We start from the raw sequence: 1153433 nt of genomic DNA, 5'->3' as shown, positions 1-1153433 counted from the left end.
GAGTTGTTCGGCTGTGAGTAGGTGTGAATCTCCGAGCATAGTTTGTAAAAAGGGGGTAAGAATAGGTTCGAATGCCCGAACATACACTATCAAAACAGGGAGCTGAGGTGGCTCAGCTGCAAGGTGTGAATGTCTGACTATAGTTTGTAAATAAGGTGCGAATGCCCAACAATGTATAATCAAAAGAGGGAGCGGAGGTTTTCGGCTACAAGAAGGTTTGAATGTCCGACCATAGTTTGTAAAAAGCGGGTAAGAAAAGGTTCAAGCACCTGACTATACACCATCAAAAGCGGGAGCAGAGGTGTTCCGCTGTAAGACGGTGTGAATGTCCGACCATATTTGGTAAAAAGCGGGTAAGAAAAGGTTAAAATACCCGACTGTACACAATCAATAGCGGGAGAGGAGGTGTTCAGCTGCAAGAAGGTGTGAATGTCCACCCATAATTACTGAAAAATGGGTAAGAAAAGGTGCGAATGCCAAACCATACATTATCAAAAGCAGGTGTGAATGTCAGATCATAATTTGCAAAAAGCTGATGAGAAAGGGTGAGAATGCCCGACTATACACCATCAAATTCGGGAGCGGAGTTGTTCGGCTGTGAGTAAGTGTGAATCTCCGACCATAATTGCTGAAAAATGTGTTAGAAAAGGTCAGAATGCCGGTCCATACATCATCTAAAGCGGGAGAGGTGGTGTTCGGCTGCAAGTAGGTGTGAATGTCCAGCCATAATTACTAACAAACGGGTAAGAAAAGGTAGTATTGCCAGACCATACATGATCAAAACAGGGAGCGGAGGTGGTTCAGCTGCAAGAAGGTGTGAATGTCCGACTAAAGTTCAAATATATTAACAAAAGCGGGAGGAGAGGTCTTCGGATGAGAGTGGTTGAGAATTTCCAACCATAATCTATAAAATGCGGTGAAAAAAAAGGTGTGATAGAACACTAAAAGGTGGAGCGGAAGTGTTCGGCTGCAAGAAGGTGTGAATGTCCGACTATATTTGGTGAAAAGCAGGTGAAGCAAGGTCTGAATGCCCAACCTTACATCATCAAAAGCGAGATCAGAGGTGTTTGGCTGCATGAAGGCCATAGTTTGCCAAAAGCGGGTAAGCTGCGAATGACCAACTAAATATCAACAAAAGTGGGGGCGGAGGTCTTCGGATGCAACTGGGTGTGAACATCCCACCATACAAGTATGGTGGAGAGGAAGCTGTGAACAGCCGACCATAGTTTGCAAAAAGCGGGTGAGACAAGGTGCGAATGTCCAACCATACATGATCACAACAGGGAGCGGAGGTGTTTGGCTGTGACAAGGTGTGAATGTCCACCCAAAATGAATGAAAAGCGGGCAAAAAGTAGGTTTGAATGCCCAAGCATACATCATCAAAAGCAGGAGTGGATGTGTTCGGCTACAAGAAGGTTTGAATGTCGGAGCATAGTTTGTAAAAAGCGGGTAAGAAAAGGTTCGAATGCCCAAACATACACCATCAAAAGAGGGAGCGGAGGTGTTCCGCAGTAAGAAGGTGTGAATGTCCCACCATAGTTGGTAAAAAACGGGTAAGAAAAGGTTAAAATACCCGACTGTACACAATCAATAGCGGGAGCGGATGTGTTTGGCTACAAGAATGTGTGACAGTCCGACCATGGTTTGTAAAAAACGGGTAAGAAAAGGTGCGAATGCCAAACAATGTATGATCAAAAGAGGGAGCGGAGGTTTTCGGCTACAAGAAGGTTTGAATGTCCGACCATAGTTTGTAAAAAGCGGGTAAGAAAACATCTGCTCACATTGCACAGATAACACACCTGATGATTATGCACACGCTTTGTGGTTTTCTGCGCCTGTCCAGAAGTTCTGGCTTGAAGTCTGTGAGGACCTATCAACATGGCTTAAGTGTAGCATCCCTGCATGCGCCACACTGTGCATACTGGGTGACTTAGACAACATCAACATGGAAATTAACTCAGCACACATGGTTGTCACAGTGTTATGTATCGCAAAGAAGACTATTCTCATGAACTGGAAAGCGAAGAACAATCTGTGTATTAACCAGTTTAGAAATTTTATTTTAGATTATATTAGCATGGAAACAATGTCTGCCTCCTCAAAACATCAATTGGCTGAATTTCATTCTCTCTGGTCCCCTCTGATTAGTTTTATCACATAGTGGTGGTGGTGGGTTGCTGGGTGATGGTGGGTCTCAGGCCCGGGCTGCAGACGACTGGTGTGACCGGGTGGTTTGTTTGTTTGTTTTTTGTAGAGGTCCTCCGGGGTGGGGTTGGGTTGAGTGGGGTGGGGCGGGATGGGTACCTTCTGGGGGTACAGTAGCTCCCGGAATATGGTCGCTGCAGGCCCCGAGCCTGGTGGACATCAGGCCCTCCTGCCCATTGTTGGCTCCTAGGTAGCGGGGATGCCTATTGCAGCCAGTCCCTGGCTGCCCTCTCTGGGGGAGAGTAGCTCCCCCGGTATATATCCCCATACCCCTCTCCCTTCTGGCTCCTGTACACAGCACACACTCACACATGAAGGGTTTTGGGGGCGTGTGTGTTCGGTGGGGTGTAGTGGATGGGGCCACGTAGGTGGTCCCCTTTGGTTGCACTCTGCAGTTCCCTGCCCCTGTTTTAATTACACCTTAGACATTAGTACTTATCAAACACACTCACACACACACATTAGGTCTTGGGGGGTGGTTACACTGAGTGGCATCTGGTGGGCGGGGCTCTTTGGGTATGTAGGCTGCCCAGAGTGCCGCGCTCCCAGTTCTACAAGTTTGGCTGCCCCTCAATTTTAATTGCTCACTATTAGAAAATATTGAAGAGCCAGAAGGGTGAGGGGAGGGGTCTTCTTCGCACACCCCTGCTTCCTGGTGTCTGCTCGGGGCAGGAGGGGCCAGGAGGATTAATTAATTGTTCTGCTGGTTCGGGGTCTGTGGTGGCTGGGGGGTTGCTGGCCTCCTGGTGTGCCCGCTGCACTACACCCCAGCAGAGTCGAGGGAGGTAGGATGTGTGGATGTGTGGATGTATGGGACGTGAAAGTGTGTGTGGTAATGATTGGGCCTGGATCTGGGACTTGCTGTCGCCTGGCCTGCCTGTGTTTCTCCCGATGGGGCATCAGCGTTGCCTCTCCCCACTGCTCGCGACTTCACCCACCTGTGGGCACGTCTTGACTCCCAGGGCACTTGGCCAGGGGCGCTGGGGCAGGCGCTGACCCACTTTGTGGCTGTCTGGGGCGCTTGGCCCTCCTGGGTATTGGGTGGGGCCTCTGCCGGGGGGTTTGGGGGCGCTCGGGCTCCTGGGGCCCAGGTCCAGTGCACGGCCCATGTCTGGGCGGCTGGGGCCTGGCGGGGTCGGTGGGCTGTTGCCCCTGGTTCCCGGAGTGACTCTGCCCTATGCTTATGGGGGCTCTTTCCGGGGGCTTCCTCTGCAGTCTTCTGGGTGGATGCGTGGTTGCCCCTGCGGTGGGCTGCCTGGGTTCTGTGCTCTGTGGGGGCTGCTGGTGGCCTGGGTCTTGTGGCCCTCTCTGCCTGCTTCTGATTGCTTGGGGGGGGGCTGTGGATTGTGGCCCTGTACGCTTATACACTCATAACTAAGCACGGTTATCATGTAGGTCCTGTGCCATGGGTGTTGCATGTTCTCACACACACACACACACATTCATTAGTCCAGTAGCATGGTCACTAAGCAGTTGATGTATTATCATGTCGTCTCAGGTCATCTATATCCACAGCTGTGTTGTATGCGATTGCAGCTTCTTGTGCTTGTTTTTGTTTGTTTGTGTGTTTGTTTTTTCTCTGCTTGTCTGCTTTCAGGTGCTCCTGGTGGCGCTAAGGCTGGATTCCCCTCATAGGCCATGGATTGTTGTCTGTTTTGTTTTTTACAGGTGTAGCAGCTGGTTGTCTGGTTTTTGTTTCTATTTTTGTTCTGTTTCCTCTTCTTTCCTCTTCTTCTTTCCTTGTCCCCCGGTCCGGTTCAGTTCAGTTCATGTCATATATTGTAAACAGAAATAAATAAATGGGCATCAAGGGGAGCTTTACATTTATAAAACTTCCATTGGCAAAACAAATCTGTTTGGCATCAAAGGTATTCAGACTACAATTCTTCTGACATAATGCTGAACAGGACAAGGGGAAAAAAAAGTAAAGAAGACAGTTCTGCCGAAAGCCAGGGATAGACCTGTTCTAAGTTCTATACTTTTTAAAAGGGGCGTGTTTATCAACTATGGAATTAGAAGATTTACAAAAATGGTCAAGTGCTAGATCTTCATCTGGGATTTTAACAGTGTCATATAACTATTCAACAGATCAGTTAAAAAAAAGCCTGCTCATGGAGATGTTTCAGGATCTGGATACCAAGCGTGGACCTAATGTTTTCATTTTTGCAATTCTGATACAGGCTATTGAGCAGTGATAACTAACACCAAGTTCAGATACTGCGGATTTTCTACCTTTGATTTGTTAAGATTGAGCCAATCAGGGACAACCTTGAAGGATCTCTTTGGTTTTGTAGGATCAGTAATTACCTGAGAAAGGTTGATATTGGTACACACCTTTTTTAAATGATCAGAGGCAGAGTTCAACTTGTTTAAATTAAAATTGCCACACAGAGATTGGGTTTAGGCCACATGCACACAGAATGACATCAACAAATATAAGAAATATTAAACATTTACACATAGATTTTTGAATATATGTAGAGGAATGATACTTTGAAATGTGCTCATTGCGGAGTTATGATCAGTTGAGTAATGAAGGTTGAACTATTCTGGGAAAGAGGTTCTATTCCCAGCATCATGATGGACACTCCTGATATAGAAGGTTTCGCTAACGCATTGGAATTGTTTTACTATTTTCATATGCATGTGCAATGAAGAATTGCTTGCTGCTGATAAATGCAAAGAAGAACAGCTTACACATAGATGCTCACATATAGGCTGCTGAATGCAATGAAGACCTGCTTATCAAGTAAAGTTCAATGTCAATGTGTAATATTCAATTAGGATTTGCAAAACAGTGAAGTTAAACAATGAATGGGTCCATAGTCGGTATGAGAAGACTACAGGAATATTTACCTGGGTGTACGTTCAAACAGAGATGAGAAAATTGCGATAAATAATTGTTTGTTTGTTTGTTAGTATGTATAGGAATGTTATGTGTATAAACTGTGTTGAGTTATAGTTACTCAGTAGTGTCTCAGTGAAACAACCGACGGGGGAAGCCTTGCGGTGACAACAAAAGCAGTGTTTTACTGATCAGTCAAGTTGCTCCAGTGTACTCCATACAAACTGGTTGGCTACTGAAGGGATAGAAAATGGGGAATACTTGTTTTAAAGCAAACAAGGAATTAGATGGGAAAAATACATGTTTTAACGGGACCCAGACAATATTAAATACTCAGACAGATGGGAGAAGAAGTGTAGTTTTGTAGGAAATCACAAAATTATTACATAGAATTAGTGAAATCAATTGAAGAATACCTTTCTGAAGAGCTGTTTACCACAGATGAGCAGCTTTGCGACCAAGCACATTGTAGATCGCTTTACTGCCAAAATGATCTAATTTAATGGATTGGTTTAGACATGCATAACAGCATTTTAAGAACAAAGAGAGAAACAAAAAGGGACAACGCTTCATGGTGGAAGGTGATGTATAATGATATGATGATATGATGAAGGGGGTGGCAACACCCATTCCGAAATCCCGCCATTCCGACATCCCGCTATTCCGACATCCCACCATTCCGACATACCACCATTCCGACATGCAAACGTCCCACCATTCCGACATCCCACCATTGCGACATCCCGCTATTCTGACGTTCAAATGTCCCACCATTCCGACAAGGCTTTCCGTATAAGGAAATGTGTGTTACTCAACAGGTGAGTCCCTTCTTTCTGTTCATGCAATTTATATGTTTAACACATGTTTATAGACAAGCGTTATTAAAAACACAAAGTCTCGGCAACTGGAGGAGGAGAAGCAGTCCGCGGTGGTTTTCAATCACACACTCCAATGCCACTTGTTTCAACTTCCGAAAATTTAATCCAGGAAAAAAAGGCTTACAAACATGGACCAAAACGGCTCCATAACACGCACAAGAATCCAAAAGAAACGAAAGTTAACTAAAAGAAAGCAAATAAACAGTATGAAGTGGTCAAAATTGGTTTTACGCATGCCTATGTGCGTCTGGCACATGCGTCTTCGGGCTCTCCCACGTTGGTTTGTGGATGAAAGCTATATGTTCAGCTGTAATGTCATGTAAAAACAATCTCTACATGACATTTACTCCCAGGTGTGACCAGTTAGGTCCTTAAGATATCAACAGGCTGTATAAAGCTACAACCGTTGCGGCTGTGTGTTTGTTCCAAATGCGCAAAACCCATCCGCGCTTCCCAAAATTGGAGTGAGTACTCATAAATCACGTGAATAACATGAATAAACGTTTTTACTGCATTTTGTTGTGTTTTATACGTTCTATGCTGTCATTTCTCTCTTCTCCTATTGGCAAGGCAAGGCAGAGTGCTCGCAACTGTGTCCTGTGCAGTAGCCGTGATATCTGTAATTGCAATTATTATATGGCAGCATGTAACCATGATGAAGGAGAGACCATTTGAGCAGCACAGCCATTTCGCAGCACAGGGACAGCAATCCAAGTTACAGGATCTCCCACGTGGTATCACCTGTCACATTGTGTCAAGGCATCAAAAGAAGAAAAAATCACCAAACTCAAGGACAAAAAGACAAAGACTCCGGTGAACGAAGACAGAGGACTGACAAACCAGAAATACAAAAGGATTCTCGATATCAAGATCCAGAAGAAGAGGCTAACAATGCCACGAACACTTACGATGCTGGGAATGATGCCAGCAATGAACAGAGAAGAAGATTCAGTGTCATCAATCTGCATTACGTGCCTCTAATGAGGGGGTGAATATAGAATCCTCAACGATTACAACGTCTCTGGGAACTGTGACAACAACAAGGTTTAAACCATTTTGATATATATTGTAACCTATTGTCTAAGGAATAGTGCTGAAAATGAGGTAAATCTAATCCACCACTGTCCTTGGTCTTCTGTAGGGTTTTTAAACTAATACGTGGTGGTTTGTTTTTCCACAGAAATTTGGAGATGCATGAATCTAGTGACTTAAACCAAGTAGCAGATGGTTTTATGGGGATCATTGAGAACAAATAGTTAACTTTTGGTAGTATCATCATTTTAATGGATGTAACTCTCCCCATAAGTGATATAGGTAAGGACTTCCAATGAGAGATCGTCCTCTACTGTAATAATTGCACATAATTTAGCTTTGTTAGCTCTGAGAGCCTGGACGAAATGTTTATGCCTAAATATCTAATATTTCCTGACTGTAAAGTGATCGCAGGTATATTATGGACCCTACAGTTAATGGGCAGAACTGTGGTCTTAGACCAGTTGATAGAGTAGTCAGAAAGTGCTGAGAATTTATTTATGAGTGTGATCGTGTGACTGAGAGACGTCTGTGAGTTCTGAAGGAAAAGTAATACATCATCAGCATAAAGACTTATTTTATGCTCAATATTTTGGGATTAATTACTCACAAACGGGTAAGAAAAGGTAGTATTGCCAGACCATACATGATCAAAACAGGGAGCGGAGGTGGTTCAGCTGCAAGGTGTGAATGTCTGACTATAATTTGTAAAAAGCGGGTAAGATAAGGTGCGAATGCCCGACAATGTATGATCAAAAGAGGGAGCGGAGGGTTTTGGCCACAAGAAGGTTTGAATGTCCGACCATAGTTTGTAAAAAGCGGGTAAGAAAAGGTTACCATACATCATCAAAAGCAGGAGTGGATGTGTTCGGCTACAAGAAGATTTGAATGTCCATCAATAATTGCTTTAAAACATGAAAGAAAATTTTCGAATATCAAACCGCACATGATCATAAGCGGGAGAGGAGTTGTTCAGCTGCAAGAAGGTGTGAATGTCCACCCATAATTACTGAAAAATGGGTAAGAAAAGGTGAAAATGCCCAACCATACATCATCAAAAGTAGGAGTGGATGTGTTCGGCTACAAGAAAGTTTGAATGTCCGACCATAGTTTGTAAAAAGCGGGTAAGAAAAGGTTCGAATGCCCGAACATAGACCATCAAAAGAGGGAGCGGAGGTGTTCCGCTGTAAGAAGGTGTAAATGTCCGACCATAGTTGGTAAAAAGCGGGTAAGAAAAGGTTAAAATACCCGACTGTACACAATCAATAGCGGGAGCGGAGTTGTTTGGCTACAAGAAGGTGTGAAAGTCCGACCATGGTTTTTAAAAAGCGGGTAAGAAAAGGTTCGAATGCCCAAATATATACCATCAAAAGTGGAAGTGGATGTGTTCAGCTGCAAGAAGGTGTGAACGTCCGACCAAAGTTTGTAAAAAGCAGTTAAGAAAAGGTTCGAATATCCAACCAAACATAATCAAAAGCGGGAGCAGAGCTGTTCGACTGCAAGTAGGTGTGAATGTCAGATCATAATTTGCAAAAAGCTGATGAGAAAGGGTGAGAATGCCCGGCTATACACCATCAAATGTGGGAGCGGAAGTGTTCGGCTGTGAGTAGGTGTGAATGTCCAACCATAATTGCTGAAAAATGTGTTAGAAGAGACTAGAATGCCGGACAAGACATCATCAAATGCGGGAGCGGAGTTTTTCGGCTGTGAGTAGGTGTGAATCTCCGAGCATAGTTTGTAAAAAGGGGGTAAGAATAGGTTCGAAAGCCCGAACATACACTATCAAAACAGGGAGCTGAGGTGGCTCAGCTGCAAGGTGTGAATGTCTGACTATAGTTTGTAAATAAGGTGCGAATGCCCAACAATGTATAATCAAAAGAGGGAGCGGAGGTTTTCGGCTACAAGAAGGTTTGAATGTCCGACCATAGTTTGTAAAAAGCGGGTAAGAAAAGGTTCAAATGCCTGACTATACACCATCAAAAGCGGGAGCAGAGGTGTTCCGCTGTAAGACGGTGTGAATGTCCGACCATATTTGGTAAAAAGCAGTTAAGAAAAGGTTCGAATGCCCGAATATATACCATAAAAAGCGGGAGCAGAGCTGTTCGACTGCAAGTAGGTGTGAATGTCCAGCCATAATTACTCACAAACGGGTAAGAAAAGGTAGTATTGCCAGACCATACATGATCAAAACAGGGAGCTGAGGTGGTTCAGCTGCAAGGTGTGAATGTCTGACTATAGTTTGTAAAAAGCGGGTAAGACAAGGTTCGAATGCCCGACAATGTATGATCAAAAGAGGGAGTGGAGGTCTTCGGCTGCAAGGTCTGAATGTCCAACCATAATTTCTAAAAACCGGGTAAGAAAAGGCTCGAAATTCCGACTATACACAATCAAAAGCGGGAGCGGGAGGTTTTCAGCTGCAAATCCTTCACTCAAACCAAGTTAAAACTGCTTTGTCCTTCATATTTATCAATGTCTAGATCGACTTCAACAAAGAACAACATTGTACTTTGCAGTAAAGAAAGAGCAAATCAATAGTTTTAGGAATCCGAGAATAAGCTTATTTTCATGAGTTCTGCACGATTATTGATTTTACTATAAATGAATGCCTTCACTCAAACCATGTTAAAACTCCTTTGTCCTTCATATTTATCAATGTCTAGATTGACTTCAACAAAGAACAACACTGGATTTTGCAGTAGAAGAAAGAGCAACACTGAAGGATCAGTAATCCGAGAATAAGCTTATTTTCATACGTTCTGCATGATTTGGGATTTTATGTATAAAATGAAATCCTTCACTCAAACCAAGTTAAAACTGCTTTGTCCTTCTTATTTATCAATGTCTAGATCGACTTCAACAAAGAACAACATTGTATTTTGCAGTAGAAGAAAAAGCAAGACTGAAGGATCAGGAATCCGAGAATAAGCTTCTTTTCATACGTTCTGCATGATTTGGGATTTTATGTATAAAATGAATTCCTTTACTCAAACTATGTTAAAACTGCTTTGTCCTTCATATTTATCAATGTCTAGATTGACTTCAACAAAGAACAACATTGTATTTTGCAGTAGAAGAAATAGCAACACTGAAGGATCAGGAATCCGAAAACACGCTTATTTTCATACGTTCTGCTTGATTTGGGATTTTGCTATAAAATTAATTCCTTCACTCAAACAAAGTGGAAACTGCTTTGTCCTTCATATTTATCAATGTCTATATCGATTTCAACAAAGAACAAGGCTGTATTTTGCAGTAGAGGAAAGATCAGTAATCCGAGAATAAGCTTATTTTCATACGTTCTGCATGATTTGGGATTTTATGTATAAAATGAAATCCTTCACTCAAACCAAGTTAAAACTGCTTTGTCCTTCATATTTATCAATGTCTAGATCGACTTCAACAAAGAACAACATTGTATTTTGCAGTAGAAGAAAAAGCAAGACTGAAGGATCAGGAATCCGAGAATAAGCTTCTTTTCATACGTTCTGCATGATTTGGGATTTTATGTATAAAATGAATTCCTTTAATCAAACTATGTTAAAACTGCTTTGTCCTTCATATTTATCAATGTCTAGATTGACTTCAACAAAGAACAACATTGTATTTTGCAGTAGAAGAAATAGCAACACTGAAGGATCAGGAATCCGAAAACACGCTTATTTTCATACGTTCTGCTTGATTTGGGATTTTGCTATAAAATTAATTCCTTCACTCAAACAAAGTGGAAACTGCTTTGTCCTTCATATTTATCAATGTCTATATCGATTTCAACAAAGAACAAGGCTGTATTTTGCAGTAGAGGAAAGATCAGTAATCCGAGAATAAGCTTATTTTCATACGTTCTGCATGATTTGGGATTTTATGTATAAAATGAAATCCTTCACTCAAACCAAGTTAAAACTGCTTTGTCCTTCATATTTATCAATGTCTAGATCGACTTCAACAAAGAACAACATTGTATTTTGCAGTAGAAGAAAAAGCAAGACTGAAGGATCAGGAATCCGAGAATAAGCTTCTTTTCATACGTTCTGCATGATTTGGGATTTTATGTATAAAATGAATTCCTTTACTCAAACTATGTTAAAACTGCTTTGTCCTTCATATTTATCAATGTCTAGATTGACTTCAACAAAGAACAACATTGTATTTTGCAGTAGAAGAAATAGCAACACTGAAGGATCAGGAATCCGAAAACACGCTTATTTTCATACGTTCTGCTTGATTTGGGATTTTGCTATAAAATTAATTCCTTCACTCAAACAAAGTGGAAACTGCTTTGTCCTTCATATTTATCAATGTCTATATCGATTTCAACAAAGAACAAGGCTGTATTTTGCAGTATAGGAAAGAGCAACACTGGGGGATCAGGAATCCGAGAATAAGCTTACTTTCATGAGTCCTGCACGATTTCGGATTTTCCTATAAAATGAATTGCTTTGCTCAAACCAAGTTAAAATTGCTTTGTCCTTCATAGTTATCCATGTCTAAAATGTATCAAGCATAAAGTTCCTCATATTACCCTGAATGAGAAAGAAGCATCCCTTTGGTTGAGCAATACGTTCCTTTTGCGGAGTTATGCATGATTTCGGATTTCGCTATAAAATTCATTCCTTCACACCTTTTTTTTCACCGCATTTTATAGATTATGGTTGGAAATTTCAACCACTCTAATCCGAAGACCTCTCCTCCCGCTTTTGTTAATATATTTGAACTTTAGTTGGACATTCACCCCTTTTTGCAGCTAAACCACCTCCGCTCCCTGTTTTGATCATGTATGGTCTGGCAATACTACATTTTCTTACCCGTTTGTGAGTAATTATGGCTGGATATTCACACCTACTTGCAGATGAACACAATCTCTCTCGCTTTTAATTATGTTTGGATATTCGAACCTTTTCTTTACTGCTTTTTGCCAACTTTGGTCGGACATTCACACCGTCTTACAGCGGAACATCTCCGCTCCCGCTTTTGATGGTGTATAGTCAGACATTTGAACCTTTTCTTACCCGCTTTTTACAAACTATGGTCGGACATTCAAACCTTCTTGTAGCCGAAAACCTCTGCTCCCTCTTTTGATTATACATTGTCGGGCATTCGCACCTTATCGTACCCGCTTTTTACAAACTATAGTCAGACATTCACACCTTGGTGCTGAACCACCTCAGCTCCCTGTTTTGATCATGTATGGTCTGGCAATACTAGCTTTTCTTACCCGTTTGTGAGTAATTATGGCTGGACATTCACACCTACTTGCAGTCGAACAGCTCTGCTCCCGCTTTTGATTATGTTTGGTTGGATATTCGAACCTTTTCTTAACTGCTTTTTACAAACTTTGGTCGGACGTTCACACCTTCTTGCAGCCGAACACCTCCGCTTCCGCTTTTGATGGTATATATTCGGGCATTTGAACCTTTTCTTACCAGCTTTTTACAAACCATGGTTGGACTTTCACACCTTCTTGTAGCCGAACAACTCCGCTCCCCCTATTGATTGTGTACAGTCGGGTATTTTAACCTTTTCTTACCCACTTTTTACCAACTATGGTCGGACATTCACACCTTCTTACAGCGGAACACCTCCGCTCCCTCTTTTGATGGTGTATGTTTGGGCATTCGAACCTTTTCTTACCCGCTTTTTACAAACTATGCTCGGACATTCAAACCTTCTTGTAGCCGAACACACCCACTCCTTCTTTTGATGATGTATGCTTGGGCATTCAAACCTACTTTTTGCCCTCTTTTCATCAATTTTGGGTGGACATTCACACCTTGTCACAGCCAAACACCTCCGCTCCCTGTTTTGATAATGTATGGTTGGACATTCGCACCTTGTCTCACCCGCTTTTTGCAAACTATGGTCGGCTGTTCCCGGCTTCCTCTCCACCATACTTGTATGGTGGGATATTCACACCCACTTGCATCCGAAGACCTTTTGTTGATATTTAGTCGGTCATTTGCAGCTTACCCGCTTTTTACAAACTATAGTCAGACATTCACACCTTGGTGCTGAACCACCTCAGCTCCCTGTTTTGATCATGTATGGTCTGGCAATACTACCTTTTCTTACCCGTTTGTGAGTAATTATGGCTGGACATTCACACCTACTTGCAGTCGAACAGCTCTGCTCCCGCTTTTGATTATGTTTGGTTGGATATTCGAACCTTTTCTTAACTGCTTTTTACAAACTTTGGTTGGACGTTCACACCTTCTTGCAGCCGAACACCTCCGCTTCCGCTTTTGATGGTATATATTCGGGCATTCGAACCTTTTCTTAGCAGCTTTTTACAAACCATGGTTGGACTTTCACACCTTCTTGTAGCCGAACAACTGCGCTCCCGTTATTGATTGTGTACAGTCGGGTATTTTAACCTTTTCTTACCCGCTTTTTACCAACTATGGTCGGACATTCACACCGTCTTACAGCGGAACATCTCCGCTCCCGCTTTTGATGGTGTATAGTCAGGCATTTGAACCTTTTCTTACCCGCTTTTTACAAACTATGGTCGGACATTCAAACCTTCTTGTAGCCGAAAACCTCTGCTCCCTCTTTTGATTATATATTGTCGGGCATTCGCACCTTATCGTACCCGCTTTTTACAAACTATAGTCAGACATTCACACCTTGGTGCTGATCCACCTCAGCTCCCTGTTTTGATCATGTATGGTCTGGCAATACTACCTTTTCTTACCCGTTTGTGAGTAATTATGGCTGGACATTCACACCTACTTGCAGTCGAACAGCTCTGCTCCCGCTTTTGATTATGTTTGGTTGGATATTCGAACCTTTTCTTAACTGCTTTTTACAAACTTTGGTCGGACGTTCACACCTTCTTGCAGCCGAACACCTCCGCTTCCGCTTTTGATGGTATATATTCGGGCATTTGAACCTTTTCTTACCAGCTTTTTACAAACCATGGTTGGACTTTCACACCTTCTTGTAGCCGAACAACTCCGCGCCCCCTATTGATTGTGTACAGTCGGGTATTTTAACCTTTTCTTACCCACTTTTTACCAACTATGGTCGGACATTCACACCTTCTTACAGCGGAACACCTCCGCTCCCTCTTTTGATGGTGTATGTTTGGGCATTCGAACCTTTTCTTACCCGCTTTTTACAAACTATGCTCGGACATTCAAACCTTCTTGTAGCCGAACACATCCACTCCTTCTTTTGATGATGTATGCTTGGGCATTCAAACCTACTTTTTGCCCGCTTTTCATTAATTTTGGGTGGACATTCACACCTTGTCACAGCCAAACACCTCCGCTCCCTGTTTTGATAATGTATGGTTGGACATTCGCACCTTGTCTCACCCGCTTTTTGCAAACTATGGTCGGCTGTTCCCGGCTTCCTCTCCACCATACTTGTATGGTGGGATATTCACACCCACTTGCATCCGAAGACCTTTTGTTGATATTTAGTCGGTCATTTGCAGCTTACCCGCTTTTTACAAACTATAGTCAGACATTCACACCTTGGTGCTGAACCACCTCAGCTCCCTGTTTTGATCATGTATGGTCTGGCAATACTACCTTTTCTTACCCGTTTGTGAGTAATTATGGCTGGACATTCACACCTACTTGCAGTCGAACAGCTCTGCTCCCGCTTTTGATTATGTTTGGTTGGATATTCGAACCTTTTCTTAACTGCTTTTTACAAACTTTGGTCGGACGTTCACACCTTCTTGCAGCCGAACACCTCCGCTTCCGCTTTTGATGGTATATATTCGGGCATTCGAACCTTTTCTTAGCAGCTTTTTACAAACCATGGTTGGACTTTCACACCTTCTTGTAGCCGAACAACTGCGCTCCCGTTATTGATTGTGTACAGTCGGGTATTTTAACCTTTTCTTACCCGCTTTTTACCAACTATGGTCGGACATTCACACCGTCTTACAGCGGAACATCTCCGCTCCCGCTTTTGATGATGTATAGTCAGGCATTTGAACCTTTTCTTACCCGCTTTTTACAAACTATGGTCGGACATTCAAACCTTCTTGTAGCCGAAAACCTCTGCTCCCTCTTTTGATTATATATTGTCGGGCATTCGCACCTTATCGTACCCGCTTTTTACAAACTATAGTCAGACATTCACACCTTGGTGCTGATCCACCTCAGCTCCCTGTTTTGATCATGTATGGTCTGGCAATACTACCTTTTCTTACCCGTTTGTGAGTAATTATGGCTGGACATTCACACCTACTTGCAGTCGAACAGCTCTGCTCCCGCTTTTGATTATGTTTGGTTGGATATTCGAACCTTTTCTTAACTGCTTTTTACAAACTTTGGTCGGACGTTCACACCTTCTTGCAGCCGAACACCTCCGCTTCCGCTTTTGATGGTATATATTCGGGCATTTGAACCTTTTCTTACCAGCTTTTTACAAACCATGGTTGGACTTTCACACCTTCTTGTAGCCGAACAACTCCGCTCCCCCTATTGATTGTGTACAGTCGGGTATTTTAACCTTTTCTTACCCACTTTTTACCAACTATGGTCGGACATTCACACCTTCTTACAGCGGAACACCTCCGCTCCCTCTTTTGATGGTGTATGTTTGGGCATTCGAACCTTTTCATACCCGCTTTTTACAAACTATGCTCGGACATTCAAACCTTCTTGTAGCCGAACACATCCACTCCTTCTTTTGATGATGTATGCTTGGGCATTCAAACCTACTTTTTGCCCGCTTTTCATTAATTTTGGGTGGACATTCACACCTTGTCACAGCCAAACACCTCCGCTCCCTGTTTTGATCATGTATGGTTGGACATTCGCACCTTGTCTCACCCGATTTTTGCAAACTATGGTCGGCTGTTCACAGCTTCCTCTCCACCATACTTGTATGGTGGGATATTCACACCAACTTGCATCCGAAGACCTTTTGTTGATATTTAGTCGGTCATTCGCAGCTTACCCGCTTTTTACAAACTATAGTCAGACATTCACACCTTGGTGCTGAACCACCTCAGCTCCCTGTTTTGATCATGTATGGTCTGGCAATACTACCTTTTCTTACCCGTTTGTGAGTAATTATGGCTGGACATTCACACCTACTTGCAGTCGAACAGCTCTGCTCCCGCTTTTGATTATGTTTGGTTGGATATTCGAACCTCTTCTTAACTGCTTTTTATAAACTTTGGTCGGACGTTCACACCTTCTTGCAGCCGAACACCTCCGCTTCCGCTTTTGATTGTATATATTCGGACATTCGAACCTTTTCTTAGCAGCTTTTTACAAACCATGGTTGGACATTTACACCTTCTTGTAGCCGAACAACTCCGCTCCCGCTATTGATTGTGTACAGTCGGGTATTTTAACCTTTTCTTACCCGCTTTTTACCAACTATGGTCGGACATTCACACCGTCTTACAGCGGAACACCTCCGCTCCCGCTTTTGATGGTGTATTGTCAGGCATTTGAACCTTTTCTTACCCGCTTTTTACAAACTATGGTTGGACATTCAAACCTTCTTGTAGCCAAAAACCTCCGCTCCCTCTTTTGATCATACATTGTCGGGCATTCGCACCTTTTCTTACCCGTTTTTTACAAACCATGGTTGGACTTTCAAACCTTCTTGTAGCCCAACACATCCACTCCTGCTTTTGATTATGTATGTTTGGGCATTCGCACCTTTTCTTACCCATTTTTCAGTAATTTTGGGTGGACATTCACACCTTCTTACAGCTGAACACCTCCTCTCCCGCTTATGATGGTGTATAGTCGGGCTTTCAAGCCTTTTCTTACCCGGTTTTTACAAATTATAGTTGGACATTCAGACCTTCTTACAGCCGAAAACCTCCACTCCCTCTTTTGATCATACATTGTCGGGCATTAGCACCTTTTCTTACCCGCTTTTTACAAACCATGGTCGGACTTTCACATCTTTTAGTAGCCGAACAACGCCGCTCCCGCTATTGATTGTGTACAGTCGGGTATTTTAACCTTTTCTTACCCGCTTTTTACCAACTATGGTCGGACATTCACACCTTCTTACAGCGGAAAACCTCCGCTCCCTCTTTTGATGGTGTATGTTCGGGCAGTCAAACCTTTTCTTACCTGCTTTTTACAAACTATGGTCAGACATTCAACCCTTCTTGGAGCCGAACACATCCACTCCTTCTTTTGATTATGTATAGTTGGGCATTCGCACCTTTTCTTACCCATTTTTCAGTAATTATGGGTGTACATTCACACCTTCTTGCAGCCGAACACCTCCGCTCCCTCTTTTGATCATACATTTTCGGGCATTCGCACCTTTTCTTACCCGCTTTTTACAAACCATGGTCGGACTTTCACACCTTTTAGTAGCCGAACAACTCCGCACCCGCTACTGATTGTGTACAGTCGGGTATTTTAACCTTTTCTTACCCGTTTTTTACCAACTATGGTCGGACATTCACACCTTCTTACAGCGGAACACCTCCGCTCCCTCCTTTGATGGTGTATGTTCGGGCATTCGAACCTTTTCTTACCCGCTTTTTACAAACTATGGTCAGACGTTCAAACCTTCTTGTAGCCGAACATATCCACTCCTGCTTTTGATGATGTATGGTTGGGCATTCGAACCTACTTGTTGCCCGCTTTTCATTAATTATGGGTGGACATTCACACCTTGTCTCAGCCAAACACCTCCGCTCCCTGTTTTGATCATGTATGGTTTGACATTCGCACCTTTGCTTACCTTCTTTTTATACTGATTGCTCAAGATTAAGTTGTTCTTTCTCAAACTACAAAATTTTTTTAATTGTTGAAACTTGATTTGAAGTGGATAAATAAGGAAGACAAACAGTTTTAAGTCAGGCTGATAGCAATTAATTTTATAGCAAAATCTGTATTTCGTCATTTGTCGAGAGATGCTTATTGCTGAAGAAGTTCTTTCTCATTCTACAAAGTACAACGTTGTTTATCATTGAAACTTGATTAGACATGAATAAATATGAAGGACAAAGCAGTCTTAACTTGGTTTGAGTTAAGGAATTCGTTTTATAGGAGAATCCGAATTCGTGCATAACTCGTAAAATAGAGCTTATTTTCGGATTCCAAAAGAATGAGTCTGGTTCTTTCTCATAATACAAAGTTTGTTGTTTATTGTTGAAACTTCATCAGACCGTTAGATATAGTCGGACTCACCTCGACGCACGGCTTGCGATCTGGAACCAGTACTCTTGAGAGGGGTTTGACTCTCTTCCACTCTGGAGTTGCCCGTGGTGAGAGGCGCAGAGCAGGTGTGGGCATACTTATTGCCCCCCGGCTGTGTGCCAGTACATTGGGGTTTACCCCAGTGAACGAGAGGGTAGCCTCCCTCCGCCTTGGGTGGGGGGACGAGTCCTGACTGTTGTTTGTGCCTATGCGCCAAACAGCAGTTCAGAGTACCTACCCTTTTTGGAGTCTCTGGGGGAGGCACTGGAGAATGCTCCTACCGGAGACTCCCTCCGTGCGGCCGTATGTCCTGGACACTCGGGTGAAGAGAGGGGCGGAGCTGTCAACTGATCACCACCTGGTGGTGAGTTGGCTCCGCTGGTGGGGGAGGACTCCGATCAGACCTGGGAGGCCCATACGTATTGTGAGGGTCTGCTGGGAGCGTTTGTCAGAATCCCCCGTCAGAAGGAGCTTTAACTCCCACCTCCGGCAGAGCTTCAACCATATTTGAGGTGGGGGACATTGAATGGGCCATGTTCCGTGACTCCATTGCCGAGGCAGCTGGTCGGAGTTGTGGCCGTAAGGTGGTCGGTGCCTGTCGTGGCGGCAACCCTCCAACCTGCTGGTGGACACCAGTGGTGAGGGAAGCCGTCAAGCTGAAGAAGGAGTCCTATCGGGCCTTTTTGGCCAGTGGGACCCTGGAAGAAGCTGATAGGTACCGACGGGCCAGACGGGCCACGGCTTCGGCGGTTGCTGAGGCAAAAACTCGAGCCTGGGAGGAGTTCGGTGAGACCATGGAGAACGATTTCCGGACGGCCTCGAAAAGATTCTGGTCCACCATCCGGCGTCTCAGGGGGGGGAAGCGGCTCACAGTCAACACTGTTTACAGTGCGGACGGGGCTTTGCTGACCTCAACTAGGGATGTTGTGAGTCGGTGGGGGGAGTACTTCGAGGAACTCCTCAATCCTACCAACACGTGCTCGGAAGAGGCAGAGTCGGAGAGCTCGGAGACGGGGCCTCCCATTTCTGGGGCTGAGGTTGCCGAGGTGGTTAAAAAGTTCCTCGGTGGCAAGGCCCCGGGGGTGGATGAGGTCCGTCCTGAGTTTCTCAAGGCTCTGGATGTTGTAGGGCTGTCTTGGCTGACACGCCTCTGCAGTATCGCGTGGACATCGGGGACAGTGCCTCTGGACTGGCAGATTGGGGTGGTGGTCCCCCTCTTTAAAAAGGGGGACCGGAGGGTGTGTTCCAACTATAGGGGTATCACACTCCTCAGCCTCCCTGGTAAGGTCTATTCGGGGGTATTGGAGAGGAGGATCCGTCGGATAATCGAGCCTCGGATTCAGGAGATGCAGTGTGGCTTTCGTCCTGGCCGTGGAACAGTGGACCAGCTCTATACCCTCGGCAGGATCCTGGAGGGTGCATGGGAGTTCGCCCAACCAGTCTACATGTGTTTTGTGGACTTGGAGAAAGCGTTCGACCGTGTCCCTCGTGGAGTCCTGTGGGGGGTGCTCCGGGAATATGGAGTGCCGGACCCCTTGATAGGGGCCGTTCGGTCTCTGTATGACCGGTGCCAGAGTTTGGTCCGCATTGCCGGCAGTAAGTCGGATACGTTTCCGGTGAGAGTTGGACTCCGTCAGGGCTGCCCTTTGTCACCGATTCTGTTCCTAACTTTTATGGACAGAATTTCTAGGCGGAGCCAGAGGGCGTTGAGGGTGTCCCATTTGGCGACCTCAGAATCGGGTCTCTGCTTTTTGCAGATGATGTGGTTCTGTTAGCGTCGTCAGGCCGCGACCTTCAGCTCTCACTGGAGTGATTCGCAGCCGAGTGTGAAGCGGCTGGGATGAGAATCAGCACCTCCAAATCCGAGACTATGGTTCTCAGCCGGAAAAGGGTGGAATGCTCTCTCCGGGTCGGGAATGAGATCCTTCCCCAAGAGGAGGAGTTCAAGTATCTCGGGGTCTTGTTCACGAGTGACGGACGAATGGAGCGGGAGATTGACGGGCGGATCGGTGCGGCACCTGCAGTGTTGCAGGCTCTGCACCGACCCGTCGTTGTGAAGAGGGAGCTGAGCCAGAAGGCGAAGCTCTCTACTTACTGGTCAATCTACGTTCCCATCCTCACCTATGGTCACGAGTTGTGGGTAGTGACGGAAAGAACAAGATCGCGAATACAAGCGGCCGAAATGGGTTTCCTCCGCAGGGTGTCTGGGCTCTCCCTTAGAGATAGGGTGAGAAGCTCAGTCATCCGGGAGGGGCTCGGAGTAGAACCGCTGCTCCTTCGCATTGAGAGGAGTCAGATGAGGTGGCTCGGGCATCTGGTTAGGATGCCCCCTGGGCGCCTCCCTGGGGAGGTGTTCCGGGCACGTCCCACTGGGAGGAGACCCCGGGGGAGACCCAGGACACGTTGGAGAGACTATGTCTCTCGGCTGGCCTGGGAACGCCTCGGGGTCCCCCTGGAAGAGCTGGAGGAAGTGGCCGGGGACAGAGACGTCTGGGTTTCTCTGCTCAAGCTGCTGCCCCCGCGACCCGACCCCCGGATAAGCGGCAGATGATGGATGGATGGATGGATATATCCTCCACCAACCAGACTTACAACCCCCGACTAGGGTAGCAGAATTTCTAAGCAGCTGTACCCCAAAACTACTATCAAAAATATATAAATTATTGTCTAAGATAGATGACACAATGTCTCTTCCATCCTCAAAATGGGAGGCAGATTTATCCATCAGTTCTGGTCATAGCTTCTAACCACAAATATGTTTGAACACCTTCATAAAGACTCGAAATCCTAATTTACAGCTCATACAATACAAAATCCTTCATAGAACACACTATACAGGACAAAGGATGTTCAGGATGGGTCTAACACACTCAAACATCTGCTCACATTGCACAGATAACACACCTGATGATTATGCACACGCTTTGTGGTTTTCTGCGCCTGTCCAGAGGTTCTGGCTTGAAGTCTGTGAGGACCTATCAACATGGCTTAAGTGTAGCATCCCTGCATGCCCCACACTGTGCATACTGGGTGACTTAGACAACATCAACATGGAAATTAACTCAGCACATATGGTTGTCACAGTGTTATGTATCGCAAAGAAAACTATTCTCATGAACTGGAAAGCGAAGAACAATCTGTGTATTAACCAGTTTAGAAATTTTCTTTTAGATTATATTAGCATGGAAACAATGTCTGCCTCCTCAAAACATCAATTGGCTGAATTTCATTCTCTCTGGTCCCCTCTGATTAGTTTTATCACATAGTGGTGGTGGTGGGTTGCTGGGTGATGGTGGGTCTCAGGCCCGGGCTGCTGCGACTGGTGTGACCGGGTGGTTTGTTTGTTTGTTTTTTGTAGAGGTCCTCCGGGGTGGGGTTGGGTTGAGTGGGGTGGGGTGGGATGGGTACCTTCTGGGGGTACAGTAGCTCCCGGAATATGGTCGCTGCAGGCCCCGAGCCTGGTGGACATCAGGCCCTCCTGCCCATTGTTGGCTCCCAGGTAGCGGGGATGCCTATTGCAGCCAGTCCCTGGCTGCCCTCTCTGGGGGAGAGTAGCTCCCCCGGTATATATCCCCATACCCCTCTCCCTTCTGGCTCCTGTACACAGCACACACTCACACATGAAGGGTTTTGGGGGCGTGTGTGTTCGGTGGGGTGTAGTGGATGGGGCCACGTAGGTGGTCCCCTTTGGTTGCACTCTGCAGTTCCCTGCCCCTGTTTTAATTACACCTTAGACATTACTACTTATCAAATACACTCACACATACACATTAGGTCTTGGGGGGTGGTTACACTGAGTGGCATCTGGTGGGCGGGGCTCTTTGGGTAGGCTGCCCAGAGTGCCGCGCTCCCAGTTCTACAAGTTTGGCTGCCCCTCAATTTTAATTGCTCACTATTAGAAAATATTGAAGAGCCAGAAGGGTGAGGGGAGGGGTCTTCTTCGCACACCCCTGCTTCCTGGTGTCTGCTCGGGGCAGGAGGGGCCAGGAGGATTAATTAATTGTTCTGCTGGTTCGGGGTCTGTGGTGGCTGGGGGGTTGCTGGCCTCCTGGTGTGCCCGCTGCACTACACCCCAGCAGAGTCGAGGGAGGTAGGATGTGTGGATGTGTGGATGTATGGGACGTGAAAGTGTGTGTGGTAATGATTGGGCCTGGATCTGGGACTTGCTGTCGCCTGGCCTGCCTGTGTTTCTCCCGATGGGGCATCAGCGTTGCCTGTCCCCACTGCTCGCGACTTCACCCACCTGTGGGCACGTCTTGACTCCCAGGGCACTTGGCCAGGGGCGCTGGGGCAGGCGCTGACCCACTTTGTGGCTGTCTGGGGCGCTTGGCCCTCCTTGGTATTGGGTGGGGCCTCTGCCGGGGGGTTTGGGGGCGCTCGGGCTCCTGGGGCCCAGGTCCAGTGCACGGCCCATGTCTGGGCGGCTGGGGCCTGGCGGGGTCGGTGGGCTGTTGCCCCTGGTTCCCGGAGTGCCTCTGCCCTATGCTTATGGGGGCTCTTTCCGGGGGCTTCCTCTGCAGTCTTCTGGGTGGATGCGTGGTTGCCCCTGCGGTGGGCTGCCTGGGTTCTGTGCTCTGTGGGGGCTGCTGGTGGCCTGGGTCTTGTGGCCCTCTCTGCCTGCTTCTGATTGCTTGGGGGGGGGCTGTGGATTGTGGCCCTGTACGCTTATACACTCATAACTAAGCACGGTTATCATGTAGGTCCTGTGCCATGGGTGTTGCATGTTCTCACACACACACACACACACATTCATTAGTCCAGTAGCATGGTCACTAAGCAGTTGATGTATTATCATGTCGTCTCAGGTCATCTATATCCACAGCTGTGTTGTATGCGATTGCCGCTTCTTGTGCTTGTTTTTGTTTGTTTGTGTGTTTGTTTTTTCTCTGCTTGTCTGCTTTCAGGTGCTCCTGGTGGCGCTAAGGCTGGATTCCCCTCAGAGGCCATGGATTGTTGTCTGTTTTGTTTTTTACAGGTGTAGCAGCTGGTTGTCTGGTTTTTGTTTCTATTTTTGTTCTGTTTCCTCTTCTTTCCTCTTCTTCTTTCCTTGTCCCCCGGTCCGGTTCAGTTCAGTTCATGTCATATATTGTAAACAGAAATAAATAAATGGGCATCAAGGGGAGCTTTACATTTATAAAACTTCCCTTGGCAAAACAAATCTGTTTGGCATCAAAGGTATTCAGACTACAATTCTTCTGACATAATGCTGAACAGGACAAGGGGAAAAAAAGTAAAGAAGACAGTTCTGCTGAAAGCCAGGGATAGACCTGTTCTAAGTTCTATACTTTTTAAAAGGGGCGTGTTTATCAACTATGGAATTAGAAGATTTACAAAAATGGTCAAGTGCTAGATCTTCATCTGGGATTTTAACAGTGTCATATAACTATTCAACAGATCAGTTAAAAAAAAGCCTGCTCATGGAGATGTTTCAGGATCTGGATACCAAGCGTGGACCTAATGTTTTCATTTTTGCAATTCTGATACAGGCTATTGAGCAGTGATAACTAACACCAAGTTCAGATACTGCGGATTTTCTACCTTTGATTTGTTAAGATTGAGCCAATCAGGGACAACCTTGAAGGATCTCTTTGGTTTTGTAGGATCAGTAATTACCTGAGAAAGGTTGATATTGGTACACACCTTTTTTAAATGATCAGAGGCAGAGTTCAACTTGTTTAAATTAAAATTGCCACACAGAGATTGGGTTTAGGCCACATAAACACAGAATGACATCAACAAATATAAGAAATATTAAACATTTACACATAGATTTTTGAATATATGTAGAGGAATGATACTTTGAAATGTGCTCATTGCGGAGTTATGATCAGTTGAGTAATGAAGGTTGAACTATTCTGGGAAAGAGGTTCTATTCCCAGCATCATGATGGACACTTCTGATATAGAAGGTTTCGCTAACGCATTGGAATTGTTTTACTATTTTCATATGCATGTGCAATGAAGAATTGCTTGCTGCTGATAAATGCAAAGAAGAACAGCTTACACATAGATGCTCACATATAGGCTGCTGATTGCAATGAAGACCTGCTTATCAAGTAAAGTTCAATGTCAATGTGTAATATTCAATTAGGATTTGCAAAACAGTGAAGTTAAACAATGAATGGGTCCATAGTCGGTATGAGAAGACTACAGGAATATTTACCTGGGTGTACGTTCAAACAGAGATGAGAAAATTGCGATAAATAATTGTTTGTTTGTTTGTTAGTATGTATATGAATGTTATGTGTATAAACTGTGTTGAGTTATAGTTACTCAGTAGTGTCTCAGTGAAACAACCGACGGGGGAAGCCTTGCGGTGACAACAAAAGCAGTGTTTTACTGATCAGTCAAGTTGCTCCAGTGTACTCCATACAAACTGGTTGGCTACTGAAGGGATAGAAAATGGGGAATACTTGTTTTAAAGCAAACAAGGAATTAGATGGGAAAAATACATGTTTTAACGGGACCCAGACAATATTAAATACTCAGACAGATGGGAGAAGAAGTGTAGTTTTGTAGGAAATCACAAAATTATTACATAGAATTAGTGAAATCAATTGAAGAATGCCTTTCTGAAGAGCTGTTTACCACAGATGAGCAGCTTTGCGACCAAGCACATTGTAGATCGCTTTACTGCCAAAATGATCTAATTTAATGGATTGGTTTAGACATGCATAACAGCATTTTAAGAACAAAGAGAGAAACAAAAAGGGACAACGCTTCATGGTGGAAGGTGATGTATAAATAACTGTGTATATGATGAAGGGGGTGGCAACACCCATTCCGAAATCCCGCCATTCCGACATCCCGCTATTCCGACATCCCACCATTCCGACATACCACCATTCCGACAAACCACCATTCCGACATGCAAACGTCCCACCATTCCGACATCCCACCATTGCGACATCCCGCTATTCTGACGTTCAAATGTCCCACCATTCCGACAAGGCTTTCCGTATAAGGAAATGTGTGTTACTCAACAGGTGAGTCCCTTCTTTCTGTTCATGCAATTTATATGTTTAACATGTTTATAGACAAGCGTTATTAAAAACACAAAGTCTCGGCAACTGGAGGAGGAGAAGCAGTCCGCGGTGGTTTTCAATCACACACTCCAATGCCACTTGTTTCAACTTCCGAAAATTTAATCCAGGAAAAAAAGGCTTACAAACATGGATCAAAACGGCTCCATAACACGCACAAGAATCCAAAAGAAACGAAAGTTAACTAAAAGAAAGCAAATAAACAGTATGAAGTGGTCAAAATTGGTTTTACGCATGCCTATGTGCGTCTGGCACATGCGTCTTCGTGCTCTCCCACGTTGGTTTGTGGATGAAAGCTATATGTTCAGCTGTAATGTCATGTAAAAACAATCTCTACATGACATTTAGTCCCAGGTGTGACCAGTTAGGTCCTTAAGATATCAAAAGGCTGTATAAAGCTACAACCGTTGCGGCTGTGTGTTTGTGCCAAATACGCAAAACCCATCCGCGCTTCCCAAAATTGGAGTGAGTACTCATAAATCACGTGAATAACATGAATAAACGTTTTTACTGCATTTTGTTGTGTTTTATACGTTCTATGCTGTCATTTCTATCTTCTCCTATTGGCAAGGCAAGGCAGAGTGCTCGCAACTGTGTCCTGTGCAGTAGCCGTGATATCTGTAATTGCAATTATTACTTTTGCATATGATGACAGCGTGCAAAAGACGCATGGGCTCTGTGGAGAGCTCCGCTCCAGCTGGCTGCTGTGACAGCTCACTGACACTGTATTTCTGCTTAATCAGTTTCAGTCTCGCCAGAGTTACATTAATATCTGTATTTTTATATTTGAAATTCAGGGGATTTTGATAATAGATTATTAAAGTTTGTTTGCGAGGCTGTGGCCTCTGCATGTGCAAAGCTTGTGCGCCAAACTTTAGGGCGTATTTGCGCCGGCATATCATTAGTGCAAAATGTTTTGGGTAAAAAATAGGCTATTAAAAGGAACTGTCGGAATGGCGGTATGTTAAAAAAAAACAAAAAACATACCGCCATTCCGACCATAGGAGGAAAAAAGTGTCGGAATGGTAGGACGTTTGATAAAAAATTAAGTGTCGCCATTCCGACAATTGGAGACCCATGTCGGAATGGCGAGATGTCGGAATGGCAGCATGTAACCATGATGAAGGAGAGACCATTTGAGCAGCACAGCCATTTCGCAGCACAGGGACAGCAATCCAAGTTACAGGATCTCCCACGTGGTATCACCTGTCACATTGTGTCAAGGCATCAAAAGAAGAAAAAATCACCAAACTCAAGGACAAAAAGACAAAGACTCCGGTGAACGAAGACAGAGGACTGACAAACCAGAAATACAAAAGGATTCTCGATATCAAGATCCAGAAGAAGAGGCTAACAATGCCACGAACACTTACGATGCTGGGAATGATGCCAGCAATGAACAGAGAAGAAGATTCAGTGTCATCAATCTGCATTACGTGCCTCTAATGAGGGGGTGAATATAGAATCCTCAACGATTACAACGTCTCTGGGAACTGTGACAACAACAAGGTTTAAACCATTTTGATATATATTGTAACCTATTGTCTAAGGCATATGTGTCAAACTCACGGCCCGCGGGCCACATCCGGCCCGCCTTGTAATCATATCTGGCCCGCAAGATCATTTTACATTATCGTTATTCATGGCCCATCGATATGAAGCGCTGATAACACAATACTGCACAGAACTACAGATCCCATAATGCAACGCTTCAGCTGCCTTGCCGCGTACTTCTCGCGTCAATTAAGTCTAGCTATTACAAGATATCACGAAGATAGCCGTTAGCCGAAGATACCCCTCACGATGCCGAAGAGAAAAGTTGATTCTGAAAACAGAGCCTTTAATAACCGATGGGAAGCTGAGTATATGTTTAGTGACATTGCCGGTAAACCCGTGTGTCTCATTTGTGGAGCTAATGTGGCTGTAATTAAAGAATTCAATATAAGACGGCACTTTGAGACAAAACACAAGGATAACCTGAAAGACCTGGATTCAGAGCAGAAGAAACAGAAAACAGAAGAGTTAAAGAAGAATCTGGCATTCCAGACGTTTTTTACCCGTGCAAAATCACAAAGTGAAGCTGCTGTGAAAGCAAGTTTTATCGTGGCAGAGGAGATAGCCAAATCAGCGCGCCCATTTACGGAGGGAGAATTTTTGAAGAGCTGCATGATCAAGGTGTTCGACGTGTTATGTCCAGACAAAAAGCAGATGCTGGCAAATATAAGTCTGAGTAGAAATACGGTTACTGATCGAATTTGTGAGATGACCACTGATCTAAGAGCACAGTTGAGTGAAAGAAGCAAAGACTTTATTGCCTACTCTCTTGCTGTGGATGAACGTACTGATATGACTGATACTGCACAACTGGCTATCTTCATCCGTGGAGTGGACTCCAATTTGCGCGTAACGGAGGAAGTAATGGACATTAAATCGATGCACGGGACAACGACTGGAAAAGACATTTTTGAAAACGTATGTCAAAGTGTAACCGACATGAAACTGCCCTGGGACAAACTTATTGGACTTACAACTGATGGAGCGCCGGCTATGTGCAGTGCAAAAAGTGGACTAGTGGGAAGGATGCGAGTGAAGATGCAGGAGTAGAACTGTACTGGTGAGTTAACAGCATATCACTGCATCATACACCAGGAAGCACTATGTGGCAAAGTCCTGAAGATGGACCATGTGATGAGCACTGTAACGCAAACCGTAAACTTTATCCGAGCTAAAGGGTTAAATCACCGGCAGTTTCGGTCCTTTATGCGGGAGATAGATTCAGAGTTTGCCGACATTCCTTATCATACAGAGGTGCGTTGGCTAAGTCGGGGGAAAGTTCTCAACAGGGTTTTTGAGCTCAGCAACAAAATCTGTCAGTTCATGGACAGTAAAGGAAGACCGTTTTGAGGGATGAAAAATGGAAGTGTGAGTTGGCGTTTGTGGCTGACATAACAGCTCATCTTAACGCCTTAAATCTGCAGCTCCAGGGACGTGACCGCATGATTACTGACATGTATGACGCAGTGAAGGCATTTCAAGTGAAGCTGCTTTTATGGGAGACACAAATGCAACAGTGAAACTGGCCTCACTTTCCCTGTTGCCAAGTAATGTTGAACCAAGTCAGCACAAATGTGTTCCCCAAAACGGACTTTGCCGACAAACTGAGCACACTACGCGCTGAGTTCGCACGGCCTTTTAGTGACTTTGAAGCACAAAAAAAGAGTTTTGAGTTGCTTCGCAACCCATTTGCCGTCGATGTTGAAACTGCACCTGCAGAGATTCAGATGGAACTGATTGAGCTGCAGTGTAATGGGACACTGAAGGCAAAGTACGACACTGCAGGACCCGCACAGTTCATTCACTCCATCCCTACATCAATGCCTCAGCTCCGTCTTCATGCGGCTCGAACCTTGTGCATGTTTGGGAGCACATATCTGTGTGAGAAGCTCTTCTCAGTGATGAAGATTAACAAAACAGCACACAGAAGTCGTCTCACTGGTGAGCACCTGCTGTCCATCCTGAGAATCTCTACAACACAGGAATTTACACCAAACTTAAACGAACTTGTTGCCAAAAAAAGATGCCAGGTATCCGGCTGCGATCAGAGCATATAATCAGATCAGTCATAAGAGCAAAGAAAACTGAATGATTTAAATTGTTATTGCTGAAAAGCACACATTTTATGTATATTTCCAGGTTTTGTAGCATGTTCATATTTCTAACTTGTATAATTTCGACAGGATATATTTTTAAGGAGAGCAAAATCTTTTGGGATATTTAAGTTTATTTTTTTTTATATACATTGACATAGGAGCAAAGGAATTTGAATGTTATATTTAACAAGATATTTTTATGCAGAGCAAAAAATTAAGTAATTTAAGGTTTAAGTTTATTTCAGAATAATATTCCTGTCTGTTTTTATTCATATTTATGTTCTAAAAACATTTAGTTTTGGTGTGTTAAATAAATGTTTATCCTGTTCGGCCCGCGACCTAAAGTGTGTTTTGAATTTTGGCCCCTTGTAGAAATGAGTTTGACATCCCTGGTCTAAGGAATAGTGCTAAATCTAATCCACCACTGTCCTTGGTCTTCTGTAGGGTTTTTAAACTAATACGTGGTGGTTTGTTTTTCCACAGAAATTTGGAGATGCATGAATCTAGTGACTTAAACCAAGTAGCAGATGGTTTTATGGGGATCATTGAGAACAAATAGTTAACTTTTGGTAGTATCATCATTTTAATGGATGTAACTCTCCCCATAAGTGATATAGGTAAGGACTTCCAACGAGAGATCATCCTCTACTGTCTTTAATAATTGCACATAATTTAGCTTTGTTAGCTCTGAGAGCCTGGAGGAAATGTTTATGCCTAAATATCTAATATTTCCTGACTGTAAAGTGATCGCAGGTATATTATGGACCCTACAGTTAATGGGCAGAACTGTGGTCTTAGACCAGTTGATAGAGTAGTCAGAAAGTGCTGAGAATTTATTTATGAGTGTGATCGTGTGACTGAGAGACGTCTGTGAGTTCTGAAGGAAAAGTAATACATCATCAGCATAAAGACTTATTTTATGCTCAATATTTTGGGATTAATTACTCACAAACGGGTAAGAAAAGGTAGTATTGCCAGACCATACATGATCAAAACAGGGAGCGGAGGTGGTTCAGCTGCAAGGTGTGAATGTCTGACTATAGTTTGTAAAAAGCGGGTAAGATAAGGTGCGAATGCCCGACAATGTATGATCAAAAGAGGGAGCGGAGGGTTTTGGCTACAAGAAGGTTTGAATGTCCGACCATAGTTTGTAAAAAGCGGGTAAGAAAAGGTTACCATACATCATCAAAAGCAGGAGTAGATGTGTTCGGCTACAAGAAGATTTGAATGTCCATCAATAATTGCTTTAAAACATGAAAGAAAATTTTCGAATATCAAACCGCACATGATCATAAGCGGGAGAGGAGTTGTTCAGCTGCAAGAAGGTGTGAATGTCCACCCATAATTACTGAAAAATGGGTAAGAAAAGGTGAAAATGCCCAACCATACATCATCAAAAGTAGGAGTGGATGTGTTCGGCGACAAGAAAGTTTGAATGTCCGACCATAGTTTGTAAAAAGCGGGTAAGAAAAGGTTCGAATGCCCGAACATAGACCATCAAAAGAGGGAGCGGAGGTGTTCCGCTGTAAGAAGGTGTAAATGTCCGACCATAGTTGGTAAAAAGCGGGTAAGAAAAGGTTAAAATACCCGACTGTACACAATCAATAGCGGGAGCGGAGTTGTTTGGCTACAAGAAGGTGTGAAAGTCCGACCACGGTTTGTAAAAAGCGGGTAAGAAAAGGTTCGAATGCCCGAATATATACCATCAAAAGCGGGAGCAGAGCTGTTCGACTGCAAGTAGGTGTGAATGTCCAGCCATAATTACTCACAAACGGGTAAGAAAAGGTAGTATTGCCAGACCATACATGATCAAAACAGGGAGCTGAGGTGGTTCAGCTGCAAGGTGTGAATGTCTGACTATAGTTTGTAAAAAGCGGGTAAGACAAGGTGCGAATGCCCGACAATGTATGATCAAAAGAGGGAGTGGAGGTCTTCGGCTGCAAGGTCTGAATGTCTAACCATAATTTCTAAAAACCGGGTAAGAAAAGGTTAAAATACCCGACTGTACACAATCAATAGCGGGAGAGGAGGTGTATGGCTACAAGAATGTGTGACAGTCCGACCATGGTTTGTAACAAACGGGTAAGAAAAGGTGCGAATGCCCGACAATGTATGATCAAAAGAGGGAGCGGAGGTTTTCGGCTACAAGAAGGTTTGAATGTCCGACCAAAGTTTGCAAAAAGCAGTTAAGAAAAGGTTCGAATGCCCGAATATATACCATCAAAAGCGGGAGCAGAGCTTTTTCGACTGCAAGTAGGTGTGAATGTCCAGCCATAATTACTCACAAACGGGTAAGAAAAGGTAGTATTGCCAGACCATACATGATCAAAACAGGGAGCTGAGGTGGTTCAGCTGCAAGGTGTGAATGTCTGACTATAGTTTGTAAAAAGCGGGTAAGACAAGGTGCGAATGCCCGACAATGTATGATGTAAAGAGGGAGTGGAGGTCTTCGGCTGCAAGGTCTGAATGTCCAACCATAATTTCTAAAAACCGGGTAAGAAAAGGCTCGAAATTCCGACTATACACAATCAAAAGCGGGAGCGGGAGGTTTTCAGCTGCAAATCCTTCACTCAAACCAAGTGAAAACTGCTTTGTCCTTCATATTTATCAATGTCTAGATCGACTTCAACAAAGAACAACATTGTACTTTGCAGTAAAGAAAGAGCAAATCAAAAGTTTTAGGAATCCGAGAATAAGCTTATTTTCATGAGTTCTGCACGATTATTGATTTTACTATAAATGAATGCCTTCACTCAAACTATGTTAAAACTGCTTTGTCCTTCATATTTGTCAATGTCTAGATTGACTTCAACAAAGAACAACACTGGATTTTGCAGTAGAAGAAAGAGCAACACTGAAGGATCAGTAATCCGAGAATAAGCTTATTTTCATACGTTCTGCATGATTTGGGATTTTATGTATAAAATGAATTCCTTCACTCAAACCAAGTTAAAACTGCTTTGTCCTTCATATTTATCAATGTCTAGATCGACTTCAACAAAGAACAACATTGTATTTTGCAGTAGAAGAAATAGCAACACTGAAGGATCAGGAATCCGAAAACACGCTTATTTTCATACGTTCTGCTTGATTTGGGATTTTGCTATAAAATTAATTCCTTCACTCAAACAAAGTGGAAACTGCTTTGTCCTTCATATTTATCAATGTCTATATCGATTTCAACAAAGAACAAGGCTGTATTTTGCAGTATAGGAAAGAGCAACACTGGAGGATCAGGAATCCGAGAATAAGCTTACTTTCATGAGTCCTGCACGATTTCGGATTTTCCTATAAAATGAATTGCTTTGCTCAAACCAAGTTAAAATTGCTTTGTCCTTCATAGTTATCCATGTCTAAAATGTATCAAGCATAAAGTTCCTCATATTACCCTGAATGAGAAAGAAGCATCCCTTTGGTTGAGCAATACGTTCCTTTTGCGGAGTTATGCATGATTTCGGATTTTGCTATAAAATTCATTCCATCACACCTTTTTTTTTCACCGCATTATATAGATTATGGTTGGAAATTTCAACCACTCTAATCCGAAGACCTCTCCTCCCGCTTTTGTTAATATATTTGAACTTTAGTTGGACATTCACCCCTTTTTGCAGCTAAACCACCTCCGCTCCCTGTTTTGATCATGTATGGTCTGGCAATACTACCTTTTCTTACCCGTTTGTGAGTAATTATGGCTGGATATTCACACCTACTTGCAGCTGAACACAATCTCTCTCGCTTTTAATTATGTTTGGATATTCGAACCTTTTCTTTACTGCTTTTTGCCAACTTTGGTCGGACGTTCACACCTTCTTGCAGCCGAACACCTCCGCTTCCGCTTTTGATGGTATATATTCGGGCATTCGAACCTTTTCTTACCAGCTTTTTACAAACGATGGTTGGACTTTCACACCTTCTTGTAGCCGAACAACTCCGCTCCCGCTATTGATTGTGTACAGTCGGGTATTTTAACCTTTTCTTACCCGCTTTTTACCAACTATGGTCGGACATTCACACCGTCTTACAGCGGAACATCTCCGCTCCCGCTTTTGATGGTGTATAGTCAGGCATTTGAACCTTATCTTACCCGCTTTTTACAAACTATAGTCAGACATTCACACCTTGGTGCTGAACCACCTCAGCTCCCTGTTTTGATCATGTATGGTCTGGCAATACTACCTTTTCTTACCCGTTTGTGAGTAATTATGGCTGGACATTCACACCTACTTGCAGTCGAACAGCTCTGCTCCCGCTTTTGATGATGTTTGGTTGGATATTCGAACCTTTTCTTAACTGCTTTTTACAAACTTTGGTCGGACGTTCACACCTTCTTGCAGCCGAACACCTCCGCTTCCGCTTTTGATGGTATATATTCGGGCATTCGAACCTTTTCTTACCAGCTTTTTACAAACCATGGTTGGACTTTCACACCGTCTTACAGCGGAACATCTCCGCTCCCGCTTTTGATGGTGTATAGTCAGACATTTGAACCTTTTCTTACCCGCTTTTTACAAACTATGGTCGGACATTAAACCCTTCTTGTAGCCGAAAACCTCTGCTCCCTCTTTTGATTATACATTGTCGGGCATTCGCACCTTATCGTACCCGCTTTTTACAAACTATAGTCAGACATTCACACCTTGGTGCTGAACCACCTCAGCTCCCTGTTTTGATCATGTATGGTCTGGCAATACTACCTTTTCTTACCCGTTTGTGAGTAATTATGGCTGGACATTCACACCTACTTGCAGTCGAACAGCTCTGCTCCCGCTTTTGATTATGTTTGGTTGGATATTCGAACCTTTTCTTAACTGCTTTTTACAAACTTTGGTCGGACGTTCACACCTTCTTGCAGCTGAACACCTCCGCTTCCGCTTTTGATGGTATATATTCGGGCATTTGAACCTTTTCTTACCAGCTTTTTACAAACCATGGTTGGACTTTCACACCTTCTTGTAGCCGAACAACTCCGCTCCCCCTATTGATTGTGTACAGTCGGGTATTTTAACCTTTTCTTACCCACTTTTTACCAACTATGGTCGGACATTCACACCTTCTTACAGCGGAACACCTCCGCTCCCTCTTTTGATGGTGTATGTTTGGGCATTCGAACCTTTTCTTACCCGCTTTTTACAAACTATGCTCGGACATTCAAACCTTCTTGTAGCCGAACACATCCACTCCTTCTTTTGATGATGTATGCTTGGGCATTCAAACCTACTTTTTGCCCGCTTTTCATTAATTTTGGGTGGACATTCACACCTTGTCACAGCCAAACACCTCCGCTCCCTGTTTTGATCATGTATGGTTGGACATTCGCACCTTGTCTCACCCGCTTTTTGCAAACTATGGTCGGCTGTTCACAGCTTCCTCTCCACCATACTTGTATGGTGGGATGTTCACACCCAGTTGCATCCGAAGACCTCCGCCCCCACTTTTGTTGATATTTAGTCGGTCATTCGCAGCTTACCCGCTTTTGGCAAGCTATGGCCTTCTTGCAGCCAAACACCTCTGATCTCGCTTTTGATAATGTAAGGTTGGGCATTCAGACCTTGCTTCACCTGCTTTTCACCAAATATAGTCGGACATTCACACCTTCTTGCAGCCGAACACTTCCGCTCCACCTTTTAGTGTTCTATCAAACCTTTTTTTCACTGAATTTTATAGATTATGGTTTGAAATTCTCAACCACTCTCATCCGAAGACCTCTCCTCCCGCTTTTGTTAATATATTTGAACTTTAGTGAGACATTCACACCTTCTTGCAGCTGAACCACCTCCGCTCCCTGTTTTGATCATGTAATGTCTGGCAATACTACCTTTTCTTACCCGTTTGTGAGTAATTATGGCTGGACATTCACACCTACTTGCAGCCGAACACCACCTCTCTCGCTTTTGATGATGTATGGACCGGCATTCTTACCTTTTCTAACACATTTTTCAGAAATTACGGTCGGAGATTCACACCTACTCACAGCCGAACAACTCCGCTCCCGCATTTGATGGTGTGCAGTCGGACATTCTCACCCTTTCTCATCAGCTTTTTGAGAATTATGATCTGACATTCACACCTACTTGCAGTCGAAAAGCTATGCTCCCGCTTTTGATTATGTTTGGTTGGATATTCAAACCTTTTCTTAACTGCTTTTTACAAACTTTGGTTGGACGTTCACACCTTCTTGTAGCCGAACACATCCACTCCTGCTTTTGATGATGTATGGTTGGGCATTCGCACCTTTTTTTTACCCATTTGTCAGGAATAATGGGTGGACATTCACACCTTCTTGCAGCTGAACACCTCCTCTCCCACTTATGATCATGTGCGGTTTGATTTTCGAAAATTTTCTTTCATGTTTTCTAGCAATTATTGATGGACATTTAGACCTTCTTGCAGCTGAACACCTCCGCTCCTGCTTTTGATCATACCTTGTCAGGCATTCGCACCATGTCTTACCCGCTTTTTACAAACTTTAGTCGAACATTTACACCTTTTTGCAGCCGAACACCACCTCTCTCGCTTTTGATGATGTATGGTCCGGCATTCTTTCCTTTTCTAACACATTTTTCAGCAATTATGGTCGGACATTCACACCTACTCAGAGCCGAACACCTCCGCTCCCGCATTTGATGGTGTATAGTCGGGCATTCTCACCCTTTCTCATCAGCTTTTTGCAAATTATGATCTGACATTCACACCTGCTTTTGATAATGTATGGTTGGGCATTCGCACCTTTTTTTACCCATTTTTCAGGAATTATGGGTGGACATTCACACCTTCTTGAAGCTGAACACCTCCTCTCCTTCTTATGATCAGGTGCGGATGATATTCGAAAATTTTCTTTCATGTTTTAAAGCAATTATTGATGGACATTCAGACCTTCTTGCAGCTGAACCACTCTGCTCCCGCTTTTGATGGTGTATAGTCGGGCTTTCGAGCCTTTCCTTCCCGGTTTTTACAAATTATGGTTGGACATTCAGACCTTCTTGCAGCCGAACACCTCCGCTCCCTCTTTTGATCATACATTGTCGGGCATTAGCACCTTTTCTTACCCGCTTTTTACAAACCATAGTCGGTCTTTCACATCTTTTAGTAGCCGAACAACTCCGCTCTCGCTATTGATTGTGTACAGTCGGGTATTTTAACCTTTTCTTACCCGCTTTTTACCAACTATGGTCGGACATTCACACCTTCTTACAGCGGAACACCTCCGCTCCCTCTTTTGATGGTGTATGTTCGGGCAGTCAAACCTTTTCTTACCTGCTTTTTACAAACTATGGTCAGACATTCAACCCTTCTTGGAGCCGAACACATCCACTCCTGCTTTTGATTATGTATAGTTGGGCATTCGCACCTTTTCTTACCCATTTTTCAGTAATTATGGGTGTACATTCACACCTTCTTGCAGCCAAACACCTCCGCTCCCTCTTTTGATCATACATTTTCGGGCATTCGCACCTTTTCTTATCCACTTTTTACAAACCATGGTCGGACTTTCACACCTTTTAGTAGCCGAACAACTCCGTACCCGCTACTGATTGTGTACAGTCGGGTATTTTAACCTTTTCTTACCCGTTTTTTACCAACTATGGTCGGACATTCACACCTTCTTACAGCGGAACACCTCCGCTCCCTCCTTTGATGGTGTATGTTCGGGCATTCGAACCTTTTCTTACCCGCTTTTTACAAACTATGGTCAGACGTTCAAACCTTCTTGTAGCCGAACATATCCACTCCTGCTTTTGATGATGTATGGTTGGGCATTCGAACCTACTTGTTGCCCGCTTTTCATTAATTATGGGTGGACATTCACACCTTGTCTCAGCCAAACACCTCCGCTCCCTGTTTTGATCATGTATGGTTTGACATTCGCACCTTTGCTTACCCTCTTTTTATACTGATTGCTCAAGATTAAGTTGTTCTTTCTCAAACTACAAAATTTTTTTAGTTGTTGAAACTTGATTTGAAGTGGATAAATAAGGAAGACAAACAGTTTTAAGTCAGGCTGATAGCAATTAATTTTATAGCAAAATCTGTATTTCGTCATTTGTCGAGAGATGCTTATTGCTGAAGAAGTTCTTTCTCATTCTACAAAGTACAACGTTGTTTATCATTGAAACTTGATTAGACATGAATAAATATGAAGGACAAAGCAGTCTTAACTTGGTTTGAGTTAAGGAATTCGTTTTATAGGAGAATCCGAATTCGTGCATAACTCGTAAAATAGAGCTTATTTTCGGATTCCTGAAGAATGAGTCTGGTTCTTTCTCATAATACAAAGTTTGTTGTTTATTGTTGAAACTTCATCAGACCGTTAGATATAGTCGGACTCACCTCGACGCACGGCTTGGGATCTGGAACCAGTACTCTTGAGAGGGGTTGGACTCTCTTCCACTCTGGAGTTGCCCGTGGTGAGAGGCGCAGAGTAGGTGTGGGCATACTTATTGCCCCCCGGCTGTGTTCCAGTACATTGGGGTTTACCCCAGTGAACGAGAGGGTAGCCTCCCTCCGCCTTTGGGTGGGGGGACGAGTCCTGACTGTTGTTTGTGCCTATGCGCCAAACAGCAGTTCAGAGTACCTACCCTTTTTGGAGTCTCTGGGGGAGGCACTGGAGAATGCTCCTACCGGAGACTCCCTCCGTGCGGCCGTATGTCCTGGACACTCGGGTGAAGAGAGGGGCGGAGCTGTCAACTGATCACCACCTGGTGGTGAGTTGGCTCCGCTGGTGGGGGAGGACTCCGATCAGACCTGGGAGGCCCATACGTATTGTGAGGGTCTGCTGGGAGCGTTTGTCAGAATCCCCCGTCAGAAGGAGCTTTAACTCCCACCTCCGGCAGAGCTTCAACCATATTTGAGGTGGGGGACATTGAGTCCGAATCGGCCATGTTCTGTGACTCCATTGCCGAGGCAGCTGGTCGGAGTTGTGGCCGTAAGGTGGTCGATGCCTGTCGTGGCGGCAACCCTCGAACCTGCTGGTGGACACCAGTGGTGAGGGAAGCCGTCAAGCTGAAGAAGGAGTCCTATCGGGCCTTTTTGGCCAGTGGGACCCTGGAAGAAGCTGATAGGTACCGACGGGCCAGACGGGCCACGGCTTCGGCGGTTGTGAGGCAAAAACTCGGGCCTGGGAGGAGTTCGGCGAGACCATGGAGAACGATTTCCGGACGGCCTCGAAAAGATTCTGGTCCACCATCCGGCGTCTCAGGGGGGGGGAAGCGGCTCACAGTCAACACTGTTTACAGTGGGGACGGGGCTTTGCTGACCTCAACTAGGGATGTTGTGAGTCGGTGGGGGGAGTACTTCGAGGAACTCCTCAATCCTACCAACACGTGCTCGGAAGAGGCAGAGTCGGAGAGCTCGGAGACGGGGCCTCCCATTTCTGGGGCTGAGGTTGCCGAGGTGGTTAAAAAGCTCCTCGGTGGCAAGGCCCCGGGGGTGAATGAGGTCCGTCCTGAGTTTCTCAAGGCTCTGGATGTTGTAGGGCTGTCTTGGCTGACACGCCTCTGCAGTATCGCGTGGACATCAGGGACAGTGCCTCTGGACTGGCAGATTGGGGTGGTGGTCCCCCTCTTTAAAAAGGGGGACCGGAGGGTGTGTTCCAACTATAGGGGTATCACACTCCTCAGCCTCCCTGGTAAGATCTATTCGGGGGTATTGGAGAGGAGGATCCGTCGGATAATCGAGCCTCGGATTCAGGAGATGCAGTGTGGCTTTCGTCCTGGCCGTGGAACAGTGGACCAGCTCTATACCCTCGGCAGGATCCTGGAGGGTGCATGGGAGTTCGCCCAACCAGTCTACATGTGTTTTGTGGACTTGGAGAAAGCGTTCGACCGTGTCCCTTGTGGAGTCCTGTGGGGGGTGCTCCGGGAATATGGAGTGCCGGACCCCTTGATAGGGGCCGTTCGGTCTCTGTATGACCGGTGCCAGAGTTTGGTGCGCTTTGCCGGCAGTAAGTCGGATACGTTTCCGGTGAGAGTTGGACTCCGTCAGGGCTGCCCTTTGTCACCGATTCTGTTCCTAACTTTTATGGACAGAATTTCTAGGCGGAGCCAGGGCGTTGAGGGTATCCCATTTGGCGACCTCAGAATCGGGTCTCTGCTTTTTGCAGATGATGTGGTTCTGTTAGCGTCGTCAGGCCGTGACCTTCAGCTCTCACTGGAGTGATTCGCAGCCGAGTGTGAAGCGGCTGGGATGAGAATCAGCACCTCCAAATCCGAGACTATGGTTCTCAGCCGGAAAAGGGTGGAATGCTCTCTCCGGGTCGGGAATGAGATCCTTCCCCAAGAGGAGGAGTTCAAGTATCTCGGGGTCTTGTTCACGAGTGACGGACGAATGGAGCGGGAGATTGACGGGCGGATCGGTGCGGCGCCTGCAGTGTTGCAGGCTCTGCACCGACCCGTCGTTGTGAAGAGGGAGCTGAGCCAGAAGGCGAAGCTCTCTACTTACTGGTCAATCTACGTTGCCATCCTCACCTATGGTCACGAGTTGTGGGTAGTGACCGAAAGAACAAGATCGCGAATACAAGCGGACGAAATGGGTTTCCTCCGCAGGGTGTCTGGGCTCTCTCTTAGAGATAGGGTGAGAAGCTCAGTCATCCGGGAGGGGCTCGGAGTAGAACCGCTGCTCCTCCGCATTGAGAGGAGTCAGATGAGGTGGCTCGGGCATCTGGTTAGGATGCCCCCTGGGCGCCTCCCAGGGGAGGTGTTCCGGGCACGTCCCACTGGGAGGAGACCCCGGGGGAGACCCAGGACACGTTGGAGAGACTATGTCTCTCGGCTGGCCTGGGAACGCCTCGGGGTCCCCCCGGAAGAGCTAGAGGAAGTGGCCGGGGACAGAGACGTCTGGGTTTCTCTGCTCAAGCTGCTGCCCCCGTGACCCGACCCCCGGATAAGCGGCAGATGATGGATGGATGGATGGATATATCCTCCACCAACCAGACTTACAACCCCCGACTAGGGTAGCAGAATTTCTAAGCATCTGTACCCCAAAACTACTATCAAAAATATATAAATTATTGTCTAAGATAGATGACACAATGTCTCTTCCATCCTCAAAATGGGAGGCAGATTTATCCATCAGTTCTGGTCATAGCTTCTAACCACAAATATGTTTGAACACCTTCATAAAGACTCGAAATCCTAATTTACAGCTCATACAATACAAAATCCTTCATAGAACACACTATACAGGACAAAGGATGTTCAGGATGGGTCTAACACACTCAAACATCTGCTCACATTGCACAGATAACACACCTGATGATTATGCACACGCTTTGTGGTTTTTCTGCGCCTGTCCAGAAGTTCTGGCTAGTCTGTGAGGACCTATCAACATTGCTAAAGTGTAGCATCCCTGCATGCCCCACACTGTGCATACTGGGTGACTTAGACAACATCAACATGGAAATTAACTCAGCACACATGGTTGTCACAGTGTTATGTATCGCAAAGAAAACTATTCTCATGAACTGGAAAGCGAAGAACAATCTGTGTAATAACCAGTTTAGAAATTTTCTTTTAGATTATATTAGCATGGAAACAATGTCTGCCTCCTCAAAACATCAATTGGCTGAATTTCATTCTCTCTGGTCCCCTCTGATTAGTTTTATCACATAGTGGTGGTGGTGGGTTGCTGGGTGATGGTGGGTCTCAGGCCCGGGCTGCTGCGACTGGTGTGACCGGGTGGTTTGTTTGTTTGTTTTTTGATGTTGTTTGTTTGTTTTTTGTAGAGGTCCTCCTGGGTGGGGTTGGGTTGAGTGGGGTGGGGCGGGATGGGTACCTTCTGGGGGTACAGTAGCTCCCGGAATATGGTCGCTGCAGGCCCCGAGCCTGGTGGACATCAGGCCCTCCTGCCCATTGTTGGCTCCCAGGTAGCGGGGATGCCTATTGCAGCCAGTCCCTGGCTGCCCTCTCTGGGGGAGAGTAGCTCCCCCGGTAAATATCCCCATACCCCTCTCCCTTCTGGCTCCTGTACACAGCACACACTCACACATGAAGGGTTTTGGGGGCGTGTGTGTTCGGTGGGGTGCAGTGGATGGGGCCACGTAGGTGGTCCCCTTTGGTTGCACTCTGCAGTTCCCTGCCCCTGTTTTAATTACACCTTAGACATTACTACTTATCAAACACACTCACACACACACATTAGGTCTTGGGGGGTGGTTACACTGAGTGGCATCTGGTGGGCGGGGCTCTTTGGGTATGTAGGCTGCCCAGAGTGCCGCGCTCCCAGTTCTACAAGTTTGGCTGCCCCTCAATTTTAATTGCTCACTATTAGAAAATATTGAAGAGCCAGAAGGGTGAGGGGAGGGGTCTTCTTCGCACACCCCTGCTTCCTGGTGTCTGCTCGGGGCAGGAGGGGCCAGGAGGATTAATTAATTGTTCTGCTGGTTCGGGGTCTGTGGTGGCTGGGGGGTTGCTGGCCTCCTGGTGTGCCCGCTGCACTACACCCCAGCAGAGTCGAGGGAGGTAGGATGTGTGGATGTGTGGATGTATGGGACGTGAAAGTGTGTGTGGTAATGATTGGGCCTGGATCTGGGACTTGCTGTCGCCTGGCCTGCTTGTGTTTCTCCCGATGGGGCATCAGCGTTGCCTCTCCCCACTGCTCGCGACTTCACCCACCTGTGGGCACGTCTTGACTCCCAGGGCACTTGGCCAGGGGCGCTGGGGCAGGCGCTGACCCACTTTGTGGCTGTCTGGGGCGCTTGGCCCTCCTGGGTATTGGGTGGGGCCTCTGCCGGGGGGTTTGGGGGTGCTCGGGCTCCTGGGGCCCAGGTCCAGTGCACGGCCCATGTCTGGGCGGCTGGGGCCTGGCGGGGTCGGTGGGCTTTTGCCCCTGGTTCCCGGAGTGCCTCTGCCCTATGCTTATGGGGGCTCTTTCCGGGGGCTTCCTCTGCAGTCTTCTGGGTGGATGCGTGGTTGCCCCTGCGGTGGGCTGCCTGGGTTCTGTGCTCTGTGGGGGCTGCTGGTGGCTTGGGTCTTGTGGCCCTCTCTGCCTGCTTCTGATTGCTTGGGGGGGGGCTGTGGATTGTGGCCCTGTACGCTTATACACTCATAACTAAGCACGGTTATCATGTAGGTCCTGTGCCATGGGTGTTGCATGTTCTCACACACACACACACACATTCATTAGTCCAGTAGCATGGTCACTAAGCAGTTGATGTATTATCATGTCGTCTCAGGTCATCTATATCCACAGCTGTGTTGTATGCGATTGCCGCTTCTTGTGCTTGTTTTTGTTTGTTTGTGTGTTTGTTTTTTCTCTGCTTGTCTGCTTTCAGGTGCTCCTGGTGGCGCTAAGGCTGGATTCCCCTCATAGGCCATGGATTGTTGTCTGTTTTGTTTTTTACAGGTGTAGCAGCTGGTTGTCTGGTTTTTGTTTCTATTTTTGTTCTGTTTCCTCTTCTTTCCTCTTCTTCTTTCCTTGTCCCCCGGTCCGGTTCAGTTCAGTTCATGTCATATATTGTAAACAGAAATAAATAAATGGGCATCAAGGGGAGCTTTACATTTATAAAACTTCCCTTGGCAAAACAAATCTGTTTGGCATCAAAGGTATTCAGACTACAATTCTTCTGACATAATGCTGAACAGGACAAGGGGAAAAAAAAGTAAAGAAGACAGTTCTGCCGAAAGCCAGGGATAGACCTGTTCTAAGTTCTATACTTTTTAAAAGGGGCGTGTTTATCAACTATGGAATTAGAAGATTTACAAAAATGGTCAAGTGCTAGATCTTCATCTGGGATTTTAACAGTGTCATATAACTATTCAACAGATCAGTTAAAAAAAAGCCTGCTCATGGAGATGTTTCAGGATCTGGATACCAAGCGTGGACCTAATGTTTTCATTTTTGCAATTCTGATACAGGCTATTGAGCAGTGATAACTAACACCAAGTTCAGATACTGCGGATTTTCTACCTTTGATTTGTTAAGATTGAGCCAATCAGGGACAACCTTGAAGGATCTCTTTGGTTTTGTAGGATCAGTAATTACCTGAGAAAGGTTGATATTGGTACACACCTTTTTTAAATGATCAGAGGCAGAGTTCAACTTGTTTAAATTAAAATTGCCACACAGAGATTGGGTTTAGGCCACATGCACACAGAATGACATCAACAAATATAAGAAATATTAAACATTTACACATAGATTTTTGAATATATGTAGAGGAATGATACTTTGAAATGTGCTCATTGCGGAGTTATGATCAGTTGAGTAATGAAGGTTGAACTATTCTGGGAAAGAGGTTCTATTCCCAGCATCATGATGGACACTCCTGATATAGAAGGTTTCGCTAACGCATTGGAATTGTTTTACTATTTTCATATGCATGTGCAATGAAGAATTGCTTGCTGCTGATAAATGCAAAGAAGAACAGCTTACACATAGATGCTCACATATAGGCTGCTGAATGCAATGAAGACCTGCTTATCAAGTAAAGTTCAATGTCAATGTGTAATATTCAATTAGGATTTGCAAAACAGTGAAGTTAAACAATGAATGGGTCCATAGTCGGTATGAGAAGACTACAGGAATATTTACTTGGGTGTACGTTCAAACAGAGATGAGAAAATTGTGATAAATAATTGTTTGTTTGTTTGTTAGTATGTATAGGAATGTTATGTGTATAAACTGTGTTGAGTTATAGTTACTCAGTAGTGTCTCAGTGAAATAACCGACGGGGGAAGCCTTGCGGTGACAACAAAAGCAGTGTTTTACTGATCAGTCAAGTTGCTCCAGTGTACTCCATACAAACTGGTTGGCTACTGAAGGGATAGAAAATGGGGAATACTTGTTTTAAAGCAAACAAGGAATTAGATGGGAAAAATACATGTTTTAACGGGACCCAGACAATATTAAATACTCAGACAGATGGGAGAAGAAGTGTAGTTTTGTAGGAAATCACAAAATTATTACATAGAATTAGTGAAATCAATTGAAGAATGCCTTTCTGAAGAGCTGTTTACCACAGATGAGCAGCTTTGCGACCAAGCACATTGTAGATCGCTTTACTGCCAAAATGATCTAATTTAATGGATTGGTTTAGACATGCATAACAGCATTTTAAGAACAAAGAGAGAAACAAAAAGGGACAACGCTTCATGGTGGAAGGTGATGTATAATGATATGATGATATGATGAAGGGGGTGGCAACACCCATTCCGAAATCCCGCCATTCCGACATCCCGCTATTCCGACATCCCACCATTCCGACATACCACCATTCCGACATGCAAACGTCCCACCATTCCGACATCCCACCATTGCGACATCCCGCTATTCTGACGTTCAAATGTCCCACCATTCCGACAAGGCTTTCCGTATAAGGAAATGTGTGTTACTCAACAGGTGAGTCCCTTCTTTCTGTTCATGCAATTTATATGTTTAACACGTTTATAGACAAGCGTTATTAAAAACACAAAGTCTCGGCAACTGGAGGAGGAGAAGCAGTCCGCGGTGGTTTTCAATCACACACTCCAATGCCACTTGTTTCAACTTCCGAAAATTTAATCCAGGAAAAAAAGGCTTACAAACATGGACCAAAACGGCTCCATAACACGCACAAGAATCCAAAAGAAACGAAAGTTAACTAAAAGAAAGCAAATAAACAGTATGAAGTGGTCAAAATTGGTTTTACGCATGCCTATGTGCGTCTGGCACATGCGTCTTCGGGCTCTCCCACGTTGGTTTGTGGATGAAAGCTATATGTTCAGCTGTAATGTCATGTAAAAACAATCTCTACATGACATTTACTCCCAGGTGTGACCAGTTAGGTCCTTAAGATATCAACAGGCTGTATAAAGCTACAACCGTTGCGGCTGTGTGTTTGTTCCAAATGCGCAAAACCCATCCGCGCTTCCCAAAATTGGAGTGAGTACTCATAAATCACGTGAATAACATGAATAAACGTTTTTACTGCATTTTGTTGTGTTTTATATGTTCTATGCTGTCATTTCTCTCTTCTCCTATTGGCAAGGCAAGGCAGAGTGCTCGCAACTGTGTCCTGTGCAGTAGCCGTGATATCTGTAATTGCAATTATTACTTTTGCATATGATGACAGCGTGCAAAAGACGCATGGGCTCTGTGGAGAGCTCCGCTCCAGCTGGCTGCTGTGACAGCTCACTGACACTGTATTTCTGCTTAATCAGTTTCAGTCTCGCCAGAGTTACATTAATATCTGTATTTTTATATTTGAAATTCAGGGGATTTTGATAATAGATTATTAAAGTTTGTTTGCGAGGCTGTGGCCTCTGCATGTGCAAAGCTTGTGCGCCAAACTTTAGGGCGTATTTGCGCCGGCATATCATTAGTGCAAAATGTTTTGGGTAAAAAATAGGCTATTAAAAGGAACTGTCGGAATGGCGGTATGTTAAAAAAAACAAAAAACATACCGCCATTCCGACCATAGGAGGAAAAAAGTGTCGGAATGGTGGGACGTTTGATAAAAAATTAAGTGTCGCCATTCCGACAATTGGAGACCCATGTCGGAATGGCGAGATGTCGGAATGGCAGCATGTAACCATGATGAAGGAGAGACCATTTGAGCAGCACAGCCATTTCGCAGCACAGGGACAGCAATCCAAGTTACAGGATCTCCCACGTGGTATCACCTGTCACATTGTGTCAAGGCATCAAAAGAAGAAAAAATCACCAAACTCAAGGACAAAAAGACAAAGACTCCGGTGAACGAAGACAGAGGACTGACAAACCAGAAATACAAAAGGATTCTCGATATCAAGATCCAGAAGAAGAGGCTAACAATGCCACGAACACTTACGATGCTGGGAATGATGCCAGCAATGAACAGAGAAGAAGATTCAGTGTCATCAATCTGCATTACGTGCCTCTAATGAGGGGGTGAATATAGAATCCTCAACGATTACAACGTCTCTGGGAACTGTGACAACAACAAGGTTTAAACCATTTTGATATATATTGTAACCTATTGTCTAAGGAATAGTGCTGAAAATGAGGTAAATCTAATCCACCACTGTCCTTGGTCTTCTGTAGGGTTTTTAAACTAATACGTGGTGGTTTGTTTTTCCACAGAAATTTGGAGATGCATGAATCTAGTGACTTAAACCAAGTAGCAGATGGTTTTATGGGGATCATTGAGAACAAATAGTTAACTTTTGGTAGTATCATCATTTTAATGGATGTAACTCTCCCCATAAGTGATATAGGTAAGGACTTCCAATGAGAGATCGTCCTCTACTGTCTTTAATAATTGCACATAATTTAGCTTTGTTAGCTCTGAGAGCCTGGACGAAATGTTTATGCCTAAATATCTAATATTTCCTGACTGTAAAGTGATCGCAGGTATATTATGGACCCTACAGTTAATGGGCAGAACTGTGGTCTTAGACCAGTTGATAGAGTAGTCAGAAAGTGCTGAGAATTTATTTATGAGTGTGATCGTGTGACTGAGAGACGTCTGTGAGTTCTGAAGGAAAAGTAATACATCATCAGCATAAAGACTTATTTTATGCTCAATATTTTGGGATTAATTACTCACAAACGGGTAAGAAAAGGTAGTATTGCCAGACCATACATGATCAAAACAGGGAGCGGAGGTGGTTCAGCTGCAAGGTGTGAATGTCTGACTATAGTTTGTAAAAAGCGGGTAAGATAAGGTGCGAATGCCCGACAATGTATGATCAAAAGAGGGAGCGGAGGGTTTTGGCTACAAGAAGGTTTGAATGTCCGACCATAGTTTGTAAAAAGCGGGTAAGAAAAGGTTACCATACATCATCAAAAGCAGGAGTGGATGTGTTCGGCTACAAGAAGATTTGAATGTCCATCAATAATTGCTTTAAAACATGAAAGAAAATTTTCGAATATCAAACCGCACATGATCATAAGCGGGAGAGGAGTTGTTCAGCTGCAAGAAGGTGTGAATGTCCACCCGTAATTACTGAAAAATGGGTAAGAAAAGGTGAAAATGCCCGAACATAGACCATCAAAAGAGGGAGCGGAGGTGTTCCGCTGTAAGAAGGTGTAAATGTCCGACCATAGTTGGTAAAAAGCGGGTAAGAAAAGGTTAAAATACCCGACTGTACACAATCAATAGCGGGAGCGGAGTTGTTTGGCTACAAGAAGGTGTGAAAGTCCGACCATGGTTTGTAAAAAGCGGGTAAGAAAAGGTTCGAATGCCCGAATATATACCATCAAAAGTGGAAGTGGATGTGTTCGGCTGCAAGAAGGTGTGAACGTCCGACCAAAGTTTGTAAAAAGTAGTTAAGAAAAGGTTCGAATATCCAACCAAACATAATCAAAAGCGGGAGCAGAGCTGTTCGACTGCAAGTAGGTGTGAATGTCAGATCATAATTTGCAAAAAGCTGATGAGAAAAGGTGAGAATGCCCGGCTATACACCATCAAATGTGGGAGCGGAAGTGTTCGGCTGTGAGTAGGTGTGAATGTCCAACCATAATTGCTGAAAAATGTGTTAGAAGAGACTAGAATGCCGGACAAGACATCATCAAATGCGGGAGCGGAGTTTTTCGGCTGTGAGTAGGTGTGAATCTCCGAGCATAGTTTGTAAAAAGGGGGTAAGAATAGGTTCGAATGCCCGAACATACACTATCAAAACAGGGAGCTGAGGTGGCTCAGCTGCAAGGTGTGAATGTCTGACTATAGTTTGTAAATAAGGTGCGAATGCCCAACAATGTATAATCAAAAGAGGGAGCGGAGGTTTTCGGCTACAAGAAGGTTTGAATGTCCGACCATAGTTTGTAAAAAGCGGGTAAGAAAAGGTTCAAATGCCTGACTATACACCATCAAAAGCGGGAGCAGAGGTGTTCCGCTGTAAGACGGTGTGAATGTCCGACCATATTTGGTAAAAAGCAGTTAAGAAAAGGTTCGAATGCCCGAATATATACCATCAAAAGCGGGAGCAGAGCTGTTCGACTGCAAGTAGGTGTGAATGGCCAGCCATAATTACTCACAAACGGGTAAGAAAAGGTAGTATTGCCAGACCATACATGATCAAAACAGGGAGCTGAGGTGGTTCAGCTGCAAGGTGTAAATGTCTGACTATAGTTTGTAAAAAGCGGGTAAGACAAGGTGCGAATGCCCGACAATGTATGATCAAAAGAGGGAGTGGAGGTCTTCGGCTGCAAGGTCTGAATGTCCAACCATAATTTCTAAAAACCGGGTAAGAAAAGGCTCGAAATTCCGACTATACACAATCAAAAGCGGGAGCGGGAGGTTTTCAGCTGCAAATCCTTCACTCAAACCAAGTTAAAACTGCTTTGTCCTTCATATTTATCAATGTCTAGATCGACTTCAACAAAGAACAACATTGTACTTTGCAGTAAAGAAAGAGCAAATCAATAGTTTTAGGAATCCGAGAATAAGCTTATTTTCATGAGTTCTGCACGATTATTGATTTTACTATAAATGAATAACTTCACTCAAACTATGTTAAAACTCCTTTGTCCTTCATATTTATCAATGTCTAGATTGACTTCAACAAAGAACAACACTGGATTTTGCAGTAGAAGAAAGAGCAACACTGAAGGATCAGTAATCCGAGAATAAGCTTATTTTCATACGTTCTGCATGATTTGGGATTTTATGTATAAAATGAAATCCTTCACTCAAACCAAGTTAAAACTGCTTTGTCCTTCATATTTATCAATGTCTAGATCGACTTCAACAAAGAACAACATTGTATTTTGCAGTAGAAGAAAAAGCAAGACTGAAGGATCAGGAATCCGAGAATAAGCTTCTTTTCATACGTTCTGCATGATTTGGGATTTTATGTATAAAATGAATTCCTTCACTCAAACCAAGTGAAAACTGCCTTGTCCTTCATATTTATCAATGTCTAGATTGACTTCAACAAAGAACAACATTGTATTTTGCAGTAGAAGAAATAGCAACACTGAAGGATCAGGAATCCGAAAACACGCTTATTTTCATACGTTCTGCTTGATTTGGGATTTTGCTATAAAATTAATTCCTTCACTCAAACAAAGTGGAAACTGCTTTGTCCTTCATATTTATCAATGTCTATATCGATTTCAACAAAGAACAAGGCTGTATTTTGCAGTATAGGAAAGATCAGTAATCCGAGAATAAGCTTATTTTCATACGTTCTGCATGATTTGGGATTTTATGTATAAAATGAAATCCTTCACTCAAACCAAGTTAAAACTGCTTTGTCCTTCATATTTATCAATGTCTAGATCGACTTCAACAAAGAACAACATTGTATTTTGCAGTAGAAGAAAAAGCAAGACTGAAGGATCAGGAATCCGAGAATAAGCTTCTTTTCATACGTTCTGCATGATTTGGGATTTTATGTATAAAATGAATTCCTTTACTCAAACTATGTTAAAACTGCTTTGTCCTTCATATTTATCAATGTCTAGATTGACTTCAACAAAGAACAACATTGTATTTTGCAGTAGAAGAAATAGCAACACTGAAGGATCAGAAATCCGAAAACACGCTTATTTTCATACGTTCTGCTTGATTTGGGATTTTGCTATAAAATTAATTCCTTCACTCAAACAAAGTGGAAACTGCTTTGTCCTTCATATTTATCAATGTCTATATCGATTTCAACAAAGAACAAGGCTGTATTTTGCAGTATAGGAAAGAGCAACACTGGGGGATCAGGAATCAGAGAATAAGCTTACTTTTCATGATTTCGGATTTTCCTATAAAATGAATTGCTTTGCTCAAACCAAGTTAAAATTGCTTTGTCCTTCATAGTTATCCATGTCTAAAATGTATCAAGCATAAAGTTCCTCATATTACCCTGAATGAGAAAGAAGCATCCCTTTGGTTGAGCAATACGTTCCTTTTGCGGAGTTATGCATGATTTCGGATTTTGCTATAAAATTCATTCCTTCACACCTTTTTTTTCACCGCATTTTATAGATTATGGTTGGAAATTTCAACCACTCTAATCCGAAGACCTCTCCTCCCGCTTTTGTTAATATATTTGAACTTTAGTTGGACTTTCACACCTTCTTGTAGCCGAACAACTCCGCTCCCCCTATTGATTGTGTACAGTCGGGTATTTTAACCTTTTCTTACCCACTTTTTACCAACTATGGTCGGACATTCACACCTTCTTACAGCGGAACACCTCCGCTCCCTCTTTTGATGGTGTATGTTTGGGCATTCGAACCTTTTCTTACCCGCTTTTTACAAACTATGCTCGGACATTCAAACCTTCTTGTAGCCGAACACATCCACTCCTTCTTTTGATGATGTATGCTTGGGCATTCAAACCTACTTTTTGCCCGCTTTTCATTAATTTTGGGTGGACATTCACACCTTGTCACAGCCAAACACCTCCGCTCCCTGTTTTGATCATGTATGGTTGGACATTCGCACCTTGTCTCACCCGCTTTTTGCAAACTATGGTCGGCTGTTCCCGGCTTCCTCTCCACCATACTTGTATGGTGGGATATTCACACCCACTTGCATCCGAAGACCTTTTGTTGATATTTAGTCGGTCATTTGCAGCTTACCCGCTTTTTACAAACTATAGTCAGACATTCACACCTTGGTGCTGAACCACCTCAGCTCCCTGTTTTGATCATGTATGGTCTGGCAATACTACATTTTCTTACCCGTTTGTGAGTAATTATGGCTGGATATTCACACCTACTTGCAGATGAACACAATCTCTCTCGCTTTTAATTATTTTTGGATATTCGAACCTTTTCTTTACTGCTTTTTGCCAACTTTGGTCGGACGTTCACACCTTCTTGCAGCCGAACACCTCCGCTTCCGCTTTTGATGGTATATATTCGGGCATTCGAACCTTTTCTTACCAGCTTTTTACAAACGATGGTTGGACTTTCACACCTTCTTGTAGCCGAAAAACTCCGCTCCCGCTATTGATTGTGTAGAGTCGGGTATTTTAACCTTTTCTTACCCGCTTTTTACCAACTATGGTCGGACATTCACACCGTCTTACAGCGGAACATCTCCGCTCCCGCTTTTGATGGTGTATAGTCAGACATTTGAACCTTTTCTTACCCGCTTTTTACAAACTATGGTCGGACATTAAACCCTTCTTGTAGCCGAAAACCTCTGCTCCCTCTTTTGATTATACATTGTCGGGCATTCGCACCTTATCGTACCCGCTTTTTACAAACTATAGTCAGACATTCACACCTTGGTGCTGAACCACCTCAGCTCCCTGTTTTGATCATGTATGGTCTGGCAATACTACCTTTTCTTACCCGTTTGTGAGTAATTATGGCTGGACATTCACACCTACTTGCAGTCGAACAGCTCTGCTCCCGCTTTTGATTATGTTTGGTTGGATATTCGAACCTTTTCTTAACTGCTTTTTACAAACTTTGGTCGGACGTTCACACCTTCTTGCAGCTGAACACCTCCGCTTCCGCTTTTGATGGTATATATTCGGGCATTTGAACCTTTTCTTACCAGCTTTTTACAAACCATGGTTGGACTTTCACACCTTCTTGTAGCCGAACAACTCCGCTCCCCCTATTGATTGTGTACAGTCGGGTATTTTAACCTTTTCTTACCCACTTTTTACCAACTATGGTCGGACATTCACACCTTCTTACAGCGGAACACCTCCGCTCCCTCTTTTGATGGTGTATGTTTGGGCATTCGAACCTTTTCTTACCCGCTTTTTACAAACTATGCTCGGACATTCAAACCTTCTTGTAGCCGAACACATCCACTCCTTCTTTTGATGATGTATGCTTGGGCATTCAAACCTACTTTTTGCCCGCTTTTCATTAATTTTGGGTGGACATTCACACCTTGTCACAGCCAAACACCTCCGCTCCCTGTTTTGATCATGTATGGTTGGACATTCGCACCTTGTCTCACCCGCTTTTTGCAAACTATGGTCGGCTGTTCCCGGCTTCCTCTCCACCATACTTGTATGGTGGGATATTCACACCCACTTGCATCCGAAGACCTTTTGTTGATATTTAGTCGGTCATTTGCAGCTTACCCGCTTTTTACAAACTATAGTCAGACATTCACACCTTGGTGCTGAACCACCTCAGCTCCCTGTTTTGATCATGTATGGTCTGGCAATACTACCTTTTCTTACCCGTTTGTGAGTAATTATGGCTGGACATTCACACCTACTTGCAGTCGAACAGCTCTGCTCCCGCTTTTGATTATGTTTGGTTGGATATTCGAACCTTTTCTTAACTGCTTTTTACAAACTTTGGTTGGACGTTCACACCTTCTTGCAGCCGAACACCTCCGCTTCCGCTTTTGATGGTATATATTAGGGCATTCGAACCTTTTCTTAGCAGCTTTTTACAAACCATGGTTGGACTTTCACACCTTCTTGTAGCCGAACAACTGCGCTCCCGTTATTGATTGTGTACAGTCGGGTATTTTAACCTTTTCTTACCCGCTTTTTACCAACTATGGTCGGACATTCACACCGTCTTACAGCGGAACATCTCCGCTCCCGCTTTTGATGGTGTATAGTCAGGCATTTGAACCTTTTCTTACCCGCTTTTTACAAACTATGGTCGGACATTCAAACCTTCTTGTAGCCGAAAACCTCTGCTCCCTCTTTTGATTATATATTGTCGGGCATTCGCACCTTATCGTACCCGATTTTTACAAACTATAGTCAGACATTTACACCTTGGTGCTGATCCACCTCAGCTCCCTGTTTTGATCATGTATGGTCTGGCAATACTACCTTTTCTTACCCGTTTGTGAGTAATTATGGCTGGACATTCACACCTACTTGCAGTCGAACAGCTCTGCTCCCGCTTTTGATTATGTTTGGTTGGATATTCGAACCTTTTCTTAACTGCTTTTTACAAACTTTGGTCGGACGTTCACACCTTCTTGCAGCCGAACACCTCCGCTTCCGCTTTTGATGGTATATATTCGGGCATTTGAACCTTTTCTTACCAGCTTTTTACAAACCATGGTTGGACTTTCACACCTTCTTGTAGCCGAACAACTCCGCTCCCCCTATTGATTGTGTACAGTCGGGTATTTTAACCTTTTCTTACCCACTTTTTACCAACTATGGTCGGACATTCACACCTTCTTACAGCGGAACACCTCCGCTCCCTCTTTTGATGGTGTATGTTTGGGCATTCGAACCTTTTCTTACCCGCTTTTTACAAACTATGCTCGGACATTCAAACCTTCTTGTAGCCGAACACATCCACTCCTTCTTTTGATGATGTATGCTTGGGCATTCAAACCTACTTTTTGCCCGCTTTTCATTAATTTTGGGTGGACATTCACACCTTGTCACAGCCAAACACCTCCGCTCCCTGTTTTGATCATGTATGGTTGGACATTCGCACCTTGTCTCACCCGCTTTTTGCAAACTATGGTCGGCTGTTCCCGGCTTCCTCTCCACCATACTTGTATGGTGGGATATTCACACCCACTTGCATCCGAAGACCTTTTGTTGATATTTAGTCGGTCATTTGCAGCTTACCCGCTTTTTACAAACTATAGTCAGACATTCACACCTTGGTGCTGAACCACCTCAGCTCCCTGTTTTGATCATGTATGGTCTGGCAATACTACCTTTTCTTACCCGTTTGTGAGTAATTATGGCTGGACATTCACACCTACTTGCAGTCGAACAGCTCTGCTCCCGCTTTTGATTATGTTTGGTTGGATATTCGAACCTTTTCTTAACTGCTTTTTACAAACTTTGGTTGGACGTTCACACCTTCTTGCAGCCGAACACCTCCGCTTCCGCTTTTGATGGTATATATTAGGGCATTCGAACCTTTTCTTAGCAGCTTTTTACAAACCATGGTTGGACTTTCACACCTTCTTGTAGCCGAACAACTGCGCTCCCGTTATTGATTGTGTACAGTCGGGTATTTTAACCTTTTCTTACCCGCTTTTTACCAACTATGGTCGGACATTCACACCGTCTTACAGCGGAACATCTCCGCTCCCGCTTTTGATGGTGTATAGTCAGGCATTTGAACCTTTTCTTACCCGCTTTTTACAAACTATGGTCGGACATTCAAACCTTCTTGTAGCCGAAAACCTCTGCTCCCTCTTTTGATTATATATTGTCGGGCATTCGCACCTTATCGTACCCGATTTTTACAAACTATAGTCAGACATTTACACCTTGGTGCTGATCCACCTCAGCTCCCTGTTTTGATCATGTATGGTCTGGCAATACTACCTTTTCTTACCCGTTTGTGAGTAATTATGGCTGGACATTCACACCTACTTGCAGTCGAACAGCTCTGCTCCCGCTTTTGATTATGTTTGGTTGGATATTCGAACCTTTTCTTAACTGCTTTTTACAAACTTTGGTCGGACGTTCACACCTTCTTGCAGCCGAACACCTCCGCTTCCGCTTTTGATGGTATATATTCGGGCATTTGAACCTTTTCTTACCAGCTTTTTACAAACCATGGTTGGACTTTCACACCTTCTTGTAGCCGAACAACTCCGCTCCCCCTATTGATTGTGTACAGTCGGGTATTTTAACCTTTTCTTACCCACTTTTTACCAACTATGGTCGGACATTCACACCTTCTTACAGCGGAACACCTCCGCTCCCTCTTTTGATGGTGTATGTTTGGGCATTCGAACCTTTTCTTACCCGCTTTTTACAAACTATGCTCGGACATTCAAACCTTCTTGTAGCCGAACACATCCACTCCTTCTTTTGATGATGTATGCTTGGGCATTCAAACCTACTTTTTGCCCGCTTTTCATTAATTTTGGGTGGACATTCACACCTTGTCACAGCCAAACACCTCCGCTCCCTGTTTTGATCATGTATGGTTGGACATTCGCACCTTGTCTCACCCGCTTTTTGCAAACTATGGTCGGCTGTTCCCGGCTTCCTCTCCACCATACTTGTATGGTGGGATATTCACACCCACTTGCATCCGAAGACCTTTTGTTGATATTTAGTCGGTCATTTGCAGCTTACCCGCTTTTTACAAACTATAGTCAGACATTCACACCTTGGTGCTGAACCACCTCAGCTCCCTGTTTTGATCATGTATGGTCTGGCAATACTACATTTTCTTACCCGTTTGTGAGTAATTATGGCTGGATATTCACACCTACTTGCAGATGAACACAATCTCTCTCGCTTTTAATTATTTTTGGATATTCGAACCTTTTCTTTACTGCTTTTTGCCAACTTTGGTCGGACGTTCACACCTTCTTGCAGCCGAACACCTCCGCTTCCGCTTTTGATGGTATATATTCGGGCATTCGAACCTTTTCTTACCAGCTTTTTACAAACGATGGTTGGACTTTCACACCTTCTTGTAGCCGAAAAACTCCGCTCCCGCTATTGATTGTGTAGAGTCGGGTATTTTAACCTTTTCTTACCCGCTTTTTACCAACTATGGTCGGACATTCACACCGTCTTACAGCGGAACATCTCCGCTCCCGCTTTTGATGGTGTATAGTCAGACATTTGAACCTTTTCTTACCCGCTTTTTACAAACTATGGTCGGACATTAAACCCTTCTTGTAGCCGAAAACCTCTGCTCCCTCTTTTGATTATATATTGTCGGGCATTCGCACCTTATCGTACCCGCTTTTTACAAACTATAGTCAGACATTCACACCTTGGTGCTGATCCACCTCAGCTCCCTGTTTTGATCATGTATGGTCTGGCAATACTACCTTTTCTTACCCGTTTGTGAGTAATTATGGCTGGACATTCACACCTACTTGCAGTCGAACAGCTCTGCTCCCGCTTTTGATTATGTTTGGTTGGATATTCGAACCTTTTCTTAACTGCTTTTTACAAACTTTGGTCGGACGTTCACACCTTCTTGCAGCCGAACACCTCCGCTTCCGCTTTTGATGGTATATATTAGGGCATTCGAACCTTTTCTTAGCAGCTTTTTACAAACCATGGTTGGACTTTCACACCTTCTTGTAGCCGAACAACTGCGCTCCCGTTATTGATTGTGTACAGTCGGGTATTTTAACCTTTTCTTACCCGCTTTTTACCAACTATGGTCGGACATTCACACCGTCTTACAGCGGAACATCTCCGCTCCCGCTTTTGATGGTGTATAGTCAGGCATTTGAACCTTTTCTTACCCGCTTTTTACAAACTATGGTCGGACATTCAAACCTTCTTGTAGCCGAAAACCTCTGCTCCCTCTTTTGATTATATATTGTCGGGCATTCGCACCTTATCGTACCCGATTTTTACAAACTATAGTCAGACATTCACACCTTGGTGCTGATCCACCTCAGCTCCCTGTTTTGATCATGTATGGTCTGGCAATACTACCTTTTCTTACCCGTTTGTGAGTAATTATGGCTGGACATTCACACCTACTTGCAGTCGAACAGCTCTGCTCCCGCTTTTGATTATGTTTGGTTGGATATTCGAACCTTTTCTTAACTGCTTTTTACAAACTTTGGTCGGACGTTCACACCTTCTTGCAGCCGAACACCTCCGCTTCCGCTTTTGATGGTATATATTCGGGCATTTGAACCTTTTCTTACCAGCTTTTTACAAACCATGGTTGGACTTTCACACCTTCTTGTAGCCGAACAACTCCGCTCCCCCTATTGATTGTGTACAGTCGGGTATTTTAACCTTTTCTTACCCACTTTTTACCAACTATGGTCGGACATTCACACCTTCTTACAGCGGAACACCTCCGCTCCCTCTTTTGATGGTGTATGTTTGGGCATTCGAACCTTTTCTTACCCGCTTTTTACAAACTATGCTCGGACATTCAAACCTTCTTGTAGCCGAACACATCCACTCCTTCTTTTGATGATGTATGCTTGGGCATTCAAACCTACTTTTTGCCCGCTTTTCATTAATTTTGGGTGGACATTCACACCTTGTCACAGCCAAACACCTCCGCTCCCTGTTTTGATCATGTATGGTTGGACATTCGCACCTTGTCTCACCCGCTTTTTGCAAACTATGGTCGGCTGTTCCCGGCTTCCTCTCCACCATACTTGTATGGTGGGATATTCACACCCACTTGCATCCGAAGACCTTTTGTTGATATTTAGTCGGTCATTTGCAGCTTACCCGCTTTTTACAAACTATAGTCAGACATTCACACCTTGGTGCTGAACCACCTCAGCTCCCTGTTTTGATCATGTATGGTCTGGCAATACTACCTTTTCTTACCCGTTTGTGAGTAATTATGGCTGGACATTCACACCTACTTGCAGTCGAACAGCTCTGCTCCCGCTTTTGATTATGTTTGGTTGGATATTCGAACCTTTTCTTAACTGCTTTTTACAAACTTTGGTTGGACGTTCACACCTTCTTGCAGCCGAACACCTCCGCTTCCGCTTTTGATGGTATATATTAGGGCATTCGAACCTTTTCTTAGCAGCTTTTTACAAACCATGGTTGGACTTTCACACCTTCTTGTAGCCGAACAACTGCGCTCCCGTTATTGATTGTGTACAGTCGGGTATTTTAACCTTTTCTTACCCGCTTTTTACCAACTATGGTCGGACATTCACACCGTCTTACAGCGGAACATCTCCGCTCCCGCTTTTGATGGTGTATAGTCAGGCATTTGAACCTTTTCTTACCCGCTTTTTACAAACTATGGTCGGACATTCAAACCTTCTTGTAGCCGAAAACCTCTGCTCCCTCTTTTGATTATATATTGTCGGGCATTCGCACCTTATCGTACCCGATTTTTACAAACTATAGTCAGACATTCACACCTTGGTGCTGATCCACCTCAGCTCCCTGTTTTGATCATGTATGGTCTGGCAATACTACCTTTTCTTACCCGTTTGTGAGTAATTATGGCTGGACATTCACACCTACTTGCAGTCGAACAGCTCTGCTCCCGCTTTTGATTATGTTTGGTTGGATATTCGAACCTTTTCTTAACTGCTTTTTACAAACTTTGGTCGGACGTTCACACCTTCTTGCAGCCGAACACCTCCGCTTCCGCTTTTGATGGTATATATTCGGGCATTTGAACCTTTTCTTACCAGCTTTTTACAAACCATGGTTGGACTTTCACACCTTCTTGTAGCCGAACAACTCCGCTCCCCCTATTGATTGTGTACAGTCGGGTATTTTAACCTTTTCTTACCCACTTTTTACCAACTATGGTCGGACATTCACACCTTCTTACAGCGGAACACCTCCGCTCCCTCTTTTGATGGTGTATGTTTGGGCATTCGAACCTTTTCTTACCCGCTTTTTACAAACTATGCTCGGACATTCAAACCTTCTTGTAGCCGAACACATCCACTCCTTCTTTTGATGATGTATGCTTGGGCATTCAAACCTACTTTTTGCCCGCTTTTCATTAATTTTGGGTGGACATTCACACCTTGTCACAGCCAAACACCTCCGCTCCCTGTTTTGATCATGTATGGTTGGACATTCGCACCTTGTCTCACCCGATTTTTGCAAACTATGGTCGGCTGTTCACAGCTTCCTCTCCACCATACTTGTATGGTGGGATATTCACACCCACTTGCATCCGAAGACCTTTTGTTGATATTTAGTCGGTCATTTGCAGCTTACCCGCTTTTTACAAACTATAGTCAGACATTCACACCTTGGTGCTGAACCACCTCAGCTCCCTGTTTTGATCATGTATGGTCTGGCAATACTACCTTTTCTTACCCGTTTGTGAGTAATTATGGCTGGACATTCACACCTACTTGCAGTCGAACAGCTCTGCTCCCGCTTTTGATTATGTTTGGTTGGATATTCGAACCTTTTCTTAACTGCTTTTTACAAACTTTGGTTGGACGTTCACACCTTCTTGCAGCCGAACACCTCCGCTTCCGCTTTTGATGGTATATATTAGGGCATTCGAACCTTTTCTTAGCAGCTTTTTACAAACCATGGTTGGACTTTCACACCTTCTTGTAGCCGAACAACTGCGCTCCCGTTATTGATTGTGTACAGTCGGGTATTTTAACCTTTTCTTACCCGCTTTTTAACAACTATGGTCGGACATTCACACCGTCTTACAGCGGAACATCTCCGCTCCCGCTTTTGATGGTGTATAGTCAGGCATTTGAACCTTTTCTTACCCGCTTTTTACAAACTATGGTCGGACATTCAAACCTTCTTGTAGCCGAAAACCTCTGCTCCCTCTTTTGATTATATATTGTCGGGCATTCGCACCTTATCGTACCCGATTTTTACAAACTATAGTCAGACATTCACACCTTGGTGCTGATCCACCTCAGCTCCCTGTTTTGATCATGTATGGTCTGGCAATACTACCTTTTCTTACCCGTTTGTGAGTAATTATGGCTGGACATTCACACCTACTTGCAGTCGAACAGCTCTGCTCCCGCTTTTGATTATGTTTGGTTGGATATTCGAACCTTTTCTTAACTGCTTTTTACAAACTTTGGTCGGACGTTCACACCTTCTTGCAGCCGAACACCTCCGCTTCCGCTTTTGATGGTATATATTCGGGCATTTGAACCTTTTCTTACCAGCTTTTTACAAACCATGGTTGGACTTTCACACCTTCTTGTAGCCGAACAACTCCGCTCCCCCTATTGATTGTGTACAGTCGGGTATTTTAACCTTTTCTTACCCACTTTTTACCAACTATGGTCGGACATTCACACCTTCTTACAGCGGAACACCTCCGCTCCCTCTTTTGATGGTGTATGTTTGGGCATTCGAACCTTTTCTTACCCGCTTTTTACAAACTATGCTCGGACATTCAAACCTTCTTGTAGCCGAACACATCCACTCCTTCTTTTGATGATGTATGCTTGGGCATTCAAACCTACTTTTTGCCCGCTTTTCATTAATTTTGGGTGGACATTCACACCTTGTCACAGCCAAACACCTCCGCTCCCTGTTTTGATCATGTATGGTTGGACATTCGCACCTTGTCTCACCCGATTTTTGCAAACTATGGTCGGCTGTTCACAGCTTCCTCTCCACCATACTTGTATGGTGGGATATTCACACCCACTTGCATCCGAAGACCTTTTGATGATATTTAGTCGGTCATTCGCAGCTTACCCGCTTTTTACAAACTATAGTCAGACATTCACACCTTGGTGCTGAACCACCTCAGCTCCCTGTTTTGATCATGTATGGTCTGGCAATACTACCTTTTCTTACCCGTTTGTGAGTAATTATGGCTGGACATTCACACCTACTTGCAGTCGAACAGCTCTGCTCCCGCTTTTGATTATGTTTGGTTGGATATTCGAACCTTTTCTTAACTGCTTTTTACAAACTTTGGTCGGACGTTCACACCTTCTTGCAGCTGAACACCTCCGCTTCCGCTTTTGATGGTATATATTCGGGCATTTGAACCTTTTCTTACCAGCTTTTTACAAACCATGGTTGGACTTTCACACCTTCTTGTAGCCGAACAACTCCGCTCCCCCTATTGATTGTGTACAGTCGGGTATTTTAACCTTTTCTTACCCACTTTTTACCAACTATGGTCGGACATTCACACCTTCTTACAGCGGAACACCTCCGCTCCCTCTTTTGATGGTGTATGTTTGGGCATTCGAACCTTTTCTTACCCGCTTTTTACAAACTATGCTCGGACATTCAAACCTTCTTGTAGCCGAACACATCCACTCCTTCTTTTGATGATGTATGCTTGGGCATTCAAACCTACTTTTTGCCCGCTTTTCATTAATTTTGGGTGGACATTCACACCTTGTCACAGCCAAACACCTCCGCTCCCTGTTTTGATCATGTATGGTTGGACATTCGCACCTTGTCTCACCCGCTTTTTGCAAACTATGGTCGGCTGTTCCCGGCTTCCTCTCCACCATACTTGTATGGTGGGATATTCACACCCACTTGCATCCGAAGACCTTTTGTTGATATTTAGTCGGTCATTTGCAGCTTACCCGCTTTTTACAAACTATAGTCAGACACTCACACCTTGGTGCTGAACCACCTCAGCTCCCTGTTTTGATCATGTATGGTCTGGCAATACTACCTTTTCTTACCCGTTTGTGAGTAATTATGGCTGGACATTCACACCTACTTGCAGTCGAACAGCTCTGCTCCCGCTTTTGATTATGTTTGGTTGGATATTCGAACCTTTTCTTAACTGCTTTTTACAAACTTTGGTTGGACGTTCACACCTTCTTGCAGCCGAACACCTCCGCTTCCGCTTTTGATGGTATATATTAGGGCATTCGAACCTTTTCTTAGCAGCTTTTTACAAACCATGGTTGGACTTTCACACCTTCTTGTAGCCGAACAACTGCGCTCCCGTTATTGATTGTGTACAGTCGGGTATTTTAACCTTTTCTTACCCGCTTTTTACCAACTATGGTCGGACATTCACACCGTCTTACAGCGGAACATCTCCGCTCCCGCTTTTGATGGTGTATAGTCAGGCATTTGAACCTTTTCTTACCCGCTTTTTACAAACTATGGTCGGACATTCAAACCTTCTTGTAGCCGAAAACCTCTGCTCCCTCTTTTGATTATATATTGTCGGGCATTCGCACCTTATCGTACCCGATTTTTACAAACTATAGTCAGACATTCACACCTTGGTGCTGATCCACCTCAGCTCCCTGTTTTGATCATGTATGGTCTGGCAATACTACCTTTTCTTACCCGTTTGTGAGTAATTATGGCTGGACATTCACACCTACTTGCAGTCGAACAGCTCTGCTCCCGCTTTTGATTATGTTTGGTTGGATATTCGAACCTTTTCTTAACTGCTTTTTACAAACTTTGGTCGGACGTTCACACCTTCTTGCAGCCGAACACCTCCGCTTCCGCTTTTGATGGTATATATTCGGGCATTTGAACCTTTTCTTACCAGCTTTTTACAAACCATGGTTGGACTTTCACACCTTCTTGTAGCCGAACAACTCCGCTCCCCCTATTGATTGTGTACAGTCGGGTATTTTAACCTTTTCTTACCCACTTTTTACCAACTATGGTCGGACATTCACACCTTCTTACAGCGGAACACCTCCGCTCCCTCTTTTGATGGTGTATGTTTGGGCATTCGAACCTTTTCTTACCCGCTTTTTACAAACTATGCTCGGACATTCAAACCTTCTTGTAGCCGAACACATCCACTCCTTCTTTTGATGATGTATGCTTGGGCATTCAAACCTACTTTTTGCCCGCTTTTCATTAATTTTGGGTGGACATTCACACCTTGTCACAGCCAAACACCTCCGCTCCCTGTTTTGATCATGTATGGTTGGACATTCGCACCTTGTCTCACCCGATTTTTGCAAACTATGGTCGGCTGTTCACAGCTTCCTCTCCACCATACTTGTATGGTGGGATATTCACACCCACTTGCATCCGAAGACCTTTTGTTGATATTTAGTCGGTCATTTGCAGCTTACCCGCTTTTTACAAACTATAGTCAGACATTCACACCTTGGTGCTGAACCACCTCAGCTCCCTGTTTTGATCATGTATGGTCTGGCAATACTACCTTTTCTTACCCGTTTGTGAGTAATTATGGCTGGACATTCACACCTACTTGCAGTCGAACAGCTCTGCTCCCGCTTTTGATTATGTTTGGTTGGATATTCGAACCTTTTCTTAACTGCTTTTTACAAACTTTGGTTGGACGTTCACACCTTCTTGCAGCCGAACACCTCCGCTTCCGCTTTTGATGGTATATATTAGGGCATTCGAACCTTTTCTTAGCAGCTTTTTACAAACCATGGTTGGACTTTCACACCTTCTTGTAGCCGAACAACTGCGCTCCCGTTATTGATTGTGTACAGTCGGGTATTTTAACCTTTTCTTACCCGCTTTTTAACAACTATGGTCGGACATTCACACCGTCTTACAGCGGAACATCTCCGCTCCCGCTTTTGATGGTGTATAGTCAGGCATTTGAACCTTTTCTTACCCGCTTTTTACAAACTATGGTCGGACATTCAAACCTTCTTGTAGCCGAAAACCTCTGCTCCCTCTTTTGATTATATATTGTCGGGCATTCGCACCTTATCGTACCCGATTTTTACAAACTATAGTCAGACATTCACACCTTGGTGCTGATCCACCTCAGCTCCCTGTTTTGATCATGTATGGTCTGGCAATACTACCTTTTCTTACCCGTTTGTGAGTAATTATGGCTGGACATTCACACCTACTTGCAGTCGAACAGCTCTGCTCCCGCTTTTGATTATGTTTGGTTGGATATTCGAACCTTTTCTTAACTGCTTTTTACAAACTTTGGTCGGACGTTCACACCTTCTTGCAGCCGAACACCTCCGCTTCCGCTTTTGATGGTATATATTCGGGCATTTGAACCTTTTCTTACCAGCTTTTTACAAACCATGGTTGGACTTTCACACCTTCTTGTAGCCGAACAACTCCGCTCCCCCTATTGATTGTGTACAGTCGGGTATTTTAACCTTTTCTTACCCACTTTTTACCAACTATGGTCGGACATTCACACCTTCTTACAGCGGAACACCTCCGCTCCCTCTTTTGATGGTGTATGTTTGGGCATTCGAACCTTTTCTTACCCGCTTTTTACAAACTATGCTCGGACATTCAAACCTTCTTGTAGCCGAACACATCCACTCCTTCTTTTGATGATGTATGCTTGGGCATTCAAACCTACTTTTTGCCCGCTTTTCATTAATTTTGGGTGGACATTCACACCTTGTCACAGCCAAACACCTCCGCTCCCTGTTTTGATCATGTATGGTTGGACATTCGCACCTTGTCTCACCCGATTTTTGCAAACTATGGTCGGCTGTTCACAGCTTCCTCTCCACCATACTTGTATGGTGGGATATTCACACCCACTTGCATCCGAAGACCTTTTGATGATATTTAGTCGGTCATTCGCAGCTTACCCGCTTTTTACAAACTATAGTCAGACATTCACACCTTGGTGCTGAACCACCTCAGCTCCCTGTTTTGATCATGTATGGTCTGGCAATACTACCTTTTCTTACCCGTTTGTGAGTAATTATGGCTGGACATTCACACCTACTTGCAGTCGAACAGCTCTGCTCCCGCTTTTGATTATGTTTGGTTGGATATTCGAACCTTTTCTTAACTGCTTTTTACAAACTTTGGTCGGACGTTCACACCTTCTTGCAGCTGAACACCTCCGCTTCCGCTTTTGATGGTATATATTCGGGCATTTGAACCTTTTCTTACCAGCTTTTTACAAACCATGGTTGGACTTTCACACCTTCTTGTAGCCGAACAACTCCGCTCCCCCTATTGATTGTGTACAGTCGGGTATTTTAACCTTTTCTTACCCACTTTTTACCAACTATGGTCGGACATTCACACCTTCTTACAGCGGAACACCTCCGCTCCCTCTTTTGATGGTGTATGTTTGGGCATTCGAACCTTTTCTTACCCGCTTTTTACAAACTATGCTCGGACATTCAAACCTTCTTGTAGCCGAACACATCCACTCCTTCTTTTGATGATGTATGCTTGGGCATTCAAACCTACTTTTTGCCCGCTTTTCATTAATTTTGGGTGGACATTCACACCTTGTCACAGCCAAACACCTCCGCTCCCTGTTTTGATCATGTATGGTTGGACATTCGCACCTTGTCTCACCCGCTTTTTGCAAACTATGGTCGGCTGTTCCCGGCTTCCTCTCCACCATACTTGTATGGTGGGATATTCACACCCACTTGCATCCGAAGACCTTTTGTTGATATTTAGTCGGTCATTTGCAGCTTACCCGCTTTTTACAAACTATAGTCAGACATTCACACCTTGGTGCTGAACCACCTCAGCTCCCTGTTTTGATCATGTATGGTCTGGCAATACTACCTTTTCTTACCCGTTTGTGAGTAATTATGGCTGGACATTCACACCTACTTGCAGTCGAACAGCTCTGCTCCCGCTTTTGATTATGTTTGGTTGGATATTCGAACCTTTTCTTAACTGCTTTTTACAAACTTTGGTTGGACGTTCACACCTTCTTGCAGCCGAACACCTCCGCTTCCGCTTTTGATGGTATATATTAGGGCATTCGAACCTTTTCTTAGCAGCTTTTTACAAACCATGGTTGGACTTTCACACCTTCTTGTAGCCGAACAACTGCGCTCCCGTTATTGATTGTGTACAGTCGGGTATTTTAACCTTTTCTTACCCGCTTTTTACCAACTATGGTCGGACATTCACACCGTCTTACAGCGGAACATCTCCGCTCCCGCTTTTGATGGTGTATAGTCAGGCATTTGAACCTTTTCTTACCCGCTTTTTACAAACTATGGTCGGACATTCAAACCTTCTTGTAGCCGAAAACCTCTGCTCCCTCTTTTGATTATATATTGTCGGGCATTCGCACCTTATCGTACCCGATTTTTACAAACTATAGTCAGACATTCACACCTTGGTGCTGATCCACCTCAGCTCCCTGTTTTGATCATGTATGGTCTGGCAATACTACCTTTTCTTACCCGTTTGTGAGTAATTATGGCTGGACATTCACACCTACTTGCAGTCGAACAGCTCTGCTCCCGCTTTTGATTATGTTTGGTTGGATATTCGAACCTTTTCTTAACTGCTTTTTACAAACTTTGGTCGGACGTTCACACCTTCTTGCAGCCGAACACCTCCGCTTCCGCTTTTGATGGTATATATTCGGGCATTTGAACCTTTTCTTACCAGCTTTTTACAAACCATGGTTGGACTTTCACACCTTCTTGTAGCCGAACAACTCCGCTCCCCCTATTGATTGTGTACAGTCGGGTATTTTAACCTTTTCTTACCCACTTTTTACCAACTATGGTCGGACATTCACACCTTCTTACAGCGGAACACCTCCGCTCCCTCTTTTGATGGTGTATGTTTGGGCATTCGAACCTTTTCTTACCCGCTTTTTACAAACTATGCTCGGACATTCAAACCTTCTTGTAGCCGAACACATCCACTCCTTCTTTTGATGATGTATGCTTGGGCATTCAAACCTACTTTTTGCCCGCTTTTCATTAATTTTGGGTGGACATTCACACCTTGTCACAGCCAAACACCTCCGCTCCCTGTTTTGATCATGTATGGTTGGACATTCGCACCTTGTCTCACCCGATTTTTGCAAACTATGGTCGGCTGTTCACAGCTTCCTCTCCACCATACTTGTATGGTGGGATATTCACACCCACTTGCATCCGAAGACCTTTTGTTGATATTTAGTCGGTCATTTGCAGCTTACCCGCTTTTTACAAACTATAGTCAGACATTCACACCTTGGTGCTGAACCACCTCAGCTCCCTGTTTTGATCATGTATGGTCTGGCAATACTACCTTTTCTTACCCGTTTGTGAGTAATTATGGCTGGACATTCACACCTACTTGCAGTCGAACAGCTCTGCTCCCGCTTTTGATTATGTTTGGTTGGATATTCGAACCTTTTCTTAACTGCTTTTTACAAACTTTGGTTGGACGTTCACACCTTCTTGCAGCCGAACACCTCCGCTTCCGCTTTTGATGGTATATATTAGGGCATTCGAACCTTTTCTTAGCAGCTTTTTACAAACCATGGTTGGACTTTCACACCTTCTTGTAGCCGAACAACTGCGCTCCCGTTATTGATTGTGTACAGTCGGGTATTTTAACCTTTTCTTACCCGCTTTTTAACAACTATGGTCGGACATTCACACCGTCTTACAGCGGAACATCTCCGCTCCCGCTTTTGATGGTGTATAGTCAGGCATTTGAACCTTTTCTTACCCGCTTTTTACAAACTATGGTCGGACATTCAAACCTTCTTGTAGCCGAAAACCTCTGCTCCCTCTTTTGATTATATATTGTCGGGCATTCGCACCTTATCGTACCCGATTTTTACAAACTATAGTCAGACATTCACACCTTGGTGCTGATCCACCTCAGCTCCCTGTTTTGATCATGTATGGTCTGGCAATACTACCTTTTCTTACCCGTTTGTGAGTAATTATGGCTGGACATTCACACCTACTTGCAGTCGAACAGCTCTGGTCCCGCTTTTGATTATGTTTGGTTGGATATTCGAACCTTTTCTTAACTGCTTTTTACAAACTTTGGTCGGACGTTCACACCTTCTTGCAGCCGAACACCTCCGCTTCCGCTTTTGATGGTATATATTCGGGCATTTGAACCTTTTCTTACCAGCTTTTTACAAACCATGGTTGGACTTTCACACCTTCTTGTAGCCGAACAACTCCGCTCCCCCTATTGATTGTGTACAGTCGGGTATTTTAACCTTTTCTTACCCACTTTTTACCAACTATGGTCGGACATTCACACCTTCTTACAGCGGAACACCTCCGCTCCCTCTTTTGATGGTGTATGTTTGGGCATTCGAACCTTTTCTTACCCGCTTTTTACAAACTATGCTCGGACATTCAAACCTTCTTGTAGCCGAACACATCCACTCCTTCTTTTGATGATGTATGCTTGGGCATTCAAACCTACTTTTTGCCCGCTTTTCATTAATTTTGGGTGGACATTCACACCTTGTCACAGCCAAACACCTCCGCTCCCTGTTTTGATCATGTATGGTTGGACATTCGCACCTTGTCTCACCCGATTTTTGCAAACTATGGTCGGCTGTTCACAGCTTCCTCTCCACCATACTTGTATGGTGGGATATTCACACCCACTTGCATCCGAAGACCTTTTGATGATATTTAGTCGGTCATTCGCAGCTTACCCGCTTTTTACAAACTATAGTCAGACATTCACACCTTGGTGCTGAACCACCTCAGCTCCCTGTTTTGATCATGTATGGTCTGGCAATACTACCTTTTCTTACCCGTTTGTGAGTAATTATGGCTGGACATTCACACCTACTTGCAGTCGAACAGCTCTGCTCCCGCTTTTGATTATGTTTGGTTGGATATTCGAACCTTTTCTTAACTGCTTTTTACAAACTTTGGTCGGACGTTCACACCTTCTTGCAGCTGAACACCTCCGCTTCCGCTTTTGATGGTATATATTCGGGCATTTGAACCTTTTCTTAGCAGCTTTTTACAAACCATGGTTGGACTTTCACACCTTCTTGTAGCCGAACAACTCCGCTCCCCCTATTGATTGTGTACAGTCGGGTATTTTAACCTTTTCTTACCCACTTTTTACCAACTATGGTCGGACATTCACACCTTCTTACAGCGGAACACCTCCGCTCCCTCTTTTGATGGTGTATGTTTGGGCATTCGAACCTTTTCTTACCCGCTTTTTACAAACTATGCTCGGACATTCAAACCTTCTTGTAGCCGAACACATCCACTCCTTCTTTTGATGATGTATGCTTGGGCATTCAAACCTACTTTTTGCCCGCTTTTCATTAATTTTGGGTGGACATTCACACCTTGTCACAGCCAAACACCTCCGCGCCCTGTTTTGATCATGTATGGTTGGACATTCGCACCTTGTCTCACCCGATTTTTGCAAACTATGGTCGGCTGTTCACAGCTTCCTCTCCACCATACTTGTATGGTGGGATATTCACACCCACTTGCATCCGAAGACCTTTTGATGATATTTAGTCGGTCATTTGCAGCTTACCCGCTTTTTACAAACTATAGTCAGACATTCACACCTTGGTGCTGAACCACCTCAGCTCCCTGTTTTGATCATGTATGGTCTGGCAATACTACCTTTTCTTACCCGTTTGTGAGTAATTATGGCTGGACATTCACACCTACTTGCAGTCGAACAGCTCTGCTCCCGCTTTTGATTATGTTTGGTTGGATATTCGAACCTTTTATTAACTGCTTTTTACAAACTTTGGTTGGACGTTCACACCTTCTTGCAGCCGAACACCTCCGCTTCCGCTTTTGATGGTATATATTAGGGCATTCGAACCTTTTCTTAGCAGCTTTTTACAAACCATGGTTGGACTTTCACACCTTCTTGTAGCCGAACAACTGCGCTCCCGTTATTGATTGTGTACAGTCGGGTATTTTAACCTTTTCTTACCCGCTTTTTAACAACTATGGTCGGACATTCACACCGTCTTACAGCGGAACATCTCCGCTCCCGCTTTTGATGGTGTATAGTCAGGCATTTGAACCTTTTCTTACCCGCTTTTTACAAACTATGGTCGGACATTCAAACCTTCTTGTAGCCGAAAACCTCTGCTCCCTCTTTTGATTATATATTGTCGGGCATTCGCACCTTATCGTACCCGATTTTTACAAACTATAGTCAGACATTCACACCTTGGTGCTGATCCACCTCAGCTCCCTGTTTTGATCATGTATGGTCTGGCAATACTACCTTTTCTTACCCGTTTGTGAGTAATTATGGCTGGACATTCACACCTACTTGCAGTCGAACAGCTCTGCTCCCGCTTTTGATTATGTTTGGTTGGATATTCGAACCTTTTCTTAACTGCTTTTTACAAACTTTGGTCGGACGTTCACACCTTCTTGCAGCCGAACACCTCCGCTTCCGCTTTTGATGGTATATATTCGGGCATTTGAACCTTTTCTTACCAGCTTTTTACAAACCATGGTTGGACTTTTACACCTTCTTGTAGCCAAACAACTCCGCTCCCCCTATTGATTGTGTACAGTCGGGTATTTTAACCTTTTCTTACCCACTTTTTACCAACTATGGTCGGACATTCACACCTTCTTACAGCGGAACACCTCCGCTCCCTCTTTTGATGGTGTATGTTTAGGCATTCGAACCTTTTCTTACCCGCTTTTTACAAACTATGCTCGGACATTCAAACCTTCTTGTAGCCGAACACATCCACTCCTTCTTTTGATGATGTATGCTTGGGCATTCAAACCTACTTTTTGCCCGCTTTTCATTAATTTTGGGTGGACATTCACACCTTGTCACAGCCAAACACCTCCGCTCCCTGTTTTGATCATGTATGGTTGGACATTCGCACCTTGTCTCACCCGATTTTTGCAAACTATGGTCGGCTGTTCACAGCTTCCTCTCCACCATACTTGTATGGTGGGATATTCACACCCACTTGCATCCGAAGACCTTTTGTTGATATTTAGTCGGTCATTCGCAGCTTACCCGCTTTTTACAAACTATAGTCAGACATTCACACCTTGGTGCTGAACCACCTCAGCTCCCTGTTTTGATCATGTATGGTCTGGCAATACTACCTTTTCTTACCCGTTTGTGAGTAATTATGGCTGGACATTCACACCTACTTGCAGTCGAACAGCTCTGCTCCCGCTTTTGATTATGTTTGGTTGGATATTCGAACCTTTTCTTAACTGCTTTTTACAAACTTTGGTCGGACGTTCACACCTTCTTGCAGCTGAACACCTCCGCTTCCGCTTTTGATGGTATATATTCGGGCATTTGAACCTTTTCTTAGCAGCTTTTTACAAACCATGGTTGGACTTTCACACCTTCTTGTAGCCGAACAACTCCGCTCCCCCTATTGATTGTGTACAGTCGGGTATTTTAACCTTTTCTTACCCACTTTTTACCAACTATGGTCGGACATTCACACCTTCTTACAGCGGAACACCTCCGCTCCCTCTTTTGATGGTGTATGTTTGGGCATTCGAACCTTTTCTTACCCGCTTTTTACAAACTATGCTCGGACATTCAAACCTTCTTGTAGCCGAACACATCCACTCCTTCTTTTGATGATGTATGCTTGGGCATTCAAACCTACTTTTTGCCCGCTTTTCATTAATTTTGGGTGGACATTCACACCTTGTCACAGCCAAACACCTCCGCTCCCTGTTTTGATCATGTATGGTTGGACATTCGCACCTTGTCTCACCCGCTTTTTGCAAACTATGGTCGGCTGTTCCCGGCTTCCTCTCCACCATACTTGTATGGTGGGATATTCACACCCACTTGCATCCGAAGACCTTTTGTTGATATTTAGTCGGTCATTTGCAGCTTACCCGCTTTTTACAAACTATAGTCAGACATTCACACCTTGGTGCTGAACCACCTCAGCTCCCTGTTTTGATCATGTATGGTCTGGCAATACTACCTTTTCTTACCCGTTTGTGAGTAATTATGGCTGGACATTCACACCTACTTGCAGTCGAACAGCTCTGCTCCCGCTTTTGATTATGTTTGGTTGGATATTCTAACCTTTTCTTAACTGCTTTTTACAAACTTTGGTTGGACGTTCACACCTTCTTGCAGCCGAACACCTCCGCTTCCGCTTTTGATGGTATATATTAGGGCATTCGAACCTTTTCTTAGCAGCTTTTTACAAACCATGGTTGGACTTTCACACCTTCTTGTAGCCGAACAACTGCGCTCCCGTTATTGATTGTGTACAGTCGGGTATTTTAACCTTTTCTTACTCGCTTTTTACCAACTATGGTCGGACATTCACACCGTCTTACAGCGGAACATCTCCGCTCCCGCTTTTGATGGTGTATAGTCAGGCATTTGAACCTTTTCTTACCCGCTTTTTACAAACTATGGTCGGACATTCAAACCTTCTTGTAGCCGAAAACCTCTGCTCCCTCTTTTGATTATATATTGTCGGGCATTCGCACCTTATCGTACCCGATTTTTACAAACTATAGTCAGACATTCACACCTTGGTGCTGATCCACCTCAGCTCCCTGTTTTGATCATGTATGGTCTGGCAATACTACCTTTTCTTACCCGTTTGTGAGTAATTATGGCTGGACATTCACACCTACTTGCAGTCGAACAGCTCTGCTCCCGCTTTTGATTATGTTTGGTTGGATATTCGAACCTTTTCTTAACTGCTTTTTACAAACTTTGGTCGGACGTTCACACCTTCTTGCAGCCGAACACCTCCGCTTCCGCTTTTGATGGTATATATTCGGGCATTTGAACCTTTTCTTACCAGCTTTTTACAAACCATGGTTGGACTTTCACACCTTCTTGTAGCCGAACAACTCCGCTCCCCCTATTGATTGTGTACAGTCGGGTATTTTAACCTTTTCTTACCCACTTTTTACCAACTATGGTCGGACATTCACACCTTCTTACAGCGGAACACCTCCGCTCCCTCTTTTGATGGTGTATGTTTGGGCATTCGAACCTTTTCTTACCCGCTTTTTACAAACTATGCTCGGACATTCAAACCTTCTTGTAGCCGAACACATCCACTCCTTCTTTTGATGATGTATGCTTGGGCATTCAAACCTACTTTTTGCCCGCTTTTCATTAATTTTGGGTGGACATTCACACCTTGTCACAGCCAAACACCTCCGCTCCCTGTTTTGATCATGTATGGTTGGACATTCGCACCTTGTCTCACCCGATTTTTGCAAACTATGGTCGGCTGTTCACAGCTTCCTCTCCACCATACTTGTATGGTGGGATATTCACACCCACTTGCATCCGAAGACCTTTTGTTGATATTTAGTCGGTCATTTGCAGCTTACCCGCTTTTTACAAACTATAGTCAGACATTCACACCTTGGTGCTGAACCACCTCAGCTCCCTGTTTTGATCATGTATGGTCTGGCAATACTACCTTTTCTTACCCGTTTGTGAGTAATTATGGCTGGACATTCACACCTACTTGCAGTCGAACAGCTCTGCTCCCGCTTTTGATTATGTTTGGTTGGATATTCGAACCTTTTCTTAACTGCTTTTTACAAACTTTGGTTGGACGTTCACACCTTCTTGCAGCCGAACACCTCCGCTTCCGCTTTTGATGGTATATATTAGGGCATTCAAACCTTTTCTTAGCAGCTTTTTACAAACCATGGTTGGACTTTCACACCTTCTTGTAGCCGAACAACTGCGCTCCCGTTATTGATTGTGTACAGTCGGGTATTTTAACCTTTTCTTACCCGCTTTTTAACAACTATGGTCGGACATTCACACCGTCTTACAGCGGAACATCTCCGCTCCCGCTTTTGATGGTGTATAGTCAGGCATTTGAACCTTTTCTTACCCGCTTTTTACAAACTATGGTCGGACATTCAAACCTTCTTGTAGCCGAAAACCTCTGCTCCCTCTTTTGATTATATATTGTCGGGCATTCGCACCTTATCGTACCCGATTTTTACAAACTATAGTCAGACATTCACACCTTGGTGCTGATCCACCTCAGCTCCCTGTTTTGATCATGTATGGTCTGGCAATACTACCTTTTCTTACCCGTTTGTGAGTAATTATGGCTGGACATTCACACCTACTTGCAGTCGAACAGCTCTGCTCCCGCTTTTGATTATGTTTGGTTGGATATTCGAACCTTTTCTTAACTGCTTTTTACAAACTTTGGTCGGACGTTCACACCTTCTTGCAGCCGAACCCCTCCGCTTCCGCTTTTGATGGTATATATTCGGGCATTTGAACCTTTTCTTACCAGCTTTTTACAAACCATGGTTGGACTTTCACACCTTCTTGTAGCCGAACAACTCCGCTCCCCCTATTGATTGTGTACAGTCGGGTATTTTAACCTTTTCTTACCCACTTTTTACCAACTATGGTCGGACATTCACACCTTCTTACAGCGGAACACCTCCGCTCCCTCTTTTGATGGTGTATGTTTGGGCATTCGAACCTTTTCTTACCCGCTTTTTACAAACTATGCTCGGACATTCAAACCTTCTTGTAGCCGAACACATCCACTCCTTCTTTTGATGATGTATGCTTGGGCATTCAAACCTACTTTTTGCCCGCTTTTCATTAATTTTGGGTGGACATTCACACCTTGTCACAGCCAAACACCTCCGCTCCCTGTTTTGATCATGTATGGTTGGACATTCGCACCTTGTCTCACCCGATTTTTGCAAACTATGGTCGGCTGTTCACAGCTTCCTCTCCACCATACTTGTATGGTGGGATATTCACACCCACTTGCATCCGAAGACCTTTTGTTGATATTTGTTCGGTCATTCGCAGCTTACCCGCTTTTTACAAACTATAGTCAGACATTCACACCTTGGTGCTGAACCACCTCAGCTCCCTGTTTTGATCATGTATGGTCTGGCAATACTACCTTTTCTTACCCGTTTGTGAGTAATTATGGCTGGACATTCACACCTACTTGCAGTCGAACAGCTCTGCTCCCGCTTTTGATTATGTTTGGTTGGATATTCGAACCTTTTCTTAACTGCTTTTTATAAACTTTGGTCGGACGTTCACACCTTCTTGCAGCCGAACACCTCCGCTTCCGCTTTTGATTGTATATATTCGGACATTCGAACCTTTTCTTAGCAGCTTTTTACAAACCATGGTTGGACATTTACACCTTCTTGTAGCCAAACAACTCCGCTCCCGCTATTGATTGTGTACAGTCGGGTATTTTAACCTTTTCTTACCCGCTTTTTACCAACTATGGTCGGACATTCACACCGTCTTACAGCGGAACACCTCCGCTCCCGCTTTTGATGGTGTATTGTCAGGCATTTGAACCTTTTCTTACCCGCTTTTTACAAACTATGGTCGGACATTCAAACCTTCTTGTAGCCAAAAACCTCCGCTCCCTCTTTTGATCATACATTGTCGCGCATTCGCACCTTTTCTTACCCGTTTTTTACAAACCATGGTCGGACTTTCAAACCTTCTTGTAGCCCAACACATCCACTCCTGCTTTTGATGATGTATGTTTGGGCATTCGCACCTTTTCTTACCCATTTTTCAGTAATTATGGGTGGACATTCACACCTTCTTACAGCTGAACACCTCCTCTCCCGCTTATGATGGTGTATAGTCGGGCTTTCAAGCCTTTTCTTACCCGGTTTTTACAAATTATAGTTGGACATTCAGACCTTCTTACAGCCGAAAACCTCCACTCCCTCTTTTGATCATACATTGTCGGGCATTAGCACCTTTTCTTACCCGCTTTTTACAAACCATGGTCGGACTTTCACATCTTTTAGTAGCCGAACAACTCCGCTCCCGCTATTGATTGTGTACAGTCGGGTATTTTAACCTTTTCTTACCCGCTTTTTACCAACTATGGTCGGACATTCCCACCTTCTTACAGCGGAAAACCTCCGCTCCCTCTTTTGATGGTGTATGTTCGGGCAGTCAAACCTTTTCTTACCTGCTTTTTACAAACTATGGTCAGACATTCAACCCTTCTTGGAGCCGAACACATCCACTCCTGCTTTTGATTATGTATAGTTGGGCATTCGCACCTTTTCTTACCCATTTTTCAGTAATTATGGGTGTACATTCACACCTTCTTGCAGCCGAACACCTCCGCTCCCTCTTTTGATCATACATTTTCGGGCATTCGCACCTTTTCTTACCTGCTTTTTACAAACCATGGTCGGACTTTCACACCTTTTAGTAGCCGAACAACTCCGCACCCGCTACTGATTGTGTACAGTCGGGTATTTTAACCTTTTCTTACCCGTTTTTTACCAACTATGGTCGGACATTCACACCTTCTTACAGCGGAACACCTCCGCTCCCTCCTTTGATGGTGTATGTTCGGGCATTCGAACCTTTTCTTACCCACATTTTACAAACTATGGTCAGACGTTCAAACCTTCTTGTAGCCGAACATATCCACTCCTGCTTTTGATGATGTATGGTTGGGCATTCGAACCTACTTGTTGCCCGCTTTTCATTAATTATGGGTGGACATTCACACCTTGTCTCAGCCAAACACTTCCGCTCCCTGTTTTGATCATGTATGGTTTGACATTCGCACCTTTGCTTACCTTCTTTTTATACTGATTGCTCAAGATTAAGTTGTTCTTTCTCAAACTACAAAATTTTTTTAATTGTTGAAACTTGATTTGAAGTGGATAAATAAGGAAGACAAACAGTTTTAAGTCAGGCTGATAGCAATTAATTTTATAGCAAAATCTGTATTTCGTCATTTGTCGAGAGATGCTTATTGCTGAAGAAGTTCTTTCTCATTCTACAAAGTACAACGTTGTTTATCATTGAAACTTGATTAGACATGAATAAATATGAAGGACAAAGCAGTCTTAACTTGGTTTGAGTTAAGGAATTCGTTTTATAGGAGAATCCGAATTCGTGCATAACTCGTAAAATAGAGCTTATTTTCGGATTCCTAAAGAATGAGTCTGGTTCTTTCTCATAATACAAAGTTTGTTGTTTATTGTTGAAACTTCATCAGACCGTTAGATATAGTCGGACTCACCTCGACGCACGGCTTGGGATCTGGAACCAGTACTCTTGAGAGGGGTTGGACTCTCTTCCACTCTGGAGTTGCCCGTGGTGAGAGGCGCAGAACAGGTGTGGGCATACTTATTGCCCCCCGGCTGTGTGCCAGTACATTGGGGTTTACCCCAGTGAACGAGAGGGTAGCCTCCCTCCGCCTTGGGTGGGGGGACGAGTCCTGACTGTTGTTTGTGCCTATGCGCCAAACAGCAGTTCAGAGTACCTACCCTTTTTGGAGTCTCTGGGGGAGGCACTGGAGAATGCTCCTACCGGAGACTCCCTCATTCTGCTGGGGGACTTCAATGCTCACGTGGGCAATGACAGTGAGACCTGGAGGGGTGTGATTGGGAGGAACGGCCCCCCCGATCTGAATCAGAGTGGTGTTATGTTGTTGGACTTCTGTGCCAGTCATAGACTGTCCATAACGAACACCATGTTCAGGCATAAGGGTGTCCATATGTGCACTTGGCACCAGGACACCCTTGGCCGCAGTCCGATGATCGACTTTGTGGTTGTATCATCGGACTTGCGGCCGTATGTCCTGGACACTCGGGTGAAGAGAGGGGCGGAGCTGTCAACTGATCACCACCTGGTGGTGAGTTGGCTCCGCTGGTGGGGGAGGATGCCGATCAGACCTGGCAGGCCCAAACGTATTGTGAGGGTCTGCTGGGAGCGTTTGTCAGAATCCCCCGTCAGAAGGAGCTTTAACTCCCACCTCCGGCAGAGCTTCAACCATATTTGAGGTGGGGGACATTGAGTCCGAATCGGCCATGTTCCGTGACTCCATTGCCGAGGCAGCTGGTCGGAGTTGTGGCCGTAAGGTGGTCGGTGCCTGTCGTGGCGGCAACCCTCCAACCTGCTGGTGGACACCAGTGGTGAGGGAAGCCGTCAAGCTGAAGAAGGAGTCCTATCGGGCCTTTTTGGCCAGTGGGACCCTGGAAGAAGCTGATAGGTACCGACGGGCCAGACGGGCCACGGCTTCGGCGGTTGCTGAGGCAAAAACTCGGGCCTGGGAGGAGTTCGGTGAGACCATGGAGAACGATTTCCGGACGGCCTCGAAAAGATTCTGGTCCACCATCCGGCGTCTCAGGGGGGGGAAGCGGCTCACAGTCAACACTGTTTACAGTGCGGACGGGGCTTTGCTGACCTCAACTAGGGATGTTGTGAGTCGGTGGGGGGAGTACTTCGAGGAACTCCTTAATCCTACCAACACGTGCTCGGAAGAGGCAGAGTCGGAGAGCTCGGAGACGGGGCCTCCCATTTCTGGGGCTGAGGTTGCCGAGGTGGTTAAAAAGTTCCTCGGTGGCAAGGCCCCGGGGGTGGATGAGGTCCGTCCTGAGTTTCTCAAGGCTCTGGATGTTGTAGGGCTGTCTTGGCTGACACGCCTCTGCAGTATCGCGTGGACATCGGGGACAGTGCCTCTGGACTGGCAGATTGGGGTGGTGGTCCCCCTCTTTAAAAAGGGGGACCGGAGGGTGTGTTCCAACTATAGGGGTATCACACTCCTCAGCCTCCCTGGTAAGGTCTATTCGGGGGTATTGGAGAGGAGGATCCGTCGGATAATCGAGCCTCGGATTCAGGAGATGCAGTGTGGCTTTCGTCCTGGCCGTGGAACAGTGGACCAGCTCTATACCCTCGGCAGGATCCTGGAGGGTGCATGGGAGTTCGCCCAACCAGTCTACATGTGTTTTGTGGACTTGGAGAAAGCGTTCGACCGTGTCCCTCGTGGAGTCCTGTGGGGGGTGCTCCGGGAATATGGAGTGCCGGACCCCTTGATAGGGGCCGTTCGGTCTCTGTATGACCGGTGCCAGAGTTTGGTCCGCATTGCCGGCAGTAAGTCGGATACGTTTCCGGTGAGAGTTGGACTCCGTCAGGGCTGCCCTTTGTCACCGATTCTGTTCCTAACTTTTATGGACAGAATTTCTAGGCGGAGCCAGAGGGCGTTGAGGGTGTCCCATTTGGCGACCTCAGAATCGGGTCTCTGCTTTTTGCAGATGATGTGGTTCTGTTAGCGTCGTCAGGCCGCGACCTTCAGCTCTCACTGGAGTGATTCGCAGCCGAGTGTGAAGCGGCTGGGATGAGAATCAGCACCTCCAAATCCGAGACTATGGTTCTCAGCCGGAAAAGGGTGGAATGCTCTCTCCGGGTCGGGAATGAGATCCTTCCCCAAGAGGAGGAGTTCAAGTATCTCGGGGTCTTGTTCACGAGTGACGGACGAATGGAGCGGGAGATTGAAGGGCGGATCGGTGCGGCACCTGCAGTGTTGCAGGCTCTGCACCGACTCGTCGTTGTGAAGAGGGAGCTGAGCCAGAAGGCGAAGCTCTCTACTTACTGGTCAATCTACGTTCCCATCCTCACCTATGGTCACGAGTTGTGGGTAGTGACGGAAAGAACAAGATCGCGAATACAAGCGGCCGAAATGGGTTTCCTCCGCAGGGTGTCTGGGCTCTCCCTTAGAGATAGGGTGAGAAGCTCAGTCATCCGTGAGGGGCTCGGAGTAGAACCGCTGCTCCTCCGCATTGAGAGGAGTCAGATGAGGTGGCTCGGGCATCTGGTTAGGATGCCCCCTTGGCGCCTCCCAGGGGAGGTGTTCCGGGCACGTCCCACTGGGAGGAGACCCCGGGGGAGACCCAGGACACGTTGGAGAGACTATGTCTCTCGGCTGGCCTGGGAACGCCTCGGTGTCCCCCCGGAAGAGCTGGAGGAAGTGGCCGGGGACAGAGACGTCTGGGTTTCTCTGCTCAAGCTGCTGCCCCCGCGACCCGACCCCCGAATAAGCGGCAGATGATGGATGGATGGATGGATATATCCTCCACCAACCAGACTTACAACCCCCGACTAGGGTAGCAGAATTTCTAAGCAGCTGTACCCCAAAACTACTATCAAAAATATATAAATTATTGTCTAAGATAGATGACACAATGTCTCTTCCATCCTCAAAATGGGAGGCAGATTTATCCATCAGTTCTGGTCATAGCTTCTAACCACAAATATGTTTGAACACCTTCATAAAGACTCGAAATCCTAATTTACAGCTCATACAATACAAAATCCTTCATAGAACACACTATACAGGACAAAGGATGTTCAGGATGGGTCTAACACACTCAAACATCTGCTCACATTGCACAGATAACACACCTGATGATTATGCACACGCTTTGTGGTTTTCTGCGCCTGTCCAGAAGTTCTGGCTTGAAGTCTGTGAGGACCTATCAACATGGCTTAAGTGTAGCATCCCTGCATGCCCCACACTGTGCATACTGGGTGACTTAGACAACATCAACATGGAAATTAACTCAGCACATATGGTTGTCACAGTGTTATGTATCGCATAGAAAACTATTCTCATGAACTGGAAAGCGAAGAACAATCTGTGTATTAACCAGTTTAGAAATTTTCTTTTAGATTATATTAGCATGGAAACAATGTCTGCCTCCTCAAAACATCAATTGGCTGAATTTCATTCTCTCTGGTCCCCTCTGATTAGTTTTATCACATAGTGGTGGTGGTGGGTTGCTGGGTGATGGTGGGTCTCAGGCCCGGGCTGCTGCGACTGGTGTGACCGGGTGGTTTGTTTGTTTGTTTTTTGTAGAGGTCCTCCGGGGTGGGGTTGGGTTGAGTGGGGTGGGGCGGGATGGGTACCTTCTGGGGGTACAGTAGCTCCCGGAATATGGTCGCTGCAGGCCCCGAGCCTGGTGGACATCAGGCCCTCCTGCCCATTGTTGGCTCCCAGGTAGCGGGGATGCCTATTGCAGCCAGTCCCTGGCTGCCCTCTCTGGGGGAGAGTAGCTCCCCCGGTATATATCCCCATACCCCTCTCCCTTCTGGCTCCTGTACACAGCACACACTCACACATGAAGGGTTTTGGGGGCGTGTGTGTTCGGTGGGGTGTAGTGGATGGGGCCACGTAGGTGGTCCCCTTTGGTTGCACTCTGCAGTTCCCTGCCCCTGTTTTAATTACACCTTAGACATTACTACTTATCAAACACACTCACACACACACATTAGGTCTTGGGGGGTGGTTACACTGAGTGGCATCTGGTGGGCGGGGCTCTTTGGGTATGTAGGCTGCCCAGAGTGCCGCGCTCCCAGTTCTACAAGTTTGGCTGCCCCTCAATTTTAATTGCTCACTATTAGAAAATATTGAAGAGCCAGAAGGGTGAGGGGAGGGGTCTTCTTCGCACACCCCTGCTTCCTGGTGTCTGCTCGGGGCAGGAGGGGCCAGGAGGATTAATTAATTGTTCTGCTGGTTCGGGGTCTGTGGTGGCTGGGGGGTTGCTGGCCTCCTGGTGTGCCCGCTGCACTACACCCCAGCAGAGTCGAGGGAGGTAGGATGTGTGGATGTGTGGATGTATGGGACGTGAAAGTGTGTGTGGTAATGATTGGGCCTGGACTTGGAGAAAGCGTTCGACCGTGTCCCTCGTGGAGTCCTGTGGGGGGTGCTCCGGGAATATGGAGTGCCGGACCCCTTGATAGGGGCCGTTCGGTCTCTGTATGACCGGTGCCAGAGTTTGGTCCGCATTGCCGGCAGTAAGTCGGATACGTTTCCGGTGAGAGTTGGACTCCGTCAGGGCTGCCCTTTGTCACCGATTCTGTTCCTAACTTTTATGGACAGAATTTCTAGGCGGAGCCAGAGGGCGTTGAGGGTGTCCCATTTGGCGACCTCAGAATCGGGTCTCTGCTTTTTGCAGATGATGTGGTTCTGTTAGTGTCGTCAGGCCGCGACCTTCAGCTCTCACTGGAGTGATTCGCAGCCGAGTGTGAAGCGGCTGGGATGAGAATCAGCACCTCCAAATCCGAGACTATGGTTCTCAGCCGGAAAAGGGTGGAATGCTCTCTCCGGGTCGGGAATGAGATCCTTCCCCAAGAGGAGGAGTTCAAGTATCTCGGGGTCTTGTTCACGAGTGACGGACGAATGGAGCGGGATATTGACGGGCGGATCGGTGCGGCACCTGCAGTGTTGCAGGCTCTGCACCGACCCGTCGTTGTGAAGAGGGAGCTGAGCCAGAAGGCGAAGCTCTCTACTTACTGGTCAATCTACGTACCCATCCTCACATATGGTCACGAGTTGTGGGTAGTGACCGAAAGAACAAGATCGCGAATACAAGCGGCCGAAATGGGTTTCCTCCGCAGGGTGTCTGGGCTCTCCCTTAGAGATAGGGTGAGAAGCTCAGTCATCCGGGAGGGGCTCGGAGTAGAACCGCTGCTCCTCCGCATTGAGAGGAGTCAGATGAGGTGGCTCGGGCATCTGGTTAGGATGCCCCCTGGGCGCCTCCCTGGGGAGGTGTTCCGGGCACGTCCCACTGGGAGGAGACCCCGGGGCTGACCCAGGACACGTTGGAGAGACTATGTCTCTCGGCTGGCCTGGGAACGCCTCGGGGTCCCCCCGGAAGAGCTGGAGGAAGTGGCCGGGGACAGAGACGTCTGGGTTTCTCTGCTCAAGCTGCTGCCCCCGCGACCCGACCCCCGGATAAGCGGCAGATGATGGATGGATGGATGGATATATCCTCCACCAACCAGACTTACAACCCCCGACTAGGGTAGCAGAATTTCTAAGCAGCTGTACCCCAAAACTACTATCAAAAATATATAAATTATTGTCTAAGATAGATGACACAATGTCTCTTCCATCCTCAAAATGGGAGGCAGATTTATCCATCAGTTCTGGTCATAGCTTCTAACCACAAATATGTTTGAACACCTTCATAAAGACTCGAAATCCTAATTTACAGCTCATACAATACAAAATCCTTCATAGAACACACTATACAGGACAAAGGATGTTCAGGATGGGTCTAACACACTCAAACATCTGCTCACATTGCACAGATAACACACCTGATGATTATGCACACGCTTTGTGGTTTTCTGCGCCTGTCCAGAAGTTCTGGCTTGAAGTCTGTGAGGACCTATCAACATGGCTTAAGTGTAGCATCCCTGCATGCCCCACACTGTGCATACTGGGTGACTTAGACAACATCAACATGGAAATTAACTCAGCACACATGGTTGTCACAGTGTTATGTATCGCAAAGAAAACTATTCTCATGAACTGGAAAGCGAAGAACAATCTGTGTATTAACCAGTTTAGAAATTTTCTTTTAGATTATATTAGCATGGAAACAATGTCTGCCTCCTCAAAACATCAATTGGCTGAATTTCATTCTCTCTGGTCCCCTCTGATTAGTTTTATCACATAGTGGTGGTGGTGGGTTGCTGGGTGATGGTGGGTCTCAGGCCCGGGCTGCTGCGACTGGTGTGACCGGGTGGTTTGTTTGTTTGTTTTTTGTAGAGGTCCTCCGGGGTGGGGTTGGGTTGAGTGGGGTGGGGCGGGATGGGTACCTTCTGGGGGTACAGTAGCTCCCGGAATATGGTCGCTGCAGGCCCCGAGCCTGGTGGACATCAGGCCCTCCTGCCCATTGTTGGCTCCCAGGTAGCGGGGATGCCTATTGCAGCCAGTCCCTGGCTGCCCTCTCTGGGGGAGAGTAGCTCCCCCGGTATATATCCCCATACCCCTCTCCCTTCTGGCTCCTGTACACAGCACACACTCACACATGAAGGGTTTTGGGGGCGTGTGTGTTCGGTGGGGTGTAGTGGATGGGGCCACGTAGGTGGTCCCCTTTGGTTGCACTCTGCAGTTCCCTGCCCCTGTTTTAATTACACCTTAGACATTACTACTTATCAAACACACTCACACACACACATTAGGTCTTGGGGGGTGGTTACACTGAGTGGCATCTGGTGGGCGGGGCTCTTTGGGTATGTAGGCTGCCCAGAGTGCCGCGCTCCCAGTTCTACAAGTTTGGCTGCCCCTCAATTTTAATTGCTCACTATTAGAAAATATTGAAGAGCCAGAAGGGTGAGGGGAGGGGTCTTCTTCGCACACCCCTGCTTCCTGGTGTCTGCTCGGGGCAGGAGGGGCCAGGAGGATTAATTAATTGTTCTGCTGGTTCGGGGTCTGTGGTGGCTGGGGGGTTGCTGGCCTCCTGGTGTGCCCGCTGCACTACACCCCAGCAGAGTCGAGGGAGGTAGGATGTGTGGATGTGTGGATGTATGGGACGTGAAAGTGTGTGTGGTAATGATTGGGCCTGGATCTGGGACTTGCTGTCGCCTGGCCTGCCTGTGTTTCTCCCGATGGGGCATCAGCGTTGCCTCTCCCCACTGCTCGCGACTTCACCCACCTGTGGGCACGTCTTGACTCCCAGGGCACTTGGCCAGGGGCGCTGACCCACTTTGTGGCTGTCTGGGGCGGTTGGCCCTCCTTGGTATTGGGTGGGGCCTCTGCCGGGGGGTTTGGGGGCGCTCGGGCTCCTGGGGCCCAGGTCCAGTGCACGGCCCATGTCTGGGCGGCTGGGGCCTGGCGGGGTCGGTGGGCTGTTGCCCCTGGTTCCCGGAGTGCCTCTGCCCTATGCTTATGGGGGCTCTTTCCGGGGGCTTCCTCTGCAGTCTTCTGGGTGGATGCGTGGTTGCCCCTGCGGTGGGCTGCCTGGGTTCTGTGCTCTGTGGGGGCTGCTGGTGGCCTGGGTCTTGTGGCCCTCTCTGCCTGCTTCTGATTGCTTGGGGGGGGGGCTGTGGATTGTGGCCCTGTACGCTTATACACTCATAACTAAGCACGGTTATCATGTAGGTCCTGTGCCATGGGTGTTGCATGTTCTCACACACACACACACACATTCATTAGTCCAGTAGCATGGTCACTAAGCAGTTGATGTATTATCATGTCGTCTCAGGTCATCTATATCCACAGCTGTGTTGTATGCGATTGCCGCTTCTTGTGCTTGTTTTTGTTTGTTTGTGTGTTTGTTTTTTCTCTGCTTGTCTGCTTTCAGGTGCTCCTGGTGGCGCTAAGGCTGGATTCCCCTCATAGGCCATGGATTGTTGTATGTTTTGTTTTTTACAGGTGTAGCAGCTGGTTGTCTGGTTTTTGTTTCTATTTTTGTTCTGTTTCCTCTTCTTTCCTCTTCTTCTTTCCTTGTCCCCCGGTCCGGTTCAGTTCAGTTCATGTCATATATTGTAAACAGAAATAAATAAATGGGCATCAAGGGGAGCTTTACATTTATAAAACTTCCCTTGGCAAAACAAATCTGTTTGGCATCAAAGGTATTCAGACTACAATTCTTCTGACATAATGCTGAACAGGACAAGGGGAAAAAAAAGTAAAGAAGACAGTTCTGCTGAAAGCCAGGGATAGACCTGTTCTAAGTTCTATACTTTTTAAAAGGGGCGTGTTTATCAACTATGGAATTAGAAGATTTACAAAAATGGTCAAGTGCTAGATCTTCATCTGGGATTTTAACAGTGTCATATAACTATTCAACAGATCAGTTAAAAAAAAGCCTGCTCATGGAGATGTTTCAGGATCTGGATACCAAGCGTGGACCTAATGTTTTCATTTTTGCAATTCTGATACAGGCTATTGAGCAGTGATAACTAACACCAAGTTCAGATACTGCGGATTTTCTACCTTTGATTTGTTAAGATTGAGCCAATCAGGGACCACCTTGAAGGATCTCTTTGGTTTTGTAGGATCAGTAATTACCTGAGAAAGGTTGATATTGGTACACACCTTTTTTAAATGATCAGAGGCAGAGTTCAACTTGTTTAAATTAAAATTGCCACACAGAGATTGGGTTTAGGCCACATAAACACAGAATGACATCAACAAATATAAGAAAAATTAAACATTTACACATAGATTTTTGAATATATGTAGAGGAATGATACTTTGAAATGTGCTCATTGCGGAGTTATGATCAGTTGAGTAATGAAGGTTGAACTATTCTGGGAAAGAGGTTCTATTCCCAGCATCATGATGGACACTTCTGATATAGAAGGTTTCGCTAACGCATTGGAATTGTTTTACTATTTTCATATGCATGTGCAATGAAGAATTGCTTGCTGCTGATAAATGCAAAGAAGAACAGCTTACACATAGATGCTCACATATAGGCTGCTGATTGCAATGAAGACCTGCTTATCAAGTAAAGTTCAATGTCAATGTGTAATATTCAATTAGGATTTGCAAAACAGTGAAGTTAAACAATGAATGGGTCCATAGTCGGTATGAGAAGACTACAGGAATATTTACCTGGGTGTACGTTCAAACAGAGATGAGAAAATTGCGATAAATAATTGTTTGTTTGTTTGTTAGTATGTATATGAATGTTATGTGTATAAACTGTGTTGAGTTATAGTTACTCAGTAGTGTCTCAGTGAAACAACCGACGGGGGAAGCCTTGCGGTGACAACAAAAGCAGTGTTTTACTGATCAGTCAAGTTGCTCCAGTGTACTCCATACAAACTGGTTGGCTACTGAAGGGATAGAAAATGGGGAATACTTGTTTTAAAGCAAACAAGGAATTAGATGGGAAAAATACATGTTTTAACGGGACCCAGACAATATTAAATACTCAGACAGATGGGAGAAGAAGTGTAGTTTTGTAGGAAATCACAAAATTATTACATAGAATTAGTGAAATCAATTGAAGAATGCCTTTCTGAAGAGCTGTTTACCACAGATGAGCAGCTTTGCGACCAAGCACATTGTAGATCGCTTTACTGCCAAAATGATCTAATTTAATGGATTGGTTTAGACATGCATAACAGCATTTTAAGAACAAAGAGAGAAACAAAAAGGGACAACGCTTCATGGTGGAAGGTGATGTATAAATAACTGTGTATATGATGAAGGGGGTGGCAACACCCATTCCGAAATCCCGCCATTCCGACATCCCGCTATTCCGACATCCCACCATTCCGACATACCACCATTCCGACAAACCCCCATTCCGACATGCAAACGTCCCACCATTCCGACATCCCACCATTGCGACATCCCGCTATTCTGACGTTCAAATGTCCCACCATTCCGACAAGGCTTTCCGTATAAGGAAATGTGTGTTACTCAACAGGTGAGTCCCTTCTTTCTGTTCATGCAATTTATATGTTTAACATGTTTATAGACAAGCGTTATTAAAAACACAAAGTCTCGGCAACTGGAGGAGGAGAAGCAGTCCGCGGTGGTTTTCAATCACACACTCCAATGCCACTTGTTTCAACTTCCGAAAATTTAATCCAGGAAAAAAAGGCTTACAAACATGGACCAAAACGGCTCCATAACACGCACAAGAATCCAAAAGAAACGAAAGTTAACTAAAAGAAAGCAAATAAACAGTATGAAGTGGTCAAAATTGGTTTTACGCATGCCTATGTGCGTCTGGCACATGCGTCTTCGTGCTCTCCCACGTTGGTTTGTGGATGAAAGCTATATGTTCAGCTGTAATGTCATGTAAAAACAATCTCTACATGACATTTAGTCCCAGGTGTGACCAGTTAGGTCCTTAAGATATCAAAAGGCTGTATAAAGCTACAACCGTTGCGGCTGTGTGTTTGTGCCAAATACGCAAAACCCATCCGCGCTTCCCAAAATTGGAGTGAGTACTCATAAATCACGTGAATAACATGAATAAACGTTTTTACTGCATTTTGTTGTGTTTTATACGTTCTATGCTGTCATTTCTATCTTCTCCTATTGGCAAGGCAAGGGAGAGTGCTCGCAACTGTGTCCTGTGCAGTAGCCGTGATATCTGTAATTGCAATTATTACTTTTGCATATGATGACAGCGTGCAAAAGACGCATGGGCTCTGTGGAGAGCTCCGCTCCAGCTGGCTGCTGTGACAGCTCACTGACACTGTATTTCTGCTTAATCAGTTTCAGTCTCGCCAGAGTTACATTAATATCTGTATTTTTATATTTGAAATTCAGGGGATTTTGATAATAGATTATTAAAGTTTGTTTGCGAGGCTGTGGCCTCTGCATGTGCAAAGCTTGTGCGCCAAACTTTAGGGCGTATTTGCGCCGGCATATCATTAGTGCAAAATGTTTTGGGTAAAAAATAGGCTATTAAAAGGAACTGTCGGAATGACGGTATGTTAAAAAAAAACAAAAAACATACCGCCATTCCGACCATAGGAGGAAAAAAGTGTCGGAATGGTAGGACGTTTGATAAAAAATTAAGTGTCGCCATTCCGACAATTGGAGACCCATGTCGGAATGGCGAGATGTCGGAATGGCAGCATGTAACCATGATGAAGGAGAGACCATTTGAGCAGCACAGCCATTTCGCAGCACAGGGACAGCAATCCAAGTTACAGGATCTCCCACGTGGTATCACCTGTCACATTGTGTCAAGGCATCAAAAGAAGAAAAAATCACCAAACTCAAGGACAAAAAGACAAAGACTCCGGTGAACGAAGACAGAGGACTGACAAACCAGAAATACAAAAGGATTCTCGATATCAAGATCCAGAAGAAGAGGCTAACAATGCCACGAACACTTACGATGCTGGGAATGATGCCAGCAATGAACAGAGAAGAAGATTCAGTGTCATCAATCTGCATTACGTGCCTCTAATGAGGGGGTGAATATAGAATCCTCAACGATTACAACGTCTCTGGGAACTGTGACAACAACAAGGTTTAAACCATTTTGATATATATTGTAACCTATTGTCTAAGGAATAGTGCTGAAAATGAGGTAAATCTAATCCACCACTGTCCTTGGTCTTCTGTAGGGTTTTTAAACTAATACGTGGTGGTTTGTTTTTCCACAGAAATTTGGAGATGCATGAATCTAGTGACTTAAACCAAGTAGCAGATGGTTTTATGGGGATCATTGAGAACAAATAGTTAACTTTTGGTAGTATCATCATTTTAATGGATGTAACTCTCCCCATAAGTGATATAGGTAAGGACTTCCAACGAGAGATCATCCTCTACTGTCTTTAATAATTGCACATAATTTAGCTTTGTTAGCTCTGAGAGCCTGGAGGAAATGTTTATGCCTAAATATCTAATATTTCCTGACTGTAAAGTGATCGCAGGTATATTATGGACCCTACAGTTAATGGGCAGAACTGTGGTCTTAGACCAGTTGATAGAGTAGTCAGAAAGTGCTGAGAATTTATTTATGAGTGTGATCGTGTGACTGAGAGACGTCTGTGAGTTCTGAAGGAAAAGTAATACATCATCAGCATAAAGACTTATTTTATGCTCAATATTTTGGGATTAATTACTCACAAACGGGTAAGAAAAGGTAGTATTGCCAGACCATACATGATCAAAACAGGGAGCGGAGGTGGTTCAGCTGCAAGGTGTGAATGTCTGACTATAGTTTGTAAAAAGCGGGTAAGATAAGGTGCGAATGCCCGACAATGTATGATCAAAAGAGGGAGCGGAGGGTTTTGGCTACAAGAAGGTTTGAATGTCCGACCATAGTTTGTAAAAAGCGGGTAAGAAAAGGTTACCATACATCATCAAAAGCAGGAGTAGATGTGTTCGGCTACAAGAAGATTTGAATGTCCATCAATAATTGCTTTAAAACATGAAAGAAAATTTTCGAATATCAAACCGCACATGATCATAAGCGGGAGAGGAGTTGTTCAGCTGCAAGAAGGTGTGAATGTCCACCCATAATTACTGAAAAATGGGTAAGAAAAGGTGAAAATGCCCAACCATACATCATCAAAAGTAGGAGTGGATGTGTTCGGCGACAAGAAAGTTTGAATGTCCGACCATAGTTTGTAAAAAGCGGGTAAGACAAGGTGCGAATGCCCGACAATGTATGATCAAAAGAGGGAGTGGAGGTCTTCGGCTGCAAGGTCTGAATGTCTAACCATAATTTCTAAAAACCGGGTAAGAAAAGGTTAAAATACCCGACTGTACACAATCAATAGCGGGAGAGGAGGTGTATGGCTACAAGAATGTGTGACAGTCCGACCATGGTTTGTAACAAACGGGTAAGAAAAGGTGCGAATGCCCGACAATGTATGATCAAAAGAGGGAGCGGAGGTTTTCGGCTACAAGAAGGTTTGAATGTCCGACCAAAGTTTGCAAAAAGCAGTTAAGAAAAGGTTCGAATGCCCGAATATATACCATCAAAAGCGGGAGCAGAGCTTTTTCGACTGCAAGTAGGTGTGAATGTCCAGCCATAATTACTCACAAACGGGTAAGAAAAGGTAGTATTGCCAGACCATACATGATCAAAACAGGGAGCTGAGGTGGTTCAGCTGCAAGGTGTGAATGTCTGACTATAGTTTGTAAAAAGCGGGTAAGACAAGGTGCGAATGCCCGACAATGTATGATGTAAAGAGGGAGTGGAGGTCTTCGGCTGCAAGGTCTGAATGTCCAACCATAATTTCTAAAAACCGGGTAAGAAAAGGCTCGAAATTCCGACTATACACAATCAAAAGCGGGAGCGGGAGGTTTTCAGCTGCAAATCCTTCACTCAAACCAAGTGAAAACTGCTTTGTCCTTCATATTTATCAATGTCTAGATCGACTTCAACAAAGAACAACATTGTACTTTGCAGTAAAGAAAGAGCAAATCAAAAGTTTTAGGAATCCGAGAATAAGCTTATTTTCATGAGTTCTGCACGATTATTGATTTTACTATAAATGAATGCCTTCACTCAAACTATGTTAAAACTGCTTTGTCCTTCATATTTATCAATGTCTAGATTGACTTCAACAAAGAACAACACTGGATTTTGCAGTAGAAGAAAGAGCAACACTGAAGGATCAGTAATCCGAGAATAAGCTTATTTTCATACGTTCTGCATGATTTGGGATTTTATGTATAAAATGAATTCCTTCACTCAAACCAAGTTAAAACTGCTTTGTCCTTCATATTTATCAATGTCTAGATCGACTTCAACAAAGAACAACATTGTATTTTGCAGTAGAAGAAAAAGCAACACTGAAGGATCAGGAATCCGAGAATAAGCTTCTTTTCATACGTTCTGCATGATTTGGGATTTTATGTATAAAATTAATTCCTTCACTCAAACCAAGTGAAAACTGCCTTGTCCTTCATATTTATCAATGTCTAGATTGACTTCAACAAAGAACAACATTGTATTTTGCAGTAGAAGAAATAGCAACACTGAAGGATCAGGAATCCGAAAACACGCTTATTTTCATACGTTCTGCTTGATTTGGGATTTTGCTATAAAATTAATTCCTTCACTCAAACAAAGTGGAAACTGCTTTGTCCTTCATATTTATCAATGTCTATATCGATTTCAACAAAGAACAAGGCTGTATTTTGCAGTATAGGAAAGAGCAACACTGGAGGATCAGGAATCCGAGAATAAGCTTACTTTCATGAGTCCTGCACGATTTCGGATTTTCCTATAAAATGAATTGCTTTGCTCAAACCAAGTTAAAATTGCTTTGTCCTTCATAGTTATCCATGTCTAAAATGTATCAAGCATAAAGTTCCTCATATTACCCTGAATGAGAAAGAAGCATCCCATTGGTTGAGCAATACGTTCCTTTTGCGGAGTTATGCATGATTTCGGATTTTGCTATAAAATTCATTCCTTCACACCTTTTTTTTTCACCGCATTTTATAGATTATGGTTGGAAATTTCAACCACTCTAATCCGAAGACCTCTCCTCCCGCTTTTGTTAATATATTTGAACTTTAGTTGGACATTCACCCCTTTTTGCAGCTAAACCACCTCCGCTCCCTGTTTTGATCATGTATGGTCTGGCAATACTACCTTTTCTTACCCGTTTGTGAGTAATTATGGCTGGATATTCACACCTACTTGCAGCTGAACACAATCTCTCTCGCTTTTAATTATGTTTGGATATTCGAACCTTTTCTTTACTGCTTTTTGCCAACTTTGGTCGGACGTTCACACCTTCTTGCAGCCGAACACCTCCGCTCCCGCTTTTGATGGTATATATTCGGGCATTCGAACCTTTTCTTACCAGCTTTTTACAAACGATGGTTGGACTTTCACACCTTCTTGTAGCCGAACAACTCCGCTCCCGCTATTGATTGTGTACAGTCGGGTATTTTAACCTTTTCTTACCCGCTTTTTACCAACTATGGTCGGACATTCACACCGTCTTACAGCGGAACATCTCCGCTCCCGCTTTTGATGGTGTATAGTCAGGCATTTGAACCTTATCTTACCCGCTTTTTACAAACTATAGTCAGACATTCACACCTTGGTGCTGAACCACCTCAGCTCCCTGTTTTGATCATGTATGGTCTGGCAATACTACCTTTTCTTACCCGTTTGTGAGTAATTATGGCTGGACATTCACACCTACTTGCAGTCGAACAGCTCTGCTCCCGCTTTTGATGATGTTTGGTTGGATATTCGAACCTTTTCTTAACTGCTTTTTACAAACTTTGGTCGGACGTTCACACCTTCTTGCAGCCGAACACCTCCGCTTCCGCTTTTGATGGTGTATGTTTGGGCATTCGAACCTTTTCTTACCCGCTTTTTACAAACTATGCTCGGACATTCAAACCTTCTTGTAGCCGAACACATCCACTCCTGCTTTTGATGATGTATGCTTGGGCATTCAAACCTACTTTTTGCCCGCTTTTCATTAATTTTGGGTGGACATTCACACCTTGTCACAGCCAAACACCTCCGCTCCCTGTTTTGATCATGTATGGTTGGACATTCGCACCTTGTCTTACCCGCTTTTTACAAACTATGCTCGGACATTCAAACCTTCTTGTAGCCGAACACATCCACTCCTTCTTTTGATGATGTATGCTTGGGCATTCAAACCTACTTTTTTCCCGCTTTTCATTAATTTTGGGTGGACATTCACACCTTGTCACAGCCAAACACCTCCGCTCCCTGTTTTGATCATGTATGGTTGGACATTCGCACCTTGTCTCACCCGCTTTTTGCAAACTATGGTCGGCTGTTCACAGCTTCCTCTCCACCATACTTGTATGGTGGGATGTTCACACCCAGTTGCATCCGAAGACCTCCGCCCCCACTTTTGTTGATATTTAGTCGGTCATTCGCAGCTTACCCGCTTTTGGCAAACTATGGCCTTCTTGCAGCCAAACACCTCTGATCTCGCTTTTGATAATGTAAGGTTGGGCATTCAGACCTTGCTTCACCTGCTTTTCACCAAATATAGTCGGACATTCACACCTTCTTGCAGCCGAACACTTCCGCTCCACCTTTTAGTGTTCTATCAAACCTTTTTTTCACCGAATTTTATAGATTATGGTTTGAAATTCTTAACCACTCTCATCCGAAGACCTCTCCTCCCGCTTTTGTTAATATATTTGAACTTTAGTGAGACATTCACACCTTCTTGCAGCTGAACCACCTCCGCTCCCTGTTTTGATCATGTAATGTCTGGCAATACTACCTTTTCTTACCCGTTTGTGAGTAATTATGGCTGGACATTCACACCTACTTGCAGCCGAACACCACCTCTCTCGCTTTTGATGATGTATGGACCGGCATTCTTACCTTTTCTAACACATTTTTCAGAAATTACGGTCGGAGATTCACACCTACTCACAGCCGAACAACTCCGCTCCCGCATTTGATGGTGTGCAGTCGGACATTCTCACCCTTTCTCATCAGCTTTTTGCAAATTATGATCTGACATTCACACCTACTTGCAGTCGAAAAGCTATGCTCCCGCTTTTGATTATGTTTGGTTGGATATTCAAACCTTTTCTTAACTGCTTTTTACAAACTTTGGTTGGACGTTCACACCTTCTTGTAGCCGAACACATCCACTCCTGCTTTTGATGATGTATGGTTGGGCATTCGCACCTTTTTTTTACCCATTTGTCAGGAATAATGGGTGGACATTCACACCTTCTTGCAGCTGAACACCTCCTCTCCCACTTATGATCATGTGCGGTTTGATTTTCGAAAATTTTCTTTCATGTTTTCTAGCAATTATTGATGGACATTTAGACCTTCTTGCAGCTGAACACCTCCGCTCCTGCTTTTGATCATACCTTGTCAGGCATTCGCACCATGTCTTACCCGCTTTTTACAAACTTTAGTCGAACATTTACACCTTTTTGCAGCCGAACACCACCTCTCTCGCTTTTGATGATGTATGGTCCGGCATTCTTTCCTTTTCTAACACATTTTTCAGCAATTATGGTCGGACATTCACACCTACTCAGAGCCGAACACCTCCGCTCCCGCATTTGATGGTGTATAGTCGGGCATTCTCACCCTTTCTCATCAGCTTTTTGCAAATTATGATCTGACATTCACACCTGCTTTTGATAATGTATGGTTGGGCATTCGCACCTTTTTTTACCCATTTTTCAGGAATTATGGGTGGACATTCACACCTTCTTGAAGCTGAACACCTCCTCTCCTTCTTATGATCAGGTGCGGATGATATTCGAAAATTTTCTTTCATGTTTTAAAGCAATTATTGATGGACATTCAGACCTTCTTGCAGCTGAACCACTCTGCTCCCGCTTTTGATGGTGTATAGTCGGGCTTTCGAGCCTTTCCTTCCCGGTTTTTACAAATTATGGTTGGACATTCAGACCTTCTTGCAGCCGAACACCTCCGCTCCCTCTTTTGATCATACATTGTCGGGCATTAGCACCTTTTCTTACCCGCTTTTTACAAACCATAGTCGGACTTTCACATCTTTTAGTAGCCGAACAACTCCGCTCCCGCTATTGATTGTGTACAGTCGGGTATTTTAACCTTTTCTTACCCGCTTTTTACCAACTATGGTCGGACATTCACACCTTCTTACAGCGGAACACCTCCGCACCCTCTTTTGATGGTGTATGTTCGGGCAGTCAAACCTTTTCTTACCTGCTTTTTACAAACTATGGTCAGACATTCAACCCTTCTTGGAGCCGAACACATCCACTCCTGCTTTTGATTATGTATAGTTGGGCATTCGCACCTTTTCTTACCCATTTTTCAGTAATTATGGGTGTACATTCACACCTTCTTGCAGCCAAACACCTCCGCTCCCTCTTTTGATCATACATTTTCGGGCATTCGCACCTTTTCTTATCCACTTTTTACAAACCATGGTCGGACTTTCACACCTTTTAGTAGCCGAACAACTCCGTACCCGCTACTGATTGTGTACAGTCGGGTATTTTAACCTTTTCTTACCCGTTTTTTACCAACTATGGTCGGACATTCACACCTTCTTACAGCGGAACACCTCCGCTCCCTCCTTTGATGGTGTATGTTCGGGCATTCGAACCTTTTCTTACCCGCTTTTTACAAACTATGGTCAGACGTTCAAACCTTCTTGTAGCCGAACATATCCACTCCTGCTTTTGATGATGTATGGTTGGGCATTCGAACCTACTTGTTGCCCGCTTTTCATTAATTATGGGTGGACATTCACACCTTGTCTCAGCCAAACACCTCCGCTCCCTGTTTTGATCATGTATGGTTGGACATTCGCACCTTTGCTTACCCTCTTTTTATACTGATTGCTCAAGATTAAGTTGTTCTTTCTCAAACTACAAAATTTTTTTAGTTGTTGAAACTTGATTTGAAGTGGATAAATAAGGAAGACAAACAGTTTTAAGTCAGGGTGATAGCAATTAATTTTATAGCAAAATCTGTATTTCGTCATTTGTCGAGAGATGCTTATTGCTGAAGAAGTTCTTTCTCATTCTACAAAGTACAACGTTGTTTATCATTGAAACTTGATTAGACATGAATAAATATGAAGGACAAAGCAGTCTTAACTTGGTTTGAGTTAAGGAATTCGTTTTATAGGAGAATCCGAATTCGTGCATAACTCGTAAAATAGAGCTTATTTTCGGATTCCTGAAGAATGAGTCTGGTTCTTTCTCATAATACAAAGTTTGTTGTTTATTGTTGAAACTTCATCAGACCGTTAGATATAGTCGGACTCACCTCGACGCACGGCTTGGGATCTGGAACCAGTACTCTTGAGAGGGGTTGGACTCTCTTCCACTCTGGAGTTGCCCGTGGTGAGAGGCGCAGAGTAGGTGTGGGCATACTTATTGCCCCCCGGCTGTGTGCCAGTACATTGGGGTTTACCCCAGTGAACGAGAGGGTAGCCTCCCTCCGCCTTTGGGTGGGGGGACGAGTCCTGACTGTTGTTTGTGCCTATGCGCCAAACAGCAGTTCAGAGTACCTACCCTTTTTGGAGTCTCTGGGGGAGGCACTGGAGAATGCTCCTACCGGAGACTCCCTCCGTGCGGCCGTATGTCCTGGACACTCGGGTGAAGAGAGGGGCGGAGCTGTCAACTGATCACCACCTGGTGGTGAGTTGGCTCCGCTGGTGGGGGAGGACTCCGATCAGACCTGGGAGGCCCATACGTATTGTGAGGGTCTGCTGGGAGCGTTTGTCAGAATCCCCCGTCAGAAGGAGCTTTAACTCCCACCTCCGGCAGAGCTTCAACCATATTTGAGGTGGGGGACATTGAGTCCGAATCGGCCATGTTCCGTGACTCCATTGCCGAGGCAGCTGGTCGGAGTTGTGGCCGTAAGGTGGTCGATGCCTGTCGTGGCGGCAACCCTCGAACCTGCTGGTGGACACCAGTGGTGAGGGAAGCCGTCAAGCTGAAGAAGGAGTCCTATCGGGCCTTTTTGGCCAGTGGGACCCTGGAAGAAGCTGATAGGTACCGACGGGCCAGACGGGCCACGGCTTCGGCGGTTGTGAGGCAAAAACTCGGGCCTGGGAGGAGTTCGGCGAGACCATGGAGAACGATTTCCGGACGGCCTCGAAAAGATTCTGGTCCACCATCCGGCGTCTCAGGGGGGGGGGAAGCGGCTCACAGTCAACACTGTTTACAGTGGGGACGGGGCTTTGCTGACCTCAACTAGGGATGTTGTGAGTCGGTGGGGGGAGTACTTCGAGGAACTCCTCAATCCTACCAACACGTGCTCGGAAGAGGCAGAGTCGGAGAGCTCGGAGACAGGGCCTCCCATTTCTGGGGCTGAGGTTGCCGAGGTGGTTAAAAAGCTCCTCGGTGGCAAGGCCCCGGGGGTGAATGAGGTCCGTCCTGAGTTTCTCAAGGCTCTGGATGTTGTAGGGCTGTCTTGGCTGACACGCCTCTGCAGTATCGCGTGGACATCGGGGACAGTGCCTCTGGACTGGCAGATTGGGGTGGTGGTCCCCCTCTTTAAAAAGGGGGACCGGAGGGTGTGTTCCAACTATAGGGGTATCACACTCCTCAGCCTCCCTGGTAAGGTCTATTCGGGGGTATTGGAGAGGAGGATCCGTCGGATAATCGAGCCTCGGATTCAGGAGATGCAGTGTGGCTTTCGTCCTGGCCGTGGAACAGTGGACCAGCTCTATACCCTCGGCAGGATCCTGGAGGGTGCATGGGAGTTCGCCCAACCAGTCTACATGTGTTTTGTGGACTTGGAGAAAGCGTTCGACCGTGTCCCTTGTGGAGTCCTGTGGGGGGTGCTCCGGGAATATGGAGTGCCGGACCCCTTGATAGGGGCCGTTCGGTCTCTGTATGACCGGTGCCAGAGTTTGGTCCGCTTTGCCGGCAGTAAGTCGGATACGTTTCCGGTGAGAGTTGGACTCCGTCAGGGCTGCCCTTTGTCACCGATTCTGTTCCTAACTTTTATGGACAGAATTTCTAGGCGGAGCCAGGGCGTTGAGGGTATCCCATTTGGCGACCTCAGAATCGGGTCTCTGCTTTTTGCAGATGATGTGGTTCTGTTAGCGTCGTCAGGCCGTGACCTTCAGCTCTCACTGGAGTGATTCGCAGCCGAGTGTGAAGCGGCTGGGATGAGAATCAGCACCTCCAAATCCGAGACTCTGGTTCTCAGCCGGAAAAGGGTGGAATGCTCTCTCCGGGTCGGGAATGAGATCCTTCCCCAAGAGGAGGAGTTCAAGTATCTCGGGGTCTTGTTCACGAGTGACGGACGAATGGAGCGGGAGATTGACGGGCGGATCGGTGCGGCGCCTGCAGTGTTGCAGGCTCTGCACCGACCCGTCGTTGTGAAGAGGGAGCTGAGCCAGAAGGCGAAGCTCTCTACTTACTGGTCAATCTACGTTGCCATCCTCACCTATGGTCACGAGTTGTGGGTAGTGACCGAAAGAACAAGATCGCGAATACAAGCGGACGAAATGGGTTTCCTCCGCAGGGTGTCTGGGCTCTCTCTTAGAGATAGGGTGAGAAGCTCAGTCATCCGGGAGGGGCTCGGAGTAGAACCGCTGCTCCTCCGCATTGAGAGGAGTCAGATGAGGTGGCTCGGGCATCTGGTTAGGATGCCCCCTGGGCGCCTCCCAGGGGAGGTGTTCCGGGCACGTCCCACTGGGAGGAGACCCCGGGGGAGACCTAGGACACGTTGGAGAGACTATGTCTCTCGGCTGGCCTGGGAACGCCTCGGGGTCCCCCCGGAAGAGCTGGAGGAAGTGGCCGGGGACAGAGACGTCTGGGTTTCTCTGCTCAAGCTGCTGCCCCCGTGACCCGACCCCCGGATAAGCGGCAGATGATGGATGGATGGATGGATATATCCTCCACCAACCAGACTTACAACCCCCGACTAGGGTAGCAGAATTTCTAAGCATCTGTACCCCAAAACTACTATCAAAAATATATAAATTATTGTCTAAGATAGATGACACAATGTCTCTTCCATCCTCAAAATGGGAGGCAGATTTATCCATCAGTTCTGGTCATAGCTTCTAACCACAAATATGTTTGAACACCTTCATAAAGACTCGAAATCCTAATTTACAGCTCATACAATACAAAATCCTTCATAGAACACACTATACAGGACAAAGGATGTTCAGGATGGGTCTAACACACTCAAACATCTGCTCACATTGCACAGATAACACACCTGATGATTATGCACACGCTTTGTGGTTTTTCTGCGCCTGTCCAGAAGTTCTGGCTAGTCTGTGAGGACCTATCAACATGGCTAAAGTGTAGCATCCCTGCATGCCCCACACTGTGCATACTGGGTGACTTAGACAACATCAACATGGAAATTAACTCAGCACACATGGTTGTCACAGTGTTATGTATCGCAAAGAAAACTATTCTCATGAACTGGAAAGTGAAGAACAATCTGTGTAATAACCAGTTTAGAAATTTTCTTTTAGATTATATTAGCATGGAAACAATGTCTGCCTCCTCAAAACATCAATTGGCTGAATTTCATTCTCTCTGGTCCCCTCTGATTAGTTTTATCACATAGTGGTGGTGGTGGGTTGCTGGGTGATGGTGGGTCTCAGGCCCGGGCTGCTGCGACTGGTGTGACCGGGTGGTTTGTTTGTTTGTTTTTTGATGTTGTTTGTTTGTTTTTTGTAGAGGTCCTCCTGGGTGGGGTTGGGTTGAGTGGGGTGGGGCGGGATGGGTACCTTCTGGGGGTACAGTAGCTCCCGGAATATGGTCGCTGCAGGCCCCGAGCCTGGTGGACATCAGGCCCTCCTGCCCATTGTTGGCTCCCAGGTAGCGGGGATGCCTATTGCAGCCAGTCCCTGGCTGCCCTCTCTGGGGGAGAGTAGCTCCCCCGGTATATATCCCCATACCCCTCTCCCTTCTGGCTCCTGTACACAGCACACACTCACACATGAAGGGTTTTGGGGGCGTGTGTGTTCGGTGGGGTGTAGTGGATGGGGCCACGTAGGTGGTCCCCTTTGGTTGCACTCTGCAGTTCCCTGCCCCTGTTTTAATTACACCTTAGACATTACTACTTATCAAACACACTCACACACACACATTAGGTCTTGGGGGGTGGTTACACTGAGTGGCATCTGGTGGGCGGGGCTCTTTGGGTATGTAGGCTGCCCAGAGTGCCGCGCTCCCAGTTCTACAAGTTTGGCTGCCCCTCAATTTTAATTGCTCACTATTAGAAAATATTGAAGAGCCAGAAGGGTGAGGGGAGGGGTCTTCTTCGCACACCCCTGCTTCCTGGTGTCTGCTCGGGGCAGGAGGGGCCAGGAGGATTAATTAATTGTTCTGCTGGTTCGGGGTCTGTGGTGGCTGGGGGGTTGCTGGCCTCCTGGTGTGCCCGCTGCACTACACCCCAGCAGAGTCGAGGGAGGTAGGATGTGTGGATGTGTGGATGTATGGGACGTGAAAGTGTGTGTGGTAATGATTGGGCCTGGACTTGGAGAAAGCGTTCGACCGTGTCCCTCGTGGAGTCCTGTGAGGGGTGCTCCGGGAATATGGAGTGCCGGACCCCTTGATAGGGGCCGTTCGGTCTCTGTATGACCGGTGCCAGAGTTTGGTCCGCATTGCCGGCAGTAAGTCGGATACGTTTCCGGTGAGAGTTGGACTCCGTCAGGGCTGCCCTTTGTCACCGATTCTGTTCCTAACTTTTATGGACAGAATTTCTAGGCGGAGCCAGAGGGCGTTGAGGGTGTCCCATTTGGCGACCTCAGAATCGGGTCTCTGCTTTTTGCAGATGATGTGGTTCTGTTAGCGTCGTCAGGCCGCGACCTTCAGCTCTCACTGGAGTGATTCGCAGCCGAGTGTGAAGCGGCTGGGATGAGAATCAGCACCTCCAAATCCGAGACTATGGTTCTCAGCAGGAAAAGGGAGGAATGCTCTCTCCGGGTCGGGAATGAGATCCTTCCCCAAGAGGAGGAGTTCAAGTATCTCGGGGTCTTGTTCACGAGTGACGGACGAATGGAGCGGGAGATTGACGGGCGGATCGGTGCGGCACCTGCAGTGTTGCAGGCTCTGCACCGACCCGTCGTTGTGAAGAGGGAGCTGAGCCAGAAGGCGAAGCTCTCTACTTACTGGTCAATCTACGTTCCCATCCTCACATATGGTCACGAGTTGTGGGTAGTGACCGAAAGAACAAGATCGCGAATACAAGCGGCCGAAATGGGTTTCCTCCGCAGGGTGTCTGGGCTCTCCCTTAGAGATAGGGTGAGAAGCTCAGTCATCCGGGAGGGGCTCGGAGTAGAACCGCTGCTCCTCCGCATTGAGAGGAGTCAGATGAGGTGGCTCGGGCATCTGGTTAGGAAGCCCCCTGGGCGCCTCCCTGGGGAGGTGTTCCGGGCACGTCCCACTGGGAGGAGACCCCGGGGGAGACCCAGGACACGTTGGAGAGACTATGTCTCTCGGCTGGCCTGGGAACGCCTCGGGGTCCCCCCGGAAGAGCTGGAGGAAGTGGCCGGGGACAGAGACGTCTGGGTTTCTCTGCTCAAGCTGCTGCCCCCGCGACCCGACCCCCGGATAAGCGGCAGATGATGGATGGATGGATGGATATATCCTCCACCAACCAGACTTACAACCCCCGACTAGGGTAGCAGAATTTCTAAGCAGCTGTACCCCAAAACTACTATCAAAAATATATAAATTATTGTCTAAGATAGATGACACAATGTCTCTTCCATCCTCAAAATGGGAGGCAGATTTATCCATCAGTTCTGGTCATAGCTTCTAACCACAAATATGTTTGAACACCTTCATAAAGACTCGAAATCCTAATTTACAGCTCATACAATACAAAATCCTTCATAGAACACACTATACAGGACAAAGGATGTTCAGGATGGGTCTAACACACTCAAACATCTGCTCACATTGCACAGATAACACACCTGATGATTATGCACACGCTTTGTGGTTTTCTGCGCCTGTCCAGAAGTTCTGGCTTGAAGTCTGTGAGGACCTATCAACATGGCTTAAGTGTAGCATCCCTGCATGCCCCACACTGTGCATACTGGGTGACTTAGACAACATCAACATGGAAATTAACTCAGCACACATGGTTGTCACAGTGTTATGTATCGCAAAGAAAACTATTCTCATGAACTGGAAAGCGAAGAACAATCTGTGTATTAACCAGTTTAGAAATTTTCTTTTAGATTATATTAGCATGGAAACAATGTCTGCCTCCTCAAAACATCAATTGGCTGAATTTCATTCTCTCTGGTCCCCTCTGATTAGTTTTATCACATAGTGGTGGTGGTGGGTTGCTGGGTGATGGTGGGTCTCAGGCCCGGGCTGCTGCGACTGGTGTGACCGGGTGGTTTGTTTGTTTGTTTTTTGTAGAGGTCTTCCGGGGTGGGGTTGGGTTGAGTGGGGTGGGGCGGGATGGGTACCTTCTGGGGGTACAGTAGCTCCCGGAATATGGTCGCTGCAGGCCCCGAGCCTGGTGGACATCAGGCCCTCCTGCCCATTGTTGGCTCCCAGGTAGCGGGGATGCCTATTGCAGCCAGTCCCTGGCTGCCCTCTCTGGGGGAGAGTAGCTCCCCCGGTATATATCCCCATACCCCTCTCCCTTCTGGCTCCTGTACACAGCACACACTCACACATGAAGGGTTTTGGGGGCGTGTGTGTTCGGTGGGGTGTAGTGGATGGGGCCACGTAGGTGGTCCCCTTTGGTTGCACTCTGCAGTTCCCTGCCCCTTTTTTAATTACACCTTAGACATTACTACTTATCAAACACACTCACACACACACATTAGGTCTTGGGGGGTGGTTACACTGAGTGGCATCTGGTGGGCGGGGCTCTTTGGGTATGTAGGCTGCCCAGAGTGCCGCGCTCCCAGTTCTACAAGTTTAGCTGCCCCTCAATTTTAATTGCTCACTATTAGAAAATATTGAAGAGCCAGAAGGGTGAGGGGAGGGGTCTTCTTCGCACACCCCTGCTTCCTGGTGTCTGCTCGGGGCAGGAGGGGCCAGGAGGATTAATTAATTGTTCTGCTGGTTCGGGGTCTGTGGTGGCTGGGGGATTGCTGTCCTCCTGGTGTGCCCGCTGCACTACACCCCAGCAGAGTCGAGGGAGGTAGGATGTGTGGATGTGTGGATGTATGGGACGTGAAAGTGTGTGTGGTAATGATTGGGCCTGGATCTGGGACTTGCTGTCGCCTGGCCTGCCTGTGTTTCTCCCGATGGGGCATCAGCAATGCCTCTCCCCACTGCTCGCGACTTCACCCACCTGTGGGCACGTCTTGACTCCCAGGGCACTTGGCCAGGGGCGCTGGGGCAGGCGCTGACCCACTTTGTGGCTGTCTGGGGCGCTTGGCCCTCCTTGGTATTGGGTGGGGCCTCTGCCGGGGGGTTTGGGGGCGCTCGGGCTCCTGGGGCCCAGGTCCAGTGCACGGCCCATGTCTGGGCAGCTGGGGCCTGGCGGGGTCGGTGGGCTGTTGCCCCTGGTTCCCGGAGTGCCTCTGCCCTATGCTTATGGGGGCTCTTTCCGGGGGCTTCCTCTGCAGTCTTCTGGGTGGATGCGTGGTTGCCCCTGCGGTGGGCTGCCTGGGTTCTGTGCTCTGTGGGGGCTGCTGGTGGCCTGGGTCTTGTGGCCCTCTCTGCCTGCTTCTGATTGCTTGGGGGGGGGGCTGTGGATTGTGGCCCTGTACGCTTATACACTCATAACTAAGCACGGTTATCATGTAGGTCCTGTGCCATGGGTGTTGCATGTTCTCACACACACACACACACATTCATTAGTCCAGTAGCATGGTCACTAAGCAGTTGATGTATTATCATGTCGTCTCAGGTCATCTATATCCACAGCTGTGTTGTATGCGATTGCCGCTTCTTGTGCTTGTTTTTGTTTGTTTGTTTGTGTGTTTGTTTTTTCTCTGCTTGTCTGCTTTCAGGTGCTCCTGGTGACGCTAAGGCTGGATTCCCCTCAGAGGCCATGGATTGTTGTCTGTTTTGTTTTTTACAGGTGTAGCAGCTGGTTGTCTGGTTTTTGTTTCTATTTTTGTTCTGTTTCCTCTTCTTTCCTCTTCTTCTTTCCTTGTCCCCCGGTCCGGTTCAGTTCAGTTCATGTCATATATTGTAAACAGAAATAAATAAATGGGCATCAAGGGGAGCTTTACATTTATAAAACTTCCCTTGGCAAAACAAATCTGTTTGGCATCAAAGGTATTCAGACTACAATTCTTCTGACATAATGCTGAACAGGACAAGGGGAAAAAAAAGTAAAGAAGACAGTTCTGCTGAAAGCCAGGGATAGACCTGTTCTAAGTTCTATACTTTTTAAAAGGGGCGTGTTTATCAACTATGGAATTAGAAGATTTACAAAAATGGTCAAGTGCTAGATCTTCATCTGGGATTTTAACAGTGTCATATAACTATTCAACAGATCAGTTAAAAAAAAGCCTGCTCATGGAGATGTTTCAGGATCTGGATACCAAGCGTGGACCTAATGTTTTCATTTTTGCAATTCTGATACAGGCTATTGAGCAGTGATAACTAACACCAAGTTCAGATACTGCGGATTTTCTACCTTTGATTTGTTAAGATTGAGCCAATCAGGGACAACCTTGAAGGATCTCTTTGGTTTTGTAGGATCAGTAATTACCTGAGAAAGGTTGATATTGGTACACACCTTTTTTAAATGATCAGAGGCAGAGTTCAACTTGTTTAAATTAAAATTGCCACACAGATATTGGGTTTAGGCCACATAAACACAGAATGACATCAACAAATATAAGAAATATTAAACATTTACACATAGATTTTTGAATATATGTAGAGGAATGATACTTTGAAATGTGCTCATTGCGGAGTTATGATCAGTTGAGTAATGAAGGTTGAACTATTCTGGGAAAGAGGTTCTATTCGCAGCATCATGATGGACACTTCTGATATAGAAGGTTTCGCTAACGCATTGGAATTGTTTTACTATTTTCATATGCATGTGCAATGAAGAATTGCTTGCTGCTGATAAATGCAAAGAAGAACAGCTTACACATAGATGCTCACATATAGGCTGCTGATTGCAATGAAGACCTGCTTATCAAGTAAAGTTCAATGTCAATGTGTAATATTCAATTAGGATTTGCAAAACAGTGAAGTTAAACAATGAATGGGTCCATAGTCGGTATGAGAAGACTACAGGAATATTTACCTGGGTGTACGTTCAAACAGAGATGAGAAAATTGCGATAAATAATTGTTTGTTTGTTTGTTAGTATGTATATGAATGTTATGTGTATAAACTGTGTTGAGTTATAGTTACTCAGTAGTGTCTCAGTGAAACAACCGACGGGGGAAGCCTTGCGGTGACAACAAAAGCAGTGTTTTACTGATCAGTCAAGTTGCTCCAGTGTACTCCATACAAACTGGTTGGCTACTGAAGGGATAGAAAATGGGGAATACTTGTTTTAAAGCAAACAAGGAATTAGATGGGAAAAATACATGTTTTAACGGGACCCAGACAATATTAAATACTCAGACAGATGGGAGAAGAAGTGTAGTTTTGTAGGAAATCACAAAATTATTACATAGAATTAGTGAAATCAATTGAAGAATGCCTTTCTGAAGAGCTGTTTACCACAGATGAGCAGCTTTGCGACCAAGCACATTGTAGATCGCTTTACTGCCAAAATGATCTAATTTAATGGATTGGTTTAGACATGCATAACAGCATTTTAAGAACAAAGAGAGAAACAAAAAGGGACAACGCTTCATGGTGGAAGGTGATGTATAAATAACTGTGTATATGATGAAGGGGGTGGCAACACCCATTCCGAAATCCCGCCATTCCGACATCCCGCTATTCCGACATCCCACCATTCCGACATACCACCATTCCGACAAACCACCATTCCGACATGCAAACGTCCCACCATTCCGACATCCCACCATTGCGACATCCCGCTATTCTGACGTTCAAATGTCCCACCATTCCGACAAGGCTTTCCGTATAAGGAAATGTGTGTTACTCAACAGGTGAGTCCCTTCTTTCTGTTCATGCAATTTATATGTTTAACATGTTTATAGACAAGCGTTATTAAAAACACAAAGTCTCGGCAACTGGAGGAGGAGAAGCAGTCCGCGGTGGTTTTCAATCACACACTCCAATGCCACTTGTTTCAACTTCCGAAAATTTAATCCAGGAAAAAAAGGCTTACAAACATGGACCAAAACGGCTCCATAACACGCACAAGAATCCAAAAGAAACGAAAGTTAACTAAAAGAAAGCAAATAAACAGTATGAAGTGGTCAAAATTGGTTTTACGCATGCCTATGTGCGTCTGGCACATGCGTCTTCGTGCTCTCCCACGTTGGTTTGTGGATGAAAGCTATATGTTCAGCTGTAATGTCATGTAAAAACAATCTCTACATGACATTTAGTCCCAGGTGTGACAAGTTAGGTCCTTAAGATATCAACAGGCTGTATAAAGCTACAACCGTTGCGGCTGTGTGTTTGTGCCAAATACGCAAAACCCATCCGCGCTTCCCAAAATTGGAGTGAGTACTCATAAATCACGTGAATAACATGAATAAACGTTTTTACTGCATTTTGTTGTGTTTTATACGTTCTATGCTGTCATTTCTATCTTCTCCTATTGGAAAGGCAAGGCAGAGTGCTCGCAACTGTGTCCTGTGCAGTAGCCGTGATATCTGTAATTGCAATTATTACTTTTGCATATGATGACAGCGTGCAAAAGACGCATGGGCTCTGTGGAGAGCTCCGCTCCAGCTGGCTGCTGTGACAGCTCACTGACACTGTATTTCTGCTTAATCAGTATCTGTATTTTTATATTTGAAATTCAGGGGATTTTGATAATAGATTATTAAAGTTTGTTTGCGAGGCTGTGGCCTCTGCATGTGCAAAGCTTGTGCGCCAAACTTTAGCGCGTATTTGCGCCGGCATATCATTAGTGCAAAATGTTTTGGGTAAAAAATAGGCTATTAAAAGGAACTGTCGGAATGGCGGTATGTTAAAAAAAAACAAAAAACATACCGCCATTCCGACCATAGGAGGAAAAAAGTGTCGGAATGGTAGGACGTTTGATAAAAAATTAAGTGTCGCCATTCCGACAATTGGAGACCCATGTCGGAATGGCGAGATGTCGGAATGGCAGCATGTAACCATGATGAAGGAGAGACCATTTGAGCAGCACAGCCATTTCGCAGCACAGGGACAGCAATCCAAGTTACAGGATCTCCCACGTGGTATCACCTGTCACATTGTGTCAAGGCATCAAAAGAAGAAAAAATCACCAAACTCAAGGACAAAAAGACAAAGACTCCGGTGAACGAAGACAGAGGACTGACAAACCAGAAATACAAAAGGATTCTCGATATCAAGATCCAGAAGAAGAGGCTAACAATGCCACGAACACTTACGATGCTGGGAATGATGCCAGCAATGAACAGAGAAGAAGATTCAGTGTCATCAATCTGCATTACGTGCCTCTAATGAGGGGGTGAATATAGAATCCTCAACGATTACAACGTCTCTGGGAACTGTGACAACAACAAGGTTTAAACCATTTTGATATATATTGTAACCTATTGTCTAAGGAATAGTGCTGAAAATGAGGTAAATCTAATCCACCACTGTCCTTGGTCTTCTGTAGGGTTTTTAAACTAATACGTGGTGGTTTGTTTTTCCACAGAAATTTGGAGATGCATGAATCTAGTGACTTAAACCAAGTAGCAGATGGTTTTATGGGGATCATTGAGAACAAATAGTTAACTTTTGGTAGTATCATCATTTTAATGGATGTAACTCTCCCCATAAGTGATATAGGTAAGGACTTCCAACGAGAGATCATCCTCTACTGTCTTTAATAATTGCACATAATTTAGCTTTGTTAGCTCTGAGAGCCTGGAGGAAATGTTTATGCCTAAATATCTAATATTTCCTGACTGTAAAGTGATCGCAGGTATATTATGGACCCTACAGTTAATGGGCAGAACTGTGGTCTTAGACCAGTTGATAGAGTAGTCAGAAAGTGCTGAGAATTTATTTATGAGTGTGATTGTGTGACTGAGAGACGTCTGTGAGTTCTGAAGGAAAAGTAATACATCATCAGCATAAAGACTTATTTTATGCTCAATATTTTGGGATTAATTACTCACAAACGGGTAAGAAAAGGTAGTATTGCCAGACCATACATGATCAAAACAGGGAGCGGAGGTGGTTCAGCTGCAAGGTGTGAATGTCTGACTATAGTTTGTAAAAAGCGGGTAAGATAAGGTGCGAATGCCCGACAATGTATGATCAAAAGAGGGAGCGGAGGGTTTTGGCTGCAAGGTCTGAATGTCTAACCATAATTTCTAAAAACCGGGTAAGAAAAGGCTCGAAAGCCCGACTATACACAATCAAAAGCGGGAGCGGGAGGTTTTCAGCTGCAAATCCTTCTCTCAAACCAAGTGAAAACTGCTTTGTCCTTCATATTTATCAATGTCTAGATCGACTTCAACAAAGAACAACATTGTACTTTGCAGTAAAGAAAGAGCAAATCAAAAGTTTTAGGAATCCGAGAATAAGCTTATTTTCATGAGTTCTGCACGATTATTGATTTTACTATAAATGAATGCCTTCACTCAAACTATGTTAAAACTGCTTTGTCCTTCATATTTATCAATGTCTAGATTGACTTCAACAAAGAACAACACTGGATTTTGCAGTAGAAGAAAGAGCAACACTGAAGGATCAGTAATCCGAGAATAAGCTTATTTTCATACGTTCTGCATGATTTGGGATTTTATGTATAAAATGAATTCCTTCACTCAAACCAAGTTAAAACTGCTTTGTCCTTCATATTTATCAATGTCTAGATCGACTTCAACAAAGAACAACATTGTATTTTGCAGTAGAAGAAAAAGCAACACTGAAGGATCAGGAATCCGAGAATAAGCTTCTTTTCATACGTTCTGCATGATTTGGGATTTTATGTATAAAATTAATTCCTTCACTCAAACCAAGTGAAAACTGCCTTGTCCTTCATATTTATCAATGTCTAGATTGACTTCAACAAAGAACAACATTGTATTTTGCAGTAGAAGAAATAGCAACACTGAAGGATCAGGAATCCGAAAACACGCTTATTTTCATACGTTCTGCTTGATTTGGGATTTTGCTATAAAATTAATTCCTTCACTCAAACAAAGTGGAAACTGCTTTGTCCTTCATATTTATCAATGTCTATATCGATTTCAACAAAGAACAAGGCTGTATTTTGCAGTATAGGAAAGAGCAACACTGGAGGATCAGGAATCCGAGAATAAGCTTACTTTCATGAGTCCTGCACGATTTCGGATTTTCCTATAAAATGAATTGCTTTGCTCAAACCAAGTTAAAATTGCTTTGTCCTTCATAGTTATCCATGTCTAAAATGTATCAAGCATAAAGTTCCTCATATTACCCTGAATGAGAAAGAAGCATCCCTTTGGTTGAGCAATACGTTCCTTTTGCGGAGTTATGCATGATTTCGGATTTTGCTATAAAATTCATTCCTTCACACCTTTTTTTTTCACCGCATTTTATAGATTATGGTTGGAAATTTCAACCACTCTAATCCGAAGACCTCTCCTCCCGCTTTTGTTAATATATTTGAACTTTAGTTGGACATTCACCCCTTTTTGCAGCTAAACCACCTCCGCTCCCTGTTTTGATCATGTATGGTCTGGCAATACTACCTTTTCTTACCCGTTTGTGAGTAATTATGGCTGGATATTCACACCTACTTGCAGCTGAACACAATCTCTCTCGCTTTTAATTATGTTTGGATATTCGAACCTTTTCTTTACTGCTTTTTGCCAACTTTGGTCGGACGTTCACACCTTCTTGCAGCCGAACACCTCCGCTTCCGCTTTTGATGGTATATATTCGGGCATTCGAACCTTTTCTTACCAGCTTTTTACAAACGATGGTTGGACTTTCACACCTTCTTGTAGCCGAACAACTCCGCTCCCGCTATTGATTGTGTACAGTCGGGTATTTTAACCTTTTCTTACCCGCTTTTTACCAACTATGGTCGGACATTCACACCGTCTTACAGCGGAACATCTCCGCTCCCGCTTTTGATGGTGTATAGTCAGGCATTTGAACCTTGTCTTACCCGCTTTTTACAAACTATAGTCAGACATTCACACCTTGGTGCTGAACCACCTCAGCTCCCTGTTTTGATCATGTATGGTCTGGCAATACTACCTTTTCTTACCCGTTTGTGAGTAATTATGGCTGGACATTCACACCTACTTGCAGTCGAACAGCTCTGCTCCCGCTTTTGATGATGTTTGGTTGGATATTCGAACCTTTTCTTAACTGCTTTTTACAAACTTTGGTCGGACGTTCACACCTTCTTGCAGCCGAACACCTCCGCTTCCGCTTTTGATGGTATATATTCGGGCATTCGAACCTTTTCTTACCAGCTTTTTACAAACCATGGTTGGACTTTCACATCTTCTTGTAGCCGAACAACTCCGCTCCCCCTATTGATTGTGTACAGTCGGGTATTTTAACCTTTTCTTACCCACTTTTTACCAACTATGGTCGGACATTCACACCTTCTTACAGCGGAACACCTCCGCTCCCTCTTTTGATGGTGTATGTTTGGGCATTCGAACCTTTTCTTACCCGCTTTTTACAAACTATGCTCGGACATTCAAACCTTCTTGTAGCCGAACACATCCACTCCTTCTTTTGATGATGTATGCTTGGGCATTCAAACCTACTTTTTGCCCGCTTTTCATTAATTTTGGGTGGACATTCACACCTTGTCACAGCCAAACACCTCCGCTCCCTGTTTTGATCATGTATGGTTGGACATTCGCACCTTGTCTCACCCGCTTTTTGCAAACTATGGTCGGCTGTTCACAGCTTCCTCTCCACCATACTTGTATGGTGGGATGTTCACACCCAGTTGCATCCGAAGACCTCCGCCCCCACTTTTGTTGATATTTAGTCGGTCATTCGCAGCTTACCCGCTTTTGGCAAACTATGGCCTTCTTGCAGCCAAACACCTCTGATCTCGCTTTTGATAATGTAAGGTTGGGCATTCAGACCTTGCTTCACCTGCTTTTCACCAAATATAGTCGGACATTCACACCTTCTTGCAGCCGAACACTTCCGCTCCACCTTTTAGTGTTCTATCAAACCTTTTTTTCACCGAATTTTATAGATTATGGTTTGAAATTCTCAACCACTCTCATCCGAAGACCTCTCCTCCCGCTTTTGTTAATATATTTGAACTTTAGTGAGACATTCACACCTTCTTGCAGCTGAACCACCTCCGCTCCCTGTTTTGATCATGTAATGTCTAGCAATACTACCTTTTCTTACCCGTTTGTGAGTAATTATGGCTGGACATTCACACCTACTTGCAGCCGAACACCACCTCTCTCGCTTTTGATGATGTATGGACCGGCATTCTTACCTTTTCTAACACATTTTTCAGAAATTACGGTCGGAGATTCACACCTACTCACAGCCGAACAACTCCGCTCCCGCATTTGATGGTGTGCAGTCGGACATTCTCACCCTTTCTCATCAGCTTTTTGCAAATTATGATCTGACATTCACACCTACTTGCAGTCGAAAAGCTATGCTCCCGCTTTTGATTATGTTTGGTTGGATATTCAAACCTTTTCTTAACTGCTTTTTACAAACTTTGGTTGGACGTTCACACCTTCTTGTAGCCGAACACATCCACTCCTGCTTTTGATGATGTATGGTTGGGCATTCGCACCTTTTTTTTACCCATTTGTCAGGAATAATGGGTGGACATTCACACCTTCTTGCAGCTGAACACCTCCTCTCCCACTTATGATCATGTGCGGTTTGATTTTCGAAAATTTTCTTTCATGTTTTCTAGCAATTATTGATGGACATTTAGACCTTCTTGCAGCTGAACACCTCCGCTCCTGCTTTTGATCATACCTTGTCAGGCATTCGCACCATGTCTTACCCGCTTTTTACAAACTTTAGTCGAACATTTACACCTTTTTGCAGCCGAACACCACCTCTCTCGCTTTTGATGATATATGGTCCGGCATTCTTTCCTTTTCTAACACATTTTTCAGCAATTATGGTCGGACATTCACACCTACTCAGAGCCGAACACCTCCGCTCCCGCATTTGATGGTGTATAGTCGGGCATTCTCACCCTTTCTCATCAGCTTTTTGCAAATTATGATCTGACATTCACACCTGCTTTTGATAATGTATGGTTGGGCATTCGCACCTTTTTTTACCCATTTTTCAGCAATTATGGGTGGACATTCACACCTTCTTGAAGCTGAACACCTCCTCTCCTTCTTATGATCAGGTGCGGATGATATTCGAAAATTTTCTTTCATGTTTTAAAGCAATTATTGATGGACATTCAGACCTTCTTGCAGCTGAACCACTCTGCTCCCGCTTTTGATGGTGTATAGTCGGGCTTTCGAGCCTTTCCTTCCCGGTTTTTACAAATTATGGTTGGACACTCAGACCTTCTTGCAGCCGAACACCTCCGCTCCCTCTTTTGATCATACATTGTCGGGCATTAGCACCTTTTATTACCCGCTTTTTACAAACCATAGTCGGACTTTCACATCTTTTAGTAGCCGAACAACTCCGCTCCCGCTATTGATTGTGTACAGTCGGGTATTTTAACCTTTTCTTACCCGCTTTTTACCAACTATGGTCGGACATTCACACCTTCTTACAGCGGAACACCTCCGCTCCCTCTTTTGATGGTGTATGTTCGGGCAGTCAAACCTTTTCTTACCTGCTTTTTACAAACTATGGTCAGACATTCAACCCTTCTTGGAGCCGAACACATCCACTCCTGCTTTTGATTATGTATAGTTGGGCATTCGCACCTTTTCTTACCCATTTTTCAGTAATTATGGGTGTACATTCACACCTTCTTGCAGCCAAACACCTCCGCTCCCTCTTTTGATCATACATTTTCGGGCATTCGCACCTTTTCTTATCCACTTTTTACAAACCATGGTCGGACTTTCACACCTTTTAGTAGCCGAACAACTCCGTACCCGCTACTGATTGTGTACAGTCGGGTATTTTAACCTTTTCTTACCCGTTTTTTACCAACTATGGTCGGACATTCACACCTTCTTACAGCGGAACACCTCCGCTCCCTCCTTTGATGGTGTATGTTCGGGCATTCGAACCTTTTCTTACCCGCTTTTTACAAACTATGGTCAGACGTTCAAACCTTCTTGTAGCCGAACATATCCACTCCTGCTTTTGATGATGTATGGTTGGGCATTCGAACCTACTTGTTGCCCGCTTTTCATTAATTATGGGTGGACATTCACACCTTGTCTCAGCCAAACACCTCCGCTCCCTGTTTTGATCATGTATGGTTTGACATTCGCACCTTTGCTTACCCTCTTTTTATACTGATTGCTCAAGATTAAGTTGTTCTTTCTCAAACTACAAAATTTTTTTAGTTGTTGAAACTTGATTTGAAGTGGATAAATAAGGAAGACAAACAGTTTTAAGTCAGGCTGATAGCAATTAATTTTATAGCAAAATCTGTATTTCGTCATTTGTCGAGAGATGCTTATTGCTGAAGAAGTTCTTTCTCATTCTACAAAGTACAACGTTGTTTATCATTGAAACTTGATTAGACATGAATAAATATGAAGGACAAAGCAGTCTTAACATGGTTTGAGTTAAGGAATTCGTTTTATAGGAGAATCCGAATTCGTGCATAACTTGTAAAATAGAGCTTATTTTCGGATTCCTGAAGAATGAGTCTGGTTCTTTCTCATAATACAAAGTTTGTTGTTTATTGTTGAAACTTCATCAGACCGTTAGATATAGTCGGACTCACCTCGACGCACGGCTTGGGATCTGGAACCAGTACTCTTGAGAGGGGTTGGACTCTCTTCCACTCTGGAGTTGCCCGTGGTGAGAGGCGCAGAGCAGGTGTGGGCATACTTATTGCCCCCCGGCTGTGTGCCACTACATTGGGGTTTACCCCAGTGAACGAGAGGGTAGCCTCCCTCCGCCTTTGGGTGGGGGGACGAGTCCTGACTGTTGTTTGTGCCTATGCGCCAAACAGCAGTTCAGAGTACCTACCCTTTTTGGAGTCTCTGGGGGAGGCACTGGAGAATGCTCCTACCGGAGACTCCCTCATTCTGCTGGGGGACTTCAATGCTCACGTGGGCAATGAGAGTGAGACCTGGAGGGGTGTGATTGGGATGAACGGCCCCCCCGATCTGAATCAGAGTGGTGTTATGTTGTTGGACTTCTGTGCCAGTCATAGACTGTCCATAACGAACACCATGTTCAGGCATAAGGGTGTCCATATGTGCACTTGGCACCAGGACACCCTTGGCCGCAGTTCGATGATCGACTTTGTGGTTGTATCATCGGACTTGCGGCCGTATGTCCTGGACACTCGGGTGAAGAGAGGGGCGGAGCTGTCAACTGATCACCACCTGGTGGTGAGTTGGCTCCGCTGGTGGGGGAGGACTCCGATCAGACCTGGGAGGCCCATACGTATTGTGAGGGTCTGCTGGGAGCGTTTGTCAGAATCCCCCGTCAGAAGGAGCTTTAACTCCCACCTCCGGCAGAGCTTCAACCATATTTGAGGTGGGGGACATTGAGTCCGAATCGGCCATGTTCCGTGACTCCATTGCCGAGGCAGCTGGTCGGAGTTGTGGCCGTAAGGTGGTCGATGCCTGTCGTGGCGGCAACCCTCGAACCTGCTGGTGGACACCAGTGGTGAGGGAAGCCGTCAAGCTGAAGAAGGAGTCCTATCGGGCCTTTTTGGCCAGTGGGACCCTGGAAGAAGCTGATAGGTACTGACGGGTCAGACGGGCCACGGCTTTGGCGGTTGTGAGGCAAAAACTCGGGCCTGGGAGGAGTTCGGCGAGACCATGGAGAACGATTTCCGGACGGCCTCGAAAAGATTCTGGTCCACCATCCGGCGTCTCAGGGGGGAGGAAGCGGCTCACAGTCAACACTGTTTACAGTGGGGACGGGGCTTTGCTGACCTCAACTAGGGATGTTGTGAGTCGGTGGGGGGAGTACTTCGAGGAACTCCTCAATCCTACCAACACGTGCTCGGAAGAGGCAGAGTTGGAGAGCTCGGAGACGGGGCCTCCCATTTCTGGGGCTGAGGTTGCCGAGGTGGTTAAAAAGCTCCTCGGTGGCAAGGCCCCGGGGGTGAATGAGGTCCGTCCTGAGTTTCTCAAGGCTCTGGATGTTGTAGGGCTGTCTTGGCTGACACGCCTCTGCAGTATTGCGTGGACATCGGGGACAGTGCCTCTGGACTGGCAGATTGGGGTGGTGGTCCCCCTCTTTAAAAAGGGGGACCGGAGGGTGTGTTCCAACTATAGGGGTATCACACTCCTCAGCCTCCCTGGTAAGGTCTATTCGGGGGTATTGGAGAGGAGGATCCGTCGGATAATCGAGCCTCGGATTCAGGAGATGCAGTGTGGCTTTCGTCCTGGCCGTGGAACAGTGGACCAGCTCTATACCCTCGGCAGGATCCTGGAGGGTGCATGGGAGTTCGCCCAACCAGTCTACATGTGTTTTGTGGACTTGGAGAAAGCGTTCGACCGTGTCCCTTGTGGAGTCCTGTGGGGGGTGCTCCGGGAATATGGAGTGCCGGACCCCTTGATAGGGGCCGTTCGGTCTCTGTATGACCGGTGCCAGAGTTTGGTCCGCTTTGCCGGCAGTAAGTCGGATACGTTTCCGGTGAGAGTTGGACTCCGTCAGGGCTGCCCTTTGTCACCGATTCTGTTCCTAACTTTTATGGACAGAATTTCTAGGCGGAGCCAGGGCGTTGAGGGTGTCCCATTTGGCGACCTCAGAATCGGGTCTCTGCTTTTTGCAGATGATGTGGTTCTGTTAGCGTCGTCAGGCCGTGACCTTCAGCTCTCACTGGAGTGATTCGCAGCCGAGTGTGAAGCGGCTGGGATGAGAATCAGCACCTCCAAATCCGAGACTATGGTTCTCAGCCGGAAAAGGGTGGAATGCTCTCTCCGGGTCGGGAATGAGATCCTTCCCCAAGAGGAGGAGTTCAAGTATCTCGGGGTCTTGTTCACGAGTGACGGACGAATGGAGCGGGAGATTGACGGGCGGATCGGTGCAGAGCCTGCAACACTGCAGGCGCCGCACCGACCCGTCGTTGTGAAGAGGGAGCTGAGCCAGAAGGCGAAGCTCTCTACTTACTGGTCAATCTACGTTGCCATCCTCACCTATGGTCACGAGTTGTGGGTAGTGACCGAAAGAACAAGATCGCGAATACAAGCGGACGAAATGGGTTTCCTCCGCAGGGTGTCTGGGCTCTCTCTTAGAGATAGGGTGAGAAGCTCAGTCATCCGGGAGGGGCTCGGAGTAGAACCGCTGCTCCTCCGCATTGAGAGGAGTCAGATGAGGTGGCTCGGGCATCTGGTTAGGATGCCCCCTGGGCGCCTCCCAGGGGAGGTGTTCCGGGCACGTCCCACTGGGAGGAGACCCCGGGGGAGACCCAGGACACGTTGGAGAGACTATGTCTCTCGGCTGGCCTGGGAACGCCTCGGGGTCCCCCCGGAAGAGCTGGAGGAAGTGGCCGGGGACAGAGACGTCTGGGTTTCTCTGCTCAAGCTGCTGCCCCCGTGACCCGACCCCCGGATAAGCGGCAGATGATGGATGGATGGATGGATATATCCTCCACCAACCAGACTTACAACCCCCGACTAGGGTAGCAGAATTTCTAAGCATCTGTACCCCAAAACTACTATCAAAAATATATAAATTATTGTCTAAGATAGATGACACAATGTCTCTTCCATCCTCAAAATGGGAGGCAGATTTATCCATCAGTTCTGGTCATAGCTTCTAACCACAAATATGTTTGAACACCTTCATAAAGACTCGAAATCCTAATTTACAGCTCATACAATACAAAATCCTTCATAGAACACACTATACAGGACAAAGGATGTTCAGGATGGGTCTAACACACTCAAACATCTGCTCACATTGCACAGATAACACACCTGATGATTATGCACACGCTTTGTGGTTTTTCTGCGCCTGTCCAGAAGTTCTGGCTAGTCTGTGAGGACCTATCAACATGGCTAAAGTGTAGCATCCCTGCATGCCCCACACTGTGCATACTGGGTGACTTAGACAACATCAACATGGAAATTAACTCAGCACACATGGTTGTCACAGTGTTATGTATCGCAAAGAAAACTATTCTCATGAACTGGAAAGCGAAGAACAATCTGTGTAATAACCAGTTTAGAAATTTTCTTTTAGATTATATTAGCATGGAAACAATGTCTGCCTCCTCAAAACATCAATTGGCTGAATTTCATTCTCTCTGGTCCCCTCTGATTAGTTTTATCACATAGTGGTGGTGGTGGGTTGCTGGGTGATGGTGGGTCTCAGGCCCGGGCTGCTGCGACTGGTGTGACAAGGTGGTTTGTTTGTTTGTTTTTTGATGTTGTTTGTTTGTTTTTTGTAGAGGTCCTCCTGGGTGGGGTTGGGTTGAGTGGGGTGGGGCGGGATGGGTACCTTCTGGGGGTACAGTAGCTCCCGGAATATGGTCGCTGCAGGCCCCGAGCCTGGTGGACATCAGGCCCTCCTGCCCATTGTTGGCTCCCAGGTAGCGGGGATGCCTATTGCAGCCAGTCCCTGGCTGCCCTCTCTGGGGGAGAGTAGCTCCCGCGGTAAATATCCCCATACCCCTCTCCCTTCTGGCTCCTGTACACAGCACACACTCACACATGAAGGGTTTTGGGGGCGTGTGTGTTCGGTGGGGTGCAGTGGATGGGGCCACGTAGGTGGTCCCCTTTGGTTGCACTCTGCAGTTCCCTGCCCCTGTTTTAATTACACCTTAGACATTACTACTTATCAAACACACTCACACACACACATTAGGTCTTGGGGGGTGGTTACACTGAGTGGCATCTGGTGGGCGGGGCTCTTTGGGTATGTAGGCTGCCCAGAGTGCCGCGCTCCCAGTTCTACAAGTTTGGCTGCCCCTCAATTTTAATTGCTCACTATTAGAAAATATTGAAGAGCCAGAAGGGTGAGGGGAGGGGTCTTCTTCGCACACCCCTGCTTCCTGGTGTCTGCTCGGGGCAGGAGGGGCCAGGAGGATTAATTAATTGTTCTGCTGGTTCGGGGTCTGTGGTGGCTGGGGGGTTGCTGGCCTCCTGGTGTGCCCGCTGCACTACACCCCAGCAGAGTCAAGGGAGGTAGGATGTGTGGATGTGTGGATGTATGGGACGTGAAAGTGTGTGTGGTAATGATTGGGCCTGGATCTGGGACTTGCTGTCACCTGGCCTGCCTGTGTTTCTCCCGATGGGGCATCAGCGTTGCCTCTCCCCACTGCTCGCGACTTCACCCACCTGTGGGCACGTCTTGACTCCCAGGGCACTTGGCCAGGGGCGCTGGGGCAGGCGCTGACCCACTTTGTGGCTGTCTGGGGCGCTTGGCCCTCCTGGGTATTGGGTGGGGCCTCTGCCGGGGGGTTTGGGGGTGCTCGGGCTCCTGGGGCCCAGGTCCAGTGCACGGCCCATGTCTGGGCGGCTGGGGCCTGGCGGGGTCGGTGGGCTGTTACCCCTGGTTCCCGGAGTGCCTCTGCCCTATGCTTATGGGGGCTCTTTCCGGGGGCTTCCTCTGCAGTCTTCTGGGTGGATGCGTGGTTGCCCCTGCGGTGGGCTGCCTGGGTTCTGTGCTCTGTGGGGGCTGCTGGTGGCCTGGGTCTTGTGGCCCTCTCTGCCTGCTTCTGATTGCTTGGGGGGGGGGGGGGGGGGGGGGCTGTGGATTGTGGCCCTGTACGCTTATACACTCATAACTAAGCACGGTTATCATGTAGGTCCTGTGCCATGGGTGTTGCATGTTCTCACACACACACACACACATTCATTAGTCCAGTAGCATGGTCACTAAGCAGTTGATGTATTATCATGTCGTCTCAGGTCATCTATATCCACAGCTGTGTTGTATGCGATTGCCGCTTCTTGTGCTTGTTTTTGTTTGTTTGTGTGTTTGTTTTTTCTCTGCTTGTCTGCTTTCAGGTGCTCCTGGTGGCGCTAAGGCTGGATTCCCCTCATAGGCCATGGATTGTTGTCTGTTTTGTTTTTTACAGGTGTAGCAGCTGGTTGTCTGGTTTTTGTTTCTATTTTTGTTCTGTTTCCTCTTCTTTCCTCTTCTTCTTTCCTTGTCCCCCGGTCCGGTTCAGTTCAGTTCATGTCATATATTGTAAACAGAAATAAATAAATGGGCATCTAGGGGAACTTTACATTTATAAAACTTCCCTTGGCAAAACAAATCTGTTTGGCATCAAAGGTATTCAGACTACAATTCTTCTGACATAATATTGAACAGGACAAGGGGAAAAAAAAGTAAAGAAGACAGTTCTGCCGAAAGCCAGGGATAGACCTGTTCTAAGTTCTATACTTTTTAAAAGGGGCGTGTTTATCAACTATGGAATTAGAAGATTTACAAAAATGGTCAAGTGCTAGATCTTCATCTGAGATTTTAACAGTGTCATATAACTATTCAACAGATCAGTTAAAAAAAAGCCTGCTCATGGAGATGTTTCAGGATCTGGATACCAAGCGTGGACCTAATGTTTTCATTTTTGCAATTCTGATACAGGCTATTGAGCAGTGATAACTAACACCAAGTTCAGATACTGCGGATTTTCTACCTTTGATTTGTTAAGATTGAGCCAATCAGGGACAACCTTGAAGGATCTCTTTGGTTTTGTAGGATCAGTAATTACCTGAGAAAGGTTGATATTGGTACACACCTTTTTTAAATGATCAGAGGCAGAGTTCAACTTGTTTAAATTAAAATTGCCACACAGAGATTGGGTTTAGGCCACATGCACACAGAATGACATCAACAAATATAAGAAATATTAAACATTTACACATAGATTTTTGAATACATGTAGAGGAATGATACTTTGAAATGTGCTCATTGCGGAGTTATGATCAGTTGAGTAATGAAGGTTGAACTATTCTAGGAAAGAGGTTCTATTCCCAGCATCATGATGGACACTCCTGATATAGAAGGTTTCGCTAACGCATTGGAATTGTTTTACTATTTTCATATGCATGTGCAATGAAGAATTGCTTGCTGCTGATAAATGCAAAGAAGAACAGCTTACACATAGATGCTCACATATAGGCTGCTGAATGCAATGAAGACCTGCTTATCAAGTAAAGTTCAATGTCAATGTGTAATATTCAATTAGGATTTGCAAAACAGTGAAGTTAAACAATGAATGGGTCCATAGTCGGTATGAGAAGACTACAGGAATATTTACCTGGGTGTACGTTCAAACAGAGATGAGAAAATTGCGATAAATAATTGTTTGTTTGTTTGTTAGTATGTATAGGAATGTTATGTGTATAAACTGTGTTGAGTTATAGTTACTCAGTAGTGTCTCAGTGAAACAACCGACGGGGGAAGCCTTGCGGTGACAACAAAAGCAGTGTTTTACTGATCAGTCAAGTTGCTCCAGTGTACTCCATACAAACTGGTTGGCTACTGAAGGGATAGAAAATGGGGAATACTTGTTTTAAAGCAAACAAGGAATTAGATGGGAAAAATACATGTTTTAACGGGACCCAGACAATATTAAATACTCAGACAGATGGGAGAAGAAGTGTAGTTTTGTAGGAAATCACAAAATTATTACATAGAATTAGTGAAATCAATTGAAGAATGCCTTTCTGAAGAGCTGTTTACCACAGATGAGCAGCTTTGCGACCAAGCACATTGTAGATCGCTTTACTGCCAAAATGATCTAATTTAATGGATTGGTTTAGACATGCATAACAGCATTTTAAGAACAAAGAGAGAAACAAAAAGGGACAACGCTTCATGGTGGAAGGTGATGTATAAATAACTGTGTATATGATGAAGGGGGTGGCAACACCCATTCCGAAATCCCGCCATTCCGACATCCCGCTATTCCGACATCCCACCATTCCGACATACCACCATTCCGACAAACCACCATTCCGACATGCAAACGTCCCACCATTCCGACATCCCACCATTGCGACATCCCGCTATTCTGACGTTCAAATGTCCCACCATTCCGACAAGGCTTTCCGTATAAGGAAATGTGTGTTACTCAACAGGTGAGTCCCTTCTTTCTGTTCATGCAATTTATATGTTTAACACATGTTTATAGACAAGCGTTATTAAAAACACAAAGTCTCGGCAACTGGAGGAGGAGAAGCAGTCCGCGGTGGTTTTCAATCACACACTCCAATGCCACTTGTTTCAACTTCCGAAAATTTAATCCAGGAAAAAAAGGCTTACAAACATGGACCAAAACGGCTCCATAACACGCACAAGAATCCAAAAGAAACGAAAGTTAACTAAAAGAAAGCAAATAAACAGTATGAAGTGGTCAAAATTGGTTTTACGCATGCCTATGTGCGTCTGGCACATGCGTCTTCGGGCTCTCCCACGTTGGTTTGTGGATGAAAGCTATATGTTCAGCTGTAATGTCATGTAAAAACAATCTCTACATGACATTTACTCCCAGGTGTGACCAGTTACGTCCTTAAGATATCAACAGGCTACATAAAGCCTTGCGCAACGGCTGTGTGTTTGTGCCAAATGTGCAAAGCCCATCCGCGCTTCCCAAAATTGGAGTGAGTACTCATAAATCACGTGAATAACATGAATAAACGTTTTTACTGAATTTTGTTGTGTTTTATACGTTCTATGCTGTCATTTCTCTCTTCTCCTATTGGCAAGGCAAGGCAGAGTGCTCGCAACTGTGTCCTGTGCAGTAGCCGTGATATCTGTAATTGCAATTATTACTTTTGCATATGATGACATAAGAAGACGCATGGGCTCTGTGGAGAGCTCCGCTCCAGCTGGCTGCTGTGACAGCTCACTGACACTGTATTTCTGCTTAATCAGTTTCAGTCTCGCCAGAGTTACATTAATATCTGTATTTTTATATTTGAAATTCAGGGGATTTTGATAATAGATTATTAAAGTTTGTTTGCGAGGCTGTGGCCTCTGCATGTGCAAAGCTTGTGCGCCAAACTTTAGGGCGTATTTGCGCCGGCATATCATTAGTGCAAAATGTTTTGGGGAAAAAATAGGCTATTAAAAGGAACTGTCGGAATGGCGGTATGTTAAAAAAAACAAAAAACATACCGCCATTCCGACCATAGGAGGAAAAAAGTGTCGGAATGGTGGGACGTTTGATAAAAAATTAAGTGTCGAGGAATGGCGAGATGTCGGAATGGCAGCATGTAACCATGATGAAGGAGAGACCATTTGAGCAGCACAGCCATTTCGCAGCACAGGGACAGCAGTCCAAGTTACAGGATCTCCCACGTGGTATCACCTGTCACATTGTGTCAAGGCATCAAAAGAAGAAAAAATCACCAAACTCAAGGACAAAAAGACAAAGACTCCGGTGAACAAAGACAGAGGACTGACAAACCAGAAATACAAAAGGATTCTCGATATCAAGATCCAGAAGAAGAGGCTAACAATGCCACGAACACTTGCGATGCTGGGAATGATGCCAGCAATGAACAGAGAAGAAGATTCAGTGTCATCAATCTGCATTACGTGCCTCTAATGAGGGGGTGAATATAGAATCCTCAACGATTACAACGTCTCTGGGAACTGTGACAACAACAAGGTTTAAACCATTTTGATATATATTGTAACCTATTGTCTAAGGAATAGTGCTGAAAATGAGGTAAATCTAATCCACCACTGTCCTTGGTCTTCTGTAGGGTTTTTAAACTAATACGTGGTGGTTTGTTTTTCCACAGAAATTTGGAGATGCATGAATCTAGTGACTTAAACCAAGTAGCAGATGGTTTTATGGGGATCATTGAGAACAAATAGTTAACTTTTGGTAGAATCATCATTTTAATGGATGTAACTCTCCCCATAAGTGATATAGGTAAGGACTTCCAACGAGAGATCGTCCTCTACTGTCTTTAATAATTGCACATAATTTAGCTTTGTTAGCTCTGAGAGCCCGGAGGAAATGTTTATGCCTAAATATCTAATATTTCCTGACTGTAAAGTGATCGCAGGTATATTATGGACCCTACAGTTAATGGGCAGAACTGTGGTCTTAGACCAGTTGATAGAGTAGTCAGAAAGTGCTGAGAATTTATTTATGAGTGTGATCGTGTGACTGAGAGACGTCTGTGAGTTCTGAAGGAAAAGTAATACATCATCAGCATAAAGACTTATTTTATGCTCAATATTTTGGGATTAATTACTCACAAACGGGTAAGAAAAGGTAGTATTGCCAGACCATACATGATCAAAACAGGGAGCGGAGGTGGTTCAGCTGCAAGGTGTGAATGTCTGACTATAGTTTGTAAAAAGCGGGTAAGATAAGGTGCGAATGCCCGACAATGTATGATCAAAAGAGGGAGCGGAGGTTTTCGGCTGCAAGAAGGTCTGAATGTCCACCCAAAATTCCTGAAAAATGGGTAAAAAAAGGGTGCGAATGCCAAACCATACATCATCAAAAGCGGGAGAGGAGTTGTTCAGCTGCAAGAAGGTGTGAATGTCCACCCATAATTACTGAAAAATGGGTAAGAAAAGGTGAAAATGCCCAACCATACATCATCAAAAGCAGGAGTGGATGTGTTCGGCTACAAGAAGGTTTGAATGTCCGACCATAGTTTGTAAAAAGCGGGTAAGAAAAGGTTCGAATGCCCGAACATAGACCATCAAAAGAGGGAGCGGAGGTGTTCCGCTGTAAGAAGGTGTAAATGTCCGACCATAGTTGGTAAAAAGCGGGTAAGAAAAGGTTAAAATACCCGACTGTACACAATCAATAGCGGGAGCGGAGTTGTTTGGCTACAAGAAGGTGTGAAAGTCCGACCACGGTTTGTAAAAAGCGGGTAAGAAAAGGTTCGAATGCCCGAATATATACCATCAAAAGTGGAAGTGGATGTGTTCGGCTGCAAGAAGGTGTGAACGTCCGACCAAAGTTTGTAAAAAGCAGTTAAGAAAAGGTTCGAATATCCAACCAATCATAATCAAAAGCGGGAGCAGAGCTGTTCGACTGCAAGTAGGTGTGAATGTCAGATCATAATTTGCAAAAAGCTGATGAGAAAGGGTGAGAATGCCCAGCTATACACCATCAAATGCGGGAGCGGAAGTGTTTGGCTGTGAGTAGGTGTGAATGTCCAACCATAATTGCTGAAAAATGTGTTAGAAGAGACTAGAATGCCGGCCAAGACATCATCAAATGCGGGAGCGGAGTTGTTCGGCTGTGAGTAGGTGTGAATCTCCGAGCATAGTTTGTAAAAAGGGGGTAAGAATAGGTTCGAATGCCCGAACATACACTATCAAAACAGGGAGCTGAGGTGGCTCAGCTGCAAGGTGTGAATGTCTGACTATAGTTTGTAAATAAGGTGCGAATGCCCAACAATGTATAATCAAAAGAGGGAGCGGAGGTTTTCGGCTACAAGAAGGTTTGAATGTCCGACCATAGTTTGTAAAAAGCGGGTAAGAAAAGGTTCAAGCGCCTGACTATACACCATCAAAAGCGGGAGCAGAGGTGTTCCGCTGTAAGACGGTGTGAATGTCCGACCATATTTGGTAAAAAGCGGGTAAGAAAAGGTTAAAATACCCGACTGTACACAATCAATAGCGGGAGAGGAGGTGTTCAGCTGCAAGAAGGTGTGAATGTCCACCCATAATTACTGAAAAATGGGTAAGAAAAGGTGCGAATGCCAAACCATACATTATCAAAAGCAGGTGTGAATGTCAGATCATAATTTGCAAAAAGCTGATGAGAAAGGGTGAGAATGCCCGACTATACACCATCAAATTCGGGAGCGGAGTTGTTCGGCTGTGAGTAAGTGTGAATCTCCGACCATAATTGCTGAAAAATGTGTTAGAAAAGGTCAGAATGCCGGTCCATACATCATCTAAAGCGGGAGAGGTGGTGTTCGGCTGCAAGTAGGTGTGAATGTCCAGCCATAATTACTAACAAACGGGTAAGAAAAGGTAGTATTGCCAGACCATACATGATCAAAACAGGGAGCGGAGGTGGTTCAGCTGCAAGAAGGTGTGAATGTCCGACTAAAGTTCAAATATATTAACAAAAGCGGGAGGAGAGGTCTTCGGATGAGAGTGGTTGAGAATTTCCAACCATAATCTATAAAATGCGGTGAAAAAAAAGGTGTGATAGAACACTAAAAGGTGGAGCGGAAGTGTTCGGCTGCAAGAAGGTGTGAATGTCCGACTATATTTGGTGAAAAGCAGGTGAAGCAAGGTCTGAATGCCCAACCTTACATCATCAAAAGCGAGATCAGAGGTGTTTGGCTGCATGAAGGCCATAGTTTGCCAAAGGCGGGTAAGCTGCGAATGACCAACTAAATATCAACAAAAGTGGGGGCGGAGGTCTTCGGATGCAACTGGGTGTGAACATCCCACCATACAAGTATGGTGGAGAGGAAGCTGTGAACAGCCGACCATAGTTTGCAAAAAGCGGGTGAGACAAGGTGCGAATGTCCAACCATACATGATCACAACAGGGAGCGGAGGTGTTTGGCTGTGACAAGGTGTGAATGTCCACCCAAAATTAATGAAAAGCGGGCAAAAAGTAGGTTTGAATGCCCAAGCATACATCATCAAAAGCAGGAGTGGATGTGTTCGGCTACAAGAAGGTTTGAATGTCGGAGCATAGTTTGTAAAAAGCGGGTAAGAAAAGGTTCGAATGCCCAAACATACACCATCAAAAGAGGGAGCGGAGGTGTTCCGCTGTAAGAAGGTGTGAATGTCCCACCATAGTTGGTAAAAAACGGGTAAGAAAAGGTTAAAATACCCGACTGTACACAATCAATAGCGGGAGCGGATGTGTTTGGCTACAAGAATGTGTGACAGTCCGACCATGGTTTGTAAAAAACGGGTAAGAAAAGGTGCGAATGCCAAACAATGTATGATCAAAAGAGGGAGCGGAGGTTTTCGGCTACAAGAAGGTTTGAATGTCCGACCATAGTTTGTAAAAAGCGGGTAAGAAAACATCTGCTCACATTGCACAGATAACACACCTGATGATTATGCACACGCTTTGTGGTTTTCTGCGCCTGTCCAGAAGTTCTGGCTTGAAGTCTGTGAGGACCTATCAACATGGCTTAAGTGTAGCATCCCTGCATGCGCCACACTGTGCATACTGGGTGACTTAGACAACATCAACATGGAAATTAACTCAGCACACATGGTTGTCACAGTGTTATGTATCGCAAAGAAGACTATTCTCATGAACTGGAAAGCGAAGAACAATCTGTGTATTAACCAGTTTAGAAATTTTATTTTAGATTATATTAGCATGGAAACAATGTCTGCCTCCTCAAAACATCAATTGGCTGAATTTCATTCTCTCTGGTCCCCTCTGATTAGTTTTATCACATAGTGGTGGTGGTGGGTTGCTGGGTGATGGTGGGTCTCAGGCCCGGGCTGCTGCGACTGGTGTGACCGGGTGGTTTGTTTGTTTGTTTTTTGTAGAGGTCCTCCGGGGTGGGGTTGGGTTGAGTGGGGTGGGGCGGGATGGGTACCTTCTGGGGGTACAGTAGCTCCCGGAATATGGTCGCTGCAGGCCCCGAGCCTGGTGGACATCAGGCCCTCCTGCCCATTGTTGGCTCCTAGGTAGCGGGGATGCCTATTGCAGCCAGTCCCTGGCTGCCCTCTCTGGGGGAGAGTAGCTCCCCCGGTATATATCCCCATACCCCTCTCCCTTCTGGCTCCTGTACACAGCACACACTCACACATGAAGGGTTTTGGGGGCGTGTGTGTTCGGTGGGGTGTAGTGGATGGGGCCACGTAGGTGGTCCCCTTTGGTTGCACTCTGCAGTTCCCTGCCCCTGTTTTAATTACACCTTAGACATTAGTACTTATCAAACACACTCACACACACACATTAGGTCTTGGGGGGTGGTTACACTGAGTGGCATCTGGTGGGCGGGGCTCTTTGGGTATGTAGGCTGCCCAGAGTGCCGCGCTCCCAGTTCTACAAGTTTGGCTGCCCCTCAATTTTAATTGCTCACTATTAGAAAATATTGAAGAGCCAGAAGGGTGAGGGGAGGGGTCTTCTTCGCACACCCCTGCTTCCTGGTGTCTGCTCGGGGCAGGAGGGGCCAGGAGGATTAATTAATTGTTCTGCTGGTTCGGGGTCTGTGGTGGCTGGGGGGTTGCTGGCCTCCTGGTGTGCCCGCTGCACTACACCCCAGCAGAGTCGAGGGAGGTAGGATGTGTGGATGTGTGGATGTATGGGACGTGAAAGTGTGTGTGGTAATGATTGGGCCTGGATCTGGGACTTGCTGTCGCCTGGCCTGCCTGTGTTTCTCCCGATGGGGCATCAGCGTTGCCTCTCCCCACTGCTCGCGACTTCACCCACCTGTGGGCACGTCTTGACTCCCAGGGCACTTGGCCAGGGGCGCTGGGGCAGGCGCTGACCCACTTTGTGGCTGTCTGGGGCGCTTGGCCCTCCTGGGTATTGGGTGGGGCCTCTGCCGGGGGGTTTGGGGGCGCTCGGGCTCCTGGGGCCCAGGTCCAGTGCACGGCCCATGTCTGGGCGGCTGGGGCCTGGCGGGGTCGGTGGGCTGTTGCCCCTGGTTCCCGGAGTGCCTCTGCCCTATGCTTATGGGGGCTCTTTCCGGGGGCTTCCTCTGCAGTCTTCTGGGTGGATGCGTGGTTGCCCCTGCGGTGGGCTGCCTGGGTTCTGTGCTCTGTGGGGGCTGCTGGTGGCCTGGGTCTTGTGGCCCTCTCTGCCTGCTTCTGATTGCTTGGGGGGGGGGGCTGTGGATTGTGGCCCTGTACGCTTATACACTCATAACTAAGCACGGTTATCATGTAGGTCCTGTGCCATGGGTGTTGCATGTTCTCACACACACACACACACATTCATTAGTCCAGTAGCATGGTCACTAAGCAGTTGATGTATTATCATGTCGTCTCAGGTCATCTATATCCACAGCTGTGTTGTATGCGATTGCAGCTTCTTGTGCTTGTTTTTGTTTGTTTGTGTGTTTGTTTTTTCTCTGCTTGTCTGCTTTCAGGTGCTCCTGGTGGCGCTAAGGCTGGATTCCCCTCATAGGCCATGGATTGTTGTCTGTTTTGTTTTTTACAGGTGTAGCAGCTGGTTGTCTGGTTTTTGTTTCTATTTTTGTTCTGTTTCCTCTTCTTTCCTCTTCTTCTTTCCTTGTCCCCCGGTCCGGTTCAGTTCAGTTCATGTCATATATTGTAAACAGAAATAAATAAATGGGCATCAAGGGGAGCTTTACATTTATAAAACTTCCCTTGGCAAAACAAATCTGTTTGGCATCAAAGGTATTCAGACTACAATTCTTCTGACATAATACTGAACAGGACAAGGGGAAAAAAAAGTAAAGAAGACAGTTCTGCCGAAAGCCAGGGATAGACCTGTTCTAAGTTCTATACTTTTTAAAAGGGGCGTGTTTATCAACTATGGAATTAGAAGATTTACAAAAATGGTCAAGTGCTAGATCTTCATCTGGGATTTTAACAGTGTCATATAACTATTCAACAGATCAGTTAAAAAAAAGCCTGCTCATGGAGATGTTTCAGGATCTGGATACCAAGCGTGGATCTAATGTTTTCATTTTTGCAATTCTGATACAGGCTATTGAGCAGTGATAACTAACACCAAGTTCAGATACTGCGGATTTTCTACCTTTGATTTGTTAAGATTGAGCCAATCAGGGACAACCTTGAAGGATCTCTTTGGTTTTGTAGGATCAGTAATTACCTGAGAAAGGTTGATATTGGTACACACCTTTTTTAAATGATCAGAGGCAGAGTTCAACTTGTTTAAATTAAAATTGCCACACAGAGATTGGGTTTAGACCACATGCACACAGAATGACATCAACAAATATAAGAAATATTAAACATTTACACATAGATTTTTGAATATATGTAGAGGAATGATACTTTGAAATGTGCTCATTGCGGAGTTATGATCAGTTGAGTAATGAAGGTTGAACTATTCTGGGAAAGAGGTTCTATTCCCAGCATCATGATGGACACTCCTGATATAGAAGGTTTCGCTAACGCATTGGAATTGTTTTACTATTTTCATATGCATGTGCAATGAAGAATTGCTTGCTGCTGATAAATGCAAAGAAGAACAGCTTACACATAGATGCTCACATATAGGCTGCTGAATGCAATGAAGACCTGCTTATCAAGTAAAGTTCAATGTCAATGTGTAATATTCAATTAGGATTTGCAAAACAGTGAAGTTAAACAATGAATGGGTCCATAGTCGGTATGAGAAGACTACAGGAATATTTACCTGGGTGTACGTTCAAACAGAGATGAGAAAATTGCGATAAATAATTGTTTGTTTGTTTGTTAGTATGTATAGGAATGTTATGTGTATAAACTGTGTTGAGTTATAGTTACTCAGTAGTGTCTCAGTGAAACAACCGACGGGGGAAGCCTTGCGGTGACAACAAAAGCAGTGTTTTACTGATCAGTCAAGTTGCTCCAGTGTACTCCATACAAACTGGTTGGCTACTGAAGGGATAGAAAATGGGGAATACTTGTTTTAAAGCAAACAAGGAATTAGATGGGAAAAATACATGTTTTAACGGGACCCAGACAATATTAAATACTCAGACAGATGGGAGAAGAAGTGTAGTTTTGTAGGAAATCACAAAATTATTACATAGAATTAGTGAAATCAATTGAAGAATGCCTTTGAGTGGTCAGCTAGACTAGAAAAGCGCTATACAAGTACAAGTCCATTTACCATTTACCATTTACCTTTCTGAAGAGCTGTTTACCACAGATGAGCAGCTTTGCGACCAAGCACATTGTAGATCGCTTTACTGCCAAAATGATCTAATTTAATGGATTGGTTTAGACATGCATAACAGCATTTTAAGAACAAAGAGAGAAACAAAAAGGGACAACGCTTCATGGTGGAAGGTGATGTATAAATAACTGTGTATATGATGAAGGGGGTGGCAACACCCATTCCGAAATCCCGCCATTCCGACATCCCGCTATTCCGACATCCCACCATTCCGACATCCCACCATTCCGACATGCAAACGTCCCACCATTCCGACATCCCACCATTGCGACATCCCGCTATTCTGACGTTCAAATGTCCCACCATTCCGACAAGGCTTTCCGTATAAGGAAATGTGTGTTACTCAACAGGTGAGTCCCTTCTTTCTGTTCATGCAATTTATATGTTTAACACATGTTTATAGACAAGCGTTATTAAAAACACAAAGTCTCGGCAACTGGAGGAGGAGAAGCAGTCCGCGGTGGTTTTCAATCACACACTCCAATGCCACTTGTTTCAACTTCCGAAAATTTAATCCAGGAAAAAAAGGCTTACAAACATGGACCAAAACGGCTCCATAACACGCACAAGAATCCAAAAGAAACGAAAGTTAACTAAAAGAAAGCAAATAAACAGTATGAAGTGCTCAAAATTGGTTTTACGCATGCCTATGTGCGTCTGGCACATGCGTCTTCGGGCTCTCCCACGTTGGTTTGTGGATGAAAGCTATATGTTCAGCTGTAATGTCATGTAAAAACAATCTCTACATGACATTTACTCCCAGGTGTGACCAGTTAGGTCCTTAAGATATCAACAGGCTGTATAAAGCTACAACCGTTGCGGCTGTGTGTTTGTTCCAAATGCGCAAAACCCATCCGCGCTTCCCAAAATTGGAGTGAGTACTCATAAATCACGTGAATAACATGAATAAACGTTTTTACTGCATTTTGTTGTGTTTTATACGTTCTATGCTGTCATTTCTCTCTTCTCCTATTGGCAAGGCAAGGCAGAGTGCTCGCAACTGTGTCCTGTGCAGTAGCCGTGATATCTGTAATTGCAATTATTACTTTTGCATATGATGACAGCGTGCAAAAGACGCATGGGCTCTGTGGAGAGCTCCGCTCCAGCTGGCTGCTGTGACAGCTCACTGACACTGTATTTCTGCTTAATCAGTTTCAGTCTCGCCAGAGTTACATTAATATCTGTATTTTTATATTTGAAATTCAGGGGATTTTGATAATAGATTATTAAAGTTTGTTTGCGAGGCTGTGGCCTCTGCATGTGCAAAGCTTGTGCGCCAAACTTTAGGGCGTATTTGCGCCGGCATATCATTAGTGCAAAATGTTTTGGGTAAAAAATAGGCTATTAAAAGGAACTGTCGGAATGGCGGTATGTTAAAATAAACAAAAAACATACCGCCATTCCGACCATAGGAGGAAAAAAGTGTCGGAATGGTGGGACGTTTGATGAAAAATTAAGTGTCGCCATTCCGACAATTGGAGACCCATGTCGGAATGGCGAGATGTCGGAATGGCAGCATGTAACCATGATGAAGGAGAGACCATTTGAGCAGCACAGCCATTTCGCAGCACAGGGACAGCAATCCAAGTTACAGGATCTCCCACGTGGTATCACCTGTCACATTGTGTCAAGGCATCAAAAGAAGAAAAAATCACCAAACTCAAGGACAAAAAGACAAAGACTCCGGTGAACGAAGACAGAGGACTGACAAACCAGAAATACAAAAGGATTCTCGATATCAAGATCCAGAAGAAGAGGCTAACAATGCCACGAACACTTACGATGCTGGGAATGATGCCAGCAATGAACAGAGAAGAAGATTCAGTGTCATCAATCTGCATTACGTGCCTCTAATGAGGGGGTGAATATAGAATCCTCAACGATTACAACGTCTCTGGGAACTGTGACAACAACAAGGTTTAAACCATTTTGATATATATTGTAACCTATTGTCTAAGGAATAGTGCTGAAAATGAGGTAAATCTAATCCACCACTGTCCTTGGTCTTCTGTAGGGTTTTTAAACTAATACGTGGTGGTTTGTTTTTCCACAGAAATTTGGAGATGCATGAATCTAGTGACTTAAACCAAGTAGCAGATGGTTTTATGGGGATCATTGAGAACAAATAGTTAACTTTTGGTAGTATCATCATTTTAATGGATGTAACTCTCCCCATAAGTGATATAGGTAAGGACTTCCAATGAGAGATCGTCCTCTACTGTCTTTAATAATTGCACATAATTTAGCTTTGTTAGCTCTGAGAGCCTGGAGGAAATGTTTATGCCTAAATATCTAATATTTCCTGACTGTAAAGTGATCGCAGGTATATTATGGACCCTACAGTTAATGGGCAGAACTGTGGTCTTAGACCAGTTGATAGAGTAGTCAGAAAGTGCTGAGAATTTATTTATGAGTGTGATCGTGTGACTGAGAGATGTCTGTGAGTTCTGAAGGAAAAGTAATACATCATCAGCATAAAGACTTATTTTATGCTCAATATTTTGGGATTAATTACTCACAAACGGGTAAGAAAAGGTAGTATTGCCAGACCATACATGATCAAAACAGGGAGCGGAGGTGGTTCAGCTGCAAGGTGTGAATGTCTGACTATAGTTTGTAAAAAGCGGGTAAGATAAGGTGCGAATGCCCGACAATGTATGATCAAAAGAGGGAGCGGAGGGTTTTGGCTACAAGAAGGTTTGAATGTCCGACCATAGTTTGTAAAAAGCGGGTAAGAAAAGGTTACCATACATCATCAAAAGCAGGAGTGGATGTGTTCGGCTACAAGAAGATTTGAATGTCCATCAATAATTGCTTTAAAACATGAAAGAAAATTTTCGAATATCAAACCGCACATGATCATAAGCGGGAGAGGAGTTGTTCAGCTGCAAGAAGGTGTGAATGTCCACCCATAATTACTGAAAAATGGGTAAGAAAAGGTGAAAATGCCCAACCATACATCATCAAAAGTAGGAGTGGATGTGTTCGGCTACAAGAAAGTTTGAATGTCCGACCACAGTTTGTAAAAAGCGGGTAAGAAAAGGTTCGAATGCCCGAACATAGACCATCAAAAGAGGGAGCGGAGGTGTTCCGCTGTAAGAAGGTGTAAATGTCCGACCATAGTTGGTAAAAAGCGGGTAAGAAAAGGTTAAAATACCCGACTGTACACAATCAATAGCGGGAGCGGAGTTGTTTGGCTACAAGAAGGTGTGAAAGTCCGACCATGATTTGTAAAAAGCGGGTAAGAAAAGGTTCGAATGCCCAAATATATACCATCAAAAGTGGAAGTGGATGTGTTCAGCTGCAAGAAGGTGTGAACGTCCGACCAAAGTTTGTAAAAAGCAGTTAAGAAAAGGTTCGAATATCCAACCAAACATAATCAAAAGCGGGAGCAGAGCTGTTCGACTGCAAGTAGGTGTGAATGTCAGATCATAATTTGCAAAAAGCTGATGAGAAAGGGTGAGAATGCCCGGCTATACACCATCAAATGTGGGAGCGGAAGTGTTCGGCTGTGAGTAGGTGTGAATGTCCAACCATAATTGCTGAAAAATGTGTTAGAAGAGACTAGAATGCCGGACAAGACATCATCAAATGCGGGAGCGGAGTTTTTCGGCTGTGAGTAGGTGTGAATCTCCGAGCATAGTTTGTAAAAAGGGGGTAAGAATAGGTTCGAATGCCCGAACATACACTATCAAAACAGGGAGCTGAGGTGGCTCAGCTGCAAGGTGTGAATGTCTGACTATAGTTTGTAAATAAGGTGCGAATGCCCAACAATGTATAATCAAAAGAGGGAGCGGAGGTTTTCGGCTACAAGAAGGTTTGAATGTCCGACCATAGTTTGTAAAAAGCGGGTAAGAAAAGGTTCAAATGCCTGACTATACACCATCAAAAGCGGGAGCAGAGGTGTTCCGCTGTAAGACGGTGTGAATGTCCGACCATATTTGGTAAAAAGCAGTTAAGAAAAGGTTCGAATGCCCGAATATATACCATCAAAAGCGGGAGCAGAGCTGTTCGACTGCAAGTAGGTGTGAATGTCCAGCCATAATTACTCACAAACGGGTAAGAAAAGGTAGTATTGCCAGACCATACATGATCAAATCAGGGAGCTGAGGTGGTTCAGCTGCAAGGTGTGAATGTCTGACTATAGTTTGTAAAAAGCGGGTAAGACAAGGTTCGAATGCCCGACAATGTATGATCAAAAGAGGGAGTGGAGGTCTTCGGCTGCAAGGTCTGAATGTCCAACCATAATTTCTAAAAACCGGGTAAGAAAAGGCTCGAAATTCCGACTATACACAATCAAAAGCGGGAGCGGGAGGTTTTCAGCTGCAAATCCTTCACTCAAACCAAGTTAAAACTGCTTTGTCCTTCATATTTATCAATGTCTAGATCGACTTCAACAAAGAACAACATTGTACTTTGCAGTAAAGAAAGAGCAAATCAATAGTTTTAGGAATCCGAGAATAAGCTTATTTTCATGAGTTCTGCACGATTATTGATTTTACTATAAATGAATGCCTTCACTCAAACTATGTTAAAACTCCTTTGTCCTTCATATTTATCAATGTCTAGATTGACTTCAACAAAGAACAACACTGGATTTTGCAGTAGAAGAAAGAGCAACACTGAAGGATCAGTAATCCGAGAATAATCTTATTTTCATACGTTCTGCATGATTTGGGATTTTATGTATAAAATGAAATCCTTCACTCAAACCAAGTTAAAACTGCTTTGTCCTTCATATTTATCAATGTCTAGATCGACTTCAACAAAGAACAACATTGTATTTTGCAGTAGAAGAAAAAGCAACACTGAAGGATCAGGAATCCGAGAATAAGCTTCTTTTCATACGTTCTGCATGATTTGGGATTTTATGTATAAAATGAATTCCTTTACTCAAACTATGTTAAAACTGCTTTGTCCTTCATATTTATCAATGTCTAGATTGACTTCAACAAAGAACAACATTGTATTTTGCAGTAGAAGAAATAGCAACACTGAAGGATCAGGAATCCGAAAACACGCTTATTTTCATACGTTCTGCTTGATTTGGGATTTTGCTATAAAATTAATTCCTTCACTCAAACAAAGTGGAAACTGCTTTGTCCTTCATATTTATCAATGTCTATATCGATTTCAACAAAGAACAAGGCTGTATTTTGCAGTATAGGAAAGATCAGTAATCCGAGAATAAGCTTATTTTCATACGTTCTGCATGATTTGGGATTTTATGTATAAAATGAATTCCTTCACTCAAACCAAGTTAAAACTGCTTTGTCCTTCATATTTATCAATGTCTAGATCGACTTCAACAAAGAACAACATTGTATTTTGCAGTAGAAGAAAAAGCAAGACTGAAGGATCAGGAATCCGAGAATAAGCTTCTTTTCATACGTTCTGCATGATTTGGGATTTTATGTATAAAATGAATTCCTTTACTCAAACTATGTTAAAACTGCTTTGTCCTTCATATTTATCAATGTCTAGATTGACTTCAACAAAGAACAACATTGTATTTTGCAGTAGAAGAAATAGCAACACTGAAGGATCAGGAATCCGAAAACACGCTTATTTTCATACGTTCTGCTTGATTTGGGATTATGCTATAAAATTAATTCCTTCACTCAAACAAAGTGGAAACTGCTTTGTCCTTCATATTTATCAATGTCTATATCGATTTCAACAAAGAACAAGGCTGTATTTTGCAGTATAGGAAAGAGCAACACTGGGGGATCAGGAATCGGAGAATAAGCTTACTTTCATGAGTCCTGCACGATTTCGGATTTTCCTATAAAATGAATTGCTTTGCTCAAACCAAGTTAAAATTGCTTTGTCCTTCATAGTTATCCATGTCTAAAATGTATCAAGCATAAAGTTCCTCATATTACCCTGAATGAGAAAGAAGCATCCCTTTGGTTGAGCAATACGTTCCTTTTGCGGAGTTATGCATGATTTCGGATTTCGCTATAAAATTCATTCCTTCACACCTTTTTTTTCACCGCATTTTATAGATTATGGTTGGAAATTTCAACCACTCTAATCCGAAGACCTCTCCTCCCGCTTTTGTTAACATATTTGAACTTTAGTTGGACATTCACCCCTTTTTGCAGCTAAACCACCTCCGCTCCCTGTTTTGATCATGTATGGTCTGGCAATACTACATTTTCTTACCCGTTTGTGAGTAATTATGGCTGGATATTCACACCTACTTGCAGATGAACACAATCTCTCTCGCTTTTAATTATGTTTGGATATTCGAACCTTTTCTTTACTGCTTTTTGCCAACTTTGGTCGGACGTTCACACCTTCTTGCAGCCGAACACCTCCGCTTCCGCTTTTGATGGTATATATTCGGGCATTCGAACCTTTTCTTACCAGCTTTTTACAAACGATGGTTGGACTTTCACACCTTCTTGTAGCCGAACAACTCCGCTCCCGCTATTGATTGTGTACAGTCGGGTATTTTAACCTTTTCTTACCCGCTTTTTACCAACTATGGTCGGACATTCACACCGTCTTACAGCGGAACATCTCCGCTCCCGCTTTTGATGGTGTATAGTCAGACATTTGAACCTTTTCTTACCCGCTTTTTACAAACTATGGTCGGACATTCAAACCTTCTTGTAGCCGAAAACCTCTGCTCCCTCTTTTGATTATACATTGTCGGGCATTCGCACCTTATCGTACCCGCTTTTTACAAACTATAGTCAGACATTCACACCTTGGTGCTGAACCACCTCAGCTCCCTGTTTTGATCATGTATGGTCTGGCAATACTACCTTTTCTTACCCGTTTGTGAGTAATTATGGCTGGACATTCACACCTACTTGCAGTCGAACAGCTCTGCTCCCGCTTTTGATTATGTTTGGTTGGATATTCGAACCTTTTCTTAACTGCTTTTTACAAACTTTGGTCGTACGTTCACACCTTCTTGCAGCCGAACACCTCCGCTTCCGCTTTTGATGGTATATATTCGGGCATTTGAACCTTTTCTTACCAGCTTTTTACAAACCATGGTTGGACTTTCACACCTTCTTGTAGCCGAACAACTCCGCTCCCCCTATTGATTGTGTACAGTCGGGTATTTTAACCTTTTCTTACCCACTTTTTACCAACTATGGTCGGACATTCACACCTTCTTACAGCGGAACACCTCCGCTCCCTCTTTTGATGGTGTATGTTTGGGCATTCGAACCTTTTCTTACCCGCTTTTTACAAACTATGGTCGGACATTCAAACCTTCTTGTAGCCGAACACATCCACTCCTTCTTTTGATGATGTATGCTTGGGCATTCAAACCTACTTTTTGCCCGCTTTTCATTAATTTTGGGTGGACATTCACACCTTGTCACAGCCAAACACCTCCGCTCCCTGTTTTGATAATGTATGGTTGGACATTCGTACCTTGTCTCACCCGCTTTTTGCAAACTATGGTCGGCTGTTCCCGGCTTCCTCTCCACCATACTTGTATGGTGGGATATTCACACCCACTTGCATCCGAAGACCTTTTGTTGATATTTAGTCGGTCATTTGCAGCTTACCCGCTTTTTACAAACTATAGTCAGACATTCACACCTTGGTGCTGAACCACCTCAGCTCCCTGTTTTGATCATGTATGGTCTGGCAATACTACCTTTTCTTACCCGTTTGTGAGTAATTATGGCTGGACATTCACACCTACTTGCAGTCGAACAGCTCTGCTCCCGCTTTTGATTATGTTTGGTTGGATATTCGAACCTTTTCTTAACTGCTTTTTACAAACTTTGGTTGGACGTTCACACCTTCTTGCAGCCGAACACCTCCGCTTCCGCTTTTGATGGTATATATTCGGGCATTCGAACCTTTTCTTAGCAGCTTTTTACAAACCATGGTTGGACTTTCACACCTTCTTGTAGCCGAACAACTGCGCTCCCGTTATTGATTGTGTACAGTCGGGTATTTTAACCTTTTCTTACCCGCTTTTTACCAACTATGGTCGGACATTCACACCGTCTTACAGCGGAACATCTCCGCTCCCGCTTTTGATGGTGTATAGTCAGGCATTTGAACCTTTTCTTACCCGCTTTTTACAAACTATGGTCGGACATTCAAACCTTCTTGTAGCCTAAAACCTCTGCTCCCTCTTTTGATTATATATTGTCGGGCATTCGCACCTTATCGTACCCGCTTTTTACAAACTATAGTCAGACATTCACACCTTGGTGCTGATCCACCTCAGCTCCCTGTTTTGATCATGTATGGTCTGGCAATACTACCTTTTCTTACCCGTTTGTGAGTAATTATGGCTGGACATTCACACCTACTTGCAGTCGAACAGCTCTGCTCCCGCTTTTGATTATGTTTGGTTGGATATTCGAACCTTTTCTTAACTGCTTTTTACAAACTTTGGTCGGACGTTCACACCTTCTTGCAGCCGAACACCTCCGCTTCCGCTTTTGATGGTATATATTCGGGCATTTGAACCTTTTCTTACCAGCTTTTTACAAACCATGGTTGGACTTTCACACCTTCTTGTAGCCGAACAACTCCGCTCCCCCTATTGATTGTGTACAGTCGGGTATTTTAACCTTTTCTTACCCACTTTTTACCAACTATGGTCGGACATTCACACCTTCTTACAGCGGAACACCTCCGCTCCCTCTTTTGATGGTGTATGTTTGGGCATTCGAACCTTTTCTTACCCGCTTTTTACAAACTATGCTCGGACATTCAAACCTTCTTGTAGCCGAACACATCCACTCCTTCTTTTGATGATGTATGCTTGGGCATTCAAACCTACTTTTTGCCCGCTTTTCATTAATTTTGGGTGGACATTCACACCTTGTCACAGCCAAACACCTCCGCTCCCTGTTTTGATCATGTATGGTTGGACATTCGCACCTTGTCTCACCCGATTTTTGCAAACTATGGTCGGCTGTTCACAGCTTCCTCTCCACCATACTTGTATGGTGGGATATTCACACCCACTTGCATCCGAAGACCTTTTGTTGATATTTAGTCGGTCATTCGCAGCTTACCCGCTTTTTACAAACTATAGTCAGACATTCACACCTTGGTGCTGAACCACCTCAGCTCCCTGTTTTGATCATGTATGGTCTGGCAATACTACCTTTTCTTACCCGTTTGTGAGTAATTATGGCTGGACATTCACACCTACTTGCAGTCGAACAGCTCTGCTCCCGCTTTTGATTATGTTTGGTTGGATATTCGAACCTTTTCTTAACTGCTTTTTATAAACTTTGGTCGGACGTTCACACCTTCTTGCAGCCGAACACCTCCGCTTCCGCTTTTGATTGTATATATTCGGACATTCGAACCTTTTCTTAGCAGCTTTTTACAAACCATGGTTGGACATTTACACCTTCTTGTAGCCGAACAACTCCGCTCCCGCTATTGATTGTGTACAGTCGGGTATTTTAACCTTTTCTTACCCGCTTTTTACCAACTATGGTCGGACATTCACACCGTCTTACAGCGGAACACCTCCGCTCCCGCTTTTGATGGTGTATTGTCAGGCATTTGAACCTTTTCTTACCCGCTTTTTACAAACTATGGTCGGACATTCAAACCTTCTTGTAGCCAAAAACCTCCGCTCCCTCTTTTGATCATACATTGTCGGGCATTCGCACCTTTTCTTACCCGTTTTTTACAAACCATGGTCGGACTTTCAAACCTTCTTGTAGCCCAACACATCCACTCCTGCTTTTGATGATGTATGTTTGGGCATTCGCACCTTTTCTTACCCATTTTTCAGTAATTTTGGGTGGACATTCACACCTTCTTACAGCTGAAAACCTCCTCTCCCGCTTATGATGGTGTATAGTCGGGCTTTCAAGCCTTTTCTTACCCGGTTTTTACAAATTATAGTTGGACATTCAGACCTTCTTACAGCCGAAAACCTCCACTCCCTCTTTTGATCATACATTGTCGGGCATTAGCACCTTTTCTTAGCAGCTTTTTACAAACCATGGTTGGACTTTCACACCTTCTTGTAGCCGAACAACTGCGCTCCCGTTATTGATTTTGTACAGTCGGGTATTTTAACCTTTTCTTACCCGCTTTTTACCAACTATGGTCGGACATTCACACCGTCTTACAGCGGAACATCTCCGCTCCCGCTTTTGATGGTGTATAGTCAGGCATTTGAACCTTTTCTTACCCGCTTTTTACAAACTATGGTCGGACATTCAAACCTTCTTGTAGCCTAAAACCTCTGCTCCCTCTTTTGATTATATATTGTCGGGCATTCGCACCTTATCGTACCCGCTTTTTACAAACTATAGTCAGACATTCACACCTTGGTGCTGATCCACCTCAGCTCCCTGTTTTGATCATGTATGGTCTGGCAATACTACCTTTTCTTACCCGTTTGTGAGTAATTATGGCTGGACATTCACACCTACTTGCAGTCGAACAGCTCTGCTCCCGCTTTTGATTATGTTTGGTTGGATATTCGAACCTTTTCTTAACTGCTTTTTACAAACTTTGGTCGGACGTTCACACCTTCTTGCAGCCGAACACCTCCGCTTCCGCTTTTGATGGTATATATTCGGGCATTTGAACCTTTTCTTACCAGCTTTTTACAAACCATGGTTGGACTTTCACACCTTCTTGTAGCCGAACAACTCCGCTCCCCCTATTGATTGTGTACAGTCGGGTATTTTAACCTTTTCTTACCCACTTTTTACCAACTATGGTCGGACATTCACACCTTCTTACAGCGGAACACCTCCGCTCCCTCTTTTGATGGTGTATGTTTGGGCATTCGAACCTTTTCTTACCCGCTTTTTACAAACTATGGTCGGACATTCAAACCTTCTTGTAGCCGAACACATCCACTCCTTCTTTTGATGATGTATGCTTGGGCATTCAAACCTACTTTTTGCCCGCTTTTCATTAATTTTGGGTGGACATTCACACCTTGTCACAGCCAACCACCTCCGCTCCCTGTTTTGATCATGTATGGTTGGACATTCGCACCTTGTCTCACCCGATTTTTGCAAACTATGGTCGGCTGTTCACAGCTTCCTCTCCACCATACTTGTATGGTGGGATATTCACACCCACTTGCATCCGAAGACCTTTTGTTGATATTTAGTCGGTCATTCGCAGCTTACCCGCTTTTTACAAACTATAGTCAGACATTCACACCTTGGTGCTGAACCACCTCAGCTCCCTGTTTTGATCATGTATGGTCTGGCAATACTACCTTTTCTTACCCGTTTGTGAGTAATTATGGCTGGACATTCACACCTACTTGCAGTCGAACAGCTCTGCTCCCGCTTTTGATTATGTTTGGTTGGATATTCGAACCTTTTCTTAACTGCTTTTTATAAACTTTGGTCGGACGTTCACACCTTCTTGCAGCCGAACACCTCCGCTTCCGCTTTTGATTGTATATATTCGGACATTCGAACCTTTTCTTAGCAGCTTTTTACAAACCATGGTTGGACATTTACACCTTCTTGTAGCCGAACAACTCCGCTCCCGCTATTGATTGTGTACAGTCGGGTATTTTAACCTTTTCTTACCCGCTTTTTACCAACTATGGTCGGACATTCACACCGTCTTACAGCGGAACACCTCCGCTCCCGCTTTTGATGGTGTATTGTCAGGCATTTGAACCTTTTCTTACCCGCTTTTTACAAACTATGGTCGGACATTCAAACCTTCTTGTAGCCAAAAACCTCCGCTCCCTCTTTTGATCATACATTGTCGGGCATTCACACCTTTTCTTACCCGTTTTTTACAAACCATGGTCGGACTTTCAAACCTTCTTGTAGCCCAACACATCCACTCCTGCTTTTGATGATGTATGTTTGGGCATTCGCACCTTTTCTTACCCATTTTTCAGTAATTTTGGGTGGACATTCACACCTTCTTACAGCTGAAAACCTCCTCTCCCGCTTATGATGGTGTATAGTCGGGCTTTCAAGCCTTTTCTTACCCGGTTTTTACAAATTATAGTTGGACATTCAGACCTTCTTACAGCCGAAAACCTCCACTCCCTCTTTTGATCATACATTGTCGGGCATTAGCACCTTTTCTTACCCGCTTTTTACAAACCATGGTCGGACTTTCACATCTTTTAGTAGCCGAACAACTCCGCACCCGCTACTGATTGTGTACAGTCGGGTATTTTAACCTTTTCTTACCCGTTTTTTACCAACTATGGTCGGACATTCACACCTTCTTACAGCGGAACACCTCCGCTCCCTCCTTTGATGGTGTATGTTCGGGCATTCGAACCTTTTCTTACCCGCTTTTTACAAACTATGGTCAGACGTTCAAACCTTCTTGTAGCCGAACATATCCACTCCTGCTTTTGATGATGTATGGTTGGGCATTCGAACCTACTTGTTGCCCGCTTTTCATTAATTATGGGTGGACATTCACACCTTGTCTCAGCCAAACACCTCCGCTCCCTGTTTTGATCATGTATGGTTGGACATTCGCACCTTTGCTTACCTTCTTTTTATACTGATTGCTCAAGATTAAGTTGTTCTTTCTCAAACTACAAAATTTTTTTAATTGTTGAAACTTGATTTAAAGTGGATAAATAAGGAAGACAAACAGTTTTAAGTCAGGCTGATAGCAATTAATTTTATAGCAAAATCTGTATTTCGTCATTTGTCGAGAGATGCTTATTGCTGAAGAAGTTCTTTCTCATTCTACAAAGTACAACGTTGTTTATCATTGAAACTTGATTAGACATGAATAAATATGAAGGACAAAGCAGTCTTAACTTGGTTTGAGTTAAGGAATTCGTTTTATAGGAGAATCCGAATTCGTGCATAACTCGTAAAATAGAGCTTATTTTCGGATTCCTAAAGAATGAGTCTGGTTCTTTCTCATAATACAAAGTTTGTTGTTTATTGTTGAAACTTCATCAGACCGTTAGATATAGTCGGACTCACCTCGACGCACGGCTTGCGATCTGGAACCAGTACTCTTGAGAGGGGTTGGACTCTCTTCCACTCTGGAGTTGCCCGTGGTGAGAGGCGCAGAGCAGGTGTGGGCATACTTATTGCCCCCCGGCTGTGTGCCAGTACATTGGGGTTTACCCCAGTGAACGAGAGGGTAGCCTCCCTCCGCCTTGGGTGGGGGGACGAGTCCTGACTGTTGTTTGTGCCTATGCGCCAAACAGCAGTTCAGAGTACCTACCCTTTTTGGAGTCTCTGGGGGAGGCACTGGAGAATGCTCCTACCGGAGACTCCCTCATTCTGCTGGGGGACTTCAATGCTCACGTGGGCATGGACAGTGAGACCTGGAGGGGTGTGATTGGGAGGAACGGCCCCCCCGATCTGAATCAGAGTGGTGTTATGTTGTTGGACTTCTGTGCCAGTCATAGACTGTCCATAACGAACACCATGTTCAGGCATAAGGGTGTCCATATGTGCACTTGGCACCAGGACACCCTTGGCCGCAGTTCGATGATCGACTTTGTGGTTGTATCATCGGACTTGCGGCCGTATGTCCTGGACACTCGGGTGAAGAGAGGGGCGGAGCTGTCAACTGATCACCACCTGGTGGTGAGTTGGCTCCGCTGGTGGGGGAGGATGCCGATCAGACCTGGCAGGCCCAAACGTATTGTGAGGGTCTGCTGGGAGCGTTTGTCAGAATCCCCCGTCAGAAGGAGCTTTAACTCCCACCTCCGGCAGAGCTTCAACCATATTTGAGGTGGGGGACATTGAATGGGCCATGTTCCGTGACTCCATTGCCGAGGCAGCTGGTCGGAGTTGTGGCCGTAAGGTGGTCGGTGCCTGTCGTGGCGGCAACCCTCCAACCTGCTGGTGGACACCAGTGGTGAGGGAAGCCGTCAAGCTGAAGAAGGAGTCCTATCGGGCCTTTTTGGCCAGTGGGACCCTGGAAGAAGCTGATAGGTACCGACGGGCCAGACGGGCCACGGCTTCGGCGGTTGCTGAGGCAAAAACTCGAGCCTGGGAGGAGTTCGGTGAGACCATGGAGAACGATTTCCGGACGGCCTCGAAAAGATTCTGGTCCACCATCCGGCGTCTCAGGGGGGGGAAGCGGCTCACAGTCAACACTGTTTACAGTGCGGACGGGGCTTTGCTGACCTCAACTAGGGATGTTGTGAGTCGGTGGGGGGAGTACTTCGAGGAACTCCTCAATCCTACCAACACGTGCTCGGAAGAGGCAGAGTCGGAGAGCTCGGAGACGGGGCCTCCCATTTCTGGGGCTGAGGTTGCCGAGGTGGTTAAAAAGTTCCTCGGTGGCAAGGCCCCGGGGGTGGATGAGGTCCGTCCTGAGTTTCTCAAGGCTCTGGATGTTGTAGGGCTGTCTTGGCTGACACGCCTCTGCAGTATCGCGTGGACATCGGGGACAGTGCCTCTGGACTGGCAGATTGGGGTGGTGGTCCCCCTCTTTAAAAAGGGGGACCGGAGGGTGTGTTCCAACTATAGGGGTATCACACTCCTCAGCCTCCCTGGTAAGGTCTATTCGGGGGTATTGGAGAGGAGGATCCGTCGGATAATCGAGCCTCGGATTCAGGAGATGCAGTGTGGCTTTCGTCCTGGCCGTGGAACAGTGGACCAGCTCTATACCCTCGGCAGGATCCTGGAGGGTGCATGGGAGTTCGCCCAACCAGTCTACATGTGTTTTGTGGACTTGGAGAAAGCGTTCGACCGTGTCCCTCGTGTAGTCCTGTGGGGGGTGCTCCGGGAATATGGAGTGCCGGACCCCTTGATAGGGGCCGTTCGGTCTCTGTATGACCGGTGCCAAAGTTTGGTCCGCATTGCCGGCAGTAAGTCGGATACGTTTCCGGTGAGAGTTGGACTCCGTCAGGGCTGCCCTTTGTCACCGATTCTGTTCCTAACTTTTATGGACAGAATTTCTAGGCGGAGCCAGAGGGCGTTGAGGGTGTCCCATTTGGCGACCTCAGAATCGGGTCTCTGCTTTTTGCAGATGATGTGGTTCTGTTAGCGTCGTCAGGCCGCGACCTTCAGCTCTCACTGAAGTGATTCGCAGCCGAGTGTGAAGCGGCTGGGATGAGAATCAGCACCTCCAAATCCGAGACTATGGTTCTCAGCCGGAAAAGGGTGGAATGCTCTCTCCGGGTCGGGAATGAGATCCTTCCCCAAGAGGAGGAGTTCAAGTATCTCGGGGTCTTGTTCACGAGTGACGGACGAATGGAGCGGGAGATTGACGGGCGGATCGGTGCGGCGTCTGCAGTGTTGCGGGCTCTGCACCGACCCGTCGTTGTGAAGAGGGAGCTGAGCCAGAAGGCGAAGCTCTCTACTTACTGGTCAATCTACGTTCCCATCCTCACCTATGGTCACGAGTTGTGGGTAGTGACCGAAAGAACCAGATCGCGAATACAAGCGGCCGAAATGGGTTTCCTCCGCAGGGTGTCTGGGCTCTCCCTTAGAGATAGGGTGAGAAGCTCAGTCATCCGGGAGGGGCTCGGAGTAGAACCGCTGCTCCTTCGCATTGAGAGGAGTCAGATGAGGTGGCTCGGGCATCTGGTTAGGATGCCCCCTGGGCGCCTCCCTGGGGAGGTGTTCCGGGCACGTCCCACTGGGAGGAGACCCCGGGGGAGACCCAGGACACGTTGGAGAGACTATGTCTCTCGGCTGGCCTGGGAACGCCTCGGGGTCCCCCCGGAAGAGCTGGAGGAAGTGGCCGGGGACAGAGACGTCTGGGTTTCTCTGCTCAAGCTGCTGCCCCCGCGACCCGACCCCCGGATAAGCGGCAGATGATGGATGGATGGATGGATATATCCTCCACCAACCAGACTTACAACCCCCGACTAGGGTAGCAGAATTTCTAAGCAGCTGTACCCCAAAACTACTATCAAAAATATATAAATTATTGTCTAAGATAGATGACACAATGTCTCTTCCATCCTCAAAATTGGAGGCAGATTTATCCATCAGTTCTGGTCATAGCTTCTAACCACAAATATGTTTGAACACCTTCATAAAGACTCGAAATCCTAATTTACAGCTCATACAATACAAAATCCTTCATAGAACACATTATACAGGACAAAGGATGTTCAGGATGGGTCTAACACACTCAAACATCTGCTCACATTGCACAGATAACACACCTGATGATTATGCACACGCTTTGTGGTTTTCTGCGCCTGTCCAGAAGTTCTGGCTTGAAGTCTGTGAGGACCTATCAACATGGCTTAAGTGTAGCATCCCTGCATGCCCCACACTGTGCATACTGGGTGACTTAGACAACATCAACATGGAAATTAACTCAGCACATATGGTTGTCACAGTGTTATGTATCGCAAAGAAAACTATTCTCATGAACTGGAAAGCGAAGAACAATCTGTGTATTAACCAGTTTAGAAATTTTCTTTTAGATTATATTAGCATGGAAACAATGTCTGCCTCCTCAAAACATCAATTGGCTGAATTTCATTCTCTCTGGTCCCCTCTGATTAGTTTTATCACATAGTGGTGGTGGTGGGTTGCTGGGTGATGGTGGGTCTCAGGCCCGGGCTGCTGCGACTGGTGTGACCGGGTGGTTTGTTTGTTTGTTTTTTGTAGAGGTCCTCCGGGGTGGGGTTGGGTTGAGTGGGGTGGGGCGGGATGGGTACCTTCTGGGGGTACAGTAGCTCCCGGAATATGGTCGCTGCAGGCCCCGAGCCTGGTGGACATCAGGCCCTCCTGCCCATTGTTGGCTCCCAGGTAGCGGGGATGCCTATTGCAGCCAGTCCCTGGCTGCCCTCTCTGGGGGAGAGTAGCTCCCCCGGTATATATCCCCATACCCCTCTCCCTTCTGGCTCCTGTACACAGCACACACTCACACATGAAGGGTTTTGGGGGCGTGTGTGTTCGGTGGGGTGTAGTGGATGGGGCCACGTAGGTGGTCCCCTTTGGTTGCACTCTGCAGTTCCCTGCCCCTGTTTTAATTACACCTTAGACATTACTACTTATCAAATACACTCACACACACACATTAGGTCTTGGGGGGTGGTTACACTGAGTGGCATCTGGTGGGCGGGGCTCTTTGGGTATGTAGGCTGCCCAGAGTGCCGCGCTCCCAGTTCTACAAGTTTGGCTGCCCCTCAATTTTAATTGCTCACTATTAGAAAATATTGAAGAGCCAGAAGGGTGAGGGGAGGGGTCTTCTTCGCACACCCCTGCTTCCTGGTGTCTGCTCGGGGCAGGAGGGGCCAGGAGGATTAATTAATTGTTCTGCTGGTTCGGGGTCTGTGGTGGCTGGGGGGTTGCTGGCCTCCTGGTGTGCCCGCTGCACTACACCCCAGCAGAGTCGAGGGAGGTAGGATGTGTGGATGTGTGGATGTATGGGACGTGAAAGTGTGTGTGGTAATGATTGGGCCTGGATCTGGGACTTGCTGTCGCCTGGCCTGCCTGTGTTTCTCCCGATGGGGCATCAGCGTTGCCTCTCCCCACTGCTCGCGACTTCACCCACCTGTGGGCACGTCTTGACTCCCAGGGCACTTGGCCAGGGGCGCTGGGGCAGGCGCTGACCCACTATGTGGCTGTCTGGGGCGCTTGGCCCTCCTTGGTATTGGGTGGGGCCTCTGCCGGGGGGTTTGGGGGCGCTCGGGCTCCTGGGGCCCAGGTCCAGTGCACGGCCCATGTCTGGGCGGCTGGGGCCTGGCGGGGTCGGTGGGCTGTTGCCCCTGGTTCCCGGAGTGCCTCTGCCCTATGCTTATGGGGGCTCTTTCCGGGGGCTTCCTCTGCAGTCTTCTGGGTGGATGCGTGGTTGCCCCTGCGGTGGGCTGCCTGGGTTCTGTGCTCTGTGGGGGCTGCTGGTGGCCTGGGTCTTGTGGCCCTCTCTGCCTGCTTCTTATTGCTTGGGGGGGGGGGCTGTGGATTGTGGCCCTGTACGCTTATACACTCATAACTAAGCACGGTTATCATGTAGGTCCTGTGCCATGGGTGTTGCATGTTCTCACACACACACACACACATTCATTAGTCCAGTAGCATGGTCACTAAGCAGTTGATGTATTATCATGTCGTCTCAGGTCATCTATATCCACAGCTGTGTTGTATGCGATTGCCGCTTCTTGTGCTTGTTTTTGTTTGTTTGTGTGTTTGTTTTTTCTCTGCTTGTCTGCTTTCAGGTGCTCCTGGTGGCGCTAAGGCTGGATTCCCCTCATAGGCCATGGATTGTTGTCTGTTTTGTTTTTTACAGGTGTAGCAGCTGGTTGTCTGGTTTTTGTTTCTATTTTTGTTCTGTTTCCTCTTCTTTCCTCTTCTTCTTTCCTTGTCCCCCGGTCCGGTTCAGTTCAGTTCATGTCATATATTGTAAACAGAAATAAATAAATGGGCATCAAGGGGAGCTTTACATTTATAAAACTTCCCTTGGCAAAACAAATCTGTTTGGCATCAAAGGTATTCAGACTACAATTCTTCTGACATAATGCTGAACAGGACAAGGGGAAAAAAAAGTAAAGAAGACAGTTCTGCTGAAAGCCAGGGATAGACCTGTTCTAAGTTCTATACTTTTTAAAAGGGGCGTGTTTATCAACTATGGAATTAGAAGATTTACAAAAATGGTCAAGTGCTAGATCTTCATCTGGGATTTTAACAGTGTCATATAACTATTCAACAGATCAGTTAAAAAAAAGCCTGCTCATGGAGATGTTTCAGGATCTGGATACCAAGCGTGGACCTAATGTTTTCATTTTTGCAATTCTGATACAGGCTATTGAGCAGTGATAACTAACACCAAGTTCAGATACTGCGGATTTTCTACCTTTGATTTGTTAAGATTGAGCCAATCAGGGACAACCTTGAAGGATCTCTTTGGTTTTGTAGGATCAGTAATTACCTGAGAAAGGTTGATATTGGTACACACCTTTTTTAAATGATCAGAGGCAGAGTTCAACTTGTTTAAATTAAAATTGCCACACAGAGATTGGGTTTAGGCCACATAAACACAGAATGACATCAACAAATATAAGAAATATTAAACATTTACACATAGATTTTTGAATATATGTAGAGGAATGATACTTTGAAATGTGCTCATTGCGGAGTTATGATCAGTTGAGTAATGAAGGTTGAACTATTCTGGGAAAGAGGTTCTATTCCCAGCATCATGATGGACACTTCTGATATAGAAGGTTTCGCTAACGCATTGGAATTGTTTTACTATTTTCATATGCATGTGCAATGAAGAATTGCTTGCTGCTGATAAATGCAAAGAAGAACAGCTTACACATAGATGCTCACATATAGGCTGCTGATTGCAATGAAGACCTGCTTATCAAGTAAAGTTCAATGTCAATGTGTAATATTCAATTAGGATTTGCAAAACAGTGAAGTTAAACAATGAATGGGTCCATAGTCGGTATGAGAAGACTACAGGAATATTTACCTGGGTGTACGTTCAAACAGAGATGAGAAAATTGCGATAAATAATTGTTTGTTTGTTTGTTAGTATGTATATGAATGTTATGTGTTTAAACTGTGTTGAGTTATAGTTACTCAGTAGTGTCTCAGTGAAACAACCGACGGGGGAAGCCTTGCGGTGACAACAAAAGCAGTGTTTTACTGATCAGTCAAGTTGCTCCAGTGTACTCCATACAAACTGGTTGGCTACTGAAGGGATAGAAAATGGGGAATACTTGTTTTAAAGCAAACAAGGAATTAGATGGGAAAAATACATGTTTTAACGGGACCCAGACAATATTAAATACTCAGACAGATGGGAGAAGAAGTGTAGTTTTGTAGGAAATCACAAAATTATAACATAGAATTAGTGAAATCAATTGAAGAATGCCTTTCTGAAGAGCTGTTTACCACAGATGAGCAGCTTTGCGACCAAGCACATTGTAGATCGCTTTACTGCCAAAATGATCTAATTTAATGGATTGGTTTAGACATGCATAACAGCATTTTAAGAACAAAGAGAGAAACAAAAAGGGACAACGCTTCATGGTGGAAGGTGATGTATAAATAACTGTGTATATGATGAAGGGGGTGGCAACACCCATTCCGAAATCCCGCCATTCCGACATCCCGCTATTCCGACATCCCACCATTCCGACATACCACCATTCCGACAAACCACCATTCCGACATGCAAACGTCCCACCATTCCGACATCCCACCATTGCGACATCCCGCTATTCTGACGTTCAAATGTCCCACCATTCCGACAAGGCTTTCCGTATAAGGAAATGTGTGTTACTCAACAGGTGAGTCCCTTCTTTCTGTTCATGCAATTTATATGTTTAACATGTTTATAGACAAGCGTTATTAAAAACACAAAGTCTCGGCAACTGGAGGAGGAGAAGCAGTCCGCGGTGGTTTTCAATCACACACTCCAATGCCACTTGTTTCAACTTCCGAAAATTTAATCCAGGAAAAAAAGGCTTACAAACATGGACCAAAACGGCTCCATAACACGCACAAGAATCCAAAAGAAACGAAAGTTAACTAAAAGAAAGCAAATAAACAGTATGAAGTGGTCAAAATTGGTTTTACGCATGCCTATGTGCATCTGGCACATGCGTCTTCGTGCTCTCCCACGTTGGTTTGTGGATGAAAGCTATATGTTCAGCTGTAATGTCATGTAAAAACAATCTCTACATGACATTTAGTCCCAGGTGTGACCAGTTAGGTCCTTAAGATATCAAAAGGCTGTATAAAGCTACAACCGTTGCGGCTGTGTGTTTGTGCCAAATACGCAAAACCCATCCGCGCTTCCCAAAATTGGAGTGAGTACTCATAAATCACGTGAATAACATGAATAAACGTTTTTACTGCATTTTGTTGTGTTTTATACGTTCTATGCTGTCATTTCTATCTTCTCCTATTGGCAAGGCAAGGCAGAGTGCTCGCAACTGTGTCCTGTGCAGTAGCCGTGATATCTGTAATTGCAATTATTACTTTTGCATATGATGACAGCGTGCAAAAGACGCATGGGCTCTGTGGAGAGCTCCGCTCCAGCTGGCTGCTGTGACAGCTCACTGACACTGTATTTCTGCTTAATCAGTTTCAGTCTCGCCAGAGTTACATTAATATCTGTATTTTTATATTTGAAATTCAGGGGATTTTGATAATAGATTATTAAAGTTTGTTTGCGAGGCTGTGGCCTCTGCATGTGCAAAGCTTGTGCGCCAAACTTTAGGGCGTATTTGCGCCGGCATATCATTAGTGCAAAATGTTTTGGGTAAAAAATAGGCTATTAAAAGGAACTGTCGGAATGGCGGTATGTTAAAAAAAAAAAAAAAACATACCGCCATTCCGACCATAGGAGGAAAAAAGTGTCGGAATGGTAGGACGTTTGATAAAAAATTAAGTGTCGCCATTCCGACAATTGGAGACCCATGTCGGAATGGCGAGATGTCGGAATGGCAGCATGTAACCATGATGAAGGAGAGACCATTTGAGCAGCACAGCCATTTCGCAGCACAGGGACAGCAATCCAAGTTACAGGATCTCCCACGTGGTATCACCTGTCACATTGTGTCAAGGCATCAAAAGAAGAAAAAATCACCAAACTCAAGGACAAAAAGACAAAGACTCCGGTGAACGAAGACAGAGGACTGACAAACCAGAAATACAAAAGGATTCTCAATATCAAGATCCAGAAGAAGAGGCTAACAATGCCACGAACACTTACGATGCTGGGAATGATGCCAGCAATGAACAGAGAAGAAGATTCAGTGTCATCAATCTGCATTACGTGCCTCTAATGAGGGGGTGAATATAGAATCCTCAACGATTACAACGTCTCTTGGAACTGTGACAACAACAAGGTTTAAACCATTTTGATATATATTGTAACCTATTGTCTAAGGAATAGTGCTGAAAATGAGGTAAATCTAATCCACCACTGTCCTTGGTCTTCTGTAGGGTTTTTAAACTAATACGTGGTGGTTTGTTTTTCCACAGAAATTTGGAGATGCATGAATCTAGTGACTTAAACCAAGTAGCAGATGGTTTTATGGGGATCATTGAGAACAAATAGTTAACTTTTGGTAGTATCATCATTTTAATGGATGTAACTCTCCCCATAAGTGATATAGGTAAGGACTTCCAACGAGAGATCATCCTCTACTGTCTTTAATAATTGCACATAATTTAGCTTTGTTAGCTCTGAGAGCCTGGAGGAAATGTTTATGCCTAAATATCTAATATTTCCTGACTGTAAAGTGATCGCAGGTATATTATGGACCCTACAGTTAATGGGCAGAACTGTGGTCTTAGACCAGTTGATAGAGTAGTCAGAAAGTGCTGAGAATTTATTTATGAGTGTGATCGTGTGACTGAGAGACGTCTGTGAGTTCTGAAGGAAAAGTAATACATCATCAGCATAAAGACTTATTTTATGCTCAATATTTTGGGATTAATTACTCACAAACGGGTAAGAAAAGGTAGTATTGCCAGACCATACATGATCAAAACAGGGAGCGGAGGTGGTTCAGCTGCAAGGTGTGAATGTCTGACTATAGTTTGTAAAAAGCGGGTAAGATAAGGTGCGAATGCCCGACAATGTATGATCAAAAGAGGGAGCGGAGGGTTTTGGCTACAAGAAGGTTTGAATGTCCGACCATAGTTTGTAAAAAGCGGGTAAGAAAAGGTTACCATACATAATCAAAAGCAGGAGTAGATGTGTTCGATTACAAGAAGATTTGAATGTCCATCAATAATTGCTTTAAAACATGAAAGAAAATTTTCGAATATCAAACCGCACATGATCATAAGCGGGAGAGGAGTTGTTCAGCTGCAAGAAGGTGTGAATGTCCACCCATAATTACTGAAAAATGGGTAAGAAAAGGTGAAAATGCCCAACCATACATCATCAAAAGTAGGAGTGGATGTGTTCGGCTACCAGAAAGTTTGAATGTCCGACCATAGTTTGTAAAAAGCGGGTAAGAAAAGGTTCGAATGCCCGAACATAGACCATCAAAAGAGGGAGCGGAGGTGTTCCGCTGTAAGAAGGTGTAAATGTCCGACCATAGTTGGTAAAAAGCGGGTAAGAAAAGGTTGAAATACCCGACTGTACACAATCAATAGCGGGAGCGGAGTTGTTTGGCTACAAGAAGGTGTGAAAGTCCGACCACGGTTTGTAAAAAGCGGGTAAGAAAAGGTTCGAATGCCCGAATATATACCATCAAAAGCGGGAGCAGAGCTGTTCGACTGCAAGTAGGTGTGAATGTCCAGCCATAATTACTCACAAACGGGTAAGAAAAGGTAGTATTGCCAGACCATACATGATCAAAACAGGGAGCTGAGGTGGTTCAGCTGCAAGGTGTGAATGTCTGACTATAGTTTGTAAAAAGCGGGTAAGACAAGGTGCGAATGCCCGACAATGTATGATCAAAAGAGGGAGTGGAGGTCTTCGGCTGCAAGGTCTGAATGTCTAACCATAATTTCTAAAAACCGGGTAAGAAAAGGCTCGAAAGCCCGACTATACACAATGAAAAGCGGGAGCGGGAGGTTTTCAGCTGCAAATCCTTCACTCAAACCAAGTGAAAACTGCTTTGTCCTTCATATTTATCAATGTCTAGATCGACTTCAACAAAGAACAACATTGTACTTTGCAGTAAAGAAAGAGCAAATCAAAAGTTTTAGGAATCCGAGAATAAGCTTATTTTCATGAGTTCTGCACGATTATTGATTTTACTATAAATGAATGCCTTCACTCAAACTATTTTAAAACTGCTTTGTCCTTCATATTTATCAATGTCTAGATTGACTTCAACAAAGAACAACACTGGATTTTGCAGTAGAAGAAAGAGCAACACTGAAGGATCAGTAATCCGAGAATAAGCTTATTTTCATACGTTCTGCATGATTTGGGATTTTATGTATAAAATGAATTCCTTCACTCAAACCAAGTTAAAACTGCTTTGTCCTTCATATTTATCAATGTCTAGATCGACTTCAACAAAGAACAACATTGTATTTTGCAGTAGAAGAAAAAGCAACACTGAAGGATCAGGAATCCGAGAATAAGCTTCTTTTCATACGTTCTGCATGATTTGGGATTTTATGTATAAAATTAATTCCTTCACTCAAACCAAGTGAAAACTGCCTTGTCCTTCATATTTATCAATGTCTAGATTGACTTCAACAAAGAACAACATTGTATTTTGCAGTAGAAGAAATAGCAACACTGAAGGATCAGGAATCCGAAAACACGCTTATTTTCATACGTTCTGCTTGATTTGGGATTTTGCTATAAAATTAATTCCTTCACTCAAACAAAGTGGAAACTGCTTTGTCCTTCATATTTATCAATGTCTATATCGATTTCAACAAAGAACAAGGCTGTATTTTGCAGTATAGGAAAGAGCAACACTGGAGGATCAGGAATCCGAGAATAAGCTTACTTTCATGAGTCCTGCACGATTTCGGATTTTCCTATAAAATGAATTGCTTTGCTCAAACCAAGTTAGATTGCTTTGTCCTTCAGAGTTATCCATGTCTAAAATATATCAAGCATAAAGTTCCTCATATTACCCTGAATGAGAAAGAAGCATCCCTTTGGTTGAGCAATACGTTCCTTTTGCGGAGTTATGCATGATTTCGGATTTTGCTATAAAATTCATTCCTTCACACCTTTTTTATTCACCGCATTTTATAGATTATGGTTGGAAATTTCAACCACTCTAATCCGAAGACCTCTCCTCCCGCTTTTGTTAATATATTTGAACTTTAGTTGGACATTCACCCCTTTTTGCAGCTAAACCGCCTCCGCTCCCTGTTTTGATCATGTATGGTCTGGCAATACTACCTTTTCTTACCCGTTTGTGAGTAATTATGGCTGGATATTCACACCTACTTGCAGCTGAACACAATCTCTCTCGCTTTTAATTATGTTTGGATATTCGAACCTTTTCTTTACTGCTTTTTGCCAACTTTGGTCAGACGTTCACACCTTCTTGCAGCCGAACACCTCCGCTTCCGCTTTTGATGGTATATATTCGGGCATTCGAACCTTTTCTTACCAGCTTTTTACAAACGATGGTTGGACTTTCACACCTTCTTGTAGCCGAACAACTCCGCTCCCGCTATTGATTGTGTACAGTCGGGTATTTTAACCTTTTCTTACCCACTTTTTACCAACTATGGTCGGACATTCACACCGTCTTACAGCGGAACATCTCCGCTCCCGCTTTTGATGGTGTATAGTCAGGCATTTGAACCTTATCTTACCCGCTTTTTACAAACTATAGTCAGACATTCACACCTTGGTGCTGAACCACCTCAGCTCCCTGTTTTGATCATGTATGGTCTGGCAATACTACCTTTTCTTACCCGTTTGTGAGTAATTATGGCTGGACATTCACACCTACTTGCAGTCGAACAGCTCTGCTCCCGCTTTTGATGATGTTTGGTTGGATATTCGAACCTTTTCTTAACTGCTTTTTACAAACTTTGGTCGGACGTTCACACCTTCTTGCAGCCGAACACCTCCGCTTCCGCTTTTGATGGTATATATTCGGGCATTCGAACCTTTTCTTACCAGCTTTTTACAAACCATGGTTGGACTTTCACATCTTCTTGTAGCCGAACAACTCCGCTCCCCCTATTGATTGTGTACAGTCGGGTATTTTAACCTTTTCTTACCCACTTTTTACCAACTATGGTCGGACATTCACACCTTCTTACAGCGGAACACCTCCGCTCCCTCTTTTGATCATACATTTTCGGGCATTCGCACCTTTTCTTATCCGCTTTTTACAAACCATGGTCGGACTTTCACACCTTTTAGTAGCCGAACAACTCCGTACCCGCTACTGATTGTGTACAGTCGGGTATTTTAACCTTTTCTTACCCGTTTTTTACCAACTATGGTCGGACATTCACACCTTCTTACAGCGGAACACCTCCGCTCCCTCCTTTGATGGTGTATGTTCGGGCATTCGAACCTTTTCTTACCCGCTTTTTACAAACTATGCTCGGACATTCAAACCTTCTTGTAGCCGAACACATCCACTCCTTCTTTTGATGATGTATGCTTGGGCATTCAAACCTACTTTTTGCCCGCTTTTCATTAATTTTGGGTGGACATTCACACCTTGTCACAGCCAAACACCTCCGCTCCCTGTTTTGATCATGTATGGTTGGACATTCGCACCTTGTCTCACCCGCTTTTTGCAAACTATGGTCGGCTGTTCACAGCTTCCTCTCCACCATACTTGTATGGTGGGATGTTCACACCCAGTTGCATCCGAAAACCTCCGCCCCCACTTTTGTTGATATTTAGTCGGTCATTCGCAGCTTACCCGCTTTTGGCAAACTATGGCCTTCTTGCAGCCAAACACCTCTGATCTCGCTTTTGATAATGTAAGGTTGGGCATTCAGACCTTGCTTCACCTGCTTTTCACCAAATATAGTCGGACATTCACACCTTCTTGCAGCCGAACACTTCCGCTCCACCTTTTAGTGTTCTATCAAACCTTTTTTTCACCGAATTTTATAGATTATGGTTTGAAATTCTCAACCACTCTCATCCGAAGACCTCTCCTCCCGCTTTTGTTAATATATTTGAACTTTAGTGAGACATTCACACCTTCTTGCAGCTGAACCACCTCCGCTCCCTGTTTTGATCATGTAATGTCTGGCAATACTACCTTTTCTTACCCGTTTGTGAGTAATTATGGCTGGACATTCACACCTACTTGCAGCCGAACACCACCTCTCTCGCTTTTGATGATGTATGGACCGGCATTCTTACCTTTTCTAACACATTTTTCAGAAATTACGGTCGGAGATTCACACCTACTCACAACCGAACAACTCCGCTCCCGCATTTGATGGTGTGCAGTCGGACATTCTCACCCTTTCTCATCAGCTTTTTGCAAATTATGATCTGACATTCACACCTACTTGCAGTCGAAAAGCTATGCTCCCGCTTTTGATTATGTTTGGTTGGATATTCAAACCTTTTCTTAACTGCTTTTTACAAACTTTGGTTGGACGTTCACACCTTCTTGTAGCCGAACACATCCACTCCTGCTTTTGATGATGTATGGTTGGGCATTCGCACCTTTTTTTTACCCATTTGTCAGGAATAATGGGTGGACATTCACACCTTCTTGCAGCTGAACACCTCCTCTCCCACTTATGATCATGTGCGGTTTGATTTTCGAAAATTTTCTTTCATGTTTTCTAGCAATTATTGATGGACATTTAGACCTTCTTGCAGCTGAACACCTCCGCTCCTGCTTTTGATCATACCTTGTCAGGCATTCGCACCATGTCTTACCCGCTTTTTACAAACTTTAGTCGAACATTTACACCTTTTTGCAGCCGAACACCACCTCTCTCGCTTTTGATGATGTATGGTCCGGCATTCTTTCCTTTTCTAACACATTTTTCAGCAATTATGGTCGGACATTCACACCTACTCAGAGCCGAACACCTCCGCTCCCGCATTTGATGGTGTATAGTCGGGCATTCTCACCCTTTCTCATCAGCTTTTTGCAAATTATGATCTGACATTCACACCTGCTTTTGATAATGTATGGTTGGGCATTCGCACCTTTTTTTTACCCATTTTTCAGGAATTATGGGTGGACATTCACACCTTCTTGAAGCTGAACACCTCCTCTCCTTCTTATGTTCAGGTGCGGATGATATTCGAAAATTTTCTTTCATGTTTTAAAGCAATTATTGATGGACATTCAGACCTTCTTGCAGCTGAACCACTCTGCTCCCGCTTTTGATGGTGTATAGTCGGGCTTTCGAGCCTTTCCTTCCCGGTTTTTACAAATTATGGTTGGACATTCAGACCTTCTTGCAGCCGAACACCTCCGCTCCCTCTTTTGATCATACATTGTCGGGCATTAGCACCTTTTCTTACCCGCTTTTTACAAACCATAGTCGGACTTTCACATCTTTTAGTAGCCGAACAACTCCGCTCCCGCTATTGATTGTGTACAGTCGGGTATTTTAACCTTTTCTTACCCGCTTTTTACCAACTATGGTCGGACATTCACACCTTCTTACAGCGGAACACCTCCGCTCCCTCTTTTGATGGTGTATGTTCGGGCAGTCAAACCTTTTCTTACCTGCTTTTTACAAACTATGGTCAGACATTCAACCCTTCTTGGAGCCGAACACATCCACTCCTGCTTTTGATTATGTATAGTTGGGCATTCGCACCTTTTCTTACCCATTTTTCAGTAATTATGGGTGTACATTCACACCTTCTTGCACCCAAACACCTCCGCTCCCTCTTTTGATCATACATTTTCGGGCATTCGCACCTTTTCTTATCCGCTTTTTACAAACCATGGTCGGACTTTCACACCTTTTAGTAGCCGAACAACTCCGTACCCGCTACTGATTGTGTACAGTCGGGTATTTTAACCTTTTCTTACCCGTTTTTTACCAACTATGGTCGGACATTCACACCTTCTTACAGCGGAACACCTCCGCTCCCTCCTTTGATGGTGTATGTTCGGGCATTCGAACCTTTTCTTACCCGCTTTTTACAAACTATGGTCAGACGTTCAAACCTTCTTGTAGCCGAACATATCCACTCCTGCTTTTGATGATGTATGGTTGGGCATTCGAACCTACTTGTTGCCCGCTTTTCATTAATTATGGGTGGACATTCACACCTTGTCTCAGCCAAACACCTCCGCTCCCTGTTTTGATCATGTATGGTTTGACATTCGCACCTTTGCTTACCCTCTTTTTATACTGATTGCTCAAGATTAAGTTGTTCTTTCTCAAACTACAAAATTTTTTTAGTTGTTGAAACTTGATTTGAAGTGGATAAATAAGGAAGACAAACAGTTTTAAGTCAGGCTGATAGCAATTAATTTTATAGCAAAATCTGTATTTCGTCATTTGTCGAGAGATGCTTATTGCTGAAGAAGTTCTTTCTCATTCTACAAAGTACAACGTTGTTTATCATTGAAACTTGATTAGACATGAATAAATATGAAGGACAAAGCAGTCTTAACATGGTTTGAGTTAAGGAATTCGTTTTATAGGAGAATCCGAATTCGTGCATAACTCGTAAAATAGAGCTTATTTTCGGATTCCTGAAGAATGAGTCTGGTTCTTTCTCATAATACAAAGTTTGTTGTTTATTGTTGAAACTTCATCAGACCGTTAGATATAGTCGGACTCACCTCGACGCACGGCTTGGGATCTGGAACCAGTACTCTTGAGAGGGGTTGGACTCTCTTCCACTCTGGAGTTGCCCGTGGTGAGAGGCGCAGAGCAGGTGTGGGCATACTTATTGCCCCCCGGCTGTGTGCCAGTACATTGGGGTTTACCCCAGTGAACGAGAGGGTAGCCTCCCTCCGCCTTTGAGTGGGGGGACGAGTCCTGACTGTTGTTTGTGCCTATGCGCCAAACAGCAGTTCAGAGTACCTACCCTTTTTGGAGTCTCTGGGGGAGGCACTGGAGAATGCTCCTACCGGAGACTCCCTCATTCTGCTGGGGGACTTCAATGCTCACGTGGGCAATGAGAGTGAGACCTGGAGGGGTGTGATTGGGATGAACGGCCCCCCCGATCTCAATCAGAGTGGTGTAATGTTGTTGGACTTCTGTGCCAGTCATAGACTGTCCATAACGAACACCATGTTCAGGCATAAGGGTGTCCATATGTGCACTTGGCACCAGGACACCCTTGGCCGCAGTTCGATGATCGACTTTGTGGTTGTATCATCGGACTTGCGGCCGTATGTCCTGGACACTCGGGTGAAGAGAGGGGCGGAGCTGTCAACTGATCACCACCTGGTGGTGAGTTGGCTCCGCTGGTGGGGGAGGACTCCGATCAGACCTGGGAGGCCCATACGTATTGTGAGGGTCTGCTGGGAGCGTTTGTCAGAATCCCCCGTCAGAAGGAGCTTTAACTCCCACCTCCGGCAGAGCTTCAACCATATTTGAGGTGGGGGACATTGAGTCCGAATCGGCCATGTTCCGTGACTCCATTGCCGAGGCAGCTGGTCGGAGTTGTGGCCGTAAGGTGGTCGATGCCTGTCGTGGCGGCAACCCTCGAACCTGCTGGTGGACACCAGTGGTGAGGGAAGCCGTCAAGCTGAAGAAGGAGTCCTATCGGGCCTTTTTGGCCAGTGGGACCCTGGAAGAAGCTGATAGGTACCGACGGGCCAGACGGGCCACGGCTTCGGCGGTTGTGAGGCAAAAACTCGGGCCTGGGAGGAGTTCGGCGAGACCATGGAGAACGATTTCCGGACGGCCTCGAAAAGATTCTGGTCCACCATCCGGCGTCTCAGGGGGGGGGAAGCGGCTCACAGTCAACACTGTTTACAGTAGGGACGGGGCTTTGCTGACCTCAACTAGGGATGTTGTGAGTCGGTGGGGGGAGTACTTCGAGGAACTCCTCAATCCTACCAACACGTGCTCGGAAGAGGCAGAGTCGGAGAGCTCGGAGACGGGGCCTCCCATTTCTGGGGCTGAGGTTGCCGAGGTGGTTAAAAAGCTCCTCGGTGGCAAGGCCCCGGGGGTGAATGAGGTCCGTCCTGAGTTTCTCAAGGCTCTGGATGTTGTAGGGCTGTCTTGGCTGACACGCCTCTGCAGTATCGCGTGGACATCGGGGACAGTGCCTCTGGACTGGCAGATTGGGGTGGTGGTCCCCCTCTTTAAAAAGGGGGACCGGAGGGTGTGTTCCAACTATAGGGGTATCACACTCCTCAGCCTCCCTGGTAAGGTCTATTCGGGGGTATTGGAGAGGAGGATCCGTCGGATAATCGAGCCTCGGATTCAGGAGATGCAGTGTGGCTTTCGTCCTGGCCGTGGAACAGTGGACCAGCTCTATACCCTCGGCAGGATCCTGGAGGGTGCATGGGAGTTCGCCCAACCAGTCTACATGTGTTTTGTGGACTTGGAGAAAGCGTTCGACCGTGTCCCTTGTGGAGTCCTGTGGGGGGTGCTCCGGGAATATGGAGTGCCGGACCCCTTGATAGGGGCCGTTCGGTCTCTGTATGACCGGTGCCAGAGTTTGGTCCGCTTTGCCGGCAGTAAGTCGGATACGTTTCCGGTGAGAGTTGGACTCCGTCAGGGCTGCCCTTTGTCACCGATTCTGTTCCTAACTTTTATGGACAGAATTTCTAGGCGGAGCCAGGGCGTTGAGGGTGTCCCATTTGGCGACCTCAGAATCGGGTCTCTGCTTTTTGCAGATGATGTGGTTCTGTTAGCGTCGTCAGGCCGTGACCTTCAGCTCTCACTGGAGTGATTCGCAGCCGAGTGTGAAGCGGCTGGGATGAGAATCAGCACCTCCAAATCCGAGACTATGGTTCTCAGCCGGAAAAGGGTGGAATGCTCTCTCCGGGTCGGGAATGAGATCCTTCCCCAAGAGGAGGAGTTCAAGTATCTCGGGGTCTTGTTCACGAGTGACGGACGAATGGAGCGGGAGATTGACGGGCGGATCGGTGCGGCGCCTGCAGTGTTGCAGGCTCTGCACCGACCCGTCGTTGTGAAGAGGGAGCTGAGCCAGAAGGCGAAGCTCTCTACTTACTGGTCAATCTACGTTGCCATCCTCACCTATGGTCACGAGTTGTGGGTAGTGACCGAAAGAACAAGATCGCGAATACAAGCGGACGAAATGGGTTTCCTCCGCAGGGTGTCTGGGCTCTCTCTTAGAGATAGGGTGAGAAGCTCAGTCATCCGGGAGGGGCTCGGAGTAGAACCGCTGCTCCTCCGCATTGAGAGGAGTCAGATGAGGTGGCTCGGGCATCTGGTTAGGATGCCCCCTGGGCGCCTCCCAGGGGAGGTGTTCCGGGCACGTCCCACTGGGAGGAGATCCCGGGGGAGACCCAGGACACGTTGGAGAGACTATGTCTCTCGGCTGGCCTGGGAACGCCTCGGGGTCCCCCCGGAAGAGCTGGAGGAAGTGGCCGGGGACAGAGACGTCTGGGTTTCTCTGCTCAAGCTGCTGCCCCCCGTGACCCGACCCCCGGATAAACGGCAGATGATGGATGGATGGATGGATATATCCTCCACCAACCAGACTTACAACCCCCGACTAGGGTAGCAGAATTTCTAAGCATCTGTACCCCAAAACTACTGTCAAAAATATATAAATTATTGTCTAAGATAGATGACACAATGTCTCTTCCATCCTCAAAATGGGAGGCAGATTTATCGATCAGTTCTGGTCATAGCTTCTAACCACAAATATGTTTGAACACCTTCATAAAGACTCGAAATCCTAATTTACAGCTCATACAATACAAAATCCTTCATAGAACACACTATACAGGACAAAGGATGTTCAGGATGGGTCTAACACACTCAAACATCTGCTCACATTGCACAGATAACACACCTGATGACTATGCACACGCTTTGTGGTTTTTCTGCGCCTGTCCAGAAGTTCTGGCTAGTCTGTGAGGACCTATCAACATGGCTAAAGTGTAGCATCCCTGCATGCCCCACACTGTGCATACTGGGTGACTTAGACAACATCAACATGGAAATTAACTCAGCACACATGGTTGTCACAGTGTTATGTATCGCAAAGAAAACTATTCTCATGAACTGGAAAGCGAAGAACAATCTGTGTAATAACCAGTTTAGAAATTTTCTTTTAGATTATATTAGCATGGAAACAATGTCTGCCTCCTCAAAACATCAATTGGCTGAATTTCATTCTCTCTGGTCCCCTCTGATTAGTTTTATCACATAGTGGTGGTGGTGGGTTGCTGGGTGATGGTGGGTCTCAGGCCCGGGCTGCTGCGACTGGTGTGACCGGGTGGTTTGTTTGTTTGTTTTTTGATGTTGTTTGTTTGTTTTTTGTAGAGGTCCTCCTGGGTGGGGTTGGGTTGAGTGGGGTGGGGCGGGATGGGTACCTTCTGGGGGTACAGTAGCTCCCGGAATATGGTCGCTGCAGGCCCCGAGCCTGGTGGACATCAGGCCCTCCTGCCCATTGTTGGCTCCCAGGTAGCGGGGATGCCAATTGCAGCCAGTCCCTGGCTGCCCTCTCTGGGGGAGAGTAGCTCCCCCGGTAAATATCCCCATACCCCTCTCCCTTCTGGCTCCTGTACACAGCACACACTCACACATGAAGGGTTTTGGGGGCGTGTGTGTTCGGTGGGGTGCAGTGGATGGGGCCACGTAGGTGGTCCCCTTTGGTTGCACTCTGCAGTTCCCTGCCCCTGTTTTAATTACACCTTAGACATTACTACTTATCAAACACACTCACACACACACATTAGGTCTTGGGGGGTGGTTACACTGAGTGGCATCTGGTGGGCGGGGCTCTTTGGGTATGTAGGCTGCCCAGAGTGCCGCGCTCCCAGTTCTACAAGTTTGGCTGCCCCTCAATTTTAATTGCTCACTACCCAGGTCCAGTGCACGGCCCATGTCTGGGCGGCTGGGGCCTGGCGGGGTCGGTGGGCTGTTACCCCTGGTTCCCGGAGTGCCTCTGCCCTATGCTTATGGGGGCTCTTTCCGGGGGCTTCCTCTGCAGTCTTCTGGGTGGATGCGTGGTTGCCCCTGCGGTGGGCTGCCTGGGTTCTGTGCTCTGTGGGGGCTGCTGGTGGCCTGGGTCTTGTGGCCCTCTCTACCTGCTTCTGATTGCTTGGAGGGGGGGGGCTGTGGATTGTGGCCCTGTACGCTTATACACTCATAACTAAGCACGGTTATCATGTAGGTCCTGTGCCATGGGTGTTGCATGTTCTCACACACACATTCATTAGTCCAGTAGCATGGTCACTAAGCAGTTGATGTATTATCATGTCGTCTCAGGTCATCTATATCCACAGCTGTGTTGTATGCGATTGCCGCTTCTTGTGCTTGTTTTTGTTTGTTTGTGTGTTTGTTTTTTCTCTGCTTGTCTGCTTTCAGGTGCTCCTGGTGGCGCTAAGGCTGGATTCCCCTCATAGGCCATGGATTGTTGTCTGTTTTGTTTTTTACAGGTGTAGCAGCTGGTTGTCTGGTTTTTGTTTCTATTTTTGTTCTGTTTCCTCTTCTTTCCTCTTCTTCTTTCCTTGTCCCCCGGTCCGGTTCAGTTCAGTTCATGTCATATATTGTAAACAGAAATAAATAAATGGGCATCAAGGGGAACTTTACATTTATAAAACTTCCCTTGGCAAAACAAATCTGTTTGGCATCAAAGGTATTCAGACTACAATTCTTCTGACATAATATTGAACAGGACAAGGGGAAAAAAAAGTAAAGAAGACAGTTCTGCCGAAAGCCAAGGATAGACCTGTTCTAAGTTCTATACTTTTTAAAAGGGGCGTGTTTATCAACTATGGAATTAGAAGATTTACAAAAATGGTCAAGTGCTAGATCTTCATCTGAGATTTTAACAGTGTCATATAACTATTCAACAGATCAGTTAAAAAAAAGCCTGCTCATGGAGATGTTTCAGGATCTGGATACCAAGCGTGGACCTAATGTTTTCATTTTTGCAATTCTGATACAGGCTATTGAGCAGTGATAACTAACACCAAGTTCAGATACTGCGGATTTTCTACCTTTGATTTGTTAAGATTGAGCCAATCAGGGACAACCTTGAAGGATCTCTTTGGTTTTGTAGGATCAGTAATTACCTGAGAAAGGTTGATATTGGTACACACCTTTTTTAAATGATCAGAGGCAGAGTTCAACTTGTTTAAATTAAAATTGCCACACAGAGATTGGGTTTAGGCCACATGCACACAGAATGACATCAACAAATATAAGAAATATTAAACATTTACACATAGATTTTTGAATACATGTAGAGGAATGATACTTTGAAATGTGCTCATTGCGGAGTTATGATCAGTTGAGTAATGAAGGTTGAACTATTCTAGGAAAGAGGTTCTATTCCCAGCATCATGATGGACACTCCTGATATAGAAGGTTTCGCTAACGCATTGGAATTGTTTTACTATTTTCATATGCATGTGCAATGAAGAATTGCTTGCTGCTGATAAATGCAAAGAAGAACAGCTTACACATAGATGCTCACATATAGGCTGCTGAATGCAATGAAGACCTGCTTATCAAGTAAAGTTCAATGTCAATGTGTAATATTCAATTAGGATTTGCAAAACAGTGAAGTTAAACAATGAATGGGTCCATAGTCGGTATGAGAAGACTACAGGAATATTTACCTGGGTGTACGTTCAAACAGAGATGAGAAAATTGCGATAAATAATTGTTTGTTTGTTTGTTAGTATGTATAGGAATGTTATGTGTATAAACTGTGTTGAGTTATAGTTACTCAGTAGTGTCTCAGTGAAACAACCGACGGGGGAAGCCTTGCGGTGACAACAAAAGCAGTGTTTTACTGATCAGTCAAGTTGCTCCAGTGTACTCCATACAAACTGGTTGGCTACTGAAGGGATAGAAAATGGGGAATACTTGTTTTAAAGCAAACAAGGAATTAGATGGGAAAAATACATGTTTTAACGGGACCCAGACAATATTAAATACTCAGACAGATGGGAGAAGAAGTGTAGTTTTGTAGGAAATCACAAAATTATTACATAGAATTAGTGAAATCAATTGAAGAATGCCTTTCTGAAGAGCTGTTTACCACAGATGAGCAGCTTTGCGACCAAGCACATTGTAGATCGCTTTACTGCCAAAATGATCTAATTTAATGGATTGGTTTAGACATGCATAACAGCATTTTAAGAACAAAGAGAGAAACAAAAAGGGACAACGCTTCATGGTGGAAGGTGATGTATAAATAACTGTGTATATGATGAAGGGGGTGGCAACACCCATTCCGAAATCCCGCCATTCCGACATCCCGCTATTCCGACATCCCACCATTCCGACATACCACCATTCCGACATACCACCATTCCGACATGCAAACGTCCCACCATTCCGACATCCCACCATTGCGACATCCCGCTATTCTGACGTTCAAATGTCCCACCATTCCGACAAGGCTTTCCGTATAAGGAAATGTGTGTTACTCAACAGGTGAGTCCCTTCTTTCTGTTCATGCAATTTATATGTTTAACACATGTTTATAGACAAGCGTTATTAAAAACACAAAGTCTCGGCAACTGGAGGAGGAGAAGCAGTCCGCGGTGGTTTTCAATCACACACTCCAATGCCACTTGTTTCAACTTCCGAAAATTTAATCCAGGAAAAAAAGGCTTACAAACATGGACCAAAACGGCTCCATAACACGCACAAGAATCCAAAAGAAACGAAAGTTAACTAAAAGAAAGCAAATAAACAGTATGAAGTGCTCAAAATTGGTTTTACGCATGCCTATGTGCGTCTGGCACATGCGTCTTCGGGCTCTCCCACGTTGGTTTGTGGATGAAAGCTATATGTTCAGCTGTAATGTCATGTAAAAACAATCTCTACATGACATTTACTCCCAGGTGTGACCAGTTACGTCCTTAAGATATCAACAGGCTGTATAAAGCCTTGTGCAACGGCTGTGTGTTTGTGCCAAATGTGCAAAGCCCATCCGCGCTTCCCAAAATTGGAGTGAGTACTCATAAATCACGTGAATAACATGAATAAACGTTTTTACTGAATTTTGTTGTGTTTTATACGTTCTATGCTGTCATTTCTCTCTTCTCCTATTGGCAAGGCAAGGCAGAGTGCTCGCAACTGTGTCCTGTGCAGTAGCCGTGATATCTGTAATTGCAATTATTACTTTTGCATATGATGACATAAGAAGACGCATGGGCTCTGTGGAGAGCTCCGCTCCAGCTGGCTGCTGTGACAGCTCACTGACACTGTATTTCTGCTTAATCAGTTTCAGTCTCGCCAGAGTTACATTAATATCTGTATTTTTATATTTGAAATTCAGGGGATTTTGATAATAGATTATTAAAGTTTGTTTGCGAGGCTGTGGCCTCTGCATGTGCAAAGCTTGTGCGCCAAACTTTAGGGCGTATTTGCGCCGGCATATCATTAGTGCAAAATGTTTTGGGTAAAAAATAGGCTATTAAAAGGAACTGTCGGAATGGCGGTATGTTAAAAAAAACAAAAAACATACCGCCATTCCGACCATAGGAGGAAAAAAGTGTCGGAATGGTGGGACGTTTGATAAAAATTTAAGTGTCGCCATTCCGACAATTGGAGACCCATGTCGGAATGGCGAGATGTCGGAATGGCAGCATGTAACCATGATGAAGGAGAGACCATTTGAGCAGCACAGCCATTTCGCAGCACAGGGACAGCAGTCCAAGTTACAGGATCTCCCACGTGGTATCACCTGTCACATTGTGTCAAGGCATCAAAAGAAGAAAAAATCACCAAACTCAAGGACAAAAAGACAAAGACTCCGGTGAACAAAGACAGAGGACTGACAAACCAGAAATACAAAAGGATTCTCGATATCAAGATCCAGAAGAAGAGGCTAACAATGCCACGAACACTTGCGATGCTGGGAATGATGCCAGCAATGAACAGAGAAGAAGATTCAGTGTCATCAATCTGCATTACGTGCCTCTAATGAGGGGGTGAATATAGAATCCTCAACGATTACAACGTCTCTGGGAACTGTGACAACAACAAGGTTTAAACCATTTTGATATATATTGTAACCTATTGTCTAAGGAATAGTGCTGAAAATGAGGTAAATCTAATCCACCACTGTCCTTGGTCTTCTGTAGGGTTTTTAAACTAATACGTGGTGGTTTGTTTTTCCACAGAAATTTGGAGATGCATGAATCTAGTGACTTAAACCAAGTAGCAGATGGTTTTATGGGGATCATTGAGAACAAATAGTTAACTTTTGGTAGAATCATCATTTTAATGGATGTAACTCTCCCCATAAGTGATATAGGTAAGGACTTCCAACGAGAGATCGTCCTCTACTGTCTTTAATAATTGCACATAATTTAGCTTTGTTAGCTCTGAGAGCCTGGAGGAAATGTTTATGCCTAAATATCTAATATTTCCTGACTGTAAAGTGATCGCAGGTATATTATGGACCCTACAGTTAATGGGCAGAACTGTGGTCTTAGACCAGTTGATAGAGTAGTCAGAAAGTGCTGAGAATTTATTTATGAGTGTGATCGTGTGACTGAGAGACGTCTGTGAGTTCTGAAGGAAAAGTAATACATCATCAGCATAAAGACTTATTTTATGCTCAATATTTTGGGATTAATTACTCACAAACGGGTAAGAAAAGGTAGTATTGCCAGACCATACATGATCAAAACAGGGAGCGGAGGTGGTTCAGCTGCAAGGTGTGAATGTCTGACTATAGTTTGTAAAAAGCGGGTAAGATAAGGTGCGAATGCCCGACAATGTATGATCAAAAGAGGGAGCGGAGGTTTTCGGCTGCAAGAAGGTCTGAATGTCCACCCAAAATTCCTGAAAACCGGGTAAGAAAAGGCTCGAAAGCCCGACTATACACAATCAAATGCGGGAGCGGGAGGTTTTCAGCTGCAAATCCTTCACTCAAACCAAGTGAAAACTGCTTTGTCCTTCATATTTATCAATGTCTAGATCGACTTCAACAAAGAACAACATTGTACTTTGCAGTAAAGAAAGAGCAAATCAAAAGTTTTAGGAATCCGAGAATAAGCTTATTTTCATGAGTTCTGCACGATTATTGATTTTACTATGAATGAATGCCTTCACTCAAACTATGTTAAAACTGCTTTGTCCTTCATATTTATCAATGTCTAGATTGACTTCAACAAAGAACAACACTGGATTTTGCAGTAGAAGAAAGAGCAACACTGAAGGATCAGTAATCCGAGAAAAAGCTTATTTTCATACGTTCTGCATGATTTGGGATTTTATGTATAAAATGAATTCCTTCACTCAAACCAAGTTAAAACTGCTTTGTCCTTCATATTTATCAATGTCTAGATCGACTTCAACAAAGAACAACATTGTATTTTGCAGTAGAAGAAAAAGCAACACTGAAGGATCAGGAATCCGAGAATAAGCTTCTTTTCATACGTTCTGCATGATTTGGGATTTTATGTATAAAATGAATTCCTTCACTCAAACCAAGTGAAAACTGCTTTGTCCTTCATATTTATCAATGTCTAGATTGACTTCAACAAAGAACAAGGCTGTATTTTGCAGTATAGGAAAGAGCAACACTGGAGGATCAGGAATCCGAGAATAAGCTTACTTTCATGAGTCCTGCACGATTTCGGATTTTCCTATAAAATGAATTGCTTTGCTCAAACCAAGTTAAAATTGCTTTGTCCTTCATAGTTATCCATGTCTAAAATGTATCAAGCATAAAGTTCCTCATATTACCCTGAATGAGAAAGAAGCATCCCTTTGGTTGAGCAATACGTTCCTTTTGCGGAGTTATGCATGATTTCGGATTTTGCTATAAAATTCATTCCTTCACACCTTTTTTTTTCACCGCATTTTATAGATTATGGTTGGAAAATTCTACCACTCTAATCCGAAGACCTCTCCTCCCGCTTTTGTTAATATATTTGAACTTTAGTTGGACATTCACCCCTTTTTGCAGCTAAACCACCTCCGCTCCCTGTTTTGATCATGTATGGTCAAGCAATACTACATTTTCTTACCCGTTTGTGAGTAATTATGGCTGGATATTCACACCTACTTGCAGCTGAACACAATCTCTCTCGCTTTTAATTATGTTTGGATATTCGAACCTTTTCTTTACTGCTTTTTGCCAACTTTGGTCGGACGTTCACACCTTCTTGCAGCCGAACACCTCCGCTTCCGCTTTTGATGGTATATATTCGGGCATTCGAACCTTTTCTTACCAGCTTTTTACAAACGATGGTTGGACTTTCACACCTTCTTGTAGCCGAACAACTCCGCTCCCGCTATTGATTGTGTACAGTCGGGTATTTTAACCTTTTCTTACCCGCTTTTTACCAACTATGGTCGGACATTCGCACCGTCTTACAGCGGAACATCTCCGCTCCCGCTTTTGATGGTGTATAGTCAGGCATTTGAACCTTTTCTTACCCGCTTTTTACAAACTATGGTCGGACATTCAAACCTTCTTGTAGCTGAAAACCTCTGCTCCCTCTTTTGATTATACATTGTCGGGCATTCGCACCTTATCTTACCCGCTTTTTACAAACTATAGTCAGACATTCACACCTTGGTGCTCAACCACCTCAGCTCCCTGTTTTGATCATGTATGGTCTGGCAATACTACCTTTTCTTACCCGTTTGTGAGTAATTATGGCTGGACATTCACACCTACTTGCAGTCGAACAGCTCTGCTCCCGCTTTTGATTATGTTTGGTTGGATATTCGAACCTTTTCTTAACTGCTTTTTACAAACTTTGGTCGGACGTTCACACCTTCTTGCAGCCGAACACCTCCGCTTCCGCTTTTGATGGTATATATTCGGGCATTCGAACCTTTTCTTACCAGCTTTTTACAAACCATGGTTGGACTTTCACACCTTCTTGTAGCCGAACAACTCCGCTCCCCCTATTGATTGTGTAAAGTCGGGTATTTTAACCTTTTCTTACCCACTTTTTACCAACTACATCGCCTGCAGTGTTGCATTCACACCTTCTTACAGCGGAACACCTCCGCTCCCTCTTTTGATGGTGTATGTTTGGGCATTCGAACCTTTTCTTACCCGCTTTTTACAAACTATGGTCGGACATTCAAACCTTCTTGTAGCCGAACACATCCACTCCTTCTTTTGATGATGTATGCTTGGGCATTCAAACCTACTTTTTGCCCACTTTTCATTAATTTTGGGTGGACATTCACACCTTGTCACAGCCAAACACCTCCGCTCCCTGTTTTGATCATGTATGGTTTGACATTCGCACCTTTGCTTACCCTCTTTTTATACTGATTGCTGAAGATTAAGTTGTACTTTCTCAAACTACAACATTTTTTTATTTGTTGAAACTTGATTTGAAGTGGATAAATAAGGAAGACCAACAGTTTTAAGTCAGGCTGATAGCAATTAATTTTATAGCAAAATCTGTATTTCGTCATTTGTCGAGAGATGCTTATTGCTGAAGAAGTTCTTTCTCATTCTACAAAGTACAACGTTGTTTATCATTGAAACTTGATTAGACATGAATAAATATGAAGGACAAAGCAGTCTTAACTTGGTTTGAGTTAAGGAATTCGTTTTATAGGAGAATCCGAATTCGTGCATAACTCGTAAAATAGAGCTTATTTTCGGATTCCTGAAGAATGAGTCTGGTTCTTTCTCATAATACAAAGTTTGTTGTTTATTGTTGAAACTTCATCAGACCGTTAGATATAGTCGGACTCACCTCGACGCACGGCTTGGGATCTGGAACCAGTACTCTTGAGAGGGGTTGGACTCTCTTCCACTCTGGAGTTGCCCGTGGTGAGAGGCGCAGAGCAGGTGTGGGCATACTTATTGCCCCCCGGCTGTGTGCCAGTACATTGGGGTTTACCCCAGTGAACGAGAGGGTAGCCTCCCTCCGCCTTTGGGTGGGGGGACGAGTCCTGACTGTTGTTTGTGCCTATGCGCCAAACAGCAGTTCAGAGTACCTACCCTTTTTGGAGTCTCTGGGGGAGGCACTGGAGAATGCTCCTACCGGAGACTCCCTCATTCTGCTGGGGGACTTCAATGCTCACGTGGGCAATGACAGTGAGACCTGGAGGGGTGTGATTGGGAGGAACGGCCCCCCCGATCTGAACCAGAGTGGTGTTATGTTGTTGGACTTCTGTGCTGGTCATGGACTGTCCATAACGAACACCATGTTCAGACATAAGGGTGTCCATATGTGCACTTGGCACCAGGACACCCTTGGCCGCAGTTCGATGATCGACTTTGTGGTTGTATCATCGGACTTGCGGCCGTATGTCCTGGACACTCGGGTGAAGAGAGGGGCGGAGCTGTCAACTGATCACCACCTGGTGGTGAGTTGGCTCCGCTGGTGGGGGAGGATGCCGATCAGACCTGGCAGGCCCAAACGTATTGTGAGGGTCTGCTGGGAGCGTTTGTCAGAATCCCCCGTCAGAAGGAGCTTTAACTCCCACCTCCGGCAGAGCTTCAACCATATCCCGGGGGAGGTGGGGGACATTGAGTCCGAATGGGCCATGTTCCGTGACTCCATTGCCGAGGCAGCTGATCGGAGTTGTGGCCGTAAGGTGGTCGGTGCCTGTCGTGGCGGCAACCCTCGAACCTGCTGGTGGACACCAGTGGTGAGGGAAGCCGTCAAGCTGAAGAAGGAGTCCTATCGGGCCTTTTTGGCCAGTGGGACCCTGGAAGCAGCTGATAGGTACCGACAGGCCAGACGGGCTGCGGCTTCGGCGGTTGCTGAGGCAAAAACTCGGGCCTGGGAGGAGTTCGGTGAGACCATGGAGAACGATTTCCGGACGGCCTCGAAGAGATTCTGGTCCACCATCCGGCGTCTCAGGGGGGGGAAGCGGCTCACAGTCAACACTGTTTACAGTGGGGACGGGGCTTTGCTGACCTCAACTAGGGATGTTGTGAGCCGGTGGGGGGAGTACTTCGAGGAACTCCTCAATCCTACCAACACGTGCTCGGAAGAGGCAGAGTCGGAGAGCTGGATGGATGGATGGATGGTCGGACATTCACACCGTCTTACAGCGGAACACCTCCGCTCCCGCTTTTGATGGTATATATTCGGGCATTCGAACCTTTTCTTACCAGCTTTTTACAAACCATGGTTGGACTTTCACACCTTCTTGTAGCCGAACAACTCCGCTCCCCCTATTGATTGTGTAAAGTCGGGTATTTTAACCTTTTCTTACCCACTTTTTACCAACTACATCGCCTGCAGTGTTGCATTCACACCTTCTTACAGCGGAACACCTCCGCTCCCTCTTTTGATGGTGTATGTTTGGGCATTCGAACCTTTTCTTACCCGCTTTTTACAAACTATGGTCGGACATTCAAACCTTCTTGTAGCCGAACACATCCACTCCTTCTTTTGATGATGTATGCTTGGGCATTCAAACCTACTTTTTGCCCACTTTTCATTAATTTTGGGTGGACATTCACACCTTGTCACAGCCAAACACCTCCGCTCCCTGTTTTGATCATGTATGGTTTGACATTCGCACCTTTGCTTACCCTCTTTTTATACTGATTGCTGAAGATTAAGTTGTACTTTCTCAAACTACAACATTTTTTTATTTGTTGAAACTTGATTTGAAGTGGATAAATAAGGAAGACCAACAGTTTTAAGTCAGGCTGATAGCAATTAATTTTATAGCAAAATCTGTATTTCGTCATTTGTCGAGAGATGCTTATTGCTGAAGAAGTTCTTTCTCATTCTACAAAGTACAACGTTGTTTATCATTGAAACTTGATTAGACATGAATAAATATGAAGGACAAAGCAGTCTTAACTTGGTTTGAGTTAAGGAATTCGTTTTATAGGAGAATCCGAATTCGTGCATAACTCGTAAAATAGAGCTTATTTTCGGATTCCTGAAGAATGAGTCTGGTTCTTTCTCATAATACAAAGTTTGTTGTTTATTGTTGAAACTTCATCAGACCGTTAGATATAGTCGGACTCACCTCGACGCACGGCTTGGGATCTGGAACCAGTACTCTTGAGAGGGGTTGGACTCTCTTCCACTCTGGAGTTGCCCGTGGTGAGAGGCGCAGAGCAGGTGTGGGCATACTTATTGCCCCCCGGCTGTGTGCCAGTACATTGGGGTTTACCCCAGTGAACGAGAGGGTAGCCTCCCTCCGCCTTTGGGTGGGGGGACGAGTCCTGACTGTTGTTTGTGCCTATGCGCCAAACAGCAGTTCAGAGTACCTACCCTTTTTGGAGTCTCTGGGGGAGGCACTGGAGAATGCTCCTACCGGAGACTCCCTCATTCTGCTGGGGGACTTCAATGCTCACGTGGGCAATGACAGTGAGACCTGGAGGGGTGTGATTGGGAGGAACGGCCCCCCCGATCTGAACCAGAGTGGTGTTATGTTGTTGGACTTCTGTGCTGGTCATGGACTGTCCATAACGAACACCATGTTCAGACATAAGGGTGTCCATATGTGCACTTGGCACCAGGACACCCTTGGCCGCAGTTCGATGATCGACTTTGTGGTTGTATCATCGGACTTGCGGCCGTATGTCCTGGACACTCGGGTGAAGAGAGGGGCGGAGCTGTCAACTGATCACCACCTGGTGGTGAGTTGGCTCCGCTGGTGGGGGAGGATGCCGATCAGACCTGGCAGGCCCAAACGTATTGTGAGGGTCTGCTGGGAGCGTTTGTCAGAATCCCCCGTCAGAAGGAGCTTTAACTCCCACCTCCGGCAGAGCTTCAACCATATCCCGGGGGAGGTGGGGGACATTGAGTCCGAATGGGCCATGTTCCGTGACTCCATTGCCGAGGCAGCTGATCGGAGTTGTGGCCGTAAGGTGGTCGGTGCCTGTCGTGGCGGCAACCCTCGAACCTGCTGGTGGACACCAGTGGTGAGGGAAGCCGTCAAGCTGAAGAAGGAGTCCTATCGGGCCTTTTTGGCCAGTGGGACCCTGGAAGCAGCTGATAGGTACCGACAGGCCAGACGGGCTGCGGCTTCGGCGGTTGCTGAGGCAAAAACTCGGGCCTGGGAGGAGTTCGGTGAGACCATGGAGAACGATTTCCGGACGGCCTCGAAGAGATTCTGGTCCACCATCCGGCGTCTCAGGGGGGGGAAGCGGCTCACAGTCAACACTGTTTACAGTGGGGACGGGGCTTTGCTGACCTCAACTAGGGATGTTGTGAGCCGGTGGGGGGAGTACTTCGAGGAACTCCTCAATCCTACCAACACGTGCTCGGAAGAGGCAGAGTCGGAGAGCTGGATGGATGGATGGATGGTCGGACATTCACACCGTCTTACAGCGGAACACCTCCGCTCCCGCTTTTGATGGTGTATAGTCAGGCATTTGAACCTTTTCTTACCCGCTTTTTACAAACTATGGTCGGACATTCAAACCTTCTTGTAGCCAAAAACCTCCGCTCCCTCTTTTGATCATACATTGTTGGGATTTCGCACCTTTTCTTACCCGTTTTTTACAAACCATGGTCGGACTTTCACACATTCTTGTAGCCAAACACATCCGCTCCCGCTATTGATTGTGTACAGTCGGGTATTTTAACCTTTTCTTACCCACTTTTTACCAACTATGGTCGGACATTCATACCTTCTCACAGCGGAACACCGCTCCCTCTTTTGATGGTGTATGTTTAGGCATTCGAACCTTTTCTTACCCGCTTTTTACAAACTATGCTCGGACATTCAAACCTTCTTCTAGCCGAACACATCCACTCCTTCTTTTGATGATGTATGCTTGGGCATTCAAACCTAATTTTTTGCCCGCTTTTCATTAATTTTGGGTGGATATTCACACCTTGTGACAGCCAAACACCTCCGCTCCCTGTTTTGATCATGTATGGTTGGACATTCGCACCTTTTCTCACCCGCTTTTTGCAAACTATGGTTGGCTGTTCACAGCTTCCTCTCCACCATACTTGTATGGTGGGATGTTCACACCCAGTTGCATCCGAAGACCTCCATCCCCACTTTTGTTGATATTTAGTTGGTCATTCGCAGCTTACCCGCTTTTGGCAAACTATGGCCTTCTTGCAGCCAAACACCTGATGATGTAAGGTTGGGCATTCAGACCTTGCTTCACCTGCTTTTCACCAAATATAGTCGGACATTCACACCTTCTTGCAGCCGAACACTTCCGCTCCACCTTTTAGTGTTCTATCACACCTTTTTTTCACCGAATTTTATAGATTATGGTTGGAAATTCTCAACCACTCTCATCCGAAGACCTCTCCTCCCGCTATTGTTAATATATTTGAACTTTAGTCGGACATTCACACCTTCTTGCAGCTGAACCACCTCCGCTCCCTGTTTTGATCATGTATGGTCTGGCAATACTACCTTTTCTTACCCGTTTGTGAGTAATTATGGCTGGACATTCACACTTACTTGCAGCCGAACACCACCTCTCCCGCTTTTGATGATGTATGGACCGGCATTCTTACCTTTTCTAACACATTTTTCAGAAATTACAGTCGGAGATTCACACCTACTCACAGCCGAACAACTCCGCTCCCGCATTTGATGGTGTGCAGTCGGACATTCTCACCCTTTCTCATCAGCTTTTTGCAAATTATGATCTGACATTCACACGTACTTGCAGTCGAAAAGCTATGCTCCCGCTTTTGATTATGTTTGGTTGGATATTCAAACCTTTTCTTAACTGCTTTTTACAAACTTTGGTTGGACGTTCACACCTTCTTGTAGCCGAACACATCCACTCCTGCTTTTGAGTATGTATGGTTGGGCATTCGCACCTTTTTTTTACCCATTTTTCAGGAATTATGGGTGGACATTCACACCTTCTTGTAGCTGAACACCTCTCCTTCTTATGATCATGTGCGGATGATATTCGAAAATTTTCTTTCATGTTTTAAAGCAATTATTGATGGACATTCAGACCTTCTTGCAGCTGAACCACTCTGCTCCCGCTTTTGATGGTGTATAGTCGGGCTTTCGAGCCTTTCCTTCATGGTTTTTACAAATTATGGTTGGACATTCAGACCTTCTTGCAGCCAAACACCTCCGCTCCCTCTTTTGATCATACATTGTCGGGCATTAGCACCTTTTCTTACCCGCTTTTTACAAACCATAGTCGGACTTTCACATCTTTTAGTAGCCGAACAACTCCGCTCCCGCTATTGATTGTGTACAGTCGGGTATTTTAACCTTTTCTTACCCGCTTTTTACCAACTATGGTCGGACATTCACACCTTCTTACAGCGGAACACCTCCGTTCCCTCTTTTGATGGTGTATGTTCGGGCAGTCAAACCTTTTCTTACCGGCTTTTTACAAACTATGGTCAGACATTCCACCCTTCTTGGAGCCGAACACATCCATTCCTGCTTTTGATTATGTATAGTTGGGCATTCGCACCTTTTCTTACCCATTTTTCAGTAATTATGGTCAGACATTCACACCTTCTTGCAGCCGAACACCTCCGCTCCCTCTTTTGATCATACATTTTCGGGCATTCGCACCTTTTCTTACCCGCTTTTTACAAACCATGGTCGGACTTTCACACCTTTTAGTAGCCGAACAACTCCGCACCCGCTACTGATTGTGTACAGTCGGGTATTTTAACCTTTTCTTACCCGTTTTTTACCAACTATGGTCGGACATTCACACCTTCTTACAGCGGAACACCTCCGCTCCCTCCTTTGATGGTGTATGTTCGGGCATTCGAACCTTTTCTTACCCGCTTTTTACAAACTATGGTCAGACGTTCAAACCTTCTTGTAGCCGAACATATCCACTCCTGCTTTTGATGATGTATGGTTGGGCATTCGAACCTACTCTGCTCCCGCTTTTGATTATGTTTGGTTGGATATTCGAAACTTTTCTTAACTGCTTTTTACAAACTTTGGTAGGACGTTCAAACTTTCAAGCATCCGAACACCTCCGCTTCTGCTTTTGATGTTGTATATTCGGGCATACAAACCTTTTCTTACCCACTTTTTACAAACCATGGTCAGACTTTCACTCTTTGTTGCTGAAATACTCCGCTCCCTCTTTTGATTGTGTACAGTCGGGTATTTTCACCTTTTCTTACCTGCTTTTTACAAACTTTGGTCGGACATTCAAACCTTCTTGTAGCCGAACACATCCACTCCTGCTTTTGATGATGTATGGTTGGGCATTTTCACCTTTTCTTACCCATTTTTCATTAATTATGGGTGGACATTCACACCTTCTTGCAGCTGAACAACTCCTCTCCCGCTTATGATCATGTGCGGTTTGATATTCGAAAATTTTCTTTCATGTTTTAAAGCAATTATTGATGGACATTCAAATCTTCTTGTAGCCAAACACATCCACTCCTGCTTTTGATGATGTATGGTTTGGCATTCGCACCCTTTTTTTACCCATTTTTCAGGAATTTTGGGTGGACATTCAGACCTTCTTGCAGCCGAAAACCTCCGCTCCCTCTTTTGATCATACATTGTCGGGCATTCGCACCTTATCTTACCCGCTTTTTACAAACTATAGTCAGACATTCACACCTTGCAGCTGAACCACCTCCGCTCCCTGTTTTGATCATGTATGGTCTGGCAATACTACCTTTTCTTACCCGTTTGTGAGTAATTAATCCCAAAATATTGAGCATAAAATAAGTCTTTATGCTGATGATGTATTACTTTTCCTTCAGAACTCACAGACGTCTCTCAGTCACACGATCACACTCATAAATAAATTCTCAGCACTTTCTGACTACTCTATCAACTGGTCTAAGACCACAGTTCTGCCCATTAACTGTAGGGTCCATAATATACCTGCGATCACTTTACAGTCAGGAAATATTAGATATTTAGGCATAAATATTTCCTCCAGGCTCTCAGAGCTAACAAAGCTAAATTATGTGCAATTATTAAAGACAGTAGAGGACGATCTCTCGTTGGAAGTCCTTACCTATATCACTTATGGGGAGAGTTACATCCATTAAAATGATGATACTACCAAAAGTTAACTATTTGTTCTCAATGATCCCCATAAAACCATCTGCTACTTGGTTTAAGTCACTAGATTCATGCATCTCCAAATTTCTGTGGAAAAACAAACCACCACGTATTAGTTTAAAAACCCTACAGAAGACCAAGGACAGTGGTGGATTAGATTTACCTCATTTTCAGCACTATTCCTTAGACAATAGGTTACAATATATATCAAAATGGTTTAAACCTTGTTGTTGTCACAGTTCCCAGAGACTTTGTAATCGTTGAGGATTCTATATTCACCCCCTCATTAGAGGCACGTAATGCAGATTGATGACACTGAATCTTCTTCTCTGTTCATTGCTGGCATCATTCCCAGCATCGTAAGTGTTCGTGGCATTGTTAGCCTCTTCTTCTGGATCTTGATATCGAGAATCCTTTTGTATTTCTGGTTTGTCAGTCCTCTGTCTTCGTTCACCGGAGTCTTTGTCTTTTTGTCCTTGAGTTTGGTGATTTTTTCTTCTTTTGATGCCTTGACACAATGTGACAGGTGATACCACGTGGGAGATCCTGTAACTTGGATTGCTGTCCCTGTGCTGCGAAATGGCTGTGCTGCTCAAATGGTCTCTCCTTCATCATGGTTACATGCTGCCATTCCGACATCTCGCCATTCCGACATGGGTCTCCAATTGTCGGAATGGCGACACTTAATTTTTTATCAAACGTCCCACCATTCCGACACTTTTTTCCTCCTATGGTCGGAATGGCGGTATGTTTTTTGTTTTTTTTAACATACCGCCATTCCGACAGTTCCTTTTAATAGCCTATTTTTTACCCAAAACATTTTGCACTAATGATATGCCGGCGCAAATACGCCCTAAAGTTTGGCGCACAAGCTTTGCACATGCAGAGGCCACAGCCTCACAAACAAACTTTAATAATCTATTATCAAAATCCCCTGAATTTCAAATATAAAAATACAGATATTAATGTAACTCTGGCGAGACTGAAACTGATTAAGCAGAAATACAGTGTCAGTGAGCTGTCACAGCAGCCAGCTGGAGCGGAGCTCTCCACAGAGCCCATGCGTCTTTTGCACGCTGTCATCATATGCAAAAGTAATAATTGCAATTACAGATATCACGGCTACTGCACAGGACACAGTTGCGAGCACTCTGCCTTGCCTTGCCAATAGGAGAAGAGAGAAATGACAGCATAGAACGTATAAAACACAACAAAATGCAGTAAAAACGTTTATTCATGTTATTCACGTGATTTATGAGTACTCACTCCAATTTTGGGAAGCGCGGATGGGTTTTGCGCATTTGGCACAAACACACAGCCGCAACGGTTGTAGCTTTATACAGCCTGTTGATATCTTAAGGACCTAACTGGTCACACCTGGGAGTAAATGTCATGTAGAGATTGTTTTTACATGACATTACAGCTGAACATATAGCTTTCATCCACAAACCAACGTGGGAGAGCCCGAAGACGCATGTGCCAGACGCACATAGGCATGCGTAAAACCAATTTTGACCACTTCATACTGTTTATTTGCTTTCTTTTAGTTAACTTTCGTTTCTTTTGGATTCTTGTGCGTGTTATGGAGCCGTTTTGGTCCATGTTTGTAAGCCTTTTTTTCCTGGATTAAATTTTCGGAAGTTGAAACATTGGAGTGTGTGATTGAAAACCACCGCGGACTGCTTCTCCTCCTCCAGTTGCCGAGACTTTGTGTTTTTAATAACGCTTGTCGATAAACATGTGTTAAACATATAAATTGCATGAACAGAAAGAAGGGACTCACCTGTTGAGTAACACATATTTCCTTATACGGAAAGCCTTGTCGGAATGGTGGGACATTTTAACGTCAGAATAGCGGGATGTCGCAATGGTGGTATGTCGGAATGGTGGGATGTCGGAATGGTGGGATGTCGGAATAGCGGGATGTCGGAATGGGTGTTGCCACCCCCTTCATCATATACACAGTTATTTATACATCACCTTCCACCATGAAGCGTTGTCCCTTTTTGTTTCTCTCTTTGTTCTTAAAATGCTGTTATGCATGTCTAAACCAATCCATTAAATTAGATCATTTTGGCAGTAAAGCGATCTACAATGTGCTTGGTCGCAAAGCTGCTCATCTGTGGTAAACAGCTCTTCAGAAAGGCATTCTTCAATTGATTTCACTAATTCTATGTAATAATTTTGTGATTTCCTACAAAACTACACTTCTTCTCCCATCTGTCTGAGTATTTAATATTGTCTGGGTCCCGTTAAAACATGTATTTTTCCCATCTAATTCCTTGTTTGCTTTAAAACAAGTATTCCCCATTTTCTATCCCTTCAGTAGCCAACCAGTTTGTATGGAGTACACTGGAGCAACTTGACTGATCAGTAAAACACTGCTTTTGTTGTCACCGCAAGGCTTCCCCCGTCGGTTGTTTCACTGAGACACTACTGAGTAACTATAACTCAACACAGTTTAAACACATAACATTCATATACATACTAACAAACAAACAAACAATTATTTATCGCAATTTTCTCATCTCTGTTTGAACGTACACCCAGGTAAATATTCCTGTAGTCTTCTCATACCGACTATGGACCCATTCATTGTTTAACTTCACTGTTTTGCAAATCCTAATTGAATATTACACATTGACATTGAACTTTACTTGATAAGCAGGTCTTCATTGCATTCAGCAGCCTATATGTGAGCATCTATGTGTAAGCTGTTCTTCTTTGCATTTATCAGCAGCAAGCAATTCTTCATTGCACATGCATATGAAAATAGTAAAACAATTCCAATGCGTTAGCGAAACCTTCTATATCAGGAGTGTCCATCATGATGCTGGGAATAGAACCTCTTTCCCAGAATAGTTCAACCTTCATTACTCAACTGATCATAACTCCGCAATGAGCACATTTCAAAGTATCATTCCTCTACATATATTCAAAAATCTATGTGTAAATGTTTAATATTTCTTATATTTGTTGATGTCATTCTGTGTGCATGTGGCCTAAACCCAATCTCTGTGTGGCAATTTTAATTTAAACAAGTTGAACTCTGCCTCTGATCATTTAAAAAAGGTGTGTACCAATATCAACCTTTCTCAGGTAATTACTGATCCTACAAAACCAAAGAGATCCTTCAAGGTTGTCCCTGATTGGCTCAATCTTAACAAATCAAAGGTAGAAAATCCGCAGTATCTGAACTTGGTGTTAGTTATCACTGCTCAATAGCCTGTATCAGAATTGCAAAAATGAAAACATTAGGTCCACGCTTGGTATCCAGATCCTGAAACATCTCCATGAGCAGGCTTTTTTTTAACTGATCTGTTGAATAGTTATATGACACTGTTAAAATCTCAGATGAAGATCTAGCACTTGACCATTTTTGTAAATCTTCTAATTCCATAGTTGATAAACACGCCCCTTTTAAAAAGTATAGAACTTAGAACAGGTCTATCCCTGGCTTTCGGCAGAACTGTCTTCTTTACTTTTTTTTCCCCTTGTCCTGTTCAGCATTATGTCAGAAGAATTGTAGTCTGAATACCTTTGATGCCAAACAGATTTGTTTTGCCAAGGGAAGTTTTATAAATGTAAAGCTCCCCTTGATGCCCATTTATTTATTTCTGTTTACAATATATGACATGAACTGAACTGAACCGGACCGGGGGACAAGGAAAGAAGAAGAGGAAAGAAGAGGAAACAGAACAAAAATAGAAACAAAAACCAGACAACCAGCTGCTACACCTGTAAAAAACAAAACAGACAACAATCCATGGCCTATGAGGGGAATCCAGCCTTAGCGCCACCAGGAGCACCTGAAAGCAGACAAGCAGAGAAAAAACAAACACACAAACAAACAAAAACAAGCACAAGAAGCGGCAATCGCATACAACACAGCTGTGGATATAGATGACCTGAGACGACATGATAATACATCAACTGCTTAGTGACCATGCTACTGGACTAATGAATGTGTGTGTGTGTGTGTGAGAACATGCAACACCCATGGCACAGGACCTACATGATAACCGTGCTTAGTTATGAGTGTATAAGCGTACAGGGCCACAATCCACAGCCCCCCCCCAAGCAATCAGAAGCAGGCAGAGAGGGCCACAAGACCCAGGCCACCAGCAGCCCCCACAGAGCACAGAACCCAGGCAGCCCACCGCAGGGGCAACCACGCATCCACCCAGAAGACTGCAGAGGAAGCCCCCGGAAAGAGCCCCCATAAGCATAGGGCAGAGGCACCAGGGGCAAAAGCCCACCGACCCCGCCAGGCCCCAGCCGCCCAGACATGGGCCGTGCACTGGACCTGGGCCCCAGGAGCCCGAGCGCCCCCAAACCCCCCGGCAGAGGCCCCACCCAATACCCAGGAGGGCCAAGCGCCCCAGACAGCCACAAAGTGGGTCAGCGCCTGCCCCAGCGCCCCTGGCCAAGTGCCCTGGGAGTCAAGACGTGCCCACAGGTGGGTGAAGTCGCGAGCAGTGGGGAGAGGCAACGCTGATGCCCCATCGGGAGAAACACAGGCAGGCCAGGCGACAGCAAGTCCCAGATCCAGGCCCAATCATTACCACACACACTTTCACGTCCCATACATCCACACATCCACACATCCTACCTCCCTCGACTCTGCTGGGGTGTAGTGCAGCGGGCACACCAGGAGGCCAGCAACCCCCCAGCCACCACAGACCCCGAACCAGCAGAACAATTAATTAATCCTCCTGGCCCCTCCTGCCCCGAGCAGACACCAGGAAGCAGGGGTGTGCGAAGAAGACCCCTCCCCTCACCCTTCTGACTCTTCAATATTTTCTAATAGTGAGCAATTAAAATTGAGGGGCAGCCAAACTTGTAGAACTGGGAGCGCGGCACTCTGGGCAGCCTACATACCCAAAGAGCCCCGCCCACCAGATGCCACTCAGTGTAACCACCCCCCAAGACCTAATGTGTGTGTGTGAGTGTGTTTGATAAGTAGTAATGTCTAAGGTGTAATTAAAACAGGGGCAGGGAACTGCAGAGTGCAACCAAAGGGGACCACCTACGTGGCCCCATCCACTACACCCCACCGAACACACACGCCCCCAAAACCCTTCATGTGTGAGTGTGTGCTGTGTACAGGAGCCAGAAGGGAGAGGGGTATGGGGATATATACCGGGGGAGCTACTCTCCCCCAGAGAGGGCAGCCAGGGACTGGCTGCAATAGGCATCCCCGCTACCTGGGAGCCAACAATGGGCAGGAGGGCCTGATGTCCACCAGGCTCGGGGCCTGCAGCGACCATATTCCGGGAGCTACTGTACCCCCAGAAGGTACCCATCCCGCCCCACCCCACTCAACCCAACCCCACCCAGGAGGACCTCTACAAAAAACAAACAAACAACATAAAAAAACAAACAAACAAACCATCCGGTCACACCAGTCGCAGCAGCCCGGGCCTGAGACCCACCATCACCCAGCAACCCACCACCACCACTATGTGATAAAACTAATCAGAGGGGACCAGAGAGAATGAAATTCAGCCAATTGATGTTTTGAGGAGGCAGACATTGTTTCCATGCTAATATAATCTAAAAGAAAATTTCTAAACTGGTTAATACACAGATTGTTCTTCGCTTTCCAGTTCATGAGAATAGTTTTCTTTGCGATACATAACACTGTGACAACCATGTGTGCTGAGTTAATTTCCATGTTGATGTTGTCTAAGTCACCCAGTATGCACAGTGTGGGGCATGCAGGGATGCTACACTTTAGCCATGTTGATAGGTCCTCACAGACTTCAAGCCAGAACTTCTGGACAGGCGCAGAAAACCACAAAGCGTGTGCATAATCATCAGGTGTGTTATCTGTGCAATGTGAGCAGATGTTTGAGTGTGTTAGACCCATCCTGAACATCCTTTGTCCTGTATAGTGTGTTCTATGAAGGATTTTGTATTGTATGAGCTGTAAATTAGGATTTCGAGTCTTTATGAAGGTGTTCAAACATATTTGTGGTTAGAAGCTATGACCAGAACTGATGGATAAATCTGCCTCCCATTTTGAGGATGGAAGAGACATTGTGTCATCTATCTTAGACAATAATTTATATATTTTTGATAGTAGTTTTGGGGTACAGATGCTTAGAAATTCTGCTACCCTAGTCGGGGGTTGTAAGTCTGGTTGGTGGAGGATATATCCATCCATCCATCCATCATCTGCCGCTTATCCGGGGGTCGGGTCGCGGGGGCAGCAGCTTGAGCAGAGAAACCCAGACGTCTCTGTCCCCGGCCACTTCCTCCAGCTCTTCCGGGGGGACCCCGAGGCGTTCCCAGGCCAGCCGAGAGACATAGTCTCTCCAACGTGTCCTGGGTCTCCCCCGGGGTCTCCTCCCAGTGGGACGTGCCCGGAACACCTCCCCAGGGAGGCGCCCAGGGGGCATCCTAACCAGATGCCCGAGCCACCTCATCTGACTCCTCTCAATGCGGAGGAGCAGCGGTTCTAGTCCGAGCCCCTCCCGGATGACTGAGCTTCTCACCCTATCTCTAAGGGAGAGCCCAGACACCCTGCGGAGGAAACCCATTTCGGCCGCTTGTATTCGCGATCTTGTTCTTTCGGTCACTACCCACAACTCGTGACCATAGGTGAGGATGGGAACGCAGATTGACCAGTAAGTAGAGAGCTTCGCCTTCTGGCTCAGCTCCCTCTTCACAACGACGGGTCGGTGCAGAGCCTGCAACACTGCAGGCGCCGCACCGATCCGCCCGTCAATCTCCCGCTCCATTCGTCCGTCACTCGTGAACAAGACCCCGAGATACTTGAACTCCTCCTCTTGAGGAAGGATCTCATTACCAACCCGGAGAGAGCATTCCACCCTTTTCCGGCTGAGAACCATAGTCTCGGATTTGGAGGTGCTGATTCTCATCCCAGCTGCTTCACACTCGGCTGTGAATCACTCCAGTGAGAGCTGAAGGTCACGGCCTGACGACGCTAACAGAACCACATCATCTGCAAAAAGCAGAGACCCTATTCTGAGGTCGCCAAATGGGACACCCTCAACGCCCTGGCTCCGCCTAGAAATTCTGTCCATAAAAGTTAGGAACAGAATCGGTGACAAAGGGCAGCCCTGACGGAGTCCAACTCTCACCGGAAACGTATCCGACTTACTGCCGGCAATGCGGACCAAACTCTGGCACCGGTCATACAGAGACCGAACGGCCCCTATCAAGGGGTCCGGCACTCCATATTCCCGGAGCACCCCCCACAGGACTCCACGAGGGACACGGTCGAACGCTTTCTCCAAGTCCACAAAACACATGTAGACTGGTTGGGCGAACTCCCATGCACCCTCCAGGATCCTGCCGAAGGTATAGAGCTGGTCCACTGTTCCACGGCCAGGACGAAAGCCACACTGCATCTCCTGAATCCGAGGCTCGATTATCCAATGGATCCTCCTCTCCAATACCCCCGAATAGACCTTACCAGGGAGGCTGAGGAGTGTGATACCCCTATAGTTGGAACACACCCTCCGGTCCCCCTTTTTAATCCTTATTTATCCACTTCAAATCAAGTTTCAACAATTAAAAAAATTTTGTAGTTTGAGAAAGAACAACTTAATCTTGAGCAATCAGTATAAAAAGAGGGTAAGCAAAGGTGCGAATGTCAAACCATACATGATCAAAACAGGGAGCGGAGGTGTTTGGCTGACACAAGGTGTGAACGTCCACCCATAATTAATGAAAAGCGGGCAACAAGTAGGTTCGAATGCCCAACCATACATCATCAAAAGCAGGAGTGGATATGTTCGGCTACAAGAAGGTTTGAACGTCTGACCATAGTTTGTAAAAAGCGGGTAAGAAAAGGTTCGAATGCCCGAACATACACCATCAAAGGAGGGAGCGGAGGTGTTCCGCTGTAAGAAGGTGTGAATGTCCGACCATAGTTGGTAAAAAATGGGTAAGAAAAGGTTAAAATACCGGACTGTACACAATCAGTAGCGGGTGCGGAGTTGTTCGGCTACTAAAAGGTGTGAAAGTCCAACCATGGTTTGTAAAAAGCGGGTAAGAAAAGGTGCGAATGCCCGAAAATGTATGATCAAAAGAGGGAGCGGAGGTGTTCGGCTGCAAGAAGGTGTGAATGTACACCCATAATTACTGAAAAATGGGTAAGAAAAGGTGCGAATGCCCAACTATACATAATCAAAAGCAGGAGTGGATGTGTTCGGCTCCAAGAAGGGTTGAATGTCTGACCATAGTTTGTAAAAAGCAGGTAAGAAAAGGTTTGACTGCCCGAACATACACCATCAAAAGAGGGAGCGGAGGTGTTCCGCTGTAAGAAGGTGTGAATGTCCGACCATAGTTGGTAAAAAGCGGGTAAGAAAAGGTTAAAATACCCGACTGTACACAATCAATAGCGGGAGCGGAGTTGTTCGGCTACTAAAAGATGTGAAAGTCCGACTATGGTTTGTAAAAAGCGGGTAAGAAAAGGTGCTAATGCCCGACAATGTATGATCAAAAGAGGGAGCGGAGGTTTTCGGCTACAAGAAGGTTTGAATGTCCGACCATAGTTTGTAAAAACCGGGTAAGAAAAGGTTCAAATGCCTGACTATACACCATCAAAAGCGGGAGCGGAGGTGTTCCGCTGTAAGACGGTGTGAATGTCCGACCATAGTTGGTAAAAAGCGGGTAAGAAAAGGTTAAAATACCTGACTGTACGCAATCAATAGCGGGAGCGGAGTTGTTCGGCTACAAGAAGGTGTGAAAGTTCAACCAAGGTTTGTAAAAAGCTGCTAAGAAAAGGTTCGAATGCCCGTATATATACCATCAAAAGCGGAAGCGGAGGTGTTCGGCTGCAAGAAGGTGTGAACGTCCGACCAAAGTTTGCAAAAAGCAGTTAAGAAAAGGTTCGAATGCCCGAATATATACCATCAAAAGCGGGAGCAGAGCTTTTCGACTGCAAGTAGGTGTGAATGTCCAGCCATAATTACTCACAAACGGGTAAGGAAAGGTAGTATTGCCAGACCATACATGATCAAAACAGGGAGCTGAGGTGTTCAGCTGCAAGGTGTGAATGTCTGACTATAGTTTGTAAAAAGCGGGTAGACAAGGTGCGAATGCCCGACAATGTATGATCAAAAGAGGGAGTGGAGGTCTTCGGCTGCAAGGTCTGAATGTACAACCATAATTTCTAAAAACCGGGTAAGAAAAGGCTCGAAAGCCCGACTATACACAATCAAAAGCGGGAGCGGGAGGTTTTCAGCTGCAAATCCTTCACTCAAACCAAGTGAAAACTGCTTTGTCCTTCATATTTATCAATGTCTAGATCGACTTCAACAAAGAACAACATTGTACTTTGCAGTAAAGAAAGAGCAAATCAAAAGTTTTAGGAATCCGAGAATAAGCTTATTTTCATGAGTTCTGCACGATTATTGATTTTACTATAAATGAATGCCTTCACTCAAACTATGTTAAAACTGCTTTGTCCTTCATATTTATCAATGTCTAGATTGACTTCAACAAAGAACAACACTGGATTTTGCAGTAGAAGAAAGAGCAACACTGAAGGATCAGTAATCCGAGAATAAGCTTATTTTCATACGCTCTGCATGATTTGGGATTTTATGTATAAAATGAATTCCTTCACTCAAACCAAGTTAAAACTGCTTTGTCCTTCATATTTATCAATGTCTAGATCGACTTCAACAAAGAACAACATTGTATTTTGCAGTAGAAGAAAAAGCAACACTGAAGGATCAGGAATCCGAGAATAAGCTTATTTTCATACGTTCTGCATGATTTGGGATTTTATGTATAAAATGAATTCCTTCAATCAAACCAAGTGAAAACTGCTTTGTCCTTCATATTTATCAATGTCTAGATTGACTTCAACAAAGAACAACATTGTATTTTGCAGTAGAAGAAAAAGCAACACTGAAGGATCAGGAATTCGAGAATAAGCTTATTTTCATACGTTCTGCATGATTTGGGATTTTATGTATAAAATGAATTCCTTCAATCAAACCAAGTGAAAACTGCTTTGTCCTTCATATTTATCAATGTCTAGATTTACTTCAACAAAGAACAACATTGTATTTTGCAGTAGAAGAAATAGCAACACTGAAGGAGCAGGAATCCGAAAACAAGTTTATTTTCATACGTTCTGCTTGATTTGGGATTTTGCTATAAAATTAATTCCTTCACTCAAACAACGTGGAAACTGCTTTGTCCTTCATATTTATCAATGTCTATATCGATTTCAACAAAGAACAAGGCTGTATTTTGCAGTATAGGAAAGAGCAACACTGGAGGATCAGGAATCCGAGAATAAGCTTACTTTCATGAGTCCTGCACGATTTCGGATTTTCCTATAAAATGAATTGCTTTGCTCAAACCAAGTTAAAATTGCTTTGTCCTTCATAGTTATCCATGTCTAAAATGTATCAAGCATAAAGTTCCTCATATTACCCTGAATGAGAAAGAAGCATCCCTTTGGTTGAGCAATACGTTCCTTTTGCGGAGTTATGCATGATTTCGGATTTTGCTATAAAATTCATTCCTTCACACCTTTTTTTTTCACCGCATTTTATAGATTATGGTTGGAAATTTCAACCACTCTAATCCGAAGACCTCTGCTCCCTCTTTTGATCATACATTTTTAACTTTAACTTTAGTCAGACATTCACACCTTGCAGCTGAACCACCTCCGCTCCCTGTTTTGATCATGTATGGTCTGGCAATGCTACCTTTTCTTACCCATTTGTGAGTAATTATGGCTGGACATTCACACCTACTTGCAGCCGAACACCACCTCTCCCGCTTTTGATGATGTATTGTCCGGCATTCTAGTCTCTTCTAACAAATTTTTCAGCAATTATGGTTGGACATTCACACCTATTCACAGCCGAACACTTCCGCTCCCGCATTTGATGGTGTATAGCCGGGCATTCTCACCCTTTCTCATCAGCTTTTTGCAAATTATGATCTAACATTCACACCTACTTGCAGTCGAACAGCTCTGCTCCCGCTTTTGATTATGTTTGGTTGGATATTCGAACCTTTTCTTAACTGCTTTTTACAAACTTTGGTCGGACGTTCACGCCTTCTTGCAGCCGAACACCTCCACTTCCACTTTTGATGGTATATATTCGGGTATTCGAACCTTTTCTTACCCGCTTTTTACAAACCATGGTCGGACTTTCACACCTCCTTGTAGCCGAACAACTCCGCTCCCGCTATTGATTGTGTACAGTCGGGTATTTTAACCTTTTCTTACCCGCTTTTTACCAACTATGGTCGGACATTTACACCTTCTTACAGCGGAACACCTCTGCTCCGTCTTTTGATGGTCTATGTTCGGGCATTCGAACCTTTTCTTACCCACTTTTTACAAACTATGGTCGGACATTCAAACCTTCTTGTAGCCGAAAACCTCCGCTCCCTCTTTTGATCATACATTGTCGGGCATTCGCACCTTTTCTCACCCGTTTTTTACAAACCATGGTCGGACTGTCACACATTCTTGTAGCCAAACACATCCACTCCTGCTATTGATTGTGTACAGTCGGGTATTTTAACCTTTTCTTACCCGTTTTTTACCAACTATGGTCGGACATTCACACCTTCTTACAGCGGAACACCTCCGCTCCCTCTTTTGATGGTGTATGTTTGGGCATTCGAACCTTTTCTTACCCGCTTTTTACAAACTATGCTCGGACATTAAACCTTCTTGTAGCCGAACACATCCACTCCTGCTTTTGATGATGTTAGGTTGGGCATTCAAACCTACTTGTTGCCCTCTTTTCATTAATTTTGGGTGGACATTCACACCTTGTCACAGCCAAACACCTCCGCTCCCTGTTTTGATCATGTATGGTTGGACATTCGCACCTTTTCTCACCCGCTTTTTGCAAACTATGGTCGGCTATTCACAGCTTCCTCTCCACCATACTTGTATGGTGGGATATTCACACCCACTTGCATCCGAAGACGTCCGCCCCCACTTTTGTTGATATTTAGTCGGTCATTCGCAGCTTACCCGCTTTTGACAAACTATGGTCTTCTTGCAGCCAAACACCTCTGATCTCGCTTTTGATGATGTAAGGTTGGGCATTCAGACCTTGCTTCACCTGCTTTTCACCAAATATAGTCGGACATTCACACCTTCTTGCAGCCGAACACTTCCGCTCCACCTTTTAGTGTTCTATCACACCTTTTTTTTCACCGCATTTTATAGATTATGGTTGGAAATTCTCAACCACTCTCATCCGAAGACCTCTCCTCCCGCTTTTGTTAATATATTTGAACTTTAGTCGGACATTCACACCTTCTTGCAGCTGAACCACCTCCGCTCCCTGTTTTGATCATGTATGGTCTGGCAATACTACCTTTTCTTACCCATTTGTGAGTAATTATGGCTGGACATTCACACCTACTTGCAGCCGAACACCACCTCTCCCGCTTTTGATGATGTATTGTCCGGCATTCTAGTCTCTTCTAACACATTTTTCAGCAATTATGGTTGGACATTCACACCTACTCACAGCCGAACACTTCCGCTCCCGCATTTGATGGTGTATAGCCGGGCATTCTCACCCTTTCTCATCAGCTTTTTGCAAATTATGATCTGACATTCACACCTACTTGCAGTCGAACAGCTCTGCTCCCGCTTTTGATTATGTTTGGTTGGATATTCGAACCTTTTCTTAACTGCTTTTTACAAACTTTGGTCGGACGTTCACACCTTCTTGCAGCCGAACACCTCCACTTCCACTTTTGATGGTATATATTCGGGCATTCGAACCTTTTCTTACCCGCTTTTTACAAACCATGGTCGGACTTTCACACATTCTTGTAGCCGAACAACTCCGCTCCCGCTATTGATTGTGTACAGTCGGGTATTTTAACCTTTTCTTACCCGCTTTTTACAAATTATGATCTGACATTCACACCTACTTGTAGTCGAACACCTTCTCCCAGCTTATGATCATGTGCGGTTTGATATTCGAAAATTTTCTTTCATGTTTTCTTGCAATTATTGATGGACATTCAGACCGTCTTACAGCGGAGCTCCTCCGCTCCCTCTTTTGATGGTGTATGTTCGGGCATTCGAATCTTTCCTTACCCGCTTTTAACAAACTATAGTTGGACATTCAAACCTTTTTGTAGCCGAACACATCCACTCCTGCTTTTGATGATGTATGTTTGGGCATTCGCACCTTTTCTTACCCATTTTTCAGTAATTATTGGTGGACATTCAGACCTTCTTACAGCCGAACACCTCCGCTGCCGCTTTCGATGGTGTATAGTCTGACTTTCGAGCCTTTTCTTCCCCTGTTTTTACAAATTACAGTCAGACATTCACACCTTGCAGCTGAACCACCTCAGCTCCCTGTTTTGATCATGTATGGTCTGGCAATACTACGTTTTCTTACCCGTTTGTGAGTAATTATGGCTGGACATTCACACCTACTAGCAGTCGAACAGCTCTGCTCCCGCTTTTGATTATGTTTGGATATTCGAACCTTTTCTTAACTACTTTTTGCAAACTTTGGTCGGACATTCACACCTTCTTGCAGCCGAACACCTCCGCTTCCGCTTTTGATGGTATATATTCGGGCATTCAAACCTTTTCTTACCAGCTTTTTACAAACCATGGTTGGACTTTCACACCTTCTTGTAGCCGAACAACTCCGCTCCCGCTATTGATTGTGTACAGTCAGGTATTTTAACCTTTTCTTACCCGCTTTTTACCAACTATGGTCGGACATTCACACCGTCTTACAGCGGAACACCTCCGCTCCCGCTTTTGATGGTGTATAGTCAGGCATTTGAACCTTTTCTTACCCGCTTTTTACAAACTATGGTCGGACCTTCAAACCTTCTTGTAGCCGAAAACCTCCGCTCCCTCTTTTGATCATACATTGTCGGGCATTCGCACCTTTTCTTACCCGTTTTTTACAAACCATGGTCGGACTGTCACACATTCTTGTAGCCAAACACATCCGCTCCCGCTATTGATTGTGTACAGTCGGGTATTTTAACCTTTTCTTACCCGTTTTTTACCAACTATGGTCGGACATTCACACCTTCTTACAGCGGAACACCTCCGCTCCCTCTTTTGATGGTGTATGTTTGGGCATTCGAACCTTTTCTTACCCGCTTTTTACAAACTATACTCGGACATTAAACCTTCTTGTAGCCAAACACATCCACTCCTGCTTTTGATGATGTTAGGTTGGGCATTCAAACCTACTTGTTGCCCGCTTTTCATTAATTTTGGGTGGACATTCACACCTTGTCACAGCCAAACACCTCCGCTCCCTGTTTTGATCATGTATGGTTGGACATTCGCACCTTTTCTCACCCGCTTTTTGCAAACTATGGTTGGCTATTCACAGCTTCCTCTCCACCATACTTGTATGGTGGGATATTCACACCCACTTGCATCCGAAGACGTCCGCCCCCACTTTTGTTGATATTTAGTCGGTCATTCGCAGCTTACCCGCTTTTGACAAACTATGGTCTTCTTGCAGCCAAACACCTCTGATCTCGCTTTTGATGATGTAAGAATGGGCATTCAGACCTTTCTTCACCTGCTTTTCACCAAATATAGTCGGACATTCACACCTTCTTGCAGCCGAACACTTCCGCTCCACCTTTTAGTGTTCTATCACACCTTTTTTTTCACCGCATTTTATAGATTATGGTTGGAAATTCTCAACCACTCTCATCCGAAGACCTCTCCTCCCGCTTTTGTTAATATATTTGAACTTTAGTCAGACATTCACACCTTCTTGCAGCTGAACCACCTCCGCTCCCTGTTTTGATCATGTATGGTCTGGCAATACTACCTTTTCTTACCCGTTTGTTAGTAATTATGGCTGGACATTCACACCTACTTGCAGCCGAACACCACCTCTCCCGCTTTTGATGATGTATGGACCGGCATTCTTACCTTTTCTAACACATTTTTAAGCAATTATGGTGTGAGATTCACACTTACTCACAGCCGAACAACTCCGCTCCCGCATTTGATGGTGTATAGTCGGGCATTCTCACCCTTTCTCATCAGTTTTTTGCAAATTATGATCTGACATTCACACCTGCTTTTGATAATGTATGGTTGGGCATTCGCACCTTTTCTTACCCATTTTTCAGTAATTATGGGTGGACATTCACACCTTCTTGCAGCTGAACACCTCCTCTCCCGCTTATGATCATGTGCGGTTTGACATTCGAAAATTTTTTTTCATGTTTTCTAGCAATTATTGATGGACATTCAGACCTTCTTGCAGCTGAACACCTCCGCTCCCGCTTTTGATGGTGTATAGTCGGGCTTTCGAGCCTTTCCTCCACTTTTTTTACAAATTATGGTTGGATATTAACACCTTCTTGCAGCCGAAAACCTCCGCTCCCTCTTTTGATCATACATTGTCGGGCATTCGCACCTTTTCTTACCCGCTTTTTACAAACCATAGTCAGACTTTCACACCTTTTAGTAGCCGAACACCTCCGCTCCCGCTATTGATTGTGTACAGTCGGGTATTTTAACCTTTTCTTACCCGCTTTTTACCAACTATGGTCGGATATTCACACCTTCTTACAGCGGAACACTTCCGCTCCCTCTTTTGATAGTGTATGTTCGGGCATTCGAACCTATTCTTACCCCCTTTTTACAAACTATGCTCGGAGATTCACACCTACTCACAGCCGAACAACTCCGCTCCCGCATTTGATGGTGTATAGTCGGGCATTCTCACCCTTTCTCATCAGTTTTTTGCAAATTATGATCTGACATTCACACCTGCTTTTGATAATGTATGGTTGGGCATTCGCACCTTTTCTTACCCATTTTTCAGTAATTATGGGTGGACATTCACACCTTCTTGCAGCTGAACACCTCCTCTCCCGCTTATGATCATGTGCGGTTTGACATTCGAAAATTTTTTTTCATGTTTTCTAGCAATTATTGATGGACATTCAGACCTTCTTGCAGCTGAACACCTCCGCTCCCGCTTTTGATGGTGTATAGTCGGGCTTTCGAGCCTTTCCTCCACTTTTTTTACAAATTATGGTTGGATATTAACACCTTCTTGCAGCCGAAAACCTCCGCTCCCTCTTTTGATCATACATTGTCGGTCATTCGCACCTTTTCTTACCCGCTTTTTACAAACCATAGTCGGACTTTCACACCTTTTAGTAGCCGAACACCTCCGCTCCCGCTATTGATTGTGTACAGTCGGGTATTTTAACCTTTTCTTACCCGCTTTTTACCAACTATGGTCGGATATTCACACCTTCTTACAGCGGAACACTTCCGCTCCCTCTTTTGATAGTGTATGTTCGGGCATTCGAACCTATTCTTACCCCCTTTTTACAAACTATGCTCGGAGATTCACACCTACTCACAGCCGAACAACTCCGCTCCCGCATTTGATGGTGTATAGTCGGGCATTCTCACCCTTTCTCATCAGCTTTTTGCAAAGTATGATCTGACATTCACACCTACTTGCAGTCGAACAGCTCTGCTCCCGCATTTGATTATGTTTGGTTGGATATTCGAAACTTTTCTTAACTGCATTTTACAAACTTTGGTCGGACGTTAAAACTTTCTTGCAGCCGAACACCTCCGCTTCCTCTTTTGATGGTGTATATTCGGGCATACAAACCTTTTCTTACCCACTTTTTACAAACCATGGTCAGACTTTCACTCTTTGTTGCTGAACAACTCCGCTCCCTCTTTTGATTGTGTACAGTCGGGTATTTTCACCTTTTCTTACCTGCTTTTTACAAACTATGGTCGGACATTCACACCTTCTTGTAGCCGAACACATCCACTCCTGCTTTTGATGATGTATGGTTGGGAATTCTCACCTTTTCTTACCCATTTTTCAGTAAATATTGGTGGAAATTCAGACCTTCTTGCAGCTGAACACCTCTGCTCCCTCTTTTGATCATACATTTTTAACTTTAACTTTAGTCAGACATTCACACCTTGCAGCTGAACCACCTCCGCTCCCTGTTTTGATCATGTATGGTCTGGCAATACTACCTTTTCTTACCCATTTGTGAGTAATTATGGCTGGACATTCACACCTACTTGCAGCCGAACACCACCTCTCCCGCTTTTGATGATGTATTGTCCGGCATTCTAGTCTCTTCTAACACATTTTTCAGCAATTATGGTTGGACATTCACACCTATTCACAGCCGAACACTTCCGCTCCCGCATTTGATGGTGTATAGCCGGGCATTCTCACCCTTTCTCATCAGCTTTTTGCAAATTATGATCTAACATTCACACCTACTTGCAGTCGAACAGCTCTGCTCCCGCTTTTGATTATGTTTGGTTGGATATTCGAACCTTTTCTTAACTGCTTTTTACAAACTTTGGTCGGACGTTCACGCCTTCTTGCAGCCGAACACCTCCACTTCCACTTTTGATGGTATATATTCGGGTATTCGAACCTTTTCTTACCCGCTTTTTACAAACCATGGTCGGACTTTCACACCTCCTTGTAGCCGAACAACTCCGCTCCCGCTATTGATTGTGTACAGTCGGGTATTTTAACCTTTTCTTACCCGCTTTTTACCAACTATGGTCGGACATTTACACCTTCTTACAGCGGAACACCTCCGCTCCCTCTTTTGATGGTCTATGTTCGGGCATTCGAACCTTTTCTTACCCACTTTTTACAAACTATGGTCGGACATTCAAACCTTCTTGTAGCCGAACACATCCACTCCTGCTTTTGATGATGTATGGTTTGGCATTCGCACCCTTTTTTTACCCATTTTTCAGGAATTATGGGTGGACATTCAGACCTTCTTGCAGCCGAAAACCTCCGCTCCCTCTTTTGATCATACATTGTCGGGCATTCGCACCTTGTCTTACCCGCTTTTTATAAACTTTAGTCGGACATTCACACCTTCTTGCAGCTGAACGACCTCCGCTCCCTGTTTTGATTATGTATGGTCTGGCAATACTACCTTTTCTTACCCGTTTGTGAGTAATTAATCCCAAAATATTGAGCATAAAATAAGTCTTTATGCTTATGATGTATTACTTTTCCTTCAGAACTCACAGACGTCTCTCACTCACACGATCACACTCATAAATAAATTCTCAGCACTTTCTGACTACTCTATCAACTGGTCTAAGACCACAGTTCTGCCCATTAACTGTAGGGTCCATAATATACCTGCGATCACTTTACAGTCAGGAAATATTAGATATTTAGGCATAAACATTTCCTCCAGGCTCTCAGAGCTAACAAAGCTAAATTATGTGCAATTATTAAAGAGAGTAGAGGACGATCTCTCTCGTTGGAAGTCCTATATCACTTATGGGGAGAGTTACATCCATTAAAATGATGATACTACCAAAAGTTAACTATTTGTTCTCAATGATCCCCATAAAACCATCTGCTACTTGGTTTAAGTCACTAGATTCATGCATCTCCAAATTTCTGTGGAAAAACAAACCACCACGTATTAGTTTAAAAACCCTACAGAAGACCAAGGACAGTGGTGGATTAGATTGACCTCATTTTCAGCACTATTCCTTAGCCAATAGGTTACAATATATATCAAAATGGTTTAAACCTTGTTGTTGTCACAGTTCCCAGAGACGTTGTAATCGTTGAGGATTCTATATTCACCCCCTCATTAGAGGCACGTGTTGCAGATTGATGACACTGAATCTTCTTCTCTGTTCATTGCTGGCATCATTCCCAGCATCGTAAGTGTTCGTGGCATTGTTAGCCTCTTCTTCTGGATCTTGATATCGAGAATCCTTTTGTATTGCTGGTTTGTCAGTCCTCTCTCTTCGTTCACAGGAGTCTTCGTCTTTTTGTCCTTGAGTTTGGTGATTTTTTCTTCTTTTGATGCCTTGACCCAATGTGACAGGTGATACCACGTGGGAGATCCTTTAACTTGGACTGCTGTCCCTGTGCTGCGAAATGGCTGTGCTGCTCAAATGGTCTCTCCTTCATCATGGTTACATGCTGCCATTCCGACATCTCGCCATTCCGACATGGGTCTCCAATTGTCGGAATGGCGACACTTAATTTTTTATCAAACGTCCCGCCATTCCGACACTTTTTTCCACCTATGGTCGGAATGGCGGTATGTTTTTTTTTTTTTAACATACCGCCATTCCGACAGTTCCTTTTAATAGCCTATTTTTTACCCAAAACATTTTGCACTAATGAATTGCCGGCGCAAATACGCCCTAAAGTTTGGCGCACAAGCTCTGCACATGCAGAGGCCACAGCCTCGCAAACAAACTTTAATAATCTATTATCAAAATCCCCTGAGTTTTCAAATATAAAAATACAGATATTAATGTAACTCTGGCGAGACTGAAACTGATTAAGCAGAAATACAGTGTCAGTGAGCTGTCACAGCAGCCAGTTGGAGCGAAGCTCTCCACAGAGCCCATGCGTCTTTTGCACGTTGTCATCATATGCAAAAGTAATAATTGCAATAACAGATATCACGGCTACTGCACAGGACACAGTTGCGAGCACTCTGCCTTGCCTTGCCAATAGGAGAAGAGAGAAATGACAGCATAGAACGTATAAAACACAGCAAAATGCAGTAAAAACGTTTATTCATGTTATTCACGTGATTTATGAGTACTCGCTCCAACTTTGGGAAGCGCGGATGGGCTTTGCGCATTTGGCACAAACACACAGCCGTTGCGCAAGGCTTTATACAGCCTGTTGATATCTTAAGTACCTAACTGGTCACACCTGGGAGTAAATGTCATGTAGAGATTGTTTTTACATGACATTACAGCTGAACATATAGCTTTCATCCACAAACCAACGTGAGAGAGCCCGAAGACGCATGTGCCAGACGCACATAGGCATGGGTAAAACCAATTTTGACCACTTCATACTGTTTATTTGCTTTCTTTTAGTTAACTTTCGTTTCTTTTGGATTCTTGTGCGTGTTATGGAGCCGTTTTGGTCCATGTTTGTAAGCCTTTTTTTCCTGGATTAAATTTTCGGAAGTTGAAACAAGTGGCATTGGAGTGTGTGATTGAAAACCACCGCGGACTGCTTCTCCTCCTCCAGTTGCCGAGACTTTGTGTTTTTAATAACGCTTGTCTATAAACATGTGTTAAACATATAAATTGCATGAATAGAAAGAAGGGACTCACCTGTTGAGTAACACACATTTCCTTATACGGAAAGCCTTGTCGGAATGGTGGGACATTTGAACGTCGGAATAGCGGGATGTCGGAATGGTGGTATGTCGGAATGGTGGGACGTTTGCATGTCGGAATGGTGGTATGTCGGAATGGTGGGATGTCGGAATGGTGGGATGTCGGAATAGCGGGATGTCGGAATGGCGGGATTTCGGAATGGGTGTTGCCACCCCCTTCATCATATACATAGTTATTTATACATCACCTTCCACCATGAAGCGTTGTCCCTTTTTGTTTCTCTCTTTGTTCTTAAAATGCTGTTATGCATGTCTAAACCAATCCATTAAATTAGATCATTTTGGCAGTAAAGCGATCTACAATGTGCTTGGTTGAAAAGCTGCTCATCTGTGGTAAACAGCTCTTCAGAAAGGCATTCTTCAATTGATTTCACTAATTTTATGTAATAATTTTGTGATTTCCTACAAAACTACACTTCTTCTCCCATCTGTCTGAGTATTTAATATTGTCTGGGTCCCGTTAAAACATGTATTTTTCCCATCTAATTCCTTGTTTGCTTTAAAACAAGTATTCCCCATTTTCTATCCCTTCAGTAGCCAACCAGGTTGTATGGAGTACACTGGAGCAACTTGACTGATCAGTAAAACACTGCTTTTGTTGTCACCGCAAGGCTTCCCCCGTCGGTTGTTTCACTGAGACACTACTGAGTAACTATAACTCAACACAGTTTATACACATAACATTCATATACAAACAAACAAACAATTATTTATCGCAATTTTCTCATCTCTGTTTGAACGTACACCCAGGTAAATATTCCTGTAGTCTTCTCATACCGACTATGGACCCATTCATTGTTTAACTTCACTGTTTTGCAAATCCTAATTGAATATTACACATTGACATTGAACTTTACTGGATAAGCAGGTCTTCATTGCATTCAGCAGCCTATATGTGAGCATCTATGTATAAGCTGTTCTTCTTTGCATTTATCAGCAGCAAGCAATTCTTCATTGCACATGCATATGAAAATAGTAAAACAATTCCAATGCGTTAGCGAAACCTTCTATATCAGGAGTGTCCATCATGATGCTGGGAATAGAACCTCTTTCCCAGAATAGTTCAACCTTCATTACTCAACTGATCATAACTCCGCAATGAGCACATTTCAAAGTATCATTCCTCTACATGTATTCAAAAATCTATGTGTAAATGTTTAATATTTCTTATATTTGTTGATGTCATTCTGTGTGCATGTGGCCTAAACCCAATCTCTGTGTGGCAATTTTAATTTAAACAAGTTGAACTCTGCCTCTGATCATTTAAAAAAGGTGTGTACCAATATCAACCTTTCTCAGGTAATTACTGATCCTACAAAACCAAAGAGATCCTTCAAGGTTGTCCCTGATTGGCTCAATCTTAACAAATCAAAGGTAGAAAATCCGCAGTATCTGAACTTGGTGTTAGTTATCACTGCTCAATAGCCTGTATCAGAATTGCAAAAATGAAAACATTAGGTCCACGCTTGGTATCCAGATCCTGAAACATCTCCATGAGCAGGCTTTTTTTTAACTGATCTGTTGAATAGTTATATGACACTGTTAAAATCCCAGATGAAGATCTAGCACTTGACCATTTTTGTAAATCTTCTAATTCCATAGTTGATAAACACGCCCCTTTTAAAAAGTATAGAACTTAGAACAGGTCTAGTCCCTGGCTTTCGGCAGAACTGTCTTCTTTACAGTTTTTTTTTTTCCCCTTGTCCTGTTCAGCATTATGTCAGAAGAATTGTAGTCTGAATACCTTTGATGCCAAACAGATTTGCTTTGCCAAGGGAAGTTTTATAAATGTAAAGCTCCCCTTGATGCCCATTTATTTATTTCTGTTTACAATATATGACATGAACTGAACTGAACCGGACCGGAGGACAAGGAAAGAAGAAGAGGAAAGAAGAGGGAACAGATCAAAAATAGAAACAAAAACCAGACAACCAGCTGCTACACCTGTAAAAAACAAAACAGACAACAATCCATGGCTTCTGAGGGGAATCCAGCCTTAGCGCCACCAGGAGCACCTGAAAGCAGACAAGCAGAGAAAAAACAAACACACAAACAAACAAAAACAAGCACAAGAAGCGGCAATCGCATGCAACACAGCTGTGGATATAGATGACCTGAGACGACAGGATAATACATCAACTGCTTAGCGACCATGCTACTGGACTAATGAATGTGTGTGTGTGAGAACATGCAAGCCTGCCCCAGCGCCCCTGGCCAAGTGCCCTGGGAGTCAAGACGTGCCCACAGGTGGGTGAAGTCGCGAGCAGTGGGGAGAGGCAACGCTGACGCCCCATCGGGAGAAGCACAGGCAGGCCAGGCGACAGCAAGTCCCAGATCCAGGCCCAATCATTACCACACACACTTTCACGTCCCATACATCCACACATCCACACGTCCTACCTCCCTGGACTCTGCTGGGGTGTAGTGCAGCGGGCACACCAGGGGGCCAGCAACCCCCCAGCCACCACAGACCCCGAACCAGCAGAACAATTAATTAATCCTCCTGGCCCCTCCTGCCCCGAGCAGACACCAGGAAGCAGGGGTGTGCGAAGAAGACCCCTCCCCTCACCCTTCTGGCTCTTCAATATTTTCTAATAGTGAGCAATTAAAATTGAGCGGCAGCCAAACTTGTAGAACTGGGAGCGTGGCACTCTGGGCAGCCTACATACCCAAAGAGCCCCGCCCACCAGATGCCACTCAGTGTAACCACCCCCCAAGACCTAATGTGTTTGTGTGAGTGTGTTTGATAAGTAGTAATGTCTAAGGTGTAATTAAAACAGGGGCAGGGAACTGCAGAGTGCAACCAAAGGGGACCACCTACGTGGCCCCATCCACTACACCCCACCGAACACACACGCCCCCAAAACCCTTCATGTGTGAGTGTGTGCTGTGTACAGGAGCCAGAAGGGAGAGGGGTATGGGGATATATACCGGGGGAGCTACTCTCCCCCAGAGAGGGCAGCCAGGGACTGGCTGCAATAGGCATCCCTGCTACCTGGGAGCCAACAATGGGCAGGAGGGCCTGATGTCCACCAGGCTCGGGGCCTGCAGCGACCATATTCCGGGAGCTACTGTACCCCCAGAAGGTACCCATCCCGCCCCACCCCACTCAACCCAACCCCACCCTGGAGGACCTCTACAAAAAACAAACAAACAACATAAAAAAACAAACAAACAAACCACCCGGTCAAACCAGTCGCAGCAGCCCGGGCCTGAGACCCACCATCACCCAGCAACCCACCACCACCACTATGTGATAAAACTAATCAGAGGGGACCAGAGAGAATGAAATTCAGCCAATGGACGTTTTGAGGATGCAGACATTGTTTCCATGCTAATATAATCGAAAAGAAAATTTCTAAACTGGTTAATACACAGATTGTTCGTCGCTTTCCAGTTCATGAGAATAGTTTTCTTTGCGATACATAACACTGTGAGAACCATGTGTGCTGAGTTAATTTCCATGTTGATGTTGTCTAAGTCACCCAGTATGCACAGTGTGGGGCATGCAGGGATGCTACACTTTAGCCATGTTGATAGGTCCTCACAGACTTCAAGCCAGAACTTCTGGACAGGCGCACTAAACACAAAGCGTGTGCATAATCATCAGGTGTGTTATCTGTGCAATGTGAGCAGATGTTTGAGTGTGTTAGACCCATCCTGAACATCCTTTGTCCTGTATAGTGTGTTCTATGAAGGATTTTGTATTGTATGAGCTATAAATTAGGATTTCGAGTCATTATGAAGGTGTTCAAACATATTTGTGGTTAGAAGCTATGACCAGAACTGATGGATAAATCTGCCTCCCATTTTGAGGATGGAAGAGACATTGTGTCATCTATCTTAGACAATAATTTATATATTTTTGATAGTAGTTTTGGGGTGCAGATGCTTAGAAATTCTGCTACCCTAGTCGGGAGTTGTAAGTCTGGTTGGTGGAGGATATATCCATCCATCCATCCATCATCTGCCGCTTATCCGGGGGTCGGGTCGCGGGGGCAACAGCTTGAGCAGAGAAACCCAGACGTCTCTGTCCCCAGCCACTTCCTCCAGCTCTTCCGGGGGGACCCCGAGGCGTTCCCAGGCCAGCCGAGAGACATAGTCTCTCCAACGTGTCCTGGGTATCCCCCAGGGTCTCCTCCCAGTGGGACGTGCCCGGAACACCTCCCCAGGGAGGCGCCCAGGGGGCATCCTAACCAGATGCCCGAGCCACCTCATCTGACTCCTCTCAATGCGGAGGAGCAGCGGTTCTACTCCGAGCCCCTCCCGGATGACTGAGCTTCTCACCCTATCTCTAAGGGAGAGCCCAGACACCTTGCGGAGGAAACCCATTTCGGCCGCTTGTATTCGCGATCTGGTTCTTTCGGTCACTACCCACAACTCGTGACCATAGGTGAGGATGGGAACGTAGATTGACCAGTAAGTAGAGAGCTTCGCCTTCTGGCTCAGCTCCCTCTTCACAACGACGGGTCGGTGCAGAGCCCGCAACACTGCAGACGCCGCACCGATCCGCCCGTCAATCTCCCGTCATTCGTCCCTCACTCGTGAACAAGACCCCGAGATACTTGAACTCCTCCACTTGGGGAAGGATCTCATTCCCGACCCGGAGAGAGCATTCCACCCTTTTCCGGCTGAGAACCATAGTCTCGGATTTGGAGGTGCTGATTCTCATCCCAGCCGCTTCACACTCGGCTGCGAATCGCTCCAGTGAGAGCTGAAGGTCACGGCCTGACGACGCTAACAGAACCACATCATCTGCAAAAAGCAGAGACCCGATTCTGAGGTCGCCAAATCGGACACCCTCAACGCCCTGGCTCCGCCTAGAAATTCTGTCCATAAAAGTTAGGAACAGAATCGGTGACAAAGGGCAGCCCTGACGGAGTCTAACTCTCACCGGAAACGTATCCGACTTACTGCCGGCAATGCGGACCAAACTCTGGCACCGGTCATACAGAGACCGAACGGCCCCTATCAAGGGGTCCGGCACTCCATATTCCCAGAGCATCCCCCACAGGACTCAACGAGGGACACGGTCGAACGCTTTCTCCAAGTCCACAAAACACATGTAGACTGGTTGGGCGAACTCCCATGCACCCTCCAGGATCCTGCCGAGGGTATAGAGCTGGTCCACTGTTTCACGGCCAGGACGAAAGCCACACTGCATCTCCTGAATCCGAGGCTCGATTATCCGACGGATCCTCCTCTCCAATACCCCCGAATAGACCTTACCAGGGAGGCTGAGGAGTGTGATACCCCTATAGTTGGAACACACCCTCCGGTCCCCCTTTTTAAAGAGGGGGACCACCACCCCAATCTGCCAGTCCAGAGACACTGTCCCCGATGTCCACGCGATACTGCAGAGGCGTGTCAGCCAAGACAGCCCTACAACATCCAGAGCCTTGAGAAACTCAGGACGGACCTCATCCACCCCCGGGAATTTGCCACCGAGGAGCTTTTTAACCACCTCGGCAACCTCAGCCCCAGAAATGGGAGGCCCCGTCTCCGAGCTCTCCGACTCTGCCTCTTCCGAGCACGTGTTGGTAGGATTGAGGAGTTCCTCGAAGTACTCCCCCCACCGACTCATAACATCCCTAGTTGAGGTCAGCAAAGCCCCGTCCCCACTGTAAACAGTGTTGACTGTGTGCCGCTTCCACCCCCCTGAGACGCCGGATGGTGGACGAGAATCTTTTCGAGGCCGTCCGGAAATCGTTCTCCATGATCTCACCGAACTCCTCCCAGGCCCGAGTTTTTGCCTCAACCGCCGAAGCCGCGGCCCGTCTGGCCCGTCGGTACCTATCAGCTGCTTCCAGGGTCCCACTGGCCAAAAAGGCCCGATAGGACTCCTTCTTCAGCTTGACGGCTTCCCTCACCACTGGTGTCCACCAGCAGGTTCGAGGGTTGCCGCCACGACAGGCACCAACCACCTTACGGCCACAACTCCGATCAGCTGCCTCGGCAATGGAGTCACGGAACATGGCCCATTCGGACTCAATGTCCCCCACCTCCCCCGGGATATGGTTGAAGCTCTGCCGGAGGTGGGAGTTAAAGCTCCTTCTGACGGGGAATTCTGACAAACACTCCCAGCAGACCCTCACAATACGTTTGGGCCTGCCAGGTCTGATCGGCATCCTCCCCCACCAGCGGAGCCAACTCACCACCAGGTGGTGATTAGTTGACAGCTCCGCTCCTCTCTTCACCCGAGTGCACTGCTTTGTCCTTCATATTTATTCATGTCTAATCAAGTTTCAATGATAAACAACGTTGTACTTTGTAGAATGAGAAAGAACTTCTTCAGCAATAAGCATCTCTCGACAAATGACGAAATACAGATCTTGCTATAAAATTAATTGCTATCAGCCTGACTTAAAACTGTTTGTCTTCCTTCAAATCAAGTTTCAACAATTAAAAAAATGTTGTAGTTTGAGAAAGAACAACATAGTCTTGAGCAATCAGTATAAAAAGAGGGTAAGCAAAGGTGCGAATGTCAAACCATACATGATCAAAAAAGGGAGCGGAGGTGTTTGGCTGTGACAAGGTGTGAATGTCCACCCATAATTAATGAAAAGCGGGCAACAAGTAGGTTCGAATGCCCAACCATACATCATCAAAAGCAGGAGTGGATATGTTCGGCTACAAGAAGGTTTGAACGTCTGACCATAGTTTGTAAAAAAGCGGGTAAGAAAAGGTTCGAATGCCCGAATATACACCTTTAAAAGTAGGGAGCGGAGGTTTTCCGCTGTAAGGTGTGAATGTCTGACCATAGTTGGTAAAAAGCGGGTAAGAAAAGGTTAAAATACCCGACTGTACACAATCAGTAGCGGGTGCGGAGTTGTTCGGCTACTAAAAGGTGTGAAAGTCCGACCATGGTTTGTAAAAAGCGGGTAAGAAAAGGTGCGAATGCCCGACAATGTATGATCAAAAGAGGGAGCGGAGGTGTTCGGCTGCAAGAAGGTGTGAATGTACACCCATAATTACTGAAAAATGGGTAAGAAAAGGTGCGAATGACGAACCATACATCATCAAAAGCAGGAGTGGATGTGTTCGGCTCCAAGAAGGATTGAATGTCTAACCATAGTTTGTAAAAAGCAGGTAAGAAAAGGTTTGACTGCCCGAACATACACCATCAAAAGAGGGAGCGGAGGTGTTCCGCTGTAAGAAGGTGTGAATGTCCGACCATAGTTGGTAAAAAGCGGGTAAGAAAAGGTTAAAATACCCGACTGTACACAATCAATAGCGGGAGCGGAGTTGTTCGGCTACTAAAAGATGTGAAAGTCCGACTATGGTTTGTAAAAAGCGGGTAAGAAAAGGTGCTAATGCCCGACAATATATGATCAAAAGAGGGAGTGGAGGTTTTCGGCTGCAAGAAGGTCTGAATGTCCAACTATAATTTGTAAAAACCGGGGAAGAAAAGGCTTGAAAGCCCAACTATACACCATCATAAGCGGGAGAGGAGGTGTTCAGCTGGAAGAAGGTGTGAATGTCCACCCATAATTACTGAAAAATGGGTAAGAAAAGGTGCGAATGCCCAAACATATATCATCAAAAGCAGGAGTGGATGTGCTGGGCTACAAGAAGGTTTGAATGTCCGACCATAGTTTGTAAAAAAGCGGGTAAGAAAAGGTTCGAATGCCCGAACATACACCTTTAAAAGAGGGAGCGGAGGTGTTCCGCTGTAAGACAGTGTGAATGTCCTACCATAGTTGGTAAAAATCGGGTAAGAAAAGGTTAAAATACACGACTGTACACAATCAATAGCTGGAGCGGAATTGTTCGGCTACAAGAAGGTGTGAAAGTCCGACCATGGTTTGTAAAAAGTGGGTAAGAAAAGGTTATAATGCCCGAATATATACCATCAAAAGCGGAAGCGGAGGTGTTTGGCTGCAAGAAGGTGTGAACGTCCGACCAAAGTTTTTAAAAAGCAGTTGAGAAAAGTTTCGAATATCCAACCAAACATAATCAAAAGCGGGAACAGAGCTGTTCGACTGCAAGTAGGTTAGAATGTCAGATCATAATTTGCCAAAAGCTGATGAGAAAGGGTGAGAATGCCCGACTATACACCATCAAATGCCGGAGCGGAAGTGTTCGTCTGTGAGTAGGTGTGAATGTCCAACCATAATTGCTGAAAAATGTGTTAGAAAACGTCAGAATGCCGGACCATACATCATCAAAAGCGGGAGAGGTGGTGTTCGGCTGCAAGAAGGTGTGAATGTCCAGCCATAATTACTCACAAACGGGTAAGAAAAGGTAGTATTGCCAGACCATACATGATCAAAACAGGGAGCGGAGGTGGTTCAGCTGCAAGAAGGTGTGAATGTCCGACTAAAGTTTGTAAAAAGCGGGTAAGACAAGGTGCGAATGCCTGACAATGTATGATCAAAAGAGGGAGCGGAGGTTTTCGGCTGCAAGAAGGTCTGAATGTCCAACCATAATTTGTAAAAACAGGGGAAGAAAAGGCTCGAAAGCCAGACTATACACCATCAAAAGCGGCAGCGGAGGTTTTCGGCTGTAAGAAGGTCTGAATGTCCACCAATAATTACTGAAAAATGGGTAAAAAAAGGTGCGAATGCCCAAACATACATCATCAAAAGAAGGAGTGAATGTGTTCGGCTACAAGAAGGTTTGAATGTCCGACTATAGTTTGTTAAAAGCGGGTAAGGAAAGATTCGAATGTCCGAACATACACCATCAAAAGAGGGAGTGGAGGAGCTCCGCTGTAAGACGGTCTGAATGTCCATCAATAATTGCTAGAAAACATGAAAGAAAATTTTTGAATATCAAACCGCACATGATCATAAACTGGGAGAAGGTGTTCGACTACAAGTAGGTGTGAATGTCAGATCATAATTTGTAAAAAGCGGGTAAGAAAAGGTAAGAATGTCCAACCAAAAATTATGAAAAGCGGCAGCAGAGATGTTCGGCTGGTATTTATCAATATTTCTATCGATAGATTTCAACAAAAAACAACGTTGTACTTTGCAGTAAAAGAAAGAGCAAATCTAAAGTTTCAGGAATCCGAGTATAAGCTTGCTTTCATGAGTTCTGCACGATTTCAGATTTTGCTATAAATGAATTCCTTCACTCAAACTATGTTAAAACTGCTTTTAACTTCATGTTTATCAATGTCTAGATCGACTTCAACAAAGAACAACTTTGTATTTTTTAGTAGAAGAAAGAGCAACACTGAAGGATCAGGAATCCGAGAATAAGCTTATTTTCATACGTTCTGCACGATTTGGGATTTTATGTATAAAATGAATTCCTTCACTCAAACCAAGTGAAAACTGATTTGTCCTTCATATTTATCAATGTCTAGATCGACTTCAACAAAGAACAACATTGTACTTTGCAGTAAAGAAAGAGCAAATCAAAAGTTTTAGGAATCCGAGAATAAGCTTATTTTCATGAGTTCTGCACGATTTCGGATTTTACTATAAATGTATTCCTTCACTCAAACTATGTTAAAACTGCTTTGTCCTTCATATTTATCAATGTCTAGATCGAATTCAACAAAGAACAACATTGTATTTTGCAGTAGAAGAAAGAGCAACACTGAAGGAGCTTATTTGTAGGAAAGAGCAACACTGGAGGATCAGGAATCCGAGAAAAAGCTTACTTTCATACGTTCTGCACGATTTCGGATTTTCCTATAAAATGAATTGCTTTGCTCAAACCAAGTTAAAATTGCTTTGTCCTTCATAGTTATCCATGTCTAAAATGTATCAAGCATAAAGTTCCTCATATTACCCTGAATGAGAAAGAAGCATCCCTTTGGTTGAGCAATACGTTCCTTTTGCGGAGTTATGCATGATTTCGGATTTTGCTATAAAATTCATTCCTTCACACCTTTTTTTTCACCGCATTTTATAGATTATGGTTGGAAATTCTCAACCACTCTCATCCGAAGACCTCTCCTCCCGCTTTTGTTAATATATTTGAACTTTAGTCGGACATTCACCCCTTTTTGCAGCTAAACCACCTCCGCTCCCTGTTTTGATCATGTATGGTCTGGCAATACTACCGTTTGTGAGTAATTATGTCTGGATATTCACACCTACTTAAAGCTGAACACAATCTCTCTCGCCTTTGATGATGTATGGACCGGCATTCTTACCTTTTCTAACACATTTTTCAGCAATTATGGTCGGAGATTCACACCTACTCACAGACGAACAGCTCTGCTCCCACTTTTGATTATGTTTGGTTGGATATTAAAACCTTTTCCTAACTGCTTTTTTAAAACTTTGGTTGGACGTTCACACCTTCTCGTAGCCGAACACATCCATTCCTGCTTATGATGATGTATGGGTGGACATTCACACCTTCTTGAAGCTGAACACCCCCTCTCCCACTTATGATCATGTGCGGTTTGATTTTCGGAAATTTTCTTTCATGTTTTCTAGCAATTATTGATGGACATTCAGACCTTCTTGCAGCTGAACAATTCCGTTCCCGCTTTTGATCATACATTGTCGGGCATTCGCACCTTGTCTTACCAGCTTTTTACAAACTTTAGTCGAACATTCACACCTTCTTGCAGCTGAATACCTCCGCTCCCGCTTTTGATTGTGTATAGTAGGGCTTTCGAGCCTTTTCTTACCTGGTTTTTAGAAATTATGGTTGGACATTCAGACCTTGCAGCCGAAGACCTCCGCTCCCTCTTTTGATCATACATCGTCGGGCATTCGCACCTTGTCTTACCCGCTTTTTACAAACTATAGTCAGACATTCACACCTTGCAGCTGAACCACCTCAGCTCCCTGTTTTGATCGTGTATGGTCTGGCAATACTACCTTTTTTTACCCGTTTGTGAGTAATTATGGCTGGACATTCACACCTACTAGCAGTCGAACAGCTCTGCTCCCGCTTTTGATTATGTTTGGTTGGATATTCGAAACTTTTCTTAACTGCTTTTTACAAACTTTGGTCGGACGTTCACACCTTCTTGCAGCCGAACACCTTCGCTTACACTTTTGATGGTATATATTCGGGCATTCGAATCTTTTCTTACCCGTTTTTTACAAACCTTGGTCGGACTTTCAAACATTCTTGTAGCCAAACACATCCGCTCCCGCTATTGATTGTGTACAGTCGGGCATTCAAACCTTTTCTTACCCGCTTTTTACAAACTATGCTCGGACATTCAAACCTTCTTGTAGCCGAACACATCCACTCCTGCTTTTGATGATGTATGGTTGGGCATTCAAACCTACTTCTTGCCCGCTTTTCATTAATTTTGGGTGGACATTCACACCTTGTCACAGCCAAACACCTCCGCTCCCTGTTTTGATCATGTATGGTTGGACATTCGCACCTTTTCTCACCCGCTTTTTGCAAACTATGGTCGGCTATTCACAGCTTCCTCTCCACCATACTTGTATGGTGGGATATTCACACCCACTTGCATCTGAAGACCTCCGCCCCCACTTTTGTTGATATTTAGTCGGTCATTCGCAGCTTACCCGCTTTTGGCAAACTATGGCCTTCTTGCAGCCAAACACCTCTGATCTCGCTTTTAATGATGTAAGGTTGGGCATTCAGACCTTTTTTTCACCTGCTTTTCACCAAATATAGTCGGACATTCACACCTTGCAGCCGAACACTTCCGCTCCACCTTTTAGTGTTCTATCACACCTTTTTTCCACCGCATTTTATAGATTATGGTTGGAAATTCTCAACCACTCTCATCCGAAGACCTCTCCTCCCGCTTTTGTTAATATATTTGAACTTTAGTCGGACATTCACACCTTCTTGCAGCTGAACCACCTCCGCTCCCTGTTTTGATCATGTATGGTCTGGCAATACTACCTTTTCTTACCCGTTTGTTAGTAATTATGGCTGGACATTCACACCTACTTGCAGCCGAACACCACCTCTCCCGCTTTTGATGATGTATGGACCGGCATTCTTACCTTTTCCAACACATTTTTCAGCAATTATGGTCGGAGATTCACACTTACTCACAGCGGAACAACTCCGCTCCCGCATTTGATGGTGTATAGTCGGGCATTCTCACCCTTTCTCATCAGCTTTTTGCAAATTATGATCTGACATTCACACCTGCTTTTGATAATGTATAGTTGGGCATTCGCACCTTTTCTTACCCATTTTTCAGTAATTATGGGTGGACATTAAGACCTTCTTGCAGCTGAACACCTCCTATCCCGCTTTTGATGGTGTATAGTCGGGCTTTCGAGCCTTTCCTTCCCAGTTTTTACAAATTATGGTTGGACATTAAGACCTTCTTGCAGCCGAACACCTCCGCTCCCTCTTTTGATCATACATTGTTGGGCATTCGAACCTTTTCTTACCAGCTTTTTACAAACCATGGTTGGACTTTCACACCTTCTTGTAGCCGAACAACTCCGCTCCCGCTATTGATTGTGTACAGTCAGGTATTTTAACCTTTTCTTACCCGCTTTTTACCAACTATGGTCGGACATTCACACCTTCTTACAGCGGAACACCTCCGCTCCCGCTTTTGATTGTGTACAGTCGGGTATTTTCACCTTTTCTTACCTGCTTTTTACAAACTATGGTCGGACATTCAAACCTTCTTGTAGCCGAACACCACCTCTCCCGCTTTTGATGATGTATTGTCCGGCATTCTAGTCTCTTCTAAAACATTTTTCATTAATTATGGTCGGACATTCACACCTACTCACAGCCGAACACTTCCGCTCCCGCATTTGATGGTGTATACCCGGGCATTCTCACCCTTTCTCATCAGCTTATTGCAAATTATGATCTGACATTCACATCTACTTGCAGTCGAACAGCTCTGCTCCCGCTTTTGATTATGTTTGGCTGGATATTCGAATCTTTTCTTAACTGCTTTTTACAAACTTTGGTCGGACGTTCACACCTTGCAGCCGAACACCTCCACTTCCACTTTTGATGGTATATATTCGGGCATTCGAACCTTTTCTTACCCGCTTTTTACAAACCATGGTCGGACTTTCACACCTTCTTGTAGCCGAACAACTCCGCTCCCGCTATTGATTGTGTACAGTCGGGTATTTTAGCCTTTTCTTACCCGCTTTTTACCAACTATGGTCGGACATTTACACCTTCTTACAGCGGAACACCTCCGCTCCCTCTTTTGATGGTCTATGTTTGGGCATTCGAACCTTTTCTTACCCGCTTTTTACAAACTATGGTCGGACATTCAAACCTTCTTGTAGCCGAACACATCCACTCCTGCTTTTGATGATGTATGGTTGGGCATTCTCACCTTTTCTTACCCATTTTTCAGTAATTATGGGTGGACATTCACACCTTCTTGCAGCTGAACAACTCCTCTCCCGCTTATGATCATGTGCGGTTTGATATTCGAAAATTTTCTTTCATGTTTTAAAGCAATTATTGATGGACATTCAAATCTTCTTGTAGCCGAACACATCCACTCCTGATTTTGATGATGTATGGTTGGGCATTCGCACCCTTTTTTTACCCATTTTTCAGGAATTATGGGTGGACATTCAGACCTTCTTGCAGCCGAAAACCTCCGCTCCCTCTTTTGATCATACATTGTTTGGCATTCGCACCTTGTCTTACCCGCTTTTTATAAACTTTAGTCGGACATTCACACCTTCTTGCAGCTGAACGACCTCCGCTCCCTGTTTTGATCATGTACGGTCTGGCAATACTACCTTTTCTTACCCGTTTGTGAGTAATTAATCCCAAAATATTAAGCATAAAATAAGTCTTTATGCTGATGATGTATTACTTTTCCTTCAGAACTCACAGACGTCTCTCACTCACACGATCACACTCATAAATAAATTCTCAGCACTTTCTGACTACTCTATCAACTGGTCTAAGACCACAGTTCTGCCCATTAACTGTAGGGTCCATAATATACCTGCGATCACTTTACAGTCAGGAAATATTAGATATTTAGGCATAAACATTTCCTCCAGGCTCTCAGAGCTAACAAAGCTAAATTATGTGCAATTATTAAAGACAGTAGAGGACGATCTCTCTCGTTGGAAGTCCTTACCTATATCGCTTATGGGGAGAGTTACATCCATTAAAATGATGATACTACCAAAAGTTAACTATTTGTTCTCAATGATCCCCATAAAACCATCTGCTACTTGGTTTAAGTCACTAGATTCCTGCATCTCCAAATTTCTGTGGAAAAGCAAACCACCACGTATTAGTTTAAAAACCCTACAGAAGACCAAGGACAGTGGTGGATTAGATTTACCTCATTTTCAGCACTACTCCTTAGCCAATAGGTTACAATATATATCAAAATGGTTTAAACCTTGTTGTTGTCACAGTTCCCAGAGACGTTGTAATCGTTGAGGATTCTATATTCACCCCCTCATTAGAGGCACGTGTTGCAGATTGATGACACTGAATCTTCTTCTCTGTTCATTGCTGGTATCATTCCCAGCATCGTAAGTGTTCGTGGCATTGTTAGCCTCTTCTTCTGGATCTTGATATCGAGAATCCTTTTGTATTTCTGGTTTGTCAGTCCTCTCTCTTCGTTCACCGGAGTCTTCGTCTTTTTGTCCTTGAGTTTGGTGATTTTTTCTTCTTTTGATGCCATGACACAATGTGACAGGTGATACCACGTGGGAGATCCTTTAACTTGGACTGCTGTCCCTGTGCTTCGAAATGGCTGTGCTGCTCAAATGGTCTAACCTTCATCATGGTTACATGCTGCCATTCCGACATCTCGCCATTCCGACATGGGTCTCCAATTGTCGGAATGGCGACACTTAATTTTTTATCAAACGTCCCGCCATTCCGACACTTTCTTCCTTCTATGGTCGGAATGGCGGTATGTTTTTTTTTTTTTTTACATATCGCCATTCCGTCAGTTCCTTTTAATAGCCTATTTTTTATCATTGCCTATCATATGCAAAAGTAATAATTGCAATAACAGATATCACGGCTACTGCACAGGACACAGTTGCGAGCACTCTGCCTTGCCTTGCCAATAGGAGAAGAGAGAAATGACAGCATAGAACGTATAAAACACAACAAAATGCAGTAAAAACGTTTATTCATGTTATTCACGTGATTTATGAGTACTCGCTCCAATTTTGGGAAGCGCGGATGGGCTTTGCGCATTTGGCACAAACACACAGCCGTTGCGCAAGGCTTTATACAGCCTGTTGATATCTTAAGGACCTAACTGGTCACACCTGGGAGTAAATGTCATGTAGAGATTATTTTTACATGACATTACAGCTGAACATATAGCTTTCATCCACAAACCAACGTGGGAGAGCCCGAAGACGCATGTGCCAGACGCACATAGGCATGCGTAAAACCAATTTTGACCACTTCATACTGTTTATTTGCTTTCTTTTAGTTAACTTTCGTTTCTTTTGGATTCTTGTGCGTGTTATGGAGCCGTTTTGGTCCATGTTTGTAAGCCTTTTTTTCCTGGATTAAATTTTCGGAAGTTGAAACAAGTGGCATTGGAGTGTGTGATTGAAAACCACCGCGGACTGCTTCTCCTCCTCCAGTTGCCGAGACTTTGTGTTTTTAATAACGCTTGTCTATAAACATGTGTTAAACATATAAATTGCATGAACAGAAAGAAGGGACTCACCTGTTGAGTAACACACATTTCCTTATACGGAAGGCCTTGTCGGAATGGTGGGACATTTGAACGTCGGAATAGCGGGATGTCGGAATGGTGGGATGTCGGAATGGTGGGATGTCGGAATGGTGGGACGTTTGCATGTCGGAATGGTGGTATGTCGGAATGGTGGTATGTCGGAATGGTGGGATATCGGAATAGCGGGATGTCGGAATGGCGGGATTTCGGAATTGGTGTTGCCACCCCCTTCATCATATACACAGTTATTTATACATCACCTTCCACCATGAAGCGTTGTCTCTTTTTGTTTCTCTCTTTGTTCTTAAAATGCTGTTATGCATGTCTAAACCAATCCATTAAATTAGATCATTTTGGCAGTAAAGCGATCTACAATGTGCTTGGTCGCAAAGCTGCTCATCTGTGGTAAACAGCTCTTCAGAAAGGCATTCTTCAATTGATTTCACTAATTTTATGTAATAATTTTGTGATTTCCTACAAAACTACACTTCTTCTCCCATCTGTCTGAGTATTTAATATTGTCTGGGTCCCGTTAAAACATGTATTTTTCCCATCTAATTCCTTGTTTGCTTTAAAACAAGAATTCCCCATTTTCTATCCCTTCAGTAGCCAACCAGTTTGTATGGAGTACACTGGAGCAACTTGACTGATCAGTAAAACACTGCTTTTGTTGTCACCGCAAGGCTTCCCCCGTCAGTTGTTTCACTGAGACACTACTGAGTAACTATAACTCAACACAGTTTATACACATAACATTCATATACAAACAAACAAACAATTATTTATCGCAATTTTCTCATCTCTGTTTGAACGTACACCCAGGTAAATATTCCTGTAGTCTTCTCATACCGACTATGGACCCATTCATTGTTTAACTTCACTGTTTTGCAAATCCTAATTTAATATTACACATTGACATTGAACTTTACTGGATAAGCAGGTCTTCATTGCATTCAGCAGCCTATATGTGAGCATCTATGTGTAAGCTGTTCTTCTTTGCATTTATCAGCAGCAAGCAATTCTTCATTGCACATGCATATGAAAATAGTAAAACAATTCCAATGCGTTAGCGAAACCTTCTATATCAGGAGTGTCCATCATGATGCTGGGAATAGAACCTCTTTCCCAGAATAGTTCAACCTTCATTACTCAACTGATCATAACTCCGCAATGAGCACATTTCAAAGTATCATTCCTCTACATGTATTCAAAAATCTATGTGTAAATGTTTAATATTTCTTATATTTGTTGATGTCATTCTGTGTGCATGTGGCCTAAACCCAATCTCTGTGTGGCAATTTTAATTTAAACAAGTTGAACTCTGCCTCTGATCATTTAAAAAAGGTGTGTACCAATATCAACCTTTCTCAGGTAATTACTGATCCTACAAAACCAAAGAGATCCTTCAAGGTTGTCCCTGATTGGCTCAATCTTAACAAATCAAAGGTAGAAAATCTGCAGTATCTGAACTTGGTGTTAGTTATCACTGCTCAATAGCCTGTATCAGAATTGCAAAAATGAAAACATTAGGTCCACGCTTGGTATCCAGATCCTGAAACATCTCCATGAGCAGGCTTTTTTTTAACTGATCTGTTGAATAGTTATATGACACTGTTAAAATCCAAGATGAAGATCTAGCACTTGACCATTTTTGTAAATCTTCTAATTCCATAGTTGATAAACACGCCCCTTTTAAAAAGTATAGAACTTAGAACAGGTCTAGTCCTTGGCTTTCGGCAGAACTGTCTTCTTCTTCTTTTTTTTTTTCCCCCTTGTCCCGTTCAGCATTATGTCAGAAGAATTGTAGTCTGAATACCTTTGATGCCAAACAGATTTGCTTTGCCAAGGGAAGTTTTATAAATGTAAAGCTCCCCTTGATGCCCATTTATTTATTTCTGTTTACAATATATGACATGAACTGAACTGAACCGGACCGGGGGACAAGGAAAGAAGAAGAGGAAAGAAGAGGAAACAGAACAAAAATAGAAACAAAAACCAGACAACCAGCTGCTACACCTGTAAAAAACAAAACAGACAACAATCCATGGCCTCTGAGGGGAATCCAGCCTTAGCGCCACCAGGAGCACCTGAAAGCAGACAAGCAGAGAAAAAACAAACACACAAACAAACAAAAACCAGCACAAGAAGCGGCAATCGCATACAACACAGCTGTGGATATAGATGACCTGAGACGACATGATAATACATCAACTGCTTAGCGACCATGCTACTGGACTAATGAATGTGTGTGTGTGTGTGTGTGTGAGAACATGCAACACCCATGGCACAGGACCTACATGATAACCGTGCTTAGTTATGAGTGTATAAGCGTACAGGGCCACAATCCACAGCCCCCCCCCAAGCAATCAAAAGCAGGCAGAGAGGGCCACAAGACCCAGGCCACCAGCAGCCCCCACAGAGCACAGAACCCAGGCAGGGGCAACCACGCATCCACCCAGAAGACTGCAGAGGAAGCCCCCGGAAAGAGCCCCCATAAGCATAGGGCAGAGGCCCTCCGGGAGCCTGGGGCAACAGCCCACCAACCCCGCCAGGCCCCAGCCGCCCAGACATGGGCCGTGCACTGGACCCGGGCCCCAGGGGCCCGAGCGTCCCCGAGCACCCCGGCAGAGGCCCCACCCAATACCCAGGAGGGCCAAGCGCCCCAGACAGCCACAAAGTGGGTCAGCGCCTGCCCCAGCGCCCCTGGCCAAGTGCCCTGGGAGTCAAGACATGCCCACAGGTGGGTGAAGTCGCGAGCAGTGGGGAGAGGCAACGCTGATGCCCCATCGGGAGAAACACAGGCAGGCCAGGCGACAGCAAGTCCCAGATCCAGGCCCAATCATTACCACACACACTTTCACGTCCCATACATCCACACGTCCTACCTCCCTCGACTCTGCTGGGGTGTAGTGCAGCGGGCACACGAGGGGGCCAGCAACCCCCCAGCCACCACAGACCCCGAACCAGCAGAACAATTAATTAATCCTCCTGGCCCCTCCTGCCCCGAGCAGACACCAGGAAGCAGGGGTGTGCGAAGAAGACCCCTCCCCTCACCCTTCTGGCTCTTCAATATTTTCTAAAAGTGAGCAATTAAAATTGAGGGGCAGCCAAACTTGTAGAACTGGGAGCGCGGCACTCTGGGCAGCCTACATACCCAAAGAGCCCCGCCCACCAGATGCCACTCAGTATAACCACCCCCCAAGACCTAATGTGTGTGTGTGAGTGTGTTTGATAAGTAGTAATGTCTAAGGTGTAATTAAAACAGGGGCAGGGAACTGCAGAGTGCAACCAAAGGGGACCACCTACGTGGCCCCATCCACTACACCCCACCGAACACACACGCCCCCAAAACCCTCCATGTGTGAGTGTGTGCTGTGTACAGGAGCCAGAAGGGAGAGGGGTATGGGGATATATACCGGGGGAGCTACTCTCCCCCAGAGAGGGCAGCCAGGGACTGGCTGCAATAGGCATCCCTGCTACCTGGGAGCCAACAATGGGCAGGAGGGCTTGATGTCCACCAGGCTCGGGGCCTGCAGCGACCATATTCCGGGAGCTACTGTACCCCCAGAAGGTACCCATCCCGCCCCATCCCACTCAACCCAACCCCACCCCGGAGGACCTCTACAAAAAACAAACAAACAACATAAAAAAACAAACAAAAAAAACACCCGGTCACACCAGTCGCAGCAGCCCGGGCCTGAGACCCACCATCACCCAGCAACCCACCACCACCACTATGTGATAAAACTAATCAGAGGGGACCAGAGAGAATGAAATTCAGCCAATTGATGTTTTGAGGAGGCAGACATTGTTTCCATGCTAATATAATCTAAAAGAAAATTTCTAAACTGGTCAATACAGAGATTGTTCTTCGCTTTCCAGTTCATGAGAATAGTTTTCTTTGCGATACATAACACTGTGAGAACTATGTGTGCTGAGTTAATTTCCATGTTGATGTTGTCTAAGTCACCCAGTATGCACAGTGTGGGGCATGCAGGGATGCTACACTTTAGCCATGTTGATAGGTCCTCACAGACTTCAAGCCAGAACTTCTGGACAGTCGCACAAAACCACAAAGCGTGTGCATAATCATCAGGTGTGTTATCTGTGCAATGTGAGCAGATGTTTGAGTGTGTTAGACCCATCCTGAATATCCTTTGTCCTGTATAGTGTGTTCTATGAAGGATTTTGTATTGTATGAGCTGTAAATTAGGATTTCGAGTCATTATGAAGGTGTTCAAACATATTTGTGGTTAGAAGCTATGACCAGAACTGATGGATAAATCTGCCTCCCATTTTGAGGATGGAAGAGACATTGTGTCATCTATCTTAGACAATAATTTATATATTTTTGATAGTAGTTTTAGGGTGCAGATGCTTAGAAATTCTGCTACCCTAGTCGGGAGTTGTAAGTCTGGTTGGTGGAGGATATATCCATCCATCCATCCATCATCTGCTGCTTATCCGGGGGTCGGGTCGCGGGGGCAGCAGCTTGAGCAGAGAAACCCAGACGTCTCTGTCCCCAGCCACTTCCTCCAGCTCTTCTGGGGGGACCCCGAGGCGTTCCCAGGCCAGCCGAGAGACATAGTCTCTCCAACGTGTCCTGGGTCTCCCCCGGGGTCTCCTCCCAGTGGGACGTGCCCGGAACACCTCCCCAGGGAGGCGCCCAGGGGGCATCCTAACCAGATGCCCGAGCCACCTCATCTGACTCCTCTCAATGCCGAGGAGCAGCGGTTCTACTCCGAGCCCCAGCCGGAAGACTGAGCTTCTCACCCTATCTCTAAGGGAGAGCCCAGACACCCTGTGGAGGAAACCCATTTCGGCCGCTTGTATTCGCGATCTTGTTCTTTCGGTCACTACCCACAACTCGTGACCATAGGTGAGGATGGGAACGTAGATTGACCAGTAAGTAGAGAGCTTCGCCTTCTGGCTCAGCTCCCTCTTCACAACGACGGGTCGGTGCAGAGCCCGCAACACTGCAGACGCCACACCGATCCGCCCGTCAATCTCCCGCTCCATTCGTCCCTCACTCGTGAACAAGACCCCGAGATACTTGAACTCCTCCACTTGGGGAAGGATCTCATTCCCGACCCGGAGAGAGCATTCCACCCTTTTCCGGCTGAGAACCATAGTCTCGGATTTGGAGGTGCTGATTCTCATCCCAGCCGCTTCACACTCGGCTGCGATTCGCTCCAGTGAGAGCTGAAGGTCACGGCCTGACGACGCTAACAGAACCACATCATCTGCAAAAAGCAGAGACCCGATTCTGAGGTCGCCAAATCGGACACCCTCAACGCCCTGGCTCCGCCTAGAAATTCTGTCCATAAAAGTTAGGAACAGAATTGGTGACAAAGGGCAGCCCTGACGGAGTCCAACTCTCACCGGAAACGTATCTCTGGCACCGGTCATACAGAGACCGAACGGCCCCTATCAAGGGGTCCGGCACTCCATATTCCCGGAGCACCCCCCACAGGACTCCACGAGGGACACGGTCGAACGCTTTCTCCAAGTCCACAAAACACATGTAGACTGGTTGGGCGAACTCCCATGCACCCTCCAGGATCCTGCCGAGGGTATAGAGCTGGTCCACTGTTCCACGGCCAGGACGAAAGCCACACTGCATCTCCTGAATCCGAGGCTCGATTATCCGACGGATCCTCCTCTCCAGTACCCCCGAATAGACCTTACCAGGGAGGCTGAGGAGTGTGATACCCCTATAGTTGGAACACACCCTCCGGTCCCCCTTTTTAAAGAGGGGGACCACCACCCCAATCTGCCAGTCCAGAGGCACTGTCCCCGATGTCCACGCGATACTGCAGAGGCGTGTCAGCCAAGACAGCCCTACAACATCCAGAGCCTTGAGAAACTCAGAACGGACCTCATCCACCCCCCGGGGCCTTGCCACCGAGGAGCTTTTTAACCACCTCGGCAACCTCAGCCCCAGAAATGGGAGGCCCCGTCTCCGAGCTCTCCGACTCTGCCTCTTCCGAGCACGTGTTGGTAGGATTGAGGAGTTCCTTGAAGTACTCCCCCCACCAACTCACAACATCCCTAGTTGAGGTCAGCAAAGCCCCGTCCCCACTGACCAGAATCTTTTCGAGGCCGTCCGGAAATTGTTCTCCATGGTCTCACCGAACTCCTCCCAGGCCCGAGTTTTTGCCTCAGCAACCGCCGAAGCCGCGACCCGTCTGGCCCGTCGGTACCTATCAGCTGCTTCCAGGGTCCCACTGACCAAAAAGGCCCGATAGGACTCCTTCTTCAGCTTGACGGCTTCCCTCACCACTGGTGTCCACCAGCAGGTTCGAGGGTTGCCGCCACGACAGGCACCGACCACCTTACGGCCACAACTCCGATCAGCTGCCTCGGTAATGGAGTCACGGAACATGGCCCATTCGGACTCAATGTCCCCCACCTCCCCCGGGATATGGTTGAAGCTCTGCCGGAGGTGGGAGTTAAAGCTCCTTCTGACGGGGGATTCTGACAAACGCTCCCAGCAGACCCTCACAATACGTTTGGGCCTGCCAGGTCTGATCGGCATCCTCCCCCACCAGCGGAGCCAACTCACCACAAGGTGGTGATCATTTCACAGCTCCGCCCCTCTCTTCACCCGAGTGTCCAGGACATACGGCCGCAAGTCCGATGATACAACCACAAAGTCGATCATCGAACTGCGGCCAAGGGTGTCCTGGTGCCAAGTGCACATATGGACACCCTTATGCCTGAACATAGTGTTCGTTATGGACAGTCTATGACTGGCACAGAAGTCCAACAACATAACACCACTCTGATTCAGATCGGGGGGGCCGTTCCTCCCAATCACACCCCTCCAGGTCTCACTGTCATTGCCCACGTGAGCATTGAAGTCCCCCAGCAGAACGAGGGAGTCTCCGGTAGGAGCATTCTCCAGTGCCTCCCCCAGAGACTCCAAAAAGGGTGGGTACTCTGAACTGCTGTTTGGCGCATAGGCACAAACAACAGTCAGGACTCGTCCCCCCACCCGAAGGCGGAGGGAGGCTACCCTCTCGTTCACTGGGGTAAACCCCAATGTACTGGCACACAGCCGGGGGGCAATAAGTATGCCCACACCTGCTCTGCGCCTCTCACCACGGGCAACTCCAGAGTGGAAGAGAGTCCAACCCCTCTCAAGAGTACTGGTTCCAGATCCCAAGCCGTGCGTCGAGGTGAGTCCGACTATATCTAACGGTCTGATGAAGTTTCACCAATAAACAACAAACTTTGTATTATGAGAAAGAACCAGACTCATTCTTCAGGAATCCGAAAATAAGCTCTATTTTACAAGTTATGCACGAATTCGGATTCTCCTATAAAACGAATTCCTTAACTCAAACCAAGTTAAGACTGCTTTGTCCTTCATATTTATTCATGTCTAATCAAGTTTCAATGATAAACAACGTTGTAATTTGTAGAATGAGAAAGAACTTCTTCAGCAATAAGCATCTCTCGACAAATGACGAAATACAGATTTTGCTATAAAATTATTTGCTATCAGCCTGACTTAAAACTGTTTGTCTTCCTTATTTATCCACTTCAAATCAAGTTTCAACAATTAAAAAAAATTTGTAGTTTGAGAAAGAACAACTTAATCTTGAGCAATCAGTATAAAAAGAGGGTAAGCAAAGGTGCGAATGTCAAACCGTACATGATCAAAACAGGGAGCGGAGGTGTTTGGCTGCGACAAGGTGTGAATGTCCACCCATAATTAATGAAAAGCGGGCAACAAGTAGGTTCGAATGCCCAACCATACATAATCAAAAGCAGGAGTGGATATGTTCGGCTACAAGAAGGTTTGAACGTCTGACCATAGTTTGTAAAAAGCGGGTAAGAAAAGGTTCGAATGCCCGAACATACACCATCAAAGGAGGGAGCGGAGGTGTTCCGCTGTAAGAAGGTGTGAATGTCTGACCATAGTTGGTAAAAAGCGGGTAAGAAAAGGTTAAAATACCCGACTGTACACAATCAGTAGCGGGTGCGGAGTTGTTCGGCTACTAAAAGGTGTGAAAGTCCGACCATGGTTTGTAAAAAGCGGGTAAGAAAAGGTGCGAATGCCCGACAATGTATGATCAAAAGAGGGAGCGGAGGTTTTCGGCTGCAAGAAGGTGTGAATGTACACCCATAATTACTGAAAAATGGGTAAGAAAAGGTGCGAATGCCCAACCATACATCATCAAAAGCAGGAGTGGATGTGTTCGGCTCCAAGAAGGTTTGAATGTCTGACCATAGTTTGTAAAAAGCAGGTAAGAAAAGGTTTGACTGCCCGAACATACACCATCAAAAGAGGGAGCGGAGGTGTGCCGCTGTAAGAAGGTGTGAATGTCCGACCATAGTTTGTAAAAAGCGGGTAAGAAAAGGTTAAAATACCCGACTGTACACAATCAATAGCGGGAGCGGAGTTGTTCGGCTACTAAAAGATGTGAAAGGCCGACTATGGTTTGTAAAAAGCGGGTAAGAAAAGGTGCTAATGCCCGACAATGTATGATCAAAAGAGGGAGTGGAGGTTTTCGGCTGCAAGAAGGTCTGAATATCCAACTATAATTTGTAAAAACCGGGGAAGAAAAGGCTTGAAAGCCCGACTATACACCATCATAAGCGGGAGAGGAGGTGTTCAGCTGTAAGAAGGTCTGAATGCCCACCAATAATTACTAAAAAAATGGGTAAGAAAAGGTGCGAATGCCCAAACATACATCATTAAAAGCAGGAGTGGATGTGTTGGGCTACAAGAAGGTTCGAATGTCCGACCATAGTTTGTAAAAAGCGGGTAAGAAAAGGTTCGAATGCCCGAACATACACCATCAAAAGAGGGAGCGGAGGTGTTCCGCTGTAAGACAGTATGAATGTCCTACCATAGTTGGTAAAAATCGGGTAAGAAAAGGTTAAAATACCCGACTGTACACAATCAAAAGAAGGAGCAGAGCTGCTCGACTGCAAGTAGGTGTTAATGTCAGATCATAATTTGCAAAAAGCTGATGAGAAAGGGTGAGAATGCCCGACTATACACCATCAAATGCCGGAGCGGAAGTGTTCGTCTGTGAGTAGGTGTGAATATCCGACCATAATTGCTGAAAAATGTGTTAGAAAACGTCAGAATGCCGGACCATACATCATCAAAAGCGGGAGAGGTGGTGTTCGGCTGCAAGAAGGTGTGAATATCCAGCCATAATTACTCACAAACGGGTAAGAAAAGGTAGTATTGCCAGACCATACATGATCAAAACAGGGAGCGGAGGTGGTTCAGCTTCAAGAAGGTGTGAATGTCCGACTAAAGTTTGTAAAAAGCGAGTAAGACAAGGTGCGAATGCCTGACAATGTATGATCAAAAGAGGGAGCGGAGGTGTTCGGCTGCAAGAAGGTCTGAATGTCCAACCATAATTTGTAAAATGCTGGTAAGAAAAGGTTCAAATGTCTGAATATACACCATCAAAAGCGGCAGCGGAGGTGTTCGGCTGTAAGAAGGTCTGAATGTCCACCAATAATTACTGAAAAATGGGTAAGAAAAGGTGCGAATGCCCAAACATACATCATCAAAAGCAAGAGTGGATATGTTCGGCTACAAGAAGGTTTGAATGTCCGACTATAGTTTGTTAAAAGCGGGTAAGGAAAGATTTGAATGCCCGAACATACACCATCAAAAGCGGGAGCGGAGGAGCTCCGCTGTAAGACGGTCTGAATGTCCATCAATAATTGCTAGAAAACATGAAAGAAAATTTTCGAATATCAAACCGCACATGATCATAAGTTGGGAGAAGGTGTTCGACTACAAGTAGGTGTGAATGTCAGATCATAATTTGTAAAAAGCGGGTAAGAAAAGGTAAGAATGTCCAACCATAAATTATGAAAAGCGGCAGCAGAGATGTTCGGCTGGTATTTATCAATATTTCTATCTATTGATAGATTTCAACAAAAAACAACGTTGTACTTTGCAGTAAAAGAAAGAGCAAATCTAAAGTTTCAGGAATCCGAATATAAGCTTGCTTTCATGAGTTCTGCACGATTTCAGATTTTGCTATAAATGAATTCCTTCACTCAAACCAAGTGAAAACTGCTTTGTCCTTCATATTTATCAATGTCTAGATCGACTTCAACGAGGAACAACTTTGTATTTTTTAATAGAAGAAAGAGCAATACTGCAGGATCAGGAATCCGAGAATAAGCTTATTTTCATACGTTCTGCATGATTTGGGATTTTATGTATAGAATTAATTCCTTCACTCAAACCAAGTGAAAACTGGTTTGTCCTTCATATTTATCAAAGACTAGATCGACTTCAACAAAGAACAACATTGTACTTTGCAGTAAAGAAAGAGCAAATCAAAAGTTTTAGGAATCCGAGAATAAGCTTATTTTCATGAGTTCTGCACGATTTCGGATTTTACTATAAATGAATTCCTTCACTCAAACTATGTTAAAACTGCCTTTAACTTCATATTTATCAATGTTTAGATCAACTTCAACAAAGAACAACATTGGATTTTGCAGTAGAAGAAAGAGCAACACTGAAGGATCAGGAATCCGAGAATAAGCTTATTTTCATACGTTCTGCGTGATTTGGGATTTTATGTATAAAATGAATTCCTTCACTCAAACCAAGTGAAAACTTCTTTGTCCTTCATATTTATCAATGTCTAGATTGAATTCAACAAAGAACAACTTTGTATTTTTTAGTAGAAGAAAGAGCAATACTGAAGGATCAGGAATCCGAGAATAAGCTTATTTTCATACGTTCTGCATGATTTGGGATTTTATGTATAAAATTAATTCCTTCACTCAAACCAAGTGAAAGCTGCTTTGTCCTTCATATTTATCAATGTCTAGATCGACTTCAACAAAGAACAACATTGCACTTTGCAGTAAAGAAAGAGGAAATCAAAACTTTTAGGAATCCGAGAATAAGCTTATTTTCATGAGTTCTGCACGATTTCGGATTTTACTATAAATGAATTCCTTCACTCAAACTATGTTAAAACTGCTTTGTCCTTCATATTTATCAATGTCTAGATCGACTTCTACAAAGAACAACATTGGATTTTGCAGTAGAAGAAAGAGCAACACTGAAGGATCAGGAATCCGAGAATAAGCTTATTTTCATACGTTCTGCATGATTTGGGATTTTATGTATAAAATTAATTCCTTCACTCAAACCAAGTGAAAACTACTTTGTCCTTCATATTTATCAATGTCTAGATCGACTTCAACAAAGAACAACATTGTAGTTTGCAGTAGAAGAAAGAGCAACACTGAAGGATCAGGAATCCGAAAACAAGCTTATTTTCATACGTTCGGCTTGATTTGGGATTTTGCTATAACATTTTTGAGGAGTTATGCATGATTTTGGATTTAGCTATAAAATTAATCCCTTCACTCAAACAAAGTGGAAACTGCTTTGTCCTTCATATTTATCAATGTCTATATCGATTTCAACAAAGAAGAAGGTTGTATTTTGCAGTATAGGAAAGAGCAACACTGGAGGATCAGAAATCCGAGAAAAAGCTTACTTTCATGAGTCCTGTACGATTTCGGATTTTCCTATAAAATGAATTGCTTTGCTCAAACCAAGTTAAAATTGCTTTGTCCTTCATAGTTATCCATGTCTAAAATGTATCAAGCATAAAGTTCCTCATATTACCCTGAATGAGAAAGAAGCATCCCTTTGGTTGAGCAATACGTTCCTTTTGCGGAGTTATGCATGATTTCGGATTTTGCTATAAAATTCATTCCTTCACACCTTTTTTTTTTCACCGCATTTTATAGATTATGGTTGGAAATTCTCAACCACTCTCATCCGAAGACCTCTCCTCCCGCTTTTGTTAATATATTTGAACTTTAGTCGGACATTCACCCCTTTTTGCAGCTAAACCAACTCCGCTCCCTGTTTTGATCATGTATGGTCTGACAATAATACATTTTTTTACCCATTTGTGAGTAATTATGGCTGGATATTCACACCTACTTGCAGCTGAACACAATCTCTCTCGCTTTTGATGATGTATGGACCGGCATTCTTACCTTTTCTAACACATTTTTCAGCAATTATGGTCGGAGATTCACACCTACTCACAGACGAACAACTCCGCTCCCGCATTTGATGGTGTATAGTCGGGCATTCTCACCCTTTCTCATCACCTTTTTGCAAATTATGATCTGATATTCACACCTACGTGCAGTCGAACACCTCTCCTCCCACTTTTGATTATGTTTGGTTGGATATTAAAACCTTTTCCTAACTGCTTTTTAAAAACTTTTTTTAAAACGTTCACACCTTCTCGTAACCGAACACATCCACTCCTGCTTATGATGATGTATGGGTGGACATTCAAACCTTCTTGCAGCTGAACACCCCCTCTCCCACTTATGATCATGTGCGGTTTGATTTTCGGAAATTTTCTTTCATGTTTTCTAGCAATTATTGATGGACATTCAGACCTTCTTGCAGCTGAACACCTCCGCTCACGCTTTTGATCATACATTGTCGGGCATTCGCACCTTGTCTTACCAGCTTTTTACAAACTTTAGTCGAACATTCACACCTTCTTGCAGCTGAACACCTCCGCTCCCGCTTTTGATTGTGTATAGTCGGGCTTTCGAGCCTTTTCTTACCCGGTTTTTAGAAATTATGGTTGGACATTCAGACCTTGAAGCCGAAGACCTCCGCTCCCTCTTTTGATCATACATTGTCGGGCATTCGCACCTTGTCTTACCCGCTTTTTACAAACTATAGTCAGACATTCACACCTTGCAGCTGAACCACCTCAGCTCCCTGTTTTGATCATGTATGGTCTGGCAATACTACCTTTTCTTACCCGTTTCTGAGTAATTATGGCTGGACATTCACACCTACTTGCAGTCGAACAGCTATGCTCCCGCTTTTGATTATGTTTGGTTGGATATTCGAACCTTTTCTTAACTGCTTTTTACAAACCATGGTTGAACTTTCACACATTCTTGTAGCCGAACAACTCCGCTCCCGCTATTGATTGTGTACAGTCGGGTATTTTAACCTTTTCTTACCCGTTTTTTACCAACTATGGTCGGACATTCACACCTTACAGCGGAACACCTCCGCTCCCTCTTTTGATTGTGTATGTTCGGGCATTCGAACCTTTTCTTACCCGCTTTTTACAAACTATGCTTGGACATTCAAACCTTCTTGTAGCCGAACACATCCACTCCTGCTTCTGATGATGTATGGTTGGGCATTCAAACCTACTTCTTGTCCGCTTTTCATTAATTTTGGGTGGACATTCACACCTTGTCACAGCCAAACACCTCCGCTCCCTGTTTTGATCATGTATGGTTGGACATTCGCACCTTTTCTCACCCGCTTTTTGCAAACTATGGTCGGCTGTTCACAGCTTCCTCTCCACCATACTTGTATGGTGGGATATTCACACCCACTTGCATCCGAAGACCTCCGCCCCCACTTTGGTTGATATTTAGTCGGTCATTCGCAGCTTACCCGCTTTTGGCAAACTATGGCCTTCTTGCAGCCAAACACCTCTGATCTCGCTTTTGATGATGTAAGGTTGGGCATTCAGACCTTGCTTCACCTGCTTTTCACCAAATATAGTCGGACATTCACACCTTCTTGCAGCCGAACACTTCCGCTCCACCTTTTAGTGTTCTATCACACCTTTTTTTCACCGCATTTTATAGATTATGGTTGGAAATTCTCAACCACTCTCATCCGAAGACCTCTCCTCCCGCTTTTGTTAATATATTTGAACTTTAGTCGGACATTCACACCTTCTTGCAGCTGAACCACCTCCGCTCCCTGTTTTGATCATGTATGGTCTGGCAATACTACCTTTTCTTACCCTTTTGTTAGTAATTATGGCTGGACATTCACACCTACTTGCAGCCGAACACCACCTCTCCCGCTTTTGATGATGTATGGACCGGCATTCTTACCTTTTCTAACACATTTTTCAGCAATTATGGTTGGAGATTCGCACTTACTCACAGCCGAACAACTCCGCTCCCGCATTTGATGGTGTATAGTCGGGCATTCTCACCCTTTCTCATCAGCTTTTTGCAAATTATGATCTGACATTCACACCTGCTTTTGATAATGTATGGTTGGGCATTCGCACTTTTTCTTACCCATTTTTCAGTAATTATGGGTGGACATTCACACCTTCTTGCAGCTGAACACCTCTCCCGCTTATTATCATGTGCGGTTTGACATTCGAAAATTCTTTATCATGTTTTCTATTAATTATTGATGGACATTCAGACCTTCTTGCAGCCGAAAACCTCCGCTCCCTCTTTTGATAATACATTGTCGGGCATTCGCACCTTTTCTTACCCGCTTTTTACAAACCATAGTCGGACTTTCACACCTTTTAGTAGCCGAACAACTCTGCTCCCGCTATTGATTGTGTACAGTCGGGTATTTTAACCTTTTCTTACCCGCTTTTTACCAACTATGGTCGGACATTCACACCTTCTTACAGCGGAACACCTCCGCTCCCTCATTTGATAGTGTATGTTCGGGCATTCGAACCTATTCTTACCCCCTTTTTACAAACTATGCTCGGAGATTCACACCTACTCACAGCCGAACAACTCCGCTCCCGCATTTGATGGTGTATAGTCGGGCATTCTCACCCTTTCTCATCAGCTTTTTGCAAATTATGATCTCACATTCACACCTACTTGCAGTCGAACAGCTCTGCTCCCGCTTTTGATTCTGTTTGGTTGGATAATCGAACCTTTTCTTAACTGCTTTTTACAACCTTTGGTCGGACGTTCACACCTTCTTGCAGCCGAACACCTCCACTTCCACTTTTGATGGTATATATTCGGGCATTCGATCCTTTTCTTACCAGCTTTTTACAAACCATGGTTGGACTTTCACACCTTCTTGTAGCCGAACAACTCCGCTCCCGCTATTGATTGTGTACAGTTGAGTATTTTAACCTTTTCTTACCCGCTTTTTACCAACTATGGTCGGACATTTACACCTTCTTACAGCGGAAAACCTCCGCTCCCTCTTTTGATGGTCTATGTTCGGGCATTCGAACCTTTTCTTACCCGCTTTTTACAAACTATGGTCGGACATTCAAACCTTCTTGTAGCCGAACACATCCACTCCTGCTTTTGATTATGTATGGTTGGGCATTCTCACCTTTTCTTACCCATTTTTCAGTAATTATGGGTGGACATTCACACCTTCTTGCAGCTGAACAACTCCTCTCCCGCTTATGATCATGTGCGGTTTGATATTCGAAAATTTTCTTTCATGTTTTAAAGCAATTATTGATGGACATTCAAATCTTCTTGTAGCCGAACACATCCACTCCTGCTTTTGATGATGTATGGTTTGGCATTCGCACCCTTTTTTTTACCCATTTTTCAGGAATTATGGGTGGACATTCAGACCTTCTTACAGCCGAAAACCTCCGCTCCCTCTTTTGATCATACATTGTCGGGCATTCGCACCTTTTCTTACCCGCTTTTTACAAACCATGGTCGGACTTTCACACCTTCTTGCAGCTGAACGACCTCCGCTCCCTGTTTTGATCATGTATGGTCTGGCAATACTACCTTTTCTTACCCGTTTGTGAGTAATTAATCCCAAAATATTGAGCATAAAATAAGTCTTTATGCTGATGATGTATTACTTTTCCTTCAGAACTCACAGACGTCTCTCACTCATACGATCACACTCATAAATAAATTGTCAGCACTTTCTGACTATCTGACTATCAACTGGTCTAAGACCACAGTTCTGCCCATTAACTGTAGGGTCCATAATATACCTGCGATCACTTTACAGTCAGGAAATATTAGATATTTAGGCATAAACATTTCCTCCAGGCTCTCAGAGCTAACAAAGCTAAATTATGTGCAATTATTAAAGACAGTAGAGGACGATCTCTCTCGTTGGAAGTCCTTACCTATATCACTTATGGGGAGAGTTACATCCATTAAAATGATGATACTACCAAAAGTTAACTATATGTTCTCAATGATCCCCATAAAACCATCTGCTACTTGGTTTAAGTAACTAGATTCATGCATCTCCAAATTTCTGTGGAAAAACAAACCACCACGTATTAGTTTAAAAACCCTACAGAAGACCAAGGACAGTGGTGGATTAGATTTACCTCATTTTCAGCACTATTCCTTAGCCAATAGGTTACAATATGTATCAAAATGGTTTAAACCTTGTTGTTGTCACAGTTCCCAGAGACGTTGTAATCGTTGAGGATTCTATATTCACCCCCTCATTAGAGGCACGTGTTGCAGATTGATGACACTGAATCTTCTTCTCTGTTCATTGCTGGCATCATTCCCAGCATCGTAAGTGTTCGTGGCATTGTTAGCTTCTTCTTCTGGATCTTGATATCGAGAATCCTTTTGTATTTCTGGTTTGTCAGTCCTCTCTCTTCGTTCACAGGAGTCTTCGTCTTTTTGTCCTTGAGTTTGGTGATTTTTTCTTCTTTTGATGCCTTGACACAATGTGACAGGTGATACCACGTGGGAGATCCTTTAACTTGGACTGCTGTCCCTGTGCTGCGAAATGGCTGTGCTGCTCAAATGGTCTCTCCTTCATCATGGTTACATGCTGCCATTCCGACATCTCGCCATTCTGACATGGGTCTCCAATTGTCGGAATGGCGACACTTAATTTTTTATCAAACGTCCCGCCATTCCGACACTTTTTTCCTCCTATGGTCGGAATGGCGGTATGTTTTTTTTTTTTTTAACATACCGCCATTCCGACAGTTCCTTTTAATAGCCTATTTTTTACCCAAAACATTTTGCACTAATGATATGCCGGCGCAAATACGCCCTAAAGTTTGGCGTACAAGCTCTGCACATGCAGAGGCCACAGCCTCGCAAACAAACTTTAATAATCTATTATCAAAATCCCCTGAATTTCAAATATAAGAATACAGATATTAATGTAACTCTGGCGAGACTGAAACTGATTAAGCAGAAATACAGTGTCAGTGAGCTGTCACAGCAGCCAGCTGTAGCGGAGCTCTCCACAGAGCCCATGCGTCTTTTGCACACTGTCATCATATGCAAAAGTAATAATTGCAATAACAGATATCACGGCTACTGCACAGGACACAGTTGCGAGCACTCTGCCTTGCCTTGCCAATAGGAGAAGAGAGAAATGACAGCATAGAACGTATAAAACACAACAAAATGCAGTAAAAACGTTTATTCATGTTATTCACGTGATTTATGAGTACTCGCTCCAATTTTGGGAAGCGCGGATGGGCTTTGCGCATTTGGCACAAACACACAGCCGTTGCGCAAGGCTTTATACAGCCTGTTGATATCTTAAGGACCTAACTGGTCACACCTGGGAGTAAATGTCATGTAGAGATAGTTTTTACATGACATTACAGCTGAACATATAGCTTTCATCCACAAACCAACGTGGGAGAGCCCGAAGACGCATGTGCCAGACGCACATAGGCATGCGTAAAACCAATTTTGACCACTTCATACTGTTTATCTGCTTTCTTTTAGTTAACTTTTGTTTCTTTTGGATTCTTGTGCGTGTTATGGAGCCGTTTTGGTCCATGTTTGTAAGCCTTTTTTTCCTGGATTAAATTTTCGGAAGTTGAAACAAGTGGCATTGGAGTGTGTGATTGAAAACCACCGCGGACTGCTTCTCCTCCTCCAGTTGCCGAGACTTTGTGTTTTTAATAACGCTTGTCTATAAACAAGTGTTAAACATATAAATTGCATGAACAGAAAGAAGGGACTCACCTGTTGAGTAACACAGATTTCCTTATATGTAAAGCCTTGTCGGAATGGTGGGACATTTGAACGTCGGAATAGCGGGATGTCGGATTGGTGGGATGTCGGAATGGTGGGACGTTTGCATATCGGAATGGTGGTATGTCGGAATGGTGGGATGTCGGAATAGCGGGATGTCGGAATGGCGGGATTTCGGAATGGGTGTTGCCACCCCCTTCATCATATACACAGTTATTTATACATCACCTTCCACCATGAAGCGTTGTCTCTTTTTTTTTCTCTCTTTGTTCTTAAAATGCTGTTATGCATGTCTAAACCAATCCATTAAATTAGATCATTTTGGCAGTAAAGCGATCTAATATTATTTTAATATTTAATATTGTCTGGGTCCCGTTAAAACATGTATTTTTCCCATCTAATTTCTTGTTTGCTTTAAAACAAGTATTCCCCATTTTCTATCCCTTCAGTAGCCAACCAGTTTGTATGGAGTACACTGGAGCAACTTGACTGATCAGTAAAACACTGCTTTTGTTGTCACCGCAAGGCTTCCCCCGTCGGTTGTTTCACTGAGACACTACTGAGTAACTATAACTCAACACAGTTTATACACATAACATTCCTATACATACTAACAAACAAACAAACAATTATTTATCGCAATTTTCTCATCTCTGTTTGAACGTACACCCAGGTAAATATTCCTGTAGTCTTCTCATACCGACTATGGAGATTGTTCATTGTTTAACTTCACTGTTTTGCAAATCCTAATTGAATATTACACATTGACATTGAACTTTACTGGATAAGCAGGTCTTCATTGCATTCAGCAACCTATATGTGAGCATCTATGTGTAAGCTGTTCTTCTTTGCATTTATCAGCATGAAGCAATTCTTCATTGCACATGCATATGAAAATAGTAAAACAATTCCAATGCGTTAGCGAAACCTTCTATATCAGGAGTGTCCATCATGATGCTGGGAATAGAACCTCTTTCCCAGAATAGTTCAACCTTCATTACTCAACTGATCATAACTCCGCAATGAGCACATTTCAAAGTATCATTCCTCTACATGTATTCAAAAATCTATGTGTAAATGTTTAATATTTCTTATATTTGTTGATGTCATTCTGTGTGCATGTGGCCTAAACTCAATCTCTGTGTGGCAATTTTAATTTAAACAAGTTGAACTCTGCCTCTGATCATTTAAAAAAGGTGTGTACCAATATCAACCTTTCTCAGGTAATTACTGATCCTACAAAACCAAAGAGATCCTTCAAGGTTGTCCCTGATTGGCTCAATCTTAACAAATCAAAGGTAGAAAATCCGCAGTATCTGAACTTGGTGTTAGTTATCACTGCTCAATAGCCTGTATCAGAATTGCAAAAATGAAAACATTAGGTCCACGCTTGGTATCCAGATCCTGAAACATCTCCATGAGCAGGCTTTTTTTTAACTGATCTGTTGAATAGTTATATGACACTGTTAAAATCCCAGATGAAGATCTAGCACTTGACCATTTTTGTAAATCTTCTAATTCCATAGTTGATAAACACGCCCCTTTTAAAAAGTATAGAACTTAGAACAGGTCTAGTCCCTGGCTTTTGGCAGAACTGTCTTCTTTACTTTTTTTTTTTTTCCCCTTGTCCTGTTCAGCATTATGTCAGAAGAATTGTAGTCTGAATACTTTTGATGCCAAACAGATTTGCTTTGCCAAGGGAAGTTTTATAAATGTAAAGCTCCCCTTGATGCCCATTTATTTATTTCTGTTTACAATATATGACATGAACTGAACTGAACCGGACCGGGGGACAAGGAAAGAAGAAGAGGAAAGAAGAGGAAACAGAACAAAAATAGAAACAAAAACCAGACAACCAGCTGCTACACCTGTAAAAAACAAAACAGACAACAATCCATGGCCTCTGAGGGGAATCCAGCCTTAGCGCCACCAGGAGCACCTGAAAGCAGACAAGCAGAGAAAAAACAAACACACAAACAAACAAAAACAAGCACAAGAAGCGGCAATCGCATACAACACAGCTGTGGATATAGATGACCTGAGACGACATGATAATACATCAACTGCTTAGCGACCATGCTACTGGACTAATGAATGTGTGTGTGTGTGTGTGTGTGAGAACATGCACCACCCATGGCACAGGACCTACATGATAACCGGGCTTAGTTATGAGTGTATAAGCGTACAGGGCCACAATCCACAGCCCCCCCCCAAGCAATCAGAAGCAGGCAGAGAGGGCCACAAGACCCAGGCCACCAGCAGCCCCCACAGAGCACAGAACCCAGGCAGCCCACCGCAGGGGCAACCACGCATCCACCCAGAAGACTGCAGAGGAAGCCCCCGGAAAGAGCCCCCATAAGCATAGGGCAGAGGCCCTCCGGGAGCCAGGGGCAACAGCCCACCTACCCCGCCAGGCCCCAGCCGCCCAGACATGGGCCGTGCACTGGACCCGGGCCCCAGGGGCCCGAGCGCCCCCAAACCCCCCGGCAGAGGCCCCACCCAATACCAAGGAGGGCAAAGCGCCCCAGACAGCCACAAAGTGGGTCAGCGCCTGCCCCAGCGCCCCTGGCCAAGTGCTCTGGGAGTCAAGACGTGCCCACAGGTGGGTGAAGTCGCGAGCAGTGGGGAGAGGCAACGCTGATGCCCCATCGGGAGAAGCACAGGCAGGCCAGGCGACAGCAAGTCCCAGATCCAGGCCCAATCATTACCACACACACTTTCACGTCCCATAAATCCACACATCCACACGTCCTACCTCCCTCAACTCTGCTGGGGTGTAGTGCAGCGGGCACACCAGGGGGCCAGCAACTCCCCAGCCACCACAGACCCCGAACCAGCAGAACAATTAATTAATCCTCCTGGCCCCTCCTGCCCCGAGCAGACACCAGGAAGCAGGGGTGTGCGAAGAAGTCCCCTCCCCTCACCCTTCTGGCTCTTCAATATTTTCTAAAAGTGAGCAATTAAAATTGAGGGGCAGCCAAACTTGTAGAACTGGGAGCGCGGCACTCTGGGCAGCCTACATACCCAAAGAGGCCCGCCCACCAGATGCCACTCAGTATAACCACCCCCCAAGACCTAATGTGTGTGTGTGAGTGTGTTTGATAAGTAGTAATGTCTAAGGTGTAATTAAAACAGGGGCAGGGAACTGCAGAGTGCAACCAAAGGGGACCACCTACGTGGCCCCATCCACTACACCCCACCGAACACACACGCCCCCAAAACCCTTCATGTGTGAGTATGTGCTGTGTACAGGAGCCAGAAGGGAGAGGGGTATGGGGATATATACCGGGGGAGCTACTCTCCCCCAGAGAGGGCAGCCAGGGACTTGCTGCAATAGGCATCCCTGCTACCTGGGAGCCAACAATGGGCAGGAGGGCCTGATGTCCACCAGGCTCGGGGCCTGCAGCGACTATATTCTGGGAGCTACTGTACCCCCAGAAGGTACCCATCCCGCCCCACCCCACTCAACCCAACCCCACCCTGGAGGACCTCTACAAAAAACAAACAAACAACATAAAAAAACAAACAAACAAACCACCCGGTCACACCAGACGCAGCATTCCGGGCCTGAGACCCACCATCACCCAGCAACCCACCACCACCACTATGTGATAAAACTAATCAGAGGGGACCAGAGAGAATGAAATTCAGTCAATTGATGTTTTGAGGAGGCAGACATTGTTTCCATGGTAATATAATCTAAAAGAAAATTTCTAAACTGGTTAATACACAGATTGTTCTTCGCTTTCCAGTTCATGAGAATAGTTTTCTTTGCGATACATAACACTGTGAGAACTATGTGTGCTGAGTTAATTTCCATGTTGATGTTGTCTAAGTCACCCAGTATGCACAGTGTGGGGCATGCAGGGATGCTACACTTTAGCCATGTTGATAGGTCCTCACAGACTTCAAGCCAGAACTTCTGGACAGGCGCACAAAACCACAAAGCGTGTGCATAATCATCAGGTGTGTTATCTGTGCAATGTGAGCAGATGTTTGAGTGTGTTAGACCCATCCTGAACATCCTTTGTCCTGTATAGTGTGTTCTATGAAGGATTTTGTATTGTATGAGCTGTAAATTAGGATTTCGAGTCATTATGAAGGTGTTCAAACATATTTGTGGTTAGAAGCTATGACCAGAACTGATGGATAAATCTGCCTCCCATTTTGAGGATGGAAGAGACATTGTGTCATCTATCTTAGACAATAATTTATATATTTTTGATAGTAGTTTTGGGGTGCAGATGCTTAGATAATCTGCTACCCTAGTCGGGAGTTGTAAGTCTGGTTGGTGGAGGATATATCCATCCATCCATCCATCATCTGCCGCTTATCCGGGGGTCGGGTCGCGGGGGCAACAGCTTGAGCAGAGAAACCCAGACGTCTCTGTCCCCAGCCACTTCCTCCATCTCTTCCGGGGGGACCCCGAGGCGTTCCCAGGCCAGCCGAGAGACATAGTCTCTCCAACGTGTCCTGGGTCTCCCCCGGGGTCTCCTCCCAGTGGGACGTGCCCGGAACACCTCCCCAGGGAGGCGCCCAGGGGGCATCCTAACCAGATGCCCGAGCCACCTCATTTGACTCCTCTCAATGCGGAGGAGCAGCGGTTCTACTCCGAGCCCCTCCCGGATGACTGAGCTTCTCACCCTATCTCTAAGGGAGAGCCCAGACACCTTGCGGAGGAAACCCATTTCGGCCGCTTGTATTCGCGATCTGGTTCTTTCGGTCACTACCCACAACTCGTGACCATAGGTGAGGATGGGAACGTAGATTGACCAGTAAGTAGAGAGCTTCGCCTTCTGGCTCAGCTCCCTCTTCACAACGACGGGTCGGTGCAGAGCCCGCAACACTGCAGACGCCGCACCGATCCGCCCGTCAATCTCCCGCTCCATTCGTCCCTCACTCGTGAACAAGACCCCGAGATACTTGAACTCCTCCACTTGGGGAAGGATCTCATTCCCGACCCGGAGAGAGCATTCCACCCTTTTCCGGCTGAGAACCATAGTCTCGGATTTGGAGGTGCTGATTCTCATCCCAGCCGCTTCACACTCGGCTGCGAATCGCTCCAGTGAGAGCTGAAGGTCACGGCCTGACGACGCTAACAGAACCACATCATCTGCAAAAAGCAGAGACCCGATTCTGAGGTCGCCAAATCGGACACCCTCAACGCCCTGGCTCCGCCTAGAAATTCTGTCCATAAAAGTTAGGAACAGAATCGGTGACAAAGGGCAGCCCTGACGGAGTCCAACTCTCACTGGAAACGTATCCGACTTACTGCCGGCAATGCGGACCAAACTCTGGCACCGGTCATACAGAGACCGAACGGCCCCTATCAAGGGGTCCGGCACTCCATATTCCCGGAGCACCCCCCACAGGACTCAACGAGGGACACGGTCGAACGCTTTCTCCAAGTCCACAAAACACATGTAGACTGGTTGGGCGAACTCCCATGCACCCTCCAGGATCCTGCCGAGGGTATAGAGCTGGTCCACTGTTTCACGGCCAGGACGAAAGCCACACTGCATCTCCTGAATCCGAGGCTCGATTATCCGACGGATCCTCCTCTCCAATACCCCCGAATAGACCTTACCAGGGAGGCTGAGGAGTGTGATACCCCTATAGTTGGAACACACCCTCCGGTCCCCCTTTTTAAAGAGGGGGACCACCACCCCAATCTGCCAGTCCAGAGGCACTGTCCCCGATGTCCACACGATACTGCAGAGGCGTGTCAGCCAAGACAGCCCTACAACATCCAGAGCCTTGAGAAACTCAGGACGGACCTCATCCACCCCCGGGGCCTTGCCACCGAGGAACTTTTTAACCACCTCGGCAACCTCAGCCCCAGAAATGGGAGGCCCCGTCTCCGAGCTCTCCGACTCTGCCTCTTCCGAGCACGTGTTGGTAGGATTGAGGAGTTCCTCGAAGTACTCCTCCCACCGACTCACAACATCCCTAGTTGAGGTCAGCAAAGCCCCGTCCGCACTGTAAACAGTGTTGACTGTGATTCGCTTCCCCCCCCTGAGACGCCGGATGGTGGACCAGAATCTTTTCGAGGCCGTCCGGAAATCGTTCTCCATGGTCTCACCGAACTCCTCCCAGGCCCGAGTTTTTGCCTCAACCGCCGAAGCCGCGGCCCGTCTGGCCCGTCGGTACCTATCAGCTGCTTCCAGGGTCCCACTGGCCAAAAAGGCCCGATAGGACTCCTTCTTCAGCTTGACGGCTTCCCTCACCACTGGTGTCCACCAGCAGGTTCGAGGGTTGCCGCCACGACAGGCACCAACCACCTTACGGCCACAACTCCGATCAGCTGCCTCGGCAATGGAGTCACGGAACATGGCCCATTCGGACTCAATGTCCCCCACCTCCCCCGGGATATGGTTGAAGCTCTGCCGGAGGTGGGAGTTAAAGCTCCTTCTGACGGGGAATTCTGACAAACACTCCCAGCAGACCCTCACAATACGTTTGGGCCTGCCAGGTCTGATCGGCATCCTCCCCCACCAGCGGAGCCAACTCACCACCAGGTGGTGATTAGTTGACAGCTCCGCTCCTCTCTTCACCCGAGTGTCCAGGACATACGGCCGCAAGTCCGATGATACAACCACAAAGTCGATCATCGAACTGCGGCCAAGGGTGTCCTGGTGCCAAGTGCACATATGGACACCCTTATGCCTGAACATGGTGTTCGTTATGGACAGTCTATGACTGGCACAGAAGTCAAACAACATAACACCACTCTGATTCAGATCGGGGGGGCCGTTCCTCCCAATCACACCCCTCCAGGTCTCACTGTCATTGCCCACGTGAGCATTGAAGTCCCCCAGCAGAACGAGGGAGTCTCCGGTAGGAGCATTCTCCAGTGCCTCCCCCAGAGACTCCAAAAAGGGTGGGTACTCTGAACTGCTGTTTGGCGCATAGGCACAAAAAACAGTCAGGACTCGTCCCCCCACCCGAAGGCGGAGGGAGGCTACCCTCTCGTTCACTGGGGTAAACCCCAATGTACTGGCACACAGCCGGGGGGCAATAAGTATGCCCACACCTGCTCTGCGCCTCTCACCACGGGCAACTCCAGAGTGGAAGAGAGTCCAACCCCTCTCAAGAGTACTGGTTCCAGATCCCAAGCCGTGCGTCGAGGTGAGTCCGACTATATCTAACGGTCTGATGAAGTTTCAACAATAAACAACAAACTTTGTATTATGAGAAAGAACCAGACTCATTCTTCAGGAATCGGAAAATAAGCTCTTTTTTACGAGTTATGCACGAATTCGGATTCTCCTATAAAACCAAGTTGCTCAAACCAAGTTAAAATTGCTTTGTCCTTCATAGTTATCCATGTCTAAAATGTATCAAGCATAAAGTTCCTCATATTACCCTGAATGAGAAAGAAGCATCCCTTTGGTTGAGCAATAAGTTCCTTTTGCGGAGTTATGCATGATTTTGGATTTTGCTATAAAATTCATTCCTTCACACCTTTTTTTTCACCGCATTTTATAGATTATGGTTGGAAATTCTCAACCACTCTCATCCGAAGACCTCTCCTCCCGCATTTGTTAATATATTTGAACTTTAGTCGGACATTCACCCCTTTTTGCAGCTAAACAGCCTCCGCTCCCTGTTTTGATCATGTATGGTCTGGCAATACTACCGTTTGTGAGTAATTATGTCTGGATATTCACACCTACTTAAAGCTGAACACAATCTCTCTCGCCTTTGATGATGTATGGACCGGCATTCTTACCTTTTCTAACACATTTTTCAGCAATTATGGTCGGAGATTCACACTTTCTCACAGCCGAACAACTCCGCTCCCGCATTTGATGATGTTTAGTCGGGCATTGTCACCCTTTCTCATCAGCCTTTTTGCAAATTATGATCTGACATTCACACCTACTTGCAGTCGAAAAGCTCTGCTCCCGCTTTTGATTATGTTTGGTTGGATATTCAAACCTTTTCTTAACTGCTTTTTAAAAACTTTGGTTGGACGTTCACACCTTCTCGTAGCCGAACACATCCACTCCTGCTTATGATGATGTATGGGTGGACATTCACACCTTCTTGAAGCTGAACACCCCCTCTCCCACTTATGATCATGTGCGGTTTGATTTTCGGAAATTTTCTTTAATGTTTTCTAGCAATTATTGATGGACATTCAGACCTTCTTGCAGCTGAACACCTCCGTTCCCGCTTTTGATCATACATTGTCGGGCATTCGCACCTTGTCTTACCAGCTTTTTACAAACTTTAGTCGAACATTCACACCTTCTTGCAGCTGAATACCTCCGCTCCCGCTTTTGATTGTGTATAGTCGGGCTTTCGAGCCTTTTCTTACCTGGTTTTTAGAAATTATGGTTGGACATTCAGACCTTGCAGCCGAAGACCTCCGCTCCCTCTTTTGATCATACATCGTCGGGCATTCGCACCTTGTCTTACCCGCTTTTTACAAACTATAGTCAGACATTCACAACTTGCAGCAGGACCACCTCAGCTCCCTGTTTTGATCGTGTATGGTCTGGCAATACTACCTTTTTTTACCCGTTTGTCAGTAATTATGGCTAGACATTCACACCTACTAGCAGTCGAACAGCTCTGCTCCCGCTTTTGATTATGTTTGGTTGGATATTCGAACCTTTTCTTAACTGCTTTTTACAAACTTTGGTCGGACGTTCACACCTTCTTGCAGCCGAACACCTTCGCTTACGCTTTTGATGGTATATATTCGGGCATTCGAATCTTTTCTTACCAGCTTTTTACAAACCATGGTTGGACTTTCACACCTTCTTGTAGCCGAACAACTCCGCTCCCGCTATTGATTGTGTACAGTCGGGTATTTTAACCTTTTCTTACCCGCTTTTTACCAACTATGGTCGGACATTCAAACATTCTTGTAGCCAAAAACCTCCGCTCCCTCTTTTGATCATACATTGTCGGGCATTCGCACCTTTTCTTACCCGTTTTTTACAACCCATGGTCGGACTTTCACACATTCTTGTAGCCAAACACATCCGCTCCCGCTATTGATTGTGTACAGTCGGGCATTCAAACCTTTTCTCATCAGCTTTTTGCAAATTATGATCTGACATTCACACCTGCTTTTGATAATGTATAGTTGGGCATTCGCACCTTTTCTTACCCATTTTTCAGTAATTATGGGTGGACATTAAGACCTTCTTACAGCGGAACACCTCCGCTCCCTCTTTTGATGGTGTATGTTTGGGCATTCGAACCTTTTCTTACCCGCTTTTTACAAACTATGCTCGGACATTCAAACCTTCTTGTAGCCGAACACATCCACTCCTGCTTTTGATGATGTATGGTTGGGCATTCAAACCTACTTCTTGCCCGCTTTTCATTAATTTTGGGTGGACATTCACACCTTGTCACAGCCAAACACCTCCGCTCCCTGTTTTGATCATGTATGGTTGGACATTCGCACCTTTTCTCACCCGCTTTTTGCAAACTATGGTCGGCTATTCACAGCTTCCTCTCAACCATACTTGTATGGTGGGATATTCACACCCACTTGCATCTGAAGACCTCCGCCCCCACTTCTGTTGATATTTAGTCGGTCATTCGCAGCTTACCCGCTTTTGGCAAACTATGGCCTTCTTGCAGCCAAACACCTCTGATCTCGCTTTTAATGATGTAAGGTTGGGCATTCAGACCTTTTTTTCACCTGCTTTTCACCAAATATAGTTGGACATTCACACCTTGCAGCCGAACACTTCCGCTCCACCTTTTAGTGTTCTATCACACCTTTTTTCCACCGCATTTTATAGATTATGGTTGGAAATTCTCAACCACTCTCATCCGAAGACCTCTCCTCCCGCTTTTGTTAATATATTTGAATTTTAGTCGGACATTCACACCTTCTTGCAGCTGAACCACCTCCGCTCCCTGTTTTGATGATGTATGGACCGGCATTCTTACCTTTTCTAACACATTTTTCAGCAATTATGGTCGGAGATTCACACTTACTCACAGCCGAACAACTCCGCTCCCGCATTTGATGGTGTATAGTCGGGCATTCTCACCCTTTCTCATCAGCTTTTTGCAAATTATGATCTGACATTCACACCTGCTTTTGATAATGTATAGTTGGGCATTCGCACCTTTTCTTACCCATTTTTCAGTAATTATGGGTGGACATTAAGACCTTCTGGCAGCTGAACACCTCCGCTCCCGCTTTTGATGGTGTATAGTCGGGCTTTCGAGCCTTTCCTTCCCAGTTTTTACAAATTATGGTTGGACATTCAGACCTTCTTGCAGCCGAACACCTCCGCTCCCTCTTTTGATCATACATTGTCGGGAATTCGAACCTTTTCTTACCAGCTTTTTACAAACCATGGTTGGACTTTCACACCTTCTTGTAGCCGAACAACTCCGCTCCCGCTATTGATTGTGTACAGTCCGGTATTTTAACCTTTTCTTACCCGCTTTTTACCAACTATGGTCGGACATTCACACCTTCTTACAGCGGAACACCTCCGCTCCCGCTTTTGATTGTGTACAGTCGGGTATTTTCACCTTTTCTTACCTGCTTTTTACAAACTATGGTCGGACATTCAAACCTTCTTGTAGCCGAACACCACCTCTCCCGCTTTTGATGATGTATTGTCCGGCATTCTAGTCTCTTCTAAAACATTTTTCATTAATTATGGTCGGACATTCACACCTACTCACAGCCGAACACTTCCGCTCCCGCATTTGATGGTGTATACCCAGGCATTCTCACCCTTTCTCATCAGCTTATTGCAAATTATGATCTGACATTCACATCTACTTGCAGTCGAACAGCTCTACTCCCGCTTTTGATGGTATATATTCGGGCATTCGAACCTTTTCTTACCCGTTTGTGAGTAATTATGGCTGGACATTCACACGTACTTGCAGTCGAACAGCTCTGCTCCCGCTTTTGATTATGTTTGGCTTGATATTCGAACCTTTTCTCAACTGCTTTTTACAAACTTTGGTCGGACGTTCACACCTTGCAGCCGAACACCTCCACTTCCACTTTTGATGGTATATATTCGGGCATTCGAACCTTTTCTTACCCGCTTTTTACAAACCATGGTCGGACTTTCACACCTTCTTGTAGCCGAACAACTCCGCTCCCGCTATTGATTGTGTACAGTCGGGTATTTTAACCTTTTCTTACCCGCTTTTTACCAACTATGGTCGGACATTTACACTTTCTTACAGCGGAACACCTCCGCTCCCTCTTTTGATGGTCTATGTTTGGGCATTCGAACCTTTTCTTACCCGCTTTTTACAAACTATGGTCGGACATTCAAACCTTCTTGTAGCCGAACACATCCACTCCTGCTTTTGATGATGTATGGTTGGGCATTCTCACCTTTTCTTACCCATTTTTCAGTAATTATGGGTGGACATTCACACCTTCTTGCAGCTGAACAACTCCTCTCCCGCTTATGATCATGTGCGGTTTGATATTCGAAAATTTTCTTTCATGTTTTAAAGCAATTATTGATGGACATTCAAATCTTCTTGTAGCCGAACACATCCACTCCTGATTTTGATGATGTATGGCTGGGCAGTCGCACCCTTTTTTTACCCATTTTTCAGGAATTATGGGTGGACATTCAGACCTTCTTGCAGCCGAAAACCTCCGCTCCCTCTTTTGATCATACATTGTTTGGCATTCGCACCTTGTCTTACCCGCTTTTTATAAACTTTAGTCGGACATTCACACCTTCTTGCAGCTGAACGACCTCCGCTCCCTGTTTTGATCATGTACGGTCTGGCAATACTACCTTTTCTTACCCGTTTGTGAGCAATTAATCCCAAAATATTGAGCATAAAATAAGTCTTTATGCTGATGATGTATTACTTTTCCTTCAGAACTCACAGACGTCTCTCACTCACACGATCACACTCATAAATAAATTCTCAGCACTTTCTGACTACTCTATAAACTGGTCTAAGACCACAGTTCTGCCCATTAACTGTAGGGTCCATAATATACCTGCGATCACTTTACAGTCAGGAAATATTAGATATTTATGCATAAACATTTCCTCCAGGCTCTCAGAGCTAACAAAGCTAAATTATGTGCAATTATTAAAGACAGTAGAGGACGATCTCTCTCGTTGGAAGTCCTTACCTATATCACTTATGGGGAGAGTTACATCCATTAAAATGATGATACTACCAAAAGTTAACTATTTGTTCTCAATGATCCCCATAAAACCATCTGCTACTTGGTTTAAGTCACTAGATTCCTGCATCTCCAAATTTCTGTGGAAAAGCAAACCACCACGTATTAGTTTAAAAACCCTACAGAAGACCAAGGACAGTGGTGGATTAGATTTACCTCATTTTCAGCACTACTCCTTAGCCAATAGGTTACAATATATATCAAAATGGTTTCAACCTTGTTGTTGTCACAGTTCCCAGAGACGTTGTAATCGTTGAGGATTCTATATTCACCCCCTCATTAGAGGCACGTGTTGCAGATTGATGACACTGAATCTTCTTCTCTGTTCATTGCTGGCATCATTCCCAGCATCGTAAGTGTTCGTGGCATTGTTAGCCTCTTCTTCTGGATCTTGATATCGAGAATCCTTTTGTATTTCTGGTTTGTCAGTCCTCTCTCTTCGTTCACCGGAGTCTTCGTCTTTTTGTCCTTGAGTTTGGTGATTTTTTCTTCTTTTGATGCCATGACACAATGTGACAGGTGATACCACGTGGGAGATCCTTTAACTTAGACTGCTGTCCCTGTGCTGCGAAATGGCTGTGCTGCTCAAATGGTCTCTCCTTCATCATGGTTACATGCTGCCATTCCGACATCTCGCAATTCCGACATGGGTCTCCAATTGTCGGAATGGCGACACTTAATTTTTTATCAAACGTCCCGCCATTCCGACACTTTTTTCTTCCTATGGTCGGAATGGCGGTATGTTTTTTTTTTTTTTAACATATCGCCATTCCGTCAGTTCCTTTTAATAGCCTATTTTTTACCCAAAACATTTTGCACTAATGATATGCCGGCGCAAATACACCCTAAAGTTTGGCGCACAAGCTCTGCACATGCAGAGGCCACAGCCTCGCAAACAAACTTTAATAATCTATTATCAAAATCCCCTGAATTTCAAATATAAAAATACAGATATTAATGTAACTCTGGCGAGACTGAAACTGATTAAGCAGAAATACAGTGTCAGTGAGCTGTCACAGCAGCCACCTGGAGCGGAGCTCTCCACAGAGCCCATGCGTCTTTTGCACGCTGTCATCATATGCAAAAGTAATAATTGCAATAACAGATATCACGGCTACTGCACAGGACACAGTTGCGAGCACTCTGCCTTGCCTTGCCAATAGGAGAAGAGAGAAATGACAGCATAGAACGTATAAAACACAACAAAATCTAGTAAAAACGTTTATTCATGTTATTCACGTGATTTATGAGTACTCGCTCCAATTTTGGGAAGCGCGGATGGGCTTTGCGCATTTGGCACAAACACACAGCCGTTGCGCAAGGCTTTATACAGCCTGTTGATATCTTAAGGACCTAACTGGTCACACCTGGGAGTAAATGTCATGTAGAGATTGTTTTTACATGACATTACAGCTGAACATATAGCTTTCATTCACAAACCAACGTGGGAGAGCCCGAAGACGCATGTGCCAGACGCACATAGGCATGCGTAAAACCAATTTTGACCTCTTCATACTGTTTATTTGCTTTCTTTTAGTTAACTTTCGTTTCTTTTGGATTCTTATGCGTGTTATGGAGCCGTTTTGGTCCATGTTTGTAAGCCTTTTTTTCCTGGATTAAATTTTCGGAAGTTGAAACAAGTGGCATTGGAGTGTGTGATTGGAAACCTCCGCGGACTGCTTCTCCTCCTCCAGTTGCCGAGACTTTGTGTTTTTAATAACGCTTGTCTATAAACATGTGTTAAACATATAAATTGCATGAACAGAAAGAAGGGACTCACCTGTTGAGTAACACACATTTCCTTATACGGAAGGCCTTGTCGGAATGGTGGGACATTTGAACGTCGGAATAGCGGGATGTCGGAATGGTGGGATGTCGGAATGGTGGGATGTCGGAATGGTGGGACGTTTGCATGTCGGAATGGTGGTATGTCGGAATGGTGGGATGTCGGAATGGTGGGATATCGGAATAGCGGGATGTCGGAATGGCGGGATTTCGGAATGGGTGTTGCCACCCCCTTCATCATATACACAGTTATTTATACATCACCTTCCACCATGAAGCGTTGTCTCTTTTTGTTTCTCTCTTTGTTCTTAAAATGCTGTTATGCATGTCTAAACCAATCCATTAAATTAGATCATTTTGGCAGTAAAGCGATCTACAATGTGCTTGGTCGCAAAGCTGCTCATCTGTGGTAAACAGCTCTTCAGAAAGGCATTCTTCAATTGATTTCACTAATTTTATGTAATAATTTTGTGATTTCCTACAAAACTACACTTCTTATCCCATCTGTCTGAGTATTTAATATTGTCTGGGTCCCGTTAAAACATGTATTTTTGCCATCTAATTCCTTGTTTGCTTTAAAACAAGTATTCCCCATTTTCTATCCCTTCAGTAGCCAACCAGTTTGTATGGAGTACACTGGAGCAACTTGACTGATCAGTAAAACACTGCTTTTATTGTCACCGCAAGGCTTCCCCCGTCGGTTGTTTCACTGAGACACTACTGAGTAACTATAACTCAACACAGTTTATACACATAACATTCATATACATACTAACAAACAAACAAACAATTATTTATCGCAATTTTCTCATCTCTGTTTGAACGTACACCCAGGTAAATATTCCTGTAGTCTTCTCATACCGACTATGGAGATTGTTCATTGTTTAACTTCACTGTTTTGCAAATCCTAATTGAATATTACACATTGACATTGAACTTTACTGGATAAGCAGGTCTTCATTGCATTCAGCAACCTATATGTGAGCATCTATGTGTAAGCTGTTCTTCTTTGCATTTATCAGCATGAAGCAATTCTTCATTGCACATGCATATGAAAATAGTAAAACAATTCCAATGCGTTAGCGAAACCTTCTATATCAGGAGTGTCCATCATGATGCTGGGAATAGAACCTCTTTCCCAGAATAGTTCAACCTTCATTACTCAACTGATCATAACTCCGCAATGAGCACATTTCAAAGTATCATTCCTCTACATGTATTCAAAAATCTATGTGTAAATGTTTAATATTTCTTATATTTGTTGATGTCATTCTGTGTGCATGTGGCCTAAACTCAATCTCTGTGTGGCAATTTTAATTTAAACAAGTTGAACTCTGCCTCTGATCATTTAAAAAAGGTGTGTACCAATATCAACCTTTCTCAGGTAATTACTGATCCTACAAAACCAAAGAGATCCTTCAAGGTTGTCCCTGATTGGCTCAATCTTAACAAATCAAAGGTAGAAAATCTGCAGTATCTTAACTTGGTGTTAGTTATCACTGCTCAATAGCCTGTATCAGAATTGCAAAAATTAAAACATTAGGTCCACGCTTGGTATCCAGATCCTGAAACATCTCCATGAGCAGGCTTTTTTTTAACTGATCTGTTGCATAGTTATATGACACTGTTAAAATCCCAGATGAAGATCTAGCACTTGACCATTTTTGTAAATCTTCTAATTCCATAGTTGATAAACACGCCCCTTTTAAAAAGTATAGAACTTAGAACAGGTCTAGTCCTTGGCTTTCGGCAGAACTGTCTTCTTTACTTTTTTTTTTTTTTTCCCCCTTGTCCTGTTCAGCATTATGTCAGAAGAATTGTAGTCTGAATACCTTTGATGCCAAACAGATTTGCTTTGCCAAGGGAAGTTTTATAAATGTAAAGCTCCCCTTGATGCCCATTTATTTATTTCTGTTTACAATATATGACATGAACTGAACTGAACCGGACCGGGGGACAAGGAAAGAAGAAGAGGAAAGAAGAGGAAACAGAACAAAAATAGAAACAAAAACCAGACAACCAGCTGCTACACCTGTAAAAAACAAAACAGACAACAATCCATGGCCTCTGAGGGGAATCCAGCCTTAGCGCCACCAGGAGCACCTGAAAGCAGACAAGCAGAGAAAAAACAAACACACAAACAAACAAAAACAAGCACAAGAAGCGGCAATCGCATACAACACAGCTGTGGATATAGATGACCTGAGACGACATGATAATACATCAACTGCTTAGCGACCATGCTACTGGACTAATGAATGTGTGTGTGTGTGTGTGTGTGAGAACATGCAACACCCATGGCACAGGACCTACATGATAACCGTGCTTAGTTATGAGTGTATAAGCGTACAGGGCCACAATCCACAGCCCCCCCCCAAGCAATCAAAAGTAGGCAGAGAGGGCCACAAGACCCAGGCCACCAGCAGCCCCCACAGAGCACAGAACCCAGGCAGGGGCAACTACGCATCCACCCAGAAGACTGCAGAGGAAGCCCCCGGAAAGAGCCCCCATAAGCATAGGGCAGAGGCCCTCCGGGAGCCAGGGGCAACAGCCCACCAACCCCGCCAGGCCCCAGCCGCCCAGACATGGGCCGTGCACTGGACCCGGGCCCCAGGGGCCCGAGCGTCCCCGAACACCCCGGCAGAGGCCCCACCCAATACCCAGGAGGGCCAAGCGCCCCAGACAGCCACAAAGTGGGTCAGCGCCTGCCCCAGCGCCCCTGGCCAAGTGCCCTGGGAGTCAAGACGTGCCCACAGGTGGGTGAAGTCGCGAGCAGTGGGGAGAGGCAACGCTGACGCCCCATCGGGAGAAGCACAGGCAGGCCAGGCGACAGCAAGTCCCAGATCCAGGCCCAATCATTACCACACAAAATTTCACGTCCCATACATCCACACGTCCTACCTCCCTCGACTCTGCTGGGGTGTAGTGCAGCGGGCACACCAGGGGGCCAGCAACCCCCCAGCCACCACAGACCCCGAACCAGCAGAACAATTAATTAATCCTCCTGTCCCCTCCTGCCCCGAGCAGACACCAGGAAGCAGGGGTGTGCGAAGAAGACCCCTCCCCTCACCCTTCTGGCTCTTCAATATTTTCTAAAAGTGAGCAATTAAAATTGAGGGGCAGCCAAACTTGTAGAACTGGGAGCGCGGCACTCTGGGCAGCCTACATACCCAAAGAGCCCCGCCCACCAGATGCCACTCAGTATAACCACCCCCCAAGACCTAATGTGTGTGTGTGAGTGTGTTTGATAAGTAGTAATGTCTAAGGTGTAATTAAAACAGGGGCAGGGAACTGCAGAGTGCAACCAAAGGGGACCACCTACGTGGCCCCATCCACTACACCCCACCGAACACACACGCCCCCAAAACCCTCCATGTGTGAGTGTGTGCTGTGTACAGGAGCCAGAAGGGAGAGGGGTATGGGGATATATACCGGGGGAGCTACTCTCCCCCAGAGAGGGCAGCCAGGGACTGGCTGCAATAGGCATCCCTGCTACCTGGGAGCCAACAAAGGGCAGGAGGGCTTGATGTCCACCAGGCTCGGGGCCTGCAGCGACCATATTCCGGGAGCTACTGTACCCCCAGAAGGTACCCATCCCGCCCCACCCCACTCAACCCAACCCCACCCCGGAGGACCTCTACAAAAAACAAACAAACAACATAAAAAAAACAAACAAAAAAAACACCCGGTCACACCAGTCGCAGCAGCCCGGGCCTGAGACCCACCATCACCCAGCAACCCACCACCACCACTATGTGATAAAACTAATCAGAGGGGACCAGAGAGAATGAAATTCAGCCAATTGATGTTTTGAGGAGGCAGACATTGTTTCCATGCTAATATAATCTAAAAGAAAATTTCTAAACTGGTCAATACAGATATTGTTCTTCGCTTTCCAGTTCATGAGAATAGTTTTCTTTGCGATACATAACACTGTGAGAACTATGTGTGCTGAGTTAATTTCCATGTTGATGTTGTCTAAGTCACCCAGTATGCACAGTGTGGGGCATGCAGGGATGCTACACTTTAGCCATGTTGATAGGTCCTCACAGACTTCAAGCCAGAACTTCTGGACAGGCGCACAAAACCACAAAGCGTGTGCATAATCATCAGGTGTGTTATCTGTGCAATGTGAGCAGATGTTTGAGTGTGTTAGACCCATCCTGAATATCCTTTGTCCTGTATAGTGTGTTCTATGAAGGATTTTGTATTGTATGAGCTGTAAATTAGGATTTCGAGTCATTATGAAGGTGTTCAAACATATTTGTGGTTAGAAGCTATGACCAGAACTGATGGATAAATCTGCCTCCCATTTTGAGGATGGAAGAGACATTGTGTCATCTATCTTAGACAATAATTTATATATTTTTGATAGTAGTTTTAGGGTGCAGATGCTTAGAAATTCTGCTACCCTAGTCGGGAGTTGTAAGTCTGGTTGGTGGAGGATATATCCATCCATCCATCCATCATCTGCTGCTTATCCGGGGGTCGGGTCGCGGGGGCAGCAGCTTGAGCAGAGAAACCCAGACGTCTCTGTCCCCAGCCACTTCCTCCAGCTCTTCTGGGGGGACCCCGAGGCATTCCCAGGCCAGCCGAGAGACATAGTCTCTCCAACGTGTCCTGGGTCTCCCCCGGGGTCTCCTCCCAGTGGGACGTGCCCGGAACACCTCCCCAGGGAGGCGCCCAGGGGGCATCCTAACCAGATGCCCGAGCCACCTCATCTGACTCCTCTCAATGCGGAGGAGCAGCGGTTCTACTCCGAGCCCCAGCCGGAAGACTGAGCTTCTCATCTCTAAGGGAGAGCCCAGACACCCTGCGGAGGAAACCCATTTCGGCCGCTTGTATTTGCGATCTTGTTCTTTCGGTCACTACCCACAACTCGTGACCATAGGTGAGGATGGGAACGTAGATTGACCAGTAAGTAGAGAGCTTCGCCTTCTGGCTCAGCTCCCTCTTCACAACGACGGGTCGGTGCAGAGCCCGCAACACTGCAGACGCCGCACCGATCCGCCCGTCAATCTCCCGCTCCATTCGTCCCTCACTCGTGAACAAGACCCCGAGATACTTGAACTCCTCCACTTGGGGAAGGATCTCATTCCCGACCCGGAGAGAGCATTCCACCCTTTTCCGGCTGAGAACCATAGTCTCGGATTTGGAGGTGCTGATTCTCATCCCAGCCGCTTCACACTCGGCTGCGATTCGCTCCAGTGAGAGCTGAAGGTCACGGCCTGACGACGCTAACAGAACCACATCATCTGCAAAAAGCAGAGACCCGATTCTGAGGTCGCCAAATCGGACACCCTCAACGCCCTGGCTCCGCCTAGAAATTCTGTCCATAAAAGTTAGGAACAGAATTGGTGACAAAGGGCAGCCCTGACGGAGTCCAACTCTCACCGGAAACGTATCTCTGGCACCGGTCATACAGAGACCGAACGGCCCCTATCAAGGGGTCCGGCACTCCATATTCCCGGAGCACCCCCCACAGGACTCCACGAGGGACACGGTCGAACGCTTTCTCCAAGTCCACAAAACACATGTAGACTGGTTGGGCGAACTCCCATGCACCCTCCAGGATCCTGCCGAGGGTATAGAGCTGGTCCACTGTTCCACGGCCAGGACGAAAGCCACACTGCATCTCCTGAATCCGAGGCTCGATTATCCGACGGATCCTCCTCTCCAGTACCCCCGAATAGACCTTACCAGGGAGGCTGAGGAGTGTGATACCCCTATAGTTGGAACACACCCTCCGGTCCCCCTTTTTAAAGAGGGGGACCACCACCCCAATCTGCCAGTCCAGAGGCACTGTCCCCGATGTCCACGCGATACTGCAGAGGCGTGTCAGCCAAGACAGCCCTACAACATCCAGAGCCTTGAGAAACTCAGGACGGACCTCATCCACCCCCGGGGCCTTGCCACCGAGGAGCTTTTTAAACACCTCGGCAACCTCAGCCCCAGAAATGGGAGGCCCCGTCTCCGAGCTCTCCGACTCTGCCTCTTCCGAGCACGTGTTGGTAGGATTGAGGAGTTCCTTGAAGTACTCCCCCCACCGACTCACAACATCCCTAGTTGAGGTCAGCAAAGCCCCGTCCCCACTGTAAACAGTGTTGACTGTGAGCCGCTCCCCCCCCCCGAGACGCCGGATGGTGGACCAGAATCTTTTCGAGGCCGTCCGGAAATTGTTCTCCATGGTCTCACCGAACTCCTCCCAGGCCCGAGTTTTTGCCTCAGCAACCGCCGAAGCCACGGCCCGTCTGGCCCGTCGGTACCTATCAGCTGCTTCCAGGGTCCCACTGACCAAAAAGGCCCGATAGGACTCCTTCTTCAGCTTGACGGCTTCCCTCACCACTGGTGTCCACCAGCAGGTTCGAGGGTTGCCAACACGACAGGCACCGACCACCTTACGGCCACAACTCCGATCAGCTGCCTCGGCAATGGAGTCACGGAACATGGCCCATTCGGACTCAATGTCCCCCACCTCCCCCGGGATATGGTTGAAGCTCTGCCGGAGGTGGGAGTTAAAGCTCCTTCTGACGGGGGATTCTGACAAACGCTCCCAGCAGACCCTCACAATACGTTTGGGCCTGCCAGGTCTGATCGGCATCCTCCCCCACCAGCGGAGCCAACTCACCACAAGGTGGTGATCATTTCACAGCTCCGCCCCTCTCTTCACCCGAGTGTCCAGGACATACGGCCGCAAGTCCGATGATACAACCACAAAGTCGATCATCGAACTGCGGCCAAGGGTGTCCTGGTGCCAAGTGCACATATGGACACCCTTATGCCTGAACATAGTGTTCGTTATAGACAGTCTATGACTGGCACAGAAGTCCAACAACATAACACCACTCTGATTCAGATCGGGGGGGCCGTTCCTCCCAATCACACCCCTCCAGGTCTCACTGTCATTGCCCACGTGAGCATTGAAGTCCCCCAGCAGAACGAGGGAGTCTCCGGTAGGAGCATTCTCCAGTGCCTCCCCCAGAGACTCCAAAAAGGGTGGGTACTCTGAACTGCTGTTTGGCGCATAGGCACAAACAACAGTCAGGACTCGTCCCCCCACCCGAAGGCGGAGGGAGGCTACCCTCTCGTTCACTGGGGTAAACCCCAATGTACTGGCACACAATCGGGGGGCAATAAGTATGCCCACAACTGCTCTGCGCCTCTCACCACGGGCAACTCCAGAGTGGAAGAGAGTCCAACCCCTCTCAAGAGTACTGGTTCCAGATCCCAAGCCGTGCGTCGAGGTGAGTCCGACTATATCTAACGGTCTGATGAAGTTTCACCAATAAACAACAAACTTTGTATTATGAGAAAGAACCAGACTCATTCTTCAGGAATCCGAAAATAAGCTCTATTTTACAAGTTATGCACGAATTCGGATTCTCCTATAAAACGAATTCCTTAACTCAAACCAAGTTAAGACTGCTTTTTCCTTCATATTTATTCATGTCTAATCAAGTTTCAATGATAAACAACGTTGTACTTTGTAGAATGAGAAAGAACTTCTTCAGCAATAAGCATCTCTCGACAAATGACGAAATACAGATTTTGCTATAAAATTATTTGCTATCAGCCTGACTTAAAACTGTTTGTCTTCCTTATTTATCCACTTCAAATCAAGTTTCAACAATTAAAAAAAATTTGTAGTTTGAGAAAGAACAACTTAATCTTGAGCAATCAGTATAAAAAGAGGGTAAGCAAAGGTGCGAATGTCAAACCATACATGATCAAAACAGGGAGCGGAGGTGTTTGGCTGCGACAAGGTGTGAATGTCCACCCATAATTAATGAAAAGCGGGCAACAAGTAGGTTCGAATGCCCAACCATACATAATCAAAAGCAGGAGTGGATATGTTCGGCTACAAGAAGGTTTGAACGTCTGACCATAGTTTGTAAAAATCGGGTAAGAAAAGGTTCGAATGCCCGAACATACACCATCAAAGGAGGGAGCGGAGGTGTTCCGCTGTAAGAAGGTGTGAATGTCTGACCATAGTTGGTAAAAAGCGGGTAAGAAAAGGTTAAAATACCCGACTGTACACAATCAGTAGCGGGTGCGGAGTTGTTCGGCTACTAAAAGGTGTGAAAGTCCGACCATGGTTTGTAAAAAGCGGGTAAGAAAAGGTGCGAATGCCCGACAATGTATGATCAAAAGAGGGAGCGGAGGTTTTCGGCTGCAAGAAGGTGTGAATGTACACCCATAATTACTGAAAAATGGGTAAGAAAAGGTGCGAATGCCCAACCATACATCATCAAAAGCAGGAGTGGATGTGTTCGGCTCCAAGAAGGTTTGAATGTCTGACCATAGTTTGTAAAAAGCAGGTAAGAAAAGGTTTGACTGCCCGAACATACACCATCAAAAGAGGGAGCGGAGGTGTGCCGCTGTAAGAAGGTGTGAATGTCCGACCATAGTTTGTAAAAAGCGGGTAAGAAAAGGTTAAAATACCCGACTGTACACAATCAATAGCGGGAGCGGAGTTGTTCGGCTACTAAAAGATGTGAAAGGCCGACTATGGTTTGTAAAAAGCGGGTAAGAAAAGGTGCTAATGCCCGACAATGTATGATCAAAAGAGGGAGTGGAGGTTTTCGGCTGCAAGAAGGTCTGAATATCCAACTATAATTTGTAAAAACCGGGGAAGAAAAGGCTTGAAAGCCCGACTATACACCATCATAAGCGGGAGAGGAGGTGTTCAGCTGTAAGAAGGTCTGAATGCCCACCAATAATTACTAAAAAAATGGGTAAGAAAAGGTGCGAATGCCCAAACATACATCATTAAAAGCAGGAGTGGATGTGTTGGGCTACAAGAAGGTTCGAATGTCCGACCATAGTTTGTAAAAAGCGGATAAGAAAAGGTTCGAATGCCCGAACATACACCATCAAAAGAGGGAGCGGAGGTGTTCCGCTGTAAGACAGTATGAATGTCCTACCATAGTTGGTAAAAATCGGGTAAGAAAAGGTTAAAATACCCGACTGTACACAATCAAAAGAAGGAGCAGAGCTGCTCGACTGCAAGTAGGTGTTAATGTCAGATCATAATTTGCAAAAAGCTGATGAGAAAGGGTGAGAATGCCCCACTATACACCATCAAATGCCGGAGCGGAAGTGTTCGTCTGTGAGTAGGTGTGAATATTCGACCATAATTGCTGAAAAATGTGTTAGAAAACGTCAGAATGCCGGACCATACATCATCAAAAGCGGGAGAGGTGGTGTTCGGCTGCAAGAAGGTGTGAATATCCAGCCATAATTACTCACAAACGGGTAAGAAAAGGTAGTATTGCCAGACCATACATGATCAAAACAGGGAGCGGAGGTGGTTCAGCTGCAAGAAGGTGTGAATGTCCGACTAAAGTTTGTAAAAAGCGAGTAAGACAAGGTGCGAATGCCTGACAATGTATGATCAAAAGAGGGAGCGGAGATGTTCGGCTGCAAGAAGGTCTGAATGTCCAACCATAATTTTTAAAATGCTGGTAAGAAAAGGTTCAAATGTCTGAATATACACCATCAAAACCGGCAGCGGAGGTGTTCGGCTGTAAGAAGGTCTGAATGTCCACCAATAATTACTGAAAAATGGGTAAGAAAAGGTGCGAATGCCCAAACATACATCATCAAAAGCAAGAATGGATGTGTTCGGCTACAAGAAGGTTTGAATGTCCGACTATAGTTTGTTAAAAGCGGGAAAGGAAAGACTTGAATGCCCGAACATACACCATCAAAAGAGGGAGCGGACGAGCTCCGCTGTAAGACGGTCTGAATGTCCATCAATAATTGCTAGAAAACATGAAAGAAAATTTTCGAATATCAAACCGCACATGATCATAAGCTGGGAGAAGGTGTTCGACTACAAGTAGGTGTGAATGTCAGATCATAATTTGTAAAAAGCGGGTAAGAAAAGGTAAGAATGTCAAACCATAAATTATGAAAAGCGGCAGCAGAGATGTTCGGCTGGTATTTATCAATATTTCTATCTATTGATAGATTTCAACAAAAAACAACGTTGTACTTATACTTATACTTATACACTACTTACTTGTAACGTTGTACTTTGCAGTAAAAGAAAGAGCAAATCTAAAGTTTCAGGAATCCGAATATAAGCTTGCTTTCATGAGTTCTGCACGATTTCAGATTTTGCTATAAATGAATTCCTTCACTCAAACCAAGTGAAAACTGCTTTGTCCTTCATATTTATCAATGTCTAGATCGACTTCAACGAGGAACAACTTTGTATTTTTTAATAGAAGAAAGAGCAATACTGAAGGATCAGGAATCCGAGAATAAGCTTATTTTCATACGTTCTGCATGATTTGGGATTTTATGTATAAAATTAATTCCTTCACTCAAACCAAGTGAAAACTGGTTTGTCCTTCATATTTATCAAAGACTAGATCGACTTCAACAAAGAACAACATTGTACTTTGCAGTAAAGAAAGAGCAAATCAAAAGTTTTAGGAATCCGAGAATAAGCTTATTTTCATGAGTTCTGCACGATTTCGGATTTTACTATAAATGAATTCCTTCACTCAAACTATGTTAAAACTGCTTTGTCCTTCATATTTATCAATGTCTAGATCGACTTCAACAAAGAACAACATTGCACTTTGCAGTAAAGAAAGAGGAAATCAAAAGTTTTAGGAATCCGAGAATAAGCTTATTTTCATGAGTTCTGCACGATTTCGGATTTTACTATAAATGAATTCCTTCACTCAAACTATGTTAAAACTGCTTTGTCCTTCATATTTATCAATGTCTAGATCGACTTCTACAAAGAACAACATTGGATTTTGCAGTAGAAGAAAGAGCAACACTGAAGGATCAGGAAACCGAGAATAAGCTTATTTTCATACGTTCTGCATGATTTGGGATTTTATGTATAAAATTAATTCCTTCACTCAAACCAAGTGAAAACTGCTTTGTCCTTCATATTTATCAATGTCTAGATCGACTTCAACAAAGAACAACATTGTATTTTGCAGTAGAAGAAAGAGCAACACTGAAGGATCAGGAATCCGAAAACAAGCTTATTTTCATACGTTCGGCTTGATTTGGGATTTTGCTATAACATTTTTGAGGAGTTATGCATGATTTTGGATTTAGCTATAAAATTAATCCCTTCACTCAAACAAAGTGGAAACTGCTTTGTCCTTCATATTTATCAATGTCTATATCGATTTCAACAAAGAACAAGTTTGTATTTTGCAGTATAGGAAAGAGCAACACTGGAGGATCAGAAATCCGAGAAAAAGCTTACTTTCATGAGTCCTGTACGATTTCGGATTTTCCTATAAAATGAATTGCTTTGCTCAAACCAAGTTAAAATTGCTTTGTCCTTCATAGTTATCCATGTCTAAAATGTATCAAGCATAAAGTTCCTCATATTACCCTGAATGAGAAAGAAGCATCCCTTTGGTTGAGCAATACGTTCCTTTTGCGGAGTTATGCATGATTTCGGATTTTGCTATAAAATTCATTCCTTCACACCTTTTTTTTTCACCGCATTTTATAGATTATGGTTGGAAATTCTCAACCACTCTCATCCGAAGACCTCTCCTCCCGCTTTTGTTAATATATTTGAACTTTAGTCGGACATTCACCCCTTTTTGCAGCTAAACCAACTCCGCTGCCTGTTTTAATCATGTATGGTCTGACAATAATACAGTTTTTTTACCCATTTGTGAGTAATTATGGCTGGATATTCACACCTACTTGCAGCTGAACACAATCTCTCTCGCTTTTGATGATGTATGGACCGGCATTCTTACCTTTTCTAACACATTTTTCAGCAATTATGGTCGGAGATTCACACCTACTCACAGACGAACAACTCCGCTCCCGCATTTGATGGGGTATAGTCGGGCATTCTCACCCTTTCTCATCACCTTTTTGCAAATTATGATCTGACATTCACACCTACGTGCAGTCGAACAGCTCTGCTCCCACTTTTGATTATGTTTGGTTGGATATTAAAACCTTTTCCTAACTGCTTTTTAAAAACTTTTTTTAAAACGTTCACACCTTCTCGTAACCAAACACATCCACTCCTGCTTATGATGATGTATGGGTGGACATTCAAACCTTCTTGCAGCTGAACACCCCCTCTCCCACTTATGATCATGTGCGGTTTGATTTTCGGAAATTTTCTTTCATGTTTTCTAGCAATTATTGATGGACATTCAGACCTTCTTGCAGCTGAACACCTCCGCTCACGCTTTTGATCATACATTGTCGGGCATTCTCACCTTATCTTACCAGCTTTTTACAAACTTTAGTCGAACATTCAGACCTTCTTGCAGCTGAAAACCTCCGCTCCCGCTTTTGATGGTGTATAGTCGGGCATTCTCACCCTTTCTCATCAGCTTTTTGCAAATTATGATCTCACATTCACACCTACTTGCAGTCGAACAGCTCTGCTCCCGCTTTTGATTATGTTTGGTTGGATAAGAAAGTCGAAACTTTTCTTACCCACTTTTTACAAACCATGGTCCGACTTTCACTCTTTGTTGCTGAACAACTCCGCTCCCTCTTTTGATTGTGTACAGTCGGGTATTTTCACCTTTTCTTACCTGCTTTTTACAAACTATGGTCGGACATTCAAACCTTCTTGTAGCCGAACACATCCACTCCTGCTTTTGATGATGTATGGTTGGGCATTCGCACCTTTTCTTACCCATTTTTCAGTAATTATTGGTGGACATTCAGACCTTCTTGCAGCTGAACACCTCTGCTCCCTCTTTCGATCATACATTGTCGGGCATTCGCACCTTGTCTTACCCGCTTTTTACAAACTTTAGTCAGACATTCACACCTTGCAGCTGAACCACCTCCGCTCCCTGTTTTGATCATGTATGGTCTGGCATTACTACCTTTTCTTACCCATTTGTGAGTAATTATGGCTGGACATTCACACCTACTTGCAGCCAAACACCACCTCTCCCGCTTTTGATGATATATTGTCCGGCATTCTAGTCTCTTCTAACACATTTTTCAGCAATTATGGTCGGACATTCACACCTACTTACAGCCGAACACTTCCGCTCCCGCATTTGATAGTGTATAGCCGGGCATTCTCACCCTTTCTCATCAGCTTTTTGCAAATTATGATCTGACATTCACACCTACTTGCAGTCGAACAGCTCTGCTCCCGCTTTTGATTATGTTTGGTTGGATAATCGAACCTTTTCTTAACTGCTTTTTACAACCTTTGGTCGGACGTTCACACCTTCTTGCAGCCGAACACCTCCACTTCCACTTTTGATGGTATATATTCGGGCATTCGATCCTTTTCTTACCAGCTTTTTACAAACCATGGTTGGACTTTCACACCTTCTTGTAGCCGAACAACTCCGCTCCCGCTATTGATTGTGTACAGTCGGGTATTTTAACCTTTTCTTACCCGCTTTTTACCAACTATGGTCGGACATTTACACCTTCTTACAGCGGAAAACCTCCGCTCCCTCTTTTGATGGTCTATGTTCGGGCATTCGAACCTTTTCTTACCCGCTTTTTACAAACTATGGTCGGACATTCAAACCTTCTTGTAGCCGAACACCTCCACTCCTGCTTTTGATGATGTATGGTTGGGCATTCTCACCTTTTCTTACCCATTTTTCAGTAATTATGGGTGGACATTCACACCTTCTTGCAGCTGAACAACTCCTCTCCCGCTTATGATCATGTGCGGTTTGATATTCGAAAATTTTCTTTCATGTTTTAAAGCAATTATTGATGGACATTCAAATCTTCTTGTAGCCGAACACATCCACTCCTGCTTTTGATGATGTATGGTTTGGCATTCGCACCCTTTTTTTACCCATTTTTCAGGAATTATGGGTGGACATTCAGACCTTCTTACAGCCGAAAACCTCCGCTCCCTCTTTTGATCATACATTGTCGGGCATTCGCACCTTTTCTTACCCGCTTTTTACAAACCATGGTCGGACTTTCACACCTTCTTGCAGCTGAACGACCTCCGCTCCCTGTTTTGATCATGTATGGTCTGGCAATACTACCTTTTCTTACCCGTTTGTGAGTAATTAATCCCAAAATATTGAGCATAAAATAAGTCTTTATGCTGATGATGTATTACTTTTCCTTCAGAACTCACAGACGTCTCTCACTCACACGATCACACTCATAAATAAATTGTCAGCACTTTCTGACTATCTGACTATCAACTGGTCTAAGACCACAGTTCTGCCCATTAACTGTAGGGTCCATAATATACCTGCGATCACTTTACAGTCAGGAAATATTAGATATTTAGGCATAAACATTTCCTCCAGGCTCTCAGAGCTAACAAAGCTAAATTATGTGCAATTATTAAAGACAGTAGAGGACGATCTCTCTCGTTGGAAGTCCTTACCTATATCACTTATGGGGAGAGTTACATCCATTAAAATGATGATACTACCAAAAGTTAACTATATGTTCTCAATGATCCCCATAAAACCATCTGCTACTTGGTTTAAGTAACTAGATTCATGCATCTCCAAATTTCTGTGGAAAAACAAACCACCACGTATTAGTTTAAAAACCCTACAGAAGACCAAGGACAGTGGTGGATTAGATTTACCTCATTTTCAGCACTATTCCTTAGCCAATAGGTTACAATATGTATCAAAATGGTTTAAACCTTGTTGTTGTCACAGTTCCCAGAGACGTTGTAATCGTTGAGGATTCTATATTCACCCCCTCATTAGAGGCACGTGTTGCAGATTGATGACACTGAATCTTCTTCTCTGTTCATTGCTGGCATCATTCCCAGCATCGTAAGTGTTCGTGGCATTGTTAGCCTCTTCTTCTGGATCTTGATATCGAGAATCCTTTTATATTTCTGGTTTGTCAGTCCTCTCTCTTCGTTCACAGGAGTCTTCGTCTTTTTGTCCTTGAGTTTGGTGATTTTTTCTTCTTTTGATGCCTTGACACAATGTGACAGGTGATACCACGTGGGAGATCCTTTAACTTGGACTGCTGTCCCTGTGCTGCGAAATGGCTGTGCTGCTCAAATGGTCTCTCCTTCATCATGGTTACATGCTGCCATTCCGACATCTCGCCATTCTGACATGGGTCTCCAATTGTCGGAAAGGCGACACTTAATTTTTTATCAAACGTCCCGCCATTCCGACACTTTTTTCCTCCTATGGTCGGAATGGCGGTATGTTTTTTTTTTTTTTAACATACCGCCATTCCGACAGTTCCTTTTAATAGCCTATTTTTTACCCAAAACATTTTGCACTAATGATATGCCGGCGCAAATACGCCCTAAAGTTTGGCGTACAAGCTCTGCACATGCAGAGGCCACAGCCTCGCAAACAAACTTTAATAATCTATTATCAAAATCCCCTGAATTTCAAATATAAAAATACAGATATTAATGTAACTCTGGCGAGACTGAAACTGATTAAGCAGAAATACAGTGTCAGTGAGCTGTCACAGCAGCCAGCTGGAGCGGAGCTCTCCACAGAGCCCATGCGTCTTTTGCACACTGTCATCATATGCAAAAGTAATAATTGCAATAACAGATATCACGGCTACTGCACAGGACACAGTTGCGAGCACTCTGCCTTGCCTTGCCAATAGGAGAAGAGAGAAATGACAGCATAGAACGTATAAAACACAACAAAATGCAGTAAAAACGTTTATTCATGTTATTCACGTGATTTATGAGTACTCGCTCCAATTTTGGGAAGCGCGGATGGGCTTTGCGCATTTGGCACAAACACACAGCCGTTGCGCAAGGCTTTATACAGCCTGTTGATATCTTAAGGACCTAACTGGTCACACCTGGGAGTAAATGTCATGTAGAGATAGTTTTTACATGACATTACAGCTGAACATATAGCTTTCATCCACAAACCAACGTGGGAGAGCCCGAAGACGCATGTGCCAGACGCACATAGGCATGCGTAAAACCAATTTTGACCACTTCATACTGTTTATCTGCTTTCTTTTAGTTAACTTTTGTTTCTTTTGGATTCTTGTGCGTGTTATGGAGCCGTTTTGGTCCATGTTTGTAAGCCTTTTTTTCCTGGATTAAATTTTCGGAAGTTGAAACAAGTGGCATTGGAGTGTGTGATTGAAAACCACCGCGGACTGCTTCTCCTCCTCCAGTTGCCGAGACTTTGTGTTTTTAATAACGCTTGTCTATAAACAAGTGTTAAACATATAAATTGCATGGACAGAAAGAAGGGACTCACCTGTTGAGTAACACAGATTTCCTTATATGTAAAGCCTTGTCGGAATGGTGGGACATTTGAACGTCGGAATAGCGGGATGTCGGATTGGTGGGATGTCGGAATGGTGGGACGTTTGCATATCGGAATGGTGGTATGTCGGAATGGTGGTATGTCGGAATGGTGGGATGTCGGAATAGCGGGATGTCGGAATGGCGGGATTTCGGAATGGGTGTTGCCACCCCCTTCATCATATACACAGTTATTTATACATCACCTTCCACCATGAAGCGTTGTCTCTTTTTTTTTCTCTCTTTGTTCTTAAAATGCTGTTATGCATGTCTAAACTAATCCATTAAATTAGATCATTTTGGCAGTAAAGAGATCTACAATGTGCTTGGTCGCAAAGCTGCTCATCTGTGGCAAACAGCTCTTCAGAAAGGCATTCTTCAATTGATTTCACTAATTTTATGTAATAATTTTGTGATTTCCTACAAAACTACACTTCTTCTCCCATCTGTCTGAGTATTTAATATTGTCTGGGTCCCGTTAAAACATGTATTTTTCCCATCTAATTCCTTGTTTGCTTTAAAACAAGAATTCCCCATTTTCTATCCCTTCAGTAGCCAACCAGTTTGTATGGAGTACACTGGAGCAACTTGACTGATCAGTAAAACACTGCTTTTGTTGTCACCGCAAGGCTTCCCCCGTCGGTTGTTTCACTGAGACACTACTGAGTAACTATAACTCAACACAGTTTATACACATAACATTCATATACATACTAACAAACAAACAAACAATTATTTATCGCAATTTTCTCATCTCTGTTTGAACGTACACCCAGGTAAATATTCCTGTAGTCTTCTCATACCGACTATGGAGATTGTTCATTGTTTAACTTCACTGTTTTGCAAATCCTAATTGAATATTACACATTGACATTGAACTTTACTGGATAAGCAGGTCTTCATTACATTCAGCAGCCTATATGTGAGCATCTATGTGTAAGCTGTTCTTCTTTGCATTTATCAGCAGCAAGCAATTCTTCATTGCACATGCATATGAAAATAGTAAAACAATTCCAATGCGTTAGCGAAACCTTCTATATCAGGAGTGTCCATCATGATGCTGGGAATAGAACCTCTTTCCCAGAATAGTTCAACCTTCATTACTCAACTGATCATAACTCCGCAATGAGCACATTTCAAAGTATCATTCCTCTACATGTATTCAAAAATCTATGTGTAAATGTTTAATATTTCTTATATTTGTTGATGTCATTCTGTGTGCATGTGGCCTAAACCCAATCTCTGTGTGGCAATTTTAATTTAAACAAGTTGAACTCTGCCTCTGATCATTTAAAAAAGGTGTGTACCAATATCAACCTTTCTCAGGTAATTACTGATCCTACAAAACCAAAGAGATCCTTCAAGGTTGTCCCTGATTGGCTCAATCTTAACAAATCAAAGGTAGAAAATCCGCAGTATCTGAACTTGGTGTTAGTTATCACTGCTCAATAGCCTGTATCAGAATTGCAAAAATGAAAACATTAGGTCCACGCTTGGTATCCAGATCCTGAAACATCTCCATGAGCAGGCTTTTTTTAACTGATCTGTTGAATAGTTATATGACACTGTTAAAATCCCAGATGAAGATCTAGCACTTGACCATTTTTGTAAATCTTCTAATTCCATAGTTGATAAACACGCCCCTTTTAAAAAGTATAGAACTTAGAACAGGTCTAGTCCTTGGCTTTCGGCAGAACTGTCTTCTTCTTTTTTGAAAAAACAAAACAGACAACAATCCATGGCCTCTGAGGGGAATCCAGCCTTAGCGCCACCAGGAGCACCTGAAAGCAGACAAGCAGAGAAAAAACAAACACACAAACAAACAAAAACAAGCACAAGAAGCGGCAATCGCATACAACACAGCTGTGGATATAGATGACCTGAGACGACATGATAATACATCAACTGCTTAGCGACCATGCTACTGGACTAATGAATGTGTGTGTGTGTGTGTGTGTGTGTGAGAACATGCAACACCCATGGCACAGGACCTACATGATAACCGTGCTTAGTTATGAGTGTATAAGCGTACAGGGCCACAATCCACAGCCCCCCCCCAAGCAATCAGAAGCAGGCAGAGAGGGCCACAAGACCCAGGCCACCAGCAGCCCCCACAGAGCACGGAACCCAGGCAGCCCACCGCAGGGGCAACCACGCATCCACCCAGAAGACTGCAGAGGAAGCCCCCGGAAAGAGCCCCCATAAGCATAGGGCAGAGGCCCTCCGGGAGCCAGGGGCAACAGCCCACCGACCCCGCCAGGCCCCAGCCGCCCAGACATGGGCCGTGCACTGGACCCGGGCCCCAGGGGCCCGAGCGCCCCCAAACCCCCCGGCAGAGGCTCCACCCAATACCCAGGAGGGCAAAGCGCCCCAGACAGCCACAAAGTGGGTCAGCGCCTGCCCCAGCACCCCTGGCCAAGTGCCCTGGGAGTCAAGACGTGCCCACAGGTGGGTGAAGTCGCGAGCAGTGGGGAGAGGCAACGCTGATGCCCCATCGGGAGAAGCACAGGCAGGCCAGGCGACAGCAAGTCCCAGATCCAGGCCCAATCATTACCACACACACTTTCACGTCCCATAAATCCACACATCCACACGTCCTACCTCCCTCAACTCTGCTGGGGTGTAGTGCAGCGGGCACACCAGGGGGCCAGCAACTCCCCAGCCACCCCAGACCCCGAACCAGCAGAACAATTAATTAATCCTCCTGGCCCCTCCTGCCCCGAGCAGACACCAGGAAGCAGGGGTGTGCGAAGAAGTCCCCTCCCCTCACCCTTCTGGCTCTTCAATATTTTCTAAAAGTGAGCAATTAAAATTGAGGGGCAGCCAAACTTGTAGAACTGGGAGCGCGGCACTCTGGGCAGCCTACATACCCAAAGAGGCCCGCCCACCAGATGCCACTCAGTATAACCACCCCCCAAGACCTAATGTGTGTGTGTGAGTGTGTTTGATAAGTAGTAATGTCTAAGGTGTAATTAAAACAGGGGCAGGGAACTGCAGAGTGCAACCAAAGGGGACCACCTACGTGGCCCCATCCACTACACCCCACCGAACACACACGCCCCCAAAACCCTTCATGTGTGAGTGTGTGCTGTGTACAGGAGCCAGAAGGGAGAGGGGTATGGGGATATATACCGGGGGAGCTACTCTCCCCCAGAGAGGGCAGCCAGGGACTTGCTGCAATAGGCATCCCTGCTACCTGGGAGCCAACAATGGGCAGGAGGGCCTGATGTCCACCAGGCTCGGGGCCTGCAGCGACCATATTCCGGGAGCTACTGTACCCCCAGAAGGTACCCATCCCGCCCCACCCCACTCAACCCAACCCCACCCTGGAGGACCTCTACAAAAAACAAACAAACAACATAAAAAAACAAACAAACAAACCACCCGGTCACACCAGTCGCAGCAGCCCGGGCCTGAGACCCACCATCACCCAGCAACCCACCACCACCACTATGTGATAAAACTAATCAGAGGGGACCAGAGAGAATGAAATTCAGCCAATTGATGTTTTGAGGAGGCAGACATTGTTTCCATGCTAATATAATCTAAAAGAAAATTTCTAAACTGGTTAATACACAGATTGTTCTTTGCTTTCCAGTTCATGAGAATAGTTTTCTTTGCGATACATAACACTGTGAGAACCATGTGTGCTGAGTTAATTTCCATGTTGATGTTGTCTAAGTCACCCAGTATGCACAGTGTGGGGCATGCAGGGATGCTACACTTTAGCCATGTTGATAGGTCCTCACAGACTTCAAGCCAGAACTTCTGGACAGGCGCACAAAACCACAAAGTGTGTGCATAATCATCAGGTGTGTTATCTATGCAATGTGAGCAGATGTTTGAGTGTGTTAGACCCATCCTGAACATCCTTTGTCCTGTATAGTGTGTTCTATGAAGGATTTTGTATTGTATGAGCTGTAAATTAGGATTTCGAGTCATTATGAAGGTGTTCAAACATATTTGTGGTTAGAAGCTATGACCAGAACTGATGGATAAATCTGCCTCCCATTTTGAGGATGGAAGAGACATTGTCATCTATCTTAGACAATAATTTATATATTTTTGATTGTAGTTTTGGGGTGCAGATGCTTAGAAATTCTGCTACCCTAGTCGGGAGTTGTAAGTCTGGTTGGTGGAGGATATATCCATCCATCCATCATCTGCCGCTTATCCGGGGGTCGGGTCGCGGGGGCAGCAGCTTGAGCAGAGAAACCCAGACGTCTCTGTCCCCGGCCACTTCCTCCAGCTCTTCCGGGGGGACCCTGAAGCGTTCCCAGGCCAGCCAAGAGACATAGTCTCTCCAACGTGTCCTGGTTATCCCCCGGGGTCTCCTCCCAGTGGGACGTGCCCGGAACACCTCCCCAGGGAGGCGCCCAGGGGGCATCCTAACCAGATGCCACCTCATCTGACTCCTCTCAATGCGGAGGAGCCGTGGATCTACTCCGAGCCCCTCCCGGATGACTGAGCTTCTCACCCTATCTCTAAGGGAGAGCCCAGACACCCTGCGGAGGAAACCCATTTCGGCCGCTTGTATTCGCGATCTTGTTCTTTCGGTCACTACCCACAACTCGTGACCATAGGTGAGGATGGGAACGTAGATTGACCAGTAAGTAGAGAGCTTCGCCTTCTGGCTCAGCTCCCTCTTCACAACGACGGGTCGGTGCAGAGCCCGCAACACTGCAGACGCCGCACCGATCCGCCCGTCAATCTCCCGCTCCATTCGTCCCTCACTCGTGAACAAGACCCCGAGATACTTGAACTCCTCCACTTGGGGAAGGATCTCATTCCCGACCCAGAGAGAGCATTCCACCCTTTTCCGGCTGAGAACCATAGTCTCGGATTTGGAGGTGCTGATTCTCATCCCAGCCGCTTCACACTCGGCTGCGAATCGCTCCAGTGAGAGTTGAAGGTCACGGCCTGACGACGCTAACAGAACCACATCATCTGCAAAAAGCAGAGACCCGATTCTGAGGTCGCCAAATCGGACACCCTCAACACCCTGGCTGCGCCTAGAAATTCTGTCCATAAAAGTTAGGAACAGAATCGGTGACAAAGGGCAGCCCTGACGGAGTCCAACTCTCACCGGAAACATATCCGACTTACTGCCGGCAATGCGGACCAAACTCTGGCACCAGTCATACAGAGACCGAACGGCCCCTATCAAGGGGTCCGGCACTCCATATTCCCGGAGCACCCCCCACAGGACTCCACGAGGGACATGGTCGAACGCTTTCTCCAAGTCCACAAAACACATGTAGACTGGTTGGGCGAACTCCCATGCACCCTCCAGGATCCTGCAGAGGGTATAGAGCTGGTCCACTGTTCCACGGCCAGGACGAAAGCCACACTGCATCTCCTGAATCCGAGGCTCGATTATCCGACGGATCCTCCTCTCCAATACCCCCGAATAGACCTTACCAGGGAGGCTGAGGAGTGTGATACCCCTATAGTTGGAACACACCCTCCGGTCCCCCTTTTTAAAGAGGGGGACCACCACCCCAATCTGCCAGTCCAGAGGCACTGTCCCCGATGTCCACGCGATACTGCAGAGGCGTGTAAGCCAAGACAAACCTACAACATCCAGAGCCTTGAGAAACTCAGGACGGACCTCATCCACCCCCGGGGCCTTGCCACCGAGGAGCTTTTTAACCACCTCGGCAACCTCAGCCCCAGAAATGGGAGGCCCCGTCTCCAAGCTCTCCGACTCTGCCTCTTCCGAGCACGTGTTGGTAGGATTGAGGAGTTCCTCGAAGTACTCCCCCCACCGACTCACAACATCCCTAGTTGAGGTCAGCAAAGCCCCGTCCCCACTGTAAACAGTGTTGACTGTGAGCCGCTCCCCCCCCCTGAGACGCCGGATGGTGGACCAGAATCTTTTCGAGGCCGTCCGGAAATCATTCTCCATGGTCTCACCGAACTCCTCCCAGGCCCGAGTTTTTGCCTCAGCAACTGCCGAAGCCGCGGCCCGTCTGGCCCGTCGGTACCTATCAGCTGCTTCCAGGGTCCCACTGGCAAAAAAGGCCCGATAGGACTCCTTCTTCAGCTTGACGGCTTCCCTCACCACTGGTGTCCACCAGCAGGTTCGAGGGTTGCCGCCACAACAGTCCCCGACCACCTTACGGCCACAACTCCGATCAGCTGCCTCGGCAATGGAGTCACGGAACATGGCCCATTCGGACTCAATGTCCCCCATCTCCCCCGGGATATGGTTGAAGCTCTGCCGGAGTTGGGAGTTAAAGCTCCTTCTGACGGGGGATTCTGACAAACGCTCCCAGCAGACCCTCACAATACGTTTGGGCCTGCCAGGTCTGATCGGCATCCTCCCCCACCAGCGGAGCCAACTCACCACCAGGTGGTGATCAGTTGACAGCTCCGCCCCTCTCTTCACCCGAGTGTCCAGGACATACGGCCGCAAGTCCGATGATACAACCACAAAGTCGATCATCGAACTGCGGCCAAGGGTGTCCTGGTGCCAAGTGCACATATTGACACCCTTATGCCTGAACATGGTGTTCGTTATGGACAGTCTATGACTGGCACAGAAGTCCAACAACATAACACCACTCTGATTCAGATCGGGGGGGCCGTTCCTCCCAATCACACCCCTCCAGGTCTCACTGTCATTGCCCACGTGAGCATTGAAGTCCCCCAGCAGAACGAGGGAGTCTCCGGTAGGAGCATTCTCCAGTGCCTCCCCCAGAGACTCCAAAAAGGGTGGGTACTCAGAACTGCTGTTTGGCGCATAGGGACAAACAACAGTCAGGACTTGTCCCCCCACCCGAAGGCGGAGGGAGGCTACCCTCTCGTTCACTGGGGTAAACCCCAATGTACAGGCACACAGCCGGGGGGCAATAAGTATGCCCACACCTGTTATGCGCCTCTCACCACCAGCAACTCCAGAGTGGAAGAGAGTCCAACCCCTCTCAAGAGTACTGGTTCCAGATCCCAAGCCGTGCGTCGAGGTGAGTCCGACTATATCTAACGGTCTGATGAAGTTTCAACAATAAACAACAAACTTTGTATTATGAGAAAGAACCAGACTCATTCTTCAGGAATCCGAAAATAAGCTCTATTTTACGAGTTATGCACGAATTCGAATTCTCCTATAAAACGAATTCCTTAACTCAAACCAAGTTAAGACTGCTTTGTCCTTCAAATTTATTCATGTCTAATCAAGTTTCAACGATAAACAACGTTGTACTTTGTAGAATGAGAAAGAACTTCTTCAGCAATAAGCATCTCTCGACAAATGACGAAATACAGATTTTGCTATAAAATTAATTCGTTCTATCAGCCTGACTTAAAACTAGTTGTCCTCCTTATTTATCCACTTCAAATCAAGTTTCAACAATTAAAAAAATTTTGTAGTTTGAGAAAGAACAACTTAATCTTGAGCAATCAGTATAAAAAGAGGGTAAGCAAAGGTGCGAATGTCAAACCATACATGATCAAAACAGGGAGCAGAGGTGTTTGGCTGCAACAAGGTGTGAATGTCCACCCATAATTAATGAAAAGCGGGCAACAAGTAGGTTCGAATACCCAACAATACATCATCAAAAGCAGGAGTGGATATGTTCGGCTACAAGGTTTGAATGTCTGACCATAGTTTGTAAAAAGCGGGTAAGAAAAGGTTCAAATGCCCGAACATACACCATCAAAGGAGGGAGCGGAGGTGTTCCGCTGTAAGAAGGTGTGAATGTCCGACCATAGTTGGTAAAAAGCGGGTAAGAAAAGGTTAAAATACCCGACTGTACACAATCAGTAGCGGGAGCGGAGTTGGTCGGCTACTAAAAGGTGTGAAAGTCCAACCATGGTTTGTAAAAAGCGGGTAAGAAAAGGTGCGAATGCCCGACAATATATGATCAAAAGAGGGAGCGGAGGTGTTCGGCTGCAAGAAAGTGTGAATGTACACCCATAATTACTGAAAAATGGGTAAGAAAAGGTGCGAATGCCCAACCATACATCATCAAAAGCAAGAGTGGATGTGTTCGGCTCCAAGAAGGTTTGAATGTCTGACCATAGTTTGTAAAAAGCAGGTAAGAAAAGGTTTGACTGCCCGAACATACACCATCAAAAGAGGGAGCGGAGTTGTTCGGCTACTAAAAGATGTGAAAGTCCGACTATGGTTTGTAAAAAGCGGGTAAGAAAAGGTGCTAATGCCCGACAATGTATGATCAAAAGAGGGAGTGGAGGTTTTCGACTGCAAGAAGGTCTGAATGTCCAACCATAATTTGTAAAAACAGGGGAAGAAAAGGCTCGAAAGCCAGACTATACACCATCAAAAGCGGCAGCGGAGGTGTTCGGCTGTAAGAAGGTCTGAATGTCCACCAATAATTACTGAAAAATGGGTAAGAAAAGGTGCGAATGCCCAAACATACATCATCAAAAGCAGGAGTGGATGTGTTCGGCTACAAGAAGGTTTGAATGTCTGACTATAGTTTGTAAAAAGTGGGTAAGGAAAGGTTCGAATGCCCGAACATACGCCATCAAAAGAGGGAGCGGAGGAGCTCCGCTGTAAGAAGGTGTGAATGTCCATCAATAATTGCTAGAAGACATGAAAGAAAATTTTCGAATATCAAACCGCACATGATCATAAGCTGGGAGAAGATGTTCGACTACAAGTGAATGTCAGATCATAATTTGTAAAAAGGGTAAGAAAAGGTAAGAATGTCCAACCATAAATTATGAAAAGCGGCAGCAGAGATGTTCGGCTGGTATTTATCAATGTTTCTATCTATTGATAGATTTCAACAAAAAACAACGTTGTACTTTGCAGTAGTAGAAAGAGCAAATCTAAAGTTTCAGGAATCCAAGTATAAGCTTGCTTTCATGAGTTCTGCACGATTTCAGATTTTGCTATAAATGAATTCCTTCACTCAAACTATGTTAAAACTGCTTTTAACTTCATATTTATCAATGTCTAGATCGACTTCAACAAAGAACAACATTGGATTTTGCAGTAGAAGAAAGAGCAATACTGAAGGATCAGGAATCCGAGAATAAGCTTCTTTTCATACGTTCTGCATGATTTGGGATTTTATGTATAAAATTAATTCCTTCACTCAAACCAAGTGAAAACTGCTTTGTCCTTCATATTTATCAATGTCTAGATCGACTTCAACAAAGAACAACTTTGTATTTTGCAGTAGAAGAAAGAGCAACACTGAAGGATCAAGAATCCGAGAATAAGCTTATTTTCATACGTTCTGCATGATTTGGGATTTTGCTATAAAATGAATTCCTTCACTCAAACTATCTTAAAACTGCTTTTAACTTCATATTTATCAATGTCTAGATCGACTTCAACAAAGAACAAGATTGTATTTTGCAGTAGAAGAAAGAGCAACACTGAAGGATCAGGAATCCAAGAATAAGCTTATTTTCATACGTTCTGCATGATTTGGGATTTTATGTATAAAATGAATTCCTTCACTCAAACCAAGTTAAAACTGCTTTGTCCTTCATATTTATCAATGTCTAGATCGACTTCAACAAAGAACAACATTGGATTTTGCAGTAGAAGAAAGAGCAACACTGAAGGATCAGGAATCCGAGAATAAGCTTATTTTCATACGTTCTGCATGATTTGGGATTTTGCTATAAAATATTTGAGTAGTTATGCATGATTTTGGATTTAGCTATAAAATTAATTCCTTCACTCAAACAAAGTGGAAACTGCTTTGTCCTTAATATTTATCAATGTCTATATCGATTTCAACAAAGAAGAAGGTTGTATTTTGCAGTATAGGAAAGAGCAACAATGGAGGATAAGGAATCCGAGAAAAAGCTTACTTTCATGAGTCCTGCACGATTTCGGATTTTGCTATAAATGAATTCCTTCACTCAAACTATGTTAAAACTGCTTTTAACTTCATATTTATCAATGTCTAGATCGACTTCAACAAAGAACAACATTGGATTTTGCAGTAGAAGAAAGAGCAATACTGAAGGATCAGGAATCCGAGAATAAGCTTCTTTTCATACGTTCTGCATGATTTGGGATTTTATGTATAAAATTAATTCCTTCACTCAAACCAAGTGAAAACTGCTTTGTCCTTCATATTTATCAATGTCTAGATCGACTTCAACAAAGAACAACTTTGTATTTTGCAGTATAAGAAAGAGCAACACTGAAGGATCAAGAATCCGAGAATAAGCTTATTTTCATACGTTCTGCATGATTTGGGATTTTGCTATAAAATGAATTCCTTCACTCAAACTATCTTAAAACTGCTTTTAACTTCATATTTATCAATGTCTAGATCGACTTCAACAAAGAACAAGATTGTATTTTGCAGTAGAAGAAAGAGCAACACTGAAGGATCAGGAATCCAAGAATAAGCTTATTTTCATACGTTCTGCATGATTTGGGATTTTATGTATAAAATGAATTCCTTCACTCAAACCAAGTTAAAACTGCTTTGTCCTTCATATTTATCAATGTCTAGATCGACTTCAACAAAGAACAACATTGGATTTTGCAGTAGAAGAAAGAGCAACACTGAAGGATCAGGAATCCGAGAATAAGCTTATTTTCATACGTTCTGCATGATTTGGGATTTTATGTATAAAATTAATTCCTTCACACAAACCAAGTGAAAACTGCTTTGTCCTTCATATTTATCAATATCTAGATCGACTTCAACAAAGAACAACATTGTATTTTGCAGTAGAAGAAAGAGCAACACTGAAGGATCAGGAATCCGAGAATAAGCTTCTTTTCATACGTTCTGCTTGATTTGGGATTTTGCTATAAAATATTTGAGGAGTTATGCATGATTTTGGATTTAGCTATAAAATTAATTCCTTCACTCAAACAAAGTGGAAACTGCTTTGTCCTTAATATTTATCAATGTCTATATCGATTTCAACAAAGAAGAAGGTTGTATTTTGCAGTATAGGAAAGAGCAACAATGGAGGATAAGGAATCCGAGAAAAAGCTTACTTTCATGAGTCCTGCACGATTTCGGATTTTCCTATAAGATGAATTGCTTTGCTCAAACCAAGTTAAAATTGCTTTGTAGTTATCCATGTCTAAAATGTATCAAGCATAAAGTTCCTCATATTACCCTGAATGAGAAAGAAGCATCCCTTTGGTTGAGCAATACGTTCCTTTTGAGGAGTTATGAATGATTTCGGATTTTGCTATAAAATTCATTCGTTCACACCTTTTTTTTTCACCGCATTTTTAGATTATGTTTGGAAATTCTCAACCACTCTCATCCGAAGACCTCTCCTCCCGCTTTTGTTAATATATTTGAACTTTAGTCGGACATTCACCCCTTTTTGCAGCTAAACCACCTCCGCTCCCTGTTTTGATCATGTATGGTCTGGCAATACTACATTTTCTTACCCGTTTGTGAGTAATTATGGCTGGATATTCACACCTACTTGCAGCTGAACACAATCTCTCTTTTGATGATGTATGGACCGGCATTCTTACCTTTTCTAACACATTTTTCAGCAATTATGGTCGGAGATTCACACTTTCTCACAGCCGAACAACTCCGCTCCCGCATTTGATGGTGTTTAGTCGGGCATTGTCACCCTTTCTCATCAGCTTTTTGCAAATTATGATCTGACATTCACACCTACTTGCAGTCGAAAAGCTCTGCTCCCGCTTTTGATTATGTTTGGTTGGATATTCAAACCTTTTCTTAACTGCTTTTTAAAAACTTTGGTTGGACGTTCACACCTTCTCGTAGCCGAACACATCCACTCCTGCTTATGATGATGTATGGGTTGAGATTCACACCTTCTTGCAGCTGAACACCCCCTCTCCCACTTATGATCATGTGCGGTTTGATTTTCGGAAATTTTCTTTCATGTTTTCTAGCAATTATTGATGGACATTCAGACCTTCTTGCAGCGGAACACCTCCGCTCCCGCTTTTGATGGTGTATAGTCAGGCATTTCAACCTTTTCTTACCCGCTTTTTACAAACTATGGTCGGACATTGAAACCTTCTTGTAGCCGAAAACCTCTGCTCCCTCTTTTGATTATACATTGTCGGGCATTCGCACCTTATCTTACCCGCTTTTTACAAACTATAGTCAGACATTCACACCTTGCAGCTGAACAACCTCAGCTCCCTGTTTTGATCATGTATGGTCTGGCAATACTACCTTTTCTTACCCGTTTGTGAGTAATTATGGCTGGACATTCACACCTACTAGCAGTCGAACAGCTCTGCTCCCGCTTTTGATTATGTTTGGTTGGATATTCGAACCTTTTCTTAACTGCTTTTTACAAACTTTGGTCGGACGTTCACACCTTCTTGCAGCCGAACACCTCCGCTCCCTCTTTTGATCATACATTGTCGGGCATTCGCACCCTCCGCTTTTGATGGTGTATATTCAGGCATTCGAACCTTTTCTTACCCGCTTTTTACAAACCATGGTCGGACTTTCACACCTTCTTGCAGCCGAACACCACCTCTCCCGCTTTGGATGATGTATGGTCCAGCATTCTTACCTTTTCTAACACATTTTTCAGCAATTATGGTCGGACATTCACACCTACTCACAGCCGAACACTTCCGCTCCCGCATTTGATGGTGTATAGTCGTGCATTCTCACCCTTTCTCATCAGCTTTTTGCATATTATGATCTGACATTCACACCTACTTGCAGTCGAACAGCTCTGCTCCCGCTTTTGATTATGTTTGGTTGGATATTCGAACCTTTTCTTAACTGCTTTTTACAAACCATGGGTGGACTTTCACACCTTCTTGTAGCCGAACAACTCCGCTCCCGCTATTGATTGTGTACAGTCGGATATTTTAACCTTTTCTTACCCGCTTTTTACCAACTATGGTCGGACATTCACACCTTCTTACAGCGGAACACCTCCGCTCCCTCTTTTGATTGTGTATGTTCGGGCATTCGAACCTTTTCTTACCCGCTTTTTACAAACTATGCTCGGACATTCAAACCTTCTTGTAGCCGAACACATCCACTCCTGCTTTTGATGATGTATGGTTGGGCATTCGAACCTACTTGTTGCCCGCTTTTCATTAATTATGGGTGGACATTCACACCTTGTCGCAGCCAAACACCTCCGCTCCCTGTTTTGATCATGTATGGTTGGACATTCGTACCTTTTCTCACCCGCTGTTTTGATCATATATGGTCTGGCAATACTACCTTTTCTTAACCGTTTGTGAGTAATTATGGCTGGACATTCAAAGCTTCTTGCAGCCGAACACCTCTTCTCCCGCTTTTGATGATGAATGGTCCGGCATTCTTACCTTTTCTAACACCTTTTTCAGCAATTATTGTCGGTCATTCACACCCTTTCCCATCAGCTTTTTACAAACCATGGTCGGACTTTCACACCTTCTTGTAGCCGAACACATCCACTCCCGCTATTGATTGTGTACAGTCAAGTATTTTAACCTTTTCTTACCCGCTTTTTACCAACTATGGTCGGACATTCACACCTTCTTACAGCGGAACACCTCCGCTCCCTCTTTTGATGGTGTATGTTCGGGCATTCGAACCTTTTCTTACCCGCTTTTTACAAACTATGGTTGGATATTCAAACCTTCTTGTAGCCGAACACATCCACTCCTGCTTTTTATGATGTATGGTTGGGCATTCAAACCTACTTGTTGCCCGCTTTTCATTAATTATGGGTGGACATTCACACCTTGTCGCAGCCAAACACCTCCGCTCCCTGGTTTGATCATGTATGGTTTGACATTCGCACCTTCTCTCACCCGCTTTTACTACGGTCGGCCATTCACAGCTTCCTCTCCACCATACTTGTATGGTGGGATATTCACACCCACTTGCATCCGAAGACCTCCGCCCCCACTTTTGATATTTAGGCACTTTATTAAATAAAATCCTTCACTCAAACCGATTGAAAAGGGCTTTTACCTTCACATTTATCAATGTCTAGGTCGACTTCAACAAAGAACAACATTGGACTGTGCAGTAGAAGAAAGAGCAACACTGAAGGATCAGGAATCCGAGAATAAGCTTCTTTTCATACGTCCTGCATGATTTCGGATTTTGCTATAAAATGGATTCCTTCACTCAAACCGAGTGAAAACTGCTTTTACCTTCATATTTATCAATGTCTACATAGATTTAAACCAAAAACAACGTTGTACTTTGCAGTAGAAGAAAGAGCAACACTGAAGGATCAGGAATTTGAGAATAAGCTTATTTTCATACATTCTGCTTGATTTGGGATTTTTCTATAAAATTAATTCCTTCACTCAAACCAAGTGGAAACTGCTTTGTCCTTCATATTTATCAACGTCTATATCGACTTCAACAAAGAACAACATTGTATTTTGCAGTAGAAGAACGAGCAACACTGAAGGATCAGGAATCCGAGAATAAGCTTCTTTTCATACGTTCTGCACGATTTGGGATTTTATATATAAAATTAATTCCTTCACTCAAACCAATTGAAAACTGCTTTGTCCTTCATGAAACTCATGAAAGCAATTTTATACTCGGATTCCTGAAACTTTAGATTTCCTCTTTCTTTTACTGCAAAGTACAACATTGTTTTTTTGTTTAAATCTTTCTAGACATGGTAAATATGAAGGACAAAGCAGTTTTAACTTGGTTTGAGTGAAGCAATACATTTTATGGCAATATCTGAAATCTTGATTATCTCCTTAAAATAAAGCGAATTTCGGATTCCAGAAGAACAAGTGTGGTTCTTTGTCATATAAGGTAATAAAAAGAAGTTTATACTTGAAACCAGCTTAGACATGGTAAATATGAAGGACAAAGCAGTTCTGGAATCCAAAATTCGCTTTCTTTTAAGGACATAGTCAAGATTTTAGATATTGCCATAAAACGAATTGCTTCACTCAAACCAAGTTAAAACTGCTTTGTCCTTCAAATCTATCCATTTCTAAGCTGGATTCAAGCATAAACTTCTTTTTACAACCTTGTATGAGAAAGAACCACACTTATGGTTGAGCAATACGCTCTTCATGAGTAGTTATGCACGATTTAGGATTTTGCTATAAAATGAATTCCTTCACTTAAACCAAGTTAAAACTGCTTTGTCCTTCTTATTGTCTAAGCTGGTTTCAAGTATAAACTTCTTTATATTACCTTTTATGAGAAAGAACCACACTTGTTCTTCTGGAATCCAAAATTCGCTTTCTTTTAACGAGATATTCAAGATTTCAGATATTGCCATAAAATGAATTGCTTCACTCAAACCAAGTTAAAACTGCTTTGTACTTCATATTTGTCCATGTTTAAGCTGGTTTCAAACATAAACTTCTTTTTATAACCTTGTATGAGAAACAACAACACATGTTTGAGCAATAAACTCCTTATGAGGAGTTATGCACGATTCAGGATGTTGTTGTAAAATGAATTCCTTCACTTAAACCAAGTTAAAACTGCTTCTTCCTTCTTATTTGTCCATGTTTAAGCTGGTTTCAAACATAAACTTCTTTTTATAACCTTATATGAGAAAGAACCACACTTGTTCTTCTGGAATCCAAAATTCGCTGTCTTTTAAGGATATAGTAAAGATTTCAGATATTGCCATAAAATGAATTGCTTCACTCAAACCAAGTTAAAACTGCTTTGTCCTTCATATTTGTCCATGTTTAAGCTGGTTTCAAACATAAACTTATTTTTATAACCTTCTATGAGAAAGAACAACACTTATGTTTGAGCAATACACTCCTTATGAGGAGTTATGCACGATTCAGGATTTTGCTGTAAAATGAATTCCTTCACTTCACTTCACTTCCTAACCCTTTTTTTCCCTTGTTCTGTTCAGCATTATGGCAGCAGAATTGTGAATACATTTTATGCCAAACAGATTTGCTTTGCCAAGGGAAGTTTTACAAATCTAAAGCTCCCCTTGATGCCCATTTATTTATTTCTGTTTACAATATATAACATGTAATAGAACTGAACCGGACCGGGGGACAAGGAAAGAAGAAGAGGAAAGAAGAGGAAACAGAACAAAAATAGAAACAAAAACCAGACAACCAGCTGCTACACCTGTAAAAAAACAAAACAGACAATAATCCATGGTCTCTGTTGCGAATCCAGCCTTAGTGCCACCAGGAGCACCTGAAAGCAGACAAGCAGAGAACAAACAAACACAAACAAAAAAAAAAACACGAACAAGTAGTGGCAATCGCATACAACACAACTGTGGAAATAGATGACCTGAGGCGACGTGGTAATACATCAACTGCTACTGGACTAATGAATGTGTGTTGTGTGTGTGTATGTGTGAGAACATGCAACACCCATGGCACAGGACCTACATGATAACCGTGCTTAGTTATGAGTGTATAAGTGTACAGGGCCACAATCCACAGCCCCCCCAAGCAATCAGAAGCAGGCAGAGAGGCCCACAAGACCCAGCCACCAGCAGCCCCCACGGAGCACAGAACCCAGGATGCCCACCGCAGGGACAACCACGCATCCACCCAGTAGAGAGCAGAGGAAGCCCCCGGAAAGAGCCCCCATAAGCATAGGGCAGAGGCCCCCCGGGAGTCAGGGGCAACAGCCCCCCGACCCCACCAGGCCCTAGCTGCCCAGACATGGGCCGTGCACCGGACCCGGGCCCCAGGAACCCGAGCGCCCCAAAACCCCCCGCTAGAGGCCCCACCCAATACCCGGGAGGGCCAAGCGCCCCAGACAGCCACAAAGTGGGTCAGCGCCTGCCCCAGCGTTCCTGGCCAAGTGACCTGGGAGTCAAGACGTGCCCACAGGTGGGTGAAGTCGCGAGCAGTGGGGAGAGGCAACGCCGCCCCCCCCATTGGGAGAAGCACAGACAGGTCAGGCGACAGCAAGTCCCAGACCCAAGCCCAATCATCACCACACACACTTTCACGTCCCATACATCCACACATCCACACGTTCTCCCTCCCTTGACTCCGCTGGGGTGTAGCGCAGCGCGCACACCAGGGGGCCAGCAGCCCCCCAGCCACCACAGACCCCGAACCAGCAGAACAATTAATTAATCCAATTGGTCCAACACTCGGGCATTGCGCCATTCACCCATTCTGATTAACACGTGAAATACCTGAATATGTCACAAACCTTTGTTGATAAGTGGAAAACATGTAAACCCGGCTCATTGGGGTCGGTATTATTTGACACGTTGACGAGATGACAGAAAAAAGTTCCAAGAGAAGACGAAAAAAGAGAGACAGATAGATTTGTAAATTGGACGAGAGAAATGCAAGGGAAAGGAATGTTTGGAGGGTGTGAAAGTGCGCCACCGCAACTGAGTGATTTCTCTATGTTTTCAAAACAAGCAACAGGCAGTAGGAATCAAGCAACAGCAAAGCTAAAGGAGGCAGGTTTATTGCAGAGAGCAAGGGCAGAAAAAGACGAAAAAAAAGCAGTAACATTTCTTGCAGACTGTCAGTATTTTTTTTGGAGAAGTTAAATTCTCTATTCAGACGCAGTCCTCTGCACCACTACCACAGCACGTGCCAGACCCAACGTCATCTTTTCCAGGGACACATCCTACTACACTAGCAGATAAGACACATCTTCCTAACATCACACTCAATAACAGAAGCATGCCATTTAGCAAAATAAAAAAACTGACCATTTATACAGATTCAGCATAAACAGCTTAGGTTGTACATGTGGACATGTGTAATTGGAAAAGAAAAGATTAGATATCCTTAGCTTTGTCATAAATGCTCTAACCCTAAGATTATCTCATTCCAACCCTGCTTCCTTCTTCCCCCATTCAGCCCTGAGAGTGAGGACAGATTCTGATTGATCATTGGCCTGTACTTAAAGAGTACCAGAGTTACATATAGTTATTTAGTCGAAAAATGTACAATGATAATGGAAGTTTTTACTAGAGCATTTATCATCAATTCAATAATTTATTTATTTTTAAATAAATTTGAATGGGAGAAATACCACATTGAATGGACAATCTGAAAAACTGCTTTTCAATGCAAGTATCACAGTGAAGAGATAAGAAGCAATACAATGTCCAAAATAAATCCAGGAAGAACAGACTGTTTAAAGCTAAACATTAGAACCAGTTTGTTGTTGAATTAAGATTTAATAGCTCTCTTAAAAAGTCAGACAAACAAACATAGCATTTAAATCTTTGATCCTTCAATTGAAAAACTGCCTGAACAAAAGATGTTCTACAAATTGAGACTTTATGATTTCCACCTGAAGCAGGTCTGAGACCGGACAGTCAGACCATATTACATATTAGAAAATATCAGGATTTAACAGCAAGGTCAGGCAGATAGGTGTCAGACAGTTTCTTACCATCTTAAAGCATTAAAGGTTAGCCTTTATTGTGTTAGAGATCACAGTAACATGACTTAAAATTTAGCTGATCTAAGTACTTCCCCTCTGCTTATTTTCACCAATTCTGAGTTAATATTTATCATCAGTATTTATAATTGATCTCATTAAACCATTTAACTATTTAACTGTAGCAGATCTATGAATCAATGGATCTGTTATCTTAACAGAGCAGCAAAGTGCTTTATATAAAGGTTTAAAGTGAGTTAGATTATTAGGAAATTAACAAAAACACAGCAATAAAAGGCAAAACGAGAGTCAGATATCACCAATGAGTTTCTTGAAGAAGAAAACTCTAAAAGAAATTTAAAGACAGCTGCAGTAAGTCTGAGTCATAACAAGTCAAGTCAAGGTTTGTTTTCATGGCACATTTAAAAACAGCCACAGCAACCAGAGAGCTGTACAACTGAACACTATATTAATACTATTAGCAAATTCTAACCCTGCAGATAAATATTAATTAATCTAACAATAAACAATGAATAAATTAGTGAAATAAAAACAGTGTTTACAGTTAAAGACATGCCTCTAAACCAGACATGTGTCACTGGAAAAGGAAAGGCTTTGTGACCTCAGCAGGCACCCCGGTTACACACTTGAATCAATTACTCGAACTATATTATGCCATACTTGAACCAAAACAAGTTGCTATTGTCGAGTGCAGAGGACATCAAAAGGGAGATGGGAGAGTAGCGAGAGAAAACAATGCGGCAGATAAGGCAGCAAAAACAAAAGCAGGGTATACTGCATTTAACCAGATGTCTCAGAAAACATTGGAGGAAAAATCACAACGAGAATTATGTTTAGAAAACATTAAAGAACTTCACGAAGCAGCGGCACCCTCTGAAAAGCAAGCATGGAACGAAAAAAAAAGATTCCACAGGACGATGCTGGAATCATGAAGGCAAAATAGTAGCTCCAACTGGACTACTAAATTTGCTATGTCAAGAAGCACACAGTAGAGCTCACTGTGCTAGCTCAAAAGTAACAGCGCTCATTTCACAACACTGGTGGCACCCCCACCTAAAAGACACAATAAAATATTTTGTGCAATCTTGTGAAATTTGCAAGCTGTTCAATCTCAAAGCAGGACTAGGTAGTTTCCCAGTACCTGATGCCCCTTGGAAACAGATAGTAATTGAGTTTACTGACATGGGAGCAGCGAACAGGACTGAAGGTAAACTATTTCTTCTAGTGTGTGTAGCTCCCTTTTCTAGATGGGTAGAAGCCACACCTACTAAAACCGAAAAAGGAAAAGAAGTCATTAAATGGCTTACAAGAGAAATTATTCCAAGATTTGGGGTACCAGAAGTGATAAGATCAGATAATGGTACTCACTTCTCCAATGAAGAACTAGGAGAAGTGGAAAAATTGTTTGTAATTATACATAAGCTTGGTGCAGTCTCTCACCCAGCTTTACAAGGACTAGTGAAAAGAGCAAATAGAACCATCAAAAAGGCCGAACAGAAGTCTGTGCAGACACACAGTTAGCCTGGGCTGAAGCTCTACGTATTGTGTTAGCCTAAGATTTACTCCAAATGCCACCATGAATGTTGTCATGTTGTCCCACATGAGGTCATGACAGGGAGGAAACACCCTGTCCATTTACAACTGCACCAACAGGCTCACCCCTTGTTGTACTACAGTATGGAAACTTGTGTGAATGTGAAACAACTGAATAACACGGTGATGAGTATATCTCAGCAGGTTACAGAAATACTCACCAAGGAAGAGGACCAGGAAAGTGAACAAACTTAACTGGTCCTCTCCTATATGGACAGGACGCAGAAGCTACAACACATTGTGTAAAGGTATGGTTGACTGAGAATAGACTGAGTAACTGGATCCACAAGGATCACTGTACTCAGGCTCAAGATCCTACCGAAAGAACATTAACTGAGGTCCGGACTCAAAGGAAACCAAAGGAAAACACCACTGTGGAGACTAGACTGTAGAACCACAGTAGCAGAAACAATAAAGGTTACAATAACTAATTTTCACACCTCTCCTGTGTGAAAGTCAGACATTAAAAGCTCAAGTTACAAAGAACTACAACAGTAATCTGGACACACCCTCTCTTCCCACCACTCCACACCAGGTGACTAAAAGATCTCTGGAAAATGGCAACAACCCACTTCAATTACAATTTATTGAGAAACAAGATACAAGGTACAATCCGATCTGTGCTCAGTCATGACATGTTGGTCGAACAAAATATATGAATGGGATTAATAAAATGTTCTGTGAGAACAGTTTTAATCATGTGTTCTGGTTTATTCGAGAAATTACATGGGAGATGACCCAAGTTGTTTAATCTGGTGCAATCAATCAATGAATCAATCAATCAAACTTTATTTTCATAACACTTTTCACACAAAAAAATGATAGAAGAAAATAAAACAAAGCAGTGAAACCCAAGGCCACATACAGACACACATACACACACACACACGCACATCTATACGTGCACATACACCCACATAAAAGAAATAAAAGGATACCTTCGATCAAACTCATTTTGACAGGTGACCTCTGACCTCTTATCGATCAATCAAATTAATATGACAGGTGACCTTTGTTTGACATCCGTTTGCTGACATCTGGGGATATGACTTTTGACCTCTTATCGATCGATCAAGCTATTTTGACGTGTGACCTTTGTTTGACATAGATTAGCCATCTGTTGAAGAGATCTTTGACATCTAAGGAAGGGGGTGTTTATGGCTAGGGTTAAGAATAATTACAGCTAAGGTCAGGAGGTTGTCAGAAATATATTAGTTGAATGTTTAAATAAGAGAAAGGGTTAATAGAAAAGGTTAAGTTGTAGAAGCGGTCAGCATTTTAACAGCTTCAAAGACCGGTCCCTGTAAGGTAAAGATGGGAAAATAATTAGATGTGTGGGGGGGTCGCAAGAATGCAGCACTGCCAGGATTTGGGTGTGGGTGGAGGGTAACAGACATTTGGCTCTGACTGATCAACTCATACTATGAGAGTCAACTGCATGCATGCTGTGACACTGGGCAGTAGGAACAAATGGCCAGGGGTTCATAAAAATGCAAAGTACAGTGTGGTAAACAGTCTGTGTCATTGTCTTAGTTCGCAAGTAAACAAATGAACATATATGATGTTCACTAGAATGCACCATGCTGTGTGGGAAAGAGACAACATTTTAAGTCTCGTACGAGCAAGGCTCAGGGTGCCGGAAAGTCCTCCTTTTACCAGGTGTTGCTAGCACTGCATGGATTTGGGTGGGGTGGGGGTGTTAACAGACATCTGGCTCTCTCTGGCTGCACCATACTGTGACACTGAACGGAGGATGGGGTGTTTATAGCAAATAGAGGTAGGTTTAAATTACATAAAAAGTTTTCCCTCTTAGTTTGCACACATGGTGTATATGGTATCATGGGTTAATCTACAGAGAATTCACTAATAGACCAGGTTGCCCATAAAGTTTACATCTAGTTCTCTCTCTGACTGATCAACTCATGCCATGAGACTCAACTGCATGCATGCTGTGACACTGGGCAGTAGGAACAAATGGCCAGGGGTTCATAAAAATGCAAAGTACAGTGTGGTAAACAGTATGTGTCGTTGTCTTAGTTCGCAAGTAAACAAATGAACATATATGATGTTCACTAGAATGCATCATGCTGTGTGGGAAAGAGACAACGTCTTACTTCACAAGTAAACAGAATCAATCTGTTACTAACCGTAGGGTGGATGTAGACCAGGTGTGAAGAGCAAATGGGTTGAAATTAGCACTTCAAGAAATTTTTAAAACACTCCCTTATTTCTATGGAGGGGGACGTAAGACTATATAAAATGGTTCAGGCATTTATGTCAGGGGCTCAACCGCGGCAGGACAGGAACCATGGACACAGGTACGCTAAAAAAGTCTCCTTAAAACTTTAGATCTCTTAGGTCAGTACTAAAAAAAAACAAAAAAAAACAACAACAAACAACTTTTTTAGGACGGAAAACAAGAGCTGACATCCATACACAGCCAACCGGAGGTTCTTTGGCACTCTTAGGAGTATTCAACGGTGAGTAAAAAAGATCTGATGATAAACATATGAATGTGTGTATAATTATATTACCACACCATGACAGAGTGCTAATTTCCAGAGTTGGACGCGGAGGATTTGGATGACTTCATATTGACGCAAGCCGATTATGGTAGTGTTTCTTTAACTTTAATAACCTTTAACAAGTGAAATGTTTCAATGAAATAACATCAGATGTAACTGTTTACAGATTTATTAAACAGTGTGGAGCAAGGGCTTCCCCGAAAGAAGAACCCAGCCGTGTTCGAGGGTGAATTGACTTTAATCGCACCGGGAGGGGGAAACGGACTTTCCCTGAATAAATCCCGGCTACGACGAAGACTGCTCCCTGTACAGCACAATCAGTTTTCAACTGAGTGTCCGAATGTTAGTACAGAGGACGGACGGCAGGAAACATTGGTTCTACACACACCACCGAGTATACCTTTCTCCCCACGAATAACACCGCGACCCGAGTCGCCTGTGAGCGGCCTCAATACCGATACGGTTGAGGGCGAGGGGGCACGGGCTGTCGGTTTACTAGGCTGTATATCGGCGCAGCTATTAGAGGCGCCGGGCATTGTTCGCGGGGAGGAAGGACCCCTCGCTAAACAGCCTGATCAGCGGGGTAAGTTTAAAAAAAAACAAAACTCATCACTCATTGTTTTTGTTTTCTCACGTGAGCGCGTAAGCGTCATACGTCATCAACACGGATGTGACGCATAGGGAGAGAGTGAGGGTGAGAGGGGTTAAAAGAGCGCAACTTTTTTCAGTAGAACTCATGTGAAGTGCCTGTAAAACAAGCCAGTTGATATATTATTACTGCTCTGTCCACTTATCCGTGCTGCATTCAACGGGAGCATTACATGGTAACATCTATGCAAATTTCACATAGTGTATACTTAAGCAAGGTTTTCTTTAATTTATCTATTTTTATGCTATTAAACTGTGTTTCAATTTGACAGAATCTGATGTTATAGTTCCCGTGAGGTCCGTGGTGAAGAATCGACGGTGCAATAGAGTGCACAACAGGCTGTCGCTTGTCCAAGGGCTAATGAAAGGTACAACCTATTCCCCTTAATTTTTTTCTCTTTTCTAATTTATTATTATTATTATTATTATTATTATTATTATTATTATTATTATTATTATTATTATTATTATTATTATTATTATTATTATTTTAAATTATTATTATTTAAAAAATTTTTTAATTATTATTTATTTATTTAAAAAAATTCACAATCACTGAACCAGGTATATTCAAAATACTTTTATGGTTATTTCTCCTTCATCCACAGAGGCCGATCTGTCGATAGAACGGATAAATCCTCCAATTCGACCCGACCCTCGTCTGTGGAGGAAATGAAACGCTACCATCCGATGTGAAAGATCAAGAGCTCGGGCATTCATGAGAAGTAGCGAGATTCTTATACAGAGAATTAACCGTGACTTGAACGTGATTTCGAAGTAAAGTAAATGTGTGTATATATATAAGTAGATATCTTAACCCCTCTTAGCCATTCTCAATTCTGTGTAAAGATGGATAATCAAGCAGGCAGAGCTGTGCCGGCTGTAATATCCGAGGCTGTGGGAAATTTGGAAAACATACCCATACCGGTTCATGTGTGGGATTACTTTACACCACTGGAGTATGCGCTCCTTAATGTCGATTATCAATCATCTCCTATGAATATTGAAGAAGATGAAAATGATGAAATTGATGTTGGAAAATTCGAAAAAATCCTAAACGGAAAAATTGTGGTGTTTCACAGAACCATGGGTGATCGAGCTCTGTGTAAATTTGAGACTGATTTCAGAGATCGATCAAGCCCTCTCTTTCTGTTATTACTCCAAAACCATTACTATGGAATAAAAAACCTCAAAGGATTTTTAGGGTCGAGGTACATTTGCGTGCACTGCTACACCAGTTACAATGAGCCACACTCACACTACTGTCCTGGTTACTGTCCTGTGTGTTGCGACTCGTCATGTACAAATCAAGAGCTCAGTCCTGTATTTTGTGGCGATTGCAACAGAAGCTGTCGTAACTCGTCGTGCTTCAACAGACACAAAGAACCTCGTGAGAGACCCCGAGCCAGAATGCAATTGAGTGATTGTGATCTGGTTAAAAGGTGTCCGACGTGTAAGAGATTTTATCGCGTTGCGATGACTAAGGTAAAAACCCCCCACATGTGTGAAGGTTTAAAATGTACAATCTGTGGTGAGAAACTGACCCTCGTTTCTACAGCAACTCTCGGTGGACATCAGTGTTACATTCAGCCTAGCAGCGCCGACGAACGGCTTGACGAAAAACTGATCTTTTATGATTTTGAATCCTTAGTCGGTCAGAACGATGTGCATGTCCCCTTTCTGGTCTGTGCAAAAACGCTGAAAGGTGTCGAGTGGTCTGCCTACGGATTGGATTGTGTCAAGAAATTCCTCCTCCATTTCAGGAGACCACGCTACCGTGGATACACGTTTATTGCTCACAACGGACGAGGTTATGATAGTTATCTAATCCTTAACGTCATGGTGCAACTAGGTATGAAGCCCTCTCTCATCACACAGGGGAGTAAAATTCTCTGTTTTACAGACTGTGATTATGGTTTGAGATTCATCGATAGTCTGTCCTTCCTGGCTATGAAACTGAGTATGATGCCAAAAGCATTAGGTTTCAGTGATCATACCAAAGGTTTCTTTCCCCACAGATTCTCTTCAGAACAGAATTTGAAATATGTGGGGCCTTTTCCTTCACCGAGTTTCTACTCTGTAGAACTCATGAGCCCCAGTGAGCAGGGAGAGTTCTACAGATGGTACGATGGAGTTTGTAAAGGCACCTTTAACTTTCGTGAACAGAGCATGCTTTACTGCAAAAATGATGTAGTTATACTGTTCAAGGGGTGTGTCAAATTCCGCGAGCAATTCTTTAACGAGACGCGCGTGGACCCCCTGAAATGCATCACGATCGCGTCGGCCTGTATGAAGGTTTTTACCGCCAACTTTCTGCAGCCTAAAACCCTGGCCATACCTTCACCCGTTGATTACAGTCAGCAGAGTAAGACCTTCTCAAACGCATCCATCCAGTGGCTGGAGTGGTTAGCGTTTAGCAGAGGGATTGAGATTAGCCACGCGTTAAACACGGGGGAAAAAGGAATCGGTTCTTATCACGTAGATGGGTATGCGGAAATTGACGGTGTGAGGGTAGCTTTTGAGTTTTACGGCTGTTCCTTTCACAGCTGCCCCATCTGCTATCTGCCTCAGGACACCTGTCCGCGGAGGAAGGAGCCGTTTGAAAAGTTCTATGCAGAGACCCATGAGAGAGAGAGAGTGTTTCAGTCAGTGTATGGTCTTCGTCTGCATATCATGTGGGAGCACGAGTGGACTCAGATGAAAAAGTCCCATCCGGAGGTGATTGAATTTCTCAAGAGCTTTAACGCCCCTGAACCTCTCTCCCAGACAGGCACTGTACGGTGGTCGGACCTGCGCACTCAGGTTGAGGTACAGTGTTGTGGTAGATGAAACTGTGCACTACGCTGACTTTACATCTCTTTACCCCTATGTAAATTGCAGCTTTCCTTACCCCCTCGGCCATCCCAGAATCATCTGCAAAGATTTTGATGACCCTGACAGCTACTTTGGTTTCATAAGAGCTGTTGTTTATCCTCCGCGCGGGCTGTTTTTCCCAGTGTTACCTTACAAGTCATCTCACGGAAAACTTGTATTCACTCTCTGTCGCACCTGTGCTGAAATGAATAACCAGGCAGGTGCATGCAACCACAGCGACGAGGAGAGAGCACTAACAGGTGTGTGGGTGAGTGTGGAGTTTAGCAAGGCGTTAAAGCTTGGTTATCGTCTTGCTAAAATCACTGAGGTATGGCACTTTGACAGGACCAGTAGCTCAATTTTTGTAGACTACATACACACATTTCTTAAGGGTAAACAAGAGGCTTCAGGATATCCCGCAGACGCACTTGATGAGGAGAGTAAGCTGAGGTATGTCAGAGATTACAAACTCCGTTAAGGTATTCAGTTGGATACCAGCAAAATAGAGGTGAACCCTGCTAAAAGACAGGTGGCTAAACTGTGTCTGAACAGTTTCTGGGGGAAATTTGCACAGAGGAACGACCTCCATCAGACCACCATCGTCACAGACCCGAATGAATTTTTTAATTTCATGTTCTCGGGTAAATACAAGATAGCCTACTTCCACTTTCTAAACCCTGACATGTGCATGTTGCAGTGGGCTTACAACAAACGGTGCATCGCTCCTCCCAACAAGGTAAACAATGTATTCATTGCAGCATTTACCACCGCATATGCACGTTTAAAACTGTACAGCTGTCTGGAAGTAATGCAGGACAAAATTCTCTACATAGACACAGACAGTCTGATCTATGTTGTGAAAAAAGGTGAGACTCCTCTGAAACTGGGAAACTATCTGGGGGATTTGACCGACGAGCTGGGGGGTGACACAATTCAGGAATTTGTTGCAGCAGGACCCAAGAGTTATGCCTACCAGACCAGAAATCAGAAAAAAATATCGATGCACGTTAAAGGCATCACTCAGACGCATGAATGCAGCGAGAAGGTCAACTTTGACAGCGTCAAAGAGTTAGTGGAGGGATACTTAGCTGACTCCAGAGAAACGGTGATCGAGACCCCTCAGCGTACCATCAGAAGAGATAAAAAGGGGTTTCTGTTAAAAAATGTGACATTCCAGAAAAGGTTCCGGGTGGTGTATGACAAGAGACGCCTTTTTCCTGACGGTACAACTCTGCCTTTCGGTTATTAAGGTATTAAGGTGGTTAAGAGGGGAAAAAAAAATAATAATAAAAAAAAAAATTTTGCAATTTTCTGATATGAAGGAGATTGATTTTGACCCCAGACTAAAGACTCCTTTTTCATGTCTGGTTGTGGGGCCCAGCGGATGTGGAAAATCATTTTTTGTTAAAAGTGTTTTAAAAAAGTGTAACGATGTGATGGATGTTGTACCAGATAATATTGTTTGGATTTATACCTCTTTCCAACCATTGTATGCTGAACTGCAGCGGTTGAATAAAAACATCAAATTTGTGGAAGGATTGCCTCATTCTTTTGAAGATGAAAATCTGTTCCCTCCTGATCGTAAGCACTTGGTTATTCTGGACGATGTCATTTTTCAGGCTTCAGACCATCCTGAAGTGGTAAAAATTTCACACAGTACAGACATCAGAGAAATATGAGTGTCATGATGTTGACTCAAAATGTATTTCATCAAGGGATATACAGTCGCACCATCAGCCTCAACAATAACTACCTGGTGCTGTTTAAGAATCCCAGAGAAAAATTGCAGGTGAATATACTAGCCCGTCAAATCTTCCCCTCAGAGAAAGCTATTTTCCTGGAGAGCTTTGAGGACGCCACCAGAGAGCCGCACGGGTATTTAATCGTCGACCTGACCCACTCATGCCCAGAACAATACAGACTGAGAACGGGTTTACTTCCTAGTCAGTGGCCAGCTGTCTATGTTCCGAAAGCATAGTAATTTATCATGTCAGCCCGTATAAATAGGAATGCTCCGTTACTCAGAGCTCTGTGCCACACCTCAGAAACATAAGGACATTCTCGGCCATTGTTCACCCGACTTTCTTAAAGCTTTGTGTGAGATTGCTCTGAATATTTTAAAGGGTAACATTAAGCTATCCCCTCCCCAGTATCGGAGTTTGAAAAAGCAAAAGAAAGTTATCAGACTGCTGGCTGATAAGTGAACCGGTTTAAAACGTAAGCAGCTGGCTCTCAAAAGTCAAGGAGGTGGGTTTATTCTCCCCATCCTAACGGCTCTTGCACCCGTAATTGGGGATCTAGTGGCCGGAATCGTTAGAAGATAAGATGTCGCTCAGGAAGGCAAAAAAGATGTTTCTCATCTCACCTCATCAGTTCAAACACTTGAGTCAGTCAGAGACTTCTATCAGACAGATGGCGGAGGAGGATTTGGATAATAAAATGAGAGCGATACTCGACGAGTCAGGAATGACCTCTTATGAAAAAATTAAGAAATACGACGCCCTGCTACAAAGATACCTCACCCTAATCAAGCAAGGTCAGATGGAGGAGCCGCGGATGACTGTGACTCTTCAGCGAAACAGTCTTAATGATCCAATACCTGAATCAGATTCCCGTGAGACGGATCGTGTTCACGAGCCCAATCAGCTAGAATTGGATGCAACGGCGAGTGAGGTATTAAAAATCCTTCCAAAGCGCGATCGCAGAAATGGTGAATACATCTTGAGGAAATTATCTGAGAGAAATGGCTGGACCACCAGAGGAGAATTTGTTTATCAGGGGCAGGTTGTGAGAGGATCACATTTGGTTGATTTACTTAAAATCCTTCTGCTCCCTTTTAAAAGAAAAGCCCAAACCATGCAACCAGCAGGCTGGACAAGTTTTCTCAATGTTCTGAATGAACTGAACATACCTTTATCCTCTGTGAATAATCCGCAAGCCCGTGAACAATATCGTCGTCTCAAAACAGAGCCGAGCGGAATGGAGAAAATACCATCTGTAAAACCGAAGAAGAAGATAACCCTCTCCCCACATTTTTTAAGATCTGGACATGCTGAGCCAGACGAGGCTGCAGATGAACATAGTCTGCATAAAAAGATAAAACCTCCGCGCTGGGTTACCTTTTCACCATAAATTTCTGTAAGAAATTAATAAAATGATACCGTCATTTGTTCTCAATAAAAAATTTTATTGATTCCAATTTTCAGAGTCTACAGAGTCATCACTTTCATGCATTCACAATTTATAGCACTCTTTGAACATCTGTAAAGAACAGGCTCCGTGATGAAATGAGGTAGCACTGTGCTTTCTGATGCATCTCTGATATTTTTTCACAAAGTTAGATACCATCACATCATTTTTAAGAACATCCTCACTGTAGGAGGATAATACTTGTTGCAGAGACATTCCGCACGCCTGGTGGCAGAGGTAATAAACGCACTGCTGACCGCACACGGTGGTCGAGGTGTTCTGAAGTTGGCGATTATGGTACGTTATCTTCAGGGATCGGTCTTTCAGAAATGACACAATGTCTGAGGGGTAGTGAGAAAAATCTGGCGGTAGCCCGTAAGAGTCGAAAAAGGTGGCTTGACCGTTCTCCTCCAGAGTCAGAGCTAGCTAGTGCTCCCCAGGCATGTGAGAAGGATGTGTGTTCACAATGAAGTAAGCCGGCTTTGTAAACAATTGTGTGAGCAATGGGAGTTGGTCACTAGCCCACACGCCACAAAATAGGTCTCCCAGTAGATGGTGCAACAGGCTCTCCAGTTGGTGGTTATTCATGCTTACTCTTTTAATAATAGTCCACCAGCACCTGTCTTCTTGAGTTGATCTCCAAAATGGAATCGTAACATGCGTAGACAATGAGGGTTGTGGTGTGAGGTAGCGGAACTCTAAACCTCGCCTCCAGTCTTAAATTCCCATTAGAAACAGATGACAAGGCGTCGCTATCCTCACCAGGATTGAGATTAAAGATAAACAGTGAGTAACCGTTGTTAAATTCTTCACGTGTGATACTCAGAGGGAGATCTTTTAAATGACGACCTGTCGCTGTGAACAAATTGTAAAATTCCCGGACTGAAATGCCTTGGTTGAACTGAGGCTGGAACGCCTTGGCGGGAACTTGTTTACCATCCTGACAAAGAGCTAGATACTCTATATCCATATGTTTAAAGTTGAAGAGTGACAAGTCCCTTCTTCCCGTGAATGCCTCGTGGTGCACCATACCTAAAACAATATATTTAGGCATCGCTCCCAAAAAGAGATTCTCCTGATTGCATATCCTCGAATTTTCAGGGATGGAGTATGTTTTTACATTCACTTGTGACAGTGGGTAGAGAGCGTTTCCTCTCATTAAGGCCGATGTGTGGCCTAAACGAACAGCGGGGGAGACGGAAACTTTTTTGATAAAAAGAGAGGCTCCTAATATCATTAATCGGTAAGTCGAGTCTCTGGTTCCCATGAGATAGAAGGCCTCACTGGCTCTGGTTAGTTTAACTCTCATATCCACAGAGTTCAGCAGGAGCCTTTCGCAGAAAAAAATATCCCCATGGAGGGGGCCCAATAGGTGTACTTCTCTGGAATTAGCTGTACAGAGAGCCCTCTGGTTTAGCCCTCTGTTTGGCCCATTATTGGTTACTATAGAGTCTATGGCGCCGGCTGTGTCTTTACAATAAAGACCAGCGCTGAACTGACTCTTTAACGTGTCTTCAGAAAAGTTTAGCAGAGTCTCGATCATAGCTCTATATGGGTGGGTGGCACTAGACTGTGAAATTAATCTATCACCCAGAGTAACATCGCATTGACTGAATAGTGTATTGAGAGGATAATTGATGAGACCCACAGGTGCGTCGTTCGCCAAGTTTGTGCCGTCTGCATTGGTGATCTTCACGCGTAGATGTAACAAGGTATCGTTGAGATCCAGATACTTTTCACCATCTCCCGGTATAAAAAACTCAATCGGACCATTCTCAGTAATAGCGGATAGAGGCATAATTTCCGTGTAGATCTTATCCTCGATAGAAAGCTGGGTCATAGGGACTGAAAATAACTCCAGTTCTGCCAGGGTGCACTCAGGGGATTTGTGATGCAAAAGAGCCATGTTTCACTCTCTTTCTCTCTCTATTTATGATTCAGTGAAATATATCCCTGCTCCGTGCAGACTTCCTCCCTTTAGGCTTGATCCTTCCAACTGACTTCTTTCTTTTGAGCGGCCTCACTATTTGTGACCTCCTCACACGTTCACCCGGCGGCCGCTTTCTTGGTCTTCGTGACAGAACCATGATACCCGATCCTTCTTGTCCTCCCGTCTCTGCAGGACCAGAGATCCTTCTCATGGTTTTGCCTATGACATCTGAGGCAATGTTTGTAGCTGCTGTTTTCAGATGAGGCTTAGCTATAGCAAAACCTTTTTTAACAAGGGGGGCTACGAAGCGAAATAATTTTGAAAATATAGAACCTATTCCACGACCATACATTACAGGTGCTCCATAAAAACCAGGCAGGGTACCTCCGACCTGGTTCTAGTAATAGTTTACGAAGCGGTGAGGATCATCCCTCATGTTTATCTGAACCATGTTGCTTTGTTTTGTTGTTCTCCTCCTGACACAGACACAGACACTGAGGTGACCTCTGACTGAACGTTTGCTTGATAGTGACTAATGAGTCTGTGATCAACCCGTTTTTATATATATATTCCCTCTTACTCTCTCTGTGATATCAGAGTGAATGACCATCATTTCATTACGCGTTGTGATATCACAGGTCGGAAGTGTAGTCTCACAACGGTTTTCCCATAAGTAAAATTTACCGGAGTGTTTTGATCCGTTTTAATCTCTATGTGGATGTTTTCAATATGCCTCTTTGCTACAGGTAGATAGTTGACCGGGTTAAAAGTATGCGTAATTATATCGCCAAACTTACCCTCTACTCTAACTGTTAACGACTATCTGAGGAGCAACCACATCGCTGTAACAGTAAAGCTGGTAGAAACCTGCTTTTAAATCCATCGGGTAAGGGGCACTCCTTTTATCAAATACGATCCATTTGCCAGGCTCCACACCGAGCATAAATGGATAAAAACGCAGGTGGTACTGGGCACCTGCCTGATACACGAGTCTATTTTCCACCGTGTTCACGACTAAATAAATATCAGAACCTATTTTTCTAAGGTGACCCTCAATCTCGGCTTTGAGCTGATTCAAATCCTTGAAATGTCCCCATCCTATATTCTGGCGGTAGAAATTTTCCAGCCCCGCTTTCCTCCATTCAAAAAAAGCCTGGTCCCTGGGGGCGTTATGCCATGTGTACGGATAAGAAATCTCCGTCAAGGCAACCTGCCACGAACCTTCCAAATCGATATGCTGGGCTAAATCCACGCGGAAACTGGAACTGGTATTATTCTTAAAGACGTTGAGACTAGCGTTGGAGGGCAGGGTGATATAAAACCCCTCATCCTCTACCGTTCGGTTCATGGTGTAATGTAGTGGGCTAGGAGTAGCGATGGCCCCCTTTATACCTCGTGAAGGTCACTGGCTCTGACCCAGCTGTTGAATTTCTCAGGCCAGTTTTTCCAACGGACAAAAACCTGTTTTACACCCCTGATGTTGCGTCGTTTTAATATCTTCTCCACTTGATACATCTTGTCTTTATTCAGTTCTCCTCCGCGTAAAATGAACCTTCAATAGCTTCTCCATCAAAATCTTTGAGTTTGTACACAGGGGGAGATTGTGCAAGCTGCTCGGTCACTGTAAACACTTCATCTGTAAAACTTTGTTCATATTTTTTGTCAAACACGCCCCGCAGTTTAGATATTCTTTCAAGATCTCCTTTTTTAAACTTTATCCTTGAGTCCTTGCAGCGTCGATCCCGTGCAGAGCCGTACAGGCTCTGAAAAACTTTAAAGGTGTTTTCTAGAGTCACCTCTACAGGCTTCATTTTGATGCTCGTGTGGTAACTGTGGTTGTAACTTTCCACGAGATCCTGCAGGACGTCGAGGTATCGACGTGTGTTATTAGCAGTAAAATATCTCCACATCCTGGTTTTTAATGTGCGGTTAAACCTCTCAATCACAGATGTCTTTACCTCGCTCGGAGTAGTAAAATGCACAACTCTGTGGTTCTCTAATAATGCCTTAAATTTTTTGTTAAAAAATTCTTTCCCCGCATCAGTTTGAAGTTTTTTAGGGGTCTCGCTTTCTCTAAAAACGGATTCAAAAGCCTTTACCACCTCTGCGGCTGTTTTTCTCTTCATAGTGCAAACGTAAGCCTTTTTTGAAAACACGTCAATGACGGTTAATAGATAATTATACCCGTCATTGTACTCAGCCAAGGCCTGCATGTCGCAGAGATCTGCTTGGAATTGTTTTAAGGGGCTGGTGACAAAAACTCTGTTTCTCGGAAAATGTATTCTTGCAGGTTTATGTAGAGTATATGCATCTTGCTCTGATAAGAAGTCTTGCACTTTTTCGCACGCGACTTTCTTACCCGTTTCGTCCTGTACAGCTTTACGCAACCTCTCTACTCCCCCAAAACTACCAGGGTGGATAGGATCGTAGAAAACCTTTTTCATTAACCTCGTTTCAGCCATCTCACCTTATACAAACTCTGGCTTGTAATGACAGAAAACACAGAACGCAAGTATATTTCAACCTTTTATTTTTTCTCTAATGTGTGATAATACACAAGCACACACATATATAAATGATCACAAAAAGCAGGAATGCTAGTAATATAGGATTTAAGAAAAGTTAAATGTTATAACAACATCACATGATTACAATATTAGTCTAAACGCATCCGGCTGATGGAAAGAAGGAATGTAACACCCCTCTTTTAACCCTCCCAGAACTTTGTCATGGTTTGAAGCTGCTGCAATTTCTTTACATCTTCTCCAATCAACTGCTCGTACATATCGTGTATAGAAGTGTTGATTTGTTTCACCAGAGTTAGTTCGTACAAGTAAGCTTCTGCCACAGCCCTGACTCTGGCATCATCTTCACAAATGTTACGCGCAGTTAGAAGATGTTGAATGGAAGCAATGAATCGTTGATTATAAAGTCTCCGCATCAGAGTGTAGTAATGGTCATGAAAAAAGTCGTCCTCGAGGACATCCTTGCACTGATGTTGGCGTAAACTAGGGTGATCGACACTACACCCGTAGCATGACTTAATCATAAATTTTTATGGTCTCGTTCAAGAGGTGTATCACTGCAGTTTTCACAACTTTGATAAAACCTGAGGGGACCCATCCATCAAACTCGTCCTCACCCTCTCCTCCGGCATCCTGAGTGTCTGCAGGGGACCCCTGGCCTGGTGGAAGCTGAGAGTCCTCCATATCGTCAGATTTAGCTTCCTCCGTCCTCCGGATCCTATCGGGTAGAGCGTTAAGCAGCGGTCATCAGGCGCCGAATTTGAGAACTCGATCTCGAGAGAAGAGGAGGAGTTGGAGGAGAAGAAAGACTCAGACGAAGTCGCTGATGAAGGAGGGTGATACGGTTCCAGGTAGTATCTGTCGCTGTCTGGTGATCCAAACTGATGTTTGCAGAAGGGGTCCCTGTATGCATCAATAGCGACAGAGAAGCATTCTCCAGATCGCGGTCAGTGATCTCCTCGCACAATGTCTTCTGGACGCTAGTTCTCATCCTGTTCCTCGTGTTGATCGGTGTATGACCTGTGCTGGAGTGTGTCCTTATAACCCTGAAGGGGGTGTGGTTATTGAGGTTCAGGAGGAGGGTTCTCAGCGGAGGGAGGTCTATACAGCCAGGGTTTTATTGACTGCTAGAATCTCACCCCAGTTCTGGCAACTGCGGAACAGCGTGGAAACTCGATCCGCTATATCATTCATCTTCTCCACCCAGGCTGCATGAGGTATTGCTAACAGCGTCCTAAACACACCACAGTCAGAGTTATAGCACTCAAGAACAAAAAGATCCCCCTCTTCATTCTCATTAGATTTCCGGTGGCTTGCACGGAAGAACCATCGGTCTGTAACACCTGTTTTCGATTGCCACACAGCAGTGAAAACCATCCTTGTTTTGGCCAGCTCAGCATCATCCAGAGGATTCTTCAGTCTCGGACTCTCCAGTCTCGGCCGTTTGGCTGCAGACGTTGCTGGGATTTCTTCGGGTTCTTCTTTCACTGTTAACACCTCCTCAGCCGAGCCCTTGCCTCCTTCTCTATGACGCAGTTTCAACACTCCCCAGTCGTTGGAAGTTAGCATACCCACAGCGGTCAGAGGTCCGGGCTTCTCACCACCCTTGTCAAGCTGATACAGACAGAGGTCACCTGTTTCATACATGAACACATAGCCCCATCTTCCCCGCAGTCCATAAGGCTCCAGTGACCATTCTTCCCGTAGAGACACGGGCGGCGGTTGCTGCGTTCTGCACAGAAACACCATCCTTTTCTTGGGAGCATTTGGTACCAAGGGCTGATCTTCAAATATCGTTACCGGAGTCTCACAAATGAGAGACCGCAGAGCACACGTCCTCTCCGGGGCCTGCGTAGATTTATCCTCTACACTCACTCTGCTTCTTGTCCTTGGCATCTTGAATCAGCTATTTTTCACCCCAAAGTCGTTCTCTACACACTGACTGTCTCAGGGTTTTTATCCTTTACTCGAAACCCCTCCCCTGTCCACCCATTGGCCCTCAAACCTGGGGTCGAACAATACCCACCCCACACATCTAATTATTTTCCCATCTTTACCTTACAGGGACCGGTCTTTGAAGCTGTTAAAATGCTGACCGCTTCTACAACTTAACCTTTTCTATTAACCCTTTCTCTTATTTAAACATTCAACTAATATATTTCTCACAACCTCCTGACCTTAGCTGTAATTATTCTTAACCCTAGCCATAAACACCCCCTTCCTTAGATGTAAAAGATCTCTTCAACAGATGGCTAATCTATGTCAAACAAAGGTCACACGTCAAAATAGCTTGATCGATCGATAAGAGGTCAAAAGTCATATCCCCAGATGTCAGCAAACGGATGTCAAACAAAGGTCACCTGTCATATTAATTTGATTGATCGATAAGAGGTCAGAGGTCACCTCTCAAAATGAGTTTGATCGAAGGTATCCTTTTATTTCTCTCACATACATCCACACATACTGGAAGGAAGAAGTAAAGATTAAGTAAAACATAATAAACTGAGGCAGAGCTGCTCGAAGTAAGGTAAAGCACAGAGCTTTGAACTGCACGATTAAAGGTCTAATTCATGTCAAGAAAAAACAAGAAGGATCCTGAACAATTTAGCTAACATTCCAAAACTGCTACGAGGAAAAAAAAAATAAATAAAAAAAAAACATTACAAAATAATATCAAGAATCTGGGCCCTTAGGTCAAAGCATGCATGCAAGGTAACAGTGATCAATAACCAACCAAAGATCTGATGTCTGACAACACAAGCACGATGCTGTGGCACTGCTAAGGAAAAAGTTAGCAGCACAAGGCCACATGGGTCATCTAAAAAATAAATAAATGAGGAATTAAGACAAATAGAAAAATAGAATAAACCTTTGTCTTTGATTCTAATTTGTATGGAAATATGTTATTGTATCATGTGATGTTATAAGAAACTCTGATGTCACACTGTTGGTACCACATGAAGTGTTTCTAATTCAAATTGAGCAGAAAAAACGTAATGCTGATCCTGAACTGTCTGTGGATGGCTCAGCATCACGAAACACAGCCACTGGTAAGAATTAAATAGAATTTAGTATAAAGTAACAAGTGAGAATTAAGCAGATCATGCTGAAATTTTATCAAAAGCACTCTGAGCTGAATTAAGAGGACAGACAATATTTATCCCAAAAAGGTTAATCAGTTACTCATTGAGAAGAAATGGCTGCTTTCTTGATGCTGTGCTGCTCCCAAAATGAACTCTAACCACAACCATTTCTGTCCTGCAGCAGCAACACAGGAGCAGAAACTGCAGAAGAAGAGTTCAGCAGAACTAACATACGGATGAGACTAAGTCTCATCGGGGGGGGTGGAGATACAACAATTAATCATAGTTTACTAACACTTCTCAAGTTTTTCCCAAAATTCTGTGAGTCTTTGTCTTCCTTTTGTCTTTTGTTCTATGTTGTCTTGTGTTTTGTCTTTGTCTTGCTGTGTTCTCTAAATGGTTTGAAGTTTTTTCCACAGAAAAAGTTGATGGTACTGGATTTCACATTAATGCTGTACATCAGGTTGGTGAGTCTAAAGGTACTGTCCTAAAACATGGTTTCTATCAACTGGCCAGTTGTTTTGTTTTTCATTTAATTTATTTTTATTTTTATTTTTTCGGTTTATTTATTTGTTTTTGTTTGGGGTTCATATGAAAACTTAATTTGTCGACCAATGAATACTGGGATTGAACCTGTTAAAAGGCAATTCCTGAATATAAAACATTGTGAAAATGACATGTTGTGCTGCTCGGTTCTCTCTCCTGCTAACATTCATCCACAGCTTAAATTAACTGCATCGGCAGCAGAACCTCTACAGGACTCACAGCCAAGTGACTGACAAGACGTCAGTCTGAAATTCTGGGAGGCACGATCATCATGCCAAGATAATGGTTGAACAACCACACAACATTCAACCACTGTCAACAAAATAATCTGAATTATCTCCTGAATTGTCCCAAAAAAAAAGATTAGTTAGGGAAAACGGGTGGTAAAGACCCCTTTGTGGAAGTGAAGTGCTGGTAACCTCCCCTTCCTAGTTAGCTCAGACTGCTGAACTGAGGTTCAGCCAGAAGGACAACCAAACACCAAGCAGTGACAGGATTGGACCACAAGAGACTGAGCTGCACTACACCACTCTGCACAATGTTATCATAAAATTTACACTCAAAAGAAATTGTCAGTTTTTACACTACGTCTATCATTACTCATCTGTTCTCAACAGGGTCATATCTTCATATTCACATCATGTTTAAATGTCTGTACTGTATTGTTTTGTGTTTTGTGATGTTCCTCTTTAGTTTAATGATTTTAAGTAGACCAATTACTAATCATAGGAATTCATACATATGTCCATTGCCATTGGTGTGAATCGGCTGTTCGGATCGGGACCTTAGGCACTGAAAGTTAATTAAGTGGTCGGTCGCCAAGGGGGAATGGGGCCATAGGAGAATTTTCCCGGATATCAGCTGTCGGGTTCTTTGCTCCTATTCGCTGCGAACAGTGGACGATCCTGATGGTAATGTTAATTGCCTTAAGCACTTTTTGAGTTTCAATATTTTATGAATTGTTGTAGCTTAGTTAATTATTGTTATGTGTTGTAATGGTACTTATGTGTGAGCAGGGTCTTGCCACTGCTTAAACCACATATAGTTTTGGGCCAAAATGAACTAAGATTCTACACAGAGATTGGGTTGGGGGCCACATACACACACTCATTTTAAGACATATTGAAACAGTTATTAATTCATTCCTTGCATACACATACAGGCGTGACATAGCTTTTAAGAAATGTGCTCATTGCAGAGTTATGATCAGTTGAGTAATGAAGGTTGAACTATTCTGGGAAAGAGGTTCTGTTCCCAGCATCATGATAAACACTCCTGATACAGAAAGGTTTAGCTAACGCATTACAATTATTTTACACATGCATATGCAATGAAAACTTGCTTGCTGCTGATAATTGCAAATAAGAACAGCTTACACATAACAGCTCACATAATGAAGTTATATCAAAAGGGGGATAACAAGAATCTCCTGTCTGGTTGTGCTGCACCTCAAGGTAGTTGGCCACTTGCAGTTTTGGGACCTGCTAAGTTGGCTGCCGCTAACAGGTGTGACACAATACAGAATATAACATTCCTACCTCATTTAGTTGACATGATTAAATCATGTCAAAAGGGGGAGTTGCTATAATTGGCTTTGTTCTTAGACATTATAAATCCATATTCTGTATTTTACTAAATAACCTATGTTCCTAGCTGGTACTTTTCCACTCTGCTCATACTGCACAACAGATGACCTTAAATGGTCCAAGACCTTAGAATGACATAAACAACTGGGTCAGACAAAACATCTCTATTAGGGCAGATAGGTCTGGTACATTAGACACCTAATACAGCACTCACACATACACACACATTGTTTATCACATCCAAAGAACACAACAAGGACAGCTGTTGCCTGATCATGCCACTCAAAACTGGCCAATTATACTCTGACAAGTGTGAACACAACTTCTGTGAGATAAAGCTGAATATAAATATGACATGTAAACGATTTCTCCAGCTTATTCTTGGGCTTCCAATGAAAGAATCGGGCTAACAATACCTCAAAAGGAGAGTAATATAAATAAGTTTATGCTTGAAACCAGCTTAGACATGGATAAATATGAAGAACAGAGCAGTTTTGACTTGATTTGAGTGAAGGAATTCATTTTAGAGCAAAATCCAAAAATAACCATAACTCCTGAAAAGGAGCGTATTGCTCAGTCACAAGTGTGGAACTTTCTCATAGAGAGTAATATAAAGAAGTTTATGCTTGAAACCACTTTAGACATGGATAAATATGAAGAACAGAGCAGTTTTGACTTGATTTGAGTGAAGGAATTGATTTTAAAGCAAAATCCGAAATTGACCATAACTCCTCAAAAGGAGCGTATTGCTCAATCACAAGTGTGGATCTTTCTCATAGAGAGTAATGTAAAGAAGTTTTTGCTTGAAACCAGCTTTGACATGGATACATATGAAAGACCAAGCAGTTTTGACTTGATTTGAGTGAAGGGATTGATTTAAAAGCAAAATCCAAAATTGACCATAACTCCTCAAAAGGAGCGTATTGCTCAATCACAAGTGTGGAGCTTTCTCATTGAGAGTAATATAAAGAAGTTTATGCTTGAAACCAGCTTAGGCGTGGATAAATATGAAAGACAAGCAGTTTTAACTTGGTTTGAGTGAAGGATTTGATTTTAGAGCAAAATCCGAAATTGAGCATAATTCATGAAAAGGAGCGTATTGCTCAATCACAAATGTGGATCTTTCTCAAACAGGTTATTTGTCACGGTTTATTTTCTGTTCCATGTCTTGTCTCATCATTTCCTGTTTTATTTTGAAAAAGCACTAACCTTCTCCTCTCGTTTCAGGTAACTTGCCATTCCTCCCGTGTCAAGCGTCTGATTGTCTTACCGGATTCCAAGTGTTTTCACCTGTTCCTCTTGGTCCCTCGTGTGTTCAAATAGTCTACGTTTCCCTTGTCTTGTGCCAGTATGTTGTCTCACTTTGAGCTTCGTTACCAGCCATCTTGCTTTGTAATTTATCGTACATCCATAGCCTTAGTTCATCCTTGAGCCATAGTTTCCAGGAGCCTGCAGTGAGCGATCCTCCTGTAGTGCTATCTTCTTTTATAGATTATTCTGGTCCATAGCTTAGTTTATTTATTCTAACACGGTAAGTTTCATAGCTTTGTTTTTCCTCCGTTTTCAAGGAGTGATTTTTGTTGTAACTTTTTATTGTCGCCTCCGTTAGTAGAGCCTTTAGTTGTTGTTAAAGTTCATAGAGCCTCAGTTTTGTTTAGAGTGCGTCTTTTGTTTTATTCCGCCTCGTTTGGAGAGCGTGTCTTTGTTTTGTTAAGCGTTCATAGTTTTTTGTTTTCCTCCCAGTTGGAGAGTTTTATGTTTGTAACTTTCATAGCTGCGCTCTTCTTCCGCTTAGTTACTTAGGAGAGCGCTTAGGCCCATATGACCCTGCATCTGTCTCCTGAGTCCCCTGGTATACTGTCAATACAAGGATAAATATGAAGGACAAATATGTTTTAATTTAGTTTGAGTGAAGGAATTTATTTTAGAGCAAAATCTGGAATCGTGCATAACACCTCAAAAGGAGCGTATTGCTCAATCACAAGTGTAATTCTTTCTAATTTCTCAAGCAGTTTTAACTTGGTTTGAATGAAGGAATTCATTTTAGAGCAAAATCTGGAATCGTGCGTAACTCCTCAAATGGAGCTTATTGCTCAATCACATCTGTGGTTCTTTCTCATACAGAATAATATAAAGAAGTTTATGTTTTAAACCTTTTCAGACATGGATAAATATGAAGGAAAAACCAGTTTTAACTAATTTGAATGAAGGAATTCATTTTAGAGCAAAATCTGAAATCGAGCAGAACTCGTTAAAAGAAGCTTATTCTCGGATTCTCGGTTTCGTGTTGTTCATTCCTATACTGCAAAGTACAACGTTGTTTTTTGTAGAAACCTATTTAGACATGGATAAATATGAAGGAAAAAGCAGTTTTAACTTGGTTTGAGTGAAGGAATTAATTTTAGAGTAAAATCCGAAATCGTGCTTAATTCCTGAAAAGGAGCATATTGCTCAATCACAACTGTGGTTCTTTCTCATACAGGGTAATATGAAGAAGTTTGTTTGAAAGCTATTTAGACATGGATAATAATGAAGGTTTATCATAGGTGCTCTCCTTGTGGCTATAGGAGAGCTAACGGAGGGATAGATGCCGACCTTGGCCAAATTGTTTTCGGTGAGTAGATAAACGTATTTCATGCCAGAAATAAGGTCTAGGTTTTAAAATACTGGAGTTCCCCTTTAAGAGGCGTATCCCTTTAAAAGGATACGCTACCTCACCATACAGTCATGAGACAACATCAGACATCAGTTTCAGAGGTGAACATATCTCAAAGATTCATTAGAAAGTGCAATAGCTAATCAGACAGTCAGATCTGTAACCAATAAATCCCTTATCACATGCAAAAACACATCTGAGCAGCTGTCTGCAGATGAATGCCAATTTTCCAAATTGTCCAACTGTCTTGACAGTAATGAACAGGAACCAAAAAGTAATTAAAGTCAAAAATATAAATCCACACAAAGAGGAACGACAGACAAGGAAAGAATACAAAAACCGAAAACTCATTGAAATGTGGCAGCATTGTATTTTTCTCAAGACGGGATGGCTGAATGTGTCAAACAAAAAATAAAGCAATCTCATTACAAACCTGAAAGAATGTTTTATTTTTAACATGTGAGATGGTCAAAACTGAGTTGCAGAAAGACAGTAATGTATGTGACATATTACTCTAAGTGGATGAGAATCAATTACATTTTTAAAAGAACAGCTATAAAATTGAAGTATGTGGATTTTCCAATGTGCAGTGTTAGTGTCATTTGTGGTAAAATGAACTGGAAATTATGTCCTTTTATGATAATAATGATAAAAAAATAACCCAGGCACTCAAAGTTAGCATCAGTTTGTCATGTGTTTTTCATCTAAGTGAAAAAAAGAAAAGAAAGTAGAATTCTACCATTGTTTATTCTTTTTAAATATTTTAATTTTGCTTTGTTTTAGAATTTTATAACACTGTTAACATTGATAAGAGATACCCTCTCTGTCATATTTCAGCTACTTGGCACTAAGTTCCTCATAAAAGAATCTGTTTAATTGTACAAGAAATTGTTAAAAACACATACACAGTTTCTTCACAGGTAAATTAAGTGATTTTTCAATATATGTAATTCTTAAACACTAGTATTTGACAGCAGCTGTAATAAAGTTTTTTAAGTTTTCAAAACCACCAGCAAAATGTCCATTTTTCGACATAAAACACAGAAAACTCATTGAAACAGCTAGGACAAGCTGTTTGGTTTTAGTTACATGTGGGTGTATTTCCTGGTTTTTTCTGAGTTTTATCCTCCCCCACCCACCACCAATCTTCCCCTTTTCTCTTTTGTAAATAGGGCCAAGATATGTATTCGTCTATTGTCTTTGTTTTTAAAACATCATAGGTAGAAAATCCTAAGAGGAGCGTGGAAACAAAATGCTCCTGAAATGATTTACTAAATTCAATATTCAACCACAATCTACTGATCAGCTGTCATACTAAGTGACCAAAAGCATACAGCCCTTTTATTTATAGCTATTTTTCTTTTCAATTTTTCTTTGTAGTCTCAGTAACAAGACACTGATTCTTCTGAATGCACAGGTACTACAGATTGTTTTTCCTGATGTGAAGTGAGGACTAGAGGTCTGGGACGCTTTAAGACTACAAATATTCCTCCACTGGCCCTCCATATCATCCCTCTGTGGGCTTGATCGTCTGTAGAAAAAACTAAACGAAACAAAGCAAAACCAAAACACAAAAAACTGCTCAACACAAAACTAAATTTTAAATTAAAAAAGATGATCAATAAAATAAAACACATCAAACTTACATAATCAACATGCAGTTCATACACCTATAAAAATAGATTTATAGTGACAAATAGTTTTTCTTTAGAAACTTTTATATTTTTTTTTAGAACATGTTTTTAAAAGAATGTTGAGATGATTATTATTTTTTATTTTTTTGTCTACTTTGAGACACTTGTTAAACATTTTTGTCCCATGAAAAAAATTTGTGTAGGAAGTCAACAAGTTTTGGTGGGAACCATTGAAATACACCCAATGCACACAGAAACCCCAAGGAATTTTGGGAAAATGTTTCACAACTGAAGCTTGCTTTTTTTCCCAGGATATAAGAGTATATTTGAAATGCCTTTTTAGGCTCTTTATGTCATACTTGATATGCAAAAGCCGAAAACTTTGAGTCCCAGAATTCCTTAGTGGCAAAAAGATGGCTCCATAAGCTTTGAGCTAGTTAAATAATCTTTCCATTGCTGAACAAAAAGACAACACGAAAAAGAGGTTAGAATACGACTACACAACAGCTAAAAGCAATAGCGGAGAGTGAAAGAGAGAAATTAGAAAATAATGAAGTGGTTTTATAAAGACATAAAGGAAGTTGCAAAAAAAAAAAGCAGTGGACTCTACAAATTATTTCATGTTTTTTTTAAAGGCCACTAAACACGGAATTCCACAACCTCCACTGGTTTCACTAAGACTGCAGAAAGAGAGCAACAGAGAAGGAGAAGGACACAGAGAGAAGGAGAAAAAGATTTTTCTCAATTATTGGGATATCAATAATCCACTAGACTCCACCCCTTTTCTCTAACCCCTGCTTCCTCTCCTTTGCCACACTAAAGATAGAGCACAGAGAAGACAAAGGACAAGAACAGCTACAGTAGCTCAGTATATACTTCACATAGTTAACACACACACAGAAGTTGCCATGAAAGACTTTTTGACAGCCAGTGACAATAAACACATAGGTAATACGTTTTTACGGTTTAATCACACTAGGTAATAAAGATGATGTGATGGCAAAGATGTGGCTGGCAACTTTTAAAAGTTAGATGCTGTGATGGTTAAATGCAATTTTAATCATTACTTACTTTTTTTGCAAAAAAGTGGAGGAGAAGACTTACAAATGAACGAGAATCACAGTGCTCTTTAGACACCAAATTTGTGAAATCTATTTTTTTTTTGGCAATAGAGGTTGGGGAGTGGGAAAACCCCAATGACAAAGACAAAGCTGTATTAAATAATGGGATATTTATAGTTTTTTATAAAAAAAAAATCATACACTGTCGATTGTAGTAATTTGTTTGATTGTTTGATAATTAATTGAAAATGCATGTTTTTAATATTATTCACATATTATTTCCTTGTTGATATGTGGTTTTTATAACAAGGTTTGGTGATGAGATGAAAGAGGGTGGATTGTTAAGGAAAGTCTTGTGGATGTAATTCTTTTTGAAAGAAGTAGAAGAGAAGGAACAGGGCAGTAGTCTGATAAAACCAAAAAACAGTAATCAAACAGGAGCCAGGTGAAGTTTTCATCTTTCATTTTTCAAGTTGCCAACACTAGTTATTAAGCCTCAGGCTTACTGAGGTTCAAATTAAGTTAGGAAATACATTTGAAAAAATCCCAACAACATCAGAATACATCCTTAAAAGAACAAAAAAAAACTTATCAACTCCGTTGCTATGCGGATTTAGGCTGAAACATGGGAGATGACATTACTGATTTAGAGACCCCCCACTTTTCACCCCACCAACATCAAAAAAGAAAACTGATAATTCTATCACGAACATTAGGGTTCAGTTTAGAGCACCCACATCAGCCAGCTGAATCAGGGTTACTTGACAGTCCTTAGCACCAAGAACCTGTAGAATTTATGGAAATCTGGACTGTAAGATTTCATGTCAGGTAAACATGGTGAAAGACAACAGAAATTGATGACTGAGATGGGAAAAGATGTGGAGGAAGTTGTGTTTAATGTGAGACCTATTAAACTCCTCGAATACAAGAGTAGACGTAGTAACATTCAATTAATCACCCAGCTGACAGTGTTGGTTTCTTTTTTTTTTTTCCTGCTTACTGCTTGATTTGTAAGATAAATCTGAGTTAGAATGTTTTATTCAAAATAAATAAATAAGGGGAAAAAAAACATTAACTGACTATACTTTTCCTTCAATCAAGAAACATTCTTAAAAGCCTTTTTCGAGAAATCTCTGGGATCTTGAGCGACATATGTGTGGCCCCTCTCCCTATCCTCCTTATTGAAAAACTTTCTTATAAAGCCTTGATCACATCAACATACATGTGGAGGAGCAGCAAATAGTGTTTTCTGGTTGTCAAAAACCTCCTTGTAATATACATAATCGGCATCTTTACAAAGATGTCACAGAAACAAACAAATCATCCATAAAAAAACAAAAATCAATTGGAACAGGAAGGGATATAAATTATCTGCAGGCCCAAGATATTCTTTACAACAGTGTTTCTCAATTCCAGTCCTCATGACCCACTGCCCTGCATGTTTTCGATGTTTCCCTCCTTCACCACACCTGATTTAAATGATCAGCTCGTCATCAAGCTCTGCAGTGGGCTGATAAGGAGTCATTCATTTGAATCAGGTGTGGTGGAGGAGGGAAACATCGAAAACATACAGGGCAATGGATCATGAGGACTGGAATTGAGAAACACTGCTTTACAATAAAAAAAAGTTAGGTGTTTTCATAATCTGTTTACGAAGAAAAAATGTTGGTGTTTACAAGAAACGAAAGCAAAGGAAAGAAAAAGAATCATGTTTGATAATCATTCAAGTCTATTACACAAGCTGAGTTGCTCAAAGTGCTAGTACATCTGTAATCATGTCCTGTTCTTTCTTCCTTTTTGTAATAACAGTGCTACACTGTGTTGATAAAAGATAACAAAGTTTATAATCAGTTATCTTTATTAATGAGTAGTCTTCAACTGACACAGTAATGCGGTCTTGGATGTTTTTTGTTAATCTTCCTTCCTCTCCAGGGTAGTATGTGTGGTGTGGATCCCATTGCTGTACACTGGGAATGGTAGTGTTGAGAGAAGTCCCTCCGCTGTGGTGAAAACATTGGCTGTACTTGGTATCTGGCCTCCCAAACTACCAGCACTGGCTGTGGATGTTGGAGATCCTACAAATGGACCACCAGTTGCAGCCGCCGACATGTTGAGCCTGTGGACATGATGATAGAGCATCTCCATGGGTGTCTTAGGGTCCAGACCAAAGCCAGAGCCATCAATAAAGTTCATGGCAGCATTGGGGAGAAGATTGCCTTGTGCCATGGCCAAAGTGACATCTGCTGGAGCGTACCTGATGGTGCCAGTGGTGTAGACACGTGGTGCCGTCGTGTTGGAAGAGGCCAAAGTCCCTGTGACACGGTGAACAAGCGGGAGGACCACATTTCCAGCTTGCAAACGCTGCAGTGCTTCAAGGTCACTGGAATATAACAGTGAAGAGGAAGAGCTTGTTGAGGATAATGAAGAAGAAGAAGAGGATGTGGTGGGAGTGCCTTGTTGCTTGTCCCGTGGGGATGCAGAGAGAGGAGGAGACAGGGGGTCAGCAGAGGAGATGTTGGAAGGAGGAGCTAAACTGGAACCGTTGGAAGATGAGCATGGGACGGAGCTTCCGTTGCATGGAGGCTTTCTCCCTCCTCCGACTCCTCCCTCATTTCCAGGAGGGGTGAGAACAGAGTCAGGAATGACCACCTGTTGAGAGCCTCCCTGCGGTGAAGGGAAAGTATCATGATTCCCTGGAGCAGCTGGCTTGGAGGTCATGCTGTACAGAGTCTCGTTTCTGGAAATCTCTCTATTGGGAGGGTAGTTCCAAATGCTACTATCATTGTCAAAATTGATTGGTTCTGCCATCTCTGTTTTGATCTTAAGAATTGAAGATGTTGCACCTTTGCTGTTTGGGGAGCAAGAGGAGGTTAAGAGCTGAGGGGGGTTGTCGACGTGTTGGGGTTTATCACTTGTTACTTCAGGGCTGCGTGGAGTTGTAGAGAGACAGGGCCTCCTCCTTCGTGCTTCGTCCCATTTTTGCACTTTCCTCCTCTTTCGCCTTTTCTGGAGGTTGCTGCCATCACTATAACCATTACAGTCTTGCACTTCTCTATCCTCATCATCATCATCCTCCTCTTCGTCCTCCTCTTCTGATGAGGAAGTTTGTGAATTGTGCAGTTGTTCTCCTTCTCCGCAGTGCTCTACTTTAATATGAAGCCCACCCAAATTACCCAGCTCACTGATGGCACTCAGTTCCTCTAATCCTCTCATTCCAACTAATCTTTCAGACCGGCCACCACATCGTCGTCTTCTTCTCCTGGCCTCCTGCTCATGTTCTTGCTCATCATCTGAGGGATCTAGACTGTCATCACTGTCCTGGCTCTCTTGGTCACTAGAACTATGTTCTTCCTCCTGGCGCTTCATTTCCTGTTTTGAGGAGCAATGTGATTGCCCAGGTTGGTTGTTATGTTTGTTGCCTGTCTCTGGGTCCTTACTGTGTTCTGCCAGGTGTCCAGACTTCCCCTCAGACATTGCGTTTTCATTGTCTGTAAGAAAAAAGGGTTATGTTGGTTAAAAACAAAGACAAGTTAAACAAGAATCAAAATGTAGATTATTGTGTGACTGATTGAAGTAACTATTTTATTTTTTCATTTATTTATCAATCTACTGATTTATTTAGACACTAACCCTGACTATGAACCTACCTCCAGTGATGTTAATAGTTCATGCCAATATACTGAATAATTGACTAACTGACATGAAATTTTTTTTTGTACAAACTACAAAAATAAAGTGTTATCTTCAGTTTGCTCTTAATTCTTTCAGTTTGAAGATTTTGTACACATTTTAAACAACCTCTGCGATGTTGTGCAAGTGAGAATTTTCAGGAGTTTGCCATTTCAATACATGTGAAATACAAGATTTTTGCGGACAGATTTTCCATGTTTTGTGTTGTCTTGTGGAACCATTGATGTATGGTCATTATCTGTAGCTATTGCTTCTCAGGCATGTTGGCTGTTTCCAGACAACACACAACACTTAAACTTAAGGTGCGGCCATTACATACAGACAATCACCAACTGCCCAGTTGTTAGTGCCAAAACTCCTAAATGGAAAATCAACATTAAAAACTAAAAAAACTAAACTTTTACAATTTCTGAAGACCAAGAAAGGCTTGTTTTGTTAATACTGACTCATGACAAGAGGGAGAGTCTACAAAGCAAATAGAATTTGGAGTTTAAAAGCAAGAAGACTTGAGATTCTGACAGCATGATAACCTTCATCAGTTTTACTCTGTTGTGGTATTGCGATTACAATTTTTTTTCATAATTTTGTGGTGTCTGGATGAAACAAAAACAAAACAACAACAAAGGTTTATTTAATCTTTAAACATCAAAAACTGTTTTCTAAATATAGAATATTCAGAACATTAGTAAATACAATATATATGTATCTAATTTGACTAGCCATACTTTAAAACATGATCTAATAGATTTTATGTAAAACTAAAAATGTTACTTAATGCTATAATTAGACCCAAGCATTGAAGACAGAGTGAAGTATCTGATCTGCAATGTTTTTTTAAATTATTTTTTCCTGGCAAATGTATTGCCTTTTGAGGGGCATGAACATATCTAAAAAGTCACAAACTTTTGTAAAATACAAACATGGTGAAAATGGTATTTTGATGTACTCAGAAATGGGTGATGTAAAATGGCTTCACAGCATCCCCAAAACTTCAGCCCCTCTGGCTACTTTCATTGACATGCATGAAAATTGCCATTGTATGTTAAATATAAGATTTTTATATATAGATTATGCCAGGGTGAAAAAAGTTCTTGGGGGTATAGCCTTAACCAAACGAGACATACAGAAAAGCCCCCTGGAACCACATTCTAAATCACACAGAAAGTTGGCCATTGAACTCGAGTATTAGATGCAATTTTGGCCTTTTTTAAGGCCTTAAATTTTAACAAACACAGACACACTTTATCATATGTGATATTTGGTAAGTGTATGAACCCCTTTATTAAAAACACATTGAACACATTTACCTGTCAATACTCATTGCAACAGCCCCACACACTGGAGACAGGACTTCCCAGTGAAACAGGAAGTGGTTAGATCTCACATACAGTATACCAATTCCAGCCTGCACCAAACTTCACTTGTTAACAAATAACAGTCAATTCCTAAAGAGATGTACAATTCAATATTCTGTCATTGCCATTTCTCCGCTCACTTACAAAAGGACTTTGCCACAAAACAGAAATTATTAATACCTCACACATGCAAAGTCTAATCACCCCATTTCACACAGATTTGTTAATCAATATTCTGTCATTGCCAGTGCTTTGCTTTTTATCACGTGTTACTGCCATGCAATTAGCATTATTAAAAGCTGACCAAATATCACAAGGAAAATATGCACTAAATATCAGAAGCACTATAACAGTCTCAAGCAGAACAATGTCAATATTGTTTCAACGCCATACAACTGGAACTGGAAACAAGAAATCACATGTTTCACACTTTTATATAAAGTAAAAATCCAGTCCACCACATAAAATTCAAGCAATTTTTAATGTTTCAAATTTGGCTCAGTCTACACATTAACATAAGTGGCATGAATTTTTGATTGTTCGCTATTGTCTTCCACAACTCAAATTTTGCAGGATCGATAACAGTCCCAGCTTGGTCACATTGGTCACAGCACAACTCAAGGCTGCTTGTAGTTGCATCCTTTGCAAAATTCAAGCACCCAGTCCTACAAGCCTGGGCCCGAACACCTTGATGCAGCAGCCGCTGGGCCCCCTCTGTTGCATTAAGGACCGAAGTGCTACCAAGGTGGGCCAGGGCAATAATTGCACTTAGATAATATTGTGTTTTGCTCTTCAGGGCAAAACACAATAGAAAAAGAGAAAAACAACAGCCAAAGAGAAACGACAACGACAAATAAAAAAACACAACCGCAAAAGAGAAAACACAATGGCAAAAAAGAAAAGACAACGTCAAAAGAGAAACGACAAAGACAAATAAAAAAACAGAACAGCAAAAGAGAAAACACAACAATATTAACCAAAATGTAAAAGGAAGGTACCCTCGGGCGACATGAATCGGCGCTGATTGGACTGGTGGTGGTCTGTCTTTTAAACCGGAAGGGCTATGTTTTAAAAATATGAGTGTTGCTAGTGTCAACGTATGCGCTGCTATTAAAGAATATTTTGGTGCGAATATCCCATCTTACATGCTGCTTTATCTCTCGATGTTAACAAAAAGGTCTCAAAAGATATTGACAATATGTTATTAAACTTTATATGGAAGAACAAAAACCATTATATAAAAAAAAATCTGTAATAATGAACAGTAATTATAATCAGTAATTTAGAACCTGATTTGTATTTAGATGGTTTCTTTCCAGTGGAGCTCTCTGAGCCAACAACGGCAATAGTCTCTTCTGAACCATCAACTTGTATTTTAGACCCAATGCCAACCAGACTGTTCAAGGAGGTTTTCCCTTAATCGACACTTTCATATTGGATTTGATCAATGTGTCTTTGTTGACAGGATGTGTACCTCAGACTTTTAAGGTTGCTGTAAATAAACTTTTACTTAAAAAAAAAACTACTCTTGATTCAGAAGTGTTGGCTAATTATCGACTTTTATCCAATCTCCCTTTTTTGTTTAAAGTTCTTGAAAAAATAGTCGCAGTTCAACTTTGTGATCATTTACATAGAAATAATCTGTTTGAAGAGTTTCAGTCAGGATTCGGAGTGCATCATAGCACAGAAACAGCACTGGTGAAAGTTACCAATGATCTCCTCTTAGCCTCTGATAGTGGACTTGTATCTGTGCTTGTCCTATTGGATCTCAGTGCTGCAGTTGATACGATTGATCACAGCATTCTGTTACAGAGACTTGAACATGTTATTTGGAATAATGGAACTGCATTAGGCTGGTTTAATTCATATTTATCTGATAGATTCCAGTTTGTTCTTGTAAATGAAGAATCTTCATTTGATTGAAGAATTAATTAACAAATGAATGGCTTCTAGTTCTACAGTGACGAACCTTGGAGATATTTTTTACCAGAATTTATCATTTGACGCACATATAAAACTGGTTTCTAGGACTGCCTTCTTTCACCTTTGTAATATTGCTAAAATCAGGCACATCCTGTCTCAGGGTGATGCAGAGAAACTAATAATTGAGACTAATTGAGACTCTTCTAAATTAGAGGAACGCCACTGTCTCTCCAGCTTTCTTGCAGTCTGCTTTAACGCACGCAGCTGTGAATTATACCAAGGAACCAACCTCTTCTGACTGATTACCTTCCTTTTCAGAGGGGCAACATTGTCCAGTGTTGTACGCACTGAAACTATAGTGCTGTCAACAATAGAGTCAAGTTCTACTGGAGTAAAATTTAGGTAGCCGTCCTCTGTCATATCTGCACATGGCAGTGAGGAAAAGGATGATGAAATCAACTCTTTAAAACTGGTTATAGCATTCTCTGATAGACACCCTCTATATGTAAAATTGTTTTTAGAAGCCGTATAGTCAAGTAATGTAAATTGAAAAGTTATTAAAAAATGGTCAGAAAAGACAGGGTTATGAGGGAACACTGTTAACTGTTCACTCTCAATGCCATAAGTCAGCACAAGGTCAAGGGTATGATTAAGACAGTGAGTAGGTCTGTGAACACTTTGTGAAAATCCAATAGAATCTAATATAGAATTGAAGTTATCATTTTCTGTCATTTTCAACATCTACATGAATATTAAAGTCACCCACTGCAATGACTTTATCTGTACTCAGCAGTAACTGGGATAAAAACTCAGACAGAAACAGAATTCAGACAGAAACTTAGAATAAGGGCCAGGTGGACGATACACAACAACAAACACAAGAGGTTTTTGTGATTTCCACTTTGGGTGGGAAAAACTCAGAATCTGCCTGTGCTTCGAGAAACGTGAACATTTAAATAGTCAGAGGGAGTTGATTAATTAATGCTAACATGGATCCTCCTGCTGCAACCAGGTTTCTGTAAGACAAAATATATCAATATGATGATCACAGATCAAATCATTCACTAACAGAGACTTCGAAAGGAGAGATCTAATATTCAGCAAACCACATTTAATAGTTTGATGTTTTTGTTCAGTTAAAGTTTTTGTTTAATTTTTTTTTTTTTTGCACAAGAGGATTTGCTCCTTTTGTGTTTTTTGATTGGGGGGGGCAGCATCAGGTGGGAAGCCACAGAGACGTGTGTAAGACTACAACTGTGCATCATGGTCTCAACCCTGGGTTGTCATGTTTTTGGATGACAAATAAATTTGTCCATATTTCTAGAAATATATCCGGGAAGCAGACACCCCCTCCACTTTTAAGATTCGGCTTAAAACTTTCCTTTTTGATAAAGCTTATAGTTAGGGATGGCTCAGTTGATCCTGAAACATCCCATAGTTAAGCTGCTATAGGCTTAGACTGCTGGGGGACCTCATCTGTCACACCTTTCCTCACTTTGCTCTCTTTTTCCCCCTGTTTAAATTCTCAAATGATATTATGTACATGTGACATTATTGTGGTTATTAACTTGTGTTTCCCTGCTCCAACAGGTATCCTTTGAATAGTGTTATGGTGTTTTTCCCCCCTCTTTTCCCTCTTTTCTGTCTTCTCAAACCCCAGCTGGTCGAGGCGGATGGCCACCCTTCCTGAGTCTGGTTCTGCCAGAGGTTTCTTCCTGTTAAAAGGGAGTCGTTCCTTTCCACAGTCGCCTCAGGCACGCTCAGGATGGGAGATTGGACTGAAGACAAGTTTCGGTGCAATCTGTTGGTTTCCTTAGCTAGGTTATTATTTTTTTAATTGGTTCTATATGAATGAATTGGATTATGATTACAATGAATTGAATTCCAATTGGCTTGAATTGGACTATATTATTTAAGTGCCTTGAGATGACAATTGTTGTAATTTGGCGCTATATAAATAAAATTGAATTGAATTGCATTGAATTGAATTGAATTGAATTGAATTGAATTGAATTGAATTGAATTGAAGTGAATTGAATTGAATTGAATTGAATTGAATTGAATTGAATTGAATTGAATTGAAATGAGAGCTGCTCCTTCCAAAGTGGGATGGATGCCGTCTCTCCTCATCAGACCAGGTTTTCTCCAGACAGATTGCCAATTATTTATGTAGCCCACGTTGTTTGCTGGACACCATCTAGACAACCAGCAATTGAATGAGGACATACGGCTAAACATGTCATCACTGGTCAGATTTGGCAGGGGTCCAGAGAAAACTACGGAGTCCGACATTGTCTTGGCAAAATTACACACCGATGCAACATTCATTTTAGTGACCTCTGATTGGTGTAACTAGGTGTCATTACCGCCGACGTGAATAACTATTTTACCGTTTTTACGCTTAACCTTAGCCAGCAGTTTTAAATAGGATTCTATGTCGTCCGCTCTGGCCCCTGGAATGCATTTGACTGTGGTCGCTGGTGTCACTAATGCCACGTTTTTGACTATAGAGTAAGTGGGGAAAATCTATTTGAAATGTGGACAGGTTGATGGTGAATCATGGGCTTGACTTTAGGACTATGACTCCTCTTCCTGAGAGTCACCCAGCCACTCTTAAGTCCTGGCTGCTCGAGATCTGCTAGGGGACGACTAATAGAGCTAACTAGGCTAGTTGGCTCCGCACTGGCTAAAGGGGCCTGGCTCACTATCGGGTGGTTTTCAACAGTGCAGAGCCGAGCTTCCAATTCAGATAACCTCGCCTCCAAAACTACAAAAAACTAAGTTTGTTTCATGTACCATTATCACTAAAGGAGGCAGAGGAGTAACTAAACATCTGACACACGGAGAAGGTGAAAGCAGGAGATGGAGGAAGAGAACTGGTAGCCATGCTAAGCTAGAGAACCCGACACACCGCTAAAAACTGAAAAATAAAGAATAAAGATCTGTAAGAGTGAGCGTTGAGAATATAACAGGTATGCGAGTTAACTATGCAAGATGTGTAAATTATAGGGAGAAATAAGGTGATTATTAGTAGTTCAAGAGGAGCAGGAAATGTCACGGGCAACAGGAAGTGATGCAATATGTCTTTATCGCAAAGCAAAGCCGCAAAGTTAGACCTATTCTGTTTTGGAGAACAATAAACATCCTCTACACAATTTTCTGGCAGGACAGAGGAGCAGCTGCAGTGAGAGGCTCGTCTTTCTGCGCTGCAGGACTGGGAGGTTTAGGAGGTCCTTTGTCCCCATAGCCATAAGGGATTTTAACAGTGATTGCTGACTTTGAAGTTTTTCTCAGTTATTTATTCATGTGTAGCGGGAAGACTGGGGTGATGGGTAGCACTAACTTCCTGACTTTGAGGCAAGAGAATGCTCGTTCAAATTCCAACCGTCAACTATTTCCATTTTTGCAGTTATCTACTTTTCTACTTTGCAACCACTAATTCATGGTAACATTTAGGGGAATAAAAATAGTCAAGCACCATTAAGTTTTATACCCACTGGTCACAGCTTCTGTCATTTAACATGATGCTTCTTGGCTCAAAACAATTGTCTGAAAAATAATTTGTCATCTCACAATTTTGAAGCATGGATTGTGAAACTAATACACATTAGACATGTGGACAAATATTCATATTATAAAATTGATGGTGACACTGGGATCACTATGCTGTAAAGTTGCTTTACTGGTGGCATCTGTCTACTGCTTGTGCTGCTGACATAATCAAGTGAGAGCAAATTTTTTTGTATATAGTATTTACTTGTGTGTGTGTGATTTGACCTGGGTCAAAGCTTAAATATAGTGCAGCTTTCTTGTTTGGGTAAGATCAGTAAATTAATAAATGAGATTGTATTATCTGCTGTTATCTGCTTTGGTAGAAGATTTATAGTTGGCTAGTTATTTCACCATTGCCAGACTTGTTCACTCTCTTAGCTGATGTAAACATTTATATCAATTAAGTGTAGCAAACTCAAGTGTGGATTTAATATGAAACCTAATCTTTGGGAAGCCCCAGCAACATTCTAATGTTCGTAATGTTGTTTCAAAAACACAGATGTGGGATTTACACACTGATAAGAGGCAGACATAACCTTATTTACCACAACCTTTGTCCTTTGGATATGATTTGGTGGACTCTCTGCCACCAGACGTGTCCCATAACATTAACTCCTTAATGCCAACTAGCGAAGCTTTCCCTGAACAAACAAAGGAACCCCTTTATTCGAGAGACAGGGGAGAAACCAGACCAAATATTTCTTCCTCCTTATCTGGACGTGTAAGTCAAAGGTGACACCTATCTGCTTTTATCGAGCAAGACAAGAAACAGACCTCTCATACCTCTACCAACTATTTTCTTCAGATTCACTTTCAGTTGGATTTTTAAAAGAGTGTTAAATGTGTTGTATACCTTTGTACAGGTTCTTTAAGGTTTTCAGTGATGTTACAAGTTGCATTTTGATACTTTTTTCACAATATTACTTGGTATAATAAGGAAGAAATCATTATTTAGGAAAATTACTAACTTTTCTATGGAGCCACATTGCCACCTTGTGGTCTGTCTTTACGTAGTTAAAGCTAAATTAATTCAGTAACCAGACATTTATATGAAGTAATTCAGTTAACCGATGTTCCCTGTTGTTTCTTTTTGTACTCCATCGTTTACACTGGAAGATAACATTGTTCGTTTCTTTTACATTCTTTTAAGTTATGACATGTGAATAACATGTCATAACTTTACAGATATCCATCTGAATTTGAGAGGTATTCAAGATCCAGACCCATTATCCTTGTTATTTTAGTCAGTGTATGTTGTTTATTTTATGTCTTCTTATTTTACATGTTTACTTCATGTGTTTACCTTTATATCTTAACAAGGTGTGGTGTTTTCAGAATACTCTGAACAAATGTAAGTTGAGTCAAAAGAATGGAGAAATGGAGTTTTCTTTGTTTTATCAAACTCTTAACACTAGATTTAAAACGTGTACTTTACACGCCCAGGAAAACGCCATTACGGTTTGAGGTCTGGGTTTCCTTTGTGCGGTAATTACCAGACTTTGACCGGTAAAATCTGCCGAAGTCCGGTGTTTTCTAACCCTGCCGGTCAAAATGTCATGTGAAAATATTCCCTCCGAGTCTGTGCCAAAGCAAAATTTTATCTTATTTTTTTTATAAATATACAATATACAAGTGAGGACGAGTTGGCTGCAGCTACAACCCTGCTCATCGATGCCACAAGTGTGCAGCGAGACGCCATTGCTGTAATGAGAGCGCTCCGCGGTTACGGAGGCTTAAACTTCTCAACAGCCTGCAAAGTTCTCAGAGATGACATCTACCCCGAGTGGGCTAAACTGGTCAAGATAGCCTATGTGGTCCCCGCCTCCAGCGTGCCGCGCATCAAAACAGCACAGCAAAGTCGCCTGGGGGAGAGCAAAATCACACGACTGATGCGCATTTTAAGCTGCGCGGAGACACTGCACACTTTTGATTTTAAAACAGCTGCAGCACATTTCACACACGCGAAAATTAGTTTTTTTCAGTTTGTTTGTAGAGTTCTTATTGCAAAGCAGCGGACTTTTTATTATTATTATTTTATTATCAAGCGTTATAATGAAATTAGCCAGTTCAGATGTGTTTTATGTTTGCAAATGGTTGGATCTGAGAATAGGCCTTCAGTTTCTTTATGTTCTTTATGTAGGCTATAAGCGCAGGATTGTGCAATATTTATTATAGAATTGATGTGGTCAATTGACGGCACTTATTTAATTTGATACAGCCTATACTTTCAATAAAAAGGATTATTAATTGACATGCTTTGATATCATTATTTTATAAGCTACATATCAATTATCATTTTAAGCTCAATAAATTCAGATATTTGACCAGAATTTCAAACGTTTGTCTGGTAAATTGAAAACCTGTCGGTCACGTGACCGGTGCCATTTTTTTCTTGCGGAAACGCTGTTTCAGACATATTATTGACTGAAAGTTGAGAGGAAAGAGAAGCCCCCAGTGGAGAGGAGAGACATATCACAACTTGCCAAGCAACTTGAAAGTCCTGGTAAAGTCATCCACAACCAGCTGACTACTGAGAAAGGCCCAGAGACAGCAGACCGAGAGAGAGACCCACTTTGATACCGCAGGTCATCGACCTGGTATGTTCAGAGCTGACTAACTGGGCTAAGTGCCAACCAAAGTAAGGTGTACTATCTTCTTCTCCTTTTCAGACAGTACGGTGGTGTCGAGAGAATTCACTGTTAAAAATAATAAATTGTTCCAAAATTGTTAGCCTTTAACTGTAAATAGCGACCTAAATTAAGGCCCAATTTTAGCAATTCCAGTACATTTTTCCATTCTCTTGCCCCTTTTCCAAACCATAAAGTGTTCTCTATACTTGTTCTTGACTTGTCTATATTTGTCCTTTAAGGTTCATGTTTTTGTTTACATCTTTCAATAAATACGTAGTTAACATATATTTAACAAGTCGATGTTGAATGTTCCTTCATATAATTTCGGCCAATTCAAACGAGAACTCATGAAGTAGAATTTTGAGACTGATAATTTAATCAGTTTTAATATCAATTCAATTAAATTCATTCTTATAGTGCCAAATTAGTCAGGGGGCCAATTCTGAAAAGTGCTTCCGTTAAGACTTTTGCAGACACGTCGGGGTACAAAATGACAACCCATTTTTTTTAGTTAGAAGGGAGCTATTCTAGGGTGGTTGTCAACCTGAAAAAGTATTTTTGTGGGTTTTGGAAGCAATTTTAGGCAAGTTTTCAGGTTTCCCGCTCAACACGAGCTGCCCACAATAAATGTCAAATATCTCCACAACTATAAGGACCACATACACAAACATGGTATCAAATGAAAGATTACACTCAGGAGATGTCTGTAGTAGAGAATAAAAATCTATGTAACAGTGTAAGAGCAAATAGAGCTAGAACATGTAAAAATCAATCTCCATCTAAAGATAACTAGTTTTAAAGTGAAAATCAGCTTGGAAACACAAGAGAGCAGCCCTAAATCTGTATCAATCATTACCCCAATCTAGGGGCATGAGTCATGCCAAGTTTAAATTTTGTAGTTTGAGACAGTGCAACACTGCACAAATTTTAGTACTTAAATGTCCAGGCGGAAATCTAGAATATTTATTTGACATTTCACTATAAATTCCTTCTAAATTCAACAGCTGTCTGACTTCCTCTAGAGTAAGTAACTATTAATGGTTTGTAGTAATAACTGTGCAACTTAGGGATCATTTTGACAAATAACAATATTTGACAAATAACAATAACAATAATAATATAACAATAATAATCACTTTATAACAACAGATTCTTCATTCACTTTGACAATCTCGTGATTTCCAATAAAGCCTGGTGGTAGAACTATTATTTTTTCCCATCCAAACTGTAATCCTCCAAAAATAGCGGACAGCTGTTGCACCTAGGGGCCATGCCCTGTCTCAGAGTTCTGGTCAGAGACATAAGAGAAGAGTTTATAGTTTTTATTTTGAGGATGCTTCCTTTCACAATACAATATATGCATCACATCAGAGGGCATAACATAAGCCTAATCTATAAGACAAAAAAACTATATATCAGTGATGATTATGTTGGTACCTGAGTATTCTTGCACTAAGCTGCGCAGGCACACCAACATGCCCCAAAGACTTCCACTTTCCTTCCACAGGTTTCAGCTCCAAACATCTGGACTGTAATGGCTCTTTAGTTAAAAGCTGGGGAACCAGTACACCATCCTTCATGTGCCAGCCACAACTACCGTATTTTCACGACCATAAGGCGCACATAAAAGTTTTAGATTTTCTTCAAAATGTGCAGCGCGCCTTATAGTGCAGTGCGCCCTGTGTGTTGTTGTAAGGCGGACGTAGTAGAGAACACCATGAGAACGTTAAAGGGTGAAGTGGGAGCGTTGATTGTACCGGTATATAAAAGAACAGGTGTGTGCGTTATGCAGAACATCTCTGTTTTAACAACCCTGAATATGGCAAAGAGGCACGCTTATGAAGCACAGTTTAAACTGAAGGCCATCAGCTACGCGGAGGAACATGGGAATCGAGCAGCCGCGAGAGAATTTAAGATCAACGAATCGATGGTTCGCAAGTGAAGGAAGCTGGAAAACGAGCTCCGACAGGTGAAGAAGACGCAGCTGAGTTTCCGCGGAAATAAGGCGAGGTGGCCCGAGTTGGAGGAAAGACTCGAGCAGTGGATAATCGAGCAAAGAACGAGTGGGAGAAGCGTTTCGACGGTCACCATTCGACTTAAAGCGGCAACGCTAGCAGAAGAAATGAAAATTGAACATTTCCAAGGAGGTCCGTCTTGGTGCTTTCGTTTCATGAAACGGTGCCATTTTTCCATCCGGACCAGTACTACAGTAGCGCAGCAACTTCCAGCAGATTATAATGAAAAGCTGGCCAGCTTCCGCTCCTACTGCTTTAAACATATCACCGATAAAAACATCCAGCCCAGCCACATCACTAATATGGATGAGGTGCCGCTCACTTTCGACATCCCGGTGAGTCACACTGTGGAGAAGACGGGGACCAGCACGGTAGCGATACGCACAACGGGGTACGAGAAGTCTTCTTTTACTGTTGTGCTAGGCTGCCATGCTAATGGACAGAAACTGCCGCCTATGGGGATTTTTAAGAGACAGACTTTGCCTAAAGAGAAGTTTCCAGCTGGAGTTATCAATAAGGCAAATGAAAAGGGCTGGATGGATGAGGAAATGATGAAAGAGTGGCTGCGGGAGGTGGAAGACCAGGTGGTTTTTTCCACGCATTGCCATCGCTGTTGATCTGTGACTCTATGCGTGCCCATCTCACAGCCGATGTGAAAACACAAGTTAAGCAAACGAACTCTGAGCTTGCTATCATTCCGGGAGGCCTGACAAAGGAACTCCAACCGCTGGACATCAGTGTGAATCGGCCGTTCAAAGTCAGACTGCGAGCGGCGTGGGAGCGATGGATGACTGATGGAGACCATAGTTTCACTAAGGGTGGAAGGCAACGCTGGGCAAGTTATGCCACAGTTTGTGAGTGGATTGTAGATGCTTGGGCTAACGTGTCTGCTAGCACTGTTGTTCGAGCTTTCGCAAAAGCCGGCATCATTTCCGAGGAGCCACACGGCTTTTGCAGTGAAGACAGTGAACCTGTTTGATGGAGATTTAGCACAGCTGTTCAATGCAGAAACAGAAGATGAAGACTTCGATGGGTTTGAGTTATGACGCACACTTGCTTGTTCAACCGTGTGTTTTAAATAAAGCACAGACAAACTCAGTTTTGCTCCCGATCTATTTTTAAATACAAAAACTTGTATGCTTGTGTGGATTGTATATAAAACTTGCGCCCTATAATTAGGTGCGCCTTATGTGTGTTAAAAACACAGTAACGGCACACATAACTGAGACTGCGCCTTTTAGTACGGTGCGCCGTATGGTTGTGAAAATACGGTAGTTGGTGAGGGCAACTTTGGATGAGTCACTAGTGACTGTTTCTAAACCTTTGTTTGAAAACAGATGCAGAGTCAAGGCATCCCTTGTTGGTGGTAAAATACTCACATTGGCTTTCACTTTCCGAAACAGGGCACAGCGAACTTCATGGATTGAGTCACTGGTTGATTTCAGGTCATACAGTTTGCATACAAACTGTTCTGCCAAACACAGAGTAGCTGGAATTGGTAATTCATCTTCACCAAAGTTGTGGAGAAGATGTGGGCACTGCTGGAACACTTTCCATACAGTCTTTTTTCCTATTCCAGTGAATTGGCTAGTTGTATCACATCCAGTGATGGAGTGAAATGCCAACAAACCATTGATGATCTCATTTGGCAGTTTAATATCATGAACTTTGATGTAGTGTGGTTTCTTGGCTGTTCTTGCTTTCATCCAAACTTCTGGGCTCAGTTGGTGTGCAAACACAAGAAGCAACAACAATACTTTTGTGTCTCTGTACTGAATGATGAGCCTCTGATAGCCTTTGGCTGTTTGGCGTCACCTGCATGTAGCAATATGCGGGTGTCTTCTTCTTCCTGCTAGCCCGAAGGTGGGAAACCAATCAATTCCTGCTGGTGATGCAACTTTGTCAGGGTTGTCAAAATCTCCACTTATTGCAATTTCCTGACCATAATGGTGTCAGGAGTGGTGTAGAGGGAGGACCCAGATGCAGAACTTCAAAAGCAAAAGCTTGATTTATGTAAACAGAGGCAAGAAAAAAAAGCACGGCTGAGCCGGATATTAATAACACTAAACTGTGGAACAAAACAAAACAAGACTATGGCTATGGAAACTAAGGCAAAACCTGACCTGACCAAACCTGAGGACTGCCAACTCTTTGCATAAAGTGAGGTGAGGATTTTGTAATGAACTGAGGGAAACCTGGAAACTAAATACTGTGGGGAGGTGATGGGGCGATGTGGGACCCAGGAATGGAGTCAACCTGGCGGCCGACCAGACGACCAGTGACGAGGGAACCGGTCCGGCAGATGGCCAGACATCCGGCCATGTGGGAGCCGTTTATTTGACAGGACCCTCTCCAGAGCAGCAGCAGGGAGAGGCAAAGGCAGAAGCGAGCCTGCCCGGGCTCCCACTGGCGAAGGCAGAAGCGAGCCCGACTGGGCCCCCTCTGGCGAAGACGTGGAGAGAGGCGAGCCCGCCCGGGCCCCCTCTGGCGACAGCCACAGCCCCCTCCCCCCCTCTTGGGATGGCTCCAAGACATCCCCAAGCCAGGGTGGGAGGGAGGGGCACTGAAGGCTGGCCCAGGAGGTGGGGACGACGACACTGGAGAGTGTGGGAACGACGAAAAAGGGAGACTATGGGGACGATGACACTGGAGACTGTGGGGACGGCGGCAATCGTCTCCACAGACTATTCACCATAGTCATTTTGACAGAAAATATTTTTGCCAATTTACATCACTTGCTTTTTGCCTTGTTTTGGATTCTAGGCTTACAGCTCTCCCTGGCTCCATATTAGCTTATCTGAAATGTAAAAAAATATCTCCTTGCATCTTGAGGAGAAAATAAAAACATGGATCACCGCACTTTGGCGGAAAAAAAATTTGATTTTACCACTTTTAGAAAACAGTCATGAAATGAACAAAACAATTTTTCCTGGCTTGTACCCTGAGGTGTCCACATAAATTACAACATCAGTTTTGGCCCCCTGACTAAATTACAACAAATTTAATCTCAAGGCACTTCAATAAAATAGTTCAATTCAAGCCAATTGGAGTTAAATTCATTGTAATCATAATCCACTCAAATCCAATTAATTCAACTCAAAACTAATCCAATTCATTCATACAGAACCAATTCAAAAACTATTTCCTAGCTAAGGAAACCAACAGATTGCATTAATGATATTTGATGGAATGATATTCTTTCCTTCTGAGCATGGTGCCCCCTATTGAGGATTATTTATGTTAAATGTGAGAACACTATTTGTAAACTGTTTACATTCTTCTGGTACTACTGTGTCAGGTTTTTGCTACATAACATAAGCGTGGTGTTCCCATGAATGCATGGACGTTAAATCGCATGCGAAGTATTGCCTTGTTTGGGATGAGGTCTTACATGTTAGATTGTTGTTTTTTTTTATCCCTGAAAAATCACTAACAGCCAAGTTCATTTCTAACAAGGAAAATGTTCAGCCTTTTCAACTCCTTTTGCCATTTTATGCAGGTGACCGACTGCTGACGAACTGGTGGGAGAGTCTTACTCTGCACTACAAATAACCTGTTATTTCCATCTCTGATGTGTCAAACAGCTCATACCTATGGAATAGTATTTAAAAAAATAAAGATTTTGCATCTCTGAAATTCTAAAATATGGTATACTTTGCAATCAGAAACTGGCTGATGCTTACTTCAAAATTTTTTTTTTTAACCATTCTTAGGGCCCGAGCTGCAAGCAGCAAAGGCCGTATTGTATCTGAAGGCGTTATTCTTTTTCTTATTATTTATTATTATAAATTTCATAAGCTTGCCCGGGGCTCTGCCCTGACTGCGTACATATGCACATACTAACACTCACCTACAGCGCCACCTGCTGGTGGTTGGAAACGTCACTTTGTTTCCACACTTTACATATGATCGAACTCCTCCTACAGATGTAATGGTAACGGCTTCAAACTTGGTCAGTTTACTCTTCAGCCATGGGGGATTAAAGATTGTGAGCATCTTTTCCAAAGTCTGGAGGTCGTGGCCGTGGAGGGGCGGCGATGGTCATGTTATGGCATTTGTGGGTTGAAAGCCATATCATCATGGCAAGGTCATGACACTTGGCACCCACGTCCACGCTGACGACGTTGTACGTATGTCACTTTGTTTCCACACCTCGCATGTGATCAAACTACTCCTACAGATGTAATGTTAACGTATTCAAACTTGTCCAGGACGTGCGTACGTGCTCGGGCCCGATCATCACTGCTTGCAGCTTTAATTTTAATTTGACTTTCAAAGGTCCCTTAGCATTATGTGATTGCCCAGAACTGGTATTTATGTCCTTCCAGCCTGGTGCAGATTGCAAACTGGCACTAACTCAACAAAAATCTCAAGCTTTTCCTTTTAGTCTGTCTTTCTTACTTCTATTTATTTTAGTAATAAAATTAAAGCAGAAACTTGCCAGTATTTCTTCATGTTTTCATATTGCAAACTACATAAAACAATGGATTATATATTTCTACTTTCTTCTATTACCCACAAAACAGTGTAACTCACTATTTTATACATCTTGTTTTGCAGTGATTTTCATCCAGCTGCTTTTCTATTCGTCTTTCCTTACATACCTGAGTTTTCTTTAGCCTCAGACTCAGAGTCCGAGGTTTCAGAGGACTCAGAAGTTTTCTCTGGCAGGTTTGGCAGCTGGGCAATGTCCATTGGTATGTCTTTATACTCTGGATTACTGTGAAGAAACATTGAAAAGTTGTTGACAGAAGGAACATTTGTTGAAATATTTCCTTTTTAATTTTTACTATAGGTGAAAATTTAGAGAGAAACCCAAATTATGGATACAGATGTAATTGAGGCTTTGGGTGTGCACAAATATTGCAGTGGCATAGGGTAACGTTTTGTGGTCATACGTCATAATCGGGCATAATCATCAGGCTTTGGTCTCTAGCATGTGAATGGCAATATCAGAAGCTAAATTGATTAGAATTTATCTCTGACCTGAGGACATAGTTGACCCAGATGATGTTCTTCTCACTGGAATTCTTGGCGTTGATGGCAATGGTGGCACTGGACTGGATCCAGATGTAACCACCATTCTTCTGGACCCACCGGTAATACTTAGTTACACACTGGCCTTTATTCATCACTAAGATAAATAGAGATAAAGAAACACCAAGGGTAAGACCAAGGGATTTGTTATTTCATGTTTTCATTTTTTATTATGTTTTCGAATTCTCATACTTCAACAGCTGTTTCAATGAGAAACTAAAGAGAAAACCTGAATGTAGAGAGGGAGAGTTAGATGAGTTGTATGAAAAAAAACAATTCTCTCATGCACACAAAAAAGCCTCTTGATGTCATCGTGCCAGGTCCACAGGACGTTGGCCATTTTGAGTTTAACATGCAAATTGGTGCTGTTTTGCCTTTTTCCACACCTCACATATGATCTAACTCCTCCTACAGATTCAATGCTAACAGCTTCAAACTTGGTGGAGCTACTCTTGAGCCATGTGGGATTAAAAGTTGTAGTCAACTTCTCCAAAGGATGAAGGTTGTGGCCATGGCGGGGTGGCGAAGATCGTGTTATGGCATTTGTGTGTTAAAAGCGATATCATCATCGTAAGGTCATGAAACTTGGCATACATGTCCACGTTGACGTATGTAAAAAATATTCTGTGTGACCGGAGGAAAATGGCTCTGTAGTGCCCCCCTACCAACTTTCTAAATACCCCTGCCATTGGGCTTAGTTTTGCGTAGGCTGGCGAAATTCGGTACACTCCTTCATCATGCCCAAGCCCACAAAAAAGCCTCTTGACATCATGGCGCCGGGTCCACAGGAAGCCGGCCATTTTGAGTTGAACATGCAAATTGGTGTTTTTCTTTTTTTCACACCATGTTCGATCATATGATCGAACTCCTCCTACAGATTTAATGTTAACGGCTATAAACTTGGTGTGGTTACTCTTCAGCCATGGGGGATTAAAAGTTGTGATCAATTTTTCCAAAGTCTGAAGGGCGTGGCCGTGGAAGACCCTCAAACTTTGAGGACTTGCTACTGCTCGACACAAAACACAAAGTCACTCATAACTTGTGCATACATTGTCCGATCTTCACCAAACTTCATAGGCTTGCCCGGGAGTCTGCCTTCCTCTTACATATTTCATGTTTACGGTTTAAAAGGTGTCTGATTACTTTTCAGCCATGGGATTAAAAGTTATGATAAAATTTTCCAAAGTCTAAATGGTGTGGCCAGGCGCCAAAGATCGTGTGATGGTGTTTGTGAGTTGAAAGCCATATCATCATCGCAAGGTCATGAAAACCTCATACGTATGTAAAAAATATTGTGTGTGGCCGGAGCTAAATGGCTCAGTGGCGCCCCCTACAAATTTTCAAAAACCCTGCTGATGATGTCTTCATATACATGGGATTCTCACAGCCTGCTCCACACTTGACGGACGGCTGTGCTGTGCAATGCGCGTCGGCTGGCTTAAAACGCCTACCCCGACGTGCACATGTGCTCAGGCCCGATCAACGCTGCTTGCAGCTTTAATATTATTATTAGTCTTGTTGTTAGTGTTGCTCTGCTCAGACTCATGGGAGACGTGCTTGTTTCCTGGCATTTCAATAGCGATAGCGGCGCGCCAGTGAAATTTATATCATACTTTTTTTTTTTTTTCAGCGTGAGAAATACCACGTGTCGAGTGTGAGAACTTTTTGAAATGTGTGTCTCACGCTCATTGCATGAGACTTCAGAGCCCTGGATATACTTTTGTGTTTAATTGCCTTCTTGTGCTGACTTTTGAATCTCTGATCTTAGTGGAAATCACAAAAACCTCTTGTGTTTGTTGTGTAATGTCCACCTGGCCCTTATTCTGAGTTTCTGTCTGAATTCAGAGAGTTTTTGTCACGGCCTCCGGACACAGATGCAGGGTCAGTTCAGAGTCAAGAATGTTTATTTATATAATAAACAGCAGGTTGGTTGAGGATCTCCACACAGAGCAAAAGAAGAGGCTGTGAACACCTGAGCGCTCTCCTCAGTAAATATGTCTGACGACGGTGCGGCTATGAAAAATTATCAAACAAAACCTCTCCACTTTAGGCAGAAAACAAAAGGCTATAAAACTCACGCTCTCCTACTGAGGCAGACTTAAACAAAACCGAGACACTATGAAACCTTAACAATTATCAATAACACGTTACGGCGGCACAGAGATCTCTAAAACAAAACACAAAACCACTCCAAATAAACGGAGGAAGAGAAACCGGCTATGAAACTTACCGTTATAATAAACTATGGCTATGGAAAAACTGGAAAAAAAGATCTCTCTGAAGGAGGAACGCTCGACTTCAAAGGACAAGGAAATCACGACTTGGGATACTTGGAATATAGACGCGAGGGTGAGGCTCATGGAAGAAACACACTGGCACAAGACAAGGGAGACTATTTGAACACGAGGAACCAAGGGGAACAGATGGAAACGCTTTGGGAATCAGGGAAGACAATCAGACACTTGACATAGGAGGAAGGGCAAGGTACCTGAAACAAGAGGGAAGTTGGTGTTTTCAAAATAAAACAGGAAATGACAAGACAAGACATGAATCAAAGCATAAATCGTGACAGTTTTTATCCCAGTTAGTGCTGAGTACAGATAAAGTTATTGTAGTGGGTGACTTTAATATTCATGTAGATGTCGAAAATGACTGCCAAAAAATATTAACTTCAATTCTATATTAGACTCTATTGGATTTTCTCAGTGTTCACACACCTACTCACTGTCTTAATTATACCCTTGATCTTGTGATGACTTATGGCACTGAGAGTAAACAGTTATCAGTGTTCCCTCATAATCCTGCCTTGTCTGACCATTTTTTGACAACTTTTAAATTTACATTCAAATCAAATCAAAATTTATTTATATGACACCTTTCATACTTTAAAAGCAACACAAAGTGCCTCACAGAGTCTAAAAACAACAATGATAGAACAAACAGACACACGCACACACACACATGCACGCACACACAAACACACAAGCTCAGACCCACTGCACCTATCAGACAGAGACATGGCCGGGCACGGGACACTAAGGCAAGGAAAAAGCAACGTTGGGGGGGTGACCACACTGAGAGGGCTCCTGGCCCACGACCACAGGGAGCGCCACAGAGACAGTCCCGATCCGGGCAGACAAGAGGCCCCACACCAAGGTGCAGAGTCCTCCAGCCACCCGGGCCAGAGCAGTCCACAGAACAGCACCCCCGTCAGTGAACCAAAAGCAGCTCCCAGTGTGGTAGGCCCCCATGAGGAAACACTGGAGCTAAAAACTGAAAGACTAAAACAGTAAAATAAGATAAAAAGGTATAAAATTAACAAAATAGATAAGCTTTTCAGCTCATATAGTTAAATCATCTAACTAAAACATGGAGTTAAAACATATAACTACAGCATGAAGTTAAATTGTCTAACTAAAACATGGAGTTAAAATATATAACTTCAACATGAAGTTTAAAAATTATAACTAAAATAATATAGAACAAAAATTAATAATGATAAAAAGTTTGATTAAAAGGAATAAATAAAATCAAATAAAAGTCTGATTAAAAAGGTGAGTCTTGAGCCTCTTTTTAAAAACATCAACACTCTGCAGCCCTAAGGCAGGCTGTTCCACAATTGGGGACCATAATAACTAAAAGCCACCTCCCCGTGTGTTTTAGATCTAACACGTGGTATGGTTAAAAGGCCAGTGCCGGAAGACCTCAGGGTCCGTGAGGGTTCATATGATAAAAGTAAGTCCGGTAAATAAGAAGGCCCAAGACCGTTAAGACATCTAAAAACGAGTAAAAGAACTTTGCAATTCATCCTGAAACGTACGGGGAGCCAATGGAGCGATTTTAAAACTGGTGTAATGTGCTCCTGCCCTCTGGTCCTTGTCAGCACTCGTGTGGCTAAATTCTGGAGTAGCTGAAGATTAAAAATACTCTTTTTTGGAAGGCCAGAGAGCAGGAAGACCAGAGAGGAAGACCAGAGACCAGAGAGCAGGACATTACAGTAATCTAAATGACAAGAGATAAAAGCATGCATCCTTTGTGCTGGCCTGAGAGAGAAACGGGCAGACTCTGGCTATATTCTTAAGATTGTAAAAACCTATCTTTGTTATGTTTTTGATATGTGGAATAAAACTAAGCTCAGAGTCAAAAATCACACCCAGATTTTTTACAGTTCTTGATGGTTTAAGATTTTGTAATTTTGATAAAAGTTTCTCTCTCTGGCCTTCAGGACCAATGACTAAAACCTCAGTTTTGTCCTGGTTGAGTTGTAGGAAGTTCGCTGCCATCCATGACTTGATATCTAAAATACAGTTAAAAAGGGCATCAAGTGGCCCTGTGTCATCAGGAGACACGGCAATGTACAGTTGCGTATCGTCAGCAGAACTATGAAAGCTGATACCATGCCTCCTGATGACATCCCCGAGGGGAAACATGTACAGATTAAAAAGAATTGGACCTAAAATTTACCCCTGGGAAACCCCACACTTGATCTCATGGGTTCCTGAGGAAAATGTATCCAGACTTACAAAGAAGTATCGATCTGTGAGGTAGGAAGCAAATCAGTTAAAAACAGTACCAGAGAGGCCGACCGGATTCCTCAGTCTGTTTAATAAAATGTGATGGTCTACTGTATCGAAGGCGGCGGTATCGAAGGCGGCCGTAAGATCCAGTAGTACCAGGACTGTGAGTTTATGATTATCTAAGTTGCAACTGGTATCATTCAAAATCTTTAAGAGGGCTGTCTCAGTACTGTGGTTCCTCCTAAAACCAGACTGATACTCAAAAATGTTGTTCATGTTTAAAAAATCATTTACTTGGTTAAAAATCAGTTTTTCTAATATTTTACTCAAAAATGGTAGGTTGGATACAGGCCGGTAATTATTGAGAATGTTTGAGTCTAAATTGCTCTTCTTCAGAAGGGACTTCACCACCGCTGTTCTAAAAGAGGTGGGGAAGACAGCCGTCTGGAGAGAGCAATTCACAATGTTTAAAAGGTGTTCCTCAAAGAATCCATAAAATGTTTTAAAAAACGGTGTGGGAATTGGGTCTAAAAGGCAAGTTGTAGGGTTTACCTGGGAGAAGACTCGACCAATTATCCTCGCATCAACCAGGACCAAACTCTCCAGTGTTTCCTCAGATAAAAACAGTGATCCAGGTGTGGTGAAGGCTGAAAACTGTTGAGATAAAAGACTAGATCTGATGTCATCAATTTTACTTCTGAAGTGGTCTGCAAAGTCCTCACAGAGAGTATCTGATGTTGTTTTGTGGGATCTGCTTAAATTACTGTTTGTTAAAAGATCAATGGTGGAGAAGAGAAATTTGGTATTGTTTTTATTGTCAGAGATTATATTTTTGAAATGGGAAATTCTTGCCTGTTTGATTGCATTATTGTAGGTTTTGAGTTGTTGCCGTAAAATTTGATAATGAATTGTTAGTTTTGATTTTCTCCATCTCCTTTCAGCACTCCTGCAGTTTCTTTTCAGTTTCTCTGTTTCCTCATTTCGCGGTGTAGGTTTTGTCGTAATTGTTTTTGTTAAAAGAGGAGCCACTGAGTCCAGTGTTGACTTAAGATTGCTGTTAAAATTGTCAACGATAAAATCACAAGGTGGTGGTAAAATCTCTGCAGGAGAGCTCTGTAAAATCTGGATAAAATTTGCAACCACTTCAGGAGTTAGGTAGCCTTTCCTCACCGTTCTCACAGGGGCCTCCCGCTGATTAAAACTGGTGATGTTAAAAAACACACAGTAGTGGTCAGACACAGCCAGGTCCACAACAGAGGACACATCCACGGACAGGCCATAGGTTATGACCAGGTCCAGGGTGTGTCCTCTGCTGTGGGTTGGCTGTGCTACATGTCGTTTAAAATCCAAGCAGTTTAAGAGTTTTAAAAATTCTCTGGATACTGGGTCCAAGGTGTTGTCAACATGTAGATTAAAATCACCAGTTATTAAAATCCTGTTGTAGGTGGTGTGAATGATTGATAGGAAATCAGAGAATTCACTGATAAAAGAAGTGGAATACTGGGGTGGTCTGTAAACCGTTATGCAAAGAATAGGAGGGCTGCTAAAAACATGATGGCATGATGCTCAAATGATGAGTAACTGTTAAAAGGAACTTTGTTTGAGGACATTGTGGTTCATGTTATTGATGCAGTTCCTCCTCCTTTTTTGCCTCCCCTAGTAGAAAATAGAATGTTAAAATTTGGTGGGGAAGCCTCAGAGAGAACAACAGGTGCATCGGTGCCAAGCCATGTCTCTGTAAGGAGAATACTATCTAGGTTTTTATCTAAAATTAAATCATTTATGATAAAAGATTTGTTTCAAAGAGAGCGCACGTTCAGCAAGGCCATTTTGATGTCAGTGCTGAACGTGCGCTCACCGTGGCATTTTAAGAGAATATTAAAAACACTTTTGAGTCTAAAAACATTTCTGGGTTTCAACTGTCTATGTGAAGTGATAGTTTTGACAGTGTGAATGTCTTGAGATTCTGGTTGCGGAGAAGGGTCTACTGATTGAAAGGAGTGTATGGTGAGGATGAAACGTGAAGTGGGGGAGGGTGGGGGTGAGTGAGGGGGTCTATGTGCATGTGACTTAGCGGGTAAGTCAGGGGGGCTGTGGTACAGGACCGGACAGTCAGGTTGAAGTTAACTGATAAAAACCGTGAACCCTCCTAATTTGGGTGGAGGCCGTCCTGTTTAAAAAGGTATGGCCTGTTTAAAAAAGCTGCAAAGTTGTCAACAACTTGACTATACATTCAACTTGACTATACAGCTTCTGAGAAGAATTTTACATATTGAAGGTGTCTATCAGAGAATGCTGTAATCAGATTTAAAGAGTTAATTCCATCATTAGTTTTTTTCACTGCCATGTGCAAATATGACAGAGGAAAGCTTCCAAAATTTTACTCCAGCAATACTTGACTCTCCTGTTGACAGCACCATAGTTTCAACACGTACAACACTGGACGATGTTGATTTGAAAAAATTGATGGATTTGCCTTTTACATTACTTGGTAGACTCAATGTCATAAAGATGAATATCCTGCCTTGGTTCCTGTATATGTTTCAGTCACTTCCAATTCATGTCCCAATAGTATTCTTTTCCTCCCTTAAAAAATTAATCAGACAGTTTATTTGGCATGGTAAGACTCCAAGACTCAGCATGGATAAATTAACACTGGATTATGAGGATGGAGGTCTGAAACTCCCCAATTTTCAGTTGTATTATTATGCTGCTCAATCCAGATTCCTGGCACAGATGTTTGACACAGGTCCTTCTCCTTCATGGCTCAATATTGAAAGGATAGAGAGGAGACACCAACAAATTTATTTTACAAATGGGATAAAAAGCAATCAAAACTGCAACTGATAATCCTTTAATCATCCATTCAATTCAAGTTTGGTATAAACTTTGGTATAAAGGATTTCTTTCTCCTAAAACTTCATTATGGGGAAATGGATTGTTACCAATGATCCTTCAGAGTGGTAACTTTAGATTTTGGCAGGAGAAAAGGCATTTGCCACGTAGAACACTGCTATAATGATGGAGTTTTTATGTCTCTGAACAGTTTAAAGAAAAGTACAGATTGACAAATAAAGATTTCCTTAGTTATCTAAAGTTACGTGATTTTATTAGAGCCAATCAAAAAGGAAATTGGGATTTACCCCCTACGTTTCCAGTTGAGGATCTGTGTCATGCTGGCCAACCATTATTTAGAACTATCTCAAGGGTGTATACAGTTCTTTTGTCAACTTTATCAATACCAGATAGACACAGGTCAAGTGTTAAATGGGAGAAGGACCTCGGAATAACTATCGAGGAGCAGTTATGGAGGAACTTGTGGAGAGATGAGGTCACCTCTACTTTAAATGCTAGGTACAGGTTGATGCAATTCAACTTTCTGCATCAGCTGTATATTACCCGACACAAATTACACAAATACAACTCCAATATTTCACCTCTCTGTTTTAGATGTGGCACGGAGGAAGGAACATTCCTTCATTCTACCTGGCAGTGCTCTAAACTGCAGGGGTTCTGGAAGGGGGTATGTGAAACTTTATCAAACATCCACGGGGTTACGCTTCCACTGAACCCTGAAATGTGTCTACTAGGGAACTTTACTAACTCTAACCTTGAGACAAATTATGTGAAGAAACTCACAGAAATCCTTTTGTCAATTGCTAAGAAATGTATTGCGATAAAGTGGAAATCAGGTGCCCCTCTTCCAATTAAAATGTGGCTTTGTGGAATCAATAGCTGTGTACCCCTAGAGAAAATTACCTATTGGAAGCAGAAAAGATAAAATATAAATATATATAAATATAAAATATGCAACCATTTATAATTTATATGGAAAATCTACCAGCACACCAAGTTGACTAATTTCCCTGTGTTCAAGCTTGGCTTGGCATGATCTATGAGCAGTGAGTGAGGCTACCTTTTGTCTCTCTTAGTATTATTGATTATTCCATAATGTATTTTATTTATTAAGTTATTACTATTATTTTGATCAATACTGTTATTTTTTTCCCCATTGTCCATTGTCTGGTCATTGTGAGCTTATTTTAATTTTATAATTCCACCTTGTGGACATTTATTTTTTTATCCTGATTTGATTGTTTTGTCCTGTCAGTTTGTAACCATAACTTTGTTCTTGTTCTTGTTGAAATATTCTAAAACAGAAAAATTCAAGATACTGATGTTAGCCAACAAAGTACGAAATGGAACAGCTCCCATCTACTTGAATGCTCTTGCAAAGGCTTATGTCACAACTCGATCACTCCGGTCGTCAAAGGATTGTCGTCTACCACTGCCTACACCACACTCAAGACAATCCAGACTCTTTTCATGTGTCGTTCCAGGATGGTGGAACGAATTATAGAAGACAACAGTTCAGATGAAGGGAGCATGGTAATTCACAAGGAGACAGTGAGAGAAGAATTTAAAATAATTAAGAAATTTAGAGAAGAAGACAAGAACATACAGCTAAGTGTGATCTGAGCTAAGCTTTTATCTAGAGAATTGAAAAAGAAGAAGGTGATATTCAACTTGCAAAAAACTCCTAAGAGATGGGAGTTTGTTGATAGTTGGCAAGACAGAAGAACAAAAAGCACAGTATTAAATTTTTTTACAGATGCAACAGATGCATAGAGCATCTGTAAAAAAAAACAGAGAGTGAAGGATTATAGGAGAGAATAAAGTAACAAGAGGAGTAACAACAGGAATTCCAGAGGACATAGTGTTGAGGTGAGTTGTATAAAAAGACTTTTGAAAACAATTAATAGTGAAAGAGTTGACAGCCTGTCTATTATGTTGGAATTTCAAGAAATTGTACTTACAGACAAAGTAAAAATAGGATGCATGGGTTTTTCATGTTGGCCCTATACCTCAGTAATGCTGATTGGGAAACATTTAGGCTTATTAGTGATCACGAATTAGGAAAAATTTATTTGAATGTGGAAGCTGATGATTTCAATTTCTATATTTGTTGTACTATTTTAGAGGCAACAAACTGATCTATAAAGAAGAAAGGTAAGAACAACTATAAAAAGCTGTTCCTGCGAAACAGCAGTGAGAAAGCTGATGAAGTTGAATGAGGATAGCTGACCATGCTAAAAAAGCGGAAAAACTTTCAATTTTAGGAGAAAACCAGTTGCTGAAGTTTTGTTTGAAGGAATTTGAAGTTGAAATGAGAATAGTGGAATGATTTCAAGCTATTGGAATAACTGACAAATTGATCAAAGGGCTGAAAAAATGCAAAAGAGAAGAAGAAAAGAAGGGAAAAGCAAATTTAGCAGAAAGTCAGTTTCTGAAGTTTCAAAAGGTCTGACAGGCATTTTTGAAAGGAGCTGGAGCTAGATGGAGGCAGAAAACTACAGAAAAGAGACAATGGGCTGAAATCTTTTCAAAAGTATAAAAGTTAGAAATACCAAAAGTTAAGCGGGACTCTCCTGAAAGAGCTGAACCTTTTCAGACCAAAATTGTTGAAATCGGTGACAGTATGCAGGAGTAGTTCAGAGCCGGAAAACGGCAGAATAATAAAGAGAAACAGCAAGGTATGGATAATAAAAATAAAGAACAATTGGGATAAAGAGAGTATGGCTATCCAATCGTAAATTATGGATAAATCCATTTATTGTGTGTAGGGGTGAGTCCATTTCAATAAAATAAGTTTCCTTGCCAGTAGGGTGGTGAATGCTATGACTTGTTGTGAGGATTTAGGCAAACTGAGTGCAGGGGTGATTCCAAAAAGAGCAACCAGGGGATTTGGGCCCACAGCAAATCCAGAGACCTTGCTTAATGTATTGAAAATATTATTCCAGAATTTAGAGAGTTGGGGACAACGAGTGTATGTAGTCTGCCGGTGAGAGTTTGCATCTATTGCAAACGTCTGTTCTGTCTGGATATATTTGAGCTAATCTGGCATTGGTGAGGTGACTCCGTTGTAAAATCTTGCATTGTATAAGTTTATGTCTTGCACAGATAGAGGAGGTGTGAACGCATCAAAGTATTGGTCATCTGTAATTGTGATCTCAAGATCTTGATTCCACATCGTCCGCAGGGTATCAAGGGATTGGATTTAACTTGAAGATTTTATTGTATAAAATTGAGATGAGACCTTTTTGATTAATGTTAACAAGGAGGAGGGAGTCCATCGGGGATTTTTCCAACCGGCCGTCGGACCGACCGGCCATTTTGGATGTCTGGAAGCCATCCTTGAAGGAGGTGCTCTGTCACATTTTGAGTTTTGTTTTGTTATGTTTTCAGGTTCTTGGTTTATTTTGTTGTCATGTTTTTTCCCCCATCACTTAGTTTCACTCAAGTCACCGGTTTCTGTTCCACAGCTGCACCTCGTCACCAATCACCTCCCCACAGTATTTAGTTTCCAGGTTTACTCAGTCATTGCGAAATCCTCACCTTTCCTTCATGTTCACGCCACGTTTGTTCAAGTCTTTTCAGGTTAGGTTTTTACCCCACGTTATTTATTCAAAGCCATAGTCTTGTTTATTTATTCCATATCAGGTCTTGTTGTTTTGTTAAGTATTTTGATATACGGCTCAGCTGCATCCTTGGTTCTTGCCTTGTGCCTTTTTTTGTTTGTAAATAAAAAAATTTTTAAGTCCGCATCTGGGTCATCCCTTCTTGCACCACGCACTGTGACAGTACCAGGCATTGAGACTTTGTACAGGTGTAATTAAAACAACCCCAACAGTGTTGGTGCATCATTGCAGCATCCAAGAATACAATCAATCAAACTGGGGTAGCTTTCATTTTACCAGAGTTTCACATCAAATTAGGAAAAAAGATGAGGGACTTTCAGTATACACAGGAGAAATGATTGCAATACTTTTAGCTCTTCAGTGGGTCATTCGTGATTCCCGTTAGGACTATACAGTGCTAACCGTGGATCGCCAGTTCCATCAAAGACCTCCTGAACCAGAAGAAGAGGGCGTTCCAGGGCGGGGATAATGAAAAGCGGAGTGTTCAACAGGAGCTCAAAAAGATATTACTTCGAGCTAAGTTGGAGTACAATAAAAAGATAGAGAGACAGCTGGAGAACAATAACACCAGGGAGGTGTGGAGGAGGATGAAGACCATCACGGAGTACAAACTGAAAAACTATCAGTCTGTGGAAGGTGATGTGGACATAGCCAATACCTTCAACCAATATTACAACAGGTTTGATAGTGAGGCTTCTTCCACCTCTGCTGCTGCTCCCTCCACTTCCACCAATCCAGCTGCTACCTCCAATACTGCCTCCTCTGCCTAGCTGCAACTCCCCCTCTGCAGTGGCTCCCATTGTCAGCCCTCCTCTGCCCAGCTGCAGCTCCAGCTCTACCGTAGCTCTCACCATCAGGCCTCCTCTGCCCAGCCGTACCTCCACCTCTCCATCAGCTTCTAGTGGCTGGCCTCCTCTGCCCAGCCACACCTCCATCTCTGCGACTGCTTCTTCGAAAATATAATTTCACAATAACTACATCCCTACCCTCATCTCTGCGCCTGTCACCAGCAACACTTCTGCCACCATCCCTCCAGTACAACCTTGGCAGCTCCCCCTGTCTCTAACTATAGAGGAGGTGGGAGCTGAGCTCAAGAGAGCAGGACCATGCAGCGCTTAATGCTTGAAAGTACTGACATTACTTTGAGTTTGACTCAGTAAAAAGTGACAAAAACATTGGCCGCTTCACACTTTGCGTGGGAACAAAAATTTTATTTACAGCGAAAAATTCCACCTCAAAGCTTAGCAAACACCTAGCAAGTCGGCACAGAAATGTGAAACTCGTTGAGAAAGCCCCGGATCCCACTACTGACATGACCGCTGCCACTACCACATCCAATTCCACCGGGCAAACCTCCAACGGCCCCTCTTCTGCTAAACAGGTGAAAATAGACTTAAGAGCGACAGGTGTTTTGAAAAAAGAGACTGTTTCATTTGATTCAATTTTAAATGATGGAATATGCAGAAAGAATAGAATTAGGGTGAAAGGTAGCGGATGAAGAGGAAGTTCTAGGCCGTTTCTCAACATGCGTACTTGTCTGTACTTGTGGTCTTGTGTACTTCTGAAACGTCATCACTTAAGGACCAAGTACTGTTCCAATTTAAAGAACACATCCCTGGATGTATACTTGCTCTGCCCATTTTATTGAGGATGCTTCTGTGGTGACTTGTGGCAGCGTGTTATCCCAGAAAACAGTGCAGCATAAACGAAGATAGCGGAAGAGAAAGCACATAACTGTAAATTCTGTTTGGAAATGTTACGTAAAGCATACCAACAGCAACTGCAAGCACAGCTTTTGACACTGCTCAAACCAGTGACACGGCTCTAACACTGCTTTGACACTGCTCAAACCAGATGTTGTTTAAGATCAGAATGAAGCCTGTCTAGACAATGACGAAGATGTAGTAGCATTCTCAGACAGCAGGTGCCGAATAGAGATTGGGTTTGGGCCACATACACACAGAATGATATCGAAAGACATAAGAAGATCTCACAAACTGAGGTCATTGGGATTTCCGTGCATGCTGCAATATACATGTCTCTATGACGCTCTGTTCAATAAATTCCCCATAAGAGGCTGACCAAGACGAGCCAAACTTCTCTTTTCTCCATAACAAACAATAAACACCCTCTCCACAGCATCCTGGCAGGACAGAGAAGCAGCTGCAATGAGAGGCTCATCTCACTGTGCTGCAGGACTGAGAGTTTCAAGAGGTCCTTTGTTCCCATAGCCATAAGGCTTTTTAACAATGACTGCTTCTCACATTTATTTATTTTTGTTCTAACTAACAATTAATAATAATGTTCTAATTATTCATTGTAAATATTTTAATTGAGCTACATGACAATCTGAATTTTCCCCAAGGGGGATGATTTGAAGTATTTTTTCAATTTCTATTCTATTTCTGAAGCATGAACTCAAAAGGTATAAGAAGATTGCTTCTTCCTCTTGAGTGACACCTATTCCAGGCTTCTCTTCACGAAGAGGACAGCAATGGCCTGCTAACATCAACTCTTTTTGCCCAAAGGATCAGCACGGTATGTCAGTGACCCTGCATTGGACTGTATGCAGGAGCAACACAAAGCCTGTATGTCTAACAGCAAACCGTAGGATTGAATCAAAGGACAAATTCTCACCCCTCTGCATCAGCAAAGATTTGAAACAAAACATCTTTTCTTGTTCTTTCTCTCAAAATCTCACTTCTTCTAAATAAACACTTCTGCATAATTGGATATGCCACTGACAGCTGTTGTATTTCTTTCACTTCACATTTTGAATAGAAAGTACAAATTTGGGGAAACTATCAAAGTAACCGAGTGGTGTCAATTCAATTCAGTTTATTCATATAGCACCAAATTACAACAAATGTCATCTCAAGGCACTCAAATAATTTTGTCCAATTCAAGCCAATTGGAGTTCAATTCATTGTAATCATAATCCATTTAAATCCCATTAATTAATTTTAAAATAATCCAATTCATTCATATAGAGCCAATTCAAAAACAATTTCCTAACTAAGGAAACCAACAGATTGCACCAAAACTTCTTTTCAGTCCAGTCTCCCGTCAGTGGTGTGAGGTAGTGAGTAGAAACTAGATTTGTTGTGCTACTTGGGCTTTCAGCCTGTTTTACTCAGTATGGTAGCTTGTTGCAATTCTACAACAGTGGCAGTTAAATGGGTAAAGACTTTTGAAGAGGGTGTTTTTTCAGTTTGGTGTCCTGTTTTCCAGGAAATCTGATTGTGGAGGGGGCGTGGTGCATCAGCTGCAGGAGAGAGCTCTGGGGAGCAGGACTAGGTGAGTGATTAGTACACCGGCAGTCACTTGTCTAATCACTCTCCTCTTTTAAAAACTCAGTCGCGTGCTGGAGCTGGAAGGAGGATTGAAGTGGAGTCGGCAGCACGAACCGGGAGGGAAGGCCTGCGAACGACTCCACATTCGTGAAAAATAGTTAAATAAACTATACGTTGAACCGTCCGCTGTCTCTGAGTCTCTCTGAGAGAACCCGCAGTGGCAACAGGCCGCCACACTGATGATTCTCTTTACCCTACATACAAATGATTGCACCTGGGTAACATGATTTATGAATTCTCATTTGCCATTGCCATACTGCCTGCAACATCAGGACATATTTCACTGAGGTACAGAATTTTGGTCAGTGGTGAAATGAACATTACATTGTCATCAATGAAAAAAAATATATGAGCACATGGTGCTGGACCCACAGGCAATGAGAAATCATACACTATGATCTAATGATATCTAAGTGTCTATCAACAATGAAGAAATCAATCAGGGGCCTATACTGCGAAGCAGGTTCAACATATCCAGGTCATCTTTAGCTGATCTCGCTCAACCCAAACAGTGGAGATCTTGCTAAGATGTACTATGGTGCTGGTTATATGAACTCAAGTGGTGTTAGTACTCACAGTCTAGGTGATTTTGCCTGATCCCTTCTACGTCTTCAGCATGAATGAACTGGTAGCACCTCTTCCCCACAATGTCCACTGCAGTCAGGTCCATGTAGTCACTGATCCTAAAATACAGTGAATACATTATAAGATGACAACTTTTACAGACTAAAAAAAATATATATACACTTGAAACCCCTTTTCAACCAAAGACTTTCCAGTACTGGTTCAGCGTAGGTAATAGAACCCTTTCAAAGTTGGTTCGAGCTGAGAATTGGTTTGATTTTCCACAGCCAGAGCACCACAAAAGAACCACAACGTTACATTACATTATGTTTAAACATCTCCTCCAATATATGTTTGAGCTTCCCTCTTGTATTTTCTGAATTTCTGCTGAGGACCACTGTGCAGGCAAGAAGATAAGTCTATCTTCACAAAATAAAATAAAAATGACACAATTATGTCAACTTATTAAATAGTTGGTGTCTGTGAATGCGCTTTTTAGCATTTAGTGGTATTTATGAACAGTAATAAATCAGGATTTATACTTGCCGTTTTAAGCAGAACAGATTCTATGAACACCAGATCACAATACAAAACGCCTGACAAAGTTAATATACATAAATGTATATAAATAAAGCTCCAAAAGGTAATTGTGAAATCCGCTCTATGTAATGTATTGAGCAGTTTTGACAGATGTTATTACATGTTATTAACAGCAGTACAAATAATAACAACACTTAAGTCATGTTCTTCTATTATGACTTAACTCTGGAATGTGCTGCGTCAAGCTGGCTGGAAGCTGCAGTAGCTCTGCTAGTTTTGTGAGAAGGGACACAACAGACTGTACTTCTTAAGGAAGCTGAGGCCTTTCACTGTCTGTTGCATATCCTCTACAAGTCTGATGTGGAGAGTACAATCTGCTATGCAGCCATCTGTTGAACAACACTGACCGTCTTCTTCATAACATCATGTTGAAACAACAGAGTGTAATCAGTTTGAGGTTTCTTCAGCTATGATGCAAAAAAAATAAAGCTACAGAAGGTCTTCATAGTGTTTATAATAAAAGCTTATAGTGACTCCAATAAAATAAAACAAATAAATAAAATCTGCAACAACATAATTTCCCTTTGGGATAAATTAAGTATTTGTCATTTATTTTATTTTATTTCATTCAACTTCATAGCCATGTTACAGCTCAGTTTCTTATATATTTTATTTAATACATTTTATAAGCAGACTAAATGTTCTCCAAATGATAGTATAATAAAATAATAGTATTGCTGAGTATGATCTGCATATCAATGGAAATTTATGCTGCATTGTCTGATTTTAGTCTTAATATTTGCGACACCACAATCTGTAGTCCTTCATTTGTGGGTTAAACTGGACTTATACTCTGAAAGTCAGTTTAGTGAAGTAGCTTCACTTTCAAGTATCAACACCCTCACCTCAACACATAAAACTCAGAAGGACTGCCTATACTCCCTCTCTTTCCTGCCACACCTGCCAGAAGGGAGGTTCACACAAACTCTCACTGCAGCCTCTCCAGGGGTCGGCAAGTCCCCCTTCTCTATGCTTCTCCTCAGTAGCAGAAAGGACAAGGCCTGCAAAACTCAACAAGCTCTTGGAATCAGTGCACCCTGCCACTAGCCACCAATCCCTCTCTCTGCCTCTCTTTTGCAGCAGCAACACAAAGCCTGCACGGTCTCCCTCATCAGCCATTAAAACCATGGCGAGCAAATCACTGACTCTTTGGAGATATGCCACAGAGTTAGTACGAATGCTTACTTCACCTGAACAAGACGTGACAAGCATCCTTCTTCTGGAGAACAAACTAGGATTTGCAGCGAATACTGCACTTTAACTAGACACCAGACCATCTTCAGCTCTTTCTTGAAGGACTGAGCTGCTTCTCAGGGACTGTGATAACAAACACAATGAGCCTTATTATAGTGTTAGCATAAGGCATTCTTTATACCTGAGATGCACTGTCATGACTTGCTTGCTTTTAACAGTGTTTAAATTGTAAGGTTAAGTTGAGTCGAGTCAGTGTTAGTTGTGACCTTGCATGCAAATTAACCATCCTCCTTTGTTTTACCTGGCACCTTAAACATAAGTCACACACAAATATTTGAAGTGCTGTGTTAACAGAACTGGATCCACAGACAGGGATTTATACATCCTGCTCTTCTTGTCATGTTGTATCGTGTGCTGAAGTTGACATATGCTAGCTGGCACGCATACACAGACAAAAAGCCATCAATCACAATATAAGTCACACTGTGGACCACATGTGTCCACCATTTTTGTAGTTTCCTTCAGCCAACACATGGTCATAACTACCATCTTTTGACTTCACTGCTCACATGGTAAAAGGCACCAATTTATTTGTTTGTTATATTGATTAAATCCAACATATAATAGTTCCAACTATTATAATAGTTCCGACATATAATGTCATTACACAAAGATGGGAAATCTCAGTAGTGCAAACTGCTTGCAGTGTCATAGGCAGCATACATGCAATCAGCTTGTGGTGAAAACATTTTGAACTATGATTTTATGGATTGTTTAAGGGGAACTCCGGTATTTTTAAACCTAGACCTTATTTCTGGCATGAAATACGTTCACTACTCTACTGAGAGCAGTTTGGTGAAAGTTGGCGTCCATCTTTTGCTTATCTCTTCTCAAAATTGCTCCTGTTTTTCACTTCATGCACTTTAAGCAATTGCCAACCTCTGATTTGAACTAAAGCCTTAGCGTGTGCTTTACATCATTGCATCCAACACTTTGCATAGCCACTGGACTCTAGAGCAGTGGAGACGCGTTCTCTGGAGTGACAAATCACGTTTCTCCATCTGGCAATCTGATGGATGAGTCTGGGTTTGGCGGTTGCCACGAGAACAGTACTTGTCTGACTGTATTGTGCCAAGTGTACAGATTGGTGTAGTTGTTATAGTGGGGGGTTGTTTTTCAGGAGCTGGGCTAGGCCCTTTAGTTCCAATGAAAGGAATTCTGAATGCTTCAGCATACTAAGAGATTTTGGACAATTTCATGCTTCCAACTTTGTGGAAACAGTTTGGGGATGGCCCCTTCCAACATGACTGCACCAGTGCACACAGCAAGGTCCATAAAGACATGGATGAGCAAGTTTGGTGTGGAAGAACTTGACTGGCTTTTACAGAGTCCTGACCTCAACCCGACAGAACACCTTTGGGGTGAATTAGAGACTGCGTACCAGGCCTTCTCCTCCAACATTAGTGTCTGACCTCACAAATGTGCTTCTGGAAGAATGGTCAAAAATACCCAAATACTTTTGACAATATATTGTATCGATGTATGGTTGAACAGACATCCCACGTAGAGAGTAGGTTTGTGAACAATAAACCAATGTGATCAGATATTCGCTTTAACAAGTGAGAGATACAGCTGCGTCTGTAGCAGCCTCCTCAATCAAAACAAATTAGCTATGCATTCCTTGATTAATTGTTTGTACGGTCATGGATCGGGTATCGCAAGACTTGGAATCAGTTGGCGGCTTCACATAATTACAGTTTGCATCAGTGTCTCTAAAACAACGCAAGAGCTGAAGCTGCCCATGAAATGATTCTCGTGCAAACTATGTCGTTGCCTAGTGACAACAAAGAAAATGGAGGAAGTTAACGTTAGCCTGACCGGTGCTTTATAACATGCACATGGTTCGAAGAATGTGAACATCTAAATAGTCAGAGTGAGTCCATTCATTAACGCTAACATGATCCTCCTGTTGCAGCCAGGTTTCTGTAAGACAAAATATATCAATATGATGATCACAAATCAAGTCATTCACTAATAGAGACTTCGAAAGGATATCTAATATTCAGAAAACCACATTTAATAGTTTGATGTTTTTGTTCAGTTAAATTTATTTATTTATTTTTTTTTAAAGAGGATTTGCTCCTTTTGTGTTAGCATGTGCACAATTCAGCACGTGCTAAGGAAATCATGGCATCAATAATGCATTTTATCGCAATGAGATTATGTCCTTAAAATATAGTTGAGTGGGAAGGATTTCAGGATTTGATTCATACGTTAGAGCCCAGGTATAAGATACCATCCTAACATCATATCACCAACACATGCATACCAGCGTTGTTGGGCGCGTTGTATGCAGAGCCAAGTTGAAAAAGACCTTGCAAATACAGAGTGAGTGGCAATAACAACTGATACTTGGACGTCATGTGCAACGGAGTCTTATATGACGATCACAGCCCACCACATCACTCCGGATTGGAAGTTAAATGCTCGGTCTTACAGACCAGGGCAATCAAAGGATCCCACACTGGGAAGAATATAGGTGCTCTACTGGACTGGAAACTTCTTGATAAAGAGTAAGTCCTGGCACAAACATGGTGAGCCCTCACCTCATGTGCTTTTTACACACTATAAATCTGGCCACAAAGCCTTCAAAGTGGACAAAGCAGCAAGGTTGCTAGGAAGGGTGAGGAAATGGTAAATGGACTTGTACAGCGCTTTTCTAGTCTAGCTGACCACTCAAAGCGCTTCACTACATGCCACTCACACACATTCATACAGCACGTCTTAAGATATAACTACGTGCTTTCTAAGCATTCACACACATTGATACACTGGGGGAGCAACGTGGGGTTCAGTGTCTTGCCCAAGGACGCTTCGACATGTATCCTGGGGAAGCCAGAGTTTAACCACCGACCTTCCAATTGGTGGGTGACTGCTCTTCCTCCTGAGCTTCACCGCAGTGTCAGGGCAGCAGGAATTCTACCAGACAAAGAGAAACAACTGGCCTTACCTTACCTATCCACAAACTCATCCAATATGTGTCCACCTGTTGGAACAGTTCCCAAGATACGCTTGAACGCTTACTGGAACAAAAGCCTGACATTTGTGCTGCACTCATGTCCAGGGGTCTCAGAAGAGGAAAAGAGGTTAACACTCTTAAGGACAAAGGCTTCTGCGATATTGTAGACATTTTCAAGCTGATGGCGCCAGTCAAACTTGTGACCACCGGTATGTGTGAAGACAAGCAGCCTGCACTCTCAATGATTTCCCCTGTCTTAAAAAGAACTTTGAAGCATCAGGTGAAGACTCAGTGGTAATCAGAGAAATGAAACAAGCATTCAAAAATGACTTGGAGAAGCACTACACCGGCCCAGATGATCTCTTTTACACTGCAGCAGCTCTGGACCCCCACTTCAAGACTCTGCCCTTCCTGACTGACCATGATGCTGAGCGGACATTCACAAGCATAACAGCATAAGCAGCATACATATTACAGTGCATTCTTTTAGTTACCAACAGTCTACTTTGCTCTGCTGCTGTCATTAGATTTATTCTGACTGCTGATACTGTCTGTTTGATTGAGTGTATACTACACACTAACTGTCTTTTATATTTTATTTCTAGGCAACAGGGGATCCAGGTCAGACAGGCCCACTGCAGACAAATCCATGTCAGCCTGAAACTGCCTTTGGAGATCTGGACATCAGCACTGATTCACCCCAGACCCAAGATGAGCCTGAAGGTTTGTGTATTTTAGAACTTGTCATCAAGAAAGAGTTGACTTTGGCTTTAACTCATACTGCATCCATAAAATATTTGCATACAACAACACATTCAATATAATGAGAGAATCGGCATGCAAAGAAAAATTGTTTAATAATGATGATAATACAACTTTTACATATGTGAACAAGAGTGCTGATAAAAATTCATTCTGAACATCTGGGCACCGTTTCACAAAGCAGGTTCAGAGTATAATCCTGAACTCTGAGATAGAAAACTCTGAGTTTCTGATTCCAGAAATGCTGATTTGAGTTACTTTAGTCAACTCTGAGTAGTTTCACCTGGAGTTAAGCACCTGCACCACAACTATAAAAAGCCAGCATCAATGGAGCCCCGATTCGACAAGTCACCATGGCAACAGGGAAGAGGAGGGCTATGTTTTTCACCAACCTTGAATTGGAAATCTTAATGCGCTCATACGGTGAATTTCAACACGTTTTTAGAAAGAAGTACAACACCGCTGCAGCAACAAAAGAGAGGGAGATGGCCTGGGAGAACGTTGCTGCTTGGGTCAGTGCATAAGTTTAAATGTAGTCCTTTGCCATCACAATAACATTAGGGGAGAAAACTGCTTAAATGGTAGCCTATTAATTTATTTAATTTAGGAGCAATCCCGCGGGGGAGAAGTGCACTTGGCAGCGGGTTAAGATGAAATATAAAAACATTGTTCAAACAGGTAAGACCTCGACATGGAGGTACCTCATTTTGATCATGTTTTACACTGTAAAGTAAATATTAAGTGGCTATTTGACTGTGTAGTTGTTTTATCCCCAACATAATGCTGTTTTCACACACATAAAAGTCTTCTCATCTATATCATGTTCTGTTAAATAATTAAGCCTATTTAAACTAACACAGACTTCTACTCAGCCAACAGAAAGAAGGCAGATGCCCGTAAAACGGGTGGTGGCCCAGCACCGCCACTTCTAACGGAGACAGAGGAGCTGGGCCTAAGCCATAATATTGGAAGGCTGAGGGAATCCCTGGAGGGAGCTCATCCTCTGAGTCCATCCCCCAAGACATCTTTTATCATTTTAGTTTTAATAATATTTAGATATCTTTTTTAAGCTTATTCAAACTCAGAGTTTCCCTCATTTCAGCATTAATAAACTCAACTCAACCTGCTTTGTGAAACGGACCCCAGATGAAGATTCATACATAAAATGGTAAAGTCAGGTATAAAAAAAAGCACCACTGAGTCATGGCAAACAAAGCCAGTAATATACGGTAATTGTTTTCTATTTCAGATGATGACCCTCCTCTCAAAAAGAAGAAAATGTCCGCATTGGACCAGCTGTTTGGAAAGGACTTTGGAGTGAGGATGGCAGCTTGATCTGTAAGAGACAAGGCCAGTGAGAATGTCAAGAGGCCGAGAGACTGATCCGTTGCCCTTGCAAAAAAAAAAAACATCCAAAGAGCAACAGGACTTGCCAACAGGTGGAAAGAGCAACAGGACTTGCCACTACTGTCATTATATCTCTGCATCCCAGCCACCAGTGTGGCATATGAACGGGTGCTCAGTACTGGTGAACGGGTGTTCAGTACTGCGGAAGACTTTGTTCACACAAAACGCAGTCTACTCAAACATGAGCATGTGGATCAGTTGAGTTTCCTTAAGAAAAATCTGCCCCCACAAAAAACAAGGACAGTGGTGATGAATAAAAAAACAATGCACAAGCATGAGTAAACTACTTTACTGTGTGAGGTAAAAGCAATAATGACTTTTCAGTCAGACTTAACTGCCATATGAGAATATAGAAATGTAGGGCAGCACTTTTGTTCAGATAAGCTTTCTCAGGTGAAAAAGCAACACTTTTATTTATTTTATCCATATATGTATTTATTTTCTCTTTGCATTGTTGAGGTAAGAATGTGGTTGCTGCTTTGTTCTTTTTTTGGTCCATGTCTAAATAAATACATTGACATGTGATTTTGTTGTTGTTATTTTTTTTATTTAATTTTTGCCAGTGCCATAAAGCAACAATGCTTGGGGATATATAATATTTTTACAGTTTAGTCATCCAGCCATCAGTAATTTGATCCTGCCTCTGCCCCACTCAGCCTGTCAGCTACACCCACCTTGTCAATTCACTCCACTCACCTATGCACACAGCTGCCTCTCATCACATGCAATCAGCCCAGCATATAGTCACCAGCTACATACTCACTCCTTTGCTAGATTGTTCTTTGCGATGCAAGTCTTTCCAGCGGTCTCCAGTCTGTCTTCCTGGTACCGACCTCGCCTGTCCCTGATTCCCTAATTCGTCTGCCTCCTGGTAATTCAACCTTGCCTTCCGTCCCTGACTAAGAACTTCGCCTCTCCTCTCCTGATTCCTGTTTGCCGGTTTCTACACCGTTTGCCTGTCTGCCGGAGTCTAAGTAAAATGTTGAACTTTTTACTACGGACTTCTGAGTCCTTTGTACTACAATTGGGTCCATACACCATCCGTTACATTTAACATATTTGAAAAGAAAATATTGAACTGTACTGTAAGATAGTCACTTTCATAGAATTGACGTCTTTATTTTATAAAATATCTACAACAAATATTAACCGTAGAATCAAATCAAATAGTTCCTACACTGTATCGATTCGTATCGAATCGGTCTGTAATAAAAGGATATAGTTTTTTAATCGTATCATAACCTGTGTATCTAGATGCATATGGAATAGTTTATCACAGAGAGATGTGCAACCCTCGTACAGAGGCTGTACATTGGACAGTCTCGGTTCGAGTCTCGGTCTGGGGGCCTTTGCTGCATCTTTTCACTCTCTCTGCCCCTTTCTTGTCTGTCCCCTGTCAAATAAAAGCCTGTATTTCCCAAAAGCCTTTTAAAAAGCTACTAAATTACCTAATTTTAACCCTAACTATAAAACTAAGCTTTGTCCGTGGAATATCCCTGTAAAGATTTTGGGCCCGACATTTGGAACCCACAAAACATGCTGTTTCTCACGAGAATAGTGCACTGCTCATTTTTGGATCTTAAATATTGAAAGCTATAAAAAGCGCACATACCCACCCACACACACATCCACAAAACAATGCATACACACAAATTGATATGAAATTAAATTGATACTTCACAATTGTGTTCTGGTCATGGCCTTCAGCAGCACAATGAACAGGGTTGCAGATATTGGTATAACAGTTCCATGAGACCAAATATAATGATCAGAGTCTTCCAGTAATCCAGTTTTAATTACAGGTCATCAACATGAGGGATCAAACAGACGCAATCTAAATAATTTGGAGGAAGACTCAACTGGTTGTAGATATTTTTACTGATTCAAAGTACTTTAAAATTGATAACTGAGCCCAGCTCTCTTACATTTCATTTATTTGTTTACAAGCAGATGGAGCAGGCATGACAGTATGCAATTTCCTCATTAAGTACCAACATTCAGGACAGATAATAGGAATAAGTTCTAGGAAAAAAACAAAAACAACAAAACATTCCTTTGCTGAGGGATGTAGATAAGATGGTAGCAAACCAAGGCTCACCTCATTATTATGCCAATGGTTAAGCTGGTAGACATAGCAGAGCATCCAATTCTACCATAGGGAAAAAGGGTGATTGAGCAATGCAGACCTAAGGCTTCATTTCAAATACCCCTCTGAAACCTGAAGGTTTCTGGAAAACTGAAAAATGATGACCAAAACCTTTTTTCTCAAATTAGTATGCTATGATGTACTTCAAGTAAGTGAAGTCAATGTAGTCATTGATACAACTTAAGTATTATTTACTGTAAAAATAATTGCTAATAGCAGAGTTGTTTTAAACTATGGAATATTTACCATTAGACTGTGTGTCAGCTGGATCAAGGAGTATCGCAACTTTCTATTTAAATGGTTCTGGTTTTTACCATAGGGGGTGTTGCTGTGCATTATAGCCACTCCTCCACTTTGGTCTTCTCTGTTCCAAGGACAATGTTCTTGTTTATTGTGGTTTGTTAAGAAGCTATTTTGCAAACCTAAACTGTGCTGCCATATTATTTTTGGAAAAAAGGTTTGATTCTGGTAACCCTCACAAACAAGCCATACTTGTCCCGTCTTATTCTAATGGGGCTGTCCAGAACTTTAATGGTCTTAGATGGCGCTTTTGCATTTTTTGCTTTTTACTGAATTATTTTTGTTTTTCTCAGTTTATTTGTTCATAAATCATCTGACCTTGGGGTGAACTTACTGGGACATTCCCTCTTGGGGAGAAAACTACCAAAATACCTTTTTATCCTTTCATATATTTGTGTTAACTCACACCTGTATATTCTAGACATGCAAACTGTCAAAACCTCTGCTTTAATAAATGTGGTCCCATTAGCTAATGACCAGCTGAATGCATTTGATTAGCAGCACCTGCCTGATACTTATCAAACGAAAGGAGTGCCACAAAACAGAAAAAACAGTATGAAAAATTAAAAGGAAAGATAAATGAGGAACTATAAAGAAGAATTATTGTACATTAAATATGTACAGAAATAACATAATAAGGAAATATAAATTAAATAGATAAAAATGTGCTATTGTTTTTATTTTGACTTCTTATATAATCAAGTTAACTAATCAAGTTCAAGCTGAGCTCCAGATAAGCCACGGGTTCTCATCCAAGCTTCTCACTGTATTTCTAAAGCTGAGTCCAGACAACCTCCAAAGGAAACAAATTTCAGCCATTTGAATCTGTGATTTAATTATTTTTTCTGTACTTTACCTGTTTTCACAGTAGGCAATCTTGAGGTCCATGTTGACTCTGGTGACAAACATTTGACAGTCGATGCGAACCTCGTTAATTGTGGGTGGTGGGAGGGCATGAGCAACCACCACCATTCCCATGATCTGATTAGGGACTGAGCGGCTGTGGGTCAGAGCCATTCTGATCCGGAGACGCCCTGTGACGTGGATCACCTGAAGGTAAATACACAATAGATCAAGGTCAGAACGTATGGTAGTGGGTCTGGAGCATGAGGTACTGAATTGGAATTACATATATTCCTTGCAAAAACAAGAGAAATCAATAGCTAATTTTCCAGAATGCACAGTACCGAAATGGCAGAAAGTTGTGGTAGCTCCGATCATATTGTGTGTATTTCTTTTTATATTCTATATTAAGAAGCTATTTTTTCTGCAGTACAGTGTTTGAGAGATTTTTTTCAGGACATGATTTTGTTAGAGTGGATTTTTGTTTTTCTTACATTTTTTCATTCTCTTTTGAAAGGTTTTTTGGGTGCTGGTGGCCTTTATTTGACAGTGGGTAGACAGGAAAGGAAGCAGAGAGTGGGGTAAGACATGCACCAAATGGCCCCAGGCTGGGACTCAAATCTGGGCTGGCTGCGCCAAGGAACTACAGCGTGGGATGCTTGCGCAACCAGTTGAGCTAAACAGCACTCCCATTGAGGTCATTCCTTCCCACAGCAATAACACGCAATTACTGTTTCGCAATTAGTAATTCTTAATAACTACTGCTGATTCTGTATGTTACAATGGCCCTCAGTCTGGTTCTATTAGGTGTTTGTAAAATCCAAAGAATTTAGAATGAGCTGGGTTTTCTGTTTTGTTCTTAAAAAATAAATGTGTTCCAACAACTTTGTTGTGGTAGTATTGAAGCACAACATGTGGTTTTACTTTGGCAGCCGTGTCTCAAGGGTTAAAGTGGGTCGTCCAATAACCAGATGGTTGGCAATTCAAATTCCCACTCTCGCCATTCAAAAGATTGGTGAACTGACGGCTAGAGGGGTGGGGGCGGCATATAATATAATAATTCTGATATTCCACTATTCCGAAATCCCACCATTCCCACATGCAAACGTCCCATCTTTCTGACAAGCCTTTCCATATAAGGAAATGTGCGTTACTCAGTGGGTAAGTCCCTTCTTTCTGTTCATACATTTTACATGTTTTAAGACATCTTTAAAGATGTGATACAGTCTTTAAAAGCGTAATTAAATTTCATATAACTGAGATATAACGCACTCCAAAAGCAAATGAATGATATTCAAGTTGTAATATTCAATATGCATTATAACAACCTACTAACTGTGAAACATGAAAAAAGGACAGCCCAAGCTTAATTTTAAGACTTTCCATGTCACTGTACGTAAAACACCAGGAAAGTAATTATTTCCACTTTAATGGATATGATTTAAACTCACCATTGTGTTTTCTTATTTGAACGCTGTCAACTGATTCCTATTTACCTTGCTAATGTTTCATGCCTGTGTAATAAGTATGGTATAAATGTATTCTTTGAATGTGCTTTGGGATGCAGGGATAAGAGGGATTAACTTTTCTTTTATAGAAGTTCATTTAAGAATGAAGCCCCTCTGTTACACACAAAGACAAATCAGACATCTCACTGGTTGAAAGCTAGAAACGAAACTCCACCCTCGCCAATGAAAACAGAGCGCGCAGATATTCAAACTCAGTTTTTACTCGACATTTTTACTTCTTACCTTTTTAGACTTTACTACACCTTTTCCATTTTTCCTTTCCAATTGCATTTATAATATTATGCTCTTTTTGGCTCTCTGCCCTATTATTCTCCCATCCTTAGACGTGTTTTTTTTTCTTCTCCCTGACTCCTCTTATTTCATTTTTTAAAATTTTGGATGCTCATTTCCCAAAGAAAATCCACGAGGCAGACTCAATCAATAATTCCCCTTTGCCAAAGTTTATTTAAACCCTATTCTTGGTTATTTTGACTCGACACCGTTCCAAAACCACAGACCCGTGTCTTCAACCAAAAGGGAGACGGGACTGCCCGCATCAAATGCCTTCAAACCGAGCCAGAACCAGAGACTGGACCACGCGCTCCGAGTGTCCTCTGAGGGGATCCACAAGTATCAGCTTGGGCATTGATTCGTTTGTCAACGGCCTGAGGAAAACTGGAAGACATGGGGATGTGGGCGAATACCTCTGTGAACCTCTGTGAAGATCGATATACCCCTGGCTTAATGATACTCTCCGAGCGTTGCACACCAATCTCAGAGCTGCCGAAAGGAAATGGCAAAAGTCAAAAGATCCTGCAGATCTAGCTAAACTCCAGGCGCTAATGTCATCATTCGCATCCAGTGTTACTGATGCAAAAAAGTCTTTCGACATCAACAAGATTCATAGTATTACTGACACCCGGAAACTTTTTTCCACCTTCAAAACTTCCACCTTCTACTTAATCCTCCGCCTCCGCCACCTGCTACCAATCTAACAGCAGACACCTTTGCCTAATTTTTTACTGACAAAGTTGCAGCTATAAGCAAACAGTTTACCGAACCTTGTACCACAAAATATGCATGCAGAAGTCTTACTGCATCATTTTCCTCATTTAGCCCTCTCGCTCAGAGCAGTGTGTCTAAACTTCTCACATATAGCCATCCTACCACATGCTTGCTCCTACTGTAACTGCAGCAGTCACGCATGTGATTAATGCTTCACTGACATCGGGCACATTTCCCACCACATTCAAGCAAGCTCAGGTTACACTGTTGCTCAAGAGACCTTCCCTGCCTCCAACTCATGTGGAGAATTATCGGCCGGTCTCTCTCCTCCCGTTTCTGTCTAAAATCATTAAAAGGGCAGTCTTTAAGCAGGTCACCGATTACCTCTCACATAACAACCCAAACCAATCTGGGTTTAAAAGTGGACACTCCACCGACACGGCTCTGTTTGCTGTGACAGAAGCCTTAAAAGAAGCCAGAGCGACAGCTAAGTCCTCTGTACTTATCCTACTCAACTTATCAGCTGCATTTGACACTGTCAATCACAGTATCCTTTTGTCCATACTCTCTAGCATGGGCATCACAGGGAGAGCACACTCCTGGTTTGAATCATACCTCACTGGTCGGTCTTTCAAAGTATCCTGGCTTGGTCACACTTCTGCAGCGCACCACCTCGCCACAGGGGTCCCCCAAGGTTAAGTACTGGGACCTCTGAACTGTATAGTGTAGTGGTAAGATTGCCACCTTTCATGTGGGTGACCTGGGTTCAGATCCTCTGCATGAAAGGTACTACTACCTCCTTAGGCAATGCCCCCTTACCCTATCTACCTACCTGTAAGTCGCTTTGGATAAAAGCGTCTGCTAAATGCATAAACATAAACCTCTTCTCTTTGCCATATACACCAATTAACTGGGACAGATAATCCGATCACATGGCTTTTCATACCAATGTTATGCTGATGATACCCAGCTCTATCTGTCATTCCCACCTGACAACCACACAGTCTCAGCACGAATCTCAGACTGTCTCTCTGACATGTCAACATGGATGAAAGCCCATCACCTCCAACTTATCCTCCCAAAACTGAACTGCTTGTCTTCCCAGCCAAACCAACCATACACCACAGCATCTGCATACAAACTGAATCTCTATCTCTTGCTCCATCAAAGGTTGCTAGAAACTTGGGTGTCATGATTGATGACCAACTAACCTTCAAAGATCACGTTACCTCGGTTGCTCGTTCATGCCGCTTTGCATTACTAGACATAAGAAAGATCAGACCATACCTAACCCAACATGCCACCCAACTCCTGGTGCAGGCCATGGTCATCTCCCGCCTTGACTACTGCAAAGCTCTCCTAACTGGTCTCCCAGCCTGTACTATGAAACCTCTGCAGATGGTCCAGAACGCGGCTGCGTGTCTGGTCTTCGATCAGCCTAAAAGAACACACATCACCCCTCTGTTCATTGAACTCCACTGGCTACCCATAGCCGCCCGCATCAAATTCAAGTCACTGATGTTAGCCTACAAAGTGCTTAATGGAACGGCTCCCATCTACTTGAATGCTCTTGCAAAGGCTTATGTCACAACTCGGTCCCTCCGTTCGTCCAAGGATTGTCGTCTAGCAGTGCCTACACCACGCCTAAGAAAATCCAAACTCTTTTCATGTGTGGTCCCACGATGGTGGAATGACCTACCGAGCCCTACCAGAACAGGGGCATCCCTGTCTATCTTCAAGAAACTCTTGAAAACCCAGCTCTTCAGAGAGCATCTCCTATCCTAGCACTTATCTTGTACTTACCTACCCCCTCTATCTTTGCACTTTATCTTTCTGCACTTCCTTCTATGCCTGCACCCTATCTCTACTCTGTCACCTCTGACAGAGTCGGACTAGTGGCTTCCTTCTATGTAGTTTATTGTTAGCTTTTTATATAGCTTGTTATATCTTCATTTGTAAGTTGCTTTGGATAAAAGTGTCTGCTAAATACATAAACATAAACATGTCAACTCCCTAAGGCTGTGGTTTGGTAATAAACAGGGCTGAGTTAAAATAACCAAGTTTCATACATGCAACAAGCTATCCCTGTTTTTAGCCAGAGTCTGCTATAGGATTAATAAGTCCCATATCTCTCTTATCCCTTGGCTATTTAAAGGAAACTGTGGTGTTATTATTACCATATGTCCTGAGCAAACCTTACGATTGCTGTTTTCATCAATGTTAAATAAATTACCATAAATAATCACAATCCGTGTTTCATTTTTCTTAAGTAATTCCGGTCAATTTAGAGAAAACTCTATCCTTCAGTAACGACCCTTAGTTGAGAAATATCGATACGTTCCAAGATAAGTTCTAATCAATCTGCAAATGTTTGAATTTCACTTAGCTTGCATTACTGTAATTTCCCCTTGGGATGAATTAAGTATTTTCAATAGAATTTTGATTTAATTCAGTTTTATTTCTGACAGTATTTACAGTTAAAAGTTAAAATTAAAATGTGTTATAAAGCAAATGTTGTACCTAGGCAGACAATAAAGTACACATAATTGTTTGTGTATAATCATCCTTAGAAGAAGCCTAGTTCCAGGGCTGCTTAAGGTAAAAAACATCATTCAGTAGGACTACCGTCGTTGTCCAGGAAGATATTCAGCCCCGCTGCACAAGCCTCTGTATAATCTGTTCTCACTGCACATAGCAAACTTAGTAACACCCTGGTAACCAGGAATACTGAAGGTAAACATGTCTGTGTATCCCGAGTTGTTATAACTCAAACGTACGTGATTCGAATGGGGCTGGTCATCATGATGCTGTTCTAACCTAAATGGTTTACATGCCTATATTCAATCTTAAGACGTGCTGTATGAATGTGTGTGAGTGGGGTGAATGCGGCATGTAGTGAAGCGCTTTGAGTGGTCAGTTAGCCTAGAAAAGCGCTATACTAGTACAAGTCCATTTACCATTTATACTTTTGATCAGAGCAAATAATATTTCATATATTTTATTATTCATATAGATTTTTTTGAGAAATAATTTGATATGCACTCAAACTGGTGCATCTTGTTCAACAAAATTAAGTATCAGTTTAATTTTCAAAAGAAATGTAGACTATTGTGGTGAGACGGTGTGTGATGTTGTTTTCTCTGAGGTATAATTCTCACTTTATATCCGGAGGACTTGATGTGTACCCCTCTTTTTGTAAGTGTAGACTTCATCCGAATGAAGAATGATCGTTCCAGAGAGTTATCAGGTGCCAGAAGACTGGGACATATGGACTCCACTGTTAAATAGAACAGACAAAAACAAAGACACAAAATTATTTATTCATTACGTTTTGGGTGTTTTATGTCCTAAGAAATTAGATTTAATTTCGCAGTTTGTAAATGAAAACAGCACATTTCTGTATAATATACAATGTATAACAACAGTGAGTACACCTTTGTTGACTATCACTCCAATATTAAAGGAAAAAGTTACCATCCATCCATGTTCTATACCAACCCAATCCAAATTAGGGTTGCAGGGTTGGAGCCTCTCCCAGCTGCCATTGGGCAAAAGACAGGGTGCGCACTGGACAGTGTGCCAGTCCATCACAGGGCAAATAAAAGTTGTAATACTGTTAATAGGATTACTACTAAATTGAGCAGTGGGTTATTTGCTCTTATGTAAAATTAAGAAGTGTCAGTTTAGTTTTATCATGTTCAAAATACCGACCTCACATAAGTAATTAAATAGAATAAAAGTGCACCTTTGATAACTGAAAAATAAATACATATTTTATTTTTATCTTTGTCTCTGTATTTTTGACTTCTGCTCCCTAACAGTTCTTCTGCCTGTTCACTGTGGATTTGACTGCCTGGTTGGCATTCTGACTTTTACCCCTGCTCACTCCCTAAACAGAACTGCTGACTGAATTAAGACTGAACTTGGAGTCTGTTCCAATCAATTCTACTGAGAACTGAGCCAGATTAAAATCATGCAAATTAGGCCTGTTCAATTAATCAGCTTTAAATCGTAATCGCAATTATTTAGTTAGGACAATGTTAAAAATGTGAAAATCGTAAAAAAGATTTTTCATTTTAACTAGGGTAATTACGGTACAGCCCCCGATCATGTATCTGGGCTGTGCTGTGTTGCCTTAGTGACTTCCACCTCCGTCCTCCACACATTGTGAAAGCACATGTCAGCGTTGGATTTCGTTGCCAAGAGGAAGAGCAAGTCTGTTGTTAGGAAGTGGTACGGCTTTGACTTTTTGAAAGAAGAACAAAATACCACGTACTAGAATGGCAGCAGTGTGTTGCAGAGTGGACCACACAAGAGAACGTGGCTGTAGCTACACCACCACCAACTCTGAAGCAAGTAACTCTGCCGGTTTCGTTTTCACGTGGTATACCATATGACAAGACCGAAAGGAGGTCTTTTATTACGGAAACTTCCAGTTACGGAAAAATATTACACAGTCGCGTTTTCACATCGCAGTATATTGGGATTTTTTGTTTAATAAAGTGCTGTTTGTACTCTCATTCCAATGGGGAAATTATCTGCAAAATCTTCAATAAAAAAAATTGCATATTTGAAATAATTTATTTTCCTTTGGTCATTTCACAAAAAAAATTGGAATCGGAAATTGGGTTTTGAGAGAAGAAATCGGTCCGCAGAGTGGACCACACAAGAGAACATGGCTGTAGCTACACCACCACCAACTTTGAAGCAAGTAACTCTGCCGGTTTCGTTTTCACGTGGTATACCATATGACAAGACCGAAAGGAGGTCTTTTTTTGTTCAATAATGTTCAATAAAAAAAGTTGCATATTTGAAATAATTTCCTTTTGTCATTTCACAAAATAAATTGGAATAGGAAATTGGGTTTTGAGAGAAGAAAATTGGGATTTTATTTTTGGGCAAAATCGAACAGCCCTAATGCAAATCATGGATTATCCATTACAAACATTATGAACCAATACCTAGGTTCATAAGAGTACCTGGTACCAGGCCACCTTAGGCCAAAGTCAGACATGTTCACAAGTAATTTTTTCCAAATCCAAGTCAAGTCTTAAGTCTTTGAGGATCAATAACAAGTCAATTGTCAAGTATTTTGACCAAAGTCCAAGTCAAGTCTCAAGTCTCAAATGACTGAAATGAACACATGCCATTTGGTCCAGATAAGACTGAATTGACGTATGTTATGGACTGAAAGCATGTACTGTATTATCAATATATGTAATATCAATATACGCTGCAGGACCAAAATTGATCATAGCATGGTCACTTAAGAGGGATATTTCAATCCAATGTGAAGAAACGCCATGAAAGCTTATTTGAAGTATATAAATGTATTGTGAAATTTGTGTGCTTGCTCTGCACCACAGGATACATTAACATATATTAATAACTGGCTGTGTAGCCTGTACATCTCATGCATAACATTTTTTCAGCGCAATTTCAGTGCATTTTTCAGTTTTTTGACAGTTTCAACCTGGAATTTTATCAGGTGACACTGAAATTGTAAAAGTAGGCTAGCAATTAATGTAAAAGTAGTATAGCAATTAGACTAACGTTAAGCTACATCCATGTAAGCTTTACTTAGCAATTAATTTGGTAACTGTTAACCTAGGCTACTTGCAATGCAAACAATGAAGCTATAATCTGCATATAGTTTACAACACTGTTTACTTTGATTAGTTTGCTAGCGGTACCTGTCGATACGCGCTAAGTTTCCTTTTCCCATTACAAAGAGACTGATCTATCCTTGTGCATTTTCAGGTGACTGATGAAGTTGGATATAGTTGAGCTGGCATCATTTATCCTCATACCACACACTTTGCATGTGGCCATTCGCTTGTTTGCGGTCTGCGTGAACGCTTTATAACCAAATGTGACATCATATGAATCAGTACCAGATGAGCTTGACGTTGCCATGGTTAGAGTAGTTTTGATATCAGTAGCTATACGCATGCGTGAGGCTATGTTGCGCTCAGCTTGCCATCAGCCTTGTCATACATCGGAATTAATTAAATAAAGATCAAAAACAATAATTTCATGAAATGAAGATGGATTGAGAGTCCCAAACCTCGAGTCCAAGTCAAGTCACAAGTCTTTTGAGGGCAAGTCTGAAGTCAAGCCTCGAGTTTTTGTTTGTGCGACTTAAGTGCGAGTCAAGTCGCATGACTTGAGTCCCCATCTCTGGCTCCGGAAACCTTGTGAAAAGCTTGCTCAGAAGAGTTGATGCTGTTATAGCTGCAAAGGGTGGTCATATTTAACCCTATGGATTAATCATGGGATGTCACTTAAGTTCATATGCGTGTAAAGGCAGTTGAGTGAATACCGTTGGCAATGTAGTGTATGATTCTTTAATGTCTCTTGGAGGTCTGGGACAATGCTTGTGGAGAGGCAGACCAGGTTGGCTCCCAATTTTAAGAAGGACCAGAATTGTAAGATTCTGTCTTTTCCTTCTTTGAAGCTGGTGACCATACACAAGGTTAAATGAGGTTTATTTAAATAGTGAGAACTTCTGATAAATCCTTGTGTTTTATCACACTACGCTACACCTGTTAGATCACCAATCTTTGAGTGGCGAGAGTGGGACTTGAACCGCGAACCCTCTGTTTGTTGTATGACCCACAGTAACCACTGATCTACCCCACATTTGTCCAACGTTTACAGGAAGACAGCTACCGTGAAAGGCAGAGAATTCACAAGACTTGTGAACTACTAAACAAATATTTCAATGTCGGTATAATTCCGCTAACTTATTTCAAATTGTTTAAAAGTTGGCTATTTATTTATTTACTCGAATTGTATATTGCTCGCTTACTCCGTCGGTCGGGTTGCAAGGGGGCTGAAGCCTATCCCAGCGGCCATCGGGCGAGCGGTGGGGTACACCCTGGACAGGTTGCCAGTCCATCACAGGGCCACACAGAGACAAACAAGACAAACAACCACACAAACGCTCACACTCACTCCTAAGGACAATTTTTAGAGACCAATGAGAACTCACTGGAGCTATTTCTCCCCAGGAGAAGGACGAAGCGGATATTCTCGTGTCCATCGAGAACTGATCATCCAAAGTGCTGGCTACTGAGAATGCTTCCCTCAAGGAGTCTGTGAAATCCCTTACAGAGGGAATGACCCGACTCCGAGAGGAAAACAAACACATCAAAGAGAGAGTGATTGATCCCCAGGCCCGCAGCATGAAGGACACTCCTCAGCAGGGTGAGGAAGATCCAAAAAGCGACCATTAAAAACTTTGTCCAGACTCACCTTAAACTTCCAGGGGACACCGTCAAAAACATAATTTTCACCGAGTTCACCACCTGGGAGGGAAGAGACCCGGAAGGCTGCCGTCCAAGACCAATTGTGGCCAAATTTGAATATCTTAAACATGAGGAGCAAATAAAAGGCCGCAGCAGAGAACTGAGGAAAACTGATTTTACCACCAACAACCAACTCCCGACAGAGATCCTGGAGCGACACAAGGTTCTGCTCCTGATCCGAAGGAAGTTCATTGGAGGGAGGCTTGTGTGCGGTCATCTCAGTGGACCAGCTCTATGTCAATGGCAGCTCTACCGTGATCTCAACACCATTCCATGGCTCTTATAAATTTGTGTGATACTGTAAAGTAGTTCTGTTTTCTCACTGTTGGTGATGAATGTCATGCCATGTTTTGAGTTCTGTCATGTTTTGAGTTTTGTATTGTTTTCAGGTTTTAGGTTTATTTCTTGCCACATTAGGTTCACTCAAGTCACCTGTCTTTGTTTCACATCTGCACCCCATCACCAATCACCTCCCTACAGTATTTCGTTTCCAGATTTCCCTCTGTTCATTGAAAAATCCTCACCTCACTTCATGTAACAAGTTCACGGTTTTTCAGGTTTGGTCAGGTCAGGTTTTGCCTCTCTTTTCAATAGCCATAGTCTTGTTTTGTTTTATTCCACAGTTTAAAATGTATTGATAACCAGCTCAGCCGTGCTTTTTGTCCTTGCCTCTGTTTAAATAAATCAAGTTTTGCTTTTTGAAATTCTGCATCTGGGTCCTTCTACTCCACGCTCCCTGACAATGAATAAATGCACTTAATTCACTAACATAATTGTTAAGCAAGAATAGTAACTCCCTGCCTGTCTATAGTAAACTCATATAAAGCAAGCTGAATATGTATTTTAATGGGTTAATATGTCCTCTTTTGTTTTGTTTATTCTTTGCCCTTTTTTTCTTTCCTTTCACTTCACCCTAACTAGCTGCACCTTTGCTTCCTTTCATGATATTAATATAAACATACACAGCACTTGTAAATACTTTTTGTTACATGGAATGTGTGTGGAGCTGGTTCCAGGGAGAAGAGATGAAAAATTTTCACTCGATTGAAAGAACTACAAGCAGACATCATCTTATTACAAGAGACTCATTTACCACTGGCAGCTACAGATGCACTCGCTACAGCACATTTTTGAGAACGAAGATGGCGCCATTGTTTGTGGCTGACCGTGCTACCTTTTCTGTGTATTGTCCTTTTTTTTATCGCTTTCATCTCGTTGAGTGGTGTATGATCACCTGAGGCTCTTGGAGATCTGCGATTTTGTGGACAAATTGCCGATCCAGGACTTTGGCGATCGGGCAAGACCACCGCCTCCTGTTCTGGCATCTGTACCCTCTCACCTATGGCGTCTACCTTGTTGGTTACCATGCAACAGCCGTCGCAGAAGACGAGGAAAGAGAGGTGGAGTAATATGCCGACTGCAAGCTCAATTGGCTCTTTCCTCCACGTATTGACTGTCGTCCACATTACAATAGTCTAACCTTGAACTTATTAGGGTATGGATGACATTCTCAAGGTCGTGACAGCTTAAAAACATTTTAACTTTGGCCAGGAGACACAACTGGAAAAAACTAGTCCTGACACCATTGTTAATTTGTTTGTCAAACCTCAGATAACTGTCAAAGGTCAGTCCCAGATTTCTGACGTTTGAACTGAGCTTTAAAGACAAGGTGCCAAAGTCAGCCGTCACAGTATCCCCAAACATGATACATTCAGATTTATCCTAATTTAAATTAAGAAAATGTTGGGCCAACCACTGCTTAATGTCAGCAATACAGTCAAACAGAGAACATTGTGCACTTACTATTTGGCTTCACTGGTAGATAGATTTGTAAATCGTCTGCATAACAGTGAAAAGAAAGGTTGTGCCTGGCTATAATTGATCCAAGTGGTAACATGTATAATGAGAAGAAGATACAAAAAATGACAGACTGACTGACAAAGAGTCTGTGTTCTGTTGAGCCATGTACTGCTTTAACTCTCAGAAATGATGATTTCAAGAGCTTCTTTACCAATAAAATAGTTTCTATTAGAGAGATGATTCATGGAATCCTTCCCACCATTATCACTAATGTATCATCAAGTACAGCAACTTTAGAAGTATCTTTGGAACCTGATTTGTTTTCAGACATTTTTTGTCCAGTCCAACTCTCTGAGCTAACAACAGCAATAGTCTCTTCTAAACCATGAACTTGTATTTTAGACCCAATCCCGACCACACTTTTCAACAAGGTTTTCCCATTAATCACTTCCACATTGGATTTGATCAACCTGTCTTTGTTGACAGGATATGAACCTCAGACTTTTAAGGTTAATTAAACTTTTAAGGTTGTAATTAAAACTTGACTCAAAAAACCTACTGTAAATTTAGAAATTTTGCTAATTATTGACCAATATCCAATCTCTCTTTTTTGTCAAAAGGTCTTGAAAAAATAGTTGCAGCTCAACATTTTGGTAATTTACACAGAAATAATCTGTTTAAACAGTTTCAGTCAGGATTTAGAGCACATCATAACACAGAAACAACATGATCAATGACAGCATTGCATTATAGAGACTTCAATATGTTATTGGAACATTAGGATGGTTTGAGTCATATTTATTTGATAGATTCTAGTTTGTTCTTGTAAACAAAGAATCTTCCTCACACACTAGAGTATGTCAGGGAGTTCCACAGGGTGCTTGGACCGATTATTTTCACTTGCTATGTTGATGATACTCAGTTATCTATAAAACCAGATGAAACCAGTGGGTTGGTCAGACTACAAGCATGTCTTAAAGATATAAAGACCGGGATAACTTTCTGCTTCTAAATTCAGACAAAACTGACGTCACTGTCTTTGGACCTGAGTCCTTCAAGGAGAAACTATCTAGCTATATAGTTACTCTAGATAGTATTTTCTTGGCTTCTACTAGTACAGTGAAGGACCTCTGAGTTATTTTTTTTACCAGAATTCATCATTTTATGCACAGATAAAACAGGCTTCTAGGACTTCCTTCTTTCATCGTCATAATATTGCCAAAATTAGGAACATCCTGTCTCAGAGTGATGCAGAAAAACTTGTCCATATACATGTTACTTCAAGATTGGACGATTGTAATTCTGTATTAATGGGCTGTACCACAAATTCTCTGAAAATTTCTCTGCTGATCCAAAATGCGAAAGCCAAAGTTTTGTTTTGGCTCCTTTTTTTTCACCCTGTACACATTGGACTTCAGGTACAACTCGGAGTCCTGCCACCGATACAGAAGTATTCTGATAATCCGGCTGTTGTGGCATGTGTGCGCAGTGGACAGGAAAAGGAGTACAGGGACCTTGTGGAGTACTTCAATGGCCGGACCAAAAATAACTGTTTGCTCCTGAACACCACTTAGACCAAATAGTTGGTGGTGGACTTCAGGAGATCTAAAACTCCATGCCAGTCAGTCTGCATAGATGAAGGGAAGATAGAGACTGTTCAGACCTGCAAATACCTGGGGGTGTTGCTGGTTAATAAACTGGAGTGGTCTGCCCACATGGAAGCAGTGTACAGGAAGGGTCAGAGTTGTCTCTTCTTCCTGAGACGGCTCAGGTCCTTCAATGTCTGCAGTGACATGATGTGCATGTTACACTGTTCTATGCTGTTGTCTGCTGGGGGAGTTGCACTACAGACAAAAACTGTAGGCGCCTGGACAAACTAGTGAAAAAGGTCAGTTTTGTAGCAGCCAGAAGGCTAGACCCTCTCAGTGCTGTGGTGGAGCAACAGACGAGGAAGAAATTATATTCTGTTTTGGAGAACAATAAACATCCCCTCCACAGCATCCTGGCAGGACAACGGAGCAGTTGCAGTAAGAGGCTCATCTCACTGCGCTGCAGGACTGAGAGGTTCAGGAGGTCCTTTGTCCCCACAGCCATAAGGCCTTTTAACAGTGACTGCTGACATGTTTTTCTCAAATTTATTTATTATCAATATTATTATTATTATTATAATAAACAATCATTGTAAATATTTGTAATTTTTTTAGCAACTTGACTAATTTGAATTTCCCCCATTGGGGAATGAATAAAGTATTTTTCTATTCCAACGTAACAAATTCTATTCCAACGTAACGCTGATCTAACAAATTTTTCTGTGGTGTTCTGTGGTGTGGCGAGCATGTGCTAAGCGCTCGGGTAGAGGATGGGGTCCAAGTCATACTGTTTGTGAGGAAGTGAGTCCTCGACACAGTTGCATTTATATTTCTGTTGATGTTGTCACACCAGTATGTCAAGTTAAGTTTTTGTCCTGTCTCCACGTTTGTTTTGTGACTTCTTGTTTTATTTTGGCTCCTGGTTTTCTATTTTTGTTATTTTCTGATTTCCTCTCTAAGGGAGATTTTTGGTTGGCCTTTTGCCATTTTGTATTTCCATAGCTCCTTTAGAATAGTTAGAGCCTTTTCCGATCATCCCTTTTTTTAGATGCTTTCTGTTCCCTGGGATTCCCTGTTTTAGTTGAAGAATAAAAGTTTGCCAACTGACACCTGTACTCTCTGTCCGAGTTTTCTCCGTGAGCCAAGGCAAGGCAAGGCAAGGCAAGCTTATTTGTAGAGCACAATTCATACACAAGGCAATTCAAAGTGCTTTACAGCTACATAAAATCAGAAGAAGGCAAATAAATAATAATAAAAATTCCATAAATATAAAAAATAATCATTAATTCATTCATTTAAAAGTGAAGAGTGCAGATGAAATACTTTCAGTTGTCATATACACAGCTAAATAGAACTGTTTTCAGCCTGGATTTAAACATTGTCAGAGTTAAGGCCTGTCTCACATCTTCTGGAAGACTGTTCCAGATTTTAGGAGCATAAAACTGAAACGCAGCCTCATCTTGCAGGAGACCCCTCAGGTTCTCAGAGTCCAAGTTGGTTCATATGGCTCTAACATGTCAGAGATGTACTTTGGCGCTAGACCATGAAGAGACTTGTGCATGAGCAGAACTGTTTTAAAGTCTATTTTCTGAGCGACAGGAAGCCACTGCAGAGACCTAAGCACTGGACTAATATGGTCATATTTCCTGGTTCTAGTCAGGACTCAAGCAGGAGCATTTTGGATGTACTGCAGCTGTCTTACAGTCCGTTTAGAGAGCCCAGTGAAGCAGGCCGTTACAGTAGTCTAACCTGCTCGAGACAAACACATGAATTACTCTTTCTAAGTCTGGTTTAGGCACTAACTATGCCTTTGATTCTGGCAATGTTTTTTAGATGGCAAAAAGCTGCTGATGTTATTGATTTAATCTGGCTGTTAAAGTTCAGGTCTGAGTTCAATATTACCCCTTGGTTTCTAACTTGATTATTAGGTTTTAGAGAGAGAGAGTCTCAAGGTGACTGAAAACACTTTCTCTTTGTTTCTGTGGGCCACAGATAATGATTTCAGTTTTGTCTGATTTTAGCTGGAGAAAATTGTTTTGCATCTATACACTGATCTGTTCGATGCAGCGACACAATGTATCTCCAGGCCCGTGTTCTCCTGCCATTAATGGCACATAGATCTGAGTGTCATCTGTATAGTTGTAGTAGGACACATTATAGCTGCGTATTAGCTGGCCTAATGGGAGCATGTACGGATTGAACAATAGGGGTCCCAGAATAGACCTCTGGGGAACCCCACAGGTCATAGCTATTTGGTCTGAGACACAGTTACCAATTAAAAAAAAATACTGTCCTCGAGATAGGATTTGAACCAGTTTAAAGCACTACCAGAGATTTCCACCAGTCTTCTAACCTCTGTAATAAGATTGCATGGTCAACTGTGTCAAAGGCAGCACTCAGGTCCAGCAGAACTAAGACTGAGACTTTGCCTGCGTCTGTGTCACCTTGATGAGTCTCAGTCTCAGTGCTGTGGGTGAGCAACTTAAAAGACAAGATAATACGTATATGGATACAAACATATACATTAAAAAAAGAAAAAAAAGGGCAAACAAAAAACAAACAAACAGGAATAACAAATAAATATAATAAAAATAAAAATAAATAAAATTCCTTTCCTTCTATTGAGGGTTAAGAGCACCTCTAAAACTTGCCATCAGACTACATGTTGGGGTTAAAATAACCAATAAACGGCTGCCAATGTCTCATAACGTCTGTCATAAGATTTGAATAAGTTGGGGCTGTCTTTTCTTTCCAATTAAGTAGTATCAATCTCCGTGCAAATAGACTGACAAACGAGACCATACTACGTTCCATATTGCTTTCCGCCATACTTGAATCAATAATTCCTAGAACCGCCACCAATGGGTCTTTATTAACAGGTCTATGTAAAATATTTGATTGAGTCTTAAAAATAATGTCCCAGTATTGTGATAGTTTGGGCAACTCCAGAACATATGACCTAGTGTTGCAGGTCCGCGTCCACATCGGTCACAGGAAGGATCCACTAATGAAGCTTTTGTTTTGTAAATGGTGCATTATTTTAAATTGCAGGAGACAATGTCTTGCACATATTGAAGACCTATGAGACTGTGCTAAAGCTGCCTGCCATTGTTCTTCCGTGATCCCCCTGCCTAGGTCGTCCTGCCAGGCTAACCTCAGATGATCCATATCTGACAGGTTTGACAGATTTTCGTATATTTTTGATATTCCTCCCTTTTTATCATGATCCTGCATAAGTTTCAAATCCATTGTGGATTGGTTGGGAGAATTTGGGTATGATGGATTAATCTGAATAACAAAACTCCTTATCTGTAAATATTTATAAAACTGTGACCTCGGAATATTGTAATTGTTCTGTAACTGTTCAAATGTTGGGAAGACTTTTTCGAACCAATCCTTAAATACTGCATTAGTAAATGAAGGTGCGAAGGCGTGGTTTTCTATAAGAGGGCTGTGAAGCGAACAAGACTGCCAACTATAACATCTTCGAATTTGGGATAAAATCTTGAGTGAATGGGAGACCTTAGTGACCTCTTAGTGAGTCAGAATCTACAGTGGGCAAAACTGAGAGCAACATGGCCGGAAGAGAAGAGGTATAACAACAGGCATTTTCTATGCTTAACCATAGTGGAGGCTTTTTTTGCAGCCAGTAGGTCATCATTTTAATGTTACTCGCCCAATAATAAAGTTTAAAGTTTGGTAACCCCATACCTCCTACTGATTTTGGTCTCTGTAGGAAGATCATCCTTAATCTAGGTTTTTTTCCTGTTCCAAATGAATTCAGTGATTATTCTATCTATGTTCTGAAAAGAACCCTTTTTGATATAAACTGGAATGCACTAATATATATATATATAAAAATAAATTTGGGGAGGATGGTCATTTTAATTATGTTGATCCTGCCTGCTAATGTAATGGGAATATGGGACCATTTTTGCAGGTCTTCCGTTATAATGTCTAGCAATTTTTTAAAATTCTCCTTGTATAGATCTACGAAAGTTTTGGTAATGTTAACACTTAAATATTTAAACTGAGTTGAGATCCTAAAAGGGAATTTGTCTAAGAGTTGTTGGTCGTTTATGGCCTTTATTGGAAATAATATACTTTTGCTCATATTTATTTTATATCCTGATATTTGTCCAGATTTGTTCAAAATTGTGATAATTGCGGGGATTGATTTAGAAGAGTCCGAAATGTATATTAACAAGTCATCCGTGAACAGTGAAACCTTGTGCTCCCTCTATGGATCCCCCTGTATTCTTTTGAAGCCCGTAAAGAGACCGCATTCTATTGCCAGTGCAAAAAGCAGTGGGGATAATGGACATCCCTGCCTAGTGGAACGTGTTAACCTGAATTACTCAAATTTAATCTTATTTGTTTGTACTGACGCCACTGGAGATGCATACAGGAGCTTGATCCATGAAATATACTTTGAGCCAAAACCAAACCTTGACAGGACCGAGAAGAGGTAATCCCACTTGATCCTGTCAAAGGCCTTTTCCGCGTCCAGTGATTATAATATTTCAGAGAGTGAGTTGGAGTTGGATGTATAAATTATATTAAGTAATTTGCGGATGTTATGGGTCATTTGTTTATTGTTGATAAAACCTGTTTGATCTACATGAATTATTGTTGGGAGTACATTTTCTAGTCTTTAGCTAGAATTTTGGTGTCTATATTCAATAAAGTCACTGGTCTGTAAGATGGTGCTTCCAGTGGGTCTTTTCCCTTTTTATGTATTAGATAGATTGATGCCTGATAAAATGTTGTTGGAAGAAACCCTGTTTCAGATGACTCATTAAAAACTTTCAAAAGAAGAGGTGCTACCTCTGTAGCAAAAGTTCAGGTGAATACCCATCCAGGCCTGCTGCTTTCGAGCCCTGCAAATTGCGAATTGCTAAGGTAACCTCCTCTGGAGTTATAGGCTCCTCTAACAAATCCCTATCCTCCTGACATATGGAAGGAATCTCAGAGTCATCAAAGAACTCTTGTATAATTCCAGAATTAGCTGCTGTTTCTGTTGTATATAGTTTAGAATAAAATTGTTTGAATTCCTGATTTATTTCTGATTGGTCTTTCCAGAACCGGTGCGAATTTGATTTATAAACCTGGATACCTCAGATATCCTTATCTGATGAGCCAGTTGCCTTCCTATCTTCTCCCCATGCTCATAGTATTTATGCCTGGAAAGATTTATTAATTTGGTTGTCTCAGATGGGGATAGGAGATTTAACTCAGTTTGCAAACTTGTCCTCTTATCAAGCAGGTCATGAGTAGGAGACACTACATATTGTTTATTCACTTCGACAATTTGTTCTGTTATATTTTTTCTTCTCTGATTTTGTGTTTTAACTAACTGAGCGGACTAGGAAATAATCTGTCCTCGAATATATGCCTTTAGGGCCTCCCATAAAATACTCTTAGAGACCTCTGGAGTCTCGCTGGTTTGCATATATAGGGCTATCTGGGACCTGATAAACTCCACATGGGTTTTGTTAGTTAGTAAACCATTATCTATACGCCATGTTTTGGTTGAGTGTCTACAGGGAAATTTAAGTTGCAATCTTAGTGCGGCATGGTCTGATAAAACGATGGCTTCATAGTCTATATATTTTACTGCTGAAAGTAGTTTTGAGTCTATGAAGAAGTAATCAATCCTGGAGAAGGATTTATGTGGCTGAGAGAAAAAATAATATTTTTGTTGGTTCTGGTTCATATATCTCCATATATCTACTACATTAACTGACTTTAGAAAATTTTGTAAGAGTTTAGCTGATTTAGACGAGGAGTGTTGCTTGTTCGATGATCCATCACAAAGTTAAAATCACCAGCTAGAATCAGGTTGTGGGTGTGAAGATTAGGTAAGGAAGCTAGTACTGAACCTATAAACCTTTCATCATCAAAATTGGGGGCGTAGACGTCAGCCAGAATTATTGGAGTGTTATAAATTTCCCCAGTCACTATTACATATCTGCCATTTGCGTCTGAGATTATATCTGATGTAGTAAAGGGAATATTTTTATTGATTATAATAGCAGTCCCTCGTGATTTGGAATTAAAGCTAGAATGTGTTTCACATGTCCCACCCAATTCTTATGCAATTGTTTATGTGTGTGATTTTTGAGAAGTGTTTCTTGTAAGAAGGCTACGCCGGACCCCAGTCTCTGCAGATGAGCTAGTACATTACCACGCTTCACAGCTCCATTCAACCCTTTGCAGTTCCAAGTAATAAATTTCACCACACCATCCTCATCGTTCATGAAGGATCTCTTTGGGTTCCTATCCATGGTCTACTCTGGAAAAGATTATGATAGCAATGTGGATGGCCCTGCATCCATACAGAGGAAAGAAAAAAAACAGAAAAGGACAAAAGCAGACAAACAAAAAACCACAAGACGTGTATGTTTAATAACTTCTAACACTTTGAACATTACATCTACCCAACATAGTTTCACCAAGTGCAACTGCCATCTCTTTATTTTCGTTAGCTACCTCAGTCCTTGACGAGCGGAGTCTTGCTAACTCACTGGAGAGTTAGTCTCTTATAGCTTATGTCAGCTTTTCTCACTTCGTGGAGAGCAACAATGTCTGCCTTAATTTCTTTAAACGATGTCGCGATCTCAGCTTTTATCTGAGCCAACACCACTTCTCTAGATGTCTGTAGCTCATCTCGAAGCAGGAAAAATGTAGTCTCGGGCGTGGTATCAAGTGTTTTCACAGGTGTATTCATCATTAATAAGTGTTAATATGTCGGAGCTCCTCTCGTCTGCTGCCTACTCCATCAAGCCTACCAGAGGTCTCCTCGAACCAACAGACTTTTATTTTTATTTTAACTCTTTACATGCATGATGTAAGCATAAGCTTTTAATAAACTTCTTTTTCCACAAATTGAAACTAAAACTAAAATGTATGAAAGATCAAATAAAATATTTTTCTTTTTTTCAAGTGAAAATAGTATTATGTGTAAAACCAAATCAAAGTTCTATTCTGTCAATACAGAGTGCAAATAGTACAAACAGAGCCTGACCAAGTATGTCTCTGATAACCTATCAGTCACTCTACTGCAGAGTTGTTTTTGAAAACCATCTTAGATTTAGTCTTAGTTGTAGTCTTTTGAACTAAAATGCTTATTAGTTTTAGTCAAATTTTAGTAACTTCTATATGTAATAGTTTTAGTTTTAGTCCACTCTTGGATTTCTGGCCACGGGAACTTTTCAGAAGGACATTGGAGACAGATCGGGTGTGTCCCAGTCCTCTGTGAGTCGTGCACTCCCCTTGGTCATCAAAGCTCTCATCAGTTTATCACCCAGGTTCATCAAATCCCCATACATCGCTGTCGAACAAATACAAATTAAGAGGGACTTCCATGCCATGGCTGAACTGCCAAACTTAATTGGAGCAATAGAATGCACACACGCATCAAATCTGATTCATATTGTTTACCTAAAATTCACTATTTTCTCCAGGCTATGCCAGGCTATGCTTTAGCCCCCTGGCTATTGACACCCTTAGTCAGCCTTATAATGAGACAGTAACGCTCATACAAGGAGGGTCATACGAGCACCTGTGGCGTTGTGGAGCGCACTATTGGTGTGCTGGAGGCCAGGTGGATGTATCTAGATACAGCGGGGGTCAAACTGCTCTATAACCCAGAGAAGGGATGCCAGATTATTCTGGCACGCAGCTTTTTGCATAATATTGCCATGAACGGTCTCCCACAACCTGAACCAGCCCAGGCAGACAACATGCCAGAAGACCCCCCTCATGTACCGCCCCATCAAAGTGCCATTATGATGAGGGTACAACTGCTTGCACAGCTTCAGGGCAGGCTATTGTGCTGTAATTAGAGAGAGAATCTTCTTTATTGACATTATACATGAGTACAATGAAATTAGCCCGCCAGCTTGCAAACACATGTGCCAACTTTGAAGAGTTACAAAGAGTGAGGAGAGAGGGGAGAAAGGGGATGAAAACAAGGGAGAGGGGATAGGAAAAAAACACAGCGTCCAGACTATGCTCCTTAAAGGAGAACAACGTGGAGCCAGGAAAAAAACCTCAGCAACATCAAGAACAGCAAACTTCAGCTCACCATCCAACATAGAACTCAAAACATAAGCTAACATTTGCTCGCTAAAAACGCAAAACAACTTGAAGGCGTGGGATGGGGGTAGCCCGGAGAGTTGCTATGTCTGGCTCTCAGCCAGTGTTTCAGTTCACAGGATGTCATCGTGATACCACAGCAGGTTGCCATGAAGAAGTCCTTGATTGGGTACCAGTCAGAGTCAACAATCACCAGGTGTCCGTGGAGAAAGGGAGGGGTGAAAGTATTTCAGAGCGTCACACAGCAGCGATCTCAGGGAGAGTTGTTTCAGCAGCGGCCTTGGGGGCTTGGGGGCTTTTGAGCTTAAGGCCTTTGACCGCTGTCTCCGACTTCCGAATTTTGCGATACACCAGGGCAATGCCTAATCCAATCAACAGATACCCGTTATCATGGTTCCAAATATGTATAGATCCTCAATGTCCTCAATGGAAAGAACGGCCAGGCACATGATCCCTCCACTGCTCCCAGGAGTCCCTCATGTAGCCAGCGGCGAACGTTCCATCAGGACAAGTGGGTTCCCCTGGGCCCGAGCTTTTCGTAGAAAAGATTCTGACAATTGTGTTGAGAGACCAGTTGACCAATTCCATGATTTTAGTTTTGAGAGCAATGCGAAGAGAGGTACAAAAACTTTGAGAAAGGACAGGACAAGACAAAGAAGAGAAGCAGGGAAGATAAGGGAGAGGGAAGATACAGGAGAGCAGAGAAATGCGACCGCCTTTGTTGAGAGCCGGGTTGAAAATAGTTAGACATATTCTCCAGACATTTTAAAATCTGCTCTTGATTTTTCAGTACTGCATCGGATATCACTTGTGTGCTGGAGCATTAGATGGCCCCGGCTGTGGCGCTGCGTCTAATTGGTCTTCCCCTTCATAAAATGATTGAACATGATTGTTTGACTATTCCTTTCACATTTACAACATTTGAACAAAGGGAAAATGAGTAGAATCAGAGGAGGGTAAATCTTATTTCAATCTTTTTTTCAAAGGTAGGTTTGCCTTTGACCTCCTCCAGTTGCAGTCATCGAACGCCTGGCCCCAGTGAGATGTTTATTTTTAAGCCATTTTCATGTCAAACCACTTTTTCTTTGTTTCTGTGACAGTACGCACCACAGGTGACACGGAATTAACAACACTCGTTATTTTGTCCTATTCCTTCACTTTAGCAGGCCCCGTAATTTCACTGCTGATACTGCTAAAAATGACAGCTTTTCGTTTCTGGATCTCTGAAAGCAGAACTTCAATCTCAGAGCCCGTAAAGTTGTTCTTTTTGCGCCTTGGTGCCATTCTCATGAATTAACGCTTCCTGGCACAGGAGAGAGGAAGCCTTGCCTTATATGGTATTATTTAGGGTGTGGAGTATGCAAATTTACTATCCTCGCGCATGTACACTTTAAATACGCACAGGTGTTTACGCATGTCGTTTACACACTTTTCCAAAGTTAAGAGGATTTGTTGAATCTGACCTCTGTTCATACGAGACCGTCATGTGAAAAAAGTGAGAGAAATTTAGAATAAGAATACGAAAATGTTCTTGCATGAGGCCCATTGTTCCCACTGAAGTACGGGTCAGTAAAAGAATGCCAGCAGCATACAGAAACTGAGACTGTCCAAAATCTCTGAAAAAAGTAAGATGTTAAGTCCAGATAAACATGTTTAAAATGTTTGAAGAGATGTTAGTGATTTTAATAAAACTTTTAAAGAAAGTGGGAACAGATGTTTAGATATTTAAGACCTGAACATGTTGAATGTTTAAAAAGATAAAAATATATTAAATGTCTAAAATTATAAGATGGTAAGCATAGATGGAGAGCAAAGATAAAGTTTTTTTTTAAAGATTTCAACAGACAGATTAATAAAAGATTTCTGTTATTTGTTTTATCATGAGAGATGTTTGCTCATCTATTGTTTAAATCTGTTGTCATGCTTGAGTGAAAGGGGGCACAGTCTCAGACTTTGAAAACCCATGCCTTATAGGAAAGGGTTTTTTTTTTCAGATTACAACAGATCCTTACTGGATCTATTGATTTATTACATTTATTCATTCAAAGTATTTTGCTATGTGTTTTCTGTCCTGATGCCTTGACATTTGACAAGTGCTGTGAATTTTAACAGGGAAATGTTGCATTATATCTCTTCAGTATTCTGACTAAGGTATACATACAAACACAGCGTATAAGGGCCTTGATGGGGCTGGGGCCTATTCCAGTTACCATTAGGCAAACGACAGGATACACCCTTGATAGGTCACCAGTCCATCACAAACACAGAGACAAACAAGACAAAGCACCATGGACACTCCTAGGGACAATTTAGAATTGCCTGTTAACCAAACATGCATAATTTAAGACCAGGAGGCCAGGACCTTTATAGAATCCATGCATGCACATGCAAATCATGAAAACTCCCCACAGAAGGTCCCAAGACAAGAGTCAAGTCAAGAACCTTCGGGCTATGAGGTGAAAGTGATAACAATCACACTATGTGCAGCCCTTGACCATGGCATGTCAGAGACGTTTCATTAATACTTAAAGTAAATCGACTAAACTTTTTTGGTTAGTCTTCCTATTCCTCTCTTCCTCTATTTAGCAGTATATTCAGTCACTGTTATTTAATCTCTCAGTTCAATGATTGCACAAAATAATAACCAGACGTTATCTTTTTAAAGTCAGACTTTATCTAAGTCATATAAAGTCAGACTTTATCTAAGTCAGACTTTATCTTTTTATGCTTTCCTCCTGCAATTCCAACCTGGTTCAGGGGTCTCAGAATGTGATGACGATGAAGCAGATGATGCCCCGTCTTCAGTGATGGTTCCCTGAGACAGAGATATTCCTCTGCCTGGAGGAAGCTTCATGCCGAGCTGCTCTGCCATCTCCACATGATCACCGGGATGTATATAGTCAAACACACTGCTGCCAGTCAGCTCCACCTGTAGAAATAATGACAAAAATTATGTTATTCATCCACTCAGCCTTGGTACTTCTTTCCATTTCCCCAACCTTTACATGTACTTACTCGTTCCTATCTTTACCCATTTCTCATCCTCTTTTTCTACGTTATGTTCTCTAAATAATGGAGATGACTTTTTTTTTTGCTGAAATTGTTTTGAAAGCAAAATATAGAAGTGGATGTAATAGCCTCTTTTTGAGTATTTCGTACAACACAAGCACTTAAAGACAGTCTGCACTTTTCATATACTCTTACAGAGTGCATATGCAGAAACCAGTAAAATTTATTTAAAAAAAAAAACTCAAAACCAAAGCTGCAAGCAGCGATTAAGTCCCTCGCACGGAGGCAGCGCTTCAGCGAGTGATGCAACTAAGGGACCCGGCGACCACACCATCGATGCTTTCAGGCCCCGGTTTGTCAGACATGGCGGATGAAGGATGCAAAGATTCCATCATTCCAATCAGCAAGGGAGAATGTGAACATGATTCAATACTGACATGCAAACAATCAGGTTGGCACTGTCAGCAATCATGCAAAATATGACTTGTGTAAAACAGTGCACTTCTTAGTAACATCAAATTTCTGCATCATGATAAAGTACTGTCATTTAAAAGGAAGAATCCTAAAGAAATAAATAGTAAATGATATTATGCAGACTGACGCATATTGAAAAGAAAAAGAAACTTACTAACCAAAGTTTTAAATGGATGTTTTGGAGTGGCTTTGTGGTTTATATAATAGTTAAAATCATGTGAGAATCAGTGCCTCCAAATCCGAGACTATGGGTCTCAGCGGTGGAAGAGGGTGGAATGCTCTCTCCGGGTCGGGAATGAGATCCTTCCCCAAGTGGAGGAGTTCAAGTATCTCGGGGTCTTGTTCACGAGTGAGGGACGAATGGAACGTGAGATTGACGGGTGGATCGGTGCAGCGTCTGCAGTGTTGCGGGCTCTGCACCGACCCGTCGTTGTGAAGAAGGAGCTGAGCCAGAAGGCGAAGCTCTCTATTTACTGGTCAATCTACGTTCCCATCCTCACCTATGGTCACGGGTTGTGGGTAGTGACCGAAAGTGGCCGAAATGGGTTTCCTCCGCAGGGTGTCTGGGCTCTCCCTTAGAGATAGGGTGAGAAGCTCAGTCATCCGGGAGGGGCTAGGAGTAGATCCGCTGCTCCTCCGCATTGAGAGGAGTCAGATGAGGTGGTTCGGGCATCTGGTTAGGATGCCCCCTGGACGCCTCCTTGGTGAGGTGTTATCGGGCACGTCCCACTGGGAGGAGACCCCGGGGAAGACCCAGGACACATTGGAGTAACTATGTATCTCGGCTGGCCTGGGAACGCCTCGGGGTCCCCCCAGAAGAGCTGAAGGAAGTGGCCGGGGACAGGGACGTCTGGGTTTCTCTATTAAAGCTGCTGCCCCCGCGACCCGACCCTCGGATAAGCGGCAGATGATGGATGGATGGATGGAAGTGAATTCCTCTTTCGACAGGGCAGGGCTTTGGCGATTAAACAATTTGACATGTGGTTGCGTTAACTATGGGACTTTGATCATCAGTTATGGCTAGTAGTGATATTGACTGGATGGGTTGACATACAAATTATGAAATCCAGCTGATTACATTTCAACCACAAGATACAAGATATTGTTTATCAAAAATATATGTACCATTTTACCACAAATATATTTTTCAAAAAATGACCTGATAACAAAAAACACTTGAACACACGTAGCCTACAAAGGAGGCCAGGACCGTAGCTGGCTAGCAGAAAAAGTAAAGTTCTCTATTTCATTGCTCATCAGAGGTATTAGGAAGGAAGCAATAAAAACTTCCACAACAAATCTTAGAATGTGGCTTCAGGAGGCTTATTTGCACATCTTGAGTTGGGAACAAGTTTCATTTATGAATCAAATGTCTTCCAGATCAGTGACCTGAATGTTCGGGGCTGAATTTGGAAAATGTTTAAGAGGGCATTGGAGAGGTGCTTTATGACACCACCACTATATTTTCATATTTTTGTGCTCAGTGGGGGTCTGTCTTCAAATAAGTAAAGTCTGGTGTCAACTGGATATACATCGATACAGAGCACCCAAATATTTGGACTTTACCAGCTTTAGAAGAGATAAAAGTCACATCACTTCACTTCTCAGACTCCTTCTTTCTCTGAGATTATTTAAATGCTTCTACATACATCAGACACCACCTCAAAATAACATTTGTCCTTTGGAGATAATTTGAAGGTGCTATCCCCACCAGACCTTTCTCCTATTTGCCATAATTTGTCTGGAGGACACCTCCTGTTCTTTATCTCTGGAAAGAGATATCAGGTTGATTTTAAGCTGGATTACTGAAACTGTGTATGTGTCTTTTATCTTTGTACATGTCCTTTACACTTTCCATTCTTGTTAAGAGCTGAATCTTGATACCCCTTTCAAGATTGTACTAAATATAATGAGAAAAGAAAATCATTAATTAGAAAAATTAGCAATTTTTCCATGGAGCTACATTGTCACCCAGTGGTCAGTGGTACAGAGCAGGTAAGTCTAAAATAATTTCTTAATCATACATCTTTCATGAATTAACGCCAATGTTAGCTCATGTTTCCCTTTTGTTATGTGAGCTCCATTGTGTTAACACAGGATGAGATAACATTGTTTAGTTCTTTATTCATGTGTGTAACCTTACAGACACCCATCTGGATTTAGTATTCAAAGGTTTTCAAGATTCCCATCAGTAACCCATGTTATTTATTTGATTCCTTTATATTTTATTTGTTTATTTCATATTTTTATATTATACTGTTATTTTACACCTTGATTTGGAGTTTACCTATAAACGTAACTGTTCATACCTTGAAGTAATCATGATGTCTATTGTTTGTTTTATATCATAACCATTGTTGATCATATTTTGTTTTCAGAACATCACGAACAAACGTGTTCAGGCACAAGCATGGAGAAATTGAGTTTTCACTGTTTTATCTAAATTCCCAACATTAGAATTAAAACAACTACATGAGGTAATTGTTTCAATAAAAAAGAATTACCTATTGTTAATAAAAATTAAAATAACAGTTTCCTAATTTAACCCTATTACTCATAGGGTAATGTTGGGCCAATGTTGATTTATATTAATCAACATTGAATTTGTATCACCTCTGTTATTTGGAAACATAGTAAGAATTTAATTGATCTAAAATTGTTCTTCTTCATAATCAGATGACCTTAACAGTGAGGCACTAAGGCTTAATAAAACAACAACCCAAGAGGTTAGTTGTTCCCGTTTGTTTTTACCTGAATGTTTTATTCCCCTTTCCCATAGAACAGAATAGAAAAATACTATCAAATTAGTCAAGTAGCTAAAAAAATTTTAAATTGATTGAAATGGAAAATTATGAAGTTATTCTATTAGAAAAGCTTCAAGAATAAAACTTTGTGTGATGGGGGGAGGCTTTCTCTTACCTTGTATTTCTCATAACATTGTGTTGCTAGTGAGACTGTTTTTGTCTATCTGAACTCAATGTCTCATAACATTACTGTCTGGACTCATTTTCCCATAACATTGAATGGCTGGTAATGTTAGTTTCCCATAACACTGTGTGGCCAGTAAAGATAAATAATATAAATAGCAATAGCATCAATTTGTGAGTCAAGATAACTCTGAGCCAACTTCCTGAAAGGTTTTGTCTCTTTCTTGCAAGAAATAAATGTTTTGTGTTAATCGTATCCAGCGACTCTGAGAATTTTTCTGACACTGGCACTCTCAATGATAGTATGATAAAACATTCACATCATGTCACAACAGACATTGAAGGACCTGAGCCGAGGAAGAAGAGATGGCTCTGGCAACTCCTGTACACTGCTTCTATGTTGGCAGACCACTCCAGTTTATTATCCAGCACCACCCACAGATATTTGAAGGTCTGAACAGTCTCTATCTCCCCACCATCAATGCAGACTGACTGGTATGGCGTTTTAGATCTCCTGAAGTCCACCACCAGCTCTTTGGTCTTGGTTGCGTTATGGAGCAAACAGTCCTTTTTGGTACAAAGACTCTACAAGGTCTGTGTACTCCTTGTCCTGTCCACCGCTCACACATGCCTCAAGAGGCGTATCATCAGAATACTTCTGTATGTGGCAGGACTCTAAGTTGTACCTGAAGTTTGATGTGTACAGGGTGAAAAAAAAGGAGCCAAAACAGTACCCTGCGGAGCCCCAATATTGAATTCCAGTGTTCTAGAAACACATCTCTACATCCTGACATACTGTGGTCTGGCAGCCAGATAGACTATAATCCACAATGTCAGGGAGGGGCCACATCCATACCTAGAACCTTGTCTTTCAGTATGTAGTATCTCTCTGCTTGATTCAATATGTAAAGAACCGCATCTTCCACTCCTATGTCTTTCTGGTAGGCAAACTGGAGGGGGTCAAGATCCTCAGCAACCTACAATCTCATGCGACGAACAAGTGTCTCCAAGGTCTTCATGATATGAGATGTCAAAAATGATTGGTCTGTAGTCATTCAGCTGAGTATGAGACAAGAAGTTTTCCACAGCACCGGGACTTTTTCCATCTGAAGGTTCATATTGAAAAGCCTCTGAAGAGGGACTGCTAGTTTACAAGCACAGTCCCTCAGAAGGCTTGGGCAGACACCATCTGGGCCTACAGCCCTCCCTGACGGAAGTCGCCAGAGCTCAGCTCCAACCTCCTATAGTTAGAGACAGAGATTGTAGTGGAGGGATGGCAAAAGGAGTGATGTTGCTATCAATCATAGAGATGGGGGTGCAGCTGAACAGAGGTGGGTTTGTGGTGGAAGTTGCTGCAGAGGTGGAGGTGCAGCTGGACTGAGGAGGCCAGGCATTGGGATCAGCCACAGATGTGAAGGTTCAGTTGGCTCAGGAGGCCTGGTGGAGGAAGCTGCTGCAGAGGTGGATGTGCAGCTGGGCTCAGGAGGCCTGGCGGTGAAATCTGCTGCAGAGGTGAAGGTGTGGCTGGGTTCAGGAGGCCTGACGGTGGAAGCTGCCACAGAGGTAAATGTGCAGCTGGGCTCAGGAGGCCTAGTGGTGGAAGCTGCCGCAGAAGTGGAAGTGTGGTTGGGTTCAGGAGGCCTGGCGGTGGAAGCTGCCGTAGAGCCGTACAGCTGGACAGCAGAAGTCTGTTGGTGAGAGTTGCTGCAGGGGTGGAGGTGCAGTCAGGTGGAGGAGGAGGCTTGGCAAATTGCCATTGAGGTGGAAGTACAGCTGAACAGTGGAAGCAGTATAGAGGAAGCAGCTGAAATATACCTAGGTGTTCAAAACGCAAAGATCAGTCCATCATTATCTGGAATCACAGTCCAATTTATCTTGTTTGGGGGGGTACTAAATCAGAAGCAAATCAGTGATGAGCTACTGTCAGCAGCCTCCACCTCCACAGTTCTTTTCGTTCTGAGTATCACCTGCTACTACTGTTATGTCGCATTTATTAAGGTTTACATAAACTAGCTTCAGAGCTGAGTTTTATTCAGGACTGTCACAGTACCAGGCACCTTGCACATTGTTGTCTGCACATGGTCCACTGACTATGCTGACACACAAATACCAGGTTCTCAATCGATACCGTAGCTATCAGTAGAATTCCTCACCAATGTTTTTCCTTTTATGACAGATCCTCTTACCTAGGTTGTTTCCATTTGAAAATATTTAGGCTTAGCAACCTATAGCTATGAATTATCTTAAGTAGAGGTTATCTTAACCGGCTCAGCCGCGTCCAAGGAGCTGATTTGGCTGACATTTTTTCAGCTGGGTCAAGCTTAGCAACCATGCTGGGACCTACGCTGGGACCTACTGAATGTCCAGATGAAATGGAGAACTGTAGTGAACTCAAGTGTGGATTAATGTGGAACTTAATCTTTGAGAGGCCCATTAACATTCTTGTGTCTAGGTTGTTCACTCAAACCCCCCAGTTTAAAACAGATGTTGGGTCTTCTGACAGCCTGCCACATGAGAACAGCACTATGGCACCTCATCAGTAACAATACCAAGAACACAGAACGTTCAGATTAAGTCTGTTTTACAAAGTCATAAGGCTTTAGCTTTATTTCTATTTAAGATTGAGAACGTGAACATACAGTAGACACTAATTTAATTAATTAAGCAAATTGATTTTGTACTTGTTTTTCTTTTCAGTCCTCTTAAATATGACATTATGTAGATATGGTTTGAGTCAGTATTATTTGCTGTTTTTGTATTTTTTCATGTATTTTCAAATTTTCGTAAGAATGGTTGTTAAATATCAAAATTACTTTGTACTGCATAAACTCCTAGAATTCTTTTTATTTTATTTTTACTGAGCAATGTAGAAAGGTACAAGTTAGTGTTACAAACATAAATAATAAGATATATATTCATATATACTCATATCTATAAATGTATATAGATAAATGAAAGTAAACAAACTAAAATAATTAAATGCATATATAGGAATTATTATTAAAATAATAATAAAAATAAATAAAAACAAATATACAATTTTCCCATCCATATGGATTTTGGCAATGGCCAGCCAACCCGTATTGTCTGCCCTTTCATATGATATTTCAGTTTTCGTTTACACAGTACCATTACTCCTTGACATTTAGTAGGTGCAGAAGAAGTTGCAATGGAGTGATAAAACTTATTGGCTAATCGGCCCGCATCTTTGGATAATAAATGTGATTCCTGAATCATAGCAAAATCTGTTTTTCTTACGGAGGAAATATAGTACAGTGGTTCTTTCATGTGGAATGTTAGGAGCCCTGGCATTGACTGAAATGAGATTGAGAGCTGTCATATGCTGAAAAATGTTGTAAAACGAAAAATGAAGTTGCCTCCACAGCAGTAAGAGAGAAGTCTGGATCCACAAAAGAAAAACACCCCAAAACAAGAAAATACAAAAAACATGAAAAACACCAAAAAGAACAAAGGAAGGTGAAGAAGAAAAATACTTTCAAGCCTTGATGGTACATCCACAACCGGACAACTAACTCAAGGAACTATGAGTTTCTGGCCACCCAAGTAAGGCAGCAACACCACCAATTATCAAATATAAAAAATGGCAGCAGTGCAAACATTTTTTTTCTCGTCTTCAACAATAAAACATCTGCCTTGTAACAATTATGTGACACCGTTAGCAGTCTATGACATCTTTGGTCAATCTTCCCACCCCACATACACACCCCGTAGATTCACATAATTTGTAGCCTAGGCACCGATATGAATGCACACCTGTTAATAATGCACGTATGGCCTGTAGATTATAGGAAAAAGTGTATGCCTATAAAAACAACGGTGATGGCAATAACAAACATAAGGATAAATTGGTAGACCTATACTATGAGGTCCGTTGCAGGTGATGGCGCGTGACATGGATGAAAAAACAAAACATTTCCCATCTTCAATGTTATGAAACGAAAATGTTCATCTAAATGTGTATCAGGCTGAAGACATGAAGATAAACATAAATCCCGTTGTCTTACCCAGGTCACTTTGGGGGGGGGGGGGGTCAATTAAAGTCTCTGTCATTTACAGGTTTTTTATGCATTTCAGAGCCTTCTTAGGGTCATCAAAACGACACTTTATTCAGTTTGCTGTTGTGAATGAAAGCACAGCAGGATAGCCGATGCCAAACGGGATTTTAGCTGAATGAAACAGACATTTACACTCCAGGAAGGCGTGTCGTCGCTCCTGCGTGGCCTTGGAGAAATCTTGATAGAAGCTTATTTTGTGATTCTGCCAATGGATGTCTCTGATTTCTCTCGCCAGTTGTCTCACCCGCTCCTTCTGTTGAAACCTCAACAACGAAACGATAAAAGGCCTTAGGGGTCTCAGGCCTGAGCTGCTGCGACTGGTGTGACTGCATGGTTTGTTTGTTTGTTTCTTTTCCTTTTCTTTATTTGTAGGGGCCCTCTGGGGTGGCCCTCTTTTCTCTGAAAAGCCTCCAGCTGATCCAAAATGCTGCAGCCAGAGTTCTGATGAGAACTAACAGGAAAGATCATGTTTCTCCAGTTTTAGCTTCTCTTCATTGGCTCCCTGTTAATTTCAGAATAGAATTTAAGATTCTTCTCCTCACATATAAAGCTCTTAATGACCGAGCTCCATCATATCTTAAAAATCTCATTGTAAGGTATTTTCCTAACAGAGCACTTCGCTCCCAAACTGCAGGTTTACTTGTTGTTCCCAGAGTTTCTAAAAGTAGAATGGGAAGCAGAGCCTTCAGTTATCAGGCCCCTCTCTTGTGGAATAAGCTGCCAGTAAATGTCCAAGTATTTGAAGGTCTGAACAGTCTCTATCTCCCCTCCATCAATGCAGGCTAACTTGTATGAAGTTTTAGATCTCCTGAAGTCCACCACCAGCTCTTTGGTTTTGGTAGTGTTCAGGAGCAAAACGTTATTTTTGGTCCAGCCATAGAAGGACTCCACAAGGTAAAACAGATCTAATGTCTTTTCTCCACGTGTTGGACAGTCCACATACAGTACAAAGCCAGTCAGGCAGGAGGATAAAGAGATGTGGTTGAAATCCCCTGTGATTGCAATGAATGCCTCAGGATGCTGAGTTTGTATTCCAGCAACGGCGTCATGGATGGCGTCATGGATGACGTCACACGCCGTTTTCGGTAATGCCCTCGGTGGAATGTAAACAGCGATGACGACTGTATATGGGAACTCTTTGGGCGTATGGAACGCACGGAAACCAACTGACAGCAGTTCAATGTCTGGACAACATATCTTCTCTTTAATGATCACATTGCGGGGGTTAACCCATCTTTGATTAAAAAACAGGATAATACCCGTGCCTTTCTGCTTACCGCTCGTACTCCGGTCATGATCCGCTCATATGGCTGTGAAGCCGGGTATATCCACACATGAGTCAGGTGTGTTGTCCTTTAGCCAGGACTCAGACCGACAGATCAAACTGCTCTCCTTATACAGCCATTGGTTCCACACAAGTGCCTCTAGCTCATCACACTTGTTTGGTAGCAAGTTAACGTTTCCCATAATCACAGAGGGCAGAAAAGGCTTGTACCTCCACCTCCTGTTGTCCCTCTTTGCCTTTCGTTTAGCTCCAGCTCTGCATCCACGGTACAGCTTTTTTAGCTCAGTCGGAATTGGATGTTTAATTCCGCGTCCAATCCTTGATAGTGACAACAGTTCTTCTCTTTTGTACACTGCTCTAGTACTGGCAGCAGTGCACATTGTCACTAAATAAATAAAAATAAAACGAAATGTTTGTTAAAAGCAGATCACTAAAAATCACTAAAAAGTTTAGATAAAAACTAAAAATTACATATAAGTACATAAACACCGAACAAAATTGAGAGCTACACAGACTTGTTGCCGATAAGGCCGGTGCATAGTAACCGAAATTGGAAGGTGAAGAGAAGAAAAGGCTTAGATGGAAAGAGCTGTGGAGTATGGAGGAAAGGGGTATTAGATTTTTGATAGGGACAACATATGATGTAATATCAACTCCCCAGAACTCTGGGTAAATGGAGACCCGCTATGTTCATTATGTTTAGGTACTGCAACTCTAATGCATATTTTGTCAGGTTAGTCTGTCACAAGGCCGGTATATGTGGGGACATAACCAAGTATTAAGAAACTTTGCTGCAGGTATTGAAAATAAACGATGGCAGGTGAATTTAGGAGGGTCTAAGGTGAAGAAAGTGGCAATTCAGTTTTTTCAAGAGGGATAGAAAGTTTATAAGACAATAAGGAGGCAAGGCAGCTTTGAGGGTGCTTGTGATTGGGAGATGCAGGTAGATTTAGGAGGAAAGCTTGTTGTTCCCCAGCCTCTACAAATCTAAGGCCTGATATAGTCTTGTGGTCTAGGAGTAGAATGAGAATGTCTATTTCATAGAGATGACTGTTCCTTGGGAGGAATTAGTAGCAGAAGCATATGAAAGGAAAAAGCTTAGGTATGTGGAGTTGGGGGCAGAAGCAGAGCAGCGATATGGAAAGTTAGGATATGTCCAGTGGAAGTAGGACGGAGAGGATTTGTTGCAAAATCTGTTGTCTCGTTGTTGAGGGAGTTGGGTGTAAGTGGACAGAGTGTGAAGAAAATAGTAAAGGAAGTGTCACATGAGGCAGTAAAGTCCAGTGGATTTGGATCAGAAGAAGCAATAGTAGCTGGGGCCCCAGTAGGGGGACAACTTAGGGTAAAAATACTCTTGGAAGAAGCAAGGAAGAAATCCAGGATATATTTAAGTGGAGGGTGTGGCCCATGTGAGCCTTTTGAAACCAGGCAGCTATTCTAGGTGAGTTGGCCTGTATGGCCTTGTTTTTGCTGGCATTTTTAGTGATTGTAGGAAAGTTTAGGTGAGTTTGTCTGCTGAATCTGCCAGTGTGTCTTCTCCTGCCTCCACCTCTGACACCCTCTTTACTTTCATTACCCCCTACCCGAACCAGGGTTTGAATCCTATTACTACTTATCTTTACTTCTTCTATTTCTACACCTACCCAAACTAGGGTTTGTGTCCCCACCCTGCTATGACTGGTGTGCAGTTTGTGAGAGGCTGGGGTAGATTGTGGATGGAAAAAAAAGGTGGTTGTTGTGGTGTGAGGAGCAGGGATGGCAAGCATTAGGGGAGTGACTCTGGGACACCAGTGATCACTGTCGTGCGCCCAACTAGACGAAACACCAATAAAAGGAGGTTCCCACCTGATGACCCCAATGACATGTTGGTCAGCACTGCTCACTGGTATAGGGATATAGGGAATTATTCACTAAGTCTGGTCCATTTTTTTTATTTAGCACAAGTTTCTTGTGTTTACCTTGAATGAAGCCCCTAAAAAGTTCTGGTGCAAATAATTACCTTCATAAAGTCACATAATTAGTAAAATGAAGTCCACCTGTGTGCAATCTAAGTGTCACATGATCTGTCAGTATAAACACACCTTTTCTGAAAGGCCCCAGAGGCTGCAACCCCACTAAGCAAGAGGCATCACACCATGAAGACCAAGGAGCTTTCCAAAGAAATTGTTGAGAAGTGCAAGTCAGGGCTGGGTTATAAAAAAATATCCAAATCTTTGATGATCCTCCGGAGCAAATCCATGATTTACAAATGGAAGGAACATGTTACCACAACAAACCTGCCAAGAGAGGGCTGCCCACCAAAACTCACAGACCGGGCAAGGAGGGCATTAATAAGAGAGGCAGCAAACAGATCAAAGGTAACCCTGAAGGAGTTCCAGAGTTCCACAGCAGAACTGTCCATAGGACCATAATCAGTTGTACACTCCATCAAGCTGGGCTTTATGGAAGAGTGGCCAGAAAAAATATATTACTTAATGTTAAAAATAAAAAGGTACGTTTTGAAAGGTGCCAAAAGGCATATGGGGGCGACTCCCCAAATGTATGGAGGAAGGTGCTCTGGTCAGATGAGACTAAAATTCTACTTTTTGGCAACCAAGGAAAATGCTATGTCAGGCACAAACCCAACACATCCCATCACCCCAAGAAGACCATCCCCACAGTGAAACATGGTGGTGGTAGCATTATATTGTGGGGATGTTTTGCAGCAGCAGGAACTGAGAATCTGGTCAGACTTGAGCCAAAGATGGATGGTGCTAAATACAGGGATATTCTTGAGCAAAACCTATGTCAGTCTGCCTGTGATTTGAGACTGGGACGGAGGTTCACCATCCAGTAGGACAATGACCCAAAGCATACTGATAAAGCAACACTCGAGTGGTTTAAGGGGAAACATTTAAATGTGTTGGAATGGCCTAATCAAAGTACAGACCTCCATCCAATTGAAAATCGGTGGTTAGACTTGAAGGTTGGTGTTCACAAGCGAAAACCATCCAACATGAAGGAACTGGAGCAGTTTTGCCCTGATGAATGGGCAAAAATCCCAGTGGCAAGATGTGGCAAGGTCATAGAGACTTATCCAAAGCGAGTTGCAGCTGCAATTGCTGCAAAAGGTGGCTCTACAAAGCACTGACGTTAGGGGGGTGAAGTTTTATGTTATTTTGTCCTATTTGTTGTTTGCTTAACAGTAAAAGAAACAATATATCTTCAAAGTTGTAGGCATGTTCAATGCCTACAACAGGCAATTAAATGGTGCAAACTCTCAAACAATCCCTTGTAATTCCAAGTTGTGAGGCAACAAAACATGAAAAATGCCAAGGGGGGGTGGGGTGAATACTTTTGCAGGCCACTGTACATACACACACACAAACATACAGAAATGAGCAAATCATTTTACATGACATCATTCTATATGTAATTTAAGGTGTATGACTTATTTCCATAAACTAATCTTATTATGTCTGAATTTGTGTCTCAAGTTTTTGGGGATCCCCTGGGATGGTGGCGATAACTTAGGTGTCATCCCTTTATCAATAAACCATTTTAATTTAATTTAGTTCCTTTATAAAGTCTCATAGAGAGCAGAGTGGTAATGGAGAGATGATGCAAACCACAATCACATACACATGTGACCATGACCCATTAGATCATTTTACAAATGGTGGTAACTGGATCTACACTGTTCTTCATTGCAATAACATTGTGACTTTTAATCAATTAAAACTACCAAAACTGTTTTACATTAAGTAAATGAAGCCAACTACCCAGATGGAACAATAAATAAGCGTTTCATATTGTTTTCAGTAACGCTGAAATGATGTAATTACAAGTGACAAATAAAAGTCAAATTGCCTATGAAAAAGATAATTACTTCTACAGTTGTTTTTTTCAAATTCTTTTAAATCAGTTGGAGAAATTCTCATTTCAAGGGCTGAACTATTCAATAAACTGAGATTATTTAAACTGTTCATATATAACCTTAAAATCCTAAATTCAAAGACATTACATCTTGAAACTGAAATAGTCAGAAATTGTTGATATGATAAGGAGGAAAAGGGACTGAAAGAAACTCAAGAGTTAACCTTACATGTGCTAAGCGATATTGATGTTTGCTGTTAATACCTTTGTGCAATATCAGCTGTATTTTTGTTGCAGTTAAGTAACAGTTTAAATAGATAAAGTCAGAAAAATGTATGTTCAAATGACCATCAAAAGCAAGCTTTAACATTGGCAAAGTGAAGAAGCTGACAAAACAGATGTCAGATTATTTCTAACAGTTTACCTTTTTGGAACATCAGCAATGTTAAAACACATTGCAACTTAAAATGTAGACTTTATTGAAGACTGAATTATTTAATTTTAGTCTGTGTACACAGCTGAATAAGCAGATAGCTAATAATGTAAGCCCACAATAATTCACCCGTCATATTTAGGCTTCAAAACATTAGTCAGTATGTTCCTGCATCAGTAGTTCCACAACAGAGAGCAATATGTCTACCTAGCAGACAAAGTGACTATTAAAGGTGATTGAACAAACACAGTTTGTGCCCGTTTTTGTATCTCAGCAAAACATGTTGAAGATCTTTCGCTTCCTGAGTTTTTTAAACAGCCCAAAACCTTAGCATTCAAAGTCATCATAAATCATCTCCTTCCAGATTTTTACATAGCTGTTTTAATATTAACATAATATAATATAAATATAGCTGCAAGCATCAATGGGGGGGCCTAGCAGCATAGCAGGCAAGCCTATGGCTGCTCAGAAAGGCGTCATGAGCCCATACACCAAGTTCGGCATAAATACATCAATGCATCACAGAGATATGGCCTCACTTCCTGTTTGGCACGTCGGCACCGAGTTTGATTGACTGCTACGGGCAAACGGAAGCTGAAATAAAAAATCCACATGGTAACTTTTGTGCGACTTTGTCTGAAGATTCTATGTGTCAAGTCCTGTGGAAATCAGACAATCTGTGTTACGTGAAATGCTTTTTGAAGGTTTTTGATAAAATTCTAAATGGCGGAAAATCCAATGTGGCACAAATGACGTCATAGGAAGCCATGACCTCGTCTTGATCTAGGGATTCCAACGGTGCCTCGTTTGTCAAGTTTGGACCAACGGGTCCAAAGATATGAGCAAAAATGCATTTTTCACTTTCATTTTATTCTTTTTTTTTATCTTTATGGGATATGTCTTTAAAAAAAGTAGGATTCTCATAAGATTCACAAGAGAGTCCATTGTTCTAGGCTCCAACCTATGTTTTTATGGCTGAAAAAGAAGTTTAAATCATTCAGTGCCCAATATTGATGGGTTTGTTAAGTTCACTGGCTTATTTTAGTTCCACTTAGATCATAAAAAAAAAAATGATGCTGCTCATTTTTGCTCATTTGAGAGGCAGATGTTTCATTCAATAACCTGTTACCAATACTCAAATAATTATTTGCACTTTTACCCAAACATTTTCATTGCAAACTTTCCAGACTTTTATATGAAAAAAAACGGGGTGTCACAAAAACACAAATGTCAGTGCTGGATCATCACTTGCCATTTATTTGGCGTCGAGCTTACTGTGAGCAGTCTCCAGATTTGACAACGTGATTGTGGTCAACAGGATCCTTGCAAGCTCACATTCTCTGAGCTATTAAGAAAAAATTCAGTTTGGTCCTGGTTTTGGAACAATGGAACAATTTTTGCAAGATTGCTGAAGAATGCATGAGATTTTATCCAACCGATCTGAATAGTTTTTTTTTACTCTGAGAAGGCTATGTCACTCTGTAGATGCCTTGGTTGTAGGGGACATCAAGTCCCTGTATGATATGAGAGAGAGCTTGGTTTGCATTGGCAGCATTATGTCAGATTAATTTCCAGAGCATATTGGACTCACCCAGACCTGTCCTCTGTGACTAACTATGAACAGAGTTAGTCACAAAGTGTAGCTCCACATGGTATGGGCAGAATTTCTACTGTGCAATCAAGGCACAGACAGGATTGCATCTTTGCTTCTTGCATATTATGTGGACCTGTTGGATTCATCAAGTATAGACCTCCAGCAGACAATGGGGCATTTTGCAGTTGAATGTGAAACAGCAAGGAGATGAAGGAGTCTTAAAAAAGTACCCAGTTGCAGTACAGACTCTGGAATGAGTTAGTTCTTCAAAAGGAGAATATTAGGTTTTGTTTGAGTCCTCTTCATGGGTGAGTGGGGGAAAGGGAATGGAACGAGAGATTGACAGCCAGATTAATGCCTGTCTTTCAGTGTGAAAGGAGAGTCAGAAGATGTAGTTAAGGATTTACCAGTTGATATTTTTTCCAAATGGAATAAATTGATTAAAGCCTATGGCTATGAGCTATAGCTAGTAACTGAATGAATGAGATTGAGAATACATGTGGTGAAGATAAACTTCCACTAAAGGGTGGCTGAGCTCACCCTTAGGGATGGAGTGAGGAGCTTGATCCCATAGGTGGGGTTGCTGGAGTGGCACTCCTCCTCATCAAAAGGAACCAGTTAATGTTGTTCAGGCAACTAATCAAAATTGCTTCATAATGCCTCCCATGGGAAGTGTTTTTGACACGTTCTAATGGGCCTTGTGGTAGATCCAGGACTCATTCAAGAATATTTATCAGTTGTCTGACTTGGGAACACCTCAGTGTCAAACTGTAAAAAAAACAACAACAAAAAAACAACTGGAGGTGACAGTGGAGACCATATTCACCCACTCACACACATATGCACCATTTCATAGTCTATATAGTCTTAAGGGGATTTCACATAAAACAAGTCTAAGCTGGGTGCAACTCAATGTCAGGCATGCTGTTCATGTGCTCTATATCAAAGTTAGGATAATTTCAGTTTGGGTGGAGCACTCAGTGATAACATGTTGAAACATGTATCAGAGGGAATCTGGCAGATCTCAACAAATGACCAACCTTAGATAAATTGCCATACATTGTTCAGGATTATGGCTGCCTAAAGCTGGTTCTCATTTTTGTGAATCTACATGTGACAACAACAGGCTGTCAAACGATTCCATCCATATTCTGATGTATACTTCAATGTGGTGCAGCTTCTGGATAAGCCTAAATTCCTGTTCAGGATAATATGAACGCACACCCTCTATTTTGTGTTAAAGGCAAAGTAGAGTTTAGTGCCACAATTTGGCATGTTGGCTGGAAAAGGTGGTAATATAAAAAAGTAATTTCAATTCCTGTACATAACTGTATACTTGTCAGCCACACAAAATTAGGCTCAGCTCAGAAAATATTTATAAAATATTTTATTGTGAGAAGTACAGTAATGCCCTGAAATAGAAGACATGAAAGCTGGAGCATGGAATTCCGATTAATCATATTCTTACGTAATTTTATATATCTTAATTGATATGGAGTCATTTTAAAACTCCATGCAGGTACACGCTTAAGGATACACAAACAAACACATACCTCATAAAATAACAAATCTTTTTGACTCAGTAGGGTTCTAATCAAATAAACTGATGTTGGCTTGCAGGGTTTAGTGGAGTAAGATTTCAAGTCTTATAGTACATGAAAAGAGTGAGGAAAATCAATAAACATGAGCTTAAGTGTAAAAAAAAAAAAAACTTGAAAGACAAACTAGAAAAAAATAAATATATCACAAAGTCATAAGATGGACAAAAAAATAAATAAAATAATGAAATACAAAAACTTGCACTTGTAGGGAAGGGATCAGACATAAGACTCGGGAATTACATGTTATCTGTGCAATTTTATGATTTTCCTGATTTGTTTTCTAAAAACCCCATGGTAAATACTACTTTATTTTTTATGTACAGTAAATAAAGAGTAATGCATTTTTTTTTGTGGATTTTTTTTTGTCACAAGAATCTATTTGTATAATTTACCCTTGTAGAAGAGATATGAAATAATCCACTAAATCTAGTAGGTAGTCTCTGTAAAACCCCAACACCTACCCCACCCAATATCCAATATACTTTCCCTGTCAACAGGTCAGAGGATGACAAATGAACAGTTCATTCTAGACTGTTTGCCAGTGTATGTGTCTGTGTGTTTGGGGGCATGTGTGTATGTGTGTGTGTCCAGGCTTTGTGTGTTTCAGACTTTTAATTGGGCAAAAAGAAAACATAGAGCAATCACATCACTGTGTTGAGACAGCGAAAGGGAGAGAGAGAGTGTATGATTATAAAAATGGATGAACTAGACATTGACAACCACCCACCCCATCCTTCCTTACTCCTCTATCCTCCAAGGAGTCAACTTGTCGAGCAATGAATGTATACATTTTAGATAATTTTCCCAGATCAGAGGCATTTGTTTTTGAACACCTGATCAAGTTAACACCACAAAGCTATTTCTAGCTTGCCTGGTATTCTGACATAGCCAGAGGAGGTGCTAATGAGTGAGGAGCTATATTCAGTTCGAGTGTACAGGACTTGGTCCTTCAACATGTGGAGGGGCTAAGGCTTGAATTCAGAGCTTCAGAGCTTCAGAGCTGTTGACGACCATCTACCATGTCATAAAGGGATCCAGTAAGAAAACTAAGCCTAAACTAAACTGACCCAACAAAACTAAGAAATATAACACTGAAAAAAATGTCTTTAATCTGTATCTACGCTGTACCTAACAGGATTTATGGGCATGAAATGGTTCCCATGTAAATTTGATGGATTGACACGTTCAAAAAATCCATGATAGTAACACATGATGATATAAAAAAACTTCCAAACAGAGAGAAAGACAAATTTTGTTTTTGTTATTGATTTCAGTAGAATCAATATCAATTCAACATCATGCATGCTTGCAGAAAAAGAAAAAGTACAAGACTAATATTTCTCCCAATGAAGCAGACAAATTATGTGTGGATGCATCGGTAGGCAATGTTGGGTTCAGTGTCTTGCCCAAGGAGGCTTCAACACGTGGCTTGGGGAAGCTGGAGTTGAAGCTCCGCTCTTCCTCCTGAGCTACAGCCACCCCAATCAGATCTGTATCTTCTATATCTTTTTTTTTAAATTTACTATCCATGAATATGTGCATGTTTTAGTCAACTACAGTGTTGATACTGTTTTCTGTGGAAAACAACACATGCTCAGACACAAAGCGGTGTTCCCTCAGGATCTCCACATTCTGTTGCTGTGACCTTGACAAGAACAAAACGAGCTTCTCTTTTTTTGTCTCTCTCTCTGTCTGTTTTAATTTCCATTAGTATTTTCCTAAAGCCAAAGGTGAATTAAGATCATACTTGGACTCTGGACTATCACAGTTGAGACAGTGTGAAAATGTAGCAGTTCATCTTCCAAGCCATTTCCTCCATGTATGCAAGTGAAGGAGTGTGCATGGAGGAGTTACTCATTCTTTTTTTATACTTTGCTGACTCGTATTTGTTTTTAACTTTGCTATGATGTATACATTCACTTGCATTAATTCAATTTCCATACTGCTATCTGGTAAGCGACAGGGTAACAGACAACCTTACATACTCACAGTTACTACTTGGGTCAACTTAGTTTCCACCCTATTTTCACATCAGGGTTCCATTACTCGTTGTCTCACCTGCTATTCATTTTAAATATACTCCATTATTCGCTTATTTCACTTAGACAGATGATCCTAGTCCTGTGCCTGTTCTTGAGGGGGTCCTAGAGAGGGACCCTCCTCCTCCTCCAGTTCAAGTTCCAGAGGGGGCCAAGGTGGGCTTGCCCCCGGCTGTTCCTGCTCCAGATGGGCCCAGGTGGTGTCGCCTCTGTTGATTCTTCATATACATCTCTCATATAGTTCTGCATTTGGGTCCACTCCTTCAACAACTCCTGTCAGAAAAGCCCCAGCTGAGATTCAAACACCACTGTGCAGCCCACATTTAGTGACATGAACTCATCCCACTAATTGGTGTGGACTACACACCTGAAATAAAGGGTTCACAAATCACAAAATGGGTTAGTTATGAAAGAGTATTTTCCTGGTCTGAGCTGATCTAGATGCTAAAAGAAAATCAGTTAAATGTTCCTTTTCTTTAATTTCAACAGGCTGAAAGTTACAGCTTCAGCTTCATCCTGAGCAGAATTTCTACGGGTTGAAGCAGGTGATTCCTCAGATTCATCTTAGGGACGTCTCTTTTGGTTCTGACGTATATAATAACACAATTATTATATACGTAATAAGGAGCTGACGGCTTTGCTTTGCGGTAAGACGTATTGCATCACTTCCTGTTGCTTTGTGTGTGCACTGTGACAGTTCTCGCTCTTCTTGAACTACTAATAATCACCTTATTTCTCCCTATAATTTACACATCTTGCATAGTTAACTCTATCCCACACTTGTTATATTCTAACGCTCACTCTTATAGATCTTTAGTTTTTATTTTTCACTTTTTAGCGGTGTATCTGGTTCTCTAGCTTAGCAAGGCTACCAGTTCTCTTCCTCTATCTCCTGCTTTCACCTGCTCCGTGTGTCAGATGTTTAGTTACTCCTCTGCCTCCTTTAGTGGTAATGGTACATGTAACAAATGTAGTCTTTTTGTAGTTTTGGAGGCAAGGTTATCTGAATTGGAAGCTCGGCTCTGCACTGTTGAAAACCACCCGATAGCGAGCCAGGCCCCTTTAGTCAGTGCGGAGCCACCTAGCGTAGCTAGCTCTGTTAGTCGTCCCCGAGCAGATCCCGAGCAGCCGGGACTTAAGAGTGGCTGGGTGACTGTCAGGAAGAGGAGTCATAGTCCTAAAGTCAAGCCCGTGGTTCACCATCAACCTGTCCACGTTACAAATAGATTTTCTCCACTCAGCGACACACCCGCTGAGGACAAAACCCTGGTAATTGGCAGCTCTATAGTCAGAAACGTGGCATTAGAGACACCAGTGACCATAGTCAAATGCATTCCAGGGGCCAGAGCGGGCGACATAGAATCCTATTTAAAACTGCTGGCTAAGGTTAAGCGTAAATACGGTAAAATAGTTATTCACGTCGGCGGTAATGACACCCGGTTACGCCAATCGGAGGTCACTAAAATTAATGTTGCATCGGTGTGTAATTTTGCCAAAACAATGTCGGACTCCGTTGTTTTCTCTGGACCCCTGCCAAATCTGACCAGTGATGACATGTTTAGCCGCATGTGCTCATTCAATCGCTGGTTGTCTAGATGGTGTCCAGCAAACAACGTGAGCTACATAGATAATTGGCAATCTTTCTGGAGAAAACCTGGTCTGATGAGGAGAGACGGCATCCATCCCACTTTGGAAGGAGCTCTTCTAATTTCTACAAATATGGACGAATTTATTAGTCATCCAAAAACATGACATCCCAGGGTTGAGACCAGGATGCAGAGTTGTAGTCTTTCACACTTCTCTGTGGCTTCCCACCTGATGCTGCCCCCCCCCCCTCAATCAAAAAACACAAAAGGAGCAAATCCTCTTGTGCAAAAAAAATTTAAAACAAAAACTTTAACTGAACAAAAACATCAAACTATTAAATGTGGTTTGCTGAATATTAGATATCTCCCTTTGAAGTCTCTGTTAGTGAATGATTTGATTTGTGATCATCATATTGATATATTTTGGTTTACAGAAACCTGGCTGCAGCAGGAGGATCATGTTAGCATTAATGAATCAACTCCCTCTGACTATTTAAATGTTCATGTTCCTAGAACCACAGGCAGAGGAGGAGGAGTGGCAGCTATCTTCAGATCAGGGTTACTAATCAGTCCTAGACCCAAGATTAGTTTTAGCTCTTTTGAATCTCTGATTCTCAGTTTTTCCCACCCAAAGTGGAAATCACAAAAACCTCTTGTGTTTGTTGTTGTGTATCGTCCACCTGGCCCTTATTCTGAGTTTCTATCTGAATTCTCAGAGTTTTTATCCCAGTTAGTGCTGAGTACAGATAAAGTCATTGTAGTGGGTGACTTTAATATTCATGTAGATGTTGAAAATGACAGCCTAAATATTAACTTTAATTCTATATTAGACTCTATTGGATTTTCTCAAAGTGTTCACAGACCTACTCACTGCCTTAATCATACCCTTGACCTTGTGCTGACTTATGGCATTGAGAGTGAACAGTTAACAGTGTTCCCTCATAACCCTGTCTTGTCTGACCATTTTTTAATAACTTTTGAATTTACATTACTTGACTACACGGTTTCTGAGAAGAATTCTACATATAGAAGGTGTCTGTCAGAGAATGCTGTAACCAGATTTAAAGAGTTGATTTCATCATCTTTTCTTCACTGCCATGTGCAAATATGACAGAGGACGGCTACCTAAATTTTACTCCAGTAGAACTTGACTCTCTTGTTGACAGCACTACAGCTTCAATGCGTACAACACTGGACAATGTTGCCCCTCTGAAAAGGAAGGTAATCAGTCAGAAGAGGTTGGCTCCTTGGTATAATTCACAGCTGCGTGCGTTAAAGCAGACTGCAAGAAAGCTGGAGAGACAGTGGCGTTCCTCTAATTTAGAAGAGTCTCAATTAGTCTGGAAAGATGGTTTTACAACGTATAAGAAAGCACTTCGTAAAGCTAGAACTGCTTATTATTCATTATTGATAGAAGAGAATAAGAATAATCCCAGGTTTCTTTTCAGCACTGTTGCCAGGCTGACAAAGAGTCCGAGCTCTGTTGAGCCATGTATTCCTTTAACTCTCAGCAGTGATGATTTCATGAGATTCTTCATCAATAAAATTGTTTCTATCAGAGAGAAGATTAATGGAATCCTTCCCATTATTATCACTGATGTATCATCAAGTAGAGCAGCTTTAGAAGTATCTTTCGAACCTCAATTGTATTTAGACAGCTTCTGTCCAGTTTATCTTTCTGAGCTAACAACAGCAATAGTCTCTTCTAAACCATCAACTTGTATGTTAGACCCAATCCCAACCAGACTGTTCAAGGAGGTTTTCCCCTTAATTGACACTTCCATATTGGATTTGATCAATCGGTCTTTGTTGATAGGATATGTACCTCAGACTTTTAAGGTTGCTGTAATTAAACGTTTACTTAAAAAACCTACTCTTGATTCAGAAGTGTTGGCTAATTATCGACCTATATCCAATCTCCCTTTTTTGTCCAAAGTTCTTGAAAAAATAGTTGCAGTTCAACTTTGTGATCATTTACATAGAAATAATCTATTTGAAGAGTTTCAGTCAGGATTCAGAGTGCATCATAGCACAGAAACGGCACTGTTGAAAGTTACCAATGATCTCCTGTTAGCTTCTGATAGCGGACTTGTTTCTGTGCTTGTCCTGTTGGATCTCAGTGCTGCATTTGATACGATCGATCACAGCATTCTGTTACAGAGACTTGAACATGTTATTGGGATTAAAGGAACTGCATTAGGCTGGTTTAAGTCATATTTATCTGATAGATTCCAGTTTGTTCTTGTAAATGAAGAATCTTCCTCACACGTTGGAGTAAGTCATGGAGTTCCTCAGGGTTCTGTGCTTTAACCGATTCTTTTTACTTTATACATGCTTCCATTAGGTAACATTATCAGACAGCATGGCATAAATTTCCATTGTTATGCTGATGATACTCAGCTGTACTTATCTATGAAACCAGATGAAACCTACAGGTTGGTCAGACTACAAGCCTGTCTTAAAGACATAAAGACCTGGATGACTCAGAACTGTCTGCTTTTAAATTCAGACAAAACTGAAGTTGTTCTCTTTGGACCTGAGCGCTTCAGGGAGAAATTGTCTAGTTATATAGTTACTCTAGATGGTATTTCCTTGGCTTCTAGTTCTACAGTGAGGATCCTTGGAGTTATTTTTGACCAGAATTTATCATTTGACGCACATATAAAACTGGTTTCTAGGACTGCCTTCTTTCACCTTCGTAATATTGCTAAAATCAGGAACATCCTGTCTCAGGGTGATGCAGAGAAACTAGTCCATGCATTTGTTACTTCAAGATTGGACTACTGTAATTCCTTATTATTGGGCTGTCCCACATATTCTCTGAAAAGCCTCCAGCTGATCCAAAATGCTGCAGCCAGAGTTCTGATGAGAACTAACAGGAGAGATCATGTTTCTCCAGTTTTAGCTTCTCTTCATTGGCTCCCTGTTAAATTCAGAATAGAATTTAAGATTCTTCTTCTCACATATAAAGTTCTTAATGACCGAGCTCCATCATATCTTAAAGATTTAATTGTAAGATATTTTCCTAACAGAGCACTTCGCTCCCAAACTGCAGGTTTACTTGTTGTTCCCAGAGTTTCTAAAAGTAGAATGGGAGGTAGAGCCTTCAGTTATCAGACCCCTCTCTTGTCGAATAAGCTGCCAGTAAATGTCCGGGAAGCAGACACCCATTCCACTTTTAAGATTAGGGTTAAAACTTTTCTTTTCGATAAAGCTTATAGTTAGGGATGGCTCAGGTAATCCTGAAACATCCCATAGTTAAGCTGCTATAGGCTTAGACTGCTGGGGGACCTCATCTGTCACACCTTTCCTCACTTTGCTCTCTTTTTCCCCCTGTTTAATTTCAAAATTGATTTTATGTACATGTGACATTATTGTGATTATTAACCTATGTTTCCCTGTTCCAACAGATATCCTTTGAATGGCGTTATGGTGTTTTTCCCCCCTCTTTTCCCTCTTTTCTGTCTTCTCAAACCCCAGCTGGTCGAGGCGGATGGCCACCCTTCCTGAGTCTGGTTCTGCCAGAGGTTTCTTCCTGTTAAAAGGGAGTCGTTCCTTTCCACAGTCGCCACAGGCACGCTCAGGACGGGAGATTGGACTGAAGACACGTTTCGGTGCAATCTGTTGGTTTCCTTAGCTAGGATATTAATTTTTTGAATTGGCTCTATATGAATTAATTGGATTATGATTACAATGAATTGAATTCCAATTGGCTTGAATTGGACTATATTATTTAAGTGCCTTGAGATGACAATTGTTGTAATCTGGCGCTATATAAATAAAATTGAATTGAATTGAATTGAACAATTTAACCCTGAAGAAATGTGTCACAGCTGGTGAGTTTACAACATGGAACCTAATTTAGATTTTCAGACAGGATTTAATAACTTTCATGAGGCTGGTAGTGCAGATAAATAAAAACAATGAAAGCGTGCATTAATTGGCCACCTATGTCCACATTTATGGGTCAATTTGTCCAATTCATTGTTCATTCCATTCTATCTTTTGTATTCCACAGCCTGCCAGTGCATCTCAGCTGTTCACAATATTTTGAAAGCTAAGGTCACTTTCATAAAGATTATATGACATATCTCTCTATTCTCAGTATCTTGTGCACTCGCAATCATTTGAGATAATCACAATCATGAATGCATGATCACCTTGTCCTAAATATCTTCATTCTTGTTGTTATAAGCTGCTTGGATCCCTGTGCTGCCATAATCACGTCTACCTTGTGTATTTTGTTTTGAAAGACTAAAAGGCAATCAATTTTATATGCTCTGCATTAATTTTCAATAACTGGTTGTATTTCATTATTAAGATTACACAAAATTGATTTAATTTACCTTTTAAATGGTGTCACAGAGAACATCAAATATAAAGAACCATCTTCAATCATAACTGACAGCTTTAGTCTTGTGTGAAGTCCATACTCTTAAAGGAGCAGTGTGTACCATAATAATTATGGTAATTTATTAACAGAAATGGAACATATTACATATAACTATGTTGTTAGTGCTATATATTCAACCTATGAAAGGAGTCGTTATATTTTCACAACTTTAAATTTCGCCTTTTTTATTTACATATACCGCGGTCCACTCTACACAAAGGCTTACCCGGTAGGACCATAGACATTATCAAGAGTAGATGCCGCGTTGACCGCTGGGGCGCGAGAAATACAGATGCCATCTTGGACCGGTCATCCTACCCATACACAGCAGAGTATTCAAGATGCCAGAGCACTGTATTCCAGTGCAAATCGGCGGACGACTGCGAACAGGGGTCGGGGGATTACTTTTCATGAGTAAGATTCAACATTATTGGTTGTATTTTGTGAATAGAATATTATTGTACCGTATTTATGTCCAACACTGAAATCGTAGACAGCAAATGTTAAGCTAGGCTATGTTTATAGCCGATGTTCACCTGGCTATTAGGCCAACTGAGACTTTAGAAATCATATATTCCATAACACAGGCTTAGATTACAACTGACACAAGAATGCTATTATGGAAATAATGCAAATATTGCTGATATATCATTGACCAGCAAATTTTACGCAGGTGACACAGGCGTATTATTCACATGTAATTTTTTCATCCTAACAAAAGTAATATACCTCTCATGTCTCATGCCCCCCGCACTTACTTAAAAGTACAGACAACAGAACATCTGACTGTAGAATAGTTTGCAAGCAAGCTTACTTACAATCTCAGCAGCTTGGGTTTATTATCAACAGATATGCGTCAAAATGGGAGTTTGGTTGACCTAAACCCTCTTAAGAAATTTGAAGGAAGAAAATAGGAAGAAGAAGGAAGAAAATAAGCTTGACCTCCTTTTTAAAAATGTTTTTGTGTTGACTTTCCCGAATCTCCAAGACAAAGATATGAGGAAGAAGTGGGAAGTTGCTTTGAGGAGGGAAGGATTCACTGCAAGTGAGTCATAAGGCTACACCACATTGCCAAACTCACCTCTTTTGACCTGCAGAAAGGGAGCATGAGAAAGAAGCTCTGCAAAATAGTCCTTTTTCAGGGCTTTTACCTCATTTAAACTTTCATGAGCAACTTTGTGTGAATATGGTTTTGGGCGGGGTGGTGTCATGTTCTTGTGTTTGAATAAAATTTACATTTTTACAGGATTTCTCCATCATCTATCTGTCTGTCTTAATTTCTTCTTAATATATATAGATTTTCATTTATTTCAGAGACAGATCTATAAGAGAGAGAGAGAGAGATAGATCTAGAGAGAGAGAAAGTAATTAAATAATAATTAATGTAAATAATTCATTGTTATTGTATTATAATTGAATTGTATATCGGTATGTTTTGCTTTCGGCAATAATGGTTGAAACCATTCATGCTAATTTGAATCAATCTTGATACAGATTTAAATTTTTTCTGAGATATATGTAGATATAGATATTCATTTTTTTTCTAACATACAACTTCTGTCTATTGTGTTTTATTTTATATGTGGATGTATAATGTATTATTGTTTCTTCATTTTTCAACTTATTAAAATAGCTGAGTAGTACACAATCTGCTTCTCTATCATATATTAGTGTTTATACGTGTAATGGTATGATTGCCACCTTCCATGTGGGAGACCTGAGTTCAAATCCCCCGCATGAAAGGTATCACCTCCAGTAGGGGTCCTTAGGCAAGACCCCCTTACCTTACATGCCTACCTGTAAGTTGCTTTGGATAAAAGCGTCTGCTAAATGCATAAACAAACGTGTGTCTATTATATTATATATCGTGTGTCTTTTGCAAAAAGCAAAATACATAGCTTATCACATACCAGAATATTCTATTATTGTTAAGCCAAATATGAATATCAAAATATGCCGAACCATGTGTCTGGTATCATTCTTACATGTATGACGTTTGCAGAAAAAAAACTTGATTTAATGCGCTGACACTTAATTGCGCCTGCCAGACAGATTACACTGAATGGAGCAGGTGACCGGTCCAAGATGGTGGCCACACAGCTTTTTCTTTAAATGTTTGTGTCTGAAATCACTCACTCATTCCATACTCCCTACTACCAACATTGGGAAATAAATGTAGCGGACTATATAGTGAGCTCTACTCTTGGTACCGGTAATTACGTCATCACTGTCGCACAATTAAAATGTACCACATTAATGTCGTCTCAAAATACTTGTCCGTTTACTACTGTATTCTTGTTAAATTAGAGGCTTTTAATTAACGTCCTGTAATTTTTTATTTCGTATTTTGTTTAGTATTTAAGCATATTGTCATATTTTATTGTCTTGGCTTTTTAGTAAAAGTTACAGTGTAACCTACTGGAATGTTTAATTTTATGCTGTTTGTTTTACAGTTTTTTTTTTTCAATAAATGTTGGAAGCCATTTAAATTGGCTTGTTTTGAAATGTGTAATAAAATAAACAATGGAATAAACTGGCTTCATGACTGTTGTACTGCTCCACAACTCATGAATTTGTTTTTTACATTCAGTGCGCTATATAGTGAACATTGATAATCACTAAACATTTGGACACCACTACAAAATGGCGTTGTCACTATATAGTGCACTGTATAGTGGTTAGGGAGTGATTTCGGACACAGCCTATATCTATGGGAGGGACACCACTTGGGTCGCCATATTGATTACAGTGGCCTTGAAGGGACAAAGGGTGGCGCAAGCGCCGCTAGTTTGCAGACGATCAGCTGATCTGATTAAACAAACGTAACGTTTTCTTCGTGTCCCTGTTGAAAACTGTTGATTCACGTGAGTTTATGCGCCAAAACTACTAAGTACCTTTGTTAGCTGGACAGAAATTACTCAGTGTCAGGTTACGTAGATCAGCTGATTTCAATCAAAGTGTATTGTGATACTAAGAGGCTTTAAAGATAATGTCAGCCAGATATGTGATGCCTGTTAATGCTATCCCTCTATCAGACTAAATACAAACAGCCTTTAGCCTTACGTATCTAATATTAGCTTTTATTACCACACAGTTGGTAATAACAGGTGTTTTGTGGGGTCCACAAAACACTAATATAATGCAGAACAACTAACAGTAGTAGTACACTGTAAGTTATCTTTTCACAGAATATCTAACCAAATGTAACATCTATTTATAGTTTATATCTCTAAAAGTAACCTCAGAACTTCCTCAGAAGGTTCTCCATGGAGAAGACATCTTGACACAGTGGAGTGATGGATGTGTTGGGTAGTGTGTGCTGCACGCAGTGTCAGACCACTGTAGTTTGTCTGAAGCATGGAGTGTTGCGTTCAATGCGCGATCCAAAATTACAGAATCTAGCAAATACCGTTCAAACGCACTCAGAAATGACAGAATCTGTCGAACAGCGGAACTTCCACACTGCTCCTTTAAGTATTTGAAACGGCTTTCTCTGCAGAACAATAACAATTGGTTGCCAAATTGAAATACTCTCAATTCAAGTTACACTGTCTTAGCAGAGATAAATCAGACTTTTACATTTGAGTTCAAGGTTCAACAAGAGTAGAGTACTCATGTAGGACTTGATCTTCAGTAAACTTGAACACAATACTTCATTCTGTGCACAAAACGGTAAAGTATTTCAAAACAGGTTTTGATTGTCAAATCTGTTTGATATAGTATTTTTTCAAAATATTAAAATATAGCAAATCTTACCTCTTGGTACATGGCACTAATCGGTTCAGCACAACACAATTTATTAAATGCACTGGTCACTCTTTAGGTGGTTGTTCGTTCACCCATGCAGCATGCCTCTGTGCTTCAAAAGATTACCCAAAACATATTTAGGCAGGGTTCAACACCATCCAGACCCTGACTGTAATCATCCTGTGGATCAAGCTTTTTCATCCTATATCGTGTTCATTATTTTAATTATCACTATTGGCATAAAAGTATTCTCTATGTCAAATGCATTGTCATCGTGGTCTTGATTACATTTAGTGAGAGCCAAAAGCTTTGCATTGGTGCATCAGGTTGGTTATTGCTATGTCATTCCATATTATATTGGCAGCCTTCATTTTGTGTTAGCTGTCCTCTGAAAATCTTTTGGAATTCTTGCTTTTAGTTCGTCCTATTTTCTCTTTCATTTAATTTGTTACATAAATTATTCTGTAGGCTCCATACGTTTCCAATCTTGACTCAGGGATTCAAGTAGATGCTAGTTTAATTCTAACCTTATAACACTCTAACAGTTTTTAAAGAGTCACAAGCAGTATTTACATGTACAGTTTTAATTTCTTTTGTCAGTACAAGAAATTATATTCCTCTTTATGAACTAACCATTTACTCCCAATTCTACAGTTGATTTCTAATTCAGTTCATAAACTAAACCAAACTTGATTTAATGATTTTCATCGTTTTAGTCAAGAGCTGGTCAAATTCTATTTGATCTCATTATTTAGTTCACTCATTTAGGTAAAGTGTTGCTGTGACAGTAGCCGTGTAGGGTATTTTCATCTAATTTCATAAGCAGGGATGCTGACAGATCACCCACAGGTAAAAGGTATTTATCCCTCGGAATTCACAAACTCAGTGAGACACTAGGAGAGGGGTACTTGAGACTGGGGAAGTAACTGAGAACAGACTCCCTATTTTGGACCCCTTGTCCCTCCTTTATGATGGAGTGATAAGCAAAGTTTTCCAGAACCTTGTAAATATATAGCCTTTGTTCCTATATTATTTTATTTATGTTTTTAAAACTCGTGCAAATATAAGCAAAGGTTCCCATCTGGGTGTTTATAACTAGACACTTCTGCTTCTAAACACTGTATTGGCTGCTGTGCTATCATTTGACTGTTGCCCTCATTCCTGATGCACCTTAAGATAAGCTACTGACTGTAAGACATTGTGATGCTCCTACCTCATGTGATTCCTTCTTTTTTTTTTTTAATTTATTTTCTAACTTTTCTGCATGATCCTTACTTATTGTGACCAAGATGAGTGCAGTCCCTAAAGATGCTCGTCACCTTACTGATTAGGTATTCCTGGGCCAGTTCCTCTCTAAGGAGTAGTGTGATCCAACTGAGCCTATCTGCAGTCCTCAGCACTCTGTTCTTTGTCAGCTATGGTAGCGTTTTCATACCTAAGAATGATGCTGCAGGTCAAAACCTTCTATGGTAAAAGGGGGTAAGGATGATGAGGTTAGCCCTCCTCAGCTTCTGTAGGAAGTGCAAATGTTGGTGGGCAATTTTACGAGAGAAGAGGTTTTGGACAACGAAAAAGAAAAAAAATAACAAGACTGGACAATCTGTCTAATAAATCAACCCCCAGTGTGCTAAATATTCTTCACACACCTGCTGTTCCAGGTTTCTACATATACTCCACTTAAATGTTGCAGACATAACTGAAGTATCTCAAATGAGTCACATTGTATCACTGTATGATATCTGAGACACATGCACAAGCACAACAACCTTTCTACCAACATCAGCTGTAAGGATGTAAGCACACAAAAACAAACATTGGCAGGAAAAATCCTATTCCTCCAACTTTAACTTCCCCTCATTGGATCGCTGTAAAATTCAGAATAAAGTTTTTAAAAAATTAAAAAAATTACTAAAATTCTTCTCACAAATAAAGCTATTAATGACCAAGCTCCATCAAATCTTAAAGATCACATAGTAAAAAAATTTCCCAACAGGGCACTTAAGCCTTAGACTGCAGACTTACTTGAGGTTCCTTGAGTTTCTAAAAGTAGAATGGGAGACAGAGCCTTCAGTTATCAGGCCCTTCCCTTGTGGAACTAACTCCCAGTTTGGTTTTAGGTTTCAGCAGATACCCTCTCTACTTTTAAGATGAGGCTCAAAGCTTTCCTGTTAAAGCTTACAGTTAACAATGACTCAAGAGTCCTTTGCTTTGCGGCTTTGCGGCAGTTCTCTTCCTTCCAAGCCTGTGGTTCACCATATACCTGTCCATGTTTTAAAAAGTAGATTTTCCCCACTCAGTGAAACACCCACTGAGGACAAATCCCTGGTAATTGGCAGCTCTATAGTCAGAAACATGGCATTAGCAACACCATAGATAGAAGAGTATAAGAATAATCCCAGGTTTCTTTTCAGCACTGTAGCCAGGCTGACAAAGAGTTCGAGCTCTGTTGAGCTATGTATTCCTTTAAACTTAGTAGTGATTATTTCATGAGATTCTTTATCAATAAAATTGTTTCTATCAGACAGAGGATTAATGGAATCCTTCCCACTATTATCACTGATGTATCATCAAGTGCAGAAGCTTTAGAAGAATCTTTAGAACCTGATTTGTTTTTTGATGGCTTCTGCCCAGTTGATCTCTCTGAGCTAACAACAACAATAGTCTCTTCTAAACCATCAACTTGTATTTTAGTCCCAATCCAAACTAGACTGTTCAAGGAGGTTTTCCCCTTAATTCAGGTCAGATAAGTATGATGCAACAATACACCCCCACTCAGACCATGACACACCAGAAACTTTGCCAGCAACACAAACACATCTGAAAAGCCCGAACACATCTAAACAGTTTAAATTACTGTACATTGATGGGGAGGAGACGTGGGTCATGGTTCCAGAGGAGGGGACGACCAAACCACTTCCTCTGGACACCACTACGAAGGTGCAATCTGGTGAGACCATGTTGTCCTCAAGTCAGAGAGGGTTTGATCAGAATTGATGTAAACAGGGAAAGATTTGTCAACATAGTCAAGGGGGACATGATACCATTATCACTACAGGACGGAGCAGTTGCGTTAATCCAAGAACATATGGAGCTTACATGCACATGTATAGACAGAGAGACAGTGTAACTATGGAAGAAGGGTTATGGAAGAAGGCAGCACAGAATATGTGGTATATATGGGCATGGTACACTACAAGAGAACTGACATCGACATTGAGTGTCTCATATGTGCAGACGCTCCAGGAGCGTTGCTTGTTGTTGTTCCAGAACAACACACTTTCAGGGACTGTGCAGCGGTCCAACAACAAGAATGCCGAGAGGGTAGGTTCACATCGAGCCAAGATAATGGGTCAGTGTCTGAGCTTCCTATGTGTGGTATTAAGTGCAGATTGATGTTTGGGGTAAATAAATTACATATTTTTTTTGAGAAAGGGGAGGGGGCGACAGATTGGAGTCTTCCTGTGCTGAATTAAATCTTAGTACAACACAGGATGGGCCTCCTACTGATTATAGTGTAGATTACAATGGTGAGTTTGAATGATTTACAAGTGGTGGATTTACTAATGACAGTGGAACTCACGTAGGTAATACGACTGTTAAGTGCAATGTCACATGGGTTTTGTCATGGTTTCCACATGCGAATATGAAGCCTATATTCATCAGGACACCTGTGTGGTTTGAAAATCCGGTTCCTCTGGATCAAAAATGTGAAAATATAAGTATGACGATTCCAACTCTATTTCTTTTTGGGGATCAGACACACCCAATAACTGATAGTTATGATGTGTGGAGATGATGTTTTGTTGAACGTGTTGCCCAATAGGTAGATAGGTATGACAGAGTAAATGAGATGCTAGGATTGGATGTTGAGAAAGGGAGCGTTAAAAGATCTAGTGATAATTACATCATCGATAAGTGCGTTTACGTGGCTGCAATAGGGCAGCTGAGAGGGATTCCTTTTGAGTTCAAAGTGAGGTGGCGGAAGGATTTGAGTCTATTTTGCCATGGATCACAATTAACAAAAATGTGGATTGGATTAACTACATATACTACAACCAACAGAGAATTCTTAACTACACAAGTGAAGGGCTTGTAGCCTTTGAAGAACAACTACATGAGACAAATAGGATGACTTGGCAGAACAGACAAGCTTTAGATTGGCTTTTAACAGAGAAAGGTGGTGTTTGCCACATGATTGGAGAAAAAGTTTGGACATTTATACCCGGAAACACTGCATCTGATGGGACTTTTACAACTGCTATAAATAAAATCAAAGATTTGAAAGAGGAGCTGAAGGAAAATGCTGGTGGGAGTGACTGGTGGTGGAATGATCTGGATGGTATTTTGGGAACTTAGGGAGTGAGGGCATTTGAGATGGGAATGACTGTATTGGTAATACTGATAATGATCTCCCTATTGGTGTGTTGCATTATACCCATTCTGAGGAGGTGGCTGCTGCAATTGATGTTCAGACAGAGTGGAAGCAGACAACAGCTGACCTTGCGAGGCGTGGTTTGAGGTTGTGTGTTGATTGTCTGTTCAATAAATTCCCCATAAGAGGCTGATTACAACGAGTCCGACCACTCTTTTCTCCACAACACATACCCACACTCTTGCAAGGAGGGAAGGCTCCATATGGACAGGATTTTAACAAACATCCTTTTTCTCTGTGGTATAATTACTCTAGTGGTTAACTTCATTCAATATATTTTGGAAGGGAAAAAGCTAAAACATAAATGATAAGGTAATGGCAAAAGTTACTGAGGGAAAAGCAAAAGCAGAGCCAATATAAAATGGCAAATTCTGTCAAATAAAAGCAAAAGCATTGGCAAAAGCTATCAAAAAATAAAGCTATTATTGAAGAAAAAGCAGTTGAGAAAAAGAAATTACAACAGAGAATTGTTACAGCAAAATTGATATGTTCGTATTTATTTATTCTTTTATATATTTTCATTTGTATTTCCTTATTTTCTTATCTCAACATATATTATTCAATTAACTCCTCTTTATATTTAATTTTCTAATTCTTTCGTAGATTTTCTTTCACATTCCTATCATTCAATAGATCAGAAGATTCTGACAGAATATGGTATTAAAGAAGCCTAAATGAATAACAGCACTGTCCAAACTTTCCCTCATCATGGTTTTACCCAAAAAAAACCCAGCAGCAGTCTTTTATTTCTCATCATCTGTCTGAGCTGAGGCATGGAACTAAACCTTCTACTAGCTGTCTGACCTTATACTAATATCTTTAATTGCTTCTACTTTTGTGTTTTTTATTCATTTTGTTATTATGAAACTCTGAAAAAACTTAGAGTTTTGTGTGTTGGTCTATCTTCCTTGTCACTAAAGTCAGATGAGAATCTGACTGCAGAGACAATCTCTTCAGATGAACTAAATGGCATTCCCAGGTGAAATATACGTAACAGCTACACTTTTACTAAAATTGAATCCTTATAGGTATTTCACATGTAGAAAAAATGTTTTTTCAGCTGCTTCCATCCACTCTTGCCAATTACTACACGCTTGGCCTTATGACCTTATGAAAAATGATAACTATAAAATTATAATGTTATACTTTACTTTATTACTATCCAGTTTGATATGAATGGCAAATATTAAGTGTATGCACTTATTGTGTGTATTTTTGATGGTCCCTGATAAATGCAAGGTATTTCATTCTTCTCATCACTATTCATTTGCTTCACATTATATCACACACACACACACACACACACACACAAGACATATGACTCAGTGTCATTATTTAATAATATTATTAATTTTAATAAGAATTTGGTTGATGATTAGCAGCAACTGGCTTCTAGTAAACACTCTCGATCAAGTGATCATCAGCAAATGTAACTACCTGTATAAAAGCAGAGGTTTTGGTAATTTTCTGGTCTGGAACATTCAAGTAGGCCTATGTTAAATAAATGCCAAGGAGTTAAGATATAAACTATAAACTGAGAGAAGCAATTGTTGCTTCCCATCAGTCCAGGAGGGGTTATAAGGTAATTTGCAGAACTGGGAACCTATCATTATACAAGAAGAAAGATTCCTCAGAAGTGGAACACATTCAACATTCAACAGTTGTCAATAATTCAAGGAGTGGACGTCCCAGGAAATTCACCCCGAGTTCACACCATGTTACACTCAAAAAAAACTTTGCAAAAAACTCTCCAGTCCTCAGCATATTAATTGTTAAACTTTATGATGGTACAATTAACAAAAAAGACGGAACAGGTCTGACAAGAGAAGCGTCTTCTCTCTAAACATTGTAGAATGGCTTATGATTGCAAAATTCCATTAAAATTTCATGGCCTCAAATGTGGAGGCCATCTATCTAACAGCTAAAGCTTGACCCAAACTGGATCATGTTAGAGGAAAATAATATGAAGTGCATCAACAAATCATTAGGAAATAAAAGAATTGAGGTGTTGCAATGTCCAAGTCAAAGTCCAGACTACAACTTAGCAGAAATATTGTGGTGGGCCCTTAAGAGAGCTATGCATAAACAAATGCACAAACAAAACTTTGATGACCTGAAGCAAAGCTATAAAGAAGAATTGACCAAAATTCCCCCACAGCAATTTGGGAGACTGCTCAACCTTACAAAAAACAATTAATTTAAGTATTGCTGCTAAAGATGGTTCTGCAAGTTATTTAATTATGAGTTGTACTTATTCTTTCACAAAACTGCTTATGGTTTATTCCGTCATATTTTACTGTTCTTGTGTACCTGATTTTCAAGTCTAGTTAGAACCAGGCAATTCTTTATGTCTTGATCTGTAAAACCTGAGAAATATACAAGAGTATATGTTCTTTTTCACGTGACTGTGAAATTGTAATTTATGGACTATGTAATATAGCTGTTGGTAGTTTTGAGGTTTTTAATATTTTTTTGGCCTTGTGTTTTCGCTTACCTCTTCACAAAGTTCACAATTTTGTGAGATGTCATCACCACAGGCGTTAATGGAGCACAGCATTTCTGCACTCCCATTTAGAGTCACTATTGGAACTGCCACTGCCTCAATCACTGCCTAAGCCTGCCTCCCAAAAAAGATTAATCTTGGTTTATAAATATCCCAGACTGGTCAGTATTTGTTTGTGTCTCCATGGATTAATTGGATTTTTGTACCTGGACTTACCTCTGCATTTCCCTAAAGACTTTGTTTCTGCATTCTGAGTCACCTTTTGGGCTTCAATGCTTTTTGTTATCTTTTGTAATAAACTTCTTACCCTTACCTGCTTGCCTTTGCTCATCTCTGGGTTGGACCAGCAAAACCTTGTATAAATCTATAACATCTATTTTGTCATGTAAAAAAAAAAAAAAATAATTGTGTCAACAAAATTACCTTACCTTATATTGCAAAATCTAAGGATTGCCATTCTAAATTCTCAAAATCCATCTCCAAAGTGAAATAATTACAAAAAAAGTTCTGACAATTCAAACATACAAGATTTCCTCATCTAAGCTCCTCACAGGCTCTGGTGGTAGCTCTACTCAAATTTGTGACCATAATACACTGATAACCAAATAAAACTATACAAAGAATCAAGAAATTCAATACTATATCCAACTTTTACCACATCCAGACTTTGCATATGCTCAATTCCCAAAACACAAAATTACATATTACACTACATTACAAACTGTTCAGCAATACTTTTTCTGTTTACCCTGTCCAGTTTGTCTTTATGGACATGGCACACAGCAACACTGTTGACACGGGTTTGGGTCACGGTGCTGCATAGCCATGTTTTCAGTCTCCAGAGGCTGCTGAAACTCCTTTCTGACTGTGCTGATGACACAGGTACAACTAGGAGAAGTCAGTCAACTTTCAACTTGGTCAATGCTTTCAACTTGGTCAAAGAGACCACAGACGTCTGGGGTCATCCCTAGCATTAAGATACAGTGTCTGGTAATGAACACCCGGTTGCTTGTTCAACAGCTGATGCTCTGCAATATTTCATTGTCAAAGCTTCCATTTGCCTCCCTCACTCTTTTCCTCTCTTGTGATAAATTCTCCCTGTACATTTCCTATCTTGCTTCTCTCCTTAACTCTCTCCTTCTCTCTCCCCTCAATTCAGTTTCTTTCTCATTATGGATCCATCTATCCATCCATTTTATCTCTTATGCATTTTTTCCACTATGTGTCTTCCTCTCTCCTGTTGCTGTCTTGATCTCACATTTCCCTACACCATCTCTCTAGAACTGCAGGTCTAACCATCATGTACCTGGTTCTAATCCTCCTCAATGTAATGTTGGATAAAGACACTATGTCAGCATATGGTCGAGTGATAATGGTGCATAACACTTAAATCCACTAATTTAAGTCCAAATCAATGTAATTTTGGAGCTGCCAAGCTAATAACTGGATCTGACCACTTCTGGTTTAAATTGTTTTGTGAGTGCGTGTGTGTGTGTGTGCGCGCGCGCGCATGTATGTGTTAACATAGATGCTGAGTCACATTCAGTTGATTGTGACAAAAGTACCTGCTCCTTAAACGGCAGAGACTGTACATCTTGATAATACTCAAGTGGAATAACATCGCACAAAGACTACTGGTGTCCTTTTACCGTGCCTCCATTGAGAACATACTACCATCCTGCATGTGCGTATGGTACACCAGCTGCACAATGGCTAAGAGGAAAATGCTCCAGGGGGTTATCAACACTGCCCAAAAGATTGTCCGCTCCCCTCTCCCCACACTGGAAGAACTACACAGTTCCCGTTGTCTCAAAAAGCCCGGAATGTTATAATCACTCTCTGTTTGATCTGTTGCCTTCAGGCAGCAATACAGATCACTTAACACAAGGACAAATAGACTGAAACACAGTTTTTATCCAACTGCAATAACCACCCGCAATGCTAAAAAAAATAGTAATGTGCAATATGGAATCTGAATGTAACAGAAAGTATGCATGTCTGTAGATTGTAGATTTTTATGCAATGACTGTGTTTATGTATGCTGCCAATATTGTTTTATGTTTCTATCAATTCTTTATTCATTGTTTATTTTATATTATTATGCAGACACAATGAATGATGACTGGAGAGGACATTTAATTTAATTGTACCTGTGACAATGACAATAAAGACCTTTTCAACTATATTCTAAATGCAGAAACAGATCAATTGAGAGCAGATCATCAGGAGGAATTTAGCATGTGATTTAGCACATGTGGATGAAGTTGACTATGTATATACAGTTAGGTCCATATATATTTGGACAGAGACAACTTTTTTCTAATTTTGTTTTTTGTACATTACCATAGTGAATTTTAAATGAAAATTCAGACTTTTGGCTTTAATTTAGTGGGTTGAACAAAAAGATTAGATAAAATGTGAGGAACTAAAGCATTTTTTTTAACACAATACCTTCAGGATGGGGAGTTGTGTTTCTGGAACACTGGAATGCAATATTTGAGTAACAGGGTACTATTTTGGCTCCTTTTCTTTTCACCCTGTATACATCGGACTTCAGGTAAAACTCGGAGTCCTGCCACATACAGAAGTATTCTGATGGTACGGCTGTTTTCCCTTGTGTGCGCGGTGGACAGGAGGAGTACAGGGACCTTGTGGAGTCCTTCAATGGCTGGACCAAAAATAACTGTCTGCTCCTGAACACTACCAAGACCAAAGAGCTGGTGGTGGACTTCAGGAGATCTAAAACTCCATGCCAGTCAGTCTGCATTGATGGAGGGGAGATAGAAACTGTTCGGACCTGCAAATACCTGGGGGTGTTGCTAGATAATGAACTAGAGTGGTCTGCCCACATGGAAGCAGTGTAGAGGAAGGGCCAGAGACTGCTCAGGTCCTTCAATGTCTGCAGTGACATGATGTGCATGTTTTATCACACTGTCATTGAGAGTACACTGTTCTATGCCATTGTCTGCTGGGGAAGTTGCACTACAGTAAAAAAAACTGTAGGTGCCTGGACAAACTGGTGAAAAAGGCCAGTTCTGTGGTAGGCAGAGGGCTAGACCCTCTCTGTGCTGTAGGGGAGCAATGGATGAGGAGGAAATTATACTCTGTTTTAGAGAACAAAAAACATCCCCTCCACAGCATCCTGGACAGATGAGCAGTTGCAGTGAGAGGCTCATTTCACTGACTGAAATGACTGGTTTAGGAGGTCCTTTGTCCCCACAAACACAAGGTTTTTTAACAGTGACTGCTGACATGTTTTTCTCAAATATATTTATTTATTATTAGTAGTATTGTTGTTGTTGTAATACACAATGACTGTAAATATCATGGACATCACCAGATATTGGGTTTCCCTCTTTGTAATGCTCTGCCAGGCCTTTACTGCTGCGGCTTTCAGTAGCTGTTTGTTTGTGGGCCTTTCTGTCTGAAGTTTAGTTTTCAACAAGTGAAATGCATACTCAATTGGGTTATAATCAGGTGACTGATTTGGCCATTCAAGAATATTCTACTTCTTTGCTTTGACAAACTTCTGGGTTACTTTGGCTGTATTTTGTTTGGGTAATTATCCATCTGTATTATGAAACGCCGTCCAATCAATCACTGCATTTAGCTGGATTTGAGCAGACAGTCTCTGAACACCTCAGAATTAATTTGGCTGCTACTGTCCAGTGTCATCAATAAACCCTAGTGTCCTAGTGCCACTGACAGCCATGAAAGCCCAAGCCATCACACTGCCTCTGCTGTGTTTTACAGATTATGTGATATGCTTTGGATCATGAGCTGTTCCACGCCTTCTCCATACTTTTTTATTGACCATCATTCTGATAGGCAAGGTTGGTCTTGGTTTCATCTGTCCAAAGAATGTTTTCCATAACTGTGCTGGCTTTTTTAGATGTTTCTTTAGTAAAGTCCAATCTAGCTTTTCTATTCTTGAGGCTTATGAGTGGTCTGGACATTGCAGTGAACACTCTGTATTTACTTTCATGCAGTGTTCTCTTTATGGTAGACTTGGATATTGATACGCCTACCTCTTGGAGAGTGTTGTTCACTTGGTTGGCTGTTGTGAAGGGGTTTGTCTTCACCATGGAAATGCTACTTTCTTTCTTTCTCAGGATGTACCGAACTGTAGATTTTGCCAGTCCTAATATTGTAGCAATTTCTCGGATGGGTGTTTTCTGTTTTTGCAGCTTAAGGACAGCTTGTTTCACCTGCATGGAGAGCTCCATGTTGTCTGTTCACAGCAAAATCTTCCAAATGCAAGCACCACAACTCAAATCAACTCCAGGCCTTTTATTTGCTTAATTGATAGTGACATAATTAAGGAATTGCCCACACCTGCCCATGAAATAACCCTTGAGTCAATTGTCCAATTACTTTATTACTAATTACTAATTAGTGCCTTTAAAAAGAGGGTGGCACATGTTAAAAAAAAAAAATGTTAGAAAAAAAAACAAAAACTTGTGTGATACTAAACAAACAGCTTCCTGGGTTACTTTTATTTCAATAAACGATTTATACTTAAGACAATGCTCTGGAATGTTTACAGAGATTATCAGTGTAAACTTTGCTCGAGTCCTGAAAATTCGCCTATCATCCAATTTGAATGTGGATAAAATGAAAGCTGAGAGTCTACACGTTATGTCAATGTTAATTATATAACTATTATTGGAATATGTTTCAGTAAACAAGTAAAAAAAATCAACAAAAAAAACTAGTGTCAGTGTCCAAATATATATGGACCTAACTAAATATATATATATATATATATATATATATATATATATATATTATGGCATGCCGTTAAGGAAATTAATCTATGAATATATGGAATGAACCTTGAATATATTGAATGAAACATTTAATATATTGAATGAAACTTGACTGACGGGAGTGCCTGCGGCCATCTTGTCTAAGGTGTGGATACGGTGGCGAAAAGCAAATGACAATGAGTCAGTCCGCTCGGAATATTAAAGAATGAAGATATCATTAACACACAGGCGAATGCATGTATGGTCCAAAATCCTCCCGATACCCCTGCCCAATAACGTTCTTCTGACGTAGAAGTTCGCTCCCTTTTTCATCGTGGCAGACTTACTACAACAGGCCAAGCAGCTCTTTATCAGGCCAACCTCAGCATGCCTTCAACCTCTCAGGGGTGCCCCAAAACAGCAATGCAGGCTGAATATTTAGTTAAGTAACGAACGTGTTTGATGATCCGCGACACAATGTCAGCTTTGGGTACGATGCATTTCTCTGTCCGCAATCTGCTGTGTGGGTAACGTGAACAAAGCTGTGTCGTGGATCATCAAATACGTTCAATACTAAACTAAATATTCAGCCTACATTGGTCTATGAAAGTGGGTGATTCTTATTGTATCTAAAGAGTTGAGGTTGAAGGTTGAGGTTGTAAGTCTGCCACGATTCAAAAGGGAGCAAACTTCTACGTCAGAAGAATGGGCAGTGTTATCGGGAGGATTTTGGCCTGTACAGTGTGTTAATGATATCCTCATTCTTTAATATTCCTCAGTCAGATTCCGAGCAGACTGACTCATTGTCATTTTCACTGCAGTATCCACACGTTAGATAAGATGGCCGCAGTCAGTCAAGTCAAGTTTCATTCAATATATTCAAGGTTTCATTCAATATTTTCAGAGTTTCATTCCATATATTCAATGTTCATTCAATATATTCAAAGTTTCATTCCATATAGTCAAGGTTCATTCCATTTAGTCAAGGTTTCATTCCATATATTCTAGGTTTCATTCAATATATTCAAGGTTCATTCAATATATTCAAAGTTTCATACCATATATTCAAAAATTAATTTCCTGAACGGCACGCCATAATATATATGTATTCCTTTTTTTTTTTTTTTTAGAGGGAGATAAAAGTATTCAGAAGCAATTTCAACAACTGAACATGAGAATATCTGAAGAAAGTACAGAGAATTAGGTACTATCTACTAGAGAACAGACTATCTCTGCTGTCACAGTTCAAACATGCACTTCACAGTGGGAGACTCTCTGCAGGAGATGCTTTCTTACAACTGAAAATACCACAGAGTGGGCTTGGGATGAGGACACAGGAAACAAGGTATGATGTGTTTTGTTCATAGTGTTTTGTTGAGTATATCAACAATGTCTTCTGTGCCTTCCTATTGCTTGTAATGTTAACTGCTTATTATAAGTCATCACTGCCACTTTTTTTCTGACAATATTAGTCTGTAGCTTGTGGGGTTGTAACTGCTTCAAGTAGTCTAGAGCAAATCCTCTGCACATTTGCTTTTTACATGCCCCTTTTGAACATGTCTAGTTGACTTCAGAACTGCAATTTAAGTGTGAAAATGGCAATCTATATAAATATTGCACCTTCACTCTGTCATCCCCTACCTCAACATTTTTTCCAATTCATTTTCTTGTCCATCCATCCATTTTCTATACCCACTTAATTCGTCAGTCGGGTCGTGGGGGACTTGTTCAGAATTAGACATTAAGATTAATGCTAACAATCTCCTCCATTCCCCTCTTGATTCTTCTCCATTTCATTCTTCTTTTGCCTTCATTGTAATTTCTTATTAGCACCTGATATGGAAATATTATTGTAATATTTATTGATCTGCTGTGTCATTCAACTTAAAACTTTCAACCTGGTAAAAATCTCATGGTTAAAGCAACATCACATTAAGATAAAAAAGTAGTAGACTATTGCGTTCTATTTTTTAATTAAGGTGTTTTTTAATGTAATTTTCTTTTCAGTTTCTACTCTATCCAATTGCATGGATTACTCTACTAATCATAAACATAAAGTCCTATCAAGCAAAAAAATAAATAAAATCAAGGGGTAAATCAATTTACTACTATCATTTGTAAGTCCCCACTTAAGCACAAAACACATTCTAAAATAATCAGAAGTAGTAAAATGCAATTAACCATCAAAGCAGAAGGAAGAAATCTTAATTTGATTTTATTAATCAAATTTGCATGTAATGAGCAGCAAACACTCCTCTTTCATTAAATTTTAACTTTTAAACACACTTCCTTCCTATCACTACATTTTGTACCTTTAATAAAAAAAGAGTATTAAGGCTATGTTTTAGGTTTACCATATAAATTACACACTTCTAAATGGTAAAACCCCATCATATATAACAAAAAAAAGAAGAGAATATAAAAGGCCAGGGCTTGGTAAAGGAGAGAAGTAAGTTTAGAATTTCAATCTTTAGAATTTGTTATGACTGTGAAAATTCTCACATGTATGGAAGTGCAACAGTTTGTTTGCCAGTAGATGTGCCATCAGACGGACTTAATCTTAATTCATGCTGAAAAAAAGTCACAACCTGACCAGAACATACACATGTCCACACATTTTTATCATGCTTCATGCACACATGCCATCTAAAGAGTTTACCATGCACTTTTGGACACATACAATTGTTGCTTTAAACCTCAAATAAGCAAGCATCGGTTTTGGTTACTGATCTTTGTACGGCTTCCATGGCACAGACATAACTGTAAATATGAGCCCAAGAAAGAAAAAGAGAAGAGAAGAGGAAGAGAGAGAGCTATAAAAACAAGACAAAGGGTTGTTGAAAGTAGTAGATGAGAAAGGAGGGAAAAAATGAGTAAAAAGTGGTGAAGAAGCAATAAGGAGACAGGGTCCCAAGAAGTATTTTGCTATTTTAAATATAACCTTTAATTTTCAAAAGATCACTTTTCAGTGATTGACGAGCACAATAAAAAGTTATTATCAATTTACTTACCTTTGACCAGAAGAAGAAAACAAAAGACAGACACACTGTAGCCTCTATCCTTCCTTGTCCACCTGTCCACCGGTCTTAGAAAATTAAGGTCTTGTCACTATCTACAGCCACGGACAAAATTGAGGTTTCAAGAGAGCACTGAGATGTGGACTAAGACATTTTTGGTATTTTTTTTCATTTGACAAATTGAGAAATTAAACAGGGGGAAAAAGAGGAAAGTTTGCTAATTGAATGACCAGACATGTACATCCCGTGACTTTCTCTAATTATATTGTGTATATGTGACATTATTGTGGTTATTAACTTGTGTTTCCCTATTCCAACAGGTATCCTTTGAATGGTGTTATGGTGTTTTTTCCCCCCCTCTTTTCTGTCTTCTCAAACCCCAGCTGGTCGAGGCGGATGGCCACCCATCCTGAGTCTGGTTCTGCCAGAGGTTTCTTCCTGTTAAAAGGGAGTCGTTCCTTTCCACAGTCGAAACAGGCACACTCAGGATGGGAGATTGGACTGAAGACAAGTTTCGGTGCAGTCTGTTGGTTTCCTTTGCTAGGATATTGTTTTTTTAATTGGCTCTATATGAATGAATTGGATTATTTTTAAATGAATCAATTGGATTTCATTGGATTATGATTACAATGGATTGAATTCCGATTGGCTTGAATTGGACTATATTGTTAAAGTGCCTTGAGATGACAATTGTTGTAATTTGGCGCTATATAAATAAAACTGAAAACTGAATTAAGTACCATAATCTTAATTACATACTATCAGATTCTAATGACAATAAAATAATAACTGACATCACAAAGCCACCATTAGTGAAGTAAGTGAAAACTGACATTTTAGTGGAGTGTGTTAAGCCAAATAACCTGTGTGTGTGTGTGTGTGGGTGTGTGTGTGTGTGTGAGTGTGTGAGTGAGTGAGTGAGTGAGTGAGTGAGTGAGGGAGTGAGTGAGTGAGTGATGGTGTCTGTCTAATGTATAAAAGTGGCTTATCTTACTGAATATCTTTGATGTGCAGGTGAAGAACACCTCCAACTTAACATCACAGCTTTGTGTGTAGTTTCATCTATGTCAGTAGCAGCCATCTCTGAAGCCCTGTGTCTAGAGACCTCATGAACATACACATTGCATTAATAGGAATCGTCACACAAATCAGGAATGTGTGCTACTACCATGTAGATAATGTGTCTACAGTAGCGGAGTTTTAAACATACACACAACACACTCATAGACACACACATTATGTGACTATTACATGGCCATAAAAGATCAAATGGGTGATAGAAATTATTTGTATGCGGTCTACATTAAAAGAAAAAGAAATCCCCATAAGCCCCTTCGAGGGCAGTTACCTCTAAAGGAGGCTTGGGAGTTTGGGGGCTCTGCACAATATCTTAGTTATTATTAGGACTGAGCTCTTCTAGATAGAAATCTCAAGATATATTGGAGCCACTCCAAGACTGGGGGTAGCGGCCCCAAATGCTCCGATTACCACTGGCACCACTACCACCATTTTATTACCAAATAGATGTTGCTGTAGCATATGCTAGTTGTGCTCTGCAAAAGTCAGAAAGACCTTACAATATTTCATAGAAGAAATGTCTGGCTGTTAAATAGGCGTTGGAGCAATTCAGTCCATATCTTGAACTTCTTCACTTGACGTTCTACATTGGCCATGCAATCTCAAGTGGCTGATGTCACGTCCTAACCCTTCTGGCAGACTGGCTTAGTGGTCACTTTGCCTCCAGGACTCTGACTTCAGCATTGTTCACATGCTAGGTGAGCATAGCATTGTCGTTTCTTGCAACCCTCCTCCTGCAGTCGACATGGCCATTAAATTATTGCCTACATATGTTCTGATTGGGAGCATTGGGGTCCGTGCTCTGCCCTCTGTGATATTAACACAGTCCACAGATCTGTCAAATGCAGCTCGAGGACCTAATGTCTGGTATTATGCTTCATCAGTTGGAAAGTAAACAACAAAATGTGAATGAGAACCCTGACCTCCAGTGGTACACGGTTCAGGATGGTCTCGTCTATTGTGTGGTCTATACCCATTAAAACAGATTAAAAGTTTTGCCCCTACGACAATCCATGATTCTCTGTTAAAATATCACCATGATCATCCTACACCTACACACCTGGGCCTTTCAAAAACACTAACACACCTATGACTCTGGTTCTTTTGGCCAAACATGACTTGATGTGAAAAAATATGTGGTCAAACTACCAAGCCTATCAGAGGACAGACAGCTGGTCTTGTGGTCCCAATTCAGCCCCAGAGACCATGGGTATACACAGATGAAGACTATAAATGACCACTCCCTCGCATTCACTCGCAAGTGAAAATGCCAACATACTTGCTTTTGTGGATTACTTTGTAAGTGGATTGAAGTGAGTGCAATAAGAGAAGCTACGACACAAGTTTCTGCTAACAAGTTCATAAGTGACATCTGAATGATCCTGCTTCAGCTGTCACAGTATTATACAACCTCAGACCAAGATGAAACTCCAGTCAGCTCTGTTTGGTCAGACAATAAATGAACCAACCGACATGTAATGACATGACTGTAGTTTCAGTTCCCCACGTAGTTCGTGTTACATTTTCATGTGTGAGCTTAATATTGTTTTGTTTCTTTTCTTCCTGAATGTCATTTAGGAATTTCACAATGTCATGTTGTGTGCCAGTTGTTTCAATATTAAACTGTAATTTACCTTCGTTGGTTGAAACATCTTACGCTGCTTTAACATGTCTGGAAATAGTCTTAGGTATAGTCTGTTCCTCAGAAATGTATGACTGGGGACAGCCTTGTAATAAAACAGCACCCAAGCAATTAGGAAGAGCACTCATGGATGATGGATGGATGTTTTTAGAGCTTGTCCGGTGTAAATATTCCCAAGTCAAAAATAATGCTGCAAATTGTGTAGCTTCTGTTTTGTTCATGTAAGGAATGTTAGGAAAAATACGATGAGAAGAGACATTTCATATTGTGCTCATCTTGCAGAGCTTAATATTGTTTTGTTTCTTTTCTTCTTGCATGTCATTTAGGAATTTCACAATGTCATGTGCTCCAAACTTTTTGAAATCGGAGGGGCGGAGATAAGACAGCAGCAGTCCAACCTGACTTTGTAAAGGTAATGTATTTGTCTGTAATAAAGCAAGAAACACTTTGGAAACCCCAATACTAGTGTAACCGGGAGTTTTTGTTTATCACACTAGAGAGAAAATAGGCTCCCTTCGATCAAACTCTTTTTGACAGGTGACCCTTGACCTCTTATCGATCAATCAAATTAATATGACAGGTGACCTTTGTTTGACATCCGTTTGCTGACATCTGGGCATATGACTTTTGACCTTTTATCGATCGATCAAGCTATTTTGACGTGTGACCTTTGTTTGACATAGATCAGCCATCTGTTCAGGAGGCCTTTGACATCTAAGGAAGGGGGAGTTTATGGCTAGGGTTAAGAATGATTACAGCTAAGGTCAGGAGGTTGTGAGAAATATATTAGTTGAATGTTTAAATAAGAGAAAGGGTTAGGGTTAATAGGAAAGGTTAAGTTGTAGAAGCGGTCAACATTTTAAGTCTCGTCCCTGTAAGGTAAAGATGAGAAAATAATTAGATGTGTGGGGGGTCGCAAGAATGCAGCACTGCAAGGATTTGGGTGTGGGTAGGGGTAACAGACATTTGGCTCTCTCTGACTGACCAACTCATACCATGAGACTGAACTGCAGGGGGTCACAAGAATGCACCATACTGTGACACTGAACGGAGGATGGGGTATTTATAGCAAATAGGGGTAGGTTTAAATTACACAAAAAGGTTTCCCTCTTAGTTTGCACTCATGGTGCATATGGTATCAAGGGTTGATCTACAGAGAATTCACTAATAGACCAGGTTGTCCATAACGTTTACATCTGGTTCTCTCTGACTGACCAACTCATACCATGAGACTGAACTGCAGGGGGTCACAAGAATGCACCATACTGGGTGAGAAACAGCCTATGTCTTACTTCACAAGTAAATAGAATCAATACATCTGTTACTAACCGTAGGATGGATGTAGAGTAAGTGTGAAGAACAAGTGGTCAGGGGTCATTAGAATGCATCGTACTGTGCGGGAAACAGTCTGTGTCTTAGTTCGCAAGTAAACAGATGAACATATATGATGTTCACAAGAATGCATCAAACTGTGGCACTGAACAGTAGGAACAAATGGCCAGGGGTCATAAGAATGCAGCGTACAGTGTGGGAAACAATCAAGTGTCGCTGTCTCAGTCCACAAGTAAACAGAATCAATACATCTGTTACTAACCGTAGGATGGGTGTAGACTAAGTGTGAAGAACAAATGAGTTGAAATTACCACTTCAAGAAATTTTTAAAACACTCCCTTATTTCTATGGAGGGGGATGTAAGACTATATAAAATGGTTCAGGCATTTACCTCGGGGACTCAACCACGTCAGGACTGGAATCATGGACTCTGGTACACAAAAGTCTCCTCTAAATCTTTTAAATATTTAAATCTCTTAGGTCAGTACTTGTAATAGTAAAAAACAACTTTTTTAGGATGGAAAACAAGAGTTGACATCCATACACAACCACCCGGCGGTTCTTTGGGCCTCTTTGGACTATTCAACAGTGAGTAAAAAGATCTGATGATAAACATATGAATGCGTTTATAATTATATTACCACATCATGACAGAGTGTTAATTTCCAGAGCCAGACGCGGAAGATTTGGATAACTTCATATTGACACAAGCCGATTATGGTAATGTTTCTTTAACTTTAATAACCTTTAACAAATCAAATGTTTCAATGAAATAACATCAGATGTAACTGTTTACAGATTTATTAAACAGTGCGGAGCAAGGGCTTCCCCGAAAGAAGAACCCAGCCGTGTTTGAGGGAGAGCTGACTTCCATCGCATCAAGCGGGGAAAACGGACTTTCCCTGAATAAATCTCGGTTACGACGAAGACTGCTCCCTGTTCGGAACAATCAGTTTTCAACGGAGTGTCCGAGTGTTACTACAGAGGACGGGCAGTTGGAATCATCGGTGTTACACACACCACCGAGCATACGTTTCTCCCCTCGAATACCGCGGCCCGAGTTGCCTGCGATCGGCTTCGGCCCTGAGACAGTCGCCGGTGAAGGAACACAAGCTGTCGGTGTACTAGGCTGCATATCGGCGCAGCTATTCGAGGCGCCGGGCCTTGTTCGCGGAGAGGGAGGGGATCAAGTATTTGAAATAAAATTGGACAGCCCCGAAAAAAAAAAACTCATCATTCTTTGTTTTTGTTTTCTCACGTGTGCGCGTAAGCGTCATACATCATTAACACGGATGTGACGCATAGGGCGAGAGTGAGGGTGGGTGGGGTAGTGGCTAAAAGTGCGCAGCCTTTTCAGTAGAAGTCATGTGTGTGTAACCCTCTGTAAAATAAGCCAGTTGATATATTATTACTGCTCTGTCCACTTTTCCGTGCTGCTTTCAACGAGAGCATTACATGGTAACATCTATGCAAATTTCACATAGTGTATACTTAAGCGAGGTTTTTCATTTATTTATCTATTTTTATGCTATTAAACTGTGTTTCAATTTGACAGAATCTGATGTTGTAGTTCCTGTGAGGTCCGTGGTAAACAATCAACGGAGCATTAGAGTGCACTCAAGGCTGTCGCTTGTCCGAGGGTTAATCAGAGGTGCAGTTTCTTTCTCTACTTTTTAAAAAAAAATGTATTATTATTATTTATTTATTTTCTTTTCTTTTAAACATTCACAATCACAGAACCAGGTATATTTAAAATACTTTTATGGTTATTTCTCCTTCATCCACAGAGGCCGACCTGTCAATAGAACGGATAAGTCCTACAATCCGGCCAGACCCTCGTCTGTGGAGGAAAAGAAATGCCACCATCCGACGTGAAAAATCATGAGCTCGGGCATTCATGAGAAGTAGCATGATTCTTATACAGAAAATTAACCGTGACTTGAAGGTGATTTCGAAGTAAAGTAAATGTGTATATATATATGAGTAAATATCTTATCCCCTCTTAGCCATTCTCAATTCTGTGTAAAGATGGATAATCAAGCAGGCAGAGCTGTGCCGGCTGAAATATCCGAGGCTGTGTAAAATTTGGAAAACATTCCCATACCGGTCGGTTCATGTGTGGAATTACTTTACACCGCTGGAGTATGCGCTCCTTAATGTCGATTATCAGTCATCTCCTACAAATATTGAAGAAGATGAATATGATGAAATTGGCGTGTTATACGAATTAGAATCATCAATCCTGAATTTAAACGGGCCTCTGTCACCCGCCCTGAGTTTGCAAAATGAGTCACTGAATATTGTCTCACCAAATCCAGCTCCTTGTGCCACATCACTAGATACAGCATCAGCGAATAGTGCTTCTCAAGTTTCAGCATCAGATACTGTCTCACCAAATCTTATTTCTTTACCTTCTCCAGCTGCAGCAGAACAAACTCGGCAGCATGGTAGGGGCTTGAATCAGGAAAATGTAGCCGTCCCTGAACAGAATCAGAGAGATACACCTCCACCGATTGAGCGTGAACGTTTCAATTGTCTTGAAATAAGATGCCCCGTCACAATACCGCGTCCGTGCCCTGATATATTGCCCAACATCGCTGAGTTCACTTCAGCTGTTATGAGCAATCTTATTGAAGTGGCAGAAACAGCGCAATCACTCACTCGCCAGATGTAATGATGTAGTCCAGCTAGAATTAGTAGGTGAGAGTATTTCTCAACACATTACCGTTTCTGTTACAGACGAGTCTGATGTAATCCTGAAAGCCTTTCTGGACCTTTTAGATGAGTTAACTCAATCGAACGCAGAGATTGCCTCTGATACTAACCTGGAGTTAATCCTCCAGGTAGTAAGAAACCCTACAGGGGGCGCCAAACGGAAGGCTTCAAAAACCTTAGAATGCGAATTAATCCATAAGAAAAAACGTCACATGTACATTACAGATAATTGTGACAATCAGCTCTGCTTCGCCATCAGTCTCGCGCACGTCTCCGGCTCTAAATTTACCGATAGTCAGGCTTTGGTCCAGGCGAGCGAGTGGCAGCTGCTGGCAGGCCTGACTGATCAGATGCCTGTATCTTTCAGTGATGTTGGAAAATTTGAAAAAATCCTAAACAGAAAAATTGTGGTGTTTCACAGAACCAAGGATGATCGAGCTCTGTGTAAATTTGAGACTGATTTCAGAGATCGATCAAGCCCTCTCATTCTGATATTACTCCAAAACCATTACTATGGACTAAAAAACCTCAAAGGATTTATAGGGTCGAGGTACATTTGCGAGCACTGCTACATCAGTTACAATGAGCCACACTCACAATACTGTCCTGGTTACTGTCCTGTGTGCTACGACTCGTCATGTACAAATCAAGAGTTCAGCCCTGTATTTTGAGTTGATTGCAACAGAATCTGTTGTAACTCGGCGTGCTTCAACAGACACAAAGAACCTCGTGAGAGACCCCGAGCCAGAATGCAAGTGAGTGATTGTGATCTGATTAAAAGGTGTCCGACGTGTAAGAGATTTTATCGCGTTGTGATGACTAAGGTAAAAAAACCCACGTGTGTGAAGGTTTAAAATATACAATCTGTGGTGAGAAACTGACCCCCGATTCTACAGCAACTCTCAGTGGACACCAGTGCTACATTCAGCCTAGCAGCGCCGACCAACGGCTTGACGAAAAACTGATCTTTTATGATTTTGAATCCTTAGTCGGTCAGAACGATGTGCATGTCCCCTTTCTGGTCTGTGCAAAAACGCTGAAAGGTGTCGAGTGGTCTGCCTACGGATTGGATTGTGTCAAGAAATTCCTCCTCCATTTCAGGAGACCACGCTACCGAGAATACACATTTATTGCTCACAACGGACGAGGATATGATAGCTATCTTATCCTTAACGTCATGGTGCAACTAGGTATGAAGCCCTTTCTCATCACACAGGGGAGTAAAATTATCTGTTTTACAGACTGTGACTGTTTTACAGACCCGTGAGAGAGAGAGAGAGAGAGTGCTTCAGTATGTGGTCTTCGTCTGCATATCATGTGGGAGCACGAGTGGACTGAGATGAAAAAGTCCCATCCGGAGGTGATTGAATTTCTCAAGAGCTTTAACTCCCCTGAACCTCTCTCTCCCAGACAAGCACTGTACGGTGGTCGGACCTGCGCACTCAGGTTGAGGTACAGTGCGGTGGTAGATGAAACTTTGCACTACGCTGACTTTACATCTCTTTACCCCTATGTAAATTGCAGCTTTCCTTACCCTCTCGGCCATCCCAGAATTATTTGCAAAGATTTTGATGACCCTGACAGCTACTTTGGTTTCATAAGAGCTGTTGTTTACCCTCCGCGCGGGCTGTTTTTCCCAGTTTTACCTTACAAGTCATCTCACAAAACTTGTACTCACTCTCTGTCGCACCTGTACTGAAATGAATAACCAGGCAGGTGCATGCAACCACAGCGATGAGGAGAGAGCACTAACAGGTGTGTGGGTGAGTGTGGAGTTTAGCAAGGCGTTAAAGCTTGGTTATCGTCTTGCTAAAATCACTGAGGTGTGGCACTTTGACAGGACCAGTAGCTCAATCTTTGTAGACTACATACACACATTTCTTAAGGGTAAACAAGAGGCTTCAGGATATCCCGCAGATGCACTTGATGAGGAGAGTAAGTTGAGGTACGTCAGAGATTACAAGCTCCATCAAGGTATTCAGCTGGATACCAGCAAAATAGAGGTGAACCCTGCTAAAAGACAGGTGGCTAAACTGTGTCTGAACAGTTTCTGGGGGAAATTTGCGCAGAGGAACGACCTCCATCAGACCACCATCATCACAGACCCGAATGAATTTTTTAATTTCATGTTCTCGGGTAAATACAAGATAGCCTACTTCCACTTTCTAAACCGTGACATGTGCATGGTGCAGTGGACTTATAACAAACGGTGCATCGCTCCTCCCAACAAGGTAAACAATGTATTCATTGCAGCATTTACCACCACATATGCACGTTTAAAGCTGTACAGCTGTCTGGAAGTAATGCAGGACAAAATTCTCTACATAGACACAGACAGTCTGATCTATGTGGTGAAAAAAGGTGAGACTCCTCTGAAACTGGGAAACTATCTGGGGGATTTGACCGATGAGCTGGGGGGTGACACAATTCAGGAATTTGTTGCAGCAGGACCCAAGAGTTACGCCTACCAGACCAGAAATCAGAAAAAAGTATCGATGCGCGTTAAAGGCATCACTCAGGCGCATGAATGCAGCGAGAAGGTCAACTTTGACAATTTTCTGATATGAAGGAGATTGATTTTGACCCCAGACTAGAGACTCCTTTTTCATGTCTGGTTGTGGGGCCCAGCGGATGTGGGAAATCGTTTTTTAAAAAAGTGTTTTAAAAAAGTGTAACCATGTGATGGATGAAGTACCTGATAATATTGTTTGGATTTATACCTCTTTCCAACCATTGTACGCTGAACTGCAGCGGCTGAATAAAAACAAATTTGTGGAAGGATTGCCTCATTCTTTTGAAGATGAAAATCTGTTCCCTCCTGATCGTAAGCACTTGGTTATTCTGGACGACGTTATTATTCAGGCTTCAGACCATCCTGAAGTGGTAAAAATTTTCACACAGTACAGACATCACAGAAATATGAGTGTCATGATGTTGACTCAAAATGTATTTCATCAAGGGAAATACAGTCGCACCATCAGCCTCAACAATAACTACCTGGTGCTGTTTAAGAATCCCAGAGACAGATTGCAGGTGAATATACTAGCCCGTCAAATCTTCCCCTCAGAGAAAGCTATCTTCCTGGAGAGCTTGGAGGACGCCACCACGGGTATTTAATCGTCGACCTGACCCACTCATGCCCAGAACAATACAGACTGAGAACGGGTTTACTTCCTAGTCAGTGGCCAGTTGTCTATGTTCCGAAAGCATAGTAATTTATCATGTCAGCCCGTATAAAAAGGAATGCTCCTTTACTCAGAGCTCTGTACCACGCCACACCTCAGAAACGTAAGGACATTCTCGGCCATTGTTCACCCGACTTTCTTAAAGCTTTGTGTGGGATTGCTCTGAATATTTTAAAGGGTAACATTAAGCTATCCGCTCCCCAGTATCGGAGTTTGAAAAAGCAAAAGAAAGTTATCAGACTGCTGGCTGATAAGAGAACCGGTTTAAAACGTAAGCAGTTGGCTCTCAAAAGTCAAGGAGGTGGGTTTATTCTCCCCATCCTAACGGCTCTTGCAACCTTAATTGGGGATCTAGTGGCTGGAATCGTTAGAAGATAGAACCATGTCGCTCAGGACAGCACAAAAGATGTTTCTCATCTCACCTCATCAGTTCAAACACTTTAGTCAGTCAGAGACTTCTATCAGACAGACGGCGGAGGATGATTTGGATAATAAAATGAGAGCGATACTCGATGAGTCAGGAATGACCTCTTATGAAAATATTAAGAAATACGACGCCCTGCTGCAAAGATACCTCACCCTAATCAAGCATGGTCAGATGGAGGAGCCACGGATGACTGTGACTCTTCAGTGTCTTAATGATACAATACCTGAATCAGATTCCCGTGAGACAGACCGTGTTCACGAGCCCGATCAATTAGAATTGGATGCAACGGCGAGTGAGGTATTAAAAATCCTTCCAAAGCGCGATCGCAGAAATGGTGAATACATCTTGAGGAAATTATCTGAGAGAAATGGCTGGACCACCAGAGGAGAATTTGTTTATCAGGGGCAGGTTGTGAGAGGATCACATTTAGTTGATTTACTTAAAAACCTTCTGCTCCCTTTTAAAAGAAAAGCCCAAACCATGCAACCAACAGGCTGGACAAGTTTTCTCAATGTCCTGAATGAACTGAACATACCTTTATCCTCTGTAAATAATCCGCAAGCCCGTGAACAATATCGTCGTCTCAAAACAGAGCCGAGCGGAATGGAGAAAATACCATCTGTTAAACCGAAGAAGAAGATAACCCTCTCCCCACATTTTTTAAGATCTGGACATGGTGAGCGAGACGAGGCTGCAGATGAACATAGTTTGCATAAAAAGATAAAACCTCCACGCTGGGTTACCTTTTCACCATAAATTTCTGTAAGAAATTAATAAAATGATACTGTCATTTGTTCTCAATAAAAAATTTTATTGATTCCAATTTTCAGAGTCTACAGAGTCATCACTTTCATGCATTCACAATTTATAGCACTCTTTGAAGATCTGTAAAGAACAGGCTCCGTGATGAAATGAGGTAGCACTGTGCTTTCTGATGCATCTCTGATATTTTTTCACAAAGTTAGATACCATCACATCATTTTTAAGAACATCGTCACTGTAGGAGGATAATACTTGTTGCAGAGACATTCCGCACGCCCGGTGGCAGAGGTAATAAACGCACTGCTGATCGCACACGGTGGACAAGGTGTTCTGAAGTTGGCGATTATGGTACGTTATCTTCAGGGATCGGTCTTTCAGAAATGACACAATGTCTGAGGGGTAGTGAGAAAAATCTGGCGGTAGCCCGTAAGAGTCGAAAAAGGTGGCTTGACCGTTCTCCTCCAGAGTCAGAGCTAGCCAGTGCTCCCCAGGCATGTGAGAAGGATGCGTGTTCACAATAAAGTAAGCCGGCTTTGTAAACGTTTGTGTGAGCAAGGGGAGTTGGTCACTAGCCCACACGCCACAAAATAGGTCTCCCAGTAGATGGTGCAACAGGCTCTCCAGTTGGTGGTTATTCATGCTTACTCTTTTAGTAATAGTCCACCAGCACCTGTCTTCTCGAGTTGATCTCCAAAATGGAATCGTAACATGCATAGACAATGAGGGTAGTGGTGTGAGGTAGCTGTACTCTAAACCTCATCTCCAATCTTAAATTCCCATTAGAAACAGGTGACAAGGCGTCGCTATCCTCACCAGGATTGAGATTAAAGATAAACAGCGAGTAACCGTTGTTAAATTCTTCACGTGTGATACTCAGAGGGAGATCTTTTAAATGACGACTGGTAGCTGTGAACAAATTGTAAAATTCCCGGACTGAAATGCCTTGGTTGAACTGAGGCTGGAACGCCTTGGCGGGAACTTGTTTACCATCCTGACAAAGAGCTAGATACTCTATATCCATATGTTTAAAGTTGAAGGGTGACAAGTCCCTTCTTCCTGTGAATGCCTCATGGTGCACCATACCTAAAACAATATATTTAGGCATCGCTCCCAAAAAGAGATTTTCCTGATTACATATCCTCGAATTTTCAGGGATGGAGTATGTTTCTACATTCACACGTGACAGTCGGTAGAGAGCGTTTCCTCTCATTAAGGCCGATGTGTGGCCTAAATGAACAGCGGGGGAGACGGAAACTTTTTTGATAAAAAGAGAGGCTCCTAATATCATTAATCGGTAAGTCGAGTCTCTGGTTCCCATGAGATAGAAGGCCTCACTGGCTCTGGTTAGTTTAACTCTCATATCCACAGAGTTCAGCAGGAGCCTTTCGCAGAAAAAAATATCCCCATGGAGGGGGCCCAATAGGTGTACTTCTCTGGAATTAGCTGTACAGAGAGCCCTCTGGTTTAGCCCTCTGTTTGGCCCATTATTGGTTACTATAGAGTCTATGGCGCCGGCTGTATCTTTATAATAAAGACCAGCGCTGAACTGACTCTTTAACGCGTCTTCAGAAAAGTTTAGCAGAGTCTCGATCATAGCTCTATATGGGTGGGTGGCACTAGACTGTGAAATTAATCTATCACCCAGAGTAACATCGCATTGACTGAATAGTGTATTGAGAGGATAATTGAGGAGACCCACAGGTGCGTCGTTCGCCAAGTTTGTGCCATCTGCATTGGTGATCTTCACGCATAGATGTAACAAGGTATCGTTGAGATCCAGATACTTTTCACCATCTCCCGGTATAAAAAACTCAATCGGACCATTCTCAGTAATAGCGGATAGAGGCATAATTTCCGTGTAGATCTTATCCTCGATAGAAAGCTGGGTCATAGGGACTGAAAATAAGTCCAGTTCTGCCAGGGTGCACTCAGGGGATTTGTGATGCAAAAGAGTCATGTTTTACTCTCTTTCTCTCTCTATTTATGATTCAGTGAAATATATCCCTGCTCCGTGCAGACTTCCTCCCTTTAGGCTTGATCCTTCCAACTGACTTCTTTCTTTTGAGCGGCCTCACTATTTGTGACCCCCTCACACGTTCACCAGGCGGCCGCTTTCTTGGTCTTCGTGACAGAACCATAATACGCAATCCTTATTGTCCTCCCGTCTCTGCAGGACCAGAGATCCTTCTCATGGTTCTGCCTATGACATCTGAGGCAATGTTTGTAGCTGCTATTTTCAGATGAGGCTTAGCTATAGCAAAACCTTTTTTAACTAGGGGGGCTACGAAGCGAAATAATTTTAAAATATAGAGCCTATTCCGCGACCGTACATTACAGGTGCTCCATAAAACCCAGGCAGGGTACCTCCGACCTGGTTTTGGTAATAGTTTACGAAGCGATGAGGGTCATCCCTCATGTTTATCTGAACCATGTAGCTTTGTTTTGTTATCCTCCTCCTGACACAGACACAGACACTGAGGTGACCTATGACTCAACGTTTGCTTGATAGTGACTAATGAGCCTGTGATCAACCTGTTTATATATATATCTTCTGATCAGAGCTTATCGGGAGAGATAGAATCACAATTCCCTTTTACACTCTCTGTGATATCAGAGTGAATGACCATCATTTCATTACGCGTTGTGATATCACAGGTCGGAAGTGTAGTCTCACAACGGTTTTGATCCGTTTTAATCTCTATGTGGATGTTTTCAATATGCCTCTTTGCTACAGGTAGATAGTTGACTGGGTTAAAAGTATGCGTAATTATATCGCCAAACTTACCCTCTACTCTAACTGTTCGCAAGAGCGGGGCATAAGCATCGCCGACTATCTGAGGAGCAACCACATCGCTGTAACAGTAAAGCTGGTAGAAACCTGCTTTTAAATCCATCGGGTAAGGGGCACTCCTTTTATCAAATACGATCCATTTGCCAGGCTCCACACCTAGCATGTAGCTCAGTGGTGGATAAAAACGCAGGTGGTACTGGGCACCTGCCTGAAACATGAGTCTATTTTCCACCGTGTCCACGACTAAATAAATATCAGAACCTATTTTGATAAGGTGACCCTCAATGTCGGCTTGGAGCTGATTCAAATTCTTGAAATGTCCACATCCTATATTCTGGCGGTAGAACTTTTCCAGCCCCGCTTTCCTCCATTCAAAAAAAGCCTGGTCCCTGGGGGCATTATGCCATGTGTACGGATAAGAAATCTCCGTCAAGGCAACCTGCCACGAACCTTCCAAATCGATATGCTGGGCTAAATCCACACGGAAACTGGAACTGGTATTATTCTTAAAGACGTTGAGACTAGCGTTGGAGGGCAGGGTGATATAAAACCCCTCATCCTCTACCGTTCGGTTCATGATGTAATGATGTAGCGGGCTAGGAGTAGCGATGGCTCCTTTATACCCCGTGAAGGTCACTGGCTCTGACCCAGCTGTTCAATTTCTCAGGCCAGTTTTTCCAACGGACAAAAACCTGTTTTACACCCCTGATGCTGCGTCGTTTTAATATCTTCTCCACTTGATACATCTTGTCTTTATTCAGTTTAACTTTTTGAAGCTCCTGCGCGTAAAAGGAACCTTCAATAGCTTCTCCATCAAAATCTTTGAGTTTGTACACAGGGGGAGATCGTGCAAGCTGCTCGGTCACTGTAAATACTTCATCTGTAAAACTTTGTTCATATTTCTTGTCAAACACGCCTCGCAGTTTAGATATTCTTACAAGATCTCCTTTTTTAAAATTTATCCTTGAGTCCTTGCAGCGTCGATCGCGTGCAGAGCCGTACAGGTTCTGAAAAACTTTAAAGGTGTTTTCTAGAGACACCTCTACATGCTTCATTTTGATGCTCGTGTGGTAACTGTGGTTGTAACTTTCCACGAGATCCTGCAGGACGTCGAGGTATCGACGTGTGTTATTAGCAGTAAAATATCTCCACATTCTGGTTTTTAACGTGCGGTTAAACCTCTCAATCACAGACACCTTTACCTCGCTTGGCGTAGCAAAATGCACAACTCCGTGGTTCTCTAATAATGCCTTAAATTTTTTGTTTTCCCCGCATCAGTTTGAAGTTTTTTAGGGGTCTCGCTTTCTCTAAAAACGGATTCAAAAGCCTTTACCACCTCTGCGGCTGTTTTTCTCTTCATAGTGCGAATGTAAGCCTTTTTTGAAAACGTCAAACGGTTAATAGATAATTATACCCGTCATTGTACTCAGCCAAGGCCTGCATGTCGCAGAGATCTGCTTGGAATTGGGGCTGGTGACAAAAACTCTGTTTCTCGGAAAATGTATTCTTACAGGTTTATGTAGAGTATATGCATCTTGCTCTGATAAGAAGTCTTGCACTTTTTCGCACGCAACTTTCTTACCCGTTTCGTCCTGTACAGCTTTACGCAACCTCTCTACTCCCCCAAAACTACCTGGGTGGATAGGATCGTAGAAAACCTTTTTCATTAATCTCGTTTCAGCCATCTCACCTTATACAAACTCCGGTTTGTAATGACAGAATACACAAAACGCAAGTATATTTCAACCTTTTATTTTTTCTTTAATGTGTGATAATACACACACACATACACATGATCACGAAAAGCAGGAATGCTAGTAATATAGGATTTAAGAAAACTTAAATGTTATAACAACATCACATGATTACAATATTAGTCTAAACACATCCAGCTGATGGAAAGAAGGAATGTTACACCCTTCTTTTAACCCTCCCAGAACTTTGTCATGGTTTGAAGCTGCTGCAATTTCTTTACATCTTCTCCAATCAACTGCTCGTACATATCGTGTATAGAAGTGTTGATTTGTTTCACCAGAGTTAGTTCGTACAAGTAAGCTTATGCCACAGCCCTGACTCTGGCATCATCTTCACAAATGTTACGCGCAGTTAGAAGATGTTGAATGGAAGCAATGAATCGTTGATTATAAAATTTCCGCATCAGAGTGTAGTAGTGGTCGTGAAAAAAGTCATCCTCGAGCACATCCATGCACTGATGCTGTCGTAAACTGGGGTGTTCTACACTACACCCGTAGCAGGATTCAATCATAAATTTTTTGATGGTCTCATTCAAGAGGTGTATCACTGCAGTTTTCACAACTTTGATAAAACCTGAGGGGACCCATCCATCAAATTCGTCCTCGCCCTCTCCTCCCCCATCCTGAGTGTCTGCAGGGGGCCCCTGGCCTGGTGGAAGCTGAGAGTCCTCCATTTCGTTAGATTCAGCTTCCTCCGTTGTTACGGCCACGGTGGATCCTATCGGGTAGAGCGTTAAGCAGCGGTCATCAGGCGCCGAATTTGAGAACTCGATCTCGAGAGAAGAGGAGGAGTTGGAGGAGAAGAAAGACTCAGACGAAGTCGCTGGTGAAGGAGGGTGATACAGCTCCTGGCTGTATCTGTCGCTGTCTGGTGAGCCAAACTGCAGTGATGTGGATGTTGCAGAAGGGCTCCCTGTATGCATCAATAGCGATGGAGAAGCATTCTCCAGATCGCAGTCAGTGATCTCCTCGCACAATGTCTTCTGGACGCTAGTTCTCATCCTGTTCCTCGTGTTGATCGGTGTATGACCTGTGCTAGAGTGTTTCCTTATAAACCTGAAGGGGGTGTGGTTATTGAGGTTGAGGAGGAGGGTGCTCAGTGGAGGGAGGTCTACACAGCCAGGGTTTTCTTGACTGCTAGAATCTCACCCCAGTTCTGGCAACTGCGGAACAGCATGGAAACTCGATCCGCTATATCATTCATCTTCTCCACCCAGGCTGAATGAGGTATTGCTAACAGCGTCCTAAACACACCGCAGTCAGAGTTATAACACTCAAGAACAAAAAGATCCCCCTCTTCATTCTCATTAGATTTCCGGTGGCTTGCACGGAAGAACCAACGGCCTGTAACGCCTGTTTTCGATTGCCACACAGCAGTGAAAACCATCCTTGTTTTGGCCAGCTCAGCATCATCCAGAGGACTCTTCAGTCTCGAACTCTCCAGTCTCGGACGTTTGTCTGCAGACGCTGCTGGGATTTCTTCGGGTTCTTCTTTCACTGTTAACACCTCCTCAGCCGAGCCCTTGCCTCCTTCTCTATGACGCGGTATCGCTAGTTTCAACACTCCCCAGTCGTTGGAAGTTAGCATACCCACAGTGGTCAGAGGTCCCGGCTTCTCACCATCCTCTTCAAGCTGATACAGACAGAGGTCACCTGTTTCATACATGAACACATAGCCCCATCTTCCCCGCAGTCCATAAGGCTCCAGTGACCATTCTTCCTGTAGAGACACGGGCGGCGGTTGCTGTGTTCTGCACAGAAACACCATCCTTTTCTTGGGAGCATTTGGTATCAAGGGCTGATATTCATATATCGTTACCAGAGGCTCACAAATGAGAGACCGCAGAGCACACGTTCTCTCCGGTGCCTGCGTAGATTTCTCCTCTACACTCACTCTGCTTCTTGTCCTGGGCATCTTGAATCAGCTATCTTTCACCCCAAAGTCATTCTCTACACATTGACTGTCTCAGGGTTTTTATCCTTTACTCGAAACCCTTCCCCTGTCCACCCATTGGCCCTCAAACCTGGGGTCGAACAATACCCCCCTCACATCTAATTATTTTCTCATCTTTACCTTACAGGGACCGGTCTTTGAAGCTGTTAAAATGTTGACAGCTTCTACAACTTAACTTTTTCTATTAACCCTAACCATTTCTCTTATTTAAACATTCAACTAATATATTTCTCACAACCTCCTGACCTTAGCTGTAATCATTCTTAACCCTAGCCATAAACTCCCCCTTCCTTAGATGTCAAAGGCCTCCTGAACAGATGGCTGATCTATGTCAAACAAAGGTCACACGTCAAAATAGCTTGAACGATCGATAAGAGGTCAAAAGTCATAAAGGGTGCTCAAACATTTCTCAAATGAATAACTTTACACTTGCTACTAATAATAACAAACTTAAATTAATTAAATAAAATTAAAATCACAGTCCAGTTCAAATAAGACATCTTCTCTGTTAAATGAACTTTTTAGCCTGATAAGTTCTGATTAGTCTTTTGAACAAAATCATCCTTTTGGATTGACTGTCATTGAACAATTTATATTTCTCTCTGGTTTACCAAAGAACATGCCAATGAAAATGCATAAATCATCTTTTCAAAAAGAGGACAACTTGGTTGCTTGTTCATGCCGCTTTGCATTACTAAACATAAGAAAGATCAGACCATACCTAACCCAACATGCCACCCAACTCCTGGTGCAGGCTATGGTCATCTCCCGCCTTGACTACTGCAATGCTCTCCTAACTGGTCTCCCAGCCTGTACTATGAAACCTCTGCAGATGGTCCAGAACGTGGCGGTGCGTCTGGTCTGATCAGCCTAAAAGAACATACGTCACCCCTCTGTTCATTGAACTCCACTGGCTACCCTTAGCCGCCCGCATCAAATTCAAGTTACTGATGTTAGCCTACAAAGTGCTTAATGGAACGGCTCACATCTACTTGAATGCTCTTGCAAAGACTTGTCACAACTCTGTCCCTCCGTTTGTCCCAGGATTGTTGTCTAGCAGTGCCTACACCACGCCTAAGACAATCCAAACTCTTTTCATGTGTGGTCCCACGGTGGTGGAATGACCTACCGAGCACTACCAGAACAGGGGCGTCCCTGTCTATCTTCAAGAAACTCTTGAAAACCCAGCTCTTCAGAGAGCATCTCCTATCCTAGCACTTACCTTGTACTTACCTACCCCCTCTATCTCTGCACTTTATCTTTCTGCACTTCCTTCTATGCCTGCATCCTATCTCTACTCTGTCACTTCTGACAGAGTCGAACTAGTGGGTTCCTTCTATGTAGTTTATTGTTAGCTTTTTATATAGCTCGTTATATATTCATTTGTAAGTCGCTTTGGATGAAAGTGTCTGCTAAATACATAAACATAAACAACTGTACGTGTGCAACATAATTTTCACATAGATTAACTAACGATAAAGACAAAAAGTCTAGTGTAGTCTAGTGCTATTTGTCTATTACCATTGTTACTACCATTTCTATTAGCAAGGTGATGATCAGGAAGATTGGGAACCTCTCCGTTATAGAAATATGGCAGAATTTATCAGTCATCAGAAACTATGACAACCAAGGGTTTAGAGCAGGATGAAGAGTTGCAGTGTAGATATTCTTCTCTATATCTTCCTATCTTACTAATCAGTCCAAGACCCAACATTAGTTGAATTAGTTTTGAATACCTGACTCTCAGTTTTACTCAAAATAAAAAACGGGAAAAAAAACTTGTTATTGTGTATCGTCCACCTGACCTTTATTCAGAAACTAAATATTGCTCTTATTTTATTTTAATTTGCCTTTATCACCCACTCACTCACATGGGGCCCCCACCCTGACGAGCTGACATGCAGGCTTCATTCTAACGATGACACCGACTTTCCAACATTTCAACATTATCACTGAATCATTCACCAGCAGGCGATGTGTGCAGAAGAGACCAAGCTTTTATCATGTGATAACTGCCTTCATGAAAATTATAAACAGCATTCACTACAAAGCGAAACAACAATGGATATTCAAGGGGCTATTGGAGGAGCAAGGAAAGCGCAACTTAACCTTGGATGCTGTTCTCACCAAACGTTTGGTGTCGTGTGCACACAGAAAAATATATAAATATATAAATAAAACTAAATTGAGTTCTCAATCTCATAATTTCTTCATCTTCTTTCCCTTTTTCATCCCCCTTTCTTTATTTTACATCAGTTATGCTTTTCTCCTACTCTCCTATATTTTTATTATTTCCTAAATTCTCCTCTTCATTCGTCAGTTTTATTCTTCAGTCTTGACATTCTCTCTCTGCCTATCCTTAAAACAAAAACATTTTGACTCTGAAAAACCCTTTTAAACATTATTTGGTCCCCACAAACCATGTTGGATCCCACAAGTATAGTGGGCTCCATATTTTGGATCCCTATGAATATAGAAAAACAAGTACACATACATGCTCACAATTCCGTTCATGATTAATAATGCTTACTTCAGAACTCTTGTGCAGTTTAGAGTTAGGGTAAGGGGCTTAGGGTACCTCATTATCTCTGACCTTCCACCTGTTCACACCTCCTCTATTTCCTCATCAACATATCCACCTTCTCTTCTCCATTCTACATGTCCCTGTCTCTCTTTGTCATTACATATTCAAAAGTTAGGTGTTTTTGTCTGTCATTTTCAATGCATTTTCTGTACCGGCTTAATCCCATTCAGACTCAGGGGGAAGCTGGAGCCTATCTGAGCTGCCATTGGGGGAGAGGCGGAGTACAACCTGGACAGGTCACCAGCCAGGGCACTTTCAGAAACGTCAACCATAAATAAATGAATAAAAAGAAATTACACCATTCGTTTGGCTTTATATGTATTGTCAAATAGTTTCAGGAAGTTTGATCAATCATTTGACTAATTAGAAAATGCTATGCATACAGTAATCACAGTCAAACAATGAAAGAGGAGCATTTTTTCATACATTTTTATCACAATACAATTTGAAACATACTATATCTAGCATCCTAACTGTATCGATTTTTGTTAATGAAGTTCGTTTAAAAGCCACTGTCAAATTCATTACAGGTCAATATTTAGAGCACTATCATTAAGATTAAGATAAAGATTTTAAAAATTCTTAAAATGCCTAAAGCTTTTAACGTTTTTTATTTCAAATGTTTCACATACGTATGCAGATTCAGAATTTTCCACTGCTTGTTAATGTTATATTTCCACTACCAGTATTATCAAAATGTCATATCCACGCAACTGATTTATGTCCATATTTTAGAACATTTTTAGAAAATTGAATCTTTAATATATTCAGTTAACTTGAATTGAATTCAGTTTTATTTATATAGTGCCAAATCACAACAAATGTCATCTTAAGTCACATCAAAGATATAGTCCAATTCAAGACAATTTCAGAGACACAAATTAAACTAACATGCATGTATTTGCATGAGAATCAGCACCTCCAAATCGAGACTATGGTTCTCAGCTAGAAAAGGGTGGAATGCTCTATCCGGGTCGGGAATGAGATCCTTCCCCAAGTGGAGGAGTTCAAGTATCTCGAGGTCTTGTTCACGAGTGAGGGACGAATGGAGCGTGAGATTGACGGGCGGATCGGTGCAGCGTCTGCAGTGTTGCGGGCTCTTCACCGACCCGTCGTTGTGAAGAAGGAGCTGAGCCAGAAGGCGAAGCGCTCTATTTACTGGGCAATCTACGTTCCCATCCTCACGAGTTGTGGGTAGTGACCGAAAGAACGAGATCGCGATTACAAGCGGCTGAAATGGGTTTCCTCCGCAGGGTGTCTGGGCTCTCCCTTAGAGATAGGGTGAGAAGCTCAGTCATCCGGGAGGGGCTCGGAGTCGAACCGCTGCTCCTCCGCATTGAGAGGAGTCAGATGAGGACCGGATGTGGCTCGGGCATCTTGTTAGGATGCCCCCTGGACGCCTCCCTGGTGAGGTGTTCCGGACATGTCCCACTGGGAGGAGACCCCGGGGAAGACCCAGGACATGTTGGAGAGACTGTGTCTCTCGGCTGGCCTGGGAACGCCTCGGGGTCCCCCCGGAAGAGTTGGGGGAAGTGGCCGGGGACAGGGACGTCTGAGTTTCTCTGTTAAAGCTGCTGCCCCCGCGACCCGACCCCCGGATAAGCGGTAGATGATGGATGGATGGATGCATGCATTTGGATAGCGGGAGGAAGCCAGAGTACCCGGAGAGAGCCAGAATACCCGGACAGAACCCACACATAGAAAATGCAAACACCCACACAGAAAGGCCCCAGTCGGGAGTTGAACCTGGAACCTTTTTACTGGGAGGTGATGGTGCTAACCACCACACCACCGTGCAGCTTTGTAATACAATCATAACCCAATCAAATAAATGAATTAAGAATTAGTCCACTAGTTCACTTCACTTCAGACAATCCAATTAAAAACAGTTATCTCGCTTACAAAACCAACAAATTGCATAAAAACTTCTCTTTGATTCAATTCGATGCCCTAAGCATACACAAGCTGACGCTAGAAAGAAAATACACATTTTCATGTTGATATTGGACAAAGAAAGGCAGAATTGTTTTTGTGATTTGTGGACACCAGTGGGCACTGAGAGCTCAGTGGTAGGGGGCAGACAACAGTATGTCTATTTGAGCTGCTTAATGTTTATCCTTTCATCTTCCCCTGCAGACCAGACAACTGTGTGTGTGTGTGTGTATGTGTATTATTTCCAGCTTTAAGGAAATAAGGAAGACAGCAAAAGAGAGCAAGGATCAAAAGGTGCCTTTTTCTAACAATTCTGCTTTGTGAGTGTCCAGTGAGCACAATAACCCTCATGTGCATTAGTGCGTGTGAGTGAAATGATCTTGTGTGTGTATGTCAGTGTATGAGTGTGGTGGCAAGTCAGAAGTATGCAGACACTCTTAAAATGATAAAGGCATAAACAAATCGCTTCATATACCTGTGACATGCTAACCCCTGAGCATACACAAAAGTACTGACTAAAGCAGGCCATCTCAATCCACTGAATGAGAGAATTAATAAAAATAAACAAGAGAAAGAATCTGGTTCAGACCATAAAAAACTCTTCTCTTTTTTTGCTATTCACACATGGACACGTAAATCTGAGTAGCTGATCCTTCCCTTGTTTAAGGTTTACCATGGTTCCTTTGGAGATAGCTGCCTTTACTGAGAAGATACTCTGTGAATACATCGGGATGAATAAAGCTCGTGTCATCACAAGTCTGACTTAGAATGTGAAACCTGTACTCAGGGGAAATTCACTCAGAAGAGAAACAGGGAACCTGACACCAGAGCAAAGAGTTGGTAAAGAGTTGGTACATGCTGTCTAGCTGGCCCTATAGAGCCAGAAGCTAAAGATGGATTTCGGTACACTCTGGCATTTACTGATGACTATTCAGGTGTGCTATTTGTCTATTTTCTTATGGGAGGATAAAGATCAGAAAACATCAGAACAGATAACGGTACTGAGTTCGCAGCACAAGTTCCAGTCACTATTGAGTAAGAATACAATTAGACATGACACATCAGCACCTTATTCACTCCACCAAAACGGTACAACAGAAAGAAGCTAGGCAACAATCTTTGAAATGGTAAGATGTATGCTGATAGAGAGCAACCTACCCAAAATGTTGTGGATATATACAGTAATGACTGCTGCAGCAATCCACAATAGGTGTTGCAACAGACATGTAGGACAGACTCCATACTACACGCTAACAGGAAAGAAGCCAGATCTGTTAAACATGAGAAAGTTTGGATCAATGTGTTATGCATATAGGCAGGACAAGAAAAGGCTAGACCCAAGATGTGACTTTGTTGGTTACGTTAAGAACAGCATATTATATCTAGTCTACTACCAAGACACAAGAAAGGTCCTGAGACACAGACTAGTCAGGTTTATTGCCAAAAGTCATGTTGAACGTCAGGCTCAGACAAAGAAAGAGGTTATTGATGATGAACCTGTCAGGAAATTAAGTGAGTCAGTCAGGCAAGAACCAGACATTGCTGAGAACCAGACATTGCTGACCAGAACCAATTCTGGCACAAGTTGTCCAAACTGAATTCATAGTGAGTGACAAAAACACAGAAACAGAAAAAGGGGAAAGTCAGGGTGTGCATTCCTTTAAAAGAGAGAGAAAAATACCTTCATATTTAAAGGACTATGAGTGTAAAGTAGAAAGTGATGATTATGTGACAATGTAGATTATAGTTACATCATTCAAAGAGGCCACAACTTCATTCGAGTCAGAGAAATGAACAAAGACCCTGAATTAAGAAATCAACTCTTTAAGAGAAAGTGATAGATTCACACTTACCAAACTTCTTGAAGGTAAAACTGCAGTGGGGGTGAGTGGGTTGTCACTGTAAAAGACCATTCTAATGACAGTAAGACATGTTGCAAAAGGCTATAGCCAAGTTGCTGGGATTGACTATAATGGGATATTCTCTCCAACTGCTAGTAGGACATCTGTATGGAGTCTAATGCAAGTTGCAGTTCAGTATGATTTAGAGTTACACCAGATGGATATAAAACAGTTTATTTACATGCTCCAATCGATTGTGAGGTCCATATTGAACAGCCTGAAGGATAAGAAGAGAAGTCAGACAAGTGAAAAACCAGTCTGCAGACTGAACAAGTCACTGTATGGTCTAAAGCAGTCAGGATACAACTGGAATAAAATACAGCATGATCACCTTAGTGAAAAGAGCTTTGTTCAGAATTCAGCAGATCACTGTGTATATAGCAAGCAAACTGAAAGTGAGAAGACAATCCTGATTATTTGGGTTGATGACCTCACTATTGCAGCTAATGACGAGAGCTCACTTTACAAGGTGAAAGAAATTCTGAAAGAAAATTTTAAGATAAAGGCCTTTGGAAGACTTTAACATTTCTTAGGAATTGACTTTAAACAGACTGATGAAAAAGTCAGAATGGACTAAAAGAGATGCATAATAAGGATACTGGAAAGGTTTGGTATGTCAGATTGTAAGGCAAGGTTCACACCATCAGAAAAGATATTGAACGTTGAGTGTGATGCTGAGTTAACAAATGCCAGAGTATACCGCAAGCTTGTTGGCAGTCTGTTCTAGTTAAAGACATGTACAGGACCTGATCTTAGTTGGATTGTAAGTAAAGTATCACAATATTTGTCTGAACCAAGGGAATGTCACATGACAGCTACCAAACATGTGTTAGGATATTTAAGAGGTACGCTCGACAAAGAGCTGTGTTATAAGAAAGGTGAAGAAATACTTCAACTTGTAGCATATTGTGATGCAGATTGGGTGGCAGATCAAGATGACAGGCAAAGCACAACAGGTTATTGTTTTACCTTTAAAAAAAGTGTCCAAGAAATCCAAGAAACAACACCTGCGAAGCAGAGTATGTGGCACAGCAGCAGCAACACAGGAGAGCTTGTATCTCATACAGTTGCTAACTGGAATGGACAGGGAATCTGAGTATTTACCTGCAAGGATACTAGAGTACACCCGGGTTTTTAGACTCTTTTTGTCTCTTTGTCACTTTTTGTATCGCCAGAGATGCAAACACATTCATATAAAGTATAATTTTGTACGTGCTTCACTGAGTGATGTCATTATAGCTATTGAATATTGCCCAACTGCAGATATGGCTGCAGATGTTCTTACTAAGCCAGCAACAAAGGCAAATATAGCAAGGTTCATGGGTTATATGTTTCGAGCCTGAAGTCTAAAGTTATCTGAACATAAGTTAATGTTGGTGTATTGAATATGACAATTACAGTATGTAATTAAGTGCATGTGGAGGTGTAGAACTGTGAGAAAGATTTCTGTTTATATGCCTTTATACTGACGTAATTGTAATTTGCCTGTGTCACCTGTGCATTGTGTTAATGAAGCTGGAAGTACGGACTGTCCTGCTCTTCCGGTTCAAGAAACTGATGGACACCTGTGTGAAGGTTTTTCCTCCGTAAATGTATATTTTATTCTGGCTATCCCGCCCTAAAGATGAATACACACACACCCAACCCCTACCTTCTTTTTCTTTTGTTTATAATGGTGAGTATTTTCAACAACAACATCTTTAGGCGCATTTGGACAGAGAGTTCTAAGAAAGCAGTTCTAAGAACTGTCCACCTCGAATTTAGTTATAAGAACTGCCTTCCCCAGGGGAACTGTTTAATTTTGCATTCGCACATAAGTCGGGGACCTTGGTTGGGACTGATGTGATGCAACCGTCTGCGACAGTGATGTGTTACTATAGCGCCACACTCAACAACAAAACCCGCGAAAAGCAAGGACAGAAGAAAACAAAAACACACCACCAAGAAGCTAACATGGAGAGCGAGGAGGCCACCGTGTTTATGGTCTGCATGACGGCAGCATTAATCATGGACAATCACATCAGGCATCTAAGATCGAGGCTGGAAGAGCACACAGCGAGATTCAGGAGACGAATAATCGAGCAGCAGGCGATACTTCTTCGTTTCATGAAGGAAAGAAGGAGAGCAGAGCGCCGCAGACAAAGGAGACACGTAAGTTTAACTTATTAAACATGCACCGGTTGTAGCCATAATAAGTAAATATTTCAGACAAGGGGTGTAGCTACCAACCACCAAACACCTAGTCATATGTTTTCCTATGGAACCTAGAAAAGACCCTGCCTCGGAGAAGAAGCTAAAATGGTTATAGGAACTGAGGGCCGTGGTCCCGAGTTCCTGTGTGTCCAAATGCGAAATAGCAGCCTGGTTCCTAAAAAGGTTATAGGAACTGCAAAAGGTTCCTACAGTGGGAATGTGCCTTTTCATAAGGTTTTCACACTGTGTCAATACAAATAACGTCAGTAGATGGTGCTCTTGTGCTGCTGTGGGTCTAGCAGAGAGTCTTAGCACATGCACAGCCAGGAAATAAACATGCTCTGGCCTTAGCAAGATGCCAACGTTGGTCTTCTCTCTATTGATCCACAAACACTGTAAAAGCTTTATAAGTTGAAACAGTTTGTACAAGTAATGTTAACCCAGTATTAATTGTTTGGTAGTGTTTTAGGAAAGTTATGAAACATGAGATTTATACTGTGAGTTTGTTTTGTAATGAACCGTAACCATGTACATTGTCAAGCTTGATAGTGTGTTAGCTGCATATAAGTTTTTGTTAACTAACACAAGATATAAAACGGAACAGTGTTCCAAATGTTTTTGATATGTTAACTGGTCAGTAGTATATCAGTGTAGATGAAAGAAGTCTCATGTTTTAAACTACATTCATATATCTCACTGATCTTTGACATGTTGTCACTGCCACCATTATGTGCAAGTTTAAGTGCATAATTACATGGTGTGTAAGACTGTACAGTTACAGTTAGCTGTTACAGTTACAGACTGTAACAGCTATGAAGTAGTTGCCTTCATTTGAATGAGTTACATTAAGCCATGATTATCATTTGATGTCTGTAAGTTTTTTGAGGAAACAAATGTTTATTTTTGTCTTTTTAGTTCCATTGAATTGTTTTCAATAATAGGTACTTATTTGTTTGTGATTTTTTAATGAAATTTGTTACACTTTCTGGTTACACAATTTTTTAATCTGTAAAATGTTTAGTTAGACTTTCTTTGGTAAGACACAATCAGAAACCACAGAATAGAAAGATCATGTTATGTGTATGCTTTGTGTTAAGGACATCGTGCAGTGCAGTAATAAACATGCTCTGGCTTCTGATAAGAGGCTATTACTGTTCTTCTCCCTATTGGTCCATAGTTTTAATTTAGTGTACTGGCTACACAGTCAATGGGTCTACATGAAAAATATTTTTATTTCCGTCCACTCAAGTGGACATCGTGCATGAAAGGGTTAAACCTTTGTTCTCTTAGTAAAAGCCATTTAAGTCTTTCATACTACCTGTGTATCACACAGGTAATATAAAAGACTGCATCAGGTAGAGGACATGCAGCCATCTGTTGCACACGCTTATACAAGCAAACACATCTCAATTAGATCACGAAGAGGGCGCCTGCAAGTGTTGCCTACTCTCACAAATATGCTCACAGAAATACAAAAAGCAATTTTTTATTCATGGGTATTCACATACCATGCTGGAACTAAAGAGAGTTACTGAGAGACAAATTCTAGGGCTGTCGGCCTATATGAAGAACGATAATAGCAGAACACGTTAAAAGATTAAAAAAACTCGGAAGGATGCAAAAGCTGTAATAGTTTGAACTTGTATCTCTCTGCTTGGAACACGACAGCTCACCAGTTATATGGAAAAATAAAACTGAGGGGGTTGCGGAGCTGGCTTCATGCTACATAGCAGTCCTGTTTAATAGCAGCCTTACTATTTCCTAATATAAATATTAATTGTTTGATTGACCAGCCACATCCACTTTGTGCAAGACAACAATTAAATGAGTTCAACCAGCAATCCCCTCAGCACTCACATTTGTGTGTCAAGAGAAAAATCCACTTCACACACACATTTGGGTGGCTGTGGCTGTCGCCTACCAATCAGAAGGTCGGCGGTTCGACTCCCGGCTTTCCCGGGGTGGATGTTGAAACATCCTTAGGCAAGGCACTAAGCCCCACATTGCCTACCGATGCATCCACTGGCGAATTAATGTGTATGAATGCATTTCTACGCATTCTTTATTGCTTTATTCTTAATTTACACGCTCTTACATGCTGTATGAGCGTGTAAGTAAATGGGTGACTGTGGTATGTAGTGTTAAAGCGCTTTGAGTGATTAACTAGACTATTAAAGTGCAATACAAGTGCAGTCCATTTACATTATGTATGTAAAGTCAGAAAATTCTTTAAAAAAGTAAATTTGTGAAAAAAGGCTTTAATAAATCCCCCACTTACCCCTTTATAACACAATTTTTTACTTAGCACAATCTCATTGAAGTTGAAAAATAATTGATAAGAAGTTTTCTTTCAACAAGGTTAAAAAAATAGGATAGTGATTGACGAGGATAGTGATTGACGAATTTAGTGTGTATATGTTGGACAACAGAGAACAATGTGTAAATAGCCAAAACAAGCCTGATAAGTCTGTCTCTTTGACTTTCACTTTTTTAATTGGTGTGCCATTAAGGAGCTACTAAAAGTTAAGAGAACAAGATAACCAGTTCAGCAGAGATGGCAGAAAAGCTTAGGGAGCCTGATTTGACAATTGATCAATTATTTGATATGAATCATCATTTGATATTCATCGAAGTTTATCAATCGTGGAGGAGAGTAGAAAGATGGAGAGACACAGTGTGGGGGATGTTGGGGAAGGGGGTGTACCTAGCTTTTTAATTTGGTAAACTGATTGACCCTATTTCCATATTCCCATACGTGAGAGCTGACTAATTTACAAAGACAGACTTCAATCATAGATAGAGAGTGTATCACGCTTAAGTGTGTGATGAAAAATGTTTGTCCTTTTCAAAGAAACTCGTACAGGTCAAATAATGTAGTCTTGGAGACCACTTGTGTCTATCATTATGCATCAAAATGGTTAAAAAAAAACAAAAAACAGTAACCATCAGTAACACTTTGAATGGTACACTGAAATATAGTCACAGAATGCTCTACAAATAAAGAGACATAAAAACTATTTAATTCAATCCATATTTAAAGACAGTTCCAGCTGCTACAGCAATTTCCACAGACAGAAAAGGTTTATAGAAGTTGCACACTGTGTATGAACTGGACTTTGATTTGGGGCAGTCAGACACTTCCACCCAAATGTATGGGATAAAGCCAAATATAAGGTGAAAGCCTCCGTACTCACGATAAGTTTTCATATTCAAAGCTAGACATATTGCTTAAAATATGACTACCTCCAATAAAGACAATGCATGACTTTCCTTGCTTTAATGAAGAAGCAGCATTTTTGTAAAACTGTAAAGAACAAAAAACATTGCAGTGTATTAGAATTTAGCACGCTTACATTTTAACTGTCCACATGAGTCAGCAAGCAATTAGACGTGCTGAATGTTGAATTTATTCCAGGGGCTAGTGCGGGTGACAATGAATCCTATTTGTCACTAAAATTAATGCATCGGTGTGTAATTTCGCCAAAACTATGTCAGACTCCATAGTTTTCTCTGACCAGTGATGACATGTTTAGCCGCATGTCATCCTGGTTGTCTGGTTGTCTCGATGGTGTCCAGCAAACAAAATGGGCTACATAGATAATTAGAAATCTTTTTGGGGAAAGCCTGATCTGATTAGAAGAGACAGTGTCCATCCCACGTTAGAAAAATGGCCGATGCATCCAAAAACATGACAACCCAGGGCTGAGACCAGGATGCAGAGTTGTAATCTCTGAAACCCCCCCTCAAATTAAACAAATCAATAAACACAAGTGGAGCAGATCCAGAAAACCTCAATAAATTTAACTGAACAAAAACATAAAACTATTTAATGTGGTTTACTGAATATTAGCTCTCTCCTTCCCATTCTGTTAGTGAATGGCTTGATTTGACATCATCTAGTTTATTTATTTTGTCTTACAGAAACCTGGCTGCAGCAGGAGGCTCATTATAGCATTAATGAATAAGCTCTCCCTGGCTATTAAAATTTTCACATTCCTTGAACCACAAGCAGAGTGACAGCTATCTACCCAAGACAAGTTTCAGATCTTTTGAATCTCTAATTCTCAGTTTTTCTAACCCAATGTGGAAATCACAAATACCTATTCTGTTTGCTGTTGTGTACTGTCCACATGGACCTTATTTTGAGTTTCTGTCTCAATTCTCAGATTTATTATCCCAGTTAGTGCTGAGTACAGATAAATTCATTGTAGTGGGTGACTTCGATATTCATGTAGATGTTGGAAATGACATAAACTTTTTAAATTCTATATTAGATTCAATTGGATTTTCTCATACCCTTGATCTTGTGCTGACTTACAGCATTGAGAGTGACCTTTGAGTTTATATTACTTAATTATATAGCCTGTGAGAAGAAATTTACATATAGAAGGTGTCTATAATGCTGTAATCAGATTTAAAGAATAAATTCAATTAAATTCAATTCAGTTTTATTTATATAATGCCAAATTACGACAAATGTCATCTCAAGGCACGTCAATAATATAGTCCAATTCAAGCCAAATGGAGTTCAGTTAATTGTAATCATTATCCAATTAAATCCAATTATTCAATTTCAAAATTAATCCAATTCATTCACACAGAGCCAATTTGAAATTTACTAGCTAAGGAAACCAACAGATTGCAATGAAACTTCTATTTAGTCCAATCTCCAGTCCTGAGTATGCATGATGTGACTGTGGAGAGGAACAACTCCCTTTTAAAGCCTATTTATGCTTCTGTGTCACGTCGACGACGAAGGACGTGACGCATACATTGAGCATTCAAAGTCCTGCGTCAAGTCCTGCTCTGCAATTCACCGCCATGCTGCTATGGTGGTGTGGCTGCGTGTTTGTGTGGTTTCAGGTGTTATAGCCGAATATATATATATATATATATTGCAATTGTTGAGGTGCAGGAGACAGAGAAGACGTTTGTGGAGGTGGTCTGTACAACCACTAAACCGGTCGAGGCTGGGAACGGGTGAATTTACAACACTGGTTCACCCACTGAGGGACCTGGATGAACAAATGCACTTGAGATAATTTTGAATGTCAGCCGGACGATTTGACGAGCTTCTTCGCCGTATACAGCAACTGCCAGAAATTACATTCTGAGCGGACCAATCACAGCCCTTGCAGTCCGCATCAACGCGACGCATAGTTAGGATTTTTTGGAGGTGGATGTCGGCAACACCGTTAATGTGACGCAGAAGTATAAACTAGGCTTAACAGGAAGAAACCTCTGGCAGAACCAGACTCAGAAAGGGTAGCCATTTGCCTCAACCAGCTGGGGTTTGAGAAGACAGAAAAGAGGGGACAACAAACACCATAACACCATTCACGGGATACCTTCTGAGACAGGGAAACACAAGTTAATAACAACAGTAATGCCAAATGTACCTAATATCATTTGAGAAATTAAATGGAGAAAAAAGAGAGCATAGTGAGGAAAGGTGTGGCATAAGAGGCCCGCCAGCAGGCTAGGCCTATAGCAGCTTAACTATGGGATGTTTCAGGATCAACTGAGCCATCCCTAACTATAAGCTTTATCAAAACGGAAAGTTTTAATCCTCGTCTTAAAGGTAGAGAGGGTGTCAATTTCCCGGACATTTACTGGCAGCTTGTTCCACAAGAGAGGGACCTGATAACTGAAGGCTCTGCCTCCCATTCTACTTTTAGAAACTCTGGAAACCAAGTAAACTTGCAGTCTGAGAGCGAAGTGCTCCGTTGGGAAAATATATAACAATGAGATCTTTAAGATATGATGAACCTTGGTCATTAAGAGCTTCATATGTGAGGAGAAGAATTTTTTATTCTATTCAGAATTTCACAGGGAGCCAATAAAGAGAAGCTAAAAGTGTAGAAATACGATCTCTCCTCTTTGTTCTCATCATAACTCTGGCTGCAGCAATTTAGATCAGCTGGAAGCTTTCCAGATAATTTGTTGGACAGCCCAATAACAAAGAATTTCAGTAGTCCAATCTAGAAGTAACAAATGCCAGTTTTCTGCTTAACTCTGAGAGAGGATGTTCCTAATTTCCTCTGGTAAAAAAAAAATAAGCCAAGGAAATACTACCTAGAACATGAGTCTCAAACTAGCGGTCCGCTGGCTAATATTTTGTGACTCACTACTTGACATCGAAGTTTAGTGTTAGTGCAGCCCGCACGTTTTTCTCACTTGTTGCGCGAGTCGTCGCCCTGGGCTTTTCATATTTTTTTATCATTTACAGGTTACCATAGCTCAGGCTCGTGACAGCTTCCAGTGATGTTTGTTCACAAGTCAGCCAACACAAATTAGCAACGTTAGCTACGGTTAAAACGCGATTTCGGAGTAACAACAAGTGGAGAAACAATACATGCTGTCACCCAGTGCAATGTACAGAGGACTTAGGAAGTGGGCGGACTCAACAAGAGTAATTAGTAGTATAATAAAGATAGCAGAGTGTTGCAATAGGTAAAGGAAAATAATTACATGGATATCAAATACACATATTTGATAAAGGATATATGAAAAACGAAGTGCTCAAAAAAGCAACGAACAATGATAAAGTTTTCAAATCCCTCTCAGAATATATAGAAAGGGTATACTACAATAAAAAGAAAAATTAGCTGCAAGCAGCAATGGGGGGCCTAGCAGCAGCCTAGCAGCATAGCAGACTATAGCTGCTCAGGAAGGCATCATGAGTCCATACATTATATCTATGCAGTAAATGCCTGAAGTTTGACAATGTAATGTTTGACATTGTGAAACGCATCAACCACATCAGAGGTGGGGCTTAAAGCACTGGAAGTTCCTCCTGCTGGGCTTAAAGAACCAGCAGTTCCATCAGCATAAGGATGAAAGAGCCGCATGCGGCTCCAGAGCCGCGGGTTGCCGACCTCTGAGCTAGACAATTACATCATCATTTTCATCACTGCCATGAGGACAGCTATATAAACTTTACTCCAGCAAAACTTGACTCTCTTGTTGACAGTACTACAATTTCAATGCATACAACACTGGCCAATATTGCTCCAATGGAAAGGAAGGTAAAAAGTCAGAAAAGGTTGGCTTCTTGGTATAATTAACAGCTGCGCACTTTAAAGCAGACTGCAAGAAAGCTGCAGAGACAATGGTGTTCTTCTAATTCAGAAAAGTCTCATTAAGTCTGGAAATATAACATATAAGAAGGCCCTTCATAAAGCTAGCACTGCTTATAATTTATCTTTGATAGAAGAGAATAAGAATAATCCCTGGTTTCTTTTCAGCACCGTAGTCAGACTGACTAAGAGTCTGAGCTCTGTTGACAAGTCTCAGCAGTGATAATTTTATGAGCTTCTTCACCAGTAAAATTGTTTCTAATTATCGACCTAAATCCAATCTCCCTTTTTTTGTCTAAAGTTCTTGAAAAAATTGCTGCAGCTCAACTTTATGATAATTTATACATAAATAATCTGTTTGAAGAATTTCAGTCAGGATTTAGAGCACATCATAGCACCGAAACAGCACTGGTGAAAGTTATCAATGATCTCCTCTTCGCCTCTGATAGTGGATTTATGTCTATGCTTGTCTTGTTGGATCTCAGTACTGCATTTGAAACAATCGATCACATTCTTATATTACAGAGACTTCAACGTGTTATTGGGATTAAATGAACTGCACTAGGATGGTTTAAATCATATTTATCTGATAGATTCCAGTTTGTCCATATAAATGAAGAATCTTCCAACTCCATCAAGGGGAAATACGTGGAGTTCCACAGGGTTCCCTGCTTGGACCCATTCTTTTCACTCTATATATGCTTCCATTACGAAATCCTATTCAACAGCATGGCATACAAAGACCTGTATGACTCAGTAAAATTGTTGCCTTTGGACCCAGGGACTCAGGGAAAAACTATCTAGCTATATAGTTACTCGAGATGGCATATACCTTGGTTTCTACTCCTACAGTGAGGAACCATGAACTTATTTTTGTACCAGGACCTGTTCTATGACACACTTATAAAACAGGTTTCTCAATTATTGATCTCCAGGCTCGCAGTATGAGGGACAACCTGGTGTTTTCTGGAATCCCAGAGCAAGCAGACGAGGATCCTGAACTCACATTAAAAAAAACTTTATCCAAACACTTCTGAAACTTCTGGGAGATGCAGTGAAGAACATCACTTTTCACCAAGTCCACCGCCTCGCAAGGAAGAGACCTGATGCCCGCCGACCAAGACCGATTATGGCTAAGTTTGAACACTACCAACAGAAAGTTCAGATGAGGGGCCACGGCAGGCAGCTGAGAGGAACGGACTTCAGCGTCAACGACCAGTTTCCCAAAGAGATCCTGGAAAGACGCAGGGTCCTATTCCCATCCGGAGAAAGTTCAAGGAGGGAGGCTCCTGAGTTGTCATCGCGGTGGATAAATTATTCATCAATGGGCAGCGACCAGGAAACCACTCCTTGGCTCTTCTAAACCCCAGGTGATCTGAATTTGTTAACTTGTATAAATCACATCGATGTCGATGGAAATATATAACTCTGTAATAGTCTACCCAATTCACAGTTATCTGTCAAGACAAAATACATAACTTACTGCCAGTCTCACTAGCATAGAATGTTATGCAGGTCACATTTGTTTATTTGGGTTTGTTTTGGGCTTTTTTTTCTATCTCACACTTCCATTCTTTCGCACTGTTTTTCTCTTCTGTCTTTCTTCCCCAACCTGCTGCGTTTCCTCCTTTATACGTAATGCTAACATGCACGGCGCACATACAGATTTGAGGAGCAAACGCAATAAAATACCACACTTACACAGCATTGACAGCACACGTACACATTGTAGCAAGCGGCACCCACACTCACGAACAGAAACACAATCCGAAGTTCATGCAAGCATATATGCACATGCACGCACGGGATGCTTTTAGTAAGCATCCAGCACTCACTCACTCAAAATAATTTGTAAAGCCCTCGACAAAAGACTAGAAAAATAACTCCACTTATAATACATCCTGACCAGACAGAATTTATAAAGGGTAGACACTCCTCCACTAACACTCGCAAGCTAATTAATCTCATAGACTATTCTACCATCAACAACTTGGAAACCACAATCGTCTCTCTAGATGCAGAAAAAGCATTTGATCGAAATTTTTATTTGCAGCATTAAAAAAATTCGGGTCTGGGTCATTCTTCATCAACTGTATAAGGATATTATATAGCTCCCCAAATGCATGTGTCAGGACAAATGCTCAAAGTTCTCCAAGCTTCAGTCTGTAGAGAGGTACAAGACAGGGTTGCCCACTTTCCCCCTCACTTTTTTTATATTTTCATCGAAAATTGCCTATCAGGCAAGATAGGAATATTAAAGGCATCCAACCCAAAAATACTGAGCATAAAATAAGTCTTTATGCTGATGATGTATTACTTTTCCTTCAGAACTCACAGACATCTTTCACTCACACAATCACACTCATAAATAAATTGTCAGCACTTTCTGACTACTCTATCAACTGGTCTAAGACCACAGTTCTGCCCATTAAACTGTAGGTTCCAGAATATACCGGTGATCACTTTACAGTCAGGAAATGTTAGATATTTAGGCATTTACATTTCCGCCAGGCTCTCAGAGCTAACAAATCTTATTTTGTGCAACTATTAAAGACCGTAGAGGACAATCGCACTTGTTGGAAGTCAATACCCATATCACTTATGGGGAGAGTTGCAACCATTAAAATGATGATTCTACCAAAAGTTAACTACTTATTCTCAATGATCCCCATAAAACCATCCTCTACTTGGTTTAAGTCACTAGATTCATGTATCTCCAAATTTCTGTGGAAAAACAAACCACTACGTATTAGTTTAAAAACCCTACAGAACACCAGGGACAGTGGTGGATTAGATTTACCTAATTTTCAGCACAATTTTGTAGCCCATAGGCATCCTACAAAACAAAAAAATGCTAAACTTTACTCTATGGAAGAACAAAGGAACTAAGAAAACTAAGAAATATATCCTCCACTAACTAGACTTACAACTCCCCATTAGGGTAACAGAATTTTCAAGCATCTGCACCCCAAAACTGCTATCAAAAATATATAAATTACTGTCTAAGATAGATGACACAATGTCTCCATCCTCAAAATGGGAGGAAGATCTATCCATCAGTTCTAATCATAACTTCTGGCCACAAATATGTTTGAACACCTTCAGAATGACTCAAAATCATAATTTACAGCTCATACAATACAAAACCTTCACAGAACACATTATACAGGACAAAGAATGTTCAGGATGGATCTGACACACTCAAACATCTGCTCACATTGCACAGATAACACACCTGATGATTATGCACACACTTTGTGGTTTTGTGCGCCTGTCCAGAGGTTCTGGCTTAAGGTCTGTGAGGACCTATCAACATGGCTTAAGTGTAGCATTCTTGCATGCCCAACACTGGGCATATTGGGTGACTCAGACAACATCAACATGGAAATTAACTCAGCACACATAGTTCTCACAGTGTTATGTATGATATGTAGGTTTGGGGGCGCTAGGGCTCCTGGGGCCCGGTGCACGGCCCATGTCTGGGTGGCTGGGGCCTGGCGGGGTCGGTGGGCTGTTGCCACTGGTTCCCAGGGGGCCTCTGTCCTATGCTTATGGGGGCTCTGTCCAGGGGCTTCCTCTGCAGTCTTCTCGATGGATGCGTGGTTGTGCCTGCGGTGGGCTTCCCGGGTTCTGTGCTCCGTTGGGGCTGCTGGTGGTCTGGGTCTTGTGGTCCTCTCTGCCTGCTTCTGATTGCTGGGGGGCGGCTGTGGATTGTGGCTCTGTACACTTATACACTCATAACTAAGCACAGTTATCATGTAGGAGCTGTGCCATGTGCCATGTGTATTGCACACACACACACAAGCATTCATTAGCCCAGTAGCAGTTGATGTGTTATCCTGTGGTTTGAGGTCATCTATATGCACAGTAGTGTTGCATGCGATTGCCGCTACTTGTGCTTGTTTTTGTTTGTTTGTGTGTTTGTTTTTTCTCTGCTTGTCTGCTTTCAGGTGCTCCCGGTGGTGCTGAGGCTGGATTCCCCACAGAGGCTGTGGATTGTCATCTGCTTTGTTTTTACAGGTGTATCAGCTGGTTTTCTGGTTTTTCATTGTTTGTCTCTTTCCATTTCAGTTCCGTTTCTTTTCTTTTTCTCTTTCTCTTCCTCTTTCCCTGTCCCCCGGTCCGGCTTGGCACTATTAGATGTTAAATATTGTAACAAAAATAAATAAATAAGCAGTTGATGGGCATCAAGGGGAGCTATACATTCATAAAGCTTCCCTTGGCAAAGCAAATCTGTTTGGCATAAAAGGTATTCAGATTACAATTCTGCTGCCATAATGCTGGACAGGACAAGGGAAAAAAAACAGGTTTCTCGGACTGCCTTCTTTCACCTTCACCATATTGTCATAATTAGGAACATCCTTTCTGAGGTAAGTAGAAAAACTGGTCCATGCATTTGTTACTTCTAGATTGGACTACTGAAATTCTTACCAGCTGATCTAAAATGCTGCAGCCAGAGTTGTGATGAGAACAAAGAGGAGAGATTGTATTTCTACACTTTTAGCTTCTCTTTATTGGCTCCCTGTTAAATTTAGAATAGAATTTAAAATTCTTCTCCTCACATATAAAGCTCTTAATGACCAAGGTCCGTCATATCTTAAAGATCTCATTGTTATATATTTCCCCAACAGAGCACTTCGCTCTCAGACTGCAAGTTTACTTATGGTTCCCAGAGTTTCTAAAAGGGATGGCTCAGGTGATCCTGAAACATCCCATAGTTAAGCTGCTATAGGCCTAGACTGCTGGGGGGCCTATGACACACCTTTCCTCACTCTCTTTTTTCCACCATTTATTTCCTCATATGACATTGTGTACATTTGGCATTATTATTGTCATTAACTTGTGTTTCTGTGTCTCAGCATGTATATTTGAATGGTGTTATGGTGTCCAATCTGGTCGAGGCGGATGGCCACCCTCCCCGTGTCTGGTTCTGCCAGAGGTTTCTTCCTGTTAAAAAGGAGTCTATTTCTCACCACTGTCATCTCAAGCATACTCAGGAAGGGGGATTGGACCGAAGAAAAGCTTTCAGTGCAATCTGTTGGTTTCCTTACTACGGAAATTGCTTTTGAATTGGCTTTGTATGTATGAATTTGACTCAGTTTGAATTGAATTAATTCGATTTGATTGGATCATGATTACCATGAATTGGACTCTAATTGGCTTGAATTGGACTGTATCATTGAAGTGCCTTGAGATGACATCTGTTGTGATTTGGCATTATATAAATACATTTAATCTATTTTTTTTTTTTATATAATTAAACAAAAAACACTAATTTTCAAGGCGTCAATGCAGAATATTAATCCACTGTAAAATTCCAGCCGCATACTGTACTTGACTCTTCTCAGAAGGGAATTTCCCAGATCACTATCTATTATACAATAAGGCCAGAAGGGGGCACCAGAATACACAGCATTAATATTTGCCTGCTTTTAGACCCAGAGCAGAGCAGTAATAATACTGTAGCTCGTTACAGTAGGAGTTCCCTTTCTCTGGGGCCACAAACCAGCACCAGGCACCAAAGCATTTGATTTGTTGCTGAGAATATGGAAGTATAGCAAGAAAAAAAACTTTAAACTATCATATAAAACCAAACATTTATTTTGTTAATGAAAATTTATACAGAATGGTGTGTGTAGCTGCATTTTTTTCAATGGTACTGTCTGAAGAGCAAGTAGATTTAGTTGCTTTAGTATCTTTAATTGTCAACAAAAATTGCTGCCAGGGCAGGATAGCAAACCTGAACAGAACAGTTACTAAACCAACAAACAGAACTAAGGGAAAAAATGAAAGACGGTTGATGAATGGATGATGAACTGGCAAAGAACAATGGAAAGCCTTGATATTATATACTGAACAACCAATTACACAAATGAACAAAAGATAAGAACGATACCTGAAAACCACTTGTGGAATGAGAGGTATACTAATTGGCAATGCTTCCAAATAAAACAAGATACAGGAAACTAAAGAGCAAGGAGCAAACTGATGACAAAAGGAAACCCAGAACATATGAAAAGTAAGAAACCAAAAGACAGAGTAAAAACCAAAACATAAAGAAGCATTTGCTTCTATTTGTTCATTTCTAATGTATCTTGTACATGGTATTGTGTTAACACACACCTGATTGCTCAAAATGATCAAACTGCCAAAACCTTTGCTTTTATAGAGGTGGTCATATAGGGTAATGATCAGTTGTTCAATGAGCTGATGAGATCTTAAATGGGTTGTCACCTTTTGAGAAGTGTCTATGGTAATGATAGGAGAGAAAAAAGGAATAGAGGAACAAAAGAGACAAAATAGAGGTTACAGTTTTTTTTTTTAAATCAGAGAAAAAAAGCAATAGAAAGAGGAAAGAAAGACCATTGTGTTGGAAGATCTTCAAGAGTTATTAAATAAATCCTCATACTTTGTGCAAAGTTTAGTCTTTTTCTAGTGATAAATATAGATGACATACCAAAAACACTGACTTACCTGTGACAGTCCCAGGTAGATGGAAACAGTCTCAGAGATGTAGAGGAAACGTCCCTCATTGTTTAGTGCAAATACAAACCCGTCCAGAGACTGAAACACAAAGATCAGGGAGAAGGAAGTTCAATTCACAGCAAATAATGTGGACACTCCACCTACTGCAGTTTCTAATTGTTTTTATTTTATGAAAAAAATGTTTTTTGAGAATTGCTTATTGCCATAGTAAAACCCTGTCTTAAAGTATCAGACGCAAGAAAAGGTAAGGCTGTGCAAACATACTTCCTCCTATAGAAACATTTCCTCACAGAATGTGTCTTATGATGTATTTATGTGACAATCACAGCACAATATCCAACATAAGCAGCTCATCACACACATACTCACTCACACAAATGCCTCTATATAATTACCTGCCTGACCATAGATGTATGGTCAGGCAGGTAATTATATACATGTTCTTCAATACAGCTGCTTGCTTAAATGTTGTATTTAAAATTATACTTGTATAGCAGTTAACTTGAGCAGAATCTTTGGGTATTTGAACCTTTATTTTCTTATACTCTGTTTGTCAGTCATAGAGTATTGTTCGATGTTGACCTTAAGCTATTTAGATCTGGATAGTCTTTTAAATAATAAAAAGGAGATGTGTGTGTGTATATCACAGCCCCTCCTTGTGTCCATTTTAATTAGATGTTACTTGTCAGTAAGCCTCATGTGTCCATCCATGCTGGCTTACTCAGTAACACACATCGGAACTTTCTCTGAGTGTATGTATATCTTAAATTGGCCGCTGACAGTTGGATAATAAACCAATATTATTTATTAATTACTATCTATTGTTTATAGAACTATTTTAAAAGTGTATTTATTTTTTTCCATAGTTTGTGGAACAGGGTTTGCATGATCTAGGAAACCTATTAAACTATTCTAAAATCTTAGTACTTTTGCTGTATTCAAGACTCCGCAAAGGTTTCTTACAATCTAAGATACAGCTGCCATGTCATGATCATGCCTTGCTGTGGTGTTTGTTTTGGTTTCTGGGCCTTAGGTGGGGCTGAGCAGGTTCCAGGAAGTTCAGACTCAGAACCTCTGCACCACAGCCATCAATTCCCCCTTCTGCTGCAGAACTCTCCTGGACTCTGTAAGAACTAACAGATCAGTTACCTAGATTTATCTCACACTCAAACCTTATCTAATCATCTCTCTGTCCTCTCAGAGACTCACGTTCACCTGGGTAACTCCTCTGACTCTCCACACCATCTCTTATTAACTAAACCTGGTCTTAAATCAACCTCTGTTGTTTCAGTGTCTGCTCTTGGGTCCTTTTGTGAGTTGGCTAGGCACTAGATGTGACAAACCAAGTCCCTAAAAGTCCCAGGTAACACGACAGAAGAGTGGAAAAGGCTCAGATAGAGAGATAATCAAAACCTGTGCTTTACTTTGAAGACTTGGCTAGCATACAACATGTCTTGGATCAATCAAAGGAAACTGCATTGGAGCTAATTGTATTAATTTCAGCATGTTAACTAGGTTGCTGATGCTACTCTTGATGTTTACGTGTGTGGTGTATGTATTAATGTGTCTTGAGACAGCAGAGGTGGTGTTAGGAGTGGGGGAACAGAGAAAGGGGTAAAGAGAAATCTGGAGTTCAGAGATTTGTTTACCCGTCATAAATTTCACAGGTAAATTTTGATTGTATAATTAATTGTATATATTTATTTATTTCAGTTAAACGTGCCTCTGAACACTGATAGAAACTTGCATTTTTATAGAAATAGAACAGAAAAATACTTTATTCATCCCCATTGGGGACGATTCAAATTTGTCAAGTAGCTCAAAAAAAATATGAAGAAATATATAAATATTTACAATGATGATAATAATAATAATGATGATAATAATAATAATAATACAAATATGACTACTACTAATAATAATAATCAATGACTAAATAAATAAATAAATTTGAGAGGAATATGTCTTTGAGAGGAAAAGCCTTATGGCAGTGAGGACAAAGGACCTCCTGAACCTCTCAGTTTGCTGGACCAAAAATAACTGTCTGCTCCTGAACACGAGCAAGACCAAAGAGCTGGTGGTGGACTTCAGGAAATCTAAAACTCCATGCCAGTCAGTCTGCATTGATGCAGGGGAGACAGAGACTGTTCAGACCTGCGAATAACTGGGGGTGTTGCTGGATAATAAACTGGAGTGGTCTGTCACCATAGAAGCAGTGTAGAGGAAGGGCCAGAGCCGTCTCTTCTTCCTGGGACGGCTCAGGTCCTTCAATGTCTGCAGTGACGTGATGTGGATGTTTTATCACACTGTCATTGAGAGCGCACTGTTCTATGCTGTTGTCTGCTGGGGGAGTTGCACTACGGACAAAAACTGTAGGCGCCTGGACAAACTGGTGAAAAAGGCCAGTTCTATAGTAGGCAGAAGGCTAGACCCTCTCAGTGCTGTGGTGGAGCAACGGATGAGGAGGAAATTATATTCCACAGTATCCTGGTAGGACAGAGGAGTAGCTGCAGTCAGTGAGGTTACATGGCACTGTAAAGAATCAGATTCATGGCTAAATTACAATAAAACTTCATGTACATGTATGATCATGTATACACCTTAGTCTGACTAAAAATTGGACAGGATCGGGTTACTCAGTCGGATTAAGACCCCGAGATAACTCGGTTGATAGTCACACTAAATATGCTTGTAGACGGTGAAGCACATGGTGAATTGGACTTTGCGTTCTGCACATGCTCGAGATTTTTTCCAGGGCTCGTGACCCGGACGTCTAAGGAGACGATACTACTGTTGTTGTTGCTGCTGTTGGAAAGAAAAACAACGCGATGGAGAATACGCCGTTGTGCATCGCGTTTGCGCAATAACCATGCTCATCACAAACGAAATGTAGAGGGACGTAGCTTCATCTTGCTCTTCGTTTGCCATCTTTCTCGAATGCCTGAGTTTGTTGCTGTTGTTGGTGAAGAAGTCAACCGGAAGTAGCTCTATTACCACCAGTTGAAATGGGTACAGCGCCACCTATCGTACCGGGGTATGACATGCTTTGTGCCAATGATTCCACATATTCACCGCCATGTATATTTGGATAATTACCCTTGCCCAAATAAGGAGCATAATCCAACTATATCTATAAACGAATTAATTTCATCATGTAGACCCACTCAGTGAGAGGCTCATGTCACTGTGCGGCAGGACTGAGAGGTTCAGGAGATCTTTGCGCCCACAGCCATTAGGCTTTTTAACAGTGACTGCTGACATGTTTTTGTCAAATTTGTTAATTAATTTTTATTATTATCATTATCATTATTATTATTATTTTTGTTTTTGTTGTTCTAATATACAATCATTGTAAATATTTAAAAATGAGGTGGTGTGGGGATGAATAAAGTATTTTTCTATTCTACTCTATTCTAAACCCTAAGCAAAATTTTTCGCTCCTCTTGGATTATTAAATATCACTGAATTTCTTCTTACAGTGACATAGTTTACATTGTGAAACCTATTACACACTCTGTTCTGTTCTAGCACCAATTGCTATAGATCCTTGGTGTTTCAACATGTTTTACTCTTCTATTGGTTTCTCTAAACTTCTCTTGTTAAACATGGCTACCATGCTAAAAACTAACATCTCTCCCTTCAGCTCCTGCTTTCACTTGTTCTGTATGTCAGATGTTTAGCTACTTCCCTGCCTTCTTTCACGAAAAAGGGTACTTGTAACAAATAAAGGTTTTATGTAGTTTTGGAGGCGAGGTTGTCTGAATTGGAAGCCCAGCTCTGCACTGTTGAAAACCACCCAATAGCTTTAGCCGGTGTGGACCCCCCCAAGTGCACCTAGTGGAGCTAATCCCGTTAGCTGTCCACCAGCAAATTCTGAGTGGGTGAAGGTCAGGAAGAAGAGGCATAGCCCTAAGTTAAGCCCATGGTTTACCGTCAACCTGTTCATGTGTCTAACAAATTTTCCCCACTAAGTGACACATCTGCGAGAGAAAATAAATGTGGCAATGGGCTGCTCCATAGTCAGAAACGTAGCATTAGAGACACCAATGACCATAGTCGAATGTATACCAGGGGCCAGAGTGGGTGACATAGAATCCTATTTGAAACTGCTGGCTAAGGATAAACGTAAATATAGTAAGATTGTTATTCATGTTGGCAGTAATGACACAGTTACGCCAATTGGAGTTCACTAAAATTAATGTTGCATCAGTGTGTAATTTTAACAAAACAATGTTGGATGAGTAGTTCATCTGTAGCTTTCTTTGGACCCCTGCCAAATCTGACCAGTGATGACATGTTTAGCTGCATGTCATCCTTCAGTCGCTGGCTGTCAAGGTGGTGTCTAGCAAACAACGTGGGTACCCCCCACCCCCAATCACCATTTCCTGAAACAACAAGTTTTAACTGTTTTCATCTACAGTACACAATCTTTTCATCCAATCAAATAGCAGGACATAAATACGACCAAGAAGAAAATAAACGTTCCAAAGAAGCTGTGCGCCAGTGGTAAAAAAAAATTATACCAAAGGTCATCTCGATCACTTACAAGAATTACGACGTTGTCAATAAAAAACGCATTACAGTGTGTGCAACATGCGGGTCAAAAATCACAGACGGAGATCGGCATTTGAAGCTGCACAAAGAACGGTAAGCCAGTCATATTATCAAAGGTTGCAAGCTAATGCTAGCTTAATGAGGGACTTCTGCAATGGTGCACACCGCAATCTATCGAGCCCACCACATAGCACACATTGATTTTCTAAGTTGCACAGACTCCGTTTCAGCCAATACACAGAAACATGCGACATATGTGACAAGTATGCAGCCTGCAAAAGGTACAGCAAGGACATAAGAACCCAATCCTAAAGTCACTCGGCCCTCTAAAAGTTTCCCTCGTACTGCCGCTAATAAGATCTCCATCGTGTTTTAATACTGATTACCAGACACAGTCAGTGAATCTAAGATAAGCATGGAGCTGGCTTGGCAAAAGTTTACAGGAGGAATTATTTTATTCTATATACTAATCAGAAATGTCCAGCTGTTAGCTTTCCACTTGTCACTTGATGGTTAACACGGTCACTGCTGACAGTAACTTAACGTTACAAATATTTTGCACTCCAAAGACATGCACGTTAGGTTGATATGTGATTTAAATTGCTGCAGGCCGAGTGCTAATAGTTGTTTGGCTCTGTGTGCAGATCAAGAGTGTAACCCACCTCAAAGCCAATGCTAGCAATGCTACTAGTAATCTTGATAAAAAATTTATCTTTTGATTGCTTATTTGTACAAATCTGAACTCTTTTAGGTATGATTTGTATAAGTTTTTGGCCATTAAATTAGTAACAAAACATCAGTTAATTGTTAATTGGTGAAATACTCTGCTTGAATAAATGGTAATAAACTTAATATTTAAATATTAATTAAAAAAAACTGTATTTGATGAAGAGCTCGTGATGACTTTGCTGTGACTTGAAACTCAGTGTTGAGGACTTGTACTTGACTTGGACTTCTCAGTCTTGACTTGTGACTTGACTCAGGACTTGCTAATACTGACTTGGTACTTGAATCTAGACTTGAGTTGAGAGACTTGAGACTTACTTGTGACTTGCAAAATAATGACTTGGTCCCACCTCTGCCTGCTACTACCCCTAACTAATGACAGTGTCTGCCCACCCAAATTTAATAAACCCATGAGGAGCAAAAATCTGAAAATCTCGAAAAAATTAAGACAAAAACTTTAACTGAACAAAAACATAAAACTATTACATGTGGTTTGCCGAATATTAGATCTCTCCTGTCCAAGTCACAGCTAGTAGCGATGTACGATACCATTGATTTTTATTTCAATCTGATTCCAAGTAAAACCAAAGGTGATTTTGTTGATACGGATACCGTAAAGCTTGTGTTAAAAGAAGGAACTTTTACAAATTTAGTGTTTAAAACTATAACCACCCAGTGACATAAAAACTCACATTATCTTTCTTATTATGTATTTTCAGTTGTAATAAGAAAACAAATGATGACAGGAGAGATTAAAACAAAAGGATCTGCTGAGAACTTGCATACTAATTTTAAATTAGCCTACTTGTAGAACAAGCAAGTCAAGATGTACCATTGCATGTAGCATGGTTTTTAAGTCCAGATGTAAGAAAGCTCCACAAAAGAAAGAAAGCTATGGTTGCTTAGCCATTCCATAGGTCCTGTAAATGGCGAAACAACTATGTACTGCTTTGAAAAAGTACCTGTTAACAGAACATTAGTGCAGATTTACGAAAGTATCAATACTTTTTATAAAGTATCGATCCTTAAATGGACCCATTTGGGATTTCAAATATCAATACATAAGTATCAATCGATATAACACTAACTGTTAGTATATGACCTGACTGGTGATTATAATACTGATATCTGATTTAAAACCTGGCTACAGCTGGAGGATCATGATAGCAGTAATGAATCAACTCCCTCTCGCTATTTAAATTTTCACATTCCTCGAACCACTGGCAGAAGAGGCGGAGTGGCAGCTATCTTCAAATCAGGGTTACAAACCAGTCCTGTCACGATTTACGTTCTGTTTCATGTCTTGTCTCGTCATTTCCGGTTTTATTTTGAAAAATCACTCACCTTCTCCTCTCGTTTCAGGTATCTTGCCCTTCCTCCCGTGTCAAGCGTCTCATTGTCTTCCCTGATTCCCAAGTGTTTCCACCTGTTCCCCTTGGTCCCTCGCGTTCAAATAGTCTGCGTTTCCCTTGTCTTGTGCCAGTATGTTGTCTCCGTTTGAGCGACATTACCAGTCTTACTTTGAACCACAGTTCCACAGTCATAGTTCCACGAGCCTGCAGTGAGCGATACTCCTGCAGTGCTATCTTGTTTTGTAATTTATTCTTATTCCTAGTCATAGTTTATTTATTAATCCGGTAAGTTTTCATAGCCTTGTTTCTTCCTCCACTTTCAAGGAGTGATTTTTTTTTTTGTTGCAACCTTTCATAGTCGCCTCCGTTAAAGTAGAGCTTTAAGTTAATCGTTAAAGTTTCATAGTGCCTCTGTTTTTCGAGTGCATCCTTTGTTTAAATCTGCCTCGTTAGGAGAACGTGTCTTTGTTTTGTTAAAGTGTTCTTGTCCTTGTAGTTACTGCGGAGGTTTTCATAGTTATTTTGCTCTGCCTGGAGACCGCCCTGCCTTGCTGCACTCTGTGTGCTTTGTTAAATAATAAACACCTCTGTGAATCCGAAAAGACCCTGCACCTGTGTCCTGATTGTTGTTGTTGTGTATCATCCACCTGGCCTTTCTGATTTTTCATCTCACTTAGGGCTGAGTACAGATAAAGTCATTGAAGTGGTCACATAGGGTTAGTAATCTAAATATTGACTTGAACTCTGTTAGATTAAATAGGATTTTCTCAGAGTACAAAGACCAACTCAGTGGGTCGCCCAATTGTTGAAAAACGCATGCTAAAGTGCCCCCTTGGGAGCCAAAACGTGTGCTAAAGTGCCCTCTACAGTGGTAGCCCCCTCCCTTCAAAAAGTAATTTACATACAACCCCGTCTTATCTATACATATACTACAAAACATCTGCGAAGAAATGTTTTTATGTAGGTAATTATCAGAGAACACTGTAACATGACTCTCTTGTTTTGACTCAGGAATGGCATTGATATCATCTCACAGAGATCATTCCAGTCTACAGTTCATCTACTGTGGAGGGTTAAGGGTGACAAAATTAAATAAAAACATCAAGAAATACATAAATTTATCATGAAATACATACCTGTAAATCTCCCATTAATTAATTAAATGTATCATAAATTTCGTAAAAACATCATGAAATAATTATTTTTATCATTACATACATCAATAAATAATTAAATATATCATGGAATTCTGAAATATGCAATTAAAAAATCAAATGTACCATGAAATAATTAAATATACCTTTTTAAATAATGAAATTAGATATTAAAATGTCCTTTTAAAGAAACATTTTATTTACAAATATATTTAATTATTTCACTGTATTTATTTATTTCATGCCTCCTGTTCCAGGACTATTGTCATGAAATAATTTAAACTGTCAAATCCAGCCATCACGTTGTTCAATTGAGCTGTCCTGGGGACAGATCATCTCCTTCACAGTGATATATCCAGGATTACACCATATGTTGTTAACAAGCACTGTGATATCTCTACCTTTTCTTTAGCCACTGCTCATAATGTTTCTGTTGGTTCATATTACCTTGAAGCTGGGTAAAGAGGCATTTGAGACAAGTATATGCTCCTGTAGCTATGTTTCAGTGAAACACATAATACTGAATCCTCAATATTCTTTTTGTTACCTCCTGAGCACTACAAACATTTACATTTTATTTGCTAGTGATCTAAAATTCCCCATCAATATCCAGTGGAGACCTGGCCTAAATTTCCTCCACCTGTTTCTCTATCTTCTGCCTGACATCCACAGCATTCCCTCTTTTAATCGTCTGAGATTAGAGGTCTTTCAGAAGTCTCAGCTGCTCCCATTTGTAAGTAATTATTGCACTGACCTGGTAATTCATCATAACAGATATTGAAAAATGTCAGAAATATGAGGATGATGCACTCAGGCAGCACATCTTTCCACAATAAAATCTCTCAAAATTTAGTTTTACAGAAAAGAGAAAAAGACTATTCACTTGCCTAACCCTAACCTTCTAAAAACAAAGTCTACTTGGCCTGGACAACAACTCAACAACACAGTGCAAAACATGACTGAGAGGCAGATTCAACAAGGTCAGAGAGGACAACAAATGACCAATCTTGAGAGGGAAGTTTCTTGCAATTTTTGGTTGAAGAGGTCATTTTGAAGCGGTAGGTAAAAACTTAATTTACAAACAATATCACCTAATTTTTAAAAGAAGGGGCTTGTAGAACTATATTGTAGGATGTGATGAACCTCTGTGCTCCTTCCCTCAGCTTTGGGTTGATGATGAATCTGATAAGTCGTGGTTCCTAATGAAGTTTGCTACCTGGGACAAAAATATACAGACTTTCTTTCATGAGGTAGTGGGTGGGTACATCATTTAAATAATCTGACTGGGGCATAGCTGGAATGGCTGATTAATTGAAAAAAGCAGCAGTTACTAATAGAGGAGACTGTGACAATGGCAGTAAGTCAAAAGTGAAACGAAAACGAGTGATCCAGTCAGTAGATGGTGTCAGTCAAGCCTGAAGATGATACATTCATCCTGGCATCGGGACTGGAGGCCAAAAGACCACAAGAAAAGACAGAAGACAAATGTTTGAAAGTTGAACCACTCTGTGTGAGTGTCTTGGCGTTTGATCAAAGGCACTCTGCTCTACTGTAAGAACAACTGAGATAAAGCTTTCAGATTTGAATTATATCATTGCCGTTGGACTGTCATACACAATCCACATCCATCCACTTAATCTGAGTATATGTTTAGCTCTATATCCATATGTATTATAAAATAATGATTAGCAAAATGGGCTGAAAAAGACTTAAAACAGAACACTCACTAATGATTAAATCTTAAAAGATGTACTTTTGTAAATATTTATGAAATTAAATCTAAGAAAAGAATTAAAAATATTTGGACATCCTACAGACATAGAGACGTCCACAGATGAAAAAAAACAAATTGCATATATACATCAAATAAGTAAATGTAAATAGACTTGTCTGTACCCTGCCAAGGAAAAGTGGTATTCAAAGTAAACACAAGAAACTTGTGCTAAAAATAAATGGACCAAACTCATTGAATAATTCCCTATAATCTAGAATCATATAAATTCACACGTACAGGTAAATCTGTAGTTTACAGAGAACTAGAGGTATACTGTTGTCCACAACAACTCTCCCAATTTAAGGCATTGGAAGTTTATTTGCCAACTTTTTTCAATTACTTCAATTTATTTCTTTATTTCTTTATTTCTAATCTATTTATTTGTACAAACAACCATGATGATTTCATTGCTGAAAGGGGGAAACAAATTCCAGGCTTGGATATCAAAACAAAGCTGACTTTTATGTGAACTGGGAATGTGGCAAGACCACTCATGAATAATGTACCAGAAAGACAGAGAATCAAATTCTAAAAAATTGAACAAGTTTTCTAAATCAAGACTAAATATCATCCCACAGGAACAAAACACTGAATTTCAGCATTGTCACATTTATAGCTGAGATCTAGTTATGCCATGGTTCTCTTAGAAGAACTGTTTACTTCCCAGCAAATGTTCTGACATGTAGCATATAAGGCCAGGTTGACATTCTGCCAAAAAAGGTCAACAGGCACAACACACACAATCAAATGGATACACGTTCTTACAGGGGTAAACACACTTGAATTACACACACATCTTACCATCATTGCCAAGCGCAAAATGTCAACATCCTGCTGATTGGTAAAAGAAGTATAAAATTAACCAATTAATAGCCAGGAGAAAGAGGAGGAAGTGGAAGACAAGAAGAAGAAGGAGAGGGGTTCCAAACACAGAGAAAGAGAGTGATCTGAGATACTACTGCACTGAGAAAGACTAAAAAGACAGGAGAAGAATTTTGTCCAGGTAAGAAAAAGGGGGACAGGGAGAGAGAGAGACAGGAGAAGGAAAGTCCAGAAAAGGTAAACATGTTGATATATAACAATAGTGGAACAAGAGTAAGAGAGGGAGAGAGGACGAAGAGTGGATGGATGACGGTTCAGAAAGGTCCAGATTTGCCAGTGCTGGAAATGGAGAGGTGACAGTACAGCGGGAAAAATAATGATATGTACAGTCATCATTTTAAGGATATCTATGTGAGTCAAATAACTTAAAAAGCTAACATATGCTGACTTACCAAAAAAGTCTAACTCTTTGATCTTCTTTTTCATATCTTCTAAACTTTTTCTGACTTAGAGCTGTATTTCAGGCTCTTCTCCTCTCCAGTCCTTGCCCATGTGCTGAGCAGCCTTCTCTCTGAACAGAATATATGCATTTACATCTATTCAGGTTGTGACACTGATCCTTCAAGTGGAGTCTGGGGAGGATGAGGTGATGTATGTATATTTAACAACAACAGTGTCATGGTGCAACATTGAAATTCGCTACAACGCCACTGACACGAAGTTCAAAACAAACAAAAAATGCTTTGCACCTTTAAAAAAGGCTTTCTAAAGATAACACAGAGGAATCATCATGTAGTATGAGTAAAGCTAGATTTATACTCTTGCAGAATGTCAACGATATCAATGTGACGTCGTAATTGAGCATTCGAAGCTCTGCGTTGAGGGAACACGTTGCTCTGCAATTCACCATGCCAGTAGGGAGGTGTGGCTCTATGTTTGTGTGATTTCAGGGGTTATAGCCGAAACCTTGCTTTTTCTTCCGGTCACTGTTAACAACCGTAAACAATGGCAACCGAGGTGGAGCAGCTGTATTTGCAGCTGGAGCTTATCAATATTGAAGAACAAATGCTTAAATTGCAAATGTTGAAGCGCAGGCAACAGGGAAGATGTTGACGGGGGCGGTCTGTACGACCGGCCGAGGCTGGGAACGGGTGAATTTACAACACTGGTTGAGAATTCACTGGTGTGAATTTACAACCTGGATGAACAAATGCACTTTAGATAATTTCAAATGTCAACCAGCTTCTTCGCCGTATACAGCCATTAAGACCGGAAAAGGCAACTGCCGGAAATTACGTTCTGAGCGGACCAATCACAGCCCTTACGGCCCGCGTCTACGCGACGTGTAATTACAATTTTTTGGAGGTGCACGTCAGGCTACGGCAGAGGGGTCCACGTTGACGTCGTAGCTACGTCGTCAAAATTATGTTGAAGCATAAACTACAACTTAGGCTGTAGGAGCAGGAAAAAATATATAACTTGCGCATGTTGCGCACTATAAGGCTCACCTGATTATGAAGCGGACCCTCAAATATGGGGTCCATTTCTATACTTAACCCATACATAAGGTGCACTTGATTATAAGGCGTACGTATTAGGTAATGTTCTCTGATTGGTTTATCGCTGCCAGTACACGTAGTGTATGTATTACGTCCCTGTGTCAGCGGTAAATGTTCAGACGGTCAAAGACAACATCGTCGGCCGTTTTTAAACTTATAAACTGCACATCGGTCTGCATCACCCATCTCAGACTGAAGAACAGACACTCACTGGGACATGGGCAAAAGCATTAATGATGACACGATTCAATTGCAAAGTACGAGCTCGATACAATCTTCGCCCCATTCAGAGTGGCTGGGATCCGCCTAACCCCGGATTCACACCGAATGCAAAGCGAGCGACAGAAGTGGCCAGTTACCATTCATTTCCAATGTATGAAAGTGAAAAGGCGCGGCATAAGTGAACGTGGTGGTGAGCGGAGCGAAGGGAGATTGGTGAGTGATGCGAAGTGGGCTTAATGCCTTGATGAATGCTCAGCGCTCCCTGCGGTAAATTCAAAATGGCGGTATCCGTGACAGATTTTGGAATCCAGTGCACATAAAGCGCACCGGATTATATGGCGCAAAGCCGATTTTTGTGAAAATTTAAGGCTTTTAGGTGTGCCTTATGGTGGGGAAAATACGGTAAATAAAAAATTATATAAAACCATATATCATACTTTAAGGTTAAAAAACTGGACTGGGTTGTTCAATTGAAATTCGCTAGGAAGTGCTACCAAATAATTTTTTGGAATTTGATGCTGAAGTATCAGATGTCTATGTTTGAGGAGACTCAGGTCAAGCTTTTAGGAGTAACAAATAATTTTTTCATCCAGAAAAATGGGGTAGGGTTTGTGTGTGTATCAAATAACGAAGAAGAAATGCTAATACTAGAGCAAGAAAAGTCAGTCTAATACTACATACACTGAATGAAACATGACATTCAATTGTAAGTTTGTCTTTTTCATTCATGTTTCGATTATTTTTTCTGCAAGTTGTAGTTGTTTCACATACAATTACATACACACAGTTTAGTTCATTGTGTGCAGCAACTTAATTTTTAATAAAAGGCAAATTGGTAAATGGTCCAAATTTATATTCCAAATTTTTTAACCTCATCTTATACAGGCGGCTTTACAATGTATTTCTCAATAACCCACTCATTTGTACAGCTCTTCTTTCTATTTAAGCATTGCTTATTCTCTATCATGCACACTTTTACACATCATCGTGCACATTTAGAGAAGTGTGGGATTCAGTGTCTTGCCCAAGGACAGTTGGACACGCACACTGGTAGACACACACTAGATCGATCCACCAACCGTCTGATGCTGCCACCTCTCACAGCTAAGCATCCTTCCACCATGACACCATAGTGTGTAGTCAAAGAGGCTTGGGTCCTCTAAATAACATGAAAATTTACAAAAGCCTTACAATGGTAAAGAGACAAAAAGGGAAGCTTTTTATTAGGCTACTCTTTATGGCTGCTTTTTCAAATGATTTATGAAACTGTCATGAATAGCAAAACAGGATTTTCGAGGGAGCTCATGTCAGATGACAGCCACACCTATTTGCGCTCAAATTATAATGAAGATGAAAACTACAAGATTCGAATAATACAAGAAAAAGAAAAAAGTATACAAAATACTTAAAATAAGTGAATAGAATATGTAAACAAAATCTTGTGAAGCATGGTGTGTAAGTAAGGATGGATGGCAGTGCTTGAAATAAACAATGATTTTTATTCCTTTTAAGGCCACCAAGGGGTTCTGGATAAATAGATGTCTATTGCTTTTTAAAGAAAATATTTATCCTGGATGATAGGAGTCTTTAGTAAGGCAGACAGGAAGAGACAGTGAGTAAGCAGGGTGGAGAACAAAGGGGTAACACGAGGGCGCGAGAGCATGGAGAAAAAGAGCAAAGCAATTCAACAACATTTGTCTTCATTTAGTGTGACAGCCCTCGTGCATTATTGTTAGCGGCTTTCAAAGAGAGAGAGAGACAGAAGGATGAAGAAATTTTAATGAATAGGTTGTAGGAAAAAAGAAAGGAACATGGAAAACTTAGTTCTTTGACAATTTGGCGGCAAGATTATTCAGCCACTGGAATACATACGCAGAGGGACAGTGCAGTGCATGATGTCTATTTCAAATATTTGTTCTGCTCACAGAGAATTGAACAAAGTTCAATGGACTTCACAAACACAAAGGTGCGTCAGCTGTTACTGGCCGGTTTAATAGTCATAATGTAGTCATTAGCCACATGCCATAACTCTCGAGTCTCCTGTGGAGGGGCCTTGCTTCGTACTTAGTTGTAAGAAGCCCAACGTATGCCCCTTGAGTAAATAACCAACTGACCAATTAACAAACCTTGTCCACACTAACATGGATATTTTGCAAAAGAAAGTTTTTTATCTGCTTGTGCACATTTAATTCACATCCAAAGAACATTCTTTAAAAAAAAAACAGATTAAAAAAAAAACTTTTCGCAGTAACAATTTTTAAAAGCTTTATCCAAGTGTACAGGAGTAATGGAGGTTTAGGATGTCTCAGTCTACTTTTTTAAGGCCAAGTTTGCTTTGTGTAATAACTATGCACTTAAACCATAACAACAATGGGCTTCCATCACCTTGTGTTCTAACGTCAAGTTGAAAAAAAACGCTGAGGTTTTTGTCAAAGCAGAGTCAGCTCACTAGGCTTGCTCAGAATGTTTTTCACCTACTAGCCTGGAGTGATTTCAGTGTTTGTGTAAATTTCTGCATTCTAGTCTTGAGAGATATTTTTCAAATAGATAGAAAAATACCCATTTACTGGTCGTGTATGTGATGCTTGAGAATTGTTGCTATTTTTAAAATCTCACGAAATTATCATTACATACCTCCAACCAAGAAACAGCCTTCAAATTATTACACAATGATCCAGGTGTTAACTTGAATGGATTAATTGCTCAAGTGCTTTCTTTTAATTTATCAAATTAGGCAGACCACATTGTGATTCCAGCTCTGCACCAAATGCAAAGAAATACTGATGAACTGACAGACAACTAATGTCCATTTAAAAAAAACAAAAAACATACACAATGACATAGCTAAACTACGACAGAGTATTGGGGCCACATTTAAAAAAAAAAGAAAAGGAATTAATTACGAGATTAAAGTCGTTATTAAATATGGCGGGAATAAATTACGAGAATAAATCTTAAATATTCTATCAGTGAGCAGAACCATGAAATTAACATTTAACGTGTAGCCTATTACATTAACCTTATATGCTAACTGCTGCACTCTCGCCATTTCCGTTTTAAGTAGAACAATTACAACTCTATTCTCGTCATATGTAATAACGACTTTAATCTCATGATTAATTCCAAATAACGACTTTAATCTGTTGCCTCTGTTGGGGAAGGAGCCGGAGCTGGTGTGCGAGGCTGAGCGGTTCCGGCTAGATATAGTCGGACTCACCTCGACGCACGGCTTGGGCTCTGGAACCAGTCCTCTTGAGAGGGGTTGGACTCTCTTCCACTCTGGAGTTGCCCGTGGTGAGAGGCGCAGAGCAGGTGTGGGCATACTTATTGCCCCCCGGCTGTGTGCCAGTACATTGGGGTTTACCCCAGTGAACGAGAGGGTAGCCTCCCTCCGCCTTCGGGTGGGGGGACGAGTCCTGACTGTTGTTTGTGCCTATGCGCCAAACAGCAGTTCAGAGTACGCACCCTTTTTGGAGTCTCTGGGGGAGGCACTGGAGAATGCTCCTACCGGAGACTCCCTCATTCTGCTGGGGGACTTCAATGCTCACGTGGGCAATGACAGTGAGACCTGGAGGGGTGTGATTGGGAGGAACGGCCCCCCCGATCTGAACCAGAGTGGTGTTATGTTGTTGGACTTCTGTGCCAGTCATGGACTGTCCATAACGAACACCATGTTCAGGCATAAGGGTGTCCATATGTGCACTTGGCACCAGGACACCCTTGGCCGCAGTTCGATGATCGACTTTGTGGTTGTATCATCGGACTTGCGGCCGTATGTCCTGGACACTCGGGTGAAGAGAGGGGCGGAGCTGTCAACTGATCACCACCTGGTGGTGAGTTGGCTCCGCTGGAGGGGGAGGATGCTGATCAGACCTGGCAGGCCCAAATGTATTGTGAGGGTCTGCTGGGAGCGTTTGTCAGAATCCCCCGTCAGAAGGAGCTTTAACTCCCACCTCCGGCAGAGCTTCAACCATATCCCGGAGGTGGGGGACATTGAGTCTGAATGGGCCATGTTCCGTGACTCCATTGCGGAGGCAGCTGATCGGAGTTGTGGCCGTAAGGTGGTCGGTGCCTGTCGTGGCGGCAACCCTCGAACCTGCTGGTGGACACCAGTGGTGAGGGAAGCCGTCAAGCTGAAGAAGGAGTCCTATCGGGCCTTTTTGGCCAGTGGGACCCTGGAAGCAGCTGATAGGTACCGACAGGCCAGACGGGCCGCGGCTTCGGCGGTTGCTGAGGCAAAAACTCGGGCCTGGGAGGAGTTCGGTGAGACCATGGAGAACGATTTCCGGACGGCCTCGAAGAGATTCTGGTCCACCATCCGGCGTCTCAGGGGGGGGAAGCGGCTCACAGTCAACACTGTTTACAGTGGGGACGGAGCTTTGCTGACCTCAACTAGGGATGTTGTGAGTCGGTGGGGGGAGTACTTCGAGGAACTCCTCAATCCTACCAACACGTGCTCGGAAGAGGCAGAGTCGGAGAGCTCGGAGACGGGGCCTCCCATTTCTGGGGCTGAGGTTGCCGAGGTGGTCAAAAAGCTCCTCGGTGGTGAGGCCCCGGGGGTGGATGAGGTCCGTCCTGAGTTTCTCAAGGCTCTGGATGTTGTAGGGCTGTCTTGGCTGACACGCCTCTGCAGCATCGCGTGGACATCGGGGACAGTGCCTCTGGACTGGCAGATTGGGATGGTGGTCCCCCTCTTTAAAAAGGGGGACCGGAGGGTGTGTTCCAACTATAGGGGTATCACACTCCTCAGCCTCCCTGGTAAGGTCTATTCGGGGGTATTGGAGAGGAGGATCCGTCGGATAATCGAGCCTCGGATTCAGGAGATGCAGTGTGGCTTTCGTCCTGGCCGTGGAACAGTGGACCAGCTCTATACCCTCGGCAGGATCTTGGAGGGTGCATAGGAGTTCGCCCAACCAGTCTACATGTGTTTTGTGGACTTGGAGAAAGCGTTCGACCGTGTCCCTCGTGGAGTCCTGTGGGGGGTGCTCCGGGAATATGGAGTGCCGGACCCCTTTATAGGGGCCGTTCAGTCTCTGTATGACCGGTGCCAGAGTTTGGTCCGCATTGCCGGCAGTAAGTCGGATACGTTTCCGGTGAGAGTTGGACTCCGTCAGGGCTGTCCTTTGTCACCGATTCTTTTCCTAACTTTTATGGACAGAATTTCTAGGCGGAGCCAGGGCGTTGAGGGTGTCCGATTTGGCGACCTCAGAATCGGGTCTCTGCTTTTTGCAGACGATGTGGTTCTGTTAGCATCGTCAGGCCGTGACCTTCAGCTCTCACTGGAGCGATTCGCAGCCGAGTGTGAAGCGGCTGGGATGAGAATCAGCTCCTCCAAATCCGAGACCATGGTTCTCAGCCGGAAAAGGGTGGAATGCTCTCTCCGGGTCGGGAATGAGATCCTTCCCCAAGTGGAGGAGTTCAAGTATCTCGGGGTCTTGTTCACGAGTGAGGGACGAATGGAGCGGGAGATTGACGGGCGGATCGGTGCGGCGTCTGCAGTATTGCGGGCTCTGCACCGACCCGTCGTTGTGAAGAGGGAGCTGAGCCAGAAGGCAAAGCTCTCTATTTACTGGTCAATCTACGTTCCCATCCTCACCTATGGTCACGAGTTGTGGGTAGTGACCGAAAGAACGAGATCGCGAATACAAGTGGCCGAAATGGGTTTCCTCCGCAGGGTGTCTGGGCTCTCCCTTAGAGATAGGGTGAGAAGCTCAGTCATCCGGGAGGGGCTCGGAGTAGAACCGCTGCTCCTCCGCATTGAGAGGAGTCAGATGAGGTGGCTCGGGCATCTGGTTAGGATGCCTCCTGGACGCCTCCCTGGGGACGTGTTCCGGGCACGTCCCACTGGGAGGAGACCCCGGGGGAGACCCAGGACACGTTGGAGAGACTATGTCTCTCGGCTGGCCTGGGAACGCCTCGGGGTCCCCCCGGAAGAGCTGGAGGAAGTGGCCGGGGACAGAGACGTCTGGGTTTCTCTGCTCAAGCTGCTGCCCCCGCGACCCGACCCCCGGATAAGCGGCAGATGATGGATGGATGGATGGATGGATGGACTTTAATCTCGTAATTAATTCCAAAACAAAAATAAGAAATTTAATTGTGGCCCTAATACTCCGTCGTAGAAAACATATTAACATTCTGAAGACAGTGGTTACATCAGTACATATCACCAATATTTAAGAAATGAAAAATAAAAGGGAAACTAGATAACCTGAAAATATTCTATTAGAAAAAGGTCTTTTTAAAGAGCCAAATTTAAGGTTTAGGTGACGAGAGGATGATGATAACAGAAACTATCAGATCAGAGCAAAACTAGCAGGACTCTTCCAATTTTTGTTCTCTCACTGAGAAAGTAAAAATTCTGTACATCTTTCAAGGTTGTTAATTCCCTCTTTCTTTGTTTTAGCATTCCATCAGCTAAAGAGGAGGTCAAAGGTTATGGAAATCCGTCAGCCTCCACAGCCCTCCCAACAGATTAGGACTAACCTCCCCTGTCCTACGTACTTACCCTTGTCCTCATTCCCCCTTCACATGCCAAAACAAAGTGAAAACAAAGTTGTGTGTGTGAAACTACTTTCTCTGTCTCTTATAATTATCAAAATAATATTTGAGTCCCTCTCCCCACCCTAAAAAAAATCCCACCAGATGCAGCCACAAGGACAGTGCCATGTTGTAACTAGCACAAGAGTGTATTTGTTTTAAGAGCCTTTCCGCCTATAAAATCAAACAGAGATGCAGACAAGCCTTGGCCTACTGAATGCATAAATAAGAAGACCCTGTACTAGGCCTGTTCGATTAATCGGTTTTAAATCGTAATTGCAATTATTTAGTTTGGATGATGTTAAAAACGTGGAAATTTGCTTTGAAATTTAATTTTAACTAGGGTCATTCCGGTACAGCCCCCGTTCATGTATCTGTGTTTTCATAGTGACTTCCGCCTCTATCCTCCACACATTGTAAACAAACATGTCAGCGTTGGATTTCGTTGCCAAGAGAAAGCGCAAGTTTGTTGTGTGAAAGTGGTACAGCTTAGATGCTTCGGATGAAGAGCAAATTACCACGTACCGGAATGGCAGCAGTGTGTTCAAGAGAGGACCGCACAAGAGAACGTGGATGCAGCTACACCACCACCAACTCCGAAGCAAGTAAACTCTGCCTGTTTCGTTTTCACGTGGTGCACCATATGACAAGATCGAAAGGAGGTGGAAAAATATCACGGATGCAGTCGCGTTTCACATTGCAGTAGACTTTTTTTGTTTAATAAAGAGCAATGATTGTACTCTATACTGCAAATAATAGGTAAATTATTTGCAAAATGTTCAATAAAAAAATGGATATTTGAAACAAATTCTTTGCTTTTTGTCATTTCACAAAAAAAAAAAATTGTAATCGGAAATCAGGTTTTGGAAGAAGAAAATCGCGATTTTATTTTTGTTATTTTTATTTTCTACCCTGTACTAATTTTTTCTCCTTCTTTCTCTCAGGACACTTTGTTTATTGGTTCAGATCTTCATTCTCTCTCTCTCTCTCTCTTTATGCCTCTCAATCCGTTTCACAGGAAGACAATAAGAGGGAATTGTGAGTAATCAGGATGCTTAAGTTAACACTTACCACTATGATACCTGGTCAAACCACCTCGGGTCACACCCTTTGGTGTTAATGTGTACATGTTTTAAATATGCAGGTCTTAAAAAACTCTCACAAGCCCTGAAGTTGTTAAATATATTTGAAAAGCTTTGTCTGATACATGCACAATGCATTTTCTTTGTCATCTGTATCATTTGCTGCACAAATTGATTTGTATTTGTTTTTGTTATTAGTTACCCCATAAATTAATTATTATTAATACCCCATCCCTCCATTACAATGACAACACACTGGTTGGTTGAATACTGTTGGTGAAGGTGATTGAAACAGATCACTCTCCCTGGCTTTTTATGCGTATTGCATATTATTGATCAACAGTAATCCTGAAAATATTTCTTATTTTATTTGCGCATGTATGTGTATTATTTTGGTTATAAATGCATAGTCATGGTCAACAAAAAAATAGATTAAACTGTTGAAGAGAAAGAACACATTCGTTAAAAAAAAAATTTTTTTAATTATTGGGTCTAGATATCAACCAAATGAGAAGCTGTCTTTATTGATAATATTGCAATAATGCTACAGTATAGCAAAATATACAGTTAATTGAGAAATAGAATCAATAAAATCATCCTTTTCATTCATTTGCAGAGCCATGTTTAACCTAGGCAGATATTACTACACACAAGACAATGAAGCAGAAGATTTAACTTTATCTTAATATTTGTTTGGATCAATGAAAATGCATAAAAGCTACACCTGCAGTTTTAAAGAGTTAATGATAATAGAAGATTTTTCAATTATTTTATTTTTGCTGTCATTTGATGTTTATTGAAAGAAAGCGAATGGAAAGGTTTGGTTTAATATATCAAGCACTTGTTCCCCGCCTCTTGCCCGATCACCACTGGGATAGGCTCCAGCCCCCTGCCTTTTGTTAGTCATTAGCTGACTCCGAATACATTTTCTTTTGGTTCCTTGTGCAGTGCCAGATACTTGTCTTCATCATCTTACTTTGATATGAGGCAGTACTTTATTTTAGTTTTATTTTAGTACTGGGCGGCTGTAGTTCAGGAGGAAGAGCAGTCGAGCAATCGGAAGGTTGACCCCGGCTACATGTTGAAGCGTCCTTGGGCAAGACACTGAACCCCACGTTGCCTTCCAGTGTATCATTGGGACATCATTGGGGTGTGTATGAATGATTAGAAAAGCACGTAGTTAAGTATCTTAAGACGTGCTGTATGAGTGTGTGTGAGTGGGGTGAATGCGGCATGTAGTTAAGCGGTCAGTTAGACTAGAAAAGCGCTATACAAGTACAAGTCCATTTACCATTTACTTTGTATATTGTTAGTTTGTGTGAGTGTGAGTGATGCTGTGTTGGGTTTTTATTTTAGATGAAAGCATTATTCCCCAGGGTCCCTGCTTGGCATGTACATTGTCATAAAATAATCTGCAATATTGAATGTGATTTTACAATTACTCTTCACAGATTTAAAAATCATGACAGTTTTACTTTAGTTCTACTTTGAACTGCAGGAGAATAATTTGTAAGAAGTGGTGCATTATCCAATTCTTAATAAATGCAATTGCAGTATGATGCAATTTTCAAATGTTTTTTTCTTTAAAATCTTTAACATAAGTAAAATAGTCAATTTCTGTAATTTTCACATCTTTTAAACACCAGGGCACATACTGAAGTTAGTTGATGCCACACCAAATTAAAGGGGAACTCTGGTATTTTTAAACCTGGACCTTATTTCTGGCATAAAATACGTTAATCTACTCACCGAGAACAGTTTGGTGAAAGTCGGCGTCCTTCAGAAGATATTTAGATTCCTCGAGATCCATATAACAGAGGGAACGGGGCTTCGACAATGCAGCCTCTAAATAAGGCATTATCTGTCTTTGTTTCACCAGTACTTTAAGACGAATGAATGAATGAACGCGTACTATTGCACTGTTAGCTCATAGCTGCAATGTTGTTGTTATTGGCGGCTATCATGGAGGCTTATAGAGGGCTTTCTACACACTCGTCTACTCTGATGACATCATCGACGCACGCTGCTGCAGCACAGTTTATTTACTCCGTGCTCTGTGACAGTCGGCTATCTTCACACGTAGTTTGCTACTGACAGTTTTGTGCAACATGGCAGGATATTTATCAGATTTTGATGACGTGGACGTCAACTTTGAGTACGATGAATGTCCAGAGTTACCAGAGTGAATGAGCTGTGCTGCAGCAGCGGGCGTCGATGACGTCATCGCAGTAGACGACTTTCACCAAACTGCTCTCAGTGAGTAGATGAACGTATTTCATGCCAGAAATAAGGACTAGGTTTAAAAAACTCCTTTAAGATATTCTACTTGTCCTCCAACATGCCTTCGTTCTACTGTTTTGACACACTATATCCTAGGGCTGTAAAGTCCAAGGCGACTGGTCGACTTAATGGCCGATATGTTCTGGATCGACCAAAATTCTGATCGGTCGATTTTTTTTGCCGTCTTAATTTCATATAGATGTAGATTCCTAAACAATGAAGCCATGAGCTTGACGCTCTCACCCTCGTTATCCACCTCTGACTCAAAGGAAAGACTCCACAGGATCCTCTTGTTAGATTCCATAATTTACTTCGAAAAATAAAACAAGATACAACAGTCCAGCATGACGATACACAAAAATGAGCGAGAGAAATAAAAATAAAAAGAGAGAGCGAGTGAGGTAAAAAAACTACATGGCTCCGCTCCACTCCATGATGCCTGATGTGACTACCTGCTCAGGTTAACTACGCACACAGATCAATGCGCAATAAAAGTTCTACAGGCAATTTTTAAACCTGCAAATATCCATACACATTTTTAAATCAAAGTAACTTATCAGTATGAATTATCTAACTGTAAATAATGTAAATAGGTAGATTTTTTACAATCAACACAAATATATTTGTATTAATACATAAACTTAAATTATTATTCAAACATTAACAAACTCATAGGACCGAGGCTCCTACATAGATTATGGTTAATTTCATCAGGAGAAAATACCAAGTGCTAATGGATGTGTTTTCAGAGTACCCCTGTTTCACAGGTAACAGCTTTTTCAGAGAACACCCCCCTTGTTTTCACTATTTTGGATTAGCCAAACCCACTAGAGAAAGGTAGATTGAAGAACGTCCATGTTATTCAACGTCCAGTGGTTTGCTGAATATTCATTTTTATTTTGAACGTTTCATTTACAGTGAGTCCTCCTCTACAATCCATGTCAAAGACATCGGCAGTGTGGCAGAATTTTACCAAAATAGATGGCGGGAAAAAAGTCAAATGCAAAATTTGCAAACAGCAGTTTGCATATCACAGCTTGACTACAAAACATGGCGTATCATGTGGTGTTATGGTGTTTTTTCCCCCTCTTTTCTGTCTTCTCAAACCCCAGCTGGTTGAGGCGGATGGCCACCCTTCCTGAGTCTGGTTCTGTCAGAGGTTTCTTCTTGTTAAAAGGGAGTCGTTCCTTCGCCTCAGGCATGCTCAGGATGGTAGACTGGACTGAAGACAAGTTTTGGTGCAATCTGTTGGTTTCTTTAGCTAGGATATTGTTATTGAATGGGCTCTATATAATTGAATTAGATTATTTTGAAATGAATTAATTGGATTTCATTGTATTATGATTACATATTATGAAATTAATTGAATTCCAATTGGCTTGAATTGGACTATATCATTTAAGTGCCTTGAGATGACATTTGTTGTAATTTGGCGCTATATCAATAAAACTGCATTGAACTGAATTTAAAAACTAATATTTCAATATTATAGGCTTTAAATATCATATTAAACATATTTCAATATTTTAGTTTAACAATCAATTATTCGTTTTATAACTGCAGGCGCACCAGCCCGCAACAACGGCAGCATCCCTCAGATACACCCAGACCACGCTGGATGTTAAGCCTCCTCCATCATCCAAACTCAAACATGATATCACAGAAGAAATTGTCAATTTTGTTTATTATTTTTATAAAAATAATTTTCCCTGAATTTCCTTTTGTGTTTAACTGCCTTCTTGTGCTAATATCAGTATATTTTCGGTAATCATGGCCATGGCCGCAGGAAATGGGGGTGCCAGGGGTGCTCCCTTCCCCTGTAGGGAACAATTCCATAACTGACACACACGGTGACGGACTAACTATCATTTTGATTTTAATTCAATTAATTTGAGTTATGTATCTGTACGAGCCATAGACATATATACGGAGACGCCTCAATGAGCAGGTTGGTCCGTTGCTGCGATATGTCAGCGCGTCCGCCATATTGGATGTGGCAGATCTGCCCCATAAACTAATAAAAGGAAATGGACTGAACTTCATACAGCGCCTTTCTACAAAGTACTTTAAGTTAAAGCCTCCTATTTACCCATTCACACAGACACACTAATATATTTGGGAAACAAATAGGTACCAAATACAATGTATGCAACTTTTAAAGTGATGATTATAAATGTTTACTCCTTATTTTAGGATATAGGTAAGCACCAAACCAACATATGTATTTTTCATATTATTTACATATGTACAACATATGTATTTTGTTTTTATGTGTGTTTACAGCTACATACATGAACATACATACACAGGGGGCATTGACGAACATATATCATCTTAATATGGCTAAGCTTATGTTTCACTGTCAGATGATTGCCTGGAAGGGGAGCGATTCTAAAGCCTGGAATATATAAAACTGTATGATTTTGCGAACATTCCTGTTTAATGCCCGAGGATTGGGCCGTACAGTGTGAGCACAGAAAACATGAGCTTGTGCCTCAAATCGTGAACGATTTATTGGTACAGTGGGAGTTGGAAGCCCATCCGCCAAAGTAATGTTCTGTTTGAGGTCGAGTTTGATTTGCTTAGTTGCCCTTTAGGTTAGCTTGAGAAGATCCACTCTGCTTGTACACCTGTTGCTCCAGGTCTGAAGATCCACCGCATTTCCTCATCGACCGCACCATTGCTTTCTCTCAGCTCTTTATCTTTGGGAAACCAACATAGTCTGAGAAAAGTTAGCAAAGCAACTAACAATCAGAGTAGTTACTTCGGGCCAATTTAGTTAAATAAAAAATACTTCTTGGTTGTTTGGAGGCTTATTTTTTTGCTAAGCCCCTCCCACAAACAGCTTCTGTCCAATCCTACATTAGCAACCGTAACTATGCACAAGAGGACAGTCTAGCTTTTGGCAGAAAGCAATATTGCTGAAGCGGTTTGCATATGGGACTTGAGAGTCCGACAGCCGATATCCAAGAAGTTTGCAGGGTGGTGTTGAATTCTTTGCCTTCCCCAAGCCTTAAACGCAACAAGAAAGATGCCGGGTGTGGATAAAGCAGTGTGGAAGACAACAGCCGAATCCCTCCAAAATCAATAAGAGCACCAATGTTTGTTCTCAGGTAAAGTGCTCGCTAACGTTAACTAACCATAGCTTTGTGTGGTAACGTTAACAAAGATGTCTCTTGAGCTACTGTGTAATATTTTAGCAAAATAATTACTAACAAAATAATTACTAACAGATAGAGACAAGTTCTGACCTACAGATATCTATATCAGCCCCACTATATGTGAGCAATATCCTGGCGCACTGTAAACAAATGCAAGATAGGTTATTTCAGCAATAAATTGGCAAACAGGACGATAGCGAAAGCTAACATAACATTTAATTTAAATTTAAAAAATATATATCGAGTTACCCCGCTGTACAAGAACATTGTGCTGGTTTTTTATTCAAAGTGTCAACAAATGTGGTGCCAGGCGCTTATATTGAGAACAGTGTACTTTTCCCTCTATTTTGAGTTCCTCTTCATTTGAACTTCGCCAACATTTAATCTGGTGAACGTATATTGGAGACCTGTTTGTCTGCTTCTCTGTGACACCTCTGAAGAATTTTGTCAGAAACTTTCAGATAATTCTTGAGGAATATGACTTAACAGTACCGGTAAAAACACCATGTTTCTCGCTCTAGGGAGGAAAGCTTGTCTGGCGTAGCAACAGTAACCAAGGGGAGCGGGGCTTAGCAAAGTGTAATTTTCCATAACGATCGGCTCAATTTTTTCCAGGACCCCCTGCTCAAAATGACTTAAAGCGACCCTGATCATGGGCTTTTATATTGCCCAGATGCACGTGATGCAAAATGCTGTCAGAGCTCACTCACAGTGCCTCACTTTGGTAAATTATTCATTGGTTTAATCACTGTATTTATCTTTATGGTTAATTAACATAGCACTCTTTACTAATGCATTTTGTTATTGTATTTCATAGATTTGACAAAAGTGTGAAGCAGAAACCAGTGTTTTAATTGTTCCTCCTTTGAAGTGTACAGTTTATGTTGCAGTAGTTGTGCATGCTTTTCAAGTTTATTCTTTAACCAGAAAATGACGGCATGTGACCGTATTTTAATCGGCACTGCATTGTAATGCATAATTGGGCTTGTTTCAGTTAACGTCACGTTAGTGGTGTTCATTGAGGTTTTAGCTTAATTTAATTCAACAACGCTGTACATGTTGTGCACATTTTAAGGTCAGTTTAATTAGCTTGTAACGTTAGTCTGTTTGAATGAACTCCGCCACAGTTACGGCCAAGTACCGTTGACTTGGGTCTGTTCGCAGCAACTTCATCTGACTTCCAGAGAGAAGAAGTCTTTCCAAAAATATTCTAACAAGTGATGTGAAAAAAAAAATAGCTACATGTGGACTGTTGCTCCTCACCATTTAACATTTCGGCATGCAACTATGTACAAAGAAATAGAAAATCACTAGCTTTATTTTTGCAACTGTATCCTTCACCAAAATAAGGGTGTTCTAAGGTTTTGTGTATTACGATCTGAACATACCCTTCTTAGTCACTTAAAAACACATTTAAAACAACATGAAAAAATGAGATGGTAGATTGATAGTAAAATTATCGTTACTGTACTAATGTGTATTCCTCCTTCAATGCTCATTAAAGTAGTAATCATGTAAACTGTGAAGTTGCAGATTTTAAGACTGAGGTCGTCTTGACAGACTGACAAGAACCTTCCCCTGATTGGACAATTAATGCAGTGCCAAGAGGTCGTCAGCAGTGATTCCCCCTGTAGATGAGATCCTGGACTGCTGGCTTGCACTCAAAATGGAGTCACAGGTAAAATAATAAAAATTATTTTCTTGAGCAGATCTATTTAGCATAATTCTTTTGTGCAACTTTGTCTGTGAGACATTGGATGGTTCTACTCAAATGTAGATTAAACTACTATAAATAGGTTGTGGTAAGCTTACAAGTGTTCATAGTCTGGTGTTTTTCATTGCCATTTGTCTGATTTTTTGACACACACACTACAGTCTAACAAAGTAATTAAATTTTTTGATGATCTGTGCAGAGTTCCACAGACTCTCAAACATCAACCCCAAGAACTGTTTCTATGCTGAGTTGGATCGACATGGCCCTAATATTCAGAGCTTGTTTATTTGTTTAGCTTGTTTATTTTTGGTCAGAGTTAATTTTTTTGTTTATCTAATCCACTAAATAGGTTACTTAGGTTGAATATTACTATTAAAAATGTAGCCATTGTATGGCAGAATGGATGGAAATAAGCACATTTTGAATATCCTGTTCACTTATGGATGTATTTAAAATTAACCTACTATAAAAGGATTTTTTAAGACCTTCATTTTTACTTTCTCATGTTCCCTATTTGATACAGAATCAACATGTTTTCAATGTTGATCTTTTGCCTCAAGAAATTCATGTGATGGTTCCCATGGCCAGAAATAGTTGTTATATGGTATACGCCTTAACCATTGGGCGGTTACATGCTGCCATTCCGACATCTCGCCATTCCGACATGGGTCTCCAATTGTCGGAATGGCGACACTTAATATTTTATCAAACGTCCCGCCATTCCGACACTTTTTTCCTCCTATGGTCGGAATGGCGGTATTTTTATTTTTTTTAACATACCGCCATTCCGACAGTTCCTTTTAATAGCCTATTTTTTACCCAAAACATTTTGCACTAATGATATGCCGGCGCAAATACGCCCTAAAGTTTGCCGCACAAACTCTGCACATGCAGAGGCCACAGAGGCCTCGCAAACAAACTTTAATAATCTATTATCAAAATCCCCTGAATTTCAAATATAAATATACATATATTAATGTAACTCTGGCGAGACTGAAACTGATTAAGCAGAATTACAGTGTCAGTGAGCTGCTACAGCAGCCAGCTGGAGCGGAGCTCTCCACAGAGCCCATGCGTCTTTTGCACGCTGTCATCATATGCAAAAGTAATAATTGCAATTACAGATATCACGGCTACTGCACAGGACACAGTTGCGAGCACTCTGCCTTGCCTTACCAATAGCAGAAAAGAGAAATGACAACATTGAACGTATAAAACACAACAAAATGCAGTAAAAACGTTTATTCATGTTATTCACGTGATTTATGAGTACTCGCTCCAATTTTTGGAAGCGCGGATGGGCTTTGCGCATTTGGCACAAACACACAGCCGTTGCGCAAGGCTTTATACAGCCTGTTGATATCTTAAGGACCTAACTGGTCACACCTGGGAGTAGATGTCATGTAGAGATTGTTTTTACGTGACATTACAGCTGAACATATAGCTTTCATCCACAAACCAACGTGGGAGAGCCCGAAGACGCATGTGCCAGACGCACATAGGCATGCGTAAAACCAATTTTGACCACTTCATGCTGTTTATTTGCTTTCTTTTAGTTAACTTTCGTTTCTTTTGGATTCTTGTGCGTGTTATGGAGCCGTCCATGTTTGTAAGCCTTTTTTTCCTGGATTAAATTTTCGGAAGTTGAAACAAGTGGCATTGGAGTGTGTGATTGAAAACCACCGTGGACTGCTTCTCCTCCTCCAGTTGCCGAGACTTTGTGTTTTTAATAACGCTTGTCTGTAAACATGTGTTAAACATATAAATTGCATGAACAGACAGAAGGGACTCACCTGTTGAGTAACGCACATTTCCTTATACGGAAAGCCTTGTCGGAATGGTGGGACATTTGAACGTCGGAATAGCGGGATGTCGGAATGGTGGGACGTTTGCATGTCGGAATGGTGGGATGTCGGAATAGCGGGATGTCGGAATGGCGGGATTTCGGAATGGGTGTTGCCACCGCTATTGGGCCACCAGGGCACCTGACTACATTGTTTTAACTATAAAAAGGAATATAAAGGGATCAGAGAGTGACCACACGTGATCGCATTACACATTCCAAGATGGGGCAGGGATAAAAAATAAATTAACATGTAAGAAATCCCAGAAATACTAGCAGAAAACATTGCAGCAGAACTGTTATTTCATAGTAGAAAAGTAGAAAATCTCAAGTTGCATCTGTCAAAGCTACTGCAGCAGGTTGCCACTGGTGCAGCACCATTCTAGAACTGAAGTAAACTACTTAACTGTAAACTACTTAACTGTGAAGTCATATTTTGTTCACCTTTCAGCCTTATAGTAAGTTACCAAGATTGTTACAGTGGGCAACTTTTTTCTCATATTCTTATGGCTAGTAAGTTTTCTTGAGGATTTAGGTCAAATATTGGCTCAATGTGAGTACACTAGAAAAGGTAAAAAGTGAGGGAGGTGTTGGTTATGATTTTTAACTCTATCTTTGAGGCTTTGCATAAAATCAATCCATCTAAAACTTCGGTTTTGGAGCTGTTTTGGTCAAAAAGGGGAATAAGTGACCCCTTTTTGACCAAAACAGCTCCATTATTGTGTCAGGGCTGGTGCTGGAGCCAGTTTTAACTTGATCCTTGCAAAGAACTGATCTGATTATCCTCAGCCAGAAAGTTAGAACAGGGTCATTGTGATAGAAAATTATTAATTCTTCTTTAGCATGTGTTGAGTGTTGTTTTCTAGTTCACAGAGAATCTGTGTGTTATTCTGTGTTTTTCCATATGATAAATACTTGTTTATCTATAGGAAAGGTTCCTTGGTTATGTCAGTTGTTTGCAACTGAGGTGGCTTTAGAGGTTAAGTTAGCAACTGAAAAACGCATCTGTCCCATGCAGGTTGTCCACTTTTGTGTAACACCCTGTCTTTGTATCTATAAGTAAGTCATGAAATTTGACCCTGCTTCAGACCTACAGCAAACGCTGTTACTCTCCTTCATGAAGTACAAATTAAATTTTACATAAGATATAATCTTATGTATAGATAAAGTACATTATGAATTAATATTTTACTTTACTTTAGTTTTAAAGTAAAATCCACATAGCTTTATACATCTATACTAGTTCAGATTTTACATGTAAAAGTGAGCTTAAGCAAAAACTGATAAAAATCAACACAGACATCACTTGTGAAATGTTTTGCCTGATACATATGAATAGCAAGTTTTTCCACAAATATATATACATATATATATATATATGTTCAGGCACAAATCTCGATAACAAATTACGTTCATACAAATAGACACAACAGTAGGCCAGACTTCACGGTAGAATATGAGGCTATACATGTGCAGTTTAATGATGGCTCTAGCTCACTCTCTCTCTCTTTCTCTTCATTAAGCATTATCAAGCACTCAGGCCTAATCTCTCGTTTTTGCTATATCAATCATGCTGTGCCCTGTCCACCAGGGTTTTTTAAAATGTCATCCTTAAACTTCTCACAATCAATTAAGCTGGAAATTAATGAGGCCAATTTGTCGCCAACATGTTGGCTTTCTTTCTCAGCTGAAAAGGCTGCGCGCACACAAATTAGCACGCTTTCAATGACGCACTAACACATTTGAGACAGAAAAGACAGTGACACAACCAAGGGCCCCGGTGAGCACCACATCAAGGATTTCGGGCACTGGCTCACTGGCTGGCATGGTGCTTGAAGGATGGCTTCATCTGATCAGCCATTCCATGACAACGAGGACACGTGTCAATATTGATATACAAACATGATGAGGCCAGCACTATTAGCATTCATGCAAATTAGGAGTTGTGTAGGACAGTGCACTTCTGAGTAACTTAATTTTTCTGTGTCATGGTGAAGGACTGTCATTTAACAGGAATAATTATAAAGTGAGTAGTCATGATAACATTTAGACTGGGACATATTGAAACAAATAAGGAACAACTGAGCAAAGTTTGAAATGTATGTTTTGGAGTGGCTTTATAGTCTATTAAATAGTTCATATCATGTGTATTCCTGCTTTGCTGATATTTGCTGATATTCCTGTTTTGGCAGGGTGGCCTTTGGTGATAAAACAATTTAGCATGTGTTTGTGTTCAGTATGGGACTGTGATCAACAGTGACGGCTGGTGGTGATACTGACTGGATGGGTTATGATACACATTATGAAAATCAACTTATTACATTTCAACAACAGGCGTACCACAACATACAACAACACTATCTACTATTTTACCACAACAAAATAATTCCCAAAATGACTTCATGGCAAAAACTCTTGCACACACATAGCCTACAATGTCAGACAAGGTTTAACCCTTTAGGCGCCAGAGGTTTTTTTTAGAAAATCCTTGATTTTGACAAATAAATTTCAAAAGGCTATATCTTAAAACTGATAGGAGATAGACTTTCTGTAAATTAGAGAAATGTTAAGGATGACCCAAAGTTTATATAGGAAGCAAATTGGCACACCTAATTTGCATATTATGACGTCATGGGGTGGCGGCCATCTTGGATTATAGAATTTTTATGAAATTTTCATGTTTCAATGATGAAATGCAGCCTCCATCCATCCATCCATCCATCATCTGCCGCTTATCCGGGGGTCGGGTCGCGGAGGCAGCAGCTTGAGCAAAGAAACCCAGACGTCCCTGTCCCCGGCCACTTCCTCCAGCTCTTCCGGGGGGACCCCGAGGCGTTCCCAGGTCAGCCGAGAGACATAGAAATACTCCCCCCTGAGCTGTCACCTTATCGTGGTGGGGGAGTTTGCGTGCCCCAATGAGTCTGGGAGCTATGTTGCCCGGGGCTTCAAGCCCCTGGTAGGGTCACCCAAGGCAAACAGATCCTAGATGAGGGACCAGACAAAGAACAGCTCAAAAGACTCATTATGATGAAAAAGAAATTTGGACCTCGTCATCCCTTGCCCGGATATGGGACACCGGGGCCTCCTCCCGGAGCCAGGCCCGGGGGTGGGGCCCGGCAGCGAGCGCCTGGTGGCCGGGCCTGTGCCCATTGGGCTCGGTCGGGCATAGCCCGAAACCATGACGTGGGTCCCCCTTCCGACGGGCTCACCATCCGTGGGAGGGGCCAAGGGGGTCGGGTGCCATGTGAGCTGGGTAGCAGCCGAAGGCGGAGGCCTTGGCGGTCTGAAATGCAGCCTTTTTCCCCAAATATGCCCCAATGAATGTCTGTGCTATATTCAATATTCTATATTCAATGCGCTAGACAATGCAAAATAGCAAAGAGTAAACCAACACTGTAAATTATTTCTAGTAAATGGCCGAAAAAATGCACATGAGCGATAACCTCACGTTTGCCCACAGAGGTCAAAATAGGCCTATGCCTATCCATCCAGGTGACACTGTTTGTAGTTTTTTATGGTGTGATACCTCTCATTGCATGGTACCACACAAAGACCCACCCCACACTGCCTACACCTGTATTTTGTCTGACGGCGGCCTTTAGGCCGGGTTCGATCAGAACATACGACACAATCTGGGTGGTCACCAGCCTTATACAGAAAGTGACGTTCAGTGAGTCTCTGTGGCATTTCTCCCGATGACTTCTTCCTCCCTTTATGGCTCTCTTTCCTGTAGTAGCCTTCCAGTAAACCAGTTACCACGTCTTACACAAAGACCTTCAGAGACTTGTGAGGAGCTGGAGTAGCTTCAGTAAATTATGTGAGCATTCACCATACTTATGCTAAGAATAGCATTGAAAATTCTGTTATATCACTTTCTTGATCTGTGGGGAAAGAGTTAGGTCTTCATTTTTTTTATCTGCAGTGTAAACGCACCCCATGAATGAATTATAATCATCAACACACACAGGTGTATTCATTCATCTGTACCCACTGGTAGTGTGTTTTGTCCTGATGCGTTTTTTCAATTTCACTGACAGTTACATCAGAACACTGGTGAAATCTTGAATGTGGCTTGATTTCATGGGAGGCTAAAAACTGATGGGCATAACGATTTGTTTCTACAGTCAATAAATTCCAGAAATCATCATTGAGAAAAAGTGACAAAAAATCTAGGGCCGAATCAGCATCGGATAGTTCTCTGTCCCCCTGATATCCAACTGTTTCATCAAATGGCTTTATCTAATTTTTGTACCCCACCTGATCAGTCAAATACTCAAAGCCTGCATGTCCATAACCTGGTTTAGTGAGACGCATGTTGGCTGACTTGGCTCTGCGCTGTGTGACTGCGCGTCTGCCTCTAAATGCGCTCCTGTCATGGCTCCACCAAGTGCGCCAACACGCGCTCCGGTCAGTGAACAGACACAGCATGGCTGCGTCTGCATGAACTGCGGCGCTACGTTTTCCCCCAGCTCTCCCACTGAAACTTTGACCACGTCTGACATGTCCATCAGATTTGTCAAGCTACTGGCTGGGCGATCGCGAACACTTTGTGAAGGCACCGTGTCAGAAAGCACAGCGTTCACTTGGCGAGCTCGATAAAAAGACAGAACACCCACATTACTCCCAGCCTTGTTCCCTCCAGTACTACCATCCCTGCTAACTCCTCGATGCAAACTTCGACCCCGTAAAACAATTTCCTCACCACCAACATTGCTGGGCAAAGGATCTGAAGTTGGTGTTCGGTATAGGGAAACACTTTGTCCAACTGCTGGTGAGGCAGGGACGCGGCGTGGGAACGTGTCGCCACCAGCGCCGGGACTAGCTAACAGCTGACTGTCATCTTCTGAAGGTAGATTTTCCCCTTCAAAATAAGGATTAGCGAATAGAAGACCCAGCGCTTTTGGTAAACTTTTTAGTGAACATTGTGCGATTATTGGAAAAAAATACTCGCTAATGCTGACTATATCGCTCTGCTGCTGTAGCTCAATGACGTACTCGCTCGGTGAGGAACTTGTACTGATTCAACTTGCTGTAGCTCAAAAAAATGACATTGAAGGATGACGTTTTTTGCGTCAAAGGTGAAGTGTGACATGTCTGCCAACTAGAAGTGGAGAGTAGGAACAAAATATGACGTTATTTTTGCCACAATGGGCCGTTTTATTCAAGGCGCCATCTTGTCGACTTAAGTCGACCATGGCGCTTAGAGGTTTAATAGGGTTGCACTATAGAACAAGTTCAAAATGCAATATTCGCAACCGATTTTCATCACAACTGCTTTGTTGTGCCAAACATCTTTTTACATCACTATATGCCGGATATGCCGGTCTACGTGGCAGCAAGTCTGAGTAGCTCTGAGATTTTTATTGATTTTTTTTAACTGACTTCTTGTCACAGTCTGCTATAGAAGTTTATGTTATGTCACAGTTTGTTTAATCATGGTTTCAGTTATGTTCTAGTCCTGTTTTTCCCCTGCCATCTCAGTTCACTCAAGTCACCTGGTTAATTGTTCACAGCTGCACCTCATTCACTGATCACTCCCTCCACAGTATTTAGTCTTCTGGTTTCCTTTCAGTCACTGCAGAATCCTTACCTCACTATCCCTTCATGCTTCCACGAAAAAGATAAGTTTGATTGCCAGCCTCATAGCCGTTTAAGATAGCCATAGTCAGTGTTTTTTCATAGCCTGGTTTTGTTAGTGTCTTTTTTTTATGTTGACGAAGTATTTTTGATAATCCGGCTCTGCCGCGCCTTTTGTTCCTGCTCCCCGTTTTGGAAATAAACCTTTTGATTTTTGGAAAAGAACTGCATCTGGGTCCCTTCTCGCACCACGCACCGTGACACTTCTATTGAGTTTGTAGTTTTTTTTTATCTGGTTTTTGCTTTTATTTATCTATTTATTGGACAATGTGCACTGCTACAAGTAGACTGTTGGCCCTGTCAAGAACTGGACACGGAAAAAACATATTCCGACTGAGCTGAGGAAGCTGGACCGAATGCAGAGCTAGGGCTAAGTTAAAGGCAAAGAGGCACAACAGAAAGTGGAGGTACAAGCCTTTTCTGCCCTCGGTGCTGATGGGAAATGCTAACTCGCTGCAAAAACAAGTGTGACGAGCTGGAGACGCTTGTTTGGAACCAGCGGCTGTACAGGGAGAGCAGTTTGATCTGTCTGTCTGAGTCCTGGCTGAACAACACCACACCATAACATCTGTATCATCAGAATATTTCTGTATGTGGCAGGACTCTGAGTTGTATCTAAAGTCCGATGTGTAGAGGGTGAAAAGAAAAGGACCTAAAACAGTACACCGTGGAGCCCCAGTACTGCATTCTAGCGTTCCAGAAACACATTTCCCCATCCTGACATACTGTGGTCTAGCAGTCAGATAGTCTATAATCCATGATATCAGGGATGGGCCACACCCATACCTAGAAGCTTGTCTCTCAGTATGGGAGGCTGTTTGGTGTTGAAGGCACTGGAGAAGTCAAAGAACATGACTCTTTTGTGGAAATGCACAATTTTGATAAGATTACATCATGAAAGGATTTGACATATTTTGACAAACTTTTGATTGTCAGGAGTAAACTGTTCAAACGTTGTATGTCAAAATATAAAAGATATCACTTCCTGTTATAAGTGGGCATGGCTGTGGCGTTGGTGAGACATATGCATATAAATCTGTTCAAAGCGTAAGAGTGATTACACCCAGTAAAATCAGTCTCCATTCAAATTAAATATGTATGATTAATAATGACTTTTGTTGTCATGGCTTTATATTGAAATTCACCATGGCCCCACAGATACAGTCTTCAGCGAAAACTCACAATTTTCTGAAGAAAGTGTCATCAACTTGTTATGAAGAAAGTCTGGTGAATATTCACAGTGTAATAACTACAAGATGTGACTTTCTGTTGCCAATGTATGGCACTGTGGCGATGAAAAAAAATTGACATTGACAAATATGATGACATATGTGACATTTGGTACAGGTTGAATTTAAAATGTGGTAGATATATTAACTTCATGTTTCATGGAGAAACATCAAAGTTTGAAGGTCTGCCACACCCACACCCATTGCCAAAAACTTTTGAAAATTTGAAATAACACATATCTAAAGAGCATCTGGGGAAATTTCCTAGGAGGGGTTAGTTACAATTGAATGTCTTTTAATCAAAGTAGCCAACTTCCTGTTAGGTTTGGGATAATGCTTTTTTTTGGTCTTGATGTGTTCTATGAGATTGCCAAGTTTTATGAAATTCTAGGAGTTGCAGTTACGGGACTACCAAAAAAGGTGTTGCAGTGGAGTCATTTTCCCCCCAAAATTAACAAGATCCCAAAAAGCATAATTTTACGCATTCACTTGGGGGCATATGCAAAATTTTTGAGCTTGTTCAGGACCCCAAAAACAAATTAATTTAGGAACAGAAGAAGAAGACAGAAAATTAAAGCTGCAAGCAGCCATAAATGGGCCCGAGCACATGCGCACGTCGGGGTATGCGCTGGACTCTGTCCGATGCGCACCGCACAGCACAGCTGTCCATCAAGTGTAGAGCAGGATGTGAGAATCCCAGTCAGGTGTAGTACTGCCGGACGTGAAAAGTGACGTTTTTGGCCACTAGTAGGTGGTGCTATAAGCATGTGTAAGTTTGGTCATATGTATGCCTTCTGGGTGGAGCCCAAATGCAGCCTATGAAGTTTGGTGAACATCGGACATTATTATAAGAATTATAAGTGACTTATTTGGAGCCCAAATGCAGCCTATGAAGTTTGGTGAACATCGGACATTATTATAAGAATTATAAGTGACTTATTTGGCCACCAGTAGGTGGCGCTATAAGCATGTGTAAATTTGGTCATATGTATGCGTTCTGGTTGGAGCCCAAGTGAAACATATGAAGTCTGGGGTAGATTGGTTAATTTATGTGGGAGTTATAAGCCTCTTTGTTTTTCATGGCGAGCAATGGCCAGTCGTCGAACTTTGAAGTTTTGCCGCGGCCACACCCTTTAAGGTTTGAGAAAGATTTCCATAACTTTTAATCCCCTATGGCTTAAGAGTAACATGTCCAAGTTCGAAGCCTGTAGCATGAAATATGTAGGAGGAGTTCAATCAAATGCGAGGTGTCGAAACGGGCATAAATGGCGCCAAAACGCATGTTCCACTCAAAATGACCGACTTCCTGTGGACCTGGCGCCATGGTGTCCATAGGCATTTCTGTGCGTCTGGGCATGACGAATGTGTGTATTTCGTCAGGGTACGGCAAAATGTCCCCATTTGTTAGGTGTAATTGCAATGCTGTAGGTGGAGCTACAGAGCCATTTTGCAGCGCCAATGTTCGTGAACGCCAAATTGCGCCGTTCCCCCCCCCACAACTGGCTTCCTTGCCAAAATTGCAGTGGTTTGGAGGAGGTTTCGTAAAGAAATAATAATAATAATAATAAATAATAAAATAATATAATAATAATAAAAATTGGTGTGGTTTGGAGCAAGTTTCGCAAACAATAATAATAATAATGCCTTCAGGAACAATAGGGCCTTCGCAGTTCACTGCTTGGGCCCTAATAACAATAATAACGCCTTCAGGAAGAATAGGGCCTTCGCAGTTCACTGCCCGGGCCCTAATATAAAACACTAATAAGACACAATAGGCCTTCACATCAGCGCTGCAATAAAACATTGGACATGCACTTTATATATAACTAAGTTATTTGAAAAATATATATATATATTCTGTATATATATTTTCAATTCTGTTTTATTTATATAGTACAAAATTATAACAAATGTCATTCTCGCGGCACTTAAGATGCCTTTAGAATTGAGCCAATTGGCTCCAATTCAAGACAATTGGAGTTCAGTTCAGTGTAATCATAATCCAATCAAATCCAATTAATTAATGAGTCCAATTCATTTATACAGAGCCAATTCAAAAACAATTTCCTAGCTAAGGAAACCAACAGATTGCACACAAACTTCTCTTCAGTCCAATCTCCGGTATATTCAAATAAATGCACATATTATGTATTATCATGATCAATTGTTTTGTCACAAACTCATTTTCAAATATAAATTTTGGTGCAAATTAATAAAAGGAATACCACAAAATGAAAACGTAAAAAACAAAGATCTTCTGATGCACAATTTCATACAGACTAGAAGTAGGTAGTCTTTAAAGACAATTCTGAAAATGAAGGGTATATTTTCAGAAAAAAAAAATCTCCCAGCAAAACTTCTCATGGACTTAATTTCCCTTATCCCCTACTTGCAGGAGAGGGGAGCTCCATCATTGTCACTACTTACCTACCATCTGAAACAATCTGCCACAAGATTTTGTTCACATGGTTATCACAGCAATTCTCCAAGAATTATAAGACCGAGAGGGTGCTGGCCTGCTTTTGTTGGTTGTCTGGGATGGCCTCGTCCTCTCTGGAGTTTGGCGGGGCCTTTGCCAGAGGGTTTGTTGGTTCTCTGACTCATGGGGCCCAGGGTCCTGCACTACACTCCTGCTTGGGTATCCAGTGCCTGGCACGCAGTCGCTCCTGGTTCCCTGGGTCCCCTGCTGCATCACTGTGGGGGCTCTGTCGAGGGCCTTCCTTTGCTGTCTTTTGAGTGGGGGCGTGGTTATTCCTATGGTCGGCTGCCTGGGTTCCGTGCTCCATGGGGCTGCTGGTTGTCTGAGTCTTGGGGCCCTCTTCGCCTGCTTCACATCCCTCAGGGAAGGTGCAGTGTGGCCCGCTACTCCCATTATTTGAACACAGTTCATGGCATACCTATGCCAAATAGTGTTTGCACGAACATGCACACGTACACATGCACTCATTCACTTATGTTCAATTATTACCATCCACAGTTTCCATAATCTTGCTGCTGGTTTTGTTGTTGTTGTTTGTTGTAAAACCAGGTGGAGAACCATAAGAAGCACCAGTAGAAGGACAAATTGAGAAAAGCACCGCAAAAAAAGGCAGCGCAGAGCTTTCCATTAAATCTCTACAGATGTAGCAGTTGGTTTTCGGGTTTTGTCTTGATTTTGTTGATGGTTTCTTCTTTTACATAATTGTCTCCATTCTCTTGTCTTTTCTTTGTCCGTTCTGTATGGTTTGGCTTTAATATATCATTTCAACAAGAATAAATAGATAAATAAATATTTTAGGCTTATGCATCAGGGGCAGCTTTATATCTATGTAGCTTCTGTTGGCAAAGCAAATGTGTTTGGGGCACGGCATTCAGACCATAATTCTGTTTACCACGATGTTGGACGGGACATATTTTGCATGCTTGACAATGGTCCCAACCTGCACATGTTCGCACATGTTTGGATAACAGTGGTTGTCTCATTGTAATAGCACCATGTGATGACTGCTCGCACGCTCCAGTGGTAGCTTGTTACAGCAGCTCCAACTCACTACTGAGCTTTTTTCTGTCTCCCTTTATTACTTTTAACTATTTATGCGTTTTTGCTTTTACTTACTTATCACTGCACTATAGAGACCAAAGATGCTGTGCTTGTTCTGGTCTATTTCCTATTCCTTTCACTGTTTACGACCGTGTCCGGAGATCCCGTACGCAGCCATGGTACTATTGTTAACAGTAGGAACCAGCTTTTGGCGCTCCGTGGCTCAGTAGTGCAATCCCATGAGAGACCCAACATTCCCTGCGAGCTGAAGAAGAGAAGACGGGAAAGCCGTGCCGGAGTTGTTCGCCACACCAGGAGGAGGAGATACAGACCTGTCCTCCCATCCATTGTCACTGGGGAACGTAAGATCTTTTCCCAATAAAATGGACGAGTTAGCGGCACCAGAGGGAATACCGGGCCTGCAGTATAATGATGTTTACTGAAACATGGCTGACTGCGCTCACTCCGGACATGGCCGTGGAGCTGGATGGCTTCAAGCTCCTGCGTGCGGACATGACAAAGGAAAGTGGTAAGAGGTAAGGAGGAGGGCTGGCAGTGTTTGTGAATGATCTATGGGGTAACTCTGGGCACATCGCTATTAAAGAACAGCTCTGCTGCTGGGACATTGAACTGCTAGCTGTTAGCATGAGGCCATATTACCTTCAGAGGGAATTCTCACATATTATTGCGATAGCTGTGTATATTCCCACAGAGAACCAGCTGTGTTACTCTTTTGACAACTGTGTGGAAGGAATTTTGTGATTCTCACGGGGAGACATTGATTGTCTAACAAACTGACTACATTAACTTCTGTGTGGAAAACACTGTACCCACCAGGACAGTACAATGTGTTTCTGACAACAAACCTTGGCCTAACCCTAACATAAAGGCTATACTAAAGGAAAAGAAGAGGGCCTTTAAGTAAGGAAATAAGGATGAGCTGAAGGCTGTGCAGAGACTGCTGAAAAGGAAGATTATTGCCTTATTCTCCTGATAAGTATAAGGCAAGAAAAGTCAAAGGTCCAGACGGCATCAATTCCAGGACCCTCAAGTCTGGATATACACACATATATATATATATATATATATATATATATATATATATATATATATATATATCTATTATACATAGATATATATCTTGTGTTCTACATCGTTAATTGTTTATAGTGTTTACAACGTTATTTGAACTTTCTTTTTACTCTTTTTTTATGTCTTGCTGCTACTGCTGTAACATAAACATTTCCCCACTGTGGGAGGAATAAATATATTCTTATTTATTTGAGTATACCTTGAATACCTCTATACCTTGTTTGAGTGTCGTGTCCAATGATGTGGTGCTGAATGCTTTGTTGTAGTGCCTGAACGGTTTGATGCGGCGGTCACAGAGGCCCTCCATTGCGCCACTTTATCGTCGTTTGTAGCTTTAATTTATTTTGCAATTTTCATCACTATGAATATTATGTACGTTCGCGCTGCCCAAACCCAAGTCTTTCAGAACACAGTTTAACTAAGCTGATGGAGCTAGGCTTCACTGACACTGCGGCATTAACAAATGCGACCATGCATAGTGCTCAATTTAGAAATAAGGATTAATAACCAGGAGATTTGATGGATTTTCAGATAGATGTAGACGGCAAAATTGTAGTAGACACAGAATTACATGAATTTATCAATTCAGTCCATGCAGTCAATTCTATGTTTATATGAACCATCAAAAAACATGTTCAGTTATTTTTTAGAAAACCTTGGTATGCATTTCTATACACCAAACCCCTGTAGTTTTAAAGCTTCAAGTTATACTTTAAATGTTTGTCATTCATCATGTGTAATTAAGACAAAAAAGAAAAAGCCCATTTCTTGCACATGTAAAAGCAGTAGAGACATTTCTGTTATGAAAAGCTATGTGGGACACAACAAACTCTACAGTTGTGAGAAGCATCTAATTATTCTGTTATGCCATGTACAACCAACTTGGTCAGTATTAACAATAATGAGCCGCATCAAAGGATGCAAAAGTACACATTAATAATGCAATTCTTTTGACTTTAGTTCAGTTTCCACCTCAACTGGCCTGATTTTGGTAGCAAATTCAAGTTTAACACTTGGAAACGATTTGCTGAATTGTTGAAGAGTGTGTAGTCTACAAGCAGTGCAACTAGGTGGTGATCACTCTTCCAAAATCTGTCCTGCACCTGAGCCACCACAGCATCACAAGCTTTCTTTTTTCCCCTTCCATTTCATTGACATTTTCTATCTCTTTCTTGTGTTATGTTATACTCTGTCTCTCTTAGGGCAGTAGGACTTCTGCATGTGGAGTTTGTTGTGCCCTGAGCCGAAGGGAGACCAAGAGGGGGATGTAGGACTACTATATGTTGGTAACTCGGTAAGGCCCTTGACCAGAAGGGACAGGTTGTGCCAGAACAGTTCAGTGAATTGACTGCTGGTGGCTGCAACTTTGTCGGTTAAGAATGAGGCAAATTTGTCAACTGTGAGATTGGTAGCTGGGGGAGAAGCTGGAGGTAAGAGTAAACTTTTGAAGGTAAAGAATAGCACTGTGAATCTTGTAATTGTAAAAAAAATAAATCACTGCATGAGAAGGAAACTAGGGACCGGAGGTTTGATAGGTCAGAATGAGTTTTGATCTCCTTTCAGCGGTTCTTAGGTCAATGAACATCTTACAGTGAGTATCATTGAACCATGGGTGAAACCATTGAACCCTTGGGAGCATCGAGAGGGTTTGGTGGATAGACAACACAGGCTATCCAGACAAGAACACAGTGTGGAACAGGGAGACTGTGGCACCATTAAGCTCCAAAGAGGAAGATGTGCTGGAGGGTGGAAGAGCAGAGGTAGCGAGAGCGGAGAAGTGGTTGGGAGCCAAATTGCAGAAGCTGTGGTGAAAGGTGACCTTGGGAGGAGGAGAAGTGATGGAGTAGTGATCCAGTTCTCAGTGAGAGCAAGGATGTCCAGAGACAGGAACGTAAGCAACAATAAAATCTGCAATGAAATCTGCTGTTCACTGCAGATTGGCAGTTCCACAGCCTGACCAAGGGGGAGGCTCCTGTGACTGTGGTTTGTTGTATTTGGCAGAGGTTAACCAGGTTACAACGCCTTTTAGGAGTGCAATGCCATCTATACGAACCGGAAATAATAGGAAATGGATTGTGGCACATTGCTTTGGCAAAAGGCCAGCTTTGCCTTGATCATTAGCCTTGCTCAATGGACTTGTCTTCACACAAGAAAGGGCCAAACATGAGGGCTGACGCTTTTGTTGACGCTTTGGCAGTCGCTTTAAGTGTTATAGATTACTTTATTATATGCAACTGTTCTCGTATTTCATTGATTGCGCCCAGCTGAGATCCCCCACTGAGACGCAGACAAAGGTATCACCCAGTAAAGTGAGTGACTTGGCACTTCATAGCCCTGATTGTTTTTAGATGGTCCCCATACTAATTATAGGTGATAAGTGCTCCCAATAATGGGTTTCAGTTTAATTCAAAGCAGGTGATTTGATTAAAGGACAAGCCAGACATTCGGTGGGTCTACATGATGAGATTAATTCGATTATAGCCATAGTTGGATTATGCTCGTTATTGGAGCAAGGGTAATTATCAAAAGCTATATAGCATTGAATAAATTGAATCACTGACACAAAGCATGTCATACCCAGGTACGATAGGTGACGCTGTACCCATTTCAGCTAGTGGTAATAGAGCCACTTCCGGTTTACCTCTTCACCACCACCAACAACAAACTCAGGCATTCGAGAAAGATGGCAAACGAAGAACAAGATGAAGCGACATCCCTCTACATTTTGTTTGTAATGAGCCTGGTTATTGCACCCGATGCACAACAGCACATTCTCCATCGCGTTGTTTATTTCTTTTCGACAGCGGCGACAACAACAGTAATATCGTCTCCTTAGACGTCCGGGTCACGAAAAAATCTCGAGCATGCGCAGAATGCAAAGTCCAGTTCACCACATGCTTCACAAGCACGTTTAGTGTGACTATCAACCGAGTTATTCAAGGGGTCTTAATCCGACTGCGAGTAACCCGATCTGGTCCAATTTTTTGTCAGACTTCGGTGTACACATGAACTTAAGTCTTCTTGTAATTTAGCCATTAATCGGATTTTTAGAGTGCCATGTAACCATGCCATGTTCAATTGCACACAAAGTAAAGCTTGAAAAAATTTACACTGGCAGATTCTCCGTAAAGCCACTTGTGTGTCGCCATTTCTAAACAGCATTTATAACATAATTACATATTCCATTACAATATTTTAATTGGAAGGTTTCAGCTTGGGGCTGTTGTGTTTGTGCACAACAACTAACTGGGCATGGGGAGGAATATAAATTTTTTTTTGGAATATAAATGACAGCATTACCGCAGTCACATGTATATGTGTTTACCTTCTTTGTGGTACTGCAAATACCTTTAATAAGGGTATGGTAATGGTTCAGTATGGTGATATGGTTAAATTCCATTTAATAATTCAGCTTTACTGCAGCAGCAGCAACTGGATGTTGAGGCATAATTAAAGTTGTATGTGATGAAAAATCTGAGCATGAATTAGAGGTGGCCTTCTATTTTCGAAAAAACGTAATTTTTCCTCTGAAAAGCCAAAAGGAAATAAGACTAGAAATAATTAAAATTTAAAAAGAAATTGTAAAATCATCATTCATCAAAGGAAAACAAAAAGTGTTTAAGAATTTGGCAATGAGTATATAAAAATGTCTTTGCAGTTAAGGCTGAGCGATTTTATCGACACCGTGATATATATCGATATTTTGTTTCCCAATAAAGTATCGATTTTTTAGCAAACTTTACTGAAAAGTCAGACGTTAAACATAGAACTGGTGAAATTGGTGAAAACACAGAACATTAACATAATACAAAACAATGCCAGGGGGTCACATTATACAAAACAGTGATAAATCAATTCATAAAAAGTTTATATAAGGTGCATAACTCAGTGGTTTTGATGGCTTTTCTGTTTATAGAATGTAGGATTGTTGTAATGTATTGTTTGAGCTCCTTCTCAAAAATTACAAAAGATGGTTTCATTAGAGAATTTGGATATATGTATATGGTATTTAGCAAGTAAAACAAGCAGGTTGATGTTGTAATATTCACAACATAAACATGAGTCTGCGTACGCTGAAGACACGGTTGTGACATGTTTGTTTGTATCCGTTTGTCTGGCGGTGCTGTCCTTCCGGTTCAAAGGACGGACCACCAGTCCAATCAGTGATGATTCATGTCATGTCAAATCTTACCACTACTGGATAGTGTGGTGGTAAGATTGCCACCTTCCGTGTGTGAGACCTGGGTGCAAACCCCCTGCATGACCCCCTTACCCTACCCACCTACCTCTAAGTCGCTTTTAAGCGCCTGCTAAATGCATAAACATTGAATCGAATCGTATAAAATCGTATCGCTGAATGCCATGTATTGTATCGTATCGTGAGATTAGTGTATCACTACAGCCCTATTTGCAGTTGAGTCAAAGTCACACTCTGATAGAAATTATAAAGTCAATTTGCTACTTTAACTCCATCCATCCATTTTCTATACCGTCAATCCGTTAATCGGGTAGCGGGTGGGCTGGAGCCTATCCCAGCAGTCATCAGGCGAAAGGCGGGGTACACCCTGGACAGGTCGCCAGTCCATCACAGGGCTACTTTAACTCCAGTGGGGCAAAAAAAAAAACTAATATACACACATATATGTATGAGACAAACCAACTTGGAAAATGCTATGTCTGAAACACCTCTTAAGACCCCAAGAAAACCAACCCCACAGTGACTCATCGTGGTTGCAACATGATGCTGTGGGGATATTTTTCATCAGCAGGGACTGGGAAAGTGGTCAGAAAGTTGGGAATTATGGATTTGCTAAACATAGGGAAATTTTTAAGGAAAACCTGTTTTAGTCCAGAATTTTTGAGACCTTCCAGGACAATAACCCTAAGCATAATACTACAACAACTCTTGAGCTGCTTAAATGGAAATGTTTAAAATGTTAAATTTTTTTTGTTGAATCAAGTTTGTCAGCTGAACCTCGAGAGTTCCCTTCTTGACAAAAGGTGGCTTGACAAAGTACTAATTTAGAGACCAAAATCTTATACATACTATTTTTTGCTGATTTTTCACATTATTTATGACTAGTTCTAATGAATAAAATAGGAAAAACACAATTATTTTCTTCCAGTGGTTAAAAAAAGTAGTTTATATCTGTGATTCTCGGTCAGCTGAACAAAAAAACAGCTGAATAAAAATCTTCAGGAGTAGCGATTTTATACTCTTTGCCAGGGGTGTATGGACCAAGTTCTCAAAGGAACCTAACAGGAGCCAAACAGTCTAACAGGTTTTCAATAATGTAGCTAGCTAGTCACAAACTTGACAAAAAAAAGGTTATTCTTAAATGTATGTTTGCAAAGTGACAAATTTATATGAACAACATGAGCGAGATTTGCATGTGAGTGTGTGTATTATTTTTTCCTTGCTTGGGTTGTAAATGCAGTCAAGGTGTGTTTGTATACAATATGTGTATGCTGATTCTGCATTAAGTCGAGAGATATAACAATATGATATAAACTAAAAATGATTAATCAGAAAAAGAAGTCACAAAAAAATTTACTGAGAAACATGTATGCAGCTTTGAACTAGTAAATTTATCTGAAGGCCTTCATACGAAGTGTAGTGTGAAACACTAATTGAAATTAAGTCAAACAATTTCAGAGACTCAGAACCATTCCTACCTGTAAAATGTGGCTACCGAGATGAGGTTCGAAGATCTCAGAGGCAACAGCACTGGGACTCCTCCTCCGTTGTGTACCGATAGCTAAACACACAAATGTACATACAAGAAGAGAGAAAGCACAGGACAGGACAGAAGAAGACTGGTGAGACTAAGACACATTTATACGAGCAAAGCTACAGTCACACACAAATATGTATCCTCTTGCGAGCAAACACACACACATACACAGACACACACATACACGTTTATACGGCCTAGCATGACAAACACACATGGCACAAGACAAGAGGAACCAGTGAGGTCAGCTCCGATGGTCTGGATTAGTGCAACAGGTTAGCATTGTTAGCTGCACTCATTACAACTAGCTGCATTCTTTTTTGTAAACCTAATCATGCTAACAGGTTTCATCCAGTGTGGTCAAACGAAGATATAACATGACGAAAAATATTAATCCATAAGAATAGAAAAATATGTTAGATTGCACGTGAATAACATTGTAATGCAAAAAATATTGGAATTAATAAACATAACATAAGATATGTTTAATTTACACTTCAGAATTATGATTACCCTTAAATTATGATTATATTCAAATATTTACCAAGGGGATTAGCAGATGAATAAACATCTCTCCTGTATCAAACCAAGTCACTTATGGCATTTGGAACTTTTTCTTGGACATAAATATTTCATGCTTAAAAAAAAAAAATGCAGACGATATAGCCCCACTTCCACCTACAATAGGTCTTGCTAAATATACATAACTATCCACTACACTATCAATACTGTATAGTGTACAGTAAAAAAATATAAGAAAAATCTAACACAAATAAAATATACTTCAAATGAATACTACTAATATTTTCCCAAGTCACATGGAGCCGCATCATAAGGATGTAAGAGCCAGATCTGCCATAGATTATCTTGAGAAAGAGGGTGCATGTGCAACACAACACTGAATATGTTTTCCAGATCTTGCAAAACATCCATTCAATATGCTTGAAATTTAGGACAAGACCAGATACAATGAATATAGGTGTCCACTGAGATTTTGTGTTTTAAACATGCAGATGAGAGTTCATTTTATGTCTTTTGTTAGGACAGATTTGTAAATGGTGCACAATTTTAAATTGCAGCAATATGGAAAGGTTACATAGATATTTTCTTTGTTTGAGTCCATATCTTTGTCCATTAGTGTCAAAGAAATGTTTCCTGGAGAACAGATTAAAAAAACGTTTTGAGAAAGGACACACTGTTGCTCCCAGAATGGCTAAACATGCGTTTACAAGGGTTATTCTCCCATTCAGTACTACATACCTGTCTGAGACTGCCTTCAGCGCCCTTGTGACAATAAAAACAAAAGCACGCAACAGACTTTAGGCTGGCTGTCACAAATATCACCCCTGACACTGCATCCCTGGTCAGAGGTATGCAATCCTAAGGTGGCCATTAGTTAATAACCAGAATGGCAGTAAAAAAATAAATTAAAAAATAAATTAAAAAAAAACGTGAGGAATAACCACAATATTGCCTATTTAGGGCCCGAGCAGTGAACTGCGAAGGCCCTATTGTTCCTGAAGGCGTTATTATTAGGGCCCGAGCAGTGAGCTGCGAAGGCCCTATTGTTCCTGAAGGCGTTATTATTATCATTATCATTATTATTAGGGCCCAAGTTTTGGTTGCTGTTCTAATTATTTTTTCTTTTTCAAGGCTGAATAGACTATCATTAAACCCCTGATATATGCTTTGGCAGTTTCTCACAGTAAGGAGTAGATTGTACTAGTAGATACAAGAAATAATACAAGAATTCAGCTGTATTGAAATTTTCGACAACTGACGTTCTAGCAAGCAAGTTGTTCGACACACGTTTGAAGCCTTCGGTGAATTAACCGAGTTCAGCCACAAAACGGTACAAAACGGTAATTTAGCTAGCAGTATATCACTTAAGTGAGTACACCCCTCACATTTACAAATATTTTATTATATCTTTTCATGGAGACAACACTATAGAAATGAAAATTTGATATAACTCAAAGTAGTCTATATATCTGCCAGATATATATCCGTATATCAAAGTTTCATATCTATTGTACTGTAGTTATTAAAAAAAAAAACACTCTTAGCTAAGGTATGTGTTCTGCATCCCTGGTCAGAGGTATGCAATCCTAAGGTGGCCATTAGTTAATAACCAGAATGGCAGTAAAAAAATAAATTTAAAAATAAATTTAAAAAAAACGTGAGGAATAACCACAATATTGCCTATTTAGGGCCCGAGCAGTGAACTGCGAAGGCCCTATTGTTCCTGAAGGCGTTATTATTAGGGCCCGAGCAGTGAGCTGCGAAGGCCCTATTGTTCCTGAAGACGTTATTATTATTATTATCATTATTATTAGGGCCCGAGCAGTGAACTACGAAGTCCCTATTGTTCCTGAAGGCGTTATTAGGGCCCGAGCAGTGATCTACGAAGTCCCTATTGTTCCTGAAGGCGTTATTAGGGCCCGAGCAGTGAACTGCGAAGGCCCTATTGTTCCTGAAGGCGTTATTATTAGGGCCCGAGCAGTGAGCTGCGAAGGCCCTATTGTTCCTGAAGGCGTTATTATTATTATTATCATTATTATTAGGGCCCGAGCAGTGAACTACGAAGTCCCTATTGTTCCTGAAGGCGTTATTAGGGCCCGAGCAGTGATCTACGAAGTCCCTATTGTTCCTGAAGGCGTTATTAGGGCCCGAGCAGTGAACTGCGAAGGCCCTATTGTTCCTGAAGGCATTATTATTATTATTAGGGCCCAAGCAGTGAACTGCAAAGGCCCTATTGTTCCTGAAGGCATTATTATTATTATTGTTTGCGAAACTTGCTCCAAACCACACCAATTTTTGCAGGGACGCCAGCGGCGTTTGCGAACATTGCATATGATCAAACTCCTCCTACACATTTCATGCCACAGGCTTCAAACTAGGCCATGTTACTCTTAAGCTATGGGGGACTAAAAGTTATGGAAATCTTTTTCAAACCTTAAAGGGTGTGTCCGTGACGAAAACTCAAAGTTCGACGACTGGCCATTGTTCGCCATGAAAAACTTATAACTCCCACATAAATTAACCAACCTTCACCAAACTTCAAAGGCTGCACTTGGGCTCCACCTAGAACACATACATATGACCAAACGTACACATGCTTATAGCGCCACCTACTGGTTGTCAAATAAGTCACTTATAACTTCTCCATACATTGTCCGATCTTCATCAAACTTCATAGTTTATGTGGTCAAGTGCTAGCCTGGGCTTTCTCCTGTTCCAAATGAAGTCACTCAGTCAGCCATTAAGCAGCTTCAGTACCTTGCCTGACAAGAGTAGTGGGATCATCTGTAGGGGGTATAATAATATTGGCAAAATATTCATTTTAATGATATCAACTCTACCAAGCAATGACAAGGGGTGTGGCCATCTGTCTAGGTCCTTCCTTAAAGGCAAAGTGCCCTTTTAGTATCTGCCAGTTCTTTTTTTAGTTTTGGTTGCTGTTCTAATTATTTTTTCTTTTTCAAGGCTGAATAGACTATCATTAAACCCCTGATATATGCTTTGGCAGTTTCTCACAGTAAGGAGTAGATTGTACTAGTAGATACAAGAAATAATACAAGAATTCAGCTGTATTGAAATTTTCGACAACTGACGTTCTAGCAAGCAAGCTGTTCGACACACGTTTGAAGCCTTCGGTGAATTAACCGAGTTCAGCCACAAAACGGTACAAAACGGTAATTTAGCTAGCAGTATATCACTTAAGTGAGTACACCCCTCACATTTACAAATATTTTAATATATCTTTTCATGGAGACAACACTATAGAAATGAAAATTTGATATAACTCAAAGTAGTCTATATATCTGCCAGATATATATCCGTATATCAAAGTTTCATGTCTATTGTACTGTAGTTATTAAAAAAAAACACTCTTAGCTAAGGTATGTGTTCACTGGTAACGTTAGCTAGTGCCAGGAACGGAAACTGTATGTTACTCCCGGACAGCGAATGCAAGTTGAGCTGAGCCGGACACCTGAAGCGGCTACCTATCGTTAGCTCAACCACGGACCAGCCAACGTCCCGGTAAGTTGGCCTTGTTGCCTTGTTAAAGTGGATTCTACTGTGTGACACCGAGTACGAGTACACGGAGTGGCACCCGTCTGCTTTGGGTCCACTTCGAGTCGCGGTGTCTGGGTAGCTATGTGTATACTCGGTCACACAATAGACTGCTCGGCAGGCAATCTTCACGTCTACATGCTTTTAATGTGACACTGAGCTGATATGTCCGCTCGACTCTGAAACTATTTTACTCTGTTGTTTCCAGACAGCTAAAGATGAGCTGAGACGTTAAAGCAGCTAGCCACAGATCTGCAAACATCCTGGTAAGTTGCTGCACACTAGCTCACATTATTAGTTAGCTGATTAGCTTTAATTTCTTGATTTATTTTGATTTATTCTTTGTTAGTTGGCTATTTGTCCCACTCTTCTTGCCTCTTCAAGGTTTTGTTATTTAGCTAATGTTGGCTTGTTGGCAATTGTGTTCAAGACAATTTCAAATAGTTCTTTTCAGAAGCTTTACACTGTTAGCTAATGGTAATTTTTTCCTTAGTTCGTGTAACTTTAGCTAGCTGAAGATGGAGTAGATGTGCAAATATTGTGGTTTAATTAGTGGGAAGAGGGCACAGCTATTTAAACACTACCAGTTAAAACATGTAAATTACTCAAGGACAGTATCATTTCCTTGTTTGCACCGGGACTGTTTGTGCACATTCAAGTCCTTAAACAGCAGTAAAGCACACATATATCGCGTTCACTCTAAAACTCATGAGGAACAACAAGGAGAACATGAAGCTGTCAAATTCTGCTGTCAGTTGTGTGAATTCATTGAGCTCTGCTCTGAATTTTTCACCTACCTCCGAAGCCAGCACTTGGAAGTTAACCAAAAGGTTCAGTGTCCATAATGCAGGCTGTAGATTCGAGAGCAGTGTGTATTCAACTTTCAATGCACATAAAAGTAAAGCACATAGAGAAGACAACTGGAAGATGTTCAAGAAAGAAATAGTTAATGTTGACATAAGTGATGAAAATAAATAAAGTGATGAGCAAATGCCAACTGAAGACACAGGGGAGATAGATTATGTCAGTGAAGAAGCTTGTGAGATAGATCTTCATGATTTGGAAAAGCAGTTAGAGCACAACTAGGCTGCACTTTTTTTTAAAATGCAAACTATCCTCCACATACCTGAGCACTCTGCACAGGAAGTTACCAAACAGCTTTGTGATTTACAGTATTTGTCATAGCCACTTAGGTTAAGATGATTCTTAAGGAGTATGTTTCTGAGTTAGATGAGTCCATTGTGAAATAGGTGAGCAGTGCTGTTTCAGAGACCAACGTAATGACAACATTTTGTGCCAAAATTGGTTCCTTAGCAACCACAAAAAAAGAGAGTATTGTATGTGTCTGAAAAATTTCCGCTGGTTATGTCTGTAGAGTATGTAGTTGATAAAGATAAGAGATCGGTTGTACATGTTACCATACAGCAAATACTGCAGAAGCTGCTGAGCAATTTTTGAAGAAATACATGTTTCAAATGAATACAAAACTCATGGAGATGGTGTATACTTCAGAGAAAGTGACTTTCTTACTAATGATGAGTTCACAGCCATCGGGCTGTACATCGATGACTTTGAAGTCGCAAGAAGAAGAAGAAGCATAAGATGTGTGCTGTGTACAGGGTAATTGCCAATGTGCCAGAAAAATGTAGAGCATCACTCAACTCTATCCAACTTGCTCTTATATACAACACAACCACTGTAAAAGAATGTGGTCAAGTGCTAGACCCACTTATACATGATCTGATGTCACTAGAAAAAGATAGAGTTTACGTAGAGGCCTTAGGTGCCTAAGTATCTAAGAAACTGTTTTGTATGTAGCTGCTGACGACCTAGGTGCTCATGCACTGGCAGAATTCTACGAGAGCTTCTTGGTTGATAAGTTCAGCAGATTCTGCTTGACAAGTAGAAAGTGACACTCAAAAACAAGAGGTGCGCTCTGGTGCCTTTGAACTCAGAGACAAAGACTGGCATGACAGACAAGTGCAGGAAGTGATGGAAGACCCAGAATTGGGTAGAACATATGGTGTGAAAAACGAGTGCCCTTTCACTGCAAAACTGGAGCACTTTCATGTTGTTAAAGGTTACCCTCCTGACCTCATGCATGATCTTCTAGAGGGCATAATCCCGGTACAGTTGTCTTTGTGCCTTTCAGATCTGATTTCCAAGGGATATTTTAATGTAGAAACACTGAATCAGGCTATCAGGTCCTTTAAATAAACCTTTACTGACAAAACTGACCAGTCACAGCCTATTACAAAAGGCTTCTCCACAAAAGGCACAATCAGGGGAAATGTGCATGAGAACTGGTGCCTAATTAGGCTCTTTCCATTTTCTTGTTGGCATGTTCAGAATGTTCCTCTGGGGGAAAAAGCATGGGAAGTTCTCATGCTTGTCAAAGACATTGTGGAGTTAGTAGTTGCCCCCAGGTTTACTGAAGAGACACTATACTTCCTGGAGTGCGTTAGCAGAACACAGAACTACTGCAGTCTACATTCCCAGAGTTATCATTACAACCAAAACAGCATTACTTTACCCTAAACCTATTAAGGTATTTGGTCCACTGTGTGATGTCTGGACTATGCGTTTTTAGGGCAAGCACAAATTTTTCAAAAAGGTTATCCGTGTCGCTCAGAACTACAGGAATGTAGCTCTTAAACTTGCTGTGAAACACCAGAAAGCAGTCAGCCATCATTTGGAATGGAGCTCATTTTTCAAATCTTCAGTTGAGATGGAGAAGGTCACTACAGTCTCGGTATTATCTTTCCCTGATAACATCCAGAGCGTACTCAGTCAGAAAACCCACAAGCCAGCAGCAGTTTTTGTAGCATCATCCATATGTCTAGATGGAGTTACATACAAGGCAGATCTCTCTGATCTCCAATTTCAGCATACAGAATAGGTGGGAAACTAATGGTGACTCTCAAACATTATAGTCTGTGCTGAACAATCTCTCTCTTTCTCCCCAGATGGCAGTGCAGCAGAGAATGCCTGTGAGAGTTATCTTCACTGAAGCAGACATAAGGAAGCTGGAACTGAAGACAAAGCCTGATACAGTTGACCTTTGAATTGGCTCCCTTAAAGATGTTCTTCAGATAAACAATGACATCAGCTTTAAGGATCCCAACTTTGACAACGAACTGTGCAATCTAACAGAGATATCAGAGCTGCCTGAGCTACCTACCCTTAAAATTATTCCAGTGCTTTCTCTTGTGGAGGTGCCTGTCCCACGGTCAACAACAAGTGAAGAACTAAGTGACATACCCAGCCAGGCAGACACAGACATTGTCTTCAACTCTAAGGAAAGACAATGCCAGTGTCCAGAGATATTTGATATGTATATTCCAAAATTCTCTGTCGATGTGGACTATAGACTGCGTCAGTCGAACCTGCTCCATCTCAGGGATGGAACAAACCTCATTCCGTCAAAGGAGCTCCGACACAACATCCTCGAGTAGGGCTGAGCAATTTTATCAATACCATGATATATATCGATAATTTAAATAACACAGAACATTAACATAATACAAAACAATGCCAGGGGGTCACATTATACAAAACAGTGATAAATTAGTTCATAAAAAGTTTATATAAAGTGCATAGCGCAGTGGTTTTGATGGCTTTTCTGTTTATAGAATGTAGGATTGTTGTAATGTATTGTTTGAGCTTCTTCTCAAAAATTTAAAAAGATGGTTTGTGATTAGAGAATTTGGATTTGTGTAAATTATATTTAGCAAGTAAAACAAGCAGGTTGATGATGTAATATTCACAACATAAACATGAGTCTGCGTACGCTGACATATTTTTTTGACATATTTGTTTGTTGTCCTTCCGGTTCAAAGGACAGACCACCAGTCCAATCAGCGACGATTAATGTCAAATCCCACTGTCCCTTTAAAATCTTTCAGAAAATGATGTGTATTAAATTGTATTGAATCGAATCGTATAAAATCGCATCGTATCGTAGAATGTCATGTGTCGCATCGTATTGTGAGATTAGTGTGTCGCTACAGCCCTATCCTCAAGAGGCTGGCCCGAGACCATATGCCTTGAAAGCATATCCAACAAATGCAGAATTTGAAGCTGTTGAAAAAAATAAAAAAAGTAAGTTGGGTCAGTTAGAATATACCATTGAGTTGAATTGGTAATGGAGTAATGCTTACTTAACAAACTGAGTTAAATAAATGGGTGGGGAATGATTGTTTAAACTGAGTATCTTCAGTTACTGTAACTCTGTTTTTAGTACATTCAATTTAAATATTCTATTCCATTCCATTCCATTATGGGCTCAAGAGAATTGAACATAGTCCACTTCACTTATTCAACTAATGCTTCATTACTTAAAAATTTTAAGGCAACAAGTTACCTCATTTTTTTAAAAGTAGATTCTCCTTATCCAGGTTTACAGTGTAGATTCAGGAGACGTGAGGACAGGACATCAGAATTTATGTTTTCGATGTTGTGGAAATTAATTTGACGTTCTGGGTTGGAGATGGGGGGGGGTAGAAATGGAACCTCAAAGGAGATCACTTTATGGTCTGAGATACCAAAGTCATACACTTGAAGGTTTCTTATGGAGGCTGAATGTGAAATAACCACGTCAAGGATGTGTCCCTACGTGTGGGTAGGGGTGTTTACATTCCAATTTAGATTTAGACAGTCCAGTACTCTGACCCAGAGCCCTGTTGCAATGCATCGTCATTGAGCTCGATCAGCATCATGGAAAGCTCTCCAAACAACCCGGACCTCAGCGCATCATTTGCGCACAACTTGCACCAAAATTAATAACACAGGGGTGGGCAATATTTTATTTAAAATCAGCCAAACAGCAGTCTGCTATCAGCCACAGGTACTGAAGAAACATACTGTATTATGATTTAAATGTAGACTCAAGACGGCTTGTTTTCTATTACTATAACTTATTGATCATTAAGAACCCAAATTACTGCATCAATGAATGAGGAAATAATATTAACAGACCCTACTTTTAAACAAAAACATGATCATAGTAATGAATATTACAATTAACCACTCAGATAACCCAAATTTTTATTTTCCTTCTAGTTTTTCTTCAGGGTACACCAGAATGCTCCATTTAAGCGTTACTGTAAAAATCACAACATTTTTCAGGGGGAGTGCCCCCAGACCTGTTGTTTCTAATGGTGTGTGTTATAGATAGATATGGATAGATGGATAGATACTTTATTGTTCCCGAAGGAAAATATGGACTCAACATCATCACTCATCAATAAAACAAACATAGAAAAAGTTGTGTTGATTATCATATACACTGCTCAGTCTTTCTTGTATTATAAAGTACATTTCTTTGTTTCACATAATAGAACGTCTGAAGATAATTCAGACGAGGGGGTTCCACGTGCTAGTCGAACATGGGGAGGGGGGATTCGTGTTTTTCCAACTCTTCTTTTCGGTACATAGGGCGAGTTGACGTATCAGATGGCTTGAAAAGATACGACAAGGTCTTGCATAAAACACGATAGTAGACTTTCTTCAGCCACTTCATGGACATTGATTTTGTGAATACATCTTGTACTTCTGTTTATGAAGTACCGCAGTGGACAGGTCATGGTAGAAGGATATTTTCCTTCCCTCCAGAGTAACATCCCCGTCTGCTGCTTTTTGCTTTACTGCTGCCATCACTCTCTGCTTGTCCGGGAATGCGTGGAACCGGATGATGACAGGGTGCGGTCGCTGGTCAGTCCCTGGGCATTACAGAGCGGTGAGCCCGTTGACTCGTTGACCCCTAGCTTGACTCGGTCTCTGTTAGCATCCATGCCAAAAAAATCCAGTAGCTAGTGTTCAAAGAAGTCCCAAGCATTTCTCCCCTGCGGACATTTTTCCCCCGCCCTCTGTTTTCCAGTTCGTCTCTATGGTCATGGAGGGATTCAATTTTTCTTTCCAAGGCTACTATTGGATTAGCTTGCGGCTCGTTAACGGTCTCAGGCTGTAGCATCCTAGCCTCCAAGCGATCATTAGCCCTCCTCAGCTCGGCAGTATGAGAGAGGACTGTTTTAGCCAAAGGCTCGAGTTTGTTGTTAATAGCCATCATTAGTTTATTAGTCATCAAATCCAGCACTTTAGTGAGTCCGGGTTCTAGTTCTGCTTCCTCACCGTCTTCATCTTGCTTGCCGCCATGTTGAGCTAGCTCCATAGCCATGTTGATCTAGCAACATAGCCATGTTGTCAGTTGGCTGTCGTGATTTAGTCTTTCCCTTTTGCCATGTTTGATATTGTTTTGTCCAGAATTGTTCAAGAGTCATACTACTGAACTGGCATTATAAAAAGATAATGTGGTTTGAGAGAGAATGCAAAATATATGAAGGGTGTTGGCGGAGCTCCTGCAAAACCAACCGTCTCCTAGGCCGTCATCGCGTGACCCCCCCCCCCCCCATCTAAACTTTATGCATTTATCTGAAGATAAATGCACTACTCTTTGGTAATGTAAAGACAGTAAAAGTGTTTTGTGTATTGCTTGTAAAGTTTTGGTCTTCTTTCTGTCTGTTTTATTATTAGGGTTGGGCACCGAGATCTGGTTTCTTTTTGTTCCTAACGTCCGGTTCGGTCCTCTCCCGTGCTCCGTTTGTTTACGGGGTTTGTATTACTCCGCCTGGCGTGCTCTGCTAAACATCACTTGTCTTAACATGGGCCACAAACACCGCTCGAAAGTCTGGCTTCATTTTAATTTAAAAAAGGTCGGATTTGCACAGTGCAACACCTGTGATAAAAGTATTACTGCCAAAGGAGGATGCACAACAAACATGACAAAACACCTTCGCCTGCAGCATGGAATAAAAATTAACGAGTGTACTGTGTTTGACACGTTGCATCACTCTCCTGCTCCCGTCGCTTTCTGCACTTCGGACAGTCAGCCATCATCCAGCAACTCCTCGTTAGAAATGGAATCAGGTACCCCATTCACCATGGCAGCAAGGGGAAATCTGTCAGTGGAGCAAATTGCTGAGTAGCACATAAAAGTAACGGTGCGTGTGGTAAAGACGCTGCATCCCCTTAGCGATGTCGAGTCACCCACATTTAAGTAAGTAAGTAAGAATAATGTTAAGCTAACTAACTTAGCTGGTAGTTACTTTATCTACCCCTGACCTAAGTTACAGCAACAGTTCAGGTTTAACTTAATTGATAGATTTGTCTTTGGCACAGTGCTCATTTCATTTAAAAATATCACAACATATGGACATGTGCTGAAGTGTTTGTGTGTATTTATTGCATATTGTTTTATGCTCTGTTAAAAAATGGCATGTGTAAAGGCTTATTTAAATGAAAAAAATTCTCTTTTTTTTCTCCTCTCTCCTGCACCCCAAAGAACCGAACCTAACCCTATTTACTTTTCTCACCTTTCTCTTTCTCTCATCATAATTCATCAGTGGAGAGAGAAAGAAATGGTATGGCGAAAATATGACAAATTTCTTTAAAAATGTCTCCCTCAGGGCAAATCTCTACAGAGATAAACAGAAAGTTCAACAGCAAGAGAGAGAGAGAGAAAAAGAGGTGGCAGAGAATGGCTATGAAAAACCTGACCTCTCGTTAAACTGTCTTTCATACTCTCATTTCCAAAAGATGACATAGACTAAACAAAAGAGCACAAGAGACAACATAAGTCACACATCTTACTGAGAAAAATTTAATGTCAATTTATTTTTCTAAATGAGAACAAGCTGTATAAACTATGTATATATACATAATATAACTATGCATACTATGTATCCCTGTATTTTCTAATAAATTCAGAGACAGACAAACAGTCAGCATAAAGCTAACTGCAGGTATTTTTCCCTTTCCATCCTATTGTCTACAGACAATAGGATGGAAAGGTCCTTGTGAAAGGTCCTTGTGAAAGAAAGAAATATTAAAAAAGAAGGGACAAAAACGATTAAGTTAATGAAGGAAGGACTAGAGAAATAAGTTTTTCAAAGATCTTGGAACTGTGTAGACCATTTTATAACTTTATAAATGATATATATATTTGTATGTGTATTTCTAAGAGAGGAGTGTGAAAGTCAGCTCAACAATTCAGTTTTTATATATATGAACACTGGAAAGCAGTCATTTTCCTAAGGTATCTGTTAGATGTTTGAGACCAAAAAAGGGAATACAGAAGTGAGGGATGTTAAAAAGTAAATAAAGAAATAAAGAAAGTAATAAATGATTAGCTCTCTTATTGTGTCGTATTTGCTTTGTTTAGCTCCGTCTGTGAAGTTGCTGATGTACAATTTTGTCAGCCTCTAAAGCATTCCTGTACAAGCTTTGCATGTATAGAGTTCAGACAGAGGTTTGTTTTCACGACAGTGGTGTTTTCATCAAACAGTGGTTCATATTATCAAACAGCTGTATGGGGAGCCAAAGACCAAAAAACGGCCGAAACCTCTAGTGATGCTTTAAATGTTTAAAACAGTGTAACTCAACAAGCCTTGCTTCTTTGCATATTAATTTGGCATAACTGTGCGTATTGAATCAGAATCAAGTTTATTGCCAAGTAGGTTTGCACTTACCGTATTTTGCGCACTATAAGGCTCACCTGATTATAAAGCGCATTCTCAATTATGGGGTCCATTTCTGTACTTAAGTATGGGTTAACCCATACATAAGGCGCACCTGATTATAAGGCGTACATATTACGTAATGTTCTCTGATTGGTTTATCGCTGCCAGCACACGTAGTGTATGATTTACGTCCCTGTGTCAACGGGAAATGGTCCGACGGTCAAGAACAACATCATCGGTCTTTTTTACACTTATAAAGTGCACATTGGTCTGCATCACCCATCTCAGACTGAAGAACAGGCACTCACTGGGACATGGGCAAAAGCATTAATGATGACACGATTCAGTCGCTAAGTACGAACTTGATACAATCTTCGCCCCATTCAGAGTGAATGGCTGGGATCCGCCTGACCCTGGATTCACACCGAACGCAAAGCAAGCGACAGAAGTGGCCAGTTGACATTGTTTTCCAATGTAGGAGAGCGAAGAGACGCGGCAAAAGTGAATGTGGCAGTGAGCGATGCGGAGGGGGATTAATGCCCCGATGAATGCTCGGTGCTCCCTGCGGTAAATTCAAAGTGGCGTATCCGTGACAGATTTTGGAATCCAGTGCACACATAAAGCGCACCGGATTATATGGCGCACGACCATTTTTTGTGAAAATTTAAGGCTTTTAGGTGCGGAAAATACGGTACAAGGAATTTGACTTGGTTTAGTTGGTGCAGGCAACATAGATATATACAGTGGGGAAAATAAGTATTTGATACACTGCCGATTTTCCACGTTTTCCCACTTACAAAGAATGGAGAGGTCTGTAATTTTCATCGTAGGTACACTTCAACTGTGAGAGACAGAATCTAAAAAAATAAATAAATATAGAAAATCGCATTGTATGATTATTGAATAATAAGCAGCCATGTGTGTCGATGAAGTCGTCCCAGTAGAGGTGTGTGTAGAATTCCCTCTGTTAGATCTCCTATACCTGTAAGTAGCTACATAACAGTAGCTATGTGCCAACAGAGCAATAGTATGCGTTCGTTTATTCATTTGTCTTAAAGTATTGGTGAAATAAAGACAGATAATGCCTTATTTAGAGGCTGCAACGTCATTGCCCTGTTTACTCCGTTATATGGATATATGCCAATCGCAAGTTATCTAAATAGCTTCCGAAGGACGCAGACTTTCGCTAAACTGTTCTCGGTGAGTAGATGCCAGAAATAAGGTCTAGGTTTAAAAATACTGGAGTTCCCCTTTAAAAGAACCGAAGTTCGGTACCCAGTCCTAATCATAAATCAAGAAGAATAGCAAATTACCCCCAAACTTTAACTGTGCTAACATTACCCTTCTACTGAAACTAGGAAAAGATGCCACAATTCCATCCAGCTATTGCCCAATATTATGAGTAGGCATCAAAATAATTTGTAAAGCTCTTGCCAGAAGACTAAACAGGTTGTGTAAAAGGGAGACATTCTTCTACTAACACACGCAGACTAATTAAATCTCATAGATTAGTCTACCATTAACAATTTGGAAACCGCAATCATCTCGTTAGATGCAAAAAAAAAACATTTGATCGGGTTAACTGGAAATGTTTGTTTGCAACTTTAAACAAATTCGGGTTTGGGACATCCTTCATTGCCTCCATAAAAATATTCTATTGCTCCACAAATATATGTGTCAAATAATCAAACCGCTCCATGCTTCAGTCTGCAATTGGGCACCAGACAAGGTTGCCCACTTTCTCTCTCACTTTCTGCCATTTTTATTGAACCTCTCGCAGCTGGGATCAGACAAAATAAAGATATTAAATGCATCCATTCCAAAAATGTTAAACATAAGATAAGCCTTTATGCTAATGATGTATTATTTTTCCTCCAGAACTCACAGATATGTCTCTCACACACAATTGCACTCATAAATACTCATCAATTCCTGAGTCCTCCATTAATTGGTCTCCCTATTAACTGTAGTTTCCAGAATATACCCATGACCACATTACAGTCAGGAAATATTAGATATTTAGGTATAAACATTTCCCCCAGTCTTTCACGTCTAACTAAACTAAATTTACTTGTAAAGATAGTAGAGGATGATCTCACATGGTAGAAGTCCTCACCCATATCATGGGGAGTTGCCACCATAAAAATAATGGTCCTGGCTAGGGCTGGGTATCAATCAAAATTTTTCGATACCGGTACCAATACCGATACCTTCACTTCGATACTGGTTCCTGAACAATACTTTTTTCGATACCTATTTTATAATATCAATTCTAACAAAAAGGAAATTACATTACACATAACGGTACAAATCTTCAGTTTTATTTTTCAGCTCAGTATTTAAATTTCCCGGAAGGAACCTCCCAAAGGGATTAATAAAGTTGTCCATCTATTTTTCCAATCCAAGCAGTTTTCTTACAGAAAAAATGAATAACAAATAATTTCCAGTGCAAAACAGTTGCAAACAGGTGACAGGTTGGTGTCTAATACTATCCTACATACTGAGGATACTTTTCACTGAGCAGTTTTTCTTCAGAAAAGTCAACATGTATGCTTTCTGCATGTATTAAGTTGCAGTAACATTGAGATTACTGCCAGATTTCGCTGAATGTTAATTTACCTGTTAAAATGCCACACACTGCGCCGTCCTCAGTACTCTTTGATGAAGTGGAGTCCAGTGGTCGAGATTTTGAATTATGCCGCTCGGGCTCTGTGGCATCCACAGGCTGACTTGAATGCTGAGAGGAGGATGGTTGCGGTCCGACCTTATTGCAGTAATACACGGAGCAACTTTCTGCTCTTAAATTGATTTGTCAAATAATTCATTAAATTTGTCGTGTTGCTGGCCTTAGTAGCAATTACTTTTTGGCATATATTGCATCGCACACTATTGGCATCAATCTTGGTGAAATGGAGCCACGCTTTAGACCTCGGTGGCATTGTTTAACCGGTTCAACAACACGCACACAACTACAGTTCCTAATGCAGATACACGTGAACCTCGTCTGTGGGTGTAACCACATTTTCCTGCATGTGGCAAAGTGTAATGTTAATACAGCCAATCAAGGGAAGCATGATCAGTTCTTGATCAAGTGATTAATCTCTGGGTACCGAAACTTGGCACTGAAAGACGAGGCATGTTTTGATACTGAGTATCAAAACCTTGATACTCAGTATCAAAACCGCAGTATTTTTCCCAAGTCACTAAAGACGGCTGCCATTAAGCCACTCCTAAAGAAGAGAACTCTAGACACCTCTATGATGAACAATTACAGACCTGTCTCTAACCTCTCTTTTATATCCAAGATTATTGAGAAAGTTGTATTTAACCAGCTCAATGACTTTCTGAATGAAAGTGGAAGTCTGGATAATTTTCAATCAGGCTGCCGACGTCATCACTGCACTGAAACAGCACTGGTCAAAGTATTAAAAGCCATCAGGTTGAATACTTTCTCTGGTTATGTTACGGTCCTGGTTCTGTTGGATCTCAGTGCTGCCTTTGATACTGTAGATCCCAGAATGCTGTTCCCAGAATCCTGTAGACATTTTTAAATCCAGGTTAAAAACATTTATTTTCTCATGTGTCTATGCATGAAATCTTATCTAGACTTTTGCTTGTTTTGATTCATTTTAATTATTTTATTTCTTTCTATTTATATTCTTTTACATATTTTGGGAGTTCTTCTGATGGGCTCACCACCCGTGGGAGGGGCCAAGGGGGTTGGGTGCAATGTGAGCTGGGTAGCAGCAGAAGGCGGAGGCCTTGGCGGTCTGATCCTCGGCTACTGAAGCTAGCTCTCGGGACTTGGAATGTCACCTCTCTGTTGGGGAAGGAGCCAGAGCTGGTGCGCGAGGCTGAGCAGTTCTGGCTAGATATAGTCGGACTCACCTTGACGCATGGCTTAGGCTCTGGAACCAGTCCTCTTGAGAGGGGTTGGACTCTCTTTCACTCTGGAGTTGCCCGTGGTGAGAGGCGCAGAGCAGGTGTGGGCATACTTACTGCCCCTGGCTGTGTGCCTGTACATTGGGATTTACCCCAGTGGACAAGAGGGTAGCCTCCCTCAGCCTTCGGGTGGGGGGACAGGTCCTGACTGTTGTAGTGCTTATGCGCCAAACAGCAGTTCAGAGTACCCACCCTTTTTGGAGTCCCTGGGGGAGGCACTGGAGAATGCTCCTACTGGAGACTCCCTCGTTCTGCTGGGTGACTTCAATGCTCACGTGGGAAATGACAGTGAGACCTGGAAGGGTATGATTGGGAGGTCCATATGTGCACTTGGCACCAGGACACCCTTGGCCGCAGTTCAATGATCGACTTTGTGGTTGTACCGTCGGACTTGCGGCCATATGTCCTGGACACTCGGGTGAATAGAGGGGCGGAGCTGTCACCAACAGATCACCACCAGGTGGTCTCCCGCTGGTGGGAGAGGATGCCGATCAGACCTGGCAGGCCCAAACGTATTGTGAGGGTCTGCTGGGAACGTTTGTCAGAATCCCCCATCAGGAGGAGCTTTAACTCTCACGTCCGGCAGAGCTTCAACCATATCCCGGGAGAGGTGGGGGACATTGAGTCTGAATGGGCCATGTTCTGTGCCTCTATTGTCGAGACGGCTGACCGGAGCTGCGGCCGTAAGGTGTCAACACTGTTTATGGTGGGGACGGAGCTTTGCTGACCTCAACTAGGGACATTGTGAGTCGGTGGGGGAAATACTTTGAGGACATCCTCACTCAGAGGAGGCAGAGCCGAAGAGCTCGGCGACAGGGACAGGGTTGTCTTGGCTCTACAGGTGACGGACCCCTTGATAGGGGCCGTTCGGTCTCTGTATGACCGGTGTCAGAGTTTGGTCTGCCTTGCCGGCAGTAAGTCGGATACGTTTCCGGTGAGGGTTGGACTCCGTCAGGGCTGTCCTTTGTCACCGATTCTGTTCATAACTTTTATGGACAGAATTTCTAGGCGCAGCCAGGGCGTTGAGGGTGTCCGATTTGGCGACCTCAGAATCTGGTTTCTGCTTTTTGCGGATGATGTGGTTCTGTTAGCTTCGTCGGGCCGTGACCTTCAGCTCTCACTGGAGCGATTCGCAGCCGAGTATGAAGTGGCTGGGAAGAGAATCAGCACCTCCAAATCCGAGACTATGGTTCTCTGTCGGAAAAAGGTGGAATGCTCTCTCCGGGTCGGGAATGAGACCCAAGTGGAGGAGTTCAAGTATCTCTGGGTCTTGTTCACAAGTGAGGGACGAATGGAGCATGAGATTGACGGGCAGATCGGTGCAGTGTCTGCAGTGTTGTGGGCTCTGCACCGACCCGTCGTTGTGAAGAAGGAACTGAGCCAGAAGGCGAAGCTCTCTATTTACTGGTCAAGCTACGTTCCCATCCTCACCTATGGTCACGAGTTGTGGGTAGTGACCGAAAGAACGAGATCGTGAATACAAGCGGCCGAAATGGGTTTCCTCCGCAGGGTGTCTGGGCTCTTCCTTAGAGATAGGGTGAGAAGCTCAGTCATCCGGGAGGGGCTCGGAGTAGAACCGCTGCTCCTCCGCATTGAGAAGAGTCAGATGAGGACCGGATGTGGCTCGGCCATCTTGTTAGGATGCCCCCTGGACGCCTCCCTGGTGAGGTCTTCCGGGCACGTACCACTGGGAGGAGACCCCGGGGAAGACCCAGGACACGTTGGAGAGACTATGTCTCTTGGCTGGCCTGGGATCGTCTCAGGGTTCCCCCCGGAAGAGTTTGAGGAAGTGGCCAGGGACAGGGACGTCTGGGTTTCTCTGTTTAAGCTGCTGCCCCCGCAACCCGACCCCCAGATAAGTGGTAGATGATGGATGGACGGATGGATATATACTTTTAGTGCTTTTTCTGCTCTCCACTGCAATGCTATTATTTTATGCAAAGCACTTTGAATTGTTTTGTACATGAAATGTGCTATACAAATAAATTTGACTTTGACAAGGTGGAATGGACACAAGGAAAGGCGGTGGTGGCTTCAACAGTCCACGACATCATGTAATCGGTAGCTTTTCTAAAATTCCTATAAATGTCACGGCCTGATTCGTTCTCTGCCTAACGTGATCCTAATTATGCCCACCTCTGCCTTGCAATCACTCTCATGCTACTCACCTGCCTTTTTCTGTATTTAAACCTCCTCTTGTCATTCCTCCAGTGCCAGATTGTCTGTTGCTGTTAGATCAGCGATCCAGCAGTTTCCATTGCCATTGTACCATAGTGTTTTAAACTTGTTTTGTACCTCAGCCTAACCCCTTGGATCTCTGTCTTCACGTTGACGACCCTTGCTTGTCCTGGAGTTAATATATATATCAAATTCCATCATTCATCCTGTCGCTTAGTTGTGATGTTAACCTCCTCTCTGTTTACCTTCAATGAAAGCAATCTACCATTAGCCTGTCCTAACTCATGTACTTCTCATCTCAAACCCATCTCTTCCTCTGCTGGACAACTCCTCTGAAAATCATTACCTCTGAAGTCACACTCACAGCTGTGGTTATACCGCAGCGCCAGAAGACAGGAATAAGGAAACCAGTCTGCATTTTAGTGCTTGTTGTAAATAAACTGTTAAGACTTTTCATTCTGCGTGTGGTGATTTACAGCGAATCCGAGGATTCTGGTCATTCCAATAAAAAAATATATTGATTACTGTCCAAAATGGATGGCTAATCAGCCACAAAATGGGAGACAGACTAATCCTTACACAGACTTAGGTGACATACTTATGTTGTCCGTGTTTAGGAGGGGTCGCTCCCCCTTACTCCTCCTCCACTGCTCGCTGCTCCACAACCCCGGTAAAATGCCACGCCCATCTACTTTGTCTTGGAGACATTCAGGTCCAGGTTGTTGTCTTTGTTGATGACATTGCTTGTTGTTGATGTTTTTCTCAAATGCATTTATTTATGTATTCATTTATTTTTTATTATCATTGTTTTTAAATCGCTTTACGCATGCGTCATAACAACAAAGGCGGATTACAGGCTTGTGCTCGTACGACAGAAACAACTCAGTCTATTACGGCTGCAACAACAAAACCTTCTGCTTCTATATTACTGATCGTCCTCTTCTCGCATTATGGGGCTTGTTTGTAAACAGCGTGTGAGTTTTATACGCATGCTCAATGGCTTCTCTTACAGTTTTAATGTATTAATGTGGCGGCGTCACAGCACCACATACAGACCTGGCACATATACTACAGCGTTTTGGGTTGTTTCCAGTGAATCCGCGTGGACGCAGATATTTCTGGAAACGACGCCGTGTTTACGGAGATTGTTTGCAAAACGACAGCGTATTGGGTCAGGCTGCATACTCGTGTGGACGGGCCATAATTTTGAATTTCCCCCACTGGGGGTCAAATAAAGTATTTTTCTATTCTATATATGTTGTGACTGTTTCAGATTAATTATAATATATATAGTATGCTACATACATTTTTTAACTGTTTTTCTGTTCTGTTTTTCTTGTTCCGTTTCATTCTTATCATTATTATGTGCGTTTTTGCTCGTGGGGCTAAGGGAACGACAAAGAAAGAAGTTCATTGTAATGAAAAAAAAAAGTGTTTCTATTTGCAAATGACAATAAATCTTTTGACTCTCCTGAATCAAAAATTCACAAGAACTGCAAGGCAAAATAGGAATTTTGAATTATTTTTTTTTTGTCATATAAAAATTTAATTAAATTTTTGTCATCTATGTTTTACATGGTCTGACCCCTATCAGTGTTTCTTGAATATTAGTGACCCATACAGGTTCTTTGAATCTTGAATAACTGGATCATCCAAGCTGTATTCAGTCTTGGTAGCAAAGGAGAGCCAGGTAATATCGGATTATTAATTTTAAGTATTCCAATTTATCTCTCCTATGAAGTTAAATGTCAGAGAGAAAATCATTACCATAGAACACAGTTCCCTTTTACATCTATAAATGCAGGTTATAACTCTAACATGTAAATAACACTATTGATAAGTCAGACTTGCTCCAGCATTTATACAAATTGAGTTCTGCAGTTGCTTTGCTTTGGTGTACTCGACAGGAGTAATGAAACAAAGACGGTGCCCTGGTGATACTTCCAGACTTCTGCACACACACGCATTCACCACTCTTGTACAAGGGTAAATTTATTTAGGCTGCCTCTAAACTTGGCAGAGTGCCTGCTGGTATGTCTTGGGGTCAAGGACAAGTGAGAACTGAGACGGAGAGAGGGCAAAGGGGTAGAGTGACAACAAGAAGAAAGAAGACACAAGAAAAGAACATAATGGATAAGGGGATGGATAATAAAAAATATAATAGGTGGAAAATTGAAGAACACATTGATTAAGATCATTAGCAGAATGTAGTAAAGTGTATTTCATCAAGCAGTGTACAATTGTAAAGATCTTTGTAACACGCTCAAGTATGTATTTACTTTTACACTTCTACCCTATCAAAAATGAATGGGAACTAGAAAAAGCTGTTCCTGTGAAACAGCAGTGAGAATGCTGATGAAGTTGAATAGGGATAGTTGACAATGCTAAAAAAAAGTGGAAAATTATTCAATTACTGAAAAAACAGTTGCTGAGTCTTGGTTGAATGAATTTGAAGTTGAAACTAGAAAAAAGCTGTTCCTGCGAAACAGCAGTGAGAATGCTCATGAGCTGAATGTGATTAGTTGGCCATGTTCAAAAAGCTGAAACTAGTAAAAATTTAGCAGAAATCAAGTGAGTAATAGTTAAAATGGCTTCAGTGTAATATGCAGCAAGGGAGTGGAAGATAGGAATGTTTGTAAGCAGCTGCTGCTTAACGAGCTCCCTCCCTGTATAACCTACAGAAAAGGCTTTTTTGGATACTATGACCTCCTGTGAGAAAACTGGAAGAGCGAGGAAAATAATTTGAAGACTGTAAAAACCAGAAGGGATAGAGGAATGCGACAATGTAGTTTTTATTTCAATGGAGTGAAAAATATTTAAATGGCAGCAAGTTGAACACAGTTGAACCTGTCTCTGGTGTCAGACCAAACTTTCCATTGGAGTTAGTGAGAGAAATTGAAAGGTTTCTCTCGCTTCAAGGCTCATAGCTGAAATTCTGTAAATGCAAGCTCTTTAGTAGTCATATCAGCTGAAAGAGGACAACTGTTCCTACATTTTAAGGTATAATTTGTTTGTCTGAGTTAAACAGTATGAAAGTTAGAGGAATTTGTTTGAATATCAGAAAAAGTTAAAATGATCAGCGTGCCCCTCTGCTGTCTGCTCATTCATAAAAATCAAGAAGGAGCAAAAATGTTCATGTTTTTTAAACTGTCATATTTCAAAATTGGCTTAATATTTTAAAAAGCTGAGTCATTTGGAAATAGCTGAATGTCTTGTGACCCGTTTAAAGTTTGAATGGTGTCTCTAGCTGAAAGTATGTTGAAGTAGTTAGGTTGGAAAGAGAAGGAAGAGTTGAAAGCATTTCCCATACACTTGAAAGATGGGAAAATTTTAATAAAAGTTAAATATTCTATATAAAAGTTATAAACACCAAAAGTCATAGCACATCTCCTGATTGAGCTGAATGTTTTGATACCAACACTTTTGGAGTTATCGCAAGTCCCTGGCCTCTCACCTTCCACTGAGTGTACTTTCAGGATGCTGGACTTGGTGAAATCCTCCATGCATTATGAGGAGCGTTTTTGTGTTTATATCATTGGCATACAGTTTGTAGAGGAGGTGGCTGATATTTGCTTCACTTTGGAACAGGTTTCCATAGCCACTCTTGGTGATAATATGGCTGAGGTGTTCAAGTCAATGCAAAACAACAACAGAGACAGCAGACTTCCATGATATATACTATACTTGATAGTAAGTATGCATTGTTCTGCGTTGTGTTGTTTACTATTTTTAACTTGTTTGACCACAATTTAACTTGCTGTAGTTTGTATTCAAGTGTATCATGAAAAACAAACGTAAATAGCTACCTTTGTGTAATAAAATATGAAATATTGTGTAAACATTTGTAACATGGAGAGAGAGAAAACCAGACTGCAGAATATAGTGTGTGTTTGTATACTGTCAATCTGAAACCTCATGAGACATGATGCTTCTCCTGTGTCAGAGGACATAACTTGCTTCTCCTTCTTTTTTTCTTTGCACACACATCCACACATACACAGTGACCGAGTTCAGTGAGGCAGGGAGGTATTCATACTGAGGGAATACAAGGACCTGACAATAATTAGGAACTAGCCTACTGTGCCAAAGGTGCGCATACACACACACTGTAATTAGGTAGGGGCCATAATGCCCTAGTGGTGAACTGAACATGCCACTGAATACCAGTACTGGGAACGTCTGAAGAACATAATATTTGGAAAAGGGGCGTGAACATACACACACACACAAATACAAGTTAAGTTTCAGCCTTCATTGAGTGAAGAAGTGAAGGGAACAAGACAGTAGATGGTCTCAGTGGGAATGTACGTATTAATGTACTACTTATAGTGGCAGTAATGATTAACACAAATCCACCTGCCAGTTCAGAACACCACCTTAATTCTAGGTGATTTGAATGTGCTCACTTCTATAAATAGAAATGAGCACATGGTGGTACATACAAAAACAACATTTTTGTATGTACCACTATAGTTGGTACAAAAATCTGAAATATTGTACTAAGGTCACACCTTACTGTTAAGGCAAAGTAGAAAATCAGCAGTGAGATGAAAATGCCAGTCTCCAAGCACAGATTGTTAGTGTGGTGGTGATATTGGTTTATTTGGGTTTTCTCTCCCATTTCTACTTTTTTGCTGTGCTTTTCTCCTCTGTCTCTATTCCCCAAATTACTACATTTTGATCTTAGTACATTATATCAATGTTGACATGCATGGTACAGTTAGAGATTTGCACAGCACACACAACCAAATACAACACTTACACAGCATGACAGTGCATGTACATATAGTAGCACACTCCCAAACGACACACACACACTGGCAAATGTCCACGCTCCAAATAAACTCACTTAATGCATGAACATTTGCAAACAAAATCACACACACAAAGGGTTAATATACACACATGGACAAAATTGTTGGTATCCCTCAGTTAAAGAAGGAAAAAACTTACAAAAGTAACAATAAATGAAAATTTATTGAAAATTGAATAATGAAAATCAGCCATTACTTTTGAATTGTTGATTAACATAATTATTTAAAAAAAACTAAATAAATGAAATAGGGCTGGACAAAAATGAAGGTACCCATAACTTAATATTTTGTTGCACAACCTTTTGAGGCAATCACTGCAATTAAACGATTTCTGTATTTGTCAATGAGCGTTCTGTAACTGTCAACAGGTATTTTGGCCCACTCCTCATGAGCAAACTGCTCCAGTTGTCTCAGGTTTGATGGGTGTCTTCTCCAAATGGCATGTTTCAGCTCCTTCCACAGATGTTCAATGGGATTCAGATCTGGGCTCATGGAAGGCCACTTTAGAATAGTCCAACGCTTTTCTCTCAGCCATTCTTGGGTGTTTTTGGCTGTGTGTTTTGGATCGTTGTCCGGTTGGAAGACCCATGACCTGCGACTGAGACCAAGCTTTCTGACACTAGGCAGCACATTTCTCTCCAGAATGCCTTGATAGTTGTCAGATTTCATTTTACCTTGCACACATTCAAGACACCCTGTGCCAGATGCAGCAAAGCAGCCCCAAAACATTGCTGAGCCTCCTCCATGTTTCACCGTAGGGACAGTGTTCTTTTCTTCGTATGCTTGGTTTTTGAATCTATGAACATAGAGTTGATGTGCCTTACCAAAAAGCACTAGCTTGGTCTCATCTGTCCAAAGGACATTCTCCCAGAAGCTTTGTGGCTTGTCAACATGCATTTTTGAAAATTCCAGTCTCGCTTTTTTATGATTTTTTTTCAGCAGTGGTGTCCTCCTTGGTCGTCTCCCATGAAGTCCACTTTGGTTCAAACAACGACGAATGGTGCGATCTGACACTGATGTACCTTGGCCTTGGAGTTCACCTTTAATTTCTTTGGAGGTTGTCCTGGGCTCTTTGGATACAATTCGAACGATCTGTCTCTTCAATCTGGCATCAATTTTCCTCTTGCGGCCACGTCCAGGGAGGTTGGCTACTGTCCCGTGGGTCTTATCTTCTGAATAATATGAGCCACTGTTGTCACAGGAACTTCAAGCTGTTTAGAGATGGTCTTATAGCCTGCACCTTTAAGATGTTTGTCTATAATTTTTTTCGGATGTCCTGGGACAATTCTCTCCTCCACTTTCTGTTGTCCATGTTCACCTTTTCACCAAACAGCAGTGACTACTTGTCTCCCTTTAAATAGGCAGACTGACTGATTATGAGTTTGGAAACACCTGTGATGTCAATTAAAGGACACACCTGAGTTAATCATGTCACTCAGGTCAAATAGTTTTCAATCTTTTATAGAGGTACCATCATTTTTGTCCAGCCCTATCTCATTAGTTTTTTTTTTTAAATAATTATGTTAATCAACATTTCAAAAGTAATGGCTGATTTTGATTATGTAATTTTCAATGAATTTTTATTTATTGTTACTTCTGTAGGTTTCAAGTGCTTTCAGTGAGAATTGTGGGTTTTTCCTTCTTTAACTGAGGGTTACCAACAATTTTGTCCACGTGTGTACAAGTAACTGACACACACCAACATGCTCGCATATGCAATTGCTCACAGGCTTACACATTTTTTTTAGCATACATCCAACACTTCCTGGGTTAGTCTGAGCATGTCCATGCTAAACTTTATGTCATGAAATGTGGGTGGAGCTGGGTCCAGGGAGAAGAGATTAAAAATCTCTAATAGATTAAAGGATCTAGGCATACATTCTTTTACTACAGGAGATTAATTTATTAAAGACCGCAGCTGATGTTCTCACCATAGCACAGTTTCTTCATGTGTACTCTAGAATTGCACGATACCCACGGTACCCCGTGGTGCCAAATCGTTACGATTCCTACTATACTACAAATTCTACACAACGGTAGTACTGTGGATTACTATACTAACGGTGCCAATTTCCGCCACACAGCGGCCGCCTCGACTATCCTCCCGGCTTCTCACCGCTTGCTACTCCCTTGTAAACAAACCCACACGGCAACCACTGCAACCGAACTACACAGCTGCTGAATAATTGGCTGTTTGCCTTTTACTGGTGGCCTCCGGGATATGATATGCTGTTTCCGCACGCTGGATCCTCCATCTGTTAGCTGATTGGCTGGTCGTGTATTTCTGACGGCTAGAACGAACTCCATGTAGACAGCTCCGCTTCGATAGAATTTTTTTCTTAAACTAAAGTTCTGTCTCGCCCAGACACGCACATAGTGGTCACAAAGACGGGAAAACACACACACACTCACTCACCATGGCAGAAGCACCGGGCCCGAGCGGCGAGTCTGCTGCAGCGTGCTAGTGCCACAACTGATCAAAAAACAAACTACAAAAGCCACATTTAGAACTATTTTGGGTTTAAACAAAGCACAGACGGTAAAGCAATAGACGATGGCCGTCCACTGTGCAGGCGCTGCCACCAAGCTATACGAGCCAAAGGAGGGAACATACAACCTAATAAAACACCGGCATTGTCGTCACCTAGATTTATATGTCAAATACCAGGTTAATATTTCCTGTTTATTTTCAAATTGGCTAATATTAGGCTATATGCTCCATGTACAGGCTGAAGAATGAAGAGTTAAAAAATGTTAAAGCACCTAGAAAATACATAAAAATATAGTTTTTACAAGGAGTCAGTTCCTGTTTATTGTATTTTGTGCTCTATGTTTTATGTTGGAGAAGAAGCATTATTGCCAAATAGATTTTTTTAAAAGACAGTGGATTTGTTATCCTAAGTCGATTATTTATATTAGTATTATGTTTATCATGCACATAACAACATACGTAATTAATAAGTATTTACAACTTGTACAAATACATTGCAGTTCATGAAAATAATAATAATAAAAAAAAGGCTGCAGTGTCGCAATAATACCCGGAACAGTGATACTTTTTCTGGTATAGTATCGTGGTTACTTATTTCGGTAACTACTTCCTGCTTCTAAAGAGTGCAGACGCGTCTCCGCTTCCTCCTGCTGCTTACTGCTTAATTTGCTTTTAAATCATTCTATTTCTTTCCACAAGTCTTGGATATAATTCTATTATTTTTCTTTTAAGTGAACCAAGACTTTTTAAAGCCCGATTTACAGTGTCCGGGCACCTAGCACTCAGCTAAAGCTAAATAGCCTGGAAAGGTGCTAACCGTTAGGCTAACTAGCAACAAGATGCCTCCCTTCTCCACAGATGACTACTACAGCGTCCTGCAGAAGATTGCAGTACTGGAGACGAAAATTCATCGCTTAGAAGTAAATGTGGAGGTAAATGGACTATGTGGAAATGAAACAACCTTGCCATTGATTCAAAACAGCGGAGATGAGCAAGCTAACACACAGCTAAGGAGCACAGATAACACAACCAAGAAAGTAGACTCTGTGCATTATAATAAATCAGCTAATAATAATCCTCCCTGGAACTGTCTCGGTGCAAAACCAAAGAGTAAATCATGTCTCCTGAAAGTGGGAGGACGAGAAACCGACTGGCCTTCACTCCCTACGAGGCAGAGGAGCTCTTCTACCCCTGTGCATGGGAGGAAACAGGACTGGAAATCTGTGAATGGGAAGGTTAACAACAATCCTCCAAAACAACCGAGTGTGAAACTGCAGAACAGATTTGCTCCACTATCGAAGGACTCTGGATCTCTATTGGATGACCAGCAAGCAGCAAGGCAAGGACTGAAAACCAGTTGGAAAGTAAAAGGCCACAGGGAAAGCTAAAGGCTGGGCCTCAAACTCTGATTGTGGGTGACTCTGCCGTAAATGATGTTCAAAGGATGTGCAGTAAGAACACTAAAGTCCTCTGCTTTCCTCGGGATATGGTTAACGATCTAAAGGAGAGAATTCTTGGAATTGCACATGAATATCCAACTGTGACAAACATTGTTCTACATACAGGGTCAAACGATGTGTCCAAGCAACAATCCGAGGTTCTGAAACGGGACTTCATTGGATTATTAAACACAGTGAGCTCGCTGAATGCAGCTGTATTCATCAGTGGACCTGTACCACCAGTCCGAGGAGGAGAGGAAAGATTCAGCAGGTTGCTGGCACTGAATAAATGGCTTTTATTGGCATGTGCTGACCACTCAGTGCATTTTATTAATAATTTTAAAATTTTTTGGGAACGCAGGCATCTTTTTAAGGCAAATGGATTTAATTTTAACAAGTCAGGGGTGAAACTGTTCACCTCCAACATATTTCATTTCCTACGTCATCCATCTGTGCTCGGGGCCAAGGCTGAGATAAACAAGGAGTTATCTCATAGAGAGGAACAAACAAATCCCAGCAGAAACCTTGAGGAGGAACTCCATCTGCCCCCACCCAAGAGAAACTTTGGAAAGGAGAGACATCAGAGGCAAGAAGAGGGGTCTTTATTTGCCCCCAACCCTCTCAACAGCACTAATGACCAGGACCAGGGACCAGGACCTTCCCCAGCCCCCCAAACCCCTGACAGGTCATTGTGCTCCTCACCCTCCCTTTCTCCCTCCTCCTCCCCTCACCTGAAATTCACTGAGGAGATGATGGAACGGGTCAATGCTGGGCTTAGATCTACCCCCCAGCCCAATCCCTTTGTATCCCCCATAAACCCCCCACCAAAGCGGCCAAAGGTTCCCCACCGAGCCCCACCCCTACTAGAGCAGCCAAAGCGACGGAGCCCAGCCCCACCCCACCCCCTTCTGTCCCTTCACGCTGCCACCATGTACTGTCTCTGCAGTCTGATGTATGATGTGTGGAGGGTCCAGGCTGTGTGGATTCTGACAGTCGTGACTTCTCCCAGGACAAGCTGGGGCCCTGTTCATTAGAAGATTTAAAAATTTCTGTACTTTTAGGTGACAGAAGGAGAAATGTGACCCAGTCAAAACACAGAGTTGCACTCAAAAAGATCTTTAAATAAAGTAAACATACCTTGTGTGCCACAGACTGCTCCCAAACACGAGGGGGCAAATAATACCTCTAAAACACTTAAGTTGGCTTTGTTAAATGTTAGGTCTTTAGCTGGGAAAACATTCTTAATCAATGATTTTATCCCTGAGCACACCCTGGATTTTATGTTTTTAACTGAAACTGGGTTGGAACAAAATAACAGTGCTGCTGTTCTTATTGAGTCAACCCCTCCTGGTTACAGTTTTATCAGCGAGGCCAGAGTGAGCAGGAGAGGAGGAGGGGTCGCAGTCTTATTCAATGAATCATTTCAATGTAAGCAGTTATCTCCTGGAAGTTTTCAGTCCTCACCCAGAGTCCTGTTTCTGAATGTTTACAGGCCCCCTAAATACTGTGCAGATTTTTCTGAAGACCTCAGTGAACGGCTGTCTATGATCTGTGTTGATTTTGACTGTATAATTATTGTTGGTGATTTTAACATCCATATGGATAACCCTCAGGACCTGGAGGACATCTTACGTCACCTGAAGTCCCCCTCTTGCTGTTTAGACATCCTGCCAACAGGTTTTTTCAAAGGGGTCTCAAAGATTTTGGAGTCAGACCTGTTACTGATTGTGAACTTGTCCTTAACGTCAGGTGTGTTTCCAGAGCCACTAAAAACAGCTGTAATTAAACCTCTGCTGAAAAAGGACAATCTTGACAAGACGCAAATGAACAACTACAGGCCCATCTCAAATCTCCCATTTTTAAGTAAGATCATTGAAAAAGCGTTTTTTTAACAGCTTAATTACTTTTTAACACAAAATAACTGCTATGCTACCTTCCAGTCAGGCTTTAGACAGCACCACAGCACTGAGACTGCTCTGACCAAAGTGTTTAATGACATATGTCTGAATACAGACAGTGGAAAAATGTCAGTCTTAGTTTTACTGGATCTCAGTGCTGCCTTTGATACAGTTGACCACAATATATTACTCAAACGACTGGAGAACTGGGCTGGTCTTTCCGGAACTGTACTAAACTGGTTTAAAACATACTTAGAGAACAGGAAGTACTTTGTGTCAATAGGTAACTTTACATCTGAGCAGACAAGAATCACATGTGGAGTTCCCCAAGGTTCCATCCTGGGACCTCTTCTGTTTAACATCTACATGCTCCAACTGGCACAGATTATAAAAAACAACCAAATAAACTACCGTAGCTATGCAGATGACACACAGATGTATATAACAATGTCACCAGGAGACCGAGGGCCTGTACAGGCCCTTGGAAAATGCATTGAGGAGATTAATGACTGGATGTGCCACAACTTCCTCCAGCTAAACAAAAACAAAACCGAGGTAATTGTCTTTGGAGCCAAAAATAAACGATTGAAAGTCACCACAGAGCTTCAATCTATAAATCTAAAAACTACCAACCAGGCCAGAAATCTGGGTGTAGTGATGGACTCAGACCTAAATTTGGACAAACACATTAAGGCAATAACAAAGTCAGCCTACTATCACCTTAAGAATATATCAAGGCTAAAAGATCTGATGTCTCAGCAGGACCTTGAAAAACTAGTCCATGCATTCATCTTTAGTAGGCTTGATTATTGTAACAGCATCTTTACAGGTCTGCCTAAAAAGTCAGTTAGACAACTGCAGCTCATCCAGAACTCAGCTGCTCGGGTCCTCACTAAGACCAAAAAAGTGGAGCACATCAGTCCAGCTCTGAAGTCTTTACACTGGCTGCCTGTCCATCAGAGGATAGACTTTAAAGTTCTGATGCTGGTCTATAAAGCTCTGAATGGTCAAGGACCAAAATACATCAGTGACCTCCTGACCCACTATGAACCTTCCAGACCCCTCAGGTCATCTGGATCCGGTTTTTTATCAGTTCCCAGTGTCAAAACCAGACATGGAGAAGCTGCATTCAGCTTCTATGCTCCACATGTCTGGAACAAACTCCCAGAAAGCCTCAGATCAGCTGAAACACTCAGTGTATTTAAGTCCAGGTTGAAGACACATCTATTTTCAGCTGCATTTGAATAAGCTTGAGTTTCAAAACAGAATCATATTTTAACTATTGATTTTATCTTTCATATATATATATTTTCTGATTTTATCTATTGTTCTTTTTCTTTCTTTTGTTTAAATTTTAAATCATGCTTTTTATTTCTTCTGTTTTAATGTCTCTGTAAAGCACTTTGAATCACCTTGTTGTTGAATTGTGCTATACACATAAACTTGCCTTGCCTTGCCTATTGTGACAACTCTAGTGTACTCAGCCTGTAAGAACTCCAGACAAAGAGGTGTAGCCATTCTGATAAGCAGAAAAGAAAATGTCATTGTAAACACCACAGTTATAGATCCAGAAGATGGATTTATAATGGTTAACCAAGATATGAATTTATGCATTGCTAATATATATGGCCCAAATATTGATGCTTATTTTTCTCCTTTTTCACTTGACACTCACACTCATCACAGGAGGGGACTTCAACATGGTATTTGACACTGATTTTTTTTTTTTTTTTTTTTTTTTTTTTTTTTTTTTATAATGGGAAGGTCTATATATCTAGAAAATAAAAACCTTCCAGGAACGTCGGCATGGGTTCTCCGGGAAGCAAGAAAAGCAGTAATGTGAGGCAAAATAACCTCTTTTTCATCAAATTAGAAAAACAAGGAGAGTTCAAGAATATTCGAATAAGAACTCAGGATCAAATCATTAGAAAGATGCCTATGGTGCTTCCCAAGAGGAACACATACTGAATAAAGTAAGGAAAGCTAAATTTGAGTTAAATGAGATTATTGACAAAAAGACAGTTCCTGATAAAAACTCTTCACTTGTACAACTTTGAACATGACAATAAATCTGGAAGATTCCTACCCAATCAATTAAAGAAAAACAAAGAGAAAACAACAATCACTTCTGTTAAGGACTCAGAAAGAAATATCACCCATGACCCAGACGTAATCAATAACACTTTTAGGGACCTCTATACAACCATATATTCGTCACAAAATTATCCACCAAACGGTAACATTGATCAGTTTCTTAGTAACATCAACCTTCAAAGATTACAACTTGAACAGGCTGTGGATTTGGATTCAACGCTCTCAATAGGAAAAACCATGAAACCCTTAAACATATGCCAAGAAATAAAGTCCCAGGACAAAATAGTTTCTCAGCAGAGTTCTACAAAGTATTTTGGACTATTAGGGCACCTACATTTCACAAAATAGAGGGGGTGTGGACTCGAGTTAAATGACTTAGACTCTAGCAAGATTCGAGTCATTAATTTAATGACTTCAGACTTAACTTGACAAAATGATAAAAGACACTTTGACTTTCACTGAAATGACTCGCAACTTGACTTTGACTTCAGCCTACTTGACTTGGAAGTACGTGATACCACTCCTTAACCCCCCACCCCCACCCTTATTTTTCTAAAGAGGATACAGGGGAAACAGAAAAGTGCATTGGCTGCTCCACAACCCGCCAGCCACATCATACAGTTGAACCAGCTCCGACAAAAACTCAGTTTATAACACTTATCTTTCACCTTGATTTGCTGGGAAATGTTGATTTCAGGCTTGTCGGGCCCAGCTCCTTAACAAGAAGTTTTTCCTCCGTCTCGCAGAAGGGTACATTAATAATGATTTCACCGAAATTAGTGGAAGTTGCTGTTGAAACGCAGTTGTCACCGCCATCATGTCTCTTCGTCACACGTATTTTTTTAGAGTAGCGTAGGACTGAGTCTGGAAGTCGCACTATGAAAAAAGCTATCCCTAGCTCCTCATGCAGCTTTAGCAATCCTAAACCTTGGGGCTAAATCTCCAGCGACCCACCGGCATTAAATTTGGCGACGTTGATAGGCCAATTACTCATAATTTCCCCCTGGCAACCATAATCGGATTGGCTGTTTAGCTGCAGGTCAGGGTCACTTTAACGATAGCCCCATGAGAGAATGACACACTGTCTGTCAGTGGAAATTAACTGTTTAATGAGTGTCAGTTGGTGGAAATGTTGTTTAAATTAATTAAATTGCATGTAAACACACATATTACTAAGTAAAACTGACTTTTTAAAATATGTATATATACATATTTTTTTTCCCCCTTCAACAGTTTGTGTTAATGTATGACAGGATTGTGTATCGGAAACAGCTCTATTTTTCCCCAATATTGCATTTATTCACTCTTGAATTTGCAAAAGTGTTGTATTACCAAGTACAAATTTCAGAAAAAAATATTATTTGTGGAAACTTAATATTTCTGTATCCATTAAAAAAAGTGGGAGTGGGGTCTCCTAAAATCCACTAACATCTCCACAGTCTTGAGTGTGTTCACCTCCAGATTGTTCTGACTGCACCAGAGCACCAGCTAATCCACTTGCTGTGATATCCTGACTCGTCTCCGTCACAGACAAGACCAGTGTCATCAGCAAACTTAAGCTGCTTCACAAAGGGGCAAACTTAAGCTGCTTCACAAAGGGGTCCGTGGAGGTGCAGTCATCGCTGTAGACGGAGAACAGGAGTGGAGAGAGGACACATCCCTGGGGGGCGCCGATGCCGATAGTCTTGGTGTCCGAGGTGAACTGTCCCAGTCTTACCTGCTGGCTCCTTCAAGGTTCAAGGTTCAAGGTTTTTATTTGCCATTTGTGCATTAATCACAGTTCACACACATAGGAAATTTTGTGCAGGGCACCCTGAGTTAGTTAAAAAGAACAATTACAACAATATAAAACAATACAAAAATATAAATAAACAAATATGCAAAGTTATGAAAAGGGGGTACTGTACATGTGCGAGTTCAATATAAAAGAAGACGAGGGGGTTTATTAAATTATGTAAATAAGTTAGTCCTGATTGAGGGGGGAGGGAATGGATATTGCACGTAACAGGGTTGGGGTATTGCACTTACAGACAAAGGGGATGGAGTTTAGTCGGTTTGTTTTGCCATCAGTCTGACTGTGGCAGGGAAGAAGCTGTTGGTAAACCGTGTTGTGTGTGTGATAATGCTATTGGCTCTGTGTCTCAGATTGAATCTGCACTGTTTGTGTCTGAGCAGAGAGTGAGCAGGGTGGAGTGGGTCTCTAATGATTCCCTCTGCTCTTTTCGTGCAGCGCTGGTTGTACATGTGGTCCATGGAAGGAAGTGTTGTCCCTATGATCCTCTCCGCAGTCCTTATGACTCAATGCAGAGCCTTCCTCTTTGCCTATGTGGTGTTGCCATACCAGACAGTGATGCCTGCGGTGAGGATGCTCTCTATCAGTCCTCTGTAGGCCTGGGCGAGAGGGTGACAGCTCAGACCTGCTTTTCTGAGCAGCCTGATGAAGTAGAGCCTTTGCTGGGCTTTCTTCACCGTGGCTGTGGTGTTACTGGTCCAGCTCAAGTCAGATGTGATGTACATTCCCAGGAATCTGCAGCTGTCTGCCCTCTCCACCTCAGACCCTTTGATGATCAGAGGCTGGAGAGGGGGAAGATTCTTCCTGAAGTCCAGGATCAGTTCCCACACAAGAATATTATTAACCAGGGTCCTATACCCTGACTCGTCCCCCCCCTTAATGAGCCCCAGTATGGTGGTGTCGTCCACGTAATTGAGGAGGATGGAGTTATTCTGGGTGGAGACACAGTCATGGGTGTACAGGGTGAAGAGTTTTGGGCTGAGGCAGCAGCCTTGTGGGGATCCTGTGCTTTCTGTGAGCTTGGTAGACACCCTACCTCCCATTCTCACCACCTGTGGTCTTTCTGTGAGAAAGTCCAGAATCCAGTTGCAGGTGTGAGCTGGGATGCTGAGGTCTGTCAGCTTCTCAGTCAGTTTGCCTGGACAGATGGTGTTAAAGGCAGAGCTGTAATCCAGGAAAAGCATCCGAGCATACGTGCTGCGGCCTTCCAGGTGTTGCAGAGTGTGGTGTAGAACTATTGCTACCGCATCATCCACTGATCGGTTGGGGCGGTAGGAAAACTGGAGGGGGTCAACAGTGTCCGGGACCGTGTGGTTGATGTGTTTCAGGACCAGTTTTTCGAGGCACTTCATGGCGACTGATGTGAGTGCTACTGGCCTGAAGTAATTTAAGATGGGTGTGTCTGGTCTTTTGGGGACTGGTATGATGATGGAGGATTTAAAGATACGGGGGACTACGGCCTAGGATAGTGACAGGTTGAAGATGTCAGTATACACACCGGCTAGTTGTTCCCCACAGGCCTTCAGGACTCTGGGAGAAACTCCATCGGATCCCACAGCCTTATATGGTTCACCTTCTTCAAGGCCTTCAGGACCTGTGTGTGTGTTACTTGAAAGGCAGTGTCCATGGGGTCGCAGGTGGTTTTTGAGGCTGTGTCTGTGTTCAGCCTGTCAAATCTGGCGTAGAAATTATTGAGACTGTTTGGGAGCGTGGCATCTCGGGGGTCTGTTGTAGTTGTGGTTCTTCTGCAGTTTGTGATGGACTGGATTCCTTGCCACATACTGCGTGTGTTGTGGTTGAGGTAGTGACCTTCAAGTTTTTGGGAGTGGGCCCTTTTTGCTGATCTGATGGACTTCTGCAGCTCGTACCGGGCTCTCTTATACTCCGCTTGTGCATCATCAGCCCAGGTGTTAAGGGTTCTGACCACGACTGGTTCTGTCTTAAGCCTTTTTCTGTATATTGGTTTGAGCCGAATTGCCAGGTGGTCAGACTTTCCAAAGTGGGGTTTTAGTTCAGCAAAGAAGGTGTTTCTGATGTTGCTGTAGCATTGATCCAGCGTTTTATTTCCCCTGGTAGGGAAGATAATAAACTGATACAGTTTGGGCATGTTTTTACGGAGATTGCAGTGATTAAAGTCTCCCACGATAATAATAGCAGCGTCAGGGTATGTGTTTTCATGCTCATTGATCATGTGATGTAGCTCCTTGAGTGCAGCCTCCTCGTTGGCGGAGGGGAGGATATACACAACACTCACAATGATGCCTTGCAGTTCTCTGTGCAGATAAAAAGGTCTTAGCTTCACACTTAGATATTCCACTTGTTCAGAGCAAGATTTTGAGATGATCTTAGAGTCGGTACACTGTGGGTGTACAGGGTGTACAGGGTGAAGAGTACACTCCCCGTCTTCCGCACCTTTGCTTTGGCCTTTTGTTGTCAGGTGAGCTCCCTAACGGGGGCCGGCGTACCTTCGAGCCAGCATAGCATGTTAGCTATGGGTAGTGTTCCAGCGTGTTCGGGATGAAGAGTCCCAAGTAACTGCACTCTCTCAGCTGTAGTAAGATCACCTGATCATAAATAATCTTAGCACGGTTTGTCTTAACTCATCATAAAAAAGTAAGGAGAAGGAAAAGCAAAATAAATAACTTGACTTGGAGAGCTCCGCAACGTCGCCCTCTGGGGAGCGCCATCACTCTCAACCACTCTGTTCACTCACTGAAGTCCTGTCGGTCAGGGAGCTGTAGATCCACTTACAGAGGAAAGGTGGAACAGAGAACTGGGACAGTTTTGTGCAGAGGGACTCAGGGATGATGGAGTTGAAACTGCAGGGGTCCAGAAGGTCACTTGTAAAGGACTTCAGGTGGGCCAACACCAGGTGTTCAAAAGACTTCATAACTACCGATGTCAGAGTGACAGGTCTATTGTCATTCAGTTCTGTGAAGGAGGATTTTTTGGGAACTGGAATGATGGTGGAGCATTTGAGGCAGGAAGGGACTTCGGACAACTCCAGAGATTTATTGTAGAGCTGTGAAGACAGGGGCCAGCTGATCAGCACAGGTCTGGAGACTGGAGGGAGACACTCCTTTTGGGCCTGGAGCTTTCTTTGTCTTCAGTTTCTGAAACAGCTGGCGCACTTCCTCCTCATTGACTTGGAGTGTCTGTGCGTTGGGGGGGCTAGAGGGGGGAAGGTGTGAAGTGGGTGCAGGGGACTGTGTAAGGATGGGTGGTGGGGGAGGGAGGGAGGACAGGAAGAGAAGCTTCAGAGAAGAGAGGGACAGGTGTGAAGTGGCCCTTCTGAAACCTGCTGTAAAAAGTGTTGAGGTCGTCAGCCAGGGCTTTGTTGGCTTCAGTAGTGGGGGCATTGCGTTGTCTGCAGTTGATGATACCCTGCAGGCCTCTCTACACCGAAGATGGGTTGTTAGCAGAGAGGTTATTGTGGGAGAGCAGAGCCTTGACACGGCTCCACATATTGTACCTTGACGCTCGAGCCACATATTATGTCTTGACACTGCTCGACAACATGTTGAGGTCAGAATGAACCCTGTCTAGATAATGACGAGGATGCAGTAGCGTCCTCAGACAGTAGGCGCCAAATAGAGATTGGATTTGGGCCACGTACACACAGCTTTTCAGAGTACACTCTCTTGGCCACTCTGATCTCCCTCATCAGCGTGTTCCTGGCTAGTTTGTACAGGGCCCTGTGCCCACTCTTGTAGGCGTCCTCCTTGGCTCGACAAAGGTGTCTTGTTTGGGGCTGAACCAGGGTTTGTTGTTACTGTATGTGTGAAATGTTTTGGTTGATACACATATATCCTTACAAAAGCTGATGTACGATGTCACAGTGTCTGTTAGTTCATAGAGGTTGGTGACCGCAGCTTCAAAAACACTCCTGTCAGTGGAGTTAAAACAGTCTTGTAGTTCCTGTTTAGCCTCCCTTGTTCAATTCTTCACTGTTTTCACTACAGGCTTAGCAGATTTTAGTTTCTGCCTGTAGGTTGGAATAAGGTGAACGAGACAGTGATCAGAGTGTCCAAAAGCTGCACGGGGAACAGAGCGATAAGAGAGTTTTGTTCTGTTAAAGTCCCCAAGAATAATAAGCAGAGAGTGTGTGTTGCTGTTCTTGCTGTTCTAAACATGTGATCTGATCAGCCAGCCGCTGTTCAGCCTCCTTGACGTTGGCCTGAGGAGGGATGTAAACACAAACGAAAATGAACGAGGAAAACTCCTGCGGTGAGCAAAAAGGCTTGCAGTTCAGAACCAGGAACTCTGGATTCGTGTCGCAATGTCTATGGAGATCTGTGACATCTGTACACCAATCTTCGTTAATGTAGAAGCATATTCAGCTGCCTTTAGATTATCCCCAAACATGAACTCTGCTAACATTACATTACCACAGAAACCAGGAAAAGACCAGGTATTTCCACCCAGCTACTGACCAATATCACAAATAAATGTAAACCTCAAAATAATTTGTAAAGCCCTTGCCAAATAACTAGAAAAAATAATTCCCCTCATAATACATCCTGACCAGACAGATTTTATAAATGGTAGACACTCATCTACTAACATACTAGATGCAGAATAAGCATCTGATTGAGTTAACTGGAAATTCTTATTTGTAACCTTAAACAAATTTGTGTAAGGGTAATAGGCCTGTAATCAACCAAAGAAATTCTTAGTCAACTGAAAACCTGAAATTTCTACTAAAAATAAATTAATAGGGAGGCGGAAGGCAAAATTGAGTCTGACGGCTCTGACAGCATTTTGCATCACGTGCATCTGCGCAATATAATAGCCCATGATTATTGAAAATACACTAATATCAGCACAAGAAGGCAGTTAAACACAAAAGGCAAGTCAGGGAAAATGATCAAACATCCCAGATCAAGACGTGGGCAAACGTAATAAAGCTGTGCATTACTGCATTACGTTTGGATGATAGAGGAGGCTTAACATCCAGCGTGGTCTGGGTGTATCTGAGGGATGCTGCCGTTGTTGCAGGCGGGTGCGCCTGCAGTTATAAAACAAATAAATGATTATTAGACCAAAATATTGAATTATGTTTAACATGATGTTAATAGCCTATAATATTGAAATATTACCGTTTTTAGATGATACACCATGTTTGTAGTCAAGCTATGATATGCAAGATGCTGTTTGCAAATTTTGCATTCGACTTTTTTCCCTCCATCTATTTTGGTAAAATTCTGCCACACTGTCAATGTCTTTGACAGGGATAGTAGAGGAGGACTCACTGCAAATAAAACGCTCAAAATAAAAATAAATATTCAGCAAACCACTGGACGTTGAATAACATGTACATTCTTCATATCTACCTGTGTCTAGTGGGTTGGGCTAAACCAAAATAGTGAAAACAAGGGGGGGTGTTCTCTGAAGACTGGCTGTTACCTGTGAAACAGGGGTACTCTGAAAACACCCCATTAGCACGTCCTGATGAAATTAACCATAGACTATATGAAAATAACATGGTAAAAAAAAAAAATCAACCAATCAGAATTTTGGTAGACCCAGAACATATTGACCAATTAGTCGACCAGTTGACTAGGACGTTACAGCCCTAATGAGTCATACTTCATCAACTGTATAAGAATACTATATAGTTCTCCAAATGCATGTGTCAGGTATATTTATCAAACTTTTCCAAGTTTCAGTCTGCAGAGAGGTGCCAGACAGGGTTACCTACTTCCCTCAATTTTTGCTATTTTTATTGAACCTCTAGCAGCTGCTATCAGAAAATATATAGATATTAAAGGCATCCAGCTCAAAAATGTTGAACACAAGATAAGCCTTTATGCTGATGATGTATTACTTTTCCACCAGAACTCACAGACATCTCTCACTCACACGACTACACTCACTTCTCCAAGCTTCAGTCTGCAGAGAGGTGCCAGACAGGGTTTACCTACTTCCTCCCTCAATTTTTGCTATTTTCATTGAACCTCTAGCAGCTGCTATCAGAAAAATTATAGATATTAAAGGCATCAAACCCAAAAATGTTGAACACAAGGTGTCTGAAAAGTTTGCTTATTAGCAGTATATAAATGTCACAGCCAGAGAGGCCATTATATATTAAAACTTCCCAAAGAGAAGAGGAAAGACAATGAAAGCTGTGTTTTAACAAGGAATGTTGTCTCCACTCTGATGTTATCTTTACGCTGCCCAAATAAGGTGATGACTCCAAACTCAGGAGATATACCAGGTCTCGGTACATGAAAGAAAGTAGAAGATTGTATGTTTGTGTTTGTGTCACCAAATAAAAGGAAAGGGGGAGGCAACCACTCGTTGGAGAATTCTTGCGAATCTGCAGGGAGAAGGTTTGTGTGTTGCTCTACCCTTGCAAGTAAAATACTAAGGCCTCTGAGGGATTTCTTGGTTTCATGCCATTGTCTGTGAGTGAATTTTTCTAACATGAGGAAAGCCAGATATGAGGATAGGAGGAATAGGAAGATGTGAGAAGAAAAGAGAATATAAGAGGACAGAAGACAATATTGACAAAGGAGAATTGGGTCAAAAAGAGAAAGATAGAATGATGTTAGGGTCAAATATAGGTAGATAATGGAGAAGAGGAAAGAAAACTAAGGAGGAAAAGATGAGTCAAATAAAGTTAAAGCATCGGGTCACTGTCGTTGGCTTTTCAAGAAAAGAAACCCTCACTTCAAATTCATAATCAGAAAGAAAAAATAGATTACAGTATATGCAATTGAATTATGATGTTGTATCTAACTAATGAACTAACAAATGGATCAAGTAATTGATCTTGTCCTTTTATTTTGTTGGAATACACAACTTAGTTAGTGTTATTATCAGTCATTATGTCAAAGTCCAAGTTCCTCGGATCAAAACATCCAGTGCCTTATGTTGGCAGGATTTGAGTGTGATATCTCAAGTATTCAATGTCCCTTCTTTATTCCTTCTTTTTGCCACACTCTGATGTGGTTTCAAAAATGCAAACATTCAGTAATCCATCTTATTAGCCACTCTTTTAACATTAACATTTTTTCTGCTGATGATAAGTTTTTGTTTCTTTTCAAATTTAAGGGCCCTCTAAGGGCTGTAACAATTACAACAGGAGCAAAGACACAAGTATGGTGAGGTTATAAGAGCCATAAGGTGTGTGCATGAGGTGAATAGGGATAGATAATTATGGCAGGCCCCTTGTCTGTTTCTCACATAATCACAGTAGTTTTCTATCCATTGTAGCCATTATCTAAATTCCTGATATAGAATAGAATCGGATAGATTCTAATAGAATTTCACCAGATCATTACAAAATGGCCTGCACGTGGCATACTTAAATGCCTTGAAAAACAGGGCAAGAACAAACAACAAACTGTTTACTTTTTAGCATTAAAAATCCTCCTGGTTAATGCAATAGTCACTTAAAATTGAATGAATTTCTGCCGTTATTATTCTTTATTAATTATGTAATTTTTTTTATTTCCCCCACTGGGGCATGAATAAAGTATTTTTCTATTCTTCTATTCTAATTGTTACTTTACTGGTTTATTCAATACCACAGCCATACATTCCATTTCCCTATAAAAACAACATCAAATTAAATAGTAATTGGAATATGTCAACTTGGATATAAATCTGCCCTGTAGAAAAGACCTTTTAAATAATTTTCTTTGTTGTTAGTTGAAAAATAGCTGAGAACTAAATCTGTAAACACAAACAAACATTTTCGTAAGCAATACAAGTCGTCATCCCCAAAGTTATAGAAATTATTTCATTCCAGAGACAAACACTCTCCACTGCATCATAAAATAACCTCAGATCAATTGCTTATTGCTTTTTAAATATACACATTCATTTCCCATACCCACTTCATCCTATTTGAATTGTGAGGGGTAAAAGGCAGGGTCCACCACAGGGCCAATACAAAAATAAATTAGACGCAGAACTATGTACGCTCACCGCTATGGTCAATGTAGAATCACCTACACAGGCATGGTGAAAACATGCTAAATTCACATAAGAAGGCCCTGGCTGGGATTCAAACCCACTTTAAAAAGTACAATATAACAACAATAAACAATATAAATACTGGTTAAACAATTTTCTGAAAAACATGTCATCATGTTTTAAAAATGACCTCACCTACCCTAATATATCAGGGTTAGTTCTGATAGCCTCCGCCAAGGGTTCAATGAACAATACAAACAACAAAAGCGATAGGGGGTATCCTTGTCTGCATCCCCAGCACACCAGAAAACCTTCAAATATCAGGTCATTAGTATTAACTGTGGGGACTGGGTCAGAATAAAATAATTTAATCATATTGATGAAATTAGGGCCCAGACCAAATTTTTCTAAAACCACAAACAAAAAAGACCATTTAACTCGATCAAAGGCCTTTTCAGCATCGAGAGAGACTATCATTGCTGGAGTGTTCAAGTACTGAACAACATTAAGTGCATGGTGTACATTGACTGTACCATATTTTGATTTCAGAAACCCTGCCTGGTCTGGTTTATGATATTTGAGAGGATTCTTTCTCTCAAAGTGTTCACGCCAGTACCTTTGCAACAATTTTGTAATCAACATTAAGGAGACTAATAGACCTGAAGGACAAATAGTCCAAAGGGTTTTTGTCCTTTTTCAAGAGTAGACTGATGGGAGCATGTCTCCAGGAGGGGGACGCCTACGCTCAAACTGTTGTTAATAGCAGGCATAAGGATTGGTTGGATCTCTGGCCAGAACTTTTTTTAAAATTCGAGTGGGAACCCATTCGAGGGCACTTCTTGTTAGGCATGGATTGGATTGCAGCCCAGACCTCTTCTGGTGTGAAGGCAGCATCTAGACTGGAACAATCCTCCTCTGCAATGGCTGGTAAAGAAATGTTCTTTAAGTAGGAAGCAGCTGGGATGTCGTTCATCTCTGTGCTGTACAGAGATTTATAAAATACCCGAAATGTGTCTGTTGAAAACCACCCGATAGCGAGCCAGGCCCCTTTAGTCAGTGCAGAGCCACCTAGCGCAGCTCTCTCTGTTAGTTGTCCCCAAGCAGATCCCGAGCAGCCGGGACTTAAGAGTGGCTGGGTGACTGTCAGGAAGAGGAGTCATAGTCCTAAAGTCAAGCCCGGTTCACCATCAACCTGTCCACGTTTCAAATAGATTTTCCCCACTCAGCGACACACCCACTGAGGACAAAACCCTGGTAATTGGCAGCTCTATAGTCAGAAACGTGGCATTAGCGACACCAGCGACCATAGTCAAATGCATTCCAGGGGCCAGAGTGGGCGACATAGAATCCTATTTAAAACTGCTGGCTAAGGATAAACGTAAATACGGTAAAATAGTTATTCACGTCGGCGGTAATGACACCCGGTTACGCCAATCGGAGGTCACTAAAATTAATGTTGCATCGGTGTGTAACTTTGCCAAAACCATGTCGGACTCCGTAGTTTTCTCTGGAGCCCTGCCAAATCTGACCAGTGATGACATGTTTAGTCGCATGTCCTCATTCAATCGCTGGTTGTCTAGATGGTGTCCAGCAAACAACTTGGGCTACATAGATAATTGGTAATCTTCCTGGAGAAAACCTGGTCTGATGAGGAGAGACGGCATCCATCCCACTTTGGAAGGAGTGGCTCTCATTTCTAGAAATATGGACAAATTTATTAGTCATCCAAAAACATGACAACCCAGGGTTGAGACCAGGATGCAGAGTTGTAGTCTTACACACTTCTCTGCGGCTTCCCACCTGATGCTGCCCCCCCCCCTCAATCAAAAAACACAAAAGGAGCAAATCCTCTTGTGCAAAAAAAAATTAAAACAAAAACTTTAACTGAACAAAAACATCAAACTATTAAATGTGGTTTGCTGAATATTAAAACTCTCCCTTCGAAGTCTCTGTTAGTGAATGATTTGATCTGTGATCATCATATTGATATATTTTGTCTTACAGAAACCTGGCTGCAGCAGGAGCATCATGTTAGCATTAATTAACCAACTCCCTCTGACTATTTAAATGTTCACGTTCCTCGAACCACAAGCAGATGAGGAGGAGTGGCAGCTATCTTCAGATCAGGGTTACTAATCAGTCCTAGACCCAAGATTAGTTTTAGCTCTTTTGAATCTCTGATTCTCAGTTTTTCCCACCCAAAGTGGAAATCACAAAAACCTCTTGTGTTTGTTGTTGTGTATCGTCCACCTGGCCCTTATTCTGAGTTTCTGTCTGAATTCTCAGAGTTTTTATTCCAGTTAGTGCTGAGTACAGATAAAGTCATTGTAGTGGGTGACTTTAATATTCATGTAGATGTTGAAAATGACAGCCTAAATATTAACTTTAATTCTTAGAATATTAACTTATATTAGACTCTATTGGATTTTCTCAAAGTGTTCACAGACCTACTCACTGTCTTAACCATACCCTTGACCTTGTGCTGTCTTATGGCATTGAGAGTGAACAGTTAACAGTGTTCCCTTATAACCCTGTCTTGTCTGACCATTTTTTAATAACTTTTGAATTTACATTACATGACTTTACGGCTTCTGAGAAGAATTCTACATATAGAAGGTGTCTGTCAGAGAATGCTGTAACCAGATTTAAAGAGTTGATTTCATCATCCTTCTCTTCACTGCCATGTGCAGATATGACAGAGGACGATTACCTAAATTTTACTCCAGTAGAACTCGACTCTCTTATTGACAGCACTATAGCTTCAATGCGTACAACACTGGACAATGTTGCCCCTCTGAAATGGAAGGTAATCAGTCAGAAGAGGTTGGCTCCTTGGTATAATTCACAGCTGCGTGCGTTAAAGCAGACTGCAAGAGAGCTGGAGAGACAGTGGCGTTCCTCTGATTTAGAAGAGTCTCAATTAGTCTGGAAAGATAGTTTAATAACGTATAAGAAAGCCCTTCGTAAAGCTAGAACTGCTTATTATTCATTATTGATAGAAGAGAATAAGAATAATCCCAGGTTTCTTTTCAACACTGTAGCCAGGCTGACAAAGAGTCCGAGCTCTGTTGAGCCATGCATTCCTTTAACTCTCAGCAGTGATGATTTCATGAGATTCTTCATCAATAAAATTGTTTCTATCAGAGAGAAGATTAATGGAATCCTTCCCACTATTATCACTGATGTATCATCAAGTAGAGCAGCTTTAGAAGTATCTTTCTAACCTGATTTGTATTTAGACAGCTTCTGCCCAGTTGATCTTTCTGAGCTAACAACAGCAATAGTCTCTTCTAAACCATCAACTTGTATTTTAGACCCAATCCCAACCAGACTGTTTTCCCCTTAATTGACACTTCCATTTTGGATTTGATCAATCGGTCTTTGTTGACAGGATATGTACCTCAGACTTTTAAGGTTGCTGTAATTAAACCTTTACTTAAAAAACCTACTCTTGATTCAGAAGTGTTGGTTAATTATCGACCTATATCCAATCTCCCTTTTTTGTCTAAAGTTCTTGAAAAAATAATTGCAGTTAAACTTTGTGATCATTTACATATAAATAATCTGTTTGAAGAGTTTCAGTCAGGATTCAGAGTGCGTCATAGCACAGAAACAGCACTGGTGAAAATTACCAATGATCTCCTCTTAGCCTCTGAGAGCTTCTGTGCTTGTCCTTTTGGATCTCAGTGCTGCATTTGATACGATCGATCACAGCATTCTGTTACAGAGACTTGAACATGTTATTGGGATTAAAGGAACTGATAGGCTGGTTTAAGTCATATTTATCTGATAGATTCCAGTTTGTTCTTGTAAATGAAGAATCTTCCTCACACATTGGAGTAAGTCATGGAGTTCCTCAGGGTTCTGTGCTTGGACCGATTCGTTTTACTTTATACATGCTTCCATTAGGTAACATTATCAGACAGCAGGGCATAAATTTCCATTGTTATGCTGATGATACTCAGCTGTACTTATCTATGAAACCAGATGAAACCAATAGGTTGGTCAGACTACAAGCCTGTCTTAAAGACATAAAGACCTGGATGACTCAGAACTGTCTGCTTTTAAATTCAGGCAAAACTGAAGTTGTTCTCTTTGGACCTGAGCGCTTCCCCCTGTTTAATTTCTCAATTGATTTTATGTACATGTGACATTATTATGGTTATTAACTTGTGTTTCCCTGTTCCAACAGATAGCCTTTGAATGGCGTTATGGTGTTTTCCCCCCTCTTTTCCCTCTTTTCTGTCTTCTCAAACCCCAGCTGGTCGAGGCGGATGGCCACCCTTCCTGAGTCTGGTTCTGCCAGAGGTTTCTTCCTGTTAAAAGGGAGTTGTTCCTTTCCACAGTGGCCACAGGCACGCTCAGGACGGGAGATTGGACTGAAGACAAGTTTCGGTGCAATCTGTTGGTTTCCTTAGCTAGGATATTATTTTTTGAATTGGCTCTATATGATTGGATTATGATTACAATGAATTGAATTCCAATTGGCTTGAATTGGACTATATTACTTAAGTGCCTTGAGATGACAATTGTTGTAATCTGGTGCTATATAAATAAAATTGAATTGAATTGAATTGAATTGTCATTAATAGCCACTGGATCAAAAGTGATATCGCCAGTCTGCGTTCTTATCACGTTAAAAGAGCAAATGTTAATTTGATTCTTCAATTGATGAGTGACTAAGCGACTAGATTTATTATCAAATTCATAATAGTTCTCTTTGGTATAAAGTAATAGCTTCTGAACATGATGAGGATGATCTACATTAAGCTTAATCTTAGCAGCCACTAGCAACTTTAAGTTTGCTGGTGTGGGTGATTATGTATTTTTTTCCACCTAGTCAATTCCTTTTCTAGTTTTACCCTGTTTTCTGCTAAGATTTTTTCTGATAGGAAGTATAGGGAATGAGGTGTCCACAAAGATGCAAAAAGAGTCACTGTTCAAGAAAGATGTGTTGAACCTCCATATATGAGTTCTAGGAACGCTAAATGTTGGGTTAAGATGCGGATGAACTGGGGTATGGTCCGATAAAACAATAGAGTCTATAGAACAGGACTGAACAGAATGTAAGTTTTTAGGAATAAAGAAATAGTCTAGTCGAGAGTATGAATTGTGAGGATGTGAATAAAATGTGTTGTCTCTTACTCTAGGATTCAGCTGTCTATACACAAATTATTGAGGATACAAGATGATTTAGGATTAGATATGTTTGCAGAGGAAGATTTAAGCTAAAATCACCAGCTAAAAAACCCAGGCCATTGCAGTAGTAAACATCCTTCTCGACATAAAATCGAGTGAATCATAGTTAGGAGCATAGATATTGAGAATAGTTACATGTTGTCCAAATATCGAGCCCTTAATTAGAATACATCTTCCTTCTGAATCCTTTTCTTCGTGTTCCAAACTACTTCCTTTCATTTGCTTGCTGAACAGATTTCTTCTTAACAGCGGAACGGGTCGAAGAAAAAATAGAAAAGTCTTTGTCACGCTGGGGTTTAGGCATCGCTAGATTACAATGAAACTAGTAGTTCTGATGTTAGATTGTTAGATGGAGAAAGACATTAAATAATTAAAAGCATGGAGCAGAGCAAAGTCTCAAGCGTCCATCTTGATCCGGATCACGTGCATGTCCCTCGACAGATCATTTTACAACACCCTGCAGTGAAGTATTCTGTATAGAAGTAGCCTATATAGAGACAGGGTGAACAGTGGGACAATTCCTTAGCATTGTCATCAGCTGAGTGTGCATCAAGTGATGGTTCGCGGTGTCGTGCCAGCTAAATATAGTGGCATGAGTCGATGCACCAATAGTTGCAATCTTCTCCATCACAGACGTGTCGCTGCTACGTGAAGGTTACTGCTAACTACTCTACAATGACGAAAGTGGAGAAGAAGAAGTTGCAGAAGTTGAAATTTCAATAGGCATGATGATGCCCATCTCACCTCCAAATTCCTGAGCATTCTCACCTCTACTCACATAATAGCTGATGAGCCTGCAGAAGTTGAAATTTCAATAGATGTGTTATCACCATTATAGTCTGATATAGTACTGTTGGAAAAATTATATAGTTATACTATGACAGAAGAGTCCCTCCATCTTTTCCTCTTCTATGATTCAAGCAAAAGTGTTTTGACTCTGGTACTAGTCTTTCCCATAATATTAACTGGTGAGAAGCACCTTTTATGTTCCTTCCCATAACAAGGAATGGGGAGAGAAGCACCTTTTCCCATAACATTGAATGTTCCTTCCCATAATAATGAATGGTGAGAAAAGCGCCTTTTCTCATAACATTGTGTGATCAGCAAGCATAAACAACATAAATAGCTGGAGCACCATTTTGTTGGGAGACAACTCTGAGCGATCTTCCCGACAGGTTGTGTGGATTTGTGTGGACTTGTCTCTTTCTTGCAAGAAATAAATGTTTTGTGTTAATCGTATCCAGCGACTCTGAGCCTAATTTTGAGAGAATTTTTCTAACATAATGGTCCTTCGAGCCGGATTCTAAGTCCTTTCCACCTTCCAGAATCGGAGCTGAAACCGTGCACGGGGGATTCCTAACTGAAGTCCTCTCAGCACAGTTTCTGATAGAGGCCTGCTGCCACTGGCTGGAGGAAAGGTGACAGGATCTATTTTTGAATCAGTGGACAGACGCGCTGGATTCTTCGTTGTTTAACTTACCAGTGGATTTATGGTAAGGAACCCTTTGTGTTACTATTGTTGGTTAGAAATAGTGTGATTATTAGGGAAAATTTTGATTAATTAACTAGCAATTGATGGAAACTGGAGGCCTTTAAATAGATTGAGGCGTTGCTATTTTCCTAAGAAAATTACTATTTCGAATGCAACCTAGTAAAGAAGCCTTTTAACTGGTAACTGTGTAAAAGTTATGTTGGATCACTCACAAATGAAGCAGTCAGAAAAAGTAAGCCTTTTAACTGGTAACCGTGTGTAGGTTGTGTTGGATTAACCCATAAAAGAAGCAGTCAGAAAAGGTCAGCCTTTTAACTGGTAACTGTGTATAGGATTAACCCATAAAAACCTAATAGCGGTCAGAAAAGGTCATCTTTTTAACTGGTAACTGTGTGTAAATTGTGCTGGATTAACCCATAAAAGAAGCAGTCAGAAAAGGTCAGCTTTTTAACTGGTAACTGTGTATAGGATTAACCCATAAAAACCTAATAGCAGTCAGAAAAGGTCAGCCTTTTAACTGGTAACTGTGTGTAGGTTGTGTTGGATTAGCCCATAAAAGAAGCAGTCAGAAAAGGTCAGCTTTTTAACTGGTAACTGTGTATAGGATTAACCCATAAAAACATAATAGCAGTCAGAAAAGGTGAGGCAAAGGAAAGAAGCCTTTTAACTGGTAACTGTATGTTGTGTTGGATTAACCCACAAATGAAACGGTCAGAAAAGGTCAGCCTTTTAACTGGTAACCGTGTGTAGTGGTGGGATTAACCAAGGACAACAAAAATGCAGTCAGAAAAGGTTAGTCCATAGTCTGTGTGAGAAGACTACAGGAATAAATAACTCTGCGCCGCGCGTTAGAAACAGAATCTTTCTTAAGAGAGTTTGCGATGAAAGATCGCAAGTTTTAAATCCATGTTAGTTTTTGTTAGTGTTATACGTCTAATAGTTTGTTTGTTAAATGGCCTGATTGTTGAATCGTTTGTTTGTGAAATTAATTTGTTTGTTTATTAAAGGTGCTGGTTGTTGAATTGTTAGAATTAGAATATTGTTATTGAACTTTTAATTGTATTGTGTTATCTTTTCTTTGTTTGTTTGTTATGAAATAGTGTGCTTCAATGGACATAGTTGGGAATTATCGTTGCCTTCAGGCTTTCACGTATCTGTTTCATAGCTTCTTCCACGCACTCTAACAGAACTATCTCTCTTTCTCCAAAGTTCTGCCAATTTCCGTCCACAAGTTATGGGAGTTTGACGTGGTCACTATGTTGTTTCAGTGCAGTGTTGTAGAAGTCCTGTACAGACGCACTTCCTCGCTGAGTCTGTTTTCAAATTGGTCCATTGGACATTCTCCGCGTGCGCCAAGTTAAAAATTTTGACTGGTGCATGACTATGTGCCATCTTGCCATGATGCTCGCCAAGCGGAAATATGTCATTTTGACATTAAGCGCCATGCGTGCCGTGAGCGACGCATCAACTATAAAACAAGTTTTAAACAGTTTTGCAGTCAATGAAAAAATTAGTACAGACACAAAGATAAGCAGAGTGTGAGACAGATATGATGAAATAATTCAAGTAAATGTCATAGAGATGTGTAAAGGAAGAGAGTGAGGTGATTTTACGGATAGTCCCTCTCTCTTTTAGGTAAGAGAAACATTAAAGGTGTTGCTTCATTTAATCATCACTTAACCCAAACAACATCATAGGTGAACTCCAGCACTGAAACATTTTTGCCATATTTCTGAAGAGACCTGTTTTTCACGCATTTGGCTTTGTTGCACCAGAACCACTGGAAAGAAAAATCATAATAATTGACTGAAAAAAATCAATATTGAAAATTATAAAAAAAAAGAAAAGAAAAAACAAAACACTTGTCAGTAGGAAGTTTTCAGAAAAAAACACGAACCAAAGAAATACACAATGAACAGTGAAAATATAATGTCCCTATTTGAGGCCTACGGTCTTTGTGTGATTCAAAGTTATATGTTACACACAACATTTTTGGTGTTGCTCTCCCTCTATGGGCAATCTGAATAGTTTATATTGGAGGACTTGCTCATACTGTGTACCAGGGAAGAGAGGTCTAATGAATAGTGTCATGGAAAGTTGGGTTATGGAAATTGTAATCTAATGCTTTTTGGAGCCTAAGCCATGTCAAGGACAAAAATTCAAGCCTGGATTAGTAAGTAGCTAAACTGGGCAACTTCTCCAGATTTACATTGTGTTGTCTGATTTGTGCTGGGAAACTGAAATTGTCTTTTGGAATATGCAACATTAATGCTGGATAACTGGTCCCTCCATCAGGCCCTTCTTATCCTTTCATATTGTAGTAAAAGGATAATATATATTTATAACTATCTATATGTACGTAGACATAGTCTAGATTTTAGTCTAGTCTCTGCACATGTGTGTATGTGTGTCATCTTTTGAGCAGATAACAATGTGTGGTGACGTTGACTAATGCGATACTGGTTAAGATATGTTGCTGTTAATCAATTAGCCGTGCAGCTCAACAGGATAAGTGTGCACACATGCACACACACTCCCCTACTGCTGCCATGAAATCAAGTGATGAGGAGAGCTAAATACTTTTTAATTACAAAGTAAAAAACTATATATAAAAAAAATACATTGTATAGAATGTAGAAAACAGATTTGGACTGTGCATATGTTTTTCTGTAAATGGAGCAGATATCGGCACAGGGTTTAATCTTGGTATCTCACCAAGAAACACCTTAACCCTCTGAGGTCTATGATCATGCCAGCATTATCAAATTGCATGATGTCATTACAGCTCAGACCACAGAGGGTTAAGTAAATGATGCACAAAACAATTTTTTAGCATAATGGCACCTGGCTTTAATATTATCAGTGAAAACGAAAATGTCTGATACATCAATACTGAGCATAGGAACATAATACATTGACTTACGACTTAGTATGATCACAGCACTGTAATATAATGTATGTAATATATTCATTAAGAGCATTTAACTTACTTACACTGCTTTTATATAATGCCTTTTATCTTAAGTCTTCCCCTGTTAATGCAGTTAACAGGGCTCCTTCCTGGGAAATAGAAATCCCATATCACCCATCAACTAGATGTGGGTGCTACAGCAAAAGTCAGTGGTTTAAAAAAAATTCTCAGCAAATTTCAAGTTGGTAGATACCCTTACTCTGGGCTAAAGAAAGATTTAAATGTTCCTATATGCAGCTACTCACACAGGGGACATACAAAATCATACATTTAAATGGTTCAAACATTTCTAGCTTCAGTGTTACATTGCACCACTCTTATTATTTAAGATGATTTTTTTTGTTCATGGTAAAAAAAAAAAACTTGTTTTGTTATCACAAAACATCAAAGGTCACAAGGAAAGATAAGATTATTGGCAAGAGTAGCTCCCCAGAAGTCACTAACTGTTCTTCCAGTTGCAGATCTTTTTGGTTTTTCCCCAAGAAGCTGTTTGTGATGATGGCTGACCTTAGAAAAGGTGAATTTGTTATTTTGACGAGTGGTAATCACTGCATTGTAACAGCTTAAATCTTTCTCATTTCAGGCTGATATGGAAGCAGCCGACTGTCTCCCAAGGGACTCAGGACACAGATGCAGGGTCGTTTGGATTCCAAGAAGGTTTTTATTATTATCACAGCACACAGAGCACAGCAAGGCAGGGCAATCTCCCGGCAGAGCAAAAGAACGGGCTATGGAAAACCTAAGCGCTCTCCTCAGTAACTATGGAGGATGAGCGCAGCTATGAAAGTTAACAAAAATAAAACTCTCCAAACTGGGAGGAAAACAGAAAAGCTATGAACACTAAACAAAACAAAGACACGCTCTCCTAACGAGGCGACTATGAATGGTTACAACAAAAATCACTCCAGGAAAACAGAGGGAAAAAAACAAAGCTATAAAACTCACCGTGTAGAATAAATAAACTAAAGCTATGAGTAAGAATAAATTACAAAACAAGATAGCACTGCAGGAGGATCGCTCACTGCAGGCTCGTGGAACTATGGTTCAAGGTTCTAGACAAAAGGCTGGTAATGATGCTCATGGGGAGAGACAACATACTGGCACAAGGCAAGGGAAACGCAGACTATTTGAACACATGAGGGACCAAGGGGAACAGGTGGAAACACTTGGGAATCAGGGAAGACAATGAGACGCTTGACACGGGAGGAAGGGAAAGATACCTGAAACGAGAGGAGAAGGTCAGTGCTTTCAAAATAAAACAGGAAATGACGAGACAAGACATGGAACAGAACATAAACCATGGCACTGACCAGTGTGCAGAGATTTCACTGTTGATGTTAAACAATTAAACTTCATTGAGTGTAAATACTTCATAAATTGCTCAAGGAAGTGAGTGTATAATATCAGTAAAAAACAAAGATTCAATGCCTTTGAGGTGCAAGCTTTGTGATGCTGTCTTTGATAAAAAGACACATGTGCTTGAGCATTGTTGTTTACATCATAGCAATGTTTCATCAGTCAGTCTGTTGCCAAGTCTGTATAACTGTGTCTGTATATTTCAGTCAGTCAGTGCTTTAAAAATTAACTTAACAGGGAGACAGCTAAACAAAGGAGGAATCAGGAGGAATACGTATCATTCATTATGTCCTCTGTGTCGATTCAAACAGCTATTTAATGATAAAAGGACACTTTAAACAACACGAGATGGTGGATTGTCCACTCAGAAATTGTCACCATCATACAAATATGTATTCTTGTTCAATACTCACGAAACCAGAAATCCTCCTGATGGTGACATCTTAGTTTTTAACAGTGCATCAAAATTGTATAATTATCGGGCCCACAATTCAGAGTCAAGTTGAAAATGATGTGGCTTTCACAGTTCACCTGAGCTGAATACTCCTGAATGTGAACCTGTTTACTCTGGATATGACACTGGGGAATTGCGTGCTCAGTTGAGAAGCAACTTGGTTTCTTTGTTCTTGAAAATACAGTGTTCTCCGTGTTTTAGAGATGGCAATAAAGGACATGGTTGACAGTTTAGTGCAAATTTTCTCACTGTCAAGATCTCTTGGGAGAGACTCAATTATCAGTGTTCTAAGAGAGCACTGTCAGTCTATCAGTGATGTTCTGCTTAATGAATTAGTAGAAGCTATCATGAAGAGTAATGTATTAGTTAGTGCTACTACAAAAAGTGATGAGCTGTCCACTGCTAAGCGAAGAAAAACATTTGTAAGAAGGAACTCTCCTAATGCCAGTACATTCCAGTGAACACAATGTAGTTTATGTTTCAATACAACAGATGCTTCAGGCAATGTTCATAAATAGTGATCTTCTTGATAATATTCAAGAAGCCAAACCATCACCACTTGGAATGCACATCTCATGAAGATGGGACATATTCAAAGAAAATCAATTTCTGTCAGGAGAGAGTGCAGCTGGAGGGCTTCAGCTGTCACTGATTTTGTAGATAGATGACACTGGTCTTGCAAATCCTTTAGGCACAGCTATAAAGATCCACAAGCTTTGTGATGTGTACTGGTTTCTTGCCAATATACCATATGTCATATGTCAGTATAGGTCCAGCCTTCATGTCATACAGCTTGCTCTGCTATTGCACACTCTAGGGCAGGAAGGCATTTTCATGGAAACTCTTGTTGAGTGTGTCAGGGGCATTGTGATGTATGTGGCAGCTGATAATTTGGCTGCTCATGGTCTTGCTTTCTGATTAGAAACCTGGATGATTCATATTTATTTAAATATGGAGACATACTGTCTCTTTGAACAGTGTGGTCAAAATTGTTATTCATAAAAATGAACAAAAGTACATTTTCTCTTTTCTCTATTATATCAGGGAAAATGGCTGGCAGGTCTTGCATAGGCACAGCAAAGACAATCTGACACAGAACGAATGAACTGGGGAAGCTGATATGCTGTTTGCTTGGAGAGTGGAAGACTAATGGTGCAAGTGAGTTGGCTGAAGATGTAGGCGTGGTTTACAGGCAGAGTGGAAAAGTATTGAGAGATGAGTAGAACTGTGACAGTGTTCTTCAGTATCTTCAGTGTTCCCCACAGCCGTAGAGGAACAAACAGCCAAGCTTTCTTTAGCGGGTGTGGAGGTCCTGGAAGGCTGCTCTGGATGAGAACGGTGGAAATCACAAAATAGACCGTCATCTAAGATGTGTCGAGCTGGAACCCAGGACCTTTTCTCAGGACCGTACCCCTCCAGTCAACAAGGTAATGCAGACCTCTCCCACAACGGCAGGAGAGTATTAGCCAATGGACAGAGTAGGCCAACCCTCTATCGATCAACCCAGGTAGAGGTGCAGGTGGATTAGCTGGTACCATTGGACTGTCCCTGACTGGCTTTTGATGCTCGAGACATGGAACGTCGGGTGTATCCGCATGGATCGAGGGAGTTTGAGTCTAACAGCCGCAGGGTTTATGACCTTCAGAATCTCGAATGGGCTGATGAATCTTGGTGCCAACTTCTTGGACTCCACCCGCAGAGGGAGATCTCGAGTGGACAGCCACACCATTTGATCCACTTGGTTAGAGTGGTTGTACAATGTTGGTTGGCAGCTCCGGCATAACGGTCAGCTGAGCTGAGTAGTACTGCTCTGGCTTGGACCCAGGTTCGGCGACTGCAGCATCTAGTAATAGATTCAATGCAGTTTCAAGTGGCATCAACATCAAGTAGAAGAAACATGAGATGCTTGAAAAATACCAAGGGCTGAAGAAGGAAATTGAAATACTGTCGAAACTCAAAGTAAAATTGGTGCCAGTGGTAATCGCAGTACTAAGGGCTGTGGCCCCCAAACTGGGAGTGGCTAAAACAGCTTCCAGGAACAACATCAGAGATCTCTGTCCAGAAGAGCCAGTTCTAGAAAACAGCTAAGTGTGTATAACCCAAGTTGCCAGGTCTCAGGTAGAGGACCAGAGCTTGATAGGGCGACTGTCTACAAAAACGGCAAGGGTAGAGTTTACACAAACACACACATATATACAAATATATATATATATATATATATATATATATATATATAAAATCTCTTTTTATGAAACCTTATCATTCAAATAGGGTGTACTTTCTTTTTCAAATTAATGTATAGCTTAAATTTGTCTGAACATCAAATTTGAAAGATGGAGATGACATTAAACAAGTTGAGAAGAAAAGAATGAAGGTCTAGGAGATTTGTAGAGAGAGAGGGACCGAGTTGAAGAGTGTTTCAAGAGCAGTTATGAGTGTTAAGTTAAGGTTGGACTGCCAAAGGAGTATTCAGATTAAACTCTCTCCTGTCCTGCAGTTTATCTAATTCTTTGTCTCCCTCTCTGTCACTCGTTCATAATTCTCCAACTCACCCTTTTTACATCTTAAATCGTAAAAATCCATTACCCATTGGTTTGGATCAGAGAGTGCACCACTTCCTGTGTGTACTCAGATCATGGGTCTAGTATGTATTCTTTTCTAGGTATGACTCCACTTCTTGATGTATTGTGTTACAAATTGTGTCAGTGTGCTTGTGTGTGACTGACAGGCTTTAAACTAGGTAACTAGCACAGTGAAACATCTTCTAGCCAGACATAACACATACTTTCAAGTAAATATATATAATAGAGTGTACTGAACATGCAGGATATTTGTTGTTTAACATTAACCGGCAAATTACATCAGGTATTTAACATTGAAAGGCTGCTGTAATTTCCATTTTAATTTTTTATTTCAATTAAAATACCAAAGCCAATTGGTAGTCTTTGTATTTTTTACTGTTTTTGGGCTCTTAGAATCAAGACTGTCAATTTTGTCTGAAGAAACAGATGTTGTCCAATCAACTGTAGTAACAGATTCAGAAGGAAGTTGGGATTTTCTTTTAACACAGTTATAAAAACATTTAAAAGACAAGTATTTAATGGATTTCTGACATTCTTGTAAGCCATTTAGCATCTCACAATTATAGTCCATGAAACTGCAAGTTTTTGTATTTGATGAAACAAAAACACCTGTAGCAATGCATCTTTTGGTCTTCAGATGATGGTTAGATGACAACCTTAAAGAAACAGGTCTATTCAAGTGAAACTTCTACAGAAAATTACGTAATATTTATGATTTGAGCAAAATATGTTCAAATTAAGTTTACTATTGATGTTTTGAGGAATGGTTATATAGGATGCATAACCTGTCTTTGTAATTCTGATCCCAATAATTCAAAAGTCAAATGTTTTCCTAGTGTTATTATAGATTAAGATAGTAATGGAGAAATGTTATTAGAGACCCCAATAGAATAGAAAAAAGTGTACCCCAAAAACTTTTCACTTTTCCACGACACGACTGTGCCTACATCCCACCGTAGATTCTGTACCATAAATTCATTCATGCTTACAGTTTTCATTGTAAAGGTTGAAAAAGTTATTACAAACCTGTCTGTATACAACCAGAATGTCAAAGATCTCAGAGACCAATAGCCTTTAATTATAGATGACATTAATTTAAAATAGTTCTGTGGGAGCATTCAGGGAAGTCAGTTAACTTAAAAAATGTCAATCAACAAATACAAAGAGTAAATTAACTAAATGAAAGCGGGGATACAGTTTTGTAAATGAGTCCATCACATAATACCAAATGATTCTGGGGACAAATATCTAAAGATCTTTAACTGTCATGGTATTCCCCCTGTAATACATAACATTTTAGATAATTATAATTGCTCATAATATTGTACAATTAATCTATATGAGATACATTTGATTTGCAACACATGCTTTTGTTAATTTCCTCTTCAACATATTCTGAACCATTCATTCTTCCACATAGTATACAGTAAATCCCACTGCATTTACAGGTGTGTGCCAAACAGCAGTTTCCTTTTTCTTTTTTTTTTCAATTTTCCTCCTCAACTCATGGTCCATTAAACTCCTTTAGCTCAAGCTGTCGATTTCTAGCCTTTGGGGTATGTTTCTAGTTAGTAATGGGTTTACTATAGACGGGTTATATTGAAATGTATACAGTTTCTATGGTAACTATATTTCACTATTTATTAGTAGGTATACCCCAGGAACCATGAGAAACTGATGGGAAAAAAACCCACATCCTTGCACACTCCTTCAAGTCCCGTTGAGTATAATTATATTTACTGGCACTCAGTACTGTAGCTCTTTAAAAAGTTCCTTATATCCCTATTTATTCAGACATTTTGATTCACAATCAGCTATGGGAAGAGGGAAACAAATAATGAAATTATGAAAAATGTTGTAAAAAAAGCCTTAGTGACAAACTCAGACTGCTTAACTAATTACTAACATATATCACCCGAGTCTGACAGGTCAATTACACTTGACTTGTACACTTGGATTGGAGATACTTTAATTTCTTCAACACATGCTTTTCATGTTGGTTTTAATTCAGTGCCAAAGCTTGCCTCTGTGAATATTATACCAGATGATTGACTGCTGAGGGCCTCACAGTGTGCAGTACATAGGCCAGTAATGTCCATTTTGTCTAGTATGTAGGGAAAGGTATAAAAAGATTAGAAAAGGACATATGTTTAATAGGGTTAGTAAAGACATCAGCTCTAATGGGTAAACATTCTTCACAAGAATCTCAATATGATTTATACAGAGAGATACCAATGACTGCAGGACTACTCGGAAACAAACAAAATCCTGGCAAGCATGATGAAACAGAAGTTTACTTTCATGAAATAAGCAAAGACACTAGCAAAATATATATATTGTATATAGTACATATGTGCCACTCAAAAAGGATCTACAAGACACTTAAACTGAGCAATTGAACACCTAATAGACACAGACACAACACCCCTGACAGACCCATGAAACTAATCTTTTTTATTCTTTAACTCCTTCAAGAACACATCAAAACTCAATAAAATAAAATAAATTAAATCTAAATTTAACTTAAACAAAAAAAACCATACTGAAAATACCAAAACCAAAAAACAATTAAACAATTTTAGCTGATTGAATACAGGGAAAAAAATAAGTCTTAGACATTCAAAGTGCATATCATATAGTTTTTTCAGCTAAGAATCAGCATTAAACCCCCAGTTGGTACTCCTTTTATTCACTGTAGTTTGTTAATAAAATAAAATTTTAAAAAGCATAACAAACTTACATGTTTTTACTTTGATTTTGTTTTTGATGCTGTCTTTGCATGCTTGCATGTTACTTGTTTTATAGCATAATGTCTGTTTTGCTTCAGCTCTAAGAAAAAGCCTTAACACCATACAAGGCTGAAACATTTAATCAGTTCTTGGCACTACAGCCATAGAAAATCATATCAATGAATTTGGGAGAGGGCTGCATAGTAAGGTGGAGGTTAACACAGTGAAATTCATGAATGAATTTTGAGATGTTGCTTCTGAAGAGGTAGTGAATGGAGATATGTATTTTTGTCTATTGAATAAATAAAAAGTATTTCTCCATGGGGTCTTCCACTTTTCTAATCTTAAACTACTTCCTCTAAATCAAATAAGAAAAGTTTGTAGGCCTCTAAAAATACCATGAAATATTCTGTACTATTTTAAGACTTATCATAAAATCCTCAGCACTGTCAAAAAAGTGCCCTTACTGATTGATTATTCATTGCATCACCTGCATCACTGTTGAACTCAAAGCAGATCCTTCCCTATATATTCTTTTAGCTGAGCAGCTCACACTGCCCTAGACTGACAATTGTCCTGGTTATCTATTACTGATGCAGTCATATGCCAATTAGAAGGTATGCAGTTTGATTCTTGGCTTCCTGAGACCACATGGCAAGACACTGAACAACACGGTGCCTCCAATATGTCCATCGTTGTGTGAATGTGTATGACAAAAAAAAGCACTATGCAGCCTGTAACACTGTATAGACCAATACATGATGTACATCTATGGGGGTGTTTCTACAATGTATAGAAAACATGGTCTTCAGAAGGTTAGCATTTATTGGAGGCCCCAAGAAGGTTACAAATACGAGAAGGCGCGTGCATGTGTGTGAATGGATAAATAAGGCTTGTAGTATAAAAGCTCTCTGAATTTGTCAATGAGGAAAAAAGCGTTGCTAAATGCAATCTATTAACCATTAACAAATTTCAACAGGACAGTTGTCATGAATACAGTCAGGCTGAACAGATATGTTCATGTTGTGATCACTTCATAAAGAAATCAGGCATTGAAACTGAGCTAAGTACAAGTCTATGCAAACACTTAGCACCATAAAAACCTATTTATATTTATTTAGACCTACATATTCATATTTAGACCTACAGACAGCACAGCCTGACTTGTTAAGTAACTTACTCACAATCTCTTCCGGCATTCTACAGAATTGCTGTCTTTGAGGGTATAAACAGAAACAAGAAACTATACTTTCTGTCATTACTATGCAACTACACAAAGTCATGTTCTGAAGCTGTTTTTTTTTTGCCAAAAAAATAAAGAAGACAGATGGGGAAAGATGTTTATGTAATTGTCTCCACAGCTATTTATTTTTTCTTCTTTGTGCAAATGTGTGACAAGAGCCACGTCAGCAGCCGAAAGCAATTTCCTAGTCTAAATGTAGTTATGCAAAGCCTATGTGCATCATCAGCATCTGGTAATTACTTTTGTAATTACTGCTGTTTCCCGCTCTATTTTTCTTTACACGGTGACTGGGGAATCAAAACATCTCACACGTGCAGCTGGTCAAATCACTCTCTGTTTATCAAATGTTAGTATGCAAGGCGAGTGATTTTAGCCAGAGCAAAAAGTGAAGTCTATGCTGCAGAGCAAATTGGTGCTTGGCTCGGTGCCAACAGCAACACGAGGGGTTTCTACAGAGCTGAAGGAAAGTTTTGTTATGTATAAAAATATCAGCTGTCTGCCTTTTTTTTAGGCTAAAGTGGACATATCATGGAAAATAACTTTCTTCTGTTCTTGAGAGCATATACTTGGGTGTCAGAAATCACCAGGAAGTGTAGAACTGCCCAAAAACACAACCCTGGATGACCCAGAATGCTGTATTCTGATTTTCACCAAAACCTGGCTTTCTGACGATGTCCCGGAATGCACCGTTCAGTTAAACACGCTGTACACCGAGGAGACCAGACTGCAGCCTCTGGTAAGAGCAAAGGTGGAAGCATGTGTGTGTTTCTGAACGATTTGTGGTGTGGAGATATACGGACTGTTCACCTGATGTGGAGTTTTTACTGCTGCAATGCCGACCCTATTTACCAAGGGAATTTACTGCTGTGTTTTTGGCCGTTGTTTACACCCCCCACGCACTAACTCCACGGCAGAGCTCGGCAAGCTCCATGACATCATCAACGCACTAGAGACGGCTCATCAAGACACGTTTTTATTGTTGCAGGTGACTTCAACCACTGCAACTTAAATACTGCACAGCATGCGGATATTCCCACCTGTAACAAGAACACGCTGGATCATGTATACAGCAACATGGGTGCTGCATACAGGGCTGCACTTGGACTCTAAGACCACATCTCTCTGTTCCTGTACCCAGTCTAAAGAGACTCAAACAGACAAACCCTGACACGAAACAGGTTAAACATTGGACACCTGAGACTGAGAGCACCCTGCAGGACTGCTTTGCCCAGACAGACTGTGATGTGTTCAAAGCTGCAACCATACTGGAAGACTCTTCTTTCAGCATACAGAACTATGCAGAGTATGTCACTAGGTACATCAGCACTTGTTGACAACATCATGCCCACCATACAAGTAAAGACGTTCCCCAACCAAAAGCCCTGGATCAACAGTCAGGTAAGGTGCATGCTGCGTGCTCGCTCCACTGGATTTAAATCTGGCAATGAGACGCAGTACAAAGCTGTGAAGTACGGATTGAGGAGAACCATGACAGTGGCCAAGAGACAGTACAGAGAGAAGCTGGACGGCTTCTACTCTTCTGCCTTCAGCGGATCACAGAATACAGGAGCACCACCAGCATCATCAGCTTCTCAAACAGCCTGCCTGAAGATCTCATCAGCTTCTACACCCACTTTGAGACTGCCAGCGACATCACAGGGCGATGTCACAAAACCTGGCCCACCCAACCCCCTGCCTCTCTTCCACCAACAGTATCCTCAGTCCAGGTTCTCAAAACCCTGAAGAGGATCAACCCCCGCAAGGCAGCAGGGCTGGACAACATCCCTTGGCAGGTCCTCAGAACATGTGCCAATGAACTGGCATGAACAGAGCACCATCCCTTCCTGCTTCAAGACCACAACCATCGTTCCCCTCCCCAAGAAGAGCCCACCCACCTGCCTGAATGACTACAGACCAGTAGCACTCACTCCAATCATTATGAAGTGTTGAGAGAGTGATGCTGGCCTACTTTCAGAGCACCATGCCGGACACTCTGGACCCCCTACAGTATGCCTACCGGTCCAACAGATCCACCTCAGACGCCGTTGCTGCTGCTCTCCTCTACTCCCTCTCCTACCTAGAAAACAAAAAATCCAACATCAGGATGCTCCTTGTTGATTATAGCTATGCCTTCAACACAGTTATCCCCCACAAGCTCACCCATAAACTCTCTGCTCTTAGCCTGAACTAACTGGCAGACCAAGATTTCAGCCAATATCATCACAAACGTGGGCACCCCACCAGGATGCATCCTCAGCCCTACCCTCTATACCCTCTTCACCCAGGACTGTTGGTGCGTGGACAACAACCTCACCCTCAACACGGACAAGACGAAGGAGATGATGGTGGATATGAGGAAGGAGAGAGACCTCATCAGCCACTATTCATCTGAGAGCTTGCAGTGGAGAAGGTGAGCGCTTTCAAATACCTGGGGGTGCATATCAGCGAGGACCTCACCTGGACAACGAACACCACACAGCTGGTGAAGAAGGCTTAGCAACCGCTATATTTTCTGAGGAGGCTCAGGAAGTTTGGCATGTCGGCTGAGATCTTCAGGAATTTCTAGAATTCTAGAAGAACAGGGCCCTCCTAAGACACTTTTCACAGACAGCTGTGAAATCAGGGTTGAGAGAAGGGCCACTGTGCTTAAACCAACAGGTATTTTAACCAAAGCCTGTCATCCAATAGGAACTGAGAAAACTGTCAAATTGTTTACAAAAGGGAATACAAGAGCATAATATGTCTCCTTTAAGATGAGATCCATCCCTAAAAAAAGCTGAACAAATTACAACTGGATTGGGGCCATTTAAGAAGGAAGAATAACTATCACAGAATGTGCAGCTGGTATAACCCAAATAGCAAAAGCTCTATGTTTCACAAGCTTTAGTTACCCCTCCCTAACTAAGCTGCATTGAACAACTGGAACTGGAGTTTTTAAGCTTACGGACAAAAGCAATAGGTTGTCAGACAGAGACAAAAATAAATATTCTACTCTGCCACCACAACTTTTTCACAACTTGCTTTTTTAAATGCATATACCATTACCCTCAAAAGTCACAGTTTGTAAATTGCCACAAACCCTTTTGGCTTGGAATGACTTGAGTATCCCAAACTCACTATAATATTATGATAACAAAATACTGGGCATTTTTTGTTATTCTTTTTTTTACTTTTCCAGTACTACTGCATATCACAGTGGTTATATTGTGCAATATTTATTTTATGAGATATTATATATCATTTGATCGTTCATTATTGTTTGTTTTACATACATACACTATTGGGGCAAAAATAATCACACAATATCTTGTTGGACAAATTGTAGCTTTGATTAAAGTGTACATTTACTGAAGCATCATTTGGACAAGCTTATACACAATAACAATATTCCTGTCTGTTTAACGTGACTTTTTTTTTTCTGAAGCTCTTGTATTGACGATGAGAGTTGAACATGAATAAAATGTCTGGAATCTCTGGTGGCCAATCAGCGTGTGAAAACAATGTCTAATGTACCCTGAACCACTCTTTCACAATGAAATCTGATGAATTGCATGTCTATGCCAAGGGGAAAGGGAAAAGGATCAAGAAAAACTATAGACGCAAAGACATTCATTCAGTATATTCTACTAGTAAGCTGACCTCTGGACATACCATTGATGAATCTATAGCTAACCAACTGCAACAACCCCAAATCTATAGCTTAGCTCAAACCAGTTGGTTGCAACCCTTGGAACAGAAGATCAGTGGTTCACATTTTCCAGTCAGAGCATGCCTCCAGAAACTAAGAAACTAACCTGAGCAAGAGGAACAGGATTGAAGGCTGGCTGGCTAATCACCTGGATTAACTAGGTCTGCGTTAATGTTTGTGTCATGATCTTTGTATTTTGTGTTTTCTGACTAGTTTCAGTTTTGCCATTTCCTCACCTTTTCCTCAGTTCCTTCCTGCCTGGTCATCAGCTCCACTCCCTTCATCCGTGTTCAGTTATCCTCCGCTGCTATCATTCACTAATCATTCGCTCCACAGCATTTAAACTCCCTGTTGTCTTCATTCTTTGTCAGATCCTCGTCGTTGTTCCCATGGTTTTCCCCATCAGTCTTGTTTCTACTCTTGCGTAATGTACAGTCTGGCTTTGTTTCTTCTTAGGTGTTTTTTTTTTTTTTCAAGTTTAGCTTTTATGGTATTCCATATTATATTCCGATTTTCGTTTCTATTTCTAATAAACTGAGTTTAAGTTACCTCCTGGCTCCTGCTCCGTGTCTGCACCTGACACGGGGACAGTTTGGGGATGTACTAATGAGAAGTTGGCTACTTGAACAAGACATTCATGGACTGGAGAAGAGAACATCACATAATTGAAATGTTTCTAAACCAGCCAACTCAGTGAGAAGGGGTATTTAGTGAGAATGTGGGACCAATGAATACTTTGAAACAATATTTAAACTAACAAGAAACAACTAAGCCAGTGTTCTTATGCTTGAAAGCTGAATCTCCTATCAGACTATCACTGGAGATCCATAAGGTACAATAACTATGCTACAGCAAAAAGGCACCAGGATGACAGGTCACAGAGGCTACATCATCATTCTCACCATCCAAGAATGGGTAGAAAACCCTGATAGTCTCAACCCAAGGGCAGCTAGATATTGTAGGTCATGCATAAACTGGATATTTCAAGTCTATGTGGCTCTTTTTCCAAGGCTAGAGGCAAAATACCTTCAGAAAGTCTGCTAGAAAATATGAAAGCAGCGCTCCATGCAATATCTTCTGGGATCATCACAGACACCAATAAGCTAATGTCCACTACACCCGCAGTTATCCCAGAGATGCTTGGCTGAAAGTTGAAAAATACAGGAAGCAGTTAATGGCAACATTCCCCATAGACAAGATGGTTGGAGACCAAGATCAGGAGAAGAATTAAGCCAGCTATCAGAGTAGCAAAAAGGTGCAATAAAGAAAGAGCTTCTAAGAAATACAACAAACCGTCCATGCCTGTTGTACTGAAAACTGTCAAACAAAGACTATTTTTTTCTCCACTGAACCATCCAAAAAAACTCAGTGGCAAGGTAATAAGATGAGAAAAGACCCACCAAGAGCAGGAACTGAACAATGCTGGAAGAACATGTGGAAAAAAGAAGCATCATATAACACTAGGGTTGTCGCAGTAACAGCAAAAATTAAATATTGTGATATAAAGAGGCCCACCGCGAGCTGTCCAGGGCCACCGCATCACCGCACTTGACCTGATCTCACCACAACACACGTTGAGAGGGAGACAATGGCAGTTGTACTGGTATCAAAACCAAATATTACTTCGGTCTTTTTGGAACATTTCGGCTTTCAGCCAAATGAAAAGGGGGAACCAGCCATTTTTAAAGAGACAATCTGTAAAATCTGCTGCAAAACAAACGCAACGAATTTAAGGGCTCACCTAGCAAGCTGCCATCCGGTTATTGAAACGCGGCTGCTGCTGCCTCCTGCCGCACAGAATCGCAGAGCAGCGATGCCAGCCGACAGCGTGGAGTCGGCAAGTACAGCCGAGACAGTGACAGACATGAACAGTAAAATAAAAGGTGTTATAAAAGTGTCTTTTTTTTATGACCTTTTTTTTAAAATGTGTAAGCGCCATGTTTCAGAGGAAATATTGCAATGAGTTTTGTAATTTAGTAATTAACAAACGAATAAGACTGATAGATAGATTTTAAAAAAAGAAAAAGAAAGAAAAAAAGATGGTGCAATAATATCGCATATTGGGATATTGAGCCGCCCAGACTCGCCACAGGGGGGAATTCTTCAACCGCGACAGCCCTATATAACACCATTCCTAGTGGATATGGGAGTTGGCTAGAGCATTCTCCAACAATGAGAACAATTTTCCATAAGAGTGGCAGAAGAGTGTTTTAAGTTTAACATGTTGAACTCCACCAGGCCCTGACATGATATACATCTACTGGCTAAAGAAGCTAACTGCACTACAGAGTACCTTGCAGTACAAATGAACAAGCTGTGTTTGACATTACTGTGCTAATGGATGGTTCCCACCCAGACTGATTAACCCAAGACTGGACAGCCCTGATCAGGAACAATCCTTACAAAGGGTAATTTCATCCAACTACCAGCCAGTAACCTCCCTCTGTATTACATGGAAGCTCTTGTCAGGAATCATAGCAGATGATAAGTAGAAGCAAGGCTCAATACATGAGCAGGACCCAGAGTGGGATTGGGACAAGGATTACGACAAAACCAATGATTCAATGTACAGGACTGCTTGGATCTGTACAGCATAAAGAAGACAATTAGGGTCTTCATCAAGAACTCAATGTGACTGTGGAAGATAACTGCAGAGGCCAATTAAAAGCCATTACACAAGTTACCATCAAATGTCAAATCTACCAAGGAGATGCGAAGTTCCAGCTGCTGGACGTGAACCCCCTCAGTCAGAGGGGGTTTATCACCAAGAGTGGTTATGGTCTGGTTCCATAGTGGAACAATCATCAGCCACCTACTCTACATGGATGAAATCAAGCTGTGCAGCAAGATTAATCGAGACATCAACTCACTGACCACCTTCCCCAGATACATTGCAAGAAAATCAGTTGAAATAGATAATGTGGTTAAATAGTATCAACACGCAAGATGATCACAAGTGAAGAGGTTGAACTAGTAGAAGGTAACATGGTAGATGTTCATGACAACTACAAATATCTTGTGGTCCCACAGGCAAATTGCCACCAAGGAAGCCAGCCATAACCAAGTAGCTACAAAGAGTAAGGCAGGTCCTTATAAATCAGCACATAAGTCACAATGTCAGAAACATCAAAATGTTTGTCTAGACAGTTGTCAGATACCTCGCTGGTATGATAACCTGGCCAAAGGAGGACATAGAAGCCATTGATATCAGGACAAGGGGTAAGTGGTGAGATGTAGTTTATTCTTTCATGAATAGGATAATTAATGATATCAATGGCTCTGAATTCCCATAATCTGAAAACTAGTTTTCCTTCAAGTGCAGTGAACAATTTGTGTCTTATATAAAAAAATCAACTTTACAATGTATGTGAAATAGGTTCAGAAAGGGGTAAGGAGTGTGGTTGGTTTAGTTCTGTTTTGCATTCTTGGCGTGTGTTTAGGCAACCAAGACAACAGGTATTGGTTTGCTTTTCTAAGTCTTTCAGAATTTACAAAGTCTTTAATCCATGTTTCATCATTTACCATATCTCTATCTCAATTTGAAAAGAGCCCAGTACTGCTCTCTGTGACAGCACTGAATCACTGTCAGATTGCAGCATGCAGGCTTGGTTGGGGAAGTGGGCGGAATCTGATATGAAAGCAGAGTTTATCTAAGTGTGGGGTCACTATGTTCACTGAGTAAAATGGAAGAAGACATTAGCCAAGCCAGCAGGCTACATCATAAAAATGTCAGCTGGTACAAAGAGATGAGATGGATCATAACAAGACAAGTCTCCTGCTGCTTTCTCTCTCAGACTCTCTGCCTCTGTCTCTCAGCATCACTGATGGCATCTGTCTTCTTAATTGACTGCCATCTTTATTTTTCTATCATTCTCTTTTGTCTTGTCTTTATCCCTCTCATTTTTCTATGCAGCCCTTCTTCTGATGCTTTTTTAAAATCCCCTTTCTCAGCACTAACAGCCTCGGTAAGCAGGAGGTCAATTTTGTATTGTATTTTTGTTCAGTATAGTTGTATGTGGATAGTATAAGTGGATATAAAACACAATAAGTGGCTAGTAAACACAACCAAAACACACTTTTAAAATCAATAGATATCAACTAACATTTAAAAGCATAGACAATACTTTGAAACATCTCTCAAAGAGGTGTCTCAATCAATTTTGGTCAATTTTTACGATCATTTTAGCTTTAGACTAGTTCTGTGTGTGATTGTCAACATGACAAAGATTAGGATATAATTTGACTTTACACTCGTACGTTCTCAACCTGGACAGGACAGAATGACTGCCCACTGACCACTACAATGGTGTACATTTTTGCAGGGGTCTGTTGGGGCAGCAGCATAGTAAGATTGTACAAATTAAAATGCTCTTACCAAAAGCAGTATTTTGGTGTCTGCTACATCTGCATGCATAATGAATAGCCAGATGTCTTAGGGGCTTACACACATGCACATACACTAATGTGCGCTAAAACCTTATCACACACACTTTTGGACAAACTAGATAGTTAGTTAGGTAGGTAGGTAGGTAGGTAGACAGACAGACAGATAGATACTTTATTGATCACAAAGGAATTCTGTATACATACGTGCAACCAAAAACATAGCCATAAATTCACACAAAACACACACAAATACAGTCACAGTTTCAAATGATGATTGGTCACTAGTATTGATAGTCAAACAAACGTACTTATACAAACATTCACACACACAAATCCTGGGTGTCAGGATGTTTCAAAGGTCATGGTTGTTTATGTGAAGTCCTGTAGCAGATGTGGAGATTCTCTGACAGGTTGTCAAAAACAGCTAAACTAAACTGTAGAAGAGCAACTGATGGGTCAATTACTCCAAAGGTCAATATGGATTGTTGGTGGGGGGATAAGTTTAATAATAAGATAATAATAAGAGAAAGCGGGGGAGTGGGACAAGAGAATAAAGACCTTTAAACAGAGGAGGTGGCCTCAGATATCATCTACCTGAGACTTAGAATGCAGCCATAACTCTCCTCCCCAAGGGGTTTCACATCCATTCTCTACTTAAATCTTGTGACCAACAGGTTGGAAAACCACTCACAATAACCTTAACGGCCCACAATATGGGCAGTGGGTCATTTAGGTCACCTAAATAGGACTTTTCACACATGCCTTTCAACCCAGGACCTATGAGTCTTCGTTTCGTCCAATCTCAGCCAATTTGTGCTCGTGTTCTTGAAGGGGCCTCATCCCTGTTGACCTTGGTTACTGCGTTCTCAGGTGCTTCAGAGGGGTGGCCTGGCAGGCTCTTGGTGGGGGCCCTTGTCTTACTGTCCCCAAAGTTCGACCCGAGGAGGGGTCCCCTTTTCCTTCTTGGACTTTATGGACTTTGCCTGTTTGCCCCCCTTTGTTTATGCTTTCTTGGACCTGTCATGGCCGTATTTCAGTTTGGGACTTTTCTGCAGACTGTTGGTTTTCGTTTGTTTTTAGACTATCTACATCTCTCTGTACAGGAACTATCTACTCAGCTTTAAGACGATAGGGCAGATAAAGACTGCAGACAAAGAGGTTCTATTGAAAGAGAAGGAAAGTATTTAGTGGCAGGTGGTGTGTTCATGGAAAAACTTAACTAATGAAAATATCAGTGTTTCGTGTGCAGGGCCTCTCCACCAGCTAGTTAGAATTGAATGAGCTTTTTGGATGAGAGGATAAACATCTTCAAGGACCAAGAATGTTTCCTTTAGTCAAGCTCTTACCATTACCATGACCTGGATGATTTAGAATCTACACCAACATAACAAAATAAAATTAAGAGTAGAACAGGAACGGATTGACAGAACAATGAAAGGAGAAGAGAGATGATCAAAGTAAGGAGCAGAAAACAGAGGGAATCTGAAAGGACTGCATGAAAAAACAAACAAATGTGACTTTAGCTTAGAGAGGAAGGACAAGACAGAGAATAGGAAGAAAAGAGACAATAAAAGAGATAATACAAGCAAAAAATTAATGATGGAAGAGGTGTTTGAAGAGGAAAGAGCCAACAACTGAAAATATTTTCAGTGACTCAAACAAGAAGTAAAAATTTATCAGAAGCAGTACAAAACACACACCATTTTCATTATCTAAACCAATGCAGAGCACCAACAATGAGGCCAAAACCGATAACTGTTTGCTGTACAGAACAATATGAAGCACATTTGCAGGCATGCAGAGACACAAACAAAACAGTTACAAAGTAAAAGTCACATAGACATTGAGACACACACAGACAGTCTTCTTAGGAAGGATTTTTATTAATTGGTGTCAGATAAATTGAAGAAGACAAATTGGAAACACACTGCCTTTAAGAGAGTGTGTATATATATTTTGTACTTTAAGGATACTGTTTACATAGGCACAGTGAAATAGATAAGCTACATAAACAACTGTGTGTGCGTGCTTCTTATCGATACACAAGATGAAAGCCTCATATAGTTCTGTATGTGTCTGTCTGTCTTCTGTCTAAGTCTGTAATTTCACACTGAGAATTTTTTTCAACTTTTTTGTATGTATTTACCACTGAGTCATGATTAGTCACATGTGCAATGTGCAGAACATATTAGGTATGACCTTTTCACAAGAGCTCTTCTGATTAAGACTTGAACTGAACACATCTATTAGATGTACTCAAACTTTTTTCTTGATTTAAAGATTGCTTTTTATATATTCTTTTTAAACATTTTTAGTCTGTTGTGATGACAGTGGTCTGTCGTTGCACGATTAAAGGTTTTGATATCTAAAAAGTTAAGGAGTCTGGGATTAAGCCTACTCTGAATACCTCTACTTTCTAATCTAGTGGATGTCACATCACTTGCACCTACCTGTTCAACAAACAGCTTTGTTGAAGATATTATTCAGTGGGTTTTCAAGTTACTCACCTCATCAATTGTTGTAAATGACCAGATGGGATTTTTAAGTCATTTGAGGAGGCAGGAGTGAATGAGTGACAGAGGTGGCCAGTGGCCAGAGAGGGGCTGAACTGAGGGGCTGCGTGAACAGCCAGTATATGACAAAAATTATTCAATTATCAAAAAAAAAAAAAAAATGAAGCACAACTAAGCCAGAAGATATTGCAAATATATATTTGGAAATATTTATTCGATAGTTCAAGGCCAGTTACATTTATGTAATGTGTTTTAACTTTCACACTGAGATTATTTTTTTCAACTTTTTTGTATGTACTTACCACTGAGTCATGATTAGTCACATGTGCAATGTGCAGAACATATTTGGTATGACCTTTTCACAAGAGCTCTTCTGACAGCTTTTTTTAGCTTATCTATACACAAGATGAAAGCCTCACATAGTTATCTATGTGTCTGTCTGTCTTTTGTGTCTGTCTGTCTATATCTTTCAAAGCTTACATATTTGAAAGATATAGCAGATCTGGTCATTCAGGAATAGAGCCAGTTACATTCTGATAAAGGCTGTGCTGTTAGTTTGCACATAAACCCATACAATTTGCAATGTTGAATCCAATAACAATATAACAAGTTTCCCAAGAACAAACATCAACCAAATGTTTTATGTACTGACTGGTTTAAATACCAATGCTAAAAATGCCACAAGTTCCACAGTTTCCTAACAGCCAATAAGCACTGCTTTACAGACACAAGATCAGAGTATCTAATTTTAACATAGTCAACTTAGTCTACCTCAATCATGCATCCATACAAATGTGTTGGAGAAAATTTATAACATACAAGAATCCAACACGCACACACAAACTCAAATATCAAATATTACATGTATATGCTTTTCTGTTCCATTCATTAAAATGGATGTGTTTCTTCAAAGTACTGATGACAATGATACCATCTGGTCCGAAGGGGGAAAGTATGGGCCCACACGCATTAGATGTGCACATGTCTAGAAATGCCCATACATATGTTTACCACACACGCACACACACACACACACACACACACACACACATATATACATATATATATATATATATATATATATATATTAGGGCCGGGACGCGATTAGAGGCTTTGTAATTAATTAGATTCTAAATAAATCGCATTTTGACTGCACGGTGGTTTGGTGGTTACCCTCACAGCGAGAGGGTTCCAGGCTCAATCCCCGCCTGGGGCCTTTCTGTGTGGAGTTTGCATGTTCTCCCCGTGTATGCGTGGGTTCTCTCCGGGTACTCCAGCTTCCTCCCACCGTCCAAAAACATGCATGTTTGGTTAATTGGTGACTCTAAATTGTCCTTAGGAGTGAGTGTGAGCGTGTGTGGTTGTTTGTCTCTATGTGGCCCTGTGATGGACTGGCGATCTGTCCAGGGTGTACCCTGCCTTTCGCCCGATGACTGCTGGGATAGGCTCCAGCCCCAGCCCCCCTGCGACCCGACCGGCGGATCCATAGAAAATGGATGGATGGAATCGCATTTTTTTAATCGTATATAAATATTTGGCCTGAAAACAATTTTTTTCACATGGATTTTAGTATACCATTGAATATTGTCTGAAAACATAAGCTTAAGCAGCAAAACATTGTTTATTTTTTTTCAAGGTGGTACTTAACCAACCGGGCTCTTATAGACACTTCCATCCATCCGTACTTACTCACTTAGGGCTAGATGCTCTTGTTTAATTCAAATGTTGTTTGATAGCAGTTTAAAGGACCACAGAGTGACAGTATTGTGCAGGAATTCTGTATTGTCTCTGTTTGCATGTTTAGATTAATTGGAAAGAAAATGTTTGTTTAAAAACATGAGCACAAGCTTTTATGGAAATAAAATGAGAGCCTGAGTTGGTCGGTTGGTTAGGTTTACAGTAACAGTAACCTGGCTTGAAATGACATTTGTTGTGATTTGGCGCTATATACTGAGTTTAATTGAATTGGTTGAAAAATAATTAAATCTGGTAATCTGGGTTGGAAATTATGAAAACAGTAATCTGCTGATACAAAAAATTCTATTAAGTAAGTACTATTATGTTTTTTTCACTGAAAAAAAACCACTCATTATTTAACTTTGGCTAATACTTTTTACATTATTTTGCTTCCCTGGAAATAAACAGATAAAGTACTTTTCACATCCATCCTACCTTTGACTGAGGTGTTGGGTGGAGGTCCCTCAATGCGCAAGTTCCAAGGTGGGTCTCCCTGGTTTGCAAAGTCCCTCATCTTCAAGTAGCTGATGGTAAGTCGAATAATAGAAGCTTTGTCCAACTGACTCGTGATGGCACCTGGCAGTGGCAGCATCTTGGCTAGTTCATAAAATTCAAAGTTCTCTTTCCCCCGCCGTGACCTTGCTGCATCCCGCGACTTCTCCTTCCTCAGAGCCTGCAGCCTGAATGTACAGTAAAGCCCAAAGAGATGTTAGAGAGATGTTATGAAAGTGATGTGCCAAATAAGATTCACTGTTGATGTCTGTGGAGCATGAAACTAAATAACAAAATAAGGAAAAAGCACAAACAGTCTTGGAGCACTACAATAAGGATTTATGTGTCCCCAAAAATATTCCAGAAGAATATTACAACTACCGTGATATACAATCTTGTTCTTATCTAGTTTTCTATTTTCATTTATTATTTTATTTACTATAGTTATTATGTTTATATTTTCATCTATACATTTATTAAGTGAGAACCAAGCAATTAATAAAGTATGTCTAAATCTTTATTTGAATCTGAAAATAGGAAAATATATATACAAACAGACATACATTAACCTAAGATACACAATAAAATCCATCCATTAACCAGTCTAAGTTTCTGAACTTACTAGCTCACCCTATTTCACATGAAGGCTTACTTTCTCTGCTATATACAGCAATTAGTTAAACTATAGACACAGTGAAACCAAAAGATCCTGAAACATGGTTAAAAAACATTCTTCTGGTTATGAATTTGAATTTAACATATTAAAAAGGTTAAAAAAATAATTTTAAATGTCTGAGGCAGTGCAGATGAGAAAGAGCTGAGAAAAAAACTAGTTCTACACGTCATCTAACTTCAATGACTACATAGGTTGCTTTTCCTTACTTTTAGAAACAATCCGCTGGAGATATGCTACCAATAAACCGTTATGAATCACTGCAGATTTGTATTGTGACACAATGATACACCAAAGGTATGGTTATATACCTTTGTTGGTTATATATGGTTATAGTTTACCTCTCACATAACAACCTCCTTGACCCAAACCAATCTGGGTTTAAAAGTGGACACTCCACCGAAACGGCTCTGTTAGCTGTGACAGAAACCTTAAAAGAAGCCAGAGCGACAGCTAAGTCCTCTGTACTTATCCTGCTCGACTTATCAGCTGCGTTTGACACTGTCAACCACAGTATCCTTTTGTCCATACTCTCTAGCATGGGCATCACAGGGAGAGCACACTCCTGGTTTGAATCATACCTCACTGGTAGGTCCTTCAAAGTATCCTGGCTTGGTCACACTTCTGTAGCGCACCATCTTGCCACAGGGGTCCCCCAAGGCTCAGTACTGGGACCTCTTCTCATCGCCATATACACCAACTCGCTGGGACAGATCATCCGATCACATGGATTCTCATACCAATGTTATGCTGATGATACCCAGCTCTATCTGACATTCCCACCTGATGACCACACGGTCTCAGCACAAATCTCAGACTGTCTCTCTGACATATCAACATGGATGAAAGCCCATCACCTCCAACTTAACCTCCCAAAAACTGAACTGCTTGTCTTCCCAGCCAAACCAACCATACAACACAGCATCTGCATCTTTCTATGCCTGCACCCTATCCCTCCTCTGTCACCTCTGACAGAGTCAGACTAGTGGGTTCCTTCTATGTAGTTTATTGTTAGCTTTTATATAGCTTGTTATATCTTCATTTGTAAGTCGCTTTGGATAAAAGCGTCTGCTAAATACATAAACATAAACATAAACGATATATACAAAAACAACTCAGTTGTGATTTCAGTTCAACAGATAGTGTGTTCTGGTTTTACAAGAAATGTATTTATTCATTTCTGTTAAAATAAAAACCATGCAGTTATGGTGTTGAAATTAAATCAGTTCAACACTGATGTCATGATAATCTGTTGTATCATCAAATCCCCAGAAAATACATTTAGTTTGGAACTGGAAACCAATAGTGATGTCCTGTGTTCATTTTCAATACTGTATTGATTGTTTAAATTATAATAACTGTGGGCAGTTATTTGACTATGAACATATGTATTTTCTGGGGATTTGACGATACCATAGATTATGTCTCAAACAAACAGGAGAAATCACTTTAAAATTAAATTATGGAAGACAGTCATCACCCTTCATACCAATCATATGGATCTTGTTCTGCCATGTTTAGGGGAAATTTATATTTACATATTACATCTGTTTGCAGATTTTACCATTTTCTCCCCATTACCATATCAGGTGAACAAATATGGTGACCCAATAAAAATTGCAGAAATTGTCTGATGACTTACAGAGATTAACCATCTTAACTGTTGTTAGAAAAATGATATAGTTATACTATGAGAAAAGCTGCAAGAATAAGAGTTTCTGTGATGTGGGGAGGCCTCCTCCTGTCTTTTGGTTCTCATAATACTATGTAGCAAGCAAAAGTGTTTTGACTGGCTGAACTCGTCTTCCTATAACATTAAATGGCTAGTAATGTATTTTCCCATAACATTGAATGTCCCTTTCCCATAACATTGTGTGGCCAGCAAGCATAAACAATATAAATAGCAAGAGCACCATTTTGTTGGCAGACAACTCTGAGCCAGCTTCCTGACAGGTTGTGCGGACTCGTCTCTTTCTTGCAAGAAATAAATGTTTTGTGTTAATCGTATCCAGCAACTCTGAGCCTAATTTTGAGAATTTTTCTAACATATTGGTCCTTCGAACCGGATCCTAAGTCCTTTCCACCTTCCAGGATCGGAGCTGAAACCGTGCACGGGGGAGTCCAGGACTCCTAACTGAAGTCCTCTCAGCAGAGTTTCTGATAGAGGCCGGCTGCCACTGGCTGGAGGAAAGGTGACAGAATCTATTTTTAAATCAGTGGACAGACTCGCTGGATTCTTCGTTGTTGAACTTACCAGTGGATTTATGGTAAGGAACCCTTTGTGTTACTATTGTTGGCGAGAAATAGTGTGATTATTGGATAAATTGGGATTATTTAACTAACAATTGTTAGAAACAATAGGCCTTTAACTAAATATGGCCATTGTTAATTTCCAATAAGAAAAGTTACTATTTCGAGTGCAACTTAGTAACAGGAAAGCCTTTAGCTGGTACTGTAAGTAGCCTTTTAGCTGGTACTGTAAAAGCAGTCAGGAAAGGTGAAAGGTCTATGCGAAGACTATCAGGTAATAGCCTTTTAGCTGGTACTGTAAAAGCAGTCAGGAAAGGTAAAGGCCTATAGTTATAGTGTGTTTAATTAAACCAAGATAACATAGCAGAAGCAGTCAGCAAAGGTGGATCAAAGGAAAAGCCTTTAGCTGGTACTGTAAGTAGCCTTTTAGCTGGTACTGTAAAAGCAGTCAGGAAAGGTAAAAGGTCTATGTGTGTTTAATTAAACCAGGATAGCATAGCAGAAGCAGTCAGTGAAGGTGGATCAAAGGGGAAAGCCTTTAGCTGGTACTGTAAAAGCAGTCAGGGAAGGTGAAAGGTCTATGTGAAGAATATCACATAGCAGAAGCAGTCAGCAAAGGTCAGTCCATAGTCTGTGTGAGAAGACTACAGGAATAAATAACTCTGCGCCGCGCGTTAGAAATGGAATCTTTTTAAAGAGAGTTTGCAATGGGAGAACGCAAGAATTAAATCCATCTATGTTTGTTTGTTAAATTGTTTGTCAAATTGTTTGTTAAAGTCTTTGCTGCAGTGTTGTTTTATTGGCTATGTATGTATGAGAGTAAAACAGCTGTGTGTGGGATGTCGCTGATGGTGACAACAGAAATAATGTATTTACTAATGGAGTTGAAGTGAACATTTGAATCTGGTTGTTGCTCGTGACATAAGGACAGAAGTAGTGTTTCATTCAGTAGTACACACAATAGCTCCACTAACAATTGATTAGCTGCAAGAGGACAGTATGGGAAATACTTGTGTTAAAGCTAACCGGGAGTTAAGTGGGAGTGCTAAAATCATGTTTCAGAAAAAACCCAGATAATATTAAATACCTAGACAGATGAGAAAATAAATTTGGGTTTGAGGGAGAATTGAACATGGTAAAATTGCCCAATCCTAGAGAAGGGGAAGACAAAAAGTAATGTACAAAGTAAATCTAGTTTAAAAAAAACAAAACAAAAAAATGAACAACAAGGGTTAAAGCTAGACATTTGTACAAGTTTGTGTATTAAGATTTAACAGCTCTCTTAAAGAGTTATAAAGTTCAGAAGATCTCAGACAAACAAACAGAGCATTTCAAATCTTTACTCTTTGCACAGGAAAAACTGTCTGAGCAAAAGATGTTTTACAACCCAATATTTTTATCATTTCCATGTCAAACCTGCCATTCTTAGGCAAAGTCCTAGAAAAAGTTGTATACCAACAGCTTTCTGACTTTTTCCTGTCTAACAATGCTTTTGATACTTTCCTCTCACAGTCTTGATTTTATGTATTTAACTGAGAGATGAAACGACAAGACCGAGAGTCTTTGTGCCATATTCAGGGACAATATACCCACTCACAAGATAAAACATTTAGTTTTTTCTTTAATTCGAGCATGTGTCATTTAAAATGGAGATAAAACGATCTTAAATACTTTGTATCACCGCAGAATTATTTTATTGATGATTTTACTGAATTTCTTTAAATTGTGTGCACTGCTGTTGACTGTTTAGTCATAACAGGGGACTTGAAGGTGCACATAGATGTAGCCCATAATAAGCAAGCTAAAGAACTCACTGCTTTCCTTGAAATGTTTGGTCTAACTCAGCGTGTGACTGAACCACCCCCCCCCCCCCCCCGCAAATGATAAGTTTTGAAAATACTCTGTGTTCTAATGATGATGATCTGTGGAGCTCTTACACATCAAGTCTTTTAAATGCTTTGGATACCATTGCTCCTTTCAAGGTTAGAATGGTTAAAAAATGGGCAAAGGGCGCCATTGAGAAAAGAAGAGTTGGTCAGGGCACAGAAAAGGAAGTGCCAGAGAGCCGAACGAAAATGGTGCAAGTCAATGCTCCAGGTTCATGATGAGATTTACAGAGAAAAGCTATGTGTGTTCAACCAGACTTTGCATGGAACAAGGGAGAGTTATTTTTCTAAAATCATAAAAAAAACTGCCTGACAGGACTGTTGCAGTAACAACTCTCATGTTTTGCTTGCTACAGTAAACATATTAACAAACCCTCCAGTTTGCATTTAGAACTAATTTCTACATATAAGGGTAATGAAGTTGGAATATTCATTAATGACAAAGTTCAAGGCATTAAAAATGGAATAATTTCCACCTGAAGCAGGCCTGAGACCAGACAGTCAAACCTTTCAGGTGCAGATGGTTTTCAGGCCAAACTGAAACATTTTCTAAATTTGAGATTAGCTCTTCTACAACAATATCATAAGTGTGTCAGAAACATAAGCCAGAAATAGAGAATTTAACATATTAATGTTAAGTTAAGTAATGCTTGATTACTTCTGATTGACTAACTTCCCTAAAACTTATGAACTGACATCGTATTCATCAGAGATTAAAGTATTTATCTCACAGAATGGGTTAAAGTGAGTATTAGTATATATATATATTTTATATATAAAATATATTAAAAAAAACAAAAAACACAGCAATGAAATATGCTATGTGAGTCAGATATCAAACAATAGCTTTCTTAAAGAGAAATTTAAAGACAGCTGCAATAAATGGAGTGATATATTTATACTATTAGCAGTTTCTAAGCCTGCAGATACATATTAATTAAATTAAACAGAAAGGTTGTGCATGTGTGTTCAACAGGTGCCAAACTAGATGGGTCAAATGCAGAGAGTAATTTTGTGTGACTTGTAACAGTTTTAACATGACAATAAACAGTAATCTTAATGTGTTTGCACAGCAATGGGATAAAGAGGGCATGCAGAGGAGCACTCTAACAACAAAAAGAAAAGCAAGAAAGGACTAAACTTTTTGTTGGAAGGGAGAGAAGCAACTATTTAGGTGATGAGAGAAAGCAAGAACACAGATCACAACAGGAGCAGTGACGGAAAAGGAGAGACAGAGCAGGAGGCTGTGTGGAAGGAGGGGGCATTGGGCGAGGGACTGCAGGAGCAAGAGTAAGATAGAGGAAGAGTTTGGGAGTCAGTTATGACTAGATAAGGAAAAAAAACAGGAGCTGTAACCAGGATAGAAGCAGAAAAGTCAGAAAAAGTGTTAAACTTAGAGGGAATTGAACTTATCTTACAGTATGACATCAAACCTGACATTACATTGAATGTTTCCGGGACGGAGGTAACTTTTCTATGCGACACAGGTGCAACACGAACTGTAATCCATCCTGATGACATTCCGGGAGTTGAGGAATCCAAAGAAATTATTTCGGTCAAATCAACAAATGGTAAGAGCCATCCTGAGCGTTTATCAAAACTCTTGACAGTAACAGATACACGGAGTGGGGTAAGTGCTGATTGTCAAGTTGTTTTGTTCACTCTGTGTCCCTGTAACTTACTGGGAAGAGATTTACTCCATTTATCGAAGCTACGAATAGATGCAGAAGAAAAAAAGTTAACTGTAGTTCGAATAAAGTCCGCTCAAACAGTGATTCAGTATGACGCGAGACCACCTTCATACTGGTATAGTTTGGATCTTGTATCTACAGGCCCCAGCTCTATCACGCTTCCTCTCCGTAAGAAGGCAAAATAACACGTCTCAGGAGAGCTCACCCTCAGGTCACCACATGAATTACACTGCACTATGTCTTACAAATATACTCAAGGGGAGTACATATTATTATTTTTTTTTTTTTTTAAACAAATGAGAAACGTTTTTTTCAAAGAAAAACAGACCATGCTAAAGTTAAAACACTTATACTGGAATAAAGAGTGTTGTTGTGCTTTCAGCTGCTCACTCTCCCACAGCATGAGAAAGTTTTTAAGATCATGTTATGCACCTCATGTGTCACTCTCCAAACCCACAGATGACCACTGGAGGCGTTTAGGGTTGTTTGTGACTGCATGTGAAGAAGCCTCAGATTGGGAGAAGGTGGAGCCAGGAATAGAGTATTCTGAGAAACTGTATGCATATACTTACTTGCATATACAAGGACAAATGTGGAAGAATAAAGGTGCCATTTACTATGAACTGTAGAACTTACACTGCCAAAGAGTTTGTTTAAATATGCTGCAGTATTGAGCCATGGACCACGTCATGTCTCTACAGCAGGGATGGTAGCAACAATGAACAAGGTTTTTGCAGTGTATGGTTTTATTTATAATAAATGATAATATCATAATATGATAATAAAGATTTTTTTTGTCTAACATGTCAAATATCTGCAAAATATGATCCATACATATGGCCTAGGACCGGGGCGAGGGCAGTTCCCGAAGCCGGAGGACCCTTTTCAACACGTTTGTATGGATTTCATTGAATTAAATAAAGGTGTCTCCCTGGTGATAATTGATGTTTTACCAAATGAGTTGAAGTATTTCCATATGCACATCTCAACACTGGTGAATTAAATGTTACCTAGATTTGGAATTCCTGAAAAAAATCTACAGTGATAACGGGACGCACTTTGTAAACAATATTATCTTCCTGATGGCAAAGAACTTAAGAATAGATCTCAGAAACCACCGTGCATATCATCCACAATCAACAGGTTTGCTGGAGAGACACAATTGAATAATTAGGTCAAGACTGAAGAAACTGGGAAGAATTGGGTTTACTGTTTACCACTAGTAGTCCTAAACATGCATATTACTCTAACTAGCACAGGATTAACTGTATAATGTATAATGTATGACCATTTTTACTACCACAGAACTATTCACCGGACATGATGAAGAAAGAGAAGAAACCTTAGCAGGATACATGGTTAAAATGTTAACAAGTAGAGAGATCTCTTCTGTCTAGTCTGTTCCAGGTGAACCTGTGGAGGAATCTCTAAGACCTGGAGACTGGATCCTCATCAAAGTGATAAAGAAAGAGAACTGGTCCAGCCCAAGGTGGGAAGGTTCATAGCAGGTACTGCTTACAGCACCCACAGCAGCTAAACTAATATATCCTGGATTCACTTATCACACTGTAAACTAGTAAGGCCACGACCTGCAGAAGTAGGGAAAGATTAGTTACCCACCACCGTTCTCTGAGGCATAAGTCTGACTACAAAGGGGAATTCTCTCAACAGGAGGGGGTTCGTCTCAACCTCAGTGAAGAAAACAATGGCTAAAACGAGAACATAGGGTGTGGCTAAAATAAGACAGGGACAGACAGACAGCAGCCGTGGCATCCATTTAAATTACCAGGATTTTGTAGGTTAAAAGGAACCAGCTGTGTATTGTTAATCATTATTCTTATTATTGTATTCTTAATTCTATGGGATTAAGCACAGATTAATAAAAACCTAAAAGATAATGCATTACAATGAACCACCCTCAGACCCATGACACAGACTGACAGGAGGTCTCACAGACAACTTGTCAACCTATTTTTAGTTACAGGAATAGATGGGGTGGCTGACATTGACTTATGCTCAATTATTTTATGTGAAGGCAGCCAAAAATCCCATGTGTATTCTGAAAAGTACATATGTGAAATGTATGTTAATACAAGATTTCTGAAGAATCACCGGTGTATCTGTTGGAATTTTGTTATAACGAATAGTAGTCCACAACAGGTTATAGTGATCAGAATAAATGGCTGGAATGTATACAGAATGACAAAATAACCAATCTAATTGTATTGAATGTGCTAAAGCCAGAATAAATCTAGAAATTAAGCAATCACTCTGACCCAACTGGTTTCCAATGTGCATTACAATTGTATAATGAATCTTTTGTACCTAAGACAGAGCAATGTAAAACTCTCTCTCTTTGTTGTTCCCAGCAGTTAAGAAAAGAGATGTACTGCCCTCAGCGTTGGCTTATAAGGGTAATTTTATATATATATATATATATATGTTTCATCCACAGGGGTACAGGTAAGAATGTGGGTACACTCATGTCAGATAATTGTCAAGAATCCATCAATATCACTCAGGACGCAGGTAACTACTCAGCATCTTGGTTTCGGAACCAGACTTCCATGAGAGCAGACCTCTGGTGGCTGTGTGGGGAGATGAAACTGAGGTCCGTCCTTCTGCCTAACTGGAGGGCAGCTGCGCAACAGCCCAACTACTGATGCCTTTCCGTCTGTTCGCTATGGGGGACTTTAAGGCCTGGGGTGAGAAGCTGCAACGTCTCAAGCGTTCAACTGTGTCTGGAGGTTCATTTGACAACAGAGTGTACCTGAATAGCGTTGGAGTTCTGAGTCCCAGATGAATTTAACGCTAGAAATCAAGTAACTTCAGTTTGAATCTTTTCTTTTCTGGTGGGCAACAATAAATAAAAATGTTATTGAATAAATTTCATATGCAAGGCATTGCTGAACAATTAAAATGTTTGGAACTTTTTCCTGTTCCTTTATTCCTAACAATACTTTCGCAGATGGCAGCATAATCAAGAGGACTCGCATCACTCTCTGCAGAGCTGATAGAAAACTCAGGGATCAACGACCCCTTCACTGACATGATGGAGAAGTGGTTTGGTCTCTGTCTATTGTAAGAGCCATAGTAGTCACCTGTGCTTGATGTTATATCACATGCTTGAGAGGACTGTCCCAAAGACTGATTGAGACCACCCTTACTGCATAATGTATCAACAGGTAGAGATGATGACAACAAGCTACACGTGGACGATGGAGACGATGATACAGATAACGTTTAAAGTTCAAAGTACTTTGAATGACCGAGTGAATTCTCAATGAATTGTTAATGATTGTTTTTGCGTTCATATGAAAGACCAATGAACATGGGAATTAGACCTATTAAAAAGCAATTCCTGAATGTAGAACATTGTAAAGATGATATGTTGCTTTTTCCTGCTAACATTTGTCCACAGGTTAAATTAACTGCATCAGCAGCAGAACCACTATAGGACTAGAAGTCAGGTAACTGACCAGGTGTCTGGAATTCTGGAGGGGGCCCATCATGCCAAGATGATGGTGGAACAATCACAAATTTTTATCCACATGTGTACAAAAGGGTGGACGGCGAAGCTCAGCGCTCCACCCCAACAGAATGAAAAGCTGATTTGAACAGTTAATTCCACCAAGTAACGTCTGACCTTCACTTAACAATCTACAGCCTCCAACCACCGTATGGCTGAATTATATCCTGAAATGTCCTGAAAAAGGATTAGTTAGCGAATAAGAGGTGGTAAAGACCTGTTCCTGGAAGTGAAGTGCTAGTAACCTCTCCTTCCAAGATAACTTAGCAGTTCCAGACCCAGCCGGATTGATGTTCGGCCAGATCGCAGTGTTGGTGACGGGACTGGACTGAATAAACTGCATTGCATTATTATCATTATTGTTTGACTATTTTTGATTTTCATTTGTTATTATTTTTCATTTTATTAATTTTTTCCATTGAATGTCTATTTCATATTATTCATTGATTGCATTTAATCATATTTTCATTTATTTTATTATTTATTATTCATTATTCTTATTTTCATTTAATTAATTTTTATTTTATTTTTTAATCGCCATTCATTGGAATCAACTGTTCGGAGTGCGACCTTTGATATTGAGTGAGTGATTAAGCGGTCGGTCGCCAGGGGGAGAATGGGGCCATAGGAGAATTTTCCCGTAAATACAGCAAATGGGTTTTTCGCTTCTATGCACTGCGAACAGTGGAAAATTTTCAATGTTAATGATTCAAAATGATTCGATGTTAATTGTACAAGATGCAGGGTTTTTCCCTTTTTCTTCATAGTATAAACAGGAGGGAATGTTAGAAAAATTATATAGTTATACTATGAGAAAAGCTGCAAGAATAAGAGTTTCTGTGATGTGGGGAGGCCTCCTCCTGTCTTTTGGTTCTCATAATACTAGGTAGCAAGCAAAAGTGTTTTGACTGTCTGCACTCGTCTTCCCATAACATTAAATGGCTAGTAATGTCTTTTCCCATAACATTGAATGTCCCTTTCCCATAACATTATGTGGCCAGCAAGCATAAACAATATAAATAGCAAGAGCACCATTTTGTTGGCAGACAACTCTGAGCCAGCTTCCTGACAGGTTGTGCGGACTTGTCTCTTTCTTGCAAGAAATAAATGTTTTGTGTTAATCGTATCCAGCGACTCTGAGCCTAATTTTGAGAGAATTTTTCTAACAACTGTATTTTCCTCTATCAAATCAATATAATGGAGAAAAAAAACTAATACATTTCCACACTCACACTTTATGTCAAGGAGCTTCTCTATATATTCTTTCTCTCATCCATGAACAACAGTGATGAACACTTTTTCCGGTGGACTTTCATCGTCATCAGCTGCAGGTATAATGATGACCCACTAAAAACCTCTGCCTTTCCTATTATATTTTCACATTCTGTAGCTCCATAGGCTCATCTTTAGGTAGAAGCAGAGAGCTTTGCTGTTTTTGTAGGTATGGGAACTGAAAACAAACAAACAAAAAACTTCATATCATCAACCTAACATATGTAAAATGTAAAAACCAGGACAGGTGAACCCTGAAAACAAGACTCAATCTTAAAATTTATCTTAAGCCTTCCCATAAAAATGTAAAGTAGACCAACACAAATGATGTGCAATTCCTCCTACAACAGGTCAAAAAGAGACAATGCGTTGTATAGAAAAGCTGGAAGATGTCATTCATAAGCCAGTGTGGAAGACCAGTAAATGGTTGGTATCTCAACAGGCGATAGTCAGCCACTTATCAGTACAGTGCCCTCAGCCAAACAAGAGAGGAAAATGTAACAATGCCCAGAGGTTGTATTTTTTTGCAAGTCCATAAATTGAACCTCTTCTGATTCATGTTGAAGGAAAATTAGTCAACAAGTAGTAAATGCTATCATGGCTCAATTTCTGGGCAGTGACAGAGACTGAACCATCATCATCAAGGGGAAAGATGTAAAATTCAGGACGTGCATAACCAGCTGGAATAACAGTAAAGAAGATGGTGTATTGCAATGTCAAATTTGGGGTGCCTCAATGTTTGTTAAGAACTACCACCATAAACTTAGCTTTAAGGTTTGTTTTTAGCTTGGCATTCATCCACTTCCCCACACACTGCTTATGATGTTTGCTTCTCCAATCACTTGTATCATGTGACATTGAAGAATGGAGACAAATCAATACTGGATGCTTGTGATCTTATGGGTCTTAGCCATAACTACAATAAAATCACAAGCACAGACTCAAGAAAACTTTCATATATAATTGTCTGTGAACACACTTCATCTTATCTTCCACAAACGCAGCTCTTTCACACAAAGGTAAAGCCAGATGTAAAAACATGAACCAGAAATGCTGCTGTCTTTTCTGTAACAGAGCTAAAAAATTAATAAATAAAATGGAAAAAATCAGGAATGTTGCGTCCCAAAGTGTGCATTAGTGCCTATGGAATATTCATCTTCCACACCTGTAAAAGCAGCATCCATGCTGAAAGGTATATACAGATTTTAGAATAACATATGCTCCCATCCAGATGACTATGGCACAGTATAAGGGGCCAAAATTAAGACTATTGAGTACCTGGCGATAGCTACATTCTGAAGCCAGCTACTGATCTTATTCTTATTAATCAGACAGCATGGCATAAATTTCCATTGTTATGCTGATGATACTCAGCTGTACTTATCTATGAAACCAGATGAAACCTACAGGTTGGTCAGGCTACAAGCCTGTCTTAAAGACATAAAGACCTGGATGACTCAGAACTGTCTGCTTTTAAATTCAGACAAAACTGAAGTTGTTCTCTTTGGACCTGAGCGCTTCAGGGAGAAATTGTCTAGTTATATAGTTACTCTAGATGGTATTTCCTTGGCTTCTAGTTCTACAGTGAGGAACCTTGGAGTTATTTTTGACCAGAATTTATCATTTGACGCACATATAAAACTGGTTTCTAGGACTGCCTTCTTTCACCTTCGTAATATTGCTAAAATCAGGAACATCCTGTCTCAGGGTGATGCAGAGAAACTAGTTCATGCATTTGTTACTTCAAGATTGGACTACTGTAATTCCTTATTATTGGGCTGTCCCACATATTCTCTGAAAAGCCTCCAGCTGATCCAAAATGCTGCAGCCAGAGTTCTGATGAGAACTAACAGGAGAGATCATGTTTCTCCAGTTTTAGCTTCTCTTCATTGGCTCCCTGTTAAATTCAGAATAGAATTTAAGATTCTTCTTCTGACATATAAAGTTCTTAATGACCGAGCTCCATCATATCTTAAAGATTTAATTGTAAGATATTTTCCTAACAGAGCACTTCGCTCCCAAACTGCAGGTTTACTTGTTGTTCCCAGAGTTTCTAAAAGTAGAATGGGAGGTAGAGCCTTCAGTTATCAGGCCCCTCTCTTGTGGAATAAGCTGCCAGTAAATGTCCGGGAAGCAGACACCCTTTCCACTTTTAAGATTAGGCTTAAAACTTTTCTTTTCGATAAAGCTTACAGTTAGGGATGGCTCAGGTAATCCTGAAACATCCCATAGTTAAGCTGCTATAGGCTTAGACTGCTGGGGGACCTCATCTGTCACACCTTTCCTCACTTTGCTCTCTTTTTCCCCCTGTTTAATTTCAAAATTGATTTTATGTACATGTGACATTATTGTGGTTATTAACCTATGTTTCCCTGTTCCAACAGATATCCTTTGAATGGCGTTATGGTGTTTTTCCCCCCTCTTTTCCCTCTTTTCTGTCTTCTCAAACCCCAGCTGGTCGAGGCGGATGGCCACCCTTCCTGAGTCTGGTTCTGCCAGAGGTTTCTTCCTGTTAAAAGGGAGTCGTTCCTTTCCACAGTTGCCACAGGCACGCTCAGGACGGGAGATTGGACTGAAGACACATTTCGGTGCAATCTGTTGGTTTCCTTAGCTAGGATATTAATTTTTTGAATTAGCTCTATATGAATTAATTGGATTATGATTACAATGAATTGAATTCCAATTGGCTTGAATTGGACTATATTACTTAAGTGCCTTGAGATGACAATTGTTGTAATCTGGCGCTATATAAATAAAATTGAATTGAATTGAATTGAATTGATCTGATCAATGATAAGCCGGCACGATTAATTGAGCTGCCAGCAATGGCAAATGAGAAGGTGATTACTCCTTCTACCTGGGCAGTATTTCCAGTGTTGAACGCAGCAATTCATTGTCCCGGATGTACATTAGCATTGAAGGGGCTAACAACTGGCTTCTCTTGACTAGTGACACAGTGCATTGCATAATCCCTCAGCTCTTTATTAGCATGGATATGCTGACATTAACATTGGAGAGGATTACAACTAGCATGCCTAAATTGGTGACCTACTTGATTAGACACTGCCTTGGTTGGCTATAAGTTTGGATAGGATGGGCATTTGCGTTGAGAGGCTGGCAACCAAAGCTGACAGCCTACTGAAATATCTATTGCTCTGGTTACCATGCCTAATTGAATTAGCTGCTGCATTAGCAAGTACTGGACACTTGTGCGGTACAATACTGTCACCTATTGTTGTTTTGGTTGTTACTGTATTATCTGGCTCCCGCTGTAAACTGCAAATCAGCTGCTTCAGTCTCTCTTGCAATAGTCCCATTTGACCTCAGTGGGACTTATTGATAAGAATAATCAAAATTAATAACACTTAATTATTAATATTTTTGTATTTTTTGTTTATTATAATTGCCAAAAGCAGGAAAACCATATCTTAAACGTGGCCTACTTTGCTTCTAACGTTCTGGCAGGGTAGTCAATAAGTGTCCTTAATATTGAATTATATTGATTTGTAGGCTACTTTACATTTCATTCAAGAAAGCAATCAAGAAAATGTCAAGATTAATAGTTAAAATAAATAATCTCCCTTTGGGGATCAATAAAGTATTTTTATCGTATTCAATCAATTTAATTTAACATTAATTAGTTTTCTCTTAAGCAGCTGTTACTGTTACGTTGCTCAATAGTCTTAATTTTGGCCCTTAACAACACCATATACGACATCCTGTTCAGCAAAGGCTTTGCATATTTCAGCAAGATAACGCTAAACTGTACACTGCATCTATATCAACAGCACGATTTTGTAGTAAGAGTACACATTTTGTTTTGAAAAACCATCAAGTTCATGCAAGGAAGCAAGGTCAACATGAGGTTACCTGACTGCAATTCTCACAATAAGTTAAAATTAAATTTATATATCATAAGAAAATAATATTCAAATTGTTTGGCAGTGGAATAGAGGACTTTGCAAGGGATGTTCAGGTAATATAAAGTATGAAACACTGCAAATTAGGCCTTTACTCTCAAAAACAGGATTAGGGTGCCCCTGGTGTGCAGGACCTCTTGGAGGAGACTTTTTGGGAAGTAAAGTGACAGATGCAATTTATTAATTTCACAGACTTGGATCGTCTAATTTTGATATATAAATGATATAATCTGACAAAAGTCTTTGTAGAAATGTTCACATGTGAGCATGTGTGGAAGTAGACGAGGAGATGTGTTGGACCTTGATTCAAAAAGACACATCTATCATGTACCGGCTGAGTGGATAAATCCAACACTCGCTGACATTGACATTGAGTTTAATACATGAGATGAAACCATGTTGTAAAGTTCAGCCGGATGATATAATGGAGTTTTGAAGAGCTTGTCATGACAGGCTGAATGTGCACCTGCCAAGTCATAAAGTTTAGTGAGGTAGGTTGATGCTTTTCTAAGTTGTCAGCCAAAGGAGGAGATGTCTATTTGTGAGTATGTGTATGACTCCCTCCTGAGCATGTGTTGTTTTTTTTTTTTTAGTCATTTGTCAAATATTTTTGTTTTTTATCATCTTAATTGCTTTTTAAAAATTTTGTTTTAGAATCTTCAAAAAATATGCCTACATTTTTCTTTGCCATTTTTTATGTACCGTACTTTGGTCATCATAAGAGCTTGAATAGGGACACCTGGATCTCCTCTTGGATCAGGATAACATTTCATCTCTAATCCGAAAGCTCTGTTCAGTTCTAAACTAGATGTTGGGGAATCCAGATAATCAGAGAGCATCGTTAAACTCTGTTACTGAACCCCATGATCAATGTGCATGTCGTGTGAGTCATTATCACTTATCACCTACCTACCTGAAAAGGTAAGTTTTGGTCACAAGATTAAAGGTGTGAATGACTGTGAAACTGCGTAGGGAGGAGAGGCAATGCCGCATTGTAGGTGCTGGGAAGATGATATCTAACACCACCTCCTCTGGACAAAGATGTTTTTTGACATGAAGAGTTGGCTCTCTTATGTTCTCTTAAGTGGTGCCATGCACTTGTGGAGCTGTTGTTTGGTCTCTCCTCCAGAGAGGTCCGCACACTCTTCGCTGCACTACACTGCATCACAACGCAACTCGTTGATTTGACAAAAGACCAGATTGGATATCCACAGATTTTAAAAGCTTTCTTGGACTGCTGATGTTTCTTGTAAACCTCGTTGTTAAGACTTCCGTCCTCTTCAGTGTACACAGCACAATCCAAATAAGGCAGCTTGTGGTCTTTTGCATCCTCCCTCGTGAACTTGATGTTGCTGTCCACTATGTTGATGTGCCTCAAGCCTCCACTGCTCTAGTTTTATATCTTGACCCAGGTGTCATCCACATATCTGAACCAGTGGCTTAATGCTGTTCCTTTGTATGAGCTCAGTGCTTTGTTTTCCATTTCCTCCAGATAAAGGTTAGCCACAATGGTGGACACAGGAGATTTAGTCTGTAGAAACAATTGGTCAGTGCGGTTACATGCGGGCCATCGGATCAGATTGAGTTATTCAGTTCATGGAGACACCTTAATCTGACAAGAAATAGAATCGGATCGGGTTACTTGCGATCGAATTAAGACTCAATCCAAATGCTCACTGAAAGTGCATGTAGATGAGTGGATCGGATCGAGCGTTCTGCGCATGCTCGAGATTTTTTCCCACGATCATCAGCCAGAAGTCGAAGGAGACGATATTACAGTTTTTGTCGCCGCCGTCAGAAAAAAATAAACAACGTGATGGAGAATGCGCCGTTGTGCATCACGTTTGTGCCATAACCATGCTCATCCCAAGTAAATACATACATACAAACTTAAAATCATATGATAATATTTCACCATAATGCGTGTTGACTAAAATGAATCATAAAATCTGAGGGCACAACTAAACATGCAAACATGCGATGACGCAACATGACTGTTATTTTCAATTAGTCGATGACTGATGCCAGAGGGAGCGGCATAAGATGCAGCAAGAGCAACATCTTGAGGAATAACTGCACTGCAATGTCAGCATGAAACGAACGGTTGGAGAACGGGATGTCAGAGACTTTTGAAAAGAAGAAAATTACAGGTGAGCTATAAATCAAGACTCAGGAATGTCATTACTTTTTATTAATCTACAAAAGTCGGCAGACTCGCCACAAGTTGCATGCTCAATAACAACACAGCTAGTTTTCCAAATTAGCCGTGTAGCCTCCAAGCTAGCTTAGATTAACTCACGTCACTCTTGGCTCATCAGGCAACAAAAACAAGATGATGAAGATGTTAGCTAAAATTCTGACATGCAAGGTAGGTGACATTAAAGAGTATCGCCAACAGCAACCCCCCCCTGTAATTTAATGTTAGTTTTTGTGCTTTCAATCATTTAATCATATTAGCATGACATGTCTGCTCATTTTATCAAACCCTATAATGTTTTTTCTTCACATAGAGGAAGGAGGATCAAGAGGAGAAGGAACAGGAGGAGAAAGAACAGGTTTCCACTCAAAATGTTCAAACCAGATGTCTATGTCAAGTCTTGGCTTCAAAGTCATTGCTGAGCTAACAATCAGAAAGCAAGAACCCGAAAAATCGTTGACAAAAAACAGAAGAACAGAAGACAATGCCCATCAGTGATGTTATGTGTAACGTTAGCAACAGGTGAGCAATTAAATGGCACTGGGAGTAGAGTCAGGAGCAGACGCCACAAGAAAGTTCACCAAACATTTCACGGCGACAGCGTTTAGTGAAATGTTTCGCAAAGGAGAGAGACATCTGCAAAGACTCGAAAGGCAGCCAGTAGAAGAAGACAGTTCATGCCATTACTAAGAAAGATCGGTGTGATTTGTGGTTGCGATTAATTATTTAATTAGTGTAATGCTGTGACTGTGATCCCAACTTTCTATTACTCTGTATGCTGGACGAGTGAAACTCCTTTTGTTTTGGATGAATGTAATTGTTTGAATGACCTGTTTAACCCTTAGATGCATAAGTCGGGTCAAAAATTACCCAGAGGGTTGATATTCTTCAAAATCTCTGAAATTAAAAGTTTTTACACTTCCATATTTCAGGTGTTCCTCATGAAACATGTTTGTGACTTGAGGCCATTTGAATTTTTTAAAAAATATTTTTGTATATTTTAAGAAATTGCAGTTTTTGTGTCACTACCCCAGTTTTTCATAAGCAGGGTCAAAAATGACCCCAAGCATTTCCTACAGAATCTCAAGGGGAGCAGTGGTCGTAAACCCCCGTTCCATGAATGAAGAGCGGACGTAATCGCCAGCCCGGTTTCTTAATGTCTGAGGGATTAAGGGTGCGTCAACCCGGTTGGGACGTAGAAGGGAGTGCTGTTGATCATTTAGTTTGGGAGTCGCTGATCTATGTTATAAAAGTTATTTTTAGTGACAGTCAACAATGATCAGGTTATAACTTTGGCACAAAGCATCAAATGGCAACAATTAAGTTTAGTTGTGAACACGGTCCCTTTACAAATAATAGTAATAAGGAGTCTGTTACATCAATCCGTTGCTTTGCATCCTCCGACGGATTGTCTGGTGACATATGCCGAACATCTCTGCTATTTCCTTTATTTTTAAACCATTTAATAAATAGCTTTCAATGGACTCGAACGGATGTTGATGGTTGGTCGTCCTCGTCCTATCTGAGGCTCCACAGCATCCAGCCGTTCCAGGACTGAACAGAGGTTTACTATGGCAACCTCATTAATGTGTAAATCTGTGACGGCAGAGTATGCAGCCAAGCTCTCTGACTTGTTCTACTCGGCCATGGGCATCAGACCCAGATATATTATTATTAGATTCTACTGGCTCAGCTAATGCTAACAGTGTTTGCACAATATGAGGGAGCGCCATGATCTGTGATGCGTCCTCTAAAGACTCGGCAATTCAATCAATTTCCTGGCACATGTGGGATGTAATGCAATGCAGATGTGCACACCACCCCCTACCGAACAAGATGGGTAGCTCAGTCAGCAGGGAGCTGAAGAAAAAGTGACATCACTCTGCTGCGCTGCTCAGATTGCTTTTTCGTTTTCGAATCATGGGCAGTACTTTGGGGGCAGACCATGGCCGTTTCTCAATACCAAGTACGTACTCGTGTACTTGCTAGTATGGACTTGTCGGAAGTACGGACTTCTGAGGACGCTAGTATGCAAGTATGCTCATTGTAAATTTGGAACGGAAGTCAACGCTGCCTTTAAAAATATAAAAAAACGATCGTTTTTTAATTTTCTGTTCATCGCAGCCTCTCTACTGGATGCCCGTGTGTGCAACAGCAATGTAAAATCAAAATCATTGCATTGGCAGTTGGAATGCTTTATTTTCAAGCTGAAGAGAAAGTGGTGAGGCTAAGGAGGGAGATACGGGAGCGAAGAGCCAGGATGCAGAGAACTTACAGTTATGTGCTTTCTCCTCTGTCTTGCAGCGTGTCAATCCTCTTCTCGAGCTGTGTTATTCTCACAGAGAGTTGCTTACACTCTGTGCAGCTCACTGATACTGCAGGGTTAAGAGACATTGTTCTGTCTGATTTTCTTTGCAAACAGAAACTCTTTGGGTGTTAAAGGTTGCCAACCCCTGCACCTCTTCTGCCTCCCTCCAGTCTGTATGTCTTCAGCAGTCAGGAGAAAAAGCAGGAAAGAATGAACCAGAACAAGGTTGTATGTCCAAATGGCGTCAGCCCCAGGGTCCTGAAGATCTGTATGAAATGTCTATGTGACACTTCTTTAACCTTACTCTGAGGTGAAAGTTTCAATGCTGTGGAAGATATCTTTCTGTATTCCAGTATTTAAAAAAATCTCACCTAAATGCTATCAAAGGCTATAACCCAGTGCTGGATCGACTGTTATTGCCTTTCCTAAGTAAGCAATTGAACACTTTTTAAGATCCACCACAGCCCCTTTATCATCTTAAAGTTGGAGTTGAACTTGTAATCATGTATTGCTTCAGGGAAGTCATTCTCATCTGAACAACGCAAGCAGCACTGTTAGGATCATGTTCTTTGAGTTCTCTCATGTCTTTAATACATATCTCAGTATGTAATGTTATGTGCTCCAGGATAGATTGATTGACTTCCTAAGAAACATACGACAATTTGTGAGACTGAAAGGTTGTGTGTCTGAGCAGGTGTCCAGCAGCACAGTGGCAGCACAAGAGCACCATAGGAGACTTGAATCTCACTTTTGTCTTCACTCAGTACAGCTCAGACTTCAAGTTCAGCTCAGAGTCCTTTCATTTGCAGAAATACTCAGATTATTCTGCAGTTGTGGTTTATGGCTGAGTAGCGTGAAGTCGTCAGCCATGTTGGGGTATCGTATGAGAACAATAATTTAATAATCTTTTTTTTAGTAAACAAGAAATAGGAGTTGCATGTGGATTTTAGTAGGACCAGGAATGAAATAATATTCAAATCAAGGGAGAGGAGGTGGAGAACTACAGATACCTCTGTCCACTTGGATAACAGACTGAAGTGGAAATGCAACACTGAGGCAGTCTACAAGATTGGATAGAGTAGCCTCTTCTTCTCAAGGAAGCTTAGGGCCTTTAATGTTTCTAGCAAGATTACTGGGTAACAGGATGAAAATACAGTACTTTCCAAGACAGTGATATGTTTGTATCAGTAAAATCAATGGACAAAATATCAAACAATATCAAGCAATATACATTGCCTGATTGTTTTAGATATCATTTACCCCTGTAAATTATTTTTAGGTATTGTTTATAAAGATAAACATTTTTTTATTTAACCCTGAAAAATCTTAAAACTAATGTATGATAAATGTATCATTTTTCCTAACGTGCTCTTATTTTACATGAATATTCAGATTCAGATTCACATATATCGCTTACACTGTCAATGAAAATAATAATTATATGAACATTGATATTTCTGTACATTTAAGTAGTTTTTCTTTTTTTCTAAAATCATTAAATCATTACCTGAGCCAAAGTTTAGAATTACAAGGTGACAATTTCCAAAGGTCTTACTAAAATGTATGTGAGTATGAGACAGGTTTTGGTCAAAATATCTGTTGGCTTAAGCACAGTGCTCCCTCTCTCACCCCTATTGTAACACCTCTACTAAGACCAGTGTCTTTTGACACCCTTGAGATGTACATACACAACACAACATAGTAATGCGTGTGTAAAATGTTTTATATATATTAATGTCATTAAATCATTGTAGTTGGAGACCTACATCTTTATTAGAAACATGCAAATAATGCATTGTTAACATACCGAGAGAGTGGTACACAGTGTTCAATGTAGGAATGAGGGTAAGGAGAGGACCAGTGTTGTGCCAAAAACACATCTTATCCACAGAGGTTCGGGTTGTTTGAATTACAGAATGTAGCAGTTCAACTTGGAAAAAAAAATCCATGAACAAAGTAATGGCCAAACATAATGTTAATCTTTCAGAGGTGGAAGCTTTACAGTAGATGGGGTGAACTTGACAAATTACATAAACTTACCCTGAAAATAAGAATGGCTAGTGTCAAGGTTGTGTTGTTACTGATTTTTTTGAGCTGGTAAAAAATTCCCAAAGACACCGAAATATATGGTCCCATGCACAACAAAAAGGTTTTTGTTTATATATATAATGTCCCCATTAAAGATAATCTGTCTTCATGAATATTATTGTGAAATAATTTCTGGAAGTCTTAAGTTTGAAAAGTATCAAAATCATTAAAATGTTGTATGAAAATAGAAATTTAAAAGAAAATATGGTTTATTTAACTTAAAGCAACAGTAGATATGTCTCTATTAATCTTGTTCAGGGTCACAGAGTAAGAGGCAGGGTACAGAATGGACAAATCACCATCCATCAATGAGCTAACATACAGAAAGAAACAATTATGTACCCTTACAGTCACACCTACAGTCAATTTACAACATCCTAATAACCAAACATTTAAGTCTGTTGGAGGAAGCCACACTTCAAGAAATGTCTAATTAAGACCATATGAAATTTTAGGCCAGTCATATTTGGCCTCAAATCAAATGGATGGCCAACAGAAGACAACAAGAAATTACACATGTATGCTAGTAAATTGTTTTATCCTGCTATGTTGTGGTATCGAAGCACTGGAATGGACCATGGAAGTGGTCAACGTTGACAATGGGTTTTATAAGAGAAGAAATTGGCACAACTTAGTAGCAGATGAACATCCTTCTCTGCTTTTAGACTGCTCTTAGTCATCTGTTTCACCCTCGTTTTCCTGATCATTTTCATATGTTCTGATTACATTCCTCTTTAAACTCCTGTTTTACTCTTCTGCCTTGGTTTCTTCCCCACCGTAGTTGTATGCACTTTTTCGGTTTCTTCTTCTGTACTTTACTCTCCCCATACATTCTCTCCTATACTTATCCACTCCTTCCCCATCTTCCAAGATTTAGTGGTGTGGAACAGTTCAGTATTAGCTTGAAATTAGTTGCAGCCCTCATTAAAGACTTGGCAGGAGAAAGAACACACTCACACACACTCAAGTATGAATGGTATTTCCCATTTGAGGCTCCACAGCATTCAGCCATTCCAGGACTGAACAGAGGTTTACTAAAGATGTTGGCTTTAGTCCCTTTGTAGCTTCTTGTCTTTGTCAGTTATCCTCCTTTTATTTCCTTCAATGCAACTTCTCCTCGCTCACACTGCGTCATCACATCTTTCCTTCTATCTCTCTGTCTTTCATCTCTATCACTTCCTCTCTTGCTTTTTCTTCTCTGGTTGTCCATTGGTAACCTTCAATTACTCTATTGTCTCCTCTTCTGTGGCCAGGAGATTTGAATTACTCTCTTTCCTGAAAACCTAAATACTTTATTATATTTTTTATATATCTTTTATTTCTTTGATCATTCGCTTCCTTTTTCTTCACCTTGAATTTTTTTGTCAAGTTTACCAATTTTTCTGCCCCTCCCAACCTCAACTTTTTTTCCATTGTTTCAGATGTACAACATACTTTTGCTTTACTTATCCATAGCGTTGTTTATTTCATTCCCACTCTTCTCTGTCTTCCTTGTTACCAGTTGTTTTCTACCTGTACTGTCAATTTTTTGTATATAGTGTATACAACTGGCAAGCAGTCTGTATTCAATGCTGTGTTTTTGTGAAACAAATACAATGCTCTCAATCAAACATTTTCGAAACTCAAAATTGCATGTTTAACAAAATACAGGATAGTTTAGCCTATCCCTTCCGAATATGGAAGTATGCACAGTTATTACAATGCAAGTATTAGTTTGAAGAAGTCTTGGATAGCTAATTCACCAGGATAATTTTTTCCCATTTCATTTGTAGTTTAGAGGACATATAGTTATCAAAATTATATAACATTTTAGCCTGACAAAGATTCAATGATCAATACAACATTCTTCAGGTGAATGACTGCAAATCTCTGGAGTCAATAAGATTTTTGGTATGTTGGCTATCAGCTGTCATTAAAGTAGCAACCACAGCCTTCCAAATGTTGTTCAAAGTCCCGTAAGACATTTTCAGGATTTACAGTTGCTGCCAAAATTATTTAACCACACTGCATGGGGGTTCCAAATCAGTTGTGGTAAAATCATTATACTGCTGATTTAAGCTGGGTAAGGAATGGGGTCACGCCATGATTAAGTAATCTTTGACACCTTTTCTGTCCAGTCAAGCAGTGACACTTGAATTTATTGGATGGAACATTGTCTTGCATACATTTTAATATTATGCACTTCTTCCTTGTACCACTTGTTGAGGAAAGCATCCTCAAAAGGACCTATACTCATGCCTTTCCTCGACCTTAATTATATATCCATCCACTCCTCTATCAAGTCATTTTCAGTAAAACAATCTAAAAAAACATAGAAATCTTTTTTTCTTTTTCTTGACACCTTGCACTTTTTTGGCTATTTGCAATTTTTGGCCGAGTTATCTTCACACTGTTTATGCACAGCTGCCTTAAGGTTCCACCGCATCATTGTTATGGGCTATGATCTGGACTTTTACTGGACCACTGCAACATCTTGACTCCTCTCTTTTTCAGCCATTCTGTTGTGTACTCGGTCCCGTTCCATGACACTGTCTCAGCCAAGCTTTAGCTGTCAGACAGATGACCTTACAAAATTACTTTAGTATACAAAGGAGTTCTTGGTTGAGTCCACAATTACAACGTTAACAAGTCTGTAACTGCAAAACTAATCCCAAATCAAGCTTCTTACAGCTTCTAGCAGATAATGTCACATCACCCTAGTACTGGCTGCCCCACACTGGCTCCCTGTATGTTTTGCAATTGATTTTAAGAGTTTACTGATCACTTTTAAAGCTTGGATGGGTCTGGACCCTAGCTATATATAAAAAATGTTGACCCCATATGAGCCACCCTGCAGCTTTAGATCCTCAGGCGGGGCCTTCCTGGCAGTTCCAAGGTTAAGGCTCAAGTCTAGAGGTTACTTTGCTTTAAGGGCAACTCACTTTTGGAAGGAGCCTACCCAAGGAAAAAAGGCTTGCAAAATCAGTGACTTCTTTTAACTTCTTAAAACCTTCACTTTTTTTTGGACTTATTCTGACCTTGCCCTTTATTTAATTTATTTTATCTATTATTACTCCCCCCTGAGCTGTCACCTTATCGTGGTGGGGGAGTTTGCGTGCCCCAATGAGTCTGGGAGCTATGTTGCCCGGGGCTTTAAGCCCCTGGTAGGGTCACCCAAGGCAAACAGATCCTAGATGAGGGACCAGACAAAGAACAGCTCAAAAGACTCCTTATGATGAACAAAAAATTTGGACCTCGTGATCCCTTGCCCGGATATGGGACACCGGGGCCTCCCCTCGGAGCCAGGCCCGGGGGTGGGGCCCGGCAGCGGGCGCCTGGTGGCCGGGTCTGTGCCCATGGGGCTCGGTCGGGCATAGCCCGAAATGATTACGTGGGTCCCCCTTCCGACGGGCTCACCACCCGTGGGAGGGGCCAAGGGGGTCGGGTGCGAGCTGCTCAAGCTGCTGCCCCCGCGACCCGACCCCCGGATAAGCGGCAGATGATGGATGGATGGATGGATGGATATTATTACTATCATTAGTATCATCATCATTACTATTATGTTGGGTTGGCATTAAATGTGTCTCTTTTTGTCATTGCCAAACAAGTCTCCAAGTTTGTCTCATCTGCTCAAAGGACTCCAGAAGTCTTCTAATTTGTTCAGTTGCAGCTTTGTAAACCTAAACTGTGGTGCCATATTTTCTCATAAATATGGGGCTTTATCTCTCCCTTCAAAACAAGCCATAGTTGTTGCTGATCTGATATTGTATTTATTCAAGTTTAAGGTTGTACATTATTTTTCATATGACTGTATAAGGAATATGTCAGTTACTGTGGATACAGTTGCTGTCTCATCCTCCATGTCTACTGCCTTTGCTACTACTTATTTTAGACTCATATCTTGAAAGTGGACTTTTCTAATATGACATTTCTCTTGAAAGAGCAATAGTACTTGTCAAAGCCCTAAAAAGTTTCACATCTAAGTTGATCTTCACATGTATTTTGTGAAATATGTAAAGTGAAGTCATTACTACTAAGGACAGGTTCACAACCTGAGCACAACCTGAGGAACCTGCTCAGGGGACAGCAAGGCCTCGACCTGGGGACAGCAAGGGCCAACCTGTCACGTGGCATCAGAGTGGCTAAGAGGCAGTACTCCAGGAGGATAGCCCATCTGACCAGTGACAGCAGAGACTCATGCAGCATGTGGCAAGGACTACAGTCAATCACAGACTACAAGCCCCCACCACAGACCTGTGACAGCTCCACCTCCCTGCTGAACGAGCTGAACAGGTTCTGCGCTCGCTTTGAGGCACAGAACACCACGCCTGCACAGAAATCCCCCCCTCCTCCAGGCAACCAGGTGATTACATTGTCTACAGGCCACAAAGTCCTGATAAGGAGGAAGAAGAGGGGGTGGATGGAGCAGTCAAGTGCTGGGCTCACACCTATGGGACTTTGTGTGACATGAGATCAAGATCAACCTATGTGTCTTCAACAACACAAGATTTTACCAAAACACTGTTCCCACTTCCATATTGGGTTTAAGCAATAAAATTACTTGGTTAGGATTATAAAATTATCTCAGCTGAGTCTAAAATATGCTGTTTTTACAACATGGCCATCACCCTCATAGTAAGAAAATAACATAAATTGGACAGAGTTATAAATAAGAAAAATATTTGGATGGCATTTTTATGGCTAAAAACATTTCTTTTTAATGTTCAATTAAACTTTTATCCTCGTGCACTTGTTCTCATGACCATTAGAGGTTTCACATTCACAGTCTAATTTTTCTGTGGAATAGCAAAAGTGAGCACCTCATTCAATTTGACTTTTAATGTGGTCCTTTCTGTGCTCTGATCTGTTTTCATACATCTATCTTCCTAGATCTTAAAACAAAACTATGTGACAACAACACATCTCAACCACATTCTGAAGTAATTTACTGACTGATGACAGACACACAAAGATCTGATGGTGCCATGCTGTCAGCTTCTCTAGCTGTGATGCATCAAAAACAGGTTGCAGAAACAGAGCTGAAGCTAAGTGCCAAACAGTGCACAATTCCCTTAAACACAGACATACTGGGTTTTTGTATAAATTGACTAGTTTATCATTGATTAATTAACCATCAAGAAGAAATGTGTCTCTCTTATTTACTAATTTATCTATTTGTTCTTTTTCATTATTTTCTATAAGTGGTATGGAAGCCAGGATCGGCTATGCTTAAAACTTTTTTTAATATACTTTTTTTTTCAGGAAAACAAGCCATTTTTCTTAATTTCTCAAGATAATAGGGATGTTTTTGTTGTATAAGGGATATATTTACTATTTGTTCATTTTTTATTGTTAAAGTTGGCACAATGATTAAATCAACGATACTTTCCTTAATAAACACTATTGTCTACTAAGCTAATCCTACGTACAAAATAAATAAGCAATGGGAAAATGATCATTTGTCTGCATGTGCGTGTGTGTGGAAGTATGCGTGGATGTGTGTATTGGAGGAGTGGGGAGGACACTGAAACAAAATGGGAGATGTGATCATGTGATGTTGAGGGCACAAGATGGTGGCTGTGACCATGCGCTCAGTAAATCATGTGTTAACCAGTGAAGCTACAAATATGGGGATGTGTAGCACATATGTTAACTGAATATTTCTGGTCTCCTTGTCTCTGTAAGCACTTTTACCAGCATCTGAAAGCGAACGGCAAAAATTATACCACGACAGAAGGATCACGCAGGAGAGGATGTTTAAATCCCTGTCTAGGTGTCCAGCTCTGATTAACAAAGACTTCCAATGTTAATGTGACATATGTTAAGGTGCCAGGTTAAACAAATGGAGGATAGTTAGTGTGCATGCAGGATCACAACTAACATTAACTCGACTCAAATTAGTCTAATTTCCTAAACATTATAACAACAAACCCTTAGAAAAGACAGGAGGTGCAAGCTGTCTCAGTGATTTTACTGAGTGGATCAGGGGATGTTGCTACCTGGAAAGGAAGCCATGGACTTTCAGAGTAAAGTCCAGTTTCCTCCACAGATTAATCCCTTCAGTTGGGGGTGTCCCCAACATGTGACAGCAGTATTGAATGATGGAATTAGGTGTCATCACTTCATTAGCTTCTTCCCCAATAAGACTGAGATTTTCCCCAATAAGACAATTCATGGACTGCTTCCTACTATTGTCACAACTGTATCATCAAGTACAGAAGCTATAGAGGCGTCCGTAGAATCTGATTTGTGTTTAGACTGTTCCTCTCACATTAAGGTCTCTGAACTAACAATAACTATAGCTTAATCTAAACCATTAAAGAGTATTGCAGGCCCAATCCCAACCAGACTGTTCAGGGAGGTTTTTCCCTTAATCAACACTTGCTTAATGGTTTTGATCCATTAATCTTTATGACAGGCTCTGTACTACAGACTTGTAAAGTTGCTGAAATGAATCTGTAGCTAAAAAAAACAAACTACTCTCAATCTAGGACTGCTAGCTATTTATAGACCTATATCCAGTGTCCACTTTGTGTTTAAAAATCTCGAAAATAATAATGATGAATAATGGATAATGATTGAAACAGATTGTGGATTAGTCTAAGTCTAGTTACCTTCTTTTGAATACAGATAAAAACCAAATAAGTTTATATTTGATTTCAGGAATATGACTAACACCCATCAGCAGATGACTATTGATGGGGAGGAGATGTAAGTGGTGGGAGAGTATAAATACTTGACGAAGATTATAGATGCTAAACTATCAGGGAATCACAATACTGATGCTACCAACAAAAATGGTCTGCAGCTGTTGTATTTCATGTGGAAAATGAGGCAGTTTAGAGAAGACAGAGACGTGGCTCTTTTCTGTCACTTTTTGGTTGATACAATTTTAACTTTTTGTTACATTGCCTGATATTTTACAGTCAGGTATGTCAATAGTGAAAAAAACTAATTACACGAGATAGTTCATATGGCCGGCAAGATTGCCGAACAACAGTAAAAGTCCATGTCCATGACCATGAGGAAAGAACAAGTGGCGACATGTAGCACCACCTATTCTGGGAGTACCAGCTGCTGTCATTTGGCAGAAGGTATAGGGTGTCATCCTTCCACACTAACCAACCTTGCAAATCATTCACTCTTACCAGTATTACACTGACGAATAAGCTTGAGGTGTGAAACAAAAGAATCTCAATGTGAGATAAAATGGTGCTTTATTAAATGCCACTGATGATATTGCACTTCAGTCGTGATACCCTGGGTTGTGTATGCATTCTGTGTGGGTGTTATGTTCACAGATTGTTGTTTCCTTTTGTGTGTCTATCGGAATAGCTGTATGGTGCAAGAAGCATTTCCATATGGACCAATGAATATCTATCATCATAGCACAGAAAATGCATTTGTGAAGGTTACCAATGATCTCCTCTTGGCCTCTGATGTTGGTCTTGGGCCTGTGCTTGTTCTGTTGGCTCTCAGTGCTGCATTTGATTAAACTGATCACAACATTTTATTACAGAGGTTTGAACTTATCTTATAGATTACAGTTTGTTCATGTCATAAATTTCCATTGCTACGCTCATGATAGTCAGATATACAGTTATCTCAGCAATACAATTATCTTCAATTTTCTAGGAAATCAGACAAATTTAATCCTTTGGTTAGAATAGAAGCTGTACGAAAGACCTGGATGACTGAAACTTCTGCTTCTAGATTCAGACAAAACTGAAGTTGTTGTATTTGGATTTGAGTGTTTCAGGAAAACACTGCCTCACTATGCAATTACTATAAATTACATTACCTTGGCTTCAAGAGAGCAGAGGCACCGTGGAGTTACTTTTGACCAGGATTACTTTGACTCACATATAAAACAGGTTTTTTAGGATTGCCCTCTTTCACATTCATATTATTGCCAAAATTAGGAACATCATCTCAGAGTGGTCATCATCTCATAAAAAAAATGGTCCATGTCAGTGCACAAATTTGTATGTCCACAGTCTTGAGTGACAGTTCTGTCAATCAGTAACTTGTGTTCAGTTCTGCGGGTGTTACTCCCAATTACCCTCTGGGACCCGCTCATGTATTGAGCCATGTGTCAACTCATGCTACTTACCCACTATGATGCCTGACAGGAGTTTCCATGTTATACAGTGGCAGGTTATTGGCTGGTAGTTGGATTAAACCACCCCTTTCTGGGGATCATTTAGCAGCTTTCATGGAGTGCTTTTAGTCTCCAGTGCCTCAGGCATGAAGAGTTTGTTGTATTTCTTAGGGAGTTTCCTCTTCATTGCACCTTTCTAAAGCTCTGATAGCTGGCTATCCTCCCTCCGTGCTACCTTGATCTTGGCCTCCAATCTTTGTCTCCACGAGGGGTTCTGCCCCTTACTGCTCCTTGTGTTGTTTATCTCATAGCCAAGCATCTCTAGGATCACTACAGCTCTGGTGTACATCAGCTTCTTGGTCTGTGTGAGGGTCAGAGTAGGTATAGCAGGTAGTCCATTTACATTTTTTAGAAGACTTTCAGAAGGTACTTTGTCTCTTAGCCTTGGCAAAGGGCCATGCAGGCTCCGAGTATCCAGGTTATTCATTATCTTCCATCTCAGGTCAACGGCCCTAGTGTTAAGGCTATCAGGGCTTCCTAATGGGAATTGGTACCCATTCATGGGTATATATATATATATACATATGTGTGTGTGTGCATGGCCTGGTGTTATGGTGCTTGTTGATTCTGCTTTCCTGTCCTCTCAACCAGTTGACGTAAATGGCCACCTGTCCTGAGTCTGATTCTACTAGAGAGTTTTTTACTTTCGTCTCGTGCATGCTCAGGATGTTGGATTGATTCAAAGACAAGCTTTGATGCAATCTATTGGTTTCCATAACTAGGCAACTTCTTTATGAATTGGTCTTGTATGAATTGGATTAATATGGACTTCAATTTATTTGATTTGATTGGATTATGATTGTTTTACAATTATAATTTGTGGGGCAGCTCTAACTCAAGAGGAAGAGCAGGCTTCCCCAGGCCACACCAAAGTGTCCTTGGGTAAGACACTGAACCCCATGTTGCCTACTGATGTGTCCATCTATTTTTGAATTTCTGTGAATGTAGAAGAAAGCACTGTGGTGTTGTTGACTAAGATGTGCTGTATGAGTGTTTGAGTGCATTGGTGAATGTGGCATGTAGTGTTAAAGCGCTTGAGTGGTCAGCTAGACTTGAAAAGCGCAATACATGTACAGTACATTTACCATTTCACAATTACTTGGATTATATTTGCTTGAATTTAACTTAATTTTTTAAGTGCTTTGAGATGACATTTGTTGTGATTTGGCAATGTATAAATAAAACTGAACAGAACTGAAAAATTATTTGAAAAAAAATGTTCAAACTCTCCATTATTACAATGTTATTGTTCAGAGACCAAAGCTAATTTTATTATAACATATTGTAATTTCATGAAATTTCATGTTCTTTTTCACAAACTCATTCTTTGTGCATCTTTATCCTCTCTGCCACAGATCTTATTTGTAAAAAGCAACAGAAAGTTGCATCTCTCACATCAGTCATCATACACCTCTCTCTCTTTCTCTCTCTCTCTCTCGCCAAATCTATCACCATTTTTTGTATGTGAGATTTTAATTGCTGATAAAAGCATATCCCAATGAGAGAATGTAATTTCTCAAGCCATCTTAACATTAGTATTTCCCTATAACTAACTCTCTAACTTGCAGTCATACACAAACACAGACCCATTCATAATTATTAGGGCGGTTGATTTCCTCTCTCACCGCTCACAGATTGGTGAACTGACAGCTGGAGGGGTGGCAGTCCACCTCCTTGCCACGGACGAGGTGCCCTTGAGTAAGGCATCGTACCCCCATGATCCCCGGGCGCTGTGACTGGCTGCCCACGGCTCCAGTGTATATGGCATCTGTCTCCATGAGTGTGTGCCCCTGTGCATGTGTGTGTTCAACAGGTGCCAACCTGGATGGGTTAAATAAAGAGAAGTAATTTTGTGTATTTACATGACAATAAAGTCTTAATCTTAATGACTGCTTTGTGGTTCTGTTGCAGCACCCTGTAAAATTGTATCACCATTGATTCAAGACAAGCTGAAGAACAGTAAACTGTTATATAACTGACTGATTGTCTGGACTGGAAGACTGATATGAAAACTGAGTGACAAATAGACAAATAATTCACTGACATACTCATTGGAAAATTTAACATTAATATTGAGGCATTTCTTACTCAATATACATACCTATTCAGCAAAGAGAATACCTTTGGTGCAACAAAGGTGGATTAGTCTCACCTTAAACAGGCATTGTGAATAAGGCTAATGACTTAATTGCTATATTGACATGATGGCTTAATGGTTAATTGCACAACTAACTTTCATTGATTAACAAAACAACCAGCCAGTTGACTCACTTAGAAACTGGCTCGCAAATCTAATATATTACAAACTGACTGAGCATCTGACTGATGTAATAACTAACCAACGAGATCGACAAATGAGTAGATGATTGTATTTTTAAATCAACAAACATCATGCCTGGCAAAATAAATTACTGACCAAAAAATTGACCACCTATCTAGTGCATACAAAACAGTTGTGTTACCTTAAGAAAACCACTTATCACTGAGGTTAATCGGAGAAAAAGGCTTCAATTTGCTAGGGAGCATAAAGATTGGACTGTTGTGCAATGGAAGAAAGTCATATGGTCTAATGAGTCCAGAACGCGTTTCAGAGTGATGGTTGCATCAATGATGTAAGAAGTAAGAAATGATGCACCCATCATTACCAGTGCCTACTGTACAAGACTGTGGGGGCAGTGTTATAGTCTGGGGTTGCTGCAGTTGGTCAGGTCTAGGTTCAGCAATGTTGTGTGCCCAGAGAATGAGGTCCACTACTTGAATATTGTTGGTGGGGCTTCCTCCTACCTTTTGGTTCTCGTAACATTGTGTGGCAAGTAAACAAAAATAACATAAATAGCAATAGTATCATTTTGTGAGTCAGACAACTCTGAGTCAGCTTCCTGATAGGCTGTGCGGACTTGTCTCTTTCTTGCAAGAAATAAATGTTTTGTGTTAATTGTATCCAGCGACTCTGAGCCTAAGTTTGAAAGAATTTTTCTGACAAATATACTGAATAACCAGGGGCCTCATGTACAAAGACTTGCGTGGATTTCCAACTGAAACATGGCGTACGCTCAAACCAAAATGCTCTCCAACGTATAAATATATATGTATCAATGTGTGCGCACGTATGAATCCAAGTACATTTCTTTTGTACATCCCAATCAACGTGGAATTGAGTGCACATGTCGGAGAACCCGACTCCTCCCTGTCCACGCCCCTACTTGAATATGCAAATCATATTTAAATTAGCCCTGGGATTCCTCTCTCTGCAGGATCAGAAAATAAAGAAAAAAGAATGAGTAAGACGGAAAAAGAATAACTTAATGGAAAGCGAGATGGAGATGATACTTTCTGAAGTGGAACCCCGCAAAAATGTCCTCTTTGGCACGTTGTCCTACGATATAAGCAGCAAACGTAAAAGGAGTGGGTGGGAGAGCGTGAGCGAGGCCTTGAGACTGGCTGCCCACTGCCGAACTGTGGCCAAAACAGGTGGGGGAGGCTGTTTGAACAGAGAGTCGGCACAGCTATAGGTGACACTGCTCTCTCAGAGGTGGTAGGTGTGGGAGTGTGGGTGACTCTGATTAAAGGTAAATACCTGTATTTGTGTAACTCACAACAAACATGTTCATACAGTAACCTAGTGCAGAAGTGCGCTGGGGAAAACAATTTTGTTACTGAATGTATGAATCGTGCATTGAAACAGGCCACCCCCACAAAGCATTTGCGCATCACATACGATCTGTACATTGATGGAATGAAAATGTTTCCTGTTGATATACAAATTCATCATGTGATGGGCTTTTATAGCACTGTGTGTGCAGTCGATAGCTCCGATTACATTAGGAAAACCGGCTCTCGCTTCAAATTGCACTTCAGTGTTGGCCTGTTCAACTGCATTGTGGGAATTTGATATACCTGCTGAGATGCAGATAATTCCGTCCCACTCGGCTGGCATGGCTCGGCTCAGGGTCGATTGGCACACTCCCAATCGGTTGGCCAGCTACCTCTGGAATGCCCCAGTTGCTTAAATCCCAGTGTGCACGTCACCTGTGGCACGAGCAGCGCATGGCCCCTCACTGTGTTGCGCTCCAGCGCCGGCCGCAGCTCTGCGTACAGTTCCAGGAGGATTGCCCTCAAAACGGCTGATGAGCCAGTTGTCATCATGTGCCAGCAAATCCTCTGTCTCTTAAAACACGCTTTCTTCCAATTGCACCATTTACGATGTCTTTCAATACCACTAAAGCAGCTATTGTTTTTTAATAGTATGCACTGCACCACTTTGCACATGCTTTTATATCCACTCGTGTAATTGCAAACACATGGGTGTGTTAATTGTTCATCAGTGTTAATTGTCCATGTGTCTCAAATGTCCACATCACTCATTCTGAGGACAAATTGTGTTGACATTTATTTATTATAACAGTTTCCCAACATTACCTCCAAGAGTCGCCAAAGAATCAACAGCTGTAGAAAAGTGCGTACGACAGCCCTGAAGTTTGCGTGAGGCACCGCACATTTCCACGGTCATTTCGCTCTTGACACATCTGATCGTTGATGTGAAAAAGTCTGTACGCCACTTTTTTGTGAGTTTTTTGTACATGAGGCCCTAGGTTATTCCATCAATGGATTTTTTCTTCCCTGATGGCAAGGACATACTCCAAGGCGACAACCAGGATTCATCAGACTCAAATTGTAACAGAGTAGTTCAGGGAGAATGAGACATCATTTTCACACATTGATTGGCAACTACATCTTGGCGAAAAAGAAGGCTGAGTGTGGATTTTTTATTTTTTCAAATATACAAGAATATATATCATTCTCACTAACTCCCAGGCTGTGTATTTGTGATTGAGATTTCATGGTCTCAATCACAACGACCACGAAGAGCGGGGGAGCTCGTGGTGTCCCGGTGCCCTGCAAGTATCTGAGATCAGCCGCAGACTAGGACAAGCAGCAGCAGTTAGGGTGCAATCAATTAACTAAACGCGCTTGCTAGAATGGGTAAATATCATGGTTAAGCAAGATGTACCAATTTATTCGTGAAGATAGGGTGTGTTCCTTTACCTCCTGCTCGTTAATTAGCCAGGCAGCATTAAACTGGTATCGCTAATGCATAGCTAGTCAGGCAGCATTAAGATTGCATCGCTAATGCATAACGCAATACAAAATATGCATCAAGGAACTCCAACCAACATGGTAAACTGACTGGAGGTACAGTAAATAATATCATACACTGTAGTAAATTATACGTGTTTTGATTGTTTCAGGACCATCGATGGTGCAAGCCTCATTTCACTTCCATTTGCTGGCATAATATTGTATTTGATGTTTTTCACTGGAGACTGGTCAAGTAGTCAGGGGACACATTTACTTGTTCAATTGCTAATTTTTATCTATTTTTGTTATTGTTATTTATTCCCACACTATTCATTTGGTATGTAGAAATTAACAAGTCATACTTAATTAATACAAAAAATGTGCAAAATAGTGTAATCTATTTTTGCCTCAAAATTACAACATATCAAAACTTCCTAAGCTAAAACTATGAATTAAGCGCAAATTACTAACTTTGCTTTGTGTGGTCTTTTCATGGTATAAGCCTAGAATACATGGGACAGTGACATGGCACCCTTTTATTATAGGTGGGAGGGGAGCTGTGAAGATCACTGTTTGAGAAGCTGTGAATCATGTTGTCCAGTTTCAAAAAGTCAGTGGCCCTAACATTGATTGAAGTGAAGTGGCATGTCAAAGCCAAGTTGTGCACATTGGTATCATTTGATTTTCCCTTGCAACCTTCAAGAGACAACAAGCTCAGTCAGGGAAGGCACCCCTTTTGTGTTTGGTTTTCGTCAGCCATATTGAATGAGCTTTTACCTGTTCTGGAGCTTAAATAAACAGCACAGTCAAGCATGTGCATTCTGCGGAAAATTGTACCTTTCTGGTCTTTTCAATTTCCCACACTGGTGACCCCGACGTTAGTCTGCTGGACGGATCAAGTAACACTACAATGACCGCAAACGCTGTTACCCTCAAGCTCCGCAAATTCTGGGAATCATCAGCGTCAGCATGGTTTGCCCAGACCGAAGCACAGTTGAGAGACACCTGAGAGACATCACCACGCATACAACGAAATACTATTATGTCGTGTCGGCCCTGGGTAGCTCGACGGAATCCAGAGTGGTGAGCCTCCTGAAGGATCCTCCAGCTACGGAGAACCACCCTCAAAAGTCACTTTCCGACACTGAGAGCAGCAAGACTCAGCCGCCAACAACGGGGACGCTCCACTGGGTTTGCCTGCTCCCCCCACTCCCTGCTCTTCCGGGGCACCCCCACATGAGCTTGAATGAGCTTTTACCTGCTCTGGAGGTTAAATAAACAGTAGTCAAGCGTTTTTTGTGGAGAAATTGGGAGTGATAGAACCTGTTGAGATTGTCCTAGGCGTACAGTATGATGCAAGAAGAAATCAAACCTCTTGTCTATATGAGCAGGTTCCAGTAAAAGACAAGTTTGCGTACATTCCCATATTGGAGACTTTGAAATAATTTTTTTCCGATAAAGAGATGCAATATATTGCCAAAAGTATTCACTCACCCAGCCAAATAATTAAATTCAGGCATTCCAATCACTTCCATGGCCACAGGAGTATAAATTCAAGCACCCAGGCATACAGACTGCTTCTCCAAACATTTATGAAAGAATGGGTCGGTCAACTGTCAGTGATATCATAACAAAGAGAAAGCGATTGGGAACAACAGCAACTCAGCCATGAAGTGGTAGGCCACGTAAAATGACAGAGGGGGTCAGCGGCTGCTGAGGTGCATAGTGTGCAGAGGTCGGCAACTTTCTGCAGAATCAATCACTACAGACCACCAAACTTCACGTGGCTTTCAGATTAGCTCAAGAACAGTGCGTAGAGAGTTTGGAATGCGTTTCCATGACCGAGCAGCTGCATCCAAGCCATACATCACCAAGTGCAATTTAAAGTGTGGGATGCAGTAGTGTAAAGCACGTTCTCTGGAGTGACGAGTCACGCTTCTCCATCTGGCAATCTGATGGATCAGGCTGGGGTTTGGTGGTTGCCAGGAGAATGGTACTTATTCGACTGCATTGTTCCAAGTGTAACATTTGGTGGAGAGGGGATTATGGTGTGGGGTTGTTTTTCAGGAGCTTGGCTTGGCCCCTTAGTTCCATTGAAAAGAATTCTGACTGTTTCAGCATATCAAAATATTTTGGACAATTTAATGCTCCCAACTTTGTGGAAACAGTTTGGGGATGGCCCCTTCCTGTTCCAACGTGACTGTGCACCAGTGCTTCCCTTCCTTCAAAGCAAATTTCATAAAGAGAAGGATGAGTGAGTTTGGTGTGGAAGAATTTGACTGGCCTGCACAGAGTCCTGACCTATCAATCTTGTGTTTTCACCAGTCATTACAGATGATATGACCATTTGTCTGAAGCATCTCATTACTGATCATCATCGACTTTTCAAAGAGCTGTACCCACAACACAACTTGGTATCAAAACACCACTTCATGATTCATCATTGTATACTTGGAACATTTTGTCTGCATGTTATAATGCTGTTTGAACACTTTTAGTGTTACCTGGGAAGTTTTAAACTAAGATCTAAGGGGAGATGGGGGGGCTGAGAGCCTCCAGGGGACGATGAGTGGATATGTGAGCTGTGCGAGTATGCGTGTTTTTCGTTTCTCTGATTTGTGTGGAAGTGTGGCTGTACTTAGTTGTCTGTGAATGGGGCTGGGTCTGGGACTTGTCCTCTGGCCTGCCCACTGCACTCATGACAATTCATGCAAAACCTGTACCATATATTGCATATTCATGGACACACACACACGCATTCATTTACTCTGTTCTGTGGTTTCAAACCATCCGTATCCACAGTTATGTTATATGTTCTCGCTGGTGCTGCTGTTTGTTTTTTTCCTCTCTTTTTGTCTATCTGCAGGTGCTCCTGTTGGTTCTCCGTCTGGTTTCCTGACAGAGGCCATAGGATGTTCTTAGTTAGTTTGTTTTTCTTCGCTCTCCCTCTTTCCCAGTCCCCCCATAATTTTTGGCATTATGTATAAAGTAAAAAAATAAATAAATAAGCAATACCTGGGAATAAGGGGGGGGGGGGGGGGGGGGGGGGGGGTGTTACATTCACAGGGCAGGGGGGGTGTTCTTTGAGTGTAGAGTCAGTCAATACTAGAAGTGTTATCATTCATCTGGACAGATTAATGTGATATCTGCAAAAGAGTTAATTTAAACTCTCAAAGTGTTCGGAATTTTACACTATTCTGGTGTAACTTATTTAACTTCAGTGTCCAGAGTTGTTTTAACACTGGGAATTTGGACCCAAATGATCACAGAATCCGGTGTAAACTTTTATCCTATGGTGTATGTGTGTAACTTCTAAAGGCCTTCCTTTTTGCTATTTTTTTAAAGACTTAAATATTTTGGATTACAAAAATGAGGAGAATGGACATGAAGATAACAAGGAATCTCATTAAAATAGATGAGGGGTACAAGACAGGATGAAGGCACAAATGTTAGATAAAGAATATGAAAACAGACAACAGAAAGTAAGAAGAAAGAAAAATCTGTAACAATAGAGAGAAAACAAAAGTTTGACAAGGAATAATAAAGAAAGATGCAGAGTGGATTAGAGGGAATTAAGAAAAATTTTATTAAATAAATTAATCAGAAGAGAAGAAAAGTAAAACTATTAAATTTGAAAGGACAGCATGAGTGGTAAGTTAACTTCTTAATCATTACAGGACGTGGCAGATACTGAAGTTATCAACAAATCCAGCCATCTGACCTACAGACACATTACTACCACTCCTGGACAGATGGGTCTGTCTGTGTGTCTGTGTTTGTGTCTGATACTCGTCCTTGAATGAAGCTGTGATGGTCAAACAGCGTGTGTCTCTACTTGTGATTGCGCAAATGAGAGAAAATGTGTGTTTATGGTAATTAACTGGACATCCCATCAGCAGAGCATCTGTGATCTCAGTTCCCTAGAGGGAACTCCTTGTCAGCTGGTCAGGTCTTTATGCCCAACAGCAGAACAATGAGAGTGTACAATAGACCAAGAGAAAGAGCAGGAACAGACACAGGAACAGGTACAGCACTGATAGGAAATTTAGATCAGACTGTGAGAATGTGCGTGTTGGTTTTAGCTACAGGTACATTTTCAGCATAAATGTTACAGTGTGTATAAACAAGTTTTTTTTTTTGTTATGCCTGTGTGTTTTCCTGAAATAAGGTCACATAGGCTTTGCCCCTGATTGAATGGACTGTTCCATGGAAGTGCATTGAGATGACTCTTATTGTGATATGGCGCTATATAAATAACCATGTATTGAACATTCCTTGTCTACGAAATATGCCTGAAAGTGAAACATTAGCTCCTAGGAAATAAAAAAGGTCTTTAGGTTAACAGTCATCAATAGTGGATGTTGAGTTTACTATGACCAAGTATAATCTGAAAAGCATTCCAGCAGGTTAGTAAATTTGATTTGTTCTGATTGATCAGAAAGCTTTCAATAAACAACCACTACAAGTCTGTTTGTAAAGGCATCTGCTTCCAAATAGACTCCAGTGAAACAAACAGTTAAATGAAGTTGTCCTAATATGGGCTACATGGTGGTGTTGTGGTAAGCACCGTTGGCTCACAGCAAGAGGGGTCCTGGTCCAAATTCCAGTTTGGGCTTTTCTGTGTGGAGTTTGCATGTTCTCCCGGTGCAGGCATGGGTTCTCTCTGGGTACTCCAGCTTCATCCCACTGCCCAAAAACATGCATATTAGGTTGATTGGTGTCTCTAAATTTACCCTAGGAGTGAACGTGAGCATGGTTGTATGTCTCATCTGTCTCTCTGTGGCCTATTATGGACTGGCAACCCATCCAGGCTTTGTGCCAAATGATAGCTGGGATAGGCTCCAGCCCCGCAACCTTGAGCTGGATGAAGCAGGTATAGAAAATGGATGGATGGATGATATTCCTAGTATGTATTAGTCCATAACACAATGCCAAAACAGCTTTAATGTCCCTCGGCATTAATCCTAAAAGTCCTCTGAAATCTACTGGAGGAATTAAAATACCAGTCTACAAAAAGATATCTCCTATGATGTTTTGAAGGTACTGGTGGAGATTTTATCAATATTTAGTTCATCATTTTTTTGTATTCGTCAGACCAACTTCTTGTTACCCTATGAATGGCGGAATTATTATAAACAGACAGCTGACATCAGGCATACAAATTGTTTATCACAGCATAAAGTTGTAGAGTGCAGAACACTTTTATAGTGACTTTTTGTACTTAAGTGTGGATGGATGTGGAACTTAATTTTTGGGAGGCCCCATTCCTGAGTGGGACTATTGACTCAAAGACAGATGTGGAGCTTCCATGCAAGGAAGAGACAGAAATGACCTTTAAATACAATAACTTTTGTCATTTGGAGGTGATTTGAGGGACTCTCTCCTATCAGAACAGTGCCATGACTTATCTGCAGGACATTAACACCCTGATACCAACTAGCTAAGCAAATAAGTGAATAAATAAGTGAATAAACAAAAGAACCCTTTGATGTGAAAGTAGAGAAAGGAGCCTCATTCAGAAAAAAATGCCCCCCCCCCCCCCCCACACCTGGACATGTACATCAAATAATGCCTTGACATGTCTCTCCCTTTTATCTAACTAGACAAGAAACAGACCTCTCACACCTCTACTTGCTATTTTTCTTCAGATTTATTCTCAGTTGGATTATTGAAATTGTGTTAAATGTGTTTCATACAATTATACAGGTTCTTTAAGGTTTTCAGTCAGTGGGGTTACATGCGTGCCATCGGATCGGATTAATGGCTAAATTACAATAAGATTGAGTTATTCAGTTCATGTAGACACCTTAACCTGACAAAAAAAATCAGATCGGATTGGGTTACTCACGATCGGATTAAGACCCCAAGATAACTCGATCCAAAGGTACACTAAACGTGCATGTAGATGGCAGAAGCACGTAGTGGACTGGATTAAGCGTTCTGTGCATGCTCGAGTTTTTTTCCCGGGATCGTCACCCGGAAGTCGAAGAAGACAATATTACTGTTGTTGTTGGAAAGAAACAAACAACGCGATGGAGAATGCGCCGTTGTGCATCGCGTTTGTGCCATAACCATGCTACTCACAAATGAAATGTAGAGGGACGTAGCTTCATCTTGCTCTTCGTTTGCCATCTTTCTCGAATACCTGAGTTTGTTGTTGTTGTTGTTGGTGGTGAAGAGGTCAACCGGAAGTGGCTCTATTAGCGATAGTTGAAATGGGTACAGCACCTATTGTACCGCGGTATGACAGGCCAGTGATTCAATTCAATCACCAAAGTATAATTACCCTCGCTCAAATAAGGAGCATAACCCAACTATCGAGTAAATCTCATCAAGGGATATCTTAAGATTCAAGATTCAAGATTCAAGAGGCTTTATTTATCCCGAGGGAAATTGCTGTGCAACAGTTATGGAACAAAGGGAAAAGTACTAAATAAAATAAAATAAAATAGACAAATAAGATAAAATAAAGCTAACAGAAAATAACATAAGTTATTTATCTCAGCCGGAAAAGGGTGGAATGCTCTCTCCGGGTCGGGAATGAGATCCTTCCCCAAGTGGAGGAGTTCAAGTATCTCGGGGTCTTGTTCACGAGTGAGGGACGAATGGAGCGGGAGATTGACGGGCGGATCGGTGCGGCGTCTGCAGTGTTGCGGGCTCTGCACCGACCCGTCGTTGTGAAGAGGGATGTAACACCAAGTCAATCACACTACTGTGAAATCAACATGTCCAGTTAGGGAGCAACACTGATTGTGAATCAATTTCACCTACTGTTGTGCAAATGGTTTAGACAGCAGATGGAAATGAGAGGCAATTAGGAATACAACCCCTATAAAGGAGTGGTTCTGCAGGTGGTGACCACAGACCATTTCTCTGTTCTCATCCTTTCTGGCTGATGTTTTGGTCACTTTTGCGGTTTGTCAGTGCTCTCACCCCTAGAGGTAGCATGAGGCAGTGTCTACAACGCACAGCAGTTGCTCACATAGTGCAGCTCATCCAGGATGGCACATCAATGCGAGCTGTGCAAAGAAGATTTGCTGTGTCTCTCAGCACCGTGTCCAGAGCATGAAGGAGATACCAGGAGACAGGCCAGTACACCAGGAGACGTGGTGGGGGCCGTAGGAGGACAACAATCCAGCAGCAGGACAGCTACCTCCTCCTTTGTGCAAGTAGGAACAGGAGGAGCACTGCCAGAGCCCTGCAAAATGACCTCCAGCAGGCCATGAATATGCATGTTTCTGCTCAAACTGTCAGAAACAGACTCCATGAGGGTGGTATGAGGGCCCGACAACCACAAGGGGGCTTGTGCTGAAAGCCCAACAGGGCGATTGGCATTTTCCAGAGAACACCAACATTGGCAAATTCACACTGAGCACATGTGACAGACGTGACAGAGTCTGGAGACGCCGTGGAGAACGTTCTGCTGCCGGCAACATCCTCCAGCATGAGCAGTTTGGCGGTAGGTCATTAATGGTGTGGGCAGGCATTTCTTTGGAGGGCCGCACAGCCCTCCATGTGCAAGCCAGAGGTACCCTGACTGCCATTAGGTACCGGGATGAGATCCTCAGACCCATTGTGATACCATATGCTGGTGCAGTGGGCCCTGGGTTCCTTCTGATAAATTACAATGGCAAGGCAAGGCAAGGCAAGTTTATTTGTAGAGCACAATTCGTACACAAGGCAATTCAGCTACATAAAATCAGAAGAAGGCAAATAAAATCATTCCATAAATATAAAAAATGCTAGGCCTCATATCGCTGAAGTGTGTCAGCATTTCCTGCATGATGAAGGCATTGATGCTATGGACTGGCCTGCCCGTTCCCCAGACCTGAATCCATTCGACCACATCTGGGAAATCATGTCTCGTTCCATCCACCATGCCACGTTGCACCACAGACTGTCCAGAAGTTGACTGATGCTAAATCCAACAAAGGAATTGTTCAACTGAATGAAAAGAACAAAGTGCTTCAGTGAACAGTTGCTTCAAACTGCCAAAAGGAGTTGATTTCAATACAAGTTCAACTGGAGAAGGTGGACCAAACACAAAAAGAGTCCCAGCAATCTCTCCAGGAGGCCCGGCAGAAAGTGCAGGGATTAAAAGTTGAAATTTCAGCTTATGATAAGCATCTTGATGCTAAGCAGAAACAAATGCATCTGTTAAAAGAACAGTTAGCCAAAGCTAAGGATGAAATACAGCTCATCAACAACTGGAACACCAATCAGACAAATTAGAGGGTGTTAAGAAAGCCCTACGTCAGTCCTTGGAGACTGAATATAAGCAAGAAGCACATGGCTTCCCCCTAGAAGACAGAGTGGACTTCTCTGACAAGACAGAGGCCTATAGGAGCACAACCTCAACAACACCAAATAATTTCCGATCTGAAAATACATTTCTTGATCCAGGTAAAATGGATCGATCATTTCCTATTTTGGGGCCCCACATTCCACAAGGTCCCTCTGACAGAGTGCTTGACAAAACACGTGTCAAGATTTGAACCCACTCCTGGGGTACCACAACACACACGTTCTTACCTAAACGACATTGACTTTTATTTGTGAAAGTTCCCAAATGCCTCCGTCAGTGATAAAATATATCTGATTAAACTAACATCAAATCATGAAGCAAACAGATTCATTGAATGACAACCTGATTACATCAAGAATGACTACAAACTCCTATGCCAAGCATGGGAAAGAGTTTCAGAGGATGTTTCTCAGTCTGGTTTGACTGCTGCCATGAAGGTTGGATGAAAGCAAGGATGAAATGAGTCGCCCCAGCAGTCCTACTACTGCCTCCTCAAGGTCTATTTTGGTTCTCGCAATGAACCAGGGATGGAGGAAGACCTTAATTTCAAATCAATCTTTATCCAAAATCTCCATCCCGTGATTCATCATCCCTTAGGAGTTATTGCTAAGCCTTTCACTGTCATGATTCAGCAATTGCGTGAATGGATCGCATTTGCAATTCAGAAGCAGAGGCAGAAAAGACAGGCAGAACCCAGTGTTGTACTGGCCCTGAACACTAGGGATGGGAATTGTTAAGAATTTAGCAATTATAGTTCCATCATCAATATCGCTTATCGATTCGGTTCCTTATCGGTTCTCTTATCAATTCTCATCCAGTTATATATCATACAAATGGCTTTGGTTGCAGAAACACTTTAATTTCAAGTATGCACCAATATTTTATCTATTTTCGCTTCTGTTAATTTACTTTTTCCTACCTTGACGAAAGGGGTAGCTACAGGTATGCGGGAGCCTGCCTTTACCTCACTCTTGCAGTCCTCGTAAACTAAACATTAATATCAGATGTAAATCATTCATACAGTATGTCGCTGATGTTATTACAATCAACAGGACCTGGAAGTTTTACGTTACAGGGCTCTCAAGTTTTGAATGCAGGCAAGACTGACATCCCCCTTGGGTGGGCTGGTTGGACGGGTCACAGGAATGGGGGTCTTTCATTTATAATATTATCATTAGTGTTGTTGTTAGTAATAACTGCTCTGTTCATGGAAGATGTGCTTGTTTCCTGCTGTTTCCATAGCGATAGCGACGCGCCAGATAAATTCATAGTATTTTTTTTCAGTGTGAGAAATACAGTGTGAGAAATACAGTGTGTGGCGGGAGTGCGTAACAAAAGACAGTCACAAAAAAACGTGACTGTCACGCTCAATGTATGAGACTTGAGAGCCCTGTTTACCTGGAACTTTTGAGACGGAAGACGCTGTGTCACTAGCTCCCCCGCAGGAGTTGCCGCCATCGCTTAGCAGCGTGTCAAAGACTTTACATTAGTGCAAAGTAATTGCATGCTGTGTGGTCAAATGTTTCAGCATGTTGGAGGTTATTTCCCCCCTTTGATGTGATCAAATCTCTGCATGTGTTGCAACTGGCCCTAGTATTGTCCTTTTTGTTGAAATATAACCAGACTTTGGAGCGCTTCTGCCTCGATGCCATGTTGGAAACATTCTGAGCCAAAATATGAACCATGCACATGACGTCATCGTGCAAATGTGTCAGACATTAGCAGAACCTATAAATGGGCTCGTTCGGTAGGCAGATTATCGATTACACGGAATCGAACTACTGGGAGCCGGTTCTCGAAGAGAAGGCTTTCAGAAGATCTTCACTGGCACCCTCTGTGAGTTAATAGACAGTATTATTTCAGCTGCATTCTTCATTCCTGTTTTCTCCCACCTTTCTCTCACTTCTGGAGGAATAAGCCACCAATACTTTGGGATTCACTAAAGTCAGTGATCAGAGGCAAAAAATAGCCATTTCATCCTATGAAAAGAAAATTTGTTTTAAAGGTAAAACTAAAGAACCTTCAGAAGGAACATCTGAAAACCTCAAATGAAGAACATAAGTCTACAATTATAAACTGAAGAATAAATGGATTAAATAAACACATGTGAATACAAAAAAGGCTTCTTTTTACAAATCAGCAGAAAGAAGATCAGTTGACTTTTTAAATTGTACAAGTTACAAAAACAACAAGCAGATATATGTATACAAAAAATATCTCACAGCAAATTAAATAGAAGTGTCAGGAATTTTTTTTATCTATGCTTCAAAAACTGGGGGGGGGCTATCCCAGCTGTCATCGGCTAAGAGGCAGGGTACACCCTGGACAGGTCAATAAAATATAGCACAATTAGAATTTCTCACAACTACAAATAGACTTAATTTTGGTTAGTTAGACATATCAATTCACAAAACATATATGTCTTTATACTGTGAATGTAGTTTGAAAAAGCAGGCAAAGAAAATAGAAACTCCATACAGAAAGATGCCAAACATCCACTAGGTGGGACCATTGAACCTTTCTGCAATGTGGCAACAACACTAACTACCACACCACTGTGATTGTCATGGTAAAAGTATAATAAAGTTAGCTTTTTGTGGGAAAAATTAAAACAATCTTCTCCAATTACTCATGTCTTTTTGAAAGTATGAACAGAAGGTATATTGATATTGTAATGTATACAGATATTTTTTCTAACTAAAGATAAAAAATAGACATATCTATAAAGATGTGGCATTGTGTGCATTTCTCATCACTTCCAACTCAGCCAATCTTTGTCTTTTCAACCGTGTTTGTAAGCGACACTGGGCTGAAGACTGTTAAGGACTCACTCTAATTTCTGCTTATTGTTGTACTTAATTAAGTATTTTTCTATTCTATTCTATTCGATTCTATTCTCTATTCATAAAAACAGCAACCATTGTGACAGGCTGGACAAATTGTCACTATTCCACTTTCAAGACAGTCATTGAACTACAGTTTGATCCCTCAACTCTGCTGAGAAGCTGCGAGCCTGACTGTGACTGTAAGCTGCATGTATATGAAAATAACTGACATATCGTAAACATAATGGACAGCAAAGCATACCCCCTTCACAACATTGTGATTAAACAATCAGGATGTTAAACTCCCAGCTTCACTGGACCACGCATTGAAGTGTCCTTGGGCAAGATACGGAACCCCCTCCAAAGTGCCTATGTGTGTGAATGTATTTGATGGAGAAAAAAAGTACTGTGTAGATTATACTAAGATGTACTGTATGAGCACTTTGAGTGGTCAACTAGATGAGAAAAGTTCTATATAAAGTCCTATATAAGTATAGTCCATTTACTGTTCATTTTAGGCCATAAACTACTTAAAAAACACTTCACCCAGCTACTGAATGCACTAAACAGATATCAAGATGTATCAATCAGTGGGACGATTGCTTGTTTTCACAGAGTACAAGAAGCCTTCAGTCGACTCCTATCTTTCAACACATGGCTGGCATCTGCCTGTTTTGCACACAAACAGAGATTTATTAATAATTTAAATGTCTTTTGGAACTGTGCAGACCGTTTTCAACCAGATGGACTCCACCCAAACTGTAGAGAGTCTAGACTACTGACAATAAACATCAGGCACGCGCTTCTGATCACCTCAAACAGCCAGAATAAGTTGACTGACACATCCCAAACCTCCTCCTGCAAGGACGCAGGCCCTGCACAGTCCCTCCCCCCGCAGTAAATTCCCAGTGATAGAACTGCTGAATGCAAGCCACCAGGAACTCAGGGTTATGGACTTTCACCCCGAAATAAAGCAATGTTAGGACAGCCACAATGCTATTTTAGTAAACATACCGGTCATCATAAATAGCAAGTGGCATGGTAAAATGTGTGGTTAATCGGAAAAACTACGAAAACTATCCATGTTACAAATGTATCTCCTCCTGTTTTATTTGTTAACACTCCAGAGATGAAACTGGCCCTTCTAAATGTCAGATCACAAATCTAAATTTGTCAGATCAAATAATGAAACCTTTGAAGTTAACAATCTGGTCAAAGAAAACAACTTAGATTGTTTCTGTCTAACAGAAACTTGGCTAAACAATGACACGGTAACAGTAACACTGATAGAAGCGTGTCTGCCTGATTACAGCTTCCACCAAGTTTCTAGGAAATCAAAAAGAGGTGGAGTCATTGCAGCTATTTTCTCATCTAAACTGTTGTTTAAAATCACAGAGCTAGGGGAATTTACATCAATTGAATATTGTGCTATAGAGCTCCAAACTGAATCAATACTGCTTGTTATTAAATATCGGCCACCAAAGCACTCGCCAGTATTCATACAAGAATTCTCTGAACTATTATCTATGTGTCACCAGAAATGATAAAGACTATCAAATCAGAAAGAACAAAATAACTTTGATCAGTGCTAGTATCACTACTAGTGGAGGTGAAACGGACATCAGTAGATCTTGCAACTTAACCATGAGCACTTTTGCATGTACCACACAAAGTGAACTTTCCAAAATTGTCAGCAATTGTAAGTCGACAATCTCAGATATTGATCCTATACCCACAAAATTCTTTAAACAAGTCTTTGATAGTCTCAGGTCCAGTCCTAGACATTACAAACATCCCTTAGAATTGGCGTTTTCCCAGATGCCTTTAAAATAGCTGTTGTAAAGCTCCTTTTAAAGAACACGGTTTTATGGTTTCATAGATGTTGATTGAGGATGTGTTGTGAACATATGACCCTCTAGATGACATGGTTGAGTAGCGACATGCAACATACATAGCCTACAATTAACTTGTTACCTGTCACATTTTTTGTTGTGATTATCATGTTTTCAGGTTTTTGTCATGTTTCGAGGTTCATTACTTGTCATATTTTTTCCCCTGTCACTTAGCTTTACTCAAGTCATCTGTTTTCTGTGTCACAGCTACACCTTGTCACCAATCACCAATTCCAGGTTCACTCTCAGTGTTCTGCCTCTCAGGCATTTAGGCTGAATTTCATTCAATTAATAGTGTATACTTTCTATTTTATGCAGACTCTTATTTCGACGTTTCACGCAGACTCTTATTTTGAAGTTGTGTTCTGAGCTAAAACCGGAAGTTGGAAAAAGATCGCTAAAACATGCTAACGATGTTAAAAAAAAAGACAGCAAGCTGGTGATCGATGCAGTCCATTACACCAGAGGAAATGTATCTCACCTGTTGATTCATCAGCAGAGGCATCGCTTTTTCATTCTCTCTTAGCTCATCCCTTTTGTATGGATTCAGTGCAATGTGAAGATTGAAAATAAATCTGCAAACGAAACTACGGCATTCATGTTCATGAATATAGAGAGTTTAGCTCACTGTCTAGTTGGAGTTATCACACCTCAGCGAGGACAGAACACTCAGTCATCGCAAAATCCTCACTTAACTTGTTCATCCCACAGTTTCGTCCGGTTTTGCCTCATAGTCTTGTCTTGTTTGTATTTCATAGTCTTTCATAGTATTGTTTTTGTCTTTTCATAGATAAGTATTCTTGATAAGTGGCTCAGCCTAGTGTTGGGAACTTTGACTCTTTTGGCTGAATCGGATCATTTACTTTCGAACAGTAAATTGAACGAATCTTTGAACGAATCATTCATTCATTTTTCCAGCAGGTGGCGCTGTAACCCTACTGTGGGCGTTGCACAAAATGGCCACAGTTCTAAACACTTAACACTGAAGGAAACATAGTTTGCTTCAGCTGAGCTAACAAAATACAATACACAAAATGCCACAAACAATTCAAACCATGTGAAAACTCTACCATAAAATAATAATAATAATAAAACACAATAAATGCACTATTTAACATTTTGGGGTACTTATTGTTACTTTTTTTCTCACTTAATTGTGTTACTAACTCGTGACTCGTGTCTGTATCCTCCCTGCCATTGTTGTTTAAAGCCCGACACTGACTCAGTAGCTGTCACGCAGCTGGTAGAGAATAAGTGAATGTAAAACTCAGATTGATTTTGACAATTAGTAACACAATTAAGTGAGAAAAAAGTAATAATAAGTTCCCTAAAATGTTAAATAGTGCATTTATTGTGTCTTATTATTATTATTATTATTATTATTATTATTATTATTATTATTATGTTATTTTATGGTAGAGTATAACACAAAATCAATATGTTGATATAATTTTCAAAAGTATCTATTCACATTATTACATTATCATTCATCTATTTACACACTTCAGGCATTATATACACAACAACACTATACATATCTACAAGAACCGAAGACCACTAATTAATTATGATTTCATGACAAATGAATGAACATCACAAATCAGACATCATTCATTTCCTCCTTCGTTTCTCTGTCTACAGTAGAGTCCTGTGCGGGACTGTTTTCTTCACCCCGCTCCCGCTGAATTTCTGACCATTACCGCCCGCAACATGTCTGTTACATTCCTGCCCGCAGCCGCAAAACTTTGAGAATTTATGCCCGCACAATAAAAGAAATGCATTGATTTAGTGTCTTCTCCCGTCCCGCAGGAGAAAACACGTAATTTTATAGGCTATTTATAAAGAGATTCATGGACAATTGAGAAACTTCTCCAAATATCACACTTGCCTTGCTTTGTCTTTGTGCTGTAAAGACCTTCTTTGAGCTTCCTTTCCACATCATTTATTGACATCCTGTCGCTAGGCTACATCCCGATCTCAGTGTTTTTACCCGCCAGCCGCCAGCAGTTGAGTTGTGAACGAATCAAAACTGTTTCCTGTGCGAGGAGCCATAACCCGAGGAGTTGACTCGTGAACGAATCAAAACTGTTTCCTGTCCTGCTGACTGAGCTTATGCAGCTGCCGCCTGCCATGTGGCGACATAGGGTACTGCATGGAAATGAATTAATCATTTCTGTTTCCTGTCGTGCTGACTGAGTTTATGCAGCAGTCGCCTGTCATATGGGGAGGAAGGGTACTGCGTGAAAACGAACGAATCACTCACTGAAACTACTCGTTACTCCCGAGTCATATAAACGATTAGTTAATAATGAACGAATCGTTCGCGAACGACACATCACTAGCTCAGCCACGTTCTCTGTTTTTGCCTTGTGCCTTTTGTAATGAACCTCAGTTACCTTTTAAAGTCTGCATCTGGATCCTCCTTTCCTCGCACAATCGCTTCCTGACACTGGCAGTTTATAAGTTCGACATGTGCTATTAAGATGCACCTTCAGTATTAGAGCTCTCAAGTCTCACGCAATGAGCGTGATACACATGTATTTCAACAAGTTCACATGCCACACATGGCATTTCTCAGTCTTAAAAAAAAAAAGATAAATTTCTCTGGCGCGCCGCTATCGCTATGGAAACGTCAGGAAACAAGCGCGTCTACCATGAGTCTGAGCGGAGCAGTTATTAATAACAACAACAACTCGCTAGCTAGCTAGCTAGCTCGGGGAAAACATTAAGGTGCGCGTCAGGCTTTTTCTTTTTTTCTTTTTTTTTCTTTACATGGTAGTTGTATTACTCAAGTGGTCAAGATGTTGTTGAAGGTACAACATGGAAGGACAAAGAAATATGTGAAACTGGAAGAGGTCAGCTTCTCAGATTTGATCAATGCAGGTAGGTGAGGTCTGATGCCATTAAAAGGGAAATAATAATTTAATGTGTTGAATGTTGTGCTGATGATGGTAAGGGGATTGAACATTTCTGGGGTTGTCTTTAAAAGTCTAGAAAGCTTTTACAAATTTGTGATAATGTTTGTCACACTATCTCAGCAGCTTGCAGATTGATATCCTGGGCAATCAAAAATGTATTTTGACTCTCCTCTATCATGTGCATTTCAGTCATCCCACTTGCAGAGTCATCCAAGAACATTGCTGACTGCTCAGACCCAACAGAATTTGCAGACTGCTCCAACCTGACAGAACTTGTGACACTTGGTAGGTGGGCCTATAGTGTTTATTATGAAATCCAAAATGGCCCTCTCATCTAATCGGGCATGTTGGGAAATAAGTAAACCAAACCTTGGGGTTAAGTGATCTTTTTGAATGAAAATGTGCTAGTCCTTGATCCTACATGGCACCCTACTGTACTGTATATGGCAGTTTTGTGTTTGTTAATTTTTGATTGTATGTGCCCTGTAACCTAATGTCATTTGTGGACCTCAGATTTTACACTACTGCAGCAAGATGGCAAAGTTGTTTTTGTTTAGGTTGAGCATAAAACTTGTTTCCATGATCCTTTTCATGCTTTCCAAATAAGTGAAAACATCCCTAGAAAGATACTGTTTCTGGAAATGGATAGAGTAAGATATTTCAAATCTTTTGATGCTAAAATGTCCTATGGGTGTGATTCACATTTGGATGTTTTGTCAGAGGGTTGTATTATTTAATGTATCAACATTGCTGGCTTGATATAAGCTATATAGAATTCACTCTTGTTTTTATGTACATGTTTATGTACTGAAATTGCAGGTTTAAAGTCTACCTCATGTTAATACTTTCTTGCATTCCAGAAATCTTGTCAGACATTTGTGCATTGCTTTTATACAATGTTTGCACTTTCTTCTTGGTTTGTTCTAACATGTTTACACATTTTGTGATTAAAAATGTCACATGTATTTAAAATAAAAATGTGTGGCAATCAATGTTTTTCATAGTCGGTTTTGTAGTAGTTTTTAACATATATTTAAGTTTTGACTGTTAACACCATAAAATAGTTCACATTAAAATTAACTTCAGGTGAGAGTTGCATTTTACACCACATGGGATTAGTATTTTAACTCTCACGAGTGTTCAGGTTTAACTCCAGAAAAGAGTTACTTTAACTTTTCCCTAGAGTAAATTTGATGGTCTCACATGTACTCTCAAATGTAGTTGATTTAAACTCTGAGAGTTTATTCCAAATGCCAGAATTTGCTGTGTGCTGAGATTGAGAATGGTATGACTGGGACTGTTTTTAATTTTTTTTTGTAATTGTGCCAGTTTAATGTACATGTGTCATTTATATTTTATATATCTTACATTTTTATATATTACAGTGTCTATTTGATGTTTGATTATTTCTGTAAATAGGCTCAATAAGACATTTTGCTGTGCGTTGTACTATGTATAAATATGTATCTTATATTGCCTTATTGGGTGAGCATTAAAGTACATTGTTACTGTCACCTTGTTTAAATGTGTTTATTCCATTTGATAGGTTAGATCACACCTTGATGTAAAAAAATAACACTATTTTAAACCTCAGTGTTAAACATTTTTACACATTGCATTGTTAATTTTGACACTAAAGTAGTAAAACTAACTCTGAAAAGTTGACACCGGCCATATAGTTAATTTAACTCTAATTTTGAGTGAGACCAAATATTATCTGAAAAAGAGTTAGTTTCAACTCTCAGAGTTGAACTGACACTGTTTTTTACTGTGTAAATTGAAAAGTATCCAGTTGAAGTGTATTATAGTTGTCATTTCCGTTTTTTTAATTGTAGGTCTAAATTGGAAGATTATTGTGATCTTGAATATTAAAATAAAATTATATTTTATTATTTGTCGTCGCTCAAAATATGCGTCACACTCGCCGAAAGCCCGCCAAAACGCTGTGCATTTATCTAGACTTTCAACGCCAGGTAAGCCAATTATGGAGAAATGTAAGAAAAGAAAAATATTTTCATCCACATACACATGCGAGCAGCTATTTTCCACCATGAACTATGGTAAAAACAAACACAGATCACGCCTGACAGACTACAGCTTACAGTCCTGCGTTAAGATGAAAATTACTTCCAGCACTGATTTGCAGACGCTGTCCGCAGAGGATCAGGAGCAGAAGTCCCATTAACCACCTAAAATAAATATTTATGCAGATATTTTGCAAATATTTATTTTTCATTGTTCAGTGAAATGGTGCTCTTTTTTCCTATTTATTTTTTAAATTCAGGTCAAGGCTCCTCTACATGCTCCGAAAGTCCAAAGGCGATAAAAGGACGACAGCTCATGGTATTTTTTGTTTGTTACATGAATAATTTAAGTTCAGCTTTTTGACTAATTTGAAAGAGACGTTCAACTCGGCCTATTTTTATTATTATTATTATTATTATTATTATTATTATTATAATTTTAAGAGTTCAAAAATGTGTTCATTACATAAATAAAATTTTATTTTCTCTGTAGCACTACAAGGTATCGTTAACAGATTAGATAAGATTCACCCAGCAAGTTCACCGTTTTCGATTCCTTCTTTTACTAACTAATACAGGAATCCTACTGGGTCCCAGCTTGTTCTTAGAACAGCTGTCAGTAGTAGGACTACTATAGCAGGGACCCTGAATGCATCATGGCATGTTATCTTTGTTTTGAACCCTGCTGCTGTTCTTTGAACATCCTGCACATCCCCCTGTGCCCTGCTCTGCCAGGACAGATGATGTAAGAGGAGGAGGTGCCCTGCGTTTCTTGGTAGATGGTGGTCGCTGGAGTCCTGGCTGGGATAGAGACATCCTTTTGGAGACCTTGGGTGATGTGGAGTAAAGGTCTGGTGAGGGGGGAGAGCTGGGGGTTGTTTGCCTCGCTGCTGTGTCCTTCACTCTTATCTGTACAGTCATGTTTGGGTTTGCCATCCCAAATGGTAAATGGTAAATGGACTTGTACTTGTATAGCGCTTTTCTAGTCTAACTGACCACTCAAAGCGCTTCACTACATGCCGCATTCACCCCATTCACACACACTCATACAGCACGTCTTAAGATACACATAACTACGTGCTTTCTAAGCATTCACACACATTCATACCCCCAATGATACACTGGGGGAGCAATGATACACTGGGACCTTCCGATTGGTGGGCGACTGCTCTTCCTCCTGAGCTACAGCCGCCCCAACAGCATGACGTAAATGTGCACCTAGTAATCTTCATCCAGTTCGATTCGGGTGCACGCCATCAGGTCTGAAACGCTCCTTACAGTTCCAAAAGATATTAAAGTCATAAATGAACTTAATCCCATGTACGATGCATGCATTTGACAACCAAGTGTTCAGGCCAAGAAGTCTGCTGAAAAGTTCAATTCCTTTACCCACAGTAGGAATGGGGCCTGAAATCAACACACGGTGTGCTCCATAGTGACACAGTCTCTCCAACAGCAGAGAAAAGTCTTTCTTCAGGATCTCAGAGCCAGTCTTCCTTCTCAGAATATCAAAAGATCACATGTGGACAATGATCGTCATGCCATCTGGATGTGTAGACAGAATTGTCGGCAAGATATCTATCCATGACTGATGTATCAAAACAAGTTATATTTTCCGTCTTTGCCATTCTGACATGCTGTGTTATAGAGTCCCCAATTAGAATGGTATCTATTCCATTTTGTGTGGAGGTGTTGATTGCTTCTGCAGTCCTTACTGTGGTTGTGGGATTTGGGCTTCTCCTAATAATCTGGTTAGCCCTTGGCTGAGTTTTGGGGCCATTTCTCTTGTTTTTATTGATTTTTGCATTACATTCATCATCACACATTTTATTTGGAGTCAAAGGATTGTATTTATTATGCAATGGAACTTCACGTGGTAGAGTGAGTGCTGGAGGTTTAGGTTTTGTGCTGGGTTTACCTCTGCCATGGACAACATGAGACCAGGTCCTGGCTGGGGTTGATGACTTTGGTTTGGCACCAACACTGTTCCAGTAGGAGATGTCAGTAGAACCGTCTGGTTTGGGAGCTTCACCGAATGTCTTGCAGTGTTTCAGTCCTCTTCTCGAGCTGTGTTATTCTCACAGAGAGTCTTTCACGCTCACTGATACTGTAGGGTTAGGAGGCATTGTTCTGTCCGATTCGCTTTGCAAACAGGAGGGCTAATACCGTTTACAAATATACACTTAATAGAAAAAGAATAAAACTATGTCCAAGACTTGTGGAAAGAAGTAGAATGATTTAAAAGCGAATAAAGAAGTAAGAAGCAGAAGAAAGCAGAGACACGTCTGCACTCTTCAGAAGCAGGAAGCACTGATTTGCAGATGCTGTGCACAGAGATTCAGGAGCAGAAGTCCCATTAACCAGGTAAAATAAATATTTATGCAAATAATTATTTTTCATTGTTCAGTGAAATAGTGCTCTTTTTTCCAATTTATCTTTTAAATTCAGGTCAAGGCCCTGCTACACGCTTTGAAAGTCAAAAGGCGATATAAGGATGACGGCTCACAGCATTTTTTGTTTGCTACAAGGACAATTTAAGTTTTTAAGAGTTCAAAATGTGTTCATTACATAAATAAACTTAAAGTTTCTCTGTAGCACTTCATGGATTTCATAAGCAACACACTATAGTTGTTTATACAAAGCGTAAAGGTAAAAAAACACTATCTTCATTTTAGATGTCAAAAAGTTATTTTTTTTCCGTGGAAACCGGGTTCAAATGGGTCTTTGAGTGTTAAAGGTTGCCCACCCCTGCTAGACACTTTCAAAAGGCTCAGAGCTGCCAAAGCGTGACGCTTTGAGTGTGACAATCACGCAATTTGACCCATAAGCCGTTTCGCAAATACTGCCTTATTGGACGTCGCACAATGCATTGTGGGTATGCATCGAAGCACTGAAAGCTTCCAAATACTATCTTCGTACCTTGCTCCGCAGCTCTGACAGACATCCCCAATGGACACAGAAGATCAGTTTAGCAATATGACGGTTAGTCAATTAAAACATTATTTACCTGTCCAACATGGCGGTATTTGCGAAACGGCTTATTCCCACCATAGACATTATAAAGAGTAGACACCGCAAGACCACTGGGGTGCTAGAAATACGGCCACCATCTTGGACCGGTCATCCTACCCATAGACAGCAGAGTATTCAAGATGCCAGAGCACTGTATTCTTGTGCAAATCGGCGGACAATTGCGAACAGGGATTGGGATTACTTTTCACAAGTAAAATTCAACATTATTATTCTTTGTATTTTGTGAATAGAATATTATTGTACTGTATTTATGTCCACCACCAAAATCGTAGCCAGCAAATGTTAAGCTCACCTGGCTATTAGGTCAACTGAGACTTTATAAATCATATATTCCATAACACAGGCTTAGATTACAACTGACACAAGAATGCTAGAAATAATGCAAATATTGCTGATATAACATTGACCAGCAAATTTTACACAGGTGACACAGGCTGCATTATTCACATGTAATTCTTTCATACTAACAAAAGTAAGATACCTCTCATGTCTCATACCCACCCCACTTATTTAATAATACAGACAGCAGAACATCTAGAGAGAGAGAGAGTAATTAAATAATAATTCATGTAAATTATTCAACGTAACTGTATTATAATGTAATTGTATTTTGGTATGTTTTGCTTTCGGGAACAATGGTTGATACCATTCATGCCAATAAAGCCAATTTGAACCAATCTTGATACAGATATAGATATTCATCTTTTCTGATATATAATTTTTGTCTACTGTGTTTTATCTTTTATATGGATGTATAATGTATTATTTCTTCATTTTTCAACTTATTAAAATAGCTGAGTAATATACAATCTGCTTCTGCTTCTCTATCATATATTAGTGTTTTTATATGTATGTGTGTGTGTATTATTTGATATATTGTGTCTTTTGCAAAATAGCCTACCTATCATACATAATATATCCATCCATCCATCCATCCATCCATCCATCCATCCATCCATCATCTACCGCTTATCCGGGGGTCGGGTCGCGGGGGCAGCAGCTTGAGCAGAGAAACCCAGACGTCCCTGTCCCCGGCCACTTCCTCCAGCTCTTCCGGGGGGACCCCAAGGCGTTCCCAGGCCCGCCGAGAGACATAGTCTCTCCAACGTGTCCTGGGTCTTCCTCGGGGTCTCCTCCCAGTGGGACGTGCCCGGAACACCTCCCCAGGGAGGCGTCCAGGGGGCATCCTAACCAGATGCTCGAGCCACTCATCTGACTCCTCTCAATGCGGAGGAGCAGCGGTTCTACTCCGAGCCCCTCCCGGATGACTGAGCTTCTCACCCTATCTCTAAGGGAGAGCCCAGACACCCTGCGGAGGAAACCCATTTTGGCCGCTTGTATTCGCGATCTTGTTCTTTCGGTCACTACCCACAACTCGTGACCATAGGTGAGGATGGGAACATAGATTGACCAGTAAATAGAGAGATTCGCCTTCTGGCTCAGCTCCTTCTTCACAACGACGGGTCGGTGCAGAGCCCGCAAAACTGCAGACGCCGCACCGATCCGCCCGTCAATCTCACGCTCCATTCGTCCCTCACTCGTGAACAAGACCCCAAGATACTTGAACTCCTCCACTTGGGGAAGGATCTCATTCCCGACCCGGAGAGAGCTTTAAGCTTTACATAATATATCACATACCAGAATATTCTATTACTGTTACGCCTACTATGAATACCAAAATACGCCGATTCATGTGTCTAGTATCATGCCTACATGTATGACGTTTTCAGAAAAAATAAATGGTGAAAATCAGTTTTGTATTCAGCGAGTTATGACTGATTAAATGCGCTGACACTTCACTGCGCCTGCCAGACAGATCACACAGTGGAGTGGGTGACTGGTTCAAGATGGCGCCCCCACGGCTTGTCAGCGCCAATAGGCAGTAGCGGTTGATGCGGCGTCTATTCTTTATATGTCTATGATTCTCACACCACACGCCACACTTGATATTTCTCACACTTCTTTCCCCATTCAATACTCTGATTGACTGACCGAGATAACCAATCCCAGACCAATCTATCAGTCAGTTTGTGACTGAATCTAACCAACCACGGATGGCACCATGCAATATAAACCAATCAGAATCCAGTCTTGGCATCTCTAACTATCTTTCACACACAACAGTGCCGACATTTAACACCCACTGGACGTTCTCCTGCTTGCTAGAAGATGGATGGTACGTAACTACTCAATTTTATTCACTGTTGATTCGCTGTTTCTCCTTGAGTTTCCAAGTTAATATGTACTATTTTAAGGCTACTACAAGTCTATCATTGTCCTGTATTTGTTGCAGAGCTGTGAAACATTTATTTGCTTCTTCTCTTGCCCAGTTCACACTTGAAAAAGAGACTCTAATGTTAGTGTCAATGTGTGTGTGTGTGTGTGTGTCAGAGTTACAGACTTGTAAATATGAATTTAGACCCCTCTAAAGCAGCGTTTCTCAAAATTCTAAATTTCAAGGTCTATCCTTAACTCTGACAGTGTACAAATGGAACCAAATGGACCCATTGCTGTCTGGCAGTGCCAGTGACAGTCCCCCTGAAAATGAGAGTGCAGAGGGCACAGAGAGACAGAAGATTAAGAGGGATCAGAAGAGATTGAGGACAGTGAGGACACTAAAACAGTGGAAATGAGAGTAGACACAGGGAATAAGCAGAAGGCCAAGGGTGGAGCAGCCATCCACAGGTGCACTTTTAAAAGGGAGTGGACAGCAGAATGGCCCTTCATCATTGTAGGCACAACCACCTACAGTGCTCTATGTGCAGACACGGGAACAGCTGTGCCCATCAAGGAAAAGCAGATGTCACAAGGCATATAAAAAGCAAAGCGCATCGTACCAAAGAACAGGCAGTACAGTCAACAGACAACATTGCACCATATAATGGCCCAGCCACTGTTGGTGGCATGACAGCTCAGGAGGTCAAGCACTACAAGTGCAATTCAGCTAAGACCTAGGTGTTTAAGACCTACCGTATCCGTTATGCCTAATGTCAAGTCAAACAGGTTGTTATGGTGAGCGGTGTCATGAACCAATGTCAACAATGGCTTGTCACTATAAATAATCATGTATTGCCGATGTGTGAATTTGATCCAGAGGATCTCGCTGTGGATGTCGGATAGTAGTTTAAAGGAAGCACCAATCGTAAAGGTTACCTGACAGGTATGTATGTGCAGTCCCAAGGTAGTACAAATTAAATCCAGAAGAGTTTGATCAAATTGGCATTAAGATGTTCCATCCTTGTCATAGAATTCTATGAGCTCCATGGAAGTGAGTATATGGAAATGCACATGCACGTTTCCGTTAGATGGTTGAGCCTGGAGAAGTGTTTGACTCATATCCTGCAGCAGTATGAGCCACTGGCCAGCGACTTGAAGTCATTAAGTAGGCATCACATTTTAATGATCCAAATGCATGGTTATTAGAACAGACTGAAAAGTAAATGTATTATGTAGTATGCACAACCATTTTTTTCTCTCTCTTTTTCCCACAGATGACAAACAGCAAAGGTTCAGGAGGCTTGTGATGGCATTCTCTGACCCAGTCACAGAGGTGTACCTGCTCTTCTATCAAGCAACATTTCCAGGTTTCTCCACCTTCAACCTCCTCCTCCAGAGAAAGAAGTTATCCATCTTCCTTCTACATGATGAGGTATATTGAGAAGGTTGGGATACAGTTTGCTAGTATGATGTACTATCTTTGTTCCTTTTTTATTAGCACAAAATAAATGTAAATTTGTAAATCTTTTCTGCAATTTTTAGATGAGGGGTTTCATTCCCAAGCTGCTCTCAAAGTTTCTGAAGCCTGTTGCACTGAGGCACCGTGAACTGCATGAAATCCGCTTTAAGAAGCCATCCAACCAACTGCCAGGTAATTAGTAATTGTCTCAAGTTTTATATCAGAATATGCACATGCTCTATCCACTCACTGATCTCAGTCAACACACTTTTTGTTAGAATGCTGCCGTCATCTCATGTTGGTCCATACAGCATCGCTAGTTTTTTTTTTTGTTATCAACTTTTTATTTTATTTTTATTGAGAAATATAGAAGGGTACAAATCAATGTTACAACCATAAATGATAAGATATGTATTCACATATACCCATACCTATAAATGTATGTAGATGCATAAATGTAAACAATAAAACTAAAATAATGAATGTATTTATAGAATAGTAAAATAATAATAAAAATAAATAAAAACAAATATACAATAGGTTAAATAATGATAAATTATATGTGCATGTCATACGATCAAAGAAAATAAATGAATGAATGAATAAATAAATAAATAAAAATTACTATTAACACAAACCACCCACCCTCTGGATCCAGATTCCAAAATCTTAATCACATACTACAGTTGAAACGCACGGAGGACAGTTAGGAGCGAGTTCGAAGCCTTTATTGCGGATTCTTTGGCTCCATTTACTCGAGCTGTCGACAGCTCTAAAGAGACAGTGTCCATGTATGTTAAAATCCATGCTTGGAAGGAAAGTGAGTGTGGAGGTTTCCAGCGAGTGGCAACTAGTTTTTTGCAGCTGTGATTCCCGCCAGCAATGCTCTCCTCTCGTCCAGTGTCAAACCCAGCCATGACAAATCGTTTAAAATTAGTGTGGCAGGCAGACAAGGCAACCTGTTCTTAAACAACTTGAATAGATTCAAGGCAACCATTTTCCAAAATTCCGCCACTGGTGTACACTCCCAGAACACATGAAAGTAACTGCCGATCGCTTTGGAAGAACATAACATACATGTAGGATCATTTATAGCTTTCATCAAATGCAGTTTCCAAGGAGTAAAGTATTCTCTATGTTTATAATGATAGTGTATTTGTTGATGGTCAGGATTTCTGGATGCTAAACATACATTAACCCATACTCTATCCCAATCAAATGTAGCTTTCAGATATGGGATATCTTTCCTGCATGTTTTATCTAACGTCAGAGGTCTGTAAGGGTGTCGCAATACGAACCATTAAAGTCTTGAAACAAAACCACTTGTGCTTCTAGCAGAGTCAAACAATTTGTGGATTGGGTGTGTTATAAGAGGGCTCTGCATTGAAATCCCATTGTTTGTTAAGATAGATCTCAGTTGCAAATGAAAGAAAAAGGAGGTACGCATTATACTATATATAATACAAATGTTCTGAAAAGTAAATAACCCCTTTTCCTCAAAGATATCGTTAAGTGTGCAAATGTTTTTTCTTTTCCAGTCAGGAAAACAAATGTATTGACCTCCAATAAACAATCTATCATTGTTAAATATTGGAGAATGTGGGCCCCACCCTTAAGAGCAACCAGCTAACTTCGCCACCCTCCTCCATACAAGTAACAAATATGAAATCATAGGACCAAATCTTAAACGACATTGGTGGACTGAAATGTTAGAATGCAAAAAGTTAGTAAACCAATTTGGGGTTAATATCTGCTCCTCTAGAACACACCATGATACCTGAGCGTCAGGTTGAAACCAAATTAACAATGGTCGAAGTGTAAAGGCCCACTTATAAAATTTAAAGTTCGGGAGAGACAAACCATCTTGTCTTTCTCGCTGCATTGTGGTGAGATTAATGCAAGGTCGTTTACCATGCCAAATAAATTTTGTTATACCTAATTGTAATTTGCACCAATATTGAGGGGGTCGGAGGAAGGGGGAGCATCGAACTCACAAAATTGACTCTGGGCAAAATATTCATTTTAATTATAACTACCCTGCCACGGAGTGAATTTGGCAGACTAGACCACCTGTCCAGATCTGCAACAATTTTATTAAGCTTATTACCAAAATTGTTTTTAGTTATTGTCTGTACAGAAGAGTAGATATCTGTGCCCAGATAAATAAAGTTTTTAGAAACCGGAATGGATGCAGGGATAGGAACATTACAGATGGCCTGATTCAAAGGGATCAAAGATGATTTCTGCCAATTTAATTTAAAACCGGAAAGCTTGCATCTTTAAAGGTTGACAAAACATGTGGGATGCATTTCACTGGGTTGTTTTAATACAATGAAACATCATTAGCATGAAGCGAAATATGATGGTGTGTTCCTCTAATGGTAATTGGAGAGATTGTGGGAGACCTACGGATGACCTGTGCCAGTGGTTCAAGAGAAAGGGCGAATAAAAAAAAGGGCTGCCCTGCCTTGATCCTCTCGATATAGCTAAGGGAGGATAGCTAATTTTGCTTGTAAGCACCACAGCTGTTTTTGCACCTTAATCATAGAAATGAACGGCATGCCGAACCTCATAAACTCAAGCACTGTCCATAGAAAGGGCCACTCAAGACATTCAAAGGCCTTCATCGCATCAAGTCAAAGGACAGCAGCAGGGGAGCTCAAGCTTTGAGCACCATCTATAACATGCTAACGCTTCTAACGTTATCCATTGCCAATCTAGACTTTATAAACCCTGATTGGTCACTGTGAACCAACTCTGTCATATGGCCATGAAGCCGCTGGGAAAGTAATTCGGCATAAATCTTTAAATCTACATTTAAAAGTGAAAGAGGCCTATAACTGGAGCACTCGACCGGATTCCTTTCCTTTTTTTTTAAGGAGTGAGATTAAAGCCGAATTAGCATCCCTCAAAAATTAACCAGCTTCGATTGAATATTGGATCATGTCCAATATTCTAACTAAACAGCTCCTGATAAAAGAAGACAAGAGAAGCATTTATTTTTGTGGGTCAGATTGTATAATGCCATCTTTATCTTATAATAAAATATTATCTTATAATTAAATGAATAATAATATTATCTTGTAATAGAATAAAAATATCAGCAAAATGCTCATCTGTTCGAAGCTTCATTGCTAATAGATGACTGGGTTTAGATGAGTTAAAATAGTAAGTTTGCCTCGTTTTCTGAGCGACGTTTCAGAAGAGAGGTAATCTCTGTCACGTCTTTGGGTTTTGTTGTGTTTTTGTGTCTTGCTTTTTCTGTCATGATTATAGTTTTTGTTTTCATGTTTTAAGTTTATATTTAGTCAATACTTTTTTTGCCATGTTTCCCCTCAGTCACTCTTGATCATCAGTTCACTCAAGACACCTTTGCTTTCCCCCTCAGCTGCACTCCATCACCAATCACCTCCCTTCAGTAATTAGTTTCCCCTTGCACTTTGCCAGATCCCCACCATCATTCATGTGTTCAGGTTGGTCATGTTAAGTTTGTTCCAATGTCATGTTTCATAGTTCAAGCCATGTTTTGTTTTCATGTTCAAGTTTTTTTGTTTGTTTGTTTTTTTTGTGATCCGCCTTTTGTTTTGTATCTGAATAAATCAAGTTTTTCTTTTCTATATATCCAGGTCCTACATTCTTGCCAAGTCACACCACAACCATCCCATTGTGATGATCTCTTTTTTTTTTTTTTTAAATTGGTTCCTTCGGCAGCGCTGTGTGGTCGTTAAAATTATGTCGCAAGGTGGCATCAAGTGATGCATATTTTAATTCTAAAGCCTCCAATTTGGCTGTGTTCCTTATTTCGTGTTGAGACATAAGGTGTGTCACAACAGTTTCAGGCATACCATTGGCTGAAAGTGTAGCGTAGGCCTACGTCATGCCCCACCTCCGCGAATCAAACTCCGGAAACCGCGAGGAAAAGTCGTAGGATATTGACGGAATATTGTAAGAGAATATTGAAGGTCCAGATCAGTAGAGAAGATGAAGAGTCCATTACTCCTACTGTCCAATCCATTACTCCTACTGTAACTGCAGCAGTCACGCATGTGATTAATGCTTCACTGACATCGGGCACATTTCCTACCACATTCAAGCAAGCTCAAGTTACACCACTGCTCAAGAAACCTTCAACTCCCTCCAACTCCCGTTTCTGTCTAAAATCATTGAAAGGGCGGTCTTCAAGCAGGTCACCGATTACCTCTCACATAACAACCTCCTTGACCCAAACCAATCTGGGTTTAAAAGTGGACACTCCAACGAAACGGCTCTGTTAGCTGTGACAGAAGCCTTAAAAGAAGCCAGAGCGACAGCTAAGTCCTCTGTACTTATCCTGCTCGACTTATCAGCTGCATTTGACACTGTCAACCATAGTATCCTTTTGTCCATACTCTCTAGCATGGGCATCACAGGGAGAGCACACTCCTGGTTTGAATCATACCTCACTGGTCGGTCCTTCAAAGTATCCTGGCTTGGTCACACTTCTGCAGCGCACCACCTTGCCACAGGGGTCCCCCAAGGCTCAGTACTGGGACCTCTTCTCATTGCCATATACACCAACTCACTGGGACAGATCATCCGATCACATGGTTTCTCATACCAATGTTATGCTGATGATACCCAGCTCTATCCGTCATCCCCATCTGATGACCACACGGTCTCAGCACGAATCTCAGACTGTCTCTCTGACATATCAACATGGATGAAAGCCCATCACCTCCAACTTAACCTCCCAAAAACTGAACTGCTTGTTTTACCAGCCAAACCAACCATACAACACAGCATCTGCATCCAAACCGAATCCCTATCTCTTGCTCCATCAAAAGTTGCTAGAAACTTGGGTGTCATGATTGATGACCAACTAACCTTCAAAGATCACGTTACCTCGGTTGCTCATTCATGCCGCTTTGCATTACTAACCATAAGAAAGATCAGACCATACCTAACCCAACATGCCACCCAACGCCTGGTTCAGACCATGGTCATCTCCTGCCTTGACTACTGCAATGCTCTCCTAACTGATCTCCCAGCCTGTGCTGTGAAACCTCTGCAGATGGTCCAGAACGCGGCGGCGCGTCTGGTCTTCGATCAGCCTAAAAGAGCACACGTCACCCCTCTGTTCATTGAACTCTACTGGCTACCCTTAGCCGCCCGCATCAAATTCAAGTCACTGATGTTAGCCTACAAAGTGCTTAATGACCGGCTCCCATCTACTTGAATGCTCTTGCAAAGGCTTATGTCACAACTCGGTCCCTCCGTTCGGATTGTCGTCTAGCAGTGCCTACATCACGCCTAAGACAATCCAAACTCTTTTCATGTGTCGTCCCACGATGGTGGAATGACCTACCGAGCGCTACCAGGACAGGGACTGCCTGTCTATCTTCAAGAAACTCTTGAAAACCCAGCTCTTCAGAGAGCACCTCCTATCCTAGCACTTACCTTGTACTTACCTACCCCCTCTATCGTTGCACTTTATCTTTCTGCACTTCCTTCTATGCCTGCACCCAATCTCTACTCGGTCATCTCTGACATAGTCAGACTAGTGGGTTCCTTCTATGTAGTTTATTGTTAGCTTTTTATATAGCTTGTTATATCTTCATTTGGAAGTCGCTTTGGATAAAAGCGTCTGCTAAATACATAAACATAAACATAAGAGTAGAGAGTTCTAATTGATGGAATGAGAGTCTGGCGGAGAGTCTTTGGAAATGGCAGAAGAAGAAGAAGAGATGGAAGAAGAAGGTCCGAACAAAGACAGAAAGGGAAGAATGTAGTAGAAAGATACATTTTGCGTTTTTGTTCGTCTCCTTTCTATAGCACGTTTTAAACTCCACTGCTGCAGCATCCTCACCTATTTTTGAGCACCAAAATGAGCCAGCGTTAAGCTTGTCAACCTTTTGTCAATCTTTGGTGAATTTAGGTTCACCTCATCAGAGTTGGTCAGCAACCAAAACCAACTCGACCCTTGGACAGTTTTATCATTATTTGCGGTGAATTCCGACACACCACCCCGTTCGTCTTATGAGCTACCAGAAGGAAGCCATTCTCCGGCGCAGGAAAGCGACCAGTCCAGTCCCTGAAAGTCAACAACAACGAAGGCCGCGAGACGCGGAACCGAGAGAGGCTCAGTTGGACCCGCTGGCGATTACCTGTGGTTCGGAGTTGACCTAACCATAAGATCTGCCCTATTCTTACATTTTAGACAGTATGCGGTGGGTGTCGAGAGAATTCGCTGTTAAAATTATAAATTAACCCAAGTTAGCTTTTAAATTCAAATGGTAACAAAACGCAACTATTTGAATGATTCTGGTATCCATCCATCCCCTCCCCTTAGTTCTTTTCAATTCACTAAGTGTTTCTTATATAATCATCCATATTCAAAGCATTTCTCCTGTTGTCTTAAAGTTCATGTCTTTGGTCATATCATTTTAATAAATGGTTCATATATATACATATATAAAATAAACCGGTTTTTGTATATGTGTTCTTCACGTACGTGTGAATCCAACAAAACGAGAATTCACGAGTAGCGACTATATAAGACTGGAATTTATTAGTTATCAATTAATTATTGATTATTAATTTAACATACCAGAATCGTAACATTCTGTCTTTTTCCTTCGATTGAAGGTGGTGCCCTAAAACGAGGTTAAATAAGGCTTATTTAGATAGTGAGAACTTTCGGATAAATCCTTATATCTTATCACATCACGCTACATGTGTCCGCTATAAATATATATTGTTGGTGCCTTGTGTGCCGGCGATATATAATTTGGCTACAGCCGATATATTCTCACAAAATGGAAGCGGGTGGTGCCGCAGCCCTCAGCCTAGGTAACCATCTTACTCGGTGTCATCACGTGACCCCTGACATCTGAAGTTGTTGATTTGTGTCTCTTGTAGCAGAAAAGTTGGTGATTGGCTTCACTACTTGAGGTACACTCAACAGGCTACTTGAAGCAGGAGACATTACACCGCAGCAAGTGCAGAGGTTCCAGCAGAAAAACAACCCCTGTTTCAGTTACACTACTTTACCAGAGCAGTGCACATTGTGTTCTTTTTAGGTTTCCTAAACTTCTCCCATACAATGGACATGAGGAGTGTGACAAACTGAGTGAGGAGTGTCTGGACTACCAGTCCATGGATATTGCCATGCCCGAAGACCCAGCAATGTTTGACTTTGAGAGCTTTTGGGGGAAGATGGCATCAATGAAGAATAAGGTAAGAATTACTCTGTACTCATGGGACTACCCATTGACATAATCAACTTAATACTACACAAAAATACTTGAGAGTAATTAGGCTTCCTATGTACATTTGTCAAAGGTGACCGGTATGAGCAGATTTGGCAGGCTGTCTCATATTGCCAAATTGATCTTGGTACTTCCTCATTCAAAAGCTGATGCAGAACGACATTTCTCTGTGGTTGGACTGAACAAAACCAAAATCTGAAACAGTTTGGTTCTTGAGAGAACTCTATCATCCATCATGATTTAAGTGGGAGCCCCCTGCTTCTGTCATCAAGGCATCAAAATCTGCGACAAACACCTACAACAGGAGACATTTCCCCAGCTAAATGATGGAGAGTTGGTTGAAATGAAATATTGACAAATGCAAGTATTTTGTCAAAATTCTTGTTACAATTTTAATTTCCAGTTTCTGTTTTATTAGGACTAGCATTAGGAGGACACAGTGCAGGGAGAGCTGCTGGCATGGAGGTGAGGACATCAGTCTTACGGTATAAGTCAACGTTAAAACAGGCCAAATTGATGTTTAAAAAAAGACAAAAAAAATTTCGCCCCCGACCCCTTGTCACCAAAGCATTTCATTTATTTCATCTTGCCTGTTCAGATAGCACCACGGACAAATAGGAGATTGGTTTATTATCTTCTTTTTACTTGTTTTATCTTTTTTATCATTTTATTTACTTTATGCACTAGTTTTCCTTATCTTGCACTATTTAAGAGGAAAATTGATGAACTTTGGTGTTTTTCTCAAATTAATTAAATATTTATGTATTAATTTATTATTATTGTTATTCATGTTGTTATTGTTCTAATATACAATCATAGTAAATATTTCTTTTTAAAAAGCTGCGAAGGCACCCATTGTGTTAGTAGCTTTTCCTATTATTATTGATCTACTTTCTTCTGCAATTGAAGTTAATGGCAGCCCCTAGAACGCTATGGTAAAAAGTTTTGAAAATTGGCACACGTATTCAGGACAGTGCCAAAGTCAATGTCAAGAATTTTCATGTCCGAATAGTGAACTCTCCAGCGCCACCAACATGTCAAAGTTTGACGTACATTCAGCTGTATAACTCTGGACTCGTTGGTCCACAAATTTCACAAATGAAATCCTTGGATCTTGACGAGTCCAATGACTGTCAATTTTCGCCTAATTAGATTTTCCACCATTTTGATTTTTTATGGATTCATGGATTTTTTAACTTCGCCGTTTGCCTGTAACAGCCAATCAAACTTGGCAGCGACGACGCCAAACAAGAAGTGAGGCTATATCTCGGCAACTATTTAATGTTTTGATGTCAAACTTCTAAGACAGACTCATGACCACTTCTTCGGGAGGCCCAAGAATTTTAGTGACCTTTGACCTTTAGGGGGCGCTATAAGTAGCAAAAATGCATTTTGCTTATATCTTTGGACCTATTGGTCCAAATTTAAAAAATGAGGTACCGTTGAAATACCTGGATGTAGACGAGGTCATCGCACCCTATGACATCATTTGCGCCATTTTGAATTTTATCAAAAACCTTCAAAAAGCATTTCAGGTCACGCAGATTGTTTGATTTCCATGGGACTTGACACATTAAATCTTCAGACCAAGCCTTACAAAAGTTATTGTGTGGATTTTTAAATTTCGCTTCCGTTTGCCTGTAGTAGCCAATCAAACTTGTCCATATCTTTGCAATGCATTGACGCATCGATGCCAAACTTGGTGTATGGACTCATGAAGCCTTCCTGAGCAGCCATAGGCTTACCTGCTATGCTGTTATGCCCCCCATTGCTGCTTCCAGCTATGTTTTGGATTTTAGAGAGAATCTCTCAACCTATTAAAAGGCACCTGCAGTTTGTCTTTCTTCCATTTGCACTAATTTAAGTTTGGAGTATTTACTTTTTACAGGGGCTATGAAGTCAAGAATATTTGTGAATATTGTGAGAATGTGACTATATTAGCTACTCTGTGATGAGTATCATCCCCTTGAGGACAGTGATGTGCTTCCCCAGTAACAAGCCCTGGATCATTAGTGACCTGAAAAAGCTGTTGAACAGGAAAAAGAAAGCCCTAATTGGATAGCGACAGGGGGAAATTGCTGGGAGTTATGTCCCAACTGCTAAAAAAATTAATATAAAGTGTACAGAAAAAAAAAATCAGAAAAACAAGTTTCAGCACAACAGTGTGTCAGATGTGTGGTCAGGTATAAAAACAGACCACAGGCTTCAGGGTGAAGGAGCTATGGGTCTGAAGTAAGGCTGGAAGAAACCAAAGAATTAAGTTGTTCAGCACATGTTTCTTAATAGGCTCAGTTCAGAACATAGCTCAGCATTCTCCACACCTGCCTTCTGTCACACAAACCTCATATTCTCCCTGGACCTGGAGGTTCCCTGTCACTCCACACCTCAGACATGAATCTTAACACAGCCCACCCACATCAAGACATATTGAGAACTCCTCTGTCTCCATCTCAAGCCTGTCTATTTCTAGCTGTCAGGTACATATGTAGCAGTAGGGACTGAAGTGGAACAACGCTGCAGGTTCAGATGGGTACAAGTCCAGAGTTATTAAGGCCTGAACAGAACAACTATGAAAGATAACACCTCTTCAACCTTAGGCTGAGTCAGAGGAGAGTTTCAGTGTAGTGGAAGAAATCCTTCCTTATTCAAACACATAACAAATCCCATCTATCAGCCCTCAATGACTGAAGATCATACATAATGATAGTCCTGGAGTTTAGCTAAAAAAGTAATCAAATTAATCCCTTTCAGGATCCTAGGGGTGTAATTGAAGATTCCATCAAATACTTGATTCATCAAGCCTACTCTCATCTTGACAAAGCAGGGGTCATGTTCTTTGTTTTTTTTCCAGGGCTGTTGACATTTTTGCTCAGATCAAAAATGGAAAAAATGATCAATGACCATTTAGATTCTACTTATTTTACTTTTTTCTTATCTGATACAACTGACATGAACATAAAGCTAACTCTGCTCCATGGCTACGTGTCAAGAGCTGTGTTGAACTAATTTGATTATCATGATGAATATATTTACAGTGCAGGCAGACTGATAGCACCCAGACTCTTCTTCTACAAAGCCATGGTGTTGTAACAAGCGCTTTATATGGTTCAACACTGTCTTCCTGAATTGTGAAAAGCCTTCCATGAAAAAGATGTCATCTTGGATGGGAGCATATGTTGTTCTAAAACCTGTATTTACCTTTCAGCATTGATGACGCATTTCTCTATCTATTTCTGTGCAATTTTCTTACTTCCATATACCATTGCATCCCTATGTCAGAAATGCAGGCCTTTAGGTTTACAATTATGTCACAGACAATTATTTCTTTTCCAGAGCCTATGAAAGTTCCACATCAAAATCATTCCAGTTATTTAAGCAGTGCAGCCTTTTGGGCCAGAGATCACAGGCATCTAATATTGATTTAAAGTATTGTCCCTTGAGGAAAGAGATGTCTCCAGATCCGTAGAATATTTTGATGATATTATGTCCCGTAGATGATAATAAGTCTTCACAATTTTACTACAGTGACATTCTGAAATCGATTATTCCATTAATCAATTCATCTCCATTCATTTTATATACCTGCTTCATCCTATTTGGGGTCATGGAGAAACCAGGGCTTTTCCCAGCTACCATTAAACGAGGCATGATACACCCAGGACAGGACAACATGAAATTGAATTGGACTTAAATTGCTCCACAATTTGTCGGTCTAGTTTTTTTGCACTGGAACCTGTGCCCTTCTTCACGTCGGAGAATCTCTACCTCTTGAAGGTGCTCTTTTTTTAGATCCAATCATGTTACTGACCTGTTAATCAAATTAGTTTAAACAGGTTGCTCCAGTGTCTTTTTAATACCACATATTTTTCCAGATTTTTGTTGCCACTCAACTTTTTAAAGACATGTTGCTGCCATCAAATTGAAGATTAACTATTTTTTATGAAATGGTAAAATGTCTAACTTTTTTCATGTTTTTTTCTGTTCTGTTATGAATTTAGAGATACTTAAAAATACCTGCATTCTTTTTTTATACACATCCAAACAGTTTTAGAATTCGAGATCTTAGTTTAGTTAATACTTACACCAAGATGAAATCTATTTATATCTACTCACTTTTTTGTTAAAGTGCTAAGCAGCAGATCTTGCACAATATCTTTGAGAAATTTTAAGTGGCCATTGCAGCTTAGGATAGATAAAAATTATTCTTCCTTATCCCATACATGTGCCCTAAATATTTGTACCTAGATTTATGATAATTGGACTAAATATTCTTTGGGTTCATATTTAGTGTTGATACAAGACTAAATAATGTATTTAACGATATGCAAATTAGCTTAAAGTCCAAAGGCAAACTTAGGGACCCGCAGAGAATTTGTGTACAGCATATTGAGCTGGACCTGTTTCAAATTCCAAGTCATTCTGACTTACAGTGAGCTTGGCATGGCCTTTCAAAAGTTGCTTTTTGAATATTGTTGATATTTCTTGAGAAACGTACACAGGCACTTTTAAATTTGGAGGTAGTTTGAGCCAAGTATGATGCTTCTAGCTTATTTCAACTCATGACAGTTTGAGTCACAGCACAAGAATGGCATAAAAAATGTAACAAATAAAATAAACACAGAGATAGAAGGGGTTGACTCATCTGGGGTTCAAACCGTAATAAACCAAAATATTATAGTTCTACTCCTTTGGGATTAGAGCCCCTAATATGCAAATACAATAGGGTTTTACTCCCTAAAAATTTACGATGTAAATGATCATAACTGGAGGAGCAAAGAGAGATTTAAAAAAAAAAAACTATTGACTAGTGTAGCAACATCAATTTCAACTAGTAGTATAACAATGATCACCAATAAATAATTTCATTTTGAGATATCACCAAAACTGAAAAGTATGATCAAATCTTCCCATCCCAAAAATGGAAAATGGAATGGAAATTGAAATGAAAATGGAAAACAACAAAACATCAAAATGGACACCAGGCTTGTTTTCTGTGTACTTTGTTAGATTAAAGTGAAAAACAGCAGTACCTGCTCATGTTTGCAAATGATAAACAAGTAGGCTAAAGCTTACATTTGTTTTCAGAATTATTTTAATTTATTTCAGTCCAAGAGGTTTCATTCTGATTCAGCTTTCTGACCTACTGTGGAATTTCAAACTAATTTATAACTAGGGTGGCCAGAATCCAATTCACCTGATGTGGGACAATGTGGGATACCAATGCATCGAGGTAGTCTAAAATAACTTTAAAAAAAACAAACATCTCTATAGCTTGTAACATTACTATGCTTTGTCATCTGGTTGATTCAGTAGCACATAACAGACTGCAAATAAAAACTTAACAAATATATCTTATTTGAATGCAACTTTCTCAAGTTACCTCACGTAAGAAAACATAGTAAGCATGGAGCGTCCACACAATTTCACTGTGCCTCTCAAGTTAACACCCCTGACTGTGTACAAGTAAACCGAATAGACAGTCAGGACTACAATTGTTCTTTCGATTATAGTGCTTTAATAAGGATATGGCTTTCCTGTATTTTGGGGGTGTTTTTGCCATATTCAGGGACAATATACCAACCCAGTTGCCATTTGGGTTTTTTCATCATTTGTGTATGTGTCATGCAAAATGGAGATAAAACAATCTTCCATACTTTATATCACCATTTACAAACCACCACAGAATTGTTTTATTGATGATTTTACTGAATTACTTTCAATTGTGTGCACTGCTTTTGACTGTTTAGTCATAACAGAGGACTTGAATGTGCACGTGGATGTAGCCCATAACAAGCAAGCTAAAGAACTCACTACTGTCATTGAAATGTTTGATCTAACTCAGCATGTGACTGAGCCCACCCACAGCAGAGGGCACACTCTAGATGTGCTAATTTCAAAGGCTGTTGTTATCTCAAATGTGGATGTCGTCGATGTTGCTTTATCTGATCATTTTTGTGTTTTCTTTGACCTGTTTGTTACACCCAAACCAGCAGGTGGGTCTGCAGTTGTTCAGGGAAGACTCATAAATGTCCCAGTTCTGGGACACAGTTTATGCAAATGATTAGATTTGAGAACACCCTGTGTTCTAATGTTGATGATCTGTTGAACTCTTACACATCAAGTCTTTTAAATGTTTTGGATACCATTGCTCCTGTAAAGGTTAGAATGGTTAAAAGTAGGCAAAGGGCGCCATGGAGAAAGAAGAGTCGGTCAGGGCACAGAAAAAGGGAGTGCCGGAGAGCCGAATGGAAATGGTGCAAGTCAAAGTTCCAAATTCATTATGAGATTTAAAAAGTAAAGCTATGAGTTTTCAACCAGACTTTGCATAGAACAAGGGAGAGTTAGTTTTCTGAAATCATCAAAAACTGCAGTAACAACTCTCGTGTCAATTAACAAACCCTCCAGTTTCACTGCCTTTAGAACTAATTTCCACATCTAAGTGTAATGAGTCTGCAATATTCTTTAATGACAAAGTTCAAAGCATTAAAAAAGCTTTTTTACAACACAAATAACTACTGTGCAACAGCTAGACACCTAGAGCTGACAAAACAGTCGAAGAGATCATCTGCAGTCTGAGTTCATCAACGTGCTGCCTTGATGAGTTGCCCACTAGATTTCTAAAGTCTGTGCGCTGAGCAGTTTGTTACCACAACTCGCTCATCTAGTTATCATCTCACTCCAGACTGGAACATTTCCAAAGGCCTTAAAAACTGCTGTCTTCTTCTAAAGAAGAGCAATCTTAATGCCAGAGTAGTGAACAACTACTGGCCCATATCAAACCTGCCATTCTTAGGCAAAGTCCTAGAAAAAGTTGTATACCAACAGCTTACTGACTTTCTCCTGTCTAACAATGCTTTTGATACTTTCTAATCAGGCTTTAAGTCCCACCACAGCACTGAGACAGCTATGACCAAGGTGATATCCGCCTGAACACAGACGCAGGCAAAGTCTCAGTATTAGTTCTGCTGGACCCAGTTGACCATGCAATCTTATTACAGAGGATAGAAGACTGGGTGGGAATCTCTGGTAGTGCTTTAAACTGGTTTTAGTCCTATCTCAAGGACAGGAAATATAATGTATCATCTGTCAGATAAATTGCTTGTCAGTTACAGAGTGCTTAATGTGAAGGCTGTGTGAGAGGAGTGGCGGATTTATAGGGCTGAGGAATGACATTCACAAACAACCCCTTGTGTATCCTGGAAGTTAAATATAAAAAAGGAGTTCAATTGTTCAGGTGATAACCTGTGGCGTTACTTTATATATGCAGTGTTGTAAACAATGGCTTTGTGAAAGCTAGAAATTGATAGATAGAATGGATTATACAGCTTTTTTAAGAAAATAACTGAAATTTATTGTATGTGAACAATTGTCCATGTCTGGATGAAAACTTCTTGCCATGTAGGAAACATTGACATAGTTGGGGAAACCCATCGGTGGGAGATGGATTAAGCCCTTCAATGGACACTTTTCAGAATTTTGGGAAAACAGATTGATGCATTGACAGAATTTAAATAATTACATTAAATTAAGCACATCCCCTGCATGAAAGGTACTACCTGCAGTAGGGTCCTTAGGCAAGACCCCCTTACCCTATCTGCCTACCTGTAAGTCGCTTTGGATAAAAGCGTCTGCCAAATGCATAAACGTAACAACATAACATCACTATAAAACTTCAAAACAGAGTTATCAGTGCTATAATCATGCTTCCTTCTCCATCCATCCATCCATCCATTTTCTATACCGTCAATCCGTCAGTCGGGCCGTGGGGGGGCTGGAGCCTATCCCAGCAGCCATCGGGCGAAAGGCGGGGTACACCCTGGACAGGTTGCCAGTCCATCACAGGGCCACATAGAGACAAACGAGACAAACAACCACACACGCTCACACTCACTCCTAAGGACAATTTAGAGTTACCAATTAACCTAACATGCATGTTTTTGGACGGTGGGAAGAAGCTGGAGTACCCGGAGAGCACCCACGCATACACGGGGAGAACATGCAAACTCCACACAGAAAGTCCCCAGACGGGGATCAAACCGGGGACCCTCTCACTGTGAGGCGACGGTGCTAACATGCTTCCTTCTATTCCACTATTTTCCAGATAAGAACACTGTAGCTTTTACCTTAATTTATTTGACAGCTTTAGTTAATTGTTTTTTGTTTGAGTTATTCTTTTTAAACCGTATGTTGACATCTGAGATGGATGGAGCTTATGCAATTGCTTTAAAAATTAAACCTAATATTCATTCTATATTGTGTATATGCTGTAAAGATATTACATATAATGTTGTTCATATAAATCTTTCAGGGGATAGTTAAAATATGCCATATATCCCTGTATTTTTCTGTCCTGTGATTGGTTACGATAGCATCAGTCTGTGTTTCATGCAAGGACCTGCATAATAGATTCTTGACATGAAAGCAGTGCTTCAAAATATGATATAAAGTAAGTTGATTACAAAAACATCCCTTGAATTAAAATATATGAGCCAGGAAGCTGAAGAAACGAGCACATTTTAGCCAGTTTGCCAGTTAAGCCATCTCACTTTTAGCCAGTGGGTGACACTGTTTGAACAACTTACTACCATTTCATCTGCTAAATATGCAGTAGCCATAAATGTAAGAAACATACACTGTTTAAATGCATGTGTGTCGTTTTTCATTCGTTTTTTGCTGAGGTCCATATTTTTCCCATAATACACCCTTGATCAACCACAAAACTTTACAAATTGGTAAACATTGTTCAACTGAAAAAAAAAGTAAAACTTAGGGCTGTTAGTTAATTGAAATAGTTAATAGTGATTAATCGAATGAGTTTCCATAGTTATCGCCTGATTATTTGCAAAAAAAATCTGTTTTATATATGTTCTAAATGCACCATAAACTTTAATACTCATCAACATAGGACCAAAAAAATATGATTTGAAAACATGTTGCAAACTGCTCATTGTGGTCTGCCTTTGACCACTGGGTTACAGGGAGTGGGGATCTCTGCATCAGCCGTGTGTTTTGCTATAAAGTGTCACAGTTTAGTTTAACCTGAGAGAAGTGGAAAGCAGGGTGAATATTAATGGTGCAATGGAGTTTCAATCGCACTACAGTGGGGTTGTTGATTCTTTCTTGAAGGCCCCAATGAAACAAGGTGACAGCGTCTTAGACTCATCGCGGAGATGGATGTTAGTGGGAAACCTTTTTTTCAATAGCGTAAGTGGGTTCCTGAGATATGTGCCAATCGGCATGCCTGTTGGACTCCACTGTTCCAAGGAGGGCAGCACGAGTCTCCGTCCAAATCCTCATGCAGAGCGCCAGATGGAATTGGGCAGAGGGAACAACTAGGTCGTGTTCCTGAGAGGGGAACAGGGGAGCCTGGTGCATTCAAATAGTGATTTTCCTGTTGCAGAAAAAAATAGAGAATTATGTGCATATTCAATCCATGGCACATCATAATCTCTTGGCTTGGAGGGTTAGCGAGAGAAATACCCACATGGGTGCAGCTTCTGGTCATCCTCGGACAGTGGCAAAAAGATTGCCCCCACACCAATATCTGAAGCACCTACCTCCACAATGAATTGCCTGGAGGCATCAGGCTATGTCAGAATAACGAGATTTTAGCTGCTCAAAAGCCTGATCAGCCTCTTCTGTAATTGTTTTCTGTTAGAAGGGACCGGCCACTGCCTGCACCTAGCTGGGAACCGCCTTTAGGGTCCCTCCCTGAATAATGAAGCCCAAAAAGTTCACTGTATTCACACGAAACTAGCATTTCTCTGCTTTCACAAAAAAAGTGAGTTCGCCAACATTATTTGAAGTACTTTGTGTACATGGCTCTAATGTTCCTTGGGGTCTTGAGAAAAAATGAGAATGTCACCCAATTATACAAAAACAAAATAGTTTAGGAAATCTCTTAAGACATCATTATTGTGGCTCTGGAAAACAGCGGGCGCATTGGTCAGACCGAAAGGCATAACTAAGTACTCACAATGCCCAAAGTGAGTGTTGAACGCTGTCTTCCATTTGTCTCCCTTGCATACACAAACTAGATGATAGGCATTGCGAAGATGTAACTTAGTGCAAACTTGAGCACCATTCAAAACTTCGAAGCAGAGCTCAGTAAGGGGAAAGGATATTCATTCTTCACCGGTATATTATCTAAACATCTAAAGTCAATGCAGGGACGAAGTGAACCGTCTTTCATATCAACAAAAAAAATCCAGCCCCAACAAGTGAGGCTGATGGTCCATTGATACTTGCTGCCAAGGAGTCATTACTATATTTTTCCATGGCTGTGCAGGCCAGGAGAGTTTGTAGAATTTACTAGTAGGGAGAGGCACACTAGGAAGAAGATCTATAGCACAATCATATGGTCTACGAGGTGAGAGTGAAGGAGCTTTATCCTTACTGAACACCTCAGCCAGGTTGTGATATATACGGTGGGCACCAGAGAAAGATCAGGAGGTTCACTGTGGGTCCCACAGGGCATGTGTGAGGAGCTGCAAAACTAAGACACGAAGAATGGCATGAAAGACTCCAGAACACCACTCTCCTAGCGAGCTAGTCTATCTGTGGGTTGTGAGCAGTTAGCCAAGGAAAACCTAGAACCTTGGGCAAAGAGGGAGACTGAATGAGCAAGAGTAATATTCTCAGTATGATTTCCTGACAAGCTTAAACTCAGTGGAGTGTGTGACTTTGTCTAGTGTTTTACCGTCTACAGTTTTTCCCAACTTCATAGAGGGAATGCCCGATTTGTACACAAAATCCTGGTCAATAAAAATAACTTCATCACCAGAGTAAATAGAAGCAGATGCAGCAAAAGAAGACAGTGTGTTTGAGAGTAGCAGGGAGAGCAGGTTGCATAGGTGGGGAGTCCATAGAGGAGGTGCGACTCACCAGTACCCTCAACTTTACTGGTGAGTCAGCTCTTTTGGCACCGGACGTAGTCTTTGGCATGGTCTGGCTGGCCACAAAAAAAAGCTCATCGTTGTTTCTCCTCCGCAGTTAAACAAGTTCATCCTAGTTGCATTGCGGTCTCCTCACTGGAGACTCTTCACTGGAAGATGCTCGGTGGAACAAAGTAGCTGGCAGGAGAGAAATGGGGGCGAGATAAACGAGCGAGGAGCCCTGTCTTGTCTTCATGCTCTCATGCGGTTATCTACCCTGATGGCCAGAGAAATCAAAGCATTTAAGATAGAGGGTGCATCATGCTCATCTTCAACAGAGCCTGAAAGAGCCTTAAAAATACCCCCAATACAGCCTCATCATTCCAGCTGAAATACCATACTACACTGGAGAAAAAATCCACAACTTTAGCTCCAGGTCCCCAAAAAAAGGCTCCGGATCAGTCATATATGTCTCACATGGAGGAGCAGGAGCCCTGGGGGGTAAGCAGGAGAAATTAGACCTGCAGACAGAGATAATAGATCCACAGAAAGTTTAGCCACTTCTTGGAGCAGTGACTGATTAGATCAGATGATTGATTGAGTCCTTAAGGTCCTGCTCATGGTAAATGGTAAATGGACTTGTACTTGTATAGAGCTTTTCTAGTCTAGCTGACCACTCAAAGCGCTTCACTACATGCCGCATTCACCACACTCACACACATTCATACAGCACGTCTTAAGATTCATAACTACGTGCTTTTCTAATCATTCATACACACATTCATACCCCCAATGATACACTGGGGGGGCAACGTGGGGTTCAGTGTCTTGCCCAAGGACGCTTCGACATGTATTCTGGGGAAGCCAGAGTCGAACCACCGACCTTCCGATTGGTGGGTGACTGGTGGGTGACTGCTCTTCCTGCTCTTCCTCCTGAGCTACAGCCGCCCAAGTAATTGACTGTGTTTGGTTAATGCCAGCTGCTAGGTATTGGACATCTCACTCATAGCTGAGTCTATATTACTATTGGGCCAGATCAGTCTGTCATCACTTCAGCGGTCCAGCACATATTATAACCTGAAAGGATTGTGGTGAATCATGATATGTGAGGAATAAATGTGGTTGGAGGAAAATCATGAATGATTGAGAGGAGAGATCTCATAAACATTTAATGAAATAAAAGCAAAGAAAATACCAAAGAATACAAGGCCCAAGGATAAAAAAAAACAATGTGGCTTTAAGAAAACCACATATCATAAAATGGGTTCAGTTTGCGGGAACATCGAAAAAAAAAAGCCATGTGGTCAGTATAGATTTACCCATTTCCAGAGTTATGGGCACATCTGGATAAGAGGAGTACCAGATAAAGTGCTGTATTAATCACGACTAGTGCCTCCTATACAAGTCTGAGGGGGACAGAGCTGTGACAGGAGGTTACTTCAGTTGGTCAGGTCAAGTTATGTGCCCAAATAATGAGGTCAAGTGAATGACTGGGTTTTTCCTTCAGTACATTAATTTCTCTTCCCTGATGGCATAGGCATATCCCAGGATAATAATGCCAGATTAGGCACAAATAATTAAAGGGTGCATGAAAACACTTTTAATTTTTCATATATGTAATGGCCACTAGGTATTCCAAACCTTAACTTTGCAGAGATTCTTTGGGAGAAGGAAGATCAACGCAAGATCTTGGTAAAAAAAATGTATGCCGTTCGAATGTTGTGACATTACATTATTGAGGCGGCACCATAGCAGATGTGTGCTGTTATCAGAGATTTGTTTTTATTGATTTATTTGGGGTGATGTGTTTCTTACGGAACATTTAAATTTGGAGGAAGGCAGAATGGCACATTTTTGTGTCCTTCATGATTCTTGTATGTTCCTAGACTTATAGGAATGACAGTTTTAAAAGGAGGGATAAAGCATTAGACAAAAAATTAATAATCTTTATTTTTAAAATGTTATATTCAAAGTGTATAGATCTTACAGAACTGAATTACTTCCATCAAATAAATACAAGTATGTTCATAGGCTCATATAACATGGAATACATGGAATATTGGATTAAACACTAAATCCAAATAGACAACTAACTGCAATTTTAAACTATGTTTAAATTTGACAGGCATTGCCAGGCTTGAAAGTTTGAGTTGCTTCAAATGTTTCTTTCTTACAGTGATATACACGATACATTATTTTAAAGAAACATAAAATCTATCAGTGTTTTAACAGCTGTAACTCTCAATCAGCATTCATAACCATTGACTTTTTACAGTACTTTAACCAATAATTTAAATCTGCAAAGTCTAACTGGTTTGAAAAATACAGAAAGCATAAATAGAAGAGGATTTAAGACACATTGAAACACCTAATAACTGAAGAATATTCAGACTAATAACTGATAGAATGCAAAGAAAATGGAGGTTGACCCCAGGACTCAGTAACTACTGAGAGCCAAAGTTTCTGAATGTGAGTTGTCATTGTTTGGGTTCTTGAGGCTTTAGGTGATTTGGCTAAAAGTCATGCTGCTGAATTATTTCTTACAAGATGTGTTGTTATTTTCAATGGCAATGAGAAAGATTAATTTTAATATCAATGTTGCTAGACTACAAACACATTTCACATTATAACTTCAAAGGACACCCGGTTCTCATGTTCACACATCCATACACACATTTCCCCTGTCTAAATCTATACAATCTATTATTAATATGTTTCCTTCTCGACAAAGACACAGGTAGGTGATAGAATAATGAAAAAATAAAAGAAATGGTTAAATTATTGAACTGGGTATGTTCTCTTCAAAATAAAAAAGACAGATTGCAAAAAAGGAAATCTATTGGTTTCTGGGAGTGAAAAAATATTGAAGAAGCAAGTAGGTTTGAAAAGAATGGTTGGGGTGGGGTGAAAGGGAGAGAGGTCTGGCATCAAAGAAAGAAAGTTTAACAGAGTCAGCGACACAACAAGAGTTGACTCGTGACATGATGAAAGAGAAGATGGGACTTGCATCAGAGTATATCACAATCGTCCACCAATTTTCAAAGAGGCAAAGAGAGACAGAAAGAGGAAACAAGTACAAAAGGTAGGCTGATGGAGGTGAGGAGGGAATAAAGGAAAATAAATAGAAGGTAGTAAATTAAATTTTGAAGAAATCTAAAAGAGGAAAATGTATCTGTTTGCATTGCTCTGAAGGACAGACCAGTGGCTACACCTTTTAAGCCAACTGTATATAATTCTTTACTATGCGTGTTTGCCATCCCTTTTGTTCTTGTGTGAATTAAATTCCTTTTTGCCTTGTCTTTTCAATATTCTTTCACCAAATATATCAGTTGTTTAAAACGATGAGATCAGTCATTTTTTCCATAAACAGTTAAAAAACAAAAGAAAAGGTTTTAAAAAGCATCCTGGTTCCCATTATCAAGCGATCACTGCGCTTTTATTTTCATACTGGTCTGGTGTTATTTCTTCATTAACTTTTACAGGCAGGTTCAGAACTAACATGTTCATTATGGTTTCATTCAGTTACTGTAGCCAGGCACTCTAACTGTTTTCTTCACTTCCTCACCATTCATTGCATTATACCCTTTGTGTTAATCAGTCTGCAAGTGCATTTCAACTGTTTGCGGCTTATTTTTTTTAAACGTAAAGTCAAATTCACTAAGTCTATATGCCTCTCTATACTCAATATCTAGTGCATCATTTTACATAAGAATGATTAGAAATACATGATCAAGGTGATTATGCATTTATGATCAGTTATTCTCCTTATATCAGATGCTTGAATTCCTGCCCTGTGCTATAATCATATCTACCTCGTGGGAAGTGTTTAGGGTTACGCTTATAATTTGTGGGCTTTTACATAGGGTCAAGAAGAAAATCAAATGTAAATCAGTCATCAACTTCGATCCCAGCTGACAGCATTAGTCTTGGGTGAAGCCCGGAATCTTAACTTATTGCAAATGGGCTTCGCAGAATCCCAGCAGAACAATATAAATTTGTTACCAAATTGGATTACTCTTAAATTCAATCTACAATGTCTAAGCAAAGAGATCTGATTTTTAGATTTAAGTTTCTATATGAATATAATGCTACTTCCCTCTATCTGCCTACCTCACGAAACTAAATCAAAACAAGTTTGGAGAGTCTTGTGTTATATTTGCCATTTCTACAAAATATTCATGAAAGCAAAACCAAATTCCTCAGGGCCCCACTCGGATCAGCTCAATACAATCATATTATAGATTGCACTGGTCACTCCTTAGGTGGCTACTCTTTAAACCACGTGGTACCTAAAATACCACCCAAAACACTTAAGGTTGAGTTCATCAAAATACAAATCTTAACCGTAATATTGTATTTATCTTGCTCATCGCTGTAATTCTCAGTGTGAGCTTAAAAGTACTCTCCCTGTCAAATGCTTTAAACAGCGTTGCATTGCAACTCATAATGTCAATATTGAGAGATTGAGTCTGTTGAACCATTTTAGATATAACTTTTACAAACTTCTTTATATCCCATACACCTTCAATTGGTTCAATTGGTCTTTATCATTGCATCTTATTCAATGATGGTCTGTCACCTGTTGGATATGGTTGAAAGCTTTAGGCGGTCACCTTATTACATTTTCACATGTTAGCTGTGTTCTAGACAGTTTTCCATAGGTCATGATTATCCTTTAAAACTATTTGGTATGTCAGGTTGTCTATTGCAATGTTATTGTCCTCAACTCATTATGGAGGTATTAGTATCAGTTTTTCCACAAGCTGGCCATCTCAACTTTGCTCAATCTCCACATCTTTTCTTTTCTTAGTTCTTTGTGAACTAATCATTTGTTATTATACAGCTAATTAATTATTTAAATCGTAAAATTCGCCAAACCGGATTTAATATTTTTCAGCATTGTCGTCAAGAGGTTGCTGTTTGTCTTGAACACTGTTCTGCAACAATCAAACTAATTATTTCTATCGTCTCTGCCCAAACCTTTCAGTCCTTAAATCCCAGTGGTAAAAGTCAACATAGAGCTGGTAGTGGTTATCTCGTCGAAGCCTGACCACATTCATCTTCTCCTCTTCGAAGCCTAAACGTAGGCAAGTTCTCTCTTCCTACAAGCCTGAATGGAGGCACGTTTTCTCCTTTAGGCCTGAAGACAGGCATGTTCTTTCTTCCAAACCTAAACACGGGTGCAATGATGCAGAGAATCTAATCACCAAACTTGATTCCAATTGTTCGTACACCAAGCTTTTTCTAATCATGGTACACCAATAAAGTTGGGTCAACTTTTTATTTGATCTCTCCTTATTGAACATATCCCTTCCACCAGTCAGAAAATCATTTGAAAGATTAACAGACTGATGACACCGATAGGGCTCTCAACTGCTCTGTAACATACTGACCTTTCATTACATTTTATTAACAATTCCAACATTTGCTGGGACCACTGAACAAATTGAGAACAAAAGTCCTCACCTAAAACTCCCTACGTCATTAATTTGCTCACTCTGCAAAGGAAAACACAAAAGCAGACTGACAACAGGAGTTGTCTCAAATCTTTGAAAGGAATGGGCGTCTAGAAATCAGCCTGTAATTTGACTAGACTATGGGGTTAAAACTGGATTTTTTTGATCAATGGTTGTACAACAGCATGCTTAAAAGCCACAAGAACGACACTGGAGGTAAGACTGCTATTAACAATATCACTAATGATACATAACACACTACATTAAGGAGAACGTCTTTAAGAAGATATGGTGGTAAAGCAAGGTTCTGGGAGAAACTGAAAGTTTCATGTGACCAGTAATATCAACTGAAAATGAAAATGACACAGGTTCAAAATGATTAAACACAGCAGACATTGATAGAGGAGTCATATGAAAAAGGTAGGATAAGTGTTTGAGTGAACTTGACTTTATCAACAAAAAGTGAAGAAAATTCTCACTGATTGCAGGAGAGGCTTCCAAACTGTTAGACTGGGGAACAGTAAAACAGAGATAAAAGTCTTAAAAAGAACACAGGGTTTATGACAGCTAGTGGTGCCTGATTTTTAGTGGGGCCAACACATCCAAAGCAGGTATAATAAAAATGCAATGCTAATTTCAGTATTAACTTATTAACTCTGTGTCGGCGTTGATGTTATCATTAAAAGCAGTTGTAAACTGAGCAGCGGTGGAAGGGTTAAACATACGCAGCACCTTGCAGCACAAGGTTTAGAATTACCAGAAAAAGGGATATTGAGTAAAACAGGATTGTGATAAGTATTAGCAATTTCCAAATTAAAAAGTGACAGACCACAACATAAAACCAAGTCAAGAGTGTGCCTGTGTTGATGTGTAAGACCACTAACACACAATACTAGTTCAAAAGAGTGGATAAGAATTAAGAAATCTTTGACCAGCAGCTTATCAGAACAACAGACATACAATAGATGTTGAAATCCCCAACAATGAGGATTTATTGAGGGGAAATAGGTTGTTGGTAGGTCACTGCAAACAGGGTGGGCACGGCCCATTTTGAACACAATCAGGTCAAAACTTAAGAAGGAAGATGATATCATCAGGTAAGTTTGCATCTAAACTTCTTCGTAAAAACAAGTCACTATTCCTAGCAGCTGTACTTGAGTGACTGCAGATCACAGCCTCCATCAGGAGGAGCAAAGCAAAGGATGCCTGCATATGTGAAATATGACTGTGCAAGAGCCACCAACTTAAAGCTGTCCAGGAATTTATCTTTGTCTCTGAAAATAGCTAAAATATATCTCAGATTTCTAGTATGTTATGAATTTTAAAGATATCTCAGGATGTCTGCCCCATGCTCTAGAACTAAATATGGAGAAGCTTCTTTCAGTTTTTAAGCACCATTTATGTTAAACAAATATCCAGAAAACTAGCATAAATGTTTGCCTCTTTCAAATCAAACCTAAAGCCTTTTTGTTCACCACTGCAGTTATTCAAATGATTTAATTGATTAAAAAAAAAATTGAAGGACTGAAACGATTCTTAACTTTCACTGCACAGCTCCGTGTTTTACTTATCTTTTATATTTAAAATGTGAATCTTATTTTAATGTTTTTATGTTCTATGTAAAACACTTGCTTAATCACCTACTTGAATTCTACAATAGAAATAAATTTGCCTTGCCTGCCCTCTCTTTTTTTCTTCTAATCTTCTTTTTGTTCCTCAGTTTTGCTTAACTTCTACATAACTTGAAAACACATTACTCTTTGAGTTTAGTTCCAAACATACAAAAATACAAAGACTTTAAACATTAAAACACACACAATAGCAACTTATGCAAACATAACCTCATCTCTAAGCCACCTCAGGTAGAGATGTGTAATGGAAAATTAATTCTTATATGCATTGTATTGAGTGTTACTGTGTATAACCTGTAATGGCCTCCTGCAAGGAACCAACCTGTTTTTCTCTTTCCTCCTGAGGGCAACGTGTGCTCATTATATGATAAAACTGCATTTTAAGGAAGATAGCTGGGGAAGATGGTACTTGGAGCTATGTCAGTATAACCTTGGCTGTAACTAGAAAGGAAAGGTGGATAAGAATGCTCAACTATACCCAAGGAGCGATGATGCAACAATTTGTATTATAACTGAATTGTTTTTGCCTCAGTGGTCAGAGCAGCTCCATACTTCGTACTGTGTTGTTCTCTCTTGCAAGATATTATCAAAAGCATCTTATCTAATCAGTGTCAGGATCGATGGGAAGGTAGGACCCAGATACAGCTCTCGTAGTTAAAAAAAAAAAAGGTTTATTTACAAAAAACAGGGAGCACAGCAGGAACTAGTGATGGGACGAACGACACTGGTGCGTCAGCTCTGTGTCGAGAGCCCAAGAGTGAAACCCCGTATTGGTGCGTGTATCACTTTAAGACAAAAATCACGTGACCGATACAGGAACGGTATCGCTTAAATGTGACGGCGCCAAATTGTGTTTATAAGAAAGCAAACTGTGTCAACATGTTGTGGGTTTGTTGGATGGAGTTTTGTTGTTGGAGTTTGTTGTTATCCAAACCTTCATCAACTTGCACTGAAAATGTTGTGTTCACCCTCTTCATCTGTACCCTGTGAAAGAGTTTCTTCCAAGGCAGGGGAACTGGTGTGTAAGAGGAGAAATCGCCTTGGAGCAAACACCCTACAAAAACGGTTGTTCCTCAATAAAAATGCATAAGAATCTATATGTAATTTGTTTTATTTTTTTATGCTTTAACACTTACGTTAACAAACTTCCACACATAGGATAAAAAGTTGAACTCTGAATTTTAATACAAATTTGCTATATTTTACAAACCAACTCAGTTTAGCATTTACATCAACAAGGTTTGAAGCCTATTTTGAACTCTTCTCATGGACAACTTGACTCACAAAGCGAATGAAGTTATACAATAATGAGATTATATCTTAAATAAAGGACTGGTGATTAAATGTTTCGCAGGCTCATGTTTGATTTGCCGCATTTTACCTGGTCCATCTTCTTATTTCATTTACCTGCAATGATTTCAGAACACCTGAAGGGGTCACTATTGAGTGACCAACACAGTTTCAATACAGTGCCGACACAGTTTGTGTAGTGTGTCAATACACTCCTTGAGGTAGCATCATCCCATCACTAGCAGGAACGAAAGGCGTGGCGGAGCCGGATCAAAAATACTTAACTGTGAGCAAAAAAATCAAGACTATGATATTCAAAAGACTATGGTAACAAAACTATGACAAAACAAGACTATGGCATGGAATACTATTAAAAACAAGGCAAGACTATGAGGCAGGAAAACCAGACTTATCTTCGTGCGAAGCATGGAGGGATAGTGAGGATTCTGCAGTGACTGAAAGTAAACCAGGAAGCTAAATACTGTGAGGGGAGTGATCAGTGACATGAGGTGCAGCTGTGAACAATTAACCAGGTGACTTGAGTGAACTGAACGTGACAGGGGAAAAACATGACTTGAACAAAACATGATTAAACAAACTGTGACATGACATAAAGTGTTACAGAGCAGACTGTGACAATCAGAAAATAACTGACTCTGTGCCTTACTAAAATTTCCACCACAAGATGCAAGTGTAGATTTACTTTTATACACACACACACACAATATACACATGTTAGGAGACAGGTGGAGTTCATGTCTCTCCCCAACATTTATCTCAATTTCACTTCTAGACACACTCACACATACACTGAGCACAAAGAGAGAGATAAACATTGCACCTGCAAAGAAACACAAACACAGCACACACATTCAAATGCAATTCTGTATTCATTCAGAAAGGCTCATCACTTGGTTTAAGAAGATCCTCTAAAACATTCTTTACACTGCTGCACTATATCCCCAGATGACGTCAGCATCACTTTAATACTGTAAACTGTGCTAGTGAAGGAACACCTCTCTCACCTGAAAGTTTGCTGTAGTCTCTTTAAGGCTGATCAAAAGTCATAATCAATGGTCTCTCAAAACTCCTAACACCCAAGTTTTTGGATCTGCAATTGCCCTAGCTGCTCTCCACTCACATTTCACTGTCGGTCCCTGTCAGCTGTCTCCAGCGTCCAGCAAGCTAACCAAGCTCTGTAGAAGTCCTTCAGGCTGATAGTTCACTTCACCTCAGTTGTCCACCACCGGCACCAACCACCCTAAGACCACAGCTCTGTGCAGCCACCTCAGCAATGGATTCCCAAAACACAGCTCAACTGGATTCAATTTACCCAACCTCCGTCAGAATGTCAGAGAAGTTCTATGGAAGACGGATTTGAAGACCTCCCAGACCAGGACGTCCACCCAACACCCCAAGCATCCCTTAACTATTCATCTGGGTGCACTGTGCCTGTACAGCATCTTCTCCCGCCACCTGTTCCAACTCATCAGCTTACAGTTCTATAATTCTCTACGCTGAGTGTCCAAAACATAAAGTCCCATATCCAATGATTTGATTAGAAAATCAATCATGGATGCAACCTAGGGAGTTCTGTTGCCAGGTACACTCCTGTGTTTAAACATAGTACATGTTATGGACAAACTGTGACTAGCACAGAGATCGATAAACAAAATACCACTTGGTTTCAGCTTGAGCAGAATCACACCCTTTCAAATTTCACTTTCATCATCCATATCAGCATTGAATTACCCCTGCAGCCAGTGCACCTACTAGCACCCCACCCAGAAACTCCAAGAAAGCTGGATAATCTGAACTGTGGTTGGGCACATGAGCACAGGTAACAATCAGAGCTCTTGACCTGAAGGTGCAGGGAGGTCAACCTCTGGTGCACAAAGTTAAAACTCCAATATTTGAGTACTGAGGCAGGGGGCTTTGGGTAAACCCATTCGCACTAGCTGCCTCTCACCCAAGGCGACTTCAGAGTGGAATGAAATACAGCCCGTCTCAAGGAGATGCTGTATTAAACACTGTATTCAAACTTTGCTCATTCTACTCTGTATGCTAGTTTGAGCTCTCTATGTGGTCTCCATTGGGTTTCAACATGGATAATGGGTTATGAAGTTAAATCTATTTTATCTATTTCAAATTTGCATTTGCATAGTAGCACAAAGTAATTTCACCAATCTCAAAAAAAGACACACCCTGCAAAACAAGAGATAAGGTGGAATGCCGTAACCAACTGCTATGAACAGGGAAGCTAAGACATGGTTGAGAAGGGAACTGTGTGTCATACTTTGACTGAAGCATGTTACAAACATTTCAATGAGACTTCAGGAGATTGTGTCAACTTGTAAAGAAAAGGGCATAATGTGACTCTTTTCAATAGGTGACATAAATCTTTTTCAAATTTCTATCACAAACAGAAAATGGAGGTTTGACACAGGTTTATAAGAAAAAACTCCATCAAAATATCTAAAACTCTAAAGTGATCCAACCAATAAAGTAACCATCTAATATCAACAGTTGTTTTAAACTAACAAAATTAAAGATTTAGGAATCAATTTGTACTGCTCCTATGCAATAACACACAATACTTCTACAATAAGATCTACAGTTACTACTGCTGCGACTAGGAGCTCACACAAACTTTACCATGGTGAGGATGTATGCTGCTGGCCGGCCAGGTGAAGAGTCTTGGGCCGGGTGGCAGAGCAGCTGCCTGCATTTGACGGCCGCTCCCAGTAGGGATCACTGTGAAACACATACATAAAAAAAAAAAAAAAAAGAAACATGGAGAAGGGAGAAAAAGGTAGAGAAGATGAAAATGAACAATAGAGACATGAGACAGATAAAAATTAACTATAATAATAAAATAAAATGTAACAAATATAATCATACACAGCAAAATGTCATGGACTGCTACACATTTATCTGCAACATAAGATTTGGCAAGCTGTAAATGATAGTTTGGCAATTTCTTCGTGTATAAAATTTTGGAACAGCTGGCATTTCTTGCTCAGTGGGCTCAAAAAGAAGAAGAAATAGAAAAGGAAAACTCATAATATTAGTTTAGGTATATTAACTGTGACAACACAAAAGCTGTATCAGTGTGATCGTTGATTTAACAACCCAGACAGTCCAACGGCCACTCATTACAAACTTGCGCTGCAAAATATTTCAAACTCAAAAAAATAGTTTAAATTCTAGAGAAGATCCCAGTTTCTATGTCATGTTAATTAAAGGGTAAACAAAACAGTAAAACTAAATGATCATGGCTAGAAATGCACAAACCCCTCAATAAATTCAAGCAAAGACAGAGCATTTTAAATCTAACTCAAGTCTGAAGCTTAACTTTCAAGGAAACACCAGCAATCCATTAGTTTTGTTTCATGAATATTTGCTCAAAATAATATTCTTTGTTGGCAGGTAAAAACATATGGTGAATTTTAGGACACACCTACTGGTTGACAAAACAGCTCCTGCCTTCTGAAATATTCTGTAAAATAAATAAAGCTTTTTCATTACTATCGTCTTAAAAGCTAAACACTGCCAAATGGAATTTGACAGGAAGGAAAAATGACATGGAGTTAAGCAGAAAATATAAAGCAGCCCCAAAGTGACTGTCTGTGCTGAGAAAATTGTTTAAATTCCACATACCCAGCAAAGACTAGCTGTCAAAACCTATGTCTGAATGGATTTTTCATACAGAGAGATGAAGCAGGAGAGGCAAAGAGAAAGCAAGAGAGAATAGTAAAAATAGGAGTCAGAAGAAGGGTGAGAGACAGAAAAAAGAGTGGAAAAATAAGAGGGAGAATCAGTGAAGTGATGCTGACTTTCAGGAGAACATTAGCTGTACTGTATAGTGTACCATAAAACCATTAGCATTGCCAGTCTTGCTTTGTGGACAAGCATTACTATAAAACACAGTTTTCTGAAGCCAGCCCACTGCTATTGTTGTTGTCAGAGGGCAACGCCAGAACAACTTATTTTAGTTTATAGCAAAAGGAGAAGGCAGAGCTGGATTTCAAATTAAACAACCAAGAAGTCCAAAGATTATATTACTTTGATCTCTATCTCTCAAAACATGTCTTAAAAACATATCTTATGAGGAGGAAAACAAAGAATAGATAAAAGGATAAAAGGTTTGAGTGCTTTACTGCAAAAAGCTCAAAGTGGGTTTCAAGACAGTGACACAAGACAGATATAATCAAATTGAGTTTCAATCACAGAAACCGATTGTTACTGTCTCACAGTATTTTTAGAACACAGACACGTTTGTCTCTGTGATTCTGAGTCCATCAATTATCAGCTCATCCATTTATTTAGATGAGCCATCTGGCTTTGAATACAATGAACAGAGAATAGTTGTATTTAAAAAAAATACACATTCAATGCAGCTTAATATGAGCATAATAATATGAGTAAAAGACACATAATTGAAATCCCTCCAGCTTGTATAACACCAGGATTACAAAGATTAGGTGTTGAGGGATCAGGACATACTGATGGCAAGTGGTCTACTGGACCAAAACATTCATGAACTCGAGTGAAAACTCTCACTTAGCTGGAATGATATTTTCACAGCAATCCCAGTGAGAAGGGATATGTGAAGAGGATGTGGGACCAATGGATATTGAGAAACCCAACATCTAAATGATAAGAACTTGTGTTCTAATATTCAGAAACGGAATCTACTATCACAACTAGAGATTGATGAAAGAGAACAAAGATGCTGCAGCAAGGTCCCAAGCCCCATAAGACAGCTCTGGTTACATGCTGCCATTCCGACATCTCGCCATTCCGACATTGGCCTCCAATTGTCTTTTAATAGCCTTTTAATGACCTATTTTTTACCCAAAACATTTTGCACTAATGATATGCCGGCGCAAATACGCCCTAAAGTTTGGCGCACAAACTCTGCACATGCAGAGGCCACATCCTCGCAAACAAACTTTAATAATATATTATCAAAATCCCCTGAATTTCAAATATAAAAGTACAGATATTAATGTAACTCTGGCGAGACTGAAACTGATTAAGCAGAAATACAGTGTCAGTGAGCTGTCACAGCAGCCAGCTGGAGTGGAGCTCTCCACAGAGCCCATGCGTCTTTTGCACGCTGTCATCATATGCAAAAGTAATAATTGCAATTACAGATATCACGGCTACTGCACAGGACACAGTTGCGAGCACTCTGCCTTGCCTTGCCAATAGGAGAAGAGAGAAATGACAGCATAGAACGTATAAAACACAACAAAATGCAGTAAAAATGTTTATTCATGTTATTCACGTGATTTATGAGTACTCGCTCCAATTTTTGGAAGCGCGGAGGGGCTTTGCGCATTTAGCACAAACACACAGCCGTTGCGCAAGGCTTTATACAGCCTGTTGATATCTTAAGGACCTAACTGGTCACACCTGGGAGTAAATGTCATGTAGAGATTGTTTTTACATGACATTACAGCTGAACATATAGCTTTCATCCACAAACCAACGTGGGAGAGCCCGAAGACGCATGTGCCAGACGCACATAGGCATGCGTAAAACCAATTTTGACCACTTCATGTTGTTTATTTGCTTTCTTTTAGTTAACTTTAGTTTCTTTTGGATTCTTGTGCGTGTTATGGAGTCGTTTCGTTTTTGTTTTTTTTCCTGGATCAAATTTTCCAAGTTGAAACAAGTGGTATTGGAGTGTGTGATTGAAAACCACCGCGGTCTGCTTCTCCTCCTCCAGTTGCTGAGACTTTGTGTTTTTAATAACGCTTATCTGTAAACATGTGTTAAACATATAAATTGCATGAACAGAAAGAAGGGACTCACCTGTTGAGTAACGCACATTTCCTTATACGGAAAGCCTTGTCGGAATGGTGGGACATTTGAATGTCGGAAAAGCGGGATGTCGGAATGGTGGGATGTCGGAATGGTGGGACGTTTGCATGTCGGAATGGTGGGATGTCGGAATAGCGGGATGTCGGAATGGCGGGATTTCGGAATGGGTGTTGCCACCCGAGACCAAGAAGCTGATATGCACTACATCTGCTGCCATCTGCATCCCCCAGATGCTTGGTTACAAGATAAACAACATAAGGATCAGTCAGGGGCAGTATCCCTCCATAGAGATACTGCCCCTGACCAATAACAAAGAAAAAAATTTCTATGTTGTTGATCTCATCAAATCAGTCAACTTCTAACATACCAAACCGAGTCTAACTTTCTGCCCTCCATGATGCTGATTTCCCGCTATTTCTCCCTCTGCCGCTCGCGCCATTTATCTCATCCCTCTTCGCCAGTGCTGTTTGCTACTTTTGATCCAGACCCACTGACTGATTTCCTAACTAATGACGTGAGGTTACCGTGGCTTGTGTGTCAAAGACACCAATTCAGCAGACACCAACTCAGCAGTTTTCGGGAGTTTCCGAGTCGGGAATTAAAACGCAGGGACTGTCTATTTCTACCGATCCACCCATGTGGAATGGCTACTCCTCGGCCACCGGCGTTGGTCGTTTTCCACAGGGTGCACCGCGCACGCTTCGGTTTCAGAGTTTCAGTAACGTAGGCGGCTACGCTGCATCATTAACACCGCGCATTCAGAGTCCGGGCAGACACACAGCACAATCACCTGTTACCGGGCGCTCACACCCAAAGTGTCTTGAGCGGCCGAGGCGACCAGCTGTCATTAATTTTCAATGTAAGCTGGCGTTGTGAGCTTCATGAGCGTTGTGAGCTTCGAAAGTTGAGAGAGGCTCAACTTTATGCAAATGAACAGCGACGCCACACAGCCGCTCTGGATTCCTAAGGCGGAAAAGGGCAGAGCGAGAGTAAAAACCATGGAGGAGAAACTTGGAGAAAGCAGAGGCGGCGGGTTGTGAGCGCCCTGTACCAACGAGCTGACGTGGCTTTAAAATCTATATTTGCCTCTCCTGATTTAAATAAACACTTTTGTGATGTAACTCCAACTTGAAAAGACTTAATTATTCAATTCAAGATCAAGACAAAACTGGTGCAATATAAATAATCAACATCTCTCTAAAATATTTTTTTCTAGGACAAGAACCAATCTAAAGTTTTGTCTCTCCTGGCAAGTGAGTGTGATGAATGGGGACAAATCTACCCCTTGCTGAGCCACTTGGCAGCAGTTGCGCTGGTCATCCCAGTTTCCAGCGTAAACTGTGAGAGAAACTTCTCCACATTGAATCGAGTAAGGCAAAATGGCATCACTGGAGTTGCTGAGTGGTGTGCTTAATATTTAATCCATTTACAGGGAACTGTATACATTACCAGACTAGGGTACAAAATGTGTGTTCCAAAGGCACCTCCTGCTTTAATTACTTTTGATTAATTGCAGTTATCTTAATTTTTAGGTGAAATTTTTTATTTTTTATATTTTTTTATATTTGTTTTAAAAATACAGACTGGAGTATTTTTGGATCTCAGGACATGGAAGAGTACACTACATCTGTACTCTCCTACATCAAGCACTGAACAGACACCGTCACCACTGACAAACGCATCTGGGTGAATGCCAGCCAAAAAACCCTGCATGACAAGAGAGGTTAGGACCCTGCTTAGGAACCGAAACGCCGCCTTCAAGTCTCATGACAGTGCAGCCAGGGCAAATCTGTAAAGGAGTATCAGACAGGCCAAGTTAGATTATTAAAAAAAATTGAGGATCACGTCCACAGCAGCAACTTGAGGTAGGTATGGCTGAGGTTCCAAAACCTCACCACAAACCCAGACAAAACACCATGTTTTGGCGATGTTGTGCTGGCGGAGGAGTTGCACTGCTTCTTTGCCAGCTTTGATAAAAAAATTCCGGAAAGGGCTACATCACATCAACCAGCTAATACCAGCAACATCTTCACGGTGGGGTGACATAGTAGTGGTAGAACTAGAAAATTTCTGAAGAAATTTTGATGGGTGTCAAGCTGCTGCCCGTGTTCTGCCTGTCCACACAGACACACAGGGAGGCTATGGTGAAGCTCAAGCATTAGATACTTCAAATCCAGTCTGAAATATGAGATTCTGGCTTGGTCTGGTGAAATCTGCCTGCTTTAGACACATAAGGCCCGGTTGATCTCTTCAGAATAATGGAAACATATGAGTTAATGCGCGCTATCGCGCGCATTTGTCTCGTCAGCAGCTGGCATGAACCTGTTAATCTGTTCAGATTAATGGAAAATATATGAGTGAATGCGCGCTATCACGCGCATTTGTCTCGTCAGCAGCTGGCATGAACCTGTTAATCTGTTCAGATTAATGGAAATTTATGAGTGAGTGCGCGCTATCGCGCACATTTGTCTCATGAGCAGCTGGCATGAAGCTGTTATAACAGTTTAACCATGTTTGCTGCCTTGCTGCTGCCCTGCTTCTATGTTTACTCTGCCCTCATCAGCCATCTTGGCTCTGCCCTCATCAGCTAACTTGGCTCTGGCTTCATCAGCTGTGATAGAACAGGCAGCCATCTTGGGTGTGGTCAGCATTAGTTGCTATGGGCAACAGCTGTGACTGCCAACTGTCAAATCTACACCTCACTTTGTCCCCTTAAAATCCTGCTGCTGCCCTGCTGCTGCCCTCCTGCTGCCCTGCTCCTGCCCTTCTGCTGCCCTGCTGCTGCACTGCTCCTGCCCAGCTGCTGCCCTTCTGCTGCCCTGCTTCTGCTGCCCTGTTCCTGCCCTTCTGCTGCCCTGCTGTTGCCCTGTTCCTGCCCTTCTGCTGCCCTGCTCCTGCCCTTGTGCTGCCCTTCTGCTGCCCTTCTTCTGCCCTGCTGCTGCCCTTCTGCTGCCCTGCTGCTACCCTGTCCCTGCCCTGCTGCTGCCCTGCTGCTGCCCTTCTGCTGCTATGTTTACTCTGCCCTCATCAGCCATCTTGGCTCTGCCCTCATCAGCCATCTTGGCTCTGCCCTCATCCGCCATCTTGGCTCTGGCTTCATCAGCTGTGATAGAACAGGGCGGCCATCTTGGGTGTGGTCAGCATTAGTTGCTATGGGCAACAGCTGTGACTGCCAACTGTCAACTGTCAAATCTGCACCTCACTTTGTCCCCTTAAAATCATGGGGTTTTCATATTGAGGCACAAGTCTGGAACAAACGGTCGCTGTTCGAAAAGTAGAAGTCGGATCCGAATAATTCTTTCACCGTGAGCGCCAGAAGGGACGGGGGAAGCCAGAGGTGTAATTTTTATTCTTCTACCCCCCGTGGCTCCTTTATTATGGCAGTTTTAAAATGAGTTTTCCGACTGATTTCAGGGCTCGGCCGTTTTATAATGGGATGGAATGTTCCCTCTCTGCACTCAGAGGTGATTTGTGAGAAATCTGTGAGGCCACGCTCAATGACAGTCACATTGGGTGAAAGACAACTAAAATACCTACGTTTTGATGTATAAGTTATCCAGATCAGGCAGATATATTGGACGTGAGAGGCATTTGTTCGAAAAGATTTTTAGAGTGACAGTTAGTGTACGCACCATGACACGACCTCCTCTGGCCACCTAAAACGTAAATTGCCGTTGTGTCAAAGCCGTATAAGCTATTAACAAGTCCTTTACCACAATTAAAGCTGAGTCTTTCCTGTCACACACCAACTTTGAATGATGTGTGTGTGACCTTGTATGGCTGAGTTCAGAGGCCTCCAAGGGGAGGCAGTTTTGGGCTCGAAGAGCCTTCTCCATTCATTTTCCCATTGACAATTTGCCCGCTTTTCCCCATTTATCCACTATTCCTTTTGAGTAATGAGAGAGATAAATACAAGCACACTTCTGCCCATCGGCGCGCACGCAGCGATGTGTTTTTTATTTTAGTCGGAGCTTCGCTGCGGGAGGAGTAGCGCGCCGAAAAACGTGACGGAAGCGGGAGAATAATAAGTATGCACAATAGTAATATGTGTGCCCTGCCTTTGGCATTAGCACCCATAATTATGGTATGCTAGTTTCAGGACAATATTTGCACTGGATTTTATATACATATATTTATATGTATAGTCCTTCATCCACCCATCCATTCATCCACCTATCTACTATTTGCAACTCTATTCTATACCTACTTCTTTTGTTCTCTGTCCTTTTTATTTTTAATTTTTACACTTGAACTCCCTTCTCCCTTCTTACATCCTAAAATTCTTCCCTTTTTTCTTTTTCTTAGTTCCATCTAATTGTTAGTCCATGCTTCTCTCATTTGCATTACCGATACTTTAATCCATTCATTACTCATTGTTTTGTTCAAATGTCCTGCTATCCTTCGAAAAGTGAGAGACTGCCATTCCTTACAAAATGTCCCCCTTCTGGTGTCCATGAATGTGACAATATAGTTAAAAACAAAGTATTTTCCCCAACCATACGTTTTTTTTTTTTTTTATCTAAGTAAGTGATTTTGTGCACTAACCCCTACCAAGAAATATTCTTGTTTACACTAAGTTCAGACCGTTTTAATAAAGTGCTGTTGTAGTTGTCTTATGGTTAAAAGTGCTTTGTGTAAGTGTGCTATCCACCCTCTCTCCTTGCCCCTTTTTGAGGACTTTGTAGCTTGTTAAATGTAAGACATAGAAATTATGCTTGTGGAAATGCTCTTATCATTTGTATTTTCCTTTGGGCTCTTGTAGGGGCAGTACAGGACTTCAAATGGGTCAAGTTTAAAGTTATAACCATACAGCCTATGCTCTATTTGATTGGAAGACTTGTTGGAAAGTGGACATGTACTTACACTGCATCAAACACGTACACAGAAAATCACCTATATGCACGACGAATAAACAGTAAAACTTGAAGCATACATTAAAAATATATTAACATACACATACTTACACTCAGACTACACTCATACGTACGTACACAGAATTTACACGAGAGTAAATGCACACAGAGATGCACATGGTAAACAAGTAAACAAACACACGGTGAATGCAAATACAAAAAATTGCAGTGGTGTGAGGTAATACAATGGGTATTGCCGGGCGCCAGCACAGCTAAATTGCAGCCAGCGAAAGGGAGATCTGGGTCATTTTTCAAGACTGACTATAGATTACAAACTGGCTACCAGGTTATTGTCTGAGAATACTTAAACATACACACAATTCTGTGTGCACAACCACATACACACACTCACTCACTCATTCACAAAGTGAAGAAAGTAATCCTGGCTTGTCCTGTTGTAGCCCATGGAATCACAGAAATGTGCTCTTTCTCCATTTTCTAAACAATTTCCCCTGAATAAAATATGTGACTGAAAATGTGTTTAGCAACCAGTCATGATGCCACACCAATGTGCACAAAAATACACTTGAAAAAAATTTGTTCCTGGGCAGTAAGAATGATATAGTTCAGGTTTAGATGTCCAGGTCCAGTGCTGCAGTAAAACCAAACAAGGGTTTAACTCCAAAACTAAATTGCATCAGAGTCTCAACATGGTTTCAGACTGATTTATAAAATATGTCTTTAACATCTATCATTTTTAGAAACAGAGAAAGAAAGGATACTACAAGACATAATTGAGAAATCATTTAATTTAAAAAGTAAACTGCAAAGATTTTAAAGAGGATTTATTTTAATGATTGTAAGTATTTCTGGAAAATTGTGACAATTTCAGAGAATAGATAATTTGCTGGAAAAATAATTAATTTGGAAGACTGAAGCATTTACCATATTTTTGGCTGTGACAGCCAAGTATTGAACAAAGATAAAGATCTAATTTTCTGAAAGGAATTAACTAACAGTTACTAACATAAGCAGACATATGCTGCTGACCAAGCTGCTTCCTCTATGTGAAGGTTCAAATGCTGGATGAAAGAGTCTGCAGCAGGTGAAAGAACACACACACATACACATGTACAGACACACATAATGTCACACATTGTTTTAATCCACACATAGCCCTATTAAAATGACCTCACTCTCAAACTTGAAAAACAATTGTTTCTCACAAAAACACAAGTGCAATAGCACACACTGACACAGAGTTGGGCAATGTGTCAATTAAACCCCAGGGGCCAAATGCACCTTTCTGACATTTATAAAGAAAGACCATGTAGTTAGAATGTGCACCCCTCACATATTCCTCAGATCAGAAGTACCCAGATTTTTAGACCACAATATCAGCTCGAAAAAAAAGTCAACATAATCTTATATAAAACAAAACTTCAAATTTCACAGAGCTTGATCGGTCACGATTGTCATTCTTTTTCTTTATTAAATTTACTGTCAAGAACTTTAATAATGTACTCTAATTTAATTGAAGAGGCTGTAAATAACAGCAGCCATGCATTATGGTCTTGCATAAGGTTATGGAAGACGTTGCTGATAAGGCTTAAACAGTACTTAGTTCTTAGAGATTGCTCTGATTTATTGGCAGAAGATTGGCTCATAGTAGACTTTCAAGGTCTGTTTAAGAAAACATTACACATACCATGTTCCATCTGTACATTTCTGTCTCCCTCCAGATCATCTACACACAACACTATTAATTGTTTAACAAACCATTAATAAGTTGAGTTGTTGGCCCCTCGTCCTGCTGTCTGTTTTATGCATCTCACCCATGGTGACACACATAACACATGGTGACACACGCACCTGCAATCACACACACATGCTCCATCAGTCCTTTCTGACTTGTCAGCCTCTCACCATGAGAGAACTGAACAGGTTCGCAAATGTTGCTCATAACCATTACCACTCAAATTACAAATTCATTCTAAACTAAAGTAATGACATACTGCATTGATGAGCAAAAAACAACCTAAGCAATTTCATCATGAAAAAAAGTATTTTCACATTCATAAACCAACATCAGGGTGTTATGTAATTGCAGGATGTTCAGTTAAGCAGCTTAATACTGTTTTTGGTGTTGAAATAAATATGTTTAGCTGAACAATGTTTTAAAAAGATTTTAAAATGTTTTCATGTCAAAGTGACATCTAAAATACCAACGTGTTTCAGCTTACTAGCCTTCTTCAGGGAGTCAGACTGGTTTTATTGAGTCCAAGGTTGGATGTAGGATGTAGAAGATTTGTTGCAAAGTCTGTTGTCTCATAGTTGAGGGAGTTGGGTGTAAGTGGACAGAGTGTGAGGAAAATAGTGAAGGAAGTGCCAGATGAGGCAGTAAAGTCCAGTCAGTGGATTTGGATTAGAAGAAGCAACAGTAGCTGGGGGCCTAGCAGGGGGAACACTTAGGACAAACAGACTCTTAGAAGAAGCAAGGAAGAAATCCAGGATATATTTAAGTGGAGGGTGTGGCCCATGTGAGCCTTTTGAAACCAGGTGGCCATTTTAGGTGAGTTGGCCTGTATGGCCTTGTTTTTGCTAGCATTTTTAGATTGTAGGACTGTTTAGGTGAGTTTGTCTGCTGAATCTGCTAGTTTGTCTTGTCCTGCCTCCACCTCTGGCACCCTCTATACTTTAATTACCCCCTAACCCAATGTTTCTCAGTTCCGGTTTTCAATGTTTCCCTCCCCCACCACACCAGATTCAAATGATCAGCTCGTCATTAAGCTCTGCAGTGGCCTGATAAGGAGCCATTCATTTGAATCAGGTGTGTTGGAGGAGGGAAACATCGAAAACATGCAGGGCAGTGGGTCATGAGGACCGGAATTGAGAAACACTGCCCTAACCCGAACAATGGGTTGAATCCCATTCCTACTTATCTTTACCTCTTCTATTTCTACCCCCTACCTGAACCAGGGTTTGTATCCCGACCCCGCAAGGACTAGAGTGCAGTTGGTGAGAGGCTGAGGTGGCTTGTGGTTGTGGAAAAAAAGATGGTTGTTGTGGTGTGAGGACCAGTGATAGCTGGCATTATTGGAGTGACTCTGGGATGCCAGTGATCACTACCGAGCTTCCTGGAGGTGTCGTGGGCCCAACTGACCCCAATGACATGTTGGTCAGCACTGCTCACTGGTCTATATAGGGATTATAGAGAATTATTCACTGTGAGTCTGGTCCATTTTTTTCTTCAGCACAAGTTTCTTGTGTTTACCTTGAATTATAAAAAGCAGTAAACTCCTCATTCAACCCTGGATATTTTGCGACCTGTAATTTAAATAACTAATCATTCAAATATACCTTTGTTTTATTTTCTTTTGTCTATCACCTTTTCTAATTTAAAATGGATTATGATCAATTCCAAAATCTTGCAATATAGATGGATGAAAGTATTCCATAGAGATAGCCATCGACTGAAAGGCAGGATTGTCTTTTAATAATTTAACTCATTTACTGCACTGTATCACAAATTTAGACAAATTTAATTTTTTTTTTATATATAAAAGCTTTCCACTTGATTACCTTATCAAATGGTGCATCAAAGCAACATCACTTTCACAACAACAAAAGTTAAAAAAATAAAAAATAAAAAAAATAATAAAAAAGCTACTTTTGAGACTATAGGGATACCATGACATGCTGAGCATTTCACCTTGTGTTGTGTTTTCATTTATCTAATGACTATTAAGGAGGTAAAAGGTAGCCTTCTTTTATCCCAGTAATCATTTGAACTTCAAGCGTTGGCATAACCCACAACAGCAGCAGCTTTAGTGAAAACACTGATATAGTTTGACATAGGTGTGCTTGTTGCACAAATGAATAATCATACCAGGGTTCATTCAGAATTTATTTGTATGATTTTTTTTTCTTTACTTTTTTACATTAACTTTACCCTCTCAAGCTAAACATACATTAAAAAAATGCAACTCTGTTCAGTTTGCACACATGATCAGCAAATAACTGGAATAAATCCAGTGCTTGCAACACTTGCACTGCAGAGCGGTGCATGCAGCTATAATGGATTCTGTCATTTGAAATGGATGAAGGTCCATTAGACAGCAGCACGATCGCAGGGCTAAGTGTGATGAAGGGCACAGCCCCAGCATATCTTTTTATTTTAACAATGACAAAAGATGGAGATATCCTGGCTCCTGGTTCAAGTTGAATCCAACAGTCCAAAGATGGAAAAAAGGACAAATGCAAAGCAGGAAAATAATCTTTTCACCTTGTTAGAATTGGATAGATGTAAATTAATGAAGGAAATGGTCAAATTTAAAATAGAAGGGAAAATGTCCATAATAATAATGTCCATAATAATGTCCATAATAACACAGGGTGTTTCTTTTCACTGTAAATCAACAGTACTTTCTCCTTTTTACTTTTTCTGTCCATTTCTCTATCCATTGTCATCATGTCCTCATCCTTCCCTCACTCACACCCTTTTTGTCTTAAAGCAAATAAGGTTTATGGGAAGTGACAGACGCACACCAAGCACAGACCTCTTTATCAATCACCTCTTTAGCTGAGCTACAGGTCTGATTTACTGCTGATTTCTTAGCTGTCAAAGCTGACGACAGCTGCCTGACATTCACCATTCTGTAGTATGACTTTCTCACATAAGCACAAAGTGGCACTGTCACGTAGAATACACAGCAAACAGACATAAAAGCACAAGCTCAATTGGCCCTGCACTTGTGCAATCATGCATGCACATTCAACCATAATAAATCTGTTCATGACGGCAAAAACAACTATACCTGCTCCATCACACAAAATATACATACACTGGCTCTCATATTTCCCTATAAATTTCTTACACCACTCTACCACATTTCTGTTGGAGTTTTCATTTTTCAACTTTTGGCTCTGCCATTTCTTCTATCTATAAATGCACACACCTAAACACAACCTTTACAAAAATCACTTCCAAACAACTGTCCATAATTTTGTTTGTAAATTAGACCATGACAATCCAACTGTTGCCATAGCAGCATTAAATTACTATCTACTAATCCAACATAAATAGACTTCTGTTGAAGTCACAACACTCTAAGGACTAATGAACACTTTCTTTTTGGTCCATTTCACACGCAAGGCTCCTTGTCAAGTTCTCAGAGTATGATGACAAAGGACTGACTTTGGTCAAAAATATATCAGAGACAATGACATAGATGAAAGCCATGATGATGATAGGAAAAAATACTAAACAATTTAAAAGAACATTTAATTTTTAATTGAACTTTTTAAATAGAATATTCTCACGTTTTACCATTCTTTTGCAGACATATTACAATACTAACAAAAGTTGAAAGCAAGGTGAAATTAGTTTTAATTTAAGGTCCTGTTTTGACACACAACCTCCCAATTTGTAAGATTTCTATATATCAACCAAAATACCTCTTGTTCATAGATTTTCTAGTTTGTTTTGTACATCATTAACAATGTAAGTGCTGTTGTCTATCTTTAACCAATTATGAGTTTTGATTAATCTAGAAGCAATACATAAATAATTAAATAAATACTAACAACTGAGACAAACCACAAAAATACAGCCAGCAACAGTCATTTAACTGAGGGAGGTCAGGTGATTTTGTAATGTCCCCTTGTACTTGAGCTGAGAAACATTTTATTAGTATGAATCATACAGAAGTACTTTAATAATGTTGGAATGCAAGGAATTTGTACGATTTGTCTAAAAAGGATTTAAGGTATGTCAATTTACCTAATAAAACAGATCCACAGAGTGAGTGCTCAGCTGCAGATTATCTTCAAAGGTCTTCATGTTTAATTTGGTTAGTGCTGAGAGACCAGCAAAGATATTTCGAGTTTTTGTCCAACATACGATTCTATGTGAAGAATTTAAAAGAAAGGTTTTAGTAAGTAGCTCTGTGTTTGAGATGCCTGCAAGGCTTCTGATGGGGTGTCTTGTTACGCTCTTAAACAGCCCACTGAGTGGGCATGTCACCAGCAAGATAAGAGAAATCAAGCACTTCTCATGTCTGAGCAAAAGGTTATTTTGACATTCGGTAGAAGAGGAAACAAAGCGAGAGAGAGGAGAGAGAGTAGAAGACAGAAGCGGAAAGGTTAAAAGGGGCTGAGGAAAAAGGGGGTGTTTGATGAAAATTGTGAGAATGAGAAGGAAAAATGGAAAATAAAATAGTTAAAAACACTCACTTTATAAGCTAAAGGTTGCTGATTTAAATACCTAAAACAGATAACAATAAACTTAAAGTTACACCACACCCAAATTAAAAAGAAAAAAAGGTATAAAATCAAAAACATGAAAATCTAATTAAAAGACAGATCTTGCACATAAAATAAGAGCACAAATGAAAGGTGTGGAAGAGTCCCTACTAACACTAGAATGAACAGTACAACTTTTTTTCTTTTAACCTTGTCCTGTCCAGCTTCATGGCAAGCAGAATGGTGATTCCCGTTTTGTGCCAAACACAGTTGCTTTGCCAAGGGAAGCTTTGTGGATATACAGCTCCTCTTGATGCTTAAGTACTATTTATTTATTTATTTTTCTTGAGGTACTTTATGCCTATTAATGCCAAACCTGACAGGGGGAACAAGGAAAGGGAGAAGCAAAAAAAGAGAACAGAGACAAAGGAATAATAAGAGAAAACGATAGTATGAGAGAAAAAAATGGACAACTTGTTACTAATAGTACAACTTAAAGGGGATGTTTGTTTCTTTTAAACCTGATTTCATTTCTGGCATAAAATACATTCATCTACTCATCGATAACATTTTGGTGAAGGCCGGTGTTCTTCGGACGCTATTTAGATCACTCGAGATCCACGTATATCCATATAACTGGAGTGAACGGGGCATAGACAACACAGTCTCTAAATAAGACATTATCTATCTTTAATTCACCAATACTTTAAGACGAATGAATGAATGATATATAGTAGTTATATAATAATTCAGAGCTGCCGTGTTGTTGTTCAAAATCCTGTCTTGTCTGACCAATTTTTAATAACTTTTGAATTTACATTGACTATACAGCTTCTGAGAAGAATTTTACATATAGGTGTCTATCAGAGAATGCTGTAACCAGATTTAAAGAGTTAATTTCATCATCATTTTCACTGCCGTGACAGAGGACTGCTACCTAAATTTTACTCCAGCAACACTTGACTCTCTTGTTGAGAGTACTATAGTTTCAATGTGTACAACACATTGTGACAATGTTTCCCCTCTGAAAAGGAAGGTAATCAGTCAGAGGTTGGCTCTTGGTATAATTCACAGCTGCATGCTTTAAAACAAACAAAGCTGGAGAGACAGTGGTGTTCCTCTAATTTAGAAGAGTCTCAATTAATCTGGAAAGATAGTTTAATTGCGTATAAGAAAGCCCTTCGTAAAACTAGAATGGATTATTATTCATCACTGATAGAAGAGAATAAGAATAATCCCAGGTTTCTTTTCAGCACTGTAGCCAGAATGACAAAGAGTCAGAGCTCTGTTGAGCTATGTATTCCTTTAACTTTCAGCAGTGAAGATTTCCTGAGATTCTTATTATCACTGATGTATCATCAAGTGCAGCAGCTTTAGAAGGATCTTTAGAACCTGATTTGTATTTAGACGGCTTCTGCTCAGTTGATCGCTCTCTGAGCTAACAACAGCAATTGTCTCTTCTAAACCATCAACTTGTATTTTACTGTACTAAACTGTTCAAGGAGGTTTTCCCCTTAATTGACACTTCCATATTGGACTTGATCAATCTGTCTTTGTTGACAGGATATGTACCTCAGACTTCTAGGGTTGCTGTAATTAAACCTTTACTTAAAAAAAAACCTACTCTTGATTCAGAAGTTTTGGCTAATTATTGACCTATATCCAATCTCCCCTTTTTGTCTAAAGTTCTTGAAAAATGGTTGCAGCTCAATTTTGTGATCATTTACACAGAACTAATCTGTTTGAAGAGTTTCAGTCAGGATTCAGAGTGCATCATAGCACAGAAACAGCACTGGTGAAAGTTACCAATGATCTCCTCTTGTGCTTGGGCTTGTGTCTGTGCTTGTCCTGTTGGATCTCAGTGCTGCATTTGATACGATCAATCACAGCATTCTGTTACAGAGACTTGAACATGTTATTGGGATTAAAGGAACTGCATTAGGCTGGTTTAAGTCATATGTATCTGATAGATTCCAGTTTGTTCTTGTAAATGAAGAATCTTCCTCACACATTGGAGTAAGTCATGGAGTTCCTCAGGGTTCTGTGCTTGGACCGATTCTTTTTACTTTATACATGCTTCCATTAGGTAACATTATCAGACAGCATGGTATAAAGTTCCATTGCTATGCTGATGATGCTGATGATACTCAGCTGTACTTATCTATGAAACAAATAGGTTGGTCAGACTACAAGCATGTCTTAAAGTCTGTCTGCTTCTAAATTCAAACATAACTGAAGTCGTTATCTTTGGACCTGAGTGCTTCAGGGACAAATTATTTAGTTATATAGTTACTCTAGATAGTATTTCCTTGGCTTCTAGTTCTACAGTGAGGAACCTTGGAGTTATTTTTGACCAGAATTTATCATTTGACTCGCATATAAAACTGGTTTCTAGGACTGCCTTCTTTCACCTTCGTAATATTGCCAAAATCAGGAACATCCTGTCTCAGGGTGATGCAGAGAGACTAGTTCATGCATTTGTTACTTCAAGATTGGACTATTGTAATTCTTTATTATTGGGCTGCCCAACATATTCTCTGAAAAGCCTCCAGCTGATCCAAAATGCTGCAGCCAGAGTTCTGATGAGAACTAACAGGAGAGATCATCTTTCTCCAGTTTTAGCTTCTCTTCATTGGTTCCCTGTTAAATAGAATTTAAGATTCTTCTCCTCACATATAAAGCTCTTAATGACGGAGCTCCATCATGTCTTAAAGATATCATTGTAAGATATTTTCCTAACAGAGCACTTTGCTCCCAAACTGCAGGTTTACTTGTGGTTCCCAGAGTTTTTAAAAGTAGAATGGGAGGCAGAGCCCTCAGTTATCAGGCCCCTCTCTTGAGGAATAAGCTGCTAGTGAATGTCTGGGAAGCAGACTAGAATAGGCTTAAAACTTTCCTTTTTGATAAAGCTTATAGTTAGGGATGGCTCAGGTGATCCTGAAACATCCCATAGTTAAGCTGCTACAGGCTGAGGCTGCTAGGGGACCTCATCTGTCACACCTTTCCTCACTTTTCTCTCTTTTTTTCCCCTGTTTAATTTCTCAAATGATATTATGTACATGTGACATTATTATGGTTATTAACTTGTGTTTCCCTGTTCCAACAGGTATCCTTTGAATGGTGTTATGTTGTTTCCCCCCCTCTTTTCTGTCTTCTCAAACCCCAGCTGGTTGAGGATGGCCACCCTTCCCGAGTCTGGTTCTGCCAGAGGTTTCTTCCTGGTTCTGGTTCTGCCAGAGGTTTCATCCTGTTAAAAGAGAGTCAGTCCTTTCCACAGTAAGGACATGCTCAGGACGGGAGATTGGACTGAAGACAAGTTTCGGTGCAATCTGTTGGTTTCCTTAGCTAGGATATTGTTTTTGAATTGGCTCTATATGAACTAATTGGATTATTTTGAAATTAATTGATTGGATTTCATTGGATTATGTTTACAATGAATTGAACTCCAATTGGCTTGAATTGGACTATATTATTTAAGTGCCTTGAGATGACATTTGTTGTAATTTGGCGCTTTATAAATAAAGCTGAATTGAATAAATAAACTGAGTTGTTTAATGGGGGTTTTCTAAAAGTCACTGACGTGCGTTGCTGCAGCACAGCTTATTTACTCCGGTGCTCTGTGACGGTCAGCTATCTTCACACAGAGTTTGCTACTGCTAGTTTGGTGAAACATGGCAGAATATTTATCAGATTTTGACGATGTGGATGACGACTCATTCATTCATTCTGTTTGTTTTTTTCTTTATTAGCAACTTTCCTATAAATTGCTCATATCGCCATGATTTAAAAGTTTCAAATTAATTTTGATCGTGTCGACTTTATAAACTGATTTGCCAGTTTGTATGATTTAATAAGATGTTTCTTTGGGGAAATTACAGGAAAAAAAGAGGAAAAAAATAAAACAGACCGGGAGAGAGAAAGAAGCAGGAGGCAAAAGAAAACAATGAACAATGTAAGAATCTTTTTTACTTTCTCCTCTGCAAAATATTCCAGCACAATAAAGTAAACGAGTGAAAGAAAAGTGAGTGTGTAACACACTCACACCCAAGCAACACATTGAACCTAACAGTATGCAGTAGCAGTGAATGTTTTACAGCCTGTAATATGTGGTTTAATCAGTCACTCTGTTGGTATGAAACAAAACCATGAAATAGTTTATGTATCATATCAAATTTATAGATTAATACTTCTTCAGGGAAAACCTGCAAATAAGACTAGTTAGAATTGAATGTTTACATTTTCTTTGGTCGTAATATAGTGATTTAAATAACTATTCATCTTATTAGGAATTAACTAGTAAAACAATTTTCTGCTACTTCCATCCACGTTTCAGCTACTTCTAAGACAATTTTAGACAACCATTGCACAATTTTCCCACATAACATGAATTGTAATGGCAATATGACATGACGTAAGGAATCTCTAAAACTAGGACTTTAGAGATATATCTCAACAATATCACGCAAGCTGTAAATTATGTGTGCACTCTGGCTCTTCCTCTCACTGAGTGAGCTGAAGAAGCCATTAGTCTCACACATCTTATTTCTGAAAAAAAACTCTGAAATGGCAGTATTTCACACCATAGAATTAGAATTAGTTTAATTTAAAAGAAAAAAGGTTTTGATGGCCACAAGCCAAATCAACATTTCACCACTACGGTACCTTAAAATAGTGTGATGGTGATTTGCCTCTTAAGATGATGAAAGTAAGACTGAATCTGCTGGACTGATAATGTAAACATTTTTTAAAATCTTGGTTTCGATGTGAAGCTGTGATATCTGAATAAGAATTTTACACATACACTATCTATGTTAATGGTTTTTATCAGGCAAAGGACAAAGGGACTGAGATACAGAATGAATGACAAAAGAGACACAGACAGACAGAGAGGTGTTTAGTGTCTGTCAGATCCAGTAAACCCAACGGACTCAGACAGTTCTTAGCACTTTCTGTCAACCTCAGCCTACTACTGTCTCTTTTCCCTCTTTTGTTTTCTCTCTCTCTCTTACAGATTCTCACTCTACCTTTTGTCTGGTTTCTCTCTGAGGTCCAAATCTCTCCCTCACTGTCTCTGCCACACATCACTGTTCACACAGATCCTCTGAAAGTTCACTATATACTCCCTCACGCACTAAGACACACAGACACACTAAAGTACACACTACTTCTTGGACAAATAAACACTCTCACAATCCCTTTTCTTACACATTTAGTCCTTGACTAACAGATCTGGCTTCATGCAACTTGTTCACATTCAGTATGTGTTTGTGTGAGGATTAGGGGCTTCATCCAGAGAGTTGAACTACAGTCACTATTTGCATACGCTTTCAAAACACAGACTCTTATACAACTATCCATTTAATGAAGATACTACATCATAATCACTGCAATCTACATCGATCAGCCATTAAAACCACTGACACTCAAATATAAAGTGAGCAACATTTTTTTGCAAAGGGACGGCACTAAACCTGGCAAAAACAGTTTAGAAGGACTAAAAAGTATAGCAAAGAGCCTGGTGTATTCGACCTCTAAACGCTCCAGATACCAATCTGACAGCATATGTGGGGAAGGAAGCCCAATACATAAAAACCCTCCCCACAACCCACGGGGACCAAATGATCCTTAGCTAAGGTACTGGTGCAGTACACCTTCAGATGTTCTTCAACCATGCCTTGACTGGTCAGAGCTCTTTTGGAAAAATGAGGAGAGCACACTCTATATTAGGCAGGTGGTCATAATGTCATGGCTGATTGATGGATATTTGCATTTAAGTTGCTGTTTGCCAAATGTATTACATTACACTTGGAGAGTATTGTGTATTGGCCACACATCAAGGCTTCTGCAGAAAAATTTAATAAAGAACTGCTTGTAACAAAGAAATTTTCAACACTGAATGCCACTAAAAATATTCTAAAATTAAGTATCAAAATTACTCAAATTGTAAAAGCCAAAGTAGAATTTATAATAGGTATAGACTGTCAATCATCCAGGTCATGATAATCCTAAGAGCTTGAATAAGGGCAACTGGACTTCTTGAATCTTGATGACAATTCCCCTCTCATCCAAAATCCTTCTTCAGTTCTAAACTAAACGGTGGGCAGAATCAGCTTACAAGCAGAGAGGGGTCATTCATACTTAGTTAGTCATTACAGCCACATGCCACTAAACCCCCTGACCAATGTGCATGTTGTTTTAAGTCATTCTCACCTATAAATTGTTTACTTGTCTGAAAGAGCAAGTTTTGGTCACATGACACAAGGTGTGAATGGTTGTGAAACCTCTTCTGTTCAAAGATGTTTTTCCAGTTTAACATAGATCGCTTCCTTCCCTTTTTCTAAAACCATCTGTCTTCTCTGTCCAGAACGTGTATATTACTGTCCACAAAAGAGTGTCTCCTTTCCTTAAGATGTAGGTGAACTACTGAGTCTTGACCTGAAGAGGTGGCTTTGCTATGTTGTGCCACGCGCTTGTGAAGCAATTGTTTGGTCTCTCCTATATAGAGGTCCGTACACTCCTCGCTGCACTGCATATACGACGCCACTCAGTTTGTGTTTGGGTGTTATGTCCATTTGGGTGAACCAGTCTCTGTCTGAGGGTGTTCTTGGGTTTGAAGTGCACTTAAATGTCATGTTTGGAGAAGATCCCTCCAAGTTTCTCTGAGATTCCTGCCACGCAATTACAAAATGTCTGTTGGTTAATATTGGCTGTTCCCATTAGCTTCTGTAACAGTGTTGTTTGGTCAAGATGTCTTTGCTGATTTGACAAACCCACTTTGGATATCCACAGGTTTAAAGAGCTTTCTTGGAGTGCTGATCTTTCTTTTGTTTTCCCTCAGCCTTAGAAGGAACACTGTCAGCCTAATAATGTGATGTTCTGATGATAGCCAGTTTGTGTTCTAGTGGATGATGTGAGTCAAAAAGCAGATACTGATCTGTATGTGTGCATTTACTGTAAACCTCAGTTTTGAGACTATCCTTTTCAATGTACACAGCAAAGTCCAAAAAAGCAGCTTTTGTTATTTCAACGTTTATTTCTCACAACGGCAAGACAGACATGAATATGATAACTTTGAAGACTGGCATGCAGTAGAAGAAGAAGAAGAGAGAAGAGAATATGAAACGAAAAAGGAGAAACGACAGGAGGAGGTGACACCGGCGAAATTGAACAAATTAGAGGATGACAAGGACAAAACAAACACAAAGAAAACCACGACATGGGCAGTTAAAACACTAAGAGACCTCCTGGTTGAAGACATGGACATCAACTTTGAAAGCTACACTGCCCCTGCTCTCAATGACATTTTGCGACTGTTTTATGCGTCTGTCCGGTCGACCAACTAAGGGGGAAATACAGCGTTGCCAGTTTGAGGAGTCTGAGGGCCGGTATTTAATGCCATTTAAGTGACGTCAGCATTATTAGTGACACTGTGTTCAAGACCTGTAATGCAGTTTTTAAGGCGATACTGAAGCGTTACAGAAAGAGTGGGAAAGACACCAGCTTCCACCATCCTCGCATCCCTGAGTCGGATTTTCAAATAATCAAATGTTCATTTGCACTGTCTCCCGATACGTCCCTCGGACTTGTCAGAAAGGTGTGGCTTGACATCCAGCTGTGTCTTAGTCAGCGTGGCAGGGAGGGGAGCCGTGAGCTGACCATGACATCTTTCATCATCCAAATAAACGAGGATGGCGTTGAATATGTCAGCCTATAGCGAATAATCCTCAGACAAAAAATCATAACGATCCGAACACAAGGAAAACCTAAGAGGTTTCATGTTCGCCAGGCCCGGGGATCCTCTGTGTCCAGTAAAAAGTTTTAAAAAGTACATCTCCAAGTGTCCACCAAATGCAAAATCGTTTTATCTCCACCCGAAGCGCTCCATCACCGTAATATCTGATGTGTGGTACTCCAGGGAGCCGATGGGTAACCACTAGCTGGGGAAAATGCTGAAAAAAAATCAGCAAAGAGGTCTGTACAATAGCTACATTCTAATAATAATGTACAACCCCTCTTCTGTCCTCATTAATATAGCCTAAGTGTGTTTATTATTGTTTCTTTCAGGTGGGTCTGTCGCGGGTTTACACCAACCACAGTCTCTGAAGCACAGCTGTCGGTCGTTTCTCTGATGCTGGGCTGGAACCTCGCCAGATCATGTAGGTGACGGGGCATCGTTGAGAGCAGCCTGCAGGCTTACTGGACTCAGTACAGGAAAGACAAGAATGGAGCAACATTTTGTCATCTCCCAATGTCCAAAGCAGTGATCGAGCCACAAACTTTAAATCTCCATCCATCAAATGCCACGATGGACATGCCAATATCGCTTTCAAATTGTACAGTTAATGAAAATGTAGCATTTAATTTTAAATAGTGCGTTAAGTCTTTCTGTCTTGCATACTTAGGCTACTTGCTTGCTTTCATTTCTACACATTTAATGATCAGAGTGAATGGTTGATAATATTTGCTGTAATAAAAACTATCTAGGAAACTATCTTTGATTCTTTGAAACAAAATTTTGCATCATCCTCTGGACACACACAAGCGGTAAGTAGTGCACTGGCCTTCTGAAATGATACTTTGTATCATGTAACATAATGTTAGGCCATCATCTCATTTCCCTTCACTGATCAACTGCTGCGGTCGAGTCGCTCTGGCCACGTTGCTTGGCAACGTCTGCTTAGGGAGATATTAGGGTTAGGGTCCGCTCAGCTGCGTTATATATTTATATATTGATCAGAAATTAATAGACTTCGCGGAAGCAACCACTCGAGGCAAAATAAAAGTTATAAATTGATTTAAATAAATAAAACAGAACACTGAAACTGGACTGGACTCAATGGTCAGATCAATTGATTTTACTTGGCTTTCTGAAAAAGAGTTTGATTTGAGAATTTTTGCTACCCAAGTCGCAGTGAGTAATCCACTTCTGGTCATTTTCACAAAAATAAAACACGTTTTATTTTATCATAAAGAAAACCATGAGGATAGAATTTGCGCTTTTATTTTATAAACAATAAGTGAACCTCCCCTCGCTATAGCTCACTTGAAACCGCCGTAAATCTGTTTTAAATTAAGCTATAGCATCAAGTTTTAAAGCTTTTTCGTGTGAGAAAGAAGCCGTTTAGTTCCCCGTTGTGCCGTCAGTTTATCCAAATAATGCTTGTTTGCACATTTGCTCCGACGTGGTGGGAGAAGTCCAGACCAGGCGCACCTGTAGCGGAGCGGCGGAGCAGTCCAGCCCAGGTCTGCTGTGGTGATCTGCGGTCAAAACTTCACCGTCATACCGGTAGAAGAACACGAGCCGATTAATTTACCTGCAGCTTTTTGGAGATTAAACGTGGGCTGGATAGCTTCATTTTGGAAGATAAATGGAGGTCTCACAGATGAAAATAAACATATGTGGCAGCTACGTTAGCTTATTTGAATGAAAAGGGTAAAACGTAAATAGCATCTGAAATGTATGCATCTGAAATGTATGCAGAGAAATAGACAACAAGCTCCCTAGATTTTCCCGTTTTTCCAAGGGGGACGGGGACCCGCAATAGTTATAGTGCAGTCTCTCATATAACCTGTGTGATTCCACTGTGATTTTTTATGTACTTGTTGAGAAGTATTACCAAACAAAAAAAATTAAACTAAAAAATGGAAGCTGTACTTTCTGATAACTGTTCCATATATTTTGTCAATATCGGGACCGTTATCCGATCCAAATATCGGATCGGTGCATCCCTACTTTTCAAAAATGCAAGATGATTAGAACTATAGGGTTAAAGATTGGTCAAGGAAAGTTACAAATAAAAATAAGGGAAAGGGAGAGTATGGCCCCTTTTGGGAATAAAGGCAAATTCCCAAGAGAGTTAGTCAGTCAGTCCTGGAGTTGTCTCACTGCATATTTGAGCTGTACTTCTGATATTAGCTAAATAAATGCAATCTGCTTACACCTTACTGTCTTCAGATGATAAAACCGCTGTTACAGCTAAACAGTGATATTTTTGAGTATTTTTTAACCTTGATTGTTCCTGTGATCTAGTCAGATCTGAATATCAATATTAACGTCATAGCCCTGCCCGCTGGGAACAGGACATTACATTTTTCTATACTTTGGACATAATACTTTTAAACAATTACCCCCTACACTTGAAGGTTTAGCTGAAAATGCCTTACCTGATGCTACTATCCACAGGTTTTTCAGTTTGCTCACTATACATATCAATGGGGAATTTTGATGCTTTGCCATGAGAGAGTAAGTCCTTATTGCTGGAACATTAGACATCCAATCTTCACCAAACTTGATATGTTAAATGAAAGCCCCACCCTTAATATACATACAACTCAATATTCTCTCACCGTCATAGTCATTCCATTACAACGCATCCCAGGATACCGCCGAAGTGCGAGGGCTATTCATTGCTGCTTGTAGGTCCGAGCAGCGGTGAGAAGGCCTATTGTGTCTGTAGTGTTTATAATTTTTCTTCTACTTCTTCTTCCATTCCTAAATTGATTAATTTTTTACTAATTGAATAATTTTATACATTATCATGTTTTTTTGGGATCTTGTGAATTTTCGGGGGGAAAATTACTCCACAGCACCACCTTTTGTGGTAGCCCCGCCCCTTACTTTAACCCACAGGTATGAATTTGCATATACATGTAATTCGCCAAGGTGTATAAAAAACCTTCCTGGACACAATGGCTAAATCAAACAGGAAGTCTGCCATTTTGATTTTAAGCCTGCAGCATGATTGAGCCCCTAGTATTCTACTCTCAACACAAGTCTGAAGAAGTTCTAAACCCCTGTACACCATTATAGAAAATCAAATATCACAAAAGGACAAACACCAAAGTCGTAGCGTTAATGGACTTTATATGGAACAGAACAAACTGAACATCTTGCTGTCTTGCATCTAGCTATGTACTGAGGAGAACTTCATCCAAAAAATATCTAACTGCAAGGAAAGTGGGATGAACCTGTTTACCTCACAGAAAAGACCAAAACACTGGTGCAAACCTCTCTTCAAGTAAGTTAGGCCGAAGTCTGTGCACCTCTCAAAAAACATCACACACTTTCCTTGGTCTTCACTATTTTACCTGTCCACCTCTCAAAACATTAGTTAATCTTACTGTGGTTACTTTTGTTTGAATTAAGACAAACTGTATATGTTTGGCAAAACAAAGAAATCACAATGAATAATCTGTTGCGTTTATTACAGTTAGAAAACATTCAATAGCATGACCCTGTTGAACCTCATCTGACATTGTAGACTTCCATGTATGTGCTACAGTTTTTCGCCATCAGGCCATTTTTATGAATAATATTGTTGTGGTAAAATGGTACATAATGGTGCTACTAAAGCTTGTATCTTGTGGTACTTCTATTGTTGAAATGTAATCAGTTGATTTTCATCCTGTGTATTTTAGTCCCTCCAAGTAGTACTTGATTCAGATCAATGCATCATTAGCAGGCTTGTGCAGAACTTAACAATCTTTTGAAGAGATCCATTTAATCTGAATCAGGTGTGTTGAAGCAGGGAAGCATCTAAAACCTTGTAGGATAGCGGCCCTCGAGGACTGGAGTTTGACATCCCCGCTTTACCCGCTTTCGGTACAAAATTTTAAATGGATGATCATCTGGTATGGCTAGTATGATAGACTACCAGGATTAAGCCTTTACTTACTTTTTAAAAAAAGTGTTTTTCAAACAGCCCAAATAAAGTAGCATATATATGTATATGTATATATCTCATATATCTTCGTTTTGCCAAGTCAGTGGCAGGGTTAAGGCACATCCACTTCATTTGCTGCTCTGTTGGGCTAAATTTATTCAGCTCAAAGGCCACAGATTTTGGCCAATGATGCGATGTAAAGTGAGCCACTATCTATACCAGTATATGTGGAGGAAGGAGCAATACAATGGCAGGTGTTAGCTTGAATGAAGTAGACTATTTTTTTCTCATCTATTTTTTTCAGTGTCTTTGGAGGGAAAACTTGAAATGAAGAGAAGGGGGACATATCAACCTAAAGATTCAAATAACACAAAAGGACATATACCAAACTCTTAGCTTTAATGGATTTTATTTAGGACAGGACCAAGTGAATGTCTCTATCGAGCAGGACTTTATCCAAAAATACTTCAATGAAATTGTGACGACCTCTCCCCAAGTAAGTCAGGCCCAAGCTTGTGTGCTTTACAAAAAACATCATACACATTTCCTTGATCTTTACTATTATAACTGTCTGTCTAAACATCAGCTAATAGCTATTGGCTATTTATTGTTTTGATTGGGACATACTGTATGTTTGGTGCAACAAAAACAGTTGTGATTAAAAATCAGTTGCGGTTATTACAGTTAGAACACATTCTAAGGTGTACCCCTGTTGAACCTTGTTTAACATTGCAGGCTACGTGTGTGCGCAAGAGTTTTTTGCCATCAGGCCACTTTAGCGAATCATATTGTTGTGATAAAATAGTACATAATGTTGTTGCTAAAGTTTGTATCTTTTGCTACTTCTGCTGTAGAAATATACTCAGTACTCAGTTCCTGTTAAATGACAGACCTTCACCAGGACACAGACATTTTACTTTGAAATAGCTACAAATTCCTTGACTTGCTAAATTTCCTTGAGAGTCATGAGTTGAAGTGGCTGAAGTTGTTTCAACATGCAATGTGGAACTCGCATTGTCATTCCTCCATCATGTCTATCAACTATAAACTTCCAAGTTGCTCTATTTCCAAGTTTTATTATGGCTGACATTAAGAACTTTAGCCCCATTTTGGCAACATTTCAATTGCTACACTGATGGTGGATTCATTGACAAATGGTAAATAGGAATTTCCAAAGTCAATTAAAAGCCAGAGGATATCAGGACCAGGACCTTTAAACGAAGTATTGGCAGAGCATTGTCAGCTGATTATTTTTTATATTAAATTACCTTAAAATACTTAAAATAATCTAAATGAGTCCCTTTAATCCTTGTAAAATTATGATAGCTTTTTATTTTGTGTTTATTTTGTGTGCTGAATCACTTTCAGAGACACAGGCAAAACACCCTAAGTCTCAATTAAATATTTTCCTGTTATATCTGATTTGCAGTAAGGGAGAAGAAACTTTTGGAGCTTGAAAGGTTTTACAAAGAAAAATGGAGGAAACTGCCCAAAAATAGGTGTGCCGAACTTGTAGCATCACACTCAAAAATACTTGAGTGTGATACAAAAAAGGCTGCAATTGCTGCCAAAGGTGCTTGAACAAAGTATTGAGCAAATGACTTGAATACTTATGTAAATGTTTTTATTTTAAATCAATTTGCAAACCTACTTGTTTCACTTTGTCATTACAGGATATTGTGTGTAGAATTTCTGAGGTAAAATATTGATCTAATCTATTTGGTAATAAGGTTGTACCATAGGAAATAGTGGAGCGATGTGAATACTTTCTAGATGCGCTGTAAGATCACAAAAGACAAACAGCGAAAGACAAACAGCGAATCATGAGTTTAGCGTTCTAATAACTTCATTTTGATTATGTATTCATGTTCAAATGTAGCTATGCTCTTCCCTAATGATGTGTGTGTGGTTTTAATGTAATATTTAATTTTTTTAAATATTTCATTGTTCAACACCTTTTTATTTCAATAGTGTCACAGAACTTTCTTGTGAATTTTCCTCTCATTTTCACCTTATGCTGTTTCTAATTATTTCCTCCCCATTCCTTTCATGTTCTATGTTTCTATTCTCTTCCTCCTCACTATCGTTGTTCTTCATCATCTGTATAACTCACTCATACCTTCCTTTCAGTCGTCTTTTTTCCTTTCTTCTTTCTACATTTGCCCTTTATCGCCCTCCTTTTCTCTTCTTTTCTTTGCTTCTGTCCCTTTGCTTCTTTCCTTTCCCCCTCACTCTCATTTCTTTTGCTCATCTTTGCTCCATTCAATTTATAAGCCATCCTGAATTTCCACTCTGCTTCCCTAACTCATCATATCATCCTCTCCTCTCGGTTATCATACTCTTCCCACTCTTTTCCCATCCATCTTCTGTTGCTGTTTTCAACACCTCATACAACTCCTTCCCTAATCTTTATCCTTTACTTTTCTTCTTTGATCATCCCTTCTTATCCTTTCACTTCCATAGTAACAGAGAATCAATGAAAAAGACATTCAGAAACCAAGGAGACACAACACATTCTGTGTGTGTGTATATTTGTGTGCATTTTAACTCCGTGGAAAACATGAATGGTTGGCAAGAGAAACATGAGTATTATTGGACATGAAATGTTTTTTCCATTTCTCCCCTCTAAAAAAACCCCTCTCAAGTTAAACCCAAGCACAAAACAGCATAATTATATTCTATTTCATTTAAAGAATTCTTATTTTGATATTACATATTCTTATCCAGTAGCTGAGTCTGCAATAATATCTGTAAAAAAAACTACAAATTACATACTGACATGGGACATTTCTAATTCTAATTCTCCATTCCAGCACCATATGTAGTTCCCTCTGATATCTCTTACTGGTGCCTTTTCACTTTCTTGGCTGTGCTCAAGTTTCTTTTTTCTTTTTGCACTTGTGGATTGAATGGTGTTTGCTTTGGCTACCCTGAGCAGGTCTGCCTGCTTGATGGTATTCACTGTAATAAGTGTGCTCTCTAGTCATAAGTTTGCCATCACAATGAGCATAGCTGAGGCACCCTCATTAAAAGAGGAGATAGGCATGTTTGCCGCTGCCTCGACCCTGTTCTTGCCTACAAAAACAGTTTTGGAGCAGCGGGCCCATATTACAGAATTGAGGCCCTCATTTGCATTTTGTGTGCCACCGTGCTGCATTCCTTGCAGCAAGCTGTTGCTTGACATGCGGTGATAGATTGGGAGAAGTTTCTGGCCCACCTTGCTGGCTAAGTAATTTGCAGCATGTCCTGTGTGGCTTTCGGGGGGCTCACCGTTCTCTTCTGCCCTCCGATACAAACACCAAGATGGATTGCACCGAGTATGCAATGGTGTTTCATCTGTTGACATGCAGTGGAGAAGGCCTGCCCATATCTCTGCTTTCATTGAATCCAGTGACCCTTTGTTGTTTAAAACTGCCCCCCTGTAAAAATTTGCAGTGCTTTACATTAGTTTACGGTCAGTTTCCCCAAACTCTTCCCACCCAAATTGCGCTCTGCACTAAATTTTCTGAGCATTGTGCCCATTCGCTTGTGAGCATGATTTATACATTCCAGCTTTACAATGTCATGCCCAGGGTATGGATTCAGTGACAGCACTTCCTTAAAAGCAGAGCTATCCCCATCTGAGAGCATCTCTGTGTACCGCAGCTGGTGGCGACTGACTGATCTGGCCCACATTCTTTTTGCGGCCTCCTGCTCCATTGCTTTACTAGACCCTGTGAAATTCTTTACAGTCAGTGTGCGTCTCCCTCCAGCTATCAAATTCCTCAACAGTAATTTTACCCTCATTCTTGGCACCTTGCTTTAGGACACAAGCATGGCAGTATGAGGATAAGACCCCAAAGTCAATGAACAGTCCTGTGAAAATGTCTATACAAATACCAATCCCATAATGGGAAGTGAACCCTCTCTTTTGCCAGGTTGCCATCAAAAGAGACACCGATGTTAACTACAGAATCAGCATCCTCCTTCAACAACTCTGCCAACTCTGGATCAACATCTGTGTATGCAAGCCTGCTCTGCTCCCTGGCCTTGTGTAGTGACTCCAATCATCTCTCAGTTTCTGCCACTAAAACAAAACTGCATAAAAACAAAAGAAAAATACGAAAAATTTTCAGGTGAAGGGAAGGGATCCCCAAAACCTTGTTGACCTTCCTCAGTGCAGCATATCCCGTCCCTAATTCATAGGCCAAAAGAACCATGCGGACATTAACGTCAACTGCGACATCACCTCTCGTATCGCTTTTCCGCGTGGATGTATAAACGCTTCGTCTATACCGACTCTCCTCTTTTGCAATTACTGCACTGACTGCTACAAAAGCCATGGTAAACTGCATCAATGTTAATAAATAGATCCGATACAGCACAATTAGGGCACTAGAGATCGCGTTTCAACTCATTGAGACGTGCGACATGTTTGATAAGCCACTGCTGTGTCGCACAGTCAGTGGCACTGTCATTAACTCCCCCTTGGTTTCCTAACGACAGTTTACGGTCAGATGTGCTGCTACCCGATGGCTTATCAGCTACTTTAATGGATTTCCTTGTATTGCATCTTGCAAAGCGCAATTGTTGCTTTCTTTTCTTTGAAAGGGGCATTTTCGGAGATACCGCGAAAAGCTAAACACGGAAGTGTCAGAGTCCACCACATAATCTGTCTAAGTGAATCATGTTAGCAGAAACAAACAGTAGCCAATGAGATTTCACCATTAGCTATAAATCCGCCTTTAGACATTCCCGATTGGTTATTGATAGTATTGATAATATTGATTGAAAGGAAGTGCAATTATTTGGGTTACATATCATTGTGCAGGAGACTCAGAGCTTTACGATAATGGTCATGACAGACTTCAGTAAATAGACGAAGCTCGGCCTGTCGGGTTGGAATGCTAACTTCTTGGTAAATTCAGGAGAAACATACTGTCGCAAATAAACAAAGTGTAATAAAATAAACATTTTAATGTATTTTTTCAATATTTTATTTATAGCAGGTTGAAAGAACACATATTGAAGGAGTAGACTAGCCCAAAATCTCAAAATTGACCACTGCATGAAAAATCACTGTTTTTGCCTGCCGTGTCTCGCCTTAAGAGAATCATCGTGCTTGGGAAACTTTTGTTATATATATATAGCCACGTGGCTGGAATAGAGCCATGCCAGCAGCTAATCGTGGCGTGTTTGTTTGTGCTGCTGCAGCCGTATATAAAAATAGAAAATGAGTGCTCCCTCGGAAGAAACGACGGAACACAGCCCAATGCGCAAGGGATGACATTGTTGATGACACTGTTGATAAGACGGTTCGGTGGTGTGTTTTGGTTTTTTTTTTAAGTCCGAAACAGAGTAGTGTGCACTGCAGTGGCGTATCCAGGACATTTTTACTGGGGTGGCCAAGATGGGACACAAAGTTGGTGTGGGGTGGCCATGGCGTAGCAAAGTTTAATGCCATATACACAGCCGATTGCGGTTTGAATCACGGCTGGAGGCCCTTTGCTGCATGTCACATCAGACAGTCACATTTCCTGTCTTGTAATTGTCAAATAAAAGGTGTTTATGCTGGTAAAAAAAAAAAAAATTAAAAAACAGTAATTTTTTAATTCCATTTTTAAATCACAGATTAGGTGGCTCAGGCATCTGGTTAGGATTCCTCCTGGATACCTCCCTGGTGAGGTGTTCTCAGTGCGTCCCACTGAGAGGAGACCCCAGGGAAGACCCAGGACACGTTGGAGAGACTATGTCTCCTGGCTGGCCTGGGAACGCCTCTGGGTCCCCCTGGAAGAGCTGGAGGAAGTGGCCGGGGACAGGGACGTCTGGGTTTCTCTGCTCAAGCTGCTGCCCCCGTGACCCGATCCCAGAGAAGCGGTAGATGATGGATGGATGGATGAATATTTTTAATCAGTAATTATGTTCAGGATAGGGTACACATTTTTTAAGAGCCTTGTAGTGGATTAAAGTTCTCATCTCATAACAAGTTAGATCACTGAAGCAAAATTCAACTGCTGTTAACATTCATCAGTAATCAGCTCATCATCTGTGTCACCTGTGTGTTACCTGTGTTTTCTTTACTAATTGAGGCCCCATCTTGTGGTCAAATAAAAACACAGCAATCCAGGCAACAGAACAAATCCAAAAATTCAAATCAAAGATTAATACTTAGTCTTAGATTCTAATCTAGGCCTATAATCTAGATAGGCCTTATTAAAAAGTTTATCTGTAAGCAAAAGATAAACTATGGGTACTGGATAGTTTAGTGGTATGATTCCCACCTTTCATGATCTTAGATATAATTTGTTGGAGATACTGGAATTAGATTTTTTGGGTTTGTTATTTGCCAAGTGTGTGACCTACCATGCTGTGCAGGGAGAGCTGACTGCTGTTCATCTCTAATATTGCTGAACCTAGACTGCTAACTTGTCTGGGCCTCAATGCTGGTAGTATTTCTGCTTCTCTTCATATTCCCTTAATATCCCTGGGGGAAATGTAATTCAATCACTCAATCGATCAATCTATCAATCAATCAACCAGTCAGTCAATTCACTTTGAAGTAATAGCCTAAATTATGTCTATTTATAGTATCTACAAATCACTTTTAATAACAATTAACACATATTGCATCTCAAACATTTGTGGCTTTTGAATGCAATTTACTGTCTCTGCCTATTTAATTGTCTACAAATATGTGAACTGTGAAGATTAGCTAATTGATACAAACAAAAAGTTCTTTATCTCCAAGAGAACAGCCCCGAAGTCACAAAGCAAATAAAGCTTGTTCTTGTGTTATAGCTACTTAAATGTAGACTGTCACACTATATTTCACACACTGGTTGGTCAAAAATATAACAATAGCTATTATAAACACACACATCTGCAAAATCACCTTCAGTCCAGAAAAAGTTTCATATTTCATGGCGGTATCCAAATAACAAAAAAAAAAAATGAAAAAGAGGGAGATTTTCTGGGGTAGCGGTTGGAATACATCCTCCCCTCCCCTCCCCACCCCCCACAGTGTCAGTACTTTCAGAAAAGCACTATTTGTTGTTTGTAGGAACAATGCTTTTATAGAATTGAAGTGGAGCAGAGGAAACTTATAGACAAAGTGAATATGTCACTTTGTTTGGTTCCATTAGTTATGACTTAAATTCCATTTTATTCCCACTGCACAGCAACAGTGCACATTAACTGTACACAAATGAAGAGACAGACAAAGACAGCTGCAAGCCTTAGCTGTCAATCAGAGTAAGTGTAAAGTCAATAATAATAATAATAATAATGATAACAATAATAATACACATTTAGGTTATTCTGACGGACAGATGATCTATATATAAAAATACGTTGAAAAGTGAAGGCATTTTCTCTCACTTATACACACACTCACACACAAATATGCAGACACAGATTAACACTCAGGAACTTTGCACACCCACAAAAATGATATACAGCTTAAACAGCGAGCTAATTCATATTTATGGCTTTCAATATATGTGTTTGTGTACATGAACTGTCAGTGTTCTAGGGTTCTTCTGTGTATAAAGGTAAGTAGAGACAACTGCAGGGCATGAATTGTCAAGGTGTAGGTAAGTTGTCCATCAGTTTTAGAAGAACAGCTCACTGTATCAGTTCTATGTGTTATCTTTCTCCATCTCTCTTCCCATCATTTCACTTCCACTTTGTCTCTTTTTCACTTTACAAATACATTTTGTTTCCCCTCTTTTCTAAATTCGCTGTCTTTATCTTTTCAGGAAATTCAGTGCAAGCTAGCTGTCAGCTTCTTACAGTGGTATATGAAGTTTTCACTGCTATTTAGTTCGAGTGACATTTATTTATTTATTCATTTATCTATTTATTAATTTACTTAAATTATCAAACTGCTGTATCTAGCTATGTTATCCTGTAGATCCCATTTATTTTGCCATGTTTCCTTCACTTTCAGTGATGGCAGGATATGCTTAGTTGAATGGAGATGTGTATACACCTACATAATCTCAGCTGTTAGGAGGGTCAAAAAAACACGTGTCCCACTCAAAGCTGATTCTGGAGATCATAAGGAGATGATGAGAAGGTAGAACCAGAGCCAACGTTGAGCCAACAAGGAGATAAAATTCTTGGTCCTGTCCATCCATATGGGGAACATGATGCCTTGAAAAATTATTTAGACAATTTTAGGGGACCAACTAAAAGCTCACAAGTTTGAGCTAATAATGCCACAAACACAAAAGACTTAGACTTTTCTACATTGGCCTAGAGTTTAACCAGCCCCTTTACTGCATGTCATCTCCTCCCCCTCTCCGCCTTTCCTGTCTTCTGACCATCACTATCTAATCAAGGCTCAACTTCACAAAGAAATATTTTCAAGTAAAAAAAAAAAAAGAATCAAAGAGACTGCTTTCAAAGCAGTGTTTTGTATTTTTTATCGACTGTACATCCATACCTTCAAGGCTGTAAGAGTAAACAGACATCATGTAAAAAAAAAAAAGGAAAAAAAGTGGAGGCACTGCACCCCTGTGGCCTCTCTACCTTGGAAAACTCTGTACTCCATGAGATACCATTATAAGTCCACATTACAGAAAACTCTGTACAATTTAATAGTGACTGTGGTTGTTGCAAAGACAGAACGCATATGAACTGTGAGAAATTATTTTCATTGGTCTGAATAAGACCAATTTCTGGATATTGTGGACAAAATAGTATTCATCTCAAGTACTGGGGTAACTGTAATTGGATAATAATGATCCTCAGTTGATGTTGGCTTTCTTTTTAGAGACATAGCACATGGTAACTGAGTGTTAACATTATTTGGAAACCTTTGGAAAGACAGGACTTTGTAACTGGCGCTGGGAACTGAAAGGATCCCAAGAGTTTGTGCGATAGTTCACATATTATTGCCACATGTTAATATCATATATTCCAAAGTGTGTGTGGATCCTGGTGTATGTTGTTTTTGACATGTGCATGGTCGCAATCTCACATTGTTATTGCAGATGTAAGGTTACCTGTTGCCACAAAGTGTGTGAAGAATAGGAGTCGGGGAGTCAGAACCTCCTAATTTGTTTCTTGTATACACATACACACAATCACACGCACACAAAGACATATCTGTGCAGGAAGATGCCGATGTGGTTGTGCATGATGGAAGTGTAGCTGATCAGCATTAATATTTATGGACTGCTTTGCAAAAAGAGAAACATAGATAAGCTGTAGTTTTGAATATTAACACTGATTTTATGCAATAGAAATGCATTAAAGCAAAATGTTCTGGTCAAATCAAAGAGAGGTGTGAAGCACCATGGTGAGTCATTTGAAAGCGCCTCATAGACTGGAAGAGAGACAGGAAGTTTACTGAAGGATCAGAAACTAGGAAAATGTTATTTCCAAACAATAGTTTATTTTATAGTCTTCTTTATTGGTTGTGGTTGGGGGGGTGGGGGGCATGGCTATCACTGTTAGACACGGGAGGTGATAAGTCTGGTTTAAGATAAGTTTCCTGCTTCTACGCTACTTACAAGAAGTACACCCTGCAACTCAGACCTTATTCAATTACTGAAAATCATTTATATTTTCTGTTTAGTTCATTTGTAAAAAGAAAAAAAAGAACAAGTTATTTGACTGGCATTATATGACTAACAGCTTTTGTTTTCCCAAAACATTTTATGAATATCGCAATCATATTTTCATTAATTATTTTAGCCACAATAATCTTGCAGTGCAAATTGGATATGATGACAGACTTACAGCGCAAACCATTTTTTTAGGGAATGTCTTGGACTACGTTGGTCTAGATTGTAAAGCATAGATAAAAACAGTGTCATATACACAAACAAAATTAAGGAATGCACAACAGCATTACACATATCTTCTTCTTTATGACAATACATATCCATCTTTCCCACACACTCACACATTCTGAATGGCTTGATACGTTGATGGACCTAGACAAAGGAGGAATCACACTTACACAAGTTTTGCTTCATACCTTTATGATACTGCTGGAAGTTAAACATTGGCAGAAATATTTAGTAAGAAAAAACAGAAGGATGAGAAGGTAGGAGTGAGGTGGATGAGAGAGTCAATCCCTGATAATGACAGAAGGGGAAAAAAGAAATGGAAGAAATGGCAAAATGGAAATATGAGACTATGGGTCTGATACCAGCCAGGTACAATAACATACCAGGTCATGTAGCATATTATCAATGACAAAAAAAGAGACCAGATGGAGGAAGAGATGGAAGGGGAGATATAGGAAAAAGGGGGAATTCTTAAAATAATAAAATTGAGATCACAACAGAGTAAATTAAGAAAATATATATTGACGAATTCAATGGTTTAGTGAAAATGTCATCAGACTAGCAATGACAAGCTTGGACTCCTCACTATCTCATTTACATTCACAACATTTGTACAGTTTATATTCAGAATGAAAAGTGAATGTTTCACATTTCTTTACTTTCTTACTCTCTAAATGCTCAAGAGCAAGACATTTTTTTATTCCCTTATAAAAATACATCCCCCAAAGTGAAAACACAGTTTTACTCCTTCCACAGTCACCACCCCCACTTCTTCTCTCACCAGCCAATTTACAGCACTCACTTGTTCAAAGACAATGGCTGTTGTGTGGTGAACAAGTCACTGCTCTATCAGCAGCCCCTGTTGTCCAGAGTGCTATGCTGATTTTCATTAGTGATAGTGCCAAACACAAATCAGGAAGTCGAGGTGCTTGGGCACCACGCCAGGCTCCTTTAATTTCCTGTTGTTGGGAGACTGAAGGATTGTGGGGCTGTGGTGAAAAACAGGAAGCTAGATAAAGCCACCGTGTGGCTGTCTTTGGTGGTGGAAAATAGTGTCTGAGTGTGAGCAAGTGGGTGTCTGGATGATTTCGCTGGTAGAATGTGTATTTATAAAGTGAATTAGCAATGTGTGTGTCAATGTTTGAGATAGTGATTCAGTGATATCAGAGGTTGCACTCATCATCCATTTACAGAAGCTCTTTTCATCCTTGAATGCTTGTCTGCAGTCATGATGGTCCTCTGACCCAGTCCTATATGGCGCAGTTACCTCTGTAGGTAACCAGGTCCCCATGCTGCTCACAACATAATATTGCAATGGAAACCATGCAAGAAGAAGGCTAGTTCGGGTTAATATATTGATAAAAGGGAAACTGTATTTATCTTCTAGGAGAAAGTCTCTGTTTTTAACCTTATATTTTAATTAAAATTCAAAATATAAATATTGCGCAAATCCCGTGTAGCTCCACACAATAGCACATAAGTTAAAAAAGCTTGAACTTTGCATAAGCAAAACATCCAATAGAAAATAATAAACTAGCCAAATTAGCAAAAATTGTGATGTAACAGCCTGGAGACAAACCCATCATATGGTCTAACTGCTATCACTCTGGGTCTTGCACTTCATGGGACCTCACGGGTTGGCCAGATCCATCTCTTAATCTTAGGATATAGACACAGTGGAGATCTTTCACCATTTGAGGAACGTGTAAAGTCAAGACAGTTGCACTCTGTTATACTGGGATGTGCCATTAAAGAAAATAAAAGTAGATTAAATTGTTTTTGTTTATAGCATTTTCTTATTGAGACCCAATATAATTAAACTTCTTCTCAAATGTAAAGGGTTATCAAAATTGGTCTGATAAAACACGGTTGTAAGAAAATACTTCTAATTACTCAATTTCAATGCCATAAGTCTGAACAAGATTACATTTTGAAAAAAGCAAATTGAGTCTAAATTCCAGCTGTCACTAACAACATCTACAAAAATGTTGAAATAAGCTACAACAATGACTTTACCTGTACTCAAAATCTGGTAGCGGATGGCGCCTTTTGACTCCTGTAAATTAATTATGCAAATCAAACACTCATCACAACTCTTGTAGACAAGTACAATATAATCTCTACCTGAGAAGAAGAAGAATGAGGAAGGAATGAACAAGGAGCACCCACACACAGGTGAGTAAATAGACAAAACAATACAAAAGGCATGACAGGGAACAAAGCTTGAGGGCTAAGCTGAAAGCTAACCCAATCTGTCTGCCTTTTCGGACTGTGTTTTGTGCTAATGCCTGATCCCTTGAGAATAAACTAGACCACGACAGACACAGGCTTTCTGAAACATAGTTTATGCTTCTCTGTCATTTCGACGACGCCATGACATCGACGTGGACCCTTACGCCGTAGCCTGACGTGCACCTCCAAAAAATTTTAACTACACGTCGCGTAGACGCGGGCCGTGATTGGTCCGCTCCGAACATAATTTCCGGCAGTTGCTTTTTTCGGTCTTAATGGCTGTATATGGTGAAGAAGCTTGTTGACATTCAAAATTAACGAAAGTGCATTTGTTCATCAAGGTTGTAAATTCACACCAGTAAATTCACAACCAGTGTTGTAAATTCACCCATTCCCAGCCTCGGCCGGTTGTACAGACCACCTCTGCAAACGTCTTCTCTGTTGCCTGTGCTTCAACATTTGCAATATGAACATTTGTTCTTCAATATTAATGTGCTCCAACTGCAAATATAGCTGCTCCACTTGGTTGCCATTGTTTACTGTTGCTAGCTCTGACCGGAAGAAAAAGCATAGATTCAGCTATAACCCCTGAAACCACACAGCCACACCTATGGAAGCGAATCTTGACCATGATTCAAATTAAAATGCATTTGCAGAAATGCTTTTTCATTTTAAGAATGTGGCGACATTATTTGACTCATAAATTAAATTAGTAATCAATCATTCTATTTGCATTTTAATTTTCTTCTTCAAGAGTGCTCAATTTTTCACTTAATTAAAATGAAAAAGAAATAGACATTTCAGATTTAATTTTCAAAATATGCCCCAGCAAATACATACCAAAATTAAATTTGAAATGTCAAATTTGAAAATTAAAATGCATTTGCAGAAATGCTTTTTCATTTTAAGAATGTGGCTGCAATATTGTGCAATATATATACTGCAATATAAATAAAATTAGTATCAATCCTTCCATTTGCATTTGCATTTTCTTCTTCAAGACTTTCATTTTCATGGTCTGCCCCCAAAGTACTGCCCATGATTCGAAAACAAAAAAGCATTCTGAGCGGCACAGCAGAGTGATGTCAGTTCTTCTTCAGCTCCCTGCTGACTGAGCTACCCATCTTGTTCGGTAGGGAGCGGTGTGCACATCTGCATTGCATTACATTGCCAATGTGCCGGGAAATTGATTGAATTGCCGGGTCTTTAGAGGACGCATCACAGATCAAGGTGCTCTCTCAAATTGTGCAAACACTGTTAGAATTAGCTGAGCTGGTAGAATCTAATAATATATCTGGGTCTGATGCCTGTGGACAAGTAGAACAAGTCACAGAGAGCTTGGCTGCATACTCTGCCGTCACAGATTTACACATTAATGAGGTTGCCATAGTAAATCTCTGTTCAGTCCTGGAATGGCTGGATGCTGTGGAGCCTCAAATGGGACGAGGACGACCAACCATCAACATCTGTTCAAGTTCATTGAAAGCTATTTATTAAATGGTTTAAAAATAAAGGAAATAGCGGAGCTGTTCGGCGTAGGCCACCAATCCGTCGGAGGATGCAAAGCAACGGATTGATGTAACAGACTCCTTATTACTATTATTTGTAAAGGGACCGTGTCCACAACTAAACTTAATTGTTGCCATTTGATGCTTTGTGCCAAAGTTATAACCTGATCATTGTTGATGTGACTGTCACTAAAAATAACTTTTATATCGTAGATCAGCGGCCCCCAAACTTAACGATCAGCGGCACTCCCTTCTATGTCCCAACCGGGTTGATGCTAGACATTAAGAAACCAGGCGGGCGGTTACATCCGCTCTTCATTCATGGAACGGGGGTTTACGTCCACTGCTATGTCAGACCTCACAAACAAGATGGGTAGCTCGGTCAGCAGGGAGGTGAAGAAGACCTGCCGTCACACTGCTCCGCCGCTCAGAATGCTTTTTCGTTTTCGAATCATGGGCAGTACTTTGCGGGCAGACTATGAAAACGAAAAAGCAATAATGTGCAGTCTTGAAGAAGAAAATGCAAATGCAAATGGAAGGATTGATTACTAATTTTATTTATGAGTCAAATAATGCAGCCACATTCTTAAAATGAAAAAGCATTTCTGCAAATGCATTTTAATTTGAATTATGGTCAAGATTCGCTTCCATGCACACCTCCCTACCGGCATGGTGAATTGCAGAGCAACGTGTTCCTTTGACGCAGAACTTCAAATGCTCAATGACGACATCACGTCAACGTTGTCAACGTTATGGAGGAGTATAAACTAAGCTTTAGCCTACAGTAACATCTTTGACATCTTCCTCTCCCTCAGCCAAATACTGGACACTATGAACCACTTTGTGACTTAAACAAAAAAATCTTACAACTGTACCTTATCTTGTACGTACTGTAAATTTTGCTTTCTTCTGTACCTCTTTTATTTCATCTTTCTAGTATATCTTCTTTTTTGTCAGAATACAAGTTTTTCGTTTTGCTGTACATGACGTATCCAAGTATAATGACAATAAAGTTCCATTTACTTGAATCTGTCCTCTCTTTTGTCACCATTTTATTTCTGTTTCCAAAATCTATCTTCTTGCGATATCTGTCAACTTCTCTTTCCCTTCTTCTCAAACCATGACTTAATCTTCCTTTTCAATTGTCTACCTCATGGAAAGTCTACAGTGTTGGCCATTTGCCACTTTTAAAAACAATTTAAAAAAAAACAATCAGACACCTTTTTGCTTTTTTTTTATCATTTTCCTCCTGCCTCTCCTCATTTTTTCTTTACTATTCTCATTTCAGTCCTCTTCACATTCTTCTTTCTATGCTTTAGAAACGCTCCTTCTCTTTCTCTCTATTTTTTTCTTCTCAATACATCTCATTTCATCTTCCATTTTTCCTTAATCCCTCCCTTTCTCTTCCATTGTGTAACTAACACACACAAAATTTTCTGTAATATGTAGTAAAGCAAGTCAAAGAAATTACAAAAAGCGACTGAGGGGGCTGAGGGGAGAGGTGCATCCAAACATGTCAGCTATACATGTTTGTGTGTGGGGTGGTGTTGGTGAAGGAAACACGAAAGGTAAAGAGGGAGGAGATGAGGTGGAGGAAGGTATGCTGGGAGGCAGTGTAGTAAATTGTTCCATTTTTGCAGGTAATCTAAATGCTAACTAGAGACAACTTATCACCAGAATGGATTTCCGACCATCTGTTCAAATAACAGGGGATTTGTCTGATGGCAAGCACAAGAATGGGATGATGGCGGGAAGATTAGGCGATGGTGACTGTGATGCTGTGCGTTACATCTCTACAGCCATGGCTTCTGAGAGAAAAAAATTAAAAAGAAAAGAAAGAAGGGAAAAAAAATGTATTTTGTGCAAACAAGAACAGATGAGGCCCTTACAATTACACCTGTCAGGAGCTCGGCAAAGCAATCGATCTCTGAGGCAGACGAGCGACGCTCTCTCACTCTCTGCTACTTCATAGCAAAATTTTCTCTTTTCCCCTACTTTACCCTCCCTCTATTTCTGAGAAATGTTTTTTTCCTATTTTTATATATATACACACGTGGACAAAATTGTTGGTACCCCTCAGTTAAAGAAGGAAAAACCCACAATTCTCACTGAAAGCACTTGAAACCTACAAAAGTAACAATAAATAAAAATTCATTGAAAATTAAATAATCAAAATCAGCCATTACTTTTGAAATGTTGATTAACATAATTATTAAAAAAAATAATAATAATGAAATAGGGCTGGACAAAAAATGATGGTACCTCTATAAAAGATTGAAAACTATTTGACCAGAGTGACATGATTAATTCAGGTGTGTCCTTTAATTGACATCACAGGTGTTTCCAAACTCATAATCAGTCAGTCTGCCTATTTAAAGGGAGACAAGTAGTCACTCTGCTGTTTGGTGAAAAGGTGTGTACCATACTGAACATGGACAACAGAAAGCGTAGGAGAGAATTGTCCCAGGACATCCGAAAAAAAATTATAGACAAACATCTTAAAGGTGCAGGCTATAAGACCATCTCTAAACAGCTTGAAGTTCCTGTGACAACAGTGGCTCATATTATTCAGAAATTCAAGACCCACGGGACAGTAGCCAACCTCCTTGGACGTGGCCGCAAGAGGAAAATTGATGACAGATTGAAGAGACAGATCGTTTGAACTGTATCTAAAGAGCCCAGGACAACCTCCAAAGAAATTAAAGGTGAACTCCAAGGCCAAGGTACATCAGTGTCAGATCGCACCATTCGTCGTTGTTTGAGCCAAAGTGGACTTCATGGGAGACAACCAAGGAGGACACCACTGCTGAAAAAAAATCATAAAAAAGCGAGACTGGAATTTGCAAAAATGCATGTTGACAAGCCACAAAGCTTCTGGGAGAATGTCCTTTGGACAGATGAGACCAAACTGGAGCTTTTTGGTAAGGCATATCAACTCTATGTTCATAGACTCAAAAACCAAGCATACGAAGAAAAGAACACTGTCCCTACGGTGAAACATGGAGGAGGCTCAGCAATGTTTTGGGGCTGCTTTGCTGCATCTGGCACAGGGTGTCTTGAATGTGTGCAAGGTAAAATGAAATCTGACGACTATCAAGGCATTCTGGAGAGAAATGTGCTGCCTAGTGTCAGAAAGCTTGGTCTCAGTCGCAGGTCATGGGTCTTCCAACAGGACAACGATCCAAAACACACAGCCAAAAACACCCAAGAATGGCTGAGAGAAAAGCATTGGACTATTCTAAAGTGGCCTTCCATGAGCCCAGATCTGAATCCCATTGAACATCTGTGGAAGGAGCTGAAACATGCCATTTGGAGAAGACACCCATCAAACCTGAGACAACTGGAGCAGTTTGCTCATGAGGAGTGGTCCAAAATATCTGTTGACAGCTGCAGAACGCTCATTGACAAAAACAGAAATCGTTTAATTGCAGTGATTGTCTCAAAAGGTTGTTCAACAAAATATTAAGTTATGGGTACTATCATTTTTGTCCAGCCCTATTTCATTAGTTTTTTTTTTTCAATAATTATGTTAATCAACATTTCAAAAGTAATGGCTGATTTTGATTATTTAATTTTCAATGAATTTTTATTTATTGTTACTTTTGTAGGTTTCAAGTGCTTTCAGTGAGAATTGTGGGTTTTTCCTTCTTTAACTGAGGGGTATCAACAATTTTGTCCACGTGTGTATATAGCTTATGTTTAACTTGATGCAAAAGGAAATGATACAGGGTAGGAGAAAAGGTTAAAAGGAAACTAGAGGAGACAAGTGGGCAGGAGATAAAAGTGCGAGAAAACAAGGAGCCAAGGGACAGAACATAATAGAAAACAACAACATAATAATTACAATACTAGAAAATTTCTGAAGAAATTTTGATGGGTGCCCAGCTGCTGCCCGTCTTCTGCCCGTCCACACACACACACAGAGAGACAGAGAAGCTGGTAGTTGCCAGTCAAGCATTATATGATCATAATCCAGTCTTAAATATGAGATTCAGGCTTGTTCTGGTGAAATCTGCCTGCTTTAGACACATAAGGCCCGGTTGATCTGTTCAGAATAATGGAGAACATATGAGTGAATGCGCGCTATCGCGCGCATTTGTGTCGTCAGGGGCTGCCATGAAGCTGTTAATCTGTTCAGATTAATGGAAATTTATGAGTTAGTGCGCGCTATCGCGCGCATTTGTCTCATCACGGGCTGGCATGAACCTGTTACTATGTTCTGAATAATGGAAAACATGAGTGAACACAGGCTGGCATAAAGCTTTTACAATAGGGCCGCCATGTTGTTTCAAAAGGCCTGAAATGTCTTTTTGAAAGGAGCTGGAGCTTTAAGAAAGAAAAGTAGCTGAATGGGATTAGTTGAACATGCTCAAAAAGCTGAATCTAGTGGAAATTTATCAGAAATCAAGTGATTAATAGTTAAAATGGCTTCAGTGTAATATACAGCAGGGAGTGGAAGAGTGATGTCATCAGTGATAGCAATGTTTGTCAACAGCTGCAGCTCTCTCCCTGTATAACCTGCAGAAATATCATTTTGGATACTATTACCTCCTGTGAGAAAACTGGAAGAGCGAGGAAAATAATTTGAAGACCGTAAGAAGCAGAAGGCTTGGAGGAACGCGGCAATGTAGTTTTTATTTCAATGGAGTGAAAAAAATTTAAACGGCAGCGAGTTGAACACAGTTGAACCTGTCTCTGGCGTTCCACCAAATTTCCATAGGAGTTAGTGAGAGAAATTGAAAGGTTTCTCTCGCTTCAAGGCTCATAGCTGAAATCCTGTAAATGTGAGCTATTTAGTAGTTACATCAGCTGAAAGAGGACATGTGTACCTACATTTTAAGGTATGATTTGTTTGTCTGAGTTAAACAGCATGAAAGTTAGAGGCATTTGTTTGAATATCAGAAAAAGTTAAAATGATCAGTCTGCCACTCTAATCTTCTCATTCATAAAAATCAAGAAGGAGCAAAAATGTTCATGTTTTTTTAAACTGTCATATTTCAGAATTGGCTTAATATTTGAAAAAGCTGTATAATCACATAATAGCTGAATGTCTTGTGAACATCTTAAAGTTTGAATGATGTCTCTGTGATACCGTATGGCTGAGTTACTGCCCTCTAAAATAGGACAGTTTGGGGCTCGTTGAGTCTGGCCTCCTAATTAGTTGCTGTGGGCAACAGCTGCACGTGCCCACTGACAAATCTGCACCTCACTTTGTCCCCTTAAAATCATGGGGTTTTCATTTTGAGGAAGAAATCTGGAACAAACGGTCGCTGTTCGAAAAGTAGAAGTCGTATCCGAATAATTCTTTCACCGTGAGCGCCAGAAGGGACGGGGGAAGCCAGCGGTGTCATTTTTATTCTTCTAACCCCCGTGGCTCCTTTATTATGGCAGTTTTAAAATTATTTTTCCGACTGATTTCAGGCCTCGCCCGTTTTATAATGGGATTTAATGTTCTCTCTCTGCGCTCAGAGGGGATTTGTGAGAAATCTGTGAGGCCCAGCTCAATGACAGTCACATTGGGTGAAAGACAACTAAAATACCTACGTTTTGATGTATAATTTATCCAGATCAGGCAGATATTTTGGACGTGAGAGGCATTTGTTTGAAAAATCATTTTTTAAAGATTTTTAGAGTGAGGATTAGAGTGGTGAGCCAGAAAATTAGCTCCTCTGGACACCTAAAACGTAAACTGCCGTTGTGTCAAAGCCGTATAAGCTATTAACAAGTCATTTACACCAGTTAAAGCTGAGTCTTCCCTGTCACACACAAACTTTGAATGATGTGTGTGTGACCTTGTATGGCTGAGTTCAGAGGCCTCCAAGGGGAGGCACTTTTGGGCTCTTCGAGCCCAAAACTGCCTCGTTAAGGCCTTCTCCATTCATTTTCCCATTGACAATTTGCCCGCTTTTTCCCATTTATCCGCTATTCCGGTCGAGTAATGAGAGAGAAAAATACACGTTTTTTCGGCGAGCTACTCGTCCCGCAGGGCACACATATTACTATTGCTCATACTTATTATTCTCCCGCTTCCGTCACGTTTTTCGGCGCGCTACTCGTCCCACAGCGAAGGTCCGACTAAAATAAAAAATACATGGCTGCGTGCGCGCCGATCGGGAGAGGTGTGCTTGTATTTTTCTCTCTCATTACTCGACCGGAATAGCGGATAAATGGGAAAAAGCGGGCAAATTGTCAATGGGAAAATGAATGGAGAAGGCCTTAACAAGGCAGTTTTGGGCTCGAAGAGCCCAAAAGTGCCTCCCCTTGGAGGCCTCTGAACTCAGCCATACAAGGTCACACACACATCATTCAAAGTTGGTGTGTGACAGGAAAGACTCAGCTTTAACTGTGGTAAAGGGCTTGTTAATAGCTTATACGGCTTTGACACAACGGCAGTTTACGTTTTAGGTGTCCAGAGGAGGTCGTCTCATGTCAGTTACACTGTAACTGTCACTCTAAAAATCTTTTAAAACAGATTTCTCGAACAAATTTCTCTCACGTCCAAAATATCTGCCTGATCTGGATAAATTATACATCAAAACGTAGGTATTTTAGTTGTCTTTCACCCGATGTGACTGTCATTGAGCTTGGCCTCACAGATTTCTCACAAATCCCCTCTGAGCGAAGAGAGGGAACATTCCATCCCATTATAAAACGGCCGAGCCCTGAAATCAGTCGGAAAAATCATTTTAAAACTGCCATAATAAAGGAGCCACGGGGGGTAGAAGAATAAAAATGACACCGCTGGCTTCCCCCGTCCCTTCTGGCGCTCACGGTGAAAGAATTATTCGGATACGACTTCTACTTTTCGAACAGCGAGCATTTTGTTCCAGATTTCTGCCTCAATATGAAAACCCCATGATTTTAAGGGGACAAAGTGAGGTGCAGATTTGGCAGTTGGCAGTTGGCAGGCACAGCTGTTGCCCATAGCAACTAATGCTGACCACACCCAAGAAGGCTGCCCTGTTCTATCACAGCTGATGAGGGCAGAGCCAAGATGGCTGATGAGGGCAGAGTAAACATAGCAGCAGGAGGGCAGGAGGGCAAGAGGGCAGGAGGGCAATAGAGGGCAAGAGCAGGGCAGGAGGAGGGCAATAGAGGGCAAGAGGGCAATAGAGGGCAAGAGCAGGGAAGGAGGAGGGCAAGAGCAGGGCAGGAGGAGGGCAACATGAGGGCAAGAGGGCAATAGAGGGCAAGAGCAGGGCAGGAGGAGGGCAATAGAGGGCAAGAGGGCAAGAGCAGGGCAGGAGGAGGGCAACATTAGGGCAGCAGGGCAAGAGGGCAAGAGGGCAGGAGGGCAAGAGGGCAAGAGGGCAGGAGGGCAAGAGGGCAAGAGCAGGGCAAGAGGGCAAGAGCAGGGCAGGAGGAGGGCAGGAGCAGGGCAGGAGGGCAAGAGGGCAGGAGGGCAAGAGCAGGGCAGGAGGAGGGCAGCAGGAGGGCAGGATCAGGGCAGGAGGGCAGGAGGGCAAGAGGGCAAGAGCAGGGCAGGAGGAGGGCAGCATTAGGGCAGCAGGAGGGCAGGAGCAGGGCAGGAGGGCAAGAGTTCAGGAGGGCAAGAGCAGGGCAGGAGGAGGGCAGCATTAGGGCAGCAGGAGGGCAGGAGCAGGGCAGCAGGAGGGCAGGAGCAAGGCAGGAGGGCAGCATTAGGGCAGGAGCAGGGCAGCCAACATGGTTAAACAGCTTCATGCCAGCTGCTCATGAGACAAATGCGCGCGATAGCGCGCACTAACTCATAAATTTTCATTAATCTGAACAGATTAACAGGTTCATAACAGCCCCTGATGAGACAAATGCGCGCAATAGCGCGCATTCACTCATATGTTCTCCATTATTCTGAACAGATCAACCGGGCCTTATGTGTCTAAAGCAGGCAGATTTCACCAGAACAAGCCTGAATCTCATATTTAAGACTGGATTATGATCATATAATGCTTGACTGGCAACTACCAGCTTCTCTGTCTCTCTGTGTGTGTGTGTGGACGGGCAGAAGACGGGCAGCAGCTGGGCACCCATCAAAATTTCTTCAGAAATTTTCTAGTTATCATTGTTATTATTATAATAAGCTAAGAAGAAATGGAAGAAACTGAAAACAGCAAGAAATTAAAGTTGAGAAATGGGAAGGTGAGCAGTATGATATATATATGACAAAAATAAGGTCGACAACAATAAAAAAGGATAACAATTTGATGAAAGGGTGTTAGATTAATTAATAGAAGAGAGGATGAGTAAAATTGAGGGAGAGATTACAGTGACAAATAGGGTGACAGAATATGCAGTTTATTGGCCCAGGAAGTGTTCTCAGGCTACGAGCCAAACAACTCAGCTCATTCCCCCGTGTGTCTAACAGCCCATTGGCAAGTAAAAGACATACTTTATTTGCTCTTTCAATCAAAGCCGTGCACCATCAAAGAAGAGGCGTTCATCTTACCCTTCAATTCACACAAACATAACTTCTCTTCTCAATCTCTCATGCTTTAAAGCCAACACTTCTGCTCTCTTATCCTCCAACTACATCCTAAATGAGTCTCTCTATTCAAAAAGGCCTTTGTACAACAACATGTCTCAAGATTTAGCTAATAATTCAACTAAAACAAAGTTACTGTAAACACTTTCTTAAAACAATGGTTGATACCACCCTTTAAGGCTAGTTTCTACTTTGATAAGGGTCCCCCAGATGCATTTCTCCTTAAATATACAAACAAATCTCCTCTTTATTGTCTGAGTAACAAAGGTCTTGACCATTCAAACTAGAAACATTACACCTATACACTGATCAGCTATAACATTATGACCACTTGCCTAATATAGAGTGTGCTCTCCTCATCCTGCCAAAAGTGCTCTGACCAGTCAAGGCGGGGTCAAAGAACATCTTTAGGGGTCCTGGAGTTTCTTTTACCATGACCTTAGCAAAGGCTCCTTTGGGCCCTGTGGGCTGTGGGGAGGGTCTTCGTGTATTGGGCTTGCTTGCCACGAATGCTATCAGATCCCATCAGATTAGTATCTGGAGAGTTTAGAGGTCAGGGGAACACCTCAGGCTCTTTGACATTCTTTTTCGCCCCTCCGAAGCTGTTTTTGCAAGGCTCAGTTTTGTCCATCTGCAGAAAACTGATCATTAGAGGAGTGATTTTGCAGTACTGTATGGCTGTGGAGGGTCATTTTGGTAAATATTCTTAAAGGGGGACTCCGGTATTTTTAAACCTAGACCTTATTTCTGGCATGAAATCCGTTCATCTACTCACCGAGAGCAGTTTGGTGAAAGTGGGCATCCTTCGGAAGATATTTAGATTCCTCAAGACCCATATAATGGAGTGAACGGGTCATCGTCGATGCAGCCTCTAAATAAGGTATTTCACCAATACTTTAAGACGAATGAATGAATGAATGTGTACTATTGCACTGTTAGTTCATAGCTGCAATGTCATCGATGCCCGCCGCTGCAGCACAGCTCATTGACTCTGGTAAGGACAGCCATCGTACTCAAAGTTGTCATCCACGTTGTCAAAATCTGATAAATATCCTGCCATGTTGCACAAAACTATCAGTAGCAAACTACGTGTGAAGTTAGCAGACTGTCACAGACCACGGAGTAAATAAGCTGTGCTGCTGCAGTGTGTGTCGATTACGCCATCCCAGAGTGTGTAGAAAGCCCTCTATAAGCCCCCAAATAGCTGCCAATAACAACAACACAGCAGCTATGAGCTAACAGTGCAATAGTACGCGTTCATTAATTCATTTGTCTTAAAGTATTGGTGAAATAAAGACAGATAATGCCTTATTTAGAGGCTGTATTGTCAACGCCCCCGTTCTCTCCCGTTATATGGATATACGCGGATCTCGAGTAATCTAAATATCTTCCGAAGGACGCCGACTTTCACCAAACTGTTCTCGGTGAGTAGATAAATGTATTTCATGCCAGAAATGAGGTCTAGGTTTAAAAATACTGGAGTTCCCCTTTAAGATTACATTGCCATTTACGGGAAAAGAAAAAAAAGGATCTTGAAAAATTCTTGATTAATTTAGCATCGAGGGATCAAACAGACAATTTTCAAATTTGTGGAAGACCCATCTATTTAGCCATATTTACATATAAATGGCTGGAGTATGGGATGGCAGTTAACCCCATAACTCTTCTTCTTCTTGATGTCTGTGATTACTCAGAGCAGCACTCACTGGAAGACGTGCATCCTCCAAGTTCACCTGTTTACCCACAACACTAAGCTTCTTTATAACTTGCAGCGTACACTCATGAATGAAACTTCCTCAATTTCTCCTACAACTTCTTGTACTTCCATTCATCTCATGTTGCAGGATGTATTTGGATGCTTAAATCCCAATTGATGACATATTGTCTCCATTGTGTGTAATTTTACATATTGAAGAATATATTTCCATCAACTGGTATTTCTTAATTTATTTCAGCAAAATTTTGATAAAAAGGTACATGATTTGATTAATAGGTGATGACTGGCTTAATATTTAACCAATACCTAAATAATGAATGGCTAATTCTAAAAAAGAATGACTTAATCATTTTATAATGCTAGGCTCACTCATCACTTTTGATCTACTTCCACTGTACCAGCTTTAACAGTATTATTGCGACAGTTGTAAAAGTCTGGTCTTTGACATTAATACCGTCCCACAGGTTAGAGTTAGAGGTATAATTGTGAATCAAGTATTATGAATGAAAATAAGTGGAAAGACTGAAGGAAAGAAGAAAAAAAAAATCATGAGAGAAGCTAATTTTGTGTGTGTGTGTGTGTGTGCCTGAATCTAATTTTATGCAGAGGAAACAGAGCTGGACATCCTTGACATACACTGACTCAATCCAAGACCTAACACTTTATCATCTGCAGTACCTGGATTTGCTGTCTGTGACTCTGTGAGTGTGTGTTTGTGTGTCCCTGGGCACAGTACGTATGGGCAGTACTTATTAACTTGCTGCCCAATTTCTGTCATAGCTGCTTTGTGGCAGTGAGCAAAGAAGTTGAGCATATCTGTGTGTGTCCACTGTGGATGAACACTTCCTTAATGGAGTTATTACCAAAGCGCAACATGCTGAATGAATGCTCCTAAAATAAATTACTTATCCATTTTCACACATGCACCGGGGTCCTAAAATGTTACAGAAATGTGTGAACGCAAATGTCCACAGTATTTGCTCTAGACTTCTTGCAGAGATTTTGCACTCAGCCCCGTAGCTATCTTCAGAAGATCAGTGAGTGAAACAATGTAGTACACAGAGGCAAATCTTCTTGAGCATTTATTGTCAGTACTATAACATCTGTGTGCTGTACACATATAGTCACTCATACATTCTCTGTCTGTAGTTGTTCACTCGCTCCTTCACATTGTGGCTGTCATGGTACTTGGTTATGTTGTGTTGGTTTCCTGTCTTCTGGTTTCTTAGTTTTGGCTCTGGTTTACTTATTTCTTAGTGCTCTTGTTTGGTATTTTGTTTGACCTTTATTCCTTGAATTCTGTTTTAGTATTCAGTCCTTTGTGTTAGATTCTGTTGTATTTCTGTTCCTTGTAATTTACCCAAGATGTCCTCAGTTATCTTTGTTTTGTTCCTTGGTCTCATTTACACATTTGCTGTTAATCACTGATATTGCTTTGGTTGTTGTTGTCATCTTCCTTGTGGTTTCTCGGTTTGGAAGTTTGTCAGTTCGTCATTCCTTGATTCTGTTTGACTTTTTTGTTGTCTGTTATTCTTGCCTCAGCACCACCATTGTTTTGTCAAGAACATGGCAATTGCCTTTTTTTTTTTATATTATGCTTAATGTGTGCACCAGACAGACTAGTCCACACAGGAGCTGAAGGATACATTGTGTAGCCACCCAACACACGCAACATTCTTCAATTAAAAAATTAAACAAAGGTCTGATGCTAAAGTAATGCAGTGTAAAAGTCACTATGTATAAATATTGCTCAAACTGCTTTGTTTTTTAATCTGGGTTTTAGTTGGTTTGATGGCAATAATGTGCTCTTCTGTGGACCCATTGTGAATAACTCTTAACTTACCTCCACCGTCCTCTCTGTTCCAGCAACTAAGAGAGCAGTGACCACTATAAACTACAGGTAATATACCCACTGCTCGTGCGTACTTTAAACAACTCCACCTCATAAAAGCTGAAATATCAATTTTAACTAAAGAATGTAATATTAACACTGATGTGAAGCTACTTGGCTGGCACAGATAACTGATTAATAGCTGTTTGTGAGAGATTGCTAAAAATGTAAGCATACATGATAACACATAATGCTGTCTCTTTCATTAACATAACTCAGTAAAGTAGCTCATTAGTTCTTCAGGATACATTACAACCTTAATATTCCAGTTAAAGTGATTCGGGCATTCATCCAATCAGAACTTATTTGCAACTATAAGAAACCAGGCTAAGAAGCACTGTTTGTGACATTATAATGTGATAATTCCCTTTTGAATATTCTGCCAAACTCCAGGGGTAAAATACTTTTTGAAATTTCACTTTAAAACCTGGGAGGATGAAAATAAAGAAGAGAGATAAGTTTTTACTGACGTGTATGATTCTGTACCTCTAAAATATAAATTAACTCAACCTGTAAAAATATTATTACCATCTTCAGATTACTTTAAATGCCTTCCTGTTTATGTAAAAGGAAACAATATCAACTCTGATCTAATCTACTGTTGTCAGTAAAAGATATTATAAGTTGAAATTCAGTTAGTTGAAACATATTTCAGTAAGATCCTTCACCAGTTCTTACAGTGTGATGTCAGTTTATCTGTTTATCATGTTGGTTTGACTGAGTCAGTTTTGTCATCAGTATTCCAGGTTTCTTTATCACTTAACTTCTTGTCAGGATTCTACAGCATCTCCAGAGAAAAGCAGTTATAGAAAACAGCAAAAACAACATTCTAAAATTATTATTGGTTAATTACAGTGTTGACCCATTACGTGACAGATCACAAAGTTAATTTCTAAACATTTTTCTAAAGAAACAAACACTGTAAAATTCAGTTAACTTTGAAAAGCCATGATGGCATGAGGCAGCACAATACATACTTGAGAAGTTCAATGTATCAAATAGTTACTGCAGGAATGCAATATGACACTGTAACATTCAAAACTGCATATAGAGTAACAACACAGAGATCTCATACTCAGTTTCTCATCTCATACTCACAGTCTAAAAATGTACTGACCACATGCAGCTTAAAGTCACTGGCAACAGGAGCCCTATATGCAAATATCACCCTTTTTAGATTTATCTATATATCAAATATTCTCCAGGCTTCTAAAACTCTCACATATTCTATGCTGATCAAGGGCTTGGGTGTATGTGTGTGCCTACATTGCTTCAGTGTGTGCAATGGTGTCTGTGTGTTTGATACTCAGTCAGACAGCAGTGTGTCTGAGCTCTAATGTTTATCAAAGAGAAGCAGTTATATCTGAGAGCTCTGAATGGCCTTGTGCTGTCAAAGCTAATCACGGTGATGTGTGTGTGTGTGTGTTTGAAGAGATGTGAGGTGGTATAGAAAGCACTAGGGACAACAAGCCTTAAGTGTTTGCAAGTCTGTCTGTATTTGTATGTTTAAGATTGTGTCTAGCTTCTGTCATGCTTGACATGACATGAGGAAGTCAAATGAGAGTAGATGTTTGGATATGAACAAGCCTTTTTACAATAAGTTAATGTGAGGCAACAACATGTACACTGAAATGCAGCAACAAGTAACTAGTAACCACTGTCAGTCAATGCTCATATCTGCTCAAATATCTAGTCACCAAAGTAGTTTAAAGTCTGTATGCAACCCAAGTAGGCACAAATGGAAAAAAAAAAAAAATCCTCATTAAAAACTCTACATCCATGTTTCTGTCTCCTAAAAATGGGTTACTCGAAGAGAATCCAGTTGATTTTGTTATACAGTTGAACCCACAAAGGTGGTGTTGGGAGAAGTGGGATGGAAGTGTTAATGAATCAGTCAATATTGTTTCTGTAAACCATGACCGTAGCTGCTTATTTATATCAAGACAAAAGTCCTTTTATTCTATTACAAGCCATGATTGTAGTACTATCTCAGAAAATTTTGCTTGAATATTTTTTAATAAATTTACATAGACAATATTGTAACAAGAAAAACTTGCATAGGTCAATCTGACTCATCTTTTACAGTGACTCTTTAGATAAAAATGCAGTGGCACAAAATACACAATAATTTTGTTGGTTAATCAATTCTTTAATTAATTTTCCATATCAGCTTTATCTTGTTCAGAGAGTGGTGAAGCCAGTGGTGGCAGGTGCTTAAAGCAGTCTATGAATGTCTTTTTTGTACTTGTGTGAAAAGGGTGAAAAACTGCATGTTCATTGTATATCTAATTTTACATATGGATGTGCGATCAAACACGATCAACCAAGTTTTGGCCCGATAATATGCACACAAGTTATTTAAATGTACAAATATGTTTATTTAGAACACACAATGTGTTCTGGTAGTCATCATCATGACTACCAGAACACTTAGTTTAGCCGCAAAAGAAGCTGATTTTCAAAATGTTTGGAATCAGTACAAGCCTGTTTTGGAGTGAAGATCCGTCCTGTTGTACTAACAGGGTGCAACCCTTTCACAACAAATCCAATGAATTTGTCAGTACTTGACTGGTATACTCTAGGAGTCTCCCACAACTTGATTTGCTTGGATTGGGTTGCAGTGCCTTCATCTGGAATGCCTCTGAGCAGATGAAGTTAACTGTTGATATCTCACGAGGAGTTTGAGGTATTTCTTCTGTGAATGAAAGCACAGGTATAGATGAGAATCATGCACCTCAGTCACTAACAAAAGCATGCACACATAAGCTACAATATTTATTCGCCATAATCCTTGTTACAACCATATTAACCTTGTGGGGTCTCAGCCGTAATGATGTCATGCGATCTGATCACGCCGGCGTGATCATAGACCTCAGAGGGTTAACATAGAATGTGATATGTGACTAACTTTTACAGCTGTCAAGAGATGAAATCATTATATTTCATAACTGGTGTGTGTTCAATTCACTGTTTCCAACACCCACACAACCGTAAAAGTTCAGGACTTAGTTTTTTAATGCCTAAATTATACAGAGTTTAGAATGACTGCAAAGAGGATTTTAGTCCCGAAAATATGCTTTTCTGTTTTTCCTATGAAACTCTTAATATGTCTCATCTGTTTATATCACTGGTATTAATTTCAAACATGTGTGACAGGCAATCTCCATCTAAGCCCTAACAAAGGTAAACAAATTGGGTTCATACACATAAGTAAGTAACAGGTTTCATGTGGTATTACATCATATTTTATGAAGAAGAAAACAAAAATCATATTGTAAGAAGGTGTCAAATGTTTTAATACATTTTACAAGACACTACACTGTCCATTTCAGAGTTTTAATCAATAAAAAAATTATTTGACCCTATACTGTATGGAACCTGTGACTTGTTTTATAATGTGAAACAACATTAACCTAGCTGGAGAAATACTTATCTCACAATGTTTATGTAAATGTCAGTCATATAAACTGACAGGACACACAATACCAGGCAGTAATTACGTAAAAAAGAAAAAGACAGGACAAAAAAGCAAACAATAATCCTATTTGAGCAATAATTTGGATCTCTGTATGTGGGCTCACACCATCTTCTCCAGAACCACAGGCTAACCCAGGCTTGTTGCTACCTAGATTCTAGAAACTGCTAGCAAGCTATGTGGCCAGCTGAATTCACGTGGTGTTGGGCTAATTGTCTGAATTGATTCAATAGCATCATGGCCATAGAAATATCATCAGATGCGCTGCTGAACACGAGGAGTAATAAAAAGATATTGAGTAATCTTTCACTGAATTCCAACAGTTTTTCTAATTCATTAACAAAATCATTAACAAAGCTGACACTGGAAATGCCTTGAGCTATAGATCTACCAGGCACCACTGAATACAGTAGAAAATGTTGCAAATGTATTTAATACAGGCAATTGTATACTTTGTTATAGACTACTAGGAAAACATAAAGCTTACCTGTATGTGTTTTTTCAAATTGGACGGTGAGTTTTTGAATGCCATGAGCTCATGCCGCTTCGGTGCGCAAGATTTGCAGTGCATTCGATATGAGTTGTCTTTAGTTCCAGCGATTTTAAACAACTCTTGCAGCTAGGGCCAGGGATGTTGAATGACTTGAAGGTTCTCTTGGCCAACAGCCTTGCTTGTACCTTCAGACATTTTGCTGGACTGGGAACTGCTAGAACAACAGCTTGAATCACTGGTACAGCTTTTCTTCGATGCCAACATACTGCCTGTGGAATCCCTTCAACAGTCAAGCGCAAAGGAAGAATGGCTCTTTATCGTTGGTTACATCAGAATCAATGAGATCTCTGAATTGCATAGTTTATTGCTTGAATCTAAACAAAGACAGTCCATTGGATGTTGCATGTGGGAAGAGACAGCGATCCCATTAAAAGAAGAAAAAAGAGAGAAAGAAAGAAAAATAACGATCCGTTTTTTTTAAATGTAAGGAGTAGAAAGTACAGATAATTGTGTTAAAAAATAAGGAGAAATAAAAAGTTGTGAGAAAAATAAATAATCAAGTAAAGTACAGATACCAGAAAATTCTACTCAAGTACAGTAACGAAGTATTTGTATTTTGTTACTTGACACCTCTGGACGTTAATGAAGAACATTGTAACACCTTAATATCCGTGTATTTTTATCTGTGTAGCTAACCCTTCTTCTTACTTTGAATACTTAGCCTTAATCAAGTAGTTTGTTCTGTGTAAGACAGCGACTAAAAAGCGAGTGGATGTAATCAGTGAAACAATGCAAAAACATTTCCAAGTTAGTTGAAAGCGGGTTCTAGTAATGGCGGCTTGGTGAGAAGCCAAGCACGAACTTGGCTCACTGAGATTTCTGAAAGAATTTTATTAAGACGATCGAAACAACTATTGGGCCTATATTGCTTCGGACACTTTGAGAGAAGTTGAAAAGAGATTATGTGTTACCTTCTTAACACCCTGCCTCCGAACCGTAGTAAGGAGCTGGTCTTTATTTTCTGGCTCGTTACTGGCAATCGTAGGGTCCGGCCCAAAGTGTGGGGCGGAATGAGAACGGAGTCAAGCCTTTTTGTGCGGAACGCAGGTTTTATTCGTTTTCTTCCATCAATGTTTTTATTGACTCTCTTCCTGCACACGTACGTCACATACACGACACACACACAGACACCGTCTTAAAGGGGCAGGGCTGGACGGTGACACTACGCCCACTCTGGATGATGATTAAAACTTTAACATCACTCCAGCATGTTACACTTAGAGAAACCAAACATGAGACATAAATTCAAACAATTGCCACAGCAACCTTTGTTTCCCCACAGTCTTTAAATGAGCTTTCCTCTTGTGGTAAAACCGTTTCAAGTAAAGAACAAAGTGAATATAATGTCCATGAAAGCATGCCACATATCCTTCTCATAGGGATGTAACCCGACAGCAAACAACCTTCAAACTCCCCACACACTAGAATCGAATTGAATCTTCTGTGACGTAACTCTTCAGGTACAATAGGAGTAAATTAGAGTAACACCTTCATTTCTTTTACAAACAAATCAAATCCTCTTTTGATCTGTGTATATCTCTACTGTGTTCTTAAGTTAACTTAAAGCACAGGATGTTACAACATATGGAACTAGACAGTGTCCAGATAACTCAACTTAGTTAACTAACTAAATAGGCCTATAAGAGTATGAAAAAATTTACAAACTTTACAGAACATTTACAGCTTCAAACATTACTGGAACTCTTTTTTTTTCTCTCTCTAAGGAGGGCAGCGATCCGCCTACACCCCTCCTCAGGTCAGGGAAGTTTGTCTTTTTCCCTTAAACTGAGTTCAGTGACTAACCCAGTCACCAAACATATCTGGTGGTCGGTGACCCCTCTGGGGTCTCTGACTAGGCATGAAGTCCATCAGAGAGCGAGGACCCTGTCCCCCGGCAGGAGACTGGGTCCCAACCCCATCCAGTCGAGGCTGAGCAGACAAAACAGGAAGCTGACTGCTGTTAGGCTGGTCTGGAGATGAGGAGTAGAGACCCAGAAGGCCCTCCAGGGCTGCATCCTCGGTGTCTGATGGCGTGCTGACCAGGTTTTGGTTGTCGACTTCTGGAGTGAGGGAGCTGGAGTCTGGTGAAGGTGGCAACACCTCCACTGGCACCCAGGTGTCAGCATATTGGAGGACCCAGCTAGTGTCCAGCGGGGCCCTGGAATGGTAGGGCTTGAGTCTGTCATGGTGGACTACTTTGGTCTTTGCTCTCAGGCTCTTTTTGATCCGGTAGACCAAGTCATCCAGCAGTCCTACAACGAAGTAGGGGCCCTCATAAGAAGGTAAAAACTTCCGTACCTTGTTTTTCACCCTCTTGTTGCCTTTTATCAGGTACCAAACTGCATCACCAACTTTGTGTTGGACCTGACAGATGTTTTTGTCGTACTGTCGTTTGGATTTTCCTAGCACTTCCCGTGCCAGCTGGTGTGAGAGCTCTAGCCGTTCTCTGAGCCGCTAGACATACTGTGGAGGTGTGGGGCAGACCTGCAACCAGGTCGATTGGCTCAGTTGTCTCTCTTCCAAAGAGCATCATGTTAGGTGTCAAGCCTGTGGAGCTGTGTTTAGTTGCCCGATAGGCCATCACTGCGTATGGAATCATGACATCCCTATCCCAATGGCAACACTGCAGTAGTGGCCAATATTTTCTGCAGGGTGGCATTAAAGCGCTCCACTTGGCCGTCGGACTGCGGGTGAAAGGGTGTTGTTCGTGTCTTGTTAATCCCCAGCAGGGCGCACATCTCCTGGAACACTGCTGATTGAAAGTTGGTGCCCTGGTCGCTGTGCAGGCACTGTGGGGCTCCGTATCTGCATACCCACTCTGAGGCAATTTTCTCTGCCACTGTCACTGCTTGCTCATTGGGAACAGGGTAGGCCTCCACTCATTTGCTGAAATAGTCTTGTACGACCAGTATGTAGCTGTTTCGCCTCTCCGTTTCATTCAGAGGTCCCATCAAATCAACCGCTATCCTCTCCATAGGAGCACCAACCCGCACTGTGCCCATGGCAGCCTGAGGAGTTTTCTTCGGACGAGCCTTTGCAGCGCAGCTGGTGCAGGTGCGGCACCAGAGTGTGACATCGTCCTTCATATTATACCAGAAGTACCTGGTCTTAAGGCGAGCAAGCGTCCTCTCCACCCAAAAGTGACCACCCACTGGGCCATCATGCATCTGTTGCATCACAGAGGTACGGTACTGGTGAGGCAGCAGGATCTGGGGATAGAACACGTGACCTTCTGCACAGTAGAATTTTCTCAGCAAGACTCCATTCCTCTGATGTGTACTATGCTTTAGTAGCTGGGCTGCAGGGTGCTACGTCAGTCCACGATGGTCGGTCTCCTGCGTCCATCCACTTCCTCACTGGTGACATATCTGGATCAGTTAGTTGTGCATTGTTCAACTGTTCTAGCCGCAAAACAGGTTAGTGTGAAGTGGCTCACTCACCCTGTGGATGCTTGGACAGGTGGGGGCATAGCCACAGCTGTCGTTGCCGGAGGTGTCCTCTACCCCCACCGGAGGTTGCTCTGTAGATGTTTCCACAGCAACCACTTCAGCTGGAAAGTCATCTAAGCTGTACTGCACTGCCTTATGCTGACGCTGGACACTTAGATTAGGCTCTGGCACCGTACATGGGCATGACTCCCGGCACGCCCTCCTGGAAAGTGCGTCTGCATTTTGGTGGTGTCTCCCAGGGCGATGGATCACCTGGAAATCATACTCTGCCAGTTTCTCTAACCAGCGGACGAGCTGGCCCTCTGGCTCTCTCAGTCTAATTAACCAGCGCAGGCTGCTGTGGTCGGTGCAGAGGGTAAACGGCCTTCCTAGCAGGTATTGCCTGAAGTGGGAGGTTAACTCCACCCCTGCCAGGAGCTCACGTCTGGTGGTGCAGTAATTTTGCTCTGTAGCTGACAGCCGCCTGCTCCCATAGGCTAGAACCCTCTCCTCACCCCCTTGTGTTTGGGAGAGGACTGCTCCGATTCCCCAATCACTGGCGTCGGTGTCGAGAAACAATTCGCCATTGTCGAGGGGGTAGCCTAGCACAGGCGCATATGTCAGCCGGCTTTTCAGTGTCTCGAATGCCTCTTGACATTCAGCTGTCCAGTCGAAGCGTGCATACTTTTTGGTGAGTTCATGAAGCGGCTTAGCAAGTGTGGCGAAATCCTGCACGAAACGTCTGTAATAGGACGCCAAGCCGACGAATTGCCGTACCTCTGAGATGTTTCTGGGTGTTGGCCACTCAACCACTTTCTGGATCTTTTGGGGGTCGGTGGCGACACCTCTGGCAGAGACGATGTGCCCCAGATAGGCCACTTGCTCCCGCAAAAGGCAGCACTTGGAAGGCTTCAGCTTGAGGTTGGCTTCACGTAATCTGGTGAACACTTGGCTGAGTCGCTCCAGCATTTCAGTAGCATCCCACCCCAGGACTATAATATCGTCAAGATACACCAAACACGTCTCCCACTGCAGCCCAGCCAGGACACGATCCATAAGTCGCTGGAACGTGGCCGGCGCATTGCAAAGCCCAAACGGCATCACATTCCACTCAAAGAGCCCTTTCCGTGTGCAGAAAGCAGCAGCTTTACGGGCCCTTGGTGTCATCTCCACCTGCCAGTAGCCTGATGTTAAGTCCAATGTGCTGAAGTACTTGGCAGTGGAGAGTGTGTCTAGAGTGTCCTGGATGCGTGGTAAGGGATAAGCGTCCTTGATAGTCCGTTCATTTAAAGGTCTGTAATCCACACATAACCGTGGGCTCTGATCTTTCTTTCTTACCATGACGATCGGTGCGGCCTAACTGCTGTGGCTGGGTTGGGCTACACCATTCTCAAGGCTTTGCTGCACCTGTTGGTCTGCTGCAAGCTGTTTGTCACTGGCCATCCTGCGTGGCGGCTGTTTTATAGGTGGCCCAGGGGTGGTCAGGATATCGTGCTGCACAAGGCTAGTGCGGCCGAGATCGGTGGGCCCCATGGAGAACACGTTGCTGTATGATTGCAGCAGGCTGGCCACCCTTCTATGGTCATCCTCTGACAGGCTGGCACAGCTCTCAGTGTACAGGGACTGCAGGTGACTGGGGACAGAAACAGAGTCAGAATTAACAGGCTCGGACACTGTTAAGGCCTCCCTTTGCTGAAGCTCTACCTCTCCCATAACCTTTGCTGGCTCAAGGAGGCCGGCCACGGCCCCTCTCCTTAGCGTGACAGGTGCAGTGCCAGGATTGAAGACTCTGATGGGGATGTTGGTTGATTGCCGCGTCCGAACAACAATGTGGGCCACTAACACATGGTGCTTTTCGATGAAGCTTTTGGTGGGGCTCAACATCATGTCTCCACTAGCTGCATGGTGAAGGCGGGCCGTGCCGGGCACTACATATTCACAACCCGACGCTAACACAGTTGTGCGGGCCACTCTGACAATATGCACCTGAAGCTGGATTAAAACGGGGGACCTTTTCACAGAAGAGGGTTATCTCTCTGTGACCATAGTCCAGGTGGGCACGTGCCTGCCGCAGAAAAGGGTGCCCCAGGATAACCTCGGTGCCCTCAGCCATGTCAGCTATGATGAAATTCACATTGGTAATCCTGCTTGCCACGAGCACTGGCAGACTGACTTCCCCCATGACTGTCAAGCCCTTGGGCCCGATGCCCTGTAAGACCTGTGCAGTGGATGGCTGAATCTGGGGTCTGGACTCGACAGGAATAGAGTCAAAGTGGTGGAGAGGCAGCACATTTCTCTGAGCAGCAGAGTCTAGCAGAGCACACATTTCCAGTCCATGTACTAGTATTTTAACACTCATCTCACCTTCCAGGCCGCTGGTGCAGGTAACCACGGTGCCGGGACGGAGAACTGGGGTCAGGTCGACACTCGGGGTGTACGGTTTGGGTCGACGAGGAGAAGGGCAGTTCCTCTGTATATGTCCTACACCCGAACAGTTGTGACAGATGATCTCGGCTGAGGTCATCTCAACATTTCTGTTTTTCTTTGGCAGCCACTGCTGGCGAAATCTCGGTTTCCTGTTTGTTGGGTTGGTGGACCTCTTAATTTCCCCTCCTAGTTCATCACACCTGTATCTTTGCGTACCGTTGCTGCCCTGGCTCTCCGCTCTGATGACCTGGCTGCATCAGCTGGGTGACCGCTCTGGCAGCCCTTCTGGTCGTCTCGTACCAGTGTGCTACTTTGTATGCTCTGGCCAGGGTGCGTGGCTGCTCCTCCAGTAGTCTTTGAACCACTTCAGCATCAGCCAAGGCGTTAGTGAAGATCTCCATACTGATGGCGTCCTGTTCCCGCTCTGCATACACAATGGAAACTTTCTCGTAGATATCATCCCTCAGACTGTGCAGAGCCTCACTCGTCCCTCTCACTCTCTGCCTCAATTCAATGCCTATGGCTGCTGTATGCTCCGAACATGGCCCATAGGCGGCATCCACTTCATCCACAATACGCTGGTAACTCCACCGAGTAGATCTGGGGTTTTTGTGGACAATAGCACCAGCAGCACCAGTCAGGCTAAATCTGAGCTGCACGGCCATGGTCTTCTCTGACCAGTGGTTGGCCTGAGCACAGCTCTCAAACAGGTAGAGAAAGTCTTTCCATGACCCCGACCCATCAAAACGACCTGGCTGTAAGGTGGGGATTCTCTCTCTCTGCCCATACTGTTCATCATCGCTACTGTCCATAAAATCGCCGCCACACATCATGTGAGAGGAAGGACGTTGTGGGGCAGGCTCGGCCCTTCTCCAGCTAGGCTGTGAATATCCTCTGGAGTCATGCTCTTTACCCCGGTGAAATGGTGCATCACTGGGAGGGGCAGAGTAATAACCATGAGCCCGTTCTGCATAAACGTGTCTCACAGACTGGGACATACAAGGTGTGAAGGGGGGCACAGAAGACTGGGAGACTGGTGTATGGGCCAGAGTGGCTGGGTTCATGCTGGCATGCACATTGTTTGCAGGGGAAAAGGGGTTCGCTGGCCGTCCATCAAAAGTCTGTTTAAAGTCATTGTTCATGCAGTAATGTACGGCTACAGCTGGGGTAGAAACCATATTTCCAGGGCCATCACAACAGTATTGAGGGGGAACCATAGACTCATCGGCCGCTGCGCCGTCCTGCTTTGCTGGCGTGTGGAAGGGATTAGTCAGTGCTGAGGGCGGTGGGGTCGGTAGCCATGTCCCGCTGAGCAGCGCTGTCTTTGGGAGGGCTGCCGCTTCACCTGTGGCTAGCTCCGTTGCTCCGGCGGTTAGCTCCATGCTAACTAGAAACGGGTTATAACTCTCCCCGCCGGCGACACATCTGCTGCCAGTTGAATCAACAGAGTCCATTATGTCCGTTAAAAACGGATTGGTGCTCACGTTTGGGCTAATGAGCTCCCCGTGTCTTTCAAAAACATTGTCGCGTGTTGCCATGCTCTCTCGTGTTCACAGCTCTTCTTCTCACTTCTAGCCAACTTTTAAATCCCGGACGAGCCCCCAGTGTTACCTTCTTAACACCCTGCCTCCGTACCGTAGTAAGGAGCTGGTCTTTATTTTCTGGCTCGTTACCGGTAACTGGCAATCGTAGGGTCCGGGCCAAAGTGTGGGGCGAAATGAGAACGGAGTCAAGCCTTTTTGTGCGGAACGCAGGTTTTATTCGTTTTCTTCCATCAATGTTTTTATCGACTCTCTCCCTGCACACGTACGTCACACACATGTCACACACACACAGACACCGTCTTAAAGGGGCAGGGCTGGACGGTGACATATGGCACCTAAAAATCAGAAACTTGGACTGCTGTCACTCAAAACGACGGGGCAAACCAACATGGCTAACACAGCAGCTAACAACACAACCAACGCTGCTGCTAATAATGATACTACTCTAGACAGACATAAAAGCAACTCCTGTGCAGCACCTACCAACAGCGAAATAATTTCGGTATAATAACAATTACTCAGTCGCTTAAAGAAGATTTCATGAAAAGACTCACCGATATGCTGGAAGCTCCTAACACATTCACAGAGCGTTGTGGAGGCCAAAGAGAGAATCTCACAGACTTGAAGAAGATGTTGTTGCTCTCCAAGGTAAAGTTAAACAACTAGAGCATACCGTGGAAACCCTGAGGGATAAAATCCAGGACTAAGAGGAATGAAGTAGACGATCTACTCTGAGACTAGTTGGCCTCCCTAAGAAGACCGAGAGCCCTGATCTCTGCACTTTTGTAGAGAACTGGATTCCAAAGAAATTGAGCGACACGTTTAGCACGGCTCCAGTCATCGAGCGGGCACATAGGAAAGGTCCGGTTAACCCGAACCTGTCTATCCGGCCAAGGACGGTTATCATGAAGTTCCAAAACCACTAAGACTGAGAGAAGACACTAAAGGCGGTCGGCAAAATGAAAGAGGTATGGTACGGAAACCGACGCGTTTAGCTGTTTCTTCTTATTATTATTATTATATCATATTATTTTATGGTATGGTATGGAGTATAACACAAAATCAATATGTTGATATAATTTTCAAAAGTATCTATTCACATTATTACATTATCATTTATCTATTTACACACTTCAGGCATTATATACACAACAACACTATACATATCTACAAGAACCGAAGACCACTAATTAATTATGATTTCATGACAAATGAATGAACATCACAAATCAGACATCATTCATTTCCTCCTTAGTTTCTCAGTCCACAGTAGAGCCCTGTGCGGGACTGTTTTCTTCACCCCGCTCCCGCTGAATTTCTGATCATTACCACCGCAACGTGTGTGTTACACTCCCGGCCGCAGCCGCAAAACTTTGAGAATTTATGCCTGCACAATAATAGAAATGCATTGATTTTGTGTCTTCTCCCATCTCGCAGGAGAAAACACGTCATTTTATAGGCTATTAATAAAGAGATTCACGGACAATTGAGAAACTTCTTCAAATATCACACTTGCCTTGCTTTGTCTTTGTGCTATAAAGACCTTCTTTGAGCTTCCTTTCCACATCATTTATTGACATCCTGTCGCTAGGCTACATCCCGATCTCACAGTGTTTTTAGCCGCCAGCCGCCAGCAGTTGAGTCGTGAATGAATCAATACTGTTTCCTGTGCGAGGAGCCATAACCCGAGGAGTTGACTCGTGAACGAATCAAAACTGTTTCCTGTGCGAGGAGCCGTAACCCAAGGAGTTGAGTCGTGAACGAATCAAAACTGTTTCCTGTGCGAGGAACCGTAACCCGAGGAGTTGACTCGTGAACGAATCAAAACTGTTTCCTGTGCGAGGAGCCGTAACCCGAGGAGTTGACTCGTGAACGAATCAAAACTGTTTCCTGTGCGAGGAGCCGTAACCCGAGGAGTTGACTCGTGAACGAATCAAAACTGTTTCCTGTGCGAGAAGCCGTAACCCGAGGAGTTGACTCGTGAACGAATCAAAACTGTTTCCTGTACGAGGAGCCGTAACCCGAGGAGTTGAGTCGTGAACGAATCAAAACTGTTTCCTGTGCGAGGAGCCGTAACCCGAGGAGTTGACTCGTGAACGAATCAAAACTGTTTTCTGTGCGAGGAACGAATCAAAACTGTTTCCTGTCCTGCTGACTGAGCTTATGCAGCTGCCGCCTTCCGTGTAGAGAGGATACTTCATGGAAATTAATTAATCATTTCTGTTTGTTTATGCAGTAGCCTCCTGTCATATGGGGAGGAAGGGTACTGCGTGAAAACGAACGAATCACTCACTGAGACTACTCGTTACTCCCGAGTCATATAAAAGATTAGTTCATGTCGAACGAATCGTTCGCGAACGACACATCACTAGTATCAAAACCCTTCATGCTGATCTATAGCTTTGTACGTGTGTATCAGGCGATTCGTGCGTGCGTATTTAAATGATTTGTGTGTGTAGGAGACTTTTTGAATTCCTAATTATCGTTTTGTCCGTAACTTTGAGCAAGTTACACATGCACAAATCAAGTAGTGCGCACACACAAGTCAAGTGCTACGCACGCTCAGATGTTTTGAGTCGATTTTCTCTCCATAAGGCTCAGCTTGCTGCTGCCTCACTGTGCGTCTCTTGACCGTATTTGAACAGAAATGTGAATATTCAGCGATTTTTTTTTATTAAAAAAACAATCAAATTTGTTAAAGTTAAATGGAAAATCAAGTTACAGTTCAAACCATTTGATAACTATAAACATTTAATTGATTTGTTTATTATATATGTTTTCAATGATGACAGATGAGGCTCTGCCTCCCCTGCCTCTCCTGACCTCACGTCACTGCTACAAACATGTAAGAAAAACCCTTGTAAAGCTAAAACGGCTTACAATTTATCATTGATAGAAGAGAATAAGAATAATCCCAGGTTTCTTTTCAGTACGGTAGCCAGACTGACGAAGTGTCCAAGCTCTGTTGAGCCATGTATTCCTTTAACTCTCAGCAGAGATAATTTCATGAACTTCTTTGCCAATAGAATTGTTTCTATTTGAGAGAAGATTAATGGAATCCTTCCCACTATATCACCGATGTAACATCAAGGACAGCAACTTTAGAAGTATCTTTAGAAACCGATTTGTATTGAGACTGTTTCTGGCCAGTCGATCTCTCTGAGCTAACAAAAACATTTGTCTCTTCTAAAACATCAACTTTTATTTTAGACCCAATCCCAACCAGACTGGTCAAGGAGGTTTTCCCCTTAATCAACACTTCCATATTGGATTTGATCAATCTGTCTGACAGGCTATGCATCTCAGAATTTTAAGGTTGCCGTTATTAATCCTTTACTTAAAAAACCTACTCTTGATTCAGAAGTGTTAGCTAATTAGCGACATATATCCAATCTCCCTTTTCTGTCTAAAGTTCTTGAAAAAAAATTGCTGCTGCTCAACTTTGTGATCATTTACACAGAAATAATCTGTTTGAACAGTTTCAGTCAATATTCAGAGTGCATCATAGCACAGAAACAGCTGTGGTGAAAGTTATCAATGATCTCCTCTTAGCCTCTGATAATGGGCTTGTGTCTGTGCTTGTCCTGTTGGATCTAATAAATTAGCTAAAGTTACCATTCATTCAGATGTCTGATGAACTCATTATTTGAGGCTTAAATACTCTAATTAGATGGCAATGTGAATTGCATAAATTTCAATTCTTTCAGACAAAATATCTGAAAAGAATAACAACTATGAATATTCAGTAAACAGAACATAAGAAATCTAACGTACCTCATTGGCAAACATAAAGCTTAAGAAAACAACATCATGTACATGTTGTGCACATTCCTGCAGTTATTGCAGCATCTTTTCTAATTATAATGAAAGGATCTATCAAATTAGAAAGCTCTCTGTTAAGAGAGCTTCCTGCTGGACAAGTTTCTCACCTGCGCATGCACACATACAGTATGCGCACATACAGTATGCGCACACACTCAGGATCACAAAAATGCACACTGAACTGGCAGTTTTTCCCATGACAGCATGGGAATTCTTCTGTTCAAGAGTCACTATTGAATGGGATACATAAAAAGAGAAAAAGTGTTTGTGTAAAACTAGCCAGTTAGGAGGGTTGGGTTAGAATTTGGGTTTGCGGTAGTTGGCTGGACCTAAAGTGGCATATTCTCCAGAGAGAATATTGCTTTGTTAATCTACACAGAGAGACATTAGAGGTTTGCTTGGGTGAATATGCTGATACTTATCATCACTCTGCACTAACTGGCCTTCAGGATCATTCACTCTCTGAAAAGTTTTTCTTTTACTATTAGGCTAGAGGGGTCTTTAGAGTCTTTGTCTTAGGCAACATTTCTTACGTGGAGAAGGATTAACTCTCCTGGTTTAATTGTCAATGCAAAATGTCAACAACTTTGCTAGAAAGACAAAATGTTGACACAAAAAGTTGAAGACTGCTCTAATTGAGAATGATTTCTCATATTTTTAATTCATAGTTCCTAGATGAAAACAGAAATTAGATAACAAAATCTCTAGGTTGGAGAGATTCTGAGTCATCTGAATTCAAAATCAATATAAAAAGGTCAGTATTTTGGTGCCCTGGTTGCAACATTTTGGAAATGCGTGTGTAGAAAATTAGCAGAAAATTAGAACACAAACTTAAAAGGTAGAATTAATTTTAAATTGCTGTTCAACACTCCTCCCTTTTCTTCCTACATGTGTCTCTGCTACACACACATGCACACACACACATACACACAAATATCAGACTCCATTGACAGATTAAATACTTTTACAAAGATTACAGTAATGCTTCACCTTCTCTCAGGGTTGTGTAGAAGTGTTAACATGTTTGTAGGTACTTCAGAATGTAATCACTGTTTTAACACTCACTTAACAAGGTTTTATTTCTCAAATGTATTGCTTTGTTCTGTGACTTTTGTGACTGTGTATGATCTTTTACCTTGTGAATCTTCTCAACCTTAATCAAAATCATCTTTCCCTACAGCTGACTCCTTCTTTTTATAGCATTCATGTTGCAGATTTGGTGAAACACAGGTTTCATTTCCCATAAGCAGCACATGAACACAACAAATAACTTTGTTTCCCTCTGTAAATTTTCTTAGTAGGCACAAATGGCTACAGAACAATTCTTTTGTCTCACATTGGTGGTAACTTGATCGAGGTCCAAGCCAAAATTACAACAGCATATTTCATGAGCAGGGGATACTATTTCCCTGTTTCAATTTGTTTTGATTTGTATTAATTAAATTGTTTTCAAACAAAAAGTACACGTGCAGTTATAAACATCTATGCTACAGCTAATTGTAAATATGTTTAATTAGCATTTTATTTCAGCAATTTTTGACTAGTCAGAGCTGAACCAGCAGCACTCCATCCTATCCACTGTACTTCTACAGCAAGTTATTCATTATTTATAGTGAAAAGTAGGTGAGCCAGTTAATAACAACCCAGACTGGTTCTTCTGGGCTGCTTCAGAAACTTGTTGATGGACACAAGGTGTATGCCCAGTTTTGGCTCTCCTGCCAACAGCTAGCATGCAGGTATACAATGCGCACGCACGCACGCGCGCACACACACACACATAGTGTCCATCTTGAGCCAGAACCTCTGTCTGAAGGAAATGCCAGAGGCACTGAAAGATGGAAAGTCTCATCTTCATTTCAGTGGCAGAAAAATATCTGTTTTGCTGTAACTGGGAGAGAAAGCTTCTGATCTTTGCCACTACTGTAATTGTTTGCATCTACACTCACCTGATCAGAACATTGTAAGGGATTGTAACCTTTCAATCCCAAATACAGCAGAAGAGTAATTGCAATTCAAACAGTAAACCAGGATTTTGTGTGTACCAGATACTGAAGGTTTCACTCAGTGGATGGTGCAACAGATATCTCAACTTAAAACAAAAAATATTGTTATTAAGTTTCAGCCTCTGAAGCCACATTTGCATCCTCTTTCCATGTGAACTATAAAAGCACTTTCACTGGAGAAATCAGGATCTATGTAAAAGAAAGCATGAAATTCATTGCAGGATTGTTAGTACTGCCCATCATGTCACAAAATCCCACAAATGTAATTTTATTGCTGGAATTCCTTGTGCTGTCATTTAAAAAGATTTACCCAACACAGGTAGCAGTGTAGAACACAACAAAAATGCACATAAACATAACAAGATGCACATTACTAGATCTGTCTTTGAGAACATACTTTGCGCATTAATTATCTCGCTATGTGTCAAGGCTAACAGCTTCTGCTGCTGTTGCAGCATATCCTAGAAATATATACAGACAAATTCTGTGTGAATATGAATTTTATATGAATCTAAAAGAACATGCCCGTTAGCGCTGGATTCCCAGGGCTGCAGCCCCATATTAAGTAATGATAGCAGCACATCTCAACACAACCTGGCACACTTTGTGCCAAAATAGAAAAAAATTATCTAAAACAAAGACTATTTTACAAAGCAGTTGTGATCAAATAAGTGGTTCAGTCTTTACATAAACTGGAAAAAAGTTTTTACAAATCATCAGGATCAGAGACTTAAGAAGAATTTGGTTTGTATGTGATGACATCATTCTTATGAAAAGGAACCAAGAGAATAGTGCGGACCATGAGAATAGAACTGAAGATGATGAGGGTGATAGATGAGAGACTATTGTTGAAGAGTAGGAGGAAGATGAAAGTATCACAGACAAAAAGGTATAACATCTGGTCATAGTAGTGTTAGCAACATACAGTCTAGCATTTGACTTCATCAATGGAAAATCTAGGAGTCACTCCTACAAGCTTCCATTCATTTTGGTGTTGATATCAGTGCAAGATGTAGAACGTGAAATGTTGAATTAATTCTATTTGAACAGACAAGTTTAGAATTCAAATAAAAGATAAAAAATTTATATTTTTGGTTGGTTTCTGTCTCTAATGTTAATCAGACAAAGGTGTAAATATGCTAGGAGTACACCTGCCAATCCACTTGTCCTGCGTAATGCGCCTCCTATTCTGGTAAATTACTATCTGGCTTTGTGTTTTAGAGATGCTGACATGTTTTTGTTATGGTGGGTCTCATGTGATAGAAGTTTTGCTCTCGAATACTTTATCGGTAACCCCCAAAAGATATAAACATTGTTTCCAGGGAAAGATAAACATCTACAGACTGCAGATTTATTTTTTAAAAAGCAAGATCCTGTAACCATGGAAACTGCAGCATGTACCTACATTGTGCTCAATTCCCATTATGACCTGAATTAAGCGTCACTATCCCCAATTTTTTTAAGAATAATTTGCATCTTGCATTTTTGAAAAGTTAACTAAACAAAGTAATATTTGTTAAATACAATACAATAGCACAGAAAATAATTTAAAAAATGCTCAAGAAAAAGTGTATAAAGTTAACCCTGCTATTGACCTATATCCAATTAAATTTCACACCATAGGAACCACACCTTTTGGCAGTTCCAAAAGGTGTGGTTATGATTGGCAAAATCATAACATTGTTTCAATCATGTATAAAATGTATATCTGGTATACAACGCTGTCTTGAGGCCTTGTTTGAGGCTATACCCTGGGTGGATGGCGTAAAGTCCTCTTTCCTACTCTTCTTCATAGACTCAGTTCCTCATGGAGAGGAGAGATGTATGTTATTCATAAATAAATTTAAACCGTAACAAAACAAATTGGGGTGGTTTTTTGGGGGACATGTAATGGATTCATGGCATTTCCATTTATTTCAATGGTGAATATTGATTAGATATATGAGCTATTTGACTTATGAGATCTGTCGCAGAACAAATTAAACTTGTAACTCAACTGTATTGGGATAATGTGGGGGGAAACCATATCATTGTTGGTTTTCAGTAAGTATATAATCAACAAAGTTTTTAAGGATTTCATACTAGACTGTAAAGTTAAATGAAACTGTAACAAATGCCCAAAGATTCTATCAATGTATCAAGCTTGTTTGTTATTATAAAGGTCTTAAAGTATAGCCAGGCTACTTCACCTGACTAACCTACATGATATAGTTTCATTTTATAGTTGCCCAGCTGGTGAATGGAGACAAATAGTTTAAGATTAACAAAATATTGAGGTTTAACCAGGCTGTCTTATTTTGTGTAGGGACAGATAACAATGAAAAGAAAGGGAAATATTGCAGACTTCTTTGTAAAGAAGCACAAGTCAGATCCAGATCAGGCCCAGACGGACCCCAGCCATGAAACCAGCAGCCCTGGCAGCTCCCAACCTGAAGCTAGCCAAGGCAAGTCAGTGTGGGCAGATACAAGGACCCAGTCTCCCACCACCAGGTCAGAGTATTCAAAAGCAGTTAAATGCATCTCAATTTTATAGAAGTGTAGCCTGACTTTGCCCAGATTGTTAATGTATAGAGGGGGACGCATATGTCTTGCTGATAAATATTGTGATCACAATAGTGTGTGTGTGTGAGAGTGAGAGTGTGAGAGAGAGAGAGAGAGAGAGAGAGAGAGAGAGAGAGAGAGAGAGAGAGAGAGAGAGAGAGATAAGCGTACATAATGTTTGTTTTTCCGTAGACATTAGTAGTGACTGGCCAGACCTGTGGACTGCCAAACAAAAAGAAGAATTTAAATCCAAGTTTTGTTAAATGATTTAAAATAACATGTTCAAAACAAAGCATTCATCCAAAAAAAATTATATTCAATATTTGTAGTGATATTTACAGTATATACTGTATATCTAACAAATTATGCTAGGTTCAGCTATTGAAAAGTAAATAGTTAGTTTCAATGTTACAACAGTGCACTTTTGAGTTGATCTGATTGGTTTTGATGTTTGGAAGGGAATGGTTTTTGTATTTCATTTAAGGTGAAATAGGAACAAGGATGCATTGTCAACTTCAGATTTTAGTATTTTATTTAAATAAATGTTCAAAATGACCAGTAACACCATGTTTGCCTCATGTTGAATATATTTTACATTCACGCAGGTTGCTTGTGTGACCAGTAATAACTTCAAAAGGTTGCGAGAGCCTTGCAATGTCTGGGAATCGAACCATTGATCTTCTGTACCATGGGCAGTACAGAGGATCATATAGTCTGTTTATGGCAGACACTTTGCGGTAAGACATATTGCATCACCACCTATCACCTTGATTGTTTTCTGTGGAATTTATTGCACCTCTTGGACGATTAAAAATCACTAAATTTCTTCTTATAAGTTACACATTTTTGCTTAGTTAACTCTTTTGCATACTTGTTCTATTCTAACACTCACTCCTACAGATCGTTGGTGTTTATTTGAACTTTTTAGCGGTCTGTCTGGTTCTCTAGTTTAGCATGTCTACCAGTTCTCTTCCTCCATCTACTGCTTTCACTTGCTCCATGATGTTTAGTTACTCCTTCACTACCTTTAGCGATAATGGTACATGTAACTTATGTAGCCTTTTTATAGTTTTAGAGGCGAGGTTATCTGAATTGGAAGCTCGGTTCTGCACCATTAAAAACCACCCGATAGCTAGCCAGGTCCCTTTAGTCAGTGCGGAGCCACCTAGTATAGCTACCATTGATAATCTCGTTAGCTGCCCCTTAGCAAAACCCAAGCATCCGGGATCCCAGACTGGCTGGGTGATGGTCAGGGAGAGGAAGTATAGCCCTAAAGTCAAGTCCGTGGTTCACCATCAACCTGTCCACGTCTCAAACAGATTTTCCCTATTCAGCGACAAACCTGCAGAGGATAAAACCCTGGTAACTGGCAGCTTTATAGTCATAAATGTGGCATTAGAGACACCAGCGACCATAGTAAAATGTATTCCAGGGGCCAGAGTGGGCAACGTAGAGTCCTATTTAAAATTGCTGGCGAAGGATAAGCGTAAATACGGTAAAATATTTATTCACATCAGAGGTAATGACACCCGCTTATGCCAGTCGGAGGTCACTAAAATGAATGTTGCATCAATGTGTAAATTTGCCAAAACAATGTACGACTCTCTCTGGACCCCTGCCAAATCTGACCAGTGATGACATGTTTAGCCGCATGTTATCCTTCAACCCCTAGTTGTCTAGATGGTATCCAGCAAACAACATGGTCTACAAAGATAATTGCCAATCTTTCTGGAGAAAAGCTGTTCTGATTAGGAGAGACTGCATCCATCCCACTTTGGAAAAGGGCAGCTCTCATTTCTAGAAATATGGCCAAATTTATTAGTCATCCAAAAACATGACAACCCAGGATTGAGACAAGGATGCAGAGTTGTAGTCTTATACATTTCTTGCAGCTTCCCACCTTCTTTCACCTTCGTAAAATTGCCAAAATCTGGAATATCCTATCTCAAATAACTAGTCTATGCATTGGTTACTTCAATACTGGACTACTGTAGTTTTTTATTTTTGGGCTGTCCCACAAATTCTCTGAAAAGCCCTTCTGAGTTCTGATGAGTTCTGAGTTAATAGGAGAGATCATGTTTCTCCAGTTTTAGCTTCTCTTGATTGGCTCCCTGTTAAATTCAGAATAGAATTTAAGTTTCTTCTCCTCACATATAAATATATCTTAAAGATTTCATTGTTAGATATCTTCCAAAACAGAGCACTTCACTCTCAAACTGCAGGTTTACTTGTGGTTCCCAGAGTTTCTAAAAGTAGAATGGGAGGCAGAGCTTTCAATTAGCAGACACCCTCTCTAACTTTAAGATTAGGCTTAAAACTTTCCTTTTTGATAATGCTTATAGTTTGAGATGGCTCAAGTGACCCTAAAACATCCCATACTTAAGCTGCTACAGGCCTCGACTGCTGGTGGGCCACTTATGTCACACCTTTGCTCACTTGGCTCTCTTTTTTCCCCAGTTTAATATCTCATATGGCATTATGTATATTTGTCATTATTGTTGTCAACAGGTATACTTTGAATGGTGTTATGGTGTTTGTTATCCACTCTTTTCTGTCTTCTCAAACCCCAGCTGGTCGAGGCGGATGGCTCGATTGGATTATGATTACAATGAATTGGACTCTAATTGGCTTGAATTGGACCATAATATTGAAGTGCCTTGAGATAACATTTGTTGTGATTTGGCGCTATATTAATAAAAGTGAATTGAATGTAATTTAATATACAGTGAGGCAAAAAAGTATTTAGTCAGCCACCAATTGTGCAAGTTTGTCGGTGACCAAATACTTATTTTACAGAGGAATTTACCAATTAATTCATTAAAAATCCTACAATGTGATTTTCTGGATTTTATTTCCTCATTTTGTCTCTCATAGTTGAGGTATACCTATGATGAAAATTACAGGCCTCTCTCATCGTTTTAAGTGGGAGAACTTTCACAATTGGTGGCTGACTAAATCATGTTTTGCCCCACTGTATATATACATACTGGAGTTTTTTTTTCTCACAGCTGTAACTGTGTGCCAGTGACTTTAAACCTTCATCACGACCAGATTTGATTTCTCCAGTATTATCAGTAAGGTTCAGATTTTTTGCTGAGATCTGATTTTTTCTACTAGACTACAGTGTGTACAGTTTATGGTCCTACAGTGACCTACATGTGCAGAAGAAGACGTGATGTAAACGCTGCGCTTATGGAAGTAAATATGGATGCTACACATGCCAGCACGTGTGTATCAAATCTGAACTTGTTGTGCAATCGGAGTCAACTAGATTATGAGGATTTTGATAAAGTTCAAACCCTCACTTTCTTTCCACTGACTAGCTCCATCAAGCGTATCTGTCATGCTTATTTCATCTGTTGTTTATATTTGATCTTGCCAAGTCCAGCCTCCTCCGGTTTCAGAATTGTGATCTCTGTCTCAATTCAGTGACATAAAAGTTGGATGAAATATGACATGACCGTTCAGACTGAGGTGGCTTTGAAAAACATCAGATATGTATCAGATTTAGAATCACGTATGAAATCTGATATGGGTCACAAATGGGCAAAAAAGTCAGATTTGGGCCACTTTTGTGTGGCAGCAATGAGAGACCATCATTCCATTCAGCCTGGAGTACTGTGATTTCTGATGGGAGACGGACAGTGAGAGACAGACAGGGACAACGAACAAGGTTAGGGCTCGACAAAGAAATGAAAAAGGGAGAGAGAAAGAGAGAGTTTATGGATTAGGGCCAGAGATGGAGAGAGGGTTAGTTTCTTATCTCTTCATTTGACATCTGAAAGCCTCTCTCTTGCTATCTTTCTGTCTACCTTATCTTACCACTCATTTCTCTCCTTCCATCTCACTTTTAGTAATGTCTCTTTTTACTTTTTTTTTTCTTGGTCAATTTATGCCTTTATTTTCCAACTTTTCAGGCCAGTCATGCTTGCATTTTTTTGTCTTATTGTCTTAAAAGCCAACAAATACTGGCTTGCAGATACTGATTATATTGTCAAATGAAAAAAATATCTTCTATGACCAAGCTGACTTGATCTGTTTCTTATTTAAGTTTTTGCTTGATTTTTAAACAGTTTATTGCAGTCATTTCTATGGTCAACACACCATAGATCATCACCTTATTATGACACTATGCAGCTTTATTCACTCTAAACTAGTTCTGGAAACAATCCTAATTTGCATTTTCCAACAAGGAAGTGATTATTGAAAGAAACTGAAGCAGACCAAAGAAAATCACAGTAAGGATGAAAGAGCATATGTGAGGACATGCTTAAAAAGTATCCAAAAACAATCATACACAAAACACGTTAAATCCCACTCATTCACAAAACTGGCCCTAACACACATGCCCAAACACAGACAAATATATGTTTAAGCATGCTCATACAACACAGGACAAATGCAGTCAAGTAAAACAAACATAATGACAGGGTACACGTGTGCAAGTGTGTGTGTGCATGTGTTTGACAGGTGCCGTGGGCTACAACTGCTATATTGAAGCAAAGACGATTACCACGTGTCATTTGTCATCTGGATGGTGGCAACATATAGCCTTACATTTAATTTACCATGTTGTCATCACCCACAGGGGGGTGGATAGTGGTTTTGTGTGAGGGTGTGTGTTCCATTAACTCATTTGTACAAAGCCCTGGAGGAAGAAGCTAGAGAAAAGAAAAAGGTAAGGAGAGAGTAACTCTAAGAGAATGAAAACAGGGAAAAAACAGTGTGTGTATGTGTGTGCAGAGAGAATGAAATGCCTCTGTACACAATGTGATAGAGGTCAATAGAGACGCATACACACATACACCCTGACACAGACATATAGCTGTGTTTGTGGCTATCCTTATTAAGACTTTGCAATGTCCTCTATTAGATAAAGACAGCCAAACCCAAATCCGAAACAACCCATGCCCTATCTCATCCTTAACCTAACTACAACCAATATGTTGGATCAGCTCAAAATCAGGACCACAGAAATTATATTTTTACTTATTAGAGCTAGCTTTTGTTCCTCCCAGCAACTACTGGTCCCAATATGAACTGTGTATTTCTTGAGAAGATCACAATGAAATACAAAAATAAATACACACGTGCGTTCAACCAATGGACAAAATACCCAAAAACAAACTGAGAGGTGTCATCTTATGCAGTGCATTGCAGTGAGGAGTGTGTGGACCTCCATATAGGGGAGACCAAATAACAGCTCCACAAGCGCATGGCACAACAGAGAGAGACAGCTCTTCAGGTTAAGACTCAGCAGTGCACCCACATCTCAAGGAAAAGTAACACTCTTTTCGAGGGCGGTAATGTACACATTCTGGACAGAGAAGACAGATAGTTTGAGAGAGGAGTTAAGAAAGCCATCTATGTTAAACTGGAAAAAACATCTTTGAACAGAAGAGGTGGTCTCAGGTATCGCCTTCCCAGCACCTACAATGCAGCATTGCCCCTCATCCCCAGGTAGTTTCACAACCAAAGGATCCTGTGACCAAAACTTGCCCTTTCAGGCAGGTAGACAATTCAGAGGTGATAATGACTCAAATGACACACATATTGATCAGGGGGTTCATTGAGACATGTGACTGTAACCCTGCTTGTAAGATGATACTCTCCACTGTCTAGTTTAGAACAGAAGAAGACTTTTGGATGAGAGGTGAATCATCTTTAAGATACAAGAAATCCAGATGCCCCTATTTAAGGCTCTTATGAAGCAAATGCATGGAAATATTCACTTTCAAACTGATAATCCAGTGATGCAAAGCTTCAAATCTTATTTCATAGTATCAATTTCCTTTTCTAAATGTATTCACTATTTAACTTTAGTATATTTTTACAAATATCTTTAAGTTGGTTTGTATAAATGTATATATTCTATATATATATATATTCTATTATTTATATATATATATATATAGCAGCATCTACATATTGAAAACTCTTTCTCCATAATTTCTTCTGCTAACTAAAATAATTCACAGTGAAATAGAAATATACATCTATATCTAAACACATTTTTATCAAGTTGATTTATTCATCACAATCGGTGTAACTACAGCTACATTTATAAAATCAACAACAGCAATATTTTTCAGGATAAGGTGAAGCAAAACTGACATTTCTCCTAATTTCTCAATATCTATATATCGACATAATACAAGACTTAATGCATATCAGGCAAGCTGAAAAAGACCTTTCATATAAGACAAAAAGTCTATCTGAAACTTAAAAAAAACACACAGGCACCCGCAAAAACAGCAGCAGTATTGATCGCAGGTAACACAACAGGCTCTTTCAATAAGTTATCAAGAATTAAAAATTGACAAGACAAGATGATCACATATCTCACACTCTCCTCGCTGATTTTATATTCCTGCAGCTCCATGCAACTGTCTCATTTGTCTTTTTTGCCTTTCTTCTGCTCCTTTCTTCTTTTTGTGTCTCTCACTTAGTGATGTGCATCAAATTAGGTCCAACAGATCATTGATGCATATGTGTTGTATCTATGTGTACAATCATCTTCCATCTCTTCCCCATAGTGCCTCCTAAAATTTACAGGAGTGCACTAGAAAAAGCAATATGTAATATTTCAGAATGAAGTACTGTCAGGAATGAAACAGAATATAAAGAAAGTGTTAGGAAATTAGAGTAAAAACAACAGTTTCTGTTGAAAAAGATGCTCGAATTGCATGTGTTTAATCACCACAAGGGATAAATATCAGTTTCATACATAAGATATTAAGATCCAGATTAGCAATAGAATTGTTTTTAATAAAAAATAAGGATAGATAAAAAATAGTCAAACTCAAAACTGGTTGGCCTGCTTATGCCACTAAAAACTGGTCAATTATACTCTGTCAAGTGTGAGTACAACGTCTGTGAGATAAAGCTGAATATAAATATGAAATGTTTCGGGCTCGGCCTGACGGATTTCCTGTGAGAGCTCTGTCACTCTGAGTCCAGTGCTGCCATACACTTTACATGTGACCACTAATAAATGCTTTGTTTAACTTAAGATTTCTCCAGCTTGTTCTTGGGTTTCCAATGAAAGAATCGGGCTAACAATTTGGTGCCATGACCCGGATTGGCTGACTCTGAGACCGTGTCCGATGCAGGACTGCTGGAGCTGATTGGAGGAAACCCTTTTTCAGACAATTCAAGGCGCCTAAAACACAAGGTGAGCACAAAACCTCTTGTATAAGCATATGTGAAATTTCTGCACATTGGTCATGCTAAATTAAATTTTCAGAATAAAGATGTCCTCTTCTGTTTGACTGAATCCATGATAGCGATGCGACAACAGGTGTGAATTTGTACATAATCCACGATAGCAATGCCACCACAGGTGTCAATTTGTAAATATCCCGCAATCGGCGGTGAGTGTGTAATTTGTCCGTAATCGGCGGTTAGACTGTAAAGACAGGCAATGAATTAAGTGTTTATGTCTGTATGTTATTTTTCATGAAAATGTGGGGTGGTTTGATACGTGGTTGATATTTTATTGTGTTGATGGAAGTGTATCGAGCAGTCGAGACTGATTGAGAATTCCTACACTGACACAGATCTCAAGTGGTTCTGTAAAAGGGGGGGCATTGGAATAGAAAAAGGGGAAGGTTAGTTCGGGTGTTAGAGAGATTGGTGAATTAAAATGAGTGGAAAGACAGGGAGAATCCCCAGCGATCAAGCACAGAGTAAAAGATTCTGTGTAGAAGCTTCTTGGTCGGGACCCCCACTCGGGCATTGCTCTATTCACCCATTCTGACTAACATGTGTAAAACATCTAAATATGTCACAAAAAATTGTTGATGAGTGGAAAACACGTAAACCTGGCTCATTGGGGTCGGTATTATTTGACACCTTGATTAGATGGCAGAAACAAGTCCCAAGGGAAGACGAAAAAAGAGGAACAGATAGATTTGTAAATTGGATGAGAGAAATGTAAGGGAAAGGAATGTTTGAAGGGTGTGAAAGCACTCCACCGAAACTGATAGTCAGTGCGGTTACATGCGGGCAATCGGATTGGATTAATGGCTAAATTACAATAACACTGAGTTATTCACCTCATGATAGCGTAGCTAGCTCTGTTAGTCGTCCCCGAGCAGATCCCGAGCAGCCGGGACTTAAAGAGTGGCTGGGTGACTGTCAGGAAGAGGAGTCATAGTCCTAAAGTTAAGCCCGTGGTTCACCATCAACCTGTCCACGTTTCTAATAGATTTTCCCCACTCAGCGACACACCCGCTGAGGACAAAACCCTGGTAATTGGCAGCTCTATAGTCAGAAACGTGGCATTAGCGACACCAGCGACCATAGTCAAATGCATTCCAGGGGCCAGAGCGGGCGACATAGAATCCTATTTAAAACTGCTGGCTAAAGATAAGCGTAAATACGGTAAAATAGTTATTCACGTCGGCGGTAATGACACCCGGTTACGCCAATCGGAGGTCACTAAAATTAATGTTGCATCGGTGTGTAATTTTGCCAAAACAATGTCGGACTCCGTAGTTTTCTCTGGACCCCTGCCAAATCTGACCAGTGATGACATGTTTAGCCGCATGTCCTCATTCAATCGCTGGTTGTCTAGATGGTGTCCAGCAAACAACGTGGGCTACATAGATAATTGGCAATCTTTCTGGAGAAAACCTGGTCTGATGAGGAGAGACGGCATCCATCCCACTTTGGAAGGAGCTCTTCTCATTTCTAGAAATATGGACGAATTTATTAGTCATCCAAAAACATGACATCCCAGGGTTGAGACCAGGATGCAGAGTTGTAGTCTTACACACTTCTCTGCGGCTTCCCACCTGATGCTGCCCCCCCCCTCAATCAAAAAACACAAAAGGAGCAAATCCTCTTGTGCAAAAAAAATTTAAAACAAAAACCTTAACTGAACAAAAACATCAAACTATTAAATGTGGTTTGCTGAATATTAGATCTCTCCCTTTGAAGTCTCTGTTAGTGAATGATTTGATTAGTGATCATCATATTGATATATTTTGTCCTACAGAAACCTGGCTGCAGCAGGAGGATCATGTTAGCATTAATGAATCAACTCCCTCTGACTATTTAAATGTTCATGTTCCTAGAACCACAGGCAGAGGAGGAGGAGTGGCAGCTATCTTCAGATCAGGGTTACTAATCAGTCCTAGACCCAAGATTAGTTTTAGCTCTTTTGAATCTCTGATTCTCAGTTTTTCCCACCCAAAGTGGAAATCACAAAAACCTCTTGTGTTTGTTGTTGTGTATCGTCCACCTGGCCCTTATTCTGAGTTTCTATCTGAATTCTCAGAGTTTTTATCCCAGTTAGTGCTGAGTACAGATAAAGTCATTGTAGTGGGTGACTTTAATATTCATGTAGATGTTGAAAATGACAGCCTAAATATTAACTTTAATTCTATATTAGACTCTATTGGATTTTCTCAAAGTGTTCACAGACCTACTCACTGCCTTAATCATACCCTTGACCTTGTGCTGACTTATGGCATTGAGAGTGAACAGTTAACAGTGTTCCCTCATAATCCTGTCTTGTCTGACCATTTTTTAATAACTTTTGAATTTACATTAATTGATTATACAGCTTCTGAGAAGAATTCTACATATAGAAGGTGTCTGTCAGAGAATGCTGTAACCAGATTTAAAGAGTTGATTTCATCATCCTTTTCTTCACTGCCATGTGCAGATATGACAGAGGACGGCTACCTAAATTTTACTCCAGTAGAACTTGACTCTCTTGTTGACAGCACTACAGCTTCTATGCGTACAACACTAGACAATGTTGCCCCTCTGAAAAGGAAGGTAATCAGTCAGAAGAGGTTGGCTCCTTGGTATAATTCACAGCTGCGTGCGTTAAAGCAGACGACAAGAAAGCTAGAGAGACAGTGGCGTTCCTCTAATTTAGAAGAGTCTCAATTAGTCTGGAAAGATAGTTTAATAACGTATAAGAAAGCACTTCGTAAAGCTAGAACTGCTTATTACTCATTATTGATAGAAGAGAATAAGAATAATCCCAGGTTTCTTTTCAGCACTGTTGCCAGGCTGACAAAGAGTCCGAGCTCTGTTGAGCCATGTATTCCTTTAACTCTCAGCAGTGATGATTTCATGAGATTCTTCATCAATAAAATTGTTTCTATCAGAGAGAAGATTAATGGAATCCTTCCCATTATTATCACTGATGTATCATCAAGTAGAGCAGCTTTAGAAGTATCTTTGGAACCTGAATTGTATTTTGACAGCTTCTGTCCAGTTGATCTTTCTAAGCTAACAACAGCAATAGTCTCTTCTAAACCATCAAATTGTATGTTAGACCCAATCCCAACCAGACTGTTCAAGGAGGTTTTCCCCTTAATTGACACTTCCATTTTGGATTTGATCAATCGGTCTTTGTTGATAGGATATGTACCTCAGACTTTTAAGGTTGCTGTAATTAAACCTTTACTTAAAAAACCTACTCTTGATTCAGAAGTGTTGGCTAATTATCGACCTATATCCAATCTCCCTTTTTTGTCCAAAGTTCTTGAAAAAATAGTTGCAGCTCAACTTTGTGATCATTTACATAGAAATAATCTGTTTGAAGAGTTTCAGTCAGGATTCAGAGTGCATCATAGCACAGAAACGGCACTGGTGAAAGTTACCAATGATCTCCTGTTAGCTTCTGATAGCGGACTTGTTTCTGTGCTTGTCCTGTTGGATCTCAGTGCTGCATTTGATACGATCGATCACAGCATTCTGTTACAGAGACTTGAACATGTTATTGGGATTAAAGGAACTGCATTAGGCTGGTTTAAGTCATATTTATCTGATAGATTCCAGTTTGTTCTTGTAAATGAAGAATCTTCCTCACACGTTGGAGTAAGTCATGGAGTTCCTCAGGGTTCTGTGCTTGGACCGATTCTTTTTACTTTATACATGCTTCCATTAGGTAACATTATCAGACAGCATGGCATAAATTTCCATTGTTATGCTGATGATACTCAGCTGTACTTATCTATGAAACCAGATGAAACCTACAGGTTGGTCAGACTACAAGCCTGTCTTAAAGACATAAAGACCTGGATGACTCAGAACTGTCTGCTTTTAAATTCAGACAAAACTGAAGTTGTTCTCTTTGGACCTGAGCGCTTCAGGGAGAAATTGTCTAGTTATATAATTACTCTAGATGGTATTTCCTTGGCTTCTAGTTCTACAGTGAGGAACCTTGGAGTTTTTTTTGACCAGAATTTATCATTTGACGCACATATAAAACAGGTTTCTAGGACTGCCTTCTTTCACCTTCGTAATATTGCTAAAATCAGGAACATCCTGTCTCAGGGTGATGCAGAGAAACTAGTCCATGCATTTGTTACTTCAAGATTGGACTACTGTAATTCCTTATTATTGGGCTGTCCCACATATTCTCTGAAAAGCCTCCAGCTGATCCAAAATGCTGCAGCCAGAGTTCTGATGAGAACTAACAGGAGAGATCATGTTTCTCCAGTTTTAGCTTCTCTTCATTGGCTCCCTGTTAAATTCAGAATAGAATTTAAGATTCTTCTTCTCACTTATAAAGTTCTTAATGACCGAGCTCCATCATATCTTAAAGATTTAATTGTAAGATATTTTCCTAACAGAGCACTTCGCTCCCAAACTGCAGGTTTACTTGTTGTTCCCAGAGTTTCTAAAAGTAGAATGGGAGGTAGAGCCTTCAGTTATCAGGCCCCTCTCTTGTGGAATAAGCTGCCAGTAAATGTCCGGGAAGCAGACACCCTTTCCACTTTTAAGATTAGGCTTAAAACTTTTCTTTTCGATAAAGCTTATAGTTAGGGATGGCTCAGGTAATCCTGAAACATCCCATAGTTAAGCTGCTATAGGCTTAGACTGCTGGGGGACCTCATCTGTCACACCTTTCCTCACTTTGCTCTCTTTTTCCCCCTGATTAATTTCACAATTGATTTTATGTACATGTGACATTATTGTGATTATTAACCTATGTTTCCCTGTTCCAACAGATATCCTTTGAATGGCGTTATGGTGTTTTTCCCCCCTCTTTTCCCTCTTTTCTGTCTTCTCAAACCCCAGCTGGTCGAGGCGGATGGCCACCCTTCCTGAGTCTGGTTCTGCCAGAGGTTTCTTCCTGTTAAAAGGGAGTCGTTCCTTTCCACAGTTGCCACAGGCACGCTCAGGACGGGAGATTGGACTGAAGACACGTTTCGGTGCAATCTGTTGGTTTCCTTAGCTAGGATATAAATTTTTTGAATTGGCTCTATAAGAATTAATTGGATCATGATTACAATGAATTGAATTCCAATTGGCTTGAATTGGACTATATTACTTAAGTGCCTTGAGATGACAATTGTTGTAATCTGGCGCTATATAAATAAAATTGAATTGAATTGAATTGTATTGAATGTAACAAGCTTAATCCGACAAGAAATTGAATCGGATCGGGTTACTTGCGATCGAATTAAGACCTCGGGATAACTCGATCCGACTGCCCACTTAACATGCCTGGAGACGACAATGGATAGGATCGAGCGTTCTGCGCATGCTGGAGATTTTTTCCCGCGATCATCAAGTTGAAGGAGACAATATTACTGTTGTTGTCACCGCCATCAGAAACAAACAAACAACGCGATGGAGAATGCGCCGTTGTGCATCGCGTTTGTGCCATAACCATGCTCATCACAGATGTAGAGGGATGTAGCTTCATCTTGCTCTTCGTTCACCATCTTTCTCGAATGCCTTAGTTTTGTTGTTGTTGTGGTGAAGACGTCAACAGGAAGTGGCTCTATTAGCGATAGTTGAAATGGGTACAGCGCTACCTATCGTACTGCGGTATTGCATGCTTTGTACCAGTGATTCGATTCATTCACCGCCATGTAACAAATGATAATTACCCTTACACAGTTAAGGAGCATAACCCATCTATAGCTATAATTGAGTTAATCTCATCATGTAAACCCACTGAGTGATTTCACTATGTTCTCAAAACAGGCAACAGGCAGTAAGAATCAAGCAACAGCAAAGCTACAGTTGGCAGACTTATTGCAGAAAGCAAGGGTAGAAAAAGAAGAGAAAAAAGCAGTAACATTTCTGGTAGACTGTCAGTGTTTTTTAGGAGAAGTTAAATTTTCTATTCAGACACAGTCCTCTGCACAATTACCACAGCAAGTATCAGACAAGACATCATCTTCTCCAGGGACACATCCTACTACACTAGAAGATAAGACACCTCTGCCCAACATAACTGCAACCAAGGAGAAACAGACAACACTGCCTTAGTCCTAGTTTATACTCCTCCATAATGTAGGCGGCATTGACGTGACGTCGTCATTGAGCATTCCAAGTTGTGCGTCAAGGGAGCACGTTGTTCTGCAATTCATCAAGCTGGTAGGGAGGCGTGGCTGTGTGTTTGTGTGGTTTCAGGGGTTATAGTCGAATCATTGCTTTTGCTTCCGGTCAGAGTTTACAACAGTAAACAATGGCAACCGAGGTGGAGCAGCTGTATTTGCAGTTGGAGCACATCAATACTGAAGAACAAATGCTTATATTGCAAATGTTGAGATGCAGGCGACAGAGAAGACGTTTGCGGAGGTGGTCTATATACGACCGGTCGAGGCTGGGAATGGGTGAATTTACAACACCGCTTGTGAATTTACTGGTGTGAATTTACAACCTGGATGAACAAATGCACTTTCGATAATTTCGAATGTCTACGAGCTTCTTCACAGTATACAGCCATTAAGACCGGAAAAAGCAACTGCCGGAAATGATGTTCTAAGCAGACAAATCACAGCCCTTACGGCCCGTGTCTACGCGACATGTAGTTAAAATTTTTTGGAGGTGCACATCAGGCTATGGCACAGGACCCCTTCTCCGACATCGAAATGACGGAGAAGCATAAACGGCCCTTGATGCTGAGGCCCGCATAGTGTTGGATGCTTTCCAAAAACAGATGCCCCAAACTAAATCTACTACTTCAGGAGTAATAACCAACACCCAGAATACACCTCCCATGATGAGTAAATTAGTGGTTATTAAAAATGGCATATTGCAAACAGCTTCATTCCCAGGAGATAATCACGCACAAACACAGGCAGAAGAGTAACTGAATGACATGGCGCAACATAGTACTAATCCATTCATCTCTAGTATTTTAGTAGAACCACCAATCTCCGAAGGATCAACTGATTCATTTGAATCACAGTCATTAGAAACCCGGTTTATGTGACTAAATCAGGGGTTGCATGTGGTGGTCCCTTAGTACGTGGCCTAACTTCTGCATTGGAGCAAAACCGACCGCGTGAGTGGATAAATCGTACTTATCAGTCACAAAATCATAATCTGCCACATGTCTCTTCTCAGATACCGGATAGTGGTAATATTCCCGTCGGAGTCATCATCAGACGCCATTAGTAACGGCAACTACCGGTGATGGTCGTACTACTACCATGTACAATCCATTCTCCTTGCAGGACACTGTAATGATTAAATCACAGTTACCAGATATAAATAAAGGGAGGGCACCGTGGATTAAGGCATTTCTAGAAGCATGTGCTGGAATACTCCAAGCCCTAGGCAATTTCAGACACCATTGTGCATGCTGACAGAAATTTAAAAACGCTGCCAAATTGATACGGCCCTAGACAGTACACCCCTACAGCATCTTGTGTACTTATTATGGCCACTCATATGAGAAAAGTTCCCTATACACATGAGGTTAGCTGAATTGTGTCGAATACCACCTAATGCAGATGAGAGAGGGGCAGCCTGTTTACTCCGGGTAAGAGAACTATGGCAGGATAGAACTGGTGAAGATCCAGCCGTTAGTGACACAATTGAGATGCTGTTTAGAGGAGCAGTGGAAGCATCACTGTCTACCTGTGTGCAATCTACGCGAAAAAAAGTGGTGGGACTAACATACTTGACATATGCAGTATGGGCAGCCCACGCCACTCAATACATTGATAATGAAATCGAAGAACGAGAACAGGAGAAAAAGGAATTAGTTTCCCTTCAGGCACAAGTGGTAAAAACTCAACTGAAAGACATGAGAGACAAAGTAAATTAAAACAAGGCTCAAGCTAAACAAATGTTTCAGCAGGCTCCTCCTCATGCTATGCAATCACAGCCTCCACCTGTTTGTTATGGGCCATACCCACACCAACCTGCTGCTCTACAGAGCAGACCTCCATTCAGAAATAGAGGAAGAGGGAAACACTGTAACAAGTTTAAACTCGGCCCAAAAAGAAATGATCTGTGTTATCAATGCAGAAACAATCAATGTCAAGCCCAACAGTATTCACAACCAAAAGGTGGGACTCCTCAATATGAGTATAATACTTACCCTCCTCCACAACAGGATCCCCCTCAAGCCCCTCCACATTCAGCAATAAAAGGTGCAACGAGAGTCAGATATCACCAATGGGTTTCTTAAAGAAGAAAACTCTAAAATAAATTCAAAGACAGCTGCAGTGAGTCAGAGTCATAACAAGTCAAGTCAAGGTTTGTTTTCGTGATGCATTTAAAAACAGTTATTAGAGATGCCACTCAACCAGATTAACAAACTGAGAAAATGATGGAATTTTAGAAAATTTTTAAGGTTTCAGCTCCTCTGATTGGAAAAGGTAAATTAATCCATTTATAAAAAAAACATTTTTGTGACCTCAGCCAGCACCCCCATTAAGCACCACAATCATCTCAAGAAGCAGCTGCTCCATCTGAAAAACAAGCAGCGAAAAAGAAAGGAGCCACACGAGAAGACTAGATCAATTAAACTGGAAAAAGAAGTCATTGAATGGCTTACAAGAGAAATTATTTCAAGATTTGGTACCAGAAGTGATAAGATCAGACAATGGTACTCACTTCTCTAATGAAAAACTAAGAGAAGTGTAAAAGATGTTTGAAATTAGAAATAAGCTCGGTTCAGTCTATCAGCCATCTTCACAAGGACTAGAGGAAAGAGCAAATAGAACCATCATAAAGGCCGAACAGAAGTCTGTGCAGACACACAGTTAACCTGGGCTGAAGCTCTACGTATTGTGTTAGCCTAAGATTTACTCCAAATGCCACCATGAATGTTGTCATGTTGTCCCACATGAGGTCATGACAGGGAGAAAAATGCCCTGTCCATTTACAACTGCACCAACAGACTCACCCCCTGTTTTACTACAGTATTAAAACTATAACAACTGAATAACACGGTGATGAGTATATCTCAACAAGTTACAGAAATACTCACCAAGGAACAGGACCATGATACTTCACTTGTTGAAGTAGGAAATTGGGTCCTAAAGAAAGTCAACAAACTCAACTGATCCTCTCCTTTATGGACAGGACGCAGAAGCTACATCACATTGTGTAAAGATATAGTTGACAGAAGACGGACTGAGTAACTGGATCCACAAGACTCACTGTACTCAGGCTCAAGATCCTACCGAAATAACATTAACTGAGGTTTGGACTGACTTAGGAACCTCACCTACTGACAAAGACTGGATCACTGGGACTAAAACTCTATCAGAGACTGAACAGACCACTGACGATGAAACCAGTAAGAAAAACGCCACTGTGGAGACTAGACTGTAGAACCACAGTAGCAGTAACAAGAATGGTTACAATAACTCTGCTAATTTTCACACCTCTCCTGTGTTGTGCGAGTCAGACAAGCACCGCTTTTAAATAAGTGAAAAAGAACTACAACAGTAATCTGGACACAACCTCTCTTCCCACCACTCCACACCAGGTCAATAAAAGATCTCTGGAAAATGGCAAAAACCCACTTCAATTGCAATTTATTGAGAAACAAGATGGTATGGTACAATCCGATCTGTCATAACAAAAAAGGACATGAATGGGAAGAAATTAAATGTTTTGTGAGAACATTTCTTCTCATTCGAGAAGTTCCATGGGAGATGACCCAAATTGTTTAATCTGGTGCACTTAATCAATCAATCAATCAATCAATCAATCAATCAATCAATTTATATTCATTTATATTTATTTATATAGCACTTTTCATACAAGAAAATGTAGCACTAAGTGCTTTACAAGATAGAAGCAAATAAAACAAAGCTGTGAAACCCAAGGCCACATACAGACACACACACACTCATCTATACATACACCCACACCCACATACATATACAGTGGGGCAACAAAGTATTTAGTCAGCAACCAATTGTGCAAGTTCTCCCACTGAAAAAGATGAGAGAGGCCTGTAATTTTCATCATAAGAAAATTGTAGGTTTTTCAATTAATCAATTGGTAAATTCCTCGTAAAATAAGTATTTGGTCACCGACAAACAAGCAAGATATCTGGCTCTCACAGACCTGTAACTTCTTCTTTAAGAGGCTCCTCTGTCCTCCATTCGTTACCTGCATTAATGGCACCGGTGTATACTTGTTATCAGTATAAAAGACACCTGTCCACAACCTCAAACAGTCCCACTCCAAACTCCACTATGACCAAGACCAAAGAGCTGTCAAAGGACACCAGAAATAAAATTGTAGACCTGCACCAGGCTGGTAAGACTGAATCTGCATTAGGTAAGCAGCTTGGTGTGAAGAAATCAACTGTAGGATCAATTATTACAAAATGGAAGATACACAAGACCACTGATAATCTCCCTCGATCTGGGGCTCCACGCAAGATCTCACCCCGTGGGGTCAAATAGATCACAAGAACGGTGAACAAAAACCCCAGAACCACAGAATGACCTGCAGAGAGCTGGGACCAAAGTAACAAAGGCTACCATCAGTAACACACTACGCCACCAGAGACTCAAATCCTGCAGTCCCAGACGTGTCCCCTTACTTAAGCCAGTACATGTCCAGGCCGGTCTGAAGTTTACTAGAGAGCATTTGGATGAGCCAGAAGAGGATTGGGAGAATGCCATATGGTCAGATGAAACCAAAATAAAAATTTTTGGTAAAAACTCAACTCGTCGTGTTTGGAGGAGAAAGAATGCCGAGTTGCATCCAAAGAACACCATACCTACTGTGAAGCATGGGGGTGGAAACATCATGCTTTGGGTCTGTTTTTCTGCAAGGGGACCAGGACGACTTATCCGTGTTAAGGAAAGAATGAATGGGGCCATGTATCGTCAGATTTTGAGTGAAAACCTCCTTCCATCAGCAAGGGCATTGAAGATGAAACGTGGCTGGGTCTTTCAGCATGACAATGATCCCAAACACACCGCCGGGGCAACAAAGGAGTGGCTTCGTAAGAAGCATTTCAAGGTCCTGGAGTGGCCTAGCCAGTCTCCAGATCTCAACCCCATAGAAAATTTGTGGAGGGAGTTGAAAGTTTGTGTTGCTCAGCGACAGCCCCAAAACATCCTTGCTCTAGAGGAGATCTGCATGGAGGAATGGGCCAAAATACCAGCAACAGTGTGTGAAAACCTTTTGAAGACTTACAGAAAACGTTTGACCTCTGTCATTGCCACAGAAGGGTATATAACAAAGTATTTGAGATGAACTTTTGTTATTGACCAAATACTTATTTTCCACCATAATTTGCATATAAATTCTTTAAAAATCAGACAATGTGATTTTCTGGATTTTTTATTCTCATTTTGTCTCTCATAGTTGAGGTATACCTATGATTAAAATTACAGGCCTCTCTCATCTTTTTAAGTGGGAGAACTTGCACAATTTGTGGCTGACTAAATAATTTTTTTGCCCCACTGTACATACACATCCACACATACTGGAAGGAAGAAGTAAAGCTTAAGTAAAACAGAATATACTGAAGGCAGAGCTGCTCTAAGTAAGCTAAAGCACAGAGCTTTGAACCGCACGATTAAAGGCCTAATTTATGTCAAAGGAAAAACAAGAAGGATCCCGAACAATCTAGCTAACATTCCAAAACTGCTAAGAGCAAAGAAAATTATTACAAAACAATATTAAAAATGTGGGCCCTTAGGTCAAAGCGTGCATGCAAGGCAACAGTGATCAATAACCAACCAGAGATCTGATGTCTAGACAACACAAGCACGACACTCAGGCACTGCTAAGGAAAATGTTAGCAGGACAAGGCCACGAGGCCTGAATTAAGGATGAATTAAGATAAATAAATAAATAAAATAAACCTTTATCTTTAACCTTTATCTTTGATTCTAATTTGTATGGAAAGATGTTATTGTATCATGTGATGTTATAAGAAACTCTGATGTCACACTGTTGGTACCACATGAAGTGTTTCTAATTCAAATGGAGCAGAAAAAACTTAATGCTGATCCTGAACTGTCTGTGGATGGCTCAGCATCACGAAACACAGCCACTGGTAAGAATTAAAGAGAATTTAGTATTAAGTAACAAGTAAGAATTAAGTCAATTATGCTGAAATTTTATTGAAACACTAAGCTGAATTAAGAAGACAGACAATATTTATCCCAAAAAGGTTAATCAGTTACTCATTGAGAAGAAATGGCTGCTTTCTTGATGCTGTGCTGCTCCCAAAATAAAATCTAACCACAAACATTTCTGTCCTGCAGCAGACAGCAACACAGGAGCAGAAACTGCAGTGGAAGAGCTTGGCAGAATTAACATACGGATGAGACTAAGTCTCATCAGGGGGTTGGAGATACAATTAATCATGGTTTACTAAAACTTCTCAAGTTTTCCCAAAAGTTATGTGTGAGTCTTTGTCTTCTTTTGTCTTTTGCTCTATGTTGTCTTGTGTTTTCTCTTTGTGTTGGTGTTTTCTGTAAATGGTTTGTAAAAGTTTTTTCCACAGAAAAGTTGATGGTACTGGATTTCTAATCAATGCTTTACAGCAGGTTGGTGAGTATTTTGGTATTGTCCTAAAACATGTTTTTTATCAACTGGCCAGTTGTTTTGTTTTTGTTTTTGTTTGGGGGGTCATATGAAAACTTAATTGATCGACCAATGAATACTAGGATTGGACCTCTTAAAAGGCAATTCCTGAATGTAAAACATTGTGAAAATGACATGTTGCATTGTTGTACCGCTCGGTTCTCTCTCCTGCTAACAATCTTCCACAGGTTAAAAACTGCATCAGCAGCAGAACCACTACAGGACTCACAGTCAAGTGACTGACAAGGCGTCCGTCTGAAATTCTGGAAGGCATGCCCATCATGCCAAGATGATGGTTGAACAATCTTCAACCACTGTCAACAAAATTATCTGAATTCTCTCTTGAATTGTCCCAAAGAAAAAAATTGGTTAGGGAGAAGGGGTGGTAAAGACCCCTTCATGGAAGTGAAGTGCTCGTAACCTCTCCTTCCAAGTGAGCTCCGAATCAGACTGCTGAACTGAGGTTCAGCCAGAAGGAAAACCAAACACCAAGCAGTGACAGGATTGGACCAGAAGAGACTGAGCTTCACTACACCACTCTGCACATGGTTGTCAAAATTTTCACTTAAAAGAAGTTATTTCTCATCATCATTCCTCAACAGGGTCATATGTTCACATTCACGTCATGGTTAAATGTGTGTATTGTTTTGTGACATTCCTCAATGTTCTGAGTGTTGTTAGGTTGTTTATTGTATATTGTTTGGTTTCTGAAATGCTTTTCGTTAATTCCTCTTTCATTTGATATTTTCGCTGAATCATTTAGTTTACCAGTTACCAATCATATATATGTCCATTGCCATTGGTGTGAATTGGCTCTTTGGAGGGGGGACCTTAGGCACTCAAAGGTAATTAAGTGGTCGGTCGCCAAGTGGGAATGGGGCCATAGGAGAATTTTCCTGGATATCAGCCATCGGGTTTTTCGCTCCTATTCGCTGCGAAGTGGACGATTCTGATGGTAATGTTAATTGCCTTAAGCAATTTTTTAGTTTCAATATTTTAGAAATTTTTGTAGCTTAGTTAATTATTGTTATGAGTTGTGATGGTACTTGGTACTTAGAAAATGGATTCTACAGAGTACTAGAATGGACTAAGATCAGCTGAGTAATGAAGGTTGAACTATTCTGGAAAAGAGGTTCTGTTCCCAGCATCATTATAAACACTCCTGATACAGAAGGTTTAGGTAACACATTACAATTGTTTTATTATTTACACATGCAAATGCAATGAAGACTTGCTTGCTGCTGATAATCGCAAAGAAGAACAGCTTACACATAACAGCTCACATAATGAAGTTATATCAAAAGGGGGATAACGAGAATCTCCTGTCTGGTTGTGCTGCACCTCAAGGTAAGTGGTCACTTGCAGTTTGGGGGCCTGCTTAATTGGCTGCCACTAACAGGTGTGACACAATACAGACTATAACATTCCTACCTCATTTAGTTGACATGATAAAATCATGTCAAAAGGGGGAAATGTTATAATTGGCTTTTTTCTTAGACATTATGTAGTCATATTCTGTATTTTACTAAATAACCAATGGTCCTAGTTTGTACTTTTCCACTCTGCTCATACTACACAATAGATTACCTTAAATGGTCCAAGACTTTAAGATAGCATAACTAGACTAAATACCTTGGTCAGATTAAGCTTCTCTGTCTTCTCAGACAGACTGGTACATTCCTAAAACAATACACACACACATTGTTTATCACATCCAAAGAACACGACGATGGTTGGCCTGCTCATGCCACTAAAAACTGGCCAATTATACTCTGTCACAACTTCTGTGAGATAAAGCTGAATATAACTATGAAATGCTTCCGGACATTGGGGCTTGGCCTGACGGATATCCTGCGGGATATTCCTCCGAGTCCAGCGCTGCAATATATACAATCAATCAGTCAACATTTATTTATATTGCACCTTACAACAACCAGAGATTTACCAAATTGCTTCACAATTCCAGAAAAAGATTTAAAATAGATTACATATAACACAAGACAACTACAAAAAGGTGAGCCACAGCTTCAGTGTAAAGCCAGGTAAAATAAGTATGTTTTTAATTTGGCTTTGAACTGAGGTAGGTCAGTGGTGGTACGTAAATCGGAGGGCAGTGTATTCCAAAATTTTGGACCTGCCACTGCGAAATGTTCAGGGAAATAGCAAAGAGTAAACCAACACTGTAAATTATTTCTAGTAAATGGCCGAAAAAATGCACATGAGCGATAACCTCACGTTTGCCTGCAGAGGTCAAAATAGGCCCACGCCTATCCATCCAGGTAACACTGTTTGTAGTTTTTTATGGTGTGATACCTTTCATTGCATGGTACCACACAAAGACCCACCCCACACTGCTTACAACTGTAATTTGTCTGACGGCGCCCTTAGGGCGGGTCCAATCAGAACATACGACACAATCTGGGTGTTCATCAGCCTTATACAGAAAGTGACGTTCTGTGAGTCTCTGTGGCATTTCTCCCGATGACTTCTTCCTCCCTTTATGGCTCTCATTCCTGGAGTAGCCTTCCAGTAAACCAGTTACTACGTCTTGCACAAAGACCTTCAGAAACTTGTGAGGAGCTGGAATACAGCTTCAGTAAATTATGTGAGCATTCACCATACTTATGCTAAGAATAGCATGGAAAATTCTGTTATACCACTTGATCTATGGGGAAAGAGTTAGGTCTTCATTCTTTGATCTGCAGTGTCAACGCACCCCATGAATCAATTATAATCATCAACACACACAGGTGTTTTTATTCATCTGTACCCACTGGTAGTGTGTTTTGTCCTGATGCGTTTTTTCAATTTCACTGACAGTTACATCAGACCACTGGTGAAATCTTGAATGTGGCTTGATTTCATGGGAGGCTAAAAACTGATGGGCATAACGATTTGTTTATACAGTCAATAAATTCCAGAAATCATCATTGAGAAAAAGTGACAAAAAATCTAGGGCCGAATCAGCATTGGATAGTTCTCTGTCCCCCTGATATCCAACTGTTTCATCAAATGGCTTTATCTAATGTTGCTACCCCACCTCATCAGTCAAATACTCAAAGCCTGCATGTCCATAACCTGGTTTAGTGAGACGCATGTTGGCTGACTTGGCTCTGCGCTGTGTGACAGCGCGTCTGCCTCTAAATGCGCTCCTGTCATGTCTCCAAGTGCGCCAACACGCGCTCCGGTCAGTGAACAGACAGTATGGCTGCGTCTGCATGACCTGCGCCACTACGTTTTCCCCCAGCTCTCCCACTGACACTTCGATCACATCTGACATGTCCATCAGATTTGTCAAGCTACTGGCTTTGCGATCGCGAACACTTTGTGAAGGCACCGGGTCAGAAAGCACAGCGTTCACTTGGCGAGCTCGATAAAAAGAGCGAACACGCACATTACTCCCAGCCTCGTTCCCTCCAGTACTACCACGCCTGCTAACTCCTCGATGCAAACTTCGACCCCCTGAAACATTTTCCTCACCACCAACATTGCTGGGCAAAGGATTCTGAAGGTAGATTTTCCCCTTCAGAATAAGGATTAGCGAATAGAAGATCCAGCGCTTCTTTGCAGGTAAACTTTTTAGTGGACATTGTGCGATTATTGGAAAAAAATACTCGCTAATGCTGACTATATCACTCTGCTGCTGTAGCTCAATGACTACTCGCTCGGTGAAGAACTCGTACTGATTCAACTTGCTGTAGCTCAAAAAAATTACATTGAAGGATGACGTTTTTTGCGTCAAAGGTGAAGTTTGACATGTCTGCCAACCAGAAGTGGAGAGTAGGAACAAAATATAACGTTATTTTTGCCACAATGGGCCGTTTCATTCAAGGCGCCATCTTGTCGACTTAAGTCGACCATGGCGCTTAGAGGGTTAACTGCGTTGAAAACAAATAGCAAAGTTTTAAACTGGATCCTAAATTTTACAGGTAGCCAGTGGAGGGAGTAAAGTACAGGTGTGATGTGGTCATGTTTACGGGTGTTAGTTAGGAGCCTGGCAGCAGCATTTTGTACCAGTTGCAGGCCGGAAATCTTGAGCTAATAAAGGCATGGATAGCTGTTTCCAACTCACAGCGGCCCAGAAATGGCTTAACTTTTGCAAGGGGGTGAAGCTGAAAGAAGCTTGCCTTCACAACTGCATTAATTTGTGGGTCAAATTTAAGACTGGAGTCAATTTTCACTCCCAGATTTTTAACAACATTTTTACAGTAGGGTGCTAGTGGACCAAGACCAGGTGTAGTAGTAGGCGGGTTTGATGAGCCAAACAAAATACATTCTGTCTTGTTTTCGTTTAGGGAGAGAGAATTTTGTAATGGCCAGAGTTTAATGTCACTCAGACATTTGTGGATGGACTCTATGGCATCTGGAGAGTTTGACACGATGGACAGATAGAGTTGTAGATCATCTGCATACAGATGAAAGGAGACGTTGTGGTTTAGAATTATTGAACCTAATGGCAGGAGATATAATGAGAACAAAACAGGGTGTCACAAAACATGTGACCACTAATAAATACTTTTTTTAATTTAAGATTTTTCCAGCTTGTTCTTGGGCTTCCAATAAAAGAATCGGGCTAACACAGTCATCTACCCACTGCAGCGAGCCCACATGCACTTGGATGGTGGAGAAGACACTGTGAGAATCACATTCTTTGATTTCTCCAGTACCTTTAACACCATTCAACCTCTAATACTGGGTGAGAAGCTGCGGGGGATGGGTGTCCACGACTCAGTGGTCAGTAGTATCCTGGTTTACTGACTACTTGACAGGCAGGCCACAGTTTGTCCTTCTGGGCAGTGTCCTGTCTGATGAGGTGGTCAGTGACATAGGAGCTCCGCAGGTAGGGATGAAGTGATTTTCGATCGGATCGTCTAACGGCGATCAATGTGGTGATCAAATGGTGATCTTTGGGGCGATCTTGAATTAATTTAATGCCATAAGATGTAAAAGAAAAAATCTCTAGAACCTGCATTACTGTGTATTTAAAAATGTTTCTCGTGGAGCAACATGTCTGCAATAAGAGTCATTTGATCTGTGCAGCTGAGGAGTGAGATACACCCTGTTGCATCTTTTTTTCCATCTCACTTTTTTTTGGAGGTATGCGCCGTGGATGCAGGCTTTCTTTGTCTCCTCTGTTCTTCATCTTCTTTCTTGCTTACCAAACACTTTTCTCTGCGCCACAAGTGGTGTGCTATATTATTTTTCTTTTTAGTCACAAAATAAATAATTCACGCACTTGAAAAAGTGCAGATGTGGTGCAAAACCTATATTTCTAAATAAATAATATACTGTAATAAACTAAATAATGTGCAAACAAAAAATCTCAGTACGAGGGTAGATTGTCTTACAAAAATATAAATGCTACCAACATAAAATAACTTAAAAATAACAGAGACATTTTGTCTATCATTAGACATTATTTCAAACAAACTTAAAGCTTAACAAAACATTAAGCAATAAAACACTACAGGCTACTGTAAAAAAAAAAAAAACAAGTGAAAAAAAATTGCGCACTTTTGCTTACAAATTATTTGACAAGAAGACAAGCATGTTGACTTTCTCTGTCTTTAGCAGACTGCGGTACCGGGTTATAACATTCTCCGCTTTACTGAAAACGCGCTCTGAAGGCGTGCTGGTTGCAGGAATGCACAAATATTTCTGTGCCATTTTTGCCATCATCGGGAAGCGGCTGTCGTTCCCCCTCCACCATTCAAGGGCATTTGTTTCTCCATCCGCTATCTCTTCTTGGAGGTAATTTGCCATTTCAGTGTGTGCTTGCTGCTCTGGCGTTAAAACAACAGGAGGCATGACTGTGCCAAGAAGACTTCCCAGTGTTTTTTATTTTTGGTTGACTGGTTGGGTCCTGCATCCTCCTCATCTGTTGAGTCTGCTTGGACTCTGCTTGGTCTGGGGGTGTCCCTCTTCCAGAATAGCACCATCTCATCCTCCAGCTGGCATTTGATATAGTCCAGGTCAGCTGCACTCATGTGACTGGTCCTATACCGCGGGTCAAGGAGGGTAGCTGTGCGCATTAACTGGATGGTCTTGTCGTTGTCGTATCTGTTGTCGAGCTGCTCCAGGATTGTTTTTTTAATGTTTGTCGTCAGTTTGACATCAGTGTCTTTCTCCTTGAGGGTATCGGTCATCAGGTGCAGCAGAGGCAGCATCGATGAGATGGTGACGTCATGCTCACTTGACATAATGTCTGTGAATTCAGAGACAGACTTCTTTCCCTCTTTGATAGCCTCCAGCACGCTTACATCTTGCCAGCTTATTGTTGGTAGTGTGCGCCGGTTCCTGTTGTCGGCAAAACCCTTCCGATGTGAGGAAGCAGGGTCAGGATCCTGTCTGTCATGGTATACTTGCTGTCCCAGCGTGTTGCGCAATCCTATTTTACAAGGGATAACATAACAGGGAATGGTTATAAGCGCAATAGGGGTATTGATGCTTTCTAAATGCCCTGTGTAAAAATATTTTTTGTATAATTATCAAAATAGCCTATTATTGGTTATTTATTTACATTACCCTATTTTTTTCTATTCTTTGATTGACAATACAAGCTGGCTGGCCAGCAAATGGTGTATGATTTTAAACAGAAAAACACCAGAATGAAACAGATTTGCTATCTCTTAGTTTGTATTTCTTAGGCTATATTTTACTTACAGTTATCAGAGAAAGCAGTTTCTTTATCCCTTGTTGCTCTTGTTCTTTCCTGAGTTGCTGCCACCTTTGCCAGCTGTGTGAAAAGGTTCCACTTATTTGGCAAAACACACCGAAAGCCCGGTCCGTTTTGGCTTTTTCTTTATTCAAGGCATTGTTGACCGCCAAATTCAAATTATGCACAAAACAGCTGATCCATGGCCACTTCAGATCACGAACCACTGCAACAATGATGGCTCCGTTGTCGGTGGTGATGCAGACCACTTTCTCCTCTCCTACTCCCCATGCTTGCAACCCATCCTGGAGTGCTTCAGCGAGCACCTTCGCGGTACAGGACACTGGTGGACAACTTTGTGGTGTGGTCTGAACAGAATCACCTGAGGCTGAACGTCAGCAAGACCAGAGAGATGGTGATCGACTTCAGGAGGAAGAAGACGCCTTCACAGCCACTAAGGATCAGGGGGAGGTGGTGAAGGAGGTGGAGGACTACAAATACCTGGGAGTGGTGATCGGAAACAGACTTGATTGGGTATCTAATACTGAGGCTGTGTGCAAGAAGGGGATGAGCAGACTATTTCCTGAGGAAGCTGAGATCCTTCAACTTGCACTAACAGACTGGACAAATTCATTAAGAAAGCTGGCTCTGCACTTGGTCTCAGGTTGGAGTCTTTTGAGGCTCTCCGTGGTAGAGAGGAGGACACTGAATAAGCTGTTGTCCATTATGGATAATAATCAGCACCCTCTCCATCACACCGTGGTCAGACAGCGGAGCACCTTCTCACACAGGCTGCTTCAGCTCAGCTGTCAAAGGAACAGATACAGGAAATCATTCCTGCCACATGTCATCCCACTGTTTAATAAAAGCTGAACGCACTGGTCATTATTCTCTATATGCACTTTCGATATATTTTCTGTTAAACATACTGCTCATTTATACACATGTTCAATAACTGCTACTGGTACACTTTAATACTGGACAAGTGTACATTTTGTTGTATATAGACAATACTTTTACTTGATTGTAATTACAATCTTAAAGGTTGAATTGTACATTTTGTTTATACTCCTACTTAATTGTAGGTGCTTTGTGCTTTCATGTCTATTTCACTTGGGTGTAAATGCTGCTACTGTAAAGTAATATCCTAGTTTGGGATGAATAAAATGCTATTATTCTATTTTCTATTCTATTTTATTCTATTCTATTCTATTTGCCTTAATAGATTCAAACTTGTAGCACAATGGTATTTATAACCTTGGATATGCCAAACAACTACCAAATATCAATGTTCATTTTCTCTCTTTTATGATTCAATGTGCATGTCCTGAATATCAAATAAATGGTCAATAAAAAATACAATTAAGCTTTGACATCAACCGGTAAACCTTGCTTCCTGGACCATTGATATATGATGAAAAGGATCTTTCCACCAGTGAGATAGTAGCATTCAGTAGAGGTGAATGATCATGTTTCATATATCTCCTAACTTTGACTTCCCACACTCTATCACTGGTGTTATGGCACTGAACATACGTAGGTCAATAACTTGATTCCCTTCCTGCGTATGTATACTGGGACAAAATCATTGATCTTTACAGTGCGATCGTACCACAGTCACATGTTGCCTTTTGTTTTGTTATTGTTATCCAAAGCGACTTACAAATGAAGATATAATAAGCTATATAAAAAGCTAACAATAAACTACATAGAAGGAACCCACTAGTCCGACTCTGTCAGAGGTGACAGAGTAGAGATAGGGTGAAGGCATAGAAGGAAGTGCAGAAAGATAAAGTGCAGAGATAGAGGGGGTAGGTAAGTACAAGGTAAGTGCTAGGATAGGAGATGCTCTCTGAAGAGCTGGGTTTTCAAGAGTTTCTTGAAGATAGACAGGGACGCCCCTGTTCTGGTAGCGCTCGGTAGATCATTCCACCATTGTGGGATGACACATGAAAAGAGTTTGGATTGTCTTAGGCGTGGTGTAGGCACTGCAAGACGGCAATCCTGGGACGAACGGAGGGACCGAGTTGTGACATAAGCCTTTGCTAGAGCATATTTTGCATATTAGCTTTTGTTTTATGTACAGGGTAGCATTCATGTGATGTCATGCATTTTTTTATTTCTGAACCTAGCCATGTACTTTTCATGACTAACCCAAACCTAACAAATTGTGAGTAAGAGAAAAGTGAAAATGAGAGAACTTTGGAAAATATGATGGCAGATGGGGCTTTAATTTGTTATTTTTGCACGTCAATCTGTAATCATCACTCCGTTCTATCTTTGTATGTGAAAAATGTGAATGTTGTGACAGTTTAAGAAATGCAAAAGGAAGGCATGACAACATTTGTAAAAGCAAGATGTAGGGATGTGAAAATTTTGGAGCAATAAATATGTACTTATTCTACAATTTTTGAGCCTTTACTGTGAAATGAATATGTTTTGCGATGCAGACCAACATAACTATTACATCAATATGGAGTGAGACTTTGTTGCACAACACCACAACCAACAACTTCACTCTCATAAATGGTTACCATTTGAAATCACACTACTGAACTGCAGTAAACTGAACATGTCATACTTAATATTTTGTTTAGTGTGGATCTGTGGGACAAACCTGTAAATTAACAGCAGCTAAAAAGCTACAAATCTTCTATATTTTTTCATTAAAATAATGTATTGGCAGTTTAGATAAGTTTGTACCTAAAGTTCTGTTGAAAGATACATCCATCCATTTTCTATATCCTGTTAATCCAATTTAAGAGGGTCACAGGGGGGCTGGAGCCTATCCCAGCTTTCATTGGGCGAGAGGCGGGGTACACCCTGGACAAGTCGCCAGTTCATCACAGGGCCACACAGAGACAAATGAAACAAACAACCATGCACTCTCACACTCAATCCTAGGGAAAATTTAGAGATACTAATTAACCTAACATGCATGTTTTTTGGACAGTGGGAGGAAGCCAGATTATCCTGAGAGAACCCATGCATACACGGGGAGAACTTGCAAGGCCCCTGCCGGGAATTAAACCTGGAACCCTCTTGCTGTGAAGCGACAGTTCTAACCATTGTGCAGCCCCTGTTGAAAGATGACTCTAGTTAAAGTTGATGAGGGAATCAATATGAAACCAAATCCATACACACAATATGTGACAGGTACCACAGTTGCAGTTCAAACCCCTTTTTTCCACCTTGTGTGTGTGTGTGTGTTTTGCACATTTTGCACATTTTGAAAAGATAAACTGTGTAGACAACCAGTCAGAGAGAAATGGATGAAATTGAGGACAAGGATGGAAATGAAAGCCCTTCTGTCAGTATCTCTGCATGAGTGTCAACTATCCATCACATGGAGACAACTAACTGTAAAGAGTGCTTCTGTGTGTCAAATTATGACCCTGATTGTATATGTACCATTTCTAACCACCATGACAATAAACAACAGTACACAGCTGAGATGAAGAGAGGGAGTGTGGGGGGAGAGAGTGATGAATAACAGAGTAAAGAAAGAGCTGGGAAAAAATATAATTGAGTCAAGGAGGTTGACACCTCAGCAGAATCACAGAGAGAAACAACTCTGGAGAGAAGAACTTAGACAAGATTATGAGAAGGAGGGAAGGATGAAGGGAGGAGGAGAAAACATATACAATCCCCAGTTCTCCTCCTTCTAATGAGCATCACAGCTCAACAAACTCATCCCTGTGTTTCGGTTCCAGTCTCTTTTACTGTGCAGGCTCCGCAGCAGCAGCAGCAAGAGAACCTTGATATGGTAAACAGGCATTTGCACACTAGATTATGGAGTTGAGCACTCATGTTTAGATCTGTTTTAACCCACTTACATCATCCTCTGTGATTTTAGTGTATTTGATGGTTCTATTTCATTTTTTAAAATAGAATTATTCTTGTTGAAGCAAATTATATGAGTACTGATCAGAGAAGAATAAGTTGAAAGATGAAAAAAGGATAAATACAGGATTTTCGTAAAGAAGCAATGTTTGGGGATTGGATAGTATAACAAACTTCTTTCTTTTTTAATGAGTGACACTTACACAACCTTCACAAGATGTCAATAAACTGTACTGACAATAACTGACCTGTTAGTACAAGATGTAGGTCAAATTGGTGTGGTAGTTGACGGTTTGGCTTTTCCAATGAGCTTGTGTTGGTTCCACACATGCCTTTCAAGCTACGCCTTTTGATACAAATTGGGGGCATGTGTCGAAATACTGAGGTGGCATGAAGGGTCAAAGTTGATCAGCTGCTAATAAGCCTCTGATACACCAAGGTAGTAAGAGAGGCAAAACGGGCTATGTGTATAAGTGCAAAAGAGCATTGCAGAACTAGCCACTCTGAAAAACTATACAGTCGTCACTCAGCTGATTCCAGGATGCTGGCTTCAGGTGTGTAAGCCACAATCTGAATCAATCTGGATCTGAATCACCTCTGCCTGGCATGTGTGATATATGAAGGAGGAACAGTAGCCGGTTAAAGAAGAAGCCACAACCGGTATGTGAAAAGGGCTTTTCTGTCCGTGCAAATTATGTTTATAAGATTGTTTGGAAGTAGAGGAAGAATGTTGTCTCATTTGCTTTCTATGAATACACATAGTTAACAAGTTAATACAGTAACCCAAGGTCTTTGAGTAACTTGGTTACAGCACAACATGCCATACTACTACATTCTTTCTAGGGTATTTGGACTTATGAAAGGGGATTCACATTATGACATTACCCAGGCATGTAAAACACTACAGACATTGACAGCAGGTGTCCTGGCAACACAAGCTCTCAGCTGTCAACAAACTTTTCTCATGGAATACCCACAAAGACAGCAGAGACTTGTATGCAACAGCCACATGTCTTGAAAAAATAATTTTACATTTTCTGAAAAATGGAATAATAGTGAGGACAGGTGCAATAAAATAGATGTATTAAGACATGTTCATAAATTAAACAAAATATGAAGGGAAGAAATATAAAAGAATACATATAGTAGAATTTATCAGCAGTCGGTGCCCTACTTTAGGCAACAAAAGAGCACATTTTTTAATCCAAATAAAGTCCATCCTAAAACATTTTCCTGCCATTTTTGAGCACTTTATACAATAGATTTTGCAGGTTTACTTTGTCACTATTTTTCAAATGAAAAAGGTCTGGAAAAAAGGACTCAGCTGATAAACTGAAGGATACTTTGAGCAGCCACCATGCATGCGGTGATGTTCACAACCATTCCTGAGTTAAGAATTCAGTTCAGTTAAGAAAAAGTTAACCATCTATTCGACTGAAATTGACATGGTGTAAAATTCACTATAACAAAGCTCAAAATTATATGAACTTTTTGAGGTTTAAGTTGCTTTAGATGGGTAGTATGTGCTCTCCTGTGGCGCTGTACTGTGTAGTTTGCTCCCTCTCTGAAATCTTCCCTTTTTTTTACAAACTGAGCACACTTTGGTTTCCGTCTCCTGCAGGCAAGTCTTTAAATATGTTTACATGGACAAATGTATATCAATCTGAATTCAATCTAAAATAATTTTTATTAGATTCACACTTAAGCAAACAAACAAAAAATAAAGAAATCTCACAAGATTTGTGTTTACATGCTGAAAAGGATTAGACTAGAATGAAACTGACAGTTTCTCATTTCAGTCACTTATCCATTTAGCTTTGCTTCAGCCATGTTTGGACCCCTCATAAACTAATTGCCTTACCTTACCTTGATGGGGTTTGAGAATGTCCAGAAAGAATATTTATTTCAATCAGAGAAAAACAGATTGACTTTCCACTATTAGACAGAGGTATTTACATGACACATTTTTATTCTGACTCGACTATCACAATATGATTCAAAGTGGTACAAGTAAATATTGTTAATGACAACTCATCAGTTGCCTTCCTCATACTGCCTTACTTAAAGGTTACCAAAAAAGTGTAATGACTAAAATTAGATATGGAGGGGAAAGTGAAAATAAAAGATTTGTAGTAAGAGAGAAAGTTGAGTGAGGAGAAAGAGGGGGAGAAATTAAAGTGCAGAGTACGTAACATGGGCAGGGAATAAAGAGTCAAGGAAAAGAGAGTTTTGTTAGGTGTAAAAAGAAATCCAACTTGATTCCTCACTTTTTTGTTTACAAATTAATCTGGCTGGTGAACATACAGTATGTGAAGAGGTATGGTGCCATTTAAAGCACATGTGTTACCCACACATATATACACTTTCTTCCAGACTTGCCAAGCAGATGCTGAGATACGTGGTAACTGTCTAAATATAGACAAACACACAGTCAAGTATTCATATAATACACGCAGACACACACACGACACATACACAAAATTTTGAAATACACCAAGTTTAGTGCTCTATCTCCATCTATCTCCAACCTCCTGCTCTCAATTTCTGCATTTTGATCCTCTACACCGGTCTATCTGTAGTTCAAACATTAAAAACATCTGCTACACTATGAAACAAAAATGTGACAGAAGAGATCTCTTCGTGTTGAGCATCTGAAATTCTCTATAAAGCAAAAAGCATTTCACTTACTGCACAAACTATACAAATTGGTCTAACTAGTTCACAAACAGTTTTACCCTATGTTTTAAAAATGTATAATTTTCTCAGTCAGATATCAGAAGTTTTTATATTAAGTTCTCTGGGAAACTCACATTCATGTAGACCAACTTGAAGCAGGAGGTCACTCCTTTATTAAAATTAGCATTTTCTTTAATTTCCATTTCAACTACAACTGCTCATTTTAAAGCCTCCTTTGCTTTAACAGAGGCATGCTGTGTTGTGTGTGTGGGTGTGTGTGTGTGTGTGTGTGTGGGTGGGTGTATGTATGTTTTAATGCTGCAGAAAGTGGATCCATCATTGCCTTCACACTCCACAGCTCAGTCAGCCTCTGGGCACAGGTACACACATGCCCTACAGACAAACACCAGCTGTCAAGTTAATAGAAGATGCGATTTAAGATATGTAAAACTTGTTATCGTCATTGCGGAGCAATAAAACCAGAGTCTCTGGATTCTGTTCCAGAGGTAAGAAAATCCAATTAGGGATGCATCAGTTTGACATGCTGAATTATGACATGCTGAACATAATAGTGACCAGGTCAAATATCAACACATAACTAAGCTATGTTAGATACACTTTTATGTCAATGTCTTCATAAAATTATGTGTTTCCACAATTAATTTCTTAGAGCTACTTGCAGCAGTCAATAGATTGCTCAGACTTTGGCAAAAAATTAATCAGTGTTATTATCCCTCATTACTCAGTTGACCTTAGAGAGAAAGACAAGAGTCAATTCTAGGCAAAAAAACAAATGTAATTAAGAAAAAGTAAAAAAGAACCCAAAAGAAATTAAAGGAGGAAAAACAAGGTAATAATATAGAAAGAACTGCAAGAAAAAAATATAAAAAAGAGGGATGAAAAAACTAAGAAAAACTGTTGAAGGTGAAGAGAGCAAGAGACGGGGAAACAGTTGAAGCTAAAATGTGAGGAAGAAGAGGAGAAGAAGAAGAAGAGTAGAGTGTATTTAAATGCAAGTCTGTATTAATGAGTTTGGTCAGTGTGTGGAACAGTCTTTTAAAGCTGCTATCATTCTCATTAATGTAGTGAATGAGCCGCTGATGGCTGTCATGGACCTCACATTCCAATTAACAACATACAAACCTATGTGCGCACAAGTACACACAGACACAGATAGAGCACATGAGGTCTCTGTAAAGGATTGCATATGTGTAAGTCTGCATAGAAGTTTCAGAATTTATGTGTGTATGTGTGTGTCCATCAAAGGATGGCGGGTTGAGGTGAAGGGTGGAAAAAGGTCAGTGACTGCATTTTGATTTATTGAAAAGACGACTATTCACAAATTCAGCATTTCAGTTTTTTAATGAGTGTTTGCTTAGCTGCAAGATAGAAATGCAAATCCACACCAACGGGCCGAGCAGCAGCACTGAAAAATTTATGGAATCTCCCTTTAATTTGGCCTAACAGGAAAACAATATGCAGCCCATAAACACAGAGATGCCTTAATTTACCAGTTCAATTACTTCTTTATTTTACTTCATGTTTAGGTATGGATATTTTATTTTATGAATACTTAGTTTTTATTTCAATTTTTATTTCGTCTCTCTTCTTCCTAAAACTACTACTGTAGTTATTAATCAAACAGCTGATGAAATTGCATAGCATTGTTAGGATAATATAATTATTTACAACTTTGTAACATTATGAAATCTATCTAATTCTCCATCATTTCTCCTGCAGCTTTGTCTTTCATAATATCAATACCTTATGTGCTCTGTTTTAGCCTAAGCTCAAATGTTGCAAAGTGTGTTTCAGAAAAAATTTAAGATAGAAAACAACTCAGCTCCTTACAGAAAAACAGTAACCAACAATTGTTTGTAAATGTCAGAAAATAGAGGAGAAAAAAAAACATTTTATTTACAGTCCTAGGATCCTAGTTGATTTGCCTGTTGTTTAGAAGTCAGCAACGGTGGAACTAGTCTAGTCATGTTTTTCACGGGAGCATTTTCAGTTGTGGATCACATCTGGGAACCTCTAACTATACAATACATGTTTATTAAATAATTAGAGTTATGCTGTTAATTCAATTATAATAAGTAAACCTCCACTTTATCTAATTTGGTCTTCAGCATTTTCCAACTCGGCAACTCCACTGCTTCATTTGACTGATCAAAGCAGAGCAGTGTTTTTTAATTTGTTGTCTAAGGAATTTTTCAACAAAAGTGGTTCTAGTGCTGGTTCAGAGCTAGTACCTAAATTAGAATGAGTTCTTTGAGGTTGAAAAATAAAAAAAAAGGAAAAAATAATAATGCCTTACTTTCACCAGTGTTGGCCATGAACATATTAAAATGATTTCTTCATCAGTCACGGGCCAGTATATAATACATAAGTAATGCAACTGCATTAGAAACAATTACTGACATGTTTATTTATAAATGTTTCGAACTACACAGACAAAAAGCAGTGTGGAGGTTTCAGAGAACAGCTACAAAGGAGTGAAAGGGTGACACCTGCCAGGTGAATCTGAAGGACATGATGTGATGATGTATGATGCACTGTAGAAAGCCAGAGGAACACCTGTAATGACCATCACTCTGATTAGCACCAACTCTTTGCTTGGCCAGAGCAAAGAACCACGTCAGGGGTTGGAGACAGGGTTATGAGACCAACCAGACCAAATAAGATATTGTGATTGTCATGAATCAAAATTATTTGCCAGCATAATATCTAGTCTGCCTAATTCAACCATCATTGCGGAGCAATAAAACCAGAGCCTCTCGATTCTGGTAGGGAAGGTAAGAAAATCCAACTACGGATGCATCAGTTTGACATGCTGAATTATGACATGCTGAACATAATAGTGACCAGGTCGAATATCAACACATAACTAAGCTATGTTAGATACACTTTTATGTCAATGTCTTCATAAAATTATGTGTTTCCACAATTACTTTCTTAGAGCTACTTGTAGCAGTCAATAGATTGCTCAGACTTTGGTAAAAAAAAAAAAAATCAGTATTATCATCCCTCATTACTCAGTTGACCTTAGAGAGAAAGACAAGAGTCAATTCTAGGCAAAAAAACAAATGCAATTAAGGAAAAGTAAAAAGTAACTAAAAAAAACGAAGCTTCGGAGAACTATCAATATTAATCTGCACCTGGGAATGCTCGTCACAAAGTAAACATTTGTTTAAAACATTATTTATCAGTTACATTGGTGTTAAGACATTGGTTTGTGATCACAAAGATGAACTGTCTCTTTGTATTTTGGTCCTCTACAGAAATTCATAACAATATCAGTAATAGAGAGAGCTTCAGATGTTGGAGGAGACATTTAAAGTGATTGAATGAAGTTACTCTTTTGTGACACTCTCGCATTGGAAAAACAAACCAGTTCTTTGGAGATTCTTTACAGAACCGACTTAGTACTGGCTGTAGCAACAGCCCTGAACTGGAGCCACTTTGGTCGAAAAGCAGTATCAGAAGCTCTTCAAAAGTTGTTTTCTAATAGAATAGACTCACAAATGGTGCCCTTGAGAGTGGTGTGATTCTTTTTAATTGCCAAAAATTCTTCATTGACACCACTCACTGCCCCTTTAAAAAACACATTTGTAAGAATTTGAAAAAAAATCCATCCAATTATTTTAATCTATTTATCTTTTAATTATTTAATCGATCTAATACTTCCCTGCTTCTCATACTACTTGGTGTTGTGATCGCTGTGCTCTTAGGGTGTCTTTGCTTGCTGGTTTCCTGCATTTTTGTCGCAAAATGGAAAACAAAACATCACCTTATTTAGGTTACCTGTGCATGCAATAAAAAAATTTCAGTGCCCTCTTGCTTGATCATTAGACAAACTACTTTTAATGGTGTATCGGTCTTTTCGGCCTACGGTCGGAAGCACTTGATTGGATTACCAAGATTCAAAGCTTCTCTGTGTTCAAACATATATTTGAACTTCAAAGAAAATGTGACACTCCAAGTGTTAACAACTCTTGATCATTAGGTAATATTATTAGACACTATGGCACAAATTTCCATTGCTATGTTCAATATCAACCTGTTTTATACCCTGTGTCTTGTCACAAAGCAGCCACATGCATAAATTGAAAATTATTTCAAATTTCTTTTCTTCTTTCCATTAATTTTTTACCTGGTTTAAAGTGATGTATTGCTCCAAAAGGGGTTTGCTTCGCAAAACATTCCTCAGAGGACTACATTGGAAGAGAAAATGTTTATGTCATGCAGTGGTGATACTATGGACATGTTAAAAGAAGAATAACTATGTCAATGAAGTTTTCTTTTTTTTTTTTTACTGTTAATCTTCATCTACATGGAGATAAATTTTTAAAACAGAAAATGGAAACATCAGCTGGAGCTCAAAAACATTTATTTTATTCATGAGAAGAGTTGGTATAGTCAGATGTTCTTCACTGAAATATAGGCAAAAACAGACCTGTCAAGACTGTCAAGCATGAAGGATATAATCTCCCAAATCTGTCTTTCCTCTCCTGCAGCATATGACTATGAACTACATCACATTTAGACTATAAAACCAAAAACAGTTTCTACAAGCACGTTGTTTGCTTTAGTTATGCTGAATCATCAAATCACCACCGTGTCCTTAATTAACTTTATTCTGTGAAACAAAAGTAATCTATTAGAAATCTATATGTACTACTTGTAGTTTTTGTGTTCCAATGCCATGTAATGCCTCTAGCTTCAAATTAAGGTCATGAGTAAGTTCAATCAGGAAAATCTGTTTCCTGATCTTTGCTCACTCTCTGGTGTGTAGGGTTTTTTATCCTACTACATTTTGTCAGTTCTATTCTCCCACAATTTAAAACTCAAATTCTGTTGTGACAATGTGCTTTCACAGAGGTGTGGTAATTAGCACCGTTGCCTCACAGCAAGAGGGTTCCTGGCTCAAATTCCGAGTGGGGCCTTTCTGTGTGGAGTTTGAATTTCTTCCCGTGTATACATGGGTTCTCTCCAGGTAAAAAAAACCCATGGATGTTAGGTTAACTGGTGACTCTAAATCACCTGCATCTGATTCAGATCAATGCATCATTATCAGGTTTGTGGGGAACTTAACAATCTTTTGAAGAGATCCATTTCATCTGAATCAAGTGGGTTGAAGCAGGGAAACATCTAAAACCTGCAGGACAGCGGCCCACGAGGACCAACTTTGGACATCCCTGCTCTAAATTGACCCGTGGAGTGAGTGTGAGCGTGCCTGGTTGTTTGTCTTGTTTGTCTCGATGTGGCCCTGTGATGGACTGGCGACTTGTTCAGGGTGTACCCCGCCTCTCGCCCAATAACAGCTGGGATAAACTCCAGCCCCCTCGCAACCCTAAATTGGATTAAACAGGTATAGAGAATGGATGGATGTTGGGACAGCTCTGGTCCAATCGCCTTCTTGGCTTCTCCTTTTCAGGTCAATAACTATGATTCCTGTACTTTAAAACTCTACTTCTTTTCTGTCATTCCCTCTTCCAACTGACTGTAGCGCCATTCATCTCCTCTGCATCCTCACCTCATCCTAATACCAGTGGAGCCTCTTCTGAAGAATCTGCCAATCAGTGCCAGCATCTAGACTCCAAGTGGTCTTACTCAATTCTCCTCCTTCATCATCGCCAGCACACTGAATGTATGTGACACTTATTATAATTCCAGCTATATTAGATATGATGCTTTACTTTAAACCAGACATATCTGTATTTGGCACAGAAAGACAATACAACAGATCAGTTGTCCACCCATGAATTTCCACCTATTCACATTGATCTGTTTTAGAACATGGAGTGACCCATTCACTCCCCTCTTCCTAAAAAATGGTGCAATTGAGCTAGCACAACAAACCAAGCACAAACTACCACCCACCTACCTGACTTGACTTGTAATTTCATTCTCAAATAGTTAAATTTCCCTCATCTGCAGTTCGACCTTGGAAAGTTGTCATGAATCCCAAATGTTTTAGTCAAATCGTATCTCTGGAGAAATTAACAGGCTGGTTATCACTAGCCGGAGCTGGGAGTGTAACAAAGAAATCCACTACAAATCTCAACAGCTCACCAATGCAATTTCTGCAAATCACAGGTGAATGATGCTGTCTGCTTTAATGTTTGATCTTATCAATCCCTACCAGCAGATTACTTAAGTTTCTAAATTTTTTATATATTTTCTTATTAAGATGTTTCTGTTTACTAGTAGACTCAAGTCAGTCATTGTTCTATGATAATTTGATTTGCATTTTAAAAGCTGATAGGAATTACAGTACAAACAAACAAATAAATAGTGGGCCAATAGTGATATTTATAGTGGAAAGTTCCACTATAAATATCATACATCAACATTCAAATTATGTAATTCTTAAACATCTGTATACTTTCTAGCATGAAACCTGAAAACATTTATATATATAAAAATTACTCTGTAAATCTTCAGTCCTCACAATTTTAAAGTTATATAGCCTTACACGTGGCTTAAACTTATTATTAACTTATTATGCCTGCTATGCCCCTGGCATTTTTGTTCTTAATCAGCTTGCTTCCTTTTTTCAGCTCACTCAGTCAGCATGTGTACATCCCTATCAGGCATTGCTTTTTCCCTTTTTTGTTTTTGTTTCATCAGGAGCCATACACAAGTTCCAACATGTCACAAGGGGCAATGGGAAAGGTCATCAGTCTAGTCCAGGGATGTCCAAAGTCGGGCCGCTGTCCTGCGGATTTTAGATGTTTCCCTGCTTCAACACACTTGATTCAGATGAAATGGATCTCTTCAAAAGATTGTTAAGTTCTCCACAAACCTGCTAATGATTCATTGATCAGGGAAACATCTAACACCTGCAGGACAGCCGCCCTCGAGGACTGGATGTGGACAACACTGGTCTAGTCAGTCCTAAGAAAGTCTCACTTGTCTCTGAGCCAGGGGCAAGGTACTGAAACCCACCATTGCGTATTTTGTGTTCATCAGCGTGTGCGTTTGTGTATAACAAAGAAAAAGCAGTGTGGAGACTTTAAGACTATATAGACTATAAAGTGTCATATGACTAACCATGATACTGACCCACACTGTGTTCAAAAACAGGCATGGTAATAGAGGTGGTAATAATGGTAACAATGCAAACAAGTTAGCCTGACAAAACTGTACAATATGAGCTTCTCAAAACCTGGCTAACACACCCAGATAATGCTGTTGGGAATCAAATCACTGCTGTGTTCATACACTTTTTGTATCTTTTTGTAAAAACAGTTGTAAAAACAGAGTAAGTGGCTCCTGTGCACAATTTTGTGTGCTTTTTGCTTTTTTTGTTGTGTGTCATGTCCTTCCATGCACATACTACCTACGGTTAGTAGGACCTGATAAGCATTGGATTAAACTGCAACACAGGAATTATGAGTACCTTTACATAGACTCACAGCATCTCCTCCGGAGAAAGGAAGACCACCAGGAGCTCTGTGGATTGTTGTCGGGCCCATTAGGCGACAGAGGTGGCACAGAGAGAGGAGGCAAAAATGGGGATGTAGAGCAGGACTGCTAGCTCAGCTATGGAAATAACCACATAAACCTCCGCTTCCATCTATCTATCCAGAAACAAACAAAATAGCCTCCGGTAAAGACAGGGAAGGAGGCCTCTTTGTTTATGTGCTTAAGGACTGGTTCTCAAACAGCAGAATAATAGAGAGCTCCTGCTCACCGGACCTTGAGGCCATGTCCGTTCAGTGCAGGTTGTTCTATCTGCCTCGGGAGCTAACGGTGGTCACTGTGCTGCTATTCACATTCCACCGGATGCTAATGTTAGCTCGGCACTAAACTGTCTTCACCACATGATAAACAAACAAGAGGAGGCCCATCCTGACAAAGTATGCTTACGAACTGTACTCCCCAAATTACACTAGCATGTCAAGTGTCCTACCAGAGATGAGACACTTGATCATGTTTATTCCAATCTTAAACATACTTATAGAGGGACACACCTCGCTCATCTTGGACAATCAGACCATCTCTGCTCCTCATACCGGCCTATACACCTCTTGGAAGACAAATAAACTCAAAACACAAATCTTCAAAACCTGGTCTGAAAATGCTCTCCTTCAGCTACAGGATTGCTTTGCCAGCACAGAGTGGAACATCTTTGAACATCGAGACACACAGAGACTGTCCTTTTTACATAAAGTCTTCCGTGGAAATTGTGTCAACAAACGCAGCCATGTTTTTTCAAACAGGAAACCCTTGATGAATAGTAAAGTCCAGGCCATGATCAGAGCCTGTAACTCTTCAGGACGAGGAACAGCTCTCTGTACAGCTTTGCCAGAGCCAACCTGAGGAGAGGCATCCAACAGGCAAAGGAGGCGTATATGAGGACGATGGAGGGCTATCTGACAGACTACAAACCACGGCAGATGTGGAGGGGTATCTAGGCCATAAGCAACTACAGAGGTAAGAGAACCTCATCCTCCAGCAGTTACAGCAGTGCACGGGCAGAGTGACTACAGACCCATAGCCCTCACATCTGTTGTCATGAAGAGCTTAGAGAGACTGGTTTCCCAACACATCAGGGACTGCCTTCTCCCTCAATCCCCACTAGTTCATCTACAGAGCAAAACAGTCCACGGAGGACGCCGTCGCCATAACCCTGCAAAAAGCACTGAGTCATCTGGTTAACTACCAAACTGCTCCTCACACAGTGCCCACAGTTTGTTAGAGTTGCCCCCCTACCTCTCCTCCACAATCATACTCAGTACTGACTTCCACCAGGGCTGCGCGCTGAGCCCCCTGCTATACACCCTGCACTATGACTGTACTCCAACCAACACCATCATCAAAGATGCTGATAATACCACCGTGCTTGAACTCATCTCAGACTGGGATGAGACCGCATACAGGGCTGAGGTAGAGAAACTTTCCTTCTGGTGCTCAGCAAATAACTTGGTTCTGAATGTCCATAAAACAAAAATACTTACTTCAGGAAGCACAAGCAAGACCACACTTTGCTCTTCATAAATGGAGAGCGGATAGAAACTGTCACCACCTTCAGGTTTCTGGGCACCTAACCTGTCCTGACCTCACTACATCAAGGCCCTGGCGAAAAAGGCTCAGCAGGCATCATCCTGTATGACTAGTCCAGATCCTGCTGCCTCAGAAAAACTAGGGCCACCACAGCAGACCCCTCCCACCCTGCCCATCACTTGTTTGACCAGCTGCCTTCTGGACGGCAATTCAGGTCAATCAAGTCTCACACCAATAGACTTACAAACAGCTTCTTACCCTGGGCCATATGAACTGCAAATACTCACTAACATGTACCCCTTTATCCCCCCACACACATATGTATTTATGTACATATGTGTGTTCTTGTATTGTACCTATATATATATGTGTACACATCTGCATAATTTCTTTATACTTTACTTTTTGTATTTTTCTTTTTATTCAGTGCACAGGCCTATGTGGAGTACCCACAATTTTGTTGTAACCTGGTGTAATGGCAATAAAGTCTATTCTATTCTGTTCTGTTCTATTCTAAATACGGCCAAATTCCTTTGTCAGATAGCTAAACACATTAGAAATTGTGATTGAAAATGATCCCGTTAATACCTAGTGTTAACCAAGTAGTCGCTCTGCTCTAAAAAAACTGGTTTTATAACTGCACTGTTGTCTAACAAATTATCTATGCAGGTAACTTAACGATCATGTCTATTCAGTGAAGATAGCTATGTAAAATTATCTCCCAAAGAAAAATTTAGAAGCAACACACGGAAGGCCTTGAACATTTATTGACAATTTATTGACAATGAGACACAGTCCACTGTGACAATTTATTGACAATGAGACACAGTCCACTGTGTCTCATTGTCAGACATGCTTCAACCTCGATTCCTCTCCCTTGTATACAGGGGCAACAAGAGTGGTCAAATAAATGGCCAAGTTACCAGATACCTGGAGCCTGCGTGGCCCTTTGCCAAGACTAAGCTACAAAATACCTTCTGAAAGTCTGCTTGAAGATGTGAATGCACACAACAAACTATATCAACTGGGACCATCACAGAGACCAGTAAGCTGATGTACACCACTGCTGTAGTGATCCTAAAAATGCTTGGCTACTAGATGAATAACATGAGAAGTAGTAAGAGGCAGTATCCCCCATGGAGACGGAGGTTTGAGGCCAAGATCAAGGCAACATGAAGGCAGGTAAGCTGCTGTCAAAGCTTCAGAAAGATGCAATAAAGAGGGAACTCCTTGAGAAATACAACAAACTATCCATACCTGAGGCACTGAAGACTCGCAGTTATGGCTACCCACCTGAGAATGTACAGTAGAGAAGCTGAAGCCAGGAGAATAAATACAATGTTCTCCACTGAACCATTCAAAGTGTACTCTCAGTGGCAGGGTAACAAAATGAGAAGGGCTGAATAGTGGAGGACCATATGTGAAAAAGAAGCATTACATAACACCAATGTTCTGTGACTTGTGGATCTGATAGCTGACCACAGCAGTCTACAAGAACAGGAACCAGTGGCCATCATGGTGGCAGAAATCCTGGAGAGGGTCTCAAGTATAAAGAGTTGAACTCCACCAGAACTTGACATGAAACACACCTCTTGGCTAAAGAAACCAACTGCACTCTATGAATGCCTATGCCAACTATGCATTATATTATATTATATCATTAATCTCCTCAAGTAATCTGAGGGTTTTTGGTGACTGAAGAGCAAGAGCTCAAACCTAAACTGGACACTCTCAATCCCAACACCTCAGGAGGCAATGTAGCATGAGCTGTCATTCATTAATAACTGATACAACTACATGGACAAGGGATTACTTGGGTAAACAGCTTGTCATCAAGCTCTGCAGTGGCCTGATAAGGAGAAAACCCCATTCTGTACTTATTACAAAAGTATGGCTGCAAAAGACTGCCTGCCATCCTGACCTGTCTTGAACAGAATATGTGGGGAGAATTTTTAAATGAAAAATGACAAAGCTCATATCTTAAGATGTCTTTGCATGTTCAATGAGACAAAATAATAAAACCTCTTATCACCTGCCAAATATGCCTAAATGTCTTGAGGAGAAGAAATGGCAGGCAATATTACTAAGAGATTTAAACTTTTTATTATGAATGTTCTGCAGACATGAAATGCAACAGATGTAATTGAACAAATAAAACATTTTCTTTTTTACATAAAGTGCATTTTTTTTACATTTTCATACCATCCCAACTTTTCCAAACTTTTGTTGAATAAGGGTTACATAGTCCAATGAAACAACAAATGCAGTCTTAGCATTAAAAGGATACACATACATGTATATATATACATATATATATATATGTGTATATATATATATTAAATAAACAGCTATTCTAACTCAGGATACACTTACTTTTTACACATAGTTCCAAATGGGAGGGAGACAATCATCCAATGCAGTCCAAATCAATTAGAAACAAACATTTGACCAATTTTCTAATTATCCAATTCTCCCTTGTTTTCTTTTTTTGTTTGTTTGTTTTAAAAAGAAAGGAAAAATACATTTTATGACTTTTTTTATCTCAAAATTGTTCAACCAGGTGAATCAGATTAACTGAGGACTGTAGTTTACAAACATTAGTTGTTGTTTTTTTCTTATTTGTTGGTTTAACGTGAAAACTACGAGATATTTTAGGAAATTATCATTTTTTGGGAAGTCTTCATTGTTCTATGAATCATAATTCAGAAAAATATTAAATAACTGAGATGTCCCTTGTTTCCTCCCCCTCCTCACTGTATAATATAGAATAATGTATTTTCATTTCACCCATAGGTCTCTTTACTGCCTATGGGGGCAAAAAAGGTGACCGCACCTTGGACAAAGAGGAGATCAGAGGAGGTAATGAGAGTAGTGAAGAGCAGTTGAAACCGACAGAAAGGAGGACGAGAATGTAGGAGTTTTCATTTATTTTCATCATTCTCATGAAAAATGAAAAAAAAATTAAATAAAGTGATTGCATGTTGCACAAGCAAGGGAGTTTGAACAAGAGAAGCAGACCATCGTCATGCTTCAACAACTGTCTCGGAAACTGGACATGCAACAAACACACACAAATTAATTTCAAAATAAATCCTCTTGGGATGGATGTAACAATGAGAACAGCTGCTAATCTAGATGAAACACCACTTGGTTCAACTGCTTGTTATACACACATAAAAAGCAAGACAACAGTTCCTTTAGATCTTAATAGCTATGAAATATACACCTTTTATGGTTATCATTTTATCTTTTATTTACCAAATTATCTGTAAAGTACCTTCCTAAGACATAATTTCAAAAACGTTTTTAACATTTCCTGACCATTTACAGCCTTACTAGATGTCTTTCTTTTTTGTCCTTACACCCTAGCAAATACTTCCATAGTTTGTTTGTTTTCTCCTCCAACCAACTGATGTTGACTGAGCTGAATGCATTTTTCAAAATTTCATTGAACTTCAATACCATTTCATACTGTACAGTGTAAATATCCCACATTAACCAAAAAACTAAAGGTTGTTTTTTTTTCAGATTTTACCATTATATCAACTTTTTTTATGAACAACAATTAATATATAAATTCTAAACACATATTGTGATAGTTTTGTTGCAATGAATTATTTAGAAGTTCCAAAAAAAAAACATTTGAAGTGTTCCTCTCAAAATCATGAAGCTTTATCATTTCACCTTACCCTCTTATCTCAAAACTTAATGGGACACACTAGTCCCAGTTCATTTTGAGACTGGTGTGATTGTACATAACGCGGGAAATTAAACTAAATGGTTTGGGAAAGAGGTGAACTTGAAATCATTATAATCATCTTACCAATCATTGTACTCATCCTCTCGCCTATCCTTCTCAGCCAATAAGATTACTACCAAATACTGAGCATGTGGGAGTGCTAGTAGGGGTCAAAAGAGAAAATGGGAAAAAGGAAAGGTAATGGACGGGAGAAAGAGGGAGGACTAGTTAGAGTGAAGCAAAAAAGCAGAAGGTGAACAAATTCATATCTGTGTAGAGTCAGAGGAAGAGGTATAGAAAAAAAGTGGCTAAAGTCGGAGGAAAAAATGTGAAAGAGCAAAAAGAACAAAGGAAAAGAAAAAGAAAGAAAGAATTATGCAAAGGGAGAAAGCATAATAATGCAAAAGGATAGAGGGAGTGTATGTCTATGTTAACCAATCTGAGGTGTACTATAATTGAAGTGTGTGTTTTCAAGGACAGATAGATATTGGTCCTGAGGTGAAAAGTTGCCAAGTCAGCAGGTCTGAGCTGATTACATCCTCTACGACAGGATGGGGTAAAAGAAAGATATAGCAAGAGGAGAGAAACATAAGAGAAAATAGGTGAGAAAAATGAAGTGGGGGCTGAATAAAACATCTTGAAACCATTTTGGTATGACTCCCCTCAAATGCACACACTTGTATATTCACAGAACAAAAAAAAACAGAAATTTAAAGACTTGAGGCCTTTGAGGACAGTAACTATAGTTGGAAGCAATAATTACATGTGCAGGAACAATAATTATTGTAGATCAAGGGAGGGTACTTTTTTGGCAACCTGATCATCCATCCATTCATAGATTTATTTTCAGTGGTGCTAACCAACACACAGAATGAACAAACATTGCTTTGTGCTAGACAACCTGGTAACCTTGAAATTGAAGAAGAAACTAGCTGTATATGGGAGATATATGCTGTCAAAGTATCTGTTCTAACCCAACCAAGATCTTTTCATTGACCTTATCATGTAGTATTGGCACCTTAACGAGTGAAAGTAACAAGATAAAAAAAATTGTTCCTAACATGACTTGAAAACCTGTCTTATCTGTAGGTCTTTCTTGAGTTGTGACTTCAATGTAACTAACTCCAAATCTGGACTTTGAAAATATGAGGCTGGAGAAGGCAGCAGGCAATATATCATTGTGGGAATCAGTGACAATTAACCATCTCTATAAATAATGAATGATGTATTGTTGCAGATAACAAAACCAGTGTGTATAATTTAGTACCTCTTCAGGACTGCATTATAGGTTTAACTAAAAACTTATGGACCATGATCACTACTAGCTATTTTCCATTAAATTTCTCATCTCAAGAAAGATTTTTTCGATTTTAAAACCTTTATTTCAAAATCCTTCTATTTACAGTTTTTCTTTTTCACCAACTCAAAACAAGCTAAAAAAAAAAATAAAACTTAAACAATTTTTTTTTTTTTTTTTAAATTCAGGATCAGAGAGTGTCCTCTAACAGAGCACAGTACCTCCTTCACTCCCCATATATTCACAAACTCCTGTGTTTTTCCGGTCAGTTTATAAAAACTGAAATATTCTCTGAGCCGAGCTGCCATCAGCCCAGTCACCATGGCTACCACATCTTCTGACCCCTGACCTCTGACCCTGTTCTTCCTGGTCTTCCAGATGGCTAACTTTGCTGTCCCTGAAACAAAGTTGATCAGTTGGTGGACAGACTTGTCTTTGGAACAATATCGTGGGGCCAAAAATAAAAAGAAAGAAAACACCTGACCAAACCCCTTAAGTGGTCTGGTGAAGATGTCTGAACAGGGCCTCTAATCTGGACAAAAAGATGGAACACTGGACAAAAAGATGGAAAACTGTCTCTGACTGGGAGCAGAAAGGACAGACATCCCCCGTGTTCGGATCAAGGTGCACCAGATACCTGTTTGTAGCTATGGCCCCGTGTACAATCCTCCACTGGAGGTCTCCTGTCCGTTTGTTGCCAGGAGGTTTGTACAGGGACCGCCAACAGCCCTTCGGGGAAGATCTCACACCAAAAACCTCAGTCCACCTCGACACCTTCACCTCTGCCAGCGAGCGTAAGTTTAAGACCTTAACAGAGAGGAAGTTTATGTTTATGCATTTGGCAGACACTTTTATCCAAAGTGACTTACAGGTAGGCAGATAGGGTAAGGGGTTCTTGCCTAAGGACCCCTACTGGAGGTAGTACCTTTCATGCAGGGGATTTTAACCCAGGTCTCTCACACGAAAGGTGAGTCATACCACTACACTACACTATCCAGTCCAGGAAGTAAATGTCTTCCTTCCCCAGAGTCTCAAAGTCTGTTGACTCTGAGGTTTCTAGACTCAGCAGGTCATTCTCCTCTGCCTGCCATAGTCCCACAGCTGGAGACACAGTCAGGGAGGGATAAACGTCCTCACATTCATCATCCCATTGGTCAGATAGAGTCCGGTTTTCAGCAAACGCCCTGAGGCCTACTGGCAGGGAAACTCAGATCTTTTCCACCAGCCTGAGCAGCACTCTGGTGGACTTGATGCACAGCAGGTCTGCCAGGTGAGGGACGGATGTTTTCATTAGATGGCCAAGTTTCACCAGTCAAGGCTCTTTTAGTCGAACTCTCAGGCTGGCAGAAGACAAGACCTGAGAGGTGATGGTGATGTTTCCAAAGAGTGGCTCTTCAAAGAGCCACATCCACAGTGTGGTCCCAGTCTTCCGTTTAGAAGTTAAAATCTTCCAGGCCTGGAGCATCGACCGGTAGAAAGATGTCAGTCCAGTTAAATTCACAGCCTGAGGCTGGATCAGGAACAAGTGTTTGTCATAGCCAAGACGTCCAGCTTTCCTCAGCAGGAGACAGGCAATGTCCACCAGTCCTTGTCCACCCTCCGGCACCGGAAGATACAGGACAGCAGCCCAAGTCCAGAGCCGCCCAGACCAGAAAAAATCCACGATCTTCTTCTGAATGTCCTCGATCAGGCCTCTTGGTGGAGGTAAGACAGTCAGCCTGTGCCAAAGGGCCGAGGCGACCAAGTTATTAGCAATGAGGACCCGGCCCCTGTAGGAGAGCTGAAACAGCAACCATTTCCATTTGGTTAGTCATGCACACACCTTCTCCAGAACACCCTCCCAATTCTTCCTCTCGTACTCCTCAGTCCCTAGAAAGATGCCTAAAACCCTGAGTCCCTGTCTTCCCCAGTCCAGGTCCCCTGGTAGCTTTGGTGTCTGTCTGTCCAGTGTCCGATTAATAAAGCTTCACTCTTGTCCCAGTTGACTTTGGCAGAGGAAGCTTTCTGGTATATTTTGAGACTTTCTGTCAGGTTGTCTACGTCTGCCTGGTCCCTAATAAATACATTGATGTCATTAGCATAAGATTCTTTCTCACACCAGTGGAGGTCGCTGAGGTAAACCAGTTTACAATATTCCTTGCATTTTTGGCCTTAGTCTACAAAGGAAAGGTTCAATGGCGAAAGTGTAGAGCTGTCCAAACAGCAAGCATCTGTATACAACAAACCCAGCAGTGTCAAAAAACCACCACCAAAACCAAAAGCCCTTAAAATGCTAAAATGAAAACCATTATCCACCCTGTCGAACGCCTTTTCTTGATCCAGTGAAAAGACCCCGATATCAAAACTATACAATTTACAAAAAACAAATGCCTCATTAAAAAAAGGTTGTCCATAATAGACCTGTCCGGAACACAGTAAGACTGGTCCCTATGGATGATCCCGTCCAGTACTTGTTTGAGCCTGCACAATAGAGCCACAGGCCTCCAGTTTTTTTAAAAGCGCCAGATCCCCTTTTTTGGGGATTAGTGAGAGAACGGCACTCCTGCAGGAGGCCGGCAGAAAACCTGCCCCTGAACACTCCTGCAGCACCTCCCACAGGTCAGTACCCAATACCCTCAAAAAGTGTAGAAATCTGCAGGTAAGCCGTCCAGCTTCAGGGCCCGACCAGACACTAACTGTCCCACTGCAGTGGTCATCTCCTCCAGTGAGATGTGGGCATCCATTGAGCCCTGTCCTCAGGGCTCAGCTGAGGAAGTCCCCGCAACAGCTCATCCTGCTCCAGGTACAACCCGTTCACCTTCACACCACTCGCCAACAAATTGGCCACCATTCACTCCTCTCTAACAAAAACCACCATTCCTTTGTTCATTCTCGAGGCGTGGGACAGGTTGGCGTGTCCCACCTGGTCTCCCACAGCCAGGAGAACCTCCTCCACCGGCACTGCCGGGTCCGGCTGAACCCGCACCCCATGCCGGACTGGGAGGAAAAGCGTCCCAGGGGACACCATCAGAGTAACTCCCAGCATGCACTCAGGCAGAAAGAAAGAAATAAAGGGCCCTCAGAATACACACTACCAGAATCTCAGAGTAGATTACTGCTCATTTTCTGAGAACCTTTAAACCAAATCCTAAACCTAAACCCTAAACCTAAACCCTTTACCTAAACCTAACCTCTCAGACTGATTCAATCATTATTTTTATCAAAATTGTCTGTGAGAAACTCAGATACTTGTCACTGCTCTACCTGAACTTAAAGTCTGTAATAATAGTGGATTCGAGTGCTCTTCTCGGTGCACACACTTTTTGGAAGATATTGTTTATATTTTAACATAATAGTTATTTTAGCCAAATTAGCTGTTTAAAGTTCCTATTCTAATGTGTCAACATGCAAGTTGTAAAATAGTAAATTGCTAAGGTAATTATTCAAATGTAATGATTCCAAACCAGATTATAAAATGGTTTCTCTTCAGAATTTTGTAGGGCGCTATCTCTGTTTTTGCCCACTTAAAGTCCTAATTTTGCTACTACTGTTATATCAATTCTTAATCACAGACAAAGCCTACCAAATGGCTTCAGTGACCTTTACTCAACCATTTAGAATTGTCTGAAGCTTAAAAATACCATCATGGTTCAGTATAAAAGCAGTATTGTTGTTTTTGTTATTTTAACTAGAGTAAGCTATAAATATAAGTCACATAACTAGAAGGACCTACAAGTGAAACAACAAGCGCTTAGAACATAAACATTTTTCATAAATTGCATAAAGGGTGAAAGTGCTTGTACATATTGGCAAAAAAGCATTGGTTTATGTAAAATTAGGAAAACATTACAAACAATATATTTGGACTACTTTCAAGCCTGATAAAATGCTTTAGTGGTGTGCTGTGCATCATTTACATTTTCATACATTTCTCAATCTGGGACAAAACTAGACACTGTGTTAGAGCAGCATGCAGGAAATTTACACATTGTTATCTGGTAACAACATACAAACTGCTCTTGTTGCTCAGGCTCAAATGGCGACCAGAGACATTTTCTATGCATTTCCTTCCGAAAGACAAATGTAAATTCAGTTTGAAAAAGAAAGCAATTTTCATTCAGACATCAACGACTGACACATCAGTGAACAGTTTTTCTTTCTTCTATGATAACCATGTTTACATGCGAGTCTGGACAAAACCAATCTGTTGAAATCACAGAGGGAGCAGGACCAGAAGTCCATGTTTGAAACAACATTGAAAATGTCAAGACTGTTCTTTCTTTCTTTCTTTCTTTCTTTCTTTCTTTCTTTCTTTCTTTCTTTCTTTCTTTCTTTCTTTCTTTCTTTCTTTCTTTCTTTCTTTCTTCTTTCTCACACATACACATACACATATGGTCCACCTTTGGGCAATCAGGCAGGTGTTACCACCTGCAGCAAAACAACCAAAATGTCTTGCAGGGCTACAAGAGGCTCTTATTCAGCCTGTGGATGAGTTTGAATCATTCTGAGTATGGTTCATTGCTGAGAGCTAAATTAATGAATGAGCGAACCCTCTTATCTGCCAGACCTTTTCATACAGTCCTTCTCAATCACGGCCAATCACAGATAGATTTCCCTTTTCTTCAGATTTGAAATTTTTTGGTGCGCATTTATTTTTCGCATTCATTGCATTCATTTTTATTTATTTCTTTTGTTGGACTTACAAAAAATTGTTTTACTTAGCCAAAACTTTAGCAAATGTTATTATCATAAAATAATTTATTCATAATACGTTAACAGTTAAACACAAAATGTCAAAATGTTCCAATGAATTTTTGTATAAACCGGAGGGTCTTTTACTGTTACCACTTCAGAGGAGAATATTCTGTTTCATTCTAAGTGAATAACCATCTGTAAGAATAATACAGAAACAATTCCATCCACCCATCCATCCATTATCTGCCGCTTCCCCGGGGGTCAAGTCACGGGGGGAGCAGCTTGAGCAGAGAAGCCCAGACGTCCCTGTCCCTGGCCACTTCCTCCAGCTCTTCCGGGTAGGACCCTGAGGCGTTCTCAGGTCTGCCGAGAGAAATAGTCTCTCCAACATGTCCTGGGTCTTCCCCGGGGTCTCCTCCCAGTGGGATGTGCCTGGAATACATCACCAGGGAGGCGTCCAGGAGGTATCCTAACCAGATGCCCAAGCCACCTCATCTGGCTCCTCTCGATGCGGAGGAGCAGTGGCTCTACTCCGACCGAGCTTCTCACCCTATCTCTAAGTGAGAGCCCAGACCCCTTTGCGGAGAAAGCCCATTTCGGCCGCTTGTATCCGTGATCTTGTTCTCTCAGTCACTACTCACAGCTCGTGACCGTAGGTAAGGGTAGGAACGTAGATTGACTGGTAAATTGAGAGCTTCGCCAATTCTAATACAAATTATATGAGAAAATTTGTTTCCTGTAACACATCATTTTTATGTGATGTTAAAAAATAAAAGGTCAACTCTTACAAATGAATATAATCAATATTAGTTATTACTATGGGTATGATTCAGTCAAGTTGGAGTGCAAAGACAATTATGTTAAAGAAACACCAAGGTTGGGACAAAAAAACACTGACATTAGAAAGCATTAGCAGTTATAGTTTCAATAATGAATTAGTGGTTAAGGCTAGGGTGTGATTATCTGAAGCTTTTTAAAAAGAGAGGATATTTTGTTGTCTGTTGTAAAACGGACAGGAAACTCAAGTTTTTAATTGTTATACTTGTTGACCCAAATTTCCACCCAAACTTCCTCTTGCTAACACATAAAGTTGTTCTGAGGCATTTATCTACATACCTAATGCTGCTCTTGTTATCATAACAGTCCCATAAAATGACCTCCAATTTATTATGGTTTGCCCTTTTAATCACTTACATCTAGTCTTCCTCTGAAAAAAAACAGTTTAGCATTCTTTTAAAACACTTCCTTTTTAAATTTAATGTACACCCCTCTTCTGCTGTTCTCTTTCTCACTATTGCTTCTGTCCTCTATTCCATCATGTCACTATCACCATCCTCTTCCAAGCCACTGTAGTGTACTGATAGTGAGAGCACTTGTGCAGTCTGGTATGAAGTCTGTCCTCTTTCTGCTCCTTTTCCTTCTACCATTTCCTCTCTCCCCCTCCACCCTCCCCCTCCAAATTAATTTGGTCTCTTCCAGATGCCTATCAGAACTGAAATGCCCCCAGAAGTAGATCCACGTACAGCAGCTAAGTCAAAATACTGTTGCTGCTTGACAGCTTTTAGAAGAAATGCTACTGGAAGGAGATGCGGAGGAGATGGAGATAAACCTTTGTATCTATGGAAGGATGGATAGATGGACTAAGGCAGAATGTAAATAGTGGAAGACTGGGGCATTGGAGGGGGATGATGACGGATATGACTAGAGAAAGTAATACATTTTTACACTATATTGCCCAAACAATTCTTTTTTTTTTCTGCTAGACCCCTTCCTCACACATTCCTTCAATCCTTCCTATCAGATATCCATTGCTGTTTCTTTATTTCAATGAAAACCTCTACTCAGAGACTAGAAACCAGCTGCAGGGTAAAATTTTATCACATTTCTACCATCAGTGTTTGGGTATCATTACATACTGCATGTATTAGACCAAATATGAAGACTCATTAAGGGTACAGGTGATATTGACGAATTTTCTGTCAAACATGGAGTCGTTTAATAAAAACAGCTATGCTTTAAACAAGCAAGGGCTTCCCACTCAAGCATCACTGAGTCATATCAGTTAGAGGAGCCCCAATCTGACTCTTCCAATTCACAGCTTCACAATATCAGACCAATTGCAAGCAAGCTATTATAAAATGCCTCAGTATATCAGGGACAGTTTGGATGTCAGTGTCTTGCTTAAGATTTGAGATTTAAGGACATCCTGCCATGTTGACAGGAAGGACTGTGAGATGGAAGTACCAGTCCTATATCCACAAAAACAACAAGCTTTATCTGCTCAGTTATAGCAGTTGCTTAGTAAATGTCTTTCAAAACATATAACTTTGAACAAAGTGAGTGACTTGTTCAAAACGGTCGCAAAACATCGCTGGGATGTTGGTAGACTCAAGTGGTTAGCCAGATGCCTCATCTATATAGTAACTTTCATTGTTTTCACAGCTGGCACGGGTGTGAGTTCCAGTCTGCGGCCCTTTGCAATCTGTACTGCCCCATCTTTCTTGGCCCACCTGTCTCAAGACAGCTTCATTAAAGGTCACTAGTACCAAAAAAAAAAAAAAAAAAGAAGACAAGAAAAGAAAAAAAACTGAAGGCTATGTTTTCCTGGTGTACAATTAAGACAGTCTGCCCAAGAAGGACACCAGAAGATGGTTTCATGATGAGCTAATAAAATACACCAGTTAGCATCAGAACCAAGATCAGCACTAGGATATTTGGAAAACAATCTAATGTTTTGGGGAGCTGAATTTAAGTTACCATCCAGTGACTTTTATGCTTACTAAACTGTTTGAAAAATTAGGACAAGAGTTTCCTTGCAAATAGTTTTCTCATTGTGATCTCAGAGGATTCAAGTCTATAATAAAACATGCACCCCAAGATGACCATTACCGATTAAAAAAAATGCTGCCTCACTGGGCTGTTGGTGCTTTTTTTTTTAAGATTTTCTAACAAGAAAACCATGTAGCCTGTTGTGAGATACCCCCAAACTATCCACCAAATTTAGCTTAAGAATAAATCTGACTTGAGCGTCTGAGGTTTAGCCCCCTCTGCAGTCAGCTAGAAAGCGAATTAAATCATCTGTATGAGCGGAATCACCTGAGTCCCTCTGACAAATTTTAGAATTTTTGCATAAGCTGGCATGCAGAAGGGCAGAGGTAATATCGGATAATAATTCCCACACTTGACAGCCTTGAATACAACTTCCTCCCATCGGATCAGGGGTTACTGCGTCTTCAATTCAGAACAAATGAAAGGATATAATCTCTCAGAGCCGCATCAGCTCGATAGAGACTTTGACAGTATTGTTGTGTAATTTCAGCACTATACATTTGATCTCTGACCCCGCTGCCTACTTTCTGCTCTTTAACAGCGATGCAAATACATTAATCTTAATATGCTGCCAAGCAATGACCTGATACCTCTGGCTTCAGTCATAGTAAGCAGTGTACTGTGCTCCTTTACAAGCACTATTAAACCCTGACAGATCATTCATGCACTGTTCACTCTGGATAGGAGCTTCAGCTGATTCAAAAAAAAAAAGAAAAAGAAAAAAGAAAAGACTCACAACTATGAATCACTTTAGTTTTTTTAACCTTGTGTATTTGATGTGCTACAGATATGGGAGGACCCACACATACGATAAACAATTACAGCAAGCAACTTTCTGCATAAGAAGTTCCTTTTAAAATTTAGAATGTAGAAAGGCAATGTTGTTGGTGTTTTTTTTTTCAATTATAAAAAAAAAAAAAACAATAAAAAAGTATCATCGTAATCTTTGGTTTCTTATTTGTGCAGTGGCCATAATAACTTTACCATGATATAACTTAACTATCCTTGACCAGTCCGTTATAGTTAAGATATAAGAGTTATAAGATACTGAATAATGATTTAAGACAGTTGAGGTCTAAAACAAAATAAATACTGGCCTAATGTTTTTCCAACATGCCAGGTAAATCCTTGTGTGTAATAAAGAAAAACTCTCTTTTTCTAGAGAGAACACAATTCATGGTGTTAAAACCTTATGGAAAGGTGATGATTGCTTTGTTTTGTCTCATTAAATGTAGTGTTTGCAATACTCAGGAAGAGTAGCAAAGGTCACAGTGTCACAAACTAAATAGAAAACAAAAATTTTAGAAATCAAATACCAGTTGCATGTCTTTGGTCATTTGTGGTAGTACATCTTGAGATGATGAATGGAATGTATCAAATTACTGCTCCAGTCAAACTAACATAAAATCATGAGATGTGAGATGCTAAACAGTTTGAGCCTTACCGCAATATTGTCAAAGTAGTCGTGAAATAGGGTGCTTTGTTCCTTGAGGTTTTTCTGGGTTCTTAATGTATTCATAATGTATGTTCTTAATGCATGAACACACGTGCAAATGGACATAAACACTGACATGCACCTGACTGTGTCTCTAATTTGGTAAAAAGCTTTACCTAATATGTGTTAACTTTTAAAAACAAAATTAATATTTCTGTGACTGATCACATGTATTCTTGTCAAAATTAATGTTGTGTTGTTAAACTTGTAGACATCAAACAAGGAAAAAGCAGGAAGGCGATCTCAGCAACCTGAAAACAAATTACCAAGTGCACCGTTGTCAAATTCTGCATCTAATGTAAGCCTTAATGTCTAACTACATAGGCACAACTCAATATATGGATAGACGAAATTATCTGTGCAGCAGCTTCTGCATCATGCTGTCACAATGAATACATGATCTTTCAGGTTTCAACACTGCATTAAATGCTTCTCCTTTACAAAGGATATATAGTACTGCAATGAGGTGTTTTCATCTCTGTAACGCCAGTGACTCCCTGATTAACAAGTCATTGTCACTAAGGTCATCGGCTTTTCCACAGATCAACAGGTGAAAAGGAAAAAAGATTACATTCCCGAAGAGAATATCACTATGTGCCGCATGAAATATGCATGAGAAAATAGATTAGATCTGTGATTATCAATCCTCAGGGTCAGTTAAACGGTTGTGAACAGATATACATTTACACACAAAACTAGTATGGTGACCCACACCTTAATTCCTTAGAAAAAAAATCACAGACATTCAATCACCTTTAAGGTAATTCGAGGTTAGCTTAATTTGATTTTTGCAGTTAAACCAATGCATATCCCTCCACATTATAAATGAATTCTTTGGTAACACACACTCACAATGAATAGTGCAAGACCAGTTGTACTGCCTAATGGGACACATGCATTTGTCATAGATGAATACAGGTTTTCCGCGACGCTCACACGCCTTGCTTGAAGCACCAACAAACTGCATTGCTACCGAAAATGCACGAGCATGTGCACATAAAGGTATTTCATCAATGACACACAGGCAGGTGAGAAAGGCTAGACGATACCAGTCAAGCAAAGGCAGTTATCTGCTTCTCCGAACAATCGCCAACCGACCTGTTACCCAGCCACATGCCTCCTTGTCTGACACGCACACACACACGCACAGACACGGGCGGGCACGCACACCTCGGATCTCCTCTGGAAAGCAGCATTACTTCTGGCATCTCAAAACGCAAAGCGATACAGAACATCCGATCACCTATTGGTCTGCTGGTTCCTTCCAACTTGCTTGAGTACATCTGTAAACATGCAGTGAGGGACGATTGTGTAAAGGAACAAAAATTCAAACCCCGTTACCGTTCTCTCCGCGTCGGATCCTGTTGGATGCTCGGCTTGGTGGGCGCCATCTTCCTGCAACAATTATATGATTTCTTACTTTCTGTTCTTTTCTCTTTTCTCTCCTGTTATAACCTATTTTAACGCTGAGTCGCGGCGGTGCGCTGCGTATGGACAGCAATGCGTCATGGTCGGTGTGTTAAGACAAAGCCATGTCTCTGTGTGTGAAAGAGTACGTGTGCGTGTCTTAGTGTGATATGCGCGTGCGTGCTGTGCATGCGTTTCGTGCTTGTGTCTCTTCTGCTACCGCTCAGAAGCGTGGAAACAACGGTTGGTGGAGAAGAAAGCAGGGACAGTGCTGCGGCAGCAGATGCCGAGCAGTGTTAGGAAGAACCCGGGATGGATACCTCTCAGATTCCGTTGTCTGTCCTTTCCTTTCTCCCCGTCTCTCTCCACACACGCACAGCTTCGGTTTTGGCACTACAGAGGAATTTCTTGCTCCAAAGGAAAAAAGGCAAAAAGACGCGTTAAATCTTTATATTCTTGCCGCTGTAGCTGCGTCTATTTCCCGTGATAATTTCCGCGGTCGAGGGTTTCTCGGCAGTCGAAACGTGATTTGACTATTGCTGCTGACGGGAAAGAGAAAGGACACCACACGTCTTCGTTATTTTCTGCAGCTCTGGCACAACAACGCCACTCAGTTGCAGCTGGAATCAGTTTGTTTATGCAAATATATATATATATGTATATATGTATATATATATATATATATATACACGCACACATATACACATTTTCTCCTTATTGCTACAGGTTGCAAGGGAAACACCATTCAGGGTAGTGACTATATGATAAACGAATTATTTGGAAAATGTCCCTGTCATTTAAATCTGTGCACCTCCCCACACACCCTTCTCTCCTAATCACCCCCTTACCTTGGTGTCATAATGTACACCCCGCAGCAATTATTCTACTTGAAATGCCAAAATCGGTAACTTTATATCCTGTTGCATTGTCGTTTTGTCACGTTTTGAAATTTTCACGCGAAGGTTCTTTTTTTATTTGTGCGTCTCAGAACAAAATCCTCTCAATCCTCACCACAAATAAAATGATATTGTTCACTTTTTTGTTTTTTTTTGGCCACCCATTTTCCCCAAGGTACATGTTTGCACATTAGCAGTGTCTTGTTCTCCTTCAACAAAGACTATCACCTGCTTCCATTTTCTTTTTTTCGCAGCATTTGTTTAAATTCCAACTTATCAATGTATAATTCATTGTAATCTAATCGGTGTGCATTGTGATTAACCCCCAGGTTGGATCCCTGGAAGATGAAAACCTTCTCTCTATACCAATGACCTGTCAAGGTCAAATGCATGCTGGATATTCTCCACATAAACAGGAGGTTACAGGCGCTGCGGTGGATGACAATAAAGACTGAAGAGAAGAAAAAAACATAACCTCCAGTTGGTGATTGTCAGGAGCTGAACACCCAGTGATCAATATGTGCAGTTTTATATTCAGAAAAGTTGCAACATGTGCTGTTCCCTTGTCATGTTTGACAGCTGGTGCAGATAGTTACAGCATAAAATTAAATATATTAAAGTCTGAAACAAATAAATATGAGGTTTCTTATCAAAACTTAGCCTTTAATAATCAGGTTATTTGCTGCCATGATCATCTTTGCAGATTCATCTATGTCTATTTCAGTACTTTATTAAAGCAAAGACAACATAAGTTTTTTCACCAGATGACAATCCAAAACCGTAAGGTCACAGGTTTCAACAACATCACGAGCCCTGAATTGAGCTCCTAAACTTACATGTTTTCGGGGACACACAAATTTAATCTGATATTTTAAAAAAATGTTTTCATTCTTTTTTTTTTTTAAATCTGTGAAACAAATTAATTTTTCTAACTCTGTATGTGTTCTGAAGCAACAGGAGATCAGCTTGCATCAAAGTGTAATATTATTATTTTTTCAACCTGGTTTTGTGAAACAACCATTCTTTCCGCATGAGGTTGGACTTGCTGCCTTTCTCTGCATCTCAGCACTGCTTATTGAGAGCAGTCAAATGGAGGCGACATGGATAATGGAGCGTAATGTATAAACATATTAGCTCCCAGCTGTTTGTTGGGGAAAACATTATATGGAGCCAGGGATATGGGGCAGTGACAATGGGGCAATGACGATGCTAGAAATTCAGACCAAAAATAATTAAACTTTTTGCTGGAAAGTAAACCTTAAGAGAAGATAATTTATACTTGTGAGTCCAGCTGTCCATTCCCATGCTGCAATCAGGGGTCCTGAAAGGATCCTTGAGAATGACAGGCTGCCAGATGATGAGATAGTTAAATTCCAGCAACATGAATTATCCCAGAGGATGCCAGACCACTTCTCTAATCCTTGCCTCTTACATATGGACACAAGCATACAGTGCATTACCCAAAATCCTTCCTGAGTGGGTCTGAGGTCTATATGTGCCCAGACACTTTGCTTTCGATAACAATACGTTCTTTTTTTTTCCAACATCCATTTGTTGCTTAGAGGGCTGAGACGCTCTCAATGACCTCAGAGAGGCCCCTGCTGGGATTTATGCCCTCATTGCTCCTCATGGTGTTTAGACTTTAAACACACATAGCTCCACTCCATTACAGCATTTTTTATGGAATGAGGCATAAGTGAGGATGTTGGAGGTGTGTGTTGTTTCCTTATTGATCAGAGTGAAGGGGAAATTAATAAATAAAATAGTAGAGGAAGTAAAATATCGCCGAAAAAATCTTGTTCACAATGAACTCAAATTTCACAATCATTTGGAAAATGATTTTTTCTCCTGATATAACACATTCTTCTATTCATGAAACAGCCAAAGATAAGTCTAGTTTTCCATTGTATTACCTGGATTTCACTTGTCTATTACAGCTTAACGTCACTCTTGGATTTCTACAAAATCAACCTCCTTTTCCACTTCAACGCTGCACCTGAAAACTATTCTCATGCTCCCTTTCTCATCTTTTTGGGAAAAAAACCCTCAAATTTCTAAATAATCTATGATAGAATCATATCGTTCTGTATCAAATTCACATTACTCTTGTTTTCTTATCAGACTTATAGTTATAGAAAATAAATAGCCTGGGTGAGGGAAAATTATGAATTTTTGGGGTCATTCATTCAGGCCTTAGAGAAGAATCAAAACTATCTCCATCCAGTTTTACACATGTGGCCGAAAGATGGATCTGTATTCTTGGAAATTTGTGTTTGTTTTCTAACTTATTGATCTGACATACCAACCCACTAAGATGGGCGTCTTTTGTGATACCTAAAAAAAGACTTAAAAAACTTAATGTGCAAAAAAAAAAAAGCCCACTGAGTTGAATATGTCCAACAGTACCTGAATATTAAACTCCTCAGGTTCAGTACAGTTCAGAAAATCCAGATTTTTGCATAGATTTGATAAGGGATAAGCACATATATCCCAGCTAAATTTCTGATTGGAACAGAAATATCCCTGAAAGTTCTCTATTTCAAAGTATAGTGTGAATCTGTGCATTCTTCTAAAATGTAGGCTACTTTAAAAATAATTTTTACATCTCGACACTGATAATCGATAGTCGGTAGTACTGCAAACTCCTGACATACCTGTGCTGGTAGGCGGCGATTCCCTGGGCGCTCTGTGAGGTTCCGTTCGTGGCTCCCGGTAAAGGCACGGGTACCCTTCCCACCGGGGGTCCGGTCACCATCCCACCGCCTCCACTACTGCCTCCTACACCTCCAGCCCCGGCTCCTCCAGCAGCCGAAGCCGTCACCTGGACGCTGAAATCCGGGAAGATCCTGATCATAGTTTGAGTTGTCTGTTTTGACACCCTCCTATGGCACTTTTTCCCAACACAGAAGGTCACTGATTACTGGGTTCCCTTGGATGAAACGAGTTGCTGATTAACCAATTGAATGCAAATAGTAACCTTCTTCGTTGATCTTTTTTTTATTATTTGTTTGTTTTCTTAACTAACCCTCTGATCTCACTCTTAAGCAAATCTGGATCATGGTTTCGCTGCGCAAAGACTCACAAATCAAATACTGCTGCAATTGGAGAGTGTATTACTAAAAAAATATCGTAAGCACTTTTTTAAAGAAGAAACATCTCTTTCCTTCTTTATTCTTCAAAGATAACCCCTCTGCTCCAGATTATGGTCCCGGTGTCTCGAGCGCGCGGTGTCTTCCTTCTGTCTTCCTTTCAACTCAGCAACTCATCCGTGGTTCAACAAAGTCATTATTTCACCGATTAAAGGCTCACGTTGAGTGATATCAGTCCTGCTGTCAGCCGGTGCAGGAGCTGTGGATACTCCTCTATTACGCGGACAGCGCCGCCGGTTCTCTCTCCGAGAAAGACATCCCGTTTCCAGCGCTTCTGTCGTGTCAGCCGGCAGCTCAGAGTGTCTGAGGGAACAGAGAACCTGGAGGAGAAAACCAGTAAATCAACATGCAGCTTTCAACAACTTGAGCTCCGATATGACAGCGATACCATACAGTTCTATAGTGATACAGCAGCAGCTGTGGCAGCGCTGAAGTGTGTGTCGGTATGTTGGCAAGCGGTTGCATGTGAGTGTCTGTCTCTGTGTTACACACGAATACAGAGAGAAAAGGGGAGGGGGTCTGCTCAGCGGGAGGACATTTGCCTTCACGCGCCGTATTGCAGCTGTAAATTAGACTTCTATTCTAAAACTGCACCAACACCAAAAATCATTGTATGCAAAATATGTATATATATTTTTTTACTACTCGCGTGTGACCTAGGTGTGTGGCAAAGTAGTAAAACTCAACTGCTTCAACCGAGTCTAAAAAAGTTGGAAAAAATCGATAGAAAAAAAGCACAGTAACCTTCCAACTCAAAGCTAAAAACTAAACCACAGGGTTTAAGAAAGGCCTGTCTTAGAAAGCTGTGTTTAAAAAGACGGTCAGACGTCGCGAACGGTACTTCTCTTCTCTGTGCCCCCCCCCCCCCCCCCCCCCCCCCCCCAAAATAAAAGAACAAAAACTTTGGGCTGTGGAAGCAGTGGAAAGCAGGACATACAATATTCACCGTGTTGTGTTTGTTTGTCACCCTTCTTTTCAGATGGGAAGAGGTAGATTTTGTACTGCAAACGTGCACAGGTCCTAATTGTTCTGTTCAGGCAAATGAGTGTTGTGTGCTTTTAATTTGCATTGGCTTCTCTCTCATCTGATCCCAACATAGCTGAAGCTGTTTCTTTCTCCTCTCTCTGAAGTGTGTGATCAGACTCCCGAAGAGAGTCGTATTCATAAGCACCACTTTCAGACTGTCTCCTCCCCTTTCTCTCTTTCACTGCTATTCTCCAACCCAAATCTTTTTTTCTCTCCACTCAGTCAGACAAACTCTCTTCCACAGGGTATGTTACTCACCCACAGTTTGTGTCTGATGGGCAAACATTATCAGAACAGCTCTTGCAAAAATAATTGATAGATGGATGTTTATGGAAATAGATCAGGGTCATACTGTGTGGTGGTTAGCACCATCGCCTCACAGCAGTAGGGTTCCAGGTTCAATTCCCAGCTGGAGTTGGCATGTTCTCTGTGTGGCCTGTGCACGGTGTAACCTGCCTCTCGTCCAATGACTGCTGGGATAGGCTCCAGCCCCCCCACAGTTGGATTAAGTAGATATAGAGGATGGATGGCAACATAAGTTGAAACTGAAAATCAGTCTTTGATCTTGAACTTTGAAAATCAAAAAAGCTCTATTTAAAAGTGCACCTTTATATATCCATCCATCTTCCGCTTCTCTGGGGATCGGATCGCAGGGCAGAGAAACCCAGACGTCCCCGGCCACTTCCTCCAGCTCTTCCGGGGGGACCCCAAGACGTTCCCAGGCCAGCTGAGAGACATAGTCTCTCCAAAATGTCCTGGGTCTTCCCAGGGGTCTCCTCCCAGTGGGACGTGCCCAGAACACCTCACCAGGGAGGTGTCCAGGAGGCATCCTAACCAGATGTCCGAGTCACCTCATCTGACTCCTCTTGATGCAGAGGAGCAGTGGCTCCTCTGCAGATGATCGAGCTTTTCACCCTATCTTTAAGGGAGAGCCCAGACACCCTGTGGAGGAAGCCCATTTCGGCCGCTTGTGTCCACGATTTTGTTCTTTCCGTCACTACCAACAGCTCGGGACCATAGATGAGGGTAGGAACGTAGATTGATCGGTAAATTCGCCTTCTGGCTCAGCTCCTTCTTCACAACGACGGGCCGGTGCAGAGCCCGCATCAATTAGGCGCTGCACCGATCCGCCTGTCAATCTCCTGCTACATTTGTCCCTTGCTCGTGAACAAGACCCTGTGATACTTTAACTCCTCCACTTAAGGAAGGATCTCATTCCCAATCCCGGAGAGAGCATTCCACCCTTTTCCAGCTGAAGACCATGTCTCAGATTTGGAGGTGCTGATTCTCATCTGAGCCACTTCACACTTGACTGTGAACTGCTCCAGTGAGAGCTGAAGGTCACGAGCCGTGGGCAGCCTAGATGGAGTCCAACCCTCACCGGAAACATGTCCGACTTACTGCCGGCAATGTGGACCAAATTCTGACACGGTCATACCAAGACCGAACAACCCCTGTCAAGGGGTCCACCACTCCATACTCCCGGAGCACCCCCCACAGGACTCCACGAGGGACACGGTCGAAACACCTTCTCCAAGTCCACAAAACACATGTGGACCAGTTGGGTGAACTCTCATGCACCCTACAGGATCCTGCTGAGCTGCTGTTGAGCTGGTCCACTGTTCCACAGCCAGGACGAAAACCACACTGCACCTCCTGAATCCGAGATTCGACTATCTGATGGATACTTCTCTCCAGGACCCCCGAATAGACCTTAGGGAGGCTGAGGAGTGTAATCCCCCTGCAGTTGGAACACGTCCTCTGGTCCCCCTTTTTAAAGAGGGGGACCACCACCCCGATCTTCCAGTCCAGAGGCACCGTCCTCAATGTCCACACAATATTGAAGAGGCGTGTCAATCAAGACAGCCCTACAACATCCAGAGCCTTGAGGAACTCCAGACGGACCTCATCCACCCCTGGGGCCTTGCCACTGAAGAGTTCTTTGACCACCTCGGCAACTTCAGCCCCAGAAATGGGAGGCCCCACATCTGAGCTCCCCGACTCTGCTTCCTCATCGTAAGGCGTGTTGGTAGGATTGAGGAGGTCCTTGAAGTATTGCCCCCACTGACTCACAATGTCCCCACCATACACGGTGTTGACAGTGCACCGCTTCCCCCCCCTGAGCTGTCAGATGGTGGACCAGAATCTCTTCGAGGCTGTCCAGAAGTCGTTCCATGGCCTCATCGAACTCCTCCCAAGCCCAAGTTTTTTGCCTCAGCAACCACCCAGGCTGCGTTCCACTTGGCCCGTCGGTACCCATCAGCTGCTTCCAGAGTTCCACTGGCCAAAAAGACCAGATAGGACTCCTTCTTCAGCTTGACGGCTTCCCTCACAGCTGGAGTCCACCAGTGGGTTCAGGGGTTGCCGCCACGACAGGTAACATCCACCTTGGGGCCACAACTCCGGTCAGCCGCCTCAACAATGGAGGCACGCCACATGGCCCATTCGGTCTCAATGTCCCGCACCTCCCCCGGGACATAGTTGAAGCTCTGCCGGAGGTGGGAGTTAAAGCTCCTTCTGACAGGGGGATTCTGCCAGATGTTCCCAGCAGACCCTCACAATACGTTTGGGCCTGCCAGGTCTGATCGGCATCCTCCCCCACCAGTGGAGCCAACTCACCACCAGGTAGTGATCAGTTGACAGCTCCGCCCCTCTCTTCACCCGAGTGTCGAGGACATATTGCCTCAAGTCTGACGATACAACCACAAAGTTGATCATCGAACTAGGGTTTCCTGGTGCCAAGTGCACATATGGACACCCTTATGCCTGAACATGGTGTTCGTTATGGACAGTCCATGACGAGCACAGAAGTCCAACAACTGACCACCACTGGTATGATTCAGATGAGGGGGGGGGGGTTAAAAGTCCTCCAGGTCTGACTGTCATTGTCCACGTGAGCATTGAATTCCCCCAGCAGAACGAGGGAGTCTCTTGCAGGAGCACTCTCCAGTACCTCCTCCAGGTGTCGGTACTCTGAACTGATGTAAGCACAAACAACAGTCAGGACCCGTCCCCCCCACCCAAAGGTGGAGGGAGGCTACCCTCTCATTCACCGGGATAAACCCCAATGTGCAGGCACACAGCTGGGGAAAATGAGTATGCTCACACTTTTATATAATTTTTCATATTTGAAATTTTCTTCTTTAAAGTTCAGATTTTTTTCAAGGTCAAAGCTTGTTTCAAATTCAATTCAGTTTTATTTATATAACGCCAAATCACAACAATTGTCAGCTCAAGGCACTTCAATAATACCATCCAATTTAAGCCAATTAGAGTCCAATTCATTGTAGTCATAATCCAATCAAATAAATTAAAAATTAGTCAAATTCATACATACAGAGCCAATTCCAAAACAATATACTGGCGAAGGAAACCAACAGATTGCACCGAAACTTCGATCCAATCTCCCATCCATTCTGTCCACAAGAGAGGTGCCTGTTAACTGAAGGCTCTGCCTCCCATTCCACTTTAGAAACTCTAGGAGCCACAAGTAAACCTGCAGTTTGAGAGCAAAGTGGTTTGTTGGGAAAAAATCTTAAAGATCTTTAAGATAAGATGGAGTTTGGTCATCAAGAGCTTTATATGTGAGGAGAAGATGTTGTGGAGAAAGAGTGATCACACTCAACTTTGCGGCCTCTTATGGGGAATTTATTGATCAGAAGGACACAGAGACATGTACATGGCAGCATGCACGGATGAACAAAACATGCACGGAAACATACATTCTGTGTGTATGTGGCCCAAACCCAATCTCTATCTGGCGCTGGCTGTCTGAGAATGCTACTACATCTTCATCATTGTCTAGACCAGGGATGTCAAACTCTGGTCCTCAAGGGTCGCTGTCCTGCAGGTTTTAGATGCTTCCCTGCTTCAACGCACCTGGTCTTGTCAGAGTTAATTTTGGTCCTAAACAATATGTGCTTCAAGCAGTGTCAAGTCCCTGCTACTACCAACAAAGAATCTTAAATTCTATTCTGAATTTAAGAGGGAGAAGCTAAAACTGGAGAAATGTGATCTCTCCTGGTAGTTCTCATCAGAACTCTGACTTCAGCATTTTGGATCAGCTGGAGGCTTTTGAGAGAATTTGTGGGACAGCCCAATAATAAAGACTTACAGTAGTCCAGTCTTGAAGTAACAAATGCATGGACTAGTTTTTATGCATCACTCTGAGAGGGGATGTTCCTAATTTTGGCAATCTTATGAAGGTGAAATACGTGTTTTATGTGTGCGTCAAATGATAAATTCTGGGCAAATAGAACTCCAAGGTTCATCACTGTAGTACTAGAAGCCAAGGAAATGCCATCTAGAGTAACTATAACGCTACACAATTTCTCCCTGAAGCGCTTGGGTCCTAAGATAATAACTTCAGTTTTGTCTGAATTTAGAAGGAGAAAGTCATCCAGGTCTTTATGTAAGACATGCTGTCAGTTTCACCAACCTTTTGTCTTCATCTGGTTTCATAGATAAGTACAGCGGAGTATCATCAGCATAGCGATGGAAATGTATGCCATGCTGTCTAATAATGTTACCTAATGGAAGCATTTATAAAGTGAAAATAAGGAGAACATTGGTCACTTTCACCAGTGCTGTTTCTGCGCTATGATGCATTCTGAATTTGGACTGAAACTGTTCACACAGATTAGTTCTGTGTAAATGATCACAAAGTTGAGCCGCAACTTTTTTTCAAGAACTTCAGACAAAAAAGGGAGATTGGATATAGGTCAATAATTAGCTAACACTTCTGAAACAAGAGTAGGATTTTTTAAGTAAAGGTTTAATTACAGCAACTGTAAAAGTCTGGGGTACATATCCTGTCAACAAACACAGATTGATCAAATCCAATATGGAAAGGGCTTTCTTATATGTTATTAAACTATCTTCCCTTTCTTGCAGTCTGCTTTTAAGCATGCAGCTGTGAATTATACCAAGAGGCCAACCTCTTCTAACTGATTACCTTCTTTTTCAGAGGGGCAACATCCTTCTTTTCAGTTTCAGATTGGAACCAGATTTTTTTTTTTAATTTTCAAACCTTTTTAATGCACTTTCAGATTCCTCTTTTTCAGTTTCAAACTTTCCTCTTCTGGTGAGAGGGGCGGGGCATCGATGACAGGGGTGTGGAATCATGAGTGACAGCATAACAGTGACAGCTGAGAGGACTCCCTCTCCCTCCCTCTACATTGCCTTCAGGAAATGTTGGAACTGCAAACATTTATTAGACCCATCCTAAACAATAGATTCATGTGATTTGTAGTGAAAATAACATGCAACACTGATAAAGTTCGGCCATTTAAGCTATATTGGTGAACACTACACAACTTGCAGTGTAAGAGAAAATAATTATGCCGATTTGAGCACTCAGAACTCAGTCACACTTCAGGTGTGTACATTTCCCACACCTATGAAGAAACGTATGCATCATTTTAACATGGCGTCTTCTCCGGGTACTTCTGCTGGTGCCAGGTATCGATCAGGTAAGTTTCTACTTTTTGAGTAAATACTCCATGGAATCATCCAAAATCTTCTTATGTCGACTGACCTGATTGATAAGGGGACATACACAAAAAGGAGAGGACATTTTAAGAATACATGAATCAAAATGCAAACGTAAACATTAGGGCCGGGACTTCAATGCATTAATTAAGATGAATGAATCAGACAAAAATTAATGCATTAAAAAAATTACGCATTTTAATTGCACTTATTTTTTGCACCGCGGAACGTTTCTTACTGGATGAGTTCCAGGCATACCGATTATACTGCACCAAATAACGTTCATGACTTAAGACATAGGGTAGGGCATGAGCCGAACGACTAACATAGTGCTAACAACGACTAACATAGGTTAGCCCTTCTGTAAGCCTTACCATAAAAACAAGAGAAGTGTGAGTCCAACAGCACCTCCACGTCAGGCAGCTGCGACGACAACTGTCACTCGCATGAGGTACGTCACTCATGTGAGCACGCTTTGAGTGCATGCTCGTCACAAAACCCAGCGGATTATACTAATTTGAAAATCTCTACGTGGTGTGTTTTAATTTTGCGTATTGCCTGTCTCATGCTCTTCCTTGCTGCAGTCTTGTTGCCTAATCAGGATACTTAATTGGTCAGGGCTGTGTTTTGACTATTGGCTGATGTGTTGTAGACTAAATTTGGCTTTAGGACAACTTAACTATTAACTATACTCTCTCTCTCTCTGTCTCTGTGTGTGTCTGTGTGTTTATAGCTGTGGGAGGGTGTTGTTTTATTGAAAATATATTCACATTGAAATTATGGCATTGATTTGAGCCCCACCACTCTATGGGTTAGCCCCACCGTAGTCGAACCAGAAAAAATACTCTGGCGTCGCCACTGACTTCAGACAACAACAAACCACAGTGAACAAATGTCAAACATGAACGAAGAAGCTGATAAGACTGCTTTGGTTGGCCCCGATGGGAAATTTTGTATTAAGAAACAGAGGGATTGGATGGTTGGTAGAGTAGTAATGGGTTTTGAAGGTAACCCAAGTATAGAGGCTACAGTCCTTGCTGCAGTTGGCCCCGCATTGAATCCCGCATCGGATGACCTTTTACTGCATGTCATTCCCCCTCTCTCTGCTTTCTGTCTCTTTTTATCTGTCCTGTCCATTAAAAGGCATAAAAAAACAGATGGATGGAAGGTTGGTTAAGTACCACCTTGAAAAAAAATAAACAATGCTTAAGCTTATGTATCCAATCATTATTCAATGGTATACTAAAATCCATGTGAAAAAAATTGCTTCTCATTGTTTTCAGGTCAAATATTTATATACTATTAAATTTGATAAATCAATTTCAAAGCCTCTAATTAATCAGATTAATTTTTTAGCCTCAGTGTGTTGATGCACTTTGTTTTTGTTTGTTTTGTGTTTTATTTCTGGTTTCTGATGCGAGACACAGAGCTCTTTTTTCCAGAGAAGAGCTTATGAACATCAGGGGAACAACTCCAGGGGATTTATTTCCCAGGTTTCTCTGCACATCAGTGGAATTATTGGACTCAAATCTATCACAGACCCACTCCTGGATCCCCTGCAGTTCACCTACAGAGCCAACAGATCTTTAGATGACGCCATGAACATGGCCCTCCAGTTCATCCTCCGGCACCTGGACTCTGCAAGAATCTACACCAGGATCTTGTTTGTGGACTCCAGCTCTGCTTTCAAAAATATTATCCTGGCTCTTCTTCAGGACAATCTCTCCCAGCTGAGTGTGCCTGACTCTACCTGCAGGTGGATCAGAATTCCTGTCCGACAGGAAGCGACACATGAAACTGGGGAAAAAATGTCTCTGACTTGAAGACCATCAGCAGCGGTTCCCCTCAAGGTTGTGTTCTTTCCCCTCTGTTATTCTCCCTGTACACGAATTGGACTCATCTCTGGTGGGGACGAGTCCGCCTACAGGTGGAAGACTGATCATCTGGAGACCTAGTGCAGGGAGAACAACCTACCGCTCAGCACTGTCAAGACAGTGGATATGGTTCTGGATTTTAGGAAGTGCGCAACCCCACCCAGGACCTGAAGTGGAAGCTGAACATTAGCAAATAAAAACAATAAATAAGCAGAGGATGTAATTCCTGAAGATATTCAGATGAAGATATTCAACCCGGTAAAGGCGATCATCATCGAGTCCATCCTCACCTCCTCCATCACCGTCTGGTACGCTGCTACCACGACCAGGGACAAGGCCAGACTGAAGCGTAACATTCACTCTGCTGAGAAGATGATTGACTGCAACCTCCCAAGCCTCCAGAATCTGTACTCCTCCAGGACCCTGAGGCGTGCAGGCAAGATTGCAGCTGACCCCCTCCCATCCAGGACACAAACTCTTTGACCCACTCCCCTCTGGCAGGACGCTGCCGTCCATCAAGACCAAAACCTCACTCCACAAGAACAGTTTTTTCCCCTCTGCACCTGGCCTCATAAACAAGACCAGAGACCCCCACTGACACTAACCCCCACCACCCTCTACACTAATGTGTAGTGTAATGTGTTGTATTAATTTGTACAATCTCCTCCACGGACTGTCAACACAATACCTGTACATACTGTTTCCACTGTTCCCCTTGTTTCATTGTTTCATTTTTACTTACTGTTCTTATTTATTGTTTTATTTCATTATCCGGAAAACAAAGCACCAGCACACCACAACAAATTCCTTGTATGTGTAAACCTACTTAGCAATAAAACTGTTTCTGATTCTAATTGTTTGTTCGTTCAACTATCTTATGACGCTGCCTTCAACAATGGTGGTAACACTTGTGACTCAGTGCTTGTTGCTCTCTTTAGCTTACAGCAGCATGTCTCTGTGGATGGCTGAGGTCCGGCAACTATGATAATGATCATATTGTAACTTATTTGATGGTTAATCAGATGTATATTAAAGCAATCACTGTAAAATGAAGTGGAGAAGTAACTTGACCATCCCGGTCAAATTGAGAATTCTTTGTTTTTTCATTAAACTGGAGCTGGGTTTGATGTCCAAGAAACAAATGCTTGCAAGGACTAACATTAACAACTTGCTCTTTTTTTTCTTTTTTGGAGGAGCAAATAGGAACAAACATTATGACCCTGATCTAGCTCCACGCTATTCACTTAATCTCAGTTCCAAATCATATACTGTATCCACAATTATTAGACAAGTCATATTTTTTAGGTTTATTTGTATTAATAAACAACTACAGTGCTCTTGGTCAATCCAAAATGTTAATAAACCTCAAACATGAATATTCAAGAAAGTAAAAGTGAGGTTTTGTCTTTTTTAGGAGAATATCTATATGTGCAAAATTATTGGGCAACTATTAGTGTGCATAATTATTATGCACCTAAATTAATGCGTAATAATTTAAATAAATCAGAGACCAATATAGCCACCAATCTTTTCAATAACAGTAATACGCCTTCCATTCATGGAGTCTGTCAGTTTCTTGATCTGTTGACGACCATTTTTTTTGTGCAGCAGCACGACAGCCTCTAAGGCACTGTTCAGAGAGATGTACTGTTTTCCTTCACTGTAAATCTAATCTTGAGAACTTCCCACAAGTTCTCAACTGGGTTCAGGTCAGGTGAGGTCATATTTTTTCATCTTTAAGGCCTTTACTTGTTAGCCACTCAGTGGAGTATTTGTCCTGAATAAAAATCATTGTCTTTTAGAAATATGCAGACTTCTTCCTGTACCACTGCTTGAAGAAAGTGTCTTCTAAAAACTGGCAGTAGGTTTGGGAGTTGATTTTCAGTTCATCTGCAACCTGAAAAGTTCCAACCAGCTCATCTTTGATAATACCAGCCCATATCAGTACCCCATCTCCACCTTGCCGGCATCTCTGTGCCTGTTACTGATCCAGCCAGGGGCCCATCCATCTGGTCTGTCAAGAGTCACTCTCATCTCATCAGTCCATAAAACCTTTGAAAAATCTGTCTTCAGATATTTCTTGGCCCAGTCTTGACACTTCAGTTTATGTGTCTTGTTCAATGGTGGTCAGGTTTCAGCCTTCCTGACCTTGGTCATGTCTCTGTGCACTGAACATCTTACTTATGGGTACTCCAGGTTGGTTGCAGTTATGGAATATGACAGCACTGGAAGATAATGGGTTCCCGTTAGTCACGCTTGATTCTTCTCAAATCCTTTGCAGTTAATTAATTTTTTTCTCGATACGTTTCTTGCGACCCTGTTAATTATTTGCAACAAAACATTTGATGGTTCTGTGATCACGCCCCAATATCTTAGCAATTTCAAGAGTGCTGCATTCCTCTGAGAAACTTTTTTGTCATTTTTGTCAGAAATATACACCCTTTAAAAGTTGTGCAAGACCAACTGTATTTGAATAGTAAAAATGGCGCACATGAGGGTGACGGTCATTTTATAAAAATAATGCATCAAAGCACTGCACAAAAGGGTAAACAATGGATAAAAAAGAGCAAACAATGACTGCAAATCTCAGATAAATCTCTTTTTTGGCCCATTTTGACTGAGGGAAAAGAAGCTGCACACCTAATTATGCACACCTTAATATAGGTTGTCGACCTCCGTAGGCCACACCCTCCCTCGTTAAACAGATACACGGTTAAATCCATCCATTTTCTAAATCCGCTCTAAATCCAACTGTGGGGTCGCGGGAGGGCTGGAGCCTATCCCATATATGGCCATATTTTCACTCTGTTAAAGTTAAATGGTAAATGGACTTGTACTTGTATAGCGCTTTTCTAGTCTAACTGACCACTCAAAGCGCTTCTTGCGCCCACTCACACACATTCATACAGCACGTCTTAAGATACTTAACTACGTGCTTTTTCTAATCATTCATACACATTCATACCCCAGTGATAGACTGAGCTCCTGAGCTACAGCCACCCCTGTTCAGTTCAGAAGTGTTCTAAGGCTGTGGCTCAGCTGAAGAGGCGAGAGAAAACTCCTGGCTTCCTCATCTCCATCTAGAGCTTCTCCTCCTGGACTTCAGCTGGAGAGAAGCATCAGGGCTAACCCCTTCAGAAACAGATGGAGGTGCATCCACCAGGAACTTCAAGGAAACAACTCCCAACCGCACACCGGCTGATACGACTGGAAAAACAGACAGCAAAAAGAGGGGAGCAGCAGATGATGTCAAGGCTAGAGAGGCAGGCAGCAACATGACTGGAGAAGCTGGCGGTGACACAACTGAAGGGCTGAGCTCGGCTAGTGCTGCATGGTACTCTGCCTTGGCCTCCTCCTCCAGCACAACAACCTCTGGAAAGGAACGAAGTCAAGGTCTTGCACGCAACACGTCCTGCTACTCAGTCTCTCCCATGGTCCAGCTAAACCAGCCAAACAGTTGTCGGAAGACTTAACTGCCAAATGTACCGCTTCAAAATTTGCAGGGTCCATGACGGCCAGCTGTCACGGGTGGTGGATGAGAAGGTCCCAAAAATAAGACTTAGTCCCTCAGACAGGTGGTTGACGGAAAACAAAAACATAATTTATTTAAAACTGTCACAAAAAGCACAGACTAGCTAAGACTTAAAATACACAATTTTATTGTGTTAAAAAGGCACATTAAATAGTGACACAGTACTTCACAACATTTACTTGTCATGCTAAAAAAAGTCTTGCTAGAACTGTGACAAAAGTACAAGAATGGATGTGTTCTTTGCCTTCCTGCCTTTTTCTGTGACCACTTATTGGAATAATCACATCTGCCATAGATAAACTGTTTACGTTCAAATAATATACACCTTTTAAAAGTTGTGCAAGACCAACTGTATTTGAATAGTAAAAATGGCGCACATGAGGGTGACGGTCATTTTATAAAAATAATGCATCAAAGCACTGCACAAAAGGGTAAACAATGGATAAAAAAGAGCAAACAATGACTGCAACGACTTGTGTTTTAAACTGTAATTTTGAACAGACCCACCAAGTTACTGCTTCAAAGAAGATACATTTGTAGATATTTTTTTTGTTTTCAGCACCATCTTTAAAGATGACGGCGCAAGTTGGCGCATGCGTTTTGCAAGCTGCCGGGCTAATTTCCTTGTACTCATGTATAATGACAATAAAAGATTGAATTCATTCAAGTCTTCACACTGAGGTTTACAGGAAACCTACACATACAGATCAGTATCTGCTTTTTGACTCACATCATCCACTAGAACACAAACTGTCATCAGAACTCGACAACACCGGGCTGAGAGTGTACCCACTAAGGTTGAGGTAAAACAAAAGGAACGTCAGCACTCCAAGAAAGCTCTTCAAACATGTGGATATCCAAACCGGGCCTTTGTCAAATCAGCAAAGTACCTGGACTAAACCACACTGTTAGAGAAGCTTAGAAGAACAGAAGCAAGCATATTGTAGTTCCACCTGTGGTACGAGTCTCAGAGAAACTTTGAAGGATCTTCTCCAAACATGAAATTCCAGTTCACTTCAAACCCAAGAACACCCTCAGACAGAGACTGCATCACCCAAAAGACCCAAACAAAAACTGAGTGTTGTTGTGTATGCAGTGCAGTGCAGCAAGGAGTGTGTGGACCTCTATATAGGAGAGACCAGACAATGGCTTCACAAGTGCATGGCATAGCATAGGAGAGCCAGCTCTTCAGGTCAAGACTCAGCAGTGCACCTACATCTCAAGGAAAAGGGACACTCTTTTGAAGATGGTAATGTACACATTCCAGACAGAAAAGACATGGTTAGAGAGAGGAGTCAAGGAAGCAATCTATGTTAAATGGAAAAAACATCTTTGAACAGAGAAGGTGGTCTCAGGTATCACCTTCCCAGCTCTTATAATGCAGCATTGTCTCTCTTCCTCGGGCAGTTTTACAACCGTTCACAGCTTGAATCCTGTAACCAAAACTTACCCTTTCAGGCAGGTTGACAGTTCAAAGGGAGACAATCCTCCGCTTATGAGCTGACACTCCCACCATCTAGTTTAGAACTGAAGAAGCGTTATTCAAGCTTTTATAATTACCATGATCTGGATGATTGAGAATCTTTATCAACATCTTTGAAGATGAACACAAATCTCTGCCTTTGAGACACATCAGCAGACATAAAAGTCTGATTTGCATCCTGACAGTTTCAGCACAGGGCATTGAACGTCAAATTCTCTGGGTTTTATTGCTCTCTTTTTTCAAGTCATACAGGATGTATTATCAATATCTCAACCTCCTTTGGACCCACCAAATCCAAAGACGACCCTCCAGAGACTTTGTGCTCCACTTTTAGAGCCTCTTATAACCTACAGTTCTCTTCGGTTTTCTGAAACAAAGCATTGAACTAATAAACTGTCCCAATTGAACTGATTAAATACCAATAAAAACACACTGCTCACTACTCAGCCAGCCTGCATTCTAAATTGGATCGCAGCTCTAAGCAGCAGCTCCTAATGAAAACCACTGTTAGCAAGCCTCAATACAGTTTGGCTTTCTCTTGCTCTCTTTCACTCTCTTACTCTGTGTAATGAAATCAAATGAATTGGATTGCAGGTTTCAGGGGAGACATGCTGGACCACACTTGTTGGGACTGAACAGGATATGTGTGTGTTGGAGTTTGTGTATGTAAGCTTGATCTGATGTGTGTCTCCACATGACCACATAACCACCAATATATTTTGTGTGTTTGCAAGTGAAATATGTGTTTATGTGATGGGTATTCATGTGTGCGTGCATCAGTATCAGTGTGTTTGTGTGTTTTCATTGCAGGCAGGGTTTGTCTTGACTTTATTTGTGAACTGTGACCAGGTAAAGTACAACAGACAGAATTCAGGACAGTCAACCTGCTGTTATCCCTAGGACAACACACATGCATACCCATAACACATTTATACAACACAGAAATAATTACACAAACATCCTTTTCTCCAGCAGCAAAATAAAGTACACGGACAAAGACATGTTTTTTTTTGTTGTGCATTTGGATAAAACTAAAACACAGAATGAAACTTACTAGAAATGTACCGCTTCCAAATTTGCAGGGTCCATGATACCAGCTGTCACGGGTGGTGGATGAAGAAGGTCCCAAAAATCAGACTTTGGGCAGGTGGTTGAGGGAAAACAAAAACATAATTTATTTAAAACTGTCACAAAAAGCATGAACTAGCTAAGACTTAAAATACACAATTTTATTGTGTTAAAAAGGCACATTAAATAGTGAGACAGTATTTGACAACATTTACTTGTCATGTGAAAAAAGTCTTACTAAAACTGTCCATCTTGTGACAAAAGTATAAGAATGGGTGTGTTCTTTGCCTTCCTTTTTCTGCAGTTTTTGTTCACACAAGTGTTGCTTGAGACTTTCTGCTAGCGATGCACTCTTATGGCTGGAAATGCAAGGGAGGGGCCTCTGTAGATAGCACAGAAGGCAGCATTTGATGCAGAATGCTGCTGTGGAAAATGCTATGTATTCTTCACAACACACTGAGAATAGCAAATTAAGACTGCATGTATCTGTATACATACAGAATAGTGGGGAGCATGCAGAAAGCAGCATAAAGGTGAATAGAAAGGAGAAACTCTCACCAACACGCACACGCTTACTTGCACAGTGGCAGCAAATGCTTTGGAATATTTGCTGATACGTTTGCACATTGTCTCCCCGGTTGATGTTCTGGAAATTTTTGCGTAAGAAGCCTGTAGCGATTGTTACAGACAATTAACATTGTCACACATGCCTCCAGAACATATCTGGGAACATTTCAGGATTACGATTCATATGTGAAAATAACCTGGGTGTGTTTATCTTTAGTGTCTGTTGTAATTAATGACTTAATCACATGGTCTACAGAGGTTGAAAAGAACTAAGTGCAAATACTTTGTACTATACTTTAGAAGAATTTGCAGTTATAGGTACTTTACTTCAGTACTTTCTGACTTTTAACTTTTAGAAGCTTCATTCTAATATGAATATATGGTCTTTCTTCCACTAACATTTTTAAAAAAGTAATTTTGCTCAGGGGTTAGATTATGAGAAGGCTCTCTGCATAACTTTGTTAATCTTAGCTTAGTTTAGGCCTAGACATGCAAAGTCAAAATGTTCAGTGACAATATGTAAACAAAATACTCAATACAATTCAGCTCCTGCTCCTTGATAGTAAGTAAACCCACATGTGTTCGTGATGACCTTATTTTCCCTAATGATTCACAGTGATTATGTTTCAGAGCGTATATGCATAAACATAATTCATTATGTTGGTACATAATATGTCGTAGCAACATAATTAAACTAAACAAACAAGAGGCAGATTCAGATGTGATGTTTGTGTAATGAATGACAGGTGAAAATGACAAGAGATGACGCTAAGTGGCATGTTATTTCACACCCACAACCATATTTATATATTTATATTTGCATTAACAGAGCCTGTGAAATTGTTCTTTGAAGGGTTAATTATATTTTTATACTTAGAAGTACATTTCAGAACCTGTACTTTTTAAACTTTTATTTGAATTAATAAGTTGAATCAGTACTTCTACTTTTATCAAAGTATCTAAGATACTAACTTAATATTAATATGTTTACCTCTACTCAAATAGAGTTTGTGTGTACTTTTGCTATCTGGCCTAATTTCTCACACATAGTAACTCAATCAAAACAGAAACACAGGGCTTATACTGTTCCTCAAATCATATACTTTCATACTTAGACTTTTATAAAGTGTTTAAGTGCACTATGAGCATATCAGTCTTGATCAGTTTTGATATACCTATTTTTTTCAGTTCATAAACACTGATGCAGATAATAGAAGTAACAGCATCATTTATTGGATTGAATTCTCTCTGTAAAGTGCACAGGGATTTATCTTTCTTGTGAATTAATCTGATTAGAATTAAAGTAAGATTGTCTGAATGCAGTGATCCATTGTTTTTGAACTGAGAGCAAAGTGCAAAATTACAAGAGGAAAGGTTTCAAGAGTTAATTTTTTATTTATTTGTATTTGTGTAAGACGTGGACAGGTACTATCAGGTGTGTCATTTGGCACATTTCATGACATTGTGATGTGTTTTAATCAGAAATTTGGAATAAAGTAAGCATTTAAGTCTTATTACTGTTATATTAACCCTGATATAGCCTGATATACTCAACATTTTCATTCTAATTATATAGCCTTGAATACCTTGACCTCACACTTTTATTTGTCAATTATAGCAGTTAAAGCTATAATCTATTTGGCAAATTTAGTCATGGGGTAATGCTGTTCTTTTTTATGTATTCAACGCAATCAGTCATACAAAAATAACATTGAGCATGCCGATTGTCATTTGAATTTTATAATAACTTAAGTTAGGCTAATATTGAAACATAATTTATTACGTTTCTATTGAACAGTTGAATACAGTTTATAAAACATGTTGTGTAGCAGAAAATATTATTTCATATTACTATTAAGTATAATGTTATGCCCTCTGTGAATTAATAAGTTTCACATAATTTCTGTCACGTTTAGCAGAATTTTTTAAAATCTATTTATTTAATTATTTCTTCATTTCATGATTATGTAGACTGGGTGTTTTGATAGCTGGATAGAGTACCTTCTACAGTAACCATTTAGATCTTATGATTGATGGACCCCGATGCAGACAGAAAGTTGAATGGAAACTAGATTTATTTAAAAACTAGAACAAAAAGGACAGTCGAGCCGGTATATCAAAAAACTAGACTGATAAAACTAAAACCTAATAACAGATAAACCAGACTATGACAATGGACTTTAACAATGAGAGGAAACCTTGGGATTGTAATGGCGAGGATTTGACAAAGACTGAGAGAAACCAGGGAGATTGAATACTGTGGGGAACTGATTGCTGTATGATTGCAGCTGAGGATATTGAACACAAGTGGGTGAGTGGAGCTAATGACCAGGTAGAAGGGAACTATGGGAAAGTATGAGAGAGAAGGTGGTGCAAAAAACAAAACAGAACTAAGACAAGACAAGACAAGACTAACTGATCTAAAGTAAAAGTAATAAAGACAAAACATGAGAGTAACTAATGACAGACAACTAAATACTAGATTAATGCAAATAGGGAAAATCCTGAAACCATTAACTCGAGAACACAAACAAACTAAGTTTAAACAAAAGCTAACAAAAGCTAATAGAGAGCAACCAAAGAGTAATCTATGAACAAAAAAAACTAATCAACACCAGACAAAAATAAACTCCAAATCCAAAAATCCTAATAAAAACAAATAACTGACAAGAAAACTAGATAGAAATTAAACAGAAAAACCAAGGCCTGAAAAACAAAACAAAACCACAAACCCTAACAGATGTAGACCTTACTCAAATGCAGAAATTCAATGTTGCATAAAACTTTAAGGTAAACATTATCACAGTAACGCTGACATCTGCAAAGATGCAGATCTTGCTATGTTGATGAGCTACAAACATTCACTGGGAAAGTGCACTATCAATTTTACTTTGTGTTATGCTCATTTACATTACACATTTGGCAGACACTTCTAAGTGACTTATAAGTGAGGTACACATTGAGTGGCAATGAGGGGTTCAGTATCTTGCCCTTCAATATGTAGACTGAGGAAGAGGGGATCAATCAAATGATCTTCTAGTTGAAAGACAATCACTCTACCTCCTCCTAAGCTACAGTCGCCAGTTTGCATACAGCTTATTGACAGCACCACTGAGACACATTAATCAGCATGTCCACATACTTTTCTTCCCTGTAATAGTTCCTGTGTCTCCTATTCATTTACATTATACTGTTGATAAATATTTTGAGTGAATTGTTCTTCCATTTTACTGCCCTTTTATATCAACTATGTTCATTGTCTCTCACACTAGCATCACCCAGATTTTTTGCTCTGGTACCCCTAACAGTTGTGGTATCTAATGCCACATATTACAAATCTTTGTGTGAGTACTGCTCATGTACAGCCATAGATATAAATTTGTTGTCATGTTGAAGAAGTAACAAAGTTGCTGTCAAAAGCCCACAAAGATGTCAAGCCACAATAAATAAAAATGGTGTGGTGTGGGGCTGGAAGCCAAAGTTGTGAACTGCAGTATCTCAGCTCTGGGCTTTCCAGGGCAGTTTCAGACCCAGCAATGTACAAAACATAGGTCAGAATGAGTCAGTACCTCATCGTTTTAAGGTTCACACTCTTCTATAGAGTTGATTTAAATGTAATCTGAAATGGGCGTAATGTAGAAAGAATGCTGAAAGAAAGATAACGGGGAATAGAGGGGGAAAAAAAGTTCTGCAGGAAGTGATATGCTGCATGCATCATAATTAAGAAAAAAACTAAAGGAAAAAACTTTTTTTTAATCTCACAGAGACTAAATAAGACCATACAATAAATGTGTACGGAAAAAATGAAGTCCCACTGTTAAGGCACAACTAACCACTGACAGGTAAAGATGAAACTCAAATCTGAAACTGCAAAATGGTTTTGGTGATTATTAAGAAAAAAAGGTCAGTAGGCAGGTGAATATGACTGGCAAGAGTCCAGATTCTCAAGGGGACTGGTGGCACTTAACAGGGTAATCCACGGAAGAGCAGGCTGAGCGTTCTAATTTCCTTACATGGAGCAACTATCCATGGATTTTATGGTCTTGGTGAGACTTCTCCCCAACCTGACTTCATCCAAGGATTTGTCCAGAGGCAGGTTGGGGTGAAGTCTGAGAAGAAGAGTCTAGACACAAGGAGGTGTAGAAAAGAAATATCAACCAAAGACATGAACTTTGTCACAGTTTTATCCCTCTGCCTCAGTAATTTTCCACTCTCCCTGCCTCTGCTCCACTCTACCTACCAGCCACTCCTGCCTAATCAGCCCAACTCACCTGCAAGCTTAGCTACAGCTCATTCCCAGTCGGCCCTGCATATAAGCCTCTCTAGCACTCTCATCCTTGCCAGATTGTTCTACTGTATCCATGCAAGACTTTCCAATCGTCATTACCTACCTGATCTTTTATTGCCGACCCTGCCTGCCCGCAGGGCTCCTCTGCTGCTCACTCCTCGTCTGCACCTCTGCACCATCGGCTGGTTCTTCTGGCTCTGGACACCTTACCACGGCTACCTCATCTCCCGTAAGGCCCTTGCCTTTATTCCAGGCTGCTAAAGAACTGAACTGTACAGGTCCGAGGGCTTACGTTCCCGTTTTGCTGGTGTACAAATAAAGGTCATTACCTACTGTTCCTGATTTCCAGTGTTGATTTTGGGTCCTAAATACACCCGTTACAAACATAGTCAAATGGGTCAGTAGAACAATAAGAATAATACCATATTGTTTTATCCTAAGCTCTTTTCTTTAACCTCTGTGGAAAACATAATGATATTAAGGAAATATAGTTGGATTTAGGAAAAGACAACCTTGATGCAATGAGAATTTAATCACACTTACACTAAGCTATTGATATGGGTCTGCAGCACTGAAACTACAGCTGCTCATCTTATCTCGTTGCACAAAAGATATTACATGTCATATTAAAGATAAAATAAAGTATTTTATTGTCAAGGTTTGGAATCAAATTCGTGAAAAAAAATTGAAAAGTGAAATATCGTATTGTCTCTGGCTCTACACACTCGCCTCCCTGTCCTCGTAGAAGAAGATACTTTTTCAATGGCATTTAAAGAATTCAGACAGCTCTTACCCTAGCTGCTGGTTTGTAGGGCAGGCTGCTTGAGTGATTTCTTTTGGTTCTTTACACTCTTTTTAACATCTGTTATGAGGAGTAAATATGCAGTCAGAAGAGTTGGGGGCAGCAATCCAAAACAAACTGATTCCTGGATTAAAACAACAAATCCACCACAACTGAACAGAAAATGCTGTGGCTGGAGGTCAAGAGCAAAACAGAAAGAAGAGGAAACCTACACTATTTCTGCCTTACTCACCATGGGGAATTCTAGATTACTTGCAAATGAAATGAAAGAACTTGGAGTGCTGACGAGGACACAGTAAAAAGGAATGCAGCATTTAACTGAAACATGTCTGCAGAGGCATACACCCCTCTACCTGGCTTTCCGACGACAGAGACAGCAGACAGTGTAACCGGGAAAAGCAGGAAGTATTGCACTGCTTGTAAAGAACAGATGGTGTAATCCTTGACATGTCACTGTGAAGGAGAGAATCTCTGAATGGAACACTCAACTGCTAGCAGTTTTATATTCTTTATTGATATTTTATTATTCTCATCTTGTTTTTACCCTAAAAATTTACCCATATGTTTTTACTACTTTTATTACAAACCTGTATTTGGATTTGCTGTTGTCTTTTTTATGTATGTTTCATCTGATGTATGGATTTATACATGTGAAATGGCTGTCAGTCACTGCTGCTGCACAATCAGTTGCGCCTAGGGGATGAATAAAGATTAGCTTGAACTACCTGAAATTTTTTTCTTTTTGATAGTGTGATGGTAAATTTTATGTCTCAGGACTGACAGACTCTCCAATCCACATTAACCATTTGTATCACCCAGACATGCTAAACTATCTACCTCTTAATTAACACTCAGACAAGATAATTGTTTTAACCTCCTGTTTCTTAATCATGAAGACTGCATCCTGCCCCCCCGGAGGTGTGGTTACACACCTAAAGAACAAAGCCCCCTACTCAGGTATAAATCCTCTGTGTTCCTTTTGTTTGTATCTTTTCATACCATTGCCGCTGAATGGTGTGGACTGATATTTTTCCTTGCAACGAAGAATAAAAACTTAGCCGGCCGGCAGAAAAAGTAAGTTTCTCTATTTCATTGCTCATCAGAGGTATTAGGAAGGAAGCGATTGAAAACTTCCATAACAATTTGGCGTTGTCGGGCAGGACCCCGTGAGCAGCCGTTCAGGACGAGGCACGGAAGCGATAGGCCATCCTGGAGAAATAGATCATTTCCAGCCTCCGAACCTCGATTAATTTGTGAGACGGGAGGGCTAACCGGTAACACGTCCTGAGTCGCTGCCACCGGGGTTCCAAGAACAGAGTTCAGCGAAACTCGTCTGGTGAGTGTTAAAATATTGACTTAATGCATTTTCTTTCCAATTTGGATTTTAATTAGACAACAATTCCATTTCTCATAGTCTTTACAGTTGGCCAGCTTTTTTAGCTGTCTGTAGCTTATCGAGACAGCTAGCTTTTTCTGTCGTTTGGAGCTAAATTCGAAACGTCGCTTTTTGCCATTTGTAGCTCAACAAATTGTCCCAGCTTTGTTCGTCATTTGGAGCTTAAATCGAAATGTCGCTGTTTATCTGTTTGTAGCTATCAAAACAGTTAGCTTTGTTCGTCATTTGAAGCTGAATTCGAAATGTCGCTTTTGCCAGTTGTAGCATAACTAATTGGATCTCGTCGTACGACCTCTTCATTCAGAATGTGGAGTAAATTTTCCGTAGGAGCGGTTCAGTCTGTGGAGTGGCCAATTGTGGAAATCATGAAAAAGAGATTTGGGGATAAAAGCTTAAAATATTCAAATGTATGGACAAATGAGCTCAGATTCCCAATAGGGTGGTCCCTTAGTTTAAAAGAAAACAAATAAAAACGGAAAAACTAGAAGAGAAACTGATAAAAAAAAGAAAAAAATGTTGCTTTCTAAAATCTGTCCCAGTAACCTGACAGGTAGGAACTGGATGTGTAAATGAAGCCTTTGTCTAATCTCAACCCCAGAAGGCGTCAGAGTGCTCAGACTATCTGACCTAGCACCAAATGCTTCACACACCTTTGTCCACCACACCCTGAACATGACATATGCATATCAATGGCAACTGCAACCACTAACAACCTTTCCTGAGTTTGTTTCAGCAAAAAACAACATTTCAACAGCCTCAACAGACTTCATGGCCAAAGAGGACCTGCAGTGTACCTCCCATCTGTCACCAGAATCTGACGAATCATACGAGGAAAGCTGGTTAAGGGAGAGGTTTGACAAACTAACACTGACACACATTTTTTGGACAGAACATAAGTGCGCTGTGTCAGTCTCTCTCACACCAGCTCAATGTAACAAGTACACCATGGACTATTCAGTCCCACACATCCCACTATTAAAACACACATCGGATAGCTGGGAAATTTTGAGCCCAGTTATGAAATTGGGTAAGCCTACAGCCGAAAGGCAACAAACATCTGATAGATCTATTATTTTTTCACCTTCACTGCAGTGCTACTCAAAAAGGGTGACATCTTTTGTGCACACACAAAGAACAGTCAACAGAAAGTATGATGTTAACCTTGTCAAAGATTGTGAAAATGTTGTCATCATTCCAAAATCAGACTTTAAACCTTGCAAGGCTCAATACTCACTTAAACAAAAAGTCATTGATAATATACCACCATTCTTTGAGTCTCTTAAGGCAGCAGGAGTAATTGTTCCACGTAACGATTCTCCAATACGCACGCCTTTGTTTCCTGTCATAAAATCAGAGGCAAAGATCAACCAACAGACTGGCGTTATATTCAGGATCTGCAAGCAGGTGATGCAACCAACTAATGCAAAATTCTTTTCAGTGGTCAACCTTTCAGACACCTTCAGTGTTCCAGGTCACCCAGGAAGCTAATTCTGGTTTGCTTTCAAATTCAATAGGAGGGGCTACACATTCACATGTCTGTTCCAAGGATACTGTGAAAGTCCCACCATTTGCACTGAAGCCCTCAGACAGTCTTGAACCCTTTGTTCTCTCCCCAGACACTGCTTTGTTACAGTATGTTGATGACCTCATGATCTAACGACCAATGAGCAGCCAGCACAGTCAAACCCTTGAAACATTGGCTAAAACTGGTCACAAAGCCAACTTGTCGAAACTTCAATTTGTCTTCTTAGGTCATGTCATCACTTCTGAAAGAAAGACTCTTTCACCAAAAAGAGTTCATGCAATTCAGAACCTTCCAAAACCCATCACAATTTTCTTGGTATGTGCTCTTACTGTAGACAGTTCATTTCTCACTATGCCATTCTTGAAGCTCCACTCGCCTCCCTCATTCATGGCAAAGGTCCACATGCAAGACATAAGATCAAATGGACTCCTGAAGCGGAACAATCTTTCACTGAACTAAAACTTGCCTTACAAAGCACTCAAACTTTGGGCCGGTCTGACCCTTCCAGACCGTTCACTCAAACAGTAGTTGAAAAAGATGGATGTATGACTTCTGTTTTGTTGCAGGATCATGGAAATATGCTGCGCCATATAGCTTATTTTTCTTCAAAACTGGACCCCGTGGCAGCAGATCTCCCAAGATATATTCAGATATGTGGCGGCAGCTGAAAAGGCAGTTATGGCCTCCAGAGATATTGTGGCCTATTCTGATGTAGCTCTCCTGGTCCCACATGATGTGTCCATGATTTTACTTGAACAAAAGACTTTTCACGATACGACACAATGCTTTTAGAAATGTCTAACATCACCATCAAACGCTCTATGGTAAAACTGGCCACCCTCCTCCCCACACCAGATGACGGAACACAACATAACTGTGCTGCTGTCCCCCAACCGGTTTGCTTGCCAAGAAACCCCATTTACAAACCCGGATTTGGTTCTCTTTGCAGATGGTTCAGCTTCACGTGACCCACAAAAGGGTCACAACAGAGTTGGTTTTACTGTTGTCACTAATCATGAAACTCTTCTCTCCAGCTCACTCCCTCCTCATCATTCTGCACAGGCGGCAGAACTGATAGCAATCACAGAGGCATGCAGACTAGCTAACAACAAAGCAGTAACCATCTAATCTGATTCCAGATATGCTTTTGGATTGTCCAGGATTTTGACACTCTGTGGAAACACAGCAAATTCCTAAAATCTAACGACAAACCCATTCTCCATCATGACAAAGTCACAGCTCTTCTTGATGCCATTTTACTCCAAAAAGTCAATTTCTGTTTGTAAATGCTTTGCTCACACTAACAACACAGGTCCTGTCTCTCAAGGAAATGCAAGAGTGGATGCTGCTGAAAATGAAGCTACACTCTAACCCACTATAATTGATTCCTGTCACTATTTCCACCTCTCTCACAACGGTGCAGTCTTTTGCCACACCACAGGAAGATGTGTGGCGAGGAACCGATAATAAGTCTTGCCTACCTAAACATTGTTTCCCTCATTTTGCGAAATTGACACATGGATTGGACCATGTGTCAAAAGGGGGATAATGGATGCCATAACCCAGCACTGGTTCACCAAAGGATTTTCAGTTCATGCAGCAGAAGATCAGTCACCCGCGTATAGTTTGTGCAACGCATAACAGGTAAAATCAAAGCTATCACACACGCCGCTCACCCATCACCAGACAGACCATTCGAACACTTAATGATGGATTTCATAGAACTGTCACCAGCAGAAGGAAATAAATGCTGCTTAGTAATAGTTGACGTAGTCAAAATAGATTGAAGTATTTCCAGCAAAACACCAGAGTAGCCAAGTGGTAGCAAAGGCTCTGCTAATGGAGATTACTCCCATCTGGGAACTACAACTACACCAAAACTGAGCAGCGATAATGGCTCTCACTTTGTCAATTCTGCAATAACCCAAATTAGTGAATTTCTTACCATTAACCTCAGACAACATTGTGTATAACACCCTGGCAGTAGAGACGTTGTCGAACAAGAAAATGGCACTCTGAAATTAAAATTAATTTTGGCAGACCTCCATCTCTGGGAGTAAAACCTGTAACAAGGCCACTCCCCTCCACTGGCCTATGTGAGGATAAAAGGTACAATATTGCAAAAACTTATTCTCTCTCTCTCTCTGCAGACTTCCAACCTGGGTGGTGAGAAATGACTTCAGAAAGGAGCACTGGAATTCCAAACGGTGGCGAGGTCCATTCTGACAACGCGTACCATTGCGAAGATAGCCAAGAGGGCAACGTGGGTTCACGCCATCCACTGCAGGAAAATCCCCGAGCCAACGGAGGAGCCCAGCTGCCAACCTGATCGACGCGAGGACGGACGGACGACACGAGGACGCACAGAGGACGGACGGTGCAAGGACGCACAGACGCCAAAGAGGACGACCCGTGGAATTGGCCCTGTGGATTCAACAAACACCAACTAGACGTGTTCCACCAAACTCCACCATGCATCACTTGATTCTGATGCTGTCATGTTTGGCACAGCTGATGGAGGCTTACACCTACAAACCTGCCAGGACTGTCACTTTGACAGAAGGTCAAAGTGCAACATTCACCTACCTCGTTTACCCTGACATTTGGCGATCAGGACGGGTTCAGGCATATTATGCCAAGTATGACAAATACCTATGCAGAGACCCCTGCGGCCCACACGATTGGCACTTGATCGTTGCCACCACTGACAACACCATTGCTCCAAAGAGAAATCCCTGCTTCACAATAACAAAACTTCCAAATTCCAACGGAGCCCAGATCACCATCTCTGATGTCAAACTCACTGATGCAGGCACGTATTGGTGTGGAATTGAATATCCAAGCTCGGATATGTACAGACAACTCACGGTCATAGTCAATGTGCCACCAGACCCACATGATGTTAACACGGTCACGTTGACCTCTGGAATTGAAGACAACCACTCCGACGAATATGAGAACATTACCAACATTATCAAACACATGAAAGATGCCATTCAACTCCGTCCTGTAATAAATGACTCTTCTTGGCTCTCTTGGCTGAAATCTTTGGGCCAAGGACGGCCAGCATGGTTTTTAACAATTATAATTCCATATGTAATGATTTTCCTTTTGCTCTGCACCTTAATTCCATGTATATTGAAATGCCGGTCTAACGTGCTCATGAAAAAGATGACTCATTCCTCCACATATGTTCAGGTGAACGCCAATAATGCTTATCAAAATTCAACCTCTCTTCATATTCCTGACCCCGATATTTTACCCCAGCTCAGACTCTGACTCTGATAACATTTTGTAAAATTTTATTTTATTTTGTTTTTTTTTTGGGTTGTTTTGTTTGCTTTGTTTTGTTAGTCTTTTACCACTATGATACATTTTCAAATCTGCTTGAAATGGCGTACCGGATACTTAAGCATTCCCTTGCATTTAGTTTTCATCCATTTTATTTTTCTTAAGTTTGTTTTTCTGTGATTAATCAATAATCAAAAGGGAGAATTGTGATTGTAAATTTTATGTCTCAGGACTGACAGACTCTCCAATCCACATTAACCATTTGTATCACCTAGACACGCTAAACTATCTACCTCTTAATTAACACTCAGACAAGATAATTGTTTTAAATTCCTGTTTCTTAATCATCAAGACTGCATCCTGCCCCCTGGAGGTGTGGTTACACACCTAAAGAACAAAGCCCCCTACTCAGGTATAAATCCTCTGTGTTCCTTTTGTTTGTATCTTTTCATACCATTGCCGCTGAATGGTGTGGACTGATCTTTTTCCTTGCAACGAAGAATAAAAACTTAGCCGGCCGGCAGAAAAAGTAAGTTTCTCTATTTCATTGCTCATCAGAGGTATTAGGAAGGAAGCAATTTAAAACTTCCATAACAACAAGAAAATGTTGGATTTATTCTATGCAGTCATGAGAGGTGCATTTAGCTACTCTGCTTATCCTCCATTAGGAAAAACAGATCATAATCTTGTACTTTTCACCTTTACCTACTCATTGTTCAGCACCTACCTGTTACCAAAAAAAACAATAGACAAGGATGCACTCTGTTAACTATATAGAGATGACTGACTGTGTGACAAAATTTACCAACTTCAATGTGTCGGATGTCATCCCCATAAAGGAGATGCTTCACTAGAAATAAGCCCTGGATTACTAGTGATCTGAGAGTGCTGTTAAACATGAAGAAGAAACCTTTCAGAGAGGGAAACACTTAGTTCTTGAGGAGTGTTTATTAACAGCTGAAAAAGAAACTAAAACAGCAAGGGGGTGTGTACTTCCAACAGCTCCAGGATGTGAGTTTAGAGATGGTAACATTTACAGCCTTCAAGGTGAAGGGGGATCAGACTGATAAAAGCAGTCAATAGGTTCAGCACAGGGCAAGACACAAGGTGAGTAATCCTTTGCTTCCAGCTGCATGATTTCACCTCCTCCCTGCTTTCCTCTCACCCGTCTACACTGTTCTTTAGTGCCCAGACGTTGATCTTAACACAGCCTCAGTAACATTTCCTTACAGTACATGCAGAGACTTCCTGTGTTTCCCTCTCCAGCGGTCAGTTAAAGAAGCAGCTGGAGAGACTGAACTGGAGCAAGGCTGCAGGTCCAAATTGTTCCAGCCCCAGGGTCTTAAAGGCCTGGGCAGAGCAGCTATCTGGGATTTTACAGAACTTCCTCAACTTTAGCCTAAGTCAGGAGAAAGTTTCAGTGCTCAGGAAGACATCCTGTCTATCTCACACATATCCCCCCATTGACTACAGAGTGTTTGCCCTAACATCCCATATAATGAAGAGTCTATTACTGGCTCACCTAAATAAGCAAGTAAGCACTTCTCAGGATCCACTACAGTTTGCTTAACTGGCTGGTATTGAGGATGCTATCATCTATCTGCTTCAGCTAGCCCACCATGTTATTTGATTTTTCCAGTGCTTTGAGTACAATTCAGCATGTACTGTTATTCAAGAAGCTGGAGAAAATACAGATGGATGCCTCCACAGCCACTTGGATTACTGACTATCTGATAAACAGATCAAAGTTTGTGGGACTTAAGGGTTATGTGTTTAAGAAGGTGGTCAGCAGTACATGAGCACCGCAGGGAACTGTATTCTCACGGTTTCTCTTCACTCTATACATCTCAGACCTCTACTACCACTCAAAGTCATCTTCAGAAATACTAAGATGATTGAAGTGAGGGAACTGGTCAATCACTTTGTGACATGGTTTGGAAACTCATCTTGAACACAAACAAAACAAAATAGATGATTGTGGAGTTTAGGGCGACCAGGAACAAGACAAACATTGTCTCCATCGCAGGAGAAGAGGGAGAGGTCTTGACTGGAAATGCAACACAGAGGCTCTTTTCAAGAAGGGACAGAACAGATTATACTTCTTAAGGAAAGTTAGGCCCTTTAGTGTCTGTACCAAGATGGTGCATATCTTCTATCAATCTAGGTGGAGAGTACAATTTGCTTTGCATCTGCATTAAAGCCAGTGACTCAAAGAAACTTAACAAAAATTATCATGTAGGCTGGCTCTGTACTGGAAGCTGCTCTGGAGCTGATCATCAACTTATGCAGTATTTGTCTTTGCATAAACATAATGGACAATACTGCCCAACCTCGACATAACATAGAAATGTAATTCCTGCCAGCAGCAATAATTATACATAATCCATCCATCCATCATGTCAGAAATCGTGGTTTGTTTGGCTTTCATTATTGTTATGTCTCCTTTTGCTTCTTGTGGTGTGGCTTTGGGACTACCTGCTGGGTGTGTGGTGGTGCTGATTGAGGATTAATTTCACCTGCTGTTGATCACCTACCTGTGTCTTTTGAAGTTCCAGTCTGCAGTCTTCTTATCGCCAGACTGTTGCCTTACCTAGTACAACACCGGCCAAATCATTCTTTAAGTCTTGTTTTACTAAGTCTCGTTTGTATTCTCAAGTCCCTTGCTTTTGTGACTGTTTCCAGAGAAAGCCCAGCTAAAACTGGGTATAAGTGTGGCTCTGTCTATTTCCTGCTGAGCACACTAAACTATAGATCCCGAGCATGTAGTCGATACATGTTTCAATGAAGACTCCACAGTCCATGTTTTTCTTCAAAGGTTAACTGAAAAGCCTTTCTTTCCGTTACAAAAAGCAAAACTGTGCAATACTTCAATAAAATAATATTCACGTGTAAGCACGGTCAGAAACTAGTGTGCTCTCTCGGTTCCATAGCTTCAATAAACAAAATACACATACTACATCACGTTATCTGTATTAACCAATGAGAGAACTTCAGTAATTAATAACATTAAGTAAGCAAGTTGTAAGTAAGCAAGTAAGTAAGTTGTCATGGGACTGTTGTTGATGATACTTTCTACTTCACATAAGCGAGTCTGTAGTCCCTCATCATCCAATATCTGCTGCTTTAGCAGACCGTTCTTATTTGGCGTTCCTAGGCACCTCCGCGGCAGGAGTGTTAAATATCCATTTAACTCCTCTTCTCAACATAGATTCTTGGATCTTGGACATGTCCATTTCTTTTAAAGCATCATTCAGATCTCTCTCCGCACCAACAAAATTGCTGCCATTTTCTGACTGGAGAACAGAAACTTGTCCTCTTCTGCTTAGAAAGCGGTGTAGTGCATTAATACACGAGCTGGTGTCGAGGGAGTGTGCTACCTCTATGTGAACTGCTCTGCTGGTTAATCATGTGAAAAGCACACCATACTGCTTCACTTTTCTGCAACCTCTACTGACTTCAAATGGCCCGAAGAAATCCATGTTTGTGAAGGGTGGCTTATCTGGCAATAGCCAATCATCTGGCAAATTTGCTATTTTTTGTTCACCTGCCTTGCCATGTAGTCTTCTACATGTGCTACACTCCGAGATTGTTCTTTGTATTGCTGAGCAGGCCTTTGGTATCCAAAACGTCTGTCTCAGTCTTGCAAGAATGTAATTTCTACCTGAGTGTCCAGTCTATTTATGTATGTGACGGAGGATGAGCTTGGCAATCCAATCATCCTTGTGCAAGATAGCTGGGTGTCTGGCATCCAACGGCATCGCGGATTGGCTTAACCGTCCTCCTACCCTCAGCACTCCATCTTTCAAATATGGATCCAACTTAAAGATAAAACTATCTTTCTTCACATGATATTTTCCATCTCGCAGGGCTTTAAGTTCCTCTGCATAATTTTCTTTCTGACATAGACAAATGAACTCCATCTCAGCCTTGGCAAGATCTTCAGTGGTGAGCATATGTTTTTCAACACTTTGTTTGTACTTGAGCATCCTTGCTGGAGCAAGGACTCTACTCTAGCTGAGTTGTTTTCACATTTGTAGATTGATTCTTGAAGCTCTTTTCTTTTCTGTCTCATATTTAGCAGAATCTCTTTTAAACGCATCAGCCAAGCTGTCACTTTCTTGAGTTTTTACCAGCATGAGAAGTGATGTACAAACTGAGTCAATGCATCCAGTTTTTTATCTGCTTGTAAAAGGGACACTTGAGCTGATCTTTTGACTTCTGCATCTTCCTCTTCTTCTAAGTGAATTGGCTGGTCTGGGCATTCAGGCCATTCACCCTCAGGTCTTAGCAGAAACTCTGGTCCCTGTATCCAGATTTTTCTCTGCAGCAGACTCTCAGCGCTTAACCGTCTCGAGGCCTGATCTGCAGGGTTGTCTGCTGTTCTCACATACTTTCACTGAGATAGCTTTGTAGCTTCTTTAATGAATGAGACTCTGTTAGCTACAAATGTTTTGTACCATGCAGCATCGTTTTCAGTATACTTAAGTACCGTCACACTGTCCGTCCAAAATCGTGATTCCTCTAGCTCTAGCTGTAGCTCATATTGAAGCATCTTATCCATTTTCACAGCTATATCATCCTGGGAATGGTTACCAGTTTGAGCGATGCCACTCTTGACTTTCCAATAAGTAATGAAGTGAACTTCTGGTTCTTTTCTGGTCAGCAAGAGGTAAGATACTGTACCATAACTGTTGTTGCTGGCGTCGGAAAAATGGTGCAGTTGTGCTGTTTTGATGACACCAAATCCTGTAGGCTTAATGCACCTGTTAACATGAAAAGATGACAACCTTTGAAAGTCTGACAGCTACTTTTGGCTTGTTTTTCTGTCACTTCATCATCCCATGCTCTTTTCTCTTTGCAGAGCTCCCTTAAGAGCAGCTTGGCAGGAAGGACGAATGGTGCCAAAAATCCAAGAGGGTTGTAAGCTGAGTTTATAACTGACAAGATTCTTCTTCTTGTACATGGCTTTTGCTGTACTTCAATCTTGAACTGAAATGTGTCAGAGTTTGTGCACCATTGGACACCAAGCGCCCTCTCCATGGGTTGTTGATCGTTGTCCAGATCGAGATTTTTTAATCCCTGAAGCCCTGTCTTCTTCTAGGATCAATGTTAGCAGCGCTCTGGAATTGCTTGTCCATTTGCTTAGATGAAATCCTCCACTGAGGCATAATGACCTCAAGTCCTTAGCGAGTGCAACAGCGCACTCATCTGATGACACTGTGCTCAGACACTCATCAACGTAGAAATTGTTTAAGACTGTTTTCACTAATTCAGGTGCAGCCCATGGCTTTCCATCTTCAGTTGTTCTCCTTGGTGCACATGAGGCACAGCTGGGGAAGAAGTAGCACCGAACAGGTGCACACACATTCTGTAATCTGCTGGCTCTAAACTCAGGTCGTCATCCGGCCACCATAAGAACCACAGCAAATCTGAATCCTCTTCTGGTACTTTTACCTGATAAAACATAGAGTCGATGTCTGCCATCATACCTATTGTATCCTTCCTGAACCTTGTCAGAACTCCAACAAGAGTATTCGTAAGGTTGGGGCCTTTAAGGAGTTGAGTGTTCAGTGATACTCCCTGATATGATGGAGTGCAGTCGAAAACAACTCTTAATTTCCTCTTCTTGGGATGATATACCCCATGGTGAGGAATAAACCACACTCTGCCATCAGCACGGTCTATTTCCTCTTCTGGGACCTTAGTGGTGTATTCCTGGTTTAACAACTCTCTCATGAACCATGAAAGTCAGCATTCCTGTGAAACTTCCTGTTGAGGCTTGTAAGGCGCTGCTTGGGTAGAGGTTTGTTCTCAGTCATTTTTATTTCTTTGTCTTTCAATGGTAATCCGATACAGTAGAGTCTGTCGACTAGCTGTGTGGATCCTTTAACTGAGTTGAGGAACTGACAGTCTTCCTGTGACATCTCAGATTTGTCATCATATCTTCTCTCTGGGAAGTCTGCATTGTACAGCTGAGTTAATAGATTTTCCACATTGGAGACAGAAATGTGATTGACTGAATGACTCACAATGTCTTGATTAGCAGCAGCAGTGCCTCTGAGTGGTCCATTGATAACCCAACCAAGAGATGTCCTAACGGCGTAGGGCCCATCACCTATGCTGTTTATTATCTGCCGAGGCTCCATAGCTTTGTGGAGAACAGTGCCAATAAGCAGGCAAACTTCTGCTTCAATTTGCGGAAGGCGATCTTCCTGCATGTGAGGCTACTGATCCACATCTCTCTGCCAGGGTATGTTGTCTCTTTTTACTGGTATACTTAGTTGAGTGAACACCTGTGGAAGGTCTATGTAGTTCTCCTCTTCCAAGCCACACACTTCCAGATCTGACAGGACGTGAGTGTTCACCTTCTTCTCAGATCCTATAGTAGTGAGTAAGAGCTCCGCTTTCCTTCCTCGCAAGTTAAGCTGTTGCATAACCTTGTTGTTGCAGAAGGTTTCTGTACTTCCTTGGTCTAAAAATGCATATACCTGCAATACTTTGTTACTTCTTTTGGACTTTATCATCACTGGTACTATAGCGAGGATAGTTTCTCCATTACCTGCCCCAGTATCTTCTCTGATTTTATGCTCTACCTCTACAAAGGCACTAGTCACCTCACTAGTCATTTCTGAGTTCCTACCTTCACCCCTCTGTGGTGCAGCTGGAACATCCTTTGTAACATGCAAAATACTTGGTTGTTTTGCTGAACACTCCCTGCATTGCATCCTTTTGAGACAATCCTTACTCAGATGACCTCGTGCTAGGCAGCCAAAGCAAAGTCCTTTTGTAACTAGAAATCTGATTCTTTCATTAGGAGTCTGTTCCTTTATCTTCTCACAGACCTCTAATGCATGGCTCTTTTTACAGTACATGCAGGGGCTTTGCAAAGCATCATCTGGTTTGACTGAGTCAATTCTGTTGTGATTGTTGAGCACCACTTTGCCCTCCAGCCGGCGAGACAGTAATAGCAAAGCTGCTCTTGGGGTTACTTCTCTTGATGTTTATCTTGGGCTTCCCCTTTCTTTCTACACTGGTGTCTAAGATATGACCAAACACTGGATCACTGATAACCTTTGCTCGCCAGTTGATAAATTACACTACATCAGAAAACCTGGCTCTTCTTCCCGTTCTTGTTTGGATCTCATATGCATGATTTCTCCACTGCTCTTTCAGTTTAAAGGGTAGTTTTGATATGACAGTCCTCATACTACTAGGATTGTCCATCTTGTCCATGAACTCCACATCATTTATTGTGTTTTTGCATCCTATAAGGAATAAAGTATACGCATGTAAAGCTTTCCTGTCTTCTGCTTTTATCTGGGGCCATTCAAGAGCTTTATTCATAAAGTCTGTGGCTATTCTCAGCTCATCCCCATAGTGCTGTTGGAGGAGTCCCTTTGCTTCTCTGTAACCTTCATCTAGCCTCATGCGTTGACAGCTACAGACAAGGTCGTGAGGTTCTCCGCTTTTGAACTGCTGAAGGTATAGCAACCTGTCCTGTTGACTAGCAGTTTTACTCTCAATGGTTTGTTCAAATGCTCGTATGAACGAATGGTAACTTAACGGATCTCCGTAGAATGTTGGAACATCTCTCCTTGGGAGTTGAGACACATGCTGTTGTGACGAACATTAGCTGTCCGAGCATGTTGCTGCGAGCCCATAGATGCATGTGTGGAAGCCCTGAGATGAACATTATTAGGCTGATATGCTTGTTGTACATTCATAGGTGCAGTGTGACTCACTCGTGACCTCCTCATCTTGTCTTTACCTTGCCAAGTGTCCTCTAAGCCTGCACTGAGCGTGTACTTTGACTCGCAATATTCAGTCATTCCATCTTGACCATCTTCAAGGTCTGCATAAACCTTTATCTTGGCATCTGATGAAGCAATCTTTTTTTTGTCAGGGCCTCAGGACATGGGACACAGATGCAGGGTATTTTCAAGGAAAAAGTGTTTATTAATAGAAACAGCAGGTTGAGGATCTCCAGGCAGAGCAAACAAAGGGGCTGTGAAACTCCTGAGCACTCTCCTCAAAAGCTATGGATGAGGCCAGTGCAGCTATGAAAATGAGCAAACCAAAAAAACTCTCTCCACTCTAGGAGGAAAACAGAAAGGCTGTGAAAGATAACAAATACACTCTCACGCTCTCCTACTGAGGCAGACTGAAACAAAAGACACTGTCTCAAAAACAGAGGCACTATGAAACTTTAACAATTAACTTAAAGCACTCCTTTAATAGAGGCACAACAAGATCAGTGAAATTCAGAACACAAAACCACTCCAAAAAAACCAGAGGAACAGAAACAGGCTATAGAACTTACCGTTGCATAAACTATGGCTATGGAATAACTTAGAACAAAAATTAGCTCTGAAGGAGGATCCCTCATGGATTCTGTGGCTGTGGCTCAAAGACACTAGTAATGAAGCTCATGACAAGAAACTACACACTGGCACAAGACAAGGGAGACGCAGACTATTTGAACACATGAGGAACCAAGGGGAACAGGTGGAAACACTTAGGAATCAGGGAAGACAATCAGATGCTTGACACAAGATGAAGGGCAAGGTACCTGAAACGAGAGGGAAGTTAATATTTCAAAATAAAACAGGAAATGATGAGACAAGACCTGAATCAAAGCATAGATCGTGACAGTTTTTTGTTTAAGAAGGCAGCTTGTGCCAACAGTTCTTTACACTCTGCCTCCAACTTTAGGCGAGCAGAGCTTGTTTTGGACACTTTCTTCCTTTGGATGTGTGACTGATATGCTGTCACTTGGTTGTACATCATCACAGCCCCCATGATCATCATCATTCTCTTCTTCAGGGTATTTTGTTACCCTATGAATCCACTCCTCTATTTCTTGAACAAAGTTCTCAATTTCCACACATCTGGGCATGAACCAGTTCTCCTGATCCTCTTTTCTATCTCCATCCTCGAGAAGAGGAAGCAGTTCTTCATTAATTTCTTTAAATTGTCCATAGAACTTGCTAAAAATAAACAGTATTTCTTCTTTAATTACTTCTACATTAGCTCTGTCTTTACTTAGGATTTTGATATCCTTCCTTTTACTAGTAAGCTGAGACAACTTGCCTTTTCTCTCACGCATAAGTCTGTTCAGTTTTTCTCGCATGGCCTTTACCATGGGCTTTGGTGTCCTTTTCAGGCCGTCCGTAGCAGACGGTTGCACTCTTGCTAAACATTAATGCACACAAACTGTCCTCTTTACTTCTCAACGACAGCTTTTCACTCTTCTATATTTCCGGACTCTTTCAAGAGCTTTAACTTCATATGCATTCTTAGAGATGACCACCGCAGCTTAGTTGTGTAATGGCTTCAAGCTCACCTGGACGTGCTCCCGTTGGTGATGGAAACGGAAATCCTCGTTACTCACTTTTTGGCTTATCCACATCCAGAAGGTCCACCAGGCTTGTTTTATCCTCGGTAAGTGAAGACTTTCTTTTAAATTCCCCCTGTCCTTCTGCTGAGGCATCAGTCCGTACACGTCGTACTCTCCGCGTGCTTAGTTTTTGACTATATAAGTGTGGCTTCGTCTATTTCCTGCTGAGTGCACTAAACTATAGATCCCGAGCATGTAGTTGACGCGTGCTTCAATTAAGACTCCACAGTCCATGTTTTTCTTCAAAGGTTTACTGAAAAGCCTTTCTTTCCGTTACAAAAAGTAAAACTGTGCAATACTTCAACAAAATAATATTCACGTGCAAGCACGGTCAAAAACTAGTGTGCTCTCTTGGTTCCATGTCTTCTTAAACAAAATACACATACTAGATCACGTTATCTATATTAACCAATGAGAGAACTGCAGTAATCAACAACATCAAGTAAGCATTCCACAAAATGATACAGAACTGCAACTGCTACTCAAAAATACATTTAGGTCAAATATTACAAAATCTAAATTATGAATTATCTTGTTCATATGTACAAATGGCTCTAACACTGGGGCAAGCCGTACTCATACCTGATCACACTGAGCCTATTTTTTGGTGCTGCACTGCCACCACCTCTGCCTCAAGACTGTCTACTCTGGAAGGATTATTAACTACCACGGAAGTCCCAAGTTTTTGCCCACCCAGTCAGTACTTATCTCACTTGGATTCTGGAAGTTCCTGATTCCCTACCAAGATTTAACACCTGTTATCTCTTCACAGAGACTAACTGCCACAGATGATTATTTTGTGAGGTTAGGGGTTTAATTTATCCCAGAGGATTTTCGGTTCTCCTTCATAAACTTTTGTTCTTTGTACTCACTTGCTGTCTCTGCTCATTCCCGGGTTTTGCCTGTCTCACAGCTAATTGTAAAAATATCCATCCATTGTCATCTGCTTATCCAAGGTTTGGTTGCAGATGCAACAGGTTTCAGGAGAGAAAACCAGATATCTCCCCAGAGACACTCTCCAGCTCGTCCTCAAGGATCTTGAGGTGTTCCCAGGCTCGATGGAATATATAAACCCTCCAGTGAGTTCTGGGTCTGCCCTGGGCCTCCTACCAGCAGGACATGCCTGGAAAATCTCCAAAGGGAGGCGACCAGGAGGCATCCTAACCAGACGCCCGAACCACCTTTCGATGCGGAGGAGCAGCAGCTCTATTACGAGTTCCCTCCGGATGGCCTCAGTATCTTAAAGGTTGAGTCCAGTCACCCTCTGAATGAACCCACTTCAGCTATTTCTATTTGTGATCTCATTGTTTCAGTCACTACCCGGATCTCGTGACCATAGGTGAGGGTTGGAACAAAGATGGACCCGTAAATCAGAAGCTTCGTCTTCACCACAATGGACTGGAGCAGTGCCCTCATTACAGCTGATTAAGCCTCAATCCATCTGTCCATCTCTTACTCCAATGTGCCATCACTCATAAACAAGATACCCAGACACTTCCACTCCTCCACCTGAGGCAGGAACTCATTCCCAACCCGGAGAGAACATTCCACCATTTTCCGGTTGAGAACCATGACCTCGGATTTGGAAGAGCTGACTTTCATCGGCTGCTTCACACTCAGCTGTGAATCGTTCCAATGTGCACTGAAGGTCTTGTCTTGAAGAAGCCAACAGAACCACATAATTTCTGACCCTGAGATTCCCAAACCAGACACCCTCTTCTCCACGACTACGAGACCCCTAACATCCCTAATATATGAGACGAGACCCCGTCCATGAAAATTACAAATCGGGTGACAAGGGTCAGCCTTGGCGGAGTACAACGGGCACTGTAAACGAGTACGACTTCGTACGACCCTCTTGCTGTGAGGCGATGGTCCTAACCACCACACCACCGTGCAGCCCCCCTCAGTAACTCTGCAAGGGTAAAAATCTGGTCCACCATTCCACGACCTGAGCGGAAACTACACTGTTCCCTCCGAATCCAAGGTTTGACAATCAATCAGAGCCTCCTCTCCAACAATGTGTCAGGATCTTTGAGTGTTTTTGTGTTTTTCTGGTTTAGTTTTGTATTCTTGTTTCTAGTCTGTTTAGTTTCCATAAGTTCCAGTGTCATCTCCTGTTTCCCTCAGTTTCTAGTTCCACCCCCATCTCCCGTCTTAATTCTCCTCAGGTGTCTCAGATCGGTAATCATCCTCTCCTCAGCATTTGGTCTCCTGTTGTCCTCTCATTCTTTGTCATATCCTCACCGTAATTCTCGCTGACACCCCCGTAGTATAATCATTGTGTATTCTCAAATTTTTCCGTGTTTCTTCCCGAGTTTTTGCAGAGTTTTGTTTTGTTTTCACTCGTTTTTGTGATTTTGTTTTTTGGAATAAATCTTTTGAGATTGAAGTTTTGCATCTGGGTCCTACCTTCCTGCCCCTGGTTCCCTGACACAATGGGAATCACCACTCCGGTCTGCAACTCCACAGGCATATACATAATGGTAGCTTATAATCATTGATGAAAAATAAAATAGTATAAAAAATAAAATAGTGCTACATTATGATTTTCCTTGTGGAATAATTAAAGTATTTTTTGTTTAATTTCATTGCATTTGAGAGGAAACTGGAGATTTTTTGTTTTTTTTTACCAAGTTTTACTTGTGCTAGTTTTTGAGCTTTGGTGATTTAGAAATAGTTTTTCTTCTCAGTAACATTTTCTCATTTTTATGATTTCGTTTTTGACTGAAAGCGATAACTACTTCAACCTCGAAGCATCTGCTCAGTCTGTGTTAGGGTTAATAATGTGTTTGAGTGAGTAATATAAATGCCTTAGAATTATAATTTTGATAGTCGGAAATGCTCCATTTGGTAATCCCAATCAATAATGATGTGAAGCTGCAACATCTTAAATTGTTTTCTTCTTGACATTAACATAATTTAATCATGAGGTTAATGTCAGACAGTAAGACAGACAGGTCGCGTTGCCAGCCAATAAGAGAGACAGACAATCAATGACAGTCACACATCCTTCCATCTGAAAATGAAAGCTAAATCTCTTTCCCCCTGTAATCTAACTAATAATGTTACCCTCTTATTTTTTTGTTACTTTCTCAGCAGTGATGGATGGGGTCAGGCTGCAGATCCTCCAGTTTAGGTTAAAGGTCAAACTGGAGCCCCAGCTCTCCGCTCGCCAAGTCTAATGGGAGTTGATATATTACGCCTAAACGCCTGCAGACGATCCCGACGCTGCAGCATAGATGATGAATTAACCGCTACGAGGAATTACAGATGGAGCATTTTGAAGAGACACACACAAAAAGTTTCCATCCCTCTGTGGACTCATCTACACACCTCCACATGCAAATGATTGATAATAGACATCAATGACATTACCTTCTCTTTTACCTCACTAATACCAACACACACGTTTTCACACATGGTAATGATTGATTGGGTCTCCAGCTGAAGCTGGCATCTTTATAGCTTCTTTTTTTGCCACTGTGAGTGGCTGTTGGTCTCTAAAATATTTATATCAAATAGTTTTTTAAATGCATTTCGACTACTAATGTGAAATTGTAAGCGGGCCAAAACTCTATGAATCCATTTCAAGAACACACAAATAAACATACAATAACACTCACACAGTCACAGTCAGGCTTTAATCCATCATTATTTAATGTGACATACATCTGTGCTTTTACCCTTTAGGCCTGGAGTCTTTGTGTGACACATGTGCATGTGTCACACAATTTTATCTTTAATCTTTTAATATATATTGTATTTTTAAATATTGATAAAAATATGGACAAAGTCAACAATTTACAATAAAAAGAGCAGGTTTAAACTCTAATTTGATTAAAAAAATCAAATGTTTTAGTGGATACTTTAGTGGATAAGTTTTACAGAAAACCCTTTTTGAAGGCTTTATCTATATGTAGCCAAAAATATATAAAGCCGGCACACGGGGCACCAAAAATATATGTAGCGGGCACACGTAGCGTGATGTGATAAGATATAAGGATTTATCTGAAAGTTGTCACTATCTGAATGAGCGTTATTTAACCTCGTTTTGGGCACCACCTTCAATCGAAGGAAAAAAGACAGAATCTTACGATTCTGGTATGTTAAATTAATAATCTATTATTAATTGATAATTAATAAATTCCAGTCTCATATAGTCGCTACTCGTGAATTCTCGTTTTGTTGGACTCCCAAATACGTAAAGAACGCATACACAAAAAACGGTTGATTTTATATATGTATGAACCATTTATTAAAATGATATGACCAAAGACATGAACCTTAAGACAACAGTAGAAATGCTTTGAATATGGATGATTATATAAGAAAGAATTAGTGAACTGAAAAGAACTAAGGGTAGGGGATGGATGGATAATGGAATTATTCAAATAGTCTTGGTTGGTTGCTATTTGAATTTAAAAGCTAACAGCAAATTCTCTCGCCACCCACCGATACCGTCTGAAATGTAAGAACAGGGCAGATCTTACTGTTAAGTCAGCTCCGAACCACAGGGAATCGCCAGCGGGTCCAACTGGGTCTCTCTTGCTTCCGCGTCTCACGGCCTTCCTTGTGGTTGACTTTCGGGGACTGGACCTGTCGCTCTCCTGAGCCGGAGGGTGGCTTCTGGTGGCTCAGAAGACGAATGGGGTGGTGTACAGGAATTCACCACAAATAATGACAAAATTGTTCAAGGGTCGAGTTGGTTGCTGACCAACTCTGATGAGGTGAACTTAAATTCACAAAACATTGACAAAAAAGTTGACAAGCTTAACGCTGGCTATCTTGGTGAGCAAAACTTGGTGAAGATGTGTGCACCAGCAGAGTTTAAAAACATGCTATAAAAAGGAGACAGGATGAGGGACGAACAAAAACGCAAAACTTTCTACTACATTCTTCTCTTTCTGTCTTTGTTCGGACCTTTTTTTTCCATGTCATCTTCCTCTCCTGCCATTTTCAAAGACTCTCCGCCAAACTCTCATTCCATCAATTTTAAAAGTCTTTGTTCTTCACGATTCAATCTCTCTACAATTTTTGGACTTTTCCTTGCGGTTTCTGGAGTTTGATTCGCGGAGGCGGAGCATGATGTAGGCTTACGCTACACTTTCAGCCAATGGTATGCCTGAAACTGTTGTGACGTCTGTCTGGGCGTGTTTTGTAAGACGACCCATTCTGAGTTACGAGTCTGCAATGAGGGTGCCTCAAAGACGCTCGACTCCTGCATTCCTCCGTGTCATAAACATTCGTTCAGAGGATTCTAAAAACACCATAACTTGTTAAGATATAATGGTTAAAGATATAGCATAAACTTAGCATATAAAGACATCAAAAACAACATAACATAACATAATGATTATGAGTCTCAAAATTCAGATGGATATCTGTAAAGTTATGACGTATGAATAACGAACCAAAGAATGTTATTTTCCTGTGTTAAACGTGGAATACAATAAGAAACAGTCGGAAGCATTGGTTAACAGTTACATTATTTCATATAAATGTCACATCATATGCAAGTTGTTGACTTAATTTTGGGTTTAACTATTCAGTACTACGGACCACTGTGGGGCAATGTGTGCTGATTAGTCATTTTCCAAAATAATGACTTCTTCCGTATCCTTCCACGTACGATCGTGAGAAAAGGTATTAAAATGCAGCTTCTGATATCACTGAGAACATGAAAGAACTTGTACAAAGATATAAAGCACATTTAATACAGTTTCAAGATTCAGCTGAAAGTGAATCTGGGTAAGGTTATTTCAAAGGTTCCATGAGGCATCTGCTTCTAGTTTGCATCAGAGTCAGGGCAAATGTCACCTTTCGTTTACTTTGACCCAGATAAGATCAGAAGTGTCCTGTTCTGGTTTTCTCCAATACTCTCCTGAGAGGGTCCGTTGTTTGTTCAGCTTAGTTAGCATTAAGTTATTAATGCATTCACCTAAATTTATGGCACAGGTCTGTGGAAAGAGGGGCTGAGAAACTCTCCCAAAATGCTTTAATGGGCAAAGGTTGTTGTAAATCTGAGGATCCCTGATCCTTACACACGAACATCTCCACACCGGAATGTGGGAGATTTCCGAAGTCTTAAGTTTGAATTAAATTTCACACTTGAATTCTCTACATATAATAATGGTGCTATACTGATGTCAGATATGGTTGCTCTCTTATTGTCTCAAAGTATGTAAGTGATATGTTGTCATTCTACTGTTCACAAGTTCAGACTCTAATTTCTACTTCCTGGTGGGAAACATAAAAAGAAACCCTTTAAATCTCAGAGATGATCAGGCTGAGATGATTGTGAATATGTTCATTCTGAGATCAATGGGAAAGTCTTTTGTATGGGCACTGTTATAGGTCATATTTAAGCATTTGAAAAAAAATACCTATATGGCCATCTGAAGGATTTGTTGTAAAATACACAGGCTAGTCCACAAAACACAGACCTGATTGTTGTAATTATAGAATAATATACTAACAACATTAGCATACCTCCACCAATGGCAACTACAGCCCCGACCAACGGTCAGATGTTCATGTTTGTCATGGTAACACAAATGTCTGTTGCTGGTAGACCATGTGGAAACAATATATCTAATTGTATCAATCCCCATACAAATTCCATCAAGCACAATAATGGGAAATTCATGAACCTGGAGCCTACTGAGTGAAATCTCAACATTGCTTTGCAGCTTGTTGAAACATTGATGGATCATTTTGATTGTGTTGAACAAACCCTTGAAGACTATTTTGTGTATTATATTCAACCCATAAAGCAGATTCAACTTATAAGCAAATTCATTTACATGCCATTCTTCCATTTTCTCCTCTGTCCCCAGACTAAAGTCCATTATGGTGCAACTGATGAAGAATGCTTTTGCTCATCAGGGAGAAGAAAAAAGGAAAATGAATGAGTGATTGCAGAGGCTTTCTGCAAGAAAACCATTACAGTAACTCAAGAACATGCTTCCCTCTATGTATATGTATGTGTGTGTTTGAACACGTCTCATTTTCATTCAAAACCAATGCAAATGGCTTAAAACACCACAACAACCTGCAGCATTCTCATAATACAAATACTTTTACATTTTAACCTTCATCTAGAGTGGTTCTCATATGGCAACAGCATCCTGCAGGAAAGTGATACATTCCTGAGAACTAAACATACATATGTTTTGCTCAACGTCAGATGCATGAAGACAAAGCTCTGTGTCTTGGCTATTCAAAACTCATGCATACTACTAAGTATTATGAATTTACCTTTTTTAGGCGACGAGCCTCTCAGAAAGTACAATTAGCTATTTTATCATGGCTAGATAGCTATTGCAGACTAATGTTTCAAGTTTCTTTGGTTGACACAAAAATGTCAACAAAAACATACAAAAAATATATAAATATATTTGTACATGAAATTTTTTTAAAATAAAAGATTAAAATTGTTATGGTCTGCCCTACTTGTGAGTGCATGTTGTGGGTGAGCCTCCTTGCTACTGTTGCAACTATCTTCCATACTTGAGATCCATTTCTTCATCAAGCTGTTCTATTTCTGCTTTTGTCTTTGCTTATCGCCAATTAATTGTTTGCACCAGTTGGTTCCTCGACTTGGGGCCAAAAATGAGATTTTGTTGCTGCTTTATTCAAACATCTGTTTTCTCTACCCTCCAGGTAAAGAGGGTACCTGCCACACTAGCAACTCACTGCCAGCCATTCTGCCTCAGCCCATTTGTCTGATCACCTCTTCATTTAAAACTTAGCTTTGTTAGTGGGCCCAGGAGCTCAGGAGGAAGAGCGGTGGTTTGTTTCCCCAGATTCACCAGACCACATGTTGAAGGACAAGACACTGAATGCTACACTACCTCTGATACATTCATAAGTGTTTGAGTGTGTGAATGATTAAGAAAAAGCACTGCATAGCCTGTAGAATTGTATAGACGATGAAGTGCTTTATGAGTGTGTTTTTGAGTTAGTGAATGTGACTTGTAGACTGAAAGCATTTTGAGTGGTCAAAAAGACGAGTAAAGTGCATTATAATTGGAAATGATTTAGCAAATGCAGTCAATTCTCAATAAATTTTCACATTATCTCCTTCTCCACTCGTGTGTCTGCTTTTGGAGCCAAACTTGTTGAAGCACCCAATAACAAAGGAGCCCTTCCTTGTGTAGTATTTTTGGAACCTACTGGAAACCGTCATTATTTGACTTTTATTTCTGTTCTTCCCCAAATATTTGACTTCTGTTTACTTTCTCTTTAGCCATTTTCACACATGAATACCTGAAATGTTCAGAAGAACATTTGGACAATTTTATCTTTTTCAAGTCTTTTTCCCCACTTTCTGTTCACACAAGCACATCACAGCAGGAGGCTTTTGGAAGAGCCCTCCTTGGTGGGGAACGGGAGTACAGACCACACAGAAGGCAGCATGTGAAGCAGAAATTAAACTGAGGTAATGTTTTCAATACAACATTTTGAGAATAGCATCTAAGGCTCCTTATTGTGTCAATATGAGCACTGCATGTATCTGAACGTATCCCCAATAGTGGGGAGTGAGCAGAAATTAGCATACAGGTCAGAAGAAAGGACAAATGTTCAACACCACACACACAAGTTATCTCACATAATCGCAGAAAACGATCTGGAGCATTTGCTAACTTGTTTATACCTCATCTTACCAGATGATCTTCCAGAGATTTTACTTGGGGGGGTAAATGACAAATCTCATCAGACAGTTTGCAGTGAAAATTGTGGAGATTTGCATTCACAAAAACTCCAGTGCTCATGTGAAAGTGGCTTTATACAGTAGTCCATCCCAGGGTACACATGTACCCTACTGTCAACAGGCAGTACCACAAGGATGGTATTTGCAAGCAATGTTATGCTATTGGTGCTAACAACAACCAAAGATAAAAATATATGGATGGCTCTGAACAATGATACACGTTGTCACAGAATTACAAAGAGAATGTGCGTGTTTCTTAACCATTGTAGTACTATAGTTCATTGTAAATCTTTCAAAAATAAAGCAACTGTTACAAAAGTTAACTTCATAACTCTTTTTTTACATCACAGGTCAAGCCTCTTGGGTCATCTCTTACTCTGCTTTCTGCACTTTCTCAAGAGATTTCCCTTGCATAATAGTGGATCCAGTGCCTGATCTTGGATCAGCCAGTGTGAGATGATTTATGTTCATGAGATCTGTTGAGGTGATAGGTTTGTTCTTCACTGGTACAGATTAGGTATGATGAATCAGTTCTTGCTGGCTCGAGGAGAACATTATGTTTTCTCAGTCCATTATCCAGTTGGTATTGAATACAGTTTCCCTGCTGCATGGCAAGTAGCACCTTAACATTGCGGTCTGTTAAGATTTTGACAATCTTGGCTTCTTGCGATGCATACAGTTCTCTAGCATAGTACATAGGGTTTCAGATGCTTTTTTATGGTAGGGGGTATTAAGCATGGTTGTCGGCTCAAGAGGAGCTTTGTCAGTGATTAAACCCATCAACTGGCTTGTTGACGCTGTCAGCACTTTCCTTTCAGCTAACTCAGATGATAGGGGCTCAATGTAACATGTTCAAAGTCCCAGTAAACTGGGACTCTTGCCAGCTACATTGTGACCCATTTTCAGAGATGAGTTTATCTGGCAAACATAGCCTTCAATTTTATTATGACTGATGTTGGGTGTAAGCAGTCCTTTATGAACTCACCAGTTGCTATGGCCTGTCTTGGATCTGATGAGAGATAAGGGATTATTTTGGGTTTGAGGCACACTGTTTGTGGCAATTAAGGACAATTTTCCCCTGTGGCAGTAATATATTTCTCCATATCAGGCCAGAAAAGGATGCCTCTTGCTGTTTGTTTGCTCTTCTCAATGCCCATGTGTCCAGAGTGAATGCACTCAAGCATGCCATTTCTCATGGATGAAGGTATTATGAGCTAGTCCCCTTTAAACAATATGCCATCATAATGTACTATTATGATGTATATACACTGAAATTCTGGTAGTCTCGGAAGACAGGGGTGCTTTTCCACCTTTTATTCTTGCCATCCTAACTGCACTGGCCTCTTTAATAGGGCATGTTGGGGACATATTTCAGTTACGACTTTAATCTCATTGAACTTCCTGTCACTCACTGGCAAGCTGTTCATAACAAAGTGGACCTGCTTGTCCATACCTTCACTCAGTGTGTTTTCATAATCTAAGTGTCACAAAGTTGTATCACTGTAAGTTTAGGAACATATGTTGCAGATGTGCTGGAGCATTGGAGCTCAGTTTTCTCAATATGGACTTGATTTGACTTGACAGTGAATTTCCTGCCATTAATATAAATATGTAAATGGTTGCAGCCAAACAGCACAGGAAAAAAGCCCATTTTCTGTTTGGGCATAATTCACCTCAGATGATATAAGTGACATGGAAGCATATGCCCTTGGTCGTCTTTCCTGTATCAGAACTGCCCCTATTTCAACTTGTTGTTGTAATTCTTTTGTGGGGTCTAGTCGCAGAGTATAGGACCTGACTTCCTCATGATAAGCTTTTTCATCGGCTGAAAAAAAGTTTTGTGATTCTTGTCAGGGTCTCGGATTTAGGAAGCAGATGCAGGATCAAGTTCAAAGCACAAATGTGTATTTAACAAATACTCACAGAAAGGCAGAACGAGGATCTCCTCACAGGGCAAAAGAACGGGCTATGAAACGCCTAAGCCTTCGTCTCAATAATCTATGGCAGAGAACGAGCGCGACTGTAAAAATTAACAAACATAAAACCTCTCCACACTGGGAGGAAAACAAAAGGCTCCTTAAATATAATTAAACAAAGATGCGCTCTCCTAATGAGGCGGAATTAACAGGGGACGCTCTCTTAAAAAACCGAGGCACTAAGTAACATTTACTATTAACTTAGCACACCTTTAATGGTCGTGAAAAATGATCTCAATGAACAAACGCAAAGCTCCACTACTCGGAGGTGACTATGAAACGATTACAACAGAAATCACCCCTGAAACAGAGGAAACCAAAACAAGCTATAAACACTATCAACTTCTAAACTGAGAGTAAGATCAAAACTTTATCAAAACAAAACTCTGAAGGAGGTACGCTCGACTTCAGTGGCTCAGGAAATAAATACTAAGAATCAAAAACTCTGAAGGAGACACGCTCACTTCAGTGGACTACAGGATTAAATAATTCGGATGGTTCGGATGGCTAGAATGACGGACTGACGACACAACAAACTGGCACTGGACACAGGGAGACGAAGACTATTTAAACACAGGAGGATCCCAGGGGAACAGGTGGAAACACTTTGGGAATCAGGGAAGACAATCAGACACTGTACACGGGAGGAAGGGCAAGTTATCTGAAACGAGCGGAGACGTCATTATTTCAAAATAAAACAGGAAGTGACAAGACAATACATGAAACAAAAACCTAAATCCTGACAATTATTTTCCTAAAAAAGTCCAAATCTATTTTTAATATCAATCTGGCAAACTAATTTGCCACACCTAGAAGTGCCAGCTCTCTTTTGCTCTCAGGTGTTGCTGTTTTTCATTGCCTGTGTAGTGTTTTTTTTTTACTCTCTCGTTGCGTTGTGTATTTCACAGAAAAAGGCCTTCACTGTTGGCAACTTGCCATTTATTTTGGGCATCTGGTAGGAGATTAATACAATCAGTCGCAGTTCCCTCACACACAATAAACATCAGGGAGACAGCAAGGTCCGACTGCTCATTTAGTACTAAAATAAACCAAATAACTTAACAACATGTAATGTACCTGGTAGGAGATTAATACAATCAGTCGCAGTTCCCTCACACACAATAAACATCTGAAAAAAGTAAAATTAAAAGAAAGTGCAGGTTAGCTAACAACATGCGCACTAGCATATAAAACAAACGTGGAGCTCACACTCGTGCACCTACCAGGGAGACAGCAAGGTCCGATTGCTGCTCTCCCCTGGGATGCACGACCCTACCCCACAGGGGTGCTGCATTCAAATACCATAGGACGAATATGTTTGTGTTGTGTGATGAGTCTTTTTTTTATGGCAAGTGGAATCACACTACACCTCAACTCCGTTACACCTGGATGTTCTTTAGTTGGGGCCTTAGCCCCATATGAGCCTCAGGCACACCCTACATTCTCATGTACGTTCCAGTATGGCACAAATGCTTGTGTCATGCCTCTTTTGGTTTTATCATACACCAGATCGTTGCATTAGCCCTGGTAGTATGGTTTGGCCTCCAGTTTTTGTTGCCTTGGTGTTTGAGTTTTTGTGTGGGTTTTGCAACTGTTTGGACCACATGTCAGAATATCCTTGGGCTAGACAATTTTACCTCTGATGCGTCTATCAGTATGTGAGGAAAAAAGCACCATCTAACCTGTAACAGAGTAGCAACAACTAAGACATGCTGTATGCCTGTGTGTCTGTGTGTATATAGATGAATGAATGAGTATGTCTTGTTGTATTAAAAGGCTTTGTGTCATCAAATAGACAGAAAAAGCTCAATATGACTACAGTTAATTTACTGTTATTTATGTCCAACTGTACTTTAAGGTATACAAAAGCAGTCCTCAACAGTAGATAATGGTTCAGTAATGTGGAACTCATTACGGTTCATTTTACATCAAGGGACACAAAAACAATTAACTATGCAGTTCTTCCTAAGATAATTATCACTGGAATTCAACTTCATAGAAACAAGCAAGTCATTAGTTTCTTAATAAGCCTGAGTACCAAATGAATCACTAAGTACTGGTTAACTATCAGTTACTTTTTTATTCCTGATAACTAGTCATTAATTTCCTAAAAAAACCTGGGTTAAGCATTAATAATAAACTAAAGCTGCAAGCAGCGATGATCGGGCCCAAGCACGTGCGCATGTCGGGGTAGGCGTTGGAAGCCATCGTACAGCACAGCTGTCGGTCAAGTGTGGAGCAGGCTGTGAGAATCCCACGTATATGAAGACATCATCAGCAGGGTTTTTGAAAATTCGTAGGGGGTGCCACTGAACCATTTAGCTCCGGCCACACACGATATTCTTTACATACATACGAGGTCATCAGCATGGACATGTTTGCCAAGTTTCATGACCTTGTGATGATGATATGGCTTTCAACCCACAAACGCGATCACACAATCTTAGGCAACCGGTCATGGACACACCATTTAGATTTTGCAAAATTTGATCACAACTTTTAATCCCCAATGGCTGAAGAGGAACATGACCAACTTTGAAGGTGTTACCATAAAATCTGTAGGAGGAGTTCGATCATATGTGAGGTGTGGAAACAGAGTGATGTTTCCAACCACCAGCAGGTGGCGCTATAGGGGAGTGTCAGTATCCACATATGTATGCAGTCAGGGCAGAGTCCCAGGCAAGCCTATGAAGTTTGGTGAAGATTGGAAAATGTATGCAAAAGTTATGAGTGACTTTGTGTTTTGTGGCGAGTAGTAGCGAGTCGTCAAAGTTTGAGGGTCTGCCATGGACACACCTTTCAAATTACCTCCGGCCACACAGAATATTCTTTACATACATATGAGGTTGTCAGCGTGGACATGTGTGCCAACTTTCATGACCTTGCAATGATGATATCACTTTTGAGACACAAACGCCATAACATGATCTTCGCTGCCCCGCCACAGCCACAACCTTCAAACTTTGGAAAAGTTGATCACAACTTTTAATCCCCCATGGCTGAAGAGTAACCAAATCAAGTTTGAAGCCGTTAACATTATATCTGTAGGAGGAGTTTGATCATATCAACTTTCCACGTCGCAGATATTTATTCATTTTCTCTTTGTAAATCTTGTAATGCAAATTTGCAGTTATGGTTATTATCTCCAACCATATTATCTCCTTAATCCCCTGCTAAAATACCAAACTTCAAAGCAGAACTCAGCATAGATAATGACGAGAAGCTTTAAGTCCCCTACATCTGTACTGTGGGATGTCTTGGATGTTTGCATTATTGGGGGTGGTCCTGCTTTGAGCGTGAGGGCATTGACCTGATGAAAATTCATGGTGACCTTGTATTTTGATCCAAAGACACCAGATCCATCCCTTACAAAAATGCAGAGAACTGAGGGAACCTGCAACCTAAAATACTGTGGGGAGGTGATTGGAGATGAAGTGCAGCTGTGAACAAAGACAGGTGACATGGAGGAACCCAATGATGTGCAAGAATGACTTGGGAAAACATGGCAAGATACTAAATACTAAACAGAAACCTGAAACATGAAAAACCTAAAGTCATAACAGAGAAATCAAAAACACCAAAAAACCCACAGACGTGACAATCGTGCTTCATGGCCAGATCTAGGTACGCATTTATGATGGTACAACATTGATTTTGATAGCCACAACCATCACTCTAGACTATGACTTTTTCAATGTTTCGGTTGGCCTCTAAGACCGACTCAAAGTGCTTGCACTGCAGATGGGCAAAGATCTCGCTGCTGAAGGAGCCCTCATGCTCCTACCAGGTGTAACAATACCCATCTTTGTTACCCAGGTTGAAGCAAGTAAACTTGTGCATCTACAATTTCATTTTGTAATACATTGTGCTTGCTTTTGTCTTGGGACACAGAAGAACACTCTGAAGGTCCATTGTCCACACAGAGTTTGTCACTGGATTCCTGTTTATCCTTAAAATTTTCAGCTTGAGCTTGAACCTTTAATTTCATGTGAGTAGTAAGGGTATCCTGATCTAGATTTCCTACCTTGGCACTTTTTTGGTACGAACACGAGTATTTATGATCACTGAACGCTTTTTGGAAATAAGTCTCACTCAGAACAGGTGTTCCACTTTTACCAGCAGCTTTCTGGTATTCCTTGTGAAGGTCACTTAGAACTGTTCCGGCTCCAGAAACTTCTTATCTTGATAGGAGGGAACCTGATGGCAGTAATGGGATGGAATGGAAGGCAGCCCAGAGAACCCTTCTTTCAAGAAGGTCTGGTCAGTATCTGATATGGGCATATCAGTCTTATTGATCTTGGGTTTGGACGGGTTTTGGTTTTCCTGTCCACAGCTAACCATGATCTGATGGATCTGGGGGCGATGCCAAGGGTTAAATAGAAAATATTCTTACACACAAGTAGTTTACATCTATCTGCCAGTTGCAGGTGGTATGATAGGGACATTGTTCTCCTTCATGCAACATCACCCATCTTCTGCTTTATAGGCAGATTTTCCACTAAAGTCTGGAAATAAAGGTTGCATGTCTCCCAGGAGGGCATGGACCAGAAATTGTTGAAGATATCTGTTCTCTCTTCTTCACTCAGCAGTTCACAACTTTGTTTCTCCAACCTTAACCTTAAGCAATGCTCTGATGTGCAGGGTGGGTCCATAACAAGTCTATTTTTTCCAGAAAGGTCCGGAATGCTGATTTGTCTGACTACAATATACGTTTCCATTATGTGGAAATCACTGTTATACATGGTGCATCCCAGATGCCTCAGAGCCCAGGGAAGTTGAAACTGCCTCTGGACAAGGTTAACATTAGGCCTCTTTTTTGCATAATAGCGTTTTAAGTGGGATTTAATTGAATTGTGAATGTAACTCTGAACTGTAGTGCATTACAAAGGTTTCCTAAAATAATTCCTTGCCTATGTGGTTCTATCAGCTATTGACAATTTTTGATGCATTGCCAGCTGAAGAGTGTGTGATTTAGAGTATATGTCACGACTTATGCTTTGATTCATGTCTTGTCTCGTCATTTCCTGTTTTATTTTGAAATATTAACTTCCCTCTCATTTCAGGTACCTTGCCCTTCCTCCTGTGTCAAGCGTCTGAATGTCTTCCCTGATTCCCAAAGTGTTTCCACCTGTTCCCCTTGGCTCCTCTTGTTCTTAAAAAGTCTGCATCTCCCTGCAGAGCGTATCCTTTGTTTGATAATTTATTCTTTTGTTCTAGATTATCACGGTAAATTTCATAGTTGGTTTTGTTCCTCAGTTTTTGGAGTGATTTTGATTTGTAATCTTTTCATAGTCACCTCCGTTAGAGGAGCGTTGCGTTCGGTTTCTGATTGTTTTACAGTTCCTCCTCTAGAGGAGTGATTTTGAGTTTTAGAAGATCTTGTCACGCCTCCATTAAAGGAGTGCTTATAGTTTATGGTTAAAGTTTCATAGTGCCTCTGTTTAAGAGTGAGCTTCTTTTGTTTAAGTCCGCCTCAATAGGAGAACGTGAGAGTTTATTTGCAATCTTTCATAGCCTTTCTGTTTTCCTCCTAGAGTGGAGAGCGTTTTGTTCGATAATTTTCATACATGCCCTCTCCTCAAGTATAGTTATTGCGGAGAGTGCTTTAGACGTTTCACAGCCATTGTTTTGCTGTCTGGAGATCCTCCACCTTGTTTATCAATAAACACTTTTGCCTTGAAAAGACCCTGCATTTGTGCCATGTGGCCTTGACAGTATGATGCAATTTCTAAACAGATAATGTCCAAATTATGATTTGGTGTAACAGCAGAATTCATGAGTAGCTGAGTCACTGATCCAAGTTGGAATATTGGGATAACGTACCAATTGCCCCTAAATTTTGAAACTGACAACAATGACAGGATTTGGTAAGAGCCTTGAAGTCTTCAGTACATCTTTAGTTTTCATGATAAAAATGCAAAAAAGTCTCCAGAATGCACTTCTCGTTTTTGTCATTAGCAGAGGAACAGACAAGCTGCAGAGGTTCTGCCGATATGGTATAAGTAGCAATTCCACAAAAAAAGTTGTACAGTACCTACATTTTGCTTGCACTGTTCTCTATTGGGATTCAGATTCCTGCTGATGATGTTTCCACACATTCATGTTTGTAGTGTGATGTCAGCAGATGCCATTGTTGACAAAAAATGGTCTTGTTTGTGTTCCTGACCCTCAAGAGAAATATGACTGGTTCAAATCCTGTCATTCACAACCTTTTCCACCGTCTGCTTAATTTTTTAACTTCTGTGATTACCTTCTTCAACTTCGCTCCTACCCACTAATGACTGTGATAAGAAGTTAAAAGTAGCCTACATGGTTAGAGTAAATATGAATTGGAAATATGGTTTGTTACACATAACAAAAATACATGGGTGGAATTAGAAAAGTATACACTGTCATACTACAAAGTTCTACATTTATTGTGACGCTATACTGCACAAAATCTTTATCCCATAATTTCAAAACCTGGATTGTGAAACTACTACTTATTAGACTTTAGGACAATGTTCATAGTTTACAATATCTAGTTAGACTACATTAGTGTGCTATATAATAATGATATCTAATAAGTTCTTGATCATGTTACAGAGGCTATCATTTGATATAGTTGGTGTAAACCAGTAGAGGTGTACAACATCTCTGCTATCCATTGAACAGAAGAGAGGCAGATTCATTGCAGCTGAGGATGGGGAAAATTTTGACATTTAAAGCTTTGAACTAATCAGTCCATCTGTGTTTTATCCCTTTCTCTAACTTCACAGTCAGCAAGGAGATAATTTGAGTGCTCTGTCTGTTTGATGTACAGTAATCATATGTGATCTTTTTGACAGGGAGCTGGTCGTCTCGTTAATTTGACCGTTGGTGTGCAGCCAGCCCCCCTCCACACCTAAATTAGGCCGCTGCATGAAGAGTAATTGCAGAGCCACCATGCTTCGATGCGCTCGACCTTTACGACCTTAAAAGCCATTTCCATTTTTCTACCACAAAAAAAAGAACATATCTTGTTAATTGCAAATATTCTCCCTCTGCCGCTCTCCCATCTCCTTCCACCGTATTTGATTTCCCTTTGAAGACAAAACGCTGAAAAGCATTTCCATTTTCATTCATCAATGCTTATCAGTCATCTGAAGGCCCCTTCAGCAACAATCAACATCACAGCTCAAACCGAGAGAGATGCAACAATGAGAAACTATCAACAATCGCAAGAAGCAATTTGCTTTAATGTAGAGTGTGTTTTGTTGCTGCTAACTGTGGTTTTTTTAAATCATCTGACAGCTCTCCTGTGATTCTAGCTGAAATACAGAGGAAAGTGCGAAAATGCTTCTTTATCACAGACTCAAATACACAGTACAGGCTGATGAATGAGGATGAGAAAAGACGCTCATCCACTGAAATAAAACCTTCCAGTGAACTGTTGAGCTTGGTACTTGTTCCTACCTTACCCAGCGGAATTATACATATGAATTAAACATATGTTACACCTAATGAAGACTTGTTAAAATTTTGCTGAAGACAGTATCAATTGTAATGTAATGAGTTATGTAACAAATTATCCATCCAATCCAGGGATGTCAAACTCATTTCTACAAGGGGCCAAAATTCAAAACACACTTTAGGTCGCGGGCCGAACAGGATAAACATTTATTTAACACACCAAAACTAAATGTTTTTAGAACATAAATATGAATAAAAACAGACAGGAATATTATTCTGAAATAAACTTAAACCTTAAATTACTTAATTTTTTGCTCTGCATAAAAATATCTTGTTAAATATAACATTCAAATTCCTTTGCTCCTATGTCAATGTATATAAAAAAAAATAAACTTAAATATCCCAAAAGATTTTGCTCTCCTTAAAAATATATCCTGTCGAAATTATACAAGTTAGAAATATGAACATGCTACAAAACCTGGAAATATACATAAAATGTGTGCTTTTCAGCAATAACAATTTAAATCATTCAGTTTTCTTTGCTCTTATGACTGATCTGATTATATGCTCTGATCGCAGCCGGATACCTGGCATCTTTTTTTGGCAACAAGTTCGTTTAAGTTTGGTGTAAATTCCTGTGTTGTAGAGATTCTCAGGATGGACAGCAGGTGCTCACCAGTGAGACGACTTCTGTGTGCTGTTTTGTTAATCTTCATCACTGAGAAGAGCTTCTCACACAGATATGTGCTCCCAAACATGCACAAAGTTCGAGCCGCATGAAGATGAAGACGGAGCTGAGGCATTGATGTAGGGATGGAGTGAATGAACTGTGCGGGTCCTGCAGTGTCGTACTTTGCCTTCAGTGTCCCATTACACTGCAGCTCAATCAGTTCCATCTGAATCTCTGCAGGTGCAGTTTCAACATCTACGGCAAATGGGTTGCGAAGCAACTCAAAACTCTTTTTTTGTGCTTCAAAGTCACTAAAAGGCCGTGCGAACTCAGCGCGTAGTGTGCTCAGTTTGTCGGCAAAGTCCGTTTTGGGGAACACATTTGTGCTGACTTGGTTCAACATTACTTGGCAACAGGGAAAGTGAGGCCAGTTGCACTGTTGCATTTGTGTCTCCCATAAAAGCAGCTTCACTTGAAATGCCTTCACTGCGTCATACATGTCAGTAATCATGCGGTCACGTCCCTGGAGCTGCAGATTTAAGGCGTTAAGATGAGCTGTTATGTTAGCCACAAACGCCAACTCACACTTCCATTTTTCATCCCTCAAAACGGTCTTCCTTTACTGTCCATGAACTGACAGATTTTGTTGCTGAGCTCAAAAAACCTGTTGAGAACTTTCCCCCGACTTAGCCAACGCACCTCTGTATGATAAGGAATGTCGGCAAACTCTGAATCTATCTCCCGCATAAAGGACCGAAACTGCCGGTGATTTAACCCTTTAGCTCGGATAAAGTTTACGGTTTGCGTTACAGTGCTCATCACATGGTCCATCTTCAGGACTTTGCCACATAGTGCTTCCTGGTGTATGATGCAGTGATATGCTGTTAACTCACCAGTACAGTTCTACTCCTGCATCTTCACTCGCATCCTTCCCACTAGTCCACTTTTTGCACTGCACATAGCCGGCGCTCCATCAGTTGTAAGTCCAATAAGTTTGTCCCAGGGCAGTTTCATGTCGGTTACACTTTGACATACGTTTTCAAAAATGTATTTTCCAGTCGTTGTCCCGTGCATCGATTTAATGTCCATTACTTCCTCCGTTACGCGCAAATTGGAGTCCACTCCACGGATGAAGATAGCCAGTTGTGCAGTATCAGTCATATCAGTACGTTCATCCACAGCAAGAGAGTAGGCAATAAAGTCTTTGCTTCTTTCACTCAACTGTGCTCTTAGATCAGTGGCCATCTCACAAATTCGATCAGTAACCGTATTTCTACTCAGACTTATATTTGCCAGCATCTGCTTTTTGTCTGGACATAACACGTCGAACACCTTGATCATGCAGCTCTTCAAAAATTCTCCCTCCGTAAATGGGCGCGCTGATTTGGCTATCTCCTCTGCCACGATAAAACTTGCTTTCACAGCAGCTTCACTTTGTGATTTTGCACGGGTAAAAAACGTCTGGAATGCCAGATTCTTCTTTAACTCTTCTGTTTTCTGTTTCTTCTGCTCTGAATCCAGGTCTTTCAGGTTATCCTTGTGTTTTGTCTCAAAGTGCCGTCTTATATTGAATTCTTTAATTACAGCCACATTAGCTCCACAAATGAGACACACGGGTTTACCGGCAATGTCACTAAACATATACTCAGCTTCCCATCGGTTATTAAAGGCTCTGTTTTCAGAATCAACTTTTCTCTTCGGCATCGTGAGGGGTATCTTCGGCTAACGGCTATCTTCGTGATATCTTGTAATAGCTAGACTTAATTGACGCGAGAAGTACGCGGCAAGGCAGCTGAAGCGTTGCATTATGGGATCTGTAGTTCTGTGCAGTATTGTGTTATCAGCGCTTCATATCGATGGGCCATGAATAACGATAATGTAAAATGATCTTGCGGGCCAGATATGATTACAAGGCGGGCCGGATGTGGCCCGCGGGCCGTGAGTTTGACACATATGATCCAATCTATCCATTTTTTTTATATCCACTTAATCCAAGTTGTGGCTGTAGGGAGGGATCTGTAGTCTATCCCATCTGCCATCATGTCAAAGATTGGGTACAGCCTGGATGGATTGCCAGTCCCTCAAAGAGCCAATGCAGATAAAAATGAGACAAAGAATCATGCACACTCACTCCAGTAATCAATTTAGAATCACTAATTGACATAACATAAATGTTTTCAGATGGTGGGAGAAATCTGGAGTACCTCAAGAGAACCTACGCATGCACAGAGAGAACAATCAAACAGAAAGGCCCTTGATGAGATTCAAACCAGGAACCCTCTTGCTGAGGTATAACAAACCATTCTCGATCAATAATTAGTCAAGAAATCTATTTCCTTTTTGTGCTCCCAATAGAAGCTAAATTCCAAAAGTTTTTTTTTTTTTTAGGTGATATTGAGGGAAAGTCAGGAAAAGGCGATAGCGTGACAAAACACTGAACAAAGAGTACCTGATCCAAACCTTTTGAGTGTTTATGTATGCACACCCAACAAAATATTAACTGAAGTCTTATAAGTCCATTAAAATATAAATTGTTATCTGTTTTGAAGTAGAATTTTTAATGTAAACTACACTGATCAGCTCTTTCTCCTCTTTTCAACCTAACTACTTCTGCATACTTTCACAGATTTCAACTATTTTGGTCTCAAAGATTCCAGCTTTGACTTTTGGTGTTTCTAACTTTTATACTTTTTAAAATATTTAACATTTTATTCAAATTGTATGCATATTTTATGCAAATTTCACATTTAAACTCTTTCTCCTCTTTTCTACCTAACTACTTCTACATACTTTCAGCTAGACACACCATTCAAATTTTAAACGTTTTTTAAACGTGTCACAAGACATTCAGGTATTACCAAATTGGTCAGCATTTTCAGATACTAAGCCAATTTTGAAATATGACAGTTTCAAAAACATGAAAAATACTTTTTTTGGCCCTTTTATCAAATCTTGCGCTTTTCCAATAGGTTCAAATAATTACACTATTGTTATTTCAACTTCAAATTCTTTCAACCAAGACTTAAGCAACAGTTTTTTGAGCAATTGAAAGTTTTTCCGCTTTTTTAGCATTGTCAGCTATCCCATTCAATTTATCAGCATTCTTACTGCTGTTTTGAAGGAACATCTTTTTCTAGTTATTTAACCTTTTTTGTTTCTACCTATTTATTTTATCCATGTAAATACAAATGTAATTTTCCCCTTTACATTTTCTATTTATTCCACTGAAATTATTTATGTCCATATTCTATGAAATATTCTATTCAGTTTTACAGTATTTAAAAAAAATCTTTTTTCAAATTTTGTGTTATTGTTCCTTTGAATTATTTCCATGTCTTTTCTATATTTCTGTCTTTTTTCCAATCCTTTGGGCATTTCAGCTTTATCATTTTAATTGCATTAATTGACATATTGAGGACAGGCAACTGTTAATAACAGTAAGAACAGAAGGCTATTCATCAGGACCACATGACGTCACTGTATTTTCGTGGCACCATATTTGTGTCCGCCTATTTGTGTCAGCGTTGTCACGTTACCAGAACAAGTGGAGTAGGAGGACAGTCAGCGAGAGACCGAAAATTTACGTTATTTGAAAGATGCCAGGAATATGTTGTTCTGTTGGCTGTGATAGTAGTAGACAAAGAAACCCCGAAATGCAGCTTTATTTCATCCCAAAGGATGTAGACCGGCGGAATAAATGGTTGGCCTCAAAAAGAATAGACCACTGGCAAGATCTGAGTTAACTACAAACAGTTTAGTTTACATTAAAAGTCACACATACGTTTCCCTTCATGGATGATAAAGCAAGCCCTTTTTCTAATACACTGAAACAAATACATTTGTTGATTACAATGATTACCTTAGAATAGCAAGGCTAGCTAGTTGATTCACAATTGTTTTTGTAATCGGCTTCAGTGTCCATTATCAATACAGTAGATAATGTTGGAGAAGGAAAAAAGTTATCAGACATGATAGAAACCACCCAACAATTGACAGTAGAAAACAAGACATTGCTATAATTGAAAAGCAGTCTGTGTGGACAGAGAGAAAAGTAGGCGAAAAGAAAAAGTTGTACTATTAAGTTTCTCTCTCTCTTGCTCAGTGTCTTGTCGTCTCACACTGCTAATAGATCAATACTTACCATCCCAAGGCAATGGGAATGTCCTTCTTCCGTTGGTCACTGCATCTACACCACAGAAAAATTGATTTATAAATCACCAAATGACAGATTTTTCCACAGATTTGGGCAGCATTAGAAGAAAAATGACATATCTGAAATAACATAATTAGGGGTGCATTGGTACTAATCACGGAATTGCAAAGTGCTTTGATGAAATTATGGTCTGGGGCACTCCACATGATAGGGGAGACGAATAAATAAACGGGCCAACAGCTACTGAGAAGGTTCTGCCAGAGAGGTACAAGGCAAACCAGTCAAGGGCCCTGCCTGAGATACCAACATGGTCCCTAAGTCTGTCAGTAAGGATGCCATGATCCACAGTGTCAAATGCTGCACTGAGGTTGAGCAGCAGAAGAACAGTACATTTACCGGTGTCAGACGCCATCATGATGTTGTACTTACTTTAAGAAGAGCGGTTTCAGTTGAATACCTTTGACAATAACCGGACTGGAATTTGTCAAAGATCCTGTTCTTATTCAGAGCAGAGATAAGCTGATTAGCCACAGCTTTCTCCAGGATGTTTGACACAAAAGGAGACTTAGAAATGGGCCTAAAGTTTTGTGGAGAAGATGGATCCAGGTTTGGGCTTTTTAAGAATTGGTTGAACAATGGCCTGTTTACAACAAGAGGGGAAACAACCAGAGACCAGTGAGCAGTTAACAATATTGAGCAAAGCAGGACCAATGGATTCTAAAACTTTTTTCAGTAATGATGTGGGTAATACATCTAATGGGCTGGAGGAGGTCTTTATACCACTCACTAGCTCAGTTAACTGTAACGGGGAGATGGGCACAAAATGATCAAGTATTGGCTGCCGCTTATATGGGGTGGGGAGAAGGGCAGTAGAAGTGCTGATGCTTGCCCTGATGCTGGCAACTTTGTCAACAAAAAATGACAAAAAGTTATTACAGTCGTCCTCAGAGAACACAGGAGCAACAGGCAACTGGGAGGAGATAAGGTTGTGGATAGTGTCAAAGACAACTTTAGGATTCCTCTTATTGGAGGAAATAAGATCTCTAAAATAAGAAGCCCTGGCAGCCTTTACCCTTGAGTTAAATTCAGTTAAATAAATTTGGTAGACAAGGAGACCCTATGTTTCAAACAACGGATGTCCTCATTCATCCAAGGATTCAGGTTTACAGCGTCGACAGATCGAGATTTTACAAGAGCAATATAATCTAAAATAGATGAACAGTACAGGTTGAAAGTGTCAACTAATGAATTGGCATCTGAATCATCAAGAGAAGGCTGCATTGCTCGGTTGATAAAACAAGAAGAAAATTTGTCAGCAGAGAGGTCATTTAACATTCGTGAACGCTTGACGCGCTTGTTGGCTGGGAAGTCAGAATTAAAAGACACATTAAAAAGAATACAATCATGATCAGTGACAGGCAGCTCCTCGGAAATCACACTGTCAATCATGAGACCGAGTGTAAAAACCAAGTCAAGAGTATTTCCCCTTACATGTGTGAGTCCACTAACATGCTGACAAAAGTTAAAAGATTCAGTTACCTCCAGAAAATTAGCAGCAATGTGGCTAGTAGAGTAATTTATTTCCATGTTAAAATCACCAAGGAGGAGGATTTTCTCAAATTTAATGATGGAGGCTGAAAAGTCACTGAATTCTGACAAAAACTGGCCATTAACACCAGGAGGGCGGTAGATTAAAACACAATAAAATGGATTTGATGGGACAATTTAAAACGTAATAAAATGGATTTGATCGTCCAATTTTCGTCACCAACAGTCAATCATGAGACCGAGTGTAAAAACCAAGTCAAGAGTATTTCCCCTTACATGTGTGAGTCCACTAACATGCTGACAAAAGTTAAAAGATTCAGTTACCTCCAGAAAATTAGCAGCAATGCTGCTAGTAGAGTAATTTATATCCATGTTAAAATCACCAAGGAGGAGGATTTTCTCAAATTTAATGATGGAGGCTGAAAAGTCACTGAATTCTGACAAAAACTGGCCATTAACACCAGGAGGGCGGTAGATTAAAACACAATAAAATGGATTTGATGGGCCAATTTAAAACGTAATAAAATGGATTTGATCGTCCAATTTTCGTCACCAACAGTCAATCATGAGACCGAGTGTAAAAACCAAGTCAAGAGTATTTCCCCTTACATGTGTGAGTCCACTAACATGCTGACAAAAGTTAAAAGATTCAGTTACCTCCAGAAAATTAGCAGCAATGTGGCTAGTAGAGTAATTTATTTCCATGTTAAAATCACCAAGGAGGAGGATTTTCTCAAATTTAATGATGGAGGCTGAAAAGTCACTGAATTCTGACAAAAACTGGCCATTAACACCAGGAGGGCGGTAGATTAAAACACAATAAAATGGATTTGATGGGACAATTTAAAACGTAATAAAATGGATTTGATCGTCCAATTTTCGTCACCAACAGTCAATCATGAGACCGAGTGTAAAAACCAAGTCAAGAGTATTTCCCCTTACATGTGTGAGTCCACTAACATGCTGACAAAAGTTAAAAGATTCAGTTACCTCCAGAAAATTAGCAGCAATGCTGCTAGTAGAGTAATTTATATCCATGTTAAAATCACCAAGGAGGAGGATTTTCTCAAATTTAATGATGGAGGCTGAAAAGTCACTGAATTCTGACAAAAACTGGCCATTAACACCAGGAGGGCGGTAGATTAAAACACAATAAAATGGATTTGATGGGCCAATTTAAAACGTAATAAAATGGATTTGATCGTCCAATTTTCGTCACCAACAGTCAATCATGAGACCGAGTGTAAAAACCAAGTCAAGAGTATTTCCCCTTACATGTGTGAGTCCACTAACATGCTGACAAAAGTTAAAAGATTCAGTTACCTCCAGAAAATTAGCAGCAATGCTGCTAGTAGAGTCATTTATATCCATGTTAAAATCACCAAGGAGGATTTTCTCAACTTTAATGATGGAAGCTAAAAAGTCACTGAATTCTGACAAAAACTGGCCATTAACACCAGGAGGGCGGTAGATTAAAACACAATAAAAATGGATTTGATCGTCCAATTTAAAATGCAATAAAATGGATTTGATCGTCCAATTTTCGTCACCAACAGTCAATCATGAGACCGAGTGTAAAAACCAAGTCAAGAGTATTTCCCCTTACATGTGTGAGTCCACTAACATGCTGACAAAAGTTAAAAGATTCAGTTACCTCCAGAAAATTAGCAGCAATGTGGCTAGTAGAGTAATTTATATCCATGTTAAAATCACCAAGGAGGAGGATTTTCTCAAATTTAATGATGGAGGCTGAAAAGTCACTGAATTCTGACTAAAACTGGCCATTAACACCAGGAGGGCGGTAGATTAAAACACAATAAAAGGGATTTGATCGTCCAATTTTCGTCACCAACAGTTCAAAAGAAATAAAAGATCCACAACACACCCTTCGGCAGGAGAAACTGTCCTTGTGAAACACAGCGAGTCCCCCTCCACGGCCAGTAGTCCTGAGAGCGCAGGTGAAAGAGCATCCAGGTGGACACAGTTCATTCATAAAAACATACTCCTCACTCTTTTGCCACGTCTCTGTGATGAACATGTAATCCAGATTTCTGGTTGTAATTAGATAATTTAAAATCAATTTGTTTGTTGGCGACAGAGGGTGCGTTCAATAATGCTATTTTAACGGGCCTAGGACCCACTAAGGTGGCGGGGAGTTCCCGTGCAAGCGTTTGTAAGTTGCGGCTGTCAACTCCAAATCGCCTTGCAGAGCGTTTTGTGGGAGCGAAGGCGGTCAGCTGATGTGCCGATCCAGGGAAGACAGGCCTGAGACATGACAGCCTCACATCGGGAGCCTCACATTCCGGATGACGGGAACATACCGCTGAGGCTTTCATTTCAAATAACTTCAGGTGATCGTAGATAATTGACTGTACACTATCCAAACAAAGTAGTAACAAAAACAGAGACAAAAACCACAGGACAGACGACGCGTGAAGATGACAAGCAGTCGGAAACACAGGCGCGGCCATGATCAACATCAATGCAGGCAAGTGTGCTTACCTCCGTGTTCCTAGATGCTTAAGTACTGAGGTACTGCATGGGAAAGGCATACTTCAGCTCCCAGTAGCTAGTCTAGTAGAGGAGTTTAAATGTACAAAAGTTAGGACAGAGCTCCGGTTAGCTGGGAGTTGGGAGCTGGTTCCAAACCCAACCAAGGGGAGGAAATGGAATGCAAAAATGGCAGCTCAGGAGGCAGAAGCAACTCTTAGACATACAGAGACTGTGGGTAATGTTCAAATAGGCCGGGGAGGCTTGGGGCTTGGCCGGGGAGGCTTGGGGCTTGGCCCAGGCAAACCGTTGTGGAGTAGAGCAGGTCCCAATGAGAAGAGAAAGCTAGTTATTGAGCAGGTTTGTAGAGAGGAGGAAATGTTAAGGGGTACAAAGGCAGTGGCTCAGGCTAAGCAGGGATAATGGTTGAATTGGAAAGGTGTAGAGAAGAAAAAGTTTAGGTGGAAAGAGCTTTGGAGTATGGAGGAAAGGAGAATTAGATTGGGTCTGTTGTGCTCTGAAGTCAGAGAAGCGCCGATCAAACTCAGTCTTTAACCAGCTGAGTTTGATAGCTAACTGAGCACATGAAAAAGTCTCGGGAAACGAGGTTGACATGCTCTGACAAACAGGAAAGTGGACAAGATTGTCATGTTTCACTTGCCACATCCATAAGTCCAATTTACGGCGGAAAGCCGTGATCGTGTCGGACATCTGTGTGATGACTTGTTTGCGTCCCTGCAGCTTCTGATTCAGCTGGGCGAGATGGTCGGTTATGTCACACAACACAGCAAAGTCACACAGCCACTTTGGATCGGATAGTTCAGATATGAGTTTTCCTTTACTCTGCATAAAAAGAGCAATGTCTTCCCTGAGCTAAAAAAATCGCTTGAGGATTTTGCTCCTACTCAGCCACCGTACTTCTGTATGGTACGGCACATCGCCGTGCTCCGAGTCCATCTCCAGCAAAAACTGCTGGAACTGACGGTGATTCAGGCCACGCGCCCGAATGAAGTTCACTGTTTTCACGACTGTGGTCACAATGTCCTCCATCCCCCGCACCTTCCCACACAAAGCTTCTTGATGGATAATGCAATGATACCTTATCAGAGGCGTGTGACAGTTAATTTTTTCCATTTTCCTCTTCATTAGTCCAACCAAGCCCACTTTTCCTCCACACATTGCCGGTGCACCATCTGTAGTTAATCCCACCAAGTTTTCCCACTGCAATGCATTTTTACTTAGGGACTTCTCCACCGCATCAAAAATGTCCTGTCCCGTCGTGTTCCCATGCATTGCAGCCGAATCCAACAGCTCCTCAGTGATAGAGATTTTACGCCTCTTATAAAAATTGATAAGTGTGCTGTGTCTGTGTTATCTGTGCTTTCATCAACAGCTAATGAAAAAGCTGTGTAGCTGCGTGTCTCCTCGGCCAGCTGTGTTGTAAGATTTTCTGCTAGTTCCTTCACTTGGTTCGCGATGGTGTTTCTTGATAAACTGACATTTAACTGGTCGGGACACACCTGCTCACAGACGTTCAGCATGCACTGTTTCAAAAACGCTCCCTCTGAAAATGACTTGGAAGCGCGGGCAATTTTTTCAGCCACAATGAAGCTCGGCCTCGTTTTTGGCTGTGGTTTTCGTGAACAAACTCTGCTGCGACCGCAGTTTGCCTTTTAATTCTTGGGCAATTTGTTGCTTTTCTTGAAGGCTAGCTTTAGCATACGTAGCTCCGTGTTTGGTGTCAAAATGTCGACGCAGATTGTACTCTTTGACAACCGACACCGCCTCGTAACACAAAAGACATACCGGTCTTTCTCCTTGAAGCACAAATAAGTATTCGCCTTCCCATCTTTCTTTAAACAGTCTTCCATCTGTATCAACTTTTCTCTTTCTGGACATTTTGGGAAATGTATTAATTTATTTTTTGGTATTTATTTTTAGACACTCAAAACTTTTAATCTCTCGCGGGCCACATAAAATGACATGGCGGGCCACATCTGGCCCGCGGGCCTTGAGTTTGTCACCTATGCTTTATACTTTTATTACCCCCTACCCGAACCAGGGTTTGAATCCCAATCCTATGTATATCTTTACCTCTTCTATTTCTACCCCCTACCTGAACCAGGGTTTGTATCCCCACCCCGCTATGACTGGTGTGCAGTTGGTGAGAGGCTGGGGTAGCTTGTGGGACAAAAAAAAGATGGTTGTTGTGGTGTGAGGAGCGGTTATGGCTGGCATTAGGGGAGTGACTCTGGGACGCCAGTAATCATTGTCTAGCCTCCTGGAGGTGTCACGGGCCCAACTAGACAAAACACTGATGAAAGGAGGTTCCCACCTGATGAATATGTTGGTCAGCACTGCTCACTGGTCTATATAGGGATTATAGGGATTATTCACTGAGTCTGGTCCATTTTCTATTGTAGCACAAATTTCTTGTGTTTACTTTGAAGTTTTGTGCAACATGGCAATTTGGAAATACGAAACAACAAACCATGTTACCAGCAGCAGTAGCACACTCCGTGTAAAGATAGCTGACCGTCAGAGCACGGAGAGAATGAGCTGTGTTGCAGCGGTGCGCATTGATGACGTCACCCCAGTTAACACTGATGTAAACACTTGTTTAGAAAGCCCCCAACAACAGGCAACTCTAAACAAATAGTGCAATAGTACGCATTCATTCATTCATCTTAAAGTATTGGTGAAATAAAGACAGTTAATGCCTATTCTAGAGGCTGTATTGTCTATGTCCCATTCACTCCCATTATATGGATAAGCGTGGATCTAAATAGCGTCCAAAGGATGTCGACTTTCACCAAAATGTTATTGATGAGTAGATGAACGTATTGTATGCCAGAAATTCCCCTTTAAAGCTTCGGCTGACGTGACTGTTTGTAGGCACTACGGTCGTTTTCAGTAATTCCAGTGCCATTTTATGACCAATGTTAACGTAGCTGATGGGAAGACAAGTAATGCCAATAGCCACACCAGATTCAGGTGGTTTAAGACCGCAAAAGCTGGAACAGATAACAGTACAAATACATGCATTTAAATGACCGAACTTACTTTTAGTGAAAAACAAATTCAGTAAGCAGAGCCGAGCGGTCCTTTGGTTGAAATACTGAATGGCGCGGAAAGCTTGAGACAGCGCGCCAGACTCATCACTTAAAATATTACTCCGCCAAATCTGTGGCAACATTGTGAACCTATACCTGCTCGCTGGCAATTTCTTCAACAAACTTTGTGATGCTTGCAGACCTAGGCACTAGGTCCTGACCGCATCACACACACCCTATCTTGTAAAAAGATTATTTTCTATAGAGATCAGTGGTTGAAATAGGTCTACCATAATTTTCCACAAATTGCATTTCCAAATAAATAAAAACATGCATAAATTGAATTAAATAGATAACAAACTATCATGTACTCAAATAATAATAATGTAAATTTCCTACACCTGTGTTAGAAGTCCCCATGACGTCCAAAAAGGTGACCTAGTCCAAGTTAAAGGGGAGCATATGTCAGTCCGACACCCCAAAAGTCTGACTACCCATTAATCCGACTTTTCTAGGCCCATTGGCCCGACTGCCCACTTCTCTGACCAGAGTAATTCCTGTATTCCGACCAGGACTAAATCCGACCACCCAGATTTCCGACTTTGGACCGGACCGGCTCTGAGTCAGTTTGGAAAGGCTCGAGGCGAAGTTGACTCATAGTCATGGTTTATGTGTTTGCCTCTTTCTTTTCTTTTTGTCACCGGCTTTACTGTTTGTGTCATTTTGTGGAGTAGTGGCAAATGTCTCATGCTTGTTTTATGGTTGCCGCGTCGCTCACGGCGCCGACGGCGCGTGGCATCAAAATGACTTATTTCCGCCTGGGATGCGCCATGAAAAGGTGACGCGGCACATAGTCGTGCACCAGTCAAAATTTGTAATTTGGCGCACGCAGAGAATGACAAACCGGATGGACCAATTCGAAAACAGACTCAGCGAGGAAGTGTGTCTGTACAGGCACATGTACGACACTGCACTGAAACAACATAGTGACCACGTCAACTCCCATAACTCGTGGACAGAGATTGGCAGAACTTTGGGGAAAGAGAAAGAGTTCTGTAAGAGTCCGTGGAAGAAGCTACGGGACTTATACGTGAAAGCTTGAAAGGCAGTGATAATTTCCAAGTGTGTCAAATGAAGCACACTATTTCATAACAAACAAACAAACAAAAGGTAACACAATACACTTAAAAGTCTTCGAACAATATTCTAAGTACTATATCAGAGTATAATGATGAGTAGACACCTACTGAAATTTCAACTTCTGCAATTTCTTCTTCTCCACTTTCGTCGTTGTAGAGTAGTTAGCGGTAACTTTCATGTAGCAGCGACACCTCTGTGACGGAGAAGATTGCAAATACTGGCACATCGACTAGTGCCACTATATATGGCCGGCACGAAATCGTGACATCATCGCGCAAGCCATCGCAGCAACCATACTGGGGCCTCTCACTCACTTCCCTCCCTGCCACTAATTTTGATACGTGTTTGTTTTGAGGAGACTTTTTCATATATATATTTGTTGTACTGCTGCAACAAGGCTAGAAAAAGAGATATTAACTTTTTTAACTTTCGTTTCTTTTGGATTTTTGTGCATATTATTGAGCCGTTTTGCTCCGTGTCTGTGAGCCTTTTTTTTTGTGGAATAAATTTTCTTAAGTTGCAACATTTGGGGTCGGAGTGTGTGATTGGATGCTGAGACTTTGTGTTTGTTAATTAAGCTTTACTGACTGTATCACATCTGTGCACATGTCTTGAAACGTGAAGGACCAATGCGCTTTTGACTAGACTGTGGCGCTGTCAAAATACAGGAGATTAAGTTGATATCTCAGTATATATCCTGCTTCTGGGCCGGACTAGTTGGTCTAATATACTTTCATAATTATTGGGAGTTGGAACACTGGGCATACTAAAGTCAGGGAAATGGGAGGTCGGACTAATGGACGAAAAAATATAGAAAGGTGAATAGACGGTGGCGTCTCTTCCAGGGACGTGGCACAGGGGCGCGGCAAAGGTAAGAGGGGTAGCTCTGACAGAAGAGGGGGCAAAGTTTTCCAACCATCTTTACAAAACTCCAAAACATTTCTTGCAGAAAACCGTAGCTCCAGTAGAGTGTGGCGATCGTACACCAACAAAGAGTTGCTATTGACATGACAGTTGATAGGAACAACACAAACAGAGTTTTCCATGACAGATGACAGGCCATCTTGAAGAGCATGATGGTGCTGTGAGCCTGGCAAATAACTACTGGCAAAAGACAGATCTATCTAGCTGTCTATATTGATATAGATAGAGACAAAAGAGACACAACCGTGCCTGCTCACACTCCCTCCTAGGGACAATTTAGAATCACCAAATAACCTGACATACACACGTGGACAAAATTGTTGGTACCCCTCAGTTAAAGAAGGAAAAACCCACAATTCTCACTGAAAGCACTTGAAACCTACAAAAGTAACAATAAATAAAAATTCATTGAAAATTAAATAATCAAAATCAGCCATTACCTTTGAAATGTTGATTAACATAATTATTTAAAAAAAACAAACTAATGAAATAGGGCTGGACAAAAATGATGGTACCTCTATAAAAGATTGAAAACTATTTGACCAAAGTGACATGATTAACTCAGGTGTGTCCTTTAATTGACAACACAGGTGTTTCCAAACTCATAATCAGTCAGTCTGCCTATTTAAAGGGAGACAAGTAGTCACTCTGCTGTTTGGTGAAAAGGTGTGTACCACACTGAACATGGACAACAGAAAGCGGAGGAGAGAATTGTCCCAGGACATCCGAAAAAAAATTATAGACAAACATCTTAAAGGTGCAGGCTATAAGACCATCTCTAAACAGCTTGAAGTTCCTGTGACAACAGTGGCTCATATTATTCAGAAGTTCAAGACCCACGGGACAGTAGCCAACCTCCCTGGACGTGGCCGCAAGAGGAAAATTGATGACAGATTGAAGAGACAGATCGTTCGAATTGTATCCAAAGAGCCCAGGACCACAACAAAGAATTTAAAGGTGAACTCCAAGGCCAAAGTGGACTTCATGGGAGACGACCAAGGAGGACACCACTGCTGAAAAAAATCATAAAAAAGCGAGACTGGAATTTGCAAAAATGCATGTTGACAAGCCACAAAGCTTCTGGGAGAATGTCCTTTGGACAGATGAGACCAAACTGGAGCTTTTTGGTAAGGCACATCAATTCTATGTTCATAGACTCAAAAACCAAGCATACGAAGAAAAGAACACTGTCCCTACGGTGAAACATGGAGGAGGCTCAGCAATGTTTTGGGGCTGCTTTGCTGCATCTGGCACAGGGTGTCTTGAATGTGTGCAAGGTAAAATGAAATCTGACGACTATCAAGGCATTCTGGAGAGAAATGTGCTGCCTAGTGTCAGAAAGCTTGGTCTCAGTCGCAGGTCATGGGTCTTCCAACAGGACAACGATCCAAAACACACAGCCAAAAACACCCAAGAATGGCTGAGAGAAAAGCATTGGACTATTCTAAAGTGGCCTTCCATGAGCCCAGATCTGAATCCCATTGAACATCTGTGGAAGGAGCTGAAACATGCCATTTGGAGAAGACACCCATCAAACCTGAGACAACTGGAGCAGTTTGCTCATGAGGAGTGGGCCAAAATACCTGTTGACAGCTGCAGAACGCTCATTGACAAATACAGAAATCGTTTAATTGCAGTGATTGCCTCAAAAGGTTGTGCAACAAAATATTAAGTTATGGGTACCATCATTAGTTTTTTTTTTAATAATTATGTTAATCAACAATTCAAAAGTAATGGCTGATTTTGATTATTTAATTTTCAATACATTTTCATTTATTGTTACTTTTGTAAGTTTCAAGTGATTTCAGTGAGAATTGTGGGTTTTTCCTTTAACTGAGGGGTACCGACAATTTTGTCCACATGTGTACATGTTTTTTATGTTTCTACAAGAGCAGCACTGCCATGTTAAGGCAAAAATGCAAAGTGAAAAATATTTCTGTTCTTCAAAATCTATCAACCGAAGCAACTTCCGGTTGCTTCGGTTGATAGTTTTGCCTTCTGGCTCAGCACTCTCTTTACTAAAAAATTGACCAGAGCAGCGCCCTCATTACTGCAGACGAAAAATTCAAATTCGTCCTCTCACTCCAACTTGTCATCACATGTGAACAAGATCCTGAGACACTCAAACTTTCTCTGCTTGAGACAGGGACTCATCCCTGACCCGGAAAGAGAATCCACATTTTTCTAGTTGATAAAAATGGCCTTGGAATTGGCTACTTCACACTCCAGTGCGCACTGAAGGTCTTTGCTTGAGGAAACCAACAGAACCACATCAACTGCTGAAAGCAGAGATCCTGAGGTTTCCAAACCACTAGAATAATGAAACGTTGTTGTGAAGAGGAGATCCTCTTCACAACAACGTTTCATTATTACTATCCAGGAAAATCACAGACAGGATTGGTGACAAGGGGCAGCCCTGTCAGAGTCCCATATGTACTGTAAATTAGTTTAACCTAGTGCCAATAATGTGAACACACCTCTGACTTTACAGGGACATAATACGTCGCAAAAGTTAAATTCAATTCAATTCAGTTTTATTTATATAGAGCCAAATTACAACAAATGTCATCTCAAGGCAGTGAAACAATATAGTCCAATTCAAGCCAATTGGAGTTCAATTAATTGTAATCATAATCCAATTAATTCATTTCAAAATAATAATAATCATTCATATAGAGCCAATTCAAAAACATTATCCTAGCCAAGGACACACTGCAACTTCTCTTTAGTCCAATCTCCCAGCCTGAGCATGCCTGACTGTGGAAAGGAACAACTCCCTTTTAACAGGAAGAAACCTCTGGCAGAACCAGAACCAGGAAGGGTGGCCATGCGCCTCGACCAGCTGGGGTTTGTGAAGACAGAAAAGAGGGGGAAAAACACCATAACACCATTCAAAGGATACCTGTTAGAACAGGGAAACACAAGTTAATAACCACAATAATGTCACATGTACATAATATCATTTGAGAAATTAAACGGGGGAAAAAGAGACCAAAGTGAGGAAAGGTGTGACAGATGAGGTCCCCCAGCAGTCTAAGCCTATAGCAGCTTAACTATGGGAAGTTTCAGGATCACCTGAGCCATCCCCAAGTATAAGCTTTATCAAAAAGGAAAGTTTTAAGCCTAATCTTAAAAGTGGAAAGGGTGTCTGCTTCCCGGACATTTACTGGCAGCTTATTCCACAAAAGAGGGGCCTGATAACTGAAGGCTCTGCCTCCCATTCTACTTTTAGAAACTCTGGAAACCACATGTAAACCTGCAGTTTGGGAGTGAAGTGCTCTGTTTGGAAAATATCTTACAATGAGATCTTTAAGATATGATGGAGCTCGGTCATAAAAAACGTTATATGTGAGGAGAAGAATCTTAAATTCTATTCTGAATTTAACAGGGAGCCAATGAAGAGAAACTAAATCTGGAGAAACATGATCTCTCCTGTTAGTTCTCATCAGAACTCTGGCTGCAGCATTTTGGATCAGCTGGAGGTTTTCAGAGAATATGTGGGATAGCCCAATAATAAAGAATTACAGTAGTTCAATCTTGAAGTAACAAATGCATGGACTAGTTTCTCTGTATCACCATGAGACAGGATGTTCCTGATTTTGGCAATATTACGAAGGTGAAAGAAGGCAGTCCTAGAAACCAGTTTTATATGAAAGTCAAATGATAAATTCTGGTAAAAAATAACTCTAAGGTTCCTTACTAGAACTAGAAGCCAAGGAAATACCATCTAGAGCTACAATATATACCTAGACAATTTCTCCCTGAAGCGCTCAGGTCCAAAGATAATTACTTCAGTTTTGTCTGAATTTTGTCTGAAAGTCATCCAGGTCTTTATATCTTGAACACATGCTTGTAATCTGACCAACCTATTGGTTTCATCTGGTTTCATAGATAAGTACAGCTGAGTATCATCAGCATAGCAATGGAAATTTATGCCATGCTGTCCAATAATGTATATGTATAAAGTAAAAAGAATAGGTCCAAGCACAGAACCCTGAGGAACTCCATGACTTACTCTGGTGTGTGAGGAAGATTCTTCATTTACAAGAACAAACTGGAATCTATCATATAAATATGACTTAAACCAGCCCAATGCAGTTCCTTTAATCCCAATAACATGTTCAAGTCTCTGTAAGAAAATGCTGTGATCAGAGGCTAAGAGGACATCATTGGTAACTTTAACCAGTGCTGTTTCTGTACTATGATGCACTCTGAATCCTGACTGAAACTCTTCAAACAGATTATTTCTGTGTGAATGATCACAAAGTTAGAATCTTCAGTAATTAAAAAATCTATTTCTTTATTACTTGTTGACGTTGTCATCCCTCTTTTTTTTCACTGCTGTGCAAACACATGAAGATTACTTTTTATTGTCATGTTACAAGTCACATGAAATTAGTCTCCGCATTTGACCCATCCAGTTTGGCACCTGTTGAACACACACATGCACAACCTTTCTACTTAATTTAATTAATATGTATCTGCAGGCTTAGAAATTGCTAATAGTATTAATATATTATTCCACTTGTGCAACTATCTAGTGACTGTGGCTGGTTTTAAATGCACCATAAAAACAAACTTGACTTGTTATGACTCTGATTCACTGCAGCTGTCTTTAAATTTCTCTTTAAGAAAGGCATTGTCTGACTCCCATAGCACATTTTATTGCCTTTTGTTAATATCCTAATACTCACTTTAACCCTTTCTGTAAAGCACTTTGCTGCTCTGTTATGAGATAAATGTTGTAATCTCAGATGAATATGATATCAGTTCCTTTAAGTTTTCGGGAAGTTATTCAATCAGAAGTAATGGAGCCATCAGTATGTTAAATTCTCCATTTCCTGCTTATGTGTCTGGTAAATTTGTGATGTTTTTGTAGAAGAGCTAACCTAAATTTGGAAAAGGTATCTTTTTGGCTTGAAAACCATCTGCATCTGAAAGGTTTGACTGTCTGGTCTCAGAACTGCTTTAGGTGGAAATCATTTAATTTTTGATGCCTTGAACTTTGCCATTAAAGAATATTAAATATATTAAAGAATATCGAAGACATCCTTATTTAAAATAACAACACCCTTTGAAATGAGCACACCCAGAGTGTGCCCTCTGCTGTGGGTGCACGCAGTCATGTTTTGACTAAATAGTCAAAAGCAGTGCACACAACTGAAAGTAATTCAGTAAAAAGATCAATAAAACAATTATGTAGTGATAAATAGTATGGAAGATTGTTTTATCTCCATTTTAAATGACACATACTCAAATTAAGGGAAAAAAAACAAAAGTATTATCTTGTGAGTGGGTATATTGTCCCTAAATATAGCACAAAGACCCTCGCCACTCTGGTTTTGTTGTGCCATATCTCAGTTAAACACATAAAATAAAGATTGTGACAGGAAAGTATCAAAAACATTGTTGGACAGGAGAAAGTCAGTAAGCTTTTGGAATTCAACTTTTTCTAGGTCTTTGCCTAAGAATGGCAGGTTTGATATGGAAATGATAAAATCTCAGTTTGTAAAACATCTTTTGCTCTGACAGTTTTTCCTGTGAAGGGAGCAAATATTTTAACTCTGCTTGTTTATCTGAGATCTTCTGAACTTTAACTCTTTAAAGGGGAACTCTAAAACCTAGACCTTGTTACTGGCATGAAATACATTCATCTACTCACCGAGAGCAGTTTGGTGAAAGTCGGCGTCCTTCGGAAGATATTTAGATTCCTCAAGATCCATGTAACGGAGTGAATGGGGATGCAGCCTCTAAATCAGGCATTATCTGTCTTTATTTCACCAATACTTTAAGACAATGAATGAATGAATGCGTACTATTGCACTATTAGTTCATAGCTGCAATGTCATCAATGCCCGCCGCTGCAGCACAGCTCATTCACTCCGGTAAGGACATCCATCATGCTGAAAGTTCTTGTCCAGGTCGTCAAAATCTGATAAATATCCTGCCATGTTGCACAAAACTATCAGTAGCAAACTACGTGTGAAGTTAGCCGACTGTCACAGAGCATGGAGCAAATAAGCTGTGCTGCAGCAGCGTGTGTCAGTGACGTCCTCCCAGTAGAGGAGTGTGTATACTATAAGCCTCTATAAGCCCCCCGATAGCCGCCAATAACCACAACACAGCAGGTATGAGCAAACAGTGAGAAGGAGAACTCTGGTATTTTTAAACCTAGACCTTATTTCTGGCATGAAATACGTTTAGCTACTCACCGAGAACAGTTTGGCGAAAGTCGGTGTCCTTCTGAAGATATTTAGATTACTTGAGATCCATATAACGGCGTGAACGGGGCTTAGACATGCAGCCTCTAAATCAGGCATTATCTGTCTTTATTTCACCTATACTTTAAGATGAATGAATGAACGAACGTATGCTATAGCTCTGTTAGCACATAGCTACTGTTATGTGGCTACTTGCAGCTATAGGAGAGCCAACAGAGGGATTTCTACACACACCTCTACTGGGACAACTTCATCGACAAGAGACAATGTAGAGAGTAGACCGAGTAAATATACTGAACCTCATACTATAATTTTTACATTATGTTTGATATGGAAATATAAATGTAAAAATATTAAATGTGTGGGCTGTTCAAATGTGTATTTATAATGAATTCAGGAAATTTGTTTCAATACACACTCAAAACACAGTCCATCTAATTCTTGTGCAAAAATTCCACTGGGCTAATATTAATTCATTTTCGACATATCTTTGATATTTTTCTGTCATTAAAATGTGTCCTGATGCTACTGTATTTTTAATCTCACTTATCTCTGCAGAGTCATTCTGTCTCTGTGCTCTACTCTGTCCACAGTCTGTACTACTGTATCTGCTGCACATCAGCCTCCACTGCTTTTTAACCTTATGGTTTGATTCTGGTCTGTCATCATACCTGATAGTTGGCATGATATCAACACAGTCAATGATAGCATTTGGCCAAAGCAATGCAATGTGCTATCATTCCATTGCTCAAACAAAACATGCCATCTTAAATGAATTAAAGAAAAAAATATATTTGTGGCTCTGCCAAAATAGCTCTCAGGCATAAGCCAGTTCTCAATTTACATGAATGGGCCAGATGTTGAGCTGGCTTGGTCACAAACCACACAATGCTACTAGAATCGGTCCATTGATCAGTTTATGGTAAGGTAAATACATCTTTCATTAAAATCATCTAATTTCTTTGTGATATTCTTTGCACTATCTATTCCTAAATATTATTGTATACCTTTAGATGCTTGATTTATGTTTTCTCAACACCTTTGAAAAATATAAAATTTCAGATTCACCTCATATCACTTAGTTCTTTAGCCTACTTTTCTGAAATTGGATCCTTTTCATAACTGATTGTTCAACTTCATAACTAATACTTTAGCTAAAATGTTTTTTGTCATACATGTTTTCATAGTATTTATTCTGACTACTTCATTGATTTATCAATCATATATATTTCAGGAGATGTAAGAATAAGATACTACTTGATTTTCAAAATAATCAAAACATCAAACAAAAACAAAATCACATTTCTCAGAATTTTGTTTTTCCATTGACTTAAGTTTATTGTTTTTCGATAGTTGGCTTTACATTGCAGTTATAGGAACCATGCAGTCCAGCTTTTATTGGCAATACTAATAATAAAAGGTATTCCACATCACAGATCACATACACAGAAAAACACAAACACCAAGTATTCTTCCCTCTGCATTGTACACCAAAGTTTTAACCTTAACATATGTACAAAAGGTCAACCTTGCTTTTGTTTTTAATTTCATTCTTCCTTGCAAGTTGCATGTTTACTACACATGAGTATTTTTAAATGACAAAGTTAGGAGGAGTAATAGTAGAGCAAGGCACACAAGTATATTTAAAAGATTTCCAACCCTACATTGCCACCCAAATACACGCTTATCTTGACACCATCCCAAAGCCCAATGTCACTGCTAATCATAATTTCAGTGGCTGTCTAGGAAATAAAGAAGAAAAATAATACCTGACACAATTGCCGTGAGCAGACATACAGCAGTATCAATACAACACATGCCCCATCCACAGTCATCAAACCTTAGTGTTAACAAAACACTGCTTTAGGTTTCATCAACATTGGTCGTGTTGCATAGATAATATACCATTTTCTTTTTTTTGGACATTTTTTCCATTCTGTGATTTTCATTTGCTGCTGCAAGCAGAGAGGAATAAAATTTAGGTAGAAACAGAGATGATTGTGTCACTTTCAATTTCACACCAGAAAATATATCCAACAGTATTAAGCTCTATGAGAACCTCAAAATGATTAATAGTCACACAACAAAAAGAAGCAGTTTCTTTTCAAAAGCAAAGTAACAAAGGAATCAGCATATGAAGATGAGTAACAACTGAACCTTTAATGTACCACAGAGATGGCATACATTACGTTGACCAGTCATGACCACTTACTGGATAAATCTAAGAATCAATTTTGGCAGCCCTCATCTACTTATAAAGTGAGTCTATCATCACCTTTATTCACAGGTATAACTTGTGCATCCCCTAAACAAAAAAAAACTGGTAATAGGTAATTATGTCAGATAATTCTCAAGATCAGTATTATGTAAGGATAATCTTAACGTAATTAGTGTGGTCAGTTTTGACAACAAATCAGCTCCAGAAATTGATGAAAAAGCTTGTCTAAGGCAAACAATACATTGTTTGTGATTACTTTAATCCCAAATTGTTCAGTGTTTCCTACATGTTATAATAATACAGTTGGTATCCTTAAATATGGTGTAGTATGACTAGATTTGTATTGATATACAGTTCAAAAGTCAAAAAAGCTGATTAATGTGAGGGTTTTACAGCATGTGTGTACAGCATGTCTTAATATTTGTAGTTACTGTTAACACTAACTACATTTGCAATCTACAATCTTCTCCCTCATCAGTGACAGCAGGTTCTTCCATTAACATCAACTTTTTCTCACATATTTGATATTACTTCGTGATAATGTTTCAGTTTTAGCTATTTTTGTTTACTTTCATTCAGTTTTAGGGTTTCTGTGGTTTTGTGATATTATTCGTAGATATTGCCTACCATGCTACATATACCACATTCCACAGGCTGCAGGGCTGAGCTCTTTTTGCAAGATCACAGGCTTCTGCAGTCACACTGAGTTTTACCAAGTGAGTACTGACATCATCTACAAATGTAGATCAAAAGGCCTACTTTTACAAAGTAACATGCTACTTGTGCTGCAACACAGCAGTGTATAGGTTAAATTGTGTGTAAGTTCAACAGTGTGTATACAGTAGATTGTAAGATAAAACTGTGCTCACAACTGCAGCATAAAAGAAAAAAATGTGGATAGAGTAAGAAGTCATCCAAAATGACCAGAGAAATGACAAGTGGTGGAGGAATAATACTGAGGGTAACTTCCACATTTTACATAAAGGTTTGAGAAGGATGATGGGGAAAGAAAGAAAGAGAAAGATTGGCAAAAAAGATATGATTTTTTCTTTTTTTGTTCAATTATCAAATAGTCTTATTTTGTCTTAACAGACCAGTACTGATCTATTTTCAGGGTTGTATTTCAGGTTGTATTTCAGGGTGTACTATAGTTGTATTTGATAGTAGCAGGGAACAGATTTATCTTTTTTCAAAGCCATTGTTCTGGTGCTGTTTGTGTTTCTCTTAGAGGATGATGCCACAAGTTTCTAACCACTGAAAAAGGTTTTTGATGTGCAGAGTCTTTGCACATCAGTCTAAATTTTTCAAAATGTATGACGACAAACCAGTAAAATTCAGCACACTCCAGGCTGGTTAAATGCCATGCTCTCTCATCTTACATACCTTTGGCACTCTTGGAGTAGAGATGCCCTTGTTAGATAGTATTTAAAACACCAATTTAAATGTGTTTGTTTTAATCATTAATTAGACTACACAATAACTTGTAATAACATGCTTAGTGTGTTGCTGAGTGTTCTGAGGGTTTTTCACTCTAAACTCTATTTCTAATTGTAGCTAGGCTTAACCTATTAATAGACATGGAATATCTATGCAATCAGACTCGTATTAAACAAGAGTATCATGCCCAGCAACCACTAAACTGTTAATATATAGTTAATATATGAAAACACAGGGCAATCGTCATATGCCAAAATGCTGCATATGACTTTTTACTGCAGAGTTCTGATGAAAACCAACAGAAGAGATCATATTTCTCCAGTTTTAGCTTCTCTTCATTGGCTGCCTGTTCAATTCAGAATAGAATTTAAAATTCGTCTCCTCACATAAAAAGCTCTTAATGACTAAGCTCCATCATATCTTAAATATCTCATTGTGAGATATTTTCCCAACACATCACTTTGCTCCTTTACACTGCAGGTTTACCCGTTGTTCCCAGAGTTTCTAAAAGTAGAATGGGAGGCAGAGCCTTCAGTTATCAGGCACATCTCTTGTGGAACCAGATTTAGGGATGGCTCAGTTGACCCTGAAACATACCATAGTTAAGCTGCTATAGGCCTAGACTGCTGGGGGGGGCTCTTATGTCACACCTTTCCTCACTTTGCTCTTTTTCCTTTCTCATATGACATATGTACATTTGGCATCATTATTGTCATTAACTTGTGTTTCCCTGTCTCAACAGGTATCCTTTGAATGGTGTTATGGTGTTTGTCGTCCCCTCTTTTCTGTCCAATCAAATCCGAGCTGGTGGCGGCGGATGCCCACTATTCCTGAGTCTGGTTCTGCCGAGGTTAAAAGGGAGTCGTTTCTCTCCACAGTTGCATCATGCATGCTCAGGATGGGAGATTGGATCAAAGAGAAGTTTTGGTGGAAACTGTTGGTTTCCTTAGGTATGAAATTGTTTTTGAATTGGCTGCTTTGTATGTATGAATTTGACTAATTATTCATTTAATTAATTGGATTTGATTGGATTATGATTACAATGAATTTGACTCTAATTGGCTTGAATTGGACTGCATTATTGAAGTGCCTTGAGATGACATTAGTTGTGATTTGGCGTTTTATAAATAAAACTGAATTGAATTGAATATGCAAAGTAAAACTGCTTGCATATGCATGTATATGGATATGATAAGATGAGATTGTTCAGTGTCTGACAATATCATCTCCACAGAAGCCCTCACATTGCCTGTTCAAGGCATGCTGACATATTTTACTGATTTTACTTGACCAATTTTTAGTGGTAGCCTCACAAAATAGAGGTACTGCTTGCATGCATTTATTCTTATATGCAAAAGTGAATATTTAGATAAATTTGATCTATTTGGATAGGGCATTTGAATTTAATAGCCATCAGAAGCCATTGAATAATGAACACTTTTGAGTCACTTTAGAATTCAAATTTCCTGCTAAATTACATGAATTATTTTACAACAATGAATAATTTTTTCTTTAAATGGCTATTTAAATACAATTGATTGATATTTCTTTTAATAACAGCAAGTAACTACTACTACTACCAACTACTATTGTCAAATCAGGTCATCTCTCTGATCTGTACAGATTATCTGTACAGCTGAATAGATATGAAAATAAAAAAAACATTAAATCATAAAAATAAATAAATAAAAGAATACATGAATGTGGAAATATGTATTGTTTAAATAATCAAATTCATCAATATTGTTTTAACTTTTCCTTGTTCTTTTCCACATTTCTTTTTCTTTATCTTTATTGCTTTTATTTTAGTTATTTCTGCTGTTATTTTCTATAGCTTCTGATTTCACCAATTTGTATTGCATTTGTTATCATTATTTCATCAGTAGGGTCCAGGTTGAAAGATCCCAGAACTCTCATCTCAGTCCTATGAAACACATACAACACATATCTTTCAAATAAACCTGAATAATGATTCATTAGCAAAATATACCCCTTGTAGTCAGCTTGAAACAGTTAGAATATACACTAAATACAGTAGATTCTTCTGTTTATAATTCTAAGACTTAGCTGAAATTATTAAACATAATTTTATAACGTCATCTTTTTTTATTTTACTGACTGTATTTCCATGTATATTCCACTTAGTCTTCAAACTAAAAGACAAAACATCAACCAAACTTTTAAAGCTGCTTCATAACCACAAGTTCAGCCTTAAAAGCTCTGTTACTCTGAAAAACATCTTAACAAGTCTTAAAAGTCTTAACTGAGAATCAGTTAAACTGAGAATCAGTTAAGACATGACTACTGTTAATGAGTTCATTCCAGTATTTGAAACAATGAAAATAAAAATACAATAGAACTATGATTATTGTCACTATTGCGAATAATAATAATAAATCAAATTCAGTTAATTTTAGAAATCTCCTCAGTTAGAAGAGGGAGGTCAGAAATGTGAAAGGTTCCAGAGCTGTGTGGGCACAAAGAGATCACCTTAATGGTGAATAGATGGAGAGAGTTTTGTTACAGCTGGATCCTGGAGGTCCCTGTTCCCAACACAGTTGATCTTTAGAGGAAGGAATGAAAAGAAAGAGCAAGGTTGTTACTGCTGCATTGATGATAACAAACTTTAAAAAAAATGTTTTTATTGTGAATGGTACCCTACTGACATTATTGCATACAAATACATTCTTATACAAATCCAATACAATGGATTATTTTTTCATGATGAACAAATCTCATGAAGTAAAACTCAAATCTTGATTCCACTTGTACCTGCCAGCTGCCACTTATTAAAGCGAATGTAGATAAATCCAATGCTGAAAATAGTCTAAAAAGACGCACTATTTCCTTACCACTGTGGCTGGCTATTTTATCAAATCATTGATTCACACTGAAAGACTATATTACACATATATTTGTTGCGCATTTTAAAGACATTCTTTGTATTCTAAATAAAATATTTTAGTTATTTTCTGTGCTTTTGCTCTTCTCCCTCTGATAGGTGTTATGTAGCAGCAAAATGTTGTATATATTCAATTGGTGAAATTCTTATAATATTCACATTATTTTATCTAAGAATGTGGGTCATGTATTTCGCTTCATTTTCCAGTCTGTTTTTTGGTGTAAATTTCCAAACATGAATCAGGGACGAAACCTCAACACTATCACACAGACACACACTCCTGTGTATTTTGCTGCAGATCTTCTGCTGTCTGGGTCACATAGCACATCATGAGCTGCATTCACAATTACTTTAATTGCACCTGTGTCTGTGTGTGCAGTTCTTGGTTGTGTGTCTTTGCGTGTGTGTGAACAGGTGGCCTAGACTTGGCCACGCCATCGGGGTCAGGACCAGCTGTACACTTCCCTGATATGATGTGTGTATGTTAGTGACTGCGTGTCCCTTGTTGTGACGTTACATGCATTGTGTATGTGTCCTCACTGAGCTTGATTTTGGTACTGTTGCTCTTTGCATGTAGGTGTGTATGTGGATTTGCCCTCTGGTACGTGTGTATACGTGTGTACGCGTGCAACAAGTCTGTCTAACCTGCAGCTGTTGGGCTGTCAGAGCTTCTACCTGGACTCTGATGCCCTGCCCTCAGGAGTGTGTGCGGATGTGCATTTGCATGTTTGTGTGTTCAGAGCATGAGGGCACAAGGTTTTGCTTAGCCCTGGAGGTGCCCATAGGGCGGCCACATCACCTACATACACACATGGAGATTGTGTCACTAATGGCCTTTGTTCGTGTCCTCAGCTTTTTGGTTTGATTTCATTTTGAAAATTAAAAAATATGAGGAAAAAAATAACAAAAAATATGCTTGCTTTGTCCAGTTGAGTTAGGACATGGTGTACAACAAGTTATGTGCAAAGCAAGATACTCAAAGTATATTGACTTATATGAAAACAAGAACATCTTTTTCACAAGCTTTTTCAAATACATCAGTCTAAAGAAAATGTTACGGCTGGAGACCCCTTTGAATGCCCACTGGCATTCACTACAGTCACCACATTGACTACAGTCAATTATAAAAAACTGTTTCTGGTGAAATGATACAGCAGTTTTTGCTTTGTGTGGGTGAGCTTTTACTTTTTGTAAATGGCTTTAGCATGCAGTAACAGTAGTACATGATCTATCAAACTCCATACAGCAATTACAGTCTAAACACCAACGTTAGAAATGAGGAGCATAATTGTTTGTTGAATGTTAACTTACTTTGACCGTCCTTGTCCCAGAGATGGGGGTGGTGACTGTGTCTTTACTCCGTACTTGTGCTGCTCCTGTCACATGATTGACAGCCAATGTAGAGCTCAACTGTGACAGAGAGTAAAATTGAAATCATCAGAAAAATGTTGTGTAAGAAAACATTTAAAAAGGAACAGATATGGAGTAACATAGGGAGATCAGAAGAAAGACATGAAAAGGTTGAAAAATTATGAATGAGACAGAGAAAGAAGACAAAAACTTGTTTAACTAAATGAAGGCTACTGCATAAGACAGCAATGACAGATACAACATCCCATTTTAATATTTTGTTTTAGCAGTGAGGAAAGCGTTAATAGAAAGAGATTACGTAAAGTAGGGGGACAGGCAAGAGAAGACAGAGAAGAATAAATCAATGTTTTATGAGGCAATCATTTTATTTGTCTTTGTACTGGAATCAGCTTGTTAAATCTTTGAGACCAAACTTTAATCTTTACTGGACTTGATTATTATAACAGTGTATTTACAAGTCTGTCTAAAAGATTGATCAGAATGCTGCAGCTTGATTCTTTGCTAAGACCTGAAAAGTAGATCATATCACTCCAGTTCTGAGGTATCTACATACTGACTTTCTGTCCATCAAAGAGCTGATTCTAAAATACTGCTGCTGATATAAAAAGCTTTAAATGGTTTGAAGGCTAAATACATTTAAGATCCTTTCAGGCATGTTAGGTAATTTGGAACAGGTTTACTTTTTGTCCCCAATTTCTGTTCTCTATAAAGCACTTGAAATAGCACTGTTGAGTTGTGCTTTATGAATAGATTTACCTTGCCTTTTCATCAAAATTGTTTATTCTGTTCCTGTCATTATTATTATTGGATGTAATGAACATTGTTACCTTGAAATACAAAGTCGCTGCTGATATGCTCTTGACTAGAAGATCAGATTAAATTTAATTTTAAAGACTCCCAATGAGACACTGGTCCTAAAATTAATTATTATTTGCAGCTGAACTCTAATTCTCTTTAAAAAGTTAATAAACAAAACAATGAGTAAGGTTGCAGACATGGTAAAAATCATCCCTCTCATTTGAATGAAGTAATAGAAAACATGTACAAACACAGTAATTCAGTGATGAAATGAATTCAACAATCACTGTGGGAAGGGAAAGATCTTAGCTGATGAATCCGAATGAAATCTGACAGATAGTAATTATGCAGATATTGTTCTATGGACCTTAACCTAACTAAAATAGTGAGAAGTCAGCAAATCCCCTTTTCCAATAACACCTGAGGGAGGGGAATAGAAATGCGGCAGAAAGGAGGGAGAAAGAGGAAAGATAAATAGATAAGAGGGAATGCAGAGGAAAAGAGGAAAGATGTGTGCAAATAATACAAGGATGAAAACCAATGAGGAAATAGATCGAGTACAAGAGAACAAGGAGGTGATAGCAGGTAAAGAGAAGAAGGAGAAGTAGAAGAAGAGCAAATGATAACTGGAAGTGAGTGGATGGAGATAGATCAGGGTGTGTGTGTGTGTGTGCGTGTGTGTGTGGAGGGGAGGGGGGGCATGGGAAACATGAAGATAAGAAAGAGTTAGAGATTAGACATGAAAGATGTTCAGTTGGAATTGACAAGAAATAGAAAAAGAAAATGCTGTAAAAAAAAAAAACACCAAAAGAGGGATGACAGAATAAATAAAAAAGAAAAGAATGACAATATGTGTGAGGGAGAGAGGGGGTAAATGGGGAAATAGAGAGGGGAGAGTAGGACATAGGTTAGCTTTATATTAGCACCTCTTAGGTTGTCTGGTTTCACAAATGGAAATGAGAGAAACACACAGCATCCCTATTGCATTCATACCCATTGAGGGGGCTTGCCTTGAATTAATGTCTGTAGTAGAGAGGTGAAGTTTAGTATCAATGCCCTCCTGAGATAGCACATCAGGCAAATACATGGAACACTAACCTGTTTCACCATTGCAGTCTTTGCTTCCTGCTGCGAGGTGCTCCACCCTTTCTTCCCTTTCTCGTCCTGCTTTCCCCCTTGAGTATCTACCTCTCTGCGTCTCTCCCAATCCTCCCTATCTGCCTTTTTCGTCGCTGAGCAGTTAATTTTGGGATTAATTTGTGTGGCGGTGGTGGCTGGCTCTTTTGAGGGATTTGTCGCAGAGCTGCAGACACTTATCTTGGTCATTACGGTGCCCATATTGGATTCAAGCGTTTTAGTATCTGCCAAACATTCGGCTGCGAAGGAGTCTATCAGGGCGACACGCGCTCGGGGATTAAGATAAGGAGGCCCCTCATTACTACTCTTCTCCTCCTGCGGCGTGCTGACACTCACAACGGCTGCGACTTCTCCTCCAGCAACATCACAATGAAGGTACAGGTCCTTCTCTTCCTCCACACCAGGAGACACGGGAGGGGTAGAGGAAGGCTCGTCTTTAGGGTAAGAGCTCGGCCCCTGGAGAGAGGTGGAGTCACTTGTTAGGAGTGGGGAGGTACAGTATGAGCTGTAACATGGCTTGGGGAAAGGAGACAATGGGTTCTGTATTTTCTCAGTGTCAGCTGATTCTTGGAAATGCAGGCAATCCTGGTTTTTATCCAGTACAACCCGCTTTGAAAGAAACAAGTCAACCAGACTGTCACCTGCTATAGAATTAGGCCTGTCTTGAGACGACCCCTGAAGATTATCATTTGAGCGAGGAAAGTGAGGTACCTTTTTACTCAACTCATAGCCACCTACAAAAGAAGAGTTCAGACTTGGCTTCAACTGAAACCGTTGTGGTTTCTTCGTGAGCACCATGCTGTAGCACAGAGGTGGGCCTAAAAAAACTTCCTCTGTACACACAGTAAACAGAGTCTCCTCCTCCCTGATTTCAGGGCTGGTTGGCAGGGACAGACAGGGGCTGGTAGACTCTTCAATATGGCTACCAACAGCAACACAGATAGTTTGGATACCAGTTGACTTCAAATCAAGATTGCAGATGTTCTTGGAATCAAGGCGAGGAGAAGAGCATTTGTAGAAGTGAGCTGAATTAGAGGATGATGCTTCCTGTTTGATGCTTGTAAACAGCTCAGGGCTTCGGCTGTGGAGGTCTTGTGTTGGTGTGGCATACGATGGGATGCTGTAGGGAACTGGGGTGGAGCCCTTCTCCTCAGTGCACTGACTGACCTCACCACAGTCACTGTCATGGGACGACAGAGACAGGTAAGAGTAGAAGTCTCCTTTGCGAAGATGGACAGGTCTGTGGGAATGTTCAAGCACCTGAAGGAAGAAGAAGAAGTTTTTTTGTTGGCTGCTTCTGTTTTTTTTCTGACTTTAGGGTATGAATTGTTTACACATTGTAAAGCGTTTCCACATACATTAAATTTGTGATTTTTTTGTTGCTCTTATAGGATTCACAAGGTTTTTAGTTAAATCTAATAATGGAATAAAACAGAACAGTTCAAATCAGATCAGGAATCACTATGAATTTAGAGCTTTTAAGAACTGTATTCTGTGTTGCCAACAGTATCCTATTTCTTTTAAATACAAGTTATTTATGCTATTTTGTAATTTAATAACACCAATAATTACCACACCATTAAATCTTGATTTGTATATTGAAACTTTACACTCAGACACTTTTCTTAAAGTTATCTGCCTGATTTCTTTTAGCTTTTTCAGTGATTGCTTCACTTGCTACTGAAGAAATTTGTCATTAGTTCCTTAAAGTTCTAATCTGTGTTGCAATTTACTAAATTACTTCGACTCAGTGAACAAATTAAGTGAGATAACTTTTGCTCCTTTTGAATTAATTTGTACATAAAATTTAGAGGATATTTTCAGTAAAAAGGGCTGTTTGATCTCCAGAAAAACTCTATTTCTTTACTATGAACAGTTGCTTATTTTTTCTTTCCTAATGTTTTACAGTTACAATAAAACAATCTAAATGTGCCTGACTTTCTAAATTAGAGTATTTGTGCACATTTATACTCTACCTTGTCTCTGATCTGTGCTAGTGATGCAGAACCTTGGTCAGGAACAGACACACTGGTCTCACTCTGATTTGGTTCTTCACTCTGGTTCTCTTTGCTTTTCAGTGCTGTTGTGGCCATGTCAGTAATCTCTGTAACAAAGTCATGCACATTCTCTTTCTTGCTTTCAGCTACATTGAATGGATGGAGGGAAGAGTGGGAGGGACGGTGGTTGCAGCAGGAGGAGTGGGAATTGTGCCATCTTTTGGGAGGCAGAGCCAAATTTTTGGCTCTGACTTCTTTCCTTGTCTCCTCAGTGACAAAAGATAAGAATTTGAACTTTTCCTGAATTTGAATGGCTTTCCGTCCTCCAACTACTGGTTTGCTGTTATGCAATGCACTGTGGGATCTACAGTCCTCAACTGGCGAGAGACAGGGGGGTGAAGGGAGGGAAGTTCTGTGGCAGGGCAACTCTCCCCTCAGCTGTCCCACCAAAGAAGAAGCACGTTTGGAGGGGCAGGGGATGAGCTCAGAGGATGGTGATGAACAAAGGTGCTCTGTTGAAGTTGATTCTGGTTTTACTCTCAAGTTTCTTACATCTTGAATTGTCTCTCCTGTTTTGATGTTCACATACAACTCCCTAAGAGACTCTCCTTTCTTAGTGAACACGCTAGACTCCTCTCGAAGGAGCTCATCATCTTCATCCTTCGTTTTGAAACAGTTCTGGTCTACATTTCCATTCTCCACATCATCTGCAAACTGGCTGATGTAGCTTCTTGTTGAATTACTTCTGTGCTCCTCTTCCTTTTCTCTCTTCTCTCTTTTTGTTTTACTGCCGCCTACCTTGGCATTGGTTTCTTGCAATTTAGAAGGTGAGGAATTGAAAAAACTGCATTGTTCCTTGTACAGAGAGGATGACGTGAAAGAGGACAGATTGCTCCCACACTGCAGCTCATCCCAGAGGCCTGCTTCTGTTTTAGAGGTGGAGGATGTGGAGCTGTGAGAAGATCTGATCCAACTCTGTAGTTCCTGCTTCATGTACTCAATCCCCAACACATAGGAGCCCTCCATTTCCTCTTCATCATCATCCTCAATACCAGAAGATGCACCACTCAACCTCTCCTCTTCTCCATTCTCTTCATCCCGAATGCCAAGTTCCTCCTCAGTAAGTGTCAGTGTGGAGGAGGAAAGGAGGTCACTATTGTCCTCATCTTCATCTGTGCACGCCGACGTATAAGAGACATTCACCAACATGCTCAGACTTGCTGCATCTGCCTCTTCTATAGCTTGCCCTCCTCTATTGTTATTGTGACAATGTTTCCTATAAGAACTTGAGTTGGAATTGGCTGCCATAGTCGGATCTAAGAAATGGTGTTGCTGATTCCTAAGCCTGCCAAAATCTTCTGACCCCAGAGACGAGTCTTCTGTGCTACTCAGTTCCGTTAGTGATGCTGTTGCTGAACTTTCATTGATCAGTGATGGTGGTCCTTTCTGTGAAGTGCATGAAATTCCAGAGAGTGGGGTGTGTCGACCACCAAGAGAGGGGGACACAGGGAATTGGGTCTTCTGTGGGGAGCTGCTTCGAAGTGTCATGTCAGAAACACTGCGGACCATCTTTGCTTTTGGAGGACTTTGGATGTTCTCCAGACGTTTCAGAAGGTCAAGAGTTCTTCGGCTCAGCTCCCCAGAAGATGGCTCTTCTTGTACACTTTCAATGTTCATTTTTTCATCCACATCACTTCCTCTCACCTGCTTCAGTTCCAGCTTGCTGAGGCTGACAAGGCTGTCTTCCATCTCCTCATCATTTCTGTGGCTTGGAATCAAGCAGCTCTCCACAGAGGTGCTACGATGCAATAGGTCTTTGGAGGGAAATAACTCCACACTATTAGCTAGAAGTGACTCCAGAGATGAACCCTGAGATAAAATGGGACTTGATGCCCGATGAAAGAGAGCAGGAGGAGTCTCCAAACAATTATGTTGGTCAGAGTTGAAGTCTCTGATATCACTGTGGGACATGAAAGATTTGGAGGAGTGAATCTCAGTTTCTCCCACATCAAAGTCAGAGTCAGAATCAGCAGGTGTCAGGATCCCCTGTCCATTAATTAGGATTTCTACAGCCTCCCCTCCTCCCCTCCTGTATCTCCTCCTCTTTTCCTCATCTCTACTTCTTTTGGTTTCACCTCTAAACTCATCCCTTCTCCATCCTTTCTCCTTCTTAGTCACATCGGTCTTGCTTCTCTGATTACACTTGGTAACATTATTTTGTTGCTGATTCCCAACTACAGATTCAAGCTTTCTCTCTTTGTTTTCTTTCTTCTCATTCTTTGTTTTTGTTATTTCTGTGTCTCCTGTGTCACTCACAATCCCACTCTCACTATCTGAACGTTGGCTGTTTTTGGATTGGCCACTTCCACTGCCACCCTCACTGTCCACATCCTGATATCCAATAATCCTTTCTCCTCGTTGGCTGTTTGACATCAACCCTCCTACGAGGTCAGGGAGGGATTCGATGGAAGAGAATGATGAATCCTTACTGGAGCTCTTTAGGAGTTGCTGTTTCCTCTTTCCTGGTTTGGTTTTATGCATTAAGGAGGGGGCGAGAGGAAACTGAGGCTGCAAGTATAATTCAACATTATGGAGGCTGTAAATTTGATAAATGTTATTATTGTTTGGGGGAAACGTTTGGGAGTTCACAATGTGCTGGACCTCTAAAGAGGATCCCTTCCTCACACTGGACATCTCAAGACACTGAGAGGCTGCGACAGTTCCGATTTTCTGATCTTGATTCCCATTGGACAGAGTACTGTCTGAAGGCAGATTTGGTTCTGTGGGGAGGTTGTGTGTAAGATCAGGCTGTGATACTTCTTGTGGCTCAGCTTCTGTGATTGTCATATCTGTTTCATCCCATTCCCAGGAGTCATCTGGTGCCTGTGACACTGGGCTGACCTGGTGGAGATCCACTAAACCCAGTTCCAAAGAGTTTCCAAAAATCTGCAGAATAAAAGAGAAGAAAAAAGAAAACATGTCAGATATTGTACATTTCTTTCTTAAGAGGAATCCAAGTAGCTGTTACACCACATGAACATGAGCATGAGCTCACAATATTTTAGGTATACATTATGCAACATCAAAAGTTTTTTCTCACTCTTGTTATTGTCAATATCGTTTTATGGAAAATACAGCAAGGAAAAACTAAAAAAACAGTGTACCTGGACGAGGTTACTGTTGAGACAAGAAAAAGTATGTATTGTAAAAAAGTCTAAAAGATAAAATAGATGAGATTTTCTAAATTTTTTTTAGAGTTTCTAAAGTTCATAAAGATACATTTCACAATAAAAATGTGCTGTTTGGTGTTGACTTAAATACTTCTGAATACGTCTTGATAAGTATTTCTGGAAATTAAGAGCTAAAAAGATTATCTTAAAAAAGTCTCCCATTTAATGTTGTGTTCAAATTCAAAAGACCCACTTCATATCTGTAATTACTGAAAATGTGTTCAAGATTCTATTGATACAATCAAACACTGTGTGGGGGTTAAGTTATGTTTTATCAACTGCTGGATCTGGCACCAAACAAAACGTGCTCCTGTGTTTCTGCTTAGAATGTGGTCTTGACTAAGATCTTTGTTTAAAAGACATACACAGACAGCGAACTCCAACAGAACATATTCTGTGATTATACAGTAGAGAATAAAGTCAACTCACCCCAAAGCATTTGATCCTAAATCTCAAAAGCAATTATTCCACTCTGGAACAAAGCTATGAATAATAAAAAAAAAACTACTTCTGAAGGAAGTAAATATGTAATCAAAAAGCTTGGTTGTCTAAAAATATGCTTAGACAGGAAATCTTCCCTTCCACAGACATAATTATACAAATTGCTCCACGTGTCGTTAACAAGACAGGGGGGTAATTTGTATTAGCCATTCATAGCCTATTAATCTAATAAACTAGTTAGCTCAGTTGTGTGTGTGGGTGTGTGTGTGTGTGTCTTGGTGTGTGTGTTTGCGTGTGAGTGTGTATGAGAAAGACAGTGAGCTTGTGTGGATATGGCTCTACAAGATGAATTTCTATTAGATTTGTGTTTATTCCTCATATGCTGATGTTGGTAATGACTGAACAGGGTTTTGCACTGCATATGCCTTGAAAAAACCCATTCAGCACTGAGGGGAGAAGCTATCAATCAGCTTAATGCAATCAAATTGAAGACTTGATGATCCACAAAAACTTTTTACATAATTTATATATGTAATTGTTCCCATTTCAATAATCTTGCAAAAGTTTATGAACTGCAGGTGTTTTTTAAATCATAGAAAGAGAAGCAAATTAACTCCTGGCGTCCGTTAAACACAGTAACTTAAAAAACATATTTTTTAAACAGTCAAAAAAAAACAACAAGAAAAACTTTTGGAGTTGGGAAAGGACCAAAGATAGATCAGAGTCATTGCTAGATATTGATATTTAGTTTTCTGAGGATTTCATGTAAGTTTGTCTCAATAGTTTCCACATTAGCTGAACTTTCATAATCCTTCACTTAAATACAGTTAGAAGATTTATCTAAAGGCACATTTACATTGTTAAGATGTGTGATGGTAAAATTTACAGTTGCAAAAATACTGATACATATGCTGGACACAACTAATACACTTACCTGTAACCCAAATAAAAAATAGCTGGGACAGAATGAAAAATGCATATAAAAAAGTTGCTGTGATTTTGTAATTTACTGACAGTATGGACTTGAAATATTTAATGTTTTGTCTGGTCATTTTCATTTCTTTTGTAAGTTGTACACAAATCTTTGCATTTCAGTCTTGTAAAACAGGCTTCAAATTACATTTAATAACAATTTAGTTTTTTAACACAGGTGAAGTCAACACGTAATTGGTACAAAAGGAAGTAGCCATGAAGGGCTGAGCCTTCAGGAGCAAATATGGGCAAAGCATTTTCAGCTTGTCAACAAATACATGAGAAAATCATTGAACTGTTTAAAAACATTGTTTCTCAAAGAAAAATTGGAAGAAATTTGCATAATTATCCCTCTTTAGAGAATAAGGTTAACTATTCAAGAAATCTGAAAGGAATTTCTTTGTGTAAAGATCAAGGACACAAGCCTACGCCAGACATCCTTGATCTTAGATCACTAAGACAACACTGCATCAAGAAATATTCATCAGAAGCTGCTATAACCACATGAGCAGGAGATCACTTTGGAAAACCTTTGTCAAGCACAACAATTCAGAGTTGCACATTTGCTAATGCCATGTAAAAAGTTATTGTGCAAGAAAAAAAAAAAGTGGAAATGTGTGTTGTGATTGGATGAAACCGTATTCCAAATCTTATTTGGTAGAAACGGACACTGTGTACTCCAAACCACTGACGAAAAGGGCTATCCAGTGTGTTATAAGCAAAAAGTCCAAAATCAAGGTCTAGTTATGAAATGGCTTTTTTCAAGTGCTTTGTCAGGGGTCATTTACACCTCTGTGATAGAAGCATCAATACAACAAAGTAGACAGATTTTAAAGCACCATATACTGCTTTCAAGACAGCATTTTTGGTGGGAACCTCCATATATTACCATACAAAAACACACTGTGCATACATTATAATGGCATTGCTGTAGAGGAAGAGGAAACAAGTATTAGAGGGGCCTCTCTGCCTGATCTGTCTCCAATAGAGAACATTTTAAAACAAAAAAACGTGATGACAACCCAGCACTATTGCATGCAAGACATGTTTGAAGAAGGACAGGACAAAATAACACCTGAAATGCTTCATCATCTGGGATTCTCAACGTCAGAATGAATTTTAAGTTATATGAAAGGGAATGGCAATATTACAAAGTGGTTAAAGCTGTCATAACTTTTTGGAATGTGTTGCAGGGCTGGAATGCAAAGATGTATGTTTGTTTATACATTAAATGCAGTTGACAAGATATTCTAGATCAACATGTTACGTGTTGTTTCCACTTCTTTTCTATAAAAGTCTGAACAATGTAAATGTGCTTTTAGACAAATGTTCTCTTTTTTTGAATGACTTTAGCTGACTTCAGTATATCATTCAAGGTCATTGAAAGTGGTATGACAACAAAACCATTGGTGTATGAAAACATGAAAAAAATTAATCAAATGCTGTTTACTGTGAATATTTCACATGAGCAAAATCAGACTCTGGAATTCCCTGCCTTAGTCATACTCTGTGAAAGTATTGTGGTGTGTGTGCGTGCGTGTGCACATAAAGAATCAGTGCAGTGTTTTGGGGAGGTGATAACAAGATCGTTTTTACCATTAGCTCTGGTTTGACTGCTTCCATTTGTTAGCATAGCATCTGCTGGAAGGTCCAAGGAGAGTGGAGCTATCTAGTAGTGTCTGGACGATTATTTATGTGCCTGTGCTCCTCCTGAAACTGCTACTGCTGCAGGAGTCTCTGCTGGCTCTCTGCTGCAGCAGTTGTCAAAGCACTGAGGGAGCCTAGCGTCACCAGTGAGATTCAAAATGAATAGAACCACACAGATAAATCACCTCTCCATGCAGAGTGGAGGAGCTGACAGGTTGCTCTGAATGTAATTGCTAAAACCTCCATATGTCACTCATAACTCTTTTCTACAATGTATTTCACCCACAGAAGAGTTCTATAATATAATTTTATATACTACGTCCCCAACACAACAGCTTGCAGCTTTACGATACACTCATTTAAATCAAATCAAAAATAAAACAGGATCTTTCATCAGTTTTTTGAGTAGTACATGCATATTAACCACAAAGATAAGTAAACATGTCTAATGATGTATCAACCATAAAACCATACTCAACCACCCTTGGGAAAAAAAAAAAGCTTCAGAAATTTAGAGAAATTAAATCCTAAGGGGTTACTGCTTTATACTTTGCATGAACAATAAAATAAACAAAAATGTTATGTTAATTAATTAATTTTTTTCCTTGTCTAATAGTTAAAACTTGGATGAAAGTGAATAGATAGCTATTGATTTTATTGATTAATCTTTTAATTAAATAGAGTAATAAAGACATGTGTAAACAAGGAATCTGTTATTCGCTGCAGTTCACTCTGCATCTCCATCTGACAAATGAATCACGGAATCCTTGCCATTCTGTAATATTATATTCACCTGTACAGTTACTAAGAGGTATAATCAATGAATGTATATGAAAAATTATCTGAGTCTGACCGTCAGATATTAGCATTGCACTGACTGATACTGACTGGTGAGCTGCTGGATATCTTACTCAGTTTCTATTGTGAACTTCTCTGTGAAGAACACGGGACTCAAGAAATAATGCATATATTCTGATAAAAAGTTTTCGTCAAAATCTATCTATTTCAATCCAATTCAATTCAGTTTTATTACTAAAGGGCCAAATTACAACAATCATCATCTCAAGGCACTTAAATAATATAGTCCAATTCAAGCCAATTGGAGTTCAATTCATTGTAATCATAATCCAATGAAATCCAGTTAATTAATTTCAAAATAATCCAATTCATTGATGTAGATTCATGTAATTCAAAAACAATATCCTAGCGAAGGAAACCAACAGATTGCACCGAAACTTAAGTCCAATCTCCCGTCCTGAGCATGACTGTGGAAAGGAAAGACTCCCTTTTAACAGGAAGACACCTCTGGCAGAACCAGACTCAGGAAGGGTGGCCATCCGCCTCGACCAGCTGGGGTTTGAGAAGACAGAAAAGAGGGTGGAAAAAACACCATAACACCATTCAAATGATACCTGTTAGAACTACAAATACAAGTTAATAACCACAATAATGTCACATGTACATAATATCATTTGAGAAATTAAACAGGGGAAAAAGAGAGCAAAGTGAGGAAAGGTGTGACAGAGGAAGTCCTCCAACAGCCTAAGCCTATAGCAGCTTAACTATGGGATGTTTCAGGATCACCTGAGCCATCCCTAACTATAAGCTTTATCAAAAAGGAAAGTTTTAAGCCTAATCTTAAAAGTGGAAAGAGTGTCTGCTTTCCGGATATTTACTGGCATTTACTTATTTCACAAGAGAGGGGCCTGATAACTGAAGGCTCTGCCTCCCATTCTACTTTTAGAAACTCCGGAAACCACCTGTAAACCTGCAGTTTGGGAGTGAAGTGCTCTGTTTGGAAAATATCTTACAATGAGATCTTTAAGATATGACGGAGCTCGGTCATTAAGAGCTTTATATGTGCGAAAATAATCTTACATTCTATTCTGAATTTAACAGGAAGCCAATGAAGAGAAACTAAATCTGGAGAAACATGATCTCTCCTGTTAGTTGTCATCAGACCTCTGGCTGCAGCATTTTGGATCAGCTGGAGGCTTTTCAGAGAATATGTGGGACAGCCCAATAATAAAGAATTACAGTAGTCAAATTTTGAAGTAACAAATGCATGGACTAGTTTCTCTGCATCACCCTGAGACAGGATGTTCCTGATTTTGGCAATATTACGAAGGTGAAAGAAGGCAGTCCTAGAAACCAGTTTTATATGCAAGTCAAATGATAAATTCTGGTCAAAAATAACTCCAAGGTTCCTCACTGTAGAACTAGAAGCCAAGGAAATACCATCTAGAGTAACTATACAACTAGACAATTTCTCCATGAAGCGCTCAGGTCCGAAGAGAACAACTTCAGTTTTGTTTGAATTAAAAAGCAGACAGTTCTGAGTCATCCAGGTCTTTATGTCTTTAAGACATGTTTTGTAGTCTGACCAACCTATTGGTTTCATCTGGTTTCATAGATAAGTACAGCTGAGTATCATCAGCATAACAATGGAAATTTATGCCATGCTGTCTAATAATGTTACCTAATGGAAGCATGTATAAAGTAAAAGGAATCGGTCCAAGCACAGAACCCTGAGGAACTCCATGACTTACTCCGATGTGTGAGGAAGATTCTTCATTTCCAAGAACAAACTGGAATCTATCATATAAATATGACTTAAACCAGTCTAATGCATTTCCTTTAATCCCAATAACATGTTCAAGTCTCTCTAACAGAATGTTTTGATCAATCGTATCAAATGCAGCACTGAGATCCAACAGGACAAGCACAGACACAAGTCCGCTATCAGAGGCTAAGAGGAGATCATTGGTAACTTTAACCAGTGCTGTTTCTGTGCTATGATGCACTCTGAATCCTGACTGAAACTCCTCAAACAGATTATTTCTATGTAAATGATCGCAAAGTTGAGCTGCAACCATTTTTCAAGAACTTTAGACAAAAAAGGGAGATTGGATATAGGTCGATAATTACCAAACACTTCTGAATCAAGAGTAGGGTTTTTTTTAAGAAAAGGTTTAATTACAGCAACCTTAAAAGTCTGAGGTACATATCCTGTCAACAAAGACCGATTGATCAAATCCAATATGGAAGTGTCAATTAAGGGGAATATCTCCTTGAACAGTCTGGTTGGGATGGGGTCTAAAATACAAGTTGAAGGTTTAGAAGAGACTATTGCTGTTGTTAGCTCAGAGAGACCAACTGGGCAGAAGCCGTCTAAATACAAATCAGGTTCTAAAGATACTTCTAAAACTACTGCACCTGTACATCAATGATAATAGTGGGAAGGATTCCATCAATCTTCTCTCTGATAGAAACAATTTTATTGATCAAGAATGTCATGAAATCATCACTGCTGAGAGTTAAAGGAATACATGGCTCAACAGAGCTCGGACTCTTTGTCAGCCTGGCAACAGTGCTGAAAAGAAACCTGGGATTATTCTTATTCTCTTCTATCAATGATGAATAATAAGCAGTTCTAGCTTTACGAAGGGCTTTCTTATACGTTATTAAACTATCTTTCCAGACTAATTGAGACTCCTCTAAATTAGAGGAACGCCACTGTCTCTCCAGCTCTCTTGCAGTCTGCTTTAAAGCAGCTGTGAATTATACCAAGGAGCCAACCTCTTCTGACTGATTACCTTTCTTTTCAGAGGGGCAACATTGTCCAGTGTTGTACGCATTGAAACTATAGTGCTGTCAAAAAGAGAGTTTGTCATATCTGCACATGGCAGTGAAGAAAAGGATGATGAAATCAATTCTTTAAAACTGGTTACAACATTTTCTGATAGACACCTTCGATATGTAAAATTTTTCTCAGAAGGCGTATGGTCATGTAATGTAAATTCAAAAGTTATGAAAAAATGGTCAGACAAGACAGTCTAAGATAGAATTAAAGTTAATATTTAGGCTGTTATTTTCAACATCTACATGAATATTAAAGTCACCCACTACAATGACTTTATCTGTACTCAGCACTAACTGGAATAAAAACTCTGAGAATTCAGACAGAAACTCAGAATAAGGGCCGGGTGGTCAATACACAACAACAAACACAAGAGGTTTTTGTGATTTCCACTTTGGGTGGGAAAAACTGAGAATCAGAGATTCAAAAAAGCTAAAACTAAAATCTTGGGTCGAGGACTGATTAGTAACCCTGATCTGAAGATAGCTGCCACTCCTCCTCCTCTGCCTGTGGTTCGAGGAACGTGAACATTTAAATAGTCAGAGGGAGTTGGTTAATTAATGCTAACATGATCCTCCTGCTGCAGCCAGGTTTCTGTAAGACATAATATATCAATATGATGATCACAGATCAAACCATTCACTAACAGAGACTTCGAAAGGAGAGATCTAATATTCAGCAAACCACATTTGATGGTTTGATGTTTTTGTTCAGTTAAAGTTTTAATTTAATTTTTTTTTAAACAAGAGGATTTGCTCCTTTTGTCTTTTTTGATAGGGGGGGTAGCATCAGGTGGGAAGCCGCAGAAAAGTGTGTAAGACTACAACTCTGCATCCTGGTCTCAACCCTGGGTTGTCATGTTTTTGGTTGTCATATTTCTAGAAATGAGAGCCACTCCTTCCAAAGTGGGATGGATGCCGTCTCTCCTCATCAGACCAGGTTTTCTCCAGGAAGATTACCAATTATCTATGTAGCCCAAGTTGTTTGCTGGACACCATCTAGACAACCAGCGATTGAATGAGGACATGCGACTAAACATATCATCACTGGTCAGATTTGGCAGGGGTCCAGAGAAAACTACGGAGTCCGACATTGTTTTGGCAAAGTTACACACCAACAACATTAATTTTAGTGACCTTCGATTGGCATAATCGGGTGTCATTACCACCGATGTGAATGACTATTTTACTGTATTTACGCTTATCCTTAGCCAGCAGTTTTAAATAGGATTCTATGTTGCCTGCTCCGGCCCCTGGAATACATTTGACTATGGTCGCTGGTGTCGCTAATGCCACGTTTCTGACTATAGAGCTGCCAATTACCAGGGTTTTGTCCTCAGCGGGAATGGTAAATGGTAAATGGACTGAACGTTTATAGGGCTTTTCTAGTCTAACTGACCACTCAAAGAGCTTCTAACACTACATGCCACATTCACCCATTCACACAAACACTCATACAGCACATCTTAAGGCTATACATAACTACGTACTTTCTAACCATTCATACACACATTCATACACTGATAGATACATCGGTAGGTAACGTGGGGTTCAGTGTCTTGCCCAGGGAAGCCAGAGTTGATCTGTTTGAAACGTGGACAGGTTGAGTCTGAATCTTGACTTTATTAGTCGTCCCCTAGCATCTATCTATCAAAACCTGGTAATGGGCATATTCAGACATACATGTGTGAGCCTCAGTGAAATGCAGACTGGTGATAAGGATGTATGTTGTTTATTAACTTATAAACTTTTGGAAAATAGTTGGCTGTCTTAGCTATGCTTTCAAATGTTTCACAATGCTCGTCCTCACTTTTAATCTCTGTGCTGATATGTCCAGTCTCCATTACAGGTTTCATGTTTCTTTCAGTTTCAACAGTTAGGCAGCATTTCAAATTTGTTATGAACTATCTCCACCATACTCGAGTATATTTGAATCTCAGGTTTGAGGTACATACATTGACTCTCTACATAAACAAGTTAGTCTAGCCAACGTAATACTCTTAAAATAACTCTAATATGAGAAAAGCATACTTTTAATTGAAAGTTGAAAAAAGTTTGACAAATGCACACCAAAATCTATTTGTTCACAAGTAAGTTGAATCATTTACGCACACATTTACAATGCATTTGAGTGTGTACAAAAATACACACTCAAATGCATGAGCATGCAGACACAGAACCCAGGAGAGGACAATCATCTTATCATTGAGCAGAAGTGTTCATTTATAAACTAAATCCCCTACATATATGCCCCTGCGCCTTTTTCCCCTACTCCCCTTCTTATTTTTCTCTTTATTCCTCTCCCATCTCCAGTAGCAGTGAAATTACTCTCCAACCAGGCAGCAAGGTCAGAGTGTCTGGTCTCTGTGATTTGTTTTCTACGCTAAAACTTGCATCTGCCCATTGTATGCACACACAAGGAGGAGAGAGAAAGTCACAGCTTCAACATCACATGTACTAAAGAATTAGGATGATTCTTACTAACTGCAACATTCATAAATAAACAGGTTCAGCTCATTCAAAGACTTGTCAGTGCTTTAGTGATGAGCAGTATCACACCAGAATGACATGCACAAATATCCAACTAGAAAATAATAATTTATTTTTGCTTATCATTCTCAGAATAAGAACATATTCTTGTACACGTATTTTCTAGGGGACACAAATTTAGTTGGGTGCTAATCAGAGGGCTGAGACAGCTGCTTGACAGTTAAATTTGTTTGGCTGTGAAACTCGATATCATAACAAATGGATACACAAAATAAACTGTAAACTCCACCAAATCTAAATACTGAGTCTGTTGATTCTTGGCTAAGAAGTACGAGTTTTATCAAAAAGGATAAAGTTTGGGTTCCAACACTAACATTTTCATGACTTAGTATTTTAAAACCCTAACCCACTTCAAGCCACATTCACCCTTTCACACATCACTTCTTAATCTAATCTTAATCAGTGTTACAGGCCATGCAGAATCACACACATGCACACTAATGAATGCATTGGAGACAATGTGAGGTTCAGCATCTTATCCAAGGACACTTCAACATGGCATATGGGGTAGCTGGGGATTGAACAGACAACCCTCCACTCTCAATCCTGAGCTAAAGCTGGCCCATAACTTTTTGTGGTTTTTATGTTATGCTTATGATTCATTAGAAGTACATTCATGAGACATCACAATTCACTTATAATGCTTTACAAAATGTTTCACATGTATATATAATCATGCATGACAACATATAATCAGGTTTATAGACATGAAAATCCTTCAGGCATAAAGAAAGAAAGGCAGCTTTTTATACTTATGTAAGTGTTACTCTCTGTATCTGTACCCGAATATATCTGCCAAACATTTTACCTACATTTTATCCAAATTAATGCTAATGCTGTAACATGTCTGTATTCATCTCAATTAAAAATCCATGATGCCTGTGTCAACTCCATGCTTTCAAGGTACATCTGATGAAAAAACAGTACTCTTTCTCTGTACTTCATCTGGCTAAGGCAGCTCAGCTCCCATATGAATGATTTTTCCTATAATAACTATAACTAGATATAAGGAAGGTCCTTCCATCTTCTGTTAAGTGTAATTACTATTCTTGTTTCACACCTGGGTTTCAGTTACCAATTGCCACAACTGTGTCTTGTTTGTTATTTCCACTAGTATTTATTCGTCAGCTTTTCCTCAGTTCTGTGCCAGATCGTTGTTGTTGTTTTGTTGTCTCCACTTGGACTTAGTCCAAGTTTTGTTCCAAACAAGATTTTTTTGTTTGTTTTGATTTTGGGTTTTGTGTCATTGGGTTTTTCTCTCATTTGCAGCACTTTGTGTTAAAATGAAGTTTAATATTTGTCCTTATCTGCCTTCCTCGTGCCAGTAAGCCCGCATTCAAGTCCTCTTCATCACACACATTTTTGCTGTGCACTTTCATGGTGCCGTACAATTCTTAAAATCTGCTGCTCAACAAGTATGACACAAAATTATGTATTATATCTTCCCTTTCTTCATAACATACTTACTTGAGTATCTTTGCAGTTTTATGGTAAATTCGGATTTCAATTGTGAATGTTTCTTTGAATTGCCTTGAAACCAGGTGAAGCCTATGATGTACAATTTCAAGGATCTAAAAGAGAACAAATCTGTATTTAAAAAAACCTTCAGCTGCACAGCAATGGCAGATAACTGTCATATGAACGTGGGGAAAGTGGATCCAAATGCAGACTTAAGACAGCTGACTAAAGTTGGCGGATGATCCAGAGATTTATTGAATCCAAAAAAACTCAAACAGCACAGAGAACACAGGTGGCAGCAGCAAAAACATAGAGCAAGCAACAAAGAGCATAAATACACAGAGGGAGTAATGAGGGGACATGAAACACGTGAATGTCATCAGTAACTAAACCCAGGTGTAACAAGAATAGGGAAGTAAAACTAACAAATACAGAGGGGGGGGGGGGACTCCCCAAAAAACAGGAAACAAGTAGACTGAAGATTAATAACCAAAATGTTTCAACAAACAACTTGGGCTATTTTACAAGACTTGCAACAAGACTAAGAATAAAAGAGTGGTTGATAGCCAAGATGCAGTCCATGGTCTTACTGCAGACAAGGAAAATGTAAGTATTCAAGATAATTTACAAGTACCAGTTTGGTGTGTAGTCTGAGCTCTCAGGCCATTTACTGTGTACTTTCTCATAATGCAGTAACTTGGTCAAAGGGTTATTAAATACCACAGATATCAAAAGAGAACAGGTTTGAGGAACAGTGGAAAGAATAGAGTAAAGTGGGTCATTCCATGGCCCTAATGAACAAATAAGGTGTATACTAATGGTTATTTTGACCAAAGCATGTCATGGACATTTCATTAAGACCCCAGGAAATTGTATAAGCTTGTAAAAGAAGGAATACAATGTCACTTTAAAAGCACAGCCAGTCTCCTTGCTGCATTTTGCATTTCACTGTGGACACAGGGCCTTTCTGAAAATATTCTTCTCTTAAAACAAAGTGTTTACATAACAATTCTTATCTTTTTGCTGTTGTTTTTGTTTAATGAGGAATCAACTATAGGAAAACCAGTATAAAATTATACAAAAGGTTCTGCTTTGTTCTAAAATGTATGCTTATTTTACAAAACATTATGATAATGTGACTGTTCTACAGCCAAAACAGTGTAGCTTCAATCACAAAACCATCTGTCTTCCACGGCACATTTTAGCATCAAATTCAACACTGACATGCTCACTGAGTGTAACCATGCATCAGCTGACTGCCTGCAGTGCAGAATGACAGATGTAAAGTATAAATGTCAAGGCGCTCTAACCTGCTGCTCTCCCAGCTCTCTCTTCAGTCTGTTCTGCCACTGCAGCGCCTGCATTACGATCGCCTCCCACCTCCTCTCTAGGTTGATTGACAACAGCTGCAGGGCCTCTCGATGCTGCTCTGCATCTGGGCCCACCTCAGCCATGGGGCCCGACTGTCCCAGAGGTGGGGATTGGAGAGACAGTATATATGATGAACCCCTTTTTTCCACAAATTTAAGAAATTCATAACAATGTTATACCTTTAACTAGATTAAACTGACCCACTCTGTTTGAGTTTGAAAAATTGAAGTAAAGATAAAGTAAAGACAAAAAGGACAACTGAATATCCCTACCGGGATCAATAAAGTATGTCTTGTATTGTCTTGTCTTATAATTTGAAGCAGTAACAGCTGAAGTTCTTCTCAACAGATTAATATGATAAAATTATGGTAATTCTACCTAATCAATTACATATAATAAACAAATTTCTGTCTCTTTATTTGTTTGTGCTGATGATCATTAAATTAAAGAGATCAAGAGAGAGATCAGATTAAATCATCACATCATCAAATTTTGGTTTTCCTTTTTTCACCTTGCTCTGCTGTAGCAGCTTCTGGCACAACTTCAGAACAGAAGACACTCCTCGACGTCGGGCTCGTATCTCTGAACACAGGGACTGCAGGTGGACATGGAATTGAAACAAGACAAGCCAGAGGCTAAGTCAAAATACTACACGCAATACTAGCACTAAAACAATAACATAGCCATGAATACAAATTTCAAGTGCACAAAACATCCTCCTGATGTTAAATGGTAGCCCAAAATGACAGTATTTTACAGTCATATCTTGTTTGTAGAAAACCTGAATGGAAGGGAACAGTATAATTAGCATAAGCAAAGGTAGCCTGCATGAAAAGCTCTAAATTATTTTATCAATCATTCCTGTCAGTTTTTGATAAAATTACAGTCAAAACCGTAAATCTGGCATCATCAAACAGATCACGATCAGAAACATGACCAGCAGACAATCAAGTAGGTTGGGGAAACATAAGTCAGTCTTCCATACAGGAAAAATAATCCATTATCATAGTGAGAGGACCATATTTAGTGTAATGTTTGATCTTTCTTTTCAACAATTTGGTCCTATTCCTTCTTGACCCTGGATTCTTATTAATCTAAATGGATGCAATCAGCATTAAGAATATCTCCATATTGTTGTACCTGCACTTGGAATAATCTTTCTCTTGCATTATATTATTAGATGCATTCACCTTCTACCACTTATACTTACAATCAACCTGGTTTGTATAAATAATAAAACTTCCATTTGTTTACCAACAAGCCTGACGACTCATGTTCCTGATCTTTCCATCTTTGTTGTTGCATCATCAATTTTGGCATAAACATCAGCAATTAATTTGGTGAGTAAATGTCATTATTATTTTGAGATTGTGGGAACAACAATGAAACTTCTTTGGTGGAAAACCACAACAAGCAAGAAATGTACAAGTTAAAAGAAACAAGATTAGCAGTGTCTATTATAAATCACTATATGCTTATGAGTTTTCACACTCAAAGGTCAGTATTGCATATTTGAATATTTGCTCATGTTGCCATGTGTACAAGTGTGTACAGAAGTGTATGCGGGCGTGTGTGTGTGCATGCAAACATATGCATATATTTGTGTGCCACAGAAAATAGAGGGTACGGCCTTACTCCTCTGCAATGAGGACCAAACACGTCCAAGCCTAGAAATATTTATGCTAATCCTGCCTGCTTGCTGAAAAGCATTTCCTTTACATTTTTGCAATAAATATTAAACATCATTACATTGAAATGGGATTTGTTTCTCTGTCTTTCTTTTGTGAGCACACACACATTTCCACCCACACAGTCTCTTTCTCACTCACACTCAAATCTACTTCTGTCTTTCATCTTCTTGTTCTCACTTTCTTCAGTTTAGCATATTTCTGGCTTGGCTGGTTGTCTAAACAGGAGATGGGGATGCAGAGCACTGCAGACAGGATCAAGAAGACAAGCCTTGCATGTGTTTGAATGTGTGTATGTGTGGTTGCAAACAACTCTTTTTCAAACAGGAGGTGTGTATTATGATGAAGGAAGAGGTTCTATACAACAACAAAACAGCTGAGGAATATTTACTCTGCACCAAATAACTGCAGCAGACAGCACTGAGACAGATGAAATAAGTTTGAGATTGAGGCTCGAACAATAATTCAGCTCTTTCAGTCAGAGGACAATAGTCATTGTAATCAACCTCAACAAAAGAAAATATTTCACACTTGTCTTTTACCAGGCTTATTATATATATGAGCTCCTGACTTGTGCTCAACATCAGCTTTTGGATTCTGACACATGTTGATGTTTTTCTTTTTACTTGGAATGTGCTTGGCGTTTTGCAAAAAGTTGCATAACGGGCTGAGTTGCTGATTTGCTTTAATATTTAAAACAGGCGTTGTAATGACTCGCATTACACCTGCAGTTTTAACATCAACGAAATTAAAACTAAAATATTTTTTGCAAAACTTTTTTTGGGGAATAAAAAAATGAAAGTTGAAATATAGCTGCAAAGCAGCGATGGGAGGCCTAGCAGCAGAGCAGGCAAGCCTATGGCTGCTCAGGAAGGCATCATGAGTCCATACATCAAGTTTGGCATCGATACATCAATGCATCACAGTGATAGGGCTTTACTTCCTGTTTGGCGTGTTGATGTTGAGTTTGATTGGCTGCTACAGGCAAACGGAAGCAAAACTAAAAAATACACATGATAACTTTTATGAGGCTTGGTTTCTGTGTGTCAAGTCCTGTGGAAATCAGACAATCTGGGTGACCTGAAATGCTTTTTGAAGGATTTTGATCAAATTCAAAATGGCGGAAAATCCAATATGGCGCAAATGACATCATATGGTGCGATGAACTCGTCTTGAACCAGGGATTCCAACGGTACCTCATTTGTGAAATTTGGACCAATAGGTTCAAAGATATGAGCAAAAATGCATTTTTGCTACATATAGCGCCAAAGGTCACTGAAATTCTCGGGCCTCTTAATGAAGTGATCATGAGTCTGTGTTAGAAGTTTGATATCAAAAGATCAAACGATTGCTGTTTGGTGTTGTCGCCGTAAAGTTTGATTGGTTGTAGTTGGTGAGCAAAATTGAAATTGAAAAATCCATCTCCTAACTTTTGTGCAGATTGGTCCAAAGATGGTCTGTGCTAGTTTTCATGAGAATTGGTCAAAATTTGCGACCACTGAAAATTCGCTGCTAGGCCCCCAATTAATCAATGGAATGTTCCTGAAATTGTTCTATAGATAGGGATTATTTCGTTATCACAGCCCTAATCCACAAGCAATTCATGCTGAACAGATTCACAAGCAATTCCAACATAGTATTCACTGTACTCAATTCGAGCTCTGATACTTTTAATTTTAACCAATGTTTTATGATCACACTTGACACATGCAGAATAGTTATAAGACCATGTATATGCCATTAAAAAATAGACTAAACCATTCTTTGTCAAAGTGCAAGTGGAGAAGAAATTTTAAACGAACCAGCATTAACACCAAGAATCCAAAATCTTATTGTTATCATCAGTGAGAAACTTTAAGGGGTTTGGGGTTTAGTTTGCAAGTTTATTTTTATATAGAGAAGAAAATGTGAAACCCATTTTTGTGCAGTGGTTCCTCACTCATACTCCCTCTTTCTGTGGACTGATCTGGTCTGGCTGAACCAGTATTTACTCAGAGGTTTTTACAGACACGTCAGACAAATATTTGTTAAAAAGCTTTTCTTCCAAACTGAATGGGGAAGCCATGAAGTAGCAGCAGGGAAAGAGATGGAAGATGTAGAGGGCGGCCAAAACTCAGAAAAAACAAAAGCAAGTGTGAGATAGGTTGATGAAAAGAAAATAGAAAATGGTCAAGCAGAGAGCAAAGTGACAAACAAGGAAGAGTAATGATGACACTACGTAATGATGGAAAAAGGTACAAAAAGACAAATATGACAAAGAAACAGCAAGAATGAGAATATGTGCTGATACTCAACTGATGTTGCACTGCCCAGGAAAGTGATTTGCCATAGATGTCTGCAATTATGTTAATGTAGGTGGCAAGTGCCAGAGTAACATCAATGTGAATGCACAGGTGTATGTTTCTTCTGTAGAAAATTGCATTGTAACAGCTGGCTTCAATGTCGTGACTGATCAGAGTCCAATCCTGTCCAAAAAAAGTCCCCCATAAATATGGAATCACTTTTGGATGTGTATTCACTTGTTTTATCAACAAATTATCAAAATATATGACTTAATAATATTTCATTTAACAACTTAACCTTCTATTTCAGTCTATGAAATCTTCTTGGATCTTGAAGCCGTTTTCACCATCTGTCTTCTCTGTCCAGAATGTGTACATTACCGTCTTCAAAAGAGTGTCCCTTTTCCTTAAGATGTAGGTGCACTGCTGAAACTTGACCTGAAGATTTGGCTTTCCTATGTTTTGCCATGAGTATGTGGAGCTGTTATATGATCTCTCTATGGAGAGGTTTGCTGTACTGCACTCCATACACAAAACCACTCAGTTTTTGTTTGGGTTTTTTTGTCCTTTGGGTGAACCAGTCTCTGTCTGAGGGTGTTTGAAGTGCACCGGAATGTCATGTTTGGAGAAGATCCTTCAAAGTTTCTCTCAGACTTCTCTGAGAATATGTTTGCTGTTGTTCTTCTTAGCTTTTGATACAGTTGACCACAATATATTACTCAAACGACTGGAGAACTGTGTGGGTCTTTCCAGAACTGTACTAAACTGGTTTAAAACATACTTAGTTCCCCAAGGTTCTATCCTGGTACCTCTTCTGTTTAACATCTACATGCTCCCACTGGCACAGATTAGAAAAAAAAATTAAAAAAAATAAACTACCATTGGTATGCAGATGACTCACAGATATATATTACAATGTCACCAGAAGACCGAGGCCCTGCACAGGAACCTGGTAAATGCACTGAGGAGATTAATGACTGTCTTTCCACTGGCTGCCTGTCCATCAGAGGATAGACTTTAAAGTTCTGATGCTGGTCTATAAAGCTCTGAATGGTCTAGGACCAAAATACATCAGTGACCTCCTGACCCAGTATGAACCTTCCAGACCCCTGAGGTCATCTGGATCGTTTTTATTATTTATTTTTTTATTTTTTATTTTTTTATATCAGTTCCCAGAGTCAGAACCAGACATGGAGAACCTGAATTCAGCTTCTATGCTTCACATGTCTGGAATAAACTCCCAGAAAGCCCCAGATCAGCTGAAACACTGTGTATTTAAGTCCAGGTTGAAGACACATCTATTTTCAGCTGTATTTGAATAAAGCTCCAAATAAGCTTGAGTTTCAAAATGTAATCATATTTTAACTATGATTTTATCTTTCATATATAATTTTATTTAATTTCTATTCAATCTTATCTTTATTGTTCTGATTTTATCTATTGTTCTTATTTCTTTCTTTTAGTTTAAATTTGAAATCATGCTTTTTTTCTATTGTTTTAATGTCTCTGTAAAGCACTTTGAATCACCTTGTCGTTGAATTGTGCTATACAAATAAACTTGCCTTGGCTTGCCTTGCCTTAGCTGCTCTACCAGTGTGGTTTGGTCCATTTGTCTCTGCTGATATGACAATGATCCAGTTTGGATATCCACAGGTTTGAAGAGCTTTCTTGGAGTGCTGATGTTCCTTTTGTTTACCCTCAACCTTTGTAGGTACACTCTCCGCCCAGTGGTGTAGCATTCTGATGACAGGGGGGTTCAGTGTCAGACGTGACTGTAACAACCCTCTCTGCGTACAAGCTGATACTCCCCACCATCTAGTCCAGAACTGAAGAAGATTAAACATCTTCAAAATCCAAGAAGAAATCCAGGTGCCCGTATTCAAGCTCTTGCGATTACCTTTTAGGTCATTAGTTATAAACCAGGTGACTGAGAATCTTCATCAACATCTATGAAAAGTAGTTTTGGTGATAATGGATGATGAAGTGTTTTGCCATGGAGAAAAGAAAATTCTAACTTTTCTTGAGGAAAGACATGTCAACTCAATGACATGAAATGAAAAAATACTTTTTTTTTATCCCAAAGGGAAATTATATATACATGCTAACATTATATAATTTCCAACAAATAGACTGGATCTTAATCAGACTGAAAATTAATGGTGGAAACTGAAAATAAATTGGTCCATAAAAATGTTCCATCCTGCAAAGTCCTGCCAACTGCTCAACAAAAAAGATGGAACCTGATGAAGGAATAATTTTTCATTTGTAAAGTTCATGCCTAAAATAACAGCCATGAAAGGGAGAGGTGCAACTTAAAACTAACTATAATGGTTTGTTTCATGATTTCATAATATTTTTTCCTTATGAGTCATTCCATACTTTTCCTTTAATTTTGTAAAAGAATACCAATAATAACAGTAAGTGACAGTCTTTTGGGTGACAATAAGTGGAAGTAAGAAAATTAAGTAAAAAGAGTCATGTGGAGTAGAGTTGAGTCAACGGCAATACAGTCATCCACTTTAAAGTCACCCAACAGATTTGTTAGGCCTCAATTTATGTGTTTAAGGAGTTTACCATCTCACACTTTTGCAACAAGCCAGAACCTAAACACATTATGAGTGCTGTCATAGGGAACATAGAAAACAATACGGTACATAATGTAAAGCTCCCTTTATGGGTAAGAATAAGACGAAGGGAGTGATTGTCAAGTGAACTGATACCATGTCTAATGCTGGACCTGTACCCATTGTTTTTGAAATGGAATTTCTCTCAAAGTAAAATTTCTATAATTAAACTTGATTAAACAAAACACAATAAAAAAACAAACAAAACAAACAAGCAAAAAAAGATAGAGATATGGGATAAGTTGCCAAAGTGGGTTTCCTTTGCAAAGTGTTTGGCTTGTCATGGATAAAGAAAAGAACCGGACATCTAGATGGGGTTCTGACGTTAATTAAGCAATTCATTAGTGGTTCTAGTTTCTGCCTCCACTAGTGACATACACTGTGTGTTCCCCATCTGTGCCATTGGAATGTCACATTAAAGAAAAACCTATTAATACCTATTATTTTTTTTGCTGAACAAATCAGATGCACTTTGTGTTATTACTCATAAGAGCCATTGTTCCTGTCCTCTATGTTGAGTTTTCTATGTAAATTACCCACAGCAAAAAGACAAACAGAACAAGCAATGTCTGTATCTAATTTGTTTTCTCTCTCTGGTCCTTCATGTTTCTGTTTGTCAACCTACGTTCTTTATCATGAGGGGCTACTGACTCAGGATAAACAAAAAGTAAAGGGTCTTCTCTCCTCCTTCCCTAATATCCCTATGACCTTCATTTATTCCCTTTCCCTACTTCTTGTCACTCTCAAGCTTGATCTCCCACACCCCCCTCTCCAGCACCTCCTATATCTCTCATTCTTAAATCTCCGTCTCTGACAAATGAAATCCTCTTAGCTCTCTTCCACCTCTTCATTTCGACAACCTAATTATTGAAACCTGCCATGAAGAGGGAGGAGTAGAGAGAAAAGACAGGTATGAAAAAGAAAATACAAAGGAGAATAGAAGTTGTTAGGGCACTTGGTATGTCAGTATTTTACATGACTGTAAAACACTTTGAGATAAGAGAGATGGAGTTGAGATGGACGACTAGAATTTTGTTGAAAGTGCCAGAACCACGACTGAAAGCAAAGGATTCCATGAATAAGCATTAAGTCTTAAAAAAGTCCTTTAGTGAAAGCAAGTGGCAGTGCTTTGCCTACATATGATAACCACAAGTGATCTATAAGAAACCTTCAGGTTAATAATGGATTTAGTGAGATATTTAGTGGCATATTTCAATACATTTTTTTTTTCTCAGTCTGTACATTTACATACACAGTTGAGTTGAAGTATAGTTACAGCTCGACTTGGACATTTGATTGGATCAACGTCATTGCCAGTACATATAGAAGTCAGGGCAATCTAGTAATCACTGAGGTGTGTTTGATGTTGTGATGCTGTAGGAATGTGTGAGAAGTTAAAAGTTAAAAACATTCTGGTGCTTCTACCTTTTTCTGTGGGATATGATCTTCTGTGTATGTGTATATATAGCGTGTGTATAATTCCCAGCAATGACATTGTCTGTAAGTTGCCTGAATAGTGATTTTGTCAGATGGTGTTTATAAAATTGGAATTTCATTAGACCAGAGCAACTGACTGGAAATGCTTTAAGTGATGGAGGGTTGACACGTAGTCTTAATGCCACTTTTCAATCTCAGTTTTTGACGTGTTTAGCCGTCTGAAAAAAGAAACAGTATAATAGAGCAGCTATGTTGGGAATTCAGTCACATTAATGAACACTTATACTTCCTTGTTTTTACAAAAAATTGTGATAAAAAAAAAATGGAACTGGAATATGTGTGAACTGTCCAGGCCCTTTTGAGTCTAGTTTAGCGTATACCTGCTGAAGGGATTTAATCCCCAGTCGCATTATCTATGTTTGATAGTTTGGCTTTGAGAGCATTGATTTCATACAACTTTAAAAGTCTGTTTTTTGTTGGATTATTACAAGAATTTTTTTATAGTGCATGGGCTGAGTGAGGATACCTAAGGATTATAGTTGAAACCTTTAATAGTTATGCAAGATAGAAAAAGTATGGTGAGACTGAGAAAAAATGAAGAATGAAAGAAATAAGTGAGCAAGAAGAAGATAACTATAAAATGCATCAATGCAAAGAAAATGGAGACACGAATTCTCTGTTGCATTAATTAAATGGAGAAAGAAACCCAGTGGATAACACGGACAAGAAAAAAGAAGGCAAGGACAGTCTGTAAAAGGAAAGTTGAAAGATATAAAGAGAGATGCAAAGAGAAAGAGAGAGAATAAGAATTTAACTGCTCGCTTGGTGACCCAGTGGAAATTTCAATCAATTAACATTAATTAGAAATCTCTGATTAATTCTATTTGTTGATTAAGTCAATTATAACCACAAACACTCGTTATCGCACAATGAGCCTAATAAATTCCTGTTGACAATTTGTTCCCACACATATTCCCTCTGCTGCTGCTAATACATTCTAAAGCAGTCCAATTTGCCGTTTGCATATGCTTCCTCATCTTTTCTTCTCTTGTCCTATATGACATTTCTCTCAATTTTTAACCTCTTCCTACTACTCCTCTTTACTGCTATAGAACTTTACATCCATTTTTCTTGGTGGTTTTCAGTGGTTGGTGCTTTCATCTTTCTGTCAATTTGAATTGAAACAAAGTCACTAGAATGCTGTCCAACCAACCTTGGTTAAGTTAGCTGTCACTAAATCTGAAGCACAATCTTATTATGGTCATAAGAATAACGCACCAGTACAGGGTATCACTCTCTGTCTCTAAAGTGGAGTCCGAAGACCTGCATGCAGCTCTGCAGCAGTAGATTTTTCAATTTGATTAGTAATTACTCATATATAACTATTTGCTAAATATACTTGGGCAGCTGCAAAAAGACTTGGGCAACTTGTCTGAACACTAACATTATTGGAAACCCTAATATAAATCTGTGTGTGACATTGTATCCTTTATGCATTTTTTGGTTTCCAGCAAGAGGGTAAGGCAAAATCTCCTAGTCTTTACAAAAATAAAACATTTAAAATATAAAAAAATTAAACTATTTTCTCAAGTTTAGAATTGAGTTCCTTTTTTCATTGTTTGCAGCAAACCACTGCTCTAGATCCATGAAAACTATTTCACTATCGGAGATTTCTTTCAAATGGGTCAAAACACATTTTGTAAAGTTTACACTGAATCCATCTGATCCATGCTTACTGGTTATTTACAGCAAATAAAACTGGTCTGAAAGGATTCAGTAGAGTAATCCTCTGACAATAAAATCAGAGATTAAGTAACAAAAAAGCTCTCTTGCTTACTTTAATACTGACTTTCTGACATTTGTTGCAAAAACTGGCACCCTGTATGCATTAAAATATAAATCAAATACTCTAGACAAAGTAAGAGCTTGACTCCGAAGCTCTTACTTTTGGACTTCAGCAGAGTCACAGAGTAAAGGAAATATAGTTGTGTGGTGTTTTAATATTTATGTAAAATAACTTCGGTAACAAAAAAGCTGTATGGTAAAAGTGACATGAAAATGGTTTAAGATATGAATGAAAATATAGCACCATTATAATGATGGAATAGTGGACAACATGAAATAAAAAACTTTTTGAAATTATAGTTGGAAGCTCCCCTATAACTTCAGCTCATGCCTTACTTTGACCAATTTTATTAAATTATCAATATTTTAGAAGTAATCAGCCAACCAATTACATACATGCATTGCAAAAATAGAAACAAAATGTTTTAGAATTAACTTGCACTGCACTGTACCTGAAGTGAGTCTGAAAGCTGAAATATGGAAAGAACTCCATTCTTGAGTTTAGATCCAATCCCTATTCTTGAGTTTAGATTATATCAAATTAATTATCATACTACAGTAGCTAAGATAAAGTAAATGTTTTGTTGTCAGTTGTTTTTTATTTGAAGACAACACAATTATGTTCATACTATCATTAAAAGTGGAAAGTACCACTATAAACATAATCATTATACCTGTTAATCGCTATTTCAAAATATCCACCTTCATGTTAAAAGGGGGAACCTGGAACTATTATTTCTAGAAGAAGGTTCTATCTTTTTCACCACAGATAGAGACCAATAACCACTAAACTGGTTCGACCTAAACGCCAACAAAAAGTGAAAACCACAGTCAGCAAGTCATGATGTCAAACATTGTACATCTCTGGATACCTATTATCATAGCATACTTTTCTTATGACCTCACACTGCAGACAGTGGACACAAATCTGTGTATTGGTGTACTACATATTATATTTATTTTCAACATTTCTTCTTTTTTTAAAAAACAACAACATATATCTGTGTTCTTCACAAATGAAGAATCACACAGCAGATGTGACCCAAGGCTTGTGAAATGCATCTTTGCGGCCATGTTTCAATGCCAATACTAGATATTGGAAGAAAGCTGTAATACCTTGGATGTTGTAACAAAAAGGTACCCCTCTGTATACAAACAAGGTCAACCAACAAAATTCTATGCCCCTATGTCATATCAATGGGAGTAAGAACAGAGAATACATTAAAAAATGATGACAAAGGATAATTTTTAATACTGTGAAGAAATGTTATTGTTATTATGTACATCAAATCAATTAAAGCAAGAAACATTTTTTTTCATTTTAGCTTATTTGTTTTACAAATACATGTCTGGTATTTTCTAACTAAAAAAGTTGCATGGAGATTGTTTTAATTTTTATTAAGTTAAAAAATGAATTATTATGGCTATAAGTTATTATGGCTATATTGTAAATGTCACATATATTGTATGGTCAACTGAGTTTGTTTTGTCCTGTCTTCATGTCTTGTCTCGTCATTTCCTGTTTTATTTTGAAACAGTAACTCTATTTTCATTTCAGGTCACTTGCCCTTCCTCGTGTGTCCCAGTCTGATTGTCTGCTAAATGTTTCCACCTGTTCCCTGTAACCCAGTTTATAAGAATCTGCGTCTCCATTCGTCTTGTGCGTCCTTGTATTTGTATTTGTGCGTTCACTCTGGCCTTGCCAAAGTATAACCACAGCCTTGATCATAGTCATCATTTGTGTTTTGCTCTGTTTCCTCCAAGGGAGTGATTTTGACTTGTAAGTTTCATACTGTAGTTTTGATTGAAATAGTTAAAGATTTTATAGCCTTTGGTTTCCTGCCTGTGGAGTGATTTTTTGCTTGCTTACCTTTCTCATAGATTTGTGCCTTCAGTTTTCAGGAGTGTTTTTTGTTGTTTTGACTTTTTCCTCCATAGCGAGAGTGATTACAAGTTATTGATAACGTTTGATAGTCTTTTGTGTTTTCCTCCTTATAGTGGAGCGAATATTATTTTGGTATTTTTTATAGCCATGCTTCTTCCTTTTAGGGAAGAAGTGTATTAGGAATCATTTTCATAGCCTGTATTTATTTCTCTGTCTTGGAGACTTGAACCAGTGTCTTTCAATAAAGACCGTTCTTTGAAGAACCCTGCATCTGCGTTCTGTGTCCAGTTTGGTTGTGACAGTAAATGAACAGTACTTATATTGTTGACTTGTTCAAAGTGCTTTTTTACAACACTACAGTCACCTGTTCACACAAGTGGGAGTCAGGACATGTTGCAAAATGTATATGGCTGAAAATACTGAACCTTTTTTAAGCAATGTTTACTTACAGCTATGTCTGTCCTAGGCCGGACTTCTGCATCTGTATAAGTTATGTCTTGCTTTCACATTTCAGTTACATCTGGTGACTTTTATTTTGTACTCTATACATCCTTTTGTCTTTCAGATCACTTTACTTCCTCCCTTGTGTGTCCACACCTGTCCTGCATCTACCTGATTCCTATTGTGTCCATCTACACCTCATTATGTCTACGTATTTAAGACTCACTTGCCCAACCCCTGGTGCCCTTATTTGTCCTGGTGTGCAGGAGTGTATCTTTCTGCATTGCCATCACCCCTTCTGAGCTGTTTCACGCAACCTGCTGGTTTTCATCTACTAGTGAGTTTTGCTGTCATTTTTTTTTTTTTTTTTTTTTGTCTTCTCTGCACAGCTAATGCTGGGTATCCTGAGCCTTTTTCTTTTGGTCAGTGACTTTTTGTGTCTTTCTGGAATAAATCTGTGAACTGTTCATGTGACTCGTGTCCTGCATTTGGGTCCAGATCTGCCTCTCCCAGTAACAATGTCAAATACAAAGTAAACCCTTTTTCAACTTTTAGGTCTTATATGTAGGGGTAACACAAGACATATCACTCTGGGTCATTATTTATTTAACAAAAACTGGGCCAAAATGAAGAAGCAGTGTGTGTACTAAGTACAACCTTACTACATCCATAGGAATTAAGAGGTTTATCAAATGCACCTGATTAATTTATCAACAGCTAGTGTGTGCACCTCTATAACAGCAGATGTTTTGGCAGTTTCCCAGTGTGGAGCATTTGATCTGTGTTAAACGATTACTTCTAGTTATTGTTGCTAAAGATGGTTCTACTTCAATTAAATTCAATTCAGTCCTTCATTATTCTCTGTAGAGAAATTGCTGTAGTGTAAATCATTATTAAAGATTTTCTACTGTTATAGATGGATAACAAAATTAAATAAACAAAATCAGCTGGCAAACATTTAGAAAGTTGAAATGTAGCAGAGGGAAGTATGGCAGAAATCTTCAGAGAGATTAGGTGTTTTTTGTTTTTTTTACTTCAGTTATGTCAAACAAAGCATCTAGAAGTAATGCAGGATTTTATGACATGACAGTATCCACAATGATCTTTGTGTTGATAGTGGATACTTGGACATATCAGCAATATCAGCGAAAGAGAAAATGTGATTATGCAGGCCAATAGAAAAAAATTTTAATCATTGAAGAATCAGCCCCATCAGTAAACTACATACATTCATACAAGGGAAGGGTAACCCGGGACTAAGTCAGTTCTGACTGAGTTGGATTGGCATTTTCAGATACAGTCCAACAAGACAAAGTCGAGGCTGAGTGCATGCATATGTGCACGTGAGAAAACTGCTTCATAGGAATAGCGTCATTGTTTTCCAAGGTGGTGGCAGCACAGATTAATGTCTTTACACCATCTTACCATCACCTTACACTATTAATTTTACAATTAAAACAATTCCATACCTTATCAAGTGTTTTTTAATTTTTTTATTACCCATTAACACTAACTCCCCCAAAACCTAAATGTAGGCCATGGTAATGTATGTACCTTAAACAAACTAAGTAAACAGTTAGATTTCACACAGGTACATTTTCCTCAGTGCAATGCCAACAGAAACATTTCAGATGAGCTAGCTTCACAAGAGATTAAAATGCAGTTCAATTTAACAAATTCAAGATGGTTTTAGCTGACATTTCTTGCTATGTTGGCATGTTCTCTTGGGAGATTTCAAAAGCTCCAGAGGATCACAAATTGTTCAATATCAACAATGTCAGAATCCACCTCAAATCACTCAAAGACCCTTCACCAAGAAACACAAACTCTCAGGAATCAAGGTTTCGAAAAACATCAAGCTGCATATAGTTTCTAACAATGTGCCTGGAGTTAGAAGGACATGGACAAGAGCCCTTCAAGATGAGAGACACAATTTACCACCTGACACCTTCATAGCTCCTTCAACCATTCTAAAACAGAACCATTGCTATGGGGATATACAGAGCTCACAAAAAAAGAAAATATCTAGAAAAAAAAGACGTTTTCACAGATTTTATTACAGCATCAGAATTGTGCATTTTGGGTATTTGGTACCTTAAATTCAGCTACAGTGTAAAGTCCACAAAGGTATATGTATGGACATGTAGTATGTGGATTAGTTGACCAATTGAAACTTAATCTGTATCGGGAAAACTTAGTAATATTGTAAGTTTTGAGCCTTTATTGTGGAACTGCTACCTTATGCGCTGTGGACAAACATAGCTATTTCAAAATCTGGGATGGGATGGAGTTGAAATACAGCTTAGAGATGTGCTCCTTGTCCTTCATATTTTTACAGAATAATGCCAAAGGATCAAGTGGGATCAGAGGAAGCTCATAGTATGAGCAATAGAGAGGGCTGTGGTAAAGGGGCAGAAGTCTCAGGGGTCAAGGGCAAGGGAGGTTTACAAAAGGCTACTCCCCAGCAAAGGGTTGTTTGTCAAGGTGTCATCTAATTTTAAAGAGTTGCTGGAATACTATACTCAGATATCTCAGAAAGCTATAAAATACATCTTGATAAACAATTATTCGATGAGAGGAAGTTTTGGTTGTGAAAATATGCAATTCTGTGATAAAAGATATATGGAAAATATGGAAGTCAGAATGGATTACTGCTGACATCATCAGGTCCTGATCATTGATCATTGTAAGTAACTATCTGAAGTTCTGCCTGACTGCTTGAGAATTTAGAAATAAAAGCTTTACGTTTTCAGCAGTGTTGAACAAATGGAGAATATATGATTTGTTCTCACTAATGCGGCGGAGTGAACTACGTCTAGTTACGAAGCTAATTAAAACACCTCTATCATTAATTCCAATGTCTTTCTGGCTGTCTGCATTTCTATGTATATTCATCTCTTCTGCTTTCCCGTTTGTTTTTTCTTATTTTCCTCCTGCTGTTGTCTCTTTTCTTACCAGCCTTTTAATCACTTTCTCACACTTTACCTTTTCTCCTGTATTTTTCTCTTTGGTTTTTCTCAACCATCTTCTTTATCCAAGTCTATCAAAATCTGATTTCTGTTCCTTCTTCTTTTTAAGCATATGAAAGATTAGTTATATTAGTGTATATCTTCTGATGTATTATTCATATTGCCATTTATAGCTTCTGTCAATGGCATTGGCAGGTCAGAGGAGCAGCTGCATTGAGAGGCTCATCTCACTGCGCTGCAGGACTGAGAGGTTCAGGAGGTCCTTTGTCCCCACAGCCATTAGGCTTTTTAATAGTGCCTGCTGACATGTTCTTCTCAAATGTATTTATTTATTTCATCATTGATTATTATTATTGTTGTTGCCTAGTATGCATCATTGTAAATATTTCTAATTTTTTGAGCTACTCAACTAATTTGAATTTCACCCACTGGGGGATGAATAAAGTATTTTTCTATTCTATTCTATACTATTACATCTGAAAAGCAAACAAACAAGGGATCTGAATTGGTCAGTCTATATTGCAGCTGATACATAAGCCCCCCCCCCCCCCCCCCCCCATCTTCAAAGAGATGAGTAATAATAAATAATAATTTGAAATATATATATTTTTTTACATGTTTATGAAACATTTATCTCCAAATATAAAAAAAAAAGGTTTTAATTAAATAAAGACCTTTCTTCTTCCTACATCTCCCACTGTACAAAACCATATTAAAAAAACATCTGCCAGATCCACTCAAAAGTCTTGTTGCAAAACTGAAAATACATGCGTCCATGCTTCATGAAAAATTAGAACGTCGTTATCTCGAGATCGTGAGTTTAATATCTCATTGTCTCCAGATAACAACGTAATTTCGACATGTTAACTACTAGTTAATTATGTCAGTAACTCTCGATGACAAGGACTGTTTTCTCGTGATAACAAAGTAATTCATGTCATTATTTGAAGGTAACAATTTTGTTTTCACTAGAAGACAGGTCAATATATTTTGTTAGTTCAGGCTAAATAAATAAATTTTCCCAACACCACAAACAGTGGGACTGCATGGTTATCTACAGTTGCCACTGTCTGTTGCTTGGCAAGAACAGGCATTTACTAACTGTTTAGTAACTCATAACTCATTACAGTAAAGAGAATTACACATACATGCCTTGACTTAGTGTTATAGATCATCCACAAGTTTCATGGCTACCATGATGAAAACTTGCAATGGGTTTAAACGCACTCGAGCTCACCATAATCACCTTGTGATCTCAAAAAAATCAAACTGAATTTTCTCATGATATAATGTCATGATCTCGAGAAAAGAGTTTTTTCGCAAAAATTGGATAAATCAACTTATCATGCAAAATCGAGAAAAGATCGAGATATTGTGATCTTGTGATAAGTGTATCAAAATAAATACTAGCAGGCAGGCATGACTGCTTTTGGGTTCCATATTGTTGTCAGCTATTGCATAACAATAAATTCATGTGTGTAGCTATGCATGTGCAGGGCGCAGATGGAGGACTATTTTTACAGCAGCATCATTACATCCCACAATTATCAGAAAAGGCAAAGTAAAAAAACTGACAAAAAAATATCTAGTGATGCTTTAACATGACTCAGCTTTCCAGCTATATGTTTTTCCCTACAATTATTACATCAGCTTTATCTCAAGAGCTCCTTTAAAATGACATTCAGTGAGTTTTCATAAATTAATGACCATAAAATCTCATAAAATCTTTCTGATTAAAAAAAAAAGTCAAGGGAACAGAAAAAAACATGCTTATGTTGTTGCAGTAATATGGATTTATTTATTTTTTTAGCAACAGGCTCTCCGGTTTTTCTGAATCTAACACTGCAACCAGTAGAGTTAGTGTCCCCAGGTTAAGTTAAATCTAAAACTAGGTTACCATAAATACCAGTGCTATATGTGGATTATGTGTTCAATAGGTGCCAACCTGGATAGGTTAAAAGTGGAGGACAAATTTAGTGTATTTCCTGTACATGACAAATAAAATCTGATCTTTTGAAAGGACAATGATAATGGAAAAAAAAGCGCAAATAAAGTTCATCTTGCTGTCATTGTAACAAGAAGTGACGAATTATTGGTAGTTTAAGTTTTTAATTGAGCTATAGAATTATGATGATTTTATTAACTATACATACAGATTTTTATTATTTAATCTGAAACAACCTCATGTCATCCTTGAGGAACAAAAAAAATCTAAAAAGTAGCATAAAAAAATATAATTTTTCTCCCTTTCTTATGTGCCCTTCTGATGTCCAATTTAAATTTATTTTCACCACGAAATGTATGCTCAATATTATAAACTCTGCAGCATAATTAACTGAATCTGGTAGATTAAATGTCAATAGTGTTTTACTTTACCATTGCAATATCTCTTCGTCCAGTCCTCATATCTTTCATTAATCACTTGTGACCCTTCTCGCTTTCGCCTCTTTTTGCTCTTGATTCTCTCTGCTTCTTGTTTTTTCAGCTTTGTTCTGTTTCTGTCTCAAAAAAATTGTTATCATTCATTCTGTCTCGTCTCCCTTTAGCTGATGAAAGAACTGAGTGTTTTTTCCTCTGAGCAGATGAAGATGAAAGTCTGATTTGTTTGTTGTTGCCGTTACTGTGGTAATGTCTCACCTGTTCACTCGCCCTCAAACCCTGACAAGCAACTCTAAACGAGAAAACACCTCTTCAAAACACTAACAAGCGCTTCAGCCAAACACATACACATGAAACCAAGACTTAAACACAAACAGAACTACAGGTAAAAAAAAACCCTTGCAGATGGACATAATCAAAAGATGCTTTCACACACCCAGCAACCTGTGTTCTTGGCAGGGAGTCGGTGAATGTTTAATCCTCATCATGCAGCAGGTATCAATATCCAGGCTGCTCTCATCCACAGTTTGTATAAAATTGTACGAAAAGTTATGCACGGATTTTCGTGCATAATCCTACAAATATCCATCAACACGAGCGACCAGTGCGCCTGCCTATTCACAGAGGAAAATAAATTTTTTAAAATGGTTTCGACATTATAATACATTGGTGAAAGCGAAAAATGTACTTTTTATTTCTACAATCTTCCTTCAGGGAATGTATGCAAGCTTTAGTTTGTTAGTTATTAACCTGTAAAGTTTATTTTTGGTTTCGAACGTTGCTGTGGTGGTTACGAAAGGATGCTACTATCGCTGTAGCTTCCACAAATGGCGGAAATTACCATAGGCTATTTTTTTGTTTGTTTGTTTGTTTGTTTTAATTTGCCTATTTTCTGGCTTCGCTGCTGAAACAACAGAGAAATAAGTTTGTTTTGGATGAACAACAGTGCAACCTGAAAGATCACTGCCCACTGACATCTTCTGCATGGAATCAGTGCGCCAATGCTAATGGAGAGAGCCGAAATAATTATATTTACAGGAGGATGTATTCATGTCCAGCTCATATATAAACAAACAAAATAAAGATAGGTTTTATTTGTCATTCTTATGTGTCATTCAATGTGTCACATAAAAACGATACTGTGTTTCACACATCCACCGTCTGGAGATCAGTTCAGTTAATTTCAACAATAAGTAAAGATGGATAATTAAATCAAAACAGATAAAAATGGTCAGGGATAAAAGAGAATAAAAATTATCATTAAATAGGTGCTCTAACAAATAAACAGCTACAGACACCACACACTCGTAGCAGTTCTGTTTTGAGCTAAACTAACACAGTTTGGACACAGGCTGGCTGAAGATCAAAATGTTAAGAGACACTGTTAAGAAAATGTTAAGAAACACTGTAAGTGTACGGAATTCCCTTCATTATCTTCACATCATAGCTAATAAACAACATTTGTAAAGCTATGTGTGCAAAGGTTAATACTGTATATCCAGATACGTATTGGCACTACTGAAATCTTGGTCATCAAGAACCATCCTGTCAGCCTGGGGAAAGGGATACAGTAGGTATAATTGGCCATATAATTTCATTAGAAAATATAATGAAGAAACTCACTGTAAATTATTGGGAAAACCGGGTCTACACTGGTCCAAATTTAAAAGTCTTACAGTGTATTAAACAGACATCGATATTTTTAACACATGTGGCCACAAACTACCCCTAAAACTTGTTTTAATTATTTCATCTGGCTTGGACTTAATAAGGGCCTTGGAGCAAGATGAAAATTAAACTTTGGTGTAGGACAAAAGTGAAGACATCATTGGAAAGGTCTTGACCTTGGGAGTAACATATGTGAGTATGGAAATTGTGGGCAGCTCCTGCTCCTCAGAAGTGAACTTTGAATCTTGAACCTGAGATACTTTTGAAGGCTTACAGAGCAGCAACAAAATGGGCTAGAGACCAGTTGTAAACAGTTTTGGAAATCTCTTGACCTATACTACCATCACCTGTCGAACACCTGTAGGGGGCGCCACTAAGTGGGGTCAAAACATAGAAAAGTGATTTCATCCCTTTAACTATAAGCAAGATCAAATCTGACCAAACAGATGTGCTTCCCAACCCCAAAACCTATAATAAGTCTGAAAGTTTCCAGGCCACAATTTCACATTTTAGAGGAAACACATTTGAACTACAAAACATATGGCGCTGCCTGCCACTGAGTACGGCAATTTAGTACAAATTGTAGTTTTTTAATATAGTGCTTACCCGGGTTAGGGTCAGGGTTGCGAAATTAGGGTTTTAAAAACATATCTGCGCATTCTTCAACTGAAAAAGTATAACCTGTAAGTTTATGTCCTGAGAAAAGCTATATTATGAAAACATAAAAAAAATTGTTAATTTAGACATGATTCCTGCCATTCTGTTTCGCCGACAGAAATGGGCATGTTCAATAGCTGAAACGAATAGAAGCCATTTTTCACTGCAGGGAATTACGCATGGCACTGGTCATTGAATATTCGTAGGATAATGCACGAAAATCTGTACATAACTTTTCGTACGTTTCCATACAAACCCTTTCATGAGAATATGTTGCAATATCAGAGCTTTGCTGTCACCTTCTATTAAGTGCCTGATTTTACTCTGTGCGTGTGTTTAGATTGGGGGAGTGGGGGGTATACTTGTTTGCATATGTGTGAGTTCTGTCTGCTGTATTTGTCTTTGGGGAGAGTGTTTCTAAAAGATCAAAGTGCACTACACTGCATGGAAATTATACGATGCACGATTCATACCCAACAGTCATCATCCAGAGTGGCAGACACATCAGCATTTTGCTAAAGCATCTTATCAAGCAATACTCTCAGGGAGGCCTCGTCAGTCTCTTCAGTTCTGCAACAGATGGCCTGCCCCCCTACATAAGCATTACCTTCAACATCATGGAACCAGTTTTGGATTCTTAGGACAACAAGACAACCTAAATCAACAGAAGAACTATGGCAAGTTTTCCCAAACTAGCCTGTTTGTCCATTGTAGCTGTAAAGACATTACAAACTGTGAATTACAGTTTGTGGCCAAGATCCAAAGCCAACATTCTGTGTAAAAATGAGTAGAGTCAGGGTTTAGTACCAGCTTTTAAGTTCCAGTAACAAATCCAATGCAGCTAAGTTAGGGCGTCCAGGGCAAAAGTTAATTGCTTGCTCCTTCTGAGACCTCTATAGATTTGGAGTTTTGGGCATTTGTTCTACTCACTTTATTTGTAATCCTATATATAGATATCATTTTGCTTTTCAGTATCTGTGTAATGTAATTAACATTTGAATGAAATAAAATACACCCAAGGAGGGTAAAGAGTAACTGGGGGACAAGTAAATAAGGAATTGCAGTTCCATCTGGCACAAGTGCTGCAAGGTTCGTGCATTAAGTGCATTGTGAATGCTATTTGAAAAAGAGAAAGGTAACAATTGAGATATAGAGAGGGGAAGAAACAGTATATTGGAAAACTTTCAGAATAAGTTTTTGAAGGTGATTTTGTTGACTGAATTGTACAACCCATTCTGCCTGTGAGGGATCACACTAGAGAAAAGTTTGGAATTGTTTTTCTGACCTTGCACCAATGGTAGGACTGGTTGTTAATATTTATAACGTTCTACAGAATAGAAATATTCAAGGGTTAGCTGTGTATGAACAAAATAAAAGCACTTTTGACTGGAATGGAATACATAATTAGGTCCTGTTTTAGGACAGGAGATAGCACGGGTGAGTATATGACCAACATGAGGTGGGTTGGGTCATCAGACATACAAAAAGGAGGTAGGCCAGACAAGAAATACAGTGTGTGTGTGTCTAAAGGTAGAAACAGCAGAAAAGAGGTATGTGTTGCAAATAATGAGGAGGACCACAGTGCCCAAGGGCAAAGATCACAATTGGAGGGTCTGAGGGAATGAGCTGAGTAAGAAGCTGTGGGGGAGGACAGGTTCATCCAATGTCTACCGCAGCGGAGATATGGAGAAGAGGATCAGATAACAATAAGATAAAGAAAAATATATTGTAAAGATGACAGATACTGGGAGAGAGACATGTGGACTCAAAGAATAAGGGAGACAATGGAAAAGCAGAAAAACTATGAGGTTGAGATGAAGACAACGTAAGAAGAGGTGCATGCAGAAATAAAAAACAGGTAGGCAGAAAAGAGACAAAGGAGCTTCACTATAAAAGAGTGACTTAAATGCTCACACTCATAACCATAGCAAAGCAGAATCTGCTTTGGAGGAATGCACTCCAACAGATTACCCATAAGCAGCCATTAAATGTTTAAATAGGGCCAGGTTCTGTAATAAATATTTACCAATTTTTTTTTATTTGGTGTCTCAGAAGTGGAAATAAAGACCCAATTAGACCCAGTTATTCTTTTTCGCTGCAGCTGGTAAAGTATGAGCCAGGTGTCAGTGAACATACTCTATTACTGGTAGGAGTGAGAATTTCTGGAGAGCTTACAGTACTTAACATTGGCCACGTTTCCCAGATTCGCTAAGAAGCTCTTAGAGTTTCATTATCAGTACCTGGAAGCCAACTGTTGAACTTCTTGACAAGCTGTTGCTTTTCACAAAATGGTGCAGAGCTTAGTCACATATTACCGGGACTAATGATGTTTGTATTTGATGTGTGCTTAGCTTGCATGTGATATTGTCAGCTGAATGTACTCAAAAGATAATTGAAATTACTGACTGAAAAAGTGTTGAGCGATTTCTTCTTGATCTGTCATATGGAATGACGTTTAATGAGGAATCTTATTACAAATTCACATGTTAAGAGCTATAATTTTTTTTCAATGAATTTAAAGTGAAATTGCATAAACGTATCGTTAGCGCAGTTACTTTGGCAGCTGTAATAATACTATGTTACTGCCTCTATGGAGGACACAAAGTATGTTTATTTACAGAAGATTTTTTGCTTCATTACCTGAATAAGCATTTAAATGCAAAACAGGAAAAAATATGTTAAATTACTGTCTTGTACATTCTTTTTTCAGATTTCTGTTTGTGTATTTCTCTAAAATCGTAACTTGTTTCTAGAACATTTTTTCGTCTTCAGTGTCAGTTAATGCAGTGCCTCTTACTTGCCTGTATTGACAATCTAGAATTCAGATGATTAAATGAAGCAAGATCATACAAGAAACCCACTGACAGGCAACATTGAGTCTTTGAGAAAGAGCTTACCTTATGTAAGATTGGTTTCCACTTGCATTCCTGCATACACTGAGAGCAGCTGTGTATTTGTACTCAGTTCCACTGTGAATATATGAGTACAAGTCTCTATCTGTGTCAGGTTCAGTCTATTAATTTTTGGTGTGTATGGCCTCCAGAGCTTTTTCATTACAATAGGGAGTCATCAGAACCCCAGGGCCTGCCTGAGGAACGTCTGGCTCAAGCCATATCTAACAAGAGCACTAATTGAATTAAGAGTCAAGGTACAGTCACATGACTGGAAAAGATGGAAGAAAAAACAGAAGTAAAAAGAGAGGAAGTCTGAAGGCACATGGAAGACAACAGAAAATACATTGATTGTATCTAAGTAGTGAGAAGCAAAGTAAAAAAGATATAAGTAAAGACACAAAACACTTGACAAAGACTTGAAAGTGGTCTTATCACTTTTAGCTCATTTGCTTAAATAAGTCATATGTGAAAATGCATTAAACTAAAAACTTAGTAACTATCAAAGAAAGAAAAGAAGCAACATTTCTAATATAATGATACGTTTAACATGCAGTGATAATGTCAAAAGATGATTTTACTGTCACAATTGATAGTAACTTCCTTCTTATTTTAAGACATTTATCTCATCACCTTTCTTCAGAGAACTGCAGTACCGCAGTTTTGAAGCTTACACTACAATAAAAGCTGTGGTAAGATGTGTAATTGTGAGAATGCTTTAAGGCATGACTATTTGACTATTTGTCAAAAGAAATGTGGGTGATGGATCCCTACATTTCAAGCATTTAGGACGTGGCATACCTCAGCTGTGAAGATGAACTTTGTGACCTTCAAGCTGATTCTGTGTCAAAAAAATATTTCCAGGACAACGGATACAAACGGTTTTGGATCGTCAAAGGACACACTGTCGCTCCTACCCTGGCCAAACACGCAGTAACAAAGGTTATTCTCCCATTTAGTACTACCTACCTGTCTGAGACAGCCTTCAGTGCCCTTGTAACACTAAAAACAAAAGCCCGGAACAGACTCGATGTCCACCAGGACTTTAGGCTGGCTGTCACAACCATCACACCTGACGTGGCATCCCTGGTCAGAGGTATGCAAGCTCAAGGTGACCATTAGTTTATGAACAGACTGACACAGAGTAAAAAAATGAAAATAAAAATGTTTATTGTTATGGATGTTAGTTATTGTAATAGTTGTACACAAACAGTAGTGTAGTTGAGTCAGAAACTGTCACAGATCTCCTGTTTCAATGAATTGTCTTAAGCAGATCAGAGCTGCAGATAGATCTCTGAAAATATTTTTTTTCTATATGTAAGAAGGTGTGTGTATGCCCACTGTGTTAAGTTGTTATAGGGGGAAAAAACTGTATGCTGATCTGATGTATATCTGACAATGAATCTCTATTTCATTTGTGATAAAAATAGGCCTACTTTGTATGGCAGGAAGAAAGTTAAGCTCATGTTCAAACGGTGAAGTTTAAATGTTGAAGTTTAAATACTCTCTTGAAAAGAGACACATTTTTATGTCCTTGCAGTTGTTGTTTTTTGTGTATGACACACTTGATGACATAAAATGATTGTAGAACAAAGGGAATAGCTGTTTTTTTGTAAATAAAATTACTTGACAACTTCATTATTTTGATCCATTTGTGCAGACAGGGGTCGCAGCTGAGAGAGGAGGGTGTGGGGGGACCTTGCTTGTCTTGGACACAGGCAGGAGGGGCTTTAAGAAAAAAAGGTTGGGAACCACTGCTTTAAAATATTGTCACTATTGTTTTGCTGTTTCTCTTTATAATTATTATTCCGCCGTTTTTCGGTGCTTAACTACTCCTGCAATCTTTCACCAATTTTGGTATCAAAACGTTCAGCTCGTTCAGGAGATAACTGCTATGACTTTTGGTGTTTATAACTTTTAAGCTTTTTAAACTATTCAACTTTTTTCCTCAATCAAATGAATGGAAAGTGCTTTCAACTCTTCAAAAACTTCTTCCTCTTTCCAACCTAATTGTTTCTGCAGAATTTCAGCTGGAAACACCATCAAAACTTTAAACCGGTCTCAAGACATTCAGCTATTACCAATTGGTGCAGCTTTTTCAAATATTAAGCCACTATTGAAATATAACGGTTTAAAAAAGTGAACAAATTTAAACTTGTTCTCCTCTTTTCAACCTAACTACTTCTGTAATCTTTCACCGATTTCTACAATTGTGGTATCAAAACATTCAGCTCCTTCAGGAGATTATGTCTTTCACTTTTTGTGTTTCTAACTTTTATACTTATATATTTCACATTTTATTCAGATTTTATTCAAATTTAAGACAAATTTCAACTCTTTTTCCTCTTATCAACCTAACTACTGCAACATACTTTCAGCTACAGACACCATTCAAAGTTTAAACGGCTCACAAGACATTCAGCTATTACGAAATGGGTCAGCTTTTTCAAATATTAAGCCAATTTTGATGTATGACTGTTTCAAAAACAAACAAAAAAATTTTTTTCAGCCCTTTCATAAAATCTTCTGTTCTTCTAATAGGTTTAAATCATTCTACTATTATTATTTCAGCTACAAATTCCTTCAAGCAAGACTTCAGCAACTGATCTTTCAGCAATTGAAAGATTCTCCAATTTTTTAGCATTGTCAGCTATCCCAATTCAACTTCAACAGCATTTTCACTGCTGTTTCACAGAAACAGCTTTTTCTAATTGGCTTGAAGCTTTCAAGCAGAGAAGGAAAGAGAAGCATCCTTTCCATCAGGTGTAATGTCAAAGTGGCCCATCAAGGATCAAGGTTCACAGCATCTTTCAAAAATTATTTCTATGACTCACATGGACTTATTCTTCCGGCTCTCAACAAAGGCGGTCACATTTCTCCTCTCTCCTATCTACCCTCTCCCTTATCTTCCCTGCTTCTCTCTTCGTCTTGTCCTGTCTTGTCTCAAACTTTGGTGCCTCTCTCCGCATTGCTCTCACAACTAAAATCATGGAAATGATCAACTGGTCTCTCAACGCAATTGACAAAAAAAAAATTTGCTAGGGGCTATCTGCTGATTGGATTCGGCATTGCCCTAGTGTATCGCAAAATTCAGAAGTCAGAGACAGTGGTCAAAGGCCCCAAGCTGCCCGGCATGTGAAGCAGTGGGCAGAGCTGGTGGCTTTGCAAAGGCGTATGGATCATTTTTGTGACCAATCAGGGACTACTCCATGGCAACTTGCTGTGGTATCACAATGACATCCCGTGAACTGAGCCACTGGTTGAGAGCCAGGCTTGTATACAAGCTTATGCTTGTATAGTCTGGTGGCTGTGTTTTTTCTCCCTCTCCTCTCCTCCAACTCAGAAAATGTAACAGAAGTTTTCTGACTCTTGTTCTTTAGATCTAATTATGTGAGGGGACTATAATTATGGCATGAAATCTAAACATCCTACATAGCAAAATGCAAACTATGTCTAAAAGGAAAATTTCGTCTGGAGAAGGGTCTCCTGAATCACTAACTGTAGCACTGAAACTATCATACTGGCCCAAAAATAACACAATGTTTTCCTAGTAAAAAGGTTTGAAAGCAGTGTCTGTCTGTTTATTACAGAACTGCAGAGGTTAAGAACATGATGTAGTCTGTTTAAATGTTAGGAGCATCAGAGTAGCATGGGGCTTTGCAGTGTTGTATTTATGGGTTGTTTGTAGCCTTATTGTTGCTGGGATTGGAAGTGTTCTTGGTTATACCATATTTGTCAGTGTTTGGTTAAAAAAATATATGAATGTGTCTCATGTTTGTGTGTGTGTACTTGCAGCCCCTGTGAACTCCTGCTGCTTTCTCATACAGCAATATAGTAATAAACCATGGCGCAGAAATCGAACCCATACAAGTCCAAACACCAAAAACAGACAAATGATCACTCAAATGGAGTCAACTTCTCTTTAAATTAAGCCTATTCTATCTTTCTCCATACAAATGACTGATATCAATATATCCAATCTTCATTTCTCCAGAAGCTTGCAGCCTCTTCTTGTCAGAAATCAATGGCTTCCCACTGAGAGTTGTGACAATGATCAAAAGTAAGAGGGTTTGAATTTTTCAGATCAAGTCTCATTTTCTATAATTTCATCATTAAGGCAGCCAGTGTGTGTATGTGTGTGTGAACTAAATGTTTGTTTGTACACACTACTGATGGTCTTTTAGGATCACATCAATATCAGACAAATTACGACTGATGTTTCTGATGTCATACGTACAAAAAAATTACATTCAGTCTTACATTAATCTGATTTACTGATGTGATTGTATCGTGACATGTTGTTTTTCTATTGTTATAATAACTTTTGTCAAACATTTTATAAAGATGAATACTTTCAAAGAACGTAGATTGCCTTTTCCAGCAGCAAGTTATAAAATTCTTCTTTTTCTCCCCATAAACTGTAAATTAAAACCAAAATAGGACACATTTTATGTCTGTATATCTATAACTTTTCTACTATTAATTTGTTAATGCAGATAAAATAGCAAAGCTGCATTTTGACAGCAGGAACCTTCTCCAGGGTTGCTTCAACCCTGCCATTTCTACTGCAGGAACCAGGGGCTAAACAAAGTTCAGAGGGGAGTATTTACGCACAAAAATGGCCCTGGTAGTGCTTTTAATATACCATATTTTGCGTACTATAAGGCTCACCTGATTATAAAGCGCACCCTCGATTATGGGGTCCATTTCTGTACTTAACCCATACACATAAGGCGCACAGATTATAAGGTGTACGTATTATCTAATGTTCTCTGATTGGTTTATCGCTGCCAGCACACGTAGTGTATGTATTACATCCCTGTGTCAGCGGGAAATGGTCCGACGGTCAAGGACAACATCGTCGGTCGTTTTTACACTTTTAAACTTATAAACTGCACATCGGTCTGCATCACCCATCTCAGACTGAAGAACAGGCTCTCACTGGGACATGCAAAAGCATTAATGATGACACGATTCAATCGCTAAGTATGAGCTCGATACAATCTTTGCCCAATTCAGAGTGAATGGCTGGGATCCACCTGACCCTGGATTCACACCAAATGCAAAGCAAGCGACGGAAGTGGCCAGTTGCCACTCATTTCCAATGTACGAGAGCGAAGAGGTGCAGCAAAAGTGAACGTGGCGGTGAGCGACGCGAAGGGAGATGATGCGGAGGGGGCTTAATGCACTGATGAATGCTCGGCGCTCCCCGCGGTAAATTCAAAATGGCGGTATCCGTGACAGATTTTGGAATCTGGTGCACACATAAAGCGCACTGGATAATATGGTGCACGGCCGTTTTTTGTGAAAATTTAATCAAGGCTTTTAGGTGCGCCTTATGGTGTAGAAAATATGGTAATCTTGAACTAACAGGGTGAGATTTTTTAACTTTTTAAAAAGTTGATACACTGAGACTGTGAGCATTACACCAACATTCCATTTCCCACAAATATACATTCAACTCAAAGAAAGAAAAAAAGAAAGACCTTTAACAACACATTTATTTGTTTTACAATTAAAACAACCAAAATGACTAAAATGCCAGAAAAAAGTCACTGCAACTACAAAAAAAACACCTAAAAACAAATGAACATCATAAAAACATAAACACATAAACAACAAAAATCTTAGAAATGCAAAATGAGTCTTTCATCTTTCCCCAATGAACATATCATATTTCTTGTTCCCCATAAGTTTGTAAACATCTTTAAACTGCAAGTAACACGATAAACACCATACTCCACTTTCAGTCTCGATGCAATCATCCCCTTTAAGTTATGTACCACATCCGTCCAGCCTTGTCCAAGCATTTTATTTTTTCTTGTCTTCCAAATTACTAGCTTTGCCATTCCAAACAGGAACTTTATCAAGACAAGAGTTTTGCTTTTTTTAAACGAGGTATTTAGGGCCAAAGATAAAGACAACTGAGGAAAAAAACTCACTCAGGGCTTCCACCCAATCTTGCAAAAAACTCAACAGGCCACAGTCCACATGCATATCAACAGCTGGACTGACTGAAAGTGATGGAATATTCATCATTCCACTGGTCAGCTAGAGCACGGTTCTCACCAAATACTCTCAGTGGTACCGGTAATGACTGCCAAACTTCTTCAATAATCCTCTTTCGGATTATAAAAGATTTGATGTTCGTAAGGTCATTAATAGTTTTCATCTATAGTCTTGTGAGGTGACCTAGCTTCACAATTCCAGCTTGAATATATTTGGTCCTTATTGTCGCTGAAGACACCAAACACTCCCTAGCAACAAAGCCATTATAAACAACGGTTCCTCAAACAGCCACAGTACAGGAATTGGATGAGGATCATGGGAAACATTCAAAGTTCTCCAAGCATCAAACACTGAACAACAGAAAGGTGTTAAACCTGTCAGATCGAGCTCTGCTGTTTTAAGCAGAAAAAGATATTTATCCAGTCCAAGGGGTCCAGCTTTCCAGAGAAGCAGCCAAGCCAGAGGCAGCCAACAGTAGCATCTATAAAGCAGCTTCTGTGCAGTTTGCAATCTAAAAGCAGCAGTCTTGGACATGATATCTATAAGTCCTTGCCCTGATATAGGGAGAAACCGTGCTGAGGATCTCAGCCAGTGCTGCCCAGACCAGAAGAAGTTCATAAGGAGACGCTGAACATCTTCAATGAAATCAAGAGGTGGAACCAACATGACAAGCCTGTGCCACAAAGATGAGCGGACCAGGTTATTTGCAATCAGAGCCCTTCCCCTATAAGAAAGCTGTGGTAGCAGCCATTTTCATTTAGACAACTTGGCCTCAACTTTTTCCCACACTTGAAAACTTTCATTCCCATGGTCTTAATACCATTCCTACCTCAATGTAAATTACCTGGCAGGATTGGGATGTTGTCTGAAAACTGCCTCACTTTTTTCCCAGTTAACTTAGGCTGAAGAAGCTTTTTTCATTCAAAACTAAGCTCTCCTTAGTTTCTGGACATCATGCTGATTACTAACAAAAACACTGACATCATCAGCATAAGCTGAAACAACCAAAGGAGGACCCTGGCCCAAAAACAGTGTAGTAAAACCTTTAGTGCAGCCCTCGATCTAAATTGCAGAGGTTCAATTGCGAAACTATATAACTGGCCTGATTATATAACTGATTACTGTTCTCACCTCCAACGGTGACTGAAACCCTGCTCCACCGGTGACAGGGCATTGGCTCCGGGCCATTTGTCCTGCCTGCTTCCGCCTTCACTGGCAGCAGCCTACTGCTGTTTGTGGGGACAAGAGGCAAAAACCATATAATACCTCTCCCTATGTTTAACATCAAAAGAGACATCCATTGACTGAGTTGGTGAGCCCAGGTATATAAACACCTGTCTACGCAGGGACTGAACATGTTTAAGTTTGGAGTCCCTGCAGCCTAAACTCACCGTCTTGAAACTGCAAGTCATTCTTCCAAAGCGTTTAAGCTCCTGAGCCAGCGCTTCACTGGATACAAAGGGGGTAATCCCTGGTATTGTAATCCGGGTGGACGGTACAGCCAGTGGGGAAACTTGAATAAATCAATCATTTATCGAAATAGTATAGAAGTATAATAACCAACTCAGATAGTTTAACATTGTTTAACCACTACTACCCATACAAGAGGCATACGTGATATTATCATGCCTGACTTTATGTCCAACTGCGGCACCACTCTCTTTCTCAATGACAGAGAAAAACATCCACCTAAGCGGACACTAATCCCACTCCTGCTTGTTTATGTCAGTTGTAGAGCTTCTGAAGATGTTTTAATTAGTGTGTTAATGTAGTTGTCTTGCCTTTATTTTGTGTGCATGTGTATCTGTAAACCTTGTGTATAAATCATTAGAATACTTTTGTTCATCACTGAGAGTGTGGATAGAAATGATGTCTTAACTTTTCGGCATGTGAGTATCTACATACATACATGAATTAATGTACCTCTATGTGTATCCTACTCTATTTCAGCAACTACACTTTTATAAGTATGTGCGTGTGCTTCTGGTTGTCAGTCACACGGCAGGGTTAGGCTAATCAGTGCAGCTAGCAATTCGCTGTGTGACGTGGGCTGATTAATATCCTGTTAACGTCCCATGGCTTTTAAGGCTAACTGCTGATTTCTCTATACATAAATTGCTTCAAAACAGACCTGCTTTCATTTGGCCTCATTAAGACGATGCACAATGTTATACTTAGCAACACAAAGACTCACATATACACAGAAAAGTTTGCTGGTTTGTTTTCTTCAGAAAATACCTTCATTCATGGCATTTTGTTTAAGGCCCAATATATTTGAAAATGTGTCATTCTGTGAGCCGTTCAGATTTGCAGGGGAAACTTACATCGCTTTACAATGTTGTCCAGTCCATTTTCTCTTCACTGCCTAGTTTCAACTATAGATGATGCTACATTCACTGTACCTTGATAGTAGGAAGTTGAAACTCTTTTGCCTTATTTCTTTAATTTGCTATAAACATACTGTTGCCTTGTGCATGCTCATGAAGGGAGAACTGAAAAATAATGTTAACGGAAATCTGAACCCATGAATAAATGAATTACCAAAATTTGAGTCTCTTGTCAATCAGACACATTGTAAGGAGTCCCCAGGTTTTGAAGTTATTTCGCTACAGTAAAATAGAAAACAAATTATTTGACAAGGGAGAGGGGATTCCTTACTATATTTCTATTCTAATGCAAGTAAGCCTCAGGACATTGAAAGATTCTCAACGGGAGGCAGAGACAACTCAACTGGAGCAGCTCCCTCAAGGTTAGCACAGAATTTGGCAAAAAAGAAAGCAGCATGAGATATCCTGGTTGTAGCTTGGTCGCATTCTGTTAGCATACAAGTGTCAGGGTGAAAGTCTAAATTCTCCTCCTCATTACATGTCTTTTATAAGCACCAATATTACACAAACAGGAGAAACTAAACATATCTATCTGTTCTTAACTAAAAAGTGTGAATTCTCAAGCCTAAATACAGAATGCTACACGTAAGTTTCATAAGTAACCTGTGTGCTTCAAAGTACATTCACTTACTTTAAACTTTCTCGGTAGGGAGCAAAAGCATAACATTTCAAGCATACTTTGATACAAACTGGTAAAAGAAAAACGCATAATTGTTAATGCATAACGAGTACACATGGATGCAGACGACTGTCACCAGGTAATCTGGGTGCGTTTACCGAATCAGTAACAATTGTTACAAAGCTGACAGCAAGCAGTATTTATTGTATATAAGCACAGTCAGGTGTCCTGAATCCTGTTCCTGTTGAGTCCTGTTCCAGCACACTACAGTGTAGTGAACAACGGAAGCCACCACTGTGTCAGAAAGTCCGGAAAAGTTCTTAGCTCACACCAAATGCACTCTGTATTCTCAACAGGTGGAGATGACATGTACAGAGCCCAAGTGTTATCTGACCAGTCCAGTTTATCGTTAAGGGAAACACCCAGGTATCTGAATCTTCTCACCATCTCAATGTCAGAACCTTAGATATTCACCAGTGGGAGTTGCTGGGGTGACCAATGAAAGTCAATCACCATTTCTTTTGTCTTACTGGTGTTCAGATGCAGGTGGTTCTGTTCACACCAGTTGACAAAGTCTGAGATGACATGTGACTTCTCCTCAGATACACAGCCAACAATAGCTGAATCGTCGGAGAACCTCTGCAGGTTACGGTCAAGATGTGTTGTGGTGGAAGTCCGAAGTGCAGAGGGTGATCAGGAAAGGGGAGAGCACTGTACCCTGATGGGCTTCTGGACTGCAGACTACTGTGTCTGACACATAGTTTTGCAGCCTGACATATTGTGGCCTGCCTGTGAGGTAGTCAGTTATCCAGGCCGTGAGGTATTCGTCCACACCTGCAGTTTCTCCTGTAGCAGAAAGTGCTGAAGAAGTTAAAAAAAAACATGACTCTCACAGTGCTCCCAGTGTACTCCAAGTGAGACACAGCCCAATGCAGCAAGTAGATGACAGTATCATCCATGCCAATGCAGATCAATAGGCGAACTGCAGTGCGAGCAGCAGTGTAGTCGTTTGGGGTCCGAGGTGGCTCAGGACAACGCTCTCCAAGGTCTTCATCAGATAGGAGGTAAAGGTGACTGGTCTGAAGTGGTTTGGTTCCCTGGGGTGGAAAGTTTTTGGAACAAGAACCACATGTCTTCCACAGGGCAGAGACTCTCTCTAGTCTGAGGCTCAGGTTGAACAGGTATGTGATCACCTCACACAGGTCTGCAAACTCCCTTAGCAGTCTGGAACTGATGCCGTCAGGTCTTGTGGCTTTCCTTATCTTTATCTTTCTTACCCCCTTCTAACCTGGTCCACAAATAGAGAGAGTGCGGTACAGGGGTGGGAGTCCATGTCAGTGAGTTGGAGGGAGCTGTCTGACATAATGGGAGGGGGAGCTTGTTGTGAGGAAAACCCCCTTGGATGGTATGGTGTTCTCCACACAGAAGAGGATATAGTCTGTTATGCAGTGGGACACAATGTCCATGTCCTCCCCAAGTAACCTATAGAGTGTGGGTCAGTCTCTGGTATTGAAACAGTCTGACAGCAGCTCCCTCACCTCCTCTGTCCAGAGCTTCACAACTCTCCACTGTAGTGATCTCCTTACGAGGTTGTGATCTGAGAAGCAAAGTGGGGGCAGGGTGGTGGTGTATGCATCCTTGATATCTGCTTACAAAAGGTTAAGTATTTTATTGTTCCTACCGCGGCAGTTTACACACTGTGCGAATGTGGGGATGGTGATGGAAAAGGAAGTAGTGTGGTTGAAATTCCCTCAGATGAGGATGAGGGCCTCTGGATGTTGGTGTCTGTAGCTGAGTCATGGTACTGTGGAAGTGCTCACATTCAGCGGTGGCATCGACAGAAGGATGAATGGACACAGTAAACACAATCATGTGAAAACTCCTTTGGAATGTAATATATAATATTATACATATATATATATATATATGTATGTATAATATTATATAATACTGACTGCCATTATTTCAATGTCACTGCTACAGAGCCACTGTCTAACAGTGATTTGGCCGAGGTTACACAGCAGCACTCCTGTCTGCATGTATCAAATCCATAAATCCATTCATGGAAACCACAGAGTCCAAAGTCATCTCTTTTAGCCACATCTCCATGAAACACAGCAGGCTACACTCTCTTAATTCCCACTGTGTGCGAATTAGTGCGAATTAGTCAGCCTGTCCACTTTGTTGGAGAGGAAGTGATACGTTGCCCATGACAACATTTGGTAAAGCTGGCTTGTACCTCCGTTTCCTCTCCCGACACTTCATGTCGGATCTACAGCCTCTCCTCCTCCTCTGTATCTTCTTAGGAATCTCTGGTTTCTTCAGAGATGAGTCTAGTTTGGCTGAGAGCCAACAGGTGCTCGCTGTTGAAAACAATTGAACAGGGAAGGGAGCTGCTGCGTTTCCAGATGTGGACACAAGAAGTTGAAAAAGTAATAAAAAAAAACAATACCATTGAAGTGAATTTGGTACCACACGATGCATGGTAGTGTGGGGGGTTCAAATAGTATATAAGCTAAGAAAGAAAGAATGAAAAAAAGGAAAATTCAGTCCAAAGAGTACAGAGTTGCTGCAACAGGCATGGCCACATGCATGGGGCCATTTTGTAAAAAAAAATTGCTTTTGTTTTTCACTTTTGTTTTTTTTTTAACCTCCAGTATATAGTGGTAAATGAGCTCTCAGTTTGGTGAATCTGAGGCGAGGGATTCTGATGGGAGAGCCAAGATAACAGATACAAAGAACAGGGCCAAATAGAATTTTTTCTTTTATTTTTTCATCTAAAACTACTTACATCTATCTAAACTATCTAACTATCTAAAACTACAGTTTGAATGACTGGTCTATGTGTGAAATTTACATTGCATCACTTTTGCATAAGGCAGGTAATTTCTTTGTTTTTATTTTCTGAACTGCAAAAATATATGTTGCTATACGTCATTGTATCCGTGGTGGCTGCCCAATGTATTCTGCTGCTGACTCGCAAGGAGCTGTGCCTGATCTCTTGGATAGCTTGCTGCTGGATCAATACTTTTGGACTTAGACTTAAGATGTGGTACTGGTTTGTGCTTTCCGGTTCTTCACTTATTTTTACTGTCTCATACATGATATTCTAGAATCTGTCCAACAGAGTTGTCAGTCACAGCTGAGAAATCAGCTAGCTAATGAAGTGACGGTTCATGCGATAAAGCACAGAATAACAGATGTACATCGGATGATGTAATCTTGACAAGGTAAACAACTGTAAACAACTATAGCATTGTTTGAACCACAATCCATTTTTTTAAGGCTTGAGGCTTGTTTTAGATGACCAACAGTCCCTTTTCTGGAGCTTTAAATTGTGTAGTTGTTGGCTGGATCAGAATTCCACCCTGATTCTTCAAATTGACTGACTGCTGTCTACTGTTGATGAGAAACCGATTCCTCATAAGTACTTTGGTACGTTGGTAAACCTGCTTTAGAATTGACCAATATTTTGTGCACTTTTTGGACTGCAGCAACAAGCAGACTTTTATTTGTAAGTAAATCTGACCTTAGGTTTGTTATTTAATTCAGCAAACTTTTAGTAACTGCGTTAACAGAAGCTTTACTTGCTGAAAGAACTGTATAAGTTACATTATTTTGTAGCAACAATTGTTCAGATACAGTAAATAAAACATAATCAGAATGGAAATGTATTTCCCTAAAAACACAACATCTGAGCAGGAGAGGGAATAGAGAACTAATCTGATGTGTCAATCTGAAAGCAGCCAAGTTTTAAAGATAACAAACAGGAACTGCATCATAAGAAACAACCCAACATCGTTTGTCCTACCTTGAAACTTTGGAGCTGATTAGAGATGTTTTTGTCCTGTCTGAGGCAAGAGTTGAAGATGAGGAGCTCTGTGTCTCGCAGCCATGTCTTTAGCTCCTTGATACGTGTTTCCAGCTGCTCCAGAAGTGAATTAGTTAGCGGGGTCAGGGATAATCGAGGGTTTTCAAAAGCAGAGCCTCGATCACCGACCAGCAGACTGCTCACATTTGATGAGGGGTTTCGCTCAGAAGAATTGGATCCTGAATACTCTGATACAATTTTCTAAAAGGAGATAATAGAGAAGGGAAAAAAAACATGTCAGGGAATCATTGAGGGAACCTGTTGTGTTAGCAGTCCATCATGTAACATATCAATCATTCATGTAAGCATAGCTATAAATCAAGTACATTTGAAAATGCGTAGAACAATAAAAGGCATATTTCATATTCATTGAGGACAATGTAATCATTATATCTGTTTATGTTTACGCATTTAGCAGAAGCTTTTATCCAAAGTGACTTACAAATGAAGATATAACAAGCTATATAAAAAGCTAACAATAAACTACATAGAAGGAACCCACTAGTCCGACTCTGTCAGAGGTGACAGAGTAGAGATAGGGTGCAGGCATAGAAGGAAGGAAGTGCAGAAAGATAAAGTGCAAAGATAGAGGGGGTAGGTAAGTACAAGGTAAGTGCTAGGATAGGAGATGCCCTCTGAAGAGCTGGGTTTTCAAGAGTTTCTTGAAGATGGACAGGGATGAGGCAGCTAAGAGTAGCCAGTGGAGTTCAATGAACAGAGGGGTGACATGTGCTCTTTTAGGCTGATCGAAGACCAGACGCGCCACCACGTTCTGGACCATCTGCAGAGGTTTCACAGCACAGGCTGGGAGACCAGTTAGGAGAGCATTGCAGTTGTCAAGGCAGGATATGACCATGGCCTGCACCAGGAGCTGGGTGGCATGTTGGGTTAGGTATGGTCTGATCTTTCTTATGTTTAGTAATGCAAAGCGGCATGAACGTGCAACCGAGGTAACGTGATCTTTGAAGGTTAGTTGGTCATCAATCATGACACCCAAGTTTCTAGTAACCTTTGATGGAGCAAGAGATAGAGATTCAGTTTGGATGCAGATGCTGTGGTGTTTGGTTGGTTTGGCTGGGAAGACAAGCAGTTCAGTTTTTGGGAGGTTAAGTTGGAGGTGATGGGCTTTCATCCATGTTGATACAGTGGGGAAAAAAGTATTTAGTCAGCCACCAATTGTGCAAGTTCTCCCACTTAAAAAGATGAGAGAGGCCTGTAATTTTCATCATAGGTATACCTCAACTATGAGAGACAAAATGAGAAAAAAAATCCAGAAAATCATGTTGTAGGATTTTTAATGAATTAATTGGTAAATTCCCCGGTTAAATGAGTATTTGGTCACCTACAAACAAGCAAGATTACTGGCTCTCACAGACCTGTGACTTCTTCTTTAAGAGACTCCTCTGTCCTCCACTCGTTACCTGTATTAATGGCACCGGTGTATACTTGTTATCAGTATAAAAGACACCTGTCCACGAGCTCAAACAGTCCCACTCCAAACTCCACTATGGCCAAAATCAAAGAGCTGTCAAAGGAGATCAGAAATAAAATTGTAGACCTACACCAGGCTGGGAAGACTGAATCTGCAATAGGTAAGCAGCTTGGTGTGAAGAAATCAACGGTGGGAGCAATTATTAGAAAATGGAAGACATACAAGACCACTGATAATCTCCCTCGATCTGGGGCTCCACGCAAGATCTCACCCCGTGGGGTCAAAATGATCACAAGAACGGTGAACAAAAACCCCAGAACCACATGGGGGGACCTAGTGAATGACCTGCAGAGAGCTGGGACCAAAGTAACAAAGGCTACCATCAGCAACACACTACGCCGCCAGGGACTCAAATCCTGCAGTGCCAGACGTGTCCCCCTGCTTAAGCCAGTACATGTCCAGGCTCGTCTGAAGTTTGCCAGAGAGCATTTGGATGATCCAGAAGAGGATTGGGAGAATATCATATGGTCAGATGAAACCAAAATAGAGCTTTTTGGTAAAAACTCAACTCGTCGTGTTTGGAGGAGAAAGAATGCCGAGTTGCATCCAAAGAACACCATACCTACTGTGAAGCATGGGGGTGGAAACATCATGCTTTGGGGCTGTTTTTCTGCAAGGGGACTAGGACGACTGATCCGTGTTAAGGAAAGAATGAATGGGGCCATGTATCGTGAGATTTTGAATGAATGTATCGTGAGAATGTATCGTGAGATTTTGAATGAAAACCTCCTTCCATCAGCAAGGGCATTGAAGATGAAACGTGGATGGGTCTTTCAGCATGACAATGATCCCAAACACACCGCCTGGGCAACAAAGGAGTGGCTTCGTAAGAAGCATTTCAAGGTCCTGGAGTGGCCTAGCCAGTCTCCAGATCTCAACCCCATAGAAAATCTGTGGAGGTAGTTGAAAGTCTGTGTTGCCCAACGACAGCCCAAAAACATCACTGCTCTAGAGGAGATCTGCATGGAGGAATGGGCCAAAATACCAGCAACAATGTGTGAAAACCTTGTAAAGACTTACAGAAAACGTTTGACCTCTGTCATTGCCAACAAAGAGTATATAACAAAGTATTGAGATGAACTTTTGTTATTGACCAAATACTTATTTTCCACCATATTTTGCAAATAAATTCTTAAAAATCAGACAATGTAATTTTCTGGATTTTTTTTCTCATTTTGTCTCTCATAGTTAAGGTATACCTATGATGAAAATTACAGGCCTCTCTCATTTTTTTAACCGGGAGAACTTGCACAATTGGTGGCTGACTAAATACTTTTTTTTCCCCACTGTATGTCAGAGATTCGTGCTGAGACCATGTGGTCTTCAGGTGGGAATGACAGATAGAGCTGGGTATCATCAGCATAACATTGGTATGAGAAGCCATGTGATCGGATGATCTGTCCCAGTGAGGTGGTGTATATGGCAAAGAGAAGAGGTCCCAGTACTGAGCCTTGGGGGACCCCTGTGGTGAGGTGGTGCGCTGCAGAAGTGTGACCAAGCCAGGATACTTTGAATGATCGAACAGTGAGGTATGATTCAAACCAGGAGTCTACTCTCCCTGTGATGCCCATGCTTGAGAGCATGGACAAAAGAAAACTGTGGTTGACAGTGTCAAATGCAGCCGATAAGTCGAGCAGGATAAGTACAGAGGACTTAGCTGTCGCTCTGGCTTCTTTTAAGGCTTCTATCACAGCCAACAGAGCCGTTTTGGTGGAGTGTCCACTTTTAAACCCAGATTGGTTTGGGTCAAGGAGGTTGTTATGTGAGAGGTAATCGGTGACCTGCTTAAAGACCGCCCTTTCAATGGTTTTAGACAGAAACGGGAGGCGAGAGACTGGCCAATAATTCTCCACATGAGTTGGAGGGAGGGAAGGTTTCTTGAGCAGCGGTGTAACCTGATCTTGCTTGAATGTGGTAGGAAATGTGCCCGATGTCAGTGAGAAATTAATCACATGCGATGCAGTAGGACTTCTGGTAAGGTTCGTAAACTGTTTGCTTATAGCTGCTACTTTGTCAGTCAAAAATTAGGTAAAGGTGTCTGCTGTTAGATTAGTAGGAGGCGGATGATTAAGTAGAGTTTTCACTGCAAAAAGTTTCCGGGTATCTGTAGTACTATGAATCTTGTTAATGTAGAAAGACTTTTTTGCATCAGTAACACTGGATGCAAATGATGACAGTAGCGCCTGGAGTTTAGCTAGATATCTTGATTAATGTCATTTGTGTCAGTGCTGTTCAGATTAAGTAATTGTCATAACTGTCATGTTCTTCTGAAGTGTGGACCCCGGTACGGAGACACAGAAATGGGTGAAGTAGCTTGTATTCCAAAATGTCAACTTTATTGAGGACTTGCACACTAACACATCACCTGTGGAGTGGACAGAAGCAAGTAGGAAACAAACTCACAGGTGAGCTCAGGCACAGGTAATCCAGATAAACATAAGAATAAATCCAAAACGAAAAGCGAAATCCAAGACGTAATGCCAAAAACACAACACAATGGTCAAACCAAGAACAACAAAGTGGACCGGCTCATAACCACTGATAATGTGGACTATCTGGCAAAGAATGGGGAGGAAACCCAAGTATTTATACATGGAAGATAATTAAGAGAGAATGTAAAACTGGTGTGTCAGGGCTGCATGGCATCCCCTCCTCCTGCTGGTAGATGGAAAACCAGGAGAAAACAAACAAACACTAAGCAGGCCCTGGAGTAGCAGTTGTTGCTGTGACAATAATGTTCTTAACATTACTAAATCTTATCTCTGTATGCGTTGATAACAAAGGTTGTATCTGCTCTTCTACCGTAAAATTCTGCAGTCTAAAATGCAACGTGGAAAGGTTTTATACATTGCAGGTACAGCAAAATTAAGATTATTCTAATAAACCAAAGCAATTTCAGTTTCAATTTCAATGATCTTAATATAAAAAATAAGTTGACATCAGGACTGTGTGGGGGCTAAACCATCTGTTACAGGAATTCTTGTTCTTAATTTGACTGAACATAGGTCTTTAAGACTTTATAATTTTATAATCCACGATGTCAGGGAGGGGGCCACACACATACCTAGAAGCTTATCTTTCAGTATGGGAGGCCGTATGGTGTTGAAGGCACTGGAGAAGTCAAAGAACAAGACTATATGAACCAGGCACATCCAGATAAGCATATGCCCAATACAGCATGTACAGAATCACGTCATCCACTCCTATGTGTTTCTGGGAGGCAAACTGGAGGGGGTCAAGATCCTCAGCAACCTGAAATCTCATGCGCCGAACAAGGAGTCTCTCCAAGGTCTTCATGATATGATATGTCAAAGCTATGATATGATATAAGATATGATATGTGACCGGTTGTCCTAGTTTTGGCACCGGCATGAAACAAGAAGTTTTCCACAGCACCCGGACTTTTTCCATCTGAAAGCTCATATTGAAGAGCCTCTGAAGAGGGACTGCTTGTTGACCAGCACAGTCCCTCAGAAGCCTTTGACAGACTCCATCTGGGCCTGCAGCCCTCCCTGACTGAAGTATCCTGAGCTCAGCTCCAACCTCCTCTATAGTTAGACAAAGAGGCTGTAGCGGAGGGATGACAACAGGAGTGATGTTGCTATCAATTTTAGAGATGGGGGTGGGGGTGCAGCTGGACAGAGGAGGGTAAGTGGTGGGAGTTGCTGCAGCTGAACTGAGGAGGCCAGGCGGTGGGAGCAGCCACAGATGTGGAGGAGCAGCTGTGCTCAGGAGGTCTAGTAGTGGAAGCTGCCGCAGAAGTGAAGGTGTAGCTTGACTCAGGAGACCCGGTGGTGGAAGCTGCCGAAGAGGTGGAGGTACAGCTGAACAGAAGAAGCCTGTTGGTGAGAGTTGCTGCAGAGGTGGAGGTGCAGTCAGGCGGAGGAGGAGGCTTGGCAATGCGAGTTGCCATTGAGGTGGAAGTACAGTTGGGCAGTGGAAGCTGTATAGAGGAAGCAGCTGTTGTGGTGGGGGTGGAGGGAGCAGCAGCAGAGGTGGAAAAAGCCACACTATCAAACCTGTTGTAATATTGGTTGAAAGTATTGGCTCTGTCATCATCACCTTCCACAGACAGAGTTTTTCAGTCTGTATCCAGTGATGGTCCTCATGCCCCTCCACACACCTCCTTGGTGTTATTGTTCTCCAGCTGCCTCTCTACTTTTTTCTTGTACTCCACCTTAGCTTGACGTATTGTCTTGTTAAGCGCCCGTTGTACATTTCACCGCCTTTCTCCATCCCCTTTCTGGATCGCCATCTTTTTCTGGTCCAGGAGGTCTTTGATGTCACTGGTGATCCATGGTTTATTATTAGGATAGCACCTTACAGTCCTTACTGGAATCACAGTGTCCCTACAGAAGTTAATGTAGTCAGTGATGGTGCTGACCCTCCTGTCCATGTCAATGTCCATTTCTTCTTCCTCCGGCAGTACAGCCACACATAGTCACAGACTGATGTCACAGTCTGTGACATCAAAGCAGTCTCTCAATACATCACGCACCTCTGGTGACCACTTCCTGAAAGATCTGGTAGTAACAGGAAGTCTTTGTACACAAGGTCTGTATGTGGGTTGTAGATAGACCATGCTGTGATCAGATCTACCCAGTGGACGCTGCCCTGTAAGCCTCCTTAACATTAGCATAAAACAGATCTAATGTCTTTTCTCCACGTGTTTGACATTTCACGATGACACTGTATATGTGAACTCTCTGGGCGCATAGAACGCACGGAAACCAACTGACAGCAGTTCAATGTCTGGACAGCATACCCTCTCCTTAACGGTCACATTGCGGGGGTTAACCCATCTCTGATTAAAAAACAGAGATGGGTTAACCGCCTTTCCGCTTACCACTCGTACTCCGGTCACGATCCGCTCATACGGCTATGTATGTCCACACATGAGTCTGGGGTGTTGTCGTTCAGCCAGGACTCAGACAGACAGATCAAACTGCTCTCCTTATACAGCCGTTGGTTCCGCACAAGCGCCTCTAGCTCATCCCTTAGTGTTTCCCATAATCACCAAGGGCGGAAAAGGCTTGTACCTTCACCTCCTGTTGTCCCTCTTTGCCTTTCGTTTTGCTCCAGCTCTGCATCCACAGTACAGCTTTTTTAGCTCGGTCGGAATTGGATGTTCAATTTCGCGACAATCTTTGACAGTGCCAACAGTTTTTCTCTTGTGTACACTGTTCTAGTACTGGTAGCAGTGCACATTGTCAAAAAATAAAAAAATAAAACGAAATGTAAGTAAAAAGCAGATCACTAAAAACGTTTAGATAAAAACTAAAAATTACATAATTATATAAACGACGAACAAAAATTGAGAGCTACACAGACTTCCTGCCGATTAGACCAGCGCATAGCAACATTATTATTATTATTATTATTAGGCAGCAGCTATTTTCTGTGCGCTCACTTGTGTGTGCCGTGTGTTTTACGGACAATGAGCAGCTTTAATCACGCACTGTGTCGGACTGTGTAATTTTCCAGAGATCTAGGTAACTAAATAAACTCTGCAAGAAGTTCGGAGTGAATGTTTCCAACAAAACATGCAGCTTCAGATTAAATTAAAATCCTCTCAATTAAATTCTGTTTGGATACTCAGGATAAATAGTAATAACTTTTGAGATTCTCAAATTTTTACCTGCAATGGTATTTTTTTCAGATAGAGTAAATAAAACAAAATCAGAATGGAAATGTATTTCCCTAAAAACACATAACATCTGATTGTACCTGTTGTGGTCATTGTATTTTAAAATGCTTTGCATCAATCTTTCCAATGATATATCACATGAAAAACCACTTATTCGCAACACTTGTGTTAAAAGCAAAATGGTGATCAACTCTCTTTTGCTTTTTCAAGGGGTTATATTCACTATATAAAAATAAATTCTTCTGTGCTTCAAATTGACATTTTATGCTGTAGGTTCAGTTGGTTTTGTTCATGTTAAAGTTTAGCTGAAAAACTATTTCAGGTGAAATTTAATAAACCTTTCTTAAGACTTGTACACAGTCTGACCAAATTTTAAATGTATTACAAAAAGAATTTCAGCTCTCTTTCTCATGCTGTATTACAAATGTACTTCATGTTTAAATGCCATTGTCATCACTACTATAAAGTTGGTCATTTTCTGTGTTAAAGGGCTGTTGCTCTTGTTAAACATAATTTTGGTAGAGCAACTGGTGTTTTCCAGGTGCACACATATCAGCTGCTGATTCAGGACTTCTAGCAGGTTCACCTGCAAGAGAGCTATAATATTTACACCCAAAACAAAACCTCATTTTGACATAACACAAACAGAGAGGGTTTGATGAAGAGTAATCAATGTTTCAAATAGGAAAAACTGAAAAGCAAACAAAAAAGAGACTCTCTCATACTGTGTACAAGAGTGAGTAAGTGTGTGTATGAAAAACAGAGTAATTTTCCAACTCCTGTTGTTCATGCACTTAGACACAGCAAGTATCTGAGAGACTATTCCCCACTTGATTCAGACAAGTGAGAAAACTTATTGGTAATTCAAGTCAGAGATGTTGGGCTATGACCAACATGTGATGCTGTATCACATGAGGTCAATCATCTAAAAAATTATGATGATTCCCTATGATTTTTTAAAAATGTAATAATATAATACACTTTTTAATTAATCTTGCGTATTGTGATAGCAAATAATGCTATGAAGCTCAAACTTGGGAGGTACAAATGTTTATATTGTCATTTCATCATATTACCACAAGCACAACTCACTAATTATCTGTGGGCCAACGGTGAGGACTAACTTTATGTGTATGTGTAAGCAACCTACAGTGTAATTGATCTGCCATTATGCCATTATTATGTCATTATCAACCTGTATTTGATCAATCTGGTTGTGATTATTCTTGGTGGATTATTCTGTGGGAGTATCCTCCTGTAACTGTGAGAGCCCCCCCCAATGTAATACATTGATTTCACTATTTACATTTTTTTTAATGCAGTAGCTTAAACTATTCCCATTGTTTAAGGTATGTTTGGCCTCTTATTTCAAATTATGCACAAAAAAACCTTGCTTTTATAATAAAGATCCTGTTTAATTGACCCTGTTGCATCTCAAGCTTTTATGTTTTGGGCTCCCTCTGATTGTAAAATAGTTAAATATCAGTTACATTTCATGGTCCGCTCTACACCAAGCCTTACACAGAAGGACACCACTTCAGTCGCCATATTGATTACAGTGGCCTAGAAGGGACAAAGGGTGCCGCAAGCGCGATTTGCCGCTACTTTGCAGACGAAGAAGCAGGATATGATTATTTTTTTTTAATCTGAATATCTGTTATCTGAATAGACCTGGTGGGCCACACTTAATGTTCTGCAAAACAAACCTCTAAAGACCATGAGTCGCCATCAAAAAAACGAAAACATGAGTCCAAAAGGATTAGATAGAAGGTAAAACGTGAGGAAATATCGGCATCACCTTTTCCAAATGGAAGTCACTGATGGGGGACAGAGAGCTTTAAAAGTGATGCCGAAGTTGCCTCTTTTCAGCTTAGTGTTACTAATGTAAATGATAAATGTTGTTTGGTGGCTGTAGCTGTGCATGTTACGGAGATCTGCTGATCTGATTAAACAAATATAACGTTTTCTCAGTTTCCCTGTTGAAAACTGTTGATTCACGTGAGTTTACGCACCAAAACTACTAAGTAGCTTTGTTAGCTGGACAGAAATTACTCTGCGTCGTGTTACGGAGATCATCTTCAATCCTCTTCACATGAGGCAGTGGCTGTGTTCGTCCTGCCTCTCCCTCGCCTCACCCTGCCAGCTCCAGCAGCTTTGCCTCCTCTTCCTCTCCCTCCTCCTCTCCGTCTCTCTCTTACCTCCGTCTCCCATTCCAGTGTTACACTCTGCAAATGGTGAGAAAAACGAGTTGCCTGCTAATGCTATCCCTCTATCAGACTAACTAAAAACAGCCTTTAGCCTTACATAGCTAATATTAGCTTTTATCACCACGCAGGTAGCTTACCTGGGGTCCTCAAAACACAAATATAATGCAGAACAACTAACAGTGACATTCCCTGTAAGTTATCTTATTACAAATGATCTAACCAAATGTAATGTCTATTTATAATTTATATTTCTAAAAGTAACCTCAGAAGTTGAGAAGGTGGTTTCACTTGATGGAGAAGAGATCATGACACATTTGAGTCATGGATGTGTTGGGTAGTGTGTGCTGCACGCAGCGTCAGGCCACCGTAGTTTCTCTGAATGGAGTGTTGCGTTCAATGCGCAATCGGAACTGACAGAGTCTAGTGAATACCGTTCAAACACACTCGGAAATGACAGACTCTGACAAACAGCAGCTCTTACACACTGCCCCTTTAAAAAACACTGTATACCACTATATTTTACAGTATACTGTTTTGTTCTCCACTTGTTATAGAAATATTTGCTGGGATCCCCTCAAAACAGGTTGATACAGTATATCCTGTTTTTAATAACGCATTAATAATAGGCATTCATGTATTTCTACAGTCTACCCAGTGGGCCATGGAACCATTGGCAATGGGGAGAAAATAATAATGAGCAAAAAACATTTGAGACTTTTGACATATTTTGGAACATTTTGGAAAAGTCCACCTAGATTTTATTTACCCATATAGGACACCTGCACCCAGGGGAAGGTGTAGAAAGTGTTGCTGTCTTCTTTTGAAAGAAGTGCTGCTGTCATCTCTTACCTCTCCTTTCAGTGGATCAATCCGTAATAATGTCAATGATCAGAAAGAAATGACTAAATGAATGATTATAGTATGGTTGTTCATTTATTATTGGTCCAGACACGGCACCCACACCAAGCCGAATCACGAACCCGGAACCCCCTTCCTCGCTGATTCCCAGCTTCCTGGTGTCCCAACTCCCCCCTCCCTAAACAAAACCATTTATCACATCTATTTTCCAGTCTCCTGATCACTCCTGGGTCCAGTCTTCTCCAGCCCTTAACATCAACAGGGTTAAAAAAATAGCCTACAAATGGAAAAGAGTCCCAAAATGAAAAAAGGTGGAGTGGAAACAGTCAAAGAGAAAAAAGAAGAAAAATGCTCAGTGTTTTAAAATAACAACTGTATTCAAAAGCAATGTTTCCGCCTGACATTGCTCAGCAAAATATTAAGAGAGATGGAGCAGGGCCACTCCTCCCTACATGCAGAATGCGTAGGGCCTCATCATTAATAAATGTGCAAAATTATGTGCACTACAGTATCACCTGTGTAAGAAGTAGAGAGGCCATCAACCCATCGCTCATGATACCAACACTTATCGGTTGAGTGAGTTTATTGTTTGTGTATCTTTGTATGTAAAGATAAAATTGTGGATGTGCTGGATAAGGTCTGCATGCGTTAAGAATGGTGAATGCAACTGCACACCCTTGCAGTTGTGATTGTACAATTTGTACTTGTCATTACCAGAGACCAGCTGATCTGACCACAAGTCAGCGCAAGTACAGCTCAGGTTGAACATGAATGCATAATTCCCAGTAAATTTGACAATTCCATTAAAGTTTGTTCTGACAAGACAGTGATAACCTCTAAAATGCTGATCAAAATCAGGTAAAAGGAAGTGTTCTTTTGTGCAATTCTAATAAAAATAAACTAATATGAACAAAAAGAAAACAGGGAGTCACTAATGGCTGAAATCTGCCCATATCATACTCAAAATATCAATAGCTAAACAAATGTAATCTTCAGAATTTTCTACAACATCTTAGTGTTTGATAGATTATGTAATAAAAGTTAAGTTTATGATCATTTCAAAAACTTAAGTTTTGTCAGTACACGTTTTAATCATATTGCACAGTTTTGAAAAATTCCACGGATCAGATAGATGTTATCTAGTTATTCTCAAAACGATTTTGATTACAACCCAAACAGGTGTAACTTTGAACACAGAGCTGATCCTGAAAGAGCCCTGCATGGGTTCCTGGTGCTAATTTGCATATGAATGAGTTTAGACAAAAGGCATTGAGTCAGGAGTGAAGTAGTGATTCCCCCCGAAGTGGAAACAACACTTTAGCTAAACTCGGGTGGGAAAAGTAGCCCATTAGACAAGGAAGAGGAGTGAGAATAGAACCCCCTGACCAGTGAAATGTGCAGTTAGCTTAATGCTCATAGGAGGCGACAGTAATTATGAGTATGTGTTTAGTTTTGCAAAGAGAAAAGGGAAAAGTTAAAGTGATAAACCCATAATGATATAAAATCATGTTGCACAAAAAAATAAATGGGTCAACAATTTATCAGTAAGGATCATAATTTCTTGGAGACATTGTTATTAGATTTTTTTTCATGAAATCTACATTAATACCACAGATGAAAACACAACTGCCAAATGTAGAGATGAGGATAGAGAAGATGTATGGAAAAGGAGAAAGAATTAGGAAGAATTAAACAGAAAGAAAGATTACAATAGAAGGTGAATGGAAGAAGGTTTCTGAAAAATTTGTGATTGGAGAAGAATTGTATTTTTCGGGCTATAAAACGCACCGAGTTATAAGGCACAATATCAATGATTGACTGCTAACGGGTCTATTTTCATACATAAAGCGCACCGGGTTATAAGGCGCATTAAATGAAACAAAACTCAGATAAGTCAAACTTTATTCAACTCACTTCTTGACTGATAGCGTTGAGGTGGAAATCTGCTTCGTAAGCATGTTTCTTAACAGGAGCCATTTTTGGGGCAGCGGGTATAGAAAATTAATGAATGAATGCACACACCTTAATGTTGAAGCACAGATCGTATTACTCCGTGAGGCTCATGACTACTCATGTGTCAGTTTATGTTTTGATTATTGTTATGTTCAGGCTTTGTCACAGTTTATGTTTTGATAATCTTCTTTCAGGTCTTTGTCATGTTTTTAGTTTCAGTTTCTGGTCATGTTTAGGTCAGTTTTCCCCTGTCACTTAGGTTCACTCATGTCACCTGTTTCATTGTCATCAGCTGCACTCATTCACTAATCACTCTCCTCAGTATTTAGTTTCCTGGTTCACTCATGTTCATCGCAGAATCCTCACTAACCCTTCATGCCACAGCCACAGAGTTAAGTCTGGTTATGCCTCATAGTCTTGTCATTATTTATTAATCATAGTCTTTGTTCAAAGTTATTTATTCCATAGCCTTGTTTTTCCATAGTCTTGTTTTGTTTTCTTAGTCAAGTATTTTTGATAACTGGCTGAGCCACGCTTTCTGTTTTTTGCCTTGCTCCCTGTTTTTGTTATTGTGAATAAACCAAGTTTACTTTGAAGAACTGCATCTGGGTCCTACCTCCTCCACCACCCTGACACTCATGACTATTTTTGAGCGCCATCTACCACATAAAATTGGTTCTATGTCAGAAAGCACAACCAGAATTAATTCATACCTTAGGCACACCGCATTTTAAGGCGCACTGTTGATTTTTGAGAAAATTAAAGGATTTTAAGTGTCTTATGGTCCGAAAAATAAGTTATTCACAGCAAGAGATGGGAAATTTAAAAAAAGGGGAAAATAGAGGATGAAAGGAAACAAAAAAAGAGATTATAAATTGTTGTCAGGAGACTCAACCAGAGACTGCTTTCCATTTCTGTCCCCGTCTGACTTCCAGAATAAAGTAGCAAGATGGCTAAAGGACCATTTTGCGGGTAGAAGGCTGTTTCAAACTGTTTAATTTACCTGCCAAAAAAAGTGTAATGTTTTATCGGTCATTGTTATTTGTATTACTCTTGTACATATTATACATACAATGGATAATTAAATCTGTAAATGTAAGACTTTAATTATATATCTCTACATTGGCAGTGCATTTTGACAATCACTTTAAATTATGATGTAAACCCTAATGACTTTTTTTTCTCCCTGATGTATGTATACACACTATATTCAAAATATTATATGCATGCTACCTGTCCTAATATATAGTTTGACCTTGAACAGCTGCATGAAAATTAAAAGCAAGTGTCAAAGTCCATTGCAGAAAAGAAGATGAAAGCGTATTTAAAAATACCTTTTTCTTCAACATTTCAGTTGTGTCTGTGTGCACATGCACGCAAATGCTTTGTCATAAATTCTTCATAAGGCCAGGATAGCTCATAGGCAACACACAGGACATCAATTCCAGTTAATTCCCAATTTGTGTCAGAGAAGCAGATGCCAACGCAAGCACTGAAAAGCCTGTTAATATGCAACTGAGACTCCATGTTAGAAAGCTGAGAAAGGAAGAATGAATGATGTAAGGCGAGGACATAAAGGGAATTAACCAACATATACAAGTGAATCATTTGATACATAGAGAAATATTTTTGGGAAAAAATAAAGGGAAAAAAACCCAAAAACATTACATCTTAAAAAATCTATTCGAAAGAATGATTAGAGAGATTAAGTGAAATCAAAAGAAGAAAGAGCAGAGGGAAAACGGGAAAGATAAATGAAGGGAAAGAAGATGGAGGAGGAGAAATAAATGTTTATGAAGGAGGGAGAGGCGTGAAGAAGATGATGGGGAGAGGAAAGGGAAGGTGAGAGCATAGAAACAATGATGAGAAGAGAATGAGAGAGAGAAAAAAACAACGACGTAGTTTTAGGAAAAATTAGTCGAACAGAATAAAGATAAGGGAAGATTCACTGCGGGACCAAGAATGAAAATTCTGTCAACCAAAACCTGTTCATATCCTGTTAACTGTTTCAGGAAAAAGAGGAGAACTGTGTTAAAAGTTCTTCAAGGTCTCTTCTGCATGACAGAAAACACACAGGGTCACAGTCCTGTATCTATGTGTGCCCAATGTCTGTTTGAAGCCACAACACTATGTAGGACCCTTTAATTTCAACGATCACAGAAGCGTGCAATTGTATCAATTAAAACGGAATCTATTTTTCAATGTGGAATATCGCGGAATTTGACTGAAATGCTGTATTCGTGTGGAAGAGGAACGAATGTCTGGAGAAAACTGCACGGAGGAAAGCAAATCTGGGTGGCATTTTTAAAATATCCAAGCACCCTGTATCATAGCTACATGTGTGACGTTTTTAACAAATCACTACGTTTTAAAATTGGTCCAAAATTCAGCCAATAATTCTACTTTAAGATTGAGGAGTACTTTTTCCTTCGTAAGTTCATGCACTGCTGCCTCTGCTAGCCCTGTACAAAGGTCGGGGGATTACTTTTCACAAGGAAGATTCAAATCTTCCTTGTGAAAAGTAATCCCCTGATTACCAATAATAATATTGGTTGTATTTTGTGAATAGAATATTATTGTACTTTATTTATGTCTGCCACGGAAATCGTAGCCAGCAAACGTTAAGCTCTGCTATGTTTATAGCTGGTGTTCACCTGGTTATTAGGCCAATGGAGACTTTATAAATCATATATTCCATAACACAGGCTTAGATTACAACTGACACAAGAATGCTATTGTAGAAATAATGCAAATATTGCTGATATAACAGTGACCAGCAAATTTTACACGGGTGACACAGGCTGTATTATTCATGTAATTCTTTCATCCTAACAAAAGTAAGATACCTCTCATATCTCATTCCCAACCCACTTACTTAAAAATACAGACAACAGAACATCTGACTATAGAATAGTTTGCAAACAAGCTTACTTACAATTTCAGCAGCTTGGGTTTATTTATTAAGAAAATGGGAAGAAGACAGAAGAAAATAAGCTTGACCTCCTTTTTAAAGTGTTTTTGTCTTAACTGTCTCGAATCTCCCGTTTTTATTTTGAAGGTTTACCACCACCACAACTCACCTGCAGTCACTGCCTCCCCTTGGTCCCAGCACCCCACCTCTCTCTCTCCAGGAGCACAAGGTGAGGAAAAACCTGAGAGCAGTGAACCCCAGAAAAGCCGCTGGTCCTGACGGCATCCCCGGGGCGGTGATTAAAGCATGTGCCGACCAACTGGCAGGGATCCTCACCAGACTCCTCAACCACTCCCTGACACATGCCACCATCCCCACATATCTGAAGGCCTCCACCATCGTCCCCATTCCCAAGAAACGTGCCATAGAGAGCCTGAACGATTACAGACCCATCGTCCCTGACGTCTGTAATCACAAAGTGCCTGGAGCAATTAGTCTCCCAGCACATCAGAGACTGTCTCCCTCCCTCCCTCGACCCCGACCAGTTTGAGTACAGGGCGAACCGGTCTACGGAGGACGCCATCGCCATCTCACACTCCATACAGCTCTGAGCCACTTGGAGAACAAGAAGAGCTATGTGAGGAGGCTCTTCGTGAACTACAGCTCAGCGTTTAACACCATCTTATTGGACATTCTCTTCACTAAACTACTGGAATTACAGAGCCCCCTGCTGTACGCCCTGTACACATACGACTGCTCTCCAGCCCACCCAACCAACCGCATTATAAAATATGCGGACGACACAACAGTGGTTGGGCTCATCTGCAACGTTGACGAGACAGCGTACAGGGCTGAGGTGAAGAAACCATCCTGGTGCTCAGATAACAACCTGACCCTGAATATCCATAAAACGAAAGAACTCATGGATTTCAGCAAGATCAGACAGGACCACACCATCCTCCTTATAAACGGAGAACAGGTGGAGACTGTCACCCCCTTCAGGTTTCTGGGCACTCACATCTCCGCAGACCACTCCTGGACTCACAACATTAGGGTCCTGGTAAAGAAGGCTCAGCAGCATCTATACTTCCTGCGTGTCCTCAGGAAGAACAATTTGGACACGAAGCTGCTGCTGGCCTTCTATCATTCCTTGGTGGAGAGCGTACTGACGTACAGTCTGGGCGTCTGGTACGCAGGCTCCACAGCTAAGGACAGGAAGGCAGTGCAGAGGGTCATAAACACTGCCCAAAAGATCATCGGCTGCCCTCTGCCCAGCCTGGAAAATATCTCCACATCCTGCTGTCTCAGAAAAACCAGGGCCATCACAGGAGATCCCTCACACCCTGCCTACCCTCTGTTTGATCTGTTGCCCTCTGGGAGACGCTACAGGTCTACAAAGTCCCACACCAGCAGACTGACAAAGAGCTTCTTCCCCTGGGCCATACAAACTGCAAACACCCATGGTCACACACACAGCCCTCTATTTATTACACTACTTCTACAGTTATAGTATATGTTACTGTACAGTATTTAATTTCCATTGAGCATTTTACACTTTTTTAACCAGTCGCACGGTCTCTTCCCTTGTGTTCTTTTTTGTTTTTCTATCCCCTGTGTTATACCTGCTTTGGTACGTCTAAACAATGTTTTTGGTTTTATTTGTTGTTATTGTGTTTGTTTTTGTTGTGCATGGTAGCTCTGCGGGAGCATCCTCAAATTTCGTTGTACCACCCTCGTATAATGACAATAAAAACTATTCTATTCTATTCTATTCCTTGAAGAGGTAAGATTTCACTGCAAGCGAGTCATAAGGCTACACCACCTTGCTAAACTCACCTCTCTTGACCTGCAGACAGGGAACACGAGAAAGAAGCTCTGCAAAACAGTCATCTTTCAGGGCTTTTTGCTCATTTAAACTTTCATGAGCAACTTTGTGTAAATATGGTTTGGGGCGGGTGGTGTCATGTTCTTGTGTTTAACTTGAAAATTTACTTTTTTTTTAGGATTTCTCTATCATCTATCTGTCTGTCTTCATTTTTTCTGATATATATAGATGTTCATTTATTTCTGAGAAATCTCTCAGAGAGAGCAAGAGATCGATAGAGAGTAATTAAATAATAATTAATGTAAATAATTAAATGTAATTGTATTATAATAGAATTGTATTTCGGTATGTTTTGCTTTCGGCAACAACGGTTGATATCATTCATGTCAATAAAGCCAATTTGAATCAATCTTGATATAGATTTAATTTTTTTCTGAGATACATGTAGATATAGATGGATGTATATATGGATGTATAATGTATTATTTCTTCATTTTCAACTTATTGAAATAGCTGAGTAATATACAATCTGCTTCTGCTTCTCTATCATGTATTAGTGTTTTTATATATAGGTATGTGTGTGTGTGTGTGTGTGTGTATTATATTATATATCGTGTCTTTTGGAAAAAAGCCTACCTATCATACATAACATATATCACATACCAGAATATTCTATTACTGTTAAGCAGGGGTGCAGATCCGATGTCAGGATTGGGGGGGACACAAAAGGGATTTTTTTTTCTTTTTGCCCGTATGCAACTCATACCATGCCAATATAAATCACAACTTCGTAGAGGCTCGCCATATCATTCAAACAGTACTTGTATTTTACAGACTATTTTTTGACTCACACAGTAATAAGGGACAAAGTGCGTCTCTTTTCAGCCCAATACGGGACGGGTGCTTTTGTTTCTAAATAGGGCTCGATTACGTTTTTCAAGGGACGGTTGGCAACCCTGGCCCCCAGCCCCTACTTTCCATTGGGGGGAACATGTTGTCAGCCCCCCATATGATTGATTAAATGCGCTGACACTGTTGCGACTGGTCCAAGATGGCGGGCATTGATTGGCATTTGGTCTGTCGGAGGCTCACCCACATGAACGTTTTTGTTTATTCACTGACCACTTTTGTTAGCTGTTATTTTAATGTCCTCCAGATACGTTACGGCACAGGTCTGAAGGGAGAGAGTCCCTCAAATTGTCTCTAAAGGACAAAAGTTATTGTAAATAAAAATAGTGTCTTTCTCTTCCTAGTGTGGAAGACTCACATCTGTGTCTTTAAGTCAACATTCCCGCATAAGAATGTTAATGGGGCCTTCCAAAGATTAGGTTCCACGTTAAATCCACACCTGAGTTCTCTCCAAACTTCACTGGTGGTTTAAAATAGAAACTAGAGAGTGGTAGAACTGTTAAAACAAAAACTAAATTACAGACAAAACTGATGGTAAAAACAGACAAGTGATGACAGAATAACCAAGAGAAGACAGCAACGGTGTTGATCTGATGATGACTGAGACAAACCATGGAACATAAATACTGTGGGGAACTGATAAGTAACTGCAGCTGCGACGGATTGACAGCAGGAGAGCTGAGGACCAAACATGGATACTGGATGTGGAACTAAACTGAGACCATGACACGAGTAAAGAACTGAGGCAAGACCAAACTGAGAGTAAAGACAAACGCAAGAATAACAACGAAGGCAAACCATAAGATGGACTACAAACATGAGGGCAGATTAAGAATAGACTAAAACAAACAGATAATAAGTCCTAATTCAAAACTAAGAAACCAAAACACTAAGAACCCAAGCAAGAAAACAGAATCAAACAAAGCACAGAATAACCAAGACAAGGAAATCATATCCAAAGTTTAAAAAAAAAATCACAAACCCTAACAGGATCATAACATTACATAAACACTTGTCTCTGCAGTGATTGGACGTGTTGCAGTCTTACATATTTGCAGCACAGATGACCAATATTGAATACCACTAGGAAAGTTTACAAAGTAGGTGACATTCTTTCCAAAGAGCTCATTCAGAATAAACAGTTGCACACCTCACACAGTAACAATGCTGAGCTGATGATGATGGAGATAGATAAATAGATAGGGGAGGAGAAGCATCAACAGGAAAGAACGCCACAAGAAAAGTAAAAATGACCAGTAATTTAAAAGACCTGGTTTAACCATTAAATTAATTAAACTGTCCTTACTTAATGAAACAGCATAGAAAGTGTTCAAAAATTAAATGCCCCAAAACACCACTAAAGAGTTCCACACACTCAGCAACCAACCCAATGCACTTACACAAAATCCCAGTATGCCTTACAGAAAAGAAGAGAGGAGATAGGTAAATAAGTTGGTTAAATTTTATAATTTAGTGAACCATTGTGAGCTTTGTCTGCTATCATTTAATCATTACTTCAACATGATGTGAGCAGGGGTGTTCCTTTAATTTTGGCCAAGGAGGTTTGACAAAGACTAAATGTTATTGTATCAATCATCAGATTTTCTCTGTTAGCTGATGATGTACACACAAACTTTAATATTTTTTGTGCGCAAAACAGTGTTCTGATTCCAAATGTCTCCTTGTCAATGATAGAACACAGTCTGTGGTGGAAAGACTCATTTGTTGCTGATGTTTAATTTCTAAAATGAAATCAGTCTCACTGAGGTTGACACATGTGTCAGTGCACACACATGCACACTTTCAATAACTGTGAGAAAAATGATAAACGTGTCAGACTGTATGTGTTGGTGTGAATATGTGTGAAATTGGCGTTTACTCCTTCATTGCTCCTCTCTGTTTGTGTAACCATCTCAACGCACTCATGTGCCAAACAGTCGACAGAAATGGTTTGTTTCTTCAGAGGAAAAAAGTCACATCATTGCATTTCAACCTCCCGATGAGCCATCACCAGTTGTCAACCCTGCCACAGACCTGGCATTAATCACTATGTTCAGGGAACATAGCTGGCTGGCTGGCTGGCTGGCTCATTCCAATGCGTGCACGCACGCACACAAACAAAACTTGTGTATCTCCATGTGTGTGTGTTACCTCCAGTTGTCTCCATGTGTGTGCTAGATTATGTATTTTGAAGTGGAAGCTTCTGGGTAGTTCAGTGACACTTCTCCTCAGAGATGCAGCTCGGGCTAACAGGCTGGTTTTCTTGCAGTCCATCATCATCAGCTCAGCATGGCTGCTCTGGAGATAGGTGAGAGGAGAGACACATTTCACAAGTCAACAGGTAGAACCCAATATAGAGTATATTATTTTGTAATTGTACAGTTACTTTGATGCCAGAATACTGTGAAAACTTCCTCTAACAATTCTTTAGATGCATGTGACTTTTGTTTCACTTCGACTTTATATATCCATGAAGTTTAGACAACAAATAACTTTTCTGTCTTACATAAACCGGATAGTTGCAGAAGCAGTCAAACAAAAGGAAAAGGGAAGTACAATGACCTACCAACAAACTGAGGCTTTTCACACGAATGAGTGATGAGACTGAAACTGAGCACATGTTATCTTCTAAAACTGTTGAAGCAGTTGACAAAAATTGTCCCACAACATCATTGATATGGAAGTACTTTGGACTCAAACACAAAAACAAATACATTTTTGGTATATTTGTCTCTATAAATGTGTGTGAAATGCATTGTAAATTCAGTGAATCTCTCCTGTTACAGCAGTTGCTCTCTGCAAAGGAGAAACCTTTAAAAGACTACCGAGTACCTTTTTGTTTTGTTATTGTTTGTGACATCTGACAATGAAATGTTTGAGGAAGAAGCAGATATTTTCAGCAGATTTTACTCACTGCCTCACCAGTTTTGACCACTAAAGGCAAAACTTTGTAACACCTTTGCGGCACCAAGGGTTGAGTTGGAATAACAAAAATAAAAAACAAAATATAGGAAAAAAAAGCAATGATACTTGATGGTAGACTGAGGAGTCATTTATAGAAGCATTCTCAAAAAATGCTCTATTTTCTACCACCAAAATATTTTCCACATGCACACATACATGCACACACACACATATAAAATATCTGTGACACAAGGCTGCGTTTTCATATTGATTTATTTCTATTTGGAAGAGGGTTTTATTTATCTAACAAATGTAGCAAATATTCTGACATGTGCAGCTTCTTTGATTTTATCCTCATAGTGAAATTTTGGGTTAGTATCAAGCTAGCTAAGTTGCCAATGAACATGAGAGCAGACATATCTTAACTAAAATGAATGGCAAATGAAATAAAGTAAAAATCTTAACACAGGGGAACTGAAGTCTGGAACTGAAGTTTGAAAGCAGATCAATGCATGGAAATGAAGATTAGGGCCATTTCAAAATAGGCGCTCTGATTAATCAGTCTCAGTTTTGTACTTTTGAAACTTTCAACTCTTGTGTAACGAACTGATATACACAATTTATGTATAAAGAGAAGACCACAGTTCTCTATCAACTAAGCCTCATCAGTAATGGTACCACATCCATTTTATTTTAGTTCACACATTCTGTTCTTGTTTTTAATCTTTTCACTCCATATGTTTGCGTTTTGTTTTCACATGTTCATGTCTCTTTTCCCATAATTTGAATTAACATTATAAAGAAAAAAGTCTGCCTTTACCTCTACAACAATTTTACTTAATTTTCATGTCTTCCATTCTTTCTCTTTTCTGTTCATGCAAGTGATGTGTGCGGTGATCACTGGTGTTACATTAATTGGTATTGTTAATCTATTTCCCCTGCTTTTCTTCACTTTATGGTCATTCTAAATATTGTTTTCATCATTGCCATTTAATTTAATTTAATTCAATTTTTGGAAAGAATTTCTTCAATATGGCTGAATTATGTCAACCCTGTCTTTTGCCTTTTCACAGTGTCCACTCTCTATTGGAATTCATCTTCCCTTTCTAGTTGTATTACTCCTGTCCCTTAATTTTCCAATTATTTACTTGTTTGTTGAGCACATTCTGCTTTTAACATGTTCTCTTCTCCCTTTTATTTATAGATTTTCTCCTTTATTAATGCCTTTTTGTACCCTTGTCTCATGCTGAAGAAAATTCTTCATCTTTATTCTTTACTGTGAAGCTTCACTCTCCTCCACTTGTACTTGCCTAATTCATCTATTTTTTCACTTTCTATCCATCCCCTCGCTTTAACTCTCCTGTGATGCTTCTATCTTTGCTTCAATCTTTTTTTTACTTAATTTCCCATCTCTTTTCTCTTTTCATTTTCTGCATCGATAGCTACTTGATTCTACTTTTCCCTTGTCGTTTTTCATTAAGATCTGTCCCTATTTGAATATTTAAATCTCTCTTCGACTCTGTGTGTGGGGGTTGTGTATATATGCATGCATGTGTTTTTGCTGCACTGTCATCAAATAGGCGGCAGCCATTTTTCAACGTCAAAGATTCTGATGGAGATCCCATCGCTCTGTACTTCATGGCTATCCATCCCCTTCACTTAACTAATAGCCACAGCGTGAAAAACATGGAATCAAAATCAAAATAAATGAGTGTAAGGTAAATATGTCAGCAGTCGCATTCTTCTAACAGTCAGGAAATTATACAATTTACTCACTGATGGCAAATATTGATTTAAAAGGAGACATGGAACTAGTGGGGAGAAAGATGAAGGGTGTTGTTTTGTTGTTGTTGTTTCTGTGAAGGATGTCACTGATCCAAAGTCAAAGAAAAGAGGGAGAGGGGGAGAGTCCAAGATAGACGCGTTGATTAAAATGCATGAGATCCTAAGTTTGAGATAAGTGCTGAGAGAGGGATCTTGGAGAAATGGGGCAGTGGAAGGAGGGGGATGTATGGATGGCTAGTTGTGATATATGCATGCCTCCAGTTAATCTCCATGCAAGGATGGACTAAGAAGCACAGGCCTGAGGATAGAGAGACACAAAAATGGAAGTGGAAAGAACAAAAATAAATACATGAGAGAAATCAAGAAAACTAAAACGGCTCATTGATTGCAATCCCTTTAGAGGGGCTGAAGAAAAAGCAGCCCAACAGCTGACAGGGGCTTGAAGGTGAGTGAGAAAGAGGAAAATAAAGGCATTATGTCATAAAAATAAGTGAAAATACGAGTTACACAAAAAGTCACTGGCAAAATGCCCACCCACCTCAAGCCCCAAGTAAGTGACCAGTAAAAGTCTAGCCAATTTATATTTTTTCTTGTTGTCTACAGCTAAGAATAATTTTAAGGGTAGTTTGACATGTTATACATCATAAACTCCATACATACTCTATACATTGAAAACATGCTGGCAAATATTGGGAATGATGGCTGCTGAGGAAAGTTCAGCTGCTCAAGAATGTCCACAGATGGAAGGGAAGAACAAACTGGTAATAGCCAATGCTACCAGGTGACATGACAGTAATTGGCCGCGTTTCCCAGATTCGCTAAAAAGCTCTTAGAGCTTCTTAGCGAATCTGGGAAACGCGGCCATTGTCACACCTATATGTCAAGTTGAGTTTGTTTTGTGACTTCCTGTTTTATTTTGAAAATGAACTCTCCTCTCATTTCAGATTCCTTGCCCTTCCTCATGTGTCACTAGTCTGATTGTCTTCCCCGATTCCTGATTGTGTCCACCTGTTCCCCACATCCCTCCATGTGTACTTATTGGCCTTTTGCCGTATAGTATTTAATAGCTCTTTGAGTTAAATCAGAACTTTTCGAGTTTTGATTGTTATTTTCTGATTTCCTCGTGAAGAGAGATTTTTGGTTGGCCTTTTGCCGTTTTGTTTTTCCATAGCGCCTTTAGTATAGTTAGAGCCTTTTCCGCTGTTTGTTCCCTGGAATTTCCCTGTTTTGGTTCAAGAATAAAAGTTTGTCGGCTGATACCTGTACTCTGCGTCCGAGTTCTCTCCGTAAGTTCCCTTTGTGACAGTAATAGCTGGTAGCTACAACTGGTGCAGTCACTAGCTTCCCAATTCACTGTGATAATCATTAACTTTATCATGTTACTTAAAACCTGAAAAAGAGGAAAATGCATGGAACGTGGAAACACATCCCTGCGGAACTTAAAAACTTAATTGCGTCTAGTAAGGTGGTTTCAAAAAGAGAAACAGCTGCCACAGTGATGCACAATATCTAAATTACATCATAACTGCAATGTTTATAAAAGTATCAGGCTCCCACGCGAGAAGGCACAGTCTGCATCATATAATGGGAGAGAGTGCTGAAGGTAAAGCCCAACTGAATGTGGTGCTATATGGGGCTCATCCACAAGTGATCCTTTTGTTCTTTGAGATCAAACTATTGTCAAACTTGGAAAAAAAAAAAAATTAAATAAATCAACTGATAAATACAGATACTCAAGTGGTATCTGTGGAGGTAAAATACATTTTGGTAAATACAGTAACAACAATTTGACATATTACAATTCAGTTTCTAATTTCTTCAAAGGTTTCTTAGAAAAGAATGCTGAGCGCACAACCTGCTTTACTTTATTAGGTATAAATTTATGTTATCCCTGGAGAACATAGTTTTTGTATTTTGTTTGCCAAAGAGAAAGAAGAGTGGTGATATGAATAACTAAAATCCTTTATCTTCAGTTTAGTTTTCTCATTTAGGTCATTTTTTTGTCCAGCATCTTGCTCGGTTCTAGAAAAGAAGAGGAGTATTCTAAAACCAGCTTGAAGTAGACATACAAAAAACATGTTTTTATGTAAACAGGATAGCATAAGTAGCATATTTACCTCCTGGGCAATCTTGAGATTGATAAATTAAATAAGAAAGAAAAGTTTGCAGATGACAAACCTTAAGCATTAGTGGAGGAATGCAACAAATATAGGACGTGGAATGAGGTTAGCGACACATTTCAAATAGAGTACATTAGATAAATGACTCAAATGCAGGACTACAACTCATGAGACTGACATATCCTTTCGTGAGAACATTTACACTTTGGGATTTGGGATTTGAACCAGGCTTTTCAGTGTTAAAGCCAATGAGAAAGGCCTAAGAACAAACATCATCTGAAATGTTGTGCGCTGTCTGCAATCCTGAACTGCAAAAAAAAATGCGATTTCAAATTACCAACCTGTATCACACAGGCGTTCTTTTTATTTTTCAAATATTAATAAATTGAATTAACCACTTCCATTGAAGAGAACCACAAAGCCATGCCTCATAAACTAAACATGTCAAGAAAAATTGTAAAATGGTCATGAAAAATAGGTTGCAATTTGGTTGTTGTGTGCTTGTCATCTGTGCTTGTTGTTGCGTGCTTGTCAAATATGAGAGGCCGTTTAGGAAATAATTCATATTTTTCTCTCACATGTTACATCATACTCTCTTACAAACACTACTATAGGCATGCACACATACTATCATACTCTCTCACACTTACTATCATACTCTCTCACAAACACTACTATAGTCACCCTCTATACTTAAGCACAAACAAACAAGGGATCATCAGACCTGGAGCAACAGGTGTATCAGGGTAGAGCGGATCCTCTCAAGCTAACCTTAATGACAACCAAGCAAATCAACCTCGATTTAAAGACATTCCTACTTTGGCAGATGGGCTTCCAGCAGGTCAAGGAGGAGATAAGGTAATTTCATAAAGTGGACTAGTTGAGCCTTATGGACTGCTTAATAATATTAAGCATTGTGAGAGAGTATGATAGTATGTGTGCGTAACTATAGTAGTAAGTGTGCGGGACTATACTAGTGTTTGTGAGAGAGTATGATAGTAAGTGTGCGTAATTATAGTAGTAAGTGTGAGTGACTATAGTAGCGTTTGTGAGAGAGTATGATGTAACATGTGAGAGCAAATATGAATTATTTCCTAAACGGCCTCTCACAGTCCCCACCCAGATTATGTTCAGAATCTGGCTCAATGTCTGCATCTCCATCCCTCTGTTCTTAAACTGAAACCCAAAGCACACCGCAGTGGAGAAGAGCTCATTCAGTCTGAGTTGGGATGTTATGTTTGCAGTTTGGCAACGACTGAGCTGATGATGTCACAGACATCATATGATTGCCATTGGATCGGATTAATGACTAAACTACAATAAGACTGAGTTATTCAGTTCATGTAGATACCTTAATCTGACAAAAAAAACGGATCGGGTTACTCGTGATCGTATTAAGACCCTGAGATAACTCGATCCAAATGTACACTGAACGTGCATGTAGACGGCAGTGGATCGGATCGAGTGTTCTGCACATGCACTATATTTTTTCCCGGGAAGTCGAAGGAGACGATATTACTGTTGTTGTTGCTGCAGTCGTAAAAAGAAATAAACAATGTGATGGAGAATGCGCCGTTGTGCATCGCGTTTGTGCCATAACCAGCTCATCACAAACGAAATGTAGAGGGACGTAGTTTCATCTTGCTTTTGGTTCGCCATCTTTCTCGAATGCCTGAGTTTTGTTGTTGTTGGTGGTGAAGACGTCAACCGGAAGTGGCTCTATTAGCGATAGTTGAAATGGGTACAGCGCCACCTAACGTACTGGGGTATGACATGCTTTGTGCCAGTGATTCAATTCATTCACCGCCATATATCCAAGGCTCAGATAAGGAGTACAACCCAACTATAACTATAATCGAGTTAATCTCATCATGTAGATCCACTGACTGGCACCAAGTAAGATATATATATATACACCACTACTAGGCCTGGGACGATAACAAATTTTGCTGGACGACACATTGTCCCACAAATTATTGCTGATAAACGATATTATTGTCCACATGATAATATATCATAATAATGCATACCCTTTCAAATACAACTTTTATTTCTGTGTTTTTTCTTTTTACCATTGTAATTTCAAGAACGTTTAAATATCTTAAATAAATAAGGGCTGGGCATGCAAGTTTTTTGTGTTGCCTTTTTTTGTTGCCACCACTTTTGAACAAATTTGGCATACTGGCATGTCCGTGTTGATGGACTTCATTCGGTTTGAAGCCGAAATATTCCCACACCAGGGCTGTGGCATTTGGCTTTGCAATCTTTTTTTTTGCTCGTGTTGCTCTGCAAGAGGCTCACTTATTGCACTTTGTGTTTGTAGCCAATGCTAGCGGCCCAGCCTCCCCCACAGAGACAAAGAGACTGGATGACTGACAAGAGGGTTCACTACGTTAATTCCACTATGGAACAAACGCGCCCAGGTGATGAGACCGAGCACAGAGTGAACCATCTTGTCATCCAGCCTGCTTGGAGGCGAGAGACGAGGAAAACAAATACGCATGCACATGGCAATATATCGAGGCCGGCAAAATTATTGAGTTCATTGTAATTTATCGTGCGATTAATTGATTATCGGCCCAGGCCTAACCACAACCAGATAAACACAGGTGAACTCCCTCTGTAAATAATATAGATGTAAAATTAGAGCTCGCAGTTCGGTGTTCTGGGTACAGATCCTCTCCTTCACATTGATATGTCCAGAATTACACCATCTGTTGTTAACATGCACTGCGATACCTCCATCTACACTTCTGCTGCTGCTCCCGATGTCTCTTTAGGCTTGTGTCACCTTGAAGCCAGGTAGAGAAACACACTGAAACACATAACACTGCATTTTTAATTCAAATTTCTTTTTTTTTTTTTGTGATCTTCTGAGTGCTCCAACTTTATTTGCTAGCAATCTGACATTCGCCAACAGTATCGAGAGAAGAAGTAGTCTGAAGATCCTTCACCTGTTTCTCTGACTCCTGCTCGTCATCCATAATGTTTACTCTTCAATTTGTGGAGGATTTTGAGTCTTTTTCCGGCTTTAGTTGACATTTGGAAAGCTCAATTAGCTGCTCCCGTGTGTAAACAAGTTGAGATGGTATCTCATCATAACAGATGTTGACGTGTCAAAATTGACAAGGAATATTCACTCAAGCAGCACAGCTTCTAAATCAGCACGGAAAATATCGAAACAAAATCCCAGATTTGTGGAAAAAATGGCTGAGATTAATCACAAAAATACAAAAATATGCACAATACTAGCGCTGGGTATCGCTACTGATTTCCTAAATTGATTCAATTCAAATTAAGAGGGTTGCGATTTGATTCAATATCAATTAAAGTAATTCAGTTTCAGCGCAAATTTGGTTCGGCTATAATAGAGGTTTTCACAATAATAATTGCAAAAAATAAATGAATAAATGAAATACCCTTTTGGTCAGGTACATTATTAAAACTTTTGCTTTGCTTTTGTCAAGCTACACAACTTCCTTCAGGCACAACGGTGCTCCTGTCATGCTGACTGTCTCCTCACAGACAGTACAGGTTCTTCCATACTTCATGCATGAATCTCGTTGTGAAAATCTCATGTGAAATTACGCTTGTGTGTTTGCGCAAAGAGATTCTGAACACAGATGATGCCAAATGGCATATATTGAAAAGAAAACTATTCAAGGAATTTATTAATTGATATTGGATTTTTCAAATTAAAATGTATTCAAATGAGAAAGTATGTGGGATAATTGATTTACACAACAGATAAGAGGGAAATATGGAGGAGTAAGAACAGAGAAAGGATGAGGCTCAGAACAGGCTAGTGGAGGGAGAAAAATCAACAAGCAATCATAAGTTTAATTTAAGTCTCCATATTAATGAAAACAGAGTTGAAATGTCAGCAAAAATGCAGTCATACATGAATAAGATCTAATGCATTTTGAACATTACTTTTTTTTCTTTTTTTTCCCTCTACTTGCAGAATCATCTTATCCACTAAATGAGGAGAGTTTGTCAAAGGCTATGTAACAGAACAATTTTGTAAGTTTTTGTAAGTTTCATAGCAGCGATAGGGATGCATCTCCATCCTCCTCCTCATCATTTCTTTTTTTCCTGTCCTTGTCTCCATCTGAATTGTTTCCACACTTGTCGTTATCTGTTTATTTATGTCCCTTTTTACTTTGATGTCCTTTCTTATAATTCCTTAATTTAACCAGAAGATATATTATCTTGTTACTTGTTTCTTTCTATTTAATTTTTACTTATTTATTCATTATATATTAATTAATTTAGAATTCATATAAAACATGAATAGAAGTAGTCTAAAATACAATTGTATTTTTTTGCTCATCCTGTAGTTTAAAGAGCTACAAAAATGTCTGTTTGTTCATAAATTTGTTTTCAAGTAATGTTGTCAGGTTCAGAGGACCCACCATATTATTTGTTTTTTAAAATCAAAATAACCACAACACTTCATGTACAAAGCAATAAAGTCAGTATATGGATAATACTTGCCTCATTTAGATTATGTTTCTGAATAATTGTGCTATCCATTTTGTGACAAAATATTGGGGGAAAAAAGGTAATATCAGGATATGGGTGAATTTTTAATTTATTTTGAACAAATTTAAATTTATCAGTCTAAAAGCATCAACCCCAACTGAACAGACACACTATCCATATCGCTCTATAAAAACACATCACCTCCTTTGAACACATATTGTATTCATGCTACCCTTACTGCATGACTGTTGCATATTTACTTAATCTACTTGATGTATGTATATTGTTTGTTTTGGTCTATCTTTGGTCCACAAACCTCACAGTCATTCTTTTAGTTGCTACTCATCACAGCCTGGAATAATGAAGATCAGGATTTTTTTTCAACATACTTTAATTTTCATTCCATTTACTTCTCATTAACTCCAGATTCTGCAGTTGGCTGTTATTTTGTGGGTTGGGTTCAAAGGGCACCATCATCCTCCTCCGAAACTCCTCTTCATATTGGCTGCAGAAGCGAAAAGAGATTTGAGGCCACACCAATGCGTTCCCCAGCTCTTTGAGAAAGAATAATTTCCACTGTAACTTTTCTGTGTTCCATGCTCTCCAGAAGAAAAAAATCAATATATGCTGAGATGTCCAAAATGCTGGTCAGTTAATGCAGCTGTAGCCAGCCACATGCTTGTCCATAATGTCCTGGTCCTGGCTACAAACTCCATCCATCCATTTTCTATACCCGCTTAATCCGTCGGTCGGGTCGCAGGGGGGCTGGAACCTATCCCAGCTGTCATCGGGCGAGAGGCGGGGTTCACCCTGGGCAGGTTGCCAGTCCATCACAGGGCCACACAGAGAGAAACAAGACAAACAACCACACACACACTCACATTCACTCCTAAGGACTATTTTAGAGTCACCAATTAACCTAACATGCATGTTTTTGTACGGTGAGAGGAAGCTGGAGAACCCGGAGAGAACCCAAGCATACACAGGGAGAATATGCAAACTTGGCTACAAACTCTCCACGACATTTTGCCTTGTGTTTTAGCGCATAGGACACCAAGGTTGTGTCAGCTGTGAATACAAAGGGTTGATGGGCCTGTTCTTTGTAGTCAGCAGCTGAGTTGGAAGTTCAGTTTTGTTTTTTTTGTTCTGTCGCTACCTTTGTCATTTACCTGTTAGAAGCTCCTGTCCCAACTTGCGATAAGTGAAAAAGTTTAGGTGGTTTTGTGTCTACTGAGTCTCAGTGTCATGACCAGGACTCCTTGTGTACACCTGCAAGTTCTATGCATATGATGAGGCAGCATCACAGACAGCTCAGATCTTTTTTCTGTATTTTGCAGGTTTATGCATGAAGGGGAAGCAGCTCCTAAATGCTTGTCTCTCCATGGAGCTAGCAAAGCAGATAACCTTGTTAATAATGTAAAAGAAAAGTTATTTCCCAGTTTCTGAATTCTACAGGGATTCAATATCATCCAGGATGAAAAGTTCAAAAGAAGCCTCTGTGTCCTGCATGAGTCAGTGCCATCTGTTTACATCCTGGCCTCATCCTTATCACATTGGAAGCCCTGTAGGGTGGCTTTCTTTCGGTAAAAAGACCATTCAATTTCACAATTTTTTTACATCCACGTTTCTTCCCTTGCTGGCTGTCGATGGGCTGTCCGGACCGGTTGGTCCTGTGGCTGATCCTGCGATTGGTAGCTGATGAGCTGATGCTCTGACTGGCTGCTGACAAGCTGGCCCTGTGGCTGGCAGCTGATGAGTTAGTACTGTGGCTGGCTGCTGAGATGGCCCTGAGGTTGGCTGCTGATAGGCAGGGTAAAGAGTGAAGTAATTGAAAATCTTATCTTGTATGGTCTTCACAGAAAATGAGCCAAGTCAAAGGAGTATGAGGTTTAAATGATAATAAATCTTAATTTCCTTTTTTCTCATAAATATTGAAAATGGGTCCCACAGACTTGAAGGGTTAAGGAAGATTTAGATCAGATTTATTGTCATGTACAGGGAAATACATAAAATTCCTCCTCCACTTTTAACCCATTGTGGTTGGCACCTGTTGAACACACGTATGTGCACAAGGCTCACACACTCATAGAGACATACACATAGATGTCATACTCTGGAACGGTGGGTAGTCATTCACAGCGCTCATGATGGGAGGGTGCCTTGGTCAAGGGCACATCAGCCGTGGCAAGGAGGTGGACTGACACCCCTCCAGCTGTCAGTTTCACCAATCTTTGAGTGGTGAGAGTGGGAATCGAACTACCAGTTATTGGACAACCCACTCTTAACCCTGAGCCATGGCCATCCTACCAGCAGCCATTAAAAGCTCAGCATATATTGAACACATCCTGTGTACAATGTACGCTTATGCTAGAGGATACAACTTTGCAGTATCTATAAGCTATTCATTAAGGAAAACCAAAAGGAAAAATAAATAAACACATTTACAAAGATAATCATCATCTAGAATTATACATCATATGGATTGTTTTGTAAGTTACTGCTCTTATAAAGCTTTTAAGCTGCATGCATAAAAATATAAAGTTAATGTCACATTTACATATATTGAGCTTGTTTTGTATGCTAAACATACAAAAACATTGTTCCAATTTAACTTTCCCACAGAGGTTCAAATGGAACAAAACACGAATATGGATAAAGACCACTGCATTAACTGAAAAATGTTTTTTTTTTTTTTTTTTTATATATGTTTTATGAGGAAGGAAATGTAAAAAATGCACAAGGTAATCCCCCCCCCCCTCTTTTTTTCTTTTCACCAAAATTAGTACATACCAAATTATCTCTGATAAAAACTGGAATTCTATCAAATGTCTTTTTATTAAGGCAAGAGGTGCGCCTGACACCAACAAATTAAAGTCGGCCTCTAATATTAAGGATAAAGATGGGGATGGGGAGGATGGAGGTGTGGAAAGATGAAATGCGTAATTGTCATTACTATATCCATGTTTAAGACAAAAAAGGTAATTTTTACTAATTTTATTCACTCGATGAAGTAATCATTCTGTCTTTAACATTTTGTTGTACTGAATTAAGCATTTGTCAGAGTGACATATTATGGTACATAGTGGCTCTGTTTGATTGATTAATTCTGGACCTCTCTGGATAAATCTATCCACTGTTGCAAGTCTTTCATAAGAAAAGCCCTGCTAAGAACTGGCGCATTTCCAAATTAGAAGGAATATTAATTGGACATGGTGCAGAAAGTGTTACGTTGTAGTAACAGCTAGTGTGAAGCTAGTGTTTTTCCCTTTTTGTTTCTTTGCTCTTTTTCCTGTTCACTTCTTCCTATGTACAACTTTCTGGCACCCAGTGTGGCAGCCTTGCTTTAAAATCAACCATAAATAAAATAAACATTTTCAACTTACGCAAGGCAAATTCTGGAGGGGGTGAAAAAGGGTGGCCTAGTTTTGCAAATTTTTCAGAGATTACCAGGATTATTATTGGAATAAACTGACTCCCGATTGACTGGTATGTGAATGCTTTTATCCAAAGCGACTTACACTCATATTCCAGGTAGGCAGATAGGGTAAGGGGTTCTTGCCTAAGGAGTAGGCATGAAAGGAGTAGTACTTTTCATGCAGGAGTGTCAGGATTTGAATCCAGGTCACCCACTTGAAAGGTGGCAAACTTACCACTACTCTACCCAATCCAGAAAAAAAGGCATTTTAGAACTGCTAAAAACAATGAGAATTTGTATAAAAGCTTGGCCCAAATAAAGGCTTGTTCCTTACAGAGGAGACCAAAAATGTGGGTACTCCTGCTAAATCTGGCTGACTGACTCCTTTCACACAGTCAGAAACCAGGTAGTTAACATCACTACGTTTTTACATTGTCTGTTCCAGGCGGGTTAATACAACTTAGTTTCTCATAAGTGTCCTGTTTGTTAATGATAAAAAATGTTGTTGGCTGTAGCTCAGGAGGAAGATCAGCTGTCTGCCAGTTATAGGGACATGTCAAATTGTACTTGGACAAGACACTGAACCCCACATGGCATCTGTCAGTGTGTAAAGTGTGAGATAGAGGAAAAAAAGCACCGTGTGCCTGTAACACTGTGTAAACTAAGATGTGGTGTATGTGAATGGCTGATTGTGGCTTGTAGTGTAAAGGTGCTTTGAGTGGTCAACTAGAGTAGAAAAGTGCAATTGAAGTACAGTCTATTTATAAAAGCTGTAAGAGTTGAAGCTGACGTGCTGCTCATGCATCTCTGAGCTAGTAATGGGGATAGTGAAAGAGCCAAAATGGCATGTGTTAGGGAGGTACCAAATGTAGCAGAGCACTCTTACCAACAACTGAAGCCGGACTGAGTCACCCCTGTTTTCTCAGTATAAATGATTAAAGGGTGATTAGAGAGTACAGTAACAGCAACAGTTTAACAAGAAGAACAATATGGTACAATCACTGTATGAAAAGGTTTAAAGGTGTTTTATTCATTCATTGAGCTACCCTGACCTCCTATGAGGCTTGGCTTTGTCTATATTTTGATAATTGTCACTCTTATGGCCACTAAAAGTGTAGTTGTCAGATACAAGGATAATCATTCTTTAAGCTTGTTGGTAATTATATCACAGCCTTCTCCCATTTCACCGATCCTCATGTCTTCAACCTTTTCCACTTTTTCTTACTAAACAACATATAAGAGAATGCAGGAAAAGGTGAGAGAAAAGGGGGAAAACACTGTAATGCTTCCTAAAGTGTGTGTGTTTTTTGTGTGTGCCTCAGCGTCTCCAGCTGAGATGGATTTTCTGCAAGCTTTGAAAGAGCAGGAAGTGGCTCTGTGATACCCCATTTATACTGCCAGACACTTCAGCCTGTGTGCAAGAGTATGTGTGTGGGTGTGTGTGTGTGAAAGAGAGAGAGACCAAGAGCAAAGCCACATAAAATACACTTGAGTGACATCACCCTCCACGAACTGGTTTTAGTTTACAATAACCGCAACAATACTTACAACTTCTTAAACAAACTAATTTTCAAAAAATAATATTCAAAATATTTTTCCAAACAAATGCCAGGGATGCCTTATGTTAAAACACGGGAGGTAAAATGTGATTATTTACTTTTCATTTTGATATTTTGAAAATATAAAATGATCAGAAAAAGACTTTAAAACTGTAACACTGAATTTAATACAAACTTAAGCTGTGCTTTTCATGTTGCTGACAGTTTCATAAATTTGAATGCAATTTGAAAAATATGGCAAAAAAAAAAAGAAGCTAATGCTGATACTTTGGTAAGTCAGTCCCATAATTTTGTTGACAGTTTCCAACACTTTGCAATATAAACCATATTAATCGATTCATATGCATATTTATAAAGCTTTTTTTCATATACAATGGACTGAGTGCTACCATATACATATACTCAATCTCATATTTATGAATTCATTAGGGGTAATACGTAGCTCAGTATCATGTCTGAGGATACTTAACATGTCTACGGGGACAGCTAGGAATCAAGCCACCAACTTTCCAATTAATATTAATAATAATAATAATAATGATAATAATAATAATAAATTTTATTTGTATTGCACTTTATATTTAAAAATCTCAAAGTGCTAACAATCTCAAAGTGGTACATAAAAGATATTTTAGCAGTAAGCTTTCTTAAAAAGGTGAGTTTTTAGGTCACATTTAAAAGCCTCAGCAGTCTGTGGGACCCTCAGATGATCAAGGAAGGTGTACCACAGCATCAGAGCTGCAGAGGAAAAGGCCTGATCGCCCATAGTGCGGAACTTGGTTCTGGGGATTTGGAGGGTGTTTTTAGTTGCATAACGGAGGGTGCAACGGAGGGTGCATGACGAGGTCTGGAGGGTGAGTAGTTATTTTAGGTATTGGGGGGCATGTCCGTAAATACACTGATGAGTGAGGAGGGAGAGCTTGTACTCAATTCTGAGTGGGATGGGGAGCCAGTGTAATGATTTCAGAACGGGGGTGATGTAGTCGTATTTGCGGACACCTAACAGGCTCCTGGCAGCGCTGTTTTGAATATGTTGCAGTCTCTGGATGTTCTTGTTAGAGATTCCGATGAGGAGAGCATTACAGTAATCCAGCCGAGAGGAGACAAAGGCATGGACAAGCTTCTCTGCATCTGTCAGGGTGAGTGCTGGACGGAGTTTGGCGATGTTCCTGAGGTGATAGAAAGCTGTCTTGCAAAGGTGTTTGATGTCCGTGTCACAAGTGAGTTGGGGGTCCGTTTTAACACCTAGATTGGTGACAGATGTGGAAATAGGGATGTTTTGACCAGAGAAGGTGATACAGGTGATGGTGGAAGAGCGGCGCTGATGTGGTGTGCCAACTAGGATGGCTTCTGTTTTTGAGCTGTCAGCACTCAGCCCTGAGGGACACTGACAGGTGACGTTGTGGGTGTATGATTTTGCTTTGCCCAGGGTAAAGTATTCCATTCTGTTGGTCAGATATGAGGTGAACCAGTTATGTATGTTATCAGAGAGTCCAAAGGTGTATTTCAGACAGTGAAGGAGTATGTTGTGGTCAACTGTGTCAAAAGCAGCTGTTAGATCCAGGAGGATGAGTAGAGATGGGGAACCAGTATCTCAAAATCTGGTTTTGTATTTTTGATTATATGCTCCACTTCCTCCTGTGTGACATCAGAGAAGGAGAAAAGAGGCTGGACAATCTCAGATGGTACGTCGGTGGTTGTGAGAGGCAGGACAGCAGTGGCAGAGAGGTGTGAGTGGATGTTATCAACTTTTTGTCGGAAAAAAGTGATGTGCATATTGCACCTATCCTCAGTGGCCTCAGGATGGAGAAGTGAAGGTGGTTTGAGAAGATGATTTACAGTAGAGGAAAGTTGTTTGGAGTTACCGGGGCTGTTGTTGATGACGGTGGAATAAAACCTGGACTGTACATCCCTCAGAGCTTCTGCATAGGCCTTCCTGTGCCCTCTATATGCCTGTTTGTGAACAGCCAGTCCAGAGGCCTTGAGCCACCGCTCGATGACACGACCAGCAGTCTTCATCTTACGCAGCTCGCAGGTGTACTAGGGTGCTGAGCGTGTGAAGGAGACTGACCTGGATGGTATGGGGGCGTGAAGGTCCAGAAGACTGCTCAGGGACTGGTTGTAAGTATCCACTAAGTCAGAGCCAGAGGAGAGAAGTTGAAGGTCCAGAGCCTGGGCATCCATGTTAATGTTTTTCTGATTTCTGAAATGGATCTGCTATGTGGGTTTGGTGTGGGGAGAAGGGAAGGGCCACTCCATTGATATTACTCTGTGATCAGACACACCAAGATCGTAAACCCTATAGGTTGGTGATGGGGGCGGAGTTTGTGATGACCAGGTCGAGTGTGTGTCCCCTTGAGTGTGTGGGGACATCAACATGTTGTAGGTTGAGGGAGTCCAGTAGCTGAAGGAAATCAGCAGCAGAGTGGCATGAAGGGGTTTCGATATGAATATTTAAATCTCCCAGGATTATGGTATTTGCATATGTAGTGCAGAGTGTTGTGAGGAGATCAGATATTTCCAGGATAAAAGCGGAGTTGGGTTTAGGGGGCCGGTAGATGAGGAGGGCAGTAATGGGAAAGGGGGGCTTACGTTTAAATGCAAGACACTCACAAGATGTTATTGTGGGCAGCGGGATGGGGGACAGCTCCAGGTCCTGTAGGTGGATGACTACTAGGCCACCACCACGGCCAGTGCTGCGTGCTGCCTCCAGGTAACTGTAAATAGTTTGGATGGGCAGGCTTCATTGAGGGCAAAGTAAACCTCTGGCTGATGCCAGGTTTCAGTTAGGCTCATGAAGTTCAGTCCTTTCTCCTTGATGTGTTCTTCAATCAGGGTGGATTTATTGCTGATGGATTGAGTATTGAATAGTTCAATTTTGACCAACGAATGTCAATGACTGTTCTATTTTCTTAAACTACATTTAAATCTCAGTGAATCCAAAAAGTGAAATCCAAACAAATTGTTTTATCGGACAGACCTCTCTTCTTCTAATGAAGAATGATTGTGTTAAAGGGAAACGTTGTGTCACAGCAAAAAAGTTGTAACATGATGTATTCTAGTTAATTTGCCCAACTAGACATTGCACATCCTGTGATGTGACTGTTGCATGTACACAATACAATGTCAATTCAAAAACAGTATGTTGTGCAGTCCTCACTTACTCATAAAGCTGTTATTACTATAGAAATACAAAGGTATTTGTGTGTTGTGTTTTGTTCCAGTATTGTGTCTGTGTTTACACATAAATGTGTGCGTGTTGCTTTATAATGTTATTCCAGTAGAGCCAAGATAGAAAACAGTCAGTGATACTAATGTTATATTTTGACAGAGCAACATCATTACTTTTCATGTATAAAATGAATTATTGCAGCCATTCTGTTTTGAGATTCTATGCTGTTTTAAGAGTTAAGTCTTACTGAAAGGAGCAGGTGTTAGTCAACAACACTGCCTCTGTTGTTGGCTTCAGCCACTGTGTGTGTGTGTGTGTGTGTGTGTGTGTGTGTGTGTAACTGGAGTAAATGAGAATAGATAGTTTGAAACTGTGTTCTTCTCGTACCTAAACTGCAGCGAGAGGCAGGCATCTATTATATAGATTTTTAATTCAAATAAAAAAAAATTCAGGATTTTTTCAGTTTTATCATGTTAACGAAAAAAAGCCTTTCTGTTTTCCACTCTTTAGTTCATCTCTGTTTTGATTTAATGTTAATGCAACCTCTCCTTTTACTCCTCTTATTGCAAGCCAAATTCAATTTAGCATACAAATCAACTTTTGAAACAAACCATACTAGCTTCGCAAAAGGCTAGAATTATGATTAAAATCAAAAATAATTCTGAAGCAAAATATGTTTTTATACAGTCTGACAGCTAACTTTGACATTCAGACATTTTTACACAAGTTTCTGCATTTAACTATGCATTAAAGTGTGGACAATTGCTGGTCACAGTGCAGACACACAGAACAGGAAATAAGCATTGTCTGTAAAATAGTTTGTACCGTGAACCAGACTTCAACACTGAGGCTGACCTCATAACAGTGGGTCAGTTGATGTTTGTCCAGAAACAACACAGCTTTTTGGACGAAAACCTCACCCAACGTTTTCATGACATTATAGAAGATAATTTTGTGAATTGTGTGCAGCATATCTTTATTCCATCAATACAAAACCTCTACTCTTCATTCTTTCTACTTTCTTCTTTCCTTTCCACCACAATGACAGAACTGTTATAGCATGGCTCAGTGTGTTTATGAGAATGTGTCCAGTGTGTGTGTGTCCAGCAGACTCACAATGTAGCCTAAACGACAATCTTCATTCTAATGAAGAGGGTGCCAAGGTCATACAGAGAACTGTGTGATGGATGGAAAACACACACACACGCATATATATATATATCAAGCACCTTACACATTAACTGTGTAGCAGAGCTTCTAGTGGCTGTGCAACTGCCATAATGCGTATGTAGATGTTCTCTCACAGAGATACACAAACACTTAAAAGGTGGCTTTCCCCTTGAGATGACATTAAACATTAGTCTTGTAACACACATTTCAATATTTGGGTTAATTGTGACGGTTAATTGTGATAGTGATATTTTGAGACAAACTGCCACCAAAGATCGATAACCAGAATCTACTTTTTATTTTCCTTTCTTATTTTTTTCCTTCACCAAGAAGGTTCTGTGACTTGTTTGGGATGGCTCAGGTGACCCTGAAACATACCATAGTTGAGCTGCTATAGGCCTAGACTGTTGGGGGGCCTCCTATGTCACACCTTTCTTCACTTTGCTCTCTGTTTCCCCCTTTTATTTCCTCATATGACATTATGTACATTTGATATTATTGTTATCATTAACTTGTCTATCTATTTCTCAACAGGCATCCTTTGAATGGTGTAACGATGTTGTCCCTTGTTTTCTTGGGTTTGAGAGGTAGACCCCAGCTCTAGGTGGATGGCCACCCTTTTTGAGTCTGGTTCTGCCAGAGTTTGCTCAGAGCGGGGGATTGGACTGAAGAGAAGTTTCGGTGCAATCTATTGGTTTCCTTAGCTAGGAAATTGATTTTTGAACTGGCTGCTTTGTATGAATTGGACAAATTTTTAATTCAATTAATTGGATTTGATTGGATTATGATTACAATGAATAGGACTCTAATTGGCTTGAATTGGACTGTATTATTGAAGTGCCTTGAGATGACATGTGTTGTGATTTGGCACTTTAGAAATAAACTGAGTTGAATTTAACCTAAACTTTAATTTTGAATGGATGGGAAGTGTTGCATTTGCTGAAAATAGAGAATACTGATTTCCCAATCTTTTTTTGTTTTTTTCCAAACTTCAACAAGAACAAATCAAAGAAAAAGGCATATTATGGAAGTCTATTGTGATGATGTAACGAATGGTAATTGTATATATATGTATATACTGTATATACACATATATATAAGAGGAACCAGAGTCCATCACAGTGGCACACCTTCAAGAAAGACTCAAGTATGAAGCGCTGGACTACACCAGGCACTGACATGATACGCACCTACTGGCTAAAGAAACTAACAGCACTCCATGAAAAGTTGGACAGTCCTGATCATAAAAGATCCACAGAAGGTTCAGTTCCAATAACCTACCTCTGACCAACATGGAAGCTCCTATAAGGTATCATAGCAGATAAGGTGAGTAGACACATGGCTCAATACATGAGCAGGGCCCAGAGGGGAGTTGGGAGTAACACCCAAAGAGCTAAACACCAGCTACTGATCGACAGGACTGTCACTCAAGATTGTAAGATCAGACATACAAATCTCTGCACTGCCTGAATTGACTACAAGATAACCAACAACTCCATGCCGCACACAGATACTGGAATGCTTGGAACTCTACAACTTTAACAGGACACTAAGAGCCTTCATCAGCAACTCAAGGAGACTGTGTAAGACAACCCTTGAGGCCAATTCCAAGCCAATTGCACAGGTTAACATCAAGTGCGGTATGTACCAAGGAGATGCTCTGTCCTCCACTGCAGAGCCACATCATCGCTATGGATACTGGTTCCAAAGTGGAGCAACCATCAGGCATCTCCTCCATGGATGACATCAAGCTGTATGCCAGGACTGAGAGAGACATCGACTCACTGAAACACCTCACTAGGATATACAGCAAGGACTTTGGGATGTCATTCGGACTAGATAAATGCGGCCGAATGATAACAAAGAGAGGTAAGGTGATCATGACTGAAGGGATTGAACTCCAAGACGGCACCACAGCAGATGTTAAGGACAACTATAGATACCTTGAGATCCCAGAGGCAAATGGCAACCATAAGGAGGCCACAACTAAGTATCTGCAAAAACTGAGGTAGGTCCTGAAGAGTTGAATGGGAAGAACAAAGTCTGAGCCATTAGCCCTGCCTCTCATCGGATACCCTGCTTACATAATAACTTGGCGAAAGGAGAAGATAGAAGACAATGATATCAAGACAAGAAAGAGTGTTTCACCCTAAGTCCAACACTCTGACATTGTACATTAAGAGGAAGCTAGTGAGCGTCAGAGCCACTATCCAGGATGAAACAACGAAGATCCAAGAATACATCAGGAAGATGGCCCTCAGTGATGAACTTCTAAGTGAGTGTCTCAGCCTGCTAAAACCCAGTGGAGGCGAGGGGGAAGAAGAGCTATCTTGGAAAGATAAGTCTCTGCACAGCATGTACCACTAACAGATTGAAGAAGTGGCTGATATCGAGAGGTTGATTCAATGGCTAGAAAAAGCTGGTCTGGAAGACAGCACAGAGGCATTAATAATGGCAGCTCAAGAACAGGCCTTGAGGACTTTGGCAATAGAGGCTGCTTCTGAGACAATCCAGCTCATAGTAGCGGGGTGTAAGATGCAGGCAGGTACATAAATGGAACACCATAACCAAGTGTCAAGAATAGTGTACAGGAACATCTGTGCCGAGTATTGATTAGAAATCCCAAAGTCAAAATAGGAGATACCTTCAAAGGTAGTAGAGAATGACAGATCTAAGATCCTGTGGGACTTCCAGATCAAGACTGATAAGCAGGTGATGGATGTAGCAATTCCAAATGACAGCAACATCAAGAAGAAGGAACATGAGAAGCTCGAGAAATACCAAGGGCTGAAGGAGAAGGTTGAAAGGATGTGGGAATTGAAGGCAGCAGTGGAACCAGTTGCAATCAGAGCACTTGGGGCTGTGACCCCCAAACAAAGATAGTGGCTCCAATCAGATCCTGGGAACAACATCAGAAATCTCTGTCCAGAAGAGCGCAGTTTTAGGAACAGCAAAGATGACGCCCAGAAGAATGGGGCGAGTGTGTATATATTCTTATATATTATTATATACAAGTGTGTGTATATATACACTCACCGGCCACTTTATTAGGTACACCTTGCGAGTAAAAGATTGGACCCTCTTTTTGCCTACAGAACTGCCCTAATTCTTCATGGAATGCTCTCAACAAGGTGTTGGAAACATTCCTCAGAGTCCAAAGTGACAGGACAGCATCACGCAGTTGCTGCAGATTTGTCGGCTGCACATCTATGATGCGCATCTATGATTCCACCACATCCCAAAGGTGCTCTATTGGATTGAGTTCTGGTGACTGTGGAGGCCACTGGAGTACAGGGAACTCCTTGTCATGTTCAAGAAACCACTTTGAGATGATATGAGCTTTGTGACATGGTGCATTATCCTGCTGGAAGCAGCCATCGGAAGATGGGTACACTGTAGTCATAAAGGGATGGACATGGTCAGCAACAATGCTCAGGTAGGCTGCAGCATTTAAACAGTGCTCAATTGGTACTAAGGGGCCCAAAGTGTGCCAAGAAAATATCTCCCACACCATTACACCAAGGTTCAACGTGTTGTGCGTTCACAGATGGTATTCTGTATTCATAGGTTGTAAAGAGTGGTTATTTGAGTTACTGTTGCCTTCCTATCATCTCGAACCAGTCTGCCCATTCTCCTCTTACCTCTCTCTCTCTATATATATATATATATTTGACCTCTCTATATATACATATTTTAATCACCAAAGTTACTGCTTAGCCTATAGAAAGGATCAGGTAACAAAACTAAGCCTAAGTCAACAAACACCAAAAAAAAAAAAGAAAAGAAAAATTTGAAAAATGAGACTGAAGCTGGGGGAAATAAGGGATAAATTAGATTACTTGGATTAAATATGGATTAATAATACGTAATTGTTGTATAAACATTTCACCTCCAAGTAACATAGTCAGGTAGACTAAATAAATCTGAGAACTTTGGAGCGGGGAAGGGGCTTCTTTTTACTTCACATAACTTTGTTTTGCCTAAGTAATTAGCATATATAATTTCAATGCATATCACAAAATAATCTTATTCAAAATAAGATAGCTATTTTATTCACAGTGAATAATAAAGGGTGATGCCACTCTTATTATGCCAAGGAGTGGAGGTCTGGGTGTCTCTCTGTAGTTTACCACACATAGGCTTGCCATGTGGACAAAGAAAACTGGGAGAAAGAAGAATTCATGATTTTTCATGTGTGGCTAAACTTTCTTTATACAACAGAACTTCAAGCTACTACTACCTTAAAAAATTGAGTGGAGAATATAAGTGACAAAGAAAATATCAAACTGATGAGAAATCACCATCTATTCAGCCTATTGTATAAAGGTGCTTAATATCTAATTTGATGATGAGCTACATTATATTTTCAATTCACCAAAATACAATTTAGTATGATAAATAAAAGGTGTTCTGTTGCTGCCTTTTTCTTTGCTTTTAATGGAAACTCTGCAAACATGTTTAGAGCCAACCTTGGCCTGACTTTGTCTCGACGTTCCACGTCAAACTACTTTTACTTCTGTATTAGAATCCAGCTCATTTCTCAATACGAGAGAGTTAGTGTCAGGTTTCATTCAGACGGCGTTCCTGGGAAGCTGAGGAAGTCTCAAGAGAGACTAGATACAGAGAGGGAGAAAAAGGAGGAAAGTTGGTGAGATGCTGCTGAGTCGTGCCTCTTTGTTCTAAAGCAGATATATCCCCGACTTTATCAAGACTGACAGAACAAACGCACAGAAAACAGCCTCCCACAGGACACATAATCCACACACACACAGATGAGACAAACTGTGAACACACACACAACAAAGCTGATGTACGTACATACGATCTCTCTCTCTCTCTCACACACACACACACACACACACACACACAGACAACAAGATACTAGAGATATGAAACACACATTTTGCATGCATGTGTGTATTTTTAGAGGATGAGTTTAATTTATCTACTAACACACAGGTGTTTAAGCAAAAGCACTGCTAATAATTCTATAAAAACATGATAATAAATACAAATTCCTCATGTGAAGGGAGCAGGTGTTGCACACATGTTCACACATATAAATGTATAATAGTTTAGCATAATGGCTTCTTACTAGTAGCTTCAAAAATACAATTATACTGAAGTGAAATCAAGGGTTAACCCTAACCCAGCATAAGAACATCAAATTATTTTCGACATATATGCATTCAATGGTCCATTTAAATAAACTTGGCAAAAAATTCCCAGGCTATGGAATGGGGAGCCACCATCCTTGCCAAAAGGTCTCAAAAGTCAGCTCGACAAGTGAGCAACTGAGATGCAGTTGCAAGTGTCTTAGGAAGAATGAGAATGCACTCCAGACTCCATCACATCCTTGTGCTTGCAAGAGTTTGTTGTACACGTAATTACTATGTAATTACTGATTAAAGGCACTACAGGCATACATTCCAGACATTTAGAGACCTTGATTTTAAGTTTGTTGGACGACTGTGCACATAAAAATAATGCACTGGAATGTGATAGCAAGGCACCCTGACCAGGTGTCTCTATATAAAAACTTGGAACAGGTCAGAACAGGTCGAATTTTGGGTCTTTCACCTATAGCACTCAAACACAAAAGTACAGTAAGACAAACTTGAAATGAGGCAGACATGTGAGACAACACACACATACACACTCAAACACACCTTTACCCACACAAAAAGACAAAGCAGCGACAAACGACAAAACTCCACATCACAATGTTGGAACCAAGTTAGACTCACCACATCCCTTTGGGTACACAAACACGAACACAATACACACACACTCACATACACCAGAACCACACCACAGCAACAGCAGAGCTAATATCTGGGAAGGAAGAAGGGGATATCAGTCTACAAAGAAAGGGAAGTAAATGTGACAGATTTTCTTGTGCTGCAGGAAGTTTCTTTAGAGGGATAAGGAGATATTTTTGCAGTTTTATACCGTTTTTAAATGATTCTGTCCTTCATTTCTTTCCTCTTGTCCCACCTGAGTCTACATCTCTTTCTTTAAGATGTTATTATATTCTCTGTGTGTGTCATTTAAGATAAAGAGGTCGGATTTTTCACCAAAGGAGATGACAGGTTGACATGATTTTGTAGTTGCTCAATGTTCCTCTTCTCTTTTACTTATAAGGGATCCTTTTATTCATACAAAGAATTGTTCATATCCAGTCACATTAAAATATGCCAGCATATTTAGGTTTTCAAGGTTAAGTACCAACCGTCTTGTGCATCGAGTGCTCTTTTGTGTTGCTTTTCTATTTCTAATTATTATTTTTTTGCTTTTCTATCTTTTATTTAATTTCTTATTTCCCATTCTATTGCTCTTTATTTTTTCTCTCTACTCTTACAATATCTTCAAATATATTTTAACAATCCTTCTTTTCCTCACATTCTTTTCTCCTGTATATATTTAAATCGTTATTTTTTTTCCCTTTGGTTAATTTTTTTTATCCATTGTAGTTTTCTTTACTTCCTGTCCTGTTCTTTCTTTGCCTTCAATTTTTTGCTCCCTTCATTTTATTTATTTTTTCATTGCATTGTCCCTTCCATTTTCTTTTTCTTGCCTTATATTTTATCCTTTTTTTTAACCTTTCCTTTTCCCATTAATTTTCTTCATCTCTGCTTCATTTGATTTGTCCCCTCTCTCTACTGTAGGTATTAGAGTAAAGGAACTGAAAATATTTTCAGTACACAGATGTTGGCAGTAATAAATTCTATTTTTTTAAACTGACAATTGTTTTCTCTTTGTTTTCTTTCTTTTTCTCTCTTCCTCCTCTTTCTCAACCATCGTATTCTTCCTCCTTCTATATGGAGGGAGGGTGGGAGTTTTAGCAGCATGGCAAGGATTGCAGCAACAATTACATGTGAAATTAGCCTCGCCTCATAGCCTGCAGTGTAATTCCAGCCTTCTGAGGCGTGGCAAAGTCATCTGTCTCTAATTAAAGATTTTTTCTCCCTCTGCCTCTCTCTCTGTCTTCTTTTTCTCCCTTCCTCTTTTTCTCAGGTTATTACTCTTCATTCTTCCTTCTATCTCTTAGGAATAAATTGTGAGATTTTTTTCTTTCATTTACCTGTCCTTTTGTCTTAGTTTCCCTCTACTTGTCTCTCAGTTAAGACAGTTCACATTATATTCAAACATTGGCCATTCATTCATTATCACTGGAACATCCTACTATAATGTTAATTTTCTTTTCCTAAACATGTTTCCTTTTTAACAATCCAACAAAATCCACAAAACCAGATTAGGGTAAATTACTGAGAACTCTGACTTCTCAATAATTATTTTATCTCTGTGTTATCATTTGTCCAGACTGATGATCAAGATATTAACTTTTCTTTACATAAATTAAAATGACCCTATATTTAATTTTGAAACTGCAAAAAGAGAAAATTAGATGACAGATACACTGACAGATAAATGATTGAAGAAAAAAAACAGTAAAAAAGGGAAGAAAAAGAAGCAGAGACAGAGCTCAGAGGATAAGCCATCTGTATGTTTCTAAGGCATGATTCTCTACTAGAATATAATCTGGACTGTGTGTGTCAGTGTGTGTCTGTGTGCTCTGTCTCCTGTTGAGGTTGTGTGTTCTCCCTGTTGCCCTCAGGGTTTAAGATGAAGAAAGAGCTAGAAAAGAAAAAAAGAGCTAGACAGAAAATAAATCCACAATGCTGCCATTTTACACACTCATGTTTATACAGGAGGCTATCCTCTCAAGACAAGATTATCAGTTATTTCTACACAAAAAGCTATTTATGTACACATTGTGTCTGTTTACATTCTTAAGAATGCCCTCATACAAAGTGTTTTTGAGATGTGAAATCAGGCCATTTTCAGGCAGGTGTTGTACAGGTAATATGAGTTTGTTTTTTCTTTGTTCACTTTCAGGTTTATTTCAGAAAGTCCACACTGAATGTTTTCCACATTATTTATGTGTGTAACGACTCTGGCATGGAGGCAGGTACTGGTTCAAAGAGTTGAACTGCTTTCATTTGGAACAATGTTTAGTTTTGTTTTCTTTCTGTATATCATACCTTGCTAATCAGTTCAGGTTCTCTCTTTCTGGTTAAAAGCAGAGATAATTAGATACCCAGAGAAAGCACACGTATGTAGGGGCTTAGACAGAACCCCTCTGTCGCAACCACACTGATAGGTTTTGGAAGCCAGTTAATGAGCAGGTGTATGTGAGATTACGTGTGTATGTGTGTGAGTTTGAGAATGTATAAGTGTGCACAGCCCAGCATTCCATCAGAGCACCATGGGCTATTTGAAATGAGAATTTAGCGGCAGGGATGCACACACATATACACACACTCCTGATAGCCATTGTAATTAGTTGGACTCCACTGGAACTTGCCACAGGGAGAGAGAGTGGCGGGGTGGGGTGGGGGGCGTCATCTGTGATGACTTCATGCAATGAAATGGTTTCAAATGAAATCTCAAATGAAAATTTGAATTTATCCCTTGGAAGCCATTAATTAAGTATACCACTGACACTATATGCCACCTCCTCATGTTCTTCTTATATAATCATTTCTGGTCCCAATCTGGAGCCGTATGACTGTTTCATCTACGTGTTTTTACGTGTCTCTGCTTATGTTTTTACATCCCAAGAAACATTTTTAAACATGCTCTGACCAAAATCATGCAAATTCAGGCTTCTCAAAACTAGGCTTGGAATCAAGTCACTCCTGCATATATACACAAAACTAGACTCAACATTAATAGTGCTTTAACACTATTCTTTAACTGGCTTCTGCATTTTTACACCCAGCTGTTTTATTTGTATTCTGACTTTCTTCTGATACCCTGTGTTTCAATATGATAAAGAGCATCAAATGTGCAAAAGTACTTTCACTTGATGTGTGTGTGTGCATATAATGTTCATATTTTAATGTTTCCTTGTGAGCTTTTATTACATGTTTGGTTATTTGTGTATCTGAATGGAATATTGCTGCACAGTGGTGTGGTGGTTACCACCGTTGCCTCACAGCAAGACTGTTCCAGGTTCAACTCCCGGCTGGGGAATTTCTGTGTGGAGTTTGCATGATACAACCTGTGTATCATGGGTTCTCTCTGGGTACTCCGGCTTCCTCTCATTGTCCAAAAACATGTATGTTAGGTTAACTGGTGTCTCTAAAATTGTTCAGGGTGTACCCCGCCTTCCGCCTGATGACTGCTTGGATATATATATATATATATATATATGTATATATATATATATATATATATATATATATATATACATATACATATATATATATACATATACAAACATAGACAGTCTGCTGAGAGATCAATTTTGCCTCCACCTCTTGTGAACTTTGGGCCTACACTACACTACACTGACTGGCTGAAAGCAGCTCCAAGGTCCTATGTGACTGTCTAATCTCCCAATGGACCCACTGCACACAGACAAAACAAGGCAATTACACCATCTCGAAACACACAAACAGTCAGGGACATGCAAATGAAACATACATTGAAAAAAGTAAGCATGAACAAAACCATATTTAAAAATAAGCACACAAACGGAGGAAAATTTACAGAAGAAGGAAAAAAAGAAAATAGAACTGAAGCAAACACAGAAGCCCCAGGTTCAATAGTTACAAACACTCACCTTTGTTATTTTGTTTAATAAAATACAGTGCATACTAAATGATGTGTGTGTGCATGGTTGTTTGTCTCATTTGTCTCTGTGTGGCCCTGTGTTGGACTGGCAACCTGTCCAAGGTGTTCCCTACCTCTCGCCCAGTGACAGCTGGCATAGGCTCCAGCCCCACCGCAACCTGGAGATGGATTAAACTGGTATAGGAAATAGATGGAATGATGGATCTTATTAATTTTGGGCAATATAAAAAAACTTTTGGTTCTGTGTCTTTAGACCTCTGCATGTCTGTCAAACACCACACAACAAATTTATAATTTAAATTTTCTGTAGTCTCAATGTCAGATACAACGTCATCAGAATAATTTCTATATTTCTCCACAAACAGCATCCTGCTCTTGAGTGTAATGTGAAAGTGTTTAATCAGCATTCACACCTGTGTCAGATGACTCACAGGTAGACACAGGTTTAAATCGGCTCCAGTTTGGTTAGACTTGGAAACACAAGACCTGGATGTAAATACTAGTTTTTAGAATGGATGCTGTGGTTGGGGAACTAAATTGGACACAGGTCACTATCACCTTATGAAAACATCTATTGGCCATAATGTTTCACAAAGAGGCTTTGAAACAGACAACAGCAACTCATGGACAAAAAGAGATGGGACTGTTTGATTGACTTTTGTTTTATAGTTATATATGAGGTTGACATCCAAAATCAGGATAAAAGTAGTGAACTTGCAGGATTATCTCGGAGTTGTGATTATCTATAGTACAGACTGCAGGACACAGTGGAATGTCATTCCTTCTTTCATTTATGTAATTTATCCTTTAGGAGGTGGAGATATAGTAGAATGGTAAGAGCACAGACCACTGATGTAAAAAAAACTACAAATACATAATGGGAAATGCTGCTTGTTTTAGCAGGTGTTTAACATGTTCAAAAACCCTATGACATTTGGTGTAAAAAAAGATGTGTTCAACTGCAGACTAGCAAAACTACTCACAGACATAGTGAAAACTACTTCAACATTGTGTTGAATTAACAACACAAATTTACATTGTGCTGTTGATTCAATGCTGCATAATTTCCTCTACTGTATTTATGTTACATTTACTACCACAAAACAAAAGACATGGATACACCATCTATTCGCACAGATCACATATAGTAATATGAATCAAAAAGTATTTTGAGACACAGGTGTTTTTTTCTGTACTACCATTTGCCCTAAAATGCTGATCGGATGAGAGGTATATGGTATACTGTTGTTGTCTTTCACCTGAAAAGGTGTAAAGGCTTCATGCTACATTGCAAAGATAAGTAGCTGACCCCACACACGTAGAGAGAAACTATCTTCAGAGGAAAAGGAAACAAATAAGCACCATGTTGAGTCAAAGATATTCCATATATTACAGTGTGATGCACTGAATGTTAGCAGAGAACCGTATGAAAAGTTTAAAACTCCCAAGAAAATATTTTAATTGTGAAATTTGCGAAAACTTTTTTTATTTTTTATTTATTTTTTTACTTTTACAGAAAATAAGTTATCTGCAAGCAAGACTGAAACAGGACTGAGTTAATGGATTTAGTGAGGCTTTATTTGTGAGGCTTCATTTGACAGGCAATGATTAAAACTATACCTTACATTTCAGTCTTTAATGAATAACAACTGCTGTGAAGACAAGGCAAATGTCTGGAGTATATAAACTTGTTAAAAATATTGTTTTCTAGGAATCAACCACAGCTTCAGTCACTTCTGTAGATAGCTTAGATACTGTTTCCCTCTTTTTTCCCCCTCAATCTTTATTCATTATGACAACAGTGTCTTTATTTGTAAAGGAAATGTGTATTTTCTATCTATTTATTACAACAAAAGTGTGTTGTTATCTAGGTGTTGACGTGTGATGTGGTACAATAAAGTAAAGTTTTGAATTAAAATATCTCTGGCATCAGGTAATCCAAAAAAATTTCAGGCCCAGGAATTTGCATGGCAAAGGTTGGTGTATTTCAAAACAAGGTTCTAAGGTTCTAAATTTAAGGTTCACACAAAACCCAGTTCTACTCTAAATATGATAAACACTTTCCAATTGACAGAGATTTAAACCTAAAAGTTGTACATATTCATATGCTTTAAATTTTCTCCAAATTTATTGTACATTAGTACATGTAACATCGCACATATCTATATCAAAGTGCATACAAACACTCCACTGCAGCATTTTCCTCTCCAAGGTTGATAAGTGCCTCAGACTTAAATCACAATAAACAGTAGTGCCTTAGTCTGCCAAGACTGCTTCCAGAAACAACTGTCAACCCAGCTTTCCTTTTCCGGAGGACACACACACACATGCATGCATACACGCATTATTATTATTTTTGTGATGATTCACCATTGATAACGCCTTTTCTAGCCACTTCTAGCCCCTACTTACCCTAATAAGTACAGCTGAATGTCTAACCCTAACTTTTACTTGAAAGTTAATTCAGTCTTGACTTAATTCCATCCTGTTACAGTAAAACCAAGTTTTGACCCTCAAAAATCAATTAAAACATGAGGGGCCCATCATTTGGTCCCCGTAAAACCTGTTGGACCCAACAAGTATAAAGGGCTCTAAGTTTCCAACCCCATGAATGCAGACAAACAAGAACACACACAAATCCACATACACATACAAAACCGCACACATACAAAGTCTCATTTCTCACTCTTCTCAGTTGCACACCAAACACAGACAAAGACTAAATACACACACCCTCTTTTCTGAAAGGAACTACTTTTGTTGGGCCCTGGTGTTGCTATGGTTACAAGGATGAGTCCCCCAAGTATTTTAGGGGAGCACAGCAAGGTTCTTTATTGGTCACACGGTGGAAATACAGCAACAAAATACAGGAGGGTTAGAGCTTTTCTTCTTGATAAACACACACACACAGACAACAACTCCTCACGTGCACAGGCACGACTGATTAAATCTCCCTTCATGCAATAGTTTTACAGTGAGCCGACGTGAACATGAAAGGATACAGTACTTAAAAAACAACCAACAAAATGTGAGATGCAGCACTGTTTGGTAACAAACACATAAAAGACAACAGATTAACAATATGAATAATAATAATGATAATCATCATCATGTATGTAGGATGTTAAGATGCTAAAATGCAAATAAACAGCCAAATACACTGCATTTATATGGTTATAGGGTTGATACAAAGTTTTGCAGACTTTTCAGCTTTAAATGGAACATTATAGAACATGTTTTTTCCTGTCCACTCACATCCAGCCTGCTAGACAAACGAAGCCAGCTTCAAGTGGAAATGTTATGTTTTTAGCTGTGCTGAGTCTACCACCAGACTGAGGATATAAGAGCCCAGTGGATAAACTATATTTTAGGGTCAAGTTCTAGCAAGAGTTAGTAAGACAAAAGTGTTTGTGCAGCAACCACTTTTAATGTTTTTTTGTTCTTTTTTGAAAGTTTTAACAAGGAACCAATCAAGTAACTCCCTCTCTTTTTTATATATATTGATAACTGTATATTCCATTATGTGACAAAAAAAACACAAAACGACAAACAATTTTAATTAGTCTTGTCTTAATGTCTCCATCAACCAGATTTCTGAAGTAGAAAAGAAAATGTGCTTTCCACATATGAAATTCCTGGTTTTCATGGTTTTAGTTTTGGTCACAGTTGACTCATGAATTCAACCAAAACCTTTTTTTTTTTACGAGGTCACAGTGACACTGACCTTTGACCATCAAATTCTAAATAATTCATCCGACCAGTGACGATAGCTCAAGTGAAAATATTATGCAAATTTGAAGAAATACACTCAAATTGTCAAGTTCTCAGAAACAAAGATATCCTGTTCTTGGGAATGCCCTGAGCAGACCGCTAAATGGACATAAAGATATATGGGCATCGCCAAAATATAATGTCTCTGGCCACAGGCTGTTGTCAATTTGAAAGCATAAAAAACATCCACATATGAGCGGCTTACATTATACAGGTTTGTAGACCTGTCTTTGAAAGTCTCAGTGGTGAAGAGGGAAAGAAACAGTATAAGAAAGCGACCTTGGACTGGGTAAGGAGATGCTGTTGAGCTTCACATCAATAATTTAGCAGGAGAGTTGAACATCAAAAAAAGAGAAAAGAACAAGAGGAAGAGAGGGGAAAAGGAGTAAAGGAGAATGCCCAGCGATTCTAGAGTAATCTAAAATTCATGCACACATCATCACTACCATGAATATTCATAAAGAAATTAATAATTAAGTGTGACTCCTACACATATATATATATATGTGTGTGGTGTGTTTCATACATTTTTTTCATCATATTCATACTGAAACCAGTCACCTATGGATAGACATGTTGGACAACTGTAATCAGCAGATAAAGTTGATCACTCAGAAAAAAAAATTGTCATTACTAGTTTCTACTACTGAAGCTTCCACTGGAGCAAAAAAAATAAAATAAAAAAATCAAGGGCATACATATGAGTGAAGAACAGAAGAGGATGACTCAGATCTGTAAAACTAACACATGCTGTTCTTCTGTCTGACTTGTCTGGCTGCAGCAAAGTCATTACACAAACACAGTCTCTTCTCTCTCAGTCTGTCTCACATGCGCAGGTACACATGCGCACACACACACACACACACACACACACACACTTTTGTATGATATGGTTATGAGGGAGGCAATGCCTTGTAATCCCATTCTCCTTGGGGAGGATGAAGGCAGTGTGCATGAGGGTGCATGCGTGTGTGTATTTGTGTGTCTGTGCTTATGAAAAAAAAGGAATTGGTAAGGCAGTGGGAGAAAGCAAGAGGGAATGGAAGAAAAAAATAGCCAAATAAATGCATGAAAGGCACATGATGAGGGATCATTTGCAACAGATATTTCTCTGCTTCAACATATTTACATAATCTTATTATCTAAATATATCTTATCATGAGAGAATAATTGTGATAATTGTTTTACTATTATATTCTGCTGTATAGAAGTTTTTTTAAATCTAAATTTTACTCATTAGTTATAATTTTTGTTCTTTGGAGAGTTACAAGTCTGAACTTAAAGTAGACATTTTTATTGTGCTATGTGTACTCTAAAGTGCCAACAGCTTCTCCTTGGTGATGTAAAACAAGAAACTTACTGCATTTGAGTAAAGTCACTATTTGAAAGCTCTGGTTTAGACTCATTGAAATTTGTAACTCCTTAGGACTAAAGGCATATTTATTAAGAATATATCAAGTAAAAAAACAACTTCCATGTTTTAATAAATTAGCTCTTGTATGCTAAAGTGATTTTTCAGGTTAGCCAAAAGATGGTGCTTGAAATAGAACCTGAAGATGAAAAGTTGATGGTTAGTTGCTGGACTGATCTTCATGTTTGTGTATTCTAAACTATAGTTTCATATATTGTTTTGGTGTTTATAATCAGGAAAGGTGATTTAGTTGATTTTATTTTATTGTGAGTGTTCTTTTATCACAAGGTCAAGGCAACACATCAGCTTACACGACTCACTTAGTATCAAACGTATACATTTAAAAAGGTGATGGTATAGGCAGTATTATCATCGGAAATATGTAATTTGCAACAAACTGGAGCTGATATGTGTCATGTAGAGTTGTTAGGACATTGAGGTCAGACTAAGACCTTCTCAGAAAATCGCTTGGTACTTGCTTCTTTTAACCCTTTCCATTCTAGGAAAATTAGCCTAAAGTGTTTCACTATGGCATGACCAAAATAAATTGAGAGATGCTCAAAAACCACATAGAGTAAATAATTGAATCTGTTCTTTTGAAAGCTAACACTATGTTTATCCCTGAACATAAGAATCACAATAAGTGTTAGTTATGTTCAAAGTAAAGATAAATTCCTGTTTAAATCAGCGAAAGAAACTCAAACTCAGTTTAAAAAGTCCTTAACAGGTTCAGACTCAAAGGATAAAGTTGTTCAGAAAAATATTTGAAGACATATCATATATAATGGCAGTTCATAAAAAACGTGTTAAACAAACATTTTATCCCCTCACTGCTAAGCCCCAAGAAAATGATACAGAATAGCTGGTTGGTAACTGCCCTTAGAGGACAGGAAGAGTTGTCTCAGAACTTGGATGTGACCAGAGTCATGGAAAAAGTCTTTGGCGCCAGCAAGAACATTTATTGAGACAGAGATACTTAATAAAGTTCTTCTTACCTTGAAAAGGTGATGTCTCTGTTCTTCTGACATCACCAACTGATGGCTGTCTGTTATCATAGCATCCATGTCCAACAGCCAGTCCCAAAGCTCTTGGTAGTCTGCCTCAAACTCCTGCAGACTAAGGACAGAAAGAGATGATTAAGTTGCAATACTGTTGTAATTAAATCCTCTTTTTACAGTTATTCTTATTCTGTGTGACAGTTTGTGTTTTGCTTTACATTACAGTATCTTGCTTTAAAGTAATTTTGTTTTATCCTCCAGCAGTGAAAGACATATGCATCTTGTTATGTTGATAAAGCATGTGGCCAAAAAATGCAATGAGAAAGAATGAAACAAGAGACTGTGACAAATAAGACTGACTCAGACATAGCAGGAGAGAAAGCAGAAGACAGAAAGTTTTGAACTGAGACTAAATATTATTTTCCAACAAGAATATTTGCATCCTGTATAAAAAAACAATTAAAAAAATGTCAGACACTATACAATGTAAATGAAAACAGAATGCTAATCAATATTGTAGTCGCCATAGAAGACATAAGATATCAAAGTGAGCCATTTACTAATTCATGAAAAATGTAAGCTCATCTCAAGTTTGATGACAGAATTGTGTCTACACAAGCACTAGCACTCCCTCTTCCTTTAAATACACAATCTGTAAATATCTGGGAACTGAGACCAGTAGCTGGACCTTTGGGAGTGGAATGTCTCATTCTTGTCTCATAGGATTCTAGCTGCTCAACAGTCGTGGGTCTACTTCGTCATATTTTCTGTTTCATGATGCACCAAATACTTTTTAAGATAATCTTAGAAAGGTAGTCATTCAGAATGAAAGATGGCAGAGGCTAAGCAATCTGAAGACTTTGAATATTCCATCATCTACAGTACATAAAATCATTGAAAGATTCAGAGAATTTGAAGATGTCTCTTTTGCACAAGGGATTACAGCAGCGTCTCTTGCAAAGATTACTACTCTAGCGTCAGTAGTAGTCTTTGGGCCCTTACGGACACTGCATCAAAAACAGGCATCTTTCTCACATGGATATCACTGCATGGACACTTCTGTAGACACAGAGATGCTACTGTCTTCTTTGGGCCAAAGCTCAACATTAAGTTAACATTGTTTTACAAAATGATCAAATTTCTTACTTTGAGCATTTGATGTTTTCTGTTCTTTTAATTAGGTTTATAAAACAAAATTATTGTGATTAAGAAGTGTAAACATTAGCAATGTTAGTTTCTGTTGCCAGTGTAGTGTAGTCTGGTGTGTTATTTGGCAATGCAGGCATATATATGATTTCCTCCAACAGGTGTGACATCATTAAAAAGGAACATTTCACTCTCCTCTTACTCCTTTTAATTCTACCTCCTTTTCATTTTTCCAATCATTTCAATTCTCCCATCTCCCATCATTTCAAACTCTCTCCCACTTGCCTACATTGTCTTTGCATTTCTTTTTGTTGTTTCCTCATCCTCTTTTACCACTATTTGCCCCAACTCTTCCTCCCCTTCATTTACTTCTTTGCCATTTTATATTTTCCTTTCAGAGAATCTGTTACTCCCTCCCCTGTCCACCTCACTCCTCCCATTCTCACCTCGTCCTCTTCGACACGGCATCACATCAAATATTTATGCTCCTGAAACAGGGGGCAATTTCTCAAATACACAAATTACTGTCAACCGTTTTGTTAAGGTGTGTGTATGTGCGCATGTGTGTGTATATGTTTATTATTTATTTATTCGCTGGTTTTCGGTCTCGGCAGGGATCGCCAACATGTTTCTCAACATTAGCAGTGAAATTGTTTGGAATTCTCTTGTCACCGCCAACATTTTGACAGCTCTGTCAAGCCCAAAGCATTTCCACAGCTCTGTCAGGCCCAAAGCATTTCCACGATGACATTCACACACAAACAAACACTACACATACATGGTAGTCAAGACGACCACACACTAAGAAATGCTCTCTGAAGCGGCTCAAATGCACAAAACAAGCCAAACACACTCCTCCTGATAAACACAAATACAAGCAGTTACCCAGAAAACCACATACACATACATCCCCAAGCAGGTTTGCAAACACAACTTGATGTTTTATCAAAGGGGAGAGAGTAAACTATGAATCAAACAACAAAGATCAAGAAAAATAAATAAATAAACAATCAACTCATAATCATGAGATTTGAAATCTATCATATACGTATATATGTCTCTCTAAGCCCTGTGATAGGCTAGAGTCCTGGAGATGATAAACAGGGTGTGAAAAAGATTGGATTGATAAGTATGTCTTATAGTAAAATTAAACTCTTCCAACTTTCAAGTCTTCCAGCATCTTTCCAATTTCTGCTCCCACACCCTCCCCCTTATTTCTTGTCTTCTACTGCAAGTGATTCTTAATAAAAAAATTAAAAAAAAGAAACAGAAAAGAAAAGAAAAGAAACAAAGGAAAGGAAAGGAAAGGAAGCAAGTACTGCTCCCTTTCCCTGAGGCGGCTTTTCTCATTATGCAGGGAGCAGAGCGGCCCTTTACTGACTCAGACAGATGAAGCAGATACAACACTTGCACAGATTGTTTTCTCTTGTCGTTTGTCATTTTTCCACCTCCCCCTCCCTTCCTCTCCTCAGTTTTTGGCTTGTTCTCACACTAATGTTAACTAAATGCTTTGTAAAACAGGATCTCTCGGGGGGTTGACTATGAGAAAACAGACTTATCTGAGAGGAAGGAGCGATGCAGAGCCACAGTGGGGTGCGCTCGACAGTGGAATGGTTAGAGAGTGAAGTGCAAGGTTTACTTTCTGTCATGCAGTACTAGCAAAGTGAATAAGAGCATAATGGAGAGCTATTGTGACATCTAGTCACCTGAGAAAATTTTGAATTCTACAAATCTATTATTTCTGCCTACCATGTCATAATTCCAGTCAACACTGTACATCATAAAATGTAGCAGGAGTCAAGTGAACTAAATCTGCATTGTGGAAAAACTCACTATCATATATAAAAGAAAACCTGACATTTAAAAAAAAATCATTAGATTAATTCAAAAAGTCATGAGACTACTAACGTTAGGTAGTTTAGATGTAACCTGGAAAACCTGGAAGAAAGTCTGCTAGTTAATCTTCTCCAGAGAGTATAATAGGGCACTAACATGTATGAGCAGTTTGGACCAGCTGCCACTACACTGAATGATGGGGACTGTGATGAGCATGTGGAGTAATCATACTCCAGCCAGATGGTTGCAACACACTGTATTGTACACTATAGTAGTCGTCTGATAATAAAGGACAAAGGCAATTAGACGGCGTTTGCTGTTATCTCAACTGGTCAAATCTCTTTTAAAAGGGATATGTTTCTCTCCACTGTCTCCTCATGCTCAAGACAGAGAATTAAATGGAAGAAAATATTTTATGTGATTCACTGGTTTCCTCAACAAGGCAACTATTTTTAAATTGGCATTATATCAATTAGACTAATTTGGATTTTAATACATTTGACTTAATTAGATCGTAACTGAATGGCTTGAACTGAACTGTATTTTCAAAGTGAGATTAAATTTGCTGTGATTTGGAACTATATAGAAAAAACTTAATTGAATTTAATTTCATTAACTTTCATTCAATGATATCTCCAGTATTCAAACATGAAATCTCACCCATTGAAAACAAATTATACTCTGGAAGAAGACAGGCACATGTTCCACTGCATCTGGGACTGACAACTTCTGATTACTGTCACTCCACTGTCAGGAGTGAAACATTACCGTACTTGATGCTGCACTCATCAAATCAGAGCACAACAGCAATATGAAGTTTTCAGTCTCAAATATACAGCTCTAATCCTGTAAGACCCACAGTTGACAACATCACTTTTAAAAATTAAAAAAAATGTTTTTTTAAAAAAGGCCTCCAAATGTTTTTTTTTTCTCAAGACCACATTTACATAGTTAATGGTCCTATTGTTTGTCTGCTATTGGATAGACGAAGTGTTTATGGGTCCAGTCATCTGGCCTTGAACTCATGGGGGATGCATATGTTCCTTTTAGTATGATAAACAACTTGACTGTGTCAGCGATGGAAAAGAAGGACAAACTCTAGAAACTCAGACCATGGCTGAATTCATTCAGGGAGAAATTTCTGCAGGTGGTACCCCAGAAAGTTCTGCTATCAACTATGCTCAATGTTGCAAATTTTCATTTCCCTAGAAATTTACTAAAATGTAAATAATCTGAAAACTCTTTCATTTCAAAATCAGAGGCCTCCTAAAACAATATCTGAGAGATAAAAAAAAAAGTGTTTGCTCATTTTTTTTTCTATAGCTGTGTAACCTCTGGTTACTGGACATATGAAATAAATAAATAATTTTATTTACATTAATGATTTATATTTAGGTTACATGATTTAAATGAATAAATAATAATTAATTTACTAAATAAATACATTTATATATTTCTAATGTAACCATAACATAAGATCCCTGATATAAAAGGCTGTGTAGACCAAAGTGCCCTCACTCTCAGAGCTGCTCCTTAAGAGACCCAGACAGATGGAGTCAGAGATGTTAATGGCTACAGCATTAGCATTGTTGCCAGTTTGTAATTATAGATAGGTGTGTTTTGTTTTGTTTTTACTCTATATTAATAATATCAATAATTATATAATCAAATGATAACATAGCATAATTTAGAAGGTGTGTTTAAGATCTATAATTTTCCTGGCTTGTGCTTCCAAGGCCAAGAGCTTGTGTGTGTGTGTGTGTGTGTGTGCTGATCGTGACCCTCCTCATCATCACCCCCCACCCCCTTTCATCATCATCTCCTCCTTCCTTATGGACAACATTCTAATTCTTCAGTTCAGCTGATCAGACATTACAGTCTGAGCTGAAGTGGCGAGCCAAACCCCACTGAACCTGGACTGTCAGAGAAGTTTATTTTGTTTGTTTGTGATACATTGCGATAGCCTACTGTTACTTTTGAAATCATCTTATTTATTTGTTTATTGTTTTGATAGAAAGCGAGGGATAAGTTAAGGAAACCACCTGTCAGTAAGATACACAATAAAATAGGATTAAAAATACCGAATTAGATACTTACCTGACAGGTGGATTTGTAAGGGAAAAGAGGGAATAGTTTGTATATTTTTGATTTTGTCCTATGTGTTATTATTGTTGAAGAGAATCAATTCATATCGAAATAAATTACGTTTTTTTTTTTATATAACACAACAGTGATCTTTTTTTTTTGTTTAGTTTTTTTTTAACTAATTTCTCCCGAGTGAATCTAATCTTCTGAATAACTGGTCCGCATCTAAGTTTAAATTTTATTTACTTTATATTAACAACTGATTTTATTATTTAACCAGGTGTTACATCTGGGTCTTACAGGGCTAAAACTCTCCCATTTTCATCAAGACTGGTGCCGTTTCAGCTGTGGATTTGGATTATAGGCTCCATGATACTGAGGTAGTCATCAAGTGTTTACCATACTGCTACTTTACACACGATCAAACTTGCAAGTGTTGTATGTACACAATGGAACTAAAATCTTGTTTGCTGTGACGAGCAATTACATTAACCTGTCAGGTCAATACACCAGGGCCAGAAGCTCCACAATTTAGACGCAAAGAGGTTTTTAGCTCAGAATTTCAAACCCCGGAGTACATGGAGACAGTCAGTGCGGTTACATGCGGGCAATCGGATCGGATTAATGGCTAATTTACAATAAGATTGAGTTATTCAGCTCATGTAACATCTTAATCCGACAAGAAATTTAATCGGATCAGGTTACTCGAATTAAGACCCCGGGAGAACTCGATCCGATTGCCCACTTAACGTGCCTGGAGACTACAGTGGATTGGATCGACCGTTCTGCGCATGCTCGAGATTTTTTCCCGTGATCGTCACCCGGAAGTCGAAGGACACGATATTACTGTTGTTGTCACTGCCGTCATAAAGAAACAAACAACGTGATGGAGAATGCGCCGTCGTCCATCGCGTTTGTGCCATAACCATGCTCATCACAAATGTAGAGGGATGTAGCTTAATCTTGCTCTTCGTTCGCCATCTTTCTCGAATGTCTTAGTTTTGTTGTTGTTGTTGGTGAAGATGTCAACAGGAAGTGGCTCTATTAGCGATAGTTGAAATGGGTACAGCGCTACCTATCGTACTGCGGTATTGCATGCTTTGTGCCAGTGATTCAATTCATTCACCGCCATGTAACAAAGGATAATTACCCTTACACAGATAAGGAGCATAACCCATCTATAGCTATAATCAAGTTAATCTCATCATGTAAACCCACTGAGTGACTCGAAGATAGCCCTAGACCACAGTGGCCCAATAGCTTAAACGTGCCGATTGGCCCTGATGTGATTGTCAGTGTGCGGTTGTAGAGGAAAAGCGTGAAAAGCGCTGCATACTGTATGTATATACATATAAAACTTAGGTATGATCGAAAGGTTCTACACTGCTTCACATAACACAACATTTATTTGTTGCAGTATTAAGGATATAACTTAATTATATTTAACATTAAAAAGATGTGCAGACTCATGTCTCCTAACTTTTGATAACCAGTAGAACTTGAACAACGACGCTGTAAGACAAGGCTACAATAGCATCCTCTGTCATGGAGCCCCTTTTACTGGTATTGTTCAGTGGTGCATAACTGCACTTAAATAACTTAAACTTAAACTTAACTTAACTTAACTTAAATTGAATCAGTTTCAAAATGTTGTAAGTCTTTATCCTAGCCGTTGTTAACTCTTTTTAGGTTTTGTTTCCGATTACCTTTCATATACCTTTGTTTTGAATACTACCCTTATGATTTAAGGTCCGATGGTATGTTTTCTTATGACTATCTCATTTTGTCAGATTAGTATTGGTTTACTTTTATTCATTGATTTAGATTTTTGTACAATGATTAGTTAGCATTTGTCTTATTTCCACTTTCTGCATTCTATCCATCTTTATGTCTTATGTGAAATTATTTTTACTTCTTCACCTTGGTTAGTTTAACTTCTTGTATTATTTTGCAGCTTGTTAAAAGTTGCTAACAGCTGTTTTTGCTTCCTGCTGTGATGGTAAATTTTATGTCTCAGGACTAACAAACTCTCTAATCCACATTAACCATTTGTATCACCCAGACACGCTAATGGTTTTAAACTATTTACCTCTTAATTAACACTCAGACAAGATCATTGTTTTAACCTCTTGTTTCTTAATTATCCTCAGGTATAAAGGCTCTGGGTTCCTTTTGTTTGTATCTTTTCATACCATTGCCGCTGAATGGTGTGGACTGATCTTTTTCCTTGCAACGAAGAATAAAGACTTAGCCGGCCGCCAGAAAAAGTAAAGTTCTCTATTTCATTGCTCATCAGAGGAATTAGGTAGGAAGCGATTGAAAACTTACATAACACTGCCCTTCCTTAAAATCAATACAAGTTACTAATTGACACTCACCATTTTTCTGTTAGTCATTTCCTCCGTCTGTATATACAATTGAAAGCAGAAGTTTATATATGCTGTATAAAATTACATGTAATTTAATGTCTCTGTCTACCAAAAGTATTTCTATTTGCTAAATGCTAAAAAAATAAGAGAGAATCTTTTATAATTTTCTTCAAAGTCACAAGTCTACATACATTTTCTTATTATTTGGTAGCAATGCCTTTAAACTGTATGACTTGGGTCAAACATTTTGGGTATCTCACAATAGTTTGTTGGAATTTTGTCCCATTCCTTCTGACAGAACTGGTGTAACTGAGTCAGGTTTGTAGGCCATCTTGCTTGCTCACGCCTTTTCAGCTCTGCCCACAAATTTTCTACGGGATTAAGATCAGGGCTTTGTGATGACCACTCCAAAACATTGACTTTGTTGTCCTTAAGCCACCTTGTAACTAGTTTGGCAGTATGCTTGGGGTCATTGTCCATTTGGAAGACCCATTTGTGGCTGATGTCTTGATATGTTGCTTCAGTATTTCCACATAATGTTCTTTCCTCATTATGCCATCTAGTTTGTGAAGTGCACCAGTCCCTTCCTGTAGCAAAACACCCCCACAACAAGATGCTGCCACCCCCCATACTTCACAGTTGGGATGGTGTTCTCAGGCTTGCAAGCTTACCCCTTTTTCCTCCAAATGTAACGATGGTCATAATGGCCAAACAGTTCAGCTTTAGTTTCATCAGACCACAGGACGTCTTCAAAAATGAAGGTCTTTGTCCCTGTGTGCATTTCGAAACTTTAATCTGGCTTTTTAAAGTTGTTTTGGAGTAATGTCTTCTCCCTTGCTGAGTTGTCATAGGACTTGTTTCAGTTTGGTTAATTACACTCTCTTACCAGCTTCTGACATCATCTTCATATGGTCTTTTGCTTTTTTTGTGCAGTCTTTGAAGAAGAAAAAAATTATGAAAAATGCTCTCATTATTTAAGTATTTAGCAAAAATAAATGATTTTGGTAATCCTAACTGACCTAAAACAGGGAAGGTTTAGTCCTGTTTTCCATTTTTCTTTGTTCTTTTACAGATCAATGCTTGTTTTGTTCCTGTGCTGTTCTGTTTCAGTTGTGGATTGATTATTTTCTCTTTTTTTTTTGCTTTTTTTGTGGACTCAAAATCTTTTTCCAGCTACTTTCTTACTTCCCACTCATCTGGGTTTTTGTTTTGCTACTCACCTCAACACATGTTGAAAAAAAACAAAAAAAACATCTGACAATAGTGACATAAAGCCATATCCTGACAAAATGCACACAGTATTTTTCACTCAGGTTAAAGTAGACAGATTTTCTGTCCTACTTTCAGATCCCACTCTGGTGACCGCAGAAATGACGACCACTGTCTCTGATTTACCGTACTTGATAGGGAGGGTAAGAGAAGAAAAGGGGATGTAATCTAAGACCTTTTGGTGAGATGGACAGAAGAAGAGAAAAGACTAAGGAGAAGATTAAGGAATCCTGCAAAAAATAAGGTTGAAGAGAGAGGGAGAAATTAAAAGAGCATGATAGATAATGAGAAATGAAGTAAAAAAAAAACAATGATTAGAGAAAAGAAAAATATGAAAAGCAGAAACTGGACAAAACAAACAGAATGGGTTATGAGACACAGTGAGAGAAAGAATGCAAAGGAAAGAAAGAGGGAGTAAGAGAATGGAACAACAAAAAGGGGGAAAACATTTTTTTTAAAGTAAGTAGTAAAATAATATATTGAAAAAAAAAATGAAAAAAATCAGGATATGGTACAGAAAGAGCTGTGTGTAGGAAAGTAGTTGGGTGGAATGAAGCAGGGAGGACACGAGACGAGAATATGGTGAAACAATGAAAGGTTGAATGAGTTATATTATTGGCACCTATCACCTTTCAGTCAAAGAGTCAGCTAGATTTATGAGGTGATTGTTTCTCTTCTTGTCTAATGGATTCATCCTACACAAACATTACTACCAGACTGCAAATGAACAGCAGCACACAGGTCACCATATAGGTCACATCATATTTTCTGATTCATTCATCCTTTGATTTAAATATATTTATCTCACAAAAACATTAAGTCAAACTGTCAGTGAACAGCATACCTTCACACTTGTTGAATCACTTACTTACTTACCAATTTACTTAATTATACAGGCCTTGATTTTTCCATTAACTCACTAATTTCCTTGCCCATTCATTAATTATATAATTATTTTATGATATAGCTTACTTATTAACTGATCAAATTATTCACTATAATATACCTTTAAATTTATGTTGATTTGCTCAGTCATTCATTTTGTTAATCTCCTGAGTCATTTATCCCCTCACTAACTCAAAACTGTGAATGCTAAAATAGAAGGCAACTGGTTTTTAAAGACATTCATTCTCTCCTCCAAAATGTTTATTCAGCACTGACTATCATCTGGGGCCAGAAAAAAAAAACAGGACTATGAATGTCCAAAGGCAAAAATGTGCATGCACATTCTTTCATACACACGTACAAAACCATACTTCCACTCCTTAATCAGTTGCATATAAAAACATAGATTCCAACACAAATTGATAGATATAAAATTAAAAAGAAACAATAAAGAAGTAGCACAGTTTTTCTGAATGTAATAGTGAGCCACTCAATTAGATCAGTTTGTAAAATAAATCTGTGCTTTAAGTTCTGGAATCAATACCAGAGCAAAAACTGCTGAATGATAAAAGTAAGAGAGGTGATCAACTCCCGAAACCAAAAGCAAAGTGTCCTGCAGAGATAAAATGGTCCGATTAGAAAACAAAAAACACAAATCGGCTTATACAAGGAGAACATCAGCACTAAGATGGGAAGACCTGCAACTTTTGTTTAATCTGCAACAGATAAACTCAGTCTGAGCACAGCAAATAGTCGTGTCAGCAGATAATAATAATATGCTATTTTTTTTAAATTTACAAAAATAAAATAAATAAAAAATTTTAAAAAATCACTGAAAACTTCATGTTACGCTCTCTGTTGCAGGACGGCTGAAGAAGCCTCTGACTGAACACACTTAGTTGATCGATGATGTGAGTGTGCAGAGTTGTTGGCCATTACAACGTCTTCAGTATTCTTTTTATCAGTTAAGCTTTTAACCATCAATCAGGACCAAGACTCTGTTCTGAGTCACTGGCTCTAATGCTGCAGCTCCAAAAAAAATCTTCTAGAGAATATACAACAACTTCCTGCAAAAACTGAAAGATCTGAAGTGAAAGACCAGATCCTGCTTTATCCCTTCTTGTAATAGCCTCAGTGTTGCATTTCCAGTTCAGTGTGTTATCCAGGTGAACACCCAATTATTTTGTGGTTCTCTACCACTTATACTTCTTCTCCCAGGACAGAAAAATGTTTGGCTTATTCCAGCCATCCTAAAATCCAAAATCATCTCCTTGGATGATTTATATTCAAAATTATATGAGTGTTTCCCCACCATGGCATGAACAGCTCTATCAGTTCCCTGAACTCAGCCTCTTGTCCATCTCTGTTACAGCACACAACACACAACAGCTTTTTTCTTTACACCTTGCTTTCTCTTATCTTTTCTAAAAACTGTTTCAGTACACTCCTGAATAACCCCCCATCTCCATCTCTGAAGGCTTTTTCCTATATGGTTTTCAGGTTTTTCAGGTGATCCAGGGCTCATTATTGGGGATGCACCTTACTGCCCTTTCAGGGACAAAAATTTCCACATAGATGTTGACATGGCATGTCACACTCACTCCATCGCAGCACTATCATCTCCATGTGGGTCACAGAGAGCAAAAACATAAAAATATGAAAATATAATTACCAAAAAATTAATCCGAGTCTTCCCAAACAGGAAACATAGATGACCAAGGAGGCCCCGGCTCTGCTGAAGAAGTGAGATGCTGTGTTCAGGTCAGGGGTGAGAGTACAGCTCCCTGTAGCACTCCTGTATTGCTGACCAACTTCTCAGGTACACAACCTTTTAGTCTTAAAAAAGTAAGTCTGTTTGTCAAGCAATCAATATGCCAAGTTTTACCTGTATTTGCTGAAACTTCTCACATAATAGTGCAGGCTGCATTCTATCAAAAGCACTGGTGAATTTTTTTTTTTAAATCCTCATAGTTGTACCTGCTTCATCCAGATGAGAAGGGGGCTCACTGAGGCGGGTGGATGATGGCATCTTCAACACGTACCCCAGGATAATAAGAAAATAATTGGGGGTCTTGAAAGGTGTTGAATAACTTACTTTTTAAAGCCAATAACAGTATCTCTAGTTCTCACATGATGTGTGATGTGAGGGTAACTGATCTATAACCAGGTACTTTTCTGGTACTATAGCCATGTACCAGAAAAAGCCAGGATGTCTTCAAAAGCACTGGAACCTTCTCCTGACAAAGGGTGGAGGAGGTGCAGTAAAGTTCCATATAGTTGTTCCGGACAGGCCTTCAGGGATCCTGGAGCCTCTTCACCTGACTGCTGGGAACAGACAGGCCAGAGGGAGATTCAGAGGAGGTCTATGCATCCTGATGTGGGAGATGTTATGGAGGTTGTACTAATATCTTGAACGAGGGTGCAGGGTGATGTTATAGAGCTGTGACAGGGAGGCTGTAAATTCCAGGGAGGGTGTGAGGCTTGTGTAGTTGGAGATAGGGGAGAAGAATCTTGAGCACTGTTATAAATACAACCCATTCAAAAATCATGTCCTGTTCATAGCTGTTGTCCAGACTATAAATCGGTCTGATTCTCCTTGAAGCCCGTGATGATTTTATCCCCGACTACACATAACTCACTGTTCTTCTTGACTTTGTTTTCCAGCTTTTTTTGTCTGTACTCCTCCTTGCTCTCTCTTATCTTTTTAAAAATGTTTTTGTACACTTCTCAATAACTCCATGTCTCCTTCCATGTTTTTTTGTCTTAATGGTCAGCTGTTTGTTTTTAGGTGATCCAGGGCTTATTTGTGAAGCACATGTCTGCCCTTTTACAGACCACAGTCTCCACACTGTCACATTCACTTAGTCATGGCAATGATGCCATCTCCATGTGATTCATAGAGTGCATTCCAGGATATGGCTTTAAAGTAGTATTAGTTTATTATTTGATTAATAACAATTTAATAATATTAACAACAATAATAACAATAATATTTTTGTTAGTAATAGTATCACCCTTTTAAGTTTCCTGAGACACATCAGAAACATGTTGCCACTGAATGATGGGTGTATAATCAAGGGTTAGGAGTACAAGATTATGATCTAATTTCTCTAACAGAGAACAGGCAGAGGGGCTGTATGCATCTTTTACATTAACATAGAATAAATCCAACACATGTGAAAGACATAATACTAAATTCTCAATATTCCTCCTGTGTCTCTGTGAGTGATCCAACCTCTTCCATTGTATTTACTGACGATCTCACATTCACCATGATAATTGAGGAAAGAGATGGTTTAAACTTCCTCCACCTTAGTCTTCATCACCTTGGCCTTGCCCAATGTCCACAGCGTTTCCTCTCCCCCTCATCTTGGATTTGGGGTCTTTTTCCAAACATTTGTTGGGTTTTAAAAAGGTCAGTCAACTCCCAATTGTAAACAATTGTTCCATTAGCATGGTGACTCAAAAAATGTAAAAGTGTCAGAAGCATCAGTAAATAAATCGCTCAAATGGTACAACTTCTAAACCAGTGTGGAAAATTTCTCAAATATCAATGTAAAAAGAAAAATCTGTGGAGAATCTCAACAAATACACAATCTGATCTAAGCTATTGTGACTTGCTGCCATTATCCTGCAGTATATTCCGAAATTGATGAAATGATCAGTAGGGAAACAAAGATGTATGCATGAATCTTAATATGTTAATATGTTTTTTCAAAACAGCCTTTGGAAGCCTTCTCAAGTTACTGAGAAGAAACAAAATCAGAAGTATTTAGAACACCTGAAAAAATGTTTAATATGCGCACTTACCAGATAATCTCTATTAATACCAGGTTGTGTGGAGGAAAAGGTGTATGCATGTTTTTTGTGGATTTGCAAAATGTATACAGCTGACCCCTGGAGCTGCTTACCCACCAGGCAAACGAGAAGTGTTTTGGCATCATAAGTGAGAATGGTTGTGAAGATACTGTTTTTAGTTTTATAGATGGATCCTTTTGCTCCTCTACCAATCAGAAATGTATTTCCTGACTAGAATATGTCCATCACTTTCTTTCACCACCCTTATCCTTGAAATGTGTATGGACCTCGGCCTGAGGAACTATGCAGTCATTTGCTTATAGAACAGTTGCTTAGTCTCTCCCTTGTTCGTGACATGAAAGTGACGCCACTTGTAAATAGCAATCAAACAAATTTACAAATTGCACAGATTTGGTTGACAAGTTCTGAAATCTGACTATATGATTTCATATCACCTCTAATTCCACATGTGAGACTGTAGAGACTATCAGGGAATGACTGCAGCAAGACGAACTTCACACCTTAACAGATATGTGCACCGAAGGGCCTCTGCCTTTCCACCACCTATTCTAGCTACAAAGTTTTTATTTGTCCAGAAGCATGGATTTGACATGGATTCTTCCGTCTGACACATTTTGGCCAACATTTATACCATATCGCAGATTTAGATACATAGACACTAAAAAGCAGAACCATATCAATAGAGAAGTTCAGGATCGCTAAATATTAAGGTAAAACACAAGAGGACCCAATGACTTACAGGGCATGAATGACCTCTTATGAGCTTAGAGTCTGGAGCTCCTCACTGACCAGATAGAACAGAGGAAGCCTCTCAGATGACAGGTGAAACGTCTTAATATGTCATTCATTAATTTTTAATTAATTTATTCACAAATTTATTAATTCAACAATACATTCCTTTTTGAAGATGTTTTCAAATTCTAATTTATTTTTTCAATTAATTTTTTCATTAAATTTTTTTTTTCTTTTTAAAAAAAAAATCACTTTTTTACAGTTAGAACTGGACAGCAGTAAGGGTTATAAATAAACAATTTTTTATGAAAGTAAAAATTTAGTTAGACATTACATTACATTGTTTTTACTTTGAAGTCTTCTTATTTCAGTGTTCTATAAAACAACCTTTTATACAGATTATCTTTCGCTATAATAATTCAACAAAAGCAAATCAATTGTAAAAAAAGCATTGTAAAATTCCTTGGTTACTGTGGGGAAATAATGTAAACAATTCCAAGAAATAAAAGACTGCCTCGTTTATTCAGAAATAGGAACGTGTGGTAAAAAGCCACATTTCCTTCTTATCCAAATTTCATTTTGGTATTAATTTAGAATTTAGATATTTTGTGTGAGATAATTGAATAATTCAGTCTTCATTTTCTTTACAACTGAACCAAAACCAGGAATTTTAACTCACAGGAGCAATAGAAAAATGTGTTACATCCAATTAATACAAAACTCATCACACACATCACTGCACTGGACAGATGCACACATACAAATGTGAATCTGAGCAGTCACAGCTAACATATGAATTACCAATTAGTGTCGGGCACATCCAATCTAAATTACTGAAATATTACGCAGCGACCTCAGAGGACTGAAAAACAAAAACAAAGTGAGTCTTTCATTTGTATTTGTGGTGAGTGTTTCTTTGTGTGTGTAAACAAGTAGCTGTTGTAACAAGTTTTTATTTCACAACAGAGGCAGTAAAGTGATGTGAAAATGGATTTGAATTGTGTGTGCATATTGCACTGAAGACATACAGCATCCTTCATGTAAGTGCCCGTGACCACTCACTGACAACACGGGCAAAGTCTTTAGAACACAACATGCTTCAGACTCTCGGAAAGTAATTTAAGCTTCTTTTTTTTTAATTTGCATATGCACAACTTAGTGTACGTTTTCATTTCCTGTGTATGTGTGGGTGTGTTGGTGTGTGTGTGCCCTGCCTGTGAGTGATAACCGTGGTGGGAGGCTCCTCAAAGCCGAGGATGAAATGCCGACAGGCAGTGTGACCAAAGATGAGCACAGCCTGGCCACACTAGATTACTGTCGTTAACGCACATGCATTGTGTATGTGTGTGTTTGTGTAATTGCATTCTACTTCATGTGTGTCACACGGGTCTCTGTTATTATGTGTCTTGTTTGGGTGTTATGATAGACAACAATTCTCTGATACCTTTTTTTTTCAAATTTATTATCGTCAATATTTAACATTCCATTATATTTTGTTTCTGTCTTGTTTCTGATTAGCACACTTGTGAAAATAGGCCACATGCCCTTAATTACATCATATTCACAAACGGAGAAACTTTTTGGTACCAGAGGTCTGAAAGTCCTCAGCATCATGTGAAAAATTTAACACAGAGCCTTACAAAACCACCATAGGTAACCCAAACACATGTTAAAAACACAAACACAAAAACAAGGTCACTCACTGTCTCTGCATTCTAGGTTAGTTTTTATAGTAAGGACATGTTTGCGATTACATCCGGAGATGCTTCCTATTCATTCACCTTAGGTGAACAGAGCTTTGGCCAGGCGGACTTGACAACGTCAGACGGTGTATTTGGGTATTTTCAACCCTCAACCCTCTCGCTTGGGGGTTGGCAGTGGTGGCCAAATCCCTGCCCATCTCCTTCCATCTCCTGCCCCATAACCAGCAAGAGGCTCTCTGAACTTTCCTTCATTGTTATTCCCAAGGTTGTGAGCATTCTCCATAACAACCGGGAAGGGTATCCTCTGCAGCTGACCTTCACTTGGAATATCCATGCCTGCCATCCTTTTCCCCTACAGTCATCCAAAATGTCTTAGTATTTCACACTCTTCCGTCACCGCACCCTTCCTCCCCTGGGACTGTAAGTTATATGAGAATTATCTTCTTTGTCTCTTCAGACAACAGTACCACATCAGGTCTCAGGGAAGTCTAAACAACCTGGGGGAACTGCAGTCTTCGTACTAGGTCTACCTGAATGTCCCAATAACGGGCCATTTGTAGCAGGCTGTTTGTTGATGTTTTTCTCCCATGTGATTGGTGTTTCTTACATCTTTCCTGCTCCAGGATGACACAAGCACCATATCATTACACTCTGATAGGATATGTGCCATGTTGCAGTTGGGATTGTGTCATACACTGCACACAGCAGAAAGGATAGATCCGCACATGTGATTTATCTCTTAGGGATGTCCCATTTGGTTAATGCTCCCTGGGAAGCTAGTTCTACTGCCCTTAACCTTCAACCTTCCTCCTCCAGGTTCGGTACTTCCTCCTGGACCATAGCCCTTCTTCCTCTGGGTTCTGCCCTACTCCACTGTTGGTGACACCTGCATGTCTGAGTTGTTCATCTTGGGAGTCTCTGTATGTCATTAAGATTCTGCACTTTGCTACTTTGAATTCCTCCACAACAGATGACAGGGGGAGTGGGATCTGTCTTGATCGTATGTAGAGGCCTTCTGATGTGAAAAGCTTGGAGGGATTCCCAGCCACTTTCTGAGGTACTAAGTGATTTTTCTTTCCACCTCTTCAACAGATGTCATATGGACTTCATACACAGTCACCAGCCACGTGAGTTTTAGAAATAGTCCATGTAAGTAAAGCCATGCTTTGAATTTCACAGTGAGCCCTGATTTTTTTCAATCCACCTAAGCCACTCCTCTGTCTGTTTCTCTGTACTGGTGATGTTACTCCTGCCTATAAGCGAGTTCTTTTCAAAGAAAGTGGTTTGACACTTAATAGGATTTTCCTAAACTGATTGAATCACTACTCCTTGCACTTTCAGCTTGAGCCAGTGCGTTAGTTTATCATTGTGGTTCTAGATTTCTTGGTTTTAACCTTCCTATTTGTCCATGTTACCAAACTGTCTAGAACTTTTAGTACCCACCTTGCCTCCATTTGGGTCATGGATGTCCCAGTGAGGTCATCCACATAACCTCTTATCAGGGTTGTCAAATACCAGATTTCACTATTGGTTGTCAGGTTTCTTTCCAACTGTTATGAGACGGTTCATTCCCATGTCAAAGAGGATTGGAGAGATGGTACATGTAGTTACAATCCCCTTTTCTAGATTTTGCCACCAGGTTCTAAAATGGGCTGTTTTGAACTGCAGTTGGATACCACTAAGATAGCTGGTGATCATTCTCTTAATGTGCAGAGGGATGTGGTAAGGGTCCAGTGCTATGTAGATTAGGGTAGGAGGGATTGCTCCATAGGCGTTGGCCAGATCGAGCCAGATACGGTCAGGTTGTTTTTGCTAGCTTTGGCCTGCTGGATCATCTAGCTGAGAACTCCAATGTTTTTCTGGCATCCAGAAAAGCCTGGAATCCCACCTTTCTGGATAGAGGTGTCAACATATCCGTTTATGTTATGTATGAGGTCACCCTTTTAGCCAGTACAGAAAAGAAGATTTTTCATTCCACACTTAGAAGTGGTATTGTTCGGAATAAGTCAGTGGTTGAGGAGTTTTCTTTCTTTTGGCCTTCCATCTTCCTCCAACATGAACAAATAGCGTTTTTTTTTCCAGATCCTCCGGAGCAGCATCCATAGCCTCCAATGGAGGCTCTGGCCTTTCTTATACACCTTGTATGGTATACCACTGGGACTGGGCACGAATTCACTTCTGGTCTTTTGCACCACATTGTGGATTTCCTTCCGTGATGGATCACTAATGTTGAGCTTTTTTTATTGATTTTTCAATATTGTTGATGTTGTGATTAATGTCCAATGTCTGTTTTTTGCAGGAGTCATTGTGAGTTTCACTCAAGTACGTCTCCATATTCTCTGGAGCTCATAAGCTTTTTGCTTCACCCAGTAGTTTCTGGGTCTTTGGTGAACTGTGGTCTTCTGTTCGCCCTCTCCTTCCTCTTTTTCCAAATGTGTTCAGGAAGTTGCCTTGTCAGATCATCGACACCTTCCCTTTCTTTGACAGTTGCTCTTTTGAACTGTTGAACTGTTTGTTCTTGATTTGTTCCCTCAAGCTTTGGATTTCTCTTTTTATTCTGCTTGGTTGATATGCAGCTTTAGTATTACCTTTCTTGTCTTCCATTCCAAAACGCTCTCTTTCCAGGTTGTATGTTATTGTTGAGAGAATATTGACTTTCCGCTCAGCTCTTTTTGCTTGCATGGCTTCTAGCTCTTTGCCACGGTCTTGGTCTAATTGGTTCCATCCCTCGGTGTCGCTCACCTTGAGGTTTTGATTCCATCCCTTGCAGGGTGAGTTTGGTTCTCTGTAGCGATCAGATTAATCTCGTCTGAGATCTTGGGGTGACACTCCGTGCAGTTACATGCGGGCCATCGGATCTGATTAATGGCTAGATTACAATAACATTGAGTTATTCAGCTCATGTAACAAGCTTAATCCGACAAGAAATCAAATCGGATCGGGTTACTTGCGATCGAATTAAGACCCCAAGATAATTCGATCCAAATGTACACTGAACGTGCATGTAGACGACAGTGGATCATATCGAGCGTTCTGCGCATGCTCGATATTTTTTCCCGCGATCGTCACCCGGAAGTTGAAGGAGACGACATTACTGTTGTTGTCCCCGCCGTCAGAAACAAACAAACAACGCGATGGAGAATGCGCCGTTGTGCATCGCGTTTGTGCCATAACCATGCTCATCACAAACGTAGAGGGACGTAGCTTCATCTTGCTCTTCGTTCGCCATCTTTTTCAAATGCGTGAGTTTTGTTGTTGTTGGTGGTGAAGATGTCAACCGGAAGTGGCTCTATTAGTGATAGTTGAAATGGGTACAGCGCCACTTATCTACTGTGGTATTGCATGCTTTGTGCCAGTGATTTGATTCATTCACCGCCATATATCCAAGGATAATTACCCTTGCTCAGATAAGGAGCATAACCCAACTATAGCTATAATCGACTTAATCTCATCATGTAAACCCACTGACTGGTGCTGAGAGATCTCCAGTACTACAGGGAGCTTTCTGCCTGGGGTCATCCTGTCTCACCAGGTGCTACCACTAAGCCCTGCACCCGTGTCTCCCCTTTTCCACACTGATTGGTGTGTCCCTGATTGGTGTATTTCGCCCTCTTGTGTTCTTGCAGGTTTTTCTGCAGTTATTCTCCAGTTATTTTTGTTTGTGTAACAGTGTAGCATTTGCTGTTGTTGTTCATTTGAAGTTGTATTAGCCTAGTTTTAAGACATGATAGCGGCCACTTAAGTTTTTAATTGGTCCCAATACCTAAAATACTTGAAGTTGAACGACGGTGTACTTCTACATTACATGATTATATGCGATTTATTTTGTTTACTCTTTAGGAAATGTTTTTTTTAATGATGTAATTCTGTTTATGTTTCTGTTTCAGCTTTTGTATATGCATTTTCTAAAAAATTTATTGCTTTTTGGGATTAAAACTGAGTATCAAAATTAGACCTTAATCCATCCATCCATCATCTGCCGCTTATCCGGGGGTCGGGTCGCGGGGGCAGCAGCTTGAGTAGAGAAACCCAGACGTCTCTGTCCCCGGCCACTTCCTCCAGCTCTTCCGGGGGGACCCCGAGGCGTTCCCAGGCCAGCCGAGAGACATAGTCTCTCCAGCGTGTCCTGGGTCTTCCCCGGGGTCTCCTCCCAGTGGGACGTGCCCGGAACACCTCCCCAGGGAGGCGCCCAGGGGGCATCCTAACCAGATGCCCGAGCCACCTCATCTGACTCCTCTCAATGCGGAGGAGCAGCGGTTCTACTCCGAGCCCCTCCCGGATGACTGAGCTTCTCACCCTATCTCTAAGGGAGAGCCCAGACACCCTGCGGAGGAAACCCATTTCGGCCGCTTGTATTCGCGATCTTGTTCTTTCGGTCACTACCCACAACTCGTGACCATAGGTGAGGATGGGAACGTAGATTGACCAGTAAGTAGAGAGCTTCGCCTACTGGCTCAGCTCCCTCTTCCCAACGACGGGTCGGTGCAGAGCCCGCAACACTGCAGACGCTGCACCGATCCGCCCGTCAATCTCCCGCTCCATTCGTCCGTCACTCGTGAACAAGACCCCGAGATACTTGAACTCCTCCACTTGGGGAAGGATCTCATTCCCGACCCGGAGAGAGCATTCCACCCTTTTCCGGCTGAGAACCATAGTCTCAGATTTGGAGGTGCTGATTCTCATCCCAGCCGCTTCACACTCGGCTGCGAATCGCTCCAGTGAGAGCTGAAGGTCATGGCCTGACGACGCTAACAGAGCCACATCATCTGCAAAAAGCAGAGACCCGATTCTGAGGTCGCCAAATCGGACCCCCTCAACGCCCTGGCTGCGCCTAGAAATTCTGTCCATAAAAGTTAGGAACAGAATTGGAGACAAAGGACAGCCCTGACGGAGTCCAACTCTCACCGGAAACGTATCCGACTTACTGCCGGCAATGCGGACCAAACTCTGGCACCGGTCATACAGAGACCGAACGGCCCCTATCAAGGGGTCCAGCACTCCATATTCCCGGAGCACCCCCCACAGGACTCCACGAGGGACACGGTCGAACGCTTTCTCCAAGTCCACAAAACACATGTAGACTGGTTGGGCGAACTCCCATGCACCCTCCAGGATCCTGCCGAGGGTATAGAGCTGGTCCACTGTTCCACGGCCAGGACGAAAGCCACACTGCATCTCCTGAATCCGAGGCTCGATTATCCGACGGATCCTCCTCTCCAATACCCCCGAATAGACCTTACCAGGGAGGCTGAGGAGTGTGATACCCCTATAGTTGGAACACACCCTCCGGTCCCCCTTTTTAAAGAGGGGGACCTCCACCCCAATCTGCCAGTCCAGAGGCAGACCTTAATATGTACAAAATAAATTTGTTATTGTTGGGTATAAATAAGTATTGATGGTTGAGATGAACGAATGGTTACATCAGCTTTTAATATGTAAATTACCACACTGGATTCTTTTCTTGGCAACTTATCTGAATAGTAACAAATAAACTAATGTTAAATACTGAATGGTTCAAATTTTAACAGCAACAGTTGCAGAAGAATTTTTTTTAACATGCATTTAGTGTATCATGTGGTTAAGTATTACACAAGCTATTCGAAAAATAACCTAATAGGAAGTGACATCTGTTCTGTCTTTTTTCATATTTACCTTTTGTTTGTGGTCAGCTGACTGTTGTTCCTCATGCTAGGAAATGAGGGGTAGTGCAAGCTACTCAGTTTGACTGCAATCCTCTCCAGGGCGATTTGCTGTGCTTCACATTGGCTGGAGACGAGATCCACCTGTAGAACAGATAACATTCATTGAGGATAAACCATGGATATAATCCAAAAAGAAAAGTTGGTATCCTCCTGTTCTGGTATCTAGTATTGTCTTCACTGAGCTTGATAGTCAAGCATATGTATTTTCAATTAATTTGATCTGAATTTTGTTAAGTTATTTATTAACCTTGTTGTGTTTGTTTCTTTATTTTCTGTTTGATTAACTTTGATAATTAAACAACACTAGAGAAGTTTGTTAACCTTAAAACTATGTGCGTCTGACTTGTTTTGAAATACATTGACTTTTATTATGTAGCGTTCCAACCTAAAACTTCCCTCAAGTGCTTGGAGGCTGAGATACAATAGTTCACAACTTTGGTTTGCAGCCCCACACCCTTGCTTAACAGTCGCTTGACATGATTTGACTATTGATGCAACCTTTATGGCCTCTTTCACATGATCTAAAAAAAATAAATAAATAAATAAATAAATCATGTGCATGGCTGTTCATTTGCACAGCTCACACGGAGATTGTTTTTTATAACAGAGGTGTAACATCACACAACTGTAGGGGATGCCTACATTCATAACCTAATATCTATACATTTCTGGACCATTGTACATCATGACAGACAAGATCATCTGAGGGTTGATTTAATCCATGCAAACTAATTTCTGGTCATTGCTTTGTTTTGATTTATGGACATAATTCCTTCATATCTAAAAATGGATTAGACTGGATTAACTCCTCACCTTTGCCACATTTAAGATAATTTGAATATGCAAATTAGTCCTACCCTACCCCTCAATGACTCTCACCCAACCTGTATAAAAGTTCCCACATGGTAAATGGACTTGTACTTGTATAGCGCTTTTCTAGTCTAGCTGACCACTCAAAGCGCTTCACTACATGCCGCATTCACCCCACTCACACACATTCATACAGCACGTCTTAGGATATAACTACGTGCTTTCTAAGCATTCACACACATTCATACCCCCAATGATACACTGGGGGAGCAACGTGGGGTTCAGTGTCTTGCCCAAGGACGCTTCGACATGTATCCTGGGGAAGCCAGAGTCGAACCACCAACCTTCCGATTGGTGGGCGACTGCTTTTCCTCCTGAGCTACAGCCGCACATGGTTGTGCACAGATGACGTCACAGTGTCGTGCCGGTCATATATAGTGGCACCAGTAGTTGCAATCCTCTCCTGAACAGAGGTGTCGCTGCTACGTGAAGGTTACCGCTAACTACTCTACAACGACAAAAGTGGAGAAGAAAACAATGCCCTTGTCAAGATCAGGAAGAGTAGCACTTTCATCAATGATGATGCTGCAGTATCTGGAAGACGAACTACACTAGGCAGAAATACGTCATTTTGACATAACGAGCCATGTAAGTAACATGGCAACCAAAAAAACAAGCTTAAAGAGCCAGACACTATTCCATCAGTTGTTCTCCTGCTACAAGATGGAAGACATGTCAACAATCAACACAGCCACTCAAGATCAAACAAAATTGTGCATTGCCTATATTTACTACAAGAAAGCTTACAACTCAATGCTGCAAACATGGATACTGGAATGCTTGAAACTTAACATCAACTGGACACTGTGTGCCTTTACCAATAACTCATTGGGACTGTTAGAGGCCAGTTCAAAGCCATCTGTACAAGTTACCATCAAAAGTCGTATATAACAAGGGGATCCTCTGTCCCTTCTGTTGTTTTGCCAAGGTCTAACCACCTCAACAAGATCGTTACATAGAGTGGCTATGGATGCCAGTTCTGCAGTGGAGCAATTTCCACATCCACAAAGGAGATCTACATCAGGAGATACTGCAAGGATATCAGAATGTCCATCCATCCATTACCTATCGCTTCTCCAGGTGTCGGGTCGCGGGGGCAGCACCTTGAGCAGAGAAGCCCAGACGTCCCTGTCCCCAGCCACTTCCTCCAGCTCTTCTGGGGGGACCCCAAGGCGTTCCCAGGCCAGCCGAGAGACATAATCTCTCCAACATGTCCTGGGTCTTCCCCTGGGTCTCCTCCCAGTGGGACGTGCCCAGAACACCTCACCAGGGAGGCGTCCAGGAGGCATCCTAACCAGATGCCCGAGCCACCTCATCTGGCTCCTCTCAATGCGGAGGAGCAGTGGTTCTACTCCGAGCCCCTCCCGGATGACTGAGCTTCTCACCCTATCTCTAAGGTAAAGCCCAGACACCCTGCAGAGGATTTGGAGGTGCTGATTCTCATCCCAGCCGTTTCACCCTTGGCTGCGAATCGCCCCAGCGAGAGCTGAAGGTCACGGCCCAACAACACTAACAGAACAACATCATCTGCAAAAAGCAGAGACCCGATTCTGAGGTCGCCAAATCGGACCCCCTCAACGCCCTGGCTGTGCCTAGAAATTCTGTCCATAAAAATTATGAACAGAATCGGTGACAAAGGCAGCCCTGACGGAGTCCGACGGCGTCTGAACAGCCCCTATCATGGGGTCCGGTACTCAATACTCCAAGAGCACCCCACACAGGACTCCCAAAGGGACACGGTTGATCGAAAGTCCACAAAACACGTGTAGACTGGTTGGGCGTACTCCCATGCACCCTCCAGGATCCTGCCCAGGGCATAGAATTGGTCCACTATTCCACGACCAGAACGAAAACCACACTGCACTTCCTGAATCCACCAGCGCGTTTGGGGGTTTCCACCACAACAGGCACTGACCACCTTACGGCCACAACTCCGGTCAGCCGCCTCGACAATTGAGGCACGGAACATGGCCCATTCAGACTCAATGTCCCCCACATCCCCCAGGATATGGTTGAAGCTCTGCTGGAGGTGAGAGTTAACGCTCCTTCTGACAGGGGATTCCACCAAACGTTCCCAGCACCCTAACAATACGTTTGGGACTGCCAGGTCTGATCGTCATCCTCCCCCACCAGGAGAGCAAACTCACCACCAGGTGGTGATCAGTTGACAGCTCCGCCCCCCACTCTTTACCCGAGTGTCCAGGACATACGGCCGCAAGTCCGACAATACAACAACAAAGTTGATCATCGGACTGCAGCCTAGGGTGTGCTGGTACCTAGTGCACATATGGACAGCCTTATGCCTGAACATGGTGTTCGTTATGGACAATCCATAACGAGCACAGAATTCCAACAACAGAACACCAATGATTCAGATTTGGGGGGGGGGGGGGGGGGGGGGGGCGGGGGGTGTTCCTCCCAATCACACCCTTCCAGGTCTCACTATCATTGCCCTCCTGCAGGAGCACTCTTTAGTGCCTCCTCCAGGGACTCCAAAAAAGGTGGGTACTCTGAACTGCTGTTTGGCGCATAAGTACAAACAACAGTCAGGACCCGTCCCCCCAAGAGAGACCAAGCCGTGCATCGAGGTGAGTCCGACTATATCTAGCCAGAACCGCTCAGTCTCATGCATCAGCTCTGGCTCCTTCCCCAACAGAGAGGTGACATTCCACGTCCCGAGACGTGCTTCAGTAGCCGAGGATCAGACCGCCAAGGTCTCCACCTTTGGCTGCTACCCAGCTCACATTGCATCCGACCCCCTTGGTGAGCCCATCGGAAGGGGGACCCACGTCGAGCCCCATGGGCACAGGCCCGGCCACCAGGTGCTCACTGCCGGGCCCCACCCCCGGGCCTGGCTCCAGGGGAAGGCCCCGGTGACCCGCGTCCGGGTAAGGGACAACGCCGTCCAAATTTATCTTTCATCATGAGGGTCTTGTGAGCTGTTCTTTGTCTGATCCCTCAGCCAGGATCTGTTTGCCTTAGGTGGGTTAAAGCCCGGGGCAGCATAGCTCCCAGACTCACTGGGGCACACAAACTCCACCATCATGGTAAGTTTGAAATGTCCATATAGGTGAGAATAGGGAGGTTTGTTTTAATTTTTTTATCCTCTACATTCTGTTTGATGAGTAGAATATTGTAGATAATCCCATCTTGGCTTGATGACCAGAATCAAAATAACATGGAAAACAAGCTTATTCTATCCAAAGGGAACAAAGTGTGTTTGATGAATTGAAGTTGTATGTCTGAGTGGGATCATCTTCTGCTGAGTGTGATTAGCTGTTTATTACAGATGAATGAGATTTCGCCATGGCATATTTTGACAGATGTGCCCTTTACAGCCCTACAAGCTGCCACTCTGCTCTTAGACTGCACTTTTATCTCTTAACTAATAGGCACACTTGCCCATACAACTATGTGAATGATTATAGATCTATAGATGCACTCGATTCCAGTTATACACATCATGCCAACACAAATTACCCATAAAAACACACACATTTAGCATGAATTGCTTTTGCCAAGCAAAAATTACCTCTCACACACATAATCCCATGCAGTTTGCACAAAGGTTCCCATGAAGCCACATACACACACAAATAGAACATAGATTGCTCCCTACACACACACACACACACTAACCACAGCTACTCACACTCAGTATCCAGACACAATCATATAGAGGCACTCAGCATGCCGCTCAGATGTAATTGCATACAAACTATATGGAGATGAGGCTTCAATTGAACCAATGAAGGCAGGGTGAGTGAGTACAAACAGCAATGCACACAGACACACACACACACGCAAAACGCCTGCTTTTTCCCTCATTCAGTAACAATCTGAATCTGAAGTATTGTCGCATTCAGTCGCGTTCACCATCCGATCTACTTAGTAGACTCGACAGAAGGATCTAGAAAGGTCATCCAATCTGTGGAAAGCAGAGTTGCTCAATCAGAGAGCTAATAAACAAGCCGACAATACACAATCAACAGCACTGTCTGCATCTGCGTTAAGGTGTGTTTGTATGAGAGCATGTTTTGTTTGTGTATTCATTGCTGTTACAGGGATGAAGCTAACTGAAGGCTCTTAGAGGAAAAACAAAAGATTTTCAGTGACTAAATATCTCTCGATTTTCCTTCATTACTTCCTTCTCCTTCAATCTTGTTTGCAGTTGCAGGCTGTTTGTTGCCTAGTTAGTCCATTAGCAAGTCAGTAGATCAGTCGGGATGTTCGCTAGTTGTTTAGATTATGCTTTTCTTTACTAATGGGTTCCTTCATACAGCTCATAACTCTGAAAATTGACACATAAAAACATCTAAAAATCCCCTATAATTCAGAAATAAAGAAATTAATTTACTAAAAGGAGAAAAAGAAACAAATCAATATTAACAACAAAGCAGAAATTACCCTTGTCATTTACACTCTCTAACACAAGTCAGTCTGACACATATATGTCATGCTATTTTTCAGATCTCAATAATGTTATGATGGTTTTATTCTTCAAAATTCATCATTCTTCATTCTGTCACAAAGAAAAAAATAAATAAATTGTTCACCTACAATAATTTAACTTGGGGTGGTGTTATAGGAAATAGTCTTTGTTTATCAGAGCACAGACATTGCACAAAGCATACAATAAATCATAACATTTAACTTGTAACATAAATATGATCACTTGAAAGTCAAATATTTTAACTATTTAGAGATACATTTAAGATTACTATTTTTTTTTTTTTATCGTCATGTCGTCATTGTCACACGAAATGCGCAAAATTTCTCCTCCGCATTTCACCAATCCAGGTTGGCATGTGCACATGCACAGGGTCACACACTCATGGACACAGATACCATACACTGGAGCGGTGGGCAGCCAGTCACAGCGCCCGGGGAGTATGGGTGAGTACGGTGTCTTGCTCAAGTGCACCTCAGCCATGGCAGCTCTCAGTTGCAGCTCCACCTGTCAGTTCACCAATCTTTTTGAGCAGTGAGAGTGGGAATTGAACCGCCAACCTTCAGGTTATTGGACAACTCATTCTCACCACTGATCCACCCCAGCACCCGCCCCCGAAATCTTATTTCATAAAACTGAGTTTCTTTAAAAAAAAAAAACTAAAAAAAAAACTAAAAACAAAACCTTGAGGTCATAAATGTAAATCTAACAGCTCTGCATGGTGATTTAAAGTCAGTAAAGTTCCTTTACTGACAGTCACACAATTTAGAGATTTATTCATTAAATTATCATTTTTCTGATGCTTGCTACAGGCAAGCAAACACAATTATATGTACAAATACATGCACAGGCAAATACACACACGAGCTGAGCTGCTTTCTGAATTGAGGAATCTTCAAGGGTTTCTGTCAAAATTTGTTTTCAAACTAAACTCAACAATGTTTCAGTCAAAAATGTTAAACGTTAAAATTAGGGACTATGTAATGTTATTTTCTTAGTTTCCCAGAAAATTGGCAACTAATCCCATTTATAGCAAAGAACACTGGGCCTCATTCAAGAACCACTCTACGAACAGTTTTGTTCTTAAATAGTGAGTACGAGTGATTTAAGAGAACTTGCCGCATTCACCAATTTTTTCATATTTTGATTTTTCTTTCAGGTACGAACAGAATTTACGAGTGATCCAGACCTGTCGTAGGAGTCACGTTTGCTGTTATTCAAATTAAGTTTACTTGACTAATGGATTGTGTATATAAATTATACCCCATAATTATGCTGATATTATTATGTTTTACTTAAATTATGCCGTAATGTAAGGTTAATTTGACTCTGTATATAACAAGGTCAATGAGAAGTGTAACCAGCGGCTGACTTTTGAATGCCTTACCGCGCCACATCAGGCTCTTGGAAGAGAGCGCGGTTCCGAGACTGCCAAGGACTGTGCTGCTGCAAATATGCAGTTTGCTAGAGCCACATCTCCGGAGAGACATGCCGATCAAACCCAATTCCACCACATGTCCAGGTCCTCACCAGCCTTGGATTTTTGGCCACGGGAACCTTTCAGAGGGAGATTGGAGACAGATCGGGGGTGTCCCAGTCCTCGTGCGCTCCCCTTGGTCATCAAAGCTCTCATCAGTTTATCACCCATGGTGCATCAAATTCCCCCACACCGCTGTCAAACAAGTACAAATTAAGCAGGACTTTCATGCCATGGCTGGACAGCCAAACATAATCGAAGCAATGGACTGCTCACGTATACGCACCAAAGCACCCGTGTTGTTGTGGAGTGCACTATTGTGTAACAGGGTAGACCTGTATCAGTAATGGATTGGTTGCATTTTGTGTGACACTAGTGATGGATTTTGTGGTGCATGTGTGGGTGTGGCTTTACAGAGTGAGTGTGTGTGCAGTGATTTCATGGTGATGGGCTAACCTGAAACAGGTGTGCTGGGCATGACTTAAGCCAGCTTAACTACCCCCACACAGATTGTCCTTTAGTCTTCCTCTGCTCTTCTCTGTGACAGGTACCTGTGTGCATGTGTTCTGAGGTCTCTCTACCTAAGAAACTGTAAACTGAATGTCTTATCTTGTGTTGAGTCTCCCTCTGATCTTCTCTGTGACAGTGTGGTGTGTGACGTGGGCTGGAGTAGTCTAAGGACAACGGTGGGACTGGAAGCAACCACAACGGCTGAGCAGTAGCAGCGCATTGCACCCATACAGTGGAGTGCAGCAGTCACCAGCACCACAGCATGCGGCGTCAGCAGCAGTAGTGCAGCCACACCGAGCCAGTGCACCAGTTGACCAGCCTGCCAGCCAGGTGAATTGAAGCCGGCCACTCATCAGGCCACACAGAATCCACACCTTTAGCCATCCTCCTCGTCTCTTTAGATTAATTTCCGTTGGACTCGATTAACTTTTAAATATTTATGGATAGAAATAATAAAGGACTCATTTAAATTATACCTCTGTCTGGTTATTGTCTTGCCCACTATCCACTGGCTGGTCAATCCCTCGAACTGAAAAGAACACATTCCAATTGGTGTGCTGAAGACCAGGTAGATGTGTCTCGATACAGCAGGGGGACAAACTGCTCTATAGCCCAGAAAAGGCATGCCACATTATTCTGGCATGCTGCGTCTTGCACAATATTGCCATGAACGAGGGTCTCCCACTACCTGAACCAGCCCAGGCAGACAACCTGCCAGAAGACCCCTTTCATGGACCGCCCCATCAAAGTGTCATCATGATGAGGCAACAACTGATTGCACAGCTTTAGTTGCAGTCATCGAGCGCCTGGCCATGGCGATTATTTCTTTTTTAAGCCATTTTCATATCAAACCATTTCTTCTTTATTTCTGTGACATTACGAACTACAGGTGACACAGAATTAACAGCACTCGTAATTGCTTCCCATTTCTTCGCTTTAGCAGGTCCCATAATTCCACTGCTAAAAATGACAGATTTTCCTTTTTGGATCTCTGAAAGCAGAACTTCAATCTCAGAGCCCGTAAAGTTGTTATTTTTGCGCCTTGATGCCATTCTCATGACTCAACACTTCCTGGTACAGGAGAGAGGAAGCGTAGCCTTACATGATTTATTTTGGGTGTGGAGTATGCAAATTTACTATCCTCATGCACGTGCACTTAAATACGCATGGGTGGCATTCATAATTTACGCAGGTCGTTTTCACACTTTTCCGAAGTTAAGAGCGTTTATTGAATCTGACATGGCGTGTTCCTACGAGACCTTCATACGAAAAAAGTGAGAGAAATTTAGAATAAGAATACCAAAATGTTCTTGAATGAGGCCCACTGTTCGTAAAGTCTCCCTACTCAGTAAAGCTTTGGCTTAACCAATGATCGAACACTAATCTGATGTGACAAGAAAAAAAAATTTAAATAAAAACAGTTGTTGATCCTGTCATCCAAGGGCGGTTCTAGGGGCTGGGCCACAGGTGCATTGGCCCCAGCTGAAATCTGATTGGCCTCCTGAAGTGCCCCTGTCCTGTCACTCATCTGTCCTTCGTCCGAGAGCGATGATCAGATTATAGGTGGATGCAATTCCATGTCGAAATACTAGTGCCGTCAATACTAATGAGCCAAATAAGAATGTCCAGCGTGAATAAAGCTTACAGAAGAAGAAGATTTGAACGATCTCATATGATGTTGGACAAATATGGCGCCTCTATAAATATTGTGGCCCCTTGATGGCCCCTTATCCTAGATCTGCCACTGTTGTCATTTACCTCTGACTGGACAAATGTGCAAAAGTGCACACACAGTACTATGATATAGAAGAGTGAAGTCAATGAAGAGCAGAAAAAAAAAAGAAATTGCCATGTAGTGGCATATATTCAACCAATGTTTATCATTCAAAATATATTCAAAAGAGAAAAACTAAAAGACAGATTCAGAGAAAAAGATAGCAATGAGCAGAGAGTGACAACAAGTTAAAAAAAAAAAAAAAAAAATTTGCTTTTTTAAAAAAAAATTGCATTGATTTTCCATTTTGCACAATAAAGGTGATAGGATTGTAACTTGTTCCAACAGAGTGCTTCTGGATATATACTGTGAAAATCAGCACTGTCTGATCATAGCACCGGATAATGGAGCATCAGAAATGTATTTATTTATAAGGAAAAAAAGGACAGAGTAGAAAGCAGACATATGGTGGAGCTAACTAACTGATGGTATATCGTGTATACATGAATATACATATATCCATGTATGTTTTCCAGTTTAAGGATATAATTCTGTGCTTCCAGCCACATTTTTAATTCTGCTAGTAGACAAATCAGTAAGAATTTGCCTCATTTGATGTATAAATGGGCCATCCCTTGACACAAACAAAGGCAAAAAGCCTGCTAGTAGTGCATGTGTGTGTGTGTTACACTTAGATGTGCTGAATCAAGCCATTTTGGGGCTTTTTGTTTACATGTCTGAGCCAATTTATCCTGCATCCTGAGAAACCCTCACAAGTGCATGCCCCTCGAGGTGTGTATCCAAATGTGTTTGTGTGTGGTTATGTATGCTCCTTGTATTTTTCTCTATGTCAAAAATCTGTATGTTGATTTGCTGCTGAGAGAATGTAGCTTAGTCTCTTATGAATGTGCATGTCTCTAAATTTGCCTGAGTCTGTGAATTTAAGTTTGTGCGTGTGTATTAATGGTGTTTGTGTGGGTCTGCGTGTCTCCTGGGGTTTTCCTGGGGCTACAACTGCCAATCACACAGCAGTGTTAGGAATGAGAGCCGAGTTGCAGCAGCATATAAACTCAGACCAGAATTCAAAATACAGTTTCCTCCTCTGCATGATTAAATAATAAAGAATTTCAAATAAAAAAATCAATTCAAAGATCAATCAACTAATCAGTCATGTTACTGAAGAACATGAAATTAGCATAAGATCCATAAAGAAGAGGTAAAGTATGCTCACTCATCCTAAATATAATTCCTCTGCTGTCGACAAGATCATGTTTTTTTTTTTTAAATGTCTTAGCTATTCTGTGTTGCCTTTGAAGCAAAATTTAAAAAAAACAAGAGTAGGTTTTGTGCAACTGACTTGTCGAGCAGTGCCTGTGGTCTTGCCTCAGCATTGTGTCCTTAATCTGGCATGAACATCTTCATGCTAGAACTTATGTGAAGAACTTCAGGCCCTTTGGCTGACGTGTTGATTGTTGGCGAAGCTCCAGGCATCAATCTTCAAATTCTTAACACCAAGCATATGGAAAGTAAATTTCAAGCAAGATTCCCACAATACACTTTCGGTCTTCAGGCTAAACGTTTAACTGTCACACTGTGACTTATTATGGCAATCAAATATTACTTATTCTTATAAGTAAGACCACAAAAGGTACAGAGGTTCTGGCAGTGATGCACAAGTTGTTGTTTTTTTTTTTTTTTAAATGGAACAGTTGCCATGGGTTAAACCGTTACTACTCCAAAGGAACTTGTTAGTTTGTGTGAATTAAACTGGACAGATTTCCTCTGTCCACTTTCTGTAACCTGGCAGGAGGCCACCACAGTTACATCATCAACTGGTTAACAAAACCCTGGCACCTCAATTGTTTGTTCTCTGTCTTTGACTGGAACCTTCTTGCATGAGTGTGGTTTCCTCCACAGGGAAGAGGTAATCTCTGTCATCTCTTAGCTTTGATCATTATAACTTTTGCCAGCTTAGCAAAAACTCTCATGCAGCGAAGAAGAGGTTCTTTGTCAAGTCACTATTGTGCTCACCACATTGGCCATTATGTGAGTGAAGGAGTTTATACTAGTGCTTGAGGTATGCAAGACTCACTGGAATCCTCATCCTATACAGTTGGCTCGACTACTGACAAAATAATAAAGCTATACCACAGAAAAAGCACCAGAAGAAGTTGTGCAACATTTACATTTTGCATATAAAAACCATCAACTTATCTGGCTATAATAACACGAAAGGGGTCACCATGTTACGCGATGTGACATCAATTTAGTTGCATGCTGCTATTCATGAAATTGATTATAGCAATCATAAAGCAAACAAACTGTTAATGAGCCTAAAGGACAGTAACTAAAGTAGCAGACTGCTAACTCAGCACAACAACTACAGTAGTCTGTTTCCTCCAATCTTAACCAACATGTAAAATCTGAAGATGGTTAAACTGCCAGCTGAAAGAAAGCGGGCTAAGAAGCACATTTCGGACACGGAAGGACTTTGGCAATCTGACAAACATGACTGGGAAATAGCACAGGTATCTATACATGGCAAAACATATAAAGGCTTAACTAAATTATTGATTTGTTTTCCCTTTTTATTGCTATGTTCATGTTTTATGGACAGTATAGATTATTTTACTGATAGGTTGATGTGAATTTTACTAAGAAGACACTGACCTCTCTGTTAAACCCAGCACCTTAAACATAAATGACAAACATATTGGTGAATAGATCTTTCTACTGCACCTAAACACAGAGAGCATTTAAACATTTCGCTTCTGTCATCACACACACACATATATTATCAAATTCTTTAAATCGCATGATTCTCTGTGATTAACTGCATTATTATACGCAAAATCCAATAATGAATTCAAAATATATAACGCACTTTTATTGGAACTGTACAGTCATTATTTTCCCCAGTCACTCTTGCACATCATTTGGTTCATCCTTGTCACCTGTTTATTTATTTTTTATTTTTCCCCCACAGCTGCATTTCATCACCAATCGCCTCCCCACAGTATTTAGTCATAGTTCATATCACGTCTTGTTTTTGTTAAGTGTTTTGGTAATCCGGCCCAGCCGCGCCTTTTGTTTGTTCCTTTTGTCTGCGTTTTGAAATAAATCAAGTTCCTTTGCAATATCTGCATCCGGGTCCTACCTCCAAGCCACACCACAGCTAAACCTACCTGACACCGTAACCTTACCGCTTCATCCGCCATTCTTTTCTTTTCTGACTGTTTCCTGTGAGCGCCGCAGCAGTAAGCGTCATACTAGGCTCGCTCACTACAGCCTTTTCAAAATAAAAGCCAGTGAGCAACAAACGTTTACAATAAAAATAATAAAAACTGCGTTAATGGGAGACAAATAATTGTTGGCGATAATGAATTCATTAGTTAAAGCAAAAATAATGCGTTAATGTGCCCAGCCCTAATTTACTTCTACTACTTTGGGGCAGAATAAGAAACGTGGAACAATGTGAGCCATTGGCTGCTCTTGGTGACATTGGTGCTGTTGTTGGTCCTTATGCTTTGCTCTGCTATGGAAAAGACAGAAGTCAAAGTGATGGAATGAAACTACATATCAAATAATGAAGACTTTTTTTGCAGCTAATAACTGGGCTTTTTACATGTCCTTCTTTGCTATTTAAATTTTTTGGTGCTTTATCCTCTATGTGGTCTCACCCATTCGGCTTCAGCTAACTTCAACTGTTTAGCATTTGATCAATGCATAGCGTCATGTCTCTGAAGCCTATTCTCTGTTATTTTACTTTTTTTTTTAGCGCTTCCCATCTTTCCATCCGAGTTGAGAAAAATTCTCTCTCTAGATCCAAATCTGGCCCGCAAGTGTAATTATATTTGGCCACAAGATGACAACAAATGGTAAATGGACTTGTACTTGTATAGCGCTTTTCTAGTCTAACTGACCACTCAAAGCGCTTCACTACATGCCACATTCACCCCACTCACACACACTCATACAGCACGTCTTAAGATTCATAACTACGTGCTTTTCTAATCATTCATACACACATTCACACTGGGAGGCAACGTGTGGTTCAGTGTCTTGCCCAAGGACGCTTCGACATGTAGCCCGGGGAAGCCAGAGTCGAACCACCGACCTTCCGATTGGTGGTGGGCGACTGCTCTTCCTCCTGAGCTACAGCCGTCTACTAGAGTTGACCCGCCGGTAGACAGCGCAGCACTGCTAATACCACAAATCCTAGAATGTTCTGCTGGTGCGTTGACGTGTCAATCAGGACCCAGAAGCAGGTCAATAAAGTATGATAATGACATGCTTTCATTATCTGGCCAAGTTAATTCATTAGCACAGCAGGATACAGATCCTGCGCATACTTACTGCGCTTACTCACATCTTTACAGCCAATCCACGCATGACGTAGCACACGACGTAGCACACGGTGATGCATCATGTAAATAATGATTACTGGTTTGAGCTCGGAAAAGGACTTGGAGACGTAGTAGTTTAGGTGGATTGATTGATGTTTATTCATATTGTTTCCCTGTCTCAACAGGTATCCTTTGAATTGTGTTACGGTGTTTGTTGGTCCCTCTTTTCTGTCCACTCAAACCCCAGCTGGTCAAGGCGGATGGCCACCCTTCCTGAGTCTGGTTCTGCCAGAGGTTTCTTCCTGCTAAGTGGGAGTCGTTTGTAACAACTGGTTAAATAATAGAACCAGTTATTAATGTAAAATAAATAAAATTCAAACTTAGATGTAAATTGTACAGGAATTGTAGTGTGTATTAAGCAATTGAATATTCCTCTTCCTCTGTCCCCGTTACCTCTTCCCCCAAGTGCGGTGTTATGCAGTCTGATGGCCTGAGGGACAAAGGAGTTCTTAAGTCTGTTGGTCCTGCACTTTGGAAGGAGCAGTCTCCCACTGAACAGGCTCCTCTGGTTGTTGATGACGGTGTGCAGAAGGTGGCTGGCATTGTCCATAATGTCCAATAGTTTGTTTAGAGTCCTTGTCTCTGCCACCATCACCAGAGGGTCCAGTTTTATGCTGATCAAAGAGCCGGCACACCTGATCAGTTTATCCAGTCTGGCTGTGTCCTTTGATGTGCTGCTTCCCCAGCACACCTGTGTAGAAGAGGACACTGGCAACCACAAACTGGTAAAACATCCACAGCAGTTTGCTGCAGATGTTGATAGACTGCAGTCTCCTTAAGAAGTATTGTCCACCCACAGCCCAAGATATTTGTAGGAGTCCACACTCTCCACCTCGGCTCCCTCTAGTAGGACTGGTCTCGGCTTTGGTCTGGTCCTCCCAAAGTCTATGACCAGCTCCTTTGTCTTAAAGGAGTTGAGCTCTAGGTGGTTTGTGCGGCACCAAACCGCAAAGTCGCCCACCAGACTCCGATACTCCTCCTCTCTGTCGTCCCCGATGCATCCAACGATGGCTGTGTCATCGGCATACTTCTGTATGTGACACAGCTCTGAATTGTAGCAGAAGTCCGAGGTGTACAGGGTGAAGAGAAAAGGGGCCAGCACTGTGCCCTGGGGGGCTCCAGTGCTGCTGACCACAGTGTCAGACGTGGTGTCCTTCAGTCTGACGTACTGTGGCCTGTCGGTGAGGTAGCTGAAGATCCAGGCCACCAGGTGGGGGGCCACTCCCATCCTGTTCAATTTCTCTTGAAGCATAGGGGGCTGAATGGTATTAAAGGCACTGGAGAAGTCCAAGAAGAGAATCCTCGCTGTGCCTTGTGCCTTTTCCCTTATCCAGATGGGAGTGGACGTGATGTAGCAGGTAGAGAATGGCATCCTCCACACCAACACCTGGCTGGTAGGCAAACTGCAGGGCGTGTTGCACCTGGGGTCTGAGGAGGCTGAGGAAGAGCCGCTCCAACATCTTCAACAGGTGTGAAGTGGATGCCACCGCCCGGAAATCAGTCAGCTCGCTGGGTCAGTTCTTTTTAGGAACCGGGATGTCTTCCAGAGGGTGGGCACTCTCCCTAGCGACAGGCTGAGGTTGAAGATCTGTTGTAGTGGTTCCCCCAGTTCTGCGGCGCAGGTCTTCTGGAGTCTTGGACACACCTTGTCCGGGCCTGCTGCTTTCCAGGGTCAGAGTTTCCTTAGCTGTCTTCTGACCTGGTCTATGGTGATGTGGGGCGGATATTTTGTTGAGGTGGGGGTGGAGGTGGAGGGGGGAGGTGCTGTGGTGTCTGGGGGGATGTGTGTTGTGGGAGGAAGGAGAGATGGCTGCAGTGAAAGTGAGGGTGGTGGTGGGGGGGTTGCATGGGCTGGTTGAACCTGTCAAATAAGTCTTCTTTTATTTCCCGCGTTACCCATGGCTTGTTATTAGGGTAACAGTGGACAGTCTTAACAGGGGATACCACATCTGCGCAGAAGTTCAGGTAATCTGTCAGACAGTGTGTCAGCCCCTCTATGTCCTCATCATGCTGGTTGATCAGCACATCCCAGTCTGTGGTGTTGTAACAGTCTCTCAGGGCACTTTTCATCTCAGGGGACCACCTCCCGATGGAGCCAGTTGTTACGGGCTGCTTTCGGACCAGGGGCGTGTACAGTGGCTGTAGGTGAACAAGGTTGTGATCAGACTTCCCTAGTGAAACACAGATGGTGATCACCTGACTGAACTCACTCGGCAGATAATATGGCCGCAGGCTAACAGCTAGTAGCTCGAGGTCCTGGCAAAACCTCACTGTCTTCACAGAGATATGTCCTGGGTTACACCAGCGGTTGTTAACATACATGATGAGTCCCCCACCTTTGCTTTTCCCGCTCGCTTTCGTGTCTCTGTCGGCTCTAACAGCAGTGAATCCCAGCAGGTCCACGTTAGCATCTGGTACGAGGTGGTTTAACCATGTCTCCGTAGAGATGAACAAGCTGTTCTCCCTGTAGATCCGCTGGTTTTTCAGTGCAGAAAGTTCGATCTTATTAGGCAGCTAGTTCACATTCCCCATGATTACGGAGGGAATCGTCGGTTTGTAGCGCCTCTGGTTGTTCGCTAGCTTAGCCTTTAGCTTAGCCCCGGCTTTGCAAGCCCTGGTCCTCCTCCTCAGCTCCGCCGAGAAAGGGTACCCCAGCTCATCCCTTTGTTCGTAGAGCCAGCAGTTCCTCTCTTGAATAAGTGAGAAAACTGGCTCCTGTTGGTATGTTAAAGTTGAAAGTATCCATGGGATACATAAAAGGCACACAATCTCTTCAAAAGAAGAGCAGAAAGAAGAAAGAAGCGATTAAAAAGTTAAAAAAAAAAAAAAAAAAACAGCTAAACAATTGGAAAGCTACTGGAGAGGCAGCCATCTTCCACAGCGCTCAGACAGACATTGCCTTGAACTGGACTATATTACTGAAGTGCCTTGAGATGACATTTGTTGTGATTTGGGGCTATATAAATAAAACAGAATTAAATTAAATTTAATTTAATAATGTGTACACAGTAGGTCTCAAAATATTTATGAGGCAGGACCTTGATACATAATGATTCAACAGAAGCCATATAGAAGATTGCTAAGTATGACTGATACTCTGGGCTGTTCAGCTGGAGTGCAGGGACTCCACTCCACATAGGTAGAGGTACTGCTCTGCCCAGAGGTGGTCTCTACAACTGTTCTGTAAATAAAATAATAGACTATAATATGCACAGTCTATGATAATGTCTTATTGAAGCAGATTGTCCTGAGCCATGTCAGAAATGCATTCTGTGTGATCATACAATAATTTTCCTCAAATTATGATCACTTCAAGCCGCTGGCACAATACTTCAACATCTGGCAACCCTGCGTCAGTGCACCTAACGCCACACTGCTTGAGAAACAATGATCCTATCTTGATCATAATAGCCATACTGGTTTGGGAGTATCTTAGAAAACTACAGTTACTTACTACAACTCGTCATTGCATCTAGAAATGTATTCTTGAACTGTATTATGCAAGAAAGATACCATTTATTAATTCAACACAGAAACAATACAAACTTCACTTTAGAGTGCCTCATCTTATAAGAAGCCCTGTATGAGTACCTTCATTAATGGGGAAATGAGAAACACATGAATAATGCTTTGTAGAACCTGGAAGCATGAGGAGCATTTAATGATTCGTTCATCTTAGATGTACAGAAGAACAAAAGAGGTAGTGCTTGAGTTGGTTTTAGGAAAAAATGTTTTCTTAAGTGTGTCAAAGATGTAAAAGGACCATCCAAACTGTTAACAGCAAGTGGTTCAAAAGCCAGGTTAAAAAAAAAGCTTCTGTATGCTATGGAGATGCATCAGTATTCCCTCATACCATACAGAGCATGGGTGGCTTGATGAGATATGAAGATGCAATTTATGCAGGGGTGTATTTTAGAAATTTGAAGAGACATTTGCTGCATCTTTTCTCAAAAGGCAAGTTGTTTTTTTTTTAGAAGGACGGTGCAAGACCTCATTTTGAACTATTTACAACAGAGTGGCTTCACAGACACAGGATGTGTGCAATTGTCTGAGCTCCCAGGTCTGTCTCCTATTGAAAATGAATGCCACATCAATTATTTCCAATATTTTTATTCAAAGCACTAATTCACAACAACATATAGTGAACACTTGGTTCACTATATGGAGAAACTAAACAAGCTCAATACAATCCAATTACATACTTTCCAATTTAATCTAATTCTAATTCAACTTAATTAAATTCATAATGAGTAAAATCACACAATGACGACCATGAACTGCTAAAATAGTGTATTCAGTGAGAATGGGCAAAGATTCATCTGGCAGAACTGCAACAATTAGCATCCTCAGCTTCCAAACAGTACAAAATTGTAATTAAAAGGAATGTCGATGTAACACGAAGGTAAAAGTGTCTCTTCCAACTGCCTCATAGCTTCAGTTTTCTATGATATCCACTGCGTCATTGTTTTGTTTTTTTGGGGGTTTTTTGTGTCAGCACCTAGACTTAATCCTTCACTCTTTTTCATTATGATCAGATTTTTGTGCTGTGTTAGTTAATTATTTTCTAATTAGCTTGCATGTTAATTGGAATAGTCACTAATGTTAATTAGCTGCATTACTGGGAGCTGCTGTAACATCTGCCCTCAGCGCCAAGCTCCAATGCCTGCCAAATATCTTCATCTCAAACCAGCTCTCTATCTTAGGGCTCCAAAATGCCCTAACTTTATTTTGTCTTACATGACAGAGAAAATCTCAAATCTGATTTATCAGACATTAAAAAAGAAATTTCATATTTGTGTGCTATTACAAAAATGTCAAAAATGACATACTGACATTTTCTGAATTTTTCTCAAAATAACTTAAGCATCTTTAGGTTTCGTTTAACATGCACTTCATCTATTGAAAATGGAGAAAATAAAATAAATCAGAAACATTTATCCCAAGAGATTTTGCATCACAGACATGGCGTATTAGAGGCAGCCCGAATACCTTTTCACCTTTGCATGTTGTAAGGGTTGAAACTGATTATACTCTGCATAGGTATGTTGAAAGGCATGTCACAATTCTAAAGTGTTTCTGCTTCATTCAAGTCGTATAAATGGTCCACATTTATATTACATCTTTTTCATCTATACCCATTTCACCTTTCATCATCCCATATACACGCTATATATAGTATGCAGCCCTTCTTCTCTACAATTATAAACAAATTAATACACTGTAGGCAGTGATACTTCAGCCAGTGGGTCACTGAGGGGAGGACAGTTAACCCTATGTTTGAAGGACAACCACTTTACCAGTTTAGTGGTCATACATTGGCATTGAACATGACATTCCATCTCAAATCTTATTTACAAAGTTCTGATTGGTAGGTTGCTTCTCTGATTGCGCACAAAGAGACCTACTTGAATCCCTACAATATTCACATATCTTAAAAACAATAAAGTTTCAGTGGACTGAAAAAAAGTATAATATATAGTTCCTTCAGGGACATACCACAATAGCTATGTAAATACTTTTGAGCCCATGCAGATTAGAGCTATTTTGGAGCCAGGATGTGCTTGTAGCCCAGGGCTTGAAGGGCAAAAATCTCAATCAATATATTGTGTCAATGTTTACATCAACCAACCTGCTTTCTTCAAGTCCAAGAATGTATCAATGTGTAATTGCCCAACACTGTTTTAAAAAAAAAAAAAAAGTGGGAAGCTGTTCTCATATGTCTCTATCACACATGCAGATTGATGGCATGTGAGAATGGGAGTTTCCACAACATTCCCTCTAAACGTTTTGCTGAGATTTTCCATCCAACCTTTAAGAAAAAAATCTCTGGAACTGTCATGTTTTGCATTTTTTGGTCATGTCTTATGTTTTTGCTGATGGTAAAAACAAAACAAACAAAAAAAACTGTCATGGGTCATGGCCCTGATACTACTGCCAGGAGTGAAACACAGCTATAATCAGATGCATCTGCACAATGATTGTAAATTTCCTGTCTAAAATACAGCTAACAGTGAACGTCTCGATATTGACCTTATTAAGTGAAGCTAGAACAGTTTAAATGCAGATGTTTGAGGCAGATGAATATGAACCATAAAAAGGCCTACCACAAGGCCAAATAGTTATTCCTGTTGCAGAGCAATATTCCAGGCACTCTCACTCGCATCGTTATTTTTGTTATTTTCATCATCTTCAGATGAACAATGTACAAGGTACAGTGCACTGAATTGCTGCCAAAAGAGATATCTATCTAGTGAGCTGCTGAACCTTCTTGTTCTTAAACACCAGGTCTTCCCATCCCCCTCATGACACAAACATACCAGAGTAGCCCTGTCTGGCTCAAGGGTATTTACTGTGATCAAGCCCCGCTTAACCACCAGAGGTGATGGTGGAAATGCCACTGATGATAGCACACGCTCGCCCACTCTCATATCATAATATAAGGAGAGTTAACCTTTTAATTTTCTACCTTCATTTTCAGTTTCATATAAAAAGAATGAATGTGAAATATTTAATTTTATGCTGAAAGTGAGTGCATTGTGCTGCTTTACCCAATACATTAACCATTACATTCTCTTCCTGTCACTTTTAGGATTGAAACAACATTTTCTCAGGACAGAAATCATGTCAGGAAACATTTATGTTTATGATAAAAATATATAATTTTACTCTGGTTTTCATAGTCACTGGAGTACTGTCACCCCTTTCAATTTCCAAATACTGCATACAGTTCTAAATTCAATTAAATAAAATTATAGGTTTGCACAGCTTCAAACCAAATCAAAAGGAAAAAAAATGAAATTCCCATTCAATGTTAGCAGCATCCACACAACTAAATTTTTTTCTTGTTGTTTTTCCTCCATCCCTCTGTCATCTTCCGTACATCACTCCATCAGGTAGAGTGACCTTGTATTTCATTTACTGATAATTACATGGATTTATTCAACTGAGAGACTTTAATTAGAATGCGAGAAATATTGATTGCCTCTATCATCTCCCTCTCTCTTCTCCTTCACACATGCCACCTTCTCTGTGTCCATCCATTTATCCATACCTCCTTTAGACCCCAAACTGCTTAAGTGCCCACTTTAAGGAAAAAAAGAAAAGGGTAACAGGGAAAAGGATGAAAGGAAAGACGCAGGAAAAAATGGTTGCAGAGGGTGTTAATCTTCTGTACTCTACTTAAGATAAATTATGCCATTTAAAAGTTTAACTGTCCTACATGCCATGTTTAGAGTACAAGAAGAATCTGATTAATTTTGTTGATCCGAATAAAACAAAATAAATTACTAAAAACAATTGAGGATAGTTTTGGGACTTGATGAAATTTAGAAATTCTTTTTAAGAATTTATTTATTCAAACTTTTATCCATAGAATAAAGTAATACGCTAAAAGCCCCCTGCTCTGTAATCGTATATGACATATTGCAATCGTCTGTATTTTTACATTCATATACACAATTCATCAATTCACTGTAAGCAACACAAACATACTGCTTGTCCTGTTTGTTTCATTAACTTTTTTTTCCAACCGTAGAAGGCATCTTTAAAAACATTTTTGTTGAATGCTCTGTACAATCTGCTTAACTCCCAACAGCAGGCAAACGGTCAAAAACTAAGGGGAGGGCTAAAAGGATAGTGAACACTGGGCAACAATATGTCAGTTGGACAGAAACATGATTTCAGAAAGATGATGAGCATAATATTGTCAAGTAATGAAGGTTTACACTAAATGATGTTGTACAGAATAACAAACCTGCTGACATAGCAGATCAGTTCCTGGCAATTGTGGATGATAAACTTATTATACTGATATCTGGCAACAAAAACGGTTTCATATAGACTATAATTTCCATTAATCCATATCATGATACATAACTACATATGTAAGACATTACAAATGATAATGTGTAAGTGGAAAAAATGTTTTGAGTATATGGTGTGGAGAAGAAAAACAGAAAAAAGCGCAAGTTGAAATTAATGTTCAATCGAGCTACAGGCCTGCCAACTTTATTTTCTGCTGGCTAAAGCAAAAAAACTGCAGCTTCATATGTATATATACACATGTATTTATACACACATTTTATTATTATTTTTTTTAATGTTTTGATTAAGTAGTTTGGTGCCAATCCATTTCAGCCTCCCTCCATATTTAATTAAAATATCATTTTAAAACATAATTAAGTTTTTAATCGGACTGTGAGTGAGTATGTGACAAAGAAAAGAGGACTCCTCTCTCTCACTGCATTGCCTGCAGGCAACACACACACACACACACACACACCTCGGTAATGTGAGCAGTATTTATTTAGGTTGCTAGCCTAGAAGAAATGTTACTCCAGAATAAACACATGCATTCTAACCTGAGATGTGCATTATTGTGTGTATAAGTGTGTAAACACCCAGCATACGGCCAAGCGGCTGGTGATGGTCGGGCTAATTATGCATGAAATCAAATAGGATTTATAATACAACTTCGCTCACACACATACACAACATGCATGTAAACACACAGAAACACAGATAGACACAGCAGGAGAGAGAGGAAGATGATGTAAAGGAGTGAGCGTGTGTTTATCTTTGGACTGCATTAAGTCAAAAGAGAAAAGAGTAAAAACAATAGATGTCCAAAATGGATTCATATCTTATTTGCTTTATTGAAACTGCGGTTATGTTTTTTGTTTTTTTCTAAAAGGCTAATTTCCTTCTGCCTATTTCATCCTTGCATGTTTTCCCATCAATGTGTATATTGTTGACGTAAGGGTCATGCAAACTTTGTAATCTCCACCTCCGTACTTGTGATACAGAAAAATGAAGAGCCACAGAAAAGAGACCAGCTATCAGATTTTGCGACAATAAAATACTGTTCTCATAGAAATGCATCATAGTTATTCTATTCTACACTTTTGATGCTGAGTTACATCATAAAAAAATGTTTTTACCCATGAACACAGGAGATTTTAAAGAGAAAGTGCAGACAATTCGGTCCCTTATCTTTTGGCAGTTGCTGCTCACACAAGCACATCACAGCAGACGGCTTTCTGCAGGAGATGTGTTCTCCCAACTAGATATGAGGATGTACAGGGGAACGGCTGTCTAGAACATGTAGGCTGAACCACGTCATGTAAAGATCATGAAGTGGAAAGGGCCTCAATGGCGAGGAGCAACCATGGCGTACAGGTTAGCAGAAAGGACAAATCTCACTCTTACATGCGCACACTTGTTTCACCAAATCGTTTTCTGGATATTTTAATAAGTATTGATATTGTTCTTAGATAAGACAGTTCTTATCTAGGTCCTACATACATCTATCTATCTGTATATATATATATATATATATATATATATATATATATATATATATATATATATACACACACACACACACACACACACAGCAACTAGCTACCTAGCAACTATCATTGGTTCAGTCATGTAGTCAAAGTCATCCTCCTGTCCTCATATTTATCCATGACTGAAAATAATCAAGCATCGCTATAGAAGTTGTGGCTGCATAGAATTGTGGGACGGAAATATGTCCTTTTTTATACTTTCTCATAAAATGTTCTCCTGTGTATTCTATTCAATAGGAGATAATTAAGGAAGCATTTGAGCTCCTTTACTTAGCACTTAGAGAATTGGAACAACCCTTATCTTGGCTGCTACCTTAGATACTCCCGGGTCATTTCAATAATTTAGGAAGGTTCCTAAGCAAAATACACTATTCGAGCTGACCCCAAGACCAAGTATGTTTTTTCCTGGATGAGACAAATAGTAATGAGACACTACCTGCACACGATAAAAGTACCAATCAACAGTCGACACCATTGAGATTATCCATACATCACATCCATCATCCAGACAGTTTTGCAACAGTAGAGAGAGATACTGACTTACTTTGATCTCTGAATTAAGAAATTTTAGATCAAACTTTTAATTAACACTGGACATCACAGTATTTTCTCTGCCCCTGATTGTACATTATTCAAGGTCAAAGAAGTGAGGGTCAGTAAAATCTGTTTAAAACAATGAATAACAAAATAACTCAGATGCTCTGATGCACATGAGTACCAAAGACTGGTGTCCCATGTTCCTGAAGTACACCTGTAGTGGAGCATGCTGCAACTAGGTGAAAACTAAAATCAAAGGTGTTGTTCATACAAAGACTATATTTTGAGAGGTGAAAAAAGGCTTTTTTTCCCCCTTTTAGATCGATGTTGTGAACATACCAAGTACAGCCCTTCTGATTTCTGAGAAAATAAAGTAAAGACAAAAAAAAAAAAAAAAGACATCTGATGTCTGACTGTTCAGATCATTAAAAATTCAGTTGGCCCCTCCAGAATCAAATTACTTTGAACCCATTCAAAGGCTTCTGAAATCCATCACTATGCACTATGTGGTCTCCAAAACAAGCAAATTAGATGTGGCATTTATTTACCTGGCGGGTGGTAGAGGGGAATCAAGATTTTGGGGGGTAAATTACAGGTAATTAAGGTCTATTCTGTGTAATTCGGACATATTAGATGTAATTTGATGGTGAGCGTCTGGGACTGAAATTAGAGCGTGACAGAGAAAAGAGTGAGTACAAAGTCCACCTCTACTTTTCTTTTCAGAATAACCATGTTTTTTTTTTCATACCAACACATCCTTTTCTTTTTGACCTGCTTGCAGCTTTCTGTTGTGTTCAAGGGTAATGTTCAAGTTGTTTTCTAAATTACATGCACTTCAGTCTTCATCTAGACTGAACTGATAATGAGTAAGAAGATAGAAAGAGACAAGGGGGAAAACTAGGATTTTGTGAAGCCTTTACTTTCCATCCGAAAAGGGAATATGGACAGGAAGGAAAGCCAAAAAGTTTAGAAAGAAGAACACTGTAGAAGTAATAGTCATTATATGCATTATTAAGCCCCAACAGTCTCATTTTTATCTAAATTTTAAAAACTGCCTGTGGTGTAAGATTATTTCAAGCACACTCCAATCCAAATCAACTTGTTTCTAAAAATGAGTGTAGATATTCTGACTGGACACAGAATCAATAAGGCAAGAGAGAAAGTAAAATAGGACATCACAAGAGTATGGAAGAAAGCATGAAAATAGCAATAGAAAGAAAAAGCCAGCCTTTGTCTTTTAGACAGCAAAATGCTTTATGACTGATGGCATCTGCCACAATATGCCACTATCACCCCCAAGGGTCTTCTTTACTGGATAATTACGAACGCCTATGGTGACACTGCCACACCCCAGCTTGAGAATGACTGAAAATATATATTTTTCAAATAAACCCCAAAGACAATTAATCTGCTCCTAAGATGGGAATAGATTTGAATCTTCTTATAGGCTTGTATAGCCCAGATAGAAAAAAAAAAGTAAGATCTGTTCAACAAGTATCATCACTTGGGTCATACTGCAAGCCCATAATCCAGCTAGACTGCATGTCTTCAAGGTTAGGATGAATTTTATTTGAAAATCCCAATCAGATCTGGTTAATTGTGTAAAATCAAAACATGTTTCCAGAAAAAAAAAAACGCTTAAATTAGACCACCTATCTGGTTTTTCTCCCAATTACATGTTTGACACTGATGTCTTGAATACAGAAAGTCTGGTAGTATAGAGTCATTGCTAGCATGGAGTCCATGTAATTTTTGATTTATATAATTTCCCTTTGGAATGAATTAAGTATTTTCGTTCAGTCATAAGCTATTTTTGTGCAGAGAATAATGCTTAATGCATAAATCAATTCCAGCATATATCACTGGCATTGTTGTTATGTAACTTGTAATCTGCATTTACTATTTTATATATGAATGAATTAAAGTAGAACAATTGTACCCATTGGTGGAGATCCTGGCGTCCCGTTTCTGAAAAACGTGAATTGTCCCCCCCAATAAGAATACCCTAAATTATTCAAAATTGAACAAATGTATTTTCAGACTTCACATTGTTCACATTTCAGATTCACATTTAACAAGAAATTATTGAAATGTGATTTATGGTGTAATTAAATTATTTGGTGAAATTCCTCATGGATCAAAAACAGCAGCCCTCTCAGTACACTCTCTGTAGCACTCGGCTCTGCGGCTGCTAATGCTCACTCAGCCCCTCGGTTCGGCGTCAGGCTGCTATGACAACAGTTGAGCACGAGCACTGGTCATGGCTGCGCACACACCGTTGCAACCAGATATGTTTGAGCCAGAGTCAGACCCTGAGAATGTGTATACTCTAATATAACACAACCCTACTGTAAAAATCATTCATTTCAGTATCGTTTGTACCTGCATGAACTAGCGGTTAGCATTAGCTCATGGTAATCGGACAAAAGAAACACAAAACACACTTACATCGTCTGTCCTTTCCCCACAGATGGTCAGTATCGATCCCTCTTTGATAAAAAGTTTTGCTGCCAGTCCTGCATTGTACTGACCCAAATTGTGGAAGCAGTCCATGTCAAAATATTTGGCAAACACAGATAGGTTTATGGCCGGAACTTCGCCTTCAAAAATAAACTTTATCCACTCCCATCGTAGGTCCTCTGAGACTCGGGTCTTATGCAGAGTCTTGTGCTTGTCACTGCAGCCAACAATAGAGCTACTGCAATTAATGAAATATGGGCTCCTCACTTGAGCTTTGCTGATTTATAACCTGTAGGGCGTGGTGTTGGCCACTGCTGGAGTTCAGATTCCAGAATCAGAAACAGAAACAGAAACAGAATCTGAAAGCGTCGCCCAGACTAGAGGGACAAGAGAGTGAGTGGCCGCAGCGGAAAAAGTGTGGGTGTTTTGGGGGTCTAGCAGAAGCTGCAGACACCCGTTGTTATTGTAGCTTTTCCTATTATTACGGGTCTAGCAGCGTAGCTGCAGACACCTATTGTTTTACTAGCTTTTTCTATTATTATTGATCTACTTTCCGCTGCAATTGAAGTCTATGGCAGCCCTATGAACGCTATGGTAAAAAGTTGTGAAATTTGGTACACGATTTTAGGACAGTCCCATTAGCAAAGTCAAGAATTTTCGTGCCCAAAATCTGAACTCTCTGGCGCCAGCAACCCGTCAAAGTTTGAAGTACATTCAGCTGCATAACTTTGGACTCGTTGGTCCAAATTTCACAAATTCTTGGATCAAGACGAGTCCAACGCACTCGATGAGGTCAATTTCCGCCTAAATAGATTTCCGGCCTTTTGGATTTTGTTGAAAACATTTCAGTTGAAAAAAATTTCAGCGGTTGTAAATTTTGACCGATTCTCACGAAAAATGGCACAGAGTATCTTTGGACCAATCCGCACAAAAGTTAGGAGACGGATTTTTCAATTTCAACTTTGTTCACCCACTACAACCAAAGTTGGCGACTACTATGCCAAACAGGAAGTGAGGCCATATCTAAGCAACCGTTTGATCTTTTAACATCAAACGTCTAACAGACTCATGATCCCTTTTTGAAGAGGACCAATAATTTTGGTGACCTTTGACCTATAGGGGGCGTTATATTTAGCAAAAATGCATTTTTTTCCTCATATCTTTGGACCCGTTGGTCCAAATTTCACAAATGAGGAACCGTTGGAATCACTGGATGTAGCCGAGGTCAATACACTCTATGACGTCATTTGCGCCATTTGGATTTTCCGCCTTTTTGAATTATGTCAAAAACCTTCAAAAAGCATTGCAGGTCACCCAGATTTTCTGATTTCCATGGGACTTGACACATAGAATCTTCAGACCAAGCCTCACAAAAGCTATCATGTGGAATTTTTAAATTCGCTTCCGTTTGCCTGTAGCAGCCAATCAAACTCAGCGCTGACATGCCAAACAGGAAGTGAGGCCATATCTCAGCAACCATTTGATCTTTAGACGTCAAACTTCTAACACAGACTCATGACCAAGTCTTTAAGAGGCCCAAGAATTCTGGTAAACTTTGACCTAGAGGGGGCACTATAAGTAGTAAAAATGAAAAATACATTTTTGCTAATAACTTTGGAGCCTTTGGTTCAAATTTCACAAATAAGGTACCGTTGCAATACCTGGATGAAGATGACTTTATCGCTCCCTATGACGTCATTTGCGCCATCTTGAATTTTCTGCCATTTTGAAATATATCAAAAACTTCAGAAAAGCATTTCAGGTCACCCAGATTGTTTGATTTCCGCAGGACTTGACACATAGACTCTTCAGACCAAGCCTCATGAAAGGTATTTTGTGTACTTTTGAATTTAACTTCCGTCTGCCCGTAACAGCCAATCAAATTTGACGCTGACACGCCAATAGGAAGTGTGGCCATATCTCTTTGATCCATTGATATATCGATGCCAAACTTGGTGTATGGACACATGATGCCTTCCTGAGCAGCCATAGGCTTATCTACTATACAACACCAAACCTGATATTACACATACAAACTTCAAACATCAGTAAAACATTTCCCACATATGCAATAGTTTTTAAGATTAGCTAAGCTATTATGTTAGTACGTAAACAGAACACGGAGGAGGAGACTATCAGTAAAGCCCAGGGTTTAACTGAGTCAAAACATAAAAGAGGGGAATTAGGAAATGACTTTGAACAGCTCACTAGACATTGTCTTAAACATTGCTATCTACGGTGCAGTGTTTTAAAAACCTTGGCCAGTTCAGTGCCTAAATGAAGGATGAGTACCAACCGTCTATGGCAGATAAGAGAAATGTTAAATGTTAAATATTTTCCGACTTACTATTTCTTCTCAGACTAGGTACTGTATGTTTGCTCTTGTGGTAATAATATGTTTAGAGTGTTATTGAGTTTTATTTATGTCCAAAAATGTTTGCATGGTTATCCATAAGATTGGTCATAAAAGATGCACATCCTGTGAAAGAGATAGTTATTAGAGTGGAGTCGAGTGGATCACATAACCCCCTTAAAAAAAACAGTTATGAACAGGGGTATAAAGATGGGGCTGAAAAATCCGAATCCAAAGCATGTCACACACAAATCGATGAAAACCTCAATAAGATGTGAAAGCTTGCCAGAAAATTATGTAATATGCCTCTTTTGACCCAAACCATAATCTGGTACCTAAACCAAGCAGGTTTAAAACCAATCTTATTCCCCCACCATCCCAAACTTTATGGAACCATTGTTGCTCATTTAGTAGCATAACAAGTAGCATTTTCTCTTAGTATCAAATATGTACAGTGTGTCACAGAGCTGGTGCATTGTGCATTCCTCAGAGATGCTCCTGGCTTTGATTAAAAAAAAAAAAAAAACATCTGCTTGACATCCTGGGAAGAATGAGTTAATACCTGAATTGGCTTGGTCTTTCACTTTTGTCTTTTTCACTAACAGTCAGGCTGTGAAAAGGCAGGAAAGTCGACCAAGGGCACTATTTGATATTTAATATTTAACATGCTCACCTAATCATACTTGTGTGTGTGTGTGCGTCCTTGCATGTGTGTGTATGCACGTGCATGTGCAAAAAGACAGGGAGGGTGAGTGAGTGAGCAATGTCTCTCTGTAGCTCTACTTTTGGTTTGTCTGCATGTCATTTAATGATTTTACACAGTGATTTATCATCATTTTTCAAGACTGTCTTCTATTATTCTTTGCTTTCATCTCTCAAGACTTAGTCTGTCTCTCAAACGCACACTTTCTCTCTCAGGTCCTCTCTCTGCAGTAGTATCATCCAACTCCTTGGTCAAAGCGGAATAATTGTCAATGAATATTTAACAAGGTTTCAGATGGGGGGATAGACATCATCCTCTCTCTCTCTGCCCCTCTCTTTCAAACACATACACACACACATATTTCACTATGATCCAGGAAGAGGTTAACGATATGGCATGGTCAGTGGTGCGTACAGCAGCTAGTGGATTAGCAGAGGGGAGATGATGAAGTGCAGAATAAATACTAAATAAACACCCTCCGCTTTTGCTCCTCATACAGTAACACAGCTTGGTGCCTGCAGCAATTTCTCAGCAGCCATTTTGTGTCCCTCTCATCCCCCCTTCACCAACTAGACTCGTTTTACTGGAGGACGTGATGAAATTGTAATTAACCACCGGCGGCATTTGTAATTTTTAGTCTGGTGTGGATCTGAGAGCGGAGAGTTTAAAATATTCAGTCTGCTTGGTCTGGAGATTCTGAACCTGTCTAAGAGGTTGCAGGTTTAACCACTTTATCAGAAACAATGAGGTGTCCTTGAACAGCAGTTGCACAGTGTTTGGAGTATTCATTAAAAATAAGTTTCATTAATGAGTGTAAAAAACCACCAGTTTCTTTGAGATTTGCATAAGTTCCCATGGGACCCAATACAGTCTTCAATTTTGGTGACAGCATAGTACGTAAAACTAGTTTATTTTGGATCATTAGATCCTATTTAAATGTTGCTAATTAATTCACTGTTAAATTAACTCTATGTTTCATATACAGATAACATCTTGTTAAAAGTATATTGAGACAATATTCATATACAGTTTTGGTGGCATGAAGGTGCTGTGGTTAGCACTGTGGCCTCAAAGCAAAATGATTCTTTATCTAATCTTGCTGGTTGGCAGGGACCCTTTTGTGTATCTGGCATGCTCAAACAGTGCCGGAGTGGGGTTTCTTCAGGTCCTGCAGCTTCCTTGGGTCCTGCGGCTTCCTCCCATAATTTCTTTCTTTTTCTAGTATGTCACAACAGTCTCACACAAAAATGTGACAGAACTACATTGGTCCACAAAACTAAACATATCAGTTTATCAATAAAGACAAACACTGTAGAATGAATTCCCTTTCAGGGCTGCAAAATCATTGACTATGATCACAATCATGCCTATGTATGTCTTTCAAATTCATAACATGCCTTTATTTTGCACTATGTGAGGAGTTCATGCAAGCTCAAAATTTTCAAAATATATATTTTCAATGCTTCAAAAACTTGCCTGTTAAGTTTTCTTTGACAAATTATAACATGATTACATTTAGCATTATGTGAAGCTGTCACAGCTATAAGAACTTCCAAAATGTTTATGGAAGACAATGAAGGGAGTTGACCGTGGCTTTACACTCTAAAAAAATATTAGGTACCATCCAATCCAATACTGTCCAAGACATTTTCCCTTTTGTAAATTTGCTCAGTCATGGTTGGTCAGTGTTAGACATTAAAATTTCATGAAAATGACATAAAATTACATTTAGAATTAACAAAAGTGTGATTAAAGTTGAGGATAAAATATGTAATGAAAAACATGACCAGTGCATCTTTGCATCTATATGTGACACTACTACACTCTGGGCATATGGACGAACTACATTTTTGATTGGGACTGGGCTGGATATGTAGTATTTGACAACCGAGCATCGATGCTTTAACAGGCACAGAGCTTCATTTCCAAACACCTTTTCTGAATGTTCTTTTTCTTCCTCTCATTGTAATCAGCAGCCCTTACAGCCAATCTGCTGGCCATAAAACTGTCTGCAGCCTGATGATGTACAACTCACAGAATTACCTTATCTGCCTCTGATTTACTGTGCCTCACAGGTAGAGGGACAAAAACAGCTTCCATACCTCTGTCTCATCCATCTATCCATCCCTTCATCCCCTATTCACTCATACATCCCACACTCACTCTTTTCCACACCTTGCTTTTATCATTCTTTCATCAAACCTTTCTTTCTTCATCTCATCTTTTGTTCTAATTGTTTTATCTGCCCCTCTGTACTTCCTTCATTTGTCTCTTCTTCTTCTCCACTATTAAACCGTATTCTATTGATCTTTTCTCGGTCTTGCTTCTTCTTGTTTCCATCTTTTTTCTTATATTTCTCATATTGCATGATGCCTAAACCTGACTTCAACACCCAATCCATCCAAGCTTCCCATTTCCCCTTTCCCCTAATTTTACTGTAGCCCTCATACCATCCATTTTCTCTAGATTTCTATTATTTCTTATTTATCTCTATTTCTTTATTCTTTCATTTTCATATCCCCATCCTAGTCTTCATGAAGCCTATTTTCATTTTACAAACCCAACTTATTTTTCTTCTCAATAATTTATCCTATCCTTCCTTTTATGTCTCCCAAGTCATTTTCATTACGTTTTCTCAACTTTATTTTTTCCTCCCATCTAATTTCTCATATTTACAATCATCCACTCTTATATCCATTCTTCTTCTATAGATCCTTAGTTTCAACCTGCTTTTTGCCACATCTTCCCTTCATATATTAATTCAATCTCCCCTCAATCTGCTTTTTCATATACACTTCATTGCTCTGCTTTACTTCTCTTTGCTTGCATTCCCTCTTTAAGTAAAAGCAAAAGGAGATCTCACCTTCTAATTATTTGCCTCACGACAAATGAAATAAGAAGATGAGCGTTAATACAAAATGTTGCTAGTAATAACTAACAGGCATAGCATGCATAAACACACATTTGTAAAACTGTATTCAATAGTGCAAAACACAAACACACCATCACCACACCATCTGATGCTCTAGCAGTACTTAAATCTTTTAGTGTTTTTTGTTACCCTTTATTCAGAACAAGATGTGTTCTTTGATCAGAAACTGTGAGAGAGAGCATGTCTCTGTGTTTGCACAGAAAGTGTGTGTGTCTTGATGTGTGAATACAAATGAGTGAAATGATATCAAAATGTGGTTTTGATTGTATGGCTTTAAGAGCAGAGATGGGGAGGGGAATGTAATTAAGTCACCAGGAGGAGTGTGTGTGTATGAGAGAGAGAGAGTGAGAGAGAGAGAGAGTGTGTGTGAGAGAGAGAAAATCCATCTGTTAATGAGTGTTTTTGTTTATATGCGTCAATTTTCGTGCCCATGCCTAGACGCATTAATTTACATTTATGTGTAAGTTCACGTGTCCATGAAATGTGTGTTTGAACACTGTCTGGGTTTTCATCAGAGCAAAATTCCTTCGTCAACGTTCCTTAATGAAAAATAAATAGTGTCCGCTGTTTCAGAACATCCTTTCAATCAGCTGGAAAATACCTAAGTGGCAAGAGACTGGAGATTTTAAAAAAAAAAGTCTAATCTGCTCAGCAGAGATTGAATCATCTTCCAATTTCACACAAAAAATAAACAAATATAAAGTATTAATACTGTACAGTTATTTTGAAATAAAATCCCTCGTCTTTCCTATAATCATCTATGTTCTTCATTTCTCTTTCAACCAACCCAAAATATACCATCATTAGTAGGAACTATTGAAAATGTTGCTTTTCAAAGTGTTAGGGAAATAGTGGACAACTGAAATATCCTCTGCCTTATCATGAATCTCACTCACTACCAAACCTCCACAATAAGTACATCCTAATTTCGAAGCTGCCTTGGCACTTGAGCTGATGTCATTTCAGTGACAGCCAACCCAGTCTTGCTGCTTAATCTTAATGTGAATGTATTCTATTATCCATTTTATGTGGGGTTTTTTTGTGCTACAGCACATTTAAAAAATTCCATAAAGGAATGCAGTGTACCATTATTTTGTAAAATAGAAGACTAAATAAAAGACTGTTGCTTCACATTTAAAAAGAAGTTTGTATCCGAACGTCAGAGGGGTTGGGATGGCACCAAACACACCACTGCCAAGTGGAAGAGTCAAGAACGAGACTGCACTTGTGCTTTCAAATACTTTGAAGTGTCATCTTTTTAATCAGTCACTGATTACTTGGGCTTTCACTCACCTTTTCATCAGTTTCACATATTATAAGCTACTCGATTAAAGGTGACATGAAATGCACTTTTTAACTATTTGACACAATTTTCTGAGGTCAAGATATATGAGACACGCTTTGGCCAAAATACCTATTGGTTTAAGCACAGTGATGCCTGTGGTAACTTGATATATGCTCCCAAGAACAGAAAAAAACTGATTTTTTTCCATAATATGTCCCCTTTAAGGTTAGGTATTTAAAACGAGCTGGTTAAGGTTAGGAAAATACCATGGCTTGCATTAAAACAAACATCTTTTGACTATAGACTATACAGTGATGCATGGCTTGATGCCACACACACTAGTCAACCACTTCTCTGAAGCCTCTTAGGTTATCAAGACCACATCTGACAAGTGAGATGTGTATCTGACTGAAAACTAACCGATACAATGCATGTCCACATGGAAGACATATGGCCAATCAAAATGTAGTCACAACCTACAGCATAACCTTCTTTATTGTCTACTTTACTCTAAACAGGACCACAATTTACATAACTTTATTTTTTTTTAATGAAAGTTTCAATCTCCTCCTGGCCATGACCATGAAAAACAATTTTTTTTCATGTTTAAGTTGCTTCACTTTTCAGACCTGGAAGCTACATCTATCATTTAAATGTAGTCTATCCCTGAGACCATTACTGCATGTTGATTCCCATCTGTCTCTCCATTCATTTCTTCTATATTTTTTCCTCTGACAGGTAATATACAACAACAAAATTTCAAGACATTTGCTGAATGTTGATTTTAAACATTTGATTCAGTCTAAAAATGCACTTAACAATGCTGTACTTCCAGTTTAATATTGTAACCCTCTGTCTGGCCCTTTGCTGCTAACCATAAATAATTGATAAGAAAATAATTTGAATTAGTGTTTTACACGTTGATTTTAATAGATAGATTACTTTTGTCTGGCTGTGATGATCACCTTCCCCTCACCCTGCTCCCCAGTATGTGTAAGTGAAATCACTGATGTGAAAAAGCTTGTGTTAATGCTGCTCCTGTCACTCTGGATCAGACTATAAGCTTAATTTCTGTTCTTCCTTTATTTCTTTTTCTTTTTTTGGCAGTGTTTTTGATTAAGGTAAACATTCAAACCCAATCACAACAAAATGCACAGAAAAACAACACAATGTCTAACTTTACCTTTTCATTTCCCCACTAGGTTGAAAAAAATAGACCTACCTTTTCTTCTACTAGTCAGTCAAAGTCAAGCTAAGGGAAGCAAACTCATTTCTTCACCCTCCAGCCACTGGCTTGTCAACCAACAGTTGAGCCAAACAAACTGTCATCAAACTCAACTACTTTCTCTGATAATCACTTCCACCATATCCATGTTTAACAAGATAATGAGAGAAACCATCTGCAGCCTCAATAAAAAAAAGAAGAAGAGGAAAAAAAGAAAAGAAAAATCCCCACTTTACATATTCACTTTTACATCCCGGTAATTAAATATTTGAGAAATATCAGGAATTGAAAATTAAAACAGAATAAGCCCTGTGCCTCTACTATCAATTTATTCCCTCGCTCAGAGTGCATTAGAAACGCGTCAGAATGCCGGTGGCAACGACACAGAAAGAACTCAGTGGTTTTTTAAACTCACTTTATAAATTACATTTTGGAGTGCTGTGGCATGCTAATACCTGCTGCCACGGAGAGCAGACAGCGTTAATTATTTTTTATTGGGATCGGAAGCGATAATTTGCATATTTCATTTAGCTGTTATAGATGTTGCAAGTGGGAAGGAGAGTAGGGGTTTGTGAGACACTTTTTGCTTTTTGTCGTAACAACTTCTGCACAGAACACCAGAAAAATAAAAACACGGAAAGTTTTTGGAAAAGCACTAATTTAGGCTGATTTCAGTCATTTCAATGAGCCCGCAGGAGATTACTGGTGATAATTAGCAATATTAACTTTAACTCAGGCATCATCTGACACAAAAAGGTCAAACAGTTTTAAGAGCTTTATCATGCTTAACTTTAACTAAAGCATCAATTATAACGTTTTTCATACTCATGATTCATGAGCAGATCAATGTGAGGACAACAGAAACAGAAAATCAAACTGCAAAGACACTTCAATGGAAACTTATGTGCCATTTCAACAAAACACATATAAACATAAACAAAATAGATATAAATTTCAATTTACTTCAAGAGGGATATTACTACCATAGGTAGTATCAGTGGTACAGTATTAAAATTTATCATTCAAATAATTTAATATTATTCATTATTTCATTATTCATTATTTAATTACTTAATTAAAATCTGTAATAAAAATTCTAGTTTCATGGTGATGATAAACTTGTATAACAAAAGGCACTATAATTTAACATGAAACTCAACACTGCAGTCAAAATGCAGTTATATCAATTTTACCAGTCCTTGACAAAACCTTTGTATATATACATAGATTATATACTATTCATAGGTTATACTATATATACCTATGTAGATATACTTTTTTTAAAAATTATCTAGCAGACTCATCTTTTTATCTATTTTGAATAAGTATCCTACACTGCTGTTGTCATTGCTGCTGTGTGGCATGAAACCCCTACAGCTGCAAATACTGAGTCTTATCACTTTCAAATAACCTGGAAATTCAGCTCTGCAGATCGTAAACCAGGAATTAGCACCAATACTGGGATTTTTTTTTCCTTCCACAAACTATTATGATAGTGCATCACTGAGTGGTTAAACTAACTCCCAAAACTTCCCAACTTTAATCTTAATTTATGTAAAGTGCTGTGTGCTGGAGCTTGGGGAGCAGGATGAGCCGTCTGATTGGCTCTATCAAGTATCAGGCAGGAGTCCAAGACTAGGTAATTTGATTTAAAAAGCTCGTAATAACCTGAGGTCAATATTTAAATCACTCAGAGGGGGAGAGGAGCCACTCTGCATGTTCGGGATACTTTAGTCTCCCCACTCAGTCAACCAGCCCGGATCAGTATCAGTTCCACTCCTCTGTTACTCATGTACAGTACTTCCTCTGCTCTGCTCATATTCTTCTTACTTTGACCTCCTCTCCTTCCTTCTCCCGTTATTGCATTTCTCTTAACTACTCAGTGTTTCCTCTCAGGTGTAATGTTCTGATGCTGAAAATGATAATAAAAGTAAAAATATTATTCATATTAATGTTTCACTGCATTAGGTACATTTTGACGTTGTTTCCTTGAAAAACCCTATCATGGCCTTAAAATGGCTTTGGTGTGATTCCAAACATTTTTCCTTATTACTGATCCTTAGTATCAATGAATATACTAGTATGGTCCCATCCACATTTTTGCCAGCCATCAGCTGACGCCCCCTGCCCTATGGGCTCTTTCACATCAGGGCTCATTTCAATTTTACACCTTCATTTGGTTTGGTTTGCTTTCACCCTGTCCTTTTCTTGTGATCAGTTTGTCTCCTGTTTTGGTTTATGTTTGTAGATTTTTAGCTCCTGCCTTGGCAGCACCTGAAGTTCAGTACTTTTCCTTTTTTGTTCAATACATTGCCAGTCCTTCCAAGACATTTCTGGATTTGGTTCCTCAACCTCCTGCTGCAGCACAACTTATGACATATATTTTGATTGTTGTATGGCGACCTTGAGTGCCATGAAAGGCGCCAACCAAATAAAATGTATTATTATCATTATTATTGTTGTTGTTATTATTATTATGCACACATTGAGTGTGAGACTTATGGGCTTTTGACATTGGAAATGGTAGCTCAGATGGGGTGGTTGAGTAATGGTGCTAGCAGCCTGACCTCAGCAGATGCTTCTTGCCTTACAGTTGGAACGTCACAAGATTTGCTCTTTACATGGCCAAAACCCCATATAACAAGAGACTCACTGCTTTAATGAAGGAATTGTGAGCAAAAGCAGTAGAGAGAGAAAACACATAAAAAATATCCATAATACCATATGTGTCACAGTTTATGTTTTTATGTCACAGTTTATGTTTTGATCTTCATGTTTTCAGCTTATGTTCTTGCCATGTTTCTCCCCTCACTTTAGTCTCACTCATGTCACCTGCTTCATTGTCATCAGCTGCACGTCATCACTAATCACTCCCTCCACAGTATTTAGTCTCCTGGTTTCCTTTCACACATTGCAGAATCCTCACCAACCCTTCATGTCATTATCACAGTTAAGTTAAGTCTGGTTTCCTGCCTCATAGCCTTGTTAATTTAATCATAGTCTTGCCACAGTTATGTTTGTTTGTTAACCATAGTCTTGTTCCATAGCCACAGTCTTGTTTTGTTTATCAACGTTTAAGTATGTTTGAATCCGGCTCTGCCGCGCTCTTTGTTTTTTGCCTTGCTCCCTGTTTTGCGTTCATTGGAATAAACCTTGATTTTGAAAAGAACTGCATCTGGGTCCTACCGCTCCATCGTTCCTGACACTATGTCAATAATTTAGTGGAAAGATTTGGCAGTATTTAGTTCAAGTTTGCAAACCAGCTGCCTAAGAATAAAGATTGTTGATTCATGTCCTTTCTGGTATTTTTGATGGTAAACTACAATCAGTGGGTCTACATGATGAGATTAATTCGATTATAGCTGTAGTTCGGTTATGCTCCTTATTTGAGCAAGGGTAATTATCCTTGGATATATGGCGGTGAATGAATCGAATCATTGGCACAAAGCATGTCATATGCCAGTACGTCAGGTGGCGCTGTACCCATTTCAACTATCGCTAATAGAGCCACTTCCAGTTGACCTCTTCACCACCAACAACAAACTCAGGTATTCGCGAAAGATGGCGAACAAAGAGCAAGATGAAGCTACGTCCCTCTACATTACGTTTGTGATGAGCATGGTGATTACACAAACGCGATGCACAATGGCGCATTCTCTATCACATTGTTTATTTCTTTCCGACGACAGCAACAACAACAGTAATATCATCTCCTTCAACTTCTGGGTGACGATCCCGGGAAAAGATCTCAAACACGCGCAGAACGCTGAATCCAATTCACCACGTACTTCACCATCTACATGCATGTTTAGTGTGACTATCAACCTAGTTATCTTGGGGTCTTAATCCAACCACGAGTAACCCAATCCGGTCAAATTTTTTGTCAGACTAAGGTGTATACATGAACTTAATAACTCAGTCCTATTGTAATTTAGCCATTAATCTGAATGTCTCAAAATTAACTGAATCCACTTCCTTTGTAGTTTTAGGTCTTTGGGTGCAGGGCTAGGTATCGAACTTCGGTTCTTTTAAGCCACAGACAGAAACGCTTTGGTAGTACTGAGTATCAAAACATGCCCCGTCTTTCGGTGCCAAGTTTCGGTACCCAGAGTTTAATCATGTGATCAAGAACTGATCATGCTACCCTCGATTGGCTGTATTAACGTTACACTTTGCCGCATGCAGGAAAATGTGGTTACGCCCACAGACGGGGTTCACGTGTATCTGCGTTGGGAACTGTTGTTGTGTGCGTGTTGTTGAACCGGTTAAACAATGCCACCGAGGTCTAAAGCGTGGCTCCATTTCACCAAGATTGATGCCAATAGTGTGCGATGCAATATATGCCAAAAAGTCATTGCTGCTAAGGCCAGCAACATGACAAATTTAATAATAATATAATGAATTATTTGACCATGCACAAAATCAATTTAAGAGCAGAAAGTTGCTCCATGTTTGACTGCAAGAAGGGCAGACCGCAACCATCCTCCTCTCAGCATTCAAGTCAGCCTGTGGACGCCACAAAGCCCGAGCGGCATAATTCAAAATCTCCACCACAGGACTTGGCTGAGTTTTGTTTTGTAATGTGTTCAGGTTCTTGGTTTATTTTGTTGTCATGTTTTTTTCCCCTCTCACTTAGTTTCACTCAAATCACCTGTTTCTGTTCCAAAGATGCACCAAATCCGGCCATAATCTTAATGTTACTGCAACTTAATACGTGCAGAAAGCAGACATGTTTACTTTTCTAAAGAAGAAACTGCTAAGTGAAAAGTATACTCAGTATGTAGGATAGTATTAGACACCAACGTGTCACCTGTTTGCAACTTTTTTTGCACTGGAAATTATTTGTTATTATTTTTTTCTGTAAGAAAACTGCTTGGATTGGAAAAATATAAAATTTTGTTAATCCCTTTGGGAGGTTCCCTCCGGGAAATTTAAATAATGAGCTGAAAAATAAAACTGAAGATTTGTACTGTTATGTGTAATGTAATTTCCTTTTTGTTAGAATTGATATTATAAAATTGGTATAAAAAAAGTATCGTTCAGGAACCGGTATCGAAGTGAAGGTATCGGTATTGGTACCGGTATCAAAAAATTTTGATTAATACCCAGCCCTATTTGGGTGAGACACAAAGGATTACAGAATCTGATCGCTATCACAGCTATAAACAGAACAAGTCAAGTATACCACCTTACCAAAGAGAAAAATATACCAACTAACTCCTCCACTTTGCTTTTCTCTTTACCTAGCTTGTGTTATCTGTGTAGCTTGAATTAACTTCTCATTCTATTGTTTGTACAGACAAATTAGCTGTGAAGCTTCACAGAGCAAATATTCAGAAATGGTTCCTCAAATCCCCCTTTACACATAACATATGTGAGTTTATCTTTCTGAGACTGTACGTGTTACTCTGCAGATTCAATTCTAATCAGAGGCACTTGGGCACAGCGTTTCCCCTTTATAAAGGCCTGTCCTTCCTCAGTTTGACTGGAGCCCCTTCTTTGACACACCTTTCTTTACAACTCAAAGCACAAAATCTGCTCCTGTACATTTTAATAGATAAAATTTCAGTCAAAATTTCACGTCAAAGACATGTAGGAGGTCACAGACAAGTGGCCCAGATTTTAAGCAAATCATTAGTTCAATCAGTGGCCATCAAAACCATGTGTGAACGCTCCTAACATGTGATTTGTGAGCCTCATGGACACGTCCCAGTTCCAAACTGCATATCTACTGAATTACAATGAACCCCACATTGCCTACCGGTGCGTCCATCAGTATATGAATGTGTGAATGATTAGAACAAAAAGCACTGTATAGCGGGCTGTATGAGAGTGAGTGAATGTGAGACGTCGAGTGAAAGCGCTTTGAGTGGTCAGATTGACTAGAAAAGTTCGATACAAGTCTGTTTACCATTTACTATATCTAGCTTATTGGATTTTTTTTTCTACAAGAAATTGGAGGGTAGGAGTGTTCAGTGAAACATCAGTGCGGAGCTACGACCAATAAGAACACAAGAGTAAGAGAGGTGAAAAAACAGGGCAAAACCACAAACATTTAACAAAACTGAAGAAGAGCATGATGAAAAAAATTACTGTCTGCTCAGGAAACTGAACAGTGTCCACGTCATGTTCTTGGGACACTAACACCTCTTTTACGTTTCAAGTGTACAATATTACGATAGACTCTTGACAGAGAAACTGCCAGTTATGTATAACAACCAGGTAAGCAACACAGAGCAAACAACCAGGAGCTACTTGTATCATAGTGCAACGTTAGGTGAACACACAATGACTTCCGAAGCTCTAAACACAAGAGAAAGAGAAGCATGTTGTGTAGTCTGAACAATGCTACAATCCACCAAAAAATAAAATCTTGTGGTCTGAACCTGTCTTCAGCAAAACTAAGTGTGAATATAGATGGAATTTATAAAGCACAAAACACCTGAACACACAAAGTCTGAGAAGACTGCTTCCGAACCAAGCTCTATCCACCACCATTCTTTCTCCTCTAACTTCTCTTTCTTTTCCCCTCCCCCTCCTCTCTCTCTGTCTCTTTGTCACCCCCCCCCCCCCCCCACATTTTTTTCTGTGTGGTCTTTAGGGTGAAATGGAAGCCTAGGGCCAACAAGCTGTCTCCACCAGCTACACTGATAAGACACACACACACACACATACACACGCAATACAAGTGCCAACAGTCACAATCACAAAGGCTCAAGTGGCTCAGCTGAACACACTCTCTGATACACATATATTACGATGCAAGTGTTAAATGTTTCTTTTTAATCAGTTAAGACTGTCTGAGGAGACACCTACCAGAGGTAACATCACTTTTTACCTGCAAATTGTTCTCTTTCTCTCCCTCTCTCACCATTGGTTTCCCACACACACATACATGCAGACACACGCACCCACATGTCAAAATACATACATAGCTTACATTGTAGACATTTCAGGGTTTTGACATCCATTTTCCTATTCAAAGACTCAACTGAAATGTGAAAAATAACTTAAGCTGAAGTGAAATAATCATTTTTATGATCATTGTGTCCAGAATCATTTGAAGAAAATGAATAGCTGAAGTTTGGAACCCATAGATATCGCCAAAGAATGGTTTTCCTAATTTGTAATGTCTCTTGAGCCATTAATTGAACTGGGCTGCTTTTACAGCTTTTGGTCACTGTCCGTCAGTACTGTGTGGAGCTGTCCAATCAATGTGCTGTATTTGTCAGAATCTGAGTTAACACAGGATCTCTGTACACTTTAGTATTCATCCAGCTGCTTCTTTTTTTTTGTCAAATCGTTTTTGAACACTGATAGCCCAGTGCCATTGTTGGCCATGGATGGCTATGCCATCACATTGTCTTCATGTGTTTTGCATATGATGTTGTATGCTTTGGATGATAAGCTTTCTCCATATGTCCTTATTATCATTATTCTGGTACAGGTTCCAAAGACTGCAGCTGCAGAACTGGTTTCGCTTTTTTAAGAAGTTATGGAAAAGTGAAATATCTCCATTTATTCTTGAAAATCATATACAAATTGTTCTTTTGAAGTCTTCTCTTTAAGGTAGACTTGTACAATGATGTCCCGAAAGTTAAATTAAAGCTGAGAGTCTGCACTTTGAACACATATCCACTTTAAAGTTGTAATTTGAATATGTTTCGTAAACAACTAAAAACTAAGCCTGTGTCACTACATTAGGTCCAAATATTTCTGAACCTAACTGTATATAATCTCATATTCAACTGTACTCATATTCATTAATTGCAATATCTATCAAGAGGTTTGCATAAAACATTCCATGTGTTCCTAGTGTGTTCTTCAATATATGCGGGGGGTGTCAGCTCTCTAATAGGATTTGTGTCCCCTGTATCCAAAGGGACCTACCTTCGGACCAGGGGGCCAGTCTAATGTCAACCCGTCACCTCCCTTCTACCTAACCTTCCATGGTATCACCTAAAACCCTAACCACCCCCCACACCTTAATTCTCCCAGAGGAAATTGATATGTTACAGACTTCCAGACTCCGGAAAATTAAATACATATCTAGTATCTGCAATTCACTTGGCTTAACATGAGACATTCTTGTTACTATAAAGTCACCCAAACCATCTGAAAAAGATGTTAACTGTGTTAGGTTTGAGAGAAAATAAATGCTTAAATGTTGATTTTACTCTGACTCTCTAAGTCAGAAGTAAATGTAAACAAGTTATAGAATCTTTAATCACTGAAACAGACTAGTGTTCAACCGTAATTTTCAATGTTCCCAACTTCATGATAATGGTAATAAATGTATTTATGGACCTAGAAGTCGTGGCTGTCTACATGTCTCCATCATGGCTCCATATTAGAAACAAAACCTAGAGTAACTGGAAAAAAAAACTCACAAAATTATGATTCATGACAAATATGGAAATGTTTAAAGATTATATATGATCAATTATTACACTCAATAGGTGCATATAGGGGTAGCATGAGAGCAAAAATTGTTGGTGATATGACATTTGAATTTATATCTATATATATCTGTGTGTATTTATTTGTTCACGAATGCCTGTGCCTATACCAAAACACTAACTGACAACCTGATTCCCAGTTTCCTCAAGCCTGGCAAACAAGGAAATCCCAGTTTAACAACCAAAGCCACATTCAAGAACATGCAACAGTTTTTAAAATAACAGTAAAAAAAAAGTATAAGCTATGGCATGGCCAAGTATTGTATGTTACTTGATAAAATCTGATAGAAGACATTTGGGTAATTGTGAAAAGAGGGACAAATCAACACAAGCCAGTAAAGAATAGCTTAAAAAAGACAAACAAGAAAAAGAGCATCATATCACTTCATTCATCCATGCAACACTTCTGATCATTCATCATCAAAAACATATGCAGTATTGATAGACAGTGTCAAGCTAGCTTGCTAGCTGGGGTTCTCTCAAATTTCCCTAATCCCTCCTCCATATACATGCATATTTTGTTCTTATCAAATTCCAAAATTTCAAAATCAAAACAGTTTCATAACATTTGAATGATGAAACTTCGGAGATTCAGATTCATCAGCTATCACTGAAGCTATTCATTCACTTTTTTTTAGTGTATGTGTGTCTCTGCACTTATGTGTGTGTGTGTGTGTTACCTGTCAGTCCAATAATGTGACAGACAAATCCCACTAAGCTGTTAAATATTACACTGCTTTCAGACTCTTATTAAACACCTTTCTCTCTTTCTCCATGTTCACTCACCTCACCAGAACACTTCACCCGTACCTTTATCTTCAATATGCAACATAGCACTATTCACTTAAGCACAACAATTTTCTAAAATGCAACAACACTGCATTGAAGTCACACAGTATCCTCGTGACACACACACAACTAAACAACTAAAACTATTCAGACAGAAGTGTGTATCTGCTTATGTATGTGCACACGCACGTGTGTGCGTGCGTTTGAGAGTGTCCTAATCCCCAGTGTTGGCTGTCTTGTCAGACTGTTATATTTGCTGGTATCACTGTATCTTCTCCTTGCCCCCTAATCCCACCACCTTAGCTCTGATATTTCATGACATTTATATGAATCGCCTTTCTCCAGATGAACAGACTGCAAGAAAGCTACAGGAGGGCGGGATGGGGAAGAGCTGGATAATGGAGAGAGAGAAAGGAGGTGAAAATAGAAATGGACAATGAAGAAAAAGGCATAAGATAAGATAAAGATGACTGTGTGAGTGTAAATGTCTACAGAGATTTAAATTGACATAGGGGATGGATGGATGGATGGATGGATGGATGGATGGATGGATGGATGGATGGATGGATGGATGGATGGATGGATGGATGGATGGATGGATGGATGGATGGATGGATGGATGGATAAAGAAAACAAAAAAATGAGGTAGTAGAGTGTAAAGAAGACTAATGAAAGTATAAGTTGATGGAGGAAGGGATAAAAAGGAAAGATACCGTACAACTTAACTTAAAGGAAAGATACAAGGCTAGGAAAGGGGATGAGATGATGTGAAGATAAACAGAGCAAAATGGGGAAGGATGGTGGGTGGATAGTAAGAATGGTAAGAAACAAAGAAATGGGGGATAGAAAGATATGTTGAGTAAGACAGAGTGACGAAAGAGAGGTTGATGCAAAGACAGATCAAATAAAAAGAGCAGAAGAGATGAATGGTGCATATTTTTCTACCTTAAGTACAAGCATGAAATTGAAAGAAAATCAAAAGGATACATGCAAACTACAGAATGGAAAAAAAGATTGCTTATTGACCACAAACAATATATGTCCACATCAATAACAACATGCTCTTATAAGCATCAAGACACACACTTTATGAGCACAAAGAGAAACACACACACTTTTGTGGGGACCTTGAGGTACTACAAAGTACTTATTGCCAGCAAATTAACACACTGAAATAGCATGCCTTTTGACATGTGACTTTCAAGCAGGGGTGCACCTTGGTTGTGCATCAGTGTCATGTGAAAGTACGAAGGAAGAGTCAGGGGTCAAAGTTGATCCACCACTGATGTCTCTGAGCTGGCAAGGGAGGTAGCAACAGTGGCAAAACAGCCTATGTGTGTAAAACAGAGCCATCATAACAGTAGATGTTGTTTTAATCAATGATGCTGTCCTGATTCAGCTAATTCTGCAACTTGATGTTTGTAGGTACACAATGATGCTGGACTGAGCACCCTTTGTGTGTAATGTGTGAATTACCAAAGAGAGACAGCAACAGATTATACGGATGTCTTTTTTGTGCTGATAACACATAACTGATATATGAAAAGGTTTATTGACAACAACAAGAATTGAATCTGAAAATATGAGAGTAACATGTGACACATATAAAAGGTAAAATAAAGAATCTGTGCGAAATATTAAATGGAACATTTTTGTTTATTATCAAATAAAATATCAGAATGGTTAGAATGTGACTTTTCCAGAATTTCCTTAGTGATAACAAATTGTTACCTCTTAGTGTAATTTTATTCAGGTTTGTCAAGATGGAATATTGACATGTTAGCCTAAATGTCAGCTGAAAGTACATGCTTTTTATATACATTCAAAGGAAGTTAGCCTATATTAAAGCAGCCTGTATGACTACACGCTGTCCAAGTTTCTTACACATATAAAATGTGATAGACAAAGTACAAATTTATCACAACATTCCAGAAATCAATCATATAGTACAGTAAAAGGTAAAATAAAATACAACAATGTTGGCTACATCTGTGCAACTGGCCATAATTTCAAAAATATTACACAAGGATGCTCAAAGTAGTAAATACTACAATAGATTTTTTTGTCAATCTTTCCTAAATCTAGCAGTTTTAATCATTCATCTAATCTTCACATCAAATCCACATTTAATATGTTAGGTAATAGTGATTATATTTCACTTCAAAATATGTCCAATATTGTTACGTATTCACCAGGAGCCTAGACATATGCAGTCACAGTCAGTAAATTACAACCTCACTAACTCGGATGTTTGATCATATGAAATATGGAATTTGCCACAGCTCTTACTCCAAAAACGAAGATTAAGAGGATGATTTATAGACCGAAGTTGATATTTAATCTTTTGAAAAATTGATAGTGAATCCACTGGTTATAAATATTGTACAAAGCTTAATTATTTTATTCCAATTTGCCCTTTAGTCAAGGTTACATTCATTCAAACCGATGCACCAGCACACAAAGAAAAACAAAAATGACAATCATGACCACCACTGAAAACACACACAACAAATGGACTGCAGAACATTTACCTACCCTCTGCCCTTGGTTCGTCATGTATCATCTCTCTACTAAGGTCCATAAACACAGGCAGACACATATACATAAACATGATGCCACAAGTTGACCTTGCAGTGCGCCCACCCCCCCAACACACACCTCCACCTCTGTGTGTGTGGCAGTAATTAGGCCATGCATCTGATTGTCATTAAAGAGCACCAGCAGATAATGAACACACAGTGAAGCCACGCTCACCATCAAGCTGTCTAATGGTTCTAAATGGCGCATCACTCTCAAACATATGGCGGCGACTAGCATTAAATCTAAAATGTTCACAGTGCAAAAACCACTACACAGGACACAGAGTACCCCAATACTGATAAAGCTGCAGCGTATTATCAAAATTATAAACAAAATAAACCATGTCTGTGTACCACATGCTAAAACCTTACCAGCTGTATATGTAACATTTATGCCGACTTGACATTTGCAGTCATTGTAATGGTGTTTAAAAATCTGTTTAAAGACCTTGATGACGTGACTTATATTTATTTGAATATAGATCTTAATGTCACTGTAAACGGTTGCCAATTCTGGAATCCAAACATGAGAGTGGATTTTTTTAATTGACTCCTTAAATCTTTTGGAAGTTTTAAAAGTCTAGAAAAAAATATATATATATATAGTCCAGTCCTTAAGACCTCATGCAGACTTATCATGAGTGAGTCTGTTACTTTACACTTAAAAATAGCCTCAAGTCAAAAAGAAAATGCTTGTCTCAGAAAACATGAACTAGGAAGTATCTCACCTGTCTTAAACTCTCAAATAATCCAATGTTTAGTTGTTCCTGGTATAGTGAAATACAACTTTTTTTTACATTTACTATCCAAGATTTAGATCTTTTGTCCTTAATTACCCCAAATCTCTTACTGGCATTCCAGTCTACTTCAGTTTGTTTCAATAAACCTGAATCTTAACTTGTACGAAAATCATTTCAGGTCTCACTTGGACTTTTAAAAAACAGGTAGATACAATACTGAAAGCCATGACTCCCGAATGAGGAGGACATTGTTAATCACAATTAGTCATGGGACATTGTTTATCTGGGCAGAATACACATGAAGTGTATAATTTACAATATCACAGATATATGTGAAACATCTGAGCTTAACCTTGTATGCATGTGTTTGATCTGTAAAGCAGTGAACTGTAATAATTTAGCAGGTTCACCCCTCAGTCTGTTGTTTGGAGGTTTCACGGATCAAAGCTTTAAGTGCTGACAGATATTCATACAGATAATGAATGGACTGTTAATGTGCTACTGGCAAGCAACTAATGGATACACACACATACAGACATAAAAAACAAAGACACACAAACATACACTTTCCCTATAAGATGTACACACACACACAAAAGAGGTAGCTGGCTAATGGCTGTCACTGTTGACTGATCACAGCGATCAGGCTGCTGCAGCTCTAATTGCAACTAAACAATCTGAAAACAACCAGAGTCATGTCTGCTGGAGCAGGAGTGGGAAGAGAAGAGGTGGAAAGGAAAAGCAGAACAGGTAATAGGGAAAAGAAAAAGAAAAAAGAAAACAAAATGAAAGTGATTAAATAAGCAAAAACGGATCAAATGGAGGGTATATTAAAGGAAAGGTAGAAGAAGGAATGAGGCATGAAAAGATATACACAAAAATAAAAGGTTTCACAAGTATAGTAAGGAAAATGGGATGGAATGAAGGTGAGGAGTAGGGACAGAAGGGAATAAAGTGCTCATTAATGAGAAAAGAAATGTTTAGCAGAGTGACGGAAGTAAGAAAGTTAAAATAAGAGAACAACAAGGAAATGGGAGAAAAAATGTTTGGCCTGGGAAGTGCTCTTCCTTTCCTTGTCTTAATCAAAATTCAAATACCTCAACAAATTCAAGTAGACTGACGATCAGCTTTTATGAACTTCCCTTAATTTGGAGGAAAAGTGCGTCCAAATTATGTCACATAGACCTGGTTTCATGTCTGCTATATTCATATTTTTTGGAGTTCTTCAAAGGTCTGATTTTGATAACATCAAAAATTAAAACACTATTTAAAAGTAGCCCTCCTCTCCTGGTCATCCAGTAAATACTGAGATAAAACAACAGGGGTGAAAGTAAAGTAAAATACAGACAGCGGCTAGTCACACAGCAAAGCAGTAAATAAGAAAATCCAGTAAGTCTACTTTTGCCTAACAGTTTTTGAAGGAACATCCTACATAATCTGCCTCAAAGTATCGAGGGACAAAAACACAGATTATCCATAGATGTTAATGTTGAATATATATTCAACTCATTGCCTTTTTTTTTGTTTTTTTGTTGATTTTCAGTAGGAACTTCAATTAAGCAGAAACCAAAGGGAACATAAAAGCCAGGATATAAAATGGCAGCCAATACAAACCATAAAAACATATCTACACAAGGTTATGACTAAGTGTGTGTTATTTTAGTTTGTGTGTGTGACAGATAAATGGGGTATAAGAAGGTTCAACCAGAGAGGAAATGGAGGGATATCAACCAGAAAATAAAGAAAAAACAGAAAGCAGATGAGAAGAATACCAGAAATCTTCTAAGGTAAACAGAAATAAGAATCACCACGTTTTTTACCTTGACTCCTTCCGCTGCGCAGGGTGGCTGTTGATTGGCTGATGAGTGAAAAAGGACTTTGAAGGGCTCCTGTGATTGGCTGGTATAAAGAAGTCGGGCCTGGATGCAGTGGAGGGCGCGGAGCATCCAGCTATGTTGGCGCCGGATCTGCCGCTGGAGCAGATCCCACTGGCTGGAAACCATATGGAGGACATCCTTCAAACCTTGAGAGAGGGAAACATAGGGATAAAAAAGAGTGAGAGAAAAGTAAAAAGAACAGAGACAGAGAAACCAAAAAAAGCTACAAATAGCTTGAGCTGATGACATTGTTTTGGTGACGCCTCTTATACCCTAGATGCCTTAACAAAGGTGGTTGAATGGTTGGTTAAAGTAGACCCGTTGCTACTGCACTATCCACTGAATCCGTTTTGGCCCCGAAGTGGCAGTGCACAAGGCATTGAGTGATGCATGGGCTTCATTATCCTTATTGTCGTAATGAAGACAATCAGGGAAATGTTGTATGTTGTTGTTATTCAAGGGACAGAATGAAGATATTTTGAGCATCACATGTGAAATGTTTATTTTCATAATATTAAAACCCATAAACTCATAAACCAAATTCCCAATGTAATGTAGACACTCAGCTGATGATGAAAGTTTTTTTGTTGTTGATGTTTTCCATGCAAGCCATTTTGAGCCACTGGGTCTTTGTCTGCTTTTATATCTTTCTCCTGGTATCTCATTCTTTGCCTTTATCTCTCTCTGTCTCTCTTTTGGCTACATTTATATGAGCTTTCCTCTTTGAAGGTCACTCTGTTAATCCTAATATTAATAATAAATGGAATGGGGTTGGGGCTCGGTTATGAAGACCCATATGTGTTTCAGTGTGTATTCAAGTGTGTGTGTTGTAATTGTGGAGGAATGTGTATGTGTGAGAGAACATACCTGCTTGCTTGGAGGTGATGGCACTGAGCAGTGCTTTGCCATCCTCCATTATGCTTTCCTTCAGAGTGAAGTGACTGTCCACATTTAGTTTGAAACTCTAAAACAAACACACACACAGAAACAAAGGTCATCATTCATATCCAGATATTTTCATTTGGATACTTTTAGGACGAAGGTCTGATTTGTACAAACAGGCCTCAGAAGTCAACAAAAAGGAACAGTAAGACTGTCAGACAAGACGAAAATAAAAAAGATCAACAAAGTATAGGAAGACAAAAGCTGAAAACAAACGTGAAATTGCTTCACATATAGAGACAAATAAGAGCTGGACATCCATCTTTTACTCTGTGCTTAAACTTGTTGATAATTTTCTTATTCAGTAAATGATTATTATTAACAATTGAAGTGTGCTTACTTTCAATATGACCTCTACATAAATGCATGTGCATACTCTAAGTCAACTGCTTAATCTGATTAAGTGCAGAAGCTTCTTCATTGCCAGGCTTTTAGGGATGACAACATGAACATTGGTTTTCTGTAAATATACTGTTTGTGAAAATAGCTCCCTCTTCACAAAATAAAAAAAAGATAATTGTGGTAAAGCAAGCAAGCAAGGCATAAGGAAGAGATAAAAGCAAAAATAGAAAAGAGAATGGATATTATACAGTATGAATAGATGATAAATAGCTGGATGGATAGATGGATAGAGGCACAAAACAGCCTGAGGCAGTGTTGGCAAACACTCCAGTCAGGTCTCTGAACACCATTACAGCCTTTACTGATCTGATCCATGTGTGTGTGTGTGTGTGTAAGAGTGAGTATGTGTGTTTCTCAAGGTGCTCAAGCCCCAAGACTTAACCACCTCTGACAACCTGCTGTGCTGCAGTGGGAAATGCTGCACAGTTATTCAGTCACACACACACACACACACACAAACAAGCTTGTGCAGCTATCCTTATTAGGGCATTGCACTGACTTCCAGTAGCTGTGGACAGCCAAACCCAAATACTACCACAAAACCTTTACCATTTCCAGTTCATGTTTGACCCTAACCAGGATCCTACAAACAAAGTTCCTCTTCCTTTAGAATCAAGGATTGGTCCCAAGGCCAGTGATTCTCCTAGGAAACGTTCTAATAAGGTAGTGAAAAATAAAACAACACATGCTGCAGATGTAGTATAGTGCATATTCAATTCAATTCAATTCAATTCAATTTTATTTATATAGCGCCAGATTACCAGATCAAATCCAATATGGAAGTGTCAATTAAGGGGAAAACCTCCTTGAACAGTCTGGTTGGGATTGGGTCTAACATACAAGTTGATGGTTTAGAAGAGACTATTGCTGTTGTTAGCTCAGAAAGATCAACTGGACAGAAGCTGTCTAAATACAATTCAGGTTCGAAAGATACTTCTAAAGCTGCTCTACTTGATGATACATCAGTGATAATAATGGGAAGGATTCCATTAATCTTCTCTCTGATAGAAACAATTTTATTGATGAAGAATCTCATGAAATCATCACTGCTGAGAGTTAAAGGAATACATGGCTCAACAGAGCTCGGACTCTTTGTCAGCCTGGATAGCCATATGTGTCCTTGAGATTAAGATGAATCTCTTAATTTACAACTAATTTTTTCAAGCCAACCCATGGACAACGAGACAAATAAAGAAAACTCTTTTTCAGTGGCTCTCATTTTAACATGAAAACCTGTAGACTGAAAACTAACAATTAGACAGATTTCTTATAGGCCACTGCCAGACTTTTTTGACTTCTTCAATTGGCTCCAGGGTAGACTTGAGACTACGCTGACTCACGTCCTAACTAGTGGGACAAAGTGGTATTACAATATGTATATCTCAGCTGCACGTTTTAGTTTTTTTCAGTTTTGTAACTTCACTTAATTTTGCCAGAACAATGACAAAAAGCAATCTTTCACATGCTGATCTGGAATTTGAATATGTTAAATTCACAAAGACTCTGACTTTGTTTGACAAAGAAAATAGGAAATTAAGTGCTGTTTTGAAAATTTGTTAAAAATGTGATACTAAAAATAAAATACTAAATGTTATTTTCTTATGTTTCGTAAAAGCTCATCCCCACACATCAACCACTGTACAGCCCTGATTTAACTCTGCATTTTCTACTGGAGACATTCCTTCTGCAATGAAGGATAGATTGACGATGGCATCGGTCAAGTCATGACAAGGTCAGATCTCCACATCGCCAATATTTATGGAGCAAGGTACAAACACTGGAGATGAGTGGAATGATATGCTTTAACCCTTCACAGCTCAAAAGAAAATGGGAGACACTAGTCATTATTTTGGCACTCCAGTCAGATGTACAGGTTATTTTTTATTTCAAAATCTATTGTAATAAATCAATCCATCCATTTTCTATAACCGCTTAATCCATCAGCCGGGTCACGGGGGGGCTGGAACCTATCCCAGCAGTCATTGGGATAGGTCGCCACTCCATCACAGGGCCACATAGAGACAAACAACCACACACACTCCTGAAAAAGTACATTTTTAACAAATTTTCTAAACAGTACTTAATTTCCTATTTTGTTCATTTCCACAGCACTCCTAGGACAATTTTAGAGACACCAATTAACCCAACATGCATGTTTTTGGACAGTGGGAGAAAGCCAGAGTACCCGGAGAGAACCCACGCATATAGGGGGCGAACATGCAAATTCCACACAGAAAGGCCCCAGCCGGAAACTGAACCCTCTCGCTCTGAACCCTCTCGCTGTGAGGCAACGGTGCTAACCACCACACCACCGTGCAGCCCTTTGTAATAAAATATATAAAATATTTGTTCTCCTTAATGACAATCAGACGCAGCAGTCAAACTATTAACAAAAGATAAATTAAACTAATTTTACAGTTTATTATCATATTATCAGAATGTATTGGTTTTATTGGAATATTATAACCATTATAATTTGACATGAACATCATCTTGAAGGAAATGACAAACCTAGGAGTCCTTCCTCTCCCACTGGTTAAGTCCTTCCCTTCAAGTGAAAATCCCACATCTTTCTTAAAAAGACATACTACATTCTGCTGTACGTACTACATTTACAGATAAAGAATGAAATATACTTTTAAAAACAAAAATCAGCCACATCACTTTACCATGCCCTCATAGCATTCATATGTCAGCACTATCCAAATAAAACCTGATTGTCTACAATCTGTCTACTCTGCAGTCATTACTGCCCTGCAAATGTTGTAAATTACTTCAAATCTCATGGCTCATTGAGTAATTTTACAGATGAAGTCGCCACTCTACCCCACTTTATTTCCAGATAAGCTGATGAAATACCTCACAGCAAATAAACATAAAATACATCTATCAGAGCTACAGAAAACACAGCGTGACTGTCTGCGTCTCTGGGATAGGGCCAGTTGATGTTAGGAATGAATTAGGTTGTGCAGATTAGCCAGGCTATCAGGGAGTGATCGTATATCAGCGCCTTATTCCTCAAGCGATTCGGCTCAGTTTCCTCCATTTAATATATGGAGAGCATAGAATCGATAAGAGTAGAACAGCCAACCATCAATCACACAATGATAAGGCATGCAGAGCAGCTCTGCTTTTATGCACGTTAGACAGCAGGCAGTAATAAGAGGCTGTGTATGTATTGGTGTCTGTGTGAGAGGAAAGGAGAGACAGAATGGGAGAAAGTGTCAAAAAGTAAAGACAGTCTGGCAGCATGACAGAAAAATAAGAGAGAGGGAACCCAGGACAGTGTGCATGTACTGTTGAACAGCTAAATTAAGGACTACAAAATAAGACCCATTACCCATTCCCTCATAGGTCTTATAGCAAAAAATGGTATTATCGGGAGGGATGATGCAAAGTTTTTAGCTTGTCAAAATAAAAATAAAAATATTTATTATTTAAGGGAGAGGTAGTCCTCAATGAGATGACAGCAACGATCACAAGGACTCTTTTTTGAGTCTGCAACATTTCACTTCAACACGTCTTAAAAATTGCCAGGTACCAGGTAAGTTGGAAAGTAGGATTCAATTCAATTCAGTTCAATTCAGTATCATTTATATAGCACCAAATTACAACAAAGACAACAATGATTTTTGCAATAATTAAGAAGCAACAAGCCTCCTTCCTCCAAAGAGCTCAAAGACTGGACAATGGCCTACTCTATCTTCTACAAGCAACAGCAATGTCATAATGATAAGAGACGTTTCTTGAGGACTGCAGTAACTGGGCACTGGGCACCAGACTGCAACCTAGAAGACGTTCATGTTTGGCTGCCAATATCTACAAAGTATGGGATTTTAGTGAATAAAATATGACTCATGGTCATCAAAACTCCCACAGTCCGCAGTCTCTCCAGATTCAGCAGCATATTATTACAATGATAGAGTTTACACTGCGAGTACTCTTTCCCTATTGAACAAAAACATGATGTTTCAAGGAATTCCATTGAGAATTAATTCATAGTGCCTTAACCCCTTAAAGTTTTTACGTCCCGCCGGCGGGATGTTGCATACTTCAGGACAAATCTTGGGTTTTCCTCAGCCCCCCTTTATATGTACCTAAATATGTTATATACCATTGGAACGCTAAGGGTCTTGCCATTCGAATGATGTATGCCAATCCAGGATACAATCAGAACTGTAGACACGGTAAACACTTATGTCAAACCAGTCGCAAATACAAAAAAGTGTCAAAGTCACCTATAAAGCCTCACAGTATTCTAAGAACAGATACAACTCCAACAAAAACAGTCCTGTTACGTTGGCAACGGTCCAGTTAATGTACTCCAGTAAAATAGTTAGTCTATACCAAATCTTACCCACAAAGACACATGGTGTGCTTCGGCCAACTTTCGAAATTTCCGTCATATTCTTGATCATAACTTCCGTTTGCATGCATGTATTAGCCACACCATGATACCGAACAGCTCTGGTCTTTAAACTTTTGATTGACATCTGACCTGTTCCAATAGTGTCACATCTGTTAGTTTTGTTATGTTTTTAGTTCTTAGTATAGTCTTTAGTTTGGCCCATGTTTTCCTTAGTTTCTTAGTTTGTCTTGTCCTGCCATTAGGTTCATCCATGTCACCTGTGTTTCACTCCATCACCAATCACCCCCCTCAGTATTTAGTTTCCAGGTTTTCCATGTTTCTTTGCCAGATCCTCACCGTCATCAGTGCCACAGCTATTTATGTCACGTTACGTCACGTCACGTCACGTCACGTCACGTCACGTCACGTCACGTCACGTCACGTCACGTCACGTCACGTCACGTCAGCTTTGTTTCTCATGTCATAGTCATAGTCCTTGTTCATGGTCATAGTTCATAGTAAGGTTTTTGTTTATGTTTAATCCAAGTCAAGTTTTTTCAGTCTCAGTTTAGAAGTTTTGTATGCAGACTCAGTCGTGATTTTTTGTTTTTGTTTAAATAAATCAAGTTTTTGTTTTGTAATATCTGCATCCGGGTCCTATATCCATCACGCCACGCACACCACCTTTTCCAACGTGACAAATAGATGACCGTTTACCCTGTCTGTCAATTACTCACTGATAGGTCAAAAGTATCTGCATCTATTCTTAGGATTTTACTTTTGAGTGACGCATTGAATAGCTAATGAAATTCTGTTTGAAAAATTCTGTGCATACGAGGCAGGCTCCCGCATACCTGTAGCTACCCCTTTCATCGAAGCAGGGAAAAGTAAAATGACAGAGGTGAAAATAGGGGTGTTACTGCAACCAAAGCCATTTGTACTATATATATAACTGAATGAGAATTGAAAAAAGAACCAATAAGGAACCGAATGGATAAGAGATATCTGGTGAAAATGTTCCCTCCGAGTCCGAGCACAATTTGAATTTTATAAAAAAAAAAAAAAAAATTTTAAATCTTACTTTTTATGAATATACAACATACAAGTGAGGACAAGTCGGCTGCAGCTACAGCCCCACTCATCGATGCCACAAGTGTCCAGCGAGACGCCATTGCTGTAATGACAGCGCTCCATGGTTACAGAGGCTTAAACTTCTTAACAGCCTGCAAAGTTCTCATCAGAGATTTCAGCTACATCTACCCTGAGTGGGCTAAACTGGCCAAGATAGCCCCTGTGATCCCCGTCTCCAACGTGGAGAGGCTTCTCGCTGCAGAATCGCATCAAAACTGCACAGGGAAGTTGCCTGGGGGAGAGCAAAGTCACACAACTTATGGGCATTTCAAGCTGATACAATGCACATATTGGATTTTAAAACAGCTGCAGCCATTTCACACACGCAAAAATGCGTAAAAAGTAAAAGAAAAAAAAGAGAAAATCAAGAGATTTTTTTTCAGTTTTTATTGCAAAGCAGTAGACTCTTTATTATTAGCATATCAAGTTGCCAGCACGCCGCGTTATAATGAAATGAGCCAGTCCAGATGTGTTTTATGTCTGCAAATTGTTGTATGTGAGAATAGGCCTTCAGTTTCTTTATGTTCTTTATGTAGGCTATGAGCGCAGGCTTGTGTCAATTTTACAATTGACGTGGTCAATTCACGGCACTCATTTAATTTGATACAGTCTATACTTTTCAATAAAAAGGATTATTCATTGACATGCTTTGATATCATTATTTTATAACCTTCATATGAATTATAATTTTAAGCTCAATAAATTCAGATAATGTTTGACCGGAATTTCAAACATTTGTCCGGTCAATTGAAAACCTGCTGGTCACATGACAATTTTTTCTAGCGGAAACGGTGCCCTAGGCAGGAGTGGGTGACAAAAGACCGAAAAGCGTGACTGTCACGCTCAATGCAAGATACTTGAGAGCCTTGCATTACCTGGGACATTTGAGACGGAAGATGCTGTGCCACAAGCTGCCCCTCGAGAATTGCCGCCATCACTTAGCAGCGTGTCAAAGACTTTACATTCGTGCAAAGTAATTGCATGTTGTGCGACAAATGTTTCAGCATGTTGGAGGTATTTCCCTACTTTGATGTGATCAAAGCTCTGCAGGTGTTGCAAGTGGCCCTAGTATTGTCCTTTTTGGTGAAACATAACCAAACTTTGGAGTGCTTTCTGAGCCAAAATACGAAGCGTGCACATGACGTTATCCCGCAAATATGTCAGACATTAGCAGAACCTATAAACGGGATCGTTAGGCAGGCAGATTAACGATTCCACGGAATTTAACTACTATCTTCGAGAACCAGTTCTCAATTCCCATCCTTACTCCCGCCACACATTGTATTTCTCACGCTGAAAACAAATTATAATATACAAATCTCTGGCGCACCACTATCGCTATGGAAACGGCAGGAAACAAGCACGTCTCCCATGAGTCTGAGCAGAGCAGTTATTAATAACGACAACACTAATAATAATATTATTAACGAAAGACCCCCATTCCTGCGACCCGTCTAACCGGCCCTCCCAACTTGTCTGCATTCAAAACTTGAGAACCCTGTAACGTAAAACTTCCAGGTCCTGTTGATTGTAATAATGTCAATGACATATTGTGTGAATAATTTCCATCTGACATTAACATTTAGTTGAGGAGTGAGGCAGGATCAGAGGCAGGATCAGAGGCAGGCTCCTGCATACCTGCATACCCCTTTCATTGAGGCAGGGAAAAGTAAAATGACAGAGGCAAAAATAAATAAAATGTTGGTGCATACTTGAAATTAAAGTGGTACTGCAACCAAAGCCATTTGTACTATATTTGTACTATATATAACTGGATGAGAATCGATAAGAGAACCAATAAGGAACCAAACCGATAAGAGATATCTTAACAATTCCCATCCCTACAGCTGGGCGCATTTAGACCATGCTATTTGTGTGGACTTTTATTGTATGCACAAAGCTCTGGTTATAGACAAAATGTATTTGTGCTTCTGTTACTCTTTGTCAGTAATACTGACAGAGGATCTGGATGTGGGATAAGACAGTCCCAAGTGTAACCTTTCATTAGAGCCCAAGATCATGACTGTATGTTGAAGCATTCAGGAATGGCAGCCTTTTTTCCCCCAAGGCTCTCCAAATGACACACTTCTGGCACATTTTTTGGCAAGCCTGGTTCTATCCTTAGAAAAACCTGTACAAAATACTAATTTTTTGTTGTATTACAGTCAAATTTGAAGTGAGACAAAGTAAGACTTCAGGCTGTAGTCCCATTGTGTTTTTCAGTCCGCAGCCTTATGTTAAAGTCACTTTTAAGACACATATTCGGGAAGAAAAATTAGGCAGACATAAAAATCCATCTCTTTCACTGTATCCAAGCTCTGTGACAGTAGCACTTACCGAGATTCTGACTGTTGGGGATGAAAATTTAGAGTGTTCTCTTTCAAAAAAGACCTCAACCAGGGCTCTACTCCAAGTGGTTCAAGACCAGCTTTCAATTTACTTTGGGTATGCTTTTTTTTTTCGGAGTTTCAGGCAAAAATTGCCCGATTGTTAAGGGGTTAAAAAAAAAAAAAATCAGCTTGTGCATTTGCGTGTATGTCATTGTGTGTCTGAGGGAGCTTGCAATTTTTATGGTAGGGGAAAAGATACAACTTCAAAGGGCAGACTCTTGGGGACTAACAATGAGCAGCAACACCCTGAATCATAATGGCCTTAAAAATCCTTAAAAATATCAACATTACAAAACACATCTTCAGTTTTTCAAGTAGAAATGTTATTTACAATCACTGTCATGTTTTTTTTTTTATGTCAAGATGTTAAATAACAGCAGGCTGATTTGGGGGTGCCTAAGCAAGTTTGGCCTTAAAGGTTGTAACTCCCCACTCTGATTAACATACACAAAGTGGTTTGAGAGGCAAGCTGCTTCAAAGTCGGAGTAATCAGATAACCTGTTAGCATTAGCATATTAGCCTGGAGCGCAGGGTAGGATGGTCTCAGAAGCCTACGTAATACCATTTAGCTTTTAGCACTTGCATATTAGCAAGACGCTAGAGGTGTGCAGCACTGATACTGAGATGACATTGCGGTTTGTCATTGAGGTTGTGTACTTAACTACACTGATCAGAGGTGCACACAGACTCACATACATTCACACACAGCAGAGCAAATTGAGTTGATGAGACATGATCTGATCAAAGAGTCTTTGTAATAATGATGATCAAATTGTTACCATTCATACAAAGTTGAGAGAAACTACAGGGGTATGATGGTATTAGTGGAGGACTATTCCTGAGTGTTTGTACATTTCTGTGTCTCCTCTGTCTTTCGCTTTCTCTCTCTGTTTTCCTCCACAGAGCTACATTAAGCAATACGATGTTCACATTTGCTGTTCTGTTTCTCTCCTTCTTTTTCACTCTTTAATTTTAAATTGCCTCACTCTGCCTCTTTCCTCTTTCTTTCGTAATCTCAATATCTCAATTTTCTTTCCTGTTTTATTTCATTCTCCTCTTATCAGGTCCTCCTGACTGCTCAATTCAATCTCTTTCTTCAACTATCTCTGTCCCGTCCTCTTCTTTAACTCTTCATTTTCTTTCCTCAGATTAATTTTCTTTCCTCTGCTCCCTCATACCTCTTGGACTACACCCATATAAGACAACATTTTGGCTTTTTGTCCACTTAAGAGAAGTACTTTTCATGCCTCTAAAATAAATATATCCACAGTAGATAAAGCTTTTCAAGGCTCATGTTCATGTTTGCTTGGGACTTTGCACATGCACAAAAAGGTCATTAGAATAACAGTTACACATATAAATGTATAGAAATCGGCTTTTCTCTAGGATTTTTCCCTACACTGCAATAGCCAGTTTTCTCATTGAGCTTACAGTTAAGATATCAGATAGCTGGAGAAGATGTGTCACAAACTGGTTTCTTCTGCAAAAATGAATGCACCAATTCCAACACATCACTGACCAACACAAAACAGGACCCCTGGGCATTATAATTCAATGCAGAGGAACAACTTTCGCATCAGTTTTTAATGTGAATGGTAAAGAGTGGATTTCCATTTCATTACCCTGTGCTGGTACTTGACCCTGGCTTAGCTAATGTGCCTCTTTAGTACATCCATTCCTGGATCAAATCCCAGTAGTGTCTGTGGTGGGGAGTCACAGAAGGTAAAGTGGCTGTCTGTCAAATGTTATGTTGAAGTGCTAATGAGTAAGACATTAAGTACGATATTCTTGTTTGGTCATTCTTAGTTGCTTTGGATTAAAAGAAAAAAACCTTAATTTATAAAGAAGTGTCATTTAAAGCCAACAATAATATTTTACTAAACCTAACAAAGCGGTTCACAAACCTAACCAGCCAAAGAACTGTGTTGTCTAAAATTAACCAAACAATAAATTAAACCAAATGGAACCAAATGGCGCTGAAAATGTAGTCTGAAGGCCAGATTTCATAATCTATAGTTATGGGATTCTCCTGCAGGTACCTTAAGAAAAGGTTGTTGCTTGTTCATAAGTTGAGAATAACATCCGTTGCATTTGCTTTCACTGACAAATTTAGACATGCTTGTAAAGACCCCCCCACCCCAGTTGCATATCTCAGAGACTACACGGGCTTTGAAAAAGTACATTTGCCAGCAAAATTACTCAACTCCTTGCAATTGGGGTTAAAAATGTTGTATTATTCTGTATTTGATATCCTGGCAAAGAGAACGGATTTCTGAAACACAGCATAGGAAACTACACACACAGGAAAAAAATATATATCAGCAACTGCTTTGACGATGTCTAACTAAATGTTGGCAGTGTTATTGTTGTTTTTCAACCAAAAGAGACTCAATTTATCCTGTTCTCTCCTGGTTTCTCTTTGGATGCTTTGGTATGGATGTTGATCTTTAAGAAAATAACCTGAGAAACTTAAGTGATCATTTTTGCACACAACCTGCATGTTCAGATTCAGTCAGTATATTATGCATTAGACTTCTCTCCCATGCTCTCACACCTCTTTATCTAACTCTCCCCCTTGTGTTGCCACCAGTAGTGTGTTGCTTCTAATGGGATTCAAAGGCCTGGATCACCCATCAAACCCAATCAATAGGCCTTTCATTGGCCGCCATCTCTTAGCGCCTTACAAAGAGAACTCTGTGTGTGGGTGTGTGTGTGTGTGGGTGTGTGCGTGTGTGTGTGTGTGTGTGAGAGTGTGCATACTCGCATCCTCTTGCCTCACTGATCTCCCCGGGGTTCCGGAAAGACCTGTGCTTATTCGCTCCACGCGCCCTAAAACACACATATATATGCACACATGCCACACACACAAGCACACGCACATGCCAGCTGGACCAAATATTCAATTGGGAGAGCAGCTCCACTCCTCCCACTGTTGCCTCGGAGCTGTGTGTGTTTGTGTGTTTATGTGAGTGTGAGAGAAATAGAGAAAGGGAAGCTGTGTGTGAGAGTATGTGTGCAAGACAGAGACATACAAGTGTCTCCAGGTATTTTTCTTGGTGTCATAAAATAACATGATAAAGCTAAACCAACAACAAATTGTCCATGTTAACAAGTATTGTGTATTTATTTGCTGTGATATTTTCTTATTCCTCTGTGCAATGGAACTCCACTGTTGCTCAAAAACTATTAAAACCATGTCAGTGTGTTAATGTTTTCCCACAAGGACTCATATGCTGTTATACCAATATGCTTGGCCTTATTTTCATAAAACCATATTTGTGGGGATCATTTCTGCTCTTTGTGCTTAAATGTAAAGTGGGAAGCACTGGACTGGTGTAAGCATACACTCCGACCTGTTCAACACAAACTTGACTGTTATGTTGATGTTTGAAACTTAGAAGAAGGGACAGTTGCTAAGGTCTCATCTCCGTCGTCCATATTACAGCCAGTCCTCTTGTAATTCTTGAAAAGATGCTGGTGCAGAACTGGTGCCAGTGCCAGGTCTGTGCATGTTTAACTTTGGAACCTTCTAAGAACCAGTCTGTTTTTATAAAGCCAGACTCACAACAAAGCCACAAAATTATGTCACTTCAAATGTCTTTTCTAATGGATAATTTGAACCTCTTTCTGGGTCAATTCTGAATTCCTGAGTAGTGTAGGACATTTTGTCAACAAGGATCGCAGTGTTTGTCTCATTTTCTTTGCAAACCAGTGTCCTACTATCAGGAGTCTAGTTTACAAAAACTGATGTAAACCAAATCCAGTGTTTATGAATCCACTGAATGGGGCTTTTAAAATAGTTATGTTACAAATTAAATTTATGTTTTAAGCAGGATCTATAAATGGCAGCTGGTGATATTAAAACAACTAATAATGTTTTAAAATAAAGTTGCAAACTCTGTCTCTATATTAAGTTAAAAACAACAATCAATCATAAATGCCACTCACAGCACATCTGGCAGTCAGAACAAATACAAGCTGGCATTATTAATATGTTTATGTTTATGTATTTAGCAGACGCTTTTATCCAAAGCGACTTACAAATGAAGATTTAACAAGCTATATAAAGCTAACAATAAACTACATAGAAGGAACCCACTAGTCTGACTATGTCAGAGGTGACAGAGTAGAGATAGGATGCAGGCATAGAAAGAAGTGCAGAAAGATAAAGTGCAGAGATAGAGGGGGTACGGAAGTACAAGGTAAGTGCTAGGATAGGAGATGCTCTCTGAAGAGCTGGGTTTTCAAGAGCTTCTTGAAGATAGCCCCTGTTCTGGTAGCGCTCGGTAGGTCATTCCACCATCGTGGGACGACACATGAAAAGAGTTTGGATTGTCTTAGGCGTGGTGTAGGCACTGCTAGATGACAATCCTGGGACGAACGGAGGGACCGAGTTGTGACATAAGCCTTTGCAAGAGCATTCAAGTAGATGGGAGCTGTTCCATTAAGCACTTTGTAGGCTAACATCAGTGACTTGAATTTGATGCGGGCGGCTAAGGGTAGCCAGTGGAGTTCAATGAACAGAGGGGTGACGTGTGCTCTTTTAGGCTGATTGAAGATCAGACGCGCCGCCGCGTTCTGGATCATCTGCAGAGGTTTCACAGCACAGACTGGGAGACCAGTTAGGAGAGCGTTGCAGTAGTCAAGGCGGGAGATGACCATGGCCTGCACCAGGAGCTGGGTGGCATGTTGGGTCAGGTATGGTCTGATCTTTCTTATGTTTAGTAATGCAAAGCGGCATGAACGAGCAACCGAGGTAACGTGATCTTTGAAGGTTAGTTGGTCATCAATAATGACACCCAAGTTTCTAGCAACCTTTGATGGAGCAAGAGATAGGGATTCGGTTTGGATGCAGATGCTGTGTTGTATGGTTGGTTTGGCTGGAAAGACAAGCAGTTCAGTTTTTGGGAGGTTAAGTTGGAGATGATGGGCTTTCATCCATGCTGATATGTCAGAGAGACAGTCTGAGATTCGTGCTGAGACCGTGTGGTCATCAGGTGGGAATGACAGATAGAGCTGGGTATCATCAGCATAACATTGGTATGAGAAGCCATGTGATCGGATGATCTGTCCCAGTGAGTTGGTGTATATGGCAAAGAGAAGAGGTCCCAGTACTGAGCCTTGGGGGACCCCTGTGGCAAGGTGGTGCGCTGCAGAAGTGTGACTAAGCCAGGATACTTTGAAGGACCGACCAGTGAGGTACGATTCAAACCAGGAGTGTGCTCTCCCTGTGATGCCCATGCTTGAGAGCATGGACAAAAGAATACTGTGGTTGACAGTGTCAAATGCAGCCGAAAAGTCGAGCAGGATAAGTACAGAGGACTTAGCTGTCGCTCTGGCTTCTTTTAAGGCTTCTGTCACAGCTAACACTCGGTGGAGTGTCCACTTTTAAACCAAGATTGGTTTGGGTCAAGGAGGTTGTTATGAGAGAGGTAATCGTTGACCTGCTTAAAGACCACCCTTTCAATGATTTTAGACAGAGACGGGAGGCGAGAGACCGGCCGATAATTCTCCACATGAGTTGGAGGGAGGGAAGGTTTCTTGAGCAGCGGTGTAACCTGAGCTTGTTTGAAGGTGGTAGGAAATGTGCCCGATGTCAGTGAAGCATTAATCACATGCGTGACTGCTACAGTTACAGTAGGAGCAATGGATTGGAGAAGATTAGTAGGAAGGGGACCAGCGGGCATGTAGTAGGGCGGCTACATGTGAGAAGTTTAGACACACTGCTCTGAGTCAGAGGGGTAAATGAGGAAAATGTTAAAATGATTGAACTTGAGGAAAATGACAGGAACAACAAACTTCTTGTCCATGCTGAATCTTAACTTTCTTTTTAAAGTCATTATTGTGTCTTGAACTAAGAGGATTAGGTGCTACATAGGCTCTGTTTTTGTAAACATGACTCTTGATGAAAATCATTGTAGCCAACAACACCATTATCGCCATATTCCTAAATCTTATGTTAACTTCACAAACAACCTAGTTTTGGGCAGGTGTGTATGGAGGGTTGAACTCTCACTTGCAGTACAGCGTTTATGTATGCACAGCAAAAATGCTCTCTCATTATTATACTTGTCTCATTGCAGATACTGTTTGTGTGCTTAAATCATGTTCACATGCCTGTTTTTTTTAGATTTGAGTTTTGGAACCGACCATGTGCCTCAGATGTGGATTTCTCCAGTTTGCCATTTATGTTTTATTGTCTATTTTATTATCTAAGAATAACTGATGGTGAGTGACAAGAAAGTAGAAAAGTAGAACTTCAGAAAATGCTGGGTCAGATGTGAGTCAACATTAGGTCTGCTGTATGTCAGTCAGCAGATTAATGTAACCAACCATCCACTGCTATCCTTAGTGTTTTATGAATTTTTAAAAAGGCAAACATTACTTTTATGACATTTGCACCTAATGCAAATAAAGGAATGCTTTAAGAGCCTTGAAATTGTAGTCATTTTACAATTTTTGTACTGTTGACCAACATAGCTATTCCAAGTTCAGTTCAGAGGCTGAGTAGATGGAAAAACAAATAAACATGCAAACTAAAGGCATCTTATGGGCTCTAGATTACGTCTTTATCTATTTGTCCACTATGTGAAGAGACATAATAAACCAAATTAAAAACTATTGTGTGAACAGGATAGCCAAGATATTCAAGTTAAGTGAGCCAGCCAAAGAAATAGACAGGCTACTTTTTAAAGAGCTTATCTTGCATTTTATAGTTGTTGCTCTAGAGTCTCTACAAGTGGTACTGTTGTATGGAATCTTATTTTTGTTTCTTTCCTATGGTATATTCTGTTTTTATCTGCCATCTAAGTCAGTCAAACCTCACAACACATGCAAAAAATACAGACACCGGTTTCTTTTGTCAAACTTCCTCCACGTAAATTTCTGTCAATATAAAATACAATAGGATCAGGTTAGCAGCGTTCTTTCCTCAAAAATGTCTTGCAACAGTTTGTTAAATGTACACATTTTGTCAGAAAAAAAGAGGGAAAATGTAGAAAAAAGAAAGACAGAAGAATTGACAGAAAGGAGAAAAACTGATATAAAGAGAGAGGAAGAGGAGAGAAAGCAAACATGGCCTCACTCTGCAGTAATCAACAAGGTACATGCAATTATTCATCTAAACACGCACAAATAACTACAAAGTGCAAGTGTGACTATCAACACAAACACAGTCAGTTAGCTAACATGCTATCAAAAGTGTAGTAGTTCAAAGTCCTATTAGTGATGCTTTTTCATCCTCTTTTGCTTTATTTAACAAGACATGCCAATTAAGAGCCAGGAATTCTAATTGAAGCTAACCGCCTCTAACGTTAGCGCTACTGGCATCCACAACAAAGTCAACACATGTAAACAAACCAACAAACAAACAAACTTACACACACACATTCATAAAGCTGAAATAAACACTGTATCTAGATAAGACATCTGTGTGTTTGTGTGTGCGCGTGTGGATCTGTGTACATGATGATGTTCTGCACGGATGGATTTGGAGATGCTGATTTGGAAATCTGTCTAGGAACATGCAAATATATGCAAATAGTATCTCTGTTTGTGTGCATGTGTCTGTGTGCATGAAAACACAAGCCTACTATTGTGTATATGTTTGCATTTGTAGGCTGATATGCAAATACAATCTTTGGCAAAGTAAGTGTGTGTATGTGTGTCACATTGTGCATCACTTGTTTTTTTACACTGATATGCACGGATATGTGACGTGCAATTCTTGATCGCTGTGTGCATATAGGTGTTTGCGTGTGTTTGTGTGTGTGTGTTTCAGCGGAGGGGATGGTGCATTGATAATAATAAAGACTAAGTTATTTTCCAAGTTCTTCCTTATGACTGTTTTTCTGCACGTGTGTTCATTCGGCGATGTCACGTTCACTGATATGCTTTAAAGCATGTGCAAATGAAAATTAATCAAAAAGAAGCAAAGCTGAAACACGAGAGCAAAGGCAAAGCAGATGGTCAGAAAATATAACAGAATTGGGAGAGATAGAAAATGGAGAGCAGGGGCAGTAAAACAGAAGGAGACAAAAAAAGAAAGTGGCAGCATGAAACAAATTTTAACTAAAAAAAAAAAAGGGAAAACAGGATAAAAGCTGTACAGATAAAATAAGCCATTCATTTATTTTTCCACCATCTCTTCAAATGATAATCTTTCTTTTTCAAAAGAAAACTCTGACCTTTGTATTTACAGATATGCTTGAATACAGTGGTCATGTATTTATTTTTAGATGTTTTAAAGCAAAGTGTTTTTGTGTTTTGTACCTTACTCTTTGAGGACCACAAAGATACAACAGTTTGAGGACTTTTTTTGGAATAAAAAAGATCGTAGGACTATGTTTTAAGGGTGAGATTAAAATAGTGTAATGGCTGGAAATGTATTAATCAACGTCTACAGAACGAGCAACAAATAACAACAGTATGGGTGCTCTCACCAGGTGAGTGTCCAGGTACACCTTCAGGCTGTCCAAGTCCTGTCTGGGCTGCGTCCAGTTTTCTGTGCTGTCCAGTGCCTCTTGTAGCCACAAGATGAACCCGTCCAACTTCTGCACAAACCACTGGGGACAAGAGTATGGAGATAAAGAGATAGTTTACTCTTAGATTAAAAAGAAAAAGTATATGAATATTGCTGTCTACAGCCTGTTGGAGAAAGATCAAAACAACACAACATGCAAAAAACACTTCAGAGGAGAGGAGGATAGAATGAATTCAAAAAGAGAGCAAATTAGAGTGACAGTCAAAGGCAAAATAGATTTGAAAAAATCTAAGTATAAAAAGAAAAAGCCCAACAGGTAATGGCATGCAACAGGGAGAGGGTGGGCAAAAAGGTAGAAAAAGCAACTGATTGGAGGGGCTGGGAGTATAGGAGAATGATAAAATAGAAACGAGAGGAGAGGAGAAGAGAGGGGGAGCGTGTGGCTGCTGTTTAAGAGCTGATTCCAGATGAATTAATTCAAGGACAGAAAGGAGAACAAAAACAAAACCCACAGGATGAAACAAGCAATAACACATTTAGACAAATACGGAAAGAGGGGAAGAGAGAGGGGAAAGACGCAGATGTACAGAGATGCACAGAAGGGGATATATACCAAAAGAGGAAAAAAATTTGAAACAAAACAGTGGTAAGTAAAGGGATGAAAAGAGCAGAGATGGAAAGAGAGAGAGAGAGAGAAAGAATGGGCAGAACATGAAGACAGAAAAATGAATGCAAAGAAATTCAGTTAGACAGTGGGGGAAACAGACACATTTGTAGAAGTACAAATGTACAAATGTTAAAACAAAAGGAAAAAACTATTTATTAAGAAATCAAGAGAAAAAATATATAATTGAATAGACATAGCTTAGGCATATGTATTCTTCTCTCCATTTTTTTTTGCTTTATAATCATTTAAAAGATGTATTATAATAATAGTTATTACTTTATGTATTTTGTATTCTTATTATTTCTCCTCCATCACCAAACCCACCACCCAACCATCTTTGGGGTTAATCAGGGTAGTAGAGCAGCATTCTGTACGGTGAGGGGTGTTTTGGGTGACCCTGATGGATTTCTCTGGAGATACAAAAAATAGTAATGACAGGAATCAAGAATATAAAATAAAAACCAAATTGGGCACAAAGGAGAAAGAACTGAGAAAGACGTGGGGAATAAAAGAAACTGATTAGAAGAAAAAAGGAGAACAGAGAGATAAGAAACATGAAAATTAGACAGAGAGCAAGAGGGGTTAAAAGAACTAAAAGGGAAAGAGATAAAAAGGAAAGGAGATTCAAGAAGAAATGGGGCAGTATAGAAAATTCTAGCAAGTTGAGCATATATCACCCTATTAATGGTGGGTTGCCCTTCATAAGAACACACTGACAGACTGACAGACTGACTGACTGACTGACTGACTGACTGACTGATAGACGTTTGCACAGACAGAGGAAAAGAAGAAGGTTACTCGTTGCTTCGTGGAGAGTTACTGCCATCTACTGACTGAGAGGAGGACTTAAGAGGATCTAGCGCAAAAATTGATCAGATTTCTAACAACAACAACAAAAAAATCTGAACAGAATTTATATTATATCAACACAAGTGTGTGTTTTGGATATTTTTTTCTCCCTTTCAGAGGAAGCTGTTAAAAGAATCACTTGAGGATCAGGAGAATCCATTTGAAATTGTGTCTGATCCAATATTGATTTCTCCCTTTAAATCCACTTCACTCTTGAAGGGGAGCAGAAGAGACAGCTTAAAAGAAGAAGAAAGAAGTAAGAGTTTAAATCTTTGTTCTTGAAAGGAAGGCAGTAGAGATGAAAGGGGGAGAAAACACATTAAATCATGAAGCAAGGATCAGATAACGAGAAGAAGAGTTTAAATCTCTTTTCGTGACAAAAACAAAAGAAAAGGAGAAGATTAAAGGAGTTTAATAGGAGCAAGAGTTTTCTGTCTTGCAGCCTGGTCATCTTTACAAAAGACACAACTGAAGAAATAACTAATACTTGGTCAAAGTCATAGTTTCAAAGGAGACAACCAATGACTAATCTGGTAAAATGCATCAATCAAAGCTTAAAAAGTGCATCTTCAAAATATTCTCTGAATGAAAAGAAAATTAAAAACAGGAAATTGAGGTAACATCTTTTAAAATAACTAAGTTAGGACAGACTTTATGTTGTGGAAATATTCACAATTCACAATATTTAAAAAAAAAATAGCACAGTTTCAGTGGAATACTAGATACTACTCTACATAGGGTTAGAAACAAGATAAAACATTAACATAAGAAAACCTTAAAATTGAAATTTCAGTTTTTGTGGTTTGCATCTCTACAGACCCGTACACGCTGTGCGAATCTCATTGCGATTTAGCTTGACAGAATGTTGGGATTACTAAAAAAGAAGTCTTACATCGGATAGTGAGAGAAATTCAAAGACCACATTCACAACAGTAACCAAAGATAACCAAAGACACCTTCAGAAATTTTAAAATGATCATCCTGCAGCATGTCTGAACAATATGTAGAAAATTTACTCTCACATCAACATGAGCCATATCAATATCGTCAAATCCTGCTTGGACTTTTTACAGACTGTGTTGGGAATTTTCATCTGGGGACTAAAGTGCAATCAAATGAGTCTTTTGTCATTCTTTGGGTCATAATAACCACATTCATGGTAAGTATGGGTGACTGAGATTTAAAAAAAGGAGGAAAAGCAGCCTAAAATCAAGCCTCCTGGTGTTTTTTGTGTAAATGTATGTATGTACGTATGCATGTATTTGTTTGTTAAACGTTGTGCTTTAATGTACTTATATTGTACTTATATTGATGGATGTCCACACTTGTTAGTAATTTAACTAAGATTAATGTTTGAGGTATGTACATTCCTCCAGTCTGTAATTTCAATTGGAGCACAAAAGGTAGAGCTACTTCCATTGAGACGCAAGAAACACAACTACTCAAAGGTCAACATGGAGCTTCGACCTGAGCTCTTGGATGTAATCCAGCTAAAAAAGAGCAATACAAAGAATGAAAGGGAGACAGGGAAGCAAAAAGTAATTTACATAAAACTGAAGGCATACAGCAATGTGAGTTCTTCAATTCATTCTTTCCAGTCAAACCTCAAACATCCTGTCTGAATAACAAGTGTAACTATGACTGCTGATTATCAAAAAGACAATTCTAATATTTTATACGAGTGTTGTTTTCATATCTTTCACTGAAAGCTATCTAGAAAACTAATGGAGGAGTGAAGGAGGTTGCAGCAAGAGGATAAATCTGATGGAAATTATTGGATCTGCCACATGTGAGCATCCATGCTTTCACATCGCCTACAAATCGCTGTATCGAATCTATACAAGTGTGTGCGTATTGTATAGAGATAGGTGTGTCTGCTCATCTGTGAAGATAAAATGTGTTTGTGCATATCTCATAAACCTCTGTGATGTCTATGTCTCCGTGTAAAGTTTAGTGTGAGTGTATGCAAGCTACAAACCTTGACCAATTGAGCAGCAATATGCTAATTACAACCATGACCCTACTTTTTTTTTAAAAAACATCAATATGATCCCATCCATCTCTTGACTGCTAGTTATGAAAGGGAGATAGAAATCAAAATATTGATGAGTTGCGAGGAGGAAAGGAAGAATGATGGAGGAAGAGGATGAAAGGTGAGGAGGGGAAAAATGAGCAAATGAGAAGAAAAAAAAAGAAGGTGGACAGGACTAGTGAAGGAAAACAAAAAAAGTATAAAAAACATAAAAAAGCAAGTTTAGAGCAAACAGAAGGGTAGGTAGAGAAAGACAGTAAGAGAAGAGCAATAGAAAGATAATAGAGAATTGGATGTATAAAGGAAAATGAAGATCTGAGCATAAAGACTGACTGAGTAATTTAAATTTTTTTTTAATTATCTTAAAATTGTGAGCTGTATGAAATCACTAGTTGAAAAAAAGGGTATAGGCATGAACGGTGGCAGAGAGATCAGCCCTGGTCTGGATATCGACTAGCATGCACTGGGCTACTTACAGCTGCTTTGATGTCTTTAAACCAGTGAGGCTCCTGAGGGGCAGAGAGGCCTGCTGGGAGCTGAAACGCCTGATCTGATCCTCTGCCGCCTGGATAACTGCTCTGATATTATGCTTCATCTCTTCCTCCTGTGGTTCAGCTCTTCACCACTGGATAATTACTGTTCAGCTGACAGGGCTTTCTGAAGGACGATGCTGATAGATTTGGACTCAAACTCCCGACAGACGATGTTTGGCTTCAATGATTAATATGTTACAGGCTGTAGCTCTGATGTTTATGTACCCAGAGTACAAGGCAAACACAATATAAAGATATAACTTCAGCAAGTCTATATAACGTGAGGGAAGCTGTTGATGCTAAAATTCTTGTACATTAAAGTCAGCAACTGGCAATAACGGTTAGAGGAAAAAAAAATCTTACACAGAATATTTAATAACAACAAAGGAAAAAGAACACATGATTTATTTTGTAGACTTAGGTAATTACTGCTCTGGAAATTATCCTGAATTTTAAATCTGATTAATGTAATTGTATCATCTTTGTGAGCAGCTTACTAGCGTTAATGGTAAAGTTGAATTTTATTGTCAAGCAACTTCCAGCAAGCATGTGATAGCTGATTAAGTTCCAAATAAGGACTGAATACTTTTTTCTGCAAATAAGTTAAAGAAAACTAAATAAAGGAGAATCTGATGTCACTTTTTTGGTAAGACAAATGTGCTCAGATTTTATGGGGTTTACACAGTTTTCTAAGTCTTCCATTAATCTATCCTAAAGGTAAAACCTTCTGAAAACACTTTATTTACAAGGCATGCACAGCTACACTGTGAAAGTTTCTAAAGCGCTACAACTTAAAAAAATATTCTCTATTATGTGTTACATTCATAAGGCTCCACTTCACTGTCTCTTACCTATAAAACTTGTTGGAATGCATAACTCTAAACATCGATGAAAAGCTTTTTAAAATTACAATATAGTTTCTTTTGAATGTTACTGTGACCCTGTGATGGACTGGCAACCTGTCTCCATGTACCCTGACTCACCCAATGAGAATTGGGCCTCGATCTCGACCTTGAATTGGATTAAGCGGGTATAGAAAATGGATGGATATGGATGGTATGAATATTACTGTTCATTTACTGTATTCGAATAATGACCTTCATAGAGAGCGCTACCTTCTTGAAATTTTTAACATAAGCCTGAAGTCTGCCAAGACTAAACCAAGATGTGGACTCTTAGCTGAAATTTCATGGCTTTGCTTGTGGCTATTAGAACTCGGTTTTAATAAGGAGTGCTACAAGTTTTTTTTATATCTGAAGCAGCAGTTCAACAATATCAGCACCTGGTAAAGGTAAAAACCGGAGCAAAATTTGAAATGATGAATTTTTGGGGGATTGAAGTGAGGCTGCTTATTTGCACAGTATGCTAAGTTATTAGACTGACAACATGAACATGTTGTACCAGACAGTGTGCACTGCTGGGCCGAAATGAAAGAACTTGAGGGAAGTAAAGTTTGATTATAAATTCATTAAATTACTTTCAACAGAAAAAATGGAAACTGTGCAGCTGATATTTGAGGAGAATCTGTACATAAACGCAGCTGATGCCATGGTGGATTGGTACTGAATTTAAATTAGTGTTTTTTTTTCCGAAAAAAGAAAGACGATAATTGCTTTTAATCATACATTTAATCATTCAGTTGCTACTTTTTAACTTTTTAAATGTTTACCAGTTGATTTATATTTAATTTCTTTTGTTATCAATCTACAATAACAGCATATCTTTAATAATGACTTATGATACAGCAATATAACTTCCCTTCAGGGATGGATCAGCTATCACTGAATTGAACTGAGTTGAAGATGCTAATTGTCAAAGGTGAGGTCAATTCAGATGTAAAAGAATTTTCATATTTTCCAAAATACTATTCAGCCACTTTGCTGCTTTTGTACCGAATTATCCAAGGAATCACAAAAGTATATGAAAGGAGTCACTCTTAGTGACAATTGCCATGTGGTTGCCACATGTGATATATTAAAAGTGAAAAAGGTTCTCAGCAATGTCTGCATCATGCATAAAGCCAAAACATGCCTTTACACCCACAGAGAATGATCACAAACTTTAATACTTTGGTAAACTTTACAGGAAAAGGAATATATTCTATCCATAAATTATGTCTGCTCATACCACCTGCAGAAATACAATGACTAGACTTTACTGCTGCAGAAGAGATTGTTCATAGTACACAGTTGGTGAAAACAAAGAAATGCTACATGAATTACATTTTTGGAGCTATTTAAAGGGGCAGTGTGTAAGTTCCACTGTTCGTCAGATTCTATAATATCCGAGTGCGTTTGAACGGTATTCGCTAGATTCTGTAATTTCCGATTGTGCTTTGAACGCAACACTCCATGCTAAAGTGGCCTGACGCTGCGTGCAGCACACACTACCCAACACATCCATCACTCAAATGTGTCACAATGTCTTCTCCATCAAGTGAAACCACCTTCTAAAATTCTGAGGTTACTTTTAGAGATATAAATTATAAATAGATATTACATTTGGTTAGATAATCTGTGAAAAGATACAGTGAATGTCACTGTTAGTTGTTCTGCATTATATTAGTGTTTTGTGGACCCCACCTGTGTGATAATAAAAGTTAATATTAGCTACGTAAGGCTGAAGGCTGTTTGTATTTAGTCTGATAGAGGGATAGCATTAGCAGGCAACACATTTTTCTCACCATTCGCCGAGTGTAACACCGGAATGGGAAACGGAGGTAAGTGAGGGAGGGAGAGGAAGAGGACGAGGAGGCAGAGCTGCTGGAGCAGGCAGGGCGAGGCGAGGGAGAGGTAGGACGAACACAGCCGCTGCCTCGCGTGAAGAGGGGAGAGGATTGAAGATGATCTCCGCAACATGATCTTTGTAACATGAATCCGAGTAATTTCTGTCCAGCTAACAAAGCTACTTAGTAGTTTTGGTGCATAAATTCACGTGAATCAACATTTTTCAACAAGGACACGGAGAAAACATGACGTTTCTTTAATCAGATCAGCTGATCTCCGTAACATGCACGGGCTACAGCCACCAAACAACATTTATCATTTACATTAGTAACACTGAGCTGAATTACCTTTCAAACAGAAAAGATGCAACTTTGGCGTCACTTTCTCCCCAATCGATGACCTCCATTTGGGAAAGGAGACGCCGATATTTACTCGCATTTTACCCCGTCTTCTGTCTCTAATCCTTTTGGACACGTCATGTTTTTGTTTCTTTGATGACAACTCGAGATCTTTAGAGGTTTGTTTTGTAGAACAGTAAATGTGGTCCGCCATGTCTATTCAGATAACTTCACAAAACTGAAAAACGTACAAAACTTACAAAATATATTCCGACCACTTTCTCGTCTCCTTCTTCTTCTTCTTCTACATCACATCCGGGTTCTTCGTCTGCAAAGTAGCAGCGAATCGCATTTGCGTCACCATTTGTCCCTTCTAGGCCACTGTAATCAATTTGGCAACACAGGTGTTGTCCTTCTGGGTAAGCCTTTGTGTAGAGTGGACCATGATATATGTAAATAAAAAGGCAAAATCTAAAGTAATAAAAACTAAATGACTCGTTTCATAGGGTGACTATATAGCACTTACTAGAAAATAGAAAATACTCTACAAACATCTATTCACACTGAAAATGTAAAACCTTAATAAGCTAACTTCTGTGAACAATAATAGAAGTCTTACTGACACTCAAAACTCTTAACAAGTAAGTTACCATCCTAATGTTTCTAAACTTTCTGAAACCCCTCTTTGTTTAGAAGCATTTGAACGCCACTAAGTATCACAAACCTACTCTCAGCATTTCTGATTGTCTCCAATAGTCTGCTTTATCTTTATCTGACTTCCTCCTTTACCTGTTTATCTACAGAGACACAAAAGAGGAGAATAACACCTCTCTACTTCATCCTCCATCTCTCTCTTATTTTCTTATCTTTTATACTGTCGGTGGGCATCCCTGATTCCCCTGCTGGGCCAATCAGACGATTGTTGATGTGAGTCTGTTGTCTTTCTGCCTCCCACTGCTTGCAGATAGACTGGCATGCCACAGAGTCTCCAAATACACAGACAACTCACACTGAGGATGTTGATGTGGGCCAAGACAGCCTATATAATGTGATCACGTGATGCATAGGACACCTATCTAACTGATGTACTGTTTCCAGTTTGTTTTTTAGGAAATTTAAATGCTCATCAGGTGCGCTATGTCCCATAAAACATAATTAGGAACTTTGGATTTCAATGAATGTATATTAACAGGCTCATGGACTTTTATAATAGAAGCTACAAGTTAATGTATTAAGAATACAAATTATCTAAAGATTTAATTCAACATTACAAATGATAAGTCAAGGTTGAGCCATTGGAATAAAAAATGGAGAGAAAAAAAATCTTGGATAAAATATTCATATCTAACTGCAAAAGCAGAATGAAGGGAAGGAAGAGAATAATGGAAGATAGAGAGGAAGGACACTATGTGTGTTTTTGTTGTCTTTTAAGTAGAAAATCTGATGTGTATCTGAGAACAGATGTATATATACAGGGTGCGATTTGCGGGTGGTGGGTATTTTCCCCCAGTCTGGTTTACACGTCCCACGTCCTTATTTTTATCCGCGGTGGGGATAAAATCTATTTTTAAACCTAGACCTTATTTCTGGCATGAAATACGTTTATCTACTCACAGAGAACAGTTTGGCGAAAGTCAGTGTCCATCAGAAGGCATCCAAATAACGGAGTGAACAGGGCAGAGACAATGCAGTCTCTAAATCAGGCATTATCTGTCTTTATTTCACCAATACTTTAAGAAGAATGAATGAACAAACTTGTACTATAAATTTCTTAGCTCATAGGTGCTGTTATGTGGCTACTTGCGGCTATAGGAGAGCTAACGGAGGGAATTCTTGCGATAATTTGTCATTTTTTGGAGGTCCACATCAGGCTATGGCGTAGGGGTCCACGTCGACGCAGTAGCTACGCATAAACTAGAAGCATAAACTACGCTTGAGCCTGTCATGCTCTCCATACTGAAGGAGGCAGTTCAACATTTGCTGCCTTCAAATTCTCGATTTCCTGTTGTTGACACTGTGAGGCCAATTATTCTAATTTTGATAAACAGTTCTCTTGCTTCTGGCCATGTTTCAGCAGCCTTTAAATATGCTGTTGTATAGCCTCTAAGAAAAAAGAAGCCTTGATCCCACTGTTCTTTCCAACTACAGACCGATATCAAAAGAACCTTTTCTGTTCAAAATTCTTGAGAAAGCTGTTTGTAACCAACTCCAGGAAGTTTTAAACTGTCATGGTATATGGGGAGAGTTTCACTCAGGTTTTGGATCTCATCACAGCACTGAGATAGCACTTTTAAGATTTTTTAAAGATCTGCTTTTAACTACTGATTCTTGTGATCCTGCGGTTTAGTGCTTTTAGACCTGTCTGCCGCCTTTGATACTGTGGGCCATGAAATGATCTCGTCTCGTCTAGAGCACATGGTAGGAATGAGAAGCATGGTCCTGAAAGGGTTTCAATCCTGTTTGACAGAAGTTTTTTGGTGCACATCGGATAAAGTACCTTCGCAACAGCACCCGTTACCTATGGAGTGCCTCAAGGACCCATTTTAGGCCCAGTCCTTTTATTTTTACATATATTGCCTTTGGGGTCTATTTTTAAGAAGCATAACATCCCATTTAATTGCTTTGCTGATGATGTACTTAAATGCCCATAAAACTTCACCCTCTGCTGAGATGCATAAATGACATTAAGACATGACTGGAGACTCACCTTTTTATATTTTAATGAGAGTAAAACTGAGGTGATTTGTTTTCGGAAATTTGATCCTTCTAGTGACTTATCTGCCACTCCCAGTCATTTAGCTTCCAATGGTCACAATTCAGTGAGAACTCTGGGAATCATTTTTGAAAATGGGAATCTGTTTAGCTTTCAAAATGGTGTGACGGCCCCGCCCCATATGTCAGGGTGTTTCCGACTGGTCTGTGTGTCTTCCAGGTTCAGCGGAGGCGGGACCGTCTTAAATGAATGTGCTACACCTGGGCCCGGTGTAGCGTATTTATAGAGATGCTGGCTGACTCTCCGGAGGCCCCTTCTTTCCATGCCCGCCGCCTGAGGGAGATGCCGCTTTAGTGTCGTTTTCGTTTCGTACGCACACACAGACACATCCATACACGCCTACATTACTGACTACGGATACTGATCTTTTGTCTTCTTTTTATTAATAAATGTATTACTTTTGTAGCAACCTCGTCTCCTCTCCCGTTCTTGGTTACAGTCCTTGAGCCGGGCTGTAACAATGGACAAACAGATTTGTGCAGTTACAACAGTCAGTTTTTAATCAGATGATAGTTATTGCCAAGGGTAAACCTTACATCCCTCCAAAAGACCTAGAAAGAGTAATTCATGCTTTTATGACTTCATGCTCGAACTACAGTAATTTTTTCGACGTAAACTTCGACAAAGACCAGTCTTCCACGCAGTGTTTACAGTTGATCAAAAATGTAGCAGATCGTCTTTTAACTAAGAGCTTGATGATATAACTCCAATCTTACCCTCCCCCCATTGGTTCCTAGTTTGCTTTCGAGTTGATTCAACATTTTATTTCTCACTTTTAAAGTTTTAAATGAACTATCACCCTCTTATTTATCTGAGTTGCTTCACATTCACAACACTGTAAGAGTCCTACAGTCAGCAAACCAAATGCTCTTACACATCCTGAAAATAAAACTTAAATAGTGAGGTGATTGAGCATTTGTACAAGCCACTCCTAGTCTGTGGAACCAATTTCCTGTTCACATCCGGTCAGTTCAGTCTTTAACCACCTTCAAATCCTTCCTGAAAACACATCTCTTTTCCTTGGCATTTGGGTCCACTAATACATCAATTTAGATCCCCACACTTTGTGCTCTGTTTTTATTATGTTATCTTTTATTACTGTCTATTTTGTTATGCATTGTGCAATAAAAATGTTCTTAGCTTTTACTTAGTTTTAGTACTGCTTTTAGTTTTTACCGTTTTATTGGATTTAATTGCTGTTTCTAGTTATTTACTTTCCAGCTGTACTGCACTTGGTTGGTCAACATTGTTGTTTTTAAATGTGCTCTTTAAATAAACTTGACCTCGACCTTGTAAGTATAATGCATGTAAATCTGTATGTCCTTTTAGAAATTCTATTAAATTCAGTTCAATAACATTTAATTAATCCCGAAAGGAAATAAGAGATGAAATAAGATTAATTCAATTTTTTTTTTAAATCAGCTGACAAACATTTAGAAAGTTGAAGTGTAGCTGAGAGAGGTGTGGTTCAAATCTTGACCCCCATAAATGGATTGGGTTTTAGTTTTAGTTTTTTGTCTTGTTTTTGCAAAACACTGCTAATAAGTACCCACACACAATGTTGGCAGTAATGCATGGGACCTCTCTCAGTAGACAACAAGGACTGAAGCTAACACCCTACATTTCAGCATCTGGGGTACGGAGATCTTCCCTCTCTGTGACATGTCCAGGATTACAAAATCTGTTGTGAACAAGCACAGGAATCACCTCTCCGTCATTGCTACCTCTCTGTCTGTCATATAGTCTGAAAGTTGAGTAGAAAGGGATTAGAATTGTTCCTCCAGCTACGTCGGTGAAAAAAATACCTTCCCTCACATTCCTGTTGATTTTTCGTCAGGGCTTCAAGCGGATCCATTTTATCTGCCAAGGATCTCTTAATTCCCATGATGATGAAGGAAAGAAATGGTTTAAAATTGCACATCCTTTTTTCTTCTTTTTGTTCTTGCTCTGCATCCTTGACATCTCTTCTACTCATCTAGTTCTGGGGTCTCATTCTTAGCATTACTGCGGCTTAGGAAAGCTCAATCAGCTGCTCCCACATGCAAACAGATTTCCCATTTCTATGGTTAGGCATCATAACAGATGCCAAAATTAATAGCAGAAATCATTCCAGTAACACAGTATCTAAAGAAACATAGAACATTTTTTACAAATTTGTTTTGCCAGAAAAAAAGCTCTTTAGAATATCTTTCTATCTATACAAAGTATGAAACAATAAGTCCAGAGCTACTACATTGGGGTGCTACTGGTGCAGTACCATTCGAGAACAAGAAGAAGTCTTTTGTCTTTAATAAGAACAGTTAACAGTTTAGTGAGCTGTAAATCATGTGTGCTCAAAACCAGGGCAAGGTAATGTCTGCATGCATAAAGCTAGGCGTCTTCCTATATTTTAACTCTGTTTCACTGTGTTGAGTTCTACAGGAAATCCAACATGCCACATCTGAACTCGTGGAGCCGTGTAATTCCAAGGGTGTCATAAAAATACAGAAGCTATGGAAAATAATTAGCCTCATGCTGTTAGTCTAAACTACTAAAGCTTAATTCTAGCATTAGTTTAATTTTCTATTTTATGTACAGTATTGTTCATGGTTGTATATTAGATTAATAATTTTAGGAAATTAAGAACTGCAGCAACCAATGTCCCCCAATTATTACCTCTGTTGATCAGACTAGAATCAATCTGATCCCAGTCAGTATTCTGATTCCAGATGACTTATAGTAATTCTTTTAAGCAAATCAAAAATGTTATTGCAACAAATCTTATCATTACATGTTGTTAATTGCAATCAGTTGCAATTTTATTTTAAATTTATTACATTTTATAATCTCATAAAAATCTTTTCATTTCAAATATTCAACTAGGTTGATGAAACGTTCTGAGATTGTTTCAGGGTCTCTCCTCATCACTGCAGAGTTCACTCAAGTTATCAGCTCTGAGAAACAGGTAAGACATACTAAGGCTAGGAGGCACGGTTTCAGGATACATTATAATACTTAATATGATCACATAACTGGAACACCACTGTTGTATTGACAGAGGTTGATGTGTAGTTGTTTTCATATGTGCAATGCTAAATTCAAGTGGGTCACAGCAGCCACTAGCAGCAGCACTTCTCGTCTTAGATCTTTCAGGACGCTGCAGCCATCTATGGCTGTTGCCACAGCAACTGTGTCAGTAGTGTGCGGGCCTTACTTGTATTATGAACTCTGGTGAAAAGTATATTAAACTCAGAGTAACCTTTCCAGCATCGAGGAGAATGAACTGTGGATCAGGAAACTAGGATTTACACATTTACTTGTGTGATCTGCTGTAATTTCATTAATGCATGTCAATGAGAGACTGTGTTAACCAGTTATAACAAGATAACTGACAGTACTAATTAAGTCAACAACTATCCTGCCACTTATTTTTTTTTCTTACCAGATAATTCTACTTCAGATTGATTTTGTTTTTCTGTCATGGTTCTCTGAATGAAAAGTTTTTCCAGAAAACATCATTAGTTCAGAATTAACCTGAATCATCAACGATGAAGGTAGCGGTCTTAACTAATTATTTTATTCAGACAGCAAATGTATAAACAAAACCGAATACCCCAAAATGATCATGCCTGGATGGATTATATTATCGTTTTGCTCCTGAATTTCTTTCATGTCTGTTCCTGCAGTGATTTTTCCAAGCCTCTCTTCCCTGGACGGGTGATTTTTCATTCTCTCATTGTGTGTTGTGTATTCAGAAGACACTCCGCGGAGAAACTGAATGTCATCCTGTATACTGAGACTTTTCTTCTTGTCTCTTCACTTCCTCAATTAGGCAGCTCATCCATCGCCATGATTACATGTTGCTAATTAAGCAGCTAATCAGCTAATTACCCAGGAGCAGAGAGGAATGAAGAGTGCGTGTCTTTGTGTGAGTGTGGTTAAGACGAGGTGTTATGTGCAAGACAGCACAACATAATTCTTGAGTTTGGAAAGGGTTTATTCACAGAAAGTTAAAAATTTTCATTACCGCTGTCTGTTTTTCCAGCATTGCCCTGTGCTTCCTTTATTGCCAGACAGGATGTCTACTTTTACACAGAGAAAAAAGCTAACATTATTTGAGCGCTATTATTAGTCATTTTGTGATGCACATGATATTGAGGCAACGTGTACTTTTGGTATGGTCTGTGCTTTTACACCAGTCATGTAACCTTGTCTAGGTTCTATAAACAATTGAATGTGTATCTTAATCAACAGTAAACACAAATATTAATTTAGCACTTATTATCATCAAATGCCTACACTTTAAATACAGCATGATTTTTTTTCCTTTCTCTACAATCACATACAGAATAATATACTGTGTAATGTGGGGTTCAGCATCTTGTTTAAGGACACTTCGAGGAACTGGAGATCTAACCACCAACTTTACGGCGGCACACTTTTTTCAGACTGAAGGCTGACTTAAAAAATGGTAACACAAAACACAAATTTTTATAAGTATTATTGTTACTGCTCTAAGGAAATGTTTAGATAAATCCAGGCCTGGCACACCAGCACAATGTTTTAAACCTGCCAATTTTAAATTTGGATCTGGTTTTCCATCTATCCATGCATTTTCTATACCCGCTTAATCCATCGGTCGGGTCGCCGGGGGGGGGGACCTATCCCAGCGGTCATTGGGCAAGAGGTACACCGTGGACAGGTCGCCAGTCTATCACAGGGCCCCACAGAGACAAACAAGACAAACAACCAGACACGCTCACACTCACTCCAAAGGACACTTTTAGAGTCATCAATTAACCTAACATGAATGTTTTTGGACGGTGTGGAGGAAGCCCGAGTACCCGGAGAGAACCAAGATCTGGTCTTTATTATTCATATCAATGTTCAGAGTTTACACTCTAAAGTGGATATGATAAAGATCTGGATTTTAAAAAAAAACAGATTTTTTTTCATTTTCGATTGCGCATTGAACACAACACTCCACGTTTTAGAGAAACTACAGTGGCCTGACGCTGCATGCAGCACACACGACCCAACACATCCATCACTCAAATGTGTCAAGATGTCTTCTCCATCGAGTGAAACCACCTTCTAAAATTCTGAGGTCACTTTCAGAGATATAAATTATAAATAGACGTTATATTTAGTTAGATAATCTGTGAAAAGATAACTTACAGTGAATGTCACTATTAGTTGTTCTGCATTATATTAGTGTTTTGTAGACCCCAGGTTGACCCCAGGTAGACCCCAGGTACACCTGTGTGGTAATAAAAGCTAATATTAGCTACGTAAGGCTAAAGGCTGTTTGTATTTAGTCTGATAGAGGGATAGTATTAGCAGGCAACACATTTTTCTCACCATTCGAGTGTAACACCAGAATGGGAGACGGAGGTAAGAGGAAGAGGACGAGGAAGAGGAGGCAGACCTGCTGGAGCAGGCAGGGCGAGGGACAGGCAGGACAAACACAGCCGCTGGCTCACGTGAAGAGGAGGAGAGGATTGAAGATGATTTCCATAATATGATCTCCATAATATGATCTCCATAATATGATCTCCATAATATGATCTCCATAACATGACGCAGAGTAATTTCTGTCCAGCTAACAAAGCTACTAAGTAGTTTTGGTGCAAAAACTCACGTGAATCCCGTGGCGGATGGTGAAAAAAAATCTTGGTGGGGCTGATGTGCCAACAGATTTCCCAGCCTAATCTAGAATCAGTATTAACACAATCGATGATCTTAGATAAAATATTATGGTTTTCATCTACCTCTTTATTGTGCCTTCTTACAGCAATGCGATGCCCATCATATAGCTGCATTGCTATGCTAATCTTTCTGAACACAGCTAGCTTTACGCATTTTTCCATGTGAACTTTGGATCTATCATGCTTCTTGATCCATTTGGAGAGGTGCTTAAAGTCAGTTAGTCCAGTCTGTCCAAATCGAATCACATTTGTCACTTCTGAAGAGGATACAGGGGAAAAAGACAAGTGCACTGGCTGCTCCACAATGTGCCAGCTACGTCTAAAGCCTAGTTGATGCTTCTCTGTCAAGTCAATGGCGTAGACGAGACACCGTCAATGAGCATTCAAAGTTTTGCCCCAAGGGAACGCATTGCTCTGCAATTCACCATGCCTCTAGGAGGGTGTGGCCGTGTGTTTGTGTGGTTTTAGGGGTTATAGCTGAATCCTTGCTTTTTCTTCCGGTCACAGTTAACAACTGGCAACTGAGGTGAAGCAGCTGTATTTGCAGTTGGAGCTCATCAATATTGAAGAACAAATGCTTATATTGCAAATGTTGAAGCGCTGGCAACAGAGAAGACGTTTGTGGAGGTGGTTTGTACGACCAGTCAAGGCTGGGAACAGGTGAATTAACAACACTGGTGCAACCACTGAGGGACCTGGATGAACAAATGCACTTTCGATACTTTCGAATGTCAACGGGCTGATTTGATGAGCTTCTTCACCCTGTAGACTACAGCCATTAAGACCAGAAAAAGCAACTGTCGGAAATTACGTTCTGAGCGGACCAATCACAGCCCTTGCAGTCCGCGTTAACGTGACGTGTAGTTAGAATTTTTGGGAGGTGCACGTCAGGCTACGGCGTGGATGTCCACATCGGAATCGAAAATGAAGGAGAAGGATAAACTACGCTTTACGGTTGAACCAGCTCCGACAAAATCTCTGTTTGTAAGATTTAGCTTTCACTTTAATTTGCTTGGAAATGTTGATTTCAGGCTTGTTGGGTCACAGTTTTTCCTCCGTTGTCCGTCTCACAAAAAGGTATGTTTATAAAGATTTCACCAAATTTAATGGATGCTGCTCTTGTCACCGCCAGCACCAATGAGCTAACAGAGCTATAGTACACATTTGTTCATTCATTCGTCTTAAAGTATTGGTGAAATTAAGACAGACAAAGACGAGGAAAAAATCCTCAAAAAACCTTGTTTGTCCTCATTTGGATCACATACACTCGCTAAATTCAATTTGAGGGAGAGAATTTTACCTTGGATAATTACATATCTTCCAACAGTGTCCAGACACTTGTACAACACCAAAGAATCAGCCTATACTATATATATATATATATATATATATATATATATATATATATAAGCTTAAAAGCTTAAAAGCTGGACCTCTTAGATCTATAGCAGTCATATTATTGCATGGCGGTATATACTAAAAATCATTGGTGAGTTATTTCCAGCTCTGACCCATTCAGGCCACTCAGGTATGTTTTTGGTGAAAGTCTTTCTTTAGGTGAAGAGAACAGGTGTATTTTCCCCATTGTGGATAATCTTCATCTTGGAGGGGTTGTACTGGAATCTATAGACTGTTCCACGAACGCCTTTCTCATTGCGCTGAACTTGGCTCTCAGCTGAATATTGTCCACTGAAAGATCCTTGGAAAAAAAGAGCTTACTTCCGTCATGCGTGATGACCCACTGCTTCGCCGAACGGTAGACAAACGCCCCGATCCTGAAACTTAAGAGAATCACTCTATTTTGGATCAGTCCTAGAGTTGCTAGGGTTAGGGACGCTCTCTCCAGAGATTTTTTTCTTCAACAACGGCTTTCCAGATCCTCCGCTTTTGTTTCCAAGACATGTTTCATGAGATTGGAAAGCTCAGACTCACTCTTCTCTCCATGCTCCTCCACACGCATTAGCCAGCCCTCAGCCTCTTCCATCCATGCGGTATTTGCAGCCATATTTCGCCTCCCCTCTTTCAGGCTGCTTTCCAGGGTGGTGACGGAGCTTGGCAGTATACTGAGACAGCCTTATATGCTGTTAGCCTCGCCATGTTGCCAGCAAAGTTGTCACTTCACTGTCTTCTCAAGACCTAATTTCCAGGTAAAAATGTTGGAATTCTTAGTAGTTATTGTTTTGACATAACTACAGTTTGGATGGCACATTTAAACGAGGCTTTTAGTAAATTTTCTGCAAGGTTGTGCGGAGCCTTAGTATTAATTGTCCATCTTGAGTCGTGCCTTAATAGCAAAATATCTTTTGAATTGGGATAGAATTGCTCTTTTCGATGATGTTAAAGGAGTTTTATTAAATTTAGAGTTAAAGGACGTAATATTTCTGTGGTTAACAACGGATCTGTCAGATGTAATGATTGAGTATAATGCTCCTTGGGGTCAAGTTCTGGAAGGCCCAATCCCAATGTTTGTCTGGTCATTGTAACTCAGTCAGTCTTCAACTTAGTATAATTGTTAATGGACTCAGAGTAAGTGAAAGAAAAGAAACGCTAAATAATTCTAATAATAATTCTATTTCCACCTGGTTTTCTATAAAGTCTTGACAATTCTACTGAATTATTCCTAACTCCTGAAAGAACCATTGGCAATAGTTCTAATATTGTGACAACCCTAGTTCATACTGTATAGAAGAGAGAGATGGTCTTCATCCAGCTGCCCCATAATTCACAGATAAATGTTTTGGGTTTTTTTCAGAGAGCCCAAAGTTTCTGAGACACTGTATACTGTAAGTGAGTTTTACAAGCGCTGTCAGGTGCCCAAACCTAAAATAAATCCACTTAACTGTAGCTGGGGTTTTTTCCTGCCTCCAGAGTTGAGATTGATATCTCAATTTTTCACATCCAAATATTTCTCATTTCTACAGCTCTCAGTATTGATGTTCATGGCACTAAAGAGCAGTGTAACATTTCATCAGTGAATTAATGATTAATACAGATTATCGATATGGCCAATATTATTAAAATTGGATAATAGCACACAAGGATTCATTTCATGAGTGGATCCAACTTTTGGCAAAATGGGTCACTGATCATTCACTCCAGAGATGTCCCTTCAATTGGAATGTCTTTAATTCACAGACAGATCCTAAAGTACCCTGACCATTCTCACTGGAAATCCTATTAAAATTGTCTGATTTAGTCTTTGGGGTGTCTGACCCTATTGACACTTGATTAGATTGATGTGCTGAACCACATTGATCCCCAGAGGATTCTGTAATGTTACAGATTCCTCTGGGGATCAATGTGCTTTGTAAAATGTTGCACAAGAGATCAAAGGTTTCAAAACTGAAATGTGAAGGCAATAAAGATAAGAGAATGACACAAACCTGAGTAAAATAAAACAATAAAAAATAATAAAGGCAGCAGAGCCGCTTTATAGTGCTAATTAAGGGATGAGCCATGAGAGTAAAGGAATCCCCAAAGCTATTGACATTTTACCATATTCAATATGACAGATATGACTGATTAGTTCACCGGGCAGCCTCATCAATAATCTGCCTGCCAATCAAACGTGACCTTTAGAAGTGAGGTGATGAATTAATAGGGCAACGAAATGATCCAATACCACCCCTCCAATCCATCAAGACTGTCTCTAACACAGACAGTGAGGTTGATGACTGACAATAAAAGCAAGTCTGATGCAAAAGGGTAAGAGCCACATGTACATTAAAGCGAGAACACTGAAGTATAAAGAATACTAGACAGGTATACCTCTATCTTCCTCCAGATATTTGGGTCTTTATCCTGATTCTGAATGTCCTCAAGCAGTTGTTGCACCAAAGAAGCACATTGATGCTCATCCACAGGGGGAGCTGTCGGCTGAAGGCTTTTGTCCGCAGACTTCCTCCCCTCATCGTCTTCAGACTGTAGGTCACTGAATGGGCCAGACTCTATGCTTTCATCCAGTGAAGGTGCAATATCACTGGAAGAGGTGGGGCTAAAGCGGTTGACTTGGTTTTGTCTGTAAGGACGCTGAGGGAAGGTATACAAAAGTGTTACTCGCTCAGTTTTTTTAAAAGCTTTTGAGGAGTCAAAACAAAACAAATATGATTCATACCAGTGATGGCAAAGAAGAGGAAACATTTTCCCCATTCTCCCCTGTGTTGCTCACATTGTCCCCGCTATCTGCTATGTCCCAATCTGTGTTGAGCTCTGTCAGCTCCCAGTCATCCACATCCTGCAAAGCCGCCTGGGCAGAATCATCAGGCTTCTGCAACAAAAAGTTTTAGTTAAAACATCAGCGATAGTGGTTAAGTTTAGAAATATAACAAAATAGTGATGTCAATTCTCTACTGACCAGTGGGATGGACTGTGTCAAACTTTCAAGTTTCATGGCAAGCATTTCAGTATTGTGGAGCTGAGCGGGGAGAGCCAGGAACTCCTCAGACCCATACCAGTGCTCCCTGTCTGGGCTTAATTTTGATGATTCATGGGCATTCTGTCAGATAAGAGAGTAGAATATAAACATTTGTTATTCACTCGTGAAGAGGTCATTTTGAAAAGAGGAAAAAAAAAAAAGAAACTTACAAACAGAGAAATGGCTAGAAACAAAGTCAGAATGATCATCTGCACACGTTTTGCAATGCTACATGTAGTATGACAACCAAACTGTATGCAAAACGTTTATCTTTCAGCTAGTATAAATTTACTGATATGTATCATCTTAGAATGTAAGAATGACCAACTGTGTGTATTTTGGACTAAATGTTTGATGTGCTTAAAAGAAATTTAAAAGACATAAATATACATAAAATGTATTATACTATATTGTATTTTTTATCATGATGTATTATTACAAATACTGTTTTGGTACTGAAACTACCACGGGAAAGATGAGTCGAACATCCAATGGTCTCTGTATCTGTGCTGGTTAGGGGAGTTTTCCATCATAAAAGTCTCTGAATTGTGAGACTGGCTATAACAATTTGTCACAACAAATTACAGAAAAACTGCAGTGCATGTCCTTTATAAAAAAACTTAAAAAAAAAAAAAGACAAAACGTTATTTTGCCAGTGCTTTAAAATACAGCTGTGTGAAAAAGAAGGCAGACCCTCTAAATGTTCCAGACATCTATTCTAAAACTGATTTAAATCTGGCCAAAAACTGTTTTCTGAGAGACAAAGGTTCATAGACTGAGACAAAGGTTGATTTAGAATTTATATTTGACTGGAATCTTATCAGAAATCACTATGTGAATATGATTTGTAAAAGTCTCAAAAAGACTCAAAGTCAGAACCTTTGCCTTACAAGAACTTCTCATAATTCAGTGCACTCTAAAGACATGTATCAGTATGGGGCATCAACCCTTTATAACCTCATTGATTCTTGTGGACGGCTTCTTGGTGCAATTAGTTGAAATTGTAATTCTTAAATTATGCCACATCTAAGCAATCTCTTAAAATGTATGTATGAACCTGCCCCTTTACAATGTCCAAAAGCATATTTTTGTCAACATACAGCCTTTTTGGTTGCATAGTTCTTACTCTTGTGAAAATTAAATGGCATGCACAGAGGTGTGGTGGTTATTATAATAGCCTCATGGTAAAAAAGTTGAGAATGTCTGGAACCTTTTGGAGTGGAGTTTGAAGGTGGGTTCTCTCCAGGTACTTTGCTTCCACCCACAGTTCAAAAATATGAATGTTAAGTAAATTGGTGATTCAAAATCGGTGATAGACAGAAGCAATTATGAGTGTGTATGGTTGTTTGTGCTGTTTGACTGTGACAGTATACTCTGCCTCTCACCCTGTGGTAGCTGCGAAAAGCTTCTTCAGCCTCTTTACACCCAACCTGCTGTGCTACCAGGCAATCCACAAAAGTGCCTCTGGTAACCTTAAGCTATGGGCAAATAAATAGGCTATTTCAATTTCAAAGTACCATGTTAAACCTAGTGGCAGAACAAATGTAAATGAGAAGTAAGTTTAATCATTTAATCAGTGTTACAGGGTTAAATGCTTCCACTTCTATCATGCTTAGCTGTAGTGTTTGTATGGTTTCTGGGTCTTAGGCGAGGTTAAGCAGGTTTTCCAGGAAATCCTGGGTCGGAGTCTGGTTAAGCTCCTGCGATCTTGCCTGTTTCTCATCTGCACTCGTCAAGAGGTCTTCTTAAGGATCTGCAGGAGCAACCAGTCTTCGCAAGATTGTCTCACTACTACTGGACTCAGTAAGGAAACACTCACTCCTTTACCTGAATAAATTACTCTCTCAGATTCTCACAAACCATCTCCATCTCCTCTCAGAAACACCCATTCCTCTGGATCCACTCATTGACTCATCACATCACCTATCTATCTACAAATTGTTACAACACAAGCTGGCCAAGAGATGGACTCAGCGGACGCTTTCTGTTCTGCTCTGACAAAACAAGGAATAATGCTCGAGAACAAAGCAAACAGCTACGTTCCCTGAAAAAAAAAAAAAAAACGGGGTTCCAATAACCATTGTCTAAACCAGGTTTTAGAATTACTGCAGCATGTCCATGAACATCTGTCTGCTTCTCCTCCAGGAACTATTCCGCCACCCAAATCTCCAGCTCCGCCTCCAGGCAGCCATCCTACCTGAGCCAGTCTACCATGATGCTTCCTTCCCCACCCCAGATCACTTCTCAGGTGACATCAACAAGTGTGGTGGTTTTCTACTTCAGTGTTCACCAGCCTTTTCTCGTTCTCCACGCTCCTTTTCCACAGACTCCTCCAAGATTTCCTCTGTCATAGGACTATTTAAAGATAAACCGCTGGACTGGGCACTAGCCTTTTTACGATTCCACTCAATTTACTCTTTGCCCTTGACCTCTTTTCAGGAGGAGTTAAGGTAGACAGTCGACCACCCCCTCCATGAGGTTAATGCGGCTAAGAGAATGTAAAACAAGGGAACCAGTCTGTAGCAGAGTTTGTTATAAACTTCCGCATCTTAGCTGTAGAAACGGGGTGGCAACCCAATGCCCTCCAGGGAATATTTCTAACTGCATTAAATGACCATATGAAGGACCAGCTAGCCTCTAGGGAAGAGCCATCCTTCTTTCGAGAATTTAATTACTATGGCCATTTGCATTGACAACCGGCTAGCGGAATGTAGGAGAGAGAGGGTCTCCCATTCCCTTCAACAATCCTCTTAATGGTCTTCCCACTACATGCCTTCTGTCTTACCTTCCTCTGGATCAGCCCAGTTGGTGTCAATTCCCTCTGAGGAAATTCCTGAGCCTACGCAGGTGGGTAGAGCAAGAATCAGAGGAGGAGAGTTTGTCGCGTGAAGGCAAATTAATGTATCTGTTCCAAGGGTCATTATATTTCCGCCAGTCCAGTGCAGCTAAAAGACAGAGCCAACCAGTAGAGGCAGGATTACTGGTGGGCGGAACTCTGAAAGAAACTCCTCCTCGTTTTACTCTACCCGTGACCATCCAACTCGGTAACACAACCCGAGAACTTCTCGCCCCAGTGACTCTGGAGCGGAACAGAACCTGCTGGACCCTAGTGTGGCTTCTCAGCTTTGTCTGCCACTAGAACCTCTGCATTCATCCATCATGGTGTCAGCTCTAGATGGAGGTATCTTGATTACCATGACTCATAAAACCAAGCCCATCCCTCTTTCTTGTTTCAGGAAACCACTGTGAATAAATTGAGTTCCTCCTGTTCCCCATCTGTAGCATCCCCTTAATTCTTGCTTACCTCTGGTTAGCACTTCATAACCCACGCATTCTCGCTGGAGCCCTTTGTGCCTTTCGAACGGCCTCAGATCGGCTCTCCAGTCATCCTTACACCCCCCATCAGATATCACAATCCATCCGGTAGATTTGTATTTAGTTCCCACTGAATATCACGATCTTGGTACAGTTTTCAGAAAGGACAGGGCCCTCCTCACCGCCCCGATGACTGCACCATAGACCTCATGGCTGGATCACCCCTGCCTTCCAGTCGACTTTACAATCTGTCTAGCCCCGAGCGAGAGAGGCCATAGAACGCTACATACATGAGTCTTTAGCAGCAGGGATCATCAGACCATCCTCTTCCCCTGTAGGAGCTGGAATAAGAGCCTGCAGCCCTGCATTGACTATTGGGACCTGAATCAAATACCATCTGGTCAAAATCTGTGAGGGGGATGAATGGAAGACAGCCTTCTACATACCGTTAGGGCACTTGGAGTACCTGGTCATGCCTTTCGGCTTCACAAATGCCCCTGAAGTTTTCCAAGACCTCATAAATAACATTCTTAGAAACTATCTAAATGTGTTTGTGTTTGTTTAACTTGATGACATTCTATTTTTTCTGAATCTCTCACAGAGCACAGACAAAAGATTTGAAAAGTTTCCAAAAGGTTCTCCAGAGACTCCAGGCTGAAAAGTGTGAACATCTTTAGTCATTTTCCAGGACGGGCAGGTAAAGACGGACCTGGACAAGATAAAGGCTAAAGGTTGTGGTTGAGTGACCCACTCCCCCTAACTGTAAGCAATTACAAAGATTCCTTGATTTCGCTAACTGTTTCATCTGCAACTATAGCATCGTTGATTCCCCGTTTCTCAAATTGATCTCCGTTTAGGCCACCTTCCACCTGACCCCAGAAGCCGCCCAAGCATTCCAATGACTAAAAGACAGATTCACCACTGCGCCCATCCTCATTCAGCCCAACCCTGAACAGTAGTTCATTCTGGAGGTGGATCCCTCAGACTCTGGTGTGGGAGCAGTACTATATCCCAGAGATCTGAATCAGAGGGTAAGCTGCATCCCTGTGTCATCATCTCCCAACAACTATCACTAGCTGAACAAAATTATGATGTGGGCAATCGGGAACTATTAGCGATCAAATTAGCTTTGGAAGAATGGAAGCATTGGTTAAAGCACACCTGGGCAAACTACGGACCGAGGGCCCATCCGACCATTTGTGTGTCCCTGTCCGGCCCATGCAAGGTCAATCATAAATTTAAAAAAAATATTTAAGCCGTGCATGCAATACCACTGTGTTGCTTTTATTCTCAAAGGCCTTGCATTCATATTACTTTCATATGGACGCACGCAGTGCTAGCATCTCCCGTGACTGACAGCGCACACTGCTGACATTACTTCAGTGAACAGTGACAAGCGATGCGAGCCAGGTTACACTCAAGATGTCAACTCACGCCAAGAAAAAAAAATTGATTACGAATGCCGGGTTTTCAACAAGACATGGTCTGACAAGTACTTCTTAAAGCCGTGTGTTTAATTTGTGGTACACAGGTTGCTGTGTTAAAAGAATACAATTTGAATCACCAAGAAATCTGTCTTACGAAGAGCCCACAAGGGAGTCTGCATTGCTTGTAAAGCTGCACACCCAGAGATGCAGCCGTCAGTTACATCAGAACCAACTGTTCCTCTGGATCCACTCACTGGCTCATTGCATCACCTATTTTTAAATAAACCTAGTCTTTTATTCAAATCTCTAATTGTGAGTCAGCCAGGCCTTAGCCGTGACATGCCATGAGTTACTATGCATTTTAACAAGTTTCATTGCTGCTCCATTTTAGAATTCTTCACATAATTCCACTATTAGACAATATTTTTGTTGTAGTTCTATCTATTTGGACTAATCTATGTTGGTTTTGAGTTTTCCATGGGCGTTGCTAGACATAGGTCTCTACTGCTCAGGCCCCCCATCACGCTCCATCTGTCAAATGTCTGTCGATAATGTCTAAAAACAATATTCTGGTTATTCATGCTAAATCATTGTGCTACCTGGCATTATAACCATCTTTTTTTCCACCTTTTTTCTTTTCTCTTTTTTCATCCAATCCATCCTCATTTCTCTTCTCCTAATCTCTCTTTATATGTTATCAACCAAAAGTGAAATATACTAACCAAACAATTTATAATTTAATAAGATGTATAAATTGACATGGATTTAAGTTAACATAATTCTAATGGAATGTATGGTAGTCGTGGTAAATGCAGACAGGTAATGTAATTTGGATCTCACTATCTCTCACCTGAATTTTGGGGTTTACTTGGAAAAAAATGCTAGTGTCCATCTATAGAAAAAAAACTAGCATTTGCAAGGGGTGAGAGTTTGATTCTACAATTTAACTTATTGTTTATTTTGTACTTTAAAATAGTTGTACAGTAAAGTCCGTCTCTAGCAGAATTAAAAAAAAAAACAACATGACAACATTTCCTAAAATTATAAACTGCATCAGTTAGCTTAAGAAGTGCATGTGCAATGAGCTAAGGCAGCATTAACAGCCATCATTAACATCGCCCTCATCTCTGAGCTGCTAATTTACGACTTACTTACTTACAATCAGTCGCAAACTGCATAAAGTATGTGTCTCTGCCGCTTGTTTCATACTGTGCGCAAGCATAGTCTAGTCTTCTCTGCCACATCCGTGCTGCTGTTGTTGTGTCAACTTAACTACTTACTTCAGTCGGTGTCCCTTGTTAACGAGTCACAATCAGTGCACTGTCACAAACTGCATTAAGCATTTCTCTCTCCTGCTTGTGGTTCATACTGCGCGCATGCGTAACCTTGTCTTCTCTGTCACGTCCGTGCTATTGTTGCTGTGTCAACTACGTGCATAGACAGCTTAGAGCTCACTGGAGCTTGTATTTGAATGAAACTGCTTTATTCGACTTTTCAGATTAGTCTAGGATAATGGTCTTCTGTCCATGTTACTATTATATCACCTTATCCATCACTGCTGGCTGGTTAACTACTATGTAAGAGCACAGACCTAAAATTAACTCAGTTGTTGAATTGGCAAAGGCAATATGTAAAAGAGATTATTTACAGTCTGATTTTTTTGTGAAATAAATAATGATACAGTATGATATGCCATGTTGTTGTTCTTTTGGGGTTGTATTTACCATATTTTAAGACCCAGACAGGATCATATGCACATAATGACCATACATTTCCACTTTGTTCTCTTGTATCAGCACATCAATGTTCCACAATTCTTGTGGTGACTTGTTCAGTTGCACAATTAATCCATACAGTCATGTAGTCAATTACATTTGATGAGCAGCACCTTGTTGCACTTACCCTGCTAAGTCCTAAGGAAGCAGTAAGGGTGTACATACATTTTCACATATATTTTTTACATGGGCTTAGTTTATATTAAATTAATAATGACATAGTGTGATATGCCATGTGTTGTTATTCAACTGAAGTAAAATTTACCTCATTTTAACAATTAGTAAGGGCCAAATGTATTCTGTTATGTCCTGATCTGAAACACCTTAGGACTGACCAAGATTGTACTTTCACATTAATGTATACCCATTATCAAAACTAAATAAGTCCCCACTTTGAGATAAACGTCCTATTAACCTACCACAATAGATATCAAATACTCCCTAATTCATCATGATCATGGAAAAATAATAATAAAATGTGGAAAGGGATGCACAACTCTGCATAAAGCAACCTGTGCTCCTCAATCCAAACAGAGTTTTAACGCAGCTTTAACTGTTCAAAAGAAGCCATCATTCACCTTGTGCCCCTGGCGCTTCACAATCCAGACCTTCATCTTTCCGGGATGCAGACGGGGATCTGAATCTTCTCCGGATGCCTCCAGGTCTGAGAATAGGAGCTGCTCCCTCATGGGGGAGGGCAAGGAGGAGTCAGAGTCACCCTCACTGTATATATGTTTTTTCATCTGTGTACTTTCCTTTTGGTTTGATATTTCATTCTGACACATCAAGCTCTGGGGAGGAAGGGGGGCATTGCCGTTGGGTCTGGCCACAAATGAGCTTGTGCAGTCAGGTAGCAGTCTCCCCTCTGAGCATCCTCTATGTGTAGAGCTCATGTGGTGCCTTCGGAGGTCGTTCCCATTCATAACCTGTTTAAGTAATATGATTTTTTTTAGATTTTGTTCTGATTTACTGAACAAATATAGAGAAGGGGAAATGATAACAACAGTGCATAATCTCTGTCCCTAAAGGTTACAAAAACAAGATGCAGCTGGTGGAGGAAACAGGCACCACTGGAGCAATTTATTTGTTTAATCATATCCTTAATGTTACTCAAGAAACACAGATGTCTCATGCATTACTTTTTATGTTGCTTTTTCCTTTGTGAAACTATTTTTAAGTAGCTATGATTAAGTAATAATTTCAACATGTTCATGCTTATCAAATCGGAGTTTCATCTGTGTCATTCTTGTTTACCTTGATAAGTGTTTCAGAACTACATGAACCATACTGCTGAACTAAAATGGAAAATGTCACAATGGTTTCATGTGTATCATAGTACTCTGCCTTAAATAAAGTAATTTTATGGTTGAAGTTATTTTCTAGGTAAATCTGCGATGGATTTGATCTATCGGAAATTATCCAGTGGGGGGTGACATTGTTTCCGTCATAGCTGGAAAGTTGTTTAGTTTGTGATTGAATCTTATTTCATCTTTAAATATTTCAAATACAAAAAACAATAAAAAATCCCTTGTACAAATGAAAAAGGACAAACCTGCAGGCTCTCATAGGACTGTGAAACATTTTCTGGATAAACTGAGTCCAATTCCAACCAGAACTTGGAGCGGTCTGGAGGATCCACAAGAGAAGGGGTGCTTCGACTCAGTTCAGCATGAGGCTGGAGCCCAGAGAGCTGGTTAACCTTTCGAAAACCTCTTTTTGAGTCCTCAGCCTTGGCCGAGAACAAAGCAGCTCTCTTGGGAAGTGATGGTTGCGTGGGCGACACTTCAGAGCTGTGGCTTGCACCTTGTAGAGGACGTTTCGAACTTTCGCTGTGGATTGGCGTGTCACATTGCATCGTGAGTGACATAGGTGGAGAATGATTTTGGTGTATCAACTCACTTGGTGCTGAGATTTCAGGCAAACTGTTATGGAGTTCTTGGTTTGACAAGTGGTTTCCTTCACTCTCCTCAAAGACAGGCTCTGGGTTTTGAGTGTGATTGACCTCATGGGAGGAGTCCTCACTTGTGGGTTCTGTTGCTTGGATCTCAGGCTCCTCACTGGGACTGTAGTCACTTAGTTCAAAGGCAGTGATACCACAGTCCAGAGAAAAATAGTCCTGGCTGCAGCGAATAGTCAGCTGACCGCAATCGTCTACTTCTGTAAGGGCATCCAGACGGGTCTGTAGGGAAAAAATGTATTACTCTGATATCTCAATATTTGTGTTTTAAAAAACACAAAACAAGAACAACATTTACACTAGTGTTTAGTGATATTTCTCACATTATTCTGAAAAACAATAAATAGATGGGGATTTTCTGATTTTCTTTATGGTGTTTCAATAATTTCATAAACATATACATAGCTTCTTTTATTCTTTTCTTTTTTTAGAATCAGCTTTCTGCCATGTCATAAAATGTAATTAAGAAACCAGTAAGTCTTGAGAAAGAAACCCAACTACATTAAAATAAAAGCTCCTTGTGAGTGTGTGTGCATGTGTGTGGGTGTGTGTATGTGTGTTAAACCTGGTGTTGGTCTTGGCTGAAGGCCTGTAGGATGTCAGTCTGACGGGTGAAGTTTCCGTTGGAGTCCTGCAGACCCTGCAGTAGACGCTCCTTCAGGACTAGAACTGATACTCTCAGCTGGTGCCACAGCAGCTGCACTGTCCTGTATACCATGAGACACAAAAACAGCAGGTTAAGATCACAGCGCTTTTTTATTTAATAGATATTTATATCTTCTAAATATCAAAGTGGAAAACTATCACATTACACTGAGGGGACAGGAGCGGCTGCAGCTGACTGTCACATCGAAAGTATTCAAACATTTACTTAATTTGTTGGTTTATGCATTAATTTACTCTCATGAGATGAATCAGACTAGGACAGAAATATGACAGCACAAATATCACCATAAAAAAACAAAACATATCTTATGTCTTCTTGTGAAGCCTTACCTAATGTCAATAATGATGTTAACAGAGTAGGACAGGAGCTTCAAGGAGAACTCCGTTTCCAACAAAGCATGAATCTGCTCCACATGGTCTGAGATGTCCTCACAGATGTCCTAAGGACACAAAGAGTGTACAAAAGAGTGGTGAAATGTTGCAAAATGAATGAACAAAAGCCCCTAATCCAACTGACAGCTGTGTGTTAATCTATAGGAGCCTACAGCAAAAAAAAACCTCCAGCTGGAAAAGCAGAACTTGTGTGACGTCTGAGATCATGTCTCCATTTTTAAATATGAGTCACTTTCATGTGGGACCAATTTTAAGTGTGTATTAGAAAACATGGAGAACACATCATGTCTGTCAGGGATCAACAGTGTCACTGTAACATCAGCTGTAGACTGACTGATATTACTCAACTAAATTCAGATGCTGTAAAAACCCGCAGACAGACTCCAGGCAAAAATAGCTTCAGCTGCAAGAAGTTGTCACAGAAATATTTACAGTTATCAGATACACTGACCAAGTGGGTTACAGATCTAAATAACTACATCCTAATGAATTCTAATAAAACAGCTTGTAGCATTGTCGTCCCCCCCCCCCCCCCCCCCGAGGTAGTCTTACTTACCAAAACAGCACAGATTCGTACAAATTTATTGAACAAGATACAATTACATAAGCTTTAGGGTTGTTCATGATGATTTTCAAACTTTGTACAGGTTAGCAGTTTCAATCTGCATCAAGTAGTAATCTAAGCTAAATACATTCCAAACTCACCTATCAATATATGTTTATATTTTTGTTTAAATGTTATTTTCTGTCATTTCTGGCCTAAAATAAACAATAGTCATCATTCGCTACACCATAAAATGGCTAACCCTTCATTTGCATTGTTTGGTGTTTTAACATCAACTATAGTCATGCATGCACATTGCAACTGTAAGTAATTTAGCATATTTTTAAACTAAAGCTGACGAAAATGTTTTTAAAGGATAGCATATCCTTTTTTGTTGTTGCACTTTTACGCAACAAAATAATTCACATTTATTCATACATAAAGAGAGAAACTAGAATTGTATTTTTGTCAAAGTTTTGAATTAATTAACATTATTTTGCTCATGTGATATTGCTGTGCAGATATGAAACTAGCACAGACTAAAATTAGATGACCTTTGAAAAAGCAGGTGACCTGGTTCTGAACCCTGGAGTGATACTCAACATCCATCTCTGGCTGCTGCGTCACTGTGTTGCTCCATGGTGATATGCCCGAAGAAGACAACACCTCCCACTTTGCTACTGCCTTTATTGAAGCCACACTCAGTATGTGAGAATGTAGGCCACGCACGCTGCAAGTTTGGCTCATGCTAGTTTGACCTGCTGAGCACTGTTCCAAAGTATATTTGTCACTACACTACTGTACATTGGCTGTTTGCTAGAACCCAATGACAGCATGTGGTCAATATAGGCATAATGTACATTTTCAGATAGATCTGAAGATCACAGTGCATGACAGAATTCCACATCTACTGTATTACTGCAGTGTTTGGCAAACAAGTGTCGGGCTAAGTCAAACAGTTGGTACATTTTCTTGAATTTTGGTCCTAAATATGAACCAACTGTGATCAGTCACCAGTAAAATCATTCAAACCCTATTGCACTGGGATTGGTCATTTTGACATGAGTACAACACTATCCTTACATTTGGCCACTTACATTCAGCATAAGTTCTGCAAGAGTCTAGAAACTATGTGAGCTAAATATAGGATGCTGAGTGCCTTGTAGTCATCTAGTCTGACAGTGAAATGTTGGCAGTGATGTTAAAACTGATTAATCAGGTCAACTACTGACTCAGAGGCATATCATTTACAGCATCCTTGGTTCAAAGAGTCTTTGTTTCGCACCAACTCATCTAATTCAATGAATACACCACTTCCTAGTTTCATAGAAAAATAAAAATCATAAAATATGGTTTGAGTGTGTTGACTCTAAAGAGAATTTTCTACAATAAACAGTTTTGCTCCTTCATCTGGTTTTATGGCAAATGTATAGTGTAGCGAACTCAAGTGTGAATCTAATATGAAACTTAATTTTTGGGAGGTCCCAGTAACAGTCCTGTGTGGTAATGTTGGTTCAAAGACACAGATGTGGGATTTCCACACCAGGAAGAGAGACATCGCCTTATTTACCACGACCTTTGTACTTTGGAGACGATTTGAGGGACTCTCTCCCCACAGACCTGTCCCATAACTTATGTGGAAAAGATTAATGCCCTAATGCCAACGAGCAAAGCTTTCCCTGAACAAAGAAAGGAACCCCTTTATACGAGCGTCGGGGGAGAAAACCAGATCAGATGTTTTTTTCTCCTTATCTGGACACTCACGCCTCTACCAGCTATTTTTGTTAGATTCAATTTTGGTTGGATTTTTAAAGCTGTTAAACCTTTGTACAGGTTCTTTAAGATTTTCAGTGATATCACAAGCTGCATTTTGATACATTTTTCATGATCGTACTTGGTAAAATAATGAAGAAATCATTATTTAGGAAAATGACTAACTTTTCTATGGAGTCACATTGCCATCTAGTGTTCTGTAGCACCAAGTAGTTAGACCTAAACTAATGCATCAACAAGACATTTATATGAAGTAATTCAACTGCTAACCAATGTTCCCTGTTGTTTCTATTTTGTTAACACTGGAAGGTAACATTGTTTGGTACTTTAGTGATATGTTGTAACTTTACAGATACCCATCTGAATTTGAGAGGTATTCACATAGCCTTTCATAGGCATTCACATGCCTATTCACAGGTGTAGGAACCGGGGGGGTGGGGGGTGGTCCCCCCAATATTGGAGACAGGTGCATTGTCTCTCCGATATGTACTCCCCCTCATGTTAAACTCATTCCTACGCTCTTGGGTATTCAAGATCCATACCTGTTGTCCTTGTTATTTTAGTAAGAGTATGTAGATTTTTTTTATGTCTTCTTATTATGTATGTTTATTTCATGTCTTTACCTTTATATCTTAACTCGGTGTGGTGTTTTCAGAATCCTCTGAACAAATGTGTGTTAAGACAAAAGAGTGGAGAAATTGAGTTTTCTTTGTTGTATCAAACTCTTAACACTGGAATTAAAACTTGTGCTTTTCACACAGGCAAACGCCATAATGGTTTTAAGCATATTATTGGCTGAAAGTTGAGCGGAAACCTGCGTCATGCCCCGCCTCTGCGAATCAAACTCGAAAAACCGCCAGGAATAAATTACAAGGAAATGAAGAAGAAAGAAAGAATCAATAAGAATTAAATAAGAAATAGCAAGAAGGAGAACAGAAAGAAGAAAGCAGAATGAAGTAATAGAAAGATATACGTTTATTTGTTTCTCGTTTGTACATCGTTATCTCGTCTCCATGTCTGCTGCTGCATAAATTACCACACAGTAATAGTTTTTCCTGCAAAGAAAGCCAGGGTAAGTTTCCATCCAGCTTAATCCATCGGTCAGGTCGTGGGGATGCTGGAGCCTATCCCAGCAGTCATCAGGCAAGAGGTGGGATACACCCTCAACAGGTTGCCAATCCATCACTTGGCCACGCAGAGACAAACAACCACAGGCATGCTTACACTCACTCCTAAGGACAGTTTTAGAGACAACAATTAACCTAACATGCATGTTTTTTGATGGTGGGAGGAGGCTGGAGTACCTGGAGAGAACCCACGCAGAGAACATGCAAACTCTACACAGAAAGGCCCCAGCTGGGAGTTGAACCTAGAACTCTCTTACTGTGAGGTGATGGTGCTAACCCCCACACCACCGTGCAGCCACAGTGTAAGCTTGTCAACTTTTTGTCAGCTTGAAACTTTTGTCAACTTAAATAATATTATTTGTGAATTGAATTTGAGCTCACCAGAGTTGGTTATTTGACCAAACAAACAATCAATTCCAACACTCAGGTGAACGTCTACAATTGTGTTATTTTTGATGGTGAAGTCTCAATATCAAACCTCGTCTCCTTGGCAATGAGAAGCCATCTAGTGGAGAAGAGAGACCTATCGCAACTTTCCAGGCAAATTGAAAGTCCACGAAAAGTCATCCACAACCAGCTGACTACCGAAAAAGAGACAGCGAACCCAACAGAGACCCACTGGGATACCACTGGCCACCGACCTGGTGCGTTCACAGCTGACTAACTGGGCTAAATGCCAACCACAGTAGAGTCTACTATCTTCTCCTCCTTTTCAGAAGGTGCGGTGGTGTCGAGAGAATTCACTGTGAGCTTTTCAAACCATAAAGTGTTCCCTATACCACCATACATAGTCCACGCATTTCTCCTGTTTGTTCTTTAAGGTTCATGTTTTTGGTTACATCTTTCAATAAAAAGTTAATGTATATTTAACAAGTCTTTGTTGAATGTTTCTTCATGTAATTTTGGTCAATTCAAGCGAGAACTCATGTAGTAGCACTGTGAGACTGATTAACAATAATCTTAACATTAATGGGTTTTTTTCCTTTATCAAAGGAATCGAGCTTGATTTTATGTAATAGTGAGAACACCATTTATAACATCTGTACTGCCGTGTCAGGCATAGTTATTTACTTATTCTCATTCTTTTAGCTAAATTCTAAGAAAAACCTATAGTTCTCTTCCAATACAAACCTGCACTAGACACAGCTCGAGACAAACTTGTAAGTAGCATCTTCAAAAGCAGAGGTGTGTTGGACACTGCTGTAGACCAAACCAGATGCCTTATTACCCGACATATGGACACAAACATAAATCCAGATAGCACATTTGATTAATTTACTAACATGTTAGCCAAAATAGAGACGCATTGATTTACTTGACGTTATTGGGAGTTTTTCAAGCCTATTTCAATCAGGATATCTGTAGTAAATTGTCTGTTTTGTACAACTCTCATATGTTGCAACTGAACTCCTGACAATGGAGGAATAAGGCTGTTATGAAAAAAATGTCCTGGTGGAAAATCAAGAACAGCCCAGACAAAAGAAAAGATATCTTAATTAATGCTGCCCAGGAAAGGCGCACTTGTTAAAAATCTAATAAACAAACTCAAGATATACAGAAAGTCTGAGTGAACTATATCTGACATGCAAATCTCCAAAATATGCACACTCCCTCAATCCACTCAAAATGTACTTGAAATCTCGTTGGCATACACACACACTCAGTTTCATCATCAAAGCGCTGCCATGTCCTAAAACAGTGGTGAACATGTCACCGGTGTCTTTCAGATGCTTTAATAATTTACATACAGCTTTCAAATGCTAATACAAGACACATACACACATACAGAGCACTCAACAGAGGGGCTGTCTGACTAAATTAACAACAAGTCTGTTGTTTCTATCTGAAGTAATTTGTTAGTAGATCTTTGGTGCAGACAGACAGCTAGGAGAAAAGAGGACCCCATATTGCGTGAAGATGTGCACATATCCTCTCTTTAACTGTATATATCAATGAACAAATTCTCTCTCACCACCAAAAATAGGTGAGTTCAAGGGTTATTTTTCCATCAATGTCATACTCTGATCAGCCATCATTATAACTGCTTATGTTTTATGATAATGACTATTTCAGCAGTTATTGCATGGTAGCTGATAATTATGACTGGCCATCCATCCATTGATAGGCTGGAGCCTATCCCATCTCTTTGGGTGAGAGGCAGGGTGCACTCCAGTATATCACAGGGGGGCCACACAGAGACAAACAACCACTCACACACATTCACTTTTTTTAGAGACACCAATTAACCTAACATGCATTCTTTTGGATGGTGGTGACACATGGGAAGAACATGCAAGCTACACACAGACAGGCCCCAGTTGGGAATTGAACCTGGAACCGTTTGGCTGTGAGGAAACAATGCTAACCAACACACCACTGTGCAGCCCCCAAAGGTATTCCTGTGTTAAAAAGAATTGTACAGGAAGCTGCTGTGCCACAGCAGAGCTGCAGTAAAAATGTTTTTTGTGTAAATACAATCATGCAGCCGAGACACAGCAGTTCAGCAAAGCATATGCCACACACACACACACACGAATGCTCCTCATATGAACCCAGCCTTCATCACCAGAGAGAGCAGGAGCAGTTGAGTATGCAGACCGTTCTGCTCTATCTGTGAATAAACTTATTTTTAAACATCCATACCATTTCATTTTTCAGAGTATCATGCATTACTTATTCTTTTAACAATGCATAAATCATGAAGAAATTTGACTTTTCAGTCAAGTTTTAATACTGGTACATGCTTTGGGACCCGACTAAGATTTAATTTTTTGGCCACTCACTGCCTAACCCATGGCTAAATTCACAATAGGAAACAAACACAAATGTGCTTTAAGCATTGTTCTTTTGTGACAGAAAAAGTCCATGGAAAATTAATAATTAATAAAAACTAATAAACTAAGAACAGGATAGCTGGAAGGAGAATTTCCAATTTGACTGACAGATGATTTATTTTGAAGGGCTTGTCAGCCCCCAACATGTGTCTATATAAACAATAAGCATGTATGAGATACATATAGTGATATTAGGCACGTCTGCTTACTTTAGATTGCTATTTGTTTATCTAAGTATACATTTAATATGCTATCTTATCACTTATAAGATACTCATGTATAAGTAAAATTCATACAGAATAATTTAATAATGAAAAAACACACTGTGCACATTTTCTTATACTCCAATCACGTAGAGTCAAGATATGACCTGTCAATCAGTGAGTCCATACATCCAGCAGGCTTTCTAATTGCCTAAAATCAATCTGAAACAAGCAGACTTATGCTTCAGCTCCAATCACAGCTCATACTCATCATCCCCAACATCAAGGGCTTCAGACTGGCCACGTTCAAACCGCTTGTGACAGCTGGGCCTCATCTGCACCCATTCGATCTAATAACCTTCAACTTCTCCACTTCAGCCCATCAACAGAGTATGTTTTACCTTGGAGATCAAATACCATGTGGTTCTTCTCCCCCTGGAGTATTCAAATTAAGCGGCTTCAAAGACAACCAAGACCTGCTGCTGTGATGCAAAGACTCGTTACAGTAATTTTCTTCAAAGTGATAACCTCTGCAAAAAGACTCTAAAGCCTAAATTCTCTTCTGAAGCAACATTTACTGAAACTCTGCATTTTTTCTCTCCTGCCAGACATTTAAACAAACTGAACAATACTGTGACTAAAGTCCTGGAGGAAAATGTGTCTCAAAGTCCTCTCAAAAAATGTTCAATACACATGAAGGTCTTGTCTATAGTGGCAAAGAAAGATCTTTTGTCAAAGTTCATAGCAGAGCCAAACAAAACATCTTAAATTAGAGGTCCTTGATGTTTTTTTTCCAGTGCAAACTGCCTATTTCAGGGACTACTGGATCTTACTAACACAAACATTTTGTATTCATGTGAGTGTGTACCAATCAAAACAGGGACATTTCACACAATTGCCAGCTGTTCTATTAATCATGGGTATTCTAGTACACCCTTGGAGCATTTGAAGGTACATGAGGGTCACTTTTGTTTTCAGAGGGAAAGAGTCAATATATGTTTTGTATAATACACAAAATGTTGTATTTTGTTGAGATGAAAGTGAAAACATATTTAGTTTAACTGTAATCAGTCTTTCAATCTTAACAAAAGAGCGTAAATGAGATACAGACTACTGCAGAAACTGAAGGGTAACTGATCAGGAGCTGACAGTGTCCGTGTTCTTTTCTCTGATTATAGATATATAAAGGACATACTAGCAGTATACCTGTAATGATTTTGTGTTTAGATTCACAAAGTATGAAGAATAACCAGTGTAAAGTCACCAACTTTTCAAGTTATACTTCTGAACAAAAATTTAGCTTACACTAGCTTTTATGTTGTGCCATTGAAGAGGACAACGCAGAAGCTGAATATTCAGATCATTGACCAAAAACTCCATTTATAAACTTAAGCAAACATTGATAATACAGTAAGGGCAACACCCTAAGACTTTTTATATATATATATTTCATTTGGATAAGAGTGACTCTCCACAAAATTCTAAGCAGTCAATATTCAGTCTGTTGCTTACCTTTTTACATCATTTGACAATCTTTTTTCAGATCAGTTATTTTAACACCAAAAAAGTAATAAATCTGTATCCTTTGTGCCCAAAAAAGAACAGAAAAAGAAAAAACAGGATTCTCAAATGCGAACAAACCATAAAAACTAAGATACCAAACATGCTGCTACTGCCTTGTGGGAAATGATTATCGACTGACACACCAGCAGTGTATGTGTTTGTGTGGTGACCTGCTTCTTCCATGGGGGTGTTGGTCTTAGTAAGAGGAGGGGCAACAACAGTTGGGAAAGTTTATTTTAGAACTCACCCACCCCTCGACACTCACACTCACACTCACAAACTCAAGATCCCAGGTGTCATTCTCACCACTTAAAACTCACAGACATCAGTCAGTTGTTGTACTTTCCCTCCTGTGTTTCTTTACTGAATCCAGATCAACACAAACAGCTGACAGATTTACAAACTGTAAGATACTAATTTTACACACAACAGCAATTCGCAAACAAATGTGAAAACAAATATTTGTTTCAGTCAGCACTAAACCTATATTTTTGGCTGAAACCTTATTTTGTAACACAATTAAAATGGTTCTGGTGAAAATCCTGCTAAATGGGACAACTACTCCACCTGCTGGTATGGAAACATACCTGTATGAAATACAGGCAAAGGATTATAGGTAATCCTCAAAGGATTTATAATTGAGGGAACCTATAAGAATGTCTGTGGACAATAAAAGTAAAGCTGGCTTTATTAATTTGCAATTGATATGTAGTAGATTAACTCCTTCATTGTGTTTTTTTTTAAATGATTTATTGTGAATAGTGAACTATTTCATCAGCTAGCTAATTGAAACGTGCTAACGCCTTTCCAGACGGAAAATGTTTGTCCACAACAGATTGCTCCACTTGTCATAAATACAGATGCAGATGCAGCTGAGAAAAAAACGGCTGTTACCATAAACCTGACCAAAATATGACATACACTATAGGTCATAGAAGCAGATGTGTGACTGTTGCCAATCAATCAAAACTTTTCTATGCATTTTTTCTTGCATTTTTAATTTCAAAACGGATTTTATTGTGTTTTTCAGCAAAAACAATAAAAATACAGAAAAACACAGCAAACTCAATAAATAAATAAATTAATACAGAATACGAGTATGAGGTGAACTGACTCTGCCAGGCTGGTGAAAATCTAATTCTCTAAAAAGGCAGGGGATAACCTAAAGTAGTTCCAGTGGTTTCAAAGGGTTTGTCACTTAATGAGTCTCATAATTAGACCCTTCTTTCCCCATGTTCTGAATTTCTGTGGAGGACCAGAGTGCAGGGAAAAAAAACAAATTCCTCAGAAAAATTACATCACGTTATAAGTGTGTCTGATTTTACCAATAAACTATACTGTACTGTTACTATCACCATTCTGACCACTTTTTAAATGCTAACCCCCATGTATGAATGGTGAGTAATACTTCCTGTTTCGAGCGGGATCTATAAACTCTAGCTGATTTTACTAAAACACTTCCCAATATTAATAAACATAGCTGCTAACACAGTTTAAGAATGTAGCTACAAACATTGATTGTGAATGCAGCTCTACGCGATGCATCGCGATGTATTAACAGATGCAACTGCAGATTTAAAAGAGTGAAAATGAGAGGAACGCCAGACTTATGTTCTTCCTCTGTTGCTTTTACTTGTTTACAGACTGTATTAGATACACATGCATCATATTGATGTTCTCTTTGTAATTTCAAGAGATAAGTCTTAGGGCATGGAATCAGAGTTTAGAATTTAGCAAACACTTCAGATGTTGCTTGCTTTGGAACTCATGGGACCTCAGTCTGCTCTTTTTAAATCTGGAACAAAAATCTTTTGCTCTTGGCAAAAGGCTGTGATCTCCATCGCATTTTAATTCTAATTTTAAATTATGATTTATGAAGTTTGCCTATTTATCTAAGGGTTGAGTGCTGCTTTCTGTCCCCAAGTTGCACACTCACCTTTGTGATGACATCGGACAGAAACCTGTCTATAATGCATTTGCGTGGATGATGTCACCGTAGGTTTTGCTAATCATATTGTAAATACTCTTTGAAGACAATACCAATTTACTATTTTCTTGCACAAATTTAATCACAGTGAGTCAATCTAATGGAAACTCAATCATTTTTAGTGTCATACTTGAATAAATATTTGTCCCACTTTTACATTGCCAAGCTCGTTGTAACACAGTTTTTCAGATTAATTTTCATTTTAGGGCAGAACTGCAGTGTTGAAATGGTTAGCACCGTCACCTCACAGAAAGAGGATTCCTGGTTCAAATCCCTGATGGGGCCTTTCTATTCTCCCCATGCTTGCGTTGGTTCTCTCTAGCTCCCACCGTCCAAAAACATGCACATTTGGTTAATTGGTGATTCTAAATGGTCAACCTAGAAATTATGAATGCCTCTCGCTCCAGCCCCCCAGCCCCATTGTCACCCTGAATTGGATTAAGTAAGTATAGAGAATGGATTGATGGATGGATAGATAGAAGAATTTTACATCCCAAATTCTTGCTGTGGAGCAGAAATGTCCATTGATAAGTGTCATGGATGTGTTAACCTTTGTACAAATTTGGTTGATTTCAAACTTACATTGTGTAACAAGGGCTATGACATTTATAAAAAAAAAATTGAGCTGAGTGTCTCCACATGGGAGAAAAGCTATACCTACTGTCATAAAAGACTTATGGATGAAGAGAACTGTTCAAAGAAGTAAAAAGCTGAAAAATCTGTGATTGTAGATGTTTTTTTTCAAGAAGTTTGAGGATTCTCATTTTAGAAATGGAAGATCATTACGTAATTACGTAATGCATTAACAGGTAAGTATCAGCCTCATCAAAGAAGTGAAAACATGAATAGCCAAAGCGCATTCAGGATAGACAAAGGCAGAAAAGAAGAACAAAACACTGATGTAGCTTTTCCTAAATGGAAATCACTGATGGCAGCCTTAATGTCCAAAGAGTCACTGTGTTCTGAAGAACAACACAATGTAGATTTTTTTTTCTAAGCAAAGCATGAGTCTTGTCTTACACTGATGATGGCTTAATCATAAAAGCCGAGAAGTTATCTAGCTTTCTGGACAAGAACCCTGAAACTCTTCATCTTTTGGGATGGACTATTTTCATGCTGAAATTATGAAGTTACAAAAATACTGTCTTCAAACATTTACAATAACACAATAGGTTAAATACTATCATATCAGAGTGCAGCCGTACAAGGCTCAACATCTAAGTTAGAAACACTGTCATAATATCAGAATGTCTATCTTAACTTCTCAACCAAACCAAATAATTTAAAGTTGCCCCTGTGGGGAATGGCCAAAAGAGTCTAACAACACTGATCATCATTCGTGCCATCTCCATGCACAAATGAATATTCAGCTAAACAGTTTTTATAGATCCAGTGAACAATAAACATCCAAACAATACATGTTATTGAATGTTTTTCCATCGTCTGATTTTGTAACTCTTAGTTGTGTTCACTATTCAAAACACTAAAAGAGAACACTGACGTTTCAATAAAGTAATGAGAGCATCAAACAGGCTTTAAAAGCAAATAGGTTTGAAATATTCCATATTTAGTCAGTATTGCACCTGGTGCTCGAGAGGGGACTCAGGAGGTTTTCCACATGCTGCCATACCTAATACAACTAATAGATAGATTATTAAAAACAAGACCTTACAGTGTTCCACAGCTTCTTGTCACGTCTGTGGGTTTTATGTGTTTGATTTCTGTTATGACTTTAGGTTTTTCAGGTTTCTGTTTAGTATTTAGTTCTTGCCATGTTTTCCCCAGTCACGCTTGCACGTCATTAGGTTAATCCTTGTCACCTGTCTTTGTTCACAGCTGCACTCCATCACCCATCACCTCCCCACAGTATTTAGTTTCCATGTTTCCTCATTTCATTGCCAGATCCTCACAGTTCACCACAATTCATGTTGTCAGGTTGGTCATGTCAAGTAATTGTTAATTTTGTTGTCCTAGTTCATGTGTTTTTGAAATTCCGGCTAAGCCGCGCCCTTTGTTTATGTTTAAGTAAATAAAGTTTTGCTTTATAAATATCTGCATCCGGGTCCTAATATCTTTTGCCTTGCCACACCACAGCTTTACCCCGCTGTGACACTTCTCCAGTATATTTAGACCCTCATGGGTATCACACATTCCCAAGCATGCAAACGACATCCCCTAACCTAAATTTTTCTATTCCACATAAGAAACCCACAGAACCAACTCTTTCTACCTTCTTTTTCTCTCACTTTCTTCGATTGCACTGCAAAAGCTGTTACTTCTGATGGCTGTGTAGAGGGGGTGGAGGAAGTGAAGGTTAAGTCTATGTTCCAGAAAGGCAATGTGTTTCATCATTAACTTAACTGTATATGTCCAATGGAAGGTGTCAAAGGCTCCCTCGTCATGGTAATGTTTTCATTCACTTTGTTTGAAGTGTGCAATGGCCACACTACACTTGGTTCATAATAACAGAGATAATAAGTGTTTTATGTAGGTAAACAGCTCCTGGTAGGCAAGAGTAAAATCAAGTAAAATTACTTTTGTCATGTTACTGAGATTCTCGTCAGGAGTGAAACATGCATAAAGGTAGTTGAGGATATTTTATCCATGCAACAATTTAATAAGAAACTTGAGATATGAAAGATTCATTTTTGATGTATTAACACATTTAAGAGTTTTTAAAATTCCGAGGACCAGTTGCTTGCATTTTTAAACCACTAATACCCCTAACTTGGCAAACAAATGTCACTCCTCCTTCCTTTCTTCTGTTCTTCTTTCCGCCCTACCTCTTCACCCTACATTCATTACTACCCCTCTGTGTTAAGATCACATTCCAGGATTCCTTGCGCAGCTGCGACAGTGACATAAGGAAACAGAAATATCTTGACAGCTGGGAGACAGCAGGCTGGACTTTGTGGCTTCAGGAGTATAATTTTTTTAAAAAGCAATGTTGCTCTGAATCAAGGACACACCAACCACCTTTACTGTAACAATTGTGACACAAAACAATGTGTGTAATTTAATAGATATTGTCTATACCTTTAAAGTGGATTTAATGGGTCATATTTGAAAAAAAGGGAAAACAGGAGGAGGTTGGTGTTCAGCACACTAAGCCAAAACAATATGTGCTGAAATAAAAAAAAGGAGAAGTGAAAAATTGCTAGAAAATTATTTGTTCATCATCCTCTAGAAAGAGAAAGGTGAAAACTTTCTGGAAGATAAACAGCTTATCTCCAGTGTGTTTAAATTCAAAATTGATTAATAAAAATAAAAAAATAAATGAGAAGGAGAGAGAGTAAGAGAGTTATGTTATAAAATGGCAGTTTTCAAGTAGATTGTATACTTCCTACTTTACAATACCTGTTTTTTAAAATCAGAAAGTTCTACCTCTTAGGAAAGATGAAGATTTTTTTCTTAGGAGGTAACCATAAAAATATGTTTTTATGTGCATGTGATCATTTTAGTCTATGAGGTGAGACTGTGGATGTTCAGATATGAGCAGCTGTACACCCATCAAGTCCAGTGCTGTGGAAATGTACCTGTGCAAGTCATCTACAAAAATTTCAATTCTCAAAAGCACTACACTGGATACATGTTAAAAGCAATCACCCACTAAAAGCTGCAGCACTTGCAGTGATTAAAGCTTCCTAAAACCTGAGGTTTTTGTGAAGAACTTGATTTGACTTCTTATTGTCCAATATTTGTATTTCTCAGCCTGTAAAGAAAACAATTGACAGGAAAAAACTTCAAAACTTGATCTCATGACAATTTTCATACCAACAGCTCCGCAGTCTAAAACCATAAATGGTCCAAAATCGTATAGCTACTACGTTTTTCTCAATTACACAGATGCAACTACATCTTTATGCATCATCACATAAACATTCAATATTTTCATATCTTGTGACTTGATGATGTTTACTTTTAACATCTTACTTATATTTAAGCTCCACATCTTGCTGCATACATGATCACATGCACTTTCCACAGCGTGCTCTATATCCCACACAGGTGAGCCACAAACACTTGTAAGGAAGAGGATTTTAATATATGCTAATGCACAGACATTTATGCAGCACACTACCACTACAACAGACCCATTCTGCAGAATATTTAACTCAGTTTATTCACTTTTCCTCTCACTTGCGAATGTTTAAGGTTAGGAGTTAAAAACAAAAGAAATGTCTTTGGTCTTGAAGATAAAGATAAGCTTTAAAGAATTGTGTGGACCTTCTATTATATAGGCTTAATTGCCCTTGCCAAGTTGATTGATGAAATTCTAGAGTTTTAAAATTGTGTAGTACAAGTTGTTTTTCTGTTGAAGTTGCCTGATATATATATGTGTGTGTGTGTACATATATATAACCAAGCAGCGTCTTCTTTTCAGACTACTCAAAGACATTCTCCATGCAGCTGTTACACACCACCTGCAGCAGAATACTAAGACTGGCTAAGAGGCTGGAATACCAACACGTGCGCACACACACACACAGAAACCGTAGTTGCATCACTATAATCATGTCCTACAGTCACTCCAAGGCAAGGTTAGATTATAGAAAGATGCCCTGCAGGCAAACGAATTCTAAATATGACAGAGAGAAGAAATGAGGCACAAAGAGAGAGAGAGAGAGAGAGAGAGAGAGAGCAAAAGAAAGAAAGGATGAAAGAAAGAAACAAAGCAAGAAAAGAGCAGCAAGGACATGATGAAGGAGGAGAGATATCACCAGAGGCATGAATATAATTTCAAACAGCAGTCTGGCAATCTGTCTGCTCCCATCTCCCACTCTGTCACTAGGCCTGGTGCCCAGCAAATGTCTGCAATTAAGTCAAATAAAGTTTGGCCAACTCCAACCTGTACGTTTCATGTCAAAGTAAGATACAGGGTTGATGCCAAGTCTGCTGGATCTCAGAGAGCTTATTATCAAAACACAGATATCAGCTGCTGCTAAAACTCAAGAATGTAAGTGCAGAACACATTCATCTAGAGACTTTCAAAACAATCACATAAATATCTCTAGCCCACAGATGAGCTACAGTGGACAAAAGACAACTCTTAAAAGCAGCATTTGTGGCCACAGTTTTCAGGATTTTTTTTGAGAGTTACATTAAATGAGAATTAATGTCATGTTTGTGATAATCAAGAGTTTCACAGCAGGGGCACACATGTGGTCTTGTTCTGCCTATAGCTCAAAATTACATCTAACAACACATTTAAAGCATGCTAATTCACAGGCTGTATCTATCTTGAATAATCATAGTTTCAGGAGGAGTCACAGTCCATTACAGAAGTTTAAGAATTGCACATTTTTTTGTTCACTCTGAGTTTGACAGTGAAACGCAACTTTAAATCGACTCTAAGCGATTAGTGAGCTCTTGCGAGCATAAACATACGATGAAACAATACAAAACTAACTAAGAAACGATTACTAGCCAGGAGTCTATTTCCTTTTGGTGTTAAAAGTCCTTTCTATTGCTGTAAATCTACTCAAATGAAAACTGATGCTTGGCACTTTAGTATAGATCATTCTTTCAATCAAATTCTTTCAACTTTCAATAAACTTATCATTAAACTTGGATTATTTCATGTGAGATGAGAAAAGCTTGGCACAATTGATTTTTTGTAACAATTAGGGTATCAAGTTTGGTGCCATCACAATAGAAAAAAAAATAACTTGAATCTCTATTGCTGAATTGTAATGTATTTAGGTGCTTCCATATAACTGTTCAACTCAAGTTTTAATGAGTGCCTTTCTTTTCCATGGCCACGAAGTGATGTGAATTTTAATGAATTCAGAGAAAAACTATTAACTTTTTTTCCCTAATGACATCAAGCATATTTTTTTCTAATATTATTTCATTGTGTTCCAACAAAAACATAAATAAATGATTGGAAACTTGATAAATACTCTTTGATGGGTGTATCCAAACAGTTTATCCGCCTTGTTGTGATACAGAAAACAAACCACTAGATGGAGCTGTCAACCAAGGAATGAGTAATCTGTATATCAACATAAAACACCTGAAACATAGAAGCCATATTGTAACAGAACAATAAATAGAGACCACTAAAACTATCATTGTTGTTTTGTTTACTAGTGTGTGAGCCTTACGTTGTTTTCTGTGAATACATGTCTGTTTATGAATGAGTTTTTTCCCTGCTGGCTGTATCACAAATTGCCCCTTGGGAATAATAAAGATACCTTGATCTATACATATTGCTCATTGTATCATAAAGTTTTACTTTGTAATAATGTATAATGTATTATTGTTTAAGTAATATATTCTAATGCAATATATGGGTTTGCTTTGTCTTCTCAAGAAGCTGCGTGTCAGAATACATTCTGTCTTCAACAAAAACTGAACACCACACATCTGTCTGCATGCTTTGACTGGACAGAGGCATCCCTACATTTTTCAAGCAGCTTTATACTATATATACAGCTTTATAATACAATTCCTTTGTTTTATTAAACCATCCATTCTGTCTGTTGACAGCACTCTGACAAAGCCATCAAATCTTACCTGATTAAAAATTTGATTACAATTTAATTCTCTGCAATAAATTCCAATCCTTATTTCTCAGACTTCAGCACTTTTATAACCTAAGGTGTTCTCAACACTAGGGGGCGTAAGCTGGTGACATACAATTTAAAGAGTGACTTGACACCTCTCAGACTCTTATCTTTACTAACCTGGTTGAACCACTATATTGTTTGTTTTGGGATGGTCTGGGAGAATGTTTTGTGGAAATAAGCTTTGAAAAAGTGGCATTTGGTCCCGACTTTGATGCGAAATCAAGGATCCATCAGTGGGTGAAATACTGACACAAATATAAGAACACATACACGCTGTGAGAATGACATCAGTCACCCAAACAACAAGGTTGTTGTTCTAACCGTGTTAAGGGCGCACACAGCTGCCACTGTCTCTTCTCAGAATCCAGCTGAGCTCCAGCACATATCATTACTACACACACACCCAAACTTTGTGCACATACACTTAAAGTCTTCACAGTAGTATCATCTGAAAGCAGGTACTTCATATGCTCTCAGATGGATAGTGTATATATTTGTGTGTGTGTGTGTGTGTGTACTCAGTGTGTGTTCCTTAACACTCATTTTCTGGGAGATAAAAAGCAAGAGGCAAAGATAGAAGAAAACATCTGCCTTCAGTTTCTCAAAAGGTTGTTTGAGGGTTCACATACATGCTTAGAGGTGAAGATGGAATTTGGTTAAATTTAAAGGTTTGCTTAAGTGAGAGTTATAGTATTAGTTACTTCCTGCATCAATGACAAACATTTGCATGAGTCAAACGTTTTGTTTTTTATGTTTCTTATTGTTTTTTTTTAACTTGATTTGTTTTTCTAATCCTGTGACAGAATCACAATTTACCAAAGGACAGGTTTTTTATGTTATTATATCATGTCAAAAATCCCACATTTCTATGTTATCTAATAACTTGGTCACCTCGTGCTCCTAAAGCTCCTTCAAATAAGTTCCACATATTGTGTCTCTGAAGTTGCCCTTTATAAATAATGAATTTTGAATGACTAAATATATCTAGATATCTAATATATCTATATCTAATATATATAATCTGTGGTGACATGTTTAAAACTTCTGAACCATGTGCATGGTTAAAATCATCTGAACAGTTGACTCTTGGCCAGTGCCACCAGTTATACTGATATACTGTAGTGATGTGATGTACACTTAACGACAGCAATGGTTGTTGAATAACCGACCAAATTCTAACTAATTCCACAGGGGAAAACCAAGGAAATTATTAAGATTATTGTTTTCATTTCATTTGCTGAAGAATGCAAAGGAAAGGGGCTTGAACAGACAATACATCTATGGTTCTGCATCAGTGTGCAATAGCAGGGAATGACTCAGCGACGGAGAAATTATCCCCCTCTCTGCCCCCACACAAACACACATCCCACTTTCTCCTCATATTCCCATCAGTGTGAAGACTCCTGGTCCAATCCTGAAGCTGATACTAAATACATGACTGCTGCAGCCATGTTTTATTCAGAGAACACACCAATATAAAGATGGAAAACACAATGACGCAGAGGAAAGGAGGACTCTTAAAATACTGCCACTATGAAACGATTCTGAGAGCAGCAGCAGCAGTCTGATGAACGGGAAATATCTGAGTCTCTATTGATACACCCCAGGAATAATAGATCCACCAATGCAATGTTGCTTGCATGTGGACATGAATAACTGGATGAATAAACAAGTCTCCAGCGGTTGATTTTTGTTTTAGAGTTTGCGGAGGTTTATATTTGATTGTCACCAATATAACAGCATTTTCCAAATTCTGACTGGAAAGCTCTGGGTGACTTTTTTTTTTAAGCATTAGATGATGCATAAAGGATGCAACAACTTTGTTGAGACATGGTAAATTAGATAGATAATTATTATGAGTTAATTTAGTTAGCTTAATTCATTAGAGGAAATGAACAAATGCATTTTCATTTACGAAACTGGACAAAACAATGGACACATGTAAGAGTGCAACTGGTAAAATACTGGGCTCTGTGCCTCTCTGCGCCTTCAGTTTGTGTCCTGTAATTTGAATTATTTATGTCTTTTTGTTTTGTCATTTCTGCATCTGGATCTAACTACTGCATCGATGATGTGAAATAGCTTAAAAGAAAAAAAGTTTCAAACTTCAAATTGAACACAGTTGAATTACAACAAGATGGACTACGAATTTACAGCATGCGATATCTATCCATCCAGTTTCTAGACCCGCCTAATCCAATTCAGGGTCACAGGGGGGCTGGAGCCCATCCAAGCCGCCATTGGGTAAGAGGTGGGGTACATCCTGGACAGGCCGCCAAGCCATCACAAGGCCACACAGAGACAAACAACCATGAAGACTCAGACTAGAGTTAGAATCCCCAATTAACCAAACATGCATGTATTTAGATGATGGAAGGAACATGGAGTTCCTAGAAAAGAACTCAGGCATACATAGTTTGAGTTTTAAATAAATAGAATGGGAATAAATAAATAAAAGAGTCCACATCTCTATTAGACTCAAGTATCTAATAGTTTGTTTTTAGGATTTATGACAACACACAAAAGTTAAAAGTCAAATACAACAACTGTGTGGAATTTCTGGGGTATTTTTCCTTTAAAAGCTACAAAGAAAGCCGCTTGATGGATTAAAATTGTTGGAAGATAAACCAAAAACTCGATGATCTAGTGAAACTCCCTTTGTCTTTACTGATAAAAAAGAAAACACTTGGGATTCAGCAGACAATGAGGTGTGATGTAAAAGAATCAGAATTGACTACTGTGTATTTGAAAGGCTGCAGTCTGACTGGAATTACACAAATAAATAAAAGGTGAGCAAAAAGGCTGATGTAAGCTATTCATTACATAACACAAATGCATTGGAGAGAGGAGGGGTATTATAGGAAACCACATGACGTCACACAGTTGAATCAGCTGATTACGGTTTATGTAAATCAACCAAAGACAGCTTAGAGGCTTCAATACATACAGTACACATTTGCATGTGTGTTAGCAACTATTCTGCTGCCTTTGACATACAAAAGTCAGGCAGAGGAGCTGCTTGATGACAAAACAGCTAGAATTAATCTGATGGGTCTAAACAACATTTAACTGAATTCAGAACTCTAAATCAGACTATGGTGATTTAATCATAGTCATTTAATAAGTTAATTAATTTAATAATATATACAAGTAATATTTGTATTCACTGAAAAATGTAGATGTTGGAAGAATTAAAAAGATAACATTATGTATGGATTTGGAAAAACTCAATCACTTCATTTGATGCCTCCCATTTACTTTTTAATAGAGAAATAAAAAAATCATCTGGTCATTATCGGGTATGAACATTTTTAAATACCACTTCAGATGAGCAACAACACATGACATACTGCAGTCTCATATGTACTTTCAAGTGTGTGTTACCACGATGCCAAGGACGAAAGATATTAACAATGATCTTTGAGAAGTTGCTATGTAAAGTTTTACATATAATTTCCAAATTATCTGGAGTCCATCATTCTATTGTGACAAATATTGAATATTCACAAATGGAAAACATTCACCACAGTTACCAATCTTCACAATAGGCTCACCCCAAAGTCAGACTCAAAATCCATGAACTATATCTCAGATTCTACAGACCTCAGTTAGTTTGTTAAATGGTAAAGTTCATGACAATACAGTTAAACAAGGATTATTTTGGAGGACTGCCAAAAGAAAGCCTCTTCTTTCTGAAAAAGAACATAGCAGCATGGCTTAGGTTTGCAAAGTTACATCTGAACAAATACCTTGCCTACCTCTGCTACTGGTCTGTCCCCATTCCACTGTGTGCATGGTTACCAACCTCCATTGTCAGGTCTTGTAAACACTCTTGTCACTGTCTGTCTTGTCACTTCCTGTTTTATTTTGAAGTATTAACCATTCCTCTTGTTTCAGATAACTTGCTCTTCCTCCCATGTCATGTGTCTGAGTGTCTACCTTGACCACCCTAAATGTTTCCACCTGCTTCCCTTGCATCCTCATGTGTATATAGTCCGCGTCTTCTCATTGCCAGTGTGTTGAATTTGTCTTTCTAAGCGTTCTCACTCTAGCCTCCACAGCGACCACAGTCTTGAGTAACTCAAAGAGCTTGTTTTTTGATGTGATCCTCTTTCAGAGTGATTTTCTGTTGTACCTTTTTTGTTTGTTTGTTTGCATTTTACATGCTCATAGTATTTCCGTTAGTGGAGTGTTTCTTTGTTTATATCCTTAAAGTTTATAGCAACTCCATTAGGAGGAGTCTCTTTCTGTTTTTGTTTTGTTAAATTTCTATAGTGCCTCCGACGGTTCAGACAGTGGTAAGTTTAAATTGTGAAATTTATTTAGCTTTTGTTTTTTTCCCCTAGCGTGGAGAGAATTTTCGTTTGATAAGTTTTATAGTCACACTCTCCTCTTCATAGATATTGAGGAGAGTGGTGTGTTAAGAATTTATAGCCCATTGCTTTGCTCTGCAGAAGAGAATATCAGTGATTATTGTATTAATAAAACACTATTATTGACCCTGCATCTGCCTCTTGTGCTTTCACGGTCTGTGACAGTTTGACCATAATACACAGAGCAATGTGTGGTAATGCATATCAACTGTCAAGCACGGTGGTGGAGGGGTGAAGCTTTGGGCTTGTTTTGGAGCAAAAAGAAGCAGACTATCTCCTCTGAGCGCCAAAATATTCTAGAGTCAAATGGTCATCTGTCCAACAGCTAAAGCACAGCTAAAACTGGGTCATGCAATAGGACAGCAACCACAAGAACACCACCAAATAAACAGAATGGCTGGAGATACCAAGAATCAGAGTGTTGGAATGGTTAAAAGTCCCAATCTGATCCTGATTGAAATGCTGAGGGGAGACTTTAAGAGAGCGTTTATAAACAAATGCTGCAAACTCATAATTGATAACATCATAAAAAAATAAGTTAACGTTGCTAAAGGTGATTCTACAAAATACTGAATCGTGAGGTTTACTTAGTTTTTCACTCACTTGCTCTGTATTTGAGCATAGCATCAGATAAATTAAGAATGATAAGGCATGTTTTTGTTCATCTATAGTTGTATTTACTTGTTTTTAAGACTTGTTAAGGATCAGATTATTTGTTTTATTGTGTTCTAATACAAAAATGTTAGAATTGAAAGATGCTGTATTTTCTTTTTCACAGACTGCATAGAGAGTCAATAAACAACAAACAGGAAAATCTCAACTACCATGACAGCATCAGACAAGGACTGTGCATTACACACTGAAATGTTCCTCCTAATGTGGCACAAGGCTAAACAGCAGATCAACTTTTGTAACTTTTCAATTGTTTCACTTTTCAAGACTAATGCCAAAAGGAGATCAGCAAACAAGCCAGCAGTGAAAAGTGAAGGGTTTGGTCTTCAGTCTAAATCAGTGACAGACAGAACTTTTATGAACAAACTGCTCCCCATCATGGACAATCTATCCCAACCCTTCCATGACACACTACAGGAACACTACAGCTATTTCTGCACTTTGTATGTATTTATTGTTCCACACTCTAAAAAACACTACATTCACATAACATTATTTTGGAACATTTTTATCTCCCATTTTTCATTTTACATCTATATAACAAAGTTATCCATCCATCCATCCATCCATCCATCCATCCATCTCTCCAGCTTCAAAGAAGACCCCAGGCTAACAGATGCACCAAGCAAACAAGCAGAAGTAATAGTTGCCCCAAAAAAATACGAGGAAGTCTTCATATATACCTTGAGCTGCACCAAGTGGACATCCACGTGTCTGTTGTCACTGTCTTGTCCGACAGAGTGTGTAAGCTGTGTGACTCTGTTGCCGGCAGCTCTCAGCCACTTCTCAATCTCTGGTAGATGGAGGACGACCTTCCAGTCGGCTCCAGTATGGAGAGGCGGAGGCTTCTTTGTCCTGAAGCAACATACACCACATAAGATAGAAATGAGGACAAAGCTGTGACCAACTCCACAGAAAATGATCACCCTCAACTTTACAGGCAGATTAAACTTTCACCTTGCCTTCCCATTAAATACATCAACATTGGTTGTTTTATTAGTCAAAGTCAAAGTCAAATTTGTATAGCACATTTCATGTACAAAACAATTCAAAGTGCTTTATATAAAATAAAAGCATTGCAGCAGGGAGCAGAAAAAGCATTAGAAATATGTAAAAGAATATAAATAGAAATAAATAAAACAATTAAAATGAATAAAAACAAGCAATAGTCTAGATAAATTAAAAGATATTGTGCAGATTTCATGCATAGACACAGGAGAAAATAAATGTTTTTAACCTGGATTTAAAAATGTCTACATTTGGTGACAGTTTAATCTCCACTGGCAGTTTGTTCCACTTGTTTAGTCTGAACTCTGGACTGGACCAGCTGACCTGAGTCCTTGGATGTAAGAGCTCTGCTGGGTTTATATTCTCTGAACATATTACAGATGTATTTTGGGCCTAAACCGTTCTGGGATTTTTAAACCATCAGTAGGCTTTTAAACTCTATTCTGTGACTGACTGGAAGCCAGTGTAAAGATTTTAAAACTGGTGTGATGTATTCAGATCTCTTAGTCCTGGTTAAAACTCTAGCAGCAGCGTTCTGGATGAGTTGCAGATGTTTAATGCTCTTTTTGGGAAGTCCAGTTAAAAGACCATTACAGTAATCAAGTCTACTGTACCGATATGCTCAGACTGACAATGGCACCTGATTTACACAGATCTGTCACAGCGATGCAGAGTGTCTGTGAGTCACTTTACTTCTATACCCGTCAGGCAGTGTAAGCATGTCTTTCTCTTACCAAGTTGCAGCTCTCCTGCTTTCACATGTCTGTATCCAAGTGCTGTTGAAAACCATTGTGTGTGGAAAAGGCCTATGCACATATTATTATTTTGCTGACGTTGTTAACAGCTAAGGCATTTCCCTGTATGCAGGTAAACAATACGAATTTGATTGATAAATTTATACGAAAGCAGCACTGTATAAGTCAGTTTTATTACAAGAAAATGGGCCAAGTATAACCAACACGCAGCAACATCAGCTGACACCAACTGATGACTTGATATAAGGACATATCAGCCCCGTTTACTTTTGACCCTTGAAAATTTGTCACAATTTGCCTTTTGTCACAGCACGCAGTTCAAACAAAGATTTATGTTCTTTCTCAGGATCTGTAATTGAAGATAGTTTAAAGAAAAGTATGAAGAATTTTCAACAAAAGAAAAATATGATTTGAGAAGAACTTTTTTTTACTGGACAAAAAACCCCACAAACAAAGACTATGAACTGTCTTTTAAATGCAATAAGAAAGTGTTTAATTGTGATTTAATCCCGCTCCAAATTTGTCTGCTGAAGTCATATCTACAGATATCTCCAGATATACATGTTAATTTTCACAGAACGTTCTGCAGTCAGGGCTACAAGAATAGGTAACAACAATTTGCTTATAAAAACAGAACAGATTAATTGATTTTACTTGTCTGCAAGACAGCTGGAAGCTCACTCTCATTCCAAATGTGTAGGTCTTGTGTCCGTGGTCCAATCAAAAACAATAAACTAGCTTAATTATCTCAAATTTGTGCTCATTATAAACTGTAGTTTATCACAGCCTCCAGGATTCATTTTAATGCTGTCTCCTCCATATTGTTGTAATTACAGGCTTGTCTCCTGTGAGGGAGTGGTATACTGGACCAGTTCTAAATAAGTTGCAGTCCTCAGAACACTGAAGGTATGCAGGCTACAACTGACAAACATATTTGGATCAGTTTATTTTAGCAGTAGTGTCAGCAAATACTTTTAAAACATGCTACTTCTAGTGTAAAAATGGCATTAGTAGATGTGCTGTTAAAGTTCTGACCCCTTGGATGGAAACCACTGTCTAAATCAAAATCTTGCTAAATGAGTTCACACAATGTTGCTTCTGTCAGTGCCATTTAATTATCTATGTTTTACAGTGCACCAGTTTAAAACTGGTGTCTGACACCACTTCCATGGCAGGGGACATGTAGTGATGCTCTATCTATGAACAAGCAATAACTAGATTGCTTTGGCTGAGGAGGAGATTCACTGTAACACAGGACCAACTGAGATGTAATATGCTGACCGCACAAGGAGTGTGCTGGAGCAGAGAGACAGAAAAGGCATCCAAGAACAGTTAAATATACTGTAAATTAACCAAAAACCTAAAGTTCAGAGAAAAGATTCAGTCTCAAACAAGTGTATAATGTGATTACTCTCACTCTGCTGGAAGAGAGCACACAAAAGTCCCAAACTGCAAGTTTGAAAGTTTTTACCTCTGGGAGGTGTCTTGCCCAACGTAAGATGCTCCACTAGTGAGACTACATCCACTGTGATCGGGACACAGTGAGGAGGCCACATTCTGTGACTGATGGTCCAGATCCATGTTGAGTGGGGTGCTGGTGGGCATCGCAGAAGATGTGGAGGTGTCGGGATCTATGGTTGGGGTGACTGGAGTGACGGACATAGGCATCGGGGATGGAGGCTCAGGGCTCAAGGGTGACAGACCTACAGTGCTCATGTTGTAAGAGAAATTCTGGATTCCTAATGTAGATGGGTCTGGAGTAAATTGGACAGAGAAGAGGAGAAAATATGCAGACGTCAGAAGAAATACAAACAGACAGCAAATCTGGTAAAAAAAAAAAAATTAAAATAAAAAGGGGGATGTAAATGAAGGGAGGTCAAAAGATGGAAAGGAAAAATAAATAGATAAGAGGAAAGGAAGGTAGGAACAACACATCTTTACATAATAGAAAACAACAACTTCAGTTTAAGAAGAGGCAGGTGGACAGATAACCAAGTAATGAATTCCCAGTTTATGAGAAGAAATCCACTTTATACGATCCAACTCAATGTATGTGGGATGTATGTGTCTTGTGGGGTGTGGTGATGGGGCATCTAGGTGGCTCCTTTTGCTGCATTCCCTCCCACCTGCTCCTCAGTTTTAATCACACCATAGACATTACTATTTATCACATGCTGACACCACACACACACATGCACATTAGGCTTTGGTGGGCAGGCATGCCAAGTAGTATCTAGTGGGTGGTGCTATCTGGAGTCCCACACTCCCAGTGCTGCACGGTTGCCTGCCTTTCAATTTTAATGCTCACTTTGACATTGAAGGCCTAAAAGGGGGCATGTGGAGGAGGTACACTATTTACCAGCTGTAGGCCAGGGGGCCATGAGGAGGAGTTGGTGTGCTGGTTGCTGGGGCACAGCTGGCCCAGAAAAATTCAAATTTAGTTTGTAAGCATCATGGGCAGCTTTAGATCCATATAGCTTTCCTTGACAAAGCAAATATGTTTGACACGGTGAGGCGTTCAGACCATAATTCTGCTTGCCAAGATGCTGGACAAGACATGGAGAAAAAAGAAAAGAAAAGCTCTTACAGATGCAATCAGTGCCACGGAGAAAGAGCCAAAAGCTCTTCACATTTTATTCTTTTCAAACTACAAGACTGCAGCAGAAAAGTTCAACATTCCCCACATGATTTCACCACAGGGGTTTTGACAGATGTGACCAAATACCTGAACAACTTCTTCTTTCCTATCTTGGACAGGATGAAGGAGATTAATCCCTCTACTCATCCCTCTACTCATTCTGGGCCATAGTACTAAGAGAGAAACCACGCATGCAAAAGGAGATCATGTAAAATCAAAAGAGAAGGGCCCCACCTGGGATTTGAACCAAGAACCTTCTTGCTGTGAGACAACAGAGCTTACTATCACCATACACTGCTCAAAAAAGTAAAGGGAACACCTAAACAACCCAATGTAACTCCAAGTCAATCACATTTCTGTGAAATCAAACTGTCCAGTTAGGAAGCAACACTAATTAATTAATTTCACCTACTGTTGTCCAAATGGAACAGACAACAGTTGGAAATGAGAGGCAATTAGCAAAACAACCTCTTGAAAAGGAGTGGTTCTGCAGGTGGTGACCATAGATGATTTCTCTGTTCTAATCCTGTCTCGCTGATGTTTTGGTCACTTTTGCATTTTGTCAGTGCTCTCACCCCTAGAGGTAGCATGAGGCGCTGTCTACAACCCACAGAAGTTGCTCAGGTAGTGCAGCTCATCCAGGATGGCACATAAATGCGAGCTGTGGCAAGAAGATTTGCCGTGTCTCTCAGCACTGTGTCCAGAGCATGGACGATACCAGGAGACAGGCGAGTACACCAGGAGACGTGGAGGGGGCCGTAGGAGGGCAACAATCCAGCAGCAGGACAGCTACCTCCTCCTTTGTGCAAGAAGCAACAGGAGGAACACTGCCAGAGCCCTGTAAAATGACCTCCAGCAGGCCACTAATATGTATGTTTCTGCTCAAACTGTCAGAAACAGACTCCATGAGGGTGGTATGAGAGCCCAACGTCCACAAGTGGGGCTTGTGCTTACAGTGCAGCACCGTGCAAGGTGATTGATATTTGCCAGAGAACACCAAGATTGGCAGATTTGCCATTGACTCTTCACGGTTGAGAGCAGATTCACACTGAGCACATGTGACAGAGTCTGGAGATACCACGGAGAATGTTCTGCTGCCTGCAACATCCTCCAGCATTACCAGTTTGGCGGTGGGTCATTAATGGTGTGGGGAGGCATTTCTTTGGAGAGCCGCACAGCCCTCCATGTGTTCACCAGAGGTACCCCAACTGCCATTAGGTACCGGGATGAGATCCTCAGACCCATTGTGAGACCATATACTGGTGCAGTGAGCCCTGGGTTCCTTCTGATGCACGGCAGTGCTAGGCCTCATGTGGCTGAAGTGTGTCAGCATTTCCTGCATGGTGAAGGCATTGATGCTATGGACTGGCCTGCCCGTTCCCCAGACCTGAATCCAATCAAGCACATCCGAGACATCATGTCTCATTCAATCCATCAACCCCACGTTGCACCACAGGCTGTCCAAAAGTTGACGCCTGTATTTTAAAGATACATGGTGCAGATGCTTTAATCTAGGTCTGGGAGGAGATCCCTCAAGAGAACATCTACCACCTCATTAGGAGAATGCCCAGGCATTGTAGGGAGGTCATACGGGCACGGGGAGGCCACACACACAACTGAGCCTCATTTTGACTTGTCTTGAGGAATTTCCACTGAAGTTGGATCAGCCTAAGGACTACTTTGAGTATAATTCCAAATCCAGACCTCCATGGGATAATAATTTTGATTTACATTGGTAATTTTTATGTTATTTTGCACTCAACGCATTCCACTATGTAATGAATAATGATTTTCTACTGGAATATTTCATTCATTGAGATCTCGGAAGTGTTATTTTTTTGGGCAGTGTATATATCATATATTTGTCATTTTGATTTACACTGATCATTATTATGTTATTTTGCACTCAACGCATTCCACTATGTAATGAATAATGATTTTCTACTGGAATATTTCATTCATTGAGATCTAGGAAGTGTTATTTTTTTGGGCAGTGCATATATCATATGATTTCAATGTCATTATAACCAAATAAAGTTCAAAGTTTTGGTTTGCCAATATCAGAACAGTTCTTATTTTTGTGTATATAAAGATAAGATAGAAACCCTGGATTAGAATTGTATTTAAAAGGAATCAGAAACAGATTGAGAAACCAGTATCTTGCTTAAAGACAGAAATACACACTTATACAATCCATGATTTTGACATGACTTACGATCAAGGATAGAAATATTTTTTCCTTTGCTGATATGCATTTAAATAATACAGATGTGTGATTAATATGTATCCAGTAAAGTGGTCTTATACTGCAGCCTGTCACTAAAGAATCCCACTTGAACCTGTATTTTCCAAAGATTTCAGTTTTCAAATTTGCAGTCACTCTGAAGGGTGAAGCTTAAAATAATACATGGTTAAGATTTGATTTTAATATGTACAATATTGAGCTAGAGATTACAAACATTATCTTAAAAAATAGTTTGGCATAAACACTAATAGATAAATAAATGGTTACAGCTTTACATTTCATCACTAACCGACACATAATAGGAAAAAAAAACATTACCTTCAAGCCATTTTTGCCTCTTTATTATGACACTACTTGCCTCTTTATTATGACACTACGAGCCTAAATGTTTTGGACATGTGGACAAAAACGCCTATTACAGCACGTTTTCTTGTGAGACTGTGCTGTCCCAACAACCTCAGCAGTGTTGTGTTGTGTTCGGAGTTCCAGGTGGGGCTGAGCAGGTATCCAGGAAGTCCAGGGCCAGTCTGGACTGCTCCTGCCAGCACACCTGCTGCTTGTCTGTGCTCCGTAGGGCTGCCCTCTTAAGGACCTGCAGGAGCTCTAGATTTTGGCAGATTGTCTTACAGTCTCTCTTGGTAATTAGGCTCACCAGTGTGTCTCAGTGTTCCTAGTAAAAACGTCCTATGTCTTATTGTTCCTTTACCTGTGTTCCCCAGTGTAACCTTGCCTCTTCCGAGATCTTTGGATACCTCCGTCGACCACTTCACTGTGTTCGGATTACAACCTTAATTCTACTCTGCTTCCTTGTTTTATACCTGCCAGCTTGCCCTGCCGCCAATGTCATCATTAGCCTCCCGTGTTGGAAACCTTCCCGGAGACATAGTAAGCCCTTACTGTGGAAACTACTATCATTATTTGATTACTCCTTGGACCCATTGGATTTTTTTCGTTACCATTGTGTTTATTATGATTTGATTTATTGCATGTTTTTTTTACGTTAACAAGTAAGTGGATATACCTGTTGGCTGACTGCGGCGCCAGCCAATCAGGTGCTGGAACAGATTGGCTTTTAAGAAGGCCAGGTAGCCGTAAGTGGAGAGCAGCGGTGGTGGCAGCGGCAGCGGTGGTGGCAGCGGCAGCGGTGGTGGCAGCGGCGGCGGCAGCAGGAGGCGGCAGGAGGCAGGAGGGACTCGAGGGCTGGCCAGAGACGCCGGAACAGTGCATTGGAAGCTGTTGGGATGCAGTGGCAGAAGTAGGAGCTTCTGCCCGAAAGCTGTGAGTCCCTGATGTACAAAGCACTGTTAGCTGTAGGCTAGGCCCACTCCGGAGGAGAGCGAGTGACCCTCCTGTCTGCATAGTTGTCTGCCGGCCATGTTCTTTGTCTCTTAGGTCCGCGTCCGTTGCTGGGACCAGTGGGGAACACCGGAAACCGGCTGAGCTGAGCAGCCAGGAGACGGTGTAGAGGACGGCTCGCGGGATTAGCTGGCGTGGCGGAGGACGTGGCAAGGTTAGACAATGGTCGTGGGCGGACGGACTGTGCAGTTTTAGTAAAGTTTTCAATAGTTTTCAGTTGTGTTTTTAAGGAGGGATCCCACCTCTCTTTTTAAAGAGCAGACATTTTGTTTTATAATAAATGTATTTTTTAATTGTGCATCTAAGCTGTGGCTAATCAGTACCGCTCACCATCGGAGTTATAGGGAAGGAGCTGCAATCGGTGGAGAGGGGTGGTTTGTAAGCTGTCGGTGGATTATGGCGAGGGAACGACCACCAACGACCACCCCCCTCCTCCCCGTGACACTATTATTTCGCTAAAACCACACATTGGAAACTTTATGTAGACCTCGTTTGATAGCGGTATATGGCACAGTATAATTTAAGGGGAAAGAAAGACATTCCGTTGTAGACTGAAAGTACAACCGAACCGTGCTCCACAAAGACGGTGCCCAATGCTGGAGAAAGCAGAAAACTCTCCCTGGATATGGTCTTGTCGACCATTTGTGAAAGCAAAGAAGAGCCATCTACGCAGATAAAGATTAAAACCACCACCATCCAATCCTCGCTAACTAAAATTGAAACTGCACTTTCAACGTTAGCCGATCAAGTCGAGGAGATGGAGGGACGGGGGTGGCAACACCCATTCTGAAATCCCGCCATTCCGACATCCCGCTATTCCAACATCCCACCATTCCGACATGCAAACGTCCCACCATTCTGACATCCCACCATTCCGACATCCCGCTATTCCGACATTCAAATGTCCCACCATTCTGACCTCCCACCATTCCGACATCCCACCATTCCAACATGCAAACGTCCCACCATTCCGACATCCCACCATTCCGACATCCCGCTATTCCGACATTCAAATGTCCCACCATTCCGACAAGGCTTTCCGTATAAGGAAATGTGCGTTACTCAACAGGTGAGTCCCTTCTTTCTGTTCATGCAATTTATATGTTTAACACATGTTTACAGATAAGTGTTATTAAAAACACAAAGTCTCGGCAACTGGAGGAGGAGAAGCAGTCCGCGGTGGTTTTCAATCACACACTCCAATGCCACTTGTTTCAACTTCCGAAAATTTAATCCAGGAAAAAAAAGGCTTACAAACATGGACCGAAACGGCTCCATAACAAGCACAAGAATCCAAAAGAAACTAAAGTTAACTAAAGGAGAGCAAATAAACAGCATGAAGTGGTCAAAATTGGTTTTACGCATGCCTATGTGCGTCTGGCACATGCGCTCTCCCACGTTGGTTTGTGGATGAAAGCTATACGTTCAGCTGTAATGCCATGTAAAAACAATCTCTACATGACATTTACTCCGAGGTGTGACCAGTTAGGTCCTTAAGATATCAACAGGCTGTATAAAGCCTTGCGCAACGGCTGTGTGTTTGTGCCAAATGCGCAAAGCCCATCCGCGCTTCCCAAAATTGGAGCGAGTATTCATAAATCACGTGAATAACATGAATAAACGTTTTTACTGCATTTTGTTGTGTTTTATACGTTCTATGCTGTCATTTCTCTCCTCTCCTATTGGCAAGGCAAGGCAGAGTGCTCGCAATTGTGTCCTGTGCAGTAGCCGTGATATCTGTAATTGCAATTATTACTTTTGCATATGATGACAGCGTGCAAAAGACGCAAGGGCTATGTGGAGAGCTCCGCTCCAGCTGGCTGCTGTGACAGCTCACTGACACTGTATTTCTGCTTAATCAGTTTCAGTCTCGCCAGAGTTACATTAATATCTGTATTTTTATATTTGAAATTTCAGGGGATTTTGATAATAGATTATTAAAGTTTGTTTGCGAGGCTGTGGCCTCTGCATGTGCAGAGTTTGTGCGCCAAACTTTAGGGCGTATTTGCGCCGGCATATCATTAGTGCAAAATGTTTTGGGTAAAAAATAGGCTATTAAAAGGAACTGTCGGAATGGCGGTATGTTAAAAAAAAACAAAACATACCGCCATTCCGACCATAGGAGGAAAAAAGTGTCGGAATGACGGGACGTTTGATAAAAAATTAAGTGTCGCCATTCCGACAATTGGAGACCCATGTCGGAATGGCAGCATGTAACCGGAGGGACGGATATCTGCTAATGAAGACAACATAAAGGACACCACCACACACGTCGAGACGTTGGAGAAAGAGGTGACATTTTTTAAAGACAAGGTGGAGTGACCTGGAGAACAGGAGCCAGTGTAATAATATCCGGATCCTCAATCTCCCTGAAAAAGCTGAAGGCTGTGACGCTGCTGGTTTTATTGACTGAGTCATTCGATCAGTTCTCAGCCCCGAAAAGTTTCCCACTCCCATCTCCTGTGAGAGGGCCCACCGCCTCCTCAGGCTCTCCAGAGACCGAGACCCATGATTGCAAGGCTCCTTCATGACCAAGGAGGAGCAGCAGAAGATAGAAAGAGGATGGCAAAAGGCAAAGGCAAGGAGGGCATTAAGACCAACAGGAAGCAATTTATACACCCTAAAAAAAACTACACACATATCTTACAGAACACGCTTTTTTCACCCACCATGCATATCTTGTTCCTGTTTAATTTGTTGGCATTTACTGAGGTTGCGTATTTGTAGGTGATCTTAGTTCTTGCTATTTAGTCAGTTGTATGGGACGCCATCAATTAAAGAAGGGGGACACCGTATACCAAAATTCTTAGCATGCAAGATGCCATTTGTTAGATTACAGTCACATTAGAGACAGCCACAGAGGAGAACAGGTGGTGCCCCTGAGAACAAACAGCTTTTTCAGAAAAGTAAAAGTCACATTGAAAAAAATGTTAAACCTGTAAACAGCAAAAATGTCTGCTGAAGACACTGATGTGATTTTTCTGATGGTCTTCTTTAGATTAGAGAGACCTGTATGATGAATGATGCCATGGGTGGGCAAGGAATCTCCCAGGTAGACATAGGGAGATAGAGAGACGGGTTGTGATGTTGAGTGTGAGTGTGCATGTATTAGGTTGCTTCATAGGGAAAAGATGAGGTCCACTTAAATTGAGATTCAACTCAATCTGCTATGGTGATGCAGTTTGATTTTGTTGGACAGAGGCAGACAGACTCAAAACAAAAATTCCCCCTTGAGGTAAACCTGTGAGATCTTTTACTTTGATAGTGTGACATGTGAATGTATAACATAGCTGTGAAAACTCCTAGTTTGTTCAATTGGGCCCTTTATTTTAAAATGAGAGTGAATAAGCCTTCCTGTTTGTCACAGTTTATGTTTTAAAATTCTTATTTTCAGGTCATTTCTTATGTTTTCAGGTCATGTTTTTTCCCCTGTCACGTTAGGTTCACTCATGTCACCCTTTTTCCGTTTCACAGTCTTTGCAGAATCCTCACTTTCCCTTCCACGCTCACGCTGAAAGTTAAGTCTGGTGATGTTGCATAGTCTTGTTTGTTTTTTCACAGTGCCATACTCGTGTTTTTTTATAGTCTTGTTTGTTATTTATCAAAGTCTTGTTTTGCCATAGTTAAGTGTTTTTGATATCCGAGCCAATTCCCAGTTTTTTTTGTTTGTTAGTTTTTTTTCCCCATTTTCCGGAAAATCATTTGCGAAATGTGAAAAGTCATAGCACTCTATTCCCGATTGAGGAACATGTAGTGATGTGATTTTGTCTAGGTTGGAGCAACTGTGCTGGACTAGTTGCGCACCAAAAATCGTGATGGAAACGGGAGAATGATAAGCGTGTCAGGTAATGGGTCTTTATGCCTTCGGTATTGGCACCCATAAATATCCCTGAACTAAAACCACCCAACCATTTTAGTTTATGTAATGTTTGTGAAGCTGTTGAATAATAATTCGGGCTCAATTTGAACTGTGTGTACCTGTGCTTTGGGCAAGAATGTGCACATAAAAATAGATAGGACAGTAATCTGTATTTTAAAGGTGCATGGTGCAGTTATTTTGTGTTATATTGATTTATGCTCATTTGCAACTGAATAGATGTTTTCTAAAAGTCAGATTATTTTCAGTACAATAAAGGTGTGGAAGCCAAAGCTACTGTATACAGCAGGGAGCCGTTGTTCATGGAATAATAAAGCACCACAAGGTCTCCGCCAGAATTTAGAACCCTTTGTCCAGTGCTTCCATCTCTCTGCACAATATCCCAGCTCCCAATTAACAATACACAATGCAGAGAGTTGTGGGTTACATTTTAATAACATGTGCCCACAGCTCCCAGTTTTGCTGTCTGAGGGTTTCGGCATGATCTCACAGGAAAAATAGGGAAATAATTTTCATACAAATAAGAGGTTTTTATCTTATTATTACATCAAATAAACTATGTTGATGTTGATTTATGAAATGTTGATTTATGAGACAGAATATTATAATGTCATCATCAGTAACGTCTCTTCACCTTAATTTACTTAGACATTAGATGGCGTAAAGAAATTTTTTAAAACTGATATTTTTTTTTGTATGCAACACAAGGTGACCAACAAAGCAGAAGCAGTAACTGTGCTGAATTGAAGAGGTGACTCAGGCTCTATATTGATTGGGATTAGCAGCAGAGGCAGCTGCAAAACAGAGTAATGATGTCAGTGGAGCAACTGAACAAAAAAGGCCTCCAGTGACAAACTCGATTTACGGATAGGACTGATATTGGTGACCCTGTTCAGCAGCGGACAGGGGTGAAAATGAGGCTGCAACTTTTTTTTAGTTGGTTTGTCAAAGAGCGCAAATCAAGTAATAAAGACTAATGGGACTATTCACATCCATCACCAGACCCTCTAAGTCATTGTCGTTTAAATAAAATTCTAATGGAAATATATTGTGCTCAGTCATTTTGATAAATATTTTTACACCCCTTTGGATGGTGAAAAAAATACCATAAACTATTTTAATGTGTTATCCATAAACATTTAAATCCAACATACTTCAAATTTAGAGGGACATGGCCTAAATACAAAGATCAGTCCAGTCCAGTAGGTCTGTAGCTTTTGTTTCCTCAATGTTGCCTTCTAATTTTCAACTAGCAGTCAGTTACTGGCAATGGCTTGTTATTTGCCACATCAACAGCTGGATTTTACAAAGAGCCTCCTTGGGCTTTTTGGTATCCCTAATACAATTTGTGTAATTGCACCATATCAAGTAAGTTATATAGCACGGGAATGCCAGCTGCCCATCTCAAGCCCCACAGGGCTCCCACCTCATACTTTCTCAGATTGTAGACTTTAAGTAAATGATAATGATTATAAATAGTTTTACTTATCTCACAGCCCCAAATCAAGAACTAAACAAACACCATCTTGGAAGAAGTTGGTATATGACAGGATATAAATTTACATTTACAATTTAGCTGTGACATGCCTGAACACACTGAAACACAAATAATTTCTATGCTATATGCTATTGTTGATTAGCTAACATTGTGTTCATCACACATAATAGAAATGACGTAAACAACAGAAAAAGCTTTGACCTTGAATTGGATTAAGCGGGTGTAGAAAATGGATGGATGGATGGTCAACAGATAAAGAGATGTAATCCACTATTCTTTATATAGGTTATATTATATAGGTTGACTAGATTTGAGTTTGTGAAAAGAGGACACCTCAGCGGCGGGTGCTGTGTCGAGAGATGTAGTATATTGGATGTGACACCATGACCGTATGAATGCATACAAATTTGTCCACAGTCAAGAGTTCTACTCTATAATAATGACCTTCACTAGCCTTTAAGAACATTGTGGCCAATAGGCCCACTTTACACAGAACTTCTCCACTTCATCTATATTGGGTATTTTCTAAAATACGAACAACAACTTGTCTTTTTTTTTTGGGCCAAAGATTAGATAAAAGTGTAACTGTGAAGAGAAAACAGTCTTGCTGTGCCAATCATTCGACTTTTAGAGTGGTGCTTTAATTTAGTCTAAGAAGATAACTTTTGGCCAAGTGTCAATTCTTTACATTCACTGTTTGTCTCCTAATAAAGCAATGACAATAATAAATATATTAAAAACAAAACATACGTCTTTATATGGTCATTGGTTAAAATAAGAAAATAAAAAGTTGGCCATTGCTTTACGTGTCATGCACTGTGGTTCCATGCATCATGACCAAGCTGAAAACATGAAAATTTTTTCTGTAGTGTGTCCGTGAATTTAAATGTACGTTTCTGAATTTTCTAGCTGCTAATGTCAGTGCCATGTGCTGTTGTAAACAGAGAAACTCGTGCTGAGGGCAGTCATTGCTGCCCATTATAGAGCTGATCAATTGAATGTTTGAAGGGAGAAGGCAATCAACCAATGACGGTAATTCTTTATAATCAGAGACTGTGCAAGAAGGAGGGACGTAAAGAGAAGAGACCCTGTCCAAAACTTGTATTTTGTCTTCGCCCTTCCCCGACTCACTTCCAATCAATCTATTGCTGTAGGGATACGAGAAGACAGAGTATAAAATATTAAGTGAGTATGGGGAACAAAACGCCACACATATTCGATGTAAACATATCTGAGGCTGAGATAGAGCAAAATGATTTTCAGGATTCTTTTGAGGATATACGACTTGTGGGGAGCCACTCATTTTCTTTGTTTCTTAGATGTTTCATTATTTATAAAATTCCAATTTAACTTATTCAATTAGTATTTTCATCTCAACTTTGGATCATTCATTTTTTGTGTTTGTATGAATTTATTATTCATTGATTTTACCTGGTGTTACTTTTTTCAATTATAAACTACAAATAGAACTTTTATGTTGAGACAGCAAGTTATGACTATGAGGTGAATCAAGATGAGGTCACTTGCCAGGAATATATACATCATGCACCTCTCCATGACCTCATGAGTTACATGACCACAGGGAGGTAATGATGGATGCAGAGCAGGAAAGTAAAGAGAAATCAAAGATTAAAGAGCATTATGAGAGCAGAGATGACGATGCTGTTGATTAAAATGTGTGCTAATTATGACTCAGATAAATATTTCTCATCTCTGATAATGACTGTTCAGGCTGACTTTGACCTAATTCAGTGTATATGTTCAACCTGATTTCTGCTCAAACTCCTTTTTGTCTTTTTACATATCACGTTTTTTCTTGTACAGTAAGAAGTTGCAGAAAGTTGTATAACTTAGCAGATTTCAGACTTCTGGAAAAGATAACCTTTTCAGTTTAATTATGTTTTATAGGTCAGTTTTGGTGTAAAGGATTTTAATTATTTTTCTTTAAATATAACAAAATGGACTGATGAATCTGAATATTTTTCATAGACTCAGTGGCCACAGGAGCTCACAGAGCAACTTCATATACACATCTGTGTCTTAATGACTTAACAAGTGAGCACACTGCAAATAGGTCAGTTTGCCGACAGGAATGTAGATTGAACATGTGAGCATGCAGTTTCATTCATGCATATATAGTAGCCTCTTTACTAACTCCACTGTATACGTGATCAAATGCATAAATCATTGAGCAAAACTGACCAAATTTCAACTGACTAGATGTGACAGAAAGATGGGCAAATACAGATGAAAATTCTGTCGACAATGATCTTTGTTAGTAATGCTCCAGAAAGTGTCTGTTTAAAGGGGAACTCCAATATTTTTAAACCTAGACCTTATTTCTGGCATAAAATACGTTTATCTACTCACCGAGAACAGTTTGGCAAAAGTCGGCGTCCTTCGGAAGCTATTTAGATAACTCGCGATCAGCGTATATTCATATAACGGAGTTAACGGGCCAGGGACGATGCAGCCTCTAAATAAGGCATTATCTGTCTTTATTTAATCAATAGCTACTGTTATGTGGCTACTTGCAGCTATAGGAAAGCTAACGGAGGGAATTCTACACAAACCTCTACTGGGACAACTTCATCGACATGCATGGTTGCAGCACAGCTCATTCACTCCGTTAAGAATGTCCATCTTACTCAAAGTCGTTGTTCACATTGTCAAAATTTGATAAATATCCTGCCATGTTGCACAAAACTAGCAGTAGCAAAGTAGAGTGCCTGTGTAGAAATCCCTCCGTTAGCTCTCCTATAGCCGCAAGTAGCCACATAACAGCACCTATGAGCTAACAGAGCTATGGTACACGTTCGTTCGTTCATTCATTCTTCTTAAAGTATTGGTGAAATAAAAACAGATAATGCCTTATTTAAAGGCTGCATCGTCCCTGCCCCGTTAACTCCGTGATATGGATATACGCTGATCGCGAGTACTCTTAATAGCTTCGGATGGAGGCCGACTTTAGCCAAACTGTTCTCGGTGAGTAGATAAATGTATTTAATGCCAGAAATAAGGTCTAGGTTTAAAAATACCAGAGTTCCCCTTTAACTATAAAAATTATTACATTTCAAACAGCATCCAATCTTGTGTTTGCCAAATTATTTAGGGTATTTTGTTCTTGTTGAATGACCCAATCTACACTCCTTTACTCTGAGTGAGCTGAGTGTTTGTAAACATTTCTCAGTTTCACGACTGCAAGAGCCACCTTGTAGAACATCCTCTCTGACGTCTAATCCTGACTGATCTCCCAATTCAAAGTTCTATCGTTTCTTTGTGAATCAGCAGTTGGCTGTCTGACAGGCGACTGTTTACACAGGATCTGTTTCATCTGTCTTTTGTGAGATTAAAGTTGCACTGGGAAATATCTTTGTGTAATGTAGCAGCTGTTTCATCGGCTGCAATCACAAAGTGAGGTTGAAGTAGGTTTCTTTCCCTTGAAAATGCTCCAGATTCCACAAATGATCCTTTGATACTAAAACACTTGTTGATACTCCCACCTGGGACAAATATTGTGGTACATAGTAATTAATAGAAACACAGTGTAAGTATACAATTTAATAAATTAATGTTAAATTATTTAAACAAAAAAGTTACAATGTCTTCCTGAGATATATAAAATAGATAAAAAATAATTAAATTGTAAAATATTTCATTTCTTGTACCGCATTTTATCAAAAAAATGTTTTTCATATTGGCGTGGAATAATTTAAGACTTCTTCAGCTACTTTTTTTTCTAAATTCTTGTAATTTGGTACTGAGCTTTATACATATCATCTGTGCACTTCTGTGTTTTGTTTGTAGTTTTCAAACTTTGACATTTTTGGGACAGTGTGAGGGCTCTTGGAAAGTAGAAAATCTTATAGTCCTAGAGCTTTATTGCTTCTAAAACCCATCCTCTCTAACTATCCATCTACTGGCCACATCCACACCACACGATACACCAGCATATGAGAGAATCAGGATGAACTCAGCTCTCAGCTGGCATTGTGTCAGAAATAATTTTCAACTAAGCAAACAATGAAAATTTCTCTTATAGTCAGACAGAAGCAGAACTTAGAACAAATGGCGCAGAGATCGATGTGAAGAAAGAAAATACAGACATAAAAAAGACTGCAATGACAGAGAATTACCAGAGTGTATGTGTGTCCCAGGGGTCCTCCAACCCTGCCCCAGAATGAATAATGTATCAAGGGTGGAGGGAGGAAGATACATTGGTGCTTCTCCTGTCCCTTAGTCCTCATATCTGTAATATGTTTCTGACCAAGGAGATGCAGAAGTAACAGACACTCAATTGAATCATGTGTTGTGGCTGCATGAGCAGCATGAATCCTCCCTGCATCACTAAACTGCAAAATGTTCTTGAAAATAAGAAGTAAGTAGAGAAAAGAGTGGGGAAATTATTATTTACGTGAAACCTGATTTTGAAACTGATAAACTTAATTTTATACTCTGTAAGTACGTTGTTGCAATTATAGATTCAAACATTTGAGAAAATAGCTAAAATTTTTCATGAAAAGTTAAATTAATCAGGTACACAAACTCTGAAGTAAACCATCATTAGTGTAATTACAAAGAGTAAAGAGTACATGTAATGGCTTAACAATTTAAAAATATGTATATATATATATTTCCACAAAGACAGCGATCACTGCTGGGAGAGCTATCCCACCGAGAGAGAGCAAAGGTGCACTCTGGACAGGTTGCCAGTCTATCAGAGGGCCAACACAAGGACAAAAAAACAACAAGATCCCTGTATCTATCTATCTATCTATCCCTGTATTAACCACTTAACATGAAATGCATGTTTTTGGACTGTGGAAGGAATCTGGAGTACCCAGACAGAACCCAGATACACACAGATATCTTTCATATATCTTAACATCGTCAACACAGATGTGACTACAGATAGAACACCCTTAATGAACACTGTAATTATTATTACTAATATTAAATCCATCCCTCTGTACAGCTTTGCCTGTACATATTCAAATACATTACTACCCTTTACTTTCCTGTCTTGATTACCACAGGAACCAGACCAAACCATTAGTGTGTTTATTTTTTCCTCAACAATTAGGGATAATATGCCAGTTCAGTTTTTCCTCTCTGAGTGCTGACATTATCACACATTAAGTGGTCTGACTGAATCACAATCACTTTCAACCTTGTGTGATGTAAGATCGAGACCAACATATGTTCCATCAATAACAGTACAATATATTACTAAAATACATTTCTCACGTCCTGGTTTGGTTAAGCAATAACAATCCTTGGACAGGTTAGAAAAGCCTAATGGTTAGAACTTAGGAAAAATTTTTTTTGTGACCATCACCCTCAGGGATGCCATTTCACTGGTTGCTTTGGTAACATATTAACAACACAATATCGTTAAATTATGACATTACCTGGTTGGGTTCAGGCAGTAAGGTTCAGTCGAGGTCAAAACTACTTTTGTAGGCTAAGAAAACCTTTATGGTTAGGGCTAAAATGCATTTTTTTCATTCTTTTTACAATGCGTTCGTCACCACTATGTCACTTCTGTCCTTAATATGTATGGAGTCAAATTAGTCTCGTAATGGTCACAAAGACGTATCACAAAATTTGCAAATGTGTACAACTACTTTGAGAAGTCTTTTCATGCCCTCAAAACTCCTCACATATCCACAAATACATGCTGCTTTTGGGTGATTGTGGAAAGCTGAGAAATTCTGATTCAGATGTTATTTTCCTCTATAGTTATCTCAAAGTGGGTCCATAGAGACAGAATAGCTAATTATCTCTTAAATAAAACACATAGGCCTACATTTACTTTTCTAGATCCTAAAAATGTTGATTTAGACATAAGATTATTTGTACAAAAGTAAGTAGATGCTTTAAATAAACTGATGCTAGGTGCTGTTATCCATTCATTCTGTTTTGAAAAAAGGAAAAAAAAAGCCACTTCCAATTCCAGTTTATTTTTTTTCCAAATTTGTTTCTTAAATCAAAATGAAAAATTCAATATTGAGCCATTTTCCGTTTTCTGATTTTTGTGATCTTACCATAAAATGGATAATAACCTCTAAGATTGTATTTTGTTTTTTTGTTTTTTTATCTGGGACAAGCAATGTGACCTGGAATTTATCTCCAGTCAGTGTATGCTGTCTTGACTACAAGTGGTTGAGCTTGAAAAATATGTACACAATGAAATATCTTTACGTTTTTATCATGTGCATTCAGAAAATGAAAAATGTTATGCATCTTCCCATGCAAACTATCACACGCTCACAATGGTGGATAAATTATTATGTAGAGTGTAGGTGTAGCTCCAGAGTGTCGAATGATGAGCCACCAATACTCCAACTGAAGTATGGAATTTCATGGATTCAGTGTGAAGTAACCAGAGGGCCGCAAGCCTACAAAACATGATTAATGAGTTAGCCATATTGATATTAATTCACAAAAATTTTTTTTTTTTTTTTGTACAGATATTTACACTCAAACTCACAGATATGATCATTTTTTGTGTTAGAGAAGCATCATGTGCATACAAATTGTTAAATGCATGGATTTTCTTAGTTTAATCATTGTCCGTATTTACCTACATGATCAAACTCCACATGGGCACATTTTGAGGAGGACATTCGTAAATTAAAGATGTTCTCCCTTTATCAAAACTGATTATTTTGTCCAAGGCAATGCATCAAATATTGTTTTCTGTTTTCATGTGTTTGCAACAGCATGTGATGTGTGTTAAGTGGAGGGGGGCAGACCTTGGCATCCAGTAATCCAGGAAAAAGGTATTTTGATATGACATGTCTGTTTTTTCATGCATGCTATGATGTTTTCCAAGCATTAACCATCTTGTTTTAGATACTTAACCATACCCATCTTACTTTTGATGTAAATATGTGGACACAAATCAATAGATCAAGTTTATTTCATGTTTTGCCATAAGCCTGGGTTACAGCATGCAAATATCTGTTCATGGACAGGTTGAAGCAGGCCTGAAGGTTCATTTATCTGAATGTTAAACTTTTACATTTTAATGCACTTTACAATAACATTTTGGGTTAAGAAGAATATCAACTCTGTATTTTGTTGGTAAACTGAAACTGTACTGGGAAAACTGTATGCAATGGCCATGTTCTCGAGGCAGAGAAGGTTCAATTGATTTTCCACCTGCTCTGCCACACTTTCTATATCTGGACTGTCCAGGCTACTACCACAAAAAGGTGGCATCACCCCTAAGACCATTTTCTAGGTTTTAAGTTTGGCTCCAGAGCATCAGATGATATCATATATTAGTACAATCAATGTGTCATGTTCCGTGTTGTTTTGATGTTTCTTTTATGCCTGTTTTCAATCTGTTTTTTGTTTAGGTTTTGTCATTTCCTCACTCACTTCCTCAGTCTCTCTACAGTCTAGTCATCAGCTCCACTCCCTTCACCTGTGTTCATTTATCCTCAGCTGCAGTTATTCACCAATCACTCTCCCCACAGTATTTAGTCTCCCTGTTTTGTCACACCATTTGTCAGATCCTGACTGTTGCTTTCACAATTCGTCGGCTCTATTTTGGTCAGTCTGTTAGTTTCTGTAATTCAGCGTTTTTATTTTGTTTTTTTTCTCATGTTTGATTTTTGTGGGGGTTTTTTCCGGCTTTGCCGCGCTTTGTTTTAAAATAAATAGTTTTCAATAAATTTTTGCCCCCTGGCTCTCGCTCCGTGTCTGCACCTTGGTCCCCCTTCCTCTCCTCCACCATGGAACCGTGACACAATGGAGTACGAAAACACATAAACCAACATAATTCGTCAGTAACTTTCCTTGCTCGATTGTCTTCCTGGCAGAGACTATAAAATGTTCCCAAATCTTAATTTTATCAGACAAAACATGCATTGACTCTCATGGGTTTGAGTTTTTTTTGTTTATTTAATTATTTTTTTCCTCTCTTTAAACTGAGTATAGAATCCTAACATCCTATCCTGTCAGATATATTCAGGTGCAAATGGCACACTAGTATAAGGCAAAATATGTGAAAGCTTTATTGCACAAACATGAGCAGACACACAAAAGAATCAGCTGAACTGATTACAACTTCTATCTATTTTAAGTCACTCCAACAGCAAACACAGACCTCATAGTGACAGATGAAATGGCAAATCTTCCACATGCCTTTTGTTGAACTTTTACGTAGGCAATAGCTTTTTTTCTGGCCACTCTTCTGGTAAGCCTAGGGGTCTCATGTACAAAGACTTGCGTGGATTTCCTACTGAAACATGACCTACGCTCAAACCCAAATTGCCTCCCATGCACAAAAATATCTGGATGTTCACATTTACTTATTATAACAGTTTTCCAACATCACCTTTAAGTGTCGCCAAATAATCAACAGCTGTAGAAAAGTGTGTATGCCAGCCATGAAGTTGGCATGAGGCACCGCACATTTCCACGGTCGTTTCGCTCTTGATATATCTGATCATTGACATGAAAAAGTGCACACTCCACTTTTTTTGTGCACATGTGTTTTTTTTCTACGTGAGGCTCCAGGTCTGTGGACTGTACGGCTCTTGTTGACTCTCTGATTAATGCTGTCCTTGTCAACAGTTCAACGAAGCCAGCTTTCCTTGTCTTTTTAGGATTGTTGTAATCTTCAGTCAGTCAACTTTACCCATCATCCTCCAGCCAGCCATTCAGCCTATCTGTGCACCAGTAACAAATTACCCAGCCTGCTCAGTCCCTCTCCATCCATGCAGTGTTCAAATTGCTTACTTGTTCACTATACAGTCCACTATTAGTCAGTCATTTTGTCATGCCGTTCGAAAATGTCTTAAAATTTTTGATTAAAAAAGTAAAATTTTCACTCAAACTATAGTGCACTACAAACTTGCTACAAACTGCAAAATTTTGAGCCATTGAGAATGCCTGGCGAGAAAATGATATTCCTCGATGAAGGAGCTAGTTTCTTTTTCTGCCTGAGAAACAGAACTTGGGAAATTGTTAGTAATATAGACCTGTACAGAGGAACAACATTTAAATTGTAAGTTCTAAATATTTCAATAAATGCTTTGATGGCTTTACCATAGCTCTAATAACAACTTCTCACCAACAATTACTGGCATATCTTATTATTTTCTGTGTGTAAAATTGATTTGTTATTAGTATACTGAAATACTATATAGCAGCTGCAGTCAGTGCTTATGCAGATGGATACAGTACAATTGGAAAAACTTGCAGCACTCAGTATCTTGATATCTGCTGCTCAGAGTTGCCTGCAGTACTGTATTGATAGGTATGTCTGTTCAGTAATGTATTTTCCACACAAAACATTTTGCTGTGAAAATATAATTTTTCAAAAATTATGTATTTTTTATTCATTTTATTTTTTAGCACAATGAGGCAGAAACAATTGTCAGATATTTAAGCACGAAATTGAGAAAATCAGCCAGACTCAGAAAATGCTTTTCTCACCAGACAATCAGCCACAGCTCTTTTGTTTTTTTTTCATCTTAGACATAAAGTTGAGCTGCATGTGAACTCAATGGCCTGAATAACCAAGGAAATCACTTAAATCAGATTAGGATGTTTACACATTAAACCAAAATCTGAAAAAAATTAAATTTAAAAAAAGTTGATTATAATTAAATATATCATAATAAAGAAATACACTCAGGGAAAATACAGACAATACAAGAAGAAAATAGGTGAAAATGAGTATAACAAGGAAATTAGCCTGATTGGAGGAGTGAAAAAAAAAAAGATATCATAATAACTGTGTTGTAATTACATTCACTCCTGACACCAAGAGTTCCGTGTTGTTATTTTCTAGCCTTGCAACCTGTAAGCTCAAGCAGATACTCTGTTACAATAATATGAACCACAAGTTATTACAACAACATGCTAAGGAAGTGAGCGTATGACCAAAGTTTGAAATTAAGTACAGCTAAGAGGAAGACAGGACAAGATCACACTGAGAAAACAGTTAAATGAAAGCTGACTATTCACTACGGTAACTAGGTGGGCAAATGTAAAGCTATCCCAACAACGAGCTAGGCTAACCTCATATGTAACCTCAGCTATTCATACTTGCGAGTCTACAAGGTATTTTTGAGTTGGTTAGCCCTCTATAACTTAGAGTTTGTGTTGTTGCTTGTAACATGTTCTGCTGTCAAAGAGGAAATTGACCTTTCAGCATAAATTACAATGTGTTCTGAATGGAATAAGCACATATGCACTCCCACATTATAATCTCCTGACACTCTACCGTGAATAAACACCATGGCTCCTTGCTAATGTTAACCCTGGAGGGATGGAGCAATGATTCTTGCCTTAATTTGTCCCTTTTTACTCTTTAACCACCTATACAGTACTACAGTAAGACTTTTTTTTTTCAAAGAAGCGCTGCTGCAAAGAGACTAGAAATTTAATTTTGAAGGTAATAGATTAAGTTAATCTATGTCAGGAGTCACTGGTTGGACAATAAAGAGATGAATGGTAAGTAAGTTGGCAAGCATGTATAGTTAGAGCAGAATTAAACACAACAATGAATAGATAAACTGCATGAAAAAAAGTAATAAAATCCACCTGAGGTTTAGAGGCTTCTAACAAAGTGATATGTGGAATGAATTTCCTGCATTAATGCCAATCATTCTGTTCCATGTCAAACACAGAAAGTCAAAAAGTAGTTGACTTTGTGTGAGCAACACTAAATCAAAGTTGTTCAGTCAGCCAAAATAACAGTTGCTTAAGTTTACAAAACAATATGAGGAATCTGTGGAATATGAAAATTATACAGTAATATATAAACTTTTACAATAAAAATTAGTAAGTATATTATATTTCCTGCTATTAATGCTTATATCGTGGATTTTGAATACCTGATGCAAATTTTGTCAAAAGGTAATGCATCTATCTGTTTTATCGACCATCAAATCTCACTGAAATAATAATGAAAATGAGAAGAACAAGGACCCTATTGTCTTGATCCTTCATAACTGTGATCTCCATGATGTTTTGACATCATGGAAGCTAGATTTGAAAAGTATAAATCACAACAAAATACTTAATACAGTCATCATCACCCCTGACAGATGCTGTTGGTACTCATTTACTGTAGGGCAGAAAGGTCCAAGGTCACAATTTATCATTTGAGATCATTTGATAAAAGAAAAGCTTTGTGAAATAAATATATGATCTGGTTGAATATATAATCAGAAAATAAACTAATATGATTTGAGTTTTTTGGCAACAGCTTCTTTGAACTTCATGTTCAAGGAACCTGTCATAAATGAATGAATGGCCAAATTAAAATCTAATCAGGTAAACATACTTCAGTGTCTTCACCATGTATAATCAATCTAAGTTTAGAGCTAAAGAAAGCATTACAGGAATGATACCTCCCTCACTTTTCAGCATGGATTTAATCTAATATACCATCTGTAACAGGAGAAGGCTGCACCCACTTTAACCTTCCCTGCTTTTCCTCTGACAGCTAGGCCGCTACGCATCTCTGCAACCACTCAGCCCTGTTAAACAGCACTGGAGGTAGTTACATCATATCCTGTGGAGTGGAAAATGAAGGAACTGAGCTGGCAGTGAGTTGACCACTCACTTCTCTTTATAATCAATAAAAAAACATTTGTCTCTCATTCCTCTGTCATGCCTGACATTGTTTTTCTCCTTTGGCCTGCTCTCAATAGTTAAATTGAAAAAGCAATTTGAAACTTTTAAAAAGCAACTTTCTTTGAGGATGCTTTGAAGACCACAGCACAAAAGAGCCACCTGTCAGGCATAGCTAACACAGCATCAAACAGACATTTATCAGGCTGACTTTGTATACACGTTTTATCTGTCCAACCATTGAGCTGCGAAAGTGACACAACTGATGACAAGAAAAATATTTTCTCCTCTTAAAAGAAAAAAGGATGAAAAGCTTTTTCTGTCATTACCTTGGTCAATTTCTCAGGGTAAAAGCAAAGCTTAAAAATCCCACTGATTCTGTAAGAAATTGGACTTTACATAGAATGGCTACAGCCGCCAGAATTAGAAATGCTGAAAAGTGAAAAGACGAAGGAAAGACAGAAAGGATCAAATCTGGAATGTCTGAAAAAACAGCAACACTAAGCTCCTGATATCAGACCAAGAAAAGCTGAAGCGGTAAAACTTTTGATTGCAATGAAATTAGTAAGTGTATTTTATTGAATGTGTTTAACTTTTTAGTTGTAAGATTTCTTTATTCATCGGCCATTGGGTAACTTTTTAAAGACCTACCTTTATATGGAACATAAATGCAAAATAGTCAGAAGAAAAACAATAGTATCATGTTATGAAATATTCAAGAAGAAAACAATCTTTCGGCTATCATCTTGTGCATAAATAAGTTTATATACATCAAGTAACAAGATGCATCTAACTGATCATGTCTTGGATTTAATTTACAATAATCATGAGCAGCACGTACAATGTAGGGAAGGAAAAATAAACGTTTGTGTTTTGTAGGTTGGAAATGTCAGAGCCAGGTTAAGATCTGTGGGAAAAAATTAGAGCCAACCACTTACACAAACCAAGAGACAAAACCCTTGAATTACAAACATCTCAGGTGTGCTTACTATCAAATGCCTTTCCATATTAAGTTGTTCAAGCTACATAAATTATTTCCTAAATGAGTTCATCTGACCATGATCAATCATCTGAGGGTTTATCTATCTGAAGGCCCCCTAAGAAGTACTTTCAGTGATACCATGTATCTTCCAGTTCACAGGAGTACATGAATTCAATACTGAACTACAATCAAATTTATCTTTCAGACCCACTGTCATAAAAGTTCATTAAAAACTGAGCAATCTAATTTATCTATGCCCTGGCATTAAAAAACAGCAGAGCCGAGATTTGGTTCTGCTCACTCATTAGCAGAATACCATCATAAAGATCAGAATTGTCCTCATATAAAATTACAGAGACCAGTAGGACTGGATAGTAGGAATCAGGACAGGAGACTGAGAGGAAAGGTGTTGGTCTCCCTGTGTATGCTGCAGGCACTTAAGCTCCTGCAGAGTAGGCCTCTTTAACAAAAGCTGAGAGACAGAAACTGGGAGTCACCTCCCTCTGCTGCTGCCCCTCTTTATCTCTTTTTTTCCTTGCATCATTCTGAGAGTGTTAGCATCAACCAGCTTGTTAGAGCAGCATTCCAGGAAGAATTATACAGACACACGTACACACACTTGATTCTTGCAGACTTAGTAAACAGGAGGTGGACACAGAGCAGGAAAGCAGGTTCAAAAGTACGTACCACATCTCTCCTCGCCTCCTCCCTCAGTGCATCTTGTTTCCTTTCCCTTCTCTTCCTCTTCTGTGATAGATGTTGGAGGAGACTGAAAAGAGGGAGGTGCCTTTGATGTTGTGACAGTCCCACTGCAGAAAGAGAGAGATGAAGCTAACAGGGAAGGAGCTAAAGCTAACTAGCCACCAGCTCAGTATGGGAGAGCGGGGTGGTTAAATGGGAGGGGTGATGATGATGATGATGCGGCACCTTTCAGTATAGAAACAGGGAATGAGAGAGAGATATAGGGGCACCCTGTTACCTTGGAGACTGAGATGATGTGGTGTAGGAGGTGGAGCTGAGCTCTGATTGGCTGACAGGGTGTGGTGCTCCCCTTCCTGAGGGAAAAGGGGGGAGGAGGGGCAGGATGACAGAGCAAAGGCTTGGATGTGAGAAGCAGCTGTTCTCTCTTTTTCTGTGCATGCAAAGAAGAAAAAAAATGTGCAGAGACAGGAGGAAGTTGTCGCCGCCCCCAACTGGACAGTTCGAG

The 1153433-nt window shown here is 41.0% G+C and overlaps 3 protein-coding genes and 4 pseudogenes across 3 annotated transcripts; 3 read left to right on the top strand and 4 right to left on the bottom strand.

Annotated features, from left to right (window-relative positions):
* The first annotated feature begins 26727 nt into the window (after positions 1-26727).
* Positions 26728-28906, top strand: LOC140270362 (general transcription factor II-I repeat domain-containing protein 2-like; annotated as a pseudogene).
* A 274774-nt stretch (positions 28907-303680) lies between these two features.
* Positions 303681-792176, bottom strand: npas3 (neuronal PAS domain protein 3). Its single transcript, XM_072365469.1, has 12 exons — positions 791884-792176; positions 663218-663316; positions 574302-574546; positions 502294-502376; positions 456348-456437; positions 373575-373755; positions 355186-355304; positions 349528-349721; positions 339256-339362; positions 324280-324427; positions 323898-324013; positions 303681-307616 (listed from the first exon to the last, which is right to left on the bottom strand). The coding sequence occupies exons 1-12, from the start codon at positions 791931-791933 to the stop codon at positions 306040-306042; spliced, it is 3009 nt and encodes a 1002-aa protein (XP_072221570.1). The 5' UTR covers positions 791934-792176; the 3' UTR covers positions 303681-306039.
* On the top strand, positions 726727-736372 carry LOC140270643 (uncharacterized; annotated as a pseudogene).
* Positions 741823-743293, top strand: LOC140270641 (uncharacterized). The gene is made up of 2 exons (XM_072365842.1): positions 741823-741834; positions 742634-743293. The coding sequence occupies exons 1-2, from the start codon at positions 741823-741825 to the stop codon at positions 743267-743269; spliced, it is 648 nt and encodes a 215-aa protein (XP_072221943.1). The 3' UTR covers positions 743270-743293.
* Positions 792177-850264: 58088 nt separating the features above from the next.
* Positions 850265-852449, bottom strand: LOC140270389 (general transcription factor II-I repeat domain-containing protein 2-like; annotated as a pseudogene).
* Positions 852450-855256: 2807 nt separating this feature from the next.
* Positions 855257-860616, bottom strand: LOC140270709 (general transcription factor II-I repeat domain-containing protein 2-like; annotated as a pseudogene).
* A 10765-nt stretch (positions 860617-871381) lies between these two features.
* On the bottom strand, positions 871382-1153154 carry akap6 (A kinase (PRKA) anchor protein 6). Its single transcript, XM_072365052.1, has 23 exons — positions 1152914-1153154; positions 1129501-1129783; positions 1126950-1127121; positions 1104556-1104665; positions 1104125-1104266; positions 1103155-1103781; positions 1102181-1102528; positions 1095026-1095166; positions 1094786-1094938; positions 1094440-1094700; positions 1075026-1075148; positions 1058239-1058335; positions 1057315-1057517; positions 1008606-1008736; positions 987107-987227; positions 952829-952975; positions 932816-933076; positions 897735-897818; positions 897163-897315; positions 881895-884861; positions 879880-881178; positions 877924-878022; positions 871382-876273 (listed from the first exon to the last, which is right to left on the bottom strand). The coding sequence occupies exons 2-23, from the start codon at positions 1129743-1129745 to the stop codon at positions 876202-876204; spliced, it is 7956 nt and encodes a 2651-aa protein (XP_072221153.1). The 5' UTR covers positions 1129746-1129783; positions 1152914-1153154; the 3' UTR covers positions 871382-876201.
* Positions 1153155-1153433: the final 279 nt, after the last annotated feature.

Source organism: Leuresthes tenuis, unplaced genomic scaffold (genome assembly GCF_036924035.1).
Source record: "Leuresthes tenuis unplaced genomic scaffold, fLeuTen1.0.hap1 SCAF_15, whole genome shotgun sequence".
Lineage (NCBI taxonomy): Eukaryota > Metazoa > Chordata > Actinopteri > Atheriniformes > Atherinopsidae > Leuresthes > Leuresthes tenuis.
The sequence above is the reverse complement of the archived record's forward strand: the minus strand, read 5'-3'. Positions and strand labels throughout refer to the sequence as shown.

Bases quoted from the DNA above. Each gene is read 5' to 3' on its own strand.
- akap6 (XM_072365052.1), bottom strand. From the start codon at position 1,129,745: ATGAGCACTGTAGGTCTGTCACCCTTGAGCCCTGAGCCTCCATCCCCG. The intron at 1,094,701-1,094,785 runs GTATGAATCATA...ACCTTCCCTCAG, and splicing joins CCTCTTCTTTGCCATCACTG to CGTCCTTACAGACAAAACCA. The intron at 987,228-1,008,605 runs GTAAATATGAAA...TTCTGTCCTTAG, and splicing joins CAGCTGACCACAAACAAAAG to TCTGCAGGAGTTTGAGGCAG.
- npas3 (XM_072365469.1), bottom strand. From the start codon at position 791,933: ATGGCGCCCACCAAGCCGAGCATCCAACAGGATCCGACGCGGAGAGAA. The intron at 502,377-574,301 runs GTAGGATGGATG...TTGTGTGTTTAG, and splicing joins ACCCAACACCTCAGTCAAAG to CTATCGGTACACAACGGAGG. The intron at 324,428-339,255 runs GTGAGTACTAAC...TATTTATCTTAG, and splicing joins CAGGCAAAATCACCTAGACT to TGATGAATAAAGGCCAGTGT.